This window comes from Ambystoma mexicanum, chromosome 3p (genome assembly GCF_040938575.1).
Source record: "Ambystoma mexicanum isolate Mex_15411 chromosome 3p, UKY_AmexF1_1, whole genome shotgun sequence".
NCBI lineage: Eukaryota > Metazoa > Chordata > Amphibia > Caudata > Ambystomatidae > Ambystoma > Ambystoma mexicanum.
Genome location: NC_090925.1, coordinates 27,327,655 through 28,481,087, shown reverse-complemented (window position 1 = coordinate 28,481,087; position 1,153,433 = coordinate 27,327,655). Strand labels below are relative to the sequence as shown.

The 1,153,433-nt window shown below is 47.7% G+C and overlaps 3 protein-coding genes across 7 annotated transcripts; all 3 read right to left on the bottom strand.

Moving 5' to 3' along the window:
• Positions 1 to 262,882: 262,882 nt before the first annotated feature.
• LOC138580092 (kell blood group glycoprotein-like) lies at positions 262,883 to 800,675 on the bottom strand. 5 transcript variants are annotated; one of them, XM_069650369.1, is made up of 18 exons: positions 746,958 to 747,057; positions 590,093 to 590,237; positions 533,508 to 533,717; positions 475,645 to 475,769; positions 431,878 to 432,024; positions 416,128 to 416,193; positions 393,491 to 393,673; positions 392,646 to 392,788; positions 381,221 to 381,347; positions 348,601 to 348,711; positions 337,145 to 337,243; positions 315,443 to 315,520; positions 302,930 to 303,030; positions 299,030 to 299,140; positions 286,162 to 286,229; positions 282,041 to 282,204; positions 268,836 to 268,931; positions 262,883 to 264,139 (listed from the first exon to the last, which is right to left on the bottom strand). In XM_069650369.1, the coding sequence occupies exons 1-18, from the start codon at positions 746,979 to 746,981 to the stop codon at positions 263,963 to 263,965; spliced, it is 2,175 nt and encodes a 724-aa protein (XP_069506470.1). In that variant the 5' UTR covers positions 746,982 to 747,057; the 3' UTR covers positions 262,883 to 263,962. The 5 variants fall into 5 exon arrangements, with proteins under 5 accessions (XP_069506470.1, XP_069506469.1, XP_069506468.1 ...); XM_069650368.1 differs by lacking the exon at positions 746,958 to 747,057 and adding an exon at positions 800,594 to 800,675 and having other exon boundaries at positions 263,041 to 264,139; XM_069650367.1 differs by lacking the exon at positions 746,958 to 747,057 and adding an exon at positions 800,284 to 800,354 and having other exon boundaries at positions 263,041 to 264,139.
• Positions 800,676 to 917,451: 116,776 nt separating this feature from the next.
• LOC138580091 (uncharacterized) lies at positions 917,452 to 929,052 on the bottom strand. The gene is made up of 5 exons (XM_069650366.1): positions 928,669 to 929,052; positions 927,851 to 928,435; positions 924,671 to 924,879; positions 918,994 to 919,083; positions 917,452 to 918,734 (listed from the first exon to the last, which is right to left on the bottom strand). The coding sequence occupies exons 1-5, from the start codon at positions 928,832 to 928,834 to the stop codon at positions 918,528 to 918,530; spliced, it is 1,257 nt and encodes a 418-aa protein (XP_069506467.1). The 5' UTR covers positions 928,835 to 929,052; the 3' UTR covers positions 917,452 to 918,527.
• Positions 929,053 to 1,119,405: 190,353 nt separating this feature from the next.
• Positions 1,119,406 to 1,120,353, bottom strand: LOC138579679 (taste receptor type 2 member 40-like). The gene has a single exon (XM_069649918.1). The coding sequence runs from the start codon at positions 1,120,351 to 1,120,353 to the stop codon at positions 1,119,406 to 1,119,408; it is 948 nt and encodes a 315-aa protein (XP_069506019.1).
• Between the last annotated feature and the right edge of the window lie 33,080 nt (positions 1,120,354 to 1,153,433).

The window sequence follows — 1,153,433 nt, the reverse complement described above, 5'->3', positions numbered from 1 at the left end:
TAGCGTCCCGCAGTAAAGTAGGGATAGCGTCCCATAGTAAAGTAGGGATAGCATCCCGTGTGAAGCAGGGATAGCATCCGACCACAGAAGAGTTGGGATAGTGTCCCGCATTAAAGTAGGGATAGCGTCCCGCAGTAAAGTAGGGATAGCGTCCCGCAGCAGAGTAGGGATAGCGTCCTGCAGCAGAGTATGGATAGCGTCCCACTGCAGAGTAGGGATAGCATCCCACAGCAGAGTAGGGATAGAGTCCCACAGCAGAGAAGGGATAGCGCCCACAGCAGAGTAGGGATAGTGTCTCATTTGAGCAGTGATAGCATCCCATTTGAGTGGGGATAGTGTCCCGTTGTAATGGAAGTGGATAGGGATAGCATCCCATTTGAGGTAAAGTGTTGGGATAACGTCCCGATGAAGTAAAATGTTGGGATAGCGTCCCAGAAATGTTTTGAGCAGCATCACTCAATAAACAGATGCATGACATGGATGTTGTCTGGCATGGAGGCCCACAACTAATCCTGCCTCATACGTCAGTTTTGGTTGCACCTTGCGTGTGACCAACATCTCAGTTGTGAATGAATGCTGTGTGGATGATGTGGCTGTGTGTATCTGTGTTGTGGATGTAGGGAAGGAGATGTGTTGAGAAGTGCTTGAAGGTGGTGTGTTTCTATGTGTGTGTTATCACTGGATAGGAAGGAGATGTGTTGTAAAGTGCTTGTCACTGTATGGAAGAGCTGGTGATGTCATGTGGAATGCTTGGTGTTGAATGATGTGTGAGTGTTCCAGACAAGGTCAGTTAAGCCTGGGTGATGGGACCCAGTGGTTCTGTTCAAGTCATCTTAATGTAACCGGTAATAAAGATGTATGAAGAAACTTAGGAAGACTACAGAAGGTGCTTTTTAACAATTACTATAGTTATGTTTATCACACCAACATCGTTTTAGCATGGTGACAAGGAGGTTACTATCACCTGGAAAGTCTGGAATGACCGTTGTGGCATGTACACTGCCTATTTAATGCAATACAATTTATTTTCCGCATGTAATCAAGCTGCAGTTTCACATCCTCCTTCACTCCTGCCCCCAACTTTTTTTAAGTTTCAATTCTCTTTAGACATGTGACTTAGGCAGAGCCTGGTCTGTGATTAGGTTAGCTTACCCCTTCAAGGCATGTGAGGCCCTGCTAACAGCTCCTAATGGAATCCTAATGGGATTTGTGACCTCAAGGTCACTCCTGCTGCAAGAACAGAAACGGCTTATCAGTTTTCCACTGTGTTTCTGATCGAAGAAATATATTCTTTCTTGTATTTTTAAGTGATAGCCCTGATTGATGATGACAACCAGGCCTGTCCCAGGACAGCAGTGGGGAGGTCCGGGAGCTGAGTTTCATATGGGGAGAAATGACCGTCTCTGTACCCTACCGCAAATAGCCTTTAAACTCTTACACAACTGCAATTTTACACTGCATCTTATAAGGCTTTCACAGTTTCAACATACATGAGTGTCACTTCTAAATTGTCCATCTTTATAAGGCTGTTATATGAGAACATCATATTCACACTTTGAAAATCTGGTGAGCATTTCTCTTAGCATACTGTCCATTTGGATGAGGTAAAAATGAAAATGACATTCTTTCATTTATTTTACATGCAATGTACCATTTCACTTTAGCTGCCTGGAGCACAGTTCTGGTATCCCATTGAAGATATGGTGTACTGCAGTTTCTTTATGTGTCAGTGCAGCTCTCCATGGATTGTCAGCCACATGGCTTCCTTTTCCTTCCTGAAATGCATTGCACATATATCTTCAGACTTTTAGGCCCACTTTCTCTGCTTTATGATTTAGGTTCAATAGGCCTTATGTCTGACCTCATTTCTGTGCTTGCCTCACATTTCGGTGAGCATTCACAAATGACTCTGGCCTCTTTATTTCTGGCCACTAGAGGCTATATTTCACCCCACACAGCACACACATGTCAATTCATGAACATTGAGGGCAGCATAAAAACCGTCCACCACCAGAAGTTGCAAGCACAATTCAGAAGATTACATGGAACGTCGAGTTGAGCATATAGGCACTCATTCCAAGGTTGGTGGTAGTCATGGCGCTATTAGCACCATGACTACCACCAATAACGGAACCATGTCCGGTCCTGTTCATTGGGGACTTACCGGTCCAGTCCGACCTTGGCGGGACCGGTAAGTCCCCATTTTTAAAGCCATTCCCCACTCCCTTTTCAGCCCCCATAGGAATCAATGGGAAGGCGCTAATAACGGTACCGCAAATTGCGGTACCGTTATTAGCTCTGAAGTCCCTTAACGGGCCCCGTCCATAACGCCTGGTAAAACCATGCGTTAAGGAAGGGACCCACTAAGGGACCTCGGAATAGGGCGCAAAGGGATTACCGGCACCGGTGTCCTTAACGGTGCCCGGTATCCCTTTGCACCCACCTTGTAATGAGGCCCATAGTGTTTAACGATGTCAGAGTGATGCTAAAATGAAAATGTAGATTTAATGAACTGATTTCTTTTTAAAATGAACATTTAATGAGTAAACAAAATTGTTCACTTTCAGGCAAGAGGTCCATTATGTGTTGATAATGTGCTAGTTGTGCTTGTATTATGCAGTATATTGATGTTCTTCAGTTATGATTAGCGGCAATCCATTTGCATGAAGGACATTTGAGGAAAGGTGTTGCAGGCTATACAATTTATATATCTCTGCCACGGGAATGTGAGCAGAGGCTGAATAGGAGGAAAGGTAATCTAAACCGATGCTAGATTTAATTGTCTAAGTGATGTGGGGTGTGATGTTAAAATTATGAGAGCTTCATATCTTTTTCTTTTCAGCCATGGGCTGTTGTCTTGCCAAGTTTTGTCTAAGAGTTGTGGCCCATCACACCCATCACATTATTGTCAGCTACATACCTAGTGCCACATTGTTTGTGGGTGCTTGGGCTGCTCAGGAAATGTAGGCTCACAGTGATTATTTTGCATTTAGATTAAATGCTTCACGCGTTGGTTATGCACCCGTGTTCAGAGTACTACATTTTCACAAACAAAGATGTTTCCTTCATAGATGTTTTCTCATTGTCTCTGTGTATATAGACACCCTGGTGGATTATGGAAAACCCCTGGACTGTCCTCCATATGGACACAACAGATTATAGGTAAAAATGCGTAAATGGTGCACAGACCGGAAAAGCGAAAAAAGCGAAAAAAGCAGTATATTAATGCGTGGTATGCCTCTTTATGGGCATTCTAAAAGAGTGTAAGTCGAAATATTTTGGATATAGCTATATTGTATGAATGTTGGCCAAGTTTTCCTATTACTTACATACTATTTTGTTAGAATATTATAGTTAGTTCTTGGGTGCTACCAGGAGCATTTCATATGTTGATTTGTTATATGTTTTTTTGATGACAAGTGTGCTTAAGTGTGATGGTTGCGTGTTGCGCATGCTTGTGGGCCATGTGTGCATGCACATGAGAGTGGCTGCACTTGGGCTTGCGTGGCATGGGTGGAGGAGGAATGAATACGGTTTGCTTCTATGTTGTCGTGCTAGGTGTGGCATGAGACCGCCTGTGTGAGAGGTATGCCTGCATGTGTTGTCTTGCTGCCTCATTCCACTTGTCCCCCTTGTGCATGTTGAGTGTTGCTGTGCATGCACAGTTGTACCATTTTGTGTGTTTGTGATGTTTGGTGATGCTTGATGATGCTTGCGATGCATACTTGGTTTGATGTAGAGTAGAGACAGTTGAGTGTATTCGGCGGTTTCCTGGTGGTCGTATTCTTGTTGGGACTGACTGATTTGGGTGATGTTTGGGAGCTGGTTGCATTTGTTTCATGGCTGTAATGTGAGGGTGGAAGTTGGTGGATTATGTACCCTTTCTGTGTTTGTTTTCCCTGTTATGGGCAGCACCACCTTCCCTGAGTGTTAGTTTGTTGGACTCTGGCAGTCAGGATGTCCTGCCTAGGCTCTGCATTGACAAGACGCATTGCATCTAGGTCCGGTGCTTGGCAATCTGTGATTCCCTCCCCCTCCTGTTGCCCCACCTCTCGGTGTGTAGTTTGTCTTTGCATGTTCCCCACTGGGTGTTTTTGCCAGGGTATGCCAGACTCTTTATCCAGGTGTGGCAGCTCTGATGGAAGGTTGTTGGTTGTTGCAGAGGATTGCTGTGTGTGTGTCTGAGGTGTTAGGTTGGGTCTGGTGTGTGTGACTTTCTGTATGGAAGGGAGATGTTGTGGATTATGACTGTTTATAGGAAGGAAGATGTTGTAATGTGAGTTACTCTTGTTCTGTATCACTGGCCAGGAATGCATGCTGTCAGAATGTTAGTTTATGTATCATAGACAGCTTAGGAGAATGTTGGGTGCGTGTTGTATGTAAGTGTTCCATGAATGTCAGTTGGGGGCCTGAGCTGTGTGAGAGGATGGCCGGTGGCTCGGTCCCTTATCTGTCTACTTACCTTGTAAGTATATGCAAGTAACTAGAACTATACAAATGCACTCATGTATAATAAAGCATCCTGGTTCAACTTCATGGCTCCACAGCTGGTCTGAGCCCTATGAACAATCTTAACAGACCCATGTGACCTTCTCCTCGGTCCTTTTCCAAGCCTCCATACTCCTCTGCGTCCCATCATTATTGATGAAAATTGTTTTGAAAAACAGCAAAAAGCTTTCCGTTTTTGTCTTCTCTAAACTTGAGATATTTTTTTACTACCCAGTCGAACTGACAGCAATTTCGACTAAGCACACACCCAGTCTGGGTTATATAAGAGAGCGGCTACGTGACTTGGTATATCACCTGGTCTTTTGCTTCACGTGTATTTTGAGTTTGGGTGTCTCCAAACTCGTCGCAGCCAGCTCCTTTTACAAATTGTTTGAAAAAGTCTCCTTTTGTTTACAATTTTGATTACCAAAGAGACGTGGATTTATCATTAAGTGGTGCCCGCTCACTTCACTTCCAGCAGAATATGCAAAACACAGCGCCATACACACAAATGCCTCCAGCATAGTGCACGTGTTATCGCATATATCCACAACATAGTATTTATTGTATATGCCTAGGTGTTCCTAGCACAAATCAAGTATTGCCACAGTATGCAAAGATGTCCTAACACATGCCAAGTATTTCTGTTATGTCCTCTAGTACTGCCACCACGTGCCTTGTTTTGCGATTCTATGCACACATTTTCAAACTGCATGTTGGGTTGCGCCATGATGGATCCACGTATTCCTACTGCATGCCAGATAGTGCCATCATTAGCCCAACACCTCTAGGCACAGTGGAAGGTATTGTGATGATAGAAGTACTCCAATCATGTGCCCACATAAGGGCATGCATTGGCACAGACTACAGTGGACCATCATAGCTAGTCCTCACCATAGCAAGTGGTAGAAGATTGGGGAGCAGGACGATAGTGATGCCTGCTCATTAAGCAGCATACCAGGGTAGGTGAAAGGAGTGCAGGTTGTGAGCAGGAAGGTAGGGGCAGTCAGGAAGGTAGCATGCAGGGCAGGCAGAGTGGTGGGGTAGAGGCAAGCTGCAAACATAGGATACGTGCATGCAGGGGGCAGGATGTAGAGTGCAAGAGAATGGGATAGGAACAGGGTGTAAAGGGTGTAGATATCATGATGGAGAGGCAGTGCACTCATGCATGCCACCACACTCCAGCAGGCCACTATGACAGTGTTTCTTGCATCAGCATTCACAGCCAGACTACTTGCTATACCCTCATGAAACAGTGCTGTATCATGTGATTGGTTCCTATTACAGATTTCCTATTATTTGACGACTATACTATCAAGGTCCTAACATATGTGACTGGGGACTGCCAGCAGCACTGCTGTATTTGCTGGTGGCAGTCCTCTGCCTTCCTCTTCAAAGCTGCAGGCCTTACAGGCCCTTATTTCTGTGAATGTGTGTGCCCTGCTGCCTTAAATGCAACCCCTCCCTGCCTTTTCACTTTGTTGGAGTCTCTGGGAGCTCACATTGGCTTCTTGCACTCAAGGACACCTCAGTGGAAGGCTCTTGTGCTCTTATCAAGACCAATTCCATGCTTCTTGAACTGGAGCCACTTCAAGCCAGTTCTCCAGCCACCACCACCACCACAGCACAATATACAGCGTGCCTTCATCCGGACCTCCTCTAGGCTACACGGTGCATTGTGACCACTCATGTCTCCCAGATTCTTGGAGTGCCACTCCTGTGGTTTTGCAAAACCCTGTTTGCCCAGGGCAACATCTAAAATGGCAGCAATGCATGGTGCCACATCCATGCCCCAGTTTGACTGGCAGCACTAGACTGCTATTCTGAATGCCATCGCTCTATTTCGGCAAGCTAGGGAGCAATGGCGACCGGTCACACCAGATCAGTGCACATGTGAGGGCTAGCCGCTTTAGCCAGACTGTCTGGAGCTATCCAGAAGATGCACTGTCTCTCTGCTGTGTTGCCGAACCTCACCATCATATATGCGCTTTGCTGCAGCACTTCCCTTTCCACTGTGCTCCAAGCCCATTAGACCATATCCCTGGCCCACAGCTGTCACAGGAGCTACCCTGGAATGGCACTGCCAGCTTTGGTTATCCCCTGTGCTGAGACAGGCAGGACTGAGAGGTCTCACCATGGAGTGTTTGATGAGGCTTCTCAGGCCTCAAGCACACTGCGATGCAGCGCTTATAAAGAGCACACCGACACAGTGATTGGTATGGTATGGTAATGTTTATTTCTAAAGCACCTATACACAAGGCCATGTTTCAAAGCGCTCAAGGCGAGAGGGAACAAGGGGAAAAAACAACAGTCATTCAGAGCCCTTGAATTTCCGAGACGATAACGGTCCGCACAGGCTTATTAAGTGCATATAATACAATTAACAGTGTTGATACCAGAAAATAGGTCTGACAACGATTCTGCAGTTTTTCCAAGTGCATTGAGCCGCCACCATGCAATGAGGGGAGGCATGGAAGATAGACAGACGATCTCCAAGGCTTGGTGCATTCCGATCGTGCAAGTGCACAGAGGGCACAGGAGAGGGGAGGGGGAAGGTCAAGTGCAGAGGGGGGAGTCCAAGTGCGCCCAGTCAGTCAGAAACTGGGGAAAGTGCTGAGAGATGCCACTCTCATGGGCCATTGACCAAGTGCAAGTGCAGTGGTGATGCAGCAGTGCAGGTCCGGAGGCAATTGCGAGAGGACTGGCGAGGGTGCCAGGGACCTGTGAGACTCTGAGGTACACCCGGCAGCCAGTAAGCAAGCTGTGTGGAAAAGGAGAGAGAGAGGGAGAGAGCCGAGAGAGAGGTTAGCAGGGTAGAGGGAGAGAGAAGAAAGAGGAGAAGAGGAATGTTTTAAGGAGTTTCCAGAACTTAAGGAGATCAGGCTCAAGATGGAGGGCGGCAGGGAGGCTATTCCAGAGGGAGGCCCCTGCTGGGATCTGCTTGTGCACTGAATCACATATAGCATGACGCCCCTTTTATTCCCCTTGCGTCCTGATGCTTCCCACATCAGGCCGTATCACGGGACCTCACCACACTCCTCCTTTTTCATATAGGTGGGTAAATCAACAAGAACAACAGTAATACCCAAACAAACATCAATTCCCTACTTAGAAACATTAGCACAGGTTACCTGCTAAGGGAAACATACACACCAACATAGTGTTTACCCTGTGTTCATTACGTAGTCCTGTGGACGGGTTGGTGGTCTCCTTGTCTCTCTCCTCTGGAATCTTCTTTCCTCTCTTGGGCTCTCCACCACAGGTTCCATGTCTGGCTCGGGGCTCCTCTGCATTTCAGGAGATCATTCCTCGTCACTTCCCCAGCCTTTCATGTTTTCCTCCACCCCATTTTCTCCTTGACAAGGGCAGGGTAAGAGAACTCTTGAAATAGAATTATTGGATCCAATTTTCTTAAAGAATCTCGAGTTCCTCATGACAGTACCCTGGCCATTTGAGGCCGTGATTATGGACCCTTTCACATCCACAATGTCCAGTGGCCTTGGCTCATAGGTTAGGGATAACCTTCCTTCGGGGTATCTACCTTTGAGCAGAACAGTGTCCCCAACTGTCTGGTCATAGTCTTCAAGCCTCTCTGCACATTCTCTCGTTCATTCCTTGTTCTTCGATTCGCAGCGGTTGTCTGGTCATCAATGGTCCCTGGAACATGATTCTCTCTGTCCGATATCAGCACGCGAGGGCACCTGTTGAACAGGACCTCCGCCGGGGGTACCCCAGTTGAACAGTGTGGGGTAGTATGGTACTCTCATAGAAATCGGTAGGGAGCCCTCCGGGCACATGACCCCTGCCCATGAGCAATTCTAAACACTTTGTTTACCATTGTCATGAATCTGTCTGCCTCTCCATTAGCCCTTGGCCACGGCAGTGTCACCTTTCTGTGATGGATCCTGTACTCTTTCATAAATGCTGCAAAACTCTCCCCCTGTTAGAGCATATCTCCTCGGGCAACCCATGTGCACCAAGCATTTTTTCCAGCACTGGCACCACATCAGTCAGCGCTGTGGATGGTACAAATACCACCTCAGGGTATCGAGACCCCTGATATATGGCCACCAAGAAGTGAATGGCTCGTCCAATAGATCCAAAGTCTTTGTACACCAACTCATTTGGTTTGGTGACATGATAGCACAGGCAAGGTTGTCATGTCAAAGAAATTGTTACAATTGGCATTGGAACAGCTACACTACCCTACCCATGTATCAAAAGAGCATGTGGCTGCAGGGATAAGTGAAGACTGCTTTGTGCCAAATCTGTATGAGTGTGTTTCTGACTATGTAGGTAATTGTATGATCTGTCTGTCAAGTCAAACGTTTCCATCAGGTCACACATTGAGAGTTTTAGAGGGAACATTGCTGCAAATGTAAGGCCCCTTCCAGCATTTGCATATTGATTACGTTGATATGCAAAAGAGATATACTTCTTACAAGTACATGCTTGTAGTCGTGTGTCTGTTCTCACGTTGGCTTGAGGCAGGTCCCTGTGCCCACAATGATGCCCGCTCTGCAGCTAGGTTTCTGGTGAGGGAGCTGTTCCCGAGGTGGGGGATTCCAGATGAAATTTACTCTGATAATGGGCAGCATTTTGCCAATGGTTTAATAAAGGAAATTGCAACACTCCTGGGGATAAAGCATAAACTATGTATGGTTTACCATCCTCAAGCCAACGGTTTGGTAGACAAGATGAATGGACTGCTGAAAACGCATTTGGCTAAGCGTATGCAAGCACTTGAAAAATCATGGGTGCACTGCTTGCCTCTTGTTTTGTTTGCGCTAAGAAATATGCCTGGGGGAGATCATCACTTGACTCCCCATGAGATTGTTACAGGGACGAGAATGCATGCACCAATTCTGCCGTTGCGTGCAATCTCTGTTGCTCACTCTACCTCTGCTATTCCTTGGGGGGGGGGAATTTGATCTGACTCTTAAAAAAACTTACCAAGTCCCTAAACTATATCTCCTTGCAGAGGAGGTCTAAAAAACAATCTGGCCAATCAGGTGATCGAAATGAACATTTCCCACCGGTAACACCTTTTTTTCTGGGTGACCACGTCTTTGTGCACAACCATGTGAGGAAGTGGAAAGAGGAACGCTTTACATGCCTGCACGTCATCATCTATTCAACACCAACAGCTGTAAAAAAAAAAATAAGAACGACGCGGATGGCTCCACATCATGGACGTTTGCAGAGACAAAAGCACAGTCTCCCAAAGCACCACATAATGGGGAGTATATCTTATTTATTTATTTATTCATATGTGTAGAGTGGACAACAGCCTGGAGGCATCGTGGCGCCATTACATTGAGGCTTGCTGGTTACATGAGGAAGCATCCTTGGTTACAGAGGCCTACATACTTGGTTATAAGACGTTACAAGGCAAATAAATTAGGTTATGTGATAGACACAGTGTAGAAGGATATGTGGAGAGTGGAAATTACAAGGTACGACAGAGAGAGGGAGACATAACAAGCATAGGGTTACTTGAAGAGTGTGGTTTTAAATGTTTTGTGGAAGGCTTAGAGGGAGGTTTCATCTCTTAGAGAGTATGGTAGTGCGTTCCAGAGTCTAGGAGCTAAGTATGGGAATCCGATGCCACCGGCGTTAGACTTTTTGATGGGAGGGATGCAGAGTTGGTTGGCATGATGGGTTCTTATAGGGCACGTGGAGGTGACTCTGGTGATGGTTTCTGATAGGTGGGGTGGGGCAGAGAGACTGAGACATTTGTGTGTGAGGGTGAGGATCTTGAAGTCGACTCTTTCTTTGACGGGGAGCCAGTGGGCAGCTCATCTTGCCTGCATGATGTGATCTCGTTTGGGGATGCTAAGGGCTGCTCGAAGCACATTGTTTTGTACTATTTGTAGCCTGTTGATGTTTTTGGCTGAGGTGCCTGCAAGGAGAGCGTTACAATAATCCAGTTTTGCTCTGATCACGGCTCAGGCAATGGAAAGGCAGTTTTGGCTGGTAAGAAAGGGTTTTATGGCATTAATGAGTTTGGTGGTGTGGGCAGCTGTGGAGGAGATGGTGCTGACCTGGCGAGTAATCGAGAGAGTGGAGTTTATTTATACTCCTAGTGTTTTTACAGAGGAAGAGACAGGTATGATGGTGTTCTCAATGTTAAAGTTTTGTAATTTTTGTTTAGTTTGGGCAGAATTTCCTTGGGGCCTATGAGGATTAACTCTGTTTCATCCCCATTAGGACCATTAGTAGCCATCCAGGTTTGGATGGTAGTGTAGATTTGAAGAAGGGCTGCTTTGTCTTGGTCGTAATTGCCAGAGAGGGGGAGGAGTACCTGGGTATCATCGGCATAGTTGTGTAGGTTATGCCGAGCGAGTCCAGTTTGTCAAAGAGGGGCTTCGTGAAAAGGTTGTATAGGGTAGGGGCAGTGCAGGATCCCTGGGGAACTCCACAGTGGATGGTGGTGGGGTCTGCATTGGCCTGATCGGAATATACTTTCATTGCTCTGCCCTCCAAGAAGGAGGTTATCCATGAAGTGGCATGATTGGAGAAGTGGGCTGTGTTCGATAGATGGGACGTGAGGATGTTGTGATCAACCAGGTCAAGGAGGGCAGTTTCTGTGACATGACCTTTTCAGAAGCCTGTTTGTGTCTTGCCTATGATGGCATTGGACTCGAGGTAATGCTGGATCTGAGAGTGGGCCGCTTTGTCAAGAATTTTAAGAAGGAAGGGGACAGTGGTTATGGGTCTGTAGTTGTTAGGGCAAGTTGAATCTAGAGATGTTTTTTTTTTATGAGAGGACGGACCCATGCTTCCTTTAGGCTTTGTGGCATGGTTCCTGTGGCAAAGGATGCATTGATAAATGCTGTGGTGATAGGGGATAGGGCGTTGCTGCACTCTTTGATGATGGTAGGTGGGCAAATGTCCGCTTTGCATGTGGATGGTTTGATGTGTTGGATGAGGTCAGCGACATCTGATTCTGTGACGTCCCTGAAGGAGAAAAGAGGGTTGGAGGTGGGGAAGGGGGTGGGATTGGGTATAGGCATACTGTCAGGTTTGGGTAGAGTTTTTCGTTGTGCTTGAATTTTAACTTGCAGAAGTTTGATTTTATTAAGGAGGGCAGCCTGAATACTTGAGCACCAAGCTTTGTCTTTGATGATTTCGTCTGGCCTGGTGGCAGGTGTGATGAGGTCTTTGAATATGTCAAACATTTGCTTGGATTTAGAGTTCGCTGTGGAAATGTGCCAGTTAAAGGCTTCAGATTTAGCTGTTAAAAATGTTTTTTTTGTAAGTCGAGGAGATATTTTTGAATTCCCTAAGGGTGAGATCATTGGGCGTGGATTGCCAGTTGGCTAGGGCCAGGCGTTTGGAGGAACGTAGGGCAGATAGTTCTGTGTACCAGGAGTTGGTATGCATAGATTTCTTTTCTTGTTTGTCTTCGATGGGGGCTATGTCATCGATGGCTTTAGTGAGGGTGTGTGAGTATATGTTTGTAAGGATGGCAGGATTGTTGGCAAATGGGGGTTTGAGTTCAGGAGTATCTGGGAGTGGGAGCAGGTTGAGTGTGGTCAGCTTTTTAGAGCTTCCAACTTTGGCTGGGGGGGATGTATGAAAGTGTTTTTGTGGTAGGATTGGTGGGGATAGTGACTTGTATACAATTGTGATCCATCCATGTCTGGGCCGTGATGGTGATGATAGTAGATGAGCAGTTGTGGTCTGTGATCCAATCAATGGTGCACCCTTTACAGTGGGTAGGCTCAGTGATTTTGTGGGTGAATCCTAGGTCGGAGAGCTCTTTAGCTAGTGCTGTGGCTGCTTTGTCCCTAGGGTCATGCATGCCGAGGTTGAGGTCCCCTAGTAGAATTGTTTTGGTAGAACTCTTAAGGTTATTACTTAGAATTTGGAGGAGACTCTTTTGGTATAATTGTACGTGACAATTATATTTATGGGGCAGTTGGGAGAGATCGTAGCTTGGCATGGAGGAGGTTGGTATTGTTTTCCCAGGGGGGGTTGCAGATTCTCAATGTGAGGCTTTCCTTGTAAGACCTGGTGGAAGTCTTACAATCCTGGCGCAGGAAGGTGTATCCCTGGGGAAGTGCAAGCGAGATGGCGGGGCCCGAGGGCTCATGGAGTCAAGTTTCTGTGATGGCTAGTAGGTCGAGGTCAAGAGAGGTGATGAGGTCATTGATTGCGAGGGCGTGTGCTGGGAGTGAGCGGGCATTAATGAGAGTGCATTTAAGGGCTGGGTTCGAGGAGTGTATTTTGAGCGTGGGCATGGGAGTATGAGTGGAAGTCAGGTCAGTGGTAGTGGTGCCAGTGGAGCTGTGGGTGGTGACATTCGTGCAGGGAATGGTGGGTAGATGGGAGGGATTACCCAGGGGGAAAGGGAAGTGGGTAAGAGATTGCTTAAGGCGGTGTGCAGTGGAGATGGGGCGAGGATGTGCGGTGGTGGTGCGAGAGCCGAGTCTTAGATTTCTAAAAGTGATAGGGAGGGGAGCACTCCTGAACGTGTTAGGTTCAGTGCGCGTGCTCAGTCTTGGAAGTCTGGTGGGGGGGTATGATTGACTGGTTTAAACGGGCCGTGGGAGCTGGAGGTGGTGTTTTTTGGGGCGGAGGTGGCAGGGTGTGTGTATTTGAGGGCAGCATGATGTCGGTGAGCCAGAGGGTTGCTAGGAGGAGGATCCAGGTGTGGGTGATGCGTTGTGCACCAGATGTGTAGTGGGTGTGTGTGCGATTGCAATCAGAGAATTGGCCTGGGCGTAGTGTAAGTATACATTTGAGAAATGGGGCAGTAGAGGAGTGGGGAAGAACGTGTGTGCACCTGATCTCTGGGCTTGTGTGGTACAGGGCGTGAGGCTGGGCAGGTGGACATGGGCGTTGACTGACTAGGCGTGGTGCTGTGGGCACAGAGAAAAGCATATGCTTTTAGTTCAGGCTTGACATGGGCGCGGACCTGGCTGGGCACAATGCAGTGGGGCACAGTATAATGCACGTAATTAAGTTAGACAAGAATTGACATGAGCGCAGACCTGGCTGGGCGCAAAGCAGTCGGGCACAGTTAATGCATGTAATTAAGTTCAGACAAGAAATGACATGGGCGCAGACCTGGCTGGGTGCAAGGCAACATAAATAAGTTCAGACAAGAAATGACATGGGCGCAGACCTGGCTGGGTGCAAAGCAACGTAATTAAGTTCAGACAAGAAATTACATGGGCGCAATGGCATAGGCTAAATGCAATATAGATGCTGTTCACCGTAGTCACGCATGTTTTAATGGGTAGACTAGGTGTGGACTCGGTGCATTCCGCTTAAATAGAGACTGTTAGGGCAGAGCAGTGAAGCCCAGAACGCTATAGGCAGAGGGGAGGTGATCATGTCTAATAGCTAGATAGAGGTCGAGTAGCTAATTTAGACATTGGTCAACTTGGGCAGGGCAGCGGTCATTACGGTAGTGCAACAGAGTAAGGGCAGATCTGAGATGAAGCAGTATTACATTTGGATCTGAGTGCAGAAATACATAGAACAATGCGATGAGGAACAGTCAGAGCAAGTGTGTTGCGTGAGTCTGCCAGTTAACGGTTTGCCGAAGGTTCAGGACTTGCAGCGGCACAGTTCAGGAAGCAGTGATGGCATTAATAACTGTAGAACGGGTCAGAGATATAGACGGTCGACAGGTGTATATAATGCACCTTAAATATAATTTGCTCAGAAGGGGCTGGCCCCTGCAGCGCACCAGCAAGCAAACAGGCGCAAAACAGCGCCTTGACTATCTGGGCCTTAACTGGGATGGGCTGGCTTCCACCTGCCGGTTGACGTGCGTTGTACAAATACGGACTTGTTGCCTAGCAACAGGACGCTCATCTGAGCCCAGCCATTTTAGGAGCAGGCTGCTCAGTGTGGGCAAAAACGTGAATGAGCACAAAGGAGCTTGGGGGCATCAAAATGTAGCGGGTAGAATGAAGGCTGTGGCAGAGGCTGATGCACCGGTAGATTCAGGGACGATGCAGAGGCTGGTGCACCCGTGTACTCACCTTCAGTCCGGGCGATGCAGAGGCTGATGCCCCTAGGTTGATGATGTAGGCTGCTCCAGCAGAATGTTCGGGATCGTGGTGGATGAATGCAGGTCTGGGACGTGAGGAAAGGGCTCCTGCCCTCTCCGTGCTCCAGATGAAATGGCAGGATGAGGCGTAAAGCAGCGCCTTGACTATCCGGGCATTAGCTGGGACGGGCCGGCTTCCGCTTGCCGGCAGACATGAATTGCACAAATACGGACTTGTTGCCTAGCAACAGGACGCTCATCTGAGCGCGGCCATCTTAGGAGCAGGCTGCTCAGTGTGGGCGAAAACGTGAATGAGCACAAAGGAGCTTGGGGGCATCAAAATGTAGCGGGTAGAATGAAGGCTGTGGCAGAGGCTGATGCACCTGAGTTTTTTTTTTCATTTTCTAACAGTCCTTAAAATGTATAAAAAGCTTGCGAAAGAAGGAACTGAAGAAGGTTATATTGCAAAATGTGAGACAAAGAAAAATACATTTTCAGGTTTCTGGAGCATAATGATGTTAAGTTTCAAGGCTTTTGTTTTCTATGTTTTTAAAGAAAAAAGTGAAACAATTGAATGCAAAAAGAAAATGGGAAAGAGAAATGTGATTGTATAATACAAAATCATTTATGAAATGCGATTTTCTAATGGAGCCGGTAAAAGTCACCCCATGGAACATTTTCCATGGGAAAAGGGTTAGTGTCCCCGATAAGCAGCATTTGTGCAGCAGTATGTCTGTGGTTCAAGGCTCTGATGGTGACATGGTGCGCAGCCATTCTCATGGAAATCAGGATGAGGCGACCAGGGCAGATTATTAAAGTTCCGCCATTCGTCTCAAATGTTTCAATTACTTAATTCTGTGCTGTGGGAATTGGGGGTGGAATGTGACATCACAAGGTATATTTTAGGGTGGTGTGGGCAGGTACACGAGCCCAATCATTGCTTGCAATGTATGCTTTTCTAGATCGGTTCAAAGTGCAAGGTCCAACCAAACTTGTGTGGGGAGATTTTTTCATGTTGCAAGATTGCAAATGCTAATTGTTTTGTTTTCAATAAAAGTTCTTAGTGTAGGGTCATTTCTTTGACAGCACCTTTTCATGCAGTTCTGTTCTGCGATCTGTTTGAATTTGCTGTCCCAGTTGTGTCTCGGGCCCTGAATAAAATTGTGTTACTTCTTGCTCCGGCGTACACTCATTTTTGACTACTTTTATTATTTTTTGCTGAGTTCTACGAGGTGACCCCTGATACAATACCCTAGGCATCACAGACAGGGCACTGGTGTGGCTGACCTCCTTCCTTTCAAACAGACCCACCCAAATACAAATAAGTACTTTTCGCTCCTCCACCTCACGCTCCATCTGGTGTCCCTCAGCACTCTATCGTATCGCCATGGCTCTTCAAGATCTACCTGGCCCCTCTGGCCCACCTGATCTTCCCCTTTTCCCCCCATTTCCATTGTTATGGAGATGACATACAGCTCTCCATCAAGCAACCATCCTCTACCTCCACCCCCTCCTCCATCGTACCCGACCGCCTAACTGCTATTCATGCACAGTGCTCTGTCAATGATCTCTGCCTTAATGCCAGTAAGACGGAGATCCTTCTCATTGGGACACCTGCTCCATCTCCCCCCCCCCCCACTCTCTGGCCAGACTCCTTGGGTCCCCTCCCCTCACCCACTTGTGAGGAAAAAAATCTTGGGATCATGTTTGACTTTTCTCCTTCTCTCCACACATCACGGACCTTGCCAAGAAGTCCAACTTTCAGCTCCACCTCCTCAGGGGCATTCTGCCCTTCCTCGCCTTCTCCCAGAAGCTCAATATCTCCAGAGCCCTGGTTCTCTCTAGGCTGGACTACTGCAGCAGCCTCTTCCTCAATCTGCCTCTTTCCTCCATTCGCCCCTTCAACTAATCCAGAATAGGAATCGAAGACTTATCCTTGGCCTCAAGCCCAGGGGGACTGCATCTCTCCCGCCCTATAATCTCTCCACTGGCTCCCTGTGACCACAAGGATCAAATTCAAGACCTTTTGCATTATCTACAAGGCCGCATGGGGCCTGCGACCTCTATACATCCAGATTTCCCTCCTTAAATACCTCCCTGCCAGAGTCCTTCAGTCCTCTGGCTTCAACTCTCCTCTGCAGGTCAAAAGTTTCTCCAAGCAGAGAGTGGGAGGTAGATCCCTTTCCTCATCTGGTTCCACCCTCTGGAACAGCCTCCCTGCCTCCCTCAGACTTGAGACAGATTTTCTTAAGTTCCGGAATCTTCTCAAGACTTTCCTTTTCTCCTCTTCCTTCCCTCTTCCCCTGTGCTAACGCTACCTCTGCCACTGCGACTGGGGCCTGGTCCTTTCAGAGTCACACAGGGGCCAGACCAGCCCCCTACCAGTCCCCCCAGCATCCTTTGCCAGCACTTGCCCGTGGATTCCCTTCCCCAGACTAGCCCTAACCTGGTCCTCCTTGTCCACTGCACTCATCCTCTCCTCTCTTCCCCCTGGCACTTGCCGCGTTGAACTCCCAGCACTTGCCCACCCCCTCAATTGGGTAACCCACTCCTTCAATTCTCCATTGTCCCCCTCCCCTTGCACTTACCACCTTGTCTTGCACTTGCGCGGTAGGATTGTCACAAGGCCAATATAACCGTTTATTAGTGTTCTACGTATTACCCATATACCCCCCACATATCCCCCCAGCTTGTCTTGTGGTGCCTGGAATATCTGGGGTATAGGCACCATACAAATGTCCAACAAATAAATAAATAAATAAATAAACTGGGCCTGGTTTGATTCGACTTTAGTGGTGCTGAGTTACACCACACCGTATGCCCTCCCACAGTGCAGTCCTGATGTAAGGCTGGATACATCTTGCAGCCCCTAGTATCGGGCCACCACAGGGAGGCTTACGACACTGTGAACCTGAATCAAGTACAAAATCCCACAACCACAGAGTGGCCTTTGCCACTGTGAAGCAGATAAATACACAAGATCTCATAATGGAAGAGCAAAACCATCAGGAGAATAAAACCAAGCTCACTCATCAACACAAGGGAATCAGGAGTAATAACAAAAGAAACTATGAGAAGGAAATACAACTCCTCAAAGGCCTCCCGTCGTCCTCCGTTGTGCCCCTGAGTAGTGTCCTACACTCGGCCACATGATTCATCAAGGGTGTACGCAGATACGACCACATCACCCCGGCCCGCATCGACCTTCAGTGGTTCCCACTGCATGCACAAATCACTTTCAAGTCTTGCTGCATCATCAATAAGACAGTCACCCAGCTACCTCACGGAGAAACTCACCATCTCCGGCGGGCAGTGCACCACCAGAAGCCAGGACACGTGCAGACTTGAAATCCGCCACTGCAAAAAGGAAAGGACCAGAAAACAAGCCTTCTTTGCCTATGCCACAAGACTATGGAACCTCCTACCCGTCAGCATCAGACCTGCCCCAACACTCCTACAAATCAGAAATAAACTCAGACCCAACCTCTTTAAGGAGTCTTTCCTCCTCAACATCCAGGCCATCATGTCTCCCCCTGCACCATCTGCTCGCTAGAGGCCATCCACCCCACTCCTCCCTGCCACTATGTACAATTGAACTCCTCCTCTGTACCCCTCTATATCCTTCCCCCCGCTGAGTATCTGTTTAATTACTACTTATGGAAATGGCTCTTTTATGCATCTGTACCCCTGTATACCTCTGTAAAGTGCTCTGTGTGTATTTGTATTGTTGTATACCTCTGTATAGTACTCTGTTGTGTTTCTGTATTGTTGTATACCTCTATAAAGAACTCTGTTATGCAACTGTATTGTTGTACTCCTCTGTAAAGAGATGTGTTACTTCTCGAAGCTAGGTCCGCGCTCAATAAATAGCATAATAATAATGATAAAAACAACCACAGAAAGGCTCCCTCCACTGTGAACCCAACTGCTGAGTTTAACGACACCGTATGCCCTCCCACAGCGCAATCCTAACGTAAGGCTGGTTACACTTGCAGCCCCTAGTTCTGGGCCACCACAGGGAGGCTTTCGGCACTGTGAAACCAATACAAGGACACAAAGAGGCCTTCGCCGCTGTGAAGCAGACAACTATACAAGACCCCTCAAGGGAAGAGGAAGACCATCGGGAGAATAAAAAAAAAACAATATAAGTTACTCGTCAACACAAGGGGATCAGGAGCCATAACAAAGAAAACTCAGAGAAAGAAATAGTCACCACAGAGCGGCTTTTACCACTGCGAACCCCATACAATGACAAAACCGCTAGGGTCCGGAGGCCACCAAGCCTCTCTGCGACTGAGATACAATCACGATATACGAATAGAACCATATCACAAACCTAAACCCTAAAGGGAGGCGCAACACAACAATCACAGGGAGGCAGAAACTACTGTATGTTGGGGCACACCCATCTAAAGGGAAACTGGGAAAGAATAAAAACAGACCGATCTAACTGGAGATCAGTAAATAACCATCCCAGAAGAAGTGCATCCGCCCCTGGAATATACTGCAATATACCACATTTCAAATCTGTCTCTGAAACGGAGGCTACAAATTACAGCCACATCAAGGCAGGCACCGCTATACACCACCGGAGATAGTCCACTCTAAAAAATAAAGAAATTCACCCAGAAAGGCACCTGCCCCTGGAATATATACCACAAACCCAAGCCCAGAACAATGGAAATAGATCACAAAAAAAGCCACATTATAAGAAACACAAAGAAACAAGAATGGAAAACAGAAACAGGAAGGAAACCGCACCCCTACAGAACGGAAACCACCTACTAGAATTTGCAAAACCCCAAAATCCCCCACGGACACAACTAATCGAACTTAGGATACAGACCAAGAAAGGAAGAAAAGCATAGTACATCTTGCACTACATCGCCACCTGCGACCCTACCTTAATGGAAAACAAACAACTGACAAACAACCCCAATAACCCACAAGCCAGGATCGAAGCAAACCTGGACCCCAACTGGAGATCAAACCTCACATCTCAAAATACAGAAAACAAATACTCAAACGTTATTGTTTGTAAAACCCCAACAAGAATCAGAGCTAAACTTGAATCCCGAACCTTCCACACCCCTTACATAACCAAAGACAGGGAAAAAGCCTGCGCATAAACCCCTCCAGCCACTTAATCAAACTTCTCAATGAATAGACAGAGACCCCAACCAGAATATCAGCAAACAACAGCATCATCTGAGAGAACCTTAGAAAAACAAAACCCAACAAACACTGCCCCGACCGAGATGCAGGAAAGGATAGCCCACAACAAACAAAGAAAATCTCACACACTACACTGCAGCCTGCTAAACGTAAAACCTATGGCAAAACACAGAACAGATATGTATTACCTCCAAAGCAAGGGCAAAAAACACAAATAAGAAGGTCCATGTATGCCATATGAACAGTAACAAAGTAGTAACAGAGCTGTTAGCCTTGTGTGACCCTCCCTGGGCCATGTACATGTAAATTGTGTGCTTTCTAAGCCCCCCTGCCCCTCTGTGAATTGCGTTACTTGCCCGGCATCCACTTGCCCTTCGTACTTCCTTCCCTCCTCCCAGCCCATCCACCATCCCTGATTGGCTATTTCCTTTGAACTACGAGGTCTAGGGACCTGCAGAGCATCGTGCCCATTACTTTGGATTTTTCATGACAGGTGAGCTGTTAGCCTCATGTGACCCTCCTTGGGCCTTGATGCTTTTTGAGACCCCCCCCCACCCCTCAGTGCACCACGTTCCTTGCCTCGGCACCCACTTCCCCTTTATACTTCCCTCCAAGCCCGCCCAACATCTCATATTGGAATGCTAAACAGTCTTGTTGACCTCCTAGGGCAGCCTTCTGCTCAGCAGCCTCTGCAGCTAAGGGCCCCAAGGCAAAGGGCGGCTCCCACTAGTGTCTGCAGGTGTCAGCAGGGGAAGCCAGTTGCCAGCCGTCAACCAGCTGCGACTAAGGCAGGTAGGAGTGCCCGGATTAGGTTTAGTACCTCGTGCTACTCTGACCATGTAGCAGACTCTCAAACTTAGGTGTGTTTTCTCCTGTTTTAAAAATTGCATTGCGAAAGTATTTAAAACTGCATTGTGAAACCTAGGCCTTTTCCCCACTATTCAGGACTCTCAAACTTAGGTGTGTTCTCTCCTGTTTTAAAAATTTCATTGTGAAACCTAGGCCTTTTCCCCAATATTCAGGACTATAAAACTTAGGTGTGTTTTCTCCTGTTTTAAAAATTGCATTGTGAAAGTATTAAAAAAATTGCATAGCGAAACCTAGGCCTTTTCCCCACGATTCAGGACTCTCAAACTTAGGTGTGTTTTCTCCTGTTTTTAGAATTGCATTGCGAAAGTATTTAAAACTGCATTTTGAAACCTTGGCTTTTTCCCCGACTCTCAAACTCTCAAACTTAGGTGTGTTTTCTCCTGTTTTTAAAATTGCATTGTGATAGTAGTGCTGTTCTGTCGCTTTGCCTCCTAAGAAAAGCACTCATCTAGCAAACCTTTCTACCACTAAGCGCCTGTGGTCCTGCCCAATTGTCTACTTGTCTCATCTCTCTGTCTCATTTGCTTGCACCCTGCCCTGTGTCCTTCCCTAGTGTTCTCCCCTACCCCTTCCCACTCCCTTCCTCTTCTCTCCTCTCCCTACCTACTCTATGGTGCTGTCTGTCTCTCCTATCTTTTCTACCTGCTTCTCTATCGACTATCCTGCTCTCCTCACTAAATCTGGTAGGAAGAAGTTTACTGGAACCCCAGGAAATCAGACAAAGAGGCAGTGATACATTCAATATTGACTGTAATTGATAACATCTCGATGAAATGCCCGCACGTAGAATTCATCATATGCAGAGATTTCAACTTTCATCTGTTCGCCGAGGACGACAAAATAATCGAAGAACATTTGCTAGAACCTCGCGCACGTAGATGGTCAGTAGAAGCACGTAACAGGAACTTTGATCGTTGGGATGTGCTAAACACAACAGACATCCCATCTCCCACATGGTCACATGGAAATAGTAAATCAATCATAGATTATATCTACACTTCCAAAGGAATAAACCAAAACCTGACCAAAGTAGAGAACATATTTAGCGAACAAAGCGATCATTTCATCCTGAAGCGCTCGTGGGAAATTCACACAAAAAAACTACATAGAATAAACATCCCCCCCCTACCCTATCGAACAGAATGAACCGACATAAGATACCGCATAATAAACTAAACACTATAACAGAATCATTCAAGTACTCGAAACTGGAGGACAATAGCAAAATCAACTATGGATGGTTATTTAACCAATTCAAATTGTCTAGGGTCCAGAACGCCTTTTCACAACAAAGGCCTAAATATGTTTACAACCAAAATATAGCGGAGAAAAAGAAAGAAAAGAGAATTGCCATTCGGAGAGCCAAACACGAATCACCAGTAACAAGAAGGAATGTGATACATACAGCAAAGCTAAAATAAAAAAATTGGCTGAAAAATGCAAAAATGATCCAGGACCAAGACAATGCTGAAATAATGATGAATACCCTGAAAAACAATAACACCAGGTGCCTATGGGACCTACTTAAACTTAACTCGAATGTGAAGGAAGCAATGATAGTAGATGTGCCAGAATCTGCTTGGGTGACCTACTTCACTGTGTTATATAAAGAAAAACCTACAACTACGAACAAAGCGAGGCCCTATGCGGGAAAAAAAATGGAATGTGAGCTATGACATCGCTGAACTCACTAACTCAATCAGAAAACTGAATGCACCAAGAGCACCAGGCCCTGATGGGCTGTCAAACACAGTTCTTAAAAAGAACCCCGAAATCTGGGCCAACTTTTGTGGTGATTATCGAGCTCATTAATCGTACTAAAAGTATTCTGGATTCCTGGACACTCGCAACACTGATCCCAATTTACAAACAGCGATCAACTAAAGATCCAATGAATTATCGACCACTGGCCCTTTTGAATCCTCTTGGAAAAATATTTTCCAACCATCTTCTAAGAAAACTAAATGCCTGGTCAAAACAAACTAATCATCAGGCTGTCCGCCAAACAGGATTTGTCCAAAACGTAAGAACGAACGTAAATTTAATAATCTTATGATAAAACACGAAGCAGTTAGGACAAAAACCCAAACCTATGTGGCGTATGTAGATTTGAGTCTAGCATACGATAAAATCAACAGGGACCTATTGTGGGTGAAACTCGAACATTGGGGATGCCCTAACGACATACTTGAGCCCATAAAGCTCCTATACACCAACACTAAAATCCAAATAAGAATGTCTGCAGATGGAACCATAACCAATTTAATCAACACATGGCATGGTCTAAAGCAAGGATGCCCTCTTGCAGCAGCCTTATTTAGTTTATTTACATCGGATTTTGAAGCATTCATAAATACTCCAACTATTAATCCGCCCAAACTAAATGCCATTGCCGTACCCTGTTTAATTTACGCAGACGATATCATTCTCGTGGCAAAAACACTGAGTGGCCTTCGAATGGCATAAAAAAAACACAAGAATACATGGTCCAAAATGAATTGACAATAAACATCAAAAAGACAAAAATTATGATGCTGACAAGAAAACTACAAAATAAACAGAGTCTCTTGGCATTTTATCTACAAAAAGAGAAATTAGAGCAAGTCACGACTAAATATTTAGGAATCTGGATTAATCAGTCTCCAACTGAGATTCCTTGGACACAACATCTGAAGTCCAAAGCAAAATCCCGAGCTAGGCAGGGCTTGATGATTCACAGGAAATACGGCAAACTTTCACTCAAGCCAACACTAGCCTGTTACAAGCAAAAGGTGACTGCAATCTTAACATACAGAGGAGAATCGATGACTAATTTGGACCAAGCAATATGGATACAACTCGAGGCAATTTTCTGGTGGAAAATTCTTGCCCCGTCGCAATCTATCCCAATGGCATGGATACGCTATGAGCTGGGACTACAATCGCTCCAGTCAATAGTGGTATGGAAAACCTTAGACCTTTACAGAAAGTTGAATAGTGAAGAAAGGATTCCTGCTCTAGATATTCTGAGAACTTCTCATCTGAAAGTCTGCAATACCACATTAATCAAATGGAAAGAACCAGCCATGAGTATATGTATACAAAAGGACATCTCGCTTGAGACACTCACGCGAAGGCCTCAGAATGCCAAAAAAATACTTGCGAGGTTTGTTTGGATTGAGACCCAAGGAAAGAAAGATCAATATAAACTTAATCTAAAGTGTGAAGGAGAATTACGTGCACTCAACCAATTGCCATACTACCTAAATCTTTACCCCGATTGCAGAATCCGCGATATGTTTTTGAGATTTAGGTTGAACATTCTCCCTACCAATGAAATCATGGGAAATCGGACCCAAAACAAAGCCGCCAACAAAGATTGCAGATTCTGTAAAACATCTGCGAAAATAGAAACTCTATACCATGTGATAATGGAATGCGAGGCCCTCAACCAGAAACGACTAACAAACAGTGTGAAATATCTAAGCGCCCTCAATGAATTGGAACTCAAGGAAAGATGGAGCCAAATACATATGGGCAATAACAGAAAAATGGTTGCAACAATTGTTCATTTTTGGGAATCTAGTATCACAGACATAGAAGCCCACAACACATAAATGTAAATGGAAAAGATTTGATGTAATTGTAAATTTTGTTGAACTACAAATGTAAAGTTTAAGATATAAAACAAATGCATTTTTATAAAAAAACAAAAAGAAGTTTAAAAAGGACATCCTGGTCTCCAACCCAGGCTTCCTTATCACTGACACCTATACCAGTACCTCCTCCAGGCACACTTACACCAACATCCTCTTTGTCGTTCCCTCACCAGACCTATGGATTCTAAATATGGTCTCTGTGCTCTCTCCCTTCTTTTCCTCTCTCATTAATGATGGCACCCGGTGGGAGGCCCTCGTGGCCTCTTTCCACTCCTCTAAGATGATCATTAATGTTTACTTGAACTGTACCGTCTTGGTCCAAGTCCCTCCAGCCAACCTTCTCCTTTTTGATAGACGCTTTCCGCGCCTCATCAATGTCCTCTCTTCTCCTGCTGTCCCCTCTGTCCCCGCCACAGCTTCCTCGCTTCCCCCTGCTGTCTCCTCCTTGGCTACCTTGCCCTCTCCTCCTTCCTCTTCTGCCCTCCCTCGGCTTCTTCTACACCTCTGCAGGGCGTACCTCCGATTTGTTCTCCTGTCCCATCCCAGGCCCTCTGCATGGCCCTAGCCTCTCATTTCATCTCTAACACTCAGGACATGCTGTCCTCTCTCTCTTCCTCTCCTCCTTCTACTTCTCTGGCCCTTCTTTGGCCTCCTCCTCTCCCTGCTTCTCTGCATTTACCCTGTTCTCCTCAGACAAGGTTTCTAGACAAGTCCAATCTATGAAAGTCTTATCAAAACAGGTACACCCCTGTTCCTCCAAAACCATCAAGGACCACATTGAAACCCTGGCTTCTGCGCTGACTGACTTCTGCAACCACTCCTTTGCCACTTGAGTCTTCCCTTCCCCCTGAAGCACTCTCTTGTGCACCCTCTTCTTAAGAAACCCTCTGCCGACCCTTCCTGTCAGGCTAACTATTATCCAATCTCCATCACTCCTTTCCTGGGCAAACTCCTGGAAAAGCTGGCCATATCCCATCTTAATCTTCACTCTGAATCTGTTGGCTGTCTCTGTGACCATCAGTCTGGCTTCAGAGCTGCCAGAAGCAAGGAAACTGCTCTTCTGAACATCTGTGAAGACCTGCTATCCAACCTCGATTCCAACACCCCCTTTGTCCTCATCTTACTTGATCTCTCTTCTGCCTTTGACACGGTCAACCATGCCATCCTGCTCAACCATCTCTATGACAACCTGGGTATCACCGATCAGGCCCTGGCTTGGCTGACCTCCCTCCTCTCTGATCGACCCTCCCAGGTCCAACTTGGGTCCTTCCTCTCCTCTAGCTCTATCTCTACCTGTGGTGTTCCCCAGGGGTCTAACCTCTCTTCCTGGCTGTTCAACCAATACCTGGCACTTCTTGCCCACCGCATTGCCACTCTCTGCCCCAACTTTCAGTGCTATGTGGATGACACTCAGCTACTTTTCAGGCTCCCTTCAGCCACCTCTTCTGCCTCTCTCATCTCTGACTGTCCGCCATCCAGGAGTGGTGGGCCGCCAATGATCTCTGCCTTAATGCCAGTGAGACTGATATTCTCCTCATCGGCACACCTGCTCCCTCCTTTCCTGTCACCCTCTGGCTGGCCTCTCTTGGCCCTCTTCCTGCTCCTACCTGTGAGGCTAAAAACCTAAGTGTTTGTTTGTTTGTTTGTTTGTTTATTTATTTATATTGCGCACCAGACCCTTAGGTTACCGGGCGCAGCAACAAGTATATGCGAAGCTTACAATGTTACAATGTTATGTGAACTTCGACTTCACACTACCCCTCTCTCCTCACATCTCCGACATCTCTAAGAAGTCACACTACCAGCTGCACCTCCTCAGAGGTATTCTTCCATTCCTCACCTTCCCTCAGAAGCTCAGTGTCTCCAGAGGTCTGGTTCTCTCTATGGTGGATTACTGCGACAGCCTCTTTCTAAATCTGCCTGCCTCTACTTTCTGCCCTCTACAACTCATCCAAAACAGGACTGCAAGACTTGTCCTTAGCCTCAAGCCAAGGGATTGTATCTCTCCAGGACTGAAATCTCTGCACTGGCTCCCAGTGGTGGTGAGGATTAAGTTAAACACCCTCTGCATTGTCTACTAGGCCTTCTGGGGCCTGGCACCTCAATAACTGCAACTCTTTCTTCCTAAATATCTTCCTTCTCAAGCTCTTCAGTCATCCGCCCCCAACTCCCTCAGTGTTAGTCGCTACTCCAAGCAGCAAGTTGATGGTAGATCTCTTTCTTCTGCCAGGACCTCCCTCTAGAACAGCCTCCCAGCCTCTCTGAAACATGAGGCGAACCATCTCCGGTTTGGAAGCACCTCAAGACTTTCCTCTTTGCTTCTGCTTTCTCTCCTCCTTTGCCCTGCTGATCTTCTGGCTGAATCTGATATTGCACTGGTTACCTGGCTACCCTCTGATCTCTGGCCCAGGTGTCGCCCACCACCAGTTGCACACCTGCACTGCCCCCCTGGCTACCTTTGAACTCGGGGACTGTTTCTGTATCCCTACAGTCCCTATTAGCACTTGACACCTGATGTCTGCACTTACCCTTGCACTTGCCACCAGCTGGCTGCACTTTATTTATTGTCTTTCTTTATTTAACTTTTATCCTATGTTCTGTTTTTATCCTATGTTCCCCCTCCCCTTTCCCACTGCACTTCCCCCCCTCCCCTGCACTTGCACGATCTCAATGTCACCTGGCCTAGTAGGATCATTGTCTCTGTCTTCCCTCTGTTCCCCCGCCTTGCCTCGTTGCGCCTTGAAACACTTGTGTATAGGCTCGTTATAAATGCTGTTTCATATCGTATAATATGCAATATCAAAATTGCATTAAGAAACACACATTGTATCCACTGAATAGACAATAACACCATAAAATAACTTGCTGTATTAAACACATGTCTCTACCCAAACAATACCCACACATTAATCATACCTAAACAACACCTTTCAGGTCATACGAAAACCAAAGGGAATTCACACAAATAGCAAAATGTAATGAACAAAAATGACACTGACTACTCCTGTCAGGTACAACTTGCAGCCCTATTAGAAACCTACAAGTATATATTGGTCCATGTTGCCAAAAACTCTACGACCAGCATGTGAAGCTATTTATAAAAAAGCACAATGCACAAAGAATCATAATTGATTCATCAATGGGCAACTTGAGTTTCGGCTTTAGGATTTGTCATTTTCGTGAACACTGCCTTCATCAGGGCCACCAAAGACATTTTTAAGGTAGAGAAAAATCTGTCAAAAATAACAAAGGTCAGGTAGACAGTATATAACTTTGAGGAACACATTTAAAATCATGCAGAACCACTTGGGGCCCACACACCAGTGCCTACACCTGATAAAAAGGCACCCACTGCCATAAAGTTAAAACACAAAAAGGAAATAAGAGAACCAGTGCAGACATCATCCCTATATTCACAGCATTCCTGCACCAGTGCACCCACAAGTCTCACCAGGCCATTGCTCACCAAATGTAAAGAGGGAAATTGGAAACGCAAATTCTTACTTTTCTTTGAATCACACAATTAAAACAGGAGGAGCCACTGACTATGTAGAGCACCTCAATGGTGCTCCTTCATCCAGCGCAGACAGCTTTGGTTCTAAAGTCATGTCACTGTCACACAACTCAAAAGGAAAGACTGCAATCCAATAGCCATGCAGCTCAGCCCGTTGTTGCTGACAAGAATGCATCCACTCGCCCCAGCCTAACTACTCACTGAGTCTTACACATGTAGCGCTTAACTAACTAAGACGTATAGATGATATTCCTTAGTTTCGGGCATGCATAATTAATTTAACAGCCATGCCTCCTAAGTGAAGGCGGCACTGATGCACTCTTCTAGAAACATGGCTATTGGGCAATTACAAATCATTCAACCACAAGGTCATACCAGACAACTTCAAACTAATATACACCAACAGAGGAAACTAAAGAGGAGGTGGAATCTCAATGGTGCACAAAGACCACATCTGCACCACATCACTATGCTCATCTGCATAGAAGCATGCAAATCCCTCCTAATCAACATCATGCTGAAGGACCAAGCGAGCGTGCGGTTCCTTCTGATCTAAAGACCGCCATCTTACAACCCGAACTGTGTAATGAAACTCACTGACTCCATTGCGAAACTTTTCACTTATAATGATAACATAACCATCCTAAGGGATTTCATCATCTGGTTGGAAAGAGAAAACAAAACTTCAGAAAACTCCCTCAGTGCCCTCTTGAAACTCTCCACTTCAATCAAATAATGAACAGATCCACCCACGCTGCCAGAAACACCTTGGATATGATTTTCTGCCGAGACGGACTCTCAACCAACACCCCACCGGTACCAATCAAATGGAGTGATCAACATTAGATCCTATTCATCCATGACAATCCCAACCTGCATACTGCCCGGAAACACAATACTGCACGCACGCTACTCACAAAAGAAACTGTAAGATTCATAATCTGGAATCAGTTATAGAACTGAGCTAAACAGAATGACTTCTGGCCTTACTGAAAAAAACTCACTGCATGGATCACAGAGGCCTGTGGTGACAAGAAATGAAGAGACTGACCAAGTGGTGCCGTAGTGGTTGCTATAGACTTTTATTAAATGAAAAACCAAACCCATATATTCCTAACGGTAAGGGGATTTCCCTACCTAAACTAAAGCAACTTGGGTGCTTGTCTGGAAGTATGTGTGAGTCAAAACAAAAAGGCAATATCCTAGTCACAAAGGCTCCTACACTGTCGCTGTCACTACAACAAAACGCCATAAAGTCCAGCTACTGTTTGTAATCCAGGAGAATGACTCCCTTCTCCTGTATGCAAAGCATCAACACACCTCTCAACTTGTTGCAAAGCAAAAGTTCCCTAAAAGCTTGTGTTCTACGTAACCCAACAGAAAATTAAATAGTCACATAAAGTTCTCATGGGGTTAGGAGAATGACTCCGTTCTAGCTGGTTCCTCAGTTCCCTTATGGCATTTTTCACAATCTCTGGGTTTTTCATCTCTCTTGCACCACCCCCACTGGTACGATGAAGCCGTTCCTGCAGTCCATCTTGACTTTCCAGTACCACCCTTTTGTGGATTTGTCCTGGGAACTGTATCACAAAATGCTTAACTGTTTTCTCTATTCCTTTATGGTTTACAGTCACAAAGGATTCTCGATTATCCTGTTTTTTCCCAAGCAAAAAGTAAATGACAACAACAATGTTTATTTCTTCTTCTGTTGAGGGAGGGAAAGTTAAGGTCATAAACTGAAAAGACAAGACTCCTGTCAGGGTCTGGTGTTGAATGACGACAAAAGATGAATCGGGTTTGGTGCGATGGACCAGCCCTAGATAATTTTGGGGTGTGCCCAGGAGGAGCTTTGCATCTCTATCAATGATTGCCCTCCTGAGAACTCTGGTCTCATTACTGATGCTCCAGAACACCCGTTGATGGGTTTTGGTGTCTTCGGATTGTACTTGAGAAGGTAGCCCCAAGAATATGTTTCAAGGGGCGTCTGGCTTCCGGAGCCATACTGTCACACTCAAGGTGAGGGTTAGCTTGGTAATTTTACTGTTCTTAATCATTGTGTGTTCAGCTAACAGTTCTCCTAACCTTCCCATGGCACTCTCCTGGACTTTAACAATTCCTGTTACCTTGTACTTGGTGTCTGGAAATTTCACCGGTTTGGCCTGGGTTTCTGTGATGGTTACTCGCCTTTTTCCACTCCTTTCACGGCTCGCCCTCTGTGGGATGTATCACCCCACTCATCCAAGCCCTGCAACATCACTGTGCATTGCTGGCAGCCGAAACATCATAATGGCCGCCGGAAAGCATGCTGCTCGCTAGAAATCACCAGAAATGGCGCAGTGAAAACCTGAAAAATAGGCCACCATCCACTTTTGCCTATCTTAGTGAGCACAGGAGATCACTGCCAAAAACCACCATTGGGCTGCCCACAAAGTAGCCTGAAACCACTTGGAAATAGCAATGCTGATTGAAAAAGAAACACAGAGCTGTTTGAAAATCCGTTTTCTTGATTGTCAAAAATTCCTCAAATCATGGTTCACAAATCACCTAAAAGATCCAACCTCTTTGTTGGGTGTTCCACATCATTACTGCAAGAATCCACATCAATACAATGTCAGCAAAAATCATATGTTCTCAGAACAAAATCTTCTTTTAAAGATCCTTGATGGAAAGACAGCTGTCCAAAATGGGTGCAATACTGTTGCTCACCTCTACCAGAAAGCCGGCGTTTTAAAACATTTTTGTACAGTTGACCAATTGAACCCAAAACTATGCCCAAGAAAGACTTGCTATCAGAAGCCTAAGAGATGGATACAATTTAAAACTATATTCTGAAAAGGCTTGAAGGAAGAAATTGTTTAATGTATGTGTTAAAAATGTGGGTTATATTATAAGAAAAGACAATTTGTAGACATTGAGTTTAAGAATTAAGAGTTTCCCACACTGTGCTTCAAATGAATTTCACACCTTTTCCCTGGACAAAGGAAGCTTCCCCTGCCCTTGGCCAAGAGATTGACAGGCTGGTGTGAACAGGAACTAGCAGAGGCACCCTGGCCTGTTGCTCTCAGTCAATACAATGGATTCATTGGGATGAATAGGAATATGCTAAATTCGGGTGTAACTGACAACAAACTGCTGGAAGGAAACAAGACATGTGACCCTCTGAGTCAGCCCAGCTCTAGGAGGCGGACCAGACTGAGATGTGAATTGAATTGAAAACAAATGTATGTGTTATAAAAATGCTTATAACAAATTGTACCGAGCTGACAAAAATGTAACATTTTGAGAGTGTGAAAAAGAAAAATTCACTCACAGTTCCAGACTAAGCTGGACTCTGTGCGATGTTCTGAGACTAAACCCCGGAATTTATTTATATTATAGCTGCTGTGTTGTTATTACAGAAATGTGCCCAGGTGGGGTGTGCAGGCATGTCTAAAATTTGGTGCAGAAAGAATATTGGGAAACCCACCAAAAGCGCAAAAAGTGGTCATTTCTGAACCCAAGCTCTGAAGAAGAGGAGAGTTAAACAGAAATGGATCTTAATTAATCTGGCATCTAATTTATGTAATATTAACAAGTGGTATATATTGTAAATATGTGTTTTATGGAAAATAAGATATGCTGTACAGACACAAAGGGGAGTGTTCTTTCCCTAAGCCATAAACATGACACCTGATGACACCGGATGACCCACTACTCCCTTCTCAAATCAGGGGACAGGAATCCTCTAACCAATCAAATCCTTAGAGGGTTGGGCACAGAGAATCAGCCCCCCCACCCACTTTGGAGATACAAAAATAAGGACTGCTAGGACAGATAGGAGGCACTCATTTTTCCACTACTCAACTGATTTCTTGGTGTAGCACCTTGCAGGAAGACTCCAGACTCCAGATCTAGACAGATACTTTAGAACCAAACTCTAGAACCCTGAAGCAGAGGCCTAACCCAAAACTGAACTCTTTGCAGCAGGCCTTCAGAACCTAGCAACCTGATTCTAACCCCTAAACCTCCACGGGGCCTAACTAATCCATTCAACAGCCTGGCTGAGCTGTTTTGCTTCTAGCTAAGAACCCTGTGCTAGAACCAAGATCCAGACCCAGAAAGCAGCGCTGTATCCAGAACCCGTCAGATCCAGTCCAAGAGGCCTTCCAGACCGCAGTGCAGTGCTGAGAGCAGAACCCAGAGTGCCTGAGACCTGTCCGGTGGCGAGAGTGAAGCCAAACCCTTGACCAGAATTTTGACGGGGCCCATTCCATTCTGAAGCCTAGGAGTGAGTATCTACTCTAGAACTGTCCATAACCAATCTCTTAGTTTAAATTAATCCTCTTCCATCCATTTCAACCTGTCTAGAACTGCATTATAGAGTCTTGTGTCCATCCTGTTGATTCCAAATCTGTAAAGCGCAATCTGTCCTTTTGAAATCTTGACTTTATTTCTGAAAATCTACCGCCACAAAAACCTCCGTAACGACATTCCAATTCCTTATAGTTTTTCCGTAATCGCGTTTCACGCACGCAGAAAAGTTGCCGCGAATTGCAATTTAGCTCCATTTGACCACTTGTCAAAATAGCTGTTTCTTGTTTTCAACTGCTGAAATTCGTTTTCAATTTGATAATCATTCATGAATCATTGCTAGTGTTGAGCTGAACCAGTCCAAAGTAATTCTCACTAGTGCTGAATCTCCTTTAGTGAATTAAAATCATTTTAGCATATTTTCCCATTCATTGCAATCACATTTAAAAGTAGTTGTGCCTGTTTTAAATTCATACCTGTTCTCTCTAAGCTTGCTGGGGGAACTGGAATTGAACTGCAATATTGATTGTATTCCTAAAACCTGTGTGCCCTCTTCCACCTCTGCATATTGCCTACTGGAGGGAGTGAGTAACAGGGGGAAAGATTGATCGTATTATCTGTTGATTGAAGTCATATCAAGTCTTATTTCTGTGTTGCATTCTTTCCTATCATTGTGTTTCCTTGAACCATACAAAGTATTCTCTGCTACATTATTCTTCCTATTTCTACTCCTTACTGATTAAAGAGATTGTGATATTGTAATATTACCCATTGCTGATCATTGTTCATATTCATAAGTGTGATATTCAGATATTATTCATATTCATAAAAGTGTAATCAATATATTGTTCAATTCTCCAAATAAATCTTTTCATTTGCAAAACAACCTATTTCTTGGCTCTGTGAGGCCGGGGGGATTCAAAGCGAGGGGCATTATATAGGGGTACATCATCCAGAATTAAACGAAATTTGACATAAAAATATATAAATAAGGGTTTCCATTAGGCATCCCATACTAGGCATTGACTTAGTTGGAGTGCTGGATTGAAATTACTTACACCTCTGAGCCCTGTATAGCTAGCTGTCGGGAAGCGGACCAAGGACTCGACCTTCCTTCCCTGTATAGAACATCCATGCACCTCTCTGGATACTGATCAGGTCTATTTAAGTGGCTGTGCTAACAGGTTGGTTAGCGGTTTCGGCATAGTGGTTGGACCGCCCGGTCCATCCACAACAGGTCATGCAAACACGACCCAATCTCCATGCCTTCATACCACCAACTCTCGGCTGACTGGTATGATTCTTTCCAAGCATCTTACAGACAATATACCTCTGGTTAATGGGGGTTTTCTGCCACTTCTCCTCTTGCTCGGCTTGACTCACACCCACCGGCCACCAAGTTTCATCTGTAAAATGTTTGGCATTCTGCCTCCATTCAGGATGCCTATTCCCTTGTTCGTTTCGGCTCTCACCATGGCCAACACCCCATCAGCCTTCAAGACATCATTGTCCACCCTCTTAAACCACACCCTCCATGTCTCTAGCCTGAGCTTCTTGAGCCTGCCGCTAGGTTTTCTCTTGCCTTCGATCTGGTTTTCGATTTCTTCCTCCGCCTCGACTGTTCTCTTTGTCTCATTTGTTCTACAGTTATTGTACTCTCTCTAGTACCCTCACTGGTACTCTCTGTACCCTTCCGTCTTCGTTTGTTTCTGACACACTGATATAGTAGAGCCCGCACTGACGTAACATCCCTTCCATTGACTACAGCTGTTCTGGTACTTTTCCCAGTCGTTTGCATTGTTCTCCAGTGCTTCTTCATCTTAGTTCCTAAAACATCAGGATGGTTTGATGTTTCACAATAACACACAGTTTTGGACATGAGTTTAGGCCCATACGGTTCAGATACTATCATCAGTTTAAATGGGCTGTGGCTCCGAATCTCGTCCTTAACCCCAAGAGAGGAGTCTCTCTCAATGAGATCGTCCCACATGTTACCACCCCTAGAGGGTCTATTGGTTAGCGGTCTCACCTCCCTAGCCTCATGGAGGAGGGTTCTACCTTGGGGAGAAGTACCACCATCTGAAGGATCATCACATGCCCTAGACCAATTAGCGCCAGCAAAAACTTTCAAAGCCACTGCTAAAAAATAGCTGCAATATGGGAACTCATAAAAACAAATCACAAACTGGAAAAACTATGGAAAACCCATTACAAACAATCGGAAAAAATTAAATACCAACGACAACTCAGAATGTACAAATCAGCAGTCCTTAAAGCAAATAAAATTACATACTACGCCACAACAATCCAATCGGCTACAAATCCACAAAAATAACTATTCAAAATCATTAACGAAACAAAAAACACAACATCTTGCAGCAAAGTCGTCATACCGTCACAATCACTATGTGACAGCATCACTAACCATCTAGGAACAAAAATAGAAACAATTCAACAGAGCATTGATGCAAGCCACGCAACAAAAAACACAAAAACGGAACCACCAACCGCAGCAATACATGACTGTTTCGAACCCATACATTAAGACGTTTTTGCTACACTAACAAAAGACACCAACCTTGCTGGATCCCTTGTTGATCCATGCCCTCCCGGCATCTACAAAGAAATCCTCAACCGCAGGCCCGAAGCGTCTTACTTCCCACTGCTGCTGAACCAATCCCTAAACACAGTAATAGTACCTATAACCTTCAACTCAACATACATTAAGCCCCTCCTAAAAACAAAACAGGAAGTGCAGAAGATCCCACCAACTACACACCTATATCGAATCTGCCCTACCCAAAGAAACCATTGGAGAACAAAATCCTACTCAACCACGTAGAAACAAATGTACTATTAGACCAGTCACAAGTCGGCTTTAGACCCATGAGAGGAATAGAATCAGCACTTCTATCCATATGGGACGAAATAGAAATAAATGAAGAAAACAGCTCTCGATTGGCTCTCATAATACTGGACATATCAGCCACCTTCGACACAATCAGACACAACACTAATCCAGGAATGTGGCATAAAAGACTGCACACTACAATAGCTAACATTTTTCCTCACTAACCAAATGGAAAAAACCTACCTACTGCCATTTACTTCTAACACCAAAACCATCTCTTGCGGCATACCACAAGGTTTTAGCCTTTACCCACTCCTCTTCAACATATACAGGTCCCCCTAATGAAACTCATTTGAACCCACAGACTGACCGCCTACAACTACGCAGATGATACCCAACTCGTCTTCAAGATAACCTCAACCCAAGACTCTAACAACACCTTCAACAAACGCCTCATAGACATATACACCTGGATGGCAACCAACAATCTCAAACTAAACCCAACCAAAATGGAAATAATGATCTCCCCCAGAGGATAACGCAGCAGAGACACAACTGAACTGGCCACCATGCATGGGAACCCAATTGGAAGCATCCGTCATGATAAGAAATGTGGGTTTACTCACAGACAATGGACTCTCACTAGAACCACAAGTCAACGCAATAGCAAAGAAATATTTCTACCAACTGTGTTTGATTAGAGGGATCCTAACCTATCCCTCCTTCACACACAGGACCCTCGCAGTCATATCCTTAGTATTATAAAAAATTGACTGCGTGAACAGCCTCTACCTTGGAATGCCAGAACGGCTCACTAAAAAACTCCAACGCATCCAAAAAACTGCAGCAAGGATACTCTTGAGACTAAACAGAAGATCATCACACCTGCCCTTCATAACCTATACTGGCTCCTAGAAAAAAAAACATTAACTTCAAAGCACGGCATCGCCTGCAAATCACTACACGGACAAGGAGCCAAATTCCTCCAAGTCAAAATATACCGATGCCAACGAGGAGGAAAGCTAAGATCAAATAACAACATCAAAATTGAAACAAAACCCTACAAAAAAAGGTAATTTGGAGGAACCGCATTCTCACACCTAATAGCCAAACTATGTAACTCAATCCCGAAGGAAATAAGAACAACGGAAGACCACCTCAGATTCAGAAAATGATTGAAAACCTGGCTTTTCAACTCACAGTGATTAACATAAAAATGGGCACCACCAACAATATCACCACAAACCTGAGACAAACAACTGACAGTACGGATCCTGGAACCAACAACAAAACAACCACACCGTACTCATCACTAACCATTCCCGCTCCTTGCTTCTCTCCAGCACATGTCACACATACCGCACATGACATAAAGTGCCAGTCCTACCTCACACAAACACACAACTCACACAGCCACCAAAAGACCAAACTGCCCAAACAAACAACACAGACACTGGACGTTGCCCCTCCGGATGCAATGACAACAGTACACACAATCAAAACAAACTCAGAAAGCTGACATGCACAGACGCCAGTTTCTCCTGATTCTACAAGCACCAACAGAAGAGCACAACATCTATCCTATCCCTCTTCCCTCCTTAACCTACCCTACCCACTTTCTTATAGGGCCATGTGCGCGCCTGGAGACTATGCAAATGGTAGTGGTGCGCGGTATAAATCAAGTTAACATAAGATAACATAACATTTTGGAGCGGACCTTCTAAGCGGGTGTGCATACAATCTTCTGGATAATTACCTGCCATTTTGCTTCCACTCTGGGTACTGTTGTCTTCTCTACTGACTTGGCTATCCTTTTCTGAGCTTTTCAAGGCTCTTAGCATCATTTATACATCATATTTGTGAATAGGGGCACAGGCTTTTTCACTTACCATCTTGGCCACGCCTCCAACATACATTTTTATGCAGGTTTTAAGATAATGATTCCTTTGGAATCTGAATACTTTTTACACTTGGTAAAAGCAAGGAGATTCCATGTTTACATTGTTTGCTTAATTTTCACTTTTTGCAACAGATAGATCAAAGGAGCACTGCTTGGGCAATTGTGCTTGTTTAACACCTTTTTACCACTACGTTTTAGAAATGAGTTGAAGATTTTTCATAGATTTTTCTAGGTGGTCTTCAATGGTATGCACTATCATATAAGAAGTGTTCACTGGGCTTTGATTGCTGCCTTGCCCTGGGTACCTGCACGCACCCATAGTGGCCTTTGGCAAGGTTGCTTAAGGGATGGTATTTGCCCATGCCCCGGACCATCCCAATCCACCCAGAGTGAGACTGGGCATAGCCGGTGGCATATGCTTCAAGTCTTCCTCTCCCAGGCACCGGGCAAGCGCCATGTGTCCTCCAATGTTACCTGAAGTGGCCACTGGGTATGCATTGTGGGCATGGATATTGTCCAGCTCAACATCCCAGCCCCCGAGGTTTCTGGATTGGCCACTGGGATGGCTTGCTACCCTGACCTTGCCACCCCCAAGACAACTGAAGTGGCACAAGAAGACCAAATCTGCTCGAGGCGGCGGAACATCACATACATTTCAGCTGCTCCCTATCTCTCCGCCATACACGCAAGAAGACCACAGCTGCTCGAGGCGCCAGAACATCACTTATGTTGCAGCCGCTCCCTACCTCTCTCCCATACACGCAAGAAGACCACAGCTGCTCGAGGCGGTGGAACGTCACTTACGTTGCAGCCGCTCTCTACCTCTCTGCCATACACACAGAAGACCACAGCTGCTCGAAGCGGTGGAATGTCACTTACGTTGCAGTCGCTCCTTACATCTCTGCCATACACGCAATAAAAACACAGCTGTTCAAGGAGGGGCAGAATGTAACTTACATTTCTGCCACTCCCTAGCTCTCCCCCATAGACACAAGAAGATCACAGCTGCTCGAGGAGGGGTGGAATGTAACTTATATTTCAGCCGCTCCCTACATTTCCCCCATACACGAGAGAAGACCGCTGCTACTCGAGGCAGTGGAATGTCACTTACGTTGCAGCCTCTCACTACCTCTCCGCCATACACGCAAAAAGACCACAGCTGCTTGAGGAGGGGCAGAATGTAATTTACATTTCTGCCGCTCCCTAGCTCTCTGCTATACATGCAAGAAGACCGCAGCTGCTCGAGGTGGCGGAACGTCACTTATGTTGCAGCTGCTCCCTACCTCACCTCTCTGCCATACACGCAAGAAAACCACAGCTGCTCGAGACTGTGGAACGTCACTTATGTTGCAGCCGCTCCCTACCTCTTTGCCATACACGCAAGAAGACCACAGATGCTCGAGGCAGCAGAACATAACTTACATTTCAGCCGCTCCCTACATCTTCACGATACATACAAGAACAGCACAGATGCTCGAGGCAGCAGAACATAACTTACATTTCAGCCACTCCCTACCTCTCCGCCACACATGAGAGAAGACCGCTGCTGCTTGAGGCGGCGGTATGTCACTTACGTTGCAGCCGCTCCCTACCTCTACGCCATACACGCAAGAAGACCACAGCTGCTCATGGAGGGGCAAAACGTCAGTTACATTTCAGCCACTCCCTACATCTTCACCATACATACAAGAGCACAGCTGCTTGAGGCGGTGGAACATCACTTATGTTGCAGCCACTCCCTACCTCTCTGGCATACACGCAAGAAGAACACAGCTGCTCAAGGAGGGTCAGAATGTAACTTACATTTCTGCCGCTCCCTAGCTCTCCGCCATACACGCAAGAAGACCACAGCTGCTCGAGGAGGGGTGGAATGTAACTTATATTTCAGCCGCTCCCTACCTCTCCGCCATACATGCAAGAAGACCACAGCTGCTTGAGGCAGCAGAACATAACTTACATTTCAGCCGCTCCCTACATCTTCACGATACATACAAGAACAGCACAGCTGCTCGAGGCGGTGGTACTTCACTTATGTTGCAGCCACTCCCTACCTCTCTGCCATACACTCAAGAAAACCACAGCTGCTCGAGGAGGGGCAGAATATAACTTTCATTTCTGCCGCTCCCTAGCTCTCAGCCATACACGCAAGAAGACCACAGCTGCTCATGGAGGGGCAGAATGTAACTTACATTTCTTCCGCTCCCTAGCTCTCCGCCATACACGCAAGAAGACCACAGCTGCTCGAGGAGGGGTGGAATGTAACTTATATTTCAGCCGCTCCTACCTCTCCACCATACACGAAAGAAGACCGCAGCTGCTCGAGGTGGCGGAACGTCACTTATGTTGCAGCTGCTCCCTACCTCTCTGCCATACACGCAAAAAGACCACAGATGCTCGAGGCGGTGGAACGTCACTTACATTGCAGCCGCTCCCTACCTCTCTGCCATACCCGTAAGAAGACCACAGCTGCTCAAGGAGGGGCAGAATGTAACTTACATTTCTGCCGCTCCCTAGCTCTCAGCCATACACGCAAGGAGACCACAGATGCTCGAGGAGGGGTAGAATGTAACTTATATTTCAGCCACTCCCTACCTCTCCGCCACACATGAGAGAAGACCGCTGCTGCTTGAGGCGGCGGTATGTCGCTTACGTTGCAGCCGCTCCCTACCTCTCCGCCATACACGCAAGAAGACCACAGCTGCTCATGGAGGGGCAAAACGTCACTTACATTTCAGCCGCTCTCTACCTCTCTGCCATACACGCAAGAAGACCACAGCTGCTCGAGGAGGGGTGGAACGTCAGTTACATTTCAGCCGCTCCCTACATCTTCACCATACATACAAGAAGAGCACAGCTGCTTGAGGCGGTGGAACATCACTTATGTTGCAGCCACTCCCTACCTCTCTGGCATACACGCAAGAAGACCCCAGTTGCTCAAGGAGGGTCAGAATGTAAATTACATTTCTGCCGCTCCCTAGCTCTCCGCCATACACGCAAGAAGACCACAGCTGCTCGAGGAGGGGTGGAATGTAACTTATATTTCAGCCGCTCCCTACCTCTCCGCCATACACGAGAGAAGACCACTGCTGCTCAAGGCGGCAGAACATCACTTAGGTTGCAGCCGCTTCCTACCTCTCTGCCATACACGCAAGTAGACCACAGCTGCTCGAGGAGGGGCAGAATGTAACTTACATTTCTTCGGCTCCCTAGCTCTCCACCATACACGCAGGAAGACCACAGCTGCTCATGGAGGGGCAAAACATCACTTACATTTCAGCCGCTCCCTACCTCTCCGCCATACATGCAAGAAGACCACAGCTGCTCGAGGCGGCAGAACGTAACTTACATTTCAGCCGCTCCCTACATCTTCACGATACATACAGGAACAGCACAGCTGCTCGAGGTGGTGGAACGTCACTTATGTTGCAGCCACTCCCTACCGCTCTGCCATACACTCAAGAAGACCACAGCTGCTCGAGGAGGGGCAGAATGTAACTTACATTTCTTCGGCTCCCTAGCTCTCCACCATACACGCAGGAAGACCACAGCTGCTCGAGGAGGGGTGGAATGTAACTTATATTTCAGCCGCTCCTACCTCTCCGCCATACACGAGAGAAGACCGCTGCTGCTCAAGGCGGCAGAACATCACATATGTTACAGCCGCTCCCTACCTCTCCGCCATACACGCAAGAAGACCACAGCTGCTCATGGAGGGGCAAAACATCACTTACATTTCAGCCGCTCCCTACCTCTCCGCCATACATGCAAGAAGACAACAGCTGCTTGAGGCAGCAGAACATAACTTACATTTCAGCCGCTCCCTACATCTTCACGATACATACAAGAACAGCACAGCTGCTCGAGGCGGTGGTACTTCACTTATGTTGCAGCCACTCCCTACCTCTCTGCCATACACTCAAGAAGACCACAGCTGCTCGAGGAGGGGCAGAATGTAACTTTCATTTCTGCCGCTCCCTAGCTCTCAGCCATACACGCAAGAAGACCACAGCTGCTCAAGGAGGGGCAGAATGTAACTTACATTTCTTCCGCTCCCTAGCTCTCCGCCATACACGCAAGAAGACCACAGCTGCTCGAGGAGGGGTGGAATGTAACTTATATTTCAGCCGCTCCTACCTCTCCACCATACACGAAAGAAGACCGCAGCTGCTCGAGGTGGCGGAACGTCACTTATGTTGCAGCTGCTCCCTACCTCTCTGCCATACATGCAAAAAGACCACAGATGCTCGAGGCGGTGGAACGTCACTTACGTTGCAGCCGCTCCCTACCTCTCTGCCATACCCGCAAGAAGACCACAGCTGCTCAAGGAGGGGCAGAATGTAACTTACATTTCTGCCGCTCCCTAGCTCTCAGCCATACACGCAAGGAGACCACAGATGCTTGAGGAGGGGTAGAATGTAACTTATATTTCAGCCACTCCCTACCTCTCCGCCACACATGAGAGAAGACCGCTGCTGCTTGAGGCGGTGGAACGTCACTTACCTTGCAGCCGCTCCCTACCTCTCTGCCATACATGCAAGAAGACCACAGCTGCTCAAGGAGGGGCAGAATGTAACTTACATTTCTGCCGCTCCCTAGCTCTCAGCCATACACGCAAGGAGACCACAGATGCTTGAGGAGGGGTAGAATGTAACTTATATTTCAGCCACTCCCTACCTCTCCGCCACACATGAGAGAAGACCGCTGCTGCTTGAGGCGGCGGTATGTCACTTATGTTGCAGCCGCTCCCTACCTCTCCGCCATACAGCTGCTCATGGAGGGGCAAAACGTCACTTACATTTCAGCCGCTCTCTACCTCTTTGCCATACACGCAAGAAGACCACAGCTGCTCGAGGAGGGGTGGAACGTCAGTTACATTTCAGCCGCTCCCTACATCTTCACCATACATACAAGAGCACAGCTGCTTGAGGCGGTGGAACATCACTTATGTTGCAGCCACTCCCTACCTCTCTGGCATACACGCAAGAAGACCACAGCTGCTCAAGGAGGGTCAGAATGTAACTTACATTTCTGCCGCTCCCTAGCTCTCCGCCATACACGTAAGAAGACCACAGCTGCTCGAGGAGGGGTGGAATGTAACTTATATTTCAGCCGCTCCCTACCTCTCCGCCATACACGAGAGAAGACCGCTGCTGCTCAAGGCGGCAGAACATCACTTATGTTACAGCCGCTCCCTACCTCTCCGCCATACACGCAAGAAGACCACAACTGCTCATGGAGGGGCAAAACATCACTTACATTTCAGCCGCTCCCTACCTCTCTGCCATACATGCAAGAAGACCACAGCTGCTTGAGGCAGCAGAACATAACTTACATTTCAGCTGCTCCCTACATCTTCACCATACATACAAGAACAGCACAGCTGCTCGGGGCGGTGGAACTTCACTTATGTTGCAAAAACTCCCTACCTCTCTGCCATACACTCAAGAAGACCACAGCTGCTCGAGGAGGGGTGGAATGTAACTTATATTTCAGCCGCTCCTACCTCTCCACCATACACGAAAGAAGACCGCAGCTGCTCGAGGTGGCGGAACGTCACTTATGTTGCAGCTGATCCCTACCTCTCTGCCATACACGCAAAAAGACCACAGCTGCTCAAGGAGGGGCAGAATGTAACTTACATTTCTGCCGCTCCCTAGCTCTCAGCCATACACGCAAGGAGACCACAGATGCTCGAGGAGGGGTAGAATGTAACTTATATTTCAGCCACTCCCTACCTCTCTGCCATACACGCAAGAAGACCACAGCTGCTCATGGAGGGGCAAAACGTCACTTACATTTCAGCCGCTCTCTACCTCTCTGCCATACACGCAAGAAGACCACAGCTGCTCGAGGAGGGGTGGAACGTCAGTTACATTTCAGCCGCTCCCTACCTCTTCACCATACAGCTGCTCATGGAGGGGCAAAACGTCACTTACATTTCAGCCGCTCCCACATCTTCACGATACATACAAGAACAGCACAGCTGCTCGAGGCGGTGGAACTTCACTTATGTTGCAAAAACTCCCTACCTCTCTGCCATACACTCAAGAAGACCACAGCTGCTCGAGGAGTGGCAGAATGTAACTTTCATTTCTGCCGCTCCCTAGCTCTCAGCCATACACGCAAGAAGACCACAGCTGCTCAAGGAGGGGCAGAATGTAACTTACATTTCTTCCGCTCCCTAGCTCTCCACCATACACGCAAGAAGACCACAGCTGCTCGAGGAGGGGTGGAATGTAACTTATATTTCAGCCGCTCCTACCTCTCCACCATACACGAAAGAAGACCGCAGCTGCTCGAGGTGGCGGAACGTCACTTATGTTGCAGCTGCTCCCTACCTCTCTGCCATACACGCAAAAAGACCACAGATGCTCGAGGCGGTGGAACATCACTTATGTTGCAGCCACTCCCTAACTCTCTGGCATACACGCAAGAAGACCACAGCTGCTCAAGGAGGGTCAGAATGTAACTTACATTTCTGCCGCTCCCTAGCTCTCCGCCATACACGCAAGAAGACCACAGCTGCTCGAGGAGGGGTGGAATGTAACTTATATTTCAGCCGCTCCCTACCTCTCCGCCATACACGAGAGAAGACCGCTGCTGCTCAAGGCGGCAGAACATCACTTATGTTGCAGCCGCTCCCTACCTCTCTGCCATACACGCAAGAAGACCACAGCTGCTCATGGAGGGGCAAAACATCACTTACATTTCAGCCGCTCCCTACCTCTCCGCCATGCATGCAAGAAGACCACAGCTGCTCGAGGCGGCAGAACGTAACTTACATTTCAGCCGCTCCCTACATCTTCACCATACATACAAGAACAGCACAGCTGCTCGAGGCGGTGGAACGTCAATTATGTTGCAGCCACTCCCTACCTCTCTGCCATACACTCAAGAAGACCACAGCTGCTCGAGGAGGGGCAGAATGTAACTTACATTTCTGCTGCTCCCTAGCACTCCGCCACACACGCAAGAAGACCGCAGCTGCTCGAGGTGGCGGAATGTCACTTATGTTGCAGCCGCTCCCTACCTCTCTGCCATACATGCAAGAAGACCACAGCTGCTTGAGGCAGTGGAACGTCACTTATGTTGCAGCCACTCCCTACCCCTCTGCCATACACGCAAGAAGACCACAGCTGCTCGAGGTGGTGGAACGTCACTTACGTTGCAGCCACTCCCTACCTCTCTGCCATACACTCAAGAAGACCACAGCTGCTCGAGGAGGGGCAGAATGTAACTTTCATTTCTGCCGCTCCCTAGCTCTCAGCCATACACGCAAGAAGACCACAGCTGCTCAAGGAGGGGCAGAATGTAACTTACATTTCTTCCGCTCCCTAGCTCTCCGCCATACACGCAAGAAGACCACAGCTGCTCGAGGAGGGGTGGAATGTAACTTATATTTCAGCCGCTCCTACCTCTCCACCATACACGAAAGAAGACCGCAGCTGCTCGAGGTGGCGGAACGTCACTTATGTTGCAGCTGCTCCCTACCTCTCTGCCATACATGCAAAAAGACCACAGATGCTCGAGGCGGTGGAACGTCACTTACGTTGCAGCCGCTCCCTACCTCTCTGCCATACCCGCAAGAAGACCACAGCTGCTCAAGGAGGGGCAGAATGTAACTTACATTTCTGCCGCTCCCTAGCTCTCAGCCATACACGCAAGGAGACCACAGATGCTTGAGGAGGGGTAGAATGTAACTTATATTTCAGCCACTCCCTACCTCTCCGCCACACATGAGAGAAGACCGCTGCTGCTTGAGGCGGTGGAACGTCACTTACCTTGCAGCCGCTCCCTACCTCTCTGCCATACATGCAAGAAGACCACAGCTGCTCAAGGAGGGGCAGAATGTAACTTACATTTCTGCCGCTCCCTAGCTCTCAGCCATACACGCAAGGAGACCACAGATGCTTGAGGAGGGGTAGAATGTAACTTATATTTCAGCCACTCCCTACCTCTCCGCCACACATGAGAGAAGACCGCTGCTGCTTGAGGCGGCGGTATGTCACTTACGTTGCAGCCGCTCCCTACCTCTCCGCCATACAGCTGCAGATGGAGGGGCAAAACGTCACTTACATTTCAGCCGCTCTCTACCTCTTTGCCATACACGCAAGAAGACCACAGCTGCTCGAGGAGGGGTGGAACGTCAGTTACATTTCAGCCGCTCCCTACATCTTCACCATACATACAAGAGCACAGCTGCTTGAGGCGGTGGAACATCACTTATGTTGCAGCCACTCCCTACCTCTCTGGCATACACGCAAGAAGACCACAGCTGCTCAAGGAGGGTCAGAATGTAACTTACATTTCTGCCGCTCCCTAGCTCTCCGCCATACACGCAAGAAGACCACAGCTGCTCGAGGAGGGGTGGAATGTAACTTATATTTCAGCCGCTCCCTACCTCTCCGCCATACACGAGAGAAGACCGCTGCTGCTCAAGGCGGCAGAACATCACTTATGTTACAGCCGCTCCCTACCTCTCCGCCATACACGCAAGAAGACCACAACTGCTCATGGAGGGGCAAAACATCACTTACATTTCAGCCGCTCCCTACCTCTCTGCCATACATGCAAGAAGACCACAGCTGCTTGAGGCAGCAGAACATAACTTACATTTCAGCTGCTCCCTACATCTTCACGATACGTACAAGAACAGCACAGCTGCTCGAGGCGGTGGAACTTCACTTATGTTGCAAAAACTCCCTACCTCTCTGCCATACACTCAAGAAGACCACAGCTGCTCGAGGAGGGGTGGAATATAACTTATATTTCAGCCGCTCCTACCTCTCCACCATACACGAAAGAAGACCGCAGCTGCTCGAGGTGGCGGAACGTCACTTATGTTGCAGCTGCTCCCTACCTCTCTGCCATACACGCAAAAAGACCACAGATGCTCGAGGCGGTGGAACGTCACTTACGTTGCAGCCGCTCCCTACCTCTCTGCCATACCCGCAAGAAGACCACAGCTGCTCAAGGAGGGGCAGAATGTAACTTACATTTCTGCCGCTCCCTAGCTCTCAGCCATACACGCAAGGAGACCACAGATGCTCGAGGAGGGGTAGAATGTAACTTATATTTCAGCCACTCCCTACCTCTCCGCCATACACGCAAGAAGACCACAGCTGCTCATGGAGGGGCAAAACGTCACTTACATTTCAGCCGCTCTCTACCTCTCTGCCATACACGCAAGAAGACCACAGCTGCTCGAGGAGGGGTGGAACGTCAGTTACATTTCAGCCGCTCCCTACATCTTCACCATACAGCTGCTCAAGAAGGGGCAAAACGTCACTTACATTTCAGCCGCTCCCACATCTTCACGATACATACAAGAACAGCACAGCTGCTCGAGGCGGTGGAACTTCACTTATGTTGCAAAAACTCCCTACCTCTCTGCCATACACTCAAGAAGACCACAGCTGCTCGAGGAGTGGCAGAATGTAACTTTCATTTCTGCCGCTCCCTAGCTCTCAGCCATACACGCAAGAAGACCACAGCTGCTCAAGGAGGGGCAGAATGTAACTTACATTTCTTCCGCTCCCTAGCTCTCCGCCATACACGCAAGAAGACCACAGCTGCTCGAGGAGGGGTGGAATGTAACTTATATTTCAGCCGCTCCTACCTCTCCACCATACACGAAAGAAGACCGCAGCTGCTCGAGGTGGCGGAACGTCACTTATGTTGCAGCTGCTCCCTACCTCTCTGCCATACACGCAAAAAGACCACAGATGCTCGAGGCGGTGGAACATCACTTATGTTGCAGCCACTCCATAACTCTCTGGCATACACGCAAGAAGACCACAGCTGCTCAAGGAGGGTCAGAATGTAACTTACATTTCTGCCGCTCCCTAGCTCTCCGCCATACACGCAAGAAGACCACAGCTGCTCGAGGAGGGGTGGAATGTAACTTATATTTCAGCCGCTCCCTACCTCTCCGCCATACACGAGAGAAGACCGCTGCTGCTCAAGGCGGCAGAACATCACTTATGTTGCAGCCGCTCCCTACCTCTCTGCCATACACGCAAGAAGACCAAAGCTGCTCATGGAGGGGCAAAACATCACTTACATTTCAGCCGCTCCCTACCTCTCCGCCATGCATGCAAGAAGACCACAGCTGCTCGAGGCGGCAGAACGTAACTTACATTTCAGCTGCTCCCTACATCTTCACCATACATACAAGAACAGCACAGCTGCTTGAGGCGGTGGAACGTCAATTATGTTGCAGCCACTCCCTACCTCTCTGCCATACACTCAAGAAGACCACAGCTGCTCGAGGAGGGGCAGAATGTAACTTACATTTCTGCCTCTCCCTAGCACTCCGCCACACACGCAAGAAGACCACAGCTGCTCGAGGTGGCGGAATGTCACTTATGTTGCAGCCGCTCACTACCTCTCTGCCATACATGCAAGAAGACCACAGCTGCTTGAGGCAGTGGAACGTCACTTATGTTGCAGCCACTCCCTACCCCTCTGCCATACACGCAAGAAGACCACAGCTGCTCGAGGTGGTGGAACGTCACTTACGTTGCAGCCACTCCCTACCTCTCTGCCATACATGCAAGAAGATCACAACTGCTCAAGGAGAGGCAGAATGTAACTTACATTTCTGCTGCTCCCTAGCTCTCAGCCATACACGCAAGAAGACCACAGATGCTCAAGGAGGGGTAGAATGTAACTTATATTTCAGCCACTCCCTACCTCTCCGCCACACATGAGAGAAGACCGCTGTTGCTTGAGGCGGCGGTATGTCACTTACGTTGCAGCCGCTCCCTACCTCTCCGCCATACGCGCAAGAAGACCACAGCTGCTCATGGAGGGGCAAAACGTCACTTACATTTCAGCCGCTCTCTACCTCTCTGCCATACACGCAAGAAGACCACAGCTGCTTGAGGAGGGGTGGAACGTCAGTTACATTTCAGCCGCTCCCTACATCTTCACCATACATACAAGAAGAGCACAGCTGCTTGAGGCGGTGGAACATCACTTATGTTGCAGCCACTCCCTACCTCTCTGGCATACACGCAAGAAGACCACAGCTGCTCAAGGAGGGTCAGAATGTAACTTACATTTCTGCCGCTCCCTAGCTCTCCGCCATACACGCAAGAAGACCACAACTGCTCGAGGAGGGGTGGAATGTAACTTATATTTCAGCCGCTCCCTACCTCTCCGCCATACACGAGAGAAGACCGCTGCTGCTCAAGGCGGCAGAACATCACTTATGTTGCAGCAGCTCCCTACCTCTCTGCCATACACGCAAGAAGACCACAGCTGCTCATGGAGGGGCAAAACATCACTTACATTTCAGCCGCTCCCTACCTCTCCGCCATACATGCAAGAAGACCACAGCTGCTCGAGGCGGCAGAACGTAACTTACATTTCAGCCGCTCCCTACCTCTCTGCCATACATGCAAGAAGAGCACAGCTGCTCGAGGCAGCGGACCGTCACTTACGTTGCAGCCGCTCTCTACCTCTCCACCATACATGCAAGAAGACCACAGCTGCTCGAGGCGGCGGAACGTAACTTAAATTTCAGCTGCTCCCTACCTCTCCGCCATACATGCAAGAAGAGCACAGCTGCTCGAGGTGGCGGAACGTCACTTACGTTGCAGCCGCTCCCTACCTTTCTGCCATGCACGCAAGAAGACCACAGCTGCTCGAGGCGGTGGAACGTCACTTAAGTTGCAGCAGCTCCCTACCTCTCTGCCATACACACAAGAAGACCGCAGCTGCTCGAGGCGATGGAACGTCACTTACGTTGCAGCCGCTCCCTACCTCTCTGCCATACACACAAGAAGACCACAACTGCTCAAGGAAGGGCAGAATGTAACTTACATTTCTGCCACTCCCTAGCTCTCCGCCATACACGCAAGAAGACCACAGCTGCTCGAGGCGGTGGAACGTCACTTAAGTTGCAGCAGCTCCCTACCTTTCTGCCATACACGCAAGAAGACCACAGCTGCTCGAGGCGGTGGAATGTCACTTAAGTTGCAGCCGCTCCCTACCTTTCTGCCATCACGCAAGAAGACCACATCTGCTCGAAGAGGGGCAGAATGTAAATTACATTTCTGCCGCTCCCTAGCTCTCCGCCATACACGCAAGAAGACTGCCGCTGCTTGAGATGGCGGAACGTAACTTATGTTGCAGCCGCTCCATACCTCTCGGCCATACACACAAGAAGACCACAGCTGCTCGAGACGGTGGAACGTCACACATGTTGCAGCCGCTCCCTACCTCTCTGCCATTCACTCAAGAAGACCACAGATACTCGAGGCGGTGGAACGTCACTTACGTTGCAGCCATTCCCTACCTCTCTGCCAAACACGCAAGAAGATCACAGGTGCTCCAGGCGGTGGAACGTCACTTACGTTGCAGCCTCTCCCTACCTCTCCGCCATACACGCAAGAAGACCACATCTGCTCGAGGAGGGGCAGAATGTAAATTACATTTCTGCCGCACCCTTGCTCTCCGCCATACACACAAGAAGACCGCAGCTGCTCGAGGTGGCGGAACATCACTTATGTTGCAGCCGCTCCCTACCTCTCGGCCATACACACAAGAAGACCACAGCTGCTCATGGAGAGGCAGAATGTAACTTACATTTCTGCAGCTCCCTAGCTCTCAGCCATACACGCAAGAAGACCACAGCTGCTCGATGAGGGGTGGAATGTAACTTATATTTCAGCCACTCCCTACCTCTCTGGCATACATGAGAGAAGACCGCTGCTGCTTGAGGCGGCGGAGTGTTACTTACGTTACAGCCGCTCCCTACCTCTCCGCCATACACGAAAGAAGACCACAACTGCTCATGGAGGGGCAAAACGTCACTTAAATTTCAGCCGCTCTCTACCTCCCTGCCATACACGCAAGAAGACCACAGCTGCTCGAGGAGGGGTGGAACGTCAGTTACATTTCAGCCGCTCCCTACATCTTCATCATACATACAAGAACAGCACAGCTGCTCGAGGCGGTGGAACGTCACTTATGTTGCAGCCACTCCCTACCTCTCTGCCATACACTCAAGAAGACCACAGCTGCTCAAGGAGGGCAGAATGTAACTTACATTTCTGCCTCTCCCTAGCTCTCCACCATACACGCAAGAAGACCACAGCTGCTCGAGGAGGGGTGGAATGCAACTTATATTTCAGCCGCTCCCTACCTCTCCGTCATACACGCAAGAAGACCGCAGCAGCTCGAGGTGGCGGAACGTCACTTATGTTGCAGCCGCTCCCTACCTCTCTGCCATACACGCAACAAGACCACAGCTGCTCGAGGCGGTGGATAGTCACTTATGTTGCGGCCGCTGCCTAGCTCTCTGCCATACACGCAAGAAGACCACAGCTGCTCAAGGAGGGTCAGAATGTAACTTACATTTCTGCCGCTCCCTAGCTCTCCGTCATACACGCAAGAAGACCACAGCTGCTCGAGGAGGGGTGGAATGTAACTTATATTTCAGCCGCTGCCTACCTCTCCGCCATTCACGAGAGAAGACCGCTGCTGCTCAAGGCGGCAGAACATCACTTATGTTACAGCCGCTCCCTACCTCTCCGCCATACACGCAAGAAGACCACAGCTGCGCATGGAGGGGCAAAACATCACTTACATTTCAGCTGCTCCCTACCTCTCCGCCATGCATGCAAGAAGACCACAGCTGCTTGAGGCAGCAGAACATAACTTACATTTCAGCCGCTCCCTACATCTTCACGATACATACAAGAACAGCACAGCTGCTCGAGGCGGTGGTACTTCACTTATGTTGCAGCCACTCCCTACCTCTCTGCCATACACTCAAGAAGACCACAGCTGCTCGAGGAGGGGCAGAATGTAACTTTCATTTCTGCCGCTCCCTAGCTCTCAGCCATACACGCAAGAAGACCACAGCTGCTCAAGGAGGGGCAGAATGTAACTTACATTTCTTCCGCTCCCTAGCTCTCCGCCATACACGCAAGAAGACCACAGCTGCTCGAGGAGGGGTGGAATGTAACTTATATTTCAGCCGCTCCTACCTCTCCACCATACACGAAAGAAGACCGCAGCTGCTCGAGGTGGCGGAACGTCACTTATGTTGCAGCTTCTCCCTACCTCTCTGCCATACATGCAAAAAGACCACAGATGCTCGAGGCGGTGGAACGTCACTTACGTTGCAGCCGCTCCCTACCTCTCTGCCATACCCGCAAGAAGACCACAGCTGCTCAAGGAGGGGCAGAATGTAACTTACATTTCTGCCGCTCCCTAGCTCTCAGCCATACACGCAAGGAGACCACAGATGCTTGAGGAGGGGTAGAATGTAACTTATATTTCAGCCACTCCCTACCTCTCCGCCACACATGAGAGAAGACCACTGCTGCTTGAGGCGGTGGAACGTCACTTACCTTGCAGCCGCTCCCTACCTCTCTGCCATACATGCAAGAAGACCACAGCTGCTCAAGGAGGGGCAGAATGTAACTTACATTTCTGCCGCTCCCTAGCTCTCAGCCATACACGCAAGGAGACCACAGATGCTTGAGGAGGGGTAGAATGTAACTTATATTTCAGCCACTCCCTACCTCTCCGCCACACATGAGAGAAGACCGCTGCTGCTTGAGGCGGCGGTATGTCACTTACGTTGCAGCCGCTCCCTACCTCTCCGCCATACAGCTGCTCATGGAGGGGCAAAACGTCACTTACATTTCAGCCGCTCTCTACCTCTTTGCCATACACGCAAGAAGACCACAGCTGCTCGAGGAGGGGTGGAACGTCAGTTACATTTCAGCCGCTCCCTACATCTTCACCATACATACAAGAGCACAGCTGCTTGAGGCGGTGGAACATCACTTATGTTGCAGCCACTCCCTACCTCTCTGGCATACACGCAAGAAGACCACAGCTGCTCAAGGAGGGTCAGAATGTAACTTACATTTCTGCCGCTCCCTAGCTCTCCGCCATACACGCAAGAAGACCACAGCTGCTCGAGGAGGGGTGGAATGTAACTTATATTTCAGCCGCTCCCTACCTCTCCGCCATACACGAGAGAAGACCGCTGCTGCTCAAGGCGGCAGAACATCACTTATGTTACAGCCGCTCCCTACCTCTCCGCCATACACGCAAGAAGACCACAACTGCTCATGGAGGGGCAAAACATCACTTACATTTCAGCCGCTCCCTACCTCTCTGCCATACATGCAAGAAGACCACAGCTGCTTGAGGCAGCAGAACATAACTTACATTTCAGCTGCTCCCTACATCTTCACCATACATACAAGAACAGCACAGCTGCTCGGGGCGGTGGAACGTCACTTATGTTGCAAAAACTCCCTACCTCTCTGCCATACACTCAAGAAGACCACAGCTGCTCGAGGAGGGGTGGAATGTAACTTATATTTCAGCCGCTCCTACCTCTCCACCATACACGAAAGAAGACCGCAGCTGCTCGAGGTGGCGGAACGTCACTTATGTTGCAGCTGCTCCCTACCTCTCTGCCATACACGCAAAAAGACCACAGATGCTCGAGGAGGGGTAGAATGTAACTTATATTTCAGCCACTCCCTACCTCTCCGCCATACACGCAAGAAGACCACAGATGCTCGAGGAGGGGTAGAATGTAACTTATATTTCAGCCACTCCCTACCTCTCCGCCATACACGCAAGAAGACCACAGCTGCTCATGGAGGGGCAAAACGTCACTTACATTTCAGCCGCTCTCTACCTCTCTGCCATACACGCAAGAAGACCACAGCTGCTCGAGGAGGGGTCGAACGTCAGTTACATTTCAGCCGCTCCCTGCATCTTCACCATACAGCTGCTCATGGAGGGGCAAAACGTCACTTACATTTCTGCCGCTCCCACATCTTCACGATACATACAAGAACAGCACAGCTGCTCGAGGCGGTGGAACTTCACTTATGTTGCAAAAACTCCCTACCTCTCTGCCATACACTCAAGAAGACCACAGCTGCTCGAGGAGTGGCAGAATGTAACTTTCATTTCTGCCGCTCCCTAGCTCTCAGCCATACACGCAAGAAGACCACAGCTGCTCAAGGAGGGGCAGAATGTAACTTACATTTCTTCCGCTCCCTAGCTCTCCACCATACACGCAAGAAGACCACAGCTGCTCGAGGAGGGGTGGAATGTAACTTATATTTCAGCCGCTCCTACCTCTCCACCATACACGAAAGAAGACCGCAGCTGCTCGAGGTGGCGGAACGTCACTTATGTTGCAGCTGCTCCCTACCTCTCTGCCATACACGCAAAAAGACCACAGATGCTCGAGGCGGTGGAACATCACTTATGTTGCAGCCACTCCCTAACTCTCTGGCATACACGCAAGAAGACCACAGCTGCTCAAGGAGGGTCAGAATGTAACTTACATTTCTGCCGCTCCCTAGCTCTCTGCCATACACGCAAGAAGACCACAGCTGCTCGAGGAGGGGTGGAATGTAACTTATATTTCAGCCGCTCCCTACCTCTCCGCCATACACGAGAGAAGACCGCTGCTGCTCAAGGCGGCAGAACATCACTTATGTTGCAGCCGCTCCCTACCTCTCTGCCATACACGCAAGAAGACCACAGCTGCTCATGGAGGGGCAAAACATCACTTACATTTCAGCCGCTCCCTACCTCTCCGCCATGCATGCAAGAAGACCACAGCTGCTCGAGGCGGCAGAACGTAACTTACATTTCAGCCGCTCCCTACATCTTCACCATACATACAAGAACAGCACAGCTGCTCGAGGCGGTGGAACGTCAATTATGTTGCAGCCACTCCCTACCTCTCTGCCATACACTCAAGAAGACCACAGCTGCTCGAGGAGGGGCAGAATGTAACTTACATTTCTGCTGCTCCCTAGCACTCCGCCACACACGCAAGAAGACCGCAGCTGCTCGAGGTGGCGGAATGTCACTTATGTTGCAGCCGCTCCCTACCTCTCTGCCATACATGCAAGAAGACCACAGCTGCTTGAGGCAGTGGAACGTCACTTATGTTGCAGCCACTCCCTACCCCTCTGCCATACACGCAACAAGACCACAGCTGCTCGAGGTGGTTGAACGTCACTTACGTTGCAGCCACTCCCTACCTCTCTGCCATACACTCAAGAAGACCACAGCTGCTCGAGGAGGGGCAGAATGTAACTTTCATTTCTGCCGCTCCCTAGCTCTCAGCCATACACGCAAGAAGACCACAGCTGCTCAAGGAGGGGCAGAATGTAACTTACATTTCTTCCGCTCCCTAGCTCTCCGCCATACACGCAAGAAGACCACAGCTGCTCGAGGAGGGGTGGAATGTAACTTATATTTCAGCCGCTCCTACCTCTCCACCATACACGAAAGAAGACCGCAGCTGCTCGAGGTGGAGGTAACGTCACTTATGTTGCAGCTGCTCCCTACCTCTCTGCCATACATGCAAAAAGACCACAGATGCTCGAGGCGGTGGAACGTCACTTACGTTGCAGCCGCTCCCTACCTCTCTGCCATACCCGCAAGAAGACCACAGCTGCTCAAGGAGGGGCAGAATGTAACTTACATTTCTGCCGCTCCCTAGCTCTCAGCCATACACGCAAGGAGACCACAGATGCTTGAGGAGGGGTAGAATGTAACTTATATTTCAGCCACTCCCTACCTCTCCGCCACACATGAGAGAAGACCGCTGCTGCTTGAGGCGGTGGAACGTCACTTACCTTGCAGCCGCTCCCTACCTCTCTGCCATACATGCAAGAAGACCACAGCTGCTCAAGGAGGGGCAGAATGTAACTTACATTTCTGCCGCTCCCTAGCTCTCAGCCATACACGCAAGGAGACCACAGATGCTTGAGGAGGGGTAGAATGTAACTTATATTTCAGCCACTCCCTACCTCTCCGCCACACATGAGAGAAGACCGCTGCTGCTTGAGGCGGCGGTATGTCACTTACGTTGCAGCCGCTCCCTACCTCTCCGCCATACAGCTGCTCATGGAGGGGCAAAACGTCACTTACATTTCAGCCGCTCTCTACCTCTTTGCCATACACGCAAGAAGACCACAGCTGCTCGAGGAGGGGTGGAACGTCAGTTACATTTCAGCCGCTCCCTACATCTTCACCATACATACAAGAGCACAGCTGCTTGAGGCGGTGGAACATCACTTATGTTGCAGCCACTCCCTACCTCTCTGGCATACACGCAAGAAGACCACAGCTGCTCAAGGAGGGTCAGAATGTAACTTACATTTCTGCCGCTCCCTAGCTCTCCGCCATACACGCAAGAAGACCACAGCTGCTCGAGGAGGGGTGGAATGTAACTTATATTTCAGCCGCTCCCTACCTCTCCGCCATACACGAGAGAAGACCGCTGCTGCTCAAGGCGGCAGAACATCACTTATGTTACAGCCGCTCCCTACCTCTCCGCCATACACGCAAGAAGACCACAACTGCTCATGGAGGGGCAAAACATCACTTACATTTCAGCCGCTCCCTACCTCTCTGCCATACATGCAAGAAGACCACAGCTGCTTGAGGCAGCAGAACATAACTTACATTTCAGCTGCTCCCTACATCTTCACGATACGTACAAGAACAGCACAGCTGCTCGAGGCGGTGGAACTTCACTTATGTTGCAAAAACTCCCTACCTCTCTGCCATACACTCAAGAAGACCACAGCTGCTCGAGGAGGGGTGGAATGTAACTTATATTTCAGCCGCTCCTACCTCTCCACCATACACGAAAGAAGACCGCAGCTGCTCGAGGTGGCGGAACGTCACTTATGTTGCAGCTGCTCCCTACCTCTCTGCCATACACGCAAAAAGACCACAGATGCTCGAGGCGGTGGAACGTCACTTACGTTGCAGCCGCTCCCTACCTCTCTGCCATACCCGCAAGAAGACCACAGCTGCTCAAGGAGGGGCAGAATGTAACTTACATTTCTGCCGCTCCCTAGCTCTCAGCCATACACGCAAGGAGACCACAGATGCTCGAGGAGGGGTAGAATGTAACTTATATTTCAGCCACTCCCTACCTCTCCGCCATACACGCAAGAAGACCACAGCTGCTCATGGAGGGGCAAAACGTCACTTACATTTCAGCCGCTCTCTACCTCTCTGCCATACACGCAAGAAGACCACAGCTGCTCGAGGAGGGGTGGAACGTCAGTTACATTTCAGCCGCTCCCTACATCTTCACCATACAGCTGCTCATGGAGGGGCAAAACGTCACTTACATTTCAGCCGCTCCCACATCTTCACGATATATACAAGAACAGCACAGCTGCTCGAGGCGGTGGAACTTCACTTATGTTGCAAAAACTCCCTAACTCTCTGCCATACACTCAAGAAGACCACAGCTGCTCGAGGAGTGGCAGAATGTAACTTTCATTTCTGCCGCTCCCTAGCTCTCAGCCATACACGCAAGAAGACCACAGCTGCTCAAGGAGGGGCAGAATGTAACTTACATTTCTTCCGCTCCCTAGCTCTCCGCCATACACGCAAGAAGACCACAGCTGCTCGAGGAGGGGTGGAATGTAACTTATATTTCAGCCGCTCCTACCTCTCCACCATACACGAAAGAAGACCGCAGCTGCTCGAGGTGGCGGAACGTCACTTATGTTGCAGCTGCTCCCTACCTCTCTGCCATACACGCAAAAAGACCACAGATGCTCGAGGCGGTGGAACATCACTTATGTTGCAGCCACTCCCTAACTCTCTGGCATACACGCAAGAAGACCACAGCTGCTCAAGGAGGGTCAGAATGTAACTTACATTTCTGCCGCTCCCTAGCTCTCCGCCATACACGCAAGAAGACCACAGCTGCTCGAGGAGGGGTGGAATGTAACTTATATTTCAGCCGCTCCCTACCTCTCCGCCATACACGAGAGAAGACCGCTGCTGCTCAAGGCGGCAGAACATCACTTATGTTGCAGCCGCTCCCTACCTCTCTGCCATACACGCAAGAAGACCACAGCTGCTCATGGAGGGGCAAAACATCACTTACATTTCAGCCGCTCCCTACCTCTCCGCCATGCATGCAAGAAGACCACAGCTGCTCGAGGCGGCAGAACGTAACTTACATTTCAGCTGCTCCCTACATCTTCACCATACATACAAGAACAGCACAGCTGCTTGAGGCGGTGGAACGTCAATTATGTTGCAGCCACTCCCTACCTCTCTGCCATACACTCAAGAAGACCACAGCTGCTTGAGGAGGGGCAGAATGTAACTTACATTTCTGCCTCTCCCTAGCACTCCGCCACACACGCAAGAAGACCACAGCTGCTCGAGGTGGCGGAATGTCACTTATGTTGCAGCCGCTCACTACCTCTCTGCCATACATGCAAGAAGACCACAGCTGCTTGAGGCAGTGGAACGTCACTTATGTTGCAGCCACTCCCTACCCCTCTGCCATACACGCAAGAAGACCACAGCTGCTCGAGGTGGTGGAACGTCACTTACGTTGCAGCCACTCCCTACCTCTCTGCCATACATGCAAGAAGATCACAACTGCTCAAGGAGAGGCAGAATGTAACTTACATTTCTGCTGCTCCCTAGCTCTCAGCCATACACGCAAGAAGACCACAGATGCTCAAGGAGGGGTAGAATGTAACTTATATTTCAGCCACTCCCTACCTCTCCGCCACACATGAGAGAAGACCGCTGTTGCTTGAGGCGGCGGTATGTCACTTACGTTGCAGCCGCTCCCTACCTCTCCGCCATACACGCAAGAAGACCACAGCTGCTCATGGAGGGGCAAAACGTCACTTACATTTCAGCCGCTCTCTACCTCTCTGCCATACACGCAAGAAGACCACAGCTGCTTGAGGAGGGGTGGAACGTCAGTTACATTTCAGCCGCTCCCTACATCTTCACCATACATACAAGAAGAGCACAGCTGCTTGAGGCGGTGGAACATCACTTATGTTGCAGCCACTCCCTACCTCTCTGGCATACACGCAAGAAGACCACAGCTGCTCAAGGAGGGTCAGAATGTAACTTACATTTCTGCCGCTCCCTAGCTCTCCGCCATACACGCAAGAAGACCACAACTGCTCGAGGAGGGGTGGAATGTAACTTATATTTCAGCCGCTCCCTACCTCTCCGCCATACACGAGAGAAGACCGCTGCTGCTCAAGGCGGCAGAACATCACTTATGTTGCAGCAGCTCCCTACCTCTCTGCCATACACGCAAGAAGACCACAGCTGCTCATGGAGGGGCAAAACATCACTTACATTTCAGCCGCTCCCTACCTCTCCGCCATACATGCAAGAAGACCACAGCTGCTCGAGGCGGCAGAACGTAACTTACATTTCAGCCGCTCCCTACCTCTCTGCCATACATGCAAGAAGAGCACAGCTGCTCGAGGCAGCGGACCGTCACTTACGTTGCAGCCGCTCTCTACCTCTCCACCATACATGCAAGAAGACCACAGCTGCTCGAGGCGGCGGAACGTAACTTAATTTTCAGCTGCTCCCTACCTCTCCGCCATACATGCAAGAAGAGCACAGCTGCTCGAGGCGGCGGAATGTCACTTATGTTGCAGCCGCTCTCTACCCCTCCGCCATGCACGCAAGAAGACCACAGCTGCTCGAGCCGGCGGAATGAAACTTACATTTCAGCCGCTCCCTACCTCTCCGCCATACATGCACGAAGAGCACAGCTGCTCGAGGTGGCGGAACGTCACTTACGTTGCAGCCGCTCCCTACCTTTCTGCCATGCACGCAAGAAGACCACAGCTGCTCGAGGCGGTGGAACGTCACTTAAGTTGCAGCAGCTCCCTACCTCTCTGCCATACACACAAGAAGACCGCAGCTGCTCGAGGCGATGGAACGTCACTTACGTTGCAGCCGCTCCCTACCTCTCTGCCATACACACAAGAAGACCACAACTGCTCAAGGAGGGGCAGAATGTAACTTACATTTCTGCCACTCCCTAGCTCTCCGCCATACACGCAAGAAGACCACAGCTGCTCGAGGCGGTGGAACGTCACTTAAGTTGCAGCAGCTCCCTACCTTTCTGCCATACACGCAAGAAGACCACAGCTGCTCGAGGCGGTGGAATGTCACTTAAGTTGCAGCCGCTCCCTACCTTTCCGCCATCACGCAAGAAGACCACATCTGCTCGAAGAGGGGCAGAATGTAAATTACATTTCTGCCGCTCCCTAGCTCTCCGCCATACACGCAAGAAGACTGCCGCTGCTTGAGATGGCGGAACGTAACTTATGTTGCAGCCGCTCCATACCTCTCGGCCATACACACAAGAAGACCACAGCTGCTCGAGACGGTGGAACGTCACTCATGTTGCAGCCGCTCCCTACCTCTCTGCCATTCACTCAAGAAGACCACAGATACTCGAGGCGGTGGAACGTCACTTACGTTGCAGCCATTCCCTACCTCTCTGCCAAACACGCAAGAAGATCACAGGTGCTCCAGGCGGTGGAACGTCACTTACGTTGCAGCCTCTCCCTACCTCTCCGCCATACACGCAAGAAGACCACATCTGCTCGAGGAGGGGCAGAATGTAAATTACATTTCTGCCGCACCCTTGCTCTCCGCCATACACACAAGAAGACCGCAGCTGCTCGAGGTGGCGCAACATCACTTATGTTGCAGCCGCTCCCTACCTCTCGGCCATACACACAAGAAGACCACAGCTGCTCATGGAGAGGCAGAATGTAACTTACATTTCTGCAGCTCCCTAGCTCTCAGCCATACACGCAAGAAGACCACAGATGCTCGATGAGGGGTGGATTGTTACTTATATTTCAGCCACTCCCTACCTCTCTGGCATACATGAGAGAAGACCGCTGCTGCTTGAGGCGGCGGAATGTCACTTACGTTACAGCCGCTCCCTACCTCTCCGCCATACACGAAAGAAGACCACAACTGCTCATGGAGGGGCAAAACGTCACTTAAATTTCAGCCGCTCTCTACCTCCCTGCCATACACGCAAGAAGACCACAGCTGCTCGAGGAGGGGTGGAACGTCAGTTACATTTCAGCCGCTCCCTACATCTTCATCATACATACAAGAACAGCACAGCTGCTCGAGGCGGTGGAACGTCACTTATGTTGCAGCCACTCCCTACCTCTCTGCCATACACTCAAGAAGACCACAGCTGCTCAAGGAGGGCAGAATGTAACTTACATTTCTGCCTCTCCCTAGCTCTCCACCATACACGCAAGAAGACCACAGCTGCTCGAGGAGGGGTGGAATGCAACTTATATTTCAGCCGCTCCCTACCTCTCCGTCATACACGCAAGAAGACCGCAGCAGCTCGAGGTGGCGGAACGTCACTTATGTTGCAGCCGCTCCCTACCTCTCTGCCATACACGCAACAAGACCACAGCTGCTCGAGGCGGTGGATAGTCACTTATGTTGCGGCCGCTGCCTAGCTCTCTGCCATACACGCAAGAAGACCACAGATTCCCGAGGTGGTGGAACGTCACTTACGTTGCAGCCGCTCCCTACCTCTCTGCCATACACGCAAGAAGACCACAGCTGCTCAAAGAGGGGCAGAATGTAACTTACATTTTTGCCGCTACCTAGCTCTCAGCCATACACGCAAGAAGACCACAGCTGCTCGATGAGGGGTGGAATGTAACTTATATTTCAGCCGCTCCCTACCTTTCCGCCATACACAAGAGAAGACCGCTGCTGCTCGAAACGGCGGAATGTCACTTATGTTGCAGCCGCTCCCTTCCTCTCCGCCATACATGCAAAAAGACCACAGCTGCTCGAGGAGGGGCAGAATGTAACTTACATTTTTACCACTCCATAGCTCTCCGCCATACACACAAGAAGACCGCAGCTGCTCGAGGCGGCGGAACGACACTTATGTTGCAGCCGTTCCCTACCTCTCTGCCATACATGTAAGAAGACCACAGCTGCTCGAGGCGGTGGAACGTCACTTATGTTGCAGCCGCTCCCTTCCTCTCTGCCATACATGCAAAAAGACCACAGCTGCTCGAGGCGGTGGAACGTCACTTACGTTGCAGCCGCTCCCTACCTCTCTGCTATACACGCAAGAAGACCACAGCTGCTCATGGAGGGGCAAAACGTCACTTATATTTTAGCTGCGCTCTACCTCTCTGCCATACACGCAAGAAGACCACAGCTGCTCGAGGAGGGGTGGAACGTCAGTTACATTTCAGCCGCTCCCTACATCTTCACTATACATACAAAAGAGCACAGCTGCTGGAGGCGGTGGAACGTCACTTATGTTGCAGCCACTCCCTACCTCTCTGCCATACATGCAAGAATACCACAGCTGCTCAAGGAGGGGCAGAATGTAACTCACATTTCTGACGCTCCCTAGCTCTCCGCCATACACGCAAGAAGACCACAGCTGCTCGAGGCGGTGGAACGTCACTTAAGTTGCAGCAGCTCCCTACCTTTCTGCCATACACGCAAGAAGACCACAGCTGCTCGAGGCGGTGGAATGTCACTTAAGTTGCAGCCGCTCCCTACCTTTCCGCCATCACGCAAGAAGACCACATCTGCTCGAAGAGGGGCAGAATGTAAATTACATTTCTGCCGCTCCCTAGCTCTCCGCCATACACGCAAGAAGACTGCCGCTGCTTGAGATGGCGGAACGTAACTTATGTTGCAGCCGCTCCATACCTCTCGGCCATACACACAAGAAGACCACAGCTGCTCGAGACGGTGGAACGTCACTCATGTTGCAGCCGCTCCCTACCTCTCTGCCATTCACTCAAGAAGACCACAGATACTCGAGGCGGTGGAACGTCACTTACGTTGCAGCCATTCCCTACCTCTCTGCCAAACACGCAAGAAGATCACAGGTGCTCCAGGCGGTGGAACGTCACTTACGTTGCAGCCTCTCCCTACCTCTCCGCCATACACGCAAGAAGACCACATCTGCTCGAGGAGGGGCAGAATGTAAATTACATTTCTGCCGCACCCTTGCTCTCCGCCATACACACAAGAAGACCGCAGCTGCTCGAGGTGGCGGAACATCACTTATGTTGCAGCCGCTCCCTACCTCTCGGCCATACACACAAGAAGACCACAGCTGCTCATGGAGAGGCAGAATGTAACTTACATTTCTGCAGCTCCCTAGCTCTCAGCCATACACGCAAGAAGACCACAGATGCTCGATGAGGGGTGGAATGTAACTTATATTTCAGCCACTCCCTACCTCTCTGGCATACATGAGAGAAGACCGCTGCTGCTTGAGGCGGCGGAATGTCACTTACGTTACAGCCGCTCCCTACCTCTCCGCCATACACGAAAGAAGACCACAACTGCTCATGGAGGGGCAAAACGTCACTTAAATTTCAGCCGCTCTCTACCTCCCTGCCATACACGCAAGAAGACCACAGCTGCTCGAGGAGGGGTGGAACGTCAGTTACATTTCAGCCGCTCCCTACATCTTCATCATACATACAAGAACAGCACAGCTGCTCGAGGCGGTGGAACGTCACTTATGTTGCAGCCACTCCCTACCTCTCTGCCATACACTCAAGAAGACCACAGCTGCTCAAGGAGGGCAGAATGTAACTTACATTTCTGCCTCTCCCTAGCTCTCCACCATACACGCAAGAAGACCACAGCTGCTCGAGGAGGGGTGGAATGCAACTTATATTTCAGCCGCTCCCTACCTCTCCGTCATACACGCAAGAAGACCGCAGCAGCTCGAGGTGGCGGAACGTCACTTATGTTGCAGCCGCTCCCTACCTCTCTGCCATACACGCAACAAGACCACAGCTGCTCGAGGCGGTGGATAGTCACTTATGTTGCGGCCGCTGCCTAGCTCTCTGCCATACACGCAAGAAGACCACAGATTCCCGAGGTGGTGGAACGTCACTTACGTTGCAGCCGCTCCCTACCTCTCTGCCATACACGCAAGAAGACCACAGCTGCTCAAAGAGGGGCAGAATGTAACTTACATTTTTGCCGCTACCTAGCTCTCAGCCATACACGCAAGAAGACCACAGCTGCTCGATGAGGGGTGGAATGTAACTTATATTTCAGCCGCTCCCTACCTTTCCGCCATACACAAGAGAAGACCGCTGCTGCTCGAAACGGCGGAATGTCACTTATGTTGCAGCCGCTCCCTTCCTCTCCGCCATACATGCAAGAAGACCACAGCTGCTCGAGGAGGGGCAGAATGTAACTTACATTTTTACCACTCCATAGCTCTCCGCCATACACACAAGAAGACCGCAGCTGCTCGAGGCGGCGGAACGACACTTATGTTGCAGCCGTTCCCTACCTCTCTGCCATACATGTAAGAAGACCACAGCTGCTCGAGGCGGTGGAACGTCACTTATGTTGCAGCCGCTCCCTTCCTCTCTGCCATACATGCAAAAAGACCACAGCTGCTCGAGGCGGTGGAACGTCACTTACGTTGCAGCCGCTCCCTACCTCTCTGCTATACACGCAAGAAGACCACAGCTGCTCATGGAGGGGCAAAACGTCACTTATATTTTAGCTGCGCTCTACCTCTCTGCCATACACGCAAGAAGACCACAGCTGCTCGAGGAGGGGTGGAACGTCAGTTACATTTCAGCCGCTCCCTACATCTTCACTATACATACAAAAGAGCACAGCTGCTGGAGGCGGTGGAACGTCACTTATGTTGCAGCCACTCCCTACCTCTCTGCCATACATGCAAGAATACCACAGCTGCTCAAGGAGGGGCAGAATGTAACTCACATTTCTGACGCTCCCTAGCTCTCAGCCATACACGCAAAAAGACCACAGCTGCTCGAGGAGCGGTGGAATGTAACTTATATTTCAGCCGCTCCCTACATTTCCGCCATACACGAGAGAAGACCGCTGCTGCTCGAGGCAGTGGGATGTCACTTACGTTGCAGCCTCTCACTACGTCTCCGCCATACACGCAAGAAGACCACAGCTGCTTGAGAAGGGGTAGAATGTAATTTACATTACTGCCGCTCCCTAGCTCTCTGCTATACATGCAAGAAGACCGCAGCTGCTCGAGGTGGCGGAACGTCACTTATGTTGCAGCTGTACCCTACCTCTCTGCCATACACGCAAGAAAACCACAGCTGCTCGAGACTGTGGAATGTCACTTATGTTGCAGCCGCTCCCTACCTCTTTGCCATACACGCAAGAAGACCACAGATGCTCGAGGCGGTGGAACGTCACTTACGTTGCAGCCACTCCCTACCTCTCTGCCATACCCGCAAGAAGACCACAGCTGCTCAAGGAGGGGCAGAATGTAACTTACATTTCTGCCGCTCCCTAGCTCTCAGTCATACACGCAAGGAGACCACAGATGCTTGAGGAGGGGTAGAATGTAACTTATATTTCAGCCACTCCCTACCTCTCCGCCACACATGAGAGAAGACAGCTGCTGCTTGAGGCGGCGGTATGTCACTTATGTTGCAGCCGCTCCCTACCTCTCCGCCATACACGCAAGAAGACCAAAGCTGCTCATGGAGGGGCAAAACGTCACTTACATTTCAGCCGCTCTCTACCTCTTTGCCATACATGCAAGAAGACCACAGCTGCTCGAGGAGGGGTGGAACGTCAGTTACATTTCAGCCCCTCCCTACATCTTCACCATACATACAAGAGCACAGCTGCTTGAGGCGGTGGAACATCACTTATGTTGCAGCCACTCCCTACCTCTCTGGCATACACGCAAGAAGACCACAGCTGCTCAAGGAGGGTCAGAATGTAACTTACATTTCTGCCGCTCCCTAGCTCTCTGTCATACACGCAAGAAGACCACAGCTGCTCGAGGAGGGGTGGAATGTAACTTATATTTCAGCCGCTGCCTACCTCTCCGCCATACACGAGAGAAGACCGCTGCTGCTCAAGGCGGCAGAACATCACTTATGTTACAGCCGCTCCCTACCTCTCCGCCATACACGCAAGAAGACCACAGCTGCGCATGGAGGGGCAAAACATCACTTACATTTCAGCTGCTCCCTACCTCTCCGCCATGCATGCAAGAAGACCACAGCTGCTTGAGGCAGCAGAACATAACTTACATTTCAGCCGCTCCCTACATCTTCACGATACATACAAGAACAGCACAGCTGCTCGAGGCGGTGGTACTTCACTTATGTTGCAGCCACTCCCTACCTCTCTGCCATACACTCAAGAAGACCACAGCTGCTCGAGGAGGGGCAGAATGTAACTTTCATTTCTGCCGCTCCCTAGCTCTCAGCCATACACGCAAGAAGACCACAGCTGCTCAAGGAGGGGCAGAATGTAACTTACATTTCTTCCGCTCCCTAGCTCTCCGCCATACACGCCAGAAGACCACAGCTGCTCGAGGAGGGGTGGAATGTAACTTATATTTCAGCCGCTCCTACCTCTCCACCATACACGAAAGAAGACCGCAGCTGCTCGAGGTGGCGGAACGTCACTTATGTTGCAGCTGCTCCCTACCTCTCTGCCATACACGCAAAAAGACCACAGATGCTCGAGGCGGTGGAACGTCACTTACGTTGCAGCCGCTCCCTACCTCTCTGCCATACCCGCAAGAAGACCACAGCTGCTCAAGGAGGGGCAGAATGTAACTTACATTTCTGCCGCTCCCTAGCTCTCAGCCATACACGCAAGGAGACCACAGATGCTCGAGGAGGGGTAGAATGTAACTTATATTTCAGCCACTCCCTACCTCTCCGCCACACATGAGAGAAGACCGCTGCTGCTTGAGGCGGCGGTATGTCGCTTACGTTGCAGCTGCTCCCTACCTCTCCGCCATACACGCAAGAAGACCACAGCTGCTCATGGAGGGGCAAAACGTCACTTACATTTCAGCCGCTCTCTACCTCTCTGCCATACACGCAAGAAGACCACAGCTGCTCGAGGAGGGGTGGAACGTCAGTTACATTTCAGCCGCTCCCTACATCTTCAGCATACATACAAGAAGAGCACAGCTGCTTGAGGCGGTGGAACATCACTTATGTTGCAGCCACTCCCTACCTCTCTGGCATACACACAAGAAGACCACAGTTGCTCAAGGAGGGTCAGAATGTAAATTACATTTCTGCCGCTCCCTAGCTCTCCGCCATACACGCAAGAAGACCACAGCTGCTCAAGGAGGGGTGGAATGTAACTTATATTTCAGCCGCTCCCTACCTCTCCGCCGTACACGAGAGAAGACCACTGCTGCTCAAGGCGGCAGAACATCACTTAGGTTGCAGCCGCTTCCTACCTCTCTGCCATACACACAAGTAGACCACAGCTGCTCATGGAGGGGCAAAACATCACTTACATTTCAGCCGCTCCCTACCTCTCCACCATACATGCAAGAAGACCACAGCTGCTCGAGGTGGTGGAACGTCACTTATGTTGCAGCCACTCCCTACCTCTCTGCCATACACTCAAGAAGACCACAGCTGCTCGAGGCGGCAGAACGTAACTTACATTTCAGCCGCTCCCTACATCTTCACGATACATACAAGAACAGCACAGCTGCTCGAGGTGGTGGAACGTCACTTATGTTGCAGCCACTCCCTACCTCTCTGCCATACACTCAAGAAGACCACAGCTGCTCGAGGAGGGGCAGAATGTAACTTACATTTCTTCAGCTCCCTAGCTCTCCACCATACACGCAGGAAGACCACAGCTGCTCGAGGAGGGGTGGAATGTAACTTATATTTCAGCCGCTCCTACCTCTCTACCATACACGCAAGAAGACCGCAGCTGCTCGAGGTGGTGGAACATCACTTATGTTGCAGCCGTTCCCTACCTCTCTGCCATACACGCAAGAAGACCACAGCTGCTGGAGGCGGTGGAACGTCACTTATGTTGCAGCCGCTCCCTACCTCTCTGACATACACGCAAAAAGACCACAGATGCTCGAGGCAGTGGAACGTCACTTACGTTGCAGCCGCGCCCTACCTCTCTGCCATACCCGCAAGAAGACCACAGCTGCTCAAGGAGGGGCAGAATGTAACTTACAGCCATACATGCAAAAAGACCACAGCTGCTCGATGAGGGGTGGAATGTAACTTATATTTCAGCTGCTCCCTACCTCTCCACCATACACAAGAGAAGACCGCTGCTGCTAGAGGTGGCAGAATGTCACTTATGTTGCAGCCGCTCCCTACCTCTCTGACATACACGCAAGAAGACCACAGCTGCTGGAGGCGGTGGAACGTCACTTATGTTGCAGCCACTCCCTACCCCTCTGCCATACACGCAAGAAGATCACAGCTGCTCGAGGCGGTGGAACGTCACTTACCTTGCAGCCACTCCCTACCTCTCTGCCATACATGCAAGAAGACCACAGCTGCTCAAGGAGGGGCAGAATGTAACTTACATTTCTGCCGCTCCATAGCTCTCAGCCATACACGCAATGAGACCACAGATGCTCGAGGAGGGGTAGAATGTAACTTATATTTCAGCCACTCCCTACCTCTCCGCCACACATGAGAGAAGACCGCTGATGCTTGAGGCAGCGGTATGTCACTTACGTTGCAGCCGCTCCCTACCTCTCCGCCATACACGCAAGAAGACCACAGCTGCTCATGGAGGGGCAAAACGTCACTTACATTTCAGCCGCTCTCTACCTCTCTGCCATACACGCAAGAAGACCACAGCTGCTCGAGGAGGGGTGGAACGTCAGTTACATTTCAGCCGCTCCCTATATCTTCACTATACATACAAGAAGAGCACAGCTGCTTGAGGCGGTGGAACATCACTTATGTTGCAGCCACTCCTTAACTCTCTGGCATACACGCAAGAAGACCACAGCTGCTTGAGGAGGGGCAGAATGTAACTTACATTTCTGCCGCTCCCTAGCACTCCGCCACACACGCAAGAATATCGCAGCTGCTCGAGGTGGCGGAATGTCACTTATGTTGCAGCCGCTCACTACCTCTCTGCCATACATGCAAGAAGACCACAGCTGCTTGAGGCAGTGGAACGTCACTTATGTTGCAGCCACTCCCTACCCCTCTGCCATACACGCAAGAAGACCACAGCTGCTCGAGGCGGTGGAACGTCACTTACGTTGCAGCCGCTCCCTACCTCTCTGCCATACATGCAAGAAGATCAAAACTGCTCAAGGAGGGGCAGAATGTAACTTACATTTCTGCTGCTCCCTAGCTCTCAGACATACACGCAAGAAGACCACAGATGCTCGAGGAGGGGTAGAATGTAACTTATATTTCAGCCACTCCCTACCTCTCCGCCACACATGAGAGAAGACCGCTGTTGCTTGAGGCGGCGGTATGTCACTTACGTTGCAGCTGCTCCCTACCTCTCCGCCATACACGCAAGAAGACCACAGCTGCTCATGGAGGGGCAAAACGTCACTTACATTTCAGCCACTCTCTACCTCTCTGCCATACACGCAAGAAGACCACAGCTGCTCGAGGAGGGGTGGAACGTCAGTTACATTTCAGCCGCTCCCTACATCTTCACCATACATACAAGAAGAGCACAGCTGCTTGAGGCGGTGGAACATCACTTATGTTGCAGCCACTCCCTACCTCTCTGGCATACACGCAAGAAGACCACAGCTGCTCAAGGAGGGTCAGAATGTAACTTACATTTCTGCTGCTCCCTAGCTCTCCGCCATACACGCAAGAAGACCACAACTGCTCGAGGAGGGTTGGAATGGAACTTATATTTCAGCCGCTCCCTACCTCTCCGCCATACACGAGAGAAGACCGCTGCTGCTCAAGGCGGCAGAACATCACTTATGTTGCAGCAGCTCCCTACCTCTCTGCCATACACGCAAGAAGACCACAGCTGCTCATGGAGGGCCAAACATCACTTACATTTCAGCCGCTCCCTACCTCTCCGCCATACATGCAAGAAGACCACAACTGCTCGAGGCGGCAGAACGTAACTTACATTTCAGCTGCTCCCTACCTCTCCGCCATACATGCAAGAAGAGCACAGCTGCTCGAGGCAGCGGAACGTCACTTACGTTGCAGCCGCTCTCTACCTCTCCACCATACATGCAAGAAGACCACAGCTGCTCGAGGCGGCGGAACGTAACTTAAATTTCAGCTGCTCCCTACCTCTCCGCCATGCATGCAAGAAGAGCACAGCTGCTCGAGGCGGCGGAATGTCACTTATGTTGCAGCCGCTCTCTACCCCTCCGCCATGCACGCAAGAAGACCACAGCTGCTCGAGCCGGCGGAATGAAACTTACATTTCAGCCGCTCCCTACCTCTCCGCCATACATGCAAGAAGAGCACAGCTGCTCGAGGTGGCGGAACGTCACTTACGTTGCAGCCGCTCCCTACCTCTCTGCCATACACGCAAGAAGACCACAGCTGCTCGAGGCGGTGGAACGTCACTTAAGTTGCAGCCGCTCCCTACCTTTCTGCCACGCACGCAAGAAGACCACAGCTGCTCGAGCCGGCGGAATGAAACTTACATTTCAGCCGCTCCCTACCTCTCTGCCATACACACAAGAAGAACGCAGCTGCTCGAGGTGATGGAACGTCACTTACGTTGCAGCCGCTCCCTACCTCTCTGCCATACACGCAAGAAGACCACAACTGCTCAAGGAGGGGCAGAATGTAACTTACATTTCTGCCACTCCCTAGCTCTCTGCCGTACACACAAGAAGACCACAGCTGCTTGAGGAGGGGTGGAATGTAACTTATATTTCAGCCGCTCCCTACCTTTCCGCCATACACGCAAGAAGACCACATCTGCTCGAGGAGGGGCAGAATGTAAATTACATTTCTGCCGCTCCCTAGCTCTCCGCCATACACGCAAGAAGACTGCCGCGGCTTGAGATGGCGGAACGTAACTTATGTTGCAGCCGCTCCATACGTCTCGGCCATACACACAAGAGGACCACAGCTGCTCGAGGCGGTGGAACGTCACTCATGTTGCAGCCGCTCCCTACCTCTCTGCCATTCACGCAAGAAGACCACAGATACTGGAGGCGGTGGAACGTCACTTACGTTGCAGCCATTCCCTACCTCTCTGCCCAACACGCAAGAAGACCACAGGTGCTCCAGGCGGTGGAACGTCACTTACGTTGCAGCCTCTCCCTACCTCTCCGCCATACACGCAAGAAGACCACATCTGCTCGAGGAGGGGCAGAATGTAAATTACATTTCTGCTGCACCCTTGCTCTCCGCCATACACACAAGAAGACAGCAGCTGCTCGAGATGGCGGAACATCACTTATGTTGCAGCCGCTCCCTACCTCTCGGCCATACACACAAGAAGACCACAGCTGCTCATGGAGGGGCAGAATGTAACTTACATTTCTGCAGCTCCCTAGCTCTCAGCCATACACGCAAGAAGACCACAGCTGCTCGATGAGGGGTGGAATGTAACTTATATTTCAGCCACTACCTACATCTCTGGCATACATGAGAGAAGACCGCTGCTGCTTGAGGCGGCGGAACGTCACTTACGTTACAGCCGCTCCCTACCTCTCCGCCATACACGCAAGAAGACCACAACTGCTCATGGAGGGGCAAAACGTCACTTAAATTTCAGCCGCTCTCTACCTCCCTGCCATACACGCAAGAAGACCACAGCTGCTCGAGGAGGGGTGGAACGTCAGTTACATTTCAGCCGCTCCCTACATCTTCACCATACATACAAGAACAGCACAGCTGCTCGAGGCGGTGGAACGTCACTTATGTTGCAGCCACTCCCTACCTCTCTGCCATACACTCAAGAAGACTACAGCTGCTCAAGGAGGGCAGAATGTAAGTTACATTTCTGCCGCTCCCTAGCTCTCCACCATACACGCAAGAAGACCACAGCTGCTCGAGGAGGGGTGGAATGCAACTTATATTTCAGCCGCTCCTTACCTCTCCGTCATACACGCAAGAAGACCGCAGCAGCTCGAGGTGGCGGAACGTCACTTATGTTGCAGCCGCTCCCTACCTCTCTGCCGTACACGCAACAAGACCACAGCTGCTCGAGGCGGTGGATAGTCACCTATGTTGCGGCCGCTGCCTAGCTCTCTGCCATACACGCAAGAAGACCACAGATTCTCGAGGTGGTGGAACGTCACTTACGTTGCAGCCGCTCCCTACCTCTCTGCCATACACGCAAGAAGACCACAGCTGCTCAAAGAGGGGCAGAATGTAACTTACATTTCTGCTGCTCCCTAGCTCTCAGCCATACACGCAAGAAGACCACAGCTGCTCGATGAGGGGTGGAATGTAACTTATATTTCAGCCGCTCCCTACCTCTCCGCCATACACAAGAGAAGACTGCTGCTGCTCGAAGCGGCGGAATGTCACTTATGTTGCAGCTGCTCCCTTCCTCTCCGCCACACATGCAAGAAGACCACAGCTGCTCGAGGAGGGGCAGAATGTAACTTACATTTTTGCCACTCCATAGCTCTCCGCCATACACACAAGAAGACCGCAGCTGCTCGAGACGGCGGAACGTCACTTATGTTGCAGCCGTTCCCTACCTCTCTGCCATACATGTAAGAAGACCACAGCTGCTCGAGGCGGTGGAACGTCACTTATGTTGCAGCCGCTCCCTTCCTCTCTGCCATACACGCAAAAAGACCACAGCTGCTCGAGGCGGTGGAACGTCACTTACGTTGCAGCCGCTCCCTACCTCTCTGCTTTACACGCAAGAAGACCACAGCTGCTCATGGAGGGGCAAAACGTCACTTATATTTTAGCTGCGCTCTACCTCTCTGCCATACACGCAAGAAGACCACAGCTGCTCGAGGAGGGGTGGAACGTCAGTTACATTTCAGCCGCTCCCTACATCTTCACTATACATACAAAAAGAGCACAGCTGCTCGAGGCGGTGGAACGTCACTTATGTTGCAGCCACTCCCTACCTCTCTGCCAAACATGCAAGAATACCACAGCTGCTCAAGGAGGGGCAGAATGTAACTCACATTTCTGACGCTCCCTACCTCTCAGCCATACACGCAAAAAGACCACAGCTGCTCGAGGAGGGGTGGAATGTAACTTATATTTCAGCCGCTCCCTACCTCTCCGCCATACTCGAGAGAAGACCGCTGCTGCTCGAGGCGGCAGAGCGTCACTTACTTTGCAGCCGCTCCCTACCTCTCTGCCATACACGCAAGAAGACCACAGCTGCTCATGGAGAGGCAAAACGTCACTCACATTTCAGCCGCTCTCTACCTCTACGTCATACACGCAAGAAGACCACAGCTGCTCGAGGAGGGGTGGAACGTCAGTTACATTTTAGCCGCTCCCTACATCTTCACCATGCATACAATTCGAGCAGAGCTGCTCGAGGCAGTGGAACTTCACTTACATTTCAGCTGCTCCCTACCTCTCTGCCATACACACAAGAAGACAACAGCTGCTCGAGGAGGGGCGGAACGTCACTTACATTTCAGCTGCTCCCTACCTCTCTGCCATACACGCAAGAAGAGCACAGCTGTTTGAGGCAGCGGAATGTCACTTACGTTGCAGCCGCTCCCTATCTGTCCGCCATACATGCAAGAAGACCACAGGTGCTCGAGGCGGCAGAACGTAACTTACATTTCAGCCGCTCCCTACCTCTCCGCAATACATGCAAGAAGAGCACAGCTGCTCGAGGTGGCGGAACGTCACTTACGTTGCAGCCGCTCTCTACCTCTCCGCCTTACAACTACTCCAGCATTTGTGCCAGTGTTGATTTTCATGCCTGCGCAAATGCTGCGAAGTCCTTTGGAGTCCACCACAAAAAAAAACAGAGCACTCCGTAGGGATCCATTGTAAATGCAGCCTGCCATGTCATGTGCAAGAGGTTTGGTTTCAAGCGTGTAAGCCACCTTTTTGCTCTCTCCTTTTGGACGTGCAAATGTGCACGTAAACAGGTCTCTGTCGTCTTTTTATGGGAGACTGAAATATGAGCTATCCTTTTCATATATGGCCTCTCATTTTCTGTGGGATCCACAAGGGACAGCATTTTTACAAAAGCAAGCAAACAATGGACAAACCAAAAACAAACAAAAATGGACAATTTATAAAAGGCCTAGGGTACAAGGAAACATTACATCATGAGAAACATCCCTAACGCTATACTATGCAGACCGGAAAGCCAGCATAATGCATATTGTGTTTCTTAAACATGAGAGCGGGGAGCACGCCCTGTCACGTGGGGATTCCTACAGTCCCTCGGGATCACTAGAAGGGGGTTTACCATGCCCATTTATATATATATAAATATATATATATATAAATATAATATATATATATATATATATATATATATATATATATATATATATATATATATATAAACATTCTTTGTTTCCACTTGCTGCTGAACTCAGTGAAGGGAGAACGAGGGTTCTTAACCTACATATGGTTGACTTCCACATCTCTACAGTTCACAATGTGACGTCACACAAGTGGCAGGAGTCCAATTGATGAGGTCATAAACCACAGGGCACAAGTCGCTGTTGGGCTCATCCGAGCAACTTTGCCCTCTCAGACACAGCCATAGGGGGAGGGCTCTGAGGTCGGGAGGGTGGTCGGTGGTCCCAGGGGCAGGAATCGTCACCTTAGTCCAAAGTCACAGATGTTGTGAGGACAGCATGATCGCCTTGAGTTTGCAAACACATCTGCAAGTCTTCTTTCTAATGTCCCTGCTCCTGGCATTTTCCGCGGCCATTTTGCCAGGGAAAGGAAAATCCACAGAGCTCTTCAGTGCCCGGGAGAGGAGGGGCGCAGACAGCAGCAGTGAGGACAATGAAGGTGAGTCGCTGGGTTGCACTCTCTCAGAGACGTTCGTGCTGGGTCACGTGACGCTATGCATTATTCCTAGTGAGCAAGCGCTGCACCCCACTGAAGGCATTTCAGACCCCAGAATTACTGAAGGACATGAACAGGTTCATTTTAGGTTATGCTTCTGGGGGAAATGTGCACAATTCCTACGGGCCGAGCTCTGTGACAGTCTTTAGGAATGTCAGACACTAGAATTTCAAAGGGAAATGTGCAAGTCTTTAGCTGTTAGGTGAAAATATGCATAAATCTTATGCAGCATGCTATGCATTTGATTTAAGGAGTTCCAGCACCAGAATTGCATAAAGAAATGAACAGGTTTCTTTTAGGCTTGGATTCCGAGGCATAATTTCTAGAGAGCCAGCTTCAGACACCAGAATGACTGAACGCTGGGAGGACAGCTCAGGGGCAACGCGTTTGTCTTGAAAGCAAGACAAGGCCTGAGCTTCTCAGCCCGCGTGACTCTCGACTTGCACCCTGATTGGCTGGGTGCCATTATTTTCTTCCGGGACCTTCGCCAGCTGGTGATCGCTGGCCACATGAAAGGGCCGCCTCCTACTAAGAGTCACAGCTCTCCCTGTCTGGCCCTGTCCGGGCCTGGAGGCCTGTTGGCCTTCTTCCCTGTCCGGCAACCTTCTCCGCTTGCGACTCTGTCATACTCCTAGTGTTACGACCTCCTCAATTTCTGCCTAAGGTAAGGGCACCATGCAGCCGCTGACTTGCTCCCCTGTACCTCACTACTCTGATGCGCTGGTGGTCCCACCACATTCTGAGGTCGCCCCGCCTCACCGTGACTTCGCAACATGATGCTTTCACATCCATGCACCCTCCATTCAAAACCCACAAGCGGCCTTTGTGACCCCCCAACCTCGGCGCCCCATCTGGAGGATGGTGCACCCTGCTCCCGAAAGGACTTGGCTCCCGGCTCCTCACACCCCGTGGATCCGCTTACACCGTGTTGCATTCTGCTCTGTTTAAATTTGAATCTAGGTGGCCAGGACTAGCAGCTCCCCTCTACTTTCCTCTCTACATCTGCAGCCTCTTCATTCTTTGTGCCTCGTGTGCCTCTCCCTGCCTCCCCCCTCCTATCCTACATGTCTCATGCACTTATCTCTATCCAAAATGCTGTCAGGTGCGTATGATGGACTCATTGCCTTGTTCGTCTTACCCTATCCTCCCCCCTTCCCTTTTCCCCTTTTTTAATGTGTAGCTCTTGCATTATTGAAATGACCGTCAGGCACGCACAATAATGATGTCATACGTTGTAATCAGTTTGGATTGTATTCCTCTTTGTTCATTGGTGTACATCCATTCTGAATGTTCCAATGCCTATTAAGCATGTCAATTCTTTTTGCCTATGTACGCTCCCTCCCTGCGTTGCAGTGCTTTGAAGCACTTTTTTAAGTGTATAGGCGCTATATAAATGACCAATAAATAAATACATTCAGAGGTCCATGTAAAAACAGAAATGTGTTGTTCCAAGCCTGACAGGGGAAGAATGTGGTGCCGGGACATGAACGCCTCGGCTTCTGCATGAGCCTGGTTTACGGCTTGACAACAGCCCTGGCAACCATGAGGAATGCAGCGCAGACCCTAGCAACCATGAGGAATGCAGGGCAGCCCCTAGCAACCATGAGGAATGCAGGACAGCCCCTAGCAACCATGAGGAATGCAGGGCAGCCCTAGCAACCATGAGGAATGCAGGGCAGTCCTAGCAATCATGAGGAATGCAGGACAGCCCCTAGCAACCATGAGGAATGCAGGGCAGCCCTAGCAATCATGAGGAATGCAGGACAGCCCCTAGCAACCATGAGGAATGCAGGGCAGCCCTAGCAACCATGAGGAATGCAGGACAGCCCCTAGCAACCATGAGGAATGCAGGGCAGTCCTAGCAATCATGAGGAATGCAGGACAGCCCCTAGCAACCATGAGGAATGCAGGGCAGCCCTAGCAACCATGAGGAATGCAGGGCAGCACCTGGCAACCATGAGGAATGCAGGGCAGCCCCTGGCAACCATGAGGAATGCAGGGCAGTCCTAGCAATCATGAGGAATGCAGGGCAGCGCTAGCAACCATGAGGAATGCAGGGCAACCCTAGCAACCATGAAGAATGTAGGGAGCCCTAGCAACCCTGAGGAGTGCAGTGCAGCCCTAGCAACCATGAAGAATGTAGGGCAGCCTATACAATCATGAGGAATGCAGGGCAGCCCTAGCAACTGAGGAATGCAGAGCAACCCTAGCAACCGTGAGGAATGCAGGGCAGCCACATGGAGGGGATTCTCCTCCCAGCAGCACTGCTTTAGCACGACAAAAAAGGAGTCAAAATACGGTACCCTTGAGATGCCATTAAACTAGACTGTACACTTTTTCCCTTTACCAACAATACGTTTCTTAGACTGCAGCACTACTTTTCTAGTTTAAGGAAAGTTTAAGAAAATGTTCTTAAACTAGAAAAGTAGCAGTCTATCAAGAAATGCTTGCAATGTCACTGGTGTACATGTGTCCCCACAGCGTGTGATTTTTGCAGCGAGCGCATGTTTCCCCCACAGCTTTTGCGGCAGCAAAGCACAACATCTCCCCTCGCATATGTCCGCCCACCTCAGAATGATGATCACAAGCTCAGTATCAGCCCAAGAGTTTGAATCCCAGTCCCGTGCTTAGAAACAGTCCCCGGTGTTAAGCGCGTTATAAGAGAACAATTATTTTTTTTTAAAACGATATTTAAAGGTTTCTTTTACGCTTAAGTTTCAGCTTTAAGGAATTTCAGACACCAGAACTACAAACACCAGAATTACAGACAGACATGAACAAGTTTCTTTCATGCTCAGATTCTGGGAAACAAAATATGCATAATTCCTAGAGAGGACGTTCTGTGCTAGACTTAAGGCATTACAGACACCAGGATTACAGACACCAGGATCACTGAAGGAAAAATACAAGTTTCATCTGGGCTCAGATTCTGGGGACATTATGCATAGTTCCTACCAGCTCGGAGCTAGATTTAAGGTGCATACAGGTGTCATGCCCACTTTAAATATCATTTCATGCTGTGCTCATTTAGCTCAGGGGGAAACGTGACTGGGAAGAAAATAGAAACACAATGTTTCGATAGCTTCGAACTCACCTGGTAGCCTGAAGATTCCCATCAGCTTCAGCTATTGGCCAACATCACAACCAATATCATCCTGGCATCTTCAGCCTGCTCAGGAGCCGTGCCACCAAGACGCTACTTGAACTGCTCGACACCATGACCATCCAGCAACCATCAGAGCGCCAACCCACAACAAAGGCTATCCACTGGAACTGGTATTGGTCAGAACTTCAGCCTTCAGTTACCTTCCCCTCACCGTTGGAGTAGGAAGACCATGAAGCCATGTGCACCCTGCTCCACTACAAACCACTCCTCCACTGCAGTCAACCCAAACCAACCAAGACACCCCATTGCACATCCAAGAGCTTTCCATGTGCCTATAGGAAGGACACCTGATCACCTAGGAGAAGGTCAACACCCAGCTCAACACACCCTAACTGAGATCAATAGCACCCGTGCATTACTGCAAATTTTACTGAACAGACACAAGTCCTCCACACCTTGCAAGATACAGGAACTCATCGGAAGCAAGCACGCACTCCACAGACAAGGAACCTTCTGGATAAAATCTCAACAACAACAAGATCGTATCACCCCGAGAGCACTATGTTCAGCATGCAGGACACTCCTCACCCTCTTCACAGCACTGGCCTCTCACTTCATTTCAAAAACTCAGGACATCCTGTCCTCACTCTCCTCCTATCACCTCCCCACCTCTATTCCCTGCTCTCCCTCTGGCCCTTCCGCAGCCACCCCTCCTCTCCCCTTCTCTGCCTTTCCCCTTTTTTCTGCTGACGAGGTTTCGAGACAAGTCCGATCTATGAAAGTCTCGTCAAAACAGGTCCACCCCTGTTCCTCCAAAACTATCAAGGACCACATCGACTCCTTGGCCCCTGCCCTTGCTGACTTCTGCAACCACTCTTTCGCCTCTGGAGTCTTCCCATCCCCTCTCAAGCACTCCCTTGTGCACCCCCTTCTTAAGAAGCCCTCTTCTGACCCCTCCTGCCCAGCTAACTACCGCCCAATCTCTATCACTCCCTTCCTGGGCAAGCTCCTGGAGAAACTGGCCATCTCCCAGCTTGATCTCCATACTGAATCTGTTGGCAGTCTTCATGACCATCGGTCTGGCTTCAGAGCTGCCAGAAGCATGGAAACTGATCTCCTGAACATCCTTGAGGACCTGCTCTCGAACCTTGATTCTAACATTCCTTGTGTTCTCATTTTGCTTGATCTCTCTTCTGCCTTTGATACTCTCAACCATACCATCCTGCTCAACCGTCTCCATGATAACCTGAGTATCACTGGTCAGGCTCTGGCGTGGCTGACCTCTTTCCTCTCCAATCGACCTTCCCAGGTCCAACTGGGGTCTTTCCTTTCTGACATCTTTTTCTCTACCTGTGGTGTCCCCCAGGGTCTAACCTCTCCCCCTGGCTCTTCAACCAGTATCTGGCACTTCTCGCCGACCGCATCGCCGCTCTCTGTCCCTACTTTCAGTGCTATGCGGATGATACCCAGCTCATTTTCAGGCTACCCTCGGCCTCCTCTCCTCCTTCCCTCATCTCTGATTGTCTTTCTGCTATCCAGGACTGGTGTGCCGCCAATGACCTCTGCCTTAATGCCAGTAAGACTGAGATTCTACTCATCCGCACACCCACTCCCTCCTTCCCTGCAGCTCTCTGGCCGGCCTCTCTTGGCCCGCTTCCTGCTCCTACCTGCAAGGCAAAAAACCTTGGGGTCATCTATGACTCCACACTCTCCTTCTCTCCTCACATATCTGACGTCTCTAAGAAGTCACACTACCAGCTACACCTCCTCAGAGGTATCCTTCCTTTCCTCTCCTTCCCCCAGAAGCTCACTGTCTCGAGAGCCCTGGTTCTCTCGAAGCTGGACTACTGTAACAGCCTCTATCTAAATCTGCCTGCCTCTACTCTCCGCCCTTTGCAACTCATCCAGAACAGGACTGCGAGACTTGTCCTTGGCCTCAAGCCCAGGGACCGTATCTCTCCAGACTGAAATCACTACACTGGCTCCCAGTGACTGCGAGGATCAAGTTCAAAACCCTCTGCATTGTCCACAAGACCTTCTGGGGCCTTGGGCCAAAATACCTTCAACTCTCTCTTCCTAAATATCTTCCTTCTCGAGCTCTTCACTCATCCGCCTCCAACTCCCTCAGGGTCAGCCGCTTCTCCAAACAACGAGTTGGTGGCAGATCTCTCTCTGCTGCAGGGGCCTCCCTCTGGAACAGCCTTCCTGAAACTTGAGGAGAACCATCTCCGGTTCCGGAAGCACCTCAAAACCTTCCTCTTCGCCTCCGCTTTCTCTCCCCCTCTCCCCTGCTAAAGTTACTGAAACTGCACTGAATCTGCAACTGGGCCACTCGCCGTTCTCGGTCCTTGGCCCAGCCACTCTCCCCTGCACTGCCTCCCTGGCACCCCCTGCACTACGGGACTCTGTCTGTATCCCACAGCGCCACCTTCCCAGCACTTATCTGCACTTACTCGCACTGCCACTAGTTGGCCCTTGTTATTTCCTGTATGCTATTGACCCTGTAATGCACTTTCCCCTCTCCCTTTCCCCCTTGCACTTCTCCCTTTCCCCTCTACCCTTGCACTTGCGCGATCTGAATGACACCTGGCCTAGTAGGATCGTTGTCTGTCTCCCTTTGTTTCCCCCCCTTGCCTTGTCGCGCCTTGAAATGCCATATCATATCATATCATAGCCAAACCAAACTACTACAGAACAACCATCAGAAAATATTCCATAAGAGCCGAGCGATCCTTCTAGCCTGGAAGCAATGCATCAATCCAACGCAGGGACCTGCAATACCACGACCCACAAACAAATGCCACGCCATCCACAAACTATAAGGCAGGACATTGGCAGCTGCAAACACACCAGACCTCCCACCAATACAAGCCTGCAAAATATCAAGATGAAACAAATTCAAGGCAAGTACTGCAGAAGACCAACAAGCACTTTGTGCAGCTCAAAACACCCATCACGTATGAAGATAACATCCTTCCCTCCTCCATTGTTAATGTAATCACAAGTAAAGCACTCGCAGCACTTCTCAACATAATGAAATCCTCTCTCAAACAAGGCACCTTCCAAGATGCACTGAACATGGTACAGATCCTCCCATGCTGAAGGAACCTACACTCAACCCACACGACTAGACAGCTATCTCCCCACCCCACATGTACCCTTCCTAGGCACTGTGACCAAGGAGACCACCACCATCCACTTGCACAAATAGCATCACCCATCACAATCTCCTGCAAGATTACCAACCCAGTTTCCAACCGCAATACCCCACAGAGACCACCAGCATCTAAGTTAATCTTGACACTCGTCCTACTCAATCTCTCAGCCGGCTTCAATACCCTTGACCACGAGGCCCTCTTCAGCATACTCGCACTTCACCTGGCCTCCAGTGGGACAGTCCCTCAGTGGGTCACATTCTATCTCTCCAACTCATACTGACTTGTCCAGATGGGTCTCAATAGATCTAAGCATCACCCAGTAACCTGGGGACCTCTGCAAGGCTTCATCGTGTCCCCTTTCACCTTCAACCTCTAAATGGAAACTCTGTAAGGAACTTCCACCGACATCGAGGTGCACCAGTACTCGGATAACACACAGCTTTACCTAAAGATCAATTGCATCAACAACATCCATTGACTCAAGGATCGTCTGTCCCTCATTCAAGCCTTCACGTCAAGCACCTCCTTGAAGTGCACCCTGACAAAGACTGATTTCATTTTCCCGGGAAACCCACTAAGCATGCCCAAGTCCAGAATTTGCTGACTGGCATGAAAGTCGCCATATTCACCCTGTAACTCTATTCAAGTGAAAAAATGTTCATCTTTACGAGAGACTGGGAACTCTCATTCAAAAGACACATTACCAAGAAGATCCACGGGGAAAGGTATTTGTTTATGCTCCTCCTCCACAAAATTAAGGCTCTCATCTCTGCCTGAGTTTCAGGAGAGTTGTTGAAGCCCCTGTCCTCTCCCACCTGAACAGTAGTAACTCTGTACTCGCAGTAGTCCCAAACGCCACCTTGGCCTCTCTAAACCGCATCCAGCAAGCTGAAGCTCCATATCACTGCACCCTCATGGAGCTGCACTGGCTACCCCTTCAAGCATGCAGCATGTCATGTTCAAGACTGCCTGCATCACCTGCAAAGCAGTCACAACCAGAACACCACCATACCTTGCCGAGAAACTCAACCATCTCTGAAGGCCTCATCACCGACAGAAGCCACAGTATCGCCTGGCTGGAAATACAAAGCCTATGGCTTGCAAAATCTACCAGCCGACTTGCATTGGCAAGGGGAATTTATTAATGGGGAGTACCATTTGCATGGTAATCAGCCTTGCTGGCAACTATGGGATGTTTGAAACTTGTTCCAGGGACAGGGTGTGTAGCAGGAATAGGACGGTTTCCTTTTTTTTCCCTTATAGTTACAAGCCTCTAAAAAAATCCTAGTTCCTTAGTTTACATAAACGATTGAAGAGAAATGCACCTGCCCCGTGGTGATGGGTTTCCCTTTAGTAGGTCCACATGTAAAGTTCTTGAAGGAACAGTGATGTGTCTTGGTTGGTTTGGGTTGGCAGTGGCGGGGGAGTGTTGTGTAGTGAAGCAGGGTGCACGTGGCTGCATTGTATTTCCAGTCCAAAGGTGGGAGGAATTTACACAGATTCACTAATAAACCCTGGCAGTGCGCTCACTGTGAGTCTGCTCCCCCATGCACTGTGAGTGGCCCTTACCCACCATGTCTGCCTTTTCCACCCGTGGTCCCTTTCTCCTAATTATGGTGCTTAGGTTTTAGGTTTTAATTTCCTTTCGAGCCACCATTTTAAAATCAGGACGACCTTGTCTCTTGGTTGCATTGTCCTGTGCATCACCGCTAGGTACTGTATCAGTCTCCGGCAGTAAGGGTGAGCACCCCTAAGTGCCACTATGGGCAGATGGATGTCTGTGCCCCCGGCGGAACCTTGGTTGGTGATTTATCCGGTAAACGTTCTGCCGCCTGTGTAACAACGGTCACCTGGTGATCTGTGGGATCCCTGTTGTCTCCCTCTCCTATCCAGTATGGCTGAATGGGGAGAAACAAAGTGTTCTCAATGTTCAGGGTGACCACGGGTATTTTCATAACTACCAGGACATGGCTGGTGATGGGAACAGTATGGGCATTCCACACTTGTCACTGCCTGGAGAAGTCAGGTGACTGACCTCCCTGTGGGGCGGGGGGGGGCTTGGGCGAGGGGATACTCTGGGAAATCCCCTCTATACCATCTGCAGGTATCTCATCAGAGTGCTTGTGGGAATCCCAGGCCCACAGAGTACCCAAATCTCCAGAGCATACTCCTCTAATGTTGCCACCTGGAAGGAATGCAGTGTAATCTTGGAAGGAGGTGGAAAGACCTGGCACTGCGATACAATATTACAGTCAGAGGCACAGTTTGAATCCTCTAGGGATTCCTCCAATAGTTCTGGAAAGGAGACTAAGTTCTCTCTAGCCAGACCTAGAATACAATAGCTGTTCCAATGATAGCTAAGAATTGTAATCAGAAAATATAATCGGTTACAGATGCCGAATGTACATGCAAAGCAAATGGTCACTGCTACAAACAGTTGCAAAACGTAAATGCAACGACAATAGTTCTCGGCATTGCCAGGGATGGCTCCCAGATACAGCGCACACGCAGACCCTTCAGTATCATTGAGGTACACTCCCCAGCTCTAGGAAGTGCTCAGCTGTTTCTTTGCTGTCTTGGGTTGATGCAAGTCTGGTCCATGTCACTGTTTTCATCACCTCTGAACTCTGTGCTTTAAAGGTGACCAGATGTCCTGCTTTTTGTTGACGCTGTGTCTCAGTGTCCATGCACTTTTTTTTTGTTTGACAACATCCCAAGTTCTGAAGAGATGATTGGGTGGACATGCTTTAGAGTTCCCGGATATGAATCCACGTCCACAGGGACTTCTCTCACAGGATAACTTGTCAGCACAAGCCCAGGCAGATTATCCTGCTTTTAGAAACAAGAATTGGCAAATCCATATAAACGTAACACAAAAATCATTAAGGTTAGGTCTCAGAAAATGAACAGCCAAAGGTGTATTGAAACTGATAGTATCTCATCCTAATTCACTAACTCAACTAACCTGCTCTGCCCTCTAGGTCTCCTGACCTCAATATGCTCAACCCCATATGTCCAATGTGCCATATGCAGGCCTTCCGGCATGCTGCTCCCGCCTCCACCTTTATTTTATTGCTGAAGTGCGTCGTCTATGTTCGCAGCACTTGGACATCACATGGTGAAGCTCTTTTGGGTACAGCTCAGCAGAAACGTTGTCTTCCGGTCCAGTGCTCCTGCGGCGAGAGGCGAAGGCACTCCACCCCTTACGATCGTCTGGTTCACAATCAATTTCCCTATTGTCTGAGCCGACTTTAAGCGGCATGTTCCAAACATGGCAGTGCGCATAGCCACTCACAAGCACTACCACCAGCAAATGGTTTATAGGGGAAACCAGCAACTAAAGGCTGCTAAGATTTGAAAGAAAAGTAATAAGCACTCGGTTCGGCGACATATAGGCATGGCAGAGGCATCCACTAGCGGAGTATCATTTATAAACTTATTTGCCCTCCGCACACTGCAACAAGTGGCCATTATGACATAATCTCATGTTATTGAAAAGTAAAAAGGTGGGGTTCTTGGCTGACGAAAAACAGGAGCATTTTGAGAGAGTAGGGATTCCCTCTGCATAAGAAAAGCATGGGAATCATGAGATGAGTATAATAATTGTTAGTTGTGCAAGAGGTGGACAAAGGGCCCTTTATGCACTTCTTGCATAACTAACAATTACTATACTCATCTCATGATTCCCATGCTTTTCTTTTGCACAGGGAATCCCTACTCTCTCACAATTCTCCCGTTTTCCTTTTGCACAGGGAAGCACTACTCTCTCGTTATTCTCCTGTTTTACATTTGCACAAGGAATCCCTACTTTCTCATAATTCTCCTGTTTTTCATTTGCACAGGGAATCACTACTTTCTCATAATTCTCTTGTTTTTTATTGGCACAGGGAATCCCTACATTCTCATAATTCTCCTGTTTTTCATTTGCACAGGGAATCCCTACTCTCTCATAATCTTTTCATGTTTTCTCTTTTTGGCCCTTTGCAATAGTTCCCACGATTACAAAAAGGGCGTTTCGCTGCATGCAATCCTTCTATTATTCATTAGTTTATCCAACTTGAGTTCAAGTGCTTGAGTTTCTCTTTGGACTTGCAAAAGTGCGACAGTGGCATACCTCTCAGTGGTTGGCCCTGTGGGCCTCTTGGCTCTATGTGCAACTTCACACTCTCCTGGCTTCTTCTGGTTAGCCTTTTGGCTTTGCCAAAACGTATCACACACCTCTTGCCTGTCTGTGGCCTGGCAAAACTGTAGCCATTATTCAGTTCGACATTCAGTATGCCTAGTTTCAGATTTTCATTCAGTTTGGTATTCAACATGCCCAAAATAGCTTAGTTGCAGGCTTTTTATTCATACGGCACTTCATTCCTTATGCCCAGCCCACTAGGAGCTCATTGTGAGAGCTCAGAGGGTGTCTCAATGGCTAGTCCCCGGGGACTTGTCATTCAGGTGGCCAAGACACGGCCATCGCTTTTGGATCCAGTTCGTTGGAGTGGACCAGTGCAGGAGGATCACCTGTGTGATGGGTCCTCGGAGTGGGGTTGGGACACCTGCTGGCGAGACGCGGTATTCCCCCCCTTTAACACCTTTACCCCATTCTACCAGGTAGGATGTCTTGAGACTTCAACTCCCCCCTTCCCTACATGAACACTTTCACACAGACAGTGTGCTCTGGGGAAAGACAGACTCGCTCCTGAGTATCTCATTGGACATGTCCCACTAATCGGGTCAGGAAAAGTCAGACATTTGACTTTAATCGCATACATCTGATACCCATTATATCTCCCTACACGGATAAAAGGCACAACATAGAGACACACTCTCAGCAAGGTGGAACAAGAGAAGGAGCAGATCTTCTGGTGGAAGGCAAACCCACTAGACCAGAACGACTGATCGAGGGACGAGAGAAAGGGTAGAGAACCCCAGGAGATCCCTGTAGGAGGTTGTTGCCTCCAAAGAGCTGTGAAAGATACGCAGAGAAAGTCAAATCGCAGACAAAAAGAAACCTGCATTGAGTTTCAAGGACGTCTGCGAACCTCCCTGGTGAACGACAGAGCTGGGGCGGCGAGGTCAAGCCTGCGGTATTAACCTTGACTCGTGAATCAAAGCACAGAGACAAGAAAGGAACAGGTGAGTTAATGAAAGACATGAAAGGCCGGTTTGCGTCAAGGAAAGATTGAAGCCGCAACAGTCTATCTCGCAATTCAAGGTTGTGCACATGCTGATGAGACACGAAAGAAAGCTAACCAGTGATGAACTTTTAAGTGGCAGATAACTGTGAAGCCAGTGATACAGAGTAGCAGAGTGGTCCAGCAAAAGGAAGTAGCTCACTCGAAAGTCTCAGCAAAAGGTGAAATGTTTTTTTATAAAGCGGCAAAGTTAATGAACTATAAAATGTGTAATGATCATGATTCACCCTGAAAAACAAGAAGTGAAAAGGGGGATGCTTGAAGAGTAAGATTGCTTTGAACTTTTGTGTTTATGTTGCTGAACTACCGAGACCAAGAGACACTGGGGCAAATAACATAAAAGTGTGAGCTGAAGAGAAAGTCAAAGTGGTCCTGCGGCAGTCTATAGTAAAAGCCTCACACATTCGAAAGTCTTTGACATTAGTGAAAGGTTCGAGCCCGACTGAGAGAGACCGGAAGTGTGATAAGGTAGGAGAAGGGAACCCCTAACAAATGTGAATTAAGCTTGGAGAAGGGAACCCCTAACAAATGTGAATTAAGCTTGGAGAAGGGAACCCCTGCAAGTGCTGTGATTGCGAGGTACGAGCCCGGCTCAGAGAGATCTACTTTGAATCGGGTGCTTTTTGGTTGAAAGGTCCGAGCCCGACCTACATGACTTATGTGAACCTTTTGCTTTGAGAGATCTGAGCCCAACCGAGGGGGAAATGCATGAACTTTTGTTGAACTGTGAAAGAACTTTTGAAAGCTGAAATAAGTGACTTTCACGTGGAAGGCCAAGTGGGCCTCAATCCACGTTTTGAACTGCCTTTGTTTTGAAAACCTGATCCAGAGTGTGTCATCCTGTGCTGTCCAACGTGAAGAGGAGAGCTGACTCAGCCATTTTGATTCTTTATGTCTTGACAATACTTTTCCTTTGCATACTGACTTGGACTGTATTTTCTTTATTTTGTGATGGTAGAGACTACTCCCATCATAGCTATAGGGCAAAGCAGGAATTTTCCAAACCCCGAAAATTGAATAAAGGTTTTGAAACTTGTACCACTTGTGTCAGTGTCATACTTGTGATACCATGCCTCTCTTATAGCCCTGACTTTTGAGTGGCTTTCCCCAACAATAACCGGTCATCAGCGTTTTTCTGAAGAAGGTCCTGCTGCTTCCTTTCTGCTTCTCGTCCAGCGGATCAGCTTCTGCAAGCCCTGCTCGCACTCCACGTGCCGTCCTCCATATGCTGGCAACTCCGCTGCCTCTGAACAAACGCAGACAGAGTATTTTCGTCTGCCTTCCTTGCTTGCAGCTCCTGCTGCTCTCTGTCCAATTTGGAGGCTCCCATACCTGTGGCAGCCTTACGGCTCAACTTGCCTTGGGCTACACAGGTCCTTTGCGACTTTGGCTTGCATTCTGGCTTCCTCTCAGGACCCACCACAGCGGCCTTCTCACAATATGGGTTCCCTGCTGGTCTCCCCAATGCAGCCCTCTCTTTTGCTCCCTTTGCTACTCTTGCAACCACTTGACAGGTTGCAAGTGTGGATTCTGTTAGAGATATTGTCTGGGGAATATACAACTAATCTCGTGGTATTCTTTTATTGTGGTAAAATGGTGGTATAGTGTTATCATGGTAATGCCGTATATAGAGTGATAACGCTCCCCTGAGAGTATACCCTAAGACCTGTATTTCATCCCGGGTACTCCTTAAGTGAAAGTTACCAGACTTATTACACTTGGATTTTGACAGTGTCATGTTTTCCCAGCAACTTATCTACGAGACTGGGCTAATGCCTAGATGGCAGATCTGTACCGTTGTAAACGTGCAAAATGAAATATTGCACACTCACCCACCTTCTAACTACAGAGCCCACAATAGATTAGATGGCATAACCCAAAGGCATGAACATATTTTTTTTTTTTTTTTTTTTTTTTGTAATTTCTAGTTTTTTACAAACTTTTATTACACTTGTCAACTTTCCTCATGGATTTCTTCGTTTCGCTTCTTCTTCCTTATTAATTTCATAGACTGAAAGCTTTTAATTTAGCATTTTTTCCAAAAAGTTTATTACTGCACAAGTCAGGTGAATTGAGGACCCACTTAAAATTCGCGTCCACAAGTCGTCCATGTTGTCAATTGGTGGGGCGAACTTCAGCAGGTATAGGCTTCTTACGTCTTTAAGCAGCTGACATTCAGTAAGTATGTGTTCTGTTGTTTCCAGGTTATTAGCGCAGAACCTACATTTAGGGTCTTTTACATTTTCAATGTGGCGGACAAAGCAGGCTTGCCTGGTCTTATAGATGTTTGTTCTTAGTCGTAAGAAAGCGTCTCTATGATATCTAGACGGAAATTTACTCAAGTACTTCGGCAATTGGTCCATTTTGTTCAAGATTAGGTTCATATCCAGGGTGGTCTTTAGACCTTGATATTTTTCTAAGTTGACGATCCAGAGCCATTCTCTCATTTTTTTCTTGGCAGTCAGAGGACGTTCCAGGAGCATCTCCATAGTGATATTTGCGGCCTGCATGTTTGCTTTTACTTTCTCGAACCACAGCTCTTGTAGAATTCCTGTGTTACAGTTTTTAGAGGGTTTGAACAGTTCAAATGCTGGTTGTGGATTCGTCATTGACATCTTTCGCAACAGTGCCATCGATTTCCAAATGACGGCTCCGTACAGTGGCTCCAAGCCTAATTCGTAACGAATTACTATCGTTGATAAATATTTGGGCAGTCTTAGTACGCGTCGCCAGAACAATCCTTCTAGTTTAGACCAGATCTTGTGGTCAAGGTTCCAGCCTGACTCTGTTCCGTACGTAATTGCTGGTATTACCTTTTGTAGGTAAAAAGATCTTACCGGGATCAAGGAAAATTTTCCATATTGTGAATTGATTTTGGCTCCTTGGAGAGCTAGTGTTTCAGTTCTTTTTTCAATTTCTGTGGCCCAACTCCATTCTCTTATTGAAGTGCTGAAGGGTATGCCCAAATAGCGGATCTCGTTTACTTCCTCAATCTTGACGTTGTTTATTGTCCAATTAAAGTTCTTGTTTCTCTGGCCCTCAGCAAGGCCAAATTTCAGTATCTTGGATTTTTCCACATTGATCCTTAGATCATTTTCGACCATATAAATGTTTAACGTAGTCAATAACCTCTGTAAGCCTATTTGTGTCTTGTCGATCAAGACCAGATCGTCTGCGTAAATCAAACATCTTACAGGATTTCCGTTGACTCTAGGGGGGAAGCAAAGCGTTTTGGCTAGTGTTCCTGACACATCTGCAATATAAAGTTTGAAAAGTACCGCTGCCAACGGGCAGCCCTGCTTCACTCCTTTATTTGTGGTAATTGGTTGAGAAAGATCGCCATTTTCGTTTAGTCGTATTCTTATCGTTGTTGACTTGTGCAGGGCCTTTATGGGGTTTAGTATATTATCAGGGCAATTCCATCTTTCCAACTTTCCCCAGAGCCTTGCTCGGTCTATTCCATCGAAAGCTTGTTGCATGTCGATAAAAGCCAGGAACAATTTTTCTTTCTTTCGCAAGGCTTCTAGTTTCAAGAGGTTCAGTATGGAAAGGTTGTTTTCTGTGCCAACTCCCTTAGTGAAGCCGGTTTGTCTTACGTCGTTTAGCCCAGACTGGGAGGCCCAAGCTGAAATCTTTTCCTGTAAGAAGGAGGCAAATACCTTTCCAATTGTGTCTAATAAAGCAATAGGTCGATAATTGCTAGGGATGTCCCTGCTGCCTTTCTTATAAATTGGGACAATTATTGCCTCAGACCAAGATGATGGAATTTTCTTGGCTTTTGCTATTGTCATAAACAGATCAGCTATGAATTTGGCCCATTCACGAGGGTGATGTTTTAACATGATATTCGTGATACCGTCCGGGCCAGCTGCTCTGGAGTTTTTTAGTTGAGCTATAGCGTGAGCTATGTCATCGACCGTCTCTATTGTGTCCCAGCACGGGTCGGGACAGTTGTTTTCTTCGTCTGGTGATTGCAGGTTACAAAAAAACACTTTCTGGAAATGGGTCACCCAGGCACCTTCTGAGACTCCGTTCGCCATTGTTGCAGCTTGATTTTGATGGTCGTGATTTAAGATTTTCCAGATATCTCTGGTGTTGTATGTTCTTATCAGGGAGAGCATCGTCTCACCGCGTTCTTGATCTCGTTGGTTTGCAAATGCTATTAGCCAGTTTCGATATCTTTGTTTGCGTTGTTTGATTTCTTGTGCTCTGTTGGTGCCAGCTCTTGATCGTAGTTCTTTTAAATCTTTTCTCAATTCCTTTTTTTCGCTATTCAACCTATTACTCCACGTGTGTTTGTGATTTAGTACAGGATAAGGCGGTCTCAAGTGGTGCGTGCTCAAATTTAGAAGAATTGCCGGGTAGTTGGTGAATTTGAGACTTTCTTTATTTTCTGACTGAAACGTAGACGTTAGTTGTTGTATTTGTTTGGTGTTCAGTCTTAATCTGTTTCTGCTGGAATTTACTTCTAGGTTGGTGCAAGTCGTTCCACTCATACGTTTACACTTTGATTGCCAGGACATTTTCAGAGGATAGTGGTCACTGGTCGTTGTCGGTGTTATCTGCAGATGCGTTATTGTATGCATCAAATTTTCTGAGACCCAAATGTAGTCTAATGTTTTCTTTATCCCCATATTTAGCCACGTAATTTGTGGTGGGCAATCGCCGGGGACGTTTCCGTTAACCATGGTACAGTCCCTGGATTCCATGGCGTCGGACCAACGTGCTCTTCTGGAAGAATCCCTACTTTCTTCGTGTGCGCGGGGGTTGTTTTTCTGTTGGTTTGCGTTGAACCAAGAAGTGTTTAGATCGCCGCACACAATGATCCAGAGATTTTGGAGACTCCTCACATTTTTGTCAATTATTGTTGTTATTGATTGGATGAATGTTCCTACCGAGATTTTTGCTGGATTCCAATATACATTAAGTAACAGTAAGTATTGAGAGATGTTATGCTCCTTTCTTGTTCCTCTATTTTTCCTTTCAAGCAGGGTCGATTGGACATAATTGTTTGGGTTAGATGAGTTCACCACTTCCCAACTTGTTCCTGTTTTTATCATCGTCAATAGCCCCGCGAAAGGACGACCTTTCGTGCCTTTGCCTGCAGAATTTATTAGGATCTGGTATCCATCCTTTACCGGGGGTTGACGCATCCAAGTTTCCTGTAGGCAAATTATAAAATTGTCCGATAGATCCACCGGAAAGTTGTTGTATAGATGGCTGAAGCCTCTGGTGTTCCATGAGATCAAGGTGTTAACAGAATCTCGTTCATCATAGCCTAGTTAGTGTTTTTTGCCAAAATGGTAAGTAGGCCTGTTTTCCGTGGGAGACATTGAGTTTGAGTTCGGATACTTGCGAGTCACATCGTGCCGGATTCTCGCAAAGCTCTTTGAGACTCGCATTTCTGCATCATCTACTCCTTTTTGTCTTGTCGGTTGGTGATCCTCAGAGATCTCAAATCCAAGGCTTAGTATTTCATCCCTTGCGCCTATCAGTAGCCTTCTGACTGCTTGGGAGCTGACATGAAGTAGTACATTATCGACACGAGCTTCTGAGATATATTCAACAATTTGTATATCTTCAGATGTAATTGTCCTTAGCAATGGGACTGAGTGCAGCAGGCGCATAACGTTTCCACGGTTCAGGTTTACATCGATATCGTCACTCAGCACATTTACCAGTTTGATTTATTTTGGTAGTGTGTGATTTTGTGCGTTGTTGTCTGTCTTTGAATTAAATTCTCCAGTTTTTTTGTTGTGGGCAGCTGTGCACTTTGGATTTAATTCGGTGACACGTTTTCCCGTGTGATTTCGAGGGTGGACCATCTTTCCTTCGTCCTTTTGGTTGTCGAACGTCATGGGAGTCGTTGCACAGTTCCCTCCCATTTTTTGGCGAGGAAATTGTGTTAATTTCGACCTATTTTGATGACTGTGAATGTGGACTTCTTGGGAGCTCATTCTTTGTTTTTTCAGGATGGCGTGGGCTTTACAACTGCCTGATTCGCTTGTGTCGTATGAGTAGGTTGACAAATTACATAGTTCTTCAAGTCCATCGCTGGTCGAATCACAACTAGAGTCTGAGGCGACTCTCCTTCGCTTGTTTGGATTTGATCTTGATGGTTTAGGCGCTGTCCTTGTGTCTTTTTCGTTTACAGTCGAGTCGCTAGATGTTTTTTTCTTTTCGTTTTCCTTATCGTATTCTTTTGATGTTTCCACGGTGGTAAATAACGATAGTTTATTAATCGTTTTCCCTAGGGGTTTTTCACTTAGAGATGCCTTGAGTTTAGGAGGAGTTGTTAAATTTCTTATGAATTTCCTTGAATTTGTAGTTTGCTTCCTGACAGCTGTATTTTTTGTCTTTTCTTTCCTCTTTGTGTGTGGTGCATTTCTTGCTACCTCTCCATGTCCTTCGACTTGGATGGTGCCTAGGTTCTTTCCACTCTGGAGGTTTTTTGCTCCTCCAAGGAAAATGCCGAAAGACGCCTTTGAGTTGGAACAGCTTGGTATCATGGGAGGCAAGTCCCAAATACTCGGTGGAACTAAGCTTTTCAAGTCATCGCTTGGTAATTTCGCATCGTGCGGAATGGGGGCCCCTAATCCGTGGGAATGAGATTGCGCTGGATTGGCACTGTTTGTGACCATTTCTTTCGTTTTTATGACTTCCTTTATTGTGCTTGTGTCAGGGCTCTCCTGGTGGAGTGTACTGGGTGGAGTGCAGGCTCGAATGTTATTATCAGTTGGTAATCCATGTAAAATGGATGGCTCTCCAGGGCTTGTGTCTGGCCGAGTGCCACTTCCTAGGTTTTCTGGAATTTGAAGTGCTGGATTCTGATTCATGAAAACCTTTTTCATGAAGTTTGACAGGTCTTCCATTTGGGTCCTGGCTTCATTTGAGTTTTTTTCAATTAGCCGAACTATTCCTTTGAATCCATCTTCTATCTCGTTATGTTCATTTATCCTTTGCTGTTGTTGAGTAATAAAGTTGAGTTCCATCAGTGATAGTTTTTCGGCTAATTGTCCAATGGTTGCTCCATTATTAAGTAATGCTTCATTGACACTTTCATATAATTTTATGAAAGGTAGGAGGGCTTGCGATGTCGCAGCTAGCACGTTGTTATGTATCTGTATAGCTGCTGCGACAGACAAATTAGCTTTGGCTTCTGTAATTGACTCCATCAGGCTTGTCCTCTTGTCCTTGCAGTGGCAAGTCATTTCTCGTTGTTCGAGTTGTCTGGGCGAGAGTTGCTTCCCACAGTATGAGTCTGGAGTTTTCCCCGTATGTGTGATTAAAGGAGTAGAACAAGTTGGAGCATTGTCATCTTTTTTTGTCAAGTGCTTAGCACGTGGGATTACCCCTCGTGGCTTTTCGGGACAACCATCACCGAAATCGTGGGGTCGATTAGATTCTGGGGCGTCCTTCTCCCATCTTGGCAAGATGCCCACTTCATTCTCCTTTTGCACCTGATGTCTTATTATTTTTTTTTTTAGGTGATTGTCACACCCTAGATCCATGGCACTGCGTTGTTCTGAGGTCAGAATTTCTCTGGCACACAGACCATGACTATATTTGTCCTTAGAGAAACTTTTGACTAGCTTCTCTTTCATGGATTCATAATTGGCTTCTAACCTCATTGTGAGTCTGGCTTCTCGGCCAGCTAAGTCGAAGTCGTTTGTGTTCAATATTTTCGTTTTTTTTTCCGTTGTAGGCACTGAGGTGTCAATATTTGTTGTATCAACAATTGATGTGATGTTTCTCGCCAGCTGGGTGATTAGTGGATGACTCATCTGAGTCAATAACAATGGTTCTGCGTTGGCATTGATTTGGTCTGAGGCCTGCTTCCGGAAGTGAAATCTTAATGTTTTGATATTTTTTTGACTGCTAGGTGTGTCTGAATTCAAAAGTTCAGCATCTGTCACATCAAACGGAGAATAAAATGAGTCTTCGCCTTCCTCATTGAGCTCTTCTTGTATGCGACATTGAGGCTGTGTTTTACTTAAGGCTTCACAGTTTGTTTTTGAGACGTAATGGACAACTCTTTCAGTCTTTGGTGTGATGTCATGTTTGTTCATAGGATTTACAGAGTGATCCTCTCTGCCCGTGGCTAGTGGAGCATCGGGGTAGATGTTGCATTTGCGCCTATCTACGTTATTAGTTGGAGGCTTTGCCTCAAATTGTTCCGCTGGAACGGCGGCTTCTATGACTAAGCTAAACTTGTCGTTTGACTCTGTGGACTGTGTGCAAGCCCCCTTCGGGGACCGTGCCCTCAGCTCTTTGACGGAGAGTGTTTGTTGTACCTTGGTCGCGTCTGAGGGCAGAGGGGAGGTTTGAGAGGGCTCGCGATGATCTGGCGATAAAGGATCCAGACTTGGCGGACCACGTGTGGCGGGGCTCAACAGGATAGACTCGGGTTCCTCATTTTCCGCGCCCAGGCTACATGAGTTATTAGGTGCCTTAGACTCGGCCACCAGAATATTTTCCTCTAAGTGGGCGGTCGGCGTAATCTGAGGCATTTCCCTCCCAGCACAGTGAATTGTTTGATTTGCTTTCGAACGGGCTTGGGAACGTGTGTCCATAGTCAAGAAGGTCTTACCTGACAGCTGGTTTCCTGCCGCGGACTGCAGCTGATTGAGCCTCCACGTGCGTTCGGCGATTTAGCCCAACCTATTTATTACAGGGTAGATGTTTTACTGAGATCGAGGTCTGGGATTCATATGCGCACCTCCGCGCAACACCCGCTTAACAGCCCAAGGCCTTTACCCCTATCGGGCTTAACGCCGCAAGGGCGCCTCACTGTTGCAGAAGTAGCACTGAGGGGTCACGTGGTCCTCCACGTGACTGTCACAAGCCACGCCTCCTCCAGGAAGCGTGGAACGGCAAAAGCAGAAACTGCTCGCAATGCCGTGCGGGTCCTTCAGAAGGATAGCGCTCTGAAAGCAGCGTTCTGGTTCAGTTCAAGGTCCTGCACGAGTGCGAGATTCACATATATCAGAACACTTGTAGTGGTTTTTGTAATGTGTCTTTATCGTGGCAAATAAACGTACTGATCATGCAATGCAACATTTACATGGACACATTTGTCAGTGCGAATGTGAAGAAGCAAGAAAAAAGAAAAACAAACAATTTCAAAAGGCACAACTCAACAATAGAATGAACTTCAGTCAGCTCAACCCTGACCTTGAATCGTGGGACTTGGCAGAAGTTATTTTATTTTATTTTATTTTATTTTTTTTGGCAGAAGTTATGCTTAATTTAAAAAAAACGTGTAGTTTTAAAACTGCATTCACTGTCGACATTAACACATTACACATGAAATGAGTTCCCCCTTGCTAACTAAACCGCATCCATCCAGGCAGGTCCTCACTTATTGACTGGTATATTAACCTTCATCCTCCCTCTGCTATCTCTGGAACACCCCTCTGTGTTGGTTTCTCAGCCAAAAGCAGTGTCGCGACCTCCTCACACTCCGTCAGCCCACAGGAATGACACAAATTATATGCCAGGATAACTGCTTTCCCAGTCTCCCGCCTGTCGTCACCAAGGACGTTTCTGCAGCTCTGCTCTGCCAGTCCGCCTACACCCACACTCTCCCTTGCCTTTAAATGCTAACCCTGTCAATCAACATGACCTGCCTCCCTTTCTGACATGCACACATCATCCAAGCTGCCTCAGTATTTTTCCTTTCAACACAATTGTTTTGCCAACCTATCTGCAACATTTGATTCCTGCGCATACAATGGTGCTTTTCAACATTGCATACTTCATCCTCGCAGTTTGTGCCATGCTGGAAAAAATTACACAGCCAGTAAAATATATCTGTACGTATTCGCTCCATTGTAGAGAAGCACCTCATTTTTGCCATCTCATCTGAGCCCTTTTTGGACTGATTTGTTAATGACAGGTTACAAATTATTGGGAAGGGTTGTTAATTGATTAGTTCATGTTAGTATACATGTGCATAGTAGAAACCGGACAGATGATCTGTTGCCCTGAACTAGACAATTTTAAAATAATGCCATTACCCAGAATGTGTGCCTTCCATATGTAATGTGCACCAGCCATTCATGATCCCACATGAACCCCTTGCCACTATTTACTGCCTCCTCCTAGTCATTGCTCACAGTGTCGCTACATCTTCCCTCCTTTTTTCTACACTTGTGATCCCTTGTGTCAGCACAGCAGTAGAAAACAAAATAAACTCTTCAAGATGTGTGTGCCCCCAATTGGAGTGTCCAGATTTGAAAATAAATACTATACACATTGAAATCCAGGCGTCATAAAGTATGTACATTCCCCAGCTTCATGCAAACAATCAACATTCCCAAACATAAATTCCATAGTGATATTTCAACACATCAATAAACAGCGTATATTTTTAGGATGTTTTTTTTTAGTCAGCTCTCATCATCTTTTATCAGTGGTCTGATCTTCACATTATTTTTTAATGATATATTTTCATCTTCTTTTTCTTTTTAAGAGCACTTTAAAAAAAATTAAAAATTAAGAGATCTTTATCTGAACACCATCTTTGAATATATAGATTTCTGGACGACTGGTGATCCAATTATATATATATATATATATATATATATATATATATATATATATATATATATATATATATATATATATATATTTTTTTAATTTAAATGTTTCAGGCACAATTATACCATCATCATTTCCAGACGACGTACAGCACATCTTGGTCATTTAACTAAATGCAAAGCAAAGAAAAAAAAACAAAATAAAATAATATATATAAAGAGAAATGTGTGTGTCCTGTAGCAAGCTAGCTCGTGGTACTATGCCACAAATATATCTGGTCCATTAGCCTTTGCAGTACCAAGGCACATAAAACCGTCATCGGCAGAATTCCTCCAGTCCGGCAATCAATGGGACCTTCTCCAAAGGCGTCATCTTCATGGCATCTCAGGCTCCTTATCTTCACCCCCTTTTTTTGGTCCGGAGCTTTCCCAGAACCTACAATCCCGTGGCATCCTCCAGGGTTCGAGTATCCAAGAAACTGGCACTGCCGTGGCAATGAATTAGTTATCTAGAGTAAAATGAACAAGACAAATTAAGTACCCAGTACAATACATTTTTCATCCCTCTTCCACTGGAACACCTGAAAATAAAATTGGATTACTATTATCCTTCCGCCACAGGTACCTGCCAACCATGCTGGAACACCTGAAAATAAATGTATCATTATAGCATACCAGAACCCAATTAATACTTCCCATGTATGATTTAGTTTAAATTGGTTCCCTGGTTCTCCTCATGTTTCGGATTAAATGGTTTTATTTGATTTAAATGAACAAGTTGTTCCACTGTCACTTCACCCTCCTTTTTAGCTATCCTATACACTACGGGCAACAGTTTGTCTATTATTTTGAATGGCCCTTGCCATGCCGCAAGAAATTTAGAATTTTTATGTTTGCCCTTTCCAAAGTTAAACTTATAAACCTGATCTCCCATCTCGTATTCCTTTACAGATATCTTCCTATCATAATATGTTTTTGCACTGTCAGCAGCCTTTTCCAGATTCCGCTGAACAAATGCAAATGCATGTTGTAAGTGCTTCCTCAACTCCTCTACATATTAATGAATTGTGCAGGCATTGTCAAGTGTCTGCTCATGCGTCCTGTAAAGTAGATGCTGTGGCAATACCATTTTTCTTCCTGTCAGTATTTCATGAGGGCTGAGATTTGTTGATATAACGGGAGTCGGTCTAATGGCCATCAATACTAAAGGCAGCCAAAGGTCCCAACTAGAACCTGCTTCAGCCACAAATGTCTTTCATACATCCACAATTGACCTGTTGTTCCTTTCCACCCCACCTGAAGAAGAAGGCCGGTATGAAATGTGTAGTTTTCTCTTCACACCCAATATCTGACATATTTTGGTAATTAATGCACTAGTGAAATTACTTCCCCGGCCTGACTCTATCCTTTGTGGTAACCCACATCTTGAAAAAATATGATTCACCAGTAATGTGGCTGCCGTTTGGGCACTGCAATCCAGTGCTGGAATGCACTGCACCCATTTGGACATTAAACAAACTACTGTTAACAAATATTTGATTCCTCAGGCCGGTCTTTTTACAAGCACGACAAATCAGACCATGGAACGGTCAAACCACTTTTCATTAATGCGGCTCTATGTGTAGGTGAAGCATGTTGCACTTGTGCACTTACTAGATACCCCCCTGGTATATCATTCAACATCTTCAGACATGTGTGGCCAATATGCATAATCTTTTAAAATGTTTAAAGTTTTCTGGGTACCTCAGTGTCCTGCATTTATTGCATCATGTGCATTGTGTAACATCAGTCCCTGAAATGACCAGGGCACCACCCCTTGGATTTGACCTGTCACGGATTCCCTAATGATTAGTCCATCTTGTAACCTAAATCTCTTTTTTTTTAATAACACCCTCAATTCCTCTTTCCCTTCACAATCTTCTTCAGTTAGGAGATTTTGTTCTGCATCTGACTGGTGATCATAGAATAAGCCTAAAATTGGATCTTCCTTTTGCGCTTTGATCAGGTCTGAATCTGGGGTATCAAAACTCCATTGCGCCACAGGCTTTTGAAATACTTTTGGAGATTTGGTGCGTGTTATTGTTTCTACCTGTATTTCACCAAGTAGGTGTTCAATAGGAAACAACTCTCCCATTACAGCTCCAATTTTGGCTAACGGGCCTGGCTTGTCATTCCCCTCCTTGTCCTCACCTGACATCTTTAAATTACCTCATATTTTTCTCCAATATATTACCAAATCATTTTCTCACACAAGTTTGTCTATGGCTTGAATCATCTTGCCATGTTTGAGAGGTTTTTTGTTATAGGTGAGCATCCCTTTTGCCTTCCAGGAAGGTAAATATTCTACAAAACTATTTCGTGCATTATCTGAATCAGTCACTAGAACTATCTATTTGAGTTTGTTTTCAACTGCGGTAGTGACTGCTTTGTAAATAGCAGCCAACTCTGCCACTTTACTACTTCCAGGCCCAATCCTCATGCTCACTCTTTGAATGTTGTCACATTTAAACCAGATGTTTCCTATTCCTACTACAAGCTCTTTTTCTGAGTTATTTTCCACAAGGTATGCACACCCATCTACATACACAGTTGGTAAATCCCTACATACTTTTGAATTGAATGCTTTGTGCGGGGACTGTTTAAATTGTTTCAAACTTGATTCTATTTCTGCTTCATCTGGCATACATTCCGCTGCACAACTGGGCTCTCTTTATTTTGTCCATATTTTACTTACACAGAAAATCCCTTTAATGCTAACGTCTAGGAAATAATTCTGGACTGACTGCCCCAAATTCCCTGATCTAATTCTCTTACTTTGCAGAAATTGCAGTGGTTGGTGAATTGTTTCAATAATTACTCTTTCCCCTTGAATGATGGAAATGTTGTACCACCCAGGCAGTGTTTAGGAGTGCCTTTTCACAGACACTGAACTTAGTTTCAACTTGCGATAAGGCCTTGCTAGCATATGCAATAGTTTTGTTATTCAAATCATTATTTTGATATAATATGGCTGATATGCACTGATCAGGGAAACCTATCTCTACAGAGAAATCTTGGTTCTTTTTGGGATATGCCGGATATTCTTTCAGCCTGGCCACCGCTTCACATTGCTCTTTTTCCCCCTTCCAGGCTACACCATGCTTTCGTACTCTTGTTAAAGGTTGTGTAATCTCTGCATAATTCTCAACACATTTCCTGTTATAACCTGCCATCCCCAATAGACTTTTCAATCCTTTCAAATTAGTAGGATCTTTCAATTTATATATTGCCTCCACCTTCTTCTTTTGTGGATTCTACCCATTCTAAGGCACCTCATGACCTAAGAGGTTCCCTTTCTTTTTACACCATGGTGCTTTCTGTAAAGATACCTTGGCTCCCGCCTTCTGTAACTGGCCAAGGACATGTCTAATCTCATTGAAATTATTTTTCAGATTCTCATTTTTAATTAGCACATCATCTACATGAACAATTGTCCACCTTTCCGCTGCATCTGGCAGCATCTTCCTAAAAAATATTCTGAATTCACGCCCACTATCGACATATTCAAAAGGTGTCCGGGACCATGCATGTTGGGATTTATCAAAAGAAAATGCAATCAAGTTTTGGATATCTTCAGCCAGTGGCACACACCAGTATCCAGCTGTAAGATCTAATGGGGTAAACACTTTTGACCCGTGGACCTGTGTGAGACCCTGATCAATAAATGGGAGTGGCCACCTGGAAACAGGTACTCTCAAGTTTAACTCTTGTAGGTCTGCACACAAACACCATTGGACATTAGGTTTTAACACGCCCGAAATGGGAGTATTTGATGTGCTATGAATGGGCCTAATGATCCCCCTGGATTCTAAATTCTTATTGATCTCAGATAATGATTCCTAACATGCCAGGGGCAACCGATATTGACGCACACATACTGGTTCCCTAGCATGTCCCTCTGCCAATGTGGCAACATGCAGATCTGTTAATCCACAATCATATGCATCTTTTGCGAGAACCTCTTTAAATTGCATAAATATTTTTCTCAGCTGATCCTTTTATTCTTCATTGCATGGGTCTGCAGCCTGAACCTTCTCTTCTACCATTTTTTAAAATTCTGGGAAGTCCTCATGGAGGAACCTCTGTACTCTCCTCTAACTGTGTGGCTGTATCTCTATGGATAATTGACACATTTAAGTATTTTGGAATATTGACTTCCATCTCAATATGCTGCTTCTCTGTTTTATCTTTGTTTACATTAAATGCGATGCAATCATCTCAGTGACAGCACACTGCCTCACTTGATTCATAAGGATACACAGACTGAATTTTATATATTCCTTTAGGTTGAGAATGCAAAGATTCTGGCAACTCACCCTGCACATTCACATATCTTTCAGGAATATTCACAATCACTGCATTACTGAAATCTGCAGCGTAGTGAGATCTTTGTGTTGCCATTTCTAACACTGAATTATCCTCTAAATGCATATCCTGACATCCTTTGTTGTCCACCAGGATTGTAATGGGTCCATCCCCAATCTCTAACAGTGGTGTATATTCACATCCTAGCTTTGCTGTCTTGTGGATTGATTTAGGCACACAAAAGCATCAGACTCTTTCATCTGTTGTCCCGTTCTGTGTCTTAGCGCTATTGTAACTTGTCTGGTGAATGCAGGGTGGTAATGTCCTTTCTCACCTGTAATTCAATCGCATATGGAGCCATCTGCGCGCAATGATAAGCTTGTCTTTTGTCCTCAAATTCGGGTGCAACCCCTCCCAACCTGGACCACACCTTGTGATTAAGGTAGTCTAACATCATACACATTCTGTGCATCATGTCATTTCCCAGATAAAATGAATGTTGTGTCCCACTCCCTATCCACACATTATGATTAATATTCTTAGGACCAATTGTGATTTTTAGCATGCATCTTCCTAGGACCCTATTTCCTGACTCTGGATTATCCAACCCAAAAATGTGTTTGTTCTTTATTCTGAACTTTGGGATCTCCTCCCTGTCAATTATTTGCTAAGGTACTGCCCATCTCCCATGTGTATTTCAGAAAGGGTTGAAATGTGTTTTTCTGTGTTTATCTCTGGAGTGACATTTTGGCTTGCACTTCTCATCCTTCAAATAAAAGCGTAATGTGTTTTCATCTATCTCTGCCATTTTATCTTAGGGTCTAAATAAATCTCCATAGACTGCTTCTCTTTTTCGCCACGCATTTCTCCCTGACACATGAGAATGACAGTGACACTTGGCACACAGCCATTCTGAAGATATATTTCCACTGCATCATCTGACTTAGTCAAGGTATGGCATTCTTTTACACTGTTGTTTTGTGACCTCACTTTTTAGGCCTCAATGTTTTTTTTGCTAAAGGCCATAAGACGCCATTTACCTCATTAATGAGGGGCGACAACCTCTTAAGACAATTTGCCACCATTAGAAAAGGTATTTCACTGAGAGATGTGATTAATACTTCCTGTCTCATCTGGTGTTTCCCTATCTTTCTGTCAACCTCAGTGACACCTCTGGACTGTGGCAACCGACTGTCCCCCGCTACTGGGATTACCTGTTTTCTCACCACAGCCTTGTGACTGAGCCCTTTCACAAGTGTCACATGGCAGCCCATCATTTTCTGGTGCATGGCACCTATCTGAGTTTGACATGGTGCCTGTCTTTTCGGTCTCTTGAAACATTTGTGGCTCAGAATACTCCTCTGGTGACTGGCTGGCACCGTCCTTTTGAGCTACCGTTTTTCCTGTCTAGGTTTCAACAGTATTCTGAACATCAAGGGAGGATATTCTAACAACTAATCCTACCTCTTTATCAGGTGTTTTATTTTCACAGAGACTGTTCTCTTTATATCTGTCTCTCTGTTCTTTAGGCATTTCTTGTTCATTTTCCCCTTTTTGCTCTTCATAAGCACCCACTTCAATAGTCTGGTTCAACTCTAAATTGAACCACACTCCTTTTTTATGTGTGTGAGCATCCCTTGTCTCACTTTCATTCGTTTGCATTCTTATGTATGGTTCAACAAGCAATTCAAAACCGTTATACAAAGAGGATTCTTGAGCTTCTGTTTTTTTTTTTTTATCAGTGCAGGGGCTATTAAATAGTCACTTGTTGTCAGAACGCACAAGATCACTCCTATGGCATTCTGCACCTTCAGTGGGATGCCGTTTCTGAACTGCACAGAGTTTTCCTATTTGTTCAGACAACATTTTAACTTGGGCCTCTAGGCATTGAAACCTGTCCATGTCCCTGGATTCCTCTCTTTGTGGCCTTGGCCGATATTGGTTAAATTCACCCTGATTGGGCCGATTCTGGTACCTCTCAGGAGACTGGTTTCTATTTGGGTTATTTCTGAACTCATGGGCCATAGGAGGGGGAGAATGCGGCGTGACCATTCTTTGAATGTGGTTGACTGGTGGTGGTGATTGGTTATAATGGCGCGGGACACAATTCATATTTTGTCTTTCATTTGGTGGGAACTGTCCCCTATGCTGATTTCCATTTTCAATGAACCTATCACATACCGTGGCCTTTCTTGATGCCCATATATCATGGTATTAGGGTCAAACCTGCCCTGCGCCCCCAGTGTCTGGTATGGGCCATTGTTCCTTTGATTTTGACTTTGATTGTTATTCATGCCTGACATATTGGGCCAGTACCCTACCCTAGGTCTGTCACCCAAATATCTAGGACTAATGTAAGTCTCTCTATTGCTCGGGTCATTTGATTGGAACATAGGAGCTTGGGGTGGTATCCTCTTTATCTCCATTATTGCTGGTGGGGAAACCTTAGATTTTGATGTTGTCTCTCCATTCCTAGACCCTTCCTCTCTCTGACAATAGATTACCTCATACAGTTTAGTCCCTTGTTGTACTATTCACTCTAATGGTTTTTCTCTGTCAAATTTGTGAATTAACTGTGATATAATGGCCTGATTACGAGGTTGGAGGTAGCCTTGACAGTTTTCCCGGCAAAGCTACCTCCAAACTCGCATCCGGGTCCGGCACCCGCGAATGGGCAATTACCGGGCTATACTGGCCCAGCTACACCTGGTAATTGCCCTTTCACGGTTTCCAGGCACGGTACATCCCCATTCCCAGTTGAGCCCCATAGGGTTTAATGGAAATGGGGAGGGTGGTAGCACCGGTACCGTTAATAACGGTACCGGTGCTACCATCATGTTCTGCTCGCGGGTGCCGGGACGGCCACCAGGTCAGACCTGGTAGCTGCAAGGGCACCCGCGAGCAGAACTCCTAGTATGGCGGTATGGTAGCAATGGTGCCGGTATCGATACCGCTGCCATTGTTGTCTTACCGCCATACTTGCAATGAGGCCCAATGTCTTTTTGGAGACCATAAAAGTATGCGGCCTTAAATTCTGCAGAATTAGGACTAAAAGACATCAAAACGGGAGAATGCTCTTTTTAATTCTTGGAACTGGCAAGGTGACATATCTGGCTTTGCTGTCATTGTTTACGCCACTTTCTTAGCATCTTGCATCGACTGGTAAGGTGAGAAGTGATGTCTAACCTCTTTCTCAAAGTCTGCCCATGACAGGTTTTCCTGCTCTTTCAGACCCTGACTGACACTAGCAATTGCAGAATCAAGCGTTAGGTGAAAGTACTGTCTATACTGTTCCCTAGGTATCTGAAGGACTTTAAATCTATCATGTACTGTTTCTTAATGGTCTTCTATGGAACAATCGCCTCCCTTTTGAATGGTTTAATCAAAGTCTTGGTGGATTTCATTATTTTGATAGGGTTACTTGGCACATTCTGGGGTGCATTATTCTGTTGCTCATTTCTTTTCTCTGGCGGGTGGGACTGATGGTAATCACCGGCAGGTGAGTCAAACCCCCCAATGGGCTACAATCAGGCCTAGCCACAGGTATAACTATTGGTACATTGTTCCCTCGGGCAGGGCTGGGGCTAATCTCTACTCTGTTAAATGTAGTGCCTTGTCGCCTTTCCTGAGATTTAAAACAAAATATTTGCTGTTCCAAATCTTTACACCGTTTATGAAGTTGTTCTGCCTCCTGACACAGATTAGAGTTCTCAGCATTAATCTTATTAATGACGGCCTGCATTTCATTTATTTGCATTTGGCATTGATCAAACTCTCTGTCCTTCTTATCATTCTCCTCTAACATTTTAACCATTTCTTGTTCCATAGCATGACATTTCTTTTCTTTCGCCATATTATTCTTTTCCAGCATTTCCATTCCCAAAATGGTATCATCCTTGTCTTGTCTTATTGCATCTATGACCCCTTTTAGTTGCATCAATTCCTGTTCACTCTCCTCAAACTGTCTTTTTTTCTGAGACAGCTGCTTATCCATTTCATTAGATTTAAACTGCATTTCTGTGTTAGATTGCTCTAATTCCGTTTTTAGGCACTTTATTTGCTCAACTGCATCATCCAAACTCTCCTGTAACTTTTTAATTACCTCACCATGGTAGCCCCTGGATTTTTTAAGAGCGATTTAGGAGAAACCATAGCTTAGCGCACAATCGGATTATGCACTCTTTTTCCCCATTCCTGTCTGGAGCCCTGAACAGTCTCAGCAGGCAGACTTGTACAATACTCCCTTCTTCAAAAATGCCTTGTAATGATTTCTTTTGCACTTCTTCACAAATACGGTCTTTCCATAAAATTGCATTTTCTGATGACCACACCCTATGGGCAAATAGCTTTGCCTCCAGGTAGTCCGCCAGCTCAGAAACATCTGCTCCAATCTGTGACATGGTGACACTGTGTACAATGCCACACTATCACCTCACCAAATTAGTTCCCTTTTTATGTGCACCAAATGGCTGTGGAACAGCCTCCCTGCCACTCTAAAACTTGAGGAGCACCATCTCCGGTTCCGGAAGCACCTCAAGACCTTCCTCTTTGCTTCTGCCTTCTGCCCTTCTCTGCCCTGCTGATTCTACTCTCCCTCGGCACCATGCACCTGGCCACCCTGTCCTCCGGGCCCAGGTACCTGCTCATCTTACTACCCTCATGCACTGCCTCCAGGCCACCCCTTGCACTGGGGTCTGTATCTGTGCCCATACAGCCCTCCCCTTTTCTTCCTGCATTTATCAGACCTACCCGGCCTGCTGCCTTAAACCCAGCACTTGCCACTTGCTGGCTGCACTCCCATTGTTTGTTGCCTTTTTATTTATTAATTTATTATTATTAATGTTTTTTCCTCCTAGCTCCTCACTCTCCTTTTTGTTCCCCCTTCCATGCACTTCTACCCCTCCCCCTCTACCCTGCACTTGCGTGTTCTCAATGTCACTGGGTCTAGTAAGATTGTTGTTTTTGTGCTCCCCTGTTCCCCTTCCCTTGCCTCGTCACGCTCTGAAACACTTGTGTATGAGCGCAATAGAAATAAAATATCAATATCAATAATACACCTGCCACGCCCAGTGACTGCTTTAAAGTTCCCACAGGCTACCGCACCAACATATGTTAGAGATTCTAGTCTGGGAAGATACATCTAATCACGTAGTATTCTTTTATTGTGGTACAGTGGGATAGCGTTATTGTGGTAATGCTGCCCTCAAAATACTCTAAAACCAGTACTTCATCCCGGTCCTCCCTAAATGAAAGTTACCAGACTTTTTAACTTGTATTTGGATGTGTCACTTGTCGCTCCCAGCAACTTATCTACGAGGCTGGGCTACTGCCTTGATGGCAGATCTGTTCAGCTGTAAACATGTACAGCTGGTATACCGCACACTCATACACACCGTCTAACTACAGAGCCCACAATACATAAATGACATGACCCAAATGCCATAAAAATGTATCAGAGCACGTAGTGATTTTTGTAATGTATTTTTATCGTGGCAAATAATTTACCGATCATGAAATGCAACATTTAAACAGCAACGCATTTGACAGTGTGAATGTGGACAAGCAAGAAGAAACAGGGAAAAAGAATTTCCAAATAAACACAGATCAATAACAAATTCAAATGTATTCAATTCACTCTGACCTTGTATCGTGGGACTTGGCAGAAGTGACGCACAATAACAAGATCTTGTAACTTTAAAAAAAAAAAAAACATTTGCTTGACATTGAACGTTACATGAAAAAAGCCCCTTCTGCCTAACAAAGAAAACACACATCCATTCAATCGTGCATGCCCTCACTTATGGACTGGCATATATACCTTGCACACCAGAAGATTCTTACTCGGCTCCCTCTGGAACACCCCTCTGGCTGAGTTTAGCAGTTAATGTAGTGTTGCGACCTCTGTACACACCAGCCCCACAGGGATGACTCAAACTCTCTGCCAGGATAACTCCTCCCCATCTATCGTCGCCTCCTTCTATATCCCAGTAAGTTTTGCCACTCTGCCAATCTCCTGCTTGTGCTTGTCTGCTGTTCGTCTGCATACACCCCTTCTGTGTCTTGAATTTAAGTGCTATCCCTGTCAATCAACAGGACCTGCCTCATTCTCTGACGTGCGCACATCACCCGAGCTGGTCAGTATTCTTCCCCTTGGAGAATAGCTTTCTAAAGATATCTGCAACAATTGCTTCCTGCAGCAAACAATGGTGCCTTCTCAACAGTGCATTTTTTCCTCACTGTTTGTGTAATGAAATCACAACCAGTAAACTGTGCTTGCACGTTTTAAAAACACTTCATTTATCTGCCCATTTTGCATAGATTTGTTAATGACATGGTACTCATTATGGGGTAGGGGTGTTAATTAATTAGTTCAGGTTAGTATGTACACAGTGCAAACCAGACAGATGACCTGTTCACCCTGAAGTAGACCATTTCAAAATGTGCCATTGGCAGAATGTGTGCCTTTTTGTAATGTGCACCAGGTATTTGATGTCTGTATCTTCCACATGAACCCCCTGCCACTATTTACTGCCTCCTCTGTGTCATTGCTTACAGGCCCTGTGTTTTATGAATGCCTGGATACAAGGGTTGGAATGCCAATATATTTGTCAGTAGGTTCTGAAAGTATCCCCATTTATGCCAAACTTGTATGCTTGCCATTTGTCTCATGCCATCAGTTCCTGTTGTCTTAGCTTAGATAGATAGAAATGTAGCGCTCCTCTGACGTGACCTTCACACCACGAACATGAGCCCAGCTGACCCATGTGTGTCCGGAGTTCAGGGGAGCAAAATCCAATTAGAATCCGACCTCCGCTATACTATCCCGTATGCCATAGGCCTTCCCCCAATCAATTGCCAAGATTGTACCCTATTTTGAAACGTCATGACTGATGATGTGTCTTTGTAATGTGCTGCCCATGTATTGTTTGGCCGAGTGCTCTCGGGCAGCAGAGTCCTCTGTTTGCATTTATCTCATCTACATTTGTTGTACTTGCAATTATTCTCCTGGTCTCATTCCCTAGCTGGGTATGTTCATTGTTTGGTCTGAGGTATAGGTGCAATGCAGGGTGTGAGCCTTCAGCATTGTGGGTCCTTAGAGATTCATAAACTCAGGCATTGTGGTTCCTTGTAGGTTCATAAATCCATGCTTTGTTGCTTCTCAGAGATTCTTTAACCCAGGAAGTGTGAGCCCTTCCATGTTGTTAAATCCAGGCATTGTGGGTCCTTAGAGGTTCATAAACCCATGCATTGTGTGTCCTCGCCGGTTCATAAACCCATGCATTGTTGCTCCTCAGAGAGTCTTAAACCCAGGCAGTGTGAGCCCTTCCATGTTGTTAAACACAGGCATTGTGGGTCCTTAGAGGTTCATAAACCCAGGCAGTGTGGGTCCTCACAGGTTCTTTACCCCAGGCATTGTGGGTCCTCACTGGTTCTTAAACATAGGCATTGTGGGTCCTTAGAGGTTCTTAAACCCAGGCAATATGGGTCCTCACATGTTCTTTAACTCAGCCATTGTGGGTCCCTACAGGTTCTTAAGCCCAGGCATTGTGGGTCCTCATAGGTTCTTAAACCCAGGCAGTGTGAGTCCTCACAGGTTTTTAAACCCAGGTATTGTGTGTCTTAACAGGTTCTTAGGCCCGGGAACTGTGGGTCCTTAGAGGTTCATAAACCCAGGCATTGCAGGGTCCTTAGAGGGTCTTAAGCCCAGGCATTGTGGGTCCTCACAGGTTCTTAAACATAGGCATTGTGGGTCCTTAGAGGTTCTTAAACCCAGGCAGTGTGAGTCCTTCTGTGTTCTTAAGCACATGCATTGTGGGTCCTTAGAGGTTCATAAACGCCTGCATTTTGGGACCTCACAGGTTTTTAAACCAAAGCAGTGTGAGGCCTTACAGGTTCTAAAACCCAGGCATTGTGCATCCTAAGAGGTTCATAAACCCAGGCATTGTGGGTTATCATGGGTTCTTAAACCCAGGCATTGTGGGCCTTTAGAGGTTCTTTAACCCAGGCAGTATGAGTACTCACATGTTGTTAAACCCAGGCATTGTGGGTCCCTACAGGTTCTTAAGCCCATACATTGTGGGTACTCACATGTTCTTAAACCCAGGTCTTCTGGGTCTTTACAGGTCCGTATGTCCAGGCAGTGTGGGTCCTCACAGGTTCTTAAGCACAGACATTGTGGGTCCTTAGAGGTTCATAAACACAGCCATTGTGGGTCCTTAGAGGTTCATAAACCCAGGCATTGTGGGTCTTTACAGGTTATTAAGCCCAGGCATTGTGGGTCTTTACAGGTTATTAAGCCCAGGCATTGTGGGTCCTCACAGATTCTGAAAGCCAGGCATTGTGGGTCTTTACAGGTTATTAAGCACAGGCATTGTGGGTCATTACAGGTTCTTAAGCACCTAGGCAGTGTGTGTCCTTACAGTATTTTAAATGTAGCCTTTTTTCCCCCTTTTGGGAAAGTCGAATCTGGGTGTGTTATAGTGTGCCGTGCTTGAAAACTGAGGCTTTTTACCCTTCTAGGAAAGTCGAATCTGGGTGTGTTGTATTGTGCTGTGCTCAAAAACTTTGCCTTTTTCACCCTTTTGGGAAAGTCGAATATGTGTGTGTTGTATTGTGCTGTGCTGAAATACTTGGCATGCACAACTTGGCCGCGTGTTCTCCCTTGCTTCTCTGTCTGCATGCGCTCCATCGCATCGTAGGTCCCTGCATTCTGTTCCATTCCCCCTCCTGCGTTTCCCTTCCTTCCACTCGCATCTCAGCCCTTCACTCTTCGATCTATTGTGTACTATTCTGACAATGTCTCGTGCTCCACTGTTTTTCTGGCATTACTTTGCATTGCCTGCATTCTTATTCTAGGTTCCTGTTTTCTGTGCCTTGTTGACTGTATTGACTTTGTGTTTGCTCTCTACGGTTCTTGATATTGTGTTGCTATCCACGATTTGTGGCATCACATTGCAATTGCCTCCATTCTTCACTTCTAGGTTCCCTGCTGACCTGTGTGTTTTGCTTTTGGCCCTGTATTGCATCTGCTTTCTTGACTTCCAGGTTCCCTGTTATGCTTTGTGCTTTGCCCTGGTTCTGTACTACAGCTGCATTCTCTACTTCTAGGTTCCCTGTTGTGTTCTTTTCTTTCTGATGGTTCTGTGCTGCATCTGATTTGTAGGTCCATTGTTCTTGTTCTTTGTTGTGTCCCCCTCCCTTTTGTGTCCCCCATTGCCTCCCTTCTGTCAGCCCCCCTCCTGCACAACCTTCCCTCCCGCCTCCCCTTCCTGGGATCCCCTCTCCCTAACCCCCAACTTTCCTCCCGACACTCCCTATGGTGCTCTCTGTCTCACCTATCTTCTCTAACTGCTTTTCTATTGACTATCCTATCCCTCTCACTAAGTCTGACAGGAAGAAGTTCAAAAGGGACTTCCTGGTCTCCAAGCCAGGCCTCCCTACGCCGATACCTACACCAGCGCTTCCTCCAGACAGACCCTCACTGACATACTCTTTGTCATTCCCTCTCCAGGCTTATGGACCCCCATATGGTCTCTGTTCTCTCTCCTTTTTCCTCTCCTCCCATTAATGGTGGCACCCGTTGGGAAGCCCTCCTGGCCCCCTTCCATTCCTCTAAGGTCATCATCGATGTCTACTTAACTGGTACAGTCTTGGTCCAGGGCCCTCAGGCCAATCTCCTCTTCTTTAATAGATGCTTCCTGCACCTTATCAACTTCCTTTCCTCTCCTGCTATCCCTTCTTACCCCTCTCTGACTCCTCTGCTGCCTCCTTCCTCTGCCACCTCTTTGGCATCCCCTACTGCTTCTCTGGCAACCCTGTTACCTCCTTCTGCTGCCACCCCTAATGCACTCTCTTTTCCCTCTCTGACTTTCCTGCCTTCGCTTCCTTCCTCCTCTGCCCATCCTCTGGCACCTTGAACACTTCTGCAGGGTGTACCTCTGGCCTGTAGTGTACCCCTCCCCAGAAGTCCTTCAAATGTGGCAACCTGCTCCTCATCGCTATACTCAACTCTCGTTTAGCTCTCAAACACTCCTCTGACATCTGCCATCTCCTGGAAGAGCTTGATTTGGATGTACTCGGTCTCTCCGAGACTTGGTTCATGGTCAGCTCTGTCACGAGTTTTGACACTCTGCTTCCTGATGGCAACAAGTTCCTCTCCAAACCCAGAACCAGCTGTCCCGGTGAGGGTGTGGCCTTGATTTTCCTAGAGTGGATCCCTGCTTCTATCATTCTAATGTAGCATTACTCATCCTTTGAATGCCTGGTCTGCAGGCTTTGTATCTCTCATAGTCTCTCTCTCACTGTGCCCACTATCTACAGGACGCCTGGCCAGGTCGCCCTCTTCCTCTCTGAGTGGGCTGACCTCTCCGCCTTGCTCCTTGCCTCTACCTCTCAATTTCTCCTCCCCAGAGACATAAACATCCACCTGGATGCTACCAGCCCTTATTCAGGACTCTTTAGCAATCTCTGCAATTCTCTCTCTCTCTATTCTACCCTCTGGCCTGACTCACTCTGCAGGACACACCGTGGATGTTCTGATCGCCTCTGACCTCCCCTTCTCTGACCCTCTCACGATTCCTCTCACTTGGAGTGATCACTTTCTCCTTTCTTTCCACCTCTCTCTCTCTTCCCCGCAGGTGAAGCCGACTCCAGCACTGCCGCCTACCTTCTCGGTCATCCGGCCCATGAAGCTTGTGTCTGTGGAGGATTTTGTTGCTACTTTCTCTCCTCCTCGTACACCTTTGGCTGACTCACACCCTGACAAAGCCCTCTGTAACCTTAATCTCTCGATCTCTAACACTCTGGATGTCCATTCCCCTGTCATGAGGATCCGCTTGAATATCAAATTCAAGTTCAATTTCGACCTTGCCGCCATTGAACGCAAGAGTAGGGCAGCAGAGAGGAAGTGGAGGGTATTGGGCTCACTGTGATGCTGAAAATGCATCAGAGGGACAGGGCCTCCGTATCCTTGTCCTTTACTGCCTTTTTATTGTGTGTTCTATCGTGTTTTCCGCGCAGGAGTTCATGTGGGACTCCTGGCGGTGCAGCTCTCTCTCTTTTGGTTTGGTGAACAGACCCGTGGGATAACCTTACGGCACCCATGGGTGGGGGTACAACCCTGTGCCCCTAGTGTATGTCTTTGGGCACCTGTGGGTGGCCCACAGAGCAGGGTATGGGCTGGTGGCAGCTCCATGCTGACTTTGACAGGTGCGCTGAGTATCCTCCATTTTGGGATCCCCAGGCCCTGCCATTGGAATCAGTTGATTCCTGATGGAAAACAAGATGGCCCCTGTGGCCTCTTGCTTTCTATTACCTGTTACCTTGTTTTCCCAAAGTCCTGGGAAGCCCTGACTCTGTCCCTTCCCCCTGACTGGCTGTTGGGTGGAAGTTACATATATGGTGTTGTTGTGAAGCCCAGTCCAGACTGACTGGAGCCTTCCCAGTGACTGTATGTTGTGGGTATGCCCTGTGGGTGGGACCTGGGTGAATGGAGTGTGTGACCAATATGCACTTCTTGTTGTGGCTGTCTGGTTTCTGGGATGAGAGACAAAGACGGAGACAGCCCTGCCCGAAACTGGCCTGAATGCAGTGTGTAGTGTTGAATGGCTGGGTACTTGTCCCAATCCACATTCCTTGTTGTGAGTGTCTAAGAGGGAGGAGGATGGACTGAATGCACTGTGTGCCTGATTGGCTGACTGACTGCATGAATGCCCTTCTGTATGATTGGCTGCTGAGAGTGACCCAGCAGTGTGGATGAGAGACAAGATAGTATATCTGGGGACCTCTCACCCCTGAAATTGTTCAGAAGCTGTGTCTACACTTGAAGAGTAACTGGAACTGCTGATCCTCGACGCCCAGCTGGAAGACGAAGACTTGCTGTTGCATTTGCTTCGACCTGATCTGAAAGCTGCCGAACTCGTCAAGGACTGAACCGAGAGAGGACCTGGTAAGGTGCCCTCTTCCCGTGCTCCGAGGGACCATTGAGCACTGCTAACCTTCGCCGAAGCTCCCTGGAAGTCAGACCCTCGAAAGGCTGCCGACCCGAGACGGGACCGCTGAGGAGAACGAAGCAAAGCACTTGGACTTCGCCGCTGTTGAAGCCTATTGCCGTCGACCAGGGTTCGCAGGTTTGTCTAACCACTGGAGGCCCGACGAAGTTGTGTTGCCCAGCCATGGGGACCACTTGACGCCATGCCGCCGACAACCGGAACCGCCCGCTCCTTTGCCTAAGAACATTTGAATCCAAGGACTCCCTTGTCCGCAACGTTGACCGCTTTGTCCCGCCGGAGAAAGTCGAGGACAACCAACGCGCCGAGGAGAATCCGCCGGTGGGTTTCCCGCCACCTGAAGGCACAAAGACTTTGACGACTCGACGCCCTTGTTGGGCCACAGTTCTTCTGAAACTCTTTGCAGTCCTGAACAATCTATCGCCGAGGTGCCCCGCACACCTCATCCTCGCAGGACGTAGCTGACGAGCAATGCCTGGATCGACATCAGGGTCTCGGCACCCTTGAACTTCTCATCGCCGCCGTCGACAACAAGTTCACAATCTTCGACACCTCTCGACGATCCGTGGCTCCTGCTTTAAAGGGAGTCACTCAAGAAGGATTCAGTGCCTTGGTGTAAAGCGTTCTATAAATAAATAAATCAATCAATCAATCCTTCGACGCGTCTTCGAACAACTCTACTCCACCAGGTACATTGGGGGGATAAAACCTTAATAGGAGGAAATCAGACTATTGAACAATATATGGACTGGGCTTGTGCTATTTATTTTACAGGTTGCCCAGGTGGGGGATCTCTTCACAGAACTGTGTCGATCGGTAGGGGCCGGTATTCTGCCTATTGTTTCAACCATCTTACGTTCCTTCCTATCTCTATTGCTGGTTTTCCTCGTTATTATTCTGTGTGACATTTTAACCCTACAGTTGATGCACTTTAATGAGATTTGATAACATTGGTGGTACGACTTTAGAATTGTATATATTTATCATTGTTGATTTCCGAGTACAAAGTGCGTTATTGTGATCGTGTACATACCTTTGAATATTAATTATATAAAGACTGTGTTTTCAGTAATACAGTGTGTGGACATTCCTTTGTGGGGGTTCGGGGACTACACTGTACTTAAGAACCAGCCTGCATCACCTCTTGAGAAGCTTGGCCTTCATTGCTCGACTATGTTACCAATAATAGAGAATCTTGGCTGGGGTCCTCTGTGCCTCTCTTCTACCATATAGAGAGCGGAAGTACAGACACCCCCCCCTCCAGCCTTTACACTGGTGGCAGTGGTGGGATGCTTATGGTTTTAAGAATCATTGTATAACCGAGCCACTTACAAAATATCTGCACTTTATTAAATTAAGGTTTGGTTGTGTACAAAATAACTGCATTACATGCAATGGAGTCTATTGCAAATGGTAAATTGACTAGGATGAACTTAGAGGCTCTCCAGAGTGTTTGTGAAGGCAGGGAGTTAGACTTTGTGGATAGGTCTAGGGCTGAGCTGATAGCTGCCCTGGTGGACAACCAGACTGATGGTGAAACTCTTGATGAGGGGGGGGGAATGCAACCAATGGGGACTCTGCCCCTGGGGGTTCTACTGAATCTGTTTCTGGGAATGCCATCATTCCTGCTGCCTCTGTTCCGAACCCTAGCACTGCTCTTCAGGGGGAAGCCCTGAAGATTGAACTTTTAAAATTGGAGCTACAACGGGAACAGTTAGCCTTTCAATACAAAAAGTTGGCAACCGAAGCTGAGTTGAAGAAAGAGGAGTTGGCACAGCAAGTGATACTCAAAGATAGGGACACTGAGCACCAAAGGATCCAGCTAGAGAAAGCTAGAGTGGAGACTTCAGCTAAACCAGTTGAGAGTGGCAGGTCCCCAGCCACCAAATTTGGACGGTGTGTTTGTGGAGGGTTCTGACATCCTCCAATGGATTGAAGCGTTTGAAATGGCTTCTGCAATTCATGATGTTGACAAGAGATTGGGCTAAGTGTTTGTTAAGCAGAGTGCCTCAGACTGGGTATGACTGTATTCTGAAGCTGAGTGTGGAAGACAGGGGTCAGTATGAGTGTATGAAGTCTCCTTTAATTGCCAAGTTTGGCAAGACACCAACCCAATACGTTAAAAGGTTCAGGGATTTTAAGAAAAGAGAGAATGTGTCTTGGGTTGACTGGGTGAGTGCTGCGCACATGAACATGATAGGGTGGATTGATGGTTACAAGGTGAAAACCTTTGTTGAATTGTCCCACCTGGTGTTTTTTGAGCATTTTTCTGAAGCCTGTTCACCGGGGCTGCGTCAGTATGTTGCTGACCAGAACATTTTGGATCCTTCAAGCTGGCTAGGCTGGCTGACAAGTGGTTCTCCCACAGGGTGTCCCCTAAGGACTCCACTGGGAAGGACAAGGACAAAGAAAAGGGGGCCTCTCAGAAAGCTGAGGAGTCCCAAAAGCAGCCACAGTCGGGTAAACCTAAACCCTCCTCTCCGAAGACCCAAAAATCTAGTGGGGATAAGTCATCTGTGGGTGGGAATAAGAGTAGTGGTCCACCTGCTGCAAAGCAGGCTCCCAGTGGTTCCAGTACCGTACCCCGCACTCCCGGCACTTGTTGGGATTGTGGGGCTCTGGATCACAAGAGGGGTGACTCCAAGTGTAAAGGTAAGGCACTTGGAGTACAGGCTGTCAGCCTGACCTACCCTTACCCCATGTCTGAGGTGGAGGCCACTGTCTGTAACGCTCACCTGATTCCCACGGAGGTGCAGGTCTGGCTTCGAGTGCTGATGCTTCTTCTATGGTGAAGCGCAGGACTCTGAAGATGGACAGGAAAGGCCCTCTACTCTGGCTTCTCCGGCTCGCAGGAATATTCCCCTGTGCGTGAAAAGGGAGTATTACCTACTGACTGAGTTATGCTCAAGCCTCCCACTCTCTTCCAACCCTCCACGATACCCTTCCACGATTCCCCGTGAAGTCTCACCTTAGGGTCTGAAAGGACGAGATCTCCATCCTGCTTCTGACGCAGGGGCACGTTGAACCCAGTTACTTCACTGGATTGAGGTTGGATGGGAGTTCAGGTAAGCTTGATTATACTGGTAAGGCGCTGTAAAAGTTCTGTTGCAAGTTCAAAAGTTCAAGCTTTAAATAATAATGTTCATTGTCTTTTTTCAGGTGATGAATGAAGATTCCTTTGGAGACTTCTTGCAACAAAGCGCTAATGTTGATGTCTTTTCCCCATAGGGGCCGGGGTTCGGAATGCCGGAGATATGGCGCCGACCCGAAGTGAAACGTGCAGTTCCAGTAAAGATCTGGTAAGTCCTAGATGAGCGCTCAGGTAATGTTTTTGCATTCGCTCATCTAATGTCTTTGTCTTTTTTCCCCATAGGGGCCGGGGTCCGGAAAATGCCTTGAAGCAGCAAGACCCGAAATGAAATGGGAATGACCCAACAGATAAATCTTAGAAGGAAACTGAGCTTTTCCTATTCCCTTCCTTCTCTCACCTCTTATTCTTGTCTTTTTCTCTAGGCTCTGGGAAGTGGCTGTGTATCCGGATGATCGCTGCTGAAGATGGAGGAACCCAGGAAAGGTGAGTGAAATGCAGCGCTGCAGCGATCGTAACGAAATGCTTTTAAAAATGATGTCTTCCCTTTCAGGATCGTCGGTGATGTCTCCGTGGTGCAGATTAGCTGGTAGGTCTCTTGTCTCCCTTTGCAGGTGACTCAGGATGCTGACAGGCGTGGCTGAAGTCCAGATGCAGGAGCTGACACGGTGAGCGTCCAGCTGCGAGGAGCAGAACAACGCGAAGCCTGAGTTGCTGATCGGGTGTGGTTTAAATAGCTTTGGAAGAAGTTCCAAGTGTGTATCCTTCCTCCGATCAGGTATGTATCCTTCCCCAACCACACCCGGGTGGAAAGTAGTCCCACAGGTAAAGTAGTTCCTATTCAGGCCTCAAGAGGGCCTGGATGTGGCAGCATGGTCTGCATCAGGTAAGTGCACATTAAAACACTTGAACACATGTCTAGCTTTATGAGCCTGGCGCCAGGACAGAGGTCCAACATGAGCCTGGCGCCTAAGGCGCCAGGACTGCGTCCAAAGGGCCCCAGCTTGGGCCAGCTGGCACTCCCCTGGGGGAAATGATGCCTGCCTCTGGGGTTGCTGGGTCGGACCTGGCTCCTTGGAGGTAGGCATCATGACAGTACCCCCCTCAAGGCCCCTCCCAAGGTTCTTCCCTCCGGGGGTTTGGGCTTGTTCGGAAATCTCAGGTGAAATTTTTGTACTAATCGAGGTGCGTGGACATGGTTACTAGGCTCCCACGATCTCTCCTGATGTCCATATCCCTTCCAGTCAACAAGATAGAAGAGTTTCGACTTTACCAGCTTGGAGTCTAAAATGTCTTTAACTTCGAATTCTAATTCCCCTTCAATTTGAACTGGATCTGGAGGCTTGGACAATCGGGTTCCTGGTTGTACTGGCTTCAAAAGTGATGCATGAAAAACTGGATGAATACGCATGTTGGACGGTAGATCCAGTTTAAAGGCCACTGGGTTGATTATAGCTTTGATGGGATAAGGTCCTATGAATCTGGGATTGAAGGTTCGCGGGCCCTTGAGAGGTAAATGTTTAGTTGCTAGCCATACCTGGTCTCCTACTTGGTAAGGAGGAGTTTTACTTCGGTGCAAATCAGCGTTTTCTTTATACTTTTTCTTGGCTTGCTGTAAATGAGTTGCAGCTTCTTTGAAGGCTCGGGTTATTGTGGAATGCAGATGATTTACTGCGGGCATTTCCAGGGTCAGAGGTGGATCTAGGTCAGAGGTCCAAGGATGGTGACCATACAAAGTATAAAAGGGGGTTTGTCCGGTTCCAGAATGCACTGAATTGTTGTATGCATATTCTGCGATCCAAAGGATGTCTTTCCAATTTAACTCGGATTGGTGTAACATGCACAGAAGATATTGCTCGAGAGTCTGATTGGTTCTCTCGGTTTGTCCGTCGGTCTGGGGGTGGTGGCTGGTGGATAACCGCACATCTATTTGTGCTAGTTGGCAACACTTCTTCCAAAAATGTGAGATAAATTGACTTTCACGATCCGAGACTAAAATGGAAGGGAAACCATGTATGCGAACTATATTCTCCAGGAATTCCTTGGCCAAGGTGGAAGCTGAAGGCAAACCCTTTAAAGGGATAAAGTGGGCCATTTCGGAGAATAGGTCCACAATTACAAGGATTGTGTTGTAACCAGCACAAGGAGGCAGATCTGTTATAAAGTCCATTGACAGGGTGTGCCATGGAATATCCAAGGGTTGAAGTAGGCCGGCTGGCCTTTTCTTTTGAGCCTTGTTTTGGGCTCAAATTCCACAAGACAGTACAAAAGACTTTATGTCTTTTCTCCAAGAAGGCCACCAGAAGTGGCGTTTGATTTTTTCCTCCGTTTTAGCGATACCAGGGTGTCCTTCCATTAAAGATTCATAATGATGGGCAATAACAAGTTCTTGCAATTCTTTACTTGGCAGAAACAACCGCTCCTGGAAGTAGGGTAAGTCATCCTTAACGGTGTAATGAGGACCCTTTTGACTCCATTCCAGTAAGGTTGAAGAGTCTAGAAGTTTTTTTACTTGCGTTTGGATATCCTCAATAGATTGCAATGAAGTTAAGCCTAAGATTCTTTGCTCAGGTATGATGGGCACAGGTTCTAAGCTCGAATTAGGTTCTTCCATGCCAATCCGGGATAAGGCGTCTGCTTTTCCATTCTTGCAGCCAGGGCGATAGGTAATTACAAAATCAAATTCCGCAAAGAATAGAGCCCATCGGAGTTGTCGTGAAGATTGAGCTTTGGCCGTCTTTAAATACTGTAAGTTTCTGTGGTCCGTAATTACGGTGATGGTGTGTCTTGCCCCGAGAAGGTAGTGACGCCAAGCCTTGAAAGCAGATTTGATGGCCAGTAACTCTTTATCGGTAATTGCGTAGTTGATTTCAGGAGGAGAACATTTTCTGGACCAAAAGGCCACTGGGTGTAGTTGGTTAGTTTTTGTGTCTCTTTGCGACAGGACAGCTCCCATGGCCGAACTGGAAGCATTGGTTTCCACTATGTACGGGAGATCTGGGTGCGGGTGCTTTAATACAGGTGCAGAGGTGAATTTGGTTTTCAGGTCCTGGAAGGCTTGTTCGGCCTCAAGAGTCCATTCGAAGCGTTTGTTTTTCTTTAGGAGAGCGGTGATGGGTTGGACTGTTCGGGAAAATTCCGGGATGAATCTTCGATAGAAATTGGCAAAGCCGAGCATGCTCTGAACTCCCTTCACCGAGCTTGGAGATGGCCATTTGAGGATGGCGTCCACCTTTCGCGAGTCCATTCGGACTCCTTGAGGTGACAGGATGAATCCGAGAAACTCAACTTCTGTGGTATGAAAAACGCATTTTTCGAGTTTTGCAAATAGTCTGTGCTGGCGCAGTTTCTCAAGAACTGCCCTAACATGTTTTCTGTGATCAGATTCTGAAGAAGAGTACACCAGGATGTCGTCAATGTAAACAATGACACAGACATTGATAAGTTCCCGAAGAACATCATTCATAAAGTACTGAAAGGTGGCAGGTGCATTGCACAAACCGAAGGGCATCACCTGATATTCGAAGAGCCCAAATTTGGTGCGGAATGCAGTCTTCCATTCGTCGCCTTCTTTTATGCGCACCAGGTGATAAGCTCCTCGGAGATCTAACTTGGTGTACACACAAGCGTCTTTCACCTGGTCGATAAGCTCAGGGATCAAGGGCAGAGGATAACGATTCTTAATCGTTATTTGATTTAGGGCACGATAGTCTATACACGTTCTAAGGTCGCCTTCTTTTTTTGGCACGAAGAACAGAGCTGAAGAGACAGGAGACTTGGACGGGCGAATAAAACCATTGGCTAGGTACTGATCTAAATACTGACGCAAATGCAGGTTCTCAGGTTCCGTAAGAGCATAAATCCTACTACAAGGTAGTTGAGCGTTGGGTACCAGATCGATCTGGCAATCATAAGACCGATGGGGAGCTAACGTGTTAGCCTGTTCTTTCTGAAAAACGTCTTGGAATTCTTGGTATTCAGACGGTAGCTGTACAGGGGTGGAAGTTGCTGTGGCTAGACCCATAGCTGGATTTCTTGGATAACAAGTTGTTTCACAATCAGGAAAACGTATCTTCTTTGCTCGCCAGTCAATTCTGGGATTATGTGTTTCTAACCAAGGAATTCCAAGAATTACTTGAAATTGTGGGGCCTTGATCACATCAAACACGATTGCTTCCCGATGTCCATCCTGACCCACCAGTGTCACTTCAACAGTGGAATGCGTTACAGGCCCTGAGGCTATTTTCGGTTCCATCTACTGTAGTAATGACATCTTGGGTTACTTTCGGGCGGAGAGGAAGCTTAATCCTGGAAGCCAATTCACGGTCTATGTAATTTCCAATAGCTCCACTGTCGATGTATGCTTTTATAGCATGCAACTGCTGAGGCTGTTTTGGGTCCACGAGCACCATTGGCATGACGAAATGCGAGGTCAAAGAGTTAGTTTTCAAGCTCGGCAAGCGGACCCCTACGCTTGCCGGGCTAGGTCGTTTCCCGAATCAGGTGTCACTAATTCGTTATCAGTAGCTCCAACCACCTTCTTAAGTGGTTTAACTGGACAATTTCGAAGAAAGTGACCGGAAGTCCCGCAATACAGACAAAGTTGCATTTGCCGCCTTCTCTCTCGTTCTTTCTGCGTTAATGGTCCTTTAACACCACCGATTTGCATAGGTTCAGATACGTCGGTACTCTTGGAGGTAGCGTGGGTTTTGATCGGTGCTCGGTTTTCATACTTGAACCGATCTGCTTTTCTATTTTGAAGTCTGTGATCAAGTTGAACCACCAAGTCAATGTAGTCTGCGCAGACCTGGGGTGGGTTTACTATCTGAGCTAGAACATCCTTAAGCTCTCCGCGCAGGCCTCGATGAAACAAAGTGATCCTTTTGCTTTCTGGCCATCCAGTTTCCACAACCAGTCTGTTAAAGGTGGCTATGTAGAACAGAAGATCCTGATTACCTTGTCGTAAGGATAGCAGTTCGTTATCAAGGGCCTGTCCTTGAGAGTGTCGAGCGAACAATCTTTCCATGCTGGCCTGGAAGCCCTGAAAATTCTGGAGAATGGGATCATCCTGATTTACAAATGGAATAGACCAATCAGCAGCACTGCCACTGAGGTAAGATAGTATAAAGGCTACCTTGGTCTGGTCGTTAGGGAAGGCTCCGGGTCTGCATAGAAAGTGTAAACGACATTGGTTCATAAAGACGGCATATTTCTTGGGATCCCCCGCAAAACGTTCAGGCGGGGCCAAAGGCATGTGTCCAGGTAGATTAATTTGTACCGGGTTACTCAAACCCATTGATGTGGAAATGTCTCCGGAATTAGGTAAAGGAGTGTGCCCTGCCTGGGCCTGTAATAACCTTTTGGCTAGGTCATCAGTTCTTTCCTTAGATAAGATCAGTTCTCTTTTGAGAGCGTTAGTCTTCTGGCGGGCTGAGTGCACCTCTGCCCGTAATTCCCCCAAAAGCTGGGCCAGCTGGTCAGTCTCGGAAGTCTCCATAGCGCCCGGGTGGGAAATTGTGGGTAGGCTTCGCGTTCTGTAACGCTCATCTGATTCCCACGGAGGCGCAGGTCTGACTTCGAGTGCTGATGCTTCTTCTATGGTGAAGTGCAGGACTCTGAAGATGGACAGGAAGGGCCCTCTACTCTGGCTTCTTCGGCTCGCAGGAATATTCCCCTGTGCGTGAAAAGGGAGTATTACCTACTGACTGAGTTATGCTCAAGCCTCCCACTCTCTTCCAACCCTCCACGATACCCTTCCACGATTCCCCGTGAAGTCTCACCTGGATTGAGGTTGGATGGGAGTTCAGGTAAGCTTGATTATACTGGTAAGGCGCTGTAAAAGTTCTTTTGCAAGTTCAAAAGTTCAAGCTTTAAATAATAATGTTCATTGTCTTTTTTCAGGTGATGAATGAAGATTCCTTTGGAGACTTCTTGCAACAAAGCGCTAATGTTGATGTCTTTTCCCCATAGGGGCCGGGGTTCGGAATGCCGGAGATATGGCGCCGACCCGAAGTGAAACGTGCAGTTCCAGTAAAGATCTGGTAAGTCCTAGATGAGCGCTCAGGTAATGTTTTTGCATTCGCTCATCTAATGTCTTTGTCTTTTTTCCCCATAGGGGCCAGGGTCCGGAAAATGCCTTGAAGCAGCAAGACCCGAAATGAAATGGGAATGACCCAACAGGTAAATCTTAGAAGGAAACTGAGCTTTTCCTATTCCCTTCCTTCTCTCACCTGTTATTCTTGTCTTTTTCTCTAGGCTCTGGGAAGTGGCTGTGTATCCGGATGATCGCTGCTGAAGATGGAGGAACCCAGGAAAGGTGAGTGAAATGCAGCGCTGCAGCGATCGAAGCGAAATGCTTTTAAAAATGATGTCTTCCCTTTCAGGATCGTCGGTGATGTCTCCGTGGTGCAGATTAGCTGGTAGGTCTCTTGTCTCCCTTTGCAGGTGACCCAGGATGCTGACAGGCGTGGCTGAAGTCCAGATGCAGGAGCTGACACGGTGAGCGTCCAGCTGCGAGGAGCAGAACAACGCGAAGCGTGAGTTGCTGATCGGGTGTGGTTTAAATAGCTTTGGAAGAAGTTCCAAGTGTGTATCCTTCCTCCGATCAGGTATGTATCCTTCCCCAACCACACCCGGGTGGAAAGTAGCCCCACAGGTAAAGTAGTTCCTATTCAGGCCTCAAGAGGGCCTGGATGTGGCAGCATGGTCTGCATAAGGTAAGTGCACATTAAAACACTTGAACACATGTCTAGCTTTATGAGCCTGGCGCCTAAGGCGCCAGGACAGAGGTCCAACATGAGCCTGGCGCCTAAGGCGCCAGGACTGCATCCAAAGGGCCCCAGCTTGGGCCCGCTGGCACTCCCCTGGGGGAAATGATGCCTGCCTCTGGGGTTGCTGGGTCGGACCTGGCTCCTTGGAGGTAGGCATCATGACACTGTCCTCCCCTCCTCTACAGGGATCACATTTGGTGCTCCTGTAGAGATTTCCGTAGTGCCCCTTGGGGCCTGGGACCAGTACACTGAAGTACTGGCGACTATCCCACAGAACACCCGTAGATTTTTGAGAAGTGTCCTCCTGAATGGCCAGCCTTCTACTGGTTTGAGAGACACTGGGGCGAGCATGACAGGGGTGGACAGGACCCTGCTCAAGCCAGAGGACTATATAGGTGCTCCTCTGAGAACCAACAGGTCAGCTGGTGGGCCTCCCAAATTATCGCCTGTAGCCTTAGTCACACTCATAATTGGAGACAAGACAGCAAAGCTTCCTGTCCTGGTTCAGGACAATGTCCCTGCTAACATTCTGTTAGGTAATGATCTAGTAGAATTTGGATTGATCTCGGATGGTCTTCCCATGACTGCTGCTGCAGTCACTAGGTCACAGGTGACCCCGGGTCTGGCTGTGTGTCAGGTACCCGAGCCAAAGGCGTGGCCTAAGGCAAGACAAAGGAAGAACAAGAAGGCCACCTCTGGGAAGGGAGCTCTTCCCTTCCTGCTGTTCCTACAGCATCCATAGGGATCCATGCACTGACGGGCTGAGTCCAGTGATAAACCCCGTCTCAACTCCTGTGGGAGAAGAGCCAGAAGACTCTCTTGTGGGAGAGGTTCTCAACCCGGAGGATCATCCCGATCTTCAATGCTTGTTAGCTGAAGGGGGACCCTCCCGGGCAGACTTTTGTATAGGACAGAGAGAGTGCCACTCTCTCGAGGGTCTGAGGAAACAGGCCCTGTCCCAGGCACAAGGAGAAGTGCCTAGGACATTCCGGATGTATTGGGAGGGTGAGCTCCTAAGCCTGAACCTGGTGCCCTCAAGAGGCTGGTGGTACCCCAGGTTTACAGGCCCTTCCTACTGCAGTTGGCGCATTAGGTGCCCTTAGCTGGTCATCTTGGTACCAAGAAGACTAAGCAGAGGCTCTCTGCCCATTTCTACTGGCCTCGGATGGGAGTAGAAGTGGAGTCCCACTGCAGGACCTGCCCAACCTGTCAGTTGTCTGGCAAGACTGGAGGCAGTGTCATTGCCCACTGCAGCCATTGCCAGTGGTTGGCACACTATTTGAGAGGGTGGGCATCGACTTTGTCAGTCCCCTGGACCCTCCCACTTCAGGTGGACATCGGTTCATCCTGGTTTTGGTAGATCATGCCACCAGGTACCCTGAGGCTATACCCCTTCGGACTGTAACTGCCAAGGTGGTTGCCAGGGCTCTCCTGGGCATTTTCACCCTTGTTGGATTCCCCAAGGAGGTTGTCTCTGACAGAGGATCCAACTTCATGTCTAGTTACATGAAGACCATGTGGAAAGAGTGTGGAGTAACCTATAAGTTCTCCACCTCTTACCATCCCCAGACCAATGGTCTGGTTGAGAGATTTAATAAAACTCTCTAATAAAACTCCCAAGGGCATGATAGGTGCTTTGGAAGAGCCCCTAAGGAGGAAATGGGATCTCCTCTTGCCATGCCTGCTGTTTGCTTACAGATAGGTACCTCAAGAGGGTGTTGGTTTAACCCCTTTTGAGTTACTCTTTGGACATCCCGTGAGGGGGCCCCTTGCCTTGATCAGAGAAGGTTTAGAAGCCACCCCTCCAGGTCCCACCAAGCAAGTGGGGGACTATGTGTTAGGCTTCAGACGTGGGATGAGACAGATGATGGGTCAAGCAACAGCGAATCTCAAGGCCAGCCAGGAAATGAACAAATACTGGCATGACCTTAAAGCGTTGCAAGTGGATTGGACTCCGGGACAGACATGAGGTCCTCGTGATGGAGCCTACCAAGCCTCGGGCATTGGCAGATAAATGGACTGGACCCTTCAGGATAATCTCCAAGATGGGCGAGGTCAATTATCTGGTTGACATGGGAATCCCAGGGGTAGTGTAGGTGCCTTTCCCCGGCTTACTACATGTGCGAGAAAATAAAATAGCCGACACAACCCCTTGTCGGGGAAAGAGGCACTGAGACCCGGCTGCTAGAGTTCAAAGGATGGTTTATTTCTCCAGCTAGGAAATAACCCAAAAAACCCTACCGCTCCTCATTACATCACACTTATATTTATATTAATTAAAGTAACTCTAACAAAAAATGCTAAATGGATCCGATTGGGCAGGCGGTATGGTGCTGTAGGTGTGGGTGGCATCTCTTCCTCCTGGTTGGCTGAGTGGCTGATGAGATGACGGACGTCAAACATCTTGTGCTCCACGCAGGTCAGGGTCCGGTCACTGTGGTCACTACCTAAGCTAATATGTTACACACTAAATAACAAATTCTTTAAAACGTTTTATGCTACTTGTCACATTTCTACATAAGTCACACACAATGATTATTGTCAGTACAATTGGGTAATTCGTGGCTTTAATTGGAGGCCTTGACCTTGTTGTGCAGCTTGTTGTACAGGCTGCGTTTCGCATCTTTTCCTAGGTTTCAAACTCATTAGTACAAGTAAAAACATATATAGTAGTAAAAATGCTTAAGGTTAGTAAGGAGTGTATTGGGTGGGTTTCGCAGCACAGGCGAGGGTCTGGCACTTGAAAGAAATACCTTAGAGGGGGTGCAGGGGCAGGATGGCAATAAATTGTTCTAATGGGGGTGGGTGGCTTGCACGTTTATGAAGACGAATCGAGCAGAAAGTGTTTAGCTCATCCTGGTTCACATGCCGGTTCTCAGACGAACAGTGATCTCAGAGGAAGAAAACTGTAGCATATTGATTGTTGCAACTTTCTCCAGCTTCAGCGTGAGAATGGAAGCGCAGAGCTTTCCTTCGCAGGAGGAGTGCAAGGGTGGGGGCCAGCCAGCTGCCTGCGCATCTCGTGTGTGTGTGTCTCTGTCCTTGGCTTCTGCGGTGGAAGGGGAGCTGAGCATTGCTGTACTATAGCAGTGAGGCCTGTTTACCCAAGATGGAGTCGAAAGGGGGCACAAAAGATGGATGCCCCGTGTCTTGCTCAGTAGTCCCATCTATGTAGCAGTCAACCGTGGTTAACTTTACATAAGGGCAAGGGGCAATCCCGCTACTAGAGGCACGTGGTCCAAGCCTTGTACTGAGGAGCATACGACGCGAGGGGGCCTGAGGACCCCTCGCTCCCATACATTCCCCCCTTCGTTACATCTAAAGTAACAAACTACTTTATCTCGTTCTTTCTGTTCTCCCTTCGGTAGCGCTCAGCTTCAGCCACAGCCTCATCCCAAGCAGGTGTACCCTTTATTGGCATCCATGCTTTGCACACACTTCTTAAGCTGTTACCTCTTCTTGCGTATTCCTCTGGGGTGACCATTAAGTATATCCCACCATCCCCATCTAAATATACCCAAACCTCATTATACCACAGCAAGTTCTTTGGTTCTTTAATGGTAGTGTAATGTAGATTATCGACCACGTCCCCATACTGCCTATAGATGGCAGTCATCCTATACTACGGTGTGGTGTCTTCTCCAGTTTGTACTTGGGCATCTATCATGGTAGCCACCGTTGTCTGTCGGCCCACTTTTACCATCATCATCGCTGAATTAGGCATATTATTTTCACAGCATCTTAGTCCCAATTGGCACACACAGAATATTAGGAGAAGAAAGACAATAATGGGATTGAGTATCTTCGCTGCCATTTTCACCCATGATGGTATCCAGCTGAACAGATTGTTGAACCTCGTGTCGTTATCTGCTCCACCTTCAGCTCTCATTCTTTCTCCTAAATTATGCACGGCTGTTATCACATGTGACAGTGTCCCGTTATCAGCATCTGAAGTTGGTACGAACGTGCAACACGCCCCCCTAATTTTTTTGCAAACACCACCCTGCATCGCCGTGATAAGATCTAAGACATATCTGTTTTGCATCGTCATCAGGCACAGTGCACGGAGCTCTATTTTTATGATGTTGAATCCTTCTTCAGTGTCGTTGGCCAGCTGGATGAGCTCCCAGCGTGTTATCTGCAGCCATTTCGCATTTGCCTTTGCTTGAACGCCTGGTGCTAGAAATGATGCAAAGAATGTTTCTGCAGATGAGAAAAGCTTCTACTGCTGTGGGATTTCAGCAAGGAATTCTGACGATTTGGATGAAATATAATTGGATCTTTTGCTGCATGACAACTTGGTTTTCAAAGTTTCTTCTGACAATAGTTTATATGCTGGGGGCTCCGTGATTGTCTCATCGGGCGCTGTCGATGGTTCAGCCGATTGCCCTGCTGCCGATGTGTCAGCCGATTGGCCTGCTGTCGATGTGTCAGCTGAAGGCCTTGCTGTAAACTGGACGTGGCTCTCTGGTATCACCATTAGTGCTGAGTGAAGTGTGGCTAGGTCACAAGTGCCCCTCCAGGATGCTGGGAGATGCAGGTAAGCTCGTTTGCCACAGATCCAGTATATGTCCATTAAGGCGGCAGTGCCTTTTTTCATATCTGGCATTATTAAAGTCTTATTGCACTGCTGTGCATTTCCCATGTTCACCTTCCCTTCTCCTTGGAAGCAAAGTTCGTGCGGTATTTCCTTTTGAATCTTTATGGGTCTCTCCAGGGGTGTGACCCATGTCAGCTTGGTGATATGCTGTGACCAGATGGGGATGCACGTTCCTTTTGCCCACTCGTATGTTTCGTCTGGCCAGCCCTCGAAGCCATTCAGCTTTACATTTAATCGTTTCATCATGCCACTTGTCGTCTGCATACCTTGTTCCTTTTATAATGAAAAATGGCTCTTGGAGGCAGATTACTCCTTGTCGCCTGCTGGTGCAAGTTTGTTCGTTTTCCAATTTTTCCATAGTGACTGTGTGTGCTTGAAATGTCTTTTTTATTCTACACAGCATCAGATGAATCAAACATTGGGCCTCAGACAAGGGTACTTCCTGTGGGATTAACATTTTTGGGGTTCCAGTTACATGAGGAATAAGTGAGCACATGTAACTACTTTCATTACTTGCTTGCTTTGCTGCGGTGCTCATGTCTGAATACCATTTGTTTGATTGGTCAGGGTGTCGGGGGTCCTCTATTTCATCTAGCCCCAGGTTATGATAAATATCGTATCTGTTTTTTCCCACCCCCCCTTTCCTCCTCCTTGTGTTTTTTAATTGGGTACCAACTTGTGGATATTGCAGCGGGAATATCTTAGACCATGCATCATCTATGTTGTTCATGGTGACATGTGTGTATTCAGTAGTGGTTTCTGGTACAGTGTGTGTACGCATGCTTGTATTTCTGGGGTTAGTCAACCAATAGTAATCATCATTTACATTCCATCCAAGCTCTATTTCCTTGGCCATAGTATTACTCAACAATGGAATAGCAGTTTTGTTTACATGCAATTGTTCAAAGAGTGACGTTATATTTTACTATTAGATTCAATGTAATAAATGTCCTTCAAAATAGCCGTTGCTTCAGTCCATATTAGTTTAGACCCTGGTTTTGTCATATCAGTTCCACTTCCCCCTTTATTCATTTCATTTGCCACATATAAAACAACATTATACCAAATAAAATAAAACATCATTATTGCAAATAGTATGGCAGCATATTCTACATTGCTCAGTCTACTGGCCCTAGTGGCATCCCTATTTCTATCTAACATTTCAGCCTGCTCAGCCGTTTCGTCGCATTGGCTCATGTTGAACCTATGTGGGCGAGACAAATTCGTTAAGTCATCATGAAAAGAAACATATTTGCAATTGTTCATTCTTTTTCATTTCTTTACTCAGTTAGGCATTTAACAGTTCCTTTTCCTTTTATCATGGAAATAATGAGGAAAAATAGAAAAGACAACACGATTTACATGAGAAGAGAAGAAAAGAAAGAGAGAAAGAGAGAGAGAGAGAGAGAGAGAGAGAGCGAGAGAGAGAGAGAGAGAGAAAATATGTAAAAACCTTTTGCTTTTTCCCTATACATTCTCTGTCTAAGTTGCAGTTTTCATCATGTCAAACTGTGCCAGCGATGGCATCCACACAGTCGATTTCATTTTGGGGAGGTGCAACACTATTTTAACCCCTTAACTTTAACTGCAGTTGGGGTGCTGTACACCACTGTGTATGGACCATGAAATCTTGGTGAATTCCACCTTCTTACAAAATTTCTGACATAAATATGCTCCCCTGGCATTAAAGGCGCCTCCTGCCTTTAATGCCATGCTGCCGGCATGGAGGTGTCTGTTGCTACATCTTCAGTAAATGACGGAGCAATTTGTTTTGCTATGCTGCGTACTGCACGCGTTAGCTCTGCTAGATATTCCTTAAACTGTTCCCCCAGCACTGTGGCAGCCCTGTGCGCATCAGACGCCCTCCTAACAGGAAAGAGCGGCGTGTGCATTCTTCTTCCCGTCACGATTTCGTGCGGGCTTAAATGGTGATCCTTGCATGGTTGATTTCTGAGTTGGAACAGTGCTAGGGACAGACAATATGCCCAATTTTTTTTCAACGTGCTGCATAATTTCGATAAATTGCTTTTGAGCAGCCCATTGATCCTCTCCACAACTCCATTGGCCATTGGATGATAAATCGAACATAGTTTATGTTTCGCCCCCAGAAAGGAGGTTACTTCCTTGAAGAGGTCATTCACAAAATGCGTACCGTTGTCTGAACGTATCACGTCACAGATTCCCCACCACGAGAATACTTCTCGCACAAGGAACTTGGCAGCACATTTTGCATCAGGATGGGGACAGGGGCCCGCTTCTACCCACCGTGAAAAAGGGCATACCACCACAATCAAGTATCTTGCTCCATTAAATCTTTCTCCCATATCGGCGTAGTCGATATGTTGTTCTCTAAATGGACCTGTAGGGCGTGGCAAAGTGCCACGCAGAGTTTGTAATGTCATTCCCGAATTGTAAGTTTGGCATGTAGTACATTCAATCACAAATTTAGACAAGTATTCGTGCAGATTAGGAACAAACCAATCCTCTTGAATATCTGAGGCAATGTGTTGTTTTGCAACGTGAGCTGGGAAATGCAGTTGTTGGAATGTTACTTCTAATAATTCTACAGGCATCACTACCTTGCCTGTCGTTTCCTGTCTCCAAATGAGATCTGTGGATGATTGCTTACACCCTTGTTTGCCCCACAACTCCTGCTCTTCCGGTGGGGCCCTTCTCTGGAGTTCTATCAATTGTGCTATGGGTGTGTTACTGTATGCTTCTGCTGGTTGTTCCGATGTGGTTGTTTTTACAATGTACTCTGATATTGGTGTCTTATTGAAGCACAAGGCTTCATTCGCTGCTGCGTCGGCTGCCGCGTTCCCCAATGAGACGGCGTCTATGTTATTGGTATGGGCTTGGCATTTAACCACCGCTACTACCGATGGTTCTGCTAAAGCTTCTATTAGTTCATTTAGCAACGTGGCATGTTGTACGGGGGACCCGTCTGCTCTTCTGAACCCTCTCCTTCGCCAACGTGATAGCCCTGAGTGAACTGTAGTGGTGACATAAGCTGAGTCTGAATATATTGTCACGGCACAATCTTTGGCTGTGTGTAACGCGCTGATTAGTGCGGTCAGTTCGGCTGCTTGTGCAGAGTAGTGTGAGGGGAGGTGTTTTTGAACAATCACTTTGTATGTATCTTCTTCCATGCGCACTACCGCCATCCCCACATGTTTCTCCCCTGTCTCTGAGTTTATGGATGCTGACCCATCTATGAAATAAATGTCTCCTTCTGTAAGGGCGTTTTCTCTTGCTTTGGGAATGTCATCGCCCTCTCCTTCATATGTGCTACAATCGTGTTCCTGTAAATCCTCAGTTGTGCATGGCTCTGTAATGAATGTGGCTGGGTTCACTGTCTTGCATCTGACCACATGTACATTTGGACTTGATATTATTATTTCATAAGCAGAGGCTCTCTGTGTTGTGAGAGTAGATTTTGATCTTTCCAGGATAGCAAATAACGAGTCTTCTGCATATAGCGTCACTGAACATCCCATTACGATTGTGGCACTTTTCTCAATGGCGAAGGCCGCTGCAGCGAGGGCCTGTTTGCAAGCGAAATGTCCCTGCATTACTGGGTCTAATATTCCACTGTAGTACGCTAATGGTTTGTGGCCTAGCGATGTCTTTTGTGTCAATACTGCTGTCATTAATGTTCCATTGCTGTGTGAAAACAGGAAAAATTCCCTTTCATAATCTGGATTTGCAAGGACTGGGGAGTCTGAAATAAGGTCTTTTATCGAGAGAATTGGGCAATTGTCTGCTGTGTCCATTTTATTGGGGCTCTGTTCTTTTGTGCTTCTTTCAGGGCTTGTAGCATTGGCTGTGTGTATGCTGCTTAATCGAGCATCCACACTCGGCAATAGTTACATATGCCAAGAAATTTCTGCGTCTCCTTCACTGTTTTTGGTAAAATAATGTGTGGAATGGCCGCTGCTCTGTCTGGTAGTATTCTTTTTCCATCTTTAGATATTTGCTGGCCAAGATACACAACGTCTGCAAGGCAGTATTGTAACTTTCCTTTGTCCACCTTGTATCCCTTGGCAGCCAATACGTTAAGCAGTGTTATCGAGTCTTCTTTACACTCTTCTTCTGTTTTGCTGCAGACGAGTAAATTGTCTACGTACTGTATAATGGTGCTCCCTACATCTATGTTACCAATGTCTTCTCGTAGTACTCTGTTAAAAATGCTTGGGCTCTCGCAATACCCCTGTGGGAGTCTGCAATGTTCATATCTGCTGTTTCCTAATGTAAAAGCTGTAAGGTACCGCGACTCTGGTGCGAGTGGCACAGAGAAAAAGGCATTTTTCAGATCAATGACAGTGAAGCAAGTTGCCTCTTTTGGTATACTGCACAATATTGATGCCGGGTTGGGCACTAAAGGGAACTCTTTTTAGATGACGTCATTGAGTGGGCGGAGGTCCTGGACCATTCTCCACGCCCCTGCTTTCGCTTTCTTAATCGGAAAAATCACTGTGTTGCATGGGGAAGTTGATGGCACTAAAATACCTTGGCTTAGGAGCGCATTCACTGTTTCTCTAATACCTTCCTCTGCTTCGTTGGATATTGGGTATTGTTTCACTCTGGGTGGGAGGGCACCTGGTTTCAGTTTTATGTTAATGGGAGTTACCCCGTGCAACAATCCCACATCGTGTGGCCCTGTAGTCCAAATTTCAGGTGCTACCCTTGCCATGTCTTCTTCAAACATTGTCAGTGGGGCCTTTATGTTAGCCATGAATGGGTTGTGTATTTCTCTGTATTGAATCATGATGTCACATGGTATGCTTATTTCCATTATTATTTCTCCATCCCCCTCATAATCAGTAAACAATTCTTCATCAGTTATATATTTTAGCATTATGTTTGGCTCTATGCATAGCACACTTCTCCACTCGCGTCCCTGCGTGTCCAGGCCTATCACCACAATGCATTTGTTGGAAACTTGAACTGCCTCAATGTATATAGATATCATCGTGCCTGGCACTACATCTGTTGGTGTGATTGGGCGGAATATGAAATCTGATGGTATTCTCCATTCCTTTTGTGTTATTTCAGGCACTACTCGGGCTAATACCTGTATTCCATAGACGAACATGTCCATGTCAATGGGAATCCCTCTTCCTGCCACTCCCTTTGTAATCGTGCTTATTATCAAGAGTGCCCATACGGGGCATACCCCTGGCGACGAGCACACTATTCCCCTTTCAGTAAAAGCTATGGTCATGTTTAACTTACTGAGCAAGTCTCGTTCCATCAAATTGATTGGCGCATCTTCGTAATACAATAAGGGTGCACGCACTGTTTTTCCCCCCACTGTTACATCAAGATCTTTTGTACAAGGAACTTTTAAAATAGCCCCAGAGAACCCCTGCGTCTCCAAATTTCTTCCCGAGAGCTGAAACCGCCCTTCTGTGAGGCATGATTTTTTGCTCCAGAGTCTACCATAAATATAAACTGCTTGTTTCCTATCTCTGCCGCCACTAGTGGTTCCTCATTTGCACTTTGTGTGGTGGATAGGACTGGACACGCAAGTGCTCCCTGTGGGCTGTCCTAGTCTTGGTATCTTTTCTGACCTGGCACTGAAAAAACGTTGTCACCCACGACCGTTACGCCAGGGAATGGTGCAGGGGCACCGTTTGCGACCACTGCAAAAGAGTTATTGTTTATGTTCCCTACTGGGTTTTGTCTCGCCAATGGCTGTAGTGCGTTTTGCTGTTGTGGTTGCTGCTGCTGTTGCTGCTGTCGTGGGGCTGACTGTCTCTGTTGCATTTGGGAGTCATTGCAGTATTGATCCTGTTGTCCCCCACTCTCCATTGGAGCTCCACAAGGGCTACCTGGGTGTGGGCAGCCCCATCCCTGTTCATTGTTCATGGGCTGTTGTTGCTGCCCTTGAAAATACCCTGATGGTCGCATTCTACAATCTCGTGAATAATGTCCCCATCTTCCACAATTCCAACACGACCCCTGTTGTCCTCCCTTTGGTCCTTGCCCACCATACCCTCTGTTTCTCATTCCTCCGTATCCTCCCCTCAGCCCGCGGTGCCCACCTCTTCCTTGGGCCAGCCGGTTCTGCCACTGCGATCCTTGGCATGGCTGTTCCTCTCCGTTCCACTGTCCTTGGTCCTCTCCAACCCACTGCGCTGCTATCCCAACGGGCCTTCCTCACGCGTTTTCCTCTCCTTCGTTTCCTCTGTCTGCTGTTGCACTGGCAGTAATGGCGGCGACCTTCACTAATTTCGTCTGTACTAATTTTGCTTCATCAGCCAGCCTCTTTTGCGTGACCTCCCTTTCCTTCTCTTTGATCCTCCTCCAGTGGTGTACAATTATGCTCTGAATTTCAGGCCACCCTTTGGATTCGATCCCAGCTATTTTGTCCAAGGCCTTCTGCACCTCTTTCGGCAACCCCTTTTTAATGATAAAATAGAATAAAGCTGTTGATTGATTCCATGCCGTACCAGTTTCGCTTCTCCATAAGTCTTGCACTCGCAAAATGAATTGCGCAGGATCCCCGTTCTCCTCCATCGTGCACTGCATCACTGCATGTAAATCTGGAACGTCTGGAAATGCACGCCGCAGTGCATCCCACACTTGTGCTCGAACATTGTTAAATGGTGATCCATCGTGTCGGTCACAGCTCATTGTTACTCCCGGGAACCCTGCCCTTTCCCAGATTGTGTCTGCTTGGTCCCCGATTGCTGAAACTAATAGACTTTTTACATCACCTATAGCTAACGGCACACCTGCCGTGTTCTTCTCAAATACATGTATCCACTTACCTGCCCCTCCCGTTAGCGGGGGGAGGAGTTTTAACAAGTTGGTCTTGTCCATTTGGGCCCACGGAATGTAGTTTGGCCTATCTGCTCCTTTATGTATCAGTGGCATTTGTAGTTTCTGTTTCTTTCCCGTTCTGCTCGTCTTCCCTTTTTTCGTTTTACTTACCAGTATGTTCCCTGTCCTCCCTATTCGTTGTCTTAATCTACCTTGCCATAATGGTGGCGATAGTGTGTCTGGGTAACGGCAGTTTGGCAGTGGGGAACCCTCTGCGGCAGCTGCCTCTTCATATTCATCTAAATCGTCCCATATTTCTTCTATTTCTGACTCTAGCTCGTTATTATCCTCCCAGTTTTCGTTGGGTTCACTTCCTTGTCTTTCACCCTGATCTCCACTTTGTTGACTTTCCGGTGTATCTGGGCGTATAATTCTCACTGGTTTGTTATTCAATTGGAACAGGAACTGTCCTGACTGCCACTCTTGTTCTTGTCTTTGCTGTGATGACGTCCCTTGCGATGCTATAGACTGCCCTGATACCGAGGCTGCTGGGGTTGCATTGCTTGCTGCCCCTATCGGGGGGGTGAGATCTGCCAGTGACAGCAGGGGTACCTCCCCTCCCCCTGGCAGCATTTGCCCTTCATCACATAAAGCTCTTAACCATGTTATTTCCATTTCTGCGTGTGCTAGCTGATGGTTCAAATCACCTGTTAAACGTGCTATATCCACAGGAGGTGCGCTCGTGGGGCCATACAGGCCTCCTTTGTCATATGGTGGAGGTTCAGGGGCTGTTGCCCCGCCCTGGGCAGTGGCGGTGGGTGGTGTATACAGGGGTTCAATAAACCCTACCGCTGGCCTAGTCATTAAGGGATAGATTTTTGTTACTTCATTTTCGGTTGTAGTTGTTGAGCATTCCCCTTTTGGTGTCCCGTCTACTTCTTCAGGGTTTTTCTGATTTTCTGTCATTCGGCATGTACCTACCTCTGCCGTGGGGGCAACTTCCTCAAACATTCGCCATAAATCTAACACTTCTCTCCGGTTCTGTAACTGTTTCCCTTTGTATCGCGCTAGCAAATGTGTTGATACTAGGTCCAACACTCTTTTGTCAAATGATCCTCCTTCTGGTCAAATTGGTGTAACCCCGTCTCCCTTTAGCTCAGTGATCCACTGATCGTGATACTTCTGTATCCTGTCGCTATATAGTGAAAGGTGCTGGCAAATATGTGCTAGTGGTGTTACTCCCCCCATGGCAATGTTTCTTTTCCTTTCTTATGTATTCTGGTACCCTTGAATCTCTTCCCACCTCTCACTTGGTATGTCAGTTACAATATGTGGAAATAATACGTTCTTTATCAATGCTCACAATTACCATATGTCGCTTTAGCTTTCTGAGAGGTGTTACCTGATCACCTCTCACAATTTATTTCTTTGCTTTACCTTATATCAATCACAAATTACTTGTACTAAAATACTTTAGCGTGTTCAACAAGACATATACACAAAAGCAGACCAACAAACATATAATCATGCAACATACACATTCACTGCCTGCGCGCATTTGTTCTTTCCCTATTCCCGTTACTGTCCCTGTTTTTTCTTCTTCCCTATACTACCTACTATTTTGCATTCACTCCCCACCTCTTTCACCTTTATTATGTCTCAAGATTTCTTACCTTCACTGAAAAAGAATATTCTAAAAACTACTCTGAGCCTACACGAGACCCCTACTATTTTTCTCTTTATCTCTATTCTGCACTTGGTCGGGACAAATGCTACGCGGCGCCGCCTTCTACCCCCTATGGGCTAGGATACCACTTCTCTTCTTCTCACTTCTTACAACACCTAATGGCCTAATAAAGGATAGATCAGAAAAAGCCTCACCGTCACTCACGCAGACCCTATTCTTAGCTACCTTCCCTTTGTTGCTAATTCCCTTCTCCCCGTATTTCCCCTTACCTTCCTTTGGGGTCTTTGCAACCGGGACTCCACGTGTTCAGTCAGGTACTCCGAGGGTCACCGCTCACGGCCGGACCTTGCTAATTCCCTTCTTCCCGTATTTCCCCTTACCTTCCTTTGGGGTCTTTGCAACCAGGACTCCACGTGTTCAGTCAGGTACTCCGAGGGTCCCCGCTCACGGCCAGACCTTGCTCAGGTCCGTCCCCCAACCAAGCATTGGCCTGCCTTGGTGAGCAGCTTTTTCGATCGGGTATTCGTCAACCGGGAACCCTTGACCCTTTCTTCTTGGTGTGCACAGTCTGGTCAACCGCGGAGGCGACGGTTCTGCTGGGTTGCGCCTTGGATCTCGCTGCCAGGCGGCGCAGGCCTCAAGGCACCTCTCTAAATCACGTCGCGGGGGTCACCAAAAATGTAGGTGCCTTTCCCCGGCTTACTACGTGTGAGAGAAAATAAAATAGCCGACACAACCCCTTGTCGGGGAAAGAGACACTGAGACCCGGCTGCAAGAGTTCAAAGGATGGTTTATTTCTCCAGCTAGGAAATAACCCAAAAAACCCTACCGCTCCTCATTACATCACACTTATATTTATATTAATTAAAGTAACTCTAACAAAAAATTCTAAATGGACCCGATTGGCCAGGCGGTATGGTGCTGTAGGTGTGGGTGGCATCTCTTCCTCCTGGTTGGCTGAGTGGCTGACGAGATGACGGACGTCAAACATCTTGTGCTCCACGCAGGTCAGGGTCCGGTCACTGTGGTCACTCCCTAAGCTAATATGTTACACACTAAATAACAAATTATTTAAAACATTTTATGCTACTTGTCACATTTCTACATAAGTCACACACAATGATTATTGTCAGTACAATTGGGTCATTCGTGGCTTTAACTGGAGGCCTTGACCTTGTTGTGCATGTAGAAGAATCAGGCTGTGTTTTGCATCTTTTCCTAGGTTTCAAACTTATTAGTACAAGTAAAAACATATATAGTAGTAAAAATGCTTAAGGTTAGTAAGGAGTGTATTGGGTGGGTTTCGCAGCACAGGCGAGGATCTGGCACTTGAAAGAAATACCTTACAGGGGGTGCAGGGTCAGGATGGCAATAAATTGTTCTAATGGGGGTGGGTGGCTTGCACATTTATGAAGACGAATCGAGCAGAAAGTGTTTAGCTCATCCTGGTTCACATGCCAGTTCTCAGGCGAACAGTGATCTCAGAGGAAGAAAACTGTAGCATATTGATTGTTGCAACTTTCTTCAGCTTCAGCGTGAGAATGGAAGCGCAGAGCTTTCCTTCGCAGGGGGAGTGCAAGGGTGGGGGCCAGCCAGCTGCCTGCGCGTCTCGTGTGTGTGTGTATCTGTCCTTGGCTGCTGCGGTGGAAGGGGAGCTGAGCATTGCTGTACTATCGCAGTGAGGCCTGTTTACCCAAGATGGAGTCGAAAGGGGGCACAAAAGATGGTTGCCCTGTGTCCTGCTCAGTAGTCCCATCTATGCAGCAGTCAACAGTGGTTAACTTTACATAAGGGCAAGGGGCAATCCCACTACCGGAGGCACGTGGTCCAAGCCTCGTACTGAGGAACGTACGACGTGAGGGGGCCTGAGAACCCCTCGCTCCCATACAGTAGCCCCTCAGGTATTCCATGTTAATCGGCTCAAGCCTTTCCACAGGCGAGCAGAAGTCTCATGTCTCTTGCTAGCTTCAGAGCAAGAAGAGGATGAGAGTGAGCCCCTTCCTGATTTGCTGTGTAGCAACCCTCAGGATGGCTCAGTGGAGGGAGTGCATCTCTCTCCAGATTTGACAACAGAGCAGTAGAGGGCCTGCAGGACCTTGCTCCAGCAGTATGCCTCTCTGTTTTCGCTGACGCCAGGCCTTACACCGTGGTGTAAGCACGAGATTGACACTGGTGACAGCGTGCCTGTCAAAAGCAGGAGCTACAGTATGTCAGACACTGTTAAAAACCACATCCAGGCTGAGGTCACTAAGATGTTGGATCTAGGTGTTATTGAACCCTCAACCAGTCCCTGGTCCAGTCCTGTGGTCCTTGTCCTCAAGGCAAGTTCCCAGGCAGGTACCAAGGATTGGAGGTTCTGTGTGGACTACCGAGGAGTCAATGCCGTCACTAAAACTGACGCACACCCATTGCCCAGGGCTGATGAGCTTGTGGACACCATAGGTGCTGCCAAATTTGTGAGCACCTTTGACCTCACCTCAGGCTATTGGCAAATAGCTCTGACGGACCAGACCAAGGAAAAAACTGCGTTCTCAACACCAGAGGGACTCTACCAGTTTAGGGTCATGCCTTTTGGGGTGAAAAATGCCCCTGCCACCTTCCAGAGATTGGTCAACCATACGCTCAGTGGCTGGAAGCCTTTTGTGTGGCTTATTTAGACGACATTGCCGTCTACAGTTCCACTTGGGAAGAGCTCTTGACACATCTGGATAAGGTGTTGCAGGCCTTGAAAAGGGCTAACCTCACTATCAAGGCCGCCACGTGCCAGATAGCTCAGGGGAAAGTCACGTATCTTGGTCATGAGGTAGGAGGGGGTCAAATCCAACCTCTCCCCATTAAGGTACAGGATGTACATGACTGGGAGACTCTCACTACTCAAACCCAGGTGAGAGCCTTTTTGGGCCTCACTGGGTATTATCGCAATTTCATGGGGGACTATGGAACCATAGCTGCACCACTGACAGCTCTGACTTCCCCTAAACAACCTAGGAAGGTTAATTGGACGGAAGACTGTCAGAGGGACCTTTGATGGCTTGAAAGAAAGTCTGTGTAGGGCACCTGTGTTGTGTGCGCCTGACTACAGCCAACCCTTTATTGTCCAGACGGATGCCTGCAACGCCGGAACTGGAGCTGTCTTGTCCCAGTTAGATGACAAAGGGAGGGAACATCCTATCATCTTCATCAGTAGACAACTCAAGGGTGAGAACTTAGGTGGGCTACTGTTGAGAAGGAGTGTTTCAGTATAGTTTGGAGCCTTAGGCGTTTTAGGCCCTACCTTATGGGGTCTACCTTCAAGGTCCAAACAGATCATAAGCCCTTTAAGTGGCTTATGCAGATGAAGGGTGAAAATCCAAAACTGCTCAGGTGGTCCATTAGCCTGCAAGGGCTTCACCATAGAGCACAGACCAGGGAAGAGTCACGATAATGCAGATGGCCTTTCCAGAAGGTATGTTGACTGTCTGGATGAGGGTGTCTATCCCGTGGGAGATTAGGCACCCTCCACCTCAGTCTGGGGGGGTGACTGTGTTGCTGGAAATGCATCGGAGGGACAGGGCCTCCGTATCCTTGTCCTTTACTGCCTTTTTATCGTGTGTTCTGTCGTGTTTTCCGCGCAGGAGTTCATGTGGGACTCCTGGTGGTGCAGCTCTCTCTCTTTTGGTTTGGTGAACAGACCCGTGGGATACCCTTACGACACCCATGGGTGGGGGTACAACCCTGTGCGCCTAGTGTATGTCTTTGGGCACCTGTGGGTGGCCCACAGAGCAGGGTATGGGCTGGTGGAAGCTCCATGCTGACTTTGACAGGTGCGCTGAGTATCCTCCATTTTGGGATCACCAGGCCCTGCCATTGGATCAGTTGATTCCTGATGGAAAACAAGATGGCCCCTGTGGCCTCTTGCTTTCTATTACCTGTTACCTTGTTTTCCCAAAGTCCTGGGAAGCCCTGACCTTGTCCCTTCCCCCTGACTGGCTGTTGGGTGGAAGTTCCATATATGTTGTTGTTGTGAAGCCCAGTCCAGACTGACTGGAGCCTTCCCAGTGACTGTATGTTGTGAGTACGCCCTGTGGGTGGGACCTGGGTGAATGGAGTGTCTGACCAATATGCACTTCTTGTTGTGGCTGTCTGGTTTCTGGGATGAGAGATAAAGACTGAGACAGGCCTGCCCGAAACTGGCCTGAATGCAGTATGTAGTGTTGAATGGCTGGGTACTTGTCCCAATCCACATTCCTTGTTGTTAGTGTCTGAGAGGGAGGAGGATGGCCTGAATGCACTGTGTGCCTGATTGGCTGACTGACTGCATGAATGCCCTTCTGTATGATTGGCTGCTGAGAGTGACCCAGCAGTGTGGATGAGAGACAAGATAGTATATCTGGGGACCTCTCACCACTGGAAATTGTTCAGAAGCTGTGTCTACACTTGAAGAGTAACTTGAACTGCTGATCCTCGACGCCCAGTTGGAAGACGAAGACTTGCTGTTGCATTTGCTTCGACCTGATCTGAAAGCTGCCGAACTCGTCAAGGACTGATCCGAGAGAGGACCTGGTAAGGCGCCCTCTTCCCGTGCTCCGAGGGACCATCGAGCACCGCTAACCTTTGCCGAAGCTCCCTGGAAGTCAGACCCTCGAAAGGCTGCCGACCCGAGGCGGGACCGCTGAGGAGAACGAAGCAAAGCACCCGGACTTCGCCACTGTCGAAGCCTATTGCTGTCGACCAGGGTTCGCAGGTTTGTGTAACCACTGGAGGCCCGTCGAAGTTGTGTTGCCCAGCCGTGGGGACCACTTGAAGCTGTGCCGCCGACGACCGGAGCCACCCGCTCCTTTGCCTAAGAACATTTGAATCCAAGGACTCCCTTGTCCGCAACGTCGACCGCTTTGTCCCGCTGTAGAAAGTCGAGGGCGACCAACGCACCGAGGAGAATCTGCTGGTGGGTTTCCCGCCACCTGAAGGCCACAAAGACTTCGACGACTCAACGCCCTTGTTGGGCCACAGTTCTTCTGAAACTCTTTGCGGTCCTGAACAATCCATCGGTGAGGTGTCCCGCACACCTCATCCTCGCAGGACGTCGCTGACGAGCACCGCGTGGATCGACATCGGGGTCTCGGTACCCTTGAACTTCTCATCGCTGCCGTCGATGACAAGTTCACCATCTTCGACACCTCTCTACGATCCGTGGCTCCTGCTTTAAAGGGAGTCACTCAAGAAGGATCCTTCGACGCGTCTTCGAAGAACTCTACTCCACCAGGTACATTGGGAGGGTAAAACCTTAATAGGAGGAAATCAGGCTATTGAACAATATATGGACTGGGCTTGTGCTATATATCTTTATTTTACAGGTTGCCCAGGTGGGGGGACTCCACACAGACCTGTGTCGATCGGTAGGGGCCGGTATTCTGCCTATTGTTTCAACCATCTTACGTTCCTTCCTATCTCTATTGCTGGTTTCCTCGTTATTGATCAGTGTGACATTTTAACCATACAGTTGATGCACTTTATTGAGATTTGATAACATTGGTGGTACCACTTTAGAATTGTATATATTTATCATTGTTGATTTCCGAGTACAAAGTGCGTTATTGTGATCGTGTACATACCTTTGAATATTAATTATATAAAGACTATGTTTTCAGTAATACAGTGTGTGGACATTCCTTTGTGGGGGTTCGGGAACTACACTGTACTTAAGAACGAGCCTGCATCTCCTCCTGAAAAGCTAGGCCTTGATTGCTCGACTACGTTACCAATAATAGAGAATCTTTGCTGGGGTCCTCTGTGCCTCTCCTCTACCATATAGAGAGCGGAAGTACAGACACCCCCCTCCAGTCTTAACACTCACACCCTCACAAACTGTCCTGCTCCAAAGGCAGTACAGACTCTCTGTCCTCTCTAAGAAGAGATCCTACATCCATGCCCGCATCTCTGCGGCTTCTAACAACTCGGCCGAACTTTTCAAAATATGCAAGGAGCTGGCCATTCCTGCTGCAGGCTCTACTTCTCCTGTTCCCTCCTAGACCCTCTGCACGGCCTTGGCCTCTCATTTCACTACTAAAACTCAGAACATCCTGTCCCCCCTCTCTTCCTCTACCTCCTCTTCCTCCTCCTCTACCACTCCTGGCCCGTCTCAGGCAGTCTCTCCTCCTCCTTTCTCCTCCTTTCCCCTGTTCACCCCTGACAATGTTTCTAGCAAGTCCGATCTATGAAAGTCTCATCAAAGCAGGTTCTCCCCTACTCATCCACAACCATCAAGGACCACATCGACACCCTTGCTTCAGCCTTGGCCGATTTCTGCAATCACTCCTTTGCCACTGGAACTCTCCCCTTAAGCACTCTCTTGTGCACCCCCTTCTAAAGAAGCCCTTGGCCGATCCTTCCTCTCTGGCTAACTATCACCCGATCTCCATCACTCATTTCCTTGGCAAACTCCTGGGAAATCTGGCCATCTCCCAGCTCAATCTTCACACTGAATCTGTTGGTTGCCTCCATGACCACCAGTCTGGCTTCAGAGCTGCCAGAAGCATGGAAACTGCTCTCCTGAACACCCGTGAAGACTTTCTCTCTAATCTTGACTCTAATATGCCTTCTGTACTCATTCTTCTCGATCTATCCTCTGCTTTTAGCATGGTCAACCATGCCATCCTGCTCAATCGCCTCTGCGACAACTTTGGTATTACGGATCTGGCCTGGTTGTCCTCCTTTTTCACCGACCGACCCTCTCAGGTCCAACTGGGGTCTTTTATCTCTTCTATCTCTCACTCTACTTGTGGTGTTCCCAAGGGGTCTAACCTCTCTCCCTGGCTCTTCAACCACTACCTGGCACCTCTTGCCCACCACATCGCTACTTTCTGCGCCAATTTTCAATGTTATGCGGATGACACGCAGCTCACTTTCAGGCTCCCCTCAGCCACCTCTGCTTCTTCTCTCATACTAGACTATCTGGCCATAATTCAGGAATGGTGTGCAGCGAATGATCTCCGCCTTAATGCCATTAAGACTTAGAACCTCCTCATTGGGACACATGACCCCGCCCCCTGTCTTCTCTCTGTCTGGCCGCCCACTCTCTGCCTTCTTCCTGCTCTGTCCTGTGAGGCTAAGAACCTTGGTGTCATCTTTGACTCCACTCTCTCCTTCTCTCCTCACATCTCTGATGTCTCTAAAAAGTCAAACTATCAGCTGCACCTCCTCAGAGGTATTCTTCCTTTTCTCACGTTCTCCCAGAAGCTCACTGTCTCCAGAGCTCTGGTCCTCTCTAGGCTGGACTGTTGCAACAGCCTCTTTCTAAATCTTCCTGCCTCTACTCTTCGACCTTTACAACTTATCCAGAACAGGACTGTGAGACTAGTCCTTGGCCTGAAGCCCAGGGATTATATCCCTCCAGCTCTGAAATCTCTTCCCTGGTTCCCCGTGGCTGCAAGGATCAAGTTCAAGACCCTCTGCATTGTCCACAAGGCTTTCTGGGGCCTGGGACCGCTCTACCTCCAACCTTCTCTTCCAAAACATTTTCCTTCTCGAGCTCTCCGCTCATCCACCTCCAACTCTCTGAGGGTCAGACGCTCCTCCAAGCAGAGAGTTGGGGGCAGATCTTTCTCCTCAGCTGGGGCCTCCATCTGGAGCAGCCTTTGTGCCTCTCTCAAACTTGAGCAGAACCACCTCCGGTTCCGGAAGCAACTCAAGACCTTCCTTTTCGCTTTCGTTTTCTCTCTTCCTCTCCCCTGCTAATGCACCTGACTGTTCTGCGCACTGGACACTTGCTCACCCTCTGAACTTGGGCACAGGTTTCTGCATGCCCAGTTGCCCTTGCACTGCCTCCGGGCTCCCCAGCACTTAAGGGTCTGTATCTGCAACCCTACAATCCCTTCTCTCTGCACTTATGAGCCACACGCTGTCAGCACTTGAGAATTAACTGCATTTTCCCCTTCCCTTCCCCCCCAGCAGTGCTCCCCTTTCTTCTTCGTCGCACCTGCACGATCTGAATGACACAAAGCCTTGTAAAATTGCTATTTTATCCTCCCTTTGTTTCCCTCTCCTTGTCTTGTCGCACCTAGAAACACTTGTGTACAGGCGCCTTTTAAATGCCACATTATAACATATATTATATCATTATATCAAACGCAGGCATTTTGGTTCCTCGCATGTTCTTAAGCCCAGACATTGCGGGTCCTCAGAGGTTCTTAAACCCAGGCAATGTGGGTCCTTAGAGGTTCATAAACCGAGGCATTGTGGTCTTTAGAGGTTGTTAAGCACCCAGGCAGCGTGGGTCACAGGTTCATAAACCCCGTCATTGCGGTCTTTACAGGATCTTAAACCCAGGCAGTGTGTGTCTTAACAGGTTCTTAAGCATGGGCACTGTGAGTCCTTAGAGGTTCTTAAACCCAGGCATTGTGGGTCCTCACAGGTTCTTAGGCCCAGGCATTGTGGGTCCTCACAGGTTCCTAAACACAGGGATCGTGGGTCCTTAGAGGTTCATAAACTGAGGCATTATGGTCTTTAGAGGTTCTCAAGCACCCAGGCAGCGTGGGTCACAGGTTCTTAAACCAAGGCATTGTGGTCATTACAGGATCTTAAACCCAGGCATTGTGTGTCTTAACAGGTTTTTAAGCATGGGCACTGTGAGTCCCTAGAGGTTCTTAAACCCAGGCATTGTGGGTCCTCACAGGTTATTAGGCCAAGGCATTGTGGGTCCTCACAGGTTCTTAAACACAGGGATTATGGGTCCTTAGAGGCTCATAAACCGAGGCATTGTGGTCTTTACAGGATCTTAAACCCAGGAATTGTGTGTCTTACCAGGTTCTTAAGCCTGGGCACTGTGAGTCCTTAGAGGTTCTTAAACCCAGGCATTGTGGGTCCTTAGAGATTCATAAACTGAGGCATTGTGGTCTTTAGAGGGTCTTAAGCACCCAGGCAGAGTGGGTCACAGGTTCTTAAACCCAGGCATTGCGGATTCTTACAGGTTCTTAAACCCAGGCTTTGTGGGTCCTCACAGGTTCTTGGGCCCAGGCATTGTGGGACCTCACATGTTCTTAGGCCCAGGCATTGTGGGTCCTCACAGGTTCTTAAACACTGGGATTGTGGGTACTTATAGGTTCATAAACAGAGGCATTGTGGTCTTTACAGGATCTTAAACCCAGGCATTGTGTGTCTTAACAGGTTCTTAAGCATGGGCACTGTGAGTCCTTAGAGGTTCTTCAGCCCAGGCATTGTGGGTCCTCACAGGTTCTTAGGCCCAGGCATTGTGGGTCCTCACAGGTTCTTAAGCCCAGGCATTGTGGATCCTTATAGGTTCTTAAACACAGGGATTGTGGGTCCTTAGAGGTTCATAAACCGAGGCATTGTGGTCTTTACAGGATCTTAAACCCAGGAATGGTGTGTGTTAACAGGTTCCTAAGCCTGGGCACTGTGAGTCCTTAGAGGTTCTTCAGCCCAGGCATTGTGGGTCCTCACAGGTTCTTAGGCCCAGGCATTGTGGGTCCTCACAGGTTCTTAGGCCCAGGTATTGTGGGTCCTCACACATTCTTAAGCCCAGGTATTGTGGGTCCTCACAGGTTCTTAAGCACAGGCATTGTGGGTCCTCACAGGTTCTTAAACCCAGGCATTGTGGATCCCCACAGGTTCTTAACCTCAAAAAGAAAAATCAGAGGCCCGGGGACTGACTGACGAGTTGTCAATGTGCAGTCTGTTGCTATATGTTCCAGGAGCTGGACAGTGGAGGAAGGGAGGTGTAATCTTGGAACTCGGTAGACAACCGCAGGCCAGAGTGAGAGAAAGACAGCTTGTGTCATTGAAGGCACTTGGCATTGTGGGTCCTTAGAGGTTTATAAACCCAGGCATTTTGGGTCTTTACAGGCTCCTCATAGGCCCAGGCATTGTGGATCCACAGAGGTTCTTATACCCAGGCATTGTGGGTCCTCACAGGTTCTTACACCCAGGCATTGTGGATCTTGACAGGCTCGTAAGCCCAGGCATTGTGGGTCCTCACAGGTTCTTACACCCAGGCATTGTGGGTCTTTACAGGCTTGTATGCTCAGGCATTGTGGGTTCTCAAAGGCTCTTGCACCCAGGCATTGTGGGTCTTTACAGGCTCAGAAGCCCTGGCATTGTGGGTCCTCAGGGGTTCTTACACCCAGGAATTGTGGGTCTTTACAGGCTTGCAAGCCCAGGCATTGTGAATCCTCACGGGTTCTTAAACCCAGGCATTGTGGGTCCTTAGAGGTTCATAAACCGAGGCATTGTGGTCTTTAGAGGTTGTTAAGCACCCAGGCAGCGTGGGTCACAGGTTCATAAACCCCGTCATTGCGGTCTTTACAGGATCTTAAACCCAGGCAGTGTGTGTCTTAACAGGTTCTTAAGCATGGGCACTGTGAGTCCTTAGAGGTTCTTAAACCCAGGCATTGTGGGTCCTCACAGGTTCTTAGGCCCAGGCATTGTGGGTCCTCACAGGTTCCTAAACACAGGGATCGTGGGTCCTTAGAGGTTCATAAACTGAGGCATTATGGTCTTTAGAGGTTCTCAAGCACCCAGGCAGCGTGGGTCACAGGTTCTTAAACCAAGGCATTGTGGTCATTACAGGATCTTAAACCCAGGCATTGTGTGTCTTAACAGGTTTTTAAGCATGGGCACTGTGAGTCCCTAGAGGTTCTTAAACCCAGGCATTGTGGGTCCTCACAGGTTATTAGGCCAAGGCATTGTGGGTCCTCACAGGTTCTTAAACACAGGGATTGTGGGTCCTTAGAGGCTCATAAACCGAGGCATTGTGGTCTTTACAGGATCTTAAACCCAGGAATTGTGTGTCTTACCAGGTTCTTAAGCCTGGGCACTGTGAGTCCTTAGAGGTTCTTAAACCCAGGCATTGTGGGTCCTTAGAGATTCATAAACTGAGGCATTGTGGTCTTTAGAGGGTCTTAAGCACCCAGGCAGAGTGGGTCACAGGTTCTTAAACCCAGGCATTGCGGATTCGTACAGGTTCTTAAACCCAGGCTTTGTGTGTCCTCACAGGTTCTTGGGCCCAGGCATTGTGGGACCTCACATGTTCTTAGGCCCAGGCATTGTGGGTCCTCACAGGTTCTTAAACACTGGGATTGTGGGTACTTATAGGTTCATAAACAGAGGCATTGTGGTCTTAACAGGATCTTAAACCCAGGCATTGTGTGTCTTAACAGGTTCTTAAGCATGGGCACTGTGAGTCCTTAGAGGTTCTTCAGCCCAGGCATTGTGGGTCCTCACAGGTTCTTAGGCCCAGGCATTGTGGGTCCTCACAGGTTCTTAAGCCCAGGCATTGTGGATCCTTATAGGTTCTTAAACACAGGGATTGTGGGTCCTTAGAGGTTCATAAACCGAGGCATTGTGGTCTTTACAGGATCTTAAACCCAGGAATGGTGTGTGTTAACAGGTTCCTAAGCCTGGGCACTGTGAGTCCTTAGAGGTTCTTCAGCCCAGGCATTGTGGGTCCTCACAGGTTCTTAGGCCCAGGCATTGTGGGTCCTCACAGGTTCTTAGGCCCAGGTATTGTGGGTCCTCACACATTCTTAAGCCCAGGTATTGTGGGTCCTCACAGGTTCTTAAGCACAGGCATTGTGGGTCCTCACAGGTTCTTAAACCCAGGCATTGTGGATCCCCACAGGTTCTTAACCTCAAAAAGAAAAATCAGAGGCCCGGGGACTGACTGACGAGTTGTCAATGTGCAGTCTGTTGCTATATGTTCCAGGAGCTGGACAGTGGAGGAAGGGAGGTGTAATCTTGGAACTCGGTAGACAACCGCAGGCCAGAGTGAGAGAAAGACAGCTTGTGTCATTGAAGGCACTTGGCATTGTGGGTCCTTAGAGGTTTATAAACCCAGGCATTGTGGGTCTTTACAGGCTCCTCATAGGCCCAGGCATTGTGGATCCACAGAGGTTCTTATACCCAGGCATTGTGGGTCCTCACAGGTTCTTACACCCAGGCATTGTGGATCTTGACAGGCTCGTAAGCCCAGGCATTGTGGGTCCTCACAGGTTCTTACACCCAGGCATTGTGGGTCTTTACAGGATTGTATGCTCAGGCATTGTGGGTTCTCAAAGGCTCTTACACCCAGGCATTGTGGGTCTTTACAGGCTCAGAAGCCCTGGCATTGTGGGTCCTCAGGGGTTCTTACACCCAGGAATTGTGGGTCTTTACAGGCTTGCAAGCCCAGGCATTGTGAATCCTCACGGGTTCCTACACCCAGGCATTGTGGGTCTTTACAGGTTCTTAATCCCAGGCATTGTGGGCCCTCACGGGTTCTTGCACCCAAGCATTGTGGGTCTTTACAGGCTTGCAAGCCCAGGCTTTGTGAGTCCTCCCAGGTTCTTACACCCATGCATTCTGGGTCTTTACAGGCTCACAAGCTCAGGCATTGTGTGTCCTCACAGGTTCTTACACCCAGGCATTGTGGGTCCCCACAGGTTCCTACACCCAGGCATTGTGGGTCCTTACGGGTTCTTACACCCAGGCATTGTGGGTCCTCACAGGTTCTTACACCCAAGCATTGTGAGTCCTCCGGGGTTCTTACACCCAGGCATTGTGGGTCTTTGCAGGTTCTTAAGTGCAGGCATTGTGAGTCCTTAACCACAGGTACTAAAGCTCCTTACAGGTTCACGAGTATGCTCGTCCTTTTTGCATAGACTTGCCTAAAGCTCAGCAGTTAAGGGGTTAAGCCCTTTGCCTTAAAGAAACACCATTACAGTACATAGTCGGTGTTACTTAGCAGACAAATTATCATATCACATGTCTCTTAATCCACATTGAGTATGGAAACAAACTGAGACAGTAATATCAATTTTATGAATGGGTGAAACCTACATGAATACATTATTATTGCAATGTATGCTTATTCCTAGCACTAACTCAGCTCAGTGAAGTGGGAAACTAAACAGTCAAAACCTGAAGTGTCATTGACATCTGCTGGTCATATCCGAAACACTAGATCCACTGAAGTGCGGATGATATGAAGGCCAACACATGTAGGCCTCTCATTATCCACAAGTAGACCCGTAGCTTCATCGAGATTAGACACAAATCCCATCCATTCTTCAATTTCTGGAGCATATGCTCTCTGCTACCTATTTGTGGTTCTAATTTAACTCCATACGTTGCAAACAATGAGATTTTAGAGACATGCCAGTCCCGGCGTTCATAAGAACCTGATGTGGTGAAGTCACGTCGGTCCTCATTGTGAATAGCTCTCACATGTTCAGGTATTCTACATTTCAGTGGATATAAGTACGCCCAAAGTGCAGTTTCGAACACTATAGTTAAGGTGTCTCTCCTGTGGGATAGCTGCGGTTATGATAGAAAATTAGATTGGGAATGACAGTGCATCAGATGAAAGGACGAGAGTTGAGTGGGATTGCAGGGGGCGAGGGCGAATTTGAAGGGAGTAGGGTGAGCATGGCATGGGGAGGAGGGCACTTGGTGAATGCCTGGGAGGGTAGGGAAGAGTTTGGGATTTTTTGTGCTTTTGACAGATAACCATGGATATTTTTGTGTGTTTACGGATAACCACGGTTACGTGCAGTACATTGATGAAGACAGTTATGGGAAAACATTTTTTTTAAAAGAGAGAGTTCAAAAAATGAGATTAAGACAAAAAAAGGGAGAATTATACAGCTACAGTTAGGTGTGTGGTAATGGGTGTGGCCGAAATGTATGGCTACTGGGTTACTTTAATGATATGATATATGATATGATATGGCATTGATAATGCGCCTCTACACAAGTGTTTCTAGGCACGACAAGACAAGGAGCTGAAAACAAAGATGAGGACAAAACAATGATCTTACTAGGCCTTGTGTCATTACAGATTGCGCCAGAGCAGGGAAGTGGGGATAGGAGAAGTGCAGGGGGTCGGGTAGGATTGAGAAGTGCGGGACAAGGGAGAAAACAAGAGTGCAGCATAGAGAAAGGTCTTGAGTTGCTTCTGGGACCGGAGATGGTTCTGCTCAAGTTTCAGAGCGGCAGAGAGGCTGTTCCATAGGGAGGCACCAGCCGAAGAAAGAGATATACCACCAACTCATTTCTTAGAGAAGCGTCTGAACCTCAGAGAGTTGGAGGTGTAAGAGCGGAGAGCTCGAGAAGGCGGATATTTAGGAAGAAAGAGTTGGAGGTAGTGTGGTCCCTGTTAGGAAAGATTTCATTTTATATGTCATTTTCCCTCCAGCTGTACACCTGTAATGGAGGAGCTGAGATGAAGATAGGGTACCAACTACTGAATGCAGACCATATTTGGGCAGAGCACCGGTAAAAAAGCCAGGATGTGCGCCAGAGTGTATTTCATTGTTGAAGGTTTAGGTAAATTAAAAATAATGGCCTGGTGAGTGAATGCTAACGAAGAGTTTGCCTAGACATGTGTAGAAAGAGTGGGGGCTGGATTCTCCCTCAGACTAGCTATAAGAGGCAGCTCCATTTTGAGCTCAGGGGTGGTGGTTGGAGTTTGTGTACTTGACGACGATGCTGCGTTTATGCTCTATGATCAGCTTGACATGAAATAAAGAATGATGAACTTGACTGTCTCCTTGCCGAACCATTGAGTTGTCCTTATTGATTGGAGTTGGAGTAAGAGAATCCCGCACCCCATGCACCTCAAGGTGCAGCTATCTAGTCTTAAGGTACTCGAGGGTGAGCTCTGATCCTATGGGCCCGTCAGAGGTTACTCGGACCACGATTACATTTGGTAGCAGAGGATGGTTCTAAACCATCGATTATTGATTAATGATTAAAATAAGACACCTATTGACTGTCGACACAAAGTAACTCTAGGTCTTCGGCAATATCACGAGTCCTTCACCACTCAGCTAAGTAGACTGTGAAGCTTCCCATGGACAATGGTAGTGTAATTGACCCAAGACTGCAGTCGGGGCCTGAAGGGACCCATTTTTAAAACAAATTCCTTTCCATTCCTACGGGCAGCTGAGCGGACGAAAACCTGAAGAAGGCTGTGATCACGAGGGTCGGGAGACAAACGGTGGGAAAGGTGAGTGAAGAAATAAAAAATGCTATGACTTAAGGCACACAATTCATCTCAAAAGAGTCAAACAGTTCCGAGATAAGTTTAAAAAACTGTTGCACTTGTAAGTCATCACAAAAAATTCAAACCAGCAACTATGGAGTAAAAATTGTGATTTTCTAGTTTAAGACAAGATAACTGATGAATCACGCTAAGTACGATAGAGTTTCGCATTTAAATGACAAAATTATAGTGATTTAAAGGGGCTGTTGTGTGTGGGCACCGAAACTGTGCAGAGTTGAAAGAACAGAGAATCGCGTTGAATTTACAGTGCGCATCTTTAGACAATGAATTTTAAAGTGTAGACACGGTTGTTCTGTAGAGTGAAGGAAAATAAATTGTGTTTTTGGGAACACGAGACAAAGAGAGGAAAGTGATGTTGTGCTTAGACTACAGTTTTTGTTAAGGAGGAATGCGGTGTTACAAACATTGTGAATATAAAGTCACAGAAGACTGTTTAAAAGCACACAGTTAACAACCATCTGAGATTTAGAACAGTGTTACCTTATGCAAATTGAAGTGGGCAGACCGGCACACGAATGGAAATTGTGTTTTCATTTTTTTAAAGCAAGGCGAGAGCTCAAATGAAAGGGATTTGGCCAGGAATGCACTGTGCAAAAGTGTCTTTTTATTATAAAGTGTAAGAAGAGTTTAGTTAAAATTAGGAACTGTGAGCCTGTGAAGTGTGTAGGATAATGGGTTTTCAAGAAACAATTGAATGCTGCCCTTAAAGCAAAGACAGAGCCTAGTAAAATGTTATAAGAATGTTGTGCTGAAATGTATATAAGCTGGTGTTTGTTAGAATGTTGTGTGTGCGGTTGCATGTCCTGGCAGTGGAGTAACTTTGCTGAAAATGTTGGGGGGGCCATCATGACAACTGAAAAAAAGGGGCGGGTGGAGTGGGCAGACCTTGGCACTGAGGGATAACACTAAAGTACTACACGACAAGAGTCCATTGCCGACACGCTCCGTTATAACTTTCATAAGTCTGATGGGTATCTTTAAAATTAAATTCTAAAGACACGCCAGTCTTCTGAAACTTATAGCACCACAGTTGGTCCTTAGAATTCACTGCATTGACAACAGTAAATAACTTCCACACCATGTGTCAAAAAACGAAGTACAGAACCATTTATTTTTGTACTTTCCTTAGAATAGATGAGAGGTGGGCGGCATGCTATAAACCTACAGCAACACATTTCTTATTGGCGTGCGCTCTATTAAACTGAATGACTGTAGGCAGTCATCGCCATTAATTGAAACAAACATTTCAGGTGAGAAAAGGCTGGCTATGAACAGTATCCAGTATGCTGGTGATGCTGGACCAGTCAGCTGCCTTCGATACAGTGGACCATGCAACCTTTCTCACTCGGCTAGCTGACAATGTGGGGAGGGAGACAACTCACAATTGAATTGAGCCCGTTTTTAGCACCAGCCAGCCAAGAATCATGCCACAGGGATTCACGCTGCCTGGCACGCTTCCTCATATTTATCCCTTGCCCCGAGGGCAACCAGATCAAACACATGGGTGTATAGATCTTGGTAGTGGGCGGTCCAGTCGCTAGCTCGCAGTGCAATATCTGGCCCATACATACTGATAGGCAAACGCTCCAACCTGGTAACCGTTGGAACAAAACTGGTGTCCTTTTAGACTTAGCAGTTAGCTTAATCTCTCAAGTTTCAGCCACCTTAAAACATGGCTTCTACTATGTTAGGATATTGGGGAAAACGTGTCTGTTTCTTTCCATCATGCACAGTCCAGACCATGATGTCACTAATAGTATCACAAACTTGGAGAACCCAACTATTGATGATTGCCTCAGTTTTTGTTGCACTGTGTATAACCAGTTCAAAATTCTTCTGCCCCGGTATACTGTTCCGCTTGGCTCGTCATGACCATATATCTACTCCTCTGGCCTAGCTTGTCTTACTACCAATGGAGCAAAGGGTGAAATGTGCAACGTTTTGCACGGTGCAGAATGCGAAGGATATTGCGCTATACAAAAACATGGTAACATAATATAATTTAACATATACAGTCCTGATTTTCTAGTTGGACACTAATCATCAGTGCAGGATTAGCCAATAGGCACACTAAATACCCCCCCCCCCCACCAACATTCCCACCACCCCCAAAACCATGTCAATAACCGGGCTGACATGCTCTGCCATTTATTTCACATTTGGTAATTGTTACTGCCCTTCCGTCAAATCATCACAACTTTTGAATGTTCATCATCTGCAGCACCTTTACCCATTCCTGGCTTTTTAATTGCATGCCTGAACCGACGTATGCCTACAATTCGAATCGAAAAAACATTACTAGAGTTTCCAGCATGCACAGTGATGTTTGTTACAATAACATGTCTGGATAAAGTTTCTGCTAACAGCACAGAGTCGGCCTCTAATTCTTATTAAGGAAATCAGCGGCCTTACACCGAGTAATCCTCTGTGGTTCCTCAATGCAATCGGGTTGCAGGTGTGATATTTAGATCATTTGAACACTGGGCAACCTACAGCCACATTTAATTGGGGAGTAAAGCTGAATGGCCACACACATCCATGCCCCTACTTCACCTGGCCTGACTGCCTCAAATGGGGGAGGATGTGGAAAGCAGCATGTGCCATGTGCAGGAGCTTAGCTGCTTCGTCCAGTCCTGTTTTAATCTTTGGTTTCTGGTTCTTGTGCTTCGCTAACTAGCACAGGACCAATGATGTGAATTACTTTGCCTGACATAACATTAAATACGCGTTTCATTTCTCTGGGCACAACTTTTAGAGCTGGTGCCATTTTACTGGCACATGTTTGTCATTTTCTGAGTCTGCTATTACGACCCATCCATCCTCCCTGCCCCATAGCTTGACACCGTTTCGGAGCCTAACAGATCCCATCTGATACCTCACAGCAAAGTTCAACTGCTCCTAATGCACAGCATATTGATAGTCACTGTTTTAAATTAAAACAACCAAAATCCCAAGCACTTTACAGTCTCGTTCCCCTCTTACCTGCTGCTTGTGAATCGACTGAAGAATCTTCTTCGGGTCAGACTCACGTCCCGGTGGTGGGAATCTGTGATGTGCGGGCAGTCGGGCACGTGCCTCTCAGGTACCAGGGTGCCACCGAGCTCGAAAACTCCAGAAGGTTGCCACTCACCCGCATGCATGCCCGTCATCACCCACCCCACTATAACGAATTTCATTGGCTGACAACAGCCAATGAAATATCGTAGTATGTGTTACTATAGGGAAGCAATCTCTGACACGGTCCACACGGCTGTGCACACGCAAGAAGCAGAAAACGAAACTCAGCTCAACCAAGTTTCATTTTCTGCTTGTAGCTGAGTTCAGCTTGCGCTGGTCACAAATGCGGCCCAAAAGATGGGGGGACAATAAAGCATGACACAAAAGTTGGGGGGGACAAAACCCCCCGTCCACCTCTATAATTACACCCATGTGTCCTGGTTTAAAAGATAGTGGGTTTTTACATTTTAACAACAGTGCAGCTGTTTGAAAAAACGCACAATTGAAAACTAATGTTCAAGCGGGATGACAAGAGAAATGAAACAGGCATCCGTTAGGGCCCACGAGAGTGAATGCAGTGATTTATCAAGAAAGGAATGTGCAATGGCAGTTTTTGAGATAAGCACTGCCAAGCACAGCAAGCGCTCCATGTTGAAAAGAAAAACAAAATTGATCGTGTCTTGCAAGACTGTATTTTTCGCACCCAAATGAGCAAAGTAAAAGACAGGTTTTATCTCATTTGAAATTAATGTGTGAAATGCCCACACTTGTGAATTGGGAAAATTCACAAGTGTAGTTGCGGTTTACCCATGAAATAACCCAGCGGAAAGGGGATATTTATTAATGAGGACAGCAGCTAAATATTTCAGTGGGATGGCTGGTAAACGCAAGGGCTCAGATCTGGTTGGGACATTACATTTTTCATTATGACTCGTGGTGGTCATGGTGTAGCAGGGCGGTAATACTACATACAGTATTTCTATGTGGTAAGAAGACATGCTAACAACCGATGTAATTGTTAGGCTATTTCAGGGGTCAGGAAAATGCTCACGTGAGTGTGGTTTATATGTTGCAGTAAAGCGTATTACATGCAGATGAATTTGTTGAACAGCGGGCAAGTTAGTGGGGGTACATATAGGCTCAGAAATATGCAAACACGGAATACACAGAGACACCTGGGAATAAAAGGCGTCAACCTAGAAATTAGGACTATTTTGCAAACAGGAAAATGAATGTGTTTTCACGGTAGGACAGCCCCAGAGGTTGTCCGGATGTGCCTAAAAAGTTAACTGACACTAGGGTTTTGGAATGCAAGGAGAAATATGCCAACAAAAAACAATTTCTGGTCCAATGATAAGACATTGGGACTGCGTGTCCATGCAGAAAACATGACTTTTGGATTATAGGTGTGGCATTGGTTTAGCAGTTTTGAGGAGGATGTGTCTGCTGTGGTGTGATTTTAATAGGCACCTTTCCGTGGTAGTCATTTAAACGTGTAGGCGCACATTAGCCCAGGGGCATTTATTTTGGCGCAAGTGCAGAGAATGTAATGCTGCAGGAATATATTGGACAAGGAAGGGGCTTGATTACACATTAATGCTTTCAGCATGTTGAGGAAAGCAATGCAAGATTCTTTCGTTTTTCTTAGTGCTGGTGGGCGGCCATTCCAGTTTTAGGAGCCAGATGGCTAAAACTGGGCCCCCAGTTGTGGATTTTTTAAGACGGGCATATATATTGGTCTGACCAGGAGGGTCTGATGGACTAACAAGAGTGATTCATTCTGAGGATAACAGGGTGTGGACAAAAGGACATTGTTTGTGTGCTGCCCATGAGTTCAATAAAGGAATGCATCTGTTTTCTGATAGCCAGAGTGCCTTTCCCCAGGCTTATGGGAGGTTTCTGTATGGGAATATTCAGTATGCCTAAAGACATTTTCCTGTGTAATACATAGTCTCTATTCCAGAGAAGGGGCACTGTATTAATCCAATAGTAATGCCTACTATAGTTTGGCAAGAAATGAGCGATTCCTAGCAGAAAGAAAATATTTAAATGCATGAAAATCCCTTCAGTTATTTATTTATTAGAATTCATGGAGCACACAGAAGCCTTTAGGCATTTTGGTGCTGTTACAGAGAAGAGGATTACAAATTACAATGAAAAGGGCATATACAGGTGGCTACATGCCACAGCTCCGCCTGTAGTTATAGAATAGATAAATACATATTGTAGTTACAATGGATGGGTTGCATATTTAGCTCACATTGGATAGAGTAAACATTGTGTATACACACAGCATAGAGGGTCATTTAGCTACAGGGGAGTGCATAGAGACACCGATGGGGGAACTGATAGGGGTAGCTAAACAAAGTAGGTTTGAGGGTTTTTGCGGAAAAATGAGGAGGTATGGTTCTGCTCTAAGTTCACTAGAGGAAGCATTCCATGGTTTGGGGAAAAGACAGGGAAGCTTAGCCCTCTGGCATTAACTCATTTGGTTAATGGGACTTGTAGGTGAGTGACATGGTGACTTCTTTTGGATCAGGCTGAACTAACCCTAGTAACAGCATCTGTTAAATATTCTGGGTAGCCAGTGAGCAGCTCTCATGGCTTGAGTAATGTATATTCTTTTGAAGAATACCGAGAGGTGCACACAGCATCACTCTGCACTTTTAGAGCCTGTGAAGATTTTTTGTAAAATGCCTGCAAGGATGACAGTGTAGTAATCCAATTGAACACTGATAACGACACGGGAAATGAATGAGCCGGGTTTGTAAGTATTGCGGGGAAAGGAAAGGGCCGGTGGAATTAGTAAATGTGGTAGTGAAGCAGAAGCAATGGCACTCAAATGACAAGTTCAACAGAACAGACTGTAGCATGTAATCTGGCATGGCATGAGCAAGGGTGAGTGGAGGAACGCTACTAAGGGTTGTTTTACAGTTACAGAAATAGTGTTGGAATTAAACAAGGTATTGATGAACGTCATGAGATGAAGAGCAAGTGGTTTTACATGGGGTTTTTAACTAACATGCAGGCAGGAGCAGGCATCGCCCTGTAGCTGAATGGTCCATTGCCATTCATGTTTTCTATAATTTTTTACTTAGAATGGCCTCTGAAGTTGAAGGGGGTACTGGGTCCTCGGTGACCTACTTTTGGAGAATTTTGAGGATAGCACAAATGTGTTGAAGGGGATTTTTGGGGTGCTCCTAAAGGTCCTTTTTTCAGGAGCTCCACCGTGAGTGATAGGACAGCTTGAATGGTGTTATACCAGAGGTGGGATTTTTGACGGCCAGACTGGGGAGCATTCTTTTAATAGGGAAGAACCCTTTTGAATTGAGACGATCAGTTGAGATTCTGGTATGACAAAGCATGATGATAGTGTTTAGGCTACCAAGGGAAGCATGTTTTATGAAGGACATGCCCCATTTAGACACAAGCACAATTTTGAGGCATGAAAGCGGCAGAATGCCAATGAGAATGTTTGGGTGAAAATTAAAAGATTTTATTATTGTGGCGGCATGGTAAAATATAGCCAGCTGTAGGACCTGGTAGAGAAATAATGAAAATATTTTAGAAATTCAGACGGGGGCCGTGAATATTTATGAACATTTGCGAACAAGAGGTAGAAACAGATGATCTCCAGGAAATTAAAGGCAGCCATAACGTACGGAAATATGGCAAATGATTAAGAAACAAGCTAAATGAAATAAGAATCATGAAGGACAGTAGTGGTTCATATAAAAGGATACCGAGTCAGACACCCAAGAAGTGAAAGGATACCGGGTCAGACACCCGAGAAGTGAAATGATACCGGGGTAGACACCCGAGAAAAGGAAGAATACCGGGGCAGACACCCGAGAAAAGAGAGGATACCGGGGCAGACACCTGAGAAGAGAGTGGATACGCCTTATTCCTGCGCTTTAATATAGCGGTCAGAAGAAACGTGAAATAAGAGCCCATATAATAGGGAACGACTAGGCTACTACGACGTTTAAAGACGTCGTTAAAGGGGTTTGTTTAAACTCCATGTCGGGGTACAAATTAGAGGCAGAGATATTTGTGTCCAGCTGGTGTCTGTCTAGTCTGTTAAATGTCTGTTGTACATGTTCTGTTGTATGTCACATGTAAGAAATGTTGTCTTGTGTTGTTTGAATCAAGTAGGGTTTTTACGCGATTCTATATTTGAGAGGGAATCGCACATGGATAGATGTTCTTGAGTAAATTGGTGATAAAACGTTTTAGCGGAAAAAGATTTAATTGGAGCTTGCGGTATTTGGTGCTACTCATATTGCTGGGAGTGTTGAAGCTGCTTGAAAATATTGCTAGAAACAGATTTAAACATGGAAGACATTACTCCATTAGCACACTTATGTAAACAACTGCCGACACCTAAGCTTAAGAAATACAGCACTGAGTGGGTTAAGGGTACCGCCCACAAGATGTTTATGCCATGGCCACAAAATGGGTCTTTATCTAAAGCCGTCTTACAACATATGACGACTTAATTGTATGCCACATATACAGGAAAAAAAAAACTAGAGAAAAGCCTTGCTGTTCTAGAACTTTGGAAAATGTTTGAACAGTCGAAGGAAGAAGAGCCACCTGCTGACTGGATATTAAACGTATGCACGGAGGGGGGTGAGACACCTACCGCGCCACCTCCCCCACCTGAAACAAAAACTGAGGAGAGTAAACCTGAGGGACTCTACCCATTAAGGGAGCTTAAAGCAGCTACAGGGTACAGCAACCCTGTTTATGAGTCACCTACTTACAGTAGTGACAAAAATCGAGGGAAGGAAGAGGTCCAGAATTCTACCTCCGCAGTCCCGAGGGACAAGGAGAGACACAATGATGAAAGGAAGGATCAGGCACAGACAAGTGCATCTCTCGACAAGGAGAGAGAGGGAAAGAAGTGGAAAGGAAGTGAAGACAGAACTGATGAGATAGCGTTCACAAAAGATGAATGGATGGGAGGACAAATCTTATTGAAACTCGATGGGAAAGGAAGTGATGATGTGAGACCTAAAGAGAGGTTAGGTGAGGCACAGAGAAAGGAGAAAGAGAAGGAGTCAAGAGACAAAAGGATAAGAAGGAAATATAGGCTGAGGCGAGAACAGCTACATCGCGAAGAGCAGGAAATGCAGCTCGATCGCAAACAGAGAGCAGTCTATGAACAAGACAGACAGAATCAGCAAGGGTTAGAAGAAAAGCAAAGGGTACATGAAAAAAGGATAAGGAGATGAAGGGATGAGGAAGTTCGAAGGGCAGATGAACGTAAAAATAAAAGGAAAAAGGGTCAGAGAAGAGGCGAGGAAGCGTAAAGAATTTGATGACGATATCAAACGTTAACAAAAGCACAGAGCACACGATCTCGAATATTTGGAGAGAGAGGTTAAAAAACCTGCTCCAGTGGCAGACTGGGAAGACATCAAAGAATTCTTCCCTGCGTACGATTCAATTCCAGGCACATCTAGGGAAAATATAGATGATGACTTCGACACTAGGAGCATCAGGAAAACAATTGATAGAATGTATGACGAAATGGGTCTGGAACAAATACCCCAAAGGGAGGGGGAAGACGAGCGTCAAGAGAGTACCCAGCTCTATGACACTGAGGATATCACCCGAAGTAGGGAGAATAAGGAAGTTCAATAGGAACAATGGAGACGCAAGTAGTAAATAAGAGATGATTAGAATAAAGAATTAAATGCGTTAGGGAGAATTTGGGCCTTTGTTACACAGGATCAGGGAAAATAAATAAATAAATCAGGAAAAGATGAAAATGATTGGTTATCTTGAATAAAAAAATTAAGAAAAGAAAAATTGAGAAAGGGAACAATTGGGCAAATTAATAAAAGGATAGGGGATAAACTCAAAAGCATAAAACAGACATAAAATCAAAAAAATTGGAAAACAAATAGCACGTATGAGGTTTTCTGGCCAACAGCAAAAAGGAGCGTTGGGCAATAAAAGGCATCAGAGACCATGAAGACCAAGAAAAGGAGTATGGCTGACAAAATTGGGTCAGTTAAACAAAGGAAAATCACACAAGCCATTTTTAGAAAAACAACCTTTTCTGTGCCTGTAACGATTTTGATTTATTTTACAGATAAAAGGTAGGGACCTTTTTCGTGGAAGCACAAGAAAATGTCTGCATGACCTTAACATTAGGGAGAAAAAGAAAAAGATAAGTACTAGTTCACGCGAAAAGGGTGTGGACACACAATTGATCAGCATTAAAAGCAAGAGGATCAGGTGAGTAACAGGAAAAAGGTAGTAAGAGACACAATGGGCCTCATTCCGAGATTGGTGGTAGTCATGGCGCTATTTACACCATGACTGCCTCCAATAACGGGTCCGGCGCCGGTGTTGTTCAATGGGGACTTACCGGTGCAGTCCGACCCTGGCAGGGCTGGTAAGTTCCCATTGAACTAACCATTCCCCATTCCCATTTGAGCCCCCATAGGGCTCAATGGGAATTGGGAGGGGGCTAATCACAGGCTTGCGACTTGCAAGCCTGTTATTAGCACCCTGGTCCCTTAGCGGGACCTGTAAGGGGCGTGTGGTCAGATACACGTTCCTTACGGTCCCTGCCAAGGGACCTTGGAATAGGGCGGTAAGGGATTACCGGCACCAGTCTCCTTACCGGTGTCCGGTATCCCTTACCACCCAGGTCGTAATGACCCCCAATGTCTTTAAGTAGTTTTTCCCAGGATAGGTGCAATCAGGTGTGGAAAGAGTAGAAAATAGATGACAACATGGCCGTTTCAAACAACCACAGAAAACAGAAGTAAAATTGAAGGTGAGTAATCATTTTCGTGTTCATTATGTCAAAAAATATTGTTATGATAGGGTTATGCAATCATTAGAAGAGGCAAACATTGATGGGAACGATAAAAAAAGGAGGCATGTAGTAAGAAGTGGTGCTATAGTCTTGGAAAAGAGGGGTAGGCTAGATTAAGTTAGGCAGGGATGGTGTGCAGCGAAACGCCTCTGTTTTATCTCCATAGGATGAACACAAAGCACAAGCATAGACCATGGTCCAATCAATGACAAGAAAAGAATAGGAAGAATGGCTGCTGAGCTGAGGAAGAATGTGCAGCTAACCAGCAAGAATGTGCAGCTAACCAGCAAGAATGTGCAGCTAACCACCACGAATGTTCAGCTAACCAGCAAGAATGTGCAGCTAACCAGCAAGAATGTGCAGCTAACCAGCAAGAATGTGCAGCTAACCACCAAGAATGTGCAGCTAACCAGTAAGAATGTGCAGCTGAGGTGAGCAAAGAACCAAGCCGAAACTAAGTATCCCGCGGGGTGGTTGGAAAATAGTTGTTCATGTACACCAACGAATAGGGGAGAATGATCCAGAGAGTATTTTTTGATAGCAGAAAAGGAGGAAAGGGTTGAAGTTGGGAAGAAAACCTGACCCCTTTCCAGTGCCTGAATGACTTTTGTCTCTATTTTTGACTTTCTACAGACGACGGGGAGACCCAAGGACATTTCCATCATCTGCTACGGACAAGCTCAGAAGACCAGAAAAGAAGAAGACGTCTTTCCTTAATTGGTTTTGTTGTCTCCTTAGGGTTGCATGTGGCACCTGTAGGGGAAAAATGTGTCCCATGCAGGACGAGATGTATTACATGTTATTGAAAACAAACTTCCTGTTCTAGCCAGCTGACACAGAGCTAGGCATGGGGGGTATTGTGTTGCAATGTGAAAATGACCCATAAAAGGGGAATGGTTAAGCAAAAATGTTTTGTAGCTTTGTCTAGGAGGCAGAGGTGTCAAACAAGAGTGAATGTCTCACGAGTTTTAGGGAATAGAGTATAAGAGCCAATGCGAAGAAAAGAGGTTAAGGAAATGGGTTGGCAGGAAATGTGTTTAATAGAAGAAACATGTTTATTTTACAAAGGAAACTCATTCCGTTTTATATTACAGGTATGCGTTGAGGGACCTGTATGCCTTGGGAAATTAACGTTGAACCGCATGAGGAAAGCGGGAGGTCATAGAGAAACCCAGTGAAAGCCCGACTCTGAATTGTGTCTGCAAAAAGACTCCCCCAACCCTGCGTCCCCATGCTGAAACGTCCCCTCTGTTAGACTCATTGAACAATGAACCTTTTTGAAAGGGAGACACTCTAGTAAAAATGAACTTCTTGTGAAAAGGAAAAAAAGAAAAAATTACTCTTGGTCTAAGCATCAAAGGAACCTGGGAGACTGAATGTGAAAACAGCTAAAAATAAAGGACAAAGGCGACAGGACACAGACGGTCCACCAACGCCAAACTAAAGACGAGTAAAGTGGAAGCTACGGAAGAAGAAAGAGTGTGGAAACGAGGGAAAGACACAGTGAGAACGATATTTATATGCATGGGCAGAAAAAGAAGATCAAGGAGAGATTGTATTTTGTTGGGGCGGGAGTTGCAGACAAGATATGACATACGAAGAGACAATGGGCTAATGGGTTATATCAAAGCTTGACCAACTTCTCGAGTCTCACAATGGCTGTGATGAAATTATCTAAGGCATACCGTTAGGTTAAAACAAATGATTACAGGAAGTGGGGATTAAATGGAAAAAGATGACACACAAATGTTTTGTTTGAAGAATAACAAATCGGTAGTATGTGACAAATTGTAAGATTGTGATAGGATGTTTTTAGATAAGTATTAAGGAGAGTAGAGCTGGTTGTGGTTAAAAGTTATTGTTTTGTCAAACAAAGAACTTTAAGTATGGGGAAATGTAATGGAGGAGCTGAGATCAAAATAGGGTACCAACAACTGAATGCAGTGGGGGGCAGCCCCCCCCCCTCCACTTAAGCCTGGGCAAAACAATCTGTATTGACTGATTTGACGGTGTGACTGTGAAAATGATATTCATAATGTAACGGGATATTAGTGTGCTAAACAGCGTCACATTTATGAGGTCAAAATGTATTTATCATGGTTTAGTAAGTAGGCAAAGTACAGAATGCATATAAAGGTTTTTTGTACACAGACAGAAAAGAACTCTGACAAATGCCTTTTACTGGAAATGCATGTAACTGACAATGTTGCTGAAATGAGTGAAATGAAGTAATGGTTCAGAGCGTGTATTATGAGGTCATTCTGAGGTTGAAACATTCAAGGCTGCCGTGCTTTCAGAAATTAGACAAAGTTGCTGAAACCAGACATTTAATTGGGCATTGTCTGGAAACATATCTGAAGGATCCAGCTGTACAAACCATATTTGGGCAGAGCGCCGGTAAAAAAGTCAGGATGTGCGCCAGAGTGTATTTCATTGTTGAAGGTTTAGATACGTTAAAAATAATGGCCTGGTGAGTGAATGCTAACGAAGAGTTTGCCTAGACATGTGTAGAGAGAGTGGGGGCTGGATTCTCCCTCAGACTAGCTATAAGAGGGAGCTCCATTTTGAGCTCAGGGGTGGTGGTTGGAGTTCGTGTACTTGACGACAATGCTGTGTTTACGCTCTGTGATCAGCTTGGCATGAAATAAAGAATGATGAACTTGACTGTCTACTTGCCGAACCATTGAGTTGTCCTTATTGATTGGTGTTGGAGTAAGAGAATCCCGCACACCATGCACCTCAAGGTGCAGCTATCTAGTCTTAAGGTACTTGAGGGCGAGCTCTGATCCTATGATCCGGACCTCGATTACATTCCCCCAAAACCTTTTGCTGCTGTTTAAACACCTTAGTCTGACTTTGCAAGCCAGGGGAGCACAGCCTTTTGCAGCACTCCTCTGGGCTTTCGCTCTATTTTAATGGGGAAACTGACATGCCCTTAAGACAGTCAGTACTGGGAGACTTTGTTTCCCTTTAGTCCTTTTCCAATGTTTCACCTTTTCTGCAACATGTAACAAGTGCACAATGTACCTTACAGTACAGTGCACTTGGGTCTCCTAGTCAATTACAAAGACCCTAGATACTCTAGGACTTGTTTGGAGATGTGTGGATGTGTCATGGACAGGGCTGGTGTCATCTTATCATTTTATATAATTTTAACCCTTTCCTGCCATTCAAACCATGTTAACCGTGTTTGGCACAAATAGGTGGCCTGGCTCCAAAATGGCCATGCCACAAGGTTCTTTGCCTTGTCCTTTGGCCATCTTGTCCCTTTGCCTTCCCCAGGTCAAGCCAACCCGGGGCAGTCCTTATTTGGTCCTGCAGTTTCCTGCGAAACACCAAGCTTTCGCAGGCTTCTGCATGTCTTGTGTGTGCCTCCAGGAAGTGGGCTGGACTGTTTAGTTCCAATAGAGAGAGTCTGGTGTGCTGCGAATGCCTGGGACTCCCATTGTGTCCTCTCCATTTTGGGGCAAAGGGATCTTTGGATAGAGGAGGCTGAAAACACACATACAAGGTCGATCCCTGGAGTTCTCACTGAACGAAGTATAATATCCAAGTATCCTGAAACTAATAAGCCGAGTTGAGGAACCGCTGGTGAACTGCTCGAATGTTTGACACCCTGAGCTCGCTGTCGTCCCGTGGGACCCCTCTGCATCTGGTCGTCCTAAAAGGTCTGCAAAGAAGTTTCGACCCATTAGAATAGTGGGACCAACTATTCTCGGCACCTTCAACAAAACCTGCAAGTAAGCCTTCTCGGAAGAGGGCCAAACAGTGGGCTGACCAGCTACGCAGGACCTTTGCTCTGTCTCCACCGATGTTTCAAGGAGGCCCTCGGAACTTGCTGCTAGCTCTGTGTCCCCAACACCCTCACACTGAATTTTGAACACTTGGCATTCCCAGGTCTGAAGTGAGACGAGTGCGCCAGGACCGGAGTAAACACGGTTACCCTGTTGCACAGCCACAGCGACGATCTTTGCAGGTGTGCTGCATTTGTGACCCTCTTGCCCCTGAAGCCTGCTGCAGTGAAACTGGCCTGATCCATCCACCAGGAGCAGAGAAATCGCCACTGTCCCGTTTTGGAATCCTCACTGTATCTTCGGAACTGAAAACCACAGAGCCGTCATATTTCCACAGTAGAACTCGCAACTGAAGTGGACTCGACTGGCGAAGTTTGGTCCGGAGAGCGCTGGGGTTAGTGAGTAAACCTAAACCTAACTGGTGGCCCCTAGCGTATCCATCCATTATTACGCACGAGTGGCCCCTGGGGGTCCCTCTCCTTTCCACTGCTAGTGCGAACTAGCAAACTATTCCCGAACCTTGGAATCACCTCTGCCTTCGAGTGGAGGCCCTCCTCGAATAGTGGGAATCTATTCTTCATTGCCTCACCCACCTTCCTGAGCTGCTAGAGACCCCTGAAAAGACCCTGTTTTGCCCATTGGAACAACCGCGTGCGCCTGCACTGGATGTACTATTGAGCATAAGGCTCCTCTCTTCTTAGGGTTTGGACTGCCTCTTAGTTAGGTGTGTGTTTGATGTGGAAGGGGACTAGAGATGACCTGCACTGCCTGTTTTCCTTCCTCTCTAGGTTGTGAATATATTTTGTGCCTTTAACCCTTTAGACCCCAATGGTCTTGTATATATCTTGTATTGATTGTGTTGTGTTGGTTTGGTAGTATTGCTGTGATTCTTTTACTGTGTGTTGAGTTACAAAGGCATTGTAATAAATGTGTTTATATTTTTGATATATACACTTGTCTGGGAGTAATTTGTAAGTGTCCTTGCTCAGTGTGCTCATTGAGGTCTTTCAGTCACCCTCACTCCTCCTGAGACTTAGTCTTGACCGCAGACCATAGCTACCTTGATTGGTCTGTCTTGTCCAGAAGTTACCGTGTTCCAAGAAACTAGGCTGGCCTTCTGAACCTCTGCCCACCAGATCAGAGTTCAGAAATCTGTCTTAACAGTCCCAGGCCCCAGAAAGCCCTTTGGACAATGCAAAGGGTCTTGAACTTGATACTTGCCACCCCTGGGGGCCGGTGAAGGGATTTCAGAACTGGAGAGATACGATCCCTAGACTGGAGGCCAAGGACAAGCATCACAGTTTTGTTCTGTATGAGTTGAAGAGGACGGAAAGTAGAGGCAGGAAGATTTAAAAAGAGACTGTTACAGTAGTCCAGCTTAGGGAGAACCAGGGCTCTGGAGAGAGTGGGTTCTGGGGGGAAGTGAGGAAAGGCAGAATACCTCTGAGGAGGTGCAGCTGGTACTTTGACTTCTCAGAGACGTCAGAGATGTGAGGAGAGAAGGAGAGTGTCGAGTTGAAGATGACCCTGAGGTTTTAGCCTCACAGGTAGGAGAAGGGAGAGGGCTGAGGGTGGGCAGCCAGAGAGTGACAGGAAAGGAGGGAGCTGGTATTCTAATGAGGTGGATCTCAGTCTTACTGGCATTAAGGCAGAGATCATTGGCAGCACACCACTCCTGGGTTGCAGAAAGACAGTCTGGAATGAGAGAAGGAGTAGAGGCAGCTGAGGGGAGCTTGAAGGAGATCTGAGTGTCATCCGCATAGCACTGGAAGTTGGTACAGAGAGCGGATATTCGGTGGGCAAGGAACTGAGTGGTGCAATATGGAAAGTGGCCATGGCAGAAGGCCATGGCTAGTGGGCCTGAACGAAACCTAGTGGGCAACATGTCATTGGACCCTGGCCAAAAGCCATGGCCACAAGCCATGTGTGAAGGCCTTAGCTAGACTGCCTAAATGAAACCCAGAGGTGTTGCCACGGCCAAAGGCTGGGGAGTGGGCCCGTTTAGGAAACCTATTGGAGCAATGTGTAGAGTGACCACGACCAAACGCATGGCTAGTGGGTCCGGAAGAAAGCTATTGGGGCAACAAGTAAAGGAGCCACGGTCGAAGGCTGGGGCCACAGGTGATGGGCAAAGACTGTGGCTAGTGACTGGGAAAGAAAGGTAGTGTTTTAAAAGATACAGTGTGCACTGACAAAGGTAGTGCTTACTGGCCAGGACTGAAGGACCTTGCTGAAATCCGGGGAAAGTGATGGGGTATCCAAATGTCATGTAGCCAGTAATGTCTGCAGGGTCCTAACAGGTAACTGTGCAAAATGTGGTGCAGATTGGTGAAACGGTGTGGAATTGTATAAGGAACAACGCTTTGCCAAGCCACAAACCCACAAACAAATTTTGACTTTTATAACTATAGATTGTCAACAAAATCTGCAGTTTGGGAAGGGTGAGTAGGGCTTGACCAACTCTTTGTTTTGAACATTTCATCCAAATACATCCAGCAAGTCAAAAGTTATTAGCAATAGAATTTATCTTTTAAATGGCTGCTGTTTCATTTCTGAAAGTCCTGTCAGCCTCTTTGCTGCAATGCACCATGGCAGATATATCTATATTTTGGGAGATGAGGGGCGTGGCCTTCTCCTTGAAATATTTTCAAAACCTCTGGATGCAATAACCCCAGACCCTTCCCAGAAATCGAATCAGCGCTTTGTGTCCAAGTTGTTTTGTACCTGGTGCCATTCTGTCCTGCAGATTTGGATGTGCACTTGAGCAAAAATATGACTTTTTCTCTATAGGTAAATAAATGGAAGTAGGTCAAAATAGCATTTTTTAACTTTCTTAATAACTTTTTACATTTTTTTAACTTACCTTTCCCAAGTTTCCAGTCTCTGGGGAAGGAGTCAGGGGGGGGGGGCATGTGAGTACAATTTCGTTTGCAACATATCTGCCAAATCCGTCATATGAGTCAAAGGTTCTTAGCAATTCATTCATTTTTCGAGTTCCTTATGGAACTCAATACTACACTTAACTATAGTGCGGCAACCGCTGCACTATAATATATACTGTTAAAGTTCACATAAATGTTGCATAATTATCAAAGTACCCATTTTTTGTTGCCTGCGTTCGAGTCACAGCTAAAAAGAACATTGGTCAAGGGGCATGGCTAAGTGTCATGTCTTCACCTGATTTAGCTAACAAATCAAAGATATTTGTGATATGGTAGTGACAAGGATAAAGAGGTACGCCACGACAAGGGGCTAGGACTTTATTTATTAGAGAATAAACTACATAAGGAGGGCTAAAATAACAAAGGGGTGTATGGTGCTGAAACTCCTTAGGACTGTCAGTCCTGTGGTTACCCCTTTATATGTTAGGGTTTTTTGCCTAATCTCTTGTCTCATCTCATCCCAGGTCTCATGAGTATCTTTGGGTTTTCGAGGGAAAACTTCCCATGCAAAAGTTGCTTGGGGCTGTTGTTCTTACCACCTGTGACTCTTTAGTGTCTGCTGCAGGATTCAGAGAAGCTCCTGAACCCTTCCTCCTCTCCATCGTTTGCAGATTTCAGAGGGGTTGCCAAACCGTTCTTTCCCATCAATGTCTATTGTGGGTTTCACAGGGGTTGCCCTGTGGCTTGGGGTGACATTTTCCAGAGGCAAGCAGGGGATTTAGTCATAGTAGTTTCCTGTAGCCATTAGCTGATGTTTTTCCAATACTATACTATAGTTTTAGAAATAAAGCTATGCTCTTTGTTGCTTCACATGAGGAGCGTAATAGGTCCCTACAGACTCAGGGACCGAGTCTGAGGTCCGTGCAAGCACAGCAAAGTCTTCTTCCATGAAGGATGAAAACTTTCCTTACAAACACCATATTCTGATGAAAAAAGAATGTGTTGCAGGGACAGCAAAGCCTCTGCTTGACTTCTCCCCTCCGATTCTTGGACCCACTTCAGAAGGTGGTGCCTGAAACTGGAGCGGAGAATGTCTTATTCCCACACAACTTTTATCATGAGCTCAGAATTGGGTCCTCAGGGCCCAATTCAAAGGTGCATGTAAAATTCGAAAAGTGTCGTTTCTTTGGCGAAGGATACTTTTCTCAATTGCACCATACTCCTCTCAAAACCCGAAAGTGGCAGATTGAAAAATAATTCACCACGTGAATTCCTCGCTTTACGGCTTCCAAAAAACCCTTGTCGACTGCCTTATAGGCACAGAGATGCCTGCGAGCAAGCTTTGGGCCCTATTACCTCCAACATAAAATGGTGCTAATGACCGATATACCTCGGCAGGTGTCATTACAAGAGAAGAGATGCACAGTCTACTTTCCCAAGTCTTAAGGTTTGGGTTAGAAAAAAAAAACACTATCAAACTGCCATGCTAATTTTGCCCACGAGATGGCACAATGAGCCATCATAACGCATGTACAGCAAAGAAAGAAATGTCAACCATCAGCTTTATACAACTGCTATAAATGCAAAGAAATCCAAGGGCAGCCAGTCACATGGATTTATTGCACCATGGTACACCTGCAGCTGGACCAGCGGTAATGCGCTGATTACTTACCAGTAATCTTCATTACTCCAAGCCCAGGTCTTCCTCGTCCCAGTCAGTCACTGATGAGGGCCACTGGCCGTGGGCAGGTTACTAAGGCAAACTCATTTGGCCTTTCAATCCTCTATGTCGCGCCCCTTTCGGGGACTAGCAGTACAAATCGAAGCCCCTCCAGAGAAACTTCTTGAACACACCAAACTGCTCTTGTAGCTCAGTCGGGAGGGCTGCAGGGAAGGCGACTGGCTGGGACGAGGTTCTGAGTGGTGATGAGGTCAGCAATGTCTGCTGCGTGCAGCACGTATGTGTCTTTTGGGGGGTGGAGTCCGGGTGGTGATAAGAGGGATGTGGATGTGGTCCTGTGGGATGGAGGGTAGACTCGGTGTGTGCATGTCTTGGTGAAGATGGAGATTGGGAGGGGCGCATGGGGCGTGATGCGCCCACTGCTTGATTGCTGTGGGGTGTGGGCAGAAGGGGGTCGACCCCTCTCCAGGTGCTAATAGTGGCAAATAGGACTGGCTCTTTCCTTCTTCCAGCCTTACTACTGAGACCAAGGGGAGATGACCGAAGAAAGGGGCAAAGCTAAGAAAAAGAGCGCCCCAAAGATTGCCAGTGATAAGTGGGAGGGTGGGGGCGAAGTCACGTGGCCAAGATCCACTTGCACCAACTGACCACCTGGAAAAGTAAAAAGGCTGCAAACTAGCTTTAGAAGGGGAAACAAAGGGTTGAGGATAAGAACAAGAATAAGGCACCAAAGTGATCAACCAGTGACCTAGATCCACTTACACTAGCTGAGCAACTGCTACCTCTCTGCCTCTGCCTCTGTCTCTCGCTCTGCCTCTGCCTCTGTCTCTCTCTCTCTCTCTCTCTGCCTCTGTCTCTGTCTCTCTCTCTCTCTCTCTCTCTCTCTCTCTTTCTCTCTCTCTCCCTCTCTCTCCCCCCTCTCTCCTACTCTCTCTCTCTCTCTCTCTCTCTCCCCCTCTCCTCCTCTCTCTTTCTCTCTCTCTCTCTGCCTCTCTCTCTCTCTCTCTCTCTCTCTACCTCTGTCTTTCTCTCTCTCTCTCCACCCATCCCAAGAAATCATCAAGGGTTGCGTTATCCTGTAGGAATGTTTTTATTGCATGAGATCCGTTCAGTGCGATTTAAGAACCCACCACAAAATAAGATGCAGGGTATACAGAATTATTCAATGGAATGAGAGTAACCCAGTCAAATGGTTCTAAAGCAAGCTGTCTTATAAAACTATATTGAAATGTATAATAGCATCAAATAAAGAATATTCAAAATGTGTGCATGAAGCACACTGTTGGCAAAATCTAGCTTTCCATAAAGTGCAAATAAAATATAGTGCAGGCTGCCTGGCAATGGCATTACTATAAAATATAGTGCAGGCTGCCTGGCAATGGCATTACTATAAAATATCGTGCAGGCTGCCTGGCAATGGCATTACTATAAAATATAGTGCAGGCTGCCTGGCAATACCACCCCCATTTAAAGGCATAGTGCAGGTTGCCTGGCAATGCCACCCCCATTTAAAGGCCTAGGGCAGTCTTGGGAATCTCATCAATAACGGCTGCTCTGATTAAGACCGTCGTGCAACATTTTTGGTGACTTTACATGCTAACATTTTAACAGCCATTTAAATGGTGTTCACATTTAATACACTGACAATACAATGGCAAAATCATATGCTTAGGAAATGCCAAAGTGTCATGTGTAGGCAACTCAGTGTCATTGATTGGAACAATGACTTATGGCCAAAACCCCCTCACTGTTCTGATGTTTACTGAGAGTCAGGGCAATTGAGGGATTTGACTTTTAATGTAACAGTGACACATGCCAATACCACCTTCTTCGCATCACTGGCTGCTCGGGTTTTGGCCTGCACATAATACTCCTCGCCCAGCTGTCTATATCTCCAGGAACATTAACTTGACTAAGGTTTGTAAACGTCGTAGCGCCTCGCACCCCAACTGTCGCTCTGCAGATTGTAATGCCTCCGAGGGTGCAGACTGTATTAGACGCTTACTTCTGTAATAAACAAGAATTAGGTTATTCGTTTGTAGTCTGTAGAGGCAAACACCCCGGCAAGATCCTGCATCTTGAATTTCAACTCGATGGCACTTGTGACTCCGCTAACATTGCCATATTACTCCTCGTACGTCTCTCTGCATCGGTTGACCTGGTTGACCACGACATCCTCTGCCAACACCTCCTGACGAATTTCCACATCTCCCACCAGGCTTCCATTCGGATCAAATCATTTTTGAGTTAGCGTACGTCTAGGTTCTTCATATGCGTTTGTGCTGCTGACCCCAGTCCTGTTCCATGCGCGGTCTTCAGGGTTCCAGCATCTCACCCACCCTTTACAACACCTATACCAAGCCACTCTTGGATCACCTCGATACCTTGGGCATCCTTACACCAACTTTGCTGATGATATGCAAGTCCTACTTCCCATATCAGGGAATTACGTCCAGGACGTTGAATCAATTAATCAGACTGTCAGTGTCATTCACAATTGGATGGCCAGCCACAACCCTTGCCTCAACGATGAGAAAACCGAGCTTCTCATCATATGCTCACCTCACCACCTAAGCATCCTGGACCCATCTTACTCCTCGTTCCCCGCCAATGGAGTTACCCTCAAGGTCTCTAAGCATGCGAAAACAGTTGCTGTCCACCTTGATGCTGAACTCAACATGTCCCGTCACATCAATGTGCTGGCATGCACCAGAGCCTACACAGCCAAGCTTATTTATTCCGGCAGGAAGTTCATTTCTCCTCAGAACTGCCTAACTATTGCACGAGCCATTATTGGGAGCAAACTCAATTATTGCATTCTTTGCTCCTACCCTGTGTAGCACCCTCCCCGGTCACATCCGAAACGAACCATCATACCTCGTCTTCCAAAAAACTCCTAAAAACATGGCTATTTAACAAATACAAAGAACTTGTCCTATGCTATGTACACTGTCTTGCTTTATCTGTAACCACTTATACTGTACAAGCGTCGTGATAGCTCGAGTCTGGGTGCTATATAAATAAATAAAATAGAATAGAATACAAAACATCCACGGCGAGTCATTACATGTCACACCCGTGGATGCTGCATTGTTCCTTGTGTCTGGTTTGGACTTTACCTCTGTTTGCAGTAATTATTTTGAATGAAGCTAAATTGATTTGTGACTAATGTATGCCTTTGTTTGAAGAAATTAATTTTCATATGTATGAAGTAAATTGATTTGTGATTAATACAAAAAAGCTTCTACACTTTTTTAAAAACATATTACTAAAAATACTACAGATTGATATAAGACTGCCTAATTCCATATTCATTGGTTGTACTGAGAAAATAAATTGGAAGCATTACCAGTAGTTGGCAAGGAACACCTCTGTATGGATTTAGGAGGAACCAACAGCAGGTGGATTGCACAGGAATTAAGCAACACTCTCTTCTCTTGTCCTTTTCTCAGGAGTGGAGAAGATGGTGGATCTTTTCCAGGCAGACTCCTCCGGAGACGCGTCTGTGGAGGTTAACATGGCCCAGAAGGAAAAAGGGACCTCAGCAAACGCCGCTGCGAAGGAACACCTCTTCGACATGGCGCTCTGCTTCAACCTCAGCAGTCTTTTATTTTTTTTATGCGGGACGTGATTTTGGACATGATTGGCTGGTTCCTGGAGGAGGAGTTGGATGGCTACCTGCCCTTTCTGATAGCCTACTAGGAGGAATGGCCAGGAGGCAGGCAGCCCTCCATCGAACCAAGAGCCGCTACTTCTCTCAGACTCTCTACAAAGAGAACATAGAACAGAAATAAAGTCACCACCTGAGACAATAATGTGAGCTAGAGTGGTCTATTGGTTGGAATATGTACTTCCTCTTTTAAAGAAAAACAAATCGAAATCTAATGTAATCAATCATGTCCACCTTGGCTTGGAAAGATTTAACTGGGGGACTAAGTCCCGGAAGTGGTGTATGTTGATGTAGCCTTTGCATTTTGAAATCAAAGTTGTATTTTGTAATATCCATACTGTGATCCAGAATGTGCTTGTATGGACAGAATACTAAATAAAATAATGATTGAGTGAGTCATTTAGGGTCTTCATATCAGATTCCTCCAGTTTCTAAGCTCTGTACTAATCCATGCCACCCTTATTACCCACTTGGGACGCTTAAAGACCTCGGGGGTGCTGGGCTAAAACAGCCCGACTGGGGGATAGAAACCATGCTGCGCACTTTCATTTTGCTCCCAAAGCAAACATGTTGCACTTGAGCTATTGATTCACAATTTTAGAATTAATCGAATACTTGTTGGAATAGTTAAAGTCTGATGTTAGTATTCTTGTTCCCTTGAAACAAGGATCCACGGGGGCGCTACGATTTATAATATATTTCATACATGACAACCCTCCCGATTTTGGCGGGAGACTCACGACTTTTCATGAAAAGATATTGCTATTTTTCACGTTCTCCCGCCTATAATATTTCTAGCCCCAAAGTATCCCTATGGGAACATGTTCAAATCCCGATTTCTCTGATGAAATCTCCCATCCAGGTGAGTTGGAATGTTGGCATGTCTGATATTTGAAGGCATATTTTTTAGTACTGCTTGTGGGGCATTAAAGGAAGGTTAATTCACTGCCAGATTACTGTTTGCATGTGTACCTCTCCTCTGCATCTGTCAATGTTCTCTCCTAGTGCAGAAAGATATTACACAGAATACTCACTCTGCTTTGAACATTAATATATGACAATGGAGCAAGACTGGACCAGCACTGCATACAGCACTTGTCACTGACATTTTTAATCTTTCCAGCAAAGTGCCATTTTCCATGCTACAATTGGCCTCATATTGTTAACAGCTCACTCACTTTCCGTGTTGCCTTCCCAAGCTGTTCTGACAAAAGGAAGAGCAACTTGTGTAATAGTGGCGGCCATCTTGGAATGGCGGTACCATACAATGAAGATTCCCGCTGCTAATAGCGCAGGGAGCTCTTGATTCTATTAAAGACAAGGAGGCGAGCATTATGCTTCATCTTCTTATTTATTAGCTCTCCAGCAGTTTCAACACATCAAATAAAATGTCCATCTTTCCGATGACACAAAACATTTTTTTTTTTTAAACTTCCTTTCAAAACTTCATTTCCCATCAACCTAGGCCCTGTTCCCAGTGTCCTGGTCATGTGACCTAGTCCTTCCTCTTCCTGTAACCTCCTCTTCTTTGACTACTTTACAACTGCAATCGTAACCATTCCTGAACTGACAACTTGTTCCGGAAAGTCTCTGAACTGTAGAACTGCAAACGATCCCTCGCATTCAAACTTGCGACCTTGAGCAATGCTTTCTGATCTCTTCTTGAACGTACTCAGCCGTTCTTCTGATCTTCTCCTAAGACGGAAAGAACAGTACATGTTAGGGCGGCGGATACACACCCTATTCTGGGGGACAAACTTGTTATTCATTCAGTACATTTCTTAGTATTACATTTTCATCCTTTATCACTCTCCCGTGTATCTAGGGCGGGAAATTAATGCTCGCCTCCTTGTCTTTAATAGAATCAAGAGCTCCCTGCGCTATTAGCAGGGGGAATCTTCATTCTATGTCAAGACGGAGGCGAGCATTATGCTTGTTCAAAGCTTCTTACCATAGCTTCTGCCAGTGTGTTAATTGGCTTAAAGTAAAACGTTCTGAACGTGTTATCACTAGCCCAATCGGCTGCTTTCAGAATATCCTGTAATGTCGCACCCTGGCGCAGTGCTTTGGATGCCCCTGCTCCTCGCACAGAGTGTGCTCCGAATTTCGCCATGTCTATTCCTGCTAGACTCATAACTTCTCTAACCCATCTCGCTATAGTGGCTGTCGCTACGCCCTTATGCGGCTTCCTGCGCGCTATCAGTAATTGCGTCGTCCCCGACGGTCTCAGCTCAGCCGTCTTATTTATATACTCTCTTATGCAAGCGGCTACGCACCATTTAGGATGATCTTGCATATATAGGTATGTTATTGATGAGGAATCTGTCTTCGTTCTCCTGGCCAGATGGAAAGTCAGTCCGTCTGGTCCGTATACCATTCTGTCTACTTCTAATGCTCTGACATCTGCCACTCTTCTACATGAAATCATGCATAGAAGCATTGCTAACTTCTCCGACAGTCTTCCTAACGATAGGTATCTATTACTGGGCCAATCTGCCAACAATCGAAGCACGACTGTTACGTCCCATAGAGATTTATACCTTGGCTGCGGTGGCTTTCTGCATCTTATCCCTTTCAGGAGTCTAATCACTGCCACGTTCTCTCCCACTGGTACTCCTTCAATAGACATATGACCTGCCGATATTGCGGATCTATATACCCCTATCGTGCGGTAGGCTTTGCCGTCCTGCAGAAGTTCTGCTAGGAAATTCAGAATCTTTACTAGAGGGGCAGAAACGGGATGAAAACCTCTCCTTTTGCACCACCTTGACCATCTGTTCCATGCTGCGTCGTAGCTCCGTCTAGTCGACGGAGCCCATGACTCTGCGATGAGACTCGCAGCTTGTGCCGAAATTCCCGGGAGATTCCAACGTCTCCTGCTATCCTGCACGCCATTAGCGGCATCGTCCCCTTCACTCTCAGAGGGTGATACGACCCAGCTGGGTCCGTGAGAAGGTCTTCTCCTTGCGGCAACACTCGTGGGTAGTCGGCTATCAGTTCCATCAATGCTGGAAACCAGACTTGGGACTTCCATATCGGGACTATTATTATCAGATTCGCTGCCTCCCTGCAAACTTTCGTTACAACTCTGCTTATCATTATAAAAGGAGGAAACGCATATAGTGTCTGTCCTCTCCAATCTTGCAGAAAGGCATCTGTCCCTGCTGCTGCTGGGTCTAGCCTCCAACTGAAAAATCTGCTCTTCTGAGCGTTCAGTCTGGACGCAAATAGATCTGCGTGAATCGGTCCCCAGAGCTTCTCTATCTGTTGGAAGGTTGCTCTGTCCAGCATCCAGTCGCTGGAGTCTTTTAGATGTCTGGAGTTCCAGTCTGCCACTACATTCTGGGCGCCTGGTAGATATTCTGCCGTCACTGCTGTTCCTGACTCCAGACAGGAGTGCCAGAAGTCCTTGGCTATCTCCGCTAACAATCTGTTCTTCGTCCCACCTAAGTGATTTATGTATCTGACTGCTGAGATGTTGTCCATCTTCAGTACTATACATGAATTTACTTTGTCCTTGGCGAAGGTCTTGATCGCAAAAGAGCCGGCCAAAAGTTCCAGGCAGTTTATGTGCAGCTTGAGCTCCTCCGAGCTCCATCTGCCTCCCGTTTGGAGTTCTCCACATCGAGCTCCCCAGCCTGCTCTGCTGGCATCCGATTCTATTACCATGTCCGGGCGGTCGCCAAAAATGGCTCTGCCGTTCCATGCCTCCATGTTCTGGAGCCACCACTCTAGCTCTGTTCTGGCCTCTTGGTCTAGCTGCACTAGTTGGTGGTAGCTGTGCCCTTGCTGAAGGTGTCTGATTTTCAGCCTCTGGAGCGCTCGGTAATGTAGAGGCTCTGGGAATATCGCTTGGATTGACGATGCTAGCAGGCCCACAATCCTTGCGATCGTTCGCAGCGAAGCGGTCGGACTGGTGAGGCAATTCCTTATTTCTCTTCGAATATCCCGGATCTTCCTGTTCGGCAGCTCCAGGGTTGCAGACCTGGTATCTATGATAAAGCCTAGGAATTCTATCCTCCTGACTGGTACAGTTTCCGACTTCTCTTGGTTCACTAGGAATCCTAGAGAGGCCAGTAGGTTTGCCACCCATCTGGTCTAGTATCGAAGCACATTTTCGCTGTTTGCCATTATTAGGATATCGTCTAGGTAGATGATGATCCGAATTCCTTTCTCCCTGATCGCTACTGCTACTGGCCTCATCAGTTTCGTAAATGCCCAGGGAGCGGACGCTAGTCCGAACGGCATCGTGGCAAACTGCCATAATTGCCCGTCCCAGTTGAAGGCCAGGAAAGGCCGGTATTCCTGATCTACTGGGATCGTGAGATATGCGTCTTTCAGGTCTTTTCTTGCGAGCCAGTCGCCCAGTCTGAGCGTGTCTCTCAGTTGGTGAGTCCCTTCCATCTTGAAGTGGTTGTAAACTACCCACTTGTTCAAGTCTTTTCAGATTTATGACTGGCCTCACTTTCTCTTTTCTGTGGACCAGGAACATATTGCTTATGAATTTCGGAGCTACACATGGCTCGATGGCCCGTTTCTCCGCTAGGCTCTGTAGTTCTGTTTGCAACAAGTCTGTCTCTGCTCGCGCTGCTACTATTGATCTGGGGGCTTCGTACTGGATTGGGGTCTGTGTAAATTGTATGTGTAGGCCCCTGACTGACTGAAGCACCCAAGCGTCGCTGGAAAGCGCGCGCCAGTTCTCCCAGTACTTCGCTGTCCTCCCCCCTACTGCAGGATAAGCAGATGTTTTTACCTGTGGGGACGTACTGTCCTCTTCCCTGTCCTCTGCCTCGCTTTCCTCTGGGGAAATGACCTCTGGGTTGGAAGAAGGTTTCTGGCTTCTTATCTTCCCAATATTGCGCTCTGTTCGATTGAGGCCTTCTAGGTCTGATAGCGACCGGTCGCTCGGCATCTGAACCGACCGGTCCCTCCAAAAACCCTTCCGGGAAAGATCTTTCTAATAGAGGCTTGTGCTTTCTCCAATGAGGTGTAGGTCCCTACGAACCTCCCCATCTCTTTTCCGAAAGTCTCACCGAACAGTAGCCCTTGCGCCACTTCGCCTGCCTCGTAGGAGGACAGGTCTCCTAACTTCTGATCTATTTTCAATAGCAGTCCTCTTCTGCATTCCGTGGATATTGCGCAGTTTGCGTTACCTAGCAGGAATACGGCACTCTGAGCCCAGTTCGCTAGCACTTCCGGGTCAATTTCTTCCCCCGTATCCTTCGCTCGTTCTGCCAGGTCCATGATCTTGGCCAGAGGGCCTGCTAGATCCAGGACCTTCTCCTGGCAACTCCTCCAGGAGCGATCAATCCCTTTCCTAGGGTCTCTATTCCATTTAGCCACAAAAGCTAACATTTTAGGGTCCAATTCTGGCGCTTCTGCAACCTTTCCTGGGAGTTCAGGTCTGGGGCATTCCGCCCTCATCCTTTGCCTTACTTCCTTTTCCAGAGCCTTGCGCAGCCTCTGCGTCATGTATCGTGCCACTCTTGGGGAGGGCACCCATTCCGAGGATCTCGGGTTTCTAATCTCCTCCGGCTGAAACATATCTGAGGTCTCCTCCTCTAAATTGTTCAGTTTTCTCAGTCTCTTTTTCGGAGGCGGCAAACTCCCTTCATCTCCGTCCTTATCCTCTTCCTCTTGCGAGGATGTTGGAGATTCCACTGGTTCCTCTTCTTGAGGGACCTCCTCTCCTGTGTCTCCCATATTCTCTTCCCCTGGGTAGGGGGTCATGAGGCTCGGCACCCCCGACTTGGACATAAAGGCTTCTCTCAGCCTATTGAAAGCGTCGGTCGCCTCCGGGGCCGTTGGATTCGCCCCTTCAAATTGGCCCGGGGGTCAGAAGAGTTTGCGCTCTTCCGGGCCTTAATACACCCCTGAGGGCTCTCTGGCACAGCCCTGGTGGACGTGCTTGCTATTGGTGAGGTGCTTCTGTCTTTCTGACTCAGGAATGTCTCAATCGTCTGCAGGTGTTCCTGCAGGGGTATGACTCCTAGAGCCACTGCCTCTATGAGTGATTCGCCCAGCACGTCTTTGAAGCTTTGAGCCAGATCTTCAGAGTACGTGGCTTCTTGCTCCTCCTCACTCCATTCAAAATCGGCCATGGTATGTGCTGGTAGGTGCCTGATAGTACCTGGACAGGTGTAGTGGCAAGTCCACTTGTCACTCTCCTCTCTTGAGGCTGCACCTGGCTGCAAAGCAGCTTCTTTATCCTTCAGTGCAAGCACTGAGCTCACAATACGCTCTTATATGTGCTGGGGACGTAGTTATGTATTTCAACGTCGTAGAAGCGTGTAATCTGCTTCTCCGGTAAAGATTTTCGATCTGTCACTGCAGGGAGACCGGGGCGCAATGCCCGCGAAGCGTTTAGCCCCTCCTTCCCAAGGGAGGGGGCCTCGCGCTCCCTCACTCTATTCGCCGAGTTCTTCAGCGTTAAGCCCCGCCCCTGCGAGGGTGGGGGCTGGGTGCGCGTTTTCTCCCTCTGACGCCGTACGCGTCTGGGCGCTGACTCCGCCCCCGTGAGGGTGGGGCTCACGCTCTTTCGCGCCTGCTGCTCGCGACCGAAGCCGCAGCAGCAGGCTTCTCTGCGTTCCTCGCTCCTCCCCCACGAGGGTGGGGGCTCCTCGCTCACTCGCGAGCGACGCGAGTGAGCTGTCACGGCCTCAGGCCAGTCCCTGGAGTGCTGATACTGCAGCACGGGGCCCCTGACTAAATGATTAATATGACAGATTATCGAATCCTCTCTACGCTGCGCGATCCCTGCGCACTGTCCTAATGTTTGGTTATGAGAAACGCCATTATCTATTCATTACCACAACAAAAACCCAAGACAAATGCTGACCCAAATACGCATCTAAGTGAAAGGGTACTTATCTCTGGAGAGCAGGAAAAGAAGAGGAGGTTACAGGAAGAGGAAGGACTAGGTCACATGACCAGGACACTGGGAACAGAGCCTAGGTTGATGGGAAATGAAGTTTTGAAAGGAAGTTTAAAAAAAAAAAAAAAAATGTTTTGTGTCATCGGAAAGATGGACATTTTATTTGATGTGTTGAAACTGCTGGAGAGCTAATAAATGAGAAGATGAAGCATAATGCTCGCCTCCATCTTGACATAGAATGTATATGCGTCTGCCAAAGTGTTTACGAAATCCATTCATTAACTGCCTTACTCCATGTGCAAGTGTAGCTATTAATATTGTGTGTATGTGGTGTTGATTCTTTTTTTAAGCACCTTCTGATTTTTTTAAGTAATGCATTTTGTAAAAACATACAATGGAAGTCATAGCGTTTTAGTGAAAACGGCAATGCAATCTGTTCGCATTCACAAAATGTTTCCTTACATTTACGAATAAACACTGGCAGGCATCCAGAAATAGAGAGCTTTTGCTTTTCTGATTTCTCTAGACAATATTGAAGAGTGGCACAGCACGTCTGAAATGTGAAGCGTGGCCAAGGCCACTGTGTTCTTAGGCATTTCTCATACTCTGCGGTCTCATGGAGATGAACATTCCCAGAGATTGGAAAATTGCAATATTCTCTCTCTTTCAAGTACATTAGAAGTGAAGGCACCACAGAACAACTGAGCTACCCCTATCTCAATTGCACGCCATACAATCTGATCCAAGTTGACCCAGGGCAATTCTTTTTCATGTGGGATATATGACTGTTAGCAACTTGTGCTCATAGTATGTATATATCTTTGATTATGGATTTCTTTTTAAGTGAAGTCTTTTAAATGTAACAGTTCACTGGCAACCTTTGATGTATTTAATGGTAACAGTTGAATCAAAGGAATATATTATTCAGATGAATAGAAGTGGACCAAGAAAAGTAAATCTAATGTTTGTGAATCAGGTGACGGCAACACGGGGAACCACCAGGTAACAGCATTCAGCAGCCACTGGGACTGTGTGAGCACCGCCCCTATGCAGTCAACCTTTTTTCCCCAATAGTTCTGTGGGCCAGGAGGGGGATACGAAAGTGTTTCTGGTGGAACAATGGGTTCCTGTATCATAACTATGGGATGCTCAATCTTACCATTCCATGTGTCCGTCTGTGTGTGCACATGTTTCAAAGGGAGAGTGGCCTCAGCTGTTTTTAGTGTAAGTGACATCATAGTCATTCCCTTGGACACCATCCTTCTGCATTAACCCATAACCAGCTGGCAGGTTACAAAAAGGGTAAGCAATAGAACAAGGACAGGAATCAGAACTTTAAATACATTACCCAGCCATGACAGTACCCATGATAGCATAGTTGAAAACCAAACTTGCTTTGTGACCCTCCTTGCTCCTCTATCCTAGTGCCACTCCAGGGAATAGCCTCCCTGCCGCCCTCCATCTTGAGCCTGATCTCCTTAAGTTCCGGAAACTCCTTAAGACATTCCTCTCCTCTTCCTTCTCTCTCCCTCTACCCTGCTAACCTCTCTGCTGAGATCTGTGCTCTATCCCTCTCACTCTCTCCTTTTTCGCACCCCTTGCTGACTGGCTGCTGGGTGTACCTCAGAGTCTCACAGGTCCATGGCACCCTCGCCATTCCTCTCGCACTTGCCTCTGGGCCTTGCACTTGCTTCATCGTTACTGCACTTGGTAAATGACCCATGAGAGTAGCATCTCCCAGCACTTATCCCAGCTTCTTACTGACTGGGCACAATTGGACTCCCCAGCCCCGCACCTGTACTCCATTCCACCCTCTACTGTACCGTCTTTGCACTTGCACGATCTGAACGTACCATGCCTTGAAGATTCGTCTGTCACCCTTGTCCCCCCCTCCTTCCATGGTGGTGCCTCAACGTACTTGGAAAAACTGCAGAATCGTCATCAGACCTATTTGCTGTTATCTACACTGTTAATTGTATTATATAAGCATACTCTACCTGTGCAGACTTGTATCGTTCAGAATGACAAGGGCTCTGAAACACTGTTGTTTTTTCCCTTTGTTCCCTCCCTCCTTGAGCACTTTGAAACACTTGTTATGTGTATAGGCACTGTACAAATAAACATTAGCATACCACATATGCCACCCCCCATGGTGGTAAGTTGGAAACATATCGATTTTGTAAGGTGCCCAGCCTATTTGCCCTTAACTCTTCCCTGACAATGTTAAATCCATGCTAAGTCTCGTTTGCAAGCTGGATCAGCTCCCAATGTGGACTTTGCAGCCATTTTGCATTTGCAGCCTGTACACCTGTAGCAAGAAGAGAGGTGAAAAATGTCTCAACTTTACTAAACAGCCTAAAATCCTCTGGGGTAGCATTCAATTGATCCCTCGAGTCTTGGAAAAAAACAGTTGCTGTGTCAATGACGTTGCAAGCCCAAAGAGCGCCTGGCCTGGTGATGCTTGAGGTGCACTGGATTTGACATGGGGTGTTCGCTGATTGTGGTGAGATTGATATCTGGTGCAACGAGCATGGGGTCTGCAGGGTAGCCAAGGAACACACACCCTTCCAGAGTGGTGGAAATTGGGTGTGCCCTCTTTGATAGTCAAACCAGCCCTCCTGCTTTGCACCTCATCAGTCCCTTGACCCATTCATCTCTATAGTAAACAGCACCATCCATCTGCAATTGAGGTCTTATTTTGCACTCAAGCTATTCCTTTACTACTTCATCAGGTACACCTGATCAGAGGTGGTGCCATAAAAAGAACTTTGTCTTTCCTCTGCCCTGTTGTCTGATAGTTCAGCATAAGCCTCTTTGAACCCTCTGTCTCGGCCATCGCCTTTATCTTTATGAAGTTATCTGTGTATGCTGTTGTGTCAATGTCTATCAATTGTGCTTGAGACTTGTGTTCCTGAATTAATCCTTGCACCCTACATAAGGCAAGATGCACTAAACATTGGACTACTTCTTATGGTAATTATTGTGGTTTGAACAGTCTGGGTGTGCCTGTTGCACGGGGCATTAAAGTACATGCAAACAAGGATTGCTTGAATTCCCTTGTCCCCCCACTTTCATGTGGTTGTACCACGCGTCTGTTTTGGGGTAATGCTTATCTTTAACACTTGCGATATAAACATAAACACCTGCGTTTGAAACATCCCTTCTGATTCTCATCATGGATACACTATTATTCACTGGTATATATGCATTGTTAGTGATGTTACGGGACACACCCCTAGAAAACAACCATATAAATTCAGCCATAAAGAGAAAGATAGAGATAGAGAGGGAGAGAGAGACAGAGAGAGAGAGAGAGAGAGAGAATTTGTGCTTTATGCCTATTAAAAGGCACATTTCTATGAGGAGCTCAGAGTCCCGTTATCAGATCTGAGTATATAACATATTCCCCATTGGGGAAATACTTCACGTACTAGAATTTTGGCTGCTGATTTTACAGCTTTAGACCCACTTCAAGCCAATGAGAGAATAGACAACACAAATGAGATCATGGAAGTTACTGCACCTGTTAACCATTTCCACATACTCAATGTAGAAGTTCGGAATGACCCTGAGGGGCACAGTAATTTTGCTTTTAATGTCTTAAGGGTGTGATCTGTAGTGTACATTTGGCATGTGGTGCAATTAAGTATGAAATTATCAACATTCTCTTGGAGGTTGGGGATGAACCACTCTTCCTGTAAGTCAGCTGCAATGTACTGCTTGGATACATGGGCAAGGTAGTGCAAATGATTGAGCGCTACTGTAATTAGTTCCTGGGGGATCACTGCTTTTCATGAAATATTCTGCCTTCAAATTAAATCTGTGGGGGATAAGAAACACCCTCTCTTGATCCAGAGGTCCTTTTCTTGCTGGGAAGCCTGTTCTTTAGCACAATAATCTGAATGACGGGGATTGCCTTGTAAGGAATCTGTAGTTCTACCTGCTGTAATATTACCTGCTTCTTTCACTGCAAATTCTGCTGCATCGTTACCATAAAAAACTGGGTCTGTATTCTTGGTGTGAGCTGCACACTTCACTACCGCTACTGCTGTGGCGACTATTAATGCATCAGTTAATCTAGAAAGTAAGGCACTGTTTGCATGGGTGAGCTATCTGATTTTTTTTAACTCTCGCCTCTGCCCTCTGGAGAGGCCTGAATGTACTGTCGATGTGACATAAGCTGAATCAGAGTAAGTGGCAGCAAAGCACTCTTTTGAATACTGTTATTATGGGTTCTGCGCTTTGAGCTGAGTAGTACGAGGGCAGTTGTACCTTAGATATCAATTTGCAGTCACCGCCTTCAATCCTCACTACTGCTGAACCCACGTGCCTGATCCCAGTGCTTTAATCAATCGTTGATGAACCACCAATGAAGATCACTTCCCCTTGCTCTAGTGGGTCTTCTCTAACATGGGTAATGTAATTTGAACTTTCTTTGTATGTGGCACAGTCATGCACTGCGTCCCCTTGCTGAGCTGGCCCTGCTGCTGGATTGGCACTGTGACACTTCACTATGTGAATGGACGTATTGGACAAAATTACCTCATATTCTGATGCTCTTTGTGTGGTTTGAGTGGATTTTGATTTCTCTAGTATGGCAAAAACTGTGTGTTGCACGTGTAACATGACAGGGCATCCCATTGTGATTGCAGATGATTTATGTATTGAAAAATCAGCTGCTGCTAGTGCACGTACGCATGGAAAATGTCCCTGCATTACTAGATCTAAGAGAACACTGTAATAAGCCAAAGGCTTGTGTCCCATTGATGTCTGTTGAGTGAGGACAGCTGTCATCACTTAGCCATTTGAATGTAAGAACAGGAATAATGTAATATGGTGTTGCTAAAACAGGTGCATTCCTGATTGCTTTTTATAGTTCCTGAAAAGATTAGACCATCTCATCTCTCCAGACAAGGGGCCCCTTAACCATAAAAGCTACTTTTAACCCCTTATTGCAGAGGTTTGGTTTCGGTGAAGTAATCAAATATCCAGACCTGACAAAAGTCATATAGTCCTAAGAATTTCTGCATTTGTTTTTACTGTGGTCGCCTGTGAGGTGTGGTATACTGCTTCTGATCTTTCTGCGGTTACACTCCTCTGTGCTGCTTATATTATCTGCCCTAAGTATGCAACTTCTTGCTGGAAGTATTGCAATTGCTCTTTTTCAACCTTGTATACCTTTTCTGCCAATAAAGTAAAAAGTGTCACCGAGTCATTTCGACACTGCTCTTCTGTTGTGCTACACACTAGGAGATTGTCCATGTACTGGATTACTGTGCTCTGTACCTGTACGTTTCCTAAGTCCATTTGCCATACCCTATTGAAAATGCTCAGGGACTCACAGTCCCCCCTGGTGGAGTGTGCTGAAATCTCTGTCCTCTGTAACTGCTGTGAGATACTGCGAGTCAGGCTGCAATGGGATGGAGAAAAATGCATTCTTGAGATCAATTACTGTGAAATGTGTCGCTGCAGTGGGAATATTGAAAAATATGGTGGTGGGATTGGGGACCACAGGAAACTCTGACTCTACAATATTGTTCAACTGGCATAAGTCATGAACCATCCTCCACGACAAACTGTTCGCTTTTTTCGCTGGGTACACAGCCGTGTTGCATGGGGACTCTGATGGCACTATTACGCCCTGCTGCCATAATGCCACAATGGTGGAATAATTCCTTTGTCTGCTTCTCTGGTCATGAAGTACTGCCTGACCCAGGGTAGCAATGCCCCTCATTTCAGTTTGATGCAAACTGCCCTATCCCTTTTAAGAGACCTACATCGTGGAAGCTACTGGTTGATAACTCTCTGGGCACCTTCTCTAAATTTTTCCTCAGGTGTGGTGGCAGTGTCTTAGCAAGGAGAACAAAGTGGAGTACTTCTGTCTGTTCAATAATTATCTCACAGTGTATATCTATGTGGAACATCATCTCTTCTGTGTCATCCGTGTCTTTGAACAGTCGCTCATCAGGTAGCTCTCGAAATTGCTGTGATGTTTCAATGCATAGAAATGTACGCCATTCAATGTCATTCTCGTCTGTGCCAGACAGTATTACTTTGCCTGCCTTGGTGATCACTGTGTCTAGATCTAGTGTGATGATAGTGCCTAGTGCTACCTCTTGGAGGACTGCTGGTATAAGTAGAAATTCTGCAGGTATTCATAATGTTTTGTTCTGAGTCCTGGGTAACCCACCTAACAGAATTCTTACCCCATAGAAGAACAAATCTGGTTGGAATGACATGCCCCACAGGGCACTGTGGCCATAAAGTGTTTGTATTGCTGCATGCAGTAGCTCTAGCATGATATGTCCCTTGGGTAGAACACACTCAGCCCTCCTCAGTGAATTAAATGGTCATATTCAACTTGCTCATGAAATCCATTCCTAGGAGGTTGACTGGGGTGTCTCGTGAATACAAGGATGCTGTCAATTCTTGTGTTCCTCTGTTGATGGGTAAATCTTCAGTGAAAGGAGCCGATACAACTGTTCCAGAGAATCCCTGAGTGTCCATTATTTTGCCTGACAGAGGCAATGTCACTTCCCTAATGCATGACTGGGTAGATCCTGTGTCAACCATAAAAACAAATTCAATCCCCTATCTTCACTCCCTCTCGGGGTTCCTCTTCCAGGTCTGAAGTTACTGGTAGTACTGGGCACGTCAGAGTTCTCTGTGGGCGGTCTTATTGTGGGTAACATTTGTGCCTGGGACCGGGAAAAAATTCCCCTATCACCATCACTCCTGTGTAATGAGTTACTGTTCACTGAGGTTGGGGAGTTTTTTCCCAGGGTTGAGCAGATGTCTGCAGTATGTGTGTTTTAGGGAGATTCTGCATTCACGCGCAAAGTGTCCACAAGACCAACACGGTCCCCCAAACCTAGGTGTCATTTGTCCCCTTCCACCCCCTCTACCTCTTTGGCCGCTGCCCCTTCCTCTCTGGAAACCTCCCATCTGCCATCTGCCATTTCCTGGCCCTTCTGTGCATCCCTTGAAGAGCACGAATGACCAAAGTTATGTGAATGTTGGATGATAGTATCCCTGTGTAAAGGCGTAGCAAAGAGAGCTGGCCAAGATTACGGAAGGTGATAGTCTGGTTAAGTCTCAAGGAGGCGTTTTATCTGCAAGGCGACGCTGTAGGAACAGATTGAACACAAACAATATTGGTATCCCTTGTCAGGAGGCAGGAAGGCAGCTGTGGGTTCATTTTGGGGTTGTGTAAATGTTTGTGAAATGGGACATTAGCATTTGGAGCATTGTAAGTGATCTCTAGCCTTCCCTTGTTTAGTGAATTGGTGACATCACCGATCAAGTCAGTGCATAGGACTCGGAGAGCATGAGGAGATAGAAGTTGGTGTTGAGAAACAAAATTGACAGAGTAAGCTGTTCGGTGGCGTTGCGTGGAAGGTGCATGCGTGAGATTTGTGGGTGTGCCTGAGGAGGCAGAGAGTTGCCGAAGGGTGGTGCGCTGAGAACGCCTGACAGGTTGTTTTGGGGCCAGAGAGACTCGAGAAGAATTGTTGAGAACTGGTATTCGTGATATTCATAAATCTGAGCTGAAAATATTCATTGTGCTTGTGTAATAATGGAGTGTCGAAAGCCTCGACTTGAGGTCAAGTAAGTATAAAAGCAATCTATCAAGGGAAATGTGAGGGGATATGCCCCTGCAGCACCTTTGTAAGACCCTTCCGCAATATAAGGACACAATTTGTAAATATAGCACGGAATGGACAAAAAGCACAGAGGGTAAATTGTCTAAGCCATGGGCACAATGAGGAGGTTTCTCCAAAAATGCGCTGCAACCATTACAGACACACATACAAGACACCTATAACAGGAAATAGTTGGCCATTCGTATGGCGATTTTTGAGCTGTGGAGAATGTTCCAGGAGGACGAAGGGGAAGTCGTGAGGCGTCAATGGATGCTAAGCCAGCAGGAGACACCAGGGGCATCGCCCTCAGCCCCCGCTACCACACCTCCTGAGAATGAGAAAGAAGGAGCTGCAGCAGAAGGACAGGGGTTATACCCTATACAGGAGCTAAAGGCAGAAGAGGGGTAAACAAATCCAACATTTCAACCTCCACCATCAGACAGGTAGACAGTGGGAAGGGGGCGCACAGCGAGGCCCCGACTAGCTCCAAGGCGGGGCTAGAGGGCATAACACTGAACAAATGGGTAGGAGGGCACATACTTCTGAAATTGGATGGGAAGGTAATGGGAGAGTCAGCAGGGGTGACTAAAGAAATGGGGGGTCATAAGGGGAGCAGCAAAGCACGAGACTGGGTGGAATTAATGGAAGAAGTAGAAAGAAAGGTGAAGGACAAGGCGGACGGATGCAAGATGTCAGGCTGAGATTCTGGTTGTGCGTCTGTGGAAGCTGCTGAACCCCTGATAATCCCCCGAAAATATAGCACTCAGAGCTCTGAATAGTTTAACAGCTCAGTTTACCACACTTCAAAGGGAAGGGGGGAAAATGGATAAAATAACAAACACCAGGCTGGAAGCTATTGACTAGCTGGCTCAACACCTGTAGATGAAACAGAAGCATATACAACACCTTGATTACTCACTGAGCCACTGACCTTAGAAACTATATCCCTAACTAAATAGTTTAAAAGACCATACCTGATACTTCTCCTGAATTTGCCCTGAGAAGTGTATATGTAGATAAGTTTTTCTTACAAGATGTTTGGAATCTTTATGATCATTCTGCCTTCATAGTTAGGTCCTAGAATGCATTTGCAATCGTTTCCTGCGACTCCTTAATCTTCAATTGAGATTCAGTTCCAAACAAATCTTTTTACAAACTTCTGAAGTTTATCTTGAAGCAAAGAAAGTTCCAAAGAAATCCAATAGGAAAAGTCGTTTCATGCAATGAATAGTCTCATTGAAAAGAAGAGCTTGAAACTCGCGCTGAAAATTCACGTAGCCTGAAGATCGCGAACACGCGCTAAAAATCCATGAAGCCAAGAAAAACGCACACGTGCTTAAAAGTCACATATCCTAAAAACTCGTACACGCGTTGTTATTTCACACGCGCAATTGAATTCTCGTAGCCAAAGTTCTCGCACACACGCTGTTGATCCACGTAGCAAAATACATGCACACGCGCTGTCTATTTCACATAGCAAAAGGCACGCACACGCGTTGTTGATCCACGCAGCAAAATACACGCACATGCGTTGTCTTTTTCACGTAGCAAAATACACGCACACGCTGTGTCTTTTTCACATAGAAAAAGGCACGCACACGCGTTGTTTAATTTCTCGTAACCTAAGTTCCCGCTCAAGCGCTGTTATTCCACATAGCAATACATAGGGGCACACGCGCAGAGATTCTTACGAAGCAATACACTCACGCCGTAGATACACGTAGCTTAACGTTAGCACTCTCGTTCACACGCTCTATGCTTTACTTAACTGCTCCAACACGCGCTACCTTTGTTGAATCACATAGCTCATAGAAACACGTGCACGCGCTACAGTTTATACGTGGTTAAGATGAACGTGCTCGAGCTCTTGAACCTTTTCAATTCAAATAAATTATTTTCTCAATAAAGTTTAAAAAAAATAAATTAAGTAGAATAAATAAAGTTCTGAATTAATATTTACACCAACATTGAGAAGTAAAGAAGTCCCTTATCTTCTGAAAGAGTCTTGAAAAAGTTCTTCTTACTGCCAATTGAATTTTCTTACTCCTGTCCTGTATCCAAATGAACACCAAACTCAATTCCTGTTTAATTCTCAGAAGAAGGCGCTCGACCGCATGAAACTTGAATCCCCTGATCAAGTTAAGCAGCAGCAGCTTTTACATACAACCTCTCAGCTGGGCTTTGACGATGAAAGGCAGTTTGAAACGTTCACTGTCCTTTCAATAAACAAGCGCCAGCCAATCAGAACTTCGGTTGGACCCCTCCATCTTGGCTTGCGGAACTTTCCAAAGGCTGCAATTAAGGTTAAGGTCTAACTTTTGTATCTAAATAAAAAACAAATCATAATTCACCAAAACCCTTCCAATCTATGTATGTGCCTCACCTGACGCCATGTATGTATGTACCTGACACGAGAGAGCATCTAGTGACAAGCAAAGAGAGGAGGAGAAAGAACAGGAGCAGCAAGAGATGAAGAGAAGGAGGGAGCTCGAGGAGATGGAGATATAAAGGGAAAAAGATGTGAAGAAATGCAGGTTTTAGTAAGAAAGGAACAGAGAAAGTGGGTAATACAGCGACTCTTAAGAGAGCGCAAATGCAAGGAGGAGGAGCGTGGAATAAGAGACACAAGAACAAAGTGGGAATGGGCAGAGGAGATGAGAAAGTGAAAGAAGGCAAACAGAGCCAGACAGCAGTACCACACAGGACAGGACTGCCACTTTATAGGACAGGACAGACATGGTGTCACAAACCGTGGAAGCTGGTGGTTGTGGCCCCGTTGGCGTATAAGCCGCCATTGAGTCTGCCGCCACGCTCCCACGCACCGTATTGTGATGGTCTAGCCTTTCAGGCTATGCCGTCGCAAGCCCTTTTTCTGGCGTTCAACCCGGAAGCCGACGCGTTGCAACCTTCGCGTTCAGGCTTTCGGGTTGACACGCTGTTTTTCCCTTTGCTCGTACTTGATTCTCCCCCCCCCCCCTGTTCGTCTTGCTTTCTTCTCTGTCCCAGTTCTCCCTTCTCTTTTCTGGCCTTCTACTCCATGTCGTCATCACCCTCGCATTGCCTGCATACCCCCTATTTACCTTCCCACTGCCTTGTGCATGATTGCTGGAAACGACCAGGGTACTCCTACATTGGAAACACACGCATCACACCGGATCTCCTCTGCAATAAACCAAAAGAAAGTGAGGACCGCCGATTGGCAAAGGGGTTTTTTATGCCGTAAGGCTTTTTCCCCGGACCAGTGTGCCGCGGAAGGGGTGCCCCTCCTAGACCCCTTTTCTAAGGGTCAGGGTGGCTTCCTCTCGCGGCCGACCTTATCTGCACAGCAAAAAGAAACCTTGCGGCAGAAGAGGTTCGGAGCAAGACCGGAACCCGAAGCATCAAGAGCACCATAAGCACCGCCATTGACGCCATTGCCCCCTTGCAGACCAAAAAAGCCAAAGCTATCAAACACTCAAACACCTGGTTCTCCACTGAACTCAAAGAACTCCGCTCACAGAAAAGAAAAGCTCTAAACTCCTGGCAGAAATCGCCTTCCCCAGCCACCCTATCCTCCTACAAAAAAATCACTGCCCAATACAAAAAAGCCATAATCACAGCTAAATCAGTCTCTTATAATGATAGAATTGCTAATGCAAGCTCCGAATCCAAAGAACTCTTCGCCATTTTCAACGAACTCACCACACCGGCCACCAAATCACAAGACATTGTTAAAGACCAAATCTGGTGCAATTCCATACAATCTGCCTTGTTAAATAAAATTGAACTCCTACAAACAAAAATTAAGGAGCACCACAAAAACCTATCACTGCACCTCAAATCTCACACCACCACGAGCCACATGCCCACCCCTAGCTCGGGAACCACATCCACCAAAGCCCCCACTACCCCGTTCAAATTCAGGGAAGTCACAGAACACGAAGTTATTGAGATAATGAACAAGATCAAACCATCCAATTGTAAAGGAGACCCCTGCCCCGCCAGCCTGATCAAAGACTGCACTGAAACACTCGCCCCTTTCCTTAAATCATTCATCAATGCCTCTTTCAAAGCCAACACTGTCCCTGACAGTCTAAAAGAAGCCTGGGTGCGCCCGCTTCTAAAAAAAACCACCCTCGACCCTGAAGTAGCTACCAACTACAGGCCCATCACCACTGTGCCTTTCCTGCTCAAGATTCTGGATAAAATGGCCTACACACAAATCCAGGATTATCTCGAAACCAACCATATCCTAGGAAAAAGACAGTCAGGCTTCCGACCAGGTCACGGAACAGAGTCAGCCCTACTTGATCTGAAAATACAGCTTGCAGACACTATGGATAAAGGCAAACCGGCACTCCTTCTCCTACTGGATCTATCTGCCGCCTTTGACCTTGTCAACCACGATATCCTAGGCATGCACCTAAAAAATGAAGCACACTTCTCCCCGGAAGCCATTGCATGGGTTGCCTCATTCCTAAATGGCAGACTCATGAAAGTCTTCTCAGACACTGCCTCGGCAACCCCTACCACCATCCACTGCGGCGTCCCACAAGGCTCCTGCACCGCCCCCACTCTCTACAATATATTCACCCTTCCTCTCTTCAAGGACCTCGACTGTCGTAACATAGCGTACACCAACTACGCAGACGATACGCAGGTACTACTCCCTCTAACTGGGACCTACGAAGAAGATGCTACTGCATTAACCAAAATCTACACAGCCATCCAAACCTGGATGGCGGCCAACGGCCTCTGCCTAAACGGGGACAAAACCGAAATCCTCATAGTAGGGACCAATGAAATTCTCAACAAACTCCCCCCCCAATACAAATCCTTCAACATTGACAACTCCACCATCTCAGTCTCCAAGTCTGTTAAAACCTTAGGCGTTCACCTAGATGCCTCACTATCTATGTCTCGCCAAGTCAACGCCATTGCCTCTTCCTCAGCACTTACCACCAAGATGATAAATGCTGTCAAGCCGTTTCTCTCCGCCAAAAACTGCCTGTCCATCGCCAGAGCCACTATAGGTACAAAACTAGACTACTGCAATGCACTGTTCCTAGGCACCTCCGCCCACAACCTAAAAAAACTCCAAATCACGCAAAACAATGCGCTCCGGGCAGCACTGTCCATTCCAAAAAGAGAACACATCTCGCAAGCAAGGAGAGATGCCCACTGGCTACCTGTGAAGGAACGCATACTGTTCAAAGCCATGACCATCACACACAGATGCCTATCCCTGGATGCCCCACCCTATCTCGCAGAAAGAATCACACCGAAAGCCTCCATCAGACCCACCAGAGCTCACCGCACCAACATGATTGATGTCCCCACGTTTCAAAGATCCAGGGCGGGAGGAACCAGCTTCCAACACCTCGCACCAAAAAACTGGAACTCCCTACCTACCTCACTAAGGAACGAAAAATCATACCATACCTTCCGTAAAAACCTCAAAACCCTCCTATTCCGCTAAAGTCTGCCACATTCACTCTCATGCTTGCATTGTATCCACAGCATAGCATAACCTTTAAGCTCAATGTTTATTACCAATGTGTAATGTACTATGTAACTCGGTTACATCTGTAAACACATTCCTATGCTTGTGTTCATGACTAAGTCTGCTGTAACAGCGCCACGATGCCCCAGGGCAGTTCTGTGCGCTTTATAAATGCAAATAAATAAAAAAATAAAATCAGGTGAGGGGGAGGAGTGGGAGCGGGGTGACTAGGAATCGGGGCCATCTAAAACCGGGCTTGATAGTTTGCAATGCCAAAGTGTAGCAATGGCCACCCCTGAACAGATCCAAGAACTGGTCACTGCAGTTCAGGCTATGAATGTAGAACTACAGAATGTCAAGGCTGACAACGCCGCTCTAAGACAGATGATAGCTACCCGAGAGACTCGTGAGATCGACTTATCTCCTATGACTTTGTCTTCAGGCACATTTGACGGGAGCCCCAAGAAGTTGAAAGAATTTATTGAAGCATGCTCCATTTATTTCGCATTTTGCCCCTAGACCTTTTCTTCAGATCACACCAAGGTCGGATTTATGGTATCCAACATGACCGGAAATGCCCTAGCCTGGGCAACACCGCAAGTCCTAAACAACGATCCCGTCACCCGTGACTATGGGGCTTTCTTGACCCGGCTTAGGCAAACCTTTGAGCAACCCGAAATCACGCACGTAGCAGCCGAAGAACTCCTAGATGTTCAGCAAGGGTCTAGTGATTTACTCACGTATATTTCCACTTTCAAGAGCCTTGCCACAGAAGCAGGTTGGCCAGAAAGGGCTCAATATACCATATTTTGTCGTGGTCTCAAGGAGGAGATCAAGGACGAACTAGCCCGCATCGCCCGACCTACCACCCTATCGGATTTGATGTCTCTCGTGCTCCAAATTGATTACCGGCTGAATGAACGAAGGGTAGAACGAAGGAAGTATAAGCCCCCCGCGCCCTACACTCCTGGTGCCTCCTCCCTGCCTACCTTGCCGCCCCGAAGTAATAAGGAAGAACCAATTCATATAGGGGCTGCTCGAGCTCCTTTGACTTCAGAAGAGAGAAGAAGACGGAGAGAGTCAGGCCTCTGCATGTATTGTGGGTCAAATTCTCACCTGCTTCGTAGCTGTCCGGATGTACCCCCTAGGAGAGCGGGAAACGATCAACCTCGGAACTAATGGGGACGAGTCTCCGAGGTGTAACTCCAAGTCCCTATGTCACGGTAACCATATCCTCGCCCACTGACACCATGGATTCGCGTCTTATGGTGGTAGCCATCCGACTGGAAACTCCAACCATAGTACTCCATACTATGGCCCTTTTGGATAGCGGAGCCGCGGGAATTTTTATGGATACCCAGTGGGCACACCAACAAGGGCTCACCCTGCTGAAGCGGGAAGACATCCAAAAAGTGGAAGGGGTAGATGGGTCACCCTTGTCATCAGGTCCCATAACCCACTCTACTGAACTTCTCAAGGTGCTCATACTTCAACACACGGAGCAACTACAGTTTGATGTTATCCGGGCCGCCCATTTCCCCATCATCCTGGGTATCCCCTGGTTTAGGAAACACAATCCAGCCCTTGATTGGACCCGTAACACTATGTCCCTTGACTCTGTATTTTGTAGACAAAATTGTTTGTCGCGGATACTTAAAGAGACTGTGAAGATCCTGACTCCCGAACGCAAAAAAGCATGTGACATTTGTAGTGTACCCCCTGATTTGGCTGATTTCCGGGAAGTCTTTAGTGATAATCCAATTTTGGAATTACCTCCCCATCGCCCGGAGGATTGTGCCATAGAATTGGTACCAGATGCCTTAGTGCCTTTCGGGCGCATGTTTCCATTATCCATTACGGAAAAGAAGGTCCTACGCACCTACTTGGATTCCCATTTAACCAATGGGCTTATCCAGCCTTCAAGATCCCCAGCGGGAGCGCCTCTTTTCTTCATTCCAAAACGTGACTCATCTGAGCTACGACCTTGCATTGATTATAGGGGTTTGAATAAGGTCACTGTTCGTGATCGCTATCCTATGCCCCTGATCTCCGACATTTTGGAGGCCGTTCAAGGAGCGACCATCTTTTCGAAATTAGATCTACGGAGTGCCTACCATCTTCTACGCATAAGAACAGGGGATGAATGGAAAACCACGTTCAGAACTCCCTTTGGTTTGTTTGAGTACAGAGGCATGCCATTTGGGTTAGTCAACGCCCCGTCAATCTTTCAACGGTTTATGGACCGCCTATTTTCTGATCTGTTGTATGTGAACACTATTGTCTACCTCGATGACATCTTGGTATTTTCATCTTCTCCACAAGAACATGTCCAACATCTGAAGACTGTTCGCCTTCGTCTTCAATCTCAACACCTCCTGGTTAAACCCGAGAAATGTGTATTCAGTACTTCCTCAGTTCCTTACTTAGGTTACATCCTCTCCCAAGAAGGCATCTCGATGGATCCCAGGAAGGTGTCCGCCATCCTGGAGTGGCCCGTTCCCTCCTCCCAGAAAGATGTACAAAGGTTTTTGGGTCTGGCTAATTTTTACAGAACATTTATTAGACAATTTTCCCAAATTGTACTGCCTATCACAGCTTTACTCAAGAAAGAGGCCAGAAACTTTGTCTGGACTGACCAAGCCAACCAAGCTTTCCAGAGTTTAAAGAAGATGTTCTGTACCGCTCCTGTCCTGCATCAGCCAGACCAGACCCAACCTTTTATAGTTGAAGCAGATGCCTCTGCAAGTGCTTTGGGAGCTGTACTCTTACAATCTAAGGACGGAGAAGAACACCCAGTGGCCTATCTCTCCAAGACCCTGTCAGCAAGCCAAAGGAATTACTCAGTAATAGAAAAGGAATTATTGGCCCTCAAGACAGCGTGTGAAGAATGGAGACACCTGTCACAAGGAAGTGCCCATCCAGTTATACTGCGCACTGACTACAAGAACTTGCAGGTGCTCAGGAACATGGAATGTGTCAATTCCAGACAGGCACGCTGGGCCCATTTTTTTAGCCAATATGATTTCTCTATCACGTACATTCCTGGCACCCAAAATAGCCTGGCAGATGCTTTATCCAGGCGAGACTCACAAGCTGCTCAGTTGGTTCTGCCCTTAGAGTACATGTTTCCCCGTAACCGGGTAGTGGGGGTCATTACCTCCTTTCTCCAGGATTTCAGATCTGTTACCACACCGGAGCTGGAGATGAAGGTGCCCCTCAACCAACGGAGACTGGTTAGATGGTCTGAGGGTCTATTATTCGTAGATCGGAGGCTATGCATCCCTTCAAAGACTTTACAACAAAAGATCCTGAAATGGGGTCATGACCACGTTACTTCAGGTCATAGAGGCATACGAGGCACTTTTGACTTAATATCCCGTTCTTTCTTCTGGCCCTCTCTCACTCGAGACGTTAAGAAGTATTGCCGTACCTGTCAGGTTTGTGCCAAGGGTAAAAATCCCACTCATAAACCCTACGGCTTGCTTGTGCAATTTGAGACACCTGTTCGTCCCTGGTCTCAGATTTCTACAGATTTCATAGTCGACTTACCTCCGTCCCAAGGGTTCTCTTGTCTGATGGTTACGGTGGATTCTTTCTCCAAACTGGCTCACTTCACTCCGCTTCCAGGGTTTCCATCCGCATCGGAGATGGCTGAGGTATTTCTCAAAGAGATATTTAGGTTACAAGGTCTGCCTGATAAGATAATATCCGATCGAGGTAGCCAGTTTACTTCTCGTTTCTGGGGAGCCTTATGTCAACGGTTAGGTATCGAGGGGGCACTCTCCTCTGGTTTCCACCCTCAAACTAATGGCCAGACCGAAAGACTCAATGCCTCCCTTGAGCAGTACCTTAGGTGTTATACCAATAGCTTGCAGGATAACTGGGTAGCCTTATTATCGACAGCAGAATTTGCATATAACAATGCCATACACACTGCCACAGGCCTTAGCCCATTTTTCTGCACTTACGGAATGCATCCTCGTGGCATTCTTCCAGTGTGTAATCCCCCTACCACCATCCCTACCATAGAATCCACTTTGGCCGACATAGCCTCAGCCCACAAGGTTGCTCAGCAGAATTTACTTCAGTCTCGAAGGAGATGTAAGGGACAGGCTGATCGATTCCGAACCCCCTGTCCCGATTGGAAGGAAGGGAATCGGGTATGGCTATCTACTAAGTTCCTGCCTCGGTGGCTCCATCCATCCAAATTAGCTCCTAGGTATTTGGGACCTTTTAAGACTTCTAGGAGGGTCAACCCCGTGGCATATAAATTGCTGCTTCCTAAGAGTATGCATCGCATACACCCAGTTTTTCATTCCTCCCTCCTTCGTCCGGTGGATCCGGACACCCCCTCCATTAGTAAGAAAGGAATACCGGATCTTGTGCCATCCTTCCCAGAGGAGTATGAGGTAGCGGCCATAGTGGATTCCAGATACAGAAGGGGCCGGCTGGAATATTTAGTATCCTGGAAAGGTTATCCTCGTTCCGAGGATTCCTGGGAACCTGTCTCCCACATTCATGCTCCTATTCTTACCCGACGCTTTCATAGACTCCATCCGGGTAAACCGGGTGGTATAGGTCTGGGAGGGGGGCATACTGTCACAAACCGTGGAAGCTGGCGGTTGTGGCCCCGTTGGCGTATGAGCCGCCATTGAGTCTGCCGCCACGCTCCCACGCACTGTATTTTGACGGTCTAGCCTTTCAGGCTACGCCATTGCAAGCCCTTTTTCTGGCATTCAACCCAGAAGCCGACGCATTGCAACCTTCGCGTTCAGGCTTTCTGGTTGACACGCTGTTTTTCCCTTTGCTCGTACTTGCTTCTTTCTCCCCCCCTGTTCGTCTTGCTTTCTTCTCTGTCCCAGCGCTCCCTTCTCTTTTCCGGCCTTCTACTCCATGTCCTCATCACCCTCGCTTTGCCTGCATACCCCCTACTTACCTTCCCACCGCCTTGTGCATGATTGCTGGAAACGACCAGGCTACTCCTACATTGGAAACACACGCATCACACCGGATCTCCTCTGCAATAAACCAAAAGAAAGTGAGATCCGCCGATTGGCAAAGGGTTTTTTTATGCCGTAAGGCTTTTTCCCCGGACCAGTCTGCCGCGGAAGGGGTGCCCCTCCTAGACCTCTTTTCTAAGGGTCAGGGTGGCTTCCTCTCGCGGCCGACCTTATCTGCACAGCAAAAAAAAAACCTTGCGGCAGAAGAGGTTCGGAGCAAGACCGGAACCCGAAGCATCAGGTGAGGAGGAGGAGTGGGAGTGGGGTGACTAGGAATCGGGGCCATCTAAAACCGGGCTTGATACATGGGTTCCTTCGGGAGAAGGGGTAGCAGGGACCTGATTGACTTTGAAGGGCTGCTTAGCGAAGATGCTACCTCTAGGAGGCTGTGCTTCACGGATGACTTCGACAGTGATATGGACACCAACACAGATGGTGACACAGAGGGAGGTGAGGACGAGGGAAGAGGGCAACCCAAGCATCGGCCGACAGGGAAAAGCGCAGAGAGAAGTCTGACATGGGAGGCAGGGAAAAACTCAGGAGGATTTAGGGTGACAAGGATGATCAATCACAACAGTCCAGAGATGCATCATGCAGTATGGACAACCTGACCTCATATGTGCAGAGGCTTAGAGATCTTCCAGGGCGAAGGAAAGGGGAGCCAGCAAAGGCATGCACTCACATTAAAAATGCTGAGAGACTGGGTAGACAGATCAGGCTGACACGAGGGGCGAATGGGGAGATCGGGTTCACACAGTTGCACTTACTGGGAAACGGAGGAGTGTGACCTCAATACATAACATGGAAGCACATAGACAAGGAAAACTTAAGGTGTAGGCTACCCACGTTAACCATGGGTGTAGGGAAGTGGATATATGAAATGGAAAGGATGACAGCAAGAAAGAAATTAGCAGTGGGAGATATAAAGGGCTACTTGTGGCAATCCTCAGGGAAGCCGCTGAAAATGTATGGAGAAGGGGGGGTACTGTCATGATTCCTGCCCTCCAAGATGTTAGGCTGGAGCCAGGCCACGATCACCTACATGGCCCTCAAGGGCCTCTCAATCCCTCCAAAGACCCACTTGCAGTCAGACTTGGCGCTTGTGGCACCAGACTCACTCACTCCCATAGGATAACATTGGGGATTAGACTTGTAGTGCATTGATGGGGACAAGATGGATGCCCCCACATATTCTGGTTCTCAGAACTGCATGTGCGGTCTAGTCTTTTGGTTGTGGTTCAGCCCAGAGACACCTGGGATACCCAGAGACTATTTAAGCCACACCCAGGCTGAGAAACATGCTTTGCGTTTTCTGCACCTGCAGCGTGACACTGACCGTGTTCGGATCGGTCTCCAGTAGGCCTGCATCTTTCTATTGCGCTCAGCTCCTGCAAGAACAAGAACACCATTAGGAACAGCCTTACTGTCAGGACTGAGGGCTGGCAAAGACGAGGAGTGTTTAGATATGCCTCTTAAGCTGAGTAGGTCTAGAAACTACAATTCCCATCATTCTCTGGGTCTGCGTGTAGTTCAACACGCGTGTGCTTGGCCAGCTGTCTGGGATTAAGGACAGCATATTAACTGGTAACGGCAGCGTGCAGGTGTGGCTTATTCTGATTCAGCGTGGAGGCAGGCAGGCCGCGTGCTGTGAGGAGCGATGGAGAGCAGGACTACATGAACTACAAACGACCGCATTTTCCGGAAGGAGCAGGAGAGAGCAGATAAGGATCACGGCTTTCCGGTCATTGTCTGGGAAGTCCCGTGGGGCTCCCCAGACCAAAGATAAGTACGGGTAAATGCACAGTGATTGCTTACATTGTTGGGAGTGATTTACAGCGGGTCACATTTCATATGGGAAGTCCCGAGGGGCTCCCAGACATAAGATAAGTAGTGGCAAATGTGTTTGGAATGTTGTGCTGAGAAAACACAGTGTATGCACTCATGTACTGCTGCTTTGGGAAATCCAGGGTGTTCACTCATTTACGGTTGTGCTGGACAAACCCTGTGTGTATCAAGCAATAGTGAATCTGTATCTTTAATGGGTGTCTATGAGTAATGAACTATTTACTGACAAAAGACTCAATATGATACATGGACATTACGTTTACCAAGTTCACCAAATCTTCACTGGTGCAGTAAACTAGTGTAGGAGGGAAATAATTTATGTTATATGTTGCTTTGCTGCCCGAAGGGCCATGTGTCCTGTCTATCATGATGGGACGTTTTCTTAATGTTTGTTTTCATCATGTTGCTTGCTTATGTGTTTTCTTGTGAACCAACAGGGGTTAGTACACGTATTAAGGTGTACTAGGTAGGAAGTCAGGTTATATATGTGGACAGTGTTACATGCTGGACAGAGTAGGGTTCTTTCCTGGTGTTTCCCCTGTCCCATCCAAAGTAGGAGTTCCTTACCCTTTTTCCGGTGTTCCTAAATTCCCCATCCTATCCACAACCTCTCCCTAACCCCTCTTCCCCCCATTGGCTGCCACGTGGCGACCTGTTTTATATATCAGGCATCTGTGCCAACCACGGTGGGAGGTTCGAGTTCATTCGGCTTCCGTGGTTCGGGGGAGAGTGTTGATCTCTCTTCCTTTCCTTTAAAGTGTGATTGTGACACCTTGCGGCGCTTCGGCCCATCATTCATCGCTCCTTCTGTTCTGCAGGCATCTTCAGCGGTGTCATTCCCATCCCTGCACGCCGTTTCCAAAGGAAAAGGGAAAAGAACAGAAAAAAGGCATTAGTAGGCATTCTGCAAATGTTTGCTTATTTTTAAATACTGTACGAGCTTCAAACGCTTACCTGAATCCCAGCTGCTCTGGGGGAACTCTGTCTCTGGCACTTCTCATCCATCTGCAAGAGGGAAAAGACAGTCCAGGTTAGCGTGGAAACATCTAGAGGTGCCGCATACCACGCATACGCACCGCATTTGTTCTTCATAACCGGCATCCACACTGAAAATGTCACGGCACCTAAAAGACACAGAAAAAGAACTCAGTTCAATGCAAATATGAAAGGGGTGCATCGCGCATCACGCTCTCAATCACCTTCAGCGCTACTCATCTCAGCAGCACGGTGCCATCCCCTGACGCCGGCCATCATCTAAGGAAGAAAAGGAACGAAGTTAGAGAACAGTTCAAAAGACTCATTATATTTACCTGTCGGACTCTTGCCAGTGAAGTAACTAGGCAGCAACGAGCACGCATCAATCAACGCGCTCCTGCACTGAAAGCAGGACGGAGAGCACACTATCCAAGAAAACAAGGTGAGCTGTGGATCAAAGGGAAGGGTTGGACCCCGGGGAAGAAGGGGTTCAACAACACAGAGACAATAGAGAGTTAAACTTTACCAACCCTGTGTTTCAGGCCCAGTCTCCAGTCGAATAGCCTCCAGGGAAGGGTTCGAGGTCGTAAGAGGTCAGAACAGGCTGAGTGATGTCCCCGTGAATACCAAGTGAGCGTTACAGAACGCAAAGCCTCACATCAAAATCCACCTGGGCGTCATGGAAACGTCAGAAACCGACCAGTTAGCCCACATGTTGGGGCAGCGACGTTCCAAAGTAAATGCAGCCAGGCAGGAGACCAACATCCTGAGGAGAGAGCTGATAGTAGCCAAAGAACGCACTGATGATTTAAGCAGGCAACTTCTCCAGTGAAAAGCAGGGCATGCACCATTGCCGGGAAGCGTGCTCTCAATGCCAGCACCATCAGCCAATCCCGTTCACATAACCCTTCCTGGGGCAGTTCCCTTGGCCCCGCCCGAACGATTTATGGGGGATCCCAAGAGGTTTGCAACATTCATGAACCAGTGCCAAATGCACTTCCTTTGTAGGCCAGGGGCCTTTCCGAATGACCAATCACGGGTCGCTTTTGTGCTATCCTACCTGAGTGGTAGCGCCGCGGACTGGTCTGTACCCTTTGTGGACCAAGACGATCCTTTGCTGCATGGCTTCAGGGGCTTTCAGCAGGAGATGGAAAAGCTGTTCGCCCGTCGTACTCATGGGCAGGCATTAGACAACGAACTTCTGTCCCTACGCCAAGGAAATCAAGACCTATTAACATACATAGCCATGTTCAATAGATTCGTAGTTGAAGCAGAATGGCCACTGGAGAAGAGAACCACGTTATTTCATCTGGGGTTGCGGGGGGAGCTCAAGGATGTTCTCACACAAGTAGTGAACCCCCCAAAAGACTGCTCAGAATTCATTGACCTTGTTGTTCAACTGGATCATAGGTTGCAGGACTGAAGAGCAAATCGAACCAGACCCGACCCTCGCCCTATGTATGTGCATTCAAAGGACAATACGGCCCGAACAACGGAAGGTTCAGGATAACCAATGCAAATCGGGGGCTCAGATCCCACTTGACTAAATCAGAAAGGGATAAAAGGACACAGGAGCAGTTATGTCTGTACTGTGGAAGGTTAGGTCATTTCCTTAAAGAGTGCCCTGTGAAGCCACCAAGGAGGATGGTAGGGGCCACGGACAAGGAAGATACCATCAAGGAATCGGAAAACTCCCCAGCCCGGCAAGTGTAGGGGTCCACTTGTCGAGCGAAGAAAGTGAACTACAGACCTCCCATTTTGCACCTGTGGTCTTGATCAATCAACAACAACCATCTCGGATGCACGCAGTAAGAGCGTACATAGACAGTGGAGCCGTTGGGAATTACATCGACCAGGATCTTGCGGCAAAGATGTGGCTTCCGTTATGCCCTAAATCAACCACCAACACTGTTACCACTGTCGACGGCACGGAAATAGCTTCTAGTCCAGTCTCCCAATGCACTGCAGCTTTAACCCTTCTGTGCCAGGATGGACACCAAGAATCGTTTTCGACCTCACTAAGGCACCACAGTTCCGGTTGATTTTGGGAATGCCATGGTTGGTAGCTCACGATCCTCGTATCGATTGGCGAGCAAAAGAATTGGCTTTCCCGAGACTTACGCCCACACATGTTATCGCCAAGAGAAACAACCAATAGACACCAGAACCTCCACGGTTGCGACTGTGGCAATCAGCACCCTGCCAAGTGAATACCAGGACTTTCAAGATGTCTTTCAGAAAGAACAGGCTAATACCCTGCCACCGCATAGACCATACGATTGCCAAATCGACCTGATACTCGGTGCACAAATTCCTTGTGGGCCAATTTACGCACTCACGGAACCAGAAAACCAGCACCTGAAGGCCTATCTTGACCAATACCTGACCAACGGGTTCATCCGTCCCTCGAAGTCTTCAGCAGCCAGTCCTCTATTCTTTGTACCGAAAAAGGAGGGGGACTTGAGAACGTGCATCGACTATCGCGCACTGAACCAGATTACCTTAGAAAATCGCTACCCCCTGCCACTGATCCCTGAATTGCTTGATCAAGTCAAAGATGCCCAAATCTACACAAAACAAGACCTGAAGGGGGCATATCACCTTGTTCGCGTAAAACAGGGGGACGAATGGAAAACCGCTTTTTGCACCGAATACGGCTTGTACGAATATCAAGTAATGCCCTTTGGCCTTTGCAACGCGCCTTCTGCATTTCAATACTTCATGAACGATGTCCTACGGGAATTGATTGATGTCTGTGCTCTAGTGTACATCGACGATGTCCTAGCATATTCCGCATCAAAGCAAGACCACGTTAAACACGTCCGATCCGTAGTGGAGAAACTCTATCAACACCAGCTCTACGCTAAGCTCGAAAAGTGCTCATTCCACGTCTCCGAGGTGGAATTCCTGGGCTTTATTCTCAGCCCGAATGGAATCCGAATGGATGTACACAAGGTAGATGCTATCCTGAACTGGTCATCCCCAAATTCATTCAAGGGGGTTCAAAGTATGATGGGTTTTGCAAACTTCTACCGCTGGTTCATCCCAGGATTTCGCAAATCGTGCATCCAATCACATCATTACTAAGGAAAAGCAACAAAAAGTTCTGGTGGACAACAGAAGCCGAGGAGGCTTTCCAGGAACTCAAAGCAAGATTCACATATGCCCCAATCTTACGCCACCCTCACCCTGATCTCCCCTGCCTGGTGGAAACGGACGCCTCAAGCATGGCTATGGGAGCCGTCCTCTCACAAAAGGACCCCGAAACGGGCCAGTTACACCCTGTTGCCTTCTGGTCGCGTAAATTCACACCCCCTGAACTCAATTACGCTATCACAGACAAAGAACTCCTGGCCATTAAGTCAGCCTTTAAGGCATGGTGGCACTACCTCTTGGGCGCCAGACACACAATTACCGTAATAACTGACCACCGGAACCTCCAGTACCTAAAAATGGCAAAGGCCCATTCCTCATGACAACTACGTTGGGCTATTTTCTTTTGCTGAATATGACTATGTGATTACATTTCGACCAGGGGTGAAAAACGGGAAGGCTGATGCCCTTTTTTCCGTATGGGGGTGGAAGAGCAAGGGTATCAGACCCCTGACCCAATAGCAATCATCCCGAGTGACAAGCTCCTAGGAATCACAGCAACCATAACTCAGAAAGAATTACATGAAGAAATCCAACACCTGATGAGTCCGGAGCAATTACAAGCGTGGAGTGCACAAGGAGAACATTACATGATAAAAGATCAGTTGCCCTACTTCAGGAATCGTTTATTCTTACCAAACCAAGAACTAGGAGAACAAGTCATGTCCGGTTATCATGATTCCTTGATCGAGGGCCACCCCGGAATCGCTAAAACCCTAGCCAAGGTAAAACGAAATTATTGGTGGCCCACGTGGCGTAAAGACATTATCCAATTCATCCTATCTTGTGGAGTGTGTGCTCAACACAAGTCATCCAAGCAGAAACCGGCTGGGCTATTACAACCATTGGAAATCCCACCAGCACCCTGGCACACGTTGTCCCTCGATTTTATTACCGACTTACCACCAAGTCAAGGGTTTAACACTATTCTTGTGGTGATGGACCTATTTTCAAAAATGGCACATTTCATTCCTCTTAAGGGGCTCCCAAATGCTTCCACTCTGGCAAAGGTATTTCTTGAAGGCATCGTACAGCTCCATGGGTTTCCTTCAGTTTTGGTCTCAGACCGAGGTACTCAATTCATATCTAACTTCTGGAGAAAATGCTGCTCTATGGCCCAGATCGACATCCGGCTATCCACCAGTCACCATCCCCAAACGGATGGTCAAACTGAGAGGACAAATCAGAAGCTCAAGCAGTATCTGCGTTGCATGTTACACCAAGCTGAAGGAAGCTGGTTCGACCTATTATGGATAGCTGAATATGCTTATAATAATGCCATACACACCAGCACTGAGCAGACATCCTTTTATACCATGTATGGCAGGCACCCACGTACTTCTGAGTTGGAAGTTCCTACAACCCTGGAAATGCCAGCAGTCAAAACCTTGCACACGACCATTTCTCAAACCTTTAAAAGGGCAGCTGAACACCTACTTCAAGCTAAGAATCGCCAAAAGAAGTTTGCTGATTAACACCGAGCAAAGGCCCCCAACTACCAAGTGGGAGACAAAGTCTGGCTGGCGTCTAAACACGTGTCCATTAAAGGAACCCGAACTTTTCGTCTAAGATACCTGGGTCCATTCACCATCACCTCTGTGATAAATCCTGTGGCAGTCAGACTAGCTTTGCCGGCAAACATGCAGATTCATCCTGTGTTCCACGTGTCTCTCCTTAAACCTGTTCAACCTGGGACCCGGGTAGCAACGCCACCGTAGCCAGTAGTAGTCGCCGGGGAGCCAGAATTCGAAGTCAAGGACATCCTAGATTCAAAGTACGTCAGATCCAAATTATACTACTTAGTAGACTGGAAGGGGTATGGTCCACAAGACAGGACATGGGAGGATTGTGAGTACATCCATGCACCTCGCTTGCTTAGACGATTTCATCGAAACCATCCAACCAAACCAGGACCAGACAGAAGAGCCACCTTGAGAGGGGCCTTGGGGGGGAGTGCTGTCATGATTCCTGCCCCTCATGTCCCCAGCCCTCCAAGATGTCAGGCTGGAGCCAGGCCACAATCACCTACATGGCCCTCAAGGGCCTCTCCATCCCTCCAAAGACCCACTTGGAGTCAGATTTGGCGCTTGTGGCACCAGACTCACTCACTCCCATAGGATAACATTGGGGATTGGACTTGTAGTGCATTGATGGGGACAAGATGGATATCCCCACATACTTCGGTTCCCAGAACTGCATGTGCGGTCTAGTCTTTTGGGGGTGGTTCAGCCCAGAGACACCTGGGATACCCAGAGACTATTTAAACCACACCCAGGCTGAGAAACATGCTTTGTGTTTTCTGCACCTGCAGCGTGACACTCACAGTGTTCAGATCGGTCTCCAGTAGGCCTGCATCTTTCTTCTGCGCTCAGCTCCTGCAAGAACACCGTTAGGAACAGCCTTACCTTGCGGCGCTTCTGCCCATCATTCATCGCTCCTTCTGTTCTGCGGGCATCTTCGGCAGTGTCATTCCCATCCCGGCACGCCGCTTCCTAAGGAAAAGGGAAAAGAACAGAAAAAAGGCATTAGTAAGCATTCTGCAAATCTTCGCTTATTTTTAAATACTGTACGAGCTTCAAACGCTTACCTGAATCCTAGCCGCTCTGGGGAACTCTGTCTACGGAACTTCTCATCCATCTGCAAGAGGGAAAAGACACTCCAGGTTAGCGTGGAAACATCTAGAGGCGCCACATACCGCGCTTACCCACCGCATTTGTTTTTCATAACCTGCATCCACACTGAAAATGTCGCGGCACCTAAAAGACACAGAAAAAGAACTCTGTTCAATGCAAATACGAAAGGGGTGCATCATGCATCACGCTCTCACTCACCTTCAGCGCTACTCATCTCAGCAGCACGCCGCCATCCCTGGACGCCGGCCATCATCTAAGGAAGGAAAGGAACGAAGTTAGAGAACTGTTCAAAACACTCATTATACTTAACTGTCGGACTCCTGCCAGTGACGTAACTATGCAGCAACGAGTCCGCATCAATCAACGCACCCCTGCGCTGAAAGCAGAACGGAGAGCACACTATCCAAGATTACAAGGTGAGCTGTGGGGAAGAAAGGGTTCAAGCACACAGAGACAATAGGGAGTTAAACTCTACCAACCCTGTGTTTCAGGCCCAGTCTCCAGTCAAATAGCCTCCAGGGAAGGGTTCGAGGTCGTAAGAGGTCAGAACAGGCTGAGTGATGTCCCCGGGGATACCAGGTGAGCATTACAGGTACCCAGGAGTAACCAACCAGGACACTGCAGACGATGGTTTACCATTTGCAAACTGCTGAGCAGCCGTATGGCAAGCTCTAATTACACAATACCCAGACACGTCGGACATTAGTGCGATTATGGCAGGCAAAATGAGGGAAGACGAAGACCCCTTACACTACATTCAGATGATTCAAGAGCTTTGTGCCTTGAGACGCGAGAACTGTGGTACAAAACACTAGCATTATTCTATCATATATTATGCAAAGGGTTGCCAGACCAGGTGCAAAGGCAACTGAAGAAATTAGTGGGGATGGAGGCAAAGCCTTAGTCAGAAATACAGCTCACGATAATACACTACTGTAGGCTAATGCATGAGAATGTGAGGAAAAAGCACGAGGAAAGAAAGCAAGAGGAGGCAAAGTTAGTACAGAAGAAGCTTTTTAAATATACCATGGAAGGGGCAGTATTGACGAGCACGGTAGGACAAGGGGAACCCCAGACAAAGTATGCACCACTGCACACGGGAGGAGGATTCATGAGGCAGGGGAATGAACAGCATGCGCTTCGAGGACGAGAGGGGCAACCTAGAGGATGTGGGTATGGGCATCAGATGCAGCAGAATCACAGGGGATTCCCAGGGGAGGGGGGGAGGACATGGGCAACAAATGAATCAAGGCCCAGAGCGGTTTTCAGGGGGGTTTCTGAGACAGATGAGAGAGCCACCCCAAAGCTATGTGTGGACAGATTGGGCATTTCTCGAGCGTGTGCAGAGTCAGGGGAGGGGAGCAACAGAATGGAGAATGGATGAATGCAATACCATCCAGCATACCAAGGGGAATAGAACAAGTATTACATGCAGAACCAGACACCACAACAAGGACAGGCACTGAGTGCATACCTTCAGGCACACCAGCCCAAGACGCAGACAGGCAACTCAAATGCAAGCGCCTATGCAGCAGTATTCACAGACATCACAGATGCCACAGATGCAGGGTAACACACAACATGCATACACGGGACAGCAAATGCTGCAGATGCAGAACAGCACACAACCAAACGCGATGGGACAATGGCACACACAGACTCCGTGACAACGACTTTCATTATTTTATTTTTTAAATATTTTATTTGTAGTTGGCAAATAAGCCTTTACAAATCTTACATCATATTAAACATTCATACAAAATCCATTATAAAATGAAATAACAACACAACCTACAATTTATCCATTTACATATTTACATAAAAAAGAGAATAAAAATGATCTTTACATCCCATCACATCAAGGGATCATACAAGCGTTTCATTTTACTTTATCATATTCAGAGAAGATGTTCACTTTGCTAAATTCACTAATTCACTTACTACTTTTTTTTAATGCATTTCACACAATATTCATCTCCTTCTTACTATTCCAATTCCTCAATATGAGCCTGCAGAATTTTCAAAATTAACGAGTTAAGGCCATGATCAGGGCCTGTCTGAAACCCCACATACATTGAGTCCATAACATTTCTCTTGACAAATTAAATTCTTGATTAAAATATGAGGCAAAGTACATTATACGTAAACTTTCAAAAAATGTGCAATGTATCACCAGATGTTTTAGCGTTTCTTGCTTAGACTCTATTGCGCAGAATCTGCAACCTTTAATTTGACTCACATTGTTAGTTTTCTTCCAATGTTTGGGCCTTTCATTAGTGTGAGAGAGATCTACGTTGAATCTTAGATATAAACTTCTAGCTTTGCTACACAGAAAGATTAACAAATACTGCATCCTAGCGGATTGTTTTTGGGAGAAAGTTGTAATATCTGTGTACGATTTGTAAGATGCATTCCGCTCAATAATTTTTGCCCAATCGTATTGCATCCTTCTCATTTTTACTGCTTGTGCACGTGCATACAGATCTTCTGATACATTAGCAATCAATTTTAGATCCATGTTCATTTTGTTAACATAACTTTTCAATAAGGCGGGATATTCTGTCCCAACCATTCTAGCAAAGTCCTTGTAAAACGAGTTAGCAGGAGGATTTATCATTTTCCCATAATTCACCAACATTCTCCACCCAAATTTGCCTGATAAAGAATTTAGTCCCAGCTCATGAAGATCATCGTGTTGGGCAATGCCTTTGGTAGGCCCAGCACCTGTTTCCTGTATTTTATTTAGCATAGATGTAAAATCTAATAAACAGAGATCTAAACCATACAGAATGAGGGGTTCTATTTTGAGAATACAGAAGTCTAGAACCGGGACTAGTGAGAATATTGCATGTCTAGTGTATATTATTTTCATTTGAGAAATGAGGTGAATTATTTTTAGGCTCTGGTCCACATTGTAAGGGAATTTACATCTGTTAAATTATATCCCAAGTATCTTGTTTGAAGGACCCTTTCTATAGATATTCCCTCCAGGTTCCAATTGTATTTACATACTTTCTTTTTGTTAGCAAACACTAGAATGACACATTTCGAGGGATTCATTGCAAGATTATGCTCGATGGCATATGCATCAAACAGACTCAACTTATTTTGCAGCCCATATGGTGTCCGATCAAATAAAATAATATCATCTGCGAATGCCAACCAGTTGATTCTTGCTTCGACTAACATAACAGGAAAACTCACCAATTTATCCCAGATATTATCAATGTCCGCAATATACAAATTGAAAAGTATGGCCGCAAGTTGACACCCCTGCTTGACTCCAATTTCGGTCTCAATATAATCTGTCACTGACCTGGATTTGTTTATTCGTATCTGATACGAGGTGTGATTATGCAGGAGGGCTATCAATCTTACCATAGCTGTGGGTATCCCATATCTTAACATTTTATGCCACAGCAATGAACGAATGACCCTGTCGAATGCGGCAGACAGATCTAGTGATGCCATGTAAATTGTTCCTGTGTCTGTATGGTGGGATGTTTCTAGAAGGTGGGCAAGAATGGTAGAATTTAGTGAGGTACCCATCGCCCTTCTGAACCCAACTTGAAAGCGTGATAACAAATTATTCTCCTTTACCCATTTTTCAAGATCCCTGAGCAACAAAGAAGAAAACACCGTAGCAGCTACATCTATCAACAATATAGGTCGATAGTTTTCTGGATCATCAACAGGGCCTTTTTTGTAAATTGGTACAATTATTGCAGTGCACCAAGAAGGAGGAATGACTTTTGTTGCACAAATCAGATCAAATAAGGGTTTTAAAATGTTCGCCCACAAGCGGGGATCGTCTTTTAGTAAACAGGGGGTTAGCCCATCAGGGCCAGCAGCCTTAGAGTATTTTAGTTTGTTGATCGCCCATTGCACTTCTTCTGTGTCCCAGGGGCAAATACTGGGAATTTTGTTGGTAAGTTTTTCAAGATCAACAACAGAAAAGCGTTTTGGTAGCATATATTTTTGACTAATGTATGTAGTCCATAGCTGGCTGCTAACATTACAACAGAACTCAGATGGAGGCTTGCTTGTCGGATTTCTAAGTATGTTCCATACATCCTTAGTTTCCCATTCACATAAAAGCCTGATCATTTTCTGATTTTCATAAAGTGTTTTTGCCAGCTTCATTCCTTTAAGGTCAAATATGAATTTATTTTGGATCTTATTTTTCTGCACTGGAAGACATCATTCTTAATACAAGCTCTTTTGGTTCCTCTAATTTCCTTATTCCTTGTCGAGCAACTTTAATGTTATATCTATTGACATAAATGGAATTTGGCATTGACAACTGCTGTGATGCCAATGCCTTTAGATGACATGTTATCACCGCAGAATTGTGTTCTACTAGGGAGGAATGATCCTGTATACTCATTAACATCTTCTCATATTTCCATATCTCTTGGTTAACTGAGTATACAAAAGTCCTACATAGATTTGCATTCCATCTAATTGAAATTCCAGGTCTTTCAACCTCTATAAGAGCCAAATTAGGTACATGATTGAATAACTCCACCGAGAGCTTAAATGTGGTCTGTAAAAGCTTGTGGTCAACCAAACCTAAATCATCGATAAGCGTTGGTGCACATATATCAACTAGGTTTCTCGAGATAGCAATGTAATCTATTGAGGACATGGCATTCCCCCTCCTCCATGTAAACTGACTTTGGTCATGCGCATATGGGACTAAGTGAAAACCCCAGTCTGTTAAAAAGTCCATCCAGTATCTCCCGTTTTCCCGGGATGTCAAGGTTACATTATGTTGGCTCTGGCCTGGACTTTTTCCAAGTGACTCCTCCAGTAAAGCATTAAAGTCCTCACCCATTATCATCTCATACTGTTCATTTTTGTAGAAATGCTTTTTGTAGTGTTTCATCCAGATAGTTTAGAATCTTTTCTATAACACAGTTCGCCGGATTCCAATATATGTTTACAGTAAGTATCTGATAAGGATGTATGCAAACCTCTGTGATAAGCAGTTCATCAGTTGAGGATATGAGAGTGGAGCCAATATTTGCACTATTTTGGACCATCGTCACTAGCTCCCCAGATGGTCGTCCTTGGGTACCTCTTGTAGCAGGATGACTGAATACCACAAACCCATCTAGATTCAGTTGTTTCATGGCCATAGTTTCTTGGATTAGGATAATACAGGAATTTTGGAATATCAAACTTTCAGCATGGCATCTTGTAAGATTGTCAAAAGCACAGCAATTCCAGCTCGAGAGCTTAAAGGATGTCAGTTATGATTGCTTAGGTGAATTATCCTTGTTGCCTGAAACCTTAGAATTAGGTTCCAAACATACAAGCCCTTTCAGATCGTTTACAACTGATACTAATTGCAAAAGTATGTCTGAATTTAGAGCTACATTCGCCTCTGCTTGACTTCTATTCGAAACATCCTTTTCAGATCTCTCAGGTTGGAATTCAATAAACGTAGTATATTCCTGGCAGCTTTCAAATGCATATATTTCGTATCCCAGTAGATTGAGATTATCTCGTTGCTCCCAAATCATTTTAACGATTACTAAAGATTTGATTTTGCACACCATTCTGTTGTTATTGACCAGTGCAAGTTTTATCCACTCAATATCTTGAGACTGTAAACTACGCAAGGTAGGAATTTGCTGGAATACGTTTAGCAAGTGGTTGCGATTTATCTTCTCCCTTCAATTTACTTCCAACTCACTACTCCACCCAATGAACAGTTGCATTTCTTTGGATATCTCCTCATGGGAGGGACCACTTACTTGTGACTTTTCTCATCCTATTTGTTCTCCTTGACTCCCCTGGCTTCTCTGTTCTTACACATTTGGTCTTCTTTTTCCGTCTCATTGCTTATCATTTCACCTTCTCAGCTATTCCAGTTTCGCCATCATTGGCGCTACTTGATTGTTTAGGCACTGGGGCAGAGATACCGTTATGTCCTGCTTAGGCTTTTCTTTCATAGAATTACTATGCTTCAAACATATATATGGTGTTTGAGTATCTGTTTTCTCGCCAGGACCAGACAAGGTAATTTTTCTAGTGTTTTCTCCATCACAACTGTTTTTTCTGAACGTTCTTTTATTTTAAATCAATGGATAAAAGGCAGCCAGATTAGGCTGTTTCATAGGTACAGACTCCCCTGCAACTATGACTGGAGAGGCAACTTCCCTCCCTGTAGCAGTAGCATTTTCAGATTGAACTTGTTTCTTTTGGAGTTTGTTAACTGTCACTAGATTTTGCCCTTCTACCTGCAGTGAGTTAATATCTTCAGCATCCGACTGACTCGAGACTCTACACCGCTCTACCTCCTGGCTTGTCCCACCCTTCGAGAGACCCTGACTATGGTCTTTTTCTTCACAAGCACAATTTGTTTTATTTTTATTTTTTGCATTTGACGGCCCATCTGATGTCTGCTTTGCAGCTTTTTGTTGTTGTTATTTAGCTCTTAATTGCAATTTTTTTGTTTTGCGTGACATAAAGTAGTTCCACTTTTGATTATTTTCAAGTTCCTTTTCAACTTTATCACTCTCTTCCTTACCCTTGGACTTTTGTTCTTCTTCATCAATGATTTTAATCAAATGCGAGGGACTATCAGGATTGTTAATGTTATTAATCTGCGTTACTTCAACAACCTGCTCATCCTGTGATACCCAATCATCCAAGGGAACAGATTTACTTTCCTCAAGAGAGCATTCGTTCATGATGTAATTTAGCCACTTTTATAAGTTCGATCTTATCGATTTCATATCTTGAGGGGAAAAAATCTAACTTCTGCAAAGATTTCACTTCATTACTAATATTCGTCTCATAATTGTAGTGATTTGAATCTGTCTGACAAGCCTGCGACTCCTTCATCACATTCCCTATCATCGACTCTAGGGAGTCAATTGGCGTCTGAGTTATTTTGTGTGTAAGGATTCCTTGACTCGGAGTAAGCCTCTCATGTGCTAGCATGAATCCTTCCAATCCGTCAATTTGCCAGTCATTTCAGCAATAGTCCCTTTCACTTCTCTGATGGCATAATGAGTACATTCATGTCCCTTATCTAGCAGGTTTAGGATCCGTGTTAGCAAGGGAAATGTGTGGAAATGTTGATAATTTCAATCTAATATAGTTTTGTTGATGAGGTAATTTTCTTGGGCTTTGTCAAACAAATGTATATTCTCTTTTCCTTGCTTATTTCTTTCCAAAGGGAAAGGATCAAACACACCAAAATCATTCACATTATGGATTTTATCATCAACTCCCTCTCGACTATCTGTGGTGGGATTAGTATCATTCATCAAATGGTTGTCATCCTCCCCCTCAAAAGAGGGAATCTTGTCACACCTCATAACAGGCACAGTACTATGTAAATGTACATAATCTCTATGTTTTTTTGGCGTGGATACCGGGGTAGAGGGCCCTAAAGACATACATACACGCCTGTCCAACTCAGCCATAATTGCTGGGGCTAGCATAGAAACATCAACTATGTCGTATGAGGATTTTATACCATCCAACATCCCGAATGGATCGGAATGAGACTTTCTGGTTTCCACACATTCATTCGCAGTGCCCTGCACACCATTCAGTTCAGTCAAATATAGCACTTTCTCTCCACAAGTCGCCATCTGTGACACTTCACACTCAGGTTGCTCTAGGTGCACCACTGAAGCGTTGTATAGTAACTTAGATAAGTTAGGTATTGAAGGGCCAGATGGCTCTACCACCGATTCACCTAGAGGTTCCATTTTATCGTCCTTCTCCAATTCCTTCACATCCCTCTCATTCTCTTTCTTTGAGATATTTTTATGACTTATTGTCTCATTTTTAAGCATTGAGCATTTACGCAATTTCCCATTTCTAAGTAGGGAATCCATTTTGATTCATACACAGAATTATATACAAAAGCTTAGTACTCAATATCTTAACTTCCACATTACAACTGTATGTACATCCACCTTAGTGCGATCTTATCGATAAATCACAGAGGGGTTCAAAGAATAAATGTCCACAGTCATCCCACTAAGCAGAACCACACTTTGTACAGTGGCAAGAAGTAATACTCGTCAAAACCGGGCTGTACTGCAAAAATGAAAATCGGGCTCAAGGGCTCTAGGCCCACAGTTACCCTTTGCAGACAAAACCGCTCTCAGAGTAGCCCAAGTTTGAAATCTTTTCACAAACAGGTTGTAAATAGAGGTGGGGTTCAAAGGATAATTCTCTCAGTCACCCCACCAAACCAGGTCCTCACTTTCTTTTAATGCATTCTATTATTTATGCTCAAAAGCTCGAAGCCCGCAGTCACCTCACGCACCCTGCCTTTTCTCTTTGTGAGCATAAACACTCTCAATGCTGTGTTCTTCTGTAGAAAACACCTAACACGTTCTATGTGACAGTACAACACTGACCTAACGTTTTATAACAATTTTTCCTTTGACCTGCAGTGCTCCCGTGACTCGCAGATCTCAGAGAATTCACAAGCTTACTGGTACCTCACAGGCTTGTCCGCCCCTTTCATGAGCTATACTCGACTCTAGTGACTCAAGAAATATCACACAGAAAGCCGTCACACTTTATTTGCAGTTGGAATCTACCCAGTGCGCTATTTTCTCCTTAAATGATTACTCAAAATCTGCATGTATAAGCACACCTAAGCCCCTTCATGCGAGAAGAGCAAAAACACAACAGACGCAATTGCACAATACACCTCCCCTCAAATCAGTCACTTCACGGTGCTTTAAACATCGGCACTACTAAGTGTGCCTTCCATAACACGTGGGTACCATCCTTTAAAGATTCACCCCGTATAGCCCAGGCGGTGTGGAGAAGTCCCTGAGGCGTAGCCCACACCGCCCACACCGCAAAGTCAGTCACTGCTTTAAACGCTGCAGCAGAATTCAACATTTAGTATGTTCATCAACTTCAATTTGCAGAATAAGAAAGAAGCGGTCTAGTTCTGTCAAATGTTAAACTAAAAGTATCCTCACGTAGTAAAACAGCGGCCCCTCACAGTCCTTTTCCTAGGACACCAGATAAATATACTTGCACTTCGAGACTCACTGTTTTCAGCTTACCACGATGATAACACGATGTTTTAAGATGAGCTCACATGTGCTCCAGCGCCCACCGCACACAGAACACAAAACACACTGCTGGCACACCGCGCCGCGCTCTGTGCCTGCGCGGTGTGTATGTAGGCTGGAACTGCAGTCCGTGGAAATAGAAAGAGGACTGGTTGTAGAAGATAAACAGTCTTCAAAGCAATACAGCACACGAACAACCACGTATAGGACCTTCTGCACTTGCTGCACAAAACACACTGCTGGCACACCGACTTCCATTAGGAAACTGGGTGGGGGGCTCACTGTAGTGGGAGGCATTCCATTCCCAGGAATGGGATGTCCTTATATCTTCAATTAGACAGCCCCAGACAGACTTGATTTGTTCCATCCTATCCATTATACCCAACCCTGCGGTGGATCCACGTATAGGGGTGACGATAGGTGACAAGACTTTTTCCTTTCTTGTAGACAGAGGGGTGACCAAATCCTGCATCCGGGAAGGGAAATATAGTTTGTCAGGCGATGCCATGAATGTTCAAGGATTCTCTGGGGCCACGGAAGTTGTTCCTTTTGCAGACAATATTGCACTTTCTATAGGGGAGCACAATCTATCTTTGCCCCTACTCCATTCTCGACAGACACCTGTAAATATACTGGGGAGAGACATCATGGGCAGACTTAACATGACCATTTAATTCACCAACAAGGGGATAGTGTGCTCCACACCGGAGATACACCTTCTAAATGTGAGGGAAATCATTCAAGCTTATTGTGGACAAAGGATACAGAACGGGATGCCAGTGGATGAAGAACTGTTCAAATATGGGACTGAAATCATAATAGCCTGGTGGCTTCCAGGGATTCAGGGGAAAATGTGGTGCATTCCAAACAAGTACTTATTTAGGCCGGAGATACCATAAAATGAGAAAGAAGGGACTATAGTGCCACTAGAATTAGAAGCAGTAATTGTGGGGATGACTGGATAGCAGTGCACAGGACAGATGACACAGGGCGACCATGGCGAACAGTGATAGCCTTAGCTGAAGGGTACAGGTTGACTACAGTCACAGACGAAGAGCTATTCAAAGACAACAGATCAGATCACGAGATGGTGTTCGAAATGAGCATGACATATTTGGTGGAACTACATTACAGAGAAGTACCACAGAGAATGGCAATGGCGCTGAAAGCGTTGCCGCTTTTCTCAAAGAGGATTTGGCAAAGGTCCCCAGCATTTTATGGACCACAAGGCCCTATGATGTGGGTCGTCGGAAAGGGATAGGAGCAGTGAAGCTGGAACTAAAGCCAGGAGCAATTCTACCATGAGGTAAGCAATATCCACTTTCAAGAGAGGCAGACAAAGGAATCTATGAGACCGCTGCAGCACTAGTGAAGCAGGGCTTCCTAGTGCCATCAGCACACCATGCAACATGGCTGTGTACCCTGTCAAAAAGGTGACAGGGGGTCATGGCGCTTTATACAGGACTTGCGCATGCTTAACCATATTGTAAAAGCAGAATAATCTTTAGTACTCACAGGACTTAACTTAATGTCTATATAGAAATAAGAAGTGGAAACATACAAGACTTCCTCAAGGGTACTGTGAATCCCCTTCCATATTCAATAGGGTTTTCCAAATGGATTTAGGCAATGTACAGATGGAAAGCACAGTCATACAGTATGTAGATGACATATTAATTTGTAGCAAAACAGAGAACAGTGAAGAAATGATTCAGTACACATGTTGACAGTACTCACAGAAAAGGGCTACAAGGTAGAGAAAGTCAAGCTAGAATATTGCCAGACAGAAGTGCTGCACATTGGACAGATGGTATCCGAAAATTGCAGAAGAGTGACACTGGAAAGGGAGAAGAAATACGCAGGACGGCAAAACCCCTGACTCTAAGTCAAATGCAGCAATTGCTAGGACTATGTAATTATTGCAGAGCATGGGTATTCGACTACAGCACTTACACTATGCCCCTATTGAACGCACTGAAAGAAGACTAGACAGCGGAGAAGACATTACAATGGATGACAGAAATGACTGAGGCATTCAACAAGCTGAAGGAAGCAATATGCACATCTCCAGTGTTAGGGATCCCAGATTATCAAAAGGAATTCTTTATTTTCTCACACTCTGATGGAGTGGTTATGACCGCAGTACTGACACAGAAGCATGGGGCACAAGCCTCCAGCATATTACAGTGGGAAATTAGACCCAGTCATGAGAGGACAATATCCATGTGAACAGGCATTGGCTGCAGCCAAATTTGCAGTAGACAAATCAGCGAGTACTACCATTGGATGCAGCACCACTCTTTACGTGGAGCATGCTCTCTTTGTAATATTGGAAAGAATGAAGAGTGCACTGACAACACAGAGGGCTTCGGGTATGAGGTGTTACTTTCTAACCCAGCTCTCAAGATAGTGAGATGCATACTTGTGAGCCTGGTGACCTTTCTCGACGACTTTTTACTGGAGGGCGACTACGCACATGACTACACAGCAAACATACAAGAATTTAGTGAGATTTGCAAGGTACAGAAGGACGCACTTGAGTAGGGAAACATGCTTTACTTTGATGGGTCTCCAACAATTGACCAAACGACTAGGGAAAGGCATACTGGGACAGCAGTCATGAGACTGAGGCAGGATGGGACAAGTGGGACAGTGACGAGCGCACGCCTGCGGTCACACTACTCAGTACAAGCCGCAGAATTAGTAGCCTTAATATTGGTATTAGAGCATGGCAGAGAAAAGGAAGTGTCAATTTACTCTGATTCAGCCTACGTGACATCCACAGTGCATTCTGGGCTGTCACGTTGGATGAGGGGCTTCAGATGTGCTGATAGGTCACTGGTGCATTACACATTCCTATTGGGCAGACTGATAGAGGTCATAGGTCTCCCAGAATGAATAGCAATAGTTAAGTGCCAAGCACACACAAAAGGGGAGGATGCTATCTCCAATGGTAACAAAGCCATAGATGCAGAAGCAAAACATGCTGCATATTTTGGGGATGTTCTAGAAATGGAGACCTCGTACCACACATGCGATTTTGCAAGAACTATGATACTAAAGGAAAGGTATAACAAATGACCAGTAACACAGATCATGGAGATGCAGGGAGCTGCACCCAGGGAAGAAAAAGAGCTGCAGATAAGTAGGGGATGTACAGTGTCTGCGACAGATGCCTTATGGAAGCAAAACAACACAGGGAAGGTGGTAATGCCTTCCACTTTATTACACACAGCACTGACACAAATGCACTATCCAGCCCATTTAGGGAAGGCAGTGCTTGCTGCTCATATTAGAGAAACATGGTTCTGTCCTAACTTGCCAGAACATGTAGCCAAATTCATGACTAATTGTCTAGTGTGTAAACAATGTACTGCAGGTCATACCTAGGCCTATTTTCCCACTATACAGGACTCTCAAAGTCGGGTGTTGTTTTTCCATCATTTAAATTGCATTGTGAAAGTATTTAAAATTGCATTGTGAAAGTAGCGCTGTTTCTGTGGTTTTTGCCTCCTAGCAAAGCATTAATCTAGCGTTCTTTTTACCTTTTTCTAAGCTCCTGTCCAACTGTCTACTTGTCTCGTCTCTCTCTGGCTCGTCTGCTTGCGCCCCACCCTGTGTCCTTCCCTAGTGTTCTCACTGCCGCCTTCCACATCCTTCCTCTTCTCTCCTCTCCCTACCTAATCTATGGTGCTCTCTGTCTCTCCTATCTTTTCTAACTGCTTCTCTATCGACCATCTGACTCTCCTCACTAAATTTGGTAGGAAAAGGTTTAAAAAGAACATCCTGGTCTCCAACCCAGGCCTCCCTATCGCTGATACCTATACCAGTGCTTCCTCTAGGCAAACCCTCACCAACATCCTCTTTGTCGTTCCCTCGCCTGACCTATGCACTATCATATGGTCTCTGTGCTCTCACCTTTCTCTTCTTCTCCCATTAATGGTGGCATACGGTGGGAGGCCCTCCTGGCCTCCTTCCACTCCTCTAAGGTCATCATTAATGTTTACCTGAATGGCACCATCTTGCTCCAAGGCCCTCAGGCAAACCTTCTCCTCTTTGATAGACGCTTCCCGTCCCTCATCAGTTTCCTCTCTTCACCTGCTGTCCCCTCTCTCCCTTCTTCGGCTTCCTTGCCTTCCCCGGCTGTCTCATCCTTGGCTACGTTGCCCTCTCCTCCTTCCTCTTCTGCCCCCCCTCTGGCTACTTCTACACCTCCGCAGGTCGTACTTCTGATTTGTACCCCCCCAGAAGTCTTTCAAGGATGGCAACCTTCTCCATATTGCTGCTCTAAACTCTCATTCAGCTGACAAACACTCCTCTGACACCTCCACCACCTGGAGGAACTTGACCTTGATGTCCTCGGTCTCACTGAGACATGGTTCACGGCCAGCTCTGTCACAAGCTTTGACACTCTCCTCCCTCATGGCTACAAGATCCTCTCTGCACCCAAATCCAACCATTCTGGAGGGGGTGTAGCCCTGATATTCACTGACCTCTGTCATTCCTACGCAGGCCTACTCATCGTTCAAATGCCTCGTCTGCAGGCTCTCTCTATCTCCTGCCCATTGCCATACTGTGCTACCATCTATCGGCCACCTGATTAGATCTCCTCCTTCCTCTCTGAGTGGGCGGACCTCTTCACTTCCCTCCTGGTCTTAACCACTCAACTCCTCCTTCTTGGAGACTTTAACATCCACCTGGATGCTTCCTATCATTCCTCTAGACCAGAGGTCTTCAAACTGTGAGGCGGGCCCCCCCAGGGGGGCGCGGCCGCATCCCATGGGGGGGCACCAGAGCCCAGCATGAAATGTGTAAAAAAAAATATATATATATATATATTTTTTTTTTTTTAGATTGGAGGAAATGGGAAGGGGAGGCTCACATGGTCAGACTGGACCATAAAATGGTCTTAGGCACCAATTAAAAAAGTGCCAGCAGTTGCAAATGGATATTCAGTCCTTTAGTCACAGACTGTTTGATTAGTACCCAAGGGGTTGTTTTTTGTTGAAATGTAAACAAATTGTGATATTTTAAAAATATTTATTCAGCAACAATGGCTGCATAGTGAAGTAACTCCTCAAACTGGCCCACATTAGCCATAAAAGTGGCCCATTTTGACTGCCCTACACTAGCATTTGGCATTTTTGGTACGGTCATCGCCCTATTGCCCTATAGGCCAGTTTAAGCCTGCCGGCTCATCCATAATGGGTGAGAGGGCGTCCACCCACTGGCCACCTCACCCATTATGGAGGAGCCGAGGAGCCAGCCCAGTGAAACACTCAGCACTCCCTCAGGTGCTTTTTCCAGCTGAGGGGGTGCTCCTGGGCTGGCTCAACTGTCAAAGGGAAACACTGTTTGACTTTGACAGTTCATTTCCCCAGCCGCACAGGATCCCTGAGCCATGCAACGGTGGTGGTGTTTTGCTTCGCCAGCCTCGCATAGCTCATTGGAAATGCTCGCTGGGGCACTGCATGTACTTATGTGCAAGGGGGTGCTCCTGCGCCTCCTCGCACATACGGGCAAAGCAACCTGGAGCGGGGCATTTTAGCAACCACACGCAGGCCCCTTCAGAAGGTACGTTTGTGGTGATTTATTTAAATGTTTATGGATGTGTGTATGCTTGTGTTATGGGACTGTGGTGGGAGCAGGATGGGCGGCAGCATTAGGATAGTGGTGGGAGTAGGGTGGGGAGAGCCCAGGGTCTGTACTGGGAGTAGGGTGCGGTGACGGCACGCAAAAGTTCATAGCGATTTCTACATACTGTCCATCTGGCACTTTTCGGGGGGGCCCGGACTGCCCAAACTTTGTTCAGGGGGGGCCCAGGCCAAAACAGTTTGAAGACCACTGCTCTAGACTCTTTTGTGACCCCTGTGACTCTCTCTCACTCTCTATTATCCCCTCTGGCCCAATTCACTCTGCAGGGCACACTCTGGATGTTCTGATCTCTTCAGACCTTCCCCTTTCACTCCCTCTCACCACTCCTCTCTCCTGGAGTGATCACCTTCTACTTTCCTCCCAGTTCACCCTCTCTACCCCTCAGGCCAAGCCGACTCCAGCACTGCCACCTACCTTCTCGAGTATCTGACCCATGAAGCGTGTGTCCATTGGGGCTTTCACTGCCACTTTCTCACCCCCAGCCTCTTGGCTGACTCACACCCTGACACAGCCTTTTCCTTGCTCCACTATGCTATTTCTGATACTCTTGATGTTCTTGCCCCTGTCATGAGGATCCGCTTGAAGCCCAAAGCCAAGTGCAACTATTGGTACGACTCCCACCTTGTCACCCTTAAACGCAAGTGCAGGGTGACTGAGAGGATATGGCGTGTTTCCGGTACATCCTCTCCAAACTGGACTGCTGCCTGCTCCAAAGGCAATACTGGCTCTCTATCCACACCAAGAAGAAAGCCCACATCCAAGCCTGCATATCTGCGTCATCTAACAACTTGGCCAAGCCAGCTGCAGTCTCTACATCTCCTGCCCCCTCCCAGGCCCTTTGGACAGCCCTGGCTTCTCATTTTATCTCTAAACCCCAGGACATCCTGTCCTCTCTCTCTTCCTCTCCTCCACCTCCTCCCTCTACTTCCTGCTCTTCCTCTGGCCCCTCTTCGGCCACCTCTCCTCCCTTCTTCTCTGCCTTTCCCCTGTACTCCCCAGACGAGTTTGCTAGACAAGTCTGAACTATTAAAGTCTCATCAAAACAGGTTCACCCCTGTTCCTCCAAAACCATCAAGGACCACATTGACACCCTGGCTCCTGCTCTGGCTGACCTCTTCAACCACTCCTTCGCTACTGGAATCTTCCCATCCCCCCTGAAGCACTCCCTTGTGCTCCCTCTTCTTAAGAAACCCTCTGCTGACCCAACCTGCCTGGCTAACTATCGCCCAATCTCCATCACTCCTTTCCTGGGCTAACTCCCGGAAAAGCTGGCCAGCTCTCAGCTTAATCTTCACACTGAATCTGTTGGTTGTCTCCATGACCATCAGTCTGGCTTCAGAGCTGCCAGAAGCACGGAAACTGCTCTCCTGAACATCCATGAAGACCTGCTCTCCAATCTTGATTCCAACACCCCCTGTGTCCTCATCTTACTTGATCTCTCTTCTGCCTTTGACATGGTCAACCATGCCATCCTGCTGAACCGTCTCCATGATAACCTGGGTATCACCGATCAGGTCCTGGCTTGGCAGACTTTTTTCCTCTCCGATCGACCATCCCAGGTACAACTTGGGTTGTTCCTCTCTTCTATCTCTATCTCTACCTGTGGTGTTCCCCAGGGGTCTAACTTCTCTCCCTGGCTGTTCAACCAATACCTGGCAGTTCTTGCCCACCTCATTGCCACTCTCTGCCCCAACTTTCAGTGATGACACTCAACTCATTTTCAGGCTCCCTTCCGCCACCTCGTCTCCGTCTCTCATCTCTGACTGTCTGTCTGCTATCCAGGAGTGGTGTGCCGCCAATGATCTCTGCCAGTAAGATTAAGATTCTTCTCATCTGCACACCTACTCCCTCCTTTCCTGTCACTCTCTGGCCGGCATCTCTTGCAGAGGCGTAGCCAGGATTGTCTAACAATTGGGGCCTGATGCTAATGTAGTTGGGCCCTCTGCAGGGATGTTAACATCTGTAAATGCCCATACAGTGCTACTGAGTGGGCATTTACAGATTTTGGCCGGGCCTTGCCCGCTCAGGCCCTACCCTGTCTACGCCTCTGATCTCTTGGCCCTCTTCCTGCTCCCACCTGTGAGGCTAAAAACCTTAGGGTCCTCTTCGACTCCACACTCTCCTTCTCTTCTCACATCTCTAATGTCTCTAAGAAGTCACATTACCAGCTGCACATCCTCAGAGGTATTCTTCCCTTCTTCTCCTTCCTCCAGAAGCTCACTGTCTCCAGAGCTCTGGTTCTCTCTAGGCTGGACTACTACAACAGCCTCTTTCTAAATCTGCCTACCTCTACTCTCTGCGCTCTGCAACTCTTCCAAAACAGGACTGCAAGACTTGTCCTTGGCCTCAAGCCCAGGGATCATATCTCTACAGGACTGAAATCTCTGTACTGGCTCCCAGTGGTGGCGAGCATTAAGTTCAAAACCCTCTGCATTGTCCACAAGGTCTTCTGGTGCCTGGGGCCTCAATACCTTCAACTCGCTCTTCCTAAATATCTTCCTTCTCAAGCTTTTTGCTCACCCGCCTCCAACTCCCTCAGTGTCAGTCACTTCTCCAAGCAATGAGAAGATCCCTTTCTTCTGCTGGACCTCCCTCTGGAACAGCCTCCCTGCCTCCCTGAAACTTGAGGAGAACCATCTCCAGTTCTGGAAGAACCTCAAGACCTTCCTCTTTGCTTCTGCTTTCTCTCCTCCTCTCCCCTGCTGATCTCCTGACTGAAACTGGTTACCTGGCTACCATCTGTTCTCAGGCCCAGGTCCCCTACCCGCCAGTTGCACACCTGCACTGCCAACCTGGCAACCCTTGCATTCGGTCACTGTTTCTTTATCCATCCAGCCCCTACCAGCACTTGACATCTTGCTGTCTGCCCTTACCCTTGCCACCAGCTGGCCGCTCTTTTATTTAAAGTACTGCTATCCCATGTACTGCACTGCCCCCTCCCCCTTACCCCTGCAATTTTTCCCATCCCCCCTCCTCTGCACTTGATCGATCTCAATGTCACCTTGCCTAGTAAGAGCGTTGTCTCTGTCTTCCCTCTGTTTCCCCTCCCTTACCTCGTCGCACCTTGAAATACTTGTGTATAGGCACGTCATAAATGCCATATTATATCATGCATTGAGGGTATCCAGAGGAGCCATACCCCGGATAATGGGTCCATTCCAATGCCTGCACGTTGACTATGTCCATGTACAAACATTTCTTTTTTTTTTTGTGCGGGTGCCAACAACAGACGACATTTTAGAAAGTTTGTCACTTTTTCTAATTCGTCCAACAGTAGTGACGCAGGTTCGAGTACTGGGCCACAAAACAATCCAGGTGGGCCCCCACAAAGGGGTCGCCCTTTTCAGTCCTGAGGCAGACGGGGGAGACCGCACCAACAAGGGAGTCACGGGATGCGAACCCGCCAATGGCAACCACCGCCACAGACATGGTGATGCCCATTTTTAATTTGAGCACCCATGTTTTGACAACTACTGAGATCCAAGTTTTGAGTAAAGGTTTGACCTTTGTACCAGTGAGTAAGGCTGATGCTTTCAAAAGCGAGATCGAGATGAGGAATTATTTCCGGATCTTAAGATTGAAATATTTTTTTAGGGATGCAGAGGGCCAACGAACTAAGAAACCTAGTAGCTCGGGTTTAAAACATTGACATGAGAGCCTTGGTGAAAACGAAAAACATCTACAAGGATAATTTATCCAAAGAGGAAAGAGAGGCGTTAAAAGCATTGGCAGACAACAAATTGTTTGTTATAAAACGAGCAGACAAAGGGGGTGGGGCGGTTTTATGGGGAATTGATGGCTTTAATGCAGAAGTAAAGAAACAACTTAATAATTGGGTCTTCTACAAACCATTACCATCCGACCCTACTTCAAGGATTCTTGATGAAATTACTAGCCTTATGACTTTTGCCAAACAAGAAGGGTGGATAGACATTGATGAAAAATCTTTTCTGATCCAACATAACCCTATCACCCCGGCGTTGTATTGTCTGCCAAAAATGCATAAAGATGCTAACTGCCCACCCGGAAGACCGATTGTGGCAGCAATCGGTTCCATTTTGGAACCTTTGTCAATTTATACTGACTTTTTCCAGAGGCCTTTTGTTGTAAAAATGCGTTCCTAAATTCAGGATACCACGCATATGATCCATATCTTAGAGAATGTGACCATAACTCCTGAGGATATTTTTGTGACTCTGGATGTGGAGGCGCTCTACACCAGCATCCCACAAATGAAATGTATTAATATCATGCATGGGGTGTTGGAGAGAAGAAAAGATAAAACTGTTCCCTCCAATTTCATCACGGAGTGTATTAAACTTGCATTGACCAACAATTTCTTTATTGTTGATGGCAAATATTTTTTGCAACAACATGGCACGAGTATGGGTTCGACTTTTGCCCCAGACCTGGCAAACCTTTTCATGGAATGACTTGGAAGGCCGTTCAATATATGCAGATGATAATCCATTTAAACATTTAATGAAGACGTGGCATAGGTATATTGACGACGTCTTCATGTTATGGACTGGCAATATACAAGATCTAGATCAATTCCTAGTATGGTTAAACCAACAAGAACCTTGCATTAATTTTACAATGACTTATAGTGTTACTAAGATCTTGTTTTTAGATCTTGAGATCTATAAAGGTGTCAACAACACAGTAGGGACGACCCTTTTTCGAAAACCGACGGATAAGAATTCATTGTTATTATTTAATAGTTACCATCCGGCAAGTTTACGTGAGAATTTACCTTTTGGTCAATTCTTACGTATCAGAAGGAATTGCAGCCTTAAAGAAGATTTTGATCTTAACAGCAAAGATCTATCTGTAAGATTGAAACAACGGGGCTATCCTCCGCATGTGATACGGAGATCTTTGAAAAGATCCAGGAATATGAATAGACAAGATTGTCAGGGCCAAAGAAGAAAAAATCACATGTGTGTCCACTTTTTCACCCATTAGTAATGCCTTACGGTGCAGCATTCTAAAGAATTAGAATATGGTTAATACGGAAGATTTTTCAATTCACAAACCACGTTTTGCATTTAAACGCATGTCGAATCTACATGATCGACATTTTCATACATATAAAGAGGCGAAGCCGGTGAAGGACCAAACCACATTGTGGAACACTCAACCGGTTGTAGGTCACTTTAAATGTGGTAAATGCTCAGTATGCCACTTAACAGACCTTAAAGGACGAAAATGGACATGACATTTTTTTTCAAATTGCAACACAAAATGGGCAATATATGTGATTAAGTGCCCCTGTGGGCTCATGTATGTGGGCAAGACAAAGAGACCCATAAGACAAAGGATCTGTGAGCACAAGTCCTGCGTCAAAAATAAAGTGCCAGACAAACCATTAGTGGCTCATTTTGTACAGGCAAAACACACTCATGAAGACATTCGGTGGTGGATTATCCAAACTCTGGGACCCCACCCAAGGGGTGGAGATAGGGACCTGCGATTGAGAAAATTGGAACAGAAATATATTTTTGATCTTAATACAGTGAAAGATGGCCTAAATGTGGCAATAGAATGGGGGCTTTTCATTCACTGAATAGATTTTGAAAATACCAAAGAATAGAAGCACAACGTCCCATTTTGTTAAGAATAATCGTTCAGAAGAGGCTGTGTGAAGGATAATTAACATTGTGGGTGTACATTATCACCAAGTTTTGTGGATTCGATATATTCTCGTCCTTGTTTTAAATATTTAAAGAAAGGACTGGTACAGAGTTAGTGATGTTTTCTGACACGGGTTGACCACCTTAAGATGGCACTCGTTTGCATTGTTTCTATTCGAGCGCAATAGACGGGAGCAAGAGGCTCTAGAAATAAGAGAAAGACTAACGGCGGGTACATATAATGGGAAACAATAACATGTCAAGTTTTCCAGCCAATGAGAAAAAAGATGACCGTATATCAATGGTGTCTTCACGTGAATATCACGTGCCAGAATCATATGACCGACATCTACCGCAGTGGTCGAGAAGCAGACGTAGAAAGGCTTACGGCGACTTGAAGAATACAGCTAATAGTGGGGACTCGTTCAGGTAGGCTTATACAAGAATTCAAATTGGAAAGTTAGCTGGCGAACAGGAACAGGCACTTATCGTTGCTACTTTGGTGTTACAGGGTTATCAGGACCCTTTTGAGTTCTGAGTACCTTGTGGGAGAACTTTTTGAATGAATACACGGCGTCGTTCGGGCTTGCACCTTCAATTGAATAAACGCAGCCGTTTCTGTCGAATACAAACTGTGAATGATATAAGATTTCAGTTAATATGTACCACCTTTGGGCTAACATTGAATATTGTTTGGTCCAGTATAGGAAAGAATAAGAAGTAAAGAAAATAGGGAAGCCTTTTTTACATCAAAGAAACAACAGGTAATCAAAAGCACATCAGCAAACGTTTTTTGGTTTTGCAACATGAATAGATGAATATGGATGTCGGCAGGACAGAATAGCCTGCATGTAAGGTATAAATAATGATACCGTTTTTGTTAAAAAATAAGATAAAATATCTCACTGTAGTAATACAGAGGGGACTTGATTAAAAGATATCGAGTATTGAGTTATAAGTAGTTTTGACCTATAATGGGAGTAAACATTTTCCTTAGGCTTGTAAATAAGAGTGGGGTAGGGTTTCTATTGAACCCACATTGTTTTCATAACACGTGAAAATGGAGTTTTATGTTTTTTAACTTTTAGACAATATGGCACACAGCATGGTCCCAGTATGTAATACGTTGAAACAGCATCACGTGAAGAGAATTAATTAAGTGTCCTGAAGACAGAACCAATGGGAAATGTGAAAGGAAATTTGTTGAATTACATTTCAGTATTAAGTATGGTTCTCGAAACACATGAAAAGTGTTGACACATGTATACTCCCTTAAAAAGGAGTTTTTTTTTGATAGACACGAAAAGTAGGGGTGTTGAATATATTCTCTCTGTAAAACTGTGTATAGATTTCCTCTGAAATTGTGTCTTGATGCATACATACCAAAGATGAAATGGTGCTTTGATTGTGTGAATTATCATGGTCTTTTTAGATGATTTGTATTGATAATTTGTTTTATATGTGTATAAATGTTAAAATATGAATGTCATTTTTCGATAACCGTGGTTTTGACTATTGATTTAGGTCAAACAGTGTCTATGTGTATATTTCAAGGTGGATGATAGATACCACCCTCTAGCCTTAAAGGGAGGAAGCTGTTTTTGTGGAAATGTTTTGTACATGTAAATTTGAGTCCTCCTCCACACGCCCCCTAAAAATAGGACAATATACAGCTCTATATAGCTGACGTTGACTATGTCGACATGATCCAAGTTTGCCAAGGGTACCGCTACATGATAGTGGTTGTGTGTCCATTTTCCCGTTGGATCGAAACTGCTCCCTGTTCTCATCCTGACGCCCTCAGAGTAGCAAAATTCCTTGTCTAGGGGATATTCCCACGAATGGGGCATATGTGAGATCCTGCGATCTGACATCAGTCCTCAATTTGCCAATGAAATGTTCTGGCCCATTACAATGTTGCTAGGAATCCAACACAAATTCTCCTGTGTCTATCACTCCAGGCAAACGGACTGTGTGAACGCCTCAAAGGCTTGCTCAAGGAGGCTACTGCCAAAATTAAGAAGACCCTGAATAAAAACTGGCATAATTGGCTTCACTTAGCCTTGTTCACACTGCGCAATAAGCCCGGGTCGGACCACCATTTAACCCCACATGAAGTGGTAACAGGACGGCGCATGCAACTTCCCCTGGCTCCTCCCACTAGGGCAATGGTATGGTATAGTAATGTTTATTTGTACTGAGCCTATACAAAAATCAAGTGTTTCAAAACGCTCAAGGAGGGAGGGAACAAGGGGAAAAAACAACAGTCGTTCAGAGCCCTTGAAATTCTGAGATGATACAAGTGTGCACAGGCAGAGTAAGTGCATAAAATACAATTAACAGTAGAGATAACAATAAATAGGTCTGACGACAATTCCGCAGTTTTTCCAAGTGCATTAAGGCGCCGCCATGCAGGGAGGGAAGACAAGGGGAAAGCAGACAGACGATCTTCAAGCATGGTACATTTGGATCATGTAAGTGCAGCAGACATTTTGGGGTGGAGGACAAGTGCAGGGGGGTGTCCAAGTGCACACAGTCGGTGTATGCTGGGGTGAGTGCACTCTCTAGGGTCATAGACTAAGTGCAGTGATGATGAGGCAAGTGCTAGGCCCGGAGGCAAGTGCAAACTGTACAGAAAAGTAGGGAGAGAGGGATAGAGCAGAGATATAGGTTAGCAGGATAGAGGGAGAGAGAAGGAAGAGGAGAAAAGGAATGTCTTAAGAAGTTTACAGAACTTAAGGAGATCAGGCTCAAGACATAGAGCAGCAGGTAGGCTATTCCAGAGAGAGGGCCCTGCTGAGGATAGAGATCTCCCTCCAAATCTCTGCTTGGAGGACCGTCGCACTTGCAGAAGGTTAAAGGTAGAGGAGCGGAGCGGAGGGCTCGTGAAGGACAGTATTTAGGTAGGCATTGTCGCAGATAGGTAGATCCCAGGCCCCAGAAAGCCTTGTGGATAATGCAGACGGTCTTGAACTTGATCCTTGCAGCCACAGGGAGCGAGTGGAGGGATTTCAGTGCCACAGAGATGCGGCCCCTGGGCTTGAGGCCAAGGATAAGTCTTGCTGTTCTGTTCTGGATGAGTTGCAGAGGATGCAGTGCGCAGGCAGGGAGGTTCAGAAAGAGGCTGCTGCAGTATTCAAGCCTTGAGAGAACCAGGGTTCTGGAGACAGTGAGCTGCTGGGGAAAGGGAAGAGTACCTCTGAGAAGGTGCAGCTGCTAGTTGGACTTTTTAGAGATGTCCGAAATGTGAGTGGAGAAGGAGAGAGTGGAGTCAAAGATGACCCAAGGTTTTTTTCCTCGCAGGTGGGTGCAGGCGGAGGGCCAAGGGAGGCCGGCCAGAGTGAGAGTGGGAAAGTGGGAGCGGGAATCCCAATGCACACAATCTCAGTCTTACTGGTATTGAGGTAGAGGTCGTTAGCAGCACACCATGACTGAATTTCAGACAGACAGTCAGACATGAGTGAGGTAGTGGAGGTGGCTGAAGGTAGCCTGAAGGAGAGTTGCGTGTTATCCGCATAACACTCGACGTTAGAGATGAAGGTGGCAAATACACGTGCCAAGGCGCCATGTAGACATTGAAGAACCAGGGGGATAGGTTAGAGCCCTGGGGAACGCCACAGGTTGAGTGAATGATAGTAGACAGGAAGGACCCAAGTTCCACCTGGGATGGACAGTCAGAAAGGAAGGAGGTTAACCACGCCAGAGCCTACCTGTGATTCCCTGGGTTTCACAGAGACATGTGATCAGGATGTTGTGGTTAACTGTGTTGAAGGCTGAGGAGAGGTCGAGAAGAATGAGGACAGAGGGAGTGTTAGTGTCGAGATTAGAGAGCAGGTCGTCACAGGTGTTCAAGAGAGCAGTTTCCATGCCTCTGGTTGCTCTAAAGCCAGACTGATGGTCGTGAAGGCAACCAACATATTCAGTGTGGAGGGTGAGCTGAGAGATAGAAAGCTTCTCCAGGAGTTTGCCCAGGAATGGGGTGATAGAGATAGTGTGGTAGTTTGCCGGAATGGAGCGGTAGTTTGCCGGAATGGAGGGGTTAGCAGAGGGTTTCTTAAGCAGAGGCTGCACGAGGGAGTGCTTAAGAGGAGTTAGAAAAACTCCACTGGCAAAAGAGAGAATGCTGAGATCAGCCAAGGCTGGAGCGAGAGAGTCAATGTTGTCCTTGATGGATTTGGAGGGGCAGAGGTCCACCTGTTTGGATGAAGCCTTCATAGATCGAACCACATCAGGTGAAACAGGAGTGAGAGAAGAAAGGAGAAATGGGGGAGGTGCCAAGTGAGACTCCAGAGCTGCAGGTGTGTGATGCGAAGTGGAAGTGAGAGAGGAAAGGATGTCCTGGGTTTCTAAAGTGAAGTGTTCACCCAGGGCCAAGCAAAGGTGTGACAGAAGAGGAGGCTGCTGCTGGATTGGCCAGTTCCTTACAGACTTTGAAAAGTTTGGCCGTGTTGTTTGATGCAGCAGAAATGCAGACTTGAATAAAGAGTCTTTTCTTGGTGTGGATTTAGAGTCGATATTGCCTTTGAAGGAGGCACAGGCCAGTTTGTCAGAGGGTACGCCTGATGAATTCCATTTCCGCTCAGCTGTCCTACACTTTCGTTTAAGGGCAGCCAGATTGGAGTCATACCAAGAGTTGCACTTTTTGGAAGGCTTCAGTTGGACCCTCAGGCAAGAGTATCAAGCGTGTTAGAGATAGAGAGATTGAAGTTAGCAAGGGCTTTGTCAGGGTATGAGTCAGCTGCAGGAGTAGGAGGCAGAGAGTAGTGGAGGCAAAGGCAGCCTCTGTCACTCTTTTCATGGGTCTGGTGACTTTGAAACCGAGTGGTCGTGCTGGGTGTGCCAATGCAAGAGGAGAGGAGAGCTTCAGGTGAGAAGAGAGAAGAGAGTGGTCCGTCCAAGAGAGAGAGGTAGTGAGGGAGAGAGAGAGGGAATGTCGGTGGAGATGAGAGCATCCGAAGTGTGGCCCGCTGTTTGCTTGGAGCCAGAAGGTAAGATAGAGAGGCAGAGAGAATCGTATAGGTTTTGGAAAGGTCTTGAGGAAACAGGAGAGTCCAACTGGATGCTGTGATCACCCATCAGGAGGAGTTGAGAGGAGGAGGAAAGTAAAGCGGAGGCCAGGTCATCCCATTCTTAGAAGAAGAGAGTGAACTGTCCTGGTGGCCGATAGAAGGTGGCCAGAAGGGAAGAAGATTTAGGAGCCAATTTCGCAGTTCTGGGAATTCCTTCAACAGGGCACACAATGAGCTTGTTTAGAAAAATAGTCTACCACCACCCAAATAGTTTCATACTGCTCATCCGGAGGCAAATCCATAATAAAGTCCATAGACATATGGGTCCAGACTTTCTCAGGAGTGGGCAGTGGTTTAAGCAAACCTGCTTTCTTAGTATGGTCTGTTTTACTGCGTACACATGTTTCACATCTCTGAACATACTTAATAACATCCTGTCTCAGAGTTGGCCACCAAAAATATCTTTCTAGCATGTCTTGTGTCTTTTTACTTACAGAATGACCCGCCAATGGCGAACTATGACATCAATACATTGCTTTCTTTTGTAAATCAGGAGTAGGTAAATATAATCTTCCAGCATAATAAGGAAGACCATCATGAAAGGTTTCTAATGGATCTCCCACCCCCAGTGCAACCTCTTCTGTTTTCTCATTTCCTGCTTGACTTGTCTCAACAATTTGGTCATGATAGCTCCTACCACCTTCTCTTCTGGAATTATTGTCTTTACCTCAGTTACAATATTCTCTAAATTCTGCTGTCTGGACAAAGCATCTGCTTTCCCATTTCTTTTTCCTGGTCTGAAAGTTACCAGGAAGTCAAACTCATTAAAGTACTGTGACCAACGTAATTGCCTGGGCCTCAGAGTGTGCGCTGTCTTAAAATACTGCAGATTGTTATGATCAGTATGATGCTTGTCTCCCAACAAATAATGTTGTTATTCCAAGAAGGCCACTCAAATGGCTAGCAGCTACTTATCTGTAATAGAACAGTTCTGTTCACAACTAGTGAGTTTATGAGAATAGAAAGCCACTGGATGCCAAACCCCCTCCTCATCCTTTTGGGACAACACTGCCCCCACTGCCACATTTGATGCATCTATTTCCACTTGGAATGATTTCTCAGGGTCCGCGTTTCTCAATACTGGTGCTGAAATGAATGCCTTCTTCAATTCTTGAAAAGCCCGTTCCGCTTCCTGATTCCAACAAAAGCTAGTTGCTTTCCTTAACAACTTAGTTATGGGTGTAACAATTTGTGAAAAGTTGGAAGTAAACCTTTTATAAAAATTAGCAAAACCCAAAAAAGACTGGCTATCCTTGACACACTGGGGCGCTGGCCAATCAGTGGCTGCCTGAACCTTCTTTTTATCCATTACTATTCCGGTAGGAGTCAAAATGAATCCAAGAAACTCCACCTATGTGGTATGAAAGGCACATTTTTCCATCTTTACATACAACTGATGCTCTTGTAATTTCTGCAAAACTGCCCTAAAATGTCTTACATGTTGATCTTCTGAAGAGCAGTAAATCAAAATGTCATCAATATACACAATAACAAAAATGTCCAGGAATTCACTTAACACTTCCTGCATAAAATACTGGAATGCTGCAGGAGCATTACACAAAGCAAAAGGCATAACCACATACTCAAACAATCCAAACATAGTCCTGAATGCAGTCTTCCACTCATCCCCCTCTTTTACTTGAATCAAATGATATGCCCCTCTTAAATCGAGTTTGGTATACACCACTTCTGTTTTTACATGATCCAACAATACTGAGATTAGAGGCAATGCATATCTATTTTTCACCATCACCTTATTTAAAGCGCGGTAGTCAATATAAGTTCTGAGCGTTCCTCCTTCTTTGGAACAAAAAAAAAAAGGGGATGAAAATGGAGAAGTAGAATGTCTAATGAACCCTTTTCTCTACATGTCATCCAAATACTCTCGTAAATGTCGATTTTCTGTTTCCGTCAAAGCATATATCCTGCTACAAGGCAATTTGGCCCCCCAGCTCTAACTCAATCACACAATCATACGATCTATGGGGCGGCAACCTCTCTGCTCCCCCTTTGTCAAAAACACTAGAAAAATATTGATACTGGCCTGGAACCCTTAGTCCCACAGCTCCCACCACTTGTGATTCTGGTGTCTGATCTGCCAAAAACAAAGCAGTACCCATCTCCTCCTCCATGTGGCCCACACACTCCTGTCCTTCGAACCAGATTTCCTGATTAACCCAATCAATCCTAGGGTTATGCTGTGTTAACCAAGGCATGCCTAAAATGAGTACAAACTGAGGTGCCGCTATTAGTGACGGTACAATTTCTTCCACATTCCCTGACCCACATCTCATTCTTATTGGTTGAGTCTGTTGACAAATGGGTCCTGAAATTAAAGGTGACCCATCTACCGACTGCACCCCTTCCACCTGAGTTTTCTCTCTCAATGGTAAACCCAACCTTTTTGCCAAACTAATATCAATGACATTTCCTGTGGCCCCTGAGTCAACCATAGCTGACACTATCTGCTTGGTACAAGCAAAAAATAATGTCACCAAAATGTACAAATGGGAATTTCCCTTTCCTGCCATATTTGCCACCCAACTGGGGTACCTACCTTCCGCTGGGCCTGACACCTGAGTTCCCCCTAAGGTCGGTCCAGTCCTTTTCCCGCCTCCCCCTTGCTTCTGTCTATACCTGCTCCCTTCTTTGGATTGTGTGGGCAGGATCGAATATAATGTCCTGGTTGCCCACAATACAAACACAGGTTATTAGCCTTATGTTGCTCCTTCTATCCTGCGGACAAAGGACCTCTCACACCTCCAATCTGTATAGGCACTCCTTCTCCTCTTCTGCCTCCCTTAACCCCATCCAAAAGGCACCACCTCTGGTTTCTTCTTATCTCCCTTGTGTTCGTTCATACAATGGTCCAATCTCAAGGCTAAATCAATCATGGCCGTACAGGTACTAGGTTGCGGTTCTACTTGCACCATAGCATCCTTGAACTCCTCTCTTAATCCTTGATAAAAACAAAACAGTCTGTTTATTTTCTGGCCAATCTGTTTCAATGACCAGTCTATTAAATTGGGTCACATATGAAACCAAATCACGTGTACCTTACTTTAACACCAGTAACTCTTTATCCTGAGCTAACGAAACGTCTCTGCCATCAAACAATCTTCCAAATTCTGCCAGAAAATTATCCCATTTGTATAATAATGGATCATCCTTCTGCACCAAAGGCATCGCCCAAGCTGCAGCATCCCCTGTTAAGTATGAAATGACAAATGCGGTCCTGGCCTGTGTAGTCTCAAATGGCGTGGGTTTGCACAAAAAATGCAATCTACACTGTGTCAAAAACATCATATATTTATTAGTATCCCTGGAAAACCTTTCCAGTGCCGCCAACGGCACACTACTCGGAGGCTGTCCTATCACAGTGGAAGGCATACTTGCTGGCACCCCTGTAGGTGACCCAGGCCCCTCCAAAGGGGTACCTTGCGCTACCAACCCCTGCACCTGAGCTTTAAGCGTACCCGATTCCTGTCTAACATGTACTAATTCCATTTGAATCTCCTGCAAAGCTTTTAGCACATCTGCTAAAGAGCGAGGATTTGCTTCGATTTGGCCTGGGTGGTTCAATTACCCCAAAATCTGGGGCGGATAATTCTGTCAAATTTGTAAAGGGATGAAAGGGCATTAACCCCATCTCCTGAACCACAGAGCCGAACAGATCGACCCTCCCACCGTGGTTGGCACGGGCGCCTGTATGTTTGATGACACAGTTAACCACGTGGCAGCCAATGGGGGATGACAGAGTTAGGGAAAGGGGGTGGAATGACAAAGGAAAGATGGGGAAGAGAACATGCAAATATATATACCTGTCAAGTCGTACAATTCTAATGACCGTAGTAACCTAAACCCTGTCATCCTTAAATCTGACCTCCTAAACCTAGTTAATCCTACTGAAACCTATACCTGACACCACTCATATTCCTGGAACCCTCGCTTGTCACTTGAGTGGCACAAAGCTAAACATGAATGCCCATGCAAGAAATGTGTTAGATCCATAGACATAAATGAAACATGTGACAACACCACACACTATGGTGTTAATACATATGAACTGATTTTGGCACAAGCAATATGGCACAAACAAAAGGAGAGTACCCTTTCATGACAAGAAACAAAGACACATGGCCCTCTGGGCAAGCTTAAGCAACAAACAAATATGGCAACATTACATTTAGCTATGATTCCCTTAAAAGGTTTGGCAAAATCACCCTGTGTAGCATGTAATGTCCAAAACATAGAATTTCCTAATGTCCTTTTAGCCTCACAAACTTCGTGCTCTTACAGCCCAAAGGCATGTGCACTGTTAGTAGTGAAACATGTCCATTAGCCCTTCTTAATTCGTTTCCTTTCTGCAACCTTCAGAAGTGTACACTTGGCACGCGCATACTCTCCCCATGAGCAATTGAAAGTGAAAACGCTATTATCAAAGTAAATGGACCAAAACACTTAACAGTGTGTCCGGATGCCTGGCAAGGACGCCTGGACCCTGAAGGATGACGCGGGATACAGCCGGGGCCGCCTTCATTCACCGCCGCGGCCCGGGCTCCAGGATAAGCATGACACTTGAGCCGAGCGTCCTTAGCATAGTAGCCTGCATGCTTGCAGGATACCTCCGGCGTGCCACCAATCTTCAAATCTGCACACCAACATGAAACGCTGCCGCCGCGGCCTGTGCTGTTCTTCATTAATTATCTGCACCGGAGCACAGGCGGCGGATGGTTATAAAGCCAACTGATTACATCAGCTGGGCTGCTGCGTGAACCCTTCAGAACTACACAATGTCCCACCGCATGCTGGGAAGTGTAGTTTAAAGTGGCATTTACACTTTCACGCGCCTCCTCTTGCCCCAACACCTATTCCTGACAAAATAGGAGGAGAACCAGGATGTTGGGAAGGACCACAAATGCTTGTGCATGACCAAGTTTACACAGCAGAAGGAAGGAAGGAGGGAGTAGTGGGAAGCAAAGCACACATCCTAGTGCAAGCAACGGTAAATACAGTCCAAGGAGAAAATGACAAGTGCTTAAAAGAATGAGATGCGAACACCAAGTTACTGACCTGGGTAGACAATCAAGCTGGACCAATGCCCATAACAAAACTGAAGACACCCGCATTATGTTTCCAGAATGAAGGTGCAGTAAATGTTGGAGAAACCATAGAGTGTAGGTACACAGAAAAGCAACTAGCAATGAAGGTTGACACAGCAGTACTAATTGATCACTATTGGGTGTGCGGATCCAAGACACACTAGAGAAACTGCCACCCAGGGCCGGTCTTACACCAGATTGCACCCCAGGCGGGAAGGATCGTTGGCGCCCCACCCATTAATCAGAATGCACCCCTCCTTCCCTGACTGGCTCACGTCACTCCCAAACTACACCTCTGTTGAGCAACAAAACCCCTCCTCAATATGAATAAATAATTGCTATATAAATGAAGCTAGTTTCATTACATTGCAATTCAAGTACTTTACAGAAGAATTCTAATGTGAAAACACTGCTGTTGCTGCCCAAGTAAATGGTTTTTCTGTCACCTGCTCTTAGGGAAGGCCTTGCCTGAATGCAGTTTCAAACTGTCCGTACTGACACACTGCAGTGTGACCAGCCTGCAGGGGTCTGAGGGCCCACTGACCACTGGCCCTGTGTTGCAACCAGGTGTTCTGTTCGTACCACCTCACATGTATTTCACAAGGGGCAATACTAGACTAACCATATGAATAATTTTCTGATAGTAGGTTATAATTCCAAGATGGACAGTTTGGTACACTCTTATTCTACCCTTTCAAAATACATCTCTGAGAGTGGGAAAGCAATACAAATAAAATATATAATATCAAAGGGGAATAATAGCACCAATGAGGGTTCCTGTATGCTTTGCATTAAATCACAGAGCATTTCAGGACTGTAACAGTGATCAGAGATCTCTACATTTGATAAACAAGTCTGTGATAAAAGGATTGTATGTGTGAATCTCTAAATGCATAACCGATGCATGGCTTGGAGCTCACATCACCGTTCACAAATACTCACCCTAACATTACATACATGCTCATTTGGACAGCTTAAATTGTTGGAGGCGAGTATTAAATGGCTGCAACATCTGCCACTCAAATGGAGTATAAGGGCTCCTTTGCTTCTTGTTTCTGAAGAATTTTAGAGAAGGAAGGGCTGGGTCTCACTGTGGGCATGCCCAACCCAATAAAGAAACATCTTTTGGGAATTATGTCTACAGACAGGACAGGATACTGCACAAGAGAGACCCAATAAACAATGCACAGAAAGGCTACACAGAAAGGATTGTACCTCTTACAAACTTTAGCCTGACCAGTAATAAGCTGAGGAAGCGTTTTAAACAAAACTGGTTTCTAAAAGGGTCCACACAGTTCCTCAACCACTACTTCCCCACTATGACGCAGGCCTCGGGGGTTATTTCAGCAAAAAAAAGAGCAGGCCTATGATCTAACAGAGCTGGCATTCGCATTCGCATCTTGTTAGTGCTGACATGCAGCAAGTGAAAATCATGGTGTGGTGTTGTAGAAAGGGCGTTTGGCCTAGTGGATGTACAATTTGAGGCAACTTCTTTGACTGCCTTGTGTTTAAATGTGGGCACAGTATGGCATGCTCATCAGAGTCACATACACAAATCATTCCAGTCTGCTACAGTATGGACATTGGCCACACCAGACAATAGGTATATGTGCTGTTACATACAGGAGTGGCACATAGACGCCATTAACCAACAGGGTGGTGACTTGGGCACACATATCACTGCAATGATTGCCACGGTCTATGGCCTGCACAGTGACACAAAAAACCATGCTTTCCTAATTAAGGTGCCATGTCACATTGGGTTGCCATCTGGTGTGTGTGCTAGGCAGTGGCTGGCTCTGCCTCTGGCTGGTTTAGAAAATTAAAAGACCCTTGATGCTAAGCTGTTGCATTTAGTCCAAAGCAACAAAAAAATGTTCTCTATATGCATGTGAGACTGTTTACATATGTTATTTAAACATTTGAGTAATCTGTTTTCACCAACGTAGGATAGTGTGCAGGGGACGTGAGGATTCCTAGGCTGAATCCTCTCTTGCTTCTTGTCTTTTGTAGGGGTCTTGTGCCAAAACCTCAGTTCCTCCCCCGCACCTTAAAAAATTCCTAATTAATAGCCATCTATCTAAAGAATTATGCAATACATCAACTTACAAGGTGTGCACGCTTGTCTTTTTTCCTTATTTAGTCCAAAGCAGGCACTAGAATACTTAAGCAAGACAATGGGCCTCATTAGGACCCTGGCGGAGAGGGTATTACGCCAGCGTAGTGCATGGCGTACCTCTCCGCCATACTACGAGTTCCCGTAGCGCCATGGAGGTTTTCTCCGCCTGGTTTTACCAGCCGGAGAAAACCATGGCGCTACGGGACCTCGTTGTTAATTACGCCACCGTATTTTACGGTGGCGTAATTAACTCCTTCCCCACTCCCATTATACCCTATGGGGCAAAAATGGGAATGGGGAAGGGCAGAATGGGGATTGGGGATTTACCGCTCCGCCGAGGTCGGAATGGGGCGGTAAATCCGCCAACCCCCATGGCGCTATCGGCGGCTTTCCGCCATGCTTCGCGGTGCATTTAGCACCGCGAAGTCCGCCTGGGTCGTAATGAGGCCCAATGTCAGTTAACCTTCCCAGCTACATATACTAGGGACTGGAGGACAAAGCAATAGTTTTAACATTGAGAACCAGAGGCCAATAATTTACATATTTGCAATACCGAGCAAAAATGACTCTCAAAGTTTTTAACTTTTTTATTGTTGCAAAATGTCTGCCCATCATTCTTCAACTTCCTGTTGTTATGTATTTGTGTGCACTTCCTGCAATATATAATCTATGGATACTCATCAATGACTTGAGTAAACTGTGTAACCCACTGAGTAGCGTTTTACCAATTGCTCCATATGTGGGGTGTTCCATGTGAGTATATAGGCACACAATAAAGTGAATAAATACATGGCTTAGGTAGAAATCCAGCAAAGACCCTAAAACGTCCATCTTTCTCCCTCCCTCTTTTGAAATGAATAGCTCAACCAGCAGTCACAGGGTGTCTCGCATTACCCAGCTTGGTAGGCCTGTATTGAGAGGCCGAGCAGACCAGCAAAGCAGCCAGACTGAATTACAGGCCCATAACCCCTGAAAGCTGGGAAAACAATTTGCCTTTTTTCCTTTTCCTGTCTCCTTTGAAGCTGGCGACTATGACAATATGCATAGCACCCGTTTTCTTTGGCAATTGAAATCCACCCTTTAAAGGCTTGAAATAATAACTCACAGTGGAATTGTGCAGCCCAGTACTTTAACAATGCACCCTATTGTTTTAACCCTCCACTCTTGATGCACTTTAATCAATTACTAAACCAGACTGCAAGCGGCCGCAACTCATTCCAGACACACTTTTAAGAATGGCCTAATAGTACCACACAACCAGAATAAACCATTCTGGTGCTGGAGGGTTCCATTGTGTAAAAATAAAACACAATGGGCGACCATTAAGAGCTCAGTACGGCGGCCGGTGATTTGGCTGCCTGCAATATGCTATCCAGTAGCTTTAATTCTCTGAAAACTGATATTAATACAACCTTACTCGGGAATGAACTCTTAGACGCAGGTGCCCTTCTCAAGTAAGTTAGTGTGTCTGGGACAAGAGAAGGATGTTTGGGCTGCACTAAATCTACCGAAAGGGGTGGGAGGGGGTGTGAGAGGCAGAGAAGGGAAATACTACTGGAGGAAAAGTTCAGAGCGAGAAAACACACGCCCGAGGGAACAACAGACTTGCTCGGGACGGCTACAGCAGCCCGATGGAGGAGCAAACCTGACATCTCTCTATACGGGCCCCTGACAAAGCCTCATCGCTCTGAGCATGAACACGAAGGTCAGTGGTGGGTGAGCAACCTCGACCCAAAAGACAAAAGGGGTCGCTTTAAACGCGCCGTTGCCCAGAGAATTTCACATGACATGTGCCGCAGTGCTGAAGTGTCCGTAGGTTTGCGTATTTAGCCAAATTGTTGACGTTGGGAAATACTGTCCACTGAGGTAATGAGCGGGTGATGTCGCACACTCACAGAAGCAGCACCCGCTGTGACCCGCATGTAGCACATTTAATGCCTGGCGGGGTGGGAGTCACGGGGTGGCGTCCTTGGTGCCAAGCGGATAGTTTATTTTAGCACCGCAGGTCTGTTGCAGTGCGTCATGAGCAGAGGTCATACAAACGATAACGCTGCATTTTGATGACCTGGAGTCACTAGTGTTGGAGAACGAAGGGGGTGCAGGGCCTGGGCGGGAGCTGGAACAGACTACGGAAGGGGGTGATGGCTACTCTTCCACTCCCGAACATAGCCTGAGGGCACGCTGCACGTGCGCCCATGGGCCTGGCTGGTGCCAGCGCCACCCGGGTCCCGGGGCCGGGGGGAAGATAAAGCAACAAATGTTGCTAATTTATTTGCTAATTGCTGCCCTGCCTGAGGGCCGAGGCTGTAGCCTGCAGCAGTGAATACACGGACATAGCATTCGCTTTGTGACAATATAAAAATGAATGTGGCAGGCCTGGCTGGTGCGTGCGGCCTGGCCTGGCTTGCAGGAGCACCGCCGTGCGGCGCGCCCTAGAGACTGACTGACGTCAGGCAACCGCCTGAGCTGCCTGACGCAAAGACCGGCCCTGCTGCCACCCAACTGGGGAAGATTTTGCTTGTTGGTACACATCAATATGCCAGCACTAGTGGTGCACCAGAAGGACATCAAGATAGACGACTTTCCTAAGATGGAGACTAACAAGAGAAAGAAGAGTTCAGTAGAAATGGAGGAAAAAGGAAGAAAGAAACGGTCAGTAGAAGTGAGTAGAGTGAAGAGAGACAACTATTTCTCCTCAGAATCAGAAGCATCACTAGACGATGTACCACCTGAACACAGGTTGTTCAGTAGGAGAGAAATGTTTTTTGCATCAGTAGTTCCAGCTGTACAGACATATACAAACGCAAAATGTTTGCAGATAACAAGATGAGAGTTGATGCAGACAATAAACTCTACAGTAAATGGCTTAAATGCCACAAAGGAAGCGTTCCGAGCAGTAAGGTTGATGACACTCCAGAACAGATATGTTCTAGTCCTTCTCACAACAATGGAAGGAGGAGTTTGCGCCAAGATTGGGAGTTGCTGTTCCACTTTTGTGCCTGCAAAAGACAGAGAGACTGGCACCCTGACAGAAGCAGTGACAAGACAGTCAAAAATGGAGGAACAAGCCAAAGGAACAGGAGAGGACCAGAGCTGGCTGTCATACATATGGTGATGGATGCCAGCATGGCTAACAAATGGAGGTACTAATAGGAGCACTAATACTAGTAGTAGTGGGACTGTGTGTGGTTAAGATCTGCATTACACAATGTCACAAAAGTACTGAGAACACAATGGGGATGAAAGAGTTAATGGATATAAACGTTGACAAAGAAAAGGACAAGATAGTGGAAGAAAGAAATAACCTGCAAGCAAGGTTAGAATGCCCACTGTACCTCACTGAGATGATAATGTTTGACAATGCTTTTGACAACAACAGATACTGGGGGAAATGGGTGTGGTGCAACCCGGAAGGGGACTGCAGGTACATAACCTGGCGTTTTAATGATCATGCAAATTACTATGGACAACTTTGTAACAAAGATATGGCTACCAAAAGCAAGAGTGACTAAGGGGCCGATTCATGGAACCAACGTGCGCCGAAAATCTAGGCGCAAGCATGCGCAAGCATGCGCAAGCGGAAAAAAACAGGCGCACGCGCACGCGTGCGATTCATGGAAGTCCCTGCGCGTGTTCACCGCGGGATGTGCGCCAAACCCGTGCATGGCGCACAAGTCACTGCAACATCGCGAAAGGCGTGTGCGACGGTGCGCGACGCGCACAGTGAAAGCGCACAACCTCAGCGCACACAGCAGAAAGTGGGCGGGACATGGGGCGTAACGCGCGGAATGGGGAACAACACGCGAAAATAAGGGCGTAACTGGGGATGCACTGCACGGAAGCAGAGGTAACGCCCACACGCACACGAACCCCACGTATTCATGGAATGGAATAGGGCAAACCCACGCACAGCCAAAGCCGCGCACAAGCTGAAACACGTCCGCCACACGAAGGCAGGCGGTAGAGTCCCAGCGCATCAAAAAAGTGGCGCCGCGGGAAGTAAAATACGCGATTGAGCGGGGTACGTGTATTCCGGGTGTGCGTGGGAAGTGACACACGCGATTGAGCGGGGTACGTGTATTCCGGGGGTGCGCGGGAAGTTACACACGCGAATGAGCGGGGTACGTGTATTCCGGGGGTGTGCGGGAAGTGACACACGCGATTGAGCGGGGTACGTGTATTCCGGGTGTGCGCGGGAAGTGACACACGCGATTGAGCGGGGTACGTGTATTCCGGGGGTGCGCGGGAAGTTACACACGCGAATGAGCGGGGTACGTGTATTCCGGGGGTGCGCGGGAAGTGACACACGCGATTGAGCGGGGTACGTGTATTCCGGGTGTGTGCGGGAAGTGACACACGCGATTGAGCGGGGTACGTGTATTCCGGGGGTGCGCGGGAAGTTACACACGCGAATGAGCGGGGTACGTGTATTACGGGGGTGCGCGGGAAGTTCCACACGCGATTTGGCCGGGTACGTGGATTCCAGGGGTGCGCGGGAAGTTCCACACGCGATTTTGCCGGGTACGTGGATTCCAGGGGTGCGCGGGAAGTTCCACACGCGATTTGGCCGGGCACGTGGATTCCAGGGGTGCGGGGGAAGTTCCACACGCGATTTGGCCGGGTACGTGGATTTCAGGGGTGGCGGGAAGTTCCACACGCGATTGAGCGGGGTACGTGTATTTCGGGGGTGCGCGGGAAGTTCCACACGCGATTTGGCCGGTTACGTGGATTCCAGGGGTGCGCGGGAAGTTCCACACGCGATTTGGCCGGGTACGTGGATTTCAGAGGTGCGCGGGAAGTTCCACACGCGAGTTGGCCGGGTACGTGGATTTCAGGGGTGCGCGGGAAGTTCCACACGCGATTGAGCGGGGTACGTGTATTTCGGGGGTGCGCGGGAAGTGACACACGCGAGTTGGCCGGGTACGTGGATTTCAGGGGTGCGCGGGAAGTTCCACACGCGATTGAGAGGGGTACATGTATTTCGGGGGTGCGCGGGAAGTGACACACGCGATTTGGCCGGGCACGTGGATTCCAGGGGTGCGCGGGAAGTTCCACATGCGATTTGGCCGGGTACGTGGATTTCAGGGGTGCGCGGGAAGTTCCACACGCGATTGAGCGGGGTACGTGTATTTCGGGGGTGCGCGGGAAGTTCCACACGCGATTTGGCCGGGCACGTGGATTCCAGGGGTGCGCGGGAAGTTCCACACGCGATTTGGCCGGGCACGTGGATTCCAGGGGTGCGCGGGAAGTTCCACACGCGATTTGGCCGGGCACGTGGATTCCAGGGGTGCGCGGGAAGTTCCACACGCGATTTGCCCGGGTACGTGGATTTCAGGGGTGCGCGGGAAGTTCCACACACGATTGAGCGGGGTACGTGTATTCCGGGTGTGCGCGGGAAGTGACACACGCGATTGAGCGGGGTACGTGTATTCCGGGGGTGCGCGGGAAGTTACACACGCGAATGAGCGGGGTACGTGTATTACGGGGGTGCGCGGGAAGTTCCACACGCGATTTGGCCGGGTACGTGGATTCCAGGGGTGCGCGGGAAGTTCCACACGCGATTTGGCCGGGTACGTGGATTCCAGGGGTGCGCGGGAAGTTCCACACGCGATTTGGCCGTGTACGTGGTTTCCAGGGGTGCGCGGGAAGTTCCACACGCGATTTGGCCGGGTACGTGGATTTCAGGGGTGCGCGGGAAGTTCCACACGCGATTGAGCGGGGTACGTGTATTTCGGGGGTGCGCGGGAAGTTCCACACGCGATTTGGCCGGTTACGTGGATTCCAGGGGTGCGCGGGAAGTTCCACACGCGATTTGGCCGGGTACGTGGATTTCAGGGGTGCGCGGGAAGTTCCACACGCGAGTTGGCCGGGTACGTGGATTTCAGGGGTGCGCGGGAAGTTCCACACGCGATTGAGCGGGGTATGTGTATTTCGGGGGTGCGCGGGAAGTTCCACACGCGATTGAGCGGGGTACGTGTATTTCGGGGGTGCGCGGGAAGTGACACACGCGATTTGGCCGGGCACGTGGATTCCAGGGGTGCGCGGGAAGTTCCACACGCGATTTGGCCGGGTACGTGGATTTCAGGGGTGCGCGGGAAGTTCCACACGCGATTGAGCGGGGTACGTGTATTTCGGGGGTGCGCGGGAAGTGACACACGCGATTTGGCCGGGCACGTGGATTCCAGGGGTGCGCGGGAAGTTCCACACGCGATTTGGCCGGGTACGTGGATTTCAGGGGTGCGCGGGAAGTTCCACACGCGAGTTGGCCGGGTACGTGGATTTCAGGGGTGCGCGGGAAGTTCCACACGCGATTGAGCGGGGTACGTGTATTTCGGGGGTGCGCGGGAAGTGACACACGCGATTTGGCCGGGCACGTGGATTCCAGGGGTGCGCGGGAAGTTCCACACGCGATTTGGCCGGGTACGTGGATTTCAGGGGTGCGCGGGAAGTTCCACACGCGATTGAGCGGGGTACGTGTATTCCGGGGGTGCGCGGGGAGCAGCACACGTGAATTGCACGTGTGGGTCCTCCCAGGTGTACCCTCTACACCCTCCACGGCCCCTGCAGGTGGCTCACACCACAGGGGCCTACCCAGCACATGTCCTGCAGGCACCCCATCCACCATGGCCATGCCCACCAGCCAACCCACATATCAACTAGCACTACTGCCCACCAACGCATGTCCCCCTGCACCCCCAGCCACCAGGGGCAGCCTCCAGCAGGCCCCCACCCATGTCTCCCCCCACCCCCACCCCCCAGCAGTGCAGGGGCAGCCTCAAACAGGCCCCCACTCATGTCCCCCTGCACCCCCACCCCCTAGCATCCAGGGGCACCCTCCACCAGGCCCCCACTCATGTCTCCCACCACCCCCACCCCCCAGCATCCAGGGGCACCCTCCACCAGGCCCCCACTCATGTCCCCCTGCACCCTCACCCCCCAGCATCCAGGGGCACCCTCCACCAGGCCCCCACTCATGTCTCTCACCACCCCCACCCCCCAGCCACCAGGGGCAGCCTCCACCAGGCCCCCACCCATGTCTCCCACCACCCCCACCCCCCAGCCACCAGGGGCAGCCTCCACCAGGCCCCCACCCATGTCCGACTCATGTCTCCCAGCACCCCCACCCCCCCAGCCACCAGGGGCAGCCTCAACCAGGCCCCCACCCATGTCTCCCACCACCCCCACCCCCCAGCCACCAGGGGCAGCCTCAACCAGGCCCCCACCCATGTCCGACTCATGTCTCCCAGCACCCCCACCCCCCAGCCACCAGGGGCAGCCTCCACCAGGCCCCCACCCATGTCTCCCAGCACCCCCACCCCCCCAGCCACCAGGGGCAGCCTCCACCAGGCCCCCACCCATGTCCAACTCATGTCTCCCAGCACCCCCACCCCCCCAGCCACCAGGGGCACCCTCCACCAGGCCCCCACTCATGTCTCCCACCACCCCCACCCCCCAGCATCCAGGGGCACCCTCCACCAGGCCCCCACTCATGTCCCCCTGCACCCCCACCCCCTAGCATCCAGGGGCACCCTCCACCTGGCACCCACACATATCTCCCACCACCCCCACCCCCCAGCAGTGCAGGGGCACCCTCCACCAGGCCCCCACACATGTCCCCCTGCACCCCCACCCCCCAGCATCCAGGGGCACCCTCCACCAGGCCCCCACTCATGTCCCCCTGCACCCCCACCCCCTAGCATCCAGGGGCACCCTCCACCAGGCCCCCACTCATGTCTCCCACCACCCCCACCCCCCAGCATCCAGGGGCACCCTCCACCAGGCCCCCACACATGTCTCCTATCACCCCCACCCCCCAGCAGTGCAGGGGCACCCTCCAGCAGGCCCCCACACATGTCCCCCTGCACCCTCACCCCCCAGCATCCAGGGGCACCCTCCACCAGGCCCCCACTCATGTCCCCCTGCACCCCCACCCCCTAGCATCCAGGGGCACCCTCCACCAGGCCCCCACTCATGTCTCCCACCACCCCCACCCCCCAGCATCCAGGGGCACCCTCCACCAGGCCCCCACTCATGTCACCCATCACCCCCACCCCCCAGCTGTGCAGGGCACCCTCCACCAGGCCCCCACTCATGTCCCCCTGCACCCCCACCCCCTAGCATCCAGGGGCACCCTCCACCAGGCCCCCACTCATGTCTCCCACCACCCCCACCCCCCAGCATCCAGGGGCACCCTCCACCAGGCCCCCACTCATGTCCCCCTGTACCCCCACCCCCTAGCATCCAGGGGCACCCTCCACCTGGCACCCACACATGTCTCCCACCACCCCCACCCACCAGCAGTGCAGGGGCACCCTCCACCAGGCCCCCACACATGTCCCCCTGCACCCTCACCCCCCAGCATCCAGGGGCACCCTCCACCAGGCCCCCACTCATGTCCCCCTGCACCCCCACCCCCTAGCATCCAGGGGCACCCTCCACCAGGCCCCCACTCATGTCTCCCACCACCCCCACCCCCCAGCATCCAGGGGCACCCTCCACCAGGCCCCCACTCATGTCCCCCTGCACCCCCACCCCCTAGCATCCAGGGGCACCCTCCACCTGGCACCCACACATGTCTCCCACCACCCCCACCCCCCAGCAGTGCAGGGGCACCCTCCACCAGGCCCCCACACATGTCCCCCTGCACCCTCACCCCCCAGCATCCAGGGGCACCCTCCACCAGACCCCCACTCATGTCACCCATCACCCCCACCCACCAGCAGTGCAGGGCACCCTCCACCAGGCCCCCACACATGTCTCCCACCACCCCCACCCCCCAGCAGTGCAGGGGCACCCTCCACCAGGCCCCCACACATGTCCCCCTGAACCCCCACCCCCCAGCATCCAGGGGAACCCTCCACCAGGCCCCGACCCATGTCTCCCACCACCCCCACCCCCCAGCCACCAGGGGCAGCCTCCAGCAGGCCCCCACCCATGTCCAACTCATGTTCCCCATCCAACATGTCATCACAGTCCAGATCCCTGGTCTCTATGGTCAGCCCCCAAATGCAAAACACCCACCCGAGTATTGCATCCACCCACTCATATTCTGCAATTACATCACAGAACACCAATTGCAAGTTCCAAAACAAACACATGTCCCTCACATACACCCAATGGGTGTCAGTGATTCTCAAAACACATAACATGAAATGCATGAAAACAATGAGACACCACACATTGAAGTGCAACAAATAAATAATGTATTAAAGGAAAGATGAATAGAAACAAAAATGAAGAAACAGAAATGTGAATGGAAAAAAATGAAAAGAAGCATGTCCGTTCAAAATAAAAAAAAAATTAAAGAATATAGAAATCCAAAGTAATGTAGTACAAAGTCAATGTCCACCAAACAAAATCCAATGTGAAAAAAAAATTATAAGCCATTGATCCATGGATAATGTTAAAAAAGAAAGTATGTACAAGTCCACAACTATGTACAATGCAAGAAGCCAGGGTCCATCATCCCAACAAAATAAAGGAAACCTAACTAACTACACTAACTAATAAAAAAAACTATATACAAAAATGTGGCCAATGTCCAAAAGGTCCAAATGAAATAAAAACAAAAATGAAACTTAACACTACCTACATAACTATGTACAAGGGCAGCGGGCTAGTTCCACGGCTCACTTCTGGATGTGCCGGGCCAGGGCATCATCGAACTCCTCCTCAATGTCCCGGAGGCGGTCCTCCTCCATGGCCCCGAGGGTCCGCAGGGCCGTCGACGTGTCCACCTCCAAAGCCCTGCGGATTGCCTCGAGGCACTCGACCCGCCTCAGGGCCCTCTGCATGGAGTTCTCCGCCCTGACCATTGAGAGCCGTGCCTCTTCCGCCCGCTGCCGCTCCGCATCTATGGCGTGGCCCAACCGCTGCCACACGGAAGACACTTTTTGTCCTGGGTCCTCCTGCCCTCCGGCCGATGACTGCCCCTCCGATGTCGAAGGCCCCGAGCCTTCATGGCTCCCACAATGGTGCTGCTGCTGCTGTGCCTCTGCCCCTGCACTGCCTCCTGCTGCCTGCACATCCTCCGCCGGCTGGGGTGCAGTCGTTGACGTGGCCACCCCTGCTGGACGTCCGACTCCCGACTGCGGCAGGGATGCCTCCTCCACCAGCCTGGCCGCACCGTCAGAGGCAGCTCCACAGGGCACCCTGGTGACTGATGGGTGGGAAGATGGCACAGAGGACGACTGGCGCGTAGGGGGTCCAGCTGAGGAGGGGGTTGTGGCAAGCCCCATCAGACGGAGGAATCCGGCCTGGGTGACCTGTCCCAGCAGGCTGACGTGGTCAACGAGCCATTCGAGATGATGTGCAGTCTCTTCATGAAAAGACTGCAGGTCACCTCGCATGGCCTGTTGACGCAACGCCACTCCAGCCAGGACAGTCTCAACCCGGGCCTGGATAGCCACGTCCGCAGGCAGAGGAAGGCCAGTTGACGTCAGCTCATCCCCTGCCTGAAAACTGGTCTGGACATGGGCATCCCTGCTGGTGCAAGATGATGCAGGGACAGGATCAGGGACAGGATTGCACACAGGCACCTCCGCGGCGGCCTGTGCTGCCTCCTGTCCCTGGTCCTGCACTGCACCACTAGCACCAGTGGGATCCCCACCCCCAGACCCCGTCTCCGGTGCTTGCACGGCCTCCTCCTCCACCAAATCCCCCACCAACCTGGATGACTCTGTGCCATCTTCCCCCGTTGGGCCCTGTGGGGTCCCAGCTGCCCCTTCTGCTGCCGAGGAGTCCAACTGCAACCTCCGCCTCTTGGACCTCCCCCCGGCAGCTGCGGCCTGGGACGCGGCACCGGACTCCTCACTCCCCGACGAGATGACAACCTGGGAGGGGAGCCGGGCCTTGCGTCTCCGGCTGGCAGTGGGATCCCCGCCGCTGTGCTCCACAGCACCTTCTCCGCCCTCTTCATCAGTTGACGCTGCAGACAGGGAGAAACAAAACACAGGCATCAGGGCACTGTACAATGGACACATACACACATGACAGTTGTACATGAGTGGCATTGGCAAACCTCTGACATGTCATCACAATCCCCAACACACATGTCATTACAACTTGCACACACGAGCCATACCACAGCCATGTTGCAACTGCCAACACCATCCATACACATACAACAGCATCAGCAGCCAAAGGTGAGCCAGACATCACATGCAACACAGGAAGTGCACCACACATGTACACACCAACCACCACACTTGCATGCATGTGTACACCTCTGCTAAGTGTCGCAGTGTTCAGACGGGCATCCATGTCACATCTGCCAATCAGGCTTCCACATACCGCTGTCACATGCATCCATGTTGCATCACTGTTGCACCCTTGTCAAATACACAAACATGCACATGTACACAGCGCTGATACAATCAGCTGAAAACAACATACATGCGTGACATCACGGACATGTCTACTCACATACACATTCATACAAACTTGTGTGCCCACACAACTGCATTTGGCATGCAAGCCCACACACACAGGCACCATCCATGTCTCACACATTACAGCCCTCGCATGTGTCAGCCCCACGGCCCTGTACACCCGCACCCATACTCGACCCCATACAAACAGATGTGCAACCTGCACACTACTGAACAATCACCACACGCACTGCTCACAATCAGGATGCATGTACACTCACCGCTCGACTCCAGACGGGTCTGCCTCTCAAGGACCTGGACGTGGAGCGCTGGGGATATGTGTTCCAGGACCCTCATCTGTTCTTCCGACAAGTGGCCCCGGCGCCCCTTGGCATCCGCTGCCTTCAAGAGGCGCCGGGCCTTGGTCAGGGTCCTGGACCTGAAGTCCTCCCAGCGCTTCTTGACATGTTGGAAGTCGCGGACTGCCACCCCCTCCGCGTTGATGGCAGTCACGATGTCAGTCCAGATCCGAGTCCGTCCTTCCTTGTCGGCGCGGCAACTTCCGAAGAGGGCATCATACTGCCCCAGGACTTGCTCCACCAGGACACCAACTTCGGTGGCACTGAAGCTGGTGCCCCTCTGCCTCTCTGGCCGGGGGTTGTCAGTGGTCACAGATGGAGTTTGCCCCGACATGACAACCCCAGAGGCAGGAGTGGGTGGGCAACTGGGTCCTGGGGCTGGGCTGTGGAGCGATGGAATCCCAGTCGGGAGTCTTTGGTTCCAGCAGGGGTGGTCACACCAACAGCACCCCTGGCTGATGTGCAGGCAGCAAATGGCAGGGCACGTGGGCAGCAGGCAGTCAGGCAGCAGCAGATGGCAGGTGGGAGCGTGCTCGGGGCTCTGGGGGGCAGTAGTTCGGCCTTCTGGGCAGGAGCGTGGTCTTCCGTGTGCTTACGCGTGGCCAGCTTGATACGGAGTGATTTGGCACGTGAAAATTCTGCACGTCAGCGTGTAATTCGAGGAAAGGCCCTTAGCGCGTAAGCGCGTCTGCACGCATACGCATTTTCATTGGACCAAAGACCCTCAGCGCGTGAGCGCGTCTGTGACGTGACGTGCGAGGGAGTATCCCTCATTGCACGTGATGACAGTACACACGTGGATCCCAACCAATCGCGTGTGAAAGTTCACGGGACCCCGGAACACACGTACCCAGGCCAATGGCGTGTGGAACTACCTGCGCACCCCGAAACACACGTACCCAGGCCAATCGCGTGTGGAACTACCCGCGCACCCCGAAACACACGTACCCCGGCCAATCGCGTGTGGAACTACCCGCGCACCCCGAAACACACGTACCCAGGCCAATCGCGTGTGGAACTACCCGCGCACCCCTGAAATCCACGTACCCAGGCCAATCGCGTGTAGACTTTCTCGCGCACCCCTGAAATCCACGTACCCAGGCCAATCGCGTGTAGACTTTCTCGCGCACCCCTGAAATCCACGTACCCAGGCCAATCGCGTGTAGACTTTCTCGCGCACCCCTGAAATCCACGTACCCAGGCCAATCGCGTGTAGACTTTCTTGCGCACCCCTGGAATCCACGTACCCAGGCCAATCGCGTGTAGACTTTCTCGCGCACCCCTGAAATCCACGTACCCAGGCCAATCGCGTGTAGTCTTTCTCGCGCACCCCTGAAATCCACGTACCCAGGCCAATCGCGTGTAGACTTTCTCGCGCACCCCTGAAATCCACGTACCCAGGCCAATCGCGTGTAGTCTTTCTCGCGCACCCCTGAAATCCACGTACCCAGGCCAATCGCGTGTAGACTTTCTCGCGCACCCCTGAAATCCACGTACCCAGGCCAATCGCGTGTAGTCTTTCTCGCGCACCCCTGAAATCCACGTACCCAGGCCAATCGCGTGTAGACTTTCTCGCGCACCCCTGAAATCCACGTACCCAGGCCAATCGCGTGTAGACTTTCTCGCGCACCCCTGAAATCCACGTACCCAGGCCAATCGCGTGTAGACTTTCTCGCGCACCCCTGAAATCCACGTACCCAGGCCAATCGCGTGTAGACTTTCTCGCGCACCCCTGAAATCCACGTACCCAGGCCAATCGCGTGTAGACTTTCTCGCGCACCCCTGAAATCCACGTACCCAGGCCAATCGCGTGTAGACTTTCTCTCGCACCCCTGAAATCCACGTACCCAGGCCAATCGGGTGTAGACTTTCTCGCGCACCCCTGAAATCCACGTACCCAGGCCAATCGTGTGTAGACTTTCTCGCGCACCCCTGAAATACACGTACCCAGCCCAGTCGCGTATGGAAACACCCGCACACCCCTGGAATACACGCTCCCAGCTCTGCGTTTGCTGCTGCCCTTTGCGCTCGGTTGGGGATTTTGATGGCTTTTCCCTGCGCGAGAGGCGTTCTTGGAGGCGTAACTGGCGCTGCTGCAGGGTCGCTGCGCAACTGTGCGCCACGGCTGGTTTTGGTGGCTGGAATCCATGAATACGCTGTGCGCGGAAATGGATTTTAGCGCACGCGGCTGGCGCAGGGATTCGCACGCGCACACTGTGCGCCAGCCGCGTGCGCCACTTGTGCGCTGAATTCTATGAATCGGCCCCTAAGTATGGTGGGTTGGTCAACAAGTCGACCAGAGGGGGGACTGAAGAGAGAGTCCCTGGAATGCTCCTCCACAACCCCCATTATCATGACAGCCCAAAGAGTTAAAAACACATAAAGCCACTTACTATTGGGACAGCCCTCAGGAGGGCCAGTAACATGCACATATGCAGAAATATACTCTCTTAGAATGCCATTGAAACTTTATCCAGTGAATGTCTTTATGGATACAGGTGCTCCAACATTAGTTATGGACCAAAATGCCTCGATGGATGACATTGACTAATGCCGAGAAACCAATGTGCTGACGTCACTAGTGACAACACGACTTAGCCATGCTAGTCACAAAGTGCACTCGCAAACATGCACGGAGTCACACAAACATACACACACATACACAAAGAACATGCTTACACAATTCTGTAGAGAATAGATACATATACATACTGTCAAAAGACTGTATTATTTGTCTCATTAGCCAAATTCAGAAAAGCAGAATGCAAGGCAATGAAGAGATGCAGAGCAAGCTTGCAGATGTTTATGGAAACTACCCCTATGAAAATACAGGATCATGTAAGGAGCCTGGAAGGACCAAAGATGACTATCCTATAGGAACCATAGCATGGTTTATAAATCATAGTATAACTATAATGAGGATTACATGAGGCCACAAACCGCAGGACGAGATATGAGGGGAAGCAGAACCAGGCTGCACCGAACGGCAGACCAGGGCTTGCAGCCAAGATCAGAGACAAGCAACACATTCCAAACCTAAGACGACAAGGGGCCATCTGCAGAAAAACAGAATACATCCTCAGAAATTGCACACCAGAAGGGCTCTATTTTGTGGTCCTCAACCACTTGATCCAGCCAAGCTAGAAAATGGTCATTCACCCGCAGTAGAAAGATGCACAGTTCTCAGCAACACAGACATGAAGTGAAACATGAAGTCATTAACAGCGTTGCAACACAGAGGGCACTCTCACAGGCATAAGTAGTACTGCTAACAGATACATTAGGAACACATAGGGCCTCATTACGAGTAGGGCGGTAAGGAGACCGGTGCCGGTAATCCCTTACCGCCCTACTACGAGTTCCCTTAGTGGGTGCCTCCTTTAACACCTGGTCTGACCAGGCGTTATGGACGGGGCCCGTTAAGGGAAATCAGAGGCAATAACGGTACCGCAAATTGCGGTACCGTTATTCGCTACTTCCCCATTCCCATTGAGCCCTATGGGGGCTCAAATGGGAATGAGGAATGGTTTTTTCAATGGGGACTTACCGGTCTCGCAAAGGTCGGACTACACCGGTAAGTCCCCATTGAACAAGACCGGTGCCGGTACCGTTATTGGAGGCAGTCATGGCGCAAATAGGGCCATGACTACCTCCAATCTCGGAATGAGGCCCATAGTCATTCTCATCACCCTGAGAAGGTGAACAGAGCACTGAGAAAAGAGCTGGGTCCCAGGCTTGGGGAGACCAGTTCCAGTCAATCAGGGAATAGAAATACAGGGGTGGATGGCAGGGGGCAAGAGCCAATGGTAATCCTGCAACCCTACAACAAAATAATAGATTGTTTCTTGGGGAAGAGGCAGGTCAGGCACCTGACATGCAAGGGCCCATTTACTAAGGTCTAAAGGGGATTAAGAATGTTGCTAGAGTAGATTTAGTTGATTCAATGTCCACTTCGATATTATTTAATGATGTAGCTAATTCTTTGATGGTTAGAAGGATCAGGTCGAATGAACATTTATTTAGTATTAGTTGCCATCATTTGACGAATTCAGGGTTTTCTTTGCACAATGTTGGTTCCAGATCAATTCTCAGCCCTCTAGCTGAATCAACTAAATCTACTCTAGCAACATTTTTAACAATGGAAGAATTAACAGCATCCCCTAAAGACATTAATTTGGAATTAGAAGGATATAAACACGTGATTGAGTCCAATAAAATAAGAGCGTTTAGGAGAGATACTCTGGACTATAAATTGGACATTGTTTGCTCGTGGAAACAGTACTATGTTCGGAGAGATAATCAGCCTGGGCAGAGCATCCGTAACTTGAAGAGAACAGCTAGGAAACCACATTCAGGCACATCATCTTTGGAAGTATCGAGCGCAGAACAAGAAGCGACTGGTCCGTCAACTCACTCAGAAAGAACTAGAGAAGATCCTTTGGAACTTGGTTTGATTACAGAGCAAGCAGGCAAATCCTTTCACACTCCAGCTGGAGGATCTTTTTTAGAAAGGGTCTCCCAGCAAGAAGAAGCAAGAAGGAAAAATCAACCAGTGAAGGTGACGCTTCCACAAAGTTAAACCTAGTGGCCAATATTCCATTGTATCGATTGACTGCTTTTGATAAGAAAACCTTATAAAAAGGCATTTCCTTTGTACCACATTACAATAGCTCACTCCTTAAAGAGAAAATTGAGTTCTTCAAACTGTTTTGAAAAATGAAATTAAAACTATTTTTTGAATCAGTAGATCTACCATCTTTAGAAGAAGAAAGTGAATTTCTAGAGCTACGGTCAAAGAGCACATTCTTACCATCTATACAAAACCCATTCTTGAAACTTTTCAAAAATACGTAATGGAGGATTTAAAAAAAATTACATTCCAAACATCACATAGTGGTAACTTCAGAAACCGTGAACAGCAAGCACTTAAACATCTCTGGCTGAATCCTGATATCATTCTCAAACCAGCCGATAAAGGAGGAGCTTTAGTAATCATGGACCTTGTGAAATATAAAGAGGAAGTGGAACGACAACTTGCAGATAAAGACACCTACATGGAAGGTGACTGTGATCTGACAGAACAAGTTAGAGGAATTATTAAAACAATACTTGACGAAGCAGAATTGAATGAGTAAATCAACCATCATACGAAAGATTTCCTTACTAACAAATATCCGTTGATGCCGGGGATGTACGTACTTCAAAACATTCATAAACATTTCACAGAGCCTCCAGGCCGTCCAATTATAGCAGCAACTAATAGTCTGCTAGAGCCGCTAGCCAAATATATTGACCGAATTTTACAACCGATGGTTCAAACAACTAGAACATAGCTTAAAGATACCAATGAATTTCTTACAACGATAGAAGCGACCAATTTCGAATGTGGGAAGGACATCCTCTTTGCTCTCTATGTGACAAGTTTACATACCAACATAACTCACCAAGCAGGAATTGAGGCAGTTGAATGGCTATTATTGATAGCCCCAAAATGTCCTACAGACATGGTCATTGTGCTTGGTTTATTGAAGATTGTTCTCAGCAATAACTTCTTTATATTTGAAGACCGCTACTTCATACAAATTGCGGGTACGTCAATGGGAGCCGAAATGGCTCCCAATTATGCTAATACATATAGGACATCTTTGGAGGAAGAATATATATTCAAAAATACACAATGGACAGGACACCTCAAATGTTATTACCGTTACATTGACCACATCTTCGGAATTCAGACTGGAACAGTGGAGGAATTGGAAGAATTCTATGAATATGTCAATCAAATGACTCTGAGAATCAAACATAGTTCCACTAGACTTGAATTCTTAGAGTTTGAAGTATATGTTCAAGAAGAAATACTTCAAACAACAGTTTACACCAAACCAACTGACAAAGACAGAATTTTACTAGCTACTAGTTTTCACCCAAAGTCAACAATTGAAAGTATCCCTTTCAGTCAATTCTTAAGATACAGGCGCATTATTTCTGACAACCAACAGTACGTGGAGAAAACATGCAAGTTGACTAATAAATTCCTCAAAAGATGGTACTTGATTACCAATATTGAACATGCACTACACACGACGAATGAGATCCCTCGGGTGTCGAGTTTGATAACCAAAATTCCACAAATTTAGTCTATGTGACAGCATATTCTCATCAGAGCTTTCAGATCAAGAGAATCATAAAGAAGAATTGGAACTTATTACATCTAGATCCAGTGATGTTGAACCTTTTCCCACATCACCGACATTTGCCTACGAAAAAAGTCAAGCCATATGGGATACGGTGATAAGGGCAGATATCAACGCACCCAAATGACAGTGAAACAATTCACAGGAATGACCTCATTTCCTAATTGCCAGCATTGTAACAACGTTATTAAGGGTAACACTGTGGCCCTCATTACGACCCTGGCGGAAAGTAACTGACATGACCGCCATAGCGCAAACAGCGTTTCCGCCACTGCACGAAGGAGCAAAGTGCGGCTGATTCCGACCCATCGGGCACGAGCATCACGCCATGGCGGAAGTGCAAAGTCCGCGACGGCGGAAATGACCCCAAAACGCCCCTTACCGCCGTCGTACGCCGCCCTAGGTGCAATTCCGCCACCCATCTCAGCGGTCACCGTAATGAGCGGCCGGCGCAAACTACCGTCACCGTAAATATACGGAAATGGAAGCAAAAACATGGGGCCGGAACGGGAAACAGCACACCGTACACCTATAAAACAGAACCCCCACACAACCATTAAAACTCCGACCCTGAGACACATCCCAACCCGACAGCCACCCCAGATTAAAAAAAAATAATGGGAAAAGTAGCTAAAAAAGCGTGCGACCGCAAGCGGCAGGTCCACTTCTCCCATGAGGAACTCACCGTGCTCACGGAGACCCTCCAGGAGCATGCTGCCGTCGTCTTCTCGACGCAAATGACGAGGACGGCACTTGCGAACAAGAAGGCCATATGGGCCCTGGTGGCACAGCGGGTAAGTGCGGTGGGGACCGCACCCCGCAACCCACAGCAATGCAGAAAGCGATGGGACGACTTACGGATACGCGTCCGGAGCATACTCTCTGCCAACCGGAACATTGCCACAGCTACCGGGGGAGGATCGGAATCACCCATCAAGTTGACCCCCTGGGAAGAAATCTGTGCCTCCACCATTGGAATGGAGAGCATCGAGGGAGTCGGAGGGATGGAGAAAGGAGTGCAGACATCCGAAGAATCAGGTAGGTGGCCCAAATAAAACTATGCCAAATCCACAATTACCAACCATGTGAAGTACCTGTGTCCCCATAGTGCAATAGGAACACATGTCCAGGAGAACGACCACATACATCGCCATGACAGCGCCCTTTAAAAGTCAGAATAAATACATAAATAATTAAAAACCCCAAATACACACTCTACACGTGCAGCATGCACACCCTAACTGCAGACTGCTAAATAACTGCATCCCCAATCCACACTAAAATGAGACCACCCCCAAGGCCCTGACCCAAATCACCCTCAGGTACCATCCCAATGAATGTGATACAATGCCATTACAATTACCACAGACCCATGAATAACGCTCGCCCTCCTTTACTCCACCACAGGGTCCGATTCAAACGACGAGCTCCAGGATACCCCTACCAGCACACCTGCAAAGAGGGCCAAGACCAACGGCCAAAGACCCTCCACCTCAGCTGCACGGATCAAGACACGGCAGCAGCACAAATCAAGTGGCAGCACACTGGAGGGGACTCCAACAGGCACCCCAGCAGCCAGCACGTCCACAACAGCAGCACCACAGGTCCCCCCAACGGATGCCACAGAAGGCAATGCCTCTGGTGGCAGCAGCACCATAGGTGACACAGCATTCATGCCAGCATGCTCCGACACAGAAAACGGTGCTGTCGACGTAGGACCCATCCATGACCTGTCACAATCCCCCTGTTTGTATCATCCCGTACACCAAGAGGAAACCACGCAGGGGCACCCACAAGACGACGACTGGCAAACCCCCACAAGGCCTGTGGCAAGGCAACATGAGGCGTCCAGCCCCTCTGTGACACCACCGCAAATGGGCATGGCCCAGCAGAGGCAACAGTCCCTCGAGCACATGATCGTGCAACAGCAGCAACTGGCCACGCTCCTCAAGGAGCATGCTGCTGAATGTGGGGGTTCTAAGGCAGCCATTGAAACATCTACTGAGACACTCAGGGCAGAAATGGAGCGAAGTACCGAGGGCCTGAGGGAACAAATGGAGAGAAGCACCGAGAGCCTGAGGGAACAAATGGAGAGAAGCACCGAGAGCCTGAGGGAACAAATGGAGAGAAGCACCGAGAGCCTGAGGGGGGAACTGCATGCGACGTCCAAAGACGTATGTGGTGAACTTGCCGCTGTGCGCCGTGTGCTCACTGAGCTCTCACAAACCCTTAGGGACATGCATGGACGTGAGCAGGCAGAGACATCATCCGTTGCAAGTTCCGTCCAGGGCAGCCCCCAACGTAGATCTGGGAGGACCCGGCGCTCTACAGGCAGGGGTGCCCCTGATACCCGGAGAGGGGGCTTGCAATAGCGTCTGCCCACTGACAATGGGCATCTTTGGACACTGGTGTTCGGGGGGGAGGTAGGAGGGTGGAGGGGGTGTGTTGGGCTTCATTGGGTGGCGGGTCGATTGGGTGTGTAATGTCATTTCACATATGCAATACAATTCTTCACAATCATCCAATGAGATGTGTGGACATTGATCTTTGTGTACGAGGCCTATCTTTGCGTACAGTCCACAATGTGCATGTCCCAGACACACACAGTGCCACAAGTCCCGTGTCCATGTAACAGCCACCAGGCGTGAGTGCTAGAAGCATGCATCTATGATACTCTGACGAATCTCACGGGCCTCCTGTGCCTCGCGGCCTGCTTGAGGTGCTGCCACATCCCCGCCCTCATCATGACCATCTTCAGGTGCTTGCAGTTCTGCGTCGGGGGGCATGGCCACATTCCTACGTACGCACATGTTGTGTAGCATGACACATGCCATGACCATCTTTGCAACCTTCTCATGGCGGTACAGGAGTGCCCCGCCAGACCTGCTGAGGCAGCGGAAACGAGCCTTCAGTAGGCCGAATGCCTGTTCTATGACTACACGGGTACGTGAGTGGGCATGGTTGTAGTCCTCCTCATGCTGGTTCTGTGGGTTCCGGATTGGTGTAAGGAGCCATCTCTTCAGTGGATACCCGGCATCACCTGTATGTGGACAACAAAGGATGTTGGTGGAATGTCATTGCTACATACGCATCCCCCCCCCTTCCTGCCAGGTCATTCACGCATCACCTACCCCACATACACATGCATTAAATGAGACTCACCGAGTAGCCAGGATCGGTGCCCTGCGTGTCGCTCCATGTAGCGTGGTATCCTAGAGTTCCGCAAGACCATAGAATCATGGGTTGATCCTGGAAATCGTGCACAACAATGTGTAAAGATCCTGTTGGAGTCACACACCATTTGTACATTGATAGAATGATATTGTTTCCGGTTGCGGTACTGGACCTCCATGGCATGTGGGACAACCAATTCCACATGGGTGCAGTCGATGGCACCAATGCAACCCGGTATGCCGCCAAGTGCATGGAATCCCACTTTGGCGTTTGTAATCTCCTGCTCCGAGCGTGGTAAAGTGATGTAATCGTCTGAGTGCTTCAGGAGGGCATCAAGCACTTGGAATAGTGTCCGTGAAAATAGTGGCTGTGAAATGCCATGCAACTGTCCGACTGTGTGCTGGTAGGTGCCCATGGCCAGGAAGTGGAGTACAGACACCACCTTCAGTAGGGGTGGGATGGCGGTTGGGCTATCTATCATGCTGACAAGGTCGGCGTGTGTCATGTTGACAATGGCGGCTACGGTGTCCCGGTCCAAACGGTAGAGGGTGTGGATCTGCTCAGCTGTGAGGTTGAACGGATTAGCTCGGAGGCGTGGGATTGCGGGCTGCCTGCGTGGTGGTGGTGGTGGCTGTGCTGGTGGGGCTTGCTGGCCCTGCCTTGCCCTCCTCCGCCTCCTCCTCCTCCTGCGTCTCCTCTGTGCGGCCGGTTGTTGGAGTAGTTGGCGTTCGTCTTCTTCCTGCAGTTGGAGTACTTGCAGTGCAATCAGGTCCCCCAGGCCCAACATCGCTAGTCCTGCCGGTAGCATTCTGGAGTGGGTGTGGTTGGGGGAGGGGGTTGGGTGTGCAATTTATGTGTGTTCAGGCTGTATTGCCTTCACCTGTGGTGATTCATTCCACCTGTGTCAGCTGCGATGCCTTTCGTGCGAGCACGTCCCGCACACAACGCTGCAATCCGACGCATGGCATCTTGCATTTACATTCATGTTTTCAATCCAGATGGCAGTGGCATATTGGTTTATTTGTTGATTCTGCTATGGTCCCATTGTTCCACATACTATATTAGCATTCGCGAGCAGACTTGTGAAGGGTCAGTGGAATGTAGTGCTCGATCAACGGTGGACCCTCATGCAGCACTGTACCGACGTTCACCGACGGGCGGGGAGTCCCATTACTGATTGAGGCCAGTTGCCATTTTCACCCACAGCCGCACTACATAGATGAATTTGTGAATATAAGCGTACACAGATGCCTTATCGACGTGATGTTGCAAATTAGGAATTTGAAGGACAGCGCTTTCGGGTTTCAACTAGCGGCGTGGAGACGCCCACAGGTCTGACTGGGAATATAACGTTCTATTGTTGAATGTCCTTGGGACAGGGCCCATGACGGGTATGCAATGATTGATATGAATTGTATGGGATGCGCAATAGCGTAGTGGACGATTAGGCAGGACGTTCCCATATACATGTAACTTCACTACACTGGGATTCCGGGCAGGAGCACAGTGGATTTTGCAGGCTGCATTACGCGCAGGGTCAATGGAAATTTCTAATGTCATGTGAGTAGATATTCTGGCGTTTTCATACCGGGATGAGGGAATGATGGATGGATGGATGCATGGACAGATGATTTAATTGAGAGTTTGCCATGTACATGGCTATTTGGAATCTATCCCCTTCCCCTGTGCTATGTGATGCAAAGCTGCCATAGTGGGACCATCGTCTGTCTGCCCTTGTTGAACCCTCCCTGTCTCGACGCGCCTTCAGTCACTTGTGTCTATGCACGTTGATAATCCCATCTGATGGATCCTGTTCTGACAGGCGCATGCACACAGACACTCGTTTGTGATAGTGTATTCACCTCGATTTATGTCGTTATGATTCGCAAGTGATTTTCGGGTGGAATTGGTCCTTTTGGGTGGGCTAGCATGCATATGGTTGTAGGTTTAGTGTGTTGCATGTAGTGAGTTATTCGTATGGAGTTCGGATGCCCATGCCATTTCCTTTTTCATTCGGGTGACAGGTTTCTCCTCCCCTTCTGCCGCTGCCATCTGTACGCCACTCCTGCAGATGGCTTCTTCAGTCGACACCTGCAGCTTCGGGTCAATCAGTGGAGCTCCATTACGATCTTATGGGACGATCGCCAATGGGCCACATGTCCTTACGCAGTACTAGTGGCTAGGAGCAGCATACCTACCTTCCAGCTGGACTAGTGCCTACTTCATGGGACGGCCCTGCGGTCCTGGGTGCTTCCATGTTGCCTTTTTGGTCGTTGATGTAGCCCCTGTGTCCCATGAGGGTACAGGGCGTCACACAAGGGGCAGCTGGTCATTTATTGCGGATGCAGCGCACAGTAATGATGATCAGTTGGGAGTTTATGTTCGTATGGCTGTATGGGCTTGGTGATTTTGATGTGCATTAAATTTATATTCAGATATTGCCCGTGTGGCGTTGTTCTTTGCTGGTAATGTGGCATATTCCGATTTGTGGCGCGATGTCTTGTGAGGTGATCTGCATTGGGTTCCGGCTTCTGGGTACAGTTGTGTGGTACGTGCTTGTGCTGATGGTTGGTTTGGCGACTGGCAAGTGTACAGGGCTGGTGCGGTCTCCCTCAGGTTACTGCTTTGCATGATGGTTTACACTGGTGGCATGCGATGGGGGACTTGTTCATTTCACTGGTTGCATGGTGTGACTACATTGCGCCTACGGGGAGTTGTGCTATGTGGCCAGGTGGTGGGGTACAGGCACTCAGTAGGGCCATTTACGGTTGGTTCGCGATGCCGTAGTTCTCGCCATGGCGGAATGGTACTTTCCGCCATGCTTGATGGCGTTATGTGGATGTCCGCTGGGGTCGGCATTCGCGTACCGTTGCGCCATGGCGGAAATTACGCTTTTGCAGGGCGCGCGTGCGCGTACTTGGTGCAGTTAGCGTTGGCGTTCACTACGGTGTCGCTGATGGCATCGTACTTTACGGTGACGGGTCATAATCGCAACGGGCGGTATTCGATGGCGGGATTGCATTTCCGCCATCGTTTTTCGGATTCCGCCAGGGTCGTAATGAGGCCCTGTGAAACATCCATACACAGGAAAAGTTATTCAGTTAAAACACTCTGCCACATGTGACTCTACCAATGTCATCTATGGCATCAGATACCCATGTGGCATCTACTACATGGGCATTACAACATGTAAAGCAAAGATGTGCTGGAATGAACATAAGTTGAATATCAGGACAAAATCTGAACGATCTCCGGTGTCTCAACACTTCACTGAATTTCACCACACAGTGGCCCAGATGCCAGTAATAATATTGGAAAAAGTTACACTGCCTGTGTGAGGATGAGATCTTAACAACGTTCTACAAAAAGAAATAATGTGGATTGCCAAGATGGACAGCCAGTCTCCGCGAGGAATGAACACTGAATTTGACTTAAGTTGTTACCTATAATTACATTCACTATATTCGGTGTGAGCCAATTTCAAAGACTAACCCTATTTGATGTATTGCAGTAATTATATTGATATACACTTTCTTTTGTATTCTTGTTTGAGATCAATTTATTCATTCTTATAGCTGTTAAATGACCCGGAGAAGTAAACTGCTTTTACTTCACTTTTCTGCAAATTGCATTAACTTGACAAATATTGAGATAACAGTATTTAAGGCATTACCCAACTGCAGCTAATAGGAACTACTGCATACACACCTGGCAACACGTGACACTATCAGGAATGTTGATAGGGCAGCTGTCATCTTCCCAGCCCTCAATCCAAACCAATAGTTGTGTCTCATGGGCGGTACTTTAGCATCACCTATAAAACACAACTACAAAGAATTCCTATGTTGGTATTTTATACATATAGTCCATACTGGCAGCTTGACAAACATGCCTATTCCAGGGACCCCTTTCATAAGAGTGAGGAAAGAGTGTTGCACCGGCTATTACGCCTATGCTGCCACAGTTACACCTGTGTCAAGTGCAGCAGGCAAAGGTGGAGGCTAAACTCACCATAAACCACTTTTACTTCACTGTTTGATCATTTATTTTTTTTAATAGAAAATAGATGTGATGTTAAAATCTGCATTATTGACGGACAAGGTAAAGAAAGCCTGAAATTCGGTCCATTTTGGACATTATTGACTTGTTCTTGACCAATCCCAGCTGAAGAAAAAACACTGTGATTTTGCATAATTGTAACCAGTGTAAAACCTGTACTAGCCTTTTCCATCACAGATTTCGGGCTAATAATACATATATTGGGGGGTGTAGGGCTTGTCCCTTTATTTTCCTTTATTGAGGTAAAATTCCGACACAAGCAATATGTGATTTGTTTAGGAACCGGTTGTGTTGTCCTCGAGCACAGGCCGGTGTGTCTTGGTGAGTCTGTAGAACCTTTTTCAGTGTCATACTCCTAGGACTCGGTCCCGAAGGCAGGGGGAGTTCTGTAGACAGAGACCCTTTGATGATCACTGAGTTCTTTAGAGAGTGCCCCCCCACCCCCTCCACACTAACAGATTCCGTGGGCATGTCACGCAGAGCAGCGGTCCTCCCTCAGTCAGTGCCAACACCCTGCTCTTGCCAACCCCTTCGCCAGCTCCAGCTCCCAGGGCCTCTGCTCCAAGTGGACACCGAGTAGATTCAGGGCGGAGGCATTCCAGAGAGACTTTGGGACTCCCACTTCCCTAAATAAAAAAGCGGATTGTGCATGGCTTCCACATGTGGGTAAGAGGATCAGGCTGTGCACTGAGAATGCCCGGCCACTGGTCTCTATGTCACCAGCAGGTCATGTCCCAGAGTACACAAGACTGGGGCATTCATTTCTCAAGAGCCTCTGCAAGTGGGAACCTGGTTCGGGCTGTTAGCAGCACATAAACCAGCTATGCCTGGCACAGCTGGGCATGGGCTACCCGAGACATGTAGCACTTCACAGCCCTTCGAAGAAATGTTGAGATTATGAATCTGAGGGCTCCTGGCACTGCAGTCTGGGCAGGCGATGCAGCCATGGAGTCTATGAATGGTGTGCCTCCACACATGTTCCTGTGTTGTGTGTCTGAACATCTGTGCACGTTGGGCTCATAGAAATGGAATCCCTTTGCAGTGACCACCTCACTTCACCACACTTGGCATTTCTGCAGTGGGTTCATGGGGGATCCGGTGGGACACTGGAAGTAGCCGGGGAAGTTGTCGTCATTGCTGATGGCGCCGGCCACGCGCACCGGGTTTGGGCTGTGCCGGTCCTTCTTCAGGAAGCTGCGAAGGTTCTCGGTGGTTTGCCTCCCACACATTGTCTGAAAAAGAAACAGCACATGTATGTTAACCCTTGCAGAGAGGGCCAGACAGATTCACTGTTATATCATGCCATAAGCCACATGAGGTCTCATGAGGGGGGCATCTGTGGTTGCTACTCTGCCTCCCAAGGCAGAATTCATCAACTTGGGCAACTGTCATCTGCGACATCATTCTGCGATAATTAAGAAGAAGCTTGAAAATACATTGTATCTCAGCAACAATTCATGAGTATTCTAACAGGAAATGAAAAGTCATCCTGCAAGAGGGGCAAAAGTGTTCTGGTTAACACTAGGCGATAGAACTGTGCATAGACTGTGAATGTGCCACTGGGCTAGGTGCGCGATACAAATAACTAACTAAATAAATAAATAATTAAATAAAGGTCGCTTTCACAAGACAGTTTATATGTGTGGCAGCCATTATGACGACATGACCTGGGCGTCTCTTCATATAGAGGGCTCGATTCATGGACATCTTTGCACGGTTCAAAGTCCCTTTGCACTGCTTACACAAACCCTGATTCATGGAAGTGTGCTAAGTGTATTACATGTATGGGGCCGAATGGGAATGGGGACATTTTTTTTCCGGCGTCCGCGAATGGGCAATTACCAGGTCCGGCCGGGTTTTAATGACCCGGTAATTGCCGATTCGCGGGTGCAGGAAAATATTGCAAATTTGGCGGCAGCCTGCCAGTTTTATCGGCAAGGCTACCGCCAAACTTGTAATGAGGACCACTGTTACTGTCACTTGGAATGCCAGAATTACTGGCATATTCAAGTGCAGGAAGCTGTGGTAATTCCCCATTCCATGGAGTCCCATAGGACTGCATGGGGGAATTGGCGTTATTACCGGCACAGGTAAAACCGATGCCGATAATACTGGCATTTCTTGGTGGTGGGGTGCTGGAATTACCGGAAGCTTAGAGCTGCAGGTAAATCCTGCCAGCCCACCACAAAACTTGTAGTATGCCGGGTATACAGAATCAGTGGCACGTTAACACGAAACCCCGGCATACTTGTAATGAGGCCCGCAGAGAATCATCATGAGTTTGCAGGTATCCCGCAGGTAATTCTTGCGTGATATCAGCAAACTGACCCTATCGTTTCCGCCGCCTGATATCCTGGGATATTCCAGGTGGCTGAAACGCTGGTAAATCCCCTTGTGGTATTTCTTTGCCAGTAGAGGCCTTATTTATCGGGAAGTCAGGACTGGAAGTAAATCCGTGGACCCCACTGGTAAAAGTGTGTATTTCCGGTATGGAAAGAAAGCCAGTGTTGGAATTACCAGCGATTATACAATATTTTTCCTGTACTGGGAAATCGTAATGAGGCCCATAGTCTCTCGTAACTGATAGTTTTTCGGGCTAATCAGTTTCCTCAAAGTAGTGAAACATCTCAGAATATTAGTGGACAACGAACTTCCACTGGAACCACAAGTCGGTGCTTCTTCCATCGATGCACAATCAAACGGATAGGACCCTTTCCACCCAGAAGACTTGCCATCATCTCTCTCATCATGTTGTGAATAGACTACACCAACCGCATCTACCCTGGAATGCCAGAATACTTCACCAAAAAATGATGGGGAACATAGAACGCAGCAGCAAGATTACTATTCAGATCTCTAAGAGAGGACACATCACACCTGCACTCAGAACCCTTCACTGGCTACCATTAAAAACAAGCACTGGCAAAGCCAATAGTTTTGGCATTTCTAGTTGTTTATTGCATTTTACATTTGGCATGGAGGAAAGGAATGAAAGCACAAAGAGGAAGAAATGACAGCATGGGAGGGCAGCAGTGGACGGTGAGAGAAGCACTGCAGGGGGAGGAAGAAGAAATAAATGGCAACATAAGGAAGAATACAAAAATACATTCAATAGATGAAAGATAGACCACCAGCGGTACGCAGGAGCAACATTTGAAGGAAGGAGTGACAGCTCAAACATGGATGGAGCAGCAGCACAAGGGGAGCAGGGACAGGACAAGGAAGGAAGGGGCAATAGCGCAAGGGGGTAAGGAGCAACAGTGGAACCGGGAAGGAGCTACTGCGCAACCGGGAAGGAGCGGCAGTGCTAGGGGTGGGGTGGAGGCTCAGGTTAGGAGGGAGAGGAGGGACAGCACAAAGGGAGAGGGAGGGACAACACAAGGGAGGGAGTAGAAACCATGCAAGGAGGAAAGGGCAATAGAGCAAGGGTGTAAGCAGCAACATTGGAAGGGGGAAGTAGCAGCAGCCCAAGTGGAGAAGAAGCGATAGTGCAAGGGCTGGGGAGGAGGGACAGTGCAATGGAGGGAGGAAGGACAGGGCACGGGGAGGAGGAAAAGCTCAAAGGAGGAGGAGCTACAGCACAAGTGGGGGAGGAGCGGCAGTGCAAGGGGCAGGTTTGGCAGTGCAAGGGGAGGAGTGACAGCACAAGGGGGAAAGAGCAACAGCACAAGGAGGAAGGAAGGACATTGCATGGGGGAAGGAGGGACAGCACAAGGGGTAGGAGGGACAGTGCAGTGGGGAGCAGAGAAAGCATAAAGGAAATGGGGGACAACAGAGGGGGAGGGCCAGCACAAGTGGGAGGTGGGAAAACACAAGGGGAGGTGGGAAAGCAAAATGGGGGAGGGCCAGTTCAATGAACTACAACTTACAGATGTCCTCACCATGAATCACATTAAGATTGGAGACGTGCAGTACCACTGACACCCTACAGATGTCCTCACAATTAATCACATTGAGATTGGAGACGTGCAGTACCACTGACACCCTACAGATGTCCTCACAATGAATCACATTGAGATTGGAGACGTGCAGTACCACTGACACCCTACAGATGTCCTCACAATGAATCACATTGAGATTGGAGACGTGCAGTACCACTGACACCCTACAGATGTCCTCATAATAAATCACATCGAGATCGGAGACGTTCAGAAGAAATCCTCAGATTCTGATGAGGACATCTGTAGGGTGTCAGTGGTACTGCAACTCTCCAAAAATGATTGCTTGTTGGTAACAGTATCCAGAAAGGGAGACCAACATGCAGCCCAACATGGCCAGGAAAGTAGCCGTAATACAGCCTAATTCCCTCTGTCTGCCAAAAGAAACATCACTTCACCATCTCTGCTTTGAAAGTGACACAGTCCCAAGACATGGTACCAAACGCCTGATTATAAAAAAATTATTAAACACGCTCCTATTGGATTACATCAGCGGAATGGAAGACAAAATAACATTTTGTGCGTTGGCATTTATGCCACAGGTTTTGCAGTTGTCATGCCAACCACAAAGTCATTTTTCTAGCTCTCCTTAACTCGCTCTCTTATCTATTGCAATGGTGTTGGTGATATTTAAATGTGCCAAGACCAATAAAGAGGTACTTCAAAGCACTCTGCATAACCCACAGAGCAACCCATGGCCAAGGTGTCCAATTCATTCATCTACACACCGAAACGAACCATAAGATCGAGAAATTATATTCGCCTAAAACCAAAGCAATATTTGAAACTGAAATTTGGTGGATCAGTCTACTCATGCGTCTCGGCATAACTCTGGAGCTCAATCCCGAAGGAACTATGAACAACAGAGAAAGACCTCAAATTCAGAAAACATCTAAAATTGTGGTTCTTTAATTCACCAATCTAAACAGGAAGCACCATCAAAGAAAACAGCCCAACCTTGATACAAGGATAGACACCTCAAACCATGGCGCCGTCAAAACCTATGCAGCCAAACTGGCCTGCCCAGTCTTTTCAAACAATCTGGGAAAGGTCAACAAAAAGAAAGCATTATATCTGTACCACCATATAATGGAATTTCAGCCTAAACAAAACAAAGTAGCCTACAAGAGCACTCATACCTTTCTCACCAATAACCCTACGGAAACGTTCCATTTCTCCCACACACACACTGCTTAAGCACCAAATGCAACACACGCATACCTCTACCACAGCACCAACTTCAAATCACACAGTGAACTTCACAGCTTCTCCAACAACCCACTCCATCATCACATGCTGAATTTCCAACACTACACCACAGATGCACAAAACAATCCCATGCAGACTCACAGACCAACACAACACCAAACCCATGCCACCTAGAAGCAAACCCAGCACACAGTGACCCTTTTTTTTTTTTTTAAATGAAGCCGTCAACAGCACACAAAACCTATCTTGCATTCTCCCGCTCCTCGGGAGGATAGCTCAGCGGCAACGTGCTCGCCTTGGAAGCAAGACGACATGGAGCATCACAGATTCGATCCCCGCGCCCGCGCTTAGATACCTATGGGTAATAAATAACCCATCATATCATGTCCCAAGTAACCCTCCCCAACCCTCCTTCCTTTTCATTTCCGCCTGGAGACCATGAACATGGCAGCGGCGTGCGGGGAAATCTCAAACACCTAACAGAAAAGAAAGCAGAAAGCAAGGGAAGTAACATGCAAGAACGACCTCAAATCCACTAAGAAACTCTCAGGCTTCAGGCAAAAACTTAAGCCTATCTTTTTAACTAGTGCCTAACACAAGATACAAAATGGTCCTGAGCTATAGTGCTTAGATGCCGCATGTGCTTTACAAGCACCAATAGATAGATAGATATTGTTATTCGGCTAAAGATTATGCTCAGAAACTGCAAATAAGTGCTGCTCAAGAAAACGAGTAGGTGGAGCACTAAAAGGATAGCTGCAAGCAAGCCACTGTGCATTACCTGGGCAAAGCTGGCATAGAACAGCTGGTGGTGGCTGAGGCCCAGCATGGGCAAAACGGTTTCTTGCTTCTGTTTCTTCAGCCAGCTCTCATAGGCCTGCAAGAGAGGGGCAGCGTGTAAAGTGAGGGTGGCGGTGAAGGCAAGCGGTAAGGAAAGACCTAGAAGGTGAGCGAAATGGAAAAAAACAAGGAAAACGCACAAATAAGACATTAGGAGAGCAAAGGGGGAATCGGGAAAAGTACCCAGAGCAAAGAAGGAAAACAGAAGGATGAAAGTGAGAGGAGAGCAAGTGTCAGAGAAGAGATGGATGAGTCAAAGCTGAGCGTGAAAAAGAAACAGCGAAAAGACACCAGGGAAAGGGTGACAAAAAGAGGAATGAGAGATTGATGCCAACCAAGCAGTGCAGTGGGTGATTAAGAGCACCTGAAAAGGGAAGGTGGGAGAATAAAAGTCGAACCAGAGGACTGAGTGAAAAGATGAGCAGGACAGGGGTGGAAGAAAGAGGTAGGACACACAGAAACTGAGCAGGAAACGGCAACAGAAGGCGAGCAAGAGAGACAGGCAGAAGATACACAGTAAAGAGAGGCAGAAGTCAAGCAGGAGAGAGAGGGTGAGGTACAGGACTAGCAGGAGAGAGAGAGAAAGACAGCAGACAAGCAGGAAACAGTGGGAGCAGAGAAGGTGGAGAGAGGGGTGGGATATAAACAGGAAACAGCAGGAGAGAGGGGTGGAAAATAAACAGGAAACAGCAGGAGAGAGGGGTGGAAAATAAACAGGAAACAGCAGGAGAGAGGGGTGGAAAATAAACAGGAAACAGTGGGAGAAGAGAAGCAGGAGAGGGGGTGAAATATGAACAGGAAACAGCGGGAGAAGAGAAGCAGGAGAGGGGGTGAAATATGAACAGGAAACAGCGGGAGAAGAGAAGCAGGAGAGGGGGTGAAATATGACCAGGAAACAGCGGGAGAAGAGAAGCAGGAGAGGGGGTGAAATATGAACAGGAAACAGCAGGAGAAGAGAAGCAGGAGACAGGGGTAGAATATAAACAGGAAAAAGCAGGAGAAGAGAAGGTGGAGAGAGAGGTGGAATATAACAGGATACAGCGGGAGAAGAAAAGCAGGAGAGAGGGGTAGAAAATAAAGAGGATACAGCGGGAGAAGTGAAGCAGGAGAGATGGGCCGGAATATAAACATGAAACAGCGCGAGAAGAGAAGCACGAGAGAGGGGTAGAATATAAACAGGAAATAACGGGAGAAGAGAAGCAGGAGAGGGGGTGGAACATAAACAGGAAACAGCCCAAGAATAGAGAAGTTTAAGATAGAATATAGAAAATGCAGCAAGTTACCAGAGTTGAGGTGCATCAGGTGAGAAGGGCATGAAGAGAGCGAGAGTGGCGCGTTGGAGGCTGAAAACAGAAGCAGTATAACAGGGTATTGTAATGTACTGGAAAGAGGGGAGCAAAGAGGCAATTTTTATTATGGTGTAACATAACATAACTAAATATAGCATGGGGTGTGATGTCTTATGTGAAGGTGGGGGTGTGCCGAGCCTCGCGCAGCATGCAGCGCACAATAGAGACATCCGGGCACCAGGCTTTCATGCAGGAACTGAACTTTATTCACGCGCGATGCGCGGTCAGCATTTCCAGGTTCATTTTTTTTTTTTTTTTTTTTTAGTGTAAAACATTTTACTAAGAAAACATCAAATTCCTATATTAAGTAGTATTTCTTTCTAGACATGTAGGGGTTTCGACTGTGAATGTAACATATTCCTGTGAGATGCATACAATAATTTAGGTTTGCAGTCTTGTGTTTAATCAGTATGGTTAAAATGAATGCAGTTTTCTTGCTGAGATGTGAGCAGAAACAATGCCATCCATATGAAAGTGATCTTCAGCAATTATACTTGAGGTCCCATCAGATTCAAATGCCGTAGTTTGTGATTACTCAGTCTTTTCGGGTTCTACAGGTCCACGCCTAAGCCTTTTTATAGCGGGAATGAGATGATCAAATAGTCCCACGGATAGAATCATTCCTGCAATAGATCCTACCCAAAATACAACGACGTTGTCTGTGAAGCTGCTTCCCTGGCAGAAAAAGTTTAGTGAGAAAGCCAAAGCTGGATTGAGCATGGCCCCAGTTAGTTGTCCAGCTGCTCCCACCAGTATGGCAACGATCACACCAATGATGTGCACTCGATAGCGAACGTCTGTCTGCTGCACCAAGTTCATGGCAGAGTGGTAGACAAAGGCGCATGCCAGCTCCACGGCTAGGCCCTCCTCGATGCTGGTGTGTAGGTGGCTGGTGCAATCTGACCCAGCTGCGGCGTGCAGCTTGGTGAGCCCCAGCTTGTGGAACTGCATGCTGGCCACCCAGGCCAGATAGCCGTCTAATAGCTGGAAGCTGATCTTCTCTAAAGCCCTGCTTATGCCGGTCTGGCTAGTCAGCAAATGCTGCATGGCTGTAGTGGGATTGCAAAGGGCACTGGTGGCAGACCAGCAGTGCGTCACAATCGTTGCATAGATTAGGGGTAACATGACAGGCAACCCCGGCTTGCCCGCATCAGAAAGAACCCACAAACATGATTGCTGCCGGACATTTGCTTGAGGAGTCATGAGGTGTGTTTTGATAGTCTCTCAATAGTTGGTAGAGTGCTTGTTCAGTGGGCATGTGTGTGATGGTTGCAATGAGGATTGCCCTTTTAATGTTGGCTATAAAACGCTCTACCACACCATTCGCCTGGTGTCACAGGGGTGTAATCTTTTTGTGTTTGAATCCAGGTAGTTCTCAAAACTCTGGAAGTCCTTGCTGGTGAATGGCGGCCCATTGTCTGATTTGAATACCTTTGGTACTTCAAACGCTGAGAAAATCCAATTGAGTGGCAGAATCAGCACGGTCGCTGCAGTGGACGCCACAATTTCAGTCTCAGTGTGGCAAGAATGTTCATCTGGCATTACCAGCACGTATTCCCCTGAACTTAAGGGTCCGAAGAAGTCTATCGCCACTTTTTCCCATACTCCTTCTGGCAGCTCTGACATGCGTAATGGCTCAGGAAACACTGTGGTTTGCAAGATGAGGCAGATGTGGCAGTATTTTAGCAATGTTTCTATGAGTCTGTCCATTCCTGAGAGCCATACCTTGCTTCGCAACATGCGTTTATTGGAGACGATTCCACAATGACCCTCATGAGCTATTTCGATCACTTTCTGATGGAGGGTTTCTGGTATGATTACTCTGTTTCCTTTTAATAACAATGATGATGGTGATATGATAGTTCTTCCTTTGACTTTGCCAGTGTTTTGACTAGCCGCTCCTTCAGCACCAGACTTGCCTGAAGCGCCTCTACCCCTGACTTCCATCTTCCATTCCCGATGCATGCCATCACTAACGCCAGCGTGGCATCTTCGGCTGTGTGCTTTGCGAGTTCTGTCATTGTGATCGTGGGTGGCATTGCGTGGTTTGTTATGTAGTTGATATAACCATCTGCCCTATTACGCGAGGATCTGCTTCCAGTGAGCGGATGTCGAGAGAAGACGTCCGTTTGATTTTCTTCTTTGCCAGGTTTGTGTATTATCGAGTATTTGGATTCTTGGAGACGCAGGGTAGTATTTGTGATTCTTGGTGGCATTTGTGTCGTTGGTTTGCCATATCCCGTGACAAGAGCCTGGTTGTACGTGATTATCTTGAATGGCTTTCCATACACAAACAAATGGAAATGTTTGCAGGCCCACACCACCGCTAGGGGCCCCTTTCGGCCTGTGAGGACCTCTGCTCTGTATACATTAGGCTCCTGCTGGCATAGGACACTATCTTTCTTTTGGCGTGTTCACTTCCGGAGTGCTGGGCTAGGTTTACCCCCAGTCCTACAGGGCTAGCGTCGACGGTGAGCACTGTCTGTACATTTGGATAAAAATACAACATACATATGGCTGCGGCCATGTCCCTCTGTACGGCATCAAAACTTGTTTGCTGTGCCGTTCCCCATTCAAAGTTGGCATCTTGTTTTGTGAGTGCTCGCAGGGATGCGCTGGTGGTGGCGAAGTCTGAGAGATATCTGGTGCTAGACCCAGGAAGGATCGAACCTGCACTGCGGTTCCAGGTCTCAGAGCCTCCATCAGTGCTTTAATTTTTATCCGGATCAGGTTGGATTCCCTTTTTGCGAGAAAACGTGTCTGAAGAATTTTAGTGTACTTTTGTTGAAATCACATTTGTCTTTGTTCAGCGTGAGGTTGGTGTAACTCAGGGCTGCGCATACCTTCATCAGTGTGGCGTCATGTGTTTCTTGCGACTGTCGGAACACCAGAATATCATCGCTATAGTTGATGCAATACGGTATGAGTCTGCATATTTCTTCTTGAAATATCTCGGCCGCTGAAGAGATTCCAAAACTCAAGCATTTATACCTGAAGAGTCCCAGGTGCGTAGTGAATGTTGTAATATAGCACAACTCCTCAATGAGCTCTATCTGCTGATAGCCCTTTTTTAAATCGAGGCGGGAAAATATGGTGGCACCTTTGAGAAGGTGCATCATGTCGGTGATGTAGGGTGCCTGGAGGTGTTCTCGAAGAATCGCTTGGTTTGGTGCTCTCATGTCGACACACTACCTGATTTGGCCGTCTGCACTTTTCTTGGGCACTGGGACGACTGGTGAGACACATGGAGTGGGTCGACTCGTATGCTCTATGATGTCCCCTTTTAGAAGCTACAGTAGCTCCTTCTCGATCTGGTGCTGAGGGTTGAATGGAATCCCGCTAAAGTGCTGTGCTACGGGTTTCACCATGGGGTCGATGTGTAAGAATATTTTCAGTCCTTTGAGTTTTCCAATACCCTTGGAGAGACTGGGGAAGCTTGCTGTCACTTTCGCCGTTAGAGACATATATTGCCCTGCCATGAGTCGGTAGAGAATATGTATGAGGCCCATTTGAACTGTAGATTTAAAGCTTAATATGCAGCTGTTTGCGATCTCCATTGCCAGGACGTAAATCAACAAATTGATTTGTTGAATTGGCACAATGTTCTGAAAGCACCCAGACAGGGCAGTGGTTCCTTGGCTCCATACGCATATATGTCCACTTGTGCCTTGCATAGTCTTGACTTGCTCTTGAGTTTCAAGTACTCCGACCCTGGCATGGTGTTGATGGTTTCTCCCGAGTCCACTAAGTATTTGAACTCCTGATTATGTATGGTCACTGTCAGGTTGGGACTATGTTCTGATGCGGTGCATACAGGTACCCCTTTCTGCGTTGGTCCGTGCTGGATTGTGACTCTGATTCTCTGGTGGAGGGAGTGGATGTGTACAATCTGTGTATTCTTCTTCTCCCTTTTTGGCGACCCTCCAGCGATTTTGAGTGCTTTCCTCTTGTGTGCCGTCTCTCCGTGTGGTATCTCCATTCAGGATCTCTTGGTGTTTCTTCCCTGAGATATCGGGGTGGGGACTGCTTTCTGTGTAGGCCTTGATCTGTGGAAGAGGTCCTCATTGCCTTTGGATTTCGGCACATTGCACGATAGTGATCTTCTCCTCCGCAGGCACCACATGTGTGACCGATGGCCGGGTACGATCCGTCATGGGAAAGGTCATGTCTGCATCGAAAACACTGCCTTTTCTCGTGTCTTGTGTCATGAGACGCTGTTGTTTGTGATGTTATTTTATTAATTCCCTCTTCTTTGATGACAGGCGCTGTGATGTGTGTCTTGCTCAGTGTAGAGATGTATAGGTCTAGGGCTGATGATGTTCTCTCCAACACGAGTATTTCCACCAAGGAATGCAGAATTTCTAACAATGTCTTCTTCAACACCAGCGACTTGCAGCCCGTGATCACTTGAGATTTTATAGCCTCCTCGTTATTGTATAAGTGGAACTCGCAGTGTCTTACTCTGGCTCTCAATCGTGTGACAAATTTGTCCATGCTCTCCCCTTTTAATTGTGTGGTGTTGTGAAAGATGTGCCTTACATAGTCCACATTGCGGTGCATGGCAAAGTGTTCTTTTTATATCTTTTTGAGATCTTCATACTTGTTCTCTACATCTTCAGGCAATTTGAAAATTATATCATGCACCTCGGAACCTACAGTGATGGTGAGTAGGCCGATGATCCATTTGTCCTCATAAAGGCCTACTGCATCCAGGTAGGCGTCAAACTCCTTTGTCCACCTTGTCCATCGTGGACCCAGGGTGATGGTGTCTACTGTGTCGAAAAGCAGGATTGACGGACGGGGAATGCATCGCTCCCTTTTTGATCCTGTGCACAGGCAGGTGCTGCCGCAATTGGGTCCTGGTCTGACATTACGCCTTTCGGGCAGCGTCACTATGTCCGTTGGCCCATGTAAGAATGGCCCTTCTGTGGTTCTGGCAGGCTGATGCTCCCCCCAGTTACTCTGGGGCATATGTGGGTGTTTCAGGCCAAGAGGGTGCTCTTGAGAGCTCTGTGCCCTCACCAGTGGGCCATAAAGCCTTGCGGGTCCCTTCCTTCACTTGCCCTTTTGGAATGCTGAGGAAAACGCAGCATGTGGACCACTCCCTATTAGGGCGCCGGGTTCATGACTCGTCGCCAGTGTAAGCACATATGTGATGGTGTGGGTGTGCCGGGCATAGCACGGAATCAGTGCACAATAGAAACACCCGGACACCAGGCTGGTATGCATTAACTGAATTGTATTTGTACGCAATGCGCACACAGGATTTTCGGGTCCATGACCCTTGATCTCCATTGGTCAGTCAGGATGACGGCCGTATCTCGTGATGGTACATGGGTTATCTTTAAGAGGTGATATTAGCCGAGGCGCGGGCTGACCCTGTTCGTAACGGCCGCCGCCGAATTTAAGGGCCCAAGCGAAGTGGAACGAAGCAAAGCAAAGCCAAGCGAGGGTCCCTTTTGAGGACAGCGTCGCCTGCCGCCGAGGTTAATATCGCCAGTAACACCCGTGTAGTTTCCCTACAGGGGTGCTAATGTTGTTTTTTTTTTTAAAGAAAAAATTGAAGCTTACCTTTATGTAGCAGTTCGGCTCTGGTAGTGCTGTCAGGGAAGTCCATTTTCCATGTTTTATTTATTTGCATTTATAAAGCGCACATCAGCCCTGGGGCATCCTGGCACTTACAGATTATTCACTTGGCAACAGAGAATCATAAAGCAACATTCAATTGTTTAGAGAAAGCAGGCACAAAAGTACAGTGAAAGGCAGATTAAGCGGTCAATAAGTTGCAGTTGAGCAGCGTGTCTATACATGTTGGTTAGTTCTAATGGAACAGTATGGTTTTCAGTTTTTTGCGGAAGACAGTTTATCAACTTTCATTTCTGAGGGTTGTGGGTAGTGCAACGTTGATGTTGATGACAGTGACACCATCAACATGGACAACAGACTTCCCGAAGAGCAGAACTGCTGGAGCTGAGACGCACCACACAGGTACGTTTTATTTATATTTTCGTTTTGGAAAAAAGGACACAATTAGCACCGTGCAGGGAAACTACACGGGTGCTAAATGGTGAAGGGGGTGCAGAGAAGGGAAGAGCCCGACACCAATGAGAATGCTCGCAATGCGGGCTTTACTTGGTGAATAAAGCCCACGTTCCAAGCATTCTTATTGGTGGATGGCACTTCCCAGGGTGCTAATGGAATCGGTTGCCCATCAAGCTACCTCTGCTTATGCTCACTGCTGGCTCTGATCATGGTTTCTGGATCTCTGCAGAGTACCAATAGACATTTTGAAGCTGGGGCTCTCAATGCTCCCAACAGGATCTGAGTTATAGCATACTTGCCAGCATGATCCATTTCAATCTGTAGGTGCTCATCCAGTCCTGTATTTTTCCCACTTTCCCATTTTAAAACTCGATCTACAAGTCCCAGAATGCAAAGAAAAAACAGGACTGGATAGGTACCTACATATTGGAATGGGTCATGTTGACAAGTATGTTATAGCCCTCTGAAAGTTACTCAAATGCTACTTCTTCTTAATGGTTTCTGGCACCTGTCAGCTTCTGGGTTATAGGCTGCAGCAAGCTTCTCCCACCGAGTCCGCCTTGTTCGCTTGAACTCTTTTGGGGACTGGGCTAACTGTTTCAGCCCTGAACCCCCCTCTCCTCCTCTCACTGTCTCTGCCATCACCCCCACTCTCTAGAGATCAGTTCTGACTCCCCCAGCACTGAGCCCTTTCGTTGCCTTTATCGTATCTCCATAAACTTAAGTACATCACCAAGCTCTGTGACTGGTGGGACCCCACCCCCTGGACTCTAGCTTACATGATGGGTCATGGCTTTGTGACCTGGGTTTCTTTGCCTGTGATCAATAACCCCAGTATCCAGCAAGCATGCTTCTCCTTCTGGTCAACGGGATGCTGGCCTAGTGAAGGGCTGGCAATACCCCCAGTATCCAGCAAGCATGCTTCTCCCTCTGGGAGCATTCTGGTCAACAACGGAATGCTCGCCTACTGAAGGGCTGGCAATTCCCCCAGTATCCAGCAAGCATGCTTCTCCCTCTGGTCAACGGGATGCTGGCCTACTGAAGGGCTGGCAATACCCCCAGTATCCAGCAAGCATGCTTCTCCCTCTGGGAGCATTCTGGTCAACGGAATGCTCGCCTACTGAAGGGCTGGCAATTCCCCCAGTATCCAGCAAGCATGCTTCTCCATCTGGGAGCATTCTGGTCAACGGGATGCTCGCCTAGTGAAGGGCTGGCAATACCCCCATTATCCAGCAAGCATACTTCTCCCTCTGGGAGAATTCTGGTCAACGGAATGCTCGCCTACTGAAGGGCTGGCAATTCCCCCAGTATCCAGCAAGCATGCTTCTCCCACTGTGAGCATTCTGGTCAACTGAATGCTGGCCTACTGAAGGGCTGGCAATACCCCCAGTATCCAGTAAGCATGCGTCTCCCTCTGGGAGCATTCTGGTCAATGGGAGGCTGGCCTAGTGAAGGGCTGGCAATTTCCCCAGTATCCAGCAAGCATGCTTCTCCCTCTCAGAGCATTCTGGTCAATGGAATGCTTGCCTACTGAAGGGCTGGCAATTTCCCCAGTATCCAGCAAGCATGCGTCTCCCTCTGGGAGCATTCTGGCCAACGGGAGGCTGGCCTAGTGAAGGGCTGGCAATTCCCCCAGTATCCAGAAAGCATGCTTCTCCCTCTGTGAGCATTCTGGTCAACGGAATGCTGGCCTACTGAAGATCTGGCAATACCCCCAGTATACAGCAAACATGCTTCTCCCTCTGTGAAGATTCTGGTCAATGCAATGCTCGCCTACTGAAGGGCTGGCAATTCCCCCAGTAACCAGTAAGCATTCTTCTTCCTCTGGGAGCATTCTGGTCAACGGGAGGCTGGCCTGGTGAAGGGCTGGCAATTCCCCCAGTATCCAACAAGCATGCTTCTCCCTCTGTGAGAATTCTGGTCAACGGAATGCTGGCCTACTGAAGGGCTGGCAATTCCCCCAGTATCCAGCAAGCATGTTTCTCCCTCTGTGAGGATTCTGGTCAACGGAATGCTGGCCCAGTGAAGGGCTGGCAATTCCCCCAGTATCCAGCAAGCATGATTCTCCCTCTGGGAGAATTCTGGTCAACGGAATGCTCGCCTACTGAAGGGCTGGCAATTCCCCCAGTATCCAGCAAGCATGCTTCTCCCTCTGGGAGCATTCTGGTCAACGGAATGCTCGCCTACTGAAGGGCTGGCAATTCCCTCAGTATCCAGCAAGCATGCTTCTCCCTCTGGGAGCATTCTGGTCAATGGGAGGCTGGCCTAGTGAAGGGCTGGCAATTCCACCTGTATCCAGCAAGCATGCTTCTCCCTCTATGAGAATTCTGGTCAACGCAATGCTCGCCTACTGAAGGGCTGGCAATTCCCCCAGTATCCAGCAAGCATGCTTCTCCCTCTGTGAGCATTCTGGTCAACGGAATGCTGGCCTACTGAAGAGCTGGCAATACCCCCAGTATACAGCAAGCATGCTTCTCCCTCTGTGAGGATTCTGGTCAACACAATGCTCGCCTACTGAAGGGCTGGCAATTCCCCCAGTATCCAGCAAGCATCCTTCTCCCTCTGGGAGCATTCTGGTCAACAGAATGCTCGCCTACTGAAGGGCTGGCAATTCCCCCAGTATCGAGCAAGTATGCTTCCCCCTCTGGGAGCATTCTGGTCAACGGAATGCTGGCCTACTGAAGGGCCGGCAGTTCCCCCAGTATCCAGCAAGCATGCTTCTCCCTCTGGGAGAATTCTGGTCAACGGAATGCTGACCTACTGAAGGGCGGGCAATTCCCCCAGTATCCAGCAAGCATGCTTCTCCCTCTGGGAGCATTCTGGTCAACGGAATGCTGGCCTACTGAAGGGCCGGCAGTTCCCCCAGTATCCAGCAAGCATGCTTCTCCCTCTGGGAGAATTCTGGTCAACGGAATGCTCGCCTACTGAAGGGCCGGCAATTCCCCCAGTATCCAGCAAGCATGCTTCTCCCTCTGGGAGCATTCTGGTCAACGGAATGCTCGCCTACTGAAGGGCTGGCAATTCCCCCAGTATCCAGCAAGCATGCTTCTCCCTCTGGGAGCATTCTGGTCAACGGAATGCTCGCCTACTGAAGGGCTGGCAATTCCCTTAGTATCCAGCAAGCATGCTTCTCCCTCTGGGAGCATTCTGGTCAATGGGAGGCTGGCCTAGTGAAGGGCTGGCAATTCCCCCAGTATCCAGCAAGCATGCTTCTCCCTCTGGGAGCATTCTGGTCAATGGAATGCTCGCCTACTGAAGGGCTGGCAATTCCACCTGTATCCAGCAAGCATGCTTCTCCCTCTATGAGAATTCTGGTCAACGCAATGCTCGCCTACTGAAGGGCTGGCAATTCCCCCAGTATCCAGCAAGCATGCTTCTCCCTCTGTGAGCATTCTGGTCAACGGAATGCTGGCCTACTGAAGAGCTGGCAATACCCCCAGTATACAGCAAGCATGCTTCTCCCTCTATGAGAATTCTGGTCAACAGAATGCTCGCCTACTGAAGGGCTGGCAATTCCCCCAGTATCCAGCAAGCATCCTTCTCCCTCTGGGAGCATTCTGGTCAACAGAATGCTCACCTACTGAAGGGCTGGCAATTCCCCCAGTATCGAGCAAGTATGCTTCCCCCTCTGGGAGCATTCTGGTCAATGGAATGCTGGCCTACTGAAGGGCCGGCAGTTCCCCCAGTATCCAGCAAGCATGCTTCTCCCTCTGGGAGAATTCTGGTCAACGGAATGCTGGCCTACTGAAGGGCTGGCAATTCCCCCAGTATCCAGCAAGCATGCTTCTCCATCTGGGAGCATTCTGGTCAACGGAATGCTGGCCTACTGAAGGGCCGGCAGTTCCCCCAGTATCCAGCAAGCATGCTTCTCCCTCTGGGAGCATTCTGGTCAATGGGAGGCTGGCCTAGTGAAGGGATGGTAATACCCCAATATCTAGCAAGCATGCTTCCCCCTCTGGGAGCATTCTGGTCAACGGAATGCTGGCCTAGTGAAGGGCTACTTGCGTATTATTTACCCTTGGGGTTCACGTCCTCATATTGATGGGGTCTGTATGTCTGACCTTCGTTTTGCTGCTTTGACCTGGGGAACGGGTAGACATCAAGTCACTTCGTAAGTAGCAGAAGCAATGAGTATCTCCCAAAAGAGGATTTGTCTTTTCGGGGTCCCCACAATGGTTCCCTCGATTAGGGAATGGCCTGAAGTCCTCCTTCATGGCACCTCCAACATGTGTGTTTATCACACCACTAAACGCTAACATCCTTCATAGCGCCTATGCTAGTGTGCCACATGGCTTCTTCTAATCGACACTCTGAGTTTTCGGCATAGCGCCTTGGTACGGGAACTCTTCTGCTGGTCTTCCACAGCGCTCTGCCATGGTGAATTGCTCCTGCTTTCTCCATTGAAGAGACTGTTTTGCCATAACCACCAATCACTGCGACTTACTGTTTCAAGGCAGGCGAATCCCAGACCCTCACACCCCAGTACCCCAATAATGTCACCGTCCCTGAGGAAGGGAGTCAGGGAGCAGGCAGCTTGTCTCTGTATGCAGTCCAGCAAGAGCTCAGGGTTGGCACATTAACAGCTATTAACGCCTCAGCGCTGTTCTAAGGAAGAAACCCACAGTTTGGGCATTATGACATGATATGGTATTTATAACACGCCTATACACAAGTGTTTCAAGGCTCGAAAGAGAACTCCTCATAATAATAATAATAATAATAATAATAATAATAATTTTGCATTTATATATCGCTACGAACCCTCAGGTATCTGAGTGCTGCTTTATTACCACCCACGGTGCATGTGGCGTTGTTTGGCCCTGCCGGGGTTCGAACCTGCGTTAGCAAGCTCTGCACAGATGTCAAAGCGAGCGCTCAACTCGCTGTGCCACTTGACCGGTGCAGGCAATACCACCAGGGTGTTAGTACCACATTGGCCCCCACAGAATGTTAAGATTCCAGTGGTGAAGGCTCTCCTAAATTACTGATTGATGGGGTTCTGCTGTCGTCTGTGCGCTTCCTATGGAATGTTCGGAATCTGCTGTTCCCCGAAATGCCCTCCAACTAAGGGTTGGCTCTCCAGATGTGCTGGACTACAACTCCCATCAGCAGCGGCCAGCACAGTCAATTGCGAGGAATGATAGGATTTGCAGCTCAAAGCATCTGGTGACCCTTGAATCTGGTATCCCAGTGGTGGTGCTTGGTGCCCATGGAATGTGGCCACATCTTTGCCCAGAAAGCACCAGGTTACCACTTAAATGTGGTCGCAGTGAAGATGCCCAGACTTCCTATTGTGCTGGGGTTCTCTTGATGCAAGAACCATAAAGGTCATAGCATGTGATTCTGGTGCTGTGGAATTGGTACCTGTGCCTTTCTGGAATTGTACTGGGTAGAAGGCAGTGCAGGGTGCAGTCCAGAAACAAATCTTCCTGAGAGTTGCAGGGAGCAATATAGTCCCATCACATGGAACGCAACACAGTGCTTTCTTTACTGGCCACCAGAGGCGTTGCTAGGAGAGGGTATGGAGGGGGCTATAGCTCCAGCTCTTTTGGTTGTAGCCCCTCATAGAAGCTCAGTTGCTACAACTAAAAGGCTAGCTATCCTTCAGTCCCAACATTAGCGTAGCCCCGGATCTTTTCCAGACCTAGCAACATCCCTGTTGGCTACCATAATTGCAATCCAATTGACAGACTAAACGCAAGTAAGTATGTGCGGCAGCCTGTCCCGTGGGGGGCAGACGCCAGAGTCTATTCACCTGGTGAGCGATGAGAAGTCCTCCGCAGTCGGCCATGTTCTCCAGCTGTGTGGTGGTGCCGTTGGCGGTGAGGTTCTGAAGGGTGTAGCTGTTGTACTTCTTCTCCAGGCAGAGCAGTCGCTCATGAAGGCCATTCTGGTCTCCTCTCACAGTGGTGTGAGGCACTGTCAATGTTCAGAAACAAAACACACACATAGGGAGAGATCATGATGGGTGCAGAGGAAGCCAAATTCTTCTAACAAGCTTTATTCATCTAGATATATTCCAAATTGGCTGCACTTATGGTTATAGAAATGAGAAATTATTTTTTATTGTGTTATGCAATAGCAATTATAATTTTGTAGAACCTTTCATTGTATATTTACAAGTTTTTATAATAAACAACAAAACATAAAACCGTATAATTTATAAGTTGGGATGATATAGAGAGAAGAAGGAAACAAACACAAATAAAAAACATGCTGCATTCCACAGAATGATATGATGTGGTAGGTTATTTATAACACGCTTAATACCAAGAGGTTTCTAAGCATGGAGCCGGGGATCGAACCTGTGTTGCTCCATGTCGTTTTGCTTCCAAGGCGAGTACGTTGCCACTGAGCTATCCTCCTGATGCCCCGGAATAAGCAGTGAATGTACAAAGTACAGGTCTAGGTCCATAAATCTATCCCAGAACTTCTCATGCAGATGAAACCTATTTTGCCGGGAATGCAAGACCTTTTCGATTAGAGAATGCTTGTAAAGCTCATTAGTCCAGACAGTTACCACCGGGGGAGCACTGATTTCCAACCCTAAGGATCACCCGTTTCGCTACCATTGTAGTTCTAAACAGCCATTTCTTCTCTGGGTTGGGCAACTCATCCAAGAGAGTATTACTCCCCAATGTCAAACATCCAGGTCATGTTCTACCAGCTACATTTATTTCTCCCCATTTTAATAGAATCTGGGGATTTATGAGGGGCTTCATTGCGGATCGATTCCCTTCATCGTTCGAGGTGTCTGGTACTGCATGTATTGAGCGGGGGAGGGGGTGATGGCGCATGGCATTGACCTGTTTCCAAGGAATGCATGTTCTACTTGAGCTTTGCTCCTGGGTTGAAATTAACACATCTGCATTGTTTGGACATTTATGGACCACATCTTCCGGGGCTGTTTTTGGCCCCCACATCACCACCGGTGCAATGTATGCAGCTTAGCAGATGGAGCCAATGAACTTTAGCAATAGGTTTTTGTAACTTGATGGTCAGGATGACATCAGAAGTGACTCATTTGTACTACGAAACCCGCTGTTTCCTGTAGAAATGTTGGAGAATCTTGATTGAAAGCTTGTCTGTAAGTCAATCTCCCTCCCCACCCCCCCGCAGCATTTACATATTGTTAATAAAACTGGGTTACCTCGCATTTCTGCATACCACATCCTCTGTGTCGTCTCTTTATTGGCAAATATCAGATAGAGGACTGTGCTGTCTTTTGGGCCCCTGATCCCCTGATTAACAAAAGTAAAGCCAGGAGAATGACTGCCTTCTCTTGGATAGCCTTCCACAACCTCAATATATGAATAACAAAAGGAAAGCCAGGAGAATGACTCCCTTCTCCTGGATAGCCTTCCTCCAGCCTCAATATATGATTGCTTAATAGTCTGTGGCTATTTCTTGCATTAGCTTGTTCACTTCTAGTATGGAATTTGTCCACTTTGTTGGTTCCACTCTTTCTGAGCATTGTATCTTCCTCCTCCTTGGCGTTCTTGGTCTTAGATGTTCTTTTTTTATGTTTTCTCAAGTGTCTCTGAAAGTCTCTCCTTTTCTGATATCTATGGAGCAATAGAGTTCCTCTTTATGTGATTCCTGTTCTACGTAATCCTATGATTCGTTATCTTCTCACTGTATTGATTTTTTCTCGTATCACTGAGATGAGTAGGATAGACTTTTTAATAAGTCTCACTCTCTTCGTCTTTTCTGTAATGCGGCGACTAGTAGGATGCGTCCCTAGATGGGTTTCAGTCTCTTGCTTTATTTCCGCATCACCAGGACGTGTAGGATTAGTTCCGTAATATATTTCACCTTATTTCTCCTATCACTGGGACGAGTAGACGGAGCAATGTGATGCATTTTACTTTTTGCGGTCCTTGCTCGTATGACTGAGATGAGTAGGATGAGTCCTGTGATGTTTTTCACTTTCTTGGTTCTTTCTCCTTTGGTTGCTTTGAAACACAATTTACTTTTTGTATAAGCGCCTTACAAATGTACAATAAATAAATCAAATAAATACATTCTCGTATCACTGGGATGAGTATAGGTGCTGTGATGTATTTCATCTTCTTGGTTCTTTCTCGTGTCACTGGGATGAGTATGATAAGTCACGTAATGTATTTCCCCTTCTCTGTTCTTTTTCTTTTCACTGGGACAAATATGATAAGTACTGTGATGTAGTTCACCTTCTCTGTTCTTTCTCGTGTCACTGGGACGAGTATGAGAAGTACTGTGATGTAGTTCACCTTCTCTGTTCTTTCTCGTGTCGCTGGGATGAGTATGATAAGTCACGTAATGTATTTCACTCCTTCAGTTCTTCCTTGTGTCACTGGGACGAGTACGATGAGTCCTGGCGTGTACTTCATTCTTTCAGTTCTTCCTCGTATCACTGGGATGACTATGATAAGTCCAGTGATATGTCTCACTCTCTCTGTGCTTTCTTCTACCACTAGGATGAATGGAATACGTCTCATGATATATTTCACCCTCCTTCGTATATGAGCACTCACTGGGACAAGTAGGATGCAGGTTATTCCTGTGTTACCTCCCAGGTCTCCCACCTTCCCTGTTACCTTGCTTCGCACGGGTCAGCGCCACTGTGCCTGCCTTCAGGGTAAGGATCTAGCTTCGGTTGTTCAGGACGAATTACGCTTGCACTCCGTGTCTTCCTGCTTCTTCTAAGCAGTTCCATGTGGCCAGCATTACAGTGGTCTCAGCGTCGCTGCTGGACAGCACATTCCACCTCGCCTGGGTCACGTCACCACTCACAACTGTTTTTATCTCTCGTGGTTCTCTTCACCTGCTTTCTTCTTACGTCGGCTCCTTTGGTGCCACTCGTACACGCCAGCTGGTTGATTCCTCTGCATGGAGGTTCTATCGGTCTCTGAGTTTGCACCACGCTGCTCATTCGAAACTCCTGGGCTTCACATCTCCCCGACAGTAGTCCTTCTTTCCTTGGTATATTACATTGCTGGGTCCTCCCCAGAGGAGAACTATAATCCTCCTTTGTGTCTAGTTGAGCGCTCTTCATTACTCACTCATTCCCCCTCGCCACAGTATTGTTGGTTTCCAACCGCTGAGCAATCGTTATAACTTGCTCATTATTCTACTTCTTCACAGTGGTTTCAGTAGACCTTTCTTTGAGTGTCTCTGTGTGAGGTCCCACTTGACGACCTCACCAGGGGGAACAGTGCATAGGGAGCTCACCTCCCTAGCCTCACAAGGAAAGACTCCCCTCTGGGGAGAAGTGACTGAATCCCATGATTCATCAAAGTGGCCAAAGTAAGAGCCAGTAGATTATTCTGCAGCAATGTTCAAAGTGTGAATTCATCAAAACTGAACACAAAAAATTCTTTATTGCCCTGAAACATGATCAACAAACTTCTGGGAGGAGCCTTTCTTCTCCCTGTATGATGAGACCTTTATACAACCCATAGAACCATTTCTTATTCATTTTCTTATAAGGATTTTCTCAGAATCTTACACGATCTTACATAAATCTTACTTAAATGTGAACTGTTTTATAGGAATTCAATAAGTGTTTCGTGCCATGCAAATTCTTAAAAAATTATTATTTATAAAATCCCACTATTTTCTCACAAGTTCTCATATGCTATTTATAAGAATTTAATAAAGCATTTTTGTAGGGAAAAATGTGACTAGTTTTCCAAGCATTATATCAAAATTTTTGGAGAAATCCTTAAATTGTGGCATTATGCGGCATTCTCAGTAGGCCAATTGACGATGCTGGCAGTGGTGCAGCGGATTACTGTTATAAGGCAAGGGTGTTTGTGTTATATTATGGATGAGATACGCTGAGCAATCACGTTAAACAGGAATAGCACCTCCCGCACAACGTCATCGTCTACTCACCATAGTCATAGAAGGCATGCAGCAATTCGTGGGCCATAAACACTCCAATGGCACCGAAGTTCACAGCGCTGGAAGCAAAAACAGACTTCAGGTTAAGAACAAACAAAAGGAGTAAGAAACGTTAAACAATAGTAACCTTTCTTTTAGCAAGAATCTCCACACAGACTGGGCCTCATTAAAATGTTGCCGGTCTGGAAACAAGGGTGCCGGTAAGCTCACCGGCACCCTTGTTTCCAGACTGGAAAACTACAAGTCTGCCTGCCGGAGCCGCTGTACCCAACAGGTCTGACCCTGAAGGGCGCAACAGCCAAGTTAGGCAGGCTTGTCACGGTAGCACCGGCACTGTTGGTAACGGTGCCGGTGCTCCTGTGTCCGCACTCCCAGAGAGTCCCATAGGACTCTATGTGAGTGGGGATTAACAAATGTACCAGCGCCGGACTTGTAATAGCCCGGTGGGACTGGGAAGTCAGATGCCAGTAAATTATTACGGACCCGGCAGCAACCCGCCGGTAGCACCGGACCCGTAATGAGGCCCAATGTGTTCTTTAAATTGGTTGCAGGTTGTAATAATACCAATTTTGATAATTGTAGGGAACCGCCATCTGGAAAATTATGAAAGTTGATGAAAGCTTATATTTATGTTTTTATATACAGGGAGGAACAATGTGCTTTTAAAAGAACGTACAATAGATAAGAAATCAGATTTCAGGGAAGCAGTGAACTTCTTACAATGGGGGAGTTTGAAGGACATTCTGACCATGTTCTGGAGGGGAGTAAATGGAACAGTCACCAGGGACAGTACATAGGGGGACATACATAGATTAAGGACAACCAACATTAGACAGTGCAGGTAGGCATTATGGCCAGCCATGTTAGGGATGAAGTGCTAGAGTGGAGGCAGAGAAAGTGAGGGACACATGATTAGAGGCGAGGGAAGCATGTAAGCAGGTGAGAGGTAGGCTAAGCGGGTAACTCAGAGATGAGGAGGTAGACTGTTCATTTGGTTTTTAACAAATCGGTATGGACTGTTTCTCTGATGTTCATGGGAAGAGAATTCCGTGCACATGGAGCAAGAAGAGATGAACGTAGACCAGAGAAGTAGTCTTGTTTTGTTATTTATAAAATAAACCCTATAATGCATTCGGCAGAGAATTTAGTTTCTAGAGGTTTTTCTTCAGCGTCTCTGCCCATCATCAGAGGGTTACACTCATCACCTTCTTGCATTGGCAAGGGAATCATAACTTAGAGGCTTATTCCCAGCCTCTTAAAGCATTAGTAGGAAGCAAAGCCTCTGAGAAGTTTACCATCCATCGCTTGAAGCACTAGACATAATCCTAGTTGTTCAGAAGTTTACCATTAGCCTTTTATGGCATCGGAACGAAGCATCGTCTCTCGGAGGCTTACCATCAATCCCTTGTCCCATTCAAATGTAGCAAAATCGATCACAAGCTCAATCATCAATCTCTTGTTGCTCTAGAACGAAGAATTGGCATTAGCAGGAAGCACGGTCTGTCAGTGGCCTTTGGGCTACCTAGTGGCAGTAGTATGAAATGCAGTCACTCAGACACTTGGTGACAAGTTCTTCTAGTAATAGAGTGAAGCACAGTTTCAGCGAGGCTTTCCATCAACCTCTTCTGACATTTGAACAAAGGCCAGTTTCCGAGAGGCTTTCCGCCACCCACCTCTAGCAATGGAATGAAGCTCAGACTCAAAGAAGCTTTCCAGCACCCACCTCTAGCAATAGTATGAAGCTCAGACTCAAAGAGGCTTTCCAGCACCCACCTCTAGCAATAGAATGAAGCTCAGACTCAAAGAGGCTTTCCAGCACCCACCTCTAGCAATAGAATGAAGCTCAGACTCAAAGAGGCTTTCCAGCACCCACTTCTAGCAATAGAATTAAGCTCAGACTCAAAGAGGCTTTCTAACACCCACCTCTAGCAATAGAATGAAGCTCAGACTCAAAGAGGCTTTCCAGCACCCACCTCTAGCAATAGAATGAAGCTCAGACTCAAAGAGGCTTTCCAGCACCCACCTCTAGCAATAGAATGAAGCTCAGACTCAAAGAGGCTTTCCAGCACCCACCTCTAGCAATAGAATGAAGCTCAGACTCAAAGAGGCTTTCCAGCCCCCTCATGTTGTATTAGTACAAAGCACGGTCTCTCAGAGGCCTCCTGTTGGAATTGTATTAAAATACATTTCAAGCACCCTGACATAGAAAAAGTATATACATGCTATACTTCATATAATCCAGCGTGTTCATGTGTAAGGTAGTCCTGAACATTGACAATGCACGCTGCTGGCATACAATGGCTGGATACTGTTTAAAGTGTCCACTTTTCATTTTGCAAATAGCCTCTGGGTTAAGACTACCCCGTGGGAGGTTATGTTTCTTCAGGAAGACAATAGACTATTTATTCATGGAATTTTAAATCATTTAAAGAGTGTGTAAATAATTCTGCAAAAGCACCGTGTGATGAATCCGATGATGTCATCACTCCTTTCCCGGCGGTTGCCTCTCCCAATGCGGCGAGGGGACGGGAGCCGCTACCTTATACTTACCCTGGGGGTGGCTATGTGAGGGTTGAAAACATGGGGGGAGGCGACCCTCATGGTGGGTGGTTGGCATCATCGTATGAGACATGGTATCCCCCTTCTCCTTTTAGGGATGTTTCCTCCCTTCCTCATGCCTTGATGGCATATTGCTACAATCTCCCTCAACCCCTTGCCAAATCTATTGCCACTATTCCTCTATACCACAGGGAAAACAGTATGACAAACCGAGATGAGGAAGAGGCCAGGAGAAGTGCTGATTACTCCCAAGAAGAACCAACACCAATCTCCTCAATGCCACATGAAAAACAGTATTACAGAAACTGAGACGAGGAAGTGGCAAGGAGTAGTAATGACTACTCCTAAAAAGAGCCAATATCCCATGTACAGCAACATGATGAAAACTGAGATGAGGGAGATGACTGGAGCAAAATAGGTCACTGGTGTCGAGAAGCTGGAGACACGCTCTAGTGGTGGTAGGTGTCCAACAAGTACCGGGACATTTAAAAGTATTACACTTGGAGATTGGAGAGAGAGAGTCCCGACTCCTGACTTGGGGAGCCTGGAGGAAGCAGACGGTCACGCAGAAGAAAGCGGCTCGAGGAGACGTACTCGTGGAAATTCTGGGAAGAGGAGAAGCCATTTGATGCCACGGGAACCGGAGAGCAAAGAAAACATCAGAAGCCTGCCACGAACAGAGAGAGAAAGCAGCAAAGACAGCAAGAAGCTCCAGAGCAGCAGAACAAAGCTGGTGACCCCATTGCAGGGAGCAGGGAAACTGGGGTGTTTCATTCCGTATCATAGCGTAGGAAAGCGAAGCACTAAGCAAGTGGTGATACGCATTATCAGGAGAAACAGTGCCACCGGCCTCAGAAAGCCATCGACTCCATTTAATGTACAGATGGAGAAGATGAAATCCCTGTACCACCGGCCTCAGAAAGCCATCGACTCCATTTAATGTACAGATGGAGAAGATGAAATCCCTGTACCACCGGCCTCAGAAAGCCATCCACTCCATTTAATGTACAGATGGAGAAGATGAAATCCCTGTACCACCGGCCTCAGAAAGCCATCGACTCCATTTAATGTACAGATGGAGAAGATGAAATCCCTGTACCACCGGCCTCAGAAAGCCATCGACTCCATTTAATGTACAGATGGAGAAGATGAAATCCCTGTACCACCGGCCTCAGAAAGCCATCGACTCCATTTAATGTACAGATGGAGAAGATGAAATCCCTGTACCACCGGCCTCAGAAAGCCATCGACTCCATTTAATGTACAGATGGAGAAGATGAAATCCCTGTACCACCGGCCTCAGAAAGCCATCGACTCCATTTAATGTACAGATGGAGAAGATGAAATCCCTGTACCACCGGCCTCAGAAAGCCATCCACTCCATTTAATGTACAGATGGAGAAGATGAAATCCCTGTACCACCGGCCTCAGAAAGCTATCCACTCCATTTAATGTACAGATGGAGAAGATAAAATCCCTGTACCACCGGCCTCAGAAAGCTATCCACTCCATTTAATGTACAGATGGAGAAGATGAAATCCCTGTACCACCGGCCTCAGAAAGTCATCGACTGCATTTAATGTACAAATGGAGAAGATGAAATCCCTGTACCTCCGGCGTCAGAAAGCATTGACTCCATTTAATGTACAGATGGAGAAGATGAAATCCCTGTACCACCGGCCTCAGAAAGCCATCGACTCCATTTAATGTACAGATGGAGAAGATGAAATCCCTGTACCACCGGCCTCAGAAAGCCATCGACTCCATTTAATGTACAGATGGAGAAGATGAAATCCCTGTACCACCGGCCTCAGAAAGCTATCCACTCCATTTAATGTACAGATGGAGAAGATGAAATCCCTGTACCACCGGCCTCAGAAAGCCATCGACTCCATTTAATGTACAGATCGAGAAGATGAAATCCCTGTACCACCGGCCTCAGAAAGCTATCCACTCCATTTAATGTACAGATCGAGAAGATGAAATCCCTGTACCACCGGCCTCAGAAAGCTATCCACTCCATTTAATGTACAGATGGAGAAGATGAAATCCCTGTACCACCGGCCTCAGAAAGTCATCGACTGCATTTAATGTACAAATGTAGAAGATGAAATCCCTGTACCACCGGCCTCAGAAAGCCATCGACTCCATTTAATGTACAGATGGAGAAGATGAAATCCCTGTACCACCGGCCTCAGAAAGCCATCGACTCCATTTAATGTACAGATGGAGAAGATGAAATCCCTGTACCACCGGCCTCAGAAAGCCTTTGACTCCATTTAATGTACAGATGGAGAAGATGAAATCCCTGTACCACCGGCCTCAGAAAGCCTTTGACTCCATTTAATGTACAGATGGAGAAGATGAAATCCCTGTACCACCGGCCTCAGAAAGCCATTGTCTCCATTTAATGTACAGATGGAGAAGATGAAATCCCCGTACCACCGGCCTCAGAAAGCCATCGACTCCATTTAATGTACAGATGGAGAAGATGAAATCCCTGTACCACCGGCCTCAGAAAGCCATCGACTCCATTTAATGTACAGATGGAGAAGATGAAATCCCCGTACCACCGGCCTCAGAAAGCCATCGACTCCATTTAATGTACAGATGGAGAAGATTAAATCCCCGTACCACCGGCCTCAGAAAGCCATCGACTCCATTTAATGTACAGATGGAGAAGATGAAATCCCTGTACCACCGGCCTCAGAAAGCCATCGACTCCATTTAATGTACAGATGGAGAAGATGAAATCCCTGTACCACCGGCCTCAGAAAGCCATCGACTCCATTTAATGTACAGATGGAGAAGATGAAATCCCTGTACCACCGGCCTCAGAAAGCCATTGTCTCCATTTAATGTACAGATGGAGAAGATGAAATCCCTGTACCACCGGCCTCAGAAAGCCATCGACTCCATTTAATGTACAGATGGAGAAGATGAAATCCCTGTACCACCGGCCTCAGAAAGCCATCGACTCCATTTAATGTACAGATGGAGAAGATGAAATCCCTGTACCACCGGCCTCAGAAAGCCATTGTCTCCATTTAATGTACAGATGGAGAAGATGAAATCCCCGTACCACCGGCCTCAGAAAGCTATCCACTCCATTTAATGTACAGATGGAGAAGATGAAATCCCTGTACCACCGGCCTCAGAAAGCCATCGACTCCATTTAATGTACAGATGGAGAAGATGAAATCCCTGTACCACCGGCCTCAGAAAGCCTCTTTGTAAACTGAATGAAACATGGCATTCTTTAATACAGTTAAATGAAACATCGAACAATACCTGTAACTACTTAAAAGTTAATGTGAGAGATGTAAAATGTATGCAATTGGGAAAGTCATAATTAGCAATTCTCGAATATCTTTTTTATCAGAATAGTTCCACATGCACATGGAAACCTTTGATCATTTTGATTTTCTTGGCCATAGAGACTGTTTAATCAGAGCAATCTCATGAATAAAAAAGTCACTAGGTGGCAGAATGGGAAAGGTGTGCAAATCACGTCAATAAACCCAGACACTATGTTCCAGAGGCGCCTCCCGTGAAGACATTGGAGTGGGTGTCTACATTCGATGGCTCGGAAGGAACATGTGGCCATTTGCAAGGTCTGAAATGTGAGCTAGCCACGCCTACTGCAGGGCACCCCAGTCTCCCAGCCAAAGCACGTGCTGGAGGTGGAGTTTGCCAACATTCCCAAATGGGAAGTTACCAAAGATAACTTAGTCAAACAAGAACGTTGTCTTACGAGGCTTTCGTATAAAAAAGAAATGGGTAAGGACCCTTTTTTTGTTGAGGGGGGCTGACTCTTGAGGGTTTGCACAGTAATATGAGCCACAAAAGTGAGTCAAGGCCACCCCTCCCTTCATCACATAGGTAGTGCTGGCAAACTACAGGGGGCTAAGGTCTGTGTACCTCAGACATTCGTGATCAAGACTGACACGTCAGAGCACTGTTAAAACACAATATATTCTAAATCAGTCAAGTATTCACATTAAAAACAATCTAAGACAATGATCAGAGCCGGCAGCTGAAATTTTCATTCTCAACACGATAACATGTGACAATTTTAACTCTCAAAGGGTGAGCTTAGTAACTAAGGGAGATGTGTGTGTGCTGCCAACAGTCACAGCACACTTCATCTGTTGACGCTCTTGCGTGTCTCCAGTTCGGGGGTCTCACAGATTTTAAACCTTTCGTGCAGTAACTCCAATGCTTTGTAAAGGTGGTAGGGTGTGTGTGTGTGTTGATCAGAACACATGGGTTATTATTGGCTTGCATGATACATACTCATTTTAAGGCCCATTGTGCGTACACCAATTGACGACGCTCACGATCCCTAATGTACATTTTCGATTGTATACACCTGTGGCGTATAATTTGGAATACATTTTTTTTATGGCAGGAGATGTTTGGAGGCGAGTCGGGAGCGATGAGGGCATGTTGGATAGTGCTGTGATGCATGGGAGGGCTAGGTGAGGTGCAGCATAGAAGCGTCGCGGGTGCACAGCGGTGGGGGCGCAAGGGAGGGCGTGTTGCATGGACGGCCGCGGTATGTGTTCACAGCAGCATTGGAACACGTCTGAAACATAAGAACGTGTTTGGGAATGTGTTTACAGTAGCTTTGGAGGACGTCTGAGACATGGGAAAGTGTTTACTGTAGCTTTGGAGGATGTCTGAGACATGGGAAAGTGTTTACTGTAGCTTTGGAGGACGTCTGAGACATGGGAATGTGTTTACAGTAGCTTTGGAGGACGTCTGAGACTTGGGAAAGTGTTTACAGTGGGAATGTGTTTACAGGAGCTTTGGAGGCCGTCTGAGACATGGGAATGTGTTTACAGGAGCTTTGGAGGCCGTCTGAGACATGGGAATGTGTTTACAATAGCTTTGGAGGACGTCTGAGACATGGGAATGTGTTTACAGTGGGAATGTGTTTACAGTAGCTTTGGAGGACGTCTGAGACATGGGAATGTGTTTACAGTAGCTTTGGAGGACGTCTGAGACTTGGGAAAGTGTCCACAGTAGCCTTGGAGGAGGTCTGTGACATGGGAATGTGTTTACTGTAGCTTTGGAGGATGTCTGAGACATGGGAATGTGTTTACAGTGGGGATGTGTTTACAGTAGCTTTGGAGGACGTCTGAGACATGGGAATGTGTTTACAGTGGGAATGTGTTTACAGTAGCTTTGGAGGACGTCTGAGACATGGGAATGTGTTTACAGTAGCTTTGGAGGCCGTCTGAGACATGGGAATGTGTTTACAGGAGCTTTGGAGGCCGTCTGAGACATGGGAATGTGTTTACAGGAGCTTTGGAGGACGTCTGAGACATGGGCATGTGTTTACAGTAGCTTTGGAGGACGTCTGAGACATGGGAATGTGTTTACAGTGGGAATGTGTTTACAGTAGCTTTGGAGGACGTCTGAGACATGGGAACGTGTTTACAGTAGCTTTGGAGGACGTCTGAGACTTGGGAAAGTGTCCACAGTAGCTCTGGAGGACGTCTGAGACATGGGAATGTGTTTACAATAGCTTTGGAGGACGTCTGAGACATGGGAATGTGTTTACAGTGGGAATGTGTTTACAGTAGCTTTGGAGGACGTCTGAGACATGGGAATGTGTTTACAGTGGGAATGTGTTTAAAGTAGCTTTGGAGGACGTCTGAGACATGGAATGTGTTCACAGTAGCTTTGGAGGACGTCTGAGACATGGGAATGTGTTTACAGTAGCTTTGGAGGACGTCTGAGACATGGGAATGTGTTTACAGTGGGAATGTGTTTACAGTAGCTTTGGAGGACGTCTGAGACATGGGAATGTGTTCACAGTAGCTTTGGAGGACATCTGTTTATAGTGGGAATGTGTTTACAGTAGCTTTGGAGGAACGTGTTCACAGTCTCATGGTTAGACGCCTGAAACATAAGAAGTCGCCTCCATTTGGAAGGGGGTGGCAGAGTGGAAACGCTCAGGAACCAGAGCATTTAAGGTGTTCCTCAATATGCCGACAGCTCCCAGGTGCACCAGTAAAACGCTGTTTGTCGTGCTGCCACCCCTCCACACAGCCACATTGGTGGTAGTCCATGGGGTGCAACCGCTCACACACTGCTAGGCGACCGCTTGCTAGTTAAATCCACACAACGGTGCTTAGGTCACGAGTGGTGCTCAGTGGCTGGCCAATGTATGACGAGTAAAACAGTCAACGGTAGGTTTGGGGGACTTTGGGGTTCATTCTGTGGTAACACAAGTATATTTCGCTGTGCATTCTGGGGCAAGAGTTCTGGTGCCATGTAATTCCACCACACGAGCGTGATAAATAACGTGCCGTTCACATTTTCTGGAATACTACTGCCTAGGATTTCAATGGCTTAAATGACTTAATGTGGGCTTCTATGTACAGATGTCATGTGATCATGTCGTGGAAGCGTCAGCAGCACCCCAAACCAGCTTCGCAAAGTTTGTTGCATGTTGTGAAACAGCAGGCCTTACTTCTGCTTTGTGCTGGGTCAATGGGTCCCGGGGAGGAGCTTGGTAAGAATGTTGTGAAACAAATGAATTTGTCAAGACCTATACTAATACATGTTGTCTTTTTTTTCAAGGTGGCAACGTGCATCGGGCAGCAAACGAGGGTCTCACCTAGCCTCCGAGGGAGCTGTTCCCTGTATATAGTAGTGGCATACAATTAGAATTGCAAGGGTGGAAACTAGGGGGCAACACCCCACCGTTTACTTTGAGTGGAGTTATGTAAACAAGCTCCACGTACAGCATACATAAATACCAAGTGCAATGGGAGAAACATACAAGCAGCCAAATTCAGGCCAGCAGTAAGCAAGAGGTATTGGAAATACTACTTCCTTGCGCCTAGCTATCGATACCTTAGATCAAAAGGGGGTGGGGGTGGACTTGGCCACGTATCTAGGGCTCTCTGCGCTTTACATAATGGAAATGAAGGGGCCCATTGGATTACATAGGGCAGTGGGGCCATGCGGCAGGCACTAAAAGTGAGATTCAATTATGGGGGGCGGGCACTCCCACCTTGCCTCCTCCCCAGGAGGGAAAGGTGTCCTCAGGCCCACCCATATCCGGCAACGGATATAAGGCGGGGGGACTGCCGAGCGCAGTCTCTTTCCTCAGACCCACTGCCGGAAGTCCCAACCACCCTCACCTAACAGTAGGATAGCAAATAAAAGGTAGAGGCATGTCCCAGTGCCCAGGGTTATGGGTTATGTCATGGGGCATAAGGACTTTGCTGGCTGAAAATCAAGCAAGTCACCCTTGGGTTAGGTTTGGGGATTTCTTTGCTTTCAGCAGGTTTAAGGAGGTACATTGTCGGTTGTGAGGGGGGGGCCCTAGGGTACATCACATTAGGTAATGTTGAAAACACAGCGGACACAAGAGAGACAATTTCACACACGGGGGAAGGCTGGGGCTGGAGCTCCTCTACAAAGTTCGGCACGCTGTCGGACACGTCCGGAGGGCCTCTCTAAATGTCATAATGTCGGGAAGAGTGTGAATGCGTATGGGTTAAGTGGAAGTTATGAAGAAGTCCCCTGCCCAGGGCGAGCCATGACCTGGTGTTTGGGGAGACTCTCTGCCGCTGGTAACCAGCAGAGGGTCATGGCGGAGTCACAGGTCTATTCCCTAGAAAGCACTGACAGATCCCAAAGGAGACTGCACAGCCAATAGCTTAGAAGTAACGGTGCCCAGGAGTACTAGACTCAGGGGAGGCCCTGGGAAAAGGGGGAGGAGTTAGGGGGCTTGGATGTCCTTCCAACTCCAAATGTGAAGGGGTGTGGGGATGGGAAGGGAGAATGGAAACTGGGGGAAAGTGAGGGGGAAATTATAGGGGAACGAGAAAAATGTGGTTACAGGAAGGTTTGGGTAAAGGAAGAATTTGGTGAATGTATAAGGAGGGTGGGGTAAGGAAGGAGTTGGGTAAGGAAAGAAGTGGGGGAAGGGGAAGTATCTAGGGGAAGGTGAAGAGTGGGGGACTGAAAGGGCTCTGGTAGGGAGCAAAGGTTAGCAGGTCTGGGAGGAATTAGGCGGTTGGGGAAAAACTTGCTGGGGGATGATGGCTGAGAACCGATGGGGGGAAGAATGGGCAGGACATTTGTGCAATAGATAGAACTGAATATGGAAGCAAGGGGCGGCAGAAATGGAATAACAATAAAAGGGGGGCGGAAGCACTGTGGGAGGAAAAAGAGACTCGGGAGTGAAGGGGGGGGTTAGACGGGAGAAGGGGACCGGGTGGGGGGGAGAAGGAAAGAATTTGGAATTAGACCAAAAGTAAGAGAACAATGAAGACGGGTAGAATGGGGAAGAAAGAACTGAGAATTAGGATATTAGGATATTAGAAAGAACACAAACAGCTAATATTCTTCACTGAAACTGCACTGATTCTGCAACTGGACCACTCTTAACGGCCTCGGTCCTGGGCCCAGCCACTCTCCACTTGCACTGATGCCCTGGAACCCCTCTGCACTGCGGGACTTTCTCTGTATCCCTACAGCCCCCCCCCTTTTCCAGCACTTGTTCTGCACTTACCTTGCACTTGCCACCAGCTGGCCCTATTTATTTATTACTTTACGCCACTTACCTTGTACTGCACTTCCCCCCCTCCCCTTCCCCTTGCACTTTTCCCCCTCCCCCACCCCTGCACTTGCGCGATCTGAATGACACCTGGCCTAGTAGGATCGTTGTCTGTCTCCCCTTGTTCCTCCCCTCCCTGCCTCGTCGCGCCTTGAAACACCTGTGTATAGGCGCGTTACAAATGCCATATCATATCATATCATATCATGAATAGACAATAGAACTGAAGAAAAGCTCGTGAACACTAAGAAGTAGTATTAGAATGTTAGAATGTTAGAACAAGTGAATAGAAATCGAATGAAAGAAAATTACATGAATTGAAAATGAAATAAAGAAATAAAGATAAAAAATAAAGTGAAAAGTAAATAAAGAAATGGCCATGGGTAGAGAGGGAATGGTTACGGAGGGACGGGCCTACACGGCAGGGTCCTCTGGACAAAGACGGAAGGGGGGAGGTGCTTAAGAAGCCACACCCAGCGTAGAATATCCTGAGGTGTGATGGAGAAATGGATGAGCTGTAAGAACTCCGGCTTCATGCAATACAGCTTGCTGCAGCATGTGTGACTTCCACCTTTGAAAACTGGTCCTGCCTCTTTATTTCGGGGACGCCTCGGGGCAGGTCTTGGCAGGGTGGGGGAGGGTAGGGGGTTGAATGTGGTGAGTGATTCTACAACCAGGGGAGGCACAGTTGTGGGATGTCCCCGCTACGGAGCCTGGTGTGCTTTTACCAAGAACACACACATGGAATGCATTACATTCTGTGTGTGCGTATCCAATCCTGGTCTTGTTTTGCTTTGCATTCTGGGACCTGTAGTCTGAGTTTTGTAATGGGAAAAGTGGAATTACAAGTCCCAGAATGCAAAGAAAATAACCAGGACTAGACAATTACCTACAGATGGATGTGGCCTCCTCATTCTACCCTCCAATTCAAACAAAGCCCATCCTGGGGTCCCAAGCAGAGGGCAGATGCATGGGTTTGAGGAGGATTTAGCCGGCCCCATCGCTTCATTTGGCTGCTCAGGCAGTGTACTTCTGTCCTCAACAGAAAAGCCCGCGATCAGGCTCTCTAGAGAACAAGTGACCAGGTAGAGAACGCTGGTAAGAGAGGAAGACTGCAAGCACGAAACAGAATGAGCTGCCCTTCCAAGTCTGTATTTATGTAATGTAGCAGGCTGTATTCCCAAGCATTTCTTCCTCGTAAAAGAGGCCATATTTCATCAGTGAAGCTTTTCTCGTCTAGAAGCAAGATCGACAGTGCACAAAGCAGAGGCGTTGCTGGGGGGGGGGTTGGGAGGGCTATATCCCTGGGTCCTTTGGTTGTAGCCCCAGATAGAAGCTCAGGGGCTACAACCAAAAGGCTTGCTAGCCCCAAGTCCTGAACAGTTGCGACATTAGCGTAGCCCCGGATCTTTTCCAGACCAGCAACCCCCCAGCGAGAAAAAAGTAGACACCACATCAAGCAGCGGCATGCATGCGCTTAAATGCTTAACACATTTGATACAGGAGGCAGACTAACCACAGCAAAGGTACATGACAGCCGAGGTTGGAACGCTCCCTTCAACATAATGGTGGAACCTTCTTGCAAACCATTGAAGACATCTCTGTTGACTTGAGCGTCCCGCGAGAGCTGAGTGTAGCGCATGGAAGCTGAATATGATGACACTACACAATGACACAATGACACAGAGACAGAAGTTCTAATCTGCTGTACAGTACCTTGGGAAGTCCAGGTGGAAGAATGGGCTTCGGAACATGCCAGCCGGAAAAACCACAGCGTTCTGGCTTATTGAATAGTACGAGTGGACCGCAGAAGGAACCACCTGCCAGCTGGGCACAGTGAACACAAAAGAGAAACATGATCACAACATAGGTCAGCTACATCGCCTTTCCAACACAAAAGAGAAACATGATCACAATACAGGTCAGCTACATCGCCTTTCAACACACAAGAGAAACATGATCACAACATAGGTCAGTTACACCGCCTTTCCAACACAAAAGAGAAACATGATCACAATACAGGTCAGCTACACCGCCTTTCCAACACACAAGAGAAACATGATCACAACATAGGTCAGCTACATCGCCTTTCCAACACAAAGGGAGAAACATGATCACAATATAGGTCAGTTACACCGCCTTTCCAACACACAAGAGAAACATGATCACAACATAGGTCAGCTACATCGCCTTTCCAACACACAAGAGAAACATGATCACAAAATAGGTCAGCTACATCGCATCAACACTCAACGGACATTGATTAGGTTTGCTGAAAGCAGTCGCTGCCACATTAGGAAAACCATTTGCCGGTGGAACGACCCCAAACTATTGACATGAGGATGCTCCGAAGCTGTAAATTGTAGACAGCATGTACCCTCCCCACCCCAATCTCCTCAGACGCTAGCCCTCCTGCCTTGAAGGGTACCCAAGCCAACCAGTCTCACTTGGAAAGTGGCATGAATAGAGGGTTCAAGTAGCGTTGGATTTACGGTGGCAAACTTATAAAGTTGTAGAGGGCAGAGGTCTAACCCAGGCTACTCCACAGAGATGTGTGGTTCGCAGCTACTCACAGCACAGGTAGAAAGTCACTCACAACTTCTCGCTAATGAACTACAATTCATAAGATGCCGAGAGCAGCTCAGATGCGATAGCATCAATGAGGTCTTCAGAGGAGGTGTTTCTTCTTTACATGTAAAGCTGTTATTTGTAATCATGAGGTAACCTTAGGGATTGCCCTTTGTGTGGAAGGATGAAGGGCTGTAAATGTTATGCAACAAAAGGGGTATCCTACAACTAGGTAAGTTTGTGACAATGCTTTATTCATGGTATGTCACTCACAGTTCAAGAAAAGATCTAATAGCTTTTAGAGATTGCCCATAAGTACCCATTATAAACATTAAGTAGGGTGATTCAGGATCAATCAACACAATTATCTACAAACTTCTATGTGCTTGTAAAGGCAGCTTTATTACAGTCGCTGTCAATTAATTCAGTGAATAATCCATGTACCTTTGCTATTTTCAATACATCGTTTCTTAAAGAAAATGGTGTAGAACACAATGCGTAAAAACACAAACATGTTATGTACAGATATACAGATATTCAAATGGATTTACATTTATACAGTGAAAACAAACCACGAAGGCTAAAGACCATTGAATCAAATATAGGGAGGTCAGAAAAGATCTAAAGCATATTTAGCACTTGTACATAGATAACATTGGCGCCCTTATTTGAATAATTAGAATTAAGGCAGCCTACAGCACTGCCATCAAAACAGTGCCTAAAACCCAGTGTCAGATCTGGGAATACAGGAGTGGCCAAACAAGGGAGCAAACCTAGCCACATTTCCAATCCATTTTTTGTTAGCAAGCCAATGTGCTTTTGTAGCAAAAAGGTTATAATTAAAAGATCATTTGTTTTTGTCACAAATATTGATTTAATTTTTTGCAGAATTCAATTTTTTAATAAACCCTTTTGTTAACAGTTAAAAAAAAATAGATGATTTTTATTGAAACTCAGTTTGCTATTGTCTCAAATTCTTTTTTATGTTAAAGAATGAATTAGTTTTGTTTAAAATGTCATTTTTAAGGAAACAATGTGCTTTTTTAAACAATTGATTTCTTTTAGACTTTTATTCTGAAGGTGAATACTTTAGCCGGAATGGGGGTGAAAACAATTTGCCATGGATACAAAGGTTAGCGTAAAATGCACCCAATACCCTTTTAAGTGCATTAACTATAGAAGAAATACCCCACAGTTTTTGTAATGAATGTCATGATTGCACTTCTTCTGAGCAATGACTCACCACTTCCTGCCATAACAACATTGCCGTGTGAGACCATCCTCTTGTGCACATTTTTGCTGGGAGGAAGCGTGGATACTATGCGGTTTTCTGCTCAATATATGTGTGCATGATTGAAATGCATTCTTATTTAAAAGGTATATATATGACCTAAGTTTACGGATTCATCTGAAATAAAATGTATATTGACATGCACATGTTGGTTGTTGTTATGGTAACTGTACCTCAGTGACATTTTCTTGCAAGCACTTTTTCTGTCAAAATCTTTCTTAAGTAATGTTGATGGGTTTTTACAGAAAATTATGGTTATTTATTTGAGCGTTTGTTCAATTTCTTCCTATTTGATCCTAATTTAAATTTTATGCTCAGTTTAAAAGAAAATCGGGTTCGCTTTGTAATTTTGGAAGAAGTTCACAGTTGAATGATATACAAGATATATATTCTTAATGGGGTAATGGGAATCTGTGACATACTGATTTTAAGTTCTGTAGGGATAAGCCCTCCAATCCACCTCCGACACTGTCCTTGAACCCCAAATGTAACCCTTCCTGTCCATGCTTACCTTTGCCCTCTAAGCCAAATCTAACTCTGTTCCCATATCGTAAATGTTATCTCCTTTTGCCTTTTCTCACAACACTTTAACATTTCAGCAAAGAAAGATCTTATGCATTAATAATCATATCTTCTTATCTTCTTCTAATTCATGTTCATAATTATGTGTCATACTGGTAACTTGTGCAGTGTGTGCCATAATGGCTTTTAAAATAAATGGTGGTAGAAACAAACCAGAATCACTCAATCACTAAGGCATGTCACTCAATGCAATATATCGTCTAGCAATGACCTGCCAATAATACACTTTGCAGACAGAATGTTAGATCCCAGTCAGTCAATAATGAGGCAGGCTTGGGCCGGCCACTTTACTAACAGCAGCAGCCAACTGGTAACTTTTTGGGTGGTCTTAGTGAGAAGATCAAGGGATTGATGCATACTCTCTTGTCGGAGGGATGTTCATGAATACCTCTCTTTCTTCAGACAGTGCAGTACGCTGTGAACCATGGTTTATGATATGATATGATATGATATGGCATTTGTAACGTGCCGATACACAAGTGTTTCAAGGCGCGAAAAGGCAAGGGAGGGGAACAAAGGTAGGACAATGATCCTATTAGGCCAGATGTCATTCAGATCGTACAAGTGCATGGGAAGGGGAGGGAGGAGAAGTGCGGGGGGGGGTAGGGGGAGGAGAGGACAGTGCAGTACATTGGATAAGAGGATAACAAAATAACGAATAAGTAAAAGTAAGGCCAGCAGGTGGCAAGTGCAAGGGTAAGTGCAGTCACCAGGTGTCATGTGCTGGTAGTGGGACTGTAGGGATACAGAAAACAGTCCCCAAGTGCGGGGTTGCTAGGAGGGCAGTGCAGGAGTGTGACTGGCGGGGGAGGGGACCGGGGACCGAGATCAGAGGGTGACCAGGATCCAGTGCAATTTCAATGTCAGCCAGGAAGTCAGCAAGGGAGAGGAGGAGAAAAAGCGGAAGCAAAGATAAAGGTTTTGAGGTGCTTCCGGAACCGAAGATGATTCTACTCAAGTATCAGGGAGGCAGGGAGGCTGTTCCAGAGAGAGGCCCCAGCCGTAGAAAGAGATCTACCACCAAAACGTTGCTTTGATCATTTAAGTTTCAAATGGCACCTCCTAGAGCCTGTTAGCTTGCTGCACTCTAGGCAGCTGCCCGGAAACGTCGTACTGTAGTACTGGCCCTGCTTATGAAATCACTCAAGTTATTGGGAGCGATCGTTAATACATACATGTCTTGCCCATGAGGGTCCAGAGATCCAAGGTGGAAACTTCTCCTGGGATCGTTCATCGTCACCACGTTATCAAAGAAGGTGTCCTCACCAAGATCCAGCTGCAGAGAAACAAAATGAAAGCAAAGGGGTCATGGCTGTGGCAGAAAGAGGACTATGTTAGATGAAAGTACACGCTGTGAGAGGAGGAGCAGGTTGGACAAGAAGAACATGGCAATGCAGAGGGCACAAAGAAAAATAGTAACGGGTAACCTTGGTATGTTGATTGCAACTTGAATTGGTGCGTGACAACGTTGTGACATTGCGCTAGTGCGCAGGTCAGACTGCACTGATCTGCTTTGGGTGTCAGGAGGGGCTCGTCAAAGATACGCGCCATCGGTTTCTGCCACAAGAGCAGGATATTAAAGTTCTGACTGAGGTCCAGGACCTTTCACGTGTGTTGGGTTAGAAGTGGAACTGTCTGCCCCCCTGACAGGTAAGGAAAGCAAGGGTAAAGGGTAGGGCCAGGTCCATCTACTGGTGTTGCAAGAAGTGCTGGTGGGCGAATGGGGCCGGTCAGGGTAGACGTTTGAAGGACACACTTGTTATTTTGAAATGAATGCAGTCCCAGATGTGCTGGCAGATTTTGCCATCAGGGGACCTGAAGTTTGGTTCCACTTCCTGTGACTGGAAGATAGTCAAGTGGGCGCATTGTGGTTTATATTGGGGGAGCACATTAGCTGGAATTGACGCAAGGGTTGAGGCTAGAATTGTTGTCCGTCTAGGATGGTCGCTGTGGACTGGAAATTGTGGTAAAGATTGACATTATTCCAATCAGCTGGATTAACTGTCCATCTGCAGCACATTATCAAGTCATTACCCACTGTACTTGTTGAGGACAGAATCCTGAGGAGAACCCAGGCTTGGAGACGGAAAAGGTCAGTAAACATCAACAAAACTGGTGCTCAAGGACCTGGTGGCGATAGGTGTCTTGGGACTAAGATTTGCAATGCAGTTACCCCAATATGGTATCTTGCAGGTTCTCCAACGCCCTTTAACTCTACCTTCCCCCCACATTTGCTGACGCAGCAACCTGCAGGGGCTTTCTCTGCTTCATCAATCCATCTACAACGTGAAGGCATCTGTGAGTCATTGTGGGTAGTTTCTGTCACCGCTTCTATATGGACTATGAGGTTAACCATTAGAAAAAGAAAACGTTGTATGGAAAAGGTCACCATCGCTTTACCACCTGTGATCGTCTTCAAATGGATTATGTACCAAGAGAATTATGTGTTCTTTATGCGGGAAGGGATGATATCCAGGCAGCGTTTCTATTCCGCTGGTAGGTGGTACCGGTGGAAATGGGAATTTTGTTGTTGGTTTGGTAGCTGTCATTAAGGAAACATAACAGTGTTGGAAATTATGTGCTAGTCTCATTGGGCCTCATTAAAAGGTTGGAGGTAGCCTTGCCGGTAAAACCGGCAGGCCACCGCCAAACTTGCAGGAAAGACCAGCACCCGCGAATGGGCAATTACCGGGGTATTCCAGCCCTGCCGGACCCAGTAATTGCCCTTTCGCAAGTGACGGAATCTGGTGATCCCCATTCCCATTTGAGTCCCATAGGGCTCAATGGGAATGCGGATGCCTGTAGCACCGGCACCAATCATTATGGCACCTGTGCTACAGGCATACTGTGCTCGCGGGTGCCTTTCATTCCGCCAGGTCAGACCTGGAATGAAAACCGGCGAGCTCGTAATGAGGCCCATATCTTTGACAAACTTTGTAACGCATCCAGTCCCAGGGATATGAAGAAACTTCATTGAGCAACAGCGGGACTTGCTCTTAGGTTGTACACTGCCAACACAATGACAAAGACCAGAAAATACAGCCACATAAAAAAACCAGCAAAAATGTTGAACTGTCGAAAATATTGCTACTCACCTGTAGTTTCTTAACTGTGGGTTCTTCATCGTGTGACAGATATTTAGTTGAGAACATTTTATGCAGTTCTGAGAGAAAACTAGGGTTGGAAAAGCAGCCAGTCAATAATTCAAATTAGTGCATCCAAACCAAATGCAGGTGTGGCTTCATCGCCTTTCTGCAATTTCATTTCAAGAACAAAATGGCGCCTGATTGCCTTCCCATCATCAGATGAGTATTTATGGCCCCTGAATGCAATTCTGAAACTGTTCTTCTGGGAATCTTCATATATGCAGTCACTGCAGAAATCCATTCTTCACAAACAACCTGGCATTGCCAAAGACAGCAGCTTTGACTTTTGTCAAGCGAACTCCTTACCCATGTAAGCTGACTCCCAGTTCCCAGCAAACATGGCTAAAGGGCAACTGCTTTGCCAACGATTGACATCAAATACTCAGAACTTTCCCCATTGGCAGGGATGTCCATCAAGGGCTCAGGGTGATGTACCTCCGCCGAACCGGTATTGTGCCTCACTTCTCCAAGAACTCAACGCTACCCTCGAACCAACATGAACCGCCATGCCCAAGTGAAACACACCCTCAAGCCTAAACCTTCCGCACCCTAGTACACTCTAGAACTTACCTTCAACAAATGAACCATCAGAAAATAAGAGAAAACCTGTAGAATATCCTGCAGTGCATTCAACCTTACCCTGCTCAAGGAACTCTGTGCTACGCTCTGCTGACTAATCACCACTGCCAAAACCAACTACTACCAAAATATCATAGCCAAGGCCAAAAATGAAAACAAAGCCCTTTTCAAAGTCATCAAAAACTGCATCAACCCTTTGTCCAACCAACTCATACTGCACACCCATCGAAAAATCTACTGTCATCAACTCTTTTTTCATCAACAAGATCATCATGATCGGCCAACACATAGAACCCAAGACTACAACTGACAGCACACAAAACCACAACTACATGGATCATTTTCAAGGTACTCATTATGGAAGACCTCACTGCCACCATAGCATCCATCACCCTTCCTACTGAAGCATTCCTCCCTTACCTGACACTCATCAACAGCTAAAGGCTCACCTTGTCCCGACCCTCAAGACTGGACAAATCGTCCCACTTCTCAACAAACCAACCTTGAACCCGGCTGACATGAGCAATCACTGCGCCATCGCCAATCTTCCCTTCCTAGCTAAGATCCTTGAGAAAGCAGTAGCCACACAACTTCTACAACATTTCACCCAGGCAGCCCAGGTGAGTGTGGTTAGCACAAGGACCCTCCCGGGCCTTGTTTCCATATATTTTTTAAGTTTGTTGGGTCCCCTAGCGCCTGCGTGCAGTGCATCTCTCCCGTCTGCCCCGAATCCACATCTCACCTCTGAGCCCGCCCCCCTCGCCCCTGATTGACTGTTCCACTCTCGGTGCCTAGCCTTACTCCCGACACAGCCTGCGAGCGCCCAATTTCACCCAGGCAGCCCAGGTGAGTGTGGTTAGCACAAGGACCCTCCCGGGCCTTGTTTCCATATATTTTTTAAGTGCAGCCTTGCGATTAAGGGCCCTAAGGCCAAGGGCGGCTCCAAAAGAGGTGGCTCCAAGAAGTGTCAGCAGGTGACCACTGGGGAAGCCAGTGGCCAGCCGTCAACCATCAACTACAAGGACCAGTAAGGTAGGAGTGGCCTGGATCAGGAGTAGAGCAACTACTCTAACTTAGATTCTGAGCCACTTACCAAACCCATAGCAAACAAGGTGACTCCCCACTGCATCTCTATCTCCCTCACCCTCAAATATAATCATTATTTAATACTGTACCAATATTAGTTTAATAGTTTTGTGCCATCCGAGGCAGGTGAGTGTGGGCTCGTGCCTGAAGAGCCCCCAGGGCCCTCTTTCTTGATTCTCCTGGGCCACAGCCTCGCGCTTGCAGCGCCATTGACCTAGTCTCCCCCCACCTCCCCTTGCATCCACTTCCTCACTTCCCCGCTCCCACCCGCCTCCCAGACCTCCCACCTCCCCTGATTGGTGGAATATCACCGGAGCCGGCAGGCTCATCTAGGTCATAACCGACTCTCCCAGGGCAGCCCCCCTGCCCGCACAGCCCTGTGACCAGGGGCCCTAAGGCCAAGGCCGGCTTCAACAGAGGCGTCTCTGAGAAGTGTCAACCGGTGTCTGCAGGGGAAGCAGTGGCCGACCGTCAACCATCATCTACAAGGACCTTTAAGGTAGGAGTGGCCTGGGTCAGGAGTAGAGCAACTACTCTGCCCCAGACTCCGAGCCACTTACCGAACCAAAAGTAAAGAAGATGATTGCAATGTATGATGTTTAGATTCCATTCATAGGCCTCTCTCCCACTACACAAGTCTCTCCAATTTAGCTGGGGTTCTGTCCCCAAACTGCATTGTATGATGTTCTAGATTGCATTGATAGGCCTCTCTCCCGCTATACAGGCCTCTCAAATTTAGCTGGGGTTCTGTCCCCAAATTGCATTGGATGATGTTCTAGACTGCATTGATAGGCCTCTTTTCTACTATACAGGTCTCTCAAATTTAGATGGGGTTCTGTCCCCAAATTGCATTTTATGATATCTAGACTGCATTGCAACGCCTCTCTCCCACCATACAGGTCTCTCAAATTTAGCAGGGGTTCTGTCCCCAAATTGCATTGTATGATGTTCTAGATTGCATTGATAGGCCCCTCTCCCACTATACAGGTCTCTCAAATTTAGCTGGGGTACCACCCCCAAATTGCATTATATGATATTCTAGACTGCATTGATAGGCTTCTCTCCCGATATACAGGTCTCTCGAATTTAGGTGGGGTTCTGTCCCCAAACTGCATTGTATGATGTTCTAGATTGCATTGATAGGCCTCTCTCCCACTATACAGGCCTCTCAAATTTAGCTGGGGTTCTGTCCCCAAATTGCATTTTATGATGTCTACATTGCATTGATAGGCCTCTCTCCCACTATACAGGTCTCTCAAATTTAGATAGGGTTCTGTCCCCAAATTGCATTGGATGATGTTCTAGACTGCATTGATAGGCCTCTCTCCCACTATACAGGTCTCTCAAATTTAGATGGGGTTCTGTCCCCAAATTGCATTGTATGATGTTCTAGATTGCATTGATAGGCCCCTCTCCCACTATACAGGTCTCTCAAATTTAGCTGGGGTTCCGCCCCCAAATTGCATTGTATGATGTTCTAGACTGCATTGATAGGCCTCTCTCCCGCTATACAGGTCTCTCAAATTTAGCTGGGGTTCTGTCCCCAAACTGCATTTTATGATGTCAAGGTTGCATTGAGAGGCCTCTCTCCCACTATACAGGCATCTCAAATTTAGCTGGGGTTCTGTCCCCTAATTGCATTGTATGATGTTCTAGACTGCATTGATAGACCTCTCTCCCACTACACAGGTCTCTCATATTTAGCAGGGGCCCTATCTCCAAATTGCTTTGTATGATGTCTAGATTGCACTGATAGGCCTCTCTCCCACTATACAGGTTTCTCAAATCTAGCAGGGTTTCTGCTTCCAAACTGCATTGTGTGGTGTTTAAATTGCACTAATAGGACTCCCTCCCACTATACAAGTCTCTCAAATAATCTAACTGCGCTTAGCTTAGTACTCTATCAATCCGGGAAACCCACCACAACCCAACTCAGTTAAGTCCCATTCCAGCAGACTGTTAACACCCTAACCCCCCCAACAGTACACCCTTAGGAAACACACCCTACCCACCGACAGAAAAGCACCACTGAGCCAGAGAACACCTCAGCGTATCCAGAGAAGGAAAAACCGAGGGCACTGCGACTACACAACATAGCATAGAGGACCAACTACCTTACTACGCCTGCATATAAACTGGAAAATGGCCCGACCCAGAAAAGGACGCAGAGAAAGAGAACAAGACCGTACAACAAGAGACGCAAACACACAACACCGACAGAACCCACAAGAAGCAGCCCCACTGGAAGGAAACACACCCAACACAGCCATAACCGGAACAAAATCTACAAGAGAAAAATCCTTATACCTCACACCTTACCTCGCAACAACCACGATACATCAGCACCCCAATACGGAAACCTCGAAACATGCAAAGAATTCCCTGAAACACGCGGAAAAACGATGGGAGCACTCAACAAGAGAGTGGGAGGGCTCCGACCCCATCACACATTACATCACAAGAACAGAGGAACAACATCGATTTCCACTACATCCCGCACAATACGGCGAAGCACCGACAACCAGCAATGTTACCTCCCACCCAACAATCGGACTCAATGAAGAAACCACAGCTGATCTTCATCCGAACAGCATCACAGCAGAAACACCAAGAATAATCAGCCCTGTTACCAACTTACTGGACCGCTTCAGTGAAGAAGCAGCCATTGCCGTTCTTCATCCAACCGACATCAACGCGGAAACACCACGAACAGACAACTACAAACTTGAACAACAAATAACCTCAAAACAAAATCTCAACCAGAGAATCCACTGTAACCTAATAAACGCAAGGTCAATGTCCAAACACTCAACTGAAATATACAACCTCCTTTCAGAAGGAGGCATAGACATCCTATTTATAACCGAAAATGGCTAGACGACAACTACAAGATCACCCTCAACAACTTTTTGCCTGTAGACTTCAAATGCATCCAAACAAACAGAAAATCCAAAAGAGGGGGGGACTAGCGATCATCAACAAGGAACAACTGGCCATCAAAATGGAAGATCCTCTAAACATCGAGAAATGCGAATCCTTAATACTACGACTTTCAGTAAACCCCAAAACTAACCTGAAATTCATATTGATATACAGACCACCAACCTACGATGTGACTTTCATAGAGGCTTTAGAGGAAGCAATCACCACCCTAGCCATCAAGTACAATCATCTGATCATCCTCGGAGATTTCAACATCTGGTTTGACGAAGAAACCACAACCATACAAAAATCCCTAACCGCCCAACTAGCAGCCATGAACCTACAACAACTAGTCAAAGGAGCAACTCACTCAGCAGGGCACACACTTTACGCAATCTTCGCCAACAAGGATCTCATCACCATGGCACCACCAATTCAAATACTTTGGAGCGACCAACTCATCATTCCATTCATAATCACAACGGCTGCTGCAACAAAAAAGCAACAAGAAAAACGACCCATCATGATGAAAAGAAATTGGAGAACCATAAAAAATTCCAACCTAACCGAACTCCTAGAACTCAGCAAACCACAAACATCAACCATGGAAGAAGCAGATCTAGACAAAAAAGTTGCCCTACTTCATACCTGGATCGCAACAACCCTAGACGACATTGCCAAAGAAAAGCCCTTCACCCCATCACGTAAGAAAACCACAGCAAAGTGGTTCAACCCACTACTCAACGCCATGAAAAGAAAAAACCGAAAACTAGAATCTGAATGGAGGACCAACAACACCTCCGCAAACAAATTGAAATTCCTACAACAGATGCGCTCATATAAAAAGGAAATACAAAAAGCGAAGAGGAAACATTACGAAAACCGAATCTTCAGAGCACCAAACGCTCAGAAAGAACTATTCAAAATCATAAACGAAATAATAAACCCACCGGGTTGCAACAACATGCCAATTCCATCGATGAAACCACTTCTAAAACATAATGACCTCAATCCAACACAACATTCAAAACAGACCAAGCGAACACAGCGCAAACCCCACCGACACTGACGAGGAACACGCAAACAAGCTACGAAACTTCCCAGAAATATCAGTTGAGGCTTTTGTCAAACTGGTAAACCAAAGCAACAAATCAGGCTCTCCTGAAGACCCCTGCCCCCCGGACATATACAAAACAATTCTCAAACAAGGAACCCCCATGGAATACCACAGGAACCTCCTCAACCTCTCAATCTCAACAGGTAAAGTACCACAGGCCTTCAAATCAGCCTACATCAAGCCGCTACTCAAAGACACAACAGGAAACATAGAGGACTTATCTAACTGTAGACCCATCTCCAAAATAGCGTACATAGCCAAACTGCTAGAAACGTACGTCTACCAAATAACCCAAGAATTCATAGAAGAGCAGTGCCTACTAGACCAGGCACAAGTTGGTTTCAGACCTATGAGAGGAACAGAATCAGCTCTCCTCTCAATATGGGACAACCTAAAAACAAAATCAGACTCAGACAACAGTACCGCCCTGATTCTCCTTGATCTGTCTGCAGCTTTCGACACTGTCAACCACACCATCCTCATAAAGAGATTAGAAGGATTAGGGATAACAGACGCTGCCCTACTATGGATCAAATTCTTCCTAACAAAAAGAACAGAAACAATATGGATGAAACCTTTTAAATCCAAACCCAGAAACTCCACGTGCGGAGTACCACAAGGTTCATCCTTCTCCTCGCTGCTATTCAACATCTACATGTACCTACTAATCAAACTCATCAAAAGACACGGCCTCACATGCTACAGCTACGCCGGCGATACCCAAATAATCTTCAACATACAAGATACCCGAGAAGAAAACACCACACTAGAGAATTGCCTTCATGACATATTCAACTGGATGAACCTCAACCATCTCAAAATCAAACCAGGCAAAACAGAGATAATGATCGTCTCAAAAAAGGGAGGAGACATAAACTACATCCCCTGGCCAAGAGAGCTCTGCACCACACCAGAACCATCAACAACTGTAAAAAACCTAGGGGTCCTGATGGATAACAATCTCACTGTAGAGCCACAAGTAAACCTGTTAATCAAGAAATGTTTCTTCCTCCTGCGAGCAGCAAAAAGGATCCTACCGTTCCTGTCGTTCACCAACAAAACACTTACCATCATCGCTCTGATCATGTCCAGAGTAGACTATGCCAACAGCCTATACCTGGGCATGCCCGAACGACATCTAAAAAAACTGCAACGCATACAAAATGCAGCAGCCAGACTCCTCCTCAAGCTACCCCGAAGAGAACACATCACACCCGCGCTAAAAATACTACGCTGGCTACCACTAAAACACAAATAAAGTTCAAGTCCATGTGCATCACGCACAGAGCAATACACAAACAAGGCGCAGAATTCCTAAGCGACAAACTACGCCTACATCAACCGACAAGAACACTAAGATCAAGCACCGACATACGCCTGGACCCAAAACCCTACAACAGAAAAAAACTTGGAGGATCCTCTTTCTCCCACCAAACACCTAAAACCTGGAATGACCTACCTAAGAATATACGGAAAGCAACAAACCACCTAGCATTCAGGAAACTCCTCAAATCATGGCTCTTCATAGGGTAACCACAACGGAGACGCATCAGAATTCGCAGACATTAAAACAACGATGAAAATAACTCCAATCCCGGCCACTCCCAACATGGACAAACACTCAAACCAAAGAACTAACCACTTGACAGAGCATAAAATAGCTTGGAAAATAGCCACAAAAGGAAGGCTCCAGAGACTGAACACATACTTAGATCCAGACGAAAGCCCTCAAGTGACTCACCCACTCGCACGTACCCGGCGCACCATACCCAGACCGGCAGACGCATTTAGATAGAATTGAGAATATTAGCATGGCCACACGTGGATGAAATTGTGGACATTGGTCCGCGTCGCATCTAGAGGGGACTTTGAATGCTAGCATGCCCGCCCTTAGACAGAACTGTGAATATTAGCATGTCTACATCTAGACAGAATTGAGAATATCAGCCTGCATCGCATCTAGATAGGACCATGAATGTTGGCATGCCCGCACCTAGGTGAAAGCTTAATGCCAACATACCCACACCTAGATAGATTTGTGAAATATTAGCCAGCGTTGCATCTAGATAGGACTTCGAACGTTAGCATGCCCGCACCTATGCGAAACCTGAAGACTAGCACAGGCCACACCTAGAATTGCAGACATTGGCCTGCGTCGCATCTAGATGGGATTGATTGAAGGACAGCAAGCCCGCGCCTAGATGAAACTTGAATGTTGGCGTGCGCCACGCATGGAATTGTGAACACCAGCCTGCGTAGCATCCAGATAGGATTGATAATGATAGCATTCCCACACCTGGACAGATCTCTAGACGCTAGCTTACGCCGCATCGGGATGAGACTGTGAATGTTGGCTTGCACACACCCGGATAGAGTTCTGAACATTGGCCCGCGCCGCATCCAGATAGAGTTGTGGGGGTCAACTGGCGCCACACTGGGACAGAACTGCGAATGCTAGCATGCCAAAGGTCAGGTAACCCACTAATCAATGTAAGCTCAAACTCTGCATACTTATCTTACTAAAAAAACTCACACAACCATCTCTCGCACAACAAGCCGCACGCACTTCACAACACTGCAACAACACATAAGCCGGACCAACAGCACACACGGCCTGTCACCAATCCAATACCCGCACCAAAGCTCAGCATCTGGTGTATACCGAGTTGAAGCTGCCAACAGAACACCACACCTCTCACTATTCTACTCCCTCTTCACCTACTAACCAACCCCACCCCACCTTATCACTTACAGATCCGCCAGAGCGCCTGGGGACCAATTCCATTGGTGACGGTGCGCGGTACAAATACCTTTAACATTTAACATTTAACAAAACAAAGCCAGAAACCTCCTCCAGTGCAACCAATCTTTCTTCAGACCCAGGTGCCGCACAGAAACAGCTACCATCAAGGTGATCAATGATGCCCTAAAAATCCTCAATTATGGCCATCCTTGGCTTCCGGTTCTCCTTGACATCTCAGCAGCATTTGTCACAGTAGACAACCAGACACTCACCGACAATCTACATTGTTGCATGGGAATCCGCAAGATCGTACTCAGCGGATTCAAATCCTACCTTACAAATCGCCAACAGTTCATGCAAATGGATTCTTCCAGTTGACCATCTCTACCCATCAGCAGTGGAGTCCCTCAAGTATCCATCTTCTCCCCCATGATCTTCGATCCTCACATGGAACCGCTTGGAACCCTCCTCGCTTCACACAACATCCACATTCATCAATATGCAGATGAGATGCAGCTCTACCTCAAAATATCCTCCATCAAAGACATCCCCAGGTTCAAGGCCTGCCTCGCATTGATCTAGAACTGGATGTACAATGCTTACCTAAAGCTCAACCCTCCAAGACTGAATTCCTACTGCTGACCAATAACGCTGAACACCCTGACATCCAGACCTGGCTCTTTGTTATGAGCCCGGTGGATTTGCACCCCAGCTGGTCCCCTGTGCGAAGTCCCTTGGTTTCTACATCAACAAACACCTCACGTTCAAACAGCACATAACAAGGAAGACACAGTTTGGTACCAAATTTCAATCCTGCGACAATCAATACCTTCATCCCAGAAAACAACCTCAGATTTGCTGTACAGTTATTGGTCTTCTCCCACCTGGATGGTGGCAATGGCCTGCGGGAAACTACCTTAGCAGCCCAGAGATGTGTCCTGCATGCTGCAACACGACTCATCAAAAGGTTCTGCAAATTTGACCACATAGAACTGAATTGGCTCTGGCTGAAAGCCTGTATCATCTTCACATTCTGCTGCATCATCTACAAGGCTGTTATCCGAAAGTCCCAAAGTATCCTCATTGAGAAACTCAGCATCTCCAAGGGCCTACAATCCACCAGTAGTAAGGGCATGTACAGTCTTGAACTCTGCTGATGCAGGAAGAAAAAAAACAGAAGATGGCCTTTTATGTCTGACCCTAAGGCACTGGAACCTGCTCCCTGTTAACATCTGATTCACCCCCTTTCTTCCGCTTTTCAGGAAGGAACTTATGACATTCCTGTTCAAGGAATGTCTCCTCTCCAACACTCAGGTCCATGCACCCTTCACTCCACAAACAACCTGAGACCGGGCGATATACTCCCACATCTCCTCTCTTGTTTGCTTGAAGATCCCTTGATGCTAACTTGCTTGTCCTCCTCGTCCCCTGTTCTTAGCTCCCTGCTCCCTTGTATCTCTACTTTCCTCAAACTGTCCTCGCCCTATGATTGTAAAGCACTCCGTTGCTTGCTGAAGCTATGTGCGTGCTCAATAAATACCCTAAGAAAATAATAATGTTGGCGATTATGGTGGCAGGGCATGTAGAATAGTGTTTTTGTATAGACAGACTTGTAACTACGTTTTCAGCAAATACACTAAATTTGTTTGGGATGTAACGCCCACTCTTGGAGGGACCAATGGATATGCTTCACCAGAGGGTTCTCTGAAAAGAAGTTAGCAGTCCTGGAAAGCACTAATGGAGGTCAGCACATCACACAACAGTGCACTATTTGGGGTATGTCATACTAATGCCTCTACTGTGGAGTGCTCTGTGTAACCTGAAGGACACATGTTGGAACCACCATAGGTTCACTTAGGTTTGCGGCCTTCTTCGATTGATAAAAGGAATATCATAGAGTAGGGTTATAATAGCACTGGTTATCAGCGCTCACTGACGAGTCAGCACCTGAACTGAACTATATACAGAAAGACTAGTCATGATTAATGACACATTTTGTCAGGCATCGCTGAAAGGCTACTGATGTTGAACAGATAGGATTATGTTCAGAGATTGTGTGGGTAGAAACTAGCTCCAGTGTGTAGGTTACACGTACCTCCCCATACTCACGGTCCAATGATTCTTTGTCCATAATCCATGCTGGATAACCAATTTTCACCTTAATAGAGTCGAGCTAGAACAGAAATAAAAGGTTATTTATTAAAAATAGAGTACCATGCTCTGTGCTTCCAGTGCTTGCATCCTCTAAGCTATTTTAGCAAATCTTAAGAATGTTTCAAATTTTCTCAATTCATCAAAAAAGTAAAAAGGGCGAGAACGACTACTGGTATTTGCCAACAGTGAAAGCCTTTTGAGGAAATGCCTGGATGGAGAGGCATTTAGGAAGACTGTTTGGGAGGAGAGGGAGAGCCAGGGAAGGAGTGGGAATCGGGACACTGATCTGCTAGGGACAGTAGAACTCCAGCCATTGACAGACCTCTTTGTTCTCATGGGGGAATGGCTCTTTGTGGTGAAGAAGCCTGAAGAAGTGGAAATGCTCGGGAAGGGAGCAAGGGGTATTAATGGGCGGAGCTGGGTCTGGGTGAGTCCTACAAGATCTCAAAATAGTTGCTAGGGCTACGCATGTTCAATAAACTGGTGTTCTAGGCTGGGCTCCGTTCATTCTCCTCAGTCAGTTGTCACAACTCTTATCGACATGATATTTATCACTTAGCTTCTTCAGAAAACAACACATCACCAAAAACAACCTACTCAACCCCTTCCAATCTGGGTTTCAACCTGGACACACCACTGAGACCACTACACTCCACATCCTTGATGACCTTCACAACATCACTAATAAAGTACACACAGCACTACTCGTACTCCTCAACCTCTCTGCTGCCTTCAACACCATCAACCACATCATTCTCCTCATCATAGTATCCCACAGGATGAAACTCTCAGGTACCGCCCTCAACTGGTTCACCTCCTTCCTTACTGAAAGGACACACTTTACCTCCATGCCCCTTTTCGATCTGACCCCACCCCAGACAAGTACGCGGTCCAGCAAGGCTCCTGTCTGTCTCCACTCCTTTTCACCCTATATGTTTAATCACTTGTACAGCCCCTTAGCAACCACAATGTAGATTTCTACAACTTTGCAGGTAATAGACAAATATACTTCCAAATCTCATCCCCCTCACAGCTCCACATCCGAAAAAGCTGTCTCTCCAGCATCACCAGCTGGATGGTGTAAAACAGGCATGGTATCAAGAGAGATGACACAGACAGTTGTCACAACTCTTATCGACATGATATTTATCACTATATATTAATTCGTAAGTTGCTTTTTTGCCTTTATGTCCAGCCAATGGTAGGTCATGACAAAAGCTCATAGCCTGATTCTGAAGAGTTGGTGTAGGTAGAAAGAGGGTGGACTGGTGAAACCACACCCTCCAACCTCTTGTCAGTGGTATGCTTGTCTTTCCTCTTGTGTATAGTTCTCCAACCCGCTGTGAGCCTCCTGTAGAAAGATGTTAGCTATCCTTTGGAAATAATGCTCAGGTAGGATCCTTTCCGTGTTTATTTCTGTCGTATCTTCTGACCAGCTTTGGGATAAAGCATTGGCGACGCTGTTCTGTGATCCAGGTATATAGGTAATCTGGAAATCAAAATTGGAAAAGTAGTAAGCCCAGCGAGCATGCCTCGAGTTTATGCACTCCATTTGTTGGAGTACCTTCAAGTTTCTATGATCCGTACGGATGGTGAACTGTTGCAAAGCCCCCTGCAAAATATGTCTCCATTCTTGGCAGGCAGTTCGCATAGCTAAAAGCTCTCTCTCGAGTATGGAGTAGTTCCGTTCGCTTCCAGTCAGGGTACGGGAGTAATATGCTATGGGGTGTTCTTTCCCATCCATGTCCTCTTGTAACAATACTTCCCCTAAGGCGCCTCCTGAGGCATCCGTTTCCAGGACAAAAGGCTTGGTCGGATCGGGTTGCAACAGGGCTGGTGAAAAGTCTCTTAAAGCTCTTGAATGCCTCCTGCGCTTCGGTTCCCCACTGAAAGACTAGTCCCTTCTTGAGAAGTGAAGTGATGGGTAGTATGAGGTTCGAGAATCTTTGGATAAATCGGTGATAGAAATTTGCCAGACCGAGGAAACATTGCACCTCCTTAACCGAAGATGGTTCTATCACCTGAATCCATACGAACCCCATTTGCCGACAATATAAATCTGTGGTATGGTACCTCAGAAGCCTCGAAGATACACTTCTCCGGTTTGGTGATGAGATGATTCTCCTGTAATTTCGGAAGAACTTCATTGACATGGATTCGATGTTCTTCCAAGGAAGGTGAGAAGATCAATATATCGTCCAGATACACCACTACAGATATATATAGAATGTCTGCAAAGATCGTGTCCACAAACCTCTGAAACACAGCTGGGGCATTCACCAATCCGAAGGGCATCACACAATACTCGAATAACCCCAGTGGTGTTATGAATGCGGTCTCCCACTCATCCCCACTCTTAATTCTTAACAAATGATAGGCACCTCGGAGGTCGAGTTTAGTGAAGACCTTTGAGTTCCTAACTGCCTCGAGGATATCTCAAATAATCGGCATTGGGTATCTGTCTCGGATGGTAATGCTATTTAAACTGCTATAGTCAATACAGGGGCGTAATTCCTTCGAATCCTTTTTAGATATGAAGAACAATGAAGCCCCACCTGAGGACTTTGAAGGTCGGATAAGTCAATTTTCAAGATTCGCTTCTAAGTACTCCTTCAGAACTTCTTTTTCTGATAATGAGAACGGATACATCCATCCAAATGGAAGAGAGACTTCCTCCTTGAGGTCGATGCTGCAGTCTTCATGACGGTAAGGTGGGAGGAGTCTGGGGTTTAAGTCTTCAAAAACCTTTGAAAAGGACTGATACTTTATTGGAATGGAAGAGACTGAGACGCTTGAGTGCATTTCGGTGTTACTGGATTGGACCTCAGCCTTGAGCCCCTTCATACAGTGTTCACCACAAAAGTCTGAATCAAAGCTCAGTTTGTTTGTAGCCCAATCAATACTGGGGTTATGACGTCTTAGCCAAGAAACCCCTAATATCAGGGGGAAATGGGCAGCCCTGATGACATCAAAGCTGAGAGTTTCGATGTGGTGACTCATTTCCAATGTGACTGTAACAGTCTCCATAGTTATAGGTCCAGAGGATAAAGGGCGTCTGTCCACACCCTCTACAGGCACAGGTCTTGTTTTCTCCCGGGGTGGGATCTGGTTTTCTTGGGCCCAGGTGACGTCTATGAAGTTTCCCCCAGCACCACAGACTAGCATTGCCAACACCGAGATAGTCTGCTTCGGTCGGTAGGAAAAGGAGACTTGAAACACCATTAGGCAATTGTCTTCTACTCCTTCGTGGCTGGGTCTGATAAGGTTGCAAGGGTTTGGGCGGTCTTCCCCATGGTCTCCCTTGCATAAACCTGGGGTCTGGCGTTTCCTTGCCATTTGGAGGGGATCTCCGAACAATCCTTAAGCACGTGTTTAGAGGATCCTATCTGCATGGGTTCTTCCAGTGTTGGTCGTTCCATCCGTCCTTGAGGGGGGCTATACCGTTGTGAGTATCCTCTTCCTCTTCTTCGTTCCTAACATTTCTCTTGAAGACGGAATTTGATCTGGAGGACTAGAGTGACTAGTTCCTGAAAGTTGTTTGGTCGAGCCACACGGGCTAGCTCATCTTTAATATCCTTGTTTAGCCCTCTTCTAAAAATAGTCTGTTGAGCTGTGTCTGGCCAACCTGCAGAAACCGCCAGACTCTGGAACTGCGCAATGTAAGCTTGCAGATCCTGATTACCCTATTTGACATCAAGGAGGGCTTCGTATTTGGTATACTGGACATCGGGACGTTCAAAACGGTTCTTGAAACCTTGCACAAATAAGGCGTAATCATTAATTGAAGGGTCTTGATTAGTGACGAGGGGGGTGGCCCAGGCCAGGGTGCTTCCAGCTAAATTAGATATAATGAATCCAATCCGAGACCTTCCAGATTCGAAGGCTCTGGGTCTGAAATAGAAATATACTGCACAGGCATCCAAGAACTCCTTTATCATCTTGGGGTCTCCCTCAAACTTGCTGTAAGAAAACGGCATTTGTGGTAAATCATCCTCGCCTTCATCTCTGGCCGCAGCATTTTGACGAAGAGTAAGGTTCTCTGCATGAAGGGTTTGCATTTCCACTCTAAGTCCTTGAATGGCATTGCATAGTTCTTGAAATTGCTCCAGAGATGCCATGGGTACACTTGGGCATTGTATACTGTCACAACTTGAATCCCCTTCCCCTACCTCCTCCTCACCTGTATCTTCAAGTAACTCCTCCAACTCCACAGCTTCCTTCTTTTTCTTGGGTCTTTTAACTTCTATTGTCTTCTTCTCTTTTTTCTGATGTAAGTAGAGACGCGCTCCCTCGTTGGCCACCTTGATCTGGATTGTATACAGATCTTGGGGATCCCCAAGGAGCACGCCCCTAGGACAGGGAAAAAGGCAAAGGCTAAAAAAAAAACTGTTTGATGTTTCCGTTCTTCTTCAGAATAGGTGAGTAGTCGGGGGCGCTGTTGCGCACGGAACAAAATGGCGGCGTCCGTGTAAGCTCCGGCGATATCCTGGGCCACAAAGCCTGCTTATAACATTTATACACTCCGGTTCGGCACGAATTTTAAGGGAAACATGCTTCAGTGAACCAAGACCACCCACACAAAATCTTGGGAAAAAAGGTACAGCGGTTCGCAGGATCGGGACTCCGTAGCTGAGTGGGACTCGGTGTGGCGCACTTGCACAAGATCGAGAGGAGGAGCCCGGCGCGGGAGCAGTAAAAGCAGAGGCGGAACCCGATGCACGGAGACCGCTTGGCGTGGAGGGAAGTGTTGTGGGTGCTCCGCTCCTCGTAGAGCGCCCTGCCGACCCCCTGCCGCCCACAACAAAGCGACTTCCCCACACAAGAGGAGAATATCCGAGAACCCGGCCCACAGCAAAAAGGTAGGCCGCACGGCCGTTGCAGCGTGTCCCCGCTGGGTTGCGGGTGGGACCGCGGTTCAACTGACGAGTTGGGAAGGCGGGCGGGCGGACGACTGTCGACCTACCGGTGCTGGCCTTAAGAGACTGATGATTGAAACCGGGGTAAGGCCGGTTTGGGACAGCTCCCCCCCATCTAAAGAGTGACTAAATAAGGGGCGTAAATAACATTGCCTCCCCCCCTGCCACAGAGGTGACATGATACTACACAAACCCGCGCCTCGGCGACCCCACGGAGTGAAGCCAATGCAACACACACTGAACTGGACTTGAACAAATCCCCCGGTCGGCCGATAACACCCCGATCCTGGCAGAGAACTACGCAAGGAATATCGGGACACCGACCAAACCCATGCTACGTGAATATAATAACAAGGTATACAGAGGAGACATACACCAGCATAGCTCCCAGACCAGAGACAATGCCCAAAAGCTTTGGCCCGAAAAGGAACAAGGGTACAATTGAGAAATACACAACCACAATGCCGAAAGGTTCCGAGCCCGAGGAAGAAGAGGCAATGCTAATACAGGTTGAACAGACCCCTGCTGCCTCCATGATGGACCCACAAGCAGTGTTCCAAGCTATGCAACAGGGATTTGCGACGCTAACAGACAAGCTGGACGGAATCACAGCAAGTGTTGCAAGCATCAAAACACAGCTTGACAAAACGACGTCTCGTATGACGGAGGCAGAAACCAGAATATCAGGAGTAGAAGACAAGATGGAAACACTGCAGAACACGGTGTCCAAGATGGCCATTGAACTGGGGACAGTTAAATCTAAGTGTGAAGACTTAGAGACGAGATCAAGGAGGAATAATATCCGTATATTAGGTGTTCCGGAAGAGGCAATTAAAGGAACGATGGAGAAAGCGGTGGAAAATCTCCTGCGAACACTGCTAGGAGAACCAGGATGGTCGCCAGTATTCATGGTGGAAAGGGCGCTCAGAACATTGGCCCCAAAACCGAAACCAGGAGCATACCCCAGGCCCATTATAGCTCCCATACTTAATTATAGAGACAGAGACCTGATCCTAAAAACTGCACGAGAAAAACAAGAGCTTAAATGGGAAACCAGCACAATACGCATCTACCCAGACTTCACCCTAGCAGTCCAGCATGAGAGAAAGCTTTTCACAGGAATCAAAAAGATGCTGTGTGATCGGCAGATACAATATGCAATGCTCTACCCTGCCAGACTCAAGATCCAACATCAAAATAAAGCATACTTTTTTACATTTCCTGAGGAAGCCGTGACCTTCATAGAGACGCACATACCTCTGAATAAAGGACAATCCTGAAATGGAAGTAAAATCAATAGGAGAAATTTGAGTCAACTTCGCAGACATTATGATCAAGAAGAAAACAGGACCAGCGAAGAGACAGCTCCAAGTCAGGAGCCGCGTACTACGGATGTCGAGAAACAACAAGAAGAAACATAACACAAATGCTGATTCGAAGATGCCAACTAAAGGAGAGCAACAGACCAGAACTGGAGACAACGCTGATAATAATGGATGGCTTGGGCACAGGAAACGCTGCAGCCCCCCCTGTAGCAGGTGCTAGAGAAGATGTGGGGTGGGAAGATGGGAGGAAATCAAGGCACGGTTGAAGTTCGGGGAACTGGGAGGGAGGGCGGAGGGAAAAGTCTGGGGGAGTTTGATTATTGTTTAAAAAAGCAAGGCTGTAAGCACAAAAAGCACACAGGTACCAGGCACAGAAACTCTCAGGCCAAAATACAGACATATAGAGACACACAACATTGCAAATACTACATAGATAATGGATAAGCCTAACACCGAAACTATCAATGCTCTGAGCTGGAATGTCAGGGGGTTGGGATCTAGGATTAAGACAAGGAAGATCATGGCTTACCTCAATAGACAAAAAGCCAAGATAATTTTCCTCCAGGAGACACATATAGGCCCTCGACAGGGCAACCAATTGATTTTGAATTGGGGCACTCATCAATACTTCACGACCTACTCCACTAGGGCAAGGGGGGTGGCGATACTAATACACAAAACAATTCCGTTCGTATGTAAAGGGACTGAACGCGACCCCGAAGGGAGATATGTTATAGTGCATGGTATGCTATACGACAAAGAAATAGTTTTTCTGAACATATATGGCCCAAATATTGACCAACCCGAATTCTACACCGCAGTGTTTGAAAAATTAGCGAGATACCCCACAGCTCGGGTAATATGTGGTGGGGACTTCAACACAATACTGGACGTGCAGTTAGATCGTACGTCAACAAAAACCAGAACACTAACCAAGGCAGCACAGACAATAAACACACAAATGACAGATCTGCAATTAAAAGATGTCTGGAGAACGCTAAACCCTACTGGCAGAGAATACACATACTACTCAACAGTCCACGATATGCATTCCAGGATCGACTTGTGGTTAATATACATGGATAGCATGGCCTGGGTTACGAAATCTCATATATACCCCAGAACCTACTCCGACCACTCACCGATACAACTAACATTTCAAATCATGAACAAGGCCACTTCAAGACCGCCATGGAGGTTTAAACCAGCAGCACTAAGGGACGTAGTATACAAAAACTCGATGGCGCAATATGTGCAGGACTATTTTGAGAACAACGAGCACTCAGTCTCAACTCAGGACACGCTTTGGCAAGCGTTTAAAGTCTGTATAAGGGGCCAATCGATATCCATCGAAGGGGGAATCCTCAAAGACATCAGGGCCAGATTAGGGAGGCTTGAGACGCAATTAGCATCACTACAAACCCAATATGCCGCGACCCCGACACCCCAATTGGGTGCTGAAATTAAGACTAAACTGGAGCAGTACCGGGATGCGGCAGACCAAGAGATAAGATACTTTGATAGGCCTATAGCAGCACGTAGATACAGGGAGGGAGACCACCCTGGGAAATTACTGGCCAGAACAGTACGTGGAGAAAGGGGACTCACTAGCATACCCTATATACAAATAGATGATGGTACAGTGTCCACAGACCAGAATGAAGTGAAAGGCACGTTTTATAAATTCTATAAAGAATTATACTCCCCCCAGGGCAAGGTCGCAGACATCGAGATTGAACAATACCTCTCCAAGTTACCAACAACATTTATATCAGAATCTACTAGAGAATTACTAGAGGCACCCATTACGGAGGCCGAAATATATGAAGCAATTAAAGCTCTTCCCAATGGAAAAGCTCTGGGCGCAGATGGGCTAGGAGCAGAGTTCTATAAGGAGTTTAGTCAAGTCCTTACACCCAGACTGCACGCTGTCTGGAAGGAAGCTCTGGAAATAGGAGAACTCCCCGAAACCACCAAGCAATAATCACGCTTCTACTGAAGCCCGGTAAACCAGCTACAGAATGTGGATCATATCGCCCATTATCACTAATAAACACCGACGCCAAGATCCTGGCCAAAATACTTGCTACGAGACTCACACCATATATGCCATACATGGTACATGAAGACCAGGCCGAGTTTATAACAGGTAGATCCACAGCCACTAATATTAGACAATGCCATCATATAATGACCTCCATTCCTGCCACCACTCAAGGGATAGCGGTGTCCGTAGACATGAGAAAAGCCTTCGATACAGTCTCATGGCCCTTTCTACTTAGAGTACTGCGAAACTACGGGTTTGGCCCACAATTTATAAAGTGGATCAGGGTGCTATATACTCGGCCTCACGCGAGGATAAGAGTGAATGGAGTCCTCACGGGCATACTGGAGCTGTTGGGAGGCACCAGACAAGGTTGCCCGCTCTCCCCCTTGCTCTTTGCCCTAGTTATAGAACCACTGGCAGATATCCTCAGGTCTCGTTACAGCTCGTTTGGGATATGGCTTGAAGGCAAACTGCAAATTATAACGCTATATGCAGATGACATTCTTTTATACCTAAAAAACCCGGACAGAACGCCCGGCAAGATCCTGGCAGAAGTAGAAAGATTTGGCGAATACTCAGGACTACACCTCAACCCCCACAAATCTGAAATATTCCCGCTCACAGACACCACACCACAACCCCGGAATCTTCACGGACTTATATGGAGTCCGATACACATAGTGTATCTAGGGGCCCTTATAGCCAGAACGGCCCAACTATCCCGAGCATTAAATTACACGACACTAGCAGACACCCTTTGCGCTAAAATGAAACGATGGAGTGTACTCCCAATATCAATGGCGGGTCGATTAGCCTTAATCAAAATGGTGATACTACTGAAACATTTCTACCTCTTTAGCACGGTTCCGGTGTGGCCCGGCCGCGCCCTGTTCACCAAAATCAATAGCGCATGCGCAAATTTTGCTTGGGGCGGACACCCCAGATTAAGCTGGAGAGTCCTGACAGACACATATCCAAGGGGAGTACTGATGGCACCGGACATGGTTACTTGACGGCACAGGCACAACAGGCGACAAGATGGGCCACATCCTTTTTTAACCCTGCTGACGTTTCCCTGTCGCCACAAGAGAGAGAGGCGATAGGGGCGATGCAAAGAATGTCCAGACCCACCCCGAAACAATACAATACAATCAACCCCTCCAAAGTCACATCCACGGCATGGTCCAGAATCACTGACATATATGGTGCCAGTAAACTATATCACCCAAGCATGACAATATGGGGAGATCCATACACATCACTCAGTGTTGATAGTGAAATAGCAAGGCACTGGAGCGGTAAAGGCTTCACACAATGGGGCCAGTTATTCTTGGACCAACATTTTATATCTTGGGAGGATATTAAGGATACACTGGGAGACACACATACACACAAACAGCAATACCACGGTGTTGCAGCCATGGCACAATGAACCCACCCAACATTTCCAGAAGAACCAGAAATAAATATGGCATTAGGCTATATATTCACAGGAGGTACCCAAAAGGTCACTGCCTCTACGCTGTACAAAACTATAATAAAAACACGCCCTGCGGTAACCCACACAGCTAAAGGGAGATGGGAACAGGATTTGGGGCAACTGATAGACAATCAAGAGTGGTCTCGGATTTGCGCACTGACTAAAGGGATATCATGCAACTCAAGGTTCAAATTGATACACTATAAAATAGTGCACAAGATACATTACACTCCATTAAGGCTTAAGCAGATATACCCCACATTGAATGGTGCCTGTCCAAGATGTAATGCTGGAAACGCTAATATATTCCATATGCTGTGGGACTGCACCAAATTGAGACATTATTGGTCAGGGGTATGCGGGGTGCTAGACAAGATGGCAGACCAGCCTGTGACATGGACACCACGGATTTGTATGTTGGGGGCAGAAGGGAAATTGAATCCGAAGTGGCGGAAATTATTGAATCTGAGTTTGCTCATAGCCAAAAGAGTCATATTGATGAGATGGAAGAACGTACAACCCCTTACAATAGAGGACTGGAAAAGAGATATAGTGTGGATTAATGACACTGAGGAACTGTATATTGACTTGGTCACACCACAAAGTAGACCCAGAAACATATGGGCGCGATACAAGCAATTTCTGGCTGACCTCAGTGAATCGGAAACCTGAACACAGAAGGCTAATAAACTGTATAAGTAATATGTCTGTATAATCAAAGTAAGCTGCTAAAGTATGTGCATAACCTGTGTGCAAATATAAATAAAGTTATTAAAAAAAAAAAAAGAATAGGTGAGTAGTCGTGGGAAATTGGAAAGGGACACTTCTGCTTTAAGACCCGGTTATATGGAGGATATCAGCAGAGCAGGCAGTAATCCGAAATAGTCTTTGCTGTAAGGAATACAGACAAGTGTCCAACGTGACCACACGGAATGAGACTGGAAACTCTAATCCCTTGATGACGGGCTTAGAATGGAATCGAAACAGACAGTACTGGAACACCAGAATGAGATGAAGGTGGTCCGAACAAGGGTCGGATCGGGGAAGGCAATTTCAAATCCAGGAAACCAGGAGAGCAGGTAATATTAGCTTAAAGGTTCACAGAAAGATATAAACTCATAAATCAAGAATGGAGAAATGAAAGAACTGATCAAGAACAGAAAAACTCATGTTACTGAGGAAAGTGGTAATAGAACAGAGCAGGAGGAGGCTAAGAGAGATAGCCGAGGTAAGACACATAAATGGAGGTAGCGTTTCCAACAAAGCTAGTCAACGCTACGTGCACGAGAGAATAGTGAAAAAGGCTCCCGCTACCTTACCTGAAGACCTGAATGATCCCAGCATGTGGGAAAATAGAAAGATGAAACTTATAGACAGGTAGGAAGGTTAAGAAGGCGAGGGAAAGCTCTGTAAGGCAAGTCGCTTTGGGAAACGGACTGGTAGCGCACGTAACAAAATCTGATACAACGCGGCGAATGCCAGTTTGCACTGTTGTTTATAGGTTACGACGGCCATATTGGAAATACACTAGACCATCAACGTGGAACAACCAGGACCATGTTAGTAGTATTACCAGCGACTCAAGATCTTCCAGGCCTGGTGCATGACAATAACAAAATCTAGGGAGGAAATGATCACAACCAAATATAAGTGTTCAAGTTCAATATAGTTTCAAAGTAACTTTGTTTCAAAAGAGGTTTGATTACGTTCTGAAGATACCTTCTGTCGATTCACAGGTATTACAGTTCACATCCAAAAGAAGGTCTTGGGGTTCTCTTCCCCAAGTTCAAATGTAACCAAGTTTATAAAACACTGTGATCTTGGGACTCCCGTCCCCAAGATAAAGACTCTCAAGTTCTTTGGTTCTCAGGTTTCCTTTCCCCAAGACTGATACAGAGCAGTTAACTTGTTTATACGGTCCACTTGACCTCTCCGTTGGTTAGCTTCACCAAGGACACACGCTTATTTACTGTTCCTCCAATATTTAGTGGCTCTCTAGGTGTAGTTGTCAGACCACACGGTATACCCACGACAGGTCACGCAACCAGCAACCACATGCCTTGACTGTAATTTGACTCTTGATATTGGTAATGTCAGTGTTTAGGACACTTCATAGTTGTCAGTCCACACAGTCGACCCATCACAGGTCACGCAACCGTAGGTTTCCCCAAAAGCCGTTGTTCAGTAATATTCAAGAAAACTCTTCAAAGTCCTTATATGTCTTGCACATTATTCTTAAGGTGTTTTTCTGGCAGTGGGTTACTTGATACACTTGAGTGTCCCAGAATGTTCATGCAGTCTTCAGCATTTCATAATCTGATCAAGTAACACCTTTCTTTTCATTCAATTCTTTATAATACAGCATTCACTTGATTTCACTCAAACCACCACTTCACTGCTGCCCAATAGTCAATAAATGTAATGTTGCATTGTATTTGTCAGGATAACACCTTTCATTTGATTAAATTTTCAATAAATGTCATTTTAAGCTGTGCCAACTTGAATAGCATCTTTCATTTAGTTTGTTATTCAATAAATGCAGTTTTTTAGATGTGTAACACCTTTCGTTTGGTTCGGTATTCAATAAAAGCTTTTTTTAAGTTGTGCGTGTGTGAAATAACACCTTTCACTTAGTTCTGTATTCAATCAAGGTTCATTTGTATTCCTTCCATGGACCGTTACCATTTCCATGGTCCCTCGGCGCGCTCAGGCATTCCTAGTGTCTCCCGACACTTATCGGGCTTCTACAGCACCATTCAGCGGCTTCTCCCCACACGGGAAAACCATCTTGCAAGTTCACTGGGTGCTAAACTCCTCATACGCCGGCCTTCGTGCTTGGCTCCGCCTCTGCTCCAAGGAAGTGTCCTCTGCATGCCTTCCCTTGCAAGGGTTACCAGTCCTGCAAAGTCACCTCGGAAATACTCTCAGGATCTCAGTCGGCGTATCAGCGTTTCTGCTTCTCCCTTCTCAGCATGGCAACTTTCCCTCCTCCTTCTGCAGCTGCTTCTCACATGTGCTTCTGAGTTCCACCTTTTATACTGTTCTCTACTATAAACAGGCTACAGGTGAAACAAGGTATACTCAATTGACTAGCACTGCTTACGCCTATTAGGGTGACATGCCTGATCTTTTCTACTCCATGCCTCCAAACCACTCTTCTTTGTCCCAGTACCAGAGTGGTGTTTAAAATGGGAACTCTGCACTTCTTCTAGTTGTTTCTTCTTCTTCCAAGTACTTAAATGGAAATTGCAGGGGAAGATGGGGTGAAATTGGAAATAGCCCATAAAAGATGAGGGAGTCGAGGGTAGGTCAATATGAAGAAAGGGATGATACCATGTATCGCCTTCAGTCACCCTCTCTCCAATCCCCAAGGACTCTCCACTCAGGTGATTCTCCCTCGCTTGTCCATCCCCAGGGTTCGGATCCAAAAGCAATGGCCTTCCCCCATTCCACCTGAACAGAAGATCCCTGGGGAGTAGATGTGAGAGTACCTTCAGGTTTCTCACAATGGCCACCAACCTCCTCAAGCTCACCCTTCCAAAACAGAATACCTCCTCAACTACCCCGCCGCAGACACAAGCCGACGTCACCCCCTGTATCAAAGAACTCACCACAGACAACGCACACATATCGCTCTCCACAGCAGTCAAATGCCTTGGCTTCACCATTGACCCCAACCTTTCCTTCGCACACCACATAGCTGGTGTCACCAAAACATGTGGCTTACTACTACATTTCCTACGTAGAATCAGATACATCCTTCTGCACTCCCGTCCAAGCAATCGTTCTCTCCAATCTGAACTACAGCAATGCTCTCTTAGCAGGACTCCTTAGCAGCACACTTGCCCCTGCAAGCCATACAAAACGCAGCAGACAGGCACATCCTCCATCTACTCATAACATTCACTCATCACCCCTGCTCCTGCACAGCTCCGCTGTCTCCCAATATCCCAAATAATTGCCTTCAAAGGACTCTGCATAGTTTTCAAAGCCATCCACCACATAACCCCATCTTACCTTCATGACAAACTCAAACCCATCACCCACACAAACACCACCAAGCAAGCAAGCATTTCCTACACATTCCACCCTGTGAACTATCATGCATACACAAGCAAGCATTTATCCACTGGGTACCCAAGGCATGGAGCACCCTACCTCTTTACATCCGCACTGCAGACCTCTATCACCCCTTTTATAAAGAGCCTCAAAACATACCCACACATAAACCACACCCCGCCATCTCCCCTGCTACCACTTGTCTAATGTACTCTTTCTATCCGCCCCTGAAAATATTTTGGTAACTTCTGTTTAACCTCTCACCTTTTCAACCTTTGAAACCTGTAAGGCACTCTGAGAACCTATGGTTAGGGCCATCAATGAGAAAAAATGTTAATAAATAATACATTAAAGGGGTAGTCCAGCTAAAAATTTTATTTAAAAAATAGATAGGCAACATTAAAAAAAAAACTACTAGCACTTTTTAAAAAAAACTTCCTATGTAAAATTTTGAGCTATTCAAGCTCAAAATTCGCAAAAGCAAGCACATGGGCGCATCCATTTTGTGAAAAAAACCGCGTTGTGTTTTTGCCTGCCTTGGCTTTCACTTTAGGTCTCCGGTGCTCCCCTGCCGGAGGAGCCTGAGAAACTTGGAAAGAAAAACCGCAGCGTTTTCAAACACAATAATGTTGTATTTATGTTCCGCAAACATAAATACAACGTTTTTAAAGCTGCGGTTTTATTTCCTCCAGCCCGGAAAAATTAGGAAAAAAAAACGCACCTAGTGCTTATTTTTAAAAAAAAATAAATAGCACTTACCGAGATTCAGCTGCAGCTTTCCTGCTCTGGTCTCCGGTCCCCATCCTCCGCCTACAGCACTAATGAAGGGAAAGCCACCCAGCGGAAGCTTTTGTTTACTACAGCTGGCTGGCTTTTCCTTCATTAGTGCCGCAAAAGCAAAAGCCAGCACAGGCGGGCATCCATTTCACAAAATGGATGCGCCCATGTGCTTGCTTTTGCGAATTTTGAGCTTGAATAGCTCAAAATTTTACAGAGGAAGTTTTTAAAAAAAAGTGCTCGTATTTATTTTTTTAATGTTGCCCATCTATTTTTTAAATACAATTTTTAGCTGGACTACCCCTTTAAATAAATAAAGTCATCAGGAAAAAACTGCTTTAGCCGCACCTGATGGGTTATATCAGTTCACGGTCTTGCTGTTCGCTCTATGTGGCATTAGCCACTTTTGGAGACTGGTGGATGTCATTCTGAGATCCTACCAGTCTTCTCTTCACAAGGTCATCATGTATAGCTCCACATGGATCAATCATACATAACACCTACATTATATTTCACAGGTCCTGTGGGCAGCTGACTCTTGGCAAACATCCTTGGGTGCAGAATGCCAGTAACAATCTGTTTTCACTTTGTGGATAATGGCCTCACCCGTGCCAAGGGGAAAAATCGTTTGGCAGACACGCCAATGCCCCACACCCAGAAAGGCATAAAGTCAGTCTTGGGTCTGGTTGGCTATTATCGTTGATTCGTTTAATCATATTCCAGTCTAGCCGATACATCAACTGGAAAACTCAAGAGTCATTGTCCGAACATACTGGGCTAGGATCAGGAAAGCCAATGCTCCTGTAACCAACTAACGGAATGTTAGCAAGACCGAGATGAGTGCAGAGAGGCCAGATGGACAAGAACAGTAGCAACTACTAGAGCCTGCGGAGGAATACTTTGTCGATTGCATTAGAATATGTCTGGACTTTAGAGTAGGATTGGGACCTTTCACTTTGGGCCAATCCCTGGGACCTTTACATTGTTAGTATAGGATTGTCTGGAGGAAAAAAGACTCACTAGGATTGGGTGTTGGAACTCACATTGCCTGTCTTTTTGAAAGACTTTTACTTCGTAGGATGGGGTGTCCTAGCGATGGACAAAGACTTGTAAGCATAAGGGTACAAAGTATATTATTTGTATTTGAAGCATGTAACGTGCCAGGTACCTATAGGTAAACCTATGTTGATATACCCTATATAGTGTTTGCTTTATAGCAATCCCTATTCTTTGAGGCTGTTTCCCCTAGAAGCTGTAGGTGTTTATTTAACCCCTACATACAATAACTACTTCAGCAAAGACTATTAAGCATAACTAGCACTGTTACGTGCATCATCGATCAGCTTAACGCAATCCCGTATCCCCAAGAGAAGCCTCACAGCAGCAGTCCGGCAGGAGCTGTGCTCGGAGTGCCACTTACAGGACTCGCACCACAGCTCCCAGCTATTGCAGCGGAGGACCACAGAGCTAAGTAGGGGCGGTAGGTGAGCAAACATAGGGGCGTTATGATATGCCAGTGCGCAGAGTTATTTTCATTTGATTTATTGGTGATTTGCCAGGTGCCAGATACAGAACAAGAGGTGCCTTTAAGGTGCCACTTGTGATACTTCTTTATTTGCAAAGAAATAGATATTTGGAAACCAATTGGGTTCCCAGACTAATAGTGGTCACGGATGCTTCGCTCGACCTCTAAGTGAGCTCCCAGAATTCCCTATTCCCCAGCAATGATTCTCAAATATTGGGAGACTATTGCCAGGTGATCTCTTCCATCTGGAACTCTTAATCTAAGGCATGAGCCTACAGGCAGTGGAATTTCCGAACTCTCTCCCTCAAGGAATTCGTAAGGGACGTGCAAGGTTACCTGGTTGTTCTAGCTTTTATCTTTCAATGTTTGACCCCATAAATTCTCCTCACATCCCAGTCTCCTCTCTCTCTATCTCTCCCCTCCTCATCAGTCTCACTCTCTCTCTCTCGCTCTCGGTCTCTCTTGCTATCTCTCCCACGCCCTCCTTCTTTCTGTCTCTTTCTCTCTGTCTGTCACTCTCTCTCTTTCACTCTCTCTCCCAACACTCTTTCAACTGATCTTACTGGTCTTTCCCTTCTCCTATCTCCACCCTCCACATGGTCTCTCCCCTCTACCATACTCTGTTTTCTTGTTTTGCCTCTCCCCACTATCTCTCTCTACCTCACACTCCAGCCCCTGGTCTTGCCGCTATCTTTCTCTTTCCCTCCCCCCCCTCTCTCTCTCTCTTTTCCTCTCTCTCCACTCTCCTGTCTTCACCACCAACTCCTTCCTGGTTTTTCCTCTCTCCAACACTCCTCACTACCATCACTACACCTGCCTACTCCCAATTCCCTCTCTACACACACCATCCCATAAATGCACGCACACAAACACACACACACCTTGAGTCATACCTACTGTTAACTCTCCCCTTGTTGGGGTGGCCAGAGAGGGTCTGTATTATTACGAGGGATTCATGTTGTGCACACCATCTTGATGACGGGGGATGGCAGCGAACTGGGCCAAGGTTGCAAAACCATATGTATTGAGTGAAGTTAATTATGGATGGGATATGTTATGTTTAGTGTTAAAATTGTTTACAATGTATACATATTAGATCTTCACGCACATAGAAAGATAAAATATTAAAACTGCAAATGCAACACAAACACAATCCACACAATGGGGTGCTTTGCTCCGAGGTTAGCTGCTGGACAGGAATTTTAAGTAGCAGAGACATTCTTGACGCAAAGAAGAATGAATTTCCTAGTAAGAAGGTCAGTGTACGAACAGGACAAGGTTTACAGTCCCTCAAGGGGACAGATGTTATCTCGCCCTTTGTATTGAAATATTTAGAGAGTGTTAGTGATTTGTTTGGAGGTAATACACATGAGGCCCGCAGCCAGGGTATCGACATTGCAATCAGTAGTTCAAAGAAGATCCTGTATATTCAGATCTTCCTCTATTTACTAAAATATGTATGTGGACCATTTGCAATCACACTTAAAGTTAAAGGCCTTGGGCCAGTTATTGCTAGCAATGAATCATGTTTTCAATACCAATGTTTAACCATGTACTGATGTCATGACCTACTATGGACGAATCCCAAGAAGAGGCGTGTTTTGAATAAGATCTGAAGAGGATAATCAAGATAAGCCTGGCCAATGAAAATGGAAGAATTGGGGAAAGATGGGATATCTTTGAAGAGGTTTTGTCCAATCATATGTTGAGGGGGGGATTATAATAAAGTATCTGGGAGTGTTTTAATTGTTGCAAAAATTATATAAAATAACAACTGATGTTGTATTGTTGATACTTGGGTTAGTTTGGTCCTGCAACACCATCTAACCGCTCCACAGTGCTTTGTACAATAAACTTGCTTCATGTACAACTGTGTACTTGTTTCTTAAGTTGTGGGCCTGTTTTGGGTCAAGGGGATTAAAGGCCAATCGCCACACCCTTTTCCATATCCATCCCCCAGTCAATCTCTCAACTGCTCACAAATAAACAACTTAATACACAACTCAATTGGTACCACCTTCTCAATCCCAACACCTCACCTTTTCTCCCACAGCACTCCAACAGTCTCCTTACAATCCTTCTCCGCCAGCTGCAACCTCCTTGGTGACCTATTGGTATTCCTCCTCTACTCCCCTGCATTTTCTGGATTTTTGTAGCCCAGCCTAGCCTGTTGTAGAGTTATGCTTCATGCCCACTATCGCCTTACATTAGCTGTTCCCCTTGGCCGATCTCTTGCTGGGCTAGTCCCTTGGAGGCCAGGCTCTTCTCTGGAAGTCTTTAAGAAGGCTTCTGGCCCCACCCCCGTTTTACTCTCCATTCCTGTGCAGGAAGCCATGGATTCAGGCTGCTTGTTTTTCCTGGGCTTTGCTCCAACTTTTGGATTGTTTTGGGAGGATTTTGGGATCTCCCCTGTTCTCTTGCAGTCTCTTTCCATTCACAGTCATTTTGCCGTTATCTCCAATCCCCTGGGATCCGCCTGAGGTTGGTGAATTGGGTTTTGGGTGTCTCAACCTTTTGGCAAGGGAACGCTCCAGTCCAATCCAATGCTGGTCTTGATTACAGTCCCCTGGTTCCAGTCTGGATTTTCCCATTTGAGCCCAGGTGCATTCTGGGAGCGGTGTGTCTGATACCCCACTACTGTGTCCTATTTGGCTGGCTGCGGAATTCCTGTCCGGCTTCACAGGGGCTATATGTTTACAGGTCCTCGTGTTTTCTGAAAAAGAAGACAAGGAGAGCTGGGCAGGACAGAGCCTGATAATGGTGTATACGGGAGAATGGTGCCAATAGCCATGCAGCAATGCAGGCACTCTGGGGAGCCAGGGGCTGGGACACCTCTAAACTCCACCAAGTCACCCTTGGAATAGGTCTGTCTCTGTCTGTAGCCTGAAACGCTGCGCATCCCAGGTTCAGAGGGGTCCCTATCCCCCCCGACCCCGACAGGGTGCTATCCAGGACCCTGTCACACACCTGGAAATAGGTGTGGGTTGTGCAAGATGAGCTGCGGTGGGCATGAAAGTGGCAAAAATAACCATTGGCAATTCATGAGTGAAAACCTGTCCAAGGACTTCATTTTGCAGTAGTTCAGCACAGGTGGAGCTTGAAAGTCTGTGTGTTTTTTGTATCTGTCGTCACCCCTTGGGTGCTTGTAGCAGCCACAGGGGGATTAACAATGAAGAAGCAGGGCAAAGAAAGCTTTGCCCCTGGTGTTTACTCCAGAAACAAAAGCTGCTTGGGAAATGTATAAAACTGAACTTTGAAGGGGTGACATCCAGCAAGCAAGCTGATGTCATGCTTTAGTGATGACCTTTTAAGGTAGGTGAACTAAAGGCCAACACCTTGTAGCAGAGAATGCAAATGCCCAGTTGTGTACAGATGGCAAAATATGTTACCGTTTAAGTGAGAACTAGCAGCCAACTAGGGACACGCATTGCCCAGCAACTGTATTAATGCTTGATTTGCCAGTTGCACCTGCTAAGCCGTGTTCATTAGAGGACCACTGGAGGTTCCACAGCTGTCTGGAAAAGATGTGTCTTTAGACCATTGCAGAATGATGGGTACAGTCCTCTTTCTGCTGTCATGGTGCCGGCAGGGATTTCCAGAGCACAGCTCCTCTAGCTGGCAAGGTCCTGCCTCCACCATGTTGGAGACGGAACTTGGCTGAAACTTTCTCCGCAGATATGTCCCACGCTGCCACTGAGCTGTACTACCCGTGCCTTTCAGACAGGAAGAAGCCTCGGCTGAACATTGCCAGACTTGCAGTTATCACTCTATTCATGTGACTTTGTAAAATGGCCGCCCACTGGGGTTTATTTGAGGGTTCTTTTAGGGGGTTAATTTATATAGTTACATGGGATCTCATGGTATTTGCCAGTGATGCCACTCCTTTAACACAGCTCCTGCTCAAGGGCCTGCACAAGGCTGATCAGCAGTGCCCACAACCATCACAACTGCACCCTCTCAACAGGCAGGCGATCGCGGTGGAAGAGACCGGCCCATCTGCTCCTGTAGGGCTATAGGAAATACAGCGCAGGTGTATTCGGGATGACTGCCAGTGCACCACACACTAGTGTAGAACACACCGATTGATCGTTTTTCATCTGGACCATCTTAGGTCATAAATCTAGGCACGCTTTGCAGGGGTTTGGAAATAGAAGGCAGACATTAGCAGGATTCCATGCATTGCTGCATGGGGCGCCACAGTCTATTTGCTGGTCCTCGGCCACCTATTTACATGAAGGGGAGCGAGCGCGTGGGGAGTCATGAACGTTCACAGTGGATCATGAATGGTGCGAGTCTGACATCAGCCTACGCCCCAAGACTATGGAATCTCCTCCTCGTCAGCATCAGACTCGTACCCACGCTCCTACAATTCAGAAGAGAACTCAAGACCCACCTCTTCAAGGAGTCTTTCCTCATCAACACCTAGGCCATCACGTCACCCTCCGCCACCTGACTCGCTAAATGCACCATCATGTACAACTATACCTCTGCTCTGTGCCCCTGTGTTTCCTCGCCCCGCTGTATATCTGTTATGTTGTTACATCTGTACGCGCTCCTTTATGCATCTGTACTGTTGTATACCCCTGTAAAGCGCTCCGTTGTGTATCTGTATTGTTGTATACCCCTGTAAAGCGCTCAGTAGTGCGTCTGTACTGTTGTATACCCCTGTAAAGCGTTCAGTAGTGCGTCTGTACTGTTGTATACCCCTGTAAAGCGTTCAGTAGTGCGTCTGTACTGTTGTATACCCCTGTAAAGCGTTCAGTAGTACGTCTGTACTGTTGTATACCCCTGTAAAGCGTTCAGTAGTGCGTCTGTACTGTTGTATACCCCTGTAAAGCGTTCAGTAGTGCGTCTGTACTGTTGTATACCCCTGTAAAGCGTTCAGTAGTGCGTCTGTACTGTTGTATACCCCTGTAAAGCGCTCCGGTGTGTATCTGTATTGTTGTATACCCCTGTAAAGCGTTCAGTAGTGCGTCTGTACTGTTGTATACCCCTGTAAAGCGTTCAGTAGTGCGTCTGTACTGTTGTATACCCCTGTAAAGCGTTCAGTAGTACGTCTGTACTGTTGTATACCCCTGTAAAGCGTTCAGTAGTGCGTCTGTACTGTTGTATACCCCTGTAAAGCGTTCAGTAGTGCGTCTGTACTGTTGTATACCCCTGTAAAGCGCTCCGGTGTGTATCTGTACTGTTGTATACCCCTGTAAAGTGCTCTGTTGTGTATCTGTATTGTTGTATACTTCTGTAAAGCGCTCCGTTGTTTCTCGGAGTAAGGTCCGCGCTCAGTAAATACCATAGTAATAATAATGTTAATCTCTATTACATGTAAACAAATATAAAGTGAGGTAGTCAAATAAAAGTACATGGTACAGATTAAGGAATCGAATGAATGTTAATGTGGGTCGCCTTCCTCTGGCACTTGAAGGCTTAGATCAGTTGGCATTTAGTTTGCTGTTGAGTTCCTGAGGGTCTTTCCATGCAAACTGATACATTTGTGTGTTTTGTGGCTGCACCTACCTTCATCTTGGCACTCATTCTGGTTTCTTTGTCCATCCATTCTATGTGTTCAAGCCGCCTGTCCAAAGCTGCTCTGACCTCAGCAAATATGTCTTCCGCCTGTGAAAGCAAGCACAGAGTGCATTAGAAACGTAGCATGGTCCTACGGCATTGAAATGGTGCTGTTTACAGTGTGTAGGAAAAGTCATGAATAATCTGGTGTTTCACATTTAAGGCCGCTCCAGAAAGCTTTTCCAGAAGTCGCTGTGACTTTCTCATTTTTCAATAGATGGGACTTCTAAAAAACATTTTTAAGACCCATGGGATGCAGAGGTGTGAGCAACTTGCATACTGTGCACACTAAGCACATGGTTCCTGCTACTATCATATCCACTCAGACCTATTCCTCTTTCAAATGTCTTATCTGCATGCTTGGTGTCTCCCCTGGCCTCTCTCTGACTCTGGCCACCATCTACAGGCCCCCTGGCCATGTCTCCCACTTCCTCTCTGAATGGACTGACCTCACCTCTTCTCTCCTGACCTCCCACTCATCCAAGCTTGTCCTTGCCCCTGTCACGGGGATCCACATGAAGCGACAAACTGGCCTGCCGCCTGCTTCAAAAGCAATACAGACTCACCATCTGCTCTAATAAGAGGGCCTATATCCAATCCTGCATCTCCGCGGCCACTAACAATACGGCTGAACTTTTCAAAATCTGCAAGGAACTCTCCAACCCTACTGCCGTCCCCACTTCTCTCCTGCCTTCCCTGGCCCTCTGCACTTCATTACTAAAACTCAGGACATCCTATCTTCACTCACCTCTATTCCACATCCTTCTTCCTCCCTTTCTCTCATGCCTCGCTTGGCCCGCTTCTCTACTCCCCTTCTACTCCCGTTCTACTTCCCTCTTTTTCCCCCATGACACTGTATGAGTTTTCTAGACAAGTCCGCTCTAAGAAAGTCTCAATCAAACAGGTGCTCCCCTGCTCCTCCAGAACTATCAAGGACAACATTCCTTCTCTTGCTCCAGCCTTGGCTGATTTCTGCAATCACTCCTTTGCCACTGGATCCTTCCCCTCACTCCCCAATCACTCCTTTGTGCACCTCCTCCTCAAGAAGTCTTCTGCCGACACTTCCTGTCTGGCAAACTAACACCCTATCTCTACTACCCCCTTCTTGGGCAAACTCTTGGAGAAGCTGGCCATCTCCCAGCTTGTCCACCACACTGAATCTGTTGCTTGCGTACACTACCACCAGTCTGACTTTAGAACTTCCAGAGGCATGGAAACTGCTCTCCTGAACACCCATGAAGACTTGCTCTCAAATCTCGACTCTAGCTCTACTTCTGTTATCATCCTTCTTGATCTTTCCTCTTCCTTTGACACAGCCCTGATGAAGTGACTTTGTGACACCCTCGGCATCACAGACCTGGCTTCGTACTGGTTGACCTCCTTCCTTTCTGACCGACCTTACCAGGTTCAACTGAGCCATTTTATTTCCACCATCTCACTCTCCTCCTGTGGTGTCTCGCAGGGCTCCATCCTCTCACTCTGGCTTTTCAATAGCTACCTGGCCCCTCTAGCCCATTTGATCTCCACCTTCTCTCCCAATTTTCAGTGTTATGCGGATGACACACAGCTCTCCTTCAAGCTTCCCTCCGCTGCCTCCTACTCTTCCTCTCTCATTCCTGATTGCCTGTATGCTTTTCAGGCATGGTGCACTCCAGAAAATCTCTGCCTTAATGCCAGTAAGACTGAGATCCTTCTCATCGGAACCCCTGCTTCCTCCTTCTGTCCCACACTCTGGCCACCCTCCTTGGGCTCACTCCCCTCACCCTCCTGTGTAGCAATAAACCATGGCGTCATCTTCGACTCCTCTCTCTCCTTCTCAGCTCACATCAGGGACCTGGCCAGGAAGGCCCGACTTCCAGTTTCTCCTCCTCAGAGGCATTCTCCCCTTCTCTCACCTTCCCCCAGAAACTCAGTGGGGGTCATTCCGAGGTTGGAGGTAAGGGAAAAACGATGTTAGTAAAGGATTACCGGCATCGCGTACCGCTACGGGCTATTCCTAACAACCAGACCTCTATTTACGGTATCGTAAAGTACGATGCAGTAAATAGCGGTCTTGGGTCGCGCGCGCGGCACATCATGCCGATATTAGCGGCATGGCGTAAACCGGAGCTAATCACAAGTAACGCGCACACGTAAATAACGGCCTTCTTAAGGCCGTAAAGTACCTTACCGGCATGGAGTACATACAGGCATCTCAGAGAATCTGTGGTAGACTCCATTGTCCACACAATCAGCACAGGTGTAGACAATGGAGTCTACCACAGCAGAAAAGGATCACACCCACACACCACACCCCCTCCCACACCAAGATGATACCAATAGTGGTATCCTCCGCAGATGCCTCCCTCTGGAATGGCCTCTCTCCCCCTCTCAGACTCAATCTTCTCAATTCCTGAAGCTCCTCAAGACCTTCCTTTTCTCTACAGGGCACCAGTCTCTCCCTACCCAGTCTACCTTTGCACTTCTCCTGTTAACCCCTTCCCCCAACCCTCACCCTGCACTTGCCCTCATGGGCCCTCCGGTGTCCACTTGTCTGGCTGGCAAGCCCCCCTTGGTCCCATTCCAGCCCCCTAACTGCACTCAGTTGTAGACTCCCCATCACTCTCTACTTCCCCCTGGGCCTGGTCACCTGGCCTCCCCTGCCACTCTCCTCATGGGCCCATCAGCCCAGTTCCTGCACTTCCCCACCTCCCCTCGCCCATGCACTTCTCGTTACTGAACTTGCACGATCCGAATGTGGTAAGGCCTATTGGGATTGCTACTTTTTCTCCTACTGGCTTCCTACCCCTCCTGCCTTGCAGCGCCTCGAAACACTTGTGTTAAGGTGCATTACAATTGACTGATAAATTAAAGAAATACATTGGTGACGTTTGTGGATCAAAGCCTTTTTGTGTTTGTGACGTCAGCCATGGAATTCAGAAGGACGTATGCAATTTGGCTTGTCCAATACGTTCTATGTATATCAAGTAGTATTAAGTGTATCTTTTGTAACTTCCCAGTGATGGCTCGTACGATGTTTAGATGTATGCTCTACTTTGTTTGATGGCTAAATATGTACATATATCATTAGTACTGTATGTGATGTTTAATATGTTATGTTTAAAAACCTAATAAAAAGGTACATTAAAAGAAATACAAAATATATAAAATACATAGTAGTATTTTTGTAAAATGAACTTGTTTTACTTCTTTTAGTTATGAAATCCTTATCCATGAATGCTGACATGGAAATGTTTATATGTAATGACTATTTTATCATTTTTTAATTATGTGTATAACTTTGCAGCAGTTATCAAAAATCCTATGTACGCACACAGAACATTACAACCTTACAAATTCAGGTCATGACCTACATATGAGTTTTGGCCAAAACGATAGATGGGCTGGGCTGGTGGGGGTTCATTTGAGATACTTCTCCTCCCCCCCCCCCCTGGGGTCCCCGTGGTTCTTGTTCGAATGTTTCTGTGGTTACCCTTGAATTGCATCTTGCCGGAGACTTCTACAGGCCCAAGTCCTGCCTGACTGCCCTCTTCCTTGGGCAGTTGGTCTCAATGCTGGCATTGGAGATCCTCGAGAGGGCCCCATGGGGTCAGTTGCTGACCAATCCGCGAGCGCAGGGGCAGAACTGGTGTTTACCTTCCTCTCCCCCACAACCACGTCTGCGATTATTGGCCTACTCCCTTAATCTTCTAAGGATCATTTCCACTTCCCTGGAACTCTCAGAAAGTGACTTAGGTGGTACTTACCTGCCACTGGGCCTGTTTCTTGGGTCCAGTGAGATTCTAGCCAAAGACTGAAATTGTACCTTCTGCCCCTGATTTAAAATATAAATTCTTGCATGACTCTCCTGCCTTGAGAAATGTGCTGTTATATCCTATACCTGCAAACTATGACTGTGCTCCTGTTCACTTGGCGTGTCATATGAGTTGGTGCTGTGAGTCTAAATGTATTCTGACTTTTGGTAGCCTCTGGCTTTGTGTTCTTAAGTGGGGCCCCTCCCCCACCTCGGTCGGCCCTACTTTTATTATATAGTGCCCACTGTCCTGTGCCATCGGGGATCAGGATTACTGTGACTGTGTTTAGTGTTGCCACATCGGGTCATGGTTTCTGTAATGTATATTGTTGTTGCCTAGGTTTCCCGTCCCAGGAGTGGACTTACCTTTTGGTGTCAGGAATGGGGTGGGTTTTAACTGACCATGTCTGTTCGTATCCATGCACTGTGTTTATAACTATGTGTCCTGATCGACTTCTAGTACACATTTGTCTTCTGGTTGGGTTGCAGAAAAGGTTAGGTTAGACAGGGACGTCATTTCATCAAAATCCCAGGGGTAGTGGTTGTGATATCACACGACCCTTAACCTCTGATGACATCACAGAAAGTGATGTCATTTTACCCTACTCCGAAGTGACATCACAGGAAGTGATGGAATACAACCTTTCACCCCTTGACAAAACAGGAAGTGGCATCATATAGCATTGTTTCTAAGTACAATACGAAAAATATGGTTATATATATATGTATCTTCAGTGAAAAAAGTTTGTTACTGGGCCGTTATAGTTCACAGTAAAACCGAAAAACAATTGACAATCCCTAAATATGGGACGCTAAACAACCATAACTTGCACCACCTACGTGCAGTGCTAACACTAATACCCAGAACATCAAAGATGACCTCAGAAATGTCATTGATGACATCACTGATGACATCACATGTCTACCTGCCTCTATTGTTGTTCCCTGACATATCTAAGGCAGGTGCATTTCTTCACAGTCAGTCAGTAAGTGAAAAAGTAAAAATGGCTATATTTGTAGTCCCAACCCTTGTGATATGTTCTTGCAATACTTTCCTTAGGGGACATTTACATGATAGCAAATGTAAACACATCAGAAGACGCAATCCTGAGATATAATAATTGTTACTGTGCATGAAGGTAATGAAGTTGGGTATGAACAGTTTGTGGTAATACTGCACGTTTGTTTGCTTACTTTGCGTTCCCTGTATGCATTGGTCTCTTTGTTCTTTGTGTTTAATAGTGCAATTGTACAGAAAGGTAAGCATGCGTTGATGCTTATGTTTCACAGTATGGAAAAATTCTGTACTGAAAGGTTACATCAATTTAGTAGCTAAGATGGGAAGATTTAGAATATTGCACCTCTATAGCACATGCTGTAGACAATGTGTACGTGACGTTATGAAATCCTTCATGCAAGGAAAGAAGTTGGAATGGAATTGTTGACCAATGAATTAGGTAATTAACTTTTTAGCATAAGATAGTTCTGCAATAATCTCTGACAATTTGCTGCCAATATTGTAATGACAATCCCTTGTGGAGACTCTGTATGAAAATTAAGAGCACATGTGATGTCATCAGTGATGTCATCAATGACATTTCTGATGTCATCTTTGATGTTCTGGGTGTTAGTGTAAGCAATGCACGTAGGTGGTGCATGTTATGGTTGTTTAGTGTCCCATATTTAGGGATTGTCAATTGTTTTTGGTTTTACTGTGAACTATAACTGCCCAGTAACAAACATTTTTCACTGAAGATACATTATATATGGCAGTGAAGAAAATCAAAGGGGTGAAACATGTCATGTAGTCAGTGGTATCATCAATGACATATGTAATGGCATCCTTCATGTTCTGGGGATAGTGGTATCAGTGGACAGTACTAATGGCAGGAGTGTATGTTTGGCCTACCATAACTGGCGAATTTCAGGGTTTTTTAGGTTGTAATGTGATCCGTAATGGCAGGCTGGAAAAGTTGTTTTAGTGAAGAGGACAGGTTTTTGGTAGATCAACTTAACCATAACGTCCCCTTAACAAAGTTTATTTTGTAATATATATATATATATATATATATATATCATACAAGAATGGATCATCATCTGTATCGTTAATATTAGCACGTATAGGCCCATATTACCAAATTACTGTGAATGCAAGCAGATGTCGAAAAGCCAAATGATAATGATGTGTTATTATATAGCACTTACGCTTAAGCGCTTCATATATAACAAAGATTCATACACTATCACCCAACCTGTGTTGGTACTCATTTATCAACCACAGCAGGATGAAAAACTGAGTTCACCTTGCCGGGAGTCGAACCAGCAGATCATGCACACAGTGCATCAGTGAGCGCTCAACCCAGTGAGCTATCTTACCCACTATAGCTATCACAAAACCAGCCAATGCAGAAACAAAGAGCCACATGCTGCTGGCCACAGCCTCAATTTAAAAAGAAACAAATAAAAAAACGTTTTCTTTTCTTTTTCGTTTTTTTTTTAGGGGTAGCAAGGGAGACCACAGGGGTAGCAAGGGAGACCTCAGGGGTCACAGGTGCGACCCCTGGGAATCCCTAAATGACATCCCTGAGGTCAGATGGTTACACAGCCTTCACCAAAGGGCATCCCAGACAGAAGGAAAGCAGGGGCGGCAGTGGTGCCAGAGTAGCCAGGCTTCGCTTAAGGAGACAGTAGGGAAGAGCTCTTATTCCGTGCAGATAACCAGAGACACACCGGTATACTGAAAAATATGCACTTTAATCAAAAGGCAAAAATAAGTACTCAGAGCACAGTAATAAACACAGTCCACGCATAAGAACATTAAGACGCACCCCACTCCCCACATTAAAGTCCAGGCTGCTGCCCCTGCAAGCTCCTGAGTGCCATTGAGACTGCGTCTGCAAACACTGGCCTACCAGCTCACACTTAGATGTGCAAGAGTGATGTATTGCTCAGTGAATAAAAAGACTGCCTGAAATAAATCCTTTTGCATTTGAGACTTTAAGCGTGTGCAGTTCCATGAATCTATTAACATGTATGACTGCGTGTACTATGTGAGCTTGCAGGAGTGGGAGATCTAAAGATTTCCCGGATTATTGCCATGCAGGATGGTGTGTGCGTACCTGTTTGTGGTTTGAGTGTGGCATTTTCTATCATATGTGTGACACCTCATTGCAAGCGGTGCAACACACCCCTCTCTATGTACCTGTGTGCATTTGGAAGGATGGAGAGAGATCAGTGAATTAAGTGCTTAACGTTAGTAACTGTGTTTTACCTGCATCCAATCACAGTTGGCTTTACTCATCAGGTCTGGATAAAGATTGATTTTATGTTTTCAGATTGCTTTAGCATGTGGTTTGGTGCTTCAAATTCCCGCTTTCTTAAAAGCAAACACTGGTTCTGCGTATGGAAGAACCCAATGCAGACATCGTACCATGTTGGTGTAAAACTAAAGCTAGAATGGTAGGAGATATGGTCTACTGCAGGGGTCTGCCACCTTTCGCTCTCCAGATGTTTGGGACTACAAATCCCATGCTATCTGGCTATTAACTCTGCTTGTTAGGGATGATGGTAGCTGTAATCCAAAACATCTGGAGAGCCAAAAGTTGCAGACCCCTGGTCTACTGGATAAATTGAAGCCAGTGAAATGCATCATCTGGGCACAAATCCCTACTTCTCCACTTTAGCAATGTGTGATCCTGGGTAAATCCCTTTAGCCCACAGGGCCTAATATTTCTTATCTTCTCAGTCTGAGATCATCTAAACGTTGTTCAGTTCAGTTTTCCATAAAAAAGCGAAGAATCTGAATAATTTCTCTAGCATACAAGTTCCTCTGAGTGCCTACATGCCACGCTGGGCCCATTGTGATGCCTCCAGAGCCTAGAGATCCTTGAATACCAGCGCCTGGAGAAACTGAAAGGTTAGCTTGTGGAGCATCTGGGTCTGCCTCACTGACACCTGTAGTCTCTGCATTTTTGTGAGGCTGCTCCCGTCCATTGGCTCCGGATCCAGTGCTGGATCCAAGATGGTGCTCACAATGGATAAATTCAGCGCGAAATCCTGCTGCAGCCGCTTAGAGTTGTGTGCTGGTACGGGCCAGTGTTGGGGGTGCCTGTGGTCCCTATGGCATCCTGTGGAGGTCCCTCCTGTGGCATTACCATTGGTGCTGTTGTCAGGTGCGGACAGCACCCATAGCACTTTCTGGGCCCTCCAGTTATCTGGGGGAGCACCGGTGTGGCAACAGGCTTCGACCCAGAGGGAAAGGGTCTCCTGTCGTGGCACCTAACTTCTGAAATAGCTGTCTTGTCACGCTGCAGGGCCCATCCAGGGTCTTCCATGCTGGATCTGTGATGTCTGCTTTGATTGTGACCTGTGGGGTGCCTTGTTGAGGCTGCATGGAGGTGCTAATGGATGATCAAACATTGTGTATGAAACAGATTGCTGATAAGCAGATGCTCGTGTCAGGTGACAGTGGAGAAATGCAACCTACGAATTGGTGGGTGCTGATGTGAAACTGAGGGACACATGGGATGCCTTGCCATTGACTAACATTGAATACATTTTCTTGAAATAAAAGTGCATTGTACGTCCCATTGGTCTCATATTAAAGGGGAGGAGAAGCCCGTCGGAACCATGTAAAAAAACAGATTTTGTGTGATGGATACAACTGGAGTTATGAGAACAATTATGATTCCGGGCTTCTCATAATTCTGAGGGAATAGAATGTTCTTCTGATGATAGGTTATGAAAGTAAGGTTGGAATCAGGAAGGGGCAGATTGGTCATTATTTCGGCTCAGGAGTAAATCGGTAAAAATGGAAGCACCTCCCATGAAGCGCGTGCCGAGAAACAATTAGTGTGTTTCCGAATCGCCATAAAATATGGAACTCAAAAATATATATGTGCCAGCAATTATCTGAAAAATTAGGGTAGCTGCCATGATGTTAGACTTTCAGAACCAAAAGGGCAAAACTACCTGTCATTTTGAAATCATGTATTTTATCTCCTCCCTCAGCCTCCATCATTCACACCCCCGAACTCCTTGTCCAATTAGCAGGCAGTGGGAAATCTGATAATCATGGTGTTTCATCAGCACTATATCTTGGCAAGTTCCAATCTAAGAGGGAACTTGCAGGAAAACCACGAGGGAGAGAGACCAGGAGAGCTGCCTAATCCATCGTGCACCACCTTGCCTGGGGGAAAAAGCTAAACCAAAGACTACCTAGAAGGAGGGAGAAAAGGAGACCCAGGGAGTTTGCTTGGAAATCTGGGAGCCCTATCTGAGAGAGGCCTGTGGCTGGAGAGACCTGGATGGTGGATAAAGGTTTGAGGTGTGCGCTGCCTGCTTAAAAGAGGGTCCTAGGATTGGGCAGGCCTCCTGAGCTAAGTACAGAGATCTCCCATGTAAGTAGATATATCCCAAAGCTATCATTTGTGTGGGGAGCTACCTGCCAGAATACCTTTCCCTTAGTGGGTAAAGGGGTGGGGCAAAACCGGGTAGGCCCTCGTCCATATTGAACTAAAAAAGGTAGCTCAATGAATCCTCTGTAGAAGAACACCCTATCCAGTTACCTTGACTTGTGTTGGAATCTGTCTGTTTAACCCTTACCTTTGCATTGGTGGGTGCTCTCCATTAGTGAGAGGGGGTGAATGCATGTATACCCTTAGCACAATTGAATACAAATATCATTTAATTAATACCCAAAGGGTCATTTATCACGAGGTGATGTTTTTGTCAAAACTTGAAAGTAACGAAGGATTATCCCAGCGCACTGTAAATGACTCTAGTTTGTAGTGTATTTGGGTAACCCTGCTGTTCAATTGAATGTGCAAGTGTCCCCAAAACGAAAATCCCAATGCCCTGCATTCCCTTTGAAAACAAAATGTGCAAAACGAAATGTTCCCTTTCAGTGCAAACCAGAATTCCAAAGCCTTGCATTTACATTGTAGGAGTGGTGCATAATGACATTCCCCATTTATTCCCTTGCATCCCAAATAAGAATCCAAAACATTGCATTTTACATAAATAAAAAGCCCACAACGATTTTCCATTGTGTTCCCAATCCGTGTACCTTTCCTTCAGATCAGAGGGGTCATATCTAAGGTATGGAGGGTGGGGGTTGCTGGGAGAAAGGATTATTGTGCCGAACTAAGCAAACACTGTGTGTTTTGTATTTTTCCTATTGGTTAATTTGCAAGAAATCTGATGTAAATTGTGACTGCAAAGTTCAAAATGTTACCTGTGTCTTATAGCAACTGCAAGTCCTTTAAACGTTTGTTAGTCAATTGGTGAAAGAAATTTGAATATGTGATATTGTGTAGGGCCACAACGTTGGTGGCTGATGTTTTTGTGATTGCCTATGATTCTTTGTTAAAAACTTAAATAAATATGTATTCTTACTAAATACCGGCCTGGTTCCTAGCTCAATATTAGTACAGAGGGTATTTGTTGGGGTGTTGCGAGACGGGTTGGAGGCCTCACTAACACAGAATCTGTATAAGCACTTTGGGTTTGCGCCACCTTCCTTGGGGGTGAAAGGAACACCCTGGGGGTCATTATGACCTGGGTGCAAAGGGATACCGGGCACCGGTAATGGCACAGGTGCCGGTAATCCCTTTGCGCCCTATTCCGAGGTCCCTTTGCCGGTCCCTCCCTTAACGCCTGGTTTTATCAGGCGTTATGGACGGGATCCGCAAAGGGTTACCGGGGTCAATAACGGTACCACAATATGCTGTACCGTTATTGACGCCTTCCCCCTTCCCATTGAGCCCTATGGGGGCTCAAATGGGAATGGGGAATGGCTTTTCAAATGGGGATTTACCAGTCCCGCAAAGGTCGGAATAGACCGGTAAGTCCCCATAACACCAAGCCGGTGGCGGTACCGGTATTGGTGCTAGTCATGGCGCTAATAGCGCCATGACTAGAACCTCGGAATGAGGGCCCCTTAGTTGAGAGTGACCATCTAATTAATCGTGACAAAGCCATTAAGATGGGTAGTGTCAAACATTGGGAGAACCCGATTTCTCTGATACAAAAACAAACCCAGAACCTTTTCCATAGTCTGCCCCCCACTCTTTCCACGCCGAATACTCTCCTGCCATGGAGGAAGGGCTCTATGCCCCTTCCTCGCCAGATTATTGTTCGATGAATTTTTTGCTGAATGTATTTCTCTAAAATAAAAATGAGTAATGTGTTCCCACAATCCCCCTCACCTATAGTTTAGTTTAAAGTCTATTCCCAACCCTTTATGCCTTATATACCCTTACCCAACCCCCTATATTTTTCTATTTATTTTTAGAAAAATAAATTTCTGCAATCATCAAAAAATAATTGGGTGCAATGAATGAACGTCATTCCGGAGGGAGGGTTGTGTTGCTTAGGGAAGGCAGAGTTCGGAAGACGCCATTAGTTTGATATGAAGAGCTTTTATTTTGTAAAACAGGAGTGCAGATGATGGGTTTGAGTGGACAAGTTTTTTTCACTCCGTTTGTTCCAAGGATACCGAAGGCTCCCTTTAGTCATCGGTCTGGTCACATCCTGCGCAGTGACCGAACACCAAAGCAACGCTTAAGAAGCGTAGAATAAATGGCCAATATTTACTTCTGTGGGGTCCTACCAGTTTCTTGGTTTCTGTGGAGAAGGTCTTCCTCACAAACATCGCCCCCAAAACAGACTCAAAGAACCTGTCGGTGTCGCTCATACACTTCTTCCAGCGCGGTACCACTTCCTGTAGAAATACACAGACAACAGGTATGTGAAAGTGCAAGAAAAGCACAGCTCAAAAAAACACAATTGGGAAAACTAGAAAATGCACCCTACATGGGTTTATTTCTGTACAGTTAGTTTGCATATGTGGCCCTGCCTCGCCTGCAGGCTAAATGCTGAAGTTATCAGCTCCACAATTATATGTCCCTTTCAATTTGCCTATGTTATGGACCACCATCTTATTTCAGGGTGGGGATTGGTCCGGGACACTGTAGAGTAAAGGACCTCCAGGCTCCTCCAGGAAGTCTGTGCCAAGTCTCGAGGGAACGACCGCGAGACGATTACGAGCGAGGCAAGCCACAGAGAGGCAGGATGCCCAACGCTCTCCCCTGCTACCTCCTAATCAGGGGCCCACATACTTAACCTAAATACAGGAAATGCCTGCAGGACTACATTGATGTTACCACCAAATACTGCACTGTATGCTGAATGGTAGTTTGTGGAATTAAAAGAACACTAACTCAATCTCCTGCTTGGTGTGATCATTTACAAGGCCACAACAGACACCTGTCATGAGGCTGCCTCGTGTGCAGGATCAACATGCTAGTGTGGGCCAGTTTTTTTTTTGGGTCAAACTGGGCCGGTTTTTCTGGGTCAAACTAGGACAATTTAATGAGTTACTTCACTGTACAGCTAGTAGTTTTGACTATTGTTACTGAAACATATGTGTAATATATTTTCTCCAAAAACGTCAACTTCGGTACTACACAAAAGTCTGTCAAAAAATGAATTAAATGCCCTTTGTGACTGTAGCACTTTTTCTCCAGCGTCCGTGCAATTTTAGTTCTTTTCTAGTCTAACACTGGCTGCAATCCTGATGTGTAAATATACAGAGCCGTGAGTATATGTGCATAGCCCTCATGCCTCATGAAGGCTCACTTGTGTGTAGGCGTGTTATAAATGGTACTGGCATAGTTGAACTAATGTCAACTTGACCTACTCCCATTTGACCGCATCTTTTTGACCTAATTCGGTAGGTCAAATGGTACACTTTAATTAAAAAATAATTGCGGGTTGGGGTAAGGGAATAGGTTGAGGTGAGGGACGTCAGGTTGAAGGGTTCAGGGGGTCTCCCCGACATTAGGGAGCGTTGCGGGGGTCTCCCTGCTCAGCAGGTCAAAAAGAATGAGGTCAACAACATTTGGTGAAATGGGCAGTAGGTCAGGTTTTTTAGGTCAAACAACCCATATCTGTTATAAATGACCCATCATCTCATATAGCACATCAAGGCAACAAGGAGCGAGAACTGGATGGACCAATGGCTTGGGGTTTGCACCAGAGACAGAACACCACCCCAGGGTCAATGCCCGCTGACACATGCCAGTAGTCAATGTTCACTGAAAGCTGAGAGTGAAGCCGAGTGGAAATGAATTCCAATGACAGCAGAAAAGCAGAGACTAACTATGACTGCCCCTTACTCCACCCCTTCCTTCCCCGCCCCTCATACCCTGGGGCATCAATCATGTACACACTGTCCTTGCTTATTACCCAGGTATGCACCTCTCCCCCAGACCTCAAGCCTAGAGGGAGGAATGTGTGCAGAGCAGTATTCCAAATGTTTTGACACATACATGTGCCTACGGCACACTCGGCTCCCCATGACGCACTCTGGGAAACGACCGTGTTTGCCACCAGGAAAGCCTGTTTTTGAGTTTCTTTGAAAGTCTGCGTCAGGTATTTCACAAAGTGATGGTTTCGACAGCCTTAGGGCGCCATAAAAAAGTCTTTAATAGGTGTTAATGACCTCATTTGGGTTGATGGAATCTAGAGCCAATTGTTTTTGAGTCACTGTTACCCACATCTAGGGTGACCAGATTTCCAAAATAAAAAACAGGCGATAGGCATAGAATTGGGACAAACATTTTGGTGGACATAAACACAAAAGATGGACTAAAACACAAATAGGACTCCACTAAAACTGTAGTCCTACGTTGATGTTGGTGGCATGTGCAACGTATGGGGTGGCTGGTGCTGCAGGAACAACACTCTCATTGGAGGAGAGAGGCAAACAAGGATAGTTTGGTATTAAATTGGAGGATTTATTTGGGATTTTTTTCAACTTGTTTCTGAATAAAAACAAGCCAGTAACACCATCCATTTTTACTGGATTTAACTTGAATTGTTTTGCAAGCATGGATTGTTTGGTCTTACACTGGAAGATTTATTTTGGATTTTTTTCCAATTTGTTTTTTGATAAAAACAATACATACCACTATAGGGCAAACCACTAAACTGGCTCCAACTCCCCCACACATGTGCACAACTCACTAAAGTGCTGCAAAGTTGCCCCTGCACGCAAGCTCTCTCCCATGGCATAACCTGCATCAGGGTGCCCCTCTTGCCTCAGACATATCAAAGCAGCAGGTACAGCTTCCACAGCTATGGGCCAATTGGCCTGGGGTAGGGGAAAGCAATGGTGCTGGAAGGCTCCCCAACAAGGCACAGGACTTTCCCCAGCCAGGTCCATCTCTAAACACAAAAAACTACAGTATATTATTCACATCACCTAGACATAATAATAATTTCGCATTTATTGTGTGTGGTGCTCATTTATAGACCTCGGAATGATGAGTGTGGCCCTGCCAGGATTCGAACCTGCGTCAGCAGGCCCTGCACAGATGTCAAAGCAAGTGCTCTGCTGGCTGTGCCACTTGACCGGCTTATAATCTTTTTTGAGCCGCCCTAGCAGATGAAATTACATGGAGTGAAGCACAGCCATGGGTCATAACGCATTTCTAGCATTTCATTTGACTTTCTTAGCTGCTAGTGTGGGTGGGGAGGTCAGCATTAGGACCACCCAGACTATGTCAGCCCTGTTCAGGCTCTGGGGGCTTTCTGCACCTAAACAATGGCTGTGTTTTATGTGCTAAGCCCTCTGAGGTGGTAGCTTGGCTGCTGACGTCACATCATCCCTGGTGCTAGCGGATCACGATAGGGTTGATAAAAGCCGCTCTCTGCGATCCATCTGGCGGATCCGATGACAGGTGGTCACTGTTGCCTGGTTCACTGGTGTACATTGTTTGTCAGAGGATTATGCTGGATATCTTCTCTTTGCAGCTGGCGAGGAGGTTGGGGAGAAATGCATGGACTCTCTTTGAAGGCTTCGGCCACTGAACTCACAGTAAACTTTTTAAAAGTGTTCTTGTTTTTTTTTCATAGTGCCTCTGGGCCCTTTCCACTATAATGTGTAAGGTTGGCCCTGCCCTCCACCCAATCTAGGAACTTTCTGGACTGCCCTCTCCTCCCCCAACCTCAACACTGGCAAAAACAAGATTATTTAACAGCTGGTATACCCCAGCTCTGTCCACTACGACTCTCGCCGCCATCACTTCCACTGCCACCACTGTTCTAGCTATTCCACTTCAGGGCACATCCTCCGGTCCCTCCCCTTAAACACAATGAAAGAGCTGAAGCATCTCTTGGCCAGGAGCAAGCTTGGCTGCTGCATCATTCACTTCTTTGCCATGACCCCTCATTACTCCTCTTCTCTTCTTACCTTGGGTGCAACTGGTGCTTTACTAATAGCAAACCATCGCCCAGTGGGCACCACTACGAGAGGTCGGCATGGACGCGAGAACCCTCCCACCTCATCTTACACCAACTACCCCACACAAACACTCTCGACTTGTACGCTAAGACACACACAGATAATCCACTATTACACGTTATTTTCATATCCTACCTAACAGATGTCAAATAACACAACGCTACACATGTGCAACCAAATAACAACCCAGTCTCCTGGCCAATGCAGGCAAGAAGCACAGTCACACAGGTCACGCCTTTACACACAAATGCCTCTATGCCTGCGACACAGTACAACTAGTAAGAGACTTGCATGCTGCGCTCAGGCTACTTGTGACCTGCACACATCAGGGCTCAGGGTACTTCTGATCTGCACACATCAGCCCAGCAGCAACGCTACCTTGCAGACTTGCATGCTGGGCTCAGGCTACTTGTGACCTGCACACATCAGGGCTCAGGGTACTTCTGATCTGCACACATCAGCCCAGCAGCAACGCTACCTTGCAGACTTGCATGTTGCGCTCAGGATACTTCTGACCTGCACACATCAGCACAGCAGCAACCCTGCCTTGCAGACTTGCATGTTGCGCTCAGGATACTTCTGACCTGCACACATCAGCACAGCAGCAACCCAACCTTGCAGACTTGCATGCTGCGCTCAGGGTACTTCTGATCTCCGCACATCAGCACAGTAGCAACCCTACCTTGCAGACTTGCATGATGGGCTCAGGGTACCTCTGATCTCCGCACATCAGCACAGTAGCAACCCTACCTTGCAGACTTGCATGCTGGGCCCAGGGTACGTCTGATCTGCGCACATCAGCACAGCAGCAACCCTACCTTGCGGACTTGCATACTGCGCTCAGGGTACTTCTGATCTGCACACATCAGCACAGAAGCAATGCTACCTTGCAGACGTGCATGCTGGGCCCAGGGTACCTCTGATCTGCGCACATCAGCACAGCAGCAACCCTGCCTTGCAGACTTGCATGCTGGGCCCAGGGTACGTCTGATCTGCGCACATCAGCACAGCAGCAACCCTGCCTTGCGGACTTGCATACTGCGCTCAGGGTACTTCTGATCTGCACACATCAGCACAGAAGCAATGCTACCTTGCAGACGTGCATGCTGGGCCCAGGGTACCTCTGATCTGCGCACATCAGCACAGCAGCAACCCTGCCTTGCAGACTTGCATGCTGGGCCCAGGGTACGTCTGATCTGCGCACATCAGCACAGCAGCAACCCTGCCTTGCAGACTTGCATGCTGGGCTCAGGGTACCTCTGATCTGCGCACATCAGCACAGCAGCAACCCTGCCTTGCAGACTTGCATGCTGGGCCCAGGGTACTTCTGATATGCACACATCAGCACTGCAGCAATGCTGCCTTGCAGACTTGCATGCTGGGCTTAGGGTACCTCTGATCTGCGCACATCAGCACAGCAGCAACCCTACCTTGCAGACTTGCATGCTGTGCTCAGGGTACTTCTGATCTGCGCACATCAGAACAGAAGCAACGCTACCTTGCGGACATGCATGCTGCGCTCAGGGTACTTCTGATCTGCGCACATCAGCACAGAAGCAATGCTACCTTGCAGACTTGCATGCTGCGCTCAGGGTACTTCTGATCTGCACACATCAGCACAGAAGCAATGCTACCTTGCAGACGTGCATGCTGGGCCCAGGGTACCTCTGATCTGCGCACATCAGCACAGCAGCAACCCTGCCTTGCAGACTTGCATGCTGGGCCCAGGGTACGTCTGATCTGCGCACATCAGCACAGCAGCAACCCTGCCTTGCAGACTTGCATGCTGGGCTCAGGGTACCTCTGATCTGCGCACATCAGCACAGCAGCAACCCTGCCTTGCAGACATGCATGCTGGGCCCAGGGTACTTCTGATCTGCACACATCAGCACAGCAGCAACGCTACCTTGCAGACTTGCATGTTGCGCTCAGGTTACTTCTGACCTGCACACATCAGCACAGCAGCAACCCAACTTTGCAGACTTGCATGATGGGCTCAGGGTACCTCTGATCTGCACACAGCAGCAACCCTACCTTGCAGACTTGCATGCTGGGCCCAGGGTACTTCTGATATGCACACATCAGCACTGCAGCAATGCTGCCTTGCAGACTTGCATGCTGGGTTTAGGGTACCTCTGATCTGCGCACATCAGCACAGCAGCAACCGTACCTTGCAGACTTGCATGCTGCGCTCAGGGTACTTCTGATCTGCGCACATCAGAACAGAAGCAACGCTACCTTGCGGACATGCATGCTGCGCTCAGGGTACTTCTGATCTGCGCACATCAGCACAGAAGCAACGCTACCTTGCAGACTTGCATGCTGCGCTCAGGGTACTTCTGATCTGCACACATCAGCACAGAAGCAATGCTACCTTGCAGACTTGCATGCTGGGCCCAGGGTACTTCTGATCTGCACACATCAGCACGGCAGCAATGCTACCTTGCAGACTTGCATGCTGGGCTCAGGGTATGTCTGGTCTGCGCACATCAGCACAGAAGCAATGCTACCTTGCAGACTTGCATGCTGCGCTCAGGGTACTTCTGATATGCGCACATCAGAACAGAAGCAACGGCACCTTGCGGACTTGCATGCTGCGCTCAGGGTACTTCTGATCTGCACACATCAGCAGAGAAGCAATGCTACCTTGCAGACTTGCATGCTGCTCTCAGGCTACTTCTGACATGCACACATCAGGGCTCAGGGTACTTCTGATCTGCACACATCAGCACTGCAGCAACGCTACCTTGCAGACTTGCATGCTGGGCCCAGGGTACTTCTGATCTGCACACATCAGCACTACAGCAACGCTACCTTGCAGACTTGCATGCTAGGCCCAGGGTACTTCTGATCTGCACACATCAGCACTGCAGCAATGCTACCTTGCAGACTTGCATGCTGGGCCCAAGGTACTTCTGATCTGCACACATCAGCACAGAAGCAATGCTACCTTGCAGACTTGCATGCTGGGCCCAAGGTACTTCTGATCTGCACACATCAGCACTCCAGCAACGCTACCTTGCAGACTTGCATGCTGGGCCCAGGGTACTTCTGATCTGCACACATCAGCACTGCAGCAACGCTACCTTGCATTTTTCCCTCTCTGCTCACTAACCAAACACTCCTACTCTATTTCAGATCAACAGAAGCCATGCAAATAGATTCAATGTTTGGTATAAAACTCAGTAACTCGACATAACCCAACACAATGTACCCTTGCTTGAAGCACCCTCACCAGTCCTTATTAACACCCTAGGTATGACTTTCTGCTAAGCACAGGGCGTTCATCAAGCACCTCACCCATGTCTTTATGGCACACCAGGGTTGCTTACCTGTGTGCAACCTCCCTTGGCATGTTCAAACCTGCTTGGCATTCGACCGCCCTGGTCCATCTTTAGTTTCCCTGCGCTTCCTCATAGGCTTCCATTAGCCAATAAATGGCAGCCTTGGGTTAAGGAGTGTGGCCAGATGTGGCCCTCGATGTCCTATTAATAGCGCCTCCCAGGGCATCACTTAAATCTGCACATGCACAGACTGTAGACCCTCAACCGCCTGCCTGTGATTCTTCTCAATGAAAGCATTGGGGGGGGGGGGCGTCTTCCTTAGGGGACTACATGAAAGTTTTTAGTCCTACTTTGTTGAACCGACTGCCATCTACCTTTGCTGCCTGAACTTTCTTCAAAAAAGTGCATTGCAGGGTAAGATGGAGCCTTCCACGTTGAAATATTTTGAGCAGAAGCAACGATCCCTTTCACCCACCCTTCTGCTTTGAGATCTGTAATGTAATGAGGCCTCATATATCTGACTGTCTCTAACTTTTGGGTTCACTTTAATTTTATGTGGGGGCTACTTTTCTCGTGTTGCATTGGGATATCCTAACACATGCATTGTTGATCAAGCTGTTATCGTACCCTCATGTTCTATCGTTCATGAAGTCTATTTCTGTCGGCAGAATCTGCTTTTAGTGGGATTGTACAGCAGGGGAATTGATAGTTTCTGTTAAAGAGCCAACTCCATGGGCGCTCATGTATGACACTGGTAAGTTGGTTTATCTGGTTATTTGGTAAGTCCAGATAACATGGAGCTGGAGCCATTGGTGCCCACCACCCAGGCTACATCTCTCCATCTGACATTCACACATGCCCGTAACAAGCCCGACATGGTCCACATCCTTCAGCCACACACAAGACACAAGAGGAGACCTGCAACAGTGTCCTCCTTCAGATAGCAACTAGTATGGTACTTCTACCCATAGGCCGACATTCCCAGCGTAGAGTCTTGAGCCGGGCCTCTCTGGCTAATAGTGCAGCCAATATGGCTACCCTCCTCTCACAGGCTCCTCCAGTCACTTATATCAGGCAGGTACTCCTCCAGGGTCTCAGACATCTCATGCATGAGGAACACGGTAGTGCCCTCACCAGACGCCCCAGGCAACACTGGAATCTGCCCCAGGGTCCTTGATGGCTGCATAAGAAGTTTAGATCCAGTGCTGGAGGGGTTATGTGGGTGTCGGAGAAGTACTGAGAGTGTTGTGAAATTACCCCAGGCTGAATAAAACCCTATCAACGCCATTTTAATAAGACGGCTACAACGTTAGCACTTACGTGCTGTTAGCTCCGCTGCATGCAATTTTGAACATTCGTAAGACGGAGCGTAATAGTATACTCGCCTTTACAATTCACTTTTACGCTCTGCTTTGCAAACACCACATGCAAATTACACTTTAAAGGCGGCGATTACTGATAGATTCCTATGGAATCCTCCTGGTATTTCGAGGCGGAATCCATAGGAAGCCATTTGCTGTTCGGATGCAGGAAAATCTACTCTAGGAATAAAAGGAAATGCAAAGACAAGATGGAGGAGAAAAGAGAGGTTACCTCTGCTCCGGGGCCCTTCCTCTGCCTCATGTCAGTGAAAGCCTAAGAGTGTCACACGTTGCATTTACAATTCCATTGCATGTACCAGCCCATTATAATATGGGCCCTGTGTGTTTGCTGCATGGGAGACCCTTGGTATTAGGCTACAGTTATTGCTTCTCCGCTATCCACCTACAGCCCCTTTACTACCACAACAGGATGAATAAAGCCCATACCTTCAGACCTTAGAACAAAAGGATCTATCCAAGATCCCAAACATATTTCGAAAAGGAAATAAAAAAGGACGTGGACAGGGTGGAGTGGGGGAGGGGGACGATCATCTTCCTCAAAGAGGCAAAAAGAAAATTAAGAGGGTGCTTAATTGAGAAGACAATAGGGTGGCCTCATTGATCTTCTTCTGGTGTCTCCACCACAAAGGGAACCCCTCCCCCCGTGAGGCTAGGGAGGGGGGCCCGCTCATCAATACCCTGCCCAGGGCGGGAAGTAGGTGGGACCTCACCAGGAGAGGCTCACCCTTTGGGGACAAGGACTCCCATTCCGATGAGGATCTCCCTACAAACGATCTCAATAATACCTCTGTGAACATTTACTATGGAAACATGTGTACAGAAGAAAGCAGTATTTGCTACGGTCACCCAGAAACTGTAAATACGAAATATCTCCTTCAACTGGGGCGAGGATGATGATATAGGGAGGAAGAGAGGAGCCATGCGAGATGGAAAGAGGAGAAGGCCCAGATGTATGCCGGGTGAGTCCAAAACATACGTCCTGCACAATGAGGGAGGAGACTGGCAAAGAGAAATTTGAGCAAGTTACAAAGCAGGGTGACGCCGTGCTGCAGAGAGAGCTTGATGTGCATCATCCGGTGACCCGATAGGAACATGAAGCCGAATCAGAGGCTCAGCGTCTTGCCTGTAGAGGAGCGAGAGAAATCGTTAGACTCAGAGTGTTCTGGAGTCCACAGAGAGACAGAGCGAGAGATAGAGAGAGAGAGAGACACCGGAGGTTGTGGTGGCGTGACCATGAAAGACTCGTGGTGGACCAGGAGTCTGCCAAACAATGCCGAAACCACCACCAGAACGGAGATGCAGAACCTAACAGTATGGGAAATTCCATTCTCGACAATGTCATGAAAGATGAAGTATTACAGGAGCAAGAGAGAGAATGTTGGAAGTACAGAGAACCGACCCAGAGCAGCTACAAGCCCCGATGATGTTGTCCCTAGTAGTCCCAACTTACATGGAGAATGAGAGACCACAGAGGGGAACGGCGAATGGTCATGGGAACAATCATACTCATCCTAGTCAAAGTAAAGAGACTGTGATACTTAAACCCAGAGGGGTGATTGAGAATGGTTATGAGACCAATCACACTTGTCCCAGTCAAAGTAAAGAGTCTGTGATACTTAAACCCAGAGAAGTGAATGAGAATCGTTATGGGAAATCCTACTCCTCCCAGTCAAAGTAAAGAGACTGTGATACTTAAACCCAGAGAAGTGAATGAGAATCGTTATGGGACCAATCATCATCCCAGTCAAAGTAAAGAGTCTGTGATACTTAAACCCAGAGAAGTGAATGAGAATCGTTATGGGACCAATCCTCATCCCAGTCAAAGTAAAGAGTCTGTGATACTTAAACCCAGAGAAGTGAATGAGAATCGTTATGGGAAATCCTACTCCTCCCAGTCAAAGTAAAGAGACTGTGATACTTAAACCCAGAGAAGTGAATGAGAATCGTTATGGGACCAATCCTCATCCCAGTCAAAGTAAAGAGTCTGTGATACTTAAACCCAGAGAAGTGAATGAGAATCGTTATGGGACCAATCCTCATCCCAGTCAAAGTAAAGAGTCTGTGATACTTAAACCCAGAGAAGTGAATGAGAATCGTTATGGGAATTCCTATTCCTCCCAGTCAAAGTAAAGAGACTGTGATACTTAAACCCAGAGAAGTGAATGAGAATCGTTATGGGACCAATCCTCATCCCAGTCAAAGTAAAGAGTCTGTGATACTTAAACCCAGAGAAGTGAATGAGAATCGTTATGGGACCAATCCTCATCCCAGTCAAAGTAAAGAGTCTGTGATACTTAAACCCAGAGAAGTGAATGAGAATCGTTATGGGAATTCCTATTCCTCCCAGTCAAAGCAAAGAGTCTGTGATATTTAAACCCAGAGAAGTGAATGAGAATCGTTATGGGAAATCCTACTCCTCCCAGTCAAAGTAAAGAGTCTGTGATACTAAAACCCAGAGGAGTGAATAAGAAGAGTTATGGGACCAATCCTACTCATCCCAGTCAAAGTAAAGAGACTGTGATACTTAAACCCAGAGGGATGATTGAGAATGGTTATGAGACCAATCACACTTGTCCCAGTCAAAGTAAAGAGACTGTGATACTTAAACACAGAGGAGTGAATGAAAATCGTTATGGGACCAATCCAACTCATCCCAGTCAAAGTAAAGAGACTGTGATACTTAAACCCAGAGGGGTGATTGAGAATGGTTATGAGACCAATCACACTTGTCCCAGTCAAAGTAAAGAGACTGTGATACTTAAACCCAGAGGAGTGAATGATAATCGTTATGGGAAATCCTACTCCTCCCAGTCAAACTAAAGAGACTGTGATACTTAAACCCAGAGCAGTGAATGAGAATCGTTATGGGACCACTCCTACTCATCCCAGTCAAAGTAAAGAGACTGTGATACTAAAACCCAGAGGAGTGAATAAGAATCTTTATGGGACCAATCCTACACATCCCAGTCAAAGTAAAGAGACTGTGATACTTAAACCCAAAGGAGTGAATGGGAATGTTATGGGACTAATCCTACTCATCCCAGTCAAAATAAAGAGACTGTGATACTTAAACCCAGAGGGGTGATTGAGAATGGTTATGAGACCAATCACACTTGTCCCAGTCAAAGTAAAGAGACTGTGATACGTAAACGCAGAGGAGTGAATGAAAATCGTTATGGGACCAATCCTACTCATCCCAGTCAAAGTAAAGAGACTGTGATACTTAAACCCAGAGGAGTGAATGAGAAACTTTATGAGAAATCCTACTCCTCCCAGTCAAAGTAAAGCGACTGTGATACTTAAACACAGAGGAGTGAATGAGAATCGTTATGGGACCACTCCTACTCATCCCAGTCAAAGTAAAGAGACTGTGATACTAAAACCCAGAGGAGTGAATAAGAATCTTTATGGGACCAATCCTACTCATCCCAGTCAAAGTAAAGAGACTGCGATACTTAAACCCAAAGGAGTGAATGAGAATCGTTATGGGACTAATCCTACTCATCCCAGTCAAAGTAAAGAGACTTGATACTTAAACCCAGAGGGGTGATTGAGAATGGTTATGAGACCAATCACACTTGTCCCAGTCAAAGTAAAGAGACTGTGATACTTAAACCCAGAGGAGTGAATGAAAATCGTTATGGGACCAATCCTACTCATCCCAGTCAAAGTAAAGAGACTGTGATACTTAAACCCAGAGGGGTGATTGAGAATCGTTATGAGAAATCCTACTCCTCCCAGTCAAAGTAAAGAGACTGTGATACTTAAACCCAGAGGAGTGAATGAGAATCGTTATGGGACCACTCCTACTCATCCCAGTCAAAGTAAAGAGACTGTGATACTTAAACCCAAAGGAGTGAATGAGAATCGTTATGGGACTAATCATACTCTTCACAGTCAAAGTAAAGAGACTGTGATACTTAAACCCAGTGGAGTGAATGCAAATCGTTATGGGACCACTCCTACTTATCCCAGTCAAAGTAAAGAGACTGTGATACTTAAACCCAGAGGAGTGAATGAGAATTGTTATGGGACCACTCCTACTCATTCGAGTCAACGTAAAGAGACTGTGATACTAAAACCCAGAGGAGTGAATAAGAATCTTTATGGGACCAATCCTACTCATCCCAGTCAAAGTAAAGAGACTGCGATACTTAAACCCAAAGGAGTGAATGAGAATTGTTATGGGACCAATCCTACTCATCCCAGTCAAAGTAAAGAGACTGTGATACTTAAACCCAGAGGGGTGATTGAGAATGGTTATGAGACCAATCACACTTGTCCCAGTCAAAGAAAAGAGACTGTGATACTTAAACCCAGAGGAGTGAACGAGAATCGTTTTGGGACCACTCCTACTCATCCCAGTCAAAGTAAAGAGACTGTGATACTTAAACCCAAAGGAGTGAATGAGAATCGTTATGGGACTAATCATACTCATCCCAGTCAAAGTAAAGAGACTGTGATACTTAAACCCAGAGGGGTGATTGAGAATGGTTATGAGACCAATCACACTTGTCCCAGTCAAAGTAAAGAGACTGTGATACTTAAACCCAGAGGAGTGAATGAAAATCGTTATAGGACCAATCCTACTCATCCCAGTCAAAGTAAACAGACTGTGATACTTAAACCCAGAGGAGTGAATGAGAATCGTTATGAGAAATCCTACTCCTCCCAGTCAAAGTAAAGCGACTTTGATACTTAAACCCAGAGGAGTGAATGAGAATCGTTATGGGACCACTCCTACTCATCCCAATCAAAGTAAAGAGACTGTGATACTAAAAACCAGAGGAGTGAATAAGAATCATTATGGGACCAATTCTACTCATCCGAGTCAAAGTAAAGAGACTGTGATACTTAAACCCAGAGGGGTGATTGAGAATGGTTATGAGACCAATCACACTTGTCCCAGTCAAAGTAAAGAGACTGTGATACTTAAACCCAAAGGAGTGAATGAGAATCGTTATAGGACCAATCCTACTCATCCCAGTCAAAGTAAAGAGACTGTGATACTTAAACCCAAAGGGGTGATTGAGAATGGTTATGAGACCAATCACACTTGTCCCAGTCAAAGTAAAGAGACTGTGATACTTACCCAGAGGAGTAAATGAAAATCGTTATGGGACCAATCCTACTCAACCCAGTCAAAGAAAAGAGACTGTGATACTTAAACCCAGAGGGATGATTGGGAATGGTTATGAGACCAATCACACTTGTCCCAGTCAAAGTAAAGAGACTGTGATACTTAAACCCAAAGGAGTGAATGAGAATCGTTATGAGAAATCCTACTCCTCACAGTCAAAGTAAAGAGACTGTGAAACTTACACCCAGAGGAGTGAATGAGAATCATTATGGGACCACTCCTGCTCATCCCAGTCAAAGTAAAGAGACTGTGATACTTAAACCTAGAGGCGTGAATGAGAATCGTTATGGGACCAATCCGCATCCCAGTCAAAGTAAAGAGTTTGTGATACTTAAACCCAGAGAAGTGAATGAGAATCGTTATGGGACCAATCCTCATCCCAGTCAAAGTAAAGAGTCTGTGATACTTAAATGCAGAGAAGTGAATGAGAATCGTTATGGGAAATCCTACTCCTCCCAGTCAAAGTAAAGAGACTGTGATACTTAAACCCAGAGGAGAGAATGAGAATCGTTATGGGACCACTCGTACTCATCCCAGTCAAAGTAAAGAGTCTGTGATTCTAAAACCCAGAGGCGTGAATGAGAATCGTTATAGGACAATCCTACTCATCCCAGTCAAAGTAAAGAGACTGTGATACTTAAACCGAGAGGGATGATTGAGAATGGTTATGAGACCAATCACACTTGTCCCAGTCAAAGTAAAGAGACTGTGATACTTAAACCCAGAGGAGTGAATGAAAATCGTTATGGGACCAATCCTACTCATCCCAGTCAAAGTAAAGAGAGTGTGATACTTAAACCCAGAGGAGTGAATGAGAATTGTTATGGGAAATCCTACTCCTCCCAGTCAAAGTAAAGAGACTGTGATACTTAAACCCAGAGCAGTGAATGAGAATCATTATGGGACCACTCCTACTCATCCCAGTCAAAGTAAAGAGACTGTGATACTAAAACCCAGAGGAGTGAATAAGAATCTTTATGGGACCAATCCTACTCATCCCAGTCAAAGTAAAGAGACTGCGATACTTAAACCCAAAGGAGTGAATGAGAATCGTTATGGGACCAATCCTACTCATCCTAGTCAAAGTAAAGAGACTGTGATACTTAAACCCAGAGGGGTGATTGAGAATGGTTATGAGACCAATCACACTTGTCCCAGTCAAAGTAAAGAGACTGTGATACTGAAACCCAGAGGATTGAATGAGAAACGTTATGGGACCACTCCTACTCATCCCAGTCAAAGTAAAGAGACTGTGATACTTAAACCCAAAGGAGTGAATGAGATTCGTTATGGGACTAATCCGACTCATCCCAGTCAAAGTAAAGAGATTGTGATACTTAAACCCAGAGTCGTGATTGAGAATGGTTATGAGACCAATCACACTTGTCCCAGTCAAAGTAAAGAGACTGTGATACTTAAACCCAGAGGGGTGATTGAGAATGGTTATGAGACCAATCACACTTGTCCCAGTCAAAGTAAAGAGACGGTGATACTTAAACCCAGAGGAGTGAATGAAAATCGTTATGGGACCAATCCTACTCATCCCAGTCAAAGTAAAGAGACTGTGATACTTAAACCCAGAGGGGTGATTGAGAATGGTTATGAGACCAATCACACTTGTCCCAGTCAAAGTAAAGAGACTGTGATACTTAAACCCAGAGGAGTGAATGAGAATCGTTAATGGGAAATCCTACTCCTCCCAGTCAAAGTAAAGAGACTGTGATACTTAAACCCAGAGGATTGAATGAGAATCGTTATGGGACCACTCCTACTCATCCCAGTCAAAGTAAAGAGACTGTGATACTAAAACCCAGAGGAGTGAATAAGAATTGTTATGGGACCAATCCTACTCATCCCAGTCAAAGTAAAGAGACTGTGATACTTAAACCCAGAGGAGTGAATGAAAATCGTTATGGGACCACTCCTACTTATCCCAGTCAAAGTAAAGAGACTGTGATACTTAAACCCAGAGGAGTGAATGAGAATCGTTATGGGAACACTCCTACTCATCCCAGTCAAAGTAAAGAGACTGTGATACTAAAACCCAGAAGAGTGAATAAGAATCTTTATGGGACCAATCCTACTCATCCCAGTCAAAGTAAAGAGACTGCGATACTTAAACCCAAAGGAGTGAATGAGAATCGTTATGGGACCAATCCTACTCATCCCAGTCAAAGTAAAGAGACTGTGATACTTAAACCCAGAGGGGTGATTGAGAATGGTTATGAGACCAATCACACTTGTCCCAGTCAAAGTAAAGAGACTGTGATACTTAAACCCAGAGGAGTGAATGAAAATCGTTATGGGACCAATCCTACTCATCCCAGTCAAAGTAAAGAGACTGTGATACTTAAACCCAAAGGAGTGAATGAGAATCGTTATGGGACTAATCATACTCATCCCAGTCAAAGTAAAGAGACTGTGATACTTAAACCCAAAGGAGTGAATGAGAATCGTTATGGGACTAATCATACTCATCCCAGTCAAAGTAAAGAGACTGTGATACTTAAACCCAGAGGGGTGATTGAGAATGGTTATGAGACCAATCACACTTGTCCCAGTCAAAGTAAATAGACTGTGATACTTTAACCCAGAGTAGTGAATGAAAATCGTTATAGGACCAATCCTACTCATCCCAGTCAAAGTAAAGAGACTGTGATACTTAAACCCAGAGGAGTGAATGAGAATCGTTATGAGAAATCCTACTCCTCCCAGTCAAAGTAAAGCGACTTTGATACTTAAACCCAGAGGAGTGAATGAGAATCTTTATGGGACCACTCCTACTCATCCCAGTCAAAGTAAAGAGACTGTGATACTTAAACCCAGAGGAGTGAATGAGAATCTTTATGGGACCACTCCTACTCATCCCAGTCAAAGTAAAGAGACTGTGATACTAAAAACCAGAGGAGTGAATAAGAATCATTATGGGACCAATCCTACTCATCCCAGTCAAAGTAAAGAGACTGTGATACTTAAACCCAAAGGAGTGAATGAGAATCGTTATGGGACCAATCCTACTCATCCGAGTCAAAGTAAAGAGACTGTGATACTAAAACCCAGAGGAGTGAATAAGAATCTTTATGGGACCAATCCTACTCATCCCAGTCAAAGTAAAGAGACTGCGATACTTAAACCCAAAGGAGTGAATGAGAATTGTTATGGGACCAATCCTACTCATCCCAGTCAAAGTAAAGAGACTGTGATACTTAAACTCAGAGGGGTGATTGAGAATGGTTATGAGACCAATCACACTTGTCCCAGTCAAAGAAAAGAGACTGTGATACTTAAACCCAGAGGAGTGAACGAGAATCGTTTTGGGACCACTCCTACTCATCCCAGTCAAAGTAAAGAGTTTGTGATACTTAAACCCAGAGGGGTGATTGAGAATGGTTATGAGACCAATCACACTTGTCCCAGTCAAAGTAAAGAGACTGTGATACTTACCCAGAGGAGTGAATAAAAATCGTTATGGGACCAATCCTACTCAACCCAGTCAAAGAAAAGAGACTGTGATACTTAAACCCAGAGGAATGATTGAGAATGGTTATGAGACCAATCACACTTGTCCCAGTCAAAGTAAAGAGACTGTGATACTTAAACCCAAAGGAGTGAATGTGAATCGTTATGAGAAATCCTACTCCTCACAGTCAAAGAAAAGAGACTGTGAAACTTACACCCAGAGGAGTGAATGAGAATCATTATGGGACCACTCCTGCTCATCCCAGTCAAAGTAAAGAGACTGCGATACTTAAACCTAGAGGGGTGAATGAGAATCGTTATGGGACCAATCCGCATCCCAGTCAAAGTAAAGAGTTGGTGATACTTAAACCCAGAGAAGTGAATGAGAATTGTTATGGGACCAATCCTCAACCCATTCAAAGTAAAGAGTCTGTGATACTTAAACCCAGAGAAGTGAATGAGAATCGTTATGGGAAATCCTACTCCTCACAGTCAAAGTAAAGAGAGTGTGATACTTAAACCCAGAGGAGAGAATGAGAATCGTTATGGGACCACTCGTACTCATCCCAGTCAAAGTAAAGAGTCTGAGATACTAAAACCCAGAGGCGTGAATGAGAATCGTTATGGGACAATCCTACTCATCCCAGTCAAAGTAAAGAGACTGTGATACTTAAACCGAGAGGGATGATTGAGAATGGTTATGAGACCAATCACACTTGTCCCAGTCAAAGTAAAGAGACTGTGATACTTAAACCCAGAGGAGTGAATGAAAATCGTTATGGGACCAATCCTACTTATCCCAGTCAAAGTAAAGAGACTGTGATACTTAGACCCAGAGGAGTTAATGAGAATCGTTATGGGAAATCCTACTCATCCCAGTCAAAGTAAAGAGACTGTGATACTTAAACACAGAGGAGTGAATGAGAATCGTTATGGGACCACTCCTACTCATCCCAGTCAAAGTAAAGAGACTGTGATACTAAAACCCAGAGGAGTGAATAAGAATCTTTATGGGACCAATCCTACTCATCCCAGTCAAAGTAAAGAGACTGTGATACTTAAACCCAAAGGAGTGAATGAGAATCGTTATGGGACCAATCCTACTCATCCCAGTCAAAGTAAAGAGACTTGATACTTAAACCCAGAGGGGTGATTGAGAATGGTTATGAGACCAATCACACTTGTCCCAGTCAAAGTAAAGAGACTGTGATACTTAAACCCAGAGGAGTGAATGAAAATCGTTATGGGACCAATCCTACTCATCCCAGTCAAAGTAAAGAGACTGTGATACTTAAACCCAGAGGGGTGATTGAGAATCGTTATGAGAAATCCTACTCCTCCCAGTCAAAGTAAAGAGACTGTGATACTTAAACCCAGAGGAGTGAATGAGAATCGTTATGGGACCACTCCTACTCATCACAGTCAAAGTAAAGAGACTGTGATACTTAAACCCAAAGGAGTGAATGAGAATCGTTATGGGACTAATCATACTCTTCACAGTCAAAGTAAAGAGACTGTGATACTTAAACCCAGTGGAGTGAATGCAAATCGTTATGGGACCACTCCTACTTATCCCAGTCAAAGTAAAGAGACTGTGATACTTAAACCCAGAGGAGTGAATGAGAATTGTTATGGGACCACTCCTACTCATTCGAGTCAACGTAAAGAGACTGTGATACTAAAACCCAGAGGAGTGAATAAGAATCTTTATGGGACCAATCCTACTCATCCCAGTCAAAGTAAAGAGACTGCGATACTTAAACCCAAAGGAGTGAATGAGAATTGTTATGGGACCAATCCTACTCATCCCAGTCAAAGTAATGAGACTGTGATACTTAAACCCAGAGGATTGAATGAGAATCGTTATGGAACCACTCCTACTCATCCCAGTCAAAGTAAAGAGACTGTGATACTTAAACCCAGAGGAGTGAACGAGAATCGTTTTGGGACCACTCCTACTCATCCCAGTCAAAGTAAAGAGTTTGTGATACTTAAACCCAGAGGGGTGATTGAGAATGGTTATGAGACCAATCACACTTGTCCCAGTCAAAGTAAAGAGACTGTGATACTTACCCAGAGGAGTGAATAAAAATCGTTATGGGACCAATCCTACTCAACCCAGTCAAAGAAAAGAGACTGTGATACTTAAACCCAAAGGAGTGAATGAGAATTGTTATGGGACCAATCCTACTCATCCCAGTCAAAGTAAAGAGACTGTGATACTTAAACTCAGAGGGGTGATTGAGAATGGTTATGAGACCAATCACACTTGTCCCAGTCAAAGAAAAGAGACTGTGATACTTAAACCCAGAGGAGTGAACGAGAATCGTTTTGGGACCACTCCTACTCATCCCAGTCAAAGTAAAGAGACTGTGATACTTAAACCCAAAGGAGTGAATGAGAATCGTTATGGGACTAATCATACTCATCCCAGTCAAAGTAAAGAGACTGTGATACTTAAACCCAGAGGGGTGATTGAGAATGGTTATGAGACCAATCACACTTGTCCCAGTCAAAGTAAAGAGACTGTGATACTTAAACCCAGAGGAGTGAATGAAAATCGTTATAGGACCAATCCTACTCATCCCAGTCAAAGTAAACAGACTGTGATACTTAAACCCAGAGGAGTGAATGAGAATCGTTATGAGAAATCCTACTCCTCCCAGTCAAAGTAAAGCGACTTTGATACTTAAACCCAGAGGAGTGAATGAGAATCGTTATGGGACCACTCCTACTCATCCCAATCAAAGTAAAGAGACTGTGATACTAAAAACCAGAGGAGTGAATAAGAATCATTATGGGACCAATTCTACTCATCCGAGTCAAAGTAAAGAGACTGTGATACTTAAACCCAGAGGGGTGATTGAGAATGGTTATGAGACCAATCACACTTGTCCCAGTCAAAGTAAAGAGACTGTGATACTTAAACCAAGAGGAGTGAATGATAATCGTTATGGGAAATCCTACTCATCCCAGTCAAAGTAAAGAGACTGTGATACTAAAACCCAGAGGAGTGAATAAGAATTGTTATGGGACCAATCCTACTCATCCCAGTCAAAGTAAAGAGACTGTGATACTTAAACCCAGAGGAGTGAATGAAAATCGTTATAGGACCAATCCTGCTCATCCCAGTCAAAGTAAAGAGACTGCGATACTTAAACCTAGAGGGGTGAATGAGAATCGTTATGGGACCAATCCGCATCCCAGTCAAAGTAAAGAGTTGGTGATACTTAAACCCAGAGAAGTGAATGAGAATTGTTATGGGACCAATCCTCAACCCATTCAAAGTAAAGAGTCTGTGATACTTAAACCCAGAGAAGTGAATGAGAATCGTTATGGGAAATCCTACTCCTCACAGTCAAAGTAAAGAGAGTGTGATACTTAAACCCAGAGGAGAGAATGAAAATCGTTATAGGACCAATCCTACTCATCCCAGTCAAAGTAAAGAGTCTGAGATACTAAAACCCAGAGGCGTGAATGAGAATCGTTATGGGACAATCCTACTCATCCCAGTCAAAGTAAAGAGACTGTGATACTTAAACCGAGAGGAGTGAATGAGAATCGTTATGGGACCACTCCTACTCATCCCAATCAAAGTAAAGAGACTGTGATACTTAAACCCAGAGGAGTGAATGAAAATCGTTATGGGACCAATCCTACTTATCCCAGTCAAAGTAAAGAGACTTGATACTTAAACCCAGAGGGGTGATTGAGAATGGTTATGAGACCAATCACACTTGTCCCAGTCAAAGTAAAGAGACTGTGATACTTAAACCAAGAGGAGTGAATGATAATCGTTATGGGAAATCCTACTCATCCCAGTCAAAGTAAAGAGACTGTGATACTAAAACCCAGAGGAGTGAATAAGAATTGTTATGGGACCAATCCTACTCATCCCAGTCAAAGTAAAGAGACTGTGATACTTAAACCCAGAGGAGTGAATGAAAATCGTTATAGGACCAATCCTACTCATCCCAGTCAAAGTAAACAGACTGTGATACTTAAACCCAGAGGAGTGAATGAGAATCGTTATGAGAAATCCTACTCCTCCCAGTCAAAGTAAAGAGACTGTGATACTTAAACCCAGAGCAGTGAATGAGAATCATTATGGGACCACTCCTACTCATCCCAGTCAAAGTAAAGAGACGGTGATACTAAAACCCAGAGGAGTGAATAAGAATCTTTATGGGACCAATCCTACTCATCCCAGTCAAAGTAAAGAGACTGCGATACTTAAACCCAAAGGAGTGAATGAGAATCGTTATGGGACCAATCCTACTCATCCTAGTCAAAGTAAAGAGACTGTGATACTTAAACCCAGAGGGGTGATTGAGAATGGTTATGAGACCAATCACACTTGTCCCAGTCAAAGTAAAGAGACTGTGATACTGAAACCCAGAGGATTGAATGAGAAACGTTATGGGACCACTCCTACTCATCCCAGTCAAAGTAAAGAGACTGTGATACTTAAACCCAAAGGAGTGAATGAGATTCGTTATGGGACTAATCCGACTCATCCCAGTCAAAGTAAAGAGATTGTGATACTTAAACCCAGAGTCGTGATTGAGAATGGTTATGAGACCAATCACACTTGTCCCAGTCAAAGTAAAGAGACTGTGATACTTAAACCCAGAGGGGTGATTGAGAATGGTTATGAGACCAATCACACTTGTCCCAGTCAAAGTAAAGAGACGGTGATACTTAAACCCAGAGGAGTGAATGAAAATCGTTATGGGACCAATCCTACTCATCCCAGTCAAAGTAAAGAGACTGTGATACTTAAACCCAGAGGGGTGATTGAGAATGGTTATGAGACCAATCACACTTGTCCCAGTCAAAGTAAAGAGACTGTGATACTTAAACCCAGAGGAGTGAATGAGAATCGTTAATGGGAAATCCTACTCCTCCCAGTCAAAGTAAAGAGACTGTGATACTTAAACCCAGAGGATTGAATGAGAATCGTTATGGGACCACTCCTACTCATCCCAGTCAAAGTAAAGAGACTGTGATACTAAAACCCAGAGGAGTGAATAAGAATTGTTATGGGACCAATCCTACTCATCCCAGTCAAAGTAAAGAGACTGTGATACTTAAACCCAGAGGAGTGAATGAAAATCGTTATGGGACCACTCCTACTTATCCCAGTCAAAGTAAAGAGACTGTGATACTTAAACCCAGAGGAGTGAATGAGAATCGTTATGGGAACACTCCTACTCATCCCAGTCAAAGTAAAGAGACTGTGATACTAAAACCCAGAAGAGTGAATAAGAATCTTTATGGGACCAATCCTACTCATCCCAGTCAAAGTAAAGAGACTGCGATACTTAAACCCAAAGGAGTGAATGAGAATCGTTATGGGACCAATCCTACTCATCCCAGTCAAAGTAAAGAGACTGTGATACTTAAACCCAGAGGGGTGATTGAGAATGGTTATGAGACCAATCACACTTGTCCCAGTCAAAGTAAAGAGACTGTGATACTTAAACCCAGAGGAGTGAATGAAAATCGTTATGGGACCAATCCTACTCATCCCAGTCAAAGTAAAGAGACTGTGATACTTAAACCCAAAGGAGTGAATGAGAATCGTTATGGGACTAATCATACTCATCCCAGTCAAAGTAAAGAGACTGTGATACTTAAACCCAAAGGAGTGAATGAGAATCGTTATGGGACTAATCATACTCATCCCAGTCAAAGTAAAGAGACTGTGATACTTAAACCCAGAGGGGTGATTGAGAATGGTTATGAGACCAATCACACTTGTCCCAGTCAAAGTAAATAGACTGTGATACTTTAACCCAGAGTAGTGAATGAAAATCGTTATAGGACCAATCCTACTCATCCCAGTCAAAGTAAAGAGACTGTGATACTTAAACCCAGAGGAGTGAATGAGAATCGTTATGAGAAATCCTACTCCTCCCAGTCAAAGTAAAGCGACTTTGATACTTAAACCCAGAGGAGTGAATGAGAATCTTTATGGGACCACTCCTACTCATCCCAGTCAAAGTAAAGAGACTGTGATACTAAAAACCAGAGGAGTGAATAAGAATCATTATGGGACCAATCCTACTCATCCCAGTCAAAGTAAAGAGACTGTGATACTTAAACCCAAAGGAGTGAATGAGAATCGTTATGGGACCAATCCTACTCATCCGAGTCAAAGTAAAGAGACTGTGATACTAAAACCCAGAGGAGTGAATAAGAATCTTTATGGGACCAATCCTACTCATCCCAGTCAAAGTAAAGAGACTGCGATACTTAAACCCAAAGGAGTGAATGAGAATTGTTATGGGACCAATCCTACTCATCCCAGTCAAAGTAAAGAGACTGTGATACTTAAACTCAGAGGGGTGATTGAGAATGGTTATGAGACCAATCACACTTGTCCCAGTCAAAGAAAAGAGACTGTGATACTTAAACCCAGAGGAGTGAACGAGAATCGTTTTGGGACCACTCCTACTCATCCCAGTCAAAGTAAAGAGTTTGTGATACTTAAACCCAGAGGGGTGATTGAGAATGGTTATGAGACCAATCACACTTGTCCCAGTCAAAGTAAAGAGACTGTGATACTTACCCAGAGGAGTGAATAAAAATCGTTATGGGACCAATCCTACTCAACCCAGTCAAAGAAAAGAGACTGTGATACTTAAACCCAGAGGAATGATTGAGAATGGTTATGAGACCAATCACACTTGTCCCAGTCAAAGTAAAGAGACTGTGATACTTAAACCCAAAGGAGTGAATGAGAATCGTTATGAGAAATCCTACTCCTCACAGTCAAAGAAAAGAGACTGTGAAACTTACACCCAGAGGAGTGAATGAGAATCATTATGGGACCACTCCTGCTCATCCCAGTCAAAGTAAAGAGACTGCGATACTTAAACCTAGAGGGGTGAATGAGAATCGTTATGGGACCAATCCGCATCCCAGTCAAAGTAAAGAGTTGGTGATACTTAAACCCAGAGAAGTGAATGAGAATTGTTATGGGACCAATCCTCAACCCATTCAAAGTAAAGAGTCTGTGATACTTAAACCCAGAGAAGTGAATGAGAATCGTTATGGGAAATCCTACTCCTCACAGTCAAAGTAAAGAGAGTGTGATACTTAAACCCAGAGGAGAGAATGAGAATCGTTATGGGACCACTCGTACTCATCCCAGTCAAAGTAAAGAGTCTGAGATACTAAAACCCAGAGGCGTGAATGAGAATCGTTATGGGACAATCCTACTCATCCCAGTCAAAGTAAAGAGACTGTGATACTTAAACCGAGAGGGATGATTGAGAATGGTTATGAGACCAATCACACTTGTCCCAGTCAAAGTAAAGAGACTGTGATACTTAAACCCAGAGGAGTGAATGAAAATCGTTATGGGACCAATCCTACTTATCCCAGTCAAAGTAAAGAGACTGTGATACTTAGACCCAGAGGAGTTAATGAGAATCGTTATGGGAAATCCTACTCATCCCAGTCAAAGTAAAGAGACTGTGATACTTAAACACAGAGGAGTGAATGAGAATCGTTATGGGACCACTCCTACTCATCCCAGTCAAAGTAAAGAGACTGTGATACTAAAACCCAGAGGAGTGAATAAGAATCTTTATGGGACCAATCCTACTCATCCCAGTCAAAGTAAAGAGACTGCGATACTTAAACCCAAAGGAGTGAATGAGAATCGTTATGGGACCAATCCTACTCATCCCAGTCAAAGTAAAGAGACTTGATACTTAAACCCAGAGGGGTGATTGAGAATGGTTATGAGACCAATCACACTTGTCCCAGTCAAAGTAAAGAGACTGTGATACTTAAACCCAGAGGAGTGAATGAAAATCGTTATGGGACCAATCCTACTCATCCCAGTCAAAGTAAAGAGACTGTGATACTTAAACCCAGAGGGGTGATTGAGAATCGTTATGAGAAATCCTACTCCTCCCAGTCAAAGTAAAGAGACTGTGATACTTAAACCCAGAGGAGTGAATGAGAATCGTTATGGGACCACTCCTACTCATCCCAGTCAAAGTAAAGAGACTGTGATACTTAAACCCAAAGGAGTGAATGAGAATCGTTATGGGACTAATCATACTCTTCACAGTCAAAGTAAAGAGACTGTGATACTTAAACCCAGTGGAGTGAATGCAAATCGTTATGGGACCACTCCTACTTATCCCAGTCAAAGTAAAGAGACTGTGATACTTAAACCCAGAGGAGTGAATGAGAATTGTTATGGGACCACTCCTACTCATTCGAGTCAACGTAAAGAGACTGTGATACTAAAACCCAGAGGAGTGAATAAGAATCTTTATGGGACCAATCCTACTCATCCCAGTCAAAGTAATGAGACTGTGATACTTAAACCCAGAGGATTGAATGAGAATCGTTATGGAACCACTCCTACTCATCCCAGTCAAAGTAAAGAGACTGTGATACTTAAACCCAGAGGAGTGAACGAGAATCGTTTTGGGACCACTCCTACTCATCCCAGTCAAAGTAAAGAGTTTGTGATACTTAAACCCAGAGGGGTGATTGAGAATGGTTATGAGACCAATCACACTTGTCCCAGTCAAAGTAAAGAGACTGTGATACTTACCCAGAGGAGTGAATAAAAATCGTTATGGGACCAATCCTACTCAACCCAGTCAAAGAAAAGAGACTGTGATACTTAAACCCAAAGGAGTGAATGAGAATTGTTATGGGACCAATCCTACTCATCCCAGTCAAAGTAAAGAGACTGTGATACTTAAACTCAGAGGGGTGATTGAGAATGGTTATGAGACCAATCACACTTGTCCCAGTCAAAGAAAAGAGACTGTGATACTTAAACCCAGAGGAGTGAACGAGAATCGTTTTGGGACCACTCCTACTCATCCCAGTCAAAGTAAAGAGACTGTGATACTTAAACCCAAAGGAGTGAATGAGAATCGTTATGGGACTAATCATACTCATCCCAGTCAAAGTAAAGAGACTGTGATACTTAAACCCAGAGGGGTGATTGAGAATGGTTATGAGACCAATCACACTTGTCCCAGTCAAAGTAAAGAGACTGTGATACTTAAACCCAGAGGAGTGAATGAAAATCGTTATAGGACCAATCCTACTCATCCCAGTCAAAGTAAACAGACTGTGATACTTAAACCCAGAGGAGTGAATGAGAATCGTTATGAGAAATCCTACTCCTCCCAGTCAAAGTAAAGCGACTTTGATACTTAAACCCAGAGGAGTGAATGAGAATCGTTATGGGACCACTCCTACTCATCCCAATCAAAGTAAAGAGACTGTGATACTAAAAACCAGAGGAGTGAATAAGAATCATTATGGGACCAATTCTACTCATCCGAGTCAAAGTAAAGAGACTGTGATACTTAAACCCAGAGGGGTGATTGAGAATGGTTATGAGACCAATCACACTTGTCCCAGTCAAAGTAAAGAGACTGTGATACTTAAACCAAGAGGAGTGAATGATAATCGTTATGGGAAATCCTACTCATCCCAGTCAAAGTAAAGAGACTGTGATACTAAAACCCAGAGGAGTGAATAAGAATTGTTATGGGACCAATCCTACTCATCCCAGTCAAAGTAAAGAGACTGTGATACTTAAACCCAGAGGAGTGAATGAAAATCGTTATAGGACCAATCCTGCTCATCCCAGTCAAAGTAAAGAGACTGCGATACTTAAACCTAGAGGGGTGAATGAGAATCGTTATGGGACCAATCCGCATCCCAGTCAAAGTAAAGAGTTGGTGATACTTAAACCCAGAGAAGTGAATGAGAATTGTTATGGGACCAATCCTCAACCCATTCAAAGTAAAGAGTCTGTGATACTTAAACCCAGAGAAGTGAATGAGAATCGTTATGGGAAATCCTACTCCTCACAGTCAAAGTAAAGAGAGTGTGATACTTAAACCCAGAGGAGAGAATGAAAATCGTTATAGGACCAATCCTACTCATCCCAGTCAAAGTAAAGAGTCTGAGATACTAAAACCCAGAGGCGTGAATGAGAATCGTTATGGGACAATCCTACTCATCCCAGTCAAAGTAAAGAGACTGTGATACTTAAACCGAGAGGAGTGAATGAGAATCGTTATGGGACCACTCCTACTCATCCCAATCAAAGTAAAGAGACTGTGATACTTAAACCCAGAGGAGTGAATGAAAATCGTTATGGGACCAATCCTACTTATCCCAGTCAAAGTAAAGAGACTTGATACTTAAACCCAGAGGGGTGATTGAGAATGGTTATGAGACCAATCACACTTGTCCCAGTCAAAGTAAAGAGACTGTGATACTTAAACCAAGAGGAGTGAATGATAATCGTTATGGGAAATCCTACTCATCCCAGTCAAAGTAAAGAGACTGTGATACTAAAACCCAGAGGAGTGAATAAGAATTGTTATGGGACCAATCCTACTCATCCCAGTCAAAGTAAAGAGACTGTGATACTTAAACCCAGAGGAGTGAATGAAAATCGTTATAGGACCAATCCTACTCATCCCAGTCAAAGTAAACAGACTGTGATACTTAAACCCAGAGGAGTGAATGAGAATCGTTATGAGAAATCCTACTCCTCCCAGTCAAAGTAAAGCGACTTTGATACTTAAACCCAGAGGAGTGAATGAGAATCGTTATGGGACCACTCCTACTCATCCCAATCAAAGTAAAGAGACTGTGATACTAAAAACCAGAGGAGTGAATAAGAATCATTATGGGACCAATTCTACTCATCCGAGTCAAAGTAAAGAGACTGTGATACTTAAACCCAGAGGGGTGATTGAGAATGGTTATGAGACCAATCACACTTGTCCCAGTCAAAGTAAAGAGACTGTGATACTTAAACCCAGAGCAGTGAATGAGAATCATTATGGGACCACTCCTACTCATCCCAGTCAAAGTAAAGAGACTGTGATACTAAAACCCAGAGGAGTGAATAAGAATCTTTATGGGACCAATCCTACTCATCCCAGTCAAAGTAAAGAGACTGCGATACTTAAACCCAAAGGAGTGAATGAGAATCGTTATGGGACCAATCCTACTCATCCCAGTCAAAGTAAAGAGACTGTGATACTTAAACCCAGAGGGGTGATTGAGAATGGTTATGAGACCAATCACACTTGTCCCAGTCAAAGTAAAGAGACTGTGATACTGAAACCCAGAGGATTGAATGAGAAACGTTATGGGACCACTCCTACTCATCCCAGTCAAAGTAAAGAGACTGTGATACTTAAACCCAAAGGAGTGAATGAGAATTGTTATGGGACTAATCCTACTCATCCCAGTCAAAGTAAAGAGACTGTGATACTTAAACCCAGAGTCGTGATTGAGAATGGTTATGAGACCAATCACACTTGTCCCAGTCAAAGTAAAGAGACTGTGATACTTAAACCCAGAGGGGTGATTGAGAATGGTTATGAGACCAATCACACTTGTCCCAGTCAAAGTAAAGAGACGGTGATACTTAAACCCAGAGGAGTGAATGAAAATCGTTATGGGACCAATCCTACTCATCCCAGTCAAAGTAAAGAGACTGTGATACTTAAACCCAGAGGGGTGATTGAGAATGGTTATGAGACCAATCACACTTGTCCCAGTCAAAGTAAAGAGACTGTGATACTTAAACCCAGAGGAGTGAATGAGAATCGTTATGGGAAATCCTACTCCTCCCAGTCAAAGTAAAGAGACTGTGATACTTAAACCCAGAGGATTGAATGAGAATCGTTATGGGACCACTCCTACTCATCCCAGTCAAAGTAAAGAGACTGTGATACTAAAACCCAGAGGAGTGAATAAGAATTGTTATGGGACCAATACTACTCATCCCAGTCAAAGTAAAGAGACTGTGATACTTAAACCCAGAGGAGTGAATGAAAATCGTTATGGGACCACTCCTACTTATACCATTCAAAGTAAAGAGACTGTGATACTTAGACCCAGAGGAGTGAATGAGAATCGTTATGGGAAATCCTACTCCTCCCAGTCAAAGTAAAGAGACTGTGATACTTGAACCCAGAGGAGTGAATGAGAATCGTTATGGGAACACTCCTACTCATCCCAGTCAAAGTAAAGAGACTGTGATACTAAAACCCAGAGGAGTGAATAAGAATCTTTATGGGACCAATCCTACTCATCCCAGTCAAAGTAAAGAGACTGCGATACTTAAACCCAAAGGAGTGAATGAGAATCGTTATGGGACCAATCCTACTCATCCCAGTCAAAGTAAAGAGACTGTGATACTTAAACCCAGAGGGGTCATTGAGAATGGTTATGAGACCAATCACACGTGTCCCAGTCAAAGTAAAGAGACTGTGATACTTAAACCCAGAGGAGTGAATGAAAATCGTTATGGGACCAATCCTACTCATCCCAGTCAAAGTAAAGAGACTGTGATACTTAAACCCAGAGGGGTGATTGAGAATGGTTATGAGACCAATCACACGTGTCCCAGTCAAAGTAAAGAGACTGTGATACTTAAACCCAGAGGAGTGAATAAAAATCGTTATGAGACGAATCCTACTCATCCCAGTCAAAGTAAAGAGACTGTGATACTTAAACCCAGAGGGGTGATTGAGAATGGTTATGAGACCAATCACACTTGTCCCAGTCAAAGTAAAGAGACGGTGATACTTAAACCCAGAGGAGTGAATGAAAATCGTTATGGGACCAATCCTACTCATCCCAGTCAAAGTAAAGAGACTGTGATACTTAAACCCAGAGGGGTGATTGAGAATGGTTATGAGACCAATCACACTTGTCCCAGTCAAAGTAAAGAGACTGTGATACTTAAACCCAGAGGAGTGAATGCGAATCGTTATGGGAAATCCTACTCCTCCCAGTCAAAGTAAAGAGACTGTGATACTTAAACCCAGAGGATTGAATGAGAATCGTTATGGGACCACTCCTACTCATCCCAGTCAAAGTAAAGAGACTGTGATACTAAATCCCAGAGGAGTGAATAAGAATTGTTATGGGACCAATCCTACTCATCCCAGTCAAAGTAAAGAGACTGTGATACTTAAACCCAGAGGAGTGAATGAAAATCGTTATGGGACCACTCCTACTTATCCCAGTCAAAGTAAAGAGACTGTGATACTTAGACCCAGAGGAGTGAATGAGAATCGTTATGGGAAATCCTACTCCTCCCAGTCAAAGTAAAGAGACTGTGATACTTAAACCCAGAGGAGTGAATGAGAATCGTTATGGGAACACTCCTACTCATCCCAGTCAAAGTAAAGAGACTGTGATACTAAAACCCAGAGGAGTGAATACGAATCTTTATGGGACCAATCCTACTCATCCCAGTCAAAGTAAAGAGACTGCGATACTTAAACCCAAATGAGTGAATGAGAATCGTTATGGGACCAATCCTACTCATCCCAGTCAAAGTAAAGAGACTGTGATACTTAAACCAAGAGGAGTGAATGAGAATCTTTATGGGACCACTCCTACTCATCCTAGTCAAAGTAAAGAGACTGTGATACTAAAACCCAGAGGAGTGAATAAGAATTGTTATGGGACCAATCCTACTCATCCCAGTCAAAGTAAAGAGACTGTGATACTTAAACCCAAAGGAGTGAATGAGAATCGTTATAGGACCAATCCTACTCATCCCAGTCAAAGTAAAGAGACTGTGATACTTAAACCCAGAGGGGTGATTGAGAATGGTTATGAGACCAATCACACTTGTGCTAGTGAGTCCCTGGGAGGCATCCTACCCAGTCAAGTGAGTCCTGACCCAAGGAAGCACGGGTGGCTGAATGGAGCATTCAATCCAATGAGGTGGGATGATAGAGAGGATCTGGGTACTGGAACAGTTGAAGGTATTTAAAACAGGGGGTGAATCTTTAAAAAGTGGGGAGGTTTGCTGGGTAATATTCAGCATCAAACCGAAACGCTAACACTGCTAATGCTGTGGGTACAAGAGGCACAGAGCCGCACACTGTCCTATCACTTGAGGAAGAGAAAGCACTTGATGGATTGTGTCAAGTTATCCACTTAGGCCAGTCACAATATATGGGATACCGTCAGGTTTCAGCAAAAGTGTGAAATTACTGTGTTGAAACCCTCTGACTAAGATCAACTCTGGGGAAGTCTTGGTCAACAAAAACAGAAAGTTGATGGCTGGACGTCTTTGAATTAATCATAACCATTGGCATTGATATGGGCATCCATGCAGACCATCGTTTTTCCAAGCCATTATAGAAGCAAACAGACCATATGGAAACCAGGCCTGATCCTAACCATAACGCCCAAACTGTTTGGTCACATCCCTTCTGCACAAGACCACAAACAGCCCCAGAAATGTTTCAGGCTCCTTGTCCTTAGGCATTGAGGTGCAGCTTGGGTCTCTAAGCCCAGCAGGCTCCCACATCGGGGGATACCAGTCTCACCTGGGGCGACTAAAGCAAAACTGAAAGGTGATGGCTTAGCCTCATTCAAACCATCTGAGGTACGAAGGGCGTGGAGGCAGGAATCTGCGCTCTGAGCCCTCGCTTCACCCTGACTCTGGAGCTCCCTCCAAAAGCTATCAGAGACAGGTGTTAGATAAATGACAGAAGTGAATGACTTCTACATGTCCAATGGCTCCATGTTAAGGCTGTGCCTTAGGTGGGTGATGACGGCAGAACCATGAGAATGTGTCTACTGACGCCTGTTTCACACAGCTCAGCTGGCAGATTCCAGAATCCGACCCCCTACTCTGGCCTAATGTGACCTTGACGTCTAATCCGCGCTGCAAATACATTTACAACATCTCAAACATACGTGAAACCTTCTATTAGCACCCTATAGCACGTCTCCCAGATGAAGAGGATTCCAATAAGAGCCAGCAGTGGACAATTCTACACCCAAACGCTGTGCAAATCCACCAGGGACATGCTCCAATGACCATTCAAAGCAAGACGTATCTGTATGTCCGGGAATTGGGCTCCACACCCGCGTTCAAATCTCTCCCATTACAAGACGAAAACCTCTGCTTTTAGGCTACAGCCAGAGTGATGCAGAGGAGACTTGGCACTTACGGCCTGACTGTGAACCCTAATGTAGTAATTTTGATATCCCCGTTTTTCCTTATCCAAGTTGTCTGTATCCATCTAGTGACGGCTGCTAAACTGACTGGCGAGGACTCATCACCGAATGTTAAAGATTGAATTGTTGACATGTCTGTCCCCTTGAGCCCTTATTCTCTTAATGTTTCTGATTGTTGTTACTGCACCACTTTTCACTTTGATGATTTTGGAAGAATCAAACTTCAATCTATTTTCATATGCACCATGGAATCTGTTAAACTATCTGACACCCCCAAGACATAGTCCATGTTATGCAAAGAGTCAAAGCACCGAATGATCAAAGATACTTTGATAGGTGCACCGGATCGCTCGTCATCTGACTCAATTCAAATGCGGGGCAAAATAAGTATATTGATGATGTACAAATATATAATCAATTCATTGCAGACAATCAATTTATTGTAGACAGTGTTACCTCTGAGCAAGAAAATCTAAGTATGATTTGATAAAGAAGACTTCTTTGAAGAGTTGGAGTCCTGTGTAAGGCCTTGTTTCACAAATAGATCAGGATATGACGCGCAGTCACCTTAGGGGACCAGTGGTGCACTCCCTCTGGAATTAGGATTAAAAACTATATAAGTAAATGCAAAAGACATAGAGACGAACCATTGCTTGAGATTCTGATTCCTGAGTGCTGATGCTTAGCTCTCGGCGGACTTTCTGAAACCTCTGGTCCAGCGCTGGGGACAAGTTTTGCACCAGGCAAAGTGCCATGTAAATATGCAGGTAACTACTGGAAAAAGAAGAGAAACAGAACAATGCGTCAACGACACTGAGAACCTGCAGATAATAAAATATGATACTAATACAATCCACGTGTTCTACAAAAGTGGAACAGAGCCCGCAACGGAAAACCACAGGATCATGAGTCGCACACAATCTAAGTCATGATTGAAATGTCTTCAAAGGTACCATTATGATTAGGGTCCGATCAGTGATTCTGCGGTTGATTAGTAACATCCACCAATATGAGATGGAAAAGGGCACTTGAATTAAAAAGAAATGGAGCCAAATTAATGTTGTCCCTTAAAATGAGCCATGTATATTTTCAGGTTATAGGTGACAATACCATGTTATTTTCTGGCTCTAACAGGAGCATCTAAGCAGGATGGTATAGAACAGCATTTGACAATGTCCATTAATTTGATGATTGCCAATTTCTGTGTTTCTCAGCCAAACAAAACTCAATACTTATGGTGATTGAACAATCAAGCTTGTGTTGCTTATTGTTTTGTTGTTTATATTGTTTCGCAGTGAAAACTTGAGAGGGCAAATTAGGTTGACTTTTAAAAATATGCAATATTGAAATTCGAAATATTATCCAAGATTAAAATACCTTGCCAATAACGGGTCGTATCATTTAGTTTAAGATTGCAAATATCGCCTTCTTTAATATGGATTTAGATAAGATAATTCATGTCTATGCAGATGCATGCAACAGGAATATCATATGTAACGATAAAGATGTCACTAGGAATTGAAGAATTGTTTAATACAGGAACCGTTGCCATATAAGCAATGGGTGATGTTAATGGATTATTGACCTGAATGCCATTCTGAGAGAGCATTTCTTTAAGTATGTGTTATATTCCTGATTGTGTGTCTTGAATTTCTACACTCCAAGATGGTGTTGGCATATTGGAAAAAAGGGAAAGTAAATGGCAACGGTCTAGTTGTTGCAAGTCAGCCGATGAAGTACAGTATTTCTTAAGAGTCATTCACAATGGTGAGGGGCGCCTCAGAGAGACCGTAAGCCATGACCAAGGGTGCTTTGCTCGAATACACATGTCTGCGTTTTCAGGGGTCACTTAAGACATCATACATCTTTGCTGCAATCATCAGGTGAGCGTAGCTCTTGTTTGGAGGATCACCCTCCAAATGATGTCCACCTGTGTTTGTTTTTTTCTGATCATCCTCCAGCGGAACCTCGTTGTACGTTCCACAGAGGCCCAAGCACTTCAGTGATATGACCAACCCTAAAAGAGTCATTGAATAACAATGATATGCTCCTGCGGCGTGTGATAGCTCGTTGACCGGCTGGGTTCCTTCGTCCTAGAGGAAGATTGATCGGGGCAGGGCCACACGCAGAGCTCCCTTTCGCTGTTAAAATCCTCTATGATTCCAAGATTGAAGGAATGTTTGAATTATACTACAGTCCTCTGTACCCTAGCAGCCATCCATAAAATCTTGGTGAACAAGAGGCTCCTTTGGCTTCCATTAAAGAACTTTGTCCTCTCCATCATGTGACTCTCCCCACCACACATACTCTTGCGTGAACTTCATGTTTGGCCTTTAATTGTTCATTTATTTGACTCCATTAGCTTTTCAGTCCTCCGTCTCTCTTGTTGCCCTCTCCAACTTCCTTTCATTGGAGATGGAAGCCTGGCTTTTATGTATATTTGCCTTTTTTGCATTGTTGTGAGTCACTTCCCACTGGCATTTTAAAGACATGCCATTGTCCACAGGTATTAGCCTAGGACATCACCTGACTAGATACAACAAGTTAGTTTGCGTAAGTTAAATGTCTGTTTGGATCCAAAAAGCCAAGGAGAAGTCTTCAACGGCCAATACAACATAGTGCCGCTTCTTGCGATCGATGCACACAGACCTCTTCTTTTGTAGAGGACTCAATGAAGGAAGAAGGTGTCCTTGAGGGTTATGCTCATGAATGGGACTCGATGAAGGAAGATGGTGTCCTTGAGGGTTATGGTCATGAATGGGACTCGATGAAGGAAGAAGATGCCCTAGAGGGTTATGGTCATATATGGGACTCGATGAAGGAAGAAGGTGTCCTTGAGGGTTATGGTCAAGAATGGGACTCGGTGAAGGAAAAAGGTGTCCTTGAGGGTTATGGTCATGAATGGGATTTGATGAAGGAAGAAGGTGTCCTTGAGGATTATGGGCACGAATGGGACTCGATGAAGGAAGAAGGTGTCCTTGAGGGTTATGGTCATGAATGGGACTCGATGAAGGAAGAAGGTGTCCTTGAGGGTTATGCTCATGAATGGGACTCGATGAAGGAAGATGGTGTCCTTGAGGGTTATGGTCATGAATGGGACTCGATGAAGGAAGAAGATGCCCTAGAGGGTTATGGTCATATATGGGACTCGATGAAGGAAGAAGGTGTCCTTGAGGGTTATGGTCAAGAATGGGACTCGATGAAGGAAAAAGGTGTCCTTGAGGGTTATGGTCATGAATGGGATTTGATGAAGGAAGAAGGTGTCCTTGAGGATTATGGGCACGAATGGGACTCGATGAAGGAAGAAGGTGTCCTTGAGGGTTATGGTCATGAATGGGACTCGATGAAGGAAGAAGGTGTCCTTGAGGGTTATGCTCATGAATGGGACTCGATGAAGGAAGACGGTGTCCTTGAGGGTTATGCTCATGAATGGGACTCGATGAAGGAAGACCGTGTCCTTGAGGGCTATGCTCATGAATGGGACTCGATGAAGGAAGACAGTGTCCTTGAGGGTTATGCTCATGAATGGGACTCGGTGAAGGAAGAAGGTGTCCTTGAGGGTTATGCTCATGAATGGGACTCTATGAAGGAAGAAGGTGTCCTTGAGGGTTATGGTCATGAATGGGACTTGATGAAGGAAGAAGGTGTCCTTGAGGGTTATGGTCATGAATGGGACTCGATGAAGGAAGAGGGTGTCTTTGAGGGTTATGCTCATGAATGGGACTTGATGAAGGAAGAAGATGTCCTTGAGGGTTATGGTCATGAATGGGACTCGATAAAGGAAGAAGGTGTCCTTGAGGGTTATGGTCATGAATGGGACTCGATGAAGGAAGAAGGTGTCCTTGAGAGTTATGGTTATGAATGGGACTCGATGAAGGAAGTAGGTGCCCTTGAGGGTTATGCTCATGAATGGGATTCGATGAAGGAAGAAGGTGTTCTTGAGGGTTATGGTCATGATGGGACTCGATGAAGGAAGGTGTCCTTGAGGGTTATGGTCATGAAAGGGTCTCGATGAAGGAAGAAGGTGTCCTTGAGAGTTATGGTCATGAATGGCACTCGATGAAGGAAGAAGGTGTCCTTTAGGGTTATGGTCATGAATGGGACTCGATGAAGCAAGAAGGCGTCTTTGAGGGTTATGCTCATGAATGGGAGGCTCATGAATGGGACTTGATGAAGGAAGAAGGCGTCTTTGAGGGTAATGCTCATGAATGGGACTCGATGAAGGAAGAAGGCATCCTTGAGGGTTATGCTCATGAATGGGACTTGATGAACGAAGAAGGCGTCCTTGAGGGTTATGGTCATGAATGGGACTCGATGAAGGAAGAAGATGCCCTAGAGGGTTATGGTCATATATGGGACTCGATGAAGGAAGAAGGTGTCCTTGAGGGTTATGGTCAAGAATGGGACTCGATGTAGGAAAAAGGTGTCCTTGAGGGTTATGGTCATGTATGGGATTTGTTGAAGGAAGAAGGTATCCTTGAGGGTTATGGGCACGAATGGGACTCGATGAAGGAAGAAGGTGTCCTTGAGGGTTATGGTCATGAATGGGACTCGATGAAGGAAGAAGGTGTCCTTGAGGGTTATGCTCATGAATGGGACTCGATGAAGGAAGACAGTGTCCTTGAGGGTTATGCTCATGAATGGGACTCGATGAAGGAAGACCGTGTCCTTGAGGGCTATGCTCATGAATGGGACTCGATGAAGGAAGACAGTGTCCTTGAGGGTTATGCTCATGAATGGGACTCGGTGAAGGAAGAAGGTGTCCTTGAGGGTTATGCTCATGAATGGGACTCTATGAAGGAAGAAGGTGTCCTTGAGGGTTATGGTCATGAATGGGACTTGATGAAGGAAGACGGTGTTCTTGAGGGTTATGGTCATGAATGGGACTCGATGAAGGAAGAGGGTGTCTTTGAGGGTTATGCTCATGAATGGGACTTGATGAAGGAAGAAGATGTCCTTGAGGGTTATGGTCATGAATGGGACTAGATAAAGGAAGAAGGTGTCCTTGAGGGTTATGGTCATGAATGGGACTCGATGAAGGAAGAAGGTGTCCTTGAGAGTTATGGTTATGAATGGGACTCGATGAAGGAAGTAGGTGTCCTTGAGGGTTATGCTCATGAATGGGATTCGATGAAGGAAGAAGGTGTTCTTGAGGGTTATGGTCATGATGGGACTCGATGAATGAAGGTGTCCTTGAGGGTTATGGTCATGAAAGGGACTCGATGAAGGAAGAAGGTGTCCTTGAGAGTTATGGTCATGAATGGCACTCGATGAAGGAAGAAGGTGTCCTTTAGGGTTATGGTCATGAATGGGACTCGATGAAGGAAGAAGGCATCTTTGAAGGTTATGCTCATGAATGGGATGCTCATGAATGGGACTTGATGAAGGAAGAAGGCATCTTTGAGGGTAATGCTCATGAATGGGACTCGATGAAGGAAGAAGGCATCCTTGAGGGTTATGCTCATGAATGGGACTCGATGAAGGAAGAAGGCGTCCTTGAGGGTTATGGTCATGAATGGGACTCGATGAAGGAAGAAGATGCCCTAGAGGGTTATGGTCATATATGGGACTCGATGAAGGAAGAAGGTGTCCTTGAGGGTTATGGTCAAGAATGGGACTCGATGAAGGAAAAAGGTGTCCTTGAGGGTTATGGTCATGAATGGGATTTGATGAAGGAAGAAGGTGTCCTTGAGGGTTATGGGCACGAATGGGACTCGATGAAGGAAGAAGGTGTCCTTGCGGGTTATGGTCATGAATGGGACTCGATGAAGGAAGAAGGTGTCCTTGAGGGTTATGCTCATGAATGGGACTCGATGAAGGAAGACGGTGTCCTTGAGGGTTATGCTCATGAATGGGACTCGATGAAGGAAGACCGTGTCCTTGAGGGCTATGCTCATGAATGGGACTCGATGAAGGAAGAAGGTGTCCTTTAGGGTTATGGTCATGAATGGGACTCGATGAAGGAAGAAGGCGTCTTTGAGGGTTATGCTCATGAATGGGATGCTCATGAATGGGACTTGATGAAGGAAGAAGGCATCTTTGAGGGTTATGCTCATGAATGGGACTCGATGAAGGAAGAAGGCATCCTTGAGGGTTATGCTCATGAATGGGACTTGATGAACGAAGAAGGCGTCCTTGAGGGTTATGCTCATCAATGGGACTCGATGAAGGAAGAAGGTGTCCTTGAGGGTTATGCTCATGAATGGTACCAGTCCCAGGCATCTATGTACTGAATTTATAGAGGGAAAGCCCCTCTGGGAAGTAATGGAGCACTGGGCACAGGGGACACCTCCCCGTTGCCCCCATCTAAGAAGCTGAGTGCCTGGCTAGCAGCAGATCTGGGATAGGGAGGGGAGCAAGAGAAGGGGGAAAGTAGGGTTTAGTGGAGTGATCAGCAATGGATGAGATATTCTTTAAAAAGACTGTTTTCAGGTCATTCCTGAAGTGTAGGATGGAGGTGGACGGTCATAGCTAACTTAGTCCAGAGACTGGGTGCAAATCAGGGAAAGGCCTGCTTCCTGTTTTCTTCCCTCTTACATGCAATTGATAAAGAGTGTGGTCCATACTTGTATCTGGGCCTCAATGGTTTGGGGTGCCAAGTGATTTGCAACATCTGTGGTGAGATAATAGGCCGGTCCCCCAATTGCAATGTGACTTTAGTCTCCTCCTCAACTTGGTGTGGTCATTGGTCTGCAAAGGTACAGCAAACACATAGAGCTGTGTGGCTATGCTGGAGTTTTAGACACAGAAGGAAAGAGGTGCCCCAGCGGGCAGCATCAGCATCTGAGAACTCCCCCACAGGGCAGCAGCAGCATCTGAGAACTCACCCACTGGGCAGCAGCATTCTCTGAGAACTCCCCCGCTGGGCAGCAGCAGTCTTTGAGAACTCCCCTGCCTTGGGCAGCATCAATCTCTGAGAACTCACCCACAGGGCAGCAGCAGTCTCTGAGAACTCACCCACAGGGCAGCAGCAGTCTCTGAGAACTCCTCCACTGGGCAGCAGCAGTCTCTGGGAACTCCCCCACTGGGCGGCAGCAGTCTCTGAGAACTCCCCCACTGGGTGGCAGCAGTCTCTGAGACGTCCCCCACTGGGCATCAGCAGTCACTGATAACTCCACCCCTTGGTGGCAGCAGTCTCTGAGAACTCCCCCACTAGACGGTAGCAGTCTCTGAGACCTCACCCACTGGGCAGCAGCAGTTTCTGAGAACTCCCCCACTGGAAGCAGCTGTCTCTGAGAACTCCCCCACTGGGTGGCAGCAGTCTCTAAGAAGTCCCACACTGGGCATCAGCAGTCACTGATAACTCCCCCCCTTGGTGGCAGCAGTCTCTGAGAGCTAGAGTCATGGGACAGGCCTCTATACATCTGCACATGTGCTTTCCTAGAGTCGTCGGACAGGCCTCTATACATCTGCACATGTGCTTTCCTAGAGTCGTGGGACAGGCCTGCATACATCTGCACATGTGCTTTCCTAGAGTCGTGGGACGGGCCTGCATACATCTGCACATGTGCTTTCCTAGAGTCGTGGGACAGGCCTCTATACATCTGCACATGTGCTTTCCTAGAGTCGTGGGACGGGCCTCTATACATCTGCACATGTGCTTTCCTAGAGTCGTGGGATGGGCTGTATACATCTGCACATGTGCTTTCTTAGAGTCGTGGGACGGGCCTCTATACATCTGCACATGTGCTTTCCTAGAGTCGTGGGATGGGCTGTATACATCTGCACATGTGCTTTCTTAGAGTCGTGGGACGGGCCTCTATACATCTGCACATGTGCTTTCCTAGAGTCGTGGGACGGGCCTGTATACATCTGCACATGCGCTTTCCTAGAGTCGTGGCACAGGCCTGCATACATCTGCACATGTGCTTTCCTAGAGTCGTGGGACGGGCCTCTACACATCTGCACATGTGCTTTCTTAGAGTCGTGGGACGGGCCTCTATACATCTGCACATGTGCTTTCCTAGAGTCGTGGGATGGGCTGTATACATCTGCACATGTGCTTTCTTAGAGTCGTGGGACGGGCCTGTATACATCTGCATATGCACTTTCTTAGAGTCGTGGAACAGGCCTGCATACATCTTCACATGCACTTTCCTGGAGTCGTGGGACGGGCCTGTATACATCTGCACATGCGCTTTCCTAGAGTCGTGGGACAGGCCTGTATACATCTGAACATGCCCTTTCCTAGAGTCGTGGGACGGGCCTGTATACATCTGCACATGCGCTTTCCTAGAGTCGTGGGACGGGCCTGTACACATCTGCACATGCCCTTTAGGCCAGCAGAGCAAGTGCTGCAGTATATTTAGTTTTACCAGAGTGTAACCAAAGGCCCCTCTTGTTATATCAACATGGACCAGGTGGAAAACCCCTGCACATGGTACAGCCGTAAAGACTGAAGACAAAGCTATGGCCTGAAACTCAGCTGCGGGGCGAGGAAGGACCCTTAAAGGTAAAGGGTTTAGTTTAATTATAATGGGTTTTAAAGGTTAAAAAAGGGGGCTCGGGGAACCCCACATTAACCCCCCCTCGATTCATTTTTTTCTATGGTATGGCATTCGATGGTATTGCATTCGATGCAATGACTATAAACCTCTAGCTTAAAAGTGAGGAAAGTAAATCAATAAAATGTGTTCGTAAATTACATGTGGTTTATTTTGAAGTTTTTCAATAAGGAGTTGTGTTTATGAGGTGAGCATTTAACACTTTTAGATTGGTTGAACTGTAAGGATTTTAACATAGTAAATGATGGAAGTTATTGACTGCATTCTGATTGGCTCAGTGGAGGTCAATAATGACCATGGCCACCCTCAAAAACCTGATGGTCATCCGATAGATCCATGCCACCTCATTTTCCACCCAGGCAAGACCCTCCATCAGTGCACCCATTTATTACGAGTATTTTTGTTTTGTAAGGCGCCCCCTGCAGGATATATGCTGCTTGGTGCCCCAATGCAAGGAAGGGAAACAACATGGCAATGAATGGGAACGCGGTCACGTCCTCATAGTTCCAAGTCACTGAGGTTCATTACGAGTTTGCCGGTATCCCACCAGTATTACCGGTGGAATACCAGCAAACTGTCATACCGTTTCCGCCACTTAGTCTATGGGAATTACCGGCACATTCCAAGTGGTGGAAACGCAGGTGAATCCCCACTCCACAGAGTTGCATAGGACTCCATGTGGGGATTTGCCGGTATTACCGGCACCAGTGTTACCAGGACGGTAATACTGGCAGTTTTTTTCCAGTAGGGTGGCGGATATACCTCCAGCTCAGAGCTGAGGTAAATCCTCCACCCTACTGGCCGGTCCGGAAAAGTTATTACCAGCAATTTATTTCCAGACCCGCCAACTTGTAATGAGGCCCAATGGATTATTTCATATCTGTGAGGAGCTTAGAGAAAGGGAGAGCAGAGAAGTACATCAGGGCTGGAACTTTCCATATTCTTTTCTCTTCAAAGTGTGCTGGGAAGCCCTTCCACAGGGTGGCAACACTGGGTGCAGGAGTTCTTGGTCCATGGCTCCTTATTTTTAAAGGGCTGGAGGAGAGCTTAGTCGTGCTAGTCGGGCGCAATTCCTTGACGGGATGTATTTCTTCACTTTTTGATATGATATGATAGGTTATTTATAACGTGCTTAATACCCAGAGGTTTCTAAGCGCGGACCCGGGGATCAAAGATGTGGTGCTCTGTGTCGTCTTGCTTCCAAGGCAAACACGTTGCCCCTGAGCTATCCTCCCGAGACATTCTGGTTGGAATATGCACAGCTTTTGATCTAGTAGGATCCAAGATGAAGAACGCCGGTAGCTTTAAAGTTGGTTCTTCGATTTGCCGGAGGCCGTGGGAGGAATTTCCGTGCCACCATATCGCGATGCCCACCTTTCACATTCACCATCATCATCCTAGCTGCCTTCTTCTGGAGTCGATGGGGTCAGTAGATCCGAGTTTCAGGGAGGCCGAGGGAAATACTGCTAGAGTAGTCAATGTGGGATCATTCTATACCTTAATGTGTCTGAAGGAGAGTATTTCTTTCAGCATATGTAGGTGGCATTGAGATGTTCAGTTAGTTCACATTTCTGCAGAGTGAAGGAACACTATTCATCAAGTAGAACACCCACTAGAGATTTACTGGCATTGGTGGCGGCCTGTGGTGGAACGCCAGGTAAACCAAAGAGTGGGAGGCAGTTTCATGCCTGTGCAGATATTTTAGGTTTTTAGACATTTAGCCGGACCCTGCTGACAATGCTCCAGGTTTGTATCTTTGATATTTAGGGAATGGTGGGATGTCGGTCATATCACCCCAAGCATGGGAAGGGCAATGAGAAACTGAGTCCTGCCGAGAGTTTCATGTAACTGTTGAAGAGCCAGGGGAACAGTACTGACTATTGGGGTTCTCTGCAGTGATTAGATATGCAAGAGGATGGATATGTTCGGGATCGTGCCTGGGTTTCATATCGTACAGGAAGGAGGATAACCATTGGAAGGCGACTCCCTCGATGGCCAGCATGATGTCTAGTCTCTTGAGAAGAGAACGATGGTACACAGAAGAGATAATGGAGTGGACCAGTGAATAAAGGATGACAAGTCCTACTGACTCAATACCTTAAATGCAAATTTGATATAATCAATACACAAATATATACAATGCTTATTATAATACGAATACAGATCCATAACATAAAATCAAAGTTTTAAACATAATTCCATATAATCAGGCTCACAATCAGATAATAGCCACCATTCATTCATATACACACTCACAAATCAGCAATGGCTTTCCTTCTTTTTTGTGTATACAAGACTTCATATTACACATATCTTAGAAAGGTACTTGTACAACATATTCCGACCCTATCCTTAGTACTGGTGTCGTTAGCAGTTTGTTATCATTTCAAACAGACTAGTTTATATAGTCGACACCTGTTTCGGTCATGGGACTAGTAATCATGTCCCTTTCTTTTGCAGAGCTTCCTCAGGACGTGAAGCCAAGATCAGATGTCTTGCCTTTCATGGATGGTTCACAGAGTAAGACGCTATGGTCTGGTCCAGCTCGATCAGGACTGAAGAGCTGATGCCGCCCTGGGCTGCCAGGATTTCTTCATTTTTGAATAGTAGGGTAAACTCAGTCCCTCCTGACTGATATTCATGCAGAAGAGTCTTGTTTTCACTATCTTGCTGGTGTTTTGTCACAATTTCTTCAGGACATTTCAAATAAAAAGTGAAGCGGTAGTTTGCTGAAATGCTGTGTTGCGCATTTTCAGTGGCTGGGCTATTTTTGCTCTCTCTTAAGACATTCAGGGTTTGTACTAAATTTGAAGGTGCTTTTGGCAAGTGTCATCAAGGTTGGTGGTGAGGTGGAGGTGTGCTCTGGTTTCGTGCAAGCTGGATTACTCTAATAGCTGTCAAACCCCCTCCTCTCTTCCATCAAAGTCCTTCGTAAACTCCACTGCCCCACCCCGCTCCCTCTTTCCAAGCGGGTGGCTCATGGGATGCTGCAGAACAAATCTATTAGCACATACATTTCCCTGCAAACTTTTCAACTTTCTGCACAACCTCAATTCCCCTCACTGGGCCTCATCAGCAGCTGGACGGAGCAGGAAAATGCAGCCGGAACGCTATTACCGCCGGGATACCGGCCAACTTGTGATGAGGCCCAGGCCCTCTGTATGCATTAGTAGCCACACAATTCTCTCTCTCAAGTCCTTCACTGCTTGGTCAAATGCCAGACCCTCCACCCTGTGCCCTCCGGCCACCATAATACCATCCCCTCCCGAACCCTCTTCATTGGATGGACCAATCCCTTACTCTTAGGGCCTCTACATCCAGAATGGCCGTTGAGACATCCCGCCCTGCCCATTGGTAGCGGAGTCTATATGGATGTATATTATTGCAGCTTTGACTCATTCTCTGCCTCGTTTCCTAGAACCTCTCGGCTGATGCTAATTACCACACAATTCCATGTACGCAAGTTCTTTGCCATTTGCACTCTCAAGCCAACCAAGTCAAAGAGACCATAAACGGTCTTGCATGTATACCCATCTTTCACCGGATCACGCGGTTATTTGGATGTTACCTCTTGCGCCACAGTTCCACCAGTTTGGACATGCCCACCATGTAGTCCATGTCATGAACAAAAATCAGTTCGGAACTATTCAGCTGGCGGGGGTAGAAGGCCGCTTGAAGGCAGGAGAGCCAGTCAATGGCTGGCGCCAAACCCTGAAAGGAATAACAGGGTTAACAGAGCGCTCTAGGTGCGAAAATGTGGTCAGGCAAGAGCATTGAAGAGTAGTTTTCATACTGATAAAGCTATGCAGGTAGAATAGCTCAGGGGCAACGTGCTCGCCTTGGAAGCAAGATGACACAGAGCAGCACAGGTTCGATCCCCGGGTCAGTGCTTAAAAACCTCTGGGTATTAAGCGCATTATAAATAACCAATTACAATTACAATGTATGGCCTACACTCAAAATAGAACATGACAAAAGAGAGGCTGTAGCAAAGAATCACACTTGTGTCTCCTTCTATTGTGCAACAAAATGGCGGCTGAGAAAATATGTATTGCCTACTGTTGGCAAAAAGGAGACAGTAACCACGACAAATAAGCCCCCCTCCCATTGCTTAGCAGGCGATACAGAGTTTGGAGCTTGGAGCCTGCCGCCTTGTCCTCCCGCTACCGGCAAATGTTCCTCAACGCCTGAACACCCCAGAACCTTCTAATGAAAATATTTAGTGATGTCACTGATATGCCATTATGCAGAGAATGTAAAGAAGGCGCTAGAGCAGTTATGTGGAATGTTGTACTATTGCGGAATACTGATAGATGATCACTGAGTGTGCCAGATGTTAAGATCTGTGCCGCATTATAAGGACTGAGATCAGCCTGGCGGGGCGCACGTCTGCGGCCCGCGTACATGCCATACCTGGAGCTCCCCTATGGTCGTGGACCTGAACAGCATTCCTCTCTCCCGCCGTTCCGTTAGAGGCGTAACCTCATTGAGAAGCTTGGATGTCAAAGAGAAGACGGTTGGGATTGCAGCAGTATTCGTCGCTTCGCCTAAGAAATCTGTTAGGTTTTGGAGATAGGAGTAGTAGACGCGCAGGGCCTGGAATAATAACCAAAGGAAAAGCAGGTCAGATTCTTGGCTTCCTACCTAGACAGGTTCTATTAGTTCAGTTCAGGCCTCACAGTGAATCTTGGATTTTCCAATATCTAGTACGGTCAAACTTTTATTTATTGTTACCATGAACTTTCCAATCACAACCCTGCGGATCTCATCTGATGAAACCTCAGAACATGCATGTGTGCCTTCTGAAACATACAATCTATTGGCATAGGCGCCCAGTAGCTTTGGGTTTCAAGCTAACGCCACTGGGTACCTCTGGTAATGTGAATTGGAATACTCCCCTTAGCATACCAGAAACTACTGCATTACGTTGCGTGTCCTCTGTCACGTGTCGCGTGACTAGGAGTGCATCAGCGGCCCATGTACAAACAGGTGGAATTTCCAGATAACCTGGTATTTTTTTCATGTAAATGGGCTTTTGGGCACGTACTGAACAAGTTATTCGCAGAAGAAAATTCGCACTATCTGACACCACATTGGTAGATTCAAGCACACCACAGATTACCACAGATTGCCTCTCCCCTGAACCTTCCATGTGACACCAAAAAACGGATAGAGCTCTGGGTATTCAGGGACTTACCCCAGAAGGAACCGCCTAGCACATGTGACAATGTCTCAATGAATCACACCTTAACAAACCAATGAGTTTCAACTGTTTCTCTTAAAATAGGTACGCAAAGCATTTGGGGTTCCCACTCTAGCGGTGGTCCCTGCATTCTTTCCCTCAAACGTCAAGGGAGCTCCCTCGCCCAGGCTGCCTATTCCACTCCTACTTGTTCAAAGATCGATTAACTACAGCCAGGCTGCCAGTACTGTCTGATTCGCTCCCTCGCCCTACGGTGTCCTGATGGCTGTAGAGTTAATTAGCTGACTCCCTTAGCGCCTTCCTACTGGACCTACCAGGGAAGTCTGGTTATCCTAGTACCGTTCTCCTGATGGCCGTCTCTTAACTTTCTTGTCACTTGCCTGTCTCCTCTTTTCTCCGCCTCCCACCAGTTTCTCTATCTTTCTGTTCCTATGTCTCTCATTCTCTTTCCCTCTTTCTCTCTCTTTTTATCTCTCCACTCCCTGTCCCTCGATCTCACCACTCTCTCCCCCTTCTCTTGTCTCCAATCTCCAACTGCCCTGTCCCTTCTCCCTATAGCTCTCTTCCTGGTCTTATCTCTCCCTCTATCTCTGTCTCTCCACATGGCGTCCCATGGTCTTCTTTATCTCTCTCTCTCTCGTCTCCTGTCTCCACCTGCCAACTCTCTCCTCGTCTTTCTCTCCTCCTAAACTCCCTGCTCCTGATTCAACTCTCCTCTGCCCTCTGTCTCTCATCCCGCTCTCTCTTTCGCCCACTCCATGAGCAGGCCCAGTGTTGCTGTGGAGGGGAACACCTGGTCACACCTAGGTCAAATGGAAGGGGTGAGCCACATGTATTTCACCAAGACTGTAGCCCCATTTAAGAGGCTGGGATCCATGTCCTATGAATACTAGGCCTCTTTCCATTGCTGACTGCAGGCTGCACAATACAGAAAATGTACCCATACTCACTCCACATGACAAGTAAACCATCCATAGCCTGACAGCAATATCTGCGGCCCACGATTCTGGGCAGAACCCCAATCTCAGCTTGGGTCGGCAGAGGCCAGGCATGTGCTCTGAACTCTGGGTGAGGCAGAGTGATAGAGCTAGAATGAGCAAGCTCCTCTGCACAGGGACGCCACTAGAAAGAGAATCCAAAATGGCAGCCCCCGTGTTTGATCAATTGGTCTCTGGACCTGCATCCCTGTAGTCCACGGAGCTGCGTGCACCCAAAGAAAATTGTACAAGGGAATCTCAACCTGTCCAGGAAGAAGACCTCTGGGAATTTTGCATCACAGTGAGGATTCATTTGATGACCAACCAGAAGAGCTCTGGTGTTTTTCCACCAGGAAAGATGGTTTATTTACAAGATCGACTGCCAGAGACGCAAGCAAACAGAAGTGCAAAAGATGATCAAACTAGATGTAATTGAACCATCGCAGAGCCCCTGGTCATCTCCCATCATGCTCGGAGGAAGGATCCTTGGGATTCTCTATTGACAACTGAATGGTGACCAGCATGTCAAGGTCTGATGCCGATCTGATCCATCAAATAGATTAAATGATTGAAAGGATCAGACCAGACAAAATCGTTCCTACGTTGGAGCTAACTAAAGAATATTGGCAGATCTCACTGGCACCAGATGATCGGGAAAAGACGATCTTCCCCGCTCTTAAGGGCCTACTCCAGTACATTCTCTGGAACTTATGGGGGTCATGTTCCCATTTAGACTCAATTGGGCCCTGCTACCCTTTGGACTTCACAGGGGCCCGCTACCTTCCGAGTCATGAAACACATTCTGCATCCACATCAAACATCCTACGCCGGCACGTACCTAGAAGATATTGTCATCTACAACCAGTGATGGGCTGATCACAGGTGAGAGCAGTATTTGCTTAACCATAGCATGAGGAGGGCCGAAATGCAAGTGAACCCTGAAAATTGCCATCACACCATGACCACGGTCATGTACTTTGCCCTATAAGGCAGGCGAAAGTAACATCCAACCCATAAGATCAATGAGAGTGAAAAATGGAAGGATCCCTCGATCTATGTAGAAGATAGACCTTCGAGCATTCCTGAGACAAGTGGGATAAGACCGAAGGCTTATCTTTAACTTCTCGACACTGATAGGATCCCTGACAGACCATCCCAAGGGGGGAAAGTCTAACCGCATAGCTCGGATGACTGACTGAGAAGAAGCTATTGGGAAATTGACAACCTCTCTGTGCTAGCCCCCACTCCTCATCATTCATGACTATAAAGACCTGTTTATTTTACATACAGAAGCCTCCCAGGTAGGACTTCAGGCTGTTCTTTATCGGGTCCGACATAGGGCCGAAGAATCCATCTTGCCCATAAGTAGGAAACTGTACACCGAGACATCACCTGTACTGCCCTTGCACTTGAACACCTTGCCATCGCATGGGCAATTGACACCCTTCAGTACTACGTCCCTCGATGCAGGAGCACTGATCATGCTTCTCAGGTCTGGTTAGCAAAAAATAAGGAGGCCATCCCGAGGGTCAGGAAGCAGCATTTATCTTTGGAACCTTATACAAACACAATAGTACAACGTGAAGGTCGCTTAAGTCGATATTCCTTAAAACCCCAAGGGGGGGGGCAAGAGGAAAGGCGGGGAGATATGTGCTGAAGACCCTTCTTTAACCCTTGCAGTGTGTGAGGGGTGATCATGGGTGGTGGGTGCCACCACATGCACCATGATGCAGGTGACAGGTTTGGTTTGGGGAGGATTCTACGGTCGCCACAACATGACCTGGGTCCCGGGGTATAGGATCGACAAAACCATGGCCCCCTCAAGAGGCCCAGATAAGTGTCATCCGAAAAGGGTTTATCTTCCCCTTTGGGGGTGTGGATTGCTGAATACAACAAATGCCCCATATGGCAAATACGCATTCCACAAACCATCTCTAACTTGACAGTAGGATGTGTGGCACCCGAGCAGAGCAAATCTGCACTCGCTGCTCGGGTCTGCAGAGGAGGTGCATGCATTCGAGAACTTTGAGAGGGACCCTATGATCCACAACAGACAGGAAGATGGGTGGGACTTAGATTTACATGTTTTCACCCCTTCACCTTTTCTGTTGCAAAGCACTCTGGTTATGACCTCATGCATACAGGAGATTGTTGGTGGGGACCAATGATTGGTTCATTAAGGTAGGCTTAGCCTACACCAATCACTGTGGCCCAATAGGCGTTAAAAAAGGGCTGAGCACCTCTTTTGGGTAAATCATCTGAAGACTTTGCAAGCAGTAACAAGAAGGACTCAGTATTGGACCCTGGCTGTAGGTACAGTCTGCCTTCCATCTTCCATCAGTGAATGAAGGTCAGGACATCCAAGAGGGAAGCAAGATCCCTGAACGAAACATCTCCCAGGGAGCAGCGAGGGAGATACTAAATCCAGATGAGCCTCCAGCAGCTCCAGAACCGGTACCCAGACAGCACACAGCGTTACCTGCTAGACTCTGCAGCAACTTTCATGGGTGGGAAGTGCCAGAAAGTGTCTGAACCAAACCATGGACAAGGCAGCTGCCTGCAACACTCTACTCAGCTTTGGGTCGTCTGCCTTAAAGGACGACACAAGCCCAGTGAAGAAGCTAGGAGTGCATCGACAAGCATCTACCAGCGTCCGCCTTAAAGGACATTTTCGAGACAGTCGAGTCCCTGGAGCTGCAACCGACTGCACCTCTGACTTTTGTTACACCGCAGTTGATAAAGCCATTCAAGACGCCTCGATCAGTGCTTCAGAACCAGCAACCAGCACAGAGACAATGATTCCAGACCCCGAGCCACTGTGTAGGCCAGCCTGCAGCCCTCCGTCCAGCTGCGCTCGCCAAGCTGCCTGCTGCCTGATACCTGCAGCTGTCTCCTGTCTTGAACTCTGTAGCAGAAGCTGCAAAACGCTCTGAAACCGACTCGACCCTGTCGAGCACCAAGAACATCTGGAAGCACAAGGTACATTGTGGTTCTGTCCCCCTGGTCCTGCTCCAAAGGCCCCTAGAGACATTTTACGACCCATGCCCCCTTTGTGCTGAAACCAAGTATCCTTGAACTGTTCATTATTTACTGTACCGACTACCCTCCTGTCTGTATCCAGAGTGCCTCCCTATTTCTTCTTTCAAACTGGGGTTGTATTTCGTAGTGTGCTAGAGCTGTCTGTTGTAATAATAATAAAGTAGATAGTGTTATACAACCTTGACTGGACAGTGCATTTTATCATTGGGTAATAATAGTATTTTCACTGTGTTGCAACTAACCAACGATCCACGACCTTGCGGAGATAAGCCTGCCATTCCATCCACGTTACCAATTTGAACAAAGAGGTTTATAATTTGCTTGTGTTTCCAATCTGTTCTGATTCCTTCTGGTGTACTAGAGGTGTGGGGTTGATTGATGGTTTCGAAACAAAAATTCATCCCTGGATCACTAGTGCCCCGCGTTGTCATCAGCGGACTCAACCGCCAAGCTCCCTAGACACCCATACATTTCAAGGGGCTCTTACCCGCCCAAAATAAAATGCTGTGCTTTCACTCGCCCTAATGACGCGAAGGATTGAGAGCTATGCTTTAGCTCATGTTCGACTATCACGGCACGGGTAGATAAACTCCTACAGAACCTTGGGGCATACCCGAGAAGCATAAACGAGGAATCTACATCTTAACAACATCCAGATAGTGGTGCAAATTAAATCAGGTGAAAGGAGCCTAAGATAAAGCAGCTAGTGACCCTACTCCAAAGTCATTTTCCCCATTTTGAACCCCAAAGTGCTGGGATCGCTCCAACCGGAAAGGGTCCTTTTTTGCGCTCACAGTCTCAGGGCAGTTAAAGACCCTCTGCATGCTTCTTTACTTGACCTTGGTAGATGATCTAGAATTGTGTGTGGTATAGCAACCAAGGGCATGCTGGGGGCTCTAGGGCTGCGCCACGTAGCTGGTGGCTTCTGCTAGCCCCTAGAGTTTCCCCAGAGGTGAGTCCGTCACATGGCCCAGTGACGCCTCCATTCCCAATAGGACATTTGCAGTATGATTGAGGTAAGGGCATCTCACACAGGGCACTCACACTCCAATACTGAAAAGGGATCCCCACTGCGGGACTGGCAAGGACATCTCATCCAGGACATCTCCACTTACATAAGGAAAGTGTCTCATGCTGCGGGACTAAAACCAGTGTCTCCCACGCAGGCCATCAAGCCCTCGGGAAGATAGCTCAGGGGTAACGTGCTCGCCTTGGAAGCAAGACGACACAGAGCGGCACAAGTTGGAATTTCCGGGTCCACGCTTAGAAAACTCTGGGTATTAAGCACGTTATAAATAACCTATCATATCATATCATATCAATACTTAAAGGTGACACTGAGTGCATGCAAGGCTGAAAGAAGTGCAACTGACACAGGAAAGGACACAACCGCTGGAGAAATAAGAAGCAGGTGGCAACCTGTTACTGATGTTCCACGCCTTGCTACTGCCTTGCCAAATGCCATTGTTACTGATGCTCCCCACTGTGCTACTGACATGCCAAATGCTAACGCTACCGATGTCCCACACTGTACAACTACCTACGCCTTAACTAATACTACCTATGACCCAATCCCACTCACCAGCACTCGTGCCATACCGAAAAAGAGGAACAGGCCAGCAACTATGCCCTCCAAGCCACACCCCACAGCCGCCAGAACAAGCCACACCTACCTAGCTCAGAACGCTCCCCTTAGTTGTGTCCTAATTAATGCCTGCTCCATCAACACTTACGCCCTGGACATTCACAAGCTTATTACCACCCACAATCTCGACGTCCTTATGATCACAGAAACATAGTTGCATGAAGCCTCCGACCCAGCCCTATCCCTTGCTCTGCCACCATTGCACATCATCTTCAGACATGACCGCCCGCCAAAGGAGGCGGCGTGGCCCTCATAGCAAAGGACACCCTATCCATCAGGAAGACGGACACAGCCATGGAGAACAACATGGACTACCTTCTTGGGAAACCTAACCTCTCCCACAACTGCACCATTGCCCTTCACCTCTTCTACCCTTCCACCAGGCCCCTTGGGGGACTTCCACACAGCCCTTACCCACCTCCTATCAGACCACCTAACTATGTTCACTAAAGGTATTCTCATAGAAGACCTCAACCTTAGCCTCAATGATCCCAAAGATCCGGCAGCCAAGCCACTAAACAGAGCGCTTGAGACACTAGGGTTCAGGAACTGCATTACTGACCATACTCACACTCATGGTCATACCGTAGATTGGGTAGCCCAGCACAACTGCCCACTCGCAATTACAAGAAACTCACTGACCCCCTGGTCTGACCACCACGTCATCCAGTTGGACATCACTGCCTTAAAGAATACACACCATTCTAAGCCATCACTGCCACCAGTGATCCGCAGAAGCTCTCGTCAGATCACTGCTGAAAGGACACTACCCGACCTACTAGTGCTTGCCTTCAGGACCCCCTTCTCCAGCGACCCAGAGGCTCTCGCACAATCCTACAACACCGCTATCAAACTAGCAGTGGACGCTATTGCACCTCTCACATCCCAGAAAGCTAAACCCACCAGTCATGCCAACCCCTGGTTCACCACAGACCTTCTAGAACTCTGCTCAAAAAATGTGCTGCCCTATCCCTATGGCAAGCGAATCACTCAGACTCGGCCAAGCTCGAATTCCAAAACTGCTCTAAAGAATACAAAAAAAGCCATCATCTGAGCCAAAGCAACCTCATTCAAATCTAGGTTATCTGATGCCAAATCAGATACTGAAGAGATCTTCCTGGACTTAGAGACTCATACCACCCCCTCCCCCCTCAGGACATCACCAAGGATAAGACCTGGTGTGATGGGATCCAAGCAGCCATGCTCAACAAATTGGACACCCTCCAAATCAAAATTAAAACGACCCAACAAACTCTTACCCACTCACCACTCCCAAATCCACCACAAAACAAAGGACCAACCATTACGTTCTCCTTCAAAGAAATCCAGGAGCAGGATATAATTAATATCATGAAATCCATCAAACCCTCCAACTGCAAAGGGGACATTTGCCCCGCGGCCATTATCAAGGACTGTGCCAGCACACTTGCCCCCTTTCTGACAGCCTTTGTTAACACATCCTTCTCCACCGGACAGGTACCCTCCTGCCTCAAAGAAGCTTGTGCCCTCCCTCACTTAAAAAACACCACCTTGGACCCCATGTCACCCAACTACAGGCCCATAACCACTGTCCCCTTCCTGTTAAAAATACTTGACAAAGCAGCCTATGTACAAGTGCAACAATTCCTTGAGGAGAACAAACTCCTCAGGCTGCGTCAATCTGGGTTTCGCCTTGGCACGGTACTGAAACAGCCTTACTTGATCTGAAAAACCAAATAGATGACGCAAGAGATTTGGGTAAACCTGCTCTACTCCTACTCTTAGACCTTTCTGCAGCATTTGATCTTGTCGATCACAATATCCTCTACCACTAGCTGACATCAACAGCCAACTTCTCTCCCAACCCCCCCGCCTAGATCACATCCTTCTTGCAAGGTAGGACCATGCAAGTTTTCTCCAACCTAGCCTCAGCCTCACCTACCATCATCTTATGCAGAGTGCCACAAGGATCCTGCACCTCGCACACCCTCTACAATATTTTCACTAGACCCCTCTTTCACTTCCTGGACTCATTAGTTGTCTCCTACATCAACTACGAGGACAATACTCAAGTCCTCCTTCCAGTAACGTGACTATGAATCGGACTCCAGAGCCCTCAACGCTGTATACGCAACCAGCCAAGCTTGGATGGCCATGAACGGACTATCTCTCAACAGTACAAGACTGAGCTTCTCCTGATTGTGTCCAATAAAACCCTCAAGAAACTCAACACCCAATCCAGCCACTTCACTATTGGCAACATGGAAATTTCAGTCTCCGGATCAGCGAAAACTCTCGGAATATACTTAGTCTCAAGCCTCTCTATGACCAGGCAAGTCAATGCCATTGCCTCTGCCACAGCATACCTCACCAAAATGTTAAATACAGCTAGACCATTCCTATCCAAGGACAATTGCCTTACCATTACCAGAGCTATAACAGGGTCAAGGCTTGACTACTGTAATGCCCTTTTTCTGGGCACATCAGTAAACAACATAGAGAAACTGCAGATTATCCAAAACAGTGCTCTGCGTGCAGCGTTAGGCATCCTCAAAAGGGAACACATAACTGCAGCTAGAACACAGGCATACAGGCCACCTATTAAAGAGTGCGTCCTATTCAAGACCCGCGCCCTGAGCCAAAAATGTGTCAACCAAACTTCCCCCCTACTTGTCCCAAAGAATACAAATAGTTGCATCCTCAAGACCAATCGGAACTCCTTACTCTAACATGCTCACAGTTCCCAAAATCAAGTGAGTCAGAGCGGGAGGCGCCAGCTTCCCTTACTTAGCAGCCCTTGCAATGGAACGCCCTTCCACCATCTCTAAGAGCTGTACACTCCCACATAGCCTTCCGCAGAGCGGTCAAGACTCTATTCTTCACCCAATCCTGACCATGTACAACCTACATACAACGCTATCAATATTACCTGCCTGTAATATATAACGTATGTATCTAATCTGTATTGACTCCAAAGGCCACTCAGATGCCTCATGTAACTACGCTCATCACATGTAACAGCGCCTCGAAGTCCAAGGGCTATTTGTACACTATATAAATTTAAATAAATAAGAAAATAACCTCCCTGATGATATTTGACAGTGATCTCTCGATTACTGCAAAAAAAAACACAGGCAAAAAAGAAGGTTTCCCACAACTCTGAAGGATTCTCCCTTCAATACGCTCCTAAAATCGATTCACTATTCGCTGTGAAAAATCTCGCTGCAAGTCCCTGAACCCTGGATTTCCAGCTAAATCCCTGGCAAGCCCTAGGGGGCCTGAATCCAGTCAGCCCGAGAACTTTAGCCTTCAACGACTCAACCACATCACTCCAGCTCTTGATTTGCTATTCATCAAGGAAAGGATTGACTCCAAGGCTTTGCAGATCATTTTCACTATGGATCAATGTAAAATGAATGTGTAAAATTACTCCACATTTAATTCAGTGATAGAGCGGAGAGGCGGCACGGAGCAGGATATCCGTTCCCAACTCCCTCATGCTATTCGCCATACAAACGTGACAACCTTCACACCAGCATGGTGTTGTCTTATGGAATCTGCCTGCTTTTCACGCTAGCAAAAAGGAACGGATTCCATGGTAATTTGTTGTAAACGCTGCCTGCTGTGTGTAAATGGTAGGCAGCGTTTACTCAATTTTCAATTAAATGTTCGAGGGAACAGTGTAAAGGGTATTCCACCAGCATTTTACTCCTCCCTTTGCACTTTTCAGTGCAAATGACCTAAATTGGCCGGAGGGGACCTGTTTGCACCCAAGCGAAAATGTAACAAATGCCCTCTGAATATTTTACGCAAACTTCAAAAATGAGTTCCAGTGTGTTTACGTTTCATAAATGTGTACCTCGCTGCTCTCCGTGGGATGTCGTCACGCTCTTCCAGCACTACTTAGCTATGGCGGCCGTGCAATGAGATGCCCACAACAGACTCACCAACCCACAGACTCAGTGCTCAGCAGGTCAATCAACGTTTATTCGGTATATTCCATCAGCATCCATATATACTATAAAATAACACTTATAAATGCTGTCCATTTCTGAGGATTTGCAGTAAGAACCGTGCACATGTGGGGCTCTCAGCTGTGGCACACCTTCCCTGAACTCACGAAGAGGACTTCCTAAGATCCTGGAGAAGCTTGAAATGAGGCGTGTCTTCCTACTCCTGCGGCTAGCAGTTTAAGTTCCCCTGTCACCACAAGCACCAGTCTTACACTCAAGACTGTCATTGCCTCCTGGCTGTTGGTGGTCCTCAGACCAAGGCTTCACCTGCCTGTTCCCTCTAAATGTGAGCACTCACAAGGAATCGACCCTCACTTCCCAGACCTTCAGACTCACTTTAGACAACTTCAGGCTGTTTGGTCGTTCCTTCAGATAATCTCTCTGTATATCTGCCGTTTCCCACCCCCCCTAAAAAATTCGATGAACTTTTTCGTTATTTTATGCACGTTTAAAAGGCAGGCATTAGAAAGCCTGGCGATGAAAGGACGTTGTACCTTTTCGTAAACAACACTCACAAATAAAAGAAAGTAACAATTACCAGTGCACTTGTGCAGTTGCTCCTCCCGCATAAGAGGGCACCATGACTGCAAACCTTACACTGCAAGAAGAAAGAAGCCAGGAGGCCAGTGCTGTAACACTGACTTGATCTCACTGCTGCAAAACGGGAAGGGGCAAGACTGGACCCACTGCAATAGTGGAATGCGGCCCTGTGTGCAGCTATGACTGCAGTGCACACCACATGTGGCAGAACTCGAGCACTACCAATCGCAAGCGTGCCACAGTGTGGCTGACACCAGGGCATCTTGCCCAGGATACCAACATAGCAATGCTAAAAGGTGCCCTTCAGTGCATGACCGATGCAAGTGCAACTTAAGCACGACACCACCACCGCAGAGTGTCCCACAATGCAGTTCAGCAAGCATGAGACAGGGCCCCAAGGGCTGAAAGACGACCCTCGCTGCAGGACTGCATCAACAGCGCCACCCTGGCCTGGGAGGCGTTCACTAGCCTCATTTATAAAGAGAATTGGATATGCCTTGCTTCTGAACTTAACCCCCAACTGTGATGTCGGCTGCCGCCGGTAGAGCGGACGGCAGCAGGGGAATGAACGCGGCCTTCAGCGGAAGCCGTCTTGCTCTCGTAGCATGCAGGGCGCCGCGCAGCAATAACACGCGACTCTGTGTTAGGTTGCATAAACCCGGACTGGCGCGAATCCGCCAGTTCCGGTGATACCTTTATTTTCTCCTCCCCTTCCTGTGTCATGTGACCTTTCCCGTCAGGGCACGTGACACCACATTCCTCCCCAATTTGGAGGCAAAATCACAGATAACACAGATAACAATGGAACACATTTTAACCTGGATTGTTGTCTCTTGCACCAGTTCTTTGACGGTATATTCCGTCCACGACATACCCTTGGAGGCGAGATGACGGCTTGGGCTTCTCTCTCAGGCTGTAGCGGGTGTTCCTTCCTTTGGGCGAGCTTTCTATGGTGGTCTTTTCCCCCATCTTTGTCTCTGGTGGGTGCGGTCCGTCTGACTCTTCCGGCGCATTTTCACTGCTCGATGGCATGCGTCTTTGGGGCGTGTCAGCGGTCCTTTCTCTCGGGGATAGGGGGTGTTCTTCCCACATTTCCGGGGGTACTTTCCTAAAGTGGGATATGTTCCGGGTCACGGTGTCCCCTCCTCGGGTGGCAGTGACCATGCTGTGGTTGGTGGTCTGGACTGTCCACAGACGAACCTCGAAGTTTAGGGACATCTTCTTTGGCTGTGCCCGGTTCTTGACGAGGACCGTGTCTCCTGGGTTTAGTTCTCGATGGCACGCGCGTCTGGCGATGCTTTCTTGCTCGTTGTGCCTCTTCCTTCTTGCGTCCATTTCTGGGATGTCTAGCTCTGGTGCAACCCAGTGTGGATGTACCGGGAGTTCCGCCTGTATTGGTACTCCAAACATGAGGGCTGCTGGGCTGATTCCAGTGGTGGAGTGTGGGGTTTGCCGGTGCGTTCTTAGAAACCGATACACTGCCTTTAGCCAGGGGTGCCTTTGCTCCTTGGCAATTCTGATAACTTTGTTCAGCGACCCCATGAAGCGTTCCGCATCACCATTTGCCTGAGGCCATCGTGGGGTAATGCGCTGATGTTTTACGTTTACTTCTTTGAAAAATTCCCGCAGCTCCTGGCTGGTGAATGATGGTCCATTGTCACTTTTCACTTTCCTCGGGTTCCCATGCGTGGCGAATATTTTCTCCAGCGTGAGGATGGTGGTTTCAGCGTTGGTGGATGACACATGCTCTACTTCGGGGTATCTGCTAAATTCGTCTATCACTACGAGCAGGTATCCCTCGCCTGCAATGGTGCAGTGGTCCATGCTGACCGCGTCCCATCGCTTGCAGCTCCGTGGGACACTGTTGATCGGTTCTGGGTTCTCTGGTCTCCTGGACGCTTGGCAGGCTGCGCACGACTCTACCAGCTCGGTGATTCTTTGGTGCATGTTTGGCATCCACATTCTGGACTTGAGGTACGCCGAGGACTTGACAATCCCTTGATGTCCACTGTGGGCTAGTTTGAGTGCCCTTTCTTCGAGGGATTCTGGCAGTATGATGCGGTGACCTTTCAGAAGCACTCCTTCCGGTGCTAACGAGAGTTCGTGCCTGATCCCAAACAGGGCTCTGAGTTTGGTTTGAGCTGATACGGTGCGGTGGGACGTCGACATGAGATAGTTTTTCCAGCTTCCTGATTGAATGGCTGAGGCAGTGTGTTGCAGAATTGTGTCCTCTTTTGTCTCTTGTACTACTTCCTGCAGTGTCAGGGCTCGCGGCCTGGCGCATGCTACCACGTGACAGACATGCTCGTCCATTTCTCTTGCGTGATGTTGTTCGCTGTCGGTAGCGGGTCGTGGATGGCGGGACAGATAGTCTGCCGGGTTATCCGAGCCTGGCCGATATTGTACCTCAATGTTGTACGGCTGCAGTTGCAGCATCCACTTCTCTATGCGGGCAGGAGGGTGTGGGGCGGAACCTCGGAATATCGGGATCAGGGGCTTGTGGTCGGAGAAGACTTTTGCCTGTTTTCCTAACAGGTACACCTTGAAATGGCGGCACCCCCACAGTATGGCCAGGGCTTCCTTTTCTATGTGGGCATAGTTTTGTTCGGGCTTCGTGAGGGCCCTGCTGGCAAACGCGATGGGGAACACTCTACCCTCGCTGTCTATTTGGGTCAGCACAGCTCCTAGGCCCAAGGGGCTGGCATCAACAAGGAGTTCAGTCTGCCGTTCCACGTTGAAGAATGCCATGGTCGTGGTGGCGGACAGGGCGTCTTTGATCTGTTGGAACACCTGTTGGTGTACTTCGGTCCACTCCCATCTTTGGTCCTTCTTGGTCAGTTCCCTGAGAGGGCTCGCGATGCTGGCGAGATCGGGGATGAAACGCGCGCAATATGTTGCCATCCCCATGAAACTTTGCACCTCTGAGGCAGACTGGGGTGGCTTGAAATCTTTTATGTCATGTACCTTGGATGGGTCAGGGGATACTCCTGCTGCGCTGAAGATGTAGCCGAAGAAACATAGTTCGTCTTTGTTGAACTCACATTTCTCTGCAAACCCGCCTCCTCAAGTCTTTTCAGGACTGCTGCCAGCCGTCGGTGGTGCTCGTCCTTGTCTGAGGCATATACAAGGATGTCATCACTGATGTTGGTGGTACCTGCCAGCCCTGTGATGACTTTGCGGATCTCATGCTGGAAAACCTCTGCGGCGGATGATATCCCAAAATTTAGTCGCTTGTACCTCATTAGGCCGAGGTGGGACGAAAACGTGGTGATATAACGTGATTCTTTGGATAGTCTTAGCTGGTGGTATCCCGACCGGAGATCGAGTTTGCTGAATACTTTCGCTCCTGTGAGATCCACGATGAGCTCGTCAATGGTGGGAGTTACGTGGCGTTCTCGGCCGATGGCTACGTTGGGGAGCCTCATGTCAATGCATATTCTTACTGCGTTTGGCTGTTTCGGTTTCTGGGCTACCACCATTGGCGAGACCCACGGGGTCGGGCCTGATGTTCTCTCGATGATTCCTGCGTCTTCGAGCTTAGATAGCTCTTTCTCTACTGCATTTCTCAGGTGAAATGGGATCCGTCGGTGGCGCACCGCCTTGGGTTCAACGGTAGGGTCTATGTGGAGTTTGATAGACCTCCCTTTTAGGCATCCGATGCCTTGAAACAGTTTCTTGTGTCGACCTAGGATGTTGCTAAGTTCGTCGTGTTGAACGCTGAATGCAAAGTGTATCAGGTTCAGTTTCTCTGCTGTTCTGCAGCTCCATAAAGTTTCGCAGCCGGCATCTACGACGTAGATCCGTGCACGGCAATTTGTGTTGTTGTGCGCAAAGTCTGATTTGAACGATCCCTGCACTGGGAGGGGTTTCTTGGATCCATAGGCATATAGCCTGACTTTCTTCTTGTGGAGTTCTGGTTTTGGGTGAAGTCTGTTGAATGCGGTCACAGGCATGACGTTTACTGTCGCGCCAGTGTCAATTATTACTTTGAGTGGGTCTCCGTTGGAGAGGACTGTGCACGATGGTCTCTTCTTCTGCCGTGACCGGCCTGATTTGACTGCTGATATTAAGTGTACTCGGTGTACTTGTCTTTTCCCTTTCTTCTTCCTCCCTTTGTTCCGCCTTTCGGGGGATGAGCTGCTGTCGCTGTCGTCGCAGTCGCTCGGGGATCTTTGGGACTCATCGACTGCTCTAGCTTTACCTCTCCTCGCTTGTTGGCGGGAAGGTTCTCTGGGTGCGAATTTTCTTCGTTGTTCTTGTGCTGGGCGTGAGCCTGGGTCTTTGTCATTCCTGTTCGGCGGATTCAGGCAGACGGCTGCATAGTGGTTAAGTCGATTGCATTTTCTGCATGTGGACCCCAAGGCGGGGCAAGATTCGCCTTTATGCCATGGGCCTCCGCACCATTTGCAGGCTTGATCTCGTCCTTGTGACGGGTGGGGCCTCTGGTTCTGTTTCGGGCGCCTGCTTTGTTGCTTGGAGATAGCTGCTACGTCTTCTGCGGGTCTGGGGCTGTCTAGCGGTAGTCTCGGGATGGTAGCTTCCATTACCGCTACTTGGTCTTCTGTCTGTTCATGGAGACGCGCTGTCTCGAGAATGCGCGATAGTCGCATGTTCCTCTCTGATAGAATTGCCCTTCTTAGTTTTTCAGAGGAGATCCCATTGATGATTTGGAGGCGAATGGCGAATTCTTCGTCCGGGAATTCACAGCCTACGGCCATTTCGCGAAGGCGAGCGTGGAATTTGTCCACCGTCTCTCTCTCGCGTTGTCTCGCCATACAGAAGTGGAACCGCTCATAGTCTGGATTGAGGTCAGGCTTAAACATGTTGGTGAGCGCAGCTCTCGCCGCTGCATAGTCGATGTCGCTCCCACGGTTTGGCAGGGCGTTGAAAAGGCGCAGATCCGCTGACCCTGCGTTGAGCAAAAGGAAGGTGCGCATCTTTTTGGGTGTGGCGATGTCTCTGGCCTCTAGGTGCATCTCAAATTGTTGCAGCCATATTTCCCACCTGATGGCAGCTCCGCTGGTGAAAGGGTCGAATGGTGGCATGAATGTTGTTAGCGTGGGATCGCTGCGCTCATCAGTGATGCTTCTCCTTGATGATGATGAGTTGGTGATTCTTGTCGGGCTGGTGCTTGGGCTCGACATGCTGCTCTATTGGGTGCTGAGTGTTGCTAGTGAGCTTGTCGTGGCCGCTGGGGTGCTTGGTGTGATGGCACGTGACCCCACGTGGAGCGCTGCAGTTCTGGGCGGGCCGCGTGTGATATGCGCGTGCCGTGTGTGATAAATCGTGCTGTGGTTCCCTTGGGGCGCTGGCGTAACAGGTTTATTTTTTTTTTTCCTGTATATATGATTTTTTTTTTTTCAAGAGCGCGAGACGAGCGCAGTTTTTTTTTCAGGTGCGGCCAGCAGGATCGTGCATTGAGCGTGGGCGGAGCCGGGGACAGTGCTTACCGGCATCCGCGACGATTACGTGGGTCCGTGGATGCAGCGGCTCCCTCTGATGCCGGGAGGCGCGCAGTCCACAACCGCCTCGTCGCCAGTTTGATGTCGGCTGCCGCCGGTAGAGCGGACGGCAGCAGGGGAATGAACGCGGCCTTCAGCGGAAGCCGTCTTGCTCTCGTAGCATGCAGGGCGCCGCGCAGCAATAACACGCGACTCTGTGTTAGGTTGCATAAACCCGGACTGGCGCGAATACGCCAGTTCCGGTGATACCTTTATTTTCTCCTCCCCTTCCTGTGTCACGTGACCTTTCACGTCAGGGCACGTGACATCACACCAACCACTCAATCGGCCAGCCAGTTCTAGCGTGTATGCCCTGCAAGGGCGGTTCCTTCCTATAGTTAATTCAAGTGGTTACCCTCTTTCCTTGGCCTAGACTCCATTGACCAGTATTTATCTTCCGCCGGCGTTTGACTGGGTGCCTTTCTTTCACATTTCATTTCTGCATGCATGCACCACATTTTAAATTTACTTTCATATCCCTCTATTATTTTATTTCAATTGTTTTTTTTCCTTGTACTCCCGCTGCTTGCGGGGCGAGGTTACCAGGCCACCTTGGCATCCACAGAGCTCATTCTGCCGGCTCGCCTGTCTTCTTTTTGGCTGACATTCACACACCCTGCGAGTCTGTTCTCGCTAGGCTTGGGCTCTCCATACTGATTGGCTTCTGCCACTACCATGTGCTATGTGATCTCAACTCCCACCCGGAGGTGCAGCAGACGGGTGCAGCGGAAGCGCTTCAGCTGCACCGAAGTTCTGCCAAAGTCTGGCCTATCTGCACTCATCTGTGCTCATCTGCGCTCATCTGCACTCATCTGCGCTCATCTGCGCTCATCCGCGCTACAGACGGCCTCCATCTGAATCCTCTCACTAATAGTAGGATAATTTACTCTCGTGATGAACCTACACTGGCAGCACCATCTGGCTGATCCATGGCGGCTCACGCTGACACTCCCTGTGCTGTCAGTAATCTTTTGTTCAATGTCCGCTCTCTTGTGGCTCATGCTGCAGCTTGCCATGGTCTGTTAGCCGATCACTCCCCAGATCTGGTCTGCGTCACAGAGACTTCGCTCAAAGACTCCTCAGCTGGGTCGCTTGTTATGCTCTGCCCCTTCCCCCCAGTTATCGCATACTCAGGTTGCATAGAGACGCCCCCCGTCCGGGTGGAGGGATTGCTCTTATACACCGTGCAAATTTTGCATGTACCATTGTGCCTTTTATTGGTACAACATCCTTTCATCGCCTGCAAGTGCAACGCCAGGCATTTCAAAGTGTATATTATAACGCCCCCCAGGGGGGGCAGATAAGGGATAGGGGGGTAGGCAATAGGAAAAGATGAATGGGGTAGGCGGGTTTGTGGGGGTAAACCCCCCCCCAAAAAAAACATGGAACCCTTTTATTCATACTATGAACAGGGAGGCTCTTAAATCTATGTTGTTATTTCCCCATCCTGTACCCTTTATCTCTTTGTTTAACGCCCCCCTAGCTATGATCCGGGTTTCGACCTGCCCCTCTTGCAAATTGTGTCCGATCTTAGACTGCAACATGAGACCCTGATTTTTCTCTGGGACTTTAATCTTCACCCCAACAACTCAAATGACTTGCAGGCTGATGGGATTATTTGCTCTTTGTCTGATCCCGGCCTTCCTCTGCTGGCGGGGGGCTCCACCCATGTTCTTGCTAATGCTCTTGATCTCCCGCTCTATCTGTTATTTGGTCCGATCATGCAGTCATCCCGTTCCCTTGGAATGTATGTCATTCTTCTACGCTACACATCCTTCCCCGCTCCCCTGTGCGGCGGTGGTGCAATGTATGCACTACGGCTGTTTCCTCTTGCTTCTCTGATTCTCTTCCGTCTGGTATCTCCATCGATTTGGCAGCCATTTCACAGTACTGCTCTTGACTGACAATTTTCTGACTCTCCAAAAAGCGGATAGGCCCTGCAGCCATCAATCTGAGCCCTGGTTCTCAGCCAAGCATTCTAGCCTTCGTCTTGCCCGTAGGCAAGCCAAGAGAAAGTATGGCATTTCCTATTGTCCTATAGCAAGCCTTGCATTACGCGAGGCCACAGCGCTATACCAAGATTCGGTAATGAAGCCTAAATGTTCTCACCTTTCCTCTAGTGTGGAATCCGCGATCATCTCTCCCAAGAATCATTTTAAGCTTGTTCAATCTCTCTAGCCCTATTCCGCTGTTAACCAGGTATCTCCTTCTCAAAGGCAGTGTTTTTTTGAATGACAAGATTGTGACCATCAAACAGAAGATTGCCATTTCTGTGGCCTCAGGTGCGGGACTGTTCACCCTCTGGTGCCGTGTCTGCCTTGCCACTCTTGGTCTATCCTCCTGGTCTTCCGCGACTCTGACATTATTCTTGCCACTCGGGGTCTGAAGTTGATCTCTCCTGCCGAAACCGGTTAAGCTCAGTATTCTGAAAGCCATGATTCGATCTATGGCACCTCTGGTATCTGGTGCTGTGAACCTGCCTTTTGCTAACAGTCATATTCCGGACAAACTTAAGTATGCTCTGATCATTCCTCTTCTAAAAAAACCTAATCTTGATTCTGCAATTGCTCAGTATTTCCACCCTATATCCCCTCTTTCTTTTCCGATGAAACTCTTGGAAGCTTTTGTCACTCCTATTTTCTGCTAATTTCTCGAGGACTCTTGATACTTTGACTCCTTCCAGTCTGGGTTCCGACCCTTGCCGGGGCACTTAATCTCTCCTGGTGTCCGCAGTTGATGACCGGCTCAGATCGTGGATCAGGGTGGGGTTGGAGCCCTGATCCTGCGTGACCTCTACACTGCATTTTACACAGTTCACCATTGCATCCTTTTGGAGAGGTCATCGGCTGGTTGCTCTGGCTCGGTCCTGGACTGGGTAGTGTAATTTCTCTCTGGATGCTCTCAATCCCTGTTTCTTTCCCCAGTCTCCTCATCTGCAAGGCCCCTCACATGTGGTGTTTCTCAGGGTCCTGCTCTTTCCCCTCTTTTGTTTGATGTATATATTCAGCTTCCTGTGAAACTGATACATTCAGTATTACTCACATGCAAATGACATGCAAATCCTGGTGCGCCTTGACCTTTCTCTTTCGACTACTGCTGAGCATTGTCGTTCTTGCTTGTCGGCCATCCATTCTTGGATGGGCAACAACTGGCTGCACCTTAATGGCAAAGAGAATGAGGTGTTAATAGTTGGTTCTGTACCTGAGACTGCGCCCTCGTCCACAGTTGTTTGGCCTGACAAACACAGCCCCTTTCCACTGCCTTATCCTTTGGTTATGAACCAGGGGGTAAAGTTTTCTGCCTCATTGTCTATGCAGACTCAGGTGAGCGTCGTGTGCCAATACGTCCACTTTAAACTGTGGATCCTGCGCAAAGTTCTTCCCAATCTTCCTCCTCGGCTCTGTCCGCTGGTTGTACCTTCCTGACACCAGGGACACTGGACTATTGATATGATATGATATGGCATTTATAACGCGCCTATGCACAAGTGTTTCAAAGCGCGATGAGGCAGGGGAGGGGGAACAGAGGGAAGACAGAGACAACGATCTTACTAGGCCAGGTGACATTGAGATCGCGCAAGTGCAGGGAAGGGGGAAAGGGAAAGTGCGGGTAGGGAGAGGGGGCGGTGCAATACATAGGATCAACAGTAAAAAATAAATAGAATAAATAAAAACAGTAGGTAAAAGTGCGGCCAGCTAGTGGCAAGTGCAGGGGTAAGTGCAGGCATAAAGTGTCAAGAGCTGGTGGGGAGTTGGGGGGGATACAGAAACAGCCCCCAAGTACAGAGTTTGCCCTGGAGGCAGTGCAGGTGTGCAGCTGGTGTGGAAGGGGACCGGGGCCCGAGATCTGAGGGTAGCCAGGTGACAGTGGTGTTTCAGTCAGGAGTTCAGCAGGGGAGAGGAGGAGAGAAAGCCAAAGCAAAGAGGAAGGCCTTGAGATGCTTCCGGAACCGGAGATGGTTTTCCTCAAGTTTCAGGGAGGCAGGGAGGCTGTTCCAGAGGGAGTCCCCAGCTAAAGAAAGAAAGAAAGAGATCTACCACCAACTCGTTGCGTGGAGAAGCGACTGACCCTGAGGGAGTTGGAGGTGGATGAGCGAAGCTCTCGAGAAGGAAGATATTTAGGAAGAGAGAGTTGAAGGTATTGAGGCCCCAGTCCCCAGAAGGCCTTCTGGACAATGCAGAGGGTTTTGAACTTAATCCTTGCAGCCACTGGGAGCCAGTGCAGAGATTTCAGTCCTGGAGAGATACGATCCCTGGGCTTGAGGCCAAGGACAAGTCACGCAGGCCTGTTCTGGTTGAGTTGCAGAGGGCAGAGACTAGAAGCAGGCAGATTTAGAAATAGGCTGTTGCAGTTGTCCAGCCTAGAGAGAACCAGAACTCTGGAGACAGTGAGCTTCTGGGGGAAGGAGAGGAAAGGAAAAATAACTCTGAGGAGGTGCAGCTGGTAATGTGATGTCAGAGATGTGAGGAGAGAAGGAGAGAGTGGAGTTGAAGATGACCCCGAGGTTTTTAGCTTCACAGGTGGGAGAAGGAAGAGAGCCAAGAGAGGTCGGCCAGAGAGCGACAGGAAAGGAGGGAGCAGGTGTGCCAATGACTATCCCTCTATCTTGTTCAGCCAGACTATCTCCTACACGTCAGTAAATCCTCCAAAATTCTGCAGCTCGTCTGGCCGTTGGTGCCCCCACCCTTCACCCCACCCTTCACTGGCTCGCAGTGTCTAAGAGGATCAAGTTTGAACGCCTTTGCATTTTACACCATGCTTTCAACAAATCAAGGCCTGAATTCCTTCAGGCAAAATTCCTTCAGTATGTTCCCTCCGCGCATTACATTCGGCTACTGCCTTGTGTATTTCTGTCTGCATGTTAATTATTCTAGGGTAGGCAGTGGCTCCTTCTCAGTCACTGCTGCGCAACTGTGGAACTCATCTCGCTATTTCTCAGCGAAACCTCAGATCTTTTGCCATTTTGGCGCCCTCAAGACTTCCTTGTACTCTGCCTAGCTCCTGTGGTTGCGCTCTAGTTACTGCTTAATCCCTCTCCGTCAGCACCATGATGCCCTAGTTGGTGATAGTCACGCTTTAGAAAATGCTTTGAACATAACATAATACTCAGCCATCTCCTAACCCAGCTGTCAACACTTGCTCCCATCCCAAGGACGCTTGCTGGTCTTGTGTGTGTGTGTGGAACAGGACCAAGCAATTTACTGATATCCAAGTACACAACAGGAAACACCTCCCCTGAGATATAAATAATGGTCATTCGGTCAAATGATAAAAGCAGATTCAACAGGCAAGAGCTGCCTGGGTTATCCCACAAACCTGACCTTTACATGTAGTTCCCTCAGAGGTCAATACACCTGGCCCAGTTGCTCCTGGTTTTGTATAATGGCACTACATCCACCAAATATAATTTAAAGCAAGTGTGATAAGCATGTGCTGCCTGTCTCTGTGACCATTAGCATATCATGCGCAGTAGTCGTGATGGGTGATCAAGGCCTTCGCAGCCACGATTGTTTAAAGGCACTGTGTTATATCTCTGGGTACTTGCTAGTGAACAGCTGCTGTCCTGCAGAGAATGTGTTTCTAAAAATGGCATTCCATTCATCTCTAGGGGCTGGGTGACGTTCACCTCAATGTGACCTATGCTCTGATATTCCGTCGCAGCACAAGCACCATGACGCGTGGGTGATGTCCTGCTTGATGCATCACCGACATATTGAAGTGGTGCAACAAGGCACATATGCGTGACAAACGCTCTGATTCCTCCCAGGGAGTGGGATTCGCATTGGGGAATCTGTCTCTACCACCATTGGTACTTGAAGGCAGCGGAGAAGCAGGGATCCCTACGGCTTAGAGCAGGCAGAGGCCATGGCGACCCGCTATCACCACGGCCGTCATGTTTTTCATGTGACCACCATTGTCTATGGTGGAGCTCAAGCCGCGTTCGCCGTACGATGCATTGTTGGACATGGGAACCCAGGAAGAATTTGATGCCCATAGCACGGCTAATGGCTGGATACAAACTGGGAGTACTAAAATGGCTCTACATTTTGCCTCACATAAACCCCACTCAGATGAACCCCCTAAATGGGTATCCCTTCGGGTGATCGCTAAGTTTCAAAGATTAACTCATTTGCAATCTAGTTGAGGCTGTACCTGTAGGTAGTCACGTTCCTTCTCAAAATGGCTCCTCGCCGGCATGTCAAAGTGTGGATGGTCAATCTAGGGAGAAAAAAAGGGACAATAATTGTTATTGTATTAAAGAAATATTGGAGAAAATCCTCAAGGAGACAATATGGAGGCCAGTCATGGCACTGTTGTGGGAAAGTGAGCAAGGACTCATAGTAATGATAATAGTAATTAGAAGAATAAGACAGCTAGGAGTAACAATAAGAGTAACACTAATAATCACACTAATTATACAAATAATACAATAAGAATTTAGTATTAATAATATTATAAAAAACTATGTTAATAAAACAATAAAAAACATGGTAATAATAATGCTGAGACGACAAGAGAAAGTAAAAGTCGAAGGACATAGCCCTTTTCGTGACAAGCCTTTGGATTACAGATGGGCGAGGTTAATCTGCCGCTGGCACTGGGCCTCTGGCAGAGAAAGGGGTTCACTTGCCTCCTGGTACCCGTCTGTCACATGCAGGGGGTCAGGGTAGCTGACGTCAACCCTAGCCCTGCTCGGGAGGGAATTGGCTGAGTAACCTTGACCCCAACCCAGAACATGCTCATAATGTGCCCACATAGATTTAAAAGTTGATGTTGATTTGATTTCAACGACTTTTGGAGGCAATAGGAAAAATGCAACAATGTTTCCTACATCAACCTGGAGTGAAACAGCAATTTTCTGAGGTCGGTATGATATTGTCTGTGTAATTTTCTGGGCGGAGTCTTATGGCATGACAGAAATATGAAAGTCGGTGGCACTGTTGAAATTGGCATGAAAATGTCTTGGTGGCAATATGAATTTAGCATGCACAAAAATATATTATAAATATGTAATAGGAGCCACACTCCTGTAGTAGGAGTTGCAGAACGATTTATTTTGAAGTTTATTTTGAAGTCACCAAAGGTATCAATTAACAACAAAAAAAAACAGTAATTATGGTTGTATATCGTTACATGGAGACAGTTCTAGGAATTAGTCCAAGAGCACAAGAAATTAAGGATTTTGTGTGAGGGGATTTGTGGTTACCAGTGATTACATTGCAGGAAAAAATGAAGAGACAATAAAAGAAGTTATAAAAATAATGAATTACAAAAATAAAGAGGATAAAAAAATAACGGCAGGATGAAAGAATAAAGATATGTATTCAATAATACAGTATTGCAGGTCTGGAAAATAATAGCAAAAAAAATACAGTTCAAATAAGGAAATATGTGAGGGATTAAGGGAGGCTTCAGTGGTCAATGGGAGAAGGGGGCCGAGAGGGTAGCCCTTCCCGTTAAAAGGTACTCTTTAGGTCAAATGTTGGAAGAATGCATGTTAGGAAAGGTAAAAGAAAAAAAAGACTAAAAAATGTGAAAAGGTTTTGCATTAAAGATAAATCCACTAGATGGCACTGTTAGACCATAGAAGGTAAATGTATGTATGTATGTATGTAGAAAATAGGGGTGTTGTCATGTGACTTTCAATATGAGGTACAACTTTATTAGGCTTGTTGAAAAGGCATCTAGTGATTTTCTCTGTGAGAAAATCACATCTAAGTGGGATTTGTACTCTGGTAAGAGGACAGTTCATCAGGTTACGCGCTCTCTGGTGAGATCTGTGCGTGATTTGCAGACTTGAATCCCGGCAAGACACATTTTAGTATTTGTATTTATTGGTATTTATAGAGCACTTTCACAAAATTGCCCTGCGTTTCCAGTAAACAATAGTCATGATGGCAGCAAAACAAATGGAGAAAGAAATAGGAGTCAGAAAGAAGGGAGAAGAAATGTAATTCTAGGCAAGAACGAAAGCCGTGAAATGTAGACGATGAGCGGATACCAAAGGCCTAGTAGTCCCAATGTTTGGGGGCAAGAAGCGACAAGGAACGAAAGCAGGAGGTGCACACAGAGGTTTAGGGACAGAAAGGAGGCAAAGTGATTGGGAGCGGAAAAGACGGAATGGGGAACAGTATAGACCAAAGAAGAAAGAAAAGAAGGAGCAAGACCATGTAAACATTTAAAAACTATACAAAGGAAGTGGAAATGAGGACAGGATTCAAATGGTAAGAAGGAGGCAGAATGGAAGCACGGGGAGGTAAAAAGAAGGGTAAGATGAGGAGAGGGAAGGCCATCCAGGAGGGCAGAGCAATAATCAGGATGGGTAAAGTAGGAGATATACAGTTCAATGGCATGCATTGAGAGAAAGGGATGAGTGCAGCGAAGATTATAGAGGTGGAAACGGCAGATTCAAACAGTGTTAGGGATCTGTGAAGGAGGGGGGTACAAGGGAAAAACAGGATTTTAGTCTTAGAAGGGTTTAGATGAAGAAAGTGGGAGGCCATGCAGGATTAGAAGGCCGACAGGCATGAGGAAACAGTGGAGTGAAGAGAACCAGAAAGAAAAGATAAGGAAGAGCACATCTGTGAATGCATGAAAGATTGAATGATTTGATGAGTGCAGAAAGAGGAATAGCGTGGAGGGCAAACAGTAAGGGCTCAAAGACATAATCTTGCAGAATCGCATCGCATCACGGCGTGGCAGATGCAGGCTGTATGCCCATTGGAGAGTCGGTGGCCCATTCCATCATGGCTACCAACGATGCATGAGACGCTGATGATGACTATGATGTCAGACTCACGCAGTTGGGTCCTTGTCTCCCTGGAGTTCCGGAAGGGCAGCGCGTCTCAACGCTCTACTCTACTCTGGAGAGAACGCTTTCTTGTGGCTCGCCAGGTCCTCTGTGCTGTTCTTTCCTGGTTCCTTGTCCTTGGCCTTCTTCCCCTCCCCTGGATCTCGAACCTTATTCCCATCTCAGGGTTTCACCCCTCCTAGTCCAGTCTTGCGTCTGCTGCTCTTCTTCCTGGCCCTCCCACCTTTCTGAGTTCATACTACTGGCCTTTTCTACCTCTGGAGCGCACTCTGTTCCTGGGATCATTCCGTGTTGCACTCAGAGGCGTAGCCAGGATTGTCTAGCAAATGGGGCCTGAAGCTAATGTAGTTGGGCCCACGGCACTGACCAAAATATCCGTAAATGCCGACACTGCCGAGTGGGTATTTAGAGATTTTGGGTGGGCCTTGGCCCTCAGGCCCTACTCTTTCTATGCCTCTGGTTGCACTGCCCCACCGCTGGATCCTCGCTCGTCCTCACCAAGTCTTCTTTGCTGCACAGGGAGGTTTCTTCAGCAGCTTCTATTTCCTCCCTAAGATCCTGCCTCTCCTGGGACAGTACTCGTGTGGTGGGTCTTAACCTCCCAGCTAGGCATTGTGGCTTCCTAGAAGGACCGGCCTGACCGCACGTCATCTTCTCAGGCCTCGAAGCAAATCTAAGGCTGGTCAGTGAAAGGAACACCATAAAGGAATGGGAGGTGAGAGCAGGAGTGGCTAGGAGTGATCGTAGGGATACGAGTGAAACCTCTGGAGGATGGTACTGGAAAATCCCAGGGAGGAGAGAGAGATAAGAGAAGAGTAGGACGGTCCACAGTATCAAGGGAAGCGAATGCAGCAAGATGAATAAAAATAGAGGAGAGCTTGCTATGATGGACTAAGAGAAGAAAGTGGAAACACGCAGCAGTGCAGTTTCGGTGCTCAGCCTTTCATCCTTCTTAGGTTGTGAAATGAGTACCAATTACTACTGGGTGATCACACTTGCACACACACATGGTCTGTGTACAGCGCTTTGGTGAAAGTGCGGCACACATTATCATTCTTATTCATTCATTGGGATCTCTTGTGCCGCCAGCTGAGAGGTTTGCTTGCAGGGTTGCTTCTAGCACAAACATTCATAACACGGAAGCCAGCTGCACGTGATGCACGTGTGCACGAGAATGCAGTGATGCTTGACAACATGAAAAAGCAAAGAATTAGGTGGGCTTTCCAGGCGCTCTGCCAGTCATCATGGTGCCCTTGGCAGAGGGTGTCTTCTAGTTTTAAGTTGGGCTTTTCGGTGGCGCTTGCGCCACCTAAGAGACTACAGACTCCTGCATGGTGAGTCGCTCTGGTTCTCCGGCGTGTGCAAGGTGCACTGGTGGGGGCATGAAAGGGTGTCAAGGATTAGTGCTGCGCTCGCGCTGCACTGCACAGAAAGACGAGGCAAATAGGGGTTGCTCCTTAGAGGAGTGCAGCGCTCCTGTGGTCATGTCTCTTTGAGAGTCAGCGAGCTGCTCTCTTCCCTGGAGCTGGGAGAAAGGAGTGCAGTACCCCGCTTCCCTCGCCCCCACAGCCTGAAGGAAGTAGCGAATGCTTAGGAGGCTGGCCTGATGATGGCCGCACTGGTAATGATGTGAACCAGGGGCGTTGCTAGGTCTGGAAAAGACCGGGGCTACGCTGATGTCGAAACTGTTGGGACTGTGGGCTAGCTAGTCTTTTGGCTGTAGCTCCTGAGATTCTATCCGGGGCTACAACCAAAAACCAGGGGATATAGCCCTCTTAGCCTCCCCCTAGCAACGCCCCTGATGTGAACGCTTGAGCGCTTCACGGCACCGCCTGGCAATGGCCAGTCTCTTAGCAATACATGTCTCTTTTACTCTTCTGTGCTTTTGATAGTCCCGAGTGGCCCCGTGACATTTGTCACAGTGCACCTGAAGTTTTGTCTGATCCTCTGTTGGCAAAGCTGGCATGACGCGAGCATTCGGGCATTTGAGTGCAACACTTGGCAATAATGTATCAAGGCTGGTGATGGCAATAATGTATGAAGCAAATACACCCTCAAATGAATGGGGGGGGGGGAGGACACGTGTTCGGCTGCGCACGACACTCCACATAGGTTTCTGTTTGGTTTCCTTGGTAAATACACAGCATTAGACCTCCTGGCTGCAAGGAATACCAATCTAGACTCTCGGTCCCCTTGTGAGTCCAGACCAAAGGTCTACAATAAACGACGTATTGGTTTATCCACTGTGCAAAGTCCATCAATTTGGCTTCCAGAATCCCCCAGTCCTCTCTGGCTCGGGTAACAGTGGTACTCAATGCTGCAGCCTGACTAGTGGTGGGAGCACGGATATCTGGTCATGTGACACCGATCATATTGACATACACTGGGAACCTTTAGAGACCAGAATGATCTGTAGAGGGCAAATCACTGGGCATCTCCTGGTCACTTGCCAGGGAAGGTAAACATCGCAGGAGGCTCAAGAGGTCTCAGGAGTCGAGACTCTCTTTGCTTGGAAGTGGCAAAGATCAAGTCCACCTTCTCCTTGAAGAGACATTCTTCGGGAGCTCCTGTGTCTACTTGGAACGCTCTTCCGAAGTATCTCCGGGGGACCACTGATTATCTGAAGTTCAGAAAGAAACTGAACACCTGGATGTGGCCACCTGTCTTGTAGAACGTTCATGAAATTGCTGATCTGTTTTTGTAAATTTAAACGATTTTGCCTGTAATTCGGAGGGCCTTCGTTTCCCGCGGCAAGACGGTTATACTTGATGATGTAAAGCGCTCCAATGGGCCTGTGCCTTGGTCGCGCTATAAAAGAACTATTATTGAAGAATAATAACAATATGTGAGCGCCGGGCTCAGCTCTTAGGTGACCCACACCTCCAATGATTACCATCGCTTTGCCAAACTAAAAAGCCCCTGAATTCAGGAGAACCATGCATCTACTGGGCAAAAGGTAGGCTTAATAGCTATTCAGCATCCTGAGTTTACGGAGAGGGCTCAACGGCCCAATGGGTTAATGGCCCCACTCACAACAATCTTTTAAGACTGTTATCCAGCCCCTCCACGCCCCTGCCTCTCTTCCCCATTTTCCACAGTGGGGAAGCAGAGGAGGGGAACAGAGCAAAGAGCCCCGCCTCTCTGTCCTCCATCTTGGAACAGAGTTTCGTTTTTACAACTGCGTGACCTTTTCACACAGGTGTTAAAGGAATGACTTCCCATGGACTCTGTCTGGGTTTTGCTCCTCCTGGAGACCAGGGACGTTTCATAGGAATCCTTCAGTAAAAGCCATCTGCAGGCTGCAAGGTGCAGGAAGTGTTTACTTTTTCACAACATGGACAGGAAAATGAAAGAGTAAAGGCAAGCAGGACTCGTTTTCAGTAGGGTCTGCCATTCAGTTTGGGATTATAGATCCCACCAATAGAATTCACGAGGTGGGTTATTAGTACACTAACAGTTTGTTAATGAAAGTAATAGTATTGACTACAACCCCAATGGTGGGTCCCTCTTTATACTCCGACTTAGGTTTCGAAAGTATGAATGAACGCAAGTTCTGGAACCAATGGTATCATCTGCCCTGATGATGGACTGATTGATAGTCCGAAACGCGTTGGCAACAAATTAAATACAAAGACTTGGTACTATTTGGGATTGACAAACCTCAATCAGTTGAATTATTGTACTCATACTGAAGGACAGATATATAATGTCCTGGGGACAACAGGACCCTACAGCACTAATCAGCCAAAGAAAAGCGAGTTGCACTGTGATTCATGTCATACTCTAAGGTATTGTCTTTTTGAATGGTGACAGTGTTGACAGTGTACTGTTTTTGGTAACACAAATGGTGTAATTGTTTTGTTACGTAAATCCTAAGTTATTTTGTTTGTCCTGATATATCTACAAAGATTACTGTCTAATGCTTTTCCGAAACACAAAAATACCACTAAAAGGTTGTTTTTCCTTTTTCAAACTAATGCTTTTTTGAATTTCTTTGTTGATAATATTGAGAGTATGCATTGAATGTTGCAATTGAAATCATGTAAATTAGACAACCTACGCTAACTACTTGCTAAACGAATAGACGGGGGTCTCTTCTCCCATTAGAGTGCACTGTGGGCAGACAGGTAGCAATACATGTCTCTTTTTCTCTTCTGTGCTTTTGATAGTCCCGAGTGGCCCCGTGACATTTGTCACAGTGCACCTGAAGTTTTGTTTTAAATTTACATTTACTATCTGAATTTAGTTAGTAAAAACTTTTAAGCACCCTTAACTAAGTGCTTAGTGCCTCCTTGCCCCTCACTGCGTCTTTTTCGTTTTCAGTTTAGCCTAGGAGGTGGCACTTAAGCGCCAGCTATTGCATTAGAGTACACATGTGTAGGAGTGGCATATGAGGAGGGACTCACAGCTTGTCGGTGTTGTCCACCTATTGGCTGCGCATGGTCAGGCTAATCCCTATGCCCATTCCCAGCCAGTTCCTGCCCCTCCGCGTCCAAAACACCTCAGCATGGGAAGTCGGTTTAACCAAGCCTTACCATCAAACGTTGCACGGGAAGCGCCTGCCAGGCTTTGTTCATAGCAGTCTTCTGAGAGATAATGACTTCATTGGAGCTGTAAACACGATACTGGTGTAATAACAATGTCTTAAACAGGTCTGCCTTCAGTCACTCGATTGTATAGGCGTTATGCATGTCCTTCACTGAAGTCCTGTTAAAAACAAGCACAGTTTTGGCTTGTGCATAAGTATTAGGCATTTGCCAGGCAGTGCTATTATATGCCCTCGCACCATTTTGCTGCTGCTACCATCAATGGACAGTTATTACCACAACGGCAGTGGCTGGCAAGTGTCTTTCCCGTGCCTACACAAATTCCCAAACTGTTGGCATTGCCATTGCTTGTTTTACTCTTCCCTTCTCTCCTCCAATTGGTGAAAATGTAAAACGTGCCCGCATGGCACGGAGCAGCATTGAAGTTCTAACGTTGGTGGTCCCATGCATGCCATTGACAGGCAGAGTCAAATGAGGCGTTACATCTTGACTCGCCAACTTGCTATGTGCTTGTTTGCGTAGCCACTAAAAAAGTGAGTAAAGAGTGCCTTTGCGAGCGCCTGTTAAAAAGTAATGAACAGAGCAAGTGGTGCGGAGAGGCCCTTAAGCACGGATGCAAGTATTACATACTCATGTCGGAATGTTTCAATGCTAAAATGTATGTGTGCACAGAATGGGACACTCTAGCGCCTGAAACTGATGACTCCACTTCCAGGCGCATCACAGGCTGGATGCCATTTGCTCATTTGCGGAGAGCATAACATTCACATCTAAGTGTCTGCTGCTGGTAAAACACAGATTTAAATCTAGAATTATCTGGGAGAACTCCATTTTTGCAGTACAAAATGACTTTGCACAGGTTTTGCACAGACTTTGCACAGGTTTTGCACAGACTTTGCACAGGTTTTGCACAGACTTTGCACAGGTTTTGCATGGCAGAAATACACTTCGCATAGTTCCATGGATCTGGGTTTGTGTCGGCAGTGTAAAGTCACTTTTCAGCAGTGCAAAGGCATGAATCGGCCCTTAGCAGATAATAAAGTTTAGTGCTTTGGTTATTTTCCCAATGCAAGTATTTATCTAGGCACTATGTTATAGGCCAGTTTGAGTCCATATATTTTGGGGGCATGCACCTTATTTACAGTTTTTTCTCCAAAATGTATTCCTTTCACCAAATAATTGAAATGCATTAAAATGTACTTCTGTGCTTAGAAAAGCCCAATTCAGTATCAATTCAAATGTTGTCTGTTGTGAGCTAGGCACAAGTCTCTCAGCCAATCATCAGCTCCCTAGACATCCATCGGGTGTGGCCCCGAATGGCGCAGCTGTGCCTTGAAGGGTCATGTGAGTGGGACGAGCGTGAGGCTCCCAAGAAGAGCACAGACACACGGCGCTTATACTGGCAATACTTGGTAAATACACAGCTGTGAGTGTGATGGCAACGTCTAATGAAGCTTGGAGTGTTTGCATGTATTTTACCAATACCTGGCAGTCGTGTGAGTTCCTTGTTTTTTCATGGAAGAACCTGGAAGTTATGCGAGTGCCTTGTTTTTTCATGGCAACTCCATGAGTACCTGGAGATTTCATACGAGCACTTCAAAATGTTTCCAGGACCTGGGTCTTTGCGAGCAATAGATACCAAGACAACAGAGGCTTTAGATGGAGCAGCTGACAATGGTGTGAGCACCTGAACTTCAAATGTCAGTGCCTGTCAAGTTCTCGAGAACCTGGGGGTTTCGTGCAACTCCATGGCAATGGTGTTAACATATGGGGATTTGATGTCAATATCTGGCAACGGTGTGAGCACCTGGGCTTCATATGTCAGTACCTGTCAAGTGCTCAAGACCCTGGGAATTTCATGGACGTGCTCGAGAACTTGGGAATTTCATGGAAGTGTGCGAGAACCTGGGATTTTCATGGAGCTAGAAGGCAATGGTGTTCATACATGGGGATTTCATGGCAATATCTGGCAATGGTGTGAGCCCCTGGGCTTCATATGTCAATACCCGCCAAGTGCTTGAGAACCTGGGAATTTCATGGAAGTGCTCCAGAACCTGGGAATTTTATGGAAGTAGATGGCAATGGTCTTAATACCCAGGGATTTGATGGCAATATCTGGCAATGGCGTGAGCTGCTGAGCTTCATATGTCAATATATGTGAAGTACTCAAGAACCTGGGAGTTTCATGGAAGTGCTCAAGAACCTGGGAGTTTCATGGAAGTGCTCAAGAACCTGGGATTTTCATGGAAGTAGATGGCAATGGTGTTGATACACGGGGATTTGATGTCACTATCTGGCAATTGTGTGAGCACCAGGGCTTCATATGTCAGTACCTGTCAAGTGCTCGTGAACTTAGTAATTTCATGGAAGTGCTCGAGAACCTGGGAAATTCATGCAACTCGATGGCAATGATGTTGATACATGGGGATTTGATAGAAATATCTGGCAATGGGGTGAGCACTTGGGCTTCATATGTCAATACCTGTCAATTGCTCGAGAACCTGGGAATTTCATGGAAGTGCTCCAGAACCTGGGAATTTCATGGAAGTGCTCCAGAACCTGGGAATTTGTTGGAACTAGAAGCAATGGTGTTCATACATGGGGATTTGATGACAATATCTGGCAATGGTGTTAGCACCTGGGCTACATATGTCAATACCCGTCAAGTGCTGGAGAACCTGGGCATATCGTGGAAGTGCTCGAGAACATGGGAATTTCACGGAGCTAGAAGGCAATGGTGTTCATACAGGGGTATTTGATGGCAATATCTGGCAATGCGCTGAGTAGCTGTTAGGCCAATGGCAACACCTTGCAGATGTTGGACAGTATATTTGCAAAATATGATTAACACCAGTGAAGGGAGCGCCTGGTAATGGAGGGCACTGGCTGTGAATATCTGGGCAATGTTGGGAATACCTGGCAATGATATCAGCACACAGCATATGATGGCAATAGCACATGTGTCACATTATATGTTTCAAACAGTGACATTGCTCAGGTACCCAGGCACCATGAAAATGGCAGCGGTGCATGGGGTTAATTGCAATTGTATTGTAATTTAAATTGGTTATTTATAACGCACTTAATACCCAGAGGTTTCTAAGCGCTGACCCAGGGATCGAACCTGTGTTCCTCCGCGTCGTCTTGCTTCCAAGGCGAGCGCGCTGCCCCTGAGTTATCCTCCCAAGACCCCAATTAATGCCCACAACACAAAGTTTCACCATCCAGAAGAAGCCAGCACTGTTGGATTTGGCACTGGCTGTTCATGCTGTATGCATCCCTTCAGAAATGCAATTACCAAAGCTAGGCATGTGCAAAAAACCCCATCAAAAGCATAAAACAAATAGAGCCTCGTGAATGACTCTCCCACATGCAGCAGCTAATCAAACAGTTTATTTGAATGCTCCTGGGTGCTAGACCCCCAAGATCATGAAGTGACGCCCCATAATACTAAAAACAATGAGGCCTGTAATCTGCTCCCAATTCTGGGGTCACAATCAGATCACAGCAGTTATTTTGCAACCTTTTTTCCAATAGTTTAGCAAGAATACTGTTTTAGCTTTAGAAACATGTTAATGACCCATTAAACTCATAGTTGTTTACATGGCCGCGTGGCAAAGGCCTATTTCAACAATGACGGAGGTCCTGAGGCAGCAGCATCTCGAAGGATTGCTGTAACACAGGAACATCTCTGCAGGGGGTTTATCAAGGAGCGTAAAACAGCTTAAGCTCCCCGGGGAGAGGAAGACAGCTTGAGCTCTCTGGGGGAGAGGAAGACAGCTTGAGCTCTCTGGGGGAGAGGAAGACAGCTTAACCTCCCCGGGGAGAGGAAGACAGCTTGAGCTCTCTGGGGGAGAGGAAGACAGCTTAAGCTCTCTGGGGGAGAGGAAGACAGCTTAAGCTCCCCGGGGAGAGGAAGACAGCTTAAACTCCCCAGGGAGAGGAAGACAGCTTGAGCTCTCTGGGGGAGAGGAAGACAGCTTAAGCTCCCCGGGGAGAGGAAGACAGCTTGAGCTCTCTGGGGGAGAGGAAGACAGCTTAACCTCCCCGGGGAGAGGAAGACAGATTGAGCTCTCTGGGGGAGAGGAAGACAGCTTAACCTCCCCGGGGAGAGGAAGACAGCTTGAGCTCTCTGGCGGAGAGGAAGACAGCTTAAGCTCCCCGGGGAGAGGAAGACAGCTTGAGCTCTCTGGGGGAGAGGAAGACAGCTTAACCTCCGCGGGGAGAGGAAGACAGCTTAACCTCCCTGGGGAGAGGAAGACAGCTTAAGCTCTCTGGGGGAGAGGAAGACAGCTTAAGCTCCCCGGGGAGAGGAAGACAGCTTAAACTCCCCAGGGAGAGGAAGACAGCTTGAGCTCTCTGGGGGAGAGGAAGACAGCTTAAGCTCCCCGGGGAGAGGAAGACAGCTTGAGCTCTCTGGGGGAGAGGAAGACAGCTTGAGCTCCAATGGGAGCGAGAGTGAGCTTAAGCTCCACGGGGAGAGGAAGACAGCTTGAGCTCTCTGGGGGAGAGGAAGACAGCTTAAGCTCCCCGGGGAGAGGAAGACAGCTTGAGCTCTCTGGGGGAGAGGAAGACAGCTTAACCTCCCCGGGGAGAGGAAGACAGCTTGAGCTCTCTGGGGGAGAGGAAGACAGCTTAAGCTCCCCGGGGAGAGGAAGACAGCTTGAGCTCTCTGGGGGAGAGGAAGACAGCTTAACCTCCCCGGGGAGAGGAAGACAGCTTAACCTCCCTGGGGAGAGGAAGACAGCTTAAGCTCTCTGGGGGAGAGGAAGACAGCTTAAGCTCCCCGGGGAGAGGAAGACAGCTTAAACTCCCCAGGGAGAGGAAGACAGCTTGAGCTCTCTGGGGGAGAGGAAGACAGCTTAAGCTCCCCGGGGAGAGGAAGACAGCTTGAGCTCTCTGGGGGAGAGGAAGACAGCTTAACCTCCCCGGGGAGAGGAAGACAGCTTAACCTCCCTGGGGAGAGGAAGACAGCTTAAGCTCTCTGGGGGAGAGGAAGACAGCTTAAGCTCCCCGGGGAGAGGAAGACAGCTTAAACTCCCCAGGGAGAGGAAGACAGCTTGAGCTCTCTGGGGGAGAGGAAGACAGCTTAAGCTCCCCGGGGAGAGGAAGACAGCTTGAGCTCTCTGGGGGAGAGGAAGACAGCTTGAGCTCCCCAGGGAGAGGAAGACAGCTTGAGCTCTCTGGGGGAGAGGAAGACAGCTTAACCTCACCGGGGAGAGGAAGACAGCTTGAGCTCTCTGGGGGAGAGGAAGACAGCTTAAGCTCCCCGGGGAGAGGAAGACAGCTTGAGCTCTCTGGGGGAGAGGAAGACAGCTTAACCTCCCCGGGGAGAGGAAGACAGCTTGAGCTCTCTGGGGGAGAGGAAGACAGCTTAAGCTCCCCGGGGAGAGGAAGACAGCTTGAGCTCTCTGGGGGAGAGGAAGACAGCTTAAGCTCCAATGGGAGCGAGAGTGAGCTTAAGCTCCACGGGGAGAAGAAGACAGCTTAAGCTCCCCAGGGAGAGGAAGACAGCTTGAGCTCTCTGGGGGAGAGGAAGACAGCTTGAGCTCCAATGGGAGCGAGAGTGAGCTTAAGCTCCACGGGGAGAGGAAGACAGCTTGAGCTCTCTGGGGGAGAGGAAGACAGCTTAAGCTCCCCGGGGAGAGGAAGACAGCTTGAGCTCTCTGGGGGAGAGGAAGACAGCTTAAGCTCCCCGGGGAGAGGAAGACAGCTTGAGCTCTCTGGGGGAGAGGAAGACAGCTTAAGCTCCCCGGGGAGAGGAAGACAGCTTGAGCTCTCTGGGGGAGAGGAAGACAGCTTAAGCTCCAATGGGAGCGAGAGTGAGCTTAAGCTCCACGGGGAGAAGAAGACAGCTTAAGCTCCCCAGGGAGAGGAAGACAGCTTGAGCTCGCTGGGGGAGAGGAAGACATCTTGAGCTCCAATGGGAGCGAGAGTGAGCTTAAGCTCCACGGGGAGAGGAAGACAGCTTGAGCTCCCCAGGGAGAGGAAGACAGCTTGAGCTCTCTAGGGGAGAGGAAGACAGCTTGAGCTCTCTGGGGGAGAGGAAGACAGCTTAAGCTCCAATGGGAGCAAGAGTGAGCTTAAGCTCCACGGGGAGAGGAAGAAAGCTTAAGCTCTCCAGGAAGCAGAAGTGAGCATAAGCTATCTGCAGAGAGGAAGACAGCTTAAGATCCCCGGGGAGAGGAACACAGCTTAAGATCCTGAGGAGTGGGAGACAGCTTAAAGTTCCCGGGGAGAGCAAGAAACAGTAACTCCCTGGGGAGAAGAATACAGCTTAAGCTCCCCTGGGAGAGGAAGACCGCTCCAGCGGAGAGGAAGACAGTTTAAGATTCCCGGGAAGAGGAAGACAGCTTAACCTCCCCGGGGAGAGGAAGACAGCTTGAGCTCTCTGGGGGAGAGTAAGACAGCTTAAGCTCCCCAGGGAGAGGAAGACAGCTTGAGCTCCAATGGGAGCGAGAATGAGCTTAAGCTCCACGGGGAGAGGAAGAAAGCTTAAGCTCTCCAGGAAGCAGAAGTGAGCATAAGCTCTCTGCAGAGAGGAAGACAGCTTAAGATCCCCGGGGAGAGGAACACAGCTTAAGATCCTGAGCAGTGGGAGACAGCTTAAAGTTCCCGGGGAGAGCAAGAAACAGTAACTCCCTGGGGAGAAGAATACAGCTTAAGCTCCCCTGGGAGAGGAAGACCGCTCCAGCGGAGAGGAAGACAGTTTAAGATTCCCGGGAAGAGGAAGACAGCTTAACCTCCCCGGGGAGAGGAAGACAGCTTGAGCTCTCTGGGGGAGAGGAAGACAGCTTAAGCTCCCCAGGGAGAGGAAGACAGCTTGAGCTCCAATGGGAGCGAGAGTGAGCTTAAGCTCCACGGGGAGAGGAAGAAAGCTTAAGCTCTCCAGGAAGCAGAAGTGAGCATAAGCTCTCTGCAGAGAGGAAGACAGCTTAAGATCCCCGGGGAGAGGAACACAGCTTAAGATCCCCGGGGAGAGGAAGACAGCTTAAGATCCCCGGGGAGAGGAAGAGACAGCTTACGATCCTGGGGAGTGGGAGACAGCTTAAAGTTCCCGGGGAGAGCGAGAAACAGTAACTCCCTGGGGAGAAGAATACAGTTTAAGCTCCACTGGGAGAGGAAGACCGCTCCAGGGGAGAGGTAGACAGTTTAAGATCCCCGGGGAGAGGAAGACATCTTAAGCTCCCCAGGGACAGGAAGACACCTTAAACTCTCTGAAGGGAGAGGAAGACAGCTTAAGCTCCCTGGAGAGAAGGGAGAGGAAGACAGCTTACACTCCCTGGGGGAGAGGAAGACAGTTTAAGATCCAATGGGAGCGGGAGTTGGCTTAAGTTTCCCATAGAGCTGAAGACAGTTTAAGCTCCCTGGGGAGAGGAAGACAGCTTGAGCTCCCTGGGGAGAGGAACACTGCTTAATCCCCCTGAGGTGCAGAGACAGCTTAAGCTCCACAGGGAGTGGAAGACAGCTTAAGCTCCACAGGGAGTTGAAGACAGCTTAAGCTCCCCAAGTCAAGTACATAATCACCTGAACATTTCTGAAAATGTTGAGACAGCCAAGATTAACTGAAACAGGGTCTGTGTCGCCATTGATGAAGAAGCTGATTATTAGTTCTATGAAAGATTATATCTCAATTTTCATGTGTTGACAATGACACAAGTGTTGAGTCACATGTTAAGCAATTGGGTCAAAAGAAGACGGTGTAGGCTGGTGATGTCATCGTCATGAAGGACATCATGTGAAAGGAGTCGCAACAGGAATGTGGTGCCTTGAAGCACTAGAGCTTAAATGGGACTTTTGATATGGGCGCTCTTTCCTGAAGGTTCCTCTTGCCCCCACAGTCTGAAGCCCCCACATTGGCAGGCAGTGCTCGAGATATGTGGAATGCATAGGTGAGTAGGGGTGAGAGGTCACAGGGGTGAGTGGGTGAGTGGGTGGCGTGCCTGGCGTTTGCGAGTTGTGTGGGGAGTAGTTGAGGCGATGGTAATCTAGTGCTCCTGAGCAAGGGGCAAGGAGGCTGCCAGGCCCAGAATGCAGTGTCAGGGCTTGTTGGAAGTTCTTCTCTCTACCTGGAGAAACATGTCCCGCCCCTGCATCAATCACTTGTGTGTAGGCGCATTATACATTATAAATAACCTATCAATCAATCAATCAATCCACAAGTCAAGGTGGCCCCAGAGACTGAACGCAACAAGTCCTCAGACAATCCAAAGATGACGTCACATCAGTGATGTGGGCATTTCCGTGGAAGAACATGCTTGTGTTGATACAAGATGTGCAGGCTCAGACACAGGGAGAGGAAGATAGTTTAAGCTCCCCAAGTCAAGTACATAATCACCTGAACATTTCTGAAAAAGTTGAGACAGCCAAGATTAACTGAAACAGGGTCTGTGTCGCCATTGATGAAGAAGCTGATTATTAGTTCTATGAAAGATTATGGGCCTCATCACGACCCAGGCGGTAAGGGGTTTACGGGTTTGAAGCGAAGGTTACTCGCAGAAGCACTTCCCGAGGTGCACACCCCTCTGCCCCCCCTTCTCCTACCTGAATGACGCTGACGTCTGGGAATAGAGGGCTGGGGTGGGCATAGGCTCGAAAGAACGGGAAGGTGCTGTACTCCCCCATCAGCAGCCGCAGGGTCTGATTGAAGTCCCCTCTCTGCCAAACCCCCGCCGCACTCCAGCCTGCAACCTGCGGAGAGAAGACACAGTAGGATGCCATCACCGCCAGTATTACATGGGCTTGAAGATTTCATGTGTGGCCTACGAGACTTTCTAAATAGGCCTGGCCACATTGAGAATTGCATACATGTCTGTCCATTCTGTTTGCACATAGAGTCCAAAGAAACCCTGCGTCACCTGGTCATAGATTGTAGGATGTTACATGAATTACACACACTGCACTTTCGGAAAATGAAATGGGAGCATCAAACTGTCGCTTATGAGCAACTATGGCCGATTCTTTCTATGGGTCTTCAGACCACACATTGAAGTGCTGTGCTTAACTTTTCATATGCATTAAAATTGACTGATTAGTGCTTTAAAAATGATGTTTTAACTAGAATATGATAAGAATTTGTATGTGCATACATATGATTTTATTGATTTCAATTCTTTTTTATCTTCATAACTTGTGTAAGTACAGATTTTAAACTGCACGTCATAAGAAATATGTATTGATGAAATGGTATATTGAAAAATTCATAAATTGTAAAGTTGATTTATCAGCGAAACCAATATAAAAAATAAAAATAAAAATAAAAAAGAAGAGACAGGTGGAGGTATTCAGTTCATCCTGGATGCCCCACTGAAGCGAACATGAAACACGTGCAAAGTGGCAGGCACACATTCAGAAATTCAGACATCCTGTTACAGGTTGCGGACGGATGCCCATTTCTGTATACTCCCTACTTTATTCAAAGGTATAAGTGACCGTAGGTGGATCATACATGGCCTACTATCATGAGCCACCTACGTTCACTTATACCTTTGGATGGTGATAAACTATGTGTCCCTACTTTCCTAATGGATAGTAGTATTAGTACTAGCAGTGTTGCTTATGTGGATGACAACCAATTATGTGTTATGCATATTCAATCGAATTGATGTTATGAGCTCTGAGGTGAATGTGGCTCCATACACTTCCTTTTGTTTCCCATAGGTTCCCTCTCCATGTGATCCAGCCTTACGGCACTTACAACTTGGGGGCAAAGTATTTACAATCCCTCTATGTTGAACCCTTCCTCCCTCAATATGGTCGGTCTTTTAATTACCCATACCAGACTGTACCAATTGCTGTGAGCAGAAGACTGTCCTGATGATAGTGGCTTTACCCGCATACATGCCACAGAAACCGATCGACAGTGGATGCTACTTACAAGAGGCACAATTCACGCCTACCTTGTAGTTTGAGCATTTCTTTTTACCAACCACCCATGACACGTCATATTTACTTCATTTCACAACGGATTATGGGACTTGGTGCCTTCTTCGTTGTGTGTTATGTCGAACATTGCATGTCAATGTATTTGTGTTGTTTTTAGACCTGAATACACTATGGCCAGGAAGACAATCTAGTGGCTAATAAACTGACAGATACCCCACTGGGTGCCTCTCCAATTGACCATAGGTGCACCTTTTTAAGTGATCATTGAGCACTTCTCTTCCTATTTCCACTTACACATAGTGGAAGAGAGTGGCATCGGTCCAACAAGGCTGAAAGTATTACCTACCTAGAAGTGGTTAGTTTATTTCTTTTTCTATCCTCTGTTTGTAAGCGGCACAGCACCGTTACCTAGAGGACTTTGCACTTAGGCAGGGATAGTCAGATATTCATTCTATCCTTTTCTGTCCTTCCATCACAGCCTTGTTTATACATGTACTCTCTCTTTGGGTGCTAGCACATTGGTCCTGGTCCACATAGGCCTCTGGATTTCCTGATGAGCTATAACCCATTTTCCATAATTGGCATAATGACCAACACCTGAGGAAAGCTGGGAGCCATGAAAGGCCCCCCCAGGTGCAGGCCATAGAGAAGGGTAGCAGTAGAAGGTGGACTGGTTGCAGGGCCCACACATTACCGAAGTTACAGCTGAAGGAACATAGGGATGCTGGAACCGCTGTGGCTTGCAGTACGGATGTCGGTTCTGAGAGGGTCTTTCCTTCAGAGACCTCAGATACAGAAATTGTGCAGTGGGAAGCATTAATGGTCCAAGTTTTCCCCCTGATGATCATGTTTGCAGAGGTAGTGCATCAGGAAGTGTTATTTTTACAAGCTTCCTCCCTGATGATCGTGAATGCAGAGGTAGCGTGGCGGGAAGCGTGAAGCCAAGATGCCTTCCCCCTAGCGAGACAGACTCTGGTGGCAGGCAAGCACCGTAGAGTCTTCTGAGCAGGGAACGCTCCTGTTCTGCTCAGTGCGGGGCACGGAAAACCAAGAGAGGCTATTTTCCACGTCGCCTGGAGCTGAAAAAGTTTAGAACCCAAAGCATGGTTGCAAGCGTAAGCACACAGGAAACCCAGCAAGGTTCTCTTGTTTGTTGTGACCCCAGAGCACTCTGTAACCGCCTCCCCCTGGCCCAAAATGGCTCTTTCATATACTGAACTAGTAGAAAAGAAGTAAAGGGGCAGAAACATGAGTATGAAGTATATTGAACGGATGAAAAGCAGAACGATAATTCTTTTGTATACCAAGCTAATTAAAGTGGAGAAAGTGTCAGTATTGGCAAGTGGACCAACATACTATTTTTGTGAATGTAAAGGTCAGAACAATTACCAACAGTACAAGGGGGCAATATTGTTAGTCACACATATAAACAACCATTGCCAAAGCCAAGAGAGAACAATTAAGAAACAAGTTGTTTGTAATCCCTATTGTCAGAGGAAGAGAAAAGCATTAGAGGGAACTATCCTAAATAAACCAAAGAGGCGCTGAATTGAGAAAAAGCCATTGTCAACACTTGGTGAATGCAAGAAAAGGCTGCCCTTCTGACAAAAGGTCAGGAGGAGAGGAGCATAACCTGCATTGCATGTCGCAATCAACATTTTGGAACAAACAGCATCAATGTGTCTCATGGTTTCCCCAAAGAAATAGTCCAAATTGTTGTTGATCAGATTATAAGACCTTTTGAGTTGTCTGAAGATTCAACTAAACCACAAGAGTACTTGTAGAAGTAGTAGTAGATTTGCGAGTCCTGGTAAGGGGGTACACCAGAACAAAGGAACCTTGTAGTATAGGCCTGGCAGGGGGGTACACTAGGACAAAGTAACCTTGTAGAATAGGCCTGGCAGGGGAGTACACCAGGACAGAGGAACCTTGTAGTATAGGCCTGGCAGGGGAGTACACCAGGACAGAGGAACCTTGTAGTATAGGCCTGGCAGGGGAGTACACCAGGACAGAGGAACCTTGTAGTATAGGCCTGGCAGGGGAGTACACCAGGACAGAGGAACCTTCTAGTATAGGCCTGGCAGGGGAGTACACCAGGACAGAGGAACCTTGTAGTATACGCCTGGCAGGGGAGTACACCAGCACAGAGGAACCTTGTAGTATAGGGGTGGAACAGGCAAAAGTCATTGAAGTACTCTGGTGTGATTAAAAGTGTTGAAGAAGAAGTGGCGATTCCTTAAAAACACATCGTGAATCAATTGTGAAGACATCCTGACCAATCAACATTGCAGATGCAAGTATGCTGTAATGCATGGGTGCACAACATACGGCCCGCGGGCCAGTTTTGCGGCCCGCCATGCCCTTTTGACCGGCCAGCGAGGCACAAAGACTTTCCAAATGGAGGGCGGCCCGTGGCCACCCTCCATTAGGAAAGTCTTTGTTGTCTTCCGGGCCGGTGAAAACACTGGCCCTCATTGGCTCAGCACACACACGCATCACGTCGCTCCTACGAACCACGTAATGCGTGTGTGCTGCACCAATGGAGTGCCAGCACTACGGCTGGCGTGGTCCATAAGGCTTGATGCCAGAAGGCATTTCAGCCTTGGACCACGCCAGCCGTAGTACGATTCCAGCGTTCCAGCTTAATTGCCGCTTACCTGCCTTCCAGCACGACTCCGGTAAGTGATCTGTTTGTGTTTGTGTGTCGGGTTTGTTTTGCTTTATGTTTGTGTGTGTATGTTACGGGGGTGGGGGGGTGTTGGATGTGTGTCGGATGTGTGTCGGATGTGTATGAATGTTTTGATTTGAATGCTTTTTGTGTGCTGAGTTGGGGGGTGGGGGTTGGGGTCTGTATGGGTGCATGTTTGTGTGTGTGTGCTGAGTTGGGGGGTGGGGGTTCGGGTCTGTATGGGTGCTTGTTTGAGAGTTTGCTGATTTGGGGGGGTGGGGGGTTCGGGTCTGTATGGGTGCATGTTTGTGTGTGTGCTGAGTTGGGGGGGTGGGGGGTTCGGGTCTGTATGGGTGCATGCTTGAGTGTGTGTGTGCTGAGTTGGGGGTGGGGGGTTTGGAGTTGGGGGGGTGGGGGATTCGGGTCTTTATGGGTGCATGTTTGTGTGTGTGCTGATTTGGGGGTTGGGGGGTTCGGGTCTGTATGGGTGCATGTTTGTGTGTGTGTGCTGAGTTGGGGGGTGGGGGTTCGGGTCTGTATGGGTGCATGCTTGAGTGTGCTGAGTTGGGGGTGGAGGTTTGGAGTTGGGGGGGTTGGGGGGATCGGGTCTTTATTGGTGCATGTTTGTGTGTGTGCTGATTTGGGGGGTTCGGGTCTGTATGGGTGCATGTTTGTGTGTGTGCTGATTTGGGGGGTGGGGGGTTCGGGTCTGTATGGGTGCATGTGTGTGTGTGTGCTGATTTTGGGGGTGAGGGTTCGGATCTGTATGGGTTCTTGTTTGAGAGTTTGCTGATTTGGGGGGGTGGGGGGTTCGGGTCTGTATGGGTGCATGTTTGTGTGTGTGCTGATTTGGGGGGGGGGGTTCGGTCTGTATGGGTGCATGTGTGTGTGTGTGCTGAGTTGGGGGGGTGGGGGGTTCGGGTCTGTATGGGTGCATGCTTGAGTGTGTGTGCTGAGTTGGGGGGGTGGGGGGTTTGGGTCTGTATGGGTGCATGCTTGAGTGTGTGTGCTGAGTTGGGGGTGGGGGGTTTGGAATTGGGGGGGTGGGGGGTTCGGGTCTTTATGGGTGCATGTTTGTGTGTGTGCTGATTTGGGGGTTCGGGTCTGTATGGGTGCATGTTTGTGTGCTGGGGTGGGGGTTCGGGTCTGTATGGGTGCATGTTTGTGTGTGTGCTGAGTTGGGGGGTGGGGGTTCGGGTCTGTATTGGTGCATGTTTGTGTGTGTGCTGAGTTGGGGGGTTTGGTTGGGGGTGAGGGGGGTCATGGGGTGGGGGGTTTGGTTGGGGGCGAGGAGGCCATGGGGCATAGTGTTTGGTTGGGGGTGAGGAGGCCATGGGGCATAGTGTTTGGTTGGGGGTGAGGAGGCCATGGGGCATAGTGTTTGGTTGGGGGGGAGGGACATATGGGGCATAGTGTTTGATTGGGGTTGAGGGGGACATATGGGGCATAGTGTTTGATTGGGGTTGAGGGGGACATATGGGGCATAGTGTTTGGTTGGGGGTGAGGGGGACATGGGGCATAGTATTTGGTTGGGGGTGAGGGGGCCATGGGGCATAGTGTTTGGTTGGGGGTGAGGGGGCCATGGGGCATAGTGTTTGGTTGGGGGTGAGGGGGCCATGGGGCATAGTGTTTGGTCGGGAGTGAGGGGGCCATGGGGCATAGTGTTTGGTTGGGGGTGAGGGGGCCATGGGGCATAATGTTTGATTGGGGTGAGGAGGCCATGGGGCATAGTGTTTGGTTGGGGGTAAGGGGGCCCTGGGGCATAGTGTTTGGTTGGGGGTGAGGGTGCCATGGGGCATAGTGTATCTAGGGTCAATAAAATAGAAGTTAATTAAATAGGCGAGATACAATATCTAAATAGAAATAAATTATAACAATGGAAAATGTGTAGTACAAAAGTTTGAAATGCAAATAAAAATCGTTACCCCTCAAAAACATTCTTTTTCCATGTGTTTAGTACAAATTGGGGGTTTAAAAAGCCTCCTGCCCCGCCTACCGCCCCGCCCACATTTACTTTTCGGCCCACTATAGCCCTCATGTAAGGTACTTTCGGCCCTCTGTCAGAATCAGTTGTGCACCCCTGCTGTAACGTCTTGCAGAATCATCTTGAAGAAAGCCTTTTTTTGCTGTTCTTGAGAAACTGTGGAAACTTTGTTATAGTTTGGCGAAATGTTGTGTAGAACTCTCTGATTCAAGTGGAGAGACCGAAGAATTGTTGAAGATTTTGAACTGTTGGTTAAATTCAGTTGAAAGACTTATTGGAACTATATTGGAACTTTGTTGCAAGACGGGAGTTCCTTACTCTCTTGAACTATCAGTTGAAATGCTGATTGAATTTGGGGAAGGGGGATCCACCCAGATTGTAAGGAGGAACAGTTTCATTTCATTTATTTATTTTAGCATTTGTGGCAACGCCCAAACCCTGGGGTATCACAGTGTTAGTACACTGTTAGTAGCATGTTACAGTAGAGTAGGATACATATGCATGACTGTTCAGTGCTGACAATTCAGAACCAAACGTAAGACAGGTTATTACTCACACTTATCGAACAGCCAGAATTTGGCTCATTTTTTTAAGGCAGGGAATGAATGGGCATTGCGAATGTGTGCTGGTAAGATGTTCCAAAGTGTGGGAGCTATGACGTGGAAGCTAGCACCGCCTGCTCTTTTTCTCTTAAAACGGAGGGTGACCAAAAACATTCTAGAGCTTGATCTGAGAGAGCGTGTGGGGACGGATTGGGTGATGCAATCGTTTAGATCCTGGGGCGAGCGTCTTTCTGCATGCAATGATACAAGATAGTTAGCGTTTTGAAGTCCACCCGGGCTTTGATAGGGAGCCAGTGTGCTTCACGTCTAGTGGCCGAGATATGGTGGGATGGCGGTGCACGGTGCTTTATTTTGGAGGAGTTGGAGTTTCAAATGATTTGTTTTAGATATTCGCATTATTATTATTGTAATTGGTTATTTATAACGCGCTTAATACCCAAAGGTTTCTAAGAACAGACACTGGGATTAAACCTGTGTTGTTCCGAGTCATCTTGCTTCCAAGGCAAGTGTGCTGTCCCTGAGCTATCCTCCTGAGACTCCCATGAGTAGCACATTCCAGTAGTCTAACGTAGACAGTATCAGTGCTCTAGCAAGAGTGATGCAATTAGTGGTGAAAGGAATTGTCTGCTCAGAGTACCAAGTCTCGATGAATAGGTCGTGGATAATGATGGGGCATCGACCTGTCTATTCATGGAGAGCTCAGCTTCCAGGTAGACTCTGAGGGCCTCATTCCGAGTATGGAGGTAATTATGGCGCTATTAGCGCCATGACTACCTCCAATACCATTACTGAGTCCGCCCTGGTTCAATGGGGACTTACCGGTCTATTCCGACCTTTGCAGGACAGGTAAGTCCCCATTGAAAAAGCCATTCTCCATTTCCATTTGAGCCCCGATAGGGCTCAATGGGAAGGGTGAAGGCGCTAATAACGGTACCGCAAATTGCGGTACCGTTATTAGCTCTAAAGTCCCTTAACGGGTCCTGTCCTTAACGCCTGGTAAAACCAGGCGTTAAGGAAGGGACCCGCTAAGGGAACTCAGAGTAGGGCGCAAAGGGATTACTGTCACCGGTGTCCTTACCAGTGCCCGGTATCCCTTTGCACCCAACTCGTAATGAGGGCTTCAGTGTCTTTATTTGCTTGGAAACCGGAATGGATGTGCCTTCAATGCAGAAGGAGGAGAAAGTGGAGTCGAGATGTTGGATCCAGTGCGGTGAGCCAATGATGAGAAGTTCAGTTTTCTCGTCATTTAGGCAGCAGTTGTGGGTGGCCATCCAGTTTTAAATGGTGCTGTAGACTTAGTGGTATCAGTAACTTAATCACCAGAGAGCGGGACGAGAATTTGAGTGTTATCCCCAAAGTTGGTATAAATGATGTCGCTGGCGTTCAATATGTTAAGGAGGGGTTTCGTATATGTATTATAAAGGGTGGGCGAGAGGCTGGAACTGCGTCAGTCACCGAGTCTCCTATGGCCACTCGAGTGGTCCTACCACTAAGAAAGCATTCAATCCAGTCTGTGGCCTCCCGTGTGAAGTGCTGGATGAGGTGCTGGCAAAGGATGTTATGATCGACCGGGTCGAAGGCTGCAGAGAGACCGAGCAGTAGGAAGATGGCTAGGTTGCCAGAGTCCCTGATTGTATCCATCTGTATTTTTAAGTCTAATAACATGTTTTTTTTATCTTGCATATAACTGCTGATTTTGTTATATCTGAATTGCCATCTATTATCCTGTTGTGTTTGTTGTATGTACAAGTGTGGGGGGCAGAATGCTTTTGTTAGAGTGTTTCCTTTAGTTTGCTTCAGGCAGGAAAATCCTCGTCAGGGTAGTGATAGGGAGGTGTTTATCAAACCCTTTCTGAGTTTAATAAAAAGGCGTCTTTTGAAAAACCTTCACAAAGTTGTCCCTCTCACATATCTGACCCCTCGCACTCTATAAAACGTAACTTAAAATGTTGGGTCAGCAGTGCTATTTCTGTAACTTCCCTAATCAGGTAATAAAAATGCCTGAGAACTGGGCCTTCAGCCTCTTGATTATATCTGTTTTCTGCTCTGAAGTCCAGTGAAAAGCAAGCACTGACAAAGCCGGCAGCTTTGCTCAAATAGACTCGAAAGTAGGAGTAATGCAAGCTTTCATTTGGGAGCTGAACCAAAAAATATCAATTGGACTAAAGAGTTCCTTCCCTTAGCCTTTTACATTTAAACCTTTGAGAAATGTTCACTTGTCTAACAAATTATGGGTTTCATAATCAGCTAGCCACTTAAGGTTGACTGTGTGCAGTGATAAATGAATGAATTATTTTTTTATAACATGCTTAATGGCAGAGACCTAGGTCTAAGTGTGTGACCGGGATTCAGACCTGTGTTGCTCTGCGTTGTCTTGCTTCCAAGACAAACACCTTGCCCCTGAGCTATCCTCCCTCACACATTTCAATTAAATCAGTAGTTGGTTATCCTCATTTTCCTCACAATTCTTGTAATTCCGGAATCACGTGCGAGCCTTCAACATCAAACTGGAAACGCAAACAGCTGTGCAACAAGCACACATTGAACCCGTTTGGCAGATTTATCGTGCAGTATTATTGCTGGTGGTGAAGATGCCAAAAAACCTCCTGGATTCCGATGTTCTCCAAAACTGGGGGTTTGCACCACTGTGTCACCACTCGTAATCTTATGGCAAGGCCACAGCACCGATTGGCGGTAACAGTCAATGCTTCTGGAGTAAACTGATCCCGCCATTTTACCACCAAACTCGTAATGAGGACCATGCATGACTCTGAAGTCAAGCCGACGCATCCATTAGCTCTTCAACAGACATGTCAACAGAAAAAACAAAAATACCTCTTTTGCCACCGATTTCTGTCTGTTTAAGCACCGGCAGCTGTAGAGAGGAATGAGACAAGGAAATAAAGCCTCATATTGAGGTCAGTGGTGCGGTAAAAAAAAGTGTTTTTAATTCGATTACTGCAACTTTTTTTTGGCAGTAATAGAATTCTTCGACTGCACTGCAGATTTCTAAGTTTAGCCTTGAAGTGGTAGTTTTTCCTCCAGCACGATGCTGAAGGTAAATTCTCCACTTCAAGGCCATGAAATTGGCTGATTTACCACCGTGGAATTGCCTAAACTGCCACCATTAGTAATCCTGCTGCAAATTCACAGGACTGAGTGGCAGTAATGGTAAACACGCGTGTCAGTAAATCCACAGTAAAATGACAGAATTACTGCCAAACTATGGCAACGATAGGGCTTTATTGTGAGTTTGGCAGTAATTCTGTGAGTTTTACTGTGGTATTACTACCAAACTAGTTTACTGTTACTGCTACTCGGTCCCGCAAATGATCAGCCGGGATTCTATGGGCGACAGTGCAGTGTTTGTCCCCATTCATTAGTCCTGTTTGAGGATCTTGGAAGATTTCCCAGTGCTGCTGGTCTCTGATGGCTCTTCTGGGTCTATGAGGGCACCCAGCACCGCAGTGAATATACGGTTGACCAATAAAATAGCCGTACATCTTATTTTTTCAATCTCACACTTTTTGTAGTTTTTAAAAATACTTTTGAGATGTCACTTCCTGTGATGTTACCTGGGCAAAAGATCACATGGCATCACTTTCATTGATGTGGTCAAAGTTCATGTAATGTCACTTCCTGTGATGTCATCATGCATGTGATGTCATTTCCGCGAACTCTGGCATTTTGGTGACTTGACGTCCAATATACCAACACTGCGTTTTGGTCAAAATATAAGTGGGTTTCCTTGTTAAGGTGCTAGATTTGCCATACTCTCTGGAGGATAGCTCAGGGGCAACGTGCTCACCTTAGAAGCAAGATGACATGGAGCAACACAGGTTGGATCCCCAGGTCTGCGCTTAGAAACCTCTGGGTATTAAGCGCATTATGAATAACCTATCAAAGCATATCATATAATACTCAAGAATTCATCTGATTCAAACCTCTAGTGGTGCAGGCTCCTGAATGTATCGGGGCAGAGCTCGACTTCATTTGGGACGCAAGAGCTAGGCGGATCGTGAACAGTTCTATCATGTAAAACATGCATGGTGAAATCGGGAGATCGCCAATCATGGTTTTTCTAAGTACTGCTTTTGAGATGGGTTTAAAAATGAACAACTTGCACTATGTGGCCAAGTGTCTTTCATTAAAGTAAAGAAGGATGCTTTTGAATGAAGACACTTCTTTCAAATATTCTCTTTCATCAAAATCGATACATCCAGATTTCATGACTATTCATCAAAGACCACAGTCTTTCTGGATCAGTTCTTGCTCACTTCTGATTTTTCTACAAATGGACTTCTTAATTGTAGGTGGGCTACATGCTTGTCCCCTGAGGAAAATAAAGAAATGAAGACACAGAGCCAAGTGTGGGCTGGTATTCTCTTATACTGAAGCCCATCGCAGCTGCGACCCAACCACCAGCTTGCTGCCGTGGAAGCACCCGACTCACCACATCCTGAGTGCAGACTCGAGCAAACCGAAGCATCGTCTCGACACAACTTGAATACTGGCACGCGCCAGCAGATACATAGTTTCGACCTGACTCGAACACTGACTTGAGATCTTGGGAGCGGACCGTCTCAAGCATCAACTCGATCGCAGAAAGAGCCCCATCTCGAAGATGACTCCCACCCCCCCCCCGGATCAGCATGACTCGACAATGTCTCAGCACCGGCTCGACTACAGTAAAGCACTTAGAAGTCCAGCTCAATGCTGTCGAGCACCCAAGACAAAGAAGTAAAGATTACTGAAGAGGCCCTGTCGCCCGGTCCACCTTAAAGGACCATAGTGACTTTTAAGCCCCCTTCTTTCCCTTTAAAGACATTGGGCCTCATTACACGGTAGGCGGTAAGGGCACCGGTACCAATAAACCCCTACCGCCTTACTACGAGTTCCCTTTGCGGGACCCGACTTTAACGGCTGGTTTTACCAGCCGTTAAAGTAGGGTGCCGCAAAGGGACCTCGGAGCTTATTACGGTACCGTAATTAGCACCTTCCCCATTCCCATTATGCCCTATGGGGGCAAAAATGGGAATGGGGAAGAGTCTTGATGAATGGGGAATTACCGCCCCCGCTCACCTTGGAGTAGGGCGGTAATTCCACCATCCACCAAGGCGGACACAGTAAAATACCGGCGGCAACCATGGCGCTAATAGCACCATGGTTACCGCCTACCGTGTAATGAGGCCCATTGACATTGCTGCAGAATTCTTTTGCCTGAGCACCCCAGGCTATGAATGCAGAGTGCCCTTTATTCTCAACATCTGCATTCTCTCGGTTTCTTTTAAAGGGGCAGGTCTTTAGTGTTTTTACTTAGCTGTGTCATTGAGTGTATTTACTAAACTTCCTATATTTCTGTCATTTCCAGAATGCAGTTGTAGCCAACGGTTTTCCAAACCTGGTCCGCGCAAGGGTGTACTCTTCCTTTCCCCGGAGCAGTAACAGTTCCCAAGAATACCACCCCCACCCCCCAGACCACTAGGTAGGGAGGGGCACTGCACCTGCCAAATAAAATTGCTGTAAACAGGAGATGGGCTACATCCTGAGTTCTTTGATGATTAACTGACACAGACACCAGAGTTAACATTTATAGAGAGGCTCATGAGGACCCCTCTTTATTAAACACACACTTATAATTAACGTCTAGACCCTAGGATTCCCCTGACGTGAGCTCCATCTAAGCGGGGAACAGCTTCGTCAGCTCACCCTTCCTCGGAGGGGTCTCAGGGACCTTAAGAATGAGCCTACTGCAACCAATCCCCTTTCTAAACTCAGGTACCACCCACATGGGGAGTGAGGCCAGAGGATGGCCTCTGTAAGTGGTCCCATCTTGCAGCGTGGCCTTGGGCAGGCTGCCAACCTAACCCCCTTTCTCACACCAGGGTACCTCCCCTCTTCCCCCAATTAATAACAATGGCCATCTACCTAATATCCTATCTATCTCTACTTAACAGTTACCCTACTTAGAATTCCCCTAATTCCCCAACTCTCTACTTCCCCCACTTAGCATGTACCCTACATAAAATTAAACACATATACACATGACTACTCATACATGTATACATAGACTCACAACATATATACAACATAAAACACTATATTACAATGGGGCGACACGGTCCTGGCCGGGCTGTTATTGATGGGCCCGGCCAGCCACTGCACGTTGCCCGGCTAGTAAGGGCTGCATGCTTTCCCCATAAGGGAAGACACAGACAGAAAGACACAGACACCAGGGTTGAATGAAATATACTTGACTGAATGTAGTCTTAGCGTGTGGGTGTTTTTATAATGGATTAATCCATTCAGCCCACCAGAGAAAGGAGAACAAAGGGACAGGCCTCCCCTGCTCAAGAATGGGATGGACAGGGCGAAACGAATCAAAAGTGGATTTAAAAAGAAAATACAGTTAGTAAACAGTTGAACAAGGGAGTTAGACAAGGGAGGAGGAGTGAAGAGAAAAGAGGAGAGGGAGAGCAAGAAGAGATACTCCCTATGAGGAGCCCCCTGGGGCCTAAGAAGACGTTTTAAGTGAGGTAGTGTGCGGGGAGCCCCACTGCGAGTGGTCCATGGGGACGGCCTGCGTGCCCAGAGCAGCCCAGCTGCCCATAGAGCTATGGTGGCAGTCACCCAGCCCGGTGACCAAACTGGAAAGGCACAGATGGGTAAAGGGCCCCAGCAAGCATACAGGGCTACCCAGGCTGATAAATGAACTGCCCAGTACGGGCCGTGTGAGGGGACGGGGTGAACCCGGCAGCTCGGTCATGCCCCCAAGTCGTCCCACCTTGTGGATGGTGAGGCTGGCCCTTTGAGAAAGCTCTTTCGGGCCACATCTGCCAGGCGGCCTGGGAAGTGATGACCCGGAAATCCACTCCGCTCTGGTGGGAGGAGCGGTGAGGAGCGGGGCACTGAAAATACCGGGCAGCATCGTCGTGGCAGCCAGGGTGAAGAAAAACACTGGGTGATGTGGCAAGGCTGCTGGGTGAAGCTCCAGCAGGGGGCTCCCGGCATCTCTGCCATGCAATGCTGAGGGCGTGGGCTAGGAAGTTCATCAGGACAGAGGCGCGGCCTGTGGGGCCGCACTGAGTATTTTTAAGGCTGCAGGGAGCGGCAGTGAGTGAAGTTGGGGCCCCCAGCCTATGGGGCCCAAACTGAAGAGATAATAATTGGAGCTGGGGTGGGGGGTGTATCACTGCAGTAATGGGCCGACCCCAGGCAGGCAAAGGGCCACCAAGAATCATTCATAAGAATGCAGGCCACGCGGTAGATGGGGTCACCCAGAAGGATGAATTGTGGGGCAAGGACCCAGTTACACCAGGGGACAGGCCCCCATCCAGCCAGCTAGGGCAGACTCATTGAAGATGCTGTCAGGAGGGTGACAGTTGACTGCAGCAGTCACCCCCATTGTGAATTAATGTATTATATATCACGTCATTGTAATGTAGTGTAGTATACGTTCATGAATAGTAGTAGATGTTAAGTGGGGGGACAGTAGAGTGGGGACATTAGTAAAGGGGATGATAAGTAAAGGTAGGATTTTAGGAGCATATATAAGGGAGTAGAGGGGAGGCACCCTGGCGTGAGGTATTGTGATAGTGTGGTGGCCTGCCCACGGCCCTCTAAGGAGGTGGGACCACCCACAGAGGCCATCCTCTGGCCTCCCACTCCATGTGAGGGGTACCTATAGTTAGGGTAGTGGCTGTTGCGACTCAGGGACTCACCCTAACGGTCCCTGAGACCACTCCTAGGAAGGGTGAGGTCAAGGAGCTGATACTCATTTAGATGGAACTCTCGTCAGGGGAGTTGTAGCAAGGGAAGAAGGACTTAGTTGAAAAGTGAATATGTGTTTATAAAGGGGGTCTCCCTTGAGATCCCTATAATATGCACCTTGGTGTCTGTCCATTAGGTAAAACCTCAGGGTGTCGCCATCTCCTGTTACCAGCAGTTTTATTTTCAGGTGCAGCGCGCCTGCCTATCCAGCTGGCATGAGGGTGGTGGTTCCCAGGGGAGCTGCCCCTGACCTGGGCAAGGACAGGGACTCCCTGGCCTGGCTTCGGGTGGGGCATTGGTCATGCCTGGGTGTGTGGGGTGATAATCTCTAAGATGGACGCTGTGCCTAGTATCACGCAATGTATTACATCAGTAAAGCAAGTGAGCCGGGCACATGTGTTCTAAAGTTTCACCCAAGCTGCGGAAAGACGCTCGAGAAACTCTTTCATGTGAAGTGACCTAGAGCCAAAGAGTCCAGTGCCTCCCTGCGTTCTGCCAAATTCTCTCATTCTGTACGCTGCGCCTTGAGCACCAAATATCTGACAAGCATTGGCAAAGCCAATAGACCCGGCTCTTCCTCAGTTAAATGCCTCTACATGTTGAGTATGATAATCAGTTGTGAGTGTGTGTGAGCGTGAGTGCGTGAGTGTGTGTGTTGTTTAGTCAAATATTGTGTGACAGGGGTCGTGTGTCCGATGTTAGCAGTTTCAGCAGAGTGGGCAAAGGCTTGATGCCGATGGAGTGCCACGTCCCTCCTTTCAACATCTTGCAGAATTATAAGGCGCACTGATGAAAAGCGTGAGAAGGTCCCAGCACTTCTCAGCAGGGCTGCTGCAGTCATGGAAGGAAGGGGTCGCAGGGACGTCGGCAGGCTGGCACGTGTTTGCAGGAAGTACAGAGAAAGGATTTTAATGGGTAAACGTAGAAACGGTCTAGCAGTAATTACAGCAGTCCTCCACGCCAATCCACAGCCAAGAAGACCAAGGCCACCCGAGACAGCAGAGAGCTCAAAAACACCCTGCCAGCCACGGGGCCTACCATTGCACCCAGACACATGCCAACACGTCACAGCCCAAACCCTGAAACGCGATGCCTGAAAGCAACTTCACACGGGGCCTCCAATATCCCCTCCAAAGAGGCACTGCGCTAACAGACGTATCCCTGGACACAGGCACCCTTCTCTCTTCACCGCGCCCATCTTAATCAAGCATTGGCAAAGCCAACAGTTGTCACTTTTCTGTACGTATGGACTAGGCACTGACATGAAGGTACAGCCTGGCCGTGAGATTGCAACCTCTGGAACATGCGTGATTACCTGAGCATATGATGTCAGTATCGGTCATATGCTTATCTAACACCTCCATCAAAACTGCTGGCTTTGCTGTTGCTTGTTTTCAAAAGTATTTCAGTGCAAGGAAGAGCTATAAATCAAGCGTCAGAAGGCACACTTGGTTAAGACATTTTTATTACGCCAATAGCCATTTCCAGCTGTCCTTTCAGCCATAAGCCAATGCAGCCCAGTACCTGCAATAGCACCAAAGATTCTGCACAACTGAATTCAGTCATGATGAGTGTTGCGGTAGGCCACAAGCAGCTGCCATCAGTATCAGATTATGGTGAACACTGCCTGTCTGACATTCAGGGATTCATCAAGGCAAGTGCTGCCTCGCCTGAGGGACAAGCAAGCCCTTATTAGAGGCCAGTGCAATTCCAGAAGCTGCAGGACCATGAGGCGGGAAACTAAGAAATGGCGGAAGCGGAACACCAGGAAGCAGGCGTTCTCCTGTTACGTGGCAACGCGATCCACTGCGCGCCTGCACGGTGTCAACGCTCGTGGAATGCAGCAAAGAACCCAAAACCCTGCTCATTAAGACCCAAACCGAGGGGTAGCTCCTCGATTCACCCATGGAGTCCACCTGACCTCGCCCGCTCTCTTATCTCACACTACCTCTGCACAGCGGCACCTGGCTGCATAGGTGGGTTGTACTAGAGAGAGATCAGAACGCACACATGAAAGTCAAGACTGAATGCTTCCATTCCTGCCATGGAAACCAAGACAGTAGGGTCCTGGCTCACTGCAGTGCCCTTCAGGGGCTTCTCTGCCACCCTGTGAAAAATCACTGGGCTTCCTGCAGTAAAACTGCCAGACCTTATAGAGCTTTGCAGAAGAGCTTTATTCATAGGGCCCCGGAGCACAGCACCGCTGGGAGATACTCTTCAGGATATGCTCTCACTGCATCATTCGAATCAATATGTGCTTACATTCTACATGTGTACATTCTCTGGTATGATGTCAGAGACTGACCACATAACATCTCCCTTCTTTCTATAAAACAACAACAGGACATTTGAAAACAGAAAATAAGAAAGGGAAGGGAAAAGGGAAAAACAGAGGAAAAGGAAGAAAGAAAGATGAAAAGATTATACATCAACACCTCAACAAATATATGATACGGAAATCTCTATTGAGCATTGAATAACTGAAAAGGATACATGTGGCGGTTCAAACTGCTAGTAATAAAAGTCGTCATTATTGAAAATACGACTAATTCTCCGGTTCCTCTTAGATAGTCTGCCATTTATAACTCCACCACTAGCATTACAGGGACTATTGTCAGACTCTTTGTTCATCTGGTCAGGAACTCTGCCCACTCCTGGATCATCGTCCACTCTGGTACCCATATTCATGAAATTGTCTTTGTACACCTCATTAGGTGTACTTGGATTAATGTCCTTGTCCTTACTCGTGCTTGGTCTATTGAAGTCTTTCTTTCTTCTCACAAGATCATCACAAGACCATCTTCTCCCATCCTCCAATACTACCGACTTGCCATGACAGCTCTTGACATTTAGTGGCAATCTGAACCTGGATTCACCTTGGAGTGTCTTTTTTGGTTCTCTAATGCACACCCACTCTCCTTCCTTGATCATCATTTCCTTCACTCCATTCCTGGAGTCATAATAATATTTGTATTTGACCTGTTTCTCTTTTACATTGGTTAATATCTGATCCATATCCAATTTTGCTTCACCCTTGTCCATGAAAATCCATGCAGGTCTCAGTCGATTGGATGCAACTCTGCCTCGCATCATGGTGAAAGGTTCAACATTGGTGGTGGAGTGTGGGGTTGACCTATATGCACAGAGAGCTTCCTTAAGTGTCTCTCTCCATGAAAGGGCATTGGCAGTAGCCAATTGAATCACACTCTTGACAAACCTATTCATTCTCTCTACAAGCCCGTTTGAAATAGGATGGTACACTGACGTTGTTACATGTTCGATTGCTCTATCTCTGAGGAATCCTTGGAATTCCAGTGATGTGAATTGAGACCCATTATATGACACTAACTCCTTAGGGTCTCCTTCTCTATTGAAAACTTCTGTTAAAAAGTTTGTAATCTTTTCAGCAGTGATATTAGCTTCTGATACTCCCCACTCCACCCATTTCGAAGTGTAGTCCACAAGTACTATAATGTATATCCTGACCATTTCGAGGTTCTCAAATGGCCCCATGACATCTATCGCCAACTTGGACCACACATTCTTTGGAGGTTCCACTGGCTGCAATTGTGTTTTCCTTACAACTTTGGATTTGTCACTAGCAGCACAAGCGGTGCAATTCTTGACAATTTCTTCTGCCTCCCTCCACATGTTAGGCCACCAATAACTACTTCTGATTCTGTTTTTCGTCAGACTCCTTCCCAGGTGTCTCTCGTGCGCCATGTTGAATAATTTCCTCCTAACTTGCACCTGAGGAATTACACGATCACCTCTATAAATGTGTTCCTGATCCATAGATATTTCTTCCTTGATTTGCAAAAAATCTGCAAGGTCTTGTCCACATTCTTTCCAGTCACTAGCCACAGCTTTTCTAATTCCTTGCTGTTCTGGGTCAGAATCCGTCATATTTTTCCATTCGTCTTTCGCAATGGCAGTGTTCACGGTGGCAATGATATCTCCATCCATGGATTCAATCTCGGTACCCTGACTGGTTGATAATCTGGAAAAACAATCAGCCACTTGATTCTGCGCACCTGGCGTATAGCTCACATGAAGATTATACTGCATAATGTCAACCATCCACCATCTGATCCTTGGCGATATGAAATGAGGGGTTTCAGAATGGAAAACATGCAGCAGTGGTTTGTGGTCTGTTTTAAGCAGGATAGGTAAACCCCAAATCAGGTTTCTAAAATGTTCTAGGATCCATTTCACTCCTAAAGCTTCCCTTTCTATAGTGGAGTAATTTAATTCTGCTCATTTCAACACTCTTGATGCGAAAGCAATTGTCACCAAGCTTTTGTTCTGTAGTTGTTCTAGTACTCCTCCCAAACCAGTTTGGCTGGCATCCACTGAAATGATTGTTCTGGCTTTACAGTCAAACATTCCCAATGCTGGCGCTTGATTGATAGCATTCTTTATTTTTCCAAATTCGTCTCTGCACTCATCAGACCATACATATTTAACTGCTTTAACTACACCAGGAGGAAGCAAAACTAATCACCCATTTCAGATGCATTGAGTCTGCTTTGAACACTGACAATGAGATGTCTAATTTCTTGTAAAGAATTATCGATCAAATACGTTTACAGTGTGCAGGAAACAATAGGTTGAACCTGTTTGGAGCGGGACTTCATATGAATAAACTCTAAAATATTCCAAAATTCTATATCACATAAGTTGACTAATAGGGAATAGTAAAAACACATACCAGTTAAATTTCAATGTGAAGAAATGACCTTTCAAATATCATGTGATTACATTCTTATACATTTTGTGCACCTGCGCTGACGACACAATGGTTCTTCTTTTTCTAAAGGAAACTGTTAACCTTAAGCAAACGTATCTCCCTAGAAAAACTAAGGAGAACGGACTGAATACTAGAACAGGCTTTGAAAACTACAATCCCCATGAGGTCAGGGGTACATACACATGTATAACTACATGGTAAATATATGCAAAATATATTTTGTGTAATGCTAACGAACATATTGCTTGTTATGTTTTCCCAGATTGTCCAAATTTAATCAAAATTACTGAAGGGGAAAGACAGAAACTGATATTTGCATATGGACCACAACTCCCATGAGTCCTCAGTAGTATAGAACTACATGGTTGAGTTCAATTAACCCACTAAAAACAAGAAAGATATATATATATATCTTTTTTCCGAGATGAACTTGTATTTAAGTAACAAGAGTATTATTCGTAAATAAGAAACTAATATGAGAAACATAATTATAAGTAACAAATAGGAGTCAAAACTCAGCGTTAATATGGCTGAGTTCAATTGCCTTCCTGCTAAAAACAAGGAAGATTTATTTTTCTTGCGATGAACTTGTAATTAAGGAACAAGAAAGAATATTCATAAAAAAGAAACTATCATGAGAAGGGTAATTGTAAGTAACAAATAAGAGTCAAAACTCTGCGTTAAGATGGCCGCCAAGTTTTTCCTCAGAATCCGAAATGGAGATAGGACGAACAGGTTACCGTGGATACAATACATACATATCACACGGCAACCAGAGCAAGCTCTCAGAAGGGACGCGACGCGTGATGCAGGACACATGGATTTGTAGGTAAGCCCTAGCAATCTATGTGGGACCACCCATCTGCACCTCCAATTATGTTCAGATCCGCATGAAGAGCAGACGGCTATTACGTACCGCTGTTCGTTTTTGTAATGCAGAATTTACATTTTAAATGTGTTTAAGGTTAGTGTTTGTATTGGAAGGGTAAAGCTCTACTCCTCGGTAGGAGATGGGCTGTAAGTAATAGCTACGTAACTTTGACAAAATAAGAAGTGGAACTATGGAGATTTTTCCATTTAACAAATGCACATGAATGGGCAGACATTAAAATTAAAATTAACGTATTTTGAGAACATATAGAGTAATTAACACTATGTTTATTATCTTTTACCATTAAAGCTGAGGCTACCGTACGAGTCTGATGGGACTCCAGTAATTCGAATACGTTATTAGAGAGGTTATTCTTGAACACCAAACAATAGGTAAGCTTCTTTGTAATTAATTTACAAAAAAGGACATGAACAATAGCAAATTAGCCAACTGTCTAAGGTTGCATTTAATATCACCCTTACAAAGTTTTGTTTTTTATTCCCCCCCTTCTCACCTCTCCTCTGATCAATTTTCAACATCAAAACTGACAACTATGATGGTATGTGTTATTAATTTACATCACGTGGAATATATAATTTTCTCAAAACTGCTCTACTTTCATTTATGTTGTGCCAACTTAATGTTTGAAATAATGTGAAAAACAAAAACAAAATGTAACACATATGATGATTAATATGACGATACTTAATTATTTTTCATATTTTTTATTTTTATTTACAAAATATTTACTTTTTGCATTTGTGAACTATTCTGAAAATAGTAACTTGCACTGTATTGCCCAGATTTGAGAAAGGCACGTCAAAGGTGCCGAAACACGTGTAATCACTATGGGCTACTTAATAAATCTTGACCAAAAGATAAATCTATGTGTGGCGCTGTAATAGATGGGTGCAGAAACCCTCTTGTTTTTTCAGTACTAACAAACGAAGTAGGGGAACTCTGTGTCTTCATTTTTCTGCATGCACCATTGCGACACAAAGAAGCTGGTATTATAATTAGAGTCGCAGAGGTTTAAGAGTGACGTCAAAAAAGTCCCCCACTGGTTGCTTTTCTCACAAGTAATCACTCACCGTGCTGACTACGGATCAAAATGGCTGAATATCTTGAAAACCGAGGAGAGGAGGCTGGAAACTTATTTACACCCAAAGGAATTAATGCACACGCATTTGAGACAAGTGCACCAAAACGTGAAGACTTAAGATATAAATTCATAAAACTAGAAAGAGTCTCACGTAAAGAGATAGACAAATACTGGGAGATTGTCTCACTTAAGAACTATCTAAGCAAGAAACAAATACCTAGAGGTCTACGAATTTTGGTCTTCCCAGACTTTAACAATGATGCAGACAAGGACCTTGCAGAAGACTGGAAGAGAAACCTAGGCTCATGTTCTACACGGATGTTGGAAATGTTGGTGCAACATGCAATGAGAGAACAAAAGAGGGCTAGTGAACAAATAGAGGTGATTAAACGGGAAATCGCAGACGCGAAAGCATTAGAAGTAATGAAGGAAAAGAACTTCCTTAAGATGTGTGAAGTACTAAATGAATATCAGGACGACATAAAACTACGGAAATTGAGAAAATTCTTTAGGGATGAAAGAGATTACAACGAAGATAGAGTTTATACATTTCAAGAAAAATACAATAAGTTTACGAAACTGGAATCAAAAGAAAGTACACCAACTACTTCACCTACTAGCTCAGTAGCGAGCTCAGATGTAGAAGAACAATCAGAGGAAGAATTAGGTGCAACAACTAATCAAAATAAAACAGGCAAAGGCTTCCTCAACCAAATCCGCAGGTATAAAAAAGGAAACAGAAATCAAACACAACAAACAAGTCCGTTTTCAATTGACGAATCAACCTACCAAAAAACAACCTTTGCTCGGAGAAGAGGAAGGAGGGGCTCTGGTAGACTCCGGCAACCCAGATGCCTTAGAGGACTCCCGCAGATTAACGAGAGCAGCAACAAAACAAGCGGCCAAAAAGAGACAATAAACAATCTTGTGATGAACCTATCAGATTTTGAACTAAATGATGATGAAATTAGTTTACTACATAAAGGATTATCATTTGCCCCTACATCATACATGGAAACCATGCAAGTACACATAGACCTGTTCAAGTTTGTACGAAAACTTAAACTTAAAAAATTATTTTCTTCTGCAGTGACATCCGGAAAACAACAACCAAGCAAAGTAATAAGGAGTGAAGTGACAATAGAAGAACTAGGAAATATACATCTTCTAAGATCATTGCAAGAAACAGAATCTTTTCCGATTCATCAAACCATGGAAGAATTAGCAATTTTGCCAACAGGCTTAACCACAGAACTGAAAGCAAGTTCCAAGTTTTTACCACAATTTCCAGCAGATAACATGATTGACGCTTTCTACAAATCAGTAACGAAAGACTTACAAGAAACAGAGGACAGACAAAGAATATTGGGTAGAAGGAGAGAGCAGGTAACTTCACATCACAAGAAAGAAATGCCCTTAAAACATTGGAGAAGAATCGCGCAATTGTCATTAAAGAGGCTGATAAGGGCGGAAACATAGTTATTATGAATCGTCCAGATTATATCAAGATGGCCCAAAACCATCTAGACACACCAAACTGTTACGAGAAAATACCCAGGAACCCAAAAGCTGAGATTATACAAGGCCTTAAGGATGCAATTGATGGTTGGTACGGACAAGGTCTCATAACTGATGAGGAAAAAAATATTTCTGTTCATTCCCAAACCGATCTTGCCAACCATTTACTTTCTTCCTAAAATACACAAACCCTTTGAAACTATTCCAGAAGGCAGACCTATACTAAGTGGAATAGGCTGGGCTACTGAGTCCATTTTAGAATATATTGACAACATATTAAGAACAAAGGTTCTAACGGTTAAAGCTTATTTGAAAGATTCAACTGCATCAATAAACATCATTGAAACCATCCAATGGCATTCAACTTACTTACTTGCAACTTGGGACGTTAAGGCCCTTTATACTTCTATAGGCCATGACCTCGCCTTGGACGCAATTGATCACACCTTCAGACATGAATCAGCATCCTATCTTCCATTCATTTGTATGCTCAAAGAGATGCTCATGGCTACACTGGATAATAGTGTCTTTATGTTTAACAACAGCTTCTTCAAACAGAAACGTGGTGTGGCGATGGGTGTCTAATATGCACCGCCTTAGCAAACCTAGTAATGGGGATGTTCGAGGATGTACGGATTTATCCCACAGACACATACAGTCAACATGTTGTAAAATGGACTCGGTACATCGATGATGTGTTGTTCATATGGAAAGGAACATCTGAAGAATTGGAACTGTTCAGACAAGATATAAACACAAATGACCTAGGCATTGAATTTACAGGGGAATCAAGTACATCAGAGATACATTTTTTAGATTTGACGATCTATGTATTAGGCAACTGTCTCAAAACGAAAACATATAGGAAGACCACTGAAGTGAACTCTACGTTGCATGCAACTAGTTGCCACTATGAACCGGTGATTCGAAATATCCCCAAGGGGGAGTATATCAGAGCTAGGAGAAATTGTTACGAACAAACTAATTTTGAGGAAGAATGCAACATCCTTTCTACCAGATTTAAAGCAAGAGGCTATTCGGGAAAAAATATTAAAACAGCCTATAAGAAGGCGTATCAAATACAGAGATCACAAACACTTGCACAACGAAACAAACCAACTCAAAAAGAAAAGGTCCAATTTATTACAAAGTTTTGTGCCAATAACAGATTGATCAAGAGAATCCTTAAAAGACATTGGGACTTGCTCAAGTTGGACCCACATGTTGGACAACTGATAGAGGATTACCCATCAATAGGTTACTGACGGGCTAAAACTTTGAAACTGAGCCTTAGCCCTTCATTATTACCAGAAGACTATAAAGAGAGACCAGAGAATTGGCTAGACAAACCGAAACTGGGATTCAGGAAATGTGGAACTTGTACTATGTGTAAACATGTGGTTTCTATGACAGACAATTTCATGAACACAAATGGGATAAAAATTAAAATCAGAGAACACATAAATTGTCGTACCAAGTATGTGATTTATGCAATTATATGCATTTGTGGAAAAATCTACATCGGGAGTACGATTCGTGAACTTCAGGTGAGAATCCGAGAACACCTGGCAGTAGTTGGGAGCCAGGACAAGAATTTACCACTGGCAGAACACTGGCAGAAATACCACCAAATGGACCGCAAGCAAGACATCAAATTTATTGGTCTCAAGAAGGTTTCCCTAGGACGTAGAGGTGGAAATCAAGAATTACGCTATGCCAGGAGGAAGCAAAACTAATCAACCATTTCATATGCATTGAGTCTGGTTTGAACACTGACAATGAGATGTCTAATTTCTTGTAAAGAATTATGGATCAAATACATTTACAGTGTGCAGGAAACAATAGATTGAACCTGTTTGTATCGGGACTTCATATGGATAAACTCTAAAATATTCCAAAATTCTATATCACATAAGATGACTAATAGGGAATAGTAAAAACACATACCAGTTAAATTTCAATGTGAAGATATGACCTTTCATATATCATGTAATTACATTCTTATACATTTTGTGCACCTGCGCTGATGACACAATGGTTCTTCTTTTTTAAAATTGCAGGAAATATATGTTTTGATAAAGGAAACTGTTAACCTTAAGCAAACGTATCTCCCTAGAAAAATTAAGGAGAACGGACTGAATACTAGAACAGGCTTTGAAAACTACAATCCCCATGAGGTCAGGGGTACATACACACGTATAACTATGTGGTAAATATATGCAAAACAAAATAGAGTTTACAAAATAGATTTTGTTTAATGCTAACAAACATATTGCCTGTTATGTTTTCCCAGATTGTCCAAATTTAATCAAAATTACTGAAGGGGAAAGACGGAAACTGATATTTGCATATGGACTACAACTCCCATGAGTCCTCGGTAGTACAGAACTACATGGTTGAGTTCAATTAACCCACTAAAAACAAGAAAGATTTATATATATATATCTTTTTTCCGAGATTAACTTGTATTTAAGTAACAAGAGAATTATTCGTAAATAAGAAACTAATATGAGAAACATAATTGTAAGTAACAAATAGGAGTCAAAACTCTGCGTTAACATGGCTGAGTTCAATTGCCTTCCCGCTAAAAACAAGGAAGATTTTTTTTTTTGCGATGAAGTTGTAATTAAGGAACAAGAATTAATATTCGTAAAAAAGAAACTATCATGAGAAGCGTAATTGTAAGTAACAAATAAGAGTCAAAACTCTGCGTTATGATGTCCACCGAGTTTTTCCTCAGAATCCGAAATGGAGATAGGACAAACAGGTTACTGTGGATAGAATACATATACATCACACGGCAACCCGAGCGAGCTCTCAGAAGGGACGCGACGCGTGATGCAGGACACATGAATTTGTAGGTAAGCCCTAGCAATCTATGTGGGACCACCCATCTGCACCTCCAATTAGGTTCAGATCCGCATGAAGAGTAGACGGCTATTACGTACCGCTGTTTGTTTTTGTAATGCAGAATTTATATTTTAAATGTGTTTAAGGTCAAAGTGTTTGTATTGGAAGGGTAAAGCTCTACTCCTCGGTAGGAGATGGGCTGTAAGTAATAGCTGCGTAACTTTGACGAAATAAGAAGTGGAACTATGGAGATTTTTCCATTTAACAAATGCACATGAATGGGCAGACATTAAAATTAAAATTAACGTATTTTGAGCACATATAGAGTAATTAACACTATGTTTATTATCTTTTACCATTAAAGCTGAGGCTACGGTACGAGTCTGATGGGACTCCAGTAATTCGAATACATTATCAGAGAGGTTATTCTTGAACACCAAACAATAGGTAAGCTTCTTTGTAATTAATTTACAAAAAAGGACATGAACAATAGCAAATTAGACAACTGTCTAAGGTTGCATTTAATATCACCCTTACAAAGTTTTGTTTGTTATCCCCCCCTTCTCACCTCTCCTCTGATCAATTTTCAACATCAAAACTGACAACTATGATGGTATGTGTTATTAATTTAAATCACGTGGAATATATAATTTTCTCAAAACTGTATTTTCACTTATGTTGTGCCAACTTAATGTTTGAAATAATGTGAAAAACAAAAACAAAATGTAACACATATGATGATTAATATGACGATACTTACTTATTTTTCATATTTTTTATTTTTATTTACAAAATATTTACTTTTTGCATTTGTGAACTATTCTGAAAATAGTAACTTGCACTGTATTGCCCAGATTTGAGAAAGGTACGTCAAAGGTGCCGAAACACGTGTAATTACTATGGGCTACTTAATAAATCTTGACCAAAAGATAAATCTATGTGTGGCGCTGTAATAGATGGATGCAGAAACCCTCTTGTTTTTTCAGTACTAACAAACGAAGTAGGGGAACTCTGTGTCTTCGTTTTTCTGCATGCACCATTGCGACACAAAGAAGCTGGTATTATAATTAGAGTCGCAGAGGTTTAAGAGTGACGTCAAAAAAGTCCCCCACTGGTTGCTTTCCTCCTAGCATCCTGTTGTAGGTCTGCCTGCTGAATCTGCCATTCTGCCGCATACATTCCTACATACTTTTGCAAAATGTCCTACATGGCCACATCTATAACACTCGACAGGGGCATTCTTTATCAGTGTCATTATGTTTATACCAGCCACATTTTTGGCAGCATTCCTGATTTTGATTGCCATACCCAGTAACTCTACCTCTCCTAGAACTGGCTGTAGCACTGTTGGCTGACATTTTCCTCACCATTGCCTCCAAGGATTCTTCTAATTCCTCTTTAGGCTTCTCTTGGATCATTTTGACCTCCTTACTTTCCATTTGGTCAAACCTTTCCTTCATGCAGCGATCACCTAGCTCCATGCTCCTCGCTATGTCCATAGCCTGCCCTAATGATGGGTTTTTAGTCTGCCACAGTCTCTATTGTATCCGCGAATCAGCTACATTCAACACTAACTGATCTCTTAAATATTCATCCCCAACGCCAGTGAAATCACATGTCGACATGAGTCCTCTAAGAGACGCCATATAGTTGTCAATAGATTCAGATTTTAATTGTTTCCTAGAGAAAAACTTGTACCTCTCCAGTACAACATTAGTCTTGTTGCCAAAGTGTTTGGCAAGTTTTCCCAACACCTTCTCAAACTTACGGTTGCCATCACCAGAACAACCTTCTGTATCATCCAATTCAGGGAGCGATCTGAAAATTCTTAGAGCCTCTGCCCCAACACAGTTAAGCAATGTACCCTCCTTGAGGTCATCATTAAATTTGTTCCCACAAATAGCCCTTAAATACACCTGGAAACCATCAATCCATTGTTCCCAAGGGCACGTGGGGTTCCCAGGACACGGAAGAAATTGTAATGGAAGTGTGACATGCTGCATGATGCGCTTTTAGTTTCCTTTTCTCTTTCAAAACATACAAAATGTTTTTTTTTTTTAGTTCTTATTTGTATGTTTCTTTTCCTTCAATCCGTAGTATAAGTGATGTTTTCACTTGCAACTCAGTGGTCCGTTTTCGCTTGCAGCTTAGTGGTCTGTATAGTCAACTTATTTTACTTGGGCTGTATCATGTGGTTTCTCTATACATTGTCCTGGTATTGTAATTCGCAGTTTGTATTCTTGCTCTACTCTCTACTGCTTGCTATTTGTTGATTAGTTTTGGATTCATATTGTATGTGACATAGGCTTCCTCACTTCGACGGCACACACTTTGCGGGCTGTCACTTTGAAGTAAATTTTCAGTTTGATATCAACACGATATCACAGTTAATATATCCCGGCTTGTACAATTAGTATAGTCTGGTTGCCAAGATAACTAGGATGCAGCTCTATACGATGGCCACAGGCAGTAACGTTGTCTTCAATTCTGTTGTGGCTCGTACGATCAGCGTAGTATGGTTGCTACAGTAACTGAATGCACCTTCACAAAATGGCCGTACGCAATGTTAGGTCCTAAGGTCCCTTCCTCGAACATGCAGTGACTGCCGTTAGTCCACAGTTCGTATGATGCACTCAGGACGGTAAGCGTTTCCACAGAAATGTTACTTCTGTCCTACCTCGTATACCTTGAAACACCGACAGCAAACTTTCCCTTTATGATGTCGGGCCCGAAATCAGTGGCAGGCAGCCCAATGTTTCCTTGTGATGATGATCGCTATGGAGCTTGTAGCGTGAGGCTTCCTTTAACCTGCGACTCTCAAGGGATTTATGGATACTCTTGTTGCCAATTGTAGTAAACTGCTAGACTCTATAAAGCTTTGCACAAGAGCTTTATTCATAGGCCCCCGGAGCACAACACCGCTGGGAGATCCTCTTCAGGATATCCTCTCACTACATCATTCGAATCAATACGTGCTTACATTCTACATGTGTACATTCTCTGTTATGATGTCAGAGATGTCAGACTGACTACATAACACTTCCATGTCACGCAACCGCCTACCTAAAGGCATGCGTCATCAAGCAAGCAGAACTCCCATGGCCTCAGGGGAGTCTAAGAAAAAGGCAGTCCTTCTTCTCCCACTCAAGATCTCAAGTAATAGACCCCTGTTCACGAGCACAGAGGCAGCCCACTCCTCTGCGGCCCTATATGCCAGCGCAGGCTCTGGCGTCAGACTCAGCGACATGGTGTCAGGTTAAGCATCTTCATTGGATAGCAGTTAGCTTGGCCTCCTGGCCAGTAAACAGGGTTGTTCTAGGAAATGTGGGGATGACAAACCTTGGATCAGATGGGCGTTTGTCATCCCCACAAATAAATGGGAACCCCGGAGTTGGTTCCTCGACAAACCAGGATCCAGGCTGCTGGTCAGATATGGAAACAAGAAAAGAGGAGGTGTGCAGTAGAAAGGGAGTCCCGCCACGATTAACTCCACCCATGCTAAAACTATAAACTCAGGGTTGTTCTAGGTCTGGAAAAAATCAGGGCCTAAGCCAATGTCAGGACGGCAGGATTCAGGGCTAGCTATAGCCTTTTGGTTATAGCTCCTGAGCTTCTATCCGGGCTACAACCAAAAGACCCAGGGCTATAAGCCCTCACCCCCTCCCCACCTCCAGAAACGCCTCTGCCAGCAAACAACAGAAACAAACTCAAATAATACAGCTGTCCTAACTTGAAACGTCCATTCCCTAAACTAGTAACACAGAGCAACATAGACATGTGGGCAAAGACACCATCTACTCTCTTTGTCAACATCCTCCAGTGCAAAGTCATCCCCGAGTCACGAGGATGTCTCACTTGGGCCGATATTCAAGAAGGGTGACTGATCCAGCCCTAAGAACTGTCAACCGATCTCCCTTATTGATGTCGGAAGAATGGTGACTGATCAAGCCCTAAGAACTACTAACCAATCTCCCTTATTGATGTCGGAAGAAGGGTGACTGATCCAGCCCTAAGAACTACCAACCGATTTCCCTTATTGATGTCGGAAGAAGGGTGACTGATCCAGCCCCAAGAACTACCAACCGATCTCCCTTATTGATGTCGGAAGAAGGTTGACTGATCCAGCCCTAAGAACTACCAACCGATCTCCCTTATTGATGTCGGAAGAAGGGTGACTGATCCAGCCCTAAGAACTACCAACCGATCTCCCTTATTGATGTCGGAAGAAGGGTGACTGATCCAGCCCTAAGAACTACCAACTGATCTCCCTTATTGATGTCGAAAGAAGGGTGACTGATCCAGCCCTAAGAACTACCAACCGATCTCCCTTATTGATGTCGGAAGAAGGGTGACTGATCCAGCCCTAAGAACTACCAACCGATCTCCCTTATTGATGTCGAGAGCACAAGTTTATCGATGATTCTGTTGGATGCCTAAATTGAATGGGCTGATAATATTAGGGAATAGGTCATTAGCCAGTCCAGATTTAGGAAAGGACTGAGGGCCCAGCTCAATAGTTTCATCTGGTCACTCCTCCTGCAACAGCGAGTTAAGTTCAAGGGCCTATTATATCTGGCACATATCAATCTTACACCGGCCTTTGACAAGGTCAATGGGGAGCATCTATGGAGGAAGATGAGATCCAGGGTTGTTCCAACGGCTTTTGTGAAGATTCTTGTTACTCTGAATCTTGATTCAAAGGTAAAAGTGAGATTGAATGGGAAGAGACACTTATTTAACCCTGTGGTTGCTAAACATGGGTTACGTCAGTGTTGTGTCCTTGCCGCATTCCTCTTTAAACTTTACTGTCTGACCTGAATAATCACCTTAATGATATCGGGGCTTCCCCCCGCACATAGGTCAGCATGCAGTACATTATATGGGCTATGTGGATGACCTGGTCCTTATGGACCAAACTGCTGTGGGGTTGCAAAGGAGTCTGGACTCCCTGGTTTCCTGTGCAAGGGAAAATCATCTTGAATGCACATGATCAAGACAGAGATCATGGTTTGTCTAATAAAAAGGTGAGGCAAAAAAATGTCTTTGAAAGCTGGGAGATGAAAGACTGGAGTGTGTCGAGCAATACAAATATATGGGCTACACTATCCACAACACACCAGATAAGGGTGAGCATTTTGGAATGTTGTTGAAAAATTGCAGATCCTATGCTGCCCAGTTGAGAAGCTTGACCAACGAGTACGGTTGCTTGTCCCGTAGGCCTGCCCTCAAATATTACAAGTCTGAGACAATACTTGCCTTGTTGAGCAATGCTGAGATGTTAAATATAAAGGAGAACCAATGGCAAAAATTGGAGGGGAACGTTTGGCGTTTTGGGCCTTCCCGAATGTGTTCTGATGACCATCATCGGAAGAAAATTGGGACTTCTCTCTTTGCATGGTTTGTTAGAATGGAGGGTATTATCATGTTATCAAAAGATTTTACCTCCGCGGAATCTGTCAGTATTTGTACACCTGAACTCTACTCTGAATAAGGAAATTACTAATTGCCTTTCATGTTGGGTTTCCGAATGTCATCACTTATTGGATAGGTTTTTCCGGAGCAAAGAAACATGAATCTGTGATCCAGGTGAAGTAATATCTGCTGTTTGGGGCATAATTGGTGACAAGTGATGAAATTCCAGTCTTTACACTCAACAGATTCCAATCTGTTTTGGAGAGAAAGCTCAATGCTCGATAGAACTACAGAAAGACCGTCTTCCTGAAAAAAGTTTATGAGTCTTAGCCTGAGCCGAGCCTATATATGACGCTAGAGGTTCTGGGGCCCCGAGCAAAGATACTGTTCTGGTGTATACTTTTCTTATTCTCATTTAAAATGGTCATTTATATATCATATGTAGTTTTGACAGAACAGAGTAATTGTGATGTCATGAAATTCTAATGAGAATGTTTTGCTTCACTGTATGTTCTATTGTGGTCAGTTGGAGCCTGCCTCTAAAGGGGGTGCCTGCTGTCTGCGTGTATTGTCTTATTAAAGAACTTATGAACTTGTTTTCCGTCTGGACCTCAAACTTAACATTGGCGACGAGGATTGTTGACAACTCACTGTGGAATTCTGTGTCTCCTGTGTGGAGGCGCCGCCCGGACCCCGGCTCTCCCTCCCTAGAAGACGGCAGGCAGGAGGCAGACGTTGGGAGGTGAGCACCTATCGCTGTTATTGGTCTGGCGCCGCCGCTAGTCGCTGCTCGCATAAGTTTGGCGCATCTGTGAACATAAATCTCTGGAAAGGGGCCCAGAGCCGCCGGAGAGCCTGCGCAAGCCATTCCCTGCGCGAGCCCCCAGCGCGGACGCCGGCGCGAGGTTCCTCGCAGCGTTGTCGCTGCATTTGAGCTCTGGCGGGGAGCGTGGCATTAAGGAAGCCAGCGCGAGCCACAGCGCGAGCTCCCGAGCGAGCTTCCCCTTCCAGCGCGCACCTCTAGACACGCGCTGTAGAGGGCGCGTGGACCTCCAGGAACCCCGGTCCTCCGATTGTGACGTCGGTTGCTCAGCAACAGATCTTCCATGCCTCGGAGTGGAGGAAAGAACGCAGAACTTGATCTGCCAGTCTGACCAAGCCCTGGATCTCCCATTGTGACACAGATACTGCCTAGCAACAGTATCTTCCCACGCCTGGGAGCACTTGATATTCATGCAGTAGGACAGGAGCCCATTATGACAAGACAAGGTGGCACAATATGTTAATAACAGCCTACAACATTAAAAAAAAAGAAAACATGTTTTTTCTCTTCTCTGTTGCTCATTGGCATACTAGAAAGATTATCAACAGTTCCATTTTTGGTGTGCCCTGCTGCAGCTGCAAAATATGGCTACTTCCATTCCACCGCCTGTCCCCTTCCTGAGTGAACCGGGACGACCTCCAATTGCTTGGGATAGGTGGAGAGACATGTTTGAGAACTACCTGGTGGCCATGGGCGGGGAGAGATTTCCCTCTGCACGTAAGAGAGCCTTACTCCTTCACAACCTTGGCATAGAAGGACGCAGGATTTATGATGGACTCTCTAGGAATCGTGCTCCAGATGCTGATGAAATGGATGAATACATGTTTGCTCTTAACCAACCTCGTGATCACTTTGAACCAAAGAAGAATGTTAGTTTTGAGAGACACAAATTCTTCCAGAGGGTTCAAGAGAAGTCGGAATCTGTGGAATCATACATTGCTTGCCTCAGATCCCTGAGTTATACTTGCGAGTTTGAACATTTAACTGATTCTCTAATCAGAGATCAGCTTGTTAGATGCACTAACAATGTGAGAGTCCAGGAGAAACTTCTTGCAAAAGATATGAAATTGAATGGGGCTGTGGAATTAGCCAGAAGCATCGAGCAAACATCTGAGTATGTTAAAGAACTTAGGATTGACAAACCAAGTCTTCCATCGGCCTCTGTATGTGTTGTTAATCAAAAGAAAAAAATTGGTTATTCCACAGTGAAGAGAGGAAGTGGCAATGCGAAGAACATGTGTTCTCCTTGCGGCAGTACAAGTCATGGTGTGAATTATCCTTCCTGTCCCGCCAAATATGCAGAATGTTTCAAGTGCAAGAATAAAGGGCATTTTGCTAACGTCTGCAAGGGTAATGCTATCAATAGTATAGAGTTCAAGCCAATGGACAATGGTGAAGATGGCATTGCAAAGGGGTACAACATTCATGAAGTATCCTGTACACAAGAATTCACACCAAGGCACATTTTTGAAATTTCAGAGATGTCTGGGGTGACCAAAGGTCCTGTGGATAAGTTTCAAGTTGATGGTATTGAGCTTGTAATGAAAGTAGATACTTGTTCCCCTTGGACCATCATATCTCAAGACACGTTGATAAACATTTTGGGCAAGAGCAATGCTCTTGTTCGCCCTACCAATGTCAGGGTGTGTGGATATGCAGATTCTGATATAAACATCCTGGGTGAATTTCTTGCTAAAATAACTTATAAGGAAAGGGACTGCCAGGCCATTCTCCTTGTGGCAGAAAAAGGGACCTCTCTGTTAGGCTGGGAGGAGCAGAAGAAGTTGGGTTTAAGGGTACAGGCTAGTGCACCAGATCCTGTCACCATTGCCGAGGTGGGAGATTCCTGGAACAGGGAATTTCCTCAGGTGTTTTCTGAGAGTCTAGGAAGGTTGAAAGAGTTTGAGCATCACATTAAGCTTAAGATCAATGCCGAACCTGTGGTACACAAGGTACGTCAAGTACCACTGAAAATGAGGGCACAACTTAAGGAGGAGCTTAATAGTTTGGTTGACAAAGGGGTGATTGAGCCAGTTGTAGCTACTGAATGGTTGTCTCCAATTGTTCTGGTTACCAAGGCTAATGGTAAAATAAGGTTGTGTGTCGACCTACGCAGTCTCAATAAGAACATAGTGGTGGAGAGGCACCCGTTACCAAATATTTCAGAGGTTTTGTCCACACTAGGAGAACCTAAGTTATTTTCCATCATTGATCTCTCTGCTGCCTATCATCAGGTTCCGCTGTCTAAAGAGTGCCAACATCTGACTGCATTCATTACTCCTGAAGGTGTTTTCAAGTATAACCGAATGCCCTTTGGTTTGGCCTCTGCGGCATCAGTATTTCAGAGAGTAATGGAGACAGTACTCAAAGGTCTTGAAAAAGTAACGGTGTTCCAAGATGACATTCTCATTTTTGCCAAGGATGGTCCTGAACATGATAGGATACTTAGATCAGTGTTGGTCAGGCTCAGGGATGCGGGTCTGACGGTACAAAGGGAGAAATGCAAGATTGCTGTCACGGAAGTGGACTACTTGGGGCATAAGATCTCCTGCAATGGTATTTCTCCCAGGAAGTCACTAGTTGATAGCATTGTGGGTGCTCCCCAACCTCGGGATAAGGAACAGTTACGCTCGTTCATGGGGTTGGCGGAGTACTATCACAAGTTTGTTGATGGGTTTTCTACCATGTCGACTCCTTTGAGAGATCTATTGAAAAAGGGCACCAAATATGTGTGGTCGGAAGAATGTCAAACTGCCTTTAGTAAGATTAAAGAAAGTATGAAAGCACCTTCATTAGGAGGGTTTGTTTCTGGTAGGCGAACTGTGCTGGCTGTAGACGCAAGCACATTAGAGCTTGGTGCCGCTCTTTTTCAGTATGATGGTAACATTGAACACATTATAGCTTTTGCCTCCCGACCACTGAGGGGAGCAGAAAGCAATTATTCTGTGGTGGAGAGAGAGGTCCTAGCTGTGTCATGGGCCGTGTCTCATTTCAAATTCTTTCTATGGGGCCAGTCGTTTGTTGTGAAAACAGATCATAAACCGCTGGTCCAGTTATTGGCAGTGCAGAGTGGGCTAAAGGTTCACCCAGAATATCTCGGTGGATGATTGACTTGCTGGCATATGATTTTAGAATGGTGTACATACCCGGGGGAGAAAATGTGGTAGCTGATTGTCTTTCTAGACTGCCTGCACAGAATGAGAGCCTTAAGGAGGTGAGTGCGGAGTGTACTGTGGGCATTCACGAACTTGTACACAATGCTATAAGCAAAGAGGATTGGGAATCCGTCGATGCTAATGATGAGGTCCTGGGGCAAGTCAAGTTGTGGACCAAAACAGGTTGGCCCAGGAAAGACCTCATTGAGAAGAAATTTGATTCTTTTTATTGCATTAAAGAGGAATTGAGCATATCAGAGGATGGATCTCAACTCAGAAAAGGTATGAAGATTGTACCTCCCTGTGATATCAGGCCCAGATTAGTGGACATAGCTCACCAAGGCCATTTAGGTATGGGGGGTACCAAAAGGCATATCAGACAATCCTTTTGGTGGCCAGGGATTAATGGTCAGGTAGAGAGGTGTGTGAGGAGTTGTAAAGAATGTGAGAGAAGTGACAAAAGCAAGATGGTTAAAGAAGCCCCCTTAAGACCTGTCAGTGTTCCGGGAGAGCCATGGAGAAAATTAGCAGTGGATTTAATAGGGCCTATACAGGAACTGGGAGAAGATTTTAAATATTTTATTGTCCTGGTGGTTTATCACTCTAAATGGGTTGAGTGGAAAGCCATTAGAGAAGCAACCACTTCACAATTGATTAATTTTTTTGAGGAGGTGTTCTACAGGGAGGGATTCCCCTCAGAGCTTGTTTCGGATAATGGAATACAATTCTGTTCGGACAGAATGGTGGAGTTCCTCAATAGGTTTGGTATTAGACACTACAGGACAGCACTTTACCAGCCTAGAGCGAATGGTCTTGTTGAGAGAGCCAACAGATTCCTAAAGGGAGGATTACAATTAGTCATGGCTTCTGGTCTAAGGTGGCAGACAGTTCTCAGGGAGATGGTATGGAACTACTGCGTGACTCCACACTCTGTCACCAGCATTTCACCGTTTATATCTCTCAAGGGAAGACAACCCGGTACAAAGTTATGTCCGGGCTGGTTGGACTTAGCAAAGAGTGTACATGTAAACAGGGAAAAGATCATGGATCTCATCAGAGAGGCTCAAGATGAGTACAAAGGGAGGTTTGATACAAAAGGGGGTGTCAAGGTGATACCATGGTCAGTGGGGGACTGGGTTTATGTAAAAAATCCCAGGGTTTCTCCCAAGTGTATTGAGAGTAAATTCATTGGACCTAAGAAGATTGCTGTGATCAGGGGGAATGTTGTTATCATGGAGGGCGGAGAATGTTGGTCAATGGCCAAACTGGTTAAGTGCAATAATCTTGACGATGATGTTGGTGAGGGAGAGAGAGAAGAGCAGGTTTCGGGTGAGCATGGAAAGGATGAACATAGGTTTGAACCAATTGAACCGAATGTGAGAACAGCGTTCAGTCACAACAGCAGTTTGAATGCAAACAGAGTAAAAAAAAAAACTGTCAGGTTGAATGATTATTACCTAGGTTAAATTGCCACAAATTAAAGGGAAGAGATGTGTTCTGGTGTATACTTTTCTTATTCTCATTTAAAATGGTCATTTATATATCATATGTAGTTTTGACAAAACAGAGTAATTGTGATGTCATGAAATTCTAATGAGAATGTTTTGCTTCACTATATGTTCTATTGTGGTCAGTTGGAGCCTGCCTCTAAAGGGGGTGCCTGCTGTCTGCGTGTATTGACTTATTAAAGAATTTATGAACTTGTTTTCTGTCTGGACCTCAAACTTAACAGATACCTAGGGTCCTTGGAACATGCAGGCTATGTGGAGAGATTGGAAGAATGGAGACCCTCTAAGACCTTGTTTTAGAATCTAAAGAATCGATGTATTTTAGGATGAAATCCCCTTTTACATGTTTTGAATCTTTTAAGATATGCTCTAGTTACCAACTGGGTGTGCAATCCTACTAGGTGAGTCGACCCCCCCATGGCGAGTGCTGCTATCTGGTGTGTTGCAGCTATTATGGGATGTTTTACATGATATGCTTAGTGAACAGGAATCTATTTGTGGGAAATTTCTCAATCCTCCCGAGGATAGCTCAGGGGCAACATGCTCGCCTTGGAAGCAAGACGACACAGAGCAACACAGGTTCGATCTCCGGATCCGCACTTAGAAACCTCTGGCTATTAAGCACGTTATAAATATCATATCATATCATGATGTAATAACTGGGCTTTTCTTCTCACTTTTTCTTTCTTTTTTCTCCTCTCCTTCGAGATCTCGTTATGTTTACTGTATTTACAATATGTTTACTGATTGTAAAAGGTTTTGCTAAACCAAAACACAATAAAAAATATGTTTTAAACATAGGTGTGATGTTTAATCAGGAGATAATGGTATTCTGACGTAGCCCATCATTGGTGTGGATGAGAAATGTTACCTTGAACCTACTGCACAATCGCAAACGAACCACGAATTCCTCCTAGTGCACACTTGGGCCATATGGAGACTGTGCTACTGCAAGTCTTCTGGGGGCCCTCAGAAAAAAAGAGACTGGCCACTTGCAGGAGGTTCCAAGCAGAGCAGCTGGCTTAATATTTGGGTTAGAAAAAATGAAATCCTGTTTCAGGAGTCGGAGGCCAATTCAGCCGTGTATTAAACTCAAAGTCCTGCGCGTCATAAGATGAGCCGTCGGGAATATTGGTCTAGCTTATATTGCTAAGCACACCTCCTGATAGTACACCAAACAAATCGTGACGGTCCAGCACACAATGGTGGTCAGTCAAAATGTCGAGAAAAAAAAAGTCGAATGACAAAAATGTCGAACACAAAATATCGGAAAAAAAAAGTCGAATATATTATTTTTTTATTTATATGTTTTTTTGGGTTCGGTAAGTAAAATAAAGGGGTAAAATAAAAAAAAATAAAAAAAGGGGGGTTGGGGGGGAACCCCCCCATTTCGAAAAAAAAATATTGAAAAAGAAATTCGACTTTTTTTTTCAACATTTTATTTTCTACATTTTGACTTTCGACATTTTTGTTTTCGACCAAATCACTATGAACCGCACACAATACAGGCTAACCCCTGAAATGATTAAGAAAAGACCGGATATGAGGAGCTGAAGAGTCACATGACTACTTTCACGGAACGCTCTTCCACAGGAAATAGGACTAGGACTGGATGACCTGAATCTCAGAAAATGACTGAAGACCATCTCAGCAACCGCCGCAAGCTACCTCTCCCTGTAGTCACGACTGGTCAGACTGGCCAGGAACTTATCTCTTAGAAGTATTTTACAAAGTTCAAATACCATTGCTTCAGGATGGGAGATTGTGGACCCTTGTCAGCACTGATAAAACCTGGAAATGTGCTTCTAGACTTCCATTGCACTCTTTCTTCCCACCCACCAGGACCCTCTGAGATAGTCAACTCCACCTCCTTGTTCCCTTGGTATCTGAGTTGGCAATTTATGAAACACCAAAAATAAAATAAATGGGAATCATCAGGGTCAGATGAATGGGTGCTGGAGGTTCCCAGAAAGGCTCACTGCCCAGATCCATGAGCCCTTCCCAAGAAATAAAGATTGACTGACTCTCTTATTAACAAGCACCCTCATAAATAGCAGGGGTTCAGAATTTTCCAGAGTCACCGCCATAGGAAGGTGAAGATTCCTGCACTTAGAGCACGAGTCTACATGAGACCCGATGGAGTCAATGCCATCAGTCTTCATGATATGGTTTGATATGTCATGTTATGCTACAAACATCTTTAGAGCACATGTGCACCCAACCGCCTCAAGATGCTATATCTAAAGATGCCTGCCTCCATGGCACGATACGCACGCCGCCTCAATGCATTTTACGATTTGCAGTTTGGGACCGTCATTATGATTCATGGCTGCTCACCTTTTTTCTGGCTTCAGCATGAAGAGTGTTGTCAAAGGTATTGGCAACCTTGTGGTTGTACACATATTGGGATACTTGGACAATGGAATAAGGCCTTACAGGGATGATTGAACATAATATAAGCATGCCTTGCAGTGCTACGTAGGCCTAGTACAAGCATGGCTTGCAGCACTAGCAATCAGGTCTTGAATGCTAACTAAGCATATTATAACAAGGCTTTACAGTCCTCAATGGGCAAGACAAAATCAGGTCTTGCAGTGCTATTAGGGCAGAATATAAGCATACCGTAGAGTCCTTTATGGCTATGATGACATTAGGTATTGCAGTGCTAACTGTGCATAATGTCGCTAGGGCATCATACTAAATAATAAAAGACCAGATGTATGTTTGGCCGAAGCTGTCAAGCCCGCTTCAGTGGTTATCACTGTTAGAGGGAGCTGTTGCTTTTTGCCTACAACAATAAGACTTCAAGTTCATCTTCCAGGCGAACAAAATGTGTATTTCAGCAATATCACTGCTAGAGGGGGCTTTTGCCTTACGCATAGAACAATAAGATTTCAAGTTAATTTCCCAGGCAAACAAAATATGTATTTCAATAATGATAACATACAATTAGCTGCAGAAAAGGCCCACGACAGGGATGCAACTTTAACAGCAAACATCAAGTTGCATACACTAAAATATATATATATTTTAAAAAAACATATAAACAGAAATACATTTCATTAAGCACTATTTCTCTAACAAAATAAATTACTTTTTTGTGTTCAATGTACTCATGTATTAAGTAATTATTCTTTGTAATATTTCTAGGTATGTATTATTACATCAATAATATTCTTCATGTACGTTTTAAAATTTGACTTTAATTTACTTTATGAACTCATGTCTACTTTGAATCATGCTGCATGTGAATTGTATAACTCTGACATCCTTCAACATTATATATTTTGTTTGAGAATACTGCTCCTCCATGTAAAAGGGGCAAGATCTTTTACACATTTCTTTTTCTAATAACATCAATGATATTAAAATACACCACATAATATATTTATACTCTGAAAATGTCTTCATTTACGCAGATTAGTCCGTGTACACAGGTTCCCTAATAGTATAGTCATAAATGGGCATAATCAAATCAGGTCTTGCGGAGCTAACTAAGCAGAATACAACCACTCCTTACAATTCTATATTGGCATGATAAAATGAGGTCTTGTCGTTCCAACAGGGCATGATGGAATCGGATCTTGCAGTGGTAGCAGTGCACAGGCAATCAGGCCCACAGTGCTGAATGCACATAATGGATTCCCACATTGCTATGCATGCTGCGACTCATTTAAACTGCGTGTTGCGCTGACTGGGCTTTTGAGGAAGCTAACTTTGCTGTGCTAACTGGATATAATGGAATCTGATCATCATATGCGATTTGAGCACAATGAAATCTCATTTTGCTGTGCTACCTTGAATGAGGGAATCTGTTCATGTTGTGCAATATAGAGAGACAGGCCTTACTGGACTAACTGGGCATAATGAGTACCAGGGACTTTGAGGGCAACACTGCGTAAGTGTGTGAATTTGCAGCAATACCTGCCAAATGATGGAGGACCATAGAGTATCATATCAATAACTGACACATCATTTCTTCGCATGGATATATGATTAAAATAGAGAGAAATTGTGTGAGTACCTCAGCATATGAGGGCAACATTCACGGTCTGTAGGCTACACCCCCTAAAGGCCTACATATGGGAGGCTGCATGCAAAAGCTGCTTCCCGTACGTAGGCCCTTGTGGGCGTGGCTGAACTAGAGCTGGACAAGTGCGTGGCTTGAGCGCCAGAGCGCAGCAGGTTAGTGGGGTGTGGGTAGTGGAGGACTGAGGTGCTGGCCACGCAGTTGCCAAGGGGTGCAGGGCAGACCTTTTCAAAAGGGAAAGGGAGAGCGCCTTCCTCTTTCCACCCTGCAACCCCTACAATTAATCCAGAATAGGACTGAAAGACTTATCCTTGGACTCAAGCGCTGGGCATCTCTCCAGCCCTAAAATCCTTCCACTGGCTCCCGGTGGCTGCAATGATCAAATTCAAAACCCTCTGCATCATCCACAGGTCTTTCTGGGGGCTGGGACCTCTCTACATCCAGCTTTCCCTCCGGAATACCGCCCAGCCAGAATCCTTCGGACTTCTGGATCGAACTCTCTGCAGGTCAAGCATTTCTCCAAGCCGAGAGTGGGAGGATGATCCCTCTCCTCAGCAGGCGTCTCCCTCTGGAAGAGCCCCCCGCCCCCTTCTTAAGTTCTGGAAACTGCTGAAGACCTTCCTTTTCTCCTCTTCATTCCCTCTCCCCCTCCCATGCTAAACTCTCCACCTGCGCTGTGACTGGAGAGTGGTCCCTTAGAGTCATAAAGGGATCAGGCCACCTCCTACCAGTCCCTCCCAACATTCTCTGCCAGCGCTTGCCCTCAGGCTCCTCTTCCTGCACTATCCCATCCCAGTCCTCCTGTCCACTGCACTTTTCCTCCCCTCAACCCCTGTTTCCCCTGGCACTAGCCGCCTGGCCTGGATAGCACTTGCCCACCCCACCCGTGGGGTTCCCCCACTCTTGCACTTCTCCCCCCATCCCCTTGCACTTATCACCTTATCATGCACTTGCACGGTAGGATTGTCACAAGGCCAATATAACCCTTTCTTTGCTCTTGTTGTTGTTTTGTTATGGCATCCCATGCCCACCCACCCTTCTCGTCTTGTGGCACCTGGAAACACATGCGCATAGGCGCCATGCAAATGTCCAATAAAATAAAAATAAAATAGAAATGAAAGACCGACCCTGCAGAATGTGGCCTTACGGTCTAGAATCCGCACGGTCGGCCTTTTCTAACCGGCCTTCGGACATCGATCCAAAGGTAATGATTATTCAGTGCCTATACAAAACCAAGACTATTGTTTTTGCCAGCTCGCGATTAAAACATGATTGTTCAAGGGACAGGGTGGCAGCAATGTCTGGGAAAGGGCTACATTTTAATTAGTTTTTACTTGATCTGGAAAATCTGTACACAGTGTAATTAATAAAATGGGAAAACAGGTCTCTGCACGCGCCAATATCTTGCAAAGGCTTGCCCGGTTACACCTGCCCATGCACAGAGACTGAGGGGGCAATCTACTCCCCGGAGCCCAGGTAATTCTGAGAAAGCTCGAGCTGGGCGTGCCTTGCTGACGTCACCCAGAATATTTGTCTTGACAGCACTTTCGGAAGGAGGACATATTGAACATTCCTCAAGGAAATTAATCACATCTTCCTGAATGGGGTCCGCTGCAGCCAACCTCGGTGAGTGATGTGGGCGTGGCTTGGCAGGCCTCTGTGTACCTTACTGTGTGCTCATTAGCGTGTACTCATCGCTAGCAGTCTGCGGGGCACCCCTGAATCGGTGACAGGCAGAGCTTCAGAAATGCAGCAGCCTTTTCCAGGGCTCAAGTCGAGGGTACACGCGGGTGGACCCAATTGTACCCAATTTTTTCAGAAGGTGGACTCGGTAAAAGATAGAAACATTGAATGTCCTCTTTGAATTAAAGTTGACCTCGGGATCGAACTGCAGATCACCAGGTTTTGAAGGCTGGAGACTTCACCAATGCACTATATAACCTGATGAAAAATGGTTCCATGTCATTTCATCGCGATTGTTTTTTCGTGAGGTTGTTTACTGTGGATTTTCTTTCGAAACAAACTCATCTCATTTTTAATTTCTTTATTTTTGGGGGGGTTACCCCCCCAAAACCCCATCCCCTTTATTTTTTTTATATTCCCATACATCCACACCCAATTTATATCATTTTTTAACACCCCCAAAAAATTCGATGAGTTTTTTTGAAAAAAATCTGCAGTAAAAAACCCCAGAAAAAAACATCCTGCGATGAAAGGACGTCGTACCTGAAAAATAACAAACAGCTAAAGGTGAAATGTCCCATTTCGAAACTGCAAGTTCCAGGGAAAACATTTGTATTTGTTCTTGGAGTTTAAAACATGCACACCTTTAAACTTTTTCAAAAACACTATTAGAAGAAAATATCCTCTCTTGGTTTTGTGTGTGTGTTGATTTTATGAAAGGCAAATGCCATTCGTCCTGTGCAGTTTGGGTGGTTATGCAAAGGCAATTTAATGAAATGTGCATATTTCACCTTAATGTGCACATTTCTGGCGATGTCCCATCACATAGCATTTGTTGATGAGTCCACCCACTTTCATTTGTAGGACTTGACCCCTGGCCTTTTCTAACAAGGCCACGTACTCTCTGCGCTGCTCCCACCCACAGAACCCTTGCTCAGGTCAGAAGTCAGACATAAGCTGTCCTGCCTGGTTCCTCGCCAGGAAGAGTCGCAGCAGGCCGCTCCTGCATTAGCTCCCCTTTCACTCAGTCCTACCTGCAGCCTAGGTCTGACGCCAGGACTCACCTTAAATAAGGTATACATTCACCTCTGACCTGTCCTGTAGCGGGAGCTGGTGCCAGGGTGAAGTGGTGTCTTGCCTTGCGGCACAGCGTCATGTCATGTGGGCTATCTTAGCAACTTGCATGGGTCTCTGGGTCCGCTTATTCGTGCACCCTTACCTTAGAACTAACTGGCCCTAGCACTGACCGCGACGCCATTAAAATGCGACGGTCGGGCAGCGGCTTAACACAGATGGCAAACAACACCTTGCTGTCACTTTGAGCCTTTTCAACTCCCGGAGTGTGTGCTGGCTGCATCAGAACATGCGCACTTGCAGGGAGATGTCAGCAGTTGTCGACATACAAGAATGAGACAGGGGTCAATAAACCTCTGGTTTATCTGCCCCAGCCACGTGTGAAGGCTCAGAGCAAGGATAAGGCCATTAACTAGCATTAATCACCGGTGTTGAGAGAGAGCAAAACATTTCAACTGTATAGTAGGGAGCCAATCTCATTTCACTGTTGAAATATCTTGCGCCGCCGTTGACGTACTATGTCAGACCGTAATACGTGTTGGTGGTGAATGGCACCCAAACATTCTAGTCTAGGTGGTCCGGAGCCTGCAACTTGGGAATGAAGAATCCCCTTTTGTCTACCCCATGTGGTCCTTGAATGTTGTCCCTGTTTCGGTTTCACTGACCTTCTTCAGGAGTTCCACCATAGGCCACGCACCTAACTCTTCAATCTTTTCCGTGTTCATGCACGACCGGTAAAATCTCTGCGCCTTTGCTTCTGCGGAGCTCTGGTTCCCATTTTCCTTTCTTTCTAAAACAGCAAAAGAAGTAGAGTAAGTCAACGGAGGCCCCATCCTCAGATACAATCACACTCCATGTAGCCATTAAGCAAAGCAGTTACTGGAACAGCTGATATTTCCGCTGAGGGGTGTTACGCCAGGAACTTGTATGTGCTGAATATTGTTGCAGGGCACACACCAGTTGGGTAAATACATTTTGGCCTCTTAAAATAATGTAGGAGCTTTTAGCATATGTGCTGCCATACAGGAGATGGAGGCTGTTTGATTTCTAAAATTACAGAGTTTAAAACATACTGTGAATAAACAAGCAGTGAAGATCAATTTTAAGCCAAAGGTGAGAAATCGTATTGCACATATATATATATTTATTTTTAATTTAAAGCGTGGTATAGTTTTCAAGCATTTTTTTCAAACACAACTACGAAATACAACAATCAAGTGGCAACAATTCATTTAAATAAAATCCATTTTCATAAACTGCAGCAGTACATTTTTATAAAATTGCATACTTCCTAAAAGTAAGAAATAGAATTAAAAATAGCTTTTGATGTTCCAAAATATATGCGTTTTATACCTATTAATACAGTAATAATGATCTATTTTAATGTATTGAATTCATTCTATTTGGAAATCTTATCAGTGCAATTGTTCTAGGAACTTCGTTGCCAGATATCAGGCCTCCTCCAGGACTCTGATTATTTAACCCGTCATCCTTGTACACAAACGTATAAGACATTGGATATCTTTGGTTGTTCCCAAAAGATCATTCAATTACCAAATTGAACAGCCATTCAATGGTGTTTTTGGATTCACAGTATTTACAGGAATTTGGTGCTTCGGGGGTTCTTTGTTCCTCATATTATTTATTTCACCTGCTGGCAGCACGTTGATCCTAAAAGGGAGGAACTAAGTACGCCAGTAAGCATTTGGCAAGTTGGTCAAATGTTTAGGAATTGTTCCCCATGCCTAATATTCCCCCCCAAAAAATACGCATATAATTTAAACGTTAATACTCTCACGCCAGTCTTTCCTAAAAAGGCATGTTTTTTAACCTTGTTCAGGTTGGATATTAACATCTTTGTTGATGATACTAGATTTATTTAAAATATTGTCATATTTCAATATAAAAGCGGCAATATGGCCTTTCTTTTGCTTTTCTATTTGAAGGTTAAGATCTATGAAAAAGGAGCTCTTCGGAGGAATTAAAAAATGTCTATATGATTGGTGCATTTTCCATTCATACCATCATCTTAGCGAGATCAGTCCCAATTCATATCTGATGAGTGGTACTGGTACACAATTGGGGAGATGTATTACTTTCCTCCATAAATGACCTGCAGTTCTATGAATACCTATATTACCCATAAAATGATTAATGTCAGTGCCTCACATTAGGGAAGGCACAACTTTCCCTTTGTAGAATTCAATAGGGGGGGGTGGGGGATATTCTGTAGCAATAACACATCTGTTTCATTTGGGAACGGAAGCTGCTAGCTATCTCTACAAGTTCTGTACGTAGAGATTCTTTTTTAGGTCTGGCCCTGAGATGGAAACCTAAATATGTCACCTCATAAGTCCTTGTTAATGGGGTATTTGCTATTCTCCACAGAAAACCACATTTTCTTTAGATGCTTCTTGTAAACCTATTGATTTTCGTCTTTGTAGAATGTATCCTTGGATCATTACCAATGGCAAATTCAAGGTAAGAATGTATTATGCATCGTAATCCTGTCCAGTCAAGGAGCCTCACATCATCTGCATACGACAAGCGGCACATTTTAATAGAATGGATGCTGGGTGATACAAATGTTGATCTAGTCAATGGGTCTCCCATATCGGAAACGTATACGTTGAATTAGCAGGGATCCAATACGCATCTCTGGCAAAGGCCTACATGAGTAGCGATATCTTTCGAAATGGCTCCCTGCTGATTCAACACTAATCTTATTCTGGTATCTGAATGGATACACATCAGTCTAACCAGCAGGCCTTCCAGAACTCTCCAGCTCATAACCTTCTACCATCATTTCTGCCAGTTCACCATGTCGAAGGGCAAGGACAAGTCGAACCATGTCACTAAAATAAGAGGTGCAACTTTGAACAAGGTAATCTGAGTTAGGGCATCCATTATTAATCCGTTCAATGTGGTTCTTACTCCTTTTCTAAAGGCCGACTGATTTTCTTTGATATACATCCTGTTTGAGGTCTTCCAAATCTTGACGAGAGTTTACTGTCCGCATCTGAAAGTGCTTTGGGCAGGTGTTTGAAGGGCTTTCTTTATTTCCCTTCTTGTCGATGGGAATGATGTTAGACATTCTCCAACTTTCTGGAATGGGCTTTTTTGTAGGAATATAATTGGACATTAGCAGCACTATTGAGGCCCATGTATCGGGCACATTTGTAATCTGAGGTCTTCAATATCAAAGTCTAAAACCCAATCTACCCCATAGACAGTTGTAGTCGTATAATGTCAAAACACAAGACAGGTGCACTCTGGGAAGATTTTTTAACACCAAGGCAAATAAGTCGATTTGACAGTAGCCACAAAGGGCAATATAGAGTCTTCCTTGGGCAGAGGTGTGTCTGACTGGTAGATGGCTGCGGTGGTGATTCCTGGGGCAGCGAGAGGGTGGAAACGCAGGACTCTATTACCACCGGGTTGGTTAAGGCCATGGAGTGTCCTAGCAATCTGCGGTCTGATTGGCTGTGGTGGAAGGGTTGTAAGAAAATATACAATGTCCGGTGTCCTCGCGTTGTGCTTGATCTTGCTGCTCATGAAAGGGAACCCTGGAAGCCGGACGGTGTGCAGTGCAGAAGGTGCGAACAAGATGCGGTACTTACCGCCTGTGCATCCTTCCAAGGGTCCTCAGGGGCCAGGCTTATAGAGTTCTCTTTCAATGAAGACTCACCCGGCCTGCACTGGGATACATCACAAGACTTGAATGTACACACACAACAAATCTCTCAGCCACACCCAGGGAAGGGATGCCATGAAGAATGCTTCTTAGGCAGGTGCAGTAGGGTTGTGGGGCGTGCATGGCCCTATATACGCCTTATAAGAGCACAATGGAACTGGGGTGGCAGTTCATTGTTACGCTGTACACTTTGATCCCCTTCCAGTGATAGCTCACTTAGAATAGGGTGGTGTTTCCGCAGCTGACTGTGTCTTCAAGCTTGGGTACTCCCCTGCCCATCTTTCTGTTGTGGGATATGGTTTACTGAACTGCTGTAATGTCTAGGTTCTTGGGGCTATGGTGTGATGACTACATGCGGTTGGCCTGGTATGTGTTGTTCGGTGCCTTAACGTATTCATGGACGTGTGTGTGGTTGCTGTTTAGTTAACTTCTTCCTCTGCGTTGTGCGGTGTCTTCTTCTTTCCGCTTTATTTCTGGTTTTGGTTTCTCTGCATTGAGGAGAGTCGTTTTAGGCAATAGTTTGTTTCTTGTTCTTCTTGCCATAAAACTGGATTTATTTGCCTTGTATTATATTGATTGCAAGTCTGATCCTTGTCCATGCTGGTCCAACTCTGTTTAGAACTTGGTCTGCAGCAGCTTTTTCTTTGGGAGCTGTGCGCGTGGGAGCTTGGTTGCGCCTCAGTAGGTGTGGATCATGGTTACTGTAAGTATCTTGCTTTCCCCTGCACCCCGGCTTCCTTTGTTTGGTTATTTCCCATCACCCTTTGCTCTCTGGCTAGTGTTGCATTCCCCCAGCAGAGGACTACCTTTGGTGCCGTGTGGTCTTATCAATGTTGCCCTCACCATTTGAGGTGGCACCCTCCGCTCCTAGACAGGTGCTGGAATCCTGTATCCTGCCTCCACATGTAAGAGGCCGAAACTAAGGCACCGATGTGGCAGGAGATCTCCTCAAAGGTTTGCCAGAGACCAAGGGGGCCTTAAGCTATAGTACCTGCACCTCCCTTTTCATACCTCGCTTTTCCTTCAGTCCACCCCCGGTATTACACACTGTCCTAAAAGATCCTTGAAAACAGCAGAGCAGGGAAGCCCAACATGGTAATGTATTTGGGTGCCTTGAGAAAGCTTTGTTCTGAGAAGAAACGCGTGTACGAGGAAGCAGGACACTCCAATGGCGTGGACTTGGGAGGTATGAAGGACTGAACTTTTAATTCATTAAAACAATACGTTGAGGTGGAAAATATCTTCAGTGAGTGCGTTTTGCGTGTTCTGATCAATTATATGGAATTGCTTTGGAGCCCTATAATATCACAGCAAGTATCAGTATGAAAATAGCAATGCCTGTGTGGCTTTAAGAGAATTCAGTGTTTGCCAGAGTGCCGGAGAAGCTGTCCCCGGAAGTGAAACACCGTTCTCCCTCATAACGACCTGCCGTCCTGCGCTACAGGCATGTTGCAAATTCCAGACTCTTCTAACCACATCACACGAAGGCATACATGCCAACATTCTGTGACCAAAAATCTGTAGGAATCGTAAAGTTTCAAAAATATTGAAAAAAATCGGTATTTGTTGCCACTAAATCGGTAGATGGTAGGACTGCTTGAATAGCGGTATCCTACCACCTAAATCGGTAGGGTTGGCAAGTATGTAGGATGGGGTGGCGCGTTAATGAGCACAACCCTTTCCTCTCCCTGTTTTCCCTCCAGCCACCTTTCACTCAGCCAATTCTTGCCAATGACACCCCCGACATACGGCCTGGCAGACACCAGCTTACATATATGGGACAGCATTGGTCGCCCATCAACCCCACCTGATACACTTGGCCAACACACACTCAAATAGGGAACGCCCAAGCACTTGTTGGGTCCATCATGCATCCATGGTTCACTAATTTCTAAAGCACTCCTCTCTGAAGTCTTTGAAAACCTTCACAGGAATATATTTGTCCCAACGAGATAGGTGTTGGGGGGGGGTGTCTCTCTCTCTCTTTCCTTCACTGTACGATCCCAGGTATGTGGTTGTTCTGGCAGCCTTGCAAAATGTCTGTCTTGGGTTGATTAAGCTATGGCTAAAGTAGCACTACCCTCTTGGACAAAGACAATTGGCTGGAAAAAATAGGTTTGCAATTGGGCTAATTTATATACCCACAATCCATTGCTGATATGGCTCAGAACTGGAGGTGAACTTCTGGCGATGGCTACTAGGGGCGCTGTGGAGTGTGTGACTTTGCTCTTATGGATTTTCATATTTTCACATTTCAGGTAAAAGGTTATTTTTTTCCAAACCTTTTTAAACCTACCATAACTTTGTTGGTGTTGCTAAAAACATGGCCAAATGCTCCAACTACAAAGTTCCTCCTTCAATATATTAGGGACACTGGGAAGTGGGAGGAGCTTTAGCAGAGTTGCATGACTGACAAGAGAGACAAATAGCGAACATTAAAGAAGCAGGCACTGTCAGGACTATACTGCACTGATGCTCACTAATAAGGGGGAAACCAATTATCTAGTTGTCCTGAAAGCCTTTCAAGATGTCTTTCTTGGGTTGATTAAGCCATTTATAAAGTAGCACTGCCCTTAGACAAAGCAATTTCCTGGAGAAAAAGATATGTATTTGGGCTAATTTGCATACCCACAATGCCTTGCTGTTGTGGCTCAGATCTGGCGGCATATATATAAATATATTTTTTAAAAGACACCCAGCATAACATAACAAATCACTGAATCCAACTGCCTCTCAGGGGACTTAAATTGCAATATTGGAAGTGAATTTTAAAACGTTTTCGCTAAAAGAACTATATGCATCCTAAAAATGGGACCATTTTCTCTTGGTTCGTGTTGCAGTGCAGCGCCCACGATGTGGGTTTTCTATAGTCTCCAAAAAATATCAAAACAAATATTAATGCTTAGGGTCTTCAAAGTGTAGCATTCAACATGAAAAGCCATTCGGCAACATGTTCCTCTATGGCCATAAAAAATCATTGCCATGTTAAAATAGACTGAATTATTGCCGCCACTCCTGCCCTCTAAGGGACAGGCTTAACACTCTTCTGGCCCAGGGTGGCAAGGCCAGCTTGCAGAGCCACAGTCCTGACCCTAAGAGGCTTGGAGGCTAAACCACAGAGACTCACTTGGACTGACGGCTGTGTCCGTCAAGGTCACTGGTAGTATTTGGGAGTATTAAGGAGACGTGGAGGAGGCAAGACTCTACCCATTCCTCCCCAGGATTAGGAATGGCTGTGCAAGAGGGCAAGGAAGGAGCAAAGAGAGAGAATGACTGAGTCTGGCACTTGTACACAATCACAATTCTAATCCTTGGCATTCAACCATCCCTAACCTTGGGAGAGAGTTCAGCATTCTACACGCGTGTTACCTGAGCATTGTCAAAGCGCTGTACCACTGTGGTCAGTGCTGGAAATGGAAAACATGTATGGGGGAACGGTCACCTCTTTGGAGGGGCGAGGCTTTTGGAAGGAAGTGGTGAGCACAAGGGTGATGGTCCCCTGCCAGGTTGTGCGCCACAGTATCTGTTCATAGAACCCAATCCTAGCGATTTGCATAAAAGCAAGGAGCATTATGGGAACATCATAATGTGCACAATTTAAAATGTTAAACATGTCTTATAGTGATTCAGTAAGAAGCGCTTTTAAGTGTATAATGGACTCTTTTGTTTTGATTAGTCACAACATTCACCCTAATAAAGAAATGTCTGTAAATTACAGGACATATATACCACATACATGCCAACACTCTGTAAGCAAAAAATTGTAGAAATCGTAAAGTTTCAAATATATTTTAAAAATCGGTATTTGTTGCCACTAAATCGGTAGCCGGTAGGAAATCGGTAGGGTTGGCAAGTATGCGAAGGTAGGGTGAAGTAAAAAAACCCGGACAGGATAAAGAACATAAACGTAGGACTAAATCTTGAAAGTGGCTGTCAAGGCACTACACTTCCGTAGTGTTTGGACAAGGGGGGTCTAAGTGTACTGTGCCAGATTTCGAAAATAAAAAACCGGGACAGGCCACTGACATGGAAGTAGGACTACAGCTTCAGCTGTGAAACTGTAGTCTGTCTTCTATGTGGGAAGCCTGTCCCATATAATGTTGCAGCAGTGCTCGTCATTGGGCTGCTCTCACTGGATCCGAGATCTGGCACCAGATGTGTAGCTGGATCTCAGGATTCGGCCAGAGTCAGCCTCCCCACACCGCTGCTCTGCGCTGGGGAGAAGAAAACAAAAAAAAGCGCATGCGAGCAAACTGTAACTACCTCTGGTGACCACAGGTCACCAGAGGAAGTTACAGTCCTCAGCCACGACCCTGTTTATTTATTTATTTATGCAATGGTTGTCCAACAAACATTGCATAAACAAATAAATATACAGGCATCCGACAAACATTGCATAAATAAATACCCCTATTAACATCACACACGATGCAGCCACCCAACTGCTTTCAGAGGGGAGCTGCAGGAGAGGTGTCGGGTGGGGTTTAAGTAAAGGAAAACATTGCTTATGTCAAACAGAAATCGCTGTGTTTGATTAGTACCCCAGGGGAAGTTTTTTATTTAAAGAATGGAATGCAAATTGTTTTTTTTTAGAGAATATTTACTCAGCAACACTGGTCAGAACTATTATCGGCATACTGAAATAACTCATCACCAGTGCCATGGAAGTGGTTTAAAGTGGAATTGATATATAGTTTGGAAAAGAAGCAGCATGAAAGAAATAGCGCCGTTGTAAACTATTATTTTGGGCATTTCCTTTGATGGAGGTTAACTGCCAGCTCTGCCCCCCTTAACACCACCTCCTCAGCAACCCCGCCACCAAACTCCACCCCCACCGCGGCCCTTGTGGGATCCCCCACCAATTTATTTCCATTTCCACCACTGTGTTGCAGCATCCGGGGTCCCAAGGCTATTTTAAGTTTAAAAAACCCATCCAAACCCATCCTGGTTCCCTCTATTCAAAGGCCGATGCCTTATCCAGTCTTGGTGGAAACGCCATGAAACAAGTGACTAAAGCTCCTTTGTTACTCCCTAACCAAGTGGTTTGCGGCTGCACGTTACAGGATCCCATGCAGCTCCATCTACAGACCTGGGTCAGAACAAATCCACAATCCATTAAAGATAGAAATATTGATGTGGTTCAGTCCTTACCTTACGTACAAGGAAGACTCTATTTGCCCGGTACCACGACACGCAGGATGGACTCGAAAATCGCTGCTCATCCTGGCAACAAGAAAACATCTGACCTGCTAAATTTTTGGTGCTGGTGGCCACATATGACCAAGGACATAGCTCAGTATGTTGCCACCTTAGCTGTCTGTGCTCAAAGTAAGGCTACCCGGGCCAAACCCACCGGCCTTTTGCAGTTCTTACTAGTACCTGACCACCCTCGGTCCGTGGTTTCCATGGATTTTATTGTTGAATTGCCTGTAGTACAAGGGTTCGATACCATTTGGGTGGTCATCGACTACTTCTCAAAAATGGCCCTGTTCATACCTTGTGGAGGTCTTCCTACAGCCCCAGTGTTAGCTGACTTCCTACGCCATATTTTTTCACTTCTTTGGTCTACCTTCTGTGATAATTATGGGCCGTGGTACACATTTTACATCTCGTTTTTGGCGGGCTCTCACAGACTCTTTTGGCATTGAGGGCCGATATTCCAGTGCCTATCACCCACAAATGGATGGGCAGACCAAGCGTGTGAATGCCACTTTGGAACAGTACCTGAGGTGTCTCGCGATCCAACACCAGGTTCCTGGCTTTCTGCCTTAGTAATGGCTGAATTCGCATATAATAACTCCTTACATACAGCCACTGGTTCATCTCCCTTTCATGTTTTGTATGGATGACATCCATGTTCTTTGCCCACTCCGGCGTTAGTTATTCCCTGCAACCCTGCAACTCTAGCCTGCACTCAAGCCATTTCCAGACTTCATGCAGACGTCAAGCAGCATCTCTTGGACAGTCAAGACCGCACTAAGCGTCATGCTGATGCTCATCATGTCGACTCTCCCGAATACAGGTTGGGCATAAAAGTATGGATGTCTACGACGAATTAGCGGCTACCTGGCCGCAGAACACTCATGATTTGCTTTTTGGGTCTTTTTTATAATCACCACTGTTGTCAACCTGGTGGCGATGCGATTGGCCTTACAGGAGTCATGGAAAATCCATCCCTGTTGAAACCCATTCATGAGGCTACTAGGCTCCTTAAGCATGACCGTCGCTTACCGGTTTCTGGTTCTGATGAATACAAAGTGAACCAGATTCTTGACACTAGGCTGCAGAGGGGTGTTTGTTTGTATTTGTGGATTGGAAAGGGTATGCCCAGAGGATCGTACTTGGGAGCCCACAGGTAACATTCATGAACCGGCTCTTTTGACGGATTTCTGGTCCTCTCATAGGGTGAGGCGTTCTTTTGGGGGAGGGTACTGTCAGGATATCTCCTTCCCAGGTTATGAAGCCACGTCCCACCCTTGGCAATACTGGGTTTACTGACTCCATGGGAACATACAACACCATGTCACCAACTCGCACGTTCATTACACACCGCCCCACAGTCATGTCAGACATCTCTTGTCCCGAGGCGGAACACGTAGGATTGCACATACCAGCACTGGTGGAAGCTATGGCATGGCTTGGCAGTTGCCATGGAGACTGTGGAGTGCCGGATGGTGCGATTCCAGCTTACGGCACACGGTCCGATCAGGTGACCCCGTTCAGGCCACTTAAGTACCTCCCCGTCACTACAGCAGCACTCCTGAATTTGGAAGAAGTGCGTTTTGGTTCCTGTTCTGTGATTTTGGATATTTTTGGGATTGTGCTGCCTGTTTACCTGGTTTGATACTGTTTGCTCCTTGTCTGCTTTGTTCGCCTTGGTTCTGCCTGCATTTCGCCCTCGATGACTCGGAACGCTTACGGGACTTCTACTGTCTGCTCCTGGTTTGTTTGTCTACCTTGGATTTGCTTACCTTCATCCTGTTCTATTCGGAAAGCCATTTGCATTGCTTCTACTCACGCTTTGGAACAAGCCTGCATTATATATTCTTGACCTGTCTGGATCATACGGACCCACCATCAAGTTGTGTGGAGCTGCCCCTTTTCCCCACTCCCCTGCACAATGGACTAGAGACTTCTGTGTTGTGCTGCGGTAATCATCCTTCAGGTGTCCGCATTCTGGTGGGATCAGCATTTGGACTTGAGACTGTCGCTTTTGCGTTGTACTAAAGAGAGACCCCTGACCAACCTATAGAGTCAGAGCTTGCTCTGTAGTACTTTAAGACGAGATTGCTGCACCTTGAGGTGGATGGGGGTGCAGATTTATTACTCCAACACCAATCAATAAGGACAACTCAATGGTTTGGCAAAGGGGAGTTCGTTTAATGACAAGTACAAAAAACGGGGAAACATGGAAATCAACAGTGATGCGTTAGCCCGTCTCGGTTCAAATCCCAAGAACTTCATGCAAACAGTAACAGTTATACCCAAAATTCGTAATCATTCATTGACGTAAGTTATCATGCAATTCGATTGGTTGGAAAAGGTAACTTAAATATAGGTGCTATATCTGTATATGGTAACAGACTGTGGGGATTGGATAAACACTATCAGGCGGGCATCCAAGCCCTTCCTTCAAAAATGGCTATGGTGGACGTCACTTAAAGTACAACTTCCCATTGGTTCTACTATCTATAGGACCCTAGATTATTTGGTCCATTGTGATTAGGTTGGCTTCGACCCCATGCATAAATCTCCACTTTAATTAGTAGCCCGCAGAATGGCCAACCTGGTGCAGGATGCCCCAAGATTCACCCTGCCTCCCTTCCATCAATCAGTACTTTAGTTGGTATGCGTCAATTAATTGCCTGTGGTCGGCCTTGAAACTGTAGCTTCTTGTCAGAAAAAGTTATGGTATCTTCTGTCTGGATGACAGCCAGGCGTAGGTGCCCCTTCTTGCTCGTATGGTCACGTGCTAGCACACAGTGAATCTGCTTAGTTTTCCTTCTATTTGCACATTTGATTCTTATTCGGCTCGCCAACTGCCTGGGCCTCCTTATCTCGACCTTCCCGGGGCAGGCTGCTCGGTTCTTAAGTTTCGATTCTCCGAAGCTACTGTCCGCCTCCCTCTCTTGGTCTGACCTCGATATCCCAAGCACGGACTGCTCCTGCTGAGTTTCGATTTAGTCATCTCTTCTCATTTTAGTTGGAATATGAATCCTGTCCTGTTTGACCCTAGTAACCTGAGTTAATTCTGCATTTGTGTAAAGTGGACTCGCACTTATATAGTGTGCTTCATTGAAGTAGATATATATATATATATATATATATATATATATATATATATATATATATATATATATATATATATATATATATATATATATATATATATATATATGTGGCACTTGCTGCTCTATTTTCCTACTAAGCATAGCAAGCTGCACTGTTTTCTTAGCTTCTTGCGGATACAAGCATATCTATAGGTGTTAACTGGTTGAATATCTTCATCCTGCTTAAGGCTCAAGTTTCTTTATATTGCAACATCATTTCTCCTTCTAGGTTTACGCTATCCTTACTCATGGCGTTTCGTCTCTGTGTGTCATCCTTTGGTTGTCATTTCTTTCATCTGTGAGTCTGTCCAGGCCCTCGTGTCGTCACCATTCGTCTTCAATTAAGGCCTGTTGAGTTTCTTCTGGGACAGTTTTTAAGCAATCTTCATTTCGTGTCATTTGCTGGTACAGTTTTCTCAATGGATACCTTACTGTCTGGATCATACGGTCCCACCAATTGGTTATTGGCAATTCAATAGGTATTGCTCTTTTGATAGGCACTGGACAGAGCCTAATGCGGCTCTCTGCTGTTTTATTTGCTTATCATATGTCACATATCTCGGTGTGAACGTTCTTGGTACTTCAAAATGGCAGACTGGAGTGCAGGCTATATTTGGGACCTCCTCTACACTCCCCCCTCTGGTCGGTTTATCGACCAATTCCGGTTCCTCCTTTGGATTCATCTTACTTGGTTCTTCTGTATCTATTTCTTCTTCATCTTCTGGGTTTGTACATGATGGTTTGAAGGAGTGTCTCTTTGGAGTCCATATTTTTATCACTCCTTTCAGGCTTCCTGCTGTCTTTACATGTTCGTCTTTGTTCCATGTCATTAGCTGACATTGTCCATTTTGGCTGCAATAGATCTATTTCCCTTCATAATTTCTGTGTTTCCTGGGGTACAGAAACTTCATACCTTCTGGCGCATGTTCGCTGGCCTTCACAAAGTCTCTTATTTCATCATCAGTTAGATCTCTGGGCTTCCATCCTGGATTGACATTGATCATGATCTTCATCCCTATGGCTGTTATAGTGGATATCACGAGATCGGTGGGTACCTGTTTGTCTTGCTGAAGGTCTTTGGTTGGCAGCCAGACTGTCTGTTCTTCTCCGAAGCTAGTGTAACGCGGGTAGCCAGTCCAAACCTAAACCCAAACTTAGCAACTGGGCGGAGGATGAACCGACTCCCAACGTCACGGTGTGCTTTACCCCTGATTATCGTGACGTCAGGACAGTGCGAGCACTGGCAGGGGGAGCAGAGAATGGTTTGTCCTTCCGTAGCAGTAGAAGAAATATCCGGTAGCAGGCGGGTCTTGTCCACGGCGGTTAGGTACCAGGCAGGCAAGGGGGAGTTCGCAGACAAGCACCAAGGAAGAGGCAGGCAAGGCAGGAGCGCAGAAGGACTGGGGGAGAACAAGCTGATTATGGTCAAAAGGACAGGTAGGGAACTGATAGGGTCTGGCAGGTAAGGATAATGGCCAGGGGAACCGAAGGGAACCAGGAGGGAGCAACCTGATAGAGGACACTGACCAGGGAAACAGAATTGAACCAGGAGAGCAACCAGGTGGAAGGGAATGGACCCAGGACACAGATTAGAACCAGGAGATCAGCAGGTAAAAGGTAATGGCCTGGAACAGGTGTGAACCAACGGGACAGGGGAGCGGAGCGAAAACACGGTCTGGGCAAAACCGCGTTGAGACGCGATAGAACATGGCCTGGACTCATTTTATAGGGCTGCCAGCACCTGAGAGGCTTGTACCGCAATCCGCCTCGTTCCCAGGTGCTGGCGAGCCCAGAACGAGGCTTGAGAAGCAAGCCCTCGTTGCTCCGAGTGCCCAATACACTGCGCATGCGCGGGCGCGAGGACACGAGCGACCGCGCATGCGCAGCGAAACATAACGCCGGACTCCCGGAATACCCCGGGGAGCCGAACCCCAAGAGCGGAAGCGAGGATAGAGCCGCCAGGAGGGAGCCGATCGGGCAGGAGCGGAAAGACCAGACCGCCGGGTGAGTGGCATGACACTATGACCCCCCCCAGAAAGACCCGGGGCCCCAGGTTTCCAAGGAAACCGCTGATAGAACTCGCGGATAAGACGGGGAGCGTGCACATGAACATGTGGTTCCCAGGTGCGATCGCAAGCCGGGTATCCCTTCCAGTCCACCAAATAGTGAAGCACACCCCGACGTAAACGCGAGTCACAAATCTCCTGAACCTCAAATTCGGGAAACCCCCGTACCTGGACAGAGGCAGGACGAGGACTTGCACGTCCATACTCGTCAACCACATAGGGCTTCAGGAGGGAAACATGGAAAACGGGATGAATCCGCCAGGAAGGGGGTAGCTGAAGACGAAAGACCACAGAGGACAAGCGCTGAATGACCCTGAATGGACCAAAATAACGAGGTGCTAGCTTGATAGGGAGGTTACGAAGAGGTAGATTCTTTGAAGATAACCAAACCCGATCCCCCACCTGGAAATCGGGTTCCAGGGTTCGACCCCTGTCTGCTTGTCTCTTCATGCGCTCCCGTGCCTCCGTCAGGGTCCCACGTGCCAACTCGTGATGCCTCTGTATGGTGGATACCAAATGATCAGCAGAAGGAACGGTACTGGGCAACACTGGACGAAAAGGCAGCAGTTTGGGGTGTTGACCCGTAGAACAGTAGAATGGACTCACCCCGATAGAGGCATGTATGGAGTTGTTATAGGAGACCTCCGCCAGATCCAGAAGCGATCTCCAGTTGGATTGCGTGGCGTTAGCATAACACCGAAGATAGTCCTCCAGGGTTTGGTTAGTCCTCTCTGTCTGACCGTTGGTCTGAGGGTGGTAACCGGAACTCAATGCTCTGCGAATGCCAAGATGATCACACAGTTTGGACCAAAAGGAGGAAAGGAACTGAGGCCCCCTATCCGAGATAATCTTCTCAGGTAAGCCATGTAGGCGATATATTTCATGCAAAAAGGCAGATGCCATTTGAGCGGCTGTGGGTATCGCATGGAAAGAAATGAAATGGGCGAGCTTGGTGAAGCAGTCCACTACCACCATAATACAGGTACATCCGTCTGAGGGTGGTAACTCGACGATAAAGTCAGTTGCAATGGTGTGCCAAGGATATGGCGGTATTTCAGAGGGTCGTAACAACCCCAATGGACGCCTCCTGGGAGCCTTGATCTGGGCGCAGACCGGACAACTCTTCACGTATTCATTGACTTCTCGAGCCCAGCCGGGCCACCAAAACTGTCTGGATACGAAATCTTGGGTGGCTCGGACACCACGATGTCCTCCGATGCACGAGTCATGAAAGCCATGTAGTATAGACTTGCGAACCGTACCCCTTGGGATGTACAGTCTCCCTCGATAGAAGAGTAGACCATCACGTTCCGTGACCAACGTCCTCCTACGGAGAGTCGTTCTTTCAGGATCCATCAAAGTCTCCCGTTGAATGGTCTGAAGATAGGGAGAGAAAGTCAACAGAAAATGACTAGGCGAGATTAAGGGCATTTCGAGACCGGAATCCTCCCCTCCCTTATCCAAAGAACGAGACAAGGCGTCAGCCTTCAGATTGGAAGTGCAAGGTATGTACGTTATGTTGAAGACATAGGGAGAAAAGAAAAAGGCCCATCGGGCCTGACGTGGCGTGCGACACTGCAAGGAACGAAGATACTGTAGGTTTCGGTGATCGGTGCGCACCTCCACCGGAAAGCGGCCCCCAAGCAGATGATGTCTCCATTCTTCGAAGGCAGTCTTGATGGCCAACAGCTCCCTTTCTATGACCGCATAATTTCTTTCACTGGGAGTTAATTTACGAGAGTAGTAGGCCACAGGGTGTTCGAAGGAAGTAAGTCCATCCTGTTGGAGAAGAACGGCTCCCACAGCAAAATCTGAAGCATCAGCCTCCACAATATAAGGCAGCTCGTCTTGAGGATGGCGCAAAACTGGAGCGGAGCAGAAATCCGTCTTCAAAGAATCGAATGCCAGCGCGGCGTGAGAATCCCATTGAAATAGAACCTTGTTACTGGTCAGTCTAGTAAGGGGAGCCGTAATCCGAGAAAAGGACGGGATAAAACGCCGATAAAAATTGGCGAATCCCAAAAACCGCTGAAGTGACTTAACATCATGAGGCGATCTCCATTCTTTAATCGCTTGGACCTTTCCGGGATCCATCTGGATACCTGCACTGCTAATCACATAGCCCAAGAATTCCATCTTGTCCTGGTGGAAGGAACACTTCTCTGCCTTGACGAACAGATGATTCAGTGACAAACGATGGAGAACCTCTCGGACGTGTCCAACGTGTTCCCCCGAGGTACAGGAAAATATCAATATGTCATCCAGATAGATCCAAACAGATATGCCTGTCAAGTCACCAAAGATGTTGTCCATTAGGCGCTGGAAGATGGCTGGGGCATTACACAGGCCGAAAGGCATTACCCTATACTCATAATGCCCGTAAGGTGTCTTAAAAGCCGTCTTCCACTCGTCCCCGTCCTTGATCCGGACTAGGTGATAAGCACCCCGTAGATCCAGTTTGGTAAAAATCCGGGCCGAATGTAGGGTTTCTAGAATGTTTCGGATTAAAGGTAATGGGTAGCGATCCTTTACAGTGATGTCGTTCAACTGCCGATAATCTATGCACGGACGTAATGTTCCTTCTTTCTTTTTGACAAAAAACAGAGGAAACCCTGCAGGTGATTTAGAAGGAACTATGTATCCTTTCTTCATACAGTCGGCCAAATAGTCCTGCAATACCTGTCTCTCAGTTTGAGTTAAAGCATACACCTTGCCATGAGGTATCTTGGAGTCAGGAAGTAGGTCAATGGCACAGTCAAACGGCCGATGTGGCGGCAAGGGAATGTCAATAGGCTCAGAGAACACATGTTCGAAGTCGATGTATACCTGTGGTATCTGAGAAACCGAATTCACACCAGACCCAGTACCACTAGATTCCAGTGTGGTAGTGAGATCCGAGTCTTGGGATAAGGCTGATGGGGTACAATGCTGAAGACAAAAGGCGGAGGCAAAAGTCAGAGTACGGGTCTCCCAGTTAATCACCGGATTGTGATGTTGAAGCCAAGATAGCCCCAAGACCACCTTGTATGTGGGAGACTTGATCACGTCCAATGCTATTTGTTCCTTGTGTTCTGAGACAAAAAGAGATAGTTCCACGGTATGTAAGCGGATGGGTCCCGAGGACAAGGGTGTTCCATCAATGACTTCGACTGGTAAGACCGTTCCTCTAGGCAAAAGCGGTATCCGGTTTGTGGTAGCGAATACCTCGTCAATATAGTTTCCCGAGGCTCCGCAATCCAACAATCCCTGGACTTCCAAAGACCGGTCCATCCATTGTATGTTGATCTTCATGGTCATCAAGACGGCAGGTTGCATGGGCTGGAGCACCGAACAGGAGTGGGAAAGGACAGATAAAGAAGTTGGACCCGTCGTAGCCTTTCCGTTACACGACAGGTCCACTAGTTTCCCGCCTTCTTTTGTGGTCGAAGAGGGCAGGTACCCAAAAAGTGGCCAGCAGCCCCACAGTAGAGGCATAGACGTAGATTCCTCCTGCGTCTCTTCTCTTCCTCAGGTAAAGGACCTCTAATGGCCCCCAACTGCATAGGTTCGGGTCCGGATTCCGAAGGACCAAAGGTACCAGTAGGAATACTAGGCATTCTGGCATTGGCCCTCTCGAACCGACGTCTCTCAACCTTCCGTTCTGTCAATCTTTGGTCTATCCGAAGTACCTGTTCGATGAGGCGTTGGAAGGTCTCTGGCTCTGGAATGTGTATTAACTCATCCTTGTATTCTTCTCTCAAACCCCGACGAAACAAGGTTTTCTGCGTTATTTCCGGCCATTGTGAATCCGTTGCCAGTTGTCGGAAACGACTTATGTATGATATTACATCTGCGTTTCCCTGCTTGATGTCCATCAGTTGGTTCTGAGCAACTGAAGCCAAATTGGGAGTCTGGAAGACCTCCAAAAAGGCCTTTTCAAAGCCCACAAAATCATTTAAGACAGGACTGTTAGTGGCAACCAGGGGTGTCGCCCAAGCCAAAGCATTTCCAGCCAAGTTTCCCAAGATGTACCCAATTTTGGCTTTGTCATTGTTGAAGTGGTTTGCTCTGAAAAGGAAATGGATCCGGCAATGATTACAGAATTCGGCGACACGTCGTGGATCCCCATCAAATTTGATTGGTGCAGTGTGGGCTAAGGTGTTTTCTGCCGAAGTGCTTCCTACGGCTCCCTGCATCACCAATTGTCGCAATGTTTGGTTCTCTTGTCGTAATGCCGTCATTTCTGCTCTGAGAGCCCGTACCTCGTTGCGAAGATCCTGATCCTCCTCCATCTCGGAACACGAAGGCAGGCGTCTCAATCTGTTATAGTGGATATCACGAGATCGGTGGGTACCTGTTTGTCTTGCTGAAGGTCTTTGGTTGGCAGCCAGACTGTCTGTTCTTCTCCGAAGCTAGTGTAACGCGGGTAGCCAGTCCAAACCTAAACCCAAACTTAGCAACTGGGCGGAGGATGAACCGACTCCCAACGTCACGGTGTGCTTTACCCCTGATTATCGTGACGTCAGGACAGTGCGAGCACTGGCAGGGGGAGCAGAGAATGGTTTGTCCTTCCGTAGCAGTAGAAGAAATATCCGGTAGCAGGCGGGTCTTGTCCACGGCGGTTAGGTACCAGGCAGGCAAGGGGGAGTTCGCAGACAAGCACCAAGGAAGAGGCAGGCAAGGCAGGAGCGCAGAAGGACTGGGGGAGAACAAGCTGATTATGGTCAAAAGGACAGGTAGGGAACTGATAGGGTCTGGCAGGTAAGGATAATGGCCAGGGGAACCGAAGGGAACCAGGAGGGAGCAACCTGATAGAGGACACTGACCAGGGAAACAGAATTGAACCAGGAGAGCAACCAGGTGGAAGGGAATGGACCCAGGACACAGATTAGAACCAGGAGATCAGCAGGTAAAAGGTAATGGCCTGGAACAGGTGTGAACCAACGGGACAGGGGAGCGGAGCGAAAACACGGTCTGGGCAAAACCGCGTTGAGACGCGATAGAACATGGCCTGGACTCATTTTATAGGGCTGCCAGCACCTGAGAGGCTTGTACCGCAATCCGCCTCGTTCCCAGGTGCTGGCGAGCCCAGAACGAGGCTTGAGAAGCAAGCCCTCGTTGCTCCGAGTGCCCAATACACTGCGCATGCGCGGGCGCGAGGACACGAGCGACCGCGCATGCGCAGCGAAACATAACGCCGGACTCCCGGAATACCCCGGGGAGCCGAACCCCAAGAGCGGAAGCGAGGATAGAGCCGCCAGGAGGGAGCCGATCGGGCAGGAGCGGAAAGACCAGACCGCCGGGTGAGTGGCATGACAATGGCTTTCTTAGCAGTTTTTCTGGTATTGCGAGATTATTATCTTGATAACACAAAACCCTAGTAATATCATTACTAGCAGGGCTCCTAGGAACTTGAATGCATCCACCATCCATTGCGGCACCCATGAAAACAGTGATCCAAACCAGCTGTCATCATAAACTTAGTCGGTTTCATTGATCATCTGGTTCTGCAGGTTTGTCAGCATACCTATAGCTTCTGTTAAAGTTCCATTTTCCTCGTCGTGAGAAGGTATAAATGTGCAACATGATTCTCCAATTTTTGCACAAACTCCTCCCTCCATAGCTGTGATCATGTCAAGTACATATCTGTTCTGGAGAGTCATCAGTCGGATGACTCTTAACTCCTCCTTGATCGCATTGAATCCTTTGATTGTTGAGTTGATGGTTTGCAGTAACTCCCACCTGGTTATCTACAACCATTTAGTATTTGCTCCGACGAGGAATCTTGGCATGAGGATTGTCACGAACACTGATGAGGTGAGGCTGAACAGCCTGTGTTCATATGGGATTGTATGAAATACTTCTTCTGATTTGGCAGAGAAATAGTTTTCTCTCTTCACTCGAGTTGTCAGTTCCACAGATCTCTTCTTCCTCAAGTGAGCATCTGCTTTCGGGAAACTGTCAATATTCAGGTCACCTTTCGGGATCATGAGTGTTGGAACGTGGACATTCACTATTGTGCATATGCCTCTCAAGTTTTTCGTCAATCTGATGTATGCTTTGGATCCACATGCCCAATAATGATCCATAATTACTGCAGTTCCATGAGTCATTCCTGGAGCCTCAAAAATGTGTCTGCAGTTCTGATTCTCTCCCGTCTTCCTTGTGCCATTGTTCCTGAAGCACAATTTTAGGCTTTATAGTGGTACTATCTGCAAGAGTCTTCCTCTGTCTTCGACCCATGTCAGTAATTTTGTACGCTTTGGCCATAGTGGGTTGCACAGTCTGTGTGAGTTCTCTATTGCTTCCTTGCATTCTCCAAGGACCATCCATGCTCGGCAGATCACTTCTCCTTCTTCCCATCTGTTTTGTGAAAGCACTGTTCCCCAAATCTGCATTTGGCCTCTGTTTTTCTAAATTTGAGCGTCTTCTGGAGTTTTTCCTTGGACGTTCAGTCTCGGGTTTACTTCCCATCTTATTTCTGCTCCTTTAACTTCAGGCTTCTCGTACCTGATCACGTGATTCCTAGTATGGGCTCTATTTCCCCTCTTAATGTCCTGAGCATAATCATCTTCATCGGGATAATCTGTTTCAGTTGCCCATATCAATGAGGCATCACTTCCCATGAACTGGCCTCTGGTGTTGCACATTGCTACGTGTGAGAGACAGTGTGCTATTGGGACATCGATTTCTACAGCTACGAAGATCTTGGATTTCCCCATGCTGTGCGGTAGAAGTGCACAAACGAAGCACACCCCTTCTGAATTTCGTCTTCCAACTTCTTTCATGTGCTGGTACCAAATGCTGTTCCCTAGATGCGCTGTGCTATCCAGGTAATAGGTTAGTTCATTATTATCTTCATGTAAACTTCTCTTGATTCTTAATGTTTTCCTGTAGTTTGCTAGAACTACATCCCTGAATGCCTCTGTATGGCTTTTTCCTGCTGGAGGGTTCTCAGGTATCCTAGTCCATGGTACAGGCTTCCTTATCTGCTCAATTTGAGTGGACAAGAGTCTGGCAGCTCTGTCCTGGTCCTCATGCATCCTTTCTCTGCTGGGTGCAAATGCCCATGCCAACCAGCCTGACGCTGGTCTGATATATGGCTGTATTGTAGAACTGGTACTTGTCCATTGTGTTGGAATATGAATGCTGGGTAATACAGCCTCTGTCGTTTTGTTCTTCAGTTCCTCTTGTCGCTTTCTCGCTCTGGCTATGTACGGGAACAGAAAGTCTACTAACATTTGTGTCCTTGCTGAGAGTTTTTCTGAGGCCGCTTCTGTTTTCTTAAGGGCTTCTGACACGACTGCATCTGTTGGTCTTTCTTTTAATTCTTCTCATTTTCTTTCACTATTTCCTGTGAAGGATTTTTCAGTAGGCAGTCTCATCTTCTCTGCTGCTTTCGTTTGAGGTTCTGTGGTCATTGACGCTCAGCCTGGTTCATGTGCATTTAGTGTGTGTGTGCGTGTAGTCATCAGTACTTTTTCTTCATTCTTTTCATGCCGACCCTGTCTCCAGCTTTCCTGCTCATTTGTTGCCAAAAGTGTGTGTATATCACTATTAATCACGTTCATTTCAAGTTCATTTACTCTACCATCAGCTTTTCTAGGGACTGGAATGACTATATACGGTCTGGGTGCTTTTGTGGGTTTCATGCGTGTATCATCAGCGTGGGTGCACTGAAATCGTAACGCTCTGTGCACCAATAAAAAATGCAGATCTGATCGTTAATGACAGTAAAATAATGATAAATATAATGCATAAGTATTTTACAAATTAAATACATATCCACTTGCGACATTCCATATAGTATTGTGATTCCTTAATGCGAGTACCAAATACATTTTCTTCACACTGACAATTGCTTTTTCAAGATTTTTTGTATTTTTATTCCATATATGAATTTATACTCTCACTCTCTACACGTGTTTCACCCTTATTAATGTCACAAGGGATCATCAGGAGAGATATATTTGCTGTTTATTTTTAAAAAGAAAGAAAAAAAACATTTTTATATACATAATTCAGGAGAATAGAAAAAAAATTGAGCAAGAAAAGTTTTTAACAGTAATCCAGTTTTGAACATCCTTTTTCATCTTCTAAAGCTTTTTTTCTGAAGCAACTCAAGAAGAAAATTATATGTTTTGTAAGTGGCACTCACCAATTTTGTTTGCTTTGGGCTTGTTTTGCCACCAAACAATCAACTTGTAATCTATGCACTTTCTGTGGGTATAAGACAAGAAAGCACATATTTCTTAGTTAAGAAAGAACCTAGTCTGGTTTCCTTCTAATTTGCAGTCAAAATACTTATAATCCTTGGGGGAATAAAGGTTTTCTCAGATTACCTTCTAAAGTGATCTGCTTGTCACTCCCTTGCTTAAGTACATTATAGTTCGATATGTAAGGCGACAGCATTTTCTTCCAGAAAAGCAGGAGTGCCTCTCTGCTTGTGGGAGGACCAGGTTACTGCTCTGGGCCCCCATCTCGATCATTCGTCAAATGTCTAAGTTATTGTTCCACCACCTAATATTGTTCTTCGAGTTATGTGTCAAAAGTGTGAGGTGCTTCACAAGTGTCTCCCCTCTTGCGAGTGATGATTGTCTCTTAATACAGCATACAGTTCCTTTGCTAAACTATGGGGAAAATAGATTAAAATAACACTTCGATAATTCACCTTTACTGTGCATGTTCAAAGTATGTGAGTTCCCAGTCCACCCATCGAATCTGCTTCAGTCCTGAGGACATGTTGGACACTGGTCAGTATGAAGAAATCGGGAAAAAAAATGACAACAAATATAACAAATAAGGTTCTTGACTCTGCTCCCTCGATCTGTCCCTCAGCGAAATGTTTCTTCAGAATCTCCTCAGATAATCTCTCTGATGATTGGAAAGTTCTGCTTGGAGTATTATTCCATGCAGGAGCATTCCCATCTGTGTGATATTAGCTGGATCTCTGATGAAGGTGAGGACGTCAACCTCGATAGGTCTCCCCACCAATTCCGGAAAGTCGGTAACTAGGCGAAAAAGGACATTGTGCGTCACTTCGCTGTCTTCTGGTGACAGGGACATTTGTCCATTCTTTGTTGAGATTCAGAATTATATGTCCTTTCCTTGATGTAAACAATGTCTGCACTGTCCGGTCGCGTGGAGTGCGACCAAAATGATTACTTTATTTAAAAGATGGTTCAAATGTTCAGTGTTTGCTGGATCTTGAAGGAATGTTAATGTATCAGTTGTTCTCCCGACAATAGATGGACAGTCTTCGATTATGCGAAAGAAAAGTGTGTTGATGAGCTCATCTATTTCCACCTGTGTTGGGATCATTGGATTCTTTCTCACTACAATAAATTGTTCGGCAATGACAGTAAGCAGTTGTCTTATTATTTTTTTGTTTTCAGGATCTTGGAGAAAGTCTGTGACACTGGTGAATCTCCCTACCAGAGACGGGTATGATCTTAACACTAAGTTAAAGTAGGTGACCATGTCCTTTGTGATGTCTCTACTGTGGGACACCATAAGTGTTTCCAAACAAAGTCTCAGTTTTGGATGAATCGGGATGCTGCATTCCTTTCCAATGTAAATATCCTCGGTCAAAGTTTGTCATAGTCTTTTTCTCCATGGCTTGAGAGTGCTTCAGTTCAAAAGTTCAAGTCAACAAAACATGTTGTGGCTTATAGGTGCAATTTTCTTCTTCACCCTCCAACTAGGATGCACAGAGTGTCCGTTGTTATGTCCTTATCCACTTTTTTGCTTAGAGACGTGTCCATGTTAAGCCACAACTTTGTAAAAGTTCTTTGTCTTTACTTTGCTGGTCATGCGTCCTTCTTCCTCATCATGGATCTCGTCTGCACATGCTGTGGTTCTTCCCCATTGTCTGTAGTCTCTTCGCGGTGGGGTGCAGGCAGGGGGGTTCCTCCGATGTATGGCTTGATATCACCCAGGAAGATCCAAGCTCTTCTTCCTTGCAGCTTGACTGCGGATGGAGTGACGTCTTCAACTGTGAATGGTCCGTTGAAGCTTGTCTCGTCCCACTTTTTCCTTGTGTGATTCCTCACCAAGACGGCGTCTCCAGGGAAGACGAGTGGAACATGTAGACCTTCAGCTGAATCTGGTGTAGTTTCTCCTTCTGTGTTCTGTGCTGCCCTGCACCCTTTTTGTCGTCGCTGCAGCTAGTCTGAAATTACAGTAAGGCAAGATGTCATGCAGTTCAGATAATTTTGCATTTCAGATCCTAGAACCTCTCCTGTCGACTGGGCGTCACATCTAGCTCTATCTCAGGGTATGAGGGGAGTTCTCATTCTTCTTCTCGTGTGGCGTAAGATGACGGTCGGAGCCAGGTTGGTTCCGAAGAGCATACAGTGCCAGAGGAAGGCAGTGCAACCATCCCCTCTTTAGAGTAAACTTCAACTTTGCTATCCTTTCCTTTAACAAGCCATCGAGCCTCTCACAGATCCCATTAACTTCTGGATGATACGCCAACGAGAACTTGTGCTTTATACCAAGCAGCAAGCTAATCTGCTCAAAGACTGCATTTACAAAATGAGCCCCATTATCTGATCTCATGACTTCACACACCCCCCATCTGGGGAACACTTCCCTCACTAAAAATGTGCCCACACATGTAGAGTTTGGGTGTTTACATGGACCTGCTTCTATCCATCTAGAGAATGGACACACCACGACAATTAAATATCTGTATCCGTTGCTTACTTGAATCATGTCGACGTAATCGACATGCAAGTGCTGAAAAGGCTCATTTGGCCTGGGGATGACTCCTCACATTATTTTTAATGTGTGCCCAGCAGTGAATTGCTGGCAGATTATGCAGTTCACCATAAAGAATGCAACATGCTCAGCTAAATTCGGTATGAACCAGTCTTCGGCGAGCGTTGCTGCTAGATTCTCCTTTGTCATGTGCGCCGGGTAATGCAACTGTTCCAGCGCTATTTTTAGTAGGGCTACAGGCATTACTGGTTTACCAGTGCTGTCTTGTCACCACAAGTTGGCAGAGGGGTTTAAGGAACACCCTCTGCTTTTCCACAAGTTTTTCTCTTCCTGTGGTGCCTCCCCTTGGAGCTCCATTAGTTGCGTTTGCCCAAGAACGTTATAGGCTTCCGGTGTGGTTCGTGCAACCATCATTCTCTCATGGGTGCACGCCACTTCTACTTCCATAACCGTCTCACTTTTGGATGACATACGCTTGGCTTCCGTGTCTGCTGCGTGATTTCTGCGTGAGACATAATCCATCCCTTTCGTGTGGGCGGCACATTTTATGACCGCTATACGCACTGGGAGCTCTAGTGCCTTGATGAGCCTGTCCAATAAAGCTGCGTGCTGTACTGGTGAGCCGTACGCTCTGAGGTAGCCCCTCCTTTTCCAGCGCGCTAAACCTGCATGCACTGTTGACGTCACATAGGCGGAGACACTATACACCATTATTTCCTGGTCTGCGTGATCCTCAATGGCGAGTATCAACGCCAATAATTCTGCAGCCTGTGCTGAGTAATGAGGTAATGAGATGGTATTCGAGCACTAAGAAGTACTCGAAATTCTCCATTTGCTATATGTTTCATCACAGCGACGCCTGTGTATCTTTGCCCATCACTTTGGTCGATTCTCAAAGACCGTGAATAAAGACAATCTCTCCTCCTGCCAAGGCATTTTCTTTTACCCTGGGGATTTCATTATAGAATTCTTCATAATTCGTGCTGTCATATATCGACTGTCCTTCAGTGACCGGCTCTGCTATAAACATAGCTGGGTTCACTATCTTACATCAGATTATTTTAATCGATGGGTTTGGTATGATCACTTCATAGGCAGAAGCTCTCTGAGATGTCAATGTGCCCTTTGGTTTCTCTAAAATGGCAAATAATGAGTGCTCGACGTATAACGTCATGAAGCATCCCATTACAATGGTTGTCGCTTTCTCTATGGCGAACGCTGAGGCAGCTAAACTTTGTTCGCATGGGAAGTGGCCTTTCATTACTGGGTGCAGGTTCCCACTGTAATATTCTAAGGGCTTGTACCCCAGCGAGGTTCTTTGAGCGAGCACTGCTGTCATAATGCTGCCATCTGTGTGCGAAAACAGCTGAAATTCCTCTGCATAATTGAGAATTCCAAGAACTGGAGCTGTACAAATCACTCTCTTGAGTTCAGTAAACCCTTTCTCCATTGTCTCATACCATTACATTTTTTCCTTTGTCACTTGGGCCTTCTTTAGGGCCTGAAGTAAAGGCTTAGTATAAGAGCTGTAATCGAAAACCCATGCCCTAACATAGTTGCACAGGCCTAGAAAGCTCTGCATTTGCTTTATCGTGTGTGGTGTATGTCCAGTATGGCTTCAGCCCTTTCTGGGGTCACCTTCTGGCCTTCATGCGAGATTAGCTGGCCTCGTACAGCACTTCCTGTTGACAATATTGTAACTTTTCCTTGTCAACCTTATAACCCTTCTCAGCCAGTATAGTCAGTAGCTGAACAGAATCGTACCTGCATTGCTCTTCGGTGGTGCTGCAGATTAGGATGTCATCCACATACTGCAAGATGATACTTTCTAATGCAATATTGCTTAAATCTATCTGCAGGACTCTGTTGAAAATAGACAGAGACTCACAGTACCCCTGTGGCAGCCTCATGCTTTTCAGACGCATTTGTCTGAACGTGAATGGCGCCAGATCTTGTGAGTCACGGTGCAACGGGATTGAGAAAAAGGCATTTTTCAAGTCAATCTCCGTGAAATATTTTGCGTCGACGGGTATATTACATAGAATTGTAGCCGGATTAGGGACTAAAGGGAACTCAGCTTCAGCAATATCGTTTATTGCTCGTAAATCCTGAATTAAACGCCAAGACCCCCCCTTTGATTTCTTGATAGGATAGACTGCCATAGTACATGGTGATTCTGACGCCACTAAGATGCCCTGGTCCATCATAGCAGAAATTGTCTTAAAAATCCCTTCATCTGCCTCTCTGGACATGGGGTATTGTCAGACTCTCTGTAAAATTGCTCCTGGTTTTAGTTTAATTTTCACTTCTCCCACCCCCTCCAAGAGGCCTACGTCATAGGGTCCTGTAGTCCACACTGAGACAGGCACTTTTGCTATATCATCATCAAAATACTCCAGACGCATCAGCGCCAACATCATTCTCTGAGGCACTTCTCGTTTGATCATTTTTACCAAAAAGATGAGACTTCCTTCCACCATTGTTTCTCTCGTGTCTGATTGTTCTTTAAACAGATCATCATCGGTGACGTCAGTCACTCGATACCCTTCTTCGATGGCGATAATCGCGCACCATTGTCTGCCTTCATCATCGTACCCATCAACCAATACTACTTTCCCTCACACTGCTGCTGCGTGTATCATCAAGGGAAATACTTGCCCCTCCTCCTCATGCATAGGTATCTGTGGTCTAAATAAAACTCATCAGGGGTTCTCATGGTTCTGTCTGCAAAGCCTGGCAATCCCACCATAAGCACACGCATGCCATATGCAAAAATTTCTGGCTCCAATAGTATGGCCCTCATGGCTATGTGTACTGAGTATGCTCTAATCTAATCATTTCGCATAGATTTGAATAGTGCATTCCTGGAGTGGAGCATACTATGCCCTCCTCCATGAACGAAATTGTCATGTTCAACTTTGTCATTAAGTCTCGGCGCAAAATGTTTATTGGGGTCTGACGCAAATACAATAAAGGTACATTCATTCCCACTCTCCTATGGAGACTGGGAGTGTGTCTGTAAAGCAACCTCGACTGTGAGATCCTGTAAAACTCTGAGTATCTATGGCCTCGCCGGACAAGGAAAACTTGCCTTCACGTATGCACGAGTGTGTTGCACCCGTGTCCACTAGGAAGGAATATTCTTTACCCCCTATATCGACATCCACCCTAGGTTCCCTATGAAGTTCTGGTGTCACTGATAGGATAGAGCACATCAGGCTTCCCAGTGAGCTGTCCTAGTTTATATATAAGTTTGGCCCACTGTGCACTTGTGGATTTTCCCCATTCCTAGTGTTGCTTCCCCTTCCAGGGTTCAGGGTCTGTGGTAGTTGCGGTGGTGCCTGTTGGGATTGTCCTTGTGGAAAATTCCCCTTATTTTGTGGTTGTGCCCCTTGTTGTGCTCCTTGCACTTGTTGCTGCACCGTATGATTCTGTGCAACGCCCTGTTGTAAAACTGCAGGTGGATTCGCCGTGCCTGCTCCCAGTCCTTGGCCGTTTTGTATCGTGCCTTGACTTCTGCATGTGCACGCCAAATGCCCTGTCATTCCACACAGCCAAATACTGGTGGTGGTCGAATTATTTGTCCATTTGACATATACGGGTTACCATTTTGCACATTTTGAAAGCCTCCTTGATTCCCTGCTTGCTCTGCCATCCTCTTCCTTTAAATCCTCTTCCCCATGGGTAAAACCCTACTTTACCCTGGTTATTCTGTTGTGGATTAACCACCTGCTGCATGCTCTGTTCAGCTGCGTTAGTTGGCATGGCTCCTTCAAGAGCATACTGTGATCATTTCTTTTGCACCAGCTTCGCTTCCTCACCCTTTTGAGTTGCCTCCTTTTTGCGATTCTTTTCTTGCAACAGTCTACAGTAATGTGCGATAGTCAACTGTATTTCAGCCCAAGGCTTAGCCTCAACTCCTACCAATTTCTTGAGTTATTTCTGCACCAGTTCTCACAACCCTTGGCACAATATAAGGTAAAACACAGGTATTGATTTTGTCCAAGATTCATGCGTTTCGAGCACCCACGCGTCTTGGGAATTCTGTATATAAATTAACGGATCTACCGACTCCTTCATATTTTGAGTCATTACAGCTCCCATATCGGAAGTATCTGGGTAAAGTACTCATAGTGCTTTCCATACTGCTGCGCTGCAATTGTTAAATGGCACTCTGTCATGCGCAGTGTTAATTGTGGTTACACCAGGGTAGCCTGCCCGTGTCCACACATCGTCTGCTCTCTAAACAAGTATGGCGATCAGGAGACCTGTAATGTCCCCTATAGCTAGCGTGTTTCCTCCTGTCATTTTGTTTTACTCGTGTATCCATTTTCCGGCTCCCGATGTCAGCGTTGGAAGCTTGTTTTCAAGTTTTCTCGATCCATGTGTGGCCATGGAATATATTGTGGTCTTGCTCCCCCCTTTTCTAGTAGCGGAAATTGGAATGCGCAGCCCTCTTTCTCTTCTCTCATAGTTCTCCTGTCTATCGCAGAGGTAATATTCCTGCATCACTATCTAGCTGGCAATGTCCTCAGTCTGTCTACGTAGGGCGGTGACGACACCCCCCTCTTACCATGAGGAACTCCTTCATGTTGGTCAGACAGCGTGGCTGACTCTGATGCCGTCGGTGCGAACTCGCTAGTGTCTGACCATCGTATCCCTCTTTCCCTTGGGAGTCGTCTTTCGCTCCGTCTCCCTTCCTCATTTTCCTCAAGCTCCTCCCTTTCAGAGTCGGACATTGTTTGTCCTCAATTCACGCAACTTCTTGTGTCTTCATTGTTTCTAATCTATCCAGGGACAGTTTCCTATTCCCACTACTTCGGGTGACATCCCCAGTGTCATACAGTTCGCTCGTCCTCCCCCTCTCCTTGGGGTATTTGTTCTAGCCCCACTTCATCATATACTCTATCTATCGTTTCCTAGATGCTTCTGGTGTCAATGTCATCTTCAATATTTGCCCTAGACGTGCTTGGTACTGAATCGTACGCAGAAAAGAATTCTTCAATGTCTTCACAGCATACAACTGAATCGAGTTTTTTAACTTCACTCTCCAAATATTTGAGATCGCGTGTCCTCTGTCTTTGCTTACGTTCGATATCGTCATCAAATTCTTTGAGCTTCCTCGCCTCTTCTCTGACCCTATCTTCTTCCCTTCTCCTTTCATTTCTACGTTCATTTGCCCTTCGAATTTCCTCATCTCTTCGTCTCCTTATCCTTTTTTCACATACCCTTTGCTCTTCTTCTAACCTTTGCTGTTTCTGTCTGTCTTGATCACAGGCTGCTCTCGGGTTGCGATCAAACTGTTTTTCTTGCTCCTCGCGATATAGCTGTTCTCACCTTAGTCTATCTTTTCTACTTATCCTTTTGTCTCTTAACTCCTTCTCTTTCTCCTTTCTCTCTGCCTCATCTAACCTCTCCTTTGGTCTCACGTCATCACTGCCTTTCCCATCGAGTTTCAATAAGATTTGTCCTCCCATCCATTTGTCCTTTGCAAATGCTATCTCATCAGTTCTGTCTTTGCTCTCTTTCCATTTCTTCCCCTTTCTCTCCTCGTCGAGAGATGCACTTGTCTGTGCCTGATCCTTTCTTTCGTTATCGCGTCTCCACTTGTCCCTTGGGACTGTGGAGGTAAGATTCTTGTCCTTATCCTTCCCTTGATTTTCGTCACTACTATATGTAGGTGACTCATATGCAGGGTTGCTGTACCCCGTGGCTGCATTAAGCTCCCTTAACGGGTACAATCCCTCGTCCTTACTTTCTTCGGTTTTCGTTTCGGGCGGGGCAGGTGGCGTGGTAGGCGTCTCACCCCCCTCTGTACATGCATTTAGTATCCAATCTGCTGGCGGCTCTTCCTCCTTTGTCTGTTCATACATCTTCCAAAGTTCTAGAACAGCGAGGCGTTTTTCTAACTTCTTGCCTATATATGTGGCATGCAAATATGTCGTCATATGTTGTAAGACGGCTTTAGATAAAGAACCATTTTGTGGCCATGGCATAAATATCTTGTGGGCAGTACCTTTAACCCACTCGGTGCTATACTTCTTTAGCTTGGGTGCGTGTTTTGGCAATTGCTTGCATAAGTGTGCTAATGGAGTTATGTCTTCCATGTTTAAATCTGTTCTCTTTCCTCTTATATAACACGTGTTAATGCTTTCGTGTGGTTTAAACACCTTGTGACAATATGATCAAGCACCAAACACAGCAAGCTCCAATCCTAATTCTCCACTAACATTTTTTATATTACCAATTTTCTCCAAAAACATCAATTCATGTGCGATTCTGTCTCAGCTATCGAATCGTGCAAATTTGTTAGTGTCATGCCACTTACCTGGGGTGCGTGGCGCGCCTGCAGGTCCCGGCGCGCCCCGTCCTGGCGCATCTACCCCCGATACAGGTTGGGGGGACTTCCGGGTTTTCCCGTTCGCGTGGTTCGCGCATGCGCGGAAGGCCGTGTTTCGCCTTCCGCGCATGCGCCGTCCACAGAGCGCTCGGGAAGTCGCAAGCTTGCTTCCCAAGCCTCGTTTTGGGCGCGTCGACACCCGGGGACAGCACGGCTTGCGTTCCAAGCCTCCCAGGTGCTGCCTGCCCTATATTAAGGGCCAGTTTGTTTGAACAAACCGCATCTCAATGCGGTTTGTTTCCTGATCGCGTCCTCGCCTGTGTTACTCTTGAGTAGCACCTTGTCAGCTTTTCCAGCCTTATGTTCCTTGTCCTTCCTTGCTGGTGTTTCCTTCCCTTGTCTGCCCTTGGGGGAATTCTTGCCTCATTCCTTCCTTGCCAGTAGGTTCCCTGGGCCTTCTTCTTCCTAGCACCCATCCTGCCTTCCAGTTCTTTTCTCCTTGTTCTGCCCCAGGGTTCTTTGTCCCTCCTGCCTCCTTGCCTGTTGGTTCAGTGCCTTGCCTCCTGCCTTCTCTGGGGTTACCCTGCCTACTCTTCCTTTCAACTGCACCTGCCAACTTCAGTTCTCTTCATCGGTCTACTGCTACTTCTTGGAGCCTTGCTGTTGTATCCTGCTGTGGATTTTCCATCCAGTCAAGACCCGCCTTCCCTGTCAGTGCTTGCACTGTCCCGACGTCACGCAAATCAGGGAAGTGCGCATCCATGGCGTTGGGAGCCGGTTCACCACTGACCTTGTTTGATTTCAGGGTGGGTGTTGCGCTGGTTCCTCGCGTTACACATTCAGCAACCATCAGTCGGACAGCCTGGCTACTTCACCACGACCATCAACTGGAAGTTCAGGTACTCAGCGTCCACAAGACGCTTTTCTTAACAGATTGAGACGCCTGCCTTCTGATTCCGAGATGGATGAAGCCCAGGAACTTCAGGAAGAGATGCGGGCCCTTCGAGCCGAGATGACTGCGCTCCGTCAAGAGAACATTGGTCTAAGACAGATGGTGGCACAAGGTACCGGGGCTACACCTCAGGTCGAAGGTGCAATGGCTCATACCGCACCTATCAAATTTGATGGAGATTCGAGACGTGTGGCCGAGTTTTGTAACCATTGTAGAATACACTTCCTCTTCAGGTCCTCCTATTTCAACTCAGACAAAGCCAAGATTGGGTATATTTTGGGTAATTTGACTGGGAACGCACTTGCTTGGGCAGCCCCCTTCGTGGCTGCCAATAGTCCCATTCTCAACGACTTTGCAGCCTTCGAAAAAAGCGTTCCTAGAGGTTTTTCAATCACCCAATCTGGCTTCAGCGGCACAAAATCAATTGATGGACCTCAAGCAAGGGGCCATGGACATAATAGCCTACATTGGTCGCTTCCGACAATTGGCCACCGATTCCCAGTGGCCTGAAGTAACCCAAAAGACTCTGTTTCGGCGGGGATTGAGAGAGGAATATAAGGATGAATTATTACACATTCCAGAGACCGACACCCTCCAGCAACTCGTTTGCGGATTGACCACAGACTGGCAGAACGAAGAGGAGAGAGACGTCGAGCTGAGAGGCTGTTTCCTAGACCAGCAAACACTTCTACCGGGATTCCTGGGTCTTTGGACTCCGGTCCAGAACCCATGCAGTTGGGTACAGTGAGGGGTCCGTTATCAGTAGCTGAACGGAAACGCCGAAGAAGTTTAAGATTATGTTTGTACTGTGGAGCCGCCCTGCATTACTTGGGTACCTGTCCTTTACGCCCCCAAAGGAAGTCGGAAAACTAGAGGACCTGTCGTCTATAGGAAAGGCAACGACAGGTCTCCCTTCACTTTCAGTCCTTTCCGGCTCCTGCTCCTTGCTTCAGCCCATGCAACCTGCTGTCTTGTTAGTTCTGGAGATCAAACTGACATGGTTAGACAAAGAGGTGGACGTTCTTGGCTTATTGGACTGTGGAGCTTCTGGTAACTACATCAATGAAACCTTCGCAGCAAGTCATGGTATACCTTTGTTTTCCCGGAAGAATGTTCTGCCCGTGGAGGTGATTGATGGGACTCCTTTATCCTCGGGGCCAATACGTCAACATACCATGGGTCTATTTATCCAGATCAAGGAACATGGTGAAAGAATCTCTCTGGACGTCATCAAATCACCTTCATATTCAGTAGTTTTGGGTTTACCGTGGCTTCTATGCCACAATCCAACTATCGATTGGGAAGCACGCACTTTGGTTTTTGCTTCCGCTCATTGCCTCCGGAATTGTTGCATGCCTGGCAGGCCTCAGAACATCATCACTTCCACACCTCTTACAAGAAGCAATAGTCCACCTGGTCTTTGCTCATTGTTGCCAATCCCTCAAGTGTACGACGATTTTCAGATGGTGTTTTCCGAGCAAGGGGATATACCTCTACCACCTCACAGAACATTCGATTGTTCCATTGATTTGATACCAGGTTCGGTGATACCTCACGGGAAGGTGTACACCTTGTCCTTAACCGAGAAACAGGTCTTACAGGAATATCTGGCTGACTGCATCAAGAAGGGATACATAGCACCTTCAAAATCCCCTGCTGGTTTTCCGCTATTCTTTGTGAAGAAGAAGGAAGGTACTTTACGTCCTTGTATAGATTACCGCCAATTGAACGACATCACGCAAAAAGACATGTACCCACTGCTCTTGATCCGGAATATCATGGAATCACTTCGAACAGCTCAAATCTTCACCAAGTTAGATCTCCGTGGAGCCTATCATCTGATCCGGATAAAGGAAGGCGATGAATGGAAGACGGCCTTCAAGACTCCATTCGGGCATTACGAATATTGGGTAATGCCATTCAGTTTGTGTAATGCCCCGGCCGTCTTCCAGCGCTTTATGGACTACATTTTTAGTGACCTGATGGGCATCTCAGTTTGGGTGTATCTGGATGATATCCTCATTTTCTCCGTTACCCAGGAACAACATGTGGGACACGTCCAAGAGGTACTTCGACGGTTGTCCCAGAATCAACTGTACGCAAAAGCAGAGAAGTGCTCTTTTCACAAGGAAAGCATGGAGTTTTTGGGCTAGGTGATCAGTGGATCAGGCATCTTCATAGATCCCGCTAAGGTACAAGCCATTCAGGACTGGAATCAACCTCTCGATCTGAAGTCCCTGCAACGGTTTTTAGGGTTCGCCAATTTCTATCGGCAGTTCATACCCCGTTTCTCACAGCTAACGACTCCTTTAACTCGACTAACCAGCAGCAAAGTACCTTTTCTTTGGGATTCGCAGGCCACCATGGCCTTTGACACCTTGAAGAAAGCCTTCAGCACAGCACCCATTCTGCATCACCCCAATGACGAGATACCATACATCGTAGAGGCAGACGCTTCCGACTTCGTTGTTGGTGCTGTTCTCCTGCAGAAGCAATCCGAATCCGGCATGGAACATCCTGTGGCTTATTTCTCCCGCAAACTCACTCCTAGTGAACGGAACTATGCCGTGATTGAGAAGGAGCTGTTGGCCATAAAAGCAGCATTTGAGGAATGGAGGCACCATCTCCTCGGGGGACGGCATTCGGTGGAAGTTCGTACTGACCCTGAAATTTACAGTATTTACGTTCTCTTCAGTGCCGTACCTCTCGCCAAGCCCGATGGGCCTTCTTTTTCTCTCACTACTACTTCCACATAACTTACATTCCCTGTGCTCAGAACTTGAAAGCTGATGCCTTATCCCGTTCTTTGGAAGGAGACGTTAAGAGCGACTATAGTGACAAGCCACTGATCTCTCCGAAGCATTTTCTACTTACGCTCTCACCTCATCTCCAGACGATTGTACAGGACACCATAACAGATCCAGCTAGGGCAAGCCTCTTGAAACAACCACAGATCACTGAACGCAATGGGTTGCTTTTTTATCGGAACAGATTATATATTCCCACAGTCTCTCTTCGGACTCTTGTACTTCACGGGTTCCATGATTCCCGAGTTGGTGGACATCGTGGCATAAAGGCCACCCAAGAACTAGTATCCAGGCAATTCTGGTGGCCAGGCTGGGCCGAAGAAATTGAGCGGTATGTCAAGAGCTGTCCTGTGTGTGCCCAGACCAAGATCCCGAGGAAAAGACCATTGGGGTTACTTCATCCCACAGAGATACCTCCCTACCCATGGCATACCATTGCCACAGATTTTATCGCTGACCTTCCTCCATCTGAAGGATGTACCTGCATCATGGTGGTTGTAGACTGTTTCACCAAGACTGCCCATTTTGTCCCATTTCCCACGATACCCACGGCATCCCAGATGGCTTTGGCGTTCTTCCAGGAAATTTACAGGCTACATGGATTACCAGAAAAGATCATATCCAATCGTGGATCCCAGTTTCTGTCCTCTTTCTGGCATCAGTTGTGTAATCATCTCGGCATTCAGAGAGCCCTGAGTTCGGGTTATCATCCACACACTAACGGCCAGACTGAGAGAACTAATCAAACTTTGGAACACTATCTTCGGTGTTTTGCTAATGCCACTCAGACCAATTGGAGAACACATCTGGTTCTTGCTGAAGCCTCTTATAACAATGCAGAACATTCTGCTACCGGACTCAGTCCGTTTTACTGTTCTTCTGGTCAACATCTTAGATTGGTGCCTTTTCGTCCTGTACCACCCAGTGCAGTTCCATCTGCTGATCATCTGGGCGTCACCATCCAGAAGCAACACTCGTTGGCACGCAGTACCCTTGCAGAGGCACAGGTGCGCATGAAACAACAGGCTGACAAAGAGCACACTCCTGAGTTTTTCCAGTTTTCCAGGTGGGAGATTTCCAGGTGGGAGATTTAGTCTGGTTGTCCTCTAAGAATCTGCCAGTGCGTAATCTACCTACCAAACTAGCTCCCTGTTATTTTGGCCCATTCAAGGTTACTAAGCGTTTATCCTCTGTAGCATATCGCTTGCAGTTGCCACAGTCCTGGCGGGTTCATCCTGTCTTCCATGTCTCCCTTTTGAAGCCTTACGTGGTTGACACATTCCAGCGATCTTTTTCCCGTCCTGCCTCTGTTGATGTCCGTGGAGTGCCCGAATTTGAAGTACAGGAGATCTGTGATTCGCGCATACGACGGGGAGTACTTCAGTACTTGGTGGACTGGAAGGGTTACCCTGCCTGTGATCGCACTTGGGAACCACGCAGTTATGTGCACGCTCCCCGTCTAGTTCATGATTTCTATCTCCAATTCCCTTGGAAACCTGGGGCCCCTGGCCTTTTTCTGAGAGGGGACATAGTGTCATGCCACTTACCTGTGGCGCGGGGCGCGCCTGCAGGTCCCGGCGCGCCCCGTCCTGGCGCATCTACCCCCGATACAGGTTGGGGGGACCTTGGTCATCTGCGGCTCTTGCCGCTTCCGAGTTTTCCCGTTCGTGTGGTTCGCGCATGCGCGGAAGGCCGTGTTTCACCCTCCGCGCATGCGCCGTCCATAGAGCGCTTGGGAAGTCGCAAGCTTGCTTCCCAAGCCTCGTTTTGGGCGCGTCAGCACCCGGGGACAGCACGGCTTGCGTTCCAAGCCTCCCGGGTGCTGCCTGCCCTATATTAAGGGCCAGTTTGTTTGAACAAACCGCGTCTCAACGCTGTTTGTTTCCTGATCGCGTCCTCGCCTGTGTTACTCTTGAGTAGCACTTTGTCAGCTTTTCCAGCCTTATGTTCCTTGTCCTTCCTTGCTGGTGTTTCCTTCCCTTGTCTGCCCTTGGGGGAATTCTTGCCTCATTCCTTCCTTGCCAGTATGTTCCCTGGGCCTTCTTCTTCCTAGCACCCATCCTGCCTTCCAGTTCTTTTCTCCTTGTTCTGCCCCAGGGTTCCTTGTCCCTCCTGCCTCCTTGCCTGTTGGTTCAGTGCTTGCCTCCTGCCTTCTCTGGGGTTACCCTGCCTACTCTTCCTTTCAACTGCACCTGCCAACTTCAGTTCTATTCATCGGTCTACTGCTACTTCTTGGAGCCTTGCTGTTGTATCCTGCTGTGGATTTTCCATCCAGTCAAGACCCGCCTTCCCTGTCAGTGCTTGCACTGTCCCGACGTCACGCAAATCAGGGAAGTGCGCATCCGTGGCGTTGGGAGCCGGTTCACCACTGACCTTGTTTGATTTCAGGGTGGGTGTTGCGCTGGTTCCTCGCGTTACACATTCAACAACCATCAGTCGGACAGCCTGGCTACTTCACCATGACCATCAACTGGAAGTTCAGGTACTCAGCGCCCACGAGACGCTTTTCTTAACAGTTATCAGTTCTTTTAACAAATAATTTCACATATGACGTCACATCAAACATGTAAGACAGACACTTAACAGACTAGACAGACACCAGCTGGACACAGATATCTCTGACTCTAATCATTACCCCTTCATGGAGTATAAACGAACCCCTTTCACGACGTCTTTAAGCGTTGTGGTAGTCTAATGGTTCCCCATTATGTGGGACTCTGGGTACACGTTTCTTCTGGCCTCTATATTAAAGCGCATGAATAAGGCGAATTCTCTCACTTCTCAGGTGTCTGCCCTGGTAACCTCTCTCTTCTCGGGTGTCCACCCCAGTAACCTCTATTTATTCAATTATTCTCGAGTCATTATCCCCGCATATATATATACCGTCTTCTCTACTTCTGACTATTTTATTTTTCCTCCTCCCTCCGTTACCTTTTCCCTTTACTTGTTCTTAAGGTGTACACTGTTTGCCAAAGCACTCAATTTTTGCTTCACTCACCATTCTCATGGTTCCTCTCTGGACCCTCGGGATCACTGCATTTGTTACTGCATTCCTCAGATTTTCGCCCGATCAGCTGCCTGTAGGAATGGTAAGGGATGTGTTGGGAACACGGGTCCTTTCATGCCCCGACTGCAGTCTTGCTTTATACTACCATTGTCTACAGGGAGCTTCACGGTCTACTCAGCCGAATGGAAAAGAACTTGTGATATTGCAAAAGACCTAGAGTTACTTTACGTCGAAGGTCAATAGGTGTCTTATTTTAATCAATAATCAATGGTCACCAACCATCCTCTGCTATCAAGTGTACTAAAGAGAGACCCCTGACCGGCCCATAGAGGCAGAGCTTGCTCTGTAGTACTTAAAGACAAGATAGCTGCACCTTGAGGTGGATGTGGGTGCAGATTTATTACTCCAACACCACTCAATACGGACAACTCAATGGTTTGGCAAAGGGGAGTCCGTTTAATGACAAGTACAAAAAATGGGGAAACATGGAAATCAACAGTGATGCGATAGCCCGTCTCGCATCAACTCCCAAGAAATTCATGCAAACAGTAACAGTTATACCCACAATTCGTCATCATTGACGTGTAACACTCAAAAGTTATCATGCAATTCGATTGGTTGGAAAAGGTAACTTAAATATAGGTGCTATATCTGTATATGATAACGGAGTGTGGGGATTGGATAAACACTATCAGGTGCGCGTCTAAGCCCTTCCTTCAAAAATGGCTATGGTGGACGTCACTAAAAGTACGACGCCCCATTGGTTCTACTATCTATAGAACCCTAGATTATTTGGTCCATTGTGATTGGGTTGGCTTCGACCCAATGCATAAATCTCCACTTTAATTAGCAGCCTGCAGAATGGGCAAGCAGGTGCAGGATGCCCCAAGATTCACCCGGCCTCCCTTCCATCAATCAGTACTTTAGTGGCTATGTTTCAATTAGTTGGCTGTGGTCGGCCTTGAAACTGTAGCTTCTTGTCAGGAAAAGTTATGGTATCTTCTGTCTGGGTGACAACCAGGCGTAGGTGCCTCTTCTCGCTCGGCTGGTCACATGCAAGCACACCGTGAATCTGCTTAGTTTTCCTTCTATTTGCACATTTAATTCTTATTCGGCTTGCCACCTGCCTGGGCCTCTTTATCTCAACCTTCCCGGGGCAGGCTGCTCTGTTCTTAAGTTTCGATTCTCCAAAGCTACTGTCCGCCTTACTCTCTTGGTCTGACCTCGACATCCCAGGCACGGGCTGCTCCTGCTGAGTTTTGATTCAGTCGTCTCTTCTCGTTTTAGTTGGAATATGAATCCTGTCCTGTTTGACCCCTAGTAACCTGAGTTAATTCTGCTTTTGTGTAAAGTGGACTCGCACTTATATAGTGTGCTTCGTTGAGGTATATATATATATATATATATGTGGCGCTTGCCGCTCTATTTTCCTACTAAGCATAGCAAGCTGCACTGTTTTCTTAGCTTCTTGCGGTTACAAGCATATGTACAGGTGTTAGCTGGTTGAATATCTTCATCCTGCTTACGGCTTAAGTTTCTTTCTATTTCAACATCGTTTCTCCTTCTAGGTTCACACTATCCTTACGCATGGCGTTTCGTCTCTGTGTGTCATCCTTTGGTTGTCATTTCTTTCATCTGTGAGTCTGTCCGGGCCCTCGTGTCGTCACCATTCGTCTTCAATTAAGGCCTGTTGAGTTTCTTCTGGGACAGTGTTTAAGCAATCTTCATTTCGTCATTTGCTGGTAGGGTTTTCTCAATGGATACCTTACTGTCCATGGTTGTCTGGTTATTGGCAATTCAATAGGTATTGCTCTTCTGATAGGCACTGGGCAGAGCCCTAATGCGGCTCTCTGCTGGTTTATTTGCTCATCATACGTCACATATCTCGATTTGAACGTTCTTGGTACTTCAAAATGGGCGACTGGAGTGCAGGCTATATTTGGGACCTCCTCTAGAGCGTCCTCATGCCGTGGGGAATAGGTCCCTTGGGGTAAGCTCCATCTACCTTGATATTCCTCCTGTGCCTCTCTTCTGGACTACGCCTAATTGACCTTTGGTAAGCCAATTACATTTGTCACACACACTCACATTTATTTCTGTCCTTATACAGTACAGTCATCTAACAAGCAGGGTGTGTATCTTACAGGTCCTGGAGGTACAGTTGAGGAAGATTCACATCTCCTGCAACTACTTTCTGTTGTGTCACATCTCACTTATTGCATCCAATTGATAAGGTCAGTCAAAATGAAGCTTGTTGTCATTTGTTCATATTGGAAAGAAACGTGCTCTAAAAGATTCTTTCTTCTGTCTTAGGTTGGTCGAGTGAATCGTTGGGTCCATTCTTTCAAGGAATACATCCTGTTGTTTCGTTAATTCTATGAACAACAGGTTTTATTGTTAGAAAGAATCCGTCGGCTACACTACGAGGGCAACCTTTATATGGATTCTGACACAGTGTAGGACATTCATCCTCACGGAGAATAGGGGGTAACTACAGGAGAGCGACAGTGTAGGACATTCAGCCTCACAGAGAATAGAGGGTGACTACAGGAGAGCGACAGTGTAGGAGACTCAGCCTCACAGAGAATAGAGGGTGACTACAGGAGAGCGACAGTGTAGAACATTCAGCCTCATGGAGAATAGAGGGAGACTACAGGAGAGCGACAGTGTAGGACATTCAGCCTCATGGAGAATAGAGGGAGACCACAGGAGAGCGACAGTTTTGGACATTCAGCGCCATGGAGAATAGAGGGAGACCACAGGAGAGTGTAGGAGATTCAGCCTCACAGAGAATAGAGGGAGACCACACTAGAGTGACAGTGTCGGACATTCAGCCTCATGGAGAATAGAGGCAGACCACACTAGAGTGACAGTGTAGGGCATTCAGCCTCACAGGGAATAGAGGGAGACCACAGGAGAGCGACAGTGTAGGACATTCAGCCTCAAGGAGAATAGAGGGAGACCACACTAGAGTGACAGTGTAGTACATTTAGCCTCATGGAGAATAGAGGGAGACCACAGGAGAGCAAGAGTGTAGGACATTCAGCCTCAAGGAGAATAGAGGGAGACCACACTAGAGTGACAGTGTAGTACATTTAGCCTCATGGAGAATAGAGGGAGACCACAGGAGAGCAAGAGTGTAGGACATTCAGCCTCGCAAAGAATAGAGGGAGACCACACCAGAGGGACAGTGTAGGACATTCAGCCTCATGGAGAATAGAGGGTGACCACACTAGAGTGACAGTGTAGGACATTCAGCCTCACAGGGAATAGAGGGAGACCACACTAGAGTGACAATGTAGGACATTCAGCCTCATGGAGAATAGAGGGAGACCACACCAGAGCGACAGTGTAGGACATTCAGCCTCATGGAGAATAGAGATAGACCACACCAGAGTGACAGTGTAGGACATTCAGCCTCTGAGAGAATAGAGGGAGACCACGCCAGAGCGACAGTGTAGGACATTCAGCCTCTGAGAGAATAGAGGGTGACCACACTAGAGTGACAGTGTAGAACATTCAGCCTCACAGGGAATAGAGGGAGACCACACTAGAGTGACAGTGTAGGACATTCAGCCTCATGGAGAATAGAGCGAGACCACACCAGAGTGACAGTGTAGGACATTCAGCCTCATGGAGAATAGATGAAGATCACACTAGAGCGACAGTGTAGGACATTCAGCCTCATGAAGAATAGAGGGAGACCACACCAGAGCGACAGTGTAGGACATTCAGCCTCTGAGAGAATAGAGGGAGACCACACCAGAGCGACAGTGTAGGACATTCAGCCTCTGAGAGAATAGAGGGAGACCACACCAGAGCGACAGTGTAGGACATTCAGCCTCATGGAGAATAGAGGGTGACCACACTAGAGTAACCGTGTAGGACATTCAGCCTCACAGGGAATAGAGGGAGACCACACTAGAGTGACAGTGTAGGACATTCAGCCTCATGGAGATTAGAGGGAGACCACACCAGAGCGACAGTGTAGGACATTCAGCCTCATGGAGACTAGAGGGAGACCACACCAGAGCGACAGTGTGGGACATTCAGCCTCGCAAGGAATAGAGGGAGCCCACAGGAGAGCGACAGTGAAGGACATTCAGCCTCTGAGAGAATAGAGGGGGACCACGCTAGAATGACAGTGTAGGACATTCAGCCTCATGGAGAATAGAGGGTGACCACACTAGAGTGACAGTGTAGGACATTCAGCCTCACAGGGAATAGAGGGAGACCACACTAGAGTGACAGTGTAGGACAGTCAGCCTCATGGAGAATAGAGGGAGTCCGCAGGAGAGCGACAATGTAGGACATTCAGCCTCATGGAGAATAGAGAGAGACCACACTAGAGTTACAGTGTAGGACATTCAGCCTCACGGGAATAGAGGGAGACCACACTAGAGTGACAGTGTAGGACATTCAGCCTCATGAAGAATAGAGGGAGACCACAGGTGAGCGACAGTGTAGGACATCCAGCCTCATGGAGAATAGAGGGAGACCACACCAGAGCGACAGTGTGGGACATTCGCCCTCATGGAGAATAGAGGGAGACCACAGGAGAGTGACAGTGTAGACACTACATTGACAGTGGCTGGGGTGTTGCTAGGTCTGGAAAAGATCTGGGGCTACACTGATGTCAGGGGTGTCGGGATTCGGGGCTAGCTAGCCTTTTGGTTGTAGCCCCTGAGCTTCTATCTGGGGCTACGGCCAAATGACCCGGGGCTATAGCCCCTGCAGCTTCCCTCCAGCCCCTCCTCCCACCGCCAGCAACACCTCCCTTGGCTCTCACCGCGAATACAGGAACACAGCTTTTGGGTATGCACTGAACACATGGGTGGTACAGCAGAGTGGCACCGTAGGGCGTTTGGGCTGTGAGCAAAGGCAGGGACATCACACGAGAGTGACATTTGAGCTCACAGTAAAGACATGGACGCAGTGAACGATGTTCTCTGTCTGACATTGAACACAAGGACCCCACGACAGAGTGACAGCCATACAGACACTGCGCCAGAATAATAGTGTTGTAGATCCAGTCTCACACTTGCCCACTCCGAGAGTTAGGCCAGCCTTTCCTAGTGCAGGCTGAGGCAGCGTCGGCAGTACTGCCTATGCAGTCTAGTTGCAGGTATGGCGCTCAGGGCCACACGCGGCTGGTGGCGCCCTCTAGCGGTAGGAACTGGAAACCAGCCATACCTGAAGTGAGGTTAACACTACAGAAACATATCATGGTAGCTTGAAAGCGATGTTTCCAGCACTGTCTGTGTTAATCACTGTGTGTATTCGTTACTGCCCGTGGGAACACGGGCATCCTCCAGCTTGTGTGTGTTCAGTCTAAATCTGCAGGATTGTTTCCACTGCAGTGAGCAGTGTTACTGACGCGTCACAAATGCCATCACACCCAAACTCCTTGCATTGGGTTACTTTCCCGCCGAGGCATCGCCTTCGCTGCACCCATGCGTCCTGCCCTCCGGCAGAGAGTCTGCCCTGCGGGCAGGAGATGGCAGGAAAGCTGAGAGCGTGTAGAGTATCAAGTCTCTAGGTTACAACATGTTGGCATCACACAGCTGAAGTGGGCAAAGAAAGCACAATGTTCATTAGTAACCTTGCATTGAAAGTGTAAAATGAGAGGAAAAGATGTCTTCTGGCGGGAATCTGAAACACGTGTGTGTCCTGTTATAAGACGTAAACGACGCCTGCGGGCTATGGCGCGGTAGAAATAAATAAATAAAAAAAAAAATAAAGATGCCAGAGTCATACAGTATCTTTCGAGGGTAGCCAAGGAACCGGTCGATAGTGACACACGTCAGCACTTTCTGCTGCACTTGCTTTGTGCGATGACACCGTATATCCTACCAGCCCTGAGATCCGAGCAGTCTTACTGGCCCTTCAGCAAAGTTTTAAAAACATGGCCCTTCGCTTAAGAAATTCCCTAAATATCAGCCACCGACTACCTCCCCACTGGCTCTTTCCACCATACACCTACCCCCACTGTATCTGTTGTTTAATGATGTCTCACTCTCTGTTACTCATAATGCAGCTAGCGCCTTGATGCCTTCAGGTTTAGAGCGCTTTACAAATGTAAAATCAATCAATTAAATAATATGTAGACCCTCGTCTGAGGCCTTGACCTTGACTTCTGGGAATTCAGTTTGGGACCGGTTGACTAACAACCCCACTCTGTCCCCTTCTGAAGGCGGTCCTACAAGCAGCAGTGGCTTGCTTCATCTGGAAGACAGGCCCCCACGGCTCGCCTCTCTATGTGCCCAATAAGCGTCACATCCCTGGGGGCAGCAGTGGGGTAAGGAGCAGGGAGGGCCCCCCTGTTCAGGGTTCTCAAGGGGAAAGGGTATTTAGCTCTTTCTCAGCTCTGCGGTATGGCAGCCCAGTGGCCCTAGGAGGAAGTTCCCACTGTTTGCCCTGCCACAAGCCGGTGAAAACCTGGCCTTGGAAAACGAGGACCTGGAGACTTTGCTGTGTCGGTGTTTGCTGTTATCTGTTAGTTTAATGGAAAGGGGTTTGGTTTTAGTATGGCTTTTGAAAGTTGGTAAAGATAACTTGCCAAGTTATTACTCTGAAGGTTGTGCGCTTTCAGGTTTAGAAAAGGATACAGCACAGTTCGGTTTACTGTTTCCTTCCAAAGGGCACATCTCCACTAAGAAAACTGGGTCGCTGGAATAGTCTATATTTGGCACTTTGGGGACATAAACCATGCCTTTCAGGCTATTTCTGGTATCGTTGTTTCCTAAGCACTCACTGTTTACTAGACAACCAGGTTCTGTTCCGAGCATGGCCCACATGTGTGCTGTTCCTTCCAGCAGCAGGCCACGCCTGTGCCAGGCTTCCTGAATCCTGCAGCCCTGGACCCGAGAGAAGACGGATTTCTGCATGGAAGGGTACGTTGGATTCAATAAAATTGATTGCGTGCATGTTTGGAACTTGTGTGTTGTTTGTATGTGTGCAAGAGTTTGAATTAGTGTGTGCATGTGTGTGTGTGTGTGTGTGTGAGTTGTACATTAGGAATGTTGTTATATATTGTTTTATTGGCATCATGAGAACGTTATAAAATGCTCCTGTGCACTGTTAGTATGTGTATTGTATTTCTCATTTCTATTGCGCCTTACACCAAAGCGCTGAACGAAAACACTTACAGCACAATATACAAAAGAGCAAAATATTACATTCTCAATTTAGGATTGGAGTAGGCAAATTTTAAGAGAAGTATGAAATGCAGAGTAGGAAACAAGGAAACTGAGAGGAAGTGGGAGAGAGTTACAATGCTAAGGAGCAAGTAATGAAAAAGAGGGGAACCGTGACTGGGCATAAGGAGGTCGAGCAACTGCTAAAGCGAATTGAGCTTGAGACCGTAAGACACGCGAGGGAAAGTGAAACGATGCAAGACATGAAAGATAAGAGGATGCAAGTCTGTAAAGTGCTTTAAATACAATAAAGAGAAAATACATTTTGAAATGTAAATGAAAAGATAAAGAGAAGAAAGTGATGAAGAAATAGAGTCTCGAGGTGAAAGTGAGTATAGAAGACGAACAGAAGCATTGAAAACAGATTTATTTCAGTGGAACCAAACGATAGACAGGGAAGCCACAGAGCAGAGTGGAGCAACAAAGTAAACGTGAAAAAAAAGATCAAAGACGAAATGTAGAGTTTGGTAGCACCAAACGTAAGAAAAGGTTGAGCTTTCTGAATATTAAAAAGGTGATAGTGACACGAATGAGATATAATCAAGATATGATTTGAGAACGTTAAGTCCGAGTCAAGATAAAGACCAAGATTCCGAGAAGAATCGCCAACAGGAAGAAACAACGGAGGAAAAGAGAAAAACAAAGGGGGAGAAAGGGAAACAAAAGTATTAGCAGGGAAAACAAACTTCAGTTTTAGAAAAATTAAAAACAAGAAAATGATCAGACTTCCACATTTTGATGGCTGCCATACAGGAAGCAGGATGGTCATGAATAGAAGACGTAAAAAGGAAAAAAGACAGAAAAGGTTGGGTATCTTCTGCATAGAAGTGGTGAGAGATACCAAAGGATGAGATGATAGCCACGAAGGGCGAAACATAGAGAGACAAGAGAAAAGGTCTCTTGGTGAGAAAGAGGTAAAGTCTAACAAGAGATCCCAGCCCACTTTACCGAGTAACTGGGATTAGATGGATAAGAATGAAACCAAGACAAGACAGAGTCAGAAGAACTGAATGAGGAAAGAGAAGCCGAAAGTAAAGTGTGATCCACCATGTCGAAAGAAGCCGACAGATCAAGTAGAATCAGATGAGAAGAATGTTCAGAATAGCGAGCAGAAAGAAGAGCCGTTTTTTGTAGAATGAAGAGGATGGAAACCTGACTGGAAACGAGGAAGGAAAGCATTTTCTGTAACACAAACAGAGAACTGAGAATAAACGAGACGTTCAGTAAACTTAGAAAGGAAAGGAAGGAGCGAAACAGGACGAAAATGTGCTGGTAAGGAAGAGTCTAGAAAAGGTGTTTTCAGAACAGGAAGAATTGGAGAACACTTAAAAGAAGAAGGAAAAGTGGATGCAAGAAAAGAGATATTAAAAAGGGCAGTGAGATAAGAAATCAGCGAAGAATAGACTTTTGATATAAGTGAAGAAGGAATTGGATTTGATGGAGAAGCAGTAGGATGAGCACGAGCTAAAATAGACAAGTATCAGAGTTATTGATAGGTACAAATGATGAAATCGTTGAAATAGGAGGAGAAACTAAGGAACAAGAGGATGAACAATAGCAGCTTGAAGAGTGGTTACTTTGGAAGAATAATAAGAAGCAAAATCCGAGGCAGTTAAAGTTGAATTAAGAGAGCAATCGGGCAGAGGAGGAGAAAGAAGACGCAACAGTGACTGGGACAAACGCAGCGGATGAGCAGAATGAGGACATCAAAGATCAGAATAGTGAAAACGCTTGGCTGTGAGAAGAGTCTCATCGTATAGTGCATAATAGGAAGAAAGATCTGAATCACGACGGGGCGGGCACGGCGCATAGAGCGTAGGTAAGCAGTGAGTCCTGGCTGAGGAGGCTTCCAAGACGACGAGAGTGAAGTTGGATAAAGAGAGTCAAGAGAAGAGGAGAGCGAAGAAGAGAGAAGCACGGCCGCTTCATCAGCAGATAAAGCAGCCAATAAAGAATGGGTGGGAGGGACTAGAGAAACAAGAGGAAGCAAAAAGGGAAGAATTTAAAGTACGAAGATCCCAACGGAGGTAGATAGGACTGTCAGGATCCGGCAATTTAGCCAAAGCTCGAGAAGGAAAAAATAAAAAAGATGAAAGATGATGGTCGGTTGAATAGATAGTTTGGGCCGAAACAGACAAGTAGATAGTACTATCTGTTGGTGGCCTGGCATGTAGTGGAGTTTCATTTCTTATCTTATTCTCAGGAAGATAGCTCAGGGGCAATTCGCTCGTCTTGGAAGCAAGAGGATGCTGAGCAACACAGGTTCGATCCCGGGGTCTTTGCTTAGAAAGTTCTGGGTTTTAAGTGAGTTATAAATCACCAATTAGTAGTAGCAATAGAAGGGTGTTTATTGAGCGCAGTCCTAGCTTCAGGATGCAACGGAACACTTTACAAGTCACAGGGGGAAGTACTCGGGCGAGGGGAGAAGATTGTAAGGGATCAATACAAGGGGGCAGGATTCTGACAAAGGAGGAGGGGGAAGGTAGACAATATGGCAGCAATGGGTCCACAAGCAACCAGGGGACAAAAGAGGGCGGGCAGGTAACTCAGAATCAGGTTAGGTGGGAGAGGATTAGGTGTGTACCTAGCCATGCCTTGCGTGATTCTGTGAGTGGTGCGGCTTGACGCTGTTAGGTCCTCTCTTCTAGCCTGGAATGGAAGACGTGCTGAGGGTAGCAATCGCAGAGGAGTGGAGGCTCCGTCGAGCTCCATTGAGCTCACTTCAATCTGCAGAGGCTTGCGGAGCCCAGAGAGGGCCGCCGTACTCCTGTCATCCGTCCTGAGGAGTCGTATTCAGCAGAGGCTGCGACAGAGGTAGAGGCCTTTGTGAGCAGCACTTTGCCTTTCGTCCCTCTCCCTGGATGGAGATCACATAGATGGGGGGGATGGCGAATTGAGGCAAAATCAAGTGAGTAGGTGAGTTGTGCTGTTGCGCAGTTGGGGAGTGAAGGGAGAGATGAGGGTAAGGTGAGAGAGAGGAGCTATGGCAGTCAGTCTTTGCAAAATGGTTTCTGGGAGCCATGCAGGTGACTGCGAACCATTCCCGCCACCCCCGCTCCCTCCATATACAACAAAAGAGCACCCGAAGCACGCATAGTGTGTTGCAATTATGTCAGCAGGTGGAAATACTCGAGGCTACAGGGTTCCATATGGTCGGGACAGTCCAAGCCTGACTGATACAGATATTGAGGCCTTGACGGCCAAGTGGAGTGGACGAGGACGCTGGGGATAGAAACATCAGCATCTCCAACTCCTCCATCAGCTCCACAGATGACTACATTAGCGTTCCTCGCCCAGAATTGTTTGCGCTTGACTATTCACTAACATTGTTGGCGAAGCTTTGCGAAGAGTTACATAAATCCTGCTGCCGGAGTTCCACTCAGTCATGGAATCAAGTTCTAGCCGAAGGCACCTGGCCTGGCCGCGACCCTACGGATGTGTCTAGGAAACACCTGTCAAGCTCTGAGCCTAAATTGAGCAATGAAGGACTTATGACAGAAACCATTAGTGTAGGAGAGTTCTGCATGTACAGAGTCTCTTTTGCTCAGATGGGAATTTGCATCTTAATCGCTCTTTCATTTTACAGCTGTTACACCAAATAATTCATTTGCGTTCCCTCATGTCTTCCGATATAGAGGTCGTAGAGCTATTGGAAACTTCTAACCTTGCTACGTCCAGGGTCTATATGACTTCTGATTCTGCAATAGATTTTGTTTGTGGTTGTTCTGCAGATTGTGTTCATCTAGGTTCCGACTGCACAATTGAGCAAGTTAGGAGGGTGAATGGCGCACACAACACAGGGCAACACTCTGCTGCTCCCATCGATAGAAGATACATCTCGCACAATGGCAACACTAACACACAGCCTGCTTGGCGAGGGACACATTCTAGACTGTTCCCTTCAGGAGATGATCCCATCACGATCACGGACCCTAGAAGCGGCACTCGATCTGTTGAAGTTGATCCAGGCACAGGTTTGGCAAGGAATCAGAGGTGAGTAGCTGGCAATGGCTCTCTTCTTTCCTCCTCTCCAACTAACAGATCCATCCATAGCCGAGACAATCAAGGTGCTTTCCTGGATTTCCCGTGGTAACACACAGCAATTTGGTTCCACTGGGTTCATATCTGGTATTGATGCGTTTGACATAGTAGCTCTTCAGGAAACCTGAGTTACCAAAGCCATTGAAATTGATTGCAGACAGACCAGTCAATGGGTGGCCACTGAGGCGATAATGGGCGTCCTAGAGGAGGTCTACACATTACCATGGATAGTCTATATAGTCTCTCTGAGGTGGGTCCGGCTGATGGATTTCTTCCTGCTTGCCTCTTATCTTGGACCTCCTTCAATGGACGCCCGGATATTCTGTTGCTTATCGTCACCGATGACCCCCCCCAGGTGTTAAGCCTAATGTTCCTTTGCATACGAAGATTGGACATCTGCTTGAGAATCAGGCTGCTGACCACTACATCGTCTTACGTGATTTTAATTCTAGGACATCGGCTAAACTAGCTACATATGAGGGACTCCCTATTCCTGTTTTGAAATAAATTGTGCATGACTCTCGAGGATTGTCATGGATGAAACTGTTTGGCTCTGATGGACTCTGCATGTTTAACGGGTGATGTGAGTGGGACTAACCGGAAAATTATATGATAGTCACTGGTAATAGTGCTTCCCCATTGATTACATATTTGTTACCTATAGTCTTTTCTCCCCCGATACTGACCTTCCCGTCGTGCCTCGAGAGAAGAGCGATCACTTTCCCCTGATCGCTCTCCCCGGCATCCGTAATCTGAGGCACACATACAACAAGATTGGTCTGTTGGAGATTGACAAAGGGCTTAGGGCTTAATGCTATAGTCCAATGCCCTTGTTCATAGGAATATTGAAGATGGAATGTGGAAGGTTGGGAGAGGGTTCTTTTGGGAGATAGTTAAGGAGGAGTAGGGTATTGGATGTGTCGTGTGTGTGGGGCTTTACACAAGAATGTGTCATTATACTTTGAAAATAAAGAAGTTAATCGCCCTTCACCTCCTGCGAGACTACTTCACTTAATACGATCAGTTGGAGTCGTGATAACATCCATAAAGCCAACCTGCTTTTCCCTTCTGATACTCTTAAATATTTCAACGACGCCAGCTGAAGATTGCTGAGTAACAGTGCCCCTGAAGACTATGGGTGTCTAGAAGTAAGGGGTCTACCAATTGCCAACCACTGGCTGGCTCTTTTGATTGACTTCACAAAGCCATAATAAGCTATATGGAAGGTGTCAAGAGCATTACTGACACTTTGCGTATAGAGAGGAACCGACACAGGATCAGTCCTATCCTGAGTGCATTTGGTGGTCACTCACATTCTTGGGTTTATGAGATTTGCGAAGGCATATCACTGCTGAGGGACGAGCTGCGGATCATCGCTAATAGCCACTGTGATGGGCATGCCTTAGCCAGGGCCACGAGGGCCAGAAAATGACTGTATCAATAGTTGCTGCGTGGCCAACGCCCACGGAAAAACCATGCACATTGGGGCGCCCTAATATTGGTCATGTAGAAGTAATGACGGACAGGGTGTTTTGGAAATTAAGCCCTGCCCGACCACACAATCCCTAATTGGGGCAGTTTCCTGCTCTAATTGGGAAAAATACATTGAGCACGCCATTGGGTGATTAGATATTCCCGACTGTGGCAAGTCTGACACTACGGTTAGGTGGTGCTATCTTGTGATGCGCATAAGCTTGTGGATATAAATGGATCCTAAAAAAAAACCCTCATGCTCCCGGGCCGGATAGCCTTAGTGATATTTAGCAAAAAAGCAATCCACAATGGTGGGCACAGGTTTTGCATGTTCTCTTTACGAACATCAGCCTTGGCGGACCCCTTCCTTGTACTTGGGTCGAAAGCACCATTACACCTTCTGGATGTCCCTTCGTAAATCTTTGTGTGTGTGCTCTTGGCGGAATTGAATTGTTGGGCCGCAGTTGCCAACATCATACTGTATAATCAAGCAGGGTCCCATAACGGGACGGGGCCTACGCTAACTTGTAGGCGTTGGTATCCTTAGTAGAATATTCCTGGCAAAACTTACAACACACTATGTATGCAGTGAATGTGGAATTTTGCTCTGCCTTTGATACCGTAAGGCGGGACTTAGTGTGTCAGAAGTTGCTTAAATGGGGCATAACACGTGGCCGACTTAATATGATTACATCGCTCCACACTAACACCAAAGTTAAAGTCAGGGCTACTATGAACGGCAAGGTCACAGAATCAATGCCCAGGTACATTGACCGTTAGCAGGGGTGCATTCTTGCAGCTACTATATTTTATTTATATCTTGCGGACCTCACTGAACATATAACGATACCGGCCACCTGCCTGCCTAGATTGGGATTCAGCAGTGGCTAGGCCATGCTGATGACCTGGTGTTGCTTGACTGCACGCCACAGGGCCTAAAAAATCAGCTCAATTGTTTGGAACAGTACTCCAGGTATAACGGCTTGACCATCAATGTCTCCAAGACCAAGGTTATGGTCTTCAACCCTCGCCACGTACTAGCAAATGTGCAAACGCATGGTGGCTTGGGACAAACAGAATGGAAGTTGTCGGCACCTATGACTCTCGATGGGTGATCAAGGCTACAGCCCCACCAGGATGGTTGGGTCTGGGCACTGAGAGGATCTTGTAGTCAAAAGAGAGTGTCAAAGCTTGTGACAGAGCTGGTCGTGAACCACGTCTCGGTCAGACCGAGTACATCTAGGTCAAGTTCTTCGAGGAGATGTCAGATGTCAGAGGAGTGTCTGACCACTGAGCGAGAGTTGAGAGTAGCAATGTGGAGCAGGTTGCCCCCTTTGAAAGACTTCTGTGGAGGGGTAAAGGTCAGAGGTACGCCCTGCGGAAGTGTTAGAGGTGCTAGAGGATTGGCAGAGGAGTAGGGAGGAGAGGGCAAGGTAGCCAAGGAAGAGGAGGCGGGTGCCAAAGGGGTGAGGGAGGAAAGAGGCTACAGGGTGACCTTAGAAGCAGCACTAACAGCCGTAGAGGTGGCCGAGGATGGAGGAGGCAGAGGAGGCAGAGGGGAAGAGAGGGGACAGCAGGAGAAGAAAGGAAGTTGATAAGGCACGGGAGTTATCTATCAAAAAAGAGGAGGTTGACCTGAGGGCCTTGGACCAGGATAGTGCCATTTAGGTAGATATTAATGATGGTCTCGGAGGAGTGGAAGAGGCCAGGAGAGCCTCCCAACGGGTGGCACCATTAATGGTTAAAGAGGGAAAAGGAGAGAGAATAGAGACCGTTTTGGGGGTCAATAGGCCTGGAGAAGGAACAACAAAGTGGACATCTGTAAGGGTCTGTCTGGAGGAAGCACTGATGTAGGTATCAGCGATATGAAGGCCTGGGTTGGAGACCAGAATATGCCTTTTGCGCTTCTTCCTGCCAGACTTAGTGAGAAGGATAGGATAGTCGATAGAAAAGCAGTAAGAGAAGAAAGGAGAGACAGAGAGCACCATAGAGGGTACAGAGGGAACAGTGGTGGGGAAGGGAGAGTGGAGAGTGGTGGGGGAACGCTAGGGAGGAAAGGGGACACAGATGATTGGGGGTGCACAGAGGACAAAACAATGACAGAAGACAAATGCAGTATATAGACAAGTCAGTTGCCAACGTAACCTAGAAGTAACAATGGAAGCAGAAGGGATGCAGGCAGTACAATGTAAGCAAGCAAGCAAGCTACCAAAGAGAAACAGAATGAAAGAACCATACCATCACTTAGGGAACCTAGAATAAGGAAGAAACAGCAGGGATGCAGGCACTATAATCTGTGAAGAAAGAACCATGGATAACAAGAAATGCAAGGAAAGGAACAGAACCATTGAGCAGGGATGCAGGCAATGCAGTAACCAACAACCATGTAGAACAAAACCTCAGAACAGTAATCAATAGGTCAGGGTAAGTGGCTAGAAAAGGGGAAGGGGGCTATGAAGGGGAAGGAGGGAGCCCGTGGGGAATGCAGGGGATGCGCGGCTGTGTGGAGCGAGACCTGCCTACTAGAGTTGCGCGGGGTGCACGCAGCCAAGGTGCGAGTGAGCTCACACAGTCTAGGAATGTGAAGGAACGCAAGCGGCCCAGGATGTGAGGGTGCCAAGAGCCTGAAATGCGAGAGAATGCACGCAGCATGGGGCATGAGGGGGCACATGCAATCGAGGATTGCGAGTGGAATACGTGCGTCTCAGGGTGCGAGGGAAGGCACACGGCCTAGAGCGCGAGGAGTGCACGTAATCAAGGATTGTAAGTGGAATACGCGCAGCACAGGATGCGAGGGGACACACGTGACTTAGGGTGCGAGGAGCGCATGCAATCGAGGAGTGCGATGGAATACGCACAGCTCAGGATGCGAGGGAACACACGCAGCCTAGGATGCAAGGGAGCTCACGCAATCGAGGATTGCGAGTTGAATGCATGCAGCTCAGGATTTGAGGTAACGCACAAGGTCTAGGATGCGAGGGAGTGCAAGGAGCAGGGGGTTAAAGGGGAGGGGGAGCAGGAGGTCAGGACACAGGAGGAAAACAACACGTGTGAAGGAAGAGAATGGGCACCAAGTTGTAGGGGTTGCATGGAGTGAACAAGCTGATTCTCCCTGCAGCTTCTTACCTGGTGGCCGCAGAGAGCAGGGTGAGGTCGTCCGCACCCACTTTCAACACTACAACCTCATCGCCCCAAACACCTGCACCGCTCAACACCTGTGCCACTCAACACCCACGTCACTTAACACCTGCGTCGCTCAACACCTGCATCTTTGCATCACTCAACACTGCAGCCTTGTCCTGCGAGGGCTTTCCCGCAGAGGGTCCGTGCCACTTATAGGTATGGATGTGTGGACGTAGAAAAGCGTGCTACGTGTAATCGGGCAGCGTCTCCTGCACACCTGCATTGCTCAACACCGCGGCCTTGAGTGGGGGGGGTTGTGTGGTGTGAAGCAAGCTGCATGGTAGTGACTCCATACCGCTGCTCCTTACTGAAATCTCTATCCTTGTCACTGCTCTTTACTCTCATTCTCCTTTTTTCTAGTTTTGCTCTTATTTGCTTCATTCCTTGATTTAAGCTCTCACCAGGATTGATACGTTCTTGTGTTATTCTCGCACCCGTAACTACCTTTTCCTGCAATATGTGCTTTGCATGCCCCGCCCTATCTAACCCCAGGCCTCAATCCTGTTCCCGGCTAAGTCCTTTCTACAGGTATTGGACTGTCCAGTTGCATCCGTCCCATGCACTCAACCCAACTTGGTAGATGCCAAACTACCACTCCATCCACACTTTGGTGTTGAATGCTGTATAACAATGCTACGCTGGGTCTCTGCTTGAGTGCAGTGTCATGGCACGGTCCATAAGCACCTCCAGAGGCCCACCAATGGGGTCTCCAAGACTGAGTGACTGTTAGGAAGAAAGATGCTTTGTTGGGCCAGGATTTTAGATGGAGATGAATTTGGATCCCCTTCACTATAACAAAACGTCTAACCATGAGCACTCCCGAAAAGCGGACGGCGCATGGGTGGACCTCGCCAGCCATCTTGATAAACAGGAATGATGTTATGTTATTGAGCATTTGTAAAGCGCCTCTCACCATTTGTGTGATCTCAACGCTCTGTGGATTGAGCGCCCTCGGGGACCGTAGTCCAGGTCAGTGGAGAAAGCAGGGTGGTAGGTAGTGCTTGGGAGCACCCTATATGTGTGCGGCTAGACCGGACTTTGTGGTGGGTATCTGCATTCTAATGCTAGGAGTGGTGTGGCGGTTGTGTGAGATCAGAAGAATATGTGCAGCTAGGTCCAATCGCCTTGGAGGTGGCTGCATTCTAGCGCAGGTGGTGCTTGTATATGAGGTTATGTGGGCAGCCAGGCCACATGTCTTCGTGGGGGATTGCTGCGTTCTAAAGATCGTTGTGGTGTGCAGCTAGGCTGAAATTAAACATGGGGGATAGCCGCATTCTAATGTTTTATGCTGCAGAGGTGCCATCATATTGGTGGGTAAGTGCGAGTATCCGTGCAGTTGTTCCTGATGACCTTCCAGTGCCTGCCGAGATAACTTTTCTCCCTATTATAGAGGTTTGGTGCTGTCGTTCTCCAGGAGCCTCCGTGTTGAACGTTGCTCTTTATCAGAAGATGCTATATGCATCGCCTTCTTGCTCTGCTTTCATGGGAACTATGCTGGACACTGGGCCTCATTAGGAATGTGGTGGCCGCAGAATGACCAGTGCCGGTAAGGGACCGGCACTGTTCATTCCGGGCCGCCAAATTACGAGGTCTGCAGTGGGTCCCGCTCTGGACGCCTGGCCAGACCAGACGTACAGAGCAGGACCCGCTAGCAGTCCAGGATGCTACCAACGGCCTGTCATTAACGGACCTGTTAGCATCCTCCCCATTCCCATTGAGCCCTATGGTGGCTCAAATGGGAATGGGGATGTACCGGGTCCGGGTCCCGCGAAAGGGATTTACCGGGCCCCCCAAGGTCGGAATGGCCCGGTAAGCCCCCTTTTGAGGGACCTGGACCCGAGTTTGGAGGTAGACATGCCGCTAAGAACGTCATGGCTATCTCCAAACTTGTAATGAGGCCCACTAAATTAAAATAATCCCTTTGCTGATATTCTATGTTACCCTGCCCAGCTTCCTTTGTCTTTAGTATCGTTCTATTTCATTTACTACCTGACGCAAGCTTCACGTCATCAGCAGAGCAGCCCTTCCCTTGCACTTTTGACCTATGATGTCCCAGGCGAGGCAGTGTCCTGGACTGGTACCATAGGACAGGTTGTTCTACCCTTCAGATGGAGTAAGCATCCATTCTGCCTTCGGCTTGGGATAGGCATTTTCCAGGCACTTCAGTATTGGTACTTCCTGGCTATACAGTGGCAAGAGCTGTGAATTGGTGTGATCACCTGGGCATGCGAAGGCAGTGCCTGGCGAATGCCTACCTAATACATTTAAAACTGTTGGCTTTGTCAATGCTTGTCTTTAACAGGACTTCGATGCCAGGCACAGATCTAAATCGAGTGGTTGCATGTACACTTGGTAAAGACATTTTTTATTACACCAGTGACGCAGTTACACCTAAAATTAAGCCATCAACTCTCAGCAGACAGCTTACAAATAATACTGCATGTCAAGGTTTGAGATTACTGCTTGATAGAGCTAGTTCTAAAAGGTCCCAGGAGGATGTGGTTTGGATGAGAAGAACCAGATAGCGGGTGGGAAGGAATGGTCCTGGGTAGTCAATGGGTGGGTAAATAACCCAACAATCCCCACAAGCTGTGTGTCTCTCCCTCCTAGATATACTCCAATGCAATAGTTTGAGCTTCAATGTGTCTCCTAAGCGCTACCTAATAGCCAACATAAAAAATTAGCATACTCCTGAGCACTCTGCTGCTTCTCCAATGCAACCATTGAATGAATCTTGTCAGCGTAAAGATCTTTCCCAAACCACACTACATCAGGCGGTCAATGCAGGACTGCCCTAGAAACAGATCTGTACTTTGATAACATATTAACAGCACTGAGAGCCCTCCCTTGCCTCCAGGTAGAACTTTGTGGAGCTCATTTTACTGAGTATAGTAATTTGACGGCGGGGACCTGGTACGTTTGACTCGGACGTTGCCAGGTCCACAGAGCCGAATTTATGTTCCGACGGCAGAGTGAAAATGTGCAGGGCAAAATGCGGTGAACATGCGTTTGCCCTGCACATTTTCACTCCGTCGTGCAAATGAGTAAAACGCTGACTACCATGCTCGCATAGCAGGCAGCATTAACAATTAGAATTAAATGCTGCCTACCATGTGTGTGTGTATGCTGCCTTTTGTCCTGCACATTTGCACTTCACCAAGCAAATGAGTAAACGCTGCATACCTTGCTCGCATGGCAGGCAACATTTACACTTAGAATCAAATGCTGCTTACCATGCGTGTGTGTATAATGCCTTCTAGCCTGCACGTTTGCACTTCACCATGCAAATGAATAAACGCTGCCTAACATGCTTGCATGTCAGGCAGCATTTACAATTAGAATTAAATGCTGCCTACCATGTGTGTGTGTATGCTGCCTTTTGTCCTGCACATTTGCACTTCACCAAGCAAATGAGTAAACGCTGCATACCTTGCTCGCATGGCAGGCAACATTTACAATTAGAATCAAATGCTGCTTACCATGCGTGTGTGTATAATGCCTTTTAGCCTGCACGTTTGCACTTCACCATGCAAATGAATAAACGCTGCCTAACATGCTTGCATGTCAGGCAGCATTTACAATTAGAATTAAATGCTGCCTACCATGCACGTTTGTATGCTGCCTTTTGCCTTGGACATTTGCACTCTGCCATGGAATTTAGTTGAGGATGCCTACCATGATCGCATGGCAGGCACAGTATACACTTACAAGACCTTCGGGGACAAAGTGTCAAGCAGTCCTGTGAAAGTGGTGCCAGCCAAACCTTGGCAAAATAACACAGTTCTAGCTGTCCCACCTTGATCCAGTGACAGAACGTGAGAAAGTAAAACATGGTGAAGACACACTAATAAACCTATTCGTGAAAACCTAAAACCTGGAATCTCTACTCAGGCACCAAACAATCTATCAGAGGTTTAGGAAAGGTCTGAAAGCCGTGAAAGCCATGTTCTTCCGGGAAGAGTTAGATTTCCAAAAACGGATCAGGAATCCCCCAGTTCCTTTGTAAGCAACAAGCTGGGAAGACATGGGGCTCATTGCAAGCTTCCTGGTATCCCACTGGTAATTCCGGAGGGATATCAGGAATCTGCCCCTACCGTCTCCACCGCCTGATTCCTGGTATTACCAGGATATTGCGGGAGGCGGAGATGCCGGTAAATTCCCATTCCATGGACCCCATGGGATGGGATTGCTGGAATTACCAGCACTGGTAGTACCGGTGGCAGTGATTCTGGCATTTATTTGGCGGTAGGGCCCAGATCTACCAGCATGTCAGGCCGGCCGGTAGATCTGGTCACCCACTGGCATACTTGTGTTCCCCCTGTCCTGAAAAAATGCTGGTGGCGGAATTACTGGCATTTTTCCCAGCCTGGGGAACTCGTAATGAGCCCCATAACCGTAGAGACCGGACCTGCCCGTTGGTCCAGTGTAATCCATCATCAGTTGCCTACAGAGGATTCAGCTTCCAGTGACACCAGTGCCGGCACCCTGGGCAATATCGTCTAATAACGACCAGTGAGGCACATCCTCCCGAGCATCACTCGCGGGCTTACATGGCGCTCAAAGGTTGTTGGTAATACAAACACAATCTGGAGCAGGCATGAGGGCACAAGCTCTACACCCGCATAATACAAAAGGTTTAGAACATTTATTTGAAGGTGGTGCGCACAGAGGATGGCGCATCTTATGATGGATGCAGTGTTCATGCTCTGTACGAATAGGAGTTTACTGAATACATTACCTAAGAGAGCCTTTAACATGAGCTGGTTTTCCTCCCAGAGTAAGTCAAACGTGTTGACGGATCCTGTTTCGAGGTACAGGGTGTCATTTGAGCCCCAGTTTCCGCAGACGTGGCCGAAGAAGTCCTCACAAGGGTCAATGGACGGGTCCCGAGAGCTCAGGAGGTTGTCGGTGAGAGTGCGGCAGGCCCTGGTTTCACACGGTCGGAACCCTGGAAGGGAACAAGAGGACAGCTCTTAAAGGATCCTGTGTACACTACTGGGAGCGGTTCTCCGAAAGGAGGACCCTGCCCCAGTTCCTCGGTGCACCCCTGTGGAAACATGAGCTGCAAGTCATTTCATTACAGTGATATGTCAGATGCACGACCCTTAAAGTAGAGTGAAATCACACAACGTCCACAATCGTGCGGCCACACCTGGGTCTTGTGTGTTTCCATGATGTCCGACATGCTTTGCACGACTCATAAACGTCATTTCATCAGTCATTGAATACTTGGGATTTGATGTTACAATTTCTTCTTTTTTTATTGTGTATTTGGTTATAAATAAACATTAAACACAGCTTTAATAGAAAATAGACAGTTATGCACTACAATCATAAACTCAAAGTATTATTAATATTTCCAGTTCTTCTGGAAGATCCATTACTCAACTTCTGGCCCAACATGCCTTTCCAATCAATAAAATACTAAATACATGTTCATATTGCCCTTCCTTACTTCATGCAATGTATGGTGCTGTCAGACAGGATCCCTTTCCATCAATAGCCTCACAGCCTCCTGCCAGACACAGTACCCTGCACCAGTTACAACCAATGAGTTTGCTCTGTATAATGTGCTCCAACCCTGGTTAGTGTATGTACCATCAGATTCTGTCACAAAAGCAGAATAGGCCTCATTATACTGCAATTCCAACACACTGCTTTGTGTCAGGTGATGTGGGCACAGCACAGGCGGCAGAGTCTTTCTTCATATCGGGCACCACACCAACTCCCCTGTGTAATCATATGTGCGTAATATGTTCAAACGGAGATAGATACCACAATCTCTCATCCTCTCCCTGCATGGCTTAAGGAGATCAGAGCGTGGCTCATCCCCACTCCCCGAATGGAATCGGCTCCACCCCACTCCCAGGTCTTCTTCTTAAGCAGATTTAAATAATCTGGGGTGTTCGAGAGCTGAGATAGTCTCACAGTGAACATGGGCTAAATATGATAACAAACTAAGGAAGACGTTTACAGGTTATGTCGTTCATCTTGTCGCCACCTGGTCCACAAGCTCATTTCCATCTAGAGGACTCAACCTAAGAGCGCAATAAAACGTACTTCTCTTGAGCAGCCAATGAGCATGGAGGGAACAGATGCCCAATTCGACTCGCAAGGCCTCAACTGGCGTAGCATTCGATACCTTTAATATAGATCTTAATAGGTTCCCCTCAAATCTATCCAACCAACCCACATGGGGCTCCGATAGTAGCTCGAGGCCATATGTCAGAGCGGGGCTAATGCTCGGCTGATGTCTCTAAATCAGACCCTCTATCTTGTTACCTCTGGATCCTGCCACAAAGCATTTTTTCAGGAGCCACTTCTTGAATTCACGTGCCGACATAAGCCGACCAAAGCGTTCACGAGTTGGAACGGAACAAATGGAAAATCCAAGATAGGTGAAACAATCTACTATATCCAACTCAGTGCCATTTGAGGTCCAGACAAATTATTCCGAGCGCTTTTTATTTCTGCCCAGTATCAGGATTTTGGTTTTAGATGTGTTTATAATCAGATTGTTCACACTTATATCAGCACCCAGTACATTAATGGCACGTCGTAATCCGATTGCTGTACGATCCATAAGGTTTGTATCATCGGCATACATTAAACAGGGTATTAAATCACGACCAATTCGGTCCCATCAAATGGGTATTCAGATCGGACGTATAGAGATTATACAACAGGGGCGCTTCCCCGTTTTAGGCCAATATTAGTTTTAGTTTTCGTCGATAGGGTGCCCTCCTGAGACAGTCGTATGGATACCACAGTATTACTGCGCAAAGACTTAATAAAATGCAGTAGGACCGGATCAAGCCCCCACTGGGATAGCTTATGCCAAAGCTTCACTCTGGAAACTGTATCAAAGGCTTTCGAGAAGTCTATAAAGCACACATAGATCCTTTGGTTACGGGCAATGGAATCAGCAAGTAAGTATTGCGTGACACAATTGTTATGCAAGTGCTGTGAGCCTTGCGGAAGCCAGATTGGCATCTATGCAAACGTCCTGTAGATTCGGCCCAGGCATTAAGATGTTTCAGCAATAGGGTTGCAATGATGTTGGCACAACAGTCCAGCCTGGCAAGCATCCTGTAGGTGGATGGGTCAGCTGCCTCCCCTTTTTATAGAAGGCTATCAATATAGACTCCCTCAGAGTCCTGCAGAGTCTTTGAAATGAGCAGTGTCTGCTCTTTGTGTTCATTTCTTGGACGTGTGAACGTGGAGGAGGAGCTTGTCACCATAAAGACTCTGGCTCCAAGTGGAGCGCTGCAGAGTCCTGCTGAGTCTTTGGCAGTCTTCGGCTGCGAGGCATCTGCACTGGAGGACCCTCACTGTATCTATGTGGATTGGGATTGTGGCTGTCGCTCCTCAGAAGCTGCCCTCTCAACCCCTCCACTTGGTCCAGTGGCAAGATTAAGCAGCCTTGCAGCCTTCTGTGCGGGTGGAAAGGGCGAAAGGATATTGAAGGTGAGCCCCTGAAATTGTGAACTGTGTACTTTGATTGTGAGTTTCTGTGGTGCAGTATTCCATGACCTCAGCCCTTATACTCCCCTAGACACGGAATCTTTGGACTGTGTAAATTCCATCAACATGTTGGAAAATGGCCCGTGGACCAGGCGCATCGGCAAACTGCAAGAGGAGGCTTTTCCCTCTCCTTCTACTCCACTTAGTGGCATTGGCCCCAATTTTCACTCCGAGGGGAGCCTCTTTGAAATCTTAGGAAAATGAGCAGAACATTGTATACAGTCCCCTTGCAAAATCCCTACAGCAGGACTTTTCAACCTCACCGCTTTCCACCTCACGTTGCAAATTGGGGTCTGAATCTGGTACAACGGGGGACCTTTTTCTACTTGAGGGATGAAAAGAGGCCTCAATGCGTGATGAGCCAAGAGTCCTCGCTCATCCCGCCTAATTTGACACTTCTGCTTCTAATGCCTCTTCTCCCTTCTGTTTCGGAGGATACACCCCCACTATTTCACTCTGCTTTGTCCTCTGTGAGTATGGACATGTTCCCTGAGTCTCTGCCCGCGGTTACTGGGCCCAAGCCTCTCGACGTGGAACCACGAGTGACAGAGGAGCACACCGATGACTGGATCTTCGAAGAAGATGCTGAACATTTAGAGGTGGGTTTAACCGCCCAGACTCACCTGACTAGGCTGGTTTGTCGTCTTCAGCGATTAACCTAAATTCCAATTCGCAGGGTTCTCAGCTTTCTGCTGCTATGAACCTGGAGCGTCAACATGCAGCCTTGGCAGCTAGACTAGCCGTGGACATTTCAGACTTGAGTTTTACTAGACAGTGGCCCTCATTACGACCCTGGCGGAAATCGAAAAACGATGGCGGAAATGCAATACCGCCATCGAATAGCGCTCGGTGCGATTATGACCCGTCACCGTAAAGTACGATGCCATTAGCGACACCGTAGTGAACGCCAATGCTAACTGCACCAAGTACGCGCGCGCGCGCCATGCCAAACCGTAATTAGCACCATGGCGCAAGGGTACGCAAATTCCGACCCTAGCGGACATGTACCTAACGCCATCAAGCACGGCGGAAAGTACCATTCCGCCATGGTGAGAAGTACGGCATCGCGAATCAACCGTAAACGGCCCCACTGAGTGCTTGTACACCGCTCCCTGGCCACATAGTACAACTCCCCATAGGTGCAACGAAGTCACAATGCAACCAGTGAAATGTACAAGTCACCCATGCATGCCAACGAACAAAAGAATCACAAGAGGGGCCAATGGGAGCTGCAGGGCACAGATGGCACGAATACAGAAGCTATACCAATGGACATGACCTCAGTCTCCCACCAAGAAATGCACGCAAACACAGGCACCTGTGACCAGCAATATTCCGATAATCACATCATTCCACCAATCCACCTGGCTGACCGGCATCTGTTACACAAAACCTAATCCCCCGCCCCTGAGCATGACATCATTCAAACAGTCATATTGGCAGCCCTCACCCCTGACCTCACTGGGCTTCGTAGGCAAACGCGCCCAGCACAGTACCACGCAACTATACTCCGAAGCTGGAACCCAATGCAGATCTCCTCACAATACATTGCTCCCCAAATAGGAATATGCCACATCACTTGCAAAGAAGAACGCTACACGGCCCATATCAGAATAGAAATTTAATGCACAACAAATTCACCAAGCCCATACAGCCATTAGGCCATGAACTCCAAAACACATTTTACCATTGTGGGCTGCATCCGCAATAAATGACCAGCTACTTCTTGTGTGACGCCCTGTTCCTTCATGGTACACAGGGGCTACATTCTCGTACGAAAAGGCAACATGGAAGCGCCTAGAACCGCAGGGCCGTCCCAATAGGGAGGCACTAGTCCAGCTGAAAGGCCGAAATGTTGCTCCGAGCCACTAGTACTGCGTAAGGGCATGTGGCCCATTGGCGATCGTCCCATAAGATCGTAATGCTGCTCCACTGATTAACACGAAGCAGCAGGTGTCGGGAGTAAAACCCATCTGCAGGAGTGGCATACAGATGGCAGTGGCAAAAGGGGAGGAGATACCTGTCAACCAAAAGAAAAGAAAAAGAATAGAATGGCCATCAGAACTACATTCGAACAACTCACTTCAATGATCACACTAGATCCACAGCCATATGCATGCTAGCCCACTCCAAAGGATCATCACCACCCCAAAACCACTTGCGACTCATAACTATCCATATCGAGGTGAAAACACCATCACAAACGAGTGTACCTGTGCATGCGTCTGTGAAAACAGAATCCATCAGATGGGATTGGTAACGTGCATGGACACAAGTGTCTGAAGGCGCGTCGAGACAGGGAGGGCTCAACAAGGCCAGATAGACGATGGTCCCACTATGGCAGCCCTGCATCACATAGCGCAGGGGAGGCGGACAGATTCCAAGAAGCCCTGTACATGGCAAACACCGTATCAAATCATCTGTCCATGCATCCATTCATCATTCCCTCATCCCGTAATGATAACGCCTGTTTCCATACTCACATAACATGTGAGAATTCCATTGAGTCTGTGCGTTATGCAGCCTGCAAAATCCACTGTGCCCCAGCCCGTAATTCCAGTGTTGTGAAGTAACATGTATTTGGGAACGTCCGGCCTCATCATCCACTTCGCTATTGCGCATCCCAAACTATTCATATCAATCATTGCATCCTCGCCATGGCCCCTGTCCCAAGGACACTGAACAATAGAACGTCATATTTGCAGTCAGACCTGTGGGCATCTCCTCGCCGCTAGCTGAAGACCGAAAGCGCCGCCCTTCGAATTCCTCATTTGCAACATCACGTCGAAAAGGCATCTGTGGCCGCTTGAAATCACAAATTAATCCATCTAGTGCGGCTGTGTGTGAAAATGGCAACTGCCTTCACTCACAAATGGGAGGCCCCGCCCGTCGGTGAAGCTCGGTACAGTGTTGCATGAGGGTCCACCGTTACTCGAGTACTACGTTCCACTGACCCTTCACAAGTCTGTTCGCGACTGCAAAGAATGCATGTGAAACAATGGGACCATAGCCGAATGAACATATCAACCAATGTTACACGGCCATCGGGTACTAATACATGATTGTAATAGCAAGATGCCATTCCTCGAATTGCAGCGTTGTGTGCGGGACGTGCTCGCCCAAAGGGGAGAGCAGCTTGCACAGGTGGAATGAATCACCACAGGTGGAGGCCATACAGCCTGAAAACACATAAATTGCACACCCAGTCTCCTCCCACAACCACACCCACTCCGAAATGCTACCGGCAGGACTCGCGATGTTGGCCCTGGGGGACCTGATAGCACTGCAAGTACTCCAACTCCAAGAAGAAGACGAACACCAACTACAACCGGCCGCACGGAGGAGACGCAGGAGGAGGAGGAGGGCAAGGCAGGGCCAGCAAGGGCTGCCAGCACAGCCACTACCACCACGCAGGCAGCCCGCAATCCCACGCCTCCGAGCACATCCGTTCAACCTCACTGATGAGCAGATCCACACCCTCTACCGTTTGGACCGGGACACCATAGCCGCCATTGTGGACATGACACAGGCTGACCTTGTCAGCATGATAGATAGCCCAACCGCCATCCCACCCCTACTGAAGGTGGTGTCTGTACTCCACTTCCTGGCCACAGGCACCTACCAGCACACAGTCGGACAGTTGCATGGCATTTCTCAGCCACTGTTCTCACGGACACTATTGCAAGTGCTCGATGCCCTCCTGCAGCACGCAGACGACTACATCTCTCTACCACGCTCGGAGCAGGAAATAACCAACACAAAAGTGGGATTCCATGCACTTGCCGGCATACCGGGTTGCATTGGTGCCATCGACTGCACCCATGTGGAATTGGTCGTCCCACATGCCATGGAGGCCCAGTACCGCAACCGAAAACATTTTCATTCTCTGAATGTACAAATGCTGTGTGACTCCAACAGGATCATTACACATTGTTGTGCCCGATTCCCTGGATCAACACATGATTCTATGGTCTTGAGGAACTCTACAATACCACGCTACATGGAGCGACACGCAGGGAACAGATCCTGGCTACTCGGTGAGTCTCATTTCATGCATGATGATGTGGGGTATGTGATGCGGCAATGACCTGGCAGGAAGGGGGGGGGTGCGTACGTAGCAATGGCATTCCACATAATTCGTTTATCGTCCACATACAGGTGATGCCGGATATCCACTGAAGAGATGGCTCCTCACACCAGTCCGGAACCCACGGGACCAGCATGAGGAGGACTACAACCATGCCCACTCACGTACCCGTGTAGTCATTGAACAGGCATTCGGCCTACTGAAGACCCGTTTCCGGTGCCTCAGCAGGTCTGGCGGGGCACTCCTGTACCGCCATGAGAAGGTTGCAAAGATGGTGATGGCATGTGTCATGCTCCACAACATGTGCGTACGTAGAAATGTGCCCATGCCCCCTGACGCAGAACTGCAAGCACCTGAAGATGGTCATGATGAGGGTGGGGATGTGGCAGCACCTCAAGGAGTCTGCGAGGCACAGGAGGGCCGTGAAATTCGTCAGCATCTCATAGATGCATGCTTCTAGCACTCACGCCTGGTGGCTGATACATGGACACGGGACTCGTGGCACTGTGTGTGTCTGGTACATGCACAATATGGACTGTACGCCTATGATGGCCTAGTACACAAAGATCATTGTCCACACATCTCATTGTTTGATCGTGCATTGTTTATGGCATATGTGATATCATGTTGAACACCCTATCGACCCGCCACCCAAGTGAGCCCAACACCCCCCCTCCACCCTCCTACCTCCCCCCGAACACCAGTGTCCAAAGATGCTCATTGTCAGTGGGCAGTCGCTATTGCAAGCCCCCTCTGCGGGTATCAGGGGCACCCCTGCCTGTGGAGCGCAGGTTCCTCCCAGATCTACGTTGGGGGCTGCCCTGGACGGAACTTGCAACGGATGATGTCTCTGCCTGCTCACGTCCATGCATGTCCCTAAGGGTTTGTGAGAGCTCAGTGAGCACACGGCGCACTGCGGCAAGTTCGGCACATACGTCTTTGGACGTCGCATGCAGTTCCCCCCTCAGGCTCTCGATGCTTCTCTCCATTTGGACTCTCAGGCTCTCGGTGCTACTCTCCATTTGTGCCCTAAGTGTCTCAGTTGATGTTTCTATGTCTGCCTTAGTGCCCCCACATCCATCGGCATGGTCCTTGAGGAGCGTGGCCAGTTGCTGCTGTTGCACGATTAACTGGTCGAGGGACTGTTGCCTCTGCTGGGCCATGGCCATTTGCGGTGGTGTCACAGAGGGGCTGTTCGCCTCATGTTGCCCTGCCACAGGGCTTGTGGGGGATGGCCAGTCGTCGTCTTGTGGGTGCCCCTGCGTGGTATCCTCATGGTGTACGGGATGGAACAGACAGGGGGATTGGGACAGGTCATGGATGGATCTGACTTCGACATCCCCGTCTTCTGTGTCGGAGCATGCTGCCATTAATGGGGTGTCACCTATGGTGCTGCTGCCACCAGAGGCAGTACCTTCTGTGGCATCCATTGGGGGGACCTGTGGTGGTGCTGTTGTGGGCATGCTGGCTGCTGGGGTGCCTGTTGATGTTCCCTCCTGTGTGCTGCCACTTGATATGTGCTGCTGCCGTGTCTTGATGCGTGCAGCTGAGGTGGAGGGTCTTTGGCCGTCGGTCTTGGCCCTCTTTGCAGGTGTGCTGGTAGGGGTGTCCTGGAGGTCGTCGTTTGGATCGGACCCTGTGGTGGAGTAAAGGAGGGCGAGCGTTATTAATGGGTCTGTGGGAATTGGAATGGCAATGTATCACATGCATTGGGGTGGTACCTGAGGGTGATTTGGGTCGGGGCCTTGGAGGTGCCTTCATTTGTGTGTGGAGTGAGGGTGCAGTTGTTTGGCAGCCTGCAGTTAGGGTGTGCCTGCTGCACGTGTAGTGGGTGTTTTTGGGGTTTTTACTTATTTATGTATTTATTGTGAGTTTTAAAGTGCGCTATCAGGCCAATGTGTGTGGACGTTCTCCTGGCCATGTGTTGCTGTTGCGCTATGTGGACACATGTGAGTCACATGATTGGACATTGTGGATTTGGCATGGTTTTATTTGGGCCACCTACCTGATTCTCCGGATGTCTGCACTCCTTTCTCCATCCCTCCGACTCCCTCTATGCTCTCCATTCCAATGGTGGAGGCACAGATTTCTTCCCAGGGGGTCAACTTGATGGGTGATTCCGATCCTCCCCCGGTGGCTGTGGCAATGTTGCGGTTGGCAGAAAGTATGCTACGGAAGCGTATCCGCAGGTCGTCCCACCGCTTCCTGCATTGCTGTGGGTTGCGGGGTGCGGTCCCCACCGCACTTACCCGCTGTGCCACCAGGGCCCATATGGCCTTCTTGTTCGCAAGTGCCGTCCTGGTCATTTGCGTGGAGAAGACGGCGGCGGCATTCTCCTGGAGGGTCTCTGTTAGCACGGTGAGTTCCTCACGGGAGAAGTGGACCTGCCGTTTGCGGTCGCACGCTTTCTTCGCTACTTTTCCCATTTTTCTTGGTTTCACTAGGGTGGATGACGGGTTGGGATGTGTCTCAGGGTGGTGTTTTTAGTGGTTGTGTGTATTTTGTGGTTTTATAGGTGTACGGGGTGTTGTTTCCCGTTCCGGGCCCATGTTTTTACTTCCGTTTCCGTATATTTACGGTCACCGTACTTTCCGGTTGGCGCTCACTGCGGTGTCCGCTATGATGGGTGGCGGTATTGCACCTAGGGCGCCGTACGGCGGCGGTGTGGGCCGTTTTGGGGTCATTTCCGCCATCGCGGACTTTGCACTTCCGCCATGGCGTGGTGCTCGTGCCCGATGGGTCGGAATGGGCCGCACTTTGCTCCATCGTGCAATGGCGGAAACGCTATTTACGCTGTGGCGGTCCGGTCAGTCACTTTCCGCCAGGGTCGTAATGAGGGCCAGTCACAACTTAGGTTGGTCGACCTTGTGGGTTCGGGTTCCTCCACACCAAAATACTGGGGCACGCTGGCGCTCTTGGATCTGAGGACAAACTCTTGTATTAGGAGGACTCTATGATCAGAAGACCACCGGGTGGCCCCATCGGTGATGCCTGTCCAGTCCGCTTTAATCACTGAGGTGCAGGAGATGAATAAGGAAGCAGGGCCTGGGTTTTCTTCTACGCACATACAGGAGACCTCGACATCTAATACCTTCTTGACCCCTTCTTATAGTCCAAATGAGGACACAAATATCTCCTCGACTCCATCTTCAGACTCAAGTGACACTTCCTCTCTGGGCAGAGTAAGAGTGGACACCGTCTCAGTACCTGTGCAACAGGGGGGGATTGATCGTGTCCATCTGCAGAGTTTGGTGATGGCGTCATTGAACATCACCATTAACCCTTTTTGAAACACTATGAAACATTAAATGAGTCTCTGAAAGATCAAGCTCCGCTCCTGGTGAGGAACGCACGCAAAACTCTCCTCCCTGGAATCCTTCGCAATATCAGTTCACTCAAGATTGGATAAGGAAGCTGAACTCTCCGCTCAATCGCAGTCTAGGCTTTTTGATTTGGCTTGAGGGGAGGATTGGGAGAAGACTACGATAATGACAGGCATCCTGGACTTATTGAAATGGACAAGAAGCAACAGAGGAGCTTGTGGGTTGGGAGATGGGGGTTTACCCAACCAACATCAGGTGATTAATAGCCAAGGAACCAATGTGCCGTCGAAGACACAGAGAGAAGAAAGGGCAAAGACCAGGCCTGATGAGGTCCGTGACCATCCCCCAGAACCCTTGTCGGACCTGGGTCCAGGGCCATCCCAGCCTCTAAAAATAGCCACCCATGTTAACACAACTCTTTCTCAATTCAGTGGGGAGTGTTCTGCGATGTTGTTAAATCCTATTGAAATCTTACCACCGGTTCCTACGGTGGCCGGAGCGACCCCCCTGCCTCCTTCAGAGAAAATATACTCCGTCTTTAAAAACACTAACACCTGAGAAAATGCCTCCAAACAAGTGATCAAATATCCTATGCAAAGAAAATCTAAGCATCTCCCTGTCCCCAAGAAGGGGAAATCAAACGGCTCGAGAGCCTTCCTCAGAAGGATAACATTGACTGATACCGTTCGAGGAGATCAGGGCTTGTCTTTGCCTCCATCCAAGAAGAAGGTGGACTACGGTCTAATGTCAGAAATCATTGAGGACTCACACTCTGAAGATGAAAATCTCCAAAATATTGTTGAACTTATCCACTTACTCAGAGGATCCGCCAGAAGGACAAGCAGAAATAAATGAGCGGACCTTCGTGGTGGATGGAATGGCAGCCAACGTGCTGGTGATGGAGGAAGCTGGCGTCTTTTTCGATGCCACCCAAACTGACACAAGCACTGAGCATGGACCGGCACAAAACAAAGATCTCCCTGTCTACACATTGGAGCAAAGAAGGGCTCTTCTGCAAAAGCAACCATATTGTGCACTTCCTGTAAAGGAAGAATTGCCCAAGAAGACAAATGGAGGCCCCAATAGTGATGGGGAAAGTCCAAGCTATCGATCAAACCACGCATAATGATCGAGAGGATAATCAGGGAGAACGATGGTCTTATATTGAACAGAAGGAATGAGTTAATTTTATTACATTGCTCGCCCAAGCTTCGTTTCATTGACCAAAACGATATCAAGATCGTAGCGTTTGTCACTGAAAGGCACATGGATTGGGTGATGCTGCACCTGAACTCTGTTCTAGTAAAGCAAGCCATTCTGGAGGTATCTCCGGATTCTTTGCATCTAGGCTTTGAACTAACAGATGGAGGCTGGGGCACCTGAACTCTGTTCTAGTAAAGCAAGCCATTCTGGAGATATCTCCAGATTCTTTGCATCTAGGCTTTGAACTAACGGATGGGGGCTGGGGCACCTGAACTCTGTTCTAGTAAAGCAAGCCATTCTGGAGGCATCTCCGGATTCTTTGCATCTAGGCTTTGAACTAACGGATGGGGGCTGGGGCACCTGAACTCTGTTCTAGTAAAGCAAGCCATTCTGGAGGTATCTCCGGATTCTTTGCATCTAGGCTTTGAACTAACGGATGGGGGCTGGGGCACCTGAACTCTGTTCTAGCAAAGCAAGCCATTCTGGAGGTATCTCCGGATTCTTTGCATCTAGGCTTTGAACTAACGGTTGGGGGCTGGGGCACCTGAACTCTGTTCTAGCAAAGCAAGCCATTCTGGAGGTATCTCCGGATTCTTTGCATCTAGGCTTTGAACTAACGGATGGGGGCTGGGGCACCTGAACTCTGTTCTAGCAAAGCAAGCCATTCTGGAGGTATCTCCGGATTCTTTGCATCTAGGCTTTGAACTAACGGATGGGGGCTGGGGCACCTGAACTCTGTTCTAGTAAAGCAAGCCATTCTGGAGGTATCTCCGGATTCTTTGCATCTAGGCTTTGAACTAACGGATGGGGGCTGGGGCACCTGAACTCTGTTCTAGTAAAGCAAGCCATTCTGGAGGTATCTCCGGATTCTTTGCATCTAGGCTTTGAACTAACGGATGGGGGCTGGGGCACCTGAACTCTGTTCTAGTAAAGCAAGCCATTCTGGAGGTATCTCCGGATTCTTTGCATCTAGGCTTTGAACTAACGGATGGGGGCTGGGGCACCGGAACTCTGTTCTAGTAAAGCAAGCCATTCTGGAGGTATCTCCGGATTCTTTGCATCTAGGCTTTGAACTAACGGATGGGGGCTGGGGCACCTGAACTCTGTTCTAGTAAAGCAGGCCATTCTGGAGGTATCTCCGGATTCTTTGCATCTAGGCTTTGAACTAACGGATGGGGGCTGGGGCACCTGAACTCTGTTCTAGTAAAGCAAGCCATTCTGGAGGTATCTCCGGATTCTTTGCATCTAGGCTTTGAAATAACGGATGAGGGCTGGGGCACCTGAACTCTGTTCTAGTAAAGCAAGCAATTCTGGAGGTATCTCCGGATTCTTTGCATCTAGGCTTTGAACTAACGGATGAGGGCTGGGGCACCTGAACTCTGTTCTAGTAAGGCAAGCCATTCTGGAGGTATCTCCGGATTCTTTGCATCTAGGCTTTGAAATAACGGATGGGGGCTGGGGCACCTGAACTCTGTTCTAGTAAAGCAAGCCATTCTGGAGGTATCTCCGGATTCTTTGCATCTAGGCTTTGAACTAACGGATGGGGGCTGGGGCACTGAACTCTGTTCTAGTAAAGCAAGCCATTCTGGAGGTATCTCCGGATTCTTTGCATCTAGGCTTTGAACTAACGGATGGGGGCTGGGGCACTTAACTCTGTTCTAGTAAAGCAAGCCATTCTGGAGGTATCTCCGGATTCTTTGCATCTAGGCTTTGAACTAACAGATGGGGGATGGGGCACCGGAACTCTGTTCTAGTAAAGCAAGCCATTCTGGAGGTATCTCCGGATTCTTTGCATCTAGGCTTTGAACTGACGGATGGGGACCTGGGGAAACATAACATAGTGGAAAAGGAAAGCTCAAAACAAATTCCGAGTAGGGCAAAATCTCGGATTGCAAGGCGGTTCCAGAGCAATCGAGTGTTTGATCAAAGAACTCTTTCTACACAAGTGATCAAAGACGTAGCCCCCACTGTGCAAAATTACCATCAGGTCTGCCGTGTCTCCATTCAAGTATCGTATGACACTAGCCATACTAGGGAGAGAAAATTCAGGATGCACGATTTAACCAACGGAGCCTCGAGTCCTTCTTCAGACTGGTCCTGGCTGCCGGGAGTCCTTGCGTGGAAAACAAACCTTTAACTACCTGCCCGTGTGGCGATCTGCTCATTGAACATAGCCCCATGGAACACCAGCAGGGGCTTTGCTCATCTGTGCAGGAAAGGAGAACTAGATTCCTCAAATTTCGATCTTATTTGCCTACAGGAAACGTGGTTGGATACTAAGCCACTTTTTTAAGACTTTGAAACATGCTTTAACCCTGCTATAAGTCGGGAGGCCGTCTGCGGGTTTGCTGACCTTGATGAAGCTGGGACAAAGTCTTAAAATTGTGGACTCGAGAAACCCCAGCCCGTTTGTCCAGATGGTGGTTCTAGAATGGGAGGTAGCTGCAGGCCAGGAATCCTTGCTGCTAGTCGTATTCAATGTTTATTGGAACCCGGCTGGGTTTGGTGATGAGGAGTTTGTTGATTGGTCCCTGGTCTGATGGCCAAAGTTTGGGTTGATTGATTTAAAATCTCCCCTTTTTTGATAAGTGGTGACTTGAATGCAAGGTTTTTGGATGAGTCTGGGTTGAAGCTATGGCGGAGCATTATGCAATAGAAAGCAAGCCTATGGATGTCTGAGATGGAGGAACGTGGCGTATGTATGATAGATGGCACACTTAGAGATGACATTCTGGGTCCGTGGAATTCAAAAAGCCCACTTAGACCATTATTTAGCATCTATTGGTCTGGTTAAACATATGTGCTCCTTGAATGTCACGCCTACGACTGAGAGTCACCATGCTATCCTACATGTCTGTTTGAAAGAACAGGAAAGAGAGGCACAGAGAAGCACAGGGATATCATGTCAAATCAATCAGGCGGGAAATCACCTGCAAATTCCCCCCCCCCCCCCCCCCCCGGGAAAGTTCCAGGGATTACAGAGTGCTATAAAAAGGCTCTGTCCTCGAACTCTCAGGATGAGGACTATCCTTGCATCCTTTTGAGATTCCAGATGAAACCGAGCCCTGAAAGTAACTTGACGGCCAACAGATTATACTATCCCAATGAAGAAGTAAATCCAAAAGAAAGAACGTAGGGCAGATTTGTGGGAAATCGATCGCCTGGATAAGGGCAGCAAATGCTCCCCTTAAATAAAAGCGCAAACGGTGGTATAGGAAGTGGCTGCTGGCCACAAAGGCGCAACGGCTTCAATTAGATGCAGAAGTCATGATGAAAATGATAGCGAAAAAAAATACTCGTGACCTACGGGCCTTACTTAATAACAACTTCACATCCCAACTGGCAACGATGATTTCATGTGACGGGTCTACCTCATATGGAACAACGGCTATAACGTCTCTGCAGCTGCTCTGCAACCAACTACCAGAGGCGCCACATGCAAATGAGTTCTGGCCCCAATAGCCAGGCCTCCCATCGGACGTCCGCGCGGATCCCGCTTAGCTGGGGTGCCGTTGACATTATAACCATCAACACAAAACTTTTCTGTACACCATGTCTCTTGCAATAAAAACACATCATAAGCAGGTAACGTCGCTCGGCGGCCCGTAGGGTTCTGCCAAAAAGAATGAAAACCACCTGAATTCCAAGAAACGCAGCTCGGTAACCGCGCATTCCCGGAGTTTCATGCTCCACCAACGCCTGGATAACCTAGAGTATCAGACCTCCAAGCGGTGGACGAATGCCCCCTACAGTTAGAGCCCATTACGGAAGTACGTATAGCGGAATAGTTGTCCCTCTGAGAGCATGTAGCGGGGATTTGACGTGTACGCATATGAGGCTGTTGAACATGTGCAGGTAACGCGACATCGTGGGGCAAATCCCTTACTTCACGACATACAGTGAGCAGGAAGCCCACGCGCTGTGTGTCCTGATGGTGCAACCCAATAGGGCCGTGATGGCTGGGCAAATAAACCCCATCACCCCATCACTGGCCCAATGTGTGGCACTGTTCACTTTTGGCAAACAATCCTCATGAATGTTAGCATGGTAAAGGTCAGGTAACCCACTAACCAATATAACCTCAAACTCTGCATACTTATCTTACTAAAAAAACTCACACAACCATCTCTCGCACCACAAGCCGCACGCACTTCACCACACTGCAATAACACATAAGCCGGAGCAACAGCACACGCGGACTGACACCGATCCAATGCTCGCACCAAAGCTCAGCACCTGGTGTCTACCGAGTTGACGCTGCCAAACAGTACACCACTCCTCTCACTATCCTACTCCCTCTTCACCTACTAACCCATCCCACCTTCTCGTTTACAGATCCGCCAGAGCGCCTGGGGACAAATTCAGTTGGTGACGGTGCGCGGTACAAATACCTTTAACATTTAACTTTTAACATGTCTTTAGTAGTAATGTTCCTAAGAGACGGAACGTGATTGAAAAAATCCACTAGGAAGCTACAGTTCACGAATGGACTGGAGGCCAGTGCAGAAGGTTCTTCCAGTTTAATCCCCTTCCTGAACAGTTACATTCTGTTAACTTGACAAAATGGAACCAGTGGCTGAAAATCAAAACCATTATTTTAGGAGTAATTTAAAAAAAAATGGGTTTAAGCTCCTAAAAGCAAGGATAATTTCGTGCAACGCTAGAACGGCTTATTTTAAAGTCATAACAGTTATTTAGGAGTGTGAAAAGTGATGTTATATTGTTAAATGTTATAAAACGTGGTTTATAATAAGTCCATGTTGGGTCTGGAGACATGTATTGAAAGCGCTGACCCCTTTAGTAAAGATTAAAACCAGCATGGCGTTGCAATAGCTACACACTTCTGCCAACAGGTGGGAGTCCCTCTGCCGAGGCACACAGCCTGGAGCCCGTTCAGGGGTCTGTGCAGTCCCCACTTTGCCTCATCAGAGGCGAAATGTCCATTTGCACACGCGCCTGGTGCTGCCCAGAAGGAGGGTCCAGCAGCGAAACGCTGGGCAATTCTCCCCCGGCCAGCCCAGAGGACAGCTCTCCCAGCATTGGCCATTCCGTCCACCTGATCAGTGGGCATCTTAGCTCTCCTTGTGGCAGGGTCCTCAGCGTGCTTAATGAGCAGTCCGCAGTGGTGGTGCTCCCTGGGTCTGTGGGCACCTCCTTCCACCAGGGTGATTGATGATGCCCGGGGATTGATCACAGCTGAGAGGCGAGGCTGCTGCCAGTGAGGGCGGAGTAGAGTGCCACTGCCCCCTCACAGGCGCTAAAATCATTATATGCACAGAGAATAAAGCAGCCTGTCTCATGTGCGAGCCACGCGCCTGTAGGCTGTGCGCAAGTTGCGCGGGGCCTTATGCCTTAGGACGTTGCACAGAAGTTTCCAAACTAAGTTCATCCGAGCAATCCTTTGGCTTTATTTATTTATTTGGCATTTGTAAAGCGCACCGAACCCAAAGGGATCTGGGCGCTTAGTAGCAGTACATGCATGAGGTAAAAAAAAAACAGAAATGACCGCGCTCAGAACTTTTCCAGGGCATCAAAGGCATAGCGCCTAGTAGGCTAGGAGCTGGGTGTAGAGGCACGAAGGTTGGTGGCGCGATAGGTGTGGGCGGGGCTGATCTTACGTATATTGAAAAGAAAGATGTTAGTGCCACTGGAGGGAATAAAGTTGTAGAGGAGTTAATATAACTTTAAAAGCGGATCTAAAGCGTGCATGACTGGGGGAGCGGGGTGCGAGGAGCTCAGGGGGGAAAGAGACAGGTACGAGAAGGGAAGGGCTGTTACAGGCTGGGAGATAGAACACTTTGGTTTTAGAGGAGTTGAGCATTAGGTGGTGCAGAGCCAGTTGGGTATTCTGGGGGGGGGGAGTCACTAGTGATAGAAGGGAAGGGGGGTGGAACATGCGTGTGACATCTTTAATAGGAGCACCCAAAGGAGGAGATAGGTTTACCAAGGGAGGAGGCATAGAGTAAGACAAGAAGGGGGCCTAGGATACCTACCAGAAGAGGTGTAGGATCAGGGAAGTCAATTTTCCAAGAAATAGAGAAAGAACAGTGTTTGATAACAAAATCTTTCATATGAAATGTCTACCAGCCCCAGGAAGAGAAGCTGAGGCATAGGATGTGAGTACTTCAGCATTGAACAGGAGAGCCTGTCTTTTAGTGTGAGTATCTGGTACATGAGGGCAATAGTGGGATTGTGATCTGGGTACATGGGCATGTTACGGCAATGCCTGGCAACACAAACTGGTTTCGCTACACGAAAGCTTAAGCTTGTGGCTATGTCAGTGGGTGTTCACTGAGGTCCCTACCAGAACTAGTCACAACATGTGGTGGGAGGTGGATGCTCTTGGAAGTCCCAGAGGGCAGAGCCAGTGTTGAGTTCTTAATCCTTGATAGAAGCAGAGGAAATGGAGAAAGGAAACATCTTCATTCTTTTCTGGCAATGATTCAAGACATGTCCTGCGTGTTCTTAGGTTTCAGGTTCCTGGGAAGTCACATTTTGTTTTGGCTAAATGAATTTTGGGAATAAAAATGCCTACTCCCAGAGATGTATGGTTAAAGGGTGTTCTTGTTAACTTTGGGGACCAAACAATGCATCAATGAAGCAAACGAGGAGATTAAGGGGGTAATTCATAGAATTCAGCGCACAAGTGGCGCACGCGGCTGGCGCACAGTGTGCGCGTGCGAATCCCTGCGCCAGCCGCGTGCGCCAAAACCCATTTCCGCGCACAGCGTATTCATGGATTCCAGCCACCAAAACCAGCCGTGGCGCACAGTGGCGCAGCGACCTTCCAGCAGCGCCAGTTACGCCCCCAAGAACGCCTTCCGCGCAGGGAAAAGCCATCAAAATCCCCAATCCAGCGCAAAGGGCTGCGCTAACCCTGTACCAGCACGGCAAGCGGGCTACGTGTATTTCAGGGGTTCACGTGAAGTTCCTCACGCGATCGGGCCTGGGGGAGCATGCTACATGTATTTCAGGGGTTCGCGTGAACTTTTTCACGCGATCGGGCCTGGGGGAGCGGGCTACGTGTATTTCAGGGGTTCCCGTGAAGTTTTACACGCGAATAGCCTGGGCGCGTGTATTTCAGGGGTGCGCGTGAAGTTTTACACGCAATTTCAGCAGGGTACATGTATTTCAGGGGTGCGCGGGAAGTTTTACACGCGAATAGCCTGGGCGCGTGTATTTCAGGGGTGCGCGTGAAGTTTTACACGCAATTTCAGCAGGGTACGTGTATTTCAGGGGTGCGCGGGAAGTTTTACACGCGAATAGCCTGGGCGCGTGTATTTCAGGGGTGCGCGTGAAGTTTTACACGCGATTTCAGCAGGGTACGTGTATTTCAGGGGTGCGCGGGAAGTTTTACACGCGATTTCAGCAGGGTACGTGTATTTCAGGGGTGCGCGGGAAGTTTTACACGTGAATAGCCTGGGCGCGTGTATTTCAGGGGTGCGCGTGAAGTTTTACACGCGATTTCAGCAGGGTACGTGTATTTCAGGGGTGCGCGGGAAGTTTTACACGCGATTTCAGCAGGGTACGTGTATTTCAGGGGTGCGCGGGAAGTTTTACACGCGATTTCAGCAGGGTACGTGTATTTCAGGGGTGCGCGGGAAGTTTTACACGCGATTTCAGCAGGGTACGTGTATTTCAGGGGTGCCGGGGAGTCCTACATGTGATTTGACAGTGTGGGTCCTCCCAGGTGTTCCCTGTACACCCTCCACGGCCCCTGCAGGCAGCCCACACCACAGGGGACTACCCTGCATCCCTGGTCATGTCCCGCAGGCAGCCCACCCAACATGGGCATGCCCCCCAGCAAAGGCACATGTCTCCTTGAACTAATGAACACCAACTCATGTCCCCCACCACCCCCACCCCCCAGCACTGTGGGGCACCTGCCAGCAGGCCCCCACCCATGTCCAACTCATGTCCCCCACCACCCCCACCCCCAGCATTGCGGGGCACCTGCCAGCAGGCCCTCGCCCATGTCCCATCCATGCCCCTCTGCACCTGGGTCCCAACAATCCCCAATCATGTCCGTAATGGCCATCCTCCCCTGCCAAAAGGCCCAACCAACTATCACATCCACCCACATATCAAAGGCAATTACATGTTACACACCCAATGTAAATAATGCAAATGAACACATGTCTGTCACACACAATGGCTGCAAGTGAATGTCAAAACAACCAACATGACATGCATGAAAGTAATGAGATGATACGACACATTGAAGGATGAAAATAAAAATGTATTGAAAATCAACTAGAATGGAAATGAAATTAGAAAAACCACAAAGCAAAACAACAAAAAGAAGATGAATGTCCATGAAAAAAATCCAAAAAATCAAAAAATCCATAGAATAACTATTTACAAGACAATCCCGGGTCCATGAGCCCAACCAAATGAAACCTAACTATGTCAACTAACTAAAAACTGAACTATATACAAAAAAGTGGCGCATTGTCCAATCGCAACCAAATAAAAAAAAAAATAATTAAAAGGAAACCTACCACTAACTATATAACTATATACAATGGCAGCGGGCAAGTCCTGCGGCTCACTCTGTGATGTTGCCGGCCAGGGCATCATCGAACTCCATGTCGATGTCCTGGAGGCGGGACTCTGTCCTGGCCCCGAGGTCTCGCAGGGATAACCCCATGTTCACCTCAAACTCCCTGCGAGCTTCCTCGAGGCACTCAGCCCGCCTCAATGCCCGACGCATGGAGAACTCCGCCCTGACCATGGTGAGCCGCTCCTCTTCCGCCCGCTGCCGCTCCGCACCTATCCGCTGGACCAACTGCTCCCACACGGAAGACACTACCATCCCAGGGTTCTCCTGCCCTCCGGCCGATGCCTGCCCCTCTGATCTTGATGGCCCCGAGCCTTGATGCCTCCCACGTCGAGCCTGCTGCTGCCTCCGACGCCACTGCCTCTGCCAGCACGACGGCATCCAGGCTGATGGAAACCACCGACGCCGTCGTGCACGTGCCCTGCCCGATGATGCCGTCACATCCTCCATCTGCTGGGGTCCAGTTGCTGTGTTGTCCACCCCTGCTGGACCTCTGACTCCCGACTGTGGCAGGGATGGGATCCCCACCGAGCTGGCTGCATTGGTCAGGGCAGGTCCACAGGGGGCCCTGGTGGCATCTGGGCCGGTAGACGGCAAGGAGAACGACTGGCGTATAGTCTCCACAGAGGAGGAGAGGGCCGCCAGATTGGCCGACACATGCAGGAAACCCCCGAACATGGCCGATCCCAATTGGGCCACGTCGGCATGGTGCTCTTCGTGATGACGTGCGTGCTCCTCCTGGGAAGCACGCACGGCATCACGAATCACAGCCGTGCGCATCGCGACCCCAATCAGGACCTTCTCCACACGGCCAGGGGTCTCCTCGTCCGCAGGTGGAGGGGAGTCAGATGACATGGACATCCCCTCTACCTGCGGACGGGCCTGGGACGGGGCATCCCTGCTGGTGCAAGGTGGTGCACCCACAGGTTCAGGGACAGCGACATGCACAGGCCCCTCCACGGTGACCTGTGCTGCCTCCTGCCCTGCCCCTGGACTGCACCACTTGCACCAGCAGGGATGCCCCCACCAGGCCCCATGTGCGCCTCAGTGGCGGCCTCCTCCTCCTCTGTGGAAACCACCAACCTGGATGGCTCCTCGCCGTCTACCGCCGTAGCAGGCCCCTGTGGGGGCTCACCCACCCCTTCCGCTGCAGCCGTGGGGGCATCCCCGCCGCCTTGCTCCACAGCGCCGTCTCCGCCCTCTCCTTCACTAGCCGCTGCGTAGAGGGAGACATAGAACACAAGCATCAGGGTACTGTACAATGGTCCCCTAGACAGGAAGCAATAGCAGATGAGTGCCGCTGTCAAAGTACACTTCCATCATGTCACACCACAACACATGTGTCAGTCCAGGCAAAACACACACAGTGACAGTCATGGTGCGTGCCATGGACATTTCAATGCATGTCCAATGGACTCTCGAATCATACAATGTAATGGGACTCACATGCATCATGGGTCATGCCTATCACATGCACACACTTCACCTCAGTCACATCCATCTGGCCCCGTACACCCCAATCACAGTGCATACAAGGATGACTAGGCTGCATCAGTGAATCTGTACATTGTCACAGACATGTGTCATGCATCTATGGCACTCACAAGTCACAGACACGCAGGTCAGGCACACACACATGGATACCACATATGTATCTGGCATCAGCACCCATCCCTCGCCCCCACCCATGTCCAGGAACAGAGACTGCCAAGCTCTCATGTGTGCAATCTGCACAGGGCTCCCCATGTCGCATTCAAACACATGCAACAACCGTGCGGTTCACACATTACAGGTCGCACATGCATTCCCATGATGTCCCTGCACACATACATGCGTACATGGCCTATGTCACACATGCAGGCAAGTATCAGACAACCAGCACACTGCAACATGCCCTGTCTCACACAGCAATGCTTGGCCACTTACCGCTCAACTCCAGACGGGTCTCCCTCTCAAGGACCTGGGCGTGGAGCGCTGGGTGTGCGCGTTCCAGGACCCTCAACTGGATGGAACTCATGCGGCCCCGGCCCCCCTCCACGAGGCGCCGGGCCTTCATGAGGGTCCTGGACCTCAAGTCTTCCCAGCGCTTCTTGACCTTCTGGATGGTGCGGGTTGCCACCCCCTCCGCGTTGATGGCAACCACACAGTCGGCCCAGATCCTCTCCCGTCCTTCCTTGTTGGCGCGGGACGATCCGAAGAGGGCATCATACTGCCCCAGGACTTGCTCCACCAGGACACCAACTTCGGTGGCAGTGAAGCTGGTGCCCCTCTGTCCCTCTGGCCGGGGGTTGCCACTGGGGTCAGATGTGGATGTGCCCGACATGGCAACCCCAGGGGCAGGAGTGGGTGGGCAACTGGGTCCTGGGGCTGGGCTGTGGAGCGATGTTATTCGAGTCGGGAGTCTTCTGTACCAGCAGGGGTGGACACAGCAACTGGACCCCTGCAGATGGCTGATGTGCAGGCACCAAATGGCAGGACACGGTGGCAGCAGGCAGGCAGGCAGCAGCAGATGGCACGTGGGAGGCTGCTCGGGGCACTGGGGGGCAGTGATTCGGCCTTCTGGGCAGGAGCGTGGTCTTCCGTGTGTTTTCACGTGGCCAGCTTGATACGGAGTGATTTGGCACGTGAAAATCCTGCACGTCAGCGTGAAAATCGAGGAAAGGCCCTTAGCGCGTAAGCGCGTCAGCACGCGTACGCGATTTCATTGGACCCAAGACCCTTGCAGCATAAGCGCGTCTGTGACGTTTTGCGCACGGGCGTTGCCCTGGCAGGGCTTGGTGATCCTGCGTGCATTTATGTTCTGTACGTGCTTTTCGTGCGGTGCGTGTGTTTTCCATCCGTTGGGGTTCACACGCTATTACTTCACAGCGGGTGTTGGCTACGCGTTCTTCTACACGCAAGGCAGACGGTGAGTGGTACCCCGCTCCCCCAGGCCCGATCGCGTGAGAAAGTTCACGCGAACCCCTGAAATACACGTAGCCCGCTCCCCCAGGCCCGATCGCGTGAGAAAGTTCACGCGAACCCCTGAAATACACGTAGCACGCTCCCCCAGGCCAGATACGCGAACCCCTGAAATACACGTAGCCCGCTCCCCCAGGCCCGATCGCGTGAGGAAGTTCACGCGAACCCCTGAAATACACGTAGCACGCTCCCCCAGGCCAGATACGCGAACCCCTGAAATACACGTAGCCCGCTCCCCCAGGCCCGATCGCGTGAGGAAGTTCACGCGAACCCCTGAAATACACGTAGCACGCTCCCCCAGGCCAGATCGCGTGAGAAAGTTCACGCGAACCCCTGAAATACACGTAGCCCGCTCCCCCAGGCCCGATCGCGTGAGAAAGTTCACGCGAACCCCTGAAATACACGTACCCCGCTCCCCCAGGCCCGATCGCGTGAGAAAGTTCACGCGAACCCCTGAAATACACGTAGCCCGCTCCCCCAGGCCCGATCGCGTGAGAAAGTTCACGCGAACCACTGAAATACACGTAGCCCGCTCCCCCAGGCCCGATCGCGTGAGAAACTTCACGCGAACCCCTGAAATACACGTAGCACGCTCCCCCAGGCCAGATCGCGTGTGTGACTTCCCGCGAACCCCCGGAATACACGTATCCTGCTCAATCGCGTGTGTAACTTCCCGCGCAACCCCGAAATACACGTGCCCCGCTCGCACAATTGCTGTATGTTGCCACTTTTGTAATGCGCAGGGACGCTACCGCCTGCCTTTGTGTGGCGGACGTGTATCGGCTTGTGCGTGTCTTTCACTGTGCGTGGCTTTGCCCTATTCGATTCCATGAATATGTGTGGTTCGGGTGCGTGTGGGCGTTCCGTCTGCTTCCCTGCAGTACATCCCCAGTTACGCCCTTGTTTTCGCGAGTTGTTCCCCATTCCGCGCGTTACGCCCCGTGTTCCGCCCACTTTCTGGTGTATGCGCCGAGGTTGTGCGCTTTCACTGTGCGCATCGCGCACGTCTTTTGGGATGTTGCAGTGACTTGTGCGCCATGCACGGGTTTGGCGCACATCCCGTGGTAAACACGCGCAGGGACTTCCATGAATCGCGCGCGTGCGCGTGCGCCTGTTTTTTTCCGCTTGCGCCTGCTTGCGCCTGCTTGCGCGAAGATTCTCGGCGCACGTTTGTTCCATGAATCGGCCCCTAAGTCTTTTTTCTATCACCAATACTACACATATATAGTTTAGGATGTCTGTGAATTAGCACCTGGGAGAGAGCATCTGTCCAACCAGATGCCTCTGAAAGCAGGCAAAATCCAAAGGCCACTCCAGTGTGAGTCCCAGGAGTCCACCACATCCCTCCTGCCTCGGCTGGTACCCCATCACCCTTCCTGCTGTGTTCTCTACCACACTCCCCCAGTACTGGCCCATCACCCTAACCCTGCCACACTTCAGTTTCACCCCCCCTCCCCTGTAACCTCCCCACTCACCTACTTTTTCTTCACTGTCTCCTGCACATGCTCCATCTTTATGGCCGCCATTGAAATAGAAAAGGGACTAAGCCTTGACGGTTCTCCAAGGTAGCCATTTTGCTTTGCAGTTCTTAAAGGAAATTGGGCACATGCAAAAGTCACAGCTACAAAGTCCCCTAAAAACGATTAGCACCCCAGAGGGAGACGTAAGGTGCTAATAGAGATAAACACTGATGTGTGGGGTGAACAGGCCTGTGACGCCCTTCAGCCCTCAAGTTGGCAGGCGTAAGTGGCTGTGTGCACCCCACACTGCAGTGTTTGTTTATAGCAAAAATGAGCGTGTGTGCTGTCGTTCTTACTCTGATATAAGGCTAAAATTCTGCACAAGGAAAGGAAAAATGATCTTGCAATCCTATATGTCAGAGCCCTTTTACAGTTATATCCTAATTCTGACACTGATAGGATCTGTATACATGCTTCAGTGTAATAGTAATTTTAATGTTCGAGTGAGTATTTTGTTATGTTAAGTACACTTCCAAAGCGCGGCTTACACCCGAAGGCATCTTGGCACTACAGAAAATCAGGCCCGAACCAGAGCAGAATGACAAAAAGGAGTGACCCTAAAACAAATGGGTCTTTAGTGAGCGGCGAAAAGGATAAAGTGAAAAATTAAATGAACACCAAGCTCAGTGTGCATTATGTACTTGATGATTCAACCATGCAACCCTTTTCTGACAGACCTATTTGTCAAATATAAAGATCTGTGGTCATTCTCATGTTCCCAAAACGCCCTTTCATTTTATGCAAAGCAGGCTGGAACCCTCAATAGTGCTATTTGTCCCCCACACTATTTCTAATAGGGGTAATTCAATGAGGACAAAAGGGGTGTACCAGAATGTCCATGTTGGAATAATAATCTTCTAACAGAAAGTAATTAAAATAGTTATTCTAGGTTTTGATAATATGTTTTGGTCAGTTAGACAATTTGTATTTGTATTTATTTTATTTGTATAGCGCAGACCAGGCCCGGAGGCTACCGGGCGCATTTCTTAAGGCAATGGTTACATACGTTGCATACAATGATGAAATATCAACAATAGGTAAGGCATAGAAATAGACATGTGTAGGTGGTACATGGAAAGTCAAGTAATGCATCCTTACTGATGTTGTTACAAGTGTAACTTTTTCTAATATGTCTACAACATACATTGAAAGTGAGCATTAGACTTAAACCTTGTCAAATGTTAAAAAGAGCGAGTTCACAATGTTAGTACAATTAAATCATTTCCTTTGCTTTTGTAATAGCTGCTTTTACAAATAAACATGCAAATCTCCCCATCAAGCTATCTTTTCACCCTCTGGGCACGCAGGTGTCAGCAGCGAGTGCAGTGAATCTAGCAACCGTGCACCTGACTATGCAACTCTCACTCACATAGAAAGCGACATAGACACACAGAGATATAGAGAGAAAGGAGGAGAGAGAAAGAAAGACAGACAGCAACAAAAGAGAGCACAGAGCGAGATAGAAAGAGGCAGAGGGAGAGAGAGTGCTAGATCGGCGCACTACACGCCGAGTACAGCACCTATCTAGTAGTAACTGGCAATAGTGTGAATCGAGGTAAACGTCAGAGCTTCCTGTTTAATAATTGGACACATGCTATATCCCATTGCTTACTTGAAACCCATGTAAAAATAAAACGTATTATACAACATTATGATAGCTCAGTTTGGTTCAGCGCCTCTTCATGAAAATAAAACACACTATTCAAACATTACATGTGGCTCTGTTCACTTCTGCCTGCCCACCAGGCCGTATAATTCTTTACTCAACGCCCACTCACCCTAGCGCTGCCTTGCCTTATACACCTAGCTCATTCCTGGCATCCCAACACCGACTCACCCTAGCTCAACCCTGACTTATACACCTAGCTCATCCCTGCCTTCCCAACACCCACTCACCCTAGCACAACCTTGGCTTATTTGTATTTGTATTTTATTGAATTTATATAGCCTTTTAATCCAAAGTGCTTATACACCTAGCTCATCCCTGGCTTACCAACACCCACTCACCCTAGCTCAACATTGGCTTATACACCTAGCTCATCCCTGGCTTCCCAACACCCACTCACCCCAGCTCAACATTGGCCTATACACTTAGCTTAGGTTCAAACTCCAAAAAGCGGGGGGTACAAGATTCCCAGTCTTAGCTTCCAATTATGGAATGCCCTCCCCGTTACAATCAAATCTGAATACTCACTCAAGACATTCAAGTCCAAAACCAAATCTTGGCTCTTCAACCAGCACTAAGACACGCTCTGCACACCTTGCCTTCCATACTCTGGCCCATTATATATATGATATGCCTATTATATACTCGACACTCCTTGCTATGTCTCATGTCATACCCACATCCGTATTGTAATTTATGTATATAGAATTGCTTGTTTATTATCCTGTGTATTATTTTTATGTATGTACATATTCTCTGTATGTAACCTTTGCACGAATTGTTTTATCTTTATGTATGTTCATATGTACTGTATGTAACCTTTGCACAAATTGCAGCCTGATGCCTCCGGGCCTGATGGTTTGCGCGTTACAAATAAACAAATACAAATACAGATTAGCTGATCCCTGGCTTCCCAGCACCCACTCACCCTAGCACATCCTTGGCTTATACACCTAGCTGATCCCTGGCTTCCCAACACCCGCTCACCCTAGCACAACCTTGGCCTATAGACCCAGCTGATCCCTGGCTTCCCAGCACCCACTCACCCAAGCACAACCTTGGTTTATACACCTAGCTCATCCCTGGCTTCCCAACACCCACTCACACTAGCTCAACATTGGTTTATACACCTAGCTAATCCCTGGCTTCCCAACACCCACTCACCCTAGCTCAACCTTGGCTTATACACCTAGTTCATCCCTGGCTTCCCAACACCCGCTCACCATAGGTCAACATTGGCCTATACACCTAGCTGATCCCTGGCTTCCCAGCACCCACTCACCCTAGCACAACCTTGGCTCATACACCAAGCTCATCCCTGGCTTCCCAGCACCCACTCACCCTAGCACAACCTTGGCTCATACACCTAGCTCATCCATGGCTTCCCAGCACCTGCTCATCCTAGAACAACCTTGGCCTATACACCTAGCTCATCCCTGGCTTCCCAACACCCACTCACCCTAGCACAACCTTGGCCTATACATCTAGCTCATCCCTGGCTTCCCAACACCCGCTCACCCTAGCTCAACCTTGGCCTATACACGTAGCTCATCCCCGGCTTCCCAACACCCACTCACCCTAGCTCAACCTTGGTCTATACACCTAGCTCATCCCTGGCTTACCAACATCCGCTCACCCTAGTGAAACCTTGGCTTATACACCTGGATCATCCTTGGCTTCCCAAAACCCGCTCACCCTAGCACAACCTTGGCCTATACAGCTATCTTATCCCTGGCTTCCCAACACCCACTCACCCTAGCACAACCTTGGCCTATACACCTAGCTCATCCCTGGCTTCCCAACACAGACTCACCCTTGCACAACCTTGGTTTATAGACCTAGCTAATCCCTGGCTTCCCAACACCCACTCACCCTAGTACAACCTTGGCTTGTGAGTCTAGAAATTACCCTCCCATAACATAGGCGATGTATTTTGTTGGCTGAAAACCAACCGCCTCATATGTTCAGCATTATTAGTACAGACTCATGAGCATGACCAGAGAGCGTCCATTTTGTAGGAATAGAATTTGCGATTTTGACTAATTTTCACTTCTTGCTTTCTGTTCAAACTGCTTTGCTGTAAGCGTATTCTATTCCGTTATTGCTCATGCATAGAGCAAGGCCACAAGTTACATGTTGAAATGTAGCTCAGGCATCCCAGACAGCAATGCCCGGTCTCCTCCTTCACAAGTCCTTGGAAGTAAGCCACAAGGCACTTAATCATTACGCAGGTGCCAGCTAGTCTCGCTGATGTGGTAGAAATGAACAATTAATGGCTGGAATTATGCTCTCTTTTATGCCCCCCCCTCACTGAGCCCCTGTAGAGTGAGTTGACCTCTAGCACACGAAAAGAAACTAGAAGATAGTGAGCCCTGGAATGTGTCTCTCCCCTGCACACAGCTTGCTTGTAAGAACAAGAGCATTATGTTCCCTAAAACAAAGAAATGTGTCTGCAAGTCTGCAGATTGCAAACTGTTGCTGAATAAATGTCTGAAGGTGTCATATTCGTCATAATTGTCAATTATCGAAACCATTTCAAAGTAAATACATTATGGACAGAATTGAATATGTCACTACTGATAATAAGATGTTTGTTTTGTATATATGTAACTGTTGTAGAATGCTCGCTCTCTTGCGTCCCACGGGGTCTGGAGACACACGTTGCGGTACGTGAGACCCAGTCGGCCGACTGAGACTATTTGCTTTGCAATAAACCCTAGATTTTGGGAATTGAACCTCATGTCTGGCGTATCAGTTTGTGTGTGGTGATTGTGCCTTGTTTCCATACGCGAGGGTCCCCTAGGGGCCCCATCAAGATTGCGCCCGAATAGGGACCCTCCCCCACTCGTTCCATCGTATACGTTGTTATATAAGAAGTTGAGAGGAGAAACGAAGCGAGGAAGAGACGGTCGAGTCGGGATCCAGAGGGGTTTGGGGCGCCCCTGTGAAAGTGATGAGAGACTCCTTTGCAGATCTGTACACAACTGATCCCTGATCGATGCGTCCGGCCAGAGAAAAAGGAGGCAAGGGTCCCGAAACGAGGCAGAGTGAGCCAAGATACTCAGACACAATGATTTTTGGTTGCATCAGTATACTGACGAATTGCGTCTTGAAAGACGACTTGGTTGATCAGGTGTGTCGTGCCCCGATTCTAAATAACCCTGAAATTGGTTGAGAGTTGCTCTTGCAAGATCAAGCGCCCAGAATAAGGTTAAAACATGCCTGGGGTATTGTCTTCCTGCCTAGTGGGATTTTTCCACTGCGGTAGACAATCTTTGGAAACTGGCCAGGCTGCGCCACCCGTAGGGTCGCCGGCATATGAGATGTTTGTAAAATATGGTATAGGGGCAATAACGTTTTGTGAAATTTGGCATAGGCAAACCAGACACGAAGAAGATTTACAATGGCCAAAACATGGGAGTTATGAGATTGCGCGGATAGATCATTTGGAATCAGTATTGCTGCGCAAGAAAGCATGCCCTGCGACATTTGACGTCATTAGAGACTGGAGAAAGGAAGCTCTGCTTCGTTGGAAAAGCAGAGAGAAAAATGCGCGCAGGTACAAGTCAAGAACAGAGAGAGTGAAAGAACAGGATGAAAAGGAGTGGGATTATAATTTAAGAAAAACAGACAGATGTGTTTAGATGGGAGTAGACAAAATATATCCACAACTAGAATTGCATTCATCAGATTAACTAATTAATAAAATATTAACTGAGAAAAGACAAGAGCGCCCAAAAAAGGAGACTGATAGAATTACATCAGTGCCCATTGCCCAACCCCTCCCTGCTGCCCAGTCCCATTACAGCCGCAGATTTTTACAGCCACAGCAACCACTCCCCCTTCCCGTTGTTCCATCCGCACCAGCACCTCCCTCCCAAGACATTCCCCTACCCCCTCCGCCCATTGAACTTGAATTCACGGTAACAAGAGAAGACGCTAAGGGAAGAGAGACGACGGCACAAAGTGAGTGTACTAGAGTAACCCGTAGTACAGTCAGCAAGGAAAGAAGAAAGGAGTTGAAAGAATAGGCAGAGATGTATATAGATGGAAATGATGAGACATTGATACTGGATTCGATGTATGATTTCAGGAAGACTAATGAAAAACAGGTATTATTGGAATGCATGGGAGAATATTTAATGGAGAGATGGAAGCAGTTGATTGGAATGGTACCGCCGTAGAAGTTGCGGGATTTGAATGCTTTAGCATGGTTAAGAGAGAGAGATGCAGAAATAAAGGAACATGTGGCAGGCTTTTTGAATTTAAAACTGAACTTGATGAAGTATATGCTGAAATGTTTTCTATGCCAGGGTATAGGAACATAGACATAAGAAAGGAAAGGAAAGAGGCGGTACCATATGTGAGGCGGCGATTTCTTCCGCCGTCAAGACAGGCTAGTGAGAACATGAAAATATGTACACGAGAGGTGCTAAAATGGATTACAGATCCTAGTGTTCCCCCGATGGAAGTGCACGAAATATTTGATCAATATACTTTGCCAATGAAGAGAAAAACACTGCAGGTAGTGGTTGAATATTTGCAGGATAGAGATATAGAAAATAAACAAGCTAGCCCCCCCGAATTAATGGCAATATATAAGAGAGCTATTGAACGTAGAACGGAAGAAACAGCATTATCGCTTGACTTAGCAATAGTATTGCATATGAGGGAGGGAGGAGGAAAAGTAAGTGCGGTATTTCCATGAGGGAAGTTCCACCTACTTTTGTGCCGAAAGTAGAAATTCCTGCATCAGGTAATCAACCAGCACGGTTAACAGAAACCCATTATACAGCACAGTATGTACATGTCCCTTTCTCCAGACAAGAGGTGAATAATATAAAACAAACAATCCCTGATTTGAGGAAAAATCCGGCGGGATTCTATAAAGAAATAGAGTCCTATTCGAGATCGTCCATCTTTACTATGAATGATATTGATGTAATAGTCCCAGTAATTTTGCCCGCAGATATATGGAAGCAAATAAGAAAAGTAAATGAGCAGGAAGGTTTTGGTGACACATGGGAAAAGTTAGCAGAAGAAGATGCGGACAGGAAAGCAGGCGAGAAACCATCACCAAATAAGGCAGCATTACCAGGACGAATAATACAAAAATTGAAGGAGATAGTTCCAGAAAAAAGAATTGTATGGGACAAACTAACTGCATGTGTTCAAGGCAAAGATGAGTTAGCCACAGATTATTTCAATAGATTTGAGGAAGTATTTACAGATTTCAGTGGGCAGGATGTAAGCACTGAGGCAGGGAAAAGACTATTTGTTGATAAACATGTGAGGGGATTAATACCTCCAATCCAAAACCTAACAATGACATCAGAAAGTGCATGGCAGGCAAAATCATTGAGTGAAGTATTGCACGTGGTCCAGTATTATGAAAATAGAGTGAATACAGAGAAAGAGAAAGAGGCGAAGGATAGGGTAAATTTGAAAACGAGGGTGTTACTTCAGCAGGTAGCGGGCCACAATAGAGGGAGAGGAAATGCGCATGGGAGGAGTAATTCCAACATGCATGGAGGGCCTCTGGGATTAAATCAGTGTGCATATTGTAGGGAAGAGGGTCACTGGCGAGCGCAATGTCCACACTTGCAAAATGAAAATGGGTATGGTCAGAGAAGACAGCACAGGGGACACCCGGGAACAAATGGACAGAATAGAAATAATAATATGCAGCAAAACCAGACTAGTCAAGGAAATGGCAATCAGAGTCAGAACCAGGATTAGAGTCAGACTCCTTACAACCAAAATCAAAGTGGGCAAAATAGAGGCAGAAGCGGAAACATTTTCGACACACAACCCAATACCTATTATTGTGGTGACTACACATCGGATGATTTATTGTTTCCGCAATAGGACAGCCCAAGACAGGGGTTAGAACCAGTGTCTATTCCCGTGAATCAAAAAGGACCCTACGTAGAAATGAAACTCGGGAATTAGAGAGCACAGCTTTCTCGTAGACACAGGTGCACAAAAGTGCTCAATAGACCACCACTTGGTTCCGGAAATACTGCTGTCAGCGCAAATGAATATCTCAGTAGGGTGTGCAGGTACCCCAGTAATCAATCCAGTGTCCCAATCAGTACCAGTAACATTCTGTAACGCTCACCTGATTCCCGTAGAGGCGCCGGTCTTGACTGGGCGTATACCGTATCTTCAAAGGTGATGTGTAACACACGGCTGGCTCTTTGGGCTGGACCTCTGTGCACTGTATGTCTGACTCGAAGGGTAAGATGTCTTAGGTAAGTGAACGCTGTGCTCTCCATCTGCCTCGGGGCAGGGTGCTGTAACCAGTTTCTTCACTGGATAAGGGGAGCAGGCCTCTTGACTTCAGAGGACTGCTGTCCGTCGTTTACTGCACGAACGGTAAGTTTCGAGTAATTCTAATGTCTTTAAAGTCTTCAGTAATGATGTCTCTTGTTTTGCAGGGTTCCGGCGATGGCGGATGACGGGCTGAAGTGAGTTGAAGATGGAGCCCGTGTGATGAATAGAAGCGCCTGGAAGCACGTAAGTAAGCGCTTGTTGCCTGCTTCACGATGCGCTCTAACTGTCTTTTTATTTTGCAGGTACAAGTTCGGAGCGGCTGCAGGGTGCCGGAATACCCACTGGGTTAGATGTGGAAAGGAGTAATGGCACGTGAGTATTAAAGTTCCCCAATGTCTTTAAACGCACCTTGTTTTGTCTTTCAGATGCGGGATGCAGCGCCGAAGGCCTCCGGAGCGTGCGAAGAGTAGGTAAGCCTTTGTCTTTCAGATGCCGGAATACAGCGCAAGGCGTTGGTGACAGCCGATGGACCAGGTAAGTGAAGAGCTGTCACTGAAGACCGTAATGCTAACCTGTTCTTTCTTGTCTTTATAGGTGTTGCTGAAGACTGGATTCAGGATGGTAAGCCTTTTTCCTTAGGCCCAGGATCAGATGCAGAAGACACGATGAGCGTTCTGCTGCAGAGGATGCAGAATAACGCAAAGCAAGATTCATCCATCGGGTGTGGTTTAAATAGCCTCCTGTAGTGCTTAGGTGTCTCCTTCCACAGCCACGCCTAGATAAGAAAAGAGTTCCTGCTTTCCAGAAGAGTTCCAGTGTTCTGAATCTAGGGAGTGGCTCCTGCCCCACCCAACAGGAAAAGTAGTTCCAAACAGAAGAGGATCAGAGGCTCAACTGGCAGGCAAGTAAGCAGCATGGTCTGCTGCAGGTAAGTCCACCCAAGCATTATGAGCCCGGCGCTTCCAGCGCTGGGACTGGGCATATTTATGAGCCTGGTGCCACTGGCGCCAGGACTGGGTCCAAAAGGTCCCAATTGGGACTGGTTGGCACTCGGAACCTGGGTTATGGATCTGCTTCCAAGGGAGTTGGGAAAACCCTGACCTTTTGGAAGCAGAGATCATGACAGTACCCCCCCTCAAGGCCCCTCCCAAACCGGGCTTCTCCGGGGGTAAAGCTTGTCAGGAAATGTTCGGTGAAATCTTTTGATTAGGCGAGGAGCGTGGACATATTCAGCAGGTTCCCAGGATCTCTCTTGGGGGCCGTAGCCTTTCCAGTCAATTAGGTAAAATAGTTTAGATTCGGAGATCTTGGAGTCCAGAATGCTTTTGACTTCAAACTCGAGTTCTCCATCAACTAGGATAGGTTTTGGAGATTTAGTTAGTCGGGTTTGAGGTTGCACGGGTTTTAATAGAGAGACGTGGAAGACCGGATGTATCTTCATGTGCGGGGGCAAGTCCAACTTGACCGCTACTGGGTTTACTATGGTAGTGATGGAATAGGGACCAAGGTATCTTGGGTTGAACGTGCGTGGCCCTTTTAGAGGTAGATATTTGGTGGATAACCAGACTTGATCCCCTACTTGATATTGAGGGGCTTCCTTCCGATGTTGATCTGCTCCTTTCTTGTATTGTTCTTTAGCTCTTTGAAGGTGAGAAACAGCTTCCTTAAAGGCTTGGGTGATTGTAGAATGCAGGTAGTCTACTGCTGGTGTTTCAAGATCTTGGAGGGGATCCAACTCCGAGGTTCGAGGGTGACTGCCGTACAAAAGAAAAAACGGGGTTTTCCCAGTTCCCGAATGGACAGAGTTATTGTAGGCATATTCGGCTATCCAAAGGATGTCTTTCCAAGTTTTTTCAGTTTGTTGCAGCATGCAGCGTAAATACTGTTCCAGAGTTTGATTGGTCCTCTCGGTTTGTCCGTCGGTCTGAGGGTGGTGACTGGTCGATAGTCTCACATCAATTTGAGCCGACCGACAGCAACTTCGCCAAAGATGAGAAATAAATTGACTACCTCGATCCGAAATTAGAACCGAAGGAAAACCGTGCAGTCGGACGATGTTTTCGAGAAATTCTCGGGCCAGAGTTGCTGCTGTTGGCAAGCCTTTGAGCGGAATGAAATGCGCCATCTTGGAGAATAAGTCCACGATTACTAGAATCGTATTGTATCCGAAGCATGGAGGTAGATCGGTGATGAAGTCCATAGAAAGCGTATGCCAAGGGCGAGGTGGGATGTCAATAGGGCGTAAGAGGCCTGCTGGTCTTTCCTTTTGACTCTTGTTTTGGGCGCAAACTCCACAGGACATTATAAAGTCTCTGATATCTTTTTTCCAAGACGGCCACCAGAAGTAGCGCTTGATCTTTTCTGAGGTCTGGGCCATACCGGGATGTCCTTCCATTAAAGAATCGTGATAACAAGAGATTACTTTTTTCTGTAAATCTGTGCTGGGTAGGTATAATCGTTCTTGGAAATACAATAAGTTGTCCTTTACTGCAAAGTCCTTTCCCTGCAGATGCCAATTCTGTATGTCTGCTGGAGTTACAAGTTGCCTGGCTTTATCCTTAACTTCCTCTATGGATTCTGTGGCGATTACACCCAGAATTCTTTGTTCGGGAATGATTGGTACAGGTTTAGGGTTGATTAAGTGTTCTTCCACTCCCATCCGAGAAAGGGCATCAGCTTTACCGTTCTTTGTACCAGGTCGATAGGTAATTATGAAGTCAAACTCGGCAAAGAATAATGCCCAACGGAGTTGTCTAGAGGATTGGGCTTTTGCGGTTTTCAAATATTGCAGGTTTCGGTGATCCGTAATCACAGTAACGGTGTGTCGGGCCCCCAGCAGATAATGCCGCCAAGCCTTAAAGGCAGACTTGATAGCCAGAAGTTCCTTGTCAGTAATCGTGTAATTGATTTCAGGAGGCGAGAATTTGCGGGACCAAAATGCCACGGGATGCAACTGATTGGTTACCGGGTCCTTTTGTGATAGAACTGCCCCCATGGCAAGGCTTGAAGCATCAGTTTCCACGATGTAGGGGAGTTCGGGGCGAGGGTGTTTTAAGATTGGTGCAGAGATAGATTTAGTCTTCAAATCCTGGAAAGCTTGTTCCGCCTCGGTAGACCATTCAAAACGTTTGTTTTTCTTTAACAAGGCAGTGATGGGCTGGACTATTCGAGAGAATTCGGGGATAAACCTGCGGTAAAAGTTAGCGAAGCCTAACATGCTTTGCACACCTTTTACGGAGGATGGTGATGGCCATTTGAGAACTGCATCGACCTTCTTTGAATCCATACGCACTCCGCCAGGTGATAATATGAATCCCAAGAATTCAACTTCAGTCACGTTGAAAACACATTTTTCCAACTTAGCGAAAAGTTTGTGTTGACGCAATCTTTCGAGGACCATTTTCACGTGTTTCCGATGTTCAGATTCCGATGAAGAATAAACGAGGATGTTGTCAATGTAAACAACAACACACACATCTATGAGCTCTCTGAGGACATCGTTCATAAAATATTGAAAGGCGGCCGGGGCATTGCAAAGTCCGAAGGGCATGACCTGATATTCAAATAGCCCATATTTGGTGTGGAAGGCCGTCTTCCATTCATCGCCCTCTTTTACTCGTACCAAGTGGTAAGCTCCTCTAAGATCCAGCTTTGTATATATGCATGCTTTTCTGACTTGGTCCAGGAGTTCAGGGATCAAAGGTAACGGATATCTATTCTTAACGGTGATCTGGTTCAGGGAGCGATAATCTATACAAGTTCTAAGGTCTCCTTCCTTTTTTGGAACGAAGAACAAAGCTGAAGAAGCAGGGGACTTGGAAGGACGAATAAACCCATTTTCCAGGTATTGATCCAGGTATTGTCGAAGGTGAAGGTTCTCAGGCTCGGTGAGGGCATAAATTCTACTACAAGGAGGAGTAGATCCAGGTATCAGGTCTATCTGGCAGTCATAAGACCTATGAGGAGGTAGAGAGTTAGCCTGATCCTTCCGGAAAACATCTTGGTATTCTAGGTATTCGGGAGGTAACTGGGGAGTCTCTGAAGAAATTGCTGCCAGTGCAACACCAGGTGGAGGGTGACAAGTAGAGACACATTCTGGAAACTGGACCGTTCTTGCTCGCCAATCAATCAGAGGATTGTGTTTCTCTAACCAAGGTATTCCTAGAATAATCTGAAACTGAGGGGCCTTGATCACATCGAACACGATCTTCTCATGGTGTCCATCTTGACTTACTAGCGTGACCTCTTGAGTGGTATGCGTTACTGGCCCGGAGGCTATCTCCGTACCATCCACCGTAGTAATGACGTCCTTTACAGCCTTGGGACAAAGAGTTAGATTCATCCTCAAAACCATTTCATGATCCACATAATTGCCGATGGCACCGCTGTCAACGTAAGCTTCAATTGCATGTAATCGATCCGGATTATCAGGGCTAATGAGGACCATAGGTATCACGAAATGCGAGGTCACGGAACTGGTTTTCACGCTCGGCAAGAGGACCTCTATTCTTGTCGGGCGAGGTCGTTTCCCTGCTCAGAGTTTGTAACTTTGGTAACTGCAGCTCCTACTGCCTTCTTGGCAGGTTTCACCGGACAGTCTCGAAGAAAGTGCCCTGAGTTTCCGCAATAGAGGCATAATTGCAACTGTTTTCTCCTTTCCCGCTCCTTTTGTGTTAGAGGACCTTTCAGACCCCCTATTTGCATGGGTTCTCCGGAGTCTACTCCTTTGGAAGGAGTTGGCGGTTTGGAAAATACTCGAGCATCAAACTTGGAACGATCGGCCTTCCTGTTCTGCAGTCTGTGATCTATTTGAACGACTAAGTCTATATAGCCCGAACAATCTTGTGGGGGATTCACTACTTGGGCTAACACATCTTTGAGCTCTCCACGTAGACCTCTATAAAACAGCGTAATCCTTTTGTCCTCAGGCCATTGAGTTTCCACTATCAGTCTGTTGAAAGACGCAATATAAGCCAAAAGGTCTTGATTACCTTGTCGCAACGAAAGAATCTCATTGTCCAAGGCCTGCCCCTGTGAATGTCTTGCGAACAGTTTTTCCATACTGAGCTGAAAAGCTTGAAAATCATGGAGGACCGGATCATCTTGATTTACTAGAGGGATCGACCAGTCTGCCGCATTGCCACTAAGGTACGAAAGCACGAAAGCTACTTTAGCTTGATCAGTTGGAAAGGCTGCTGGCCGGCATAAGAAATGCAACCGGCACTGATTGATAAATACTGCAAACCTCTTTGGGTCACCAGAAAATCGTTCGGGCGGAGCCAGAGGTACATTCCCAGGTAGGTTGATCTGCACTGGATTCATAGAGGATGTAGAAGGAAGATTTCCCCCAGATGCGGGTAACGGGGTCTGTCCGGCTTGTGACTGTAGCAATTGTCTAGCGAGATCATCTGTTCGCTCCTTGGAAATAATCAGTTCCCTTCTTAGAGCGTTCGTTTCCTGACGGGCTGCATGCACTTCTGCCCTTAGTTCCCCAAGTAACTGGGCTAGCTGGTCGGTATCCGAGGTTTCCATAGCGCCTGGACGGGAGTTTTGTGGTAGGCTTTGCGTTGTGTAACGCTCACCTGATTCCCGTAGAGGCGCCGGTCTTGACTGGGCGTATACCGTATCTTCAAAGGTGATGTGTAACACACGGCTGGCTCTTTGGGCTGGACCTCTGTGCACTGTATGTCTGACTCGAAGGGTAAGATGTCTTAGGTAAGTGAACGCTGTGCTCTCCATCTGCCTCGGGGCAGGGTGCTGTAACCAGTTTCTTCACTGGATAAGGGGAGCAGGCCTCTTGACTTCAGAGGACTGCTGTCCGTCGTTTACTGCACGAGTGGTAAGTTTCGAGTAATTCTAATGTCTTTAAAGTCTTTAGTAATGATGTCTCTTGTTTTGCAGGGTTCCGGCGATGGCGGATGACGGGCTGAAGTGAGTTGAAGATGGAGCCCGTGTGATGAATAGAAGCGCCTGGAAGCACGTAAGTAAGCGCTTGTTGCCTGCTTCACGATGCGCTCTAACTGTCTTTTTATTTTGCAGGTACAAGTTCGGAGCGGCTGCAGGGTGCCAGAATACCCACTGGGTTAGATGTGGAAAGGAGTAATGGCACGTGAGTATTAAAGTTCCCCAATGTCTTTAAACGCACCTTGTTTTGTCTTTCAGATGCGGGATGCAGCGCCGAAGGCCTCCGGAGCGTGCGAAGAGTTGGTAAGCTTTTGTCTTTCAGATGCCGGAATGCAGTGTGAAGACCTCCGGAGCGCACGAAGAGTAGGTAAGCTTTTGTCTTTCAGATGCTGGAATGCAGCGCGAGGCGTTGGTGACAGCCGATGGACCAGGTAAGTGAAGAGCTGTCACTGAAGACCGTAATGCTAACCTGTTCTTTCTTGTCTTTATAGGTGTTGCTGAAGACTGGATTCAGGATGGTAAGCCTTTTTCCTTAGGCCCAGGATCAGATGCAGAAGACACGATGAGCGTTCTGCTGCAGAGGATGCAGAATAACGCAAAGCAAGATTCATCCATCGGGTGTGGTTTAAATAGCCTCCTGTAGTGCTTAGGTGTCTCCTTCCACAGCCACGCCTAGGTAAGAAAAGAGTTCCTGCTTTCCAGAAGAGTTCCAGTGTTCTGAATCTAGGGAGTGGCTCCTGCCCCACCCAACAGGAAAAGTAGTTCCAAACAGAAGAGGATCAGAGGCTCAACTGGCAGGCAAGTAAGCAGCATGGTCTGCTGCAGGTAAGTCCACCCAAGCATTATGAGCCCGGCGCTTCCAGCGCTGGGACTGGGCATATTTATGAGCCTGGTGCCACTGGCGCCAGGACTGGGTCCAAAAGGTCCCAATTGGGACTGGTTGGCACTCGGAACCTGGGTTATGGATCTGCTTCCAAGGGAGTTGGGAAAACCCTGACCTTTTGGAAGCAGAGATCATGACACATTAGGACCATTTACCGAATATTGTCCATTTCTCCTGACAGAGAATTGTGGGGAAAATATTTTAAGATTAAACTTATTGAAGAAACTGAGTGCAGTTATCCATTGCACTCCTGATGGAGTGTTCTTGACTATATCACCACAGAAAGTACCAGTGTCCGAATTTCTTTCCAAACCTTTGCCGGGGGAGTTGAGTGAAGTACCAGCTTGTATATGGGCAATGAATGATAATGATGTGGGATGCTTGAAGATAGAACCAGTGAAAATTGTTTTGGAGGAAGGAATAACATTGCCACGTATTCCTAAGTACAAGAACTCGATGGAGGGTGAGAAAGCATTGCAAAGTATTGTTTCGGATTTGGTCAAACTGAAGGTAATTGAACAGATTACAGGTAGCACATGTAACAGCCCAATTCTCCTGGTGTATAAGAAAGGAGGTAATGAGATACCGTACCGTTTCATAATTCATTTACGCGCATTGAACAAAGTGGTCGATTCCCCAATTTCTATTGGTCCCAGAGGTCACCACAATTTTGACAATGATACATGCCTCGGCAGTATATTTTAGCGTGGTAGACCTTAAGAATGCATTTTTCAGCATTCCAGTACACCAGGATAGCAGATATGTATTTGCTTTCACGTTAGGAGGGCGGCCATTTACATTCACACGCATTCCACAAGGCTATACAGAGAGTCCGAGTATTTACAACAGAGCATTGAAAGAACAGTTAGATATGTTAGAATTACCGGCAGGCTGTGTATTGTTACAATATGTGGATGATTTATTGATTGCTGCTGGTACAGAGGAGATTTGTAAAAAGAGTTCCGTTTTGTTATTATCACACTTAGCATCACATGGCCATAAAGCGAGTTTGAAGAAATTCCAATATTGTCGAAAGGAGGTGGCTTATTTGGGTTACCTACTTTCGAGAGAGGGGAGAAGACTGACACCAGAAAGGATAGAGTATCTCTGGTATGCCTATTCCAAAAACACAGAAAGGAGTCAGAGGCATAATAGGCATGGCTTGCTATTGCCGACAGTGAATAGCATATTTTGCGATGATTGTGAAACCAATGGTGGGATTGACAAAAAAGGATGCTGTGATGCCTTTGCAATGGAATGAAGAATGTCAGAGAGCATTTGATCTGCTCAAAACTGCATTGTGCTCCGCCCCAGTTTTGGGCACAACAAACTATGAAAAACTTTTCAGATTATTTGTGCATGAGAATGAAGGCTGTGCGTTGGCAGTTTTAACACAGGAACAAGGTGGAAGAAATAGACCATGTGGCTGTTTTTCTTCCGCGCTGGGCCCTGTAGCATGCGCTCTACCATGTTGTTTGCGAGCTGTTGCAGAGGCTGCTGCATCAGTGAAACAAACTGAAGGAATGGTGCTGGGGCACACCTTCATTTTAATGGTGCCACATGCCATAGACGTTCTATTAAATAGAACGCAGATGCAACACCTCAGGTCCGCTAGATTGACTAGATATGAAATTGTCCCAATTGCACCACACATTCAAATTATGAGGTGTATCGCTTTGAATCCTGCAGAATTAATGCCACTGCCCAATGGAGAAAAAAGGGAGAATGAATTACCTCCCCATGATTGTCTAATGGTTACTGAGGAAGAAACAAAAGGAAGAGTTGATTTAACAGACACCCCACAGAAAGAGCCAGATCAAGAGCTGTTTTGTGATGGCTCCTGTTTCAAATTTCCTGATGGCACATCAACTGCTGCCTACGCCATTACGACACAAAAAAGTATTGTAGAAAGCAAAAGAATCCCGTACAACTCCACACAAGCAGCGGATATAATGGCGTTAATCAGAGCATGTGAAATTTCTGAAAATTTGAGTGTGAACATATATACTGACAGCCAATATGTCTTTGGGGTGGTACATAACTTTGGCCGACTCTGAGCTGAGAGGGGTTTCTTGACATCACATGGAACCAGGATTCAACATGGCCCTTTGATTGTACGATTGCTGTCTGCACTTACGTGTCTGAAGCGCCTAGCAATAGTGAAATGCGAGGCGCATAAAAAAGTAACATGTAAAGTGGGAGAGTGAAACTAATTTGCAGACAGGATTGCGAAGCAAACTGCCACTGATTTGAATACCAAAATGTTAACAGTACAGTCAGAGGAAGTGCCCTGTATGATAGAAAATGGGATTGCCACTGTTAACGAAATGCAGGCAGAAGCCACTGCTGATTAAATACAAGGGTGGGCTGAGAGCTCTGCTGAATTATATCTAGAAGGTTGCTGGGTGGACAAGAAGAGTAGGAACTGGATGTTGCCCAACTCCTATGTAACTGCAATGGTCACTACGGCCCACAACCCCACGCACATTTGTGCAAAGAAAATAATTCAGCATCTAGCTACAGTATGGCAGAACACACACATAAAAAAGAATGCAGAAAGGCTGGTACAGAATTGCATAACGTGTTTGCAACACAATGTTGGAAAAGGAACAGCTTCTCCAACAGGTAGCTTTGGCCCCCCTCTATGCCATTTGAGGTGATCCATTTTGATTTCAGAGAGATGGAAAGGTGTCAGAACTTAAAAAACGTACTGGTGGTTGTGTGTGCGTTCAGTAAATGGGTGGAAGCATATCCACTGAAGGACTGTACCACCATGAGCACTGCTAAAGTGATGTTAAAAGAAGCCATGCCAATGAAAAAGATCAAACGAGGACTGGGTCCACTATCCCCAATAGCACATAACATCGACTTCACCCCAGGCCTGAAGAAGAGTTTCTGGAAAGGCTGGAAAGGCGCGGACAATCTGACACTGCAGGACATGTACCAAAACACCGACTCAATCCCATTCCTAGAATGCAAAAAGAAATTCCATCTAGGGGAAAATGAAAGGTTCAGGTACACGCAAGTACGACACTGGATCTCCCATCCCTCAGTGAAAAGAGCGGGAACGAGAACCCTAACAGGCTTGGAACTAACAATGCAAGAAGGTGAACCAAAGAAGGGGATATCTAGAATCTACAGACTGCTCGATGGAGCACAACCAACAAACAACCTAAAATATAAAGAGAATTGGGAAAAAGATGTAGGAGAACCAATAACGGAAAGAGAGTGGGACCAAATATGGACAAGAGCTCACAGATCCTCCAAATGTACAGCAATTAAAGAAGCTGCATATAAATTATGCTACAGATGGTACATGTCCCCTCACAGACTACACAAAATAAACCCAGAGTATCCCCCAAACTGTTGGAGACAATGTGGAGGGAGAGGAGATCTATTCCACATGTGGTGGACATGCCCCAAAGCAATTACCTACTGGAAGGAGATACTGGGACACATCAAAGACATTACTGGCAGAGACTTACCACTATCACCTAAGGTGGTCCTGCTGGGAACAGAGGCAAAGGGTATATACGCGACATCAGGGCATATATCCACTCTAAAAACACACTTACTATCAGCAGCACGAATGACATTAGCACAAAGGTGGAAAACACTAGAGGGCCCGACGACACCATGGTGGTGGATGAAACTATGGGGAGCATTGGCAATGGAGAAGGTAACTGCCATAAGAACAGAAACATATCAGAGATACCTATCCATATGGTCCCCCTTCAGAGACTTTGTTGGAGACAGGGAAGCCCACTTCTACAAACCACGAACCCTCAGAAATGTATCGATCACTTAACATCAGAACAGAGAAAGGGATAGAGAATCAGCACAACGAAAAACAAAAAAAAAGAGAACAAGGAGGGGAAAAATAAAGGGGAAGAGGGAATTAACTGTGTAACATCTACACCCAAGAACTTATGTAGGAAAGAATTAGACACTGCAGAGACGCTTATCCACTTGGCCCCCTTCCAAAAGGAGTAGCGGGGAAGGGAGTGGGGAAGGAAATTAAGAATGAAACGATAAAACTGGGAGATACCTATTGTATAGTAACAGACAACGAAATTATAATGTGGACTCATAATATCAAAAGTTATACTCTTGCACATCTGTTGAAAGTTAAAATATTTTTACCTCTTCAAAACTGTTACAAAAGTTGTAAAGGGACAATGGGGAGGAGGGAGGGATGATGAATTACAGATGAAGAAATTGGAGGCAATCTACGCAGCAACGGGTGACGTTAACCCTGAATGGAAAGTTGGCCTATGATTTATAACAACAAGGTGTAACGATCATATGTTGTAATTGATTATGTCTCCACTGAAAAATTAAAATGGTTAAAAAAAAATGAGTACTTTTCGCGGTTTGGCTTGCCCCGAGTCATATGGTCAGACAATGGCACGCACTTTGTTGGCGCAGTAGTATTACATATTTGCGCAGGTCTTCAGATTGATAAACGATTCCATTGCGCCAGACATCCGATGAGTGCCGGGCTTATTTAGCGCCAGAATGGCATATTGAAAGCCAAGATTCATAAAATCTGTGCAGGAAACAAGTTACGCTGGACGGATGCATTGCCCCTAGCTTTGTTGTGCATGCGCACACCTGTGCAAGCAAGGACTGGGCTCTCCCAGTATGAGATTGTTATGGGGAGGCCTGCTAATGTTTGCTGTGCACCACAGCCAAGGCGATTGAATGAAGTCAAATACCCTGTGCTCAGTACATACTGTAACCTGTTAATGCAGAAATTGCGTTTGATTCATCAGCAGGTGCAGGAGGCTCTTCCCGTCAGATACACTGGTCCGGGGCATTCTCTGCAACCAGGTGACTGGATCCTGTTGAAGAATTTGGAGAGGAAGTCATTGCTTGCGCCCAGGAAGCGTGGGCTCTACAAAGTACTTTTGGCAACACAGACAGCATTCCGTGTGGACGGTAGGAAGGCGTGGATACATGTCACACATACGGAGGAAGTTCCATCGCCATTGGAAGAACTGCCCGTTCCAGATGAACAGAGAGAGACAGCTGCCTCTGAAACAAAGGAAATTGTTGCCGCAAAATGTATCTTATCCTGAAACAAAGCCTGGAAAGATTGCTATAAAGGAGAAAGGGCTAAGAGAGCCCCAACGTTGCCCAGCAGAATCTGCATCACTGCGGGCTGACTTGAAGCCTGCATCATCACTTTGGTGCCCACCACTTTTCGCTGCACCCCTAGCTGACTCTGAGCCTGAGTCTGGAAGTGCACCCGCATTATTCATCGATCACACAGTACCTGGAGCAAGGCGGTATAACCTATGGCCTCGAAACAAGAAGTGATTAGGTCTTTGTTCTATTCTTCTTTGTTGCCTCTGTTTCCCATCACGGATGAAGTGGAAACCGGAGGCCTAGGGGAGAGAGGCGTGGAAGTTGTGCAAATCCGACAGCTCAGGAATGCGGCTCCCTGGTGCTATGTTTGAAAAATCCATGTGTAGTTCACCCCTCACAGACAAGAGGGGCTCATATGGTATAAAGGTGGTTGATAACTGCTCTGGAGTCCTTTGAGCAATGTGCAGAAGCACGATAATTGTGCCCAACGTATAGCAATCCAGGCTGCTGAGAACTGGCGAAACACTTTGTTGACGCTTCTGAACTTACTAATATTCGAACGAGTGCAACTGTAAGAGGTATTCACGACGAACATTGTTGGAGAAGAAGAATCAAGAAAAATGCCTGCACCAGCTTCTGTCCCCTCCTGCACCAATGCTGATAATGTATTAGATATAGAGACTGTAAGATTGCCGAAAAAACAGTGCCGAAAGAATTGTATGCTGATTTTAACAATAGTCATGTGTGTTATGAGTATACTAGCACCGATAATGACGGTACTGATATTATGGTATTTGGAAGAAATACATCCATTGGAAGTGTTCTTGCCTATTTGAAACATTTCCGCCACTGAAAGCCCAGTCCATGTAATTTGCTATACACTGTCCCCGATGGAAGAGATGAACAGGGAAGGGTATGGAAATAACACATTACTTCGGATAATGAACATGACACACTCAATTCTGAGAAAAAACAATTGTTGGGTGTGTACCCACTTACCACAACATGATGTAAGGGAATAGGTTCGTATGTGTAGCCATTGCCATTGAGTTATGCATGTTATGCGTCCTTAAGTGCATTATATTATGGGAAATGGAATAGGAGTGAAACGGGTCAATTAGATAAAACAAATATGGATGAATTCGAGGAGGTAATAATGAAACCTGTAGGTTGCTCTAGATTTCGCAAAGCAAGATTAATAAGACCAGCAGTTACACCACAAGATAGATTATATGTGCCATATAAATCATCTGTAATCACGTTTCATATGAACCTAGAAGGAAATAAAGATACAGTGCCCCCCTCCTATGCAGTGAATTACAGTCCACGCTCTGTTCCATTTTGCTTAAAAAGAAAGGCTCCTATTCAGTAGGGACATACACCAGGTGTATGAACATTGCAATCCTTGAGAGGGAGGAAGAACCAGTGTATATAGGTGACCCTGTCTATTTCATATGTGGAGAAAAAGCTTATCCCTGGTTGCCTAAAAATTGGGGAGGTACTTGTTACTTGGGGATTCTGTTTCCTGGGGTGTTTCTTTCCAAAACAGCAGATATAGCCAAACTATCTAGATCAAGACCACGACGAGATGAGGAAGGAGGATTAATTGCAGAGGACATAGCAAAATCATTTATAACATTTTGGGGCCAAGCAATAAACTCCTATAACATAAACAACTGTCTAGAATATTAGAGAAAACAATAAATGGGACAACGGACATATTATACAACATGACGTTGGAGGAAAAAGGGATTAGATTGATGACCCTCCAAAATAGGATGGCTCTTGACATCATTTTGGCCTGTCGTGGGGGAGTTTGCAAAATTGTGGGATCATCGTGTTGCGTATTTGTAAGTGACTCCTCCCCTACGATTTTTGAAGCGATAAAAAAGTTGCAAGTTTTGAGCTCCGACCTCCATCCCCAGAAGGTATTTGGGAATTAAACATAAGCTCCTGGTTCTGGGAAATATTACTCTCATAGGGATGGAAATAAGTTGCAATACTAGTGGCAGTGCTAGGAATATTTATGACATGTTGTTGTTGCATACATTGTTTACCAATAATTTTCACTGAAGTAAGTGAGGAGTGCGTACACTAGGTAACACAAAAGAAAACTTGCAGATTGGATACTAAAATGAATCATGAAATGAAGACAGAAAAAGAATTTATGTCAATTAATATCGAGGACAATGATGACGATTATAGTAGTATGCAAAGTTCAGAATCAGATACCTGGTCAGAAGAAGATGCAATGGTTGGATGATGCGCTTGGCTTACAGCCAAGAGGAGGGATTGTGAGTCTAGAAATTACCCTCCCATAACATAGGCAATGTATTTTGTTGGCCGAAAACCAACCGCCTCAGATGTTCAGCATTATTAGTACAGACTCGTGAGCATGACCAGAGAGCGTCCATTTTGTAGGAATAGAATTCGCCATTTTGACTAATTTTCGCTTCGTGCTTTCTGTTCAAACTGCTTTGCTGTAAGCGTATTCTATTCCGTTATTGCTCATGCATAGAGCAAGGCCACACGTTACATGTTGAAACGTAGCTCAGGCATCCCAGACAGCAATGCCCAGTCTCCTCCCTCACAAGTCCTTGGAAGTAAGCAACAAGGCATTTAATCATTACGCAGGTGCCAGCTAGTCTCGCTGATGTGGTAGAAACGAACAATTAATGGCTTGAGTTATGCTCTCTTTTACGGCCCCACCTTCACTGAGCCCCTGTAGAGCGAGTTGACCTCTAGTACACGAATAGAAACTAGAAGATAGTGAGGCCTGGAATGTGTCTCTCCCCTGCACACAGCTTGCTTGTAAGAACAAGAGCATTATGTTCCCTAAAACAAAGAATCGTGTCCTCAAGTCTGCAGATTGCAAACTGTTGCTGAATAAATGTCTGAAGGTGTCATATTCGTCATAATTGTCAATTATCGAAACCATTTCAAAGGAAATACATTATGGACAGAATTGAATATGTCACTACTGATAATAAGATGTTTGATTTGTATATATGTAACTGTTATAGAATGCTCGCTCTCATGCGTCCCACGGTGTCTGGAGACACACATTGCAGGACGTGAGACCCAGTCAGCCGACTGAGACTATTTGCTTTGCAATAAACCCTAGATTTTGAGAATTGAACCTTGTGTCTGACGCATCACTAGCTAAAGTTTGTGTGTGGTGATTGTGCCTTGTTTCCATGCGCAAGGGTCCCCTAGGGGCCCGATCAGGCTTATTTGTATTTGTATTTTATTGAATTCATATAGCCCTTTAATCTAAAGTGCTTATACACCTAGCTCATCCCTGGCTTCCTAACACCCACTCACCCTAGCTCAACATTGGCTTATACACCTAGCTCATCCCTGGCTTCCTAACACCCACTCACCCTAGCTCAACATTGGCCTATACACGTAGCTGATCCCTGGCTTCCCAGCACCCACTCACCTTAGCACAACCTTGGCTTATACACCTAGCTCATCCCTGGCTTGCCAACACCCGCTCACCCTAGCACAACCTAGGCCTATACACCTAGCTGATCCCTGGCTTCCCAACACCCGCTCACCCTAGCACAACCTTGGCTTATACACCTAGCTCATCCCTGGCTTCCCAACACCCGCTCACCCTAGCATAGCCTTGGCTTATACACCTAGCTCATCCCTGGCTTCCCAACACCCACTCACCCTAGCTCAACCTTGGTTTATACACCTAGCTCATCCCTGGCTTCCCAACACCCACTCACCCTAGCTCAACCTTGGTTTATGCACCTAGCTAATCCCTGGCTTCCCAACACCCACTCACCCCAGCTCAACCTTGGCTTATACACCTAGTTCATCCCTGGCTTCCCAACACCCACTCACCCTAGCTCAACATTGGCCTATACCCCTAGCTGAACCCTGGCTTCCCAACACCCGCTCACCCTAGCACAACCTTGACCTATACACCAAGCTCATCCCTGGCTTCCCAGCACCCACTCACCCTAGCACAAACTTGGCTTATGCACCTAGCTCATCCCTGGCTTCCCAACACCCACTCACCCTAGCACAACCTTGGCCTATACACCTAGCTGATCCCTGGCTTCCCAACACCCACTCACCCTAGCTCAACATTGGCTTATACACCTAGCTGATCCCTGGCTTCCCAAAACCCGCTCACCCTATCACAACCTTGGCCTATACACCTAGCTGATCCCTGGCTTCCCAGCACCCATTCACCCTAGCACAACCTTGGCCTATACACCTAGCTCGTCCCTGGCTTCCCAACACCCACTCACCCTAGCACAACCTTGGCCTATACATCTAGCTCATCCCTGGCTTCCCAACACCCGCTCATCTTAGCACAACCTTGGCTTATACACCTAGCTCATCCCTGGCTTCCCAACACCGGCTCACCCTAGCACAACCTTGGCCTATACACCTAGCTCATCCCTGGCTTCCCAACACCCACTCACCCTAGCACAACCTTGGCCTATACATCTAGCTGATCCCTGGCTTCCCAACACCCACTCACCCTAGCTCAACCTTGGCCTATACACCTAGCTGATCCCTGGCTTCCCAACACCCACTCACCCTAGCTCAACCTTGGCCTATACACCTAGCTCATCCTTGGCTTCCCAAAACTCGCTCATCCTAGCACAACCTTGGCTTATACACCTAGATCATCCCTGGCTTCCCAACACCCACTCACCCTAGCACAACCTTGGCCTATACACCTAGCTCATCCCTGGCTTCCCAACACCCACTCACCCTAGCACAACCTTGGCCTATACACCTAGATCATCCGTGGCTTCCCAACACTCACTCTCCCTAGCTCAACCTTGGCTTTTACACCTAGCTCATCCCTGGCTTCCCAACACCCGCTCAACCTACCACAACCTTGGCCTATCCACCTAGCTCATCCATGGTTTCCCAACACCCACTCACCATAGCACAAAATTGGCCTATACACCTAGCTGATCCCTGGCTTTCCAGCACCCACTCACCCTAGCACAACCTTGGCTTATACACCTAGCTCATCCCTGGCTTCCCAACACCCACTCACCCTAGCCCAACCTTGGCTTATACACCTAGCTCATCCCTGGCTTCCAAACACCCACTCACCCTAGCACAACCTTGGCCTATACACCTAGCTGATCCCTGCCTTCCCAACACCCACTCGCCCTACCTCAACCTTGGCCTATACACCTAGCTGATCCCTGGCTTCCAAACACCCACTCACCCTAGCACAACCTTGGCCTATACGCCTAGCTGATCCCTGGCTTTCCAGCACCCACTCACCCTAGCTCAACCATGGCTTATACACCTAGCTCATCCCTGGCTTCCCAACACCCACTCACCCTAGCTCAACCTTGGCCTATAGACCTAGCGCATCCCTGGCTTACCGACATCAGCTCACCCTAGTGCAACCTTTTCTTATACACCTAGATCATCCTTGGCTTCCCAAAACCCGCTCATCCTAGCACAACCTTGGCTTATACACCTATCTCATCCCTGGCTTCCCAACACCCACTCACCCTAGCACAACCCTGGCCTATACACCTAGCTCATCCCTGGCTTCCCAACACCCACTCATCCTAGCACAACCTTGGCCCATACACCTAGCTCATCCCTGGCTTCCCAACACCCACTCACCCTAGCTCAGCCATGGCTTATACACCTAGCTCATCGCTGGCTTCCAAACACCCACTCACCCTAGCACAACCTTGGCCTATACACCTAGCTGATCCCTGGCTTCCCAACACCCACTCGCCCTACCTCAACCTTGACCTATACACCTAGCTGATCCCTGGCTTCCAAACAACCACTCACCCTAGCACAACCTTGGCCTATACGCCTAGCTGATCCCTGGCTTCCCAGCACCCACTCACCCTAGCTCATCCATGGCTTATACACCTAGTTCATCCCTAGCTTCCAAACAAACACTGACCTAAATAATAAGTGTGATTAGTTCAAATAAAAACTTTACACAAACAAACATTGTTCAATCCATAATACATTTGTCCTATATCAAGTATATCATCACATATGTCTTGACTTGTTCATCCATTAACCCACCCTAGACCACTGCTAGACCCCCTACCGACCCACAGTGTTGCATCCTGGGCTTCCCATGCTCCCATCTTAGCTTACTCTTGTCTTCTCCATTTTCCTCCTGCCTCTCCCCAACCACCACCCTACTAACACCTGCCTTTCCCCACCCTCCCAGCTTAGGTCACCCCCACCTTAGCCCCACCTAGCCTAGCTCACATAGCCTTCCCCTGTCTACACTATCTCTGCTTTTCCCCACCTATCTTAGCTCACCCCTGCCATTCCCTCACTGATGCTAGCTCACCCTTACATCCCCTCTCATCCACCATGCAAGCTCACCTCTGTATTTCCTCCCCACCATAGTGCACCTTGCCTTCACCCGCTCTCCCAAGCTACCCCTGGCTTTCCCCACCCACCCAACCCTTGACTTCACCCACCCAACCCTTGACTTCACCCACCCATAGACTGTAGCTCACACCTGCCTTACCTCCACCCACTCATCTGAGTTCACCGCAGCCTTTCCCCCACCCTTGCAGCATATGCCTGCCTTTCACCTCACCCATATATCCTATCTCACGCCTGCCTTACCTCCACCCACTCATTGTAGCTCACGCCAGCCTTTCCCCCACTTGCTCAGCTTACCCCTATCCTCCCCCACCCAAACACCATAGCTCACCCTTGAATTTCCCATCCACGTACCCTCTCTCACTCCTGACTTTGAACACTAGCTACCTATGGCTTCCCCCTGACCCACACTATCTCATCCCTATATTCTCTCAAACCTTATCTTACCCCTCCCTTTTACCACCACCAACAGTTGCTCACACCTGCCTTCCCCCACCCATTTTAGTTCCGGTCACCTCTGCCTTTTACCCCATCCAACATTGCTCACTTTACCTTTTCCCACCCACCCATGCTACTTCTATCTCTGGATGCCCCCAACACCCCCAGGCTACTTCCAACTATCACCACTTGCCCGTGACTCCCACACTTTCTCGTGGCTTTAGCCCTATTTCCCTTGGCTTTCCCCACCCTAGCTCACCCCCGATTCCCCAACCCTCCTAAGCTCACCCCTCGCTTTATGCCCTACTCACCCACCCTAGCTCACATTAGTAATAGATATAGGAAAGAGACTTCAGTACACAGTAGAAGTCTTTTTACCATATCTATTAATAATGGTATGTGCCTGTAAAGACTAACTGGCAGATATTGTGCATAAGCCCCCAGAGTTTTTACTCTGATGTTGCATATAAATGTAAAATGCAATAAACAACTGCAATTGCCACACCTTCTGGCTGGGCAGGTGTTTGCTTTATTAGCGCTCGTGTTGACATCACGAGTGCGCCATCAGGGCTGATTATCAATAATGTGTAATTTCTGGTGTACGTGGTTACCCTTCAGAAGCTCCCAGGGAGTGCCAATGCAGGCTTGGCTTCCGGTCCAAACATCCTGTTCCTGCTTTACAAGCTTCCGTGTGCACGGTGGGATTTGCCTTTAACTGATTATAAAGTTTCACCTCACACCTGAGAGTTTATTAAGGGCAAATCACGTGAAATAGCAGTACGTTACCTGATGCTGCCTCTAGCCTGTGGCCTGGGAGCGGTGGCTATTACAATCTTTCAAAAAGACACTGGTGGCGACCATGAGGTTTTCAGCCCCACTCAGAAAAATCCAGGGGTGTGTGGCTGAGCTGCCCTCCCCCGCCCCCGAACACAGATAATTCTCTTTTTTTTAACATTCTTTATTAGAGTTTTATAATAGAAGTCAAAAAGGATACAATATAAGAATCAATAATAATTCTTAAATGAACTTTTTGCAGTGTTTGCTCTGACCAATTAACTGAGAGCAGACACAAGCAGGGCCATCAGCTGCGTGATGGAGGGCCAGTAGCAGTCATGTGGCATGCCCCCTGAGCCCCACGCTGTCACACACTTACCTCACATGTCAGATGTCCCCTAAAGGACCCATATTATTTATTTTGGTTGCTTAAAACACATTAGTACCCGGAACGCGCAGTGCCCCGGGAATACAACGTGTGGATTGGCTCTTTTGCGAGCCATACCACACTGTATTCCCTTGAACGCCGGTGCGTCCTGCGGGTGCTGGGCACTCTGTTCCCGGCGAGGGGCGTGGCAGCCCCTCAGCCAATGAGGAGGCTCAAAATGGGGCAATCCCCGCTCCGAGCCTCCCCATGGCTGGAGGCTGCCTTCGTCGCCCGCCGGGGACTCAAGTAAGATTTATTATTATTTTTTTCCTTTCCTCCCTCCTCCCACCTCCGTGCCCACCCCACCCCACTTACCTTGTATCCCTTGGTCTCCGGCGGGGGACGATGGAAGCCTCTCCCCACCGGAGACCGCGGTATGCTTTTTTTTTTTTGGACACTATTCCGTTATGTCTTTTCCTCACCTATCGCATGCCCTGTGTCCTCCCCAAGCACAATTGCAGACATGTCCAACTCTTGGCCTTGACACTCCTATCAGCTGGATTGGCAAACCCGGTGCTCTCCCTTGATACAGGGATTGTTTTTGCAAACTAAATTAGGGAAACCCTCCATTCTATCGTGGCCCTCTTGAGCACGTCTCAAGTCCATCACGCAACCACTCACCAACTAACTACATCTAGTAGCATCCTCTGTCGCGTCTAGATATTGCCACCACAGTAAAACTGTACTCTAAACCAAGCTGTACTAGCCTAAGTTCTACACTCATGCTTGACGACTTGTGGGATGCTAGGAGGGTTGGGGATCTGGAAGCCTCTTGGTAGCATAGACTTGAGGGACGCAAGGAGGGTGGGGAATTCTTGTAGCCTCTTGGTGACATAGACTTGAGGGACGCTAGGAGGGTGGGCAAATCTGGAAGCTTCTTTGTGGCATAGACTTGAGGGACGCTATGAGGGTTGGTAAATCTGGAAGCCTCTTGGTGGCATAGACTTGAGGGACGCTAGGAGGGTTGGGAAATCTGGAAGCCTCTTGGTGGCTTAGACTTGAGGGACGCAAGGAGGGTGGGGAATTCTTGTAGCCTCTTGGTGACATAGACTTGAGGGACGCTAGGAGGGTTGGTAAATCTGGAAGCCTCTTGGTGGTATAGACTTGAGGCACGCAAGGAGGGTTGGGAAGTCTGGAAGCTTCTTAGTGGCATAGACTTGAGGGACGCTATGAGGGTTGGGAAATCTGGAAGCCTCTTGGTGGCATAGACTTGAGGGACGCTAGGAGGGTTGGTAAATCTGGAAGCCTCTTGGTGGCATAGACTTGAGGCACGCAAGGAGGGTTGGGAAATCTGGTAGCTTCTTAGTGGCATAGACTTGAGGGACGCTATGAGGGTTGGGAAATCTGGAAGCCTCTTGGTGGCTTAGACTTGAGGGACGCAAGGAGGGTGGGGAATTCTTGTAGCCTCTTGGTGACATAGACTTGAGGGACGCTAGGAGGGTTGGTAAATCTGGAAGCCTCTTGGTGGTATAGACTTGAGGCACGCAAGGAGGGTTGGGAAGTCTGGAAGCTTCTTAGTGGCATAGACTTGAGGGACGCTATGAGGGTTGGGAAATCTGGAAGCCTCTTGGTGGCTTAGACTTGAGGGACGCAAGGAGGGTGGGGAAATCTTGTAGCCTCTTGGTGACATAGACTTGAGGGACGCTAAGAGGGTGGGGAAATCTGGAAGCTTCTTGGTGACATAGACTTGAGGGACGCTAGGAGGGTGGGGAAATCTGGAAGCTTCTTGGTGGCCTAGACTTGAGGGACGCTGCTGGCGGCTAGCACTGGGTTCCCCCAGAAGGACTTCTATTGAAGTAATAGGGCATGGAATGGGGTTACCATGATTACTCACGTTGGCTAAGACCAGAGGAGTGTTTCTGCTCTTACACATGTGGCGTTTAGGTGGCAGCACGTTGTCAGCCACACGAAGGCATGAGTCTGTGAGGGCTTTTGGTTGTAGGTAGGGAGGATGCCGGAAGTCTTCTTACTGCTGAAAGTTCGGACTTGGATATGGCTGTGAACCCTCATAGAAAGCATGTTTAGGGGCCCGGACCGTATTCGTCATTCAAAGCATTTGAGTAAACTGAACGGCCTGGTGAAGCCTTACACTCATTACACGTATGAGGTCATTGGCATGTCCACCTAGAACATGTGTGTCATTTCGGTTTAATGACCTGAAAATACATGCGCTTTTGGGAATATATCGACTGTACTAGGACCTGATAAACAGATTGTGATGGCAGACAATGCACGGGGATTACACTCGATAATCTTTAATGTATTATTCGGCTTTAAAAATGTAAATGTGTAAAGGTTACTACGGACATAAATATGCCACAAAAAGTACATAGTGGCCAGCCTCCACAGTTTTCACTGTTTTATAACTGTAGCACGCGTGTGTTCATATTGAAAATGTCAATGCCTCTTCATTAGGTTTTTGAATATACCCGTGCTCTTTTCCCTTTCTTTGTTTATATAACATGTATAATATGTTTGTGAATGATATGCATACGTTATTGTTTTCCTAAAAATATAAAGCGGAATTGAGTCCGCACCTTTCTTAGATACTGGCTAAATAATAAAACAAGCCTTAAACTTACTTAAGATGTGTTTTTCGCTCCCATCCCTCTTGAGGCAAGTGAGCCAAAGCATGAAGCTCTGTATATACTTGGCATGAAAATTGTTGAAATCTTCACAGGAATTTTGTTAGTAAAGAAACTGAAATGCATGTGGCAGGACGCCACCTCTTTGTTTCCACAAAAAGTACTAAACCTATCAAGGTCGGGCAATGAATGCTCAGAGACACAACCAGGGTTCACATGTGTGGCTTGCAGGCGAAGCACAGACCTCAGCAATGAGTGCTTAACTCACTGAGCTATCTAAACGGCTCAATTACTGTAAGGAATGTCCATTGTCTATGCTGCAGAGTTGCTTGTGTCCCTTTTCCGTTTCAATGGCCCCACAAGTAACCCTGTCACCGCTGGTGCTGTTCTGGTGCGGTATGGTGGCGGGGAGAAAGAAGGTCCAGTGTGGTTCCATCTCCGCCATTTTTAAAGTGGACTGTTTCGCTGTGGCAATTTCACGTGGTCAAATCATTGGTGTCACGGTAGTGATGGGCAGGATGCTTTGCACAGGAGCTGGGACAGCACTGAGGTGAGTACCCCACCCTCATAGCCTGTCACCTGGCCTTGCATTGAGACCCGCCAGTAGCTGCTGCATTTTGGGTACAGTTTCAGGTGCCACGAAACTCGTATTTCCCACCTGAAAATGTGGCTTAGGGTTTATAAATGTTTAGGGTCTACTCTTCTGTTTAATACTTAGGCAAAGGATAAAATACGCCTACTTATCACAACTGTTGCTACCAGTGTCGAGTAGTGGCAATGAATTAATAATGTCATTCCTTTATTCTTAATTAGTACCGGGCGAGGGAGGTGTGGCGGCCTCTCAGCCAATGAGGAGGCTCAGAACTGGGTCTTTCCCACACGGTATAGACCCCATTCCGAGTCTCTTCGGAGTGGGAAGCTGCCATCTTTACCCACCGGAACTCAGGTAAGTGCGCTTCCCTGTGCCCACATCCCACCACCGTCACACCACTTTTTCAGATTTTTAGAGCCCCCCATTCACTCCCCACTTTCCTTGTGTTTCCTCCTTTCTTGCCGGCGCCAGGAACAGTACTACTCCCAGCACATCTCTGACTCCCGAATGTCTGCCATGAAAGGGAGAAGGGACTACTTATAGTTCCCTTCTCCCCGATCCATGGCGGCCATTTTTTTTTGTAGTTTTTTTCTGGATACACCATTGTTACCCTGGTACAATGTGTCGGGTACTAAAAGCAATATAACCATTGAGGGGGGGGCATTACTGGTGATGTATTGCCCCAGGGTTCACGTTAAAGCCCTTGCTTCGCTCAGGCTTTTAACTTCTGCCCCTCACTGGTAATACCCCCCTCGTTGGGTCATATTGCTCAATTCTAGCCTTCCTCTGCCTTCCTACTTTACCTGTGTCACTTCCTCTCCTCTCGACCCAAACATATCACATAACAATGTGGGGTGACTACTCTAATGAGACATTGCAACAACCATCGCAAATGCAGGTGAAGCTACCTAAGTCACCTATAGAGTTCTCTTTTTATGTTACTTAGTAATAGAGTTGAGATTGCCACAGAGTCCCAATCCTTTTACATCATAACACAAATGTGAGTTAACAATATCCGTCAATAGCAAAAACCCAGCAAAGCACCACCACCTCCAAGAGCAAGAAGACATAGAGACATCAACTTAAACAGCCAACATTGCACCGGACTCCTAGGACTTCCACGTTCCCGTGATCCAATTTTACCTTTGCCACAGGACAGGATGGTGAAGATTAGGATGAGCAGGAGTATCAGAGCCGCAAAGAACAGGATGCAAAGGGACAGGACTCTCCTCGTCCATTTCTTGCTTCTGGTGGACGCGGCAGGCACCTTGCGGTCTTCGAGAAAGGCCTGCATGGGACAGAGATATAAGGCCATTAGAAGGCAATATAGGGCTGATCAAATATATACACCCCAAAAAGCTGACAAAGCATACCATTATTAAGGGACAGGGCTGATATCACAGGGCACTGGACATTTGAAATACAAATTCTACAACAATCTGCAACAAATGCTACGGTTGAGCAAGAGAAGGGGTAGAATATTGTGCATCGATACTCCATCTTTGAGGACATAGTGGAAATTTTGAGGACATAGTGGAAACTCTGGAAGCCCTCCAGGATTACCCACTCCAGCTTGGAATCAGGATTCTCTTCTTTGACTGGAGAATATCCCCTTTCTTCATTCCTTCCAGTAGGATCTGCTGGCCTACAGATTCTTCTGTTTCCTTCTACATTTGACCAATGCTTTGGGGTTTGAGGACATTTTTCCAGACAGAATCCAGTGTGGACACCTGCCCAGGCGCTGGTCCACTACAACCTCTGCTGATAAATACAAGTCTGGGCCCTTCCAACCTTGTAAACCTTTATCCTGGCAGTCTCTTGAGAGATATGCAGAACAGCTATTTACTTCTCATCTACGTCTTCAAAAACAGATTCATTTTGATCAGTTGAGCTTCTGATCGAGCCACGCCAGTGAGGCCACCACGGCAGTGGGCCACTCTGACAGCTTGGACCATGGGGGCGCTCTTTCCAATTTTCTCCCCTTGGATGGGGATTAGGTAACAAGTCTTGGAGTGGTTCTCTTAACCTCTTTCCGGTCACAGCCCGTTAGTCAGGAAGGGGCCACCACGCAAGGCTGACCCAATCTCTATCGATTGTGGAGTGCCCCAGGGGTCTGGCCTGTCATCAATGGTGACATCTACATGTAACCTCTGGGTGCTGGTGGGGGACATGGCTGAGTGAATTCACCCATATAATGATGACACTGAAACTTATCTGAATGTTTTGTTTCTGGTAGATGACTAAGGGCCAATGGATGGGAGTGGTATCATGAAACACTGGATGTCCCTTCATGCTCTTAAACTTAATCCGGCTGACACAATGTTGTTGTGTTTTCAATCTCATTTTCCTTTAGATTTCTTTTCAATCTTGATTTTCAACTTTTAATTCACTTAAAACTTTTGTTTTTTTACTCACCAATCTACGCATATCCAGACACCCACAAAATTCAGCATCAAATATACCTGCATTCTAGAAATCTCCATCGCAGCGGCTGTAGTGGGCCCTCATACTGTTTAGCCAAAGTAATCACCCCCATAACTCGCCTGGCCGGCGTGGTCGTGGTTTTTGCCACCCGATTGTCCCAACTCAAGCTTGGTTGCACCTGTAAACCAAGTTAGGTACCACCCTCCACCCACTCGAGTTTGAACCCTCCTTTACAAAAGGAATAGGATTTGCATTTCCTCAGGGCAACAAAAGAATTGTTTTAGATTTCGAAATATTAATTTTTAGATCTCTTTCTCTGCATGAAGTTGGTATTTTTGGAGACCTGATGGAGCCTTGGAAATCAGAACAGCAGCACCTGCATGAAGGAGACGACCCCATTTACTCCCCAAAATCGGAGCATCAGCCTCCAAATTATACAAAAAGGTTGCAGACGCCCGTCTCTAGAAAGAACATGATAACTTGTTCTGTGGTTTTTTTCCCACTTTGCGATTCCGCAGCCATCTCTTTTTTCTCACTGTACTTTTCACAAAGGAAGAATGGCCATTTGCATATCAGTCTTTGTACCACCCACACGGGAAGTCCAGCACCAAAATGCCTCCGGATCATTTATAGCAACTTAGCTATCATTTATGAATAACGAAAACCAAAGGGGAGACATTACACACCGCTGTCTCCCCCCTTTCTGCATGGGAAATTCTGAAGAGCACTCCCCAGCTGGCGCCCAGGGAACCACTGCAAAACGATCTACATACATGTAGGAAAATTGCACGAATCAGTGGCGAAGGAACCCCACAGATTCTAACAAGGCCCACAGAATCCAACGCTCAATGGAAGCAGCAAATACATCCATCCCCTTGAGCTTAGCCTATTTATCAAGTAGCAGGGAAAGTCGAAAAGACTGGACAATTGTTCAAGTTGCTTTTCCAATGTATTTGTATTTGTATTTATTTTATTTGTATAGCGCTCCAGGCCCGAGGGCATCCGGACGCATATCCGGATATCCGGGCGCATATCCAGAGCAACAAGGTACAGATAAGACAGTGGTTACAGTTACATTTGAATTCAAGGCAGTATTCATGAGTGTATGACTGTAGAATGTGGGCCAGTTTGTGGAGTTACTTCACTGTGTGGCTAGTAGTTTTGACCAGTGTTGTTCTTTAAAATGCACAATTTGCATCGCATTTTATCAAAAAACTCCCCCTTGGGTACTATTCAAACACTGTCGCAAAAGGAATGAATAGCCATTTGCAACTGTCGGCCACTTTTTCATTGGTGCCCAAGACAATTGTAAGGCCCAGTTCGACTCTGCTGAGATCCAAGGAATTCCAATTGGAATCCATAGTGTGGTGTTCGCGTAAATATGACAGGATTTTATTGTGTGCACATGTTGCATGGAGAAGATGACAACACCAGCAGCAAAGGCGTGCCATCAGCCTTTTATGTTTCTTCCCATCGTCTCGGCGGTGTTGGTCCATCTGCGCAAACGCACCACTTGAAAAGACAACCAATATCCACTCTCGAGGGATCGCTCCTCCCTGGCCTTCTTCAGTGCTGGGGCTGTGCTGGGGAACAGGCCAGATGCTGCATCTGGCAGGCGGCTGGCTGTCCTCCCCAGCTTTTCCTAAACAGCAACACAATATGTGCACTTATACCAGAGCCCGTCCTTAGAGGTCCAATCTTTCGTAAGACCAAAGGGTGCACATGCTCCGTCCCTGCGACATCTAACAACACGGCTGAACTCTTCAAAATCTGCAAGGAGCTGGCCAACCCTGCTGCAGTCACTACCTCTCCTGTTCCCTCTGCACGGCCTTGGCTTCTCATTTCATCTAAAACACTCGGGACATCCTGTCCACCCTCTCTTCCTCTTCCGTCTTACACTCCTGGCCTACCTGTGGCCTCCTCTCCTCCTCCCTTCTCTTCCTTTCCCCTGTTCACCCGTGATGACGTTTCTATACAAGTCCAATCTATAAAATTCTCATCAAAACAGGTTCTTCCCTGTTTCTCCAAAACCATCAAGAACCACATCAACACCCTTTCACCAGCCCTGGCCGATTTATGCAATCACTCTTTTGCCACTGGATGGAACCTTCCCCTCCCCCTGAAGCACTCCTTTGTGCACCCCCTCCTCAAGAAGCCCTCTGCTGATCCTTCCTCTCCGGCTAACTATTGCTCGATCTCTATCACTCCTTTCCTGGGCAAACTCTTGGAAAGGTTAGCCATCTCCCAGCTTAACCTTCATACTGAATCTGTTGGTTGTCTCCATGACTATCAGTCTGGCTTCAGAGGAGCCAAAAGCACGGAAACTGCTGTCCTGAACATCTATGGAAACCTGCTCTCAAACCTTGATTCTAACCTTCCTCTGTCCTCATTCTCCTCGATCTTTCTTCTACTTTTGATACTGTCAAGCATGCCATGCTGCTCAGTCGCCTCTGTGGTACCCTGGGTATCACTGATCAGGCCCTGGCCTGGCTGAACTCCTTTCACACTGACCCACCCTGTAAGGTCCAACTGTGGTCCTTCCTCTCTTCCATCTCTCTCTCTCCCTCTACCGTTGATGTTCCCCAGGGGTCTAACCTCTCCCCCTGGCTGTTCATCCAACACCCGGAACCTCTTGCCCACTGCATCGCTGCACTCTGCTCCAACTTCTCTCCTCACATCTCCGATGTCCCTCAGCTGCACCACCTCAGAGGTATTCTTCCTTTCCTCACTTTCCCCCAGAAGCTCGCTGTCTCCAGAGCTCTGGTCCTCTCAAAGCTGGACTAGTGCAAAAGCCTCTTTTTAAATCTTCCTGGCTCTATTCTCTGCCCTCTGCAACTAATCCAGAACAGGACTGCGAGACTTGTCCTTGGCCTCAAGCCCAGGGATCGTATCTCTCCAGCGCTGAAATCTCTTCATTGGCTTCCAATGTCGGTCAAGTTCAAGACCCTCTGCTTTGTCCAAGGCTTTCTGGGGCCTGGGACCGCACTACCTCCAACTCTCTCTTCCTAAGTATCTGCGATCTCGAGCTCTCCGCTCATCCACACCCAACTCTCTGAGGGTCAGACAATAGTCCAAGTAGAGGGTTGGGGGCAGATCTCTTTCTTCAGCTGGGGCCTCCCACTGGAACAGCCTCCATGACTCTCTCAAACTTGAGCAGAACCATCACGAGTTCCGGAAGCAACTCAAGACCATCCTCTTCGCTTCTGCTTTCTCTCTACCTTCCTGCTGCTGATGTCCCAACTGCTCGATGCACTGGTCACCTGGCCACCCTCTGAACTTGGGCCCAGGTCCCTGCATGTCCAGTTGCACCTCACACTGCCTCTTGGTTCCCCCAGCACTTGTGGTCTGTAACTGTAACCCTACCGTCCCATCTCTCTGCACTTACGAGCCACCCGTTGGTTGCACTTTCTGATTACATGCACTGAGCCACCCGCTGGCTGAACTTGTGAGTTAACTGCACTTCCCCCTTCCCTGCATTTGCATGATCCGAATGACACAAGGCCTAGTAAAATTGTTGTTTTCTCCTCGCTCTGTTTCTCGCTCCTTGTCTTGTCACGCCTAGAAACACTTGTGTACAGGCGCGTTATGAACGGCACATCATATCATGTAGGTTCCTAAAAATCCAGGTTCAGAGAATGTCCATATTAATATTGAAGATTTCATCGCCTGTGGCTAAATACCCGAAGTTACAGGCGCAACGCACTTGTGTAATCGCTGGTGGTGACTGAGACGTTACAGTTCGTCACATCAGTGACATTAACACAAACACCACCAGAAATCAAAAAGAGAGGTGTTTCGGAATCAGAGCCCTTACAACAAATGTGCAAAGACAATTGTGAAGTTGTTTTTGCTTATCTTCTTGATGTAGACCTTAGACCAGGTGTCAGTTCTGGAAAATCCACACAGCACCCATTGCCACATCTTAGAGACTACTCAGGCTATGCAGGAAGCATGTCAATGTGTGCCAGCCTCACACTAGGAAGCACAGATTGGCAATGCCTCCAGCTCTGGCACTGTGAGGAGATGCAAGCGGCAGGCTGGAGTAGGAGCCAGACTGGCAAGGCAGACCCAAGGACAGAAAATGCTCCAAGAAATGCGAAAGCTGCCTCGAAACGAGGCCATGCAATACCGGCGGCCATTTTGTGTATATTGATTGCTGGAAAATTGGCAGATACCATCTAAGTAGCATAACATTGGCAGCACTACATGATCTTTCATAAAGTTTACAGAAAAATAGTTCCACCGAAAACTTTCCTGAGAACTAAAGCCACAATTCATTCCAGAATGTGTGCAGCGGCAAGTAACTCTTGTCGCACTTTGCTAAAGATTACATGTAAAAATGTATTGAAATTCGGAGAAAACACTTTGTTAGAGAGACTTTATGGCTGCAGCAGAAATGACAAAACCCCACAAGTTCACCAGTTATGGTCGCGAGAGCAAAACACAGCTCGCCTGTCGCCAACATAAAACACGCCTAACTCAGGCAGTGCAATGCACTGGGCACGCCACTGCGTGCACCACCCCCAATGACATGCCGGTACCAACACTTTGTGCAGAGTTTGAGCAATGAAAGAACTAAGGAAAAATGTACAATGAACAGTCTGGGGTTGTTGTGAGGACCAAAAAAAAGAGGCCAAAGCACTGTAGAAATTGGGATGATATCACGTGAGCACGACAGCGGCGTTTGCAGTAAAGTGGGCGTACCCGTGCCCGCCAGTGCGCGCTGGGAACCCGAAGTGTTAAGACCTGTGTCCCGCGTCTCCTTTCAGGTACGGAGGGCAAGGCCTAGCCACGGGAGTCCTGGGGGCAGAATACCAACACCACAGAAATGACTTTGAAGACCAGAATTCCTAGGGCCTCCTGCAGAGAGCGCTTCAACCACCGCCAGGGTCACTTTCTAATCCGCGGAGCAGTAAAGTTAGACCAAGGCCTAAAGTGTTTGCTTCTTGGTTTTCCACCACAAGATATGTCTTCCCTTTGTAGGCGGAGTTATTACCACACCGTCCTCCCTTGCCTTCAAACACCGCATAGTTTAATGCCAGCCTTTCTTTTCATGCCGGAAGTAAGCAAATACATTCCCATGAAATCCGCTAAAAGTGCTAAATGCGGGCGGATTCCAAAGCAATCCATTGTAAACGCCGTCTGCAAAGCATAGCAAGCGCTCAGCTTTTACACTGGTTACGAAGCAGCATGGAAAAGCAAAGCGTGAAGGCAATAGCACACGATTTTACGCTTTACTTTTGCACTCCATTTGGCAAAAGTTGAAAATTGCATGCAGGTGACCGCACAGCACCCAAGTGCTAGCGTTGGGCATTAACTACATACATTTTTGCACTTAATGTAAAATTACGCCCTACGAGTGTTGCAATGAGCTCAGCTGTCTTAGTTGCTATAAAAACAAAACGATGACGGGGAAGAGCTTTATTCACTGGTGGATATTTTCCCATGATTAAATCCAGCTAAAATGTATTAAAAATCAAAGTGATTATAATCAGATGTGGAGCGCCCTGGAGAGGAAGACAGAAACATGGCATCCAGCTGGCACACATTGGCATCGAAGAACTGGGAGACATGTGCCAGGGAAGGCTTCATACATTGCTGCCTGTGGGATCTACTCGGGTGATTCAAAGGGGGCAGCCTTTCTTACTCTGAAGTACATAGGACTGCTGTTGGGGAGATCGGGTGAAACTCACAGGGTCAAAGCTCCACGGGGGGCACAGCGGCAGAACCAGCAGCTGAACCATCAAGACTGGGCAGGCCTTTCATGTCCCAACCTGGACCCCCAGCATGTGAACCAGTGTATCCCTGTTACGAGTGGCTGCCCCTTTAAGGCAGCCCTCGTTAGGTGGTGAGACGTCACCACAGGAAATGACAGAGGAAGAGGGTGCCGGGGAATGGTAGTTAGGATTTGGTAGGCGGAATAAAGAGACGTACTTCCACCCGCTGGTGTCCGTGTATTCATTGGGGCCTTCCAACCCCCAACATTTGGCGACGAGGAAACCTCCTGCCAGCGGTCCTCCTCCTGCCCGCGCCGGAGATCCCTCCGTGCGTGCTCCTCCTGATATCCCGGTGATCCCACCAGCCTGCGGATCCCCGCTCCTGTGAATGCCATTCCTGGACTCCACCTCCTTCCCGCCTGCAGTCCCACTGAGAGGTGAAACAGCTGTGCAGTAATCCTGCCGCACACATCGTTGCACAAGCAGCAGGTTCAAAGCTGCTGCCGGAGTTGTGTGCAACAAACCAGGCCCCCAAGACATTTTCACGGGGTCCCCAGGATCCGGCGGCTATTTTCAAAAAAAAAAAAAAAAAAAAAAAACATTTTTGATTATGGACTACTCCTCATCCTGCTACAACCCTCTTCCTCGTCACAGTACGTGACACGTGGGCAAGCAAAAAAAAAAAAAAAAAAAAACGACCGCAAAGTGTTCCCCTTGCCGCACGACCACAGCTGAACGCCCAGGAGCCCCCCCCCAACTGAAGTTGGCGCCACAGATCACCACAACACGGTCATCCCAGCCTACTGTGTCATCGCTTGAGAGAAACGCTGCCTGTGAGGAACAACAATCGTCTCACTATGAGTACTACAGCAGATCAAGCTACCTCCAGCTCGCAACAACCACCTGCAGTCACGAGGTCCACCGCCACCGCGTGGCGCATGCCACCCCCATTTTCCATGACGCCTCAAGCTGACAAAGGAGCAAGGTGGGTGGAATGGTTGGAGGACTTCAATAACTTCATTGATGCTGCAGGGGAAGAAACCTCCCCACGTCTACGCAGTATGTTCATTAACACGGCGGGTACAGAGATAAAAACGCTGATTAAAACCATTCCACCCGCAGAAATCACTGACTTTGACAATCTCATAGCCGCTCTAAACAAGCGCCTCGTCATTGCCCCCAACAGGGATTACGAAAGATATGTCTTCAACCAATGTTCGCAGCGCAGCGACGAGACGGTAGATGAATTCCTCACAAGACTTCGCGTCAAAGGAGCGAATTGCCAGTTTGACGCGTTTTCACTGGATGAAGCACTACGACTCAGGGTGATTGAGGGATGTGTGTCAGCGACGCTACAGAAGCAGCTTCTAAAAAAACCCGTTACTATTGAAGAAGTGAGCGAAATGGCACGCATACTGGAGAGAGTAGAAAAACAAGCCTCACACATGGCCAGAAATACCTCCACAAAACACGACAAGTGTGATGTCATTGCGGCAATCAATGCTGGCAATTTCAAAAGCTACGACAGAAGCAGCAACCAAAGTGGTACATCGACCCCACGCATGCAAAGACAATGTTACAGATGTGGGATGGCATTTCCGCATGCAGGTTCCTGCCCGGCACTCTCCCAAAAATGTGGCAACTGTGGCAGGGAAGGACATTTTCAGTCTGTATGCAGGGAAGGAATACCATTTCCCACACCACGTTTGGGTGTGAGCTCGCAGAACAGACCGACCCAAAGAATGTTCCCAACCCAAACTCACCAGGCACGGTTCTATCCACAAGGACCGAGGCGATACGTACGAGTGGTGGAGGAAGTATATCCTGATGAAGACAGCCAGGAATATGCGGCGCAAGGACAAACCGTGCAAGTCATGGATGAATATGATAGACCACCACCGATACGTCGCGAGTCACTATTCGATTCTCAGAGGGACGACGAGTACGATAGCGCATTTGACCCGCATGCCCATGATGAGTTTGTCAATCTTATAATGGATGAACAGGAAGCCCAGGAGGCGCCCAGAATTCCAATAGACATTGGTGACAATCGATTCTGCTTTCTGATTGACTCAGGAGCGACGGTAAACGTCATGGGAGAAAAAGAATTTCAATCACTTCACAACAAGCCATTTCTGCACCAGTCAACTTCGAAAATATACCAATGGGGAGCAGATGCGCCGCTGAAATGCATAGGGTCATTCAAAAGGAGACTAACTTTCGCCGACAAATCCACTGACACCGTCATTCACGTCATAAGAAGCCCCACCAAAGGGCGCTGCTTGCTGAGTTATAGGACAGCATCATGCCTGGGTCTAATCAATATACCAGTCCGGGAGGGAGATGTCGTCGGATCTTCAGAGTCAAATGCCAACAAGCAGGGACAAATACGTACCTTGGTATCTCATGACAGCTCTGTCATCACGAAAGATGACATCATCAAGGAATTCCCACAACTGTGTCAGGGTCTAGGTAAAATGAAAGGCCCACCGATTAAGCTACACATAGACCCAGCCATTCAACCAGTCCCACAACACCCGCGTCGGGTGGGATTCCACCTACAGGATGCAGTCTCAAAAGAGCTAGACCAACTGCTACGCGACGACATCATCGAAAGAGCCACGGGACCGACACCGTGGGTTTCACCTCTCGTAATTGTCCCAAAAGAGGGTGGTCGCTTGAGACTATGCGTGGACATGAGAGTAGCCAACACGGCCATTCAGCGAGAGCGACATCCGGGACCCAAGATTGAGGACATGATAGTTCAGTTAAACAAAGCCATCCTCTTCTCGAAGTTAGACCTAAACCAGGGATACCATCAGCTGGTACTTCATCCTGAGTCACGACCCATCACCACATTCGCATCCCATGATGGTCTATTCCGCTACAAGCGGCTCAATTTTGGGATCTCCTCTGCGGCTGAGATTTTTCATGAAACAATTCGACAGGTCATACGTCCTGTAAAAGGGACTCTTAATTACAGTGATGACATCCTGGTCTTTGGAAAATCTCGCAGCGAACATGATGAAGCTCTCAGAGAGGCATGCCAGGCAGTGCAGGATGCTGGACTAACCCTCAACATTGACAAATGTCGGTTCAGCAAGGCCAAACTCAAGTTCTTTGGCCACATTTTCTCGGCGGATGGAATGACCCCTGACCCCGAAAAAGTGTCGACCATCTTTCAGCTGGACAAACCTACCCAGGTGGCCGACATCAGATCCTTCCTAGGGATGGCCGGGTACTGCGCTCGCTACATTCCGCATTTTGCTTCCATCACTGAACCCCTGAGGCGCCTACTGCAGAAAGATGTCACGTTTGCATGGTCTGAGGAATGCCAAGTAGCTTTCGACACTATTAAACACGCCCTCACAGAGGCGAGGAAGCTAGCATATTTCGACCCCGAGTGGCACACGGAGATAGTGGTAGACGCCAGTCCGGTGGGCCTAGGCGCCATCCTAGCACAAACCAGTGGTCAGGACACGCACCCAAGGCACATAGTAGCGTATGCCAGCAGAGCCCTAGCCCCGCCTGAATCTGCCTATTCCCAGGCCGAGAAGGAAAGCCTGGCAGCTGTCTGGGCCTGCGAACACTTTCATAATTTCATCATTGGTAAGAGGTTCACCTTAATCACAGACCATCAAGCCTTACTGTCCCTTTTTGGCAACCCACGAACGAAAATGCCCCCCAGGATCGAGAGATGGGGTATCCGTCTGCAAGAATATGATTTTGACATTATACACAGACCAGGAGGGGAGAACAATCCAGCGGACTACCTCTCTAGACACCCGGTTGATAACCACGCACCACGGCAGGGTGACTCGGAATACATTAGCTATGTCACTGCCAATGCGTTACCACCCGCCATATCCATCGAAACCATTGCTGTTGCGTCAGCCGCAGACCCATCAATGGCGCTAGCAATCAGCTTAACAGTAAACAGCAAATGGAAAGACTTTCGCAGAGCGGTCCAAAAACACCCAGCCGCATGCCGCGATGAGATTGAGAGACTGGCGAGGGTACACACGGAATTAGCAGTCCAGGATGAGTCTATCCTATTACGAGGATGCAGAATAGTTATCCCCACTACTTTACGCTCGGAAGTCATTAAGACGGCCCATGAGGGACATCGTGGAGCGGAGAACACGAAAAAGCAACTAAGATGCAATGTATGGTTCCCCTTCATGGACGATATGGTCGACCGGTGGGTTAAGAACTGCGCAGCATGTCAGTGCACTGCAAAACCTGAACCCCCAGTACCGCTCAGAACAACCACAATCCCGGAACATCCTTGGGAAAGAGTTGCGGTCGACTTTTATGGACCACGGGAGGAAGGCGACTACTTGCTACTGTTCATCGATGAACACTCCAGGTTCCCCATTGTGAAATATGTCAAGTCAACAGCGTTTGCCCATGTCGCTGCGACATTCGATGAAGTCTTCAGCGAATGGGGAATACCGGACACACTGAAATCAGACAATGGAGCGCCTTTCAGTGGTCATGAATTTGGAGTGTTTGCAAAACACATGGGTTTCCGTCACCAGAGAGTAACACCAAGGTGGCCACAAGCGAACGGAATGGCTGAAAGGTTCATGGCGTCCATCAAAAAGACCTTGCAAAGAGCACGTCTAGAGGGGGTTGACCCTCACCAAGCACTATGCAGGATGTTGAGAGACTATCGCAACACACCTCACGAAGCCACCAATAGAACCCCAGCAGAGCTCATGATGAAATATCAGGTCAGGACCAGAATCGTCACCAATCCAGCAAGGCGGCCCAAAGCAGACCAAGAAGTCATCAAAAGAGATGAAGAAACAAAAGAGAAGACTCGGGAGCAGACTGACAGAAGGAGGAGAGCCCAGTCCAAGGAATTTCAATTAGGAGATGAAGTGTGGGTCCAAAGGGCTGTAACAAGAAAGACAGACTCACAGTTTGCACCCGAGCCGCTTCAAGTAATAGCGGTGAAAGGAACGATGGTCACAGCCGCGAATGAAGAGCGCGAAGTGACGCGCAACAGCTCGAGGTTTAAGCATGTCGTGAGAGGAACAGAAGACAGGCCACCTCCCGAAGATCCTGAATTTGAACATATTGACACTCACGATGAAGCGTGGGTCCCCCTCGGACCACAGGTCCAACGTCAGGTCAACCCTAAGGAAGACGCTGGCGGCGGCCCAAGTCTAGAGCCGCGAGGAAGACCCCAAAGGAGCATCAGGAGACCTCCGAGGTTAGTGGAGGAGTGTTAAGGTTATTGCCAGTTGGATAGTTTTCAAAGTTACTTACAAGGACATTTGTCCGGGGGTGTTGTTACGAGTGGCTGCCCCTTTAAGGCAGCCCTCGTTAGGTGGTGAGACGTCACCACAGGAAATGACAGAGGAAGAGGGTGCCGGGGAATGGTAGTTAGGATTTGGTAGGCGGAATAAAGAGACGTACTTCCACCCGCTGGTGTCCGTGTATTCATTGGGGCCTTCCAACCCCCAACAATCCCCTCTCTCCATGTCCTTCCGAAACTACCCATAATCATCCAACCTTCCAATGGAATCCATGGCATTATAGCCCGTCACTAAATCCCCTTGTTGCACAGCACTCTGCTGCTTGACAGCAAGGTTTGTGGTACAAAAATCTTCACCCATACCACAGCGTCATCCCAAAACACCCGGCGAGGCCACTGAAAGTGGCCTAGAGCCATGAACAGTGCCCACCTTGCCCAGGGAATGAACTTCAGCCTCGCCCTTGCCCCCATAAAGTACCAAGATTGGCCACTTTGCCTTGGGACTTTCCATAGCTTTTTGGAGATGCTTATAACCTTGGCGCTGTTGGACACAATTGTGCATAATCTTCCAAAGGACTCAACCTTGACCCTTATTCGTCCTTTTGACATCACGCACGCGGCTCTGGACCCACCTTTCCTAGCCAAGTTGCCTCCAGGCCTTCTGTGGCTGCCTCTGGGCCTGTAAACTCGACTCCAGGTTTCCCAAGTCAGGACCAGGTTGGGTCATTGAACTCGGGAGGATCGAACTCTCAAGACTACACAGAGCAACACAGGTTCAATCCCCGGGTCCGTATTTACAAACCTATTGGTATTAAGTGCGTTAGGAATAACCCATTACAACTACAAAACTAGTTTGGGGCTTCGGGGCCCGAACCAGGTCAGTATGGGACCTACGTGTCAGATGTGGCGACCTTCACCGCCTCTGGTTTCTCTAGGTAAAGGTATTAGCTCACTGAGGACATGGAGGGAACTCTAGGTAGAGGTAGGACCTCACTGAGGAGGTGGAGGGAACTCTAGGTAGAGGTAGGAGCACACTGAGGGGGTGGAAGGAACTCTAGGTAGAGGTAGGAGCTCACTTGGGGGGTGGAGGGAACTCTAGGTAGCGAACTGGATGAGCATGTATTTGCGTTTGTTTGTATCTATTGTGTACATATTGCTGGGGGCCTGGGCAGGAATGCCTGCCGTAGATGGAATAATATTTGACCAAAAAAGAATGGGGTTTATTAAACATATAGCCTATAAGACTTCGGTTTTTCTCCGAGGCAAGCTTAGCGCTTCGACCTGACAATGTTCCAGTGCAGGTGGACTCCATAGCCCGGGGGCCACAATGGAGGCGCATCGGTCTCCTGGCGTCCTACTTTGGGGGAGTACCACCAGCAATCGGGTATGGACGTGAAGCAGGTAGGCAGGCACACAGCCAAAGGACTCCTGCAATCTGGTGCTTTCTCTGCCCATGCCATGCCCCGCTAACCACATTCCCATGCCAATGGTTTTTAGGCTGCAGGTGGTGCTTACGCGCCAGCTATGAGCCACAACTGAACAGGGGTGTCTGTCAGGATGGAATTGCAAGGCCACATTCCAGCTCTGCCTTTTGCACTGCAGGAGTTGCATTGATGTCGAATATTTTTTAAAAACCCCTTTTTTTAATTTCTTTTTTTAACTAGCGTATGATTAATGAATAGTACATTAGGCAACATGTTTGCACTTTCCGCATCTGTGCGGTAAAGCGTGCACGTCTGTGATAATTTCACACTACATATATATTTATTTATTGACTGATTGCTTGTAAGGCGCTTATATAATAAGAATATACTGTTTCAAAGAACCCACAGGGCAGGGAGGGCGGGAAATACATTACAACATTACAACACAACATTTAAGAGCAGAGTGGGGAGGTGGGAGGGGGCGAACCTGCTGTGCCTTGTGAGTATTCAGAACGTGCAGGTATACATACATGCACACAGGCCAGCACAGGCCAGCACAGGCCAGTCATTAGGGACTGGATTGGCTTAAACATCAGAGGGCGTAAGAGACGATGCACCAAGCGGGAGAAGACGATTATGGATCTCCCTCTCAGTGGCCGGTCCAGGGAGTGGCCTGGGGAGGCACCTGATTGACCACGCCAGGTGCCACCCCTTTATCCTAAACTATGATCATTATGTGTGTGTGTGCTCGTACTTCATGCCACCCCTGCATAAGTCAGTGCCCCACTTGGCCCCCCCAGTCAAGAGTCTGGACAGTCCACTGCCCCCCCTGAGTAGATGGCACACCTTATTCAGGGATGGAAAGACTGATTTGATGATGACGAGCTAAAAACAGCTCCTGGGAATCCGGCTTTGAACCGAGAGCCGGACTTCCCTCTGCAAAGCCAGGAGCGCACACCAGGCGTTGCACGTGTGATGCAAAACGACACCCCATTTTACTTTGAATGTTTTGTGCCCCTCCCCCCCTAATGCGAATTTTAACCTATTCCAAAAGACACAGGATTCCTGCCACAGAGGTATATTTGTAGGGCTCCATTTGGCCTGTGGTCAGTGAAATGCAGCTCCTAGAAGCGCGTTGCGTCATGGTAACCAGGCACTTCTAGACTACAATTAGGAGCTGAACACCTCCCAAAACCCTTGATAGCTGCTTATTAAAGACGAATCGAGGCAACGCAGGAGACATCCACAAAGATACCAGAGTATTTCATTCATTGCTTTGACTGATGGGATGCGTTGATCTTTACTGAACCGTTGGGTCAATTCTGAAAGGAATGTGCCCTTTTATGAAAGCAGATCCCTGTGGCTAGAGATCATGGGATCCAGTGAAGCAACCTGCTTTGAGCAGCAGTGATAAGCATTCTAGGTAAAAAGATCTTTCTAGAAAGATCTTTTCACCAAAAAAAACAATTTAGAAAGACTGCTCCATGGCTGCACGAACTGGCATGCACTTGTGTAGAAAGACCGCTCCGTGACAGCAAGAAGCGGTCTTTCTAAATCAAACTGGCACGCACTTGTGTAGAAAGACTGCTCCGTGACAGCACGGAGCGGTCTTTCTAAATCAACTGGCACGCACTTGTGCAGAAAGACTGCTCCGTGACAGCACGGAGCGGTCTTTCTAAATCAAACTGGCATGCACGTGTGTAGAAAGACCGCTCCGTGACAGCACAGAGCAGTCTTTCTAAATAAAACTGGCACACGCTTGTGTAGAAAGAATGCTCCATGACCCCACGGAGTGGTCTTTCTAAATCAAACTGGCATGCACTTGTGTAGAAAGACCGCTCCATGACCCCACGGTGTGGTCTTTCTAAATCAAACTGGCATGCACTTGTGTAGAAAGACCGCTCCATGACCCCACGGAGTGGTCTTTCTAAATCAAACTGGCATGCACTTGTGTAGAAAGAATGCTCCGTGACAGCACTGAGCGGTCTTTCTAAATCAAACTGGCACGCACTTGTGTAGAAAAACCGCTCCATGACCCCACGGAGTGGTCTTTCAAAATCAAACTGGCATGCACTTGTGTAGAAAGACCGCTCCATGACCCCACGGAGTGGTCTTTCTAAATCAAACTGGCATGCACTTGTGTAGAAAGACTGCTCCGTGACAGCACGGAGCGGTCTTTCTAAATCAAACTGGCATGCACTAGTGCAGAAAAACCACTCCATGACCCCATGGAGTGGTCTTTTTAAATCTAACTGGCACGCCCCTGTTACGCACACAAGTGCTCGCAGGGGCTGACGGACACTAAAGGACTCGGAAGCGACGCAATGGGGGTGTGTGTTGCATGTTTGTTTATTTTCAGGGAGTGTGGGGCATGTGGGGTGCTGAGGGAAGGAGGTCTGGGGTAAAACCCCCAATTTTTAACAAATCCTGCAGTGGCACAGTCGGGGTGGGTGCGGATGGGGGTTGTGGTTGGGGGACGAGGCAATCTCTGTTTTTGCATTTTGTAGGCTGCCCAAAATCGGCAGAAGAAATTCGGTCTTTTTGTTGGGCGACCTGCAAAAAGCGAAATTATTACAAAGAACCGTTATAATTTAGTTGCCCTTCCACCTGGCTAATAAGAATAGGGTACAGACACACATACACATCCCTGTAGTGGGTTGAGCCCTTTTAAAATACACGTCCAAGTGGGCCAACCTGCCACATGTGAGTGGGGGAAGGGCTGCTGTCGAGGTGCACCCCGAGCTGTGCACTGAAACAAAATAGCCTTCCGCGTGGTCAACATACCCCCAATGGTACCCCACTGGTGGGCTTAACTAACAGCTCCTGCGTGTGCCATGGACACAACTGAGCTCGTTCACTTGTGGGGGGAAGAAAACCGTGATAGGTGTCTCTTAGGTACAGAACATGGACGCGAACAATGACGCGGCAGAAGAAGTACTCAACGGGAAAACTGCCCAAATCATCGGAGGGAGCGGGGCACTGTTCTGGCATCACACCCTCAGATGCACCATCTGCTAAAGACCCTCATATTCACTGTTGCCCAGTCTTATAGGCCCCAATGTATAGCAATGTATACCATGTATACCATTTTAGGGGGGAACCGCTGGCTTCATTGGTGCGGGCAATTTTCAGGGGATCAACGACTCTCGCAGCGTCTCTTATTTTTACCTGGTGCTCAGCCATGCCCTCTTTCGTGTGCATCACCTCTTCCATACTTTTCATGTGTTTCATGACTTACTTCTACTCTGGGCTCCATTGCACAGCTTTGCCCTTGATGTTATTTTTTAAAAATGTATTTATTTCATTTATTTATTGACATACAGGAGAAATATCAGATTTGATCTGAAACAGTGAGCCTCTTAAAATGGGATGTGTTTGAGGGACATTCTGATCAGGTTTGGAGGGGAGTAAATGGACCAGTCACCAGAGACAATACATAAGTGGACATACATAGATTAAGGACAACGAACATTGGACATTTTTAAGTGCAGGTAAGCGGTACGGCCTGCTGTGCTCAGGATGTGACCATGATGGGTGAAGTGCTAGAGAATGGAGGCACAAAAAAGATGGGGACAGAAGCAGGTTAGAGGCGCGGGGAAAGTGTTAGCTAGCAGGCAGATGAGAGGTAGGTTAAGAGAGTAGCTCAGAGGCGAGGAGGTAGGCTTTTAGTTTGGATGTCCGGGGGAAGAGAATTCCATGCAAGTGGAGTAAGAAGAGTGAAAGAGCGGAAGCGAGAGGTAGCACAGGGAGGGCGAGGAGCCACAAGGGTAGTCGTGGAGGCAGAGCCGAGATTACGAGATGGCTTGTAGAGTGGGATAGAGGAGGATAGATACAGTCGTGCCTCACTGTGGATAGATTTGTCAACCAGGAGAAGACATTTAAATGTGGTCCTGCTTTGCATCATCAGCCGTCCAGCCTGGTGACGGTATGAGGAAGTAGGTGTGAAGTGAGGGAGTTCAAAGAGAGTCCTAGTAGCAAAGTTTATGATTGTGTCGAGAAGACAGAAAGCAGAGATGGAGAGACCAAAGAGGATGCCGGCACAGTAGTCCAGTTTCGAGAAGACAAGAGTGGTTAAGAGATGCTGGGTGGTGTTGAAAGGAATGAGGTGCAGATTCTCCTAATATCCAGGGGGTTGAGACACGCTGCTCTTCCAGTGTTGGAGCTGAAAGTAGAGAAGGTTGAGAAGAGTCATAGATGACGCAGAGGTGTCTAGCTGAAGAATAGTAAGTCTGAGTGTGACGTGGGAACTGGACTGTCAGAGGACGAGATGAGAAATAGCTTTTGGTAGGGTAGAAGAGCAGCTCTGTCTTGGTAGAGTTTAACATCAGAGAGTACAAACCCATTCAATATTTAATGGCAGAGAAACAGTTGGAAATTCTGATAGAGGGATCAGGGGAGAGTTCATGAAACGAGAAGAAGATTTGGGTGTCGTCCACGAAGAGTTGGTACGAAAACCCAAAGGCGGAAATTAGTGCCCCAAGAGCAGAGGTGTTGATTGTAGAGAAGTGGACCCAAGACCGAGCCTTGTGGACAAGTAACAGTAAGAGGAGTGAGTTAAAAGGTGTTGTAGCTCAAGAAGACAGAGAATTGGCGAGCTACAAGTTAGGATTCAATCCATGCAAGGGCCTGATCACGAATCCCAGGAAGAAAGAATAATAAGGAGATCAGAGTGATCTACAGTGTTAAAGATGAATGTCAGTAAATTGCAACAGGTTATTTATAACACGTTTAATACCCAGAGGTTTCTAAGCTCGGACCCGCAGATCAAACCTGTGTTGCTCCATGTTGTCTTGCTTCCAAGGTGAGCATGTTGCCCCGGAGCTATCCTCCCGAGACACAGTAGAGCATTGTTTGCATGTGGCACAGCCGCTTACGGCAGGCATTTGGTCTGTGGTGATGGAGATGAGTTGGCACTGTGGTTAAATGATGCCAACCCATCAGCTTCACAGCTCTCACTGCTCACAATAGTGCGTTTGTCTTGCTGGAGAGACCATATATGCTTGGATATTGTGGGCGGTTTCCACTGCATCTTCCCTACTCTCGTTGTGGTTCCCAGCCTTCACCTGTTTCCACTGTCAATCCTCTCGTCTGTCCCTTCTGAGAGTTGGTTTAGAATGCCCTCATTATATACCCGAGACTTGCTGTGGGGACCTGAGCAACTCGTAATCACACTTGTGCAAGAGCCTGTCGCGGTACCATTGCTGTTCAAAGCAACAGAAATACGATTCAGTGGTGTCAATATTCATAACACATCGGGCCCGGCAAAGTGAAGTGTTACAAATATACAGAGGCGCAGGCAGCACTGGCCTAGGGGCCCCACTCCTTTTAGGGGCCCTGGCGCCCGCAAGTGCTTGGTTTGGATTTTGTATTGGTGCCCGGATGTCACCACAAACAAATTGAGGGAAGTGAAAATGTAATCTTTAGTTTTGTGTAATACAATTGCTTTATTAAAATTGTTGGTTGGTAACATTTTAAATGTATTAGGAGATAATTTGTGAGGGGGAGCCCCCAACATTTCGACTACCTAGGGCCTCCACAGGGTTTTATCCGGCACTGAAAACTTGACATGTTGCCAACGTATTCAGCACACATCGTGTACACATTATTGGTTGAATAGTCAAAAGATTTGTGCAGCGGAATTTCAAGTAACTATTGCAAAAAGTATCTACATTTGCTGTCTCCGCTGATGTTTGAGTAGTAAGCACATTTGCGTAACAGAACAGTAAAAAACGTAGACACAAAAACATCAGAATATGCCAGTATCAAACTCCTTTGACGAATCGATCTCGGGTGGCACTGCCTTGATTACCACACAGCGGTCTATGTATGCAGACAGTCTGGCGGTCAATTTTAAGCTCTGTATAAACCGTTGGTCATAAGCGGGAGATTATATTGATTCAACCCGTGTATAGGAGACTAAAAAGGCACCACTGGGCAATTCTGGCCTCCACAGCTCCAGGACACGCCAAGCACATCATTGGTCAGAAACAGCAGGACCTTGCTAAGCACATCATTGGTCAGAAACAGCAAGACCTTGCCAGGCACATCACTGGTCAGAAACAGCAGGACCTTGCCAAACAAATCATTGGTCAGAAACAGCAGGACCTTGCTAAGCACATCATTGGTCAGAAACAGCAGTACCTTGCCAAGCACATCATTGGTCAGAAACAGCAAGACCTTGCCAAGCACATCATTGGTCAGAAACAGCAGGACCTTGCAAAGCACATCATTGGTCAGAAACAGCAAGACCTTGCCAAGCACATCATTGGTCAGAAACAGCAGGACCTTGCCAGGCACATCACTGGTCAGAAACAGCAGGACCTTGCCAAACACATCATTGGTCAGAAACAGCAGGACCTTGCCAAGCACATCATTGGTCAGAAACAGCAGGACCTTGCCAGGCACATCATTGGTCAGAAACAGCAGGACCTTGCTAAGCACATCATTGGTCAGAAACAGCAAGACCTTGCCAGGCACATCACTGGTCAGAAACAGCAGGACCTTGCCAAGCACATCATTGGTCAGAAACAGCAGGACCTTGCTAAGCACATCATTGGTCAGAAACAGCAGTACCTTGCCAAGCACATCATTGGTCAGAAACAGCAAGACCTTGCCAGGCACATCACTGGTCAGAAACAGCAGGACCTTGCCAAGCACATCATTGGTCAGAAACAGCAGGACCTTGCTAAGCACATCATTGGTCAGAAACAGCAAGACCTTGCCAGGCACATCACTGGTCAGAAACAGCAGGACCTTGCCAAGCACATCATTGGTCAGAAACAGCAGGACCTTGCTAAGCACATCATTGGTCAGAAACAGCAGTACCTTGCCAAGCACATCATTGGTCAGAAACAGCAAGACCTTGCCAGGCACATCACTGGTCAGAAACAGCAGGACCTTGCCAAGCACATCATTGGTCAGAAACAGCAGGACCTTGCTAAGCACATCATTGGTCAGAAACAGCAGTACCTTGCCAAGCACATCATTGGTCAGAAACAGCAAGACCTTGCCAAGCACATCATTGGTCAGAAACAGCAGGACCTTGCTAAGCACATCATTGGTCAGAAACAGCAGTACCTTGCCAAGCACATCATTGGTCAGAAACAGCAAGACCTTGCCAAGCACATCATTGGTCAGAAACCGACGTGGACGGTTCAGAGCCAGGAAGCCTCACAAACACTGAGCAATGCCTGAGGGTGTGCCTGCGACTTTCAGTGTCGGACTGTGGAGACGCGCAGGGAGAGAGAGCAGCAGATTGGCCATTGTTACATTCAACATGGCAGCTGCATTAATTTAATGCTGGTAAGATGACAAATAATGCATTTTGCTGTGGCCGCCATGTTTAGTGTACAAATGGCTGACTCACATACTTCCTATACTAAAAGTCCAGGGAAACAAAAGAGTGAAATGGGTGTGTTTAGGTCAGGGACAGGTGTAGAGTGTGGGGGGCTTAGAGGGGGGGGGCGAATACACAAAGGCTTTTGCATGGCCAAGAGCGTGGAAGATGTGGACATAGAGCCAAAGAACAAGCACAGGCTTTGTGTCCCCCCTGGCATGCCGTCTCCCTAGTATCTTCTCTTCCTACAGCACTAGCTTTGGTTCTAGTATCTTCTCTTCCTATAGCGCTAGGGTTGGTTCTAGTATCTTCTCTTCCTATAGCACTAGCTTTGGTTCTAGTGTCTTCTCTTCCTATGGCACTAGCTTTGGTTCTAGTATCTTCTCTTCCTATAGCACTAGCTTTGGTTCTAGTATCTTCTCTTCCTATAGCGCTAGCTTTGGTTCTAGTATCTTCCCTTCCTATAGCACTAGCTTTGGTTCTAGTGTCTTCTCTTCCTATGGCACTAGCTTTGGTTCTAGTATCTTCCCTTCCTATAGCACTAGCTTTGGTTCTAGTATCTTCTCTTCCTATAGCACTAGCTTTGGTTCTAGTATCTTCTCTTCCTATAGCGCTAGGGTTGGTTCTAGTATCTTCTCTTCCTATAGCACTAGCTTTGGTTCTAGTATCTTCTCTTCCTATAGCGCTAGCTTTGGTTCTAGTATCTTCCCTTCCTATAGCACTAGCTTTGGTTCTAGTATCTTCTCTTCCTATAGCACTAGCTTTGGTTCTAGTATCTTCTCTTCCTATAGTGCTAGGGTTGGTTCTAGTATCTTTTCTTCCTATAGCACTAGCTTTGGTTCTAGTATCTTCCCTTCCTATAGCACTAGCTTTGGTTCTAGTATCTTCTCTTCCTATAGCACTAGCTTTGGTTCTAGTATCTTCTCTTCCTATAGCACTAGCTTTGGTTCTAGTATCTTCTCTTCCTATAGCGCTAGGGTTGGTTCTAGTATCTTCCCTTACTATAGCACTAGCTTTGGTTCTAGTATCTTCTCTTCCTATAGCACTAGCTTTGGTTCTAGTATCTTCTCTTCCTATAGCGCTAGGGTTGGTTCTAGTATCTTCTCTTCCTATAGCACTAGCTTTGGTTCTAGTATCTTCTCTTCCTATAGCGCTAGCTTTGGTTCTAGTATCTTCCCTTCCTATAGCACTAGCTTTGGTTCTAGTGTCTTCTCTTCCTATGGCACTAGCTTTGGTTCTAGTATCTTCCCTTCCTATAGCACTAGCTTTGGTTCTAGTATCTTCTCTTCCTATAGCACTAGCTTTGGTTCTAGTATCTTCTCTTCCTATAGCGCTAGGGTTGGTTCTAGTATCTTCTCTTCCTATAGCACTAGCTTTGGTTCTAGTATCTTCTCTTCCTATAGCGCTAGCTTTGGTTCTAGTATCTTCCCTTCCTATAGCACTAGCTTTGGTTCTAGTATCTTCTCTTCCTATAGCACTAGCTTTGGTTCTAGTATCTTCTCTTCCTATAGTGCTAGGGTTGGTTCTAGTATCTTTTCTTCCTATAGCACTAGCTTTGGTTCTAGTATCTTCCCTTCCTATAGCACTAGCTTTGGTTCTAGTATCTTCTCTTCCTATAGCACTAGCTTTGGTTCTAGTATCTTCTCTTCCTATAGCACTAGCTTTGGTTCTAGTATCTTCTCTTCCTATAGCGCTAGGGTTGGTTCTAGTATCTTCCCTTCCTATAGCACTAGCTTTGGTTCTAGTATCTTCTCTTCCTATAGCACTAGCTTTGGTTCTAGTATCTTCTCTTCCTATAGCGCTAGGGTTGGTTCTAGTATCTTCTCTTCCCATAGCACTAGCTTTGGTTCTAGTATCTTCTCTTCCTATAGCGCTAGCTTTGGTTCTAGTATCTTCTCTTCCTATAGCACTAGCTTTGGTTCTAGTATCTTCTCTTCCTATAGCGCTAGGGTTGGTTCTAGTATCTTCTCTTCCTATAGCGCTAGGGTTGGTTCTAGTATCTTCTCTTCCTATAGCACTAGCTTTGGTTCTAGTATCTTCTCTTCCTATAGCACTAGCTTTGGTTCTAGTATCTTCTCTTCCTATAGCACTAGCTTTGGTTCTAGTATCTTCTCTTCCTATAGCGCTAGGGTTGGTTCTAGTATCTTCTCTTCCTATAGCACTAGCTTTGGTTCTAGTATCTTCTCTTCCTATAGCACTAGCTTTGGTTCTAGTATCTTCTCTTCCTATAGCGCTAGGGTTGGTTCTAGTATCTTCTCTTCCTATAGCACTAGCTTTGGTTCTAGTATCTTCTCTTCCTATAGCGCTAGGGTTGGTTCTAGTATCTTCTCTTCCTATAGCACTAGCTTTGGTTCTAGTATCTTCTCTTCCTATAGCACTAGCTTTGGTTCTAGTATCTTCTCTTCCTATAGCGCTAGGGTTGGTTCTAGTATCTTCTCTTCCTATAGCACTAGCTTTGGTTCTAGTATCTTCTCTTCCTATAGCGCTAGGGTTGGTTCTAGTATCTTCTCTTCCTATAGCACTAGCTTTGGTTCTAGTGTCTTCTCTTCCTATAGCACTAGCTTTGGTTCTAGTATCTTCTCTTCCTATAGCGCTAGGGTTGGTTCTAGTATCTTCTCTTCCTATAGCACTAGGTTTGGTTCTAGTATCTTCTCTTCCTATAGCGCTAGGTTTGGTTCTAGTATCTTCTCTTCCTATAGCGCTAGCTTTGGTTCTAGTGTCTTCGCTTCCTATAGCGTTAGCTTTGGTTCTAGTGTCTTCTCTTCCTATAGCGCTAGATTTGGTTCTAGTGTCTTCTCTTCCTACAGCGCTAGCTTTGGTTCTAGTGTCTTCTCTTCCTACAGCGCTAGCTTGGGTTCTAGTGTCTTCTCTTCCTACAGCGCTAGCTTGGGTTCTAGTGTCTTCTTTTCCTACAGCGCTAGCTTGGGTTCTAGTGTCTTCTCTTCCTACAGCGCTAGCTTGGGTTCTAGTGTCTTCTCTTCTACAGCGCTAGCTCGGGTTCTAGTGTCTTCTCTTCCTACAGCACTAGCTCTGGTTCTAGTGTCTTCTCTTCCTACAGCACTAGCTCTGGTTCTAGTATCTTCTCTTCCTACAGCACTAGGTGTGGTTCTAGTATCTTCTCTTCCTACAGCACTAGGTTTGGTTCTAGTATCTTCTCTTCCTACAGCACTAGCTTTGTTTCTAGTGTCATCTCTTCCTACAGCATTAGGTTTGGTTCTAGTGTCTTCTCTTCCTACAGCACTAGCTTTGGTACTAGTGTCTTCTCTTCCTACAGGACTAGCTTTGGTTCTAGTGTCTTCTCTTCCTATAGCACTTGCTTTGGTTCTAGTGTCTTCTCTTCCTACAGCACTAGCTTTGGTTCTAGTGTCTTCTCTTCCTATAGCACTAGCTTTGGTTCTAGTGTCTTCTCTTCCTATAGCACTAGCTTTGGTTCTAGTGTCTTCGCTTCCTATAGCGTTAGCTTTGGTTCTAGTGTCTTCTCTTCCTATAGCGCTAGCTTTAGTTCTAGTGTCTTCTCTTCCTATAGCACTAGCTTTGGTTCTTGTGTCTTCGCTTCCTATAGCGTAAGCTTTGGTTCTAGTGTCTTCTCTTCCTATAGCGCTAGCTTTGGTTCTAGTGTCTTCTCTTCCTACAGTGCTAGCTTTGGTTCTAGTGTCTTCTCTTCCTACAGCGCTAGCTTGGGTTCTAGTGTCTTCTCTTCCTACAGCGCTAGCTTGGGTTCTAGTGTCTCCTCTTCCTACAGCGCTAGCTTGGGTTCTAGTGTCTTCTCTTCCTACAGCGCTAGCTCGGGTTCTAGTGTCTTCTCTTCCTACAGCGCTAGCTCGGGTTCTAGTGTCTTCTCTTCCTACAGCGCTAGCTCGGGTTCTAGTGTCTTCTCTTCCTACAGCGCTAGCTCTGGTTCTAGTATCTTCTCTTCCTACAGCACTAGCTCTTGTTCTAGTATCTTCTCTTCCTACAGCACTAGCTTTGCTTCTAGTATCTTCTCTTCCTACAGCACTAGGTTTGGCTCTAGTATCTTCTCTTCCTACAGCACTAGCTTTGGCTCTAGTATCTTCTCTTCCTACAGCACTAGGTTTGGTTCTAGTATCTTCTCTTCCTACAGCACTAGCTTTGGTTCTAGTGTCTTCTCTTCCTACAGCACTAGGGTTGGTTCTAGTGTCTTCTCTTCCTACAGCACTAGGTTTGGTTCTAGTATCTTCTCTTCCTACAACACTAGCTTTGGTTCTAGTGTCTTCTCTTCCTACAGCACTAGGTTTGGTTCTAGTATCTTCTCTTCCTACAGCACTAGCTTTGGTACTAGTGTCTTCTCTTCCTACAGGACTAGCTTTGGTTCTAGTGTCTTCTCTTCCTACAGCACTAGCTTTGGTACTAGTGTCTTCTCTTCCTACAGGACTAGCTTTGGTTCTAGTGTCTTCTCTTCCTACAGCACTCGCTTTGGTTCTAGTGTCTTCTCTTCCTACAGCACTAGCTTTGGTTCTAGTGTCTTCTCTTCCTACAGCACTAGCTTTGGTACTAGTGTCTTCTCTTCCTACAGGACTAGCTTTGGTTCTAGTGTCTTCTCTTCCTATAGCACTTGCTTTGGTTCTAGTGTCTTCTCTTCCTACAGCACTAGCTTTGGTTCTAGTGTCTTCTCTTCCTATAGCGTTAGCTTTGGTTCTAGTGTCTTCTCTTCCTATAGCACTAGCTTTGGTTCTAGTGTCTTCACTTCCTATAGCGTTAGCTTTGGTTCTAGTGTCTTCTCTTCCTATAGCACTTGCTTTGGTTCTAGTGTCTTCTCTTCCTACAGCACTAGCTTTGGTTCTAGTGTCTTCTCTTCCTATAGCACTAGCTTTGGTTCTAGTGTCTTCGCTTCCTATAGCGTTAGCTTTGGTTCTAGTGTCTTCTCTTCCTATAGCGCTAGCTTTAGTTCTAGTGTCTTCTCTTCCTATAGCACTAGCTTTGGTTCTTGTGTCTTCGCTTCCTATAGCGTTAGCCTTGGTTCTAGTGTCTTCTCTTCCTATAGCGCTAGCTTTGGTTCTAGTGTCTTCTCTTCCTACAGTGCTAGCTTTGGTTCTAGTGTCTTCTCTTCCTACAGCGCTAACTTGGGTTCTAGTGTCTTCTCTTCCTACAGCGCTAGCTTGTGTTCTAGTGTCTCCTCTTCCTACAGCGCTAGCTTGGGTTCTAGTGTCTTCTCTTCCTACAGCGCTAGCTCGGGTTCTAGTGTCTTCTCTTCCTACAGCGCTAGCTCGGGTTCTAGTGTCTTCTCTTCCTACAGCGCTAGCTCGGGTTCTAGTGTCTTCTCTTCCTACAGCGCTAGCTCTGGTTCTAGTATCTTCTCTTCCTAAAGCACTAGCTCTTGTTCTAGTATCTTCTCTTCCTACAGCACTAGCTTTGCTTCTAGTATCTTCTCTTCCTACAGCACTAGGTTTGGCTCTAGTATCTTCTCTTCCTACAGCACTAGCTTTGGCTCTAGTATCTTCTCTTCCTACAGCACTAGGTTTGGTTCTAGTGTCTTCTCTTCCTACAGCACTAGCTTTGGTTCTAGTGTCTTCTCTTCCTACAGCACTAGGGTTGGTTCTAGTGTCTTCTCTTCCTACAGCACTAGGTTTGGTTCTAGTATCTTCTCTTCCTACAACACTAGCTTTGGTTCTAGTGTCTTCTCTTCCTACAGCACTAGGTTTGGTTCTAGTATCTTCTCTTCCTACAGCACTAGCTTTGGTACTAGTGTCTTCTCTTCCTACAGGACTAGCTTTGGTTCTAGTGTCTTCTCTTCCTACAGCACTAGCTTTGGTACTAGTGTCTTCTCTTCCTACAGGACTAGCTTTGGTTCTAGTGTCTTCTCTTCCTACAGCACTCGCTTTGGTTCTAGTGTCTTCTCTTCCAACAGCACTAGCTTTGGTTCTAGTGTCTTCTCTTCCTACAGCACTAGCTTTGGTTCTAGTGTCTTCTCTTCCTACAGCACTAGCTTTGGTTCTAGTGTCTTCTCTTCCTACAGCACTAGGTTTGGTTCTATTGTCTTCTCTTCCTATAGCAATAGCTTTGGTTCTAGTGTCTTCTCTTCCTATAGCACTAGCTTTGGTTCTAGTGTCTTCTCTTCCTATAGCACTAGCTTTGGTTCTAGTGTCTTCTCTTCCTATAGCACTAGCCTTGGTTCTAGTGTCTTCTCTTCCTATAGCACTAGCTTTGGTTCTAGTGTCTTCTCTTCCTATAGCACTAGCCTTGGTTCTAGTGTCTTCTCTTCCTATAGCACTAGTTTTGGTTCTAGTGTCTTCTCTTCCTATAGCACTAGCTTTGGTTCTAGTGTCTTCTCTTCCTATAGCACTAGCTTTGGTTCTAGTGTCTTCTCTTCCTATAGCACTTGCTTTGGTTCTAGTGTCTTCTCTTCCTACAGCACTAGCTTTGGTTCTAGTGTCTTCTCTTCCTACAGCACTAGCTTTGGTTCTAGTGTCTTCTCTTCCTATAGCACTAGCTTTGGTTCTAGTGTCTTCGCTTCCTATAGCGTTAGCTTTGGTTCTAGTGTCTTCTCTTCCTATAGCACTAGCTTTGGTTCTAGTGTCTTCTCTTCCTATAGCACTAGCCTTGGTTCTAGTGTCTTCTCTTCCTATAGCACTAGCTTTGGTTCTAGTGTCTTCTCTTCCTATAGCACTAGCCTTGGTTCTAGTGTCTTCTCTTCCTATAGCACTAGTTTTGGTTCTAGTGTCTTCTCTTCCTATAGCACTAGCTTTGGTTCTAGTGTCTTCTCTTCCTATAGCACTAGCTTTGGTTCTAGTGTCTTCTCTTACTATAGCACTAGCTTTGGTTCTAGTGTCTTCTCTTCCTATAGCACTAGCTTTGGTTCGAGTGTCTTCTCTTCCTATAGCACTAGCTTTGGTTCGAGTGTCTTCTCTTCCTATAGCACTAGTTTTGGTTCGAGTGTCTTTTCTTCCTATAGCACTAGCTTTGGTTCTAGTGTCTTCTCTTCTACAGCGCTAGCTCGGGTTCTAGTGTCTTCTCTTCCTACAGCACTAGCTCTGGTTCTAGTGTCTTCTCTTCCTACAGCACTAGCTCTGGTTCTAGTATCTTCTCTTCCTACAGCACTAGGTGTGGTTCTAGTATCTTCTCTTCCTACAGCACTAGGTTTGGTTCTAGTATCTTCTCTTCCTACAGCACTAGCTTTGGTTCTAGTGTCTTCTCTTCCTACAGCACTAGCTTTGGTACTAGTGTCTTCTCTTCCTACAGGACTAGCTTTGGTTCTAGTGTCTTCTCTTCCTATAGCACTTGCTTTGGTTCTAGTGTCTTCTCTTCCTACAGCACTAGCTTTGGTTCTAGTGTCTTCTCTTCCTATAGCACTAGTTTTGGTTCTAGTGTCTTCTCTTCCTACAGCACTAGCTTTGGTTCTAGTGTCTTCGCTTCCTATAGCGTTAGCTTTGGTTCTAGTGTCTTCTCTTCCTATAGCGCTAGCTTTAGTTCTAGTGTCTTCTCTTCCTATAGCACTAGCTTTGGTTCTTGTGTCTTCGCTTCCTATAGCGTTAGCTTTGGTTCTAGTGTCTTCTCTTCCTATAGCGCTAGCTTTGGTTCTAGTGTCTTCTCTTCCTACAGCGCTAGCTTTGGTTCTAGTGTCTTCTCTTCCTACAGCGCTAGCTTGGGTTCTAGTGTCTTCTCTTCCTACAGCGCTAGCTTGGGTTCTAGTGTCTCCTCTTCCTACAGCGCTAGCTTGGGTTCTAGTGTCTTCTCTTCCTACAGCGCTAGCTCGGGTTCTAGTGTCTTCTCTTCCTACAGCGCTAGCTCGGGTTCTAGTGTCTTCTCTTCCTACAGCGCTAGCTCGGGTTCTAGTGTCTTCTCTTCCTACAGCGCTAGCTCTGGTTCTAGTATCTTCTCTTCCTACAGCACTAGCTCTTGTTCTAGTATCTTCTCTTCCTACAGCACTAGCTTTGCTTCTAGTATCTTCTCTTCCTACATCACTAGGTTTGGCTCTAGTATCTTCTCTTCCTACAGCACTAGCTTTGGCTCTAGTATCTTCTCTTCCTACAGCACTAGGTTTGGTTCTAGTATCTTCTCTTCCTACAGCACTAGCTTTGGTTCTAGTGTCTTCTCTTCCTACAGCACTAGGTTTGGTTCTAGTGTCTTCTCTTCCTACAGCACTAGGTTTGGTTCTAGTATCTTCTCTTCCTACAACACTAGCTTTGGTTCTAGTGTCTTCTCTTCCTACAGCACTAGGTTTGGTTCTAGTATCTTCTCTTCCTACAGCACTAGCTTTGGTACTAGTGTCTTCTCTTCCTACAGGACTAGCTTTGGTTCTAGTGTCTTCTCTTCCTACAGCACTAGCTTTGGTACTAGTGTCTTCTCTTCCTACAGGACTAGCTTTGGTTCTAGTGTCTTTTCTTCCTACAGCACTCGCTTTGGTTCTAGTGTCTTCTCTTCCTACAGCACTAGCTTTGGTTCTAGTGTCTTCTCTTCCTACAGCACTAGCTTTGGTTCTAGTGTCTTCTCTTCCTACAGCACTAGCTTTGGTTCTAGTGTCTTCTCTTCCTACAGCACTAGGTTTGGTTCTATTGTCTTCTCTTCCTACAGCAATAGCTTTGGTTCTAGTGTCTTCTCTTCCTATAGCACTAGCTTTGGTTCTAGTGTCTTCTCTTCCTACAACACTAGCTTTGGTTCTAGTGTCTTCTCTTCCTATAGCACTAGCCTTGGTTCTAGTGTCTTCTCTTCCTATAGCACTAGCTTTGGTTCTAGTGTCTTCTCTTCCTATAGCACTAGCCTTGGTTCTAGTGTCTTCTCTTCCTATAGCACTAGTTTTGGTTCTAGTGTCTTCTCTTCCTATAGCACTAGCTTTGGTTCTAGTGTCTTCTCTTCCTATAGCACTAGCTTTGGTTCTAGTGTCTTCTCTTCCTATAGCACTAGCTTTGGTTCTAGTGTCTTCTCTTCCTATAGCACTAGCTTTGGTTCGAGTGTCTTCTCTTCCTATAGCACTAGCTTTGGTTCGAATGTCTTTTCTTCCTATAGCACTAGCTTTGGTTCGAGTGTCTTCTCTTCCTATAGCACTAGCTTTGGTTCTAGTATCTTCTCTTCCTATAGCACTAGCTTTGGTTCTAATATCTTCTCTCCCTATAAGCACTAGCTTTGGTTCTAGTATCTTCTCTCCCTATAGCACTAGCTTTGGTTCTAGTATCTTCTCTCCCTATAGCACTAGCTTTGGTTCTAGTATCTTCTCTTCCTATAGCACTAGCTTTTTCCTATAGCACCAGCTTTGGTCCTAGTATCTTCTTTTCCTATAGCACTAGCTTTGGTTCTAGTATCTTCTCTTCCTATAGCACTAGCTTTGGTTCTAGTATCTTCCCTTCCTATAGCACTAGCTTTGGTTCTAGTATCTTCTCTTCCTATAGCACTAGCTTTGGTTCTAGTATCTTCTCTTCCTATAGCACTAGCTTTGGTTCTAGTATCTTCTCTTCCTATAGGAAGGGGGGCAAATAATGGTCAAGTAATGCCTCTGGGGCGAGAGTTAAAAGCTCAAGCTAAGCAAGGGCTTCAACGTAGCCCCGGGGGCATTACCCAACTGGTAATGCTCCCCAATGAGGGTTCTATTGCCATTAGTACCCCAGCGTATTGTACCAGGTACTAATAGCATTTTTACCCGAGTCGACAATCGGCGTGTAAACTGTCAATTTGAGCAAAAAAGAAAATGCCACCAGGGAATCAGTGGGAAGGGACCATTTCCATTTCCATGGCAGCCATTAAAAAGTATTGGAAAACAAACAAAAAAAGGGGCTGCCATGAATTGGGGAGAAGGGACTCTTTCCATGCCAGCCATTAAAAATATAGGAAAAAAGTAAACAAAGAAAATGGCCGTCATGGAATAGAGCAAAGGGACTACATGTAGTCCTTTCTCCCTTTCCACATCAGCCAGACAGAGAAAGGGAACAACTAACGGAATAGCAGGTAAGGCTTTGTTGTGCAGGTAATAACTCAGCGAGGGCCAATGAGCTTGCTTGTCACAAGTTCATTGTCCCTCGCCGAATACTAATGTTTGTCAATAGTTTGTATAGCACCTTAAAACTAGTCTTGATACAGAAAATATGTTTGCAATCAATAGACATTTTAACTGCTACTGCCACCTAGCAACCAAAACTAAGACGGTGAGTCAACAACACCTGACCAAGGACTAATGCCAATGGATGCACAGACCACAACTCTCAGTACTGCACTACTGTTAAAAGACACCAGCCTGCACGCTGGCTACCCACACCCGGTACAGCGCTCCATTGCTCACGATCTAGCTCTGCACTTTACACAATCAAATAAAATAAGTCTAATGCTAAAATGCAGGAGAAGCCCATGGCAGAGCTGTAGGCGTGACCAGCGTGAAGCCCCTCAACTCTCTAAGCATTTGAAAAAGAAAGGGCTGTTCTATGGAACATCAATAATAGCAGGCGTGGCTGGCCTATGGGGTGGGGAGGGGAGGAGAGCAGCCCCACCAGCAATTCCACTCCCCACAATGTCCACAAGTAACAACAAGATCCTGTCACTGTGGACATGGTGGGGCTGCGCCATTCAGCGGGGAGCGTTGTGATCCGCCATCCCCGCTGCACATGCGCATTGCAGGCCAGCCCGGGCGGCACTGCAAATGCCGAGAAACCCGGCTGAAATGGATGCCATGGGGCGTTAAGAAAGAAACACCCCAAGGACCCTATTCTTCACCCAGCCCCTGCCTTGTCCCTCATACAGATTAATGGTGGGGTCGCTTTCCAGACCCCACCCCAGTCTATGCAAGAGATAGGACAGGCGGGTGGGGATCTGACAGAGGCATAGTCGTGCCTCTGAGCATTGACGAAACCAAACTGGTTTTGTTTTGTGCACGTGGGGCAGGCAGGCTCTCCAGAACAGGCTATGCCAGGCGAGACACCAGGAGCTGCCTGCGCCAGAAGAAAGGAACAGGCTGAAGCTGGGAGTCACCCTTGCAGAAATGCTACATTTGTAAAACATCTTTTTTTAAATTGTTTTAATCAATAGCATTCTTCAATGCCTTTTTAGTTTAGAGCCTGTCCTGAGCAGGTAAGTTAGTGTCGGTCACTTTGTCCTCCTATCACCTGGGCTCCCCCACTCCCAGGACAGGGAGCCCAGAAAACTTAAGAGTTTAGGTGGGCCCACCAGAACCGGGCTTGCCCTGCCAGAGTCAGCATAAATTGTGTTTGTGTTCCTTGCATGCAGGAAGCAACAACGAAACTTCTGAAAATGCTGATGGCGCATGGCAGGCGGAGGCCACGCAATTTACCACACATCATGTGTGGCACATCCGGAGGAGTCACTAATGAAATGTTTTCAATATCATGAATAGCAACGAGCCGGAAGTTTATCACAAACTTCCAGCGCGTTGTTAAACCTTCAGCGCGTTGTTAAACTTCCAGCGCGTTTTTAAACTTCCAGAGCGTTTTTAAACTTCCAGCGCGTTGTTAAACTTCCAGCGAGTTGTTAAACTTCCACCGCGTTGTCAAACTTCCAGCGCGTTAAACTTCCAGCGCGTTTTTAAACTTCCAGCGCGTTGTTAAACTTCCAGCGCTTTGTCAAACCTCCAGCGCGTTGTTAAACTTCCAGTGCGTTGTTAAACTTCCAGTGCGTTGTTAAACTTCCAGCACGTTTTTAAACTTCCAGCGCGTTGTTAAACTTCCAGCGCGTTGTTAAACTTCCAGCGCTTTGTCAAAATTCCAGCGCGTTGTTAAACTTCCAGTGCGTTGTTAAACTTCCAGCTCGTTGTTATTCATGATGTTCAAAACATTTGATTAGTGACTTAAAGCAACTTTATTTGTTTGCATGTCAAGCGAGTAGACATCACAAATACAAGCACATCTTTAAATGGGCACTTTGTGATGCGCACTTTAACTATCACAGATGATGTGCAAGGTAACTGGTGCACTGCTTTGCGAGGTCTTTGAATTGGAAAGGTTTTTCATTATGCTTATGAAAGGCTCTGCCACGGATAAAAGAAATGTGTTTGCAACCTAAGCACCTTAACTACCTGCAGAGTCATAGAGGGTGCGCGTGTGTGCGTGTATACATGCCAACATTCTGTGACAAAAAATCTGCAGGAATCTTTAAAAATAGTAAGTAGCATAATGATGACATCACCGGACATTGTTACATCTCGGTGGCTTAATAGCCGCCGATTATCACGTGATGGCCAGGCAGCAGGGAGCTGAAACAGGAAATACCCTCAGAAAAGCTATAAATCCTTCTATGTCAGCAAGTGCCTGCTTTGTAGGAACCGGTGTGACAATGCAACAAGGTGATAAAACTTCTGTATACCCCAATGGAAGTGACGACCCTATTGGCTCCTGCAAATGCAGCTTGTAAGGCGAGCGCCAGAAAAAAAGGAACATAGAAAAATATTGCTGAGTTATAAGACTGCTAACTGGCAACATGGGGCAGTTGCTGGGGGCCGACCCTGAGACTCATGGCCCCTTTGCTTTGATTGGTCATTTATAACGTGATTAATACTCAGAGGTTTCTAGGTGCGGATGCAGGGATCAAACCTGTGTTGTTCCGTGTCGTTTTGCCGCCAAGGCAAGCGCATTGTCCCTGAGCTATCCTCCGGAGACTGAAAAAGTTGAAAGGCCCTGTTGCCATGTCTTTATGGTGCGACAGACACAAGTATTCGAATCCTGCCCTTTTGAAAACACTTTAATGTGCTCCATGCCCTAGGCCTATCCTTTGCTTGGACTATATAATAGGTAAAAGAAAAGCACCCCACTACGTACCAAACTAGGAGTAAAGCAATGCTGGGGAGTACATCACATCCAGCCTGCGAGTTCTGTTTGCATAGGTGCTTAGACAGGATTGTGAATTCAACTTGGCCAAAATTACAATGGTCCAATTGTGCTAGTTTCCTTAATACAAGTACGGGACTCCAAAAGAAAGCTCGCAAGATAAGTGTGCAGCAGAGCTGGCAGAGGACGAGAAGGAATGGTGTGGATTATCGAGCACAAGCCACAAGGTTACATCATTAATCAAAGGTAGCAAGCAACCCCACGTGGCGAGCGCAGTATGCGCCACTGCGTTGCAGCTTTCCTTTTTTGCATTATGCTCAGGACACTTATTCTTTAGGGAGAGCTCCCTGCTGCGTCTATTATCAGCGAGTGCAGATCCCGCTCGGTTTGGTGTTTGGTTTAATTCGCCAAGCTTAGGGTTTACATGTCATTTCATTATGGTTAGGCCTAGCGTCTCTAGTAAGGTGGTCTAATGCCAGGGTCAGTGTTCTATCCAGTGTGTGTGTGTAAGTAGAGTCCGATCTAGAAGAAGTGTGTTTGTTTGTGTGTGTGTGTGTTACATTTATAGGGGGTCAGCTCTGAGGAGGAGTCCCACCAACAAGTTTGTTTGTGGGTGTGCTATTAGGATGGGTCTTATCTAGTGGCAGTGTGTGATTGCATGCACTCTCTAGCTCACTTTTGTCCAGCAGTGGTAAGTGGCTGTGTGAGTTCTCAAGAGTCCTTTCTAAAAGTAGAGAGTTATAGAGTGACTATGTGTTGTGTGTGTAAGCTGTCTCCCAGTGTGGGGGTGGGGGGGCGGGGGGGGGGGAGGTGGGGGTGGGGGTGGTGTGTGTGTGTGTGTGTGTGTGTGTGTGTGTGTGTGCGTGTGCGTGTGCGTGTGTGTGTGTGTGTGTGATGTTTTTACCCATGCATCCAAGCCCTACAAAAAAAAAACCTGTGCATTACTGGCATTGAAAACATCATGATGGCCAGAGCTTCCCAGAAAATGCCCAGGGAAATGCATGAAGAATAGGCTGCCACCCATGTTTGCCGATGTTATGGGCACAGAAGGGCACTGCCTAAAACCACCATTGGACTACCCACACAGTAGCCTGAAACCATTGGGAATGGCAATGCCAAAAGCAACCTAGACCTGTGGGGGAATTCATTTTCTTAAATCCCAAAAATGGTTGCATTACCAGTACTCACCACTATCAGAAAGCCGGCGTTTTAAAACCACCAGACTTTTGTGTAAAACTGAATAAATGAACCCAAAGCAGGCCAAAGAAAGACTTACTGAGAGGTGGATACAATGTAAAGTTATATTCTGAAGTGACTTGAAGGTTTATAACAAGACTGGCTGAGCTCTACAGGTCTGCAGCGGCTTAAACTGAAACTGGATTTAAAATTACCAAAAATCGAAATGTGTAAATAAACTGAGGGACAGACTTGTGACCGCCACACAGTTTGTCACTGTTAAAATGTCATAGTTTTGAAATTAGAATCAGCATTCTAGCTGCAAATGTAAAAATTGTTAGTTTTATTTGAATGCAGAAAACTGGGTAACTAAATGTGACATTAGCTGGGGCCTGGCTTAAGGAATTGGATTCTGCGTGACAACTTCCCCCCAATTGGAGTGAAACTGGATCCACAGCAGTTCTCAGGCCTGGCTGCACTCTGAGGGGAGGTTACCCCTCTCTGATTGAATTACCAAGGGACTGCTAGAGACTAAACAAAGGACCCAGGCAGAGGGTTTATTGGGGGGAGGCCATAAATGGCTTCCTCTTGAACAATGGGCCTTCCAGGGCCCAGGCAGATGGTTTATTGGGGGAATCGTAAAATAGCTTCCTCTTGGCAGAAGCTGGGAGGGGCAGGGTCTCTGAGCTTGGCAGAAACTGGATAAACTGGTTTCTCCACCATGTGACCTGGGAAGACACACCCCTGTTGGCCAGAATATGATTTTAAGAAATATGTATAACTCATGGTGCGGACTTGTCAAAATTATTTAAATGATACCATAATTCTTGTGATTTTTCTGTGCACGTTTTAAGACGCGTTGGGAATTTGTGTGATGTTCTGGGGCAAAACCCTGCTATTTATGTATACTACAGACTCTGTGTTTAAGCTAGAGACATGGGAATTTACTGGAGTATGTATGGACAGGCCGTGTATATGTGTATAATTTTTAATGAAAAACCAATGTTGCAAAACCAGTTAAAAAACGCAAAATGTTGCCGTTTCTGAATGCAAGCTCTTAGAAACATTAGAGTTTGAACAGAGTATACCACATGTGATACGTGATGGGTGCATGTAATTTCAAACCACTGTGTATCCATGAAATATGTCTTTAGGTCAAATATAGATTTGTGGGTAAACTGACCAGGGGAGGATTCTCTGACCCATAAAACCTACAGCATCACCATGACACACATTTCCTTCCCCCAATCAAAGCAGTGCGGAAAGCTTGACCAATGGGCAGTTGAAAGAGGGCTGGCTAGTGATGCTGCACACACACACACTTTCAAAAGACATAAAAAGAGCCACTGGAAGCTAGAGAGGACATTCAAAACCAGTTGCTGCAACGCGCTCTGCCGGACTATACAACATCCAGAAGATACCAGATTCAACACTTAGACTTTAAAACTCCAAAGAACTTGATTCAGAACTCAAAGCAAGGGCCTAAACCCACAAACTGAGAACTCTTCTCAGTAGGCCTCAGCATCCAGCAAACCTAACAGCGGTAGCAGCATCCAGGAGCCGTGCAGATCAGGGCTGGGTCCAGAGAAAGCTGTGCAGAAAGATCCAGAAGCAGTGCTGTACCCAGAGAAAGCAGAGCAGTATCCAGAACCAGAGGCCAGAGATCCAGAGTGACCCAGACCGCTGTTAGCAGAACCAGAGAGCTGACCCAGATCACTGTGAAGTGCCGAGACCAGAACTGGAGTCCAGTCCAAAACCTGACCAGATCCGTGGGGAGGCTTATTTCAAAATATATTGTGAGTACCTAGCAGAACTGTGCAGAACCAATCTCTTAGTTAAAATAATATAATTCAATCTATTTTAAATCTAACCAGAACTGCCTCCTAACTGTCACCTGTCATTTGCAAAGCTGTCACCTGTCATTTTCTAGCTGCAAGCTGTAACCTGTCGCTTTGAACTTTTAAAATTTCAAATCTGAAAAACTACCTTTATTTAATCGCCCGTATGTCTGGTACCGTTTGTGCTAGGAACTTGGTTTAACTTTCCTCTGAAAGCTTAGAATCTCAGCTTTTCAACAAGCTAAGGACCGACTTGCTACTCATTATACTTTTGCCATAATCACGATTTTCGCACTCGCGAATTTTGCCGCGATTTGCGATTTGGCCCGATTTCTTTACTTGTAAAAAGATAGCTGCTTTTGCCTGAACTGCTAAATTTCGTTTGCCTCTTAAGAACCATCCCTGAATCATTGCTAGAGTGAGCCTGAACTCATATTAACTAGATACCACTCACCCTGAACCTCCTGAAGGGAATTAAAAGCATTTTCAGCATATTTCTCACTGCATTGTCATCATATTCAAAGCCTTTTGCCTGTGTTTCAAACTTCTGTAGTCTAAGCTTGCTGGGGTGAACTGAATTACATTTGATTGCATTTCTAAGAACTGTGTGCTCTCCCCTTCATTTACTTACATTGCAAAAGGGGGGGAGTGGATAGCCAGAGAAAAGTGATTACATTGTTTTGTTGAAATCATATTGAGTATTTTCTGTATTGCATTTTCATTCAACATTGCATCCATCTGAAACTAGATAAAGCATTCTCTACCACCTTAGTCTTCTGTCCCTATTCCCAAGCGTGCTACCTCATCCTTTATACTACTCCTGGGTAATCAAATCAGTTTGTTAGTAGAACATTACCCATTGTTGTTAACTGCTCATGTTCTGAAGTGTGATATTCAATTATTAATTTATTATAAAGTGTGATATATATATATTGTTAAATTTTTCTCAAATAAACCTTTTAAACTTGCAAAACAGAACTACTTCTTGGCTCAGTGGGGTCAGGGGGATTCCAAGAGAGGGGTGTTATATAGGGGTAGTCATCCAGAACTCATGAACTGGACATAAAGATATATCAATAAGGGTTTCCATTCAGTATCCTAGACTAGGCATTGACTTAGCTGTAGTGCTGGATTGAATCCTCTTACAAAGTGGGGGCTCGAGCCGGACGTTTGGGTTAGATCTATCAGTTGTGCAGATTAATACAGTGTACCAGCTGACCAGTTACACATATCCGGTCGGATCACCACGCTGTGTTACACTGTAAAGCACTCCTCAAAGGAACGCTCTAAGGAAAAGGTCTGTTTTGCAAAAATAAAATACAAACTTCTGTAAATCAGGAAGGAACTCAAATTCCAGAATGACGACCTTGGTAGATATGAAAATAGCCAGAGAGCACTTCTTACATAAGCTATTTGTGAGAGGTGAGTGGACTCATCAGGACCAGACGGTCTGGTTGCAGGCAATCGCACCCCAGATCACTGAAACAGGGTCAGATACATGGAGAGACCAGGGTCCCTTACATGTGGCCCTGAGTGAACTATATATGTCCCCTAAGGCCAAGGATGAGCACAACAAGATTGCCAGGGTAGCGGCATATTTATATTTACATATGGGAGCCATGCAGGACAAATGTGCTGAAGGCCAAGATCTGGCGAGTAGGCCACTGCTGGCATTACAGAAGGCCCAATCTGATCTGGACTCTTCTGAGCAGAGGCTGCAGAGGAGCCAGGAGTCAGAAAATGATAGTAGGCAGTATATCATTAAAATAAAAGAGGACATGGATATACTGCAACAGGAAAAGGCTGACCAGGATACCAGAATTCTGGCCTTGCAGAAGGAACGCCAAGACAGTTTGGACTCCCTACTGCAGAGCCAGAAAAAGCTGGAGCAACAGATCAATTTCAACAGGGCATGCACAGAGCAGGTAGCCACCCTGCAAATCCAACTGGACAGAGAGAAAGAGGAGAGCAATAAACTGATCCTGAAAGACCTGGATACCCAGGCAGAGTTTGATCAGGAGCGCCAGAAAGCTGGTGCCTTCCAAAGGCAAAGGGACGATCTGACGGTACAGATGCAGACTCTTAGTCAGGAAAGGGACACCTTAGGCCAGGAAGTCTGCCACTTAAAAAGAAAAATGGAAGAAAATCACCTGGCCCACCAGGGACTGGGTGACCTCCAAAAAGAACACCAGGACTTGCTAGAGCACACCAGGAGGGTGGAGGAGGCTCTGGCAAGACAGGAGCAGGCCAGTAGGGATGGGACTCAGGAGGTAACCCTCCTGCAGCAAAGACTGGCCCAGTGCTCCAGGACCAATCAGGAAACGCAGAGAGAGAATGAGGCTCTCTGCCAGCACAATGATAGGCTCCAACAACAGGTAGCAATGCAGGAGAGACTGATAGAGTCTAGTAAGGCCTTAACTGAGGAACTGAAGGCGCAGGCTCTTGCATTGCAACAGGGAGCAGGGGCGGGTAGAGACCAGGTTCGCTGGGAAAGGGAAACTCCTGAGCATAACCTCAGGAGCCCTAGTACCAGAGGCCTTTATCTCTCTCAGTCCCTGGACTCTGCCACCCCCATGTCCCCTGGCGCACATGAGCACCGGGCCACAGGGATGGCAGATTACTATCCAGCCAGAAGCATGGGGCTCATAGGCCAGTACCTCCCAGGAATGGATGGGCGGGCATCCGGGTATGGGCACCCAAGCACAGTGCAATTTAGTGGAGAACCCCAGGAGAATAGGCCCATTAAGGGCATCCTGAAAACTTCTGCCCAGTTAGGTCAGTGGGGGAGGGACCCATCAAATCCCGGCAGCAAGGAGGAATCTGAAGACTCCTCTGAACGGCGCAGGACACAGGAGACCAGGTCCCCACATTCTGCCAGCCAATCCCAGGCTCACAGAATCCGGGAAAACCTGGAAGATCAGACAGGAACCTCTGGGAGCAGTGCCTCTGAGTCAGAGGATGAATGGACCAGGGTTACCCGAACCAAAAAGGCCAATAAGGCAAAAAGGGCCTTGCTTAAGGACCCATTGAAGCAAATAAAGGCAATAAGGAGTGTCATCACGCCTTATCACAAGAACGCCAAGTATTCTGTTTGGGAACACTTGTAGCTTTACCAGCAAATGATGGAGACTTTCCATTTGAAGGACAGCCAAAGCTGTATTCAATATGTAAAGTGGACCTTCTCACCAGAATACTCCAGTTTCTTTGCGGGGCCGGAGGACCAAAATCATTTAAGATGGTCCACCTATAAGGCGGCCATCTTGAAACATTTTTCTGTTCACAGAAATCCTCAAGAGGCTCGCAAGGCAGCCTACAATTTGCAATGTGGGGAGGATCAGGCCCCACAAGAATTCGTGCAAGAACTGAAACGTGCCTTTGCGCAGACCACCAGAAGGGTGCGCACAGACAGCAGAGAATTTGTCAATACATTTTTCCATGCCTTGCCCAAATATATAATGACCAAGCTCGTTAGAGATTTTCATGAGAAAAGATCTTTAGACTGGGTCATTGAAGAGGCTACCCGGATCTATGAGGTGCAGAAGCCCATAGAAAATAAAAGCAATACCCAGAAAAATCCCAAAACCAACAGCACCCCTGCTGCTGCCAAGGTGGCAGAGGTAAAGGTCACCCCCGTTTTGGATTTGGAGATGGGGGGGCCTAAAAACCTACCTGCACCTAATAATTCACAGCCCAGAAGGCCCTCAGGCCAGTCACAGACAGGGAGTCGAGGAGGTAGTCCCACAAATGGGGTCAGCCGCTCCCCTGACTATGTAAGTCCCCGCTATAAGGGAAACCGACCAATCCTGGGTTATGTGTGGACTCCTCCAGCCCAAGGTGGGGGATCCAGCCAAGCACCTAACCCAGGGAGCTTCCCTCCCAACTTCCCACAGGAGGGCAGAAATTCTCCAAATCCTGTGCAGAACTTTTTCCCCAGGTATCCGCCCAATTTCCAGCCCCAAAATCATCCATCCTTCTTTCCCCAATTCCCTGAGCCCACAAAACCTAATCCGGGAGAGGGGAGGCCAAGGGTGGAGGGGTACCAAAATCTTCCCAACCAGGGGTACTACCAGAGAAGGGATAGCTACCCTTCCCGGGATCAGTCCAGGGGAGAAAATAGAGCCCCGTATCAGCCTGAGCGGGTTTCCCAGTTAGAGCGCCAGGTCCAAAATATGGCACGGGATCTGGGTCACATACTGAGGGCTCAACAGAACCCTCAGATGAGCATGCCACCGCAGAATGCCCCAAACTCTGGACCTGGTTCTCCAGAACAATGACGGGGGCAGCACCCCGATAACACACCGGTTCCCAGGGAGGAGGCACAAGGGGAAGGGGGGTGTAAAGCCTTGGAGGAAGCTTCCTTCCCAACTTGTAAACAGCTCCTAGAAAACCAGGAACCGGACACAAAATCTCCTACCCCTGAAAGCCTGCCTCCCAAGGAGCAGAGGGGGGGTAGGAGAAACAAAGGACCCTAACAGACCCACTTTGTGGAGGAGGTACAGGTCTTCCAATTTGAGGGAGAGGGATCCTCAGAAGATCCTGGGAAAAGGATCTTCTCCTTCAGAGATGGAGGAACTCCTCCCAAGGAAAAATGGGTCCCAAGGGATGTCAATTCAGACTGGGGAGATATGGAGACTGAGCTACCACCGCCCATCATCTCATCCCAGAACCCACAATACCGAAATCCCCTGGTTCAAACCCATCCTGGTGACTGCCTCCAAGAAGGGGGGGGCGGCCCAGAACCGGAACCAGGGGAACCCACAATGGCTCTGATCTCCAGTTGCCAACTTTTTCTTTCAGATTCCCAAGACTCTCCACAGAATTCTGCCCAAATCTCTTCTCTAGCAATGTCCAAAACCAGAAAGTTAGCCCACCAGTTGTCCAAAAATGTGCATTATCTGTGCCCCCTTGAGGAGAAGGAGGGAAGATACTATGCCCCGGTACAGGTACAGGGGCAGGGTACAATTTTGGCACTGGTGGACACTGGATCCCAAGCTATCCTTCTGTCCAAAAGGGCCTTTGAGGAACTAAATGCCGGAAGGGGGGAGAATTACCGTATTCCTCTCACCTCTCTTCCTGGACAACTGCAGAACTTTGACGGGAAGGAAATTCCCATTGAGGGGACTGCAGACTTGGACATTAAAATTGGGCGACACAAGTTGAAACACCCGGTCATAGTAGTGACTCCAGAGGGCACCCCTTGTTTACTAGGGAATGACCTCCTGAGAAGGTTGTCACCTCTAATAGATTGTGTAAACAAGGTCCTCTGGAGCCAGACTAGCCGACCAATAAAATTAAAACAGAGTGTCAACCATGTTAGTTTAAACGGCACCTGCCACATGGTTGAACAAAAATCTGACCAAGTAGAATTTCACTTCCAGAACAACCAAATTCCAGACGTGACAGTAATAGCAGTAGGACAACAGACTGGTGATGGGGGGGGTCCTCTCTATTTCTGAAAATCAACCTTCCTTCCAGTTTAAGGTGGTATTCCACACTGGAAGGAAACACTCTGAAATTCTTCACCAATCCACAATCAGAAACTCCCACTCCTATAGTCCAGAAAGATGTGAAATCAGCTCAGAGCCTGGCTGATATTCAGCAAATTGGAGAGCAGTTGTTCATCCCTGTTCAGTTAAATGATGGGAAGGACTCTGTTCTCGCTCGAGTGTGTGTGAACAACGGTAAGAGCTTCATCAGCGAAGCCATGTTCCGCCAACTCCCAAAAGATCCAGCCATTCCCACCTTCAAACTGATAGACAAATGGGAAATGGACCTGGAAGCACCTAATTCCAAACATCTCCTGCCAAGCAGGTGTATGCTCAAAATCTCCATTGGCAATAAGAGCATAGTCCACAATTGTTGGGTCGTGCGAGACGTCCCTGCCGCCTTTTACTTAGGCAGTGACATTCTCAATCGCTTCGCCATAAGTTTGGACCTAATAAACTTCAAAGCTTGGTCCCGATTAGCGGATAATCCCATGGGCTTTGATGATCCAGAAAAAGCATTTAGGTCAGCTCAATTGCTACCTTATGCAGTTGAAATTTATATTAAAGCAGAAGTCACCATCCCAGAAAGGACACAACAATTCTCCCTGGTTAGTGAAAGTTAAAAGAGGACAAACATTGAAAAACCCTGATGCTTATTTTCATCTAAATGCTTCTCTCCAACAGCAAGGGTTGGGGGTAAACCCAACTCCATTAGTCAACATAGAACATGACACCATTCCAATAGAGGTGGATAACAGCGACTTAAAGAGTATTACTCTAGCCGCAGGCACCATTAATGGAATGGCGGTTGATGACTGACATTTCTCCATTGATTTAGGAAATTAACTGTTAGGGCCAATCCCCAAGGACTGTGTTGACAGTGACAGTGAGGACAATACAACACCAGACAGGATTTTTACCCGGCATGGGGGGAAGTTCCTGGTGTACACTTCCTGCCCCTATGGTAAGGAAGATGTGACTTGTGACTTCAGGAGGGATGAGGTGATTTTCCAGGTCCATGAGGGTTGCCTTTCCCACCTGAGGCCTCCAGTCCAAATCAGCACTCTGACCAGGGACTTCTCCACCCAGCTGGAGGAGGCCGCTGAGATAGCCAAACCAGAAGTCTTTCCAGGCTTCAGGCAGATGGTGGAAGAGAGAGTCAACCTAGCTGATGCCTGTGTGACTCTGGAACAAAATCAAAAGTTGAAACAAGTTTTCTTGGATTTCCAAGATCTCTTTGCGGTAGACTCATATGACTGTGGTCGCACCGACATCCACACAACAACAATTCCCACGGACCCTGGAATGACTCCAGTGTTTGTGAAGCAATATCGTTTGCCTCTCGCATCCATGGAGTCCCTTACTGAAATAATTAAGAACCTTGAGTCCCGGGGGATAATTCGTCCAATACACAGCACCTTCAATAATCCGGTGCTGGGAATATTGAAGCCGAACGGCCAGTGGAGACTCTGCGCCGACCTTAGGGAGCTCAATAAACGGGTCCATACTTCCCGATGGCCTCTGCCCTACATTGACCAAGGGCTGGCCTAGATCCAGGGGTCACAGGTATTCACTGCAATAGACCTGACCAATGGATACTGGACCGTGCCTGTCAGTAGGAAGGACCAATGCAAGATGGCTTTTACCTTTGGGGGCCAGCAGTACACATGGACCCGGACTCCCTTCGAATACCTGAACTTCGGCAATGAATTCAACATTTTCCTACAAAAGGCCATGCCCGACCTGGGTGCGAGGGGTAACCTGGCTTATGTAGATGATGTCCTCATCAAAAGTTCATCTGTGGAGGAACACATAGCGGAGATCCGTTATGTTCTGACCCAGTTGAGGGCCGCCGGAGCAAAACTTTCCTTTCAGAAAGCACAGTGGTGTAGAACCCGTGTTAATTTCTTTTGGCATGAGATTACTCCTCAGGGTCTCTGTCCCCAGGAAAAGAAAGTGGAAGCACTTCAGAAACTGAAAGACCCCACAACTCTGCGGGAACTAAGGAGCCTCCTTGGACTGACTAATTACAGCAGGAAGTTCATTGAGAACTATGCAGAGATCACCAGACCCCTGATTCATCTCCTGAAGGGGGGGGTCAAGTGGGAATGGGGTCCAGAACAAGCCGAGGCAGTAAGACAACTCAAAAGAAGCCTCTCACAAGCGCCTTGCCTAGCTTACCCTGTCAGAAACAAGGAGTTCTTCCTGGAGACGGGGTTCTCTAATACGTGCTTGACGGCAGTATTATACCAAAAGCATGACAAGGTCATTAAAGTAATCTCCTATGCGAGCAAAACTTTATCCTCTGTGGAGGAAAAATTCAACGATTGTGAGAAGGCACTCCTGGTAACGGTGTGGGCATTGAAGAATTACCGCCCGTTTATCCATGGGGAACACATCATAGTGGAGACTCCACACCAGCCTCTGCAATATCTCCAGAGTGACAGAATCCGGGCCGGAAACGTGAGTAATTCCCGAATTACTTCCTGGATTCTGTCAATGCAAGGCTTTCCTGTGGAGGTCAGATATGGCCAAAACAAGAAGAGTCCCCTCGCGCAAGGTCTGGCTGACTTGCATGATTGTGCCAGAGAAAACTGTCTCGAGGACGAAAGTCTAAAAATCAAGGACAACATGGAGGCATACCTTAATTCCCCACACAAAGTCTTTGAAGAGTACAAGTGTGAGGGAATGCCCACTGTCTATGTGGATGGATGCTCTTACCATGTTGACAACAACGGGGAGAAAGAACTGGTGGCTGGCGTAGGGAATGCATGGGTGAAGGAGTTCCCAGAACCCTCCGCCGGATACAAAATTGGTCCCCGAAGTAGTCAGGTGGCAGAATTGATGGCTGTGCATCAGGCCATCCTCACTGCTGTCCAACATCAACTCCACGAACTGGTCATAATCACCGATTCGGATTATGTACGGAACGGGTTTGTGGAGCACCTGGTTAATTGGAAAAGCAGAGGCATGTTATGTGCTAATAACAAACCCCTGAAACATGGGAAGTTAATCCAAAACATTGATGATCTGGTCACCTCGAAGGGGATGACCATCTATTGGAAGAAGATCAAGGGTCATTCCAAAGTAGAGGGACCAGACAAAACTGGAAATGACTTAGCTGATCAGCTGGCCAAAACCGGGGTAATCCAAGGGGATCTAATCGCAATAGAGTCCCTGTTGGGGGAAATCCAGGTCACTGCTATCACTAGGTCCCAGACAAATGCTCACAATGATCTTTCAACTGCCCAATGGAGCAAGGAGACCCCTGATGCTGATTTGATTACAGCTCAGAAGGGGGATCCAATTATTGGTAAGTTTTACCAACACCTTGAGGACCCTGAGAACTTTCCCCTGACGGATACCAAGTACATTGGGAAAGTGGACCTAAGAGTGTTGATGAAATGTCCAAAAATGTTCCGGATCCAAGACGGTTTGTTGGTAAGGAAATCCAAAGCTGGCCACGATCAGTGGGTGGTTCCTACCTCATTCCGCAGCCTGATGCTAAGTCACGCCCATGATGCGGCCACCGCCGGTCATAGGGGGTTTCACAACATTGGAAATCTTAAGAGAGGTTGCATACTGGCCACATATGGGGCAGGACCTCAACCAATATTTGAAGGGTTGTCTTGTGTGTGCACAATTTCAGCCAACATCGCTCACACACCGGGCGCCTCTCCAAAAGAGGGGAATGACACTCCCATGATCAGATTTACAAATCGACTTTGTAGGCCCCGTGATTCGCTCCGCTAGGGGGAATAAGTACATGTTTACTGTGACATGCTTGTTTACCAAGTGGGTGGAATGTCTCCAAGCCCCAAACTGCAAGGCAGAAACGGCAGCTGCCTTGATGAGTAACCACATCTTTTCCCGTTTTGGTCTACCTCAAAGGATTGAGTCAGACAGAGGTAGCCACTTCACCAGTGAAGTAATGACAAAGATGTGGGAGATACTGGGGGTCAAAAGGAAGTTGCATATTGCTTAGCGGCCAGCTTCTTCTGGGGCAGTAGAGAGATATAACCGAACCATTGTGATCATCTTATAAACGTTTGTGGCAGATTCTGGGCCAAATTGGGATATCCGATTACCTCCGGTCCTAATGGCCATCAGATCTACCCCTTCATCTGCAACCGAAATGTCACCATTCGAGTTGATGACTGGACGCAAGATGGTGCTTCTGCAGCATTTGCTCTACAGGACCCAAGAGCAGACACTAATAAATGCCTCCACAACTCATGAGTATGTGGAGAATTTAAGGAAACACCTTCAACATGCTTTTGCCTATGCTCAGCGGAATCTAGAAAGATCAGCCGAGAGTATGAAGACCCACTATGACCTGAAAACTTCCAGGAAGGAATATCAGGTGGGGGACCGGGTCTATCTATACAATTTCCAAAGGAACCAGGCCAAACAGCGAAAATTTTTGCCTACATGGAAGGGACCGTTTGAAATTATAGACAAGATCTCCCCTGTGGTCTACAAGATCCGCATCCCCAAAGGCGGTTTGGCAGAGGGGGAAGACAAGTGAGTCAACATAAACAAGTTGAAGTGTTGCCATCCCAGGCACAATTTGCAGCAACTGGAGGAGTCCTCTGCAATCCCAGAGATTACCGCTCCAAAGTAATTCAATTCCAACCCTAAAATATCCTACATATAGCCTATCAAATTATGTGTTTCTCAAGTTTATGTGTTCCTGTCTCTTAATTTAAAAAAATGTGCATGTTCATATCTGTTGAGTTCTAAAATATATATGCCACCCCACTATATCAATGGTGGGGGAGAAATGTCCATGAATAGGTATTGCCGCTCTTCCTTTGTCATCCTAGGAGAAAGAAAACCTGGAGACTGGCCAAGAAGGACGATCCGGAGAACGGGAGCAGAGACCCGAGGGGCCCGGGGTACCGCCCAATCTTCCCATCAGGACCGGCGAGGAGAACCGATCGATCCGACCGGATGGAGAAAAAGATGCTGAACTGTGCCATCTATTGGAAGAAGATGAGGAGAACATCCCAGATCTTGCGAGTTCCATCAGTGAAACAGAATGGCCATTGCAAGAGGGGGGCTTGTGGGATGTTTTTACCCATGCATCCGAGCCCTACAAAAAAAAAAAAAAACCTGTGCATTACTGGCATTGAAAACATCATGATGGCCAGAGCTTCCCAGAAAATGCCCAGGGAAATGCATGAAGAATAGGCTGCCACCCATTTTTGCCGATGTTATGGGCAAAACCACCATTGGACTACCCACACAGTAGCCTGAAACCATTGGGAATGGCAGTGCTGATTGCCAAAAGCAACCTAGAACTGTGGGGAATTCATTTTCTTAAATCCCAAAAATGGTTGCATTACCAGTACTCACCACTATCAGAAAGCCGGCGTTTTAAAACCACCAGACTTTTGTGTAAAACTGAATAAATGAACCCAAGGCAGGCCAAAGAAAGACTTACTGAGAGGTGGATACAATGTAAAGTTATATTCTGAAGTGACTTGAAGGTTTATAACAAGACTGGCTGAGCTCTGCAGGTCTGCAGCGGCTTAAACTGAAACTGGATTTAAAATTACCAAAAATCGAAATGTGTAAATAAACTGAGGGACAGACTTGTGACCGCCACATAGTTTGTCACTGTTAAAATGTCACAGTTTTGAACTTAGAATCAGCATTCTAGCTGCATATGTAAAAATTGTTAGTTTTATTTGAATGCAGAAAACTGGGTAACTAAAAGTGACATTAGCTGGGGCCTGGCTTAAGGAACTGGATTCTGCCTGACAACTTCGCCCCAATTGGAGTGAAACTGGATCCACAGCAGTTCTCAGGCCTGGCTGCATTCTAAGGGGAGGTTACCCCTCTCTGATTGAATTACCAAGGGACTGCTAGAGACTAAACAAAGGACCCAGGCAGAGGGTTTATTGGGGGGAGGCCATAAATGCCTTCCTCTTGAACAATGGGCCTTCCAGGGCCCAGGCAGATGGTTTATTGTGGGAATCATAAAATAGCTTCCTCTTGGCAGAAGCTGGGAGGGGCAGGGTCTCTGAGCTTGGCAGAAACTGGATAAACTGGTTTCTCCACCATGTGACCTGGGAAGACACACCCCTGTTGGCCAGAATATGATTTTAAGAAATATGTATAACTCATGGTGCGGACTTGTCAAAATTATTTAAATGATACCATAATTCTTGTGATTTTTCTGTGCACGTTTTAAGACGCGTTGGGAATTTGTGTGATGTTCTGGGGCAAAACCCTGCTATTTATGTATACTACAGACTCTGTGTTTAAGCTAGAGACATGGGAATTTACTGGAGTATGTATGGACAGGCCGTGTATATGTGTATAATTTTTAATGAAAAACCAATGTTGCAAAACCAGTTAAAAAACGCAAAATGTTGCCGTTTCTGAATGCAAGCTCTTAGAAACATCAGAGTTTTAACAGAGTATACCTCATGTGATACGTGATGGGTGCATGTAATTTCAAACCACTGTGTATCCATGAAATATGTCTTTAGGTCAAATATAGATTTGTGGGCAAACTGACCAGGGGAGGATCCTCTGACCCATAAAACCTACAGCATCACCATGACACACATTTCCTTCCCCCAATCAAAGCAGTGCGGAAAGCTTGACCAATGGGCAGTTGAAAAAGGGGCTGGCTAGTGATGCTGCACACACACCCACTTTCAAAAGACATAATAAGAGCCACTGGAAGCTAGAGCGGACATTCAAAACCAGTTGCTGCAACGCGCTCTGCCGGACCATACAACATCCAGAAGATACCAGATTCAACACTTAGACTTTAAAACTCCAAAGAACTTGATACAGAACTCAAAGCAAGGGCCTACACCCACAAACTGAGAACTCTTCTCAGTAGGCCTCAGCATCCAGCAAACCTAACAGCGGTAGCAGCATCCAGGAGCCGTGCAGATCAGCGCTGGGTCCAGAGAAAGCTGTGCAGAAAGATCCAGAAGCAGTGCTGTACCCAGAGAAAGCAGAGCAGTATCCAGAACCAGAGGCCAGAGATCCAGAGTGACCCAGACCGCTGTTAGCAGAACCAGAGAGCTGACCCAGATCACTGTGAAGTGCCGAGACCAGAACCGGAGTCCAGTCCAAAACCTGACCAGATCCGTGGGGAGGCCTATTTCAAAATATATTGTGAGTACCTAGCAGAACTGTGCAGAACCAATCTCTTAGTTAAAATAATATAATTCAATCTATTTTAAATCTAACCAGAACTGCCTCCTAACTGTCACCTGTCATTTGCAAAGCTGTCACCTGTCATTTTCTAGCTGCAAGTTGTAACCTGTCGCTTTGAACTTTTAAAATTTCAAATCCGAAAAACTACCTTTATTTAATCGACCGTATCTCTGGAACCGTTTGTGCTAGGAACTTGGTTGGTTTAACTTTCCTCTGAAAGCTTAGAATCTCAGCTTTTCAACAATCTTAGAACCGACTTGCTACTCCTTCTACTTTTGCTGTAATCACGATTCTCGCACTCTCGAATTTTGCCGCGATTTGCGATTTGGCACGATTTCTTTACTTGTAAAAAGATAGCTGCTTTTGCCTGAACTGCTAAATTTCGTCTGCCTCTTAAGAACCATCCCTGAATCATTGCTAGAGTGAGCCTGAACTCATATTAACTAGATACCACTCACCCTGAACCTCCTGAAGGGAATTAAAAGCATTTTCAGCATATTTCTCACTGCATTGTCATCATATTCAAAGCTTTTTGCCTGTGTTTCAAACTTCTGTAGTCTAAGCTTGCTGGGGTGAACTGAATTACATTTGATTGCATTTCTAAGAACTGTGTGCTCTCCCCTTCATTTACTTACATTGCATAAGGGGGGGAGTGGATTGCCAGAGGAAAGTGATTACATTGTTTTGTTGAAATCATATTGAGTATTTTCTGTATTGCATTTTCATTCAACATTGCATCCATCTGAAACTAGATAAAGCATTCTCTACCACCTTAGTCTTCTGTTCCTATTCCCAAGCGTGCTACCTCATCCTTTATACTACTCCTGGGTAATCAAATCAGTTTGTTAGTGGGTTCTATCTAGCAGTGTGTTTGAGAGGAAGTGAGTATACTCTAAGGAGTGCAGTGCAGCAGGTGCCTGGGTATGAACAAGCTTTGGTGCATGCTGATCAGAAGGGGAGTGATTAGGATTGTGGGGTAACTCACTGTTAGCATTTTTTGACTAATGTGCTAATAGTAAGTCTGCCTTACTTTTCAAGGCTGGAAACCACAGGGACACACACGTGTACTGTACCCGGCCCGCACCCTGCCATCACCATTTGCATTCATTTTGTTTTTCTACCTGGACTCTGGAGCCCCCAGGAAGTGTAATGAAACAAACTCAGAGGGCCTCATTACGCGGTTGGAGGTAAGTGGCAGTTGCCACCGGAAGGGTTGCCACCAACCCTGTAACACCGAATCCGTCCCCTGACTTCCCAGAGCCACCGAGATATTACAAGTCCCACCGGCACAGGAAGTCGGATGTCAGATTTTTGTAAGTCCCCATTCCCCATGGAGATACAGAAGCACCATGCTTCTGTGACAAGTCTGCCTGCAGGGGCCGTTGGGCCCGGCAGGTCTGACCCTACTGAGAGCAACAGCCCCTGCAGGCAGACTCGTAGTGTGGCAGTCCAGAAACAAGCGTGTGTTTGTTTGTTTTGTTTAGGTTTTCTGGGCTGCAGAGTCCAAAGAATGAAAACGAGACCAATGAAAATGCTGGTGTTTCTCCATGGGCTCCAACAGGGAGCCATCAACAGGCAGCTCACTGGCCCATGTGGTGTGCAGGGATTGTGAGCAACCTGGTCTCATGAACAAGGAAGAGGGCATTCTTCCATGTGGTCGCTGCTTCTGGGTTTAGCATTTCTCTGAGATGGGTCCCTGCAGAGGGGCACATTTCAGGAGGGGGGAATCTAACCCTTCAAATGTTGGGGGAGCGGTTAACTTTGGAGAATGTGTGGGGGGGCAAACTTACTTGTGTGGGAGCATCTCACTTCTTTAACACATTCTAATGAGACCATTCTGGTGCAGCTTCAACGTTACAAGCGGGCCCAGCTCTTCCTCACAGTCGTCCTTAAGCGTCTGGTGTCAGACATGAAGGAGATATTTAACAGTTAACCATCTCCTTCACGTCTGAAACTAGACACTTAAGGACTATTGTGATGATGAGCTGTACCCCCATGCACTTCCAGTCACCCCACCAACATGAAAGTGCTAACAAGCTTTCAATTGCCTAAAAATATATGCATACGAACGCAGGTGTTAACAATGAACTGCTTGACATTATTAATGCCCATACAATGGCATGTTCTAATTTGTATTTTTATTTGAATTGTCGGTGTGTTCTGTTTTGGGCGGCAGCTCCTGGCATTCAGATAGTTAATTTCTTCCTTTCTTCTGCACTTTAGTGGGCTTTTCCAATGGACAGCTGTGTCCCGTGCAGGGGAGTTGCTAGGTCTGGAAAAGAGCCGGGGCTAGGCTGATGTCGGAACTGTTGGGACTGGGGGCTAGCTAGTCTTTTGGCTGTAGCTCCTGAGATTCTATCCGGGGCTACAACCAAAAGATCAGGGGTTATACCCCCCCTGAGCCCCCCGAGCAACGCCCCTGGTCCCCTGCGGTGGGGAAGCAGCTCACGCAGGAAAGAGCCAGGCCTACTTTCCAGGTACGAAAAACAATTTGGTTGTGGTTTTTCGTGTGACATAAAGGCATGTTTGTGACTGCTTGTGACATTTTACAAAGTAAGACATTTTGTGTGGTTGTGAAAATGGTGTAAATTGAACCAGAACCTGGAGCATTTGAAAGCCTTTATTCTTCTTCTCAAGAACTGCCGGTAACCAATACATTTGTAGTCTTTTCATTTGAAAACGTTACTGTAAAATGCACACTTTTAAACCTTTTGTTCCATTTTTTTGTGGGGGGAACCCCTCCAAACCCTCCTTTATTGGTTTGGGCTCACCTCGCTGTGGCACTTGAGTGAGAAATATTTACGCCCCTCCGGTTTCAAAATTCACCAGCCGCCACTAAATAATAGTGAACGACGGCGGCAAGCCCTCATTTGGTGAATCTCGAGGCGGAGGTTTCCAGAACTGGCACATGGCGCTCTACTTGCCGCGTATCGGCGATGCAACAGATGAAGTAGTTCATAGGGTTCTATAAGCGCAAACTCAATGTGCATATAAGCCACTTGCTCTCGGGAGGCGATTCTGCGAAGGCACGCCACTATAATATCCCGACAATAGGCGCCCATCACTAACACCCCGACATTGGGGGTCCATAAAAAGAAATGGCCAACCAGACAAGAGTCAAGAATTATGAAACAGATACAGAAATGGAGGCGTATTAAACATGCACCATTATCAGACCGACCGACTACCCAATGACATGATTTTACCAGTGGTGTTAATTCTGTTTTCAAAAAGTCAGTCCTTTCTACTTGTATACAGTGTCCATGTAAACAATTGTGCCACACTTGATGTTCAGTGATTCGAGAACTGCTGTTTATTGTCACATGAAGTTCTGGAAAAGCATCTTGGCTTGCCCTCTATATTGCAGGAGGGTGTGTTTCATGTTATTCAAAGTTTAGAGGTGGGGTCCTGTACCTCTATCTCCCCTGCAAGTGCGACACGGTCAATGTAAAACCATATCAGCTAGGGTCGCTGAGTGCAAACGGTTGGTGCAAGCTAACCCCCAGTTTCCGTTGAGTACTTTTCATATGTTTCTTTGCATGTCTGTTAGACCCGACCTTCAAGATGGCGGTCTTCTTGATATTCCAGTCGTGAATAAGACTCCTATGACTTTGCACTGTTCACTAATACCAACCAGTAACTGGCCATTCGCACAGATCTGCACCTGGTCATGCTACTTATTAGCAATTCTCAATACCTATTGTTCAGAGTGGGGGTCTGTACCTTCTGGGTTATGAGAACTTTGGCCGGAGGTAAAAAATAAAGTCACCCTGGAAAGAGTGCGGACTCCGCTACTGATGTTCCTTTCACTGAATGGGCAGTTACTGTGGAAGGTACCCAGGTCGAACTACTTAATCAGACGTAAGGGGCTAGTCTCTGTTCCTCATTTCCAGATATCACCCCCCCTAAGGGATTTTACTTATGTATTCTGGAGTTGCATTTATTTATTTATTTATTTATTATTTAACATTTATAAAGCGCGCACAGCCCGCGGGCATCGTGGCGCTGTTACAGACAGCGAGCTTCATTGCATATACATTCAGGTTCCATACAAAGGCAGAATACAGACTTAGTTACTGTACAGAAGCAGCTGGGAGGGGGGAGGTGGCAGTGTTAGTTGAACAGAGTGGTCTTTAGCATTTTTCGGAATGCAGAGAGGGAGGTCTCAGCTCTGAGTGTGTTTGGAAGGCAGTTCCATAGTTTCGGTGCAATGTGTGGCAAGTTCACAGGAACGCCCCTAAGTGGAACCCCCCCTTCATGTTGAAGGAAAGATGTTAGACTGGTATACCAGCCATAATGTTCATATCTACAATACTGAACGTGCCTCTTGTCCGTGGTCCGAACACAGCTTTGTCTATTTCAACATCCCGACCACTCTGTATGCTAAACAAACCAAACCTCAGAGAACTATTATTACCCCAGAGGCTAGGTCTCCACACTTTGAAGCTCTCTTGCACAATCGTGACAAATTTAATGCGGCCGGAGAAATAGCAGAAGCGTATCAAAATATTCTGGACAAAGCAGTCAATTGAGTTGCCCCAGTGAAAACGAGACGTGTATAAAATCTAAGCCTTGGTTTGCATCTGAGTTGCACGTCTATAAGGTAGCGAAACGTAAAGCCTTCAACTTATGGATGAGACTCGAATCTGATGATAAGAGATATATCTATAATCACGCATGTAAACTTTATAAAACTGCGATCATCCAGGCCAAAAGGTCAGCTTATGATGTACTGATATGATATAAGTCATTTATAACACGCCCGTACAGAAGTGTTTCTAAGCGTGTCAAGATAAGGGAGGGAAGACAGAGGGAGGACAAGACAAACGATCTTACTAGGCCTTGTGTCATTCAGATCCTGCAAGTGCGAGAACGAGACGTTGCAAGGGGAAAGAGGATGTGCAAGGGAGAGGGGAGTGGAAAACAGGGCAGTAATGCTCTGAATAAGTGCTGTCAGGGCAGCACAGCTCTGGGTAGTGCAAGGAGAACAAGGGACTGTAGGGTTATAGTTGCAGCCCCTAAGTGCGTGGTAGGCCCGCAGGCAGTGCAAAGGTGACTGATCAAGAAAGAGCCTGGACTCAGTGAGACTCTGAGGGTAGCCAAGCAACCAGTCGGTACAGCAGACAGGTAGGTCAGGTAGGTCAGCATGGGAGGGAGAGAGAGAAAGCAGAAGAGAAGAGGAACGTTTTTATCTGCTTCCAGAACTTCAGGTGGTCCGGCTGAAGTTTGGGAGGGTCAGGGAGGCCACTCCAGAGGGAGGCACCTGCAAAGGAGATAGATCTGTCCCCCACTCTCTGCCTAGAGAAGCGCCTAACCCGTGGAGAGTTGGAGGTAGCTGAGAGAAGGGCTTGAGAAGGAAGGTATTTTGGAAGAGAGAGATTTGGATGTAGTGCAAGCCCCTCCCCAGAAAGCCTTGTGGGCGGTGCAGAGGGTCTTGAACTTCATCTTGCAGCCACTGGGAGCCAGTGCAGAGATTTCAGGGCTGGAGAGATAACTTCCCTGGGTTTGAGGCCAAGGATAAGTCTTGCAGTCCTGTTCTGGATGTGTTGCAGAAGGCAGAGAGTAGAGGAAGGCAGATTAAGAAAGAAGTGGTTGCAGTAGTCCAGTCTAGGGAGAACCAGACCTCAGGAGACAGTGAGCTTCTGGGGGAAAGTGAGAACGGGAAGAGTCCCTTTGAGGAGGTGCAACTGGTAGTGGGACTCCTTGGTGACGTCCACGATGTGAGGAGAGAAAGAGATAGTTGAGTCAAATATGACACCAGGATGTTTTGCCTCAAAGGAAGGCAAAGGAAGAGTCCCAAGGCGGCCGGCCAGAGTGAGAGAGGGAAAGCGGGAGCAGGGGTCCCAATGAGAAGGATCTCCTTCTTACTGGCATTAAAGCAGAGATCATTGGAGGCACACCAATCCTGAATCATGGATAAGAATAAAAAATGCTGACTTGGAACCAAAGGAACCTTTCAAAATTCTGAAAGAGCTTGAGAACCCGTTCCCACCAACATCCAAAATAACTAAGAATAAGGATTGGTGTATTACCATTCAAGATACACTCGTCAATATGGCTAAGACCATACAAAGGAATATCATCCGCAAACGAGCCAATGATGATAGACTTAGTCCAGAGGAAGTTACCTCTAGGCGATGGGCCCTGAAACACACTGAGTTTAGAACAGCCCCTGAACCAGACGTTACTAACGTTATTGCTCATCTCAAGCCCACATTTTGCAGAGGGGACATTTGTCCCACTAGAGTTGTTAAAAAATGTGCACCACTGCTGACTCCCATTATCACTAAATTAATTAATAAATCTTTCCTGGACTGCACGGTAACATCCGTTATCAAGCAGGCCTGAATGACTCCAATGTTAAAGAAACCTATCCAAGACCCTAATACACCAATAAATTACAGACCCATCACAAATGTGCCATTTTTGCTCAAAATCTTTGGCCGGGCTGCGCACATTCACTGTTCAGGATTTACTGAACCTTAATAACATCTTAGGCCGTCAACCATCTGGCTTAGGCAATAGCCATGGCACGAGGCTGTACTTTTGGACCTTAAAGCAAACATCCTGCAGATATTTGAAAATGGCAGTTTGGCACTGCTCATGCTTTTGGATTTGTCCGCGGCTTTTGATCTCGTGGATCATGAACTGCTTGTCAAAAGACTAATACACTCTGCTTTCTTTACATCGACTGCTGCCAAATGGGTAAAGTCCTTTTTGGCTAGATGACTAGCCAGAGTCTTTACGGTGATGCCATGTCCGATGATTGTGTAGTTATAAGCAGAGTCCCCCCTGGGTTTGTATCTATCTCCCACACTCTATAACATTTTCACCAAGCCACTGTTCGAACTGCTGGACACGAAAGGTGTCACATACACCAATTATGCTGACGATACTCAGTAACTAATACCTCTCACTGGGAACTACACTCAAGACTTGAATACTTAATTAAGTTGATGATTGCTGGTACTGCCCTTTGGCGGAAGAGGCTTGATTCCAAATGTACTGAATTTCTTGAAGCGGGATGCCCTATTGCAACTCTGCCTAAAGTGAAAACCCTGGGCTTTGTGTTCGACCAAGAAATGAATACGAAGGCCCATGCCAACATCATAGTCCCTACACCTGCTTATTGCATCAAGCTGCCTGGCCAACGATGGCCTTTTCTAAGGCTTAGCAACTGTGAGACCATTGCTAGACCTGGTATTGGGGCTTAAGTAGATTAGAGCTGGAAAAGGTGTTATTTGCAAACTTCAGATCATTGAAAACTCTGCTGGGTGTGTGGTTGAAGGGCTAAACAAGAGAGAACACGTCTCCACGGTTAGAAGAACCTTACATCGGTTGCCGATTGCTGCTAGGATTAGGTTTTGTGTGCTCTGCTGGACACATAATGTTGGGTTTAGCCCACTCTGTCTTTCTGACAGACTGGCACAGTTTCCAGATCGAGGGCCATTGAGGTCTAATAATACTCTCCTACGTCAGGTACCGAGATCAGAACTTTTTTTTTAAAAATTAATTTATTGTGCAATAGCCAACATTTGACTTTTAACACATTTACAATCATACAAAAGAATAATAAAAGTAAAATACTTCAAGCAATTTACAAAATTCATATCAATAAAATCTTCATCTTAAAAAGATTAAAGGAAAAGAAAAAGAAAGAAGACAAAGAAAAAACAAACAAAAACTCATAAAAAGCTACATTTCCCTCTCAGAGAAATTAATTAATCAGTAGATCCAGATTCCGCAAAAAAAGAGAAAAAGATCCCCTATACAGAAAAGTAGTTTTATCATACAAAATCTATTAAAGAGCAGAACTGACCTTGGTTAGCCAGTGGGCATTTCACCATGCAGTCCCAACATGCTGTAATGCCTTGCCCCCTGACCTTAGGGATTGCGTCTTCTTTGACTGTTTCAAGCAAATATCGAATACTCTCCTATTTGACTAATTCCCTGCCTTGCTCTTTCGGCAGTCCGCATTGCTTCCAGGCGCCCTTTATTGAATTTAAGGATATTTCTATGTTATTTGTTTTTGTCTTAGCTGTCGGTGCTAAGAAGTCTACAGGCTGTGTCTTTAACGCTCTGCAAATACATTTGCGTTTTATAAATGTATATTTTAAAGCACATCTAAAGACTATACAAAAAAAATGAGGCTTTCTATTTCTGCCATTCCGGTTTTGTACTTGAGGGAGATTGTGAGAAGGTTTGCATGAAAAGAGTGCAGCAGAAAATGTCCTTTGTATTAGCAAAGACAGGGTTGTGTTACCCCATTCTGTCTGAGATAAGATGCAATATTTGCACCCGGGGAATGGTGCTCAGCCAATCAGGTGGCTGGAAAAGTGGGCAAGAACACGCTGTGTACCGCCTGCTTTTTCCAGCCACACAACAACGCCCATCCCTTGGTAGAACCGTCTTGATTGTGGGGTGGCAACAGGGAGTCTCTGCTTGTTGCTGCCCGATGTTCTCACCCTCCCGCTTACCCCAAAGACATCCAATACCCTTTCTCCAGCCCATTGCCTCCTTCCCCGCTTACCTGCTGGACCAGAGCTTTGTGCTCCATTCCCAGCTCTCTTCCCACCCGCGGACGCCATGGAAATTGAAAAGGCACTTTGTCCCTTTTCCCAGGGCGGTGGCCATCTTGGTTTTCTTTTTTTTAAAGGGTATTGGGCTTGTGCAATATACGCAGAGACCATCTCCTGCACAAAAAATTCAAAAATAATCAATTTGCTCCCTGGGCCAACCCCAGGGTGCGAATCACCTCAGCTCAGGGTGCCGGTATAGGCCGGTAATGCCCCTGAGCCCTTGCCGGGTGTCTCTCTTCATTCTGGCCTACTAGGGTCGGGGTGATTGCTACATTCATTTTGGATACTGGTCCAAGTGCCACAACAAACAAAGCTGCCATTGCGGCTAGTTGCCCACCTCAACTTCTAGGCACATTTGGCAGCTGTTTAGTAGAATCCCTGAGCTCAGAAATGCTCCCGCTTTGTTGTCAGAGTTGTGAAGATGTATGCATGAATAAATTAAAGTGGACGGGCATTCCATTGGGTGAAGATGTGTGCATGAATAAATTAAAGTGGACGGGCATTCCATTGGGTGAAGATGTATGCATGAATAAATTAAAGTGGACGTGCATTCCATTGGGTGAAGATGTATGCATGAATAAATTAAAGTGGACGGGCATTCCATTGGGTGAAGATGTATGCATGAATAAATTAAAGTGGACGGGCATTCCATTGGGTGAAGATGTATGCATGAATAAATTAAAGTGGACGGGCATTCCATTGGGTGAAGATGTGTGCATGAATAAATTAAAGTGGACGGGCATTCCATTGGGTGGAGATGTGTGGTTGCATGGATTATGAGGTGCACACGAGGAGTGTGGTTGCATGGATTATGAGGTGCACACGAGGAGTGTGGTTGCATGGATTATGAGGTGCACACGAGGAGTGTGGCTGCATGGATTCTGAGGTGCACAGGAGGAGTGTGGCTGCATGGATTATGAGGTGCACACGAGGAGTGTGGCTGCATGGATTATGAGGTGCACACGAGGAGTGTGGCTGCATGGATTATGAGGTGCACAGGAGGAGTGTGGCTGCATGGATTATGAGGTGCACACGAGGAGTGTGGCTGCATGGATTATGAGGTGCACAGGAGGAGTGTGGCTGCATGGATTATGAGGTGCACAGGAGGAGTGTGGCTGCATGGATTATGAGGTGCACAGGAGGAGTGTGGCTGCATGGATTATGAGGTGCACAGGAGGAGTGTGGCTGCATGGATTATGAGGTGCACACGAGGAGTGTGGCTGCATGGATAACACTCTTGATTCATTAGAATGCACTGAATAGTTACCACAGTGTTTATTAACGTCCAAAATTATAGGGTTTTAAAAGATTTACTTGGATAGCTCTTGCTAAAAATGCAGTTGAAAAGCATGTTTACGCATGTGCTTGGCATTTTCAAATCATCATTCAAGCATTATTTAATTTAAATACATGGTTCCCTCGGCAGGGCTTAGTGAATGCTTCGCCGATGCTCACGAAAGGCCTTCCATTTTGACTAGAGCTCCTGGCCGTGCTCGGTCTTCCCTCCGCAATGGGATGTCTTTTCCCCTCGCCTCTGCCTCTTACCTTCCTGAAATGCTTACTCCTCAAACTCATTCACTTATCCATCCATCCTCAGACTCATTCCTTCTCAAAATGTCACGCATCCACCCATCCTCACACTCACGTATTCATCCATGCATGCCTATTCAAGGGTCTGTTGTTGCACAACACACATGGGCATTTCTGCACCCGCCCATCCTCACACTCATGTACTCATCCATGCATGCCTATTCAAGGGTCTGTTGTTGCACAACACACATGGGCATTTCTGCACCCGCCCATCCTCACACTCATGTACTCATCCATGCATGCCTCTTCAAGGGTCTGGTGTTGCACAACACACATGGGCATTTATGCACCCGCCCATCCTCACACTCATGTACTCATCCATGCATGCCTATTCAAGGGTCTGTTGTTGCACAACACACATAGGCATTTATGCACCCGCCCATCCTCACACTCATGTACTCATCCATGCATGCCTATTCAAGGGTCTGTTGTTGCACAACACACATGGGCATTTATGCACCCGCCCATCCTCACACTCATGTACTCATCCATGCATGCCTATTCAGGAGTCTGTTGTTGCACAACACACATGGGCATTTATACACCCGCCCATCCTCACACTCATGTATTCATCCCTGCATGCCTATTCAATGGTCCGTTATTGCACAGCATACTTAGGCTTTCACGCATCCACCCATCCTCACACTCATGTATTCATCCCGGCATGCCTCTTCAAGGGGCTGTGTTTCACGTATTCATCCATGCATGCCTCTTCAAGGGTCTGTTGTTACACAACACACATGGGCATTTATGCACCCGCCCATCCTCACACTCATGTACTCATCCATGCATGCCTATTCAAGGGTCTGTTGTTGCACAACACACATAGGCATTTATGCACCCGCCCATCCTCACACTCATGTACTCATCCATGCATGCCTATTCAAGGGTCTGTTGTTGCACAACACACATGGGCATTTATGCACCCGCCCATCCTCACACTCATGTATTCATCCATGCATGCCTATTCAGGAGTCTGTTGTTGCACAACACACATGGGCATTTATGCACCCGCCCATCCTCACACTCATGTATTCATCCCTGCATGCCTATTCAATGGTCCGTTGTTGCACAACACACATGGGCATTCAGGCATCAACCATCCACACCCTCAGGTATTCATGCATGCATGCCTATTCAATGGTCCGTTATTGCACAGCATACTTAGGCTTTCACGCATCCACCCATCCTCACACTCATGTATTCGTCCCTGCATGGATATTCAACGGTCCGTTGTTGCACAGCACACTTAGGCATTCACGCATTCACCCATCCTCACACTCACATATTCATCCCTGCATGCCTATTCAATGGTCTGTTGTTGCACAACACACATGGGCATTTATGCATCCACCCATCCTCACACTCACGTATTCATCCCTGCATGCCTATTCAGGAGTCTGTTGTTGCACAACACACATGGGCATTTATGCACCCGCCCATCCTCACACTCATGTATTCATCCCTGCATGCCTATTGAGGAGTCTGTTGTTGCACAACACACATGGGCATTTATGCACCCGCCCATCCTCACACTCATGTACTCATCCCTGGATGCCTATTCAATGGTCTGTTGTTGCACAACACACATGGGCATTTATGCACCCGCCCATCCTCACACTCATGTACTCATCCCTGCATGCCTATTCAATGGTCTTTTGTTGCACAACACACTTGGGCATTTATGCACCCGCCCATCCTCACACTCATGTACTCATCCATGCATGCCTATTCAAGGGTCTGTTGATGCACAACACACATGGGCATTTATGCACCCGCCCATCCTCACACTCATGTACTCATCCATGCATGCCTATTCAATGGTCTGTTGTTGCACAACACACATGGGCATTTATGCACCCGCCCATCCTCACACTCATGTATTCATCCATGCATGCTTATTCAGGAGTCTGTTGTTGCACAACACACATGGGCATTTATGCACCCGCCCATCCTCACACTCATGTACTCATCCATGCATGCCTATTCAAGGGTCTGTTGTTGAACAACACACATGGGCATTTATGCACCCGCCCATCCTCACACTCATGTACTCATCCATGCATGCCTATTCAAGGGTCTGTTGTTGCACAACACACATGGGCATTTATGCACCCGCCCATCCTCACACTCATGTACTCATCCCTGCATGCCTATTCAATGGTCTGTTGTTGCACAACACACATGCGCATTTATGCACCCGCCCATCCTCACACTCATGTACTCATCCATGCATGCCTATTCAATGGTCTGTTGTTGCACAACACACATGGGCATTTATGCACCCGCCCATCCTCACACTCATGGATTCATCCCTGCATGCCTATTCAATGGTCCGTTGTTGCACAACACACATGGGCATTCAGGCATCAACCATCCACACCCTCAGGTATTCATCCATGCATGCCTATTCAATGGTCCGTTATTTCACAGCACACTTAGGCATTCACGCATTCACCCATCCTCACACTCACATATTCATCCCTGCATGCCTATTCAATGGTCTGTTGTTGCACAACACACATGGGCATTTATGCATCCACCCATCCTCACACTCACGTATTCATCCCTGCATGCCTATTCAGGAGTCTGTTGTTGCACAACACACATGGGCATTTATGCACCCGCCCATCCTCACACTCATGTATTCATCCCTGCATGCCTATTCAGGAGTCTGTTGTTGCACAACACACATGGGCATTTATGCACCCGCCCATCCTCACACTCATGTATTCATCCCTGCATGCCTATTCAATGGTCTGTTGTTGCACAACACACATGGGCATTTATGCACCCGCCCATCCTCACACTCATGTATTCATCCCTTCATGCCTATTCAATGGTCTGTTGTTGCACAACACACATGGGCATTTATGCACCCGCCCATCCTCACACTCATGTACACATCCATGCATGCCTATTCAAGGGTCTGTTGTTGCGCAACACACATGGGCATTTATGCACCCGCCCATCCTCACACTCATGTACTCATCCATGCATGCCTATTCAAGGGTCTGTTGTTGCACAACACACATGGGCATTTATGCACCCGCCCATCCTCACACTCATGTACTCATCCATGCATGCCTATTCAAGGGTCTGTTGTTGCACAACACACATGGGCATTTATGCACCCGCCCATCCTCCCACTCATGTATTCATCCATGCATGCCTATTCAGGAGTCTGTTGTTGCACAACACACATGGGCATTCAGGCATCAACCATCCACACCCTCAGGTATTCATCCATGCATGCCTATTCAATGGTCCGTTATTGCACAGCATACTTAGGCTTTCACTCATCCACCCATCCTCACACTCACATATTCATCCCTGCATGCCTATTCAATGGTCTGTTGTTGCACAACACACATGGGCATTTATGCATCCACCCATCCTCACACTCACGTATTCATCCCTGCATGCCTATTCAGGAGTCTGTTGTTGCACCACACACATGGGCATTTATGCACCCGCCCATCCTCCCACTCATGTATTCATCCATGCATGCCTATTCAGGAGTCTGTTGTTGCACAACACACATGGGCATTTATGCACCCGCCCATCCTCACACTCATGTATTCATCCCTGCATGCCTATTCAATGGTCTGTTGTTGCACAACACACATGGGCATTTATGCACCCGCCCATCCTCACACTCATGTACTCATCCATGCATGCCTATTCAAGGGTCTGTTGATGCACAACACACATGGGCATTTATGCACCCGCCCATCCTCACACTCATGTACTCATCCATGCATGCCTATTCAATGGTCTGTTGTTGCACAACACACATGGGCATTTATGCACCCGCCCATCCTCACACTCATGTATTCATCCATGCATGCTTATTCAGGAGTCTGTTGTTGCACAACACACATGGGCATTTATGCACCCGCCCATCCTCACACTCATGTACTCATCCATGCATGCCTATTCAAGGGTCTGTTGTTGCACAACACACATGGGCATTTATGCACCCGCCCATCCTCACACTCATGTACTCATCCATGCATGCCTATTCAAGGGTCTGTTGTTGCACAACACACATGGGCATTTATGCACCCGCCCATCCTCACACTCATGTACTCATCCCTGCATGCCTATTCAATGGTCTGTTGTTGCACAACACACATGCGCATTTATGCACCCGCCCATCCTCACACTCATGTACTCATCCATGCATGCCTATTCAATGGTCTGTTGTTGCACAACACACATGGGCATTTATGCACCCGCCCATCCTCACACTCATGGATTCATCCCTGCATGCCTATTCAATGGTCCGTTGTTGCACAACACACATGGGCATTCAGGCATCAACCATCCACACCCTCAGGTATTCATCCATGCATGCCTATTCAATGGTCCGTTATTTCACAGCACACTTAGGCATTCACGCATTCACCCATCCTCACACTCACATATTCATCCCTGCATGCCTATTCAATGGTCTGTTGTTGCACAACACACATGGGCATTTATGCATCCACCCATCCTCACACTCACGTATTCATCCCTGCATGCCTATTCAGGAGTCTGTTGTTGCACAACACACATGGGCATTTATGCACCCGCCCATCCTCACACTCATGTATTCATCCCTGCATGCCTATTCAGGAGTCTGTTGTTGCACAACACACATGGGCATTTATGCACCCGCCCATCCTCACACTCATGTATTCATCCCTGCATGCCTATTCAATGGTCTGTTGTTGCACAACACACATGGGCATTTATGCACCCGCCCATCCTCACACTCATGTATTCATCCCTTCATGCCTATTCAATGGTCTGTTGTTGCACAACACACATGGGCATTTATGCACCCGCCCATCCTCACACTCATGTACACATCCATGCATGCCTATTCAAGGGTCTGTTGTTGCGCAACACACATGGGCATTTATGCACCCGCCCATCCTCACACTCATGTACTCATCCATGCATGCCTATTCAAGGGTCTGTTGTTGCACAACACACATGGGCATTTATGCACCCGCCCATCCTCACACTCATGTACTCATCCATGCATGCCTATTCAAGGGTCTGTTGTTGCACAACACACATGGGCATTTATGCACCCGCCCATCCTCCCACTCATGTATTCATCCATGCATGCCTATTCAGGAGTCTGTTGTTGCACAACACACATGGGCATTCAGGCATCAACCATCCACACCCTCAGGTATTCATCCATGCATGCCTATTCAATGGTCCGTTATTGCACAGCATACTTAGGCTTTCACTCATCCACCCATCCTCACACTCACATATTCATCCCTGCATGCCTATTCAATGGTCTGTTGTTGCACAACACACATGGGCATTTATGCATCCACCCATCCTCACACTCACGTATTCATCCCTGCATGCCTATTCAGGAGTCTGTTGTTGCACCACACACATGGGCATTTATGCACCCGCCCATCCTCCCACTCATGTATTCATCCATGCATGCCTATTCAGGAGTCTGTTGTTGCACAACACACATGGGCATTTATGCACCCGCCCATCCTCACACTCATGTATTCATCCCTGCATGCCTATTCAATGGTCTGTTGTTGCACAACACACATGGGCATTTATGCACCCGCCCATCCTCACACTCATGTATTCATCCCTGCATGCCAATTCAATGGTCTGTTGTTGCACAACACACATGGGCATTTATGCACCCGCCCATCCTCACACTCATGTACTCATCCATGCATGCCTATTCAAGGGTCTGTTGTTGCACAACACACATGGGCATTTATGCACCCGCCCATCCTCACACTCATGTACTCATCCATGCATGCCTATTCAAGGGTCTGTTGTTGCACAACACACATGGGCATTTATGCACCCGCCCATCCTCACACTCATGTATTCATTCATGCATGCCTATTCAGGAGTCTGTTGTTGCACAGCACACATAGGCATTCAATCATCCACCCATCCTCACACTCATGTATTCATCCCTGCATGCCTATTCAATGGTCCGTTGTTGCACAGCACACTTAGGCATTCTTGCACCTGCCCATCCTCACACTCATGCATTCATCCCTGCATGCCTATTCAATGGTCCATTGTTGCACAGCACACTTAGGCATTCACATATCCACCCATCCTCACACTCATGCATTCATCCCTGCATGCCTATTCAATGGTCCATTATTGCACAGCACACTTAGGCTTTCACGCATCCACCCATCCTCACACTCACGTATTCATCCCTGCATGGATATTCAACGGTCCGTTGTTGCACAGCACACTTAGGCATTCATGCATTCACCCATCCTCACAGTCATGTATACATCCATTGATGCCTATTCAATGGTCCATTATTGAACAGCACACATAGGCATTCATGCATCAACCATCCACACCCTCGTGTATTCATCCCTTCATGCCTATTCAATGGTCCGTTGTTGCACAGCACACATAGGCATTCATGCAGCAACCATCCTCACACTCCTGTGTTCATCCATGCATGCCTATTCAATGGTCCGTTGTTGTACAGCACACATAGGCACTCACACATCCACACATCCTCACACAATGCTATGCCCTTACACTTTCAATCATTCATCCGTCCATCTTGTAAACCTATCACTCATCCCTCCTGCAACCTCTCCCCTCTCTGCTTCACCTCAGCATATCCCCATCTGTCTAAGTGGGCCTCTGTGCACTCAGAACATGCTTTCCCCATACAAAAGCCGAAACTATTGTTTTGGTCACTGCCCGTTTATATTTCTTTATGTTTATAGTTTCCTAAATGTCTCTAACATGGACAACATTCTGGCGCGTTCCTGCCGCACAGAATTGCTAAATAATGAAATAAGTGCCAGGTCCTGGTAAGAGTGCTGAGCGGGTGTGCAACGCTGCATCTCGCTTTCCAGGACCCTGCAGCAGCTGGCAGTGGACAGATGTTACCCATAGCAACATGAAAGCGGTCCCCGCTGCACCCGACAGCATTACACACATGAGAACCATCCGGCCTCTGCGTCCATGAAAGAGGGCATCAAAGCAGAGAGATCTGTCGTAAAACTTCACAAGAAGGAACTGCTCGTGTGTTTGCAGGCGACTCCAGGCAGAGGCTGTAGCTGCCCCTCCCCTAGCCCCCACTCCGGCGGCCCCTCGGATTCTGAACGTTTGGGGTTGGCGGTGAGGCTGGCCAGCCGTGCACTGGCACCTCCTACCTGTCCCATTCTAGCATGTTCTGGCCACTGGCAACTAGCACATACTAAGGGTCTCATTTAGAGTTTGGGGGTTTGCGGAATTAGTGACGGTAATGGAATCGCCCCCACTTTTCCGTCTGGTCAATCTCAGAGTTTTACATTTGAATTTTGCTAAAACCGTCTGTTTTTTGCGGAGGAAATTTCTTCCACATAAATACGCTCCACACGTGATATTACCGCATGTGGTAAATTCCTCATGTGGTAATATGGCGGTCCCCAAAGGAGTCCAAAGGTCCTCCAAAATGGGGAATAACTGATGGTCCGCATGACTCTATATTCTGCCGGCCACTCCTGTTCCTGCATGCTTCCCCAAGGCAGGATGGGTCATTGAGCTTGGAGGTATTCCCAGCGGCACACTCTCACCGCCTTGCCAAGTAAGCTAGACATCCTCTGCCACCCCGCCAGCTCCCGCAAGCCCCCGAGGCGTATGGATGTGTATGTATGCATGCATGTATGTATGTCTATATGCGTATGTATGTATGTATGTGTATGTATGCATGAATGTATATCTATATGTGTATGTGTGCATGGATGAATTTATATATGCGTATATATGTATGCATGTATATATGTATGTGTGCATGTATGTGTGCATATATCTGTGTATCTAGGTGTATGTATGTATGCATGAATGTATGTATATATGTGTATGCATGTGCGGGTATGTATGCATGTGTTTGTATGCATGTGTATGTATGCATGAATGTATGTACATATGTGTACGCATGTGCAGGTATGTATGTGCGGGTATGCATGCATGAATGTATGTATATATGTGTATACATGTGCAGGTATGTATGCACGTGTTTGTATGCATGTGTATGTATGCATGAATGTATGTACATATGTGTACGCATGTGCAGGTATGTATGTGCGGGTATGCATGCATGAATGTATGTATATATGTGTATACATGTGCAGGTATGTATGCATGTGTTTGTATGCATGTGTGTGTATGCATGAATGTATGTACATATGTGTACGCATGTGCAGGTATGTATGTGCGGGTATGCATGCATGAATGTATGTATGTATAAATGTATGTATGAGATTCCTTCGGCCTCAGTAGAAAAGTGGCAGTAATGGCATTGGAATTCCAACCAAGTCATGGATTTGCTGCTGGATTCTGAGTGGCAGCACCAATAGATCCCCACGAGGAGAGTCCCTAGGAGTCCCTAGAAGTCCATAGGAGTCCCTAGGAGTCCATAGGGATTTTGTTGACTGCGGGCAGTAATTATGCTCTGGTAAATAACGCCATATTCACTTGGCAGTGGAGGGAGATTGTCCTGCAGCAGTGGGCTAGTGGTCAATCATTCACATCACGCGGTGGGCACCGCCAAACCCGTCATGAGACTGATACAGCGCAAACCTGGCGGGCAAGCAACATGCATATGAAGAAAGGAGTAAAAGACAGAGAGATGAGGACAGGGAAAGCCGGGAGAGTGAGGAGGAGGGGAGCAAAGAGGTGCGATCCGGGTGTCAAAGGGCAAGAAGGGGCTCATTGAGGAGCAAGCACTTCAGAAGTCCTGAAAGTACTGTACTGCTGAGCGACCTGTAGACATGTGTCTCTGTGTTATCTTCTGCCACGCATGCCAGCACTGTTATGCCCCCCAAAAGATCCCATACGCAGGCAGTGCAGCCGCTGGCGACTCTCTGTATTGTTTTACCACTTGGGGTCCCCTTTTCATTCATGGTGGCTGACATGCAGTCCCCGTGCACAAGGCTCACAGGCGCACAGTTCTAGGGGTGCAGGCATCCAGGAGCAGGTCATAGGCAGAGCAATGGTGGGCAACATGTTAGCCCACTCGGCCAGGCAGAAATGGGCAGCCAAGGGAGCTGGGGTTCACCCTCATCCGCGATGCTCCTCTTTTTAATGTTATTTCCACTGTTTAAGAAAGGCACAGGTTACATGATGATCACGTGACTTCATACAGGCCCAGCCTGTTCATTGAACTGACAAAGAAAGGAAAAGTCAAAGGAGAGCATCAGTCACGCACAGTTGGATTCTGGGAAAGAACACTACGAAAAGCCCCACGTTAAGCTGTACTATTGATATCGTGGGGTCAATATTTTACTAACCCCGCCCCCATATAGTGTTACTAACGCACCCCAAGATAAAGCTCTACAGCACTCCTTTCATTTTGTTCTTTTTATACAATCAATGAACTTGTTCGCCCATCATGTCCTCATCAATAAAGGCAGTAGGAGTTTAAACCAGGTGTGAAATTCGAGCAGAGCGCCATGGCCTAGGAGCGTCATTTCAATCCCACAGATGGATTTCACCATTTTAAATATGTCCCCAGTGATATAAAAGGTTATTTATAACGCGCTTAATACCCAGAGGTTTCTAGAGGCGGCCCGGTGATCGAACCTGTGCTGCTCCGCATCGTCTTGCTTACAAGATGAACACGTTGCCCCTGAGCTATCCCCCCGAGGTCATGCAAACACATGCTGGTATGGGACTCATACTCTAGAAGAGCATTATGAGGGGTCTAATGTTAACGTTTCTCATTGGTTTGGCCCCCCTTTGTCAACAAATTGCATTTTGGTCAATTTTTATTTGGGGACGTGATCTATCTTAAAAGACAGCGGCCATCTGGATCCGTACTCATGACAAAGGGCCTCATTACGACCCTGGCGGTAAGTTACCGCCAGGGCCGTGATGAGGCCCAAAGTCTTTCTCGGCGCGCGCTTCTCCGGGAGAAAGGGACTTCCCTCAACTCATGCAACTTGCTAAGATAGAAACACCCCCCCAAATGTGTGTTACCCAGTGTTCATCTTCTGACCTCTCCTCCACACGGTGCCGCCCGCATGTGCACAGCAACAGGGGGCAGAAGCTTCAGAGGCATCCATGAAGACCACAGACGTCTGTTTGCATTGCCACTGGGGTGGAGGCAGCAATGACCCCAACTTGACCTTTAACAGTGGCCAAAGCACCTGCACATGGGTGCTCTTAACACAAAGCACACGCATGTGCTATTCACACATGCAAAAGCATTCAGGTACATATCATAGCCAGAGCACTACTGTCCGCAACATTAGACTGCTGCCAAAAGGGCTGGGTTTGAACCTCACCAATGAGGCTCTCAATATATTATTATATCTCTGATTTAAAAAAGTCCTCAGGGAAGTGTGGATGGCTCTGTGGGCTGGGCCAGAGCTACGTCACTAAACTAAAGGCGCGTAGTGGTGCGCTTCGATCTATTTCTGGGAAAGAACTATTTAAACGCCCCATAATAAGATTTACTGTTAATTGGGAACAGGATTTTATTTAACTCCACATGCTCATTGTTACTAACAAAAGTTAGTATGGGAGTATTGAAAACATTTATTTCCCAATATAAAACTCTTCATCACTGATGGTCTGCTTTCATGTTTTTTAGTTTGACCAATAAACTGGTTCAGCTCTTTATGTCATCATCAATAAAGATGCACTTTAAGTTAGGCACTTAAAACCTGCCACGCATATTCAGACATGCTCTGATTACTTACCGGTAATCTTCATTGCTCCTAGTCCTACTCTTTCTCGTCACAGTACTTACCTCATGAGGCCCCCGCCTCCGACACAGGACCTTCTTCTTTTTCTTTAAATCCCTATAACTTCTCCCCACATCCACGTCACTCAGTTTCATATTACCAAGCCGGAGCATGGGACCTTGCCCGCATGGAGGGTGAGGAGGGTCATCAGTACTGTGACAAGGAAGAGTAGGACTAGGAGTAATGAAGATTACCGGTAAGTAATCAGAGCATTACCTCCACGTCCACTCTTCCTCGTCCCAGTACTTACCTCATGAGGTATACCAAAGCAGCAACGGGGAAAAGGTCCCAATGATACAGAGCCAAAAACAGTGCAGCAACACACACACCCACAATAACTCTTAATTCACATCCCCACAGACAAAACTCCAATCCTGAAGGAACCAACCCCCGAGTGGGAGAAACTCAACCCACAGCGGTTGATGAAAGTGCTTAGACCAGCCCAGGTGGCAGCCACACAAATCTCTTGCAGAGAAAACCTTCCTTGCATCGGTCCAGGAAGCCGCCAAACCCCTGGTGGCCCGCCCTTGATCGTGCCCAGGCACAGGCAGGCAAGGAGATCACAACACGGAACCACCAGAAAACGGAAACCACAGAATGCCTTACGCCCAGCCCCAGCCGGACCACAAGCAATCAGAAGACCATCAGATTGGCGGAAAAAAGCAAACCTAGCCAAATACTCCAACACGGGCCACCGGACATCAACGTCATGCCAAGCCACCCCCTCAGACGTTTTCGGATCATGAAAGAAGTCCGGGAGAACCAGATCCTGAGAGGTGTGAAAACCGAGAGACAACTTTAGGGAGAAACTTCGGACCACACCCCGGCACCACCGAGTCTGGCAGCACCCTCAGGAAAGGAGGGTGACATAAGAGAGCCACAATCTCCCCAAGCCTACGGGCAGAAGTGAGGGCAATAAGAAAGCAGATTTCAGTGTAAGGTGCTTGATATCATTCTCGGAAATGAGCTCAAAAGGAGGCCTTTTAAGGAACAGTGAGACAAGAGGGAGATCCCAAGGGGAAACCCTTTATCTTTACAAGGACGGGAAGAAGAAAAACCCCAGAGCAACTTCCCACCAACATCTCCCCATCCAAGTGTCCATCAGAGTCCCCCAAAAGGAATTTAATGGAGGTCCACTGAGAGCAAAGCCTGAAAAAACCGCCAGGCCCTTGTCAAAACCCCTGTTGGAGGAATTGAAGGATAGCGGGGAGGCCAGAACGCAGGGTAGGGATCCCAGACCGCCCATACCAGTTTAGGAAATGGCTCCAATGCCTGCCAAACGCCTTCAGAGTGAAGGGTCTAAGAGCATCCATTATGGACTCAACTACAGGACCTGAGAACCCCTGAGATACAAGCCTAGACTGAGCAATAGCCACACTGCCCATTGCATCCCGCGGACTTCCAACCGCAGATCCCCTTGAAGGGGACACAGCCACCTCGGAACCAGCCAAGGTTCCTAGGACCGAAGCTCCAACAGAGAGGGGAACCAACACCGGCGGGACCCAAACGGAGCTAACAACACAGTCACCCTGGACACTCTGATGCACCAAACAATCCGGGGCAGAAGTGGAATAGGCAGAAAGGCATAAAGGAAACCCCAAGGCCACTGTACAGAGAGGGCATCCACCCCCAATTCCCTCAGCCTGAACACCGAGAGCAGAAGAGGGGAACATCTGCTGAGGCCGGGGATGCAAACAGGTCTAGAACAGGGGACCCTAATCTGACACAGGTCACCACAAAGACCTGGGCCGACAGGACCAGTTCCGCAGAGGAGTGAAACTGGCGTCTGAGAAGATAAGCTTGAACATTGTCCACCCCCGCCGATATGTGAGGCCACCAGAGACATCAGATACGATTCCCCCGAGGAGCCTTTCAGCGCTGCCAGAGCATTCAAGGAGCGTCCGGAACCCCTTTTGCCGTTGACATATGCCAAGGCCGTTGTATTGTCCTTTCGGACCAAAACCGCCCGACCATCCAGCAACTCCTCGAAGTACACCAGAGCTCGGAAAATGGCACACAACTCTTGCCAATTGTATGATGAATGGCTCTCCCCAGATCTCACAACCCTTGAGCTGAGAGGATCCCCAATGTAGACCCCCCAACCCATCCTGCTTGCGTCGGTAGTAAGAGAGGCCACAGGAGGAAGGACCATGGACACCTCAGCCTGTAGATTTGGAACCCCCCGCCACCATAGCAGGGAGACTCGCAGTGCTGGGAACACAGAAATCAAAGCTTTGCAATCTGAGACGTCGGGAGCCAGAGGGAGAGAGTAGAAGACACCAGGAGACGTAACTGAAGACGGGCCCAAGGAACTAGAAAACACGCAAGACGCCACGTGCCCCGTAACTTCAGCAACAGGCGAGCCGAGACATACTGCCTTCTGAGAACCCTGCCCAGAACAGCCAACAAGTGACGGACCCTCTCTAGGGACAGGAGCACCCTCTCAATCAAGGTGCAAACCAGTGCTAGATCCTGAGAAGGCTCCAGCTCAGACTTCCGCCAGTTCACTAGCAAACCCCAGTCCCGCAATGCCTGGCAGACTAAAGGGAGACAAGGCAGGATAGCCTGCCGACAGAGCTCCTCGACCAACCAATCGTCCAGATGGGAAAGAAATCTGCACTCCCTGCAGATGCAAATGCACCACCAGGGGAGTCACCAGCATGGAGAACACTCCGGAAGCCGATAGCACCCCGGATGGGAGCACTCGGAACCGAAAACGCTGTGATCTCATCCAATCCCCCCTGCACAACATCCAGAGTACGTTCTGCAAATCCACGTTGAAGCGTTCCGTCCGGACAAGTAGTGCAGGGCCTTGAGACCCATAAGCAGGTGACACACCCTAGAAGGCATAGGGACCAGGAACACCCGCAAGTAGAAAACTTGACCCCGAACAGGTAAAGGAACGGGAAAGACGGTAACCCACAATAACAATTCGGAGAGAACGGATCCCATGGCCAACTACTTGGTCCGTGGGTTGGGTACCAGTCCTAACTATGCAAACCTGGACAAGAGGAAACAGGAACGGCAACTGATACCCCCCTTCAGAAGGAGCCCATTACCCAGGAAGCCGAACCCCACCAGTCCCATACACCTCCACCTCGTGATGTCCTCGCGCCGGCCTACAACCACAAAAAAAAAAACGGCGAGGCACCAGCCTCCCTAAGGGACACCAAGGAGCCGGCATGAATGGGATGCCAAGATGGCCATACCAGCAGGAGAGGGGACAAACAGCAAGCACAGAGCCCCCTCCCCTCTCCTAACCTTCCCCCCGTCCGAGTAGGACCCGGGACACAATGTCCACGCTGCGCTCCGGAGCCCAGCAAAGAACCGAGCGAGGCAATCCCTCTCAACTGGGACCACAAGCCCCGCAGGGGACCCAGGAGCAGCGCCGCAACCGAGGGAGCCGAAGGCCCCGCCACACAGCCCCCCAGGGGGCCAGCAATCGGTGCTCCCCAGTGCCCCGCACCAGGAAGAAAAAGTCCAACCTGCCGGAGGCAGGAAAAATGTAACTGAGTGACGTGGATGTGGGGGAGGAGTTATAGGGATTTAAAGAAATAGAAGAAGGTCCTGTGTCGGAGGCAGGGGCCTCATGAGGTAAGTACTGGGACGAGGAAGAGTGGAAGTGGAGCTAATACACTCTAAGTTAAGCACTTATAACCTACCATGCATATTCGACACAGATGGCCCAGGATTTTATGAGTCCTGAAAATGTCACCAAGAGAAGAAATTCAAACATTTAAACTGTTCCTCTAGTTGCCTCCTCGTGTCATGTGATCAGTTTGCTGGGACAGACACTGTTTGCCCCCTGCGCTCTTCCACTGGACAGCTCTGTGGTATCCACGAGAACTTACAATTCTCCTCCGGGTGCCGTCAAAACACTGGACTCTGTGAAGGGATATGATTTTTTACATTTATTGATTTATTTATTGTGCATTTGTAAGGCACTTATACAGCAAGTAAACTGTGTTTCAAAGCGCTCACAGGGCAACAGGGAGGGAAAATGGGAGCGAAATGCAAATATAACAAAGAAAGATAGAGGCGGTCCTACTAGGCCTTGTGAGCATTCAGAACGTGCAAGTGCAGAGAGAGAGAGAAGGGATAAGGGATGGGGGTAAGTGCTAGGAGTGGCAAGCAGAAAAGTGCTAGGGGGTAGGCAGCTGTTAAGTGACTTGGTGAGAGTGGTAAATGGCCAATAAATAAGTGCAGGTCTGTGGTGGCACAGGCCAGTGGGTGCCAAGGCAAGAGCTGGGAGTGGGTGGAGGCTGAAGGTGATTGGGTGTGTGAGGCCAGGGCCCAGGTGGACACAGAAGGGCCCTGGCCACCAATCTCAGCAACTGTGGGATTTAGCAGAGGATGGAAGAAGGGAAGGAGGAGGTGAAAAGGAACGGCTCTTCATGCTGTTCAACGGGAATCGAATCACCTGCACGCCCCGTCCACAATGCACAGGAGTGCACTACCCTGAGGCAAATAGGTGGTCAGGTGCATGTCGCAGCCGGAGCATTCAAGGTCAAAGAAGTAGAAGACTATCACACCACACAACTCCCAGACCAGTCCAGGCTTTCATCTCTCTGCCAAATGCACTGTGGGAGTTGTAGTCAAGGGTCGCATCAATAGACTACAGAAGGAAATTCTGGGCACAATAGTGCTCTTAATATTCTCATTAAAAACCAAACCAAAACTGGCATAGCATACCATGGCAGCAGCAAGCAAGAAATGTTCATTTAAAAAAAGCAGGATAGAGGTGTAAGAATTCGGGCATTTCATAAGGTGTATGTCCTTTCTCCTGGGTCCTGTCCTAGGGTAACCCCACCAACGTCTATATTTGGCTGCGCTGGAAGGTGCTAATCCATGCCTTCAAGATGCCCCCACCCATAGCGTGAAAGTCGCTGATGGATGGGAACCTTGTGGAACCACTGATTAACAGCTGAGGCCTTTTCTTAATTCTTAATTAGGGGTCTTTCAATTGTAGACCCATTCCTCTGGGCGGAAGGGGCATATGTTATACGTCATGTGGCCCTCCCCAGATTTCCTCTGCACACAGAAGAACACGTGTCAATCAAGCAGTGTGTTTGGACCTTTCTAGAGAGACAGTACATGTATGCAAAACATAATGATGTATTCCTAGGAGAAGATGTAAAGGTAAATTACACACATTAGTGTATTGTTATCTTTTAATTGTAGGGCATTATGGGCCATTTTTGGACATAAGAGTCAATGCTGGAGAGACTTGAAGCCAGCTCCCATGGCTGCTCCCTTTTCTAGAGGCGTAAAGCCAGCTCCCCATGGCAGCTCCCTTTTCTAGAGGCTTGTAGACAGCTCCCATGGCCGCTCCCTTTTCTAGAGGCTTGAAGCCAGCTTCCCATGGCTGCTCCCCTTTTCTAGAGGTTTGAAGCCAGCTCCCATGTCTGCTCCTTTTCAAGAGGCTTGAAGCTAGCTTCCCATGGTTTCTCCCTTTTCTAGAGGCTTGAAGCCAGCTCCCATGGCTGCTCCCTTTTCTAGAGGCTTGAAGCCAGCTCCCATGGCTGCTCCCTTTTCTAGAGGCGTAAAGCCAGCTCCCCATGGCTGCTACCTTTTCTAGAGGCTTGTAGACAGCTCCCATGGCTGCTCCCTTTTCTAGAGGCTTGAAGCCAGCTTCCCATGGCTGCTCCCCTTTTCTAGAGGTTTGAAGCCAGCTCCCATGGCTGCTCCTTTTCTAGAGGCTTGAAGCCAGCTTCCCATGGTTGCTCCCTTTTCTAGAGGCTTGAAGCCAGCTCCCCATGGCTGCTCCCTTTTCTAGAGGCTTGAAGCCAGCTCCTATGGCTGCTCCTTTTCGAGAGGCTTGAAGCCAGCTTGCCATGGTTGCTCCCTTTTCTAGAGGCTTGAAGCCAGCTCCCATGGCTGCTCCTTTTCTAGAGGCTTGAAGCCAGCTTCCCATGGCTGCTCCCTTTTCTAGAGTCTTGAAGTCGGCTCTCATGGCTGCTCCCTTTTCTAGAGGCTTGAAGCCAGCTCCCATGGCTGCTCCACTTTCTAGAGGCTTGAAGCCAGCTTCCCATGGCTGCTCCCTTTTCAAGAGGCTTGAAGCCAGCTCCCATGGCTGATTGCTTTTCCAGAGGCTTGAAGCCAGCTCTCATGGCTTCTCCCTTTTCTAGAGGCTTGAAGCCAGCTCTCACAACTGCTCCCTTTTCTAGAGGCATGATGCCAGCTCCCATGGCAGCTCCCATTTCTAGAGTCTTGAAGCCAGCTTTCCGTGTCTGCTCCCTTTTCTAGAGGCTTGAAGCCAGCTTCTCCTGGCTGCTCCGTTTTCTAGAGGCTTGAAGCCAGCTTCCCATGGCTGCTCCCTTTTCTAGAGGCTTGAAGCCAGCTCCCATGGCTGCTACCTTTTCTAGAGGCTTGGAGCCAGCTCCCATGGCTGCTCCCTTTTCTAGAGGCTTGAAGCCAGCTCTCATGGTTGCTCCCTTTTCTAGAGGCTTGGAGCCAGCTCCCATGGCTGCTCCCTTTTCTAGAGGCTTGTAGACATCTCCCATGGCTGCTCCCTTTTCTAGAGGCTTGAAGCCAGCTTCCCATGGCTGCTCCCCTTTTCTAGAGGTTTGAAGCCAGCTCCTATGGCTGCTCCCTTTTCTAGACTGAGTCTTCAAACCTCTACAACGGAGAGTGCCATGCTTATGAAACACAAACAAGCAAATATAAACTTAAGCGTCACCATGCCCTGCCGCCATCCGGGGGATGGCATGCAGTACCTAACGTGAAGAAAAATAGACAATGTGGTACATTCAGTAAAACTACAGCATTGCACAGGGGCAGTGTAGTTTGCATCTAGCGCCACACTGTGGAGAATGTGTAGAAGTTCAATTAGCATTTAGGCCTATCTGTGATTAGCGAAACAAGCATTGGCAATGCCAGTAGTTTGGTCCTTTAAACCAGTGCAGGCAACAAATTGATCATCGGTTTATTCTCCTGCTAGAAGTGACTTTGGAATGACAAGGCGGGCTGCCAAGTAGTGCAAGCAGCAGGAAGGTGGTACGGTGTATGCAGGAGAAAGACTGCAGGTGTCAGGTGATGGGGGATAAGCTCCCGAGAGTTAAAGACTGACATCTGGTGGAGTGGGGCTCCCATTAAAAGAAAAGGGATTTGAATGTCGATGGCTCTTTCTGGGGAACCGGGCCCGGAGCTCCCGCTTACTCCGCTCCCCTGTCTGGAGCAGCACTCAGTACATACCTCACCATTTCTTTATAGACTGCACAGTGGCCTCTGTCTGATTCTTGCGAGAGTGTGAGCTCCACAAATCATACCAAAAGGGAGTTCTTACTCCCTTATTGCAAAGGAATGGATTGGTGGGTGGGTGGGTGCATTGCAGAATGCGGGCGGTATAAAGTGACTAAATATTGCTGCAGACATTAAAGTACGGCTATCTGAGGACAACAGGATGCTTTAGTGCGGCAGTGAAATCCGGTTGAAGGGGAGGGACCTAGCGGTGAACCTTTGGCCAAATAGCCATTGGAGCACAGACACAATGTACATGATCTCAGACTCTACAACCAGACATGTAATTGACCTTACATATTTGTGCTGAAAATGAAAACTTGCAGGTGATACCCAAAGGACCCTTTTAAGAACCATTTCATGACGTTTGTCCTATGAATCCTGGGTGCTAGTTAATAATCACCTAATATACATTCTGAACATGATACCTTATGCAGACAGTTTTGAGAATTCTGGCAATAAACCAAACAAGCATTGACAAAGCCAATGGTGTTGGCTTGTGTGTATGAATGTGATAGGAAGTTGCCAAACAGTGCCTTATTGATACTAACGGGCCATAAAATGGCAACTGTTAGAAAATGATGCCAGTGTCTGGACAGTGGTGGCTCTGCTAATGCTTTTTTTTGCTTTTTTTTTTTTTTAACAGGACTTCAGTGCAAGTGCAGATGCGTGAACACATATATTATCAATGAAGGGGCAAGGCACACTTTGCTGAGCAATCTTATTACCCCTGTAATTCATATGCAGCAGTAATTGAGCCATTGACTCACAAAAGAGGGCTTTGAAAGGACTTTGACAGGTGCTTTAAAGCACACAGTTTGATATTACTGTGCGATAAAACTAGCTAAAAAAGCATCAGCAGAGAGTGTTTTGTAGTGGAACTGGGCAGGTAGTGCACGAAGGCCATAGCGATTAGCATAGTCATTGGTAGTTAGTAGGTGGGTAAACACACAAACGCTCTACGTCCCTTCTCGTATCCCACCTCCAACCCATACACAATGACATTTTTGGGCTTATAGTTGCCACTAAGACGCCACCTAACAATCAAATTTAATAATGGAATAGTCACTTATGGAGAATGTGTATCGGAAAGACATGCTGGTGTAGAGGAGGTCCCAGACATGGCCTGCACCCCTTCCCCTCATTTCGAGGTACCAGGAGCGTACTGGCCAAGGTATGTGATGTATGAAGAGCAAATGAACCTACAAAGAGCTGCACTGGGACTCTGCCCAGTATACATCAGAAGATCCATACCGGTTGAAGCACCCATAACCAGACAACCCTAGGCAGCACGGTACCCTATCAGACAGCCATACCACACACTGATACGAAATGAGGAGTACATTTCACACGGTCCACGAAGAGGCCCGAAAAGCCTTAATGGAAGGCCAGTGGAAATGACACAAGGGCCTGAACAGACTCGTGAATGAACAAAAGTGGCTATCGAAGACAAGCACGTCAGTGCGAGTAACTACAAAAATAAATGTAATGGCCACAGAGAAGAGACAATGTTAAAATGTAAGGAAACAGTGCTACAAGACAAGATGGAACAAACCGACCTGTTAAATGTGTGTAAATAGGCTTGAAAAGCAAGATGCTAGGAAATCGATACTGCTTGCAATGCTTAGTAGAAGATAGAGCGGCAAGCGCCAACCATATATCTACCTCAATAAGGCACATTATACAAGTGCGACTCCATTTTGTAAAAGCAGAAATGTACCCAGGCAGCCAAAGGCCTGGCAGGCCAAGATTCGAAACCCAGCCAAAGGCAAGAGAAGGAGCGGAATCGAAACTCAACAAAGAGCGGCTCATGCCTAGGAATTCGAGGTCAACCAGAGAAGGGGAGGAGAGCGTCAGCTAACAAGACTCAAACTTCAGAGCATACCCGCCTGCCCCATGAAGGTCAAGATAAGGGGGGCCCATGCAGGTGGCGAGGCTGACACAGAATTAAATGTGCTAAAAGCTGGAAACTGAAGCAGATACATGGTGAACTAACACGTAACCAGCCAGGAGCAAAGAAGTTACATCGCCTGATGTCATCCAGGACCCGAGGATGCCATAACTTTCCCGATAAGAGACTACAGTTTCGAGGCCATCCTTAGCCAACTAATTGACACATCGCCCTAAAACGCTGATTGATGGAAGGGAGGCAGGGTGAAACTTGGGACACCAGGCACAGGGGTGTCCATTCTGCATGCTGCTAATTAAAAGTGGAAATGTATGTCTAGGGGTGTAACCTGCCCAATCACAATGGACCAAGTTATCTGGAGTCCTATAGATATTGTAACCAATAGGACGTCGTAGTTATAGTGACGTCTATCACGCGTGATGTAGAGGGATGGGCATAGACGCCCACCCGATAAGAGTTATCCAATCCGCATGCCCTATTATCATATACAGACATAACACCTATACTTAAGTTACCTTTACTAACCAATTATATTGCATGATGATTTTTCATAGACTTAGACATCAGTGATGATGAGTTTAGCCTATAACAATGACTGTTCGACTGAAGTTCAAGGAAATAGGAGCAAGACAGGTGATCCCAATGCTGCTGATTTCTATTTGTTTCTCTGTTTGATGTACTTATCATTAAACGGACTTCCTTTTGCCAACTTACTGAGTCCTCGTTATTGAGTCGTGTCAGAGTAAGTGAATCCTGCACCCCCTGTCCTCACGTGGTGCAGCTATCTTGTCTTACAAGTTCTAGAGGGTGAGCGCTCACCTATGGGCCCGTCAGTGAATTCCTCTCCTCCGGAACACTTGGTAGCAGAGGATGGTTTCGGCCATTAATTATTGATTATTAATACTAAGACACCTTTAGACCGACGGCACGAAGTAACTCTAGGCCTTCGGTAAGATCATGAGTCCTTTCGCCATTCTGGCTGAGTAGACTGAGAAACTCCCCGTGGACAATGATAGAGTAAAATTTAACAAATCTGCAGCGGATCGTAAGGAACCCGCCTTTCCAAGCATAACCCTTCTCATTCCCACAAGCAGCGGATCGGAAGAAAACCTTAAAAGCAGGAGGAGGAAGGGGCGGTGATCCCGAAGTTTCCAGAGAGGAAAAGATGTGATCGGTGAGTGAAACAACTCGTTACTTTGGTAAATGTCTTGTAGGCATTAGAGTAAGTAAGGGAAAGGTAACAGAGGGTGGCAGAGGAAAAAATAAAGTAGTTAGAAGTAGAGAAGACTGTATATATATAGGGGGTATTAACTCGAGCATAAGAAATAAAGAGTGGATAACGGGGGGGCACCCGAGATAAAACTTAAGGATTACCAGGGGGGTACCTGAGATAAAAACGTAAGGATTCGCCTTATTCCTGCGCTTTAAAGAGTGGTCAGAAGAAACGTGAACTCATAGCCCACAGTGGGGGGACGATTAGGATACGGTGACGATAAAAGACAGCATCAAAGGGGTTTGTTTATACCCCATGTCGGGGTATTGATTAGAAGGCAGGGATACGTGTGTCAAGCTGGGGTTCGTCTAGTCTGTCGAGTTTCTGTCATATGTGTTTTGTTGTATGTCAAATGTGAAATAATTGTATTAATGATTGATTTAAATGCATTTTGGCTTTACGCGATTCTGTAACTAAGAGGGAATCGCCATTGAATTGATGGGTTTTGAGTAAATTGTTGGTATAAATTTTGGCGGGAAAAGATTGGATTGGAGTTTGTGTATCTGGTGCTCGCTCACACCATTGAAAGGTTAAAGAACTGTATAAATACTGTTAGTGATGAAATTAAAAATGGAGGAAGTTACCCCGCTTGCACATTTATGCAAGCAGCTGCCCAAGCATGCACCAAAATTAAAGAAATATAGCCAGGAGTGGGTTAAAGGTACTGCCAATAACATGTTTATGCCGTGGCCCCAGAATGGGTCACTCTCTAAGGCTGTTTTACAGCATATGACTACCTTCCTACACGCCACATATACGGGCAAGAAGTTAGAGAAACGTCTTGCTGTTCTAGAATTGTGGAAAATGTTTGAAGAAACGAAGGTGGAAGAACCATCCACAGACTGGATACTAATTGTATGTATGGAGGGGGTGAGACGCCTAACGCGCCACCAGCCCCGCATGAGCCAGTTATTGAAGGAAGCAAGTCAGAGGGTCTTTACCCACTAAGAGAACTTAAGGCAGCCACGGGATATAGCAACCCCGCATATGAGTCACCTACATACAGTAGTGACGATAATAAGGGAAAAGAACAGGAAAACAATATAACCTCTGTGGTCTCAAGGGACAAACAGAGATGCGAAAATGAAGGTAAAGATTGGGCACGAATTTGTGCACCTCCAGATAAGGAGAAAGAGGGAAATAAACGTAAAGGAAATGAAGGTAGAGGTGATGAGATAGCATTCGTGAAAGACGAATGGATGGGAGGTCAAATATTACTGAAGTTGGATAGGAAAGGAAGTGATGATGTGAGGCCAAGGGAGAGGTCTGATGAGATGCAAAGGAGAGAGAGAGAGAAAGGGATGGAAGAAAGGGATGAAAGGACTAGAAAGAAAGATAGGCTAAGGCGAGAACAACTATATCGCGAAGAGCAGGGAATACCTCTCAGTCGCACACAACACGCAGCCTATAAAAAGTACAGGCAGAACATGCTAAAGTTAGAGGAAGAAAGGAAAGTGCACGAAAGGAAAGTAAAAAAGCGGGAGGACGAGGAAAGTAGAAGGGCAAAAGAACGTAGAAATGAACGGATGAGGGAAGTAGATAAGGCTAGAGAAGAAGCGAAGAAACAAAAGGAAATAGACGAGGAAGTAGAACGTAAGCACAGACAGAGGGCACAGGATCTTGAATATTTGGAGCGGGAAGTGATTAAACCCAATCCTAAAGTAGAATGGGAAGACATAGAAGAATTCTTTCCTGCAAGCGATGTGGTACCAGGTACGAGCGGGACAAATATTGAAGATGACTTCGACACCAGAAGCATTTGGAAACGATCGATAAAATATGTATCCATTGTACACGGGTTAAACCTCTAATTGGATAATCACAATCTGATGGCTCCTCCTAGATCACCCCCTAAACTGATAATAGTGAATACACATCATCTCTCTACAACCTAATTGGTTGATGCTTGGTTGGCATTCTACTGACCAACCATGGACGATTGGCAGGTCGTCAAGAGAAGAGCCAGACAGGAGTAGGGGGAGAGAGGTCTGCGTACTGCTTTCCTTTCAATTAAAAAATATACCATCCCTTATTCCTAGGCCATAAGCCAGGGTGATTCCTCTGTAGTTGGACTTGTATGGCGCCTCGTGTCTGGGAATATGTGTGAGGAGTAAGGCAGGTGTCCTCTCTGTATTAATTGCTGATGAATAGAGAATGTTCTTCAATTATGGGTGACGTGTGATGAGACCACGCTTGAAATTATTTCACCCAGCATTTATTGGGATTTTAGCTGATATTAGTCCAAGTGGTTTTGTTTTCTCTACCACTGGGGACTCTCTTGATCCATTCCCTATGGAGTCTTTTGGGTTATAATTATTCTGCACCTGGCTTACAATAGCCGGTTGTTCTTCTCATAAACATTTAATTAAAAGGGAGTATTCTTCTTGTGTTCTGGGAGTTATTATCTTGTGTCTTTTCTGCAGCGGTTAGACCGTCCCTAATTTCTCAGTAAGCTTGGCTTGGTCTGCATAGCTACTGTCAAAGCACTGCTTGAATCTGTAATTCCGTAATCCAGCATTTTGACGTTAAGCCTTGAGGCCTTTCATTTACATTTATTTATTTTTTTTAATAATTTTTATTTTTTCAACAAATGACACTCCAAACATTACAACCAATTAGGACATTCGTGATCAGTGTTAAATGTTACATTGTAAAAGGCTCTCTTCTGTCCTCCCCCCACCCTCCCCATTAACTTGAGCCATTGTATCCATGTCATCCACCTGAGCCTCTTCAGGTGTCTCTGTTATCATCATCTCATGCAAGTCATCTGCTTCGTGGTCAGCCTGGTGGGGGTTTACCATCGAAGTCACCATTTGCCTCCAGGCTATCATGGGACCCACCTCCTCCTCCCCACCTCTAGTGACTGCTTCGTACCGGCCACAGTTTGTGCCTCTGCCCATTTCAGGAGGTCTGCCCACCACATCTCCAAACTAGGCCGGTGGGCCGCTTTCCAGCACATTTCAATTCTGCACTTGGCCAAGATATAAGCCAGGTCCTTCATCTTGCTAATATGCTTTAGGTTACGTGGTCTGGGAAAGCTCCCAAGCATGCATGCCCAAGCAGATCCAACGTCAAACACCACCCCACTGCTAGCCAATCTTGTTTTCAATTGTTTCCAGAATCTGTTCACTTCCGGACAAGCGCAGAACATTTGGAGTAACCCCGCCCCCTCCTCCCCGCATCTGGGGCATTTCTGTACAGCCGAGCCACCGAACCTAGCTATTCTGCCGGGGGTCAAATATGCCCTGTGGGTGACATATAGCTGGATCTGCTGAAGTCTCACATTCCGGGACACCTTCTTATGGTACCTTTGTGCCCTGTCCCATTGTCCGTCTGTCATGGGTTCTCCCACCTCGTCCTCCCAGTCATGCCTTAGTTGAAGCAACTCCTTCCCCGCCTTCGTACTCAGTAACTCGTATGTCCTAGATATTTCGTGCCCGCCCTCCGAGACATCGTACATCATTTCTATGTTGGCCTCAGGTTGTTCTGCCAGTACTGTTTCGGGCCACCTTTCCCTCACCCGTTTCATAATTCTAGAATAAGTAATATGTTGGCCTTTATGCACCCCGGTCTCCTCCATTAGTCTCTGGAATCCTAATGCCTCCCCCTCCTGCCATATGTCACCCAGGGCGGCCAGGCCCACCGGTTCCCAGTATCTGCGGACCCCTTTAATCAGTTGGGAGTCTCCCCCGTATAACACCACCAACGGGACCTGTTGAGAAAGCGGGTCCGGGACACCCACAGTTCGCCATGCTCTACGCCAGACCTCGCAGCCCAGCACCAGCAAACTCCGCATCCCCATCATTTTCGTTTTAGGGAACCACACTGTCTCTCTAAGGAAGTAGGGGGCAGAGTCACCCCGCAAAAGGCTGGCTTCCGCCAATTCATCTTCAGACAACCACCTAGCCACATATAGCAGCTGTCCCGCCAGATAGTACAATTCAAAATTTGGCAGGTTTATACCCCCCTTATCACACAAATTTTATAATTTCCAGAGGGCCACCCTGTTCCTAGAATTGTGCCATATGAAGCTCCTGCCCAGGCCATGAAGTCTGACAAGAAAACGTTTAGGGATCAAGTACAGGACATTTACAAGAAAGTGTAGCAGTCTGGGCAAAACAACCATCTTGAGCAAAGCTGCTCTTCCCATCATGACTAAGGGCAATCTAGACCAAAACACCATGCTGTTTTTGATACCTTCGACTGCTTTCTCAGTGTTGTGTTTATGCTCTGCCTCTATCCTATGAAACACATTTATGCCTAGGTATCGAAACGTCTCAGTCTGCCAGGGTATCTGCAAAATGGGCAGTTTCTCTGATGTAATGCCCCTGTATCTCCCCAAGGGGAACACGCTGGACTTCCCTGGGTTTACCGATATGCCCGAGAGGGTGGCGTAGCGCTCCATCACCTCCAGTGCATATTGCAAGTTCTCTTCCGGGAAGCGCAGGTAGAGGAGCATGTCATCTGCATACAATGATATCAAGTGTGTGCCTCCTGCCGTACGAATCCCCACTTCTCCGTAGTGTTGCCTAAGGCAGATTGCCAACGCCTCCAACGCAAGAATATATAACATGGGCGACCGGGGACATCCCTGTCTGGTCCCCCTGCTAAGTCGCCATTTATCTGAGATTATTGCGCCTGTTTTAACCCTTGGCATCGGGGCGCTGTATAGCATCTTGACCCATTTTAGGTACCTCTGCCCCATTCCGTACCCTTTCAGGGTCGCCATTAACCATGGCCACCTCACTGAATCGAAGGCCTTGACCGCGTCCAACGACACAATGGCCAACTCACCAGGGTCTTTCTCTGTTTGGTCCATGATATGATGTAACTGTCTTTGATTGTTTCTGCAGGGGACGTAGCCTGTATGGTCCGGGTGTATCAGTCTGCCAATCACTCGCTTGAGCCTGTTGGCAAGCACCGCTGTGAGTATTTTGCTATCTTGGTTGAGCATCGTCAAGGGACTGTAGGACCCACAGTCCGCATCCGGCTTACCCGGTTTCAAGAGCGGGATAATCACTGCTTCTCGCAGAGACTCTGGCAACCCTCCCCGTTCATAAGCCTCATTAAACATCGCCAGCAGCGGCTGGAGCAGCTTTTGCTTGTAAGCCTTATAAATTTTGCTGGGTAATCCATCCGACCCAGGCGCTTTGCACGTGGGCAGGTGTTGGATTACTGTCTCCAGTTCGTCTGAGGTGATTGGGGCATCTAAGTCTGCTCGTGGGCAGTCCTATGTCTTCTAATGTTTCCCGTATTTCTTGACCCATATCTCTGCCCGCGTCCTCATACAAGCGTTTATAATATCTAAGGAACTCTTCGTTCACCCCTCTTGTGTATCTCGGATCTGGCCCTCCTCTCCCCTGACTTCTCTAATCACTGGTCGGGGTGTCTAATTTTTATACAATCAGGCCAGCAGTCTGCCCGGCTTGTCTCCACCCGCATGCTGCCTTTCTACGTATTTCTTATAATTCAGCTTACATAGCTTATCCCAGAGCCCGCCGCTAGCGTCCTGCTGCTCCCTTATCTTTGCACCATCTTCCCGGGTAATACACATCAATTACACATCAATTCCTCTAGCTTCCTTTCCATTTCCTGCAACTCCCGTTCTATACCCCCTTGGAGCCCCCTGGATTTGATATAGCTGCCCCACGCACCACCAGCTTCAATGCCTCCCATACTGTTCCCACTGATTGGACACTGCCAGTGTTAATGTCGAAGTATTCTGTGATGGCCTCCCTTAGGTCCTCTCGGAATCCCGGGTCCTGTAGGGCCTCCGCTCTAAGCCTCCACGTCGGGATACGCGCCCTAGGGGGATGGTATCGCCACTCTAGGACCAAAGGGGAATGATTCAAAAGCAGCCGGGCTTTAAATTCTGCTCCCACCATTTTTCCCGTTATCTCAGCGGCAGCGAACACATAATCCAGACTGGTGTGCAGGTCATGCGGCGCTGCTTAATGTGAAAATAGCCTGTCTGTTGGGTGCAACCGCCTCCACACATCCTCCAGTTTGAAGTCTGTCAACAATGCCCCCAACGCTTTGGGTTTTTCTGGCTTACTATCTGACCTATCCATCCTAGGGTTCAGGGTGCAATTGAAATCACCTCCCCACAGTATCACGCCACCTAACAGGGGGATGATTTTACTATACAAAGACCTAAAGTAAGCCGCTGTGTCTTGGTTAGGGGCATATAAATTTATAATGTTCACTTCTCGGTTCTCCAGGAGCACCCCCGCCACCACCATTCTGCCTTCCGGGTCTATTGTCGACTGGAGCAGCTGAAACGGCACATGCGGTAGCACCCATATGGCAACCCCCCGTGCATACGCTGAGTATGTGGCACCCGTGACACTCCCCTTCCATTTTCTCTTAACCACCTCCAGCTTCTCTTTGGTGAGGTGGGTTTCCTGTAATAAAGCTATATCGATCCCTATCCTCCTCAGATACATCATTACTTTGTTACGTTTCAGGTAACTATTGAGGGCCCGCACGTTCCAGGTCACCACTCTAAGATTACCCAACGCCATTGACTTGATGTCCTGCCTCTCCTCCCAGTTTCCCATTGTGCACCGGATAACACAGAGTTTGGCTCACTTTCCACCCAACCCCAACAACCTCCCCTCCTCTCCCTTCCCCAACTACAACCCACTGCACACCACACTTTCCCTACCGCCTCCCTACCCAGCCCCAGCAAATGCCCAGCTCCATCCCTGGATCTCAGGCCCACCCGCGTTTGGTCTTACTTCGGAATGCCTGATGACAAGAACTCAGCAGGGTGTCACCGTACTACCAGTGACCTAACTAAGTTTAACGCTATGGGGGTACAAGGATTGGCTCCCAGGAGCTCCCGCTTATGTGATTAAGGTTATTCAGTTCAAACGGATCATGCAAGCATGTACATCCCGAACAGCACATTCCATGTAAGCCTCCTCTGATACTATATTCCAGTCCCAGTGTCTTGCGCTATGTCACCCTGGGTGCCACAGCCGCCTGTTACTTATCTTCGTCAACTCGCGTCTGGATTCTCGATTCTTGGGGGCAGCTCTGCGTGTCCAGCCACCCCACGGCATCCTCTGGGGTTTCAAAAAACAAAGTTCTGTTCTTGTGGAACACCTTCAGTTTGGCTGGGTAAAGCAGCATATACTTGTGGCCTGTTTCTCGCAGTCTTCTTTTCACCGCCCCAAAGTTCATTCTACTGCGCTGCTCCTGCAAGGTGTAGTCTGGGTATGCGGTTATCTTCGCTGCCCCCTTTTCAATTGTTCCGCCCTTCTGGAAGAATTTGAGTATTTTTTCTCGGTCCCGGTAATTCAAGATCTTCGCAATCAATGGCCTGGGAGGGGTCCATGGTGGCGGCTTCCTCATCAGGGCCCTGTGCGCCCTTTCAACAGTAAACCCCTGGGTCAGCTCCCCTCCAGTTATTTCCTGCAGTAACATAGTTTCGACGTATTCCGTTGGGTTGGGTCCTTCAGTCCCCTCCGGCAGTCCTATGATACAGATATTATTCCGTCGGGCGTGTCCTTCTGCTTCCTCCACCCTGCTTTCTAGGTTGCCCACTCGCTTCACAAGGGCATGAAGTTCCGATTTATGGGCGGCGCAATCTGCTGTGTTCAGGGCCATCTCTTTTTCGAAGTCTCCGGTGCGCTCCGCCAATGTCCTAACATCTTGTCTAAGTAGGTTTACCTCTTCCTAGACCGCCCCAACCTTAAAATCCAGTGCCACCTTCAGTTGGTTCATGGCCAGTCCCAATTTAGTTTCCCAGGCAACTTTCAGGTCCGCATTCGCGGCGAGCACCTCCTGGATCGTGCCCAGTGCCTCTGCACTCCCAGCAGTAGTTTTATCTTTACTCCTGGCTCCTTCTGCCCCCGGTGATGTCTTAGCGTAGTCATCCAGCGTGGGCTGCTTGATTTTCAATCTTACGGTCTTGTTAGACATCGTGCTGTACCGGCAAGGTGTGGGCCAACTCAACGGCCTCTCGTCTGAGGGCCTGCACAGTGTAAAACGGTTCCTGGTGTTTGGGCCCAATTCGACCGCATCTGAGATATGTACCGACTGCCTGTTATACTCCTGGAATGGGCTGTGTCCTCCTACGTACCAGGCTTGGCTCAGTCCACTTACACATACGTGCACTGTAGCTCTCTCAGACACTGGTGGTTGGGCACGTCCGCTGGCTCCACACGCTTCCGCTCCTTGACCAACAGTGGTGTCTTTAGCGCATCCACCAGGCCCCGTGCCAGCATAGGCTATCTTCAGCGTGCTCTCTCGTGTGCGGCGTATGCCCTGGAGCGAACTGTGCTGGTCTGCCCCGTTCTATGGGCAACAGGGTACCAGGACCTTGTTCAGGCGACCCGCTGATTCCTCTCTCTTCCATGGATATTAGTGTGGGGCCCTGGCACCTGGTAAATATCTCTGGCCCCAGTGCACTCCCCTTCTGACCTCAGGCCTAGGGATTACGGATTCCTCTCCTCGGCCTGTACGTTACTTCGGCAACCGCTCAGTTGCTGCGGGTGCTGCACTATATTGGGGGCTTGTGCCCACCCCCATGTTCCAGGGCTGGGTGTGCGTTCCAGCATTCTCGGCAAGTGCTCCACGGAAGGGCAACTGGGCAGCACTTTCGGGGCACTCCGGTCATCTAACGGATCCCCAAGTGTCCGGAGAGATCTCCGATTCAGGCCTTCTTGCGCCGCTCCCAGGTGTGACGGGTCGCAGCTCGGCCAGCTCTGAGCGTCCGCTGGATCTAGCTCTCGTAAATCCCTTCGCAGCCGTGCAGGAAAGATTCTGGCGCCATCTCACTGGTGATCCGGATCGCTGTGAGGGCCGCCATCTACTTGTCCAGCCCCCCCCAGGCCCCAACACTGCAGGGGCCACCGCTCTGCTGGGAGCCCCGGGATCTAGCCACGAAGCCCAAAGCGCACAGCGCCAGCTGTCCTGCCGTCCCGTACTCAGTGGCAGCAGCGCCGCCGGGGTCGATCCGCTCCGGCTCTACGCAGTGTCTGCCGTTTGGTTATGGCAAGATATCTCGCCACCCCTGTACTCGTTGCGGGCCTCGGTGCCCACCCCTCGGTCCGGCAGGACCCCTCCAGCCGGGTCCTTAGTTCTGCTCATGGGCTGGGCTTTACAAGTAGCCTAATGTCGCAGCGGGCTTAATCTCAGCAGCACCAGTTTATGTTGCGGCCGCGGCACTGCAGTCAGTTTACAGCCCTTCATACATCCATGGGTATGCTGCCGGCATGCATTGTTTCCTGGAAACTTTCTTAAGGATCGATTTCAGATCTGCGGGAGCTCCTCTAGGGCACGTCCTTTCACGCAGCCATTTAGCCACGCCCCCAGGATCCGTTGATTTATATCCAGAATTTTCAAGACGCGTGGGTGCTCGAACCGCATGAGTCTTGGATGAAATCTATCCCAGTATTCTACCACACATTATCCCAAGGGTTGCCGGTGCAGAAGCAGCTAAGAAAATTGGTAGGAGTAGAAACAAAACCATGGGCCGAAATACAGTTGACAATTGCACACTACTGTAGATTGTTGCAAGAAAAGAACCGGAAAAAGGAGGCAACTCGTAAGGGCGAGGAGGCGAAGCTGGTGCAAAAGAAGCTCTCGAAGTATGCTCTCGAGGGAGCCATGCTCATCAGCTCAGCCGAACCAAGCGCACAACAAGCGACCAACCCATCGCAGAATAATCAGGGTAATGCAGGATTTTACCCGAGAGGAAGGGGTTTTGAAGGAAGAGGATGGCAGAGTAATCAAGGAGGGTTTTGCGGGAGGCTTTCAGAATACGCAGATGGGCGGTCCAGGTATGCCAGATGGACAGATGGCCCGACCACCGCCAGTACGTTGACTGTGTGGAATGATAGGACACTAGGCACGCATGTGCAGAAGCCAAGGCATGTGGCAAAACAGCCAAGGGATGGGGGCAGGCATGGTGAATCAGCCTGCCGTCCCGCAATAGGGTGGTGCACAAAATTACACAGTGCAGCCGCAGGCGTCAGGCGTGCAGCAAGGTTCACAGCAAGTGGTTCAACCACCGAACATGGGGAACTTTCTGCAGGGACAATCTCAGCAGGCACCACTGCAAATGTCACAAGGCGCTGGCTCCGGAGGGGAAGTCAACCCTGGGGCTGAGGGAAATCAACAAGTATACAGTGGGCCGAACTTATATATGAAATAGGACCGCTCACGGGGGACTCTGATGTGCTCTATCCTATCAGTGACACCAGACCCTAACAGGGAACCAAGGGTGAATGTCACCATAGGGGGTAAAGAATATTCCTTCTCAGTTGACACAGTTGTAACACGCTCGTGCATATGAGAGGGCACATTTTCCTTGTCCGGCGAGGCTATAGATACTCCATTGGAGCTCATAGTAGAGTTCCCTTTACAGACGCACTCCCAGTCTCAGTGGGGGAGCGTGAAATGAATGTACCCCTTTTATATTCACGTCAAACCCCAGTAAATATTCTGGGCCGAGACCTGATGACTAAATTAAACATGACCATCTTGTTTACCGAGAATGGTAGAGTGTGCTCCACTCCAGGAATGCATTATTCAAATGTGTGCAAAATGATCAGAGCATACTCAGGACGTATAGCCATGAGAGCTGTACCGTTAGAGCCAGAAGTCTTTACATACGGCGTACGGGTGCTTATGGCGGGACTGCCAGGCCTCGCAGACAAAACTATGAGAACCCCTGATGAGTTTCTGTTCAGACCAAGAATACTTATGCACGAAGAGGTGGGACACGTATTTCCCTTAATGATACAATCTGCCACAGTGCGAGGGAAAGTGGTATTGGTCGAAGGATATGATGACGAAGGCAGACAATGGTGTGCGATTATCGCCATCGAAGAAGGGTATCGCGTGACTGACGTCACCGATGACGATCTGTTTGAAGAGCACCCTGACCTAGAGGAGACAAGAGTGGAAGTAAGTCTCACATTTTGGGTCAAAGTGATCAGACGGGAGGTGCCACAGAGAATGATGTTGGCGCTGGTACGTCCAGAATACTTTGATGACGACATGGCCCAAGTGACTGCCAAAGTATGGACTACAGGGCCCTAGGACGTAGGTCTCCTAAAGGGGGCAGATGATGTGAAAATTAAACTGAAACCAGGAGCAATTTTACCACGAGCGCGACAATATACCGTGTCCAGAGAAGCGGAGGAAGGGATCGCAAAGACAATTTCCACCATGATGGAGCAGGGCATCCTAGTAACGTCAGAATCACCTTGCAATACGGTGATTTACCCTGTCAAAAAATCAAAGGGAGGGTCCTGGCGTTTAATCCAAGATTTACGAGCATTAAACGATATAGTTGAAGCCGAGTTCCCTCTAGTCCCCAATCCATCCACAACACTGTGTAACATACCACCGAGGCAAAATATTTCACGGTGATTGATTTGAAAAACGCATTTTTCTCAATTCCACTGCACCGTGACTCTCAGGACCTGACGTCATTCTCAGTTCTCAGGATTCCTAATTATGCAGAGGAATTCTACCTGTTCTCACACTCCGGTGGTAATTTTATGACAGTAGTGCTCGCGCAGCGAACCTCACTGGGGTACAAGCCCCTAGCATATTACAGCGGGAGTCTGGACCCGGTTATGAGGGGCCACTTCCCATGCAAACAAAGTCTAGCTGCTACTGCATTTGCTATCGAAAAGGCGTCATCCATCGTGATGGGGTGCTCCATGACATTGTATGTTGAACATTCCCTGTTCGCCATACTAGAGAAGCCAAAGGGCACACTGACGTCTCAGAGAGCATCCGCCTATGAGGTGATTTTCTCTAACCCATCGATCAAAATAGTTTGATGTAAAACTGTGAACCCTGCTACATTCATAGCTGAACCAGTCACAGAGGGAGAACCTATACACGACTGTGTGAACTATGAGGAATTCTATGATGAGATCCCCAGGGTAAAGGAAAACACCCTGGCAAGTGGAGAGATTGTCTTTATTGATGGTTCTTCCAGAATCGACCAAGAAGACGGACAAAGGTATACAGGTGTGGCCGTCATGAAACACCTAGCGAATGGAGAGTTTTGAGTACTCATCAGTGCGTGAATACCCTCTCACTATTCTGCGCAAGCTGCAGAACTGCTGGCACTGATACTCACCATTGAGAATCATGCAGACCAGGAAGTAACTGTGTACAGTGACTCAGCCTATGTGACGTCCACAGTACATGCAGGTCTAGCGCGCTGGAAAAGGAGGGGCTACCTCCGAGCAGACGACACGCCAGTGCAACATGCAGCCTTATTGGACATGCTGATAAAAGCACTACAGCTCCCAGTGGGCATAGCGGTCGTGAAATGCACCGCTCATACCAAGGGGATGGATTTCGTGTCACGTGGAAATCATGAAGTGGACACGGAGCTAAGCGCATGGACAATCATGGACGTGGAGGTGGCACGTACCCATGAGAGGATGATGGTAGCGTGAATGTGATGCTGGAAATGCATCGGAGGGACAGGACCTCCGTATCCTTGTCCTTTACTGCTTTTTATTGTGTGTTCTGTTGTGTTTTCCATGCAGGAGTTCATGTGGGACTCCTGGCGGTGCAGCTCTCTCTCCTTTGGTTTGCTGAACTGACCCGTGGGATACCCTTATGGCACCCATGGTTAGGGGTACAACCCTGTGCCCCTAGTGTATGTTTTTGGGCACCTGTGGGTGACCCACAGAGCAGGGTACGGACTGGTGGCAGCTCCGTGCTGAAATGACTAGTGCCCTGAGCGTCCTCCATTTTGGGATGCCCTGGCCCTGTCATTAGAATCAGTAGATTTCGGATGGAGACAAAATGGCCCCCATGGCCTCTTGCCTTCCATCACCTGTTACCTTGATCTTCTCGAAGTCCCGGGAAGCCCTGCCTCTGTCCCTTCCCTCTGACTGGTTGTTGGGTAGAAGTTCCGTATATGGTAGTGTGGGGAAGTGCCGACCAGACTGGCTGTAGCCTTCTCAATGACCGTATGTTGTGGGTACGCCTGTGGGTGGGACCTGGGTGAATGGAGTGTGTGACGAATATACATTCTATGTTGTGACTGTCTAGTATCTGGTGTTTGACACAATGGTTGAGACTCTGATACCCGAAACCGGTATGAATGCAGCTTGGAGTGTTGAATAGCTCGGTACTTGTCCCAATACACATAACTTGTTGTGAGTGTCTGGAGAGAAGTGAATGGCCTGGATACCTCGTGTGCCTGATTGGCTGCCTGCCTGCATGAATGCCCGTAGTCGTGATTGGATGCTTGTTGACGACCCAGCGGAATGAATGGGAGATCAACAGTATATCTGGGGACCTCTCACTGCTAGGAATCGTGTTCAGAAGCTGAAGTCCACTACGACGAGTAACTGGAGTAAAGCTTGACCTTGAGCCCTGCTGGATGAGAAAAAATTGCTGTAGCTCTCCTTCGCAATCTGAAAGCTGCTGTGCTTCAAGAACGGACCCAGAGAGGATATGGTAAGGCGCTCTCTACCCGAGCTACGAGGGACCATCGTGCACAGCTGATCTTTGCCTAAGCTCTCTAGTAGACAGACCTTCGACAGGCTGCCGACCCAATATGGGGACTGCTGTGGAACTCCAAGGAGAAGCGCCCGGACTGTTGTCCGCCACTGTCGCTGACCGCCGTTGCCGACCGGAGCCGCCGTGCTCCCGTTGCCTAAGAACTTCATTGATCCAAGGACGCTCTCATCCGCATCGTCGCCGCTGTATCCCGCTGGAGAAGGCCTGACAATCGACGCGCCGAGGAGCATCCACCATTGGGTTTCCGGCCACCCAAAGACCACAGAGACGCCGATGACTCGACGCCCTTGCTATGCCACAGTTCTTCAACTCTTTGCGGTCCAGAACTATCGACACCGAGGTGCCCCGCACGCCTCTTCCTTGCAGGACGTTTACGCTTCCCTGTCAATGAGCACAGCTAGGAACGACGCGGCCACTTCACCGTCGTAGCTCGACCTGTTCTCCATCGGACGTTCAACGACCCGTGACTCCTGCCTGAAAGGGAGGACACTCAAGAAGAGTTGTCGATTTCCGCAACGCGGAACGCTACAACACCAAGGAACTTTGGGGTTGCCGAACTATTGGGAAGTCTAAGGTTGAACAATATATGGACTGGGCTTGTATCTTTTTCTACACGTTGCCCAGGTGGGGGGATCTCCACACAGAACTGTGTTTAACGATAGTTACCAGTATTCTGTCGATTGCTCAACCATCCTGCTTTCCTTCCTCTCTCTGCTGCTGGTTTCCTCTTTATTTTGATCTGTGTGTCATTCTGACCGTATGCACTTTAATAAGATCGAGTAACGTTAGTGGTACATATTTACCATTGTTGATTTCGAAGCACAAAGTGAGTTATTGTGATTGTGTATATGACTTTGAATATTAATTATATAAAGACTGTGTTTTAACCAATACAGTGTGTGGACATTACTTCGTGGGTGCTTGGCGACTACACTGTACTTAAGAACCAGCTCGCATCACCTCCCGAGAAGCTAGGCCTTGATTGCTCGTCCATTGCTACCGTAATAGAGAATCTTGGCAGGGGTCTCTGTGCCTCCCCTCTACCATATAGAGAGCGGAAGTGCAGACCCCCCTCCGGTCTTTACAGCGAGCCACACCAGAAGCCTATAGCAATATGGGGCAGACTCAGCTAATGGAGCTCCAGGGGGAGGCACCTCAGAATGAGAAAAATTTGTGGAAGCATTGAGGGTGTTCTTTAAACCCCTCTGACAGGTTGTGGGGGGAAGACAGCACTGGTAAACCAGTAATGCCTGTCGCCCTTCCAAAAATAGCATTAGAACAACTAGACTACCCCATCCATATGACAAAAGAAAATCTTGCTGCAACGCTCGCAGAAGACTGGTTCGCACCGAATTTAGCAGAGCATGTTGCATTTTTCATGGTGAACTGCATTATCTGCCAGCAATTCACCGCTGGGCACACATTAAAAGTAGTGAGAGGAATCATTCCCAGACCAAATGGACCATTCCAGCACTTACATATCGACTACGTCGACATGATTCAAGTGTGCAATGGGTACAGGTAGTTAATTGTGCTGGTGTGTCCATTCTCTAGATAGATAGAAGCAGGTCCCTGTACACACCCATACGCTACCTGTGCTGCCAAGTTCCTAGTGAGGGAAGTATTTCCTAGATGGGGGGTGTGTGAAGTAATGAGATCAGATAACGGGGCTCACTTTGTAAATTCAGTTTTCGAACAGATTAGCTTGTTGCTTGGTATAAAGCACAAGATCTAATCGGCGTATCATCCTAAGGGGAATGGGTTATGTTGTGAACGGATCAACGGCTTGCTTAAGGAGAGGATAGCCAAGTTGAAGCTCACATTCAAGAAGGGATGGCTGCACTGTCTACCATTGGCATTGTATGCACTTCGGAACCAACCAGGCTCCGACCATCATCTCACGCCGCATGAGATAGTTACAGGCAGAAGGATGAGGACCCCTTTTACCCCCCCCCCCCCCGAGATAGAGCTAGTTGTGATGCCCAGCCGACTAGAGAGGTTCTGGGAACAGAGATGCAAAAGTACCTTAACTTCATGACATCCAGCACCTCTGTCATTACAGGCCAGGTCCAGCGACGGCGAAAAGGGGACGGCGCAGCACGAAACACAGCAGGAAGTGCTGAAGCAGACACCGAGCAAGGTGTACATACGCCCCTCGTCTTCCCTGGTGACAGCGTGCTTGTGAAGAACTTTACCAGGAAAAGGTGGGACGAGCCAAGATTTAATGGCCCTTTCATCGTAGAGGACTGCACCCCCTCCGCCGTACCCCCTCCGCCGTCAAGCTCCAGGGCAGAGGGGCATGGATCTTCCTGAATGACATTAAACCCTACATAGGGGAGAGCCCTCCTGCTGCATCCAACTGCAAAGAAACCACAGACAACGGTGAAGAACCTCAGCACGTGCAGACAAGATCCATGGTGAGGAAGAAGGACGCATGAGCAGGAAAACCAAGAACCCGGATACAAGGTGAGGCATAAAACTGGACAGGTTCCCCAAGCAAGGGGAAATAAGGACATCACAGACACTCTGTACATCCCAGTTGCAGGGTAAAGAGAAGCACATCCAAAGCCCCAACGACATTGATAAAATGAACTTTTGAAAGCACAACATGCCCAAGTAACACAAAGAATCAAGACTCTGATAGACTGCAAATAAGACATTGCCTGAGAGTGTAACACAGTATCCTGAAGCAATCAGTGTTGTGATTTTGTTCACAGAACTTATGGTATCCCCCAGTCGAACAATCACAGAGGATGTGCTTTCCTGTTTCCGGCTAGTATTAGAGACATATCCATCACTTGTAGGGAGAGTTACCAATATCACAGACTTTATTCAAGGTCCGGCCAACAAGAAAATAATCTGGCAGATACTGACTGTCATCACGGACGCCTTCATTGCACTGCCCGAGTACGGTGATAAGGGTACAGATGCTTCCACCACAAGTGATCATTGATGAACTGACATACACGCTCTTCTTTCGCATCATAGAGGAATGCCCAGGACTCGTCGGGAGAACCACAGATACCTTAACCTTTATCAGAGATCCAAGAAACAACGAATTCCTAAACCGAGTGTGGTGCAAACTGAACTACGTGGTCGCAATCCACGCAGCAGGAAAGCGTAAAGACTGTTCACGTCACAAGAAAGGCCTGTGATCTAGAGACCAAAAAATCAGAGAGAATGTCGTTGACACCAGAAGACAGCAGATATGCATACCATGTCTTCTTTCACCTCATTGAGAACTTTCCAGAACTAGTGGGTAGACCCAGCAATGTTGATGTACCCGCATTCCTCAGAGACCCAGTAAAGAACGCACAATTAAACAAGCTCCTGAGAGCCATCATAGCGCAACTGAGAAGTAATTATGTTCATCACCTGCTGAGGAGAGCCTTGTGAAGAGGAAGATCCCAATAAACGTTCCGCCGAGGACAGATCGAGAAAAGCAGGAACGAGGATTACGACATCTTGATCCTAGTTATTTTTATTTTTTTTCTTCTATTTTTTCTTATCATCCTTTTCATCATCCTTCCGCCGTGGAGCAGATGAAGGGGAGACACAGTTCTTCAACTTGTCGCCGAGAGACTGAGTGAAAGGAGTGGACACAAGCACTTCACCATTTTATTTTCATTTTTCTTCATTTTTGCTAATTTTTTCCTATTTTTTCATATGTTCACTTTTATTTTTATTTTTGTTTTAATTTTGACAACATTTTATTTTTGTGTGATTTTTAGCAGTTCCATCTTTTCATTCTTTCGCATTGAGCAAGTTCCAGCATGTCCTCAGGACCAAAGCAAATTCGAGGTGTGCATTGGGACCTCAGCTATTATCAATATGCATAATGAATGTGATGTACCAAAGGTGCTAGCCTAACCCTTTTCCATAGTCTAGCACAGGAATTGTACTGAGTACCCAGAGACTACCATAGTCACTCACGTGAGGGTGGACATTTGGAGAATCACTCGTCCCTCTAATAGTAATGAACTCTCGAACTACGAGACCAGAGCAAGAGAAGGAATAAATAACTGACTATGAACTCATGCGAAATGGGGGCCCAGAACAGTAAGTTGGTTTTACCCCCAACAGAAGGACGCCCCCACTTCCCTGGAAGAAAATGCTGCAAAATGTCGTTCCGAACAATTATGTGTTTATGTATAGTTACTATTATTGCTTTTCTGTCATTAACAATCAGAACTGCTTTCTTTATTGGTGCACGAAGTGTCCCATTCTCAGTGCACCCACCAGATAATGAACATCTGGGGCCTACGAAAGCACCCAGATCCTATATAGTCATCCCAGTCCCTAGAAAACCTGATGATAAAAGTAACAAACTAAATTTAAATGTAATGAGCAATGATTTAGACACATTTGAGGTAACAAATGAAGAGAAAAGCTGGAGACAGGGTCAGCACGGAATGAATGAAAATGCTGCACTGACCACTGCACGCACCCACACACAGGATGCACACAGACAAGGGCAAGTGCCAATGGCTACAGGGCCTCCAACGAAGGCAGCAGAGAGGGAGAGACTGCCTGCCGACCAATCAGTTCCAGAAAACAGTCGAAGTACCCAAGAGGAGCCAAGTGAAACACTAGAGAGAGAGGGCATAGCAAAATCCCTCAAAAGAACAGAAGTAGCCACAAAGGAATTCACAGAGAAAACACAAATGCTGATAGACTATTTGTTCCCGCTTCATAGTCAGAGCAAAGAAACTGCACGAGGAGCTGAAAGACAGGACTATAGAGACTATAACAGCAAGCACACCTGCTCCAATGCAAGGAACACGCCTCAGGCCTACAACACGACCACGCCAATGGCGGTTAGAGGAAGTCTATGACAAAATACAACAGGAAAGGAAAGGAAACACAAAACCTTCTCCTACCACAGCGATGCAGTCGAGGCAGCCTGCTCCACTGAGACACCCAGAGAGGAAAAGCAGCACAGACGCATTTAGAGACATGGTCATAGCAAACTACAGACGAACGCTGAGAATCAAGAGAATCCCACACGAAGATAACAACGAACTTAATGATTATCTGGACAGCACAGCCCATCTCGGAAACAACATATGGTACCAGCACATGAAGGAAGTAGGACGGAGCAGTCGGAAGGAGAATGCTGCGTCTGTGCTCTCCTACCATACAGCATGGGAAAATCCAAGATCTTCGTGGCTGTAGAAATTGATGTCCCTACAGCACACTGTATGTCACATATAGCAATGTGCAACACCAGAGGACAATTCATGGGAAAAGACGCCTTGTTGATATGGGCCAACGAAAAGGATTACCCGGATGAAGATGGCTACGTACAGTACATTAAAACAAGAAACCAAGCGCACACCAGAAATCATGTGATCAGATACGAGAACCCTGGCATCAAGGGATCAGGGATAAAATGGGAAGTTAACCCGAGACTAAACGTTCAAGGGAAGACTGCAGAAGAGGCTCAAATCTGGAAGGACAGAGGCCAAATGCAGATCTGGGGGACAGTGGTCTTCCCAGATGGATGGGAGGACGGAGTAGTAATCTGCCGAGCGTGGATGGTCCTTGGAGCCTGCAAGGAAGCAATAGAGAATTCGCAGAGGTTATGCAAACCTCTGTGGCCAAAGCTAGAAAAGCTTCTAACATGGGTCGAAGATAGACGGGGACCTCTGCAGATAGTGCCACTGAAGAGCCCGAAACTATGTTTCAGAAACAATGGCACAAGGAAGATGGGAGAGAATCAAAACTGAGGATGAATCTTTGAAGCTCCAGGTATGACACATGGAACCGCAGTTATTATGGACCATTACACGGCGTGTGGATCCAAGGCATACATAAGGCTGCCGAAAAACTGGGGAGGCATATGCACACTAGTGAACGTTCACGTTCCCGCGCTGGTGATCCCTAAGAATGACCTGAAGTTGGACAGTTTCCCAAAAGCAGATGCTCATCTAAGAAGAAGGAGATCTGTGGAACTGGTATCCAGAATGAAGAGGGAAAATTACTTCTCTCCCTAATCAGAAGAAGCATTCCATGCAATCCCGTACGAACACAGGCTGTTCAGCCTCACCTCAACAGTATTCACAACGCTACTCTTGCCCCACATCCAAGTTGGAGTAAATGCTAAATGGTTGCAGATAACCAGATGGGAGTTATTGCAGACCATCAATACCACTATAAAAGGATTCAACGCGATCAAAGAAGAGCTGAGAGCAATCAGACTGATGACCCCCCAAAACAGATATGTGCTTGACATGATCACTGCAATTGATGGAGGTGTTTGTGCAAAAATCGGAGAATCATGTTGCACATTTGTACCATCACACGATGAAGAAAACGGAACCCTAACAAAGGCCATGAGCATGTTGACAAGCCTGAAAAACCAGATGATCGATTAAAGTGATGAAGTGAACGATGACAGTTGGTTTGGAGACCTATTCTCGTGGGTCCCACAATGGATGGCAGATATATTCAAGTTTCTGGGAGCTCTACTAGCAATGATATTGCTAGGATTCTGTGTTATCAAGATAATCATTACACAGTGCCAGAAAACTGTGAAGAAAGCCATAGGGATGAAAACAATGGTTGATGTCGAGCCAGGCTGGAAGCCCAGAGACCTGAGTGATGAAGAAATAAGAGACTTTGTGAAAGCCAGCAAATTTGTGCCAGAGGGAACAAGGTTCACATACCCTGAGAAACGAAGAAGGTATGAAGGAAAATTGATCTACTGCCACCCAAATGGACAATGTCAGCTAATGACATGGAACAAAGACGAACATGTGAAAACAGCAGGGAGTTTGAAAGGAGTGATAAAAATATGGACTCCAAAGGCCCACACATTCACACCATCATGTACAAACGTTGAAGACAATGTACATGACACTGAACAATCAAAAGAAATGAATGCAAAGGAAGTTACAGAAGTGGTCGATGAACCAACCAGAGGGGGGAGTGTAGAGGAGGTCCCAGACATGGCCTGCAACCCTTCCCCTCATTTTGAGGTACCAGGAGCGTACTCACCAAGGTATGTGACGTATGAAGAGCAAATGAACCTACAAAGAGCTGCACTGGGACTCTGCCACGTATACATCAGAAGATCCATACCGGTTGAAGCACCCATAACCAGACAACCCTGGGCAGCACGGTACCCTATCAGACAGCCATACCAGCCGCTGATACCAAATGAGGAGTACCTACACACGGTCCACGAAGAGACCCCAAAAGCCTTAATGGAATGCCAGTGGAAATGACACAAGGGCCTGAACGAACTCGTGAATGAACAAAGCGGCTATCGAAGACAAGCACGTCAGTGTGAGTAACTACGAAAATAAATGTAATGGACACAGAGAAGAGACAATGTTAAAACGTAAGGAAACGGTGCTACCAGACAAGACGGAAGCAACCGACCTGTTAAATGTGTGTAAATAGGCTTGAAACGCAAGATGCTAAGAAATCGATACTGCTTGCAATGCTTAGTAGAAGATAGAGCGGCAAGCGCCAACCATATATCTACCTCAATAAGACACATTATACAAGTGCGACTCCATTTTGTAAAAGCAGAAATGTACCCAGGCGGCCAGAGGCATGACAGGCCAAGTTTCGAAACCCAGCCAAAGGCAAGAGAAGGAGCGGAATCGAAACTCAACAAAGAGCGGCTCTTGCCTAAGAAATGGAGGTCAACCAGAGAAGGGGAGGAGAGCGTCAGCTAACAAGACTCAAACTTCAGAGAATACCCGCCTGCCTCATGAAGGTCAAGATAAGGGGGGCCCATGCAGGTGGCGAGACTGATACAGAATTAAATGCACTAAAAGCTAGAAACTGAAGCAGATCCATGGTGAACTAACACGTGACCAGCCAAGCGCAAAGAAGTACCATCGCCTGATGTCCTCCAGGACCCGAGGATTCCATAACTTTCCCGATAAGAGACTACAGTTTTGAGGCCATCCTTAGCCAACTAATTGACACATCGCCCTAAAACGCTGATTGATGGAAGGGAGGCAGGGTGAAACTTGGGACACCAGGCACAGGGGTGTCCATTCTGCTAATTAAAAGTGGAAATGTATGTCTAGGGGTGTAACCTGCCGAATCACAATGGACCAAGTTATCTGGAGTCCTATAGATAGTGTAACCAATAGGACATCGTAGTTGTAGTGATGTCTATCACGCGTGATGTAGAGGGATGGCATAGACGCCCACCCGATAAGAGTTATCCAATCCGCATGCCCTATTATCCTATACAGATATAACACCTATACTTAAGTTACCTTTCCTAACCAATTATATTGCATGATGATTTTTTTTATAGAATTAGACGTCAGTGATGACGAGCTTAGCCTATAACAAGGACTGTTCAACTGAAGTTCGAGGAAGTCGGAGCGAGACATGTGATCGCAATGCTGCTGATTTCCATTTGTTTCTCTGTTTGATGTACTTGTCATTGAACAGACTTCCCTTTTGCCAATTTACTCATTATTGAGTCATGTCGATGTAAGTGAATCCTGCACCCCCTGTCCTCACATGGTGCAGCTATCTTGTCTTACAAGTTCTAGAGGGTGAGCGCTGACCTATGGGCCCGTCAGTGAATTCCTCTCCTCCGGAACACTTGGTAGCAGAGGATGGTTTCGGCCATTAATTATTGATTATTAATACTAAGACACCTTTAGACCGACGGCACAAAGTAACTCTAGGCCTTCGGTAAGATCATGAGTCCTTTCGCCATTCTGGCTGAGTAGACTGAGAAGCTCCCCGTGGACAATGATAGAGTAAAATTTAACAAATCTGCAGCGGATCGTAAGGAACCCGCCTTTCCAAGCATAACCCTTCTCATTCCCACAGGCAGCGGATCGGAAGAAAACCTTAAAAGCAGGAAGAGGAAGGGGCGGTGATCCCGAAGTTTCCAGAGAGGAAAAGATGTGATCGGTGAGTGAAACAACTCGTTACTTTGGCAAATGTCTTGTAGGCATTAGAGTAAGTAAGGGAAAGGTAACAGAGGGTGGCAGAGGAAAAAATAAAGTAGTTAGAAGTAGAGAAGACTGTATATATATATATATAGGGGGTAATAACTCGAGCATGAGAAATAAAGAGTGGATAACGGGGGGACATCCGAGATAAAACGTAAGGATTACCAGGGGGGCACCTGAGATAAAAACGTAAGGATTCGCCTTATTCCTGCGCTTTAAAGAGTGGTCAGAAGAAACGTGAACTCATAGCCCACAGTGGGGGGACGATTAGGATACGGTGACGATAAAAGACAGCATCAAAGGGGTTTGTTTATACCCCATGTCGGGGTATTGATTAGAAGGCAGGTATACGTGTGTCCAGCTGGTGTTCGTCTAGTCTGTCGAGTTTCTGTCATATGTGTTTTGTTGTATGTCAAATGTGAAATAATTGTATTAATGATTGATTTAAATGCATTTTGGCTTTACGCGATTCTGTAACTAAGAGGGAATCGCCATTGAATTGATAGGTTTTGAGTAAATTGTTGGTATAAATTTTGGCGGGAAAAGATTGGATTGGAGTTTGTGTATCTGGTGCTCGCTCATACCATTGAAAGGTTAAAGAACTGTATAAATACTGTTAGTGATGAAATTAAAAATGGAGGAAGTTACCCCGCTTGCACATTTATGCAAGCAGCTGCCCAAGCATGCACCAAAATTAAAGAAATATAGCCAGGAGTCCATTATTGAGTCATGTCGGAGTAAGTGAATCCTGCACCCCCTGTCCTCACATGATATGATATGATATGATAGTTTATTTATATAGCGCCTATACAAAACGTATTTCAAAGCGCTTCAAGGAGGGAGGGGAGCAAAGGAAAATACAATTACATTTAGCAAAGTCCTTGAAGCAGTACAGAATGTAAAAATAACTATCATAATAGGCCTGTCGACATGTCTGATAGTGCAAGTGCATAGAACAAGTAAGGCAAGCGGTAATGGATAGGAGGAGAACAAAGCAAGCAGTAACATTACTATGTCTGACGACAATTTACGCAGTGCAGGTGGTAACAAGAGGAGGGGTGGGAGGGGGGCAAGGGTACGGAGGGGAAAGGAGAACAAGGCACGATACTGAACAAAAATGTCGGTGACAAATTTGAAAGTAGGGGAGGAGGGGCGGGGGGAACAAGGGGGGGAGGAGGGGGGACAGACAAGCTGCTATCGAGAGTCACGGAACAAAAGATAGGAGTAAGTGCTAGGAGGGGGAAGTCTGAGAGGAGGGGGAGGAGTGGGGAGTAGGAAAGGTAGTAGAAGAGGATGGATGTGAGGAGGTGGGAAGGGAAGGAGGCAGGAAGGGGGGTGGAACGCAGAGCAAAGAGGGTGGAGCAGGCACTCAGGGGGGGAAAGGGGGCACACAGGCACTCACAGAGGGCCAGGGGGGAACACGGGCACTCACGGAGGGGCGGGGGGGCACACAGGCACTCACGGAGGGGCAGGGGGGCACACGGGCACTCACAGAGTGGCAGGGGGGCCCACGGGCACTCACGGAGGGGGAGGGGGGCACACGGGCACTTACAGAGGGGGAGGGGGCACACAGGCACTCACAGAGGGGCAGGGGGCACACAGGCACTCAAGGAGGGGGGGCACATGGGCACTCACGGAGGGGCAGGGGCACACAGGCACTCACGGAGGGGCAGGGGGCACACGGGCACTCACGGAGGGGCACGGGGGGCAAGCGGGCAATCACGGAGGGGCAAGGGGGCATACAGGCACTCACGAAGGGGCAGGGGGGCACACAGGCACTCACAGAGGGGAGGGGGGCACACGGGCACTCACGGAGGGGCAGGGGGGCACACGGGCAATCACGGAGGGGCAGGGGGGCACACAGGCACTCAAGGAGGGGCAGGGGGGCACACGGGCACTCACGGAGGGGCAGGGGGGCACACAGGCACTCACGGAGGGGCAGGGGGGCACACAGGCACTCAAGGAGGGGCAGGGGGGCACACGGGCACTCACGGAGGGGCAGGGGGGCACACAGGCACTCACGGAGGGGCAGGGGGGCACACGGGCACTCACGGAGGGGCAAGGGGGCACACAGGCACTCACGGAGGGCGGCGGGGCACACAGGCACTCACGGAGGCGCAGAGGGGCACACAGGCACTCACGGAGGGGCAAGGGGGCACACAGGCACTCACGGAGGGGCAAGGGGGCACACAGGCACTCACGGAGGGGCAAGGGGGCACACAGGCACTCACGGAGGGGCAAGGGGGCACACAGGATCTCACGGAGGGGTGGGGGGGCACACAGGCACTCACGGAGGGGCAAGGGGGCACACAGGCACTCACGGAGGGGCGGGGGGGCACACAGGCACTCACGGAGGGGCAAGGGGGCACACAGGCACTCACGGAGGGGCGGGGGGGCACACAGGCACTCACGGAGGGGCAGGGGGGCACACAGGCACTCACGGAGGGGCCTGTGATCCGGCGTACCGCGGTGGACAGCGGTAGACAGGGCCTTCGTTGTGGGCCTTAGGTGGTGCAGCCGGCTCCCGCCTCCCGGTTGCAGCCATTGGCTAAAGGGGCCAATTGCAACCAATGGGAGAGGGGGCAGGGGCTGGCCCACCAAAGCAGGAAACAAATCACATATTCCTCAAAATGGCAAACAAAACGAAAGAACGGCCATCTTGGAGGGCCTCGGCAAGGTGGCATTTAGCAGGGCAACACATGAAACAAAAGGTGCAGGCAGCAACTAGTGAGATGGACGCATCATGCTGGACACAGCAGCCATATGTTTCAAATTCACGATCGATTCGTGAGCATTCCGACCAAGATGAAAAGTCACTCGCATTGCCACGCAAAGTCAATGATAATGTCTCCAGATACCTTACCCCCAGCATAGCGCCGTGTGATTGTCAGTCCAGCGCAGATGGAGGGTGCTGGAGGGCAGAGGGCAGGGCTCCAGCTCGAGGTGAAGAGTGGGAGAGGAAGAGGGGATCAAGAGGAAGAGGGGACATGGTGCAGCTATCTTGTCTTACAAGTTCTGGAGGCTGAGCGCTGACCTATGGGCCCGTCCGTGAATTCCTCTCCTATGGAACACTGGTTCAGCGATCAGCAATAACATATGAAACACCTTTGGAGAGCATTTGCATGTGGGTAATGGACAGGCTGTACTCATTTTAAGTCTGTAGTAACGTCTGTAGGCTTACTATTAATTAATGACCATTTCAGTTGGAATTACCAAAAGTGCTGAGGCCATTTATGCAGAAACATGTGTGACGTTTACTGCTACAAACACCTGGTGAACCAATGTAACATCTTTATACATATAACCTGTGACAAAACACAAAGAGAGGGGCACAATAATGACAGGGTATTTGTGCGCTACTCTGACAAAAAAGAAACACCTTTCAAAGAAAACTAGTGAATGCAAGTTTAAGCAGCATTTTTGAGTTTGAAAATTACTTTTATTTTTCTATGAAAGTGTAAGATGCACATTTTGAAAACAAAAGTCTGCTCAGCAGGTAGAACGCCTGGTTTTAACAGTGATGGCCCCCACTCCAGCGATAGTCATGGCTCATTAATTCCTGTGTTGTCCCTTTCAGGCCAGAAGAAAGAAAACAGTGCAAATAGAACCCACGAGTGACAGCTGGGGAAGGGAGGACAGACCCAATTAGATCACCGGGCCCCCAGCTGCCCTCGGCCAAGCTGGGGGCTCAGTAATACCTTGTCAGGCATGAAGCAAGCCGGGTCTGAGGTTCGGCGAAACATGTGATGCAGGATCTCGGACCCAGCACGAGCCGGCCCATTGACCAGCACTGTGCATGTTGTCAGGTTGGTTCATCACGTGATTTGTGTCCGAGCAGCACTGTAAAACACGGTATGATATGATAAAGTCATTTATAACGCATCTGTACACAAGTTTTTGTAGACACGACAAGACAAGGAAGGGGAGAAAGAGGGAGGACAAAACAATGATCTTACTAGGCCTTGTGTCATTCAGATCATGCAAGTGCAAGGGGTATTATTTCCGTTCTTGAAAGCAAAACATCCACAAATAATTGTACCTTGCTGAACGACTAGAGAAGGAAAATGCTCAGGTGAAGTTAATAAATTAGAGAATTAACTCAAACAAAGTTTCAACATTGAAACAAAGTTTGTGATCCTGGGCAACTAGACACATCTCACTATGCTCTACCTTCCAGAACTGTTAGTGGCCAGAAGTGATTGGATACAATATTTATGGCTTTTTTTGTATTTAACAAAAGCCGTACTAACTAGTATTCTTTGATATATGATAATGTTTCTGTGCATTTGTATATTGCAGGCAGCGAATGGTCTCTGCTCGCACACCACTAGTTTCGCATTGTGGCATCATACAGAACCACTGTGCTTGATAAGGGTGCACTTACAATGTTAAGAGCCGTAATCACGACGCACGCGTAAGCGGACACCACGAAGCTACTCGGGTGCACCCTAGGTATACTTTGTGATGTTGATGTATTGGCAAAAAGGATTAGGTCCAAAGCAGATACATTTATAAAGGTCCACTTGGGATTTAAAAAAAGTGTAGGCAGTTTTTGGGATATTTCAACACTAATGTAAAAAGAGCAAAAGGACTGTAGTCTGAATTGGGTTATGAGACTGAGGTGTCCCACCTCATTCATCGCACTCAAATTGCTAGCCGGGAACCGCTACCAATGCCCTGTGAGAGCTGCATCAGCCAACCTGGGGGTAGTGGTATCATGCTGCTTGCACCCCAGACAAGCCTCCCCTTTACTTAATGAAAACCATACATATACACAAACACAACAAGAGGAGACCAGTGTCCAGGAGAGCAGTGGATGTCTCGGAAGGTCAGGTCCAACCCTGTAAGTCTAACAGGCCTGGAAAATGGCAAAAAGAGCCTGGAATGAAGTTGCATTGCATCCATGAGGGCAGCCCCTTATAGCTGTACTGCAAGTGCCCATTAGGAGTTTCTAAACCGTTGTTGCATTGAGCGCTATTGCATACACAGAAGAGGAGAGTTGTGTGACATGCAGTCCAATCCATGATGTCATGTCGCATCAAAAATGGTGAGCAGAGTGAAGCGCCGGAGAAGAAATCTGAGGAGTTTAGAGTGGTCCCTGGGGGCCGTAGCTGACACATGCCAAGCAAACTCTGCTGCGTTTCAGCCCTGCTGTTAGGGTGGAATGCATGCATATTAGCCAGGCACCCTTATCCCGTGATCGAGTATCGGAGAGAAGACGAACGTTAGCAGAAGGGAACTGGAGTGATTTGCTTCCATTTTGATTAAAGTTTTATCCAGACCACGATCATCGCATGGCACAGTTTTATTATGCTGGCAGCCAGCCAAAAGGGACCTGATGAGAAACAGAGTGCTCGTAGCTGTGGTTGACAGTGTTTTAGCACTGCAGTTATGTAAGGCAGCGCTGGGTGAAAGGATTTAAAACTACTGTGCCGTTTTTTATTTTTTGCAAACACGCTAACGCAGAGTTGTTGGAATCCGCTTTGCTTATATTTGATGAGAATTAGCAGGATGCACTGGGATAAATGAAAGCTTTTATGGCCAATGGTTTGACCTTTGTATATTACATGATCACCTGCTACGATGCATGATATATTTACCATTGTAAAATGGCTGGCATGTTTCTAGAGAGCTTCCTTAGAGACAGTCTGTCGTAAATCTCCCTGTCTCACCTGAGATCGCTTCTTGCTCTGTTCCGCGGGAGGATTCCTCTTGCGGACGGATCGGGTCTTGTATAGGCTTGCTCGAGTCTCGTCCGGCTGCAGAGCGCGTTCAGAGTTCCGGGAAGGCCGCTGTTTCAGGATGTCCAGGAAAATAGGTAGCGGTCGCTAAGAATGGGGATTCCAGGAGCAGATTAGAGGAAAGGGGAGAAGGAAGGAAGAAGGAGCCAGGATCTAGGAATAGTGGATTCGCCGAAGAGCACACACCATTCAAGTCACTACCTAATGATAGAGTTGAGACGCGCAGGGCCGCGGCCAATTTATAGAACGTGCCGTGTGCGACGTGGAAGCTGGTGCGAGGCAAGTCGCTTGTTGCAGCCATGTTGGGAGTAACAAAGAATACAAGCCCCAGCACGATAAGGACCAGGAAGTCCAGAAGGGGCAAGTTCTACGGGTCATGACACAGTCATCTAAGATGGCTGCCTCCATGGTAGAGCTCACTCAAATTCAAAGACCTCCGAGATGGGCAGGAATGGGTGGGATTAGCCATAGGGATTACATTGGATAGGGGCAGGGACTGGGAGGGATTACATCTGTGTATCGCTCCTCAAATGTCATTCCCATTGGAAAAGCATTACACACCTACTTTCAAAGACCATATTTGAAGCCCTTATGTTAAAGACAATAGTTTTGGCTTTTAAGGTAGTGCAACCTAAAAAAAGAATAAATGTGTGGATGGCCACTCGTTAATAAGAAACATTCCCTGACCCCCAAGGCACTCCTTTGCTCACCTGTTACTTGAGTACAAATAATCTGTATTAAAAGCAAGGACTGTGCCATCATAAGAGGTTCTTTTTCAACCCAACAACTTGGTAATTTTGTTTATCTTCCTGAGAAAGATAACAAACTGTCTAGCGCCACCTAGATTAGAACCTGTAGCTTACAGGCTACACACAATATCGGCCTCAAATACATTTTTCTCTTAGCATTTTTTCATGGCTTAGCAAGTGTTTGGGAAAATTCTATTTTTTTCTTCATCATAGTAAGATTTTCTGTTTTTCTATTTCACGTTTATTGTCTTTTTTTTGCGCTGTTAGAAAGTATTCAGTGCCAAATAAACTATTGATTCATGTATTGTACTAGGCTTGTTTTTGTAAGTTTAACCTAGCAGTTTGCCAAAGTTAAGCAGAATGATTGAAACGATCTGTTCAGCAGGTGATATAAATTAACTTTATCTTGCCTGAGTTGTTGGTACGACATGACTCAATCATAATAAATTCAGTAAACTCAAACGGTTGGGAGGCTGTGACAACCTTTCAGAATTCAAACCTCTGACCTTCAGTGAGTGGATGACTAGGCGAATGAGAGTATAAATAGGTCTGTGGGTGTGTGATGGGTGAGCGAGTAGTTTAATATTGAAGAGTATGGTGTGAGGTGCCAGACAGCCTTGCTGGGGTTGCCTTGCTCGCTTTACCAAGCTGGGGGCAGAACACAAGCATCACATCCTCACTTTGGGAAGAGTCCTTGCCAATGTAGCCCTTCGCTGGCCCAAACCCCATATGATACGCAGAGGATCACAATGTTGGACAGATAGATACTAGTAAGAAACTTCATTTACCAAGCACCCTGAATCTAGATTTCTGGTGATCGTGGCTCTATATCTATATAAATAAAGCAGAAAATATGTTAGTTTGTTCCTTATACATTTCCACACCGTGCCACCAGTCTGCACCAAATTATCCACAGTCAACTCTTAGGACCCTTTGGGTATTACTGGCTACATGACATTTGGACACCCCAGCCCTTTCCTTGGATTTCAGCCGCTTCACACATGAGACGGTTGCCTGAAATCAGCGAAACATCAATGTGGTCGTAGAATGACCAGACAAAGCTCATTTTAGGCGTCTCAACACAAGGAACACAACTCAGCGATCCCTCTGGGACCTTGAAAACCATGTTTCAAGGTCCTAGGGCGCACCATTTGCAAAATATTTTCACTGCAATGCACTGCAAGGCACTGCACCGTGCCAGGGTGAGGCGACAGGTGGGGAGAGCGCACAGATGGTCCCAGTAAGCTGCAGCACGCCAACTCTCGCCTCTCCTCCACGCCTGCTCCAGGGTATGTTAGCCAGCCACACACGCCTTTTCTCAGTCCGGTTTACTTCAGAGTGCAAAGCACATCAAGCGATAAGCGACTCGGAACAGCAACCTACAGGATCATTGGTTGTCAACACATGATGAGAGTGTTATCATGTCTCTCTACAGAACCTGTGCAGGGTACACCTACCTTTTGCTAGTAACTTATAAAGTTCACAGCAAGTTCTTTCATTAGCATCAATGATTTGGAATAGACTAAATAGCATCAGTTATGAAAAGAGTTTGAAGAATGGCAAGCTTTTGTTATCAAATGGCGCTCCTTATATTGTTTCGGGATGATAGCTCAGGGGCAATGCGCTTTCCTTGGAAGCAAGATGACATGTAGCAACACAGGTTCGATCCCCGGGTCCGCGCTATCAAATATGTTTGGTGGGTGCCTTCAATAAGGCATGTCAGTTACTGAATGAGGGGGGTTTGCATCATTGTACCACTGGCTGCAGTGGGGACGGGGGTCTTGCTCCTATTTTTTAAATAACTCAATAAAAGTCTTAGTTTGGATCTCTAGGCGGTGGGCTGTTGCCACCAGGTTTGCCAGGAGTATTAGTCCAGAGAGGAGAAGATGGCGGTCCACCTGCCTGCCCCACATTTCTGGCACTGCCGCTTCTTTCCAGCTGGGCAGGATAGTCATTTGTGTGTGTATTTGGTGTCAATTGAACAGAGCGCTACAAAACAACTGTGTTTCCAGTTAGGCGCTCGTAAAACATAGAAGACGATATCAAAGCCTCTGGAGGGAGTCATGTATTTCCTTGGAGCTTCAAATACTGTGTTGATATTTTCCAGATGAGGAAGTAGTCGGCTGGTGTCTGGGGGCTTCGCTTCAATCTCCCTGCCATGTCATTGATGAGCTGCAATACAAAGGACTGGTGAAGTTGGACTGTTAATAACGGAGGGAATGCCCAGGACAGTAGAACTGAAAACACGCATTGGCCAAGCCTAGGTCCTGCAATGACAGTGCGTGGCTTGTGTTTTAGGAGTAATATGCGATGGTGGGCTTTGCAGGTCTGTTCTTTATTAACTCTTTGTGAGATTGTATTTTTCTAGTCAGTGTGTGACTAAAACAAAGTGTTATGGCTATCAAAGGGAGCATTAAACTAATTGTGTGGTGGTCTAGTTGTATACCAGTAATACGATATATAATATAATGTGCATTTCGAAGGCACGTCATGGCAGGTGTCAGAAATGTCATTACCCCTAGCACCACTCCCAACCTCCTGCACATGTGCACCCCTCTTACTAAATGATATTAACGTGTGGCAAGGGCAAATATACCAGCGCAAGGGCACTAGAACAAAAGGAGTAGCCAGAAATGGATTGCAGCAATTGCTTCAACCAAACAAGTATAAGGCTGGAGACCATGTAGAGTCTGCAGTAGGAGCAGACGGCCAGTTGAGCGGCGGTTATGGGACTGCACACTATCGGGATCTCTCGATGGAAAAAGGTGCGTGGCCATCCCTTGAAAGGCAACCCTGCCATAGGGCATCACCAGCTTAAAATCAACTTCCCCTTTTTTGAGTCTGTTATTTGGTGTTGCTTGCGATACCATTAATAGCCCAAACTATTACATTTGAATATGGATTCGTGTGCCCCTGGGGAGAAGGGCTTTCCACAAGGGGCACACGCGAACAACATTTCCGGAGGGACACACAGTGTATTAATCAGAGGCGGATTTAAAGGTAGCCAGGCAGACAAATGGCGAGCGGGCCGCTGTGCCCTGCCTCGCCCCTTTCCTTCCCAGGCCCTTTCTGCTGTGACTCAAGGCAGTGGCATCCATCCCCATAAAATAGATGTCAGTGAGGAAGGAACACAAAGGACACATTCTGTCGCAGCATTCGCCGTTTTAAAAGAACTGCATTAGTGTAGTGGTTAAGTGCAATAATTAGGTCATGGGAGACCTGTGTTCGGATCCCAACTGTGACACATACCTGTAAAGGGATGTAAGGAAATCCGTCGCCCCACCACTTTGGTATTTAAACAGCATGGAACAGCTTCTAACTGTTTTGTTTGAGATCATCTTAACACATTGTACAGTGGGGCTCTTGCTTTTGCGTTGGGAACCATTCTAGCTGTTGTTTTGAAACAGTTCTTCAGGATTTCCATACACAATCTGTTAACAAAACAGCTTGATTGGGGGAGAGAATAGTAACAAGTTGGCGCTGCCTGACCCTACAACATTTACTTAAAACCCACAGCAATAGTTATCAGGCCGCGAATGGTAAAGGAGTGGGGGCCAGTAGGATCATTGAGGCACCTCGAGGGGCAAAAACAGAAGTGTCGCTTTACTTGGTTCACAGTCCACTTGTTGGCAGTCTTGCCAGCTGACTTGCCTCCCAGTTTGGTCCCCCAAACAACAAATGCGCCACACAAATGCTAAAAGTGTGCTTTGCAGTGGCCGTCCCGGCTCTTTTGGCTGCAGTGTCCCAAAGTGGGGCACTGGTTTATGCAGGGAAGGCATGAAGGACGAGCGCACACACATAACAATCATAGTTTAGGATAATGGGGTGGCCAATCTGAAAAGATGCAAACTGAATTTCTTTTATGGGCTCCCAGTGTAGGTATACAAAATGGAAAGGGGCAAGCAAAAATAATGTTAGATGTTTAATTTGCACATCCCTAATCAAGGTTTTCACGTGTAGGCCAAGCAAAGTTTATGTTGTGATGTTGTGTACTATATGAATGGACAGTATATTATTATGTAACTAGGTAGCTCAGTGGGTTGAGCACTTGTTTCTCTGGTGTGTGTGTGTGTGTGATCTGCAGGTCAAAGATTCTAATGCTGGCAAGGCCGACTCAGCCTGTCATCCTTCCAAGGTCGATAAATCAGTGCCAACTTTAGTTGGATGATTATTCTATGTGAATATGTTCTATGTATAGTGGTTTGGTGAAGCACTATTTACATAACCAATCATTATCATAAACGCGAGTTTAGTGACTCTTGAGAGTGCATAACAAAAGTTGAAAACTGAATTGCTTTTATGGGCTCCCAATGTTGGTAGATCAGGCACGAGGAGATTGCATGATTTGCCCAGGATTAAACACTTTGTGTAAGTAGCGAAATCAGGATTCTGTCCCAGGTGGCGATGTAAGAACTTGACCACATATCTTCCCACATATACTTAATATCAGTAATTTTATGGCTTGGTAATCAAAAGGGTAAATAATAATGTGTCTAGCGATGCCTTGGAAAGTGCACAAATCACATAACAAACTCACCTGACAATATATATATACACATTATAGAAACAGGTCAAGCAGAAGGATGTGATTCTGCATTTGTTTTCCCCATCCTGGAGGCCAGGGTTTCCAGTGTAAACCAAGAGAATTTTGTGGTGTGAATTATATGAATGGACACTTTATTACTGACGTGTTCTCGTTCCATTATTTTATGAAGTTTAGCTGGCAATTGTGTTTTTACTTCACTTATTGCACAAGAATGTCTATAAAGGAACTGTTGTTATTTTTTTCACAATACTGAATTTATTCTACTGCGCCATGCGTACTTATTAAAGTCATATTTCGACATGGTGTTGTACCTTTGTGAAACATTTCCACAGTTGTAATTACAAACATTGGATCCAACTAGTTTTCTTGGAGACATTTTTCTAGGAAATTGTGTGGTCTTCATAAACTGTAATTCTCTTTCGCCCTCAGCCTTGAACATTAGCTTCAGGCTTCATCCTCCAATATTACCATTGATAGCAACGCCTGCTGGGGAGGCCCAGCTGTTTCCAGTTAGTCAGACCCCTAGACACAGGTAACTGTAATAAAGACAACTTTATAAAAAAAAATAGCTTTGGCCCTACTCGTGCACTCGTGACCACAATTAACTCCGCCCACCCTAATCTCCACCTCCTTGACCCGCCCCTCTACAGCCCTGTGTCAGGTGCTGCCCACAGGACCCTTTGCCTTAAATCAGCCACTGGTATTAGGTGTTTGGTAATTGGTCCCTCCCATTCCCTGCCCCTGGCCATGGCTAATCCGACCCATCCCAGCCTATTTACCACCATGGCACTCTTTGCAGTGCTGGCGGCGGCCCCGTGGTGCATGCAGCCTGCACACGTATTTATAATGCGGGTATCGGCAGCATGAGAACGCAGCTGTGGTGAATGGCGCGAGGGCACTGTGCGGCTTCCTGTTGCAGTAACACCGGCCTCTCTTGGCTTTGTTCATCTTGGGGTTTGGGAATAGGGAAAGCCGGCTTTTTAGTGTTACAGTTCAGAGGAGAGTGCCACTCTGAAGCAGAGGCGCCACCAAGGGGGTGGCCAAGGGAGGCCACGGCCACCCTTACATAAAACGCTGCCCCTCCCCCCCTTCCCACCCGCCCATAAGAACCGTGGGCACCGAGATTGTGCACCGTATTTTTCTTTAAAAAACGACATGTGTCGACGTGGCAAGTTCACAATGAAGGTCGGAACCCCCCATGGAGTCGAAGCACGAAGCACTCAGCTGCAGAGGGGTGCCTGCTACTGGAACTTCTTCGCGTATACTGGCCGCGTTTGGGGGGCTCATAATGTTATAAGGGGGTTTCTGACTTGTGGCCATATTCTAGCGCAACGGGCAAAGATTGGCATTAGATGCCAATGGGCCTGAGCAAGTCCATGCCCTCCTCTCTGGGGCCTATTAAGGTATAGTTGGCAGGTGGAGCACCTTGCAGACATCGTGCCCTTGTGAGGCCAGCCCGGGTCTGTTTGCTAGATTGCAAGACAGCATCTGGAGTCGTGTTTTGCTTTTCTTCGACAGCCACTCCTTTCATCTTAGCGCTGCCCTTCCATGGAGCCGCTGGGGTGCACGTGGGTGGCGTGGGGGAGCTGTCCGGGACGGGAGAGCCTGGCCTTCATGTTGTCAGTTCATTGCTGGAGAGGTGTCATTAAGTTTGTATCAATGGCTTTGGTGAGAGGGAGATATAATCATGGCCAATAACGGCGTCAGGGCCTTTCAGTTATTTCAGTTTAAAGGGGCCTCTCGGCAAATGCCCCCTGCTGCCAGTCAGCAGTCTTATAACACAGAAATATATTCCTTTCTGTATTACTTTCGTTCTGGGCCTTGTAATACGAGTGCTGCTAAGCGCACACACATTTAAAGTTGTGTTTGCTGGAGCCCTCTAGGCTGCAGAGACGTTTTTATGGGAGGGCAAACAGGGCACTTGGCCAGGGCCCCCACAAGGCTGCCTGATCCAAAGTAAGTTTCCATTTTTCACCAACCTTAAATAGTACACGCCAGGAGATTTTATTTCATGCTGCTGAGGCTCTAAACCTATTGCCTATCTGTTTTGACAAGTACATTCTGCCTCCATCAATTCATCATGTAATGCTTTCTGTTTTCATTGTGGAATACATAGTTTGGGTAGCACGATTTCTGTAGCATTATTTCCTTCCTGTGGGAATATTGTTGATCACGTGCAATATCCAAAGTTGAGATCCATATTCATCCGTGATGGTTCAGAAGTTAGCTCAGTGTGTTAAGCACTTATTGCAGAGATATGTGTTCATAAGAAAGATTAGAAGGGCACATTGCAGCAAGGCTGGCTGAACCGGCCCTATGTCTGAAGTTTATAAACCTACCTGCATATTTACTTGGTTTTGCAGCACAAGAGGTGCTGTTAACAGCACTGTTCCTGCACAAGATAGGGCTTGCTATAAAACTAAAATGTCATTCGCATGGTGAAGGTCTAGACATTAGTTTGTTCAGATGGGGCATTCTTAAAACCTAAGCAATCCCTTCCAAAGTGTGCATAAACTATTAGTCCAAGAGGTAAATAAGTATGCAAGTTCAAGACTGTGCAGCCAAAGTGTCCATGCTTGTATCCTGGCTTTGCCAGCAGACGATACAGTGATCCTGGTCAAATCATATAGGATCCCTTGCATTACTCTGCTGTCTTCTGTGAGGTTTTCCTATGTGCATGCTGGTGGCATCGTTTAGCTCATTACTTGGTATTTCTTTTTATGTACTCTCTCTTCCTAAATATCTTCCTTCCCGAGCCCTACGCTCATCCGTCTCCAACTCCCTCAGGGTCAGCCGCTTCTCGAAGCAACGAGCTGGGGGTAGATCTCTCTCCGCGGCAGGGGCCTCTCTCTGGAACAGCTTTCCTGCCTCCCTGAAACTTGAGGAGAACCATCTCCGGTTCCGGAAGCACCTCAAAACCTTCCTCTTCACTTCTGCTTTCTCTCTCCCTCTCCCCTGCTAAATTCTTCACCAATACTGCACGAATTCTGCAACTGGGCCACTCTCACCGACCTCGGTCCTGGGCCCAGTCACTCTTCACTTGCACTGCCTCCCTGGCAACCCCTGCACTGCGGGACTGTCTCTGTATCACTACAGCCCCCCCCGCCCCCCAGCACTTGTCTGCTCTTACCTTGCACTTGCCACCAGCTGGCCCTATTTATTTATTATTTTATTTCTATTCTACTTATTTGTACTGCACTCCCCCCCCCTCCCCCTTCCCCTTGCACTTTTTCCCTTCCCCCTACCCCTGCACTTGCGCGGTCTGAATGACACCTGGCCTAGTAGGATCGTTGTCTGTCTTCCCCTTGTTCCCCCCTCCCTGCCTCGTCGCGCCTTGAAACACTTGTGTATAGGCGTGTTACAAATGCCATATCATATCATATCATGTAGGCCATTTGAGTGGCAAAAGCCATTGTTTTGGAACTATTTAAAACTTAAAAGTACTAAAGACGTACCTAGATTTAATCTGTTACTTCACATCGAATGGTATGCTGGTATTTCCCTTGATGATGGAGAGAATGACGCTAGAATCATTCCCACTTTGTGTAACACCCTTCTGTAATATTTTGATTTTTAAAAATTGTCAGGTTTGGAAATGTGTTTTGCGTACTTTGCAAGTCAGTTTTATAAAATTAGATTGTTTTAGTACATGTTAAGAGCTGGAAAATGTTCAAATGCAGGAATTGCACAGTTGGCACAAATCCCAGCTTCACCCTTTAAGCACTGTGTTTAATGTTTTATTGCCTAACATCTCAGAATTGCCAGTCCCTAAACCTTTCAAAACCATCAGCCCTTCAGGGTGATTTTCTTCTAAGGGTATGTTTTTCATAAAAGCATCACTCATGGTTTCACTGGCTATAGGGTTGCTTCCACTATAATAGTGAGCATTGATATACTGCACACCACAGGCACTTGTTCCCTTGATCTCTAATGGCAACACTATTTGAAAACTATGTCCCACTCCTGCTCTCAGTCTGTCTGGATAGAGACACCTTCCTGTTAGCTTCTAATCTGCATTCACTACCTATGCTAAGCTATGTGCAGCCTTCTCCTTCCTTACGGTCTACTCTATCCATGCTTGAGCACTTTTGCATTCTCTGAGGCAGCCAATGAGGGTTCTCTGCCTATTCTGGGTTACATGTACCCTTTTACATACAGTCCTACATTAATACTACAGACTGCATACCTTCCCGCATGCTATTGATAATAGTATCTTGTTTCTATACTCGAAGAGAAGTAACCTCTTCGTAGATTGCTAATGTTGGCCTTCAAAAGCTGCTTGTTTATCATTCTGATTAGAGCAAGAATGGAACGGGTAAGGGGACTTTAAGGGGTGTAAACATGCTTATTTTGAATGCTGCAAGTCAGCATATCAATTTATAGGCTATGATCATGGTGGGGGGGGACCACCAGATAGTCTTGATCACTTTATTCCTTTGGTTTGGTGGAGGGAGCCCCAAAAGACGTCCATGCCCAGGGCCCCAAAAATGCTTGAGATGGCACTGCTAGGCTGCCACTTCCCACGCGATATACAGAAGGGCTCTTATAGTCTCTTTGCCTTGTAATTCAGGTCTTTCCAGACCAGTCCCTTGCTGACAAATGAGGATTTATTGCTTTTCAGTTGACATTTAATGTTTCAACTCCCTGTTGGATGGCTCCCTTATAATAATCGGCCACTATTAACCCCTGGCTGTATTTCTTTGTCTCCATTATGATGTATGCACCCCACCGATGCCTCAGAAATGTTTTCCAACCTAAGCAAGGGGGCCCCCAACCATCAGGTTGAAATGGGGGACTGCACATCTTTAGTTGGGCCTGACCATGGTCCATTGTTGGGCAACCTTCAAGCCCAAGCATGGTCGGTGGTGGAGTGAGGCTTCTTGTCAATGTGCCTATTGGGGTTATCCGCCAGCCTATCTCTAAGGGACGTTCGTGTTGGCATCTTGCCGGAGGATCCAATCACGAGACAGCATAGGGTGGCGTCTGGTCAGGTTAGGTTTTAGGGTTCTCAACGCTCTGTGCCGCAAAGGATGTGTATGGTCCCCAATTGACGTATGTGGAGACCTCCACGAAAGTGCTATTTCAGAAATGTACCATGCGGTCTTCAAAACTTGAGGGGATCATGGGAAGTGATGTCGCAGGATCTCTGCAATCAGGGCTTTTCTTGGGAAGAGAAATCGAGAGTGGGCTCTAGTAGCCTAATTGATGTACCTGGCCTAAACAGTGGGCGTGCCAATTTCGGTTGGGTGATATTGTATGTAAATATGTGCTCTGTAAAGCGCTTTGGATTAGGGCGCTATATAAATAACACATCATTATCATCATCATTCCCACAGAACTCAAACTATCCAGTCATTCACAGAAATCAACTGGTGGTTTTCAGTTTCAGAATATGTTTTACTTTGTATCTTAGACCATTGTAGCGTAGCTTGTTTTTCAGTTTGAGCTACCTGGTGGGGCTTGCGCCACCTAAAAGCCAAAACTATTGCATTAGACTACAAATAGGGAGGAATGGCATACGATGGACACACAACTTGAAGGCGTTTGGTTATTTGACCACCCATTGGGTGCCCATGGCCATGCTAATCCCTACGGCCATGCCCAGCCAGTGCCTGCTTCACCCAAAACACCTACTCATGGGAATTCGTTGAGCTTGCTTCAGTCAAGCCTTAGCATCAAACTTTGTACTCAAAGTACTTCCCAGTATTAATGTTATGTTATGATGATTTATACCGCACACTGCTGCCATTTGCATGGTCTCCAGGTGCATAGTTAAGGCCTTAATTGCAGCTGTAAACGTATTACGGATGTAATAAAAATGCATTAACTAGGTCTGCCTTCAGCCACTTGATTTAGGAGCACCATGCCTGCCCTTCAGCCCTGGGCTTGGAAAGTCAGGCTATGCTTTATAATTGTGGTGCTAGAATACAGATTTGAAATCAGTGCATACACACTTTTTTTTTAATGTGGTTTGACTTCAGAAGACAAATATGTACTCTTTTTCTTTGTAGCGGTGGGTCTTCTAGGCTGTGCTTGAAGTTGGTCGTTTCAAAATGTGGACGCTCGGGAACGCCCTATCACCAATTTTCGGTTCTGAAGCATTTTTTAGGGGAGAAAGGGAACAGTCAGACAAACAACATGCTAAATACAGGAGGCTGCCAGATTCGAAACATTTGCACAACAGACCAGAAAAGACTTGTGCCAAAGACTCAGGCCACACCTGTCAGCCTCGAAGAAACTTTAAAACCTAAGCTTTTACTAAGTGTTACTTGCAGAGTTTATGCTCTGTATGTTATTCTGCTCTGCTCTGCTATTCTATGTCATCCTGAGCTGTTGCATTGTATGTCATAGTGTTGTTGTTTTTTTTTTTCTTGTTGTATGTGGTTTATAAAAACCTTTACAAAAATAAAAGTTTAGCATTTCTAAACATAACATAGATTTGCAAATTCGTATAAACAAACAATATATTGACTAACAAGTCTTTCGAGGGAGAAAAACTCCCCTGGTTGAGAGGACAACTATGTCCAGTTTTAATCTATGTTAGTCACTCTTTTTAGAAACGAAAGCACCCTTAACTTTAAGGATATCGAGTCCCCATGCACTATGGTCAATATGGTTAACCAAACTGGTAGCAGGGGATCCATTCTAAGTTTACAAAACCTCTGAAATACTGTACACCCAAACTTTGCAAAGCAGGGCATAAGAACAATAGCTCTTAGTCAACCTGAAAAGGAGTCAGTGAAACATCTTCTCTTAAAATGCCCAAAGACCACCAAATGGAGAAAAGCTTTTCTTGGCCCCCTACTTGAACCTTTCTCCCAATACGACGAAGAAGTGTGGTGGGCCCGCTTAATGAGTGGGTCAAGAACTTCGTGGTCCATAGCAACGACAACATTTTTAAAAGCAGCACTGGATGAATGCGCAAAAACGACACAAAACGTCTAAACTGAAACTGAAACTAAAGTACACAGAAGTGAAGAGAAAGCGAAGTAAACCACTTTGCAAAATCATAAAACGAATAAATGTAAAAAATAAAATAAAATAAAATAAAAAAAACAGCTCTTATTCACAGAGCGTTTTCCAATGGGTTTTTGCCATTATAAAATGCTTCTGTGAATTGGGCCCAATACGTGTAATTAAGATTCCAACTCTGCCACGGTGTTACAAAGCCTACTGCAGCCCTTCCATTCTTCCAGTGGAGTGCGGATAAAAATGTTTCGTTTTCATTGCATTGAATCGGAACCTCATCAGACTATCCCTTACACCTCTGCTCGGACACTTTAAGCGGGAACTCTCCGCTGCTCCTGGCACTTTCTGAGCTTACGGCCCAGTGCTTCCAGTCACAGCACCCATTCCTCCTCGGAGATGGGGTCGGTAACTAGTTGATGTTGTTTTTCCTCAGTTTGATTTACCAGTTCCCAAAACCCTCTTGAGTTGCTCCCCTTAATACAAGCAAACATTCTTTCACTGTCTATTTGGTACAGTTCTGCATATTGAAACTTAGCCAGTTCTTAGGGCTTGTTTCAATTTACGAACATGACCCCTGCTCGACACTCCATTTTCACTGCCCCTTATGACATTTCTAATCTGTCTGTGTCAAATAGTTGTCCTCTCTTTCACTGCTCTGCTAAACACATACTAGTCTTTTGGACGTGCACCCGCTTCCCTATTTCCCAGCGCCGACAGCCTTGGCATGTTTTTCCGCAAGTATGCTGGAAAGTGTGGAAGGGAGTAATTGATGCTGTTTTCTGTTACTCCATTTGTTTTTGTCACAACATGTTATCTGGTGATGTGCCCTCCAAGCACCTGGCTGTAGTCACATGGGGACTTCTACAGCAATGTGGCAGAATCAAAGTACTGCACAGTTTGCACGCTGGAATTTGCAGGTCAATGTTATGAATTAAACATATGGACTACAAGTCCCAGCATGCATTATTCTGTTGACTAAAAAGCTAGGACTGGAAGACTATGACCTCTATGATATGAGGCCTTATGACCACATTGGTGTTATCTTTGCTATAAACAAAAGTACTTCTTGTTGTTTGTCGGATAGGTAGGGTCTGTGGTATACTTTTGGTGTGCAGAGAACGGCTTTTTTTTCTGTTATATTGGCGACATCCACTGGGACAATAGTGCTTTACGGCTGGAGGCTGCTCCACACTGCCCACATAAAAATGTTACCTAAGGGGCGCTTTCCGACTTACGTCTGCCAACGCCTGGCAAAAGTCAAGCCCTAGTCTGCCTGCCAGCTTCATCCTCTACTCACAGGGCTTTAAGTAGCAAAAGAAAACGAGCCGGGGCTCATCGAGTGGGCGTGGTCTAAGGAGGCACCTGCCCCAACAGGACACGCCCCCTTAACGAGTACTGGCTCAATGGGTTACAGACACCCCATGCCCCTTCCAGGCAGCCCTTTGCAGAGATCAGTACCCTCTCCCCCGGGGTTCCACTCTGTAATGTCTGTCGGTAAAATCACATATAACCTATAAATCAACATAACATATCATTGTATTTTCAAAAGTGTTCTTTTTTTGGAGTGTGCCAAGCCATTCTAAACCACGTGCTCTGTGTGGAATATCCCATAGACTTGTGGTTGTGGTCAGGCGTGTGCATGTACTGCATACATCTAGTATGCTGATATGTAATGCACATGCCACTCTGTGAAATGCACCTAATGCTGGAAAACTAGGGGCAAGGCGTGCCCTGAATCCAAAACGCATCACTAGCCCTGCGGTCTTAATTCCTGGTGTTCCGCAAGGCGCCCCCCCCCTTTGTATAATCCTGAGCGTTGCTTTGCCATCTTTCACAATATTAAGTTTAGGGTGTTGTATTTTGGGTACATTTCAAAGATGTCTCTAATGTACCTTCCGCCTAAGTGAACTTTCCAGAACATTTAGCCATAAAGGGTGAAGCATCTTCCCTTACAGCCCCAATCAGTTGTGGGCAAGGGTCTATGCCGCGCGTGCATAAGATGTGGCGCGTCACGGCCGCTAACTGACCAAACAGATTATTCAGGCACACTAACCCCTGGACGGCCATTGGCAGAGCGCTCCAGTTGTCCAATGTCCTGGGTGAGAGGATGACCCAGTCCTACACTCGGGAACAACAAAAGTGCGGCGACTAGAATGCAAACAATAAAACCTGGACTGAATGACACTTTTACCCAAGACATGGAAGAACTAAAAGCTCTGGAACACAAACGCCCAAACTGTTGGCATTGCCAATGCCTGTCTTGTTTATTACTGTATCATCTCAACGTTCCTCATAGTGTTAAGGTGGGTATATTGGCACCAGGAGAAAGCAAGTGAGATCCCTCAACAGACCAAAGACCCATCTGTGACGATAATGGTGGCCCCAACATCTCCCCGTCCCAAGATGTGACAGGGCAGTTGTCCAAGTGCGGGTCGTAAAGTAAGGGGTTTGGGCACCATGAGCCATGGGCGAGTGGATAGCGCTACACACACACACAGCGCATGCGTCCCCGATGAGGAGGCGCCGTTGCGTGGACAAGGGCTCGACGTGCCTCCGGCCCAATTCATGCCTTCACTCATCCACGGTCAGAAGTTGAGGACCAGAAACGTGAGATAAGGATGATCAGACATTTCAGCGATTACCAAGCGCTCCGGAAGTGGACAAGGAGGTCAGTTCTGCTGCATCAAACACCAAATAACATGCCATTTCCATTAGAGGATGTTATGCTTGAATTGCTAAGTACATAACGCACACTGGGCGTGGCACTCATCTCATTTTTCAGAACACTCACCCTAAGGGTTTGTGTAAACATGAACCATCCTGATTCGGGTAGCCTTAGAGTTTGCATGTGTAAATAAAACGCATGCACCAGGGCTCCAGATAAGATCTGGAAGATGGAGTATTGTACTCCCTATTTTTTCAAGCTGAGAGTAAAATGATTAGGGAGTAAAAAGCCCAATTACCAATGAGAGTAGCGGGTGGAAAAACGTTTTAACTGAAAAACAAATGTTTTTGTAATATTGAATTTCATGCACACAGTTATTCATTCACATTAAAAGATAGAAGTTTGCATCTTCCGATCTGGCTGTTATCATAGTAGTTTCTTCCTGTGGTATTCCGTGCACTACCGCTCCAAGCAGACCCGTGGAGCTGTGAGGGAGTTAGCAGGGGCGCAAGTCTCTACATGTCTCTTTCTATTTTTTGTTGGGAGTAATGCTACTCATATTTTTATTTTTGGGAGAAGAGTGACCGATACTCCTCTTATCTGTAGGGCTGGAGGCACTCTCCCTTCGCTCTGCACCATCTGAATGACACAAGGCCCAGTACGATTGTTTGTATTGTCCTCCCTCTGTCTTGCCATGCCTAGAAACACTTGTGCACAGGCGCGTTATAAATGCCACATCATATCAATGTTTAAGTGCCTGAAAGGAGGCGGTGTACAGGTGGCCTTAGAGTATTCGATACATGGGGTGACAGGCTCTATGCAGGTGTTTCCCTCTCAAGGAGGGAGGGCTCCTGAAATCTCCTAAATAGAAGGACCAGGTGCACATTTGTGTTGGATTAATACAAAGTGGTTTCATCGCCACACAGTATCAAGACAATTCTATTAATAAACTCATAATGATGGGTGCGTCTTGACTGGGAGGTGATTTCTATGATTCTAGGCAGGCTCGGACTGGCCTAATGGGCAATAGGCCCAGGCCCGAACCGAAAACACAAAATGCTGGTGTGGGACAGTTTTTTGGTCAAAGTGGGACACTTTTCTGGCCAATTTGGGCCCGTTTGATGAGTTAATTCACTCTCCGGCTAGTAGTTTTGACCAGTGTTGCTAAATAAATATTCTTTCAAATGCACAATTTGCACCACACTTTATCAAAAAACTCTCCTTTGGTTATTATCCAAACAGTGTCTCAAAAGGAATGAATAGCCTTTTGCAACTTTGGGCCACTTTTTCATTGGTGCCTGAGACAATTGTATGGCCCAGCCCGACCCTGATTCTAGGGTGCTTTCGCTCAAGCGGCCGTTTGGTGGCCGCACTGGCCTGCAACCTTTGGCTCTCCAGATGCTTTGCACTGCAGCTCCCACCACCCTTGCAGTCAGAGCCAATGCTAAGGGGTCATGGGAGTTGAAGTCCAAAACACCTGCAGAACCACAGGTTCCAGACTCCTTCAATCAGAGCCAGTGCTAAGGGAGCATGGGAGTTGAAGTCCACAACACCTAGAGACCAGCTCCCATCACCCTTGCAGTCAGAGCCAGTGCTAAGGGAGCATGGGAGTTGAAGTCCACAACACCTACAGACCAGCTCCCATCACCCTTGCAGTCAGAGCCAGTGCTAAGGGGTCATGGGAGTTGAAGTCCAAAACACCTGCAGAACCACAGGTTCCAGACTCCTTGACTTGGGTAACAGTGCCGGGGCTACAAGAGCCGCCCCCATTTCTAAAAATCAACATCTAACGGCAATGCGGCATCCATAGGCTTCTCATTACGACATTGTGGGAGGCGTTACCTGGGAAACTAGAAACGCCGCTCAGCGGCCACAAATGATGAGACGGCCATCCACGGCAACTAGCTGCGCAATCAAGAACCCCCCCCCCCTCGTTCTAACTTGCTGATGACACGTGTCAAACCGTGGGCAGATTTTCAATATGTGGCGGCGGTGTGTTAAGTGAGGCCCGCCTTGTCCCGTTTTACCGCGCAGGGCCCGGATGACGCGGCTGTTCAACACAAAGCTTTGCACTTGTCGAAGTGGGGCTGATGAGGATTTAATTCATTTTCTATTTATCTGTCGCACATTTTTAGATCTGAGACGCTTATGGCTGAGAAGACATTTCAGCGCCAATAATATTAGGCACCTCTCTGATGCTATGAGTTTTGTTTTGTCCTGTGTTGATGCTTGCTTCATTAATGATTTATGCGAGTGTATTATCAAAGCTTTTAAATGTATGGGAGGAAGATTTAAAGTTTTTATCAGTTTCTATTGCATATTTTAACACGACTCTTTTTGTATTCTGAATTGTACTGTATTTTATCTGGTGTAAATGGTGGAAACTGAAATACAGTATCTATCTATCTGTATGAAACGGTGGCACAGTCATGCGGCCGCGCGCGGTGCTGCCCCAGAGCAGTGCCTAGGGCGTCACGATTAGCCAGGTGTGGGCACGAGCGAGCATGGCTGCAATGCAGGCCCACTGATGTTCCACACGCTGTGAGTACTTGGGCATAGCATGGCAACGCATGGCACATGATGCGAATATATGCTCCCCACTGTTTCCTCGCCGGGTTGCTTGTAGAGCCTGTGGCACCGACTTGCCCGCCCTCCCCTGTTGGCAAGCTCCCTGCACCCTAGCCTCTCTGCTTCTTCGCCCTATGATTGCAAAGTGCTCCGAAGCTAGGTCCATGCCCAATATATACCCTACTCATAATATTAAGTGGTCATAAGATGCCAACAGCTGGCCAGTGGTGGGAACATCTGGATATATGCTATGTTATCCAATATTTGTGTTACGCCCATCACCAGCGTGGTCTTAGGACACCCGGCCTTGTCTGAGAGGTGGCATATTGTGACCCTGGCAGGGTGTTGCCAGACCTGAGTCTGCAGAAAGGAACGGGAGGTGGTAGGAAAGAGAAACTAGACGACAGAATGACCAAAATCAGAGGGAAAACCATTGGGATGAGTGGGTGGGAGGGGTACAGGCGCCGAAGTAGGGGTGCATGTTTCTCAAATGTCATCAATCATTGGTATGCATGAGTACAGGACTCGGGAGACTACACGAAGCAATTCCTTTCAAACATGTATGTAGCGCCTTCACAAAAGCCAAAACTCCGGGCTTGCCCATGCTAGTTCATCTTTCATAATTTAATATTGCTTTATTTGGCTCTTTATATAGTGCCCCACACAGATGTGACCACTTCAGAGTGCTAGGAATGGGAGGGGAAGGAAGCAAAGGTCGTGTGGCTGAGTTCCAGAAGGTCCCATTTCAAGAGTGTTGTGTAGTGCTGGAGAATCCTGTGAGCAGTATGTGAGTAGGAGCTGTGCTTTTGGTGGGTAATACTTCACTTCGGCTTACGCCATTTGCAAATACAACTTTCAATACAAACATAAACATAATTAAAACACATTAAAAACAGGTCATATTAACATTATATTACTTTAAATATGCTATGTGCTCCTTGATACAATCTTGCTAATAAAACTAAATTAAAAATTCCTTTTCAAATGTGTGAAGGAGCTGTAATGTACTCGCATAAATCAGTTACAAAATGTCCATCAATACATGACAACACAAAACCCACTGCACCCGAAACCACCTAATATTATTACACATAAAATGCATTCACAGCCACCTCCTTCTTAGATCTAATAGTTTTGTGCAAACGAGCAGAAAATTAGGCAGATCCTCGCTAGCACTGCTGCCACAGGTACAGTATTTAGTCGTGAATTGCCGCGACATCCCACCCCTTAATGGTAAAACATCTATGAAGCGGAACCCACAATGCTTACAATACAATCTCATCGAGCCACCCAGGCCTGAGCGTATCCAGTCTCCGAGCGACTTCAAGTGCGCTGACTTGAAAGTAGCACCCGGAAGTAGCAATACAAGACAGCTACACATTGATACTGACCTTGTTAATGGACCAGATCGTTTTCTTTTTATTGGAGCCAAAAGCCACTATCTTTGTTTTATTTAAATTCAGGCTTATACCATTGGCTTCAAATGTAATGTAAATATAAATGTAATGGGTTATTTATAGCACGCTTAATACCCAGCGGTTTCTTAGCACAGAACCAGGGATCGAACCTGTGTTGCCCAGCATCGTCTTACTTCCAAGACCAGCGTGTTGCCCCTGAGCTATCCTCCCGATTCAAAGTAACCGGCTACATATCACAAACTATGCTGTAGTTCCTTTGGTGTCAAATCCAGTAGAATGGCATGATCAGCATAGAGAAGGTTGGGATACATAAGTGGCAGAGTCAACCCTGTCTGCAGTTAGTCCGGCATTATAAAATGCAAAGGGGCCAGAGGACAACCCTGGCAAACCCCTTTATTAGTAGCAAACCCCTTGGTAGCCAAACACCTAGAGCGGCCCATGACAGGGGCCCTGGTATTAGAATAAAGACAGATAATGAGCTGCAAGAGAGGACTGGGCACACACAGTTTTTGAAGTTTGCTCCACAGGAGGGATCGACCCTGGGAGTCGATGGCCAGGGCTAAGTCTAAAAAGCCTGTGTATACTACACCCCCTCGTAACCTTACATATTCGTCTACAATAGTTGTGAGGACAAACACTTGATCAATTGTCGTAAAGCCTTTTCTAAAGCCTGCTAGATAAGGGGGTAGTATTTATTTTCCAAACAATTAAATGAGACTTGAGGGTTGCAACACCTCTTTTACCATACTTACCGATAGACTGCAAAGTGCTCTCCGGTCTATGTCTTTCAGGGGGCGTAGAGGAGCCAATCAGAATTAACTGTTGAATGTTGCTATTCAGACAGCATTTACAAATGATCTATTTTATTCACCTTTGTTAATAAATTCATACGCAAACACATTGTCTGTGTCCCTCAAGGACATTGCCATTTTTTGTGAAGTGCAAGTGCTTTTTACAGTTTGCGGTACTCAGCTCCTTCAAATTTCAATGATACTTATTCATTCATTGCAGTCTTAAAGTTAGTTGGACCTGAATATCCATTCATTACCTAAAACCTCTGTTTGTCACATACCTGTTCCACCCAACATGTTTCATTCCTTTCTAACATCTTAAACTCATTGGCAAGGACTTTCTTCAGGGCCAAGTGGCTTCCTCTTGTCATGATTTATAATGTCTCTTTTCTCGTGTGTGTTGGGGGTGATTGCTATTTCAGCATACTCCCACTCTTTTCTTTTCTTAATGTGTGCACCTTTTTCATGTATTCTTGGCAGCTCTGATACTCCTAAAGCAGTAAAACACATGGCTGTATTCTTGCATGCTGTCCTTTATGCTAATGTATCGTAGGGATATTATTTCCCTATATTTCAAAATGATTATTTGACCATAATGTACACTTACATTTCTTAAATGGTGTGCACTGTGTTGATGCTCTTCGCGTCTTTCAATTGGTGCTGGAGCGGAAGACTACTTTAATTTTGTGTAGTCCTTTGCTATCGGGAATTTCGATCCGGTCTGCGGCGATACTGGGGATGGATGAGAGCTGCTATTAGCGACCGTTTCATGCAACTCTATCTGTTTTAATACACATTTTCTGTTAATCAGAAAGTCTCGTCGTCTTCAGTTTTTTGGTGTTGTTTTGGGTTCGCTCTTGTGGATTACACACTGCGAAGGCCATAAGCACAGAGGCTAAAAACCCTTGAGTTGTTTTGTCCATTGATTTAATTTCTCATTGTGCATCCACGCCTGCTTTGCATCATGTGTGGAGTTTTTAATATATTTACCTTAGGTAGCTTCGTTATGCACCTTAGATTTCCTGGGTTTCTGCCGCTTTCTATGTTTAACCTTGGCTGTGTATGGAATGGGAGAACAGACATAACTCCTTTAGTGTCTTTTTGCAGTGTTTTAATTTGAGCCTATTTGGTTCTATTGAGCACTGCATTCGTGTCTGGTAGTGCGTGCCTTACCTTTAAGGTAGTTGCTCGCAGGTCTGTAGATTGGCTGGCGTCTCTTCCTACTATGCGCAAACGCGCGACGGATTGTACTTCTGTTTTTATAATGGGGACGTATCTGTACGTACGCAAAGGACCTTTCCTCTAATCCGCAATATTGAGTGTATAGTCTTGCTTCGCCTGCATTTTATCTACTTGTCACAGTGTATAAACCTAATTATATAGGTCTCTCTGTTAGCATCTACAGCCACTCCATTTGTTCATTCAGGCCTCTTTCCTGCTCCCTTTGCAGTACTCTCCTTTTGTCAAGATTACTGCCATTTCTGGGTTCGATCTGGTAGAGGACTGTCCACTTGAGGTTGTCTGCTGTATGCATGTGCTCTATGAAATGAACTATTAATGGTGCTGTATGCACTCTGTTTCTTATGCAACTTTTGTGTTCTTATTTTTCTCTCGGTTTTACCTTTGCGTTAGCCCCCATGTTTCGGTCAGTCTTTTATCTGTCTTGTCTAAGACTTATGTCATTCCGCGCAGTCTAATCTTGATGATTTTTCTCCTTTTAAAGGCTATTATAGGTTTCTCAATCGGGTGTTTCCCTTTTTCCATAATTCTCCAATGTTTAATGATTATTTCTCTGATCAAATATATGGATTCACAAATACAAGTTTCTTCTCCTCTAAGTCTTTCCTGGTTTCTTTGTATTCCAGTAGTGATTTGTGGTTGGTATCACTGGCTCTCATCGATGCTTTAGCAGCAAGATCTTGTCAGGGGTATTGACCCACGTTTGAGTCATTAAGCTGCAACAGTTGGTGCTGTGGGCTTAGAAAATCCAAGATGGCCTAAAAGCCCACGTTGCGCCAGAATCTAGGAGAACCGTGCAGTTTTGCGCACACCAAAATGGTCACCTAACCTGCCACCCACCAGTGCGAGCGTGATGGACCGGAAGCGCCATGGGTAAAAGGTGGTGCCCAAGGAAAAACAGCAGGGCCTGTTAGCTCAAAAGCGCTTTTAAACCACCTCTGTTTCTCTGAATGCAAGCTTAAAATGCCCATTTCAAACATTGCAAGATAGCTAATACAGGAGACCATCTGTTCAAAATCTGTTTTAATTAATGTCAAAATTGGCTAAAATTAGGGGCACAAAATTATTCTACTGCAGAATCCACACCAAGGCCATGTTGAGCAATGATCACATACTATCAAGAAAATCCCTTTTTTGAAATGGAGTTAATTCAGGACAACTCCTAAAAAAATGGGTGCAGGACCGGCATTGGACACAAACCGGCGCTAGCGGTCTAAACTCTGACAGGAAAACTGTTCTTCAGGAGTTGCAAAAGGATCCTGAGCCAGCTGGAAACTTCAAAGCCTTTTGGTTAATTAAAATTCTGAAACACCTGCTGTTCCCAGAAGACAGGCTGATTCAATTAACAGTCCAAGAGGCTGGGAAACCTTCTCACCTCAGAACGCCACACAAGAAGGCAGGATATCACATGGCACTGTTGATTGAGAGGGAGGGGTTTCTCCTCCAGCCTGCAGGACCCAACACAATAGACTCTTTCCATTGAATAGGATATGCTGATTTGGGTGTTGACTGTAAACTGTGCCCTGCCAGCAAAGAAGGCCATGTGACCATCTGACTCCCCAATCTTCTGGGGGCGGACCCAAACACCGAAGTGAAGTGAACTGAAGGCAAATATATGTTTTATAAGAATACTGATAACTAATTGTAACCAGATGACAGAATGTACAACTTTGGGATCTTTAAAATGACACATTCACTCCCAGTTCAAGACTAGGCTGGTCGCTCTGTGATGTTCTGAGGCAAAACCCTGCTAATTATTAATACTACAGACACTGTGTTTATGCTAGAGACACAGTGAATTACTGGAATATGTGTAGAGAGATGGTGTACATCTGTGTAATTTTTGGTAAATATCCAATATTGGAAAACCAACCAAAAAGCGCAAAATGTTGTCATTTCTTTATCCAAGCTCTTAGAAACATCAGAGCTGGAACAAAAACTACCTTATGTGATATATGATGTGTATATGTAATGTCAACCACTTGTGTATCTGGGAAATGTGTTTAGTTATGAAAATGATTTTCTAAGGTAAAAGCAAAGGGGAGTGTTCTTTCTGTATGCCATAAAGATGACACCTGACGACTCACTCTGACACACAACTCTTCAACCTATCAGAACCCTTAGTGGGTTTTATTCTACTTACTTTGTACTGCATTCCCCATGCACGTTTTCCCTTCCCCCTACCGCTGCACTTGCGCGATCTGAATGACACCTGGCCTAGTAGGATCATTGTCTGTCTTCCCCTTGTTCCCCCTCCCTGCCTCGTCACGCCTTGAAACACTTGTGTATAGGCGCGTTACAAATGCCATATCATATCATATCATATCATATCATATCATAGAAGATAGCCTTCACACCCACTTCCCAAAAAACATAAAAAGAGCCACTGGAAGGCAGACAGGGACATTCATTTTCCAAACTTCAACTGAATTCCTGCGCAGCACGCTGACAGAGAACTCCAGAACCCAGAACTCCAGAGATCCAGGCTAACTCCAGAACAAAAACTCCAAAGAGCTGAACTCTTCAGCAGGCCTCAAAATCTTTTGCAAACTATTCAACCGCCGGGCTGTGCGGTTTGCTGCTTGCTAAGAGTCCTGTGTATCCAGAACAGAACCAGTACCCAGAAAGCAGTGCGGTATCCAGAATCCACTTGATCCAGACCAGCAGAACCAGAGACCCAGACCAGACCGCTGTGAACAGAACCGGTGCCTGATTGACCCACGGAGCAGAGAGAACCGCAGCTAAACTTGTTGACCAGATCTGTGACGAGGATATTCCTTTCAAATTTATAGTGTGATTACCCAGCTAGAACTGTGCAGAACCCATCTCTTAGCTTAAAATAATCTGATTCAAAACATTTAACCTGTCCAAATCTGCATCATAGAATCGTGTGTCCCTTCTCCGATTTTAAACCTGTAAAAGTGTCATTTGCCATTTTGAATCATTGTTTCATTTCTGAAAAACTACCTTCATAAAATCGTCTGTATCTCTTGAACCGTTTGTGCTAGGAATGAGATTTAACTTTCATTTGGAAGCTAAGATTCCCGGCTTTCCAACAAGCTCTAAACTCATTATACTTGTTCCATAATCACGCTCGACGCACTTGGAAAAAGTGCCACGATTTGCGATTTGGCTCAAATTTCTTCACTTGTCAAAATAGCAGCTTCTTGCTTTCCTTTGCTGAAATTCGTTTGCAACCTGACAATCATTCATAGAGCTTTTCTAAAGTGATCCTGAACTAATTTAAAGTATCTATCACCCAGCCTGAATCTCTTATAGGGAATTAAAATCATTTTTAGCATATTTTTCCCTTCTTTGCATACCATATTTAAAGTACTTTTGCCTGTGGTTAAAATCATCCCTGTTTCTCTAAGCTTGCTGGGGGGAACGGGAACTGAATTGCCTTTGATTGTATTCCTGAAAACTGTGTGCTTTACTTCCATCTCCTTAGATTGCATGGGGGGGGGGGGGGGTGAATTGCCACAAGGAGAAAAGTGAACATATTAGCTCTTGTTGAAACCATATCAGTTTATTCCTGTGAGCATTTTTCCATCACTGCATTCCTTGAAATCATAAAAGTATTCTCAGCTACCTTGTTCTTTCCGTACCAACTCATAAGTAATAAAATAAGTGTGCTAGTATAACATTATCCATTGTTGATCGACATTATACTCATAAGTGTGATATCAAATATTAATTTATTATAAAAGTGTGATATATATCTATTGTTTAATTTTTCAAATAAACCTTTTTAATTTGCAAAACAAACCTACTTCTTGGCTCAGTGGGGTCAGGGGGATTCTAAGAGAGGGGCGTTATACAAGGGTTCATCATCCAGATTATAACTTGTCATAAAAATATATAAATAAGGGCTTCCCTTGAGCTATCCCAGACAAGGAACTGACTTAGTGGGAATGCTTGATTGGAGTCATTAACAATCTTTTGGTGTAGTCTCTAGCATGCAGTCTTTCTCTTAGAAAGAATGCTTCTCTTTTGAAGTCCTGATGGTTTGTGCCATTTCTTTTTAATCTTAGAAGCCGACCTAGAGGCAAATTGTCTCTTACATGTTGAGGATGAAAAATGGTGTAATGTATCAGTGCGTTACGGTCAGTCGGTTTATGGAACGGTTTGACAAATAGCTTGTTCGTCTCCTCGTCTACTCCAATGGTGATGTCTGGAAAGTTGATGGCACTTCTACTCAGGTTGTGTGTACATTTGAAATACCTGTCCTGAATATTGATCCATTCAAATAATTGTTTGGCCTCTTCTTCACTGCCTTTCCATAACACAAGCACGTCATCTATATAACTGCGCCAAAGGCGTGCTTTTTAAAGGGATATGAGTTTTGGATTAAATTTTATTCACCACAATAGCCTACATGTACAGATTTGCTACCCTTGGGGCCAGTGTCGTCCCCATAGCAGTACCATGTATTTGGCGATAGAAAGCCTGGTTGTCGCCGTGCCGCTTTGGTTCAAAATCAGCCGTTCCTCTAGCATAGGGATGGTAGTACCTGGTGGAATGCTAGTGTCTAAGGCCACCACACCCAGCCCCAGTAATACTTCTTCCTCTGGATTGAAACTTAAACCTTCCACGTCCTTCATTATTTGGGGAGTGTCCTGAATGTAAGCTGTCATACTCTTCACCGTAGGTTTTTGGTGGCATGTGTAAACTTCGAAAGAGGTTCCAGCACAGAGTTTAATCCACATACGATAGGGCATCCCGGGGCTTTGACCTGTGATGTGTGTATCTTTGGGAGTGTAAAGAATTGGGGAAGTCTAGGTTTTTCCATTATTAAGGAATTCAGCCTCTTTCATGGATACCCACTTTCTTTGGCTAGCTTTTTCTACTTTTTGGGTGATCAGTTCTTGCAGTCATGACGTTGAGTCGTTGTATATTATTTTCCACCCCCCACAACTGAAGCCTGGCCCCCAGACAACTGGCAAATAACTTGGAGGCACTATCCAGTAGCGATATAGGGCGGTCTACACGTGAGTCCGTCTTAAAGATGGGATTGGTGAGGCCCTTCTCCCAAGAAGACGGGGGAGTCAGAGAAGAGACAATACCATTGTATACTGTCAACAAAACTGGAGCCCACCACCCCGGGAACCACGTATAGATTTCTGGCCTGAGACCATCACGGCCCGCGGATTTACCCGGATTAGAAACATTGATGGCAGACAGGACTTCCTGAATTGAGAAAATAGTCCGGGTTGCACGATTTCTAGAGTGAAAAAGGGGGCAGCCCGTTGGCTTTGAACAGAATGGCCCTATAGTGCGACACCCATTCTGATGGCAGTATTGGGCAGCCTCCTGTGCACCATCAAGAAAAGATTCCCGAAACCTTTCATGTTCTTGTTCCAACTGCAGCTCAATAAATAATGTTTTCGTTGCCTTCAAGAGTTTTTAACAATTATGCTTAAGATTATGCAATTGGCTCGCTGTCATAGATGTATTCTTAGCAGCAGACCACACATTGAATTTGGCTCAGCAACATTCACCGCCAAATCAGGAGGCGTCATTGGGCACTCCTGTCGGGCGACCAGAAGAACCGATTACGGGCATGTCACAGGTTGGCAGTAGAGGCCGTTAATTTCTCTGACAGAGCCTGTAGAAAAAGTTCAGCCTTTCAGTCTCTAAAACCGATAGGACGTCGACAAATTCATCCTTCGGAAGCGTCATCGCCGACGGAGCTATTCATGATCCCGCGGTGGTATCAAAAGAAATAGCACGAGAGATTATCAGATCCGGGTTCCACCGAAGAATGAATAGACCATGAATAGCATTTTATTGCGAATAGGATAAGGGGGTAGCAAATGTCTCTCTAAATTCATTCAAAGTAAGTGGCATTCCCTGATTTCAAAATTGATTAACATATTTAATACCTTTATAAAGGCATGTTCTCCAGAAGAAGGACTTACCATTCACACCTATCAGGTCATTAAACTAAAGATATTGTGAGAGAAATTGAGATGGACTTACAATAAATAGACATAAATACATTCTAATATGGCGGGCTGAGATTATAACATTTGCATATTTAATCGATCTATTTTTCGCTTTGAACGCATAATAATCCAGAAGTGATAACGGGAATACCATATCATTTTCTAAACGTAACCACGCAGGCGCATTGTTATAATCTACAGGTGCAAACCACACCTGAGCCTGTTTCCAAACAAATGCAGAGTGAGATTTTCTAAAATCCAGAAACCCCAAAAAGAAACATTCTGGGTGGGTCTTTGAAGTTTACCAAGTGAAATTCTAGGTTTCCTTTTTCCCATAGAAATGTAGCCAGACATGAATCCATTGCTGTGTAAAACCTAGAGGGAAAGGTCACTGGCAGCATATATAGAGTGAAACACTTGTGTATAGGTGCGTTATAAATGCCATATCATACAAGACAATAGCAACTATCATCGTGTTGCTGGTCTCAAGACGAGGCCACCAGGACACATATTGAGGAGACCATGAACGAGGTAGTTCGCTAATTCTCGTCAGTACAATGCTTATGGGTTCCTTAATAATGTCTTTAGTAGAAGAGGAGATATGTAAACCCAAATATTTAATGCCATTTGGGCACCATTTCATACCATAAGCCTGAATGTGATGTTTCGAGCAGTAGACCTTGATGGGTAATAGTTCAGATTTATCAGTGTTTCATGTAGAACCAGAAGCTAATGTGACGCGTGTCATGGTACCAGAAGGCTCTGTAAACGAGTGTTGGGACATTCGAGGAACTAAAGAGCATCCGAACAAGCTGCTAAATTTACGCGTTCATCCCCGGAATGAATGCCTTGTATTGTCGGGTCAACTCTGATAGTTTCCAGAAAAGGTTCCAAGGCTACTATAACTAATAGAGGCGATGAGGGGCCTCATTACCTGGTGCTTCTACACAGGGGGGGATATGCTGGCATGTGCCCATTAACTTCTAGACCCTACAGCAGCCGGAGCCAGACACGCATTGTATCAGTGTTGCCCGGGACCACAACACACGCGCACAGCTACAGAGGCTTCAGTCCACACTAGAACTGGGCCGAGGGGAGTTCGATGAGAGCAGCAAGGAGCATGACCAGGTAAAAATAATTCTTTAAAAAATATTAAAAACATAATGACCTTCTATAATAAAATCAAGTAGAGGTGCAATTTTCAGTGGTATCAAAGATGAGCAGAGATGCATATATCTACCCATAGCAGCAATTATTTAATGGGTCTTGCCTTTATAATTATAATGAGTTAATTATAATGTGCTAACCACGGGCCCGGGGATCGAACCGGTGTTACTCCGCATCATCTTATTTACAAGGCAAGCGCATTGCCCCTGAGCTATCCTCCCAAACCCGGGTCAGAGACACTTCAGGGCCTTCTTATTTATGCCACGTGGCGCCACAATGCTGAGAGGGTTTATTTGCAAACACACTCTTCTAACACCAGACAATGCCGAATTAACCTGGGTGTGGCGAGATGAACCTCCAAAAACGAGCAGAGAAAGATTCCTTTTCGATGCAGAGAGATGCTCATTCGGGAATTTCATCTGTACAAGAGAAACAATTCACCCTGAGAGGCCCTGGGAGACAAGTGACAGCCTACAGACTGCAGTAAACACAGGGCTGTGCCGGACACTTGCATTTAATATAGTGTCCGACTGCGACAAGACGTAACGATACCCTTACTGATGCTGCCTGGGTAAGGGTGGCCGACTGCCACTTCAATTAACATATCAACAAAGCCGGCGTGAAGGCGGCGAATACCCAGGGGGTTTACTATGCAACATCTGATGTCATAGTTTGAAACACACCCTCAAATCGGGGGGCAATGATGTCACAGGAGGCTGGTGCAGTGGCACAGCTGGCTGCTGTGTGCCCACTGCCGCTTTCTACCAATGCCACTCAGATCACCACACCCTGCAACTATCATTGGCGCCATTAATACCAGAGCCACGTGAAACATCTGAATTCCTCATAAAATTCTGGACAAGGTGGCATACCTCCAAATTCAACAATATTTGGAATGTAACCACCTCCTTGGAGTACGCCAGTCAGGTTTTAAAATGCAACACAGAACAGAAATGGCACTGATTGACCTTAAAGCACAAATAGACACCCTGAGAGACAATGGTAAAACAGCACTACTTCTGCTGCTTGACCTCTCAGCGATGTTTGACTTTGTTGATCATAAGACTCTCTGCCTCCACCTAGACTCGGCCACCCACTTCTCATAGAAGCCATGGGCTGGATTCAATCCTTCTTAGATAATAGAACGATGCAGGTCTTCGCACCTTCAGCAGCCGTAGACCCCATTCCTATCACTTGTGGTGTGCCTCAGGGCTCATGTGTTTCGGCCAATCTGTACAATATCTTCACGAAGTACCTTTTCTGATGATCTAGATGGCCTGGGTATCACCTACACTAACTATGCAGACGGTACACAGATCCTCATCCCGTTGACGGGAGATTACGACAAGGATTTTGCCTTCGTGAATACAGTGTACCTCATCATCCAGGCATGGATGGCTTCCCATGGTCTATGCCTGAATGATGATATAACGGAACTCCTCATTCTGGGCACCACGGCCAATCTCAATAAATTAAGCCACCTATATTCCAACTTTACCATAGACAACAACATCCCAGTAGCCAAGGAATTGAAAACTCTGGGCTTTTACTTAGACTCCACTCTCACCATCAAAAAACAAGTAAACTCTGCATACATGTGTAAGTTAATTAGAGTAGCTAAGCCATTCCTTACACCTAACAACTGCATCACTCTAGCAAGAGCCTTGGTATTATCTAAACAGGATTATTGCAACACCCTATTCATAGGCCGCAACAAATACATTTCCAATAAGATCCAGATCCTACAAAACAACGCTTTAAGAGCAGCCCTTAACATTCCCAAGAAAGCCCACATATCCGACTTCAGAAGATCCAAGAACTGGCTCTCCACCAAAGATAAAATTCTCCTCAAATCAGCCTCCCTAACTCATAAATGCCTACATATAGCCGCCCCCCCAGTACCTTATTTCCAGATTCCGGAGACAATCCACTAACCGCCCTTCCAGAATAACCAATACTAATCTACTTCAAGTGCCTAGATTCAAACATATGAATACTGATGGTAGTAGCTTCCCGGTTGAAGCTGCCCAAAACTGGAACTCACTCCCACCCTCTTTAAGAGAAGATATGCCCTACCCACGCTTCAGATCCAACCTCATCCAATGGATTAAGAAGCATGACGTTTGACCCTCTACCACACTGCCACACCATTATCCATTATTGCGCATAACTGTATATATTTCTGTATCTGTATAATTGTATATATTGTATATAACTGTTGCTTGATGTCCTCTGATAATTTTTGTTCATTTGTATGCTATAGCCCAGCACTGTTTTTTGTTAATATGTTGTACTGCATCGCACAGCAATGTAACCTAAGCTGAACAGCCCTCTTTTCCTTCTTCTGCGCCCTAATACCCTTGGGTCTGGTGTGCATTGTAAATAAATAAACAAACAAACAAACAAACCCTGGCAGGCAAAGCCTTGGTGTGGGGTGAGCTGAGAAACTCACGTTTAATGGTTGGCATTGCTTTCATGGTGTTTTACGGCAGGATGCAAAAGTCCAGCCCTCTGCTCTGCCAGAGTAATCACAGATGTGTACGTTGAACTGTTCTAGACTCCGGTTAGGGAGACGTGCTGCAAAGAGAAACCAGGAGATGAGAGGGCATCACTGCCCACCTGTCCTCTCTGAGACGTGCCCATCGGCTTGTCTGCCGGCACCTGAGCATAGATGGGGTCCCTGGAGCAAACTTGCTAAAGAATTTCCATTGATTTACATAATTCTTTTTCATGGTTCATTGCCAAGGATCACTGTATGCAGATTGACAATCCTCACTTTCTTCTCTGCCACCACCATGTCTTAGTTGGCCTTAAGTGAGAGGCATACCCATGTGTGTTCTCTGGGGTAAGGTCCATGCATCCTGATTAACATTGGTTACATTGAGAAATGCCCGCAATCATGTGCACAACATCATCAATGTGATTTATAGGGGAAATGCTGGCATGTATTGTGGGTGCAGATTCATGAAAGTGATTTACTTTGGCAATGTTGGCTTATATTGTACCACACCTTCATGAAAGTGACCTATAATGGCAATACTGGTGTATATTGTGGGTACAGCATCATGACAGTGATTTGCTTTGTCAATGTTGGCTCAAATCCCAGCTTCACCTCTTAAATAAATTGTGTGATCCTGGCCAAATGATTTGATATCACTGTACCATATCATTCAGAACTGGCAGACCAGGTATGGGCTTTTAGTTGGGTGGGTGCAGGGCACCCATTGTATACATTATACTGATGGTTTGCTGGAGGGAGGGGTGGGTTTGGCTACCTTGCTGCACTTGCTCGGTGCAATGTGGGCTCCGCTTTTGGAAACAGAGCAAGCTTCTAGTCTGTGCTGGGAAGAGAAGTGAGTGGCATTCACTGCACACAGTACTGAATGTAGCCCAGCATTAGCAGCACAGCACACTAGTCCCAGGGTTCTAGACATAGCATATCCCGTGTTCCTTTTAATTAGGTTGCACTCGTAGCAGATCATAGTATAAACGAGCACGGCCGACCCAGCCTTTGCACCATGACACGACTAAATTAAGAATGTTTGCACACCTTCAGGGTTATTTGCTTCCACTCCCCTGCCGCAAAGTGCTGCACCCGGGCCAACATGTGATTGCATTGGGGAGGGCCACTGACTCCAATATGTGCAACTGTCCAGCACACTTGCAAGGGGCGGGTCATGCTGAATGGATGAAGTGCCCCCTACTGTGTGTTACAAGGCAGGAGGAATTCTTGACCAATTGTAGAGGAGACCCCAGACATGGCCTGCACCCTTGCCCCTCGCTTCGAGGTGCCAGTAAAGTACTCGCCAAGGTATGTGACGTACGAGGAGCAGCTGAATCAACAAAGGGCTGCAATGGGCCCCTGCCCAGTGTACATTAGAAGATCAATACCTATTGAAATGCCCATAACCAGGCAACCCTGGGCAGCACGGTACCCAACCAGACAACCATACCAGCCGTTGATACGGAACGATGAGGAATGCCTACACATGGTCCATGAAGAGACTCTGAAAGCCATAATGGAAGACCAGTGGAGATGAGACGAGGACCAGAGCAGCTCCAAGAACGAACTGAAGGAGTACTGAAAGCTTACATGCCAGTACTGATAACTGCGAGGACAATTGTATTGGAAAAAGGGGAGTGACACAGTGAAAAAAGTATGAGAATGGTGCCATGAGACAAGACGGAAGCAACCACCCTGTTGAACGTGTGTAAATAAGCTTTAAACGCAAGATGCTAAGAAATCGATTCTGCTGGTAATGCTTAGTAGAAGTTAGAGCGGCAAGTACCAACTGTATACATCTACCTCAATACAGCACAATGTACACGTGCGACTCCATTTTATATAAACAGAAGTACTCCCAGGCGGCCAAGGCCTGACTGGCCAAGTTTCATATCCAGGACCAAGCTGAGGAAAGGAGCGGGATCGAAACTTAACAAAGGATGGCTAATGCCGGGGAAATCGAGGTCAACCAGAGAAGGGGAGGTGAGCAGGAGCTCACGAGGCTCCAACTTCGGAGCATGCCAGCTGCCCGTGAAGGTCAAGATACGAGAGGCCCATGCAGGTGGCCAAGCGCATACAGAATTAAATGCACAAAAGGTTGGAAACTGAAGCAGATTCACGGTGAACCAACACGTGACCAGACAGGCGCGAAGATGTACCCCCGCCTGATGCCATTCAGAACCCGAGGGTGCCATAACTTGTCCTGATAAGAGGCTACAGATCTGAGGCCATACCCAGCCAACTAATTGACACATAGCCCTAAACCACTGATTGATGGAAGGGAGGCAGGGTGAATCGTGGGACACCAGGCACCAGGGTGTCTATTCTGCATGCTGCTAATTAAAAGCTGGGATTTATGTTTAGGGGTGTAACTTGCCCAATCACAATGGGCCATGTAATCTAGGGTCCTATAGGCACTGTAACCAATGAGACGTCATACTTGTAGTGACTTCAATCACGTGTGTTGTAGAGGGATGGGCTTAGACGCCCACCAGATAAGAGTTATCCAATCCGCATGCTCTATTGTCATATACAGATATGGCACCTATACTTAAGTTACCTTTCTCAACCAATCGTATTGCATGATGATTTTTTGTAGAATTAGACGTCCATGATGATGGATTTTGCCCATAAAAGAGGCTGTTTGACTAAAGTTCGGGGAAGTCGGGGTGAGGCAGGTGTTCGTGATGCTGCTGATTTCCATAAGCTGATGTATGTATCATTAAACAGACTTCCCTTTGCCAATTTACTGAGTCCTGATTATCAATTCTTGCCGGAGTATGTGAATCCTGCACTCTGGCCTCGCATGGTGCAGCTATCTTGTATTACTAGTCTTTGAGGGTGAGTGCTGACCAATGGGCCCATCAGTAATTACCTCTCCTCGTCGACACAGTGTCTCTTTTAGTGCCACCTGGACATTTATTGAAGGAGCAGCCTTTGGCACTCTTCTCTGTCTTTCGAGGCAGGCCCTGTGACATCACAATGCAAACATAATACCCGTTACAAATGTAGCAGGTTATGACAGTCGGGCCGGGCACCACATTGGGCAGAGTTGGGAGCTATTTTCCTCCTGTGTATAGCCTATAAGAGTCGGGTTAGCTTAAAACCAACAGTTACCAGGCGCTATGTTTGGTAGGCTAACTAATCCCAAACCAACACAACTGTGTGAATTTAACTCTGTGCGTTTGGGACAAAACAATAAACATTAGGACACATCTATAATACGTGTGAACTTAAGAGGTCATAAATAATGGGTGCAATTCTATGTTTGCGTTTTATGTGGAAGTTAGATTGGCGTACCGCTATGAACGATCTCCTCGTTCTCCAGTAGTTGCTCCTGGCGACCGGTCACTACTGGATACCCAGGAGCTGCTTGTAGCTCCTGCTTATCCAACGCTAGAGTCAAGCCCTGGTTGGGCACTGATGTCAGATTCTTATTACGGGTGAGCGAGGGTGGCACGGGTAGAATGGAGTATGAGGAATATGCACAGGTTTCCATGGAGATATTGCATTTGTGGGTACTTAATATGGGGTAAAATACCCCCTAGTATATTGCAAGTCACCATGTCGTTCTGAGACCAAATAGTGGCATGGACCTCCGCGGTGACTCGCAATGTCCTTATAATGTACAATATTTAAGTGCCGGATTTCATCCCCTTCAATACATGGCCACAAACTGTCATCCCCTTCAATACATGGCCTCTTGCTTATTGTATTTTAAGAGATCTTCAATTTGCTGATACATATAATCAATTAAGAATCTGTTTGGATTTTAAGAAAACTAATATGCAACTTATTGCAGGAAAATAGTTTAAGCAGTAATAAAATTAATCATAAAACACTTGTGAATTGTGTGCTCTAAAAATAAGCCATAACATGCAGATTCTTGCGCTCATGTGTTGAACTCCAGCAGTGCCCACAATCAACACACTACCATAAACAGTTTCTTATCGGTCAATGGATGTAAATTGACACAAACTAAAAAGCATGTGGCAGCATAATGAAGAGCTGCAGTGGCAGCTCGAAGTCCGCACGAGCAGCAGGCATCGCGTCACACCGAGAGTGTAATGGCTGAGTATTGTTACTCCATGTAGTTGTAGTGGGAAGCCTGCTATGTTGATTCCCACCGCAGCTCCTTGCTCCCCTACTTGGGCCACATGAGCACTACCCCATGGGAACCTTGAAACTGGCAGCTCAGTGTAGCCCTACCAGTTGGACAGGTTCAGCGCAGTATCCCGATGTTCCATGTGCTCTTACCTGCCTTTTGTTATCCATGTGCTCTGCAGCATTGCATAGTTTGAGAGACCAGCCAATGAGGGTGAAGTCCCGTGGGCACTGTAGAAAGCACTTCATATGTTGGGGCACGCGATCGCTGGCGAGCTGAGCCCCATTCCCAGACTGCAGTGGTCCGTGGTGCAAGGCGTGCAGCAGCCGCACTGCACACCAGGCTTCCTGGCTGCCCTGCAGGGCATGTTCCCCACAAGGAAGGCAGGCCCTTCCCTTTATCTCGGGGCGCCTGTGCACGTGTTATCAGGGCAGCAACTTCTGGCGCCAGCACGAGATCCTGGGCCAGTAGTGGCTGAATGCCACCTGCATCGTGTTTGCAGGAGCATCCGACTACCGACACGAGATGGCGTCACACTTTAAAGAGTGTGTGCTTCGGGACATCTAGTCCAGTATGTTTGTGGTTTTGAGCGGCATGTCTTTTTCAAGCGCCCGCGGCGGTCTGCGTTGTTTAGCTGCTGGTTTAAGCTGTCCTCATTTTTGCTTTTTTATTGATTTCTTTTTGATGTTTGGGTAATTCTAATTATAGTTATATAAAAAAGGGGGGGGGATAGGATTGCGCTCAACACTATTACAATTTGACAACCAGAAATCAAAATACAGTATCAAACGGTTGATTGGAATTGTCCAGATATATTAGGATCCTTTCTCGATTAGCCGAGTTTACTTTCACGCCGGACATTTGTGGCTTCTGATATTTTTTTTTTACCCATACATAACCCACCCGGACTGATGGGAGTTCTTCCTTGAACAGGATATTGCTATAACAGCTGTTATTTACTATTTTGAAGGCCTTGAAAACGACCCGAGTGTCGAAACACGTGTCGGCTATCTTTCAATCAACTTTATTACTTAATCAACTTTATTAAAATACTGTATTTTGATTTCTGGTTGTCAAATTGTAATAGTGTTGAGCGCAATCCTATCCCCCCCCCTTTTTTATATAACTGTTACTTTATTACCGGCCTGTGTGGATTGGCCGGTGGGAACTGGATTGCTGCTAACACTTCTTCCTTCCTATATATATTTTTCCGATGATATATCATATTGGTGATAACTAGCGCACAGGTACTCCAATTGTGACTCCACACTCTTCGTTCTAATTCTAATTATAGATATCACTGTGAGTTACAGCACAAAGAAGCATACATACAAGTGTACAGTATCGCACACTGGGCCTCATTAGATGTTTGGTGGTATCTGGGTGGTAAATCTGCAAGAAATACCACCAAATGGTATTACTGTTATTGCCCTTTCATCCAGCGGTATTACTGCTGGATTACAAGTGGCCATGGGTGGTGTTAGTCCCCATTAATTGGAGTTCAACTGACTCCATAGGGGATTTTGGTGCTGTTGCCGCCAGCGGTAATTCTGCTGAGTTGGCTGATTTTGAGCAGTAAGGGGGCGGAAATATATCCAGCTTCTTGCTGGAGGTTTTATCCTCCACCTTATCCCGAAACGCGTAGTTGGGCAGTGCAGTAATAGGACGGTAAACGGCATTACCGCCGTATTTTCACGCACCGTTTAACTCATAATGAGGCCCAACTGTGTGCTGAATTTCGTCAAGGCGTTTTGCTTTTCAGCCCCATAGAAGTTGGTAGATTGAGTGTTCTGAATACTCACCTTATCCTAGGTAGTAAGGAAACGGTCAGTGCTTCTAGCGCCTCACTAGACAAAATGAGCTACACTGGCACCCTGAAGCTTTATGAAATCGATACCGCCATGTGATGTCCCAGGGAAGGCTAGTAGCTCTCCCCTGAACTCTCGGCCCGTGCACAGAGCACTGGGACTGAATTCCCCCCACATAGTTCCAGGGAAAGGGAGTGCGCAGAAGATGCGTGCTGGTCATTTTCAAAAAGGTTTGGGCCCCCCCCTTTTCTACAGCTCAGACTTGCTGTAATCCGAGTAATAAACAAGCAGCATGTGAAGGCAACATGTTCAGTCCATGACGAGGGTACATGTGTTCAGGCCTAGGTACAGGACTCGTTTTAGTTACACCAGCCGCGGGAAAGGTGTAGTTCAGAGGCAGGGCAGAGGTAAGTAGCCATATGAAAAGGGCACAGATACCCCCGAAGACTCAGGTTAGCAGTCTCACTAAATGCAAAAGTGCTCATGCATGTAGACAGATTGCAGAGAATGTGGATATAAAATAAAGCTATGGTTTTGCTATTAGTCAGCGAAGAAACAATAGACTCTGTGGTGTGCAATATATCAGTGGCCACTATTATCATATACAAAGCAACAGTGTGGCCGGTTACACGAGTTAGACCTTTTTTGAAGGGCAGATCCTCAGAACAAAATGACTATTAGGTGCTAACAATTTTCTAAGGTTCACAGACTGGCAATTTTGACTAATTATGAAAAACAAGATTAAATGAGTTGCCCAGGATCACACACGCTCGTTAAGAGGTGAAGCTGAGATTTGAGCCCAATCTGTAATGTATGCACTGGACCACATTGTTTCCCAGTTCTTATCATGCAGCAATGTGCAACTATTTGTGAATGTTTCACTTTCATGCACTCAAATAATAACCTATTGTTTTAAGAACGGATTTGGAAAGTACACAAATCACAGTTACATATCTGTGCAGCACACAGTTAAGTGTTTACATGCACATTAAAGGCTGAGTTGGCCTTGCTGGAATATGTTCCTGTGATCTGGCATATGAACACAAATCTCTATAGCAAGTGCTTAACAAACTGAGCAATCTTCCGAGCGATCGTGGAACTCAAATGTATCAATATGCATTTCAACCTTCGGTATGCCACGTGATCTGTGCATTCCCTAGGGAAAGGTGTGAATACTACAGGAGTTGTGCTTTCATAAATGGACAAACTGTGTGTACTAAAGTGAACACAAAAAGCATTATAGGAATAATTGATCCGAGCAAAATGTACTTCTGTCAGCAGGATTAGGCCTCCGCAGTGCAACATAAACATCCTGGTATGTGTTATTGCAGGTTCGTACACAAAATGGCCATTGAGTGCTTTCAATCAAGCAACAACGTGCCCCACACCCCCAACAACCAGCAAGGGAGGGGGCCCAGGGCACATGCCCCTTCTACCTTCGTGACGAATCAACTTCTGGGGCACCAGTGGTCCAGGGATGAATATCAGTTTCTAAACCATCAATCAGCCCCACACCTCTAGTACACCAGAAGGGATCCAAACAGATTGGAAATACAAGTGAATTATAAGACCTCCTTGTCCAATTTTAGTAACGTGGACGGAACGGCAGGCTTAGGTCAACAAGGTTGTGGATCATTGGTTAATTGCAACACAGCGAAAATACAATTATTACCCAATTATTACCCAATGATAAAAGGGACTGTCCAGTCAAGGTTGTATACAAATATCTACTTTATTATTATCACAAAAGACAGTTCTAGCACAATACGACCACCCTGTAAAGGAACACAGAGGACAAACAGTTTCACAAAGGAAAGGGACGCACTCTTGATACTGACAGAAGGGTAGTTGGTAAAGTAAACAGTCTTACTGTTCAAGGTTATTCGGTTCCAGCATCAAGGGGGCAAAGGGTTCTACCTGTCTCTATGGGCCTTCGGAGAGGACTAGGGGGTCAGAACCACAATGTACCTGGTGCTGAAGAAGTTCTTGGTGCTGGACAGTGTTGGGGCGGTTCCAGGGGGCTTTGCAGCCCTTGAGACAGAGTTAGTGGTGGGAGACAGCAGCGGGTATCAGGCAGCAGGAAGTTCGGCAAGTGCGGCAAGTGAAGATGGGCGGACGTCTGCAGGCTGCCCAGCGTGGTGGCTGAGGGCCAAGAATCGTGGTCTCTGTGCTGGTTGGTGGCATCTTGAACGGCTCTTGTTACTGCAGTGTGACAACAGTCAGCGGTGCAGCCGGATGCGGTTTGAAGAGGGATGCGGAATGCTGCCACCCCCTCCCCCTCCTATGAAATTCATGACCCAGAAAAAGGCCAGGAAACATCGTAATCCACTATTTCAGACTAATCCCAATGGATCAATGATTAATTAGGGTACAAAACTGGCCTGCCAGCCAGGAGAAGTTGAGATGTCCATGGATTTCTTCGGTCCCTGTGCTGCTCCCTGTTAATTTTCTTTGTAATAAACCGCAGTTTGAACTTGACATTTGACTGAGTCCTCTGTTTGTCCTGTGGAAGGTGTTGGGCTTTCCGAGAGCCCGCTAACCCCTAGTGGCCCTCAGGCATACCTGGGAGTTTGTCCCAACAGGTTTGAGGACTCGACTGTCTCGAAAATGTCCTTAAAGGATGGAGGCTGGTTGATGCTTGTGTGGCACTCCTAGCCTCTCCGCAGGGCTTGAGTTGTCCTTTCAAGGCAGATGGCCCAAAGCTCAGGGGAGTGTTTGCAGGGGCAACGGCCTTGTCCTTAGATACTCTATTGCACTTACCACCTAGGAAATTTGCTGGCGGAGCCTAGCAGGGCATGTTGTGTGCTGGCTGGTTACCAGTTCTGGAGCTGCTGGACGGGTCCTCTGAGTCCAGTATCTCCCTCTGTTCCCTGGGAGATGTTTAGGGGAGGGATCTTGCATCCCTCTCGGAACTCCTGGCATTCCTTCACTGGCAGAAGATGTAAGGTAGACTGTACCTTCAGCCCGGGTCCAAATGAGTCCTTCTTCTTACTCCTTTCAAAGTAGTCGAATGAGCTGTCAAGTGAGGGGTTCAGCCCTTTCTAAAAGCCAAATGGCCCCAGTGATTGGTGCAGGCTAAGCCCACCTTAATGAACCAATCCTGGGTCCCCACCAACAATTTCCTGTTATGCATGAGGTCAGGACCAGAGTGCTCTGCAACAGGACAGACAAGGGGTGACAACCCATACCTAAGTCCCGCCAATCTCCCTGTCTGTTGTAGATCAAAGTGTCTCTCTGGTTCACTGAGCCCTCTGTGACTCTTGATTAAAGCGCAGGTCTCCCTTGAAGTTTGTGAGGGAAATTTCAATGGGTAATTTCGACCTGTTTTTCACACGAGCAACACTGTGAACTTCAATCCTCTCCAAGCATAAGCCCTGCAAGCTGGGTGAAACGTCTCGGGTGATAAGTGGACATCTTATGGACAGGTCTATCCTTGTGTAGCAAATGTACATGTAGAGTGGCACAGGCTTTAGTTGGTGAGGCTGGTGCTTCCCTGGGGAACGCCATCAGCCACAGCTCGTGGCTTCATTTTCGAGGCAAAGTCCTACAATGTAATTGCATACGGTGGCGATCTGCAATGGGGGAGGGTAGGAGGGGTCGTTATTTGGGACAGTGGGAGATAAGCACGTGGCTCCACCTCTCTGCATGTTACGTTAACCCTCAGGATTTAGATGTGGCACCCCCCGGGGATCCTCTATCAGGGGTAATCTGGATGCTGCCCCTCCAGCCTCATATACTTCTCCTAGACCTTCCTCCACAGTGGAATCTGACCCCTCAGTGGTGGTTTGGGGAGCCTGCTAGAACAGGAGACATCTTTCGGGAGGAATTGCAACCCGCTGGATCAGGTCCAGCTATGGAGGAACAAACTTAATCATTCACTCATCCTCCTCTGGGTATGGGGCATCGCCCTGATGTGCTTTTCCCGCCTCACTGTGGCTTTGCCCATTGTCATCCCCACCATGGTGGTGTTCCTAGGTACCCCGACAGTGTTGTTGACCCTCACTGGGTTTTGCTACCAGCTCCCCGGACAGTGCTGAGTGCTCCTATGTGTCCCTCAGGTAATAGCGTTGATGAGCTTTGGGTTATGCCCTGGTTGGTCTCATTATCAGGCGCATTTTTTTGTTTGTAGGTTGTTTACCATGGCCTTCATGTTCCCCTTTGGAATTTGAATCCTACATTGTTTCCCACTGTTGTTTCCCACTGTTATTTCGTCCTCGGTTGTGCACCATTCTGACGGAGCTCCTGTCTACATCTTCTGACAACGATATGTATAGCAACAAATATATATGTAGTAACTGTCAACTTGTAGCCACTGAGGAACCATCATAGTTCAGGAAGCAGTCATGCGAAAATGACATACGAGGTAGTTTGGCACTGTAAAGTGCTGTCATTTTCAGACATTTGAGTTAACCACTGCTTTTTAATTTAGCAAGACATAAGTTAGCCACTGTTTGTAAATGTTGCTTTCTTTTAGAATATAGCTTTTGTTGTGAACTTAGCAGGATATGTGAGCTAGCCACTGCTTTTTAGCTTAGTGTGACATTTCAGTTAGCCACTGGTTTTAGGCAGCTAATGGACCACTTGAAGCAGGCCGGGGCAGCACAGAACTTCCATCAAATCACTGAATGACGCTGAGACTGTCCTAACAATCGCCGGCAGAACACCGGAGAGGGTCCATGCCACACATACGAAAGCAAGAAGCCAGCCAGTGCACACGCATGCATACCACACTCCATGCTTATGGAAAACAGCCAAAGGCAAGGCCACTCACCCGCATGCCTCTGCAACCATGCGCCACTCCCAATGGCACATCGCACAACCCCGCTGACATTAGAATGCAGTTATCCACCAGAATTCGGTCCAGCTGGACACATGATGAGTTCTCCTACTGTTGCATACTCTCATGTCAACTTCAAAGCACCATCCCCTTGCAAGCTTGATACGGGTAGCTAGTAGGGACACGGCCAGCCCTACCCAACTTCACTTTGGCTACAATGCACACACGCATTATAAACTCCTCTGATCAATTTTCCCAAACCTTAGACTATGGTTGCCAGAGGACATACAGCTACAGCGCTTTGAGGCCATACCAATGGGATAAAGGCACTACTGTCTTGTGGTAAAATTTCCGGTTATGTGTTCTGGAATAATTATGGTTTAGCAGGTTGTTCCCAAGAGGACCTTATCTCCAATCCAGGAAAGGTAAAGAGGCGCTTGATGGAGAGAGACTGGATCCAAACCCTGGATGAAGCACACGCCTCAAAACTCACAAAGGAAGGGCCTGCCAATCCGGCAAAAGTCAACGGAACCAGATCCTACTTATTAAAATGCCCATCCAGGAAGCTCCGCGAAAACGTCTTGCGCATCCGACTGAACATCCTATACACAAAGGAAATACTGGCCAGAGGTAAACAAACAAACAGCAGCCTCTGCCGATTCTGCACTCAACCAGACACGATCGAAACACTCAAGCATCTGCTGTTAAGGTGCCGAGGGGTGGACGCAGCACGCACCCTCCACCCGGGCCGCTTATTTGCCAATGCTTATTGTTTTGATGAAGAGGAAAGATGGAACAATCTGATGAGTGGAGAAAATACTAGTTGGACCATCGCCGTGGTGGGCTTCTTTGAAAGCCTCGGCTTACAGAAACGCCCGGAACCTAAAAAACCAGCTACCTGAAGGGAACAAACTTCTCCTCTAGATGGTGGAGGCTGGTGCGATCAGGACTTACTCCGAAGACTCCAGACCGAGAGACCGATTCTTGACAAGGAATCTTGTAAAAATTGTTTTTTGTTTTAACAATTGAACCAAGTAATAAAAAAAATAAAAAATAAAAAATGATGGTTTCTGTGTGCTATAGTCAGAGCTGCAATCTTAGTCACTGTGTGCTCTTTTGTTCCAATCACATTAACTGTGTAGTCTGATCCCCCCGCCCCACCGCATCCCCAATATTAGCCATGATCACTGTGTTCTCGTGTAGTGCAAGCATATTTACTGTGTGTCTTGTGGCACACTCCTGGTAACTGTGTTCCTCTTGTTTTGTGGCAGAATCCTGGAACACTGTAAGTCACTCTAAGTCACTATGTGGTCTTGTGACACCATCCTGGACTCTATGTGGTCGTGGGCACAATTCTAAACACTTTGGGCCTGATTCACAGAAGCATTTTATAATGGTGCAATACCACTGAAAAACGCTCTCTGAATCAGGCCCTTTGTGGCTGTGTGGCACAATCCTGGTCTCTTCATGACCATGTGATACCTTCCTGATCTCTACACGGTTGTATGGCATAATCTTGGTCAATGTGTGATATTGTCTAGGAGCACAATTCCGGTCACTGTGCAGTTCAGTGTCACCGCCCTGCTCACTATATCGACTTGTGACACAATCATGTTGGTCCCTGTGCTGTCTTGCGACCCAATCTTGGTCTCTCTGTAGTCTCGTCACACTCACTGCGTGGTCCAATCCTGAGCACTGTGTGATCTTGTTGCACATTCCTGATAGTTGTGTAGTCTTGTAACGCCATCATAGTGTCTTATGACTATGGGTACAATCCTGCTCCCTAAGTGGTATTGTCTTGTGGCCCAATTTTGGCCATGGTGTGTGTGATGCTGGAAATGCATCGGAGGGACAGGGCCTCTGTATCCTTGTCCTTTACTGCTTTTTATCGTGTGTTCTGTCGTGTTTTCCGCACAGGAGTTCATGTGGGACTCCTGGTGGTGCAGCTCTCTCTCTTTTGGTTTGGTGAATGGACCCGTGGGATACCCTTATGGCACATATGGGCCGGGGTACAACCCTATGCCCCTAGTGTATGTTTTTGGGCATCTGTGGGTGGCCTGCAAAGCAGGGTATGGGCTGGTGGCAGCACCATGCTGAAATTGACAGGTGCGCGGAGTATCCTCCATTTTGGGATACCCCGGTCCTGCCATTAGGATCCGTTGATTCCTGATGGAAAACAAGACGGCCCCTGTGGCCTCTTGCTTTCTATTCCCCATTACCTTGTTTTCCCAAAGTCCTGGGAAGCCCTGACTCTGTCCCTTCCCCCTGACTGACTGTTGGGTGGAAGTGCCATATATGGTGTTGTTGTGAAGGCCCGGCCAGACTAGCTGGAGCCTTCCCAGTGATGTATGTTGTGGGTACCTCCTGTGGGTGGGACCTGGGTGAATAGAGTGTGTGACGAATATGCATTCTGTGTTGTGGGTGTTTAGTATCTGGTGGTTGACACAATGACTGAGACAACCCTGCCCGAAACCGGTATGAATGCAGCTTGGAGTGTTGAATGGCTCGGTACTTGTCCCAATGCACATAACTTGTTGTGAGTGTCTGGAGAGAAGTGAATGGCCTGAATACCTCGTGTGCCTGATTGGCTGCCTGCCTGCATGAATGCCCGAAGTCGTGATTGGATGCTTGAGTGTGACCCAGCGGAATTAATGGGAGATCAACAGTATATCTGGGGACCTCTCACTGCTAGGAATCGTGTTCAGAAGCTGAAGTCCACTACGACGAGTAACTGGAGTAACTGACGCTTGACCTTGAAGCTCTGCTGGACGAGAAGAATTGCTGTTGCTCTCCTTCACAATCTGAAATCTGCTGTGCCTCCGAGGACTGACCCAGAGAGGACCTGGTAAGGCGACCTCTTCCCAAGCTACGAGGGACCATCGTGCACAGCTGATCTTTGCCAACGCTCCCTGGTAGACAGACCTTCGACAGGCTGCCGACCCAATACGGGGACTGCTGCGGAACTCCAAGGAGAAGCACTCAGACTGTTGTCCGCCACTGTCGACGACCGCCGTCGCCGACCGGAGCCGCCGTGCTCCCGTTTGCCTAAAAACTTCAATTGATCATCGGACGCTCTCGTCTGCATCGTCACCCACTTGTCTCCCGCTGGAGAAGGCCTGACCGTCGACGCGCCGAGGAGCATCCACCGGTGGGTTTCCTGCCACCTAAAGACCACAGAGACGCCGACGACTCGACGCCCTTGCTGGGCCACAGTTCTTCATCATCTCTTTGCGGTCCAAAACTTTCGTCACCGAGGTGCCCCGCATGCCTCTTCCTTGCAAGACGCCAACGCTCTGGCGTCGACGAGCACCGCTAGGAACGAAGCTGCCACTTCCCTGCCGTAGTTCACCCTGTTCACCGTCGGACGTTTGACGACCCGTGACTCCTGCCTTAAAGGGAGGGCACTCAAGAAGGACCGTCCATTCCCCTACACCTCTCGACGATCCGTGGCTCCCGCCTGAAAGGGAGGCACTCAAGAAGTATCGGTCAACGCATCGTCAGAGAACTCTACTCCACCAGGTACATTGGGGGGGGTAAAACCTTAATAGGAAGAAGTGAGACTATTGAACATATGGACTGGGCTTGTGCGATATACCCTTATTTTACAGGTTGCCGAGGTGGGGGTATCTCCATACAGAACTGTGTCTAGGTAACGGGGCCAGCATTCTGCCTATTGTTTCAACCATCTTACGTTCCTGCCTATCTCTATTGCTGATTTCCGCGTTATTAATCTGTGTGACATTTTAACCGTACAGTTGATGCATTTTAATGAGATTCGATAACATTAGTGGTACCACTTTAGAATTTGATATATTTATCATTATTGACTTCGAGTACAAAGTGTGTTATTGTGATCGTGTACATACCTTTGAATATTAATTATATAAAGACTGTGTTTTTAGTAATACAGTGTGTGGACTTTCCTTTGCGGGGGTTCAGGGACTACACTGTACTTAAGAACCAGCCTGCATCACCTCCTGAGAAGCTAGGCCTTGATTGCTCGTCCATTGCTACCGTAATAGAGAATCTTGGCTGGGGTCCTCTGTGCCTCTCCTCTACTATATAGAGAGCAGAAGTACAGACCCCCCCACCAGTCTTTACAGTGTGGTTTTGTGGTTCAGTCCTAATCACTCTGCAGGGGTGGACTGGGAACCAAAGGTCGCCCTGCAAATTATGTTAAAACTGGTCCCACTAATGTGCTGAGTGAAGCCCAACAAACTGTACTAAGGTATGCAAACAAATATATACATGCATGTAAGCATTTATATATGTGTATGCGTCCCTTACTATGGTTTGTGTAGTATGCAAGAAATATTTTATAAACATAGAAATATGTAACATATTTCTATGTTTATCAAAGATGGATTGAAAAGTACATAAACCACAGTAAGGTGAGCACACAAAAAAATAACATTTATATATTTGTGTGCGTACCTTATGGTGTGCATACTTGTCAAGCCATCTTTCTATGTTTATAAAAGATGGCTTCAAAAGTGCACAACTCAAACCATCTTTTATAAAGCTTTGCCGACGGACAAAGCCTGAGGCGTCTTTGTCCATCGGCAAAACTTTATAAAAGATGGCTTGAATTGTGTACTTTTCAAGCCATCTTTTATAAACAGCGAACTATTTCAAGGAATCATCAGGTTCACCGAGGGTTAAAGACGCCTCTGCAACCTGGGGAAACAAAGGCACAGTCACTTCCTCTGGTGACAGGGGTCACCAGAGGAATTTACAGTGACTGACAGAAGTGCCAGCCAGTCACAGCGTCGCTGTGGCTGGCGGGCACTTCTGTCAGCTTGCCTGATTTAATACGGGCACATCTCCCGTCGTGGCGGGATAATGTGTCCCACCAATGTTATGGTGGGACCGGGGCCCCGGCCCACTTAAAGCACTGGGCAAAGCTCTACAGGGTCCATTGAAACTGAAAAAGCTGAAAGGGTCTGACGCAGTCCCGAGCCTGAGTCTTGACATGGATGAGTTACTAGCAGATGTCTGTCAAGAAAAGCTGCGACTGCAACAGAAGAAAGTAACCCTTTCTAGTGCAAGCGCAATCTAACAGGGGAAACGGGGGTAATAAAAGGCAACGGGACTCGTCCTTACACGTCTTCAAATAAATGCAGAAATGACACTGTTTTGACGGAATGTTTAATCGTGTCTGTTTCCAATCGGACTCGGGTCAGAGGTCAGAGATGTGACGGTTAAGGGGGAAGGAGTTCCAAGCTCAACAAAAAAGACAAATATTAGACCGACGGCACTGCCTCACAACAATGGCTACGAGGAGACATCCAGCTACCCAAATACACCACAAGAACTATCTGCAAGCCCACACTAAGAGCTCCACACACAACAGAAAGGCACACACCCCTGCAAGAGGGGCGCCTGCAGTATGAACACAGCCACCTCCCTTGGTCATTGCACAACACAATTGATCAGTGTGCGACACTCATTTTGGCAGAATGTAAGTGCAATTGCGGTTGGCTGCTCTCACATTTTGCAAGCTGAGTTTCTGACAGATCATTTGCTGGAATCTGTATTTTGAAGTCCTCGTAAATGGCACACAAGTACCAGCATGCAAAGGGAAGGCGCCTGCAAACCTTGAGGTTCACAGACTGATCCCTAACACCTTTACCAGAAGTCAAAAGCTAGAACAAAATGGGTGAATACAAGCAACACACCCCGAACAATCTCAATGCACGCCCCGGCTTCAACTCAGGGAACTATAGCGCTGAGAGGCAGCCTGAGAAAGTACGAGTCACAAAACACCGATTAAGCTGCAAACTTCAACACAGCCTCCAAATTGCGTCCAACCCGACATTCCCCACCTGCCAAATATGCCTGCAATGAGTCCCCTGAAGGTGTGCACGGCGAAGTGTGCACTGAAATGCACTGCAGTGCTGCTAGCCGAGGACCGCGTGCATTCAGAAGCCTTGGGGGGAAGCACGTGCGGCACCCGGGAATGCGAGTCAGCTGAGGTGTGGGGTCTGAGAAGCAGCTTTGAGGGTTATTCTCAAGAAGCGGTCACAGGTGGCCCGAGGGGTGCAGTGTCAGGTGGGTGTGGCCAGCGTGCACGGACACGGGGGCCGTGTGCAGAGTCGCACACTCGCTCTCTCTCGGAATGTACACACAAACGGTGTCCTTCCACACACCTGCAGACGCCCTCTGAACAACACACACACCGAGTGTGTCCTTCCTGGCAGTTCCTGCAGATGCACTCCTCCCCTGCCCCCAACAATGCACACCACCTGCAAAGGCACGATCACTCTTAGAACCCATATACAAGCGGTCTCCTCCTATCCTCCTAGCACACACCTACATATGCCGCCCCTCTCAGAACGTACAACAAGCAGGCGACACCTGTTCCCTTCTATCACACACCTGCACGCCTCAGACAGCAGAAGAAACACAAAGCGTGTGATTGTGGCAAGCCCCCAGTGGGTGCACTCAGCAAACTGAGTCCTATCACCTACGATTAGAGGTGCACGCCGTCGGAACTCACAACCAACACACGTGTACACTGTGTGTGCTATCACACACGGGCAGATGCAGTCACCTTCCGAGAACTCTGTAAGATAGGGCCTGCTTTGAGGGAAGGGATTGAGCACACCCTGGCACTGCCACACCCCTGTGACCCCTTACCTGCTGGTTGCAGGAGCGCGTCATAGCCTGTGTGCTCTGCTGCGTGCTTTCCACTCCGCCGGCGTCCCTGCAGCACTTCGACTGTAGACTGTCAGTCTCGGGAGGGGGCGGGTCTCGGGAGAGAGGGAGGAGTTGGTGGAGCCGCGCCCCTTCCTAACAGGGGAGTACGGTGGAGCCCCCCCCCCCCCAACCCCTCTGCATCCCGCACCCTAAGCCCCCACCCTGCCTGTGAGCATGTTCCGGCTGACCAATGGACGCCTGGCCGGTGAACTTCTGAGAAAGACGCCCTAGGATAGCTCAGTGGGCTGAGCGCCTACCGCAGATGTGTGTGTACACGGGCAGCATTGAGCTTATTATAGCGCCAAGAGACGGTGCTTTCTGTGCTTTGTGGCACATACCGGGCTTGTATAGGAGTGCAAGGACTGGCCGCCTCTGGGCGAGGGCTGCTGCTGCTTCTGCTTCAGTAAGCGCATTATTATAGCGCCTAGAGACGGTGTTCTCTGTGCTTTGTGGCACATACCGGGCCTGCATAGGAGTGCAAGGACTGGCCGCCTCTGGGCGAGCGCTGCTGCTGCTTCAGTAAGTGCATTACTATAGCGCCTAGAGACGGTGCTCTCTGTGCTTTGTGGCACATACCGGGCCTGCATAGGAGTGCAAGGACTGGCCGCCTCTGGGCGAGGGCTGCTGCTGCTTCAGTAAGTGCATTATTATAGCGCCTAGAGACGGTGCTTTCTGTGCTGTGTGGCACATACCGGGCCTGTATAGGAGTGCAAGGACTGGCCGCCTCTGGGCGAGGGCTGCTGCTGCTTCAGTAAGCGCCTAGAGACGGTGCTTTCTGTGCTGTGTGGCACATACCGGGCCTGTATAGGAGTGCAAGGACCGGCCGCCTCTGGACGAGGGCTGCTGCTGCTTCAGTAAGCGCATTGTTATAGCGCCTAGAGACGGTGCTCTCTGTGCTTTGGGGCACATACCGGGCCTGTATAGGAGTGCAAGGACTGGCCGCCTCTGGGCGAGGGCTGCTGCTGCTTCAGTAAGCGCATTATTATAGCGCCTAGAGACGGTGCTCTCTGTGCTTTGTGGCACATACGGGGCCTGTATAGGAGTGCAAGGACTGGCCGCCTCTGGGCGAGGGCTGCTGCTGCTTCAGTAAGCGCATTATTATAGCGCCTAGAGTGCTTTCTGTGCTTTGTGGCACATACCGGGCCTGTATAGGAGTGCAAGGACTGGCCGCCTCTGGGCGAGGGCTGCTGCTGCTTCAGTAAGCGCATTGTTATAGCGCCTAGAGACGGTGCTTTCTGTGCTGTGTGGACATACCGGGCCTGTATAGGAGTGCAAGGACTGACCGCCTCTGGGCGAGGGCTGCTGCTGCTTCAGTAAGCGCATTATTATAGCGCCTAGAGACGGTGCTTTCTGTGCTTTGTGGCACATACCGGGCCTGTATAGGAGTGCAAGGACTGGCCGCCTCTGGGCGAGGGCTGCTGCTGCTTCAGTAAGCGCATTATTATAGCGCCTAGAGACGGTGCTTTCTCTGCTTTGTGGCACATACCGGGCCTGTATAGGAGTGCAAGGACTGGCCGCCTCTGGGCGAGGGCTGCTGCTGCTTCAGTAAGCGCATTATTATAGCGCCAAGAGACGGTGCTTTCTGTGCTGTGTGGCACATACCGGGCCTGTATAGAAGTGCAAGGACAGGCCGCCTCTGGGCGAGGGCTGCTGCTGCTTCAGTAAGCGCATTACTATAGCGCCTAGAGACGGTGCTCTCTGTGCTGTGTGGCACATACCGGGCCTGTATAGGAGTGCAAGGACTGGCCGCCTCTGGGCGAGGGCTGCTGCTGCTTCAGTAAGCGCATTATTATAGCGCCTAGAGACGGTGCTTTCTGTGCTGTGTGGCACATACCGGGCCTGTATAGAAGTGCAAGGACAGGCCGCCTCTGGGCGAGGGCTGCTGCTGCTTCAGTAAGCGCATTACTATAGCGCCTAGAGACGGTGCTCTCTGTGCTGTGTGGCACATACCGGGCCTGTATAGGAGTGCAAGGACTGGCCGCCTCTGGGCGAGGGCTGCTGCTGCTTCAGTAAGTGCATTATTATAGCGCCTAGAGACGGGCGAGGGCTGCTGCTGCTTCTTTTCTGGGCCGCTTTTGTTGCTTGTGGTGTTTTAATTCCACAGCGGCACGTGTTCAGGTGGGAAAGGGGCAGAGAAGTGTGAGAGCAGCAGGACCCCGATACGGGTTAAGTTCCCCCAGAAAATATACCCCAGAGGCCTGAGTGATTCCACGACCCCCGATGGGTAGTTATTTACCCAGGAATGTACCCCAGCGGGAGAAGGACAGAGGCACGAGATGCAGCCCGTGGGTGGTACACGGGCAAAGGACACGCAGGGTGGGGTGAGGGGGTGGTGGGGGGGGGGTGGTTCTGGCTTATGGCTTTACCCCGAAGCAATGTGCTAGAAAGCGCCCCCGCACGTCTCAACAAACCCTGGCATATGTGTTGTGAGAATAGATTATGCGGGATGTTGTACTATTCCAATGTATATGCAGAGTTATACATGTTTAAAAATAATTTCTACTCCATTCACTGAGCTCCTGCAGGCATCGCACGGAGTTCCTGCAGGCACCCCACTGAGCTCCTGCAGGCACCCCACTGAGTTCCTGCAGGCACCCCACTGAGCTCCTGCATGCACCCTACTGAGCTGCCGCAGACACCCCACTGAGTTCCTGCAGCCACCACACTGAGCTCCTGCAGGCACCCCACTGAGCTCATTCTGGCACTCTGCTGAGATCCTGCAGGCACCCCACTTAGTTCCTGCAGGCACCACACCGAGCTCCTGCAGGGACCCCACTGAACTCCTGCAGGCACCCCTGTGAGAGACTGTAGCCACCCAACGGAACTAAAATGGGTACCCCACCCAACTCCTACAAACTTCCAAGTGACTCCAGGCAGCTACTCAAGTTTGCTCCTAAGAGGTCTGCAATGGAGGTCCTGCAGCTTAACATAAGCTCTTGCAGTTAACCCATTGAAATCCTGCAGGCTTCCACTGAACTTCTACATGTGCACCACAAAGCGTAACACCGGTACCCCGATGAAATCCTGTAGGCTCCCACTGAACTTCTAAACACGGATACAATTGAACAGGTCAAAAGAAGGAACACCTTCACACTCTCCTGTGTACCCTGTTGTCTAAAATAAATAAACACAGACACTCAAGTAATGGTATTTTACTCAAAAGATTGTTTGTACTGTATTATACATCGTGAATGGAATTGATTGATGTGTCAACATTTCTTTTCACCAAACATTACTTTCTATACCACACATATAGACCATGAAAGCAGACACCAGTGATGCCGGTGAATGCTTGTGCGACAGAACCGAGGACAATTCAGTAATCGTCACAACATAGTAAACAGCATAATAACAAGTACAAAACAAAACGAAAAAAACATAGTATTCTTGAAAGAGTAAACAGTGATGTTACCCTGTAGGTAAGAGGTGCGTCTACACCAAGGTGTTTCTGCCGTCTCAGGGGGCTAGATGGGCCTCGTGTCTACTACGGCATTCATCAGGACGTGGTCTGTGTGGGGGTGCTGTAGACAGGGAAAGGGAATATTGTTTAGGAGAGAGTTCAAGTGAAATGATTTAAAAGTCAATTTAATGGTTGGCTGTACCATGTATATACTATCATGGAAGGAAGACCGCTTACCTGGGTGGAAGAAATTCCACCAGGTATTCGTGTGTGGGGCCGTCAGTCGGGGCTCCTAGAGCAAGAAAAAGGAGGTTTTAGTCTCCTCAGATAAGACCATGTGTGAAAAATCGACACATGCAGCACCGAGTGATTGTGCAGCTTGTTGTATCAGTGAAATAAAATCTTACCTCACGTGCAGGACTGGGATCCGCGAAGATTTCGTGTGATACACAGTCCTGCAAGAGGTCACTAAATCAGTACCATGTTGTTGATACGAGAACCATTATCTAGGTGGACACAAAAATATTGCAGCGCCGTGAGCGTACCTGGCGGCAAAACGCGAGCGATGCTCCGTGCAGGCTGTGTTGGGCAGGGGTCTGCAAGGACTGCTGAGTCACTCCAGGGCAGAAAGAAAGCTAAAGACGCAGCGTAATGGACGCCGTCGCTAAGCAGCCGATTATTATATACCGGCGACCATGTTGGAATGGTTTAATGGCGCCGGGATACCACGTATCACCCGGGGATAACCCAATCCTCTACAAAGGTGTGGAAAAAGGGGGTCCAAAACGTGTGGGCAATGAAACAGGTGACTGTTAGGTACGGGATTATGGAGTGACCAAAAGCGTATGTTGATAACGGTTGTCATGGTAACAAGTCAGACGTGCTGTAGCAGCAAAAAAACATATTATACAAAAACGAGCATAATTTAACTAGACATATCTGGCTAGACCTCGCTTGAATACATGGACAAGTACAGTAATTGGTTCAGTAATCAATTGCTGACCGAATGGTGATAACAGTTGTCATGGTAACAAATCAGACATGCTGTAGCAATAAAAACCTTTACAAAGGAGCGAGCATAATTCACTGGACATATATGGCTAGGCATAGCTTGAATACATGAAAAAACTGAATGGTGATAACGGTTGTTATGGTGACAAGTCAGACGTGCTGTGGCAGTAAAAAATTATTAAAAAATTATTGGCAGTAAACAATTATCATTATAGAGGAGCAAGCATAATTCACTAGACATATATGGCTAGGCATAGTTTGAATACATGAAAATACACGGTATTACATTTCTAACCATAGTGTACGTAAGCAGAATTCTGCGTGTGTTGTCCATTTCTAGAATGTAACCTAACATGTTGGTGACCCAAAAGTCGGCACTTCCTGAAGTGTAACAAATCACTATGTGGTCTAGTATAGTCTGTGACCCAGAGCCCTCTGCATATAATCTGGGCGGACATGTGATGGAAGAACAGACTACCACCTGGGCTAAGCAGCATGTTTGTGTTTATAAGAAAGACTTCCACTCAAGTGAAATGTTGAGTCCTGCTTGTACTGTATCTAGTTTATGGACCCATCTTTGCTCAAGTCGGGTCAGGGTCTTATTCAAGACCCCTCCCCGTTTGGCTGCGGTGACCTTCTGCAGTATAAACCATCAAAGGTCTGTGTCTTTGTGTTTTGCTTTATTGAAATGTTCCACCAGGGGTTTATCTGCTACCATGTTCCTTATGCATGATCGGTGCTCAGAGATGCGCATTTTTATTGGGCGAATGGTCTTGCCTACATAGAGTAATCCACAGGGGCACTCTATGATGTATACCACACCTTTGGTGTTACAATTCGTGTGCTCTTTCATCGTCCATTTGATTGTCTTATGTTCAAACGATTTCTTCTGTAAGGTGAGCGGGCATGCTACACAGTTCCCACATTTGAAATGTCCCTTGGTGGGTGGTAGCTCCCAGAGAGTGTTTTCGCTTCTTTCCGGTGTGCCAATGAATGTATGGACTAGGGAATCCTTCAGGTTTTTGTTTTTCTTAAAGGCGAAACATGGTGTTTTACTCAAAGTGCCTGGTTGTTTGACCAAGTGCCAATTTTTCTTCACGGTTTTCTGTATCAAAAGGCTCAGTGGTCCAAAGGTGGTCACACATACTAGTCTTCCTAATTCCCTTTTGGGCTTATTTTCAAGGCAGATCTCCCTGGGGGTGTTTCTTGCTCTCTTGTTAGCTTGCTTTATGGATTTCTGTGGGTATCCTCTCTCAATTAGACATCCTTGTAGGTTTTCTGCATGTTCCCTGTATCTTTCGACATCAGTGCAGTTTCTACCAATACGTAGGAACTGTCCATATGGTAGATTATACTTTAACCCCATGGGATGATAACTGCTATAGTGGAGTAGGGTATTACGATCTGTCGGTTTTCAAAAGAGTTCTGTTTTGATTTGGTTCCCCGTTCTGTACATGTGTAAGTCCAGAAAATCAATCTGGTGATGGTCCCCATGGATGGTGAACTTTATGTGCGGGCTACGTGCATTCAGCCAGAGGTGGAATGCCTGGAGTTCGTTGGGGGTACCATCCCAGATGATCAAGTCGTCGTCGATGTAGTGTTTCCAAGGGGCAATGTGCTCATGGAAGGGGTTCGCTTCCGTTGCCACATTCTTTTTCTCGTATTCGGCCATGAAGAGGTTAGCGATGTCAGGGGCAAAGGTTGCCCCCATGCTCACTCCCTTGATTTGTTTATAAATTTGGTCTTGAAAGAAGAAGAAGTTCTCAGACATGGCCAACCTGATGCATTCCAAGATGAAAGCAGTGGGTGTAGTGTCGACATCTTCTCGGGTGTCAAGGAGGTCACGTAACGCCTACAGGCCCTCGTCCTGAGGGATGGATGTATATAGTGCCTCGACATCCATAGTGGCAAAAAGGCTGTCGTTAGTTAGGGAAATACCATTGAGCAAATTGATGGTGCTGGTGGAGTCCTTGAGGTATGTGGGCATCCTGGCAACAAATGGTTTTAGAAAAAAATCGGTGTAAAGAGATAGGGGTTCGAATAATGACTCACATGCGGAAACTATCGGTCTGACACTCGAGAATATGTAGACACTACGCCCACTGCTTTCATCTTGGAATGCATCAGGTTGGCCATGTCTGAGAACTTCTTCCTCTTTCAAGACCAAATTTATAAACAAATCAAGGGAGTGAGCATGGGGGCAACCTTTGCCCCTGACATCGCTAACCTCTTCATGGCCGAATACGAGAAAAAGAATGTGGCAACCGAAGCGAACCCCTTCCATGAGCACATTGCCCTTTGGAAACGCTACATCGACGACGTCTTGATCATCTGGGATGGTACCCCCAACGAACTCCAGGCATTCCACCTCTGGCTGAATGCACGTAGCCCGCACATAAAGTTCACCATCCATTGGGACCATCACCAGATCGATTTTCTGGACTTACACATGTACAGAACGGGGAACCAAATTAAAACAGAACTCTTTCGAAAACCGACAGATCGTAATACCCTACTCCACTATAGCAGTTATCATCCAATGGGGTTAAAGTATAATCTACCATATGGACAGTTCCTACGTATTCGTAGAAATTGCACCGATGTCGAAAGATACAGGGAACATGCAGAAAACCTACAAGGACGTCTAATTGAGAGAGGATACCCACGGAAATCCATAAAGCAAGCTAACAAGAGAGCAAGAAACACCCCGAGGGAGATCTGCCTTGAAAATAAGCCCAAAAGGGAATTAGGAAGACTAGTATGTGTGACCACCTTTGGACCACTGAGCCTTTTGATACAGAAAACCATGAAGAAAAATTGGCACTTGGTCAAACAACCAGGCACTTTGAGTAAAACACCATGTTTCGCCTTTAAGAAAAACAAAAACCTGAAGGATTCCCTAGTCCATACATTCATTGGCACACCGGAAAGAAGCGAAAACACTCTCTGGGACCTATCACCCACCAATTGACATTTCAAATGTGGGGACTGTGTAGCATGCCCGCTCACCTTACAGAAGAAATCGTTTGAACATAAGACAATCAAATGGACGATGAAAGAGCACACGAATTGTAACACCAAAGGTGTGGTATACATCATACAGTGCCCCTGTGGATTACTCTATGTAGGCAACACCATTCGCCCAATAAAAATGCGCATCTCTGAGCACCGATCATGCATAAGGAACATGGTAGCAGATAAACCCCTGGTGGAACATTTCAATAAAGCAAAACACAAAGACACAGACCTTAGATGGTTTATACTGCAGAAGGTCACCGCAGCCAAACGGGGAGGGGTCTTAAATAAGACCCTGACCCGACTTGAGCAAAGATGGGTCCATAAACTAGATACAGTGCAAGCAGGACTCAACATTTCACTTGAGTGGAAGTCTTTCTTATAAACACAAACATGCTGCTTAGCCCAGGTGGTAGTCTGTTCTTCCATCACATGTCCGCCCAGATTATATGCAGAGGGCTCTGGGTCACAGACTATACTAGACCACATAGTGGTTTGTTACACTTCAGGGAGTGCCGACTTTTGGGTCACCAACATGTTAGGTTACATTCTAGAAATGGACAACACACGCAGGATTCTGCTTACATACACTATGGTTAGAAATTTAATATTGTGTATTTTCATGTATTCAAACTATGCCTAGCCATATATGTCTAGTGAATTATGCTTGCTCCTCTATAATGATAATTTGTTACTGCCAATAATTTTTTTAATAATTTTTTACTGCCACAGCACGTCTGACTTGTCACCATAACAACCGTTATCACCATTCGGTTTTTTCATGTATTCAAGCTATGCCTAGCCATATATGTCCAGTGAATTATGCTTGCTCCTTTGTAAAGGTTTTTATTGCTACAGCATGTCTGATTTGTTACCATGACAACTGTTATCACTATTCGGTCAGCAATTGATTACTGAACCAATTACTGTACTTGTCCATGTATTCAAGCGAGGTCTAGCCAGATATGTCTAGTTAAATTATGCTCGTTTTTGTATAATATGTTTTTTTGCTGCTACAGCACGTCTGACTTGTTACCATGACAACCGTTATCAACATACGCTTTTGGTCACTCCATAATCCCGTATATGTACCTAACAGTCACCTGTTTCATTGCCCAGACGTTTTGGACCCCCTTTTTCCACACCTTTGTAGAGGATTGGGTTATCCCCGGGTGATACGTGGTATCCGGGCGCCATTAAACCATTCCAACATGGTCGCCGGTATATAATGATCGGCTGCTTAGCGACGGCGTCCATTACGCCGCGTCTTTTGCTTTCTTTCTGCCCTGGAGTGACTCAGCAGTCCTTGCAGACCCCTGCAGAACACATCCTGCATGGAGCATCGCTCACGTTTTGCCGCCAGGTACGCTCACGGCGCTGCAATATTTTTGTGTCCACCTAGATAATGGTTCTCGTATCAACAACATGGTACTGATTTAGTGACCTCTTGCAGGACTGTATCACACGAAATCTTCGCGGATCCCAGTCCTGCACGTGAGGTAAGATTTTATTTCACTGATACAACAAGCTGCACAATCACTCGGTGCTGCATGTGTCGATTTTTCACACATGGTCTTATCTGAGGAGACTAATACCTCCTTTTTCTTGCTCTAGGAGCCCCGACTGACGGCCCCACACACGAATACCTGGTGGAATTTCTTCCACCCAGGTAAGCTGTCTTCCTTCCATGATAGTATATACATGGTACAGCCAACCATTAAATTGACTTTTAAATCATTTCACTTGAACTCTCTCCTAAACAATATTCCCTTTCCCTGTCTACAGCACCCCCACACAGACCACGTCCTGATGAATGCCGTAGTAGACACGAGGCCCATCTAGCCCCCTGAGACGGCAGAAACACCTTGGTGTAGACGCACCTCTTACCTACAGAATACTATGTTTTTTTTGTTTTGTTTTGTACTTGTTATTATGCTGTTTACTATGTTGTGACGATTACTGAATTGTCCTCGGTTCTGTCGCACAAGCATTCACCGGCATCACTGGTGTCTGCTTTCATGGTCTATATGTGTGATATAGAAAGTAATGTTTGGTGAAAAGAAATGTTGTCACATCAATCAATTCCATTCACGATGTATAATACAGTCCAAACAATCTTTTCAGTAAAATACCATTACTTGAGTGTCTGTGTTTATTTATTTTAGGCAAAAGGGTACACAGGAGAGTGTGAAGGTGTTCCTTCTTTTGACCTGTTCAATTGTATCCGTGTTCATAAGTAGCCTTCCTGGGCAGAATAGGTCCCCCTACAGGAGCCCTAATTTAGAATCCCACTGAACTTCTACATGTGCACCACAAAGCGTAACACTGGTACCCTGATGAAATCCTGTAGGCTCCCACTGAACTTCTACATGTGCACCACAAAGCGTAACACCGGTACGCCAATGGAATCCTGTAGGCTCCCACTGAACTTCTACATGTGCACCACAAAGCGTAACACTGGTATGCCGATGGAATCCTGTAGGCTCCCACTGAACCTCTACATGCGCACCACAAAGCGTAACACCGGTACGCCGATGGAATCCTGTAGGCTCCCACTGAACTTCTACATGTGCACCACAAAGCGTAACACCGGTACCCTGATGGAATCCTGTAGGCTTCCACTGAACTTCTACATGTGCACCACAAAGCGTAACACCGGTACCCCGATGGAATCCTGTAGACTCCTACTGAGCTTCTACATGTGCACCACAAAGCGTAACACCGGTACCCCGATGGAATCCTGTAGACTCCTACTGAGCTTCTACATGTGCACCACAAAGCGTAACACCGGTACCCCGATGGAATCCTGTAGGCTCCCAATTGAGATTCTAAATATGTACCACAAAACTCCTGTGGCCATCCCACTGGAATCCTATAGGCCCCACTGAGCTCCTTCACGTGTACGATAAAGATCCTATGGGCACCCCACTGGAATCCTATAGGCCCCACTGACCCTTTCAAGGCATCTATTTTATTTATTTGGATTTATCTAGCGGTTTCTCCAAACATTGCCAGTACATTCTTTTTAAGTCTTCCGGGCTCTTGCACTGGCAATTATACAACGTAAGATGCATTTATATTAAAAATATTCGAAGGCCTCATGTGTAAAAGGAATTGGAATAGTCACAAACATCCGTTTCTGTGCATGGAGAAAGGCTGTGTTAGCCCATAGGACATATGCACCTCCCCCATCAGGGGCTAAAAGCTCTGCTCAGCCCTCTAGCTGAAAGTCAAATCTCTTTGAAGCCACAGGAGGGTCTAAGATTGAATTTATGGTGGGAATGATAAACAACTGTGTCAAGCAAAGAGCCAGCCATGGATGGGTTGAGCTCTTAAAAATACACGTTTTTAAATTCAATTTGTGGGATAGCCCAGGACCTGGCAAGTGATGGGCAACAGCAAAAAATCTATGAACATGGAGGTGGGGGCTTGCCTTTCTGCTCTCAAAGATAAGAAACTAGATGACCCATTAGCACTGGGAGACGGAAGATTAATGGGTTTATAACAGGCCAGAGTCAACAAAGGACGCCGATGACCAGTTCCTATGTTCAGAGGAGAAACAAAACCTAATGGTCAAGTGAACTTAAAATATGTATATTATATTTTGCCATAGGGTTACATACAATCGAACTTGGGAATTCAAGCTACACACTAATTTCTAGTTTCCCTGAAAATGACCTGAAGCCGCAATTCGGGATGTGATAGCTTATTAAATTAGATATCTGTACAGAAAATTTCAGGTTGATAACTGTTATAATCTGTGAGTAAAGCGCGAGAAAACACTGTTCAAACCTACAATCTCATGCCAAGACAGAATTCATTTTATCACATTCGGCATGATGCGAGGAACCCAAATATATCAATATTGTTATTCTTAACTGTAAAGCACAGATATTTGTCATGTAGGACTTTTTGAGTGTAAAATTTAAATGTCTGAAAAGGTCAAGTCAAGTGGGTGAATTCATCCCTCACATAATTTAGGTTTCATAACTCCAGGAGCCCTATCCACTGATAGGAGGTTGGACTTAGGGGTTGAGTGTTCAGCAGGTGTTCAATCCAATTCAAGAGCCAATAAGCTGGCACTTCTTAATTTTAATATTGCAGAGGTGTGGTTTATTTATTTATTTATTTATTTATTATCACATGTATGGCCGTGCGCTAAACTCATGTGCGTCCAGGCACTAGTTACAGAAATAAGAGCAGTTCAGCAGAGATACGGGTTACAGAGTTAGTGGAACCGGTGGCTTTTGAGATTTTTTCTGAACGAGAAATAGGAAGGGTTAGAATGCAGGTGCAGTAATAAGTTGTTCCAGAGGAAGCAGCGCAGGCTGGGAAACTGGACACTTCTGATTTCTTATGGAACATTGGAGCAATGATGCAGTGGCTGTGTGAGGGTCGTAGAGGTCTTGCCGGCATATGTATGTCTATCTGCTGGGACAGGTATGGCAGTGCATTGTCAGATAGGTACCAGTGAGGGATGGAGAGGACTTTAAAGTTGATCCTTTCCCTGGCAGGGAGCCAGTGGGTGGCTCTTCTGGTGTCAGAGATATGCTTATGCTTCTTTAGGTCCAGTGCAGCTCGGATTGCGTTGTTCTGCACGATTTGAAGTTTATTTCATTTTTTTTTTTTGGTTGTACCACGGAGAAGGGCGTTACAATATTCTCATTTGGAGCCAACAAGAGCTTGGGCGATTGTCAGAGGAGAGGAAGTGTTTACTCGCCTGGATGCGCTTGGTGGCGTAAAAAATGTGGTGGACATGTCACAAAATATTGAGTGTCACGTCAAGGTAAACCCCCAGGGCTTTGACGGCCAGGGCTACAGGGATGATGTGGCCATCTATAGTCAAGGAATTGTAGTCATTGTCAATATTGGCGAGATGGGCAGGGGTTCCAACAAGGAGGAGGAGCTCTGTTTTTTCATTGTTGAAACAGAGGAGGTGGACGTCCATCCAGGTTTGGATCATTTCATAGATGGTGTTGACTTTGAAGCTGTCCTGGGCGTATTCACCAGAGAGGGTGATGAAGATTTGGGTATCATCATTTGCATAGTTCATATAGCAGATACCAAGTGAGTCAAGGTGGTTGAATAGGGGTTTGGTGTAAACATTATAGAGGGTGGGGGAAACGCAGGACCCTTGCGGGATGGCAGAGGTAATTGGTGTGAGTCAGTGAGGTGGTGGCATAGAGTGTGATGGTTAACAAGGTCAAAGGCAGCTGAGAGGTCTAGGAGCAGGAGGAGGGAGAGTTTGCCTGTGTCGCTATAGTCATCAAGTTGATCTTTTAATTTGAGGAGGGCCGTTTTAGTCCCATGTCTTGGGCGTAAGCCTGATTGTCGGGAGCTGAGAATATTGTGGGTTTCCAGGATGTTTTTGCATTCGGAGATAGGACACCCTATCAAAAATGTTCAGCAGGAAAGAGACAGTGGTTATGGGACGGTAGTTGGTTGGGACAGTAGGGTCAAGAGATGCTTTTTTAAGAAGGGGGAGATCCATGACTTTGAGTGAGGATGGTACATATCAGGATGCGAAGGATGCGAAGGATGCATTAATGATGGCAGTGTTGAGTGGTAATAAGGGCTCAGTCCATTTATTTATTAGGGGAGCGGGGCAGACATCGCCTTTTCATTAAGATGGTTTGAGACCTTTTAATATGGTGGCTACAAGGGAGTTGGAAATAGGTTGGAAGTTGAAAGGGGGAACATGGGCAGGTGGTTCTGGTGAGGCGGTGGGTTTCACGAGTGCATATTTGGAGGGGGCTCTGGTGTTCCGTTTCATTTGTAGTAGAGTGTTTTTTACAGTAAGGGTATTTTGTACGTTGTTGCACTAGACAGGGTCTTTCAAAATGGGGGTTGGGGGAACAGGAGATTATAGGTCACAGAGGATTGTGAATAGTTCCCGGGAGCTAGAGGATGCAGTGGTGATGCTTCCATTGTAGGTAGCTCCTGTAGAGGTGTGGATAGCTCATCTGTAGGTTCGGGCGATGTCAAAGAAGGTTGCTTTGTTTTCAGAAGTGGGAGCTTGTTTCCAGACCGCTTCTGCTGTGTGTTTTCTGGCATGGATCAAGCAGAATTTGGTAGGTAGTTATCCATGAGCTGTCGTGCTTGGTCTTTTGGGCGTTGTGAAGCGGAGAGCTGTAATGGTCAACAAGGGAGTCAATATCCGGGAGTGGGGATAGTGGGTGATTAAGTAGAGGAAGGAGGTTTGCGTTAGTGAGGTCACACATGCTGCAGGCTAGTGTAGGAGGTCAGAAAGTACTATTTCTGTGAGGCATGTTTATGCTCAGGGTCTTGAAAGAGATGATGCTCTGATCAGACCACAGGCAAGGTAGGCTGCGTGAGATCAAAATATTGCAGTTGTGATCCAAGAGCCAGTCAAGGGTGAGGCCATTCAGGTGGGTGGGATTAGTGATGCACTGGGTGAAGCCTAGGGCAGAGGCATTGCCATCGGTAAGGTTGTTATAGCCAAGGTGAAGATCACCCAAGAGGAAGATTTGGGAGGTAGGTTTGAGGTCAGATGAAATGAGCGGGGTGAGCTCTAGCAGGACCTGGTGGTTAGTACATGAGGTGGACAATAAAGGTGGACTTAGGCGAGCGGTTCAGTTAAACTGAGATCATTTCGCATTGGGAGATGGAGGAGGGGGCCATGGCGTGTAGCAGGAGAGAGTCTTTGCATATAAGGGCGACACCGCCTCCCTTTCTGTTGGGTCTGTCTTCGTACAGTAGGGCATAGCCAGGGAGGATGGCAATGGAGACGGAGAGGCCAGATGATGGAGTGAGCCATGATTCTGTGACGGCTAAGATGTCAAGATTATTGGAGATAATGAGATCCAAGATGTCTGGGGCGTGTGCCAACGGAGATCTGGCATTGATCATGGTGCATTGGGGGTGAGTGAGTGGTTGGATCTGGCGAGGTTGGATGGATCTTTAAGCTGAGGGGGTCTAGCAGAGGTTGTGCGGTATCTAAGGTACTCATTGCGTTTGGCAGCTGCAGGTGAGAGCACTGCCTGTGTGGTGTGGGTTGCAAAGTGGTGTAAGCGTTCAGTGCATAGACGTTGTGTAGTGTTAGAAGGGGTGGGAGCTAGTAAAGTGGTATAGACTAGTGGTGGAGTAGAGGGCCTGCTAGTAGGACCTGAGGCTGGGTGGGGTGGATAGTGTAGCCTGCTGGGGTCAGTGGAGCAGATCTGCAGGGCAATAGTAGAAACTATGGGTGGCAGTGCTTCTCCATGTGGTATGCGTGATGCTGGCAGTGTTGGTGGGCACCTGAGTGGTTGATTCAGGCGGGGCAAAGGGTTGTAATGCCATCACAGGTAGCATGGGCGCAGCAGAGGAAGGCATCGTTTTCCCTGGTGGCACAGGCACTACAAAGGAGGGCATTATTTTCAATGGAAGCACAGGCACAGCGGCGGAAGGCTGTCAAGTCACTGGTAGGACAATGCTGGCGGTGTAAGGGGTCATCTGGATGTTGGATACAGGATGAATGTGGTGATCGGGGGTAGACAGGGGGTAAGAGGAGTGTGGGTGGGAGTAGAGGTATACGTGGAGCGACTTGAGATTAATGGTAACACAGGGCAGAGCGCAATAGAGGGCAGCCAATGGGCAAGCTGAAGGCTGCTGCAAGGGCTTACCTTGTTTAGGAGTATCATGCAAGTAGCAGACGCGTGATGATACTGAGGTCGGAACGAGACTGTGGGGCGGTGGAGACGGGCTGAGACAAACATAGGCCTTAACGTTCGGCTTTTATAGTTGGCCGGCTCCACCTGCCAGCTTGTAGTCATGGGCATTGATATCCCAAATGTGGCCAATCGGGGGGCCACATGCTCGGAGGTACCTGGAAGCTGCTGATGCTGGTATCGTGGTGTGGGGCAGCGGTGGACTTCTTTTTGTGTTCCTGTGAACACAGAGCTTCCATTGGGAGCACGATGCACCTGGACTGGGTGTGTGCAGGGCATCAGGTTTTTGCTGCAGTGTGGCTGAGATGAATTTAGGCCTTAACACTTGGCCTTTACTATTGGCCAGCTATGCCGGACACCTTGTAGGCATGGGCACTAGATGTTAAAAGGTGTAGCACAATGGGGATAAGGGAGGAGCTGCCTGAAATCACCTGAGTGGGACTACTGAACCAGTACTGCTGGACACTAACACTGCCTGGGAGACAGGAATTGGGAGACTAGGGAACAGAGGCAGAGGCTGGGATCTTTGCTTTCAATGATATAAACCCCAGTTATTTTCGGATAATCTGGATTGGCAACGGTTTCGGTAGCCTGAGTACCTTTTTCCAAAAAGTACTTGCTGAGCTTGTCCAGTGTTTCTTTGGGAACCACAGTAGCGAATGTGCAACGTATGTCAAGATGGCCACCACCTTGGTCCCATAGAATACCAGTATGGGTAGCATTGAATAACGACACTACTTCCTTTTCAGGCTGAGGGTTTGATTGGCCAAGAGTTTTGCTTTTGCTTTTAAAGCCAACTAGTGATGGACCTCAACAGTGCTCTTACAAATTCTCATCCCCAAAGATTTAAAGGATTCCTCCCTTTCGATTGATGTGGTGTTCAGGAACCACTTGAAGATTTGCCTCTTCTTGCCTCCGCCCGCTCTCGAATGAAGATTTGAGTTTTAGCGATGTTCATTTGTAGGTCGTTCTCCAAGGCGTACTCAGAAAGTCCTATGCGGTGAGGTCCATCCACACAAGGTCGTCGGCGTAGAGTGTCTTTTTATTTTCCATCTCGTTCTCTTTGTTCTGAATCCCTTTATCTTCTTTCTGTTCCAAGGCCGCCTTGTGCCTCTTACCGTTTCCATTTATTTTTCAATTCTTGCGCCAAAATATTGGAATTCTCTTCCTCTTTCTGTCTGTGCTTCTTCGATTTGTGGTATTTTTCCTTCTCAACTTAAAGCTCATCTTCTTCCTTTATCTTCCGCGAAATCCATTGCATATTTTATCACGACATTTTTATTGTAGCGTTTGTTCTTCATTTGGCAAAAGGGCTCAATAAATACAATAAATACAAAATAAAGACAAATAAAATAGCCCTGTCTTATAAGAGAAAGACAACGTTCTAGCGAAATAAGCATGCTTTTGAGCTAATTTGCATATCCACAATGCATTGCTCAGTGGATCTGAATTGGAGTGGCATGTCTAGGGATCCCCACTGACTGGGGCTGGGACATGTTTGGTTTCTTAGCTGCAATGGACTAGTCTACTCTCACCTTTTATGTAGAAGGTTAGTTCATTTTTTTAAACCCATCATAATATTGATGGTGTTTGCTAAACATAACACAATGCTCCACTAATTGGGCTCTCAAACAATACCATATTGATGATTTCTGCATGCATGGGATGTGTTTCTTTTGGATTGTTAAGCGGTGTATAAAACTGCAACTGCTCTATAAAACGAAGACAATCGTCTGTGGCAAAAAGCAGGCTTGAGAGTGAATTTGCATACCTGTAATGTACTGCTCTGACCTGCAGGGGAAATTCCAGAGATGTTTACAAGGTGAGGCTGTGGTTGTGTTGCCCCTACTCTCCTGTGTATGTTGCATATACATCTATATGTACATTTAAATATATGTTATTTGAAAAAAAGACTTTTACAAAAGAGTTGTTAAACCAAAAAGTCTATAAACATCGGAAACAATAAAGTTAAGGTAACACCATATAAAACTTTATGAATGAATAAAAAAATGACATTCAAATCAAATTTCATGATAACCTTAACTCAACCTTAACTTTTGCAAAATGTTGTTTTTGCTACAAATGATTTATAGTAAAGTAATATAATGTGTTGAGTGAATCTATGTGTTTGCTTTAATAATGCTGCTTTTGTAGTATTTACAGTTTGCCTGATTTTTAAAATGTAATATAGCACACATATTAAATGTGTGCATTGTTTATGCACAGTGTAATGACTATTAATGTTGTGCACATATTAATGTTATTACTCACGGCATTTCAGGAACAGTACGATGCGCTTCAGGTGCAATGTACTAAATACGAAGGAAATCTGTTTCATGAGAAATGTTGTATCTGGGATCAGAAAGTATGTAGGTTTTGTCTAGTGGCAGATGAAACGGAAACCTTGATGCACCTGCTGCTAATTTGCCCAAAGTTGACTAGAGAAAGGTTCGAATATTTTTCACATTTTTTTCATGATGTATCTAATGTTCAAAGGGATCAGGTCTGGCATGAAATGCTACATGGTTCATCACTGCACTGAATATTAGAGTGAGTGCCTTTTTAGAGAATGTCTGTAAAGTGATTTAGCTGAATCTAGGCAAGTACGGATTGCTACATGGAATGCTAATGAATTTTAGACAGTGCAATTTTGCTTTTGTCATATAATTTAGCGCAAGGATTGCTTTATTGTTATTTTATTGTCATTGTATCGTGGTGATGAGTATGTTCGATTTTATGCTTCAATCTATGTTTTAAAGAGTTTTATGTGATTTTGTAAAAGTTTATATAAACCAATATCCAATAATAAAAATAATGTTAATTGTAAAAGTAAATGTTTCTAAGCTTTTACTGTATATATAAATGTTTTTGTTGCTTAGTGTATGTTTATGTTATGTTTATTGTTTAGTCAGCTATATGTATTTACAATGATGACATGTACCTTGTTAATTGATATGTGTATTCATTTGTCAAGTCATTTGGTCATTGATCGTATTGTGTATGCAAAGTATGACACTTGAATGCTTATGTATATTTTGTAATTGTAGAGTTATTTTAAAAATATATTCTGTGCATTTTTCTAATTACATTTTTTTGGAGGGATAATGCTTGTGTATGTCATAATTTAAGTTCCTAACAATGTAGTAGTTTTGTATTAAAACATATTTTATATGTTTAACATTTATCCTAGTTGTGCATCTCATTTAATTTTGAATGTTTTTACATTTTGTATAATTACTTATTTTTTACGTGAGAAATTGTCATAATGTTATGGTAATATTCTAGGCTGTTACGTGTATGGGTGTACTAAGGTTGCCATGATATTTGATCTTAATATATTTTTTTTATTAATACATTTTAATATGTTATTACCTTTACTTAATTATTTCCAATATTTGTAGATTTTAAGCTTTTGGTGGTTTAACATTAACCCGTTTGTAAAAGTATTTTTTATGGTTACACTATTATTGATTCTCAGTGGATGTTGTAATACTAGCGTGTGCAGTAATAGCGTGTAGTATAAGTGTTTGTGGCATAAGAGCATGTTGTATAACAATGTGTGGCAAAAGTGTATGTTTCATAAGTGCATTATAAGAGTGTGTGCCGTATGATTGTATGTAGTGTGTGTTGTAGGAGCATATGCTGTACCAGCGTGTGCTAAAGTTTTTTGCCAGAATTTCAAGGGGTTTGTTATATTATAGTTTCTTTTGGGCCCACTAGCCATGGCCTTCAGCCTTATCCATTATACATGTTGCACCAATATGTTTCTTTGGTGCCCAGTAGAAATGGCCTTTGGCTGAGGCCACTCTACATGTTGCACCAATAAGTTTATTTGTGGTTCACTAGCCATAGCATTTGGCCTCGGCCAGTGGGACTCTACATGTTGCACCAATAGTTTTTTTTGGAGCCCACTAGCCATGACCGTCGGCCGTGGCCAATCTATATGTTGCACCAGAAGGTTTCTTTGAGGCCCATTAGCCATGACCTTCGGCCGTGGCCATGCTACATGTTGCACCAGTAGGTTTCTTTGGAGCCCACTAGCGATGACCTTCGGTCTTGGCCACTCTACATGTTGCACCAGTAGGTTTCTTTGAGGTCCACTAGCCATGACCTTCGGCCGTGGCCATGCTACATGTTGCACCAGTAGGTTTCTTTGGAGCCCACTAGCGATGAGCTTCGGCCGTGGCCACTTTACATGTTGCACCAGTAGGTTTCTTTAGGGCCCAACTAGCCATGACCTTCGGCCGTGGCCACTCTACATGTTGCACCAGTAGGTTTTTTTGGAGCCCACTAGCCATGACCTTCGGGCGTAGCCACTCTACATGTTGCACCAGTAGGTTTCTTTGGGGGCCACTAGCCATGACCTTCGGCCGTGGCCACTCTACATGTTGCACCAGTAGGTTTCTTTGAGGCCCTCTAGCCATGACCTTTGGCCGTGGCCACTCTACATGTTGCACTAGTAGGTTTCTTTGAGGCCCATTAGCCATGACCTTTGGCGGTGGCCACTCTACATGTTGCACCAGTAGGCTTCTTTGAGGCCCATTAGCCATGACCTTTGGCCGTGGCCACTCTACATGTTGCACCAGTAGGTTTCTTTGGGGGCCACTAGCCATGACCTTTGGCCGTAGGCCACTCTACATGTTGCACCAGTAGGTTTCTTTGAGGCCCTCTAGCCATGAGATTCGGCCGTGCCCACTCTACATGTTGCACCAGTACGTTTCTTTGGGGGCCACTAGCCATGACCTTCGGCCGTAGGCCACTCTACATGTTGCACCAGTAGGTGTCTTTGGAGCCCACTAGCCATGACATTCAGGCATGGCCACTCTACATGTTGCATCAGTAGGTTTCTTTGAGGCCCTCTAGCCATGACCTTCGGCTGTGGCCACTCTACATGTTGCACCAGTAGGTTTCTTTGGGGGCCACTAGCCATGAACTTCGGGCGTGGCCACTCTACATGTTGCACCAGTAGGTTTCTTTGGAGCCCACTAGCCATGACCTTTGGCCGTGGCCACTCTACATGTTGCACCAGTAGGTTTCTTTGGAGCCCACTAGCCATGACCTTTGGGCGTGGCCACTCTACATGTTGCACCAGTAGGTTTCTTTGAGGCCCATTAGCCATGACCTTTGGCTGTGGCCAATCTACATGTTGCACCAGTAGGTTTCTTTGACGCCCATTAGCCATGAACTTCGGCCGTGGCTACTCTACATGTTGCACCAGTAGGTTTCTTTGGAGGCCACTAGCCACGACCTTCGGCCGTAGGCCACTCTACATGTTGCACCAGTAGGTTTCTTTGAGGCCCTCTAGCCATGAGCTTCGGCCGTGGCCACTCTACATGTTGGACCAGGAGGTTTCTTCGTGGGCCACTAGCCATGCCCTTCGGCCGTGGCCACACTACATGTTGCACCAGTAGGTTTCTTTGAGGCCCATTAGCCATGACCTTCGGGTGTGCCCACTCTACATGTTGCACCAGTAGGTTTCTTTGGGGGCCACTAGACATGACCTTCGGCCGTAGACCACTCTACATGTTGCACCAGTAGGTTTCTTTGGAGCCCACTAGCCATGACCTTCGGCCGTGGCCACTCTACATGTTGCACCAGTAGGTTTCTTTGGAGCCCACTAGCCATGACCTTCAGGCGTGGCCACTCTACATGTTGCTTCAGTAGGTTTTTTTGAGGCCCTCTAGCCATGACCTTCGGCCGTGGCCACTCTACATGTTGCACCAGTAGGTTTTTTGGGGGCCACTAGCCATGAACTTTGGGCGTGACCACTCTACATGTTGCACCAGTAGGTTTCTTTGGAGCCCACTAGCCATGAACTTCGGCGTTGCACCAGTAGGTTTCTTTGGAGCCCACTAGCCATGAACTTCGGCCATGGCCAATCTACATGTTGCACCAGTAAGTTTCTTTGGAGCCCACCAGCCATGACCTTTGGCCGTGGCCACTCTACATGTTGCACCAGTAGGTTTCTTTGGAACCCACTAGCCATGAGCTTCGGCCGTGGCCACTTTACATGTTGCACCAGTAGGTTTCTTGGGAACCACTAGCCATGAACTTTAGCTGTGGCCACTCTACATGTTGCACCAGGAGGTTTCTTTGGGGGCCACTAGCCAGGACCTTCGGGTGTGGCCACTCTACATGTTGCACCAGTAGGTTTCTTTGAGGCCCACTAGCCATGAGCTTCGGCCATGGCCACTCTACATGTTGCACCAGTAGGTTTCTTTGAATCCCACTAGCCATGACCTTCAGCCGTGGCCACGCTACATGTTGCACCAGTAGGTTTGTTTGGAGCCCACTGGCCATGACCTTTGGTCGTGGCTACTCTACATGTTGCACCAGTAGGTTTCTTTGAGGCCCACTAGCCATGAGCTTTGGCCGTGGCCACTCTACATGTTGCACCAGTAGGTTTCTTTGGAGCCCACTAGCCATGACCTTCGGACGTGGCCACTCTACATGTTGCACCAGTAGGTTTCTTTGGAGCCCACTAGCCATGACCTTCGGCTGTGGCCACTCTACATGTTGCACCAGTAGGTTTCTTTGGGGACCACTAGCCATGACCTTCGGCCGTGGCCACTCTACATGTTGCACCAGTAGGTTTCTTTGGGGGCCACTAGCCAGGACCTTCGGGTGTAGCCACTCTACATGTTGCACCAGTAGGTTTCTTTGGGGGCCACTAGCCAGGACCTTCGGGTGTAGCCACTCTACATGTTGCACCAGTAGGTTTCTTTGGGGGCCACTAGCCATACCTTCGGCCGTGGCCACTCTACATGTTGCACCAGTAGGTTTCTTTGAGGCCCACTAGCCATGAGCTTTGGCCATGGCCACTCTACATGTTGCACCAGTAGGTTTGTTTGGAGCCCACTGGCCATGACCTTTGGCCGTGGCCACTCTACATGTTGCACCAGTAGGTTTCTTTGAGGCCCACTAGCCATGAAGTTTGGCCGTGGCCACTCTACATGTTGCACCAGTAGGTTTCTTTGGAGCCCACTAACCATGACCTTCGGCCGTGGCCACTCTACATGTTGCACCAGTAGGTTTCTTTGGAGCCCACTAGCCATGACCTTCGGCCGTGGCCAATCTACATGTTGCACCAGAAGGTTTCTTTGAGGCCCATTAGCCATGACCTTCGGCCGTGGCCATGCTACATGTTGCACCAGTAGGTTTCTTTGGAGCCCACTCGCCATGACCTTCGGTCTTGGCCACTCTACATGTTGCACCAGTAGGTTCTTTGAGGTCCACTAGCCATGAGCTTCGGGCCGTGGCCACTTTACATGTTGCACCAGTAGGTTTCTTTGGGGCCCCACTAGCCATGACCTTCGGCCGTGGCCACTCTACATGTTGCACCAGTACGTTTTTTTTGGAGCCCACTAGCCATGACCTTCCGGCATAGCCACTCTACATGTTGCACCAGTAGGTTACTTTGGGGGCCACTAGCCATGACCTTTGGACGTGGCCACTCTACATCTTGCAATAATAGGTTTCTTTGAGGCCCATTAGCCATGACCTTTGGCTGTGCCCACTCTACATGTTGCACCAGTAGGTTTCTTTGAGGCCCATTAGCCATGACCTTCGGCCGTGGCCACTCTACATGTTGCACCAGTAGGTTTCTTTGGGGGCCACTAGCCATGACCTTCGGCCGTAGTCCACGCTACATGTTGCACCAGGAGGTTTCTTTGAGGCCCTCTAGCCATGAGCTTCGGCCGTGGCCATTCTACATGTTGGACCAGTAGGTTTCTTCAGGGGCCACTAGCCATGCCCTTCGGCCGTGGCCACACTACATGTTGCACCAGTAGGTTTCTTTGAGGCCCATTAGCCATGACCTTCGGGTGTGCCCACTCTACATGTTGCACCAGTAGGTTTCTTTGGGGGCCACTAGCCATGACCTTCGGCCGTAGGCCACTCTACATGTTGCACCAGTAGGTTTCTTTGGAGTCCACTAGGCATGACCTTCGGCCGCGGCCACTCTACATGTTGCACCAGTAGGTTTCTTTGGAGCCCACTAGCCATGACCTTCGGCCGCGGCCACTCTACATGTTGCACCAGTAGGTTTCTTTGGAGCCCACTAGCCATGACCTTCGGCCGCGGCCACTCTACATGTTGCACCAGTAGGTTTCTTTGGAGCCCACTAGCCATGACCTTCAGGCGTGGCCACTCTACATGTTGCATCAGTAGGTTTCTTTGAGGCCCTCTAGCCATGACCTTCGGCCGTGGCCACTCTACATGTTGCACCAGTAGGTTTCTTTGGGGGCCACTAGCCATGAACTTTGGGCGTGGCCACTCTACATGTTGCACCAGTAGGTTTCTTTGAGGTCCACTAGCCATGAGCTTCGGCCGTGGCCACTTTACATGTTGCACCAGTAAGTTTCTTTAGGGCCCCACTAGCCATGACCTTCGGCCGTGGCCACTTTAATGTTGCACCAGTAGGTTTTTTTGGAGCCCACTAGCCATGACCTTCGGGCGTAGCCACTCTACAAGTTGCACCAGTAGGTTTCTTTGGGGGCCACTAGCCATGACCTTCGGCGTGGCCACTCTACATGTTGCACCAGTAGGTTTCTTTGAGGCCCATTAGCCATGACCTTTGGCTGTGGCCACTCTACATGTTGCACCAGTAGGTTTCTTTGAGGCCCATTAGCCATGACCTTTGGCCGTGGCCACTCTACATGTTGCACCAGTAGGTTTCTTTGGGGGCCACTAGCCATGACCTTCGGCCGTAGGCCACTCTACATGTTGCACCAGTAGGTTTCTTTGAGGCCCTCTAGCCATGAGCTTCGGCCGTGCCCACTCTACATGTTGCACCAGTACGTTTCTTTGGGGGCCACTAGCCATGACCTTCGGCCGTAGGCCACTCTTCATGTTGCACCAGTAGGTGTCTTTGGAGCCCACTAGCCATGACCTTCGGCTGCGGCCATTCTACATGTTGCACCAGTAGGTATCTTTGGAGCCCACTAGCCATGAAATTCAGGCATGGCCACTCTACATGTTGCATCAGTAGGTTTCTTTGAGGCCCTCTAGCCATGACCTTTGGCCGTGGCCACTCTACATGTTGCACCAGTAGGTTTCTTTGGGGGCCACTAGCCATGAACTTCGGGCGTGGCCACTCTACATGTTGCACCAGTAGGTTTCTTTGGAGCCCACTAGCCATGACCTTTGGCCGTGGCCACTCTACATGTTGCACCAGTAGGTTTCTTTGGAGCCCACTAGCCATGACCTTTGGGCGTGGCCACTCTACATGTTGCACCAGTAGGTTTCTTTGAGGCCCATTAGCCATGACCTTTGGCTGTGGCCACTCTACATGTTGCACCAGTAGGTTTCTTTGACGCCCATTAGCCATGAACTTCGGCCGTGGTCACTCTACATGTTGCACCAGTAGGTTTCTTTGGAGGCCACTAGCCACGACCTTCGGCCGTAGGCCACTCTACATGTTGCACCAGTAGGTTTCTTTGAGGCCCTCTAGCCATGAGCTTTGGCCGTGGCCACTCTACATGTTGGACCAGTAGGTTTCTTCGGGGGCCACTAGCCATGCCCTTCGGCCGTGGCCACACTACATGTTGCACCAGTAGGTTTCTTTGAGGCCCATTAGCCATGACCTTCGGGTGTGCCCACTCTACATGTTGCACCAGTAGGTTTCTTTGGGGGCCACTAGCCATGACCTTTGGCCGTAGACCACTCTACATGTTGCACCAGTAGGTTTCTTTGGAGCCCACTAGCCATGACCTTCGGCCGTGGCCACTCTACATGTTGCACCAGTAGGTTTCTTTGGAGCCCACTAGCCATGACCTTCAGGCGTGGCCACTCTACATGTTGCTTCAGTAGGTTTTTTTGAGGCCCTCTAGCCATGACCTTCGGCCGTGGCCACTCTACATGTTGCACCAGTAGGTTTTTTGGGGGCCACTAGCCATGAACGTCGGGCGTGGCCACTCTACATGTTGCACCAGTAGGTTTCTTTGGAGCCCACTAGCCATGAACTTCGGCCATGGCCAATCTACATGTTGCACCAGTAGGTTTCTTTGGGGCCCACCAGCCATGACCTTTGGCCGTGGCCACTCTACATGTTGCACCAGTAGGTTTCTTTGGAGCCCACTAGCCATGAGCTTCGGCCGTGGCTTTTTTACATGTTGCACCAGTAGGTTTCTTGGGAACCACTAGCCATGAACTTTAGCTGTGGCCACTCTACATGTTGCACCAGGAGGTTTCTTTGGGGGCCACTAGCCAGGACCTTCGGGTGTGGCCACTCTACATGTTGCACCAGTAGGTTTCTTTGGAGCCCACTAGCCATGACCTTCGGCTGTGGCCACTCTACATGTTGCACCAGTAGGTTTCTTTGAGGCCCATTAGCCATGACCTTCGGGTGTGCCCACTCTACATGTTGCACCAGTAGGTTTCTTTGGGGGCCACTAGCCATGACCTTCGGCCGTAGGCCACTCTACATGTTGCACCAGTAGGTTTCTTTGGAGTCCACTAGGCATGACCTTCGGCCGCGGCCACTCTACATGTTGCACCAGTAGGTTTCTTTGGAGCCCACTAGCCATGACCTTCGGCCGCGGCCACTCTACATGTTGCACCAGTAGGTTTCTTTGGAGCCCACTAGCCATGACCTTCGGCCGCGGCCACTCTACATGTTGCACCAGTAGGTTTCTTTGGAGCCCACTAGCCATGACCTTCAGGCGTGGCCACTCTACATGTTGCATCAGTAGGTTTCTTTGAGGCCCTCTAGCCATGACCTTCGGCCGTGGCCACTCTACATGTTGCACCAGTAGGTTTCTTTGGGGGCCACTAGCCATGAACTTTGGGCGTGGCCACTCTACATGTTGCACCAGTAGGTTTCTTTGAGGTCCACTAGCCATGAGCTTCGGCCGTGGCCACTTTACATGTTGCACCAGTAAGTTTCTTTAGGGCCCCACTAGCCATGACCTTCGGCCGTGGCCACTTTAATGTTGCACCAGTAGGTTTTTTTGGAGCCCACTAGCCATGACCTTCGGGCGTAGCCACTCTACAAGTTGCACCAGTAGGTTTCTTTGGGGGCCACTAGCCATGACCTTCGGCGTGGCCACTCTACATGTTGCACCAGTAGGTTTCTTTGAGGCCCATTAGCCATGACCTTTGGCTGTGGCCACTCTACATGTTGCACCAGTAGGTTTCTTTGAGGCCCATTAGCCATGACCTTTGGCCGTGGCCACTCTACATGTTGCACCAGTAGGTTTCTTTGGGGGCCACTAGCCATGACCTTCGGCCGTAGGCCACTCTACATGTTGCACCAGTAGGTTTCTTTGAGGCCCTCTAGCCATGAGCTTCGGCCGTGCCCACTCTACATGTTGCACCAGTACGTTTCTTTGGGGGCCACTAGCCATGACCTTCGGCCGTAGGCCACTCTTCATGTTGCACCAGTAGGTGTCTTTGGAGCCCACTAGCCATGACCTTCGGCTGCGGCCATTCTACATGTTGCACCAGTAGGTATCTTTGGAGCCCACTAGCCATGAAATTCAGGCATGGCCACTCTACATGTTGCATCAGTAGGTTTCTTTGAGGCCCTCTAGCCATGACCTTTGGCCGTGGCCACTCTACATGTTGCACCAGTAGGTTTCTTTGGGGGCCACTAGCCATGAACTTCGGGCGTGGCCACTCTACATGTTGCACCAGTAGGTTTCTTTGGAGCCCACTAGCCATGACCTTTGGCCGTGGCCACTCTACATGTTGCACCAGTAGGTTTCTTTGGAGCCCACTAGCCATGACCTTTGGGCGTGGCCACTCTACATGTTGCACCAGTAGGTTTCTTTGAGGCCCATTAGCCATGACCTTTGGCTGTGGCCACTCTACATGTTGCACCAGTAGGTTTCTTTGACGCCCATTAGCCATGAACTTCGGCCGTGGCCACTCTACATGTTGCACCAGTAGGTTTCTTTGGAGGCCACTAGCCACGACCTTCGGCCGTAGGCCACTCTACATGTTGCACCAGTAGGTTTCTTTGAGGCCCTCTAGCCATGAGCTTTGGCCGTGGCCACTCTACATGTTGGACCAGTAGGTTTCTTCGGGGGCCACTAGCCATGCCCTTCGGCCGTGGCCACACTACATGTTGCACCAGTAGGTTTCTTTGAGGCCCATTAGCCATGACCTTCGGGTGTGCCCACTCTACATGTTGCACCAGTAGGTTTCTTTGGGGGCCACTAGCCATGACCTTTGGCCGTAGACCACTCTACATGTTGCACCAGTAGGTTTCTTTGGAGCCCACTAGCCATGACCTTCGGCCGTGGCCACTCTACATGTTGCACCAGTAGGTTTCTTTGGAGCCCACTAGCCATGACCTTCAGGCGTGGCCACTCTACATGTTGCTTCAGTAGGTTTTTTTGAGGCCCTCTAGCCATGACCTTCGGCCGTGGCCACTCTACATGTTGCACCAGTAGGTTTTTTGGGGGCCACTAGCCATGAACGTCGGGCGTGGCCACTCTACATGTTGCACCAGTAGGTTTCTTTGGAGCCCACTAGCCATGAACTTCGGCCATGGCCAATCTACATGTTGCACCAGTAGGTTTCTTTGGGGCCCACCAGCCATGACCTTTGGCCGTGGCCACTCTACATGTTGCACCAGTAGGTTTCTTTGGAGCCCACTAGCCATGAGCTTCGGCCGTGGCTTTTTTACATGTTGCACCAGTAGGTTTCTTGGGAACCACTAGCCATGAACTTTAGCTGTGGCCACTCTACATGTTGCACCAGGAGGTTTCTTTGGGGGCCACTAGCCAGGACCTTCGGGTGTGGCCACTCTACATGTTGCAACAGGAGGTTTCTTTGGAGCCCACTAGCCATGACCTTCGGCTGTGGCCACTCTACATGTTGCACCAGTAGGTTTCTTTGGAGCCCACTAGCCATGAGCTTCGGCCGTGGCCACTCTACATGTTGCACCAGTAGGTTTCTTTGAATCCCACTAGCCATGACCTTCAGCCGTGGCCACTCTACATGTTGCACCAGTAGGTTTCTTTGGAGCCCACTAGCCATGACCTTCGGCTGTGGCCACTCTACATGTTGCACCAGTAGGTTTGTTTGGAGCCCACTGGCCATGACCTTTGGTCGTGGCCACTCTACATGTTGCACCAGTAGGTTTCTTTGAGGCCCACTAGCCATGAGCTTTGGCCGTGGCCACTCTACATGTTGCACCAGTAGGTTTCTTTGGAGCCCACTAGCCATGACCTTCGGACGTGGCCACTCTACATGTTGCACCAGTAGGTTTCTTTGGAGCCCACTAGCCATGACCTTCGGCTGTGGCCACTCTACATGTTGCACCAGTAGGTTTCTTTGGGGGCCACTAGCCATGAGCTTCGGCCGTGGCCACTCTACATGTTGCACCAGTAGGTTTCTTTGGGGGCCACTAGCCATGACCTTCGGCCGTAGGCCACTCTACATGTTGCACCAGTAGGTTTCTTTGAGGCCCTCTAGCCATGAGCTTCGGCCGTGCCCACTCTACATGTTGCACCAGTACGTTTCTTTGGGGGCCACTAGCCATGACCTTCGGCCGTAGGCCACTCTACATGTTGCACCAGTAGGTGTCTTTGGAGCCCACTAGCCATGACCTTCGGCTGCGGCCATTCTACATGTTGCCCCAGTAGGTATCTTTGGAGCCCACTAGCCATGACATTCAGGCATGGCCACTCTACATGTTGCATCAGTAGGTTTCTTTGAGGCCCTCTAGCCATGACCTTCGGCCGTGGCCACTCTACATGTTGCACCAGTAGGTTTCTTTGGGGGCCACTAGCCATGAACTTCGGGCGTGGCCACTCTACATGTTGCACCAGTAGGTTTCTTTGGAGCCCACTAGCCATGACCTTTGTCCGTGGCCACTCTACATGTTGCACCAGTAGGTTTCTTTGGAGCCCACTAGCCATGACCTTTGGGCATGGCCACTCTACATGTTGCACCAGTAGGTTTCTTTGAGGCCCATTAGCCATGACCTTTGGCTGTGGCCACTCTACATGTTGCACCAGTAGGTTTCTTTGACGCCCATTAGCCATGAACTTCGGCCGTGGCCACTCTACATGTTGCACCAGTAGGTTTCTTTGGAGGCCACTAGCCACGACCTTCGGCCGTAGGCCACTCTACATGTTGCACCAGTAGGTTTCTTTGAGGCCCTCTAGCCATGAGCTTCGGCCGTGGCCACTCTACATGTTGGACCAGTAGGTTTCTTCGGGGGCCACTAGCCATGCCCTTCGGCCGTGGCCACACTACATGTTGCACCAGTAGGTTTCTTTGAGGCCCATTAGCCATGACCTTCGGGTGTGCCCACTCTACATGTTGCACCAGTAGGTTTCTTTGGGGGCCACTAGCCATGACCTTCGGCCGTAGACCACTCTATATGTTGCACCAGTAGCTTTCTTTGGAGCCCACTAGCCATGACCTTCGGCCGTGGCCACTCTACATGTTGCACCAGTAGGTTTCTTTGGAGCCCACTAGCCATGACCTTCAGGCGTGGCCACTCTACATGTTGCTTCTGTAGGTTTTTTTGAGGCCCTCTAGCCATGACCTTCGGCCGTGGCCACTCTACATGTTGCACCAGTAGGTTTTTTGGGGGCCACTAGCCATGAACTTCGGGCGTGGCCACTCTACATGTTGCACCAGTAGGTTTCTTTGGAGCCCACTAGCCATGAACTTCGGCCATGGCCAATCTACATGTTGCACCAGTAGGTTTCTTTGGAGCCCACCAGCCATGACTTTTGGCCGTGGCCACTCTACATGTTGAACCAGTAGGTTTCTTTGGAGCCCACTAGCCATGAACTTTAGCTGTGGCCAATCTACATGTTGCACCAGGAGGTTTCTTTGGGGGCCACTAGCCAGGACCTTCGGGTGTGGCCACTCTACATGTTGCACCAGTAGGTTTCTTTGGAGCCCACTAGCCATGAACTTTAGCTGTGGCCAATCTTCATGTTGCACCAGGAGGTTTCTTTGGGGGCCACTAGCCAGAACCTTCGGGTGTGGCCACTCTACATGTTGCACCAGTAGGTTTCTTTGGAGCCCACTAGCCATGACCTTCGGCTGTGGCCACTCTACATGTTGCACCAGTAGGTTTCTTTGGAGCCCACTAGCCATGAGCTTCGGCCATGGCCACTCTACATGTTGCACCAGTAGGTTTCTTTGAATCCCACTAGCCATGACCTTCAGCCGTGGCCACGCTACATGTTGCACCAGTAGGTTTGTTTGGAGCCCACTGGCCATGACCTTTGGTCGTGGCCACTCTACATGTTGCACCAGTAGGTTTCTTTGAGGCCCACTAGCCATGAGCTTTGGCCGTGGCCACTCTACATGTTGCACCAGTAGGTTTCTTTGGAGCCCACTAGCCATGACCTTCGGACGTGGCCACTCTACATGTTGCACCAGTAGGTTTCTTTGGAGCCCACTAGCCATGACCTTCGGCTGTGGCCACTCTACATGTTGCACCAGTAGGTTTCTTTGGGGGCCACTAGCCATGAGCTTCGGCCGTGGCCACTCTACATGTTGCACCATTAGGTTTCTTTGGGGACCACTAGCCATGACCATCGGCCGTGGCCACTCTACATGTTGCACCAGTAGGTTTCTTTGGGGGCCACTAGCCAGGACCTTCGGGTGTAGCCACTCTACATGTTGCACCAGTAGGTTTCTTTGGGGGCCACTAGCCAGGACCTTCGGGTGTAGCCACTCTACATGTTGCACCAGTAGGTTTCTTTGAGGCCCACTAGCCATGAGCTTTGGCCATGGCCACTCTACATGTTGCACCAGTAGGTTTGTTTGGAGCCCACTGGCCATGACCTTTTGCCGTGGCCACTCTACATGTTGCACCAGTAGGTTTCTTTGAGGCCCACTAGCCATGAGGTTTGGCCGTGGCCACTCTACATGTTGCACCAGTAGGTTTCTTTGGAGCCCACTAACCATGACCTTCGGCCGTGGCCACTCTACATGTTGCACCAGTAGGTTTCTTTGGAGCCCACTAGCCATGACCTTCGGCCGTGGCCAATCTACATGTTGCACCAGAAGGTTTCTTTGAGGCCCATTAGCCATGACCTTCCGCCGTGGCCATGCTACATGTTGCACCAGTAGGTTTCTTTGGAGCCCACTAGCCATGACCTTCGGTCTTGGCCACTCTACATGTTGCACCAGTAGGTTCTTTGAGGTCCACTAGCCATGAGCTTCGGGCCGTGGCCACTTTACATGTTGCACCACTAGGTTTCTTTGGGGCCCCACTAGCCATGACCTTCGGCGGTGGCCACTCTACATGTTGCACCAGTACGTTTTTTTTGGAGCCCACTAGCCAATACCTTCGGGCGTAGCCACTCTACATGTTGCACCAGTAGGTTACTTTGGGGGCCACTAGCCATGACCTTTGGGCGTGGCCACTCTACATCTTGCAATAGTAGGTTTCTTTGAGGCCCATTAGCCATGACCTTTGGCTGTGCCCACTCTACATGTTGCACCAGTAGGTTTCTTTGAGGCCCATTAGCCATGACCTTTGGCCGTGGCCACTCTACATGTTGCACCAGTAGGTTTCTTTGGGGGCCACTAGCCATGACCTTCGGCCGTAGTCCACTCTACATGTTGCACCAGGAGGTTTCTTTGAGGCCCTCTAGCCATGAGCTTTGGCCGTGGCCATTCTACATGTTGGACCAGTAGGTTTCTTCAGGGGCCACTAGCCATGCCCTTCGGCCGTGGCCACACTACATGTTGCACCAGTAGGTTTCTTTGAGGCCCATTAGCCATGACCTTCGGGTGTGCCCACTCTACATGTTGCACCAGTAGGTTTCTTTGGAGCCCACTAGCCATGAACTTCGGCCATGGCCAATCTACATGTTGCACCAGTAGGTTTCTTTGGAGCCCACCAGCCATGACTTTTGGCCGTGGCACCTCTACATGTTGCACCAGTAGGTTTCTTTGGAGCCCACTAGCCATGAGCTTCGGCCGTGGCTTTTTTACATGTTGCACCAGTAGGTTTCTTGGGAAACACTAGCCATGAACTTTAGCTGTGGCCAATCTACATGTTGCACCAGGAGGTTTCTTTGGGGGCCACTAGCCAGGACCTTCGGGTGTGGCCACTCTACATGTTGCACCAGTAGGTTTCTTTGGAGCCCACTAGCCATGACCTTCGGCTGTGGCCACTCTACATGTTGCACCAGTAGGTTTCTTTGGAGCCCACTAGCCATGAGCTTCGGCCATGGCCACTCTACATGTTGCACCAGTAGGTTTCTTTGAATCCCACTAGCCATGACCTTCAGCCGTGGCCACGCTACATGTTGCACCAGTAGGTTTGTTTGGAGCCCACTGGCCATGACCTTTGGTCGTGGCCACTCTACATGTTGCACCAGTAGGTTTCTTTGAGGCCCACTAGCCATGAGCTGTGGCCACTCTACATGTTGCACCAGTAGGTTTCTTTGGAGCCCACTAGCCATGACCTTCGGACGTGGCCACTCTACATGTTGCACCAGTAGGTTTCTTTGGAGCCCACTAGCCATGACCTTCGGCTGTGGCCACTCTACATGTTGCACCAGTAGGTTTCTTTGGGGGCCACTAGCCATGAGCTTCGGCCGTGGCCACTCTACATGTTGCACCATTAGGTTTCTTTGGGGACCACTAGCCATGACCTTCGGCCGTGGCCACTCTACATGTTGCACCAATAGGTTTCTTTGGGGGCCACTAGCCAGGACCTTCGGGTGTAGCCACTCTACATGTTGCACCAGTAGGTTTCTTTGGTGGCCACTAGCCAGGACCTTCGGGTGTAGCCACTCTACATGTTGCACCAGTAGGATTCTTTGGGGGCCACTAGCCATGACCTTCGGCCGTGGCCACTCTACATGTCTGCACCAGTAGGTTTCTTTGAGGCCCACTAGCCATGAGCTTTGGCCATGGCCACGCTACATGTTGCACCAGTAGGTTTGTTTGGAGCCCACTGGCCATGACCTTTGGCCGTGGCCACTCTACATGTTGCACCAGTAGGTTTCTTTGAGGCCCACTAGCCATGAGGTTTGGCCGTGGCCACTCTACATGTTGCACCAGTAGGTTTCTTTGGAGCCCACTAACCATGACCTTCGGCCGTGGCCACTCTACATGTTGCACCAGTAGGTTTCTTTGGAGCCCACTAGCCATGACCTTCGGCCGTGGCCAATCTACATGTTGCACCAAAAGGTTTCTTTGAGGCCCATTAGCCATGACCTTCCGCCGTGGCCATGCTACATGTTGCACCAGTAGGTTTCTTTGGAGCCCACTAGCCATGACCTTCGGTCTTGGCCACTCTACATGTTGCACCAGTAGGTTCTTTGAGGTCCACTAGCCATGAGCTTCGGGCCGTGGCCACTTTACATGTTGCACAAGTAGGTTTCTTTGGGGCCCCACTAGCCATGACCTTCGGCCGTGGCCACTCTACATGTTGCACCAGTACGTTTTTTTTGGAGCCCACTAGCCATGACCTTCGGGCGTAGCCTCTCTACATGTTGCACCAGTAGGTTACTTTGGGGGCCACTAGCCATGACCTTTGGGCGTGGCCACTCTACATCTTGCAATAGTAGGTTTCTTTGAGGCCCATTAGCCATGACCTTTGGCTGTGCCCACTCTACATGTTGCACCAGTAGGTTTCTTTGAGGCCCATTAGCCATGACCTTTGGCCGTGGCCACTCTACATGTTGCACCAGTAGGTTTCTTTGGGGGCCACTAGCCATGACCTTCGGCCGTAGTCCACTCTACATGTTGCACCAGGGGGTTTCTTTGAGGCCCTCTAGCCATGAGCTTTGGCCGTGGCCATTCTACATGTTGGACCAGTAGGTTTCTTCAGGGGCCACTAGCCATGCCCTTCGGCCGTGGCCACACTACATGTTGCACCAGTAGGTTTCTTTGAGGCCCATTAGCCATGACCTTCGGGTGTGCCCACTCTACATGTTGCACCAGTAGGTTTCTTTGTGGGCCACTAGCCATGACCTTCGGCCGTAGGCCACTCTACATGTTGCACCAGTAGGTTTCTTTGGAGCCCACTAGCCATGACCTTCGGCCGCGGCCACTCTACATGTTACACCAGTAGGTTTCTTTGGAGCCCACTAGCCATGACCTTCAGGCGTGGCCACTCTACATGTTGCATCAGTAGGTTTCTTTGAGGCCCTCTAGCCATGACCTTCGGCCGTGGCCACTCTACATGTTGCACCAGTAGGTTTCTTTGGGGGCCACTAGCCATGAACTTTGGGCGTGGCCACTCTACATGTTGCACCAGTAGGTTTCTTTGGAGCCCACTAGCCATGACCTTCGGCCGTGGCCAATCTACATGTTGCACCAGTAGGTTTCTTTGGAGCCCACCAGCCATGACCTTTGGCCGTGGCCACTCTACATGTTGCACCAGTAGGTTTCTTTGGAGCCCACTAGCCATGAGCTTCGGCCGTGGCCACTTTACATGTTGCACCAGTAGGTTTCTTTGGGAACCAATAGCCATGACCTTTAGCTGTGGCCACTCTACATGTTGCACCAGTAGGTTTCTTTGGGGGCCACTAGCCAGGACCTTCGGGTGTGGCCACTCTACATGTTGCACCAGTAGGTTTCTTTGGAGCCCACTAGCCATGACCTTCGGCTGTGGCCACTCTACATGTTGCACCAGTAGGTTTCTTTGGAGCCCACTAGCCATGACCTTCGGCCGTGGCCACTCTACATGTTGCACCAGTAGGTTTCTTTGAGGCCCACTAGCCATGAGCTTTGGCCGTGGCCACTCTACATGTTGCACCAGTAGGTTTCTTTGGAGCCCACTAGCCATGACCTTCGGTCGTGGCCACTCTACATGTTGCACCAGTAGGTTTCTTTGGAGCCCACTAGCCATGACTTTCGGCTGTGGCCACTCTACATGTTGCACCAGTAGGTTTCTTTGAGGCCCACTAGCCATGAGCTTCGGCCGTGGCCACTCTACATGTTGCACCAGTAGGTTTCTTTGGGGGCCACCAGCCATGAACTTCGGTGGTGGCCACTCTACATGTTGCACCTGTAGGTTTCTTTGGAGCCCACTAGCCATGACATTCAGGCGTGGCCACTCTACATGTTGCACCAGTAGGTTTCTTTGGAGCCCACTAGCCATGAGCTTCGGCCGTGGCCACTCTACATGTTGCACCAGTAGGTTTCTTTGGAGCCCACTAGCCATGAGCTTCGGCCGTGGCCACTTTACATGTTGCACCAGTAGGTTTCTTTGGGAACCACTAGCCATGACCTTTAGCTGTGGCCACTCTACATGTTGCACCAGTAGATTTCTTTGGAGGCCACTAGCCTTGACCTTCGGCCGTGGCTACTTTACATGTTGCACCAGTAGGTTTCTTTGGGAACCAATAGCCATGACCTTTAGCTGTGGCCACTCTACATGTTGCACCAGTAGGTTTCTTTGGGGGCCACTAGCCAGGACCTTCGGGTGTGGCCACTCTACATGTTGCACCAGTAGGTTTCTTTGGAGCCCACTAGCCATGACCTTCGGCTGTGGCCACTCTACATGTTGCACCAGTAGGTTTCTTTGGAGCCCACTAGCCATGACTTTCGGCCCTGGCCACTCTACATGTTGCACCAGTAGGTTTCTTTGAGGCCCACTAGCCATGAGCTTTGGCCGTGGCCACTCTACATGTTGCACCAGTAGGTTTCTTTGGAGCCCACTAGCCATGACCTTCGGTCGTGGCCACTCTACATGTTGCACCAGTAGGTTTCTTTGGAGCCCACTAGCCATGACTTTCGGCTGTGGCCACTCTACATGTTGCACCAGTAGGTTTCTTTGAGGCCCACTAGCCATGAGCTTCGGCCGTGGCCACTCTACATGTTGCACCAGTAGGTTTCTTTGGGGGCCACTAGCCATGAACTTCGGTGGTGGCCACTCTACATGTTGCACCAGTAGGTTTCTTTGGAGCCCACTAGCCATGACATTCAGGCGTGGCCACTCTACATGTTGCATCAGTAGGTTTCTTTGAGGCCCTCTAGCCATGAACTTCGGGCGTGGCCACTCTACATTTTGCACCAGTAGGTTTCTTTGGAGCCCACTAGCCATGAGCTTCGGCCGTGGCCACTCTACATGTTGCACCAGTAGGTTTCTTTGGAGCCCACTAGCCATGAGCTTCGGCCGTGGCCACTTTACATGTTGCACCAGTAGGTTTCTTTGGGAACCACTAGCCATGACCTTTAGCTGTGGCCACTCTACATGTTGCACCAGTAGGTTTCTTTGGAGCCCACTAGCCATGACCTTCGGGCGTGGCCACTCTAAATGTTGCACCAGTAGGTTTCTTTGAGGCCCATTAGCCATGACCTTTGGCCGTGGCCACTCTACATGTTGCACCAGTAGGTTTCTTTGGGGGCCACTAGCCATGACCTTCGGCTGTAGGCCACTCTACATGTTGCACCAGTAGGTTTCTTTGAGGCCCTCTAGCCATGAGCTTCGGCCGTGGCCACTCCACATGTTGCACCAGTATGTTTCTTTGGAGCCCACTAGCCATGACCTTCAGGCGTGGCCACTCTACATGTTGCTTCAGTAGGTTTCTTTGAGGCCCTCTAGCCATGACCTTCGGCCGTGGCCACTCTACATGTTGCACCAGTAGGTTTTTTTGGGGCCACTAGCCATGACCTTCGGCCGTGGCCACACTACATGTTGCACCAGTAGGTTTCTTTGAGGCCCATTAGCCATGACCTTCGGGTGTGCCCACTCTACATGTTGCACCAGTAGGTTTCTTTGGGGGCCACTAGCCATGACCTTCGGCCGTAGACCACTCTACATGTTGCACCAGTAGGTTTCTTTGGAGCCCACTAGCCATGACCTTCGGCCGTGGCCACTCCACATGTTGCACCAGTATGTTTCTTTGGAGCCCACTAGCCATGACCTTCAGGCGTGGCCACTCTACATGTTGCTTCAGTAGGTTTCTTTGAGGCCCTCTAGCCATGACCTTCGGCCGTGGCCACTCTACATGTTGCACCAGTAGGTTTTTTTGGGGGCCACTAGCCATGAACTTCGGGCGTGGCCACTCTACATGTTGCACCAGTAGGTTTCTTTGGAGCCCACTAGCCATGAACTTCGGCGTTGCACCAGTAGGTTTCTTTGGAGCCCACCAGCCATGACCTTTGGCCGTGGCCACTCTACATGTTGCACCAGTAGGTTTCTTTGGAGCCCGCTAGCCATGACATTCAGGCGTGGCCACTCTACATGTTGCATCAGTAGGTTTCTTTGAGGCCCTCTAGCCATGACCTTCGGCCGTGGCCACTCTACATGTTGCACCAGTAGGTTTCTTTGGGGGCCACTAGACATGAACTTCGGGCGTGGCCACTCTACATGTTACACCAGTAGGTTTCTTTGGAGCCCACTAGCCATGAGCTTCGGCCATGGCCACTTTACATGTTGCACCAGTAGGTTTCTTGGGAACCACTAGCCATGACCTTTAGCTGTGGCCACTCTACATGTTGCACCAGGAGGTTTCTTTGGGGGCCACTAGCCAGGACCTTCGGGTGTGGCCACTCTACATGTTGCACCAGTAGGTTTCTATGGAGCCCACTAGCCATGACCTTCGGCTGTGGCCACTGTACATGTTGCACCAGTAGGTTTCTTTGGATCCCACTAGCCATGACCTTCAGCCGTGGCCACGCTACATGTTGCACCAGTAGGTTTGTTTGGAGCCCACTGGCCATGACCTTTGGTCGTGGCCACTCTACATGTTGCACCAGTAGGTTTCTTTGAGGCCCACTAGCCATGAGCTTTGGCCTTGGCCACTCTACATGTTGCACCAGTAGGTTTCTTTGGAGCCCACTAGCCATGACCTTCGGGCGTAGCCACTCTACATGTTGCACCAGTAGGTTACTTTGGGGGCCACTAGCCATGACCTTTGGGCGTGGCCACTCTACATCTTGCAATAGTAGGTTTCTTTGAGGCCCATTAGCCATGACCTTTGGCTGTGCCCACTCTACATGTTGCACCAGTAGGTTTCTTTGAGGCCCATTAGCCATGACCTTTGGCCGTGGCCACTCTACATGTTGCACCAGTAGGTTTCTTTGGGGGCCACTAGCCATGACCTTCGGCCGTAGTCCACTCTACATGTTGCACCAGGAGGTTTCTTTGAGGCCCTCTAGCCATGAGCTTTGGCCGTGGCCATTCTACATGTTGGACCAGTAGGTTTCTTCAGGGGCCACTAGCCATGCCCTTCGGCCGTGGCCACACTACATGTTGCACCAGTAGGTTTCTTTGAGGCCCATTAGCCATGACCTTCGGGTGTGCCCACTCTACATGTTGCACCAGTAGGTTTCTTTGTGGGCCACTAGCCATGACCTTCGGCCGTAGGCCACTCTACATGTTGCACCAGTAGGTTTCTTTGGAGCCCACTAGCCATGACCTTCGGCCGCGGCCACTCTACATGTTGCACCAGTAGGTTTCTTTGGAGCCCACTAGCCATGACCTTCAGGCGTGGCCACTCTACATGTTGCATCAGTAGGTTTCTTTGAGGCCCTCTAGCCATGACCTTCGGCCGTGGCCACTCTACATGTTGCACCAGTAGGTTTCTTTGGGGGCCACTAGCCATGAACTTTGGGCGTGGCCACTCTACATGTTGCACCAGTAGGTTTCTTTGGAGCCCACTAGCCATGACCTTCGGCCGTGGCCAATCTACATGTTGCACCAGTAGGTTTCTTTGGAGCCCACCAGCCATGACCTTTGGCCGTGGCCACTCTACATGTTGCACCAGTAGGTTTCTTTGGAGCCCACTAGCCATGAGCTTCGGCCGTGGCCACTTTACATGTTGCACCAGTAGGTTTCTTTGGGAACCAATAGCCATGACCTTTAGCTGTGGCCACTCTACATGTTGCACCAGTAGGTTTCTTTGGGGGCCACTAGCCAGGACCTTCGGGTGTGGCCACTCTACATGTTGCACCAGTAGGTTTCTTTGGAGCCCACTAGCCATGACCTTCGGCTGTGGCCACTCTACATGTTGCACCAGTAGGTTTCTTTGGAGCCCACTAGCCATGACCTTCGGCCGTGGCCACTCTACATGTTGCACCAGTAGGTTTCTTTGAGGCCCACTAGCCATGAGCTTTGGCCGTGGCCACTCTACATGTTGCACCAGTAGGTTTCTTTGGAGCCCACTAGCCATGACCTTCGGTCGTGGCCACTCTACATGTTGCACCAGTAGGTTTCTTTGGAGCCCACTAGCCATGACTTTCGGCTGTGGCCACTCTACATGTTGCACCAGTAGGTTTCTTTGAGGCCCACTAGCCATGAGCTTCGGCCGTGGCCACTCTACATGTTGCACCAGTAGGTTTCTTTGGGGGCCACCAGCCATGAACTTCGGTGGTGGCCACTCTACATGTTGCACCTGTAGGTTTCTTTGGAGCCCACTAGCCATGACATTCAGGCGTGGCCACTCTACATGTTGCACCAGTAGGTTTCTTTGGAGCCCACTAGCCATGAGCTTCGGCCGTGGCCACTCTACATGTTGCACCAGTAGGTTTCTTTGGAGCCCACTAGCCATGAGCTTCGGCCGTGGCCACTTTACATGTTGCACCAGTAGGTTTCTTTGGGAACCACTAGCCATGACCTTTAGCTGTGGCCACTCTACATGTTGCACCAGTAGGTTTCTTTGGAGCCCACTAGCCATGACCTTCGGCCGTGGCCACTTTACATGTTGCACCAGTAGGTTTCTTTGGGAACCAATAGCCATGACCTTTAGCTGTGGCCACTCTACATGTTGCACCAGTAGGTTTCTTTGGGGGCCACTAGCCAGGACCTTCGGGTGTGGCCACTCTACATGTTGCACCAGTAGGTTTCTTTGGAGCCCACTAGCCATGACCTTCGGCTGTGGCCACTCTACATGTTGCACCAGTAGGTTTCTTTGGAGCCCACTAGCCATGACTTTCGGCCGTGGCCACTCTACATGTTGCACCAGTAGGTTTCTTTGAGGCCCACTAGCCATGAGCTTTGGCCGTGGCCACTCTACATGTTGCACCAGTAGGTTTCTTTGGAGCCCACTAGCCATGACCTTCGGTCGTGGCCACTCTACATGTTGCACCAGTAGGTTTCTTTGGAGCCCACTAGCCATGACTTTCGGCTGTGGCCACTCTACATGTTGCACCAGTAGGTTTCTTTGAGGCCCACTAGCCATGAGCTTCGGCCGTGGCCACTCTACATGTTGCACCAGTAGGTTTCTTTGGGGGCCACTAGCCATGAACTTCGGTGGTGGCCACTCTACATGTTGCACCAGTAGGTTTCTTTGGAGCCCACTAGCCATGACATTCACGCGTGGCCACTCTACATGTTGCATCAGTAGGTTTCTTTGAGGCCCTCTAGCCATGAACTTCGGGCGTGGCCACTCTACATGTTGCACCAGTAGGTTTCTTTGGAGCCTACTAGCCATGAGCTTCGGCCGTGGCCACTCTACATGTTGCACCAGTAGGTTTCTTTGGAGCCCACTAGCCATGAGCTTCGGCCGTGGCCACTTTACATGTTGCACCAGTCGGTTTCTTTGGGAACCACTAGCCATGACCTTTAGCTGTGGCCACTCTACATGTTGCACCAGTAGGTTTCTTTAGAGCCCACTAGCCATGACCTTCGGGCGTGGCCACTCTACATGTTGCACCAGTAGGTTTCTTTGAGGCCCATTAGCCATGACCTTTGGCCGTGGCCACTCTACATGTTGCACCAGTAGGTTTCTTTGGGGGCCACTAGCCATGACCTTCGGCTGTAGGCCACTCTACATGTTGCACCAGTAGGTTTCTTTGAGGCCCTCTAGCCATGAGCTTCGGCCGTGGCCACTCCACATGTTGCACCAGTATGTTTCTTTGGAGCCCACTAGCCATGACCTTCAGGCGTGGCCACTCTACATGTTGCTTCAGTAGGTTTCTTTGAGGCCCTCTAGCCATGACCTTCGGCCGTGGCCACTCTACATGTTGCACCAGTAGGTTTTTTTGGGGCCACTAGCCATGACCTTCGGCCGTGGCCACACTACATGTTGCACCAGTAGGTTTCTTTGAGGCCCATTAGCCATGACCTTCGGGTGTGCCCACTCTACATGTTGCACCAGTAGGTTTCTTTGGGGGCCACTAGCCATGACCTTCGGCCGTAGACCACTCTACATGTTGCACCAGTAGGTTTCTTTGGAGCCCACTAGCCATGACCTTCGGCCGTGGCCACTCCACATGTTGCACCAGTATGTTTCTTTGGAGCCCACTAGCCATGACCTTCAGGCGTGGCCACTCTACATGTTGCTTCAGTAGGTTTCTTTGAGGCCCTCTAGCCATGACCTTCGGCCGTGGCCACTCTACATGTTGCACCAGTAGGTTTCTTTGAGGCCCTCTAGCCATGAGCTTCGGCCATGGCCACTCCACATGTTGCACCAGTATGTTTCTTTGGAGCCCACTAGCCATGACCTTCAGGCGTGGCCACTCTACATGTTGCTTCAGTAGGTTTCTTTGAGGCCCTCTAGCCATGACCTTCGGCCGTGGCCACTCTACATGTTGCACCAGTAGGTTTTTTTGGGGCCACTAGCCATGACCTTCGGCCGTGGCCACACTACATGTTGCACCAGTAGGTTTCTTTGAGGCCCATTAGCCATGACCTTCGGGTGTGCCCACTCTACATGTTGCACCAGTAGGTTTCTTTGGGGGCCACTAGCCATGACCTTCGGCCGTAGACCACTCTACATGTTGCACCAGTAGGTTTCTTTGGAGCCCACTAGCCATGACCTTCGGCCGTGGCCACTCCACATGTTGCACCAGTATGTTTCTTTGGAGCCCACTAGCCATGACCTTCAGGCGTGGCCACTCTACATGTTGCTTCAGTAGGTTTCTTTGAGGCCCTCTAGCCATGACCTTCGGCCGTGGCCACTCTACATGTTGCACCAGTAGGTTTTTTTGGGGGCCACTAGCCATGAACTTCGGGCGTGGCCACTCTACATGTTGCACCAGTAGGTTTCTTTGGAGCCCACTAGCCATGAACTTCGGCGTTGCACCAGTAGGTTTCTTTGGAGCCCACCAGCCATGACCTTTGGCCGTGGCCACTCTACATGTTGCACCAGTAGGTTTCTTTGGAGCCCACTAGCCATGACATTCAGGCGTGGCCACTCTACATGTTGCATCAGTAGGTTTCTTTGAGGCCCTCTAGCCATGACCTTCGGCCGTGGCCACTCTACATGTTGCACCAGTAGGTTTCTTTGGGGGCCACTAGACATGAACTTCGGGCGTGGCCACTCTACATGTTACACCAGTAGGTTTCTTTGGAGCCCACTAGCCATGAGCTTCGGCCATGGCCACTTTACATGTTGCACCAGTAGGTTTCTTGGGAACCACTAGCCATGACCTTTAGCTGTGGCCACTCTACATGTTGCACCAGGAGGTTTCTTTGGGGGCCACTAGCCAGGACCTTCGGGTGTGGCCACTCTACATGTTGCACCAGAAGGTTTCTATGGAGCCCACTAGCCATGACCTTCGGCTGTGGCCACTGTACATGTTGCACCAGTAGGTTTCTTTGGATCCCACTAGCCATGACCTTCAGCCGTGGCCATGCTACATGTTGCACCAGTAGGTTTGTTTGGAGCCCACTGGCCATGACCTTTGGTCGTGGCCACTCTACATGTTGCACCAGTAGGTTTCTTTGAGGCCCACTAGCCATGAGCTTTGGCCTTGGCCACTCTACATGTTGCACCAGTAGGTTTCTTTGGAGCCCACTAGCCATGACCTTCGGCCGTGGCCACTCTACATGTTGCACCAGTAGGTTTCTTTGGAGCCCACTAGCCATGACCTTCGGCCGTGGCCACTCTACATGTTGCACCAGTAGGTTTCTTTGAGGCCCACTAGCCATGAGCTTCGGCCGTGGCCACTCTACATGTTGCACCAGTAGGTTTCTTTGAGGCCCACTAGCCATGAGCTTCGGCCGTGGCCACTCTACATGTTGCACCAGTAGGTTTCTTTGGGGGACACTAGCCATGACCTTCGGCCGTGGCCACTCTACATGTTGCACCATTAGGTTTCTTTGGGGACCACTAGCCATGACCTTCGGCCGTGGCCACTCTACATGTTGCACCAGTAGGTTTCTTTGGGGGCCACTAGCCAGGACCTTCGGGTGTAGCCACTCTACATGTTGCACCAGTAGGTTTCTTTGGGGGCCACTAGCCAGGACCTTCGGGTGTAGCCACTCTACATGTTGCACCAGTAGGTTTCTTTGGGGGCCACTAGCCATGACCTTCGGCTGTGGCCACTCTACATGATGCACCAGTAGGTTTCATTGAGGCCCACTAGCCATGAGCTTTGGCCGTGGCCACTCTACATGTTGCACCAGTAGGTTTGTTTGGAGCCCACTGGCCATGACCTTTGGCTGTGGCCACTCTACATGTTGCACCAGTAGGTTTCTTTGAGGCCCACTAGCCATGAGCTTTGGCCGTGGCCACTCTACATGTTGCACCAGTAGGTTTCTTTGGAGCCCACTAGCCATGACCTTCGGCCATGGCCACTCTACATGTTGCACCAGTAGGTTTCTTTGGAGCCCACTAGCCATGACCTTCGGCCGTGGCCAATCTACATGTTGCACCAGAAGGTTTCTTTGAGGCCCATTAGCCATGACCTTCGGCCGTGGCCATGCTACATGTTGCACCAGTAGGTTTATTTGGAGCCCACTAGCCATGACCTTCGGTCTTGGCCACTCTACATGTTGCACCAGTAGGTTCTTTGAGGTCCACTAGCCATGAGCTTCGGGCCGTGGCCACTTTACATGTTGCACCAGTAGGTTTCTTTGGGGCCCCACTAGCCATGACCTTCGGCCGTGGCCACTCTACATGTTGCACCAGTAGGTTTTTTTGGAGCCCACTAGCCATGACCTTCGGGCGTAGCCAATCTACATGTTGCACCAGTAGGTTACTTTGGGGGCCACTAGCCATGACCTTTGGGCGTGGCCACTCTACATGTTGCACCAGTAGGTTTCTTTGAGGCCCATTAGCCATGACCTTTGGCTGTGGCCACTCTACATGTTGCACCAGTAGGTTTCTTTGAGGCCCATTAGCCATGACCTTCGGCCGTGGCCACTCTACATGTTGCACCAGTAGGTTTCTTTGGGGGCCACTAGCCATGACCTTCGGCCATAGGCCACTCTACATGTTGCACCAGTAGGTTTCTTTGAGGCCCTCTAGCCATGAGCTTCGGCCGTGGCCACTCTACATGTTGCACCAGTAGGTTTCTTCGGGGGCCACTAGCCATGCCCTTCGGCCGTGGCCACACTACATGTTGCACCAGTAGGTTTCTTTGAGGCCCATTAGCCATGACCTTCGGGTGTGCCCACTCTACATGTTGCACTAGTAGGTTTCTTTGGGGGCCACTAGCCATGACCTTCGGCCGTAGGCCACTCTACATGTTGCACCAGTAGGTTTCTTTGGAGCCCACTAGCCATGACCTTCGGCCGCGGCCACTCTACATGTTGCACCAGTAGGTTTCTTTGGAGCCCACTAGCCATGACCTTCAGGCGTGGCCACTCTACATGTTGCATCAGTAGGTTTCTTTGAGGCCCTCTAGCCATGACCTTCGGCCGTGGCCACTCTACATGTTGCACCAGTAGGTTTCTTTGGGGGCCACTAGCCATGAACTTCGGGCGTGGCCACTCTACATGTTGCACCAGTAGGTTTCTTTGGAGCCCACTAGCCATGACCTTTGGCCGTGGCCACTCTACATGTTGCACCAGTAGGTTTCTTTGGAGCCCACTAGCCATGACCTTCGGCCGTGGCCACTTTACATGTTGCACCAGTAGGTTTCTTTGGGAACCACTAGCCATGACCTTTAGCTGTGGCCACTCTACATGTTGCACCAGTAGGTTTCTTTGGGGGCCACTAGCCAGGACCTTCGGGTGTGGCCACTCTACATGTTGCACCAGTAGCTTTCTTTGGAGCCCACTGGCCATGACCTTCGGCTGTGGCCACTCTACATGTTGCACCAGTAGGTTTCTTTGGAGCCCACTGGCCATGACCTTCGGCCGTGGCCACGCTACATGTTGCACCAGTAGGTTTGTTTGGGGCCTACTGGCCATGACCTTCTGCCGTTGCCACTCTACATGTTGCACCAGTAGGTTTCTTTGAGACCCACTAGCCATGAGCTTCGGCCGTGGCCACTCTACATGTTGCACCAGTAGGTTTCTTTGGAGCCCACTAGCCATGACCTTCGGCCGTGGCCACTCTACATGTTGCACCAGTAGGTTTGTTTGGAGCCCACTGGCCATGACCTTCGGCCGTGGCCACTCTACATGTTGCACCAGTAGGTTTCTTTGGGGGCCACTAGCCATGAGCTTCGGCCGTGGCCACTCTACATGTTGCACCGTTACGTTTCTTTGGGGACCACTAGCCATGACCTTCGGCCGTGGCCACTCTACATGTTGCACCAGTAGGTTTCTTTGGGGGCCACTAGCCAGGACCTTACATGTTGCACCAGTAGGTTCCGTTTCTGCACACTAGTCGTAGCCTTTAGACTTCGGCCATGAACTATGTACATGTTGCAACTATAGGTTTCTTTGGGTCCCAATAGCCCGACCCTTTGGCCATGGCCACTGTACATGTTGAACCAACCGGTTTCATTGAGGGTCGCTAGCCATGGTCTTCAGCCCTGGCCAGTGGCTGCAGCTGGCTGTGGCCACTGGCCATGTTACACCCTTACCCCCTGCCTAGCCGAAGTGATGCCAGTAGGTGTAAAATGTTCTTTGTTTCACTCTCTTCCGATTCCCGACTGCAACAGACGATAGGAACCCTTTCTACAGCAACCACAATCTAACAGGGGAAACGGGGGGGGGGGAGGGGTAATGAAAGACAATGGAACTCGTCCTTACACGTCTTCAAATAAAAGCAGAAATGACACTGTTTTGATGGAATGTTTCTGTCTGTTTCCAACCGGATTCGGGTCAGAGGTCAGAGATGTGACAGTTTAGGAGGGAGGAGTTCCAAGCTCAACAAAAAAAGATACTGAAAAAATATCAGACCGACGTTAAGGTGAAACTGCACAGTCGTCGCAATGGCCATGATGAGACGCCCAGCTGCAGAAATCCACACACAAACACACAACAGAAAGGCACAAGCCCCCTGGATTGTAGCGCCTGCAGTAGGAACACAGCCGCTTCCTCTGACCCTTGCACAACCGAACTTTATGGGACTGCAATACACACATTTAATCAGTGTGCAAAATGTGTGCGACACTCATTTTGGCAGAATGTAAGTGCAATTGCGGTTGACTGCTCTCACATTTTGCAAGCTGAGTTTCTGACAGATCATTTGCTGGAATCTGTATTTTGATGTCCTAGTAAATGGCACACAAGTACCAGGATACAAAGGGAAGGCGCCTGCAAACCTTGAGGTTCACAGACTGAACCCTAACACCTTTACCAGAAGTCAAAGAACAAAATGGGTGAATACAAGCAACACACCCCGAACAATCTCAATGCACGCCCGGTTTCCACTGGGAACTATAGCGCTGAGAGGCAGCCCGAGAGAGCAAGAGTCACAAAACATCGAATAAGGCGAAAACTTCAACACAACCTCCAAATTGCGTCCAACCCGACATTCCACACCTGCCAAATATGCCTGCAATGAGTCCCCTGGAGGTGTGCACGGCGAAGTGTGCACTGAAATGCACTGCAGTGCTGCTTGCCGAGGACCGCGTGCATTCAGAAGCCTTGGGGGGAAGCACGTGCGGCACCCGGGAATGCGAGTCAGCTAAGGTGTGGGGTCTGAGAAGCAGCTTTGAGGGTTATTCTCAAGAAGCAGTGACAGGTGGCCCGAGGGGTGCAGTGTCAGGTGGGTGTGGACAGCGTGCACGGACACGGGGGCCGTGTGCACAGTCGCACACTCGCTCTCTCTCGGAATGTACACACAAACGGTGTCCTTCCACACACCAGCAGACGCCCTCTGAACAACACACACACCGAGTGTGTCCTTCCTGGCAGTTCCTGCAGATGCACTCCTCCCCCGCCCCCAACAATACACACCACCTGCAAAGGCACGATCACTCTTAGAACCCATATACAAGCGGTCTCCTCCTAGCACACGCCTACATATGCCGCCCCTCTCAGAACGTACAACAAGCAGGCGCCACCTGTTCCCTTCTATCACACACCTGCACGCCTCAGACACCCGAAGAAACACAAAGCGTGTGATTGTGGCAAGCCCCCAGTGGGTGCACTCAGCAAACTGAGTCCTATCACCTACGATTAGAGGTGCACGCCGTCGGAACTCACACCCAGGGGAGGAATGGCAACATTTGGCCTAGGGGGCCAGTTCACTTTGATGGGCCAGAGTGTAGCGACCCCCAACTTCCAGAACAAGGCATCTCAATTCCCCCCCTCCCCTCCCACACAAGTAGACACTATCGACATTACTTTCCTTTTATGCAACATATATTTCAGCTTTGTTTGTTGTTTCTTAGAAACCCGGACCCCTGGGAATTCTCCCACTTACCAAACATAGAAATGATTTCACATGGATAATTGGTGAAACGGGAAAGCTGGGATTGGAGCCCAGTTTTCATTGTGTTAGAGTTGGTAATGTGACAGAAGGCTACATCTCCTCCCGTCTCATCTTTAGTTTTAGAACAATGTAAAGAGGTGCCAAAGCTTGAGAAAACCTTGGTAGAGCAGAGCCTCTTCTGAACCCGGGGGTCTGGGTTTACTCTCAGACTCAAACGTGAGACGCCGTGGCAAAATACCCCTACCTGCATCCTGTGTACCCACCCCCACAGCATACGACCCTCACTTGTCATCCTGCCTCCTCACCAGTATGCTTAACACACATTGTTTAAATGGTTTATAGAGTAACACCATACAGTATAAACCCATATGAGTGAGGCTTTCCCTACAGAGAGTTAAGGAAAATAAGGCACAGTGATGAAAAGGGATTTGCTCAGGATCACATAATGTAATAAATATCAAAGATGGGATTTGACCCCTCTCTTCCTGGTTCCACAGCTTCAGAAAGCAGGAGGGACCTCATTCTCTCCTATTCCGTCTTCAATATTAGAAACCAAAAATGCGCCCTGCAAAGTTGTTAGTCAAAGGGTAAACAAGTCTACTGTTCCATACATTTGGTTTTCAAACACCAATGTATCTACTAGGAGAAAGCCTATTGTTTGTAGCCTGTGGCAAATACATCTGAGAAATAAACTAAGATTATCACTATAATGGATATCTACTATGATTAGGGACAATTGTGTGCACTTTCAAAGCTCTAAGTCACATGATAAAGTAACCTGAAACAATATGAGAGCAGTAGGTATTGAAACAAGTTCATAAAGCGAGTAACCATCAATTAGTCAGAAAAAAGAAAGGGGGGGTCAAGCCAGTCCCACGATGGGGGGCCATGGCATGCCGGTCAGACACAGATCTCAGCAACAGCAAAGCTGCTGACCTACCATTCCAGACGTGTACTCCTGTTTCATTTACCCTATTTTCCTTACCCATCATGCTCCGGTGTCTTTCCTTTCACCACATGCTCAATGGCCCCTGTTTCTTACAATTAACTTTCAGATCTTTGTTCCCCTTTTGCTCCCTCCTTTAAATATGAATTCAGTTCCCTTACCCACGCACCTCCTTCCCTTACCTTGCACGCACCTCCTTCCCTTACCTTGCACGCACCTCCTTCCCTTACCTTGCATGCACCTCCTTCCCTTACCTTGCACGCACCTCCTTCCCTTACCTTGCATGCACCTCCTTCCCTTACCTTGCACGCACCTCCTTCCCTTACCTTGCACGCACCTCCTTCCCTTACCTTGCACGCACCTCCTTCCCTTACCTTGCACGCTCCACCTTCCCTTGCCCACACTGCTGAGTCAGCAATTCCCTGCCACTCACACCCTTTAATTGCCTGTCAAACCAGGCCCATTCTTTGACCCTCCCCACCTTCCGTTGCCCTGACTTAGAGTTGGACAGTAGACCACTTGATTTGCCCGTCAGCCTTTCCCAGACATGACACGAAGCCGTGGTCGGGGTCTTGCTGATAATCGTGGCAACAGAGTTTCCAGGTGGATATGCAGAGTGAAAGACAGCGAGGGGACGCGTCTTTTTTTGTGCTCCCAATTTGTGCTTTCTTGGAAAGTCGGCTGCATATTTCAACTCACGGAAGCAGAGAAAACTGCAAGGGGAATACACCTTGGACCGGGTGATGGAGAGGGAGCAAGAACGACTATTATACTTTTGTGTGTTTTCAAATAAGGTGGAATGTGTGTGTGTTTTAGTTTCGGTGACTGGGTTAATTTGTTTATGTGTCTTTGTGACAGTAAACATTACAGGTGGACGAACTTACCTGTGTTCATGTGACTTTGCATCTATATATCTGAATCTGGTGTTGATTTGCATGTGTGTCTTTTGTTGGTGAAACACGAGAAGAGTGCTCTGAACAAGACATTGAAAAATATCAGACTTAGGGGGTCATTCAGAGTTGGGTTATGACAGTAACATCATCAGTATTTGGCAATACTGTTGATTTTACTGTGCACCCAATTCAGGGTTTGATCAGATACCATCAGTGGTACTCCATGGGAATACCATCAGTGGTACTGCATGGGCATACCATCAGTGGTACTCCATGGGGATACCATCAGTGGAACTCCAGATACCATCAGTGGTACTCCATGGCGATACCATCAGTGGTACTGCATGGGGATACCATCAGTGGTACTGCATGGGGATACCATCAGTGGTACTCCATGGGGATACCATCAGTGGTACTCCATGGGGATACCATCAGTGGTACTCCATGGGGATACCATCAGTGGTACTCCGTGGTACTCCATGGGGATACCATCAGTGGTACTCCATGGTGGTACTCCATGGGAATACCATCAGTGGTACTCCATGGGGATACCATCAGTGGTACTCCATGGGAATACCATCAGTGGTACTCCATGGGGATACCATCAGTGGTACTCCATGGGAATACCATCAGTGGTACTCCATGGGGATACCATCAGTGGTACTCTGTGGTACTCCATGGGGATACCATCACTGGTACTCCGTGGTACTCCATGGGGATACCATCAGTGGTACTCCATGGTGGTACTCCATGGGAATACCATCAGTGGTACTCCATGGGGATACCATCAGTGGTACTCCATGGGAATACCATCAGTGGTACTCCATGGGGATACCATCAGTGGTACTCCATGGGAATGCCGGCAATAGTATTTTAGGGTAACTTTTGGCAGCACATCCACCTATTGTTACCTCCATCTTAAAAAATCTAAACTGGCACCAACTATGTTAAATCTTTCTTTTTAATGTACAGAACGGAAGCACGGCAATAGAGTGCAAAAGGATGTTACAAATGGCCATGTTGGGGGTGTGAAAAGGTGGGCAGCTCCCATTGCCTCCTTACCCTTGCAATGCATACAAGGTCCAGAATGTACCCTTTTGTGCATAAAGTGAACAGTCGTGATATATAATCCATTCCTCCCATCACATTGATGCTGTGTTTATGAAATAGCACTGGAGGTATTCCAGAAATACCACCTCTGCTGGTGGTAAACTTTTACTAGGGTAGATTTCAAGAAATACCACAGTCGGTGCTGGTAACTTTTTTGCTTTGTATTAAAAAATGTGCACAACTGTGAATGTCTTCTAATAATTAATACTTGAATATTGCATCTTTCTATGTGTTTTTCAACTGTCCATAAGTACCAGAAACAGTCCAACAGCCATTTCTGTAACCCTTACATAAGTAACCTGCGTGGATGCTATTCGGGGTGCTATTAAACTCTTTTCTGTATGAACACACTGGTGATCAAGACTTTGGGTGCTATTCGGGGTGCTAGTAAACTCTTTTCTGTATGAACACACTGGTGATCAAGACTTTGGGTGCTATTCGGGGTGCTAGTAAACTCTTTTCTGTATGAACACACTGCTGATCAAGACTTTGGGTGCTATTCGGGGTGCTAGTAAACTCTTTTCTGTATGAACACACTGCTGATCAAGACTTTGGGTGCTATTCGGGGTGCTGTTAAACTCTTTTCTGTATGAACACGCTGCTGATCAAGAAATTCACCAGAATATAGTACAGAATCAAACCGAGGCCAAACTCTAATACGATAGGCACCCTTACTTCCTTGGCAAGCAGGCGCTGTGATAGGCTGCTGTGGATTGTAACCGACCAATGGTGTAATGGGGAGCAGTGGGGCCAACATTACCATCCAGGCTCATTTAAATGCATACATTGCACCGAGTGGTATTAACATGCCCCTGCAGCCTAGGCTGCTCTCCCTCTCACTCACGGTGGAGGCCCTTGGGTGGGGGGCATCTCTCCCTCTCCCTCACTGGGGAGGCCCACATGTTGTTGCCAGCCAGGCACATCTAGAACATTGCAGCAATGAAGACGAATGCCTCACCCCATGTACACAGAATCTAAGCGGGCTTGGCTGCACTCGGTTCCTTTCTGGCAGGCTAGGTTCTGAAGGATTTTGGTTTTCAATTATTTTCTTTTTTTTTATAATTTGGAGTTTTGGCCCTTAGGGCAACAGCCCATAGGGCCATCTTAAGAACTTTTGGGGCCCTGGGCATGAGCATCTTTGGGCCCCCCTCCACCAAACCAAAGGGAATACATGATCGAGAATATCTGTCGCACCCCCCCACCACTCTTCATTCTTACTCTAATCAGAATGATATAAACAAGTAGCTTTTGAAGACCAACATTATCAGTCTAGGGAGAGGTTACTTCTGTTCTAGCATAGATACAGGAGACTTTTCATCAATAGCATCCAGGACGTTATGCAGCCTGTTTTGCAGGACTGTGTGTAAAAAGTACATGTAACCCAGAATAGACAGAGAACTCACATAGCTTCCTCGCAGAATGCAAAAATGCTCAAGCATGGATAGAGGAGACCAATTGGAAGGAAGGAGAAAGCTGCACATAGCATGGCATGGATAGTGGATGCAGATGAGAGGGAAATCACTATGAAGGACTGAGAATTTTGAAAGGTTAAGGGACTGGCAATGTTGACAGGTTAGGCAATACAAGATTAAACAAGATGCCCAGGATCAAATATTGTTCAAAGGGTGAAGCAGGAATTTGCGTCAACTCTGCAATTTCGGCAATTGAACACTTTTTTTTTCCAGTTCTTACCACGAATTAAAACAATCTCATTTTATAAAACTGACTTGGAAAGTACACCAATCACGTTACCAAACATGACAACATTATAAAAGGGTGTTATGCAAAATGGGAAGGAGTCTAGGTTCATTCTCTCCATCATCAGGGGAAGTATATAAGAACCAGCATACCAATCCATGTGATTTAACAGATTTAATCTGGGTTGTCTTTTGTATTTTAAAGCTTTAAATACTTTAAAAACACTGGCATTTGAAATGGTTATTTATAGGCGTCCAGAAACACCTCACTAGCAGATCTTAAAATAAGCTTGGCCTGCAACATCTGTTCTGCTCTCTTCTGTCCACCGCCCCTTCCAGTCAAATGGCCTACATAAGAAGACAGATCAAGTAATGGGCTAAACGATACCAGCAGCCTGCAAGAAGGCACACCTCACAGAAGGCAGCACAGTAATGTCAGCCATATCAGATGATTTGACCAGGATCACTGTATCGTCTGCTGGCAAATCCAGAATACAAGCATGAATGCTTTGTTTCCACAGTCTGGAATGTGGAGACTTATTCACCTCTTGGACTAACAGTTTATACTCATCATTGAAGGTGAGTGCCCCGCGTTTACGACATCCCATCCGAACAAGCCAATTTCAAGGCCTTTTCCATATGGATCCCATGTTCGTTTTTATAGCGACCCCTTTCTGGTGCAGGTACATTGCTGATAATAGCCCCTGTTGTTCTGCAAAACCACGTGCATATCCAGGCAGGTTTATAAACTTCAGACCTGGGAAAGGCTCAGCCAGCCATCCTGGAATGTGCTATTCTAATATTGCACATGAAAACATATCTCTGCAATGAGTGCTTAACACACTGAGCTAACTTCCAAAGCACTGTGGCACTCAACCTACCAATATGCATTTCAACTTTGGCTATTGCATATAATCAAAACAATTCCCACAGGAAGGAAATATTGCTATAGAGTTGTGCCATAAGGAACACACAAACCGTGTATACCACAATGAACACAGAAAGCAATACATGATGAATTGACCAAGGAAGAGTACTGGTCAAAACAGACGGCAATAGTTTGGACCTTCAGCAGCCCCCCATAAAATACCCTGACGTGTTCTATTTAAGACTGGTGAACAATGGAATCTTACTTACCTCCAAGGTGGGGGCCCAGGGCAAGTGTCCCTTTTTCCCTCCCATAAAAACGTCTCCGATAGCCCAGCCATCCTGTGGAGCAATTGCCGCTTTGCCCCCCCTTGCCAGCCTGCTCCTGCCAACACGCGCGTACACAGTGTGTGCTATCACACACTGGCAGATGCAGTCACCCTAAGAAGCCACGACCAGCGCAAGCAAACTGTGTTTGATTATCACACACCTGCAAATTTTCCCACCTTCCCAGAACTCTATAAGAGAGGGGCTGCTTTTGGAGAAGGGGCACCCTGGCACTGCCCCTCTGTCCCCTTACCTGCTGGTTGCACGAGCGCGTCATCGCCTGTGTGCTCTGCTTCGTGCTTTCCACTCCGCCGGCGCCTCTGCAGACGGTCAGGGCTCCGGGAGGGGGCAGATCTCGGGAGTGAGGGAGGAGTTGGCGGAGCCGCGCCCCTTTCTAACAGGGGAGTATGATGGAGCCCCCTCCCTAACCACCCTGCATCCCTCCCCATAAGCCCCCACCCAGCCTGTGAGCATGTTCCGGCTGACCAATGGACGCCTGGCCGCTGAACCTCCGAGAAAGAGGCCCTAGGATAGCTCAGTGGGCTGAGCGCCTACCGCAGATGTGTATGTACACGGGCAGCATTGAGCTTATTATAGCGCCGAGAGATGATGCTTGTTGTGCTTTGTGGCACATACCGGGCCTGTATAGAAGTGCAAGGACGGGCCGCCTCTGGGCGAGGGCTGCTGCTGCTTCAGTAAGCGCATTATTATAGCGCCAAGAGACGGTGCTTTCTGTGCTTTGTGGCACATACCGGGCCTGTATAGAAGTGCAAGGACTGGCCGCCTCTGGGCGAGGGCTGCTGCTGCTTCAGGAAGCGCGTTATTATAGCGCCAAGAGACGGTGCTTTCTGTGATTTGTGGCACATACCGGGCCTGTATAGGAGTGCAAGGACTGGCCGCCTCTGGGCGAGGGTGCTGCTGCTTCAGTAAGCGCGTTATTATAGCGCCAAGAGACGGTGCTTTCTGTGCTGTGTGGCACATACCGGGCCTGTATAGAAGTGCAAGGACTGGCCGCCTCTGGGCGAGGGCTGCTGCTGCTTCAGTAAGCGCGTTATTATAGCGCCAAGAGACGGTGCTTTCTGTGATTTGTGGCACATACCGGGCCTGTATAGAAGTGCAAGGACTGGCCGCCTCTGGGCGAGGGCTGCTGCTGCTTCAGTAAGCGCATTATTATAGCGCCAAGAGACGGTGCTTTCTGTGATTTGTGGCACATACCGGGCCTGTATAGAAGTGCAAGGACTGGCCGCCTCTGGGCGAGGGCTGCTGCTGCTTCAGTAAGCGCATTATTATAGCGCCAAGAGACGGTGCTTTCTGTGCTGTGTGGCACATACCGGGCCTGTATAGAAGTGCAAGGACTGGCCGCCTCTGGGCGAGGGCTGCTGCTGCTTCAGTAAGCGCATTATTATAGCGCCAAGAGACGGTGCTTTCTGTGCTGTGTGGCACATACCGGGCCTGTATAGAAGTGCAAGGAGTGGCCGCCTCTGGGCGAGGGAGTAAGCGCATTATTATAGCGCCAAGAGACGGTGCTTTCTGTGCTGTGTGGCACATACCGGGCCTGTATAGAAGTGCAAGGACTGGCCGCCTCTGGGCGAGGGCTGCTGCTGCTTCAGTAAGCGCATTATTATAGCGCCAAGAGACGGTGCTTTCTGTGCTTTGTGGCACATACCGGGCCTGTATAGAAGTGCAAGGACTGGCCGCCTCTGGGCGAGGGCTGCTGCTGCTTCAGGAAGCGCGTTATTATAGCGCCAAGAGACGGTGCTTTCTGTGATTTGTGGCACATACCGGGCCTGTATAGGAGTGCAAGGACTGGCCGCCTCTGGGCGAGGGTGCTGCTGCTTCAGTAAGCGCGTTATTATAGCGCCAAGAGACGGTGCTTTCTGTGCTGTGTGGCACATACCGGGCCTGTATAGAAGTGCAAGGACTGGCCGCCTCTGGGCGAGGGCTGCTGCTGCTTCAGTAAGCGCGTTATTGTAGCGCCAAGAGACGGTGCTTTCTGTGATTTGTGGCACATACCGGGCCTGTATAGAAGTGCAAGGACTGGCCGCCTCTGGGCGAGGGCTGCTGCTGCTTCAGTAAGCGCGTTATTGTAGCGCCAAGAGACGGTGCTTTCTGTGATTTGTGGCACATACCGGGCCTGTATAGAAGTGCAAGGACTGGCCGCCTCTGGGCGAGGGCTGCTGCTGCTTCAGTAAGCGCGTTATTATAGCGCCAAGAGACGGTGCTTTCTGTGATTTGTGGCACATACCGGGCCTGTATAGAAGTGCAAGGACTGGCCGCCTCTGGGCGAGGGCTGCTGCTGCTTCAGTAAGCGCATTATTATAGCGCCAAGAGACGGTGCTTTCTGTGATTTGTGGCACATACCGGGCCTGTATAGAAGTGCAAGGACTGGCCGCCTCTGGGCGAGGGCTGCTGCTGCTTCAGTAAGCGCATTATTATAGCGCCAAGAGACGGTGCTTTCTGTGCTGTGTGGCACATACCGGGCCTGTATAGAAGTGCAAGGACTGGCCGCCTCTGGGCGAGGGCTGCTGCTGCTTCAGTAAGCGCATTATTATAGCGCCAAGAGACGGTGCTTTCTGTGCTGTGTGGCACATACCGGGCCTGTATAGAAGTGCAAGGACTGGCCGCCTCTGGGCGAGGGCTGCTGCTGCTTCAGTAAGCGCATTATTATAGCGCCTAGAGACGGTGCTTTCTGTGCTGTGTGGCACATACCGGGCCTGTATAGGAGTGCAAGGACTGGCCGCCTCTGGGCGAGGGCTGCTGCTGCTTCAGTAAGCGCATTACTATAGCGCCTAGAGACGGTGCTCTCTGTGCTGTGTGGCACATACCAGGCCTGTATAGGAGTGCAAGGACTGGCCGCCTCTGGGCGAGGGCTGCTGCTGCTTCAGTAAGCGCATTATAATAGCGCCAAGAGACGGTGCTTGTGCTTTATGGCACATACCGGGCCTGTATAGGAGTGCAAGGACTGACCGCCTCTGGGCGAGGGCTGCTGCTGCTTCAGTAAGTGCATTATTATAGCGCCTAGAGACGGTGCTTTCTGTGCTTTGTGGCACATACCGGGCCTGTATAGGAGTGCAAGGATTGGCCACCTCTGGGCGAGGGCTGCTGCTGCTTCAGTAAGTGCATTATTATAGCGGCTAGAGACGGTGCTTTCTGTGCTGTGTGGCACATACCGGGCCTGTATAGGAGTGCAAGGACTGGCCGCCTCTGGGCGAGGGCTGCTGCTGCTTCAGTAAGCGCATTATTATAGCGCCAAGAGACGGTGCTTTCTGTGCTGTGTGGCACATACCGGGCCTGTATAGAAGTGCAAGGACTGGTCGCCTCTGGGCGAGGGCTGCTGCTGCTTCAGTAAGCGCATTATTATAGCGCCTAGAGACGGTGCTTTCTGTGCTGTGTGGCACATACCGGGCCTGTATAGGAGTGCAAGGACTGGCCGCCTCTGGGCGAGGGCTGCTGCTGCTTCAGTAAGCGCATTACTATAGCGCCTAGAGACGGTGCTCTCTGTGCTGTGTGGCACATACCAGGCCTGTATAGGAGTGCAAGGACTGGCCGCCTCTGGGCGAGGGCTGCTGCTGCTTCAGTAAGCGCATTATAATAGCGCCAAGAGACGGTGCTTGTGCTTTATGGCACATACCGGGCCTGTATAGGAGTGCAAGGACTGACCGCCTCTGGGCGAGGGCTGCTGCTGCTTCAGTAAGTGCATTATTATAGCGCCTAGAGACGGTGCTTTCTGTGCTGTGTGGCACATACCGGGCCTGTATAGAAGTGCAAGGACTGGCCGCCTCTGGGCGAGGGCTGCTGCTGCTTCAGTAAGCGCATTATTATAGCGCCAAGAGACGGTGCTTTCTGTGCTGTGTGGCACATACCGGGCCTGTATAGAAGTGCAAGGACTGGTCGCCTCTGGGCGAGGGCTGCTGCTGCTTCAGTAAGCGCATTACTATAGCGCCTAGAGACGGTGCTCTCTGTGCTGTGTGGCACATACCAGGCCTGTATAGGAGTGCAAGGACTGGCCGCCTCTGGGCGAGGGCTGCTGCTGCTTCAGTAAGCGCATTATAATAGCGCCAAGAGACGGTGCTTGTGCTTTATGGCACATACCGGGCCTGTATAGGAGTGCAAGGACTGACCGCCTCTGGGCGAGGGCTGCTGCTGCTTCAGTAAGTGCATTATTATAGCGCCTAGAAACGGTGCTTTCTGTGCTTTGTGGCACATACCGGGCCTGTATAGGAGTGCAAGGATTGGCCACCTCTGGGCGAGGGCTGCTGCTGCTTCAGTAAGTGCATTATTATAGCGGCTAGAGACGGTGCTTTCTGTGCTGTGTGGCACATACCGGGCCTGTATAGGAGTGCAAGGACTGGCCGCCTCTGGGCGAGGGCTGCTGCTGCTTCAGTAAGCGCATTACTATAGCGCCTAGAGACGGTGCTCTCTGTGCTGTGTGGCACATACCAGGCCTGTATAGGAGTGCAAGGACTGGCCGCCTCTGGGCGAGGGCTGCTGCTGCTTCAGTAAGCGCATTATAATAGCGCCAAGAGACGGTGCTTGTGCTTTATGGCACATACCGGGCCTGTATAGGAGTGCAAGGACTGCCCGCCTCTGGGCGAGGGCTGCTGCTGCTTCAGTAAGTGCATTATTATAGCGCCTAGAGACGGTGCTTTCTGTGCTGTGTGGCACATACCGGGCCTGTATAGAAGTGCAAGGACTGGCCGCCTCTGGGCGAGGGCTGCTGCTGCTTCAGTAAGCGCATTATTATAGCGCCAAGAGACGGTGCTTTCTGTGCTGTGTGGCACATACCGGGCCTGTATAGAAGTGCAAGGACTGGTCGCCTCTGGGCGAGGGCTGCTGCTGCTTCAGTAAGCGCATTACTATAGCGCCTAGAGACGGTGCTCTCTGTGCTGTGTGGCACATACCAGGCCTGTATAGGAGTGCAAGGACTGGCCGCCTCTGGGCGAGGGCTGCTGCTGCTTCAGTAAGCGCATTATAATAGCGCCAAGAGACGGTGCTTGTGCTTTATGGCACATACCGGGCCTGTATAGGAGTGCAAGGACTGACCGCCTCTGGGCGAGGGCTGCTGCTGCTTCAGTAAGTGCATTATTATAGCGCCTAGAAACGGTGCTTTCTGTGCTTTGTGGCACATACCGGGCCTGTATAGGAGTGCAAGGATTGGCCACCTCTGGGCGAGGGCTGCTGCTGCTTCAGTAAGTGCATTATTATAGCGGCTAGAGACGGTGCTTTCTGTGCTGTGTGGCACATACCGGGCCTGTATAGGAGTGCAAGGACTGGCCGCCTCTGGGCGAGGGCTGCTGCTGCTTCAGTAAGCACATTATTATAGCGCCAAGAGACGGTGCTTTCTGTGTTGTGTGGCACATACCGGGCCTGTATAGAAGTGCAAGGACAGGCCGCCTCTGGGCGAGGGCTGCTGCTGCTTCAGTAAGCGCATTACTATAGCGCCTAGAGACGGTGCTCTCTGTGCTGTGTGGCACATACCAGGCCTGTATAGGAGTGCAAGGACTGGCCGCCTCTGGGCGAGGGCTGCTGCTGCTTCAGTAAGCGCATTATAATAGCGCCAAGAGACGGTGCTTGTGCTTTATGGCACATACCGGGCCTGTATAGGAGTGCAAGGACTGACCGCCTCTGGGCGAGGGCTGCTGCTGCTTCATTAAGTGCATTATTATAGCGCCTAGAGACGGTGCTTTCTGTGCTTTGTGGCACATACCGGGCCTGTATAGGAGTGCAAGGATTGGCCACCTCTGGGCGAGGGCTGCTGCTGCTTCAGTAAGTGCATTATTATAGCGGCTAGAGACGGTGCTTTCTGTGCTGTGTGGCACATACCGGGCCTGTATAGGAGTGCAAGGACTGGCCGCCTCTGGGCGAGGGCTGCTGCTGCTTCTTTTCTGGGCCGCTTTTGTTGCTTGTGGTGTTTTAATTCCACAGCGGCACGTGTTCAGGTGGGAAAGGGGCAGAGAAGTGTGCAGGGCAGCAGGACCCTGATACGGGCGAAGTTCCGGCAGAAAATAGAACCCGAATGAGCCGAATCTCCGAGGCCTGAGTGATTCTCATGACACCTCGATGGGGAGTACCCCGGAATGTACCCCAGACACGAAATGCAGCCAGGGGGCGGTATACGCGCAAAGGACGTGCGGAGTAGGCAGAAGGTGCTAGGGTGGAGGGGTAGCCAGGGGAGGGGGTGCTAAATAAGCGCCCCCGCAAGTTTCAACAAACCCTTTCATCAAGTGCAGTGAGAACATATGATGCGGGCGGTCGAAATATTCAAATATTTCTGCAGTTCCACATTTTAAAACAAACATTTCTCTCAATTCACTCAGCTCCTGCAGGCATCGCACTGAGCTCCTGCAGGCACCCCACTGAGTTCCTGCAGACACCCCACTGAGCTCCTGCAGACACTGCACTGATCTCCTGTGGACACCCCACTGAGCTCCTGCAGATACCCCACTGAGCTCCTGCAGACACTGCACTGATCTCCTGTGGACACCCCACTGAGCTCCTGCAGATACCCCACTGAGCTCCCGCAGTCACCCCACTGAGCTCCTGCAGGCACGCCACTGAGCTCCTGTAGGCATCCCACTGAGCTCCTGCAGGCACCCCACTGATCTCCTGCAGACACCCCACTGAGCTCCTGCAGGCATTGCACTGAGTTCCTGCAGGCACCCCACGGAGTTCCTGCAGACACCCCACTGATCTCCTGCAGACACCCCACTGAGCTCCTGCAGGCATTGCACTGAGTTCCTGCAGGCATCCCACTGAGCTCCTGCAGACACCCGACTGAGCTCCTGCAGGCACCCCACTGAGCTCCTGTAGGCATCCCACTGAGCTCCTGCAGGCACCCCACTGAGCTCCTGCAGACACCCCACTGAGCTCCTGTAGGCATCCAACTGAGCTCCTGCAGGCACCCCACTGAGCTCCTGCAGACACCCCACTGAGCTCCTGTAGGCATCCCACTGAGCTCCTGTAGACACCCCACTGAGTTCATGCAGGCACCCCACTGGGCTCCTGCAGGCACCCCACTGATCTCATGTGTACACCCCACTGAGCTCCTGCAGACACCCCACTGAGCTCCTGCAGTCACCCCACTGAGCTCCTGTAGGCATCCCACTGAGCTCCTGTAGACACCCCACTGAGTTCATGCAGGCACCCCACTGGGCTCCTGCAGGCACCCCACTGATCTCATGTGTACACCCCACTGAGCTCCTGCAGACACCCCACTGAGCTCCTGCAGTCACCCCACTGAGCTCCTGCAGGCACCCCACTGAGTGTCTGCAGGCATTGCACTGAGTTCCTGCAGGCATCCCACTGAGCTCCTGCAGGCACCACACTGAGCTCCTGCAGACACCCCACTGATCTCCTGCAGACACCCCACTGAGCTCCTGCAGGCATCCCACGGAGCTCCTGCAAGCACCCCACTGATCTCCTGCGGACACCCCACGGAGCTCCTGCAGACACCCCACTGAGCTGCTGCAGGCACCCCACTGAGCTCCTGCAGGCACCCCACTGAGTTCCTGCAGGCATTGCACTGAGTTCCTGCAGTCATCCCACTGAGCTCCTGCAGGCACCCCACTGAGCTCCTGCAGGCACCCCACTGAGCTCCTGTAGGCATCCCACTGAGCTCCTGCAGGCACCCCACTGAGCTCCGGCAGGCACCCCCACTGATCTCCTGTGGACACCTCACTGAGCTCCTGCAGACACTCCAATGATCTCCTGCAGACACCCCACTGAGCTCCTGTAGGCATCCCACTGATCTCCTGCAGACACCCCACTGATCTCCTGCAGACACCCCACTGAGCTCCTGCAGACACTGCACTGATCTCCTGCAGGCATCCCACGGAGCTCCTGCAGGCACCCCACTGATCTCCTGCGAACACCCCACTGAGCTCCTGCAGGCACCCCACTGAGTTCCTGCAGGCATCCCACTGAGCTCCTGCAGACACCCCACTGAGCTCCTGCAGGCACCCCACTGAGTTCATGCAGGCACCCCACTGGGCTCCTGCAGGCACCCCACTGATCTCCTGTGTACACCCCACTGAGCTCCTGCAGACACCCCACTGAGCTCCTGCAGTCACCCCACTGAGCTCCTGCAGGCACCCCACTGAGTGTCTGCAGGCATTGCACTGAGTTCCTGCAGGCATCCCACTGAGCTCCTGCAGGCACCCCACTGAGCTCCTGCAGACACCCCACTGAGCTCCTGCAGGCATCCCACTGATCTCCTGCAGACACCCCACTGATCTCCTGCAGACACCCCACTGAGCTCCTGCAGACACTGCACTGATCTCCTGCAGGCATCCCACGGAGCTCCTGCAGGCACCCCACTGATCTCCTGCGAACACCCCACTGAGCTCCTGCAGGCACCCCACTGAGTTCCTGCAGGCATCCCACTGAGCTCCTGCAGACACCCCACTGAGCTCCTGCAGGCACCCCACTGAGTTCATGCAGGCACCCCACTGGGCTCCTGCAGGCACCCCACTGATCTCCTGTGTACACCCCACTGAGCTCCTGCAGACACCCCACTGAGCTCCTGCAGTCACCCCACTGAGCTCCTGCAGGCACCCCACTGAGTGTCTGCAGGCATTGCACTGAGTTCCTGCAGGCATCCCACTGAGCTCCTGCAGGCACCCCACTGAGCTCCTGCAGACACCCCACTGAGCTCCTGTAGGCATCCCACTGAGCTCCTGCAGACATCCTGCAGGCATCCCACTGAGCTCCTGCAGGCACCCTACTGATCTCCTGCAGGCACCCACCGAGTTCATGCAGACACCCCACTGGGCTCCTACAGGCACCCCACTGATCTCCTGTGTACACCCCACTGAGCTCCTGCACACACCCCACTGAGCTCCTGCACACACCCCACTGAGCTCCTGCAGGCACCCCACTGAGTTCCTGCAGGCATCGCACTGAGCTCCTGCAGGCATCCCACTGAGCTCCTGCAGGCACCCCACTGAGCTCCTGCAGACACCCCACTGATCTCCTGCAGACACCCCACTGAGCTCCTGCAGGCATCCCACGGAGCTCCTGCAGGCACCCCACTGATCTCCTGCGGACACCCCACTGAGCTCCTGCAGGCACCCCACTGAGCTCCTGCAGGCACCCCACTGAGTTCCTGCAGGCATTGCACTGAGTTCCTGCAGGCATCCCACTGAGCTCCTGCAGACACCCCAATGATCTCCTGCAGACACCCCACTGAGCTCCTGCAGACACCCCAATGATCTCCTGCAGACATCCCACTGAGCTCCTGTAGGCATCCCACTGAGCTCCTGCAGGCACCCCACGGAGCTCCGGCAGGAACCCCCACTGATCTCCTGCGGACACCTCACTGAGCTCCTGCAGACACCCCAATGATCTCCTTCAGACACCCCACTGAGCTCCTGTAGGCATCCCACTGAGCTCCTGCAGGCACCCCAATGAGCTCTGGCAGGCACCCCCACTGATCTCCTGCGGACACCTCACTGAGCTCCTGCAGGCACCCCACTGAGCTCCTGCAGGCACCCCACTGAGTTCATGCAGGCATCCCACTGAGCTCCTGCAGGCACACCACTGAGTTCCTGCCGGCATCCCACTGAGCTCCTGCAGGCACCCCACTGAGCTCCTGCAGGCACACCACTGAGTTCCTGCAGGCATCCCACTGAGCTCCTGCAGGCACACCACTGAGATCCTGTAGCCACCCGATAGAACTACAGTGGGTTCCCCACCCCAACTCCTATACACTTCCAAGTGACTCCAGGCAGCCAGCCAAGTTTGCTCCTAAGAGGCCTCCAATGGAGGTCCTGCAGCTTAACATAAGCCCCTGCAGTTAACCATTCAAATCCTGTAGGCTCCCACTGAGCTTCTACATTAATACTGGTACCCCGCTGGAATCCTGTAGGCTCCCATTTGAGATTCTAAAAATGTACCACAAAACTCATCTGGGTATCCCACTGGAATCCTATAGGCCCCACTGAGCTCCTTCACGTGTAACATAAAGCTCCTATGTGTACCCCTTTGAAATCCTGTAGGCTCCCCACTTAGCTGCTACATTTGTACCACAAAGCTCCTGTGGGACCCCATTGAACTCAGTAGGCACCCCAGTCGCCTCCTGCATGTGTACCACAAAGCTTACCACGGGTACCCCATTGGAATCCTGTAGGCTCCACTGAGCATCTTCACGTGAAACACTGTAGGCCCGGGTATCCATGTACTGGACCTAAAGGGTGGTCTCGCACCCAAATCTTCCCTTAGTTATGATTGTTCCACATTATGATTCAGGTGTTTTTATTCTTCAATGATTTGTTGAAACCCCAATATTTGGTCATGTATTGTTGCCTTTTCTTCATAAAAGACTGTCCTCTAAATGAAACACTTCGTAACTTTATTCAGTTTCTATAGAGGGCAGATTTTCTTTAAAAACCCACGGTTCCCTGGTTGGTATCGTAATGTTCACACCATGCGACCATGGTGTCTGTAGGTGGGTGCAGATAATAGGTGATGGACCAGAGTTCTAATGAAGATGCTACCATGCGACCACGGTGTCTGTAGGTGGGTGCAGATAATAGGTGATGGACCAGAGTTCTAATGAAGATTCTACCATGCGACCACGGTGTCTGTAGGTGGGCGTAGATAATAGGTGATGGACCAGAGTTCTAATGAAGATTCTACCATGCGACCACGGTGTCTGTAGGTGGGTTCAGATAATAGGTGATGGACCAGAGTTCTAATGAAGATTCTACCATGCGACCACGGTGTCTGTAGGTGGGTGCAGATAATAGGTGATGGACCAGAGTTCTAATGAAGATGCTACCATGCGACCACGGTGTCTGTAGGTGGGTGCAGATAATAGGTGATGGACCAGAGTTCTAATGAAGATTCTACCATGCGACCACGGTGTCTGTAGGTGGGCGTAGATAATAGGTGATGGACCAGAGTTCTAATGAAGATTCTACCATGCGACCACGGTGTCTGTAGGTGGGTTCAGATAATAGGTGATGGACCAGAGTTCTAATGAAGATTCTACCATGCGACCACGGTGCCTGTAGGTGGGCGTAGATAATAGGTGATGGACCAGAGTTCTAATGAAGATTCTACCATGCGACCACGGTGCCTGTAGGTGGGTTCAGATAATAGGTGATGGACCAGAGTTCTAATGAAGATTCTACCATGCGACCACGGTGTCTGTAAGTGGGCGTAGATAATAGGTGATGGACCAGAGTTCTAATGAAGATTCTACCATCCGACCACGGTGTCTGTAGGTGGGCGTAGATAATAGGTGATGGAACAGAGTTCTAATGAAGATTCTACCATGCGACCACGGTGTCTGTAGGTGGGCGTAGATAATAGGTGATGGACCAGAGTTCTAATGAAGATTCTACCATGCGAGCACAGTGTCTGTAAGTGGGCGTAGATCATAGGTGATGGACCAGAGTTCTAATGAAGATTCTACCATGCGAGCACGGTGTCTGTAAGTGGGCGTAGATAATAGGTGATGGACCAGAGTTCTAATGAAGATTCTACCATGCGACCACGGTGTCTGTAAGTGGGCGTAGATAATAGGTGATGGACCAGAGTTCTAATGAAGATTCTACCATGCGACCACGGTGTCTGTAGGTGGGCGTAGATAATAGGTGATGGACCAGAGTTCTAATGAAGATTCTACCATGCGACCACAGTGTCTGTAGGTGGGTGTAGATAATAGGTGATGGACCAGAGTTCTAATGAAGATTCTTTTCTATCCTCGTGCAGGAAGTGTCATTTCTCCAGCATGGGGTCTGGCATGGATTCACATGCTCATGAATATTCCCCGTCGTCAGGCCGGGAATCCTTGGTATAGAAAAAAAATCAGTATCAGTTTCATTTCTGATCTGTCTTTCTTAGTAGTAACCAATCACTGGTCTCTGGGTCATAATGCCCCCAGCCAATGACTGCCCTCTCCCTAAGCCCCGCCCCTGGCAGCCATCCTCAGATTTTTACCGCACGTTCAAGTGTTGGGAGTCCTCGTGCTGTAGCTCTCGAGCTTTTGCTGCGTTTACGCGCTTTTTCAGGAGATTTTTCTCATTTTCGGTTAAATAGAGCCTCAAGCTCCACCGTTTCTACATCCGATCAACGGGGATCCATTTCGGAGTTTTCTACGCCCCTCAAGCATGAAGTTTTTGTCGAGTTACGCTTTTGGAGGATTCCAGAAGTTCCGAGGCCTACCCCAGACATGGCCCAGGAGAAAGGAAGCTCGACACCCGGGAAGCTGTTCAGGACCTGCCCTGGATGCCAGCTTCAGAATGTTTTCAAGGAGGACGAGCATTCGTTATGCCTCTACTGTCTCCATGAGGACAAGACGCACACGGAGAAGGACTGTGCATTTTGTGGGAACATGTCGGAGCGGACCATGAAGGATCGCCACCTCCGTCTCGCCAACTGGCTGGAAGGGAAGAACCCGTCAGGCGAGAAGAAGAAAAAGAAGTCCGAGCGGTCTTCTAAGTCCTTTGAGGGCGCCCCGGCGACGGGGGCCCAACAAAAGGCTAAGCACCGCGAGTCCGCGGGCACCGGGAGTGCCGAACGGTCGGGCTCCTTGGCTGCCAGGCAGGGCGCATCTCCCCGACGCCATCAACCACGAGCCAACACTCTGGCTCTGGTAAGAAGAAGTCAGAGAACCCGGCAAAGCTTCTGGAGAGGCCCCGGTCGATCTCGAAGATTCCGGCAGAGGGGGAGCGAGGCTCGGACCCTCCCCCCAAGGTGAAGGCCCCAGGCGTCCAGAAGGTGACGATGGCCTTAATTCACCCTGCTAAGACCTCGATTGAGGATGTCGCCGCGGCCCTGGCTCAGCAGGTGGAGGCCACACCAGTGAAGGCGCCCTCAGGACCCAGAGTCTCCCTGCCACCGCGGAGGGAGTTGTCTTTCAAGCCCATTGAGAAGACCCCCACGAAGTCCTCGTTGGAAAAGGTGGGGGAGGGGCTGGTGGCCATCGTGGATACGGACACGACCTCTGAAGAAGAGCTCATCGAAGTCGTGGAAGAGGACCAGCCCATCAGGAGGGATCCCGACGAGGGCGACGACGAGAGCGAAGGTGACGCTGACAAGGCTCCTCAAGAGCCCTCGCGCCCGTTGTTTCCGGCGCCGCAGGACACTTCGGCGGCCATTTTGTCAGCGATTCAGTCCTTATGTTCGGAGATAAGGACAAGGTTGCCCCTTCCCCCGACGGAGCCAGACCCGACGGGGGAACCAGAGCCAGGACCTTCGGAGAGTCCACCGCATAAGAGCAGGAGGATGCATCCTACGCCACCTCTCCCACCTGCTCTGCCTTACCCCCGGTCTACTACCCATGGGGATGATACAGGCACGGACACGGCTACGACAGGTACAGATGATGACGGAGGTGACGACGGGACGTGTCCCCCGCCGCCCCCTGCTCGGGCGTCCCCGCCCAACGAGATTGGATCCTTTCATGCCATGATTTCCAGGGCATCCAAGCTTTTCCAGCTCTGCCCAGAAGAGAAGAAGAAAGAAGGGTTCCTTTACCAACGGCGCGAGGCTAAAAGGAAGACAGTCCTCACCGTACCACTTCTTGATGACATCTGGGATGAGGGGCTCGCCCTCCTCAAGAACCCTGCCACGGCGCCGGCAAGGAGGGACCGGTACGAGAAGAAGTACTGGGTCCCCGACGCTGCCCCCTTGTGCCTTCGGGCACAACCTACCCCGGATTCGGTCGTCTCGGCGGCGGCAAAGAAGAAAGCTGGGGGGGCATCGGCCTCGACATCAACTTCCCTGCCGGACGGCGAGGGCAGGAAGTTGGACACGATGGGACGACGGATCATCTCATCCGCAGCGACGACTATCAAGGCGGCCAACGCCCTGGCTATCGTAGCCCGCTACGACAGGGAGTTGTGGTTCAAAATCGCCCCTCTGTTAGACTTCCTTCCGGACGCCAAAAGGACTGAGGCCCTTGAAATCCTACAGGAGGGTGAGATTGCTTCGGACCACGCCATCACAGTGGCAACGGACATCGCCAACATCGGTTTCCGTCAGTTGGGTAACGGCGTTTGCTTGAGACGACGAGGATGGCTCAAGGCCATGGATTTCCGCCAGGACGTACAAACCAAGGTTTTGGACATGCCCTTCGACGGGAACAACCTGTTTGGGAAGGCGGTTGATGAGTCCCTTCAGGCCATCAAGACAGACACAGAGACTGCCCGGGCACTGGGAGTGCTCCAACAACGACGTCCGTCCTTTCGGAGCTCCAAGGGATCCGGCAGTGGCTCCTCCACGTACCACCAAGCGGCAAGATCTTCCTCCCAGGAAACCTACAGGGGACGCAGCAAGTCAGGTGGTGCCCGTCGTCATCGACAGGGAGGTCAAGGAGGCAAGGCGGCCTCCAAACAAGATTGAACCGACCGTGGGGTCGGGCCCCCGCCGAAGCACCCTGGTGGGAGGCCGGCTGGCGAGGTTCGTCAGCATGTGGGAGTCCATCTCCACCGACCGTTGGGTGCTGGACGCCCTGGCCCAAGGGCACGCCGTCGAGTTTCAGAAGAAGTGCCCTCGCGTTCCACCTGTGGCCAGGAAGAAAAATCACGTCCCTCAACTACTGTTGGAAGTAAGGGCGATGCTCAAGAAGGGTGCCATCGAGCTCGTCCCAAAGAGGCTTCGGGGCTCCAGAGTTTACTCAAGGTACTTCCTCGTAAAAAAGAAGACAGGAGGATGGCGCCCCATCCTGGACCTACGATGACTGAACAAGTACATCAAGGTGCAGAAGTTCCATATGGTCACCCTCCAGCACGTGCTGGGACAGCTGGAGGAGGGCGATTTCCTGTCGTCGTTGGATTTGGAGGATGCGTACTTCCACATCCCCATTCTAAAAAGGCACCGAAAGTTCCTCAGGTTCGTGGTCCAAGGGTGGCACTACCAGTTCAAGGCCCTCCCGTTCGGATTGAAGTCGGCACCCAGGGTGTTCACCAAGTGCCTCGCACCGGTGGCGGCGCGGCTGCGCCTACAGGGGATCCACGTCTACCCCTACCTGGACGACTGGCTCATCCAGGCAAGGACGAGGGAACTCGCCGTAGAGCACACTGCGAAGACCGTCCAGCTGCTCACGGTCCTGGGATTCTCCATCAACTTTCCAAAATCCCACCTGGTTCCGTCGCAAGTCGCCCTGTTTCTGGGAGCCAAGCTCGACACAGTGGCGCTGCTGGCCTCGCCGTTGGAGGAAAGGACCAGGACCATTCTGGGCAAGGTGCAGCGTCTGCTGGCCACGGACATGGCCAGGGTAAGATCTATCAAGTCCCTCCTCGGGATGATGTCCTCCTGCATTTATCTGGTGCGCCTTTGCAGGCTTCTGATGCGCCCCTTACAAGAGTTCCTCGATGCCCGCTGGGTCCAGTCGACGGGCAGCTTCGAGGACAGGATCCCTCTCAACGAGACGTTCCGTCAGGCGATCCGGTGGTGGGGTACCCGCTCCCATCTGTCTGCGGGCACAGAGTTTCAGATCCCAGCTCACCAGGTGACGGTGACGACGGACGCCTCCCTGGAAGGTTGGGGAGCGCACTCCGGAGATCTTCACGCAAGAGGCCTTTGGCTCCCGGAGGAGAAGTCACTCCACATCAACATTTTGGAGCTCCGCGCAGTGTTCTGGGCCCTCAGGTCCTTTCTTCCGTCCCTCAAGGGCAAGGTGGTGAGGATCTTCACCGACAACACCACCACGATGTTCTACATTCGGAAGCAGGGCGGAACCAGGTCCCCGGCCCTATCCAAGGAAGCCCAGGATCTGTGGCATTGGGCCGTCGCCCAACGGATGTTTCTGGTGCCACGAGTGGGAACTACGCCAGGATCAAGTGGACCGACTCTTCCGACGTGTTCCAAGTGCCGGAGGTTCGTCAGCAGGTTCCCCCAGCCGAGGAGCATGGGTGATGCTTTCTCGTTCCCCTGGGACGGCCTATTTCTTTATGCATTCCCTCCGCTGCCGTTGCTGCTCCGGCTCATCAACCAGCTCAAGAGGTCCCGGTGCAGGATGATCCTCGTTGCACCCGCGTGGTCGAGACAGATCTGGTTCCCGGACCTTCTGGACTTGTCAACGTCCACACCAGTCAAGCTGCCGACGGACGCAGACCTTCTCTCCAGAGAAGGAGGCGCCATTCTTCACCACAACCCGGAGTCGTTGCACTTGCAGGCCTGGCTCCTGCAGCACTAGAGTTTGGAGAGTACGACATCCCGGTCGACTGCAGAGAGGTTCTTGCAAAGGCCAGGGCGTCCTCAACTCTCAAGTGCTACGGACATAAATGGAAGAGGTTCTCTGTCTGGTGCCGTGCACAGAAGATTAACCCTCTGTGGATTACGGCCCCTCAAGTACTGCCGTACCTACTGTCGCTGGCCAAAGCTGGACTGGCTCACGCCTCCATCAAAATACATCTGGCTGCAATCTCCCGATATACCAGGACTATGGGACGGGCGTCTTTGTGGTCTCATCGCCCGGTGAAAGAATTCATGAAGGGACTATTCCGATCATTCCCGCCGGTGAAGGCTCCTGCCCCGGCGGGGGAGCTTAATGTGGTGCTGACCAGGCTCATGGGGGCTCCATTGCGCATTCGGCGCCTCTGAAGTTCCTGTCATGGAAGACAGCTTTCCTCGTGGCCATCACCTCCGCACGACGAGTGGGAGAGATCCAGGCCCTATCTTGCAAACCTCCATACTTGAGTTTTCATGACACGAGAGTGATGCACCCCTCCTTTATGCCCAAAGTGCCGTCGGACTTCCACCTCAACGAGCCCTTGGTGTTGTCAGTTTTCTTCCCGTCGCCTTCGTCGCCGGCCGAGAGGACTTTGCAATCGCTGGATGTAGCTAGAGCGCTGAAGTTCTACGTGGACCGCACAAAGAGTTTTCGGAAGACGTCACAGCTGTTTGTGAACTTTGGGACTGTGAATCAAGGGAAGGCTCTCTCGAAGACTTTCATTTCCAGATGGCTCTCCGGCTGCATCATGCACTGTCACCGGTTGGCAAACCGACCGCTGCCCGGCCGTCCGAGAGCCCATTCGACCAGAGCGATCGCTGCTACCACGGCGTTCCTGTCTGGTGTGCCTCTGCTAGACATCTGCAGGGCTGCGACGTGGAGGTCGACGCACACCTTCACAAGATTCTACTGCGTCGATCGGGACTCCAGGGAGGAGTCCAGGGTCGGCCAAGCAGTGCTGCGCAACCTGTTCGCCTAAGGTGAGCCTGGTGAGGAGGTAAGAGATGCTTAATGTTGAGTTGTTGTATTGCTTAATGTTGAGCCTGTTGCCACCTCCCGTGGTTGTGCATGTGTGTACTGCTATGTATTCTATTATTCATGAGCACGTGAATCCATGCCAGACCCCATGCTGGAGAAGGAACAAGTTACTTACCTGTGACTGTTGTTCTCCAGCATGGGTCTGGCATGGATTCACATGCGAACTCTCCCGCCTACCCCTCTGCGGCTCTTCACTTGGTCATACTGCCACTTTACGTGCTACCAAATCTGAGGATGGCTGCCAGGGGCGGGGCTTAGGGAGAGGGCAGTCATTGGCTGGGGGCATTATGACCCAGAGACCAGTGATTGGTTACTACTAAGAAAGACAGATAAGAAACGAAACTGATACTGATTTTTTTTCTGTACCGAGGATTCCCGGCCTGACGACAGGGAATATTCATGAGCATGTGAATCCATGCCAGATCCATGCTGGAGAACAACAGTTACAGGTAAGTAACTTGTTCCTTATTTTGTCCCTTGGACTTCAATGCAAAGCAGAATTCCTAAAGCTTGATCTGTCCTATATTCTGTGGATAGTTCAAACTGTATTCTGGCGTTTTTAGTCCAATTTTACTGCACAGATACAGTGTAGAGATGAGCCGACCGGTTTCAGTGGTATGGAGACAACTTTCATCAGTGCTTGAACATCTGGTAGTAATACGCTGTTGTTGGTATTTTGATTTGCAGCTTGATCTGGCTATGTATTTTAAGAGAGTGCCCTTGACACTGGTATCCTCCCTTGTCGTGGTGGCCCTTATGTGGGACTGGATACCTTCAGTCTCACTGCAGGTGCTGACACTACTCAGCCACATGCGGGGTAACCTTTGTCATGTGTACGATCCGTTCCGGAATGGTGGCGTTCCGTTTAGGTTATTTTAGATGCCATGCTGTGTAAGTTGTAAGCGCTAACCAGGAGCGTCTCGTCTCGTCCTGCAGTTCGGGCGTGTGGATGGCGTCCTGATTTCTAATTCACACTGTAGGCCCACCACTGAACCTTTAAAGGAATCTATTTATTTTGATGTATCTAGCGGTTTCTCCAAAACCATGTTAAAAAATGTATATTAACCATATGTGAACCATAACATATTAATGAAAAAAATCACCAATAGCTAACATGCGGCTAGTTTACATCCAGCTGAGAGTAGATGAGTTTTAAGAGTAGGGCATACAGAGGAATGAGCAGGAGCGGAGCCCAGAGAGGAGGGAGAGCACTGCTCAGTTTAGGAGCAAGAAGCACAAAAGAATGAAAGCGAGAAACACACAGTGGGAGCCAGTGAGCCAATAGCAGGCGTGGTCATTGGTCCGGGTTTCCCCAGATAGGGCAAATCCAGATAGGGCAAATCATCTGTTTTAGATCAGCTTTAAATGTTGCCGAAACCCTGTCTTTTAGTACTCAGGATCAAGGCGCTTAACCACAAGACCAGTTGAACGCCTGGTGAGGGCGCCTTTGAAAAATCTTGCTAGGATTGTTCTCTGCAGAAGCATAAGCAGACACCAAGACCATGCGTCCGGCACCCATTAAGCTTCAGAAAGGACCCTTGCAGGTATTTTCTGCCAAAGGCAAAAGGAGATTCATTTGGCTATGTTGGTCCTAAAAATGCATAGCATTGAAAACCCACAGAGATGACTGCCAAACTGAAAAGGCAGTATTTCATTCCCAACTACCATTTCAAAATGCTGTCTCCAGAAAAGTAACTAAGTGGGCCTTGCATGCAATGGTCAAAGCCCACAACCTGAGACCTACTTGCCCTTAAATATGACTTCTGTCTAAAGTGGGGCATTTGCAAACACAGAAACTGCTGTTGTGGAAAGGTGTACATATTGCAGCCTAAAATAACATTCACATGGAGTCAAAACTTCCCTTGCCAGAGTAATGTGAACACATCATGATGGAAAAAGGAACATTGATGGCAGGACGCAATTATATTACAAATATTGAAAGGCCTCATGTGTAAAAGGAATTGAAACTGTCACAGACATCAGTTTCTGTGCATGGAGAAAGGCTGTGTTAGCCCAGAGGCCATCTGCACCTCCCCCATCAGGGGCTAAAAGCTCTGCTCAGCCCTCTAGCTGAAAGCCAAATCTATTTGAAGCCACAGCAGGGTCGACGAAGGAATGTATGGTGGGAGTGATAAACAACTGTGTCAACTGAAGAGCCAGCCATGGATGGGTTGAGCTCTTAAAAATACATGTTCTTAAATTCAATTTGTGGTGTAGTCCAGGAGCTAACTGACAAGTGATGGGCAACAGAAAATGACCCATGAACATGGAGGTGGGGGCTTGCCTTTCTGCTCTCTAAGATAAGCAACTAGATGACCCATTAGCACAGGGAGAAGAAGATTAATGGGTTTCCAGCATGCCAAAGTCATCAAAGGAGGCTGGTGCCCAGATCCTATATACAGAGTGGAAACAAAACCTAATGGAAAAGTAAACTTAAAATATGTATATTATATTTTGCCATAGGGTTACATATAGAATCACACTTTCTTGATGTTCCCAGGAACGACAAGTCGCAGAAAAATAATTCATGTATCACTGTAAAGATTAGCACAAGGCCCATCTGTGGAGTCAACTCCCATGAAACAAATTTACCTTGGGAATTCAAGCTACACCCTAAAATGTAAATCTGAGTCAGGGGCCAACTAGGTAACGAATGCGCTTGGGAAACATTTATATTCTTGTTAATATATTGTAATTAGTACGTTCTGGATAACTGCAAACCCTAAGTAGAGAGGGACTCACCCATTCTCCCCTCAGATTATAGTGTCAATTGGTTCGCTACCTAGGGTTTTGCGCTTGTCAAAAATTAGTGTTTCTGATCAGTGTTAAGAAATTCATGAATTTAATGTCTCATAATAATACTGAGAATGTATTCCTCACGCTCAAAATGTAAGTTTTGCGCTTTATCTTAGCCAGCCGACATGTGTTTCGACCAATGGTCGTCCTCAAGGCTAGCAATTGTTACATTTACATTATAAACACATCAAACTAAACAAATAAAGTGATATAATCATGATTGCAAGTCAACATTTTCATTCTTTTATCATTGTACAAAATTAATGTTATCGAATATAAAATTCCACAATGAAGATCAAAAAATTGATATTGCGATTGAAAAAGAAAAGAAATAAAAAAACAATAATAAAATAAAGGGAACATCAAACAGAAAAACAGAGAGAGAAGAAATATAATGGCATACATCAGTGAAGCATCCAGTTTTATGTATCCATGCACATTTATCCCCCATCAAGGGATTAATTGTTGTCAAATCACATTTGTCACTATCTACAAGATGATCCATTATCTCTTAATGTAATGGTATCACAAACTTTACTAGAAGAGTAGTTGTGCACCCACACCCATGTGCTCTTATAATTTTTCGAAACTGTAAATCTTCATATGGATGATACTCCACCATGTTAGTATTGTTGATTACATTCAATTAGTTTGTGATCATGTGCATTCTGTCACGTCACTCAACCTATGCTTGGATATTACCCCTTGGTATGGGATAATGTTCTTGACATCCTATTTGGGTGTAACTAATTACAGATTTAGAAATATACGAATGGCCAAGTTCACCGAAAACTGTTCTGGCTAATGCCAGAAATCTGGAGATCCATGTGCTAACTCCTTTCATATGTATTGGGCATGCCCTTTAATTGTTCGGTTTTGGAGGGAAGTGGCTGAGATCCTCAGTGGAATCACGCAGATTCCGACCTGCCTGACCTCTCAGAATTATCTGTTCGGGGACATTGGTAAAGTGGCTAAAACCACTAGAAGACTTTTCAATGTATCCTGTGTGATTGCGAAAAAATGTGTATTGCAATGTTGGAAAGTCTCACATTCACCTCGTATTGATAACTTTCTCTGAACTGTCAGTTGTGAATGAATGTGAGGAGCAGTTTGTGCTGACGATGCCCACAACAAGCCGCCCTCAAGACATTTGGGCCCCCTTCAGAAGGTACTTATGTGAAATGGTATCGGATGATGACTTGTCTTCTGTAACATCGCCATGATTGTGTAAGATTTAGCTGTGCTGTATCACCGAAGTTACATCATCCTATTGCAAGTGTATTGTACTGTTTGTAATCGACATGACCATCAATAAATAAAGTTTAATAATAGAAATATAGATGACACTTTGTCGATGAATAATCAGTGTGAATTAAGGATAAATGGTTCTCACCCCCTTATGTCCACTGGTGTAAAACTGGTTTCTTTCAGGTATTGCAAATTAGATTCTTGTGTTTCAATAGACAATCTGTGTCTGGTTGATATAATACAAAAGACAACTCTTTTTAGTTAGTGAACTTCAAATCATATTTAATGTCCTTACATTTAATGGAACATTGTCCTTAAAGTAGATGACTCTGACTATAGGTGTCTGGTCAGGAATCACCCTTGGAAGTCCGTGTGTACTTTTCCCAGCAGCCACTATTTTAGTTGTTGTTCTTATATTGGCGATGACATCATTGCTTAATATTGTGTGTCACATCAGCGCCACAGTCCAAAATGTAAACATAGGCCATCAAACTTATCATATGCACACATGTGTTGACACCAGTTGCTGTTTATTAACAAATGTTGCCTCACTGAAAATGCTATTGTTCGCTATATTCTAAGTATCCCGCAAGCTCAGTCATAATGCTCTACCATATTTGAATATGGGCTGGGGCTTGTTAATAACGCTATTACGCTAGATAAATGATGTTCTTTTCTCCTAATTCCACCATGTTAGTATGTGGATTCTCTATCCTGATGCATTGTGTATAACCGTAATGAGAATTAGGTGTGAATTAATGCAACTCTCTCACAACGTTAATAGAACTGATTCATTAAGCGTCATCCATCCACACATTCGAAATTCATGTCCTGCTTGCAAATAATACGTCTTGCAGAAATACATTCATTTTGTGTTCCAGATTAAGTCCAGTAGTTAAATATGGTAACTTGCAAATCATTTTCGATTCACATTGTCTCAAGAGAAGTTTCTGATTACCCCCTCGTATGTCAAACATAAAGGAAAGTACCACTGACATATGGAAACTTTTCTCTCAGATCCTGGATTCGATCTGATTTATTTTAAGTGAGGATTAGTACATTAACTGTCCCACTGACCATAGCCTTATCAAAAAAACTCTCTGAAAGTATAAAGAAACATGTGTTTATTCTTCACACTCTAAGTACAAGGAGGGAAGAATGTGATATATAATAACATGATATCCAATAGATATTAACAAGAACTGGACAAACAATTACACAAAAAATGTATACAACATGAACAAATGCTCCAATATTTACAAATTAATCAACAATTAGACCTTTGTGGTGCATAGATACATTTTGAAAAAGTGAAGAAGTGTTTTGTGGCAGTGTGGGACCCTAGGAGGGTTTTTGGAAGGACATGATTTATGCAGAGGGGGAGAGGGGTTAACAAAAATCACATTATTTCAACAGTTTAAATGAATCCATTCTCTATTAACAATCGATCATGGTGGAAAAAGAGAAAAGTTTAAGGAAAAGAGAGACAAAATAGAAAGTAACATTTAGAAGTTGAAAAACACAATTACATTTGGGAGATAGTTCTGTATTCATTTAATTCTGAAATTGTTCATAAAATCTCCTGCCTCATGTATTGTCTGATTGCTTTACTCTTTCACTTTCATCCCCTTCAGATGTAATGAGGATCATTGCTTGTGGTAGCTTATCTGGCTGATTCTCTGATGAGATCTGGTTATGACTCATTTGATAGGGTCTGCTTGCCAACGTGGTAAAGTGGCTTGATGTAGTAGACTGGGGGAGTCACCTGTAAGCGAGAATATCCCAGGCAAAATCACGTTTCGGCGGTTTTTGTAATGCGGACCACTTTCCTCAGGGCGTAAATTAAGCGACCCTGTAGAAACATACATGTATGTTAGGAGAGTTTGGACATGTAATGGTGGGATTCTAATTGGGAGGCCTCTAAGTGGAACCCGGGCGGTCACTTACCCATGCGTTAGAATTCCATGTCTCGTCCCGTGTGGGGGAACAACTCTATATAGGGAGCAACGCAGGCCTCTGTCGGTCCTGGTAGGTTTGTTTATCCCCGTGTTATGGATGAAACTTGGATGCTGTAGAAGGATGACTTGTTGGGTCTAGAGAGAAAGGGGAACAAACTAAAGATGAGATTGCAAACCAGGGTGTCCCCTTTGCTTCCTTCCTTTCACCTCCTTGTTCCCCTTCCTCAATACCCTTGTCCAAATCCCACTGGTTGACTCATGGTGCTGCAGGGCACATACACAGCGGTCGGAAGGGGCAGTGCCGTGATCGCGTAGGTCCTCAAATATTGTGCAGTAGCAATAGGCCCTCTCCGTACAGGCACAGGGTCACTGCGGGGGTGCAAAGGTGCTGAGGACATAGGGTCAGTTTGTTCTCTTGGGTATCCATAAAGGAAACAAACGAGAAGTATTTTGGTGATAGGTGTTGAACCTGTTGGGTCACCCATGATGGTGGAAGGGGGTAGGGAGTATAGAGCCGTAGGCTCTCTGACTGCAAATTCCCCAAGGGTTGTAACATTGCCTACATAGGGTAAGACGTCCTGTGAGTATGTAGGACAGCAGTGCCTAGTCGGAGGATTGTTTCGCATGGGATTCCTTCTGTCAAAACTGAATGTAGGATTAGATGAATGTGTGAATTGGAAATGATCCACATGGCTGCAACTAATAGTAGCTGTTCCTAGCGCAAGTCACTGTTTTGAGCTTATATGCCTTTACATACGTCGCGTAGCGGATGTAATCCAGTTAAAGGAAAATAAAGTGAAGAGAATTGGTTGGCGTCAGCGACGGGATCCAGACCAGAATTTATGTATAGTGTGGTAGTCATGGAAATCTCCTGTGGACAGCTGCGGTTGGTCCTGTGAGACCTAACGTGCCTACGTCCAGATGTATCTGCGTCATAGTCAGGGAGACAAGGGAATGCCATTGTGTTTACAGTAGGTTTAAACCGGGCAGCCTGTAGGGAGCCCTGAGGTAGAGGTGCAGGCAGGCACCCTATTGTGAAACATGGCATGAGGTGTTTTACACATTGTCCCCTGATGGGGTCTAAGTAGGCCAAGATAAGGGCCTGATGTGGATGTGTCCCGCCCCTTAGATCAATAGCTGAATCTGACTGTGAGGCTCTGATTTTGTTATTTGGTTCGTGGCGTGTTGTTGGCAAAAAGGTGTGGCTGAGTATGCCTGGGTTGTGTATGCATGGGGTGCGTGGACACCATTAGGCGGTGGGTAAGAATTGCTCATTAAATCCATGGTTATAAGCGGCCAATCTGTGGATCCAGCGGAATTCTTTTTCCAGGAGGCTTCTTTGTACATTGGGACACCCTCTCACTCTTTCCAATATCCACCAGGATACGTCATTTGGTGAGTGGTGGCTCTCAGTATAGTGTTTTCCTAATGTGGTGCAGTCAGGTTATTACAGCATGTTTTTGATCTGTGTTCCGAAATCCTGATGTTTGCTGATCTCATAGTCTGTCCCATATATCTCAGTCCACAGGGGCACTGTATACAGCACACTACTTGGTTAGTTTTACAGTTCATCATGTCCTTCTGAGTCCATTGTCTAGTTCCTATTTGGCACATTAGCATTTTTGTGGTAAATTTACAAGCCACACAGTTACCACATGGATAGTGCCCTTTGACTTTATGTAAGTTCCAGACCTGTTCTCGGTGTCTCCTTCAAGTACTGGGAGTGCACCAGGTGTTCCCGAATATTTTCAGCCCATTTAGATGAAAATCGTGGTGGGGATATTCTGGTCAGTTCAGGTGGGCCAAAGGCCAATATCTTTGTATTATTTTCTTAACCTGGAAGGTGTGAGGACCATGTGTTATGACACATGCTAGGCGTTCGTTCTTATCTTTTTGTATTGGGGCCTTAGGTGTAAGTAAAGCCTCCCTGTTTGTAAATCTGTCCCGTTTCTTATAGTTACTAAGATGTTTTTTGGGGTATCCACGGGCTCCGAGTCTTTTCTCCAGATCTTCTGCGTGACTGTAGAACTCATCAGTTGATGTACAAATCCTGCATATTCTTAGGAATTGACCATGAGGCAAATACTCCTTGCGGTGTATGGGATGATTACTGGTAAAGTGTATCAGTGTTTTACGGTCGCTTGGTTTCCAATACAAACTACATTCCAGCATGCCTTGTTTGTGTCTGATAATTAAATCTAAAAAGTGAATTTCCTGATTGCTGCAATCCATGGTCAATTGTATATTGTTGTCACATGTATTGATGCAGGTGAGAATGTTATTCAGGTCCTCTTCAGACCCCTCCCAGATGAAGATGACATCATTGATATATCTGCACCAGCTTTTCAGGTGTCCTTTCCCTGGATTTTGGTCAGAGAGGACATGGTCTTTCTCATAATTTGCCATGAATCGAATGACCAAGCTTGGTGCGAAAGCTGCTCCCATAGCGGTTCCTCTGGTTTAGAGATAAAATTGTTTATCAAACACAAAAAAGTTCTTGCACAATGCTATGGTCATCAGTTCAATTATGAAATTGCCTGGCACTCTAGTTTGTAATTTGTCATTGGTTAGATATTCCGGAATACATTCTATGGCTCAGTCCTTTGGGCCACTTGTATACAATGTTTTAAATCCATTGTTACCAGTAATTGCATTTCTGGGTCAAATTGTATTTGCTCAAATATTTGTATTGTCCGTGTGGTATCCCGTAGGTATGTGTCCGTGAGTACACTCAGGTTTCAGAAAAGTGTCCACAAATTTGCCGATGGGTTCCAGTATGGAACCACAGTCTGATACTGTCGGCCTTCCTGAGGGTTTACAGGATCCTTACAAACTTTGGAGAGTGTGTCCCTGTGTGGTGTTCAAGAAATCGGCCTCTTTTTCTATGATCCAAAATTTCTTGTCGAAGTTTTTTTGTAGGATCTTTTCGGAGGAGACTGTAACTATCTTCCAATAGGGACATCACCATGTGTTTGTACTGTGGGATAGACATAAGGACTATTCCACCGGCTTTGTCTGCTGGTTTTATTACTAGGTTGTGGTCCCCTGGGAGGGTGCTTAATGCTTCCCTTTCAAATGTCAGTAGGTCACCTGGGACTTGATTATCCAAAGGGATGAAGGTTGATTGTGTATGGAGTCCTGAGTCAGGTTCTCTTTCTTGTTCCATGTGGTCTCTGAAAAAGGTACGCAGTCTGACTGTACGAAAAAAAATAGGATCTCCATCTCTGTGTTGTACCAGTCCGTGTGTGCCGAAGGCACGAAGGAAAGGCCCTTGAAGAGTACCCAAGTCTGAGCTTGCGACAGCTCGGTTTTTGCCAAATTAAATATTGGTAGAGTCTGAGGAGAAAGATCTCCTGCTGCGGTATTGCATGCGTCTCCTGCCTGTTCTGCACTGCATTACCCATGGCGTGGGCCCCAGATATCTCCTCCTTGCCCTCCACTGCCTAAAACATGAGGAGGTGGTTGAGGGGGGTAGTTTTGAGGAAAAGGTCTTCGGTTACAACTTGTGTTTTCTTCTGATGCTGCGTCGCTATGTGCTTATGGCCCTTGCCTAACGTGCATATGGAATGGATGGAATTACACCAGAATAATACTGAGTCCAAATAACCGAACCAACTCAGGAGGATGGCAAAGTACTGTTTTAATAACAATTATCTAAAAGAGGGAGTTTACAACGGACATCAACGGATGTGAGCTCAGACTCTCAATGATCTCCACATAAAATATAGATTTTATACCAAAAACTGCCTCAGAGTGACGTCATACTATGTGGCAAATAATGAAAAACCTATCAGGGGTCGTGATCGTTTAAGGGAGACATCTAGATATACAATTCTATAAGAGCTAAGATTGTTATTGGCTGCCCGTTATCAGGTGGACCACTTATGCCTACCTGTAGAAAACATGTCATTTCAGAAACATTAGATACACAGTTTCTCATTGGCCTTCACACTATCAGGTCCTTCGTTATGTGGACTACTATAATTGGTTGGCTCGCTTATGCCAGGTCTGGAACATTCATTTCATTTAGCAGCACATACACCCAGACCCATGTGCAGGGAGATAGGACATGAGACAACCTCACCACCCAATTAGCCTTACATCTCTCATCACCCCTGCTTTCTGCCATGACATTTTCTTTGTACTCGGCCTGGCAGAGCATCCTTGTCTTTGAGAATGCACGGGAGTGAGAGCAATCGCTTATTGTGTCTGTAACTTCAAGTCCAACTCTATTTCCATCTTTAGCGCACGTGACACGAGACCACGATCTGGTCCATTTTGCAGCCTTTAAATGCTCAAAATGAATTAAAACTTGGCATCTTTCTTGCACCTTTCTGTCAGAAGATTCGTCCTATGCACACTTGTTCTTCTCCATTCTAGATGGCTGACCTTGCCTTCTAGAATCCTGACGTCAGGCCAGGGAGCCTTGCCACGCAGCTTCATGAGCCTGCTTTTTCTTGCTGCGACACAGTTTTCATTCCCGCTTCATGGTTCTGGCTTTACTAAATTCATGATACCAATGTCCAGTTTCTGTGCAATGGTGGCTTTGCCTGCGTTCTAATTACTACTTATAGCCAGCTTCTATGATGACTTAAACTATCTTGCTTTTCAGCCTCTGTACATTTATTGAACACATGTTTTGGCAGCAGCTTATGCACGTGCACTCTTCTTCTATTACACTTAAAAGTTCACTCGATCCTTTACTTCACTATCAGTATTCTTAGGATCCATACATTATCTTTAGCCAATATCTCGTGACGTCGAGTACGCCTTCTCATGACGCCTCTGGCTCATCTTCTTCGTTCCTTTTCATATTCCAGCAGAGAGTTCCTCCTACCATTACTTCGGGGGTACTTTCAGTAAGGGTCCCTCAATGGGTATCTTCCTCCAAATACTCCCTGCGGTATTGGCAGAATGGCCGGTGTCAAACACGGCACGGTCTCAGGTCGCGCCTTGAATCACTTGTGTATAGGCACGTTATAAATGCCATATCATACCATACCATGTCTCCAGTACATGGGTGGCAGGGGGCGGGATCTCCTGCGGATGTATACAGCTGCTCCTCTGCAGCTACTTGAACCTGCGAAGGTGACCAACCTTCTTCTTCACCCAGGTCCTTGCGCTGACTGCGGTCCTGCTTTGTTCAGTCTTTGTAAATAGTCATCAGCTATATATGGATATATGACTTATATCTTGAAGTCCCTCATGTCTTTCTGTAGTTTTTTCGTTTTCCTATTGAGGTGGTGGTTTCGAAATCCTCAAATTGTTTAGTCATATGTCTCAGTTGGTCTCTGGCAATTGTTATTAGAGTCTCTTCTTCTATATGTAACTCTTTCCGGATTTCTGCACTCACTCTCTGTGCTGTGTTTATTGTTCGGACCATCAAGTCCTGACTACATTTTGTGGCTTTGTAACTTAAGCTGGTAGTATACTCTTTATCGTTCAGAAAGAGACAGGGTTCATTCCTAACTATAAGGCCAGCTAGTATTATATTAGCCTTGAAATATTCACGTAAGTAGTGTCCATGGATTTCGGTCCTGAAACACGTATTTTTAAGTTTAAGTCGTTGCTGCTATTAGTAGACGCTACTAGTTGATTAGAGCCCATGGGCTCGAAGAAAGAGGGACCCTGAATTGTGTCTAGTATGTGTTTTTCTGGGTAGTTTAGAGTGTCATTCTTTGCCCTGCTTGATATCTGTTCACTTGCTAGAAAACAGTGCCCGCCCCCCACCCCAGGGAGAGGGTTGGAGAGGGTAACTATGGAGGAGGCCAAAAAGAATTAATGGAGGCATAAAGACACCCCTTATATTTGTGTACGCTCAAATCTTTATCCAAACGCAAACGCATTTGGTTGCTATAATTGATCAACATATGTAGGGACCCCTAAACATTACGTGGTAGATGGGGCAACATAATAATGGCAAACACAATAGAAGCTAACACCGATATATATAGAAATGTGAATATGGGCTGGGGGTTGTTCATAACGCCATTACGCTAGATAAATGATGTTCTATTCTCCTAACTCCACCATGTTAGTATGTGGATTCTCTATCCTGATGCATTGTGCATAACCGTGATGAGAATTAGGTGTGTATTAATGCAACGTTCTGGATGTAAACCTACTCTCTCACAACGTTAACAGCACTGTTTCATTAAGCAGTATATTTTTAGTAGAAACATCATCCATCCACATATTTTAAATTCATATCCTGCTTTCAAATATATTCAGATACATCTAACAGAATTACATTCATTTCGTGTTCTAGATTAAGGCCAGTAGTTCAATATCGTAACTTACAAATCATGTTCGATTCACATTCCCTCAAGAGAAGTTTCTGATTACCCCTTGTATGTTACATTGGACTTTTTGCAAACCAATAAATCTTATATCTAATTGATGTGTTTCCTGCCAGTGATTAGCCCATGATAGTTTCATATCTTGGCTGTTAAGGCTAGACATGTGCTCTCGTATCCAAATCGTAATTCTCGTATCACGCTTGCAATGTACCTTTTATCACATACAAAGATAATGGCACTTACCACATATCTAGATCAGTAATCTATGAAGTCTTGTATTGTTGTAACTATCTAATTGTCACAAACATCATATGTTGGTGTCTGGATGTGCACGTCTGCACATCCTGTAGTTGCCACATTTGAAAAAACCCATAAGACGTGGTCCCATCCAGTCACATACGGTACTTGCAGAATCATCTTTGGGTCTAGGAAAGGATGGACTTAACATGTTCTTAATAGTTGGTGATCGAGTATAGAGACATTTTAGATTCTCAACTATGTAGTCTGTTAGTCCCCATCCATCCGTAAGATATACCAATGTTTTTTTTACACACTCTTTATTGGCATTTTCAATAAATAAGGAAGTAAACAATCTTAACATCCCCTAACCCTCCCTGCTCCCCTTTCACCCCTTAACGCTTGACCAAACCTCTCTTGACCTCTGTACTCATCCCACCTGCCCCATTTGTCTCCTTTCACCAACCCCCCCCTTCCTTCCCCGAAATAGCAAGCCGGTTGGTGGTCCTTGTCCCTCTGGAGTTCTCCCTGTGGCATTTCTCCTCCCCTTCCTCCCCTTTCCCCCCTCCTATACCCTTTTAATCTCCTCATGGTGGGTTCAGGTCTTGTGATATGCATAGTCATTCAACAGATGAGCCCAGTCTGCTGTTACCCCCTCCTCATCTGCCGGGTCTCGATTAGCCTGGAATATCTCAAGTTCCGCCATTCCCCATCTACGGACACCCCCCCACCCGCCATAACGTCACTGACCAGTGTTTCTAAACCACTTTGAATACAACATTGCTATCATTAGAATATTTGGTGGTGAAATTCACTGTACTCTGATATTCAATCTGGTTTTTCACCACTGGTTTAAACATAGCTTGCCTCGTCATGCTTTGGATCTTGTTACATGCTTTCGATACAAATTTGTTTGTATAGCCTCTCACGAAATCTGTGAGTTAATAGTTTAAATTCTTGATTATAGTATGTTTCTTCGCGCACGATAACAGTCTCCATCGGATTTTTGTTTTTTATAGGACATTTTACCACAAATGTATGTGGGAGAGACCCCCTCAGTGGGAGAGACCCCCTCTGCTCCACCCCCAAGTCCCTGCTACCTTTATTATTATCCTAAACCTCCCCCCACATACATTTACGCAAAATACAATGGAAAGAAATCGATGAATTCTCCCACAATGAAAAATCCAGCGATGGAATCTTCCTGTCCCGTTCCCCCTATTGAGATGCTTTTAATAGCACACTGTTTACATAGTACAATTTTTTTACGAATGACCCCCAAACAATAACATGGCAATGTTAGCCTTCACATTCTCTCTATGCAAGAAAGTGTCAAAAAAGCCAAGTAGTGTAATGTATTGCGAGGAAATGAAGTGGCTCAAGTCCCACTTGGCTACACGAGAAGCCGCTTCATAGCTCCATTTAAGACTTTGCCTCGCAGGTGGATACTTTTGCAGGAAGCCAGGAATGCTCGGATTACTTACCTGTGACATGAACCTAGAAAGAGGTCAGGGGAATGGCTCCATTGAACCCCAGAGGACTTTGCAGGCAGAGATTGCCGTTACCTTTCCAAATGCTTTGCTTGTTGTCAGAAATGACTGGAAGACCATGGATTACCAACATAACGAAGCGACACCTATCAGCCGAAACTAAAGATGGCAGAGCCTCTGCATCAGAGAGGGGCAGCGTGTGCTTGCTCTGCGATTCTAGTGCCGGTGGGATGCTGGGCTGCTCGCGCCAAGGTTGATCCTGGATTCAAAGTCATGTTTTTAATGCTTGAAGATCTTCTATCTGGAAAGAGGTGCTGTCCAAAAAGAGGTGCGGCCCTTGGGAGGCTCGGCATATCTCTGTTTCGGGGGTGGCGCGTTGCCTTCTGGTAAGGGTTGCCTATATGCCCTACTCAAAGAACACCACGGGGTATTGGTATATCCTGGTTCTGGGAGTAATGGAATCAGCGAAGCGTGACGGTAGATGGACTAAGATTGCGAGTGGTGCGTGGTAGACTTGAGAGGTGCTCCAGCGGGCCCTAGTGGGAGCCGGCCTGGCAGCGCTAAGGGCGCCTAATGGGTGCTGCTGTGCTTCCTTGGGCATGATGGAATCGGGCCTTGCCATTCTAACTGGGCCTGATAGATTCTGGGCTTCCGGCGCAAAGTGAACTAAATGGATTGTGGTCCTGATAGCTAACTGGCCCTCTGGAATCTGCAAATTCAGTATTTATAATCAGGCCAAGCTTTTCCAACGAGGGCCTGCTGTGCCAATTGGTCATATGGGAACACGATCTGGGTGTTGGAACTGGCATAGTGGATTCTAGCCATCATATGAGGAGTGGGACAAATTAAATCAGACCATGATGTGTGTTCATTGGGTATAATGGAATCAGACTTTTCTGTGCTAGGTGGGAATGATGGATTCTGACCTAACTTTGACTACTGAGCCTACGAACACCCGGCCATCTTGTGCTAAGGGCCCGCCATGAAATCTGGCCTTGCTTTACCAACAGGATACAATGGAGTCTTGCAACTCTGTGTTAAGTGGGTATAATGTGCACTGGCCATGCCAGGCTATCGGGATTTAATGTAAATTGGCCATTCTGTGCTGACTGGGCCTGCGGTAAACCAATCATGCTGTGCTGAGTGTCATTAAGGAACCTCAGCATCATTCTGCCCACACTGTGCCAACTGGGCATGATTGAACATGGCAATGATGTGACTGCAGATCATGGTGTAATGCACAGTGCCAATAGTTGGGAAATGAGGAAGGATATGGGTCTATGATGGCAATAGCTGCTAAAAGGTGTGGGCATTTGGGCATTGGCACCTGTCCCTTGCAAATGCACATGCATTGCTTACGCAACCGGAAACTGCTTGAGCATCCATTGGTTCTGTGTGAGAACACTTCTTCCAATCTTTCCGTCCACCACAACATGCTCTGTTTTTATCTTCGGTGGAAACAGTGCAGGCACTGTTTCTGCATTTTCACTGCTGCAATGTGTCGCCCCACCACGCTTGCATTCAGTGTAATCCCAGCCTTGCCGTTGCAACTCTTCCTACTCTTTTAATGTGGGACCCTCTACCCCTCCTCCATACTGCCCCCCCCTATACTTGCAGTCCTGTGACTCCTCTGCTCCCCAGCCTGCTAGTACTCACAGTTCTAAAAACAAATACTCCCCAAAATACTGTTAATGTTCTTTCGCCACCGTGCCCTCCGTCCTCTTGTTGTGCCCAGGTGCTCACCTCTCAACTCACACACTTTAGGGTATCACCTGCCTTGGAATACATGAATTCACCCTCCAAGCCTCCTACCCGTCCATTCCTTTCAATGGGCTCTCACGCACCCCAAACTAAATTCTCCTTTTTACCCACCCTGGGAAACTGAAAGGTGGAGATGTATGAAGGTGTGGCGCGTCGCGCTTCCCCGCCACCTCCCGCACTCAGGGATTTAGGTGCTGTTTTGGGCCAGACCAGTGTTTTTGAGGGCAGTGCTTTTCTGGTGTGTCTTTCGGGATCTCTTCTCCACAAATGTGTTCTTGGGAAAGCGTTTCTGATTGCGACTCATTATCTATGAACCAGTTAATCTGTCCTGAGAAATGTATGTCACAAAAAAGCTATGTTGACTCTAGCAGAATGGGGAAGGGGTGAAGGCAGGTCCCATCAGGGGTCTGTGTGAAGTGGACACTGGACGTGAAGATTGCACCTTGGGAAACATCATGGTATCTGGAAAAGGAAGGGTTGTGTTTTGCTTTCCTTTCTCTTGGAGCTTGGCTCTTCTACCGGATAATGTGCTTGTTGGCGTGGGGGGGGGGGGGGTGTGGGGGCGACAGCCAGCTCTTGAGGCAGCCCAGGCCCCGGGACGTGCTCCAGGGAGGGCGAGCAGGCGCCCAGGGCCGCCTTTATCAGCCTGCCTCATGCCTGACCCAGGCTGGAGAAAGTCTCACGAGAGGACGCCGCTGCCAGGCGCACGCAGGCGCATCTCTGGCCTGTCCCAGGCCGCCTGCTTATCTGCAGGCCTCAGGCGTGGGGTCTCTCTCTATCTCCATTATCTGCACTGGAGAGGCCGTGTTTCCTCTCCCACGCCTCCTCAGGGCTCAAGGCTGACACCGACTCTCTCTGTCAACATCCGACCTTTCCAAGAAGCCTCAGTCCTCGCGGGGCCCTGGCCTGTGGCCGCAGCCGGGCTCCACGCTGGCCCAGGGGAACGGGCACTGCCGTGGGGCGATGGAGAGAAAAGCACAGGACCCCGCCCGTGGGTCCTATCGACGAGTAGAGCACAAACAGTCAATGCTGCGCCCCAATCGTCACCATTAAACCTGGCCTTATGCAAGTCTTGCAGAACCTTTATCAATATTGTATAATTGGGTGGTGAGGACTAGTTCGATAAATTGCGAGCTTCAATTAGGTATTGATGGTGGCACCAGTTATTCCAGAGCTTAAAACGTGGATGAATCAGGCAGGAAGCGCTATATAAAACAGACATTGTATTTATTTATTTATTTATTTATTTATTTATTTATTTGTTTAAGTTCATTTAAAGAACCTTTACAAAAGTCATGCACGCATTTACACTTACACATTACAACCCCATTGTCTTATGGTTTACCTTTCACATGTTCTCATTTCTCATTTCTCATTTCATGCAATAATGATAAAATAAAATCGAACCACCTTCGGTCTCTTTAAGATCTCTTAAAACAATGAAATGTAAGAGTGTCAGAGCGACATATCCAGGAGTGTCATCGCGAATTTTCATAAACGCATTAGTTTTAAGTGACGTCATATCAGCCTACCTATCATCCTGGTAGTGATTATTAAGATAGCCTATCGTCACTCTTTCATCCTTCAGTACTATGACCACTTCAGCCGTATCGAAATCTGCCTCCATATTTGGTATAGAGCCATATGAACCCTTTCTAGGCCGGTATTTATCCCCAAACTCGTCCGTTTTAATAGCATCACAGCTCCCTACACACTGCCCCAACAGTGTCATACGTTGTCCCCATCTGTGTATTAAGTGTCAGAACATGTCTAGGTATTTCCATATTGGTAACGCAAGGCTGGGTGAGGGCATTTAACAAGGCATCACTGTGCTTTGAGGTAGGTATGTCTAATCCTATCTACATATGTGTAGTTACATAGAGTTTCGAAAGGGGTGCAGTTGTTATTATTAAATGTATATGTAGTCCCTGCCTTAAAATCGGAATTGTTTCCACCTGTCAGTGGTGGTAAACATCTGCCTTTTCACCAGGGCGTCACTAGGAATCAGTATTGGGGCGGGTGGCAAAATAGCCGGGAGAGAAATACAGCAGGTGGGGCGGGTGGTAGCACATCGAATAAAGGTCAACAGGCCAAACTGGGTGAAGTATACCTACATTTTGCCAAGCAGGTTATAACACGTGTCATTAGGCATGTTCAGAGTAGGTTTAATGCGATAAACGTTTTGCATGAAGTTAATATACATCCGAAAAAGTTAACTCATGTTCAAAAGTTGCAAAAATGCCGTTGCACTCGGCAAGAGACTGCATTCCGCTGCTTCAAGCAGACACTGTGAGGCGGGTGGCATTTGTGTGCCTGTTCGCTGGAATTGCCTATTCTGTGCCTCACTGCTGTGCAAAGCCTGTGTGTTTTTATTAAGCCCGGCTAATGACTCTAACTGGGCTGTGCTGTGACTTAATGTCCCTTGTTGCTGCAAGATGCTTTGAGCATTCTGTAAGACATTTTACCCCGGGAAGGTGGTGGGGCCACAGCAATATGTGGAGCAGCATTTCGTTGATGGATAAAATCTATTTATGCCTGGTGAGGGAGGGTGACAGCCTCCAGCCAATGAGGAGGCTCAGAACAGGGTCTTTACCCTCAGAGCGGGAGGCTGCCATTTTCCCTCGCCCGGAATCGGGTAAGTGTGCTCCCCTATGCCCCATGCCCCTATCCCCAACCCCCTTTTTTCCACATATTTAGGAGTCCCGCACCCGACACACCTTGTGCTTCCTTGTCCCTCGCTGGTGCCAGAAACAGTAGTGTTCCTGGCGCAGCTCCAACTCTCAAATGGCCACCATGGAAAGGGAGAAGGGACTACGTGTAGATCCATGGTGGACATCTTTTTTTTGTAGCTTTATTGTGAACTGAGAAACAGCAAACACAATGTTTCTTAACGTGTGCTAAAAGTACTATTAGTACCCCAGTACAATGTGCCGGGGCACTAATAGCAATATAACCCTTGCAGGGGGCATTATCAGTCAGGTAATGCCCCAGGGCTTACGTTAAAGCCACAGTGAAACGGATACGCCGGGGCCTTACCTGACCGGTAATGCCCACCTGCTCGGTTTATATTGCTTAATTGGTGCTGGCAGGAATGGGTGTACCCGCCCGCATGTGTACCTACCTCGTGCATACTGCAGGCATAAAAAGAAGCCCTTTTCTCTGCGCCAGACGAGGTAGGATCATGGCGAGCAGAGGTGCGTGCTCACGTTGCTCTAGCTAAAGCTGCCAATTTTAATCCTATACTTTTCTCCTTTACCTCAAACACCTCAGTTGAGCCGCAGACGCTGCACTAGTTGCAGGAAAGGTCCTTACTGCACACATTTCCATTCCCTTCGTTTTAGCCGTTTGTACTGGCAACATTCTTGACACTTCCATATACGTGTGGTGCGTGATCGATGCAGTTAATCGCTCCCGGGAGGGGGCGCTGGACATTATAATTTGGATGTCTTCTTCCTCCCATGTCCTGTGACTTTCAGGACTTGGTCAATTCATTCTGCTCTCTGGAGCACCCCTGCGAGTTGGTTGAATCCCCTTAGCATTACCCATACTTCTCAACTCACACGCTTTTGGCGGTGTCACCCGCCTTGTAATCTGCGCAGTCACCCGGCAAGCCCCCTGTACGCAAGCTTCCTTGAACTCTGCTTGTTCGAGCAACTAACTGTTTACCACCTTCAATGAGTTTCCATCATCATCATCTTCACAGTATTCCTTGGACTCCACCGGCTTCAGAGATAGGTGTTACTCTATAAGACGGTGGGACATTCAGACAAGTGTAGACTGGCCCGCGCCGCAATCTACTGCCCATGGGTTCCATTTGGAAAGCACCACTTCCTATCCACTGTGCTGCCTGGCCCAGGTCTTCTTGGGACTCATTGCCTCAACCAAATCTCTGTAACAAGAAGGACCTCCTCTTTCCAAGTTTAAGCACTTTATGCTACCCCCTCCTATGCGGACCTATTTTGAGTATGCGTGTGGGAGCCCCTCCACTGAGAACACACATGGTTCACATACCCTGTTCTATGGAGTATCTTCCACTCAGGAAGGTCTGCGACCACATTTTAGGTCACTGCACCCTTCACAGAGGAGGAATCTCCATAACATATCAGTGTTTGTCCCACCCACAAAGGCAGCCCAGCACTGAAATGCTAGACAATTCTCCTCTGAACAAGAGATCCATCAGCAACCCCAGGCCAGTGTTTCGGCCTAGTCGTGCCTCATCAGTGATGTGGAGCTGTGCCTCTCTAAGACACAGTAAGCAAGGGGTCCACGTCTGGTTTACTCTGGGTTCCTTAGGATCAAATCCCAAGTTTTATAAAATTACAAAGGAGTGTGGGAGCCCCTTTACTGAGAACGAACATGGGTCAAATACCCTGTTCTATGGAGTGTCTTCCACTCAGGAGGGTCTGCGACCACGTTTTGGCTCACTGCAGCCTTCACAGAGGAGAAATATCCATTTGCATATCATTCTTTGTCCCACCCACAAGGGCAGCCCAGCACCGAAATGCTAGACAATGCTCCTCTGAACAAGAGATCCATCAGCAACCCCAGACACGTGTTTCGGCCTAGTCGTGCCTCATCAGTGGGGTATAGTATAAAAGTGCACACATAACGACTTGCAGTGTGGGAGACTGGAGACGCAGACTGATGCGGAGCAGAGCAGTGGTGTGATCGGAGGTGCAGGATAAGTAGGTGAAGCGTTGAGGTTGGAGGAGGAGAAGCAGGAGAGGTTGGAAAGGTCAGAGGGCAGTAGGAGGTGAGAAACAGAAGACGTTGGATGAACTAGGAGCAGAGGAAGAGGTGACACTCACAGGCGGGAGAGGAGACAGGAGAAATAGTTGGCAGATAGAAGGGTAAGGTGAGAACAAAGTAGAACCCAGCTTAGAAATCCCACAGAGGCATGGGGAGAGCACCAGAGAAGGAAAAACACAACATAGTCCTACAAGTCATCGAGGAGTAAGAGGAGGAATACTCATGTGGCGAAACCTTGAGGATGATAGATTACAGCAAGGTGGCTCGAGGGCCAGATGTCAGGCTTGGGTGAGCATCATACGGTCAAGGAGGAGAGGTAGATTGGGTGGGCCAGCTGTAGGCTCAGGTCCCAGAGACAGGAAGGACAAAGTCAGCTGAGATAGACATCTAAAAGACATCCTGGACCAATTCACCTCTGGAGAAAGCTGTGGAGTCTGCGCAGGCAACGCGTCCATCTACACTGAGAGCGCCTGAGAAGTATCTCTCACCCTACCTTCGATTGGAGTAACAGAGAGGTCAGCTAACCACGCAGACTTCAGATGGCAGGAGCAATGATCGCCAAAGTCGCCAGTGACGCTGGCAAGAGTCCCAAAACAAACGTTTACCAAAGAAAAAATATTCTGATTATTGCCAAAAACCAATGAACTGAAAAGTTGGCCTAACCTATTCCTGAGAGAATCACGAAGTACAAGACCCTTTGAATGGCTGGAAGACTTGTGGCACATGCTGCTGTTTGTACAAGGCAGAATTCTCCACGCTGGCTGGAGACCCATCACTAGGACCAGGCAACAAGAATTCACAAGGTCTTCTACATTCCAACAGACATCCTCACCAGAGTCTCAATATTCAGTGTAAGGCGTCAAGGGTTGTTCATACATTGGGAAACAGGAAGAACGAGCAGGGAGACTTATCCCTCAGGGCATTCTAGTTTTGTTGATCATTCTGTCCTCAACAGAAAACCGCTTTATCCACCATCCGGATTTTTGGGAACCTGCAATGAAGACACTATCATTACACCATACCTGAGCACGTGCTGGTGTTTCCCTATATTCTGTGGCAGGGGATGACTGCAGATGTGATGTCACTAACTCTCCAAGCTCCTCCTCCACCGCTTCATCCTTCTCTTCCATCGCCACCACCACAGACACTAGCCCATCTGTAGTCCTGCAAAGAATCCTGCACCACTGTCAGCTCCCACGGTCCAGTTTCATTGAATCCTCCTACCATTCGGATGACAGATTTGGTTAAGCTCATGTCATTTTTGATACTAATTAAATGTTGCTGCAAATATTTAGTGTGAAAAGTGAGACCTTTACCTGCCAGCACATGTTCAAAGCAAAGAAAGTGTAAAATTAATGGGATTTGTCAGACCGTTGCTGCCCCGGATGTTCACAGAAAGAAAAGTGCCTAACTGATGAATTACTTGCATCTAGCTGTTTCTTCAAAATGAAAAACAAAATTAACTCTTTGTTTACAGCTGACAAAAAAATATTAAAAAGAAAACAAACAGTGCCAAATTCACAAAAACTAATGAAAATAAAAAATGCAGTGAGCACATTGTTCAGGTCAACTTATTTAAACGCATTTCTAAGGTGCTGTTCTGGAGCACAAACTATGTGCTGACTAGCCCTATTGCATGCATTAGCGCCTGGATTGTGCATGGCGCGGCCGGCACCCACATGGATGATGGGAGCTCATTTCATCATGACTTGACCTTAAAGGGCCTATCACTATTAAATGTGTACAAAAAGAAAAAAAATACTATCGCTGTTTTAAGGATAGTAAGGTACGTGGAAAATGCTATCGCTGTTTTAAGGATAGTAAGGTACGTGGAAAATGCAATCGCTGTTTTAGAGATAGTAAGGTACGTGGAAAATGCTATCCCTTGTTTAGGGATAGTAAGGTACATGGGAAATGCTATCCCTTGTTTAGGGATAGTAAGGTACATGGGAAATGCTATTGCTGTTTTAGGGATAGTAAGGTAAGTGGGAAATGCTATTGTTGTTTTAGGGATAGTAAGGTACGTGGGAAAGGCTATCCCTTGTTTAGAGATAGTAAGGTAGATGGGGAATGCTAACGCTGCTGTTTTAGGGATAGTAAGGTACATGGAAAATGCCATCCCTTGTTTAGAGATAGAAAGATAAATGGGAAATGCTATCACTGTTTTAGGGATAGTAAGGTAAGTGGGAAATGCTATTGTTGTTTTAGGGATAGTAAGGTACGTGGGAAAGGCTATCCCTTGTTTAGAGATAGTAAGGTAGATGGGGAATGCTAACGCTGCTGTTTTAGGGATAGTAAGGTACATGGAAAATGCCATCCCTTGTTTAGAGATAGAAAGATAAATGGGAAATGCTATCACTGTTTTAGGGATAGTAAGGTAAGTGGGAAATGCTATCGCTGTTTTAGGGATAGTAAGGTATGTGGGAAAGGCTATCCCTTGTTTAGAGATAGTAAGGTACATGGGGAATGCTATCGCTGCTGTTTTCGGGATAGTAAGGTATGTGGAAAATGTTATCCCTTGTTTAGAGATAGTAAGGTACATCTATCCCTTGTTTAGAGATAGTAAGGTACATGGGAAATGCTATCACTGTTCTAGGGATAGTAAGGTATGTGGGAAATGCTATCCCTTGTTTAGAGATAGTAAGGTACATGGGAAATGCTATCCCTCTTTTAGAGATAGTAAGGTACGTGGGAAATGCTATCGCTGTTTTAGGGATGGTAAGGTATGTGGAAAATGTTATCCCTTGTTTAGAGATAGTAAGGTACATCTATCCCTTGTTTAGAGATAGTAAGGTACATGGGAAATGCTATCACTGTTTTAGGGATAGTAAGGTATGTGGGAAATGCTATCCCTTGTTTAGAGATAGTAAGGTACATGGGAAATGCTATCCCTCTTTTAGAGATAGTAAGGTACGTGGGAAATGCTATCGCTGTTTTAGGGATAGTAAGGTACATGGGAAATGCTATCGCTGTTTTAGGGATAGTAAGGTACATGGGAAATGCTATCCCTCTTTTAGAGATAGTAAGGTACGTGGGAAATGCTATCGCTGTTTTAGGGATAGTAAGGTACATGGGAAATGCTATCGCTGTTTTAGGGATAGTAAGGTACATGGGAAATGCTTTAACTGTTTTAGGGATAGTAAGGTAAGTGGAAAATGCTATTCCTTGTTTAGAGATAGTAAGGTACGTGGGAAATGCTATAGCTGTTTTAGGGATAGTAAGGTAAGTGGAAAATGCTATTCCTTGTTTAGAGATAGTAAGGTAGATGGGGAATGCTATAGCTGTTTTGGGGATAGTAAGGTAAGTGGAAAATGCTATCGCTGTTTTGGGGATAGTAAGGTAATTGGGAAATGCTATCGCTGTTTTGGGGATAGTAAGGTAATTGGGAAATGCTATCACTGTTTTGGGGATAGTAAGGTAATTGGGAAATGCTATCGCTGTTTTGGGGATAGTAAGGTACGTGGGAAATGCTATCGCTGTTTTGGGGATAGTAAGGTAATTGGGAAATGCTATCGCTGTTTTGGGGATAGTAAGGTAATTGGGAAATGCTATCGCTGTTTTGGGGATAGTAAGGTAATTGGGAAATGCTATCGCTGTTTTGGGGATAGTAAGGTAATTGGGAAATGCTATCGCTGTTTTGGGGATAGTAAGGTAATTGGGAAATGCTATCGCTGTTTTGGGGATAGTAAGGTAATTGGGAAATGCTATCGCTGTTTTGGGGATAGTAAGGTAATTGGGAAATGCTATCGCTGTTTTGGGGATAGTAAGGTACGTGGGAAATGCTATCGCTGTTTTGGGGATAGTAAGGTACGTGGGAAATGCTATCGCTGTTTTGGGGATAGAAAGGTACGTGGGAAATGCTATAGCTGTTTTGGGGATAGTAAGGTACGTGGGAATTGCTATAGCTGTTTTGGGGATAGTAAGGTACGTGGGAAATGCTATAGCTGTTTTGGGGATAGTAAGGTACGTGGGAAATGCTATAGCTGTTTTGGGGATAGTAAGGTACGTGGGAAATGCTATAGCTGTTTTGGGGATAGTAAGGTACGTGGGAAATGCTATCGCTGTTTTGGGGATAGTAAGGTACGTGGGAAATGCTATCGCTGTTTTGGGGATAGTAAGGTACGTGGGAAATGCTACAGCTGTTTTGGGGATAGTAAGGTACGTGGGAAATGCTACCGCTGTTTTGGGGATAGTAAGGTACGTGGGAAATGCTACAGCTGTTTTGGGGATAGTAAGGTACGTGGGAAATGCTACCGCTGTTTTGGGGATAGTAAGGTACGTGGGAAATGCTATAGCTGTTTTGGGGATAGTAAGGTACGTGGGAAATGCTATCGCTGTTTTGGGGATAGTAAGGTACGTGGGAAATGCTATAGCTGTTTTGGGGATAGTAAGGTAAGTGGGATAGCAGCGGTACATGATGCTGATGTTCACACTTAAGCAAAATACGCAAATGGGTCAGAAATGGCACGCCCCCAGCGCTTGTTCGAGAGAGGCACAGGGGAGGGCCTTTGTTTTCTTCACATTTTAATGTGCTTCCCATTTCAGAAAATGTGCAGAAACACTCCCTTCATGCAAATGTATAATGGGGATGCAAATGTTATCTGAAGAAGCACATCTATAATGTAAACATTAAAGGGAACCTTGTGAATATGGCATAGTGTAGATACATTATGTGTTTTTTCCCAGGTACAGAGATCATAACATTGAAATCCTACCCGACTAAATGGTATTACTGTACGGAACATCAGAGTCAACGCAATGAATGCTAGACGTGTGGCGGACTCCGCCTGAGCCCTACTAGCGCACCCATCCCCCAGGAGGGTTTAAGGATGGTTTAAGGATGGTTTAAGGATATGGTCCCAAGTAAAGTGCCTTTGGCTAGGAGAATCAGGACTGGAATATGTTGGCCTTCCCCTCTGATTTATTTAGTGGCTAAATATGGTATTGCTCATGTATACTTTTAGAAACTATTTAATTATGTAAATGTATGATCCTAAATTTTGATATGGTTTATACTGTGTTTATGTGTTAATTTGTGTAAAATCCTAATAATTTGGATTATATCACAATAAAGTATTTATTACTATTATTATTATTATTATTATTATTATTATTAAGGATGGTTTACAGTTTCCCATTAGTATGGAGGAGAGGAGGATGTAGGATTAAGAACAAGTTGCTCACTTTACTGATTGCTGAACTCCTAGTTCCTAGTCCCCTTTCCCCCATATGGCTCTTCTTGCCATCGCCCTGTGGTAACGTAGCGGTACGTTTGGAACTATGATAATGATAATGATTGGTCATTTATTAAATCTGTCTTTTATTAGTTTTTGAAATAAAAGTTTGACAATCATGTACAGGCATTTGCAACCGAACGTTCAAGTACAAAAAAACAAAAAAAAACAAAAAGGATATCACATCGATAGTAATACAGTGTGTAAAACGTTTGGGATCTGATGCACATCGCATAAACTTTGAGTAGGTTCATCAAACCCAACTACCCCTACCCTCCCCTTTTCCCCCCTTGCACAAAGTACCGCCTGAAGGGCTGGAAGAGACCAGTATCTATCTCCGAACCAATATTAACTACCTGACATCAGATACATAGACATATTAGAACTTGCAAGTTTAACATAGCAGCGAGATTCAGCCATCAACTAAAATGTCTCCAAACATAGAAACGCTTTGCACACATTTTTTTATGTCACATATTTAGCCCGAAATTCCGACCATGCGTTCTCAACTGAAGTGCGATCTCCGTGCAGGACCGCCGTAAGGTTGTCCATTCTATATATATTCAAGGCAACACTCAGCCATTCGGTTTTATTAGGGAGCGTTGCTCTCTTCCACACCATGGTGAGGCACGCTCGAGCGGCCAGCAGTAAACCCTGAATCATTTTGGACGCCTTTTTAATTGTGTCTTCTGTTTCAACCAAGCCGAACAAGATTAGAAGTGGGTGTATCTCTCTGTCATCATCATCCAGCTCCTTGATCAGCTGAGGACCTCCGTCCAGTAAGCTTGGACCGCCTCACATCCCCACCACATATGCCAGTAATCAGCCCTCTTTCCACAGCCCCTCCAGCAATGGGGGCTTATTCCTTGGTACATTTTAGCCAGCCGGACCGGGTCATATTGCCACCTGTACAACAACTTGACGGCATGCAATTTATATTGGCAGGATATGGAAGATTTCGCTGTCCTTCTACAAATTTGGAGCCATAGCTTTTGCGGAATCTGTCTTCCCATGTCTGATTCCCACCTGTTCCTCAATATGTGTGATGGAGTAATATCAACCTCAATCAGCGCCGAGTACATTGCACTTATCAAGGCCTTTGAACTTGTACACGTGTTGAGAATGTTTTCAAACGGGGTGAGATCCCTTTGTAATTGTTCTTTCCATATCGCCCTTGTCATCACCCCCTTGAGTCTGAGATATAGGAAGACCGAGAGCGGGCCTATGTCGAGAGCCTCCTGTAAATCCTGAATTGTAATAAAGGCACCATCTCTCCAGAGTTGACCAGCCCTCTCTAATCCCGCATCGTACCATGTCTCGAAGCTCCCTGGGTCTGGGATAGCATCCCGGATCCCCGGTGACCATAGGTGTCCAAGGGGAGATGGCCAGGTTGTAACTCCCACCATTTTCTTACCTGGTGTCCAGATTGCCCATATTGTTCCAATAATAGGGTGGTTTTTAACACTATTTCGCAATTGGGGCCCCGGAACCCATAGCCATTCGCCTAAAATGAATGGTCGGAGATGATAGTTGTCTAGGGCTATCCACTGTGGCTCTGACTTTTGCCTGACGTGCGGGACAAGGACACGTAGTTGGGCTGCCCTATAGTATGCTTCTATATCCGGGAGGCCCACTCCCGCGTTGTCCTTCCGGAGATGTAGCAGGGATCTGGGGACTCTCGGCTTCTGGGCCTGCCACAGGAAGGCTAAGAGGGTTTTTCTCATGTTCGTAAAGTATTCTTGGGGCATTTTAATGGGGAGCATTTGAAACATGTAAAGTATTTTAGGGAGAATCACCATTTTTATTGCATTTAATCGGCCCAGCCAGGAGATGGTAGGTCTGGACCACCTTTGGATGTCCTTTTGAAGGGAGAGCGATAGTGGGGGAAAGTTAGCCTCATAAAGGGAGTCAAGGTCTCGGGTCACATTAATACCCAGATATCGAAGCGTGGTGAGGCTGACCTTTATTCCTAAGGGAGCGAATCGGTCTGCCTCAGAGTCTCCACTTTTGTCAAGTGGAAGGAGGATCGACTTTCCGGTGTTCATTTTAAGGCCAGCCAGTTCCCCATATTCTTCGATAATGCTGATCGCGGCCGGGACAGAACTTAGGGGATCAGTTAGGTGCAGTAGTATATCATCCGCATAGAGGCCTAGTTTGTATTCGCAGTCTCCTACCATAATGCCTTTTACTCTAGCATCCTGCCTCAATCTCTGTGCCAACGGTTCAAGAGAGAGCACAAATAGTATTGCTGACAGTGGACAACCCTGCCTCATTCCCCTTTCCAAAGGGAACCATCGCAAATAGCCCCCGTTTACTGTCAATGACGTTGTGGGAGATGTGTACAGGGCCGTAATGGCACGGTGTAACTTCGGCCCCAATCCGTTCCAGACAAGTACCCTTTCTAAGAAGCCCCAGGCCACCCTGTCGAAGGCCTTCTCTGCATTTAGTGACAGAAGAGATGGGTGCCCTCCCGTTCCTTGCGCCTCGTAAATAAGATGTAAAGTTTTCCTCATGGTGTCTGCACCTTGCCTCCCGATGACAAAGCCAAACTGGTCGGAGTGAATTAACCATGGTAAGTATGTTTCGAGTCGGGCTGCAATGACTCTCGCGTATATTTTAGCATCTATATTCAGAAGAGAGATGGGGCGGTAGGAACTACAATGCGTGGGATCCCTCCCTTCTTTTGGGATGACAGCGAGAAGAGCTTGTGAGAAGGACGGGGGCGCCTGGCCTGTTTCGAAAATGTGATTGAATAAGGATGCAAGGAAGGGGGCGATGAGTGTAGAGAAAGCCTTGTAGAATCCGGGTGTGAAACCATGATCTCCCGGGGCCTTCCCAGTCTTTAGACGTTTTATGGCCTCTGTGACTTCTTCTTCAGTGACTGCCGTGTCTAAGGATTCGGCTTCTGTGGGTGTGAGTGTGGGGATCCGAACTTCTCTAAGGTAAGTGTCAATGCTTCCTAGGGGGGGGGTCGCATGTGTATAAATCCTCATAAAAGTAGGTGAATGCCTCCTGTATCCCCTCAGGGGACGTGACGATCGTATCTATGAGGGTGCCATCGTCCCTTTCAATACGATCTACCCATCTCTCAGCTTTCTGCGTCCGAAGACGAGCCGCCAGAAGGGCATCTGCTTTATCGCCCTTTTCATAGTATTTTTGTTTTAAATATTGTAGGGTTTGGGCTGTCTTACCGACGATGAGTAGTCGGAGCTCTTCCCTGAGCCGTCTGGCTTCAGCCATGTGTTTGGGTCTATCACACGGGGAAGATTGTACTAATTTCTGGGCTATGTGGAGCTTTTCCCTAATGTTTTTGTCTATCAGAGCACGCTGTCTCTTTTTTTGGACCCCTTCCCTAATGAGTACCCCCCTCCAGGTGGCTTTAGCAGCTTCCCATACGTGTACTTTCCCGACATCTCCCGTATCGTTGGTAAGATAAAATTGCTCAATCTCAGTTTCAAGGGTTTCTTTGAAGATCGAATCAGTCCATAGGGAATCGTTGCACCTCCATTTGAAGTTTCGAGGGGCCAAGTCCTCCCAGCACAAATCGACCACAACCATGTCATGATCTGACCACGCGGTGGGATGAATATTCGCCGCATGAAGTATCCGCAGAAGGCCATCGGTAAGGAAGATATAATCAATACGCATAAGCGTGCCGTGCGGGAGGGAGTGGAAGGTGAAGCATCTATCTGCTGGGTGCAAGTGACGCCAACTGTCAGTAAGACCATATAGGCCAAGGGTAAGTTTAATTTCGGCTTCATCCTGAGAGGTGGGTGGGTTATGTGCATCTGCCCTGGTTTGTCTATCCATCGAACTGTCCATCCAGGTGTAAAAATCTCCCCAAAGAGCTAGGTGTCCCTGTGCCATGGTAAAGACTTTCTCCGCAGTCTTATGAAGGAACCTACTCTGCCCCTAATTAGGTGCATAGAGTGTAGCCAGGATGAAAATTGTGCCGCGAATTTTCCCCACCACCACGAGAGCCCTTCCCTCGTTATCCGTCCACGTGTCAAGAGTCGCCATCCGGAGACAAATGAGAATCCCCACTCCCCCTTTTTTTGTGATATTGGAGAACCAGAAGGAAAGGCCCACCTCACGAGATGGAATAAGTTTCTCCTCCCCTCTACGGTATCGTGTTTCTTGGAGAAATAGGATGTCTATATTCGACCGCCGAAATTCTGTGGCCACCATGGAGCGTTTCGTGGGGGAGTTCAGACCCTTTACATTCAGTGTGCATATGCGTAGCGTATTGTTAGTGGATGCAAATGTGGGAGACATCGCGAGGTTTATGTGAATATATCAATGGCTGAATCGTCTGCTTCATGGCCCTTAAAATGATTGATAGGACGGGGCGTGATCCGTCTTTTTCAAATTGGGATCCAACATGTCCTAAGGAGGTCAACGAGAGACCCGCCCAGTACGCCTTCAGTTCCTTCATAAACCTGCTTCGTATTCTTCCGCCCCCCAGGTCTGCCTTCCAGTATACTACGTGTCGACCCATACCACCCACCCACCCCTTCCCTCCCCCCCATGCAGTAGGCGGCCGGTCCTTCCAGGTTAACATCACCCAGTCGGCCTCGGACCATCAATGGGAACCGCAAAACAAGCGGTCCTATCAAAGTACAAACCAATATAACAGTGAGCCCCCAACTTTGCACTCATAAAATTCATCAAAACCAACTTGTAAATACGACTTCCAGTCTCGATCTTAGGCATCTGTCCAGTGTCTGCTGTACCTCATAGATCTATCAGGTGACCCAGTCACTCTAGCTCCGGTTCAGTGCCTGCGTGACTAGAGTTGGACAGTAAGACAGGTGTTCGACCCTTATGCCGGGCATATCAGTGGCGTGCGCCGGGAATCAGATCGAGATCAAGTTACTCCACACATTGTCAGGCGATGTTCATGCTCCCGGCCCCCACCATGTTATCACCTCAGTGTTTCTATTGTGATATGCGGCGTGGTGTGAGAATCCAGGCCTCAGATTAATGTTCCATATCCTGGGAGTTGTTCATCCTCCGGAATTTCCTAGATCCTTGAATTCTTCTCCGTCGTGGGCCCTTGGTGCGCCACTCACCCTCTTCCCTTTTTGACTCCGCAAGGGAGGAACCCTCCCTCTGGGGACACAATATGTCCGCTACACAGTCAGTGATGTCCTTCTCCGAGCCGAGTCTCATCGCCGAGCCTTCCCATTCAAAGGTGAGGGAGAACGGGTAACCCCATCTGTATCCAACGCCTTTGTCCTTTAGCATCCTCGTGATCGGGGAACACTTCTTCCTAAGTGTGAGCGTGAGTGATGATAAATCCTGATAGAGTGAAATATTGGAGTCTTCGAGTGAAAGTTGTGGGGTATTCCTGGCCTTCTCCAGGATTCTTGCTCTGTCAGCATAATTGTGAAATCGAGACAGTACCGATCTCGGGCCTCCTGGTCTACCCCCAGCTCTGTGAATACGGTCAATTCTGGGTTCATCCACTGAATCATCCTTGAAGAGGAGCTTATGAATCCTGTGTAGGGTCTGCTTTAGATCGAATTCAGTTTCACCTTCTCTCTCGGGAACACCAAAGACCCTTATGTTGTTGCAGCGCTCCCTATTTTCAAGATCATCAACCTTAAGGCGTATTTCCTCCTCTTTATCTTCTATCAGGGTGATGCAGTGATCCATTTGTTCCTCCAATGTGCTCAGAGAGGTTTGATTATGCTCAACCTGTTCCAGCCTGTCATCCATTTTGTCCATTCTCTGTGTAATTTTGTCTATTTTGCTGCCAATGTCCGCTCTCGTGCCTCTCATCTCGGTGAGTAGATCAGCGCCGTCCACCCTGGTCGCAGCTGCATCAGACCCTGCCGTCGACATCGTGGACTCAGTGGAAGATCTTGAATGTTCGATGGCTGGTGTGAACCTGTATTTTGCCAGTTTACCCTTAGGGTCCATGGAGGGTGGGTCTCAGATGGATTTAAGAGGGCTATGCCACCAGGATGGTCATTCGAGGGTAATACGCTTGTGCGTGCAAGCTGTTATCCCGCGGTGGCCAGGGGAGGCATTGAGGCGAAGAGCTTTTGAAAAGTTCACCACCGACGAGGAGTGTTCCTCATAAGATCAGGCACCCCTTGACTCCTTCCTATACCTTGTTTTGTTTAATTCCGGTAGGGGTTCGCCCGTGGCGTAGCGTAACAGAAAACTCTGGGGATATGTCTCCAAGAAGAGGGGCAGCAAGGCACGGGCAGAGTACGGCCCCCCTGGATTTGTCACGTGTGCTAAGACCACTCCAGGTGGAAAGCCGGGATCGTGTTCCCAAGTCCAGTGAGCTTGGGAGCGTGTATGTAGTCAGAGGAGGGCACACGCCCTGTCAAACAGGGGCCCAACCCTCAATCCTTCATCGCCTGAGGGGGTTCTGCTAGCGCCCCTTATCGCAAGGCGAGCGTAGCTTGTTCACCCGAATATTCAGGCAGGAATTCCCATCCTCCAAAACCCCTCCCCAGTTGTGAGTGGCCTGTGCGCCTTACCAATTTCTCCTTCTCAGGGGGGGAGTGCAAGATAGCCCCTCAATATCGGATCACTTATGTTCAAGGCTACTCGAGGAGGCATACGCCCCAGGTATGGGGGCCCAACCCTCAGTCTTGGTGACCGTCCGATATGCCGGTGGGTTTGGCGCAAGATCTGTTAGTGTGGCAGGGTTGAGGCACTTACTAGGCGGTGCCCCAAGTATGCTGATCCGAGTGCGTGGTATCCGGCAAGTGCCGTTTCTAAGTGCTCGCTGTCACTAGGGTTTGCAGAACGTGGGGTCCATATGTCGAGGTTTTCCCTCCTGCCTGTCCGTATGCTTTCCTTTAGACTAATTGTGTTTCCCTTTTCTTCCTTTGCTTCTCCTCCTTCCCCCCTGACTGTATGGTAGTAGTGGGTGCGCACTTCAGGGGCCCCCACGAGGGGTGGGGGGTATCCTCGCTTTTGGGTGCCTGTAGACTCCTATTTCCTGTTCTGAACGGCACTGGACCCCGGCTCCGTGACGGGGGGGGGCAGCTCGCTCAACACGCGTGCTCCGCAGCCTCTCAGGGGCAGGGAGAGGGAGAGGAAGAAGTTTCATTAGATCGGCGGACCGGTAGCGGGCCGCAGAGGTGCGTGCCGCAGCGCGGGACAGTCCCTTACCTGGCGGAGTCCTTCAGACAGGGGGCGAGGGGCGGCCACCAACCTTATCTCGTTGGGTGGGGCCCTTATGGGTCCCGCGCGGGGACAGGGCTCAGCTCGCAACGCCCGACCCACACCGACGGGCCGAGCGAGGTTCCCTCAGCCGTGTAGGGGCCGTCGCACAGATCAGCTCTCCCCTCAAGCGTGTGTTCAGGCGCGGGGGTGCGCTTCCCGTTTGTTGCTGCACACATCGTGGCCAGGGCCTCAGAACGTCTATCACGTTTTCTCGGCGAAGACTCCTCCGATTTTCTTCAGGTTTTTCCCCAGATGGGGGGGTCACCTTTGGACATGTCCTGCTCCGTAATCAGTTCTGGGGGGTCATAAAAGTGGGGGCTCAGAGCCACTTTTGGGACGTCAGGTGCAGAGCTCACACAAAGAGCAGGCTCATTCGTGCGCCCCCTGGTGGCCGATGATTGGTCATTTATAATGCGCTTAATGGCCAGAGGTTTCTAAGCGCGGACCCAGGGATCGAACCTGTGTTGCTCTGTGTCGTCTTGCTTCCAAGGCGAGCACGTTGCCCCTGAGCTATCCTCCCGAGACAAAGTACTAGCTGAAAGGTACTAGCTGTTTTTTTCCAGGGGGATGTGCAAGTGAGGTACACGAGCTGGCGTGTCATCGCATGATTGCCGGTACCCGCTAGATCATTATCTCATGACAGAATGCTGCTCTACATCATGCGCCAGTCCCTCCCCTTCTGGGGGTTGGGAGGATGGGCACTATGGACTAGGGGTACAGCAATCCTGCAGGTGCTTATTGCTCCTAATAACGGGAAGCAGAGGCACTCCTTGTTTAGAGCTCACCCTGGAAGGAATTAGTGTAGGCCAAGAAGTGAACAAAGGGCCAGAAGAGGGCACACCCTCTGCTGGATGGGTGTGGGACTGCAGCTTGGTTTGTCAGATGAGACTGAACATGGTGTAGTGAAATTAGAATTCTGGCATGCAGAAGTTAGGGGTCTACCTAAGGGGCAGAGGGGGGCTTTAGAGGCATAATTCAAGACTTATATATCTATGCGCTGCAAAGTGAAATGCGTACATTATGTACTGAGATGCATATTTCATAGGGCGTCAGTCGCCGCCCTATAGTTATGATGAGTCGTGAGTTACATAGTAAATCGATAAAAATGAATTGCTAATAACTTTTGACTTGTGTGACGGAATTTCTTGACAATTGTGTACGCCCGACCCTGCCCCCACTCCTCCCTCCCAGCCAGAGCCACCGAGGAAACACACAACTTCACCCTGACCATGGAAGCCGAATGGAAGTCGACCCTCCACCCTAGGTTGGCACGGGTTCCTGGTTATGAGTACCAGGGCACCACGTGGCAGCCAGTGGAGGGAAGAGGGTGAGGGAGAAGTTGTGGATAGGTATGGGGAATGAGGGAAACCGGAAAGAAGTTTAGGAACCGTGAATGGATAGGGTTGTGGGAAATAGGAAAGACACAACACACATGAATTCACAGTAGTTCCTGTAGTCTACTGGCCATGAAACCTGAATGCACATCCTTAATCAAGAGCCCCAGTCCTAACACCCCTCACTTCCTGTCTCAACATGTTCCTATAGTCATGACCCAAGTAGCAGCAGATGGTTGCCAAACAATGTACAAGCACAGGTAAGCACATGCAATGATGTCCGTAAGTACTAAGAAGCAAGCAGCATAATACAGTTAGACAAACAACAAAAATCATGGCATGAGCAGCGAAGCGAATGAAGTTGCAATGCCCCAATGAATTGAGCCCTTGTGCGACATGACTTCCCAACTTGCTCTTGGGCGGAGCCATGTTCCTTAGATCATGCCATAACGGCTGGTGTGAGTCCTTGCCTTTGCCCCCACAGTTTACCTGGCCTTGCCTGCCTTAAGAATACAATGGTGTACTTATATTTTGCCTGGGGACCTGTCCGTGGTGCCCCAGGTGCAGTAGAACCAGCGGATATGCAGCGGCAGTAGTGGATTAGCCTGCTGACTCCTGATGCCTCTGCTGGCAGCGTATGTGGTTTAGTTCAGCTTCCTGCATTCTCAATGAGTGGACCAGTTCAACATGTGCCCGGAATGCCTGCTGCTGCCTCTTTGCCTCTGATCACCACATACTCACCCAAAACTTGGCATCCACACCTGCTTGCATCTCGACCCGTGCCTGCGTAGTTCCAAAATCACCAGCAAGCACCACGAGTCAGGGCAGAACTAAATAGGCCATCAAGTCAGTCCTCCACCACGTAGCTGAACACGTGATGCCGGCGAGCCTACTAGGAACTGTAGTTTTACCCTCCAATAGCAGTTTCCCACTTCTGACACCACCAGAACTTAGGAGCCCTGACATCATGACTCTTGCCGCAAAGCCACAGTCATAATTGCACTCATTTCTGATGTGTCAGGATACTGCACCCTGAGCGCTCTCCAAATATCTGCTCTACAATTATTAAATGGAGCCCCATCGTGTGCTGTATTCTGTGCGGTCACACTTCAATACCCCACTCTTCTCCAACCGTAATCCGCTCTATCCCAAGAATAGCTGCCAGGAGACCTTTTATGTCCCCTATGCCCAACGTATTCTATCACCTCCTATCATTTTTCTAATTCGTATATCCATTTCGCAGCACCCTAAGTCAAACTCGGGAGCTTACACATTAAATGGGCTGTGTGCATCTACAGCCATGGAATATACTGTGGTCTTGTTCCCCCTTTTTCCAATAAGGGAAGCTGTGCAAACCCTGCCCCACAGTCAGATCCTACTATTAGTCTATCCATGGCAAGGACAATCATCCCTGTCTCTCCGTATGTTGCTTGCTCTCAGATCCTGTTATCTAGCATTTTGTTTGATACCTTTCGCCTTGACTGCTACCTGCAAGGTCCACTCTGAGAGGCACTCTATACAGTTGGCTGTCAACGACTCCGCTCACATGGCCAACACACATAGTATTACACTAACCATGTCCTCCTTACTACCACCTTCTCACACCATACCCCCCACCAAATTCCTACCAACTTTGCAGCCTGGCATAACCAATCCTAAAACTAAATTAGGGACATCAGAGAACAGCCTTTGCTCGCTTACTCTGCTCCAGTGGATCCAGCTCTACGCCGCTCGGCCTACACTCAACCAACCTTGCTCTACACACATACGAAACGTTAGACTTGGATCTAGACTAAAGAATGTCCATTTGCTATTTACCAACCACAGAACAAGAACCAGTACTAAGACTGTGCCCAATAAGAGAAAAAGGGATATTCCAGACTACTGCAATGACATCAGCAAGTTGACCTCACCTGGCAACACGCACCCACCACAGCCATCTTAAATGCCAACACCCCTCTTATCAAGGGAGTGCTTATAAACACAAAACCCCTACTAGCACGTGTGCTATATATTGCTGCCCTCATAGAATCGGATGATCTTGACTTCTTAGCAATATCAGAAGCTTGGCTCCGCACTGCAGCAGGACCTTCACTTTCCTTAGCCATTCGTGAAAACTACACTATCCTTAGATTAGATGAGAGAACTCCTGTCCATCAAATTACCTCTCACAGCCTCTCGCACAGTAACGATTCACCTCATATACAGACCACCAGGCCCAATATCTTCCTTTGATGAAGACATCACTAGGCTCCTTACTGCGAACACCAAACCGGGTCCACAAATTATCTTGATGGGAGATTTGAATCTAGGCCTCCATGACTTGAATGACAATCACGCCTTAGCTTTAGCTAACACAATCTCAGAACTAGGCTTCTTGCTTCACAGTACCAAGCCAACGCATAACAAAGGGAAAGCTCTGGACTGGATTGCCAACTTTAACTGCGACACCAAGATCTTATCCAACATACCTTGCGCATAGTCTGACCACCACATTATATCTTTCACCATCCAGGATTGCCCCGACCCAACGCTAGCAACTTACGTGCACCTCCGTCACTCACTAGAAGTAACCGCAATGTCACACTAGAGAAACTATTACCCTTACTACAACCTATTACCAAGCACCTCAATCATACCAACATAGACCCTTCTTCTCTGGTGGAGTTGTATAACCACACTCTATGTGTAGCCATTGACAAAGCAGTGTCCTTAAAGATGTGTAAAGCCAAGCCACATGCTCACCTAAACACCTGGTTTACACCCTACCTCAAATCCTTATGCAACGAAAAAAGAAGCGCTGACGCAAATTGGATAAATCACCCCTCGCATTTGAACTAAGAAACATTCACCAAATTCTCTAATATCTATAAAACCATCATTCTCCAGACACAAAGTGACACTTATAATTACAGAATCATGCAAACTCATTCTGGAACAAAATAATTATTCATCAGCCTTAGAGAACTAGAATCCCCCATACTACCACCAGAAACTTGTACCAAAAATGTGATCTGGTGTACTAACATACAAAAAACATTGCTCGACAAAATCTCTCTCCTACAAACAAAAATTGAAACGAAAAAACGTAGCTTGCCAGCCACCATAATACTCCCAGAGCCTCAGGTTTCTACGTCGAACTCCTGTAGATTATTTGAGTTTACCACTGTCTCCATTAGCAAAGCAGAGGGAATAATATCAAGCCTCAAACCTTCAAGATGTCAAGGGGACATCTGCCCGGTGACAATCATCTAAGAGGCAGTAAAAAATGTTGCGCCTTTCATCTCTACCTTAATAAATGCATCTTTTGAAACAAGTATGGTCCCAACCAACTTGAAAGATGCCTGGGTCCTCCCACTTCTGAAAAAACCCAGCCTAGATCCTAATAACCCATCTAACCATAGGCCTGTAATTACAGTTACGTTCCTATTGAGTGCCTGATTCATGGAATTATGTGCGCGAAAAACGCAGATTTGCGCACCTTTCCGCCTGAAAATCCCCATACTTCAAACAGCAATTTTCCGGCAGAAAGGCACGCAAATCTGCGTTTTTCACACAAATAATTCCATGAATCAGGCTGAGAAAGTCTTAGACAGGGCCGCATACTTACAAATTCAGGAACATCTCAAATCTAATAATCTCCTTGGCCTGCGACAATCAGGCTTTAGACCAGGTCACGGCACCGAATCAGCCTGGCTAGACTTAAAAACACAAATGGACGATCTTAAAGATAAAGGTGATCTAGCCCTCCTCCTATTACTGGATCTGTCTGCAGCCTTTGATTTAGTCAATCACAAAGTCCTCTGCAAACACCTGTCATCGGCAGCACACTTCTCTGCCAGAGCCACTACTTGGATACACTCTTTTCTGGACAATAGAACTATGAGGGTATTTGCACCGACTGTATCAGCCGAGCCGGCCCCAGTCACCTGCGGAATTCCACAGGGCTTCTGCGTCTCCCCTACACTATATAACATTTTTACCAAGCCCCAAATTGTCTAATTCGACAAATTAGACAATTTGGGTGTCACCTACACTAACTATGCAGATGACAACCAAATCCTCATCCCTATCACAGGAGACTACGACACGGACACGAAACTGCTGAATGAAATGTACCTAGCTATTCAAGCATGGATCCATGGCCTCTGCCTTAACGACCATAAAACCGAGCTACTCCTTATTGGCTCCCAGACCAGACTGAACAAACTAGACAGCCAATTGAAATCCTTCAATATAGGTGCCACAGACATCAAAGCCTCCAATGATGTGAAAACTCTTGGAATTTATCTCGACTCATCACTCACCCTCACCAGACAAGTCAATGCAACAGCCTCTGCTATGGCCTACACATGCAAACTGATCAATGCCAGTAGACCGTTCCCAAACACAGAAAGTTGCACAACACTAACAAGAGCCCTTATACTTACCAAGCGAGATTACTGTAACGCCGTTACCTAGGAACCAACAAACACAATGTGAAAAAACTACAAATTCTACAAAATAATGCTCTGAGAACCCACCAAATACCAGCAGCAAGACGCAATTCCCACGGGCTGCCAGTCCAAGTCAGAATTGCATTTAAAACAATAACACTGACTCATAAATGTCTTTCTAACTCAGCTCCTAAATTCCTTGCTTGCAAATTCACAAGAAATCAATCTGACCGACCCACGTGGTCCTCACATACACATTGCCTCAAAGTTCCTAGATTTAAGCTACAAAAAGCAGGGGGCAACAGCTTTCCTGTATTAGCTGCTAAACTATGGACCTCCATGCCCTTAGCTCCAAGAGCAGAACTGTCCTTCTGGAGCTTCAGGAAAAATGTAAAAACCTGGCTCTTAACACACCAAAGGCCATACAAGCCTCCTCTACCATGATTAACTTCATAAGTGTCTGAAACTCATCATGTCGCTCTGCCTGTAATAACTGTTATGCACTGAAATGTGATTGTCTGACAGGTAATCTCTAATGTAACTTATGCAATGCGCCCAGATACCCTAGGGTTAGGTGCACTTTACAAATGAACAAATAAATAAAAAAATAGGACTCCTCTTAGCCTAGGGGTGGGATCTTCTGGGAGTTAATCTGCATAATCCAACCCTGTATAGAGTTTTAACCTGAGCTGCAATTACCTTGTCCTGTTACTTGTAAATGTTTATTTATAACGCACTTAATACCCAGAGGTTTCTAAGCCTAAACCCGGGGATCAAACCTGTGTTGCTCCGTGTCATCTTGCTTCCAAGGCGAGCGCGTTGCCTCTGAGCTATCCTCCCGAGACTAGAGGGCAGCATGCGAATTTTAGGACAAAACAAGGGTGTGGAGACTGATTGCCAGATTACATTTCCAGATCTACTTTGGGCGTTATGCCGCCCTTTTCATAAATTGAATGCTCCTGTGTTTCCTTATGTGGGTGTTTTGGGGGTTACCACTTTATGGCTGCTTCAAAGTGCTTCAACAATTAGACATTAATGAAAATGTACTTAATCAAACAACACATAATATAACCAACCGTACATAAACATGGCCTATCCAGCTGGTATAACAGAGGCCATTACCATGTGAAAGAATACATGGGGCCTCATTACGAGGCTTGCGCTGCCGTAATGAAGGGTGCTGGTACGGGACTGACACCCTTCGTTACGGGATGCGCAATTACGAGGTTCCCTTTGCGGGACCCTGTAAGGGCGCCTGGTAAAACCGGGTCCCGCGAGGGTAAGAGTGAGGTAATAATGGGCCATTTGTAATGTGCCCGTTATTACCTCCCTCCCCATTCCCATTGAGCCCTATGGGGGCTCAAATGGGAATGGGAATGGTTCTTGCAAGGAGGAGTTACCGGGTCCTCCTATGTTGGAATGACCCATTAAGTCCTCATTGCAGGAACCAGGTATTGCAGCCCGGTATGGAGGCAGCCATGGCGCTAATAGCGCCATGGCTACCTCCAAACTCGTAATGAGGCCCATGGAAATATAAACGGATAGCAAGCAAAACTTCCAGAGTAAACAAGAAATTCAGATTTGGTTAAAAGATTGCAATTGGGAAGAGAGAATTAAAAAAGCAAAAACACAAGGGGGAGCAGGGTTAGGGTTAGTTGCAGCGAGGGAGTGAGTGGAAGTCCATACAAGGGGCTGTATGTATGTGTGTGCTCGCAAGCGTGCATTTGCCTAGGGGGGAAGAGGAGGAGCACCCAGGTAAAAGCAGCAACTGGGGGTGTGAAAAAAAACAGCCTTCAAAGCCTAGTAACATTGATAATGGGTAAGTGCAGAAAAGTGTAGGCAGTAAGGCAAGTGCTGGAGAAAGAGGAAACCAGGGAGGCATTAAGGGCAGGGTCCCTGATAAACAAAGGACGAAAGAAGGCAGTGCAGGCCCTAGGTGGGACGGTGGATGGAGGTGGGGGTGTGAGGGCGCTACCCAAGCTTTTTTGTGAAACCTTATACGCTTACCCTGAAGTTTCCTGATGGCTTTCTTGGACTTTATTATAGTTATACGTATGCCACATGTTGAAATATTGGCAATCGTCTTATGATGTGTACTGAGTAGCTTGCATATCGCATGATGAAATGGCTGACATGTGAACACACAGTATTGAAATGTTCACATGATGCACAGTTCTGCCCACTGGAAGGGGGAGGGGCTGGTTCTTCTACACCAGTTCCCTTTTGCAGAATCTTTTCTGGCACTGCTTGTCTCTCCGTCACATCTCCTTTGGTTTTCCTAGTGCCTTCCTCTGTGCTTTCCTCGCTTCTTTCTATCTCCCCATTTTTTCGCATTTTCACTGCACAACTTGGGGTAGTTTATTTCCTCTCAGCTCTGATTTCTCCCCTCCTGTCTTTCCTCACCCATCCTCTGGTTCATCCCCACTACCCTCGCCTTATCAACTATGACTCTTCTCCTGTTCCCATTATTATAAAGGGAACATGAATAAACTACCTTAAAAGAGGGACGACCTTAAGGGTGAGATGGGAAAGACACTGCACGTGGAACAAAGGAGGAAGAGGAGGAACTGGGAGGGCCAAGCCAGAGGTTTGTAGAGAGAATAAAGAAGGTTTATATTCCAGTTGGCTCTGTCTCCTTTTTAAGGCCCTCTGCCCTCGCTAGTTACTGTGTCATGGCCCGAGCTAATAAAAGGAGCAACTGCAGGCATGTGGGGCAGAGCGGCTGCAGACTCCACAAGGGAATGACTGAGTCTGTGTCTCATTTAGGCCTGCAGGACCACACAGTGTAAGCACGGGCCTGCAGGCCATGGTGCCGTGGGGCCTGTTAGGAAAGATTTCCTCAATGTGTCATTTTCCCTCCATTTGTGGACCCCCCAAAGGTTTTACTTTTGTTTGGCTATCCTAACCTGACTTTTGCCAGTGGAGCACAGCCTTCAACTGCGCTCCCTTGGGCTTTTGCTCACTTGGTATGGGGAAACGGACACATCCTTCAGACTGTCAGTACTGGGAAACTATGCATCCCTTAGTCTTCGACTATGTTGCCATTTCTTGGTAACTTTTTAACAGTGCACAATGCACCTTCCAGTACTGTGCACACAGGTCTTTTTTGTTTTATGGCCCTAGACACCCTCGAAGGATTTTTTGGTGATTGTAAGAGTGTGCCTGGGACGAGCTGGTGGCAGCAGTTACTTTGTATAATGTGACTTCTTTTTACTGAATCACATTGCGTTTTCCACGTTTGGTTCAAGACTGTGGCCAGGTCTGAAAATGGCTGAGCCACAAAGTCTTTTGTTCTGTTCTGAGAGGTGAGCGACATCGACATCCACTGGCACAAGAAACAAGAGGTAGTCCAGCACCCTGCCTGGGTGGATGTGAACCCGCGGCGCACACAACCCCTCAGCAGCCGCCACCACATCCTTGGTTTTCCTCCCACAAGAGGGAGAAAGTGCCTGCTCCATCATAGGAGCTCCTGAGATGAAGGTAGCAAGACCCCTGCGGAAGCCGTGGTGGTCTTTTGCAGGAGTGAAGAAGGCGGCAAGACCGCTGTCACTGAATACCTTCCGCCGGTGGGGTGAGTGGCCCGGCCCTGCAAGCGGCACCGTCATTCCCGGGCCTAACCAGCAGTGAAGTGCAAAGTGCTGTGGTGGAATAAAAGGCCTAACAGCACAGTGATCCCGCGCTGCAGGTACTCGGTAAAGAAGTGCATATAGCCCTCTGCAAGACCCCGGACCCCGATGGGCAGTGAATACTGCCCTGCCTCCCTGTCGGAGCTGAAGTGTGCCTCCCTGTGGGCAGTTGGCGGTGACATAAAATGAAGCGGCTCATGCCAAGCACGGTGCAAGGGAAAAGGCAGCAGCCAGCAGAGTGATGCCGGCCCAGCTGGCGGTGAAGTTTGTATGCTCTATGCCGGAGATGTCATGAGGGTATAGTGTGGCGAGCAAAGCCAGGTACTGGACTGCATGAGAAGTAATGTGCAACCCGGCAGCGAAAGACAAGGTGCTCCATGTTTGACTAATAAAGTACTGGTTATGCGGATATCCGCGCACCCCTAACAGCGGAAAAGTGCCCAACAGCTCCATGTCACCGAGTGGGAGAAATGAAAGTGAAAGCAATATCAGGCTGCCGGCGGAGACAGTGACTGAACGCTGCATGACCCTCTGAAGTCCCCGGGCCCAAAAGCGTGATACAAATGTGGCGTAGCAAATGTGCACCAGAAAGGTTCCCGGGCGCTTAGAAGGGGGATGTGCCCTGCAGCTCGACATCAGAGCTAGGAAAGGAATGAACCTGTGCCACCGCAGTGGGGAAACACCAGAGAGTGCTCCATGTCGGAGCTGTGAACCTAAAGACCCCGCCACCCAGAACAGATTCCGGGCCTCCGGTGGTGAAAATGTCCACGCTCCTGTCCTTGGAGCTACAGCAATACGAAAGGAATCAAGCAGCACGCTAGCAGCCCACTTGCAGAGGACAACTTTGAGATTGGTGGCATTACACGCACAGTCATAACGCAGATAGATGAGCACAGTTGCTGAAGGTAGAAGCAGGATCTCGTCTCTTTGGGAAGCAGAATTTGGGTACATGGAAGGTTCACAGGTCGCCTTTTAACATTGGAGGAGACGGTGGGACTGGCCTGAAATGAGAGGGAATGAATATCAAGGGTGTGAAGTGGTAACCCGTGGCACATCGCTGCTCTCTTGGGATGTCATCCACACTGCATTCGTGCTGCTGTGGACTGTGGAGCCAGAATACTCTCCACTGTCGCGCCCCTCACGCGCAACCCATGACAGAGGAGCAAGTGTCTTTGTATGGTTGGGCACGCCTGCCCCTCAGAATCAACTCGGGGCCAACGGCGTAGAATGAAAAAGGAACGTCGAGAAATAGCGAAAGGTGGCAAAGCGAACTGTGCGAGATAAGAGGAAAGGAAGACATGAACTGCTTATGCAAAATAACACAAGAGGGGTGCAGCTCAGTGTGACTGCTTGCGCACCTCTGCAGCTGGCAGCGCCCTGCGCACATTACTGCTACTAGAGTCACCCTGCCTGCCAAATTGTCCAGCCTGGAAGAAGAGAGGATAGGACTGGCCTGGACTGCTTCCCCATCAACAGCAGTGACTCCTGCCTGGGGGTGGGGGGAGGAGGAGAAGAAGCAGCCCAGACATCCTGCCACAGTGGTTGGGGGAAAGGAAAGAGCACTGGCCTCTACCTGGAACAGTATGTGGTCGCCTTGGAAGCAAGACGTCACGGAGCACTGCAGGTTCGATCCCCGGGTCTGCTCTTAGAATCCTCTGGGTATTAAGCGCGTTATAAATAACCTATCATATCATATCATAAGAAGGGTCCCAAACACCCTGTTGCCTGGATCCGGCCAACCGACATCTCGCTGCCTGACACCCGCCACCAAGAAACAGAGTAACGAGCAAGAGAGGGTTGCATCTCTGTATGAGTGCTTGTGCACCCACCTCCTGTGCCACTACGGTAAGGAGACCCTTCTGCCTGGGGGGGCGTGGCCAAGAAGAGGGGGTGAGTAACATGGTGTCACCCCATGTTCTGTCAACATCATGTGGCGCAGCCTGGACGCCCTGCCACACGCGTCCCGCTGCCTGCCCCAAAATCAATGGACTAAGCTGATGTGGCCCCTGTTGATCCCGGATGCGGCTTTGCTTGTTTGTTTTGAACTGTGCATTCAATGGACCTTGACCTGTGGTGGTGAGCGTGCCGTACGGACACTGATGTGTAGTGCACTGGTCTCCTGCAATCCTGCACATGCTCAAAGAGGACTCCATAAACATGTGCTTCATGCTGTGAGCCTGCATGGAAGTTCTATGTGCTTAAGGTGGTCGCAGTTGGATGCGAAGCTGTGCCCCTGTGTTTTGTAGCAATGCTCGGTATGGTGACAGCAGCCAACAGTGGTGTTATTCAGAGGTAGGCATTTCATTTACCCCAGGTTAATAAAGGCTCTGGTAAGATGAGGTAGAACTGCCAATATAACACCAGCAGTTTTCCAGCCCTGTCACACGCTGAATATAGGTAGAGTCTTTGACATGTGTTATATGTCTGCAATTACCAGAGTCCCTCTGCATGTGTCATTGGTTCATTACACGATTTGTCTATTATATAACTTCTGTGTGGCCTAAGTATTGTTGTTCTGTAGCAGGGGAGGGGGGCAGGTCATGCTGCCGTAACACTTGTTTTGTTTGTTATGAAAGAGGAGGAGTGTGGTGTGGGACCCCCCCAAGTGTGTTGCCCTTTTAAGATGGGCAGTGTTTTGTATGGACCTCCCAGGTCCCTTTTAAGATGGGTCATGACACCGAGCTAATTAAAGGAGCAACTGCAGGCATGTGGGGCAGAGCGTCTGCAGACTGCACAAGGGAATGACTGAGTCTGTGTCTCATTTAGGTTTGCAGGACCACACCATGGGGCCCTCTTGCCAGGACAGTGGCCAGGGTCTGCATGAGATGGGTATGGCCCGTCCTGCCCCCAGGTAAGACCGGGTGCTCTCCGGCAATCCTCCGCAGGCACTGGGCCTCCAAGGTGCTGATGCCCATGGCACTGATGGGGCCGGCTGGATGCCAATAGCTGGCCCCCATAACAATGACGGGTAACAAATGTTTCAGGAACTGGTCCTGAACAGCTTCTAAATCAGTGGTTTTCATAGGTGTTTTTATTCTGAGCCCCCCCTTGCTTACAAAATATTGCTGCAGAGCCCCCCCTTGAGAACAAAGGTTGTTGCTGCCCCCCTCCCCCCGCAATGCCATATCTGCTAAATTTTCTATTACAGACAGTAACTGTACTCCCTTTCTGAAGAGCCTCATGACCCCCGTCCAGGCATTCTTCTCCCCCGTCCCCCCAGTTTGACGACCACTGCTCTTAATCATGTGAAAAATATCTCTAAGCTCCAAAAACGTCTAAGTGTGCCTCGCCTGGACTGCAAGAACCTTGCCCACCAGAAAAGCCACAACGATGGCATCGGGGGACTCCCCACAAAACAACCGAGTGGCCCACGTCCAAACCTTCAACACAGCGGCGGGGGGTCTTCCCAAAAGCCCCCTCTGTCAAAGGTCGCCAGATCTGCTTACCTGCGACCATAAAGCTGGCAAGACAGGCAGCAGCCACCCCTCCCGGGGCAGGAGGAGGAACGCGGCCATTTCTAGCTGTGGTGTAAGTGTTGCACTATACAGTGCATCACAGGGTACAGTGCATGCACTGCAATATCTAGTGCATGCACCTCAGTGCCCTGTGCGCACCTCTGTATAGCACGTGTGTGGCTCTGTACGGGTGTGGACGGTTCAATGTATAATAGGAATGCAGGCAGGTATAATGTAGGCGCCATTGCACTATGCAGTGCATAGAGTTATGAACGCTGCATTATGTCCATACGGGCCCTCTATGGAAGTCCCCGGAGCGGAAGAGGAAGTGGCGGGACTGGCACTTTCCTTTCCCCAGAAACCCTGCATGGAATCCGGATTCTGCAGACAAGGGCCCGGGCGCCCTCTGGTGGCTGCTTCCGGAACATGGCGTGTGCGCAGGGAGGTCAGCGGCTGCTCTGAGCAGGGCTATGCCAGCAGGGGGCAGTCGAGGAAGAGGACCCTCCAGAATGGTGCTAATAACATTGCCCTGTCACCACTTCCCTGGTGAGCAGCACCCCGAAAATATTCATGGGGAAGGAGAACTTGTCAGAGTGGGGGAGTTGCTCGATCAGGATTGGCCGGCACATTGCAGGGCGTTGAGTCTATTGTTGGGGGTATCTACAACACCCGAGTATCTGGGGTGAAGTATTCCTTCCTTCCTTCCTTCCTTCCTTCCTTCCTTCCTTCCTTCCTTCCTTCCTTCCTTCCTTCCTTCCTTCCTTCCTTCCTTCCTTCCTTCCTTCCCCTTCCTTCCTTCCTTCCTTCCTTCCTTCCCTTCGTCCTTCCCTTCTTTCTTCCCTTCTTTCTTCCTTCCTTCCTTCCCTTCTTTCTTCCTTCCTTCCCTTGTTTCTTCCATCCTTCCTTCCCTTCTGTCTTCCTTCCTTCCTTTCATCCTCCTCCCTTCCCTTGTTTCTTCCATCCTTCCTTCCCTTCTTTCTTCCTTCCTTCCTTTCATCCTTCCTTCCCTTCTTTCTTCCATCCTTCCTTCCCTTCTTTCTTCCTTCCTTCCTTCCCTTCTTTCTTCCTTCCCTTCTTTCTTCCCTTCTTTCTTCCTTTCCTTCCTTCCTTCCTTCCTTCCTTCCTTCCTTCCTTCCTTTCTTCCTTCCCTTCTTTCTTCCATCCTTCCTTCCCTTCTTTCTTCCTTCCTTCCCTTGTTTCTTCCATCCTTCCTTCCCTTCTTTCTTCCTTCCTTCCTTTCATCCTTCCTTCCCTTGTTTCTTCCATCCTTCCTTCCGTTCTTTCTTCCTTCCTTCCTTTCATCCTTCCTTCCCTTCTTTCTTCCTTCCCTTCTTTCTTCCCTTCTTTCTTCCTTCCCTTCTTCCTTCCCTTCTTCCTTCCTTCCTTCCTTCCTTCCTTCCTTCCTTCCTTTCTTTCTTTCTTTCTTTCTTTCTTTCTTTCCTTCTTTCTTTCTTTCTTTCTTTCTTTCTTTCTTTCTTTCTTTCTTTCTTTCTTTCTTTCTTTCTTTCTTTCTTTCTTTCTTTCCTTCTTTCCTCCTTCCTTCCTTCCCTTCTTTCTTTCTTTCTTTCTTTCTTTCTTTCTTTCTTCCTTCCCTTCTTTCTAAATATTGGTAGGAATAAATGTGTTACCGTGTTTTTTGCACTGCGTGAAATGTATATTTAGAAATGTGTTTCAAATTAAAGTTCATGTCATGTTTATGTGAAGTAGTATTTATCTTTACAGACAGTGTGCACTCCTCTGGGGATCATTATATATCTGTGAGACTTTCATTTCAGCTTGACAATTAATTGGGGTTCAGGAATGGGGCGGAGGGCTCCTCAAATCTAAGTGTTGAGGGGCTGGGAGGAACTGGACGTGTTCTTGGCAGGAACTCAAGTGCAATAGATTCTGGAATCCTGGAGTTGTGACATAGTGACATAATGGCATTGCTATGCAGAGCACATCGAGTGTACGCGTGACCTAATGTTCACATTGGCACCACGTGCTACATGGCAAGTGTCTGTCGCCCACGTGCCCGGAGCAAGGTGTGGCTCTGCGCCACTGGCGTATGCAGGCGCATCAGTGAACCTGGCGTATATTTGCACATCCACAGAATGCGCTGCTTGCAAAAAACGGAGCAAGTTCAGTGTACGCAGGTGCCACACACGCGACAGGCGGAAAATGCGTGTACGTGTTTGGCCATATAACACATATGCATTGCAAGACCAACATGCGTTTAACATGTGCGCATAAAATACACACGACTGTAAATAAGCATGCTAGGTAGGAAACAATAACAACGCGCATTGGCAGAGTCAAAAGTTTGGGCTTTTTTAAGGCTGAAGCTGTTCCTCGTGACGGGCGATCCTATGAGCAGGCACTAGCATCATGGGCCAGTGTTGCCAGGGCCAGACTGGGCACCAAAAGTGGCCCTGGAAAATGTTTTCCAAAGTGGCCCATATTTCGTTGAACGAGCGAGTACAGCGCATGTGCCCAACCCTTCTATGAGGGAATTGGGAGTATCCCCCAAGAAAATGTTGAATACAATTAGTCAAAATGAGTGGATTTAAAAAATGTTTTAAACATGTAAGGATTAAAAAGTGATGTTTTAAATAAGTTCATGATCTCTCAAAGTAGATCTTCAATGATAGAGGGACCTGGGATGTTACACATTTTACAGATGACAAAAGCGAATTCATCCAGTTTAAAGGTGCCAGACAACATGCATCCCTAATCCATTTCATCCTATTCCTATGCTGGGAAGGGCACGCAGATAAAAGGCATTCTTAAACAAGCATTGGCCATGCTAACAGTTTTGGCTTTTGTGTAGGTATGGGAAAGGCATTTGCCAGGCACTGCCATAGTGGTATTAACTGGATTCTAGCAGCTGCAAAGTGGTGAGAGTAGCTGGGCATATAATAGCAATGCCTTTAAATGCTACACAAGTTTAAACAGTTGGCTTTGCCAATGCTTGATTTTAACAGGACTTCATTGAAGGACAGGCATAGGGCTTATAAATCAAGTGGCTGAAAGCAGACCTGGTTGACATTCCTATTACACCAGTAGCACTTTTATAGTTCCAATGAAGTCATTAACTCTCAGAAGACTGATCTGAGAAAACACTGGCAGGCACTTTGAACACAAAGTTTGATGGGAAGGCTTGAAAAAGCTAGCTCAAAGAGATCTCAGGAGGATGCGCTTTCGATGGAGAGGGGCAGAAAGTGGATGGAAATGGCCATAGGGATTAGCATGGGCATCGGCAGTCAATGGGTCAGTAAATAACCAATACAGGGTTTGTGTGCCACCTTCTATATTTTTCCCTAGCTGCACTCAAATGCAAGATTTTCAGGTTGTAGGTGGCACTTTAGCCACAACTAACAAAAAGGTTGACTTGGTATAAGATCAGTGAGTCATGCCAATGAAATGCCTGCAGTGTCCTGACAAAGTGGCACAGCACCTGTGCGTTCAAGCATAGTGGTATGATTATAAGTGGCTCCACATCGCCAATGACAACGTGTTTGCATGTTGCACTTTTTGTTAAGGTGAAATCCGTATTGAGAGTTTGGGGTCTTCTTCAGCACCATACATCCAAAATGTCAAAACACTGGGTGGGTGCTTAGTCACAGTACATGATGACATTGTTCTTGGGGCATTAAGTAATACATGCTTTCTTCTCAAATACAAAACACATTTTTAAACCGTCAATCAGCACAAATGCCAAGTGTGGATGTTAACGATGACTTCTGCAAGGACTGCTGACGACCTTCTGAGTCCTTACGCTCGCACCTGCGCATTCACTGGCACCCCATCTGATGTCTTATGCATAAGGGCAGTCGGTCACACAGCATTGTGTGGCGCAACCTGTCCAGTCTCACGTGCACTGTACACACACTGCTTTGGCCTCCAATAAGGTCCAGGTTGTAATTCACTGTACACGAGTTTTCCAGCTTATGAAAGCTGTATGTATATTCACGGATGCTTCTATGGGCCACATGCTGCATCAGCGCTTGGACAGTTTAACTTGTCTCTATGTTCATGTAGAAGGCACCAAGGGGAACATGGGGTGGGGGAGGAGTGGGGTGTTGAGCAGGCTGCCTGCATGGTCACTGGGCATCCACCACCTATCCAGACAATCTACACCTACATTAATATTTCCCTGGGCGAATAACTGACACCTTTATGCACCCATGTACTGCTTTGCATTTTGTGGCTTCTTTAGCAAAATCGATAGTGTTAAACTTTGGCACATGGATGTTGTGATCACACATTCCCTGCTGAGCCAGACTTTTGACGTCATTGCTGTACAACACATTTGCTGTTTTCTGTAGTGCTCACTCCAGTTCTTTTGCAGCACCACGCGGGTTCACTGTTTGCATTCGAAACCGACTGTCACACCACAGAGCAACATCTTAGGTCACTTCATGTCTGCCTATACCACGGTGCGACAAATAACAATAAAAGAATATTGGCAACTACGTGACATTGATTTTAACGTGGCTGCGGGGAACCTCCTAAAAGGGGCCACACAAACGGATGGCAGGTTGATCTGGTGGACAAAATAACGGTCAAAACAATGACTGATGCGCTGTATGAGATTCGTACTGCTTTGTTATGTCATGCTGATTTATATGGCGCACCACTACCACCCAATGGCAGTCTCCGGGCACACTGCTGTGATTAAAACAAAGGGACATCTCTCTACCCTCACTGCATTCCTCTAAGCCAAACCTCAATCTAATTAGCTGTGTGCCAGGGCTCACAAGTAGCTTTTCCAGGGGCACAAAGCCCAAGCCATCTGATTGATGGCACTGTGAGGATTACAAGATAGCCCCAGGATAGTGTGTGTCTGAGTGACAAGTACATGGTCTGTAATAAGTTGCCTTCATAGCAGTGAGATTGCCCGTGGAAGTCAAAATATTACGGTCAGACTCGAAAGGAACTTCAGTCATTACTGCACCCGAAATCACGGGTACCACTCTGTTTGATGTCTTACAAGCAGGCCTCCAGATAAGGTGCGTACAAGGCCTTTTTACGCATGAAAATCTTGTAAATACAACAGCTTTATTATTTTCCTGTGTACATTTACACACAAGTTTAGAGCAGAGGGCAGTGCAAAGGTCAGGTTACTTGACACAAACCAGAACAATTCTTTTGATTTTTATCTACATGGATGTATTTGCAAGCCATGGATACAAAACTCTGAAACGGAATGTATTTCTCTGAAGCCTTTCAAAAAAAAAAACTGCACACTGTGATGAAAGGAATGGTTTCTTCTTTCAACTGTGTTGTGTGTGGAACAAACAGAAGCACTGTGCATATATATTTTCCTAGCATTTTAGGATTGTATAATTAATAAGATGGAAAACTAAGATGCAATTGTGAATTACATTCTTTTCATCCAGTTAAAGCAAATCAATATTGCACAATTGTATTTTTCAGAGTTCCGGTGGTGTGTGTATAATCATGCAGAGGCAGATAGTTTTTACTCTTATAATTTAATTTACACTCTAATTATAAAAACAGTGTGTAAAATTATGACTATGCACAGTCTAGTTTACATCCATTCGACCCTGCAGTCAATGGGGTACATTACTATAAATGGTGAGTGGCAGCAGCGTCTTTTCTCAAGGGTGAGTGATTGTCATTACACCAATCACAGGTGTTCAAGCCTCTCAAATCTTCAAGACTACAATTAAAACATCTAAAACCTGACTCTCCAGGAAGTGCAAGCGCTGTTCAAAAACAAACAAATTAAAGTTACATTTGTAATTGAAATAGAAACTCAGCAAAACCTGGCCCTTTGATTATCTAGATAGGTATTTAACTTTATGTAGAGCTGCTTACATGGTTTGTCCAATATCTAGGTACTGTGAGTATTATACCTTAGTCGATACTCAGTTAACAGACCTCTGAAGGATGTTAGCCAATAAGATAGCTCAGCCGGTTGAGCACTCATTTCTGCAATCTCTTGCGTGATCAGTAGGTTGCAGATTTGAATCCCAGCAAGGCCAACTCAGCCTTTCAAGGTCGATAAAGGAGTACCAACTTGGGTTTGCTGATAATTGTGATCAATATCTTCCATGTACAGTGCTTGGCCAAAAGCGCTTTATAAATAACCATTTGACCATGAGATTAGATATAGAATTTAGCATGGAGTCCTTGCCTCTCTGCACTGTTGTATCATAATATTGGCATACCATTAGGTAGTAAGAGCTCCAGGAAATTAGTACTTTCATTAAACCTCATAAGACAATTCTGCTATCGAACCTCAAAACACACAATACAATTCAAGTTTGCTTTACTGTGTAATTGGCTGGGTTTTTGTGTTTTCAACATTGAAATATATACAGGAGAGATGAAATGGCCAGACCTTAGAGAAATAATGAAAGGTGTATTCCGTCACAATGCAGAAAGCTGCCGCATAGTAATGGATTCCATACAGTTTTTACACACGTCGGCTGGATGTCACATATATTTTACTCCCTTGCAAAGGAGAAAAGTCATTTTTACACCCTTAAAATCACATTTACGCTCAAAGTTTAAAAATAGGGCGTAAAATACTCCCACCTCAAAATCTTATCTGGAGCACTGCTTACAAGGCCAGTCGCTCGCACAGAATTGCAGAGTGCAATCCATCCAGACTTAAAGTTGCTCCTTACCTTTCTGTGTAACTGTCTGGAACAAAACCCTACTGTCTGCAGTCAGTGCTGAATGGTCGATGCAGATGGCAGCTCGCTTCATTTTCGTCACCGGAGCACTGACACTTCAGCACGGCCTCTGCCGCACCTGCACATGCTAGCACACTAGGGTACGTGCAGTGTGTGGTTTTAATGATGGCCAGTGCCCCCCATAATACACTGGGCAAGCCACAGGCAGAATCATACAGGCAGAGATGAGCAAACCACACCCAGCCTAGTTCAGACTGGCATGGATGGATCATGTCATGAATTGATTATGTATCCTTCCCCCAAGAAAATAGGCCCTATGTCTGTGAGGCCTACAGGGAAAGTCCCGGTGTCCCGGTGGGCCAGTCCAGGCCTGACACACATGCATGCACACGCAGACGCACACCCACACACACACACACTGCTTTGCTTGCAGCTCCGTCTCTGCCCTACACAGGCTCAATCATTAACAGCCTTCATGGCCAGGCTGAGTGAGCACCTTCACTCCTACTTAACTGCCCTTCTGAGCTGAACACAAACTACCCTCACTCATACTTACCTGCCCTTCTGAGCAGAACACAAACAACCCTCCCTCCTGCTTACCCACTCTTCTAGGTCCCTATGCACAGTCAGCAGCAGGGGAGTATTCAGCATTGCAAGAGTTGGGGGGGGGGGCGAACCACGAAAAATGTCCTGTTATCCCCCAACCCCAAAATGCAGAGCACACGTTTCCATACGGTATCATTCAACTTTTTGGTAACATTAGTGGGAGGTGGCATTTTAACATATAACAAAAATAAAATAAAACTGCAAATCATTACAGATGCAGGAAACTCATCAATTAGAGGTCTGTCCAGGCATGCTGGGGCAAAATACATGCAAACCTCCTAATTTACATAATTTGTCATTGATACTTGGAGTCACCATGGGAGTGACTTTAGAATAAGCTGCCAAAACTAATTCAAGTGGCAAATAACGTTGTGGTGCAAAGTACCAAAATTGACTATTATCTGTGCAGCAACTCTATTGTCATTCAGCTTTTTTAATAATACTATAATATATTAACATAAACTATGAGGTGAATCACTTACGGAGATGCAGATAAGACACAGTGTGATTAAATGATCTGCCCAGGATCACACACTTTGGTTAAACTGTGAAACCGGGATGTGGACAGTTTAAGCAACTGAGCACATCTTCACAGGTTTAGATGATATAGATATTTATTAAGGTTTTGCTTTGCATTACATGTGCTTAAATAACACTTTATTTATAGCAATGCCTTGGAAGCAAAGCACATTACATAAGAAACTAGACTTTCATAGTAAACTAACTATGCACTATATACATTGTCATAGAAACATGTTCAGCAATAAGAGTATGGCTTTAATTGTATCCTCCCCATTCTGCCTGCAAAGTCACAATAGCATCATGTAGATTAATAACCCCCCTGCCCCCCCCCACCCCTTGGGTTTTAAAGTCACAGTCATTAGTTCATGACGCCTGCAGCATTATTCCCCCATCACATTTCTGATCCCTCCCTCCCATGCACATTTCTAAAGGGAGAACAGTCCCTGCTAATGGCTCTAGTGGTGGTGAGCAGGTGCCCCTCTCCAAAGCACCTCCACTTAGGAACATGGCCCCAAGACCCCCCCCCACCCACAGCGACATCGTCTCAAGGTCCTTATTGACATGTTTGTTGTTAATTTATGGGGAAGAAACCCAGATCATGTTAGTTCTACGTGCACAAATACACTCCACCTGTGTTGCAGTTGCTTTGCTGACAGAGCAATACTTCAAACATATTGTGTTATCACATGAGCTGGTTTTGTGATGGTATTTTTAATTCAAGGCGACACAAAAGCGCCTCCTCACAGAACACACAAACTCCCTGGTCACTAATGGTAAATGTGCAGGCGTTCTAGGTCCGAACATGTGAAGTAGGCGCAGGTCACTCGGTTATGCCTCCCAGACGCCCTCCTCTGTGCGCCTACTCGCAGATGAGTGGGGCTGGGCAGGTAGCAGAAGCCCTGCACTTCCAGGACCTCCTCATTCTGGCCAGCGGTGCAGCAGAAAGGGTGGCCCTCTGTGCGGGTCCCCCAGTCACACAATCTCAGCTGACAGGGCTGGGGGAACGTTCTAAAAGCACCTTCCGCCAAAAGTAAGGCATTGCAGGAAACACCTGTAAAATGCGGCATACTCGCTGGATCTAGGGACCCGCATCGGTGCTGCAGGGCTTCATGCAGCTGTGCTGGGGGTCGCCGTGACGTCAGAGAGGGGCCCTACACTTCCTCCCCTTCGCCCCCTGTCCCGTGGGCCTGAGCACTCAATCCAGGCAGTGCTCCCTCACTTTTTCGCTTCTCTCTCACCACCCCGCCGACCCTTCACTCTGTGCCCACCCACACCCCACTCTGCATCCCCTCTCGCCACTTTCTGTGCCCACTCAAGCAATCCTCACTGTCTCTCCCCCTCACCTCTTGAGGGCTCCAGAATCCCTCCTTCCTTCTCCCTGTACCCGGAAGCTAGATCTCTCCTAGAGCAGGTCATTAGCTTAAACCAACAGCCCCAGCCAATGGGACAGGGGCTGGGGCAGAGGCGTTGCTAGGTTTGTAAAAGATCCAGGGCTAGAGCCCATGGCAGGTTTAGACATCACAAAACTATATCATATGAACACACACACCGTGTCGCACATTCAAGTGTTCATTTTGCATACCACACTGCTCACACTCATTTGGAAGTACTGCTAACACGGAGCTATACTGCCACTCCAAAGTGTGAACACTCATCCAATATTGCTAGGTAATAGTTTATGAGGCTATATAAGACAAAGTAAAACGTTTGGACAACACAGCCAAAGACTTGCTGTGGTTTGAGAAGTTGTATTAAAGCAGCAGCTGGAGAGCTACCTGTTTGCCATATTAGGTATACAGTCGCTTGCTGCTGGTTGCTGGGCTGAGAAACTAACTGGGGGTAGCTAGTGGGCCTAAAAAGTAGTGGGACATAATTTAATTATGCAATGTAGTGAGTGCAGCTAGAGACCCTGAACTTGGCCACGGGGTATAGAGAACATTGCTGAAAAATCCTTATCTAAATCACACATATTTCAGCAGGATTTTTCTAAAATAACCAGAAAAGTGAATATGTATATTAGTGATCTAAAGGGCTACCGAATACTGTACAGCTAATAAGTTGCAGCAAGCAGCAAGCAGGCGAGGTACAAACACCCAAATAACATAACATAACTAACAAATGAAAACCATTTCCAGTTCCAACATAGCTTTTTAAACAATCACAGCAGATCAAGGAACAATCTCTCGGTGTACAAAACAAACAACAGGAGATGTCAAATGATCACTTCAGAGCGCTATCTAGGACCTGGTTTGAACGCAGGAACAGGCATCTCGCACTACAAAAACATGGACTTTCACACTGCACACTTTAAACACCACAGCTGTAACTCTGTGCCTATACCTTGTGGTAAAAACACTGATAGTTCAGAAATCGTATAAAGATTTTGGGGAAACGTCATGACTTCTTCCCATTCTGGCATTAAACCGTTTGACTCCATCCCAAGGCCAGGCTTCAGCAAACTCTGGGGCGCAGTGCGGACCATGAGCACAGTGGTACTCGTATTCCACCATCTTCCATGTTTCTGGGTATATGCTCTAATCCCACACAGCAGGGAAAAGAGGGTCCACTGTCACTTCAGTACAATTTTAAAAAACATTCACTGACTTATCTCTCATAAGACTACAAAGAAGGTCAGCTTAGGCCCCATGGCAGGAAACTGTACCAGAGACTGCTTAAGCTACCAAACTTCATCATTCACAGAAAGACCACCACAGCACCCTCTCACCGCTCCTCGAAGCCGGAGGCCTAGGCCACATGCTCCTACCCCAGAAATGCATTGACCTGGGCGGTCAGTCATTCCAGCTTTGCTGATACTGTCTGGTGCTGCCGCTACTCAGCCTGGATCCCGGAGCTCTGCACCTCATTACCTTCCCCGACAGGCATGGTCCGCAGCCGAAGCCCAGTGTTCAAAGCACCGCCAGGAGGCAGGAGGAGCGCTGGCGACGGTGCTGCGAGGGAGACGAGAAGAGTCCTGCAGCAGTCATGTGTATCTGCGGCCAACACTGGCTGATGCCTCTGAGATGTAGAAACAGGAAGAGGACTCTATGAGCTTGAGATGTCAGCAGTCTTCTCGTGATCGCCATTATGGAAGACGAGCACCTTTTATACAAAGGCAATACTTTCCAGAAAAAAATAATAAATGGGACATGAATGAACGATATTTGATTTCAATGTATTTATTTAAAATTAAACTGGATTCCAGAATAAGATTAAAACCAACACATATATAATTCTTTGTTAAAATATTTAAATGATCCTCTCCTTGTTTGTGTTCTTATCCTGCTGTTGTCTGGTTATGTATAGGGGGAAGATGTGTTAAGTTTTGATCTGCTCCCTGTCCATGGTGTGTATGCTCAGCTCATGTCCAAAGTGTTGTTGTGGAATGTTTGGACTGAACTGTGCACGAGTGTTCCACTGTGCATGAGTGTTCCACTGTGCACGAGTGTTCCACATGAGTGCTCCAAGAATAGCAGTTGGGACCTGGCACTGAATGGACAAGGGGGCGGTGGATGTCTCTCCCTGCCTAGGTTATTTACTTAATTGCCCTTATGTACTTACCTGAAGATTTAACCCAGTAGACTTATCAACCCCCCCCCCCAAAAAAAGAAAAATTCTTACACTTTTGTGAAATTAACCTTTCTGTTCCTCTCAGAAAATAATGACATTTTGTTAAACCCAGTAATGACACATAAAGCAACATGACCGACACATTTACGCCAAGCCTGGGGCCACTTTCCCTCTCTATATTGTAAACACCCTGCCTCCTCCATTCTGTCCTGTCAGGCACTCCGTGATTTTAGTGTTTCAACAGGGTAGTGCATCCTGGGATCCTGCAGACGTGTGGGTCTAGCCACAGGTAGGTCAGGGTCAGATGTTTCATAATTAGTGCCAGCAGAACAGCCTCTACGGACAGGGTTAGACTGGGACAACAAACAAGCCTGGGCAAGAAAATAAATGTGGCCCAGCTTGTCGTGACTCTGTGCAATGCACAAACTGGGAAGATGGTGGAGAGTCAACACAGCACACATTTTAAAAAAATCACTGGCAACATTGAATTGGCTCCTTGTTAAAAACGTAAATTGCAACCCAAAACTTGCTACCCTCTAGTCCCAGACCTAAGGCAAGTGTTGTTATGCAAACCACACAGACCTGTGTCCAACAGCCCCCGCAACCAAATGATGAGCCCCAGTGTCGTTTGGCAAATCCTCAAAATGGAGGGATGTAAATACTTAGGCTTCCTGACCTGAGCAGATTGAGTGCAATATTGAGTGCAATGGTGCTACCCATTGTACGAACCTCAGATGAACTGGTTAAAAAGTCTCCATCCTCAAACGGTATTGCAGAGGAACATATGAAAAACCACCACACAGGCCAGAATGGCCATGCAAAACCCATCCTCTTGTTGCATTGTCCCCAAAAATAAAATTAAAAAGTATGTATTAACAATATACATGGCAGCTTAGCTCTATAAAACAGCTTCCTGCTGAAAGTGCCCAAACAGAATACATCAGAGCCTTCCGTCTGAGGCATGCACATGCACGCACATGCACACACTGCAGGCACACACACGCACATGCACACACTGCAGGCTCACACACGCACATGCACACACTGCAGGCTCACAAATGCACATGCACACACTGCAGGCACACACACGCACATACACACACTGCAGGCATGTATCATGCTATCTATCTTTGAACATTTATTGAAGGGTAAATGCAAATGTAAGCAGAGCCTGCCAACGCCTCTCCTTCCCTGCAGCAGTAGCCATTTAATTTCATAAAGATACTTTTCAGGGACACTGTATTGATGCCCTGATTAAGACAATATAGTTATGTGTCTCTTCTCACATCCCATACCACACCAACTTGTTAGGCAGAATCACCTGCAGTACCCTTGGGGAACACTAAAGACAATTAAGACTACAAGTGTCAGTACAATTTCACCTTTGGCATAAGCCAGTATTACACAGTTATGTGGTAGCAGTGGCTGAGCAGCCAGGCTTATCTCAAGAGTTGAGTGAGCAGTAGAACAAGTTATACAAAGGACCAACCAATACAGTGATTCAAATAGACAGTTACTCAAGGTTTCTTGGTAAAGGAATACACATTTATTTAGTCAGTCAGTTAGAAAACATTACACTAGCATCAGCAGCTCAATAGCACACATTAATAAACCTCAAAAATCCAACCGGTAAGTAAATGAACAAGTTTATCTCAAAAATTAAGTGGGAGCAAAATGGCACTTCAGATACTTAATAAAGGAGGGAAAAGACAAGGTTATAAGAATAGACATCCCAAATACATTCATAGGCAGGGCAAAGGGTTTCAGTTAAATACAACCAGCAATTCTTCTCAATAGGACTGGGCCAAAGTCAATGGTTCAGAGTCTTTTGTATAGGATAGCACAGTTCTGGTATATTACGGTTAAGTCTTTGCCACAGATTTTTAAAGGATTTGGCTAGGCGAAATGTCTGACAAATGTTAAGGGAAGGTCAAGCCTTTGTAGTTGAGGGAAGTTTCACGCACTTTCTCGATGGCGAAAAGATTTCCGGACCGAGTTGCACAGTACCTTGTCAATGAAGAAAGCTGTAGCTGAGGCAGTTGTTCCTGGCAGTTCGAGCAGATCTCGCTAAGCTTCAGTCGTGGGGACACGAAGGAGGATGTCGGGAGGTTCCTGCACTGCCCAGGGAAAAGGCCAAAGGCTGTAGCAAGACGTTGGTTTAAGGTGTGAGTGCCTTAAAGTCCACGAGCTGGTTTCCTTCCCTCTGGCTATCAGGTTTTAAACAGCACTCTGATGAAAATTCGACCAGATGGGGGTCCAGGTGGCTTGCAAGTTGGTTGTTCCCACCAAACTCAAGGGAAGAAGTTAACCTTGAAGGGCTTCTCTCTGTCGTCGGAGTTTCAGGCAATTCGGACCTGCGGCAGGGCTTCACCGGTCATCCAGGAGTTGCAGCAGTCCTCTTCCTTCCTCTCCTCTTCGGTTCTTTCGATCCAGTGGCCGACTCTGCTTTCCAAGTCCCAGAGACCTGCTTTTAAACAGTTTTCCCCCATTCATTCCAGCCTGGCTGTCACTCACACAGCAGGGTGGCTGTCCTTGCCGGACAGCCAGCCGGCCAATCATGCCAGAGTGCATTCAAGTCTCCTAGGAGATTAAGCACAGGGAGTTTCGGTCACCTCCCTCACATCCTGTCCACCCCAGACACTCAGGTGCCAGAGGAGGGCTTCAGCACTGGAGCCCGCCAAAGGCCAACAAACAAAGGGACCAAACCTGGTTTGGCGCGCAGAGACAAACACAAGAAAGACCTTTCCTAAAAGAAATGGCGAAAAGGGATGACCGGAGTCTGTTTTTACAGATAGGTCTTGGGCGCCATATTGAAAAACATGGCTGACCTGATTTTTAGCTACCGTTGTTAGAGGTCGGGAAAAATCATGGTAGTTTCATCTAAACTACTGCCACCAGCCATTTAAAGTAGGAAAGGGTACCATTTTACTGTTACATGAGTGTTTTGACTCGGGGGAAGCTAGGCAACCCCTCCAGCACTCTATAGTAAGATAGGGTGTGCTGGGTCAGTACATTTTAAGAGACTAGTAAAGTCAATTTAACTTCACATGCTCTGGGAGACAGTAGTCAGTCCCAGAGAAGGTATTTAAACCTTGGGAAGTCTGAAAGAAATCCCTGTGCCACTGCACTGAAGGTGCTGTGTGACACACAGAAAACGATGATGCCTATGGAGTTGTTTTAAAACTCCATGACCAAAATGCACAAAAGTAAAGCACACATCAAAATACATTAAAGAGTGGGAAAAAAAGGCTCACACTCTTTCCAGGTAAAAAATCAAATCCCAGAAATCCAGCAAAGTTGCTGGGGGTCTCAAAAGGTAAGGGAAATGAGCACATTTGGAGAATTCTCCCTAACACCAACCTGCACTCCAATGCAATAGCCAAAATCTAAAAATGAACCAGCTGAAAAAGCTATAACACATATATACCCACACAGGCTGTAATCAAACGAAAATCACAATGCCCACCTTAACAAAACAGGTCAGCATGGCCACACAGAACACGCTGAAAGTGTTGAAAGTGGCCAACAACTAATATAGGTCACCCCTGCCTCAGGAACACGCATGGCAAGCACACTTTAGACACAGTAAATGATTCTGAGCATTGCCATAATGCAGGGACAGACCCACAAAGGATTCCTCCATCCAAAAGACTACACATCCCAGGTCCTCTACCAACCAGCCATCCAGCCCCTGCTGCTCTGAATTGCAATGCACCAATGTTTACTTCTGGGCCAAATAGAAAATAGAGGCACAGAATATACATTGCAGAGAATACATCTGAAAAAGATTTTCTATGCTCAGTCCCACCCCACCAATGCAGTAGTAAATATGAGGCCCCCCCCTTTTACTGAGGAACAGGACACTATGCAAGACGTAAACAGTGGGGGAAATGAATACCAGTGGGTACAAATAGTCCAGCCAGACGATTCCCAAAGATAAGGAGCCTACACGAAAGAGAGGGTGTGGGATGCGTTATGTGGGAAGAACGGATGTGAGAGCGAGAGCGAGGGAGAGACAGAGGGGGAGAGAGAGAGCAGCAAAGAGAAAGCTGAAAGGGGCAGAGGCCCACATGCAGCGAGCTAATGGCTTATCTGCGCTGGAAGTCACATCCTTACAGTACACTTTGACGTCTCCTACTTGAAGCAAAATCTACCTGGCCTGTAAACTGGAAAGGGGAAGAGGTTGCTCCTACAGTGTGCTGCCTGCAGCCACATGCACTCTGTGCATTTCAGCCTTGTGGCTGCACTTCCGTGACAAATGATTTGTTCGGTTCTGCAAGGATTTAATTCAAAGTTGATTGTACTGCCAATGTCTGTCAAGTGCTTAACAAAAGCAGACAATAGCTTTTGCCCCTGCCACAACCTAAAAGTTCCTCTTTTTAACTTGTAATCGTTGGCCTGTATGCAAGCACACATGCCCTATTTTCATATACTTAGCCTTTCTCGAAAGGACTTTGTACAGAAAGCACATACCAATAGAAGCCATCCTCTGGCTGGTGAGTGTTATATTGCGAGGGCACCGGCAATCAAAGTGAAAAGCCCTGCAGGACATGGCCTCTGCCTGAACGGTGAACGCTGGCGCGCGCTGCAAATAGACGTGGCAGGCAGGAGTCTGGTGGCATTTCACTGGTGCACGGGGGTCGTGCGCACCTTTTATTCACATGATGGCACGTCTCACACGCGCACCTTTTATTCACATGATGGCACGTCTCCCACGTGTCACAGTTGAGTAACTGTCTACAGTGAGTGGCACTCTCAGTCATTTTATTACATGCTGCAGAGACTTGCTCCCACTTCACGTGTGCAGCCATCTCAGGCATGATCTTGCTGTCTTTACATAGAAAAGTACAGTTTTGGCAATGAAAGGCACACGGAGCCTGCAAAGCCTTAATCGTTGCTTACCTTAGTTTGCCAAAGTTCAGTCTTTCTGATCTCCGAGGCTCCCTTGGCGCTTCTGTCACGTGCGCGGGGCCCGGCGTTTCAAGGAAGTTTAGTTACCAGGGAACCGAGGCTGGGTCAGCACGGTAGTAAGGGCCCTGTGGGGACGTCACGTGATCGCGGGAGCGTGATCTAACGAGATCTCAATGTAATGGGATCTCACGAGCCCGCACTCCGCGAGAAAACGTCGGAGGGCGTTGCCACCGATTCTGGCAGAGCGCGAGACCAAGAGGTCGGCTTACTGTAATGCTCACCTGACTCCCACGGGGGCGCTGGCCTGGTTCGCGCTGCTGTGACCTTGTCTAAGGTGATGCACAGGGTTCGGAAGACGGACTGGACCGGGCCCCAGATCTGGCTTGTCTGACTCGCAGAAGTATCCTTCTGTAGGTGAGAATAGGGGGTTAACTGTCTGCGAGGTAATGCAATCGGCCTCCCCCTTACCCCTCTCACCCTCCTCAAAACCCTTCTGTGCTTCCCCGTAGCGTCTCACCTTAGGGTCTGGAAGGACGAGCTCTCCATCCTGCTTCTGATGCAAGGGCGCGTTGGTATCCAGTTATGTCACTGGATTTTCGGATGGGTGAGAACCAAACTTGCTTGGCTTCCAGGTAAGTTTTTCTATAAGTGGTTCCCCTTGTGTCCATGCATTAATGTTCTAATGCTAGTGTCTTTTTCCCCATAGGGGCCGGGGTACGGAATGCCGGGAAACAGGCACCGACCCGAGGTGAGCGGTGAAATCCTTGTGGAAATCGGGTAAGTCTTTAATTAGTTTTTTGGTAATGTCTTTTCATTCACTCATTAACGCTGATGTCTTTTTCCCCTTAGGGGCCGGGGTCCGAAAATGCCTGGATGCGGCGCGGACCCGAAATGAAAAGGGAATGACCCAACAGGTAAGTCTTGACATGGAGTTTTAGCTTCCCTTTTCTCTTCTTTCTCTCACCTTTGTTCTTGTCTTTTTCTCCCTAGGCACAGGGGCCCGACTGCGAATCTGGATGGTCGCTGCTGAACATGGAGCCGCCCTGTAAAGGTGAGTAGAATGCGGCGCTGCAGCGATCGATGCGATGTGCTTTTAAAAATAATTGTCTTCCTTTTCAGGATTGTCGGCGAAATGTCTCTGGGATGCAGATTTAGCAGGTGAGGCCTTTTCCTTCTTCTGTTCTCTTGTTCCCTTCCTTTGCAGGTGATTCAGGATGCTGGCAGGTGTGGCAGAAGTCAAGATGCAGGAGCAGACACGGTGAGCGTCCAGCTGCTAGATGCAGAACAACGCGAAGCACGTGTGGCTGATCGGGAGTGGTTTAAATAGCCTTGGAAGAAGTTCCTAGAATGTGTCCTTCCTCCAATCAGGTATGTATCCTTCCCCGACCACGGCCGGGTGGTAAATGAGTCCCACAGGTAAAGTAGTTCCTTTCAGGCCTCAAGGAGGCTGGGGTTCTGTAGCATGGTCTGCATCAGGTAAGTGCACCCAAACACTTTCATAATGAGCCTGGCGCCTATGACGCCAGGACTGACGTTTTCTATGAGCCTGGTGCCATAGGCGCCTGGACGCTGTCCAAAGGGCCCCTAAAAGGGGTTGCTGGGACCTTCCCCGGGGACTTGATGTCTGCTTTCGGGGACGCAGGGCCTGAGCCGGCTCCCCGGGAGCGGGCATCCTGACACTTACTAAGGTTAAGTAAGGAGCTATTAAGGAGTCACTATGAGGCCACAAGAAGCCTCTGCAGTCCAGCTTCCAGGGCATAAGTCCAAGGCCACAGGAGGCCACATGGGGGCCCTGAAAGCTCACAGCGTGCCATCCATGAGCACACCTTGCCTCCAGTGAACTGGAAGGCCCAGACTGGAACTGTAACTCCCCTGCCCTATTCAAGGACAATGTGGGATGTATTTACCCATGCATCCGAGCCCTACCTCAAAACTGTGCAGTACTGACATGGAAAACCTCATGATGGCCAGAGCTTCCCAGAAAATGCACAGGGAAATGCATGAAGAATAGGCTGCCACTCATTTTTGCCGATGTTATGGGCACAGAAGGACACTGCCTAAAACCACCATTGGACTACCCACACAGTAGTCTGAAACCATTGGGAATGGCAATGCTGATTGCCAAAAGCAAACCCATAACTGTTGGGAATTCATTTTCTTAAATCCCAAAAAGGGGTGCAGTACCAGTACTCAGCACTATCAGAAAGCCGGCGTTTTAAAACCACCAGATTTTACTTTTTTGTAGAAAACTGAATAAATGAACCCAAAACATGCCAAAGAAAGACTTACTGAGAGGTGGATCCAATGTAAAGTTATATCCTGAAGTGACTTGAAGGTTTATAACAAGACTGGCTGAGCTGTGGATTTCAGCAGTTTAAGTAAATGTGGACTGAAAGACACTAAAAAATCTAAGTGTTTAAATTGACTGAGTGACCTACTCTGAGTGTCACATAGGTTGCAATTGTTTAAATGTCATAGTTTTAAACTTAGAATCAGCATTCTAGCTGCATATGTAAACATTGTCTTGACTTAAACTGGGTAACAAAAAGTGACATTTTATCTGAAACCTGGCTTAAGGAACTGGATTCTGCCCACCAGCCACCCCATCAGGAGTGAAACTTGAGTCACAGCTGTGTTCCCAGGCCTATCTGCCTTTTGCTGGCCACACTAAGGATATGCCATCTCTCTGATAATTGAATTAAGGGGAGCCCCCACAGAATACAGGAGCTCTGAACAAAGCCCTCTCCTGACTCAGGCAGATGGTTTATTGCAGATGTCGTAAAAGTAGCTTCCTCCTGAAGCAAAGGGGAGGGGCATTGCCTGTGAGAGCAAGCTGGCTTGGCAGAACTGGAAAAACCAGAAATTCAACCTTGTGCTGGGGGAAAACCACACCCCTTTGGGGCCAGAACATAACTCTAAAAAGATGAATAACTCATAGAGCGGACTTGTGAAAATTATTTAAATGACACCATAATTCTTGTGATTTTTCTGCCCACGTTTTAAGACGTGCTAGGACCCGGTGGTATGTTCAGGGGGGTTTTAGCGGAAAAGTGGATATTACTCAAAATGTGTGCATGTGAAAAATCTGACACTTCATCAACTAATGTCCATACTCCTTGCGCCCATGTGTGTCAATTTGGGTCAATGTCAGAAATTGCAAAATCCGTTAAAAAGTGAAATATGTGCCATTTCTCAATGCAAGCTCTTAGAAACAGCAGATTTGGGACAGAGTATACCTCATGTGATCTGTGACATGGGTATGTAATTTCAAACAACTGTGTAACTGTAAAATATGTGTTTTGATCATATATAGATTTGGGTGCACAGATGACAGGGGAGTTTTTTCAAGAGATCATAAATGGCTGACATCACTCTGACACAACTTAGCTCCCCCAATCAGGGGAGAAATGAAAGCTTGGCCAATGATAAGTGGAGATGGGCTGGCTAGTGATGCTGCTCACACACACCCATTTTCAAAACACATAAAAGCAGAGAGACAGGACAGATAGAGACCTTCAAATCCATTTGCAGCTGGAAGCTCTGCCGGGAAAATCCATACTTTACCTCCATCAACCTTCAGAGAGCAGACATAGAGACTTCAATCTATCCAGAACCAGAAACCCAGACCAGACCAGCAGAGTAGAGCTGACCTGTTAGCAGAACCAGAGAGAGCTGACCCAGATCACTGTGAAGTGCAGAGACCAGAGGCGAGTCTAAAACCTGACCAGATCCGTGGCGTGGCCCATTTCATTCAAGAATATAGTGTGAGTACCTAGAAAACTGTGCAGAACCAATCTCCTAGTTAAAATAATATAATTCAATCTAGTTTAATCTAAGTAGAACTGCCTCCTAACTGTCACCTGTCATTTGTAGAGCTGTCACCTGTCATTTTCTAGTTGCAAGCTGCACTTGTCTTTTTGAACTTTAAAATTTCAAATCTGAAAAACGACCTTTATTTAATCGCTCATATCTCCGTGACCGTTTGTGCTAGAGACTTGCAGTAACTTTCATCCGGACGCTGAGATCCTAGGCTTTCATAGGACCCCAATACGATATTGATAGCCCTTGTAGTTCTTCTGTAATAGCGCCCGGCGCATTCGCAAATTTTGCCGCGATTTGAAAATGTCTCCACTTGCAAAAAGATAGCTGCTTTTGCTTTCCTCTGAAAAAAATCGTTTGCCTCATAAAAACTATCCCTGCATCACTGCTAGAGTGAGCCTGAGCTAATATTAACTAGATACCACTCACCTGAACCTCTAGAGGGAATTAAAAGCATTTTAGCATATTTTTTTCTTCATTGCCAGCACATATAAAAGCATTTTGGGCCTGTGTTTTCAACTTCTGTAGTCTAAGTTGCTGGGTGAACTGAATTACATTTGAATTGCATTTCTGAGAATTGTGTGCCTTTCTTCCCTTTCCTTGCATTGCATAAAAGGAGGAGGGGATTGCCAGAGAAAAGTGATTACATTGTTTTGTTGAACGCATATTGAGTATTTTCTGTACTGCATTTTCATTCCACCTTGCATCCATTTGAAACCATAAAGTATTGTTGCTATTTTATCCATCCTATAACCACTCATCATTGATTATAAAGAAGTGTGCTAGTGCCAGACTATCCATTATTGATTACTGATCAGATTAAGTGTGATATTCAATTATTAATTTATTATAAAGCGTGATATATATATCTATTGTTTAAATTATCAAATAAACCTTTAACTTGCAAAACAGAACTACTTCTTGGCTCAGTGGGGTCAGGAGGATTCCAAGAGAGGGGTGTTATATAGGGGTAGTCATCCAGAACGCATGAACTGGACATAAAGATATATCAATAAGGGTTTTCATTCAGTATTCTAGACTAGGCGTTGACTTGGCTGTAGTGCTGAATTGAATCCTCTTACAACAAGTTATGCCCACCAGTTTGTCTTATTAATAAAGACAGTTAAGACCCATCTGAGCATCCTGTCATCCCTAGAGGCCACTACATAATTGGCGACGAGGATACCAAAGACCCACGGGCCCACCATGCAAGGCGCCACACCGCCCCCTGCGTTTCTCCCTTCACCTGGGACCCCGGCAATTCCGTGGATGCAATGGGAGCCCCTTTTCACCACATATCTGGAGGATGTGGGCGGCATGGGATATGCCCCCGCCGGGAAGAAGGCGATGCTGCTGAACGCAATGGGGGTTGAAGGTCAGTGCATTTTTGCCAGCTTAACAGCCATACCAGTAGTTGATGACGACGACGACGTCTACAAGGAGGCGGCCCGTCACATTGTGAAGAGGTTCACCAATAAAGAGAACATGGTGCTACACAGGCTGAGGTTCTACACCCGTAAACAAGAAGGGAGCGAACCCGTGAACGACTATATCACCAGGATGAGGGAGCTGGCTTCTCTTTGCACGTTCGGCGAAAACACAGAATAAGTTATCTGCGACATGCTGGTCATTCACACTAACTCCAGGAAAGTGCAGGACAAGTTCATCCAAGAAAAAGAAGTGACCCTCGATAAGGCCATTCAAATTGCCAGGGCAGAGGAAGAAACCTCCAGCAGGCGCAAAGAGGCGGGAAGCCACCTGCCCGTACCCAAACTTGCGGCGCTACAATGGAGAGCGCGCAGAGACAAGCAGTCCTGCGACAGCCACAGAGACAAAGGCCCGAAGAAAAAGGATGTGCCGAAATGCTATAGATGTGCCAGTATCAAGCACATGGCGAATGATCGTGACTGCCCTGCCAGGAATAAAGAGTGCTCCAAGTGCGGACGCATTGGTCACCTAGCACCGGCATGCACGTGGCGGGAGAAAACCGTTTCCCACGTCGATGGCGACCGCGCCTCAAGCGATGATGACGAGCTACAGGACAGACCCATGGTCATCATGGTCAATGCCCTCCACGCCAGGAGAGAAAAGCCCCACTGCAACATTAAAGTGGATGGAATGGAAACACGTGTCATGGCAGATTCGGGATCAAACCTCACTATCCTCATCATCGACACGTATAAGGAAATGATGGGCCAAGCACAAGTGGAAATCAGAACGACCAGGCAAAAACCAACGGTCTTCGGAGGTGCAACTGTCAACCTACTCGGCTACATCAGAGCCTGGATTGATTTCAAAGGGAGGTCTACCACCACCAAAGTGTACTTCTCACCCAAAGGCCCAGTCGTGCTTGGATGGGATGATCAACACAGACTCAGCATTAAACTGGATCCCAGCACTCCGGAACAGGTACTCATGGTCTCCTCAGGAGCAGCGCAAAATTTCAAGGAGATGTTTCCTAGCCTGTTTTCTGAGAACCCGGGGAAAGTGAGAGACTTTGTCCACAAGATTCGTTTGAAACCCAACGCGGTCCCAGTGAAACACAAAGTTAGAGCAGTACCTGCCACGGCAAGACCTGCATTAGAGGCCCAACTTCGGGAAATGGTTGAAGATGGAACCATCGAGACCGTGGAATCCTCTGAATGGTTGAGTCCAGTGGTTCTAGTTAAAAAGAAATCCAGCAACGACCTCAGAATATGCATCGACTTGAGAAGCCTGAATCTAGAGATTGTCACCGATAGCTTTCCGCTCCCCAGCATCAGCGAAATTGTCCTCATAATGAAAGAGGCGGCAATCTTTTCGAAGCTGGACATGTGTGATGCCTATCACCAGATTCCTCTACACAAGTCTTCGTGCCCCCTGACGGCGTTCATCACTCCGTTTGACACCTTTCAATACACCCGCGTGCCTTTTGGTTTGTCTTCGGCAGCATCCGCATTCCAGAGGATGATGAATTCCCTACTTAAAGGACTCACAAACGTTTCATTCTTTCAGGACGACATCCTCGTGTATGCCAAGGACAACGAGACTCATGACAAAGCACTCGGGGCAGTCCTGAGCAAGCTTCAAGAGGCTGGCGTGCATCTACGCCACGAGAAATGTGTTTTTGGGGTGAGCAAGGTAGAATACCTTGGGTACTGCATCTCAAGCGAAGGGGTGAGCCCCAAGAAGAATCTGATGGAGGCAATTACAGATGCCCTGCCCCCGATGTCCAGAGAAGAACTACGCTCGTTCCTGGGCCTAGCCGAGTACTATGCAAAAATTGTCCTAAGGTTCTGCGAAACCACGTCCCCCATGAGTGAGCTTCTGAAGAAGGTGGCAGCCTACTCCTGGGGGCCAGAACAAAATGAAGCCTTCACTGAAATCAAAAGGAGAATTCTACACGCACCATGCCTGAAACCGTTGAACCCTGAATGGGACACCTGTATCACAACGGACACCAGCGCGTACGGGCTGGGGCCACCCTGACCCAGAAGAAGGGCGACACTGAAAATATTGTGGCGTTTGCATCAAAAGCCCTATCATCAGCGGGGAAGAATTACTCCACCGTTAAGAAAGAAATGTTGGCATGTGCCTGGGCCATCGATTACTTCAGATCTTATGTTTGGGTCATGAAATTTAGACTGGTCACCGACCACAAACCCCTCATCCACATGTTGAGCCTGGGCGGCACCAAGACTGCCACCCTGAGACTGGCCAGGATCGCTGCAAAACTGCAAGAGTACACATACGAGATAGCCCACATTGCTGGTTGGAGAAACGCGCAAGCGGACTGCATGTCCAGGCTCCTCAACCAAAACTCCCCTGGGACCACATTCTTGGAAGATGAATGTGTCGTAGCCTCTATAGGTGACTTGAGGAACGGCGAGTACATGGACCTAAGTGAGCACCATTGGCAGGAAGAGTTCCAGCAGGACGATGCTCTAAGGCGTGTAGCAGCCTGGGCCCGGGAAGGGTGGCCTGACGAAAGAGCAATCCCTGAAGGCCTACGTCCATACTGGAAGGTGAACGACAAAATCACCACCATGAACGGTCTCATTCTGAGAGGCGACCAAGTGATCCCGCCCAGCGGAATTCGCAAAGTGATCCTGTGCAGAGCACACTCAGGCCATCTGGGATGCAACATGACCCGACGCAGGATACGCGACGCCTACTGGTGGCCAGGCATGGATTAGGACATACGACAAATGGTCGAAAGGTGCCATGAGTGCACTAACAGTGACAAGCGTCTGGCTGTAAGACAAGCCCCTATGCTGCCCACCGAAGTCCCCAAAGGGGTGTGGCACAAACTAGGGTTGGATTTCATCGGGCCCCTGGACAGCATGCCCCCAGAACATAAATATGGGACAGTCACGGTCAACTATTTCTCCAAATGGGTTGAAGTCGACTTCACCTCGGACATCACCACAAACACAGTCATCGAAGCACTCACCACCATATTCCAGCGCGAACGCCTCCCAGAGGAAATTGTGACGGACAATGGAGTCCAGTTGGTCTCTCGAGAGATGGAGAAATTCCTCAACCTCAACAACATTCGGCAGCGGAGAGCAAGTCTCTACCACCCACAGGCCAATGGCCTGGTCGAGCGGGCGAACCGCTTCATCAAAGGGGCACTGCAACTAGCGCATGCCTCGGGCCTAAACCCATACAAGACGGTCAAGGAGGCTGTCGCAGCCCACTGCATCACTCTCAACGCTGTCACTGGCGTTTCACCATTCCATCTGCTAAGGGGGAGAAGGGCAGCATCCACACTGGTACCACCTTGTCACCATCAAGTGAGGGCTGACGAAGATGTGGACATGGAAGACATAGTCTTTCGCATGCAGCGTAACAAAGAAGCCATGAAGGCCCAAGGGGACATGCGTCAAGCCGCTCACCAGACAACAGTTAACAAAGGTGACCTGGTAAAGATATGTCTCCCTCACAAAGACACTTCGACCAGTTCCAGATACAGCAGTCCCATAGAAGTCATCAAGAAAGGGTCAAACCACATCTGCACCAGCGATGGAAGGAAATGGAATCTAGAAAGGGTGGCCATGTACCGCAGGAAATAATCCGTTGAGCAGCCACACTGGGAAACCGGAGAAGACCCAGACGAACAAGAGCCATCCGAAAACCCTCACCAGTCAGGAAGAGATACCTCGGAGTCACCCTACGGCGACGAGTTCTCAAGTGTCCACTCCCCAACTCCACTCAGGGAGTCACAGCGAAGGGCAAGACAAGGAGAACCTGAATCACCCGCACCTCCCCAAGAGTGCTCCCGCAGCCCTGCCCCTTTTCCGGATCAAGGCAGACCTCAGAGAGAGAAAAGGAAACCCAGCAAGTTTGCAGACTTTGTCATGGAATGACATCCTATCCTTTTTCCCAGCAAAGGAGGTGTGTGGGGATGTCACGTGATCTCGCGAGCCCGATCTTGTGAGATCTCGATGTAACAGGATCTCGCGAGCCCTCGCTCCACGAGAAAACATCAGAGAGCGTTGACGCCAATTCTGTCAGAGCACGAGACCAAGAGGTTGTCTTACAGCACTGCTCCTATTAAGGAGCCACTATAAATGAGGCCCAAAGAAGCCTCTGCAGTCCAGCTTCCAGGGCATAGGTCCAAGGCCACAGGAGGCCACATGGGGGTCCTGGAAGCTCACAGCGTGCCATCCATGAGCACACCTTGCCTCCAGTGAAGTAACTTGAAGGCCCAGACTGGAACTGTAAGTAACTCCCCTGCCCTGCTCAAGGACAAGTTATGCCCAGCAGTTTGTCTTATTAATAAAGACAGTTAAGACCCATCTGAGCGTCCTGTCGCCCTTAGAGGCCACTACAGGCCCTCACCTCTAATCGACCTATCAAGCTGATACACGCAAGTGCAGTTTCAGCTCAGCAGGAAATGCATGCTGTGTGCTCTCACTGTGCTGGAGAAAAAGACTCAATGCATGATCAACGAGGCCCACACATTAGGCTGTAAAAATCCGCCCATAAAAGTGCAACTTGATTTGGGAAATAGCAGATTTCCCAAACGGCCTTTCCGACCCTGCTCATGGAGCATAACTATAAAATGAACTACATTTCAGCGGGGCTAGCCTTTGGTTGTAGCCCCAGAGCTTTTATCTGGGGCTACAACCAAAAGACACAGGGCTATACCCCCCTCACCCCCCTAGCAATGCCTCCTGGCTGGGGGAGGACTGCCAGCCAGTGCAGGGCTGAGCCCCCCCAACCTCCTCGCCCCCGCTGGTGAGTGAAGTGCCTGCATGGATGGATCATTTTCTGCTCAAACTTCCAGTGCTACGCGGATGACCTTCAACTCATTTTCAGGCTGCCCTCGGCCACCTCCTCCACCTCTCTCATCACTGATTGCCAAACTGCCATTCAAGATTGGTGTGCCGCCAACGATCTTTGTCTGAATGCCAGCAAGACTGAAATCCTCCTCATCGGCACACCTTCACCATCCTTTCCCCTCACTCTCTGGCCGGCCTCCCTTGGCCCTCCTCCTTTCCCCACGTGCGAGGCCAAGAACCTTGGTGTCACCTTTGATTCCACACTCTCCTTCTCTGCCCACATCGCTGATGTATCAAAAAAGTCAAACTTCCTACTGCACCTCCTCAGAGGTATTCTTCCTTTCCTCTCATTCCCCCAGAAGCTCACTGTCTCCCAAGCTCTCTAAATTGGACTATTGCAACAGCCTCTTTCTTAATCTACCTGCCTCTGCTCTCTGCCCTTTACAACTAATCCAGAACAGGACTGCAAGACTTGTCCTTGGCCTCAAGCCCTGGGATCGTATCTCTCCAGCTCTGAAATCTCTCCATTGGCTCCCAGTGGATGCAAGGATTAAATTCAAAACCCTCTGCATTGTCCACAAGGCTTTCTGGGGCCTGGGTCCAAAATACCTTCAGCTATCCCTCCACAAATACCTTCCCTCTCGAGCTCTTTGCTCCTCTACCTCTAACTCCCTCAGGGTCAGCTGTTTCTCAAAGAAAAGAGCTGGGGGTAGATCTCTGTCTACGACTGGGGCCTCCCTCTGGAACAGCCTCCCTGCCACTCTAAAACTTGAGGAGAACCATCTCCGGTTCCAGAAGCATCTCAAGACCTTCCTCTTTGCTTCTGCCTTTGCCCCCCCCCCTCTCCCCTGCTGATTCTACTCTCCCTCGGCATGCACCTGGCCACTCTCCCTCCATGCACCTGTCCACCCTCTTTCCTCCGGGCCCAGGTACCTTCTCCTCTTGCCATCCGCACCCACTGCCTCTGGGCCACCCCTTGCGGTGGGGTCTGTATCTGTACCCATACAGCCCTCACCCCTTTGTTTTGCTCTTCCTGCACTTATCAGACCTACCCAGCCTGCTGCCTTAAACCCAGCACTGCCACTTGCTGGCTGCACTCCCTCTCTTTGTTGCCTTTTTATTTATTTATTTATTTATTTATTTATTATTATTTATGGGTTTTTTTCCTCCTTGCTCCGCACTCTCCTTTTGTTCCCCCTTCCATGCACTTCTCCCTCTCCCCCCCTCCCATGCACTTGCGCGTTCTCAATGTCACTGGGCCTAGTAAGATTGTTGTTTTTGTTTCTCCTCTGTTCCCCTTCCCTTGCCTTGTCGCGCTCTGAAATATTTATGTATGAGCGCAATAGAAATAAAATATCAATATCAATATCAACGTCATTAATTGATTATGTATCATCCCCCCAAGAAAAGAGGCCATATGTCTGCGAGGCCTACTGGGTAAAGTCCTGGTGCCCCGGTGGGCCAGTCCAGGCCTAGCTGTTGCCATGCTAGGCACAGCGCATGGCATTTATTGGCAACACATGCCTGGTGCTCAGACCACAGCGCCAGGTAATGCCATGATATGCCAAGGTGCTCAACCCTTATGGCAGGTGTGGCCAAGGCACCACCTTGATCGCCATTCATTAGTCCCATGCCCCCTTTATGTACCAGGCCGCATAAACCATGCTTGAGTATGTAGTGACCTGTGAGGTCGAAGGCAGGGGGCTGAGTTTTTCGAGGTTTGATAGATAGAGGAGCAGAGCCAAACACTTGTTCAACTCTGCTAGTTTGCCTGAAATATTTAGCTTCTCGTATTTCGTGATAATATTTTTGAAGAAAATTGCGCACACTTTCCCTTGCATGAAAGTGGTGCTCGTAGTTGAACAGAAGTACGCCAACATGGCCTCGATAATCCTCATCGATCAGTCATTGCCTGAAAGTTCCAAACGTTTTTCAAAGCCAACCCAGATTGGGGTGCTATGCGGAGATAGTGTCCCAGGGTCATTGTTCTCTGTTGGTCAGTTTGTAAGACAATGCAATCTGAGGCAGGAATCTTATAGTCCTAGGCACTACAGAGGTCCAGTCCAGTCCCTTTCTCCAAGCTCCTCGATACCTTCTGGTCTCTTACAGCTACCTTCACAAATTGATCATAGTTGGAAGGAACACCCACTCCTATCACTGTTGGGAGGAATTTATGTCTACGTCGTGGGTTGGAAATCCATGGCAAGTGCGATTGATCCCACTACTAACACCATGTGTGACTTTTTGTAAATCAATAAACTTTAACAACATTTAATTATTTGTTTTACAAACATGACAACTCTTAGGTATCACTTCTTTCTTGTTTCGTTTTGGATCCATTAGAGACTTACCTTTAGCTCTGATCTGGCTTTCTTTGCTGCTACTCGCAGAGTACTCCAGCATCATTGAGGCTTTCACCTCACCTTGGATTTAGCCCCTTGTTGAGTAAGAGCACCTCTGAATCGCCTTCCACTTTCACAATGTCTCAGCCCTTCTATCCTATGCCTTGAGACCCCCTTCTGATAAGAGCTCTCTTTCCTCAACAAGGATGCCCAATTCTTCAGCAAGGTTCACTGCATCTACTAGACAAGCTTGCATGGAATTGTCAGGATTGCTTCCAGTATCTGGTTGGAACTTATTTTCTTAGCGCTTTCCGTTGCTGTATGATACTTTTTTCTGCAGCACCCTTGGCACTCATCTCTTGGTAAGATTGTACTTCTCAGACCTTGGCTTTCAAACCTTATCAAGCTCTTTTTAGACATCCATTTTGCTATACATGAAATAAGACTTCCATTCCCAGCATGCATCATTCTTGAGTACAAACTCTGACTCTTGGTCTCTGATCAGATTTAGGTTCAACCACAATAATTCAGCTGTGATTTGTTTCACGTCAGACATCGTTTCTCAGCTTGCCACAATGATGGCTGTCAAGTTGAGCTCTTGGTTTCAACAATCATGTCTTGATGACTCTTGGTCCTGATAAGAAATGGTTTCCCAGCATGCATCAATCTGAAATATCACACCTGACTCTTAGTGTTTAATAAGACTTGGTGTCAACAACCTCTTTATGATAAGTGATCATTGGGGCGTTTTTCTTGATGCTTTGTTTCCAGCATGCATCAATGTTGAATATCACATCTGGCCTGCCTCTATTCCTCCTGCGCCCACACTCCTTCCATTACAGATGTTTCACTCATCTCACACCCACCATCAGATACACTTCACGTATTTGAGTTGTTCTGTTTTTACCAGTCTGGTTAATTTTGTTATAGGGGCTACGGCATTTGCAGCTCTGTGGTGTCGCTAGTGTTCTACTTCACCAGGGTCTTCTCTGCAGCGGCTTCCTGCGGCATCAGTCAGTGGTGCCTCTGTCTTCGCAGATCAGTGTCAGGTGCAACACACCTGGAGGTATTTCCTATTACTCCAGGCCAACAGGTGGTAGCCGTAGTCTGCTGTTGGCCTGCTTCTCCCTAGTTGCTAACCTCCTCTCCCCCACCTCCAATTCCAGCACAGACACAACTCCCCCACAGAATAATCACAGGTCAATGGACATGGAAGACAGACTCAGTGTTTTTTCACCACAGCTTCTCAGAAACAGCTGCCCCGTCAAACAGCACACTGGCTCCCAAGGACTGTACTGGTAAGCACCTTGCTTTGATCAGGAAATCAATGCAGTCACCTGAATATTTAGTTCACTTGTCTAATAATTAGTTTTCTTGTCAAATGTATTCTGGCCTTCCTTTATTTTCCTATCAAACACTCTGACACCTCCTAGTTGGAAGACCTCTCCCTCAGACTACACTCCCCTTGTAGGCTTAATGTGTCTACAGAGTTTTGCATATTTAATTCCTGGCCCAAGTTGCTGTGTTTCACTGAGAATGTTAAGTGTGTGTGCTCATAGGTAGCAACTGTTCTTGGGGTGGGATGTGCCTTTGAATGTTAAACCCTGCGTGGTGCTGTCTCTCCCTGGTGGACACTCAGATTTCAAGTACAACTGCCTTCTATCATGCTGTGTGGGTAATGACACCAGAACCAAATCGAGGTACCCATGTCTCCTCTATTAGCTGTGCCTCCGGGACAGCAGCCCCAGCCGCCCAGCCTCCTCACGTCCCCACTCTCCTCCTCACCCCCTCTTTCTCCCCTCCTCACGTCCTCACTCTCCTCCTCACCCCCTCTTTCTCGCTTCCTCACGTCCTCACTCTCCTCCTCACCCCCTCTTTCTCGCCTCCTCACGTCCTCACTCTCCTCCTCACCCCTCTTTCTTGCCTCCTCACGTCCTCACTCTCCTCCTCACCCCCTCTTTCTCGCCTCCTCACGTCCTCACTCTCCTCCTCACCCCCTCTTTCTCGCCTCCTCACGTCCTCACTCTCCTCCTCACCCCTTTTTCTCTCCTCGTCACCCCCTCTTTCTCGCCTCCTCACGTCCTCACTCTCCTCCTCACCCCCTCTTTCTCGCCTCCTCACGTCCTTACTCTCCTCCTCACCCCTCTTTCTCGCCTCCTCACGTCCTCACTCTCCTCCTCATCCCCTCTTTCTCGCCTCCTCACGTCCTCACTCTCCTCCTCACCCCCTCTTTCTCGCCTCCTCACGTCCTCACTCTCCTCCTCACCCCTCTTTCTCTCCTCGTCACCCCCTCTTTCTCGCCTCCTCACGTCCTCACTCTCCTCCTCACCCTTCTTTCTCGCCTCCTCACGTCCTCACTCTCCTCCACACCCCCTCTTTCTCGCCTCCTCACGTCCTCACTCTCCTCCTCACCCCCTCTTTCTGACCTCCTCACGTCCTCACTCTCCTCCTCACCCCCTCTTTCTCGCCTCCTCACGTCCTCACTCTCCTCCTCATCCCCTCTTTCTCGCCTCCTCACGTCCTCACTCTCCTCCTCACCCCCTCTTTCTCGCCTCCTCACGTCCTCACTCTCCTCCTCACCCCTCTTTCTCTCCTCGTCACCCCCTCTTTCTCGCCTCCTCACGTCCTCACTCTCCTCCTCACCCTTCTTTCTCGCCTCCTCACGTCCTCACTCTCCTCCACACCCCCTCTTTCTCGCCTCCTCACGTCCTCACTCTCCTCCTCACCCCATCTTTCTCGCCTCCTCACGTCCTCACTCTCCTCCTCACCCCTCTTTCTCGCCTCCTCACGTCCTCACTCTCCTCCTCACCCCCTCTTTCTCGCCTCCTCACGTCCTCACTCTCCTCCACACCCCCTCTTTCTCGCCTCCTCACGTCCTCACTCTCCTCCTCAACCCCTTCTTTCTCAAGCATTCTCCGCCGCGCCGTTCCACATTCTGGATGCACTCATGATTTTGCTGTCTGCATCCCACTGCTGGGAAACTATGTAAAACCCGTGTGCAACTCTATACAACACATTCTGCTCAAATCATACCTTTCTTCTGATCCCGCGCTTATCATTCAAGACAGAACGTGTGCAGTGTCGATGTACACACGCCTGGCTGCAGCGTCTGTCTGCACTTTTAATTTCAGGTTTTTGAGAAAAGGCAGAAAGCCTGCATCCGGGTAAGTAGAATTCCATAGCCACGCTGGTACTGCGACGTTGCTAACAAGGTCAGAACCAGTATAGGCTGAGCATGTGCCATCAAAAGCCCTGAGGCAGGTGGGGAGGACCATATGGACAGTGAAGTGCCTCCCCTGGGGTCAATAAGGTACAGTGGCGAGGGCTAGCTGCTCCTCACTGTGAGAGTATTGCGCCTCCTGATGGCACACCCCAAACGGGCATGGCAGGAGGACAGGCAGTTCGGGGGCCCTGCACCTCCCAGGGGGCGGAGATTGTGGTCCAGCTGGACCACCTCCGGGAACGGAAAGAGCATATGTTTATGAACTGTTTCTTTATTAATCATGAATTCGGATGTAGTTTTCTGTTATTTAAGGTTCTTGGGTCAGATTTTAAGAGTGGAGTGTGGATTTGCTATGAAAATAAAATGTGGCTGGGTTTTTTAATCCGGAGAAAGATTTCTGTGTTACTTTCGCCCGTGCACTGCCCGCTGCGTTCACCCCCATTGCCAGCTCTTGCTACCCATTTGTTTCTGAAGTGCTGCCACCATGGCCAAGGATTTCCAACAAAGGGCCAGTGAAGCCGTCATTTAACAGGCACTTATTCCTGGGACAGTGGCGATTGGCCTGTGTGATGGAGATTGCCGTGACACGATTGGCCAATTTCATAAGTATCCATCCCGGCAGCACCTGTGGCGCGAGCGTGAAGAAGCAGGGCTGATAGCGCCTTATGTGCTCATGTTACCAACTAAAGAGGCGCTAGTAAAAATGGGGGCGATTAATAGTTCCGAGGCCTGCGGTCGCTTCTGCAAGACGGGGACACAGTAGAAGCGACCCGACAGCTGTTAGTGCAATGTCCGGGCGTCTGTGTGGAAACTGCCACTAATACCCAGGTACTTTCACCTTAGCAACGTGCAATGAAATGACCTGGGTCAGAGGTCACTGCCAGGTAGTGTCATTGCATGGGCAAGTACCCAGACCGTTGGCAGTGGGTGCTTTCATCACACCAAGTGCTTAGAACTTTATTATTAATGTATGTGTACATTTATAAGGCGCACAAAGTCCAGAGGCGACTAGGCGCTGGAACTTAAGAAGTTGATTACACTTGATTATTCTATGCCCAATGCCCACGTGCAGCGCCCTCTGCGGGGTCTGCTACAGGAGAGGAGTGAAGTGCCCTGGGAGGTCTGCCCCCGCCCTCCTCCCTGAGAAGACATGTGCACGTGCTGCAAGGCAGCAATGAAGGACTGTCACGCCTGTACATGTTGGAGTCCAGGTCTCCTACAGCGTGCTGCTGCTGCCACCTAGTGGGCACATTGTGGAAGCTGTGCTTAAAGACCTGCTTGCCAGTCCTTGCACCAGTAGCGGCGGAATTTGGAGGGCGGGGCCGGAGGGGGCGGGCGAAGGGGGCAGAGCTGGCAGTTGACCTCTGATCAAAGGAAATGTCCAAAATAATAGTTTCAAACGGCGCTATTTCTTTCATGCTGCTTCTTTTGCAATCTATATATCAATTGCACTTTAAACCTCTTCCATGGCACTGGTGAGGAGTTACTTCACTTTGTGCATAATAGTTTTGACCAGTGTTGCTGAGTAAATATTCTTTAAAATGCACAATTTGCATCCCATTTTATAAAAAATCTTCCCCTTAAGTACTTTTCAAACACAGTGATTTCTATTCGCCATAAGCAAGTTTTCCTTTACTTAGTCCCCCCCGCCCGGCACAGCTCCTGCAGCTCCCCTCTGAAAGCAGTTGGGTGGCTGCATCGTGTGTGATGTTCATAGGGGTATTTAATCATGCAATGTTTGTCGGATACCTGTATATTTATTTATTTATGCAATGTTTGCCGGATACAGGTATCTGACAAACATTGCATAAATAAATAAATAATCTGAGTCCATGTATCCGACAAACATTGCATACATAAATTATATGGGCTGTGGCTCAGGACTGTAACTTCCTCTTGTGACCTCTTGCATGGGGGTCACCAGAGGAAGTTACAGTTTGCTCGGGGGCATTTTTTTCCCCTCCCCAGCGCAGAGCAGGGGTTTGGGGCGGCAGACTGTGGCCGGGATCCAGCTACACATCTGGTGCCATATCTCGGATATGGCGAGAGCCGGCCCAATGACCAGCGCTGGTTGCCAGAGACATCCGTGACCAGGTTAAAACTGAGGAACACAAGTGTCCTCAAGAGTCTGCTTGATAAAGAGCTGATACTTGTGAGGAAACTTCCCAGGGAGATGCGATGCAAGTCAATACAGTGGGGACGTCATTGCCCAGCACACGCCACATCCAGGCAGGTGTTGAGACTAGAAGTGGACACCTTGCTGAGATGTGTTGTAAGTGTACCTTTCAGGCAACCTTGTTTGCAGACATGGGCCTGGTACAAAAGTGAAGTCATTTCCAGTGTGTGTTGTTGCAGTGCGTCATGTCTAACTGCAACTGATGCACTTGGGGTGTTTCCCACTTAAAACCATAGGGAGTTAACTCCCACCAGGCAGAGCACAGGATTCCAGCTTCGCAACTCTTTGAGCATTTTGAGGTCAGAAGCAGGAATTCCAATCCAGGATTCGTGATCTATGCTGGACTGAAGGCTCCTTCCTGGACAGCACCTCCCAGACCAGGACCAGTGAGTTTGTCTGCTTAGCCTTTGCATGTGGGGCACTGACAAGCTACTCCAGGCCAAGTTCCAGTGAGCCTCGAAGAGCAGTAGTTGATAGCTATGGTGCCCCCACCCCACTAGTCCAGAGGGAAGTAAGGATGTTCCAGCTCTACCTGAGAAGATACTGTGGAGACCAGCAGAAGAGCTTCTTGAAATTCTACTGCCCCTTGGTGCTGTGATTGGAATTTAGCTCCGTTGTGTATCTGTATTGGTGTATACCTCTGTAACGCGCTCAGTTGCTTCTCGAAGCCATGTACGCGCTCTATAAATACCATAATAATAATTATCTGGAGGGGGAAATTGACGCCAGCCACGCGGCTGCCAGGACAAGCACTCGGCGTGACTTGATTTCATGCCGCCTTCCTTATGAAACCTAAGGCTGAAGACCTGAAAGAGCCCCGATGATGAGGATACGTCAGCAAAGGATGACAAAGACAGCGACTTCTCCCGGATCTCACAGTAGGAGCCCACTCTGAGGGGCAGATGGATGTGAAGCGGGCGCATCGCCTACTCCAGGTTCTCGTATCTCGAGCTCCCCGTCCCGCTGATCCATAGCCGTGATCTGCTCCTGATTCAGAGAACTCTTCATGGCTGTTTATGGCCAAACCCACAGGTGAACCCTTTCCTCTGAGCCAGTGGTTATGTTAGAAGCCTTTCCACTGGGCATCGACCATCTCCGCCACAGCAGCTGCCCTTAGGCTTTTCCTTGGGGGTCCAACCTGCTCCTTCTCTTTCCTGCGACTCTCTTTTGCCTGTATTCAATAAGCGGCACACATTTTTCAAAGCACTTTTCCCAGCACTCCCCTGCTCCCCTAAAGGTCCATCAGGTCCATGCTGAGACCAGTTTAGCTCCTGGCACCGATCCGAACCTCCCATAGAATATTTTGGGCATCTGTGCGATGCCAATAGGCCAGGCAAAGATCTAGAGCGCTACTGCACCCAAGGAGCGGTCATCCCATTTGAATTACAAGTAGATGCACACAACCAAAAGCAAATAAACCCCTGAAATTCAGAGCCAAGAGTGGTGCCCTGGTCACGTCATTACTGGGTACCTGGGCTCTGAAGGAGATAAGGGGGGCTGTGCCTGAAACGTTCCATGATTTGGAATATGAGGAGCAAAGGTGATGGCAATAAATTCAGTACAAGGTCGGGGATGCACCTTGTGTGCGCCACAGTGTCTGGTATAATTAGAAGGTCTAACCTCTTAGCAAAACAGAGTTGGCCTCACCAGTTTTACTTTAAATGTTTCTGAATGAGGGGTTTGCACATCATGTGACGTTCTCGAATTATTATTGTATCAATTTACTTATTAGCCAATCCCCTACCTGGATTTAAAGGTGACGAGGTAGTGGGCCACGTGAATAGGGGAATCATTTTAGATAATGGGTGGCCAATCAGTCCAGGGAATATGCAGGGTATTAGCATGTTCTATAGGTGCTAGCCAGTGATGGTGCTGGGATAACACTGTAACCTATGGATGCTGATTTGTGGTTTTCGCTATATAACCTGTAGCTTTTTGGGGCATGATAAGCTATGTGTCAGTTTGGTTCTCCGGGACCGTCAGAGACCTTTTTGCATGTAATAAACTTGGTTTTCCTTTGCTAAACGGTGCCGTGATTCATTGGTCTCTTGCATTATGTCTACAGCACAGGTTTTGGGTTTCGGTTCTCTTTAGGTTTTGGTTTACGGTGCTCCCTGATTTCGTAGAAATCCTGCACTTTCGGGAACTGTGCATGGTTCTGGCTTCCAAGTCACTCTGATCCTCCATTGTACAGGACTCTTGATACAGTTTGACGCACAACCTTAATGAATTCCAGAACCAAACTCCAGTCCACAATCCATTTCTTTCAATCTTTCTGTCCCTCAAACCAGGCAAGAACCACATTAGGCAGTGGGGGTCACATTTTACAAATACCATTGCTCCAGTGTCCAGCCATTCTGGCTTCCTTTGGCTGTTCCAAAACCCCTTTTTGCAGGATAGTTTTGCTGTCAGCGCCTAGTCTGCCTTCTTCTGATTTCCCAATGCATTAGGTATAGCTCTGCCGCTTAGGCTCGTTGACTGCGTGACCAAGCCACTAGAACATCTGCCTGCCACTAGAACATCTGCCTGAGACCAGGCACCAAAGGAAATTGCAAAGGTGTTTATTAAACAAATATTCAAGGAAATAACGTGTTAGGATGGAGGCAAAACTCAACAAATAAGGTTCCAGGATGGAAGCTCCAAGTGGCGGGCTACAACAAGAGGTAATGAGCCAGTGGGGTTATCAACAAAATGGTTCAACAGAGACTCCCCCTCTAGCTGAAAAGGGATCTTTTAAATAAGGTGCTCAGTGTTCCAAAATCTAGTGACTTCCACAGTGAGGTAGCCGGTGCAAATCAAGAGTCTTCACCAAAGAAAATTCCAAAGTTTAGTTTAGTTTATTCATTTGTATTGAGCACCAGACCCGAGGGTATGAGGGCGCAGGAGCAACAAGGTTATTCACAGCTTGGTTACAGGTTATTATGCATTACAGTAAATACAATGGGCAATGGAAGGCACAAAGTTTTCAGATTTACAGATAAGGCAGAAAAACGTTTAGAAATTTACAGAGAAGGCACAAAAGTTTACAAATTTACAAATGACATAATTTACATGGTGTACTGCAGTGGGCTGGATAGTATTAGTGGTCATTGTTCTTTATCCAATGGATATAGTTGCGTCTGAAATGTGTGTAGGTTTGGGGTGTCCTTAGGGAGGGTGGTAGGGAGTTCCAGTGTTGGGCTGCTGTCACCTGGAAGCTGTTGCCATCCATTTTGGTGCGTTTGAACCTGGGGACTGTGAGCAGGTTTGCGTTGGAAGTTCTGGTAGGTCTATTAGAGGTGTATTTGCTTATTCTATCGACTAAGTAGTGGGGGGGCAGCGTTGTTGAGGCATTTGTGTGTTAGTGAGGCTACTTTGAGCAAGATTTTATCCGTGGTGTTGAGCCAGTTGTGGGTTCTCCTAATGTTAGAGATGTGTTCACTCTTAGGGATGCTGAGCGCTGCTCTGAGGGCTTTGTTTTGTAGCGTCTGTATTTTGTTGGTGACCTGCTTGCTAGCTCCTACGTAGAGGGCATTACAGTAGTCACGTTTTGATAATACAAGGGCTCTGGCTAGCGTAATACAGCTCTGGGTGGATAAGAAGGGTTTGGCTGGTCTTATAAGCTTTCACATGTAGGCCGTGGAGGATGCCATTGAGGTAACCTGTTTCTGGAAGGAAAGGGAGGAGTCGATGTATATTCCTAAAGTTTTCACTTCTTTGGCTACCTTGATCGGGTTCCCGTCTATAATGAAGCTGGTGTAGTTGTGGTCCAATTTGGTTAGGTTTGAGGTGGAGCCAAGGATGATGAGTTCAGTCTTGTCATCATTCAGGCATAGACCATGAGATGCCATCCATGCCTGGATGATGAGGTACACCTTGTTCACCAAGGCCAAATCATGGTTGTAATCTCCCATCAACGGGATGAGGATCTGTGTATCATCGGCGTAATTAGTGTAGGTGATACCCAGACCATCTAGATCATCAAACAATGGCTTTGTGAACAGGTTGTACAGTGTAGGGGAGACGCATGAACCTTGGGGGACTCCACATGTGATGGGGATGGAGTCGGCGGCGGCACAGGTGGAGAAGACACGCATGGATCTGTTGCTGAGGAATGACTCAATCCAGCCAATGGCTTCTTGAGAGAAGTGGGCAGCTGAATCCAAGTGGTTGCATAAGATTTTATGATCAACTAGATTGAATGCCGCGGAGAGGTCCAGGAGAAGTAATAGCGCAGTTTTCCCATTGTCTCTAAGGGTGTCAATTTGAGCCTTCAGGTCGAAGAGGGCCGTTTCTGTCCCGTGTTGGGGTCTGAAGCCAGATTGCCGAATACCTAGGAGATGGTTTATTTCAAGGTATTTTTGGATTTGTTGGTAGGCTGTTTTGTCTAATATCTTGAGCAGGAATGGGACAGTGGTAATAGGTCTGTAGTTAGTGGGAATGGAGGGGTCAAGAGAGGGCTTCTTGAGAAGGGGGAGGACCCAGGACTCTTTAAGGTTGCTGGGGACGGTACCTGAGGAGAAGGAGGCGTTAATGAGTCTGGTGATGAAAGGCGAGAGGTCTCTTGCCACATCTTTGGTGATTTGTGGGGGGCAAAGGTCGCCCTGACAGTTAGATGGTTTTAGGCTGAGAATGATTTTTTCCACTTCAAGAGTGGAGACTTTGGAAAAGCTGAAGCGTGTGGGAGTGGGGTTGGGTCGTGGGTGTTGGGGAGCGGGGCGCGTGGCGGTAATAGTGGGGTTAGTTGGTTTAGCTAGGGATTATTTCTTATTTTTATTTTAGTTTGAAGGCTTGTGACTTTATTGTTTAGGGCATTTTGGATACTAGTGCACCATTGTTTGTCCTTCACACAAGTGTCAGGAGTGAGCACCAGTGTTTCCAGTTCTTTAATGATCGTAAACAGCTCTTTGGTGCTGGAATTGGATTGTGCAATTCTCTGGTTGTAGGACTCTTGTTTGGCAGCTATGATTTATTTTTTGTAGTTGGATGTTATTTTATTAAGCGTTATCTTGTTATGGTCTGTGGGAGACTGTCTCTAGGCTTGTTCCATTTTGCTTTTTTCTAATCTAAGAGCTTTAAGGTGGCTGGAGAACCATTGGTTGAGATGCTTTTTTGGTTTACCTTTTCTTAGTTTTAGTGGTGCAATGGAGTCTAAGGCAGTGCACATGGTTTTGTAATAGCCTTCTACGAGGTCATGGGGGTTGGAGGTAGCAGGGAGTTGGTTGAGCGTTGGGAGGATGAGAGGGATCAATTTTTCCACTGTGATATTTTTCTTACTTCTCGTGGGGATGGCCGAGGCTAGCACGTTGTTGGTGATGGGGCTCGAAGCTTCGAGGGTAAAGGAGAGGAGATGGTGGTCAGACCATGGTTGAGGGGAGTTATCGGTGATGGAGGCCGCGCAGTTATATTCTGCTACCCAGTCGAGGGTTCTCCCTTTGTTATGGGTGGGGCCAGATACTTTTTGGGTAAAGCCAAGTTCAGAAAGAATGTTTACCCGGAACTTCTACTTTATTGTACAGCGTTATGATGGGATTCTAGTGTCCATTCACTTTAATTATAGTTATTACTTTGCTCTCGTATTGGATGAGTTCTTGGTGTTATTTAGCAATAAAATTGTGTATTTTAAATCAAACCAAAAAATGCTGAGGTGTTACACGTAAATGACAATCGCGTGTGTTATATTCATACCGTAAATTGTGTGACTTGTGTTATTATTGAAAACATTAAATAAGAACTTCCAAAATTAAAAAAGCGGATGGTGCACCATCTCTGGTAGTCCTTTGTTGATTACTGTTGTCGCGGCCATATTTTGGGCGCACATTGGTTAACTAATATGAGAATCACGTTTTCTTAATCAATATTAGTATAATGTCAATAGGAAAGGCATTACAAAGGGCATGCGTTTGTAGTGGATTAGGCGCGGGGCGGGTTGTATAACCTAAGTGTAAAATTGAGGTTTTCCTAGAGTATTTTACTTATTTTATATGTTCCACATGGTTACCGAAATTAAGCGAATTAAAGCAATAGCTATATTTGTTGTAGAATTAGTTCAAACCGTTGTGTTGAGGGTAATTACCCTAATGTGTGCTGTTAAGCATAATTTAAAGGAAAAAAGCATATCTACCTTGTTGATACCCTTGATAACGTTCAAAACCTGGTGTATGAAAACATGCTTGCATAATTTGAGCCTAAGATAAGCAAAACTATTTTAAACTAAAATTGGTAAGTACACATAATGTACATACAACACTTCCGTGTGTAATAGAGACCTAATATAAGCATAATCATGTTTGACTGCTCGAAATGATGAGTACATGCAATAGAACATTGAAAACTCATGTGTATGTGAAAAAGGTTCTTTCATTTATCGTTAAAGGAATGAGGCCATCTCATGATCAGAGTTCAAGCCTCTTTCTACTACATGAAATTTGCAAATCAATTTTGCTTCTTCTTGCTGCAGTTTGGCTTCAAGATCTCCTCCTCTCGGTCCCAAAGATACGTTTTTTAAGTCCAATGAATTTCAATTCTTTTTTATCAACTCGTTGGTGTTTACTGTGCCAGCGTTGGGCTAAAGGTAAATTAGTGTCTTGACTCCCAATGTTTGATATATGTTCCCTTATTCTTGTCCTGAGTTCCGAATGGTATTGCCTATGTAGAATTTTTTTCACAATGGCAGACAATTGCATATGCCACAAACTTACATCTACATTTAATTTGATCCACTATCTTGTGTGATATCTCATATTTGTCTTTAAAGATCACTGTATTGTTCAAAGCATGTTTGCACATTGTGCATGTTCAACATTTTTGAAATCCTATTGGTGCCGGCGTAAGCCATGTGACTGTAATTTCTTTTTTCTCCTCTGGAAGGAATGAGGGGCGCAGAATGTTTTTAATAGTTTTGGCTCGTCGGTAAGTTGAAGTGGGATTGTCTCTGATGTACTTTCTCACATTTACATCAAGTTGTATAACAGATGCCAATTTTTTCTCAAAATCTTTCTCAAAACTTTGTTGTCTGCACAGTAGTTTGTAATGAGACTCATTTCTTGTTTTACGTCTTGTTTGGATTTTGTTGGCTTCAGGGTGCTTTCCCTATCCACCTGGAAGGCCTTATTCTTAGCTTGCGTGATTATTTTATTTCCATAGCCTCTTGTTTTGAATCTCCTTGTTAGTAGTTTACATTCATCTTCAAAATTGCTTTGTTCAGAGCAGTTTCTCCAAGCTCTGATGAACTCTCCTTTTGGTATGTTCCTAATCACGGAATTAACATGGCAACTTGTTGAGAATAGAGTTGAATTTGCTTCAGTACTTTTCCTGAAAGTTTTGGTTTTCGGATGATTGTCTTCTACGTAAATGGTCATATCTAAGAAATTTATTTTGTGAGCGCTGGCAGTTCCAGTAAATTCTATCTCCATCGTGTTCTTATTTGCTCTGTTCTTAAAATCTTCCAAGGGTCCCTCTTCCCCTTTCCAAATTATCAGTACATCATCTATGTACCGTGTCCATAATATTACCTTCGCGTCATATTCATTGTCTGTGAAAATGTGTTTGTCTTCGTACATCGCCATCGTCATCCGTGTTTTTCAATATGGAGCCCAAGACTTATCTGTAAAACCAGACTCTGGTCAACTTTTTTCACCATTTCTTTTTGGAAAGGTCCTTCTTGTGTTTGTTTCTGCGCGCCAAACCAGGTTTGGTCCCTTTGTTCGTTGGCCTTTGGCGGGCTTCAGTGCTGAAGCCCTCCTCTGGTGCCCGAGTGTCTAGGGTGGACAGGATGTGAGGGAGGTGCCTGAAACTCCCTGTGCTTAGTCTCCTAGGAGACCTGAATGCACTCTGGCGTGATTGGCCGACTGGCTGTCCAGCAAGAACAGCCACCCTGCTGTATGATTGACTTCCAGGCTGGAATGAATGGGGGAAAACTGTTTAAAAGCAGGTCTCTGGAACTTGTAAAGCACAGTCGACCACTGGAACGAAAGAACCGAAGACGAGCTGAAGGAAGAGGACTGCTGTAACTCCTTGACGACCGGTGAAGCCCTGCTGCAGGTCCAAATTGCCTGAAACTCCATCGACAGAGAAGCCCTTCAAGGTTAACTTCTTCCCTTGAGTTTGGTGGCAACAACCAACTCGTAAACCGCCTGGACACCATCCCCTCCTGGTCGAATTTTCTGTAGAGTGCTATGGAAAACCGGATAGCCAGTGGGAAGGATACCAGTTTGCGGTCTTTAAGGCACTCGCACTGTAAACCGACATTTTGCCAAGCTTGTGGCCTTTTCCCTGGGCAGTGCAGGAACCTCCTGATGTCCTCCTTCTTGTCCCCACGACTGAAGCTCAGGAACAGCGAGATCTGCTTGAACTGCCAGGAACAACTGCCTCAGCTACAGCTCTTCTTCACTTTAAAGGTACTGTGCAAACAAGGTCTGGAAATCTTTTCGGCCACGGTGAAAGTTTGTGAAACTTTCCCGACTTTGAAGGCTTGTCCTTCCCTAAACATTTGTCTAACTTTTCGTCTGACCAAATTCTTTTAAGATCTGTGGCAAAGACTTAACCGTTTATTACCAGAACTGTGCTATCCTATACAAAGACTCTGAACCATTGACTATGGCCTAGGCCTATCAACTGAATTGTTGGCTGTAGTTGACTGAAACCCTTTTCCCTTCCTATGTATTTGTGCTGTTGATTCTTATAACCCTGTCCTTTTACCCCTTTTTAAAGTATCTGAAGTACCATTTGGCTCCCACTTCAGGGGAGCAGAACTTGTTTAGTAACCTATTGGTTGTGTATTTGTAGTATATTAGTATATGATATTGAGCTGTTCTTGTTAGTGTAATGTTTTCAAAGTGACTGTGTAAATAAATATATATTCTTTTATCAAGAAACCTTGAGTAAGTGTTTGTTTGAACCATTGTGATTGCTGCCCCTTTGTGCGACCTCTTGTACTGCTCACTTTACTCTTGAGATAAGTCTGGCTGCTCAGCCATTGCTACCACATTCCTCTGTAGTACAGGCTTGTACCAAAGGTGAAACTGTACTGACACTTGCAGTCTTAATTGCATGCAGTGCTCCCCAAGGGTTCTGCATGTGATTCTGCCGAACACCATCTCCATGGCCCAGCTGGCACATGCCCTGCTCTCAGGTGGTCTCTGTGTGCTGGCACATTCACCTGCCCCCCCCTCCTCCACTGCCTCCTCTGTGCCCTGGTCATCCTCCGGGGGAGGGCCTTCCTTGCCAGTTACCATCACTGCTCCCTCTACCCCTGTCAGCATGCCCCTGCCTATGGTGGAAGTCCAGCAAAGTGGAGTAGAGGTTGTTGCTGTGCCTGCCCAGGCACCTACACAGGAACACAGGCATCAGTGGGGCAGCTGGCACTTCAGGACAGTGCTGGCACTGTAACCCCCACACCCCCCGTCGTGCAACATCCAGATGGCAGGGGTGCATGCACAGGGTACACTTGGCCAGGCAGCACCACTACAGGAGTGTTCAGGGGCAATCATCACAGGGCCCTACTACATCGAGGAGGCAAGCTACGCAGCAAGGTTTGGACACCTGGCAAGAAGAGGGCCGCCACGTTAGGCATTGGTGTGCATCAAGATGGTGGAGAGGCAGCGGGCTAGGATGGCACAGGTTGCCAGGGCAGAGGTGGTGGAGTGGAGGACACAGAGGTGGGTTGACATCCTGGCAGAGGCTTGCAGGGATGTGGGGGGGAGGAGGAGAGGAGTATGAGGGGCAGCCTGCAAGCCATCCAGGACCAGACAGTGGCCCGCCTTCAAGTTGAGGATGACAAATGCGACTCTGCCCTGGAGGACATAATGGCAAAGTATTGTGCCCGCTGCCTATGTACATAGTTTATTGTGTGGTTTTTCTTTTTTTCCCGTGGACATTTCCCCCTTTCCACATAGTGTAAATATTGTTAATACAGTTTCTCGTTATTCATCACACAGCTGTTGGTGGTCTCTGTGTGCATGGGCGGCATGTGGTTTGCTTTGATTTTGCTATGCATTTGTTATGTGACTCTAACATGGGTTGGGCCAAATGGTGGAGGTGTGACATATGCTCATCAATTATGCAGGTGGCGGGTGCCTCACAATGCATGGACACCGACCAACACATCAGCTACCCTAGAGTGTGCGGTCATGTCATGCTGCACATCTGCCATGGTATTGCTTCTTCATCACATCTGTGGCTGTACACATCATACGTCTGCTTGGCTCACACACACTCAGACTTCCTTCGCATCAGCCCAAAACTTGCCAAGTCATGTTAGTTGCAGGGGCTTTGAATGCTGTGCTTTCCAGCCTCAGTCCCTTGATTCATTGATTGTTGTTTGCTAATATGCACTGACATTACATGTGACTCTGTCCCGTCAGTGATGTGCTGGACTACTGTCCTCCTAGGTCATTCGCCTGTGGAACTTTGAGGCAATTGCAACGGCGCAGGTGCACAATGATGCATCGCATTGCTTTACTGTGTGGTATGTGCATGGTGCTTTCTCTGTGTAGCTGCTGCTAAATGCAGCTGCTCTTGTACTGTGCCACTGGTTGTGATGTACCACAGAGTCCTGTGATGAGCTACAGACATGGATTCTGCACCAGTGCACCCAGTTGCTGGATATATGGGTGGGTATGTGGCCAGTAATCTTCATGTATGTGGCAGGGCTTTTGAGGTGAGTTATTGTTCAATATTGCACTGGTATGGGGGTCTGGTGGCACGGCCAGGCTGAGTTGGTGCCTGGCGTACTGTCAGTTGTGAGGGGGTCTGGTGTGTGGTGTGAGGGATGCCTGGGGTATTGGCAGACCTGAGGGAGCAGGTGCGTCGGGTGGGGACTTGAGGGGCATGCCTGTGGGTATTGTTGGAGATGAGGGGGTGAGGACTTGTGTGGGCTGCCTGGGGTACTGTTGGGGGTGAGGGGGAGCCGATGGGTGGTGTCAGGACTTGAGGGGGCATCCAGGGGTTACTGTCGGAAGTGAGAGCGGCTCGTGGCTGGTGTCGGGACCTGAGAGGCTGCCTGGGTACTGTCAGAGGTTAGGGGGCTGACTGGGGTAACTGTTGGAAGTGAGGGGGACTGGTGGGTGGTGTGTGGACATGAAGGGCAGAAGTTATAGAAAGTAAAAGACTTCGTGCCTCATCTGAGAGCTATAGAAAGTAAAAGGCTTCGTGCCTCATCTGAGAGCTATAGAAAGTAAAATGCTTTGTGCCTCATCGGAGCTCTCTAGGAGGTGAAGGGTTCTATGGCTCATTTGAGTGCTATCAGCACTCCATGCCTCATCAGAGCACTAGAAGAGGAGAAGGACTTAATGCTGACTGGAGCAGTACAGGAGGTAAAAGCCTTCATAGCTCATTGGAGCGCTATAAGAGGGAAGGGGCTTCCTGTCACATTGGAGCGCTATATGTGGTACAAGTCTTAAAACCTCATTGGAGCGTTATAGGAGGTGAAGGGGTTCATGCCTCATTGGAGCGCTATAGGAGGGAAAGGGCTTCATGGTGCACTCCAGTAGATATTGGACAGGGAAGATGGCATGCAGAGAACAACCCTGTAGAAGCTTGGAGGCAGTGTAACATGCACCGGGCCTGCGGGTGGAAGTGCACCAGCAGGACTAAGCTAATTCGCCCAGCTCTGTATAATGTGATCGCTAAAAATTGTGCGTATTCATTTCTATGCATAATTAATTCCTGGAGTGACCCACCCCCCCTCAGGGACCCCCCCCCCTCCTTGCCCTGGTTACATGTCGGGATGTTGATGTGGAACCTGTGGTAGGTCAGAGATAGGACACGGACAACTGGACATTGTGGAAACTTTCTCAGTTCTATTAAAAGAAAAGAATCCCCCCACCCCCCTACCAGGCTCTAATGGTACAGAGCAAGTTCCCTATTCTAATAAAAGGTGCTCGTCAGGACGCCATACAAGTGTGTCCTCGACCTTAGCTGTCTCCCTAACTGACCCTACCCCTAATAAGGGGAGAGAAGTTCTCTGCGTCCCCCTCACTTGGCGTATGCTGGCTGGGGATGACCCCCTCCCACCAATGTCTCTGGAAACGTGTGTCTTGAATTCCCAGCATTCTCCTACAGTTCAAAACAAGTTGCACAAAGGGAGAACTCCGGTGACCCTCCACCACGTTCTGGCGAACGGTAAAAGTGCACCCCTTAAATACTGAAACTGGATTTGTACGTCTCTTCGTGGTTCAACGACTGTCTCTCGCTCACTCTTCCAGGGCGGTTCAGGTGCATACAGGCCTCACTTGCACCCGCCGACTCGCCTTCAGGTAAGTGAGTGCGATTCTCCACCCCCTCAGAGGGCCTTTATTTCACCGTCCAGACCGAGCTCTTGCCTGTTGGCGGAGAATTCCTTTCTTGAGGAATCCTTTTAAAGCCATTAAAAGTCCTCTAGGACCTGATCCTGGCAGAACCTTGCCACCTGTGCCCGACTGCAATTGCTATCGCACATCCTCTTCAACCTCTACCTTTTGACCCTCTCCAAGCTCATCCCTTCCCACAAACTTCACGAAAGCCCTCAAAACCTGGATGTTCCCCCCCAACCTCATGATCCCCCCTCCTCTGCCCACTTCCTGCCTACCGCACACCCGCTTCACCCAGCGGCCCCCCGTCTTTCACTTCCCCATGCCCACTCCACTCCCCACCTGTCCATCCCAGCCATTAGCCTCTTCTTCCGTCAAACAGCCTGGTTCTGCCAGCCAACCTTCCTTGTGGAACCCCAAGCACACACCGAGAACTCAGGTAGTCACTCCAGCAACTTGGACATATAACCAACCCTGACAGTGGAACAGGTATTGAACCCATATGGGCTTGGAGGGTGGCAATGCATCACACCTAAAATGCACCGTGAGAAAATCATACCGATTGTGCCATAGGAGGACGGCCAGCCACCTCTGACCCCTCGCTCATAGTTGGCATGGCAGATTACTCTGAAGCACAGGATGGTAGGCCAACCCATTGCACGTAATCAAGAAACTGGGTCCTTGTTTTCCTACTAGAAGGAACCAGGAAGGGCAAACTCTCTCTCTAAGAATCTCTCAGAGGGGGGAGTATTATGCACTCATCAAGCCCCTACACCTTCTGTGAGATGCAGCAATGCTCCTTGTACATAGATGGAACCCAGGAATCAATCATTTTTGTTTGTACAGCTAACTAATTTCTCCCAGCTCAAACCCCATTGTCCCCACACACCCACATACAAAGCAAAGAAGCTACTTTTAACAACGGAAATTCAAACTGTAGCTTCCCACATAACTCGCGATCGCTTTTAACACAATCCCACCTTTAGTCCATAGTATTCCTCGTTGTGCCAATAGACACTCCAGTTAGACATGGGTGACTACTAGGGCCTTGGCCACCCTCGCATAACTGCAGAGGAAGTGCACACACACACACAAAATAGCACCTCCCAAACGTTCCCAAATGTTTGTACTTCGGTCCGTCAGATAGCTTTCAACCAAAAACACGTTGGGACCATAATTATGGTGAAAGGCACTATAACAAATGATAAAATTAACAAATTATTCTGCAGTGGCGTGCCCATTACTTTGAGATGGGAAAATAAGGTTGAGATAAATCAAGGAGTGTGCTAAATGTAAAATCTGTAACTCAGTACTCATTTGTGATATCTTGATGAAAATTGTGTTGCTTCATTTCTGCCAGAGAGAGAAATCTGGTGAGCGATTAGTAAAGTGGTCACATGTGTGGAACTTACTATTTAAGAAAGTAACAATGTTTAATGCAAGACATCTCTGAGATGACATCACATTAAATAAGAGGGAATATGGGTTTAGACGTTACTCCCACCAGACTGCCCCCAATCATCAATATGCCCAATGACTGAATAGGGGTATGTCTACTGTGATGTCACTTTTGGAACACAGTCCTATCACATACTGTTACGAAGCAGCTCCCAGCCTTTTTAGGTTGACATGCTAGGTTTATTACAGCTTCTCAGGACACCTTCACAAGCAGTTACATATTCCTTAAGTAAGTTACATTAATAGGACAGAATCACTGGCAGCCCATCACCCAGGCTTCAGGCTGACTACCTGTCCAACATAGAACCTTCCCTCAAGCATTCCGACACTCAGACACAAACACTCTACATGACATTACAACATTCCTTCTGCATTCCCACTACCAAGATAAGCCAGACACAACACATCTCCTCCCATTACATTGGCACATTGCACAGAGCAACAATACATAATGCATACACAACACACCTCCCCTCTTCCGACAACAACACAGACATTACACAACACACCTCCATACACATCAAAATCATTCACACTGACTCACATCATCAGGGCAAGCACACAATATCTGCTCTGACACTGAAACACTCGCCCCATACCTGATGCGCTGGCCAGGCACACCAGGACCAACAACTAATGTCACTGTCACACTCCGGACCCTGGTGGGGTGAAAAGAGTCATAAAAGGACACACAGTACAGCCAAACACAGCTGCACATGCACAACGAATAGAACAATACATTATTTGTGGCAAATAAAGCACAAAGTCGAGGTAATACGTGACCATGCAATGCCCAATACCACAGGCACGCCCAAACCAACCAAAGCGGGGGGCGCTACCACCCGTACACACATACCCCTAACCATGCGTGACTTATACTGCAGTCACAACCCTACACCTACTGGGGGCACTACCACCCAGATACCAAACCATTCACCTCGGATGACTGACCAGTCAAGCTCCAACACTTGGCGGCGCTACCACCTCACGCAGCCATACGTGGGATAACCATGCATAACTCATTACAGTCATGCCACGACATATATGGTGGCGCTACCACCATAAACCCACGTACACTGTTTAACCCTGTGGGACTCATCACAATCACGCCCATACTGTACTGGAGGTGCTACACCCAAACACCACATAACGTGGCACTACCTCCCAAATGCCCTAGTGTATTTCATTTCACACCCATACTCAAAATATTACTAAAGGCGCTACCCCCAGAAATCACATTTGAAAGTCACAAACATGCTGACCTGGAATTCACACCATCAGCAAAACCACTTATATTTCACATATAAGCTTCACCCAAAACCAAACACATGGGAGGTGCTACCCCCGCATTCACCAAACAATCATATCCACACCTATACAAGAAACAATTGAAGGCGCTACCCCCAATCTCTCCAAATTCCCAGAGCCAATACAGATTTTCTATACTGTACACAATGCATCACATAAGAGATTATACAGTTCACATTGCATTGCTCTATACATTTGAAATGACCTTATTTCATGAATTCCGAACCAATCCAATCCTAATAGTCCATGTCGCAGCTTAGCGACCGAAACGCTGGAAATCCTCAAGAAGGTTAGTTCTAGACTCTAATCAAATACAATAAATGTCATGAGCACATTTGCATATCCAATCCTAAGAGTCCATGTCACTATAAAGCGGCCTAAATGCTGAAAGTCCTCAAAGGGTTAATCCTAGTCTTCAAACATGACCCACACCACTCACAAATAATCATGTGAAATCCATGCAGCAAACACCCACCCCATTACCTGACGCAGCTACACAGAAATGCATTTGCTTAAAACAAGACGTCAATGTCACCTCCTATTTATCTACAAATCCTCAAAGTGCAACCATCCACTCTTAAAACACCAAATATCAGTGGCGCAACACACAAGGATAACATCACAAAAGGATACTTAAGTCCCTTCTCCTTGAATCCTTAAAAGATAACCTGTCACCATCTCAGTGGTCTGTCCATCAGTTTTTAGACAACCAACCAGCACCTTGGCCCCCGCACCGTTCCTCCTTCGGTGGGGAGAATGATAGATCTCCAAGTCTGCGTTGCATTTACAATACATAGACTTATTCCCTCTCCATGCCGCTCAGAATGGATAAGTAGTACTCCAACGGGGCATCGCATACTTTCCCTTCGCTGGGTAGACCGCTACCTGAACGTCCCGCCACAGTACAACCCAGCGCACACTCAACTTCAGTGTGCCGTGCTATTCCTCAATGATGATTACACTGCGTCCTGAACATGCAGCCTCATGTCTTTGGGTTCCTTACTCAGAAATCCCCATCATTTCTCACCCTTGACGCGATACAGCTGCATTGTTTAAGCCTCCCGATTCTTGCAACTCCTGAAAGTTCGGCTTGTTTAAACCTCGCAAGGAACGATTCCTGCATCTCCTGAGCATTCGGCTCATTCGCAAACTCTGTTCACTTCCGTACTGATGTCACCATTCCCTTGCCGGACACAGGGTAGTGAAGATCTCTGCTTACCCAACGGTCACTGTCTCTGGCATCTACTGACTCTGCTTTATGCGCCATGATCGCTTTACGCTTTACCAGTACGAAGGACACATCCCTTCACCCTGGCTTCATTTACTTTCATTTTCTTCATCATGGTTTGACTTGTCCCTTGTTTTGCCTGCTGGGACATATGGTTACACCTAATGGGACAGCTCCGCTCTTCCTTTATGGGCAAACCTCCCACTTTACATTGAAAGCAACTACTTCCCACTTCACTTGACCGGGACAGCATCACTTGTCTCCCTATGGGCCAGCTCCTTTCTACATCCTATGCAGCATGACTTCTCCTTTCATTTCTGGGACACAGCTTCCTTGCATCTTCTGTCCCAGCTCCCTCTCCAGCCCCCGGGACTCAGCTCTCCCTCCAGATCATGATCTGCCGGTCCCTCATGTTACGGGGTCTATGAGGTCTTTTTCCTCCCCCTTTGGTGCTCTGGGTGATGGGTCTTACTTGTATTGGGGGCAGTGTTGTCCTTCTTCTTGTCCTTTCCTTTGCTGCACACCCCGCAACAGGTTTCTTCAGCTTCCTACTTTTTCTTGCACTTATTTAAGACCGACTCGTCACCAATGTTACGAAGCAGCTCCCAGCCTTCTTAGGTTAACATGCTAAGTGTATTACAGCTTCTCAGGACACCTTCACAAGCAGTTACATTCATAGGACAGAAACACTGGCAGCCCATCACCCAGGCTTCAGGCTGACTACCTGCCCAACATAGAACCTTCCCTCAAGCATTCCGACACTCAGACACAAACACTCCACATGACATCACAACATTCCTTCTGCATTCCCACTACCAGGCTAAGCCAGACACAACACATACATTGGCCAATTATATTGGTGAAATGATACCTCAAGGTAGGGTTTTGGGTCTATAAAAGATTTAACACACACTCACTAGATGAACAGATTCACTCACTCACCGATGGAGAGGAAGAATAATTGATAGCAACAAAAAGTATAAGGAATAGATTGCTCTCCTTTTGAATGACTTTTGGAATATTGCCAGAGTCCTGTAAGCAAGGTCTAATGGAAGTTAAAGTCCCAGGCCTTCAGAGGGCGAGACAGTAGACAGGCTCCGTCTCTGCTTGTGGAAAGCCACAAGTACATCATATTAAGGCAATCCCATGTCCTATACACATTCCCCCTCTGTAGGCTTGATCCAGCTTTCAGATTTCACATTTGCCTAATTGGGCCCTCATTGAGGTTGGGTGCTTATCTGGCGCAGCAGGTACAGATGATGGGGTTATTGAATAGGTGGCATTGATTTGCAAGTCTACACCAAATGTCAGAGGGTATGTCAGAGTGACGCTTGATAGGTGGTAGAAATGTGGTCAGACCATGACAACACAGAGTGCTTGTGGAATTCATGGCTTCTTGTTTCTATGGAGCCTGTGACTTAGTATGCAAGTGGAATGATAAGTACTACCTCCTGGCTACAATCACAGTATCATTGCACAGCGGTGGGCATATTCTACAATGGCATCAACACGCTCTCTGCAGTTGCAATCGCTCTGTGCAGTGGTGGTCCCTTCCTATAGCTGTGATCCCACTCGGCATTGGTGGTCCCACTCTGCAGTGGCCATCGCTCTGTGCAGTGGTGGTCCCTCCCTATAGCTGTGATCCCACTCGGCATTGGTGGTCCCACTCTGCAGTGGCCATCGCTCTGTGCAGTGGTGGTCCCTTCCTATAGCTGTGATCCCACTCGGCATTGGTGGTCCCACTCTGCAGTGGCCATCGCTCTGTGCAGTGGTGGTCCCTTCCTATAGCTGTGATCCCACTCGGCATTGGTGGTCCCACTCTGCAGTGGCCATCGCTCTGTGCAGTGGTGGTCCCTTCCTATAGCTGTGATCCCACTCGGCATTGGTGGTCCCACTCTGCAGTGGCCATCGCTCTGTGCAGTGGTGGTCCCTTCCTATAGCTCTGATCCCACTCTGCAGTGGCCATCGCTCTGCGCAGTGGTGGTCCCTTCCTATAGCTGTGATCCCACTCGGCATTGGTGGTCCCACTCTGCAGTGGCCATTGCTCTGTGCAGTGGTGGTCCCTTCCTATAGCTGTGATCCCACTCGGCATTGGTGGTCCCACTCTGCAGTGGCCATCGCTCTGTGCAGTGGTGGTCCCTTCCTATAGCTGTGATCCCACTCGGCATTGGTGGTCCCACTCTGCAGTGGCCATCGCTCTGTGCAGTGGTGGTCCCACTCTTCTGCAGTGGCCATTGCTCTGTGCAGTGGTGGTCCCTTCCTATAGCTGTGATCCCACTCGACATTGGTGGTCCCACTCTGCAGTGGCCATTGCTCTGTGCAGTGGTGGTCCCTTCCTATAGCTGTGATCCCACTCGGCATTGGTGGTCCCACTCTGCAGTGGCCATTGCTCTGTGCAGTGGTGGTCCCTTCCTATAGCTGTGATCCCACTCGGCATTGGTGGTCCCACTCTGCAGTGGCCATTGCTCTGTGCAGTGGTGGTCCCTTCCTATAGCTGTGATCCCACTCGGCATTGGTGGTCCCACTCTGCAGTGGCCATCGCTCTGTGCAGTGGTGGTCCCACTCTTCTGCAGTGGCCATTGCTCTGTGCAGTGGTGGTCCCTTCCGTGCAGTGGTGGTCCCTTCCTATAGCTGTGATCCCACTTGGCATTGGTGGTCCCACTCTGCAGTGGCCATTGCTCTGTGCAGTGGTGGTCCCTTCCTATAGCTGTGATCCCACTCGGCATTGGTGGTCCCACTCTGCAGTGGCCATTGCTCTGTGCAGTGGTGGTCCCTTCCTATAGCTGTGATCCCACTCGGCATTGGTGGTCCCACTCTGCAGTGGCCATCGCTCTGTGCAGTGGTGGTCCCTTCCTATAGCTGTGATCCCACTCGGCATTGGTGGTCCCACTCTGCAGTGGCCATCGCTCTGTGCAGTGGTGGTCCCTTCCTATAGCTGTGATCCCACTCGGCATTGGTGGTCCCACTCTGCAGTGGCCATCGCTCTGTGCAGTGGTGGTCCCTTCCTATAGCTGTGATCTCACTCGGCATTGGTGGTCCCACTCTGCAGTGGCCATCGCTCTGTGCAGTGGTGGTCCCTTCCTATAGCTGTGATCCCACTCGGCATTGGTGGTCCCACTCTGCAGTGGCCATCACTCTGTGCAGTGGTGGTCCCTTCCTATAGCTGTGATCCCACTCGGCATTGGTGGTCCCACTCTGCAGTGGCCAGCACTCTAGGAAGTGGTGGTCCCTCTCCTTAGTTGTGGTCCCATTCTGAGGTGGTCATCGCAATACGCACTAGTGGTCCCTCTCTGCAGTGTTGGGCATTTTCTGAAAAGGCAGCTCCAATCTAGACTTGTGGTTCCACTCTGCAGTGGCCCCCGATCTCTATGCCGTGGCGGTGCCTTTCTGTTGTTGTGGTCCCTCTCCGAAGTGGTCATCATTCTATTCAGTGGCGGCCCCACACTCTAGTTATGAGCCACGCTATGCATGTGTGATCCCACTCTGCAGTGGTCAGTTCTACTCTGCACTTGAGGTCCCACTCTGCAAGTGCATGGTGTTTGAATCCAACCCAGGCCAGCCATGTCAGTGCACAGAGATTTGGGAGATGGAAGAGTGGAGGCATGTTGTGGGTCGAGGTACCGGGACACAGTAAAATTCTGCAAAACCCAGGGCAACTAACTCCCAGACTGGCCAGTACCCCAGTGGTGGCGGTCACGAGACCTTTTCATTGCGGTCATGATTAACCAGGGACACTGTTGTTTTTAAATAACTTTATTTATAACCATAAAGTGCAGCCGTGCAGGTTAAACAAAATACATTCAACATATTTTATAAAGCATTTCCAAAAGCTGTGAGTAGATATACAAAAGTGTGTTTTTACATTAAATGTAGTGACCAGTATAATTTATTTTGGTTATAATAAACACTGCCTGCGGGATGTACCTCACTCTTCCTACACACTTTGTAAGCAAGAAAACAGCCTTTTAAAGGTTTTGAGGTGAATTAACCCCAGAACGAAAGCGCGTGCACAGGCGGTGTGATGCATGTGGCCCTTTTCAGCAGCCACTGTCCGCCGTGAAACATCAGTGAGTCCAAGGGGTTGCCCAGAATCCTGGTCCTGTCTTATCTCCCTTTCCTATGTCTCATCTGCCATATAACGGATATCTGCCAATGTACTTTTGCCAATTTCAAAAACGAATACAATTTTACTGAAACAAACAGTCAGTGACTGCAACTGGCAAAACATGTAGAACAATCACAGACATGTTTGCACCTTATTTTGTGCTGGTCATTGTGAGGTGGGTGGCACGCTGTGCGGTATGAAGGTCAAGGGGGGATTAATGGATCTTTTCAAAGACGACATGACACGATCAGCGGTGTTTGTGTTCCACTCCAAACCACGCACCAGTCGTCTTTTACGCCACGCCGTGTTATTGACATCAGCAGCTGTCAAAATGCATGCTCAATAGGGTAATGCACGTGCACAAGCACTGATTAATTAAATGTGCAGTGCTGCAAACGTACGTAAATATGCGTTTGCAAAACACCCACCTGTGAATACCATGCACAGCTCATTAGTGTACAAAATGCTACTGCCTGGCCTTGAGAGACAAGTGATTGAATTATTAAAACATAATTTGTGTAGAGAAAATCCAACTCTCTCAAAGTGTGGAAGCACAGTCTAAAACCCCGGCAGGAAAAATAAGTGTTGCTAATTACATTGTAAACAATTTTGAGTTCTTCAGACCAATCTTTCTTGGTAGCCATTTCCTTCATAACACGATTGATGGTGGGTCACATATGTAGCCAACCGCCCCCACGCGCTCTTCTATTACGTCAAATTCTGCCCCATTGGGTAGGTGGCGGGGTAAGATCTGTGCACAAGAAGCTTGTCCGTTCCTTGGCCCGCTGTGCCGATTCCGGAAGACTGTGACCTGTGTAGCAGATACTGCGGTGTAGGTTTACACACGAGGTAAGGCCTGTGGTTCCAGTGACCCCGGGGGTTGCCTCGGACCACCGACTGCTGATATGGTCCATTCTAGCAAGAAAAGAGACAGCACCGGTCAATTCTCCTGTGGTTTGTTACAATAACACATCATGGCAATTTGTAAACATTCTGATTAGTTCTCAAACAATAATAATTCAAACCTATCATTAACTACTTCCAATTCACCATGCAAGAGCTAAACAGTTCCCTACAGTGTACTCAAGGAAGAGATTCGGCGCAGGCACATTTTTCATTCAAAGGGCCCGCCCATTGGTGGAAGCCTGTTTCAGAGAAAGTAAAATAGTCTTACCGGAGGCATCGTGCCCCGCGCTTCCACAGTGGTCCACCCGCTCTGCTCTTTGCTTTCTTTGGGTCTGTTTTCTTGAAGCCAGCTAGGTAACTGTTCAAAAAGAATGCAAGGTTAGTATGGACGAATGGTACTACAGCAACAATGTTTCCATGCTCAGCAAACGTAAATAGGTACTACAGCAACAATGTTTCCATGCTCAGCAAATGTAAATAGGTACTACAGCAACAATGTTTCCATGCTCAGCAAATGTAAATAGGTACTACAGCAACAATGTTTCCATGCTCAGCAAATGTAACTATAACCACGTCAATTTCTCTTTACTTGGCAGAGAGCTTGCAGATTTATATAGCCTTGAAGGACACTCCTGCAGTCTAACAGCCGTTAAAGACCTGCAAACCGGTGTCAGCAGACCCCACGGCACAAAGTGGTCAACAAGGGCCAAGAGACTTTATGATAGCCGGTATTGCCTCCATCTAAGAGCGTTAACATTTCTAGCAACTGGACTGACCTCCCGAGTGGTTGTTGCCAGGTTTGCACCCTTTCAAATGGAACAAGCTTGGATCACAAACATGCTTCCAACAGTGACGAAACTCTAACATGAGCCCATATCATATCTAAAGATCTATGTAGAAAGTGAAAGAGGGCCTTTTCCAATTCCTTAGCTGAAGTATCACCCACAGGAGATGGAGAGAAGGGGGTGATATTCCTCATAAAATCCAGACAGGAGGCACGCGGGAGCCATACCGGTTAGTGCCCGCATACGGACCAACCCGACTCACTGTGGTGCGTCTCTCTGGGGCTTATATACAAAATATAAAACTTACAAGAATTATCAAAATGCCGGCAGTGAAAGAAAAAAAGAAAAACACAGGAAATACCGAACATAAAGTATTCTAGAAAAAAACCTATGACATTTACCATACATTGCCAAATTTCACATGACATACAACCCGACCCCAAACTAAAATGCTCACAACTAATTTAAACGAAAACACGAATATTACGTAATTCATGCAGTTGAGGCCAGGTACACTGCAGGGCTGTGTGTATGAATTAGAAGATATTAGTTGGTGGCTGCCATTTATACAGATCCAACAAGCAGCAGGAGTTTTGGGTTATCTACACACGCCCACGCAATTGTAAGGGGTTTTCTTGCAAGGGACAACACATAAATAGATTTCCTGTTTAAGTCTAAACACTGTTGGTTTTGATGGTCCAATTGTCAGGTTTCTGCCTATAAATATACGTGCATTGTCCCACTAGGAGACCCCCATCATTTGAAAGCATTGCGTGCACCACTCAATTGAAAGACTGCACCGGCAGACCTTAAAGAGTGGATACCCATGTTGCGCGGAGGTGAAAGTAAATACTACCAATGGTTGGCAAGTTCTTCCAAGGCTTTCCACATTTGAATACATACAGCAATGTTGTGGATCCTGGCACCTTCAAACCCCTGTAATGGAGTCTCTTATTTCTGACAAAGTAATTGAACAGTCTTTAGCTTGCATAGCTTTGTGGAGGTCTATAATGTACAGTATCAGGGTTTTTAGGGAAATGTTTCGACTATTCGGACAATTGACATAAGCCATTGACAATGACACTGAAAGAAATGTCCTATCGGTAATACAGAAATTAAGCTCTTCCATCAAGGCACTTATCATTGTAGGTGCAACTTGTTAAAGCTTTATTCTTCAGCAAAACCAGATGGCTGGTGAATGATGAATCGTTAGTTCATTTTCGTGGTAAGAGGTGTTGCCAAAGTGTGCCTTAAAAAGTCAATTTTTAATGTTGCATTGAGTTACAGATCTCCCCATAAAAGATTAGTTATGCCACCAAGTTATTGAATACAGTTTTAATATTTGGCGGATCTCAAAACTGATCAAATACATATTAAAACTATATTCAGAAATACATTTGCATAAATTAGATATATTGAAACAACTACTTTGCTTGAAGTGATGGAAATTAAAGGAGCATCGTTAGACGCAGACAGATCTCATGGCAGACGTGCAATTGTGCTTGTTCTTACATATTTACACAAAAAGTTATATCTAAAATTGATATCTTAACACAGTTTAACATAGGTTTCCTAAATGTGTACAGCAGATTGAGGGTAGAAATGTCCTCTTGTGTTACTTGGAGTCCATTGACCAACTTAAAGTTTGAGGAAGTTTTTTCTGGGTGTGTATTTCTGACAGAAAACAATCACAGAAAGCTTCAAATGAAAACTAACGTAGGTTGAACAAGCCTAGTACTTAAAGTCACGGTCCATGGGGATGAAAAGATTGGAAGATTTTCACCCATATGATTCGGGAAAACAGTGTTGTTTTTAAATTTGGGGACAAGGGTCTAAGCCGCTGGGCACAGAAGGATTTTAAATTTTTCAAATTGACCCAGAAAGGGATTAGAGCCTGGGAGCTGGATCCAAGGGCCCGAGGAGGAGAACCAGAGGACCTGGAGTCCAGCGACTTCCTATCCAGAATAGTAGATGCCAGCCTCCGGGATCCTCGGAAGTCAAACCCACTGATTGATTCTACCCATAAGATTTTATTCAACAACTACAAATGTAAATGAATCTTTGCTCCATTATGTATTCAAATAATAAATCCCTTAGCAAATGAACCCCGATATGGGAACCCTTTTTTTTCTCCAGCGAAAACAAAGACTTCATTCCCTGGGTTTGTTTCGGAAAGTGTCATTTCCTGCTGCAGTTGGTTTTGCAGATTTGGCAAAAGGATTAAACCAGCAGATGCTATTGAGCAGCCCAAGTAAATGCCCATCAATAGAATAGTTTCCCCCGTGATCAAAACATTGGGGAGGGCTTTGTTAGGGAAATCCAGTATACTGATCATTACGCACATCGATTCAGTTTTCACTTGCTCTTAAAATCAAGATGTTTCAAATATCCTTTTCGTTTCTCTTCAACTTTTCCAACCCAATTTCAATTTTTTTTCATGTGCTCTGAATAGAAACCATCTCATACAAAAACTTTTATGAGAATATTTCATCAAGTAATCTAACTTAATATTGCATTCACACTCCCCAATAAATTGTTCTTAACTTCAAATCACTCCTAAGCTTGATCCCAAGAAATACATTCTGAATTTCAATGGGGGGTGATTTTGGAGCAGAAATTCTAAAGCCAGATATATTTTAGATGGTAAATATTGTTCAATTTAGTTGCAATTATTTACTCATCTCGATTTAATTTTGCATAATCTAAGTTTTGAAGCACATTTCATTTGATGCAAAATGTCAATACAACATGTGAGTATATTATGCAGAACAGCCATGCATGTCTGCTTATTTGCTAATGTCTGTGTGAATATTCAAAGTAAACTTAAAATCAATGAGGATTGTCAAGCGTTTCGTGACCAGGTGCCATCATCAAGGCAGGAACCATGAGCCGCCAGCCTGCCCTCGTTGGCACTACAAACAATGATCAAGTGGTGCCCAGAGACGTTTTGATGGGCGGGCAAAAGGGGCACTTGCCCCGGGCCAACCAAGAATGAGCCTTATTAAAAACTAAAAAACGTCACATTCCCCAAGTCAACAAAATTAAGTATCACACATCAGGCATCAGGATTTTCTAAGGTGTGCTACTAAGGCTAAACCCATTTTCTGTCTGTTGTAATGCTAGGTTCACTGTGCTATACATAGTTTGTGTGCCAAAACACCTGCAGCATTCTCACCTTTCTGTGGGGATTATATTGATCATGTGCAATAGCCAAAGTTGCAATGCATATTGATACATTTGAGTGCCCCGGTGGTTCAGAGGATAGCAGCAAGGCCGACTCATCGTTTCAAATGTATGAAGTTGTTAAACCTGCATGTATATGTACTTTCTTTTATAGCACTACAGGTGTTATCACCAATGTACCTGCACCAGATAGTGGTTGCCATAGAAACTAACATAGCATCAGTATGGTGGAGGTCTAGAAATTGGTTTGTTTAGATGAGGAGATGTAAAACCTATACAGGCACCTCCAATTATGACAATAAAGTGTTAGAGGTGTTTATGTATCCAAATTCCAGACTGTGGAACCAAAGCGTTCATGCTTGGATCCTGGCTTTGCCAGCAGACAATACAGTGATCCTGGACAAATCTTATATCACTACCAGTACTGTAATGCCTTCTATGAAAAGGTTTTCTTCTCACAGTGGCATTTTTGGCGAATTACCTGATCAGTCTTATCATATAGGCCATTTGAAAGGAAGGAGTTCTAGACAGAAGAGAGCAGACCAGATATTGCAGACTTCTTACAAGCCTATTTTAAGATCTGCTTATGTGACAAAAAATGGGTTGCTTTTTTGTATAATTCAAAGGTTTTTCTGAATGTTTTTAAATGTGCAAGCCTGTATTTGGGGTGTGTTGAAAGCTTTAAACTTCAAAAGAGAAACCTATCTGAAATCTTTTAAGGTCACATCCATTAGTATGCTGGCATTTATATACTTTCCTTGATGGAGACAATGAAGCTAGAATCATTCCCAGTTTGCTTAATATTTTTCAATAACGTTTTTTTTTAAATGTTTATATTGGGTTATGTGATTTTCATATTTTTCAAGTCAGTTCTGTAAAATGGGATTATTTTATCACGGTAAAAACTAGAAAAGAAATTGTTAAAGAGCAAAAATTGCAGAGTGGGTACGAATCCCAGCTTCTCCTCTTAATGAGTGATCCTGGGTATCCCATTTAATATTGTATTTCCTCACCTGTCAAAATTGCAAGTCCCTAAACCTTTCAAAATTGTCAGCCCTTCAGAGTGATTTCGTTCTCAGGGTACCATCTTTAAAAAAGACTCATTCATGGTTTCACTGACTATATATAGTGTTGCTTGCTCTATAATGATAGTGAACATTGATATATTGCACACCACAGCCACCTGTTTCTTTGCTCTCGAATGGCAACACTGCTTGAAAACCATGTCCCACTTCTAATCTCAGTCTGTCTGGATACAGACAGCTTCCTGGTATCTTCAAATCGTCATCCACTCTCTATGCTATGGTATGTGTAGTTTTATCCTTGCTTCCCATTGGTCGCCTGTATCCATGCTTGAGCATTTTTGCTGTCTCGGAGGCAGCTAATCTCAGACTATTCTGGATTATGTGTACCTTTGTCATAAATTCTGTGTCCTGCAGTTATACTATGTCCATTATACCTTCCACGTGGCTGCTATTGATGACATGTTTGCTGTAGCTATGCTTCAACACAAGTACCCTCTTTGTAGACTGCTAATGTTTCCCTTGAAATGCTACTTGTTTATCAGTCTGATTACAGCATGAATGAAGAGTGTAAAGTATCTGAAAGGAAGTTTACCATCTCTGCGAGGCAGCATATCAAGCTATGGGCTGTTATCGTGAGGCAGGGTGGGGCGCACTAGATATTCTATATCCCTTAATTCCTTTGGTCTGTTGGAGGGAGGCCCCAGAGGTGTCCGTGCCCCGGGCCCCCAAAGTGGTTAAGATGGCCCTGGGTGTGCCACCTTACTCAAGGCCCTCTGTGGACTGGCACCCATGGCAACATGAGCTTTTCATCTGGACACACACACACACCAGATCCGTTTGCAAAAGGAACATAGATGATGTAAGCAAAAAGGTAGTAAACTTGCTTTGAGCAATGCCCAGGAATGGGATCCACATGCAAGCGCTGGGAGGGGGGGCACTTCCATTTATTTACCTGACTCGGAGTCCAGTCCAGGGGCTGCTGCGGGGGCATCGCTCTCTTCAAGGCCTGGCCTGGTGGGCGATGCACAGGTTCCCCGCTGCTGTTGAAGGGAAAGGGCTTCTGGAAAGTGCCCCTGTACGGGCCAAAAGGGGGGTGCTCAGAGTCCAGCATTGCCGGGGCTGCAGGCAATGGGGTAGGGGGTCTTTCAGAGTTCCCCCCAACTGTGGAGCAGAAGAAGACAAGAGCCAAGGCAAAACGTGATTAGCAAACAGAACGCAAAACCAATCTGCAGACACACAGTGCATTTCAACTATTACATTAAATACCAAGTCCTGGGAGAGGGGTTTCGTGTACTGAAATAACTGTCCATCCGAGTACCCCTCCTGATAACCCCCCTCTACAGTCCATACTCCTCTTCTACCCCCAACTGCCCAACTCCAATGTTAGCTGTTCCCAACCTGCACATTGTAACTGGGCACCCCCCAACAAATTAATCAGAAACGGGGGGTGGCCTTTTCCGCTCTCACTGTACCCCTGTGTATGCACTCTCTTCATGCTGTTCCACGTGCACCCCTAGAAGCCCCCCCATCTCTGTGTACCCATATTATTGCCCCAGCCTGTGTTGCTTCCCAGGCAGGCCTGTCCGGCCCTGCTATTCCCCGATACACTGAATGGGGTTCATATATACTATGTTGGAAGGACTGTGTCCCTTCCCCCTTTAACCAGTCATTCAATGTTTGTGTGCCAGCACCACCAACGTACAACACTCCACTGCTTTCATCACTCAATTACCAAATAAACAGTTTTTAAAACATTGAAAGAGGCTCTTGAGTGATAGTGAACTGGCCTGCGAGGCAGCAGCAGAAACAAGTGAGTGGGCACCAACATGCCATCAAAGACCCTCATACCAAAAGTTCCAACATGTTGCCGATCACATGGACACATATGCCGGCTAGCGGGAGGGAAAGGTGCCAGGCAAATGGCAGTGGGCTCGCACCATTTGCCAGCTGTAGGCACCTTATGCCCGGGAAGTTCCATTAAAGCGGTGACTGGCATGTGCCTAACGATAAACCTACACAAAGGCCAAACTATTGGCGTTGTCAATACCTGCTTTTTAAACCGTGCTACATTCGACACTGTGCCAGTCCATTTTCGACACTGTGATGTATTATTTGGTAGTCATCTAGTTTTCCATTGGAAATGTGTACACGCCCGCCACAGTGCACGAGCGCATCGGCAGAGGCACACATCATGGGGCTGTGCCCTATAAAACGCCTCTGTGAATCTTGCAGACTCCTCCTGCCAAGTGGCACCCGAGGCCCTGGGGCGCAAGCCTCCCCAGCCACCACCGTGGTGGAAACGGCTGCACTGCATGCCAGGCCGGGTGCAGCCTGGGTAGGAGGGAGAGAAGGCCAGCCTGTGGCACACTTCTGCTGGCTGCTTGCGTCTGCCTGCAGGGCTGGGTTGCTTATCCTACAGCCTGTCACTAAGCCCATCACTTGGCCGTACTGGCTCTGTGTGCAATGGCGCGGGCGCTGGGACTCCAGCCAGAGGTAAGGGCCCTCTACTCTGGACTAATCTACTTAGTGGGCTCCGTCCTGTTCCCCCCACCTCACTTTCTCCACCCGAGAGGTTGTAATGTAATGTCTGCCTTGGCCTCCAGCGGCCAACGCCCCAACACACCCCTGTCTCCTGGTGGCAGCCAGCTGGCTCTCATGGAGCTTTGCCTGGAAGGGCGCCCACCCCTAAGAAAGGAGAACTCCCCTCTGTCTAAAGAGCCCCGGTACAGGTGCGCTCCCCTCTGCCCCAACGGGCAATAGCTGTCCAGACTCTGACTCCATGGCAGTGAGCACCCTGAAAGGGACACTCAACCCCTTGGCGCGATCCATGGCTGGCAGCATTCCATGCAGGAGTCACGCCTCCAAAGTCCATAAGTGGAGGTCCCTCGCCTCCTCCAACCTACGTCAACACTGTGGTGGGTGGTGTGCTGGAGTGCTGCTCGGGTTATGCTGCATGCTGTTGTGCTGTGTGACGTGTGGTTGGTGACATGCTGACGCTATTGTGTCATGTGGTGGGCAGCGTGCTGCTCGGAAATGCTGCATCCTATGGTGCTGTGCAGCGTGTGCTGTGCGGCATGCTGATGCTGCAGTGGTTCGCGCTCAGAAGCGCTCAACCATGCTTCATGTTAAGAAGAGTGGTGGGTGATACATTGAAATATTGTGGTGGGCAGCCCGAAAAGCAGCTTATTGGACATCTTTGTTGATGTCCATTTAATACTATGAAAAATGACTACGAGCATGTAATGTTATACATATATACAATCACCGGAGTAGGGCAAAATGCATAACAACCCCCTGCAAAGGAAGGTAAGAATTAGTATGCAGCACTTCAAGTCCACACAGATACAACACTACTTTTTAACAGTTCACCCCTGAATGTATGGGCCTTGTGCCCAAAAGTTTTGTGAGACGGGAAAAATTTTGCAGAGGGCTTCTGTGGTCTAATTAAGAATTCCAAGGACTAGAGGACAAGTTCAATAAAAAATAATAATAATAAAACTGACAGAGGGAGCCACTACCTGATTGGACGCACATACAACAAATCTGCACCCGCCGTGCCAGGTGCGTAAAGTATAACGCACCACTCCGGTGGGCACTGGCAGCTGGCACGGCTATCCGCACACATCAGAATATAGCAACAACTATGACAAACTCGGTCTCGCTGGCCACATAATTCTCGGTCTACTTACACCAGACTACGCCTCGACACCGCTGACATCAGTATGCAGCGAAGACCTATCACACATTCGCGGACGCTGCACACGTAGCGAGTGTCCAGCACCCACACCATCGCCTGACTCCTCTCAGCACCCATCCACGTGCCCGACCGTTGGGGCTGCTTCATATGCACTCTGGACTTCGGTCCCCTGAGGGCGCTGCCACAACCGGCACATTGAGACTATTAATAATGGTAAAAGGCGCTATAGAAAGGACAGCCACAATATTACACATGTACCCCAACCAACTAGCCTGACTGGTGTCTTTCTATAGTAAGTTAAGGCCCTGCTATTACCCCTGGCAATTGGATGGGCCAGGAGTAGCTCTGGTGGATTCCTGGCACCCTGCTGCCCGGGGGCAGAGTTGTGCGATACGCGATGCTAGTGAACACGTTGGCTGGCAGCAATGCCCTTACCTGGGCTCGGCATCTCCCGCTCGATGATGGTCAGAAGGTCGTCCAGGGCGCTGTCCTGGGCACCTGTGCTGGGCACTGGGGGGCCTCTAAGCCGAGGGCTGGCCTCTGGGCGGCCAGGATGAGTGCCCGCGTAACGAGTGCCAGGATGGGGGTCCACATGGCCACTAGAGGGGCGAGGGCTGGCACGGGGCGTGGCTGGGCGAGGACTGGCACGGGGCGTGCTGCATTGGGGGCTGGCAGCCTGGGCCCTGGCTGCATCGCACGTGGAGGGGGGGCCCAGGTGAGGGCTCGCACGGGGCGTGCTGCAGTGGGGGCTGGCAGCCTGGGCCCTGACCGCCTCGCACGTGGAGGGGGGGCCCAGGTGAGGGCTGGCACGGGGCGTGTTGCAGTGGGGGCTGGCAGCCTGGGCCCTGGCCGCTTCGCACGTGGAGGGGGGTGGCAGGTGAGGGCTCGCACGCGGGCTGCGGCGGTGAGCGTCCGCGTCCGGACGGCTGTGGCCCACTTTCAGGTCACCGGGTCCTCGAATGCCGGGGTCAGGGGTCCGAGGGCCTAGAGCAGCTGCCACCAGCGGTCGCCTGCCTTCACCTAGAGAGAAGCAGAGGGAGATCGTCAGCGCTAGCAGAAGACATGTCACGCAAAATGAAAGCGGTGTCACGCAAAGCAGATTACCACCCGGTTTAAAGTTGGCGCCATAGAAGCGGGAATGCGAATGGCAGGGGGCGGGATGCCCTCTTGATAAACCCCCGTGGAGCCGAGTTTTGCGCGCACGGGGAGGCGTTGTACCCCCACCCCCTCCCTTTTGGTGTCGGGGCACTCACCGGGCCTGTCCAGGTCTTCCTGCAGGATGTCCAGCAGGTCCTGCAGCATGTCCCACTGCACCGCCGGCATGACCCACACGGGCCTCAGGTCGTCCTGCATCAGGTAGTCCTTGATGGTCTGCAGGTGCGCCAGGCACAGCACGGTGGGCTCGGGGTTCGCGGGCATCCTTCCTCCCCGGGGGAGGTCCGTGGCAGGCGGCGGGGGGCACCTGAGCGCCTCTGTGGGAGCGCAGTGCCCGGAAGGGGCCAGGAGGCGCCTGAGGGTCCTTCTTCCGCAGGTAGGCGCTGGAGCGCCTCGGGGTGTGATCGGGGGCGTCTGTTGCTAGGCCACGACTGGGCGTTTATTTATATCACCTGGCCGAGCTCAGGGCCCAGGTGGGGGAAGGGTCACCTGAGCCCCCGACCCCCCAGCCTGGCCTCTGAGAGGTTAATCACGGCCGGCCTCCCCATTGGCCGAGAGGGAGCCAGCATTAGGAGTCATGAAACTTCGTGGGATGAAACTTTCCAATGTCCGTCGAATAAAAGTTATACTTATTTTTTATAAAACATATTTTACCGAGTTAACTTGTGACTCGAGAGATTTAACCCGTAACTAAAACATGTTAATGCAATCGGAATTTCCGTCCGCCCGTAGCCGTGAGCCCGCCCTACTGATGGCCTTCTTTTTTCTTGGGGGGTCAGGGGTGGAGGGGGGTGCACGGGTGCCCCTCTGCCAGATCGTTGTAAATATTACACACATTTTCTACTGGAACCAGTTGTAGCGTACGGCTTTTTTTGCACCTATGTTGAAATAACGCGGAGATAACCCCAGTTTCACCTTTGACCTGTGGGTGAGGGCGCCCCTGGGGCGACTTCTGGATGCATCGGCATTTTCATGGAAACAGAATAACGCCGCCTCGGAAATACCGCCTCGGAAACGCCGCAATACGAACACCGCAAAAAGAACGTCACACGCCCGAAACCAGTGCAAACCACTTGCAACTGGTGTAGTGGACCCCGCCCCGCAGAGTCTGCTCCTTCCTGAATGTCACTCAAAAAAGACATTTTTGGGAATATGCTCGTTAAAAGCTACATTTAATTTCCCAAAGTTTCGGGAACGTTCGCCACGCTGCATTCTTTTTACTGCCCCCTCCCCCCATGTCTCCGAAGGGGCGCCTCATTAATAAATAAACACAGATGTCTTGTGAAATTACAAAGTACATGTTTTAGAAAGATGCCCGGGGATATAAACTAATAGTTGACAGAATTAATGAAATGTGAGGTGATGTTGTAATTCTCTTATCGTTGAAGGCTGATAGCGCCTGGAACCCCGTTTTATACCCGGTAGCAGTTGGGCGCTAGAAAAGTGCATATTTGTGTACAATAATGGGTTTAACCCCCAGACGTATACTTACCGTTTCCTGTGCTTATATGTGTAAAACACGAACCGAATCACAACCGGTTTCCAGGCTTCCTAAAACATGCGCCTCGAGACCAGTCCCACGATAGCCAAGCGCTGCCCACATCCCACCTTAACTAACATCACATGGCAACATACCAACATAATACAACATATCAAACGCCCCCACTCTCCAAGCCCCAACCTGGCGAACCCCAAGATTCCTTAAGGGGCCCCACAAACACAGCCGGAACGTCTTTTTCCCAAGCCTCTCCTTTTCGGGGAAGAGCCCGGGCGATCAGGAGCGGCCCAGCCCTGCAGGACGCCCTGTGCTTGCACCTGGGCCCCAGGGGCTGCCAATGACCTGCGAATGGCTCACACCCAGTGGGGGGCCTGCAGGTGAGAGGGGCTGGGGCCGGGCCTGGACACTCCTGGCCATTGACCCCGGAGCGTCGCATAAAGGTCTCCGACTGAGAAAGACAAACTGCAATCCCAGCCCTGGTGCCCGCACCTGGGCCGTGATATTCCGTGCCCCCCTCATGGGCCCCCTGCCTGTCCACTCACGTAGTGGGCACTGTGCCTCCTTCCTCTGACAAGGTCCAAACAACAAGGACTGGAGTGTGCCCACCCCCCTCCCCCGCCCCCCTATGCGTCCCAGCCAATGTCTCAGTCCAAAGCCAGCCACACGGGCTAACGCAAGCATCAGTTCTTCATGGATGGATGGATTTATTTATTTATTTATTTGTTCATTCTGAATTTAATTCACGATTTACATCATATATAACCTGCACTTTTCATTCTATAAATATTTACTTAGAAATACCCAGAAAACGTACTAAAATACACGCCTACACAACTGCAATAAAAGATAAAGGCCCGATTCATGGAATAAAATAGCGCTCAAAAACGGGCGCTTGCATGCAAAACGTGCACACGCGCCCGTTTGTTGATTCATGGAACACATTGTCCTTGGCTTACCGGAGACTTGCGCGGAATTCGCGCGGGTCCAACACGTCATTGCCACAACACGAACGCCTTGCACGAGACGCCCACTGAAGGCGCATACCGTCGAGCGCAGTCACCTAAAAAGGGGGCGGAACACGTGGAATGGGGAACAACAAGCGTAAATGTGGGCATAACGTGGGAGGTACCACAGTAAAATACTTGCAACGTGCGCTAACAACACGTATTCATGGAATCGAACAGGGCTTTCCAGCACGGAAAAAGGCGCACTAATCCGGAAACACGACCGCCACACGAAAGCTGGCATAGGCGTCACCGCGCACCTAAAACAATGCATAAAAAGTGCACTCAAAAGCCAACGCATGTATACAGCTGCGATGAATGTACCATTTTTCGCAGCCGTGATTGTGGGACACCGCAGGAGGAGGATAGCCAGGGAATGTATTTTTCTACCCACTACCAGCCTTTTGGGGATGCCTGATGACCAGGTCTATGGCAGGTATAGGTTTCCACCTCGTATCATCCTAGTCCTGGTCACTGAGTGGGAGGATGAACTCACATCACCCACCCTGTGCTCCCAAGCACTAAGCGTCTTGGAAAAGGTGCTCAATGTCCTGCATTTTTTGGCCACTGGGTCATTTCAGCAGACAAGTGCCATAGTTGGGGGCGTCCCACAGGCCATGCAGTCACGTTGCCTACACCAGGTGTTGGCAATCATCACTACGCGCCCCTCAGTCCGCAGGCACATATACATGCTCAGAACACCCGCAGAAAGGCAGGCCTGGTCCAGGACTTTTACGGGGTGGCACACTTCCCTAAAGTGCTCGGTGCCATAGATTGCACCCTGTGGCTCTACGTCCTCCCAGGGCCACTGAGCACATCTATCGGAACTGCAAGCACTGGCATTCCATCAACGTGCAGGTGGTATGCGATGCCAAGGGAATCATTACCTCTGTCTATGCAAACTACCCTGGCTCCACCCATGACAGTTTCATATTCAGAATGTCCGCCCTGAGCTGGGCCCTGGAAGCTGGGCAGCATGGCGACACATGGCTCCTAGGTGAGTACAAATGCCCGTGCACATGCATGCATGTCACACACACGCACAAATACACAAAGCCCAATAATCACAAATATCATCACCTCTCCAGGGGACAGTGCCTACCCTCTGAGCACCTACATGATGGCACCAATATGGAACCCCACCACACTACCCCAGGTGAGATACAACGCCGCCCATATTGCAACTAGGGGCCATAGTGGAGTGCACATTCGGAGTGCTAAAGTCCTGCTTCCGTTCCCTTGACCACTCTGGTGGTGAGCTACTATATGCACCACCAGTAGAGTGCAGGATCATCGTGGCAGCATGTGTCCTGCACAACTTTGCAACACAGCGTGGCGTACCGGTGGACATGGTGGTGCCCCCCACATCCTCAACCACATGCACAGTGGCTGCGCATGGGAGGGGAAAGGGTACGTGGCGAGGCTGCCCGTACACAGCTTGTGCCACAATGTTTCACCTAAAATCCAACCCTTGTGGAGTTCACACAACCCAGGCACCTTCCAGGCGACAATTGATGATGACAAAGGGACAATCATCTGTCCCAACCTTAACACCCTGATAATGTGTCCTTGGAAATGCTACATTGTGTGCATCCCTTAGTACTAAAAGTATCTAAATCAGTTGTGCACAAAAGGTACACATGGAAGATGGAGTATGCCACTAACACTATGTGAAAGTACCCATCCAAATGCCAGTAAGTCACCTAAACCCTCCCACACTTCAATTCACCTGCTTGGCACACCATGCCATGACATGCAATGTCCAAACTGAGAAATAAATGGCCAACACATAACACCACTGTCACAAAGCGCTCAACAATCAACGGAACAAGTGCAGAATGTACTCACTCTCACTCATCAATTTAATAATGTACACAGCAACATCAATTGTCCAGTACAACATACCAGAAACACAGGACCCAAGAGTGAATCCGTCTGACTGTGACCATACATAATAGCACTTGTGCCTTAATGTGTCGTGACTTGCACATGCCACCCTAGTAAATTCGTTTGGCACTGCTAACCAAAGGGTAAAGGGAAGCGCATACAGCAGGAAGGCTAACAATAATGGAGATAGTCAAGCCAATACATGAAGATGGAACATGAACAAAGGATGGATCTCAATGTCCAAACAAAAAGGCATGCTAAACATGCACTGGACAAACAGTTATGATGTTGATGTTGTTCTAATATCAACAGCTACAGCTCAAACACAAAACATTGATGCTGAACACTGCTATCAAGAACCACGACTGATATTCATTAATGTTTTCATACAATTGTTCTTGAATTTTAACTGTAAAAATAGTTAATACAGAGACATATCTCCTGATGAAAGTTCCGCAACAACCGCAAGAGAACTGAAACATGTTGAGTTTTTTCTCCTTCTAGGCAAGAAATGACTAGTTAGATGAACATATCAATCAATTAAGATGAACTTTGTTTGCTGTTAAATGGTTATTACTGTCACAACAAGCCCAAGATCAACTTAACGTTAAAAGGAATACGTTACCTAACTTGATATAGGTTTTTATGTCAGGACTATTTAGTCTGTTTTTGTAGAACAGTGTTTTAGACCACAAGCGATAGCGTCTATGCTCTTGCTTTCTTAATGTATTTTCCTAAATTGAAAGTATAAATAAACTATATATTATGTATTTATCACAGTAAAGATTTAATGAGTCTTTTACTGTAAGCTGTTGATATGGGCTAACTACCTCTGATGTCTCATAGTCTCTTGCCCCGATAAAAGGAAAGAGCCACTACATTTGTACTACAATTGGGTTTCCCCTTTATGTATATTGGTTGTGCAACAACATACATGGACTGCTCCCACACAGTATCGCCAGCTAACACACGGCCACTTTGTTGGGGGACCCCACGCCTGCCTGGGCCAAAGGTACCTGTCCCTTGATATGACAACGCCGTCTGTGGCTGCAGGACTGCATCCCTTCCTTGATCAGCTGCCCCAGGAACAGGAGTCAATACTGGGGAGCGTGACCCTGCAACCATAACCACCACAGACAGATGTACCAACACTGACTGGCCCTGGGAGGGGTTTTCCCCCCTTCCAGACGTTTGGGATGCAACAGCACCCACAGTCGATGCACTCACCTACAACAGCACAGAGGTTTCCATATCCGTTTCACCACCAGAGCCAAAGTCTTCCTCGGAGGCAGATCAGACTGAGTCAGGGCCAGGATGGCCTGTAGCACCAGTGGATCTTCATGGGCTACCACACCACGTCCTCCACTGGTGGTTGGTCGTGGCTCAGTATCCTGTTCCTCCTCCACCTCCTCCTCTGCATCCAGTGCCTCATCACCTGCACATGGACAAAAGAAATACATGAAGAGCCATGTAAATAGCATAGCCCACACACATAGGCATCACAATGTCGTCATGCAACACATCAACCTGCCATGTCACAAACTCCGCACTTACGCAGTGTCAATGCAAGTGAAGGGTAGCATGAAAGCAGCCATGGACCTGTGTGGAAGGGCTAAATACAACCTGTAGTGCATGGTGCATAGCACCTGCTGCACACGTGAACACCTGACTGGCATAGTTCATCCACCAACATCACAGATGCAAAGACACATATGCCATGTAGCATAGCCACGCCTGAACTGTAATACTGCATGAGATGGAACTTGCTGACTACTGTCCCAGAACCATGTACAATGGATGTGACATGACATTTAAATCACAAGCTCAATACACACAAGTGTCACCCGGTGCTACGATGCAAGGGTGGTGGAATAGGGTGAAGCCAGACACACCCATCCCATGAGGCCAGGTCACATTGACATCACGCGAGTGAATAGGCATGGTGAAGGTGAGACCTGGGGTTGGAAGTGGGAGTGGGCAGTGCAGTACATGGGAATGCCATACCAATGAAATACACGTACATAATAAGCAATGAAAATGTGGCGGGCTGGTGGAAGTGTATGTGCAGACATCAGGTGCCAATTGCTGCTAGAGGGTTGCAGGGAAACAGCCACCGAGTGTGGGGGATGTCAGGGAGGCAGTGCATGGGTACAGCTGGTGGCTCAGACACCCGTGTCAGAGATCAGTGTGTGGGCAGGTGACTAGTGCATTCTCTCAGCCATCCAGGACTGCATCAGGGGAGACGAGGAGAGAAAGCACAACACATGAGGAAGCATCAGACATGTCACCAGACCCAGAGAAGGTTCACCTCCAGTTCCATTGAGGCAGGGAGGCTGTACGAGAGGGAGGCCCCCGCCAAAGATAGACATTAACCAACAAATAATTGCTATGAGAAGTAACTGACCCTGAAGGAGTAGGAAAGGGATAATCAAAGACCCGTAAGGTCCTGTGGCAAATGCACAGTGATTGGAAATTAACAGTCTTAACCACTGGGAGCAAGGGCCATCATCACAGTTTTAGGGAGATACAATACCTGGCACCAAGACAAAAGGACAATACCCACAGTCAAGTTCTGGATGAGTTGCAAAGGGAAGAAAGTACAGGCACATAAATCTTGGTAGAGGGTGTTGCAGTACCCCACCATGGGAAAGACCAGGCCTCTGGAGACAGTGATCTACTAGGGGAATGAGAGGAAAGGAAGAATACCCCTGAGGAGGTGCAGCTGGCAGGGTGACCTCTCACAGAAGTCAGAGATGTGCGGAGAGAAGGCTAGTGTGGAGTGCAAGATTGTCACAGGCTATCCGCCATCACAGATTGGAGCAGGAAGAGGGCCAAGAGAGCCTGGACAGAGTGGCATGGAAGCAGTGAGCAGGTGTGGTGATGAGGATTGTCACAGTGTGCAGCACATCATGCGTATGCAGTCTGCAGGACAACAAGCATGTATCAGTCCACCATGACATGGTTCACCCATTGCAGTCATGCAAATGCAGCCAGAACTGCCAGACAATCATCACACTTCATCCAAGCAACATACACATGTCCTGGACACACACGCATCACCACTCACCGGACATTGGCTCATAAATTGGCAGGTCTCCCACGCCTTGGATCTGCTCCACATTAATCATAGCACCTATGATCTCCACTTTTGGAGTGAGTACTTCGTCCTCTCGTGGTGACCCACCTCCAGTCACCAGAGCAGAGGCATAGTTGGCACCCATCGTATCTTTGGCTCGGCGCTAGAGGTCATACCAATGCTTCATTGTGTCAGAAGCTGAGCGCCTCTCATGTCCAAAGGCGTTAATAAGATTAGCGACACACTGCCAGTGGGCCATACGCTGGGCAGGCGTATGTGTGCTCCCTGCCCGCACAAGCATGTCATGTTCGTGTTCCTGCATGTAGTCCACGAGGACCTGGAGCTCCTCATCACTAAAGCTCCTCTTCCTCAATGTGTAGGTCTCCGTGCTGTGCCTTGGGACTGAGCCTGTTTGCCTACTGCACGCTGTAAAGACCAGAGGGGGGTGTCTGTACTTCTGCTCTCTATATGGCAGAGGAAAGGCACAGAGGACCCCAGCCAAGATTCTCTATTATTGGTGCGTGGTCGAGCAATCAAGGCCTAGCTTCTCAGGAGGTGATGCCGGCTGGTTCTTAAGTACAGCGTAGTCCCCAAACACCCACAAAGGAATGTCCGCACACTGTATCCGTTAAAACACAGTCTTTATATAATTAATATTCAAGGTTATGTACAATATCACTATAACTCACTTTGTACTTGGTTATCTATAATGGCAAATATACAGTTCTACGTGGTACCACAATTACTATTAGATCTCTTTAAAGTGCATCAACTGTACGGTTAAATGTCACACAAATCAGTCGTAAAGCAAACCATCAATAGATATAAGAGGAAAGCAGTTGGTTTGAACAATTGGCAGAATACTGGCCCTGCTACCTAGACACAGTTCTGTGTGGAGATCCCCCCACCTGGGCAACCAGTAGAATAAAGATATATCACAAGCCCAGTCCATATATTGTTCACAATAGTCTTTCCAATAGTTCAGCAACCCCAAAGTACCTGGCGTTGTAGCGTTCCTCGTCGGGGAATCGACAGCCCTTCTTGAGTGCCCTCCTTTTAAGGCAGGAGTCACGGGTTGTTGAACGTCCGATGGATAACAGGGTGAACTTCAACGATGAAGTGGCAGCTTCGTTCCTAGCGGTGCTTGTCGATGGGGAAGCTCAAATGTCCTGCAAGGAAGAGACATGCGGGGCACCTTGATGTCGATAGTTCTGGACCGCAAAGAGTTTGAAGAACTGTGGGCCAGCAAGGGTGTCGAGTCAGCGGCGTCTCTGTGGTATTTGGGTGGCAGGAAACCCACTGGCGGATACTCCTCGGAGCGTCGACGGCCTGGCCTTCTCCGGCGGGATAAGGCGGGCCACGGTGCAAACGAGAGCGTCCTTGGATCAAATGTTCTTAGGCAACGGGAGCACAGGGGCTCCGGTCTGCGATAGCGGTCGGTGACGGTGGTGGACAACCATCCAGACGCTTCTCTTTTAGGTCCGCGGCAGTCCCCGTCTCCGGTTGGCAGCCTGTCGTAGGTCTGTCTACCAGTGAGCTTTGGCAAAGATCAGCTGGTGCACGATGGTCCCTCATAGCTCGGGAAGAGGGCGCATTACCAGGTCCTCTCTGAGTCAGTCCTTGGAGACACAGCAGCTTTCAGATTGATGAAGCAGAGCAACAGCAATTCTTATCTTCCAGCAGGGCTTCAAGGATTAGTTTCACTCCAGTTACTCTTCATAGTTTGGACTTCAGCTTCTGAACACGATTCCTAGCAGTGAGAGGTCCCCAGATATACTGTTGATCTCCTATTCATTCTGCTGGGTCACACTCATGCATCCAATCACTATGAAGGGCATTCAGCAGTCTGACAGCCAATCAGGCGCACAGTGCCTTCAGGCCATTCTTCTCCATCCAGACACTCACAACACAGAATGTGGATTCGGACAAGTACCATGCCATTCAACACTACCCACTGCATTCATACCAGTTTCGGGCAGGACTGTCTCAGTCATTGTGTCAAACACCAGATACCAGACATCCACAACAAGAAGTGTATATTCGTCACACACTCCATTCACCCAGGTCCCACCCACAGGTGTACCCACAACATACGATCGTTGGGAAGGCTCCAGCCAGTCTGGTCACTTCCCCACACTACCATATATGGAACTTCCACCCAACATCCAGTCAGGGGGAAGGGACAGAATCAGGTCTTCCCGGGACTTCAGGAAAATCAAGGTAACAGGTGATGTAAGGCAAGAGGCCACGGGGGCCATCTTGTCTCCATCAGGAATCTACTGATTCCAAGGACAGGGCCTGGGCATCCCAAAATGGAGGACGCTCAGGGCACCAGTCAATTCAGCACGGAGCTGCCACCAGCCCGTACCCTGCTCTGTGGGCCACACACAGGTGCCCAAAAACATACACTAGGGGCACAGGGTTGTACCCCCACCAATGGGTGCCATAAGGGTATCCCATGGGTCTGTTCACCAAAAACCAAAGGAGAGAGCTGCACCGCCAGGAGTCCCACATGAACTCCTGCATGGAAAACATGACAGAACACACAATAAAAAGCACTAAAGGACAAGGATACGGAGGCCTTGTCCCTCCGTTGCATTTCCAGCATCACACACGCTTTGCCTTCTTGCGAGGTTATGCAGACCCCGAGTGGCTGGGACCACTTGGGTCAGTAGAGGCTGGAGCACTGGTGGCCTGGGCTGTGGCATCACGCACTGATGGTGTGACAGCAGGTGCCCTTGCAGGTTGCTGTACCTGGGTGCCGGTGCCATGACGAGGCACAGCATGTCCCTTCCCCTTCGATGCACGTATAGCATCTGCCCCAGCGTCTCCGTGGACTCAGGTGGGGAGCACCTCAGGCCTGGGTGGGTGACCCGGAGCCTGGGTGGTGGTTGCTACAGCTGCCCCTGCAGCTACCTGACCCAGGCAGGTGCGTACAGGAGGTAACATTGCTGAGTCTGGACCCTGGGTGCTGGTGCCATGACTCTGCACAGCATGTCCCTTCCCCTTCGATGCACAGATAGCATCTGCCCCAGCGTCTCCGTGGACTCAGGTGGGGAGCACCTCAGGCCTGGCTGGGTGACCCGGAGCCTGGATGGTGGTTGCTACAGCTGCCCCTTCAGCTACCTGACCCTGGCAGGTGCGTACAGCAGGTAACATTGCTGCGTCTGGATCCTGGGTGCTGGTGCCATGACTCTGCACAGCATGTCCCTTCCCCTTCGATGCACAGATAGCATCTGCCCTTGCGTCTCCATGGACCGGGTGGGGAGCACCACAGACCTGGCTGGGTGACCCGGAGGATGGGTGGTGGTTTCTACAGCTGCCCCTTCAGCTACCTGACCCTGTTAGGTGGAGGGCATAGCTCTCCCTGCACAGGCCCGGACACCTCCGCCAACCCTGGCACCTCCGCCACCTCGCACACTTCTGCCACCTCGCACACCTCCGCCACCTCAGGCACCTCTGCCACCTCGGGCGCCTCCACCACCTCGGGCACGTCCGCCACCCCAGCCACCTTTGCATCCTTTCCCACTACTTGCCCTCCCAGTCATGGCACAAATGGATTGACGCTATGGGAGGTGCAGCTATCGATTGTCCTGGGAAATTTGAGTGAGGGGGCAGTGTACGTGATGTCAAACCAGTGTGCCCCAGCAAAGCTTGATGTAATCCCTGGGAAGAAAATAAACAGGCAGCGTAATTCACAGGCATCCCAAATATGAAAAATACATGTACGCAACCCCTCGGCAGCCCACATGTAAAGGAAAAACCTAATGCAGTACGCTGTGGCACCCAGCAACACAAAAAATACGCACGCAAAGGACACGTAAACTACAGTGATGTTAAATAAGGGGCAGGGTCGGACTGGGACAAGAAATAGGCCCGGACAACAAAAAAAAAGTGGCCCACCCCTCGCCTCAAAAAAGTGGCCCACCCCTCGCCTCAAAAAAAGTGGCCCCTTTCGGGATACCAATGCCCCTATGCCCTCGACAAAGACACTGTGGGGTGCTTCCGAACTGCACACAGTCAGCAACAAAGGCTAGCTATCATCCGGGGTCAGACTGGGCCATGCAATTATCTCAGGCACCAAAGATAAAGTGGCCCGCAGTTGCAAATGGCTTTTCATTCCTTTTGTGATACTGTTTGAATAGTACCCAGGCGGAGCTTTTTGATAAAGTGACATGCAAATTGTATATTTTAAAGAATATTTATTCAGCAAGCAACACTGGTCAAAACTACTAGTCGCAGTGTGAATTAACTCATCAAACTGGCCCACATGGGCCAACAAGGGTCCCACTTTGGCCAATAAAACGGTCCCACACCAGCATTTTGTGTTTTTGGTTGGCCCTGGGCCTATAGTCCTACAGGCCAGTCCGAGGCTGCTCCCAGCTCAACTGACTTTTCAGTACTGACACTTTTTCCCTCATCTTTTCCCCCAGTTGCAACCCCTACCCACAGAAAAAAAAGTCATGTTTTACCATGGGCAGGGCCACAATCCATCTCTATCAAGGAAGCCTAAATGCTTTGAGAGCAATGTAGCAGCATGCAATACTCTTTACCTAACTATTCATGCCAATGAACAGGTACAGCCAGCTTCCAAAACGGATACGGTTACATTTCGCTCATGCCCACATTGCCCAACAAATACAACCAGCTCTGATGCCCAAGGAGCCGTACAGCATAACTGGTACAGCCTGCTCCCAGCTATGGTAAAGCTAGTTCAAACACAATCGGCTCCTGATCATTCTCTGTGAACGTTGCTGCACCCATTTAGTAACAGGTAGAGGAGCAAATTCCCACATATGTCAGGCAATAGATAGCGCAAGGTAACACCATTTCCATTAACAGGGACAGCGAGCTACTGCTCACGTCCAGTAGCTTTTACAACCCAAACTCCTCGCACTCATCACCGGAACTGGTACAGCTATAGCCTTCAACATGCCCAGCCCCACCCCCCTTAGCTCACAATGTCCATACTATAGGCTCCGTTTCGAAAGGCATGTAACACTGGAAACTGATGCGGAAAGGTAGGGAGACTAAGCATGAAAGCATGGCAGTAGGGCAATACATTGGCCCATGGCTGTGCCACCTAATTCTGACTGCTGCCCTCACCAAGAACAGCTGAGCTCAGTCTTGCAATAGACCAGTGAAAAAATTACGACATACTTGTCGGATGGTGGAAAAATAAAGCTTGTAACTGGATCAGCCCCAGACAGGTCCCCAGAGGCATAGGCCCCTCTGGAGTGTTCCCAAGTTCCTTATGGGCCAGTCTGCCACTGTCGGCCTCACTATAAGTATGGTGGTAACAGGTGGCATTCCAGAGTAGCGCCTATCTTGCCGAAACACACAATAATGGCCTTTGCAGCCCATGCATATGCTGCCTGCTTGTTGCCTCATCTTCAATGGAGGTCTTGCCCCATGCAGTATTACCACATGTCCCCAATGCAGTTCAAATGGCCTCAAAAGTGGGCAATAACTTGTACTGCACCAACCCTAAATCAGTTGTAGTATTATCGTAGCCGCATGCAGTAAGAGGAATTCAGTTGAGCGGTATTACCATAGTTGATACCGCCAAACTTACAATGTGGCGCAGAATTACAGAAACAGCTTGTCACATGATGGAAACAGAGTGTAAACATAGCAGAGTCCATGCTGGACACACACAAACATACACAACATTTGAGGTGCACAGAGATAGAGCCTGCCCTGGGGCACGAGAGAGACCAACAAGGGCAGGAGGAGAGATGGAGCCTGGGGAGTTGGGCTGGGGCAAGGCGGGCCAATAAGGGCAGAACCTGAGATGCAGCCTAGGGAGGAGGGTAAGTTCTAGATGGGCAAACAAGTGCAAAAAGAGCGATTGATGGGCCCTGGTGGGGGCTGGGGAAGAACACAGGTATGCTTTTGGTACTCAGGCAGGAGGCAAAAAGAGAGTGGGTGTATGCAGGCAGAGGAAGTGTACAGTAAGGGTGGGGTCTAAAGAAAAATAAGTTTGGACTATGGAGTAGGGATATACACAATGAAAGGAAAATGAAATCAGAAACAAACACTTGGTGACTTAGCAGGGTAGGAAAATAGTTTGAAATTGATAAATGTTAACACAAAAGAGAAGGTAAAATTCGAAAAATAAACGCAAACAGAAGTTTGCAAGATAGCTTAAGGACAAAAAAAGGTGAGTCTGAAGAGAGAGAAATTAAAAGACGATGGAAACTATAAAAGGCAGGTGTGCAGAGGAAACTGAGTAACATTTGATGAGAGAAAAGGAAGAATATTGAACATTTTAAAACAAATGGACAGAAAGCCTTTGGTCAAAGAAGAAGGAAAGATGGAAAGACTTGAGCTGGAATTGGGACCAGGACTGGGGAATTACCCGACTCGGGAAGATTCGACTCGTTTGTTCGGTGAGAGGGTAATAGAGAGAGAGGGGGAAGGGAACAAGGAGGAAAGGGGGGCTCCGGTGTCGGGGAGAGCCCCTGGGGCAGAGGTACCACCCCGTGTCAGGCTGCAGGGGTCTACGGTCTACAGAAGGTATACACGCGTGAACCGAGGGAAGGAAAGGGTTTGAGAAAGGGGGCTCAGAGTATGGGGCGAGCCCAAGGGTCTGGGGGAGCCCCATCCGGCACTTCAGGTAACGTCATGCACCATTGAAAGGAATGCGCTGCTTACGCCTACACATATAATGGAATGGTGACTAAAGAAAGGTTTGCGAATCCCAGGCTAAATATTAAGCTATAGATCTGGGCGTTATGCGTTGCAATGTGTTTGAAAAACAAGTTGCTTGGAGCTGGCACCCAGCAAGCAGATGCAGCCGCACGACCACACCACACTGGGGCAGTACGAGCTGCTCAAGCGGGGGTGCATCACATCATTCCTGCATTTGGGATTCATAAGCCAATCAGAAACCTGTGTTATGTCTTGTTCTACTGAGTTAATGGGATCCATGTGATCGCATGATAACGTTTGCCTTTGGTGCCACAGAGAGGTTAGTTGCCTTTCTGCAGAGGGCTTCACTGTCTGTCATAATGCACATCAGTATCTAATAATTATTAAACAGCGTAGATGCACATCTTTTAGGGAGTGCTAGTGGCCTACTAGAGTGCCATTTTGCCAGGGATTGGCAACTGACCATTGACCAACATGTTGGAAGTCATGAATTGGTTCTCCAATTGCTTTGATTCTCTGTGTCCAAACTGGAGGCCGCTATTATGCATTAATCTCCGTGGCACGAGGGTAATGAAGAGGAATGGGTCTGCGGGATGTGCGAGTGCCGAGTGTGTGTGCGCATCACTGGCACAGCAGACCTGCACGGTAAACCCAGGATCAGAGGATCAGAGGCAGCAAGTGGGCAGCAGCAGTGCCTCTCACCTTAGCAGGGAGGTGTCCGGCATTAAGTGCTATGTAATAATACACATCATTGCCCTGGTCAACGGCACAACCGAACTCTATTTGTATTATGGAGGACACTGGAATTAAACATTGTGCAAAATAAAATAAAATATAGCTAAACCGAACGTGAGGCGTCAGCCGACACAATTATGTATCTCACTGCACATATGGTGACCATTGCATACACATTTTATGAAACGGGTATTTGTAAATCAAACCACATCTGGCAGGGATGTCAACTCATGTAGGGGTTGCCAGGGGTCTGCCTGGTGACCCCTGAAGCCTCCCTTGCTACCCCTAATTTAAAATTGGGGCTCCTGGGCTGTGGTCAGCAGCATGTGGCTCTGTGTTTCTTAAGTGGCTAGTTTTCTGATAGCTATTGCCGGTAAGATAGCTCAGTGGGTTCAGCGCTCACTGCTGCAATGTGCGTGTGCTCTGCAGGTTGCAGGTTCAGCTCCCAGAGAGAGAGGTCAGGTCAACTCAGCCTTTTATCCTCCTGAGGTTGATAAGTGAGTACCAACACAGGTTGGGTGACTTTGTAGGTATATTTGGTCTATATGAAGCTCTTACAAGTAAGTGCTATATAATAACACAACATTATCATTTGGCCTTGGACATCTGCTTGCATTCACAGTAATTTGGTAAATTGGCCCATATGCGCTGATATTAATGATACATATGGTGATCCATTCTTGTATGAAATGTATATCACTTCACAGCAGACCTGCATGCACCCCCCCACCCCCCACCCCAGGCACACTCACATGGCATGGCATGGCAGGGTGAGACACACAGGCACTTGTTAGACTCTGCCCTAATGTTTACGTTGCTCAATGCTCACAGTAGTCCCACTCCAGTCCAGGCCTTACCTCAGTTGGCTGGCTGTTGGCTGGGTTGCTGCCTGCTGTCTGTGTGGCCGGCACTGGCACTGGGCACTCCACTGTCTGTCTGCTGGCAGGCCGCCTCAGTGCTGCTGTGGTCCTCCTGTCCTGTGTGGGCTGTGGCTGTGGGCACTGGCAGGTCCACTGCAGACGGTGTGTGCTTGTGGGGCACTGGGGCTCATATAGCAGCAGCCCAGCCAGTAGCATAATGTATGCATTGGCGATTTCGCCGATTTGGCGGCAAATTGGGTGGGCAGGCACTGCCTGCCCTGCCGAATTTTCATTGGGTCAATGGGTCCGACCCGTCCACGGCGCAGGCGGCTGGGGGCCCAGGCCAGCCAGCCCCCAAGCACACAATTTGAAGACAGTTGCTTTCAACTTTGCAAAGAAGTGTTACTTACTTCCTGCAGCAAAGTTGAAAGCAAGTGTGAAATGTGTCACTGTGTTTTACAGTGCCAGGCTCGGCCCCAGCTCAGCGGAGCCCTCTGTCAGCCTGCTGCACCCCCCAGGGTCAGGAGGACTCGGAGGGGAGGAGGGAGGCAGGTGTTACAATTGCTTTGTGTTTGCAATTGCTTCAGCCTGCCTCCCTCCGGCTCCCGAGTCCCACCACAGATTAAACAACTAAACAAGTTGTTCTCTCTGTGGCCGCGCTCGCCGCAGCCGCAGGCCAGAGGCTCGTGAGCTGACGGCAGGCGCACCGGCCCCCTGCAGTGGCACTGGGCGGGCGGCGGCATGCCGCGGGCCTGGCCAGGCCCCAGGCCCACCGGCCTGTGAATTATGCACATGCATCTGCATCTGCATGCATCATAAATTATGATGCATGCATGATGCAGATGCACTCATCAAAGCAAGGTAACTGACTAGTGTTACCTTGCTATGATGATTGTGCAGAGCAGAGCAGACTCTCACTCCCCCTCCTGTCTCCCGCCTCCCGCCCTCCACTGACTGGCTGGCTCGCCCAGCCTAGGGCAGGTGAGGCGACTCACTCCTCCAGCCCCCCAGCCCCCCCCCCCAATCCGGCCATCCCCTGATTTGGCCGCAGGCCGCGAATACTCGCGACGCCGCGGCTCGGCACACTGCAGCGCACACACACACACACTAGGCCGGGCCCGGGGGGCCGCTGGCCCGGCCTGCCAATAAAAAAAAAAAGACATTTTTTTTTTAAAAAAAAAACGGCCCAGAGGTGGCTGCCGGAAAACCGGCCCCAGGGGACCCCAAAGTCGTTCGGCCATGGGCCGAAAGACCGAAAGGGCCAGTCCGACCCTGATAAGGGGTTGCACGACAGACAGGGGCACCCACATAATGCAAAATGTGTATGCACACGCCATCGACCTAGCTGACTTAATCACAGAAGCCAATCTAGACTTTATTGCTTTAACTGAGACCTGGCTACACAATGCGGCAGGCCCATCGCTCATGTTGGCCATTCCTGACGGCTACACCATATCTAGGCAGGACCGAGAAGGCCAAAATTCCCATAAACAACACCCAAACTCTTTCAATTCACCTAATTTACAGACCACCGGGTCCACTTGGAACTTTCGAGGAGGACTTGCACAGCCTTCTGTCCACCAATACCAAAACTACTTCCCATTTGCTGATATTAGGGGACTTTAACCTTGGCTTCAATGACCAAGCAGATGCCCATGCTTCTACTATTGCCAAGACCCTTCACACCTTGGGACTCACCCAAAAGGTTAGCACCCCCACACATGCAAAGGGTAGAATACTTGACTGGATCGCTGATTCCAACTGTTCAGCCACAGTATCCTCTATTACGCCCCTCTCCTGGACAGACCACTCCTTGGTGTCCTTTAATTTACTAACTACCAAACCACCCAGCCCTGCCCCACAGGCAGCTCCACCATGCCCTACAAGAAACAAAAAGAATATTACAGCGGATAATATTATTCCCCTGATCCTTCCTACCTTAAATGCACTGCCAGACAACCTCGACCCTAGTGCATTGGTCAACGAATTCAACAACATCATGCACACCACTATGGACAAAGTCGCCCCTCTCAAAATGCGAACAAGCAAACCCAAGGCACACTTAAACAAGTGGTTCACGCCAGAATTTAAGGCCTTGCGACTAAACAAAAGAAAATGCGAATCCAACTGGAAACTATGTCCAACCGAAGAGAATAAGGCTAACTTAACTAATATCTCTCGCCATTATAAAAATGAAATCTGTCTAGCGAAACGTAATTCCTACAATGTTCGCATTGCCAATGCCAACTCAAGTAAGAAGGAACTCTTCTCCATCTTGAAAGAACTTGAGTCCCCCATTGCCACACTTGATACCTGGATCAAAGACCAGACCTGGTGCACAGATATCCAAACAGCCCTAGCAAATAAAATCACCACACTGCAAAACAAAATCCAACTAAAAAAAGATTCCCTAAACCTCACAAATAAGCCGCCACTTAACAACACCATTAATGACCCAACCAACAAATTCTCCTTCACAAAAACTACCATCTTAGAGGTAGAGAAAATCATCCTTTCCCTCAAACCGTTGAACTGTAAAGGTGACATCTGCCCAGCACAACTAATAAAAGACGCTGCCAGAGACCTTTCACCGTTCATTTCAAAATTGATCAACACCTCCTTCACCACACGTAATATCCCAGCGAACCTAAAACAATCATGGGTGCTCCCACTTCTCAAGAAACAGACTCTTGACCCCCTCATCCCCACTAATTATCGGCCCATCACTACCGTACCTTTCCTACCGAAGATACTAGACAAGGTTGCCTATACACAAATTCAAAGACACCTTGAATTAAACAATCTACTGGGAGCCAGACAATCTGGTTTCCGTCCACTCCACGGTACTGAACCTGCACTCATTGATCTAAAGACCCAAATAGACGAACTGAGAGATCAAGGTAAGACGGCACTCCTCCTCTTACTTGATCTCTCAGCTGCTTTCGATCTGGTGGATCACAGGGTCCTCTGCAAACACTTGGACACTGCTGCACACTTCTCCACGCATGCCACCAAATGGATTGATTCCTTTCTGAGTGAGAGAACAATGAGAGTCTTCTCCCCCTCGGCAGCAGCGACCCTCTTCCAATCACGTGCGGCGTCCCTCAAGGCTCCTGTGTCTCACCAACCCTGTACAACATATTCACTAAACCCCTCTTCGATGAACTGGACCTTCTAGGTATCACCTGCACTAACAATGCAGATGATACACAGATTCTCCTCCCGCTTTCTGGGGATCACAGCAAGGACAGGGAGTTGGTGAATAGGGTGTACCTCATTATCCAAGTATGGATGGCATCACATGGCCTCTGCCTGAATGATGATAAGACTGAGCTGATCATTCTGGGCACGCAGGCCAATATCAACAAACTAGGCAAGGACTACTCCACGTTTAACATAGATGGAAATAGCATTAAGGTTTCGAGTGAAGTAAAAACACTAGGCTTCTATCTCGACTCCACCATGTCTTTTGCAAAACAAGTTAACTCCTTAGCTTCCACGACAGCCTATACCTGCAAATTAATAAGAGCAGGTAAACCTTTCTTATCCAATAACAGTTGCATGATCTTAGCGAGAGCCTTAATACTATCACGACTCGATTATTGCAATGCCATTTACAGTGGTGCTAACAAAACTATCACCAAAAGGCTACAAATCCTACAAAACAACGCCCTTAGAGCTGCCTTAGGCATAAACAAAAGGGAACATATCTCCTCCACTAGACAACAATACAAATGGCTCTCCACCGACAATAAAATTCACCTAAAAATGCTCTCCTTGACGCACAAAGCCCTCAATAACGCTGCCCCCATTTACCTGATGGACAAAATAAGAAGAAAAATCTCTAGCAGACCTACAAGAACTCCCAACTCCAACTGTCTGGAAATTCCAAGATTTAAACTTGCCAAAATTGGCGGCACAAGCTTCCCTGTGCTAGCCGCTAAATGGTGGAATGCCCTGCCACACAACCTTAGATCAGACCAACCTTTCCCTCACTTTAGAACGAATCTTATCAAACACCTCAATGACAACAACATGTAAGGTTTGAAAGACTTTAATTTGTGTTATGTTACTTATCTGAATGTATATATGTACCATCAAAGATTTATCACTATTGTAAATTTTAATTATGCAACATTGTAATTTGCTGTAACACTGTAATTTCTATGCAACATTGTAAGCTTCGTATATTCTGTTCACTGCGCCCAGTTACCCGTGGGTCTGGCGCGCAATACACATAAATAAACAAACAAACAAACAAACCGTCAGCCTCAAAAGTACATGCATGTGTGCTTAGAGACAATCCCCCACCAAAACAAGAGACTCGCACGCAGTGAAGAGATCGCGTGGAAACGAAGTCCACACGTCTGTCAGCTATAACTCGGCAAGCGTGTGATGCTCTCTTACGCACTACTTTATCCCGATCCTGAACACCACGCCCAACATTCAGCATGTGTCACATAAGTTACACGCTTAGGGCCTTTCCTCTGATTTCACGCATATGCGCTGTTTACGCACGTGCAGTGTCACTCTGTTTCTGGCTGGCCGCACGAGTAACACAGAACACCCACGCTCCTGCCTACCAGCCAATTTACCTACCTCCAAGTGCCCTGAGCTGCCTCCTACGAGCCATTTGCTGCTGCCTGCCCACTGTGTGTGCCTGCTGCCCACGTGCCCTGCAATTTTGGTTCCTGCTGTGCAGCCATTGCCAGAGCTCCTGTCGTTGGATCTGTGACCACATCTGCTGATCCAGAAGACTCCCGACGAGCCAGACCACCGCTCCACAGCCCAGCAACAGGACCACCTTGCCCACCCACACCTGCGTCGGGGTTTGCCATGTCTGAAGCAACATCATTGGAGGCAAGTGGCAACCCCCCGGCAGCGACGCAGAGGGCTGTCAGCTTCTCAGCCAGGTAAGTTGACATCCTGGTGGAGCAAGTCCTGATGCATCATGATGCCCTCTTCCCCGGACCATCACAAGTCGGCAAGGAAGGACGGATGAAGATCTGGGCGGAGATCATGGGTGCCATCAACGTAGAGAGGGTGGCACCCCCGCGACTACATCCATGTCCACAAGCACTGGGAGGACTTCAAAGCCAGGACCTGCAGCAAGGCCCAGCGTCTTGTCAAGGCTGGCATGGACCAAGAGGGGCGCCAGGGCCGATTGACCACCAAAAAAGCTGGTCCTGGAGTGCTTCTACCCGGCACTGTACACCCAGGTCAGGGAATTGGAACTCCGTCTGGAGTCGACTGGTAATTGTCCATGTGTACTTGTCCACCATAGTGCATATTGATGTATGGTTGTAGTGTGCACCTTGGCCTTATGTCTGGTATGTCTCTTGTACAGATGTCTGTGTGCATGTCCTAGACAGTGCTGCATGTGAGTCCATTCAAGCATGTGTGACAACAACAGTGATTGTGTAGCAAAGTATGATGCGCGGCAGCATGTAACAACGTGCCCATGGTTGATTTCATGTGTCTGGACTTGGCCATGTGAGAGGTGTCACACGTGTACTTTTGGCAACATCATGGACATGCATGGTGTATATGTGCATGTGTCTGAAGAGTGAGTGTGTGACTGGCCAACACTCAAGGATGGATGAGATTAGACTGTGTGATTGAGTCATGCTGCCAAATCGACCTCTTGTGCACTCTGACGTGCTAGCTCCATGGCCTGCTTCATGACTGTCAGCTGATGTGTGTGAGTGAGATGTGTATGTGCCATGAGGCATGTGAGGTGAATGCACAATTTTGAGGTGCAGACAGTGGCTTGTGCAAGGATGTGAATGACAGACATGACTGTGCATGTGTGTTGATTGCACTGACCTCTGTGTTGTGGAGTGTGATGATGGTTGTGATCTTTAACGGTGCCACTCATGTACATTTGCTTTGTGACAAACAGACATATGTTCAGTACCCTGATGCTTGTGTTCAATGCCTCCCTATCCACAGTGACGATGGAAGAAGAGGGTGGAGAAGGCGCTGTGGAGCAAGGCAGCATGGATGCCTCCACCAGGCACAGACGCATGGCCCAGTCATGCTCCCAGGTACTGTCATCTTTAGGGAGCGAGGAGACTGGTGCCCAGTCTGAGCCAATGGCACCAGCTGCTGAGGGTAGTTCCAAGAGGGCGAAGGTGGTCATAGACTCCTCAGCAGTGGGAGGGACAGGTGAGCCCGCACAGGGGCAAGACATGGTGGAAGATGGTGGGGAGGCATCCAGGTTGGCGGGGGAGGAGGAGGAGGCCATATCAGCCCAGCCATGCGGCCCGGTGGGGGTGATGACATGGGTGTGACTGCTGCAGTTCAGACTCAGGGTCAGGACGCAGTGCAGGTCGCCCTAGAGGGGCTGTTAAATATGAAGACTGCCGACACGGTCCATAATTGGTGATCAGGTATTTTATTTAAGATCACATCAACAAAGAAACGACCTCAGCAGGAAGCCTTCAGTTGCTGCATCCATCTCCCGGTCTTTCATATCACAACATTCTCTATGTTAACAACATTCCTAAAGAACCTAGTCATGTAGATGCAGTTCCACGTTACCGTGGAGCCTATGCAGCCAGGGAACTATATGCAGTATGATAACTAGATTACACAAACCTATTTACAATAACTATTGTATAATGTTAATGCTTTTGTGACTATTGATGCAGACCCATCCTAACAGGGGCCTGTGCCTATTCCTGCCCCTGGGACTGTGACTGCATCAGTATGCACTTGCTGGCATGCCTCAGGCCGGACCCATCCGCAGGTGGCGGATGTTTCCAACGCAAACGCAAACACCAATACCTGCGGATGTCGCCATTCGGGACAGGGTGGAACCTGTGCTAGCCGATGTCATGAGGCAGACAGGCACCATCCGTGATTATGTGCAGGCTGCCAATCGGGGGCTTGCACGTCATCATGGGGAGTTCTGCTGTCTCCTGAACTGGCTAGCACATTTCCTGGTCTCGCAATGGATGCGTGGGCTGGCCACTTATGTGACCCCCCGCCTCGTCTTCCACCTCTGTGCGCCAGTCGTCCTCCCTGCCGTCTTCCGGCCCAGATACCACCAGGGCCCCCTGTGTACCTGTCCCAACCCCGGCGGCCAATCTGGTAGAGATCACATCCCTGCCAGAGTCCGGAGTCGAAGCTGGATCAGCCGACGTGGCCAGCACGCAGATCCAGCCGGCGACAGGAGCTTTGGCAATGGAGGAAGAGCAGGCACCAAGGAGCAGGGCACATGCACGACGGCCCCAGGGGTCGACATCATCCCGGAGGCTGTCCTTGCAGGCACCGGGCTATTTGGCAGCAGCAGGCTTGGAGTAGGAGGCTACAGGACTCAGGGCTTTCAATGGCAGAGAGGTAGGTATCCGCCATCAGGCAGGAGGCAATCGTGGCCCTTACAACAAGTATGTCTTCATTGTTGAAGCGTTTGAGCCAGCAGATCGGGGCCGAGCGGCAGCAGGCACGGGAGGCTAGACTCACCATGGCCAGGGCAGAGATTTCACTGCGCCGGGCAGAGAGGCGGGCTGAGGTTCTTGAGGACACTTGCAGGGAGTTTAAGAGGAGCATGCTGGAGTCCCTGCAAGCCCTCGAGGGGGAAGCAGAGGCCCGCCTAGTGGAAGTGGATGCAGTGTGTGATGATGCCCTGGCGGAGACTATGGGGGAACATGGTGAGAACGACTAGCCCGCTGCCATTTTATAGTGTTATTTAGGTGTACCTTTCATTTGTTTTTCCCTTTTTTTGGAGTTTTTGGACTGTGCTCCACTTTTTGTATATAGTTGTTTTATTCAAGTTTTCTGGAATGTTTTATCATGTTTTCATCATACGTTTGGGACAATGGACCTCTCAAATTTGTGAATAGTCTGAATTATTTTTGATCCTTTTGTGTTCAACATGAAGGAATGGTTTTCTTTTAAGTTTTGTTTTCATTTGGATATTCATTTATGGACATGAACCCCATTTTTCACTTTGATTTTTTTAATTCCTGTACAATGTTTTTACATTTTGCAAATCCTTTAATTTATTTATTTGTTTCTTGTACTTTTAGGTCATTTTATTGGAATAACTATGACTTCAATACTGGTTTTTAATATATTTTTTAATAATGGTGTTTGGTCTCAATTGTTTTGTACAAGTGTGACTCTTCCTTACTCTGTTCTGTGTCCCGATGATGACCAATGTTGTTCATGTATGTGCACACATGCATGCGTGTGTTGTTTGACATCCATTTTCATGGAGCATGTTCTGGTGTGCATGACCAATGGATGGGTAGTAAGGTGCACTTGGAGTGTGCAGCGTGTGGTGGCATTTCATTTCACATGTGCAGCATAATTGGGTATTGGTCCTCAGTGTCTTGGGGTGGGAGCGGGTTTGGTGAGTGATGGGAGTGTGAAATGTTTTCTATTTTGTCACAGGATTACCTTGATGCAGTGTAAGGGCCTTCACAGCCATGTCTTTGTGATAATTTATTTGTCTCTCATGTTCTTTGACATCCTGCTTTGCAATTCATAAATTTCAATTGCTATGGTGTTACACATGGACAGTCCAATGCTGCACTATGTGTTGTTTTGGAACGGTTGCCATGTACACAATCATGACTTGAGTTATTCCTCTATGCTTGTGCTTCTGGTACTCCTCTGCCCTGATGACGTCCTGTGCAATTCTGCTATGGTCAGCTGTGTATCCTCTGAAGTTGTCATGAGGTCCCTCACACACCACTTGCACACCTGCTCTGGCTCTTTGGCATGCACCATCTGTAGACTGTGTTTATGTATGCCAATAGACACCTACCGACAGTTTGCAACTCCCGTCTACAGTTAGGCTTGGAATTCACACCGGATGGGCAAATTATGTTTGTTGTCATTTTGTGTTATTTTCTTCAGATGTCCTTCACATGTGCAGGACTGCCACCTCCGCAACCACATTTCATCTATCACCACTTCCCAGGCACATACACCGTCTCAATGTCAGCTGCCCTGACAAGTCTCTTGTTTCTGTCTTCACTCGGTTCCCCTTGCCGGGAGTATTTGGACCTTTGCACACTTGTGTGCAGGTGCATTCTGAATATCATGGGATTTGATTGCATGTCATGTCATGTCCCTCACACATGGGAGGGTCACTTGTGTGTTTATGGGGTGATAAATTCAGGTGTTGTATGCTCATTGAGGCTCATGCCATGATACGCCGGCCAAATGTCTTTTTATGTGACACAAATCGAGGGTGCTTTTCATTTTCTCACGTTGTGAGTATTTGTACATGTGGTATTTTGACATTACTTGGTCACATGCCATGCAGGGCCTCTCTTTGCCATACACTTTTGGGGTGTGTATGTTGGGATGTGGTTGCAGTCAGCAATTGCGTGTGATCAGCTGTGACGCTGTAGCTTGTGGGCCAGGTGTATGGTTTTATAGTTGTTTGCTGTGTGTTTTGTGTGCAGGGGTTTAAGGGTGGTGTCACTACACTGTATGCAAGGTCCTGAGCACACCATCGATGGAGTGAACGTGTGTCACTATGTCATTATCCGGCATGCAGGTTGTGTCCAGTACGGGTGGCCTGCCTGCAGGTTGTGGTGACAGGTGTTGGGGGTTGGAAAATGAGGCGGGGCCTGCCTGCCTGCAGGTTGCCATCACGGGTGTGGGGGGGGACGGGGAACATGAGGCGGGACCTGCCTGCAGGTTGCTGTCACAGGTGTTGGGGGACATGAGGCGGGCCTGCCTGCCTGCAGTTTGCCGTCACAGGTGTTGGGGGGGTGGAACCTGAGGTGGGGCCTGACTGCAGGTTGCCGTTATGGGTTTTCAGGGGGTGGAACATGAGGCGGGGCCTACCTAAAGATTGCCATCACAGGTGATGGGAGTCCCATGTGGTGTGGGCTGCCTGCAGGGTGTGGTCACGGTCAATGGGGGTCCCATGTGGTGTGGGCTGCCTGCGGGGTGTGGTCACGGGTGATGGGGCGGTCCCATGTGGTGAGGGCTGCCTGCGGGGTGTGGTCATGGGTGATGGGGCCTGGGATCCCATGTGGTGTGGGCTGCCTGCAGGGTGTGGTCATGGGTAATGGGGGTCCCATGTGGTGTGGGCTGCCTGTGTGTGTCAGGATTAGTCAGGCGAGTACAAAGGCAGCGAATATGGCAAGGGAAATGTGCACTAAATTACACAGTGAATAGCTTCGAATTAAACTGCGTGCACACAGGAACAACGACTCATGTATGCTAGAACCCAGGAGTGCAAATAGAGTGTGACAACAAAACCAATATATGAAAAGGGATGTGGGGTAAGCACCTGACCGCGAGGAAAGTCGGCAAGCGCCTTACCCCCAATTGCTGTTACAGGTACTGACAGCGCTAAACCCACGTAGAGGGCAAGCAATGACAGGATCTGTGAACTAACACTCTTGATGGTATTAAATAAGGGAACTAAAGAACAGTACTCACGAGGACGAGATAAACCTCTTGAATGTCAGCTAGCCCACGAATCCTGTTGATGAAACTGGGACCCAGAAAGGCTATAACAGCAATGGGAGGAAAACTAAATACCTAAGTTGGAATAGTGATTACAAATTAGTGAGGAAAACATAAGCATTCACACAGGAGCTAGCTACAACCGCACACCACACCTAATAATCAAATGGGAAATAAATGCAGAAGTGCAATGGAAAACATGGAATGGATCCCAATAGAAAGTAAGGATCAGGAGCAGGGAAAAACGAAATAACCAATGCAAACTTCGCCCTACCCCTCCAAGGAAAAGACAGGAAGCTAATCTAAGAGGAAGGCTAAGGCATACGGGTTTACAGCAGCAAATGACAGAGTCAAAGAAATATAGAACACAGACAAACTGGGCTGCATCTAAAAGGGGAAAGCACTGAGAAATGCTGCCTGCAAATAGAGGAAGACAAAAAGGGAATCAAGGGAGCAGAAATCAATTAGCGCATGAATCTGAGATTCAGGGCGGAGGAACAAGAAAACAGGAACTAGGAACTAGGTACAAAGGCAAGGAACAAGGAACAAGGGACTAGTCACAACAGGAACACTGCAAACGATGACCAGCGCTGGACTGAAGTAAGACTGAGGCTTTTAAAGCTGCTTAACGAGCACACGCCTCAGGTGTGCTGATTGCTGCACCTGCAGCCACAGCTGTTACCTATCCTCCACCCAACCTTGTCCTGCAAGGGTGGAGGTGGAGCAGTGGGCCAGGCATTCTGGGAAGCATAGTCATTTGGTTAAAGAAGCATGCTGGCTGCCAAAAACCTGGAATGGATCCGGAAGGGAAGTAGCTTGGAAAATAGGGATTTAGCGCTCCCAATTCATCACAGCACTGTAGCATAAGGTTCGGAGGAAAGGCCCAAGTTGGAATAAACCCCAAATCATGCCCCCAAGTGGTGGGAACGGGAGCGAAGGGAGCGAGTCGTGACAGTATACCCCCTCCTACGGCCGTCTTCGGGTGCCCGCCACCCGCACGAGACATCTTCTTTCCATGATGGGAGTGCTTTTTCTTTGGAGGTGGCACTGATGGAAATGGTGGCCTGTGGGCAAAGGCAGATGGACTTCCATGATAGGAGTGCTTTGTCTTTGGAGGTGGTACTGATGGAAACGGTAGCTTCTGGTGAGGAAGAGACTCATGGTTCGAAGAAAGGCATGAAGGACTTGCAGGACCTGAAGCAGAGTTGGAAGGTCCAGGAAGCTCAGTCACTGGGAGTGGACCCTTATAAGTCTTTGTGGAGGGAGGCAGGCTGGTGCAACATGCCTTAGACAATGGTAGAAGCCCTGTTAGCCTTTCTGCCGAGAGTGGACATGCGGGAGGTGAGGAAATTGCTGGCTTCAGGAAAGGTTTATGTTCAGCCATTAGAGAAGGTGGCGCGTGAGGTAGAGGTTCAGATTTTCTTCTGTCATCCATCTGGGAAAAGGCTTGTGGTTGAAAGTGACTAAGGTTTGACTGCACATGTTCTACGCCTTGGAGACCTGAAAGTCCAATGGGTTGTACAAGGCTGGTACTCCTGGTGACAGTCGTGTAACCACCTTGTTGCACGTGGGATACAACAGCAGGGACGTTTGGCATACTGATAGGAGTGATAGACGCAGTACTTGGTATTTCAGGCACACTCGCAGAAGGAGCAATAACAGACACATTTTGAACTGCAGCAGTCATTCCCTTCCTTTGGCTACTAGCACCCAACTGGTGCTTCTTGGCGGAATTCTGTTGCACAAGTCCTGAATACGCCGGTCTGCACCACCCCCTGTGCACACCCAGGTGAGAGGTTCTGACTCACCACTTGGTCCAGCTTGATGACTCTGAAGCGGGAGCTGGCAAAAGTCTCAAACTCTGATGCTGCATTTTTAGGAGGCTCTGATGCTAAAGTGAAGCAGTTGGGAGAATCGTCTTGTGGAAAAGGCAGGCATTCTGGTGCTCCTCCTGAAGCAAAAGAAAGGCAAGCTAGACGTTCATCGACAGTAAATGGTTGGGATTCAGGAGGAATCGCTGGAGCAGAAGAACATACAGCAGGATCTGATAGTGTAGACAGGTATACCTCTGATATTGGCAGCGAGGCTAAGCAGGATACAGGCGTCTCATGAACTGAAGGCAAATACTCAGTATACTCCGGGACTGAAGACATGCACTTTTGATGGACTACCGGAGGCTCTAAAGCTGAAGGATGATCTGCAGGATGAGTCACTATAGCTGAAGACAGGCAGGCCAGGGGAAACCTTGAGGCTGAAGGCATGCAAGCTGAAGCAATCTCGGTTGCTGGATACAAACATGTCCAGGTCTTTGGGACTGGCTCTTGAGTAAATGGCAGACATGGCAGCGGTTCTTTGGTTGAAGACACATGTGCTAAAGATGACTGCAGGGCTGTGGATTGGATCATAGAAGAGTCAATGGTTGTAGGAGGACAGACAGAAGTCTCAGAAGTTGACAGACACATTGGTGGCTCAGGAATGGAGGGCACCTTTAGGGCAGTAGACTCCTTGGCACCAGTAACCAAAGACTGAGCTGTACCCTTGCAGTCCCTTTCTTTAGTGGGTGACACAGAGTCTCTTTCTTTGTAGAAGTCAAAATCAACCAGTGGAATCACCATAGTAAAGTCTCTGTTAATCAGGATTTCGTCAATTGTCCATTCCTCTGTTTTAGCTTCTGAAAGAGGCAGATTAACAATCAACAGTTCAGGAATCGCCTGCCGGTTTTTTGGTTCTGTATACTGTGGAATGAGTCCATCAGAACATGAAATCTGTACTGTCTCTGACTGTTCGTATTGATCAGAATTGGCAGAAGGAAGAGTGAACCCAGAGGTAACATCGTTTTCCACATCAGCTTTAACATCTACTTCAGTCTCAGCAGCTGTATCAAGAGCAGGGCCTAAGCCTACTGTAGTGACTGAATCTGTGTATGCCACCATTGTGGATTGTGTTTGGAAATCAGAAGCTTGTATGTGTGCTAGCTCAGAATTATGACAAACTGCTACACAGGAAATTTTAGGTAAAGGAGTGGCTTGTAAATCTTCAGTCAACTGCAATCCCTGACAAACAGCAGAACCATTGTTAGAAACTGTGCCCAGATTAAGCGCTGTGCTAGAAGAAAGACTTTCACTCCCAATAGATCTAACATATTGACAAATATCATGGTTTACCAAAGTCTATGCACTCAGGGGCTGAACAGTGTTCACTTCATCAACATCAACGGATAAAGTCTGAGGTGTATTCAGTAAAGAGTGCAAGGTTTTATTCTCCTCTTGTAAAGAAATGAATTCTTGTCTTAACTCCTCAAGCTTAGCTCTTAGCATGCCCTGCATTAACTGTACATCACTATCAGTAGGCACAGGGGGAGGCATAGTGGCATCAGGGCTGGATCCTGCACTAGCAATCTGGATGTGCACCGATTGTGCATTGTCCTCTACTGCTTTCAGGTTGTGAGATTTATACTTTCTCTTACCAACTTGGTCTGTGTTTCCCTTAAGCAAACTATTGACATTAGACCTCTTGGCATTAGGGACTACAGTATGTACTTGTGCAAAGGAGTATGCTTTAGACTGAGGGTAGAAAACAGAAGTTATGCAAGGAACCCCTCCATTCTTTATGTTTGTACCATGAAACTGTTCTATCTGAGATGAAGCACAACTGGAATCATGGGGTTCAACAACAGAGGTACTCTTGTATAATAAGTCTAACAGTGTGTTGTTTTCTGCGGCTAAGGCTTGCGCTGACATAGAATCTGGATCAAAACAAAAGACAGAACTAGGATCAGGCAATGTAGGATGTGCCATCCTGTGGGAAAAATACTCTGCGCGTAAATGCCCATTCGTGACAAGGAGTTCATTTAAGTCAGGACTAGTGATTTGATTGTCACAGGTAAATGTAGGGGAAGCTTTCTGTACAAACATGTTAGAGGCCTTGCTGCCTTTCTTTCTTAAACTTGCCATATTCAATGGGAATTTTGGGCTGGTCATTCTGTCAGGATTAGTCAGGCGAGTCAAAGGCAGCGAATATGGCAAGGGAAATGTGCACTAAATTACACAGTGAATAGCTACGAATTAAACTACGTGCACACAGGAACAACGACTCATGTATGCTAGAACCCAGGAGTGCAAATAGAGTGTGACAACAAAACCAATATATGAAAAGGGATGTGGGATAAGCACCTGACCGCGAGGAAAGTCGGCAAGCGCCTTACCCCCAATTGCTGTTACAGGTACTGACAGCGCTAAACCCACGTGGAGGGCAAGCAATGACAGGATCTGTGAACTAACACTCTTGATGGTATTAAATAAGGGAACTAAAGAACAGTACTCACGAGGACGAGATAAACCTCTTGAATGTCAGCTAGCCCACGAATCCTGTTGATGAAACTGGGACCCAGAAAGGCTATAACAGCAATGGGAGGAAAACTAAATACCTAAGTTGGAATAGTGATTACAAATTAGTGAGGAAAACATAAGCATTCACACAGGAGCTAGCTACAACCGCACACCACACCTAATAATCAAATGGGAAATAAATGCAGAAGTGCAATGGAAAACATGGAATGGATCCCAATAGAAAGTAAGGATCAGGAGCAGGGAAAAACGAAATAACCAATGCAAACTTCTCCCTACCCCTCCAAGGAAAAGACAGGAAGCTAATCTAAGAGGAAGGCTAAGGCATACGGGTTTACAGCAGCAAAGGACAGAGTCAAAGAAATATAGAACACAGACAAACTGGGCTGCATCTAAAAGGGGAAAGCACTGAGAAATGCTGCCTGCAAACAGAGGAAGACAAAAAGGGAATCAAGGGAGCAGCAATCAATTAGCGCATGAATCCGAGATTCAGGGCGGAGGAACAAGAAAACAGGAACTAGGAACTAGGTACAAAGGCAAGGAACAAGGGACTAGTCACAACAGGAACACTGCAAACGATGACCAGCGCTGGACTGAAGTAAGACTGAGGCTTTTAAAGCTGCTTAACGAGCACACGCCTCAGGTGTGCTGATTGCTGCACCTTCAGCCACAGCTGTTACCTATCCTCCACCCAACCTTGTCCTGCAAGGGTGGAGGTGGAGCAGTGGGCCAGGCATTCTGGGAAGCATAGTCATTTGGTTAAAGAAGCATGCTGGCTGCCAAAAACCTGGAATGGATCCGGAAGGGAAGTAGCTTGGAAAATAGGGATTTAGCGCTCCCAATTCATCACAGCACTGTAGCATAAGGTTCGGAGGTAAGGTCCAGTAGGGAATAAACCCCAAATCATGCCCCCAAGTGGTGGGAACGGGAGCGAAGGGAGCGAGTCGTGACAGTGTGGCATGGTCACGGGTGATGGGGTCTTGGGGGGTCCCATGTGGTGTGGGCTGCCTGGGGGGTGAGGTTACGGATGATGGGGGCTGGGAGGATCCCATGTGGTGTGGGCTGCCTGCAGGGTGTGGTCATGGGTAATGGGGGGTCCCATGTGGTGTGGGCTGCCTGCGGGGTGTCGTCACAGGTGATGGGGTCCCATGTGCTGTGGGCTGCCTGCGGGGTGTGGTCTCGGGTGATGGTGGTCCCATTTGGTATGGGCTGTCTGCGGGTGTGTTCAAGGGTGATGGGGGCTGGGGAGGTCCCATGTGGTGTAGGCGGCCTGCGGGGTGTGGTCACAGGTGATGTGGGCTGGTGTGTGGCTGTCCCATCAGGAGGGGTCAGCTTCCAGTGGATTTGTGCATATCTCACGGGGTAAGCGCAGTGTTTCCACGCAATTTGGCTGGGGTGTGTCCCGGGAACGCGCAGGGTTTCCATGCAATTTGGCTGGGGTGAGGATGGAGTAATCGCATGGAAACTCAGGGTGTTTCCCGAACGCACCCCAGCCGAATCGCATGGAAACTCCGCGCATACCCCGGACGCACCCCAGCCAAATCACGTGGAAACTCAGCGCATACCCCGGACGCACCCCAGCCAAATCGCATGGAAACTCAGCACATACCCCGGACGCACCCCATCCAAATCGCGTGGAAACTCAGCACGTACCCCGGATGCACCCCAGCCGAATTGCGTGGAAACTCAGCACGTACCCCAGACGCACCCCAGCCGAATCGTGTGGAAACTCAGTGTGTACCCCGGACGCACCACATCCAAATCGCATGGAAACTCAGCACGTACCTCAGACACACCCCAGCCGAATCACGTGGAAACTCAGCGCATACCCCGAACGCACCCCAGCTGAATTGCATGGAATCTCAGCGCGTACCCTGGACACACTGAGTTTTCACACGATTTGGCTTTGGGGGCTCTATGCTGGTCCAGGGATGGCGCGGGGCTTGCACCGTGTTACGCATTTCGCTGGCTTTTTACTGTGCGTAGGGGCATGTTGGGGGTGTTCCTGGTGCTGCTTGATGTTCCTTGCGCCCCGGCTAGTGATGCCTCGGGAAATCCATGAATAGGCGTGCAGTGCAATTGTTTCTTTGCGCCATGGCTTGCGCACATGCAGCGCACACTCCTTCTCGGCGCGCAGCGCTTCTGCCTTTCCTGCACTGGATTCTATGAATCGGGCCCAAAGTGTATGGTTTCTACTGGATCCAGATGATGGCATGAGGTTTTTGGATATCCACAGAACTGCTATACAGCGCATATTAGACGCCTCGCGGAACTGCCATCTACCCCCATTTGCTGTTTTTATTGTTTGTTTCATTTTGTCCTATTTCTTTAACCAGAAGAATTCCCCATGTTTCGTTTCAGTGATGCAAATATAGTGTAATGTCCAAAAGCCTGCATGCGGCACCTGGATCCAGTAGAAACCATGGCTTGACTGTTCATGTGGAATTTCCACCCACGGGGGGAGAGGATGGAAAGTTACTGCTGCTGCCCACCTCCGCTGCAGGGTTCCCATCGCAGCCAACATGCATAAACCAGGTGATCTGTCGCACGGCCTTTAGGAAGTCGGGTCCCACCAAACAAGGGGAAGACAGTAGAGCGAGGGGTAGGGCAGGGTGGGAGTGGCAGGTTGTTGAATGCAACCTTTTAAAGCACTGCCTCTGTATTTGAAGCGTAAAGGCACCTTAACCCATGATGCATTTTCGTGAATCAGCACGCCGTCTTTACTTCTGTACCAAAAACGATTCTCAGTGGGGGTGGCACGTAGTGCTAAGAGACCCCATATTTTCTGACAAGAAGCACGTTCCCACAGATGGATGAAAGTGATGTCAAGGGTGGAGTCAAGGTGAAAGGAGGAGATCTACAGGACAGGTGTAAGAGAAAATAGGGGTCCACGCGACAGCCAAGGGTAGCAACGCAGGCATTTTAGGGCCGTATCGGGAGGATCCTGTCTACCATCTCAGGACATCCTGTCCACCCTCTCTTCCTCTACTTCCTCTTCCTCCTCATCTACCACTCCTGGCCTTCCTGTGTCCATCTCTCCTCCTCCTTTCTCCTCCTTTCACCTGTTCACCCCTGATGATGGTTCTAGACAAATGTGATCTATGAAAGTCTGGTCAAAGCAGGTTCTCCCCTGCTCGTCCAGAACCATCAAGGACCACATTGACACCCTTGCTCCAGCCTTTCTGCAATTACTATTTTGCCACTGGAACCTTCCCCTCCCCCATAAGCACTCTCTTCTGCATCCCCTTCTAAAGAAGCCGTCGGCCGATCCTTCCTCTCCAGTTAACTATCGCCCAATCTCCATTACTCCTTTCCTGGGCAACTATTGTAAAAGCTGCCCATCTCCTAGCTTACTCTCCAGACTGAATCTGTTGGTTGCCTCCATGAGCACCAATCTGGCTTGAGAGCTGCCAGAAGTATGAAAACTGCACTTCTGAACATCTGTGAAGACATGCACTCCTCCCTTGATTCTAATCTCCCCTCTGTCCTCATCTTACTCGATTTCTCTTCTGCCTTTGACACAGTCAACCATGCCATCTGCTTAAATGTCTCTGTGATAACCTGGATATCACTGATCTGGCCCTGGCCTGGTTGACTTCCTTTCTCACTGACCGACCCTCTCAGGTCCAACTGGGGTCTTTCCTCTCTTCTATCTCTTTCTCTAATTGTGTTCCCCTTCCCCCAGGAGTCTAACCTCTCTCCCTGGCTCTTCAACCACTACATGGCACCTCTAGCCCGCTGCATCGCTACTTTCTGCTCCAATTTTCATTGTTATGCGGATGACACTCAGCTCTCTTTCAGGCTCACCTCAGCCACCTCTGCTTCTTCTCTCATACCAGACGGTCTGCCTGCAATTCAGGAATAGTGTGCTGCCAATTATCTCTGCTTTAATGCCAGTAATACTGAGACCCTCCTCATTCGGACACCCACTCCCTCCTTTGCTCTCTCTCTCCAGCTGCCCACTCTGGGCCTTCTTCCTGCTCCTTCCTGTGATGCTAAGAACCTTGGTGTCATCTTAAACTCCACCCTCTCCTCCTCTCCTCACATCTTTGACGTCTATAAGAAGTCAAACTATTAGCTTCACCTCCTCAGAGGTTTTCTTCTTTTTCTCACTTTCCCCTAGAAGCTCAGTGTCTCCAGAGCTCTGGTTCTCTCTAAGATGGACTATTGCAACAGCCTCTTTCTAAATCTGTTTGCATCTACTCTTCGACCTTTACAACTTATCTAGAATATGAATGTGAGACTTGTCCTTGGCCTCAAGACCAGGGATCGTATCTCCCCAGGTCTGAAATCTCTTCACTGGTTCCCTGTGGCTGCTAGGATCAAGTTCAGACCTTCTGCATCGTCCACAAGGCTTTCTGGGGCCTCGGACCGCTCTACCTCAAACTTTCTCTTTAAAAACATCTTCCTTCTAGAGCTGTTCACTCTTCGGGCAGATGGGGAGGAGGTGCAAGTGGATCTAGGTCACCTGGCCTAAGACCTGCCCACCTGGTGCTTCCTGCCTGCCGCTCTTTGTCACCACTTAGCAAGTCCAGCCCACCTGGTGCATTCCTGCCACTCTTTTTCCCTACTTAAGGAGCCCTCTAGCCTCTTTTCCTTTGCAGATGGGGAGCAGGTGCAAGTGGATCTAGGTCACCTGGCCTAAGCCCCTCTCACCTGCTGCCTTCCTGGTTGCCGCTCTTTTTTCCCACTTAGCAAGCACCGCCTACCTGGTGCCTTCCTGCTTATGCTCTTTTTCACCACTTAGCAAGCCCCGCCCACCTGGTGCCTTCCTGCCTGCCGCTCTTTTGCCCTACTTAAGGAAAGCCCCGCCCACCTGGTGCCTTCCTGCCTGCTGCTCTTTTTCACCAGTGAGCAAGTCCTGCCCACCTGGTGCCTTCCTGCTTGCTGCTCTCTTTCCCAACTTTTCCTTTGAAGATGGGGAGCAGGTGCAAGTGGATCTAGGTCACCTGGCCTAAGCCCTGCCCACCTGGTACCTTCCTGCCTGCCATCATTTTCACCACTGTAGTAAAACTGCTACACTTCAAAGCTTTGTAAATTAGCTTTATTTAATAGCCCCCAGAGCACAGCAACGTCCAGAAAGTAACCTTCACTCTCCACCGTCCTCTCCCTACATAAGTACATTCTAAGATAAACATTCCACTGACAATGATGTCAGTGATTACCCAACATCTCCCTTCCCATATAACACAAGGTAACTAAGGACGTAAGATTTCTTGAACTTTCCTCTAAGGCAATTTGATGATATGCCAAGGACAAATCTAAGGTACTGAAAAAGTTTGCCGGCTTCATGGTTGTTAACACTTCACTTATGTTCGGAAGGGGATGCCTGTCAACCCAAATATTCTTATTGAGGTCCCTTAGATCTACACACATCCTTATGGAATGGTCGGGTTTCTTTATTAGCAGTATTTGGGCAAGCCACTCAGAGCATTCTATGGGTTCTATAATATCTTGTTCACATAAGCGTACCAGTTCTTTCCTCAGTGCTTCTTTCGTACCAACCGGAACACCTCGAACTCTGTGTACTACAGGCACAGCACCTTTCTTTAGAACAATTCTATGCTGAAAACCCTCCAAAAGTCTAATCTTCTCAGTGAATACTCTGGGGAACTGTTTCGCCAATGAAGCTGTTGTCCTTGAAAACACTCAGTATGGGAGTTTCTTCACCTGGGTGAATTCTTACTCGAAGAATGGCTTGTTCTTCCCACCCTACTACAGATGAGCCATTTTTCACTATATAAAGTTTGCAGTATGTCTCTCTCTCACGGAACCTGAGCTCGACCCATGGGCATCCAATTATATCTATAGGGGTCATTCCATATCCTGTCGCTCTCACACTGGTATCTTGTATATCCTGCATCTTGCCAGACAATTCTTCAGTGAAGGTTTTAACATCTACCATGGTATACGAGGATCCCCAATCCACCATGATGGGCAAGGATATGCCATTTATTTGCATGTCAACCCATGGCCCCCTATTCTGCTGCAACAATAAAACTGTGAGTATCTGTGCATGTGCAATTCCTTGGTTGATAGGGAGCATATCACTGCCTCCTCGATTCTCTTCAATACTCCTTACAGCTCCTGCAGGCATTCTGTTGAAAGTTTGTCTGTTAAATCTTCCCACTTTGCCACGCACATTCCTACGGACTTTTGCAAAATATCCTACATGACCACATCTGTAGCATTCAACATCTGCTGCAGGTCACTCTTTATCACTGTCGTTATGTTTATACAAACCACATTTTTGGTAGCGCCCTTGACCTTGATTGCCATATCCAGAAACCCTACTTCTTCTCAAGCCGGCTCTGGCACTATTGGTTGACATCCTTCGCACCATTGCTACTAAGGATTCTTCTGATTCTTCATTAGGCTTATCTTGGATGGATTTGACCTCTTTGCATTCCACCTGGTCAAACCTCTCTTTCATGCAACGGTCACCATATTCCATGCTCCTCGCTATCTCCATAGCTTGTTCTAACGACGGGTTCTTAGTCTGCCATAGTCTCTGCTGTATGTGTGGATCAGCTACATTCAAAACTAATTGGTCTCTTAGATATTCATCCCCCACATCGGTAAAATTACATGTTGACATGAGACCTCTCAGAGATGCCATATAGGCGTCAACTGATTCAGTCTTTAATTGTTTCCTAGAAAATAATTTATATCTTTCCAGTACCACATTAGTCTTGTTGCCAAAATGTTTGGCTAGTTTCCCCAACGCAACTTCAAATTTGCGGATACCATCACCAGAGCAACCTCCTATGTCATCCAACTCAGGGAGCGACCTGAAAATTCTTAGAGCTTCTGCCCCAACACAGTTGAGAAGTGTAGCTTCTTTGAGGTCATCATTGAATTTGTTCCCCCCGATAGCCCTTAGATACACCAGGAAGCCATCAATCCACTGCTTCCAAGGGCACGTGGGGTTTCCAGGACACGGAAGAAATTGCAATGGAGGTGTGACGTGCTGCATGATGTGATATATGCTTGCCTTCCTGTTATTGTCTCACTTTATAGTCTTTCTTTATTATATATCCAAGGACAAAGGAGGGGAGAAGATTTAATATTTCCTTTTCATTCGATTTGCGGTGTGTGTATGGCTTTTACCTGTAGATAGGGTGGATGAGTTGCATAGGTGATTTAATTGTGGGGTGTTGTGGTATTACAAGCTTCAGATTTATCCCACCTCTCACTGTTCTGTCCACAGCTGAGTAATCCGACAATATTACGCTGCTTGTGACCTTTGCTTTACTTATTTCATGGCTGCCCCTTTAACATCAGTCATTCCGCAGATTCTCCTTCGCTCAACATGCATCGTGTAATAGTTCATGTGCACAACGTGGATGGTGACTGTGGATTGGCTACTATAGTAACCAAGATGCGGCTTCATGTAATAAATATACTCAGCGTTAGACAAATATTCTTTCGTGATATTGTTGCTGCTTTTCGGTTATCGTAGTGCGGTTGTTATGGCAACATCAACACATTTTCCTCAAAATGGCTGCACGTAACTTTACGTCTTAAGGTCCTTTCCTCAAAGATATGGAGTCGCCGTTGGGCCCCCGTTCATATGATGCACTTTTGTCGGTAAGCGCTTCATAGCTCTCAACGATTTGTCTCGCAAAGACGGGTGAAATCACCGGATTTTGTTTTTGGCGGGTGAGATGCCCATTGGAATGAATGGGCGTGCAGGAGGCTTGGCTGGTGAGTCGGACCTTTGCAAGGCGGGTGACACCCGATAAAAGCGGGTGAGTTGAGAGCTATGGCGCTTACAAAGAGATCACTCTCTCTTGTACCCCTTGCGCTCCGGAAACATACAATAATGTTACATGCAGCTCACGCAAGGTTCCTTCTCATCGGCAGCGAACACAAATCTCCCGCTGTAGCCTGGTATCCATTTGCGAACACCGGCCCGCTGCCAGCCTGTAACATGGGGCGTGGCTGTCTTCCTCAGCAGTCGTGGAGGGAGCTCCGGGGGCTTGTTTAGCTTACAAGCTAGCCTCGTTGCCAATTGTAGTAAAACTGCTACACTTCAAAGCTTTGTAAAGTAGCTTTTTTTAATAGCCCCCTGAGCACAGCAACATCCGGAAAGTAACCTTCACTCTCCACCGTTTTCTCCCTACGTAAGTACATTCTAAGATAAACATTCCACTGACAATGATGTCAGTGATTACCCAACAACCACTTAGCAAGCCCCGCCCACCTGGTGCTTTCCTGCTTGCCACTCTTTTTCACCACTTAGTAAGCCCCGCCAACCTGTTGTCTTCCTGCTTGCCGCTCTTTTACACCACTTAGCAACCCCGCCCACCTGTGGCCTTCCTGCTTGCCCCTCTTTTTCACCACTTAGCAAGCCCCGCCCACCTGGTGCTTTCCTGCTTGCCGTTCTTTTTCACCACTGAGCAAGCCCCGCCCACCTGGTGCCTTCCTGCCTGCCGCTCTTTTTCCTACTTAAGGAGCCCTCCAGCCTCTTTTCCTTTGCAGATGGGAAGCAGGTGCAAGTGGATCTAGGTCACCTGGCCTAAGCCCCGCCCACCTGGTGCCTTTCTGCCTGCCACTCATTTTCACCACTTAGCAAGCCCCGCCCACCTGGTGCCTTCCTGCCTGCTGCTCTTTTTCCCTACTTAAGGAGCCCTCCATTCTCTTTTCCTTTGCAGATGGGGAGCAGGTGCAAGTGGATCTAGGTCACCTGGCCTAAGCCCTGCCCACTTGGCGCCTTCCAGGTTGCCGCTCTTTTTCCCCACTTAGAAAGCCCTGACCACGAGGCGCCTTCTTTTCCCCACTTAGAAATCCCTGCCCACGAGGTGCCTTTCAGATTGCCGCTCTTTTTCCCCACTTAGAAAGCCCTACCCACAAGGTGCCTTCCTGGTTGCCACTCCTTTTCCCTACTTAAGGAGCTCTCCAGCTTCTTTTCCTTTGCAGATGGGGAGCAGGTGCAGGTGGATCTATGTTACCTGGCCTAAGCCCCGCCCACCTTGCGCCTTCCAGCTTGCCGCTCTTTTTCCCCACTTAGCAAGCTCCGCCCACCTGGTGCCTTCATGGTTGCCGCTCTTGTTCCCTACTTACGGAGCCCTCCAGCCTCTTTTCCTTTACAGATGGGGAGCAGGTGCAAGTGGATCTAGGTCACCTGGCCTAAGCACCACTCACCTTCTTAGCCCTGCCACTTCCTACCTGCTCTTAACTATTAGATCAATGGCGTCTCTCGCCCAGGCCTCTGCAGTGAAGGGCAGACGAAGAAAAGGGCCATTCCTGTTTGGACCTGTTCAGACCAGGAGGAACCAGGGCCCGACCCCCTGCTCAGACAGCAGGTAAGCATGCACCAACATGTGTTACTCCCTCTGTCACCACAGGCCATCCCCACCCCTTCTGGTCGCCCTGTGGTGTTCCCTTGTGCCCCCCCCCTTCTCGCACACAGGTGTTGCCTGTTTTGCTTGATTCTTCTACCCTGCTCCCCATCAACCTCCTCCAGCCTACTTCTGAAGAAGTATGTCCTGATACATTCTGGTTTCACCATCACCGTCTTGTGGCCAATGCTGGATTTGACTTTTATGGACTTCATTCATTCATGGTGCGTCACTCTTTCTCAACTCTAATGTTGGACTTCATTTGCATCTTGTACTCATGGTGGCCCTGATTCATGCTATTCCCATCTTCATCTTGTATCCTGCCCTGCAACAATATGTGTCACTACTGACTTCTACAATTGTATTCACTTTCCCCTCTTTCTTCTCCACTCTTTTTAACTGCTTACTCTCTGTTCTCTCCTCCTTTCCCTTCTCCCTTTTCCTATCTCCTCCCCTTACTTTCTTCTATGCACTTATTCTACCAGAATTGTCCCTGGACCTAATATGATAGAAACCTCGTCTGTTTCCTCCACCCTCTCAAGCACTATCTGAAATGTCATCAGGCCTAATACGATAGTCACTTGTTTTGTTCCTCCCTTTCTGCACCCCTCTCCGTCCCCTCTTGTTTTTCTCCGGCTCTACCAGAAATGTCATCAAGCCTAGTACAGTAGTATAGTAGTCGCCAGTCTGTTTCCATTTCCTTCCCTCTCTCCCTTCTTTATCTATGTCTTAGATCTTGCACTATCTGAAATGTCGTCAGTACGATAGTTAATTTCACATCCTTACTGTTCATGGCCTGTAAGAATGTCATTGTATTTTCCCTTGTTCCCTCCCTTGCCTTGAAGCGCTTTGAAACACATTGTGTATAGGCGCTATATAAATAAACTATCATATCATATCCACCTCCAACTCTCTAAGGGTCAGATGCTTCTCCAAGCAACGAGTTGTGGGCAGATCCATCTCCTCAGCTGGGGCCTCCCTCTGGAGCAGCCTTTCTGCCTCTCTCAAACTTGAGCAGAACCACCTCCGGTTCCAGAAGCAACTCAAGACCTTCCTTTTCTGCTTTCTCTCTTCCTCTCCCCTGCTGATGCACCTGACTGCTCTGCGTACTGGTCACCTGGTCACCCTCTGAAATCTGTCCAGTTGCCCTTGCACTGCCTCGCACTGCCTCCGGGCTCCCCAGCACTTAAGGGTCTGTATCTGCAACCCTATCCCTTCTCTCTGCACTTATGAGCCACCCGCTGGCTGCACTTGTGAGTTAACTTCATTATCCCCTTAACCTGCCCCCTGGCACTTCTCCCATTCCCTCTTCCCTGCACTTGCATTATCTGAATGACACAAGCCTAGTAAGATCGTTGTTTTGTCCTCCCTCTCTTTCCCCACCCTTGGCGCGCCTAGAAACGCTTGTGTACAGGCACGTTATAAATGCCACATCATATCATTTAAATGGGGTGGGTCTGACCACGTGCCAGGGCCACGGAATTGGCGTAGAGCACGTGCAGTGCACGGGAGCAGAAGCGGGGAAGAGGCGCAAACATAATTAAACTGAATGGGGAATCACTGAAAGCCCTGTGCTGGAAATGAAATTACAACTGTGGGATCGCAGCAGGGACAGAGTGGGGGGCAGAGGGGGAGGAAGGGACTCCAGGTAAGTTTCTCAACTTGCACATATATAAACAATTGCCTTTTAGTAGATTCATGATCAAACCTGGACAATGACCCAAGAGAGAAGGAGCGTTTGCCACACTGTTGGGTGGTAAAAAAAACAAAACAGGAACACGCCTTTTAATTCAACATAGCTGTACTTTTCTGCAGCTACAATCCTTCCTAGCATATTCAAAGGCGTCCCGCCCAGAAGTCGCTCAACCTTGGCCCTGATTAAATGGGTTCAAATCCCAGCTTCAGCAATGAAAGCAAAGTCTACTGGCCTTATTTACAATCACGTTTTCAATGGTACTTTAACCATTTTAAAACATTTTTGTAAACCACGCTCCTGATTTACAAAAATGGGGGTGGGGAGCAAGGTATTCTTTTGCCATATCCCGGATCCGAGAAAATCTGACACTGGGAAAACCCATGCTTAAACAATGGTGCCCCAGTAACAGAACACAGCTTGAAACCAGGGAGTGCTGGCAACACGTCAGCATGGCGGCACCAGCCCAAGGGAAAGAGGTGTCTAGAGGCTTTCGCCCAGGAAGTGTGGGGGTGGGCTTTGGGTGGGGTTCACCAAGGTCTGTGCAATGCTGCAATCCTCAGGAGCCTCACCATGGGTCGCAGGGAGGGGGTCCCAGGGGTGGGGGCTGCTCAAGTAAAGATGGGCAGAGCTACCAGTGTAATGCGAATCAGTGTTAAGACCACCACTACTTCATTTTCATTTTAAAGTGTGCACCTTTAGTTCAAAGGCTCACGATAAGCGCGCTAGGCACAGTTACGTTCTCCCAGCAAAGTTTAGAATCAGCTCTGCTTGGACGAACAAGCACTACAAGCTTATCTAGTATCGAAAATCACATAGTATAAATCCTCTTGATCATTGTGCTCAATGGACAAATGTGTGTTGGTGGTTCCTTCTTCCAGAATATCACCTGGGGTGACCGATGAATGTGTGTTGGGGGTTCCTTCTTCCAGAATATCACCTGGGGTGACAGATGTTTTTCTGTTGCACGCCCTCGAGCCTGGAAATCTTTGCAGCTCCATCTTCATCAATTAAATTCTTTAAACACCTACAAACCTATCTGTTTATGTAGTATGCTGATCGATTGGCTTCTTGGGGTTACCAGTACTATATTAATACATTCGCCTAGATGCAGCTTGCTGCCAGGTTCTCTTGCGATATGCGCATTACAAACGTCAAATCAAAGCAAAGCATACCCATTTCCCAAGTCATGGCCAGGCTGAAACATACCCACAAGCCTTTAAGTGTTTTTTGTTTTTTTATCCAATCTCTTTTTGGGCATTTTGAAATCACAGAACAAAACAAGAACAATACATCCCCACATCCAACATGTCCACCCCCGATGCCACTTTCCAGCTTGATCCAGTTTTACAGTCGTACCATGCATGTACAACTCAACAGCAGTGACAGCCGGTATAGTTGTTATACTTTAAGAGGGAGGGTGCCAGCCTGCACTAATAAGTTGCCCCGCAGTTAACTAAATCAATCAGACACGCAGCATGTGTCTCATGAACCACTTTATTCAGTTGTTAACCTCGTTCTGGTTTACCCTGCCCCCACTCGTGACATGCTTCCTCGCAAACAAGAAAGACATCGACAGGGGATGGGAGGGTGCGAGACAAAGAAACAGGACACTACATCTCGACCCACATAAGGTACTATGTGTCCCACTATTCCATTTCCTCAATGCATCTTGCCAGTGTAAAGGAAGGCCCATCCCCCTCCCTCAAACTGAATGTAGTGGAGGTAGATCCCGTTCCCCTTAAACCGAGCGTAGCTAACTCGGTGGGGTGATTTATGCCTTCTTCAAATGTGCAGAAAACTAGAATTATAGTGCTTTGCAGCAAAAGCGCTTTAAAAACTGAGTTATGTTTATATGGTCAGAATGTTTTAAATAATAAAAGGTTAAGTATGACATGTATATTGTACTAAAAAACTAGACTTCAAACGGAGCAGGTGTCGAGATATGACCACAAATAGGTTAATCCACCATTATGTGATAAATCAGGGAGATTCAGGTGATTCCTAAAATGGTGGATTGGATAAAGGACAAGGGAGGGGGCTAGGAGTGGCCAGAACCAGTTTAGACTAGGCTCGAGTGGCAGATGGGCCAGTTGAGTGGCAGAGAGGTCAGCCAATTACAAAGTAGAAATAGGAACAACTCATTTATCATGCATATGAGTTAATGAATGAGAGATAGGAAGGGGTTGTCTTTGTGACCAAACCATTAGCTCACCTCCCTACGACTGTATATAAGGGTGAGTAAACCCAGTGTTTTAGAGCATAGTTCCTGAGGTGTCCAAGATGTATGATGTGTACCTGCCTGCTGGATAAATAAAGCCTGATGTCTTCTTGAACCAAGCCTGAGTGTCCTGCCTGTTCCAGTGTCTCTTCCTGATCCAAAGAGATGCCAAGGCCCAGCAGATGGGGGTGCTGGGACCCTCATTTACATTTGGTGAGCCAGCCACTTGTCCTGAGCTGATGTCTCCAGGACTGACTGAACCAGGAAGGTAAGCCATGCTATCACGCCTGGATGGGGGAGTGAGAATGAATTAGGGGGACAGTTTGGGGGAAGGGCAGACTGCAGTTGCCCCAGCCGGTAAAAGAGAAGGGACACGCAGACATGATAGCATGGCAGAAGGCCTTCGCACTAGGCCAGTGAAGGGGACTATTTATTTTTGGCACATTTTGAAGAAAAGTTATTTCAGAATCCATTTTGGAAAAGTTCCAAGAAATGTAAAAATGAGTGAAAATACAAGGGTCTGCAAAAAAAATAATTAATTGTTTAAAAATCCATGTTGGGAGAAGCAAAATAGAAAAAAACATTTTTTGAAAGAAAAAATTAAAAATAATTTCTGAGAGACAACTCTTAGAATGCATTATTTTTTGAGGTAATGTTTTAACGGGTTTTAGAAACAACTTTAGTCACTCATGGGGAACCCCTCTAAGAAAAATGTTTTAAGATTATTTGTTGCTCTTTATAGACACAAAGTTTACCAATTGTAGGGAACCTCCGTAAGAATTTCGTTTTTGAAGCATAATGTTTTTAAGTGTAATATAAGTAGTTTAGAAAAAGTAACAGAGAATGGGAATTAACTCAAGACATTGAGCATTAAGGAGTTATTGAGAACTTGACTTGAGTGTTGCCGAGCAAGTATGAGACATCGTGAGAGAGGCCACAATGAGAGAATATGCCATGTTCCTGAACTTTAAAGAGTGTTAGCAGAAGTTTGAACCCATCACCCCATAGTGGGATACTAGGAGACAGTCCCACTTAAAGGTGGTTTCAAAGAGGGTTAACTTATGTTCCAATCGGAACAATTTTAGAAGGCAAGAACAGGTCTTAGAAGAGGACTATTAGAGGAAAATATATGTGGCCAGCCGAGGGTGCTTGTTGTCTGTGTTGTTTATGTGTTGTGTTTTATGTCCCAATGTGTGCACTGTATATTTTTTTTATGACTTAAGCGGAAGAAAATGTATTTTTAAGTTGATTTAAAAAAATGGCATTTAGCCAAGAATTAAAAGTGATCAATTATAACAAATTCTGAGATAAATAGATACTATAGGTCAAAGTATACAGATTTGGGTTGTTTTTATATTGATAAAAACAAAACTTAGTGAAATAAATGGAAAAAACAAGGAAGAAACTGCTTCTCTTTGAGCCTCTGTAAAAAAGTAAAGTCCAGCAAATAAAAGGTTAATTATTACATTTGTTGAAACTAGGCAAGTTGATTTATGTTACGGACCACATACGGTAAGAAACCGCATTGATCTTGATAAGACAAAGCAGGAAAGAAAACTCCCCTTTTTCTGAAATACTGTTGACAAATGCATGGGCACTTTGGAAGCTCTGCGATAGAGAAATATCGTCAGACAGAAGGTTAAAGTCCTTCATATTTATGATGTCAACACCTTCCAGGGCTTGAAATATGTCCAACAGTATAAAACCGCATCGAATTTTCTTTTAAATTTAGAGTTAAGATTGTGTAGCCATGAAATAGGCAGCTCTAAATAAGTGAAACAACCCCTATGTAAAAGCAAAAGACGATTTACTGTTGACAAATGTGTAGCTGCTTAAAAAAGCCCAGCGGTAGAAAATTGCAAGCAGACAGATGATTAAATTCCTTATATTAATGAGGTCAGACCCTTCAGAAAGCTGATAGGCTTCGTACGACAGAGAATCACATGTGATTTACAATGAATCTTGAGCAGGGAAAGAGTTAAGATTATGAAGTGCGTTACAAGACATCCGACTGCTGTTTTAAGATGAAGCTAGCCTTTTAAAGGGACTGAGATGTTGACAAAATTGATGTCTTTAAAATGAGAAAACGGAAGAGTTTTTGATTGCTGTGTATCGATGGAGCATTGGTTTAGAAAATATGTGTGCTGTGATTTGATGGGTAGCATGGTAGGCTATGTGGTGTTATGTATTGGAAGTGATCAGGGAAAAAGGCATGTCATTTTTTGGCTTTGAGGAAAATGTTTTGCCACAAGTTGAAAGTGATTAGTGATAAAAGGCATTTGCGCAGCTGTAGGCAAATTAGTCAAAGCAAGCTTGCGTACATAAACAGCTTGCGTTAAAATAGAGATGTTTTTAGTGATATATATATATATATATATTGTGTTTGAGAATTTAGAAGACATTTGGACATGAAGTCAGAGAAAAGGTGCCCAGGATCACACAATTTGAGAGAGGTGTAGCTAAAATTTAAATTGTGTTTTTATGTGCAGAATACAGCAAAAATTAGGCCAATATGCCAACAGATGGTACTTGGACCAAGCACAGTAAATACGTTATGGGAAGTGACAGTTATATATGTGAACAAATATTATTGGACAAAAGTTTGAGCTAAACACAACCAATTTGGAAAAATATTAAAATACAGTTTAAAAAGAAAAATGAACGCATTTAAGTAAAATGACAACAAAATATGCCGATATATATATATATGTATATATGGGCATCCATGAAGATGCACCGACATAACGACGGACACATATAAACACATACACAAATGTATAAAATGTCATTGATTTGTGCACCATGGGCATTCACATTTGCAAGTATTCAGAATGAGTGCACAGAATGGGTTTTACTCTTCAGCTAAAATTGGAAATTGTGATAGACAATAGTTAAACCCTTTTGAGGAAAAAAACAGAAAAGGCAGAGTTTTGTGTTTGTATATTCAGGAATATTGAAATCCTTGCAGTGCGCAAGCAGGAATAAAAAAGAGTAATTATGTGTTATTATGCCCATAGGCAAAGACTGTTTCAAAACATGAGGGAGTAATGTACTTGTGTACATAAACAGCTTGCAAAGGCCACAGCTGATCAAAATAGAGAAAATATTCAGTGTTTGTAAAAGAAGATGATAAGATTTAAAGGCATTTTTGTATTTTGGGCATCAGAATTACTGGCACAGCCAGAACAATTTCAAAGGCAACCTCATGATGAGTGCGAGGAAGTTGCCACCTCATGTATGTAAGAATGGAGATCATTGCCAGGTAGAAGGCAGTGCAGAGCCATTGCCCTCGCTATGAACACACAGATAATGAGAAATGAGAATGAGTTTGGGGCTTCATAGTTTATCTTGCCAGAGAAAGGATAAACCAGATCACAGTATGTACCTTGATCCCAGATGAGTAAGGGTAAATTAAGGTGCACATTCTCGAGTTTCTGACTTCTAGCACTGAGAAGTGGATACATGTACTAGGAAAAGTGTCAGAAAGAGGCACTTCAGCTACAGGTCTTCTAGCTGTGGGGACAAAAACTGATGACAGTTGGTCAAAGGCAAGATATTTAAGTATTACTGCTCATAATGGAGCGCTGTGCAGACAATTAAAAGACAGTAGTCTTGAAAGCATTTATAGTGCTACGTCCAGACACGCCAGATGGGCGAGCTATCGAAATGACAGAGACTGTCAGAGATTAAGCTGACTCAGCCTAAGGAATTAGTGGGCCTGGTAATAAAGCCATGATTAGAGATGTAGTTAACCATTGTGCATTAGTGCAGGCTTCTGCAAGAAAATAATTGCAAGAAAAGCAATGCTGGAAAAGTGAGAAAAAGTGAAATAAATGCAAAAGAATTGTTGAAATGCACCAGTTGAAGGCCAATGTGAGTAGTAGAGGTGAACGGAATTCAAAGTAAATAAGCAAGCATGCTGCAGATAAAGAACCAAAGGCAGCTTGATCAATGTAATAATGGAGCAGTACTATAAAGTAGGGAGGATTCTAGGATAGAGGCATCCACAGTAGTTAGGGAAATCCTCAGAGTAACCCGTGTAAATTCCAAAATATGCAGAACAACAATCAAAATATGCTGGATGGGCAGGTTAGGAGACTTTCTACTATGTAGTGGCCATAAGATATGGCCAAGCACTTTGCACGCATGTGTGGAAATGAGGGATTGGTGTAGAATGGAGAATTCTTGAGAAGGGAGACAGTATGCACCCAAGTGTACAGCTGACAAATCAAGGAAGGGCTTTGATGAATGAGAGAAGGAGTACAGCATAGACTCCAGTTCAAAGATGCTCAAACTATACTGCGGAAGTGTTATTTTTGCCATATGCAAATGGAACTGATATAATGAATGTGCACATGTAGAGACTCATATTAGGGTGGGCCTCATGTGCACTACAGGGGGATTTTTGGACCCAGTCATAAGGGGTCACTCCCCTTGTGAATAGAGATAACCGTCGTTGAGTATGCCATTATGAAGGCTGACAGTACGGTGATAAGATTTGTTTATTTTATGTATTTGCATTTGTTAAGCGCTCACACAGCCCAGGGGCATGGAGGTGCTGAATGATTTTGTGACATAATATATTGAACATGTAGGGTTTTTTCTGGTTGGGAAAAGCTGAGGGTAGGATGGTATCTCAAAGCGCTACTGCCTATGAGGGGATTTTGTTAAAACTGACGATCAAATAGTCAGACATAAAAAGAGAATTCTGCCATGGGTGCAGCGAAAGGCACTAGCAGAAACTGAGCCAGCTCATGATTGCTTGTATTTGGAGGAATGGTTATGATGAACCCTTAAGGGTAGAGAGAGAAATAGGAGCAGTGGGGAAGATTCTCCTTTTTGATGGGCTTTAAAAATCAATCAGGGTAGTATACTTAGAGATACAGGTGCCGCTGGTGTAAAGCGCATGACTAATGCAGATAATGATGTGTTTTAGTGCCTTTATTCAAAGCGCTTTTACAGAGCACATAGTCATATACAATGTCACCAAACCAAAATTGGTGCTCATTTTTCAACCTCAGAAGGATGAAGGGCTGAGTTGGCCCTGCCAGGGATCTGAACCTGTGACCTGACCAGTAGATCAAGCTCAGATAGCAGAGGTGAGCACTCAACTCGCTGAGCTATCTCATCAAGTTGAGATGTTTGAGGTATTGACAAAATATATGCCTACCGTCTTGCTTTTCATCATAGGCTGCTGAATTAGTGGTGCTGATTGTCGCGTCAGAAAAATCTTGCAGACCAGGAAGTAATGGTGTACATTGACTCGCCTATGTGACGTCAGCAGTACACGCAGAACTAGCACGTTGGAAAAGGAGGGGCGACCTCCGAGTGGGCGGCACTCCAGTGCAGCGTGCAGCACTGTTGAATAAACCCATGGGAGCGAGCATTACGACTCCCAGTAGTCATTATGGTAGGGTGATACGATAGCTATACTGTTTTAAGTACATCAATGAAAGGGAACCATGCCGCAATGTGTGCGAGGAATGGTTCAGTTTGAATAAAGAAGAACACGTTGCATGGTGTATAAGTAAAGTGCACTGTATATAAAATGAACTTACTGCAGAAGTTAAGTACAAATAAGTCCATGTAGAGACATCACAAGACTTCCAGTCTCGTGAGACCTCGGCGCGAACCAGGAAGTGCCCGGTCGCAAGAGCGCGAAGCGCCAGAAGCCGCAGCAGAGGGCACGGAGCAGGTTGAGCTCCTGGCGCTCCTCTGATGGAACCTTTGCAACCCACTTACAGACTTTGAGGCATCACAGCAACTTGCACTGTTGAAGGCAAGCTGCCCCAGGACTTAAGGACTGCTGAGTTCATGGTTAACGTAATGCTGGTACTGCTGCCTATATAAAGGGGTTTAACCAGCTGCACTGAAGGTTCCCTGACATTATTATACAACAGTCCACCTGCAGATTTAGCAATATGCAAACATGAAATAAAGAAAGACACATGGGAAGAAAAGGTGTTAGCCTAAAGAGAAGAAATGCCTTCACTTAAAAATAGAGGAATGCATGCGCTTACAATAGGATTACCTCATAGAATGACCTGATGCGTTTAGCGTTGTTTGTGACACCAGGTTTTAAAGGTGCCAAGAATTAATATGGCACAGAGAGAACAATGTTTTGGTCTAGTGGTAGACATTGGGACTGCATGTCCATGCAGCTAAGACAGAAAGGTGGTGAAAGAATAGTGGAAGGCTGAGGATGGTTTTTTAAGACTATAAGTGTAGGTTTCATCTAGTAAGAAATTAGCAATCTCTAATGGAGAGTGTGTTATGACATATTTCTGGTGTAGTTGCAACAGGCACCTGCCTGTGGCTGAGAAAAGGATTGGATGACAAAGCCTAAGCATGATGATGTTGTTTAGGTAATCAAGGAAAAGCGTTTTTGTTTTGAGAAATATACCATTTGAATATGGTTATATTTATAGGGGCATGAACAAAGCAGAAGGCCGATGAGATTGGTTGGTAGAGACTAAAGCTTTTATTGTTGTGGCAAAAACGCGGTATTATAGATAATTGTGTGACCTAGTGGAAAGGTGGTGAGGGTATATGATGAATTCAGTTTCAGACCACGGATAATGAGCAAAGAGGGGGGGCAGTTGACCTCCATGAAATTAGAGACAGCCATAAAGTAAGGAAATGTGGCAAATGATTAAGGAGTGAAGAATAAAATAGGATTATAAAGGACAGTAATGGTTCTCATAAAAAGATTTAGGTTAAGTAGCATCACAGATGACAGTATACATAGATAGGGCTTAATGGAGTATGAAGTGGTGCTTTCTGTAGGAAACATCACACATTAGAAGAAAATGCATTGTAGTATACATGACAATGATGTAGCAGCATTTACAATAAAAAGAAATATATGTAAATAAATATATAAATGTGCATAAAAATGAATGAAAGAGAAAATTAAATGAAGAAATGATTGGATGAATGAATAACTGAATAGGGAATTAAAAAGGGAACATAAAATAATCAAAAAACCAAACTTTTACAAAAAACAGCACCAATGAGGATTCCAAGCCGACATTGAAAAATTATGCAGAGCAATAAAAAGAGTTTAGAAATAATGGAGAACCAGAAAGGCGTATGGTTGACCAAAATTAGGTTACCCAGACAAGGAATATTGTGTACAGGACCAAATAACGAAGACATTTAAAGGCGAGTAAATTACAATTTTTTTTTAATGCCTATAACTATTTTGGTTTATGTTACAGATGAAAGTCATAGATCTTGCGTGAAAACAAGAGAAATGTCTGCCTGGCCTTAAATAGAAAAAAATAGAAAAAAGAGGTAAATACTGTTCAGACTACAAGAGGGTGGACACACAGCTGATCATTACTAAAAGTAAGAGGATCCAGGTGAGTAACAGAAAAAGAGGCAGATAGAGAACAGTGTCTTCAAGTGTGTAGCCGTGTTCCCAAGATAGGTGCAAGCAGGTATGAAGAGAGTAGAAAATAGATGAAAGCATGGCTACTTCAAACAAATGTAAAAATAGAAGTCAAATTTAAGGTGGGTAATAATTTATGTGTTCATGATGCCAAAGGGGCTTGATTGGTGAGGGTATACAAATGTTTAGAATAGGCAAACACTGTAGTTTTATGATCTAATATGAAGGCACGTAGTAAGAATTGGTGCTATAGTCTAAAAAAACAGGGGTAGACTAGATTAAGGATATAGTGGGATAAGGAAAAGATATTGTTCAGCGAAACACTTCTGTTTGTCTCAACAGCATGAAAGGAAAGCACAAAAGAAAAGACCATGGTCCAACACAACCGGGAGAAAGATGAAGAAATAAAGAGTATGAAGCACGTTCTGCTAAGCAGAATGAAGAATTTACAGCTGAGCGGCAAGCACGTTCAGCTAAGCAGAGAAAAAGGTTAAATTATAGGCCTAAACGGTGTACAGGTCCAGTAAGTGCGCACCCCCGAGTCAGAGAAAGCCATAAGTTAAATGACTTGAAGGAAGTGAGAGATGATCTTTAAAACACATTTTTGTGAGCCACAAGGAGGAAGGGTTTAGGTTAGGAAGAAATGTGACCCACTTGCCAATACCCGAATGACTTTTGTCTCTATTTTGATTTTCTACAGACAACAGGAATCCCCGAGAGAAGCTGTCCTCGTCTGCTACGGATGTGCCTAGAAGATGGGAAAAGAAGAAGACGCCCTTCTCCTTATGACTTTTTAAATGTGTTTATTTGTTATTTGTTATTTTTGTCTCCCTGGTTTGAACGTGTCGAGCTCAGGAGAAAATGTGTCCCTCGAAGGGCAAATGATGTGTGTAAAAAAAAGCCCAGATAAAACATAAGGGCAAGAAAATGAATGATGCAGGCAAATTAATTTATTACCAAAAAATGTTATGAAAATATATATGTTTATTAAAAACAAATCAGGTTCCAGCAGCTGACCATACAGTAGAATATGTATCAAAAATAGAAAAAATATTAGTAGCTTTTGATACACTAAAACAAAAATATGTTGGATATAGTTTTTCTAGGAGGCAGGGATGTTCAGAAAATGTGTATATGTAGTTTGTTTAGAAGGCAGGTGAAGGTTGCCAGAATATGCAAACAAGGTTTTTAAGGGGATGGGTTGACAGGAAATGTACTGATAATAGAGAAATATTTATTTTACAAAGGAAATTCATTCAGCTTTTAAATTACAGGTGAACAACTGGTGACCTATATGGCTCAGAAAATTGGCCAACTACATAAGCAGAGAGAAGTCACAGAGGAACCCAACTACATGGCGAGTTCCAATCATATGTGTCCACGGTTGTTTTCTGCAAAAACTCCTCCATCGTTGTGTTCCCCTCTTTTGAACATGTTCAAATGACAATCAGAACAATAAATAAAAGTGCTCTATAGAAAAAGAGACACTCAAACGAGAAAGAACTGGCCTATGAAAGTAAATGGCCTGTGGACGTGCTGCAAGGCAGCTAAAAAAGGAGGACAAAGTCGACAGGACGCAGACGGTCCACAGATGCCAAACCGAGATGAGCCGGGTGGAAGATTTACCAGCAGCAAGAAAATAAAAAATGAACTTTGTGCATTTTAAGAGATACATGGACAAGACAATGGGAGCAAGAAAAATGGTGTTGTGGGGTGGGAGTAGCAGAAAGGATGTGGACGATGATATGGCTAAAATGTATGCAGATGATGGGCTGTTGGGTTACCTCAAGTAGGTACTGTCTCTCAAAAAAGACATAGTGGCTGTAAAATTATCTGAGGCATATAGTTAGTTTAAAGTAAACTGGGAAATGGAGACAGGGCTCAAATAAAAGTAAATAAATATACTTTTAGGGACACATACATATTTAGATTAAGAGAGTATAATGTGTTAGTACTGACGTTGTTGAAATGTGTTAGGATATCTCTTAGATTAAAGTAAATTACCTATAGAAAAGGGTGATTAGGTCAGAAATGTGTAGTACATGAGAATTGAGGAGGGTGGACATGGGTATGGTTGTAAGTATTTAATAAATACTATACAGATGAGGGAATGTAAAGGAAGGCCTATCCCCCTTACCTCAAACTGAACGTTGTGGAGATAGACCCTTCCCCCCTTAAACCGAGCATAGATAACTCGGTGGGGTGATCTATGCCTTCAAATGTGAAGAAAACTAGAATTATAGTTCTTCGCAGCAAAGCGCTTTAGAAATAGAGTTATGTTTATATGATCAGAATGTTTTAAATAATGAAAGGTTTGTTAAGTAGTACATGATACGTATATTGTACTAAAAAAACTAGACTTGAAACGGAGCAGGAGTCGAGATATGACCAGAAATAGGGTAATCCACCATTCTGTGATAAATCAGGCAAAGTCAGGTGATTCCTAAAATGGTGGATTTCTGTGTGTCATGATGACACAAGTGGGGATCTTTTTTTATAAGAGTTCAGATAACGGACAAGGGAGGGGACTAGGAGTGGCCAGAACCATTTTAGACTAGGCTTGAGTGGCAGATGGGCCAGTCGAGTGGCAGAGAGGTCAGCCAATCACAAAGTAGAAATAGGAACAGTTCATTCATCATGCCATATGAGTTAATGAATCAGAGATAGGAAGGGGTTGTCTTTGTGACCAAACCATTAGCTCACCTCCCTAGGACTGTATATAAGGGTGAGTAAACCCAGTGTTTTAGAGCAGAGTTCCTGAGGTGTCCACGATGTATGATGTGTACCTGGTTGCTGGAGAAATAAAGCCTGATGTCTTCTTGAACCAAGCCTGAGTGCCCTGCTTGTTCCAGTGCCTCTTCCTGACCCAAAGAGATGCCAAGGCACAGCAGATGGGGTTGTTCGGACCCTTATTTACACCGGTCTTTGAATAACTCTCTTTGATGGACTCCTAGTAAACATTGCTCCACCATCTCCAACATGGCACCTGTCATCAGTGTCTACATCACCATCCATATACTCAGAGCAGCTCATTCCATCAACTGGTTCATCGAGGTCACAAGTGTCGACCACCAGCTTCTTGAAAATCAAGGAGTTTCTGGTAATGGTGCGACCAGAGTCCTCAGCCGACACCATGGGTCCTTGGACTGCTGTCACAGTCAATGATTTAGGATCAAATGCAGACACCTCCTTCTGCCCTTGAGGTTGGCGAACTAGTAACGAGTCACCCTTGTATGTTCGACTCCTTGGCCCTTCTTCTCCCATCTGCATATCTCTTCATTTTGGATTTGCTTGCATCATCCTTTGTTTGAGACTTCAGGTTCAGATCTGGTCAAGTCACTGGCTCCGATTTCACTGTTGATCGAATTCCATTGTCGGCAAATGTCTTGTCAAGAGCTGGAATTACAGCATGGGCAGCCATTGAGGAGACTAGACGTACCTTTGGAAAACGAGACATCTCATCCATGACTAGCAGTACATATTTACTGTTTGTTAGCGCCCAAAACATGTCAACTGGCACTTCATCCCACACCTTCAACAGTAAAGGCGTCATCTTCAGGGGTTCTGGGAGAGTGTGCAGGGCTACCGACAAGCAAATGACACAGGATTCCAGAATGTTTTGTATCTTGGCATCCATTTGCGGGAACCACACTTTTGTCCCAAGCTGTTGTTTAATAGAAACAATCCCTCTATGTCCTACATGTAGCAGATCAATCCCTCGACTCTGCATGGACTCGGGGATGACAACTCTGTTCTCTTTCAATAATAACCCTTGTGGAGAGATGGACAGCACCTTCTTTAATAAATTAAGTGTCTTCAGCAGTTTCTGCTCATTCTCAGAGCGTCATTGCCCCTGTGTGAATCCCGCCATCTCCCTGATGTCACTATCCTTGATCTGAGTCCGCACTTTGGGCCTCATCACGACTTTGGCGGTAACCCTTAAATCCGGCGGTCGCGCTATTACCGCCGGATTTAAGGGTCCACCAAACCAGGACTTCGGCAGATTTTGCCCCAGCTCTTGGCTGGGGGGAAATCTGCTGAAAATTCACGCTATTACCGCCGGCGGGAAATCCGCCGGCGGTAGGAGCGCGAATTATCCCCATTGAGCCCAATGGGGAATGGGGCATTCCCGAATGGGCTCAATGGGGAATGGGGAATTACATTACCGCCGAACTCGTGATCCGGCGCTATTAGCGCCGGGGAGTTTGGCGGTAGGGCTAATACCGCCAGCAGTAATACCGTCAGCGTTACCGCCAAAGTCGTGATCAACTTTATGTAGCGCCTTTATGATTTCCGGAGTAGTCAGACACTTCGGGTGTGCATTGTCCACTATGTAATTATGTACTGATCTCTCTTGGACGATTGTGCTTCTTCCTTCCAGGCAAGAGATATCGGGACAATAAATCTGCCGGGATATTGTCCGTCCCGAGCCAGTCAACGATGTCAAAACAGTACTCCTGTAGACAAAACCTCCAGCCTTTACCTTAGTTTTACTTCAGTCCATTTTATTCAGCCAAAGGATAACTGGAAACTACAAAGTACATTGAGCTGGAGGTGTCTGTGTGGTCTCCTCAAAGTTATTGCATTCCTGTTTAGAGAAAAGGATTTTGTAATAATATAACCTTGATGAAAAAGAGTCAAGTTACAGAGGGTAATGCAGATATGGACCCCTAGCTCACTGTGCCTCAGAGAGGCTCAGCTTTACCTGACTGAAGAGGCCCACCCGTGTAAGGGGTTGTTGAGGGTACTCTTGGTCAGTGGAGAAATGCCAGGCATTTCGGTGCTGGAAGTCCCTGGTGGGTGGGACCAGAATGATATGAACATGGATATCTCTCTTCTATGAAGGGTACATGGATATAGACCCCCTCCCTGAGTGGGATACGTCCCAGAGAACAGTTTGTTTGACCCATATTCGCTCTCTCACTGGACGAGGCTCCTACATTTTTGCACCTTGAAGGCCTCACCTGTCACAGCTGGATTAGTTCTATGGGATTTCATCAAATAGATTTCAACGAATATGAATTTGTCGAATTTCTTTTTTGTTTTTCTGTGAATTTGGCCGCAAATGTATGTGGGGGAGACCCCTGCAGCCCCCCGACTTCCCCCTATCTTAATTATAATGATTACCCCCCACCCCACAGATATATTTACGGCCAAATTCAATGAAAGAAAATTGTCGAATTCATATTCGATGAATTCTACTACATTGTAACCTCCCATTCCCAGCCGGATTGACGCCCGTACTATACATAGAGGAGAGCGTCATTTGCACCGACTGACGCTGATTAGAACCTTACGCAGTTTTAATTTAATGCCAATCGCAATATGTTGATGGTATATTTGAAATTGTGTGATTGAGTGTTGATAACGACTCAAAGATAAGAGCAGAAAATGTGCTCTGAAAAGATCAGTATGTCAAATAGCATCTTATTCACTTCAGTTGAGACAGCTGCTCTCCTGAACCAACAGTCGAAGAAAATGTCTTCTTGCCTTTATAGGGAAACGGCAACTGTTGCAGAATTGAAGGCCTGGAACATTTGCAAAAAAGGCCTTTCCAACTTGATATCGACACTAATGACTTGGAGGACAAGAACAAGAGAGACAACTTTCTTTTTTGGGGGGGATTTCTGGAAAATGTAGATAGGCAGTCCTGTCCCCTTCATGGAAAACTGGATATTAAATATCCTCAAAACCTCTTTGTACCCCTCGTGGAGAGATAGCAAGCCCACAGAATCATGACTTTCACATCCTCTGATAACGGCACACCGAGATGACTGAATGTGTACAAAGGTCATTGGCAGACTCACCAGAGTCTGATGGCCACTAAAAAGACATCCCCGCTCATGTTCTCAATCTTAAAATACTACTCGCTTGGCTTCTCCAAGGAGACTTAGTGAAAGAGCAAGACATTCCTTGACCTGCGTCCAGCTTTCAAGACGCTTGGCCATAGGGATGGCCTTCTTGAGCCAGACTGTAACTACACAAACTGGCACTACTAAAGATTGACTAGAACCGGATGCCCCGCTCCACTTCATCCAATCTCTGGATCCATACATTAGCAATACTCTGGCTCCAGAACTAGCCTCTACGTCATCTTCTATGGCCCATGGTAATTCCCTTGAATTCTCTAGATGGTCAAAATCAGGACAGAGCAAATACAGCTTTTCCAGAAGCAGATATGAGACATCAAGTTAACTGAAGTGCATTTCCAGCATAAATCATAGCAATGGTAATTGATCAATGGTCAATTGGTTACATGTGTTCCTATATAAGTATGTGGATATGTGTATTTCTTGATCATACCTACGTGTCCTTCACAGTCTAGTCTAGGCTGGGCTGATTTAATCTTTGTACCATATTTCCAATTCCGATCTTCGATGGGGATGGGCCTGAGTGATCCTCTCCTCTCTCGGGTCCCGTCAAGGTATTCTTATGGACTGGGCTCGCTGCATGTTGTTGGCACTTTGAATCCTTCTTTTCCTTCCTAGGTGTACTCAGCGAACACCCTCGCTTTTTTGCCTCATGCAAGGTTTGAGATCAAGGCTCACTTTACTGATACACTGTTTGAATCCGGTATCCAGGTCACTGAACTGCAATTGATAAAATCCTTCCTCATAGAAAGAACTGAAATTACCTGTTTACCACCTTACACCTCAATAACACCAACCATGAAAGGCCTCACGCAAGGATCAAGTCTGTCACTACTTATCAACATATACATAGCCCCATTTATGAGACAAAAAACACAGGCTTACATGTTACAGCTAAGCAGACTAAACTCACCTACTTTTCAAGATGACATTGGACATCGAAACAAACAAGGCCCTCACTACCAGAACAGAATCCTTGGGATCCTTGGATAAAAATGTTTGCAATCATCAAGGACCAAGCAATAGTACCACAAGTTAACGACATAGTAACACAATGCTCCTACCACCTAAACTCAAACAGACCTATCCTGCCATATTACAGGACACTCGCTATCATCTCACTGATACCTTCAAGTCATATATCTAAAACACACTGGCAATACCTCTACTAAGAGTAGACGGGATGGCAAACACTACTCTAGCCCTACACTTAACGCTTCATTACTTTCTAATTATCAACCTATTTCTGTGCTTCCTTTTTTTATAAAGCTTCTTGAGGCTGTGGGTACACCTCAAGTAAGGTCTTTTTTGAAAGCCTCTAACATTCTTGACCCCTTCCAACTGAGGTTCCGTCCCCTTAAAGGGACTGAATCAGTTTTGGTATCTGTGGTCGACAATCTCACTCTCATTAGTGATCGAGGTGGGGTTGTAGGTCTAACTTTGTTGGATCTCTCTGCCGCCTTTGACACTATTGAACACGTTGCCCTTCTAGCTAGACCGGAAGATGCTGGTATCTCAGGTTCGGTACTTGGTTGGTTTCTGGCTTTTCTATAATCCTGTTTGCAATCTGTTTTCTTATCCCTGTTTAAATCTGCTCCTGTTCCTGTTTTGTGTATGATCCCCCAGAGCTCTGCTTTATCCATGCTACTTTTCAACATCTACATTCAGCCTCTGGCCAGACGTATCCACTCCCTCGGTTTCCGTTTTTACTCATATGCTGACTACACCCCGCTATTGTTTAGGCTCGACCTTGAGTGCAAGGGTACAGCTGCTGCTTGTCTCAGGTCTGGCCGTGAAGCCGTCGGGGATTGGATGGGTCAGAATTGGCTGAAACGTAATGGAGAGAGGACAGAAGTCCTGGAAGGGGGCTCCCCTTCTGCTTCTTCTTTATGGACCGCCCATTTTTGTCCATCTACGTTGGGCCCGCTGCCTACTCCAGTCAAATTAGTAAAAAAAATGTGCCGTTAAGATCTGGGCCTCACTTTCACCTGATGCCCATATTAGCAGCACTTGTGGTGCAGGCTTTTTTAAACTGAACCAGTTGAAAAAAGTAATTCCTGCAATTTTTCATGCCCCGGTCATCGCTGCCACTATAAACGACAGCTTAGACTACTGCATTGCCAGCCTGTTAGCTCAACCCTCTTATCTTCTCAATCGTTTGCAAGTGCGGCAGAAGGCTGCAGTTCGTTTAGCTAAAGGCATACCTTACGGCCAGCCGGTACCCTAGACTCGTCGGGACCTTCATTGGCTCCCTGTTACTGCACGCATTCAATTCAAATCCTTCTGCATGAGCCATCGTGCATGCTCTCAGAAAGGCTGTTTGTCTCCACAAAAGAAAATCCTACCTTATTGCCCTGGATGCATTTTACGCTCCGCTTCCTTAGTACTGCTCTCGGTTCCTCGTTATCGTCTAGAACGCGGTGGTGACCGTGCCTTTTCCATCGCTGGCCCGCAACTCTGGAATCTGCGTCCTTTGTCTCTTCGGGCCACCCAAGATTTTAACGTTTATAAATCTCGCTTGGCCACGTATTTGTTTGAGTAACTTCTAGGTCTTTCTGCTGGCTCTCTTTAAAGCGCCATGATGCCTTTTGGTGAAAGCTGGCACTATATAGGTTTCCAGATACATAGATAGCCCTGAGGTGTCTGCACTGGGATCAACGAAGAAAAGGATCCATCCTAACCACAAATAACACTCAGATCTAGCAGCGACAGGCTAATCAAATCCAAGCGCTACGAGAACAGCGGATACCCAGACACAGCGGCCTTCGCCCTGGTAGAAAAATCATGACGCTGTGTCGCCAAAGGGGCCCGGATCACAGCAGATCACCTGGGATTCAGCAAGATGTCAGACACCTGGCTTTTTAATACACAAAATAGAAGACACTGCACCACAGAGTGAGATGTCAAATAAATTACAGAATGCAGCAATAATGCACCACCATCGGAGGACCTGGCACCCACACAACACAAGTCCCACCAGAAAGAACACAAGGGACAACCACTCAAGAAAGAAAACAAAAATCAGTGCAGGTGGAGTGGGGACCGGCGGGGGCACCTGGACCCAGTAAGAACGGGGGGCTGCCTCCTGGTGACACCTCCCATGAAGGGCATGGTGGGGAGGGGACAGGGCCTCACCACCATGCATCGCGCCGGGCGGGGTGGAGAGTCATGGTCCGCCTGGACCACTTGCCAGCAGAATATGTTGTTATGTGGAAATTGTTAATATTGTATATTATATGTAACGCCACATGTTTGGGAGTGCATTTATGATTTGCTGTAAGATTAAAATGTGACCGGTTTTTCGCTCCAAAGAAGTTATGTGTCACGTGTGTTTTCTCTTCTCCGAGTCATGCCCCCTTGCTCAGCCCAATATTTTCTGCAAAAACCAAGTGCAAAAAAATGTCTTAATGCACTTTTGCCTGTTTGATCCCTTTTGTTGGCAATTCGTCATGCAAATGTTGACAGTTACACAGAGGGGATCCAAGCACACGCAAATGTTGATGGCCCCCTCCTGGCGTGTCACAGTCAAGAACGAGTATGATTTTGATGACATGCGTCTGGGGGCTGCCTGAGGTAATGCAAAGTCCTTTTAACAAGGGACTAAGTGGCCGATTCATCGAATTTCACACAGAAATCACAAAAGGGCTGCGTGCCGAGAAGGACACTGCGCAAGCCTCTGCACAGAAGAAAAAATGCGTGCCACGGTTATTCACGCAAAGCAAAAAACTGCCAGATCAGCTACCTTTGGCGCTCCCCCAGGCGCGAATACACACACCCTTCAAACGGTGCATGGGGTACCCCGTAGGCAAGCCTGCGACTCGGGCCCCTTCGCGGAATCCCCCTTAATGTAGCCAGCACCCTGACAACATGCATATAAAAAATTGTAACTTGGTTACTCTACGTGCAAACCCACCTAATAAGTTTCTGCACCCTGCTACACCGCTTACGCGCACTCCTATGTTACATCAGAACCCCGCTTGAGTACACGCACCCCAAAATCTGACATGCGACCCCACCTGCACCCTGCAAATCCTACACTTCCTTTGGTTTTGCCTGGAGGAGCGGCTCAACTGTTACATCGTCGTCGTGCTCAGCGCAGCGTTAACAAGTGCAGACACAAGTGCAGCCAGCTGCACAAACAGATATACCAGGCCTGCTGTTTTGCTGTTTCAGCGCTTCAGCTCTTCCATTAGTTTTGCCTGAAGGCGGGCTGAACTGTTAAATACACTGTCCCTGTGCGGAGCGCGGCATGGACAAGTGCGGACGCAAGTGCAGCCAGCTGCACAGACAGATATTACCAGGCCTGCTGTTTTGCTGTTTCAGCGCTTGAGCTCTTCCATTAGTTTTGCCTGGAGGCGGGCTGAACTGTTGAATACACTGTCCCTGTGCGGAGCGCGGCATGGACAAGTGCGGACACAAGTGCAGCCAGCTGCACAGACAGATATTACCGGGCCTGCTGTTTTGCTGTTTGAGCGCTTGAGCTCTTCCATTAGTTTTACCTGGTGGCGGGCTGAACTGTTGAATGCACTGTCCCTGTGCGGAGCGCTGCATGGACAAGTGCAGACACAAGTGCAGTCAGCTGCAGTAGATGGCATTTGTGGCAAGCGGCAAGAGGTCTATTGCATTTTGTTCATTTTTGGTTTAATATTTGGCATACCGCCTGGATGTGCTTAGGTGGCTGTGACTCGCAAGAGGGCACTCAAGTTCGTTCAGCTTTCCACGTTGGTCCCTTCTGTCGTGTAACAGAGCAAGACGCCATTGTCTGCTTATCCCACAATGTCTGACCTAAGGAGCAAGCTGAGGGGATGCTGCACTACTTGCCTGGACCATCTCCCCTCCAACCCTCCTTGCAGCTCCGGTGTCTCGCAAACCTTTTCTGTCCACAACCACCAATCCTCAAACTTGGTTCCTTCAAGCAAGGATAGTAGTGTCAAAATGACTTGCTTGTTCTATCAGGAAAGCGAAGAACATTCCCAGCTGGCAAGTGCCCCTCCTACCTCGCCAACCATTACACAGCTGGTTGAATGTGCTGTTGATGCTAATATGATGTTTGAGTCGAATAAGGTTCCTGGATTTAAACCCTTTACTAATTGCTTGCAGTCTCCATCACTACACCCCGAGCACCATGAACCTTCAATAACTCAATCCCTCTGCAAGACGTCGCGCTGTGCGAAATGCTGGGATCTCTGCGTGACTCGCGTCAGCAGGGCCCCAACTCGTCTTCAGCTGAGTCTGGTGCTCTCTGCTTTGGTTAAATTGTTCGACAGCATATTTTTTGAAGTTAGACGTCATCCCTTGCTGCTGGAGAGGATCAATGGACGTATAGGGCAGCTGAAGGCTACCCCAGGCTTATTGACCTCCAGCGTTCTTTATACTCCTGGAGAACATACCCTAGATGTGCCTCGAATGGTTCGATCTAAGCGCACTTTTGAAGTTCTGTCGCAGACCTGGCCCGATTTACCAGCTCCTGGGCCAAGAGGAAGAAATCTAAAAACTTTGACTATCGTGCTATCGAGGAATCGGAAATCATCGTGCAAATTCTATGAGCTATTGTTAACTGTACTCTCACCGAGGACCCCCCTCAGGAGGTCCCTTTGTCTAGTAGCGTTAGGCTGGACCTAACCACTACTATGACCAGGCTTAAGAAATCGAAACCGAAATGCTAACAGATTGGACCTGGACAGGTGGTTAAGCAGGCAGTCTCAGCAACACCTGTTGTTGAAGGGATCAGAATCACTCATTACTTTAATCCTACCAGAGTGTCTGAACGTTCATACGATTCTACGGTTATTCCCTCCGAAGCGTCAATCGTTTCTGTTATCTCTGACCTGGGGCTGGATGAGATGTGTGCTCAGGACCCAACTGAGCGTAGTGATCTGCATAGTCCTGGTGCAGTTATGGTTAGGGGTGAAGATTCTTTTAAAAAGATCTTCCCTGTTGAATCCGGTGCTGTACAATCTTTAGTGCCTATAAAATGAGGCCTGGAATCAGTATTCTCAACCTCTAACTCTGTGTTACTCAATCAAGCAAATGTGTTATGTCTGTTATATGCGATTTCTGCATTACGGAATCCCAATGGTATAGATACTGAATTAGTCCAGTTCATCGATGACGAACGCACTGATTCTGTGCTCTTACATTTTAAAGTCTTGAATAGTGGCTTCGCTCCTGCTGGAGGAGGTGGAACTCTCTCGGGATATGACCAATGCTGTGTTAGTGAGAGAAAGTCTTTTGAGAGAATGTCTAAGAACTTAAATGTCATTGCTGATCATGCAAAACAACTCAATTTACGAATTTCCTGTCCTTTAAATGCGTCGACGAAGCACACAGTTCACTTTGAGCGGGGCTACAAAGCAGGACTTTCAGCTGCTTTGGCTTCTAATCGTACAATTTCTCGACCAGTATATTAGACTTTTTTTTTTTACATTTGTAAATTACTGGTCACCTCTTGGAATTCAGGAAGCCACATCAATTTATGTTCTTCAAATGAGTTATGTTCTGAACTTACTTGTAGTGGCCTAATTCTGTTGCACGAGGTATGCCTTACTACCTGGCCACTGTCAGATGGCATTGTTTCTTTCCTGCAGCTGGCACTGATGCGTATTAGGGTAGACCGGCTAGTGGCCTTCTCACTCTAGCCAATAATGCCTTATTAATATTGTTGAAAGACTATCCTCTAAGAATCTTGGTATTTTGGCACTAAGAGTTAAGTCTTCCGCTTAGGTCCTGTTCAACATCTTTTGTTAATTAAGTTAGATTGGCACCCCGCTCGAGAGCAGCTGGAGGACTTTTTAGAAGCTCTTTCAGATGCATCTTCACAATGGTTTGAGCGTGGGAATCCTAACAAAATCTTTGTAGGAGATGATTTGAACAGTGATTGCTCTGAGTGGAAAAACTATTGAGGAACCTTGCGTGCTTCCATGAGGAGACGGAAAGCCGCATATCTTGAGGGCGACGTTGGGCTTTTAAAAGTCAACCGTCGACTCAAGCAAAAGTCGAGGAACTGCCTAAAACAGCACAGGTTCCATCTATATAATAAAGATGGCCAATTTCTGCTTCTGTTGTTGGCTTCAAAGAAACCTGCTGAATTCTGGCAATTAACGCATTCAGAAACCGGAACTCAACAAACAACACAGGTTAATCCCATTTCCGTAGTGGAATCGTCTCGCCATTTCTCTGAAAGTCTCTACGTTCTCCCTCGATAACGTCTCTACAGTCGATGTTCCAACCTTCGTGAAGTGGTTTTCCCCGGTGGAGGCAGAAGCTATTGAGATGTTAATTTTGAGGTATAGAAATTCCAAGGCAGCCGGACCAGATGGTATTTCATACATGGCCATGAAAGCTGTCCCGGGTGTTTGGTCAAACATCTTGGGTATGCTGTTTTTTCAATATTTTACAATCAAGAAATGTTCACGCTCGTGGTCAGAAGCCCTTACTCTTCCCATCTATGAGAATGGCCATATATTACTTCCTTCCAATCATTGGCCTATTGCTTTGTTTTGTTCCTGCAGTAAGTAGTTCACATCTCTCTACTCTTGCATGAACTAGAAGTCTGGGTGGCTTGCACGGGTAGAATTCAGAAATACCAAACAGGGTTTAATCCACTGAAACTCAGCTTAATGCCTAAATCCTGTCATGTTTGCAAAATATGGCATAGCAGAAGAAGGCTAACTCTATTTTTGCAGCGACCATAAACCTGTCTGCAACGCTCAACATGGTCAACAGGACCAGGTTATGGAATAAACTGGCCGGCTCGGGTATCCTCCCAGTCTGATGGATATGATAATGAAGTAAGGGTCCGGCTAGATAACCAGGGTATCTTCACTGACTTCACACACAGCCTTCATGGAGTTAGACAGGGTTGCGTTCTTGCTCCCTGTCTTTTTAATTTGTACATCTCCGATCTCAGGCAGAGTTTTGCTAATGTAAGAATGTTTCCCCCGAAACTAACCGATCAGCATATCCAGTGTATTGCCAATGCTGATGATAGATGGGGAGCAGGTGCAAGTGGATCTAGATCACCTGGCCCGATGGCCGCCCAGCTGGTGCCTTCCAGGTTGCCGCTCTTTTTCCCTAAGTAAGGAGCCCTCCAGCCTCTTTTCCTTTGCAGATGGGGAGCAGATGTAAGTGGATCGAGGTCACCTGGCCTAAGCCCAGCCCACATGGCACCTTTCAGGTTGCCACCCTTTTTCCCTAAGTAAGGAGTTTTCCTTTGCAGATGGGGAACAGGTGCAAGTGGATCCAGGTCACCTGGCGCCTTCCAGATTGCCGCTCTTTTTCCCCACTTAGAAAGCCCCACCTACCTGGTGCCTTCCTGGCAGCCGCTCTTTTTCCCTACTTAGGGAGACCTCCAGTCTCTTTTCCTTTGCAGATGGGGAGCAGATGTAAGTGGATCGAGGTCACCTGGCCTAAGCCCCGCCCACATGGCACCTTTCAGGTTGCTGCTCTTTTTCCCCACTTAGCAAGCCCCATCCACCTGGTGCCTACCTGGTTGCCTCTCTTTTTCTCTGCTTAAGGAGCTCACCAGCCTCTTTTCCTTTGCAGATGCGGAGCTGGTACAAGTGGATCTAGGTCACCTGGCCTAAGCCCCGCCCACCTGCTGCCTTCCTGGTTGCCGCTCTTTTTTCCCACTTTGCAATCCCCGCCCACCTGGCACCTTCCTGGTTGTTGCTCTTTTTCCCCACTTATCAAGCCCTGCCCACCTGGTGGCTTCCTGGTTGCCGCTCTTTTTTCCCACTTAGCATGCCCCGCCCACCTGGCACCTTCCAGGTTCCGGCTCTTTTTCCCCACTTAGCAAGCCCCACCCACCTGGTGCCTTCCTGGTTGCAGCTCTTTTTTCCAGCTTAGCAAGCCCCGGCCAGCCAGTGCCTTCCAGGTTTCAGCTCTTTTTCCCCACTTAGAAAGCCCCACCCACCTGGTGCCTTCCTGGTTGCCGCTCTTTTTCCCTCCTTAAGGAGCACTCCAGCCTTTTTTCCTACTGCATATGGGGAGCAAATGCAAGTGGATCGAGGACACCTGGCCTAAGCCCCGCCCACCTGGTGCCTTCCTGGCTGCCGCTCTTTTTCCCCACTTAGCAAGCCCCACCTACCTGGTGCCTTCCTAGCTGCCGCTCTTTTTCCCTACATAAGGAGCCCTATAGCCTCTTTTCCTTTGCAGATGGGGAGCAGATGCAAGTGGATCTAGGTCACCTGGCCTAAGCCCCGCCCACCTGGGACCTTTCAGGTTGCTGCTCTTTTTCCCCACTTAGCAAGCCCCACCCACCTGGTGCCTTCCTGGTTGCCGCTCTTTTTCCCTACTTACGGATCTCTCCATCCTCTTTTCCTTTGCAGATGGCAAGCAGCTGCAAGTGGATCTAGGTCATCTGGCCTAAGCCCCACCCACCTAGCGCCTTCCAGGTTGCCGCTCTTTTTCCCCACCTAGCATGCCCCGTCCACCTGGTGCCTTCCTGGTTGCCGCTCTTTTCCCCACTTAGCAAGCCCCACCCACCTGGTGCCTTCCTGCTTGCTGCTCTTTTTCCCTACTTAAGGAGCCCTCCAGCATCTTTTCCTTTGTAGATGGGGAGCAGATGTAAGTGGATCTAAGTCAACTGGCATAAGCCCCGCCCACCTGGCCCCTTCCAGGTTGATGCTCTTTTTCCCCACTTAGCAAGCCCTGCCCATCTTGTGCCTTCCTGGTTGCCGCCTTTTTTCCCCACTTAGCAAGCTCCGCCCACCTGGCACCTTCGAGGTTGCTGCTCTTTTTCCCCACTTAGCAAGCCACACCCACCTGGTGCCTTCCCGGTTGCCGCTCTTTTTTCCCCACTTAGCAAGCCCCACCCACCTGGAACCTTCCAGGTTGCTGTTCTTTTTCCCCATCTAGCATGCCCCGCACACCTGGTGCCTGCCTGGTTGCAACTCTTTTTTCCTGCTTAGCAAGCCCCATTCAGCCAATGTCTTCCAGGTTGCAACTCTTTTTCCCCACTTAGCAAGCCCCACGCACCAGTGCCTTCCTGGTTGCCGCTCTTTTTCCCGACTTAAGGAGCCCTCCAGACCTTTTTCCTACTGCATGTGGGGAGCAAATGCAAGTGGATCTAGGTCACCTGGCCTAAGCATCGCCCATCTGGCACCTTCCAGGTTGCCGCTCTTTTTCCCCACTTAGCAAGTCCCGCCCACCTGGTGCCTTCCTGCTTGCCGCTCTTTTTCCCTACTTAAGGAGCTCTCCATCTTCTTTTCCTTTGCAGATGGGGAGCAGGTGCAAGTGGATCTAGGTTACCTGGCCTAAGCATCGCTCACCTGGCACCTTCCAGGTTGCCGCTCTTTTTCCCCACTTAACAAGCCCCGCCCACCTGGTGCATTCCTGGTTGCCGCTCTTTTTCAATACTTAAGGATCTCTCCATCCTCTTTTCCTTTGCAGATGGGGAGCAGGTGCAAGTGTATCCAGGTCACCTGGCCTAAGCCCCTCCCACCTGCCGCCTTTCAGGTTGCCTGTCTTTTTCCCCACCTAGCATGCCTCGCCAACCTGGTGCCTTCCTGGTTGCTGCTCCTTTTTTCCCCATTTAGCAAGCCCCACCCACCTGGTGCCTTCCAGGTTGCCGCTCTTTTTTCCCCACTTAGCAAGCTCCACCCACCTTGTGCCTTCCAGGTTGCCACTCTTTTTCCCCACTTAGCAAGCCCCACCCACCTGGTGCCTTCCTGGTTGCCGCTCTTTTTCCCCTACTTAAGTAGCCCTCCAGCCTCTTTTCCTTTACAGATGGGGAGGAGGTGCAAGTGGATCTAGGTCACCTGGCCTACGCCCTGCCCACCTGGCCCCTTCCAGGTTGCTGTTCTTTTTCCGCACTTAGCAAGCCCCGCCCACCTGGTGCCTTCCTTGTTGCCACTCTTTTTCCCTATTTTAGGATTTATCCAGCCTCTTTTCCTTTGCAGATGGGGAGCAGGTGCAAGTGGATCTAGGTCACCTGGCCTAAGCCGCGCCCACTTGGCATTTTTCAGGTTGCCGCTCTTTTTCCCCACCTAGCAAGCCCCACCCACCAGTTGCCTTCCTGGTTGCTGCTCTTTTTCCCTATTTATGGAGCCCCCAACCTCTTTTCCTTTGCAGATGAAAGCAGGTGCAAGTGGATCTACGTCACCTGGCCAAAGCTCCGCCCACATGGCACTTTCCTGGTTGCTGCTCTTTCTTCCCACTTAGCAAGCCCCTCCCACCGGCACCTTCCAGGTTGAAACTCTTTTTCCCCACTTAGCAAGCCCTGCCCACCTGCTGCATTCCTAGTTGCCGTTTTTTATTCCAGCTTAGCAAGCCCTGTACAGCCTATGCCTTCCAGGTTGCAGCTCTTTTTCCCCACTTAGCAAGCCCCACCCACCAGTGCCTTCCTGGTTGCCGTTCTTTTTCCCTACTTAAGGAGCCCTCCAGCCTTTTTTCCTACTGCATATGGGGAGAAAATGCAAGTGGATCTAGGTCACCTGGCCTAAGCCCCGCCCACCTGGCACCTTCCATGCTGCTGCTCTTTTTCTCCCACTTAGCAAACCCTGGCCACTTGGTGCCTAACTGGTTGCTACTCTTTCTCCCTACTTAAGGCGCCCTCCAGCCTCTTTTTCATTGCAGATGGGGAGAAGGTGCAAGGGGACCTAGGTCACCTGGCCTAAGCATCACCCACCTGGCACCGACCAGGTTGCTGCTTTTTGCCCCTACTTAGCAAGCCCTGCCCACCCAGTGCCTTCCTGTTTGCCACTCTTTTTCCCTATTGAAAGAGCTCCCCATCCTCTTTTCCTTTGCAGATGGGGAGCAGGTGCAAGCGGATCTAGGTTACCTGGCCTAAGCATTGCCCACCTGGCACCTTCCAGGTTGCCGCTCCTTTTTTCCCCACTTAGCAAGCCCCACCCACCTGGTGCCTTCCAGGTTGCCACTCCTTTTTTCCCCACTTAGCAAGCCCCACCCACATGGTGCCTTCCAGGTTGCCGCTCTTTATTCCCCACTTAATAGGCTCCACCCACCTGGTGCCTTCCAGGTTGCCACTCTTTTTCCCCACTTAGCAAGCCCCACCCACCTGGCACCTTCCTGGTTGCCGCTCTTTTTCCCCACTTAAGCAGCCCTCCAGCCTCTTTTCCTTTGCAGATGGTGAGCAGATGCAAGTGGATCTAGGTCAACTGGCATAAGCCCCACTAGGTTACGTGGCCTAAGCATCGCCCACCTGGCACCTTCCCGGTTGCCGCTCTTTTTCCCCACTTAGCAAGCCCCGCCCACCTGGTGTATTCCTGGTTGCTGTTCTTTTTCAATACTTAAGGATCTCTCCATCCTCTTTTCCTTTGCAGATGGGGAGCAGGTGCAAGTGGATCCAGGTCACCTGGCCTAAGCCCCTCGCACCTGGTGCCTTCCAGGTTGCAACTCTTTTTCCCCACCTAGCATGCCTCACCCACCTGGTGCCTTCCTGGTTGCCGCTCCTTTTTTCCCTGCTTAGCAAGCCCCACCCACCTGGTGCCTTCCAGGTTGCCGCTCTTTTTTCCCCACTTAGCAAGCAATACACCCACCTGGCACTTTCCTGGTTGCCACTCTTTTCCCCCAATTAAGCAGCCCTCCAGCCTCTTTTCCTTTGCAGATGGGGAGCAGATGCAAGTGGATCTAGGTCAACTGGCATAAGCCCCACTCACCTGGCCCCTTCCAGGTTGACACTCTTTTTCCCCACTTAGCAAGCCCCACCCACCTGGCACTTTCCTGGTTGCGGCTCTTTTTCCCTAATTAAGCAGCCCTCCAGCCTCTTTTCCTTTGCAGCTGGGGAGCGGATGCAAGTGGATCTAGGTCAACTGGCCTAAGCCCCGCCTCCCTGGTCCATTCAAGGTTGACACTATTTTTCCCCACTTAGCAAGCCCCGCCCACCTGGTTCCTTCCTGGTTGCTGCTCTTTTTCCCTACTTATGGTGTTCTCCAGCCTCTTTTCTTTTGCAGATGGGGAGCAGGTGCAAGTGGATCTAGGTCACCCGGCCAAAGCTCCGCCCACCTGGCACCTTCCTGGTTGCTGCTCTTTTTCCCCACTTAGCAAGCCCCTTCCACCTGGTGCCTTCCTGGTTGCTCCTCTTTTTTCCAACTTAGCAAGCCCCGCACACCTGGCACCTTCAAGGTTGCTGCTCTTTTTCCCCACTTAGCAAATCCCACCCACCTGGTGCCTTCCTGGTTGCAGCTCTTTTTTCCCACCTAGCAAGCCCCACCCACCTGGCACCTTCCAGGTTGCTGCTCTTTTTCCCCACTTAGCAATTCCCACCCACCTGGTTCCTTCCTGGTTGCTGCTCTTTTTCCCTACTTATGGTGTTCTCCAGCCTCTTTTCTTTTGCAGATGGGGAGCAGGTGCAAGTGGATCTAGGTTACCTAGCCTAAGCATCGCCCACCTGGCACATTCCAGGTTGCTGCTCTTTTTCTCCACTTAGCAAGCCCCACACACCTGGGGCCTTCCTGGTTGCCACTCTTTTTCCCTACTTCAGCAGCCCTCCAGCCTCTTTTCCTTTGCAGATGGGGAGCAGGTGCAAGAGGATCTAAGTCACCTAGCCTAAGCCGCACGCAGCTGGTGCTTTCCAGGTTGCCACTCTTTTTCCCCACCAAGCATGCCCCACCCACCTGGTGCCTTCCTGGTTGCCGCTCTTTTTTCCCGCTTAGCAAGTCCCGCCCAGCCGGTGCCTTCCAGGTTGCAGCTCTTTTTCCCCACTTAGCAAGCCCCACCCACCTGGTGCCTTCCTGGTTGCCGCTCTTTTTCCCTACTAAGGTGCCCTCTAGCCTTTTTTCCTGCTGCATATGGGGAGAAATGCAAGTGGATCTAGGTCACCTGGCCTAAGCATCGCCCACCTGGCACCTTCCAGGTTGCCGCTCCTTTTTTCCCCACTTAGCAAGCCCCACCCACCTGGTGCCTTCCAGGTTGCTGCTCTTTTTCCCCACTGAGCAAGCCCCGCCCACCTGGTTCCTTCCTGGTTGCCGCTCTTTTTCCCCACTTAATAGGCTCCACCCACCTGGCGCCTTCCAGGTTGCTGCTCTTTTTCCCCACTGAGCAAGCCCCGCCCACCTGGTTCCTTCCTGGTTGCCGCTCTTTTTCCCTACTCATGGTGTTCTCCAGCCTCTTTTCCTTTGCAGATGGGGAGCAGGTGCAAGTGGATCTAGGTCACCTGGCCTAAGCCGCGGCCACCTGGTGCCTTCCTGGTTGCCGCTCTTTTTTCCCGCTTAGCAAGCCCCACCCAGCCGGTGCCTTCCAGGTTGCAGATCTTTTTCCCCACTTAGCAAGCCCCACCCACCTGGTGCCTTCCTGGTTGCCGCTCTTTTTCCCTACTAAGGTGCCCTCTAGCCTTTTTTCCTGCTGCATATGGGGAGAAATGCAAGTGGATCTAGGTCACCTGGCCTAAGCCCCTCCCACCTGGTACCTTCCAGGTTGCCGCTCTTTTGTCCCACTTAGCAAGCCCCACCCACCTGGCACCTTCCTGGTTGCCGCTCTTTTTCCCTACTTAAGCAGCCCTCCAGCCTCTTTTCCTTTGCAGATGGGGAGCAAATGCAAGTGGATCTAGTTAACCTGGCCTAAGCATCGCCCACCTGGCACCTTCCAGGTTGCCGCTCCTTTTTTCCCCACTTAGCAAGCCCCACCCACCTGGTGCCTTCCAGGTTGCCACTCCTTTTTTCCCCACTTAGCAAGCCCCACCCACATGGTTCCTTCCTGGTTGCCGCTCTTTTTCCCCACTTAATAGGCTCCACCCACCTGGTGCCTTCCAGGTTGCTGCTCTTTTTCCCCACTGAGCAAGCCCCGCCCACCTGGTTCCTTCCTGGTTGCCGCTCTTTTTCCCTACTCATGGTGTTCTCCAGCCTCTTTTCCTTTGCAGATGGGGAGCAGGTGCAAGTGGATCTAGGTCACCTGGCCTAAGCCGCGGCCACCTGGTGCCTTCCTGGTTGCCGCTCTTTTTTCCCGCTTAGCAAGCCCCACCCAGCCGGTGCCTTCCAGGTTGCAGATCTTTTTCCCCACTTAGCAAGCCCCACCCACCTGGTGCCTTCCTGGTTGCCGCTCTTTTTCCCTACTAAGGTGCCCTCTAGCCTTTTTTCCTGCTGCATATGGGGAGAAATGCAAGTGGATCTAGGTCACCTGGCCTAAGCCCCTCCCACCTGGTACCTTCCAGGTTGCCGCTCTTTTGTCCCACTTAGCAAGCCCCACCCACCTGGCACCTTCCTGGTTGCCGCTCTTTTTCCCTACTTAAGCAGCCCTCCAGCCTCTTTTCCTTTGCAGATGGGGAGCAAATGCAAGTGGATCTAGTTAACCTGGCCTAAGCATCGCCCACCTGGCACCTTCCAGGTTGCCGCTCCTTTTTTCCCCACTTAGCAAGCCCCACCCACCTGGTGCCTTCCAGGTTGCCACTCCTTTTTTCCCCACTTAGCAAGCCCCACCCACATGGTGCCTTCCAGGTTGCCGCTCTTTATTCCCCACTTAATAGGCTCCACCCACCTGGTGCCTTCCAGGTTGCTGCTCTTTTTCCCCACTTAGCAAGCCCCGCCCACCTGGTTCCTTCCTGGTTGCCGCTCTTTTTCCCTACTCATGGTGTTCTCCAGCCTCTTTTCCTTTGCAGATGGGGAGCAGGTGCAAGTGGATCTAGGTCACCTGGCCTAAGCCGCGGCCACCTGGTGCCTTCCTGGTTGCTGCTCTTTTTTTCTGCTTAGCAAGCCCCGCCCAGCTGGTGCCTTCCAGGTTGCAGCTCTTTTTTCCCACTTAGCAAGCCCCACCCACCTGGTGCCTTCCAGGTTGCTGCTTTTTTCCCTACTTAAGGAGCCCTCCAGCCATTTTTCCTTCTGCATGTGTGGAGCAAATGCAAGTGGATCTAGGTCACCTGGCCTAAGCCCCGCCCACCTGGTAACTTCCATGTTTCCACTCTTTTTCCCCACTTTAGCAATCCCTGGCCACTTGGTGCCTAACTGGTTGCCACTCTTTCTCCCTACTTAAGGATCTCCCCATCCTCTTTTCCTTTACAGATGGGGAGCAAGTGCAAGTGGATCTAGGCACCTGGCCTAAGCCCCTCCTACCTGGCACCTTCCAGGTTGCCGCTATTTTCCCCCGCCTAGCATGCCCCGCCCACCTGGTGCCTAACTGGTTGCTGCTATTTTTTCCCCACTTAGAAAGCCCCGCCCACCTGGTGCCTTCCTGGTTGCCGCTCTTTTTCCCTAAGCCGCACCCACCTGGCACTTTCCAGGTTGCTGTTCTTTTTCCCCACCTAGCAAGCCCCGCCCGCCTGGTGCCTTCCTGGTTGCTGCTCTTTTCCCCTATTTATGGAGCCCCACAGCCTCTTTTCCTTTGCAGATGAAAGCAGGTGCAAGTAGGTCACCTGGCCAAAGCTCTGCCCATCTGGCACCTTCCTGGTTGCCGCTCTTTTTTCCCACTTAGCAAGCCCCGCCTGAAAGGGGCCCCTAGGGGACCCTGACATCTATGGAAACAAGGCGAGTCACCACACACGATAGATACGCCAGACACGAGGTTGTATTCCCAAAGCTAGGGTTTATTGCAAAGCAAAAGTCTCAGTTGGCCAACTCGGTCTCACGCCCCGCGACGTGTATCTCTAGACCTTGAGGGACGCAAAAGAGCGATTTATATACATCAGTTACATATATACAAAATGCATATCAAACAATCAGCTGTGACATGTTTAACACCCCCCTTTATTGGGTTTCTTTGAACTTGGTGTGATGATGGACATCTCTGACTACTATGACACCTTCAAACATCTATTCTAGTAACAATTTGCAATTTGTGAGTGCGAAGGCATCTTTCAGTTGTTGAATAGAACACAGCGCTTCTGTTCTTGGAAGTGAGCTCCATACGGGTGGGAAGAGTTGCATTCTGGTCCTTGCTATCTATTAGGTGCTATTCGCGTCCTGGGAGCCGACACGCTCTAGTGGGCTCAGCAAAGGGGGGCCGTAAGAAAAGCATAATTCAAGCCTTTAGCTGTATTATTCTAACATATTCTACCATATAACGAGACTGGCTGGCAGCTGTGAAATGATTAAATGCCCTGCAGCTCTGCTTCAAGGGTACATTCGGGAGGGAGCCGGGCATTCTTCCTGGCACTGCCTACGTTTGTGTTTCAGCAAACTCTTGTTATCCTCTCGGCCCAGCGGCCTTGTCCTTTTCACATACAGACAACAATGTTTTACAGTCGAGCAGTGTTAGAGGAAAATATACTGCGAAGCAATAGGAACAGAAAGCAATGAGCAATGGTTAGAAAACAAAATGGCGATTCTTGTTACATCAAAATGGCCGTTCATTGGCAAACTCGAAAACCTATATTCTGTCATATCGTGCATGAGACGGTTGGCCCACGGCCACCAAAATGCGTTTGTAGTTACAAAGTAGAGGTATCCATTTTTCTAGACTGACAAACCCTCATTTGGCCGTATGCCAAACGTCTCATCTATTTATTGAAAACTCCTCTAGTGGTGATGAATCTGAAGTACTTATGTCGGAGTCTTGCATGCTATCGTGGACATCTTGTCTTCATCAATATCTATTTCCATCAACTCTTTTACTGCTCTCATCTCATTTGGTCTGGGTCAGTTCGATCATGGGGTTGTTTTTTCTTTGTCATCATATGCATACATCCTTCCGTACATCCCTCAGTTACCTCAGCGCAAACTATGGGTAAACAATGTATACAACAACAGCACGTTAGGAATATTCCAAACACCACTACTAATATTGAGATAAACTTCCATCCCCAAGAACGTAGTATTCCCCAAAACCAAGATCCTATTCCTCAGCAGGGAATTCAGAGCTTAGGACGTGTATTTTCTTTATTGCTTCAAAGATCGTGGGGGAATAGTCATCGACATAAACGCAACATGCTGATCCCACTATTTTGCAAATTCCCCCACGATCAACCAGGATCACATCGAGAGCCATTCTACTTTGCAGCGTCATTAACCTGATTTCTCTTTCTTCCAACGTCATGTTAAATAATATATCTGTCGTTGTGTTTATTGTATTTTTTAGGATTCTGGACAGTTGCCTTATATTATAGGAGTTCACTATCTGCCCCAAGAATGGAATGAATGATTTTGCCACATCGGTTGCTATTAAAACACCCTCGTCAGTCATTTTGACTCTAGTTCTGGATAATCTGGCATTGACTGCTGTTTCTAAGAGGAGTACTCCTGGGAACAGTAGCCCTAGGTAACATGTACCTCCCCAGTTTCTGGGCAACCAAGGATATGCTTTCTCTCCACATATAAAATAAACTGGATCACCTACATATACTGGTTCTATTTCCCATTTTAATACCACTGTATTCATGCAACCAGTATATGTTCCGACTGAAAAAGAGCCTTTCTTTTTTAGACAAAAAGGGACAGTTCTTGGGCTATAATTCACCGTGTAAGATGGGGGAATTGCATCTTTGTCCCCTTCTGTTCTTACACGAAACGTCATTACAGATGTTTTTTCTGGCGGGGACAATCTATCTCGTCTATTTTGTTGTGTTATCTTTCGTGTACTTTTCCTCGTGGGCTCTGAGGCTATTACTTGTGCTTTATGGAAAATAGAACAACCCACAGGCTTCATTATTATCTCCTCAAACTCATTCATGTTGGTTCTGTCTAATTGACCCGTATTACTCTTATTCCATTTCCCATAGAACATTGCACCTAAAGATGCACTACATGCAGAACTTAATGGTAATGGCTGCACATACCACCCTATCCCTTTCCCAGCATGCCGTGGTAAATGGGCACATACCCAGCAATTTGTTTTCTTCAGGATTGCATGTGTCATGTTCATGATCAACAGTAAAGTGTTATTTCCAAAACCTTCCCTGTGTCTTTCTTCCATTGGGGGCAGGGTATAAGTGATCACCTGAACCGGGCTTTCGGTAGTGGATATATTGATTATTGGTAAAAACATTTCTAATTGGTGTATTGTTTCCACCCACCATAATATTAGGGCTGTCGATATTGGTGCTACCACGCTCATAAAGCACATTATTATTGTCAGTACCAGCATACAATTTGTTTTACCATGCATTTTTCTTAAGCTTACAGTCTTTATAATCGACTCATTCTCAGAGATGGTGGTGCAGGAGGAGGCTGGAACCGGTCCTGGCATGTTTCTCGTCATCCTTCTTCTTTCTTATCACAGTTCGTTGTGGATATCTCTCTTCGTCGCGCTTGCTCTGATGTTAATAAGTTCAATGGAACTGTCACAGTTCAGTTCTGCCTCTCCTTTTTAGCCTGGATTCGACTATTCGTTTTTAGGCGAGATCACTTGTCCTTTCTTATACTAATCAGAGGACCTTTGATCAATTATCTTATCGCCTTAGTGTCATGTGCGCCCAGCTTGTCCGCTCTGGTTCCAGACACATATTTTTATGATCGCACCAAGGAGCCGCGAGTCTTGAATTGTCCAACTTGCACAACTCTCACACTTCTCTCCTCTACACCTCTGGTTCCTTCTCCGTCCATCAGCTGAACCAGAGGTTGACATAAACACCAAAAAGAACTGCGGATCACTTTGTCTTCCGAGGCCGCAAGTTGTATCGCATTGCTCCTGGTATCGTATGATCCGTGAACAGTGCGGTGCACTTCCAGATTCAGGCTCAAAGTCAGCCTGTGGTGCTACTGCAGGTGCTGGTGTGCACCGCGCCAATGATGCAGATCTGTTTTTTTGGCGCGCTGGCAAGTGCTGGTGGGAGCCAAGGGGGTACACGATTTGTTTCTGCTAGTATTTGCAAGGCAGATTTTGCATCAGCCAGCAGTGATGTCGATTCTGCTGGGCAACGTTGGGGCACTCTTTGCCCTTCCCCCTCTTTGGCAATCGTCTCAGGCTTTGTTTCAAGTTTCACTTCTCGTTTTGGCAGATTAGGTGGCTGCTTACTGGCAACAGTTTCTTTCGTTTCTGGGACCGCTGTCTCTTTCCGGTCATCAATGTCAGGCAAGTCTTTCAGTGCAGTTGGAATCTTCTTGGCATGGGTGGCATGGATCCACGACTTCCTTCCATCCACCCGTATTGCCGTCTGCGTCGCCAAAAGTACTTAATAGGGCCCGCGCCAACTAGGTGCTAATGATGACTTTCTTTCAAAATTCTTTAGCAGCACCCAGTCTCCTGGCTCCAGCACGTGCCCCGGACCGGTGTATCTCACTGGTAATGCCTCCTGCACCTGCTGATGAATCAAACGCAATTTCTGCATTAAAAGGCCACAATAAGTACTAAGCACAGGATGTTCTATCCCACTAAGTTGTTTTGGCTGAGGTGCACACCAAACATTTGCCGGCCTCCCCATCACGATCTCGTACAGGGAGAGCCCAGTTTTAGCCTGTACATACGTACGCATGCATAATAGTGCTATTGGTAATGCATCCACCCAACTCAACTTGCTTCCTGCACAAATCTTGCTAATCTTTGATTTAAGAATCACGTTGTGCCTCTCCACAAGACCGGCAGAACTCGGATGCCTTGAACTATGGAATCTATTATCAATCTGAAGACCAGCACATATTTGTAATACCACTGCACCCACAAAATGTGGTCCATTATCAGACCATAGGACACGGGGCAAGCCAAATCTGGAAAAGTACTCCTTCAACATTACTTTTGCCGTGCTCATTGCTGTGCAGTCCTTCAAGGGATATGCCTCCACCCACTTACTGAATGCACAGATCTATGAAATCAAAATGAATTACCTCAAATGGCATGGAGGGCGGGCCAAAACTGCCTGTTAGAGTCACTGTTCCCTTCCCTACATTGTGTTGCAAACACGTGATACAGTTCTGCACCAACCTCTCTGCATTCTTTTTTATGTTTACATTCTGCCAAACTGTAGAAAGGTGCTGTATCATTTTCTTCGCACAGATGTGCGTAGGGCAGTGGGTCATTGTGACCATTGCAGTTATGTACGAATTTGGCAACATCCAGTTTCTAGTTCCCTTGTCCACCCAACAACCCTCCAGATCCAACTCAGCAGAGCCCTCTGCCCACCCCTGTATTTCATCGGCCGTAGCCTCGGCCTGCATTTCTTTGACAGTGGCAACTCCATCTTCTATCATACAGGGTACTTCCTCTGTCTGAACCGTCATCATTTTGGTATTCAAATCAGTGGCAGTTTGTTTCGCAATTCTGTCTGCAAACGCGTTTCCCTCTCCTACTTTGCATGTTACTCTTTTATGTGCCTCGCATTTCACTATTGCTAGGCGCTTTGGAAACGTAAGTGCAGACAGCAATCATACAATCAAAGGGCCATGTTGAATTCTGGTGCCATGTGATGTCAAAAACCCTCTCTCAGCCCAGAGTCGACCAAAATTATGAACCACTCCAAAAGCATACTGACTATCAGTATATATATTCACATTCAAATTTTCAGAAATCCCGCAGGCTCTGGTTAATGCTATTATTTCTGCGGCTTGTGCTGAATTATAGGGAATTATTTTGCTTTCTACAACGCTCTCTAGGGTAGTGATAGCGTATGCAGCAGTTGTCGTGCCATCTGGTAATTTAAAACATGAGCCGTCACAAAATAACTCTCCATCTGGCTCTTTCTGTGGGATATCACTTAAATCAACCCTCCCCTTGGTTTCTTCCTCAGTGACCATTAAGCAATCGTGGGGGGTGATTCATTCTTCCCAATTTCTTTTATGGTTGGTGGCATTAATTCTGCAGGATTCAAAGCGCTACACCTCATAATTTGGATATGGGGCGAGAACAAGATAATCTCATATCTTGTCAGTCTAGCAGAGGTGAGGTGTTGCGTCTGTGTCCTATTTAATAGAACGTCTATGGCATGTGGCACCCTCAAAATTAAAGTGTGCCCCAATACCATCCCTTCCGTTTGTTTCACTGATGCAGCAGACGCCGCGACAGATCGCAAACATCGTGGTAGTGCGCACGCTACAGGGTCCAGCGCAGAAGAAAAATAGCCGCACGGCCTATTTCTTCCACCTTGTTCCTGTGTCAAAACCGCCAATGCACATCCTTCACTTTCACACACAAATAGTCTAAAAATGTTCTCATAGTTCGGCGTACCCAAAACTGGAGCCGAGCATAATGCAGTTTTCAATCCATGAAATGCTTTCTGACATTCCTCATCCCACTGCAAAGGCATAACCACATCCTTTCTAATCAAATTCACCAACGGTTTCACAATTAACGAAAAATTACCAATCCATTGTCGGCAATATGAAGCCATGCCTATTATGGCTCTGACTCCTTTTTGTGTCTTTGGAATAGGCATACAAGAAATACTTTCTATGCGTTCCGGCGTTAGTCTTCTCCCACCTTTCGAAAGTAGGTAGCCCAAATAGGCCACCTCCTTTCGATTATACTGAAATTTCTTCAAACTAGCTTTATGGCCATGTGCCGCTAGGTGTGACAGTAGTAATACAGGGCTTTGTTTACAAATCTCCTCTGTGTCTGCAGCTAGCAATAGATCGTCTATGTATTGCAAAAGTACACAACCCACGGGTAATTCCAGCATGTCTAGCTGCTCTTTTAATGCTCTACTGTAAATACTTGGACTTTCCGTGTAACCTTGCGGAATCCGCGTAAATGTAAATGATCGTCCTCCTAATGTGAACGCAAACAAATATCTGCTGTCCTTGTCCACTGGAATACTGAAGAACGCATTTTTCAATATACTACACTAAAATATTCTGCTGAAACAGGTATCATTGTCAATATTGTAGTGACATCTGGCACTAGAGGAAATTGCGGATCTACTACCTTATTCAATGCGTGTAGATCAATTATGAAACAGTATGGTATCTCATTACCTCCTTTTTTATAAATCGGAAGAATCGGGCTGTTGCATGTACTGCCTGTAATTTCCTCGATTACCCCTAATTTCACCAAAACTGTAACAATACTCTTCGATCCTTTCTCACCTTCAACCAAAATTTTGTATTGGGGTATTCGCGGTAGGGTAACACCTTCTTTTAAAATGATCTTTACTGGCTCTATCTTTAAACATCCTACATCATTGTCATGCATTGCCCATATACAGGTTGGTACTTTACTTAGTTCCCCTGGTAACGCTTCGGACATGAATTCTGACACAGGGGCATCGTGTGGCCATATCGTTAGAAACACTCCGTCTGCCGTGCAATGTATAACAGAACCTAGTTTTTTCAACACGTTTAATCCCAACAAATTTTCCCCACAAATTTCTGTTAAAAGGAAAGGACAATGTTCAGTAAATGGTCCTATGGTAACTGGGACTGGTTTGGACACTGGGTTTATGACTGGTGTACCTGCGAACCCTACGGAAATATTCTTTTGCCCCGACAGTGGTATATCCGAAACCAAGTGATGGTCTATTGAACACTTCTGTGCTCCTGTATCTACAAGAAAGCAGTGCTCCTCATTCTCGACTCTCATTTCTACGTAGGGTCCTCTCTGATTCACGGGAATAGACACTGGTTCCGACCCCTGTCCTGGGCTGTCCTATTGGGGAAATAACACATCGTCTGATGTGCAATCATTACTATTACTGTAATACATGTTTGGCTGTGTATCGAAAACATTCCCACTCTTCCCTCTATTTCCCCCACTCTGGTTTCCATATTGTTGATTTTGCTGTCCCTGACTCTGGTTTGGGGCATTTTGGTTTTGGCCTTGGTTTTGATTACCTCCGTTATTGTGATGCTGCTGCATACTATTCCTATTTGGTCCATTCGCTCCTGGGTGTCCTCTATGCTGTCTCCTCTGACCAGACCCATTTCTATTCTGTAGATGCGGATGTTGCGCTCACCAATGTCCTTCCTCCTTACAATACGCACACTGATTCGGTCCCACTGTTCACCCATGCATATTCGAATTACTCCTTCCTTGTGCGTTCCCTCGCCCTGTATTATGTCCTACTACTTGCTGCATTAATACCTGTCTTCTTATTAGACATTCTTTCAAGTCTGCCCCCACCTGTTTTAGCAACGATAATTCGTTCACCATCTGCTTCTGCCCCGGCAATGGTAACTGCTGCCGTTTATTATGTGACCCCTTTTCCCCCTTCCCAGGTCTCCCGATATCCCTACTCCTGTACGCAGGTGTAGTAAACACTTTGACAGGTGCAGTAAACATTTCGACATAATCATTATCTAATTCATCTTTAAGCTCAAAAAGTCTATATACATGTTCTCTCACTTCTTCATCCCTCTCCCTATAGCGTGCTAATGCATTCAAATCTAACAATTGCTGCGGTGGTAATTTCCCAATTAACTGTTTCCATTTCTCCACCAAATATTCACCCATGCATTCCAACACTACCTGTCTTTCGTTGCTTCTACGGAAGTCATATATCGAAGCCACTGCTGTCCCATCATTCCCGTCTATATACATCTCTGCCTGTTGCTGCAATTCCAACTTCCTTTCTTTGCTGATTGCGCTGCGGGTTACCCTTGTACACCCCCGTTGGTCAGTCCCACCTCTTGCCCCTGTAGTTTCAACTTCAACCCCGGGAGGAACGGACGGTACCGAGTCTGTGCCTGAGGCGGGAGGTGCGGATGGGACAATGGGAACAGGGAGTGTCTGTTGTGGGCCTGATTGGCTAATAGGAAGTGTGACGCGAGCGGTCTGTGGCTGCGGGAGGGCTTGAGCTACCGGAGGGGGAGCTTGAGCTACGGGCGGGGTCTGGGCAATAGCTACTGACGTGTCTGTCTTACTTCTGATCTTGGGCCTTGTTTTGTATGGGTCAATATATTTTCTATCAATTCATCTGCTATGTGTAATTCTCGTTGTGGGTATATCTTTTCTATATTCAACTGGTCATGCCTACCTGCCCTTCTTAGACTCTCAGTCCACTCCTCCTCTTCTTTCTCTTCCGCTACTTCACCTTTCGATTTATGCCTGCACGCATGCTTTGCTCTGCTTTTAAATCGGAGCATTGCTTCCTTTCTCCAGTCTTTAATAGTCTCAAATGCTGCAGGACGCGCTTTCTTTCTTATCAACACCCTTTCCAGGTTGTCTATCCTCGCTATCTCAAAACTACCATTAATCGGCCACTGATGGTCTTGTTGATTTCTGGTTTGCCTATGCCAAGTCTCACAGAATATTATCGCACCCGCTCCATACTTCACATACATCTCATACGCCGGCGTTCCCCCAGGTGGTACAATTTGGCCATCTTCCAAAGATTGTCTACCACAGCGGAAAAACCCTGCTAAGGAGGACAATACCCCAGGCATGTTTCAACCTTCCCCCTGGTTAATCAACCTTACCTAGGGCGTTTGATTTTGGAAAGTCAACTCTCAACCAATATCAGGATTACTTTGAATCGGGGAATGACTGACCTGATAAATCAAGTCGTCTGTATACTGACGCACCAAAGGACGTTGTGTCTGCGTTTCTTGGCTTCCGCCTCGTTTCGGGACCCTCGCCTCCTTGTTCTCTAGCCAGGCACGTCGATCAGGGATCAGATGTGTGCAGATCTGCAAAGGAGTCTCTCATCACTTTTACAGGGCGCCCCGAACACCTCTTGATCCCGGCTTGATCGTCCCGTCCTCGCCGTTCTCTGCCTTACTCAATTGCAACGTTATGCGATGGAACAAGTGGGGGAGGGTGCCTATTTGGGCGCCATCTTGAAAGAGGCCCCTAGGGGACCCTGACGTCTATGGAAACAAGGCGAGTCACCACACACGATAGATACGCCAGACATAAGGTTGTATTCCGAAAGCTAGGGTTTATTGCAAAGCAAAAGTCTCAGTTGGCCAACTCGGTCTCACGCCCCGCGACGTGTATCTCTAGACCTCGAGGGACGCAAGAGAGCGAATTACGTACCTCAGTTGCATATATACAAAATGCATATCAAACAATCAGCTATGACATGTTGAACACCTCCCTTTATTGGGTTTCTTTGAACTTGGTGTGATGATGGACATCTCCAACTACTATGACACCTTCAAACATCTATTCTAGTAACAATTTGCAATTTGTGAGTGCGAAGGCATCTTTCAGTTGTTGAATAGAACACAGCGCTTCTGTTCTTGGAAGCGAGCTACATACGGGGGGAAGAGTTGCATTCTGGGCTTGCTATCTATTAGGTGCTATTCGTGTCCTGGGAGCCGTCACGCTCTAGCGGGCTCAGCAAAGGGGGTCCGTAAGAAAAGCATAATTCAAGCCTTTAGCTGTATTGTTCTAACATATTCTACCATATAACAAGACTGGCTGGCAGCTGTGAAATGATTAAATGCCCTGCAGCTCTGCTTCAAGGCTACATTCGGGAGGGAGCCGGGCATTCTTCCTGGCGCTGCCTAAGTTTGTGTTTCAGCGAACTCTTGTTATCCTCTCGGCCCAGCGGCCTTGTCCTTTTCACATACAGACAACAATGTTTTACAGTCGAGCAGTGTTAGCGGAAAATATACTGCGAAACAATAGGAACAGAAAGCAATGAGCAATGGTTAGAAACCAAAATGGCGATTCTTGTTACATCAAAATGGCGTTCATTGGCAAACTCGAAAACCTATATTCTGTCATATCGTGCATGAGACGGTTCGCCCACGGCCACCAAAATGCATTTGTGGTTACAAAGTAGAGGTATCCATTTTTCTAGACTGACACGCCCACCTGGCACCTTCCAGTTTGCTGCTCTTTTTCCCCACTTAGCAAGCCCCACCCACCTGGTGCATTCCTGGTTGCAGCTCGTTCTCCCTACTTAAGGTGCCCTCCGGCCTCTTTTCCTTTGCAGACGGGGAGCAGGTGCGAGTGGATGTAGGTCACCTGGCCTAAGCACTGCCGTTCTGGCACCTTCCATGTTGCCGCTCTTTTTCCTCCACTTAGCAAGCCTCACCCACCTGGTGCCTTCCTGGTTGCCACTCTTTTTCCCTACTTAAGGAGCCCTCCAGCCTCTTTTCCTTTGCAGATGGGGAGCAGGTGCAAGTGGATCTAGGTCACCTGGCCTAAGCCCCGTCCACCTGACCCCTTCCAGGTTGCCGCTCTTTTTCTCCACTTAGCAAGCCCCGGCCACCTGGTGCCTTCCTGGTTGCCGCTCTTTTTCCCTACTTAAGGAGTTCTCCAGCCTCTTTGCCTTTGCAGATGGGGAGCAGGTGCAAGTGGATCTAAGTCACCTGGCCTAAGCCGCGCCCACCTGGTGCTTTCCAGGTTGCCTCTCTTTTTTTCCACTTAGCAAGCCCCGCCCACCTAATGCCTTCCTGGTTGCTGCTCTTTTTTCCCCACTTAGCAAGGCCCATCCACCTGGCACCTTCCTGGTTGCCCCTCTTTTTCTCCACTTAGCAAGCCTTGGCCACCTGGTGCCTTCCTGGTCGCTGCTCTTTTTCTCTATTTATGGAGCCCCCCAGCCTCTATTCCTTTGCAGATGGGGAGCAGGTGCAAGTGGATCTAGGTCACCGGGCCAAAGCCCCACCCACCTGGTACCTTCCAGGTTGCTGCTCTTTCTCCCGACTTAGCAAGCCCCGCCCACCTGGTGCCTTCCTGGTTGCCACTCTTTTTTCCCACTTAGCAAGCCCCACCCACCTGGCACCTTCCAGGTTGCCGCTCTTTTTCCCTACTTAAGCAGCTCTCCAGGCTCTTTTCCTTTGCAGATGGGGAGCAGATGCAAGTGGATCTAGGTTGCCTGGCCTAAGCCCCGCCCACCTGACACTTTCCAGGTTGCTGCTCTTTTTCCCCACCTAGCAAGCCCTGCCCACCTGGTGCCTACCTGGTTGCCCATCTTTTTCCCTACTTAAGGAGCCCTCCAGCCTCTTTTCCTTTTCAGATGGGGAGCAGGTGCAAGTGGATCTAGGTCACCTGGCCTAAGCCCCGCCCACCTGGCCCCTTCCATGTTGCTGCTCTTTTTCCCCACCTAGCAAGCCCCGCCTACCCGGTGCCTTCCTGGTTGCTGCTCTTTTTCCCTATTTATGGAGCCCCCCCAGCCTCTTTTCCTTTGCAAATGAAAGCAGGTGCAAGTGGATCTAGGTCACCGGGCCAAAGCCCCACCCACCTGGTACCTTCCAGGTTGCTGCTCTTTCTCCCGACTTAGCAAGCCCCGCCCACCTGGTGCCTTCCTGGTTGCCACTCTTTTTTCCCACTTAGCAAGCCCCACCCATCTGGCACCTTCCAAGTTGCCGCTCTTTTTCCCTACTTAAGCAGCTCTCCAGGCTCTTTTCCTTTGCAGATGGGGAGCAGATGCAAGTGGATCCAGGTTGCCTGGCCTAAGCCCCGCCCACCTGGCACTTTCCAGGTTGCTGCTCTTTTTCCCCACCTAGCAAGCCCTGCCCACCTGGTGCCTACCTGGTTGCCCATCTTTTTCCCTACTTAAGGAGCCCTCCAGCCTCTTTTCCTTTTCAGATGAGGAGCAGGTGCAAGTGGATCTAGGTCACCTGGCCTAAGCCCCGCCCACCTGGCCCCTTCCATGTTGCTGCTCTTTTTCCCCACCTAGCAAGCCCCGCCTACCTGGTGTCTTCCTGGTTGCTGCTCTTTTTCCCTATTTATGGAGCCCCCCCAGCCTCTTTTCCTTTGCAGATGAAAGCAGGTGCAAGTGGATCTAGGTCACCTGGCCAAAGCCCCACCCACCTGGCACCTTCCAGGTTGCTGCTCTTTCTCCCCACTTAGCAAGCGCCACCCACCTGGCACCTTCCATGTTGCCGCTGTTTTTCCCTACTTAAGCTGCTCTCCAGCCTCTTTTCCTTTGCAGATGGGGAGCAGGTACAAGTGGATCTAGGTCACCTAGCCTAAGCCCTGCCCACCTGACCCCTTCCAGGTTGCCGCTCTTTTTCTCCACTTAGCAAGCCCCAGCCACCTGGTGCCTTCCTGGTGGCTGCTCTTTTTCCCTACTTAAGGAGTTCTCCAGCCTCTTTGCCTTTGTAGATGGGGAGCAGGTGCAAGTGGATCCAAGTCACATGGCCTAAGCCACGCCCATCTGCTGCTTTCCAGGTTGCCACTCTTTTTCCCCACCAAGCATGCCCCCACCAACCTGGTGTCTTCCTGGTTGCCGCTCTTTTTTCCCTACTTAAGGAGCCCTCTAGCCTTTTTTCCTACTGCATATGGGGAGCAAATGCAAGTGGATCTAGGTCACCTGGACTAAGCCCCGCCCACCTGGCAACTTCCATGTTGACTCTCTTTTTACCCCACCTCAGCAATCCCTGGCCACTTGGTGCCTAACTGGTTGCCACTCTTTTTCCCTACTTAAGGTGCCCTCCAGCCTCTTTTTCTTTGCAGATCGGGAGCAGGTGCAAGTGTATCTAGGTCACCTGCCTAAGCATCGCCCACCTGGCACCATCCAGGTTGCTGCTCTTTTCCCCCACTTAGCAAGCCCCGCCCACCTGGTGCCTTCCTGTTTGCCACTCTTTTTCCCTATTTAAGGAGCTCTCCATCCTCTTTTCAGATGGGGAGCAGGTGCAAGTGGATCTAGGTTACCTGGCTTAAGCATCACCCACCTGGCGCCTTCCAGGTTGCTGCTATTTTTCCCCACCTAGCATGCCCCGCCCACCTGGTGCCTAACTGGTTGCTGCTCTTTTTTCCCCAAGTATCAAGCCCCACCCACCTGGTGCATTCCAGGTTGCCGCTCTTTTTTCCCCACTTAGCAAGCCCCACCCACCTGGCGCCTTCCAGGTTGCTGCTGTTTTTCACTACTTAAGCAGCTCTCCAGCCTCTTTTCCTTTGCAGAAGGGGAGCAGGTGCAAGTGGATCTAGGTCACCTGGCCTAAGCCCCGCCCACCAGACCCCTTCCAGGTTGCTGCTCTTTGTCCCCTCTTAGAAAGCCCCACCCACCTGCCACCTTCCAGGTTGCCGCTGTTTTTCCCTACTTAAGCAGCTCTCCAGCCTCTTTTCCTTTGCAGATGGGGAGCAGGTGCAAGTGGATCTAGGTCACCTGGCCTAAGCCCGCCCACCTGACCCCTTCCAGGTTGCCGCTCTTTTTCTCCACTTAGCAAGCCCTGTCCACCTGGTGCCTTCCTGGTTGCTGCTCGTTTTCCCTATTTATGGAGCCCCCCAGCCTCTTTTCCTTTGCAGATGGGGAGCAGGTGCGAGTAGGTCACCTGGCCAAAGCTCTGCCCACCTGTTGCCTTCCTGGTTGCCGCCCTTTTTCCCCACTCAGCAAGCCCAGCCAACCTGGGACCTTCCAGGTTGCTGCTCTTTTTCCCCACTTAGCAAGCCCAACCCACCTGGTGCCTTCCTGGTTGCAGCTCTTTCTCCCTACTTAAGGTGCCCTCCGGCCTCTTTTCCTTTGCAGATGGGGAGCAGGTGCGAGTGGATCTAGGTCACCTGGCCTAAGCATCGCCCACCTGGCACCTTCGAGGTTTCTGCTCTTTTTCCCCACTCAGGAAGCCCCACCCACCTGGTGCCTTCCTGGTTGCTGCACTTTTTCCCTACTTAAGCAGCCCTCCAGCCTCTTTTCCTTGGCAGATGGGGAGCAGATGCAAGTGGATCTAGGTCACCTGGCCTAAGCCCCGTCCACCTGACCGCTTCCAGTTTGCCGCTCTTTTTCTCCACTTAAGGAGTTCTCCAGACTCTTTGCCTTTGCAGATGGGGAGCAGGTGCAAGTGGATCTAAGTCACATGGCCTAAGCCACACCCACCTGGTGCTTTCCAGGTTGCCAGTCTTTTTCCCCACCAAGCATGCCCCACCCACCTGGTGCCTTCCTGGTTGCCTCTCTTTTTTCCCACTTAGCAAACCCCAGCCACCTGGTGCCTTCCTGTTCGCTGCTCTTTTTCCCTATTTATGGAGCCCCCCAGCCTCTATTCCTTTGAAGATGGGGAGCAGGTGCAAGTGGATCTAGGTCACCTGGCCAAAGCCCCACCCACCTGGCCCCTTCCATGTTGCTGCTCTTTTTTCCCCAAATTAGCAAGCACCTCCCACCTGGCACATTCCTGGTTGCCGCTCTTTTTCCTTACTTAGCAAGCCCCTCCCACCTGGTGCCTTCCTGGTTGGCGCTCTTTTTTCCCCACTTAGCAAGCCCCACCCACCTGACACCTTCTAGGTTGCCGCTCTTTTTCCCTACTTAAGCAGCTCTCCAGCCTCTTTTCCTTTGCAGATGGGGAGCAGGTGCAAGTGGATCTAGGTCACCTGTCCTAAGCCCCGCCCACCTGGCCCCTTCCATGTTGCTGCTCTTTTTTCCCCCAATAAGCAAGCACCTCCCACCTGGCACTTTCCTGGTTGCCGCTATTTTTCCCTTACTTAGCAAGCCCCTCCCACCTGGTGCCTTCCTGGTTGGCGCTCTTTTTCGCTACTTAGCAAGCCCCTCCCACCTGATGCCTTCCTGGTTGCTTCTCTTTTTTCCCCACTTAGCAAGCCTCACCCACCTGGTGCCTTCCTGGTTGCCACTCTTTTTCCCTACTTAAGGAGCCCTCCAGCCCCTTTTCCTTTGCAGATGAAAGCAGGTGCAAGTAGGTCACCTGGCCAAAGCTCCGCCCACCTCGCACCTTCCTGGTTGCCGCTCTTTTTCCTTACTTATCAAGCCCCTCCCACCTAGTACCTTCCTGGCTGCCGCTCTTTTTCCCACACTTAGCAAGCCCCACCCATCTGGCACCTTCCAGGTTGCTGCTCTTTTTCCCTACTTAAGCAGCTCTCCAGGCTCTTTTCCTTTGCAGATGGGGAGCAGATGCAAGTGGATCTAGGTTGCCTGGCCTAAGCCCCGCCCACCTGGCACTTTCCAAGTTGCTGCTCTTTTTCCCCACCTAGCAAGCCCTGCCCACCTGGTGCCTACCTGGTTGCCCATCTTTTTCCCTACTTAAGGAGCCCTCCAGCCTCTTTTCCTTTTCAGATGAGCAGGTGCAAGTGGATCTAGGTCACCTGGCCTAAGCCCCGCCCACCTGGCCCCTTCCATGTTGCTGCTCTTTTTCCCCACCTAGCAAGCCCCGCCTACCTGGTGCCTTCCTGGTTGCTGCTCTTTTTCCCTATTTATGGAGCCCCCCCAGCCTCTTTTCCTTTGCAGATAAAAGCAGGTGCAAGTGGATCTAGGTCACCTGGCCAAAGCCCCACCCACCTGGCACCTTCCAGGTTGCTGCTCTTTCTCCCCACTTAGCAAGCGCCACCCACCTGGCACCTTCCATGTTGCCGCTGTTTTTCCCTACTTAAGCTGCTCTCCAGCCTCTTTTCCTTTGCAGATGGGGAGCAGGTACAAGTGGATCTAGGTCACCTAGCCTAAGCCCTGCCCACCTGACCCCTTCCAGGTTGCCGCTCTTTTTCTCCACTTAGCAAGCCCCAGCCACCTGGTGCCTTCCTGGTGGCTGCTCTTTTTCCCTACTTAAGGAGTTCTCCAGCCTCTTTGCCTTTGTAGATGGGGAGCAGGTGCAAGTGGATCCAAGTCACATGGCCTAAGCCACGCCCATCTGCTGCTTTCCAGGTTGCCACTCTTTTTCCCCACCAAGCATGCCCCCACCAACCTGGTGTCTTCCTGGTTGCCGCTCTTTTTTCCCTACTTAAGGAGCCCTCTAGCCTTTTTTCCTACTGCATATGGGGAGCAAATGCAAGTGGATCTAGGTCACCTGGACTAAGCCCCGCCCACCTGGCAACTTCCATGTTGACTCTCTTTTTACCCCACCTCAGCAATCCCTGGCCACTTGGTGCCTAACTGGTTGCCACTCTTTTTCCCTACTTAAGGTGCCCTCCAGCCTCTTTTTCTTTGCAGATCGGGAGCAGGTGCAAGTGGATCTAGGTCACCTGCCTAAGCATCGCCCACCTGGCACCATCCAGGTTGCTGCTCTTTTCCCCCACTTAGCAAGCCCCGCCCACCTGGTGCCTTCCTGTTTGCCACTCTTTTTCCCTATTTAAGGAGCTCTCCATCCTCTTTTCAGATGGGGAGCAGGTGCAAGTGGATCTAGGTTACCTGGCTTAAGCATCACCCACCTGGCGCCTTCCAGGTTGCTGCTATTTTTCCCCACCTAGCATGCCCCGCCCACCTGGTGCCTAACTGGTTGCTGCTCTTTTTTCCCCAAGTATCAAGCCCCACCCACCTGGTGCATTCCAGGTTGCCGCTCTTTTTTCCCCACTTAGCAAGCCCCACCCACCTGGCGCCTTCCAGGTTGCTGCTGTTTTTCACTACTTAAGCAGCTCTCCAGCCTCTTTTCCTTTGCAGAAGGGGAGCAGGTGCAAGTGGATCTAGGTCACCTGGCCTAAGCCCCGCCCACCAGACCCCTTCCAGGTTGCTGCTCTTTGTCCCCTCTTAGAAAGCCCCACCCACCTGCCACCTTCCAGGTTGCCGCTGTTTTTCCCTACTTAAGCAGCTCTCCAGCCTCTTTTCCTTTGCAGATGGGGAGCAGGTGCAAGTGGATCTAGGTCACCTGGCCTAAGCCCGCCCACCTGACCCCTTCCAGGTTGCCGCTCTTTTTCTCCACTTAGCAAGCCCTGTCCACCTGGTGCCTTCCTGGTTGCTGCTCGTTTTCCCTATTTATGGAGCCCCCCAGCCTCTTTTCCTTTGCAGATGGGGAGCAGGTGCGAGTAGGTCACCTGGCCAAAGCTCTGCCCACCTGTTGCCTTCCTGGTTGCCGCCCTTTTTCCCCACTCAGCAAGCCCAGCCAACCTGGGACCTTCCAGGTTGCTGCTCTTTTTCCCCACTTAGCAAGCCCAACCCACCTGGTGCCTTCCTGGTTGCAGCTCTTTCTCCCTACTTAAGGTGCCCTCCGGCCTCTTTTCCTTTGCAGATGGGGAGCAGGTGCGGGTGGATCTAGGTCACCTGGCCTAAGCATCGCCCACCTGGCACCTTCGAGGTTTCTGCTCTTTTTCCCCACTCAGGAAGCCCCACCCACCTGGTGCCTTCCGGGTTGCTGCACTTTTTCCCTACTTAAGCAGCCCTCCAGCCTCTTTTCCTTGGCAGATGGGGAGCAGATGCAAGTGGATCTAGGTCACCTGGCCTAAGCCCCGTCCACCTGACCGCTTCCAGGTTGCCGCTCTTTTTCTCCACTTAAGGAGTTCTCCAGACTCTTTGCCTTTGCAGATGGGGAGCAGGTGCAAGTGGATCTAAGTCACATGGCCTAAGCCACACCCACCTGGTGCTTTCCAGGTTGCCAGTCTTTTTCCCCACCAAGCATGCCCCACCCACCTGGTGCCTTCCTGGTTGCCTCTCTTTTTTCCCACTTAGCAAACCCCGGCCACCTGGTGCCTTCCTGTTCGCTGCTCTTTTTCCCTATTTATGGAGCCCCCCAGCCTCTATTCCTTTGAAGATGGGGAGCAGGTGCAAGTGGATCTAGGTCACCTGGCCAAAGCCCCACCCACCTGGCCCCTTCCATGTTGCTGCTCTTTTTTCCCCAAATTAGCAAGCACCTCCCACCTGGCACATTCCTGGTTGCCGCTCTTTTTCCTTACTTAGCAAGCCCCTCCCACCTGGTGCCTTCCTGGTTGGCGCTCTTTTTTCCCCACTTAGCAAGCCCCACCCACCTGACACCTTCCAGGTTGCCGCTCTTTTTCCCTACTTAAGCAGCTCTCCAGCCTCTTTTCCTTTGCAGATGGGGAGCAGGTGCAAGTGGATCTAGGTCACCTGTCCTAAGCCCCGCCCACCTGGCCCCTTCCATGTTGCTGCTCTTTTTTCCCCCAATAAGCAAGCACCTCCCACCTGGCACTTTCCTGGTTGCCGCTATTTTTCCCTTACTTAGCAAGCCCCTCCCACCTGGTGCCTTCCTGGTTGGCGCTCTTTTTCGCTACTTAGCAAGCCCCTCCCACCTGATGCCTTCCTGGTTGCTTCTCTTTTTTCCCCACTTAGCAAGCCTCACCCACCTGGTGCCTTCCTGGTTGCCACTCTTTTTCCCTACTTAAGGAGCCCTCCAGCCCCTTTTCCTTTGCAGATGAAAGCAGGTGCAAGTAGGTCACCTGGCCAAAGCTCCGCCCACCTCGCACCTTCCTGGTTGCCGCTCTTTTTCCTTACTTATCAAGCCCCTCCCACCTAGTACCTTCCTGGCTGCCGCTCTTTTTCCCACACTTAGCAAGCCCCACCCATCTGGCACCTTCCAGGTTGCTGCTCTTTTTCCCTACTTAAGCAGCTCTCCAGGCTCTTTTCCTTTGCAGATGGGGAGCAGATGCAAGTGGATCTAGGTTGCCTGGCCTAAGCCCCGCCCACCTGGCACTTTCCAAGTTGCTGCTCTTTTTCCCCACCTAGCAAGCCCTGCCCACCTGGTGCCTACCTGGTTGCCCATCTTTTTCCCTACTTAAGGAGCCCTCCAGCCTCTTTTCCTTTTCAGATGAGCAGGTGCAAGTGGATCTAGGTCACCTGGCCTAAGCCCCGCCCACCTGGCCCCTTCCATGTTGCTGCTCTTTTTCCCCACCTAGCAAGCCCCGCCTACCTGGTGCCTTCCTGGTTGCTGCTCTTTTTCCCTATTTATGGAGCCCCCCCAGCCTCTTTTCCTTTGCAGATAAAAGCAGGTGCAAGTGGATCTAGGTCACCTGGCCAAAGCCCCACCCACCTGGCACCTTCCAGGTTGCTGCTCTTTCTCCCCACTTAGCAAGCGCCACCCACCTGGCACCTTCCATGTTGCCGCTGTTTTTCCCTACTTAAGCTGCTCTCCAGCCTCTTTTCCTTTGCAGATGGGGAGCAGGTACAAGTGGATCTAGGTCACCTAGCCTAAGCCCTGCCCACCTGACCCCTTCCAGGTTGCCGCTCTTTTTCTCCACTTAGCAAGCCCCAGCCACCTGGTGCCTTCCTGGTGGCTGCTCTTTTTCCCTACTTAAGGAGTTCTCCAGCCTCTTTGCCTTTGTAGATGGGGAGCAGGTGCAAGTGGATCCAAGTCACATGGCCTAAGCCACGCCCATCTGCTGCTTTCCAGGTTGCCACTCTTTTTCCCCACCAAGCATGCCCCCACCAACCTGGTGTCTTCCTGGTTGCCGCTCTTTTTTCCCTACTTAAGGAGCCCTCTAGCCTTTTTTCCTACTGCATATGGGGAGCAAATGCAAGTGGATCTAGGTCACCTGGACTAAGCCCCGCCCACCTGGCAACTTCCATGTTGACTCTCTTTTTACCCCACCTCAGCAATCCCTGGCCACTTGGTGCCTAACTGGTTGCCACTCTTTTTCCCTACTTAAGGTGCCCTCCAGCCTCTTTTTCTTTGCAGATCGGGAGCAGGTGCAAGTGTATCTAGGTCACCTGCCTAAGCATCGCCCACCTGGCACCATCCAGGTTGCTGCTCTTTTCCCCCACTTAGCAAGCCCCGCCCACCTGGTGCCTTCCTGTTTGCCACTCTTTTTCCCTATTTAAGGAGCTCTCCATCCTCTTTTCAGATGGGGAGCAGGTGCAAGTGGATCTAGGTTACCTGGCTTAAGCATCACCCACCTGGCGCCTTCCAGGTTGCTGCTATTTTTCCCCACCTAGCATGCCCCGCCCACCTGGTGCCTAACTGGTTGCTGCTCTTTTTTCCCCAAGTATCAAGCCCCACCCACCTGGTGCATTCCAGGTTGCCGCTCTTTTTTCCCCACTTAGCAAGCCCCACCCACCTGGCGCCTTCCAGGTTGCTGCTGTTTTTCACTACTTAAGCAGCTCTCCAGCCTCTTTTCCTTTGCAGAAGGGGAGCAGGTGCAAGTGGATCTAGGTCACCTGGCCTAAGCCCCGCCCACCAGACCCCTTCCAGGTTGCTGCTCTTTGTCCCCTCTTAGAAAGCCCCACCCACCTGCCACCTTCCAGGTTGCCGCTGTTTTTCCCTACTTAAGCAGCTCTCCAGCCTCTTTTCCTTTGCAGATGGGGAGCAGGTGCAAGTGGATCTAGGTCACCTGGCCTAAGCCCGCCCACCTGACCCCTTCCAGGTTGCCGCTCTTTTTCTCCACTTAGCAAGCCCTGTCCACCTGGTGCCTTCCTGGTTGCTGCTCGTTTTCCCTATTTATGGAGCCCCCCAGCCTCTTTTCCTTTGCAGATGGGGAGCAGGTGCGAGTAGGTCACCTGGCCAAAGCTCTGCCCACCTGTTGCCTTCCTGGTTGCCGCCCTTTTTCCCCACTCAGCAAGCCCAGCCAACCTGGGACCTTCCAGGTTGCTGCTCTTTTTCCCCACTTAGCAAGCCCAACCCACCTGGTGCCTTCCTGGTTGCAGCTCTTTCTCCCTACTTAAGGTGCCCTCCGGCCTCTTTTCCTTTGCAGATGGGGAGCAGGTGCGAGTGGATCTAGGTCACCTGGCCTAAGCATCGCCCACCTGGCACCTTCGAGGTTTCTGCTCTTTTTCCCCACTCAGGAAGCCCCACCCACCTGGTGCCTTCCGGGTTGCTGCACTTTTTCCCTACTTAAGCAGCCCTCCAGCCTCTTTTCCTTGGCAGATGGGGAGCAGATGCAAGTGGATCTAGGTCACCTGGCCTAAGCCCCGTCCACCTGACCGCTTCCAGGTTGCCGCTCTTTTTCTCCACTTAAGGAGTTCTCCAGACTCTTTGCCTTTGCAGATGGGGAGCAGGTGCAAGTGGATCTAAGTCACATGGCCTAAGCCACACCCACCTGGTGCTTTCCAGGTTGCCAGTCTTTTTCCCCACCAAGCATGCCCCACCCACCTGGTGCCTTCCTGGTTGCCTCTCTTTTTTCCCACTTAGCAAACCCGGGCCACATGGTGCCTTCCTGTTCGCTGCTCTTTTTCCCTATTTATGGAGCCCCCCAGCCTCTATTCCTTTGAAGATGGGGAGCAGGTGCAAGTGGATCTAGGTCACCTGGCCAAAGCCCCACCCACCTGGCCCCTTCCATGTTGCTGCTCTTTTTTCCCCAAATTAGCAAGCACCTCCCACCTGGCACATTCCTGGTTGCCGCTCTTTTTCCTTACTTAGCAAGCCCCTCCCACCTGGTGCCTTCCTGGTTGGCGCTCTTTTTTCCCCACTTAGCAAGCCCCACCCACCTGACACCTTCCAGGTTGCCGCTCTTTTTCCCTACTTAAGCAGCTCTCCAGCCTCTTTTCCTTTGCAGATGGGGAGCAGGTGCAAGTGGATCTAGGTCACCTGTCCTAAGCCCCGCCCACCTGGCCCCTTCCATGTTGCTGCTCTTTTTTCCCCCAATAAGCAAGCACCTCCCACCTGGCACTTTCCTGGTTGCCGCTATTTTTCCCTTACTTAGCAAGCCCCTCCCACCTGGTGCCTTCCTGGTTGGCGCTCTTTTTCGCTACTTAGCAAGCCCCTCCCACCTGATGCCTTCCTGGTTGCTTCTCTTTTTTCCCCACTTAGCAAGCCTCACCCACCTGGTGCCTTCCTGGTTGCCACTCTTTTTCCCTACTTAAGGAGCCCTCCAGCCCCTTTTCCTTTGCAGATGAAAGCAGGTGCAAGTAGGTCACCTGGCCAAAGCTCCGCCCACCTCGCACCTTCCTGGTTGCCGCTCTTTTTCCTTACTTATCAAGCCCCTCCCACCTAGTACCTTCCTGGCTGCCGCTCTTTTTCCCACACTTAGCAAGCCCCACCCATCTGGCACCTTCCAGGTTGCTGCTCTTTTTCCCTACTTAAGCAGCTCTCCAGGCTCTTTTCCTTTGCAGATGGGGAGCAGATGCAAGTGGATCTAGGTTGCCTGGCCTAAGCCCCGCCCACCTGGCACTTTCCAAGTTGCTGCTCTTTTTCCCCACCTAGCAAGCCCTGCCCACCTGGTGCCTACCTGGTTGCCCATCTTTTTCCCTACTTAAGGAGCCCTCCAGCCTCTTTTCCTTTTCAGATGAGCAGGTGCAAGTGGATCTAGGTCACCTGGCCTAAGCCCCGCCCACCTGGCCCCTTCCATGTTGCTGCTCTTTTTCCCCACCTAGCAAGCCCCGCCTACCTGGTGCCTTCCTGGTTGCTGCTCTTTTTCCCTATTTATGGAGCCCCCCCAGCCTCTTTTCCTTTGCAGATAAAAGCAGGTGCAAGTGGATCTAGGTCACCTGGCCAAAGCCCCACCCACCTGGCACCTTCCAGGTTGCTGCTCTTTCTCCCCACTTAGCAAGCGCCACCCACCTGGCACCTTCCATGTTGCCGCTGTTTTTCCCTACTTAAGCTGCTCTCCAGCCTCTTTTCCTTTGCAGATGGGGAGCAGGTACAAGTGGATCTAGGTCACCTAGCCTAAGCCCTGCCCACCTGACCCCTTCCAGGTTGCCGCTCTTTTTCTCCACTTAGCAAGCCCCAGCCACCTGGTGCCTTCCTGGTGGCTGCTCTTTTTCCCTACTTAAGGAGTTCTCCAGCCTCTTTGCCTTTGTAGATGGGGAGCAGGTGCAAGTGGATCCAAGTCACATGGCCTAAGCCACGCCCATCTGCTGCTTTCCAGGTTGCCACTCTTTTTCCCCACCAAGCATGCCCCCACCAACCTGGTGTCTTCCTGGTTGCCGCTCTTTTTTCCCTACTTAAGGAGCCCTCTAGCCTTTTTTCCTACTGCATATGGGGAGCAAATGCAAGTGGATCTAGGCACCTGGACTAAGCCCCGCCCACCTGGCAACTTCCATGTTGACTCTCTTTTTACCCCACCTCAGCAATCCCTGGCCACTTGGTGCCTAACTGGTTGCCACTCTTTTTCCCTACTTAAGGTGCCCTCCAGCCTCTTTTTCTTTGCAGATCGGGAGCAGGTGCAAGTGTATCTAGGTCACCTGCCTAAGCATCGCCCACCTGGCACCATCCAGGTTGCTGCTCTTTTCCCCCACTTAGCAAGCCCCGCCCACCTGGTGCCTTCCTGTTTGCCACTCTTTTTCCCTATTTAAGGAGCTCTCCATCCTCTTTTCAGATGGGGAGCAGGTGCAAGTGGATCTAGGTTACCTGGCTTAAGCATCACCCACCTGGCGCCTTCCAGGTTGCTGCTATTTTTCCCCACCTAGCATGCCCCGCCCACCTGGTGCCTAACTGGTTGCTGCTCTTTTTTCCCCAAGTATCAAGCCCCACCCACCTGGTGCATTCCAGGTTGCCGCTCTTTTTTCCCCACTTAGCAAGCCCCACCCACCTGGCGCCTTCCAGGTTGCTGCTGTTTTTCACTACTTAAGCAGCTCTCCAGCCTCTTTTCCTTTGCAGAAGGGGAGCAGGTGCAAGTGGATCTAGGTCACCTGGCCTAAGCCCCGCCCACCAGACCCCTTCCAGGTTGCTGCTCTTTGTCCCCTCTTAGAAAGCCCCACCCACCTGCCACCTTCCAGGTTGCCGCTGTTTTTCCCTACTTAAGCAGCTCTCCAGCCTCTTTTCCTTTGCAGATGGGGAGCAGGTGCAAGTGGATCTAGGTCACCTGGCCTAAGCCCGCCCACCTGACCCCTTCCAGGTTGCCGCTCTTTTTCTCCACTTAGCAAGCCCTGTCCACCTGGTGCCTTCCTGGTTGCTGCTCGTTTTCCCTATTTATGGAGCCCCCCAGCCTCTTTTCCTTTGCAGATGGGGAGCAGGTGCGAGTAGGTCACCTGGCCAAAGCTCTGCCCACCTGTTGCCTTCCTGGTTGCCGCCCTTTTTCCCCACTCAGCAAGCCCAGCCAACCTGGGACCTTCCAGGTTGCTGCTCTTTTTCCCCACTTAGCAAGCCCAACCCACCTGGTGCCTTCCTGGTTGCAGCTCTTTCTCCCTACTTAAGGTGCCCTCCGGCCTCTTTTCCTTTGCAGATGGGGAGCAGGTGCGAGTGGATCTAGGTCACCTGGCCTAAGCATCGCCCACCTGGCACCTTCGAGGTTTCTGCTCTTTTTCCCCACTCAGGAAGCCCCACCCACCTGGTGCCTTCCGGGTTGCTGCACTTTTTCCCTACTTAAGCAGCCCTCCAGCCTCTTTTCCTTGGCAGATGGGGAGCAGATGCAAGTGGATCTAGGTCACCTGGCCTAAGCCACACCCACCTGGCCCCTTCCATGTTGCTGCTCTTTTTTCCCCAAATTAGCAAGCACCTCCCACCTGGCACATTCCTGGTTGCCGCTCTTTTTCCTTACTTAGCAAGCCCCTCCCACCTGGTGCCTTCCTGGTTGGCGCTCTTTTTTCCCCACTTAGCAAGCCCCACCCACCTGACACCTTCCAGGTTGCCGCTCTTTTTCCCTACTTAAGCAGCTCTCCAGCCTCTTTTCCTTTGCAGATGGGGAGCAGGTGCAAGTGGATCTAGGTCACCTGTCCTAAGCCCCGCCCACCTGGCCCCTTCCATGTTGCTGCTCTTTTTTCCCCCAATAAGCAAGCACCTCCCACCTGGCACTTTCCTGGTTGCCGCTATTTTTCCCTTACTTAGCAAGCCCCTCCCACCTGGTGCCTTCCTGGTTGGCGCTCTTTTTCGCTACTTAGCAAGCCCCTCCCACCTGATGCCTTCCTGGTTGCTTCTCTTTTTTCCCCACTTAGCAAGCCTCACCCACCTGGTGCCTTCCTGGTTGCCACTCTTTTTCCCTACTTAAGGAGCCCTCCAGCCCCTTTTCCTTTGCAGATGAAAGCAGGTGCAAGTAGGTCACCTGGCCAAAGCTCCGCCCACCTCGCACCTTCCTGGTTGCCGCTCTTTTTCCTTACTTAGCAAGCCCCTCCCACCTAGTACCTTCCTGGCTGCCGCTCTTTTTCCCACACTTAGCAAGCCCCACCCATCTGGCACCTTCCAGGTTGCCGCACTTTTTCCCTACTTAAGCAGCTCTCCAGGCTCTTTTCCTTTGCAGATGGGGAGCAGATGCAAGTGGATCTAGGTTGCCTGGCCTAAGCCCCGCCCACCTGGCACTTTCCAGGTTGCTGCTCTTTTTCCCCACCTAGCAAGCCCTGCCCACCTGGTGCCTACCTGGTTGCCCATCTTTTTCCCTACTTAAGGAGCCCTCCAGCCTCTTTTCCTTTTCAGATGAGCAGGTGCAAGTGGATCTAGGTCACCTGGCCTAAGCCCCGCCCACCTGGCCCCTTCCATGTTGCTGCTCTTTTTCCCCACCTAGCAAGCCCCGCCTACCTGGTGTCTTCCTGGTTGCTGCTCTTTTTCCCTATTTATGGAGCCCCCCCAGCCTCTTTTCCTTTGCAGATGAAAGCAGGTGCAAGTGGATCTAGGTCACCTGGCCAAAGCCCCACCCACCTGGCACCTTCCAGGTTGCTGCTCTTTCTCCCCACTTAGCAAGCGCCACCCACCTGGCACCTTCCATGTTGCCGCTGTTTTTCCCTACTTAAGCTGCTCTCCAGCCTCTTTTCCTTTGCAGATGGGGAGCAGGTACAAGTGGATCTAGGTCACCTAGCCTAAGCCCTGCCCACCTGACCCCTTCCAGGTTGCCGCTCTTTTTCTCCACTTAGCAAGCCCTGTCCACCTGGTGCCTTCCTGGTTGCTGCTCGTTTTCCCTATTTATGGAGCCCCCCAGCCTCTTTTCCTTTGCAGATGGGGAGCAGGTGCGAGTAGGTCACCTGGTCAAAGCTCTGCCCACCTGTTGCCTTCCTGGTTGCCGCCCTTTTTCCCCACTCAGCAAGCCCAGCCAACCTGGGACCTTCCAGGTTGCTGCTCTTTTTCCCCACTTATCAAGCCCAACCCACCTGGTGCCTTCCTGGTTGCAGCTCTTTCTCCCTACTTAAGGTGCCCTCCGGCCTCTTTTCCTTTGCAGATGGGGAGCAGGTGCGAGTGGATCTAGGTCACCTGGCCTAAGCATCGGCCACCTGGCACCTTCGAGGTTTCTGCTCTTTTTCCCCACTCAGGAAGCCCCACCCACCTGGTGCCTTCCTGGTTGCTGCACTTTTTCCCTACTTAAGCAGCCCTCCAGCCTCTTTTCCTTGGCAGATGGGGAGCAGATGCAAGTGGATCTAGGTCACCTGGCCTAAGCCCCGTCCACCTGACCGCTTCCAGGTTGCCGCTCTTTTTCTCCACTTAAGGAGTTCTCCAGACTCTTTGCCTTTGCAGATGGGGAGCAGGTGCAAGTGGATCTAAGTCACATGGCCTAAGCCACACCCACCTGGTGCTTTCCAGGTTGCCAGTCTTTTTCCCCACCAAGCATGCCCCACCCACCTGGTGCCTTCCTGGTTGCCTCTCTTTTTTCCCACTTAGCAAACCCCGGCCACCTGGTGCCTTCCTGTTCGCTGCTCTTTTTCCCTATTTATGGAGCCCCCCAGCCTCTATTCCTTGGCAGATGGGGAGCAGGTGCAAGTGGATCTAGGTCACCTGGCCAAAGCCCCACCCACCTGGCCCCTTCCATGTTGCTGCTCTTTTTTCCCCAAATTAGCAAGCACCTCCCACCTGGCACATTCCTGGTTGCCGCTCTTTTTCCTTACTTAGCAAGCCCCTCCCACCTGGTGCCTTCCTGGTTGGCGCTCTTTTTTCCCCACTTAGCAAGCCCCACCCACCTGACACCTTCCAGGTTGCCGCTCTTTTTCCCTACTTAAGCAGCTCTCCAGCCTCTTTTCCTTTGCAGATGGGGAGCAGGTGCAAGTGGATCTAGGTCACCTGTCCTAAGCCCCGCCCACCTGGCCCCTTCCATGTTGCTGCTCTTTTTTCCCCCAATAAGCAAGCACCTCCCACCTGGCACTTTCCTGGTTGCCGCTATTTTTCCTTACTTAGCAAGCCCCTCCCACCTGGTGCCTTCCTGGTTGGCGCTCTTTTTCGCTACTTAAGGAGCCCCAAGCCTCTTTTCCTTTGCAGTTGAAAGCAGGTGCAAGTGGATCAAGGTCACCAGGCCAAAGCCCCGCCCACCTGGCACCTTCCAGGTTGCTGCTCTTTCTCCCCACTTTGCAAGCCCCACCCACCTGGTGCCTTCCTGGTTGCCGCTCTTTTTTCCCACTTAGCAAGCCCCACCCACCTGACACCTTCCAGGTTGCCGCTCTTTTTCCCTACTTCAGCAGCCTTCCAGCCTCTTTGCCTTTGCAAATGGGGAGCAAGTGCAAGTGGATCTAAGTCACCTGGCCTAAGCCGCGCCCACCTGCTGCTTTCCAGGTTGCCACTCTTCTTCCCCACCAAGCATGCCCCACCCACCTGGTGCCTTCCTGGTTGCCGCTCTTTTCCGCCACTTAGCAAGCCCCACACACCTGGTGCCTTCCTGGTTGCCACTCTTTTTCGCTACTTAGCAAGCCCCTCCCACCTGATGCCTTCCTGGTTGCTTCTCTTTTTTCCCCACTTAGCAAGCCCCGCCCACCTGGCACCTTCCAGGTTGCCGCTCTTTTCCCCACTTAGTAAGCCCTCGCCACTTGGTGCCTAAGTGGTTGTCACTCTTTCGCCCTACTTAAGGTGCCCTCCAGCCTCTTTTTCTTTGCAGATGGGGAGCAGGTGCAAGTGGATCTAGGTTACCTGGCCTAAGCATCACCCACCTTTCACCTTCCATGTTGCTGCTCTTCATCCTCCATTTAGCAAGTCTCACCCACCTGATGCCTTCGTGGTTGCCACTCTTTTACCCTATTTAAAGGAGCCCTACAGCCTCTTTTCCTTTGCAGATGAAAGCAGGTGCAAGTAGGTCACCTGGCCAAAGCTCCGCCCACCTCGCACCTTCCTGGTTGCCGCTCTTTTTCCTTACTTAGCAAGCCCCTCCCACCTAGTACCTTCCTGGCTGCCGCTCTTTTTCCCACACTTAGCAAGCCCCGCCCACCTGGTGCCTTCCTGGTTGCCACTCTTTTTACCTATTTTTGGAGTTCTCCAGCCTCTTTTCCTTTGCAGATGGGGAGAAGGTGCAAGTGGATCTAGGTCACCTGGCCAAAGCCCCGCCCACCTGGCACCTTCCATGTTGCTGCTCTTTTTCCTCCACTTAGCAAGCCTCACCCACCTGGTGCCTTCCTGGTTGCCACTCTTTTTCCCTACTTAAGGAGCCCGCCAGCCTCTTTTCCTTTGCAGATGAAAGCAGGTGCAAGTAGGTCACCTGGCCAAAGCTCCGCCCACCTCGCACCTTCCTGGTTGCCGCTCTTTTTCCTTACTTAGCAAGCCCCTCCCACCTAGTACCTTCCTGGTTGCTGCTCTTTTTTCCCCACTTAGCAAGCCCCACCCACCTGGCACCTTCCAGGTTGCTGCTCTTTTTCTCCACTTAGCAAGCCTCACCCACCTCGCACCTTCCTGGTTGCTGCTCTTTTTCCTTACTTAGCAAGCCCTGCCCACCTGTTGCCTTCCTGGTTGCCGCTGTTTTTCCCACCTAGCAAGCCCCGTCCACCTGGTGCACTCCTGGTTGCGCTCTTTTTTCCCCAATTCGCAAACCCCGGCCACCTGGTGCCTTCCTGGGCGCTGCTCTTTTTTCCCCACTTAGCAAGGCCCGCCCACCTGACACCTTCCTGGTTGCCTCTCTTTTTCTCCACTTAGCAAGCCCCGGCCACCTGGTGCCTTCCTGGTCGCTGCTCTTTTTCCCTATTTATGGAGCCCGCCAGCCTCTTTTCCTTTGCAGATGGGGAGCAGGTGCAAGTGGATCTAGGTCACCTAGCCTAAACCCCACCCACCTGGCCCCTTCCATGTTGCTGCTCCTTTTCCCCACCTAGCAAGCCCCGCCCACCTGGTGCCTTCCTGGTTGCTGCTCTTTTTCCCTATTTATGGAGCCCCCCAGCCTCTTTTCCTTTGCAGATGAAAGCAGGTGCAAGTGGATCTAGGTGACCTGGCCTAAGCCATGCCCACCTGGTGCTTTCCAGGTTGCTACTCTTTTTCCCCACCAAGCATGCCCCCACCCACCTGGTGCCTTCCTGGTTGCCGCTCTTTTTTCCCACTTAGCAAGCCACACCCACCTGGTGCCTTCCTGATTGCAGCTCTTTTTTCCCCACTTAGCAAGGCCCGCCCACCTGGCACCTTCCTGACTGCCTCTCTTTTTCTCCACTTAGCAAGCCCCGGCCACCTGGTGCATTCCTGGTTGCCGCTATTTTTCCTCCACTTAGCAAGCCTCACCCACCTGATGCCTTCCTGGTTGCCACTCTTTTCCCCTACTTAAGGAGCCCTCCAGCCTCTTTTCCTTTGTTAGGCAGACTTCTCATTCTATGGCTAATTTCCCTCACTTATTGAGTCCCCCAGCAGCTTTGCTGGATTTCTGGAGTTTACTTTTTTCCACTTGGTAAGAGTGTGAGCCTTTTGCCCTCTCTTACATGTGTTTTGCCATGTGTATTTCGACTGTTTGTGTGATCGTGGGCTTTGGAGTACACCACTCCATGATTCCCCCCTTTTTTGTGTGTTACACAGCACCTTCAGTGCAGTGACACAGCGTTGTCTTTGATACTTCCACTGACTACATTTTTCTGGGGCTGACTACTGTCCCCCAGAAAACAGGTGAAGTTGCCATTTACTTTACGTAGTCATTTAAAACTACAGACCCAGTACCCCCCCATCTTACATGGACTACTGGAAAGGGTTAACGCCTATCCCTTTTTGTCTGTGCCTCTGAGCTTTGTTTTGCTCTTTTAACATTTATACTTGGCTGGTGGCAGTGGTATGTACCCTAACTTTTCTACCGCGATTATACTATATAAACATGGCACTGTTCCAGTCTATCATATTAGCCTCAAAAACAAACCCGCTTGACCAAATACTCTTTCTTTTGGCTCAGGTCGGGTTTATTCGCCATTTCTTTTTGTTTAAGTCCTTCTTGTGTTTTACTTTGCGCGGCAAACCAGGATTGCCATCTTTGTTCACCGTCTTTTGGCGGGCTTCTCCCAAGAAGCCCTCCTCTTGGCACCTCGGTGTCTAGGTGGGCTGAATGTGAGGGAGGGGTAAAGCCACCCCCTGCACAGGGTATCCTTGGAAACCCAAGTCGCACTTTGTCGTGAGTGGCTGAGGTGGTTGTCCGGGCCGGACAACCCCCTGCTGTGTGATTGACAGCCAGGCTGTGTGAATGGGGGATTTTCGCATTAAAGGCAGGACTCTTGGGCTGGAAGTCAGAGTCGCCACTGGAACTGCACCAAAGAGAAGCGGAGAAGAAGACTGCTGCTTCAACTACCAAGTTACGGTGAAGCCCTGCTGCAGTCCTGAGCTATCTACCCTTCAACTACAAGAGAAGATCCAGTCTGGAGTCTTCTTCCCTTGAGCCTGGAGGGATCAACCAGCTCATCTTCAACAGGCAGAGGATCCTCTTCTTGGTAGAAATCGCTGCACAAAGCTGTAGTGGTCCGGATAGCCGTCTGAAGATCCTCTCCTGTTTTAAAGGAGTGCACCTTTTCTTCACAGTTGCTTTTGCTGCTGCTGGCTTCATCCTTGGGTAGTGCAGATCGCTCCAGATGTCCTCCTTCTTGTCTCCACGACTGAAGCCACAGGAACCGCGAGTCTGCAGGAACTACCAGGAACAACTGCCATGGCACCAGCTCTTCTTCACTCTGAATAAGGTACTGTGTCCGACCTCGAGGAACTGGGGTGAACCCCTTTCTCCTCACTAAAGGCTTGTCCTTTTCTTCCTTCCCTCTTATAACTTTTGCTTCCTCTTTTGACAATATTCAAGTGCTCCTGGCAATCTCGCATCATGAACTGTACCAACGGTGTGATCCTCGACAACAGGAACCCTGTTCCACTTGATACTGGTGGAGTCCTATTGACTTTTATTCACTTGCAGGGAAGTGTCGTCTGATTCTATCTGCCTTGACAAAAGTATTGCTTATGATTTTTATCACCAACTCTCTTGTGTTGATTCATGTGCTAAGTGTGGTTTAACTCCGGTAACATTTCTTCCTGAGGGTACGCGTATCTTTAGTAAGACCGAACTGTCATTACTGTCAAAAAGTGATCGCATCTGTACCCCCGGTAACGTCTCTGTTGTACAACACCGGTCTGTCAAATCCAAAGGTCCTTACCTTGAATTGTGCTGCACAAAGTGAATTGGTTGTGTGTAGTGTATTTTACGTGTGATTTTAAATTAATAGAAGTGAAGTGTTTTGAGAACAGCTGGTCTAGAAATAAATGTACTTTTACTTTTTAAACCAAAAACCTTGAGTCAGTGTTTGCTTGAGTCACATTAATTGTAGTCCTTTGTGTAATCTCTGCTACTGCTCATTTGCTCTTGAGATAAGTCTGGCTGCTCCGCTACTGCTACCACTTTAACAGTGTAGTACAAGGCTTGTATCAAAGGTGAACTTGTATTGCCACTTGTAGTCTTAATTGTGTGTAGTGGTCCATAGGGGCACTGCACAGGATTCTGCCTAACAACCTTTGAAGATGGCGAGCAGGTGTAAGTAGGTTTAGGTCACCTGGCCTAAGCCATGCCCACCTTCTTAGCCCTACCTCTTCCTTCCTGCTCTTAACTCTTAGATCAAGGGCATCTTTCGCCCGGGCATCCGAAGCAAAGGGCAGACAAAGAAAAGGGCAGACAAAGAAAAGGGCAGACAAAGAAAAGGGCAGACGGAGAAAAGGGCAGACGGAGAAAAGGGCAATTCCTGTTTGGACCAGGAGGACCCAGGGCCAGACTCCCTGCTCAGACAGCAGGTAAACATGCACGAACATGTGTTTACTCCATCTGTCCCCACAGGCCATCCCCACCCCCTCAGGTCCCCCAGTGATGTTCCCTTGTGCCCCTCTCCCTTCTTGCATACAGGCAATGCATGTTTTGCTTGATTCTTCTGCCCTGCTCAACCCCCTCCCTCTCCAGCCTACTTCTGCAGGAGTCTTTCCTGATACTTCATTGACTTGAAGTATCAGGACAGACATTGATTCACGGTGTGTTACCCTTTCTCAGCTCTCATGCTGGACTTCCTTTGCATCTTGTACTCATGGTGGGCCGGATTCATGCTGTTCACATATTCATCTTGTATCCTGGCTTGCAACATTATGTGTTACTACTGACTTCTGCAAATGTATTCACTCTCCCCTCTTGCTTCTCCACTCTTTTGACTGCTTACTCTCTGTTCTCTCCTCTTCTCCCGTTCTCCCTTTTCCTATCCCCTCCCCTTATTTTCTTCTATGCACTTAGGTTATCAGAATTGTCCCTGGACCTAGTATGAGTGCAACTTCGTCTCGTCTATCTCCTCTCCCCTCTCCTTACTTGTCCCCCCCCCACCCCGCCAGCACTTTCTGAAATGTTGTCAGGCCTAGTACGATAGTCACTTGTTTTGTTCCTCCCCTCCCTTTCTGCAACCCTCTCCTTCAGCTTTTGTTTTTCTCCGGCTCTACCAGAAATGTTGTCAAGCCTAGTACAGTAGTCGCCAGTCTGTTTCCATTTCCTTCCCACTCTCTCCCTTCCTTCCTTATCTATGTCTTAGCTCTTGCACTATCTGAAATGTCATCAGGCCGAGTACGATAGTTAATTTCACATCCTTACTGTTCATGGCCTGTAAGAATGTCATTGTATTTTCCCTTGTTCCCTCCTTTGCCTGGAAGCGCTTTGAAACACATTGAGCATAGGTGCTATATAAATAGACTATCATATCATATCATAGCCTGCCTCCTTTTTGATCAAACCACCGGCTTTTAATGCATTACATACATATCTTCATGAAAATTAGCTGGTGATCAACATTGAGAAAACAAAAATAATTCATTTCACAAACTCTAGAACAAACATGTCTTTTAAGTGGTCATCAGTGGGTAGACATATTGAAAGGGTGACACACTTCAACTACTTAGGATCATACATTAACGATAAGCCAAGGGGGCATCTTTTATTTCCTGTGCTCAAAATGCATCACAATTGTTAAGACTCCAGTACAATTCGATCGGGGAAAATCATTCCATGCGCGTTTTATGGCTTTGACATATGCCGGAATTACCCTATGTAACAAGATTGGAGGGCCTCCAACGGGGGACATTATTATCACTGCCAAAACCTGTTCCAATACCTGGTATTGGATATGTGTTGGGCATACAGTCCTTAAAGTCTAGAATTTGGTGGACTATGCATAGCCTTCATCGTCAAATCATCGTCCCTTTATCAGAGAACTGTGACCTGCTTCTTGAAATGTTAAATGCCAACAGGGCCTTGTTAATTGCCAACCCGCTGAGGGTCAAGAACTATCAGGGGACTTAGTTAAACAGAGATGCCAGAAGGAATCCTCCGTTGTAGATTGTATAAAGATCGTGGCTTGGAGCAAAACAACACTGGGAACCTTGCCCCACTATCTGTTGAGATTCCCCTCGGCTGCGTTTTGAAATACATTTTCGAGGTTCAATTTCAACACTCTTCCAACTGGGGAGACTATGCACATTGGAGCGGAGTCATCTTCTCGCCCTCAGGCCTGTAGACTTTGTGGTACTGTGGGACAGCTTGAGTCTTGGAAGCATTTGTTGTGTAGCTGCACTGGCACTTTTAACATTCACTTGTTGAACTTTAGCCCTTGGGTATGTTCATGTGAGATGGTGGACTCTCCATACTTCTGGCCACGCCCATCTGGGGGCGATCACCGTCATCGATGATAATCTGGAACATTTGTCTATGGCTAGCATTAAGAACCGGACATTGTAGATGGGATTATGGTTAGTATTTGCGATAGATTGATGAATTGTGATGCATTTTTTTTTAATATCATGGTATGATTTGTGTATTGAAGTGTACTGAACATTTTACAATTGTCTATTGTCTTTCTTTATACAAAGATGAGTGGGAAAAGTTTTTTTCAACTATAGCACAGTACAAATATATTTTTTTTAAACAAAATGTGTACCTGGTATTCCATAGGTTGTGTACTGTAGACCCAATTCTCAATTACTTCCTACTCCACAGCTCATTCCCGTTGCACATTCTATCCATTCCAACTCCCTCGTTAAACCATTTGCCTTGCATTACCCGTGTCAGTGTATTACATTTAGCCTCCTGGTCTCTTTTTCGTGGGTTTTAAATCAAATACCACATCACTCTTAATTGTTTGTCCTAATTTTCTGCTCCATGCAATGTGTATAGCATGCATTTCACACGTATGGCAATTGCCATCTAAATGTCAGCCTTTCAGTTATTATTCATTGTTGGCAGGAGGTAGCTCACTAGCTTACCTTAGTCTCAGGTAGCCATGTCACCAGGTTGTTACCGTCTTGACATCTCGGTGCTGCACTTATATAGTTCTGAAAAACATTGGGTCTCATTATGACCCTGGCGGTAAGGCATCAATGGTGCCGGTAGTCCTACCGGCGCTGTTGTTGCCACACCGCCTCATTACGAGTTCTTCTCGCGGGGCCGCCCTGTACGCCTGGTCAGACCAGACCTGCCGAACAGGATGCTAACAATGGTCCTTGTTGGCATCCTCCCCATTCCCATTGAGCCCTATTGGGGCTCAAATTTGAATGGGGATGTACCGGGTCCGGGTCCTGCAAATGGGAATTACCGAGCCTGCAAAGGTCGGAATGGCCTGGTAATTCCCATTTTTCGGGACTAAAAACGGCATGGCTACCTCCAAACTCGTAATGAGGCCCATTATTTTTGAGACACACATCAGACAGGAGCCGTCTGAGAATTGTCCTTCCTTCAGCTAATGTTACACGTCTGAGGAAAACATCCTTCTCGCTTACCTTTTCCGCAGCTAACTTAAATCCTCTGATTCTTTATATTCTAGTGGGTTTGACTGTCCAGCAGTGACTCAATGAAATTATCTTTTCTCCACTGTATCAGACACACGACCTCAAGCCACGCCGCCCTACAAAACCAACGGCATACCTATTACCTTATGGTATACAACTCGGATGGTTTGCAGTCCCTGGCATCTCACTTTCACCAGCATCTCTTTCCAACTACCAATCCGATGCACATGGTGTCCACTCGGTTCTTCTTCTTCTTGTTAGGATGACTCCAGAAATCTGAAGCCGGCAATTTCCATCTATTAAGATGATGTTCGCCAAGATGAGCACCAATCAGCCATCAACCTCCACTAGATCTCATCCCACTTCCCTGTCTCCCGCACAAACTGAAGCAGGAACCTACACTGTTCATTCACCTCCCCTCTTTCCCAACTGAACAGATCAGAGAACCCCTGTACAACCACCCCAATGCCACTCACCCGGACTCTGAGTAATTCTCGCTGCACATCAAACCTCACACAGTCCAATATATAATGAGGCACAGTCTCTGGGCATGCGCAAGCCTCACACACCGCTGATGTAACTCTACCCATCAAACACTTCCATTACGCCAACCCTGCATGACCCACCCTAAGGCGATTCAAAATAGTTTCCACTCTTTGTGTCAACTCTACTCCCCCAAACGCCTGAACCCGCACTTCCCTGCACAATGCATACAACTGCCGTCCCTTTGAACTCATATCCCACTGATCCTGCCACATATCCTTAATTTTTCCACGCACCATCACCTGTATCTCAGCCACACTCAATGGAACTTTCACATCCACCTCCCCCTGCAACGTGGCCCCATACGGAGCCCGATCCACCAACTCATTACCCAAGACCCCATAATGACTGGGAACCCAAGCCCAACTCCACCACGGTACCCCCTGCAACACACTCCTCTGATCGATGTCTAATAAGCACAACTATATCTCTCCTATCACAATTCCCCTCCTTGATAGCCAACAACGCACTCATCGAATCCACAACACCACCACCGCAGCCAACTGTTTCCCCATAATCCAAAGCGCAGCCATATTAACAGCCATCAACTTCGCTGTGCAGACGGATACATAATGTGACAACCTAGCCACCCAAAACTCCTCATCTGCCTGAAAATAGCAAGCCATACCAACCCTGTTCCTCTCTGGATCCCTGGAACCATCCGTATATACCTGAGCGCCAACTTTCCCCTCCACAGACTGCACCGCCAATCTCTTAATCAACTCTCTATCACCACCCTTCTTAGTCACCACGTTGGCCAGATCCAAACAGACAATTGGATCATGCTGCATCCAAATTGATCCTACAACACTATCCACATCTCCCACCAAACACAACCCCTCCACCCCCAATCGTTTCACCAGCCTGTCCGCATGGAATCCAAAAGTCCCCCCTTTCCTCTCCCAACTCTGACTCTTATATGCATGCATCCAATTAACCTCCAGACACTTCTTCACAGGATGCCACACACTGAGGAACTTGCAACGCAGCCAATACCAAGCACTCAGCTCCTCCCTTCTCAAATCCATTGGCAACATCCCTGCCAACACTTGCACGGCCTCTGTGAGAGATGACCGAACAGTCCTAATCACAATTCTCATTGCCCTTGCCTGGACGCCATCCAGCACATTAAGCTGAGTCATACTATAACTGCTGTGCAGCTGAACTCCGAACTCCAGCGCACTCCTGACCAACCCCACATACAACATCCTCATACTCTTCTGCCCTCCACCCCACTCCTGACCCGACACTGCCTTCAACAAATTAAGACACCGTTTACACTTTGTCACCGTCTTTTCCACTTGCAACTTCCATGACAAGCATTGATCCAAGAGTACACCAAGTTACTGGAATTCCATCACCCGAACCAACTGAACCCCGCTGTACTTGAGATACAAACTGATACCACTACATCGTCTGTTGAACAACATACACACTGTTTTAGAGGAGGACACCTTAGAACCCCAATTCTGACACCACCTTTCCATTACCTCCAAAGCCTTCTGCAACCTTCCTTGATTCACTCCACCCACCTTACCCCTTACCCAAATCACTCCATCATCTGCATAGAATCCCACCCGACAACCACACTTCCGAACTCTCTGTATAAGGCCATCCACCGCTAAAAGAAACAAAATAGAGCGGATAACACTACCCTGGGGCATCCCATTTTCCATCAAAAACTCTCGGGACAACGCGTCCCCAACACGCACCCATAACACCCTATTCATCAGAAAATCCTTAATGCAGGAAATCCAGAAAAACATCTTACCCTCAACACCTTTCTTTCGCAACACAAATAGCAACCCATCCTTCCACACCATATCATACGCTTTCTCCATATCAACAAAGATCACCCCCACCATTTCCCGACAGTACAATGCCTCCTCCACATCTGTTGCCAATGCCACAACTGCATCCATCACGGGTCTAGATTTACGAAACTGATAGAGATGGAATTTGAATGTTAGCATGTGCCACACCTAGATGGAACTTGAGTGTTGGCATCTGCCACACCTAGAATTGAGGAAACTATCCTGCCCCACATCTAGACAATTATTAGGAAGGTTAGCGCGTTCCACACTCGGACAGAATATGTAGATTAGCAAGTACTGCAGAACTGTGAATGTTAGCATGTTAAATGTCATATAACCCACTAACCAATATAAGCTCAAACTCTCTGCATACGTATCTCTCTCCAAAAACTCACACAACAAGCCGCACGTACTTCACCACACCGCAACAACACATATGCTGCACCTACAGCACACGCAGACTGACTCCGATACTCGCACCAAAGCTCAGCACCCGGTGTCTACCGAGTTGAAGCTGCCAACAGTACACCAATCCTCTCACTATCCTACTCCCTCTTCACCTGACGAACACATCCCACCTTCTCGTTTACAGATCCTCCAGAGCGCCTGGGGACCAATTCCGTTGGTGACGGTGCGCTATATAAGTGCCTTTAACATAACATACTGAGACACACTCAGTCGCTCCTCCGACTCCAAAAAGTGCACCAGACGGCCACACACCATTTTTTCCATCACCTTACACAACACTGATGTCAGAGCAATGGGTCGATAGGACCCGCACAAACCATCTGACTTCCCCAATTTCAGAATCGGCAGGATGACAGCCCTTTTCCGCCCACTAGGCAATGTACCATGATCCCACACAACATTAAACAGCCGCAACACCTCCAGCAAGCACAAATTCGGCAAATACTGCAAAGAAATATGCTGTACCCCATCCTCCCCCAGACTTGAATCCCGTCGGCCCCTTAGCACAGCCCGCAACTCACTCAAAGTGAAGGACATATCCACACTGGATGTCCATTTGTCCACAACATTCAGCGCTCCCTGATTGACAGCCATGAACTCTGCCATTTTCCGTCTGGGCACCAGAGAACAATTTTCCGTGCTGTGAACACCCGCAAAATACTTTCCCAATGACTCTGCTTTACCACCATCATCCACCATGTCACACCCAGCATCTGTAATCACCGAAATCCAAGTTCCGCCTCTCGCCTGCCCAGACATACACCGAAACCTTGCCCGCACCTTTGGCAAACATGCATCTCTAGGGAGAGTACTAGGAACATTCCTCCAATACACCCGCTTATGGCAACGAATCACCCTCTGCACCAGTACCTTAGCTTTTTTATATGCGACAATGTCCGCCACCGCTTTAGTACGCATGGCCTTCCGCTGCTTCCTTTTTCTATCCTGAACAGCCGCTGTACATTCTGACGACCACCACGGGACCTCAGGTTTCCGGAAGAGCTTACCTCGAGCCAGGGCCAGTTTCGCCACAACACTCTGAAAGATATCTTGCAGAGCCAAATCCATTGCATCCACAGTGGGTGGCACCCCCACCCCATCACACCCATCAATCTGCTACACCCCTCTCCAAACTTCACCCAATCCATTTTACAGAAGTTACATCCCCTCGGGGCAGGACTTGCCAACTTCACCACCCTGATATGGTATGATAAGGCATTTATAACATGTCTATACACAAGTGTTTCAAGGCCCTGGCGTCTACCTCTATGGATATAGACCCGTGATCACTCCCCATCTCCCCATCCGTCCTCAGTTTCCAAACACACTTATAAACCATAGACTTTGATACCCAGGTCAAATCCAAACAAGACCCCATACCAGTATGAACATCAGTCCTAGTATGCCCCGGCGAGTTCAATAAAACAAGTCCACACTCATCAGCCAGCACCTCTAAATTAGCCCCATTAACATCTGTCACAGCACTATTCCACAACGTATTGTGACAGTTAAAATCCCCACAAAGAATATATCGGTCACGCTGCCTCAAGGCCTGCTGCAAAGCCCCCACATCAAGAGGTCTAGACAGATTGTAGAAATTCAAAGTCACCAAAACATCAGAACCCGTAAATAACCTCACTCCAATCAACTCCAACTCCCCTCCAAACTCAAGGACAGACCATTGAATACCAATCTTCACCAAAATGCAAACCCCTACCCCACGACCACCCACTCCATCTTTCCTAAACAACACATATCCAGGAAAACAAAAAAATGAATACCCTCTCTTAACCATGTCTCCTGAACACAAACTACGTCAACATCACCCACTTTCACCAACTCTTTCTTCAACTCCTGCCCATTCGCCAGAAAAACTCCTCGCATTCCATTGCCACAACCTCAGACCCCTGATGCCTCACAGGGAACCTTACCACCACTCATTATCTTATGTACATCCTTATCTGTGAGATTTCCAATCCTTAAATACATCTTTGCTGCCTTCACCACCGCCTGTAACCTGTCTGATTTCGACTGATAACCAGCTGTCATATTAATAGTTGCGATAATAAAACACAACAAATCCGCCATTCTGATAGTAACACCCCATCCAATCACTCCCTCAACCCCCAAAGACTGAACCTCCCCTACCTCCACCTGCTTCACCACTGCAGCAGGACACCCGACCACCACCACCTGCTCCCCCCGCACCTTCTGAACTGCTGCTGCATAACTGATGTTATGACTCACCTTAGTGCTCACAACCTTACAGGCCTCCAGCTGTGCAACACACCCCCTAAAAGAAGCAACATGATCCCCACCACAATTGCAACACTTTGGTGTACAATCCAACATACACTCCTTAATATCATGGGGACCACCACACTTCCCACACCGCCTCTCCCTCCTACAAGACTGTGCTACGTGACCATACTCCTGATAACCTAAGGGGGGCTGGGACATATGGCTTCACCCGAAAATGCTGAAACCCCAAAAACACATGCTCTGGCACCTTACTCCCCCTTAACCGAATAGCCACAGTCGTAGAAATTACACCGCCATCAGGATCTTTCCTGCCCAACCTCCGCACCTCCAAAACCCCCGCCTCCTGCAAGGAACTCACCATATCCCTATCATGCACACAATGAGATACCCCATAAATCACTCCCTTACACACCGCACCACCCTGCTCTGACACGGTAACAGGAGGTCTCCCAAAACATCCCAAATCCAACCCCTTGTTCCTGGTTACCTCACCCACACCCTTAACCAACAAACACCCCCCACTAATTACCTGAACAGACTGCACAGCACCAATTCCTTTCCGGACCCACTCAGATACCACAAAAGGGCTAACACCACTAAGAGCTTGATCGGGTTTCGCCGACTTTATGACCATCTGCCAACCTGACTCTGCCTCACACCCACCCACATACTGCTGTCCACCACCAGAACACCCACTGCCCTCCACCCTCCGATCCACATGGGATCCACTCCAAAGCAGTGCCCCACTGTCATCCCCAAGAGACCCCAACTTCCTCCTCCCAACAACAACACTCCTCCCAGCATCAAAACCAACACCTGCCAAACCCTCCGCCAGAGACTGGTGACCACCACCTGTACCCAACTTCCCTTTCCCACCATCACTCTTGCCATTCTTCTTCCCACCTTTCCCCCCTGCATTCCTAAGGGACTCCTTGTCAGTTGCACTGCCACCAACACCTGTAGACCCATGGGTCCCCTTACCACTCAATGTATCACTCATCCTAGGTGCAGGACGTACGCCATCTTGCACCCCCACACCACCGCCTGCAGCTGCTGTCTCCAGAGTATTCCCCTGCCCACTCATAACGGCGGGCAGGGCCACCCACCATGCACATACCAACCACCAATTATCCTATCACTTTCGCCCTCCCCAACACCAAGCACACACAGCCCCTCTAGCAACAAAGCAGGCCGGTTTTGCAAACATGCACCTCACCCTTCTTCCTCGAAGTGCTCCCTCCTCCTCCCGTGCCTGGTTGTCCCCCCTCCTCTGCAGACTCGGGCCGCCTCGCACCCCGCACTCCCAGATCCAGGGGAATCAGGCTCGCAGAGGGACTGGAGATCTGCCTACTCTCTAGTTCCCAATCGAGAAACGGCCCCTCCCTCAGAGGTTGTCAGTAACCGTTCAGCAGTATGCAGATTTAATGAGCAACGGACGTGCCTGTGCCTGTGCCAGCCAAAGCCTAGTGCACGTCCCATCTCAGTCCACTCGGTTACCAAGGGAAACGGTATTTAACACCCACCCCTATCCCTAGGGTCCCTTTCTCTTGGGGATTGGTTGAGCCTAATTGGCTTCTGGGAGTCGTAGTCCTGCTGCTTTTAAACGGCAAAAGCAGTTTTCACAAGTTGTATTTCTCACCGAGGCTCCACTATATTTTAAAATTAAGGAACAATCACATTTCACATTTATTTATTTATTTATTATAATTTTTTCCCCCTTTTTTTACGCACTCAAAGGCAGCGTAATTTCGCCTTCTATACTCACAATCTACGGATATTTTTCTTCCTCTTTTTTTTCTTTTTTTCCGCCGTGGGTGATGCAAGTCTGACAGTATTTCTTCTTAAAAACCAAGTCATGAAAACTCCTGCACACCCAGTTGCATCGTGCATGTCCCCTGATAAAAAAATCTGCTCTTTTCGGACTCTCAGGTTTTAGGTGCCAGCTGCCTTGTGAGCTCATACTTATCTACTAGCTAGTACCTTCAGACAGCCTCTTTCTTTCTGGTATTACATCATCCCTGACTCTCCCCCATGTATATTCTACTGTACGTTCGTTCAACCCGTTGGTTGCACCTTTGGTCAAGTATATCGTTTGACATTCTTTTACCATGAGTTTCCCTTTGTTCATGTTAAGTTCTCCACCTGGTTGTACTTGAAAGAGTACTGTCCACAGGTAGATCTTCTGCTTTCTGGATCTATTCAATAAAATTATCTACTTGGGGTGCTCCTTGAACTCCATTTTTTATGCAGCTTTTATGCTCAGTGATTCTTGTTTTAACTTTTCTCTCTGTTTTGCCGACGTATAGTTTGCCAGATCAGCACCATATCGCGTAAATAACCGCAGATGAATTACAATGAGTTCGTGTTTGATGACTCCATGGCTTCTGGAGACCTACATCTACTTCAGTGCTTCTTCTTGTTTGTGTGCACCTAGAGCCTTGTCTGCATGGGACGTGCCCGGAGGCCCTTGGCATCCCCCAACTCTCAGTCAGGGTTAGCTGTCTAGCTCTGGAAGTAGGTCATAGAGGAGGAGAAGCCCCGGGCCTAGGGAAATAGCAGGGTACAGGGGTGCCAAACGTCCAGAGTTGTGAGAACACTCAGAGTAGACCTGCCGAACATTAACGTTTTCAAGTTTTTCCTGAAGAGGAGGTGGTTCTCCTGCAGTCTTAGGTCCGGTAGAAGATCGTTCCAGGCCATGGGGTCATCCACGCTGAATCCGCCCCCCCCCCCTTCCTTGCATTTGTATTTGGATGGCGGCGGCTGTGTTTGCGGATCCCGTACTTCTCGGTGCGATATACTGGGATATGTGCATCAGAGCGCTCTACAAAACCATGTATATAATGGTAATGCAGAGGAGCACCGCCCCCTCACCCCAATCCTATTGGAATGACAGACGAGGGGCCACAACTGGGAACCCATGCACAAGTTTAAGGGACATATCTATACCACGTGGATTGTATGAAAGACAATATGCACTACGTCAGCCATTCAGAAGATTTGCTCACGTTAAAACAGTGGAGGAAAGCTACGAAGAAGGATGTCCCTTGCTGAGTGGCCGAAATGCAGCCATAAATGAAATGTTGCCCAGCATGGATGTACAATAAACAAAGTCTAATGATAGTAAAAGAAGGCCCTAAAGAAGAGATGTGAACCTGTGCTGAAACAATATCAACATACTTGAGAATGACGATGTAATTGAAGCACCAAGAGACACATGTACGCCATGAAGCAGGGCGTGCGAACACAACGAAGAATGAAGGGACTCACTGGTCAATAACTGTGAATACGCTGAAACGCAAGGTAGAAAGAATGCATACAAGCTTGCGTATGAGAGGTATATATTCAACGTTTAGGACGACCTTTAGAAGAAGATGAACCACGGCTTATGTCAATCAACCCAGCTACCTCAATACACGAGTCCAGGATCTTACCGTGCAAATGTGATGAAGAAGCTGTTTTTCGCTTGAGAAATAAAGGAGTACATTAGCTTGGAACCAAGGATGCTATTACGAGAGATGAAGGAAAAGCACAAAGGGATTCTAGGAGCAGGCCATGCGCAATGACATATTTCCTAATGATTAGGAGGAACAAGAACATTTACGGATGCCAAATATTAGACAATTAAACGGGAATAAAGTTAATATGAGATAGAAAGGGCACGAGAAGCAACTGCACCCAGCAAAATTTAAAACGAAATGGTGTTAAATGCACCGTCGATATGAACGAGTTCATGGTCTTGTAACACGTGATGAAGAGCTTGCAGACAAGGGCTATTCATTAAGTCTGAAGCTAAGATAATGATGTGCCTACACTCTCTCCAATGTCCCGAGACAGTGCAGACTGGAAAGGTCAGCTTTCAAACAGAAAACACTGTCATAAGGCCTACTGATGAGACAGGATAGGCTAATTGGGGAAACAAGGGGAGAGCTGACGTATCTCCAAGCACCTGGGTTTCGTGTCTATGTGCGTGCTGCTAGCAAGCCGAAGGTCCAAGGATGGATCTGGGTTGCCAACCAATTAAAAAAGCCTGCCATCAATTTTACTTACAATGTTGCCAAGCATTATTCCGCTGCCACATTCCCTGATATGATGAGGGCCTTTAACCGCGTGTTTAGAAGTAGCTCACAGTGTGTCTCACAGACAAGATACCGCCGATTGGGGACTTTCATCCATATATTCTATAGGTTGACATCATCCCCTAATCCAATCCCACCACTCAATAGCTTTTTGCAGTTTTCCAGGTAGGGCGACATCATAGATGACACATCTAGCATTATATAAACAAAATATAACCGGAAAGACAGTTTGATCCTGCATGAATCGATTTGATGAGTGTTTATTCGCCCTGCTCTACTTCTTTGAGATTAAATCAGTATTTTACCATGTCCATTGAGTCTGCACAGTTATTTGGTCTGAGATATTTTATTGTTAATTCCATCCAGCACACAGATGCTTCGAGGTGCTAGGGTGCAGTAAGAACAAACACACTGCTGTCATAAAAGACAAAAAATGTCCAAGTTACAGAAAAAACAATGAAGTTTACCAAAGCTGATGAGTAATGTCAACAATGATCCAAAAGACAGATTGCCATATCCAGGCTTTCAGATTCTTTCTGAACTTCAGATAAACAGTGGTCACCCGAAGAACATCAATGTTGGATCTGTTTTAGGAATCTGGTCTGGTCACAGGTGTTGAAGCTTTTATGCTGCAGCTAGAGCAAGAACTGGGAGTCATCAACTGGCACTTGAAAGTGAATCCTGAAGAACTCACATAGGGATGCAAAAGGCTTCATATATGTATAGAAAAGCCAGAGGAACAGTGCTGAGCCTGGAAGGATGCCCTGGGGCTAGAGATCAGGGTTTAGAAGTGTGTTTGTCCAGAGAGACATGTCTCCATCTGTCCTTAAAGATAGAGGGTAACTATACCAAGGCTGAAACAGAGATAATCGTGCCTTTTACTGGGTGAATGAGTACGTCATGATCAGTGGAGTCGTAGGACATTGTGAGGTCATGCCGGATATGTTGGTTTGTGTAGGTTCAAGGATGTTAGCCGTCCTTCTCTGATTTGGGGAATGGTTATTTCGCAGCTTCCCAATGGCGTGAAACCTGACTGATTGTCATATAAGAGCACATGTGTCTCACTGTAGGCCTGTGGTTGATCAATGGTCACTTTTTCTCCCGGGTGTTAGTCTCAAGCAGTAGATTGTAGATAGGTCTGTAGTTGCCAGAATCATTGGGTTGGCATTTGGCATTCGTGGAGGGGACGATCAATGTATTTTGTGTTTGTATTTATTTGAAGAACAGGGATGTCCATTTCAATCAGAAATGATTTGCAGTAACACCAACCCCCGAGCATTCTCAAGAATGCTGTCTACACATTAGTACAAAGAGGAGAACAGGCGGCTAACCACTTCATGAGGATGTCAAATATGAAATCATATACCATGGACAAAACTAAACAAACAGAAACAAAATGTATAAAGGAAAACAGGTGACATACAAACGTAACAGTAGGGTAAGGGGCAAGAGCTTCAAACTAAAGAGGAGTACTAATTAAATATACAAAATTACACTATTAAGCATCACTAGACGCAGTGGTGGGCTCAGGTAGGGAGAATGGAGTTAGGGAGGGGAGGGCTTCCTCTTTAGCAAGTAAGTGACATTTAAGCAGAGCTTTGAAGAGAACCACAGTTGGGCTGTATTTGATTGTTAGAGGGAAAAAGGGCTGAAGCGAGTGTAGGCACAGGCAGTATATGGGACGGTGAGGTTGACTGCAGAGGAGGAACGAGATAGTGAGTAAACTGAGATACATTCAGACAGGTACTGAGGAGCAAGACCATTGATAGCTTTGTAGACTAGGAGAAGGAACTTGAAAAGAGAGCCGTTATATATGGAGAGCCAACCACCCTAGGCCAGGTAGGTAGAAGTGGGGGAGAGGTTGGGTAGGTTATAGGGAGTGAGCTTGCAGATTTGAGGAGTTTCTCTAGAGGGAGAAAGGAGTAGAGAGCAACGACAAGGAGTAAGAAAGAGCAGTAGTCGAGTTTGCTGTGCACAAGAGTGAAGATGAGATTTTCTGTAGGGTGGCAAGAAATTGACACATTTTGTGAATGTTGAGATGGTTAATACAACAGTAGAGGCGGGGGTAGTAATGAATCATTGCAGTCGAAGGACGCTTTAAAAGAGGACCCCTAGTTTGCAAGCCCTGGGCGAGGGTTCAAGAAGGTCAAGTGGGAAGTAGATGGGAGAGGGCAGGGGAGGGATGGTGTAAGGTGGGAGAAAGATGACTTTCTTTTTTAATGAATATTTATTGAATTTTCAGAACTAAGCATTAAGCAAACAGAAAACTTAAAAAGTCATCAAGATACCTTATAGTCACCACACATGTGTATCAACTGCCCCAATACACAGCATGCGCAAAGAAACACAATAATAGGAACACACACACATAATACCATCACAGGATAAGGGAAAACAACCCACAGAGACCTAAGGGGCAGGGGCTGAAAGTGAGTCTCCAGTGCTATCAAACCGTCATCCCTAGGTGTAAAGCAACCCTTGAAAGATGATTTGCATTTTCAAAGAGTTCAGCACAAGGCAGTAGAGAGGCACCCCGTCATCTGCTGCAGTAAGATGCTCAATCGTCTGTTCTGAGAAGGATGGGATGAATTAGGGAAAGGAGACAATGATTTGAGTGTTGTCATAAAAAATGTGCCAGTGGGTAGAGGTCCAAGGACTGATTCTTGGAGGATGATGGCAGGGTTGAGTGGTGAGCTCAGAGGTTTGCAAGTGTAACAGGAGAGCGAGATGTCCACCGACGGGCCCATAGGCCAGTCCTCTCCCTCTAGTACCTATAAGACAAGATAGCTGCACCATGTGAGGGATAGGGGTGCAGGATTCACTTACTCCAATATGACTCAATAATGAGGACAAAGGGAAGTCTGGTTAATGACAAGTACATCAAACAGGGAAGCAGTTGGGAATCAGCATCGTTGCGATCAACTGTCTCGCTCCGACTTCCTCGAACTTCAGTTGAACAGCAATTTTTATTCACAAAACTCATCATCATTGACGTCTAATTCTACAAAAACTCGTCATGCAATATAATTGGTTAGGAACGGTAACTTAAGTATAGGTGCTAAATCTGTATATGATAATAGAGCATGTGGATTGGATAACTCTTATCGGGTGGGCGTCTACGCCCCTCCCTCTACATCACACGTGATAGACGTCACTACAAGTACAACATCTCATTGGTTCTACGATCTATAGGACCCTAGATAACTTGGTCCTTTGTGATTGGGCAGGTTACACCCCTAGAAATAAATCTCCACTTTTAATTAGCAGCATGCAGAATGAACACCCAGGTGCCGGGTGTCACAAGATTCACCCTGCCTCCCTTCCATCAATCAGTATTTTAGGGCTATGTGTCAATTAGTTGGCTGGGTATGGCCTCGAAACTGTAGCCTCTTATCAGGAAAAGTTATGGCATCCTCCAGTTCTGGATGACATCAGGTGGTGGTACCTCTTCGTCCTAGCTGGTCACGTGTTAGTTCACCATGAATTTGGTTCAGTTTCCAGCTTTTTGTGTATTTCTTCTTCTTTTAGCCTCGCCATCTGCCTGGGCCACCCTTATCTTGACCTTCACGGGGCAGGCTGGTATGCTGTGAAGTTTTAGTCTTGGTGGCTGACGCTCTCCTCCCTTTCTCAGGTTGACCTCGATTTCCCGGCATGAACAGCCCTTTGATGAGTTTCGATTCCGCTCCTTCTCAGGACCCTGCTTGGTTATGAAACTTGCCTGTTAGGCCTCTGGCAGCCTGGGCACATTTCTGCTTTACGAAATGGAGTCGCACTTGTATAATGTGCCTTGTTGAGGTAAATATGTGGTTGGCGTTTGCCGCTCTATTCTTCTACTAAGCATTGCAAGCAGTATTGGTTTCTTAGCTTCTTGCGTTCCAAGCCTATTTACATACGTTTAACTGGTTGGTTACTTCCATCTTGTCTTGTAGCAACGTTTCCTTACGTTTTAACATTGTCTCTTCCCTGTCTCCATTACATCTATTTTCATAGCTACTCGCACTGGCGTGCTATCTTTGATAGCCGTTTTTGGTCATTCACAAGTCTGTCCAGGCCCTTGTGTCATTTCCACTGGCCTTCCATTAAGGCTCTTTGGGTCTCTTCATGGACTGTCTGTAGGTACTCTACATTTCCTCTCAGCGGCTGGTATGGCTGTCTGATAGGGTACCGTGCTGCACAAAGATGTCTGGTTATTGGCGCTTCAACAGGTATGGATCTTCTGATGTACACTGGGCAGTGTCCCAGTGCAGCTCTTTGATGGTTCATCTGCTCGTCATACGTCACATACAAGTCCGCTCCTGGTACCTCGAAATGAGGGGCAGGGGTGCAGGCCATGTCTGGGACCTCCTCTACACTCCCCCCTCTGGTCGGTTCATCAACCACTTCTGCGATCTCTTTTGCATTTATTTCCTTTGATTCTTTGGGGTCATGTTCATCGTCTTCTGGGTTCGTACATGATGGGTTGAAGGTGTGAGTCCTTGGAGTCCATATTTTTATCACCCCTTTCAAACTTCCTGCTGTTTTCACATGTTCGTCTTTGTTCCATGTCATTAGCTGACTTTGTCCATTTGGACTGCAGTAGATCCATTTTCCTTCATACCTTCTTCGTTTCTTAGGATATGTGAACTTTGTTCCTTCTGCCGCAAATTTGCTGGCCTTCACAAAGTCTCTTATTTCTTCATCAGTCAAGTCTCTGGGCATCCACCCTTGTTTGACATCAACCATTATTTTCATCCCTATGGCTTTCTTCGCAGTTTTCTGGCACTGTGTCATGATTATTTTGTTAACACAGAATCCTAGCAGTACCATTGCTAGTAAAGCCCCCAGAAACTTGAATATATCTGCCATCCATTGTGGGACCCACGAGAATATGTCTCCAAAGCAGCTGTCATCGTCCACTTCATCACTTTCATTGATCATCTGGTTTTTCAAGTTTGTCAACATACTTATGGCCTCTGTTAAGGTTCCGTTCTCTTCATCGTGCTATGGTACAAATGTGCAATATGATTCTCCGATTTTTGCACAAACACCTCCATCCATCGCTGTGATCATGTCAAGAACATATCTGTTCTGGAGGGTCATCAGTCTGATTGCTCTCAGTTTTTCTTTGACCGCATTAAATCCTTTTATAGTGGTATTGATGGTCTGCAATAACTCCCATATGGTTATCTGCAACCATTTAGCATTCACTCCAATTTGGATGTGTGGCAAGAGCATCGTGGTGAACACTGTTGAGGTGAGGCTGAACAGCCTGTGTTCGTATGGGATTGCATGGAATGCCTCTTCTGATTTGGCCAAAAAGTAGTTTTCTCTCTTCATCCTGGATATCAGTTCCACAGATCTCCTTCTCCTTAGATGAGCATCTGCTTTCGGGAAACTGTCCAAATTCAGGTCATTCTTAGGGATCTCTAGTGCGGGGACGTGGACATTCACCAATGTGCATATGCCTCCCCAGTTTGGATCCACATGACCAGTAATGGTCCATAATGACTGTGGTTCCTTGTGTCATTCCTGGGGCTTCAAAGATTCGTCTGCAGTTTACATTCTCTCCCATCTTCCTTGTGCCAATACATCTGAAGCATAGTTTTGTGCTTTCCAGTGGTACTATCTGCAGGGGTCCTCCTCTGTCTTCGACCCATGTTAGCAGTTTTACCGGTTTTGGCCATAGAGGTTTGCATAACCTCTGCAAATTCTCTATTCCTTCTCGACAGGCTCCAAAGACCATCCAAGCTCAGCAGATTACTACTCCTTCTTCCCATCCATTTGGGGAAACCACTGTTCCCCCAATCTGCATTTGGCCTCTGTTCTTCCAGATTTGAGCCTCTTCTGAAGTTTTTCCTTGAACGTTCAATCTTGGGTTCATTACCTAACGTTTTCTTGATCCTTTTACGTCAGGATTCTCGTACCTGATCACGTGATTCCTGGTGTGCGCCCTGTTTCTTGTTTTAATGTCCTGGACGTAGCCATCTTCATCCGGGTAATCCTTTTCGGTGGCCCATATCAACGAGGCGTCTCTTCCCATAAATTGTCCTCTGCTGTTGCACATTGCTACATGTGACATACAGTGTGCTGTGGGTACATTAATTTCTACAGCCACGAAGATCTTGGATTTTCCCATGTTGTATGGTAGAAGAGCACAGACGAAGCATTCTCCTTCTGACTGCCTTCGTCCTACTTCCTTCATGTGCTGACCATATGTTATTTCCAAGATGGGCTGTGCTGTCCAGGTAATTGTTGAGCTCATTGTCATCTTCATGCGGGCTTCTCTTCATTCTCAGCGTTCTTCTGTAGTTTGCTATCACTATGTCTTTAAAAGCATCTGTGCTGCTTTTCCACTTTGTGTGTCTTGGTAGAGCAGGCTGCCTTGGCTGTATTGCAGTGGTAGGAGAAGGTTTTTCTTTTCTTTTCCTTTCCTTTTGTAATCTTTCATAGAGGTTCTCTAACCGCCATTGGCTCACCAACTCCCCAACGCGTGGCTGTGTCGTAGGTCTGGTGCTTGTTCCTTGCGCTTGAGCTGGCGTGCTCACTGTTATAGTCTCTGTAGTTCTATTTCTCAGCTCCTCGTGCAGTTTCTTTGCTCTGACTAGGAATGGGAACAAAAAATCTATCAGTATTTGTGTTTTCTCTGTGAGTTACTTTGTGGCTACTTCTGTTCTTTTGAGGGATTTTGCTATGCCCTCTTTCATTGGTTTCTCACTTGGTTCTCCTTGGTTACTTCCACTATTTTCTGGAACTGGTAACTGGTGAATCTCGTTTTCTGTGTTGCCTTCGATTGAGGCCATGTAGCCTGTGACACTTACCCTTGTATGTGTGCATCCTGTGTGTGGGTGCGTGCTGTGGTCAGTGCTACATTTTCATTCATTCCATGCTGACCCTCTCTCCAATCTTTCTCTTCATTCGCTACTTCAATTGCGTACGAAACACCTTTAATTACATTTCATTTTAGTTTGTTTACTTCACCATCAGGTTTTCTTGGAACTGAGATAACTATATATGGTCTGGGTGTTTTCGTGGGACCCAGGCATTCATTATTTGGTGGGTGTACTGAAATTGGGGCGCTTCGTGCACCGAGAAAAATGCAGTTCTGATGGTCAATGACAGAAATACATTGATAATTACTACACATATACACATAATGGATCTATAAGATAATTGGCAGCATTGTCTTCCATGGAAGCGGGGGCGCCCCTCTGCTGGTGGTAAAACCAAGTTACTGTTCTGTGCCCCCATTTCAAACAAGCCCAAAGTTAATTGTTTATTCCTTTTCTTGCTCTGATCTCGTAGCTCAATGAGTTCATTACTATTAAAGTGACGAGTGCTTTTCAAGTGTTCCCCCTCTTGCGGGTGCTGTCGGTAATCTCTGGGTATGCAGTACAGTTCCTTTGCTAGACTATGGAAAAGGGTTAGGCTAGCAACTTTGGTACATCACATTCATAATGCATATCTAAAGTGGGTACAGTCCCAGTGCATTCCTCGAATTTGCCTTGGTTCTGGGGACATGCTGGAACCTGTTCAATGCGAAGGAATGAAAAGATGGAACTGCTACAAATCACAAAAAAATAAAATGTTGTAAAAATAAAACTAAAAATGAAAGTGAACATGAAAAATAAAAATAAAATTGAAGAACTGTGTCTCTGTCCTTGATCTGTCCCATGGCGGAAAGATAACGCACTGTCTCTCTGTCCTCGATCTGTCCCACGGCGGAAAGGTAAAACACTGTCTCTCTGTCTCCACGATCTGTGCCACGGAGGAAAGTCTCACTGGAACCTCGTAAGGTATTCTCGCTGGAAGTTAGATCGCTCTACCTGGAGCATTATGCCGTGGAGGAGTGTGCCCATGTGTGGGACGTTGGCTGGATCTCTAAGGAAGGTGAAGACGTCAACATCTGCAGGCCTCCCCACCGTTGCCGGATAGTCTGTGACTAGTCTAATCAGGACATTGTGTGCCAGCCGGGTGTCCTCGGGAGATAGGGACATTTGTCTTGTTTTGCTGTGTCCTGATCACATGCTTTTCTTTTGATTTGAACAGTTGCTGCACTTCCCTGTTGCGTGGATTGCCACTAGGTAATTTAATTTAGTCCACAGCTGGTTCAATTGAGCTAGGTTTCTTGGGACTCTGATGAAAGTATGTGTGTTAGTTGTTCTCACGACGAGTCCTGGGCATGTCTCAATTATTTGAAAGAACAAAGTGAATGTGAGTTCATCAATGTCTACCGGCGGTGGAAGCATTTATGTCCTCTTTGCTGTGCCCGGGTAGCTCAGCGAAGGCTTCCGTGATGACAGTCAGCAGTTGCCAGATTATTTTCTTGTTGGCAGGATTTTGTATAAAGTCTGTGACATTGGTTTCTCTCCCTATGAGTGAAGGATATGATATTATCACCAGCTAGAAGTAGGTTAGCACATCCCACTTGAGGTCTCTGCTGGGAGATACCATAAGTTCAGTAAACAAGGTCTTGTCACTGGTTGCCTCAGGACGCTGTGTTACACTCTCAGGGAATGCCCTTTTTTTCCAGCTTATCAGAGTTCTGATTCTTTATACTACTTGAGCGTGACGCTATTTCAAAAGTTTGTTTTATCAACGTTGTTGTGGCTTTGTATGTGCAGTTCTCTTCTTTACCCTGCAACTGTGGTGCACAGAGTGTCCATATTATTGTTCTTTATCACCTTTCTCTGGTTTGGGGAAATGTTCTATTTAAAAGCCACAAATTAAAACAGAGTTCTTTGTCATTGTTTTGCTGCTCATGCGTCCTTCTTCCTCGCCATGGATCTTGTCTGCACGTGCTGAGGTTCTTCCCCGTTGTCTGTGGCTTCTTTGTGGTTGGATGCAGCTGGAGGGTTTTCTCCGATATAAGGTTTAATGTCATTCAGGAAGAGCCATGCCCTTCTGCCCTGGACTTTGATGGCTGAAGGAGTGCAGTCCTCTAAAATGAAAGGGGCATTGAATCGTGGCTCATCCCACTTCTTCCTTGTAAAGTTCCTTATAAGAACAGCATCCCCAGGGAAAATGAGAGGCGCACTTAAACCTTATGCAGCGTCTGTTGCAGCATTTCCTGTTGTATTTTGTACTGTGCTGCACCCTTTTCGCCGTCGCTGCAGCTGGCCTGAAATGACAGAGACGCTGGATGTCATACAGTTCAAGTACTCCTGCATCTTTGTCCCCAAGACCTCACTTGTTGGCAGGGCATCACATCTATCTCTATCTCGGGGGTAAGACGGGTCCTCATCCTTCTGCCTGTGACTATCTTGTGCGGCGTGAGATGATGGTCGGAGCCTGGTTGGTTCCGAAGTGCATACAATGCCAGTGGTAGACAGTGCAGCCATCCCTTTTTTAATGTGAGTTTCAGCTTGGCTAGCCTCTCCTTTAACAAGTCGTTGAGCCGCTCACATATGCCATTCCCCTCCGGATGATACGCTGACGAGAACTTGTGCTTTATACCAAGCAACAAGCTGATCTGCTTGAAAACTGCATTAACAAAGTGAGCCCCATTCTCTGACCTCATTATCTCGCACACCCCCAATCTAGGGAACACTTCCCAAACTGGAAAATTGGCAGCACAGGTAGACTCTGGGTGTGCACAGGGACCTGCTTCTATCCATCTAGAGAATGGACACACCACCACAATTAAATACCTGAACCCATTGCACACTTGAATCATGTTGACGTAGTCGATATGCAAGTGCTGGAATGGCCCTTTTGGCCAGGGGATAGCTCCTCTTGCTACTTTTAGTGTAGCCTCAATGGGTATATTTTGCCTCAGTGGGTATGTTGCATAGAATTGTGGATGGAGTAGGGACTAGAGGGAACTCGGCTTTAACTATATCGTTTAATGCTCTTAAATCTTGGATTAAACACCAAGACCCTCCCTTTGATTTCTTGACAGGGTAAATCACCGTATTGCAAGGTGATTCTGACGTCACTAGGATGCCCTGCTCCATCATGGCGGAAATTGTCTTCGCAATCCCTTCATCTGCTTCTCTGGACATAGGATATTGTCGGGCTCTTGCACCACAATTGCTCCTGGTTTCAGTTTAATTTTCACTTCGCCTGTCCCCTTCAGGAGGCCTACGTCATAGGGTCCTGTAGTCCATACCGCGACAGGCACTTGGGCCATGTCGTCATCAAAGTATTCTGGATGTATCAGCGGCAACATCATTTTCTGTGGCACCTCCCGTTTCATCATTTTGACCCAAAATATGAGACTCACTTCTACCCTTGTCTCTTCTAGGTCAGGGTGTTCTTCGAACAGATCGTCATCGTTGACGTCAGTCACTCGATATCCTTCTTCGATGGCGATAATCGCACACCATTGTCTGCCTTGGTCGTCATATCCTTCGACCAATACCACTTTCCCTCGCACTGCGGCAGATTGTATCATTAAGGGAAATACTTGTCCCTCTCCTTCATGCATAGGTATTCTTGGTCTGAATAGGAACTCATCAGGTGTCCTCATAGTTCTATCAGCGAGGCCTGGCAATCCCGCCATGAACACCCGCACGTCCTGAGTATGCTCTGATCATTTTGCACATTTTTGAATAATGCATTCCCAGAGTGGAGCATACGATACCATTCTTGGTAAACAAGATTGTCATATTCAACTTAGTCATTAAGTCCCGACCCAGGGTGCTTACTGGGGTCTGACGTGAATACAATAAGGGTACATTCATCTCACGTTCTCCCACAGAGACTGGGAGCACGTCTGTAAAGGGAACTCTACTGTGATCTCCTGTGAAACTCTGAGTATCTATGGCCTCGCCGGACAAGGAAAATGTGCCTTCTCATATGCACGAGCGCGTCGCACCCGTGTCAACTAAGAAGGAATATTCCTTACCCCCTATGACGACATTCACCCTAGGTTCCCTATTAGGGTCTGGTGTCACTGATAGGATAGCACACATCAGCTGTCCTATTTCATATATAAGTTCGGCCCACTGTATACTTGCTGATTTCCCCCATTTCCAGGGTTGACTCCTCCTCTGAAGCTTGTGCCCTGCGACATTTGTGGTGGTGCCTGCTGGGATTGTCCCTGCGGTACGTTCCCCATGTGTGAGGGTTGAACCACATGCGGCGTACCTTGCTGCAAGCCTGACGGCTGCTGCTGCACAGTGTGATTTTGTGCACTGCCCTGGTGTGGGACGACAGGCTGATTCACCATGCCTATTCCCATTCCTTGGCCGCTTTGCCACATGCCTTGGCCTCCGCACATGCATGCAACATGTCATGTCATTCCACACAGCCAACACACTGGCGGTGGTCGGACCATCTGTCCATCTGGCATAGCTGGACTGCCCATCGGCGCGTTCTGAAAGCCACCTTGATTATTCTGAAAGCCACCCTGATTACCTCGAAACCCACCCTGATTACTCTGCCATCCTCTTCCTCCAAAACCCCTTCCCCTCGGGTAAAATCTCGCGCTACCCTGATTATTCAGCGATGGGTTAGTCACTTGCTATGCACGTGGTTCAGCTGGGCTTGTCAGCATGGCTCCCTCGAGAGCATACTTTGAGAGTTTCTTTTGCACCAGCTCCTTTTTCCGATTCTTTTCTTGCAACAATCTACAGTAATGTGCAATTGTCAACAGTTTTTCAGACCATGGTTTGGCTTCTATTCCTACCAGTTTCTTGAGCTGTTTTTGCACTCGCTCGGGCAGCCCCTGGCATAATATATGGTAGAATACAGGGATAGATTTCGTCCAAGACTCATGCGTTTCGAGCACCCCTGTGTCCTGAAAATTCTGGATATAAATCAACGGATCCTCTGACTCTTTCATTTTCCGCGTCATTACAGCTCCCATATCGGAAGTGTCTAGATATAGCATTTGCAGCGACTACCACACTACTGCTCTACAATTATTAAATGGCGCTCCATCATGGGAGGTATTGATTATGGTTACCCTAGGGTAGGCTGCCCGTTTCCATACATTGTCTGCTCTTTCACCAAGTATGGCAATTAGGAGGCCCTTAATGTCCCCTATAGCTAAGGTAACACACCCGTCATTTTCTCTAACTCATGTATCCACTTCCCGGCTCCCGATGTCAGCATTGGAAGCTTATTTTTAATGTTCTCTCGGTCCATATGTGGCCATGTAATATATTGTGGTCTTGCTCCCCCCTTTTCTAGTAGTGGGAATTGGAATGCGCAGTCTTCCTTTTCTTTCCCCATAGCTCTCCTGTCTACAGTTGGGGTGGCATTCCCGCCTTGCCGTCTCCCTGGCAATGCCCTTAATCTACCTGCATAGGCAGGTGTTAGGGAGAATTCTCTGTTTAGGCTGCATTTCCTAACCTAGTGAGTCCCCCAGCAGCTTTGCTTGATTTGGGGTTTATTCTTTTCTCCTGCCAAGAGTGAGACTCTTTTACCCTCACTCTTGGACATAATTTGAGTGTGTTTCTTTGACTCTATATGTGTTTAATGGGCTATGGGGTCTTTTACTCCATAGGGCTTCATGTGTATTTGTGATGTGTGTTACACAGCACCCTCAGTGTCATAGTGACCCCCCAGTATAGACTCCATACCCTGGGACTGACTACTGTCTCCCAGGGCATGTAAAGTCACCATTGACTTAACTAGTCTCAAATTCTGAACACACCCAGTACAAACCATCATATTGTGGACATACTGGCCGGGGCAATTCGACTGCCCCGGGGTCTGTTAGTCGAGGGGGCACGTCTCCGTCCCCCCTGATCGAGTTTTGGCTGGTGGCAGTGGATACTACTTTTTATATTCGACCGCGAATATATCCCTATGGGATTTCCCATTGCTCGAGGCTACCAACTTTAATTATTTAATTCCTATAGCCTCGAACATACCACCGGTTTATTTATTTAATATTAATTCTCCGGTTGGTATTTTTTGCCAAGACTCGGTTCTAAAATCGCGTTTGTGTTCTCTTCTGTGACTCCAACCCAAGTCGAGCCCTTTCTTCCACTTTTTGGCAGGCTTCTCCACAGAAGCCTCCAAAGTGGTGCCACTCTGTCTGGGGTACTTAGGAGGGGTGATGGGGGTGGAAGCCGGCTCACCACTTAGCATGTTTGAGAGACAGCTAGGCTGAGTGAATGGGGGTTTTCTGCATAAAAGCAGGACTTTGGGGACTGGAACTTCAGAAGTCGCCACAGGACCTAAGAATCCAACGAGGGAGAAGCTGAGCTGACCTGCTACGTCGACACCACTGGTGGAACCCTGCTGAACCGTCTCAGCACTTTTCCCAACGACAGAGGAGATCTCCAGCCCGGAGAGTCTTCTTCCTTCGACTGGTGGGGATAACCAGTCTGCTTCCTTTTTCGCTTCCTGGAACAACTCATGGCCGCCTTGCCTGTGCCAAGCACCCCGGCAACCGGGATACCACGTTTTACCACTACCGCGAATCAAAGGGTAGTACCTTTAACCGGAAAACTCTGCGGCTGGTTTCTTCCCTGGCAGTGCAACGACCTTCATGTTTCCTCCACGTCGAGATCTTCTCTTCCTCTGGACGACGCCGTGACTTGCACCTGCTGCCAGGAACAACTGCCCCCGCTGGAGGATCCTTTCCACCTAAGGTACCGTGTTCCGCCTGGCTTCCCTTGCAACCGACTGTACGGGGTAGATTTAGCCCCCGGCTTTCGAACCTGGGTTAGCCTGGGACACCCTGGCTAAACTTTTCTCAGCCTAACTAAAACCTCTCTGAACTCCCTGCAAGACTTTTTAAGCCTGTTGTCATCGTGTGATCTTGGGTGTATTTGTGCCCTGCTCTCTCCAAGAGTGGGCCCGGCCTATGGACTTTGGCTCACAAGTAACTTTTGACTTTCCTGCCTTGCTTAAGAGTTCCTAAGTATTAGTGTGGTGTATTTTCCTACATTCTGCCTTTTTCCCTCCCTTTTTCGTTAACTTATTGGAGGGCCATTTATAGTTAAGCGCTCACCTCTGTCTGGAAAGAAGTGGTGTTAACTAAGACTTGTCTGATAAGGAATAAAGGATGTATATATATATAATAGTAACTGTGTTTAGAGTGATTTACAATATTAGTGCTGGAGTGTTTCAATAAGTGTGTTTTTAAATAAATAATTATATACCTTGATACCAAAGCTCTGGTCAGTGTTTGCTTGTGCTATTGTGTCTGAGTGCCTATTGTGTATATTTTACATACTGCCTAACTCTTCTTGAGGGAAGTCTGACTGCTCAGCCATAGCTACCAGGTAAATCTGGGTGGTACAGACTGCTACCAAGTGTGTTTACTGCCAACACCTGTAGTGATAAATCTTTTGCAGTGGTCCCCAAGGGAACTGCACAGGTTTCTGCCTAACAGCAGGTCCTGACACCCCCCTCTGACCGTGGGGTGTTCCTTCATGCCGGCCGGACTGCACGGCAGACTTCGGTGTCCTACTTGCGGACTCGCTAGCGTCTGACCATCGTATCCCTCTCTCCCCTGGGAGCCGTTTTTCGCACTGTCTCCCTTCCTTGTGTGCCTCATCCTCTGTTTCCCCAGCGGAGTCAGATTCTGAATGCTCCCAGTTTACACAACTCCTTGCATCTTCTTCGTCCTGCCCAATCTCCAGTCTGTCTAGGGACAGTCCCCTGTTCCAACTACTTCGGGTGACATCCTCAGTGTCATATAGCTGAGTGCTCTCCAGACGCTCATCTTCCCTTCCCCCATGGGATCTCTGTTCTAGCCCCATCTCATCGTATATCTTATCAATTGTTTCCCCGGTGCTTCTGGTGTCAAAGTCATCCTCAATATTTGTCCTACTCGTACCTGGTACCGAGTCATGTGCAGGAAAGAATTCTTCTATGTCTTCCCATTCTACAACAGGATTGGATTTTTTAACTTCCGGCTCCAAATATTCAAGATCTTGTGCCCTCTGTCTGCACTTGCGTTCTGCTTCCTCATCTATTTCCTTGCGCTTCCTCACTTCTTCTCTAGCCTTGTCTACTTCCCTCATTCTTTCGTTTCTACGTTCCTTTGCCCTTCTAATTTCCTCATCTTCTCTTCTCTTCACTCTCCTCTCACGTACCCTTTGCTCTTCTTCCAACCTTTGCTTATTCTGTTTGTACTGTTCGTATGCTGCCTTCTGTTTGCGATCGAGCTGTTTCTCTTGCTCTTCGCGATATAGTTATTCTCGCTTCAGGCTATTCTTCCTTCTTGTCCTTTCATCCCTAATTCCCTTTTCCTTTTCTCTCTCTCTCCTTGGCATCTCATCAGACCTCTCCTTTGCCCTTTCATCATCACTTCCTTTTCATCTAGTTTCAGCAATATCTGCCCTCCCATCCATTCATCTTTTGCGAATGTTATCTCATCAGTTCTACCTTCATTTCCCTTTTGTTTCTTTCCCTCTCTCTCCTTAACGAGAGATGCACAACTCTGTGCCTGATCCTTTCCTAAGTCATTGCGTCTCTCCCTGTCCTTCGGGACTACACAGGCAAGATTAATTTCCTGGTCCTTTTCTTTATTGTCGTTGCTACTATACGTAGGCGACTCATAAGTGGTGTTGCTATACCCCATGGCTGCCTTTAGTTCTCTTAGTGGGTAGAGCCCCTCTGTCTTACTTCCCTTGATTGCTGGCTCAGGCGGGGCCAGTGGCGCGGTAGGTGTCTCACCCCCCTCTGTGCATACGTTTAATATCCAATCTGCAGGAGGCTCTTCCTCCTTCGTCTGCTCAAACATCTTCCAAAGCTTTCGAACAGCAAGACGTTTCTCTAGCTTCTTGCCTGTACATGTGGCATGTAGATAAGTCGTCATGTGTTGTAAGACGGCTTTTGATAGGGACCCAATCTGTGGCTAGGGCATAAACATCTTGTGGGTGCTACCCTTAACCCACTCCGTGCTGTACCTTTTAAATTTAGGTGCATGCTTAGGTAGTTGCTTGCATAGATGCGCAAGTGGGGTGACCTCCTCCATTTTCAATTCCGTTACCAACAATATTTATACAGTTTGTTATCCTTCTACTAGTATGAGCAAGCACCAGATATGCAAGCTCTAATCCAATCTTTTCCCGCCAAAATGTATACTATCAATTAACTCATAACCATCAATTCATTGGCGATTCCCTCTTCTTCACAGAATCGTGTAAAACCCAATTTCATCTCAAACAATCAACGATACAGTTCTCTTACATTCAACACACAACAGAACTCATAGGACAGACACTTGACAGACTAGACAAATACCAGCTGGTCATACATATACCTGCCTTCTAATCAATACCCCGTCATGGAGTTTAAACAAACTCCTTTGATGCGTCTTTAAACGTCACCGTAGTCTAATTGTCCCTTATTATGTGGGCTATGAGTTCACGTTTCTTCTGACCGCCATATTAAAGCGCAGGAACAAGGCGAACCCTTACGTTTTTCTCTCGGGTGCCCCCCGGTAACCTTATGTTTTTGTCTCGGGTCCCACCCCGGTAACCTTACATTTTTCTCTCGGATGCCCCCCCGGTAACCTTACGTTTTTCTCTGGGGTGCCCCCCCCCCCGGTAACCTTATGTTTTTCTCTTAGGTGCCTTCCCGGCAACCTTATGTTTTTCTCTCGGGTGCCCCCCGGGAACCTTACATTTTTCTCTCATACTCGAGTCTTTAACCCCTTATATATACAGTCTTTTCTACTTGCGACTATTCACTTTTTCTCCGCCACCCTCCTTTACCTTTCCCTTGCTTTGCCAAAGTAACGAGTTTGTTGTTTCACTCACCGATCGTATCTTTTTACTCTCTGGCGCTTCGGGATCACTGCCCCTTCCGCTTCAGCCTCTTGCAGTCTTTTCGTCCGATTGGCTGCCTGTGGGAATGAGAAGGGTTATGCTTGGAAAGGTGGGTTCCTTCAGACCCTCTGCAGATTTTTATGGACTTACGCTATCATTGTCCACGGGAAGCTTCTCAGCCTACTCAGCCGGAATGGCAAAGGACTTGTGATATTGCCGAAGGCCTAGAGTTACTTTGTGCCGTCGGTCTATAGGTGTCTTATAATTATATTAATCAATAATTCATAATCGATAGGGATGGGCGTGCAGGATTCTCTTACTCCAACACGACTCAATAATGAGGACTCAGTAATTTGGCAAAGGGAAGTCCGTTTAATGACAAGTACATCAAACAGTTGGGAATCAGCATCGTTGCGATCACCTGTCTCGCTCTGACTTCCACAAACTTCAGTTTAACAGCAACTTTTATTCACAAAACTCGTCATCATTGACGTCTAATTCTACAAAACTCGTCATGCAATATAATTGGTTAGGAAAGGTAACTTAAGTATAGGTGCTATATCTGTATATGATAATAGAGCATGCGGAATGGATAACTCTTATCGGGTGGGGGTCTACGCCCCTCCCTCTACATCACACGTGATAGACGTCACTACAAGTACAAACATCTCATTGGTTCTATGATCTATAGGACCCTAGATAACTTAGTCCTTTGTGATTGGGCAGGTTACACCCCTAGAAATAAATGTCCACTATTAATTAGCAGCATGCAGAATGGACACCCAGGTGCCGGGTGTCCCAAGATTCACCCTGCCTCCCTTCCATCAATCAGTATTTTAGGGCTATGTGTCAATTAGTTGTCTGGGTATGGCCTCGAAACTTATCAGGAAAAGTTATTGCATCCTCGGGTTCTGCATGACATCAGGCGGTGGTACCTCTTCGCCCTAGCTGGTCACGTGTTAGTTCACCATGAATTTTCTTCAGTTTCCAGCTTTTCGTGTGTTTGTTCTTCTTTTAGCCGCGCCACCTGCATGGACCTCCCTTATCTTGACGTTCACGGGGCAGGCTGGTATGCTTTGAAGTTTGAGTCTTGTTAGCTGATGCTCTCCTCCCTTTCTCAGGGTGACCTCGATTTCCCGGCATGAACAGCTCTTTGTCGAGTTTCGATTCCACTCCTTCTCATGACTCTGGCTTGGTTATGAAACTTGCCTGTTAGGCCTCTGGCAGCCTGGGCACATTTCTGCTTTACAAAATCGCACTTTTATAATGTGCCTTGTTGAGGTAAACATATGGCTGGCGCTTGCCGCTCTATTCTTCTACTAAGTATTGCAAGCAGTATTGGTTTCTTAGCCTCTTGCGTTCCAAGCCTATTTACACACGTTTAACTGGTTGGTTACTTCCATCTTGTCTTGTAGCAACGTTTCCTTACGTTTTAACATGGTCTCTTTCCTCTGTCCATTATATCTATTTTCATAGCTACTCACACTGGCGTGCTATCTTCAATAGCCGTTTTTGTTCATTCACGAGTCTGTCCAGGCCATTGTATCATTTCCACTGGCCTTCCATTAAGGCTCTTTGGGTCTCTTCATGGACCATCTGTAGGTACTCTTCATTTCGTCTCAGTGGCTGGTACGGCTGTCTGATAGGGTACCGTGCTGCCCAGGGTTGTCTGGTTATGGGTGCTTCAACAGGTATGGATCTTCTGATGTACACTGGGCAGAGTCCCAGTGCAGCTCTTTGATGGTTCATCTGCTCCTCATACGTCACATACCTTGGCGAGTCCGCTCGTGGTACCTCGAAATGAGGGGCAGGGGTGCAGGTCATGTCTGGAACCTTCTCTACACAAGTTCCATCAGGTTTTGAAGGAGCCCCCTTCCAGGTAGAAGGCAAAACAGGCAAGAGCATATTTGCAAAAACCCAAGTCCTTGGAGAGTGAGGCTGAGAAGGAGTGGTCAACAGTGTTGAAAGTGGCATAGAGGTCCAAAGGAAAGAGTACAGAAGAGAGTTTGGATTGGTGACCACCATAGGGAAGTTTGGAGACATGATCAAGCGCAGCCTCAGTGGAGTGTTTACTACAAAAGTCAGATTGGAGTGGTGGCACTATAAAACCATCAACCTCAAGATACTGTGAGAAACCTGAGGGCAGTCTCACTCCTACTCCCCCTGGATCCTCTTCTCAGGTGGCCAAGGAAAGGCCTTTGCTATTGGATCCTGACCCTTGGGGTGAATATGTGAGGGAGGATCACCTGGGTGGAGGATGGTTATTGGGAGTGAGTTACCTTTGGGCGAGACATGCTATCCGCCTTATCCTAAGGATGGTCACTCTAATTTTCCCCTGACCTTTATGGGTCATTGTAAAAGTGAAAGTGTTCCACTTTCCTCACCCTTTGCGTTACATAGTAATACTAACTAGGAGCTATGAAGATTACCTCCATTAACCATTCAGGTACTGGGCCGAAAAAGAAGCCTGAAGGTCAGGCATGTCCCATGGATTGACTTAATTATGGTCAGGCAAATTAGGCAAGGCAAACCCTTAGCCTACACCTGCAGCCTATTAAGCCAACACACAGGGGTGGACTGGTAATCAAAAGAGGCCCTGGAAATTATTTTCAAAGTGGCCCCATATTACACATTTTCAGCAAGCCCAACCCTTTTCCTATGGGAACATTTGGAAATACCACACAAAAGAGGCACAGGGTGCAGAGGGCTACCAAAAAGTCTCCAGAGTTACGTATAGGCCAGTCCAGCCCTGGTTACAAGGAACAGAGTCAGCCTAAAAAAGCCCAAACTGTTGGCTCTGCCAATGCGCGTTGTTCTTGTTTCCAACCTAGCATGCGTATTTACAGTTGTGTGTATTTTATGCCCACTCAGTATGTGCATATGTTAAACGCATGTTGCACTTGCAATGCATATGTGGTATATGGGCAACCACGTACCCGCATTTTCCACCTGTCTGTGCTAAGGTTGCTCACGTCTGTGGCACCGGCGTACACTGAACTTGCTCCGTATTCTGCAAGCAGCGCAATCTGTGGATGTGCAAACATACGCCAGTTTCACTGACGCGCCTGCATCCGCCAGTGGCGCAGAGTCACACCTTGCTCCGGCCACGTGGGCCACAGATACTTGCAATGAAGTACATGGTGTACATGTGAACATCAGGCCACACTTCCACACGATGCGCTCTGCATAGCAATGTCATTAGGTCACTATGTCAAAACTCCAGGATTCCAGAATCTATTGCGCTTGAGTTCCCGGCCAAGACAAGGCCCACTTCCTCCAAGCCCCCCAACACTTAGATTTGCTGGTGGGTTTGCTCAGGTTTATTGTGAGGGGCCCTCCACCCCTTTCCTGAACCCCAATTAATTGTCAAGCTGAAATGAAAGTCTCCCAGATATATAATGGCACCCAGAGGAGTACACACTGCCTGCAAAGATTAATACTACTTTAAATAAAAATGAAATTAATTTTTATTTGAAACACATGTGTAAAATATAAAGGTCATGCCGTGCAAGAAACACAGTAACACATGGATTCCGACCAATATTTAGAAAGAAGGGAAGGAAGAAAAAAAGAGACAAAAGAGAGAAACAAGAAAGAAAGAAAGGAAGGGAGAAGAAGTAAAGGCAGAAAGAGGAAATGTGTGAGAAATAAAAAGAAATTAACTAAGAAAGAAAAAACAAGCAAACAAAGGACTATAGAAGGAATAAAAGGAGGGGAGAAATACACTTCAGGAATGAGAGAAGGAAAGAAAGAAGGGAAGGGAGGGAGGAAAGAAGGAGGAAGGAAGGAAGGAAGGAAGGAAGGAAGGAAGGAAGGAAGGAAGGAAGGAAGGAAGGAAGGAAGGAAGGAAGCAGGGAAGGGAGCAAGAAAGCAAGGAAGCGGGGAAGGAAGGAAGCAAGGAAGCAAGGAAGGAAGGAAGGAAGAAGCAAGGAAGGAAGCAGGAAGGAAGTAAGGAAAGAAGGAAGCAAGGGGGGAAGCAAGGAAAGGAGGACGCAAGGAAGCAGGGAAGGAAGAAGGGAGCAAGGAAGCAAGGAAAGGAGGACGCAAGGAAGCAGGGAAGGAAGGAAGGAAAGAAGGAAGGAAGGAAGGAAGGAAGGAAGGAAGGAAGGAAGGAAGGAAGGAAGGAAGGAAAGAAGGAAGGAAGGAAGGAAGGAAGGAAGGAAGGAAGCAGGGAAGCAAGGAAGGAAGGAAGCAAGGAAGGGAGCAAGGAAGGAAGGAAGGAAGGAAGCAGGGAAGGGAGGAAGGAAGGGAGGAAGCAAGGAAGCAGTGAAGGAAGGAAGCAGGGAAGCAAGGAAGGAAGGAAGGAAGCAGGGAAGGAAGGAAACAAAGAAGCAAGGAAGGGGGAAGCAAGGAAGGGAGGAAGCAAGGAAGGAATCAAGGAAGGGAGCAGGGAAGGAAGGAAGGAAGCAAGGAACATAGCTCTCAACTCACCCGCTTTTGGCGGGTGTCACCCGCCTTGTAAACAGGTGAGTCACCCGCCAAGCCTCGTGCACGCCCATTCATTTCAATGGGCCTCTCACCCGCCAAACACAAAATCGGGTGATTTCACCCGCCTTTGCATCGAAAAAGGTTGAGAGCTATGAAGGAAGGAACTTCACCCCGGATACTTGGGTGTTCTAGATGCTCCCAACAATAGACTCAGCACCCTGCAATGTGCCGCCAATCCTGGCCCAGCAACTCCCGCACACCAAAGACAACGGCAAGTTCTCCCCAATGAATATTTCCGGGGTGGTGCTTACTAGGGAGGCGGTGAGAGGGCGATGTTATTAGCACCAGGGAGAGAGGAGAGATGAGAAAGGGGTGAATTCAGTGCCCCGTGCTTGCAAAGCCCTGCTCAGAGCAGACCCTGACTTCCCTGCGCACACGCCATGTTCGTAGCCACCAGCATTCCTCCCTCGCAGACGCAGTTCAGCATTCCTCCCCAGCGTGGCCTGCCTAGCTCGCTGGTCGGAGCAGAGCAGCCAGCCAGTCAGGTCACTCGCAGCCTTGCCCTGTCATTTGCCTGGCTGCTGCGCATGTGTGCACTGTGCAGACAGGCTGCAAGGCAGGGCACGTGCAGTTCCTGGCCTCATGCGCAGATGCAGTCTGGATCGTCAGCCTGGAGGGGGCTGAAGAAAAGACATGCGCAGCACCCGCAGCCAGTTCCAAGCGAACGGATCGTTGTTATTCATTCTTTATATGTATCCTTCCGAGTTCTGTGAAAAGAGGCCCTTTGACCCGAGGCCTTCCGGGGGATGTCCCGGTGTCCCGGTGGGGCAGTCCAGCCCTGCCAACACAGGTGTATAAAGGTAGGCACTGCAGGAACAGAAGGCAGTTCGGTTCGAGGGAGAGCAAGTGGAAAGATGAGTGGAAAGGCCCGAGTTGCACAGGACCAGCTGGAGTAGGACGGCAAGCCTAGATTCTGAACGTCTGCAAATTGAAGTATCAAGAGGAAGCATGGTGACAGATCCGTACCGCCAAAGAGCCAGAGAAGTCCATGAAAGGGAGACCGGAAGGTGTGATATTCCCTTTTTGAAGTGGTGTCAAGAAAGGGCTCATTCCCCTGGGCTAAGAAAGGATCCCAGGAGTGTCTGAGGGGCAGGCAGTGAGACCCTGACCTGAGAGGAAAAAGACGTTTATTGGGAAAGCCAAGAAAACACAACTGGTGAGTTTAATGCTAGCAACAACCCGGTATGTGTCTTACGTGAGTGAATACAAAGTAACAGAGCAAGCACGTAGAGAAGAAAGACGCGTTTGTTGGAACCTTTGAAAGCCGTTAATATAACTATGAAGCAATACATGGTTTTCGAGTTATCATGTGCCTGGAAACCCATTCTTGATAGACTCTGTATCGAACTGTAAGTCTCACACGAGAAGGGGGAGCTGTGCGTGGAAACAAAGTGGGAGCAAAATAGAGATCCGAAAAGGGGAACTAAGCGAAAACTGACACTGCCAAGAAAAGACTGTTAAGAGTGGAACTAAGTTAATGAAACGGAACCTATTGTTCAACTAAATTGAATTAAACAAACTGTATTACTAATATTGAATACCAAACTGAACGAAGTAAGGGAAAGCACTTTGAAGTAAACTTGAGAGCTCATGGTTGCGTGACCTGTAATGGGCGCCTTAGCTAGAGAACTTCTTGGTGTCAATGAGGTAAAAGCAGGAAAACAAATATCATCAGACTTGGGAAAGGGAGTCCCTGGTTGTGAAAGTCCCACTGAAAAACCAATAGCTCCAGGAAATCATTAAGCTTGGGGAAGGGAACCCTAATCCTTTGCATTTTGAAATTGTGTGTTCTTGGAGTTGTGTTCAAGATACTTCATAGTGACATTAAGCTTGGGGAAGGGAACCCTAATCCTTTGCATTTTGAAATTGTGTGTTCTTGGAGTTGTGTTCAAGATACTTCATAGTGACATTAAGCTTGGGGAAGGGAACCCTAATCCTTTGCATTTTGAAATTGTGTGTTCTTGGAGTTGTGTTCAAGATACTTCATAGTGACATTAAGCTTGGGGAAGGGAACCCTAGGTTTTGGCAGCCTGCTACTATGTGGCCCTGCAACTATGTTGAACTTGGGGAAGGGAACACTGGTCTTTATGTAACTGTGTTTTTGTTTTTCAGAAGCTTGAAGAAAGATATATTGAACTTTATAAAAAAAACTTATGAGCATTGGGGAAAGGAAGCTGAAGAGTAATCCAGAGCTGGAAACGGCTCAGAACTTTATGTTGGAAACACTATTAAAGTTATGGTTGACGTCCCTACACATTGTTTGTATTAGTTGTGAGGGCAAGTATAGGATTTTGACACAGACAGACTTTTAGGTTGAACATACCGACATAGATTTTCTGTAATTTCTTTAGGTAGGGAAATTTCTATATAGTATAGAGCAAGTTAGGCCTTAATCCATCCTGTCCTTTTCATTAACAAAATATTGTTCAACTTTGAATCGGTTGTCTGTGTCTCTTTCCATGATGCCAACCTTGCAGCACTTAATGATCATCTTGAAGACCACCTCTCAAGGACCTTTGTATAATGAGGTAGGGGGGAAACCAGTCAATATTTCAGTGGAATGGTTGGGTCAGAAGAATGTTCCTCTGGTAGGTCAGTTGGAGATCTAAGGAGGCAGGGAAGAATCCAGCAGAGAGAGAGAGAGAGTTTAAAGAACTCTGACAGAGGAGTGCAGGTGAATTGCACTGGGTGCTTGACACTTTGAGGAGCATCAGAGAGCAAGATGGTTTGGTGTTACAAAGGAATGGTGCTAATTGGGTAGCAGAGGTATGGGAGAATTAGTGGTGGTGAAAGACAGAGGAGAGTGGGAGAGGGAGAGAGTACAGGTCTGCAAGAGTTTCACAAATTGCAGAGATTTGAGAGGAACAGCCGTCAGAGTGGGAGGAGGGGATGGATATTGGCTTGGTAGGTGTGAGCGAAGCTTGGAGGTTAGGTGAAGGTTTTCGGGGGTGATTGTGAAGGGAGGAGATTAGGTTTGTGAAGTAGGAAAATTTGGCAGAGTTCAGTGCAGAAGAATGATCAGCAATTGAATATTGGCAGACTAAGAGTAAGGTGTCGGTCTGGGATTTGCGTCAATGTCTTAGAGTAAAGCGCATGTTTGTTTTGAAAGTCTGGATCTCAGAGGTGAGGCAGGGCTGATGACAAGGACAGGAAGGTGTGAACGTGCTTACAATATAATGTTGGTCGATGGGAGCTATAAGTTCACAGAGAAAGTCAGGAAAAGCAACATCGATGGGAATGGCAAGAACATGGGGAAGAGACACGAGGGAGGTACTTACATCATCAAGGTAAGGGGCAAAGAGTTCTGTGTGAATTCCCTCTTCTTGGTCACTGGAGAGAGAGGAGGAGTAGGGACTGGAGGGACCATGATGTTAAATTGAACACTGGAGTGGTCAGAGGAATAGGGGTCAATGGAGAGGTCAGAGGAGAACAGCAAAGTAGAGAGAAAGACAAGGCCAAGAGAGTTTCCACCAGAGTGGGTCGACAGGCCAGTGAGGAGCAGAGTTAATGGTTAGATAGACAGGAGTTAAGTTCAACTCTGTGGCCTTGCAACACTCTCCTACTGGGGCAACGCCTTCAAGTGAATCCCACTTGCCCTACGGGTATCTTTAGACCTTAAAAGAGGCCAACTTGTGTGATAGTCTTCTCTTGCCATTGTCGTCTCTATGGTAGAATGTTCTTCCCCCTACTTGTGTCTTTCTTAAGTTACAGTAATTATCTGCCCCGTACCAAGGCCAAGAGCCCCTTCATAGGTGTGATCCCACTTCAAGTGAAGGGTCAAAGCTAACCTCTTTTGCTCTGATGGTTCTGCAGAATCCAGCAGGATCTGGAATAGTGCTCCAGCAGGCGACTCGCCTGCTCACTCTTCAGTATCCTCTGCATCCAGCCAGTTTCTGGGTCAAGCCAACAACCGGTTCTTTCCTTTAACCTCTTATGCTAGCGGAGCTTTTCATAGTCTGGTATCCTTGGCTTTGCCACCTCCTCTTCATCAGCTATCTCTGTGTTGCCTATTTGGCTACAACGCTACTTTCTCTCTACTTCTGCCCTCTTTTCTCAGTCCTCTCCACCAACTGTCTGGAACGCTGTTCAAACTCACACTCCATCTGACGTTCCTGCCTCTTCTTACGTGTTGGCATACACACTAATTGCTCTAATGAGAGCTTGGATTGTTTGGCCTGTTTCACCATTAGTCTGTGTTTGTCCAACTGATGCGCAACTAATAGTTCCACTTAATCCAGATATGTATAGCCTTTGTTTTAACATATCCTTAGCTATTGCTGTTCCTTTACTACCCTAATTCAGCTGGTGCCCAGTGCCCATGGCCTGAGGGGAAAATAGCCCGCTGCCATCTTGGAATCAGCCATCACTGTCATGATAGCCAGCGGTACAACGTTCAGATGGGCGAGGCCGAGAGTATGTTTGTTTGCTTCAGTTTTGGCGTGGATCACGTTTTCTTGGTCTTTGTTATTTTCCACGCTGCAGTGTGTTTCTCATCGGCCTCCATCTAACGCTGCATGCTGGGTCTTCTGCACCCAATGTGCACTTGACACAGAACCTGGCTGCATGTGTGGATCTTGTGACTGGGCCCTGAGCTTGTTACCACTTTTCCACTTGTACTCAACTAATGACAAACATTTCATGGGGTTCATTCCTTCCGCCAATACTGTTGGTATCAGATGTTGGGGGGGTCTGGGACACATGCAACACATCTCCTGGTGAGAGTTTCTAGGTACCTTCCCTTGAAGGATGACTGCAGTCTGGATATGGTGGCCACCAATGGGACACTGTAGGAGCTCTGGTCACCTTTTTTGTTCCCTTCGTAGGGGATGTCATTACACCATACACTCCATTGCACACTTATGGGTACTGTCATCAATTGTTATGTTATGCTATTGTGGTAGGATACTTTATTTCATTGGATGTGCCTGTTTCAGGCAATCAGGTTTTTGTTGTTTTCGGTGTCACTATTGTTCAGTGTAGGTGGCTTCACTTTCTCTTCACTGGCTCCCCGTGGCTACAAGGATCAACTTCAAGACCCTCTGCATTGTCCACAAGGCTTTCTGGGGCCTGGGACCGCTCTACCTCCAACGTTCTCTTCCAAAACATCTTCCTTCTCGAGCTCATCCACCACCAAATCCCTGAGGGTCAGACGCTTCTCCAAGCAGAGAGTTGGGGGCAGATCTATCTCCTCGGCTGGTGCCTCCCTCTAGAACAGCCTCCCTGCCTCTCTCAAACTTGAGCAGAACCACCTCTGATTCCAGAAGCAACTCAAGACCTTCCTTTTCACCTTCTCTTTCTTTCTTCCTCCCTCCTGGTGATGCACCTGACTGCTCTGCGCACTAGTCACCTGATCACTCTCTGAACTCGGCAGAGGCGTAGCCAGGAATGTCTAGCAAATGGGGCCTGATGTTAATGTAGTTGGGCCCACGGCACTGACAAAAATATATGTAAATACCCACACAGCCCTGCTGAGTGGGCATGTACAGATTTTGGGTGGGCCTTTCCCCTCAGGCCCTACCCTCCCCACGCCTCTGAACCCGAGCCCAGGCTCCTGCATTTCCAGTTGCCCTTGCACTGCCTCTGGGCTCCGTCTGTATCTGCAACCCTACAGTCCCTTCTCTGTGCACTTATGAGCACCAGCTGGCTGCACTTGTGAGTTAACTGCACTTCCTCCTTCCCCTCCACCTGGCACTTCTCCCCTCCCTCTTCCGTGCACTTGCACGATCTGAATGACACAAGGTCTAGTAAGATCGTTATTTTGTCCTCCCTTGTTTCCCCTTCCTTGTCTTGTCGCGCCTAGAGACACTGTTGTGCAGGCGTGTTATAAATGTCATATCATATCATATGATGTTTCTTGTTTAGCTTGGGGAGTTAAACTTCCATGCTTTTAACAATTATCTGAACTTTAGATGCCCTTCTGTCGTTCGAATTTACCCTGGGAGCGATTTCCAAAGTCTCGCTGCTATGCAGGAGAATGCTATTCCCCCAAATGTACGCTTTGAGTATTTTTTCAGTTTGAGGTAAGTGTCGTTGCTGGACATCAATGTTTGGTGTGGTTAGTAGCTGGATGTTTGTTTCCTTTGTGAATTCTGCTCCTTGGTCGTGAATTGTTCTGTGTGTTATGCAGAACCTTTTGAAGAAGATTTGTTTTTTGACTGTTAGCCAATGTAGGGCTGGCGTGATGTGTTCTCCCTTAGTGCGTCTGAGACGTAGTCTTGCTGCTGCGTGCTGTATTGATTGTCGTCTTTTGGTGAGGTAGTCCAGCATTCCGAGGTAGATGCTGTTGAAGTAGTCTATTCTTGACATGACGAGAGAGATGGCGGCGGGTGGAAGGTGGAGAAGGGGAGTATCCCCTTTATTGTGTGTAGGTGGAAGAAGCATTTCTTTACTACTGTGTTAACTTGTGGTTTGTGTTAGTTTGTTGTCTATTAATAGCCCAAGAATTTTGCCAGTTTGACATCTTCTGCAATGATCATTTTCACAGATGACCGGATGATACTTCACAGGAGCTGCAGTCGTTCCTCCAGGAAAGCCCAGGGATGCAGATAATAACCACAGTAATGGGAGGGGGATTGGGTTTCAGTGAACAGCTCAATGCTATGTGTTTGAAGGACTTGCATCGCTGTGTAGGGATTTTGTGCATGGGATAACGTTGGGATGTGCAGAGCCACTTTGTCACCCATTATGTTGTGTTCTATGCTTAAAGAGGGGAGGGAAGTCAGGCATAGTGGTAGAGCTGTTATTGAACTCTGTCTCTTTGATTCTTAGGACGATGGGGCTGTTGTCTTGATTGACGTTAAATATGTTGGCCGCGTTTTTTTGTTTGCCAAAAGCGGTGAATTTGTTTTGTGCAAGTAGTCTTCGCAAGTGTTTGCCTAAATATTTGGGGGATGGAGTGTCTATGGTCTGCAAGTTCTGGGTGTTTGGCAACAGTGTTGTACTGGACAGTGTGTGTATGACACTTAAGGGGGTGGACAGAGGGCCCAGTGGTTGGGGGCTTTTGGGAATGTGTTATGATTCAGGAGTTTGGAAGCCATCTTGTGGAGATTGCAATTGTTCTCCCGGTGGAGTCGGTTTGCGTCTTGGTGGGTGCAGATTGTGGCAGTTCACAATCCCTGGGTTGGAAGAATTGCTGGAAAGATCTGATATGCAAGTGAATGGGCTGAGAGTTGAGTGGCCATGATGGGTAGACCTTGGTGTTGGTTACCCAGATCCCGAAGCATCACTGGGAAGAATCAGCCAGTGCGTGCTGGTTCACTAGGATCATTTGGATTCTATTCTGGAAGCGTTTGACTATGATCTTACCTAATTGGGATGGTCATGAGTGGTGGTCAGTCTGGTGCACCTTAAGTGGTAATAAGGTTGGTTCAGTGATTGGCAGCAGCGGTAATCAGTGTCTTCTTTTAAGGTGTTTCTCTTGAGTGCCTTCCTGCTGCTTTTGGGTGACAGTACCCTGGGGTAGTTGGTCTCAAACCCTCCCCATTTTGTATGCCCCAGAGGCGGAGGCATTTATGGGGAGGTAGCTGAGGAAAAGAGACTGGAGAACTGTGCAGAAGGAGGGAGGTGGGACACTGATAAGAGCTTCATAACCAGTTGCACAGAGAAAGGTTGGGAGCGTCATATGAGTGGTTCTATCCCAAGGGAGGGAAGGGTTTCGGGCCCACGGTAGAAGTGGAGTGGCCAGGTATAGGGCTGGGTTGCCAAGAAGTGCAGAGGAGGTTCTGAGGAGAGGGCAAGGGGGATGGAGGGCAGAGTGAGTATTGGAGTGGTAAAGAGTGGGAAACACAACACATAAGGTCATACTTGGGGAAATACTATGAACAGTGTGGGGGAGTGGAGTGGCAGATGGAAGGAGGAAGGGGACGGACTGAAGCGGGTGTTAGGAAGTTGGAGGGTGCGCAGAGGAGGGGACACAGTAAGAAACTTGCTGATGTAAGCAGCACATAAAGGTAAGAGCTGGTTAGCTGTGGGCAAATTAACGCAAAGTACTTAAAGTACCCATAAATTACGAACACTGGAACGTAAAATAAAAAGGTACACAGTCTTTTCACTGAAACATTTTTCATCGAAAGATGTTTCACCGAAAAATGTTCGTTGGAAGAGTTTTTCATAAAATCTTTCACTGATTTCTTTCATTGAAAATATGTATATATGTTTGGGTGGGGTAAAGGCACTGGCGTAACAGGGGCCCCCGCACACGCCGCGGTTCGGGGGGCCCCGCGACCACATGTTCTGGAAGGTGGCCCCACGTGGAGTAAAAAAAAAGAAAACCATTTTTTTGCAAACGTATATTTTTTTTACATTTTCTTTTTGAATTCACTCTGCATTTCTAAAGAAATTATTTCTGTAACAGAAATTATTTCTTTATGAAGGCAGAGTGAATACAAAACGTCTGGTGGCTACCCGCAACCCATGACATGAAGACCCTAGGCTGGAGGCCTCCATGCCATGGGGTGGGGGGAGCCCTATGACTTCAAAAATAAATAGTTTATTTTTGAAGTCACTCTGCCTTCATAAAGAAATTATTTCTGTTATGGTTCAGTCCTTAACGGAAATAATTTCTTTATGAAGTAAGAGTGATTTCAAAAAGAAACAATGGGCCTCATTACGAGCATGGCGGTAGCCGTGCCTATATGGCAGGCACGGCTACCACCATCCTCGCTACCGGCACCGCCTCCGGCAATTGGACAATAACCGGCCCATTACAAGATGAATGGGTCGGTAATTGTCCATTCGCGGGTGGCGGTATTGCCGGGCTCCAGATCCCCATTCTGCCCAATAGGGCAGAATGGGGGTGGGGAGCATGGTTGCGCTGGCACCGTTGATAACAGTTCCGGCGCAATTACGAGTTATGCTCAAGGGTGCCGCACATCAGTAATCCGTGAGCAGAACTCGTAATGCGGCGGGACGGTATGAACGGTTCCGGTACCTTACCGGCACCGTTCATACCGTCACCGCCACGGTCCCAATGAGGCCCAATGTATTTTTGAAGTATTATGGCTCCCCTCAACCCATGACGTGTGCGTGTGTGAGTGTATGGCGAAAGAGTGCACACAAATGTATGGGTGGCTGGGTATGCGTGTGTGCGTGTATGGTGAAAGGATGCACACTTAAATGTATGGGGGGCTGCCTGGGTGTGCCTGTATGGTGAAAGAGTGCACTCTTAAATATATGGATTACTGGGTGTGCGTGTGTATATATGGTGAATGGTGTGTGTGCTTGTGTTTAGGGGCGCAACAAAACCTACATTTCAGTGGGGCTAACCCTTCAAATATTGAGAGAGGCGCCAATATCACGTGTGGTAGGGAGGAGCAAACTTATTTGTGTGGGGGCATCTAACTTCTTTACACATTTTAATGAGACTATTCTAGTGCAGCTTCAATGTTACAAGCAGTTAACTCTCTCATTTAGGTCTGAAAGCACCCACTTATGGGCTGCTGTGAGAATGACTGGTCTCCTGTTTCCACCCTCTACCCTTCCAATCACTCCCCTGGCATGCAAGTACTAAACCCACATCACAATTTCAACTACTTAAACAATTTAGCCTTTGAATGCAGGTACTAACAGTGAAATGATGTACATTAGTAATTGCTGGGCCGGGCCCTTGTTTAAGGCAAAATCCAGGTGCAGTTTAACATCTGTGTCCTTTTCTGTCCGGCAACTGCTCTGAAGGTCAGCCAGGTCAAGTCAACATAGCCCACAATTTCAGTGGGGGCGGGGAGGGGAGTGCTGAAGCCCAGTCAACTCAATGGTGTTGCACCACTACTTGTGTTTAATGCCTTGATTAATTATTGGTAATCTTCTTTACACCTAGCCCTATTCTTCCTCATCCAAGTACTTGTGTGTGAGGTAGAGGTACATGAAGGTAATGCCTGACTTAGCTACCTGCAATCTTCATTACTCCTAGTCCCACTCTTCCACATCCCAGTACTTACCAGTGAGGCAAGGAGCCACATATGTAAGCACTGTGACAAGGAAGAGGCATGTGCAGGAAATTCTGGGCCAATGAGCTGATTCTGGAGGTTGGGGTAGGGGATGGGAGGGAGAAGGGATGTGTGGGGGGGTGGGGTTGTGCAATAAATCATAATGGTCGTCCATGTCCATGCTAATCAGGCATGATATGTGGTATTAGTGGCTAGAGAGGCATTTTGGCGCAGCCAGTATAGTCATTCCTCAGTTTGGTATGACATTTTAAAGTGGGCATTTTTGATAAAGCAGTCCTGCTAAGTGTAATTACCTGGCTAGACTGGCATTTGGGTTCTGCCAGTCTAGCCGTTTCTTACTGCGGCACTGTATATTGTTTTGGGCATCTGTGATAAAATGATATGTTATGATATGATAAGTCATATATAACGCACCTGTACACAAGTGTTTTTAGTAGGCACAACAAGACAAGAGAAGGAAAACTGAGGGAGGACAAAACAAATGATCTTACTAAGCTTTGTATCATTCAGATTGTGCAAGTGCGAGAACGAGAAGTGCAAGGGGGAAGGGAGGGGGGGAGTGCAAGGGAGATGGGAGGGGAATACAGGGCAGCAATGCTCTGAGTAATTGCCGCCAGGCCAGAGCAGCGCGACTCTGGGTAGTGCAAGGAGAACAAGGGACTGTAGGGTTACAGTTACAGCCCCTAACTGCGTGGTAGGAATGGAGGCAGTGCAAGGGTGACTGATCAAGAAAGAGCCTGGACTCAGTGAGACAAAGGGTAGCCAAGCAACCAGTTGGTACAGCGGACAGGTAGGTCAGCAGGGGAGGGAGAGAGAGAAAGCAGAGGAGAAGAGGAACGTTTTGAGCTGCTTCCAGAACTTCAGGTGGTCTGGCTCAAGTTTGGGAGGGTCAGGGAGGCCATTTCAGAGGGAGGCGCCTGCAAAAGAGAAGGATCTACCCCCCCGCCCCCTCCCCACTCTCTGCCTGGAGAAGTATCTGACCCTTAGGGCTCGAGAAGGAAGGTATTTTGGAATATAGCATTGGATGTAGTGCGGATCCCAGCCCCAGAAAGCCTTGTGGACAATGAAAAGGTTCTTGAACTTGATCCTTGCAGCCACTGAGAGCCAGTGGAGAGATTTCATGGCTGGAGAGATACAGTCCCTGGGCTTGAGGCCAAGGATAAGTCTTGCAGTCCTGTTCTGGATTAGTTGCAGAGGGCACAGAGTAGAGGAAGGCAGATCGAGAAAGTGGCTGTTGCAGTAGTCCAGCCGAGAGAGAACCAGAGCTCTGGAGACAGTGAGCTTCTGGGGGAAAGTGAGAAATGGAAGTGTCCCTTTGAGGAGGTGCAGCTGGTAGTGGGATTTCTTGGCGACGTCCAAGATGTGAGGAGAGAAAGAGAGAGTGGAGTTGAAGATGACACCAGGAAGGAGCGAGAAAGGAGAGTAGGCTCAGGGGAGCCTGAAGTAAAGCTGAGTGTCATCTGCATAACACTGTAAGTTAGAGGAGAAGGTAGAGATCAGGTGGGACAAAGGGGCCAAGTAGAGGTTGAAAAACCAGGGTGAGAGGATAGAGCCCTGGAGAACACCACATGTAGAGAGAGGTGGCGGAGTGAAAGGGACAAAGTTGGACCTGGGAGGGGCTGTCCAAGAAGAAGGAGGTCAGCCACTCCAGGGCCTGATCCATGATGCCCAGGTTCTCACAGAGTCAATTGATCAGGATGGCGTGATTGACCGTGTCGAAAGCAGAGGAAAGTTCCAGGATGATGAGGACAGAAGGAATGCTGGAATCAAGGTTAGAGATCAGATCTTCACAGGTGTTCAGGAGAGCAGTTTCCGTGCCTCTGGCAGCTCCTAAGCCAGACTGATGCTCATGGAGACAACCAACAGATTCAGTTTGGAGAGAAAGCTGGCAGTTGGCCAGCTTTTCCAAGAATTTGGGAGAGGGGAAAGTTCCAGTGGCAAAAGAATGATTACAGAAATCGGCCAAGGCTGGATCGTGTCAATGTGGTCCTTGATGGTTCTGGAGGAGCAGGCGAGCACCTGTTTCGACGACACTTCCATAGAGGGGACTTGTCTAGAAACCTTGTCAGGTGTTAGAGAGAAAGGAGGAGGAGAGGGAGAGATGGCCAAAGGGGGCCGAGTGAGGAGGAGGAAGAGGAGATAGTGGACAAGATGTCCTGAGTTTTAGCGGAGAAGCGAGAGGCCAAAGCCGTGCAGAGGGCCTGTTCAGGGAACAGGAGAGGTAGAAACCGCAACAGGATTGGCCAGTTCCTTGCAGATTTTAGAGAGTTTGGCTGTGTTGTTAGAGGCCGTAGAGACGCAGGCTTGAATGTGTGCTCTCTTCTCGATGAGTCTTATTGCTTTGACTGGAATTTTGGTGCAACCAGTCTAGTTACTTCTTAATGTGGCCTGGCATGCTTTACTGTAATGTTATTATGTGTCTACACTGGTCTACATTGTGCAGCCAGTTGGACATGTTTTCATTGTGGCATGGCATTTTTAATAGCAAAGCATTAATGTTCATGTGCACTGTTGGTGACTTGCATGTATTGGATTGGCGTTACCCTACACAACAATAGCAAACACTATGGCTTTTTAGCCAATTATTCTCAGAAAGTGTGCTGTATATTGCATTAAAACACATATTTATATCTTTCTCCTAGTGCAGTGTGTGGCATATCCCTTCAGTAACACCTTTGTGCGTATTGCGCAAGCGTGGTAATCTAGGGTGGCCCAGAGTGTGGCGCGACTTGGGATTTGTTGCCGAGTTGGGGGGGGCCCTCAGCATGGCTTGCAGGGGGGCCCCCAGAGCTTGTGTTACGCCACTGGGTAAAGGGTTGCATTTTGAAAACGGGAGTTTGGGAGGGACCCCTCCAATTAAACAAATATGTATATTTGGAAATGTTTGGGGTGTTTTAAAGGGCAGAAAACAGGGGTTTGGGGGGCACCCAATAAAAACCAAAACATTCAGTAAATTCGGTGTACAGGTTTTCAATGAATAGTGTCATAAATCTACATTAGGTGAAAAGGTTTTCAATGAAAAATGTTCATTGAAACATCTTTTCGGTGAATAAAATCGGGTAAAAAGACATGTAACCCAATAAAATAAATATTCTGCCCTTTTCATACGTTCTTTGCAGCATTTACTGCTTTAACTGTGTCTTTTCCAGCTTCTCTATTTAGTGATGGGGGTACTAATAGTGTCATAAAGCCCACCCTCGGGTCATACCAGGCAATAGGGGCCTCTAGACCTCATTAAAGGCCCTTGCTACCTTCAGGACTTAGTTTCAGGGGCCCTAACACCTGCTAGGGCCCTCAGGAGAGGTCTACAAATCGTTACCAGTGAGCAGGGCACTACATCACTTGCAAGCGATGTGGGCGCTATACCTCTTACAAGTGAGCTGCACGCTATTCCATTTTGGCAGGAATTAGTGGGCCGGATGGATTACAAATAGCGGGCTGGGAGCTATATCCATGGGATTGTCAATTGGGCAAAGAAGCAACTATGCGCTATATCCTTGCAATTGTGTCTGAGGACCAAGAGGCGTCTTGGCGCTCGATCCCCGTGACTATGATTCTGAGAAGGGAGAATCCTGGGTGCGATTTTCCTGATAGAGATCCCGAGCAAGACAAGTCTCCTTATCTCGGGAGGATAGCTCAGGGGCAACGTGCTCGCCTTGGAAGCAAGACGATGTGGAACAACAAAGGTTCGATCCACGTTTCCGCGCTTAGAAACCTCTGGGTATTAAGCGCATTATAAATAATCTATCATATCATTATAGACAGGAAGACAAGCCAGCTGGGCGCTCTCTCCCAGCTACTGTGAGAAAGTAGCAGGCCAATGAAGGGTGCAGAGTGGGGAAGGGAAAGATCCTGGGTGGTGGAGTCCAGCCTCCTTAAGGGAAAGATTAGGGCACCATATAGTTCAACCCAACAGGGACCTGTGTGTTAGATTGATTTGGGAACCTCTTTTTTAAGTTGTAGGTAATACCTCTAGTCTACTTGCCTGTTTATCCAAACCCTCTCCTGATAATTACAGAATGGTAAAGAATTCTGTTTGGGAAATTCCTCTGTGAGAGAGGGATAACCTCAGGTCCCCTTGGAGAGGTGCAGAGCTATTATATAGAGACGCCCGACACTTTAGAGTCTCACACCTTTTAACTTGATTCTTCTAAGCCAATGACACCCTTTGTAGTTGTAGATACACCCCTAGTCCCTGTGGGAATGGCCCCCATCCTCCTCCTGGATACAATAGCACATGTTAAAAAGCAACCTCTTGTGTCATGGACCTCTCCCACTACAATAGCCCAAAACCCATACATGGCACCCCAATGTTGGCAGATATGGTACAGTGATATCTCACGATTTACATGTGATCCCACCGATTAGTTAGGCATTGATGACGGATTCCGGTAAAGTCTGCACCTTAGACTTGTGTCTGCATGTCTTCCCAGTTCTAGCTGTTACACATAAGTGTTCATGTGTGGCTTTAGAGTCTTAAATTAGCACTCCATTCAACAGAGATTACTTGAAAAATGGCAAATCCCATTTGAAACCAAACTCACAAATATACAATCCCCATACTAAGCCAAACAAGTATGCTTGCATCATGTGTTTGTAATTCTGCATGGAAGACTGCAAGTGCCATAATGCAACGTAGTGTCAGATATGAATATTCTCTGGGTTTTGCATGTGTACTTTCAAGATCTAAAGCCAGGTAACAACAGAAAGAAACACGACGTGTCGAGGTCACCTGCTTGTAATCATAGTTTGGAGAAGACATTCAGCGTGTTATTGTGCCTGCTGTTAATAAAATGTGATGAGAAGAAGTGCAGTGGGCACTTGGGGTCTCCTTGAGATGCTCAGTGTACATTGTGCATCAACTCAGGCCATACCCTGTGGGCACAGTACACGTCTATGAGGTGCACGGTCCATGCCACTAGTGCAATGTCCACTGGGCATTCCTATTGGGGGCAATGGGTTTCTCTAAGGTGCCAAGAGAATGGCCAACGTCCCCTGGCAAAGTGTCCACTGGGTGTGGCCACCAGCCATGGCCAGGCAGCCCCCTGCATTTTTTAAATCCCCAGGATATGGGGAAAGGCCGTGCACGCTGGGCACTGGGGGTACCTTTGAGGTTTTTGTATTCTTGTATTATGTATTTGAAGTATGTGCTTCAGACAGAAATACACACCAAAGATGCACACAGTAGGCAGGGTATTCCTGCAGCCGGAGACTCTATATTGAAATATGAGAGTGATTGATGAGAGAGTAATTCTGAGGGATCAGGTAAGACATATAACAGGGACAAAACACCAGTAAACACAGGGAAAAGTAAAGGGGAGGATGGGATCGTTATGAGGATGGGAGACACATGTTAAGGTAAGTGGGAGCTGTCTGAACATTGAGGGTGCATGTTCAAGGTAGGTGAGAAGATGGTGGTCAAGTGCTGGGGTAGGTGACATTTTCAATATCAAGGAGTAAGATGTTTGTGAAGTGTCAGGAATAAAACACGGACACACGTTTGCCATGATTTTGGTTAAAGACATTTATTGAAAATAAAAGGGGTTGGGGAAATGCCTCTCTGATCCTGCTCTTTCTTATCAACACAATCCTTTCCTCAATCATTAAGTTTCTTCACAGGACCTATTTGTTGGACACAGGTTTAGTTGGCTGGTGTATTCTTCTACCAGGGCTTCTTGTATTAACACACTTGTGTTTGCCTGGTATACTCTCCTGCCAATGCTTATTGTATTCACTCACTTGCAATTACCTAGTATACTCTCCTGCCAGGGATTCTCATATTCACAGACTTGTACTTGCCTGGTATACTCTCCTGCCAGTGTTTTGTGCATTCACACACTTATAAGATTACCTAGTACACCCTCCTACCAGTGCTTCTTGTATTCACATGGGGTATCTGCCCTTCCCCAAAGTTACACATATACTTCATTTGTCAAACTGTCCTCTGGACATATTATCCGTTCCGGGTTTCCCCTATATATGCACAATATATATTCAGCTGCTTGTAAGGGTTTTGTTTGTAGCTAAATTCCCCTTTCAGAATTAAGATAATTTGTTCTTTCTCTCTTGGTTATTGTGATTTAATTACTTGCATTGGGCATGGCCACTGATATGCCCCAAGGTCCCCACTGTCTCTGAGTGGACTCACCGGTTTGTGTTTGAATTCCTTATTCTCACACGGTCAACCAGAGAAGTGTTTCCATCTGCTTCCTTCTCGCAACTGCTTCCTCTTAGTTTCTTCATCTCACACGGCTTCCACTTGGCACGTCTGCTTCCTTGCATGCTCCAGTAAGTAAAGTAATGCTCTCTGTCACCTGTGAATGCCCAGGAGTCTCTCGCCGGCCCCTGGTGTTCCTGCGGCATGTCCTTCGCGTGCAGCAGCCTCTTTCTTCTTCATTGGTGAGCTTCTTCACGGAGAGACGCAGCACTCTCCCTCAGCAGCAGACCTGATTCCCTGCTTCACTTGCCTTTTGAGCTTCCCGGGCACAGGTGTGTGTGAGCAACCAATAGAGTACTTGCTGTGCTTGTGGCCTTCTTCACTCTGCATTGCTCAATTCCTCTTCCTCGTTCCAGTATTTTGGCCATTCTGGGAAAGGAGGTCCAGTTTTGGAAATTAATTTGGAAACCTTGAATAAACATTTTCAGTAGTCTTAAATGGTCAATGAGTCCTGGATGATTGACAGGTGGTACTGTACAGGGTGATTTCGCCATTCTTCATGTGAGAAGGAGTGGATGTATAACAATAGGCCATGAAGGTGTTAGATATGGGAGGGTTATTTTCACGAGAAAATGGGGGATACCAAGTTTCACCCAATTAAGCCATGACATAGCCCCGGAGGTTGTCTCCCCCCATGTGATACTCCCTCATATAGCCACCCCCAGGGTCAGGATCAGGTAGCAGCTGCCATCCCCTGGCCACATGGGGAGAGGTCACCACCGGGAAATCAGTGATGGCACTGTCAGATTCATCCCATGTTCCAGTGATGAGGGGCAAGTAGGTAAAAGAATCCCCAGAAGTGCCAGCGAGTGCTGTTTTGCTGTGATCGACTTTGCTGGGCTGGACTGTGCAGCTCGCCTTGTTGTGGTTGACTCGCTGCCTTGAGTCGGCAAGGAGAAGATCTTCAAGTGACTGTGCGCCATAACGCCCTATTTTCACAGTCACTTTCTACTTTAAATATTGGACTACAAGTTCCGCCCCTTTTGGTCTACGTGGGAGTTTGAAAACATGAGCCGCGCGCACCTGCGCGCTTGCCCCCGGAAGTGCCAGCAAGTGCTGTTTTGCTGTTCGGCTGCGCGCGGGTGCGCAGTGCCCTTTATTTCACGAGAGTTGATTCGGCCAACAAAGTTAGTATAACTCATGCACTCGATGTCACTGGGCCTAGTAAGATCGCTGTTTTGTTCTCCCCTGTTCCCCTCCCTTGCCTTGTGGCACTCTGAAACACTTGTGTACGAGCGCAATAGAAATAAAATATCAATCAATCAATCAATCACTCACCTGTATGGTGGGATATCGTTTGGAGTGAATTGTAAAGCCCTGTTGTAAAACATGACTTCCTGTACTGTGTACTAGTGCGGAAGCGTGAAGTGCCTGGCCTGAAGTAAAGAGCACTTCCCGCTTTACACGAGTAAAGATTATCTCACTGGTGTCAGCTGAAATATAGTGACCTATTGCTAAGTTGTGTCATCTTACCCTTAGTTTGATATATTGCTAATTACATACTTAGCATTGAGGTGTTTGTAGGGTGTTCTAGCCACTTTATTGATAGAGTTCTGTAGTCATTATGGCGAATGGGTTGAGAAGTGGCAGGCAACTTGTTGGGTCACAGACACCTTCAGTAATGGTGAGTGATAACAATATAACATAAGTAAAAGAATGCAGCGTTCAATAAGGCATTCCAGATGATAGAACAACAAGCATTAGTAATCCAGCGCCCTGGATGAAGGAGGGATGCCGGATTACAATATAAAACAAGTAAAATAATGCAGCGTTCAATAAGGCATTCCAAATAATAGAGTAGTAGTAGTAATAGTCCTTATTAAATCAAATTTTACAGTAACACCAAATACATAGATATTAATATACCAAAAAAACAATAAAACCTACTTATTAAATGACACCAACAAATAATCATTAAAACAGCATTAGAATTTGAATATACAGGTAAGTGGGTGCCCCACTCTGTCCGCCATTCATATTACCCTAAAAAGGACTTCATCCAAATTAATTTACACAGACGAAACAGGGCTTCTCTTACTAACTGAAGCAAACTAAAGATGCAATTTGTAGTGTTTCAGTTCATTATTAAAAACAGAGCCTCAACGTAAGATCTAAAATTACATTTCGTAAAATATGGCTTTAGGCACTTCCTTCTTAAATCCACATATCTTTTCCAAATGTAAGAGGAAGAGTCCCAGATGTTCAGGCACCCCCGTTTCATGATAGCACTGCGGTGACACGGTTCCCCGGACCATCTTCTTAGAGGGAACAGATTGAGTCTAGTTTCCTGCATTCACAGGAGTTTATTTCACAGATTGCGCGTAATAGAGAGAAGATGCCAGATAACAAACTATCTTGGACATTTTTATTTTTAGCTTGTTTCTGATCCAGAATGATCTGTTGGAGATCACTTTGGCCTTTGATCAATACTTTCCATCCGAGATGCTCCTGTGATAGCTAATAGTAGGTGCCAGACAATAGAATGGTCCAGATAGCAAAGTGCTGGGCAGCAAAGCATTTGCTGTAACTTAAGTGCAATATATATATTATTTTTGGAGTTATTGCAGAGACCAGGGCCTCCGCTGTGAGCAATGACACTGAATGCAGGACCCATGAGGAGAAGGGAAGGGAATGGGTACAGGAGGGGTAACTAATTCCCGTAGCAACACAAGTTCCTGACACTTAGGCAATTAGATATTGGAGTTGCAATAAAGGAGGCTATGAACCTGTGGGCAGTATGGCATTCAAAGGGTTCCCATGGCAATAAGGGATGTGTAACGCTGCATACTGGACGACTATCTAGAGATGACAAAGTATACTTTCAATACATGATTCCACATCATATTTCTTTAATCGTTAGAACTGAAAATAAACATATTCGTCGTCCTGCGGAATCGGGAACTTGGGGGGGATCATGGGAGTCAAGTTTGAAGATTGTAAAGATGTTCCCCACAATATCCTGCTGGGGTTTCATGAAATCCACTTTCCGAAGGAAGTTCAATCTTACCCTGTATTTGCTTCTACTGGAGAATCTACACTTTGATAAAGAGCAGATGAGGCTCAGACTGCAAAGCTGCATCAAACTCCAACTCTTGTGCAACTCTTGGCACAAGGGATAATCCTGGTCAACACCTTCTTCAGTTTAGGGTTGCCCAGGATTAAGACTGCAGAATTCAGAGCTGGGAAGTTTGAAATGATGAGAATACATGCTAAAAATACAGGAGTTCCTCCGTGGGCCAGACCTGACACCAGGAGCCACTGCGGGACATAAAGCAAGACATAGACGATGAACAAAGACGCAATCGATTTCATGGCACCGCAGTAGGCGTCCAGACGGGGTGAAGCCATCTGAATTCTGCCCCATCTTCTTCCTGTGAATGCAGAGGAAGGTGTGAATTATTGCAGCCGAGAAGGTGAGCATTGTGAAACAGAAGGATGCAACAAAAGTATTAATGGAGAGGGGATTCTCATGCACCCATGAATTGACGGAACGTTGACCTGAGACATTGGTAGCTTCATTGACCGAGTTGTTGAAGGCTGGTTAACCTGTGCCTTTGACTTGTAGGTAGAAGACTATGGGCAGACAAGAGGCAAAGGAAACTATGACCGACCCCAACAGCAACCACGGCACCAATCCTGGCAGCCTCACCTTTAGCCTCATGAGGTATGTGTTGTTGAAATTCACAATATTCACACAATAGAAAATGCACAATATGGTTGCGAATGAGAGGCTGGATAAGCGCACAGAGGACAACAAAACCCGAAGAGTTTCTTTAACGTGATCGTGCAAGTAGAATTTGCTCCAGAACAAGCAGATATTGGGCCTCATTACAACTCAGGTGTTAAGGGTTAATGCCGTCGTTAACCCTTAACGCCTGATTCCGATTTTAACGGCTGCTTTTAGCAGCTGTTAAAATCCATGGCGCTAAGGGACCATGGAGTTAATTACGCCACCGTAATTTACGGTGGCGTAATTAGCGCCTTCCTCACTCCCATTATGCCCTATGGGGCAAAAATGGGAATGAGAAAGGGTAAAATGGGAAATGGGGATTTACCACCCTACTCACCTTGTAATGGGGCGGTAAATCCGCCATCCACCATGGTGTAAACATAGTTTACACCATGGTGGTAAAGTTGGCGTACTTACCGCCTGGGTCGTAATGACCCCCATTGGCCCCAAAATGAATGCACAGGTGGCAAATGTTCAAGGCTCCCAAGCTGGAAAGGATGAGGTCAGGCGTGTTGAAGTCATTGCTTCTTTGTAGCAAATCTGTGAAAGTCACTGAGAGGATGAAGGTGTTTCCCAGCAAACCTATCATAAAGAAGACTCCATGATAAGCGAATTCTGCGATGTCTTCATAAGTCAGCATTTTCTCCTCTCGGCTCACAACCTTCAGGCTTTCAAATGCTTGTGAATTCACCTGGAAGACAGCTCAGATCTCCAATGACCTAGAAAGGCATTTGACTGATGCAAATGGTGTTTTGATTCCTCAATCGCTATTGCATTCATCTAAGCTGCGCAACATCCTGCCATCGCTTTGAATGCATTCCAAAAGGGAAATGAGGATTTATTTTAACCACTGATATTCCTTGAGCTTTACGTGGATTTTATCAGTGTTGTACGTGGGTTGTGAATAAGGTGCTGGTGAATGGATTTGCATTTGTGACTGGTAAGGTACATTCACATTTAAACCTATCACTCCTTGATACAAGCAGTGTCTTTTGTACATATTTATTATTATTTTTAAAAGCATATCTTGGCGTTGAATTGAGCCCAAGGATATTCAGAGAGTAAATCACCGTCCAGGATCAAGCACACTTTAAAAGCCTTCTTGAAAGCGAGGAGATCGTCCCAATCTCGGTCGACCCAAGGCTCATAAGACACCTCATGACCAATCTGATGTTCCTATGAAGAAAAGCAAACACAGTCTGACAGAATAATAGCCCCTTTTGGGCATTTTGTAAACAGCATGTCTCATATGCTAGACATATGTAGGACCTATGTGTTTTTAATGATCCAGTATTAGGTTTGTTTATCCAGGAGGACCCACGGAGCTGGTGATTAAAATATTACAGAAAAAGTCGATGTGGCACTATCTCGTCTATAACAAACAAGGCATGATCTAATGTGAACAGCCTCTAATTGGTACCTGTACTGGTCTTTTTTAGTACTTGTGGTTAATCAAAAGACGATGCATAGATGAGGGACAGACCTCTCACTATCCCTTTTATATTTGTAGTTGGGCCCTTTGGTGCTTTTGAGTCTCTACCTCTCCTGTTCACTCCCAGGCCCTCTGTATGGCTCTGGCCTCTCACTTCTCTGCTAAAACTCAGGGCATTCTGTCCTCCATCTCCTCTTCCTCTCCCTCCTGCTCTCTCGGCCGCCCTTTGGCCGTCTCTCCCTCTCCTCCTTTCTCCACTTTCTCTCTGACAACATCTGATGAGGTTTCTAGACAAGTCTGATCTATGAAAGTGTCATCCAAACAGGTGCTCCCCCACTCCTCCAGAATGATCTAGGACCATATTGACAGCCTCGCTGCAGCCTTGGCCGGTTTCTGTAATCACTCTTTCGCCACTGGAACCTTTGCCTCTCCCCTTAAGCACTCCTTGTGTGCCCACTCCTCAAGAAGCCATCTGCCGATCCTACCTGCCCGCCAAACTATCGCCCAATCTCCATCACCCCTTTCCTGGGCAAACTCCCAGCTTACTCTTCACACTGAATCTGTCAGTTGTCTCCTTGTTCATCGGTCAGGCTTCAAAGCTGCTAGAAGCACGGAAACTGCTCTTCTGAACACCTGTGAAGATCTGCTGTCTAACCTTGATTCCAGGATTTCTTCAGTCCTCTTCCTCCTCGATCTTTCCTCTGCTTTCAACATGGTGAACCACGCCATCTTGATCAATCAACTCTGTGTGAGAACCGGGACATCACGGATCAGGCCCTGAAGTGGCTGACCTCCTTCCTCTTGGACCGCCCCTCCCGGTCCAACTTTGTCTCTTTCTCTCCACCAATTCTCTCTCTACCTGTGGTGTTCCCCAGGGCTCTATCCTCTCACCCTGTTTATTCAACCTCTACTTGGCCCCTTTGGCCCACCTGATCTCTACATTCTTCTCTAACTTTCAGTCTTATGCAGAGGGCACTCGCCTTCCATCAGGCTAACCTCAGCCTCCTCTCCTCTCTCTCTCATTCCTGACTGTATATCCATTTTTCAGGATCCGTGCGCCTCCAACGATCTCTCCCTTAATGCCACTATGGCACAGATCCTTTTTGTTTGGACCCCTGCCCCTGCGTTCCCTCTCTCACTCTTGCTGGCCGCCTTGGGCCCTCTTCCTTCACCTTTCTGTGAGAGAAATAACCTTGGTGTCATCTTCGAGTCCAGTCTCACTTTTTCTCCTAACATCTCAGACGTCGCCAAGACGTTCCACTAATAGCTGCACCTCCTCAAAGGGACTCTTCCTTTTCTCAATTTCCCCCAGAAGCTCACTGTCTTCAGAGCCCTGGTTCTCTCTAGGATGGACTACTGCAACAGCCTCTTTCTCAATCTGCCTTCCTCTACTCTCCACCCTCTGCAACTAATCCAGAACAGGACTGCACGACTTATCATTGCCCTCAAGCCCTGGGATCATATCTCTCCAGCCCTGAAATCGCTCCACTGGCTACCGATGGCTGCAAGGATCAATTAAAAGACCCTTTACATCACCCACAAGGCTTTCTGGGGTCAGGGCCTGCAATATATCCAATGCTTTCTTCCAAAATACCTTCCTTCTCGAGCCCTTCGCTCAGCTACCTCCAACTCTCTAAAGGTTAGACACATCTCCAGGCAGAGTGAGGGGTAGATCTGTCTCCTTTGCAGGTGCCTCCCTCTGGAATGGCTCCCCTGACCCTCTCAAACTTGAGCCAGACCACCGGAAGTTCCGGAAGCAGCTCAAAACATTCCTCTGCTCCCCTGCTTTCTCTCTCTACCTGTCTGCTGTACTGACTGGTTGCTTGGCTACCCTCAGAGTCTCACTGGGTACCAGGCTCTTTCTTGATCAGTCACCCTTGCACTGCCTCCGGGCCTACCATGCACTTAGGGTCTGTAACTGTCCCCCTACAGTCCCTTGTTCTCCTTGCACTACCCAGAGCCGCGCTGCTCTGGCTGCACTTATTCAGAGCATTACTGCCCTGTTTTCCCCTCCCCTTCCCCTCCACTCTCCCTTGCACCCTCCCCTTTCCCCTTGAACTTCTCGTTCTCACACTTGTATGATCAGAATGACACAAGGCCTAGTAAGATCATTTGTCTTGTCCTCCCTCTGTCTTCCCTCCCTTGACTTTATCACAGATGCCCAGAAAAATATACAATGCTGTAGTAAGAAATGGCTAGACTGGCAGCACCCAAATGCCAGTCTATCCAGGTAATTACACTTAGCAGGACTGCTTTATCAGAAATGCCCAGTTAAAAAAAGTCATACCAAAATGAGTACTGACTAGACTGGATTCACCAAAACTCCTCTCTAGCCACTAATACCACATATCCTGCCTGCTTTCCCTGGACATGTTTGACCATTATGATTTATCGCACAATCCCGACCCACACATCCCCTCTCCCTCCCTCTCCACCCCAACCTCCAAAATCAGCTCATTGGCACAGAATTACCTCCACATCACTCTTCCTTGTCTCAGTGCTTACGTATGAGGCTCCTTGCCTCATAGGTAAGTTCTGGGATGAGGAAGGACGGGACTAGGAGTAATGAAGATTACAGGTAGCTAGGTCAGGCATTACCTCCATCTATCTGTATCTCATCCCAGCACTTGTGTATGAGGCAGAGTACCTCATACACAAGTAATGCCTCATACACAAGTACCAGAACGAGGAAGAATAGGGCTAGGAGTAATGAAGATGACCAATAAGTAATCAAGGCATTAAACACAAGTAGTGGCGCAACACTATTGAGCTGACTGGGCTTCAGCACTCCCCCACCCTCCTTGAAATTTAGGACTATTTTGGCTCAACCTGGCTGACCTACAGAGCAGTTGCCGGACAGAACAGGACACAGAAGTTAAACAGTACCTGGGTTTCACTGTTAACAAGGGCCCAGTAATTACTAACATAAAGCATATTACTGTTAGTACCTGCATTCAATTGGCAAACTTTTTAGGCAATGGAAATCATGATGTGGGTTTAGTACTTCCATGCCAGGGGAGTGATTGGAAGGGTAGAGAGGGAACAGGAGACCGCTCATTCTCACACTAGAATAGTCTCATTAAAATGTGCAAAGAAGTTAAATGTCCTCACACAAATAAGTTTGCCCTTCCCCCAACGCCCGTGAAGTTAGCACCTCTCCCAACATTTGAAGGGTTAGTGTCCTTAAATGTAGGTTTTGTTGCATCTCTTGACACAAGCAGACACACCATTCACCATATACACACACCCAGCCATCCATACATTTAAGTGTGCACTCTTTCACCATAAAGGCACACCCAGGCAGCCACCCATACATTTAAGTGTGCACTCTTTCACCATACAGGCACACCCAGGCAGTCAAATGTACATTTGAGTGTGCACCCTTTCACCATACAGGTACACACACACACACACACACAGGCACCCACCCATACATTTAAATGTGCACCCTTTCACCATGTACTCACACATGCAGCCACCTATACATTTAAGTGTGCGCCCTTTCACCATACAGGCACTCCCAGGCAGCCACCCATACATTTGTGTGCACCATTTCACCATACACTCAGACAGGCTGCCACCTATACATTTAAGTGTGCACCCTTTCACCATAGACTCACGCACATGTCAGGGGGTTGTAGGGAGCCATATTACTTCAAAAATAAATTGTTTCTTTTTGAAGTCACTCTGACTTCATAAAGAAATTATTTCCGTTAAGGACCGAACCATAACAGAAATAATTAGTTTATTAAGGAAGACTGACTTAAAAAATAAACTTTTTCTTTTTGAAATCATAGGGCTCCCCCCACCCCATGGCATGGAGGCCTCCAGCCTAGGGTCTTCCATGTCATGGGGTGGGGGGAGCACACAGACTTCAAAAAGAAAGTTTCTTTTTGTAGTCACTCTGCCTTCATAAAGAAATTATTTCTGTTACGGAAATAATTTCTTTGTGAAGGCAGAGTGACTACAAAAAGAAACATTTTATTGTTAATTTCTTGTTTTGAAAGAAGATTTGTTTGCATTTGTTTTTCCTCTAAGTGGGGCCCACTCCCGGAACTTGTACTGGTGGGGCCCCCTGCACAGCGTGGGCCGCCATTACGCCATTGTATTTAATATGAGAAGCTTTAAACGGCAGGTGCAGAAGCCCACCAAAATGGTACTTGAACCACAGCATTTGACAAAGTGAAGGAACAAGAATCAGAACTCAAACTTGCTCCAATAGCCGACAGGTAAGTCCTGCAGAAAAACATTTTAATGCCTGTAGCTGCCAATTCTGAGATCAAAGAAAGAACAGTTCGATAGATGAAGAAAGAGGACTGATACCCTTGACTAGGCACCAGTGACACATACAAAGCCATTTACTTTTACACTGCATCGCACAGATGTTTATACACCCCGTGTATGATATGCAGATTGTCCTCGGAAAGGTCCAGGTGAGCTAACGACTTATCTCAGAAACCAGAGAGCCCAGCTCATCGCTTGTGGGGAGGGGCCCCACACCAGAGCGTGGTTCTGTTGGAGGAGTTTCGGGATCGCGAGCAGATGAGTTGGAGGATGGACTGATAGGCTGGTCAGGTCTGAGAACCAGAAGCTGGCTGGCCACCATGGTGCTATAAACATCAATACACAATTCTTTGCTTCTCTCAGCTTCAGAAGCGTGCAATGAATTAGAGGCAGCTGTGGAAAAGCTAGCGCGTTTAGATTGGTCCAGGATATTTCTAGGGCGTCTCCCAGAGAGCCCTGCCCCTGACCCTCTCTCAAGGCATACACTGGGAGCTTCTTGCTGCTGTATGTTGCAAATAGATCTATTAGAGGAGTTTCCCATTTGTAAACAGTCTGAAGGTGGACTTTGTTGTTCAGCGCCCATTCGGGATTCGCAGTTTCCAAGCAACTCAGGGAGTCTGTCGCTGAATTCTGTTGACCCGGGATATGGATAGTTTGTTACCAAATCCCCCTCGGAATTGTCCATTCAAACAATTAAAGTGATTGCAGGATTAGAGGGTAAGATCTGGGTACCCATTGTTTGCTTGTGTAGAACATTGGCACAGCATTGTCTGTCTGGATGCAAACTACCATGCCCTTAATGCTTGACTGAAATGCTTTTAAGGCCAAGAAAATCTCTGACAATTCCAAAACAAAAGTGTATGTGTCCTCTCCTCTCCATATGCGATCAGAGGTTGAACACCTACCTCCAGGTGGTCCAATGTCGCCCGTGCATCCAGCGAAGAGGAGTCGGTACTTTGTCAAGAAAGGAAGAAGGCCTTGACTATGGCAAGGGGTAAAGTGCACAGAATTGCACAGGGAACAACTTTGGATCTAACAACGTGCATAAAATACCCAAGGCTTGTGTATGTATAAACCCAGGAGTGCAAATAAAGTATTACCAATATACGATAAAGGAATGTAGGGTAAGCACTTAAGACCTCCTTATAACTGAAAGGAAAGTCAGCAAACTCTTTACCCACTATGCTCTTACAGATACTGACGGCGCTAAACCCACGTAGCGGGCAAGCAAGTACAGATTCTGTGAACTGACACTCTGTAAAATACTGAATAAGTAACATACAAACAGTACTCACGAGGACCGGAAAGACCACTAGAATGTCAGTAAATTCACGAATCCTGTAGATCAAACAGGAACCCAGAAGGCTGTAAAAGCAAAGTGTTAAAGATAACAAAATACATTAACCCTAGTCAGGGGCAAGTATGAATTGTGATATTAACTTGTGAGGAAAACAAAAGGGGATACACACTGGAACATGTTGCAACAACACCCACACCTAATATGCGATGGAAAGTAAATGCTGAAGTGCAATGGAAAATATGGAATGGAATCTGAATAAAGTAGGATCAGGAGCTGGGGAAACGCTATTACAAAGAAAACCTTTCCCACCCAACCAAGGGAAAAAGGCAGTAAACTAATACTACAAAAGTAAGGTTAATGCATCAAGTCTTCAGCAACCAGAACAGCATAAAGAGACAGAACGCTCCGGCAGCCTGGGCTGCATCAAATAGTAAAGCACAGAGAAAGGCTGTCTGCAGACAGAGGAAGATAGAAAGGGAAATGCAGAAAGCATAAATCAATTAAGCACATTAATCCGAAATCCAGGACAGAGGAACAAGATACAGGAGCTAAGAACTGGGCACTAAAGCTAGGAACTGGAACTAGGTACAAGGCACAGAAACCAGGAACAAGGAACAAGGAACAGGAGACTAGTCACAACAGGAACACTGCTACAATGACCAGCGCCGGACTGAAGCAAACAGAGGCTTTTTAAAGCTTCTAAACGAGCACACCCCTCAGGCGTGCCGCCTGCTGCACCTGCAGCCACAGGTGTTGCCTATCCTCCACCCAGCCTTGTCCTGCAAGGGAGGAGATGAAGCAGTGAGCCAGGCATTCTGGGAAGCAGGAGGTGAAGCAGTGAGCCAAGGCATTCTGGGAAGCATAGTCATTTGATTTAAGTAGCATGCTGGCTGCCAAAAACCTGGAATGGATCTGGAAGGGAAGAAACTTGGAAAATAAGTTTGTAACGGTCCCAATTCATCAGAACACTGTAGCATAAGGTTCGAAGGAAATGTCCAGTAGGGAATAAACCCCAAAACATGCCCCCAAGTGGCGGGAACGGGAACGAAGGGAGCGAGAATGGGAGCGAAGGGAGCGGGCCGTGACAGTATACCCCCTCCCACGGCTGACTCCAGGCGGCCGTTACTCGCACAAAACATCTGCCTACCATGATGGAAGCGCCTTGATTTTGGAGGCGGCACTGACGAAAACGATGATCCACGGGTAGAAGCAGAAGGTCTGGAATGAATAGAATCAGGCTGCAGTCTATAAGAGCCATAGGCAGGTTTTTGGCGAGGATTAGACTCATGGGTTGAAGAAAAGCATGAAGGATTTGCAGGACCTGAAGCAGAGTTGGAAGGTCCATGAAACACAGTCTCTGGGAGAGAACACTCATACATCATTGAGGAGGAAGGCTGGCTGGTGCAACATGCTTTGGCTGAGGATAGATGTTCTGGTAGCCCCCTTGCTGAAGGCTTACACACAAGAGGCAAGAAAACTGCAGGTTTCAGGAAATGTTCATGTTCAGACAAAGAAAGTGGTGGCCGAGATAGAGGTTCGGATCTTCTCTCATCATCTATCTGATTCAAGACCTGAGGTTGAGGGTGACCAAGATTAGATTGCATTTGTTCCACACCTTGGGGGCCTGGAAGTCCAATGGGTTGTACAAGGCTGGCATTCCTGGTGTTAGTCATATAGCCACCTTGTTGCACGTGGGATACAACCGCAGGGACGTTTGGCATACCGATAAGAGTGATAGACGCAGTACTTGGTACATCAAGCACACTCGCAGCAGGAGCAATAACAGGCACATCATGAACCGCAGCAGTCAAGTCCTCCCTTTGACTACTAGCACCCGAATGGTGCAGCAGTTGGAGGGCCGTGCCCGTCCCTTCCTTCAGGCTCATGTGGGATCCGGCAACAAAAGAGCTGTCAAGCGGCTGATCCAAACCGGCCCCTGAATGTGAACCGTCCAGCCCGTTATCCTGGTTGGCTACTTGATCGATGTCTAGGCCATGGCGGATGGTATCCGTCTCCCTCTTGCAAAACTCCAGGCAAGACCAACGGCCTTGCATGTAAGGCCCTCCCGAGTTGTGAACCAGCTTGATGTTTTTGGCAGAAGTCTCAGACTCAGATGTAGCATATGCGGGAGGTGCTACTTCTACAGTCAAGCAGTTGGAAGAATTAGCTAGTGTAAAAGGCAGGCCTTCTGGTGATCCTCCTGAAGCATAAGATGGACAGATTGGACGTTCATCCGTAATAATTGGTGGAGATTTAGGAGGTAGCTCTGAAGTAGATGAATCTGCAACATGATCAAACAAAGCAGACAAGTGCTCCTCCGATATTGACAGCGAGGCTGAGCAGGATACAGGTCTTTCATGAACTGAAGCCGTCTCGTTTGCTGAAGACAAACTTGTCGAAGTCTTTGGCTCTGACCACGTACATGGTGAAGGCTCTTGAGTAACTGGCTGGCATAGCAATTGTTCATTGATTGAAAACACGTGTGTCAACGATGAGTGTAGAGCCGTGGACTGGGACATTGAGGAGTCCAAGGTTGTAGGAGGACAGAGCGGAGTTCCAGAATTTGACAGACATAATTGTGGCTCAGGAATGGAAAGCATCTTTAGGGCGGTTGACTCCATGACACCATTAACCAAAGACTGAGCAGGACCCATGCCGTACCTCTTCTTAGTGGATGACACAGAGTCATTTCCAAAGTCTCTGTTAATCAGGATTTCGTCAAGTGTCCATTCCTTTGTCTTAACTTCTGAAGTCAGCTGATTATCAATCAACAGTTCAGGAATCGCCTGCCGGGTCTTTGTTTTAGTACACTGTGGAATGAGTCCATCAAAACAAGAGTTAGGTACTGTCTTTGATTGTTCATTGTGACCAAAAGTGGCAGAAGAAGGAGTGAACACAGAGGTAGCATCGTTCTCCACATCAGCTTGAATGTTTACTTCAGTCTCAGCAGCTAGATCAAGGGCAGAACCTAAGCCTACGGTAGTGACTGATTCTGTGTACGCCACCATTGTGGATAATGTTTGGGAATCAGAAGCATGTATGTGTTCAAACTCTGAATTATGACTGACTGCTACAGAGGAAACCTTAGGTAAAGGAGTGGCTTGTAAATCCTCAACTAACAGCAATTCCTGAAAAACAGTAGAACAATTGTCAGAATCAGTGCTCTGAATAAGTGCTGTGCAAGAAAGAGGACTTTCACTCCCAATAGATGTTTCATATTGACAAGTATCATGGCCTACTAAAACCTTCTCACTCAGAGATTGAACAGTCTTCACTTCATCAACGGATAAAGTTTGAAGCGTAGTCAGAGAAAATCGTAAAGTTGTGTTCTCCTCTAGTAAACTGATGTATTCTCGTTTTAACTCCTCAAATTCAGCTCTTAACATGCCCAGGCTTACCTGTACATCCCTATCAGTAGGCACAAGGGAAGGCATGGTGGCATCAGGACTGGATCCTACCCTAGTCATCCGGACGTTTACTGATGGTACATTGTCATTTACTGCTTGCAAGTCTTGTGTTCTATACTTTCTCATACCGACTTGATCTGTGTTACCCCTAAGTAAACTACTGTCATCAGACCTCTTGACGTCAGTAACTACAGTAAGTACTTGTGCAGAGGAGTAAGCAGTTGACTGAGGGCTGAAAACAGAAGTTATGTAATGAACCCCTTCATTCTTTATGTTTGAATCATGAAACTGTTCAATCTGAGGTAAAGCACAACCGGAGTCATGGGATTCAACAACAGATGTACTCGTATTTAGTAAACCTAACAGTGTTTTATTTTCCGCTGCTAAGGCTTGTGCAGACATATCTGGATCAAAATTAAAGACAGAATTAGGATCAGGCAATGTATGATGGGCCAGGCTGTGGGAAAAATATTTTGCACGTAAATACCCATTTGTGTCAAGGAGTTTGTTTAAGTCAGGATCAGTGATTTGATTGTTACAGACAAATGGAATCAAAGCTTTCAGTACCCATTTTTTAGTAACCTTGCTGCCTTTCTTTCTGGCCATATTCAAACAGGAATAGCGGCTGGTCATTCTGTCAAGAAAGGAAGAAGGCCTTGACTATGGCAAGGGGTAAAGTGCACAGAATTGCACAGGGAACAACTTTGGATCTAACAACTTGCATAAAATACCCAAGGCTTGTGTATGTATAAACCCAGGAGTGCAAATAAAGTATTACCAATATACGATAAAGGAATGTAGGGTAAGCACTTAAGACCACCTTATGACTGAAAGGAATGTCAGCAAACTCTTTACCCACTATGCTCTTACAGATACTGACAGCGCTAAACCCACATAGCGGGCAAGCAAGTACAGATTCTGTGAACTGACACTCTGTAAAATACTGAATAAGTAACATACAAACAGTACTCACGAGGACCGGAAAGACCACTAGAATGTCAGTAAATTCACGAATCCTGTAGATCAAACAGGAACCCAGAAGGCTGTAAAAGCAAAGTGTTAAAGATAACAAAATACATTAACCCTAGTCAGGGGCAAGTATGAATTGTGATATTAACTTGTGAGGAAAACAAAAGGGGATACACACTGGAACATGTTACAACAACACCCACACCTAATATGCGATGGAAAGTAAATGCTGAAGTGCAATGGAAAATATGGAATGGAATCTGAATAAAGTAGGATCAGGAGCTGGGGAAACGCTATTACAAAGAAAACCTTTCCCACCCAACCAAGGGAAAAAGGCAGTAAACTAATACTACAGAAGTAAGGTTAATGCATCAAGTCTTCAGCAACCAGAACAGCATAAAGAGACAGAACGCTCCGGCAGCCTGGGCTGCATCAAATAGTAAAGCACAGAGAAAGGCTGTCTGCAGACAGAGGAAGATAGAAAGGGAAATGCAGAAAGCATAAATCAATTAAGCACATTAATCCGAAATCCAGGACAGAGGAACAAGATACAGGAGCTAAGAACTGGGCACTAAAACTAGGAACTGGAACTAGGTACAAGGCACAGAAACCAGGAACAAGGAACAAGGAACAGGAGACTAGTCACAACAGGAACACTGCTACAATGACCAGCGCCGGACTGAAGCAAACTGAGGCTTTTTAAAGCTGCTAAACGAGCACACCCCTCAGGCGTGCCGCCTGCTGCACCTGCAGCCACAGGTGTTGCCTATCCTCCACCCAGCCTTGTCCTGCAAGGGAGGAGATGAAGCAGTGAGCCAGGCATTCTGGGAAGCAGGAGGTGAAGCAGTGAGCCAAGGCATTCTGGGAAGCATAGTCATTTGATTTAAGTAGCATGCTGGCTGCCAAAAACCTGGAATGGATCCGGAAGGGAAGAAACTTGGAAAATAAGTTTGTAACGGTCCCAATTCATCAGAACACTGTAGCATAAGGTTCGAAGGAAATGTCCAGTAGGGAATAAACCCCAAAACATGCCCCCAAGTGGCGGGAACGGGAACGAAGGGAGCGAGAACGAGAGCGAAGGGAGCGGGCCGTGACATACTTATTGTCACCAGAGGACTGGGTCAGAAAATGAAGTCCCTTCCGTTAGGCTGCTCTGGTAGGACATCCACAGAAGATCGTTCTTCATTTCTGGGGACACCAGGACTAAGTGTGACTTGGGGTCTGTTGCCTGGGACTAGGGCTCAAGGTCAACCGTGTTCATTTAATTTTAAGCTTTACCAATATAACCAGCAGAATACAGGAGGCCATTAGGCCCAACAACCTTTGAAACCACCATGGCCTCATGCGGGTGGAATTCATAAAGAGGGCACATGTTTGCAAAAGGTCCCTCATCCATTCCTTTGTGATGAACACCCTTCCACCGCTGTGTTCCAGCAGAATCCGATGAAATTCAGGTCTGGAGAGACTATCATGGAGGATTCCTTCCAGTTCACTGATAGGCCAAGGCAGGACAGAAGATGAATATGTTTTCTTGCCGACTCCCTCCAAAATCTAATCTTCCTACGTCAGCAGTTGGGAGGCCATAGAGTTGGATGTGAAGGGCTTAGAGAACAAGATGGCCGTCCTCTTCTTCCTGCATGTCAGCTGCCCCGTTATCAGTGGTAATTTGATTGATTGATTGATTGATTTGTTTATTTATAGAGCGCTTTATGCCAAGGCGCTGATTTCTACCTGGTAATTTCTACCTGGTCCGCCAGATGCAGCGTTTGCGGCAGAAAATCAGACTCCTTTGGTTCAGGTGGCCATTCCACCGGGACCAGGAAGCATTGGTTAGGGAGGAGGGATTTTCAATGGTTTTGGAATCTCCTGAGGCTGAAGAAAAACATCACAGGTAAGGTCTTTAAAGTCGTTTCTCGTAGGTTCCGGGTGCATTTGGTTTTGGAATCTACCGGGAAAAATCGTCTTGGGAGGACTGTCTCACTGAGGTGTTGGGGTCAGCATGCTGAAGGGAAATCATCTTCACGATTCCATCGAGGCAGGCTGCCACGAAGGGCCCTCCAACCACGGACCACGTACTGTAACAGAGACGCGATGGGGGGTGGGGTGGAGAAACAGTTGATGGTAAGGGCATTCTTGTGCGCCAAGTACATTCAACTCCATGGCTAAAAGGGTCTCGCCGAAGGATGCGCTAGGCTTCTGATGTTACTGTTTTTTAGCCTCAGGAAGGGGATCCTCTGCATGGTCGGTAACAAGTTTAGTCCGTTAATTGGGGATCCTCTGTGTTGTCCTTGATACGTTTAGCCCCAGGATGGGGAACCTCGGAGGAGCCTCCAGTATGTGTTTAGCCCTCATAAGGGGGACCGAGAGAAGAGCCCTGATTTTAGTAGAGGCGATATAACCACTCATTGAACTGGATGAGCCTAGAAAGGCATAACTCGGCCAGGAGCCCTAACAAAAAAAAATACTCACCGAACATCTTCCCTGAGGTAAGACCGAGCAACATGATGAAAAACATCCTCCCACCTGACGAGTCTTCTCTCGAGTGCCCAGACTGAAAGCGACTCACAGTAGAAGCAGGAGCTCCAGCAGTGTTCAGGTCCTAAACACTCAAGACAAAGGTTACGAGAGTCTGCCACGCATAGGGCGTACTGATGCGTACATGACACACACGATGCAAAAGCCTTTCGCTTCGGCATGGGGGGGGAATCAACCGGCGGAACCGGGCATGAAGTCTAATTGAAGGACAAAAAGAAGAGTGAAGAAAAAGATGTCCCACAAGTGCCAACTCGTGTCTGATTCCAACCGCGTGTAGAATAGGACTGAACGGTGAGACGTGGGGAAGAGCGCAGAAAGGAAGGGCTAAAGCCGCACCCATGCTGCCCTTGAGTAACATAAAAAAAGGACAGTATTTTTTGGTGCTACAAAGAAGTGCTGGGGTCAGATGGAATATCTCGTAAGTATGGTAGAAAGGGGACAGTACATAGGAGTAAGACTTGTATGAGCAGGAGATATGATACAGGAGGCAAAATACCCAATGCCCAGGGATGGTCACAAGGAAGTGAATTGTCGAAACGTAAATCACCAGATGTGGCTCACTGCCTAACGTGTTATTCCCAATATATAAAATTCTATGAAAACCCTGACAAATCTGGGATTTGGGGTCACATTTCTCAGTATGGGGATACTCTGGCAGTTTCTCTGTCCATTTCCCTACAGCTGTAAAGCAATGTGTCTGTCTCTGCTATCCAGTGCCATCTTATACAGAGTTTGGAATTTCTTTGCAGTGGTGACAGTTTTGGTGCCATCTGCCCTTAGATCATCATGCCCAGCTGAGAGGGAAACAGGAGTAGCAGGCGGCTCCCCCTCTAACCCTTGTGTGCATAAGAGGACAAGGAAAGGCCTAAATTCAAACCTTTGAGGGATTTCCAGTGAGGGCCACTTGTGTCGGTCAAGTCTCTACTTGGGCTGCACAAAACCATTTCATTTTTAATTGACGGCTGTGATGCAGAGCCAGAATGGGCGAGCAGAGGGTAAAGGCTAGAATGAGCAATGGGGTTTAAGATTAAAACACAGATCAGTGAACAGGTTGTATAACAATATCTAGAAAGAAAAGTTGGAATGGGCCTGAGGGTGGGGCCACCAGATTGCATGGATCAGATGGCAAACGATAAAATCAGGCCTTTCTAGGAAAGCTCTCAAATAAGGGAACGAGTGGTAAGAGCAACAAGTCTAGTATAAATATCGTGTCCATATAATGTGTGGTGAGTGTGGAGTATATCCTTCCTGCCGCTGTGTCATGCGCCCGTTCTTCCAGTGTGTCTGGGCAGCGGTCTAGTTCTTTTCCATCATGGCTGCTGCTGGGTGATTTAGCCCGCATTCACCCAACGGCGGCCGCGTTGCAACTTCGCTGGGATCCTTCTCTCTGAGTTGTCAAGATGTGCATTTCCCTTGGCTTTGGTAAGCCCTCTGTTCTTGTCCCTCTTGGAACCGCTCCTGTCTCTCCTTTCTGTTTCTCCCACGTTGGGTCTCGCTCCGTTCGTGCGCTCCTTTTGCGCTTCCTATTCAGTCACCCTGTGGGTCCACTTCCTCTCCTCCTTTCAGCGCCCTCCAGGGCTTCAGGCCTCCATTCCCTCTGCAGTTGTTCTGCCTGCCGGCTACCTCTACCATACCGCACGGACCCCTTATCTCTGGTCCTTCCCTTTGCTCTAAGGACATGGAGCAAAAGAGTCATCTCTACTGGACAACCCATCAGCCTCATGTAACACACAGGTTTTTCTTTGCCTGTTTTAGGCTTTTTCCCCTCCTGGCTACTGTGGGACTGGGGCCACTGGTCTTCTGGTTCACCCAACAACCAGAGTGGCATTGTCCTATGGTAGGTCATATCTCTAAAAAAAGAAATCAGTGATCAAGCATCAAAGAAGAAAGCACTTCCTGCGGAGGAGACCTGTTGTTCAGGTGAGGACTTGGATGCAAGCTCAGCCCACAGCACTGACTCTGATACTCCGGCCACATTAAAGCAGAGCCTTCTTAAGATATGGAGCTAGTACTCTTGGTGCTCCCACACACAACGTGAGCAAAGCCGATTCTTCCCAAAGTCTAATGAAGGTTGTTCCAAGGAGAGAGGCACACTGACTACTCGATACATACACATTCCTGGAAGGATACGTGCAAGTATTTAGAGGGATGGAGGTCTAAGACCCCGGGAGATAGCCATAAGCAGTTCCCAAGTCTTGATCATCTGACCCAACCTTTACATCTAAGGCAGAGTGGGAAGGGATCAGGTCCCCCCTTGACTTCCCTTTATCAGCAGAGGGGGAAGGGATCAGGTCTCCCCATGACTCCCCTTTATCAGCAGAGGGGGATGGGGTCAGGTCTCTCCATGACTTCCCTTCTTCAGCAGAGGGGGAAGGGATCAGGTCTCCCCATGACTTCCCTTTATCAGCAGAGGGGGAAGGGATCAGGTCTCTCCATGACTTCCCTTCATCAGCAGAGGGGGAAGGGATCAGGTCTCCCCATGACTTCCCTTTATCAGCAGAGGGGGAAGGGATCAGGTCTCTCCCCATGACTTCCCTTCAGCAGCAGAGGGGGAAGGGATCAGGTCTCTCCCCATGACTTCCCTTTATCAGCAGAGGGGGAAGGGATCAGGTCCCCCCATGACTCCTCTTTATCAGCAGAGGGAGAAGGGATCAGGTCTCCCCATGACTTCCCTTCATCAGCAGAGGGGGAAGGGATCAGGTCTCCCCATGACTTCCCTTTATCAGCAGAGGGGGAAGGGATCAGGTCTCTCCCCATGACTTCCCTTTATCAGCAGAGGGAGAAGGGATCAGGTCTCTCCCCATGACTTCCCTTCATCAGCAGAAGGGGAAGGGATCAGGTCTCTCCCCATGACTTCCCTTTATCAGCAGAGGGGGAAGGGATCAGGTCCCCCCATGACTTCCCTTTATCAGCAGAGGGGGAAGGGATCAGGTCTCCTCATGACTCCCCTTTATCAGCAGAGGGGGAAGGGATCAGGTCTCCTCATGACTCCCCTTTATCAGCAGAGGGGGAAGGGATCAGGTCTCCTCATGACTTCCCTTTATCAGCAGAGGGGGAAGGGATCAGGTCTCTCCCCATGACTTCCCTCTATCAGCAGAGGGGGAAGGGATCAGGTCTCCTCATGACTCCCCTTTATCAGCAGAGGGGGAAGGGATCAGGTCTCCTCATGACTCCCCTTTATCAGCAGAGGGGGAAGGGATCAGGTCTCCTCATGACTCCCCTTTATCAGCAGAGGGGGAAGGGATCAGGTCTCCTCATGACTCCCCTTTATCAGCAGAGGGGGAAGGGATCAGGTCTCATCATGACTCCCCTTTATCAGCAGAGGGGGAAGGGATCAGGTCTCCTCATGACTCCCCTTTATCAGCAGAGGGAGAAGGGATCAGGTCTCCCCATGACTTCCCTTCATCAGCAGAGGGGGAAGGGATCAGGTCTCCCCATGACTTCCCTTCTTCAGCAAAGGGGGAAGGGAACAGGTCTCCCCATGACTTCCCTTCATCAGCAGAGGAGGAAGGGATCAGGTCTCCCCATGACTTCCCTTTATCAGCAGAGGGGGAAGGGATCAGGTCTCTCCCCATGACTTCCCTTTATCAGCAGAGGGGGAAGGGATCAGGTCTCTCCCCATGACTTCCCTTTATCAGCAGAGGGGGAAGGGATCAGGTCTCCTCATGACTCCCCTTTATCAGCAGAGGGGGAAGGGATCAGGTCTCCTCATGACTCCCCTTTATCAGCAGAGGGGGAAGGGATCAGGTCTCCTCATGACTCCCCTTTATCAGCAGAGGGGGAAGGGATCAGGTCTCCTCATGACTTCCCTTCATCAGCAGAGGGGGAAGGGATCAGGTCTCCCCATGACTTCCCTTCATCAGCAGAGGGGGGAGGGATCAGGTCTCCCCATGACATCCCTTTATCAGCAGAAAGGGAAGGGATCAGGTCTCCCCATGACTTCCCTTGACCAGCAGAGGGGGAAGGGATCAGGTCTCCCCATGACTTCCCTTTATCAGCAGAGGGGGAAGGGATCAGGTCTCCCCATGACTCCCCATTATCAGCAGAGGGGGAAGGGATCAGGTCTCCCCATGACTTCCCTTTATCAGCAGAGGGGGAAGGGATCAGGTCTCCTCATGACTTCCCTTCATCAGCAGAGGGGGAAGGGATCAGGTCTCCCCATGACTTCCCTTTATCAGCAGAGGTGGTAGGGATCAGGTCTCCCCATGACTTCCCTTCATCAGCAGAGGGGGAAGGGATCCAGTCACTCCCCATGACTCCCCTTCATCAGCAGAGGGGGGAGGGATCAGGTCTCTCCCCATGACTCCCCTTCATAAGCAGAGGGGGGAGGGATCAGGTCTCCACATGACTTCCCTTCATCAGCAGAGGGGGATGGGATCAGGTCTCCCATGACTTCCCTTCATCAGCAGAGGGGGAAGGGATCAGGTCTCCTCATGACTTCCCTTTATCAGCAGAGGGGGAACGGATCAGGTCTCTCCCCATGACTTCCCTTTATCAGCAGTGGGGGAAGGGATCAGGTCTTCCCATGAATTCCCTTTATCAGCAGTGGGGGAAGGGATCAGGTCTCCCCATGACTTCCCTTTATCAGCAGTGGGGGAAGGGATCAGGTCTTCCCATGACTCCCCTTTATCAGCCGAGGGGGAAGGGATCAGGTCTCCCCATGACTCCCCATTATCAGCAGAAAGGGAGGGGATCAGGTCTCCCCATGACTCCCCTTTATCAGCAGAGGGGGAAGGGATCAGGTCTCTCCCCATGACTCCCCTTTATCAGCAGAGGGCGAAGGGATCAGGTCTCTCCCCATGACTTCCCTTCATCTGCAGAGGTGGAAGGGATCAGGTCTCCCCATGACTCCCCTTTATCAGCAGAGGGGGAAGGGATCAGGTCTCTCCCCGTGACTTCCCTTTATCAGCAAAGGGGGAAGGGAACAAGTCTCCCCATGACTTCCCTTTATCAGCAGAGGGGGAAGGGATCAGGTCTCTCCCTGTGACTTCCCTTCATCAGCAGAGGGGGAAGGGATCAGGTCTCCTCATGACTCCCCTTTATCAGCAGAGGGGGAAGGGATCAGGTCTCTCCCCGTGACTTCCCTTTATCAGCAGAGGGGGAAGGGATCAGGTCTCTCCCTGTGACTTCCCTTTATCAGCAGAGGGGGATGGGATCAGGTCTCCCCATGACTTCCCTTTATCAGCAGAGGGAGAAGGGATCAGGTCTCCCCATGACTTCCCTTTACCAGCAGAGGGGGGAGGGATCAGGTCTCCCCATGACTTCCCTTTACCAGCAGAGGGGGAAGGGATCAGGTCTCTCCCCATGACTTCCCTTCATCAGCAGAGGGGAAGGGATCAGGTCTTCCCATGACTTCCCTTTATCAGCAGAGGGGAAGGGATCAGGTCTCACCCCATGGCTTCCCTTCGTCAGCCGAGCGCTGCATGTGCTAGTGAAGTAAAGTGGCTTAAGCAGAAGGCTGCGGAGGATGTTATCCATTGATCCTGTACTGTTCGATCAGCCTCATATGCTGCGGCAGATATATGCTGCCAAGACGCTTCACAGAAAACACAGCCTCACATCGTGGAGGAATCAGGAGAGCAGTCACAGCCGCCACCGCCGCATACTCTCCCAGTGGCCAAAGAGACACTCCCAATCCTACCATTAGCCCTGTCGATACCCGTGCAGTCGGTACCTATGGTTCCTCTATTCCTCATTTAAGGCACCATCACAGCAATGACCAAGGTTTGCCACTGACGGAACCGGTAATTTGGTGAAGGCACATGCACCCCAGGGGACCTAATGTATCTTAAGGGTTTCTGACTGTTAGGGAAGACCAAGAAAAGTTACAGAGGGGTTAAAAACAGTAGTGTGCTGATATAACCCACCTGTCATGATTCCTGCCCCTCATGTCCGCCAGCCCTCCAAGATGTCAGGCTGGAGCCAGGCCACGATCACCTACCTGGCCCTCAAGGGCCTCTCCAGCCCTCCAAAGACCCACTTGGCGTCAGACTTGGCACTTGTGGCACCAGACTCACTCACTCCCATAGGATAGCATTGGAGATTGGAATTGTAGTGCATTGATGGGGACAAGATGGATGCCCCCACATATTTTGGTTCCCGGAACTGCATGTGCGGTCTAGTCTTTTGGGTGTGGTTCAGCTTAGAGACACCTGGGATACCCGGAGACTATTTAAGCCACGCCCAGGCTGAGATACATGCTTTGTGTTTTCTGCACCTGCAGCGTGACACTCACCGTGTCCGGATCGGTCTCCAGTAGGCCTGCATCTTTCTTCTGCGCTCAGCTCCTGCAAGAACAAGAACACTGTTAGGAACAGCCTTACCTTGCAGCGCTTCTGTCCATCATTCATCGCTCCTTCTGTTCTGCGGGCATCTTCGGCCGTGTCATTCCCATCCCGGCACACCGCTTCCTAAGGAAAAGGGAAAAGAACAGAAAAAAGGCATTGGTAAGCATTCTGCAAATCTTCGCTTATTTTTAAATACTGTACGAGCTTCAAACGCTTACCTGAATCCCAGCCGCTCTGGGAGAACTCTGTCTCTGGATCTTCTCATCCATCTGAAAGAGGGAAAAGCCACTCCAGGTTAGTGTGGAAACATCTAGAGGCGCCGCATACTGCGCTTAACCACCGCATGTGTTCTTCATAACCAGCATCCACCATGAAAACGTCGCGGCACCTAAAAGACACAGAAAAAGAACTCAGTTCAATGCAAATACGAAAGGGGTGCATCGCGCATCGCGCTCTCACTCACCTTCCTCGCTACTCATCTCAGCAGCACGCCGCCACCCCCGGACCCCGGCCATCATCTAAGGAAGGAAAGGAACGAACTTAGAGAACTGTTCAAAAGACTCATATTTATTTACCTGTCGGACTCTTGCCTGTGAAGTAACTAGGCAGCAACGAGCCCGCATCAATCAACGCGCCCCTGGGCTGAAAGCAGGTCGGAGAGCACACTATCCAAGAAAACAAGGTGCGCTGTGGATCAAAGGGAAGGACTGGACCCCGGGGAAGAAGGGGCTCAAGCACACAGAGACAATAGGGAGTTAAACTCTACCAATCCTGTGTTTCAGGCCCAGTCTGCAGTCGAATAGCCTCCAGGGAAGGGTTCGAGGTCGTAAGAGGTCAGAACAGGCTGAGTGACGTCCCAGTGGATACCAGGTGAGCGTTACACCACCATAGGCATACAAGAAGCAGTTAACCAGGGTACCTATGCCTGCTAGGGGCACCAATAATTGATACAAGAGATTAGATTAGATTACACTTTGGACTGATTATGCCTTTGGTGATGGAAAGGCTACACAATAAATACACTTGCACGGTGCACTCAAACACTACAGAATGCCATGCTCTTAAATACAAAATACATCCATGAAAAGAAATAATATCAAGAACAAGAACAAACTTATAAAACATCCAGATAGATGCCAGGCACAATACTACTAATAACTCTACAATTTCTCTTATATCAATATTTCAAACACGGGGGTGGATGGTTTATGGTTGGTGTTCGTCTGGTTTTACGTAACACTCTCAGAGATGGTGTTGTGATGTACCGGCAGCACCAGCTCCTCTTTCTGCACAGTGTGGTGCTGCCCTCTTGCAGTAGGTGTTAGATGTGCACTTTACATCAGTGGCAAGTGGGGAATTTTTCATTTGGAGAGGCAAACACATTTTCCATGGATATGAGGCAACGGCCGAACAAAACGAGGAACCCCAAACCAACCAAAGGATTATCAGGGGGCTCTCCCCTGAGTAAATGTAAAAATGAATGGGTGAAAATTGTGTTTTTTACAGCACACTTTCTGTGAATCAATTGGTAAAAAGATACACGGTTGCCAATCAGTTGTGTATCATAGCAGACAAAAGTCGGATAGGTGCAGATCATCAACAGTGCAAACGAGCATTTTTCAGCACATTTTCATGATGCCTTTCCCCACAATATATCCCGGAGTAAAATCGTGCTCATGCTGGCTGTGCCAATACACGTTGATGCTAGAAGCACCAACATATGCCAGTATTAGCACATATAAGCTTTCTACTGTCGGCTTAGCCAGCCAGTAAAAACACCATGCCACAGTAAGAAAACATATCGAGGCTGGCTGCAGCAATATAGAGCAGTATGGTGCATTAGAACACTCATCATTTCTTCTTTACTCTTGATGCCCAGTAAAAAATCCTATGCCACAGTAAGGAAGTATATCAATGCTGGCTGTGCCAATGAACCACAGAGTAGCCACTAGATAACATGTATGTTTGCCTTACCCTTGAAGCCCAGTAACAAAGCCATTTCCCAATAAAAAAAATATATGCCGATTGTCAGCACCAATGTAGGCCAGTCTAGCGATGTATTAGTACTTATATTTGTTTTACCCTCGCAGAGTGTGGTCGAATGTCCCTGTCTTCCTGATCCTTATGTTGTTTCGGGATAGCGGATACTGGGGTACCCTTTGATTTATTAAAATCAGGGTCTTCACCAATCCACCTCATGGTAACACTAGGGCCTGAATGTTCTTGTTAGGTTGTTCACCCAGCGTTCACCCAATGCAGGACTTTGTGGCTGCTATCCAGATTACAGCACATGTGTTAACAGGAAAGTTGATGTGTCATTTTATGGAATTTGGTGTGTAGAAAGGTTTTTAGTTTTATCCTAAACAACAGATATGTTATAATCTCTCTTTACTCGAGTGGCATGCTGTTCCATTCCAGGGGGCTTTCTCTGTAGAAATGTGAGGTCTTTTCAACTTATTTTGAGCCAGAGTCTGAGGAGGATAAAGTTCAGGAGGGACAATATGGGGGAAACCTGTTTGCTATAATATAAGGCTCTATACCATCTAGTGATTGGTGGATAAGTGTTTTAAGCCTAATATGCTTTTATGCAGGAAGTACTCACTATACCCCACCCAGTGCATATTTGTGGAGTCTAAGACAGACCCCAATGGTCTAATCTAGTCTTTGCTGGGTGAAGACCCTCTCATGATACCAGGAATGGTGCCACATGAAACTGCTGTGCTGGCTGTGAGCGCCCCCATTGCCTTCCTCCATTAATGCCACTAATGTTGCCAATCTGAGTAGACAAGTCATTGCTGGCTATGAACCCCTTCCCCCAAATCTAATGGTGCCACTGTAAAAAGACAAGTGTGTGTTGATTGTGGGGACCTCCCACAACCTCCCCACATAAGGCCAGTAGATATGGCGCTGCAACAGGAGGAGACTGTGCTGGCTGAGCCACCACACCGCCCGTAGTGCCATACTGCCTGTAGTGCCACACCGCCCATAGTGCCACACTGCCCGTAGTGCCACACTGCCTGTAGTGCCACACTGCCCGCAGTGCCACACCGCCCGTAGTGCCACACTGCCTGTAGTGCCACACCGCCCGTAGTGCCACACTGCCTGTAGTGCCACACCGCCCATAGTGCCACACCACCCGTAGTGCCACACTGCCTGTAGTGCCACACCGCCCGTAGTGCGACACCGCCCGTAGTGCCACACTGCCTGTAGTGCCACACCGCCCATAGTGCCACACCACCCGTAGTGCCACACTGCCTGTAGTGCCACACCGCCCGTAGTGCCACACCGCCCGTAGTGCCACACATACCCAATGCTGCCTCTTGCTGGGTGCTGCAGGCTGCCTGGATCTCTCACTGCAAAAGGAAGTCAGTGTAACTGTTCATGTGTTTCACCAAATACATTGTCAGAGATCATCTATAGTGTAGGTAGACAGACCAGTGGGCCTGCTTAATCACCTAGGCCCTCATTACGACCCTGGCGGAAAGTGACTGACTGGACCGCAACAGCGTAAATAGCGTTTCCGCCATTGCACGAAGGAGCAAAGTGCGGCTAATCACGACCCATCGGGCACGAGCATTACGCCATGGCGGAATCCGAAAGGCTGCGATGGCGGAAATGACCCCAAAACGGCCCTTACCGCCGCCGTACGCTGCACCAGGTGCAATACCGCCACCCATCTTAGCGGTCACCGTAATGAGCGGTCACCGTAACGAGCGGGCACCGCAAATTACGGCCACCGTAAATATACGGAAACGGAAGTAAAAGCATGTGGCCGGAACGGGAAACAGCACGCCGCACAACTATAAAAACCGAATCCCAACACAACCATTAAAAATCCGACCCTGACACACATCCCAACCCGTTAGCAACCCCAGTTAAAAAAATAAATATGGGAAAGGTAGCCAAGAAAGCGTGTGACCGCAAGCGGCAGGTACACTTCTCCCGAGAGGAACTGACCGTGCTCACCGAGACCCTCCAGGAAAATGCCGCCGTCGTCTTCTCCAGTCAAATGACCAGGACGGCCCTTGCCAACAAGAAGGCCATATGGGCCCTGGTGGCACAGCGCGTAAGTGCGGTGGGGACAACACCCCGCACGCCACAGCAATGTCGCAAGCGGTGGGACGACCTGCGGATCCGCGTACGCAGCATACTTTCTGCGAACAGGAACATCGCCACAGCTACCGGGGGGGGTTCAGAGTCGCCCATCAAGTTGACCCCCTGGGAGGATATCTGCGCCTCCACCATAGGAATGGAGAGCATGGAGGGAGTCGGAGGGATGGAGAAAGGAGTGCCGACATCCGGAGAATCAGGTAGGTTGGCCAAGAGAAACAATGCGAAATCCACAAACCACGAACATGTGCAGTACCATGTGACCCCATAGTGCAATACATACTTTGCCCTGACAGCGCCCTCTAAAAGTCAGAATGAATAAACAAATCAATCAAGATGCCATAAACAACCCCTACATGTGCAGCATGCACCCCCTAACTGCAGGCAGCCAAATGAATGCATCCTCAATCCACACGAAAATGAGACCACCTCCAAGGCCCAGTCCCAAATCAGCCTCATGTACCACCCCAATGCATTTGATACGTTGCCATTCCAAATCCGACAGACCCATAACTAACGCTCGCCCCTCTTTACTCCACCACAGGGTCCGATACCAACGACGAGCTGCAGGACACCCCTACCAGCACGCCTGCAAAGAGGGCCAGGACCAACGTCCCAAGAGCCTCCACCTCAGGTGCAAGGATCAAGACACGGCAGCAGCAGGAATCAAGTGGCAGCACACTGGAGGGGACTGCAACAGGCACCCCAGCAGCCAGCAAGTCCACAACCCCAGCACCACAGGTCCCCCCAAAGAACGTATCTGATGGCACTGCCTCTGGTGGTAGCAGCACCATAGGTGACACAGCTGTCATGCCAGCATGCTCCGACACGGAAAACAGTGCTGGCGACGTAGGTACCATCCATGACCTTTCCCAATCCCCCTGCATGTTCCATCCCCTACACCATGACGAAACCACGCAGGGGCACCCTGAAGACGACGACTGGCCAACCCCCACAAGTCCTGTGCCAAGGCAACATGTGTTGAGCAGCCCCCCTGTCACACCACCGCAAATGTCCATGGCCCAGCAGAGGCAACAGTCCCTCGACCTGCTGATCGAGCAACAGCAGGAAGTGTCCACGCTACTCAAGGACCATGCAAATGAATGCGGGGGTTCCAGGGCAGCCATGGAAACATCCACCGAGACACTCAGGGCACAAATAGAGAAAAGTAGTGAGAGCCTCAGGGGAGAAATGGAGAGAAGCACCGAGAGCCTGAGAGCACAAATGGAGAAAAGCACCGAGAGCCTGAGAGCACAAATGGAGAAAAGCACCGAGAGCCTGAGGGGGGAACTGCATGCGACGTCCAAAGACGTTTGTGCTGAACTTGCTGCTGTGCGCCGTGTGCTCTCGGAGCTCTCACAAACCCTCAGAGACATGCATGGACGCGAGCAGGCAGAGACATCATCCGTGGCAAGTTCCGTCCAGGGCAGCCCCCAACGCAGATCTGGCAGGAACCTGCGCTCCACGGGCAGGGGTGCCCCTGATACCCGTAGAGGGGGCTTGCAATAGCGTCCAACCACGGACAGCATGCATATTTGGACACTGGTGTTGGGGGGGGAGGTAGTAGGGTGGAGGGGGTGTGTTGGGCTTCACTGGGTGGCGGGTCCATAGGGTGTATAAATCAAATCACATTAACAATACAGCATCTCATAATCATCCAATGACATGTGTGGACATTGATATTTGCGTACGAGGCCTTCATAGGCGTACAGTCCACAATGTGCCTGTACTACACACACACAGTGCCACAGGTCCCCTTTCCGTGTAATAGGCACCATGCGTGGTTGCTAGAAGCATGCATCTATGATGCTCTGTCGGATTGCACGTGCATCCTGTGCCTCATGGACTCCTTGAGGTGCCTCCACATCCCCACCCTCATCATCATCATCATCTTCACGTGCATGCAGTACAGCGTCAGGGGGCATGGGCACATTCCTACGTATGCACATGTTGTGCAGCATGACACATGCCATGACCATCTTAGAAACCTTCTCATGGCTGTACATGAGTGCCCCGCCAGACCTGCTGAGGCTGCGGAAACGAGCCTTCAGTAGGCCGAATGCCTGTTCAATGACCACACGGGTACGTGAGTGGGCATGGTTGTAGTCCTCCTCATGCTCGTTCTGTGGGTTCCGGATTGGTGTAAGGAGCCATCTCTTCAGTGGATACCCGGCATCACCTGTATGAGACGAATAAAGGGTGTCAGTGGAATGATAGTGCTAAGTAGCCCCCCCCCCCTCCTGCAAGGTCATTGACGCATCAAATGGGCCACGATGTCATGCATGGAATGAGACTCACCGAGTAGCCAGGATCTGTGCCCTGCGTGTCGCTCCATGTAGAGTGGTATTCTTGTGTTCCTCAGGACCATAGAATCATGGGTAGATCCTGGAAATCTGGCACAACAATGCGTAAATATCTTGTTGGAGTCACACACCATTTGCACATTGATTGAATGAAATTGTTTCCGGTTGCGGTACTGGACCTCCATGGCATGTGGGACAACCAATTCAACATGGGTGCAGTCGATGGCACCAATGCAACCCGGGATGCCGCCAAGTGCATGGAATCCCACTTTTGCGTTGGTAATCTCCTGGTACGTGCGTGGTAGTGTGATGTGGTCGTCGGCGTGCTTCAGGAGGGCATCGTGCACTTGGAAGAGTGTCCGTGAGAACAGTGGCTGTGAAATGCCATGCAACTGTCCCACTGTGTGCTGGTAGGTGCCTGTGGCCAGGAAGTGGAGTGCAGACACCACCTTCAGTAGGGGTGGGATGGCGGTTGGGCTATCTATCATGCTCACGAGGTCAGCATGTGTCATGTCCACAATGGCGATTATGGTGTCCCGGTCCAAACGGTAGAGGGTGTGGATCTGCTCAGCAGTGAGGTTGAACGGATCGGCTCGGAGGCGTGGGATTGCGGGCCGCCTGCGTGGTGGTAGTGGCAGTGCTTGTGGGCCTTGCTGACCCTGCCTTGCCCTCCTCCTCCTCCTTCTCCTCCGTCTCCCCTGTGCGCCCGGTTGTTGTACCTGTTGTTGTTCGTCGTCTTCTTGTAGTTGTAGCACTTGCAGTGCTATCTGGTCCCCCAGGCCCAACATCGCTAGTCCTGCCGGTAGCATTTTGGAGTGGGAGTGGTTGTGGGAGGGGTTTGGGTCTGCTATATATGTGCTGTCGGCCTGTATGGCCTCCACCTGTGCTGATTGAATGATTCTGTGGCAGATGCTATCCCTTCTGGCCGAGCACGTCCCGCACGTAAGGCTGCATTTGGCCGCATGGCATCTTGGGATTGGAATCATGTATCAAATCCCGATGGCAGTGTGATGTACTTTGACTGATTTTCATGGTATGCTCCCATTGTTACACATGCTATGATTGCAGCCGCTTACATACCTGTGAAGAGTCAGTGGTATGTAGGGCTCGATCGATGGCCGACCCTCATGCAGCACAGTAACGTACTTCACCGACGGGCGTGGCGTCCCATTTGTGATTGCAGCCAGTTAGCATCATGACACACAGCCGCACTACATTGATGTAATTGTGAATGCAAGCGTTCACAGAAGCCTTTTCGACGTAATGTTGCAAGTGAGGAATTCGAAGGCCAGCATTTTTGGTTTTGAAGTAGCGGCGAGGATACGCCCACAGGTCTGGCTGGAAATGTAACGTTCTATTGTAGAATGTCCTTGGGACATGGCCCATAACGAGCAGGCAATGAATGATATGAATTGAATGGGATGCGCAATAGCGTAGTGGACGATAAGGCAGGACGTTCCCAAATCCATCTTGCTTCACAACACTACAGATCCGGCCAGGGGCACAGTGGTTTTTGCGGACTGCATTACGCACAGACGCGATGGAAGTTTCACATATAATGTGAGTGAATATTCATGCGTTTTCATTGCGGGATGAGGGAATGATGAATGGATGCATGGACTGATGATTCCGTTTAGGGTCTGCCATGTACATGGGTTTTTTGAATCACTCCCCTTCCCCTGCGCTATGTGATGCAAGGCTGCCATAGTGGGACATACGTCTATCTGCCCTTGTCGGATCCTCCCTGTCTCGACGCGCCTTCATACACTTGTGTCTAGGCACGTTACTAATCCCATGTCATGGGTTCTATCTTGACGGACGCATGCACAGTAACCGACGTTGCCAATGGTGTATTTACCTCGATTGATTTCGTTATGAATCGATACTGATTTAGGGGTGTGTATATTCCTTTGGAGTGGGCTAGCATGCATATGGGTGTGGATTTGGTGTGTTGAATGAAGATTGTAATGCATCATGAGTCCCGTAATGCAATCGGTTAATTTGTGTTTCTTTTGGGTGACAGGTATCTCCTGCCCTATTGCAGATGCCATCTCTACGCCACTCCTCCAGATGGTTTTTACTCTCGACTCCTGCAGCTTCGGGTGAATCAGTGGAGCACCATTTCGATCTTATGGGACGATCGCCAATGGGCCACATGCCCTTACGCTGTACTGGTGGCTAGGTGCAACATTTCGGCCTTTCAGCTCGACTAGTGCCTGCCTCATGGGACGGACCTGCGGTTCTTGCCGCTTCCATGTTGCCTTTTGGAACGTTGATGTAGGCCCTGTGTGCCATGATGGTACAGGGCGTCACACAAGTGGAAGCTGGTCAATTATTGCAGATGCAGCCCTCGGTGATGATGGTTGTTTTGGTGTTATTTTGCAAATTGCTGTGGGGCCTTTGTCATTTGGATGTGCATTTAAATTGTATTCCGATATTTGTCGTGTTGCGTTGTTCTTTGCAGGTGATGTGGCGATTTTCGCTTTGTGGCGGTATGTATTGCGAGATGATCTGCATTGTGTTCCGCCTTCTGAGTTGAGTTGTGTGGTACAGTACTGGCCGCGTTTGCCTACGTAGCACAGTATGGTCACGGATAGGGGCTGCCATTGTGACTGTTTACATGATGTGCTGTTCAGGGGCGGGGGATTGGCTTTTGGCCGACTGGTGCCTGTCAGCCAGGTCGATTGGTGGAATGATGGGATGTTCAGAATGTGGCTGGTCACAGGTGACTGTGTTTGCGTGCGTTTGTTGGAGGGGGACTGGGGTCATGTCCATTGGAATAGCTTCTGTATTGATGCCATCTGTGCCCTGCAGCTCCCATCGGCCCCTCTTGGGATGAGCCTGGCTGCTCAGTCACTCTGCCAACTTGTGTGGTACATGCTTCTGCTGATGGTTGGTTTGTTTACTGGCAAGAGTACAGGGCTGGTGCAATCCCCCTCAGGATGCTGTTTTGGATGTTGCCTTGCGCTGGTGGCAAGCGATGGGGGACTACTGTTGTTTTGTGTCATGTGTTCTTGATTTTCATTTTGATGTATTGTACCTTCACATGCCTGTGCTGCGTCAGTACGGCTATGGTGACATGCCGTACATGGATGCCCACTCACGGGGCGCTTTGAGCCCCTGCATGCTTTTCTACGTTGGCATGCATGGGTGAATTGTAGATTTCACTGGTTGCATAGTGTGAGTACATTGCGCCTGCCAGGAGTTGTGCAATGTGGCCAGGGAGTGGAGTACAGGCACTCAGTGGGCCATTTACGGTTGGTTCACGATGCCGTATTTCTCGCCATGGCGGAATGGTACTTTACGACGTGCTTGATGGCGTTCAGTACATGTCCGCTAGGGTCAGAATTCGCGTACCGTTGCGCCATGGCGGTGATTCCGGTTTTGCAAGGCGCGCGTGCGCGTACTTGGTGCAGTTAGCGTTGCCGTTCACTGCGGTGTCGCTAATGGCATCGTACTTTACGGTGACGGGTCATGATCGCAACGAGCGGTGTTCGATGGCGGTATTGCATTTCCGCCATCATTTTTCCATTTCCGCAAGGGTCGTAATGAGGCCCCTACTCTCCATCCTCCACCTGTGACGCGTTTACCTTCTGGCCATGCCATGTTCCCTTATCACTCTACATCAGGGTGCCGGTTAAGTTGCACTGGTTGTGCACAGGCCGGCTCAGGGGAGGTGGTTTGGGGAAAGGCATCCAATGCCCTTAAACCCAGCTGCCCTCTAAATGAGACGGACTATGCATGCAAGGGTGTGCTATTGAGAGTGCTTGAGACGGGTGACAGAGAGTGAAAGGAAGGCCGCTTGGGAGAAGGCGTGGGTGGAGATAAGTGCAGTGGAAGAAGGGTGTAGTGGGAGGAGAGTGTAGTGGGAGCAGAGTGTAGCGTGGAGTAATGGCAGGAGAGTGTGGTGGGAGGAGAGTGTAGTGGAGAGTAGTGGGAGGAGAACACAGCAGTATGTAGTCGTAGTGGTGTAGCAGCAGAGTAGGGGGAGTAGGAGGGAGTAGTGGTCATGGGAGGAGTGGGCAGTAGTGAGAGGAGAAAGAGCACTAGGGAATAAGATCTGAGGGAATTAGCTCTGACGAACATTGGAGAGACAGAAGAGAGAGTGTAGTGGAGAGTAATGGGAGGAGAGTGTAGGGGAGAGTAGTGGCAGGAGAGTGTGGTGGGAGCAGAGTGTATTGGGGAGTAATGGGAGGAGAACACAGCAGAATGTAGTTGTAGTGGAGAAGCAGCAGAGTAGGGGGACTAGGAGGGAGTAGTGATCATGGGAGGAGTAGGGAGTAGTGAGAAGAGAGAGTACTAGGGAATAAGATCAGAGGGAATAAGATCTGAAGAACTCTGGAAAGACAGAAGAGAGAGTGTGAGGGAGAGAGAGGAGAGACAGTGGGAGGAATAGCAGACAGTAGAGTAGGATGAAGGGAAAGAACCTCAGGGTGAGGAGTGAAAGGGCATGAGAAGACAGGGCATTGGAGCCTGGGTAATTGAAAGGCTCTTAACCTATTTATAAAGATCATTGTATTTCTTCTGTAGGATCCCCGGGCAGGATCTACCTACTGAGAGGGAGTTAAATAGATAAAGTGTTTGTGTTTATGCCATCACAACCAGCAAGTCAGATTACAGATAGTAGAGGTGACAATCTTAGGGTTCAGGGTTGCCTAGGCTACGGAGAGACACGCCTGGGAAATGAGAGAGAGAGAGGGACGGCCCTTAGTAAACCCATTCATGGAAAGTCAAATGAAAACCCTTGAACCATCTTCTAGAGTTGGTGTGCTCATGAGGGCATCTGGGAATCTTGCCAGTCGAGAGATTGATAGACTCGCTGTAGGAAGCTGAAGAGGACACGGTTAGACATAGAGAGCAAGCAGGCTTCACGACTGTGAGGTGCATTGAGAGTCGAGCAGGAAATGTTGTGGAGCGAGTATAAAAGACACTATATTGCAAGTACAAACACTTGCTGAGTTAGTGACAAAACTGTGTAGGAAAGATATTGATAGCATCTAATGTTTAGCATCATAGGAGGGTAATACGATTGATACATAGATTAAGCAGAGGCAGACCCATGACAATACTGCTGTCTAATAGTGAGCCTTTCAGGGTGCTCATGGGTAGTAGTTTATCTTGCACTAAAGAGCAGAGACCCAGCTTTCTCCAGGGCCTTGTTTTGAGTACACTATTCTCTGCCACAAAACCTACCACAGCTCCCAAGTGGGCATTAAGACAGCCTTTCGGGGGTGCTTAGGCCCTGGCATGCAGGGCATGATTTAAATCATAACACTCGCCATGTGGAACAAAACCAGCTCCGGAAAAGCAGTCCTACTTTTGATTTGACGGCCAACAAAAAACAGATTTCAAATGGACCAGAGGTTATTTTCGAGGAGCTATTTTTCATATGAACTGGCTGGATGAATGACGTCATGAGCGGTACGTGGTGGAGACCAAGTCATGTTTGCATTGGGAACCACAGGTAGTACATTTCTGTGTGTTTTTTTTTCATTGAAACCATAAGATCCTTTCGACTGAAGGTTTTCCAGCAAATAGACAAGCTTGAGGCACTACAGCAAAAACAGCCCGAAATACCAAATGTTCCAGGCACGCCTAAATCTTCTACTACCTGAACAATGAAAGAACACGGCCGCAGACAGTGATTCCTACTTTATTTGATAATTGTTATAATAATAATGATACTAGTTATAGGCTTATTCTAATAAATGTTGATATTTTTCACCTCATTATTAGTCCAGTTCAGTCCTGCGGAATTTAGTTCATGAACGTCAGGTTGCAAAGATTGTAAAGATGTTCCCACAATATCCTGCTGGGGTTTCATGAAATCCTCTTTCCGGCAGGAAGATCAGTCTTACGCGGTACCTATGCCAGTACCTATGCCTGTGCCTATGTCAAGATTGCTTCTACTGGAGAATCTATAATTTGATAAAGAGCAGATGAGGCTCAGGCTGCAAAGCTGCATCAAACTCCAACTCCTCGGCAGGTCTTGGCACGATGGATAATCCTGGTCAACACCTTCTTCAGTTTAGTGTTGCCCAGGATTAAGACTACAAAGTTCAGAGCTGGGAAGCTTGAAATGAGGATCACACATGCTAAAAATAGAGGAGTTCCTCGGTGGAGCACATCTGATGCCAGCAGCCACTGCGGGACATAAAGCAAGACATAGAGGAGGAACAAAGATGCAATGGTTTTCATGGCTCCACAGAAGGCATCCAGGCGGGGGCTGCTGAAGCCATCTGAATTCTGCCCCATCTTCTTCATGTGAATGCCGAGGAAGGTGAGGATTGTTGCAGCCGTGAAGTTGAGCATTGCGAAACAGAAGGACGCAACCAAGGCATTAATGGAGAGGGGATAGTCATGCACCCATGAATTGACGGAACGTTGACCTGAGACATTGGTAGCTTCATTGACCGAGTTGTTGAAGGCTGCCTCATCTGTGCCTTTGACTTGTAGGTAGAAGACTATGGGCAGGCAAGAGGCAAAGGAAACTAGTACTGACCCGAACAGCAACCATGGCACCAATCCTGGGAACCTCACCTTTAGCCTCATGAGGTATGAGTTGTTGAAATTCACAATATTCACACAATAGAAAATGCACAATATGGTTGCAAACGAGAGGCTGGATGATCGCACAGAGGACAACAAAAGCTGAATCGTTTTTTTAACGTGATCGTGCAAGTAGAATTTGCTCCAGAACAATCTGCAGATAGTTCTCCCAAAATGAATGCACAGGTGGCAAATGTTCAAGGCTCCCAAGCTGGAAAGGATGAGGTCAGGCGTGTTGAAGTCATTGCTTCTTTGTAGCAAATCTGTGAAAGTCACTGAGAGGATGAAGGTGTTTCCCAGCAAACCTATCATAAAGAAGACTCCATGATAAGCGAATTCTGCGATGTCTTCATAAGTCAGCATTTTCTCCTCTCGGCTCACAACCTTCTGACTGTAAAGGCTTTCAAATGCTTGTGAATTCACCTGGAAGACAGCTCAGATCTATTCAATACACAGTTTCCAATGACCTAGAAAGGCATTTGACTGATGCAAATGGTGTTTTGATTCCTCAATCGCTATCGCATTCATCTAAGCTGCCCAACATCCTGCCATCACTTTGAATGCATTCCAAAAGGGAAATGAGCATTTATTTAACCACGGATAGTTCGCCGGCTTTTCCGTGGATTATATCAGTGTTGTACGTGGGTTGAGGATTAGGTGCTGGTGAATGGATTTGCATCTGTGACTGGTAAGGTAGATGCACATTTAAACCTATTACTCCTTGATACAAGCAGTGTCTTTTGTGCCTATTTATTATTATTATTATTAAAAGGTTATGTTGGGGTTGAAGTGAGACCAAGGATATTCAGAGAATAAGTCAGTGTCCAGGATCAAGCACACTTTTAAAGCCTTCCTGAAAGCGAGGAGATCGTCCCAATCTCAGATGTGTGCAAGAAGGGAGTTCCAGAGAGTGCCAGATTAAACTAAGAAGACACAACCACCTTTCCTTGTGAGTAGAACCAATAGTCTTTTCTTAGCTGATCTCAGTGTTCGGTTTGGTGTATATTGTTGGAATTTACTGAGGATGAAACTTGGGCCTGTGCCGTGGCATGTACGAGAAATGGCGCATAAGGCTTTGAGCGTAGTTATATATAAAATGGGAAAGCAGAGGAGGGCTCGGGCTGCTGTGTGATGTGGTACTGCTGTCGTAGTCTGAAGATGAGGCAGGCTGCTTCATCGTTGACCTTTGCTGAATAGCAAGATAGAGTCCACTGCAACAGTCGAGTCAGAATGAGATGCGTGCATTGACCCTGGTGATTTTGTGGTTAGTTGTGTAGAAGCATTTGATGCAAAGTAGGGACCTTAGGAAGAACAAGCAGTTCTCGACTACCAAACTCACTGGAGCATTGAATGTGGGGTTTCAATAGATGGCGATTCCTAGGTTTTGCACTTTTGCAGGATAGGTGCGGGGCTAGGGTTGGAGGCCACATTTATGGGTTCCAGAATAATGGTTCAGCTTGGAATGGAATGCTCGTTCTTAAGGTGAGGTTGAAGTTCACTCTGTATGCATCCATCCATTGAGTAACTTTGAATCACACAGTTGATGAAGTTGGTAGCCAATTTGTAAAATTCCTTCTTGTAATCTTGAGAATATATGGGTGTTGCGTGCTTATGTGAAGAAACTGACATTGAAATAACTGATGAAGTCAGCCCATGGTTGAGATACATATGGAAGGAAGGGAGTATGGTATGAACCTTGTGGCACACCTTGTCGCAGTTTATTACGTGGTCAAACTCAACTCATGGAGTTCCTCCCCCCCCCCCTGTGAATGCGGCACACAATAAATCACCAGGATTCTGATTCGGTTCAATTTGGTAAGGCCTCCAGCCCGTCTCGCACCCAACACCCAACAAGTGCCCGGTGCCACAATGGACTAAGGACCAGGCCGGTGTGTAGTTAGAATATATGTTTGTTTATTTATTTATTTATTTATTTATTCATTTATTTAAACCAAATTTGATAAACAGACAAACATCAGCCACCAATGTTGTGGCAACACAAGAACAAAGAATGACTTCCGTAAATGCACCAACACAGAGATAACACTGAGATATGCAGTCACAATTATTTCTCTTTAAATTGAAACCACCCACCAATCCAGAAAAATAACAATTTGAGACGCACGGTGATTGCTGATTTGGTTATGATACCTTTCTCCCAGCAACCACCACCCTCCAAATATCAGTTAGACTTGACAACACTGAATTGAAGGCCAGTGTCATAGAGTGGGAACACAATGGGAAAATCACTGTGGGATTCTAATAAAATGCACTCTTTGGCAAAATGGATTCAAGGGGCAAGCTTGTTTTTATTTTACTTCTTACCCCAGAGGCAATATGAGGGAAAGAAAATAAATGGGAATTTCGTTTTGCCACACCCAAACAAAACAGGCAGGGCTTTGTGTTTTTGGTCAGAGCACAATGGGAACAAGGGGGCAATTTTATTTTTGCACCCTGCAAAGGCACTACCAGGTTTCACACTGCTGATTTAAAATGAAAGGGATCAATGGGGGATTTAGTTTTGCACCCTGCACACTCACGTGGAAACATGGCTTTAGTATTAATTCTTTTGGCGAATCTTTATGTCTATACTGACTCAAAACACACTGGGAAGAGCTTGTTGGTTTCGAATGTCAACAAACACCAGCCATGATTACAATAAGGGAATTAATTGATTTACGTTGATTAAATATGCTAAGGGTCTACACAAACAAACAGGATATTTTGCTATGGGGAAATAACTAGAACAATACTTGAAAAAAATGCAGAGCCTACACAATCTAAGACTTTAAGGATAGTTTTACTTACAGGAGAGGCCTTGGAATGGGCATTAGGGAACAGCAATGCACCGCTGGGTCATCAAGGGGGTCAGTCTAGGAGAGTCTCCTCTGAATCCTCCAAGGGGTCCCAGTCAGCTTCCATGTCTCCTGGTTCCTGTCTCCAATGCAAGATTTGGGCCTCTCTGTTGGGATGTTTCTCGCAAGATTTCAACAGCAGGTTACCTCCCGGAATAAGTGTGAAAAAAACTGTTCTAATGCAAACTGATCTACTTATAGGGTAAATGACATCACAAACTTGTCATGATTCTTGCGAAAGGGATTGGTTGGTCTACCCACTTCCCACCTCTGTGCTGATAGGACAAGTAGATGAGGGGAGTGATTTGGGACAGCTGTGGGAGAAGAAAGCTTTGTCTTCTCAATTTGACAGAGAGCTCAGCATGTTTAAAACTCTAAAAACTATCAACATGGCAAGCACCCTAATTTTCCAAATCTTTATATGTATGAATATATTTTTAAGAACTACATTTTAAGGCAAATCAGATGATGCTAATCTGAAGTCGGCATGCCCTTCCTATGCAGAGATATGTTTTTTCTGCATTTACTCAGGAGCTGTATCAGTGAAAAATATGCCACTTCATAGTTCTCATGTTAATTATTTCATTATTTCATTCACCCTCACACCAATCAAATCTCTCGGAATCAAGGGAAGGCCCAAATCAAATTTTCATTAATAACTTTAGTTAAATTTATCACACAAAAATAGTTTTAGCATGGTTCAAAGGGGTTACTGTCATCTTTAATAAAAGTCTGGAGTGACCGCAGTGGGGTATACGCTGCCCCTTTTATGCAATTATATGTATTTTCCTATTAATTCAACTGCAGCCTTTTCCTTTGTTCCTTTTACCCTTAGGCACTTGACCAGGCTGAGCCTGGCTCATGTTTATGTCTGCCTCCCCTTCAAGGCCTGTGAGGCCCTGATAGCAACTCTAATGGACATTTTATGGGAATTGTGAGCTCAAGGTCACTTCTGCTGAAAGAAAAGGCATTGCCTTATCAGCCCTCACCGTGGTTTGAATCTAAGCAGTGCATTTATTTCTATATTTTTAAGTAATGGCCCTGATTGATGGATGACAAAGACCCCTTTCTTCAGAGCAGCAGAGGAAAGGTCTTGGAGGTTAAATTTCATATTTGGAGAAATGACCGGCTCATGTACACTGCAAGCAATGACCTTTTAAACTCACCCACAATGCAATGTACATGACATCTTTAAGGCACCTGGGCCTTATCCATATGTACTGTATTTCCTTAATTTCACAGTTACAAAATACATGACTATCACTTCTGGATTGTCCATATGTATGGGGCATGTATATGAGAAAACCATGTTCAAACATTGAAAGTCTAGTGAGCACTTCTCTTAGCATACTGTCATTTGGATGAGGGAAAAACACAAAGAAAATTCTTTCATTTCTTGTAAATGCAAGGAGCTTGATTTCAATTTCGATGACTGGAGCACCATCTGGTATTACATTGAAGATAATGTACGCCCTGCTGTCTCTTTAAGTAAAAGTGCAGCGCTCCATGGATTGAGTAAAACGGCACTGTCAGTCACATGTCTTTCTTTTCCTTGATGAAATGCATAGCGCATATGTCTGCACTTTTAAACCCACTTTCTCCCCTTTGGGATTTTAGGCCTGTTTTTGGTTCAATAGGCCTCATGTCTGACATCACCATTTCTGTGCTGGCCTTATACTTCAATGGGAATTCCCAAATCACTCAGGCCTCTTTATTTCTGGCATTCAGGGTCTATATTTCACCCCACATCCTTAAGGTAGGGTTAACATGTTTGATTAAAAAATGTGAAGTGTCATTGGGTATGTGCAGCCATGCAGGATATAATCTATGCTGATTGCAGAGTACATATTCTGGGAACGACCCAGGAGGTATGCATATACAGCGGCAACAAAAGACGTGGAGGGTTCCAGTAGAAAGAAGGCCCTCGTACCATACGTGTCAGCATGGAGATGGCCACCTGACTATGCTTGATACAGTGACAGCAGAACTAGATGGTGGGGATCCAGCTAGAACTGTCAGCAGCACCTGATACTGCTGACCGTCGGGTTCTACTGACATGCTTTAAAGAACGCGGTATCAGAGGTCAAGTCCTGAAATGAATCCACCCATTTTAATCTAATCGTAGAGAAACTCTTACATTAGGCAATTCTACTGCTGGCAAGAAAGTGTTATCATGCGATGTCCCTCCAGGATCTACGCATTCTTTGCTACTGTTTAATGTTTACATTGTCCCTCTGATCAGCATCGTCTACATTGTCCCCCTGGTCAGCATCACCTACATTGACCCTCTGGTCAGCATCACCTACATTGTCCCTGTGGTCAGCATCGCCTGAAACAATGTGTCATGATGCCTGCCCCCAGAGCACCCCGGGCAGGCCCAGCACCCCCGGAAGTAGGCATCATGCCCTCGGGAAAAAACCCCTAATACGGGCTCTTTGGACTTTGTCCTGGCGCCAAAGGCGCCAGGCTCATAAAAGAAGGTGTTTGGTGCACTTACCTGACGCAGACCATGCTGCATAAAGCCTCAAGCCAAATGAGGCTTAGGAGGGACTACTTTATTAAAGGAACTATTTTACTTGGGTGGGGACCGTGGAAGAATACTTACCTGGAACTTCTTCCAAGGCTATTTAAACCACGCCCGGACTGGCACACGTGCTTCGCGTTGTTCTGCACCTAGCAGCTGGACGCTCACCATGTCTGCTCCTGCATCCTGACTCCAGCCACGCCCGTCTGCATCCTGGAACACCTGTAAAGGAAGAAGAGAAGAGAAAAGGTGAAATAAGAACATTACCTGCTTTTATCCCGAAATCCGGATCCATCACACCGACGATCCTAAAGGGAAGTCATTCATTTTCAAAGCACATTGCATTGCTCGCTGCAGCGCCTCGTTCCACTCACCTTCACGAGGCGCCTTCCTGCCCATCAGCTACCATCAGGACCATCCGCCGCATTTCCGCGCCTAAGGGAGAAAAGAGAAGAACAAAGGTGAGCTAGGGAACAGATTGAGGAAGGCCTGATTTTCCACCATAATACTTACCTGATTACTGTTGGAACAATCTCTCCTCACTTCGGGTCGGCGCCGCTTCTTCGGCTCTGCCGTACCCCGGCCCCTATGGGGAAAAAAGACACAAGCAGCAGTGGGTGAATGCAAGGACACTAGGAAACCACCCATCAAAGACTCATCAGAGTTTACCTTCGGCGATTCCATTCCTCAACTCGGCATCTTCACTCAGCACCTGAAAAAGAGTAAACGGACAATGGTCAATTAAGGCTTGAACTTTACAACAGTATACTTACGGCATCTTACCGGAAAAAAGTCAAGCGAACTTGAACCCTTACCAATCCGAGATCCAGTGAAGTAACTGGATATCAAAGCGCCCCTGCATCAGAAGCAGGATGGAGAGCTCGTCCTTCCAGACCCTAAGGTGAGACGCCACGGGGGATTGCAGAAGGGTTTTGAGGAGGGTGAGAGGGGGAAGTGGGAGGCCGACACATTACCCCGCAGACGGCTAATCCCCTATTTCCACCTACAGAAGGATACTTCTGCGAGCCAGACAAGCAAGATTTGGGGGTCCGGTCCAGTCTGTCTTCCGAGTCCTGCGCATCACTTTAGAAGAGGTCACAGCAGCTCAAACCAGGCCGGCGCCTCCGTGGGAGTCAGGTGAGCGTTACACAGTGGGCCTCATTACGACCCTGGCGGTAAGGGGTTAACGGCAGCGTTAGCTGCGCCGACCCCTTACCGCCAATTACGAGGTCCCCTAGCGCCATGGTGCTTTTAACACCTGCTTTTAGCAGGTGTTAAAATCCATGGCGCTAAGGGACCATGGAGTTAATTACGCCACCGTAATTTACGGTGGCGTAATTAACGCCTTCCCCACTCCCATTATGCCCTATGGGGCAAAAATGGGAATGGGGAAGGGTAAATGGGGATTGGGGACTTACCGCCCCGCCAAGGTCGGAATGGGGCGGTAAGTCCACCAACCACCATGGCGTAAACGTAGTTTACGCCATGGTGGTAAAGTCACGGCCCAGGCGGTAACTTACCGCCTGGGTCGTAATGAGGCCCAATGTCCTGTTCTATTTATATTATGCAAATTACACAAAATTGTTTATCTAACTGTCTGGGGATTGAGTTACCTTTAAGAACTGGCTAGTAGCTGTTAAATTCCGGATGGGTGCCAACTTCCTTGATATAAACCCGTGCCTTTCATACAATACCTGTTGGCCCAACTCTTCTGGTGAGCCGCTAGCCCTTCCCTACTGGTAGGAAATCTTGGGATTGTATTTATTTATTTTATTTATTTGCATTTGTATAGCGCACTTACAGCCCAGGGGCTTCGAGGTGCTGTTACATGAAGTTTGTAAGAAATGTTGATTAAGTGGTTACAGGTGACCAAGGTGATCTCTTGGGTACAGGTGCAATACAAGTAGGCGACTTCATACATGACAGGTGAGCAATCAATCATTATTACAGCAGTTACAATAGAGCATATAACAATTAGACAAACAATTAGACAAGGAGCTTGGTTTTGATTGCTTTGTGCAATGCTTGGTGGGACTCGATCATTCTTAGGTGAGTAGGAAGAGCATTCCAGTGTGAGGCGGCCATCGTGGGGAAGCTCGAGCCCCCGGCGCAGACTATCCGTGTCTTGGGAATGAGAATCATGTTAGAATAACCCTTTCTCAAAGGTCTCGTGGATGTGTGTTTAACAATTCTTTGGGCAAGGTAAGGTGGTGCCAGATCATTGAGGAATGTATGCATAAGGGAGAGGGTTATGAAAAAGATTCTCTCTTTGATTGGGACCCAGTGAGCATGCCTCCTCACTTCAGAAATGTGGTCTTTCTTCGATGTTCCAGTTTCTGATTGTATATGATTCAGACCCGTCTGTGACACAAGAAGTATCTTTAGTTTCCAAATCCTGGTTTTTCCAACTCAGGAAACTCAGGAAGACACTGGAAAATCTTCCTGCTAATCACAATCATTAATTCCTCATGTCCTCGTGTCAGTTCTTCAGAAACACGCCTATCCTCAAAAAATAAAAACTGTCCCTGTTGTAATGTGTGTGGAATTGGGCAGCCAGGCTGCCTTCGGGCTCAGAACATGCCATCCTATGTCCCATGGCAGCGTGCATTGCATTGGGCTAGTTCAACAGAGGATCACTCTTAAGAGCAGGCGTCTACGGCATGATGTCACATGTGTAAACCAAGCAAAGCCTTTATCAGTGAGATGGCATTGGCGCCTGTCCTGCAGATGGCTGAGGCTCCATCAGCCTTCCTTTGTCATTATTATTAAAGTCCCTCTCAGGGGGAGGGGCACTTGCATAGAAGGAATCCAAACGCTGGAAAAGCGTGCCCTTAAACATGAGGAAGAGTGAGTACTCATTATCATTCAGGAAACGAATGATGGCGCCTCCCTGTTCAGTTATGTCACGACTCCCTGCTTTAACCCCCTTCATGCTTGTCGCCTTTTAGTAGCACTTGTGCTTCTGTGGAACCACAAAACCTTATGGTGACAGCGTGAGCTTTATAAAACCTCCCACAAAACATAAACACATTACTAACTCTGATATCATCTTTTACAGGAAGAAGGACAGATTTGGTTGTGATGATGAAGAAGTTTCTTGTCTTTGCTGGTAGTTAATTGGGTCATTGCAGTTCTTTCTAGTAATTTGCCAGACAAGTGGATCCCTCACATAGGGTGTAAACGTCTTGGATCCATCGGGCAAGACATATGTTATTAGTAGTGGGTGCGGTTGCTATAGATCCTGTATTTATCTAATGTACACAGATCCCTCTGAATGAGGATCCAGGAAGTCTTCTTAAGGATCCCTGGGAGTCAGTGAGCTTGTTGAATAGACTGGCAGTGGTTCTTGTTTAAGAGCTGTGGGCGTAAGAAGATGTTTCGGGGGAGTGCGGGGGGGGGGAAGGGGGTGAGAGCATGAGGGTCAGCATCCGGGGTACTGAACGGTGCTGATTCTTGTGGATAGAAAGGATATTACTTTGGTAGATATTTGTACTGTTGCTTCTTTTGGCTTTGCTGTGGTTCCCCGAAGGATGTCAAGGACATTGACATCCACTTGAGAGTGACATCATGGAAGGATGAATGTGGTGAGAATGTACAGCTGCCAAACGTGTGAATGAATGAAACGCGACTGCCAAGTTTCCTTCTGAACTCGAGGGTCTGCACCTACACCTTCTCTATAAGTGGAAGCTAACACTGGGAGGAGTCTGTGCATAGTGAGTGGATATTAGATGTATTTCTACGAGCACTGAGTGTGATGCTTGATCTGACCAGGGCCGCACCGAAGCACTGATTACTGATATGACCCAGCTTACACGTGAGGGGCCACAATGGGTTGGTACAAAATGTTGTCCATAAGGCTGAGTAGCTGTGATGCAAATCCCCTTCTTGAGGTCTAGCCATGCCCAGTGATGCATACAAGCACATCATTATATATGAAAGTGAAGCTCAGTCTTGTCTGAGAGCCAAAGGAAAGGTCAATGGAATATCAGTTACCACAAAGTGACTGATTACGTATTGTGGAGGTTCCCACCGCATACAGGGACTGTCACATGGCAGCAGAAAACAGAAAAAAATAATTCACTGTAGTGACTAACATATTCCTAGAATCCTCTTTACTCCATACCTGTGGGATATTCATTCCATCGGGGAGTAACCCACGCACTTTTTTGTAGCACCAATGACATCCTTTTTTTATTTTTACATGAGTGCCAGCTTGCATGCGGCTTTAGCCCTGTCTTCCTGCGTCCCGCCTTGCACCTCACTCTTTAGTCCTTTTTCGATCCCCTAGGTCAGTAGACAGTTTAGCAACTAAAGGAAAGTATTTAGAGGGGACAGCAGGTGGACATATGAAGGAAAGGGGACTCTGGACTAGGAGTATGTTAGTCACTACGGTGATTAACGTTTTCTTACTCCTACGTCATGTCCTCTTTCCTCCATACTTATGGGAGATTTCCAAGCACTGGAGAACTGTTCCTGGGTGGATAGATAAAAACGGCCTATTTAAAAAGATTCCTGAGAACAGCCTGACCGAAGTGAGCATCAGCTCTAGAACTGAGATTGAGACCCTAATGTTTGCAAAAAGCTGGTGGAGAGATATTTGCTAAAAAGCCAGAGTGTTTGCAATTGTTTTGTAGGGTAGCACCAATCCAATACATGCAAGTCACCAACAGTGCACAGGAACATTCATGCTTTGCTATTAAAAATGCCATTCCACAATGAAAACATGTTCAACTGGCTGCACAATGTAGACCAATGTAGTCACGTAATAACTTCACAGTAAAGCATTCCAGGCCACATTTAGACATAGCTTGACTGGTTGCCCCAAAATGCCAGTCAAAGCAATAACACTCATCAAGAAGAGAGCACACATTCAAGCCCGCGTCTCTGCCGCCTCCAACAACACGGCCAAACTCTTAAAAATCTACAAGGAACTTGCCAATCCTGTAGCAGTCACTACTCATCCCATTCCCTCTCAGGCCTTCTGTACAGCTCTGGCCTCTCACCTGTCTGCTAAAATTCATAGCATTCTGTCCACCATCTCCTCTTCCTCTTCCTCTCCCTCTCCCTCTCTCCCTCCCCCTTTGACCATCTCTCCTTCTCCTCCTCCTTTCTCCTCTTTCTCTCTGCCAACACCTGATGAGGTTTCTAGACAAGCCCGATCTATGAACGTGTTGTCACCACAGGTGCTTCCCTGCTCCTCCAGAACCACCTAGGACCATATTGACACCCTCACTCCAGACTTGGCTGATTTCTGTAATCACTCTTCCGCCCCTGGAACTTTCCCCTCTCCCTTAAGCAATCACTAGTGCACCCACTCCTCAAGAAGCCGTCTGCCGATCCTACCTGCCTGGCAAACCTTCGCCCTATCTCCATCACCCCTTTCCTGGGCAAACTCTTGGAAAAGCTGGCCATCTCCCAGCTTACTCTCCACACTGAATTTGTTGGTTGTCCCCATGACCATCAGTCTGGCTTCAGAGCCGCCAGAGGCATGGAAATTGCTCTCTTGAACACCCGTGAAGATATGCCCTCTAACCTTGATTCCAGCATTTCTTCTGTCCTCATCCTCCTTGATATTGCCTCTGCTTTCTACACAGTCAACCACGCCATCCTGATCAGTCTACTGTGTGAGAACCGCGCATCACAGATCAGGCCCTGAAGTGGCTGACTTCCTTCCTCTTGGACCGCCCCTCCCAATCCAACTTTTTCCCTTTCTCTGCATCATCTCTCTGTCTACCTGTGGTGTCTCCCCCTTTGGCCCACCTGACCTCTACCTTCCTCTTGAACTTTCAGTGTTATGCGGATGACACTCAGCTTTCCTTCAGGCTCCACTCGGCCTCCACTCCTCTCTCGCTCATTCCTGACCGTCTATCCGTGATTCAGGTTTGGCGTGCCTCCAATGATCTCTGCATTAATGCCAGTAAGACAGAGATCCTTCTCATTGGGATCCCTGCCCCCGCTTTCCCTCTCTGACTGGCCGCCCACTTTGGTCCCTCTTGCTTCGCCTTCCTGCGAGGCAAAAAACCTTGGTGTCATCTGTGACTCCAATCTCTCTTTCCCTCCTAACAGTCCCACTACCAGCTGAACCTCCTCAAAGGGACTCTTCCCTTTCTCAGTTTCTCTTTGAAGCTCACTGTCTCCAGAGCCCTGGTTCTCTCTAGGCTGAAGTACTGCAACGGCCTCTTCTCAATCTCAATCTGCCTTCCTCTACTCTCCGCCCTCTGCAACTAATCCAGAACAGGACTGCAAGACTTATCCTTGGCCTCAAGCCCAGGGACTGTGTCTCTCCAGCCATGAAATATCTCCACTGGCTCTTGGTGGCTGCAAGGATCAAGTCCAAGACCCTTTGCATTGTCCACAAGGCTTTCTGGGGCCAGGGCCCGCACTACATCCAATGCTCTCTTCCAAAATACCTTCCTTCTCAAGCTCTTCGCTCACCCACCTCCAACGCTCTAAGGGTTAGACACTTCTCCAGGCAGAGATTGGGGGTAGATCCCTCTCCTCTGCAGCTGCCTTCCACTGGAATGGCCTCCCTAACCCTCTCAAATTTGAGCCGGACCATCTGAAGTTCCGGAAGCAGCTCAAAACTTTCCTATTCTGCCATGATTTGTCTTCTCTCCCTCCCCTGCTGACCCACCTGACCTACCTGTCTGCTGTACCGGCTGGTTGCATGGCTACCCTCAGAGTCTCACTGAGTCCAGGCTATTTACTGATCAGGCCCTTATTCTCATTGCACTTACTCAGAGTATTGCTGCCCTGTTTTCCCCTTTCCCCTTGCACTTCTTGGTCTCGCACTTGCATGATCAGAATGACACAAGGCCTAGTATGATTGTTGGTCTTGTCCTCCCTCTGTCTTCCCTCCCTTGTCTTGTCGTGTCTTTAAACACGTGTGTACAAGCATGTTATAAATGACTTATCATATCATATAATATCATATCATTTTATCACAGATGCCCAGATAAATATACAATGCTGTAGTAAGAAATGGTTAGACTGGGAGCCCCCAAATGCCAGTCTAGTCAGGTAATTACACTTAGCAGGACTGCTTTATCATAAATGGGCAGTTAAAAGAAAACAACCTAAAAATCAGCTCCTTAGACCAGAATTACCTCCACGTCCCTCTTCCTTGTCCCAGTGCTTACGTATGACGCTCCTTGTCTCATAGGTAAGTACTGGGATGAGGACGAATGGGACTAGGAGTAATGAATATTACAAGTAGCTAAATCAGACATTAACTCCATGTACCTCTACCTTATCCCGGTGCTTGTGTATGATTCAGAGTACCTCATACACAAGTACTGCCTCATACACACGTACTGGGATGAGGAAGAATCGGGCTAGGATTAATGAACATGACCAATAAGTAATCAAGGCATTAAACACAAGTAGTGGTGCAACACCATTGAGCTGACTGTGCTTCAGCGCACCCCCGCCCCTTGAAAATATGGACTATGTTGACTCAACCTGGATGACCTACAGAGCAGTTGCCAGACAGAACAGGACACAGATGTGAAACGTCACCTGGGTTTCGCTGTTAACAAGGGCCCAGCAATTACTAATGTAAAGCATTTCACTGTTAGTACCTGCATTCGAATGTCAAATATTTTAGGCAATGGAAATCGTGATGTGGGTTTAGTTCTTGCATTCCAGGGGAGTGATTGAAAGGGTGGAGAGGGAACATGAGACCGCTCATCGTCACAGCAGTCCATAAGTGGGGGCGTTCAGACTTAAAGGAGAGAATTAACTGACTGTAGCATTGAAGCTGCACTAGTATAGTCTCATTAAAATTAATAAAGAAGAACAAGTTACTTACCAACTGTAATGTTCTTTCGATTGGATGTTCCTCCCACGTATTCCTCATCTTAGATATTCATATCATCAGCATTGCTGCTTCGGAAAAAAAATGTCCACACCAGGGGCCGCTGTGCTCGATACTGCGGTGTTGATGTCCCTCGAGGGCTGCTGTAGAGTGTCGACGTCATCCGGTGTATAAATGGCTCGAGCCGTGCCCGTTGGCTTCAGTTCAGTTTTTTCGATATTGTCAACTGATGAGTTGACCAGGCGTACCCCTAGACCGCAAGCTCTCAAGGAACATTGAGTGTAAAATACGTAAGCTGTACGGCGGGGTAGGTTGGGAGGGTCGATGAGGAATATGTGGGAGGAACATCTAATCGAAAGAACTTTACAGTTGGTAAGTAACTTGGTCTTCGAATGGATTGTGTCCTCCCACGTATTCCTCATGTTAGATAGACTCCCAAAGCAGTGAAAATTTGGAGGAGGGAGTACTAATTAATTTTACTCATGAACCATATGTAGAATGGCTTTTTCAAAAAGACCTCCTTGGTATGAGGTGGAATCTAAACAATAGTGTTTCACAAAAGTGTGCATTGACGACCAGGTGGCCGCTGCACACATATTCTGCACCGGGATAATCGAAGTCGCCATGGCCCTAGTAGACTTAACCCTTAGCCCATCTGGAGGTTCTTTACCTGCCAGCTTGTAACACTCTCCAATTGCTAGAATTATCCATCTGGATAAGGTCTGATTTGTGACTCCCAGGCCCAATTTGAAAGTCAGGGACTTTTTTTGGAAAAAAAGAAGGTTTGACCTTAAGTATAACTGTCTTTATGAAAGATTGTGTGAGGAGGCTTGAAAGAGATTGCATGTAACTCACTCACCCTGCCGGCTGATGTAATAGCCACTAGTAGGATTGTCTTCAAAATGAGAAGACTTAGCGGACAAGAGGGCAAATGCTCGAAAGGAATGCATGTAAGGTATTTTAATACTAAATACTAAATTTAGATCCTAATCATTATATCTCAGCCTCTCAGAAACCATGCCTGAAGTCTGAGTGTCTTGACCTCTGGATGGAAGACGTATTGGAGGGCAGATTGACATGTCCAGAAGGTCCAGGTACTACGTCCTCCTGGCCCAATCCGGGGGCAATTAGGATCATGGTTTTCCTGAACTTTCTCAACCTCCTGATTATGTGAGGAATCAGTGGGACTGGAGGACATGCATATAGGAGTGGAAATATCCAGTCCACTACGAACGCGTCCCCTAGAGCTCCTCCTGGAGGAAATTCCCTTGAGCAGTATAGTTTGCACTTCCTGTTGACACTGGTCATGAAAAGATCCACTTGATGGGTTCCCCAAAGGGAGAAGATCTCTTGAAGGACTTCTGGAGCTAGTTCCCACTCGTGGGACACTGTGCTCTGCCTGCTCAGAGCGTCTGCCGCTGTGTTCTGCTCTCCGGCTAGGTGAACTGCCGACAGAGAGATTCCTTCTTGTATTGCCCAGAACCAGAGCTGTATTGCCTCTCTGCACAGTGGTAGTGACCCTACGCCTCCTCTCTTGTTGAGGTAATACATGGCCACTGTGTTGTCCATCATTATTAGGACATTCTTTCCCCGTACAGAGAGCAGAAAGGTCTTCAGCGCTAGTCTGATTGCCCTCAGCTCTAAAAGATTGATGTGTAGTTTGGACTCCAATGGAGATTAACGACCGCTGATTGTCACATTGTTGGTGTGAGCTCCCCACCCTGTGAGTGAGGCATCCGTCACTACTGCTATCTCTGGCCATGGTTGCCAAAAAGATTCTCCCTTGCGAATATTGTCCTTGCAAGCCCACCATAATAGATCCTGAGCGACTGCTCTCAGGACTTGCAGAAGATCTGACATATTCCCCGAGAATTGGGACTATTGAGTTCTGAGGGCCCATTGGAGGGATCTCATTCTCAATCTGGCCTCTAGCACCAGAAAAATGCAGGATGCCAAGAGGCTGAGTAACCTCAGAAAATCGAATGCCGGCAGATGCTGGGCATTCTAGAACTTTGTTACCATCTGCAGAATGTGATGAGCTCTCACCTCGGGAGGTGAGGCTTTCCCCGAGGAAGTATCCAGGACTGCTCCAATGAATTGGAGTCTTTGGAATGGTATCATATTTGACTTCTTGTAATTGAGGGAGAAGCCCAGTCTGTGTAAGAAGTGGCAGGTCATGCTTAGATGTTCCTCGCCCTGTTTGGGTGAACGTGCCCTGATTAACCAATCGTCCCGGTAAGGGTAGACATGAATCCCCCTCTCCTGAGACTCGCTGCCATTACCGCCATCAGCTGGGTGAAAACCCTTGGGGCGGTGGTCAACCCAAATAGCAGAACTCAAAACTGATAGTGAGAACTGCCAATCATAAACCTCAGGTACTTCCTCTGCTTGAGATACATTGGCACATGAAAGTAAGCATCCTGAAGGTCCAATGATACCAACCAGACTTGGAGTTCGAGAGCTTGAAGGATCTGAGAAAGGGTTACCATCTTGAACTTGTCCTTCCTGAGGAACTTGTTCAAGTTTCTTAAGTCCAAGATGGGTCTCAATTCTCCATCCTTCTTTGGGATGAGGAAGTATGGGGAATACCAACCCTTGTTCTTCTGCGCTACAGGTACATGTTCTATTGCACCTTTCTGTAGCAGGGTCAATATTTCCTGCAACAGGAGCGGATCTGGAAAGTTGTATTCCGGTGGATGGTCTTGAGGCCTTTTTTGAAAAGGAAGGCAGTAACCTTGAGCCACTGTTTCCAGTGCCCAAGCATCTGAAGTAATGCCATCCCATTTCTTCAGATGCTGAGAGGTCCTGCCTCCCACCGGGGTCTTGTGGGTCAAGGCCTCAGAGTGACTTTGCAACGGCTGCTGCACCGGCTAAGGGGACAGATGCCGCTGCTGGGGCTGATCTAGCACGTTTTCCTCGTCCACCCCAAGGTAATTGTCATTGTCCTCTTTGACTGGCCTGTCCGCTTCCTCTTCCAAATGAGGACTAAAATGAAAAGGACGACTCCTCCAGGAAGATGAGCCTGAGTAGGAGTGTTGCTGAGGTTGATGTATGGAGGCACTAAGTGACTTAGCAACCGCCTTAGTGGTCTGTAGCTTCTCCATACTTTCATCCGCCTTGCTGCCGAGCAACCTCAAGCCGTCAAATGGCATATTGAGAAGTCTGGTCTGCACGTCCGGTGCGAAACCCAACTTTCTCAGCCACGCAAACCTGCATAGCACTTGGCTAGACGCCATGGACCTGCTGATGCTGTCATTCCCCCATAGCCCCCTCTTTTACAATTGCAAGGAAGCTGTCTCGTTCCTTGCCCTCAGGAATGTGTTCAGCCGCCGCACTAATACAATACAATCGCACAGGGTGTATGTGAATCTTGCAAAGGTGCAAGTTACATTTTTTGACTTTAAATCCATGCTGTTCGAAGAGAAAATCTTGCGAGACCAGGCATCAATTCTCTTATCGTCCCTATGTGGGGGAATAGAAGGGTATGCCGATTGTCTAGTGGGTGTGGCTGCCTGGACTTCTAAGCTCTCAGGTGTAGGATGCTAAGTTAGATAGTCATGCTCAAAGAAGAAGGTCTGTATTTCCTAGCAAAATTCTGTTTACCGCTGGTCCAGATTCTGGGGTTTCCCATGCGGCCATTACCTTCCTCTGAAATGCTGTGTGAAAAGGAAGAACAGAATTCTTTAGAGGACCTTTACTGAGAATGTCCATCATATCATCCTGTTCGTAGGCGGGTGAATTCCTATTCCACCCCATGAACTCCACCACCCCATTCATAATATTTCTATATGCCAAGTCTGCATGGTCAGCTTGGGCAGGTTTGTCGAATTCCAATACAGGTGACGTGTCTATACCATTAGCTGTTTGGAGACATACATAGAGGTCAGACATTCTGGACTGAGGGTCAATCAGTTCCTCAGGCAAACATTTTGAACCATATCTTACCACAAAAGGGGAAATTTCCTCACCCGAGGATTGCTCCTCCTCATAAATAGAAGCCATAGACTTGAAAAAGTCTGTTCTTGGCACAGGGTGAAACATTTTACCTGTGGTTTGTGAGGGCATCAACCTTGGTTTTGCTAAAGGCGTCAATACTGGTGCCGGAATCAATTTTGCCCTCGACAAAGGCGTCAATGTTGTTGACGCTGGCTTCGATAAGGTCGAAGGTGCCTTCGATAGAGGTGTCGTTGAGGAAGGTGTAGACGGAGCCTTCGACACTGGTGTCGATTAAATCTTCGACAGAGGTGTGGAAGGAAACCTTCGATACAGGTTGCGATGACGGTTTGGAAACTGACACCATTTCGTCTTTATGCACCGATTGGCCTGTCATGCTCTTCTTATGAGGTATCGGAGAGGTTTCTCTCAACTACACCATCGATGATTTCTCACCAGATTTAGAGCATCTAGTTTCTTCCTCTGTCATCCTTAGAATGAGCTAGGGCATGGTACTTGCACGATTTCTTCGAGGGGATTGGGGCCGTGTTCTCGAAGATTCGCATCATTGAGGCTCTAAAAGCCTCACATTTTCTAGGGGAATCATGTTTTGATAGACAAGTGACAACCCCTGTATCAGAAGACAAAGAAGAAGAAGAAGAAGAGGTGGATCGGTGATGCTTGTTCTTCGTCTTCTTCAATGAAGAAGACAAAGATTTTCTTGATCGACTCCTTGACATAGATTTCTTCGACTTACGTTGGGACTGTTCCCTAGACTCTGCGTGGCATTTATTTTTCTTCAAAGAGGCCTTTGAAAATTCCTCTCCCACCGCCAATTTACCTCTTCGTTCCTTGAGAGCTTTACCCGTCATAGCTTGACAGGAACCGCAGTTGTCTACTCGATGGTCCGGACCCAGGCATCAGAGGCAAACTCGATGGGGGTCAGTTATAGACATTTTCTGCCTGCATTTCTAACACTTTTTGAAGCCAGTTTTAGGGGTAGAAGGATTAGATGAGGAAGCCATCTCGAACGACTGAAGTGCCGTTTTCATACACTCGAAGCAAAAGCTTTCGGAAAAACAGAACTGAAGCCAACAGGCGCGGCTAGAGCCATTTATACTGCGGATGAGGTTGACACTCTACGGCAGCCCTCGAGGGACATCGACGCCACGTCATGAGGCACAGTGCCCCTTGGTGTGGAAAAAATAATTCCGAAGCAGCAAAGCTGATGATACGAATATCTAACATGAGGAATATTTGCGAGGACACAATCCATTCGAAGTCAGATGCCCCCACACAAATACGTTTGCCCCTCCCCCACAGCATGAAGTTAGCACCTCTCCCAACATTTGAAGGGTTAGCCCACCAAAATGTAGGTTTTGTTGTGCCCCTGAACACAAGCATACACACCATTCACCAAATACACACACACACGCACACCCAGCCACCTAGACATTTGTGTGCACCCTTTCACCATACACTCACACAGGCAGCCACCTATACATTTAAGTGTGCACCCTTTCATAGCATTCTGTCCGCCATCCCCTCTTCCTCTCCCTCTCTCCCACTGCCTTTGGCCATCTCTCCTACTCCTCCTCCTTTCTCCTCTTTCTCTCTGCCAACACCTGATGAAGTTTCTAGACAAGCCCAATCTATGAACGTGTTGTCACCACAGGTGCTTCCCTGCTCCTCCAGAAACACCTAGGACCATATTGACACCCTCACTCCAGCCTTGGCTGATTTCTGTAATCACTCTTCCGCCACTGGAACTTTCCCCTCTCCTTTAAGCACTCCCCCACTCCTCAAGAAGCCGTCTGCTGATCCTACCTGCCCGGCAAACTATCGTCCTATCTCCATCACCCCTTTCCTGGGCAAACTCTTGGAAAAGATGGCCATCTCCCAGTTTACTCTCCACACTGAATCTGTTGGTTGTCCCCATGACCATCAGTCTGGCTTCAGGGCCACCAGAGGCATGGAAATAGCTCTCCTGAACACCCGTGAAGATCTGCCCTCTAACCTTGATTCCAGCATTCCTTTTGTCCTCATCCTCCTTGATATTGCCTCTGCTTTCTACACAGTCAACCACGCCATCCTGATCAGTCTACTGTGTGAGAACCTGGGCATCACAGATCAGGCCCTGAAGTGGCTGAACTCCTTCCTCTTGGACCACCCCTCCCAGTCCAACTTTTTCCCTTTCTCTACATCATCCCTCTGTCTACCTGTGGTGTTCCCCCTTTGGCCCACCTGACCTCTACCTTCTTCTCAAACTTTCATTGTTATGCGGATGACACTCAGCTTTCCTTCAGGCTCCACTCTGCCTCCACTCCTCTCTCGCTCTTTCCTGACCGTCTATCCGTGATTCAGGTTTGGCGTGCCTCCAATGATTTCTCCATTAATGCCAGTAAGACAGAGATCCTTCTCATTGGGATCCCTTCCCCCGCTTTCCCTCTCTGACTGGCCGCCCACTTTGGTCCCTCTTGCTTCGCCTTCCTGCGAGGCAAAAAACCTTGGTGTCATCTATGACTCCACTCTCTCTTTCCTTCCTAACAGTCCCACTACCAGCTGCACCTCCTCAAAGGGACTCTTCCCTGTCTCAATTTCTCTTTGAAGCTCACTGTCTCCAGAGCCCTGGTTCTCTCTAGGCTGGACTACTGCAACAACCTCTTTCTCAATCTGCCTTCCTCTACTCTCAGCCCTCTGCAACTAATCCAGAACAGGACTGCAAGACTTATCCTTGGCCTCAAGCACAGGGACTGTATCTCTCCAGTCATGGAATTTCTCCACTGGCTCTCGGTGGCTGCAAGGATCAAGTCCAAGACCCTTTGCATTGTCCACAAGGCTTTCTGGGGCCAGGGCCCGCACTACATCCAATGCTCTCATCCAAACTACCTTCCTTCTCAAGCTCTTCGCTCACCAACCTCCAACGCTCTAAGGGTTAGACACTTCTCCAGGCAGAGAGTGGGGCTATATCCCTCTCCTCTGCAGCTGCCTTCCACTGGAATGGCCTCCCTAACCCTCTCAAATTTGAGCCGGACCATCTGAAGTTCCGGAAGCAGCTCAAAACTTTCCTCTTCTCCTCTGCTTTCACTCTCTCCCTCCCCTGCTGACCCACCTGACCTGCCTGTCTGCTGTACCGGCTGGTTGCATGGCTACCCTCAGAGTCTCACTGAGTCCAGGCTATTTACTGATCAGTCCCTTATTCTCATTGCACTTACTCAGAGTATTGCTGCCCTGTTTTCCCCTTTCCCCTTGCACTTCTCGTTCTTGCACTTGCATGATCAGAATGACACAAGGCCTAGTATGATTGTTGGTCTTGTCCTCCCTCTGTCTTCCCTCCCTTGTCTTGTCGTGTCTTTAAACACGTGTGTACAAGCATGTTATAAATGACTTATCATATCATATAATATCATATCATTTTATCACAGATGCCCAGATAAATATACAATGCTGTAGTAAGAAATGGTTAGACTGGAAGCCCCCAAATGCCAGTCTAGTCAGGTAATTACACTTAGCAGGACTGCTTTATCAGAAATGGGCAGTTAAAAAAAAAACCTAAAAAATCAGCTCCTTAGCCCAGAATTACCTCCATGTCCCTATTCCTTGTCCCAGTGCTTACGTATGAGGCTCCTTGTCTCATAGGTAAGTACTGGGATGAGGAAGAATGGGACTAGGAGTAATGAAGATTACAAGTAGCTAAATCAGGCATTAACTCCATGTACCTCTACCTTATCTCGGTGCTTGTGTATGATTCAGAGTACCTCATACACAAGTACTGCCTCATACACACGTACTGGGATGAGGAAGAATCGGGCTAGGATTAATGAAGATGACCAGTAAGTAATCAAGGCATTAAACACAAGTAGTGGTGGAACACCATTGAGCTGACTGTGCTTCAGCGCACCCCTGCCCCTTGAAAATATGGACTATGTTGACTCAACCTGGATTACCTACAGAGCTTTTGCCAGACAGAACAGGACACAGATGTGAAACGTCACCTGGGTTTCGCTGTTAACAAGGGCCCAGCAATTACTAATGTAAAGCATTTCACTGTTAGTACCTGCATTCGAATGTCAAATATTTTAGGCAATGGAAATCGTGATGTGGGTTTAGTTCTTGCATTCCAGGGGAGTGATTGGACGGGTGGAGAGGGAACATGAGACCGCTCAGCGTCACAGCAGTCCATAAGTGGGGGCGTTCAGACTTAAAGGAGAGAGTTAACTGACTGTAGCATTGAAGCTGCACTAGTATAGTCTCATTAAAATTAATAAAGAAGAACAAGTTACTTACCAACTGTAATGTTCTTTCGATTGGATGTTCCTCCCACGTATTCCTCATCTTAGATATTCATATCATCAGCATTGCTGCTTCGGAAAAAAAATGTCCACACCAGGGGCCGCTGTGCTCGATACTGCGGTGTTGATGTCCCTCGAGGGCTGCTGTAGAGTGTCGACGTCATCCGGTGTATAAATGGCTCGAGCCGTGCCCGTTGGCTTCAGTTCAGTTTTTTCGATATTGTCAACTGATGAGTTGACCAGGCGTACCCCTAGACCGCAAGCTCTCAAGGAACATTGAGTGTAAAATACGTAAGCTGTACGGCGGGGTAGGTTGGGAGGGTCGATGAGGAATATGTGGGAGGAACATCTAATCGAAAGAACTTTACAGTTGGTAAGTAACTTGGTCTTTGAATGGATTGTGTCCTCCCACGTATTCCTCATGTTAGATAGACTCCCAAAGCAGTGAAAATTTGGAGGAGGGAGTACTAATTAATTTTACTCATGAACCATATGTAGAATGGCTTTTTCAAAAAGACCTCCTTGGTATGAGGTGGAATCTAAACAATAGTGTTTCACAAAAGTGTGCATTGACGACCAGGTGGCCGATGCACACATATTCTGCACCGGGACAATCGAAGTTGCCATGGCCCTAGTAGACTGAACCCTTAGCCCATCTGGAGGTTCTTTACCTGCCAGCTTGTAACACTCTCCAATTGCTAGAATTATCCATCTGGATAAGGTCTGATTTGTTACTCCCAGGCCCAATTTGAAAGTCAGGGACTTTTTTTGGAAGAAAAGAAGGTTTGACCTTAAGTATAACTGTCTTTATGAAAGATTGTGTGAGGAGGCTTGAAAGAGATTGCATGTAACTCACTCACCCTGCCGGCTGATGTAATAGCCACTAGTAGGATTGTCTTCAAAATGAGAAGCCTTAGCGGACAAGAGGGCAAATGCACGAAAGGAATGCATGTAAGGTATTTTAATACTAAATACTAAATTTAGATCCTAATCCTTATATCTCAGCCTCTCAGAAACCATGCCTGAAGTCTGAGTGTCTTGACCTCTGGATGGAAGACGTATTGGAGGGCAGATTGACATGTCCAGAAGGTCCAGGTACTACGTCCTCCTGGCCCAATCCCGGGGCAATTAGGATCATGGTTTTCCTGAACTTTCTCAACCTCCTGATTATGTGAGGAATCAGGGAGACTGGAGGACATGCATATAGGAGTGGAAATATCCAGTCCACTACGAATGCGTCCCCTAGAGCTCCTCCTGGAGGAAATTCCCTTGAGCAGTATAGTTTGCACTTCCTGTTGACACTGGTCATGAAAAGATCCACTTGATGGGTTCCCCAAAAGGAGAAGATCTCTTGAAGGACTTCTGGAGCTAGTTCCCACTCGTGGGACACTGTGCTCTGCCTGCTCAGAGCGTCTGCCGCTGTGTTCTGCTCTCCGGCTAGGTGAACTGCCGACAGAGAGATTCCTTCTTGTATTGCCCAGAACCAGAGCTGCATTGCCTCTCTGCACAGTGGTAGTGACCCTACGCCTCCTCTCTTGTTGAGGTAATACATGGCCACTGTGTTGTCCATCATTATTAGGACATTCTTTCCCCGTACAGAGGGCAGAAAGGTCTTCAGCGCTAGTCTGATTGCCCTCAGCTCTAAAAGATTGATGTGTAGTTTGGACTCCAATGTAGATTAACGACCGCTGATTGTCACATTGTTGGTGTGAGCTCCCCACCCTGTGAGTGAGGCATCCGTCACTACTGTTATCTCTGGCCATGGTTGCCAAAAAGATTCTCCCTTGCGAATATTGTCCTTGCAAGCCCACCATAATAGATCCTGAGCAACTGCTCTCAGGACTTGCAGAAGATCTGACATATTCCCAGAGAATTGGGACCACTGAGTTCTGAGGACCCATTGGAGGGATCTCATTCTCAATCTGGCCTCTGGCACCAGAAAAATGCAGGATGCCAAGAGGCCGAGTAACCTCAGAAAATCGAAGGCCGGCAGATTCTGGGCATTCTAGAACTTTGTTACCATCTGCAGAATGTGATGAGCTCTCACCTCGGGAGGTGAGGCTTTCCCCGAGGAAGTATCCAGGACTGCTCTAATGAATTGGAGTATTTGGAATGGTATCATATTTGACTTCTTGTAATTGAGGGAGAAGCCCAGTCTGTGTAAGAAGTGGCAGGTCATGCTCAGATGTTCCTCGCCCTGTTTGGGTGAACGTGCTCTGATTAACCAATCGTCCCGGTAAGGGTAGACATGAATCCCCCTCTCCTGAGACTCGCTGCCATTACCGCCATCAGCTGGGTGAAAACCCTTGGGGCGGTGGTCAACCCAAATAGCAGAACTCAAAACTGATAGTGAGAACTGCCAATCATAAACCTCAGGTACTTCCTCTGCTTGAGATACATTGGCACATGAAAGTAAGCATCCTGAAGGTCCAATGATACCAACCAGACTTGGAGTTGGAGAGCTTGAAGGATCTGAGAAAGGGTTACCATCTTGAACTTGTCCTTCCTGAGGAACTTGTTCAAGTTTCTTAAGTCCAAGATGGGTCTCAATTCTCCGTCCTTCTTTGGGATGAGGAAGTATGGAGAATACCAACCCTTGTTCTTCTGCGCTACAGGTACATGTTCTATTGAACCTTTCTGTAGCAGGGTCAATATTTCCTGCAACAGGAGCGGATCTGGAAAGTTGTCTTCCGGTGGATGGTCTTGAGTCCTTTTTTGAAAAGGAAGGCAGTAACCTTGAGCCACAGTTTCCAGTGCCCAAGCATCTGAAGTAATGCCATCCCATTTCTTCAGATGCTGAGAGGTCCTGCCTCCCACCGGGGTCTTGTGGGTCAAGGCCTCAGAGTGCCTTTGCGACGGCTGCAGCAGCGGCTGAGGGGACAGATGCCGCTGCTGGGGCTGATCTAGCATGTTTTCCTCGTCCACCCCAAGGTAATTGTCATTGTCCTCTTTGACTGGCCTGTCCTCTTCCTCTTCCAAATGAGGACTAAAAATGAAAAGGACGACTCCTCCAGGAAGATGAGCCTGAGTAGGAGTGTTGCTGAGGTTGATGTATGGAGGCACTAAGTGATTTAGCAACCACCTTAGAGGTCTGCAGCTTCCTCATACTTTCATCCGCCTTGCTGCCGAGCAACCTCAAGCCGTCAAATGGCATATTGAGAAGTCTGGTCTGCACGTCCGGTGCGAAGCCCGACTTTCTCAGCCACGCAAACCTGCATAGCACTTTGCTAGACGCCATGGACCTGCTGATGCTGTCATTCCCTCATAGCCCCCTCTTTTACAATTGCAAGGAAGCTGTCTCGTTCCTTGCCCTCAGGAATGTGTTCAGCCGCCGCACCAATACAATACAATCGCACAGGGTGTATGTGAATCTTGCAAAGGTGCAAGTTACATTTTTTTACTTTAAATCCATGCTGTTGGAAGAGAAAATCTTGCGAGACCAGGCATCAATTCTCTTATCGTCCCTATGTGGGGGAATAGAAGGGTATGCCGATTGTCTAGTGGGTGTGGCTGCCTGGACTTCTAAGCTCTCAGGTGTAGGATGCTTAGTTAGATAGTCAGGCTCAGAAGAAGAAGGTCTGTATTTCCTAGCAAAATTCTGTTTACCGCTAGTCCAGATTCTGGGGTTTCCCATGCGGCCATTACCTTCCTCTGAAGTGCTGTGTGAAAGGAAGAACAGGATTCTTTAGAGGACCTTTGCCGAGAATGTCCATCATGTCATCCTGTTTGTAGGCGGGTGAATTCCTATTCCACCCCATGAACTCCACCACCCCATTCATAATATTTCTATATGTCAAGTCTGCATGGTCAGCTTGGTCAGGTTTGTCGAATTCCAATACAGGTGACGTGTCTATACCACTAGCTGTTTGGAGACAGACATAGAGGTCAGACATTCTGGACTGAGGGTCAATCAGTTCCTCAGGCAAACATTTTGTACCATATCTTACCACAAAAGGGGAAATTTCCTCACCCGAGGATTGCTCCTCCTCATAAATAGAAGCCATAGACTTGAAAAAGTCTGTTCTTGGCACAGGGTGAAACATTTTACCTGTGGTTTGTGAGGGCATCAACCTTGGTTTTGCTAAAGGCGTCGATACTGGCGCCGGAATCAATTTTGCCCTCGACAAAGGCGTCAATGTTGTTGATGCTGGCTTCGATAAGGTCGAAGGTGCCTTCGATAGAGGTGTCGTTGAGGAAGGTGTAGATGGAGCCTTCGACACTGGTGTCGATTAAATCTTCGACAGAGGTGTGAAAGGAAACCTTCGATACAGGTTGCGATGACGGTTTGGAAACGGACACCATTTTGTCTTTATGCACCGATTGGCCTGTCATGCTCTTCTTATGAGGTATCGGAGAGGTTTCTCTCAACGACACCATCAACGATTTCTCACCAGATTTAGAGCATCTAGTTTCTTCCTCTGTCATCCTTAGAATGAGCTAGGGCATGGTACTTGCACGATTTCTTCGAGGGGATTGGGGCCGTGTTCTTGAAGATTCGCATCATTGAGGCCCTAAAAGCCTCACATTTTCTAGGGGAATGATTTTTTGATGGACAAGTGACAACCCCTGTATCAGAAGACAAAGAAGAAGAAGAAGAAGAGGTGGATCGGTGATGCCTGTTCTTCGTCTTCTTCAATGAAGAAGACAAAGATTTTCTTGATCGACTCCTTGACATAGATTTCTTCGACTTACGTTGGGACTGTTCCCTAGACTCTGCGTGGCATTTATTTTTCTTCGAAGAGGCCTTTGAAAATTCCTCTCCCACCGCCAATTTACCTGTTCGTTCCTTGAGAGCTTTACCCGTTATAGCTTGACAGGAACCGCAGTTGTCAACTCGATGGTCCGGACCCAGGCATCAGTGGCAAACTCGATGGGGGTCAGTTATAGACATTTTCTGCCTGCATTTCTAACAATTTTTGAAGCCAGTTTTAGGGGTAGAAGGTTTAGATGAGGAAGCCATCTCGAACGACTGAAGTGCCGTTTTCATACACACGAAGCGAAAGCTTTCGGAAAAACAGAACTGAAGCCAACAGGCGCGGCTAGAGCCATTTATACTGCGGATGAGGTTGACACTCTACGGCAGCCCGCGAGGGACATCGACGCCACGGCATGAGGCGCAGTGCCCCTTGGTGTGGAAAAAATAATTCCGAAGCAGCAAAGCTGATGATACGAATATCTAACATGAGGAATACTTGCGAGGACACAATCCATTCGAAGTCAGATGCCCCCACACAAATACGTTTGCCCCTCTCCCACAGCATGAAGTTAGCACCTCTCCCAACATTTGAAGGGTTAGCCCACCAAAATGTAGGTTTTGTTGTGCCCCTGAACACAAGCACACACACCATTCACCAAATACACACACACACGCACACCCAGCCACCTAGACATTTGTATGCACCCTTTCACCATACACTCACACAGGCAGCCACCTATACATTTAAGTGTGCACCCTTTCACCATAGACTCACACAAGAATAGTACATTTTTTTAAGTCACTCTGACTTTATAAAAAAATAATTTCTGCTAAGGACCGAACCATAACGGAAATAATTTCTTTATGAAGGCAGAGTGACTTAAAAAAATGTACTATTTCTTTTTGGGGCTCCGCCCACCACATGGCGTGGAGACCTCCAGCCTAGGGTCTTCAATGTCAAGGGGAGGGGGGAGCACCTAGACTTCAAAAATAAAATGTCTTTTGGTAGTCACTATGCCTTCATAAGAAGTTATTTTTGTTACAGAACTAATGTCTTTATGAATGCAGACTGAATTCAAAAACGATTGTTTTTTGTTAATTTCTTTTTTTGAAAAAAAATTGTTTTCGAGGGGCCCCGTTACGTCAGTGTATTTAGTATGAGAAGCTTTAACCGGTAAATGCAGATGGAGGAGCTCCTAAAAATGGTACTTTATTTGACAAAGTGAAGGAACAAGAATCAGAACTCAAACTTGCTCCAATAGCCGACAGGCGACAGGTAAATCCTGCAGAAAAACATTTGAATACCTGTAGCTGCCAATTCTGAGATGAAAGAAAGAAGAGTATTGATAGATGACTAAAGAGGGTGGATATCCTTGTCTAGGCACCAGTGGCACAAACAAAGGCATTTCCTTTTATACTGCACCCGCATAGAAGTTAATGTATCGTATGCAGATTGTCCTCAGAAAGGTCCAGGTGAGCTAATGGCTTGATCCCAGAAACCAGAGAGCCCAGCTCATCGCTTGTGGGGAGGGGCACCACACCAGAGCGTTGTTCTGTGGGAGGAGTTTCGGGATCGCGAGCAGATGAGTTGGAGGATGGACTGATAGGCTGGTCAGGTGTGAGAACCAGAAGCTGGCTGGACACCATGGTGCTATAAACATCAATAGACAATGCTTTCCTTCTCTCAGCTTCAGAAGCGTGCAATGAATTAGAGGCAGCAGAGGAAAAGCTAGCGCTTTTAGATTGGTCCAGGATATTTCTAGGGCGTCTCCCAGAGAGCCCTGCCCCTGACCCTCTCTCAAGGCATACACTGGGAGCTTCTTGCTGCTATATGTCGCAAATAGGTCTATTAGAGGAGTTTCCCATTTGTAAACAGTCTGAAGGTGGACTTTGTTGTTCAGCGACCATTCGGGATTCGCAGTCTCCAAGCAACTCAGGGAGTCTGTCGCTGAATTCTGTCGTCCTCTTCTTCCTGCATGTCAGCTGCCCCTTTATCAGTGGTAATTTCTACCTGGTCCACCAGACGCTGCGTTTGCGGCCGAAAATCATGCTCCTTTGATTCAGGTGGCCGTTCCACCGGGATCAGGAAGCAGTGGTAGGGGAGGAGGGACTTCCAATGGTTTTGGAATCTCCTGAGGCTGAAGAAAAACCTCACTGAAATGGTCTTGAAGTAGTTCCTCATAGGTTTCAGGTGCATTAGGTTTTGGAATCTACCAAAAAAATCATCCTGAGAGGACTGTCTCGTTGATGTGTTGGGGTCAGCATGCTGAAGGGAATTTGTCTCCACGATTCCATCGATCCAGGCTGCCACAAAGCTCCCTATTGAAAGTTTCATTCATCTGACCCAACCTTTATATCTAAGACAGATGCAACAAAGGAAATGCCCCCAACCACCGTCCACGAACTGTAACTGAGATACCTTGGGGGTTAGGGATGAGAAACAGTTGATGGTAAGGGCATTCTTGTGCGCCATGTCCATTCAACTCCATGGCTAAAACGGCCTGGTGTCAAGCGACGTAGTGGCTACATGAATAGGGAAAATGGGACGACGTTGTCACACTTTGAGGTGCTGCCATTTTGAGGCCTTCTGTGGAGATGTGCATCACAGACCTTTCTGAGTCCACCGAAGATTTGACCGTTATCTTAGGAGACTTTGATACCGCTTTGGCCCTCCTAGAGTGATCCTCTCCAATGTTGGTATTTCCAGTCTTCGGGTGAACTTCTGACCTTTTTGCTCCATCAGCATAGCTGGTGTTTTTTTATAGCCCCTCTTATGGGATCCTCTGATTTTACTCTGTTTTTTTCAGCCCCAGGAAGGGGATCCTCTGCATTGTCGGTAACATGTTTAGTTCCTTAATTGGAGATCCTCTGTATTGGCCCTGATACCTTTAGCCCCAGGATGGGGAACCTCAGAGGAGCCGCCGGTAGGTGTTTAGCCCCCTTAAGGGGGACTTGGAGGAGAACCCTGCATTTAGTAGAGTCGATATAACCCCTCAATGAACTGGATGAGCCCAGAAAGGCATCACTCGGCCAGGAGCCCTAACAAGAAACATACTCACCAAACATCTTCTTTATTCTTCAATGAATTCCCTGAGGTAAGACCAAGCAACATAATGAAAAACATCCTCCCACCTCACGAGTCTTCTCTTGAGGGCCCAGACTGAAAGCGACTCACAGTAGAAGCAGGAGGGTTTATACTGAAAAGATTGAATTTAAAAAAGTCGAATGTCAAAATCTCGAAAAATCTCGAAAAAAAAATTCTTTTTATGACGTTTTTTATTCGAAATGGGGGGGTTCCCCCCCAGCCCCCCTTTTTTTTGTTGTTTTTTTTGTTTTACCCATTTTTTTTATTCCCGGACCCCAAAATAAATATATAATTAAAAAAGAGGGAGATTTATTTTTCGAGATTATTGTCATTCGACTTTATTTTTTCGAGATTTTGACTGGATACCCAGCAGGAGCTCCAGCAGTGTTCAGGTCCTAAACACTCAAGACAAAGGTTATGAGAGTCTGCCACGCATAGGGCGTACTGATGCATACATGACACACACGATGCAAAAGCCTTTTGCTTCGGCATAGGGGGAGGAAAAGAATCAACTGCAGGAACCGGGTATGAAGTCTTACTGAAGGACAAAAAGAAGAGTCAAGAAATAAATGTCCCACAGGTGCCAACTCGTGTCTTATTCCAAGCGCCTGCAGGATAGGACTGAAGGGTGAGACGTGGGGAAGAGCGCAGGAAGGAAGGGCTAAAGCCGCACGCATGCTGCCCTTGAGTAAAATAAAAAAAGTACATTTATTGGTGCTACAAAGAAGTGCCGTGGTCCGACGGGATGTCTCGTAAGTATGGTAGAAAGGGGACAGGACATAGGAGTAAGACTTGTATGAGCAGGAGATATGATACAGGTCGCAAAATACCCAATGCCCAGGGATTGAAGGGATCACAAGGAAGTGAATTGTTGAAACGTAAATCACCAGATGTGGCTCACTGCCTAACGTGTTATTCCCAATATATAAAATTCTATGAAAACCCTGACAAATCTGAGATTTGGGGTCACGTTTCTCAGTATGGGGATACTCTGGCAGTTTCTCTGTCCATTTCCCTACAGCTGTAAAGCAATGTGTCTGTCTCTGCTATCCAGTGCCATCTTATACAGAGTTTGGAATTTCTTTGCAGTGGTGACAGTTTTGGTGCCATCTGCCCTTAGATCATCATGCCCAGCTGAGAGGGAAACAGGAGTAGCAGGCGGCTCCCCCTCTAACCCTTGTGTGCACAAGAGGACAGGGAAAGGCCTAAATTCAAACCTTTGAGGGATTTCCAGTGAGGGCCACTTGTGTCGGTCAAGTCTCTACTTGGGCTGCACAAAACCATTTCATTTTTAATTGATGGCTGTGATGCAGAGCCAGAATGAGGGAGCAGAGGGTAAAGGCTAGAATGAGCAATGGGGTTTAAGATTAAAACACAGATCAGTGAACAGGTTGTATAACAATATCTAGAAAGAAAAGTTGGAATGGGCCGGAGGGTGGGGCCACCAGATTGCAGGGATCAGATGGCAAACGGTAAAATCAGGCCTTTCTAGGAAAGCTCTCAAATAAGGGAACGAGTGGTAAGTGCAACAAGTCTAGTATAAATATGGTGTCCATATAATGTGTGGTGAGTGTGGAGTATATCCTTCCTGCCGCTGTGTCATGCGCCCGTTCTTCCAGTGTGTCTGGGCAGCGGTCTAGTTCTTTTCCATCATGGCCGCTGCTGGGTGATTTAGCCCGCATTCACCCAACGGCGGCCGCGTTGCAACTTCGCTGGGATCCTTCTCTCTGAGTTGTCAAGCTGTGCATTTCCCTTGGCTTTGGTAAGCCCTCTGTTCTTGTCCCTCTTGGACCCGCTCCTGTCTCTCCTTTCTGTTTCTCCCACGTTGGGTCTCGCTCCGTTCGTGCGCTCCTTTAGCGCTTCCTATTCAGTCATCCCATCGGTCCACTTCCTCTCGTCCTTTCATCGCCCTCCGGGGCCTCAGGCCTCCATTCCCTCCGCAGTTGTTCTGCCTGCCGGCTACCTCTACCATACCGCACGGACCCCTTATCTCTGGTCCTTCACTTCGCTCTAAGGACATGGAGCAAAAGAGTCATCTCTACTGGACAACCCATCATCCTCATGTAATACACAGGGTTTTTCTTGCCTGTTTTAGGCTTTTTCCCCTCCTGGCTACTGCGGGACTGGGGCCACTGGTCTTCTGGTTCACCCAACAACCAGAGTGGCATCGTCCCATGGTAGGTCATATCTCTAAAAAAAGAAATCAGTGATCAAGCATCAAAGAAGAAAGCAGCTTCCTGCGGAGGAGACCTGTTGTTCAGGTGAGGACTTGGATGCAAGCTCAGCCCACAGCACTGACTCTGATACTCCGGCCACATTAAAGCAGAGCCTTCTTAAGATATGGAGCTAGTACTCTTGGTGCTCCCACACGCAACGTGAGCAAAGCCGATTCTTCACAAAGTCTAATGAAGGTTGTTCCAAGGAGAGAGGCACACTGACTACTCGATACATACACATTCCTGGCTGGATACGTGCAAGTATTTAGAGGGATGGAGGTCTAAGACCCCGGGAGATAGCCATAAGCAGTTCCCAAGTCTTGTTCATCTGACCCAACCTTTACATCTAAGGCAGAGTGGTAAGGGATCAGGTCTCCCCATGACTTCCCTTTATCAGCAGAGGGGGAAGGGATCAGGTCTCCCCATGACTTCCCTTTATCAGCAGAGGGGGAAGGGATCAGGTCTCCTCATGACTCCCCTTTATCAGCAGAGGGGGAAGGGATCAGGTCTCCCCATGACTTCCCTTTATCAGCAGAGGGGGAAGAGATCAGGTCTCCCCATGACTCCCCTTTATCAGCAGAGGGGGAAGGGATCAGGTCTCCCCATGACTCCCCATTATCAGCAGAGAGGGAAGGGATCAGGTCTCCCCATGACTTCCCTTGATCAGCAGAGGGGGAAAGGATCAGGTCTCCCCATGACTTCCGTTTATCAGCAGAGGGGGAAGGGATAAGGTCTTCCATGACTCCCCTTCATCAGCAAAGGGGGAAGGGGACAGGTCTCCCCATGACTTCCCTTTATCAGCAGAGGAGGAAGGGGTCAGGTCTCCCCATGACTTCCCTTCATTAGCAGAGGGGGAAGGGGTCAGGTCTCCCCATGCTTCCCCTTATCAGCAGAAAGGGAAGGGATCAGGTCTCCCCATCACTTCCCTTCTTCAGCAGACGGGGAAGGGATCAGGTCTCCCCATGACTTCCCTTCATCAGCAGAGGGGAAGGGATCAGGTCTCCCAGTGACTTCCCTTCATCAGCAGAGGAGGAAGGGATCAGGTCTCCCTGTGACTTCCCTTTATCAGCAGAGGGGGATGGAGTCAGGTCTCCCCATGACTTCGCTTCATCAGCAGAGGGGGAAGGGATCAGGTCTCTCCCCATGACTTTCCTTTATCAGCAGAGGGTGAAGGGATCAGGTCTCCCCATGACTCCCCTTTCTCAGCCGAGGGGAAACGGATCAGGTCTCCCCTTGACTTCCCTTTTTCAACATAGTGGGAAGGGATCAGGTCTCCCCGTGGCTTCCCTTTATCAGCAGAGGGGGAAGGGGTCAGGTCTCCCCACGACTTGCCTTTATCAGCAGAGGGGGAAGGGATCAGGTCTTCCATGACTCCCCTTCATCAGCAAAGGGGGAAGGGGACAGGTCTCCCCATGACTTCCCTTTATCAGCAGAGGGTGAAGGGATCCAGTCTCCCCATCACTTCCCTTCATCAGCAGAAGGGGAAGGGATCAGGTCTCCCCATGACTTCCCTTTATCAGCAGAGGAGGAAGGGATCAGGTCTCCCCATGACTTCCCTTCATCAGCAGAGGGGGAAGGGGTCAGGTCTCCCCATGACTCCCCTTTATCAGCAGAAAGGGAAGGGATCAGGTCTCTCCCCATGACTTCGCTTCATCAGCAGAGGGGGAAGGGATCAGGTCTCCCCATGACTTGCCTTTATCAGCAGAAAGGGAAGGGATCAGGTCTCTCCCCATGACATCCCTTTATCAGCAGTGGGGGAAGGGATCAGGTCTTCCCATGACTCCCCTTTATCAGCCGAGGGTAAACGGATCAGGTCTCCCCTTGACTTCCCTTTTTCAACAGAGTGGGAAGGGATCAGGTCTCCCCGTGGCTTCCCTTTATCAGCAGAGGGGGAAGGGGTCATGTCTCCCCATGACTTCCCTTTCTCAGCAGAGGAGGAAGGGATCAGGTCTCTCCATGACTTCCCTTTATCAGCAGAGGGCGAAGGGATCAGGTCTCTCCCCATGACTTCCCTTCATCAGCAGGG

Excerpts from the sequence above, each read along its gene's own strand:
- LOC138580092 (XM_069650371.1), bottom strand. The coding sequence starts at position 733,981 with ATGAAGTGCTTTCTACAGTGCCCACGGGACTTCACCCTCATTGGCTGG. Across the intron at positions 416,194-431,877 it reads CAGACGTCAGCGTCATTCAG|ATTGACCATCCACACTTTGA; the intron begins GTAGGAGAAGGG and ends TTTTCTCCCTAG. Across the intron at positions 337,244-348,600 it reads CCACAGAAACCAAGAAACTG|GCGGAAGACATATTTGCTGA; the intron begins GTAGGACCCCAC and ends TTGCTTTCACAG.
- LOC138580091 (XM_069650366.1), bottom strand. The coding sequence starts at position 928,834 with ATGCCCGCGAACCCCGAGCCCACCGTGCTGTGCCTGGCGCACCTGCAG. Across the intron at positions 928,436-928,668 it reads GGAAGACCTGGACAGGCCCG|GTGAAGGCAGGCGACCGCTG; the intron begins GTGAGTGCCCCG and ends GCTTCTCTCTAG. Across the intron at positions 924,880-927,850 it reads GCGGGAGATGCCGAGCCCAG|TTGGGGGGAACTCTGAAAGA; the intron begins GTAAGGGCATTG and ends TCTGCTCCACAG.
- LOC138579679 (XM_069649918.1), bottom strand. The coding sequence starts at position 1,120,353 with ATGCTGACTTATGAAGACATCGCAGAATTCGCTTATCATGGAGTCTTC.